Below are 1,153,433 nucleotides of genomic sequence, written 5' to 3'. Positions count from 1 at the left end.
ATCAACGAGTGCTTGCCTTGAAAAGCGCAACCAACCCTTGCTCGTCTTGACAATCCAGTTTGGTCCTTGCCTATTTAAAAGAATGAAATCTTGTGTCTTCTGTCAGCAGAAACATATGCACTAATTACCATGAATAACATTAGTACATTACTTACGCGTAAGTTGCGGAGGAAGACTGGAAATTGTTCTGTGTCTGCGGTATAATCTTTCCATGAAGGAAAGATGCGCACAAAGTTCCTGACAACAATATAAGCTTCGTCTTCTAAACAGGGAAGAAATGGAACAGGGGTCCTATTTCCTGCAATTGGGGCTCTCTCTGGTTCTAAAAGGGATTTGGCAACTAGATTTGATGTACTGTTTGCTGGAATGGGTGTTTTGCGTCGTAGAGCTGGTGCTATGTCAACTGGCATCATCATACCGTTTGCTGCAGTTGGGGTTTGCTGAGTTGGGGCATCAGAAATGACCAGTGTAGTAGGGCTAGAGTCTGCTAGAGTTGGGGTGTTTTGCGGGTCAGGTGATGTTGCAACTACACCTAATGGGCTATTTGATTTATCAGGTGTCACTACCTTTTCCAAATACTTTGCTTGTGCTCCTCCGTGGTCAGCAATCGTCCTCTTCCTTTTGAACGTCTGATACACAAGAACAGCATTTGAATGGATAAATATGGTATGATGACAGATGGAATATGTACTGAAAATGGATAGGCAGGGCGTATTCACATACACGATGTGTAAACTAAGCTACGCTACAAAAAAAGACACATCCGTGACATTTTGGGCCGAACGAAATTTTTTTCTGTCATACATATGACACTTCTATGACGATAATTGTGACAAAACCCGGTATCATCATAGATGTGGTGGGCTCCTACTTCTATGACAAAAAATCATGACAGAAAATGGGCTTTTCGTCCTGGGCGGGCCGGAGACGCAGCTGCATGACATTCTTTGGGCCGTCCATGACGGAAAAAACCATGGTAGAAGCGAGGGGGAGGAAAATTTCGGGGAGTTCTCGGTTACGGTGGGAGGCCGGGGGCCGAGCGATGCGCGTTTCTCTCGTACACGTACGCGCATGTGTGCGAGGCGTTGGCTCTAACTGAACCCGAGCGAGGCGTTGGGCTCTAACTGAACCCGAGTGATTGCACTGCAGGCTACGCGTTACTGAACCCGAGCGATCGATCGATGGCTGTTAACTGAACCCGATCGAGCGATTCCTTCGCTACTGCTGCTAACTGAAGTCGATCAATTGGATGAACAGTGAGCGTTGCGGGGGGGGGGGGGGGGTGGGGGTTGGATGAATAGTGAGCGGTGGCGTTGCCTCTGGATGAACAGGACCCCGTGGTGTGTTGGAGGCCTGGATGAACAGTAGACGGTGGAGGGGTGCCCGTGGAGGGGTGGTTGAACAGGACCCCTTGGTGTGGAGGGCTGGATGAACAGTAGACGGTGGAGGGGTGCCCGTGGAGGGGTGGTTGAACAGTAGCCGGTGGAGTAGCGCGCGGTGGAGGCTGGATGAACATGAGCCCGTGGAGGCTGGAGGAGGTCGACGGTAGCCCGTGGAGGCTGGAGGAGGTCGACGGTGGAGATGAACAGTATCCCGTGGAGTCCCGTTTTGCGGTACGCCACACCCCTCCCGATGAACAGGACCCCGTTTCGACCGTAGGAGGTCCATTTTGTCCTTTTGCGGTACGCCACACCCCTCCCGATGAACAGGACCCCCGTTTCGACCGTAGGAGGTCCGTTTCGTCCGTTTTGCGGTACGCCACACCCCTCCCGATCAACAGGACCCCCGTTTCAACTGAGGAGGTTTGTTTCGTCCGTTTTGCGGTACGCCACACCCCTCCCGATCAACAGGACCCCCGTTTCGACCATAGGAGGTCCGTTTCCTCCGTTTTGCGGTACGCCACACCCCTCCCGATCAACAGGACCCTGTTCCGAACGTAGGAGGTCCGTTTCCTCCATTATGCGGTACGCCAGGCCTCGTTTCCATCGCCTGTTCCGTCCAAGCCCTCCCGATGAACACGACCACGCATTCCGTTCCGACCCAGCCGGTTGGCTCCCACGCGTTCCGTTGCCTCCCGATGAACACGACGCATTCCGTTGCCTCCCCATGAACACGACGACGACGATGTTTCTCCGTTCCGACCCAGCCATGTACACGAGCCCTGGCCGTACGTATGCGCGAGTAGGCGTTCGAGACCCTGCCCGTATGTACACATACGTGGCCGTATTTTCTTTCTTGCACCCTGGCCGTTGTACGTACGTGTACAAGCTACGTGCGTGCCTCTACTACGACACGTGTGCGCCTCTACGCGCCTCTACTACGACACGTGCACGCCTCTACATCGACCAGTATGTACGTACACGTTCGCGACCAGAATGACAATGCTACATGTGCTTCGACCAGGTGGGTCCCGACTGTCAGGCACTTCCTTGCCTGCGAAGATGTAGCTGGTGGGTCCCAGCAGTCAGGGGGGTGAATCGTTTTGTTTTTGTTTTTTTTGCCCGGACGCACTTCCTTGCGTGCGAAGGTGTAGCTGCTGGGTCCCAGCAGCCATGGGGGCGAATCATTTTTTTTGCCCGGACGCACTTCCTTGCGTGCGAAGGTGTAGCTGGTGGGTCCCAGCAGTCGGGGGGCGAATCGTTTTTTTTTCGGACGCACTTCCTTGCATGCGAAGATGTAGCTGGTGGGTCCCAACAGTCAGGGGGCGAATCATTTTTTTTTCGGACGCACTTCCTTGCATGCGAAGATGTAGCTCGTGGGTCCCAGCAGTCAGGGGGCGAATCATTTTTTTGCGAAATACGGTGGCCCGTCCGTGGGTCCCCGCTGACAGGTGGAGGAATAATTATTTTGCACGTAATAAGGAGGCACTTTCTTGCGGCTGCCGTGGACCCAGCTGTCAGCCTCTCCACGTACAGTCCATGTCTGATGGAAGTCGTTCCTTGACCACGTTGACCACGCCGCGCCGAGAGCACCAGGGCGGTGGACGACGGCGAGGCCTAGGAAGGGTACGATGCGGAGCCGGGGAAGACGCGGCAGTGGATGCACACGCGGAGAGGAGTACGAGGGTTCACTGGTTCGGCTGCGCAGCCGTCGCCGCAGAATAACAGGGGGTGTGGGTGAGTGGAGGGATGGCCTGGCCAGCGGTGGGAGTAGTAGGGGGCGGTGAGGCCTCCGCGGCAGCACAGCCGGCCACGGGAGGCAGGAGCAGGCGGCACGACCGGCGCTGCTTTGGGCGGCTGGAGTAAGAAGACCAGAGGTTGAAGAAGCACGACGGCCGTTGGATGGACATCGTACGGTCACTGCAGCTTGAATCGTTTATATTGACTTAAGTTGACAAAGCCCTTGGCATGTCAACTTAGTAGGCCCACAGGTCAGCTTCCGAAACGGTGCGCCCCAGATGTCAGGGGAAGGAATCATTTTTTGGGCGGGTGAAGCTAGAATATCCGAGATTGAAGAAGAAGCACAGCATCCGTTGGATGGACATCCAACGGCCACTGCTGCTAGAACCGTGTGTTGACTATAAGTTGACAAAGCCTTGCATACGCGTCAACTCTGTTTTTTAGGGGACGCGTCAACTTAGTAAGGCCAGAAGTGTGTGGCAGAGAACTTATAGCCCATTTGAGATTTGTAAGAATGTGTAGCCCATTTTTGAATTCTAATGGAATTTACTACAGCCCATTTACAGTTTGTTAAAAGTACAGCCCATTTCAACCAACCGTTCAAAACAGAATTCAATAAAATTTCCCACATTTTGATGGGATCCGAAATATTTTTATCCCGAAATTTCTAGTCAGATTAAATACAATTTCAATATAAATTTATATTACGTAAAAATGTAACGAAACATTGCGCTCGCAACAATTAATGAAATTAAAATTTTCAATATCCAAAAATAATATTTTATAAAGTAATCATGTGTTTGGTGCATTTTTTATAGTTACTGCCCAGTTTTTATAATTACATCCCATTTATTATTTCTTAAAGCCCATTTTCTTGTTAAGCCTAATGCATCCCTCCTAGGAAAGATTTACAGCCCAGCGGGGCGGAGAATAACAACTTGACCTTTCCTGGGTATTCCTAAAAAAAGTATAGCTGGGCTAGCCATTTTCAGCTTGAAAAAAATTAATATCTGGGCTGGATATCTGGCTTGGGCTAGACGGGCCACAGCCCGCCCAGTTAATACCTCCAGCGATGTTTTCGTTGTTGTTCAGAGGAGAAAAATTAATAGGGCTAAACATCAAAAAACTCTGCAGTGCTCACACCTCAAAAACACAAATACTGCTCGAGCTGCTGGGTCCCAGCTGTCGGCCGCTTCTTGTGCAATTCTCTCGTTTATTGACTACTACATAGGTTGACAATGGTGTGGGACCGTGATGTCAGGAAACCAGGAGGAAGCAAAATAAATTATAGTTATATATATATATATATATAATAAGGAGGCACTTGCGTACGTGAGGCTATGGACCTGGTGGGTCCCCATTGTCATCCTCTCCAAGTAAAGTCATCTCCTCGCCCGCGCGCGCTTTCCGCCCGAAACAGTCAGCGCCGCCCGCCCCGCTTCCCAGTGCAGGCGATTGCTCCGCCTTAAAACGACACTAGTGCCGTCCGTCCGTCCATCTGCCGCCCACATTAATGATACGTGGTTGCCGAGGCGGCTACTCTGGCCACACGTCCGTCCCTCCGCCCGCCCACCATTGCTATATAAACTGCTGCGCCGGCCATAGCCGCAGTCATCTGCATCCGTTCCCTTTCTCCTGTCCACACCACTACTGCCCACCATGGCTTCCTCGCGCTCCAGCGCTCTTCGCGATGGGCGGACAACGGACCACAAGGAGATGGCAGCCATTGTTGCCGACCGGCTGGCCGGCAGGTAGCCGGAGGACGACGATGTCCCAATGGAGAACATGGTAGTCGATGATCCGGCGCCAACCCCCTCCTCCGCGCCATCCTCGCTGGTGCATTGCACCATGACCATCGGCGAGGCCCGTGCCCAATATATGGACAGGGTGAGGCAGATGCGTGAGGAGCAGCTCCGGGAGGCGCAGGCCGACGTCGCCTACAACCACCATCTCCTCCAGGAGCACCTGCAGGCGGAGGAGCAGATCGCCGCGGAGGGGCGGAGCAGGAGGCGCTGCTCGACTCGTACCGCTCCGCCCGCAAGGGCCGCCTCAAGCGCTGGCGGTACCGCATGCGGGTGGCAGAGGCTGCGGCCGCCTACAAAGAGGCTAGCAAAGAGGGCGATGAAGCGGGCGAGGCGCTGTTTGGCGAGACCGAGGACGAGGCAGAGGACAATGCCGGCTCTGACGAGTCCCCGCTCCGCTGGTGTCGACGAGGCCCTGCTCCGCCGAGGCCCCGCGGCGCCAACAACGAGGTAGAGGACACCGCCGGCTCCGCCGAAGCCCCGCCCCGCCAACAATGAGGCAGAGGACATCGCCGGCTCAGCATAGGCCCCACCCTGCCGGCAACGTGGGGGAGGATTTCCACCGCTCCGCTGAGGCGCCGCCCGCTGGCAACAAGACAGAGGACATCGTCGGCTCCGCCGAGGCCCCGCCCCGCTGCCAACGAGGCCGCGCCACACAGAAAATAAGGAAGAGTAGAACACGGTAGGTCGCCGCCGCTCGGGTCCAAGTAAGGCCACCGCTACTACCCTCCGGTTGAAGCCAAGCTAGGCGGGTTGACCATTGACGGCCGGTTAGCTTCTTGGCGGCGACGTGGAGTCGAAGAGCTGTGCTTGAGAAGAACGCTGCTTCTACTTAACTCCTGGTGCAGTTGGCTGACTGACATGTGGGCCCAACAGGCCACATGTCAGTTACGCAACTACACCTACAGCTAAGTCACTGAAGCTTCTGTTCGGCTCAGCGGGACACAGGTGGGTAGCTTTGGTTAATTAATTATACCTCCAGCGCACCCCTTTTTAGTTGAAGAATGTGTGAAATGTAATGAAATCCGGCATGTTTATATGAAATCCGACCGTGTATGAATGAATTTATTTCGATTAGTTCGAATTCCTGTATCACTGGCATTGGATGAACATGCAAAACAATACGTACTAGCATTATTCCCAGGGTGATCACCTCGTTTGCAGCAGTTTCACATGTACTCCCTCCGGTCCTTTCTAGTCGTGCATACAAGTTTTGTCTGCAGTCAAAGTATCTCTACTTTGACCAATCTTATACAAAAAAGTATGCACTTTCACAATGTGCGAAGTAAAAAGGAACAGAAGGAGTACAAAGAGTTTGAGAAGCTTTTTAGCGTTTCTGTACATTGCAATCAAACACACAGGCCTGGCAATTCATAGAGAACATTCAAAACAATCGCTTATTATGCATCTCAGCGACTCACATGTCAGAGGCAATATTTACTTCACAACTAAAGAATAAATAAAAAATTGATCGACGCTGCTGACAGCAAAGGGCGTCCCATTCGAAAATGTCAAACGCGTGTCTTGCTAAAATCAATGAGCAAAATTTGACAAGTTTGTCCCATTCCAAAATATCAAATGCCTACGATTGTGGAATGGGCGGGGTTTGCCATCAGTTTGGACATTGACATGGCACCTCGTGCTAAATAAACCAGCTGTTCTTTTTGTGCAGTTCTACCAAAATCAACCAAATTCGTGCGTAGCTTGTATGATTTCGCCCTTATATGTTGGAACGCCTTGAACTTATCGGCACCTCCTTTGTTGTGGTGGAAATGAATAATTTGATGTATTCATGAACATTTCGTGCAGTTCCCATTGAAATCAAGCTGAGCACCCCTGTTTGCACAAATACAAAAAGTGATTAGTATAAAGCAAACTGTACTATGAATTGACAGTTTCAACAGGCACATACACGGTCCATGTAGAGCACACTTTTAGAAAAATGGAACTCACCAGAAAGAGTCCTAGAACAACATTGTACTCGCGCATCACAGCAAAAAAATGGAGATTTGTCAGTCCTTCTGAGCTGAAGTTAGTTTGGTCTTGTGGGGAGTAATGTAACCATCCTTCAACTGCTCCTTCTGATGAGAAGATAGACAGGGCTTCTTCATCCTGGCATAATCGGAACTAGTCACTTCACGTACTCCATATTCTTCTTCAGAGGAAGATGATCCTGTTGTGCAAAGACAAAAGGACTACTAAATGCTAGCATCCCTATTTGCTCGAAAAAAAAGGAAAGGAAATATTTAAAACGGCACAGATGAAGCACTTCTCAAGGACAATACCACCTTTTCATGACAGTATCTAAACAGTAGCACAACACCAATAGAGATGACAAAGCTCAATCATATGGATGAAATCAGTGGGCGAGTACCAACCTTTGTCAGGAGGCTTATTGTGTAGAGCATACAGATGAAGCACTTCTCCGGAACCATCTGTTGCTATCTACGGTGGTGGCCATGCTTACTATATACTCCTCGATTAGTTTAATGTTTCCAACATCTTCTTGTGTAGTTCCACTAAAATATATGGTATTTTCAAAGAAGATCCCTGTTTGCACAAGTAGAGATAATTACATATTACATTAAGAGTGGCATCAAATCAGTGGCAAAACAATTGCTCGTTCCAGCCATAGCAATAAATTAAGATGCAAAACTATATCATTACTCGTGTCATCACAGTTCCAGTGCTTCATTACAGCACCGGGAGTTGATTTTTGTTTTTCTTCCGCTTGTTCTTCCCCTTCATCACTTGGTTCAATAACAGACAAGCTTCGCCTTCAATGTAAGATTTGGCATGTCAATTAGGGAGCACAAGTATAGTACTAAACTTAATTTTCTGATGAAAGTGGCAAAATACAGGCCAGCAGTTGTGAAATATCCTTATCTTACCTCAATGGGATATTACGGTGCACATACAGATTGGAAGTCTTGTCTCCATTTGTGCAGTTCACTAAAATCAAGCAACATTATCGTACAAGTAGCACAACACATGAAAGCACACTGCAGAATCATGTGAAAGAAGGCTAGTACTGACCTCTCATGATGCGGAATTCAAACAACTCACAAGAAGAAGATCTGAACCAAATTCGCCTTAACGGATAGGAAGTAAGATCTCCTCTTGTGCAGTTCCACTAAGATCAAGCAATCAAGCAACGTTGTCAGTGTGACATTTTGGTTGAACTGCACAAAATACACTTAAAACAAAAGTGTTTTGTGCAGTGCAACAAAAGGTCACGATGGCAACGAGGTGAAGTAAATAACCCTGTTTACACAGAGGTGCAAAGGAAACAATTAGTGGTCAATAATGGTGGATGACACAGAAGCCAACAAAAAGAAGCATCTACCTTATCTAAATGGGAAAGAAAGCAAGAGAGTAGCATTTCTCAAACGGTAGCATTGATTAATATTAACATAGAGATTATATTAACAATAAAATTCGTTAAACATGTAATTTGCTTTTAACTGTGGCATTGCATCAATTTTCCAGCGGCATTATTAGAGGGTGTTTGTTTACAGGGACATTTTGGTGTAGGGACTAAAAAAACTCCGTGTCAGTCCCATCTAAACCAAACAGGAGGGACTTTTAGGGACTAAAAGTGGGCATTTGGGACTAAAGAAAGAAGACCCCGAGGGAGTCTTTTTGGGACTTTTTCCAACAGTTGCCCCTGCCACGCATCGCACCTTGTCTCTATTAGTTCATTACTAGGGGTAACATGGTCTTTTAGCATGTCATTTAATAACCTCTAGTCCATGTTTAGTCCCTGGAACCAAGCAGGTAGGGACTAGGGAGTTTTTAACCAAACAGGGCCTTAGATTAACAACAGCTAATGAGTTGCACGGGATAGTGGACGCACCAGCACCATGTGCATCTACCGATGTACTGTGGTCATGCACAGTCTGTTGCAACAAAGAACAAACAACCAAGGAGCATATTTGTGTTGGTCCCAGTTTTGTTATCTTTAGACACCTTTCCCTATGTGAGCGCAGCAAATCTAGTCCTGCTCAAACTCTACAGCCTTGTCCCTTCCTTTCCTTTTTTAACTAGTACTTTCGCCCCTTCCTTTCCTCTTTGAACCACGTCCTAGATTTATGCGATACAACTTTCCCCACTACTTTCCCCCATTCCTTTCCTCTTTGAACCACGTCCTAGATTCATGCTATACAACTTTCCCCCTTCATTTCCTCTTTGAACCACGTCCTAGATTCATGCTATATACAACTTTTCCCACTACTTTCCCCCACTCCTTTCCTCTTTGAACCACGTCCTAGATTCATGGTATACATGCAGCTAGAGCAATGCATGTGGAGTAAGTAAATTATACCTTAAGGTTCTTGGGGTGTGGTTCGGTGGGCGACAGGACGGCAGCGAAGAAGAAGGGGTCGGAGGCCCTCCCACGCCGCCGCTGGGTGGAAAGTGAACAGCTGCGCCGGTAGTCCCTCGCCGACGGCGACAGTGTTAAGCCTCCTTCCCTTCCTGGCGGACGGATCCTGCCGGCTCTTTGAGCAGCAGTGAGGGGATAGAGAGGCCAACGAAGTCTTGTTTAGATCTGGAGAGGGCGAGAGAGTGTGAAGAGAGCAACTACAAGCACTGAGGCTCCAGCGGGAGAGGGCGAGAGAGTGTGAAGAGAGCAACTACAAGTGCTGAGGCTCCAGCATGTATATATATACTGGAGAGAGAGTGTGAAGCATGCAAACCCTAGAAAACATTTTGACCAGTCAAAGAATCCTCCTGGCACAAATTATGCTCAAGTGTAGTTATCGAACCCGAGACCTCAAGTTTGATGAGCGAACAGGCTAACAAGCTACACAACCCTCCCATTATGTTCAACGAGAGGGAAATAACCTTTTATACATTCCTGCATTCGTGTGACAAGCATGCCGTGTTTTTTTGTGTGTGTGGGAGTCATTGGGATTTCAATCATAATCGTGTCATGTGGCTTTTGTGGTAAGACTATCCACAGTGGTGCAGAAATAATGCAGCCTTAGTCACCTTACCTCTCTCCACATAGTACATTGGGTCCCACCAGTCAGAGGGTGAAACAAACAAATTGATAAGAAAAATTAAAAGCGCCAGCGGTGTATCTTACCTCACACATCTCGCTACTGCTCGGGAACACTGTCCAATTGATCCCTCTGTTCGCTCACGTACTATTTTACGTGAATCCTTATTATAACATGCACACAAATTTTGGGCACTTGTATTCGACTTAAGTCAGTGTGCCACCGTATCTCGTATACTTACTACTCCCTCCGTCTAGGTGTAATAAGTCACGTTATAAGGTGCAACGGGACCAAGGTGTGTGCGTGTGCGTGTGCGTGTGTGTGTGTGTGTGTTTAATAGCATGTGTGTGTTAGAGAGAGCGACAGATCGACCTACTCCTACGGAGAGATGTTGTGTAGTGTACGATTTTAGCCACGAGAGTCGGTGCATCCTCTCGTTTTCGGGCGTGTCCGGTAGGGACATGCGGACAGCTGCCACGCCCGCTCCTGACCAGCCTGGCCCACCCAAAGCCCCTCCATCGCCCGCGTGCGCTTCCCACCCGAAACGGTCAGCGCCGCTCCAAAGAATCGGTGCCGCATTCATGCCCGGGCAGAGCAGACGCGACCTCTCACTGGCGCAAGAGTGATGGTTGCTTCGTCCGTCCAACTTACTGCTGGGTCTATGTGATTTGACGGCTCATTGGTCTTTATTACTGAGGTGGTAGGACTGATGGATGTCCCACGCTTTCGGCGAAAGGAGGTACTACTACTAGATTACAATTTTCTCCATTCTTATAGCGGAGGCATGCAAGAGCAGTGAAAACACGCAGGCTCAGTGATTACATGGCCCACCTCACACTATCATCGTGCGACACCTAACTCTTTACATAGTACTCCCTCCGTTCCTAAATATTACTAGATGAGTCCCCGCATGTTGCCACGGAATAGCGGTATATCTCTCTGCGCAAAATTATCGATTTCATAGAACTAAAAAAACTCTATAACCGCATGACAAATGTGGTAGCCAAACTAAATAAAATCCCATCATCATTTAGATCATCCCACGTAAGGAAAAAAGATCAGCCAACTCCTACTGCATAATGGGATTATATTTTTCTTTTTGACATGTTAATGGGACTTAAAAGCTCACTTACATGCATGCTACCGGTGCATGCTTGCATGCAGACATGTTGATGTGATTTAAAACCCACTCACATGCATGTGCCACGGTATTTCTGCATGCTTGCATGTGGCTTAGTGCGGAGCCTCTCAACGTCTAGATCAGACGGCTATTATGGACTGATTTACTTCATCTAACGACTACATCAATTTTGATGATGTGGCTCAAGGAGAGGATAGAGAATTCCTAGTAGTGGGGGCTAGCTATTACTAGTAGATAAGTCTTTGTAGAGATTCCACTACATACGGAACAAAATGAATGAATCTACACTTAAAATGCATCTATATACATCTGCATGTGGTTCATGGTGAAATCTCTACAAAGACTTATATTTAGGAACAGAGGAAGTACTAGTATAGTACGTACTATAATTTATCAGCGAGATAAATTTGTACAATGCTATGAAGCTTCTAGCTTCTGTTACATGTATCTTGCGTCCAAGGTTGCCCGTTGCAACATTTCATCAAATACAAAGGAGACTAACATGCATGATATTGCATCTCAATGATTGACAAATCATAGCAAATATGTACTCCCTCCGTTCCAAAATAAGTGTCTCAACTTTGTGCAAACTTTAGTACAAAGTTGTACTACTACTAAAGTTGACACTTATTTTGGAACAGAGGCAGCTAAAGAAAAAAACGATCCATGCAGTCCCTAGCCCTTGAACCGTGAACCCTGACCAGGCTTCAATTTGCTGGCAACGTTCGAGCTTCCTAATAAATGAAGTTTGCAACCTTTTGACCATCAGATCATTTTGTGCAGTTTCACCAAAATCGAGATGAGCATCCCTGTGGCAAAGAAATTGAAGAAGCGTGATTAGAATAAGATTACTGGGACTAGTTGATGAGACATAAAGTCATCACAAATACAGTACATAGAAGCCAGTAGAGGTATGTGCGGGGCAAAGAAGTAGATAAATATCCACAGGGAGTGATGTGGGCAGCTGGAGCAGTGGTGCAAGCCGGCTGTAAAGGGAGTTGTACCTGAGGGACGTAGCTCAACCTTGAGGTGGGCGGCAGGAGGCGGCCACTGCCCACGTCGCGGCAGTGAGCAAGGGATGAAGGCAACCTCACCGGCTTTGTGAGAGAGAACGGCGGGGACCCCTAATCGGGATGTGCCGACAGTGGGTTTTCGCCGTCGGCGACGGCCACCGCATCTACACTAAACATCCACCCCTTCCCCAAGCGGACGTGATCCGCCGAGATGTGGCCACAGTCGTTTTGTGCGAGAGAGTGTGAAGAGAGCAACCCCAGCAAGCAACCGTGTAGGCTGGCCCGTCCTGACTATGTATATAGTGGAGCGGTTTCCTTTTCTCTCCATATGAACCTATCATATTGCGTACGTGCCACTGAAGAAAAAAAAACTTTATTTATAAATGACGCGGCACCTACTACTCGTTCTCCTATAACCTTGCGCTTCGCATCTCCAAAATATTAACCTTGCGATTGGCTCTTCGCCTCTTCGGGAAGTCGAGCAATAATGGTAGTGCAGTATATATCGTTCTGGCTATATGAGACCGAATGAATTGCTGCACGTCCACCACGTGGAGGAGGGTCGAGGGGCGAGGGAGAGTGCTACATACGGAGCAAAATGAGTGAATCTACACTCTAAGATACGTCTATATACATCAGTGTTTGGAGTATGTACTAGTAGTTCATATTGAAATCTACTAAAGGACATATATATTCCAAACAATATGATATAATCTCTATAACCAAGGTAGTAGGGACGAGGATTAAACGGAGGGAGTAGTAAATTTTTCTCCTCGTCCTGCGAGCCACCGCGCGCATGGGCGAGGGAGCGGGCGTAAGGCGGAGCAAGCTTCACCTCCTCCTGCGAGCCACCGCGCCCGTGGGCGGGGGAGACGACGTACTAAGCAAGCTTCTCCTCGTTCTGCGAGTTGACGGGACACATCAAAAGTACTCCAGTGTATAGAGCCTTGCCTCTAAGGTAGGCCCCACATGGTTTGCCTCTTTCTTTAACTTAACACGTCAAGTCGCAATTTGTTTGTTCACCCGTGGTAGACGATCCTCCCTCCACCAAGTGGACAACTAGTACACGTGCCAAATTACCATGTGGGCTGCCTTTTTCGTACAGAAATGAGCTCCACCGTGTACCCGCGCGGGTGTGGTTGGGAAAGAGACGGGAGTACGTACGTCGTGCACGCACCTCTTCTGTTCGTGCACATCCCCCACCTACGTGGGTGTGTGAGAGAGATACAAACTGCGTTCGTGAGTGTTTTTTGTTTTGGGGTGGGGGTGGGGTGGGGGTTGATTTCGTGAATTATTTGTGGGAATATGTGTCGATGACATCTCAAACAAAATTTTGCATGCAATGTGTGTGAAATGGAGGCCTATCCATATCATACATAGAGGGTCGGGCAATCCACGAGAAGAGAGGGAGCGGTCATAGCTATCGATAGAGTCGAAGAGAGGATCAAGTGGGTGGGTGTGAGATCGATGAAGAGAGCCATCGAAATTGTCTGTGTGTGCAAGTCAAAGATATAGGGCGACTGGCCTACCGGAACGTTAGAGGGCACATGTCAAGTTTGTGTGTGGCAGGGAGACATGACTAGAGCACTCGATGTATCAGTGTGTGTGGGGGGGAGGGGGGTGGGGGGAGGGGTAGGCAGAGACCTAACTATAGAGGTAGAACGACTCGTATATGTGTTGAGAAGGAGAGACCCAGCTATGTCTTGAGGGAGATCGGTCGACATCCATACATAATTGAAGGACGGGAAATATGATGGGACAGAGAGAGAGGAGAGAGAGAGGAGAGAGAGAGGGAAGGAGAGGGAGGGAGAGGGGTAGAGTGCTGGATGGGTGATGGAGTTGCTTCTCGGAGATGGTGGGAGAGGCCTACTAGACAAACTGAGGGTGGAACTGCAATGTTATCAATAAGAGTGGGGATGTGTTTCTGTGTGTGCCTGTGCGTGATAGATCTGTCGGGACGCATCCATGGATGATGAAGGGGAACCATGTGTTTGGTAAGCAAACCTAACTAGATCGGTAGATCAATTGTTGTTTGTCGGAGGAAGGGAGAGACACAACTAATGAGGTAGATCGATTGACGTGTGGGTAAAAAAGATTTATAAGGACCTAGCTAGCTATATGTATAGCGAGAGATCGGTCGGTGTACGTCCATTTGTTAGGGGCAAATAAGGCCCAGCGAGATGGGTAGACAGAGAGAATGGAGCTAGGAGGTGGTGCGAGAGGCCCAACTACTAGCTAGATAGGGGGGGAGTGTGCGGTTGTGAGATCGATGAAAAGAGGGGCGAGAGTTTACACGTGTGTCTGACCGTATGAGAGACACGAGGCAAGGACACATAAAGGAGGAGATTGAAGGTGTGTGTGTATGTTGTAGGCAGGCATCGCTGGAGAGGTTTATCGATCGGTGTGTGTCGGAAAGGAGTTGTGGAGACTCTGGGAGAACGACCTAAAGAAAAAAATGAATGTGCCCGGTGGATAGAATGCCGAGGGAGGCGGAGGGAGAGGAGGGCGTGTGCATGCACGAGAGAAAGTTAGTGGTAGCTACAAAGGTTAGAGGATTGTGTGGGTGTAAGAGACTAACAAAGATCATAATTTGATATGAAAGCGGATTCATATATTTGAATAGGAGATCATAGTGTTTTAAACATTACATGCATGACTATAGCGGTGATACACGTGTTGTGCACATGTTATACAATAATGTGATAATGCATGGCGTTTGCAACTCACGGCTAAATGCCGAACAATCTAAACCATACTATACATCAAACAATCTCACATTTTATTTGAATTTGTGATAATGTGTGGCGTTTGCAGCTTACAACTAAATATCGAACAATCTAAACAATACTATATATCGAACATTCTCACATTTTATTTGAATTTATGGTAATGTGTGGTGTTTGGAACTCACATCTAAATACTTGTAGGCGTAGGGGGCGGGGCACCATACATAATGTGATAAACACATTATACATATGAGACATGGTTTAGATTATGAAGATCTAGCTAGAGCTAGAAATGTAATGTGATTTGAAATCAAAATAAAGTGGATTCAAAAAATCTAGTTCGAGTTCATATAGTACACATAGTTCATATGTAACTCGAGACTAATCATGTGGTGTGCTGTGAAGATAATACACAAACGATGGTTTAACTTGACAATAATGATGATTGTAGATCCTATTAAAACAGAGAAACAAATTCAAATGCTTTGACTTCACAACAATCATTACTGTAGATCTTATTCAAATAGAGAAACGAATTCAAATTTAGTTCATATTGAAGCGGTAGTATATACGTTTGGAATGCACTAAAACGTTCATTTGAGTAGTAGGTTGCATGCATTATACACGTAGCGAAATATTTTAATTGAACATAACATGAATTCAAAGTTTTGAATGACATTTGTAGTGCGCATTGATTTGGTACAGTACACGTTAGGCTTGTCCGGAAATTTCAACCCGCGCCTTGTTAGCCCGAAATATTTAAGATATATCTTTGTCTCGTTGTGCTCCGACAACTCCCTCCATCTCAACCCACGCCTTGCTATTCCGAAATTACAACGCGCGCGAAAACTCCCACCTCCTGTGAAATCCTGACACGTGAAATGCCCGTGGTACCCCTGAACCGAAAGAACCGCCTCAAATCGGTGGGGGTACTTTCGTAACTTACCCCACATTTCGGACAAGCGCGTCTCTAAGCCATGGTTCCCCATTGCCATCCCATCCGCCCACCCATTCATACACCGAGGCCGCGAAAACCCGCGACGAAACCCCACACCCTGCTCCGTCCGCCACCCAGCCAGAGCCTCTTCCCCGACGATGTCGTCCACAGCAACACCTCGACGGCCCTCATCCACTGTACCGGATGAGGATCCGTCGTCGATCTCATCGTCCCGCCGGTTCAGCCACCCCGTCCTCCACCTCCAAGGAGTTGCCCCGACGTTCCCCTCCTCTTTCGTGCCACCTCCATTCCCACACCGCCGTCTTCACCTGCACCACCGGAAGAGCATCATCATCACCATTTCCTCGGATGAAGCTGCGGCCTAATCGGCGCCACCAAAGAGGTTGTACACTAATCGCCGCATTTTCTTCTTGATTCGATCTCACGGTGCTGCCGGCGCTCGGTCCCGAGCCGACACGGCGCGGCTCCATCCACGGCGGCGTCGCCGGCCACTTCCTCCACAGCGTCGCTCCCTCGGCTGCGACGTCCACATTAGTAGGAGCTGCTGCTACTTTAGCTCTCGCCCGCGCTGCTGCTCTGCTCTTGCTCTCGGTCCCCTGCCTGGTCTGCTCTTGCTATTGCTCTTGCTCGCGCTGCTGCTCTCGCTCTTCCTCTTGCTTGCGATGCTGCTCCGATTTAGCTACACTTCAGTCGACTAAATTGACTTTTGCGTTAGTCAATTTCCAGGGGGTGGGGGGGCTCGCCGGGGTGAAGGAAGAACCAGCCGCAGCGGGGAGGGGGGCTCGCCGGAGAGGTACCCCACTATCTATCTTAGGGTTCAGGATGGGGGTGGTGGTCGCCGGCGGTGGCGGGGCGTTGGCGGGGCGGTGGCGTGGGGATCGCCGGAGAAAAAGCTCGGCACGGGGGGCCTAGAGGGATGGTCGGGGCGGCGGCGGACCGGCGGTGGGGAGTGTTTTCGGGGCGGGCGGGGCGGTGCACTGCCGGCCGCGGGCGGCGGGGGGCTGCTGTTTGGCCGGTGGTGGCTGGCGGCTCAGGGGGGTGGAGGTTGAAGATGAACCGCAGGCCCTTGATTTCGTATCCAACGGCTGCAAAATCGACTGACCAGAGATGAAAAAGTCAGTCGACCGACGTGTAGCCTCACCTTGCTAGTGCGTTCAGTTTCGACAGCAAAATTCGGTTTCGACAGGAAAATTCTGTTTCGAAAGTTAAGTTCGGTTTCGACAGTTAGGTTCAGTTTCGAGAGTTAAGTTCAGTTTCAACAGTTAAGTTCAGAGATGAGTGGCTGATGTATTTTACATCTAGCACTTTGTGGTTATGTATTTTACGTCATGTATTGGAGATGCTATTAGAATTCCACTCAGGTTAACGTTGTTCGTTGTCTCTCTTGTCCTGCTTCAGCCTCGGCGTCGTACAACTCACCGGAGCTGCTCCAACGACGAAACCCTCCATCACAGCGGAGCAGTACCTCGGGCTCCATCTCCAGGCGCCTAAGATCTTCTTCCCCTCCTCCGACAGCAAAGTTAGCCGGAGCATCCTCACCGGCCCACCCAATCACACTGAGATCGACATGGCTTCGCCAAAGAGGTTGTACACTTGTTGCATCTCTTTTTTACTCTACATGTTATATATATTGTCCACTGAGCACACGGATTTGTTCCTTTAGTGTCTCCTCGAAAGAAAAAACATAGGAATTTTAATTTTCACTTGTCCTCCTTTTCAAATTCCTATTCATGAAGCACAAGACTAAGAGATAGTAGCATAATAGCATTATAACCATACATTTTCTTGTGGTTTGACTTAATCTCACCATGCTTCTTCGCATCCTGTGATCTTCCAATTGTTGTGAATCAAACACCCAGATTGGCAGAAATCCTGTGTTTTTAAATTCTCTGTTTTGCACGTGCATTCCTATCCTATTCCTGTCTATTTCCTATCCCTGCATTGTTGGAATCCTCCAATTAAAACGAGCTCTTACAGAATTACTTCTCTTACAGATAGTTGTCAAAGAAAACCTTGAGTGGTTTGTCCCGCTCCTGTTGCGCCGTCGTCCACCCCAGCTCAGCTGCTCCAACGACAGAAGGGTCCAGCACAGCAGGGATCCGGCCTCCAGACTGTCTTTCGCCGCCTCAGATCTTCTTCCCCGCCGCTGGCAGCCATGAAAACTGCATTACCATCATCAACCGAGTAGATGACCTCGAGGACTACACAGGTCCGCAAGAGAGGTCGCACTCTTTCGTGTGTGCTTACGTTATGCATCGCTTAATATTACATGCTACTTTATCGTCCTGTTCACTGAATAGACTCTGAGTCAGCTCCAAACTAATGGTCAAACTTGAGTTTTTAAATGGTTGTGGGGTACATATCAGGGCCGCTATCAATAGTATCTATCTACTATCTGGTTAATCTCCGGTGTCTACTATGAGTTTCATGTTGGGTGGGAAACAAACAGTAAAGAAGCCATTATCTGTATTTTTTAACTGAACCCATTATCTGCCTGCTATTATTGGTTTTGGGTCTATCCACAGGTTGCTACCATCACTCTGGATTTCTGCATGCACTTCTTACATAATCTCACTATGTTTTATTCCTATGCATGACAGTTATTGTAAACAATGGAACTGAACATGTAGAGCAAAAGAGACGAGCCTTGCGTGGCAATAAAATTTCATGCAGACGTCGCTCCATGCTAGGCGCAAAGGCAGCCCCCCTCCACGCATTTCGGATTGTAATCGAGAGGAAAATATCTGCTCTGAGGGGGATTCAGAAGGAGAAGACAACTCCTATTTACCCCCTGAGGTCTTCGCTCTAACTTGGCATGTTGATGTTGGTTATATCATGCATATGGTGTCTTGCATTGCTTACTTTATACATCAAATATGTCATCTGCTTAGTTTAGACATCCTTTGTGCGAATGCCATCTGTTTAGTTTATTCATCGTTTATGTGAATTATGCAACGCCATCTTGTTTAGCCAGGCATCATATATGTGAATTTTGCAATGCCATCCTGCTTAGCCAGTCATCTTATATGTAAATTATATCAGGCCATCCTTTTTTTCGTTACATATTACATTTGTCAACAGTGTTAGTACATTCAACTGCTCTTCGTGTGCATCAGCCATTTGACATGGTGATGGCAAATTCTGGAGTGAAAACAAGGTCTTCAGAGCAGACTATGCTATCTGACAAAGCGCATATCTCACTGGTTACGGATAGCTCCTCAGAGGAGGATTCAGAGACAGATGACCAGTCCTATGCCCCCCGAGGTGTATGCTCTAACTTGGCAGGGTTATGTTGCTCATATCGTGCGTATGGTGTCTCGCATTGCTATGTCATTTGATTAGTTTAGACATGCTTTGTGTGAATGCCACCTGTTCAGTGTCTAATTACCATATATGTGAATTATGCATTGCCATCTTGTTGCAAGACATTATATATGTGAATTATACAATGCTATCTTGTTGCAAAGGCATTATATATGTGAATTATGCAATGCCATGCTGTTTAGCTAATCATCATGTATGTGAATTATATCATGATATCATTTTTTTGTATTACGTGTTCCATTTGTCGACAACGTTTGTATATTCAACTACTCTTCCTGTGCAGCGGCCATTTGAAGCGGTGATGGAAGTATCTGGAGTGAAAACAAGGTATTCAGAGCAGACAATGCTACCTGCTGAAGCAGACATCTTGCTGGTTATAGAGAGCTCCTCAGAGGAGGATTCAGAGACTGATGACCAGTCCTATTTCCCCCCTGAGGTCTATGCTCAAACATGGCAGGGTTATATTACCCATGTCATGCATGTTGTCTTGCATTGCTTAGTTTTTACATCATATATGGATTGCCATCTGCTTACTTGCTTACTATATAAATCATATACTTGAATTATATCATGCCATCATGTTTACATAGTACATACACATCATCTATCTGAATTATGGCATGGCAACCCATTTAATAAAGACATCATTGTAAGTGCATCTAGTGCCCCTTAGTGATTTTGGTGTATTGAAGACTTATAGGTTAAGGGACTAATGCGTTTGTGAGTGTACACAGGTCTATAAGTCTATGAGGAGTTTGATATTTACAGAGAAAGTCGACCCCTAAAAATGAAGTTCTTCGACTGAAGACTTTGGATTTATGAAGACTTTCTGAAGACTTTGAAAGTGAAGAAATTGGTGTGACCTTGAAGACTTGGTATTCATTTGAGGAACATGAAGCGTGAAGACTTTTGTGTTCGTAGTTTCATTTTCCCTTTCTTGAGTCATAGGAAACACCGTACTGTTAAAGGGGGTCGAGGAAATACTAAGGAAAAATTTCCATGTGATGCTCAACTCAAAATCCTACACCTACCAATCCCTTCGAGTGAAGCCATTGGAAATCTCATACAGTTCAGTCATATTCTTCAGTGACAGAGACGAAGTTCTTCTGGTCTCTGAGGAATTTGTTCTGACTGAGGAGTTAGGAATTCGCCAGTGCGGATTGCCTACACAGTGAGGAACATGATAGCCCTGAGGAATTTGAACCTCAAATTTCCGACCGTTGATGTGCTATGCGCCAGCTATCCCAAAATATCTACCCACCTAACGGTCATATCATTTAAGGGCATTTATGTCTTATCATGCCGGGCTGCTCCCTAGGCTATAAATAGCCGCCCCCTACAACCACTAGCTGGTTGGCTGCTCCGAGAGAAACTGACATTTGTCATTTGAGAGCATCCCATCGTCCGAGGACTTTGAGCGAAAATCATCAAGTGAGGAAAACCCAAACCCAAACACCTACAAACCCAAAGTGATTGAGCATCACTGAAGAGATTGATCCTGCGTGAATCCGACGCTTGTTACCTTTGAAGACTGTGCTTCTTCCAGACGGTTAGGCGTCATGGTCTAGAGCATCCAAGAGGAAATTGTGGATCGCCGAGTGACCGAGTTTGTGAAGGTTCGGAAGTCACCTGAAGACTTACCACGAGTGATTGGACGAGGTCTGTGTGACCTTAGTTCAAGGAGAATACGGTGAGGATTATGTGTCCGGGACTGGGTGTCCTCAGGTTTAAATACCTAGCCGCTCCAACCAGACGTACAACTGAGACAGTAGTTGGAACTGGTCTACCAAATCATTGTCTTCACCAAGCCAACTGGTTTTATTTCCTCAACTCTTTCATTTCCTCATTCCTGTGTTGTGCAATTGTTCATATCTGTGTTTGAAGACTTTGACTGAAGACTTTCTCAATTTCCTCAGTTCAGTTTCCTCAGTCTGTTTGTCTTCATCCTGTGTTATCCTGTATTTACGCTTTCTGTACTCTGTGCTTGTTTTCATTTCATCATGATGACTATGCTTGTGTTCTGCTATGCATACTTTTGAGTACTTATTCCACTGCAAGTAGTTCTTCACTAAGGAATTTCCTCACCCACAAATTCCTCAGTGAAGAATTTATAAAAATCGCCTATTCACCCCCCCTCTAGTCGATATAACGCACTTTCAATTGGTATCAGAGCAAGGTACTCCCTTGTTCTGTGTGATTTTGGTTTAACCGCCTGGAGTTTTAGTTATGTCAACCACAGGTATGAAGAAAGTGACATGTCCCATCTTTGACGGTCATGATTATCCCAAGTGGAAGGCCATGATGAAGAAGTGCCTCATGGCGATGAACAGCAAACTGTGGACCGTCACTGAGATTGGTCTTACCGATCTGTGCAAGACGGCGGAAGCTGATGACATTCGCAAGTACACTCTTCTCAACCTCACGGCGAAGGGTGTCATCTGCTCCTGTCTGTCTCAAAATCACTTCAGGAACGTTATGCATCTCGATCATGCGAAGCTTATCTGGGACCGTCTCTCTGATGTCTATGAAGGTCATCGAACCCGTCATGATCCTTGGTTTGAGGACTTCAAGGAATCTCTCAAATCAATGACATTCGAACCAGAATCATCATCCTCCTCACCATGCCTTATGGCAGATGGTGAAAAGGTAACTGAATGCTATCTGTCTGAATCTAGTGATGATGAATCTGATGATGAATTAGGACCCAGTTATGTCAAGCTTGTTTCCCTTGCCGCTAAACAACAAAGAGCTTTGGAAAAGGTTCAAAACATGCTTAGTAAGAGCGATGATATGTTGGGTGAAGAAATGGATCAGTCAAAAGCTTTGGCTGAAAGTATTCAGAGACTTCATACTAAGTATGACACCCTTCAAGATCAACATAACACTCTCTTATCTGATCATGAGAAGCTTTCTTATGAATTTCTTCAAAGAAAGCAAGATCTTGAGAAGCTAAGAGTGAGTTATGAAGATCTTCAGAAGGAGCGCGGTTCATTACTTGCTCAACAAATCAGCGCTCCTCAGGAAGAATTTGTTCCTCCATGTTTGAAATGCATTGAACGTGAATCTGCTAATTCTTCACCTGACTGTTCAAATGCTCCTAATGCTACAAATTCCTCAACTGTCTCTGCAATCATTAATTCCTCATCTGAGGACATTGCTAGTATCACTAACGATGCAGGGCTGAAGGAATTGTACATGACAGGCATGTACAAAAGTCTCAAAGGGCATCAGACTCTTTGTGATGTGCTTAAAAAGCAGATCCTCAACAGAAACCCTAGGAAAGCGGGTATTGCCTGTGAGAGGAAACTCAATGCTGATGGTACATATTGGAAGCCTGAGCAGTACCCCAAAACCTCATGGGTTGCTGCAAAGGGACCTCCAGTTGATCCATCTAATTTATCTGGCTTTACATGTGAATCTTCTCATTCTTCTGATGAGTCATTTGACTCCAACTATAAACTGTTCAAAAATCAGAATGGTGAAGTATTTGCTAGATATGTTTGCACTAACTGCAGGAACGGTTCCCCTATGAAGAAAATCTGGGTTCCCAAAAGGTTCCTTGAAAGTCTTCAGGTGAATGTCCTCATGACACCACCTGTGAAGAATAGGAACCCCGGATCAAATTCTTCATATGGATCCAAGTCCTCATAGAGACCAAATTCCTCACGTGGATCAAATTTCTCAAAAGGATCAAAGTCCTCATATGAACATCATTGTGCTAACAACTCTATTTCGCAGGGAAGAGCCAAGGGCTATGAATATGAGCATTATTCTTCTAATCATTATGTTCATAAGTCCTCGAAGAATTTCTCTGCTTATTCACCCTAACTCCTCTTATGTGAAACGAAATGGATTGGCTTCTATGCCACCTTTCTCATATGGAGCTCGCAGAGTGATGAACTCTTTGCCACCCCTTCAGATGTGGGTGGTGAAGAAAAAGAACTAATCTCTTCTGCAGGGTCAGGTCTCCAGACGTACTTGAATGTGTGAAGAATTTGCTGGAGATCTGAAGTGCCTGAAAGGACGCAGGCTAATCATGGAGAAATGAACTTTCATTTCTCACGTCCTCATACTGCTTTATGTGTTCTATTGCTTGATGAAATTGATCTAATGAATTGATGTCATATTCTTCACTGATGAAGTATATGAAGTTCGTAAGCTGCACTAATTCATCTGCAGGATGATCAACCCAAAGCCACTGAGTGGGTCCTCGATAGTGGATGTACAAATCACATGACTGGTGACAAGAATCTATTGATTGATGCTCCCTTATCACCATCGCATCTGAAGCATATCATCTTTGCTGACAAAGGCAAAAGTCAGGTATTGGGTCTAGGTAAGGTTGCGATCACAAAGGATCGACACATGGACAAAGTCATGCTTGTCGAGTCCTTAGGATACAACCTCATGTCTGTCTCAATGCTTTGTGATCTTGATATGGTAGTTGTCTTTGGCAAGTATCGTTGTTGTTGGTTATGGAAGTTGAAAATTCCAAAGTCTTTGAAGGCTTTAGGAGACGAGACTTGTATATTGTTGATTTCTCTACAGGACCGCAACCAGCCGTGTGCCTACTTGCAAAAGCTTCAGAAGGATGGCTATGGCATCGACGACTTGGTCATGCAGGCATGAGGAATTTGCACACGCTTGCGAAGAAGAAGCATGTCATTGGCATTGAGAATGTCAAATTCCTCAAGGATCACCTATGTGGAGCTTGTGAAGCTGGAAAGATGACCAAGGCTAAGCATCCAGCGAAGACTATCATGACCACTACTCGACCATTTGAATTGCTTCATATGGATCTCTTCGGTCCTAACCATTACCCAGCTGTTACAAATGACGCATCTCTCTATGGGCTTGTTATTGTTGATGATTACTCTCGTTACACATGGGTACACATTGTTACTTACAAGAAGGAAGTCTTCAAACGATTTTCCTCGAGGGCTTCAACCAACTTTGGTGTGAAGATCAAACACATCAGAAGTGACAATGGAACTGAGTTCAATAATTCTGGTCTTGATGACTATCTTGATGAACTTGGTATTACTCATGCGTTATCTGCTCCTTACACTCCTCAGCAAAATGGCGTCATCGAGCGCAAGAACAGAACTCTTGTTGAGATGGCTTGCACTATGCTTGTTGAGTACAAGACGCCTCGTCACTTCTGGATTGAGGCAATTTATACTGCGTGCCACATCATCAACAGGGTATATCTTCACAAATTCTTCAAGAAGACTACCTATGAGCTCCTCACTGACAAGAAACCCAATGTGAGTTATTTCAAAGTCTTCGGTGCTAAATGTTGGATTAGAGATCCTCATCGCAATGCTAAATTTGCACCGAAAGCACATGAAGGTTTTATGCTTGGTTACGGAAAGGACTCGCACACCTACAGAGTCTTCAACACCGTTCTTCACAAGGTTGTTGAAACTGTAGATGTGCGGTTCGATGAAACTAATGGCTCGCAAAGAGAGCAGCTACCCTCTGTGATAGATGAACCAGCACCTGAGGAAACTATCAAGTTCAAGGCTACGGACGATGTCATTCCTACCGAAGAATCTGCTGAAGAATTCATTCCAGAACGTGAAGAACATCGAGCTAATGCACCTCAAGAAATTGCTGAAGAAAATGGTGCTGAAGAAAATGCTGATCAAATTCCTCGACGACAACCTACTCATCCTCGCGTTGCAAAAGAAGTGCAAGTTGAGAAGCTCATCGATGACATTGAAGCACCAGGTCCTCTCACACGCTCAAAAGCTTCACATTTATCTAACTTTTGTGGGCACTATGCTTTTGTCTCTATCTCAGAGCCCACTAAGGTAGATGAAGCATTTCTGGAGCCTGAGTGGATTCAGGCCATGCAAGAAGAATTACATCAGTTCGAGCTCAACAACGTTTGGGAACTGGTCAATCGTCCAAATCCTCGCAAACACAATATCATTGGCACAAAGTGGATATACCACAACAAGCAAGATGAAAATGGCCTTGTGGTGAGGAATAAGGCACGACTAGTAGCTCAAGGCTACACACAGGTTGAAGGAATTGATTTCGATGAAACTTTTGCACCTGTTGCTAGACTTGAAGCTATTCGCATATTACTTGCTTATGCTAACCATCATGATATCACTTTATATCAAATGGATGTGAAAAGTGCATTCCTCAATGGTAAGCTTGAGGGAGAAGTATATGTTGCTCAACCCCCAGGTTTTGAAGATCCTAAGCATACTGACAAAGTCTTCAGACTAAATAAGGCCCTCTATGGCCTCAAGCAGGCCCCTCGGGCGTGGTATGATACTTTGAAGAATTCCTCATGAAGAAAGGCTTCAAACCCGGTTCACTCGACCCTGCTCTTTTCACTAAATCATATGATGATGAATTATTTGTATGCCAAATATATGTTGATGACATCATCTTTGGCTGTACTGACCAACGTTATAGTGATGAATTTGCCTATATGATGAGTGAAGAATATCAAATGTCTATGATGGGAGAGTTGAAATTCGTCTTAGGTCTTCAAATTCGTCAATAGCACAATGGCATATTCATATCTCAGGAGAAATACCTCAAGGATGTACTGAGGAAATTCGGCATGCAAGATTGCAAAGGCGTCAAAATTCCTATGCCCACAAATGGCCATCTGTGCACTGATGAAAATGGTATTGACTTCGATCAAAAGGTATACCGCTCCATGATTGGTTCATTATTGTACTTATGTGCATCTAGGCCAGATATTATGCTTAGTGTTTGCATGTGTGCCCGATTTCAAGCTACACCGAAGGAATCACACCATAAGGCTGTGAAGCATATTCTTCGATATCTAGCTCACACACCAACACTAGGATTATGGTACCCCAAGGGCTCGGCTTTTGATCTCGTTGGATATTCTGACTCTGACTATGCTGGTGATCGTGTGGACCGCAAGTCAACATCTGGTATATGTCATTTCCTCGGACGATCTTTGGTCTGTTTGTAACAGCCCCAAAATTGGGTTATCAATTTTTGTGCTGTTATTCTCTCCTGGCACTCATTTTCAAAATTTTCTCCTGAGTTTGCTGGATGACCCTGAGAAAATTTTGTCATTTCCAACCTTTCAAAACCCTGCTCATGTCTTTTTCAGTGGGCAAGACCTCATTTGCATCAGGTCAATTCCTCTTAAACCCTAATTCCAAATTTTTGGAATTTGGATATGCCCTTCTGATTACAAAGGAGCCACCATTTTCCTTGTTCTGTTGATCCTCCTAATTGATCCCAGAGATCATCCTATCTTTCTTAACCTTGGATATGCAAAAATATTGCTAAGTCCAATGCAATATTTTTGAATTATGATTTATTCCTTTTCTTGTCTTTCTGAGGAATAAAATCCAAAGGCATATCTAGCCATCTCCTAAATTCATGAGAATTGGTGGAGTTGATGCTTATGCCTAATCCAAGCTCTGGCAAGTATATTGGCCATAATTAAATAAGGAAAATTGCCTTTTCCTATTTAATGCCAATATTGCATTTCTGCCAATTTCCAAAGGAACTACTATTTTTATAGCAGAGAAAATTCCCACATAAATTACGGAGCTTGTCCTTGTTATATAATCACTAGTTCCATCCTAATATCATGATTCCACGGTTCAAAATTTGGCACATGATCCAATGCAAGTTTCTGCCTTCTTTGAAATTTTGCAAAGGAAGTGCTTTATTGCTAAGTCCAATTGAGCTGCAATTTGGCAGGGTGTTTAAAATTGTTACATAACCCATGGATACCAAAGATGAGCTCAATCCATTCACCCTAGCTCCCTGTGCAAGTTTTCAAAGTTTTTGACTAGAACACAAGTTTGTGAAGGAAGTACCTTCATAGTGTTTCCAAATGGGATGAAACTTTTCCATCCTCTCAAGTATCTCAAATAATTATCCTCCACCCAAATTCAGTCCATTTGATGGAACTATGTGAGCACAGGAGCAATTCTTGTTTTCTGTCCAAATTTTCAGTTTGTGAAGCAAGTGTATTTTATCTTGCTCCATTATGGCTGATAATTTTTCCAAGCCTTCTCCTACTCATATAACCTATCTCCACAAGATTGTGGCTCATTTATCTTGACCAATTGCCCTGAGGATTTTTCTGAAGGTTTTGGACAGAAATGATAGCTGTGAAGGAAGTACCATTTTGGTGAGTCCATTTGGTATGAACTTTTTACAGGATCATGGTATCGTCAAATCATCAGGCTTTGCAAAGTTATAGCCCAATCCATCACTCCTAGTGAGTGTTTCATCATGATTAAGTTTCTGGGTCAGTTTTGGTGGTTGTACAGCAACTATGGTAAATAGTTGTCCATTTTACCTCAAAACTCCCAGAACCGTAGTCCTTTCTACCCCAAGCCTCTCGGACATTAAGTTTACCATTTACCCTCTATGGTTTAATCTCTAGGATGTTGCCAAGTTTGCAACAGCAAACTTGTGGAGCTTACTTTACTCAGCTCAATTTGGCTCTGCATGATCCTTTACCGTAGTAACACTCTATCTTCGAAGGACTCCGCGTTAGGCATGAGCTGGCATCCGTAAAAACCCCGGAGCGCACCTTGCCAGTGGTGACGACGAGGGCAGCCAGCCAAAACGGTGGTCTAGCCACTGTTGTCGTCGGCAGGGATGCTCCGACCAGCTCTGGCCTCGCCATTAATGCCCCACAGTTCCCCCTCGCCGTAGTCTTCCCTCTGGACCTCTGGCCCCCTTCCTTTTCTTCTCCGACGAGCAGTGTGTGCCCGTGAGCTCGTCCTCTTCCTCCCCGGTGTCCTCTTCCTCTGTTCGTCTCCGAGCGCTGCTCGTCTCCGTGACTCTTTGGCGCTCGTCCACTTCCCCCATGTCGCCTTCCCATGCCTCCCCGTGACTGCTGAGCATGGCAGAGCCGCGGACGGACGCGCTCGGCGGTGCCCGGCTCGGGTGCCCCTGGCCCGGCTATAAATAGCCCTTCCGCGCCTCGTCCGAGCTCATCAGCAGCTCCCCGCCCCTCTTCTTCGCCTCCCCAAGCGCTCATTCTTCCCGGAGCCCCTCTCTGTCCCCCTCCCCATCGCCATAGCCGCCGCCTCGGGTCTCCCCTGATTCCGGCGATGTCGTGCTTCCCTCTTTGTTCTCTCACCACCACCGCATCCCCCATGCTCCAGTGAGCCGCCCCATAGCCTCGGCTTCCTCTCTCCCTCACCAGAACCCCGTGTTCACCGGCGGCCGAACCCACCCTCCGCCGTGGGCCGTGCAGCTCCCTCCCCGGTGTTCCTCGGCGGAAGCTAGCACCACCCCGAGGTGCCCCTCACCGGCCTAAGCATTTTGGTAGGTCGCACGACCCGCGAGGTGGCTGGAGTCGCCGGCGATCCTCGTCGGGGCGATCCCCTGCCTCGTCTCGTCGCGCCCCTGAGCGTGAGGAAGAAGAAGGCCAGGCGGGCCCCGCCCAGCGTTGACCCTGTCTCTAGGCCCCGCCTGTCGGCCTCTGCACGCTGACCGGGCTGGCTCGCTAACCTGGCGTAAGTGGAGACACCTCGGGGCAGATGCGCTTTCGCCTTCGGAAAGCGTACTTCGCCGTGCCTTCTAACAGAAATACGTTTTCGCTTTCTAAAAACATATTTTCTGTTGCCTACGGTCAATACTGCGCTTTCCCTTCTCTAAAAACGTATTTTCCTTAGTGCGCTTTCTGATTTGACCGACAAGGGCCTGTCTGTGAATATTTATTTTAGAAATTAGTCCCTGTCATTCAAACAACCGTATCTTTGCAGCCATAACTCCGATTGAGGTGATTCCAACGCTCCCGTTTTCTGTCCGTCGAGCTCTTTCCGTTGGTATCATTTCCATAATATTTTCACATAGTGAAAATGACCATTTTGCCCTTGCCCGTAAACAGCCTCCTCCGAGAGAGAACTGTTTCCGGCAAATCTTTCCGCGATCGTTTCACACTTCTTCCCGGAGTATTTGTCGACCCCCAGGCAAGCCAACCTCTTATCATGAGCCCCGAACTTGCATGTTGACTTTGCTTGCACCTTGTGTGTGTGTAGTTGCAGTTGTTTTATATCGTTTTCATCGGCAGTTATTTCTTTATGCCTATCTTGCATGCTTGTGTTTCATGATACCTTTGCCATGTTAATTAGAATGTTATTATTGATAATGCCATGCCACTACTCTACTTTATTTGCATGTCATCGTTATAAACTGTTATGAGGATTGTAATGCACCGTTGATATACTATTGTCGTGTCCTTTATGTTATAGTCGTGCACTTGAGGAGTTCAATATTTTGTTCGTGCATTTGTATGCGGCATGTTGCACTCATGTTAAATATGTTCATGATGATGGAGAAGGAAATAAAATGACTTAATACTAACAAACCTCCTCCGTCATCGATGGGATCGAGTCATAGTGCCACCAAATCGAACTTTTTCAGTGCAGCCACATTTGCCTTTGTGGGAAGGCCTTAATGCGAGCTATTGTCGTGACCTCTCGCCGGTGCCTCCCACTAGGGAAGGTTATGGGCGTGCTTACCCTAATCAGGTAAGCGGACATAACCTTGTGTGCTTGTTTTTGAGATTTTTGGTACCAGTCCCCGAGTGGGAGTGTCCCCGAGTGGGAGTTGACCACGACGGTGGTCGGGGTGTCTTTGGTAGACACGGGGCCACCCAGGACCAGCCCGTTGGGGATTGGGTCGGAGTGGCCGGGAGAGCGTCATGGCAGTAGGTTGGTTTCGTCGGAATGCCGTTGGTCCACCCGAATGGGATGACGAGGCCATGGGTTCCGTGGTGTGGGTACAGTGTGCTACCTCTGCAGAGTGTATAAAGTCTATCGATAGCAACAATTCGTAGTAGGTCCCACTATCAGGTCTTGGTCGAAATGGAGGACAAACCGAAATAATTAAGTTGGTAAATAAATATGTGATAACAAGAATATGGTAACTTGAACTATGAGATAGTCGTGAGGAGTCACGACGATATTTTGATGATGAGATAAGTGGTTGTGATCGCCGTAAGGATCATGGGCCAAATATTGGTCGTGGTTGTCATCGCCGTAAGGATCACGGTTGGAGACCAAGTGTTGGTCGTGGTTGTGATCGCCGTAAGGATCACGAGTTGTTCTTGAGAAAGACCACTTTGGTGGTGTGTTTGTGATACAGAGATGATCACAGTTGATAAGAGAGTCTGAGGGACTCAGTGCACAAGTTTGGTTGCATTGCAGGAGTAATATGTTTGCATTTAAAGAACCACGGCAGAATAAGATGGTTGCATAAAGTTAACATATTATGTCTGCATTGGATATGATCGGTAATTTATTTTCAGCATAGTTTCATGATGTCATGCCATGCTTTGATTTATATGTTAAATTATGCCATGACTGAGATGATATGCTTTGCTATTGCCATGTTAGAAGCATGTTTTGATATGCCATGTTATTGCCATGTTAGTCGATGCTATGATGTGGTTCATGCTCAGTTGATCTATATCATGCCATGTTAAGTAATTTATATGAGATAGGTTGTTGCATACGCTTGGTTCTTGCCTTGTCTTCTGCTTGTTTGGATGCTATGTATTTGGTTGTCTTGCAAGTACATTCAATGTACTGACCTGGCGTGTCATGCCAGTTTTGTAGGTCATACCCGTATTGCTCGCTTGATCCGTCATGCTAGGCCGTAATCTTGCCAGTCCTGTGAGTTGTGGAGCCCAGCCAGAGTTGTTATGCTGCCAAACCAAGACTTCCGCCGCCATTTTTATCAGATTTCCGCTGTCATTTAATAGCCTTAGGGCTATGCCAGATAATTGTATTCATCAATGATGTAATCTCATATACATGTATTTGATGAATATTTTTGTACCTGGAATGCTGTATTATGGACTTGTCATGCGTCAGGTGTTATCCTGGGCTGACGTGCGAAGGCCCCCTGCTCCATGCGGATCGGGGTGCCACAGGGCATGGTATCAGAGCAGCCAGGCTGGCATCGGTTATCCTAGTATTAGATCACCGCTCCCATTAACCAGTAATGGCCCTAAGGGATTTGACCCATCCCTGCATCCGGCATGGCCACTGTTAATCAACAGGTGGCGCAGTCGGGATGGACACGTCCTCACCCCGCTGTCCCCGCCTAGTTATCCTTGGTGCAAATAGCAACCATATCCTTTCTGGTCGGCCACACCGCTCACCCTTCGCCATTAAGGGAAAGGGGCCACACCATGCGGGCATGTCCCGCATAGCTGCCTATAAAAGCCCCCTTTCCGCTCGCCGTATCGCTCACCCCTCAGTCAACCATGTCCCTGCAGAGAAGCCTAGCTAGTAGCACTCCAGCCATGACTGGCACCTTCAAAGCTCCCAAGTTTCACAGCCGCACCGGTGCCGTCAACCACCCCGGCTTTCCACCCCTTCTTGCTGAGATGCTCACCAAAGCCTTTGGTTGTAAGGCTAGCCCCGATTACCTAGTGTTCCAATCATCACCCGTCCCTCAGCTTCATTGCTTCGATGCAAGAGTGTGCATCAGCCTAGCAGCGGATGGCCAGCCGTTGGTTTTTCAGGGTAGAGCTATGCCTACCTCTGATTTAGCCATTGAGGCCGCTGCTGTGGAGGCTATGCTTCACCTCCGAACCAGATACCTGCATATGGCAGCAAGGCGTGATTTCTGCTTCTACCCCATTGTGACAGAGGTAGGAATGCAGCCTTCTCCCGCTAGCCAAGGAGATGACCCCGCAATCGCTCGCTTGGTGCAGTATATCACCACCCAGGGGATGATGATTTCCCAGATGCTTGCCGAGTTTAGAACTTTGGACAACGATGCGGTGCGAGTCGTCAAGGAAGCTTACCGTGAGGCTCGTAAATTCGCATCTCAAGTCATTTGCACAACGCCGTCTGAACCAGTGCTATCCTCTCAGCCTATGTTGTGGCCTAGACCAAACATCATCACCCTCGACAAGGCTCTTTTACGGATCCACCAGCAGCATTTGCTCAGATCAATTTCAGCCACACCCCCAGCAGCCGAACCCCAACCCATAGTAGTGTCGGACGATGAAGATGGAGATTGGCTCAGTCTTCGTCCTCCCAGAGAGCCCCAGCAAGGCAAGTCCTTTGCATGACCTCAGTCAAGCAGTAAGATGATCAGTCTGTCGGTTCATCCCCGATATGAGGATAGAACTATGTATCCCGGTATGAGTTGTTTCGTTTAGCGCGTAGAGCATTCGTGCTTTGTTGTATGCCGGTACTGTTGTAACCCGTATGCTGTGTTCTTTGTATGCTTTTGTGCTTTTGTTTCTGTGCTTGTTTTTGCTTGTGTCTCTATCAAGCAGAAATGTTTGACAGGGTTGACACTGTGTTGCTAACAAGATTTTAGTTAGTAGATCACATACACTAAATTAACCCTGACTCGTCTCGAGTCTATAATAAAATGCGCGCTGGTGTAGGTACATGTATACCAGGAGTACATATACCCACTAGCATTAAAACACCGTAGAATGATTTTGCCTGGTGTGTTTTCCGTTGCATGTTTATTGCCTCAGTCTGTTTGCTAGTTTAGATTTTTCTGCATACTGCACGCATACCCGGTTCACCCACGAGTACATTCGGGCAGTACTCAGGGAAATGCAAAGTCACATATCCCTATCTATCTGTGCATACGCCGTGTGCCGGATTTCCAACTCTAGAAACCCCGCAGAGGCATTTCCGCTTGGAAATTCCTCGTCTCTAATTCTTTTTCCTGATTTCATTTCCAGAGAAACACTGCTAATTTTATTTCACTCGATCCAGTACATCTACCCCGATACAGGTTTCACCCTTGATTCTACCTCGACACCTATGTTTCGTGGAGGAATCCGCGAATTTTTTTTCTCGGTGCCCCCAACTCGTTGAATTTAACCAAAGGGGTTAAAAATTAACCCCGAGGTTTTCTCCGGAGTTGTTATTCTTTCATTTGTGCTGTAACCCTAGGAATCTCGAGGACGAGATTTCTTTTTAAGGGGGGAAGAGTTGTAACAGCCCCAAAATTGGGTTATCAATTTTTGTGCTGTTATTCTCTCCTGGCACTCATTTTCAAAATTTTCTCCTGAGTTTGCTGGATGACCCTGAGAAAAAATATATTATTTCCAACCTTTCAAAATCCTGTTCATGTCTTTTTCAGTGGGCAAGACCTCATTTGCATCAGGTCAATTCCTCTTAAACCCTAATTCCAAATTTTTGGAATTTGGATATGCCCTTGTGATTACAAAGGAGCCACCATTTTCCTTGTTCTGTTGATCCTCCCAATTGATCCCAGAGATCATCCTATCTTTCTTAACCTTGGATATGCAAAAATATTGCTAAGTCCAATGCAATATTTTTGAATTATGATTTATTCCTTTTCTTGCCATTCTGAGGAATAAAATCCAAAGGCATATCTAGCCATCTCCTAAATTCATGAGAATTGATGGAGTTGATGCTTATGCCTAATCCAAGCTCTAGCAAGTATATTGGCCATAATTAAATAAGGAAAATTGCCTTTTCCTATTTAATGCCAATATTGCATTTCTGCCAATTTCCAAAGGAACTACTATTTTTATAGCAGAGAAAATTCCCACATAAATTGTGGAGCTTGTCCTTGTTATATAATCACTAGTTCCATCCTAATATCATGATTCCACAGTTCAAAATTTGGCACATGATCTAATGCAAGTTTCTGCCTTCTATGAAATTTTGTAAAGGAAGTGCTTTATTGCTAACTCCAATTGAGCTGCAATTTGGCAGGGTGTCTAACATTGTTAAATAACCCATGGATACCAAAGAGGAACTCAGTCCATTCACCCTAGCTCCCTGTGCAATGTTTTCAAAGTTTCTGACCAGAACACAAGTTTGTGAAGGAAGTACCTTCATAGTGTTTCCAAATGGGATGAAACTTTTCCATCCTCTCAAGTATCTCAAATAATTATCCTCCACCCAAATTTAGTTCATTTCATTGAACTATGTGAGTACAGGAGCAATTCTTGTTTTCTGTCCAAATTTTCAGTTTGTGAAGCAAGTGTATTTTATCTTGCTCCATTATGGCTAATAATTTTTCCAGGCCTTCTCCTACTCATGTAACCTATCTCCACAAGATTGTGGATCATTTCACTTGACCAATTGCCCTGAGGATTTTTCTGAAGTTTTTGGGAAGAAATGATAGCTGTGAAGGAAGTACCATTTTGGTGAGTCCATTTGGTATGAACTTTTTACAGCATCATGGTATGTTCAAATCATCAGGCTTTGCCAAGTTATAGCCCAATCCATCAGTCCTAGTGAGTGTTTCATCATGATTAAGTTTCTGGGTCAGTTTTGGTGGTTGTACAGCAACTATGGTAAATAGTTGTCCATTTTACCTCAAAACTCCCAGGACTGTAGTCCTTTCTACCCCAAGCCTCCCGGACATCAATTTTACCATTTACCCTCTCTGGTTTAATCTCTAGGATGTTGCCAAGTTTGCAACAGCAAACTTGCGGAGCTTATTTTACTCAGCTCCATTTGGCTCTGCACGATCCTTTACCTTAGTAACACTCTATCTTCGAAGGACTCCGCGTTAGACATGAGCTGGCATCCGTAAAAACCCCGGAGCGCGCCTTGCCAGTGGTGACTACGAGGGCAGCCAGCCAAAACGTGTGTCTAGCCACTGTTGTCGTCGGCAGCGCTGCTCCGACCAGCTCTGGCCTCGCCATTAATGCCCCACAGTTCCCCCTCGCCGTCGTCATCCCTCTGGACCTCTGGCCCCCTTGGTTTTCTTCTCCGACGAGCCGTGCCAACGCTCGAGCAGTGCATGCCCGTGAGCTCGTCCTCTTCCTCCCCGGTGTCCTCTTCCTCCGTTCGTCTCCGAGCGCTGCTCGTCTCCGTGACTCTCTGGCGCTCGTCCACTTCCCCCTCGTCGCCTTCCCATGCCTCCCCGTGACTGCTGAGCATGGCAGAGCCACGGCCGGACGCGCTCGGCGGTGCCCGGCTCGGGTGCCCCTGCCCCGGCTATAAATAGTCCGTCCGCGCCTCGTCCGAGCTCATCAGCAGCTCCCCGCCCCTCTTCTTCGCCTCCCCAAGCGCTCATTCTTCCCGGAGCCCCTCTGTCCCCCTCCCCATCGCCATAGCCGCCGCCTCGGGTCTCCCCCGATTCCGGCGATGTCGTGCTTCCCTCTTCGTTCTCTCACCACCACCACATCCCCCATGCTCCAGTGAGCCGCCCCATAGCCTCGGCTTCCTCTCTCCCTCACCAGAACCCCGTGTTCACCGGCGGCCGAACCCACCCTCCGCCGTGGGCCGTGCAGCTCCCTCCCCGGTGTTCCTCGGCGGAAGCTAGCACCACCCCGAGGTGCCCCTCACCGGCCTGAGCATTTTGGTAGGTCGCACGACCCGCGAGGTGGCCGGAGTCACCGGCGATCCTCGTCGGGGCGATCCCCTGCCTCGTCTCGTCGCGCCCCCGAGCGTGAGGAAGAAGAAGGCCAGGCGGGCCCCGCCCAGCGTTGACCCTGTCTCTAGGCCCCGCCTGTCGGCCTCTGCACGCTGACCGGGTTGGCTCGCTGACCTGGCGTAAGTGGAGACACCTCGGGTCAGATGCGCTTTCGCCTTCGGAAAGCGTACTTCGTCGTGCCTTCTAACGGAAATACGTTTTCGCTTACTGAAAACATACTTTCTGTTGCCTACGGTCAATACTGCGCTTTCCCTTCTCTGAAAATGTATTTTCCTTAGTGCGCTTTCTGATTTGACCGACAAGGGCCTGTCTGTGAATATTTATTTTACAGATTAGTCCCTGTCATTCAAACAGCCGTATCTTTGCAACCATAACTCCGATTGAGGTGATTCCAACGCTCCCGTTCTCTGTCCGTCGAGCTCTTTCCGTTGGTATCATTTCCATAATATTTTCAGACAGTGAAAATGACCATTTTGCCCTTGCCCGTAAACAGCCTCCTCCGAGAGAGAACTGTTTCCGGCAAATCTTTCCGCGATCGTTTCACTCTTCTTCCCGGAGTATTTGTCGACCCCCAGGCAAGCCAACCTCTTATCATGAGCCCCGAACTTGCATGTTGACTTTGCTTGCACCTTGTGTGTGTGTAGTTGCAGTTGTTTTATATCGTTTTCATCGGCAGTTATTTCTTTATGCCTATCTTGCATGCTTGTGTTTCATGATACCTTTGCCATGTTAATTAGAATGTTATTATTGATAATGCCATGCCACTACTCTACTTTATTTGCATGTCATCGTTATAAACTGTTATGAGGATTGTAATGCACCGTTGATATACTATTGTCGTGTCCTTTATGTTATAGTCGTGCACTTGAGGAGTTCAATATTTTGTTCGTGCATTTGTATGCGGCATGTTGCACTCATGTTAAATATGTTCATGATGATGGAGAAGGAAATAAAATGACTTAATACTAACAAACCTCCTCCTTCATCGATGGGATCGAGTCATAGTGCCACCAAATCGAACTTTTTCAGTGCAGCCACATTTGCCTTTGTGGGAAGGCCTTAATGCGAGCTATTGTCGTGACCTCTCGCCGGTGCCTCCCACTAGGGAAGGTTATGGGCGTGCTTACCCTGATCAGGTAAGCGGACATAACCTTGTGTGCTCATTTTTGAGATTTTTGGTACCAGTCCCCGAGTGGGAGTGTCCCCGAGTGGGAGTTGACCACGACGGTGGTCGGGGTGTCTTTGGTAGACACGGGGCCACCCAGGACCAGCCCGTTGGGGATTGGGTCGGAGTGGCCGGGAGAGCGTCATGGCAGTAGGTTGGTTTCGTCGGAATGCCGTTGGTCCACCCGAATGGGATGACGAGGCCATGGGTTCCGTGGTGTGGGTACAGTGTGCTACCTCTGCAGAGTGTATAAAGTCTATCGATAGCAACAATTCGTAGTAGGTCCCACTATCAGGTCTTGGTCGAAATGGAGGACAAACCGAAATAATTAAGTTGGTAAATAAATATGTGATAACAAGAATATGGTAACTTGAACTATGAGATAGTCGTGAGGAGTCATGACGATATTTTGATGATGAGATAAGTGGTTGTGATCGCCGTAAGGATCATGGGCCAAATATTGGTCGTGGTTGTGATCGCTGTAAGGATCACGGTTGGAGACCAAGTGTTGGTCGTGGTTGTGATCGCCGTAAGGATCACGAGTTGTTCTTGAGAAAGACCACTTTGGTGGTGTGTTTGTGATCCAGAGATGATCACAGTTGATAAGAGAGTCCGAGGGACTCGGTGCACAAGTTTGGTTGCATTGCAGGAGTAATATGTTTGCATTTAAAGAACCACGGCAGAACAAGATGGTTGCATAAAGTTAACATATTATGTCTGCATTGGATATGATCGGTAATTTATTTTCAGCATAGTTTCATGATGTCATGCCATGCTTTGATTTATATGTTAAATTATGCCATGACTGAGATGATATGCTTTGCTATTGCCATGTTAGAAGCATGTTTTGATATGCCATGTTATTGCCATGTTAGTAGATGCTATGATGTGGTTCATGCTCAGTTGATCTATATCATGCCATGTTAAGTAATTGATATGAGATAGGTTGTTGCATACGCTTGGTTCTTGCCTTGTCTTCTGCTTGTTTGGATGCTATGTATTTGGTTGTCTTGCAAGTACATTCAATGTACTGACCTGGCGTGTCATGCCAGTTTTGTAGGTCGTACCCGTATTGCTCGCTTGATCCGTCGTGCTAGGCCGTAATCTTGCCAGTCCTGTGAGTTGTGGAGCCCAGCCAGAGTTGTTATGCGGCCAAACCAAGACTTCCGCTGCCATTTTTATCAGACTTCCGCTGTCATTTAATAGCCTTAGGGCTATGCCAGATAATTGTATTCAACAATGATGTAATCTCATATACATGTATTTGATGAATATTTTTGTACCTGGAATGCTGTATTATGGACCTGTCGTGCGTCAGGTGTTATCCTGGGATGACGTGCGAAGGCCCCCTGCTCCATGCGGATCGGGGTACCACACTGTTGGTCCTCGAAGAAACAGAACTGCGTATCACTGTCTACTGCTGAAGCTGAGTACATTGCTACTGGTTCTTGCTGTGCTCAATTGCTGTGGATGAAGCAAACTCTCAAGGACTACGGAGTCAACGTGAAGAATGTGCCTCTCTTCTGTGACAATGAGAGTGCCATCAAGATTGCACACAACCCAGTTCAGCACTCAAAGACAAAGCACATTCAGATTTGTCATCATTTTCTTCGCGATCATGTGTTGAAGGGCGACATTTCTATTGAGCATGTGAAGAGTGAAGAACTACTAGCCGATATCTTCACAAAGCCCTTGGATGAGAAGAGATTTAGCAAGTTACGGTGTGAGCTAAATATCTTGTAATCTTTGAATTTTCTTTGAAAAGGACACTCATCCTAACACTTATGCAAAATTGATGACTTAGATGTGCAACACATGAAGAAACATTTTTCTTCAATCAATGAAGAATAACACTCTAAGTGTGAAGAAATTAATGAAGAATTTGATTCTCAGAACCCTACGACAACTGTACGCGGTGTCTGAAATCATCATTCTTATACGGTGGGTCACGCCACCACAAAAGTTGAAAATCTTCAATTTGAGTTTTTCCTCAGTTTTGAAATTCCTCAGTTGTTCATATTCTTCAACTTTGCAAAATCTTCACTGTTTCCGTTGTTTCTCTTCATTGGCTATATATATATAAATGAGTTTATGTCCTCTACAGCATTCACTTATTGCTATTTCTTCAAGTTGCTATTTCTCCTAAGTGAATGTGATCGGACCCTTCCCCCTCTATGCTATACTCAACCCAATCTATTCACAAATTCTTCATGTGCGTTCTATTTGAAACTCGTTCAAAATCTTCACTGTGTCCTTGTCAGCTGAAGAATTTGCGAACGGAACCTTTTACTTATCTTATCCAAATTTTCGGCTTTGCCGCTCAAACCGTTCTGCTTCCCACGATATACTTATCTATTCACCCATGATCTAACACGATCTTCACTTCTCAGTACGTGGGTGACACATGTCATGCAAATGAGAAGGGTCAGGGGCACGTTCGTCCAATTTCTTCGGGCGAACCGTTTTTCACCGTGGCTATAAATACCCCCTCTCCCCTTCCTCACTTCTTTTACTCCGCTCGACCTCTCTCCAAGCTCGAGCTTCTCAAACCCTAGCGCCGCCGCTACATCATCGTTGCCGGTGAGGAAGAGCTTCACTGCCTCGACCTCATCGATGCCGTACTCGCGCCGGCCACGGAAATCTTCACTCCGCCGCCGCCGTAGTCGTCTTCCTCCGCCAAGTTAGGGCGTGGAATATCTGCACAGACGAGCTTCACTTCTCCACATCCCAGTTCGTCGTGTTCTTCGTTCAGGGTAATTAAAAGTTACTTTTACTGCCCACTTTGATTCAAATGTTTACTACAAAATCTTCAAAGGTGTTTTTTTCTTCAAATCCTCACACACTAAACACCTCACGTGTCATCTGCTCTTGATTCGTTTCTCTAAGCATCACTTTTCTTCAAGATTCCTCAATTGTGTGGATCTTCGATCTATACAACTCTGGAACCTAAGACAAAGAACGCTTAGTGAAATTCTTCAAGACTCATTTGGTCAAATTCCTCAAACTTGTTCTTATTGAAAAACCTTCTGAGAACGCATATGACCTCTCCAAATTCCTCGCAACTATACTCTGTTCACAGGTACTCATGTCCGCTGCTGAATCACTAGGTTCTCGTCAACTTAACTCATTTGCAGCGTTCCTTGAAGAAAAGTTGCATACTTCTTCAAAGAGTTCAATTGTTCAAATTCCTCAACTAAAGAAAATGGCTAATGAAAAGAGGCCACAGAAAGGAGGAAAGAAGCCTGAGGTCAATACTGCCTTTGAAATCCCTGAGGACATTTATGCTGGGTACTGCACACCCCCTGAGGAAGATAAAAATCAGCGCAAGGTGCGCATTCAGAGGATAGAAAGGAGATGGGCAAAAGAGTGGAGGGAGTACAGGTATGTGACTCCAAAATACTTGAAGAAATTCGTTGTTACTCCTCCATGCTCAAGACCTCCATTGGCACCTGGACAAGAGGCAGATCCCACTAGCATCAAGCGCGGTGAGGATTTTCCTAAAGAATGGGCCAAGTGACAGGCCAAGTTGGCCAAACAGGCAAAAGATGCAGTGAAGAAATTCAACGAAGATTCCATTGCTGCTACTGCTGAGGCATCTGTAAGGCCGAAGAAATCCATGGCAAAGAAGCCTGCGCACAAGCCAAGTGCCTCTTCTTCAATGCCTTCACGGCCAATTTCCTCAGCTAAGCCCTCACGGCCAATTCCTCAATCCGCTCCTGCTACTCCAAAGTCCTCAGCTGCTCCGACAAAATCCTCAGCACCTGTGCATCTTGCCACGTGCCAAAGGACTACAGGCATCTCTCATTGCCTCAGGAGCTTCAGCTAGTTCCTCAGCCGCACCATATTCTTCAACATGACCCTCTCTGCTGAAGACTAAGACCACTGCAGGACGAGGCTCTCGCCCAAGTCCTCAGAAGAAGCAGGTCGCCTTCCAAGTACCGTCTGAAGATGATGAAGCAGATGATGAAGAACTTGCTAATATCATCAGGTAAAGGCAAGTCAGGGCTGCTAGAGCCAAGGGCATAGAAGTGCCACTGCTTTTGGATCCAAAGCTGATCCTCAACTATATTGATCTCTGGCACAAGTACCCAAACACTCCTATGCCTGATTTCAAGTTGACACCTAGCCAAAGTCACATGCTGACCCATTTCATCAGTGAAGAAAAATGGAAATATGAGAGGCCAGGCAACTCAAGAAAGCACAGTACAAGAAGGAGAAGTTTCTGAAGAACCACGTTGTCTCTATGACAACTGATGAACTCGTAAAGCTCCAGTCTGAAATCAAAGTCCTCAGCGATGATTTCAACGCTTACTATGTTGATTGGAAAGGAGCAAAGGTCAGGTTCATCAATCTGACGAAGACACTCACTTCAAGTGCCGCTGCCCCTATGCATATTGAAGTCACTCCGGTTGAAGCATCTGCTCAGCAAACTGAAGAACATGCCAGCACCGCTGATGACAATCAGGCTGCTGAAGATAATGTGAGTTCCAGGGCTGATGATTGCATTCCAGCCGTTGATGAAATTCCCAGGGCACCCACTTGTGGTGCGCCTGAAGAAAATGAAGAGGTCAGGGCAACTGCATCAGTTGTGCCTGAAGAAACTGCACCAAATTCCTCTACTCCACCTGCGCCTACTCCAACTCCAATCCTTCCATCTGCATCAGATGTGAAGAAGACCAAGGCTGCAGAGCGTGCAGCAGTGAAGAAAAGGAAAGCATCAGCTTCTTCAGATTCTTATGCTCCGAAGAAAATGAAGCCTATGACCAGCTCTTTTGCAAACCCGATTGATGTTGTTCCAATCTCAACCATGCCATCAAAGGACCTTGTTCCTTTTGGTGAAGAATATGTGATCCCTAGCGGATCAGATGAAGAAACTCCTTCTGCTGCTACGTCAGAACAGATGGATGAAGAAATTGGAGTGGATGAAATCCCTTCAACCTCAGTTGTTTCCTCGCATGTGCCTCAGTTTACTGCTGAAGAGGCCGCCGTTGAAGAAATTGAAGATGAAGATGTGGACATTGGCTGTACCACACCTGTGATGAATGATGACTTTTGGGAAAGTCAGCACCCCAATTCTCCACTCTTCACTGCACTGCAGCAAATTCCTCAGTCCCCAGTCACTAAAGTTCAAATGGGATCTGATGAAGCTCATGAAGACATTCCAGCCGCTAGTGCTGAAGAAACTGAAAATGAAGAATTCAAGAACCAGGCTGCCACTGAAGAGGAACCAGAAATTCCTCATCCTGAAGAACCTGAGATTGCGATTCCTGAGGTTGTGATGCAACTCACTGACACTGCTCTGCCCAAACCAAAGGATCCATTCTCCAGGAAGCAAAAATTCAAGACTGATGCCTTCTTTGGCGAGCATGTATTCTTCCTGATTACAACCCTTATGACTCTGCTCGCATAAGGAAGAGGCGTTTCTGGACTGCCAGCCAGGCAAATTTCTATTCCTCAGTGTTGTTCGACAAGGACAAAGTCTTCGATCATGAGCACATTCCTCACGTGGACATGGAATCTCTGTCGTGCTTCGTGCCAGTCCTCAGTGTTCTTCACGACGCTGGACTGTTAAATTTCTGCACTGACATCTGTGATTGGAATGAAGAACTTATTCTTCAATTCTATGCAACGCTGCACATCACCGGAAATTCTGAAGATGTGAATTCATGGGTGCTGGACTAGATGTCTGAAAACACTCACTACAAGGCACCAGCTACTGAATTGCTCCGTGCCTTACCTCTTAGTCCGCCCCTTGAAGGTGCTTGTTGTGTCTACAATGAACCTGAGCTAACCGATCACTACATGCAAGTGCTGATGAAGCGTTTGAAGCTAGGTCAGACCTCAAGAACAAAATTCCTTGTGAAGGAATTGTTGTATGTGCCTCGGACTGTCTATCGCATTCTGACGAAGACATTGAGTCCAATCAAGGGCCACGACTCAAATGAAGAAGAAGTCATTGGCATCATGAAGAATCTGCTTTTCAATATCATTCATGGCGTTCCCGTCAATTTCCATGATTTCTTCATGAGGACTCTGGCCAATGTCGCAATGTCACCGTTTGAGTTGAAGCCTTATGCTCCGTGGATTATGTGATTCTTCAGAACAAGGTCTTCACTCAACTACAAAGCTGATACACTGAACCATTGCAGCTACTTGCCGCCGATTGAAGTCCTCAAACGGACATTTTCCTCAGCTGATGAAGAGGGCAAGGCTACTGCTGTTATTGATGAAAGCATTCGTCCATTGGATGGTCAATTTCGCAAGGCTGCATCCTACTCCACCAATGATGACTCTGCCACCCATGACTCTGCTGCCAACGCAACCAAGCCAAATCCTCAAGGCACAGCTCCCAGGGTGATGACTGATCGTGAGCTTCTCCTCAGTGTTCACCAGAAGGTTGATCGCAATCACAAATGGGTCAAGCGTCAGTTTGGTTCAATTCTTCACAACATGACTACTACCCACAATGCAGTGAAGAAAAACCATTACTACCTTCATGAAATCCTCAACCACACCTGGGATGTTCTGTCTCAAGTCTATAATGAAGAAGATCTGAAGACAATGGGTCTCAAGGACGTTCTTGACTGGGCTGCACCTCCTCCGAAGAAGTACAAGAAGGTCAAGGTTCCTTCCTTGGTGGCTAGCTCCTATTCTTCATCACGTGACACTAATGAACATGAAGATTTGGACAACACTGCGGCATGCCCTACTCCAACAACCGACCCCAACAACGCTGACGCTCCTTCATCACCTTGATATTCTTCAGGGGCGTTAGTCCTCATTTTCAACCCTTTTGGTCATTTGATGACAAAGGGGGAGAAATTTGAGTTAGTCTTCAAGCGGGTCTATCTTAAATGGGCATTTTTTTAAGTTGCAACTCTCGTTCTTTTGAAGACTTTGCTGGATCGAGTTGTAAACTTAAACTCTATGGTGACCTGATACTTTTGCTGTTTCTTCTGCATTCCTTGTTAATGTTATTGCACGCATGCTGAATTACATCAGTCACCATATTTCATCATGCATTTCAAATTCTTCATATATTATGTCAAATGCGTGTATGGATTACAAGATATAGGGGGAGATCTCCATGATTTAACTCTTCAAGTGTGCATTGCTTCAAAAGCAAATTCCTCACTATGCACATCTTCAGGGGGAGTTCTTCTATATCTTGCAATCAAATTCCTCAATATCAGTATTTACACGTCATATGTTTATCCCCGTTGAAAACTTAACCTATATTGTCATCAATCACCAAAAAGGGGGAGATTGTAAGTGCATCTAGTGCCCCTTAGTGATTTTGGTGTATTGAAGACTTATAGGTTAAGGGACTAATTTGTTTGTGAGTGTACACAGGTCTATAAGTCTATGAGGAATTTGATATTTACAGAGAAAGTCGACCCCTAAAAATGAAGTTCTTCGACTGAAGACTTTGGATTTCTGAAGACTTTCTGAAGACTTTGAAAGTGAAGAAATTGGTGTGACCTTGAAGACTTGGTATTCATTTGAGGAACATGAAGCGTGAAGACTTTTGTGTTCGTAGTTTCCTTTTCCCTTTCTTGAGTCATAGGAAACACCGTACTGTTAAAGGGGGTTGAGGAAATACTAAGGAAAAATTTCCATGTGATGCTCAACTCAAAATCCTACACCTACCAATCCCTTCGAGTGAAGCCATTGGAAATCTCATACAGTTCAGTCATATTCTTCAGTGACAGAGACGAATTTCTTCTGGTCTCTGAGGAATTTGTTCTGACTGAGGAGTTAGGAATTCGCCAGTGCAGATTGCCAACACAGTGAGGAACATGATAGCCCTGAGGAATTTGAACCTCAAATTTCCGACCGTTGCTGTGCTATGCGCCAGCTGTCCCAAAATATCTACCCACCTAATGGTCATATCATGTAAGGGCATTTATGTCTTATCATGCCGGGCTGCTCCCTAGGCTATAAATAGCCGCCCCTACAACCACTAGCTGGTTGGTTGCTCCGAGAGAAACTGACATTTGTCATTTGAGAGCATCCCATCCTCCGAGGACTTTGAGCGAAAATCATCAAGTGAGGAAAACCCAAACCCAAACACCTACAAACCCAAAGTGATTGAGCATCACTAAAGAGATTGATCCTGCGTGGATCCGACGCTTGTTACCTTTGAAGATTGTGCTTCTTCCAGACGGTTAGGCGTCATGGTCTAGAGCATCCAAGAGGAAATTGTGGATCGCCGAGTGACCGAGTTTGTGAAGGTTCGGAAGTCACCTGAAGACTTAACACGAGTGATTGGACGAGGTCTGTGTGACCTTAGTTCAAGGAGAATACGGTGAGTACTGTGTGTCCGGGACTGGGTGTCCTCGGGTTTAAATACCTAGCCGCTCCAACCAGACGTACAACTGAGACAGCAGTTGGAACTGGTCTACCAAATCATTGTCTTCACCAAGCCAACTGGTTCTATTTCCTCAACTCTTTTATTTCCTCATTCCTGTGTTGTGCAAATTTTCATATCTGTGTTTGAAGACTTTGACTGAAGACTTTCTCAATTTCCTCAGTTCAATTTCCTCAGTCGGTTTGTCTTCATCATGTGTTTACGCTTTCTGTACTCTGTGCTTGTTTTCATTTCATCATGATGACTATGCTTGTGTTCTGCTATGCATACTTTTGAGTACTTATTCCGCTGCAAGTAGTTCTTCGCTAAGGAATTTCCTCACCACAAATTCCTCAGTGAAGAATTTATAAAAATCACCTATTCACCCCCCCTCTAGTCGATATAACGCACTTTCAATCATATAGTTATATCATCTCATCCTGTTTAGTGTTTACAGTCATCATATTTTGAATTATGGCATTATATCCGTGAATGTATGTGAATTATGGCATGCCAACCTATTTAATAAACACATTATATAGTTATGTCATGTCATCCTGTTTACATAGTCTCATATTTTGAACTATGTCTTTCCATCTTTTTTAGTTAGCCATCATAATGTGAAATTGTGTCATGCTATCCTGTTTAGTTAGCCATCATATATGTGAAATTGTGTCATGCTATCCTGTTTGGTTAGACAACATAAATATGAATTATTTCATGCCCTCTTTTATTCCCCACTATCCATTGCACCTGTCTATCATACAATGTCTATAATTTCAATAACTTTCCTTTTTTGTCAGCCATTTGAATTGGAGAGCGTGATGGCAGTATCTAAGGGAGTAACAACACGATCTTCAGAAAAGATAGTGCTACTAGTTGATGCAGATAGAACCATGGTTGTACTTGCCCAAGGACCAGATCCACCACACATAACCCAGACTCTCGCAGATTGTACCCCTACCCAATTGGACAGAGAAGCAGCTACACCCCTTCTAACCCCAACCCCGGCAGATAGTAACCCAGTTCCAGTTGACACAACACCGTCTCCACCACAGAGCACCCAAACACGAGCAGTTAGTAAGGGAATTGCAGTGCCCAAAGCATGAGGACCACCACTCCGAATCCCAAGTCAACGCTTAAAGGAGAAGAAGATTTGTTCTCAGGTCAGGTTCTGTAGCTATGGTTCATACTCCTTTGCTCTTGCATTACTGTATTTACTCATACCAACTATTTTCAAATTTGAAGGATGGAATTGAAACTCCAATGGCGCAACAGGTATGTTTTAAACCTGTTTCCTTAACTGGTTTGTTGTTGTAACCTGCTCTATGTTGATTTCAGTTTCAATTGAATAAACAGTTATGTTCTCATGTCATGCACATTACAAGTGTTGTTACTGCTCTATAGTTACCCCCACTTATATTCTGTCTATTCTGCTTTGTCTTGAACAAATATTATTTGAACTGTGTCTCTATCTTGATTTGGCAACAAAAACTAGAATGATATAGACCATAAAGTGACCATGGTAGATAGATATATGTTTGTTTCATGCTGTTATCCTGTCCACTTTACTACTGAACTCATTTACCAAAATGCGTTTCATATACAACATGGTAAACATGTGATGTGTCTGCTTGTTTCTCTTTTAGAATGCGGACAAAATATTGGAGAACAGCACCGCGTTATCTAATGGTAAAGGAAGTAATGCAGATAAGGTTCAAGATAGTGAGACATCCCTGTTGGTCTCCAAGAAAGCTGATAAAAACTATCTTGACGACAGTGAGGAAACCCAAAAGTCATGTCTTGATGTAGTGTTCGACTTACTGGCCACTACTGCTGGCACAAGCTCTTCGAACTCGCTGCCTGAATCAGTTCGTCTTCTTGAGTCTCAACTTCAAGTTGAAAGACATCGATCAGATGTGCTGCGACAGGAAGCTGAAGGACTGAGGAAGTCCCTGCAGAATTCAGATGCATATTTTCTGGTGCAACAGCAAGCGTTGGAGGATTTAAGGGCCAAACAAGAGAAAGTTAAAAAGCTTGCTAAGCATCTTGCCAGCATTATGGGTACCCAGGATATTGTTTCTTGAGATCTTCTGAAGTGGTTTCTGTTCTGGATTTGTTTTGCTACGGCGTTTATTTGCGCTGGTCGCCAACTTTGACAACCAGTGTATATGATATGCTGCTTTGTTCCCTATATTTGCACTGGTGGCGAACTTTGATGCCCAGTGGATGTAATATGTGTAATAGCCGTGATAGCCTAGCGTTAGTTGCTTGCTTATTTATTTCCTTATTGTCTTGTTTATTTGTTTTCTTGTAGTCATTGCAGTTCTTTTTCCGCGGTTAGCTAGTGGCTGCAATAACCTATTTTTTTAAACTAGGCCACAATAACCATGGGCTAATATTTACTGTAGTGACACTGGGCCTCCTACTGGCCGTAGAAACAGTGGACCTTCTACGGGCCGTAGAAACAATGGGCCTTCTACGGGCCGTAGAAACAATGGGCCTTCTGCGGGCCGTATCATCAATGGGCCTTATACGGGCCGTATGATCGACTGGCCAAACATGGGCCAAACAGACCGCATTATGGCCGTAAACGGGCTAGAGTTGGAATCGTCCGTTCATGGGCCAACCATAACGGGCCATCGTTAATAGGCCGTATTTGGTGATGCTATGAAAATGGCCCAATAGACTAACGGTCCACAGACGGGCCGACTGTAACGATGGGCTGAATTTGGCCCACAAGCAGAAAATGACAGTAACGGGCCGTAAGTAACCGAATGCTGCAAATGAGCCCAAGAATAAATGGGCCCTCACAAGGCCGAAAGTTAACTTGGGCTGGAAACGGCCCAACGGAATAACGGGCCGTTAATGGGTATAAAGTGATACACTGTTCATTACGGGACAGTTTTACCACGGGCCGTTCATGGGTGTAAAGTAATACACTGTTCATTACGGGCCAGTTTCAACATGGGCTGCTAATGGGCCAAGAGTTACAAAGGGCCTCATCTGGGCTGAAAGACGTCATGGGCTATACATGGGCCAGAAGTGAAAACGGGCTGGAATCATATTGGATGGCCCAGATGACGCTACTGGGCCTAATTCGGATAGGGCGTAAAGGGCCTTGGGTTAGCGGGTTGTAAATGGGCTATATGCGAACAGGCCGTTAACAGGCTTTCCATGGGCCGGCCCGCTAGCTTTTGACCAAGTCAAATGAGCCGGCCTTTTCACAGGAATGGGCCACTATTGGGTCGTGCCACGTGTCGACGTATCATAGGCGCCTTCTGTCCAGTGAGTGGATGACATCTATCCCAATGATGAGCCGACACATGTTTCCTCTTGCCAATGATGATTTTACACGTGGAAAATCCCCATTGCTCAGGGCTGTTAACGGGTTATCGGATCCAAACCCCGACCCGATAGCTTAACGGCGTTCCGTTACGGTGGATGCCACGTGTCGGTCACCCTTGACGAAAGCACTTCTGTGACGCACGATTTATCGTCATGGAAGTGGACACTTCCGTGATGATAATTTTGGTAATGTCATGGAACACTTCTACGACATCACGGGTATGACTATCTTGATTCTGTCATAAATTTGTCATGGATGTACATGCATGACAAAAAACGCGACCTACTGTGACAAACACGTATCATCACGGAAGTGTATTTTTTTTGTAGTGCTAATGGCAGTGCAACAAAGTAGAAGCAATGCAAAGTATCAGTTGCAAGATATGTGTGACCAATATAACCGTGGAAAGTTAGAGCAAGCACCTTGATGGGTGAATAAGATAGGGCATCTGCCTCTGACTCCTCCACTAGGGAGCTACATTGACTTAGGACTCCCTCTAGCTCAGAATCACTGTTAGGATCATATTCTAAGCATGAATCTATAGGTGGAGAGCGTTTGCATTACATTGCATCCAGACTTGATTTCAGTCCCTTAATGCCAAGTTTGACAGCCATGGCATTGTTCTGCTTTATTCTTTTCATGCGCACAAGCTCATAATCATTATGATGCTGTTGAGAATATGAGATTCATGAAAACACAAAAAGTAGTCAGATTATCTATGGAATGCATTGCGGATTCAACTCGAAGAGTGTCTCCTTATAAACCCCTGCATATGCAAAGTTCACCCCCCAACCGTGCTGACCAGACCACACACAGAAATACAAACCCCTTATGTCTCTATAACAGGCAGACACACATTTCAAAATTGAAGTAGGAACATTAGAATCATATCAAATTCGTATTTGAACAAATAAACCAAGGAATTATGAGTGGCATAATGTTTAGCTTCAAGGGTGGAGTGTTGGTGGTGCGACACAAAGCAAGTAGGCAGATTGTATTCCATGTAAAAGATCGTAGCCTATGTAAAAGCTGGAAATGACACTTTCTTTCTATACAATGCAGTGTTCGTTGCCCACACATGATGGAAGAGATCACACAGAGAAATACTATTCACTCATGTCTACGGTTCCAGTATTTTGAAACAGGGTGGTCCACCCTAAAAGAATATTGACAACAAGTATGAGAAGGCAAGCATAGATGTAGTGAATCTATCATTTACTTGTGAGCTCACTAGGACAAGTATGCAGAGTTGTAACTGCAGTAAGAGAGCGTCCAAAATCTGAATCAAGAAGTTTGTCTAGCACTTACTGTTTGCAACTAATCGACGTGAATAATTGGATATCATATCGAATGAGTAAGAAATACAAGTAAAATTGTCAACAAACCTGGCCTGCACTAGTAATCTGGGTCAATGTCACTACGACCAACAATCCAAAATGACTAGTGTCTGTTCCTAGCACTACTGGAATCAGCTAATTTGCCATCTGCCAGCTCTTTGCCGTCCGCTAGCTGACGGCAAAGAAGCTCTTTGCCGTCCGCCAGCTCTTTGCCATCAGCTACCCAAAAGCAGACGGCAAAGAAGCTCTTTGCCGTCTGCCAGCTCTTTGCCGTCGGCCAGCTGACGGCAAAGAATCTTTGCCGTCCGCTGGCGGACGGCAAAGAGTGAGGTGGCCCCCACCCCCCGCCCGTTTTTGAAAAACTTAACGGGCCACCTCTTTGCCGTCCGCTAGCGGACGGCAAAGAGGCAAAAAAGCGGACGGCAAAGGGGGGCGGACGGCAAAGAGCCTACTACCTAACGGCCCGTACCCCCGCCCGTTACTCGCTTCTTCCCTCTCCCTCCCACGCCGCCGTTTCTCTCCTCCCACGCCGCCGCCCGCCGCGCGCCGCCGCCGCCCCGTCGCCCCCGCCGCCCCGGCTCGCCGCCGCCCCGGGGCCCCGTCGCCCTCACCGCCCCGGCCCCCCGCCGCCCCCCGCGCCCCCCGCCCCCGCGCCCCCCGCCGCCCCGTCGCCCCCGCCGCCCCGGCTCGCCGCCGCCCCGGGGCCCCGTCGCCCTCACCGCCCCGGCCCCCCGCCGCCCCGCGCCCCCCGCCCCCCGCCGCCCCGTCGCCCCCGCCGCCCCGGCTCGCCGCCGCCCCCAGGCCGCCTCCTCCACCGCCCCGCCCCCTCCTCCACCGGCCTCCTCCACCCCCCAGGTGAGCCCCCATTTTCAGTTTTTTTTTCTGTTTTTTTTCTTTTTTTTTCCTTTTTAGTTTTAGTTTTAGTTTAGATTTAGTTTTAGTTGTAGTTTTAGGTTTAGTTTTAGGTTTAGGTTTAGTTTTAGGTTTAGGTTGTAGAAGAAAAAAGAAGAAGAGGAAGAAGAAGAAGAATAGAAAAAGAGGAGAGGAGGAGAAGAAGAAGAGGAAAAAGGAAAGGAAGAAGAAGAAGAGGAGGAGGAGAAGAAAAAAGAAGAAGAGGAAGAAGAAGAAGAAGAAAAAAGAGGAGAGGAGGAGAAGAAGAAGAGGAAAAAGGAAAGGAAGAAGAAGAAGAGGAGGAGGAGGAGAAGAAAAAAGAAGAAGAGGAAGAAGAAGAAGAGGAGGAGGAGAAGAAAAAAGAAGAAGAGGAAGAAGAAGAAAGAGGAGAGGAGGAGAAGAAGAAGAGGAAAAAGGAAAGGAAGAAGAAGAAGAGGAGGAGGAGAAGAAAAAAGAAGAAGAGGAAGAAAAGGAAGAATAGGAAGAAGAAGAAAAGGAAAAAAGAGGAAAAAACCCCGACCCGACACGGCACCCCGACCCCGACGCGGCACCCCGACACGACACCCCGACCCCTAGACCCCGACCCCGACACCGACACGGCACCCCGACCCCGACCCCGACCCCGACATCCCGACCCCGACCCCGACACCCCGACCCCGAGCCTGACCCGACACCCCGACACCTCGACCCCGACCCGACACCCCGACCCCGAGACGGCACCCCGACCCGACACCCCGACCCGACACCCCGACCCGGCACCCCGACCCGAGACCCCGACCCCGAGACCCCGACCCCGAGCCTGACCCGACACCCCGACCCCGACACCGACACGGCACCCCGACCCCGACCCGGCACCCCGACAAGACACCCCAACCCCGAGCCTGACCCGACACCCCGACCCCGACACCGACACGGCACACTGACCCCGACCCGACACCCCGACCCGACACCCCGACCCCGAGACCCCTACCCCGACCCCGACACGACACCCCGACCCCCGACACGTCCCGAAAAGGTGTTCTTTGGCCTTCCAGAAGCCGACGGGGTCATATATTTGTGAATTATTAGTTAGGTCATATATCTTTCGATTTTGTTATGAAAAACATCATATATAATTGTGTTGATCGGGTAGTTTTAAATGTGCAGTTGTTTCATCGCTGCGAGGTTTGGTGTTCGACGACCTGGCCGTGCGTTTGACGAGCTCTGCCCCTTCGTTCGTGGGTGAGCACAAATGACATGTCCTCCTCCCCCATTAATTATTTGATCTATTCCGATGAAACTTGATAGCTAGATATATATGTGTCTTGAATTATCAGTATGCGTAACCAATATGTGTCTCCCGTTCGAAAGCGTCATAGTTATAAATATGCATGCATTTGCATATTTATAACCTTGATTCTTTCGAATTGTCCAACGCTATCCATGGACAGCCCGAGTATGTTTAGATTGGGTTCGTTTTCCCATATGCTTTGCTCCGGATCCGACGCATAAATTTCGTCAGTGCCTCCCCTGTTGTTCTCCGGGTACACATCCTCTCTGTTTATTGCAGAGACGTGTATCAGGAGAACAGCGGGGAGGTGCTGCCGAAATTTTGCGTAGGATCCGGGGCATAGCATGGGAAAATGAACCCAATCTAAACATACTCGGGTGGGATTAGGACCTATCATTACCTATTAGAGTGTAGGTTGCATGGACGTAATAAAATTGACAAAGTAGATCAACTGATGAATACATACATGGTGAATTATATATATATATATTTGTTGTGTGTCTAGTAGCTCTGAAAGTCAAGATGAGTGATCGTGCGTGGATGTACACCGGTCACACTGGTCAGAACAAATGGAGCACTGAATGGTTCACAAAAACCAAGGGGTTTGTGCGAGCCGCATTTGCAAATGGCCAGAGGAAAACCTGGTGCCCCTGTTTACGGTGCGGCAATTGGGAAAAGAGGACAGAGGCTGAAATGGCAAACACCTGCAGAAGAGTGGTTTTACGCCCGATTATACGGTGTGGACATTTCATGGTGAGTCTGCCCAACGTGACCGAGCCGAGGTGGATCGTCGTCGCACCGACGAGCATGGTACCGGTATGGAAAACATGGTGCAAGACTTTGATGATGCTCGGGATTCGGACGAGGAGATGGAGGAATCTGCAAAGGCCTTCAATGAAATGTTGGAGTCTGCAAAACGTCCGCTCCATGAGCACACTGAGCTTTGTCAGTTGGATGCCATCTCACAAGTAATGGCTCTGAAGGCTCAGTTCAACTTGGGCAGAGAATGCTATGATGCAATGATGACAGTATTTGGACGCTTTCTACCCAAAGGCCATGTAATGCCTGCAAACCTGTACCAGTCGGACAAAATCCTCCGTGCACTGAAGATGCCCTATGATAAGATACATGCCTGTGAGAAAGGATGTGTCTTGTTTAGGCTTGACTATGCGGACTTGAACTGTTGTCCCATTTGCAAGTCTTCCAGGTATGTTGTGGTAGACAACGGTATGGGTGAGAAGACACAGACCAAAATCCCCGTTAGTGTTCTTCGGTATATGCCAATCGTACCAAGACTTCAACATCTTTTCATGGTCGAAGAGACGGCCAGACAGATGACATGGCACAAAACGGGCAAAAGAACCGAACTAGATGCAGATGGGAATCTGATGATTGTACACACATCGGATGGTGTTGCGTGGAAAAAGTTTGATGAATTACATGGTGACAAAGCGGCAGATCCGAGGCATCCTCGAGTCGGCATCAGCACGGATGGGTTCAGTGTGTTTGGTATGACGGCAGCCCAATACAGTTGTTGGCCCGTATTTGTCTTTCCACTCAATCTCCCCCCCGGACAGATTATGAAAAGAAAGAACATTTTCCTGACGTTGATAATTCCAGGGCCCAACTATCCGGGGAAAAATATGAATGTGTACATGCAACCGCTTAAGGACGAATTGCAAGAAGCCTGGGATAATGGGTTCAAGACATACGATGCCTATAGCAAACGGAACTTCATAATGCGTGTCTGGTACATGTACTCGACGCATGACTTGCCGGCGTATGCGCTATTCGTTGGCTGGTGTGTGCATGGAAGGTTCCCGTGCCCCACATGCAAGGGAGCTCTTGAGTTTCGTTGGCTTCAGGCCGGTCGCAAGTTTTCTTGCTTCGACATGCATAGAGAGTTCCTGAATCCTCGCCATAAGTTCAGGAAAGACAAGAAGAACTTCATCAGAGGTAGAGTTGTCAAAAACTCTGCACCACATGCATTGACAGGCCAACAGACCCTGGATCAGTTAAACGCTCTCGAGCCAGATCCCGAGCGTCCAGGGTACTTCAAGGGGTATAATTCTAAGCACGCCTGGACTCACAAAACATGCTTATGGGATCTGCCTTACTTCAAAGACCTCCTTTGCCCACACAACATCGACGTGATGCACACTGAGAAGAATATCGCCGAACGGTAATTTCTATTAGACTTGTAGGCTAATTTGTAGGCGGCTATCCCGGTTTCATTCGCTAATTTGTGCGTAATGCAACAATCCTTTCATATTAAACTTGTAGGCTAATTCAGAGTCTATGGATGCCGAATTGAGACAAGTCGCTAATGGTTTTGACTATAAGGTCCGTTCATTTGACAAATACGACATCAACGGGTATCGCTTTCGTACCTATGGCAAAGAGCTATCTATGGCCGACCGAAAGTCTACAAATTGTTGTGTATCTGCTATCGGCGAAGGAGGTACCGAGTATTATGGGAGAGTTGAAGCAATTTATGAACTTCTATTCTATGGTGAAAACCCACCGAATGTCGTAGTCTTCAAATGTTATTGGTTTCAGCCGAAGGAGACTAGAAGAACTCATGAACATATAGGGCTAGTTGAAATCAACCAAAGCACCCATTTAGATGTTCCTGATGTCTATATTACGGCTCAACAGGCAACCCAAGTATTCTATCTACCGTGGGCCTGCCAAACTAATCCAAATCTGAAAGGTTGGGATGTCGTTTATGAAGTGCCGCCACGTGCTAGACTATCTCCCCCAAAGGAAGAGGATTATGAACCTCACATTAACCCAGACACATATGAAGGAGAATTCTTCCAAGAGACACGTCTTTCCAAAAAGCGTTTCAAGAACCGCTATACTTCACCCCAAAACATTGAAGTAGACAGTGACAGTGAATCCGACATCACCCCAGAGGAGGAACAAGAAGAGCCGGAACAAGAAGAGGTTACTGCTGCGGATGACCTGTCATTGCTTGACCGATTACGTCAAGGTGGCCTTGCACATGTTGATGCCACTGAACCCTATGAGCCCGTCATTGATTATAGTGATGATGATGATTATGCATTTATTGATGATACTGATCGAGATTATTAGTAGTGTCAGGTATTAAATTTTTTAATGTTGTACTTGATGATGATACACTTAAGTGATACACATATTATTATTCATGTCGGTCTTTTTTTTATGTTGTACTAATTTCGTTTACTGTTTGTCATGGCAGGTGTTGAAAGATGGTGGGCGCTGGTCGGGAGCGCGCCAAGGCTCCTTCTTCCTCGGCGCGTGGTCTGAGGTCTTCGATTCCAGACGTACCTCTTCGCCGAGCGTTGCTGGACAGTATGTCCACACCGCCGGGCCCTTCTTCGTCCACCGCGGTGCCCAGCAGGGGACGAGGTAGGAAGAGAGGAGGTGGGGCACGTGGTCGCGGGAGAGGAGGTAGGGTGACTGCTAGGGCGCCTTCCTCGCCGCCACCCCCAGCTGTTTCACCCGAGCACGTGACTGCTAGGGTGGACTCGTCCGAGGAGGAGGCTACACGGACTCCGGTCCACGAGCCTCCGGTCCACGGGTCTTGGGCCCACGAGCCTCGGGTCGACTGGCCTTCGGCCCACGAGAGTTCGGCCCACGAGACCCCGGAGGAGCACACGTCCGGATGGGGTACCTGGCCGGATCAGCCCGAGGAGCCGAGTGGCCATGCTGATGATGGCGGGGAGCCGACTGATCTTGAGGAGGAGGGTGGCACCGTCTACCAGCGTGGTGCTACACGGCTCCCGTCCGTGCCGGCGACCCGCGAGCAGAGGTGGTTGATCTTCCCTGATGGGGAGAGGTACGTAAGTGCATTTAAAATTTTTGTACCTTCTGCATTCACGTTTCTTCAAATAACTAATGCGTTGGCCTTGTCATGCTGCAGGGGTTGGGACCACCATCATAGTGTCCGCCGGCCCAACTCCGTCCTTGGAGTTCTTTGCCGGCAAAACTTCCCGGGGTTTGTCACGTTGCCTGGTGAGGGTCGGCTTCCAGAGCTTGGGTTGAGCTGGGAGCACTACGTGGCTGCCCCGGCCCCGCCGGATGTCATTATCGACGGTGTCGTGTGCGACACGAGGGCAGACATGGTGATCAGGACGTTCTGGGTAATTTCTCCTTTACACATTTCAAAATCTTCAACTAGCTAGTTATTAATTGTACTAATCAATATTGTCTCATTTGATTGCAGACATTCTACAGGTGTGAGGAGGGATACGAGGAGGACTGCGCAAATGTTATCGAGAACGTCTGCAAGCGCCTACTCCAGAACTTACGGCACGAGGCTCGGGTGCAGGCTGTTCGAGACTACTACGCCTTGCGTGGTATCAAGAAGACCAAGCCGGCGTGACGCGATAAGTTCCTGAGTAAGGAGCAGTACATGAAGGTAATTCTTAAGGCCTTCTACTTAAGTTCCTTCATTTAGTAATTCTTAGCCGTAGCGCTCAAGTTTCTATTTGCTAACTTAGGCGCCTCCGAGATGGTGTGCGGATCGGATGGATTGTTGGGAGGTGTTGGTCGATGAGTGGTGCTCACAAGAATGGCTAGCCCTCCACAACCAGGCCAAGGACAAACGTGCCCAAATGGAAGGTGTGCCACACCATCAAGGCAGCTCCAACTTATATCAGTTCGGGCGCAACTAGGTATGTGGTTTGCTTCATGATTCATGCAATTCATTCATCATGCTAGCTTGAGCCCTTTAATTACTAACTTTCATTGCTTCTCTCTTTCAGGCACGCCACAATAAGGCGGATAAGGTGCCAGAGGTGTACGACCTGTATGCCATGGCCCACACTGGCTCTTACAAGAAAGTCAAGGCTTTCTCTCAGTCTGACCTCGATGATGCAAACAACTTCACCAACATCTCCTCCCACAACAAGCTCGTGAGATATAGAGATGAGGGGAAGGCGAGGAAAGGGGAGGACTTTAACCCGAGCCAGGGTCCCATTGATCCAGAGCTGGTGATGATATCTGGTGGCGGGAGGTCCCATGGCTCCATAGCCATTGGAGATGGACTTATCCGTTGTCCTAGCACTCTCCCGGAGATCAAGGCGCGCCAGTCGAGCTCCGCTCCTGAGATAAGGCCTCGTGAACGGCCAGTGCAACTCGCCATCAAGGTTAGTGATACGTACTCAGTTATCTGTCTCCATTACATTGTGTGCGCTTCCATCAATGATTACAAATGGTCATGTGAGTGGTGTTGCAGGCTGCTATACAGACTGAGAGAGATAGAACGGAGAAACTTCTGGCGGAGGCGGCGGAGAGGCAGCGGGAGATGGAGGAGAGGACGAGAAAGATGATGGAGGAGGAGAGGGCACGGAATGACATGCAGGCAAGGGCCATGTACGAGCTCCTTGTGGTAAGTTTCTTCTGCAGATTACTTGCTAGTCTTAACATTTGAGTCTCATTACTAACTAGTATGACTCTGTTCTGAAAACCAAATGTGTAGTCTGTGTGCGAGAAGTCCGGTCAGCCCGCTCCGCCGATGCCAGTGATTGCTCCTGGGAGCACGGTGAGTTTAGTTTGAATGGACATTAGTTGGTAGTCTCAACATTTGAGTGTCATAATGCTAACGAGACATTGAAAATGATCTTTGTTGCAGCTTAACTCCAGAAACGCATCGCACGATCCTTCTCCAGGTAGCGGCACTAGCCACCCCGGTCCTACACCTCCCTGATCACGGTAAGTTTCTCTAGTGTTTTGCTTAACAAATGCATAAAGACCTAGACTTAGCTTTATTTCCTCCAATATGCTTACCATAATGACCTAGAGTTAGCTTATTTTCCTCCAAAATGACCCATTTTACCTAGGTTAGCTTATAAATGATGCAGTTCATCCAAGTTAGCTCAAAAATGACCCATTTCACCTAGATTAGCTCCTAAATGATCTATTTTACCTACGTTAGCCTTAAAATGGCCCATTTCACCTACGTTAACTCCAAAATGACCCATCTTACCTAGGTTATCTCATAAACGATCCATTTCAACTAATTTAGCTCATAAACGATCCATTTGACCTAAGTGAGCAAAAAAACGATCCATTTCACCTAAATTAGCTCTTAAATGATCCATTTCACCTAAGTTAGCTAAAAAACGATCCATTTCAACTAAATTAGCTAAAAAATGATCCATTTCAACAAAGTTAGCTCATAAACGATCCATTTCAACTAAGTTAGCTCAAAAACGATCCTTTTGACCTAAGTGAGCTAAAAAACGACCCATTTCACCTTAGTTACCTCAAAAACGATCCATTTCAACTAAGTTAGCTCAAAAACGATCCATTTCAACTAGGTTAGCTCCAAAATGACCCATTTCACCTTACTTAGCTCAAAAACGATGCCCTTCACCTTAGTTAGCTCATAAACGACCCATTTCAACTAAGTTAGCTCATAAATGATCCATTTCAACTAAGTTAGCTCATAAACAACCCATTTCAACTTAGTTAGCTCATATATGATCCATTTCACCTAAGTTAGCTCATAAATGACATATACTTCTTGTTCTAGTCTTCTTCTTGTTCTAGTCTTCTTCTTGTTCTAGTCACCTATTTCTAACTTTCTTATTTACCATTTTGCAGATTTCATTCACTTGATGGAAGCTAGCTTGCTATGATGGAGTGCTTGCTTTTCCTTTGATGAAACTTTGCATTGTATCTAGCTTGCTATCTTCATGACACTTTGCATTGTAATATATATATGGATGGAACAATGTGTATGGATGGAACTTCCTTATGTATGAACAATGTGTATGGATGAAACTGATGTGATATGTCATATGAAACTTATGTGCTAGATATGTGTTGGATATGTGCTGGATATGAAACTTATATATGTGATATGTGCTGCAAATTGTGGGATTTAATAAAAAACAGAAAAAACAGGCAATATGCAGGCTCTTTGCCGTCTGCCACCGACGGCAAAGAGCTCTTTGCCGTCAGCCGTGGACGGCAAAGAAGCCACGTGGCAGCCAACTGTGCTTCCTGGGAGCTGACCCATTTGGTCAGTTTGCCTACAGTGGCAGACGGCAAAGACTTTGCCGTCAGTGGCAGACGGCAAAGAACCTGCACTTTGCCATCAGTGGCAGACGGCAAAGAACCTGGCATCTAGTGACGTGTCGATGACATCATAAGGCGGACGGCAAAGACCAAAGGCTCTTTGCCGTCTGCGGCGGACGGCAAAGGTCTGCCGTTAGCCACTTAACGGACTGACAGCGCAAATATTGCCGTCCGCCCTCTTTGCCGTCCGCCGCGGACGGCAAAGAGCCTTTGCCGTCCGCCGCCAGGAAGCAGACGGCAAAGAAGCTGTTTACCGTAGCCTTCTTTGCCGGAGCCTTTTGCCGTCCGCGGCTGACGGCAAAGGTCTTTGCCGTCCGCCTTTCGAGCCTTTGCCGTCCGCCATGGCAGACGGCAAAGTAGCTGTTTCCTGTAGTGTAGGGCCGGAATTTTGAAACCCTGTGAACTTTACAGGTACTAAAGATTACTGAAATACATCTGAACCATTAAGTGTAGGTTGCACTCAGCACACAAACCCTAATGACAGTCCTACCTAATGAGTAATGAATCAATTAGAAAATGGGTGATGAGGAGTGGCTGCTGAAGTGCTGAGTGTTGAGGATGTATCTCAGGATAAATTGGGTTGGCGTAGTGGCTGCTGCACGCCTGAGCCCAGAACGGGCTGGGAAGGTAGGCACGGCGGCGCACCCGGGCAGCGGTGACGCTGTAGGGCGAGCGGCTCCTGACCTCGTGCTAGTCCGGCGTCTCCTCCTAGAGTCATGTCGTCCGGGGACGGCAAGTCGACGGCGAGGCAGGCGGCTGGGGGCGAGTAGAGATCGGAAGCGCGCAGCTAAACCGAGGGGAATCGGGGCCTGGGACGACCCAAAATCCCAGGGTGGGCCGGCCCACTGTGGGCACCCCTGTAGAGATACACACCTGAGCGGTGAACATGCATTTTCGAAACTAAATTAGGAACATTTAGCTAACCAATTAAACGACTCTGTTTTAATAATATCACATTCATATTTAAACAACTAAGCTTGTTTAGCTTGATGGGTGGAGCAGTGCTATTATGACATGAAGCACGTATTCTGATCGTATAGTGATCATAAAAGGGGGAAACCTAAGCATTTTTTTAGCAAAATAGGGTTTCCCCTCCGATTTCTTTTAAAGGAACCACCACGGAACCAACATGATCAATTAAACCCTAAGCATGATCAATTAAACTGTATTATGACTGTGCCATGGCAGAATTTAAAGCTGCAAACCGGAGAAATGATATTTAGCATCCATTGTTTGCTTCGAACTAAGAACTAAATTCTAAGAGCTGAAAAGAAAGTAGAGTAACCAAGTTACGATCTATTTTCTGCTTGAGATCAAAAAGTTGAGGAGATATGAAGTACCGCCTCTCTTGCGGCGCTGTGTAGGCATTGGGGGTGCGATGGCTGTCGGTAGCGTTGAAGCAGATCTGCGACGGTAGACGGGTGCATTGGGGGATAAGTCCCGTTGCGTTGGAAGAGAAGGTCGTGTGAGCGGCCCCGGCAAAGAGGACGACGGCGCCGATGAAGCGAGAGGATGCGAGGCAAGGCTCTTCGTCCGTCGCCGTGGATGAGAAACGTCCATCTCTAGCAGTGGACGACGCGTTCTTGGTAGGCGCTCCGGCATGGTGGAGGACGGTGGTGATGGATGGGGTGGAGGACGGCGGCGATGGATGGGGTGGCGGACGGAGGAGGCTGGTGTGGGGATGGTGTTCTAGCGCGGACGGTGTATATTGGAAAATGGAGGGAGAGGTACGGGGAACCATGTTTTTGGGACGCGCCTGTCTGAAATATGGGAAAGTTACGAACTTAGCCCCCGTTTAAAATTTGGACGTCTCGTTAGTTGGGGATAGGACGGTAATCTCGCATCTCGCCAATATTTGCCCAGAGCAATTTCGGGCGAGGAGAGGGTGTTTTGGCGCCCATGGTTGGCACCCACGGTGTATGAACGGGGCTGACAGGTAGGGCGGTTGTGTCACGTCTGATTGAAGTTACAAACCTGCCCCTATTGAAAATATTTGCCTACATCGATTTCGGGTGACTCGAGTTTGTTTTCCTGCCCACCGTGTATGAATGGGGAAATGGAGGGAGAAACAGAGGTCTTTCGGATGAGCTTGAACCAAATGTGTTTTACCGCCAATGTTTGGCACCGACCGTTTCGGAATGGGCTTAGAGGCGGTCGTGCCACGTCTAATTGAAGTTACTAACCTACCCCTATTGAAAGCAGTGGAAATCGGGCCGATGGATTGTCCGTGTAATGGGTAGACAGTAATTTCCATCTCCCAAACACTTGGCTGCGGGCAGCCGACGTGGGAGTGGACATTTTGCCGCTTCTTTCGAATTTTGGGACAATAAGCATCCACGTTTACCCTGGCAACTAAATTCGAATCCATTTTGTATTCCTATATGAATCTTTATAAATCATTCTATGTGTTTTTATATATCTTCAAAAGCACGACAAAGATGTATTCCACTGTCATATATGAATGTGATTTACAAATGCCGATACTCAAGTTCAGAGGCTAGAATCCAGTTTAAGGTGAATTCGAATATTTCGAACACTTTATGTCCAACTCAAATGTCACACGCAGCATAATGTGTACTCCCATTTAGATATGTACACAAGCGATGTATCAAGATTCAAATACCGAGTCAATCAACCAAGAATGTACATAACTAACAAACATATAAACACTTATAGAGTATATGGATCAATAATATCAACTAACATACATAAACCAAGAATGTACATAGTAATCTCGACGTGGTAATTGATTTATGACGAGTTCTTGAATTAGAGTGAGTTTGTGATATAGTGAACTCAACGTGGATTTCACATTTCATGGTATCCCTAGTAAGTTTTTCATTGCAAATTCAAATTTAAAACATGAACAATATGGTGGTGAGAAAACTTTGTAGGTATCAAGCATATGCCCACACACACACACGAACACAACAACAATCCAATAAGTATAGTGCATCTTTTTTTCCAAACCATGCGTGTATGACACGAATTCAAAAATACTCCTTCTGTTCCTAAATATTAGTCTTTTAGAGATTTCAACAAGTGACAACATACGGAGCAAAATGAGTGAATCTACACTCTAAAATATGTCTATATACATCCGTATGTGCCAGTCCATTTGAAATCTCTAAAAAGAATAATATTTAGGAACGAAGGGAGTAAAATGTAAGACATGCATGGTCCTCAATTCAATATTTAAAATGAACAGGAAACTGAAACATGAATATTAAGTCTAGTACTACAGTACATGCAAATGTTGTGTTTAGGCGGAGCTTTGTAGATTGTCGGGGGTTAACCCCTTGAACTCAGATAAATTTGTGAAGCTCTGTTTAGGATTGTTTAGATTATATTTTTCCCCACCCTACCTCCCAAACACCAATTGGTTGTGCACCCCCCTCCTCCCCGAGATAATATCATCTACCCCCACGCCTTAGATGCTATATGCTGATACGAGTTGCTTGGAGCTTGTAGATCTGAGATATAGCAGCTCGCGTGATGTATTAATATTTTTATAGGAAACCTTAATGAGTTTGAGAATTGCACACAATTTGTACAAAAACTACTCAGATGCCCTTGGATCCCATATCCAACGACCTCGAAGCTCGTATCACCGTAGCATCTAAGATGAAGGAGGACATCATATTCTCCTGTATGTAAGAATATCATGTTCTACCACACCTTAGATGCTTTGGTGATACAAGATCTTCGGAGCCGTTGGATTTGTGACCCAACAACTCCTCGGTGGTTTGAATGGTTTTTTGCAGAAAAGCCCCCAAAGAGTTCGGCCACTGCTTACAAGCACAAAGACTGCTCAGATGCCATTGGATCTCAGATCAAATGACCTCGAAGCTCGTATCACCGTAGCATCCAAGCTGCGAGAGCACCTGATGTTTTCTCGCACGGGTGAATATGAGGTGCTCCCGCACCGTAGATTCTATGGTGATACGAGTTCACGGAGATCTAATGGCCCACAGTAGGAGGTTTGAATGTTTTTGCAATATACGACTGAGAGAGTTTGGGAATTGTGCAGAAAGTACAAGTACTACGCATGTGCCAACTGATCACAGATCATACGACCTAGATGCTCGTATCACCATAGCGGCTAATTAAGCTATGGGGAGCACCTAATATGAGCAATGGGGAGTCGTTGGATCCAAGATGCAGCGGCACACACGAGGCCTGAATGTTTTATTTGCAAAAAAACCTTTGGAGAGTTTGGAAATTACGCATAATTACAAAGACTACTCCCAAGCCATTAGATCTCACTTCCAACGATGTAAAAACTCGTATCCAAGGTTGTTAGAATCGCAATTCTGTTATACAATTCTATGACTTTACGATCCAAACTTACCCATCTGATTCTACGATTTTAGTTCATAAAATCTACGTTTCTACGATCCTGGTAGTGACGATTCTATGATTTACGATTCTACCATCAGAGCTCCGATCTGATTCAAAATCGCAATTCTAACAACCTTGGTCGTATCACCATAGCATCTAAGCTGTGGGGTGGACGTGATATTCTATGCCGTTGTCATTTTTGTTCGTAAACTTGCAAAATACGTGTAACTCATGCCGTTACTTGTCTAACCGCGCAAAGTGTTTGTTCAAAAAAACCATCCTACACTGAAATATCGGAACAACACACGGGGGTCCCACTTGTCATTGATCAAATTTGGACCTAAAACTAACAAATCTGAAAGACGAGATTCGAACTGGCAATCTGGACTACAAAGTATAAGTTGATAGCCTGAAACAACAATGGTTGTTGGATTTATCCCATATCTTGATTTTATACAGTATTACGTTGAGTAGAGTAGAGGGAGTGCCTCGTCAACACGTGCATGACCGTTGACTCACTTACTGGTGGGCCCTAGGTCTGCGATCTCTCTCTCTCTCTCCTCTCCATTGTCTAACCTTTAGACGCATGGGCACACACGAAGAGTGGCTCTAGCTTGCCGTGGTGTTATTATAACTAAAAATAGCTTCGAAAATAGAAGAATCGCCTAGAACAAGAGATGTTGTGGTTGGTCGAGACAGAGCTAACCACACCTATCCTCCATGCCACGTTAGCATGATGAAGCTGTGTGGCTAGTGGATGTTTTCGACCGACTGGCTGGGTCCCGAGGTCGAACCATATGTACTACTACGTCTGATATATTTTAACACGCACATTTTTCCTCTCTGCCGAGACGTGGCACACCCTACCGCGCGGTTTCAGGGTCCTCCTGGGTGGTGCACGCATATATTCTTCCTTGCCGAGACGTGGGACGCCCTACTGCGCGTTTTCTGGGTCCTCCTCGGTCGTAGCACCGAAGCAAGTAAAGGAGTCATCAAATCACGAAAGATCACCTTTCCCGCCGAGTACATTAGTGAAGCACGATGGCTAGCTAGTTGAGCTAGTGCGACCCGATTAGCTAGGCCGCCGTCAGATTTGTTTTTTCACCCTTTTCTTATCTCCTTGCCGGTAGGTAAATTTAAATATCTAGCGCGGCATTGCTCTAGTCTTTGGGTGCGGCAGGCACGGCAGGATTTTTAATTTTTTGATTGACGGGAGCAGGCACGGCAGGATTTTTAATTTTTTGATTGACGGGAGCATGCGCGGCAGTAATTAGTCATGATGACTCCGCCTGTAAAACCCACTGCTCCTTGATGTGAGAAGTCCTCGACTGGTGTTTTCCCATGGTGAAAACCTAAAGATTCCCCGCTCCTCGGCTGGCTCCCTCCGCCTTCCCGTAGATTGCATTGCCTTTCACCCATTTCGCCCCCTTTGCTTCCTCTCCCCATTGCTTTTACCTGGTGCCCTGGCGGCGCAGCAGATCACGGAGTCTGAGGTGAGGCGCCTGACACAGGTGCTCGAGGCCAAGGATGCGGAGCTCAGGGCCAAGGACGTGGAGCTCCGTGAGCTCAAGGAGGAGAGGAGTGCCATGCTCCTCCGTTATGTGCGGGAGTTCACGGAGCTTCAAAAGCGGCAGGCGTCCACCACAAAGATGCTTGAGGCGTCCGCGGCGTTGCTGTAGAAAGCGGGAGATACGATAGGCCGTCAGGGGAGGCGGCTGGAGTGCGAGCGGGCCGATCGTGACGAGGTCCAGGATCGCCTCAGCCACTTGGTGGACCAAGTTGCCACGCACGTGTTGCGGCTGCGCGATGCCTACCGTCGTGTCAGCGTGACCATGCCGACAGTCGGGCTAAACACGTTCAACCACCCCGTCGACTTCAATGAGCTACGGCTTCCTGACCTGGTCTGCTTCTTCACCTATATCTCCGAGGAGCTGAGCCGTCTCCGCGCAATGGTGGGGGCGGAGCTGGACAAGGAGGGGTTGTGGGTTGCCGTCGCCGTTGCCGGGCGAATCCCTCTCAGGGCTCCGTCACTGGAATCCATTCGTGCCATTGGAAGCCGTCTTTGACGAGCTGGCTCCTGTCGACCGGGAGCGGGCTCTGCGGGCCGTTGCACCCTGCATCACCAACGTCGTGCGCCTCGAGAAGCAGAGGGACTTCGGTGGTGTTTAGGCGTCCTCTGCATGGGCATGGGCATGTCCATGTCTCGGTGCAACATGACCGTTGGATCAAAATCAGACGGTGCAGATCAGTCACTGTAGCACAAAGCGTGTTGGTGTGTTTGGTTGCATTCTCATCTCAATATAGTTACATTACTGTTCATATAGTTGACATGCGCACAACATCATTTGTTATCGTCATATCTTACTCCTACACTAGCAACAAGATTACGTAGTACTGACGTATGAACCACTGCACATGCCTAGTAGTAGGAGCACTGTGTATGTTCAAGTGGCTACTGTGTTTCGCACTCCTCCGTCGTAAGAGTGGAAACGCTTGCTGTGATCATTTTTTTTCTTCAGAAAAAATAGTGGACTCCCTCTACCATGCGCATCCTCCTCGACGGTCGTCGGGAACTTTGCTACTCACTTTCGCCGATGTGTGGGACAGCCATCATCAGGGTCATGCACTAAATTACTCCGTAGTAGAGTGCCCAACTGCACGGTAGACTTCCCCGATCAAAGCGTCGCAGTAATGCCCAATGAGCCGTCAAATCACAAAACCCCCTCCTTTCCAGCAGTAAGTTGGATGGACGAAGCAACCATCATTTCACTCTTCTCTCTCAGCTTCCTCTCTACCCAACCCTCGCTTCTCCCTCATCTTGTTCCTCATTTCTTCAAGAAAACCCCGACCTGCTTCTGCCATTGTTCTTCTCTCCCAAAGAAGGAAAGGTGAGCGCATCAATGGTGTTGATTCTGGCCAAGGCCCGGTCTTGCAACCCTGAGATTGGTCCTATGACTCCCTCTCTATTCTTCTTTTGGGTTTGTGATTATGGTTTCTTTTCTTTTATTTCTATTTGACAGTTTCTTGATGGACGCTGGAGCACCAGCCGAAGTGATGTCTATGGCTCTGGCAAAAACCGTCGAGGCTCATGGTACGAAGAAGCATAAGCACCCCGCCGAGACTACCGCAGACAAGCTCAAAGCCATCGCCCTGTCCAAGCCCCCCTCTCCGGGATCCCTCATTAAGCAAGTCCAGGTAATATCTCTTCTTGACGATCTTTTTCTCGATCTTGATCGTGTTTTTTCATCTAACACTCAGTACTAGTACTAGTAGTACCACTATTTGGGTGATCTTGCATGTGATTTTTGTGTGCCAAATGGCGGTTCTAAATTCCTGTTTTGACCAAAACATGCGAGAGGTTGACACTGATTTCTTATAGATTACTTTCAACTACTTTATGAACATCAATGCTACCTTTGAAGCAGGTATATTTGCATCAATAACTTGTGTTATGGATATTGGAAGTAATCCCTCTGCTCTCATGCCTTTGAAGACATGTTCTAGTGTCTTTGTTCACTCATTTCTGTGCGTATATGTAGTCATATATGGAGTAAAATATCGAGAATCATCTTATATTTCTGAACGGAGGTAGTAATAAAATATTTGGTTTCTGTTTGAATTAGAACCAAGTCTGCGGTGGAGATGAAGTTCTCAAAGTCATGCCGTGTGAATTGGAAGACCTGAGGATGAGTTCTACTGCTAAACTATCCAGCTGTTGTGTCCTTGTCGCCACGTGTCCTGAACTAGTGTTTTCATGTAGCATTGTTGATAGGCGTGTTCTCGATGCTGTACTTGACCACAACAATTTCCTGGTTGTGCCTTCGATTATGAAGGGTGTGGTTCTTGTAAAGCTTCCCGACAAATCTGATGCGGCCTGTCTTCATCGTCATGTTTATGAGTGGAAAGACCACTCTGCTAGGTTCTCCAAAGTTGAGGAGAGGGTGATGGTGCCGGTAGACATCTCTCACGAAGTCCATGGCCTAGTCAGTTATGCGGGGTTCATCCCGTAGGTCGGTGGCAAGAAATAGTCTGCAGAGTTTAATTAGTGCAACTTTGCTTGTCTGTAGTACGTACTATTGTTCAGTACTTGATTTGTGTTTCTGAACCGTGTATTGTTTAGTACTGCCGCTTGTGGTGTGTGGTGAGTCATGAGAACAGTCTATGTTAATGTCTGTCCACTCAATTTAGTCTGTATATTTCAAGTATCCAGATCATCTTTTTTGTGAGGACGGTTTATCAATTATGGTTACACTCCAATATCTGTATGCATTGCAGGGTTTATCGCACCCACCATGATTTCCAGTCCCATGGATGTTCGGTCCATATGATTTGTCACGACCTTTGGACTGTCCTGCTTGTGGGAGTAGGCGGGGGCCCTGCATGCCACGCGTAGTTGGACGACCAATCTTCTGTTTAGTACTTCAACATAGTGATTTCCTAGTAAGGATTCACTCGTGTTACATCAAGTAAATCTTATTGATTTACTGTCTAGATCTTATTGATTTAATGTCATGTTTTCTTTCTTTTGCTGCAATTTTACGATGCAGGTTTTGCCATGTGACATTCATCACAGAATAAACCGTTTGGTTTGCTCTACGATGGATATTTTTGCAGGTTTCACTTATTATGTCGTGTCAGTAACGAAGGCACTGTCCATCACTTATATTACTGGAAAAAATTGGATTAGTCTGTTGTTTGAGTACAAGCTGAATCCCTATGATGAACTACAGTTTGGTTTAACAAACACGCAACAATTAGTCCTTCTCGCATTTAAAAGAAAGGAAGAAAAAGACCGGATCACGGTCACGGCGCCTAGTCAAGTTAGAAAGCTGATCAGACACGATCGCTGCTGTCTCGCACATAGGTACAACCTTCAGCAATGGATCGAGCACCGGCAGTTGCTCTTGCACTGACAGCGGCAGCAGCTCAGACTGATCTAGCTGAGGATTGGGCACCGATCGCGTTAGCGGATCAGGCTGATCTACCGGAGGATCGGGCATCGACACCGGGACCTGCTCCGATACCGGCACCAGCTCTACAAGGAGCACCATCTCCGGCAGCCGCAGCGGCACTACCAGTCGCACCGGCATGGGCACCAGCAACGGCTTCGACACCTGCACCAACACTTGCACTTGCATCTGCTCCGGCCCGTGCAGCGGCAATGGAACCAGCAGTTGCACCAGCAACAAACTGGGCTGCAGCTCGTACTTCATATACCAAAGTCCTTACAAAAACCGGCATGTCCACCTTCTTGGTAAGCATTGGCCGCCCAAGTGCTTCGTTCTTTTTTCTTTCCATCTTGTTTCACATGATTCACTGTGTTGATCTAACTGTTTGTGTATGTCTTCTGATAACCCACAAGTATAGGGGATCAATTGTAGCCTCTTTCGATAAGTAAGAGTGTCGAACCCAACGAGGAGCTAAAGGTAGAACAAATATTCCCTCAAGTTCTATCGACCACCGATACAATTCTACGCACACTTAACGTTCGCTTTACCTAGAACAAGTATGAAACTAGAAGTACTTTGTAGGTGTTTTGGATAGGTTTGGAAGAATATAAAGAGCACGTAAATAACAATTAGGGGCCGTTTAGATAAAGATACAACTAAATTAGTTTTAGTAGAGAGCTTTTTGTCACGAGAAAGTTATTTGTCTCTAGGCAATCGATAACTAGACCGGTAATCATTATTGCAATTTTATTTGAGGGAGAGGCATAAGCTAACATACTTTCTCTTCTTGGATCATATGCACTTATGATTGGAACTCTAGAAAGCATCTGCAACTACTAAAGATCATTAAGGTAAAACCCAACCATAGCATTAAAGTATCAAGTCCTCTTTATTCACATACACCATGACCCACTTATCCGTGTTTGTGTTTCAGTCACTCACGCAACACAGACAATAAGCAAACCATTAACATATTGCAAACCCTACAGCGGTGATCCCTCACGCTTGTGCAACACGGAGAGCACCATAGGACAGCACCAATAATAAAACATGCAACTCAAACCAATCACGATCATCAATTAACCCATAGGACAAAACGGATCTACTCAAACATCATAGGATAGCCATACATCATTGGGAAATAATATATAGTGTTGAGCACCATGTTTAAGTAGAGATTACAGCGGGTAAAAGAGGGGTTACACCGCTGCATAGAGGGGTTAGATTTGGTGATGACGGCGGTGAAGTTGTTGGTGTAGATTGCGGTGATAATGATGGCCCCGGCGGCACTCCGGTGCCACCGGAAGCGAGGGGGAGAGAGCCCCCTCCTTCTTCTTCCTTGACCTTCTCCCTAGATGGGAGAAGGGTTTCCCCTCTGGTCCATGGTCTCCATGGCGTGGGAGGGGCGAGAGCCCCTCCGAGATTGGATCTGTCTCTCTGTCTCTTTCTGTTTCTACGTTCCTGATCTGGCCTTTCACCGTTTCTTATATTCCCGGAGATCCATAACTCCGATTGGATTGAAATTTGAACACGATTTTTATCTGGATATTGGCTTTCTTGCGGCGAAAGAAGGGCAACAACCGCCTTACGGGGTGTCCACGAGGGTCAGGGGCGCGCCCCCTGCCTCGTGGCCCCCTCGGGCATCATCTCGCGTTGATTCCACTTCCCATAATTCACATATATTCCAAAAAAATTCTCCGTCAGTTTTTATCCTGTTTGGACTCCGTTTGATATGGATTTTCTGCGAAACAAAAAACATGCAACAAATAGGAACTGGCACTGGGCACTGGATCAATATGTTAGTCCCAAAAATAGTATAAAAAGTTGCCAAAAGTATATGAAACTTGTAGAATATTGGCATGGAACAATGAAAAATTATAGATACGACGGAGACATATCAGCATCCCCAAGCTTAATTCCTGCTCGTCCTCGAGTAGGTAAATGATAAAAAAGATAATTTTTGACGTGGAATGCTACCTAGCATAATCTTGATAATGTAATCTAATCATGGCATGAATGTTAAGACATGAGTGATTCAAAGCAATAGTCTATCATTTGACATTAAGACAATAATACTTCAAGCATACTAATAAAGCAATCATGTCTTTTCAAAATATGTAACATCCCAAAATTCTAAATTTTGGAATGTTATATGAAATAGATAGATTTGATTGATTGTTTGATTGTTGTGTGATTGATTAACTGAAAGTGAGTGAATTTGAAACTTTTGAAAGTTAAATGAGAGGGAATAAAATGACTTTCCCAAAACTTTCACTTTGCTTTCTAATCTCCATGAATTCAAATTCTTTTTCAAATATAAAACCCTAGAGAGCAGATGACATGACTTCTTCCATTTAATTAAATGAAAAGGGTATTTGAAAATATTTGAATTTTATTTGAAAATATTTCAAATTCAGAAACTTTAAGCAACTCAATGATTTTCATGAGAGAAGATAAAATGACTTCTTCAAAACATATGAAATATGAGTTGGAAGTTTTAAAAGAATTAAATTCAAAGACCCCATGAAATTATTTTCAATTCGGAGTTATTTGGGTTTTATTCAAATTATTTTTCTCCAAAAATAAAATATAAGGAAAATAGGGTAAAATGATTCCCTACATCAGAAAATTGGAGACAAATAAATTTGAAATCATTTTGGTATTTTTAAAATGATTTTTACTGGGTTTTATTGCACCAGTAGCACTCTTTGATTTATTTGAATTTTTTTGGACTTTATTTGACTCTAGAATAATGTTCACTTTGTAGAAAATATTTTTCTGAAAATTTTGATATATTATATGTCTATATAATATTTTATGTTTGTTTTGTTTTATTATTTTGTTGACTGTGTTTGAAAAAAACTTTCTTTCCCCGCCGTCGACTGGGCCGGCCTAAGGCCCGACCGCGGCCCAGTACAGAGCGCCGCCCCTCTCCTCCCGAGCGGGAGTCCCGCTCGGGCACGCCGCCGCGCCGCCATGGGAGGCCATGCCGCCTCCGGCCTCCGCCTCTGCCCCTTCCCCACGCTACCTCGGAGCCGCCCTCCCCTTCTATAAAGCCGCCGCCCTCCTCTCCTCCTCGCTTCTCGCAGCCGCGCCCCACGCCGCATCTTCCGCCGTCGCCAGACTTTGCCGCTGCCGCAACCGCCGCTTCCCATCGCTGACGCCGCTCCGCGCTGCAGCCACCGTCGCCATCGCCCCGTACATCCGCCGCCACCGCCTCGCCGCCATCTCTGCCGCCTGCATCCGCGCCCGAAGCCGCCGCCGTTCGCCCCGTCGCCACTGGACTCCGCCGTCGTTGACGAACCGCGAAAACCGCCGGTAACCGCCGCAAACCGTCGGTTTCTTTCGGCTTATTTTCGGTTCGGCTTTTCTTTTAAAACCGATCGGTTTTGTTTCTTTAGTTAGGATAATTAGTAAACGTTCACTAGTTTATCTTCTTTAGCAAACAGTTTTCGTTCATTAGTGATCGGTAACGAACGTTCACTATTTAGTCTTTTTCTTTTATTTTAGATTTCTGCGAGGGACCTATCCGTAGTGTTTTTTTATAGATTAGTCCCTCTGTTTCAAACGATCATAACGTTCACACCGTTTATCCAAATTCGATGAAACCAATGCCCACTTCTTTGTCATGAGCTCCTCTATCCAGTAAAACAACTTAAACATGTTTTTGAAATTTTAAAATTTGAATTAGATCATATTTGAATTAGAAACTTCTTTTGTTCATAACTTGAGTGTTACAACTCCGATTTAGTTGATTCTTTTTGCAAATTGAAGCTCTTGACCTAAACTTTCTGATAAGGCCAAATTCACATAATTTTGGAACTGTTAGAAATTGTTTTATGTTGCAAGAGTGATTTGCTTGGTTTTGAAGCTTTCCGAATTGTCTTCTTCGATCTTTCTGATCTTTTGAGTGATTGCTTATGTGTGGTTACTATTGCTTGCTCTTGATAGATTGAACGGAGTGTGGCGAATAGAACTATCAGGAGTTATGAGTGTGAGTCATATTCATCAATTGTACAAGGCAAGTTCACACTTTGATCATATCCCTTTCATACCCAGTTTTTATGCATTAGTTTCAACCCACAAACATTGCATGAGTAGGATTGATAACATGTGGGTATTGGGAAGTAGTTGATGAGGTAGGAACCTATTGTCTTGCATTCAACCCCTGGGAGCTACTACGTTATGCTTATACTGCTATGCTATGCTCGTAGACGTGGATTGGTTGAGTGTATTCATGAAAGATGTGAGAGTTATCATTAATGGTTAACTTAAGGTGGCAACTTTAATACACATCAGGGTGGATTGGTTGGGGCACCCTGGAGTACCCAGTGGTTTGCACGGGCACCTGGAGAACCCAGTGCTTGCCCAAGGGGATCCCGGAGGACCCGTGTGATCACCCTATGGAATGCCACCCAGGCTCAAAGGGATCATAAGATTATTCATGCTAGAAACTTCCGTGTGCAGCCACAAGCCATTATGGGCTCTGGCATAGTTGAGTAAGTTGCGTGAGCTCTTGAAGAGGTAGACTAGCAGATGTAGTGGTTTGTAGGTGGTACTGTCTACCTAGAGTAGAGAGTTAATGCTTCAGAAAGACTGTGTCTCGAATCTCCGACCATGGATGTATTCGAGTCTTGTGGGGAAAAGTGTGCAAACCTCTGCAGAGTGTACAAACTAATCATGGTTAGCCGTGTCCCCGGTTATGGACATCTTGAGTATCTGGTTCTTGAATTATCATGTTGATCTCATCACGTTACTTAAATAATTTGTTGGGTTATTGATGTTAATTTGGGATTGAGTTGGAGGAACCTTCTCAATGTTTTCACCAAACTTTGTAGTTAAATAAAATATATTCCTTTGCAATAGGGAAAAATTGGCTTTTCACAAAAATAGTATAACCATAGAGCTTTTCCACCAGCCAAATATGCATGTAGTGATAGCTATTATTCATCATTATCCTATGGTGTGAATTTGCCAGTACATTCAATGTACTGACCCTTTGTGGCTGCAATGTCTCATGTTGCAGGAATCTTACAACGAGTAAGTGATACGCTAGGGTTACGATTTCTACACTCAACTTTGCCTTTGGTGTTGATGGGAATCCACAACCTTGTTGTTACTTCCGCTATTTGGATTGAGGTAATAGTATTTACGTTACTTTATACATGTGATTTACCTCTGTTATAAATCCTCGAGTACTGTGTGTGTCAGCATACCAATCCAGGGATGACACTCAAGCACAGAGCCTTGACCGTTTGAGGTTGGGTCGCTACAAGATGGTATCAGAGCACATGTTGACTGTAGGACGTGACCCTAGAAACCGGCAAGCCATAGGAAAAAATTTCTCTACAACTTCATTTTCAAAAGATCTTTTACCTCTCTTCTCTTCTGAGCTTATTCAAATATTGCCTTTTAGTGAGACTATACCCCTTTCCCCATTTGAGCACTCGAAGATTCAACTGATGAGTCCACTCCAAGAAGTACAAGACATCGGACAACTAAGACCACTTCGGAAAGAAGAGGATTTTACCGTGCATTATAAGAATGGAAACTACAATGGTTGAAGGCTCCGAAGACTAGGGGAATTTGAAGGCTCTGAAGAATTTCCGGATTTGTATGACCTAGGAAGGCTACCCTTATGGAACTTGGCAGACTATGGAAGCTGTCAATACCCGAGATCAAGGTGTATCAGAAAAAGACCGGAACATGGAGCATTAGAACTCAAAGTTTTGTCCAGAAAACCCTAAGACAGGAGATATCAAGTATGGAATGAAAGCTCATGGCAGTAACATGGGCATAGACACGGTTATCCATGATGTCATCGCCCGTTGATGCTATGGTCACCATGCTGAGTTAAACATGCATTTCTTCAGAATGATTGGATGGTAGAAGGCTGATGGGGCATCTATCAGCAAAGGATGCAGTTTTAACCTTAGCTGGTGTATCGCCAGGATCTGGAGTATCAAGAAGTTTAGGGTGGACCTTTAGGAAGCCGTATATAAGGAAGCAGTTCGTAAAGAACTCAGGACCCAGAAGCTGATAGTAGCCAAGCTGGAGGAGCAAAACCTCGAGATACCGGAGATTCGTCAGGAACTGGAGAATAGTAGGACCATGGTTTATGCCAAGGATGTTGAAACCCAGAAGTTTGGAACGCAACTCCAGTAAATATTAAAGGACTTCACGAGAGAGTTCGCGTCAATAGAGATGATATGGCAAAAGAACTTGAGAAGGACAAGCACGATCGGAATAAGCCATCGGAGACATGAACAAGACTTGAAGAGTTGGCGACTTTGAAGATTTATTGACCTTTAGAAGACCAACCCCTGTTATATACCTACGTTAGAGGCGACGATTGTGAGCTGTCATTTGTTTGATGTTTTTCCGACAGCCACAAAACAAAATCGGTCTTTTCAAAACTTTTGATTGCATTGTGTGTATCCCTCTCTATCTCTCTTATCCCACCCCCAAAACCCTTGGACCCAATAGAGGATGAATGGAGATGATCTTGTATTTTCTGGACCGATGAGTCAATTGGAGACGGACCGATAGATTTAGAACATGGAGGATCACATGAAGAATAACCCTATAGTCGGAAAGGATATGACCCAGCATGCTCTTCGGTGCTTTGAAAGAGGTGCTGCTACTAGGTGGAGGATGTAACAAACCATCAATGGATGGCAAAGAGTAACCACTTGGGAAGAATTTAAGTCGACTTTGCTAAAGTCTCGGTTTGTGTCCTAGAAATTGAAGCATTATAGAAATGATAAGAAGAAACCCTGTGCATGCAAGCTTTGTGGAGAAATAGGACACAACCATAAAGAACACAAGGGTGAATGCCCACATTGTGAAGAAAGTCACCCAGCTGAAGAATGCCCAACTAGATAGATTACTTGTTTCTTGTGTGAAGGGACTACCCACTACCCTGCTCAGTGTCACATTTACCCCATGGTACAAAGAACCATCCAGCAAAAGAAAGAAGCAATGAAAGGAGCCCTCATGGAAATTTTAGAAGAACCTGTGATGAAGGAAGAGGTGGAGGACACACCCAAAGAGGACCCAATTAAACCCTGCACCAAGTCGTGCTATTCATGTGGAGAAGAAGGACACATCTCACAGGATTGTCTGAATGGGAATCTAGTAGAATTCCCGACAAAGGAAGTAGAGTATGGCCCACGGGAAATAGAAGCCCTAATTGGAACAGAAAAGTCCAGGAAGAGAAATAGATTGGATTCCAGGAAGGACCTGAGTCATATCACCTGTTTCAGGTGCAAGGAATCAGGGCACTACTTCAGCAGTTGCCCAAAATGGAAGCCGAGGACCCAAGGAGGCTATGTAGTCATAAGGAAACCACGAGACTTGTCGGAAGTATTATGTTTTCGCTGTAATGAAGCAGGGAACTTTGCCAGGGATTGTCCCAAGGAGGAGACTTGTGATAATTAGTTGTGTTTGTGAGAAGTAATGTAGTAGTAGTAGTAGAAGTAGTGGGAACAACTCTTTTGTATTGAGGTGTTGAGTTGAGGCATGTAATGGAAATGCAAGAGATTGAAGTAATTCAAGAATCAATAAAGTTAGCACCGTTGGTACTGATTTGGATTTTATGAGCAGTGACTCTATGAAGGAAGATTTTGACAATTTTCGAGGATATGAGAAATATGGTCTATGGAAGAGTTGGATGCATTTTAAGGGTGATAGTACCCTGTGAGGAGATTTGACCCCTGGAAAGGATAAAGATATTCCACGGAGTGGACTTCGAACAAAATAAGTATGAGTATTGTCTCGATATGTGGGATACCCCAAGAGTATGAAGGGATAAAGTACAATTGGATATAAAGGAGGTATAATGTTGGTAATATGGAACAATTGTAACTCCATGATGAGTTTGATTAATCACGTCTTAGTTTGGTACAAATAGAAGGAAGGGAGACAGTACAATTGGATGGATTTAGGAATGCTAGGAAGCTGGATGTTGGAATAATGATCAGTTGCCCCGATGATGAGTTCAAGGATTACAAGTGATGAGATGGGCCGTAACCCACAGGCCCAGGACCTGCCAAGAAGCAAGCACACTCTTGCTGAAGGAAAAACCCTGGAAGAAGTTACGACTTTATCAACAGACGATCTTATAGGAGTACGCAAAACCTGATAGTTGTGAAGAAACGATAGATGTTTGTTTGGCTTGCAGAATCAATGGATTTTTTCCGAACTTGGTTCGTCGACAAGAGGAATTCTGCAATGCTTGTGAGGATGACCGAGTGTTAGAATGTGAGATTCGCTAAACCATATACAAGGTAATGATTTGGGTGCGGGATGGATTGATCACCATACCGACTTACTCTTATTATTCGCCTTGCTATACGGGATGGTAAATCTGAGTGACTTACCTATAGCAGAGAGACGATGATTTAAGCCTTGTTTAAACTTTAGAATGGTATGACAATTTTTCCCCTTGTACAAGGCAGTTGTTGCCAACCGTAGGATATACGCTGAGGTTCAACCCAGACCCATTTCCTGCAGGAGAAACCATAAATTGATGACAACCATGAGATATCGTTAGTTGCTTAGTATTGGCGCCAGACCCGGCAGCTCAGAAGACCCACTCACAGAAGAACCTTATCAAGATGAAAGGACAGAAGAATTGCGGTAAAGGTTATGCCACTACCGGAAGAGCCCAGAGAAGGAATTATCCTGAAGATCTGAGAAGATCGACACCGTCAACAATAAGGATGGAGTATATGAGTTTTAATGGAACCGTAACCATGCTTCTAAGGGTGGTAGCACCCCAGACCCCCTGTGATGATCAATGGATTTTGAGAGGACCCCAAACCCTAACCTACTTCTTGCTAGCCTCTCTGAATCTCGAGGACGAGATTCATTTTAAGGGTGGTAGGTTCGTAACATCCCAAAATTCTAAATTTTGGAATCTTATATGAAATAGATAGATTTGATTGATTGTTTGATTGTTGTGTGATTGATTGACTAAAAGTGAGTGAATTTGAAACTTTTGAAAGTTAAATGAGAGGGAATAAAATGACTTTCCCAAAACTTTCACTTTGCTTTTCTGATCTCCATGAATTCAAATTCTTTTTCAAATATAAAACCCTAGAGAGAAGATGACATGACTTCTTCCATTTAATTAAATGAAAAGGGTATTTGAAAATATTTGAATTTTATTTGAAAATATTTCAAATTCAGAAACTTTAAGCAACTCAATGATTTTCATGAGAGAAGATCAAATGACTTGTTCAAAACATATGAAATATGAGTTGGAAGTTTTAAAAGAATTAAATTCAAAGTCCCCTTGAAGTTATTTTCAATTCGGAGTTATTTGGGTTTTATTCAAATTATTTTTCTCCAAAAATAAAATATAAGGAAAATAGGGTAAAATGATTCCCTCAGAAAATTGGAGATAAATAAATTTGAAATCATTTTGGTATTTTTTAAAATGATTTTTACTAGGTTTTATTGCACCAGTAGCACTCTTTGATTTATTTGAATTTTTTTGGACTTTATTTGACTCTAGAATAATGTTCACTTTGTAGAAAATATTTTTCTGAAAATTTTGATATATTATATGTCTATATAATATTTTATGTTTCTTTTGTTTTATTATTTTATTGACTGTGTTTAAAAAAACTTTCTTTCCCCGCCGTCGACTGGGCCGGCCTAAGGCCCGACCGCGGCCCAGCCCAGAGCGCCGCCCCTCTCCTCCCCGAGCGGGAGTCCCGCTCGGGCACGCCGCCGCGCCGCCATGGGAGGCCGTGCTGCCTCCGGCCTCCGCCTCTGCCCCTTCCCCACGCTAACTCGGAGCCGCCCTCCCCTTCTATAAAGCCGCCGCCCTCCCCTCCTCCTCGCTTCTCGCAGCCGCGCCCCACGCCGCATCGCGCTGTCGCCACACTTCGCCGCTGCCACAACCGCCGCCTCCCACCGCTGACGCCGCTCCGCGCTGCAGCCACCGCCGCCGTCGCCCCGTACATCCGCCGCCGCCGCTTGAGCCTCGCCGCCATCTCCGCCGCCCGCAGCCGCGCCAGGAGCTGCCGCCGTTCGCCCCGTCGCCACCGGACTCCGCCGCCGTTGACGAACCGCGAAAACCGCCGGTAACCGCCGCGAACCGCCGGTTTCTTTCGGCTTATTTTCGGTTCGGCTTTTCTTTTAAAACCGATTGGTTTTGTTTCTTTAGTTAGAATAATTAGTAAACGTTCACTAATTTATCTTCTTTAGCAAACAGCTTTCGTTCGTTAGCGATCGGTAAGGAACGTTCTCTATTTAGTCTTTTTCTTTTATTTTAGATTTCTGCGAGGGACCTATCTGTAGTGTTTTTTTATAGATTAGTCCCTCTGTTTCAAACGATCATAACTTTCACACCGTGTATCCAAATTCGATGAAACCAATGCCCACTTCTTTGTCATGAGCTCCTCTATCCAGTAAAACAACTTAAACATGTTTTTGAAATTTTAAAATTTGAATTAGATCAGATTTGAATTAGAAACTTCTTTTGTTCATAACATGAGTGTTACAACTCCGATTTAGTTGATTCTTTTTGCAAATTGAAGCTCTTGACCTAATCCTTCTGATAAGGCCAAATTCACATAATTTTGGAACTGTTAGAAATTGTTTTATGTTGCAAGAGTGATTTGCTTGGTTTTGAAGCTTTCCGAATTGTCTTCTTCGACCTTTCTGATCTTTTGAGTGATTGCTTATGTGTGGTTACTATTGCTTGCTCTTGATAGATTGAACGGAGTGTGACGAATAGAACTATCAGGAGTTATGAGTGTGAATCATCTTCACTAACTGTACAAGGCAAGTTCACACTTTGATCATATCCCTTTCATACCCAGTTTTTATGCATTAGTTTCAACCCTCAAACATTGCATGAGTAGGATTGATAACATGTGGGTATTGGGAAGTAGTTGATGAGGTAGGAACCTATTGTCTTGCATTCAACCCCTGGGAGCTACTACGTTATGCTTATACTGCTATGCTATGCTCGTAGACGTGGATTGGTTGAGTGTATTCATGAAAGATGTGAGAGTTATCATTAATGGTTAACTTAAGGTGGCAACTTTAATACACATCAGGGTGGATTGGGTGGGGCACCCTGGAGTACCCAGTGGTTTGCCCGGGCACCTGGAGAACCCAGTGCTTGCCCAAGGGGATCCCGGAGGACCCGTGTGATCACCCTATGGAATGCCACCCAGGCTCAAAGGGATCATAAGATTATTCATGCCAGAAACTTCCGTGTGCAGCCACAAGCCATTATGGGCTCTGGCATAGTTGAGTAAGTTGCGTGAGCTCTTGAAGAGGTAGACTAGCAGATGTAGTGGGTTGTAGGTGGTACTGTCTACCCAGAGTAGAGAGTTAATGCTTCGGAAAGACTGTGTCTCGAATCTCCGACCATGGATGTATTCGAGTCTTGTGGGGAAAAGTGCGCAAACCTCTGCAGAGTGTACAAACTAATCATGGTTAGCCGTGTCCCTGGTTATGGACATCTTAAGTATCTGGTTCTTGAATTATCATGTTGATCTCATCACATTACTTAAATAATTTGTTGGGTTATTGATGTTAATTTGGGATTGAGTTGGAGGAACCTTCTCAATGTTTTCACCAAACTTTGTAGTTAAATAAAATATATTCCTTTGCGGTAGGGAAAAATTGGCTTTTCGCAAAAACAGTATAACCATAGAGCTTTTCCACCAGCCAAATATGCATGTAGTGATAGCTATTATTCATCATTATCCTATGGTGTGAATTTGCCAGTACATTCAATGTACTGACCCTTTGTGGCTGCAACGTCTCATGTTGCAAGAATCTTACGACGAGTAAGTGATACGCTACGGTTACAATTTCTACACTCAACTTTGCCGTTGGTGTTGAAGGGGATCCACAATCTTGTTGTTACTTCCGCTATTTGGATTGAGGTAATAGTATTTACGTTACTTTATACATGTGATTTACCTCTGTTTTAAATCCTCGAGTACTGTGGGGGTCAGCATACCGATCCAGGGATGACACTTAAGCACAGAGACTTGACCGTCTGAGGTCGGGTCGCTACAAAATAACCTGGCCAAAGAAAGTTATCCCTATAAAATCATATGGTGTGGCTATGCTCCATCCTCACCACACAAAATATTCAAATCATGCAGAAGCCCGATGACAAGCCAAGCAATTGTTTCATACTTTTGATGTTCTCAAACCTTTTCAACTTTCACGCAATACATGAGCGTGAGCCATGGACATAGCACTATAGGTGGAATAGAATATGATGGTGGAGGTTGTGTGGAGAAGACAAAAAGGAAGAAAGTCTCACATCGACGCGGCTAATCAACGGGCTATGGAGATGCCCATCAATTGATGTCAATGCGAGGAGTAGGGATTGCCATGCAACAGATGCACTAGAGCTATAAGTGTATGAAAGCTCAAACTAAAACTAAGTGGGTGTGCATCCAATTTGCTTGCTCATGAAGACCTAGGACATTTGAGGAAGCCCATTGTTGGAATATACAAGCCAAGTTCTATAATGAAAATTCCCACTAGTATATGAAAGTGATAACTCAAGAGACTCTCTATATGAAGAACATGGTGCTACTCTGAAGCACAAGTGTGGTAAAAGGATAGTAACATTGTCCCTTCTCCCTTTTCTCTCATTTTTTCTCATTTTTTTATTTTTTTAGGCTTCTTTGGCCTCTCTTTCTTTTTTTGGGGCTTCTTTGGCCACTTCTATTTTGATAACCTCACATGGGACAATGTTCTAATAATGATGATCATCACACATTTATTTACTTACAACTCAACAAAGATATGACTTTATATGAATGCCTCCGGTGGTGTACCGGGATGTGCAATGATCTAGCATAGCAATGACATCAAAAAAAGGACAAGCCGTGAAAACATCATGCTAGCTATCTTACGATCATGCAAAGCAATATCACAATAAATGCTCAAGTCATGTATATGATGATGATGGAAGTTGCATGGCAATATATCTCGGAATGGCTATGGAAATGCCATAATAGGTAGGTATGGTGGCTGTTTTGAGGAAGATATAAGGAGGCTTATGTGTGATAGAGCGTATCGTATCACCGGGTTTGGATGCACCGGCGAAGTTTGCATCAACTCTCGAGGTGAGAAAGGGCAATGCACGGTACCGAAGAGGCTAGCAATGATGGAAAGGTGAGAGTGTGTATAGTCCATGGACTCAACATTAGTCATAAAGAACTCACATACTTATTGCAAAAATCTATTAGTCATCGAAACAAAGTACTACATGCATGCTCCTAGGGGGATAGATTGGTAGGAAAAGACCATCGCTCGTCCCCGACCACCACTCATAAGGAAGACAATCAATAAATACCTCATGCTCCAACTTCGTTACATAACGGTTCACCATACGTGCATGCTACGGGAATCACAAACTTCAACACAAGTATTTCTACAATCCACAACTACCCACTAGCATGACTCTAATATCACCATCTTTATATCGCAAAACTATTGCAAGGAATCAAACATATCATATTCAGTGATCTACAAGTTTTATGTAGGATTTTATGACTAACCATGTGAATGACCAATTCCTGTCATCTCTCTAAATAGATATAAGTGAAGCAAGAGAGTTTAATTCTTTCTACAAAAGATATGCCCAAGCTCTAACAAATATAAGTGAAGCAAAAGAGCTTTCTATAAATGGCGGTTTTCTATGTGTAGAGAAACAGGCAATCCAAACTTTAAATGATATAAGTGAAGCACATGAAGCATTCTATAAAGCCATACTCAAAAGATATAAGTGAAGTGCAAAGAGAATTCTATAAATCAACCATGGACTATCTCATACCAGCATGGTGCATAAAATAAAAGTGAAAACTAAATGCAAAAGACGCTCCAAGATTTGCACATATCACATGAACGAAACGAAACCGAAAACATACCGATACATGTTGAAGAAAGATGGGATGCCTTCCGGGGCATCCCCAAGCTTATACGCTTGAGTCTCCTTGAATATTTACTTGTGGTTCCTTGGGCATCCCCAAGCTTGAGCTCTTGCCTCTCCTACTTCTCCTCACATCGAGACATCCTCAATCTTCGAACACTTCATCCACACAAAACTCAATAGAAAGTTCGGTAAGATCCGTTAGTATAATAAAGCAAATCACTACTCTCAGTACTGTTGCAAACCAATTCATATTTTGTTTTTGCATTGTAGCTACTGTAATATAACTTTTCCATGGCTTAATCCACTGATAGAAATCGATAGTTTCATCAAAACAAGCAAACTATGCATCAAAAACAGAATCTGTCTTAAACAGGACAGTCTGTAGTAATCTGAACATTGATCATACCTCTGGTACTCCAAACATTCTGCCAAAATTAGGAAAAATAAAAAATTTGTATAGAAAGACAGTGCAAAAAGTTTCAGATCCATTTGACGTTCCAGTAAAAAATGTAAAATCGCGCACTACAGCCAAAGTTTCTGTTTTACACCACAAAACCAACAAGCAATGTAAACATCCTAAAGGAAAATCTTGGCACATTATTTTTATTTTCAAACTATATAAAAGCACTCAACAGAAATAAATGACTCTCTAAAACTTCCGGGTTGTCTCCCTGGCAGCTCTTTCTTTAAAGCCATTAAGCTAGGCATAAAGTGCTCAGGTAACGAATCCACCCGGATCCCAAGGTATATCAAAGCCAATTTTAATTAGCAATGATTTGTGATTTAGTAGTGAGCACAAAGTGAAATATATCATGCAACAACGAAGTCTAACTCTCTTCCTATGCATCGGCATGTCATAAAAGAATAATTCATGCACACATAGTAACGGCTAATGCATAGTATAAACAGTTTCTTGCAATTTTATCTTATTGGAAACATGGAGAGGCGGAGATGTAGTTCCTCTCTCATAATAATTGCAAGTAGGAGCAGCAAGCACATGCATATTATATCTATCAAAATCACCATGTGTAGTAGTAAAACGCAACCCATCAATATAATCCTTAATAAGGGCAAACTTCTCCGATATAGTGTAGTCGGGAGAATTCAAAAAGATAATAGGACTATCATGCGTGGGTGCAATAGCAACAATTTCATGTTTAACATAAGGAACTATAGCAAGTTCATCTCCATAAGCATAATTCATATTGGCATCTTGGCCACAAGAATAGCAAGCATCAAGTTCGTCCAAAAGGGATATATCAAAAGAATCAACGGGATCATAACAATCATCATAGCATTCATCCTTCGGTAGATTCGAAGGGAATTTAAACAATGTACGAGTTGAAGAGTTACTCTCATTAGAAGGTGGGCACGGGTAGCTAATCTTCTCTTCCTTCTTTTGTTCTTCGCTCTCCTCCTCATCTTTTTCATCCAATGAGCTCACAGTTTCATCAATTTCTTCTTTCATAGATTCCTGCAAAATATTAGTCTCGTCTTGGACAGCGGAGACTTTCTCAATAAAAACATCAATATCGGCATTGTATTCATAATTCTCATAGCAATATTTAAGTATAGCTAAATTTTCAGGTCTGTAAACAGCATCATCAAGATTTTCACACTCTTTAAACAAAGATTCAATTTCATAAGCACCCATAAAAGCAACAAATTCTTCTATTTGTTCCACGTCATAGTAATCATATATACCATTAGCATAAGAAGCCAAGGTTTTATCATCATTAAATTTGCATGAAAAGGGAAGGTGTGGAGCCTTCATCCCAGAGCAACAAGTATAATCATATCTCAAGCATAGTTGCCGAGCATACCAATGCAACATATGAATTTGATCGCATAATACTTTCCCTTTTTGAGTCAAGCGATAATCCCTAAAGTATTCACGTTGATCCAACGTGTCTCCCATAACATAATTGAATGGGGTTTTCTCAGGATTATCAAAGTAGTACATAATATCTTTCACATAATGAGCATTGAGGGTTTTAGGAGGTTCCCCATCTCCATGAGTAGCAAGTAAACCTAATTTTTTTTGGTATTTCGTGTTCCATATCCATAACTAAAGATAGAGAACAACTTAGAACAGAAAATAAAAACTACTTAGTGATAAAGCAAACAAGCACACACGAGAATATTCACCCCACGCTATTTCTCTCCGGCAACGGCGCCAGAAAAAGGTCTTGATAACCCACAAGTATAGGGGATCAACTGTAGCCTCTTTCGATAAGTAAGAGTGTCAAACCCAACGAGGAGCTAAAGGTAGAACAAATATTCCCTCAAGTTCTATCGACCACCGATACAACTCTACGCACACTTAATGTTCGCTTTACCTAGAACAAGTATGAAACTAGAAGTACTTTGTAGGTGTTTTGGATAGGTTTCCAAAAATATAAAGAGCACGTAAATAAAAATTAGGGGCTGTTTAGAGAAAGACACAACTAAATTAGTTTTAGTCGAGAGCTTTTTGTCACGAGAAAGTTATTTGTCCCTAGGCAATCGATAACTAGACCGGTAATCATTATTGCAATTTTATTTGAGGGAGAGGCATAAGATAACATACTTTCTCTTCTTGGATCATATGCACTTATGATTGGAACTCTAGCAAGCATCAACAACTACTAAAGATCATTAAGGTAAAATCCAACCATAGCATTAAAGTATCAAGTCCTCTTTATTCCCGTACACCATGACCCACTTATCCGTGTTTGTGTTTCAGTCACTCACGCAACGCAGACAATAAGAAAACCACGAACATATTGCAAAACCTACAGCAGGGATCCCTCATGCTTGCGCGACACGGAGAGCACCATAGGACAGCACCAATAATAAAACATGCAACTCAAACCAATCACGATCATCAATTAACCCATAGGATGAAACGGATCTACTCAAACATCATAGGATAGCCATACATCATTGCGAAATAATATATAGCGTTGAGCACCATGTTTAAGTAGAGATTACAGCGGGTAAAAGAGGGGTTACACCGCTGCATAGAGGGGGAAAGAGTTAGTGATGGCGGCGGTGAAGTTGTTGGTGTAGATTGCGGTGACGATGTTTGCCCCGGCGGCACTCCGGTGCCACCGGAAGCGAGGGGGAGAGAGCCCCCCTCCTTCTTCTTCTTCCTTGACCTTCTCCCTAGATGGGAGAAGGGTTTCCCCTCTGGTCCATGGTCTCCATGGCGTGGGAGGGGCGAGAGCCCCTCCGAGATTGGATCTGTCTCTCTGTCTCTTTCTGTTTCTGTGTTCCCTGATCTGGCCTTTCACCGTTTCTTATATTCCCGGAGATCCGTAACTCCGATTGGATTGAAATTTGAACACGATTTTTATCCAGATATTAGCTTTCTTGCGGTGAAAGAAGGGCAACAACCGCCTCACGGGGTGTCCATGAGGGTCAGGGGTGCGCCTGCCCCCCTAGGGCGCGCCCCTGCCTCATGGTCCCCTCAGGCATCGTCTCGCGTTGATTCCACTTCCCATAATTCGCATATATTTCAAAAAAAATCTCCGTCAGTTTTTATCCCGTTTGGACTCCGTTTGATATGGATTTTCTTCGAAACAAAAGACATGCAACAAACAGGAACTGGCACTGGGCACTGGATCAATATGTTAGTCCCAAAAATAGTATAAAAAGTTGCCAAAAGTATATGAAAGTTGTAGAATATTGGCATGGAACAATAAAAAATTATAGATACGACGAAGACGTATCATCTTCTTGTTTGCAAACAGAGAATTCCTAAAGCAACGAGGGAGTCGTTCAACAATCCGGGCGACCGTGGCCAAGTTTCTCTTACCATGCGCAGCCTTGGTGTGAATGAACCTGCTCAATATACTGTAAGTACAAAGGATGGTCGCATGATGATTGATGCTAAAGGAAGGTCAAGGTTCAAATCTAAATAATATCTTGCGGTAGGAGATGATGTCAAAATCGAACTTTCTCGGCAAGGAGAGATGGTCCAAATCAACTTTGAAATTCTTCAGTAGCAGCACGCAACTGCCGAACTGATCTATCCTTCGAGAGATTTTGATGTAATACTCTGGCATGGTGAAACAAGTGTCTTGTGTGTATATGTAGTACAACAGTATCGTTGATAGAATTGCAACTCTGATTGCTTGTTAGGAACTGTCGTTTGATTTCATTCCAACAGCTGCCGTGCTTTATTCAATTTTGTGTATTCGCCTTGTGACAGCATCTAAAACCAGCGCCGTACCGACCGCTTGCAATATGAAAAGCGTTGAGGTAGAACACATGGGCCCCCAAATATGCAGGCCCACCGGCCTATGGCCCAAAGTCCAGAACCGTGAGCCTGTCTCAGTATTTCTCAGATGAACCCCCATAATGCCCGTGCGTTGCACGTAACATCAAGATGCATTTGTATGAGTATTTTATGTTGTGAGAGAAAAGGATGAACGAGGGAAGTTCTTATTTGCAAATGTGGAGAGGTGTGTGGGTACCTTTTTGCAAAATTGCCATAGTTTCCTTCCTATCCGTCAGATATAAATCGGACGGCCTATATTGCAGGATGGCAGGCACACCATCATCACCAACTCATCTATATCGTGTTAAAAAAACTCTGTTTTTTATAAATATATATGTTATATATATTCCCCTTGATTTTTCTTATGTATAAAGTTGTGGTATAAAAGATCTTTGTATTTCTTTACAGAGGGAGTATCTCTCTGTCAAAAATATATTTATGTGTAACTAGTTACTCCTGTCTTTCTACTTCCTTTCACTAATATGTGGGGCATCCGGCAAAGGGGTCCACGTGCCATATGCACCAAATTAGAGTGCACAACTGCACGGTAGACACACCCCGGTCGTAGCGCCGCAGTAATGCCCAATGAGCCATCAAATCACAAAAACCCCCACCTTTCCAGCTTTAGCAGTAAGCTGGACGGACGAAGCGGCAATATTTCACTGGGCCTGAATCCCCTTCTCCCTCGTCTGCTTGTTCAGAGAAAACCCCCGCTCGGCGATTGCATAGGGTTTTCTCATGGAGAACCTGGTACGAATTCTTCATCCATCCCCGATAAATCCAAGTCCCTTGGTCGCGGGTACTCCTAGGATGGCAGCCGCCGCCGTTGATGCATTTTTCTTCCTACTGAATCTAGTGTGTTTCATTTGCAGTGCCCAAAGTGCGAGGACCCTACAGGTTTCTGCGCCCTCGGCGGGACGCCACACTTGTTCCTTCTCATCCTAACACAGGATTTTAAAACGCGCACAGTATGTTCCTAGAATCCTCTTTTCTATCCGGGAGGGTGGGGTTTTTTGAACATGCTGTCGACTAATTTGGAAATTTGGATTGCTATATTTGGATAAAAGGTACTAGTACCATGGTCAACACTGACGTGAAGGAGGAAATTATTTCTAGATTTGGATATAGGGAATACATTGTGTTCTCACATTATTTTTCCTGCAGTGCATTCCTTGCTCTGCCAGAACACATGTACTCAAGATGCTCGGCCTTTCCATAAGTAAATACACCAGTTTAATGGTCATAGTGAAGACAAGCCATGGATATAACTTTTGAGTTGGGTTCATGAACCAAGAAGATCGCTGCTTTTTTTATGGCCGAACTTGGATAAACTTTCTCAAGTGTTACGGACTGAAAGTTGGCGCACGAATGTTGATGGAAATAGCAGAACCTGGTCTCATCTTCACTGCGATCTTCCACCCCGACGTCGTTCCAATTGTTCATCCATGTTAGTTTTGTATCTGGTTCTTGCTTCTAGCCTCGATTACTTCTTAATCCACCTATTATGTCTAACTAATCATAATTTAACTTTAGAAGTAGCAACGAATCTCTCACGAAGATGCTACTTCTAACTAATATTTTTTTATAATTGGTAGCATGTGTAGGTTTTTTCAGAGTTAAGCAGGCTACTCGTTTGTTATTCTATAAGAACTCGGCTGTTACTCATGGCACTGAAGCTGACTTGGACGACATCCACAAGTTCCTACACTTTATTGATCGCCTTGAGGTCCTTGTGGGGCGTTTCAATGGTGGAAGGCCATGTGGGACATGTGTGCCACTGCTGCACTCGTTGAAAAGGTCCAACTGTGTAGAGAAACTTATGGTACGAGCTGTTTTCTGTTATATATGTTGTTCATAAACTCTTGCTTATGCACAGTTTTACAGCTGTGATGTTCTTGAAACAGGAACTACCCGGGTCTATTGTTCCTATACAGATGCCTGACCATGGTCGGGTCAGACTTGCGCTTGATCACGACATGATGTTTATGTCGACCTACTCCATTCCCCTTGGAGGTGAAAAGATACTTATTCATGGGTGGTCTCAAATAATGAAGGCCCGTCCATCTTGGAGAATAGGACAGAAGATTATGTTCCTGCTTTTCCATGGCTCTAAAGCGAATATCCTATTTATTGACCACATTGCGAGATGAACCCGGTTTTAGAAGGTTGTGGATGCACTGGGTGGCGCCTAGGCCTTGTCCTGGGGCTTGGCGGCCTCACCCTTTGCTTAACTGTAGGCAAAGTAGCACTGTTCGAGGCGTGATTTGTACGGTTGAACCTATATAAGTACTCATACTGCTTTCAGCTATGGTTGTTAAGTGCCCTTGCTGGTTTCAGTTAAGGTTGTTAAGTACTCCTGCTGCTTTTATAGTCTGTCGTGTTTCTTTAGTTCTGTCTTCCTCCAGCCGCCAAAACCAAACTAGCATCGGCGGGGCCGCCTGCTTCCGCCTCCCACCGCTGGTTGCGCCTCAGCGCACGCATCGCCACCCCACCGTCTCCTAAATCATTAACACCGACCTCTGAGGCCTCGCTGCCGTCCTCCGCGTGCTTTGGTGTGCTCGCCATGGCGCTCCCTATCGCATTGTCAACATGGTCAACAAACAAGAGGAATCGGCAGAGGATTGTACGTGGAGAGGATGACAGTAGGGGCCCACCATGTCCATGGCCGGACGCAAGGAAGTTCCTCATTTTTTGTTATATATATATACTCCATTGTCAGCGTATGGAAAAAGAAAATGCTTCCTGCTAGTGATTTCCTGACATCTGGGACCCACGACATTGTCAGCGTATATAGTCAATAGATAAGAGAACATCACAAGATCGGCTGACACCTGGGCCGTAGCTACTCGAGCAGTATTTTTTTGTTATTGTTGAGACGGAGCAGGTTTCAACTAGGCTGTGGCCCATCTAGCCCAGGCTTATATTTTATGTTCACCACATGACCAGCCCAGCTATTTTTTGTTTGTGAAAATGAGCCCAGTTTATTTTTTCTGAAGAATACCCAATCCAGGCCTACTTATTTTTCTACGCCCTAATGGGCTGCAACTCTTTCAAGACGCCTGCAAATCTTGAAAGTAATATGAAATGGGTTGTAAATATAAAAAACAGATGACAAATTGGCAATTACTTTATAATTTCTGAATTTTTTTCACATTTTCAGATTCCAATTTCACTGGGCTTTAACCTAATTCAAATATATATTCAAATTACTTTAAATCTAGCTCGACATTTCGGTATTAAAAATAGTTTGGAACCCACAGAAATATGCGAAATTTTGTTTACATTTTTAACCCTGGCCCTGGCCAACAAAAAAATGGACTGCAATAAATTGCATAAGAAGTTGCAATGAGCTAAATATAAATTATTAAAAAATTAGGGAATGGTCTGACTTGTGGGCCTATTAAGTTGACGTGTATGCAAGATTTTTTTTACTTATTGTATACGACAACAAAGGATTCTAGCAGACGTAACAATTGGATGTCAATCCAACGGCCATCGTGTTTCTTCAATCTCTGATCTTCTTGCTCCAGCCGCCAAATCCAGCGCCGGCGGGACCGCTTGCTCCCGCCTCCCATGGCCGGCTGTGCTGCCGCGCAGGCCTCACCACCCCCTACTACTCCCACCGCTGGTCAGGCCATCCCTCTACTCACCCACATCCCTCCACTATTGTGGCTTCGCCGCCTCCAGGTCATTCCCTTCCTGGGTCTCGCCGTCGTCCATCACGCTGGTGTTCTCGGCACGGCGTGGTCAATGTTGTCAACAAACGACAACATCAGAAGAGGGACGTACATGGAGAGGCTGACAATTGGGACCCACATGGTCCATGGCCGCACGCAAGCAAGTACCTCCTTATTACGCCAAAAAGAATGAATACTCCCGCTGACAGCTCGGACCCACGAGCTATATCTTCGCACGCAAGGAAGTGCCTCCTTATTACGCACAAAAAATGAATACTCCCCCTGCTAGCTGGGACCCACCATAGTGGGAGGCTGACTTGTGGGCCTACTAAGTTGATGCGGATGGAGGGCTTTGTCAACTTAGTCGACAAATGATTCTATCACCAGTGACCGTTGGATTGTGAACATCCAATGGTCATCCTGCTTCTTCAACCTCTGATTTTCTTGGTCCAGCCGTCCAAACCACCGCGTGCTCTTGTCTCCTGTGGCCGGTTGTGCTGTCGCGGAGGCCTCATCGCCCCCTACTACTCACACAGCTGGCCAGGCCCTGCAGCGACGGCTGCCTCACACCGCAGCCGAACCAGTGAACCCTCGTACTCCCCTCTGTGTGGGCATCCACTGCCGCGTCTTCCCCGGCCAGGTCCGCGTCATTCCCTTCCTAGGCCTCGCCGTCGTCCACCGCCTTGGTGCTCTCGGTGCGGCGTGGTCAATGTGGTCAACGAACGACTTCCATCGGAAGAGTACTATACGTTGAGAGGCTGACAACTGGGTCCACGGCCTGTGACACCCAAATTTTTTTTAATTGGATTTTTTTTCAAACTTTTATTTTGATTTGAGGAGGGTATTTAAATTTTCTTCTAAAGAACTCCCCCCCCCCTCAAAAATTTTCTTTTATGACAAGTATTTTGTTTTGATTCACCCAAGACTTGGTTTTTGGTCTTGGAGGTTTTCCCTTCTTATTTGGACTCAAAACCAAATGCTTTTCACTTGGGAAAATTTCTTTTGAAAAATCTTTTCAATAGCCCTATGGCATTTGGAGTTGTCTTCTCCCCTTTTCAAATATCCCTCATGCCATGACATGAGTGGAAATCCCCTCCCATAAGCCTTCCCCCATCTTTGGATCATGATATACTTCAAATCCAGCAAGTTGAACCTCCCCATAATTTCTTTTCCATTTATTTCTTATCAAAAATTATTTCTGCCTTCTATTCTAGCTCTTGGAGATTTACAAAGGAGCTACCTTTTCTACTTTGAATTTTGCCTCCAAACCAATTCCCCTAGCTAGTCCTTTGAGCCCTCAACCAGGATCCATGAAGATCCACTGGTCTCCAGTTCAAATATTTCAAATTATTATTGCTGCAAGTTTGGACCTCTTTTGCCAAATTTGATGAAATTCAATTGAAATCTCCTCCTAAAAATCTGAGAAAATACAGGCAGCCTCTGGGTGCATTGAGAGGTCACCTCACCAAGTCCCAGCTCCAGAAATTTTTTTCTTCATGCCAAATCATTTCGTCGAACACCTACTGGACACTGTTGCTATCATGTTCAGAAAATTCAGTCAAACAGTTTCAGAACTACTGTCGTTTTCTTCAGAACCCGACGTCAATCTCGCCAGTGCCGCAGTGGCGCCTTGCTCCCTGTCCCCTCCTCCTTATCCCTGCGCCGCACGATCTCCTGGAGGCTTGCGGGCGTCGGCGACGAGCAGGAGGAGGTGCGCCGCCCCGTGAGCGACGGCAGTGGCGGCTTTGCGACTGCCAGAGAGAGGCGCAGCGTGGACGGCACCGCCCAGCGCCGCCCAAGCCACCGGAGGCCGCCGCGTGGCCATCCACTCCCCCGTGCGCGCTGACACCCTCGTCGTGAACTACTAGGCGCGGAGCGCGCTCTCTGCCGCCGCCGTGCCCGTACGGCCGCCCCGTCGAGGACCGACGCTATTACGCCAAGACTGACCAAGTTTAGCGGGGGAACGGCACCAGTGAACCTCCCTGATGCTGCCTGGCCACCTAAACCCACTGCCCAATCACTGCCTCGCCGTAATCGCTCGCCGGAGATTTCCCGTTCACGGCCACCCCCTCGGATCGCCTATAAATAGAGGCCCCGAGCTCGAACTCGAACCCACACCACCTCTACACACCTCCAACACCACGCCAAGCCACTGGAAGAGCCCCGAGGGAGCCTTCTTCCCCAGTTCCGGCCGCCGCGACCCGCCACGGGACCCAGCTCGATTCGCTCCCGTGCGTGAACCCCTACCCCTCAACTCTTGCCAGTAGCCTTCTAGTGCATCCACTCTGCTGACCCGCGCTTCAATTTGAAGTTTGCAGCACCCACTGGAGTTCTCCACCATCGCCCGAGCCACCGTCCGCCGGAGAAAGTGTCGCCGTCGACGTGGTGCTCCCCGACGGACAAGTCCACCACCCACCGACGCGGAAGAACACACTAAACCTCTTGGTACCCTCCGATCTCCCTGCCTCGCCGTGGTTCAACGCCGGCGACCACCGCAGCCTTCGGGCGCCGGCGAAGTTTTAAACATGACATGTGGGACCCCCCTGTCAGCCTCTCTCTATTTTCCCCTCGAACCGTTTTCTGTTGACACCTTCGGGCAGAATACGCTTTCTCTTTGGGCTGGCGCGTTTCTTTCCGAACCGTTTTCTGTTTTCTCAGTTAAGCCCCTGGATCTTTTCTGTTTCATCACAGATTAGTCCCTGGACTAAAACCCTTATAACTTTTTAATAAAAGATGATTTTTGATTGATTCTTTTTCTGACAGTCTTATATTTTTGTCTAGTTTTTTATAGTATTTATTTGTAAAATTTTTGGAACAATTTTTATGCACGCGTCGATGTTCACGTTAGTGTACGTTTTCGCTATACCGTAGGTTCCGGAAGAGGTGACGGAGCCGCGAACTTCGCCGAGCTAGACTCCAACTTCTCCGAACCAGGCAAGCATGTTTGAAACTTTGATATGATAGGTGTTTTGCATGTATGCTTGAATGGTTTGTGCATGGCATAAGAGCATCGGTGAGCATCTCGTTGCATGTGAGGCAACTATCCGTGTGTTCCGAAGTTACCGTGATCTCTGATGAGAGATGGCCTAGTCATGTGGTGACATGAAAGGCAGTAAGGTGGCATTGTTGTAGCAAGCCAGCCTTACGACATCCGATAAACTCCGACGTTAACGTGGACAGAGTCACGTTATCGTTCTTCCCTTTCCGTGCTGCCACATGTTTCCTGCCAGAATACGGTTTAGTAAGTTGTTAACCTCTTTCCGTGTACACACCAGATAGAGGGGCCGGGATGAGGGTTCCATGGCCCTAGATTAAAGCCAGTCATCCGGTCAGGGGGCATGGGTGTTTCCGGTTGGGACCGAGAGGGGGGCACCCCTTAGAGCGCGTGTATATAAATTTGATCCCATGCTACGCGAGGTTGTAGCCTCCCTGTCTCAAAGTTTTTCTTGAACGTTGCCGAGGGTGATTCCTGGCTTCGGAATGTTGAATGGGTGTGTACTGGTTAGATGTGTTTCTTCCAAAACACCGTAAACGGAACTAGTCCTTGTGACTACTGAAATCCGTTGGCTGTGGTTAAAGTACAAACTCTGCAGAGTCAAATCCTTCCGAGTCATCGTGTTCATGGTCAAGGACCATGGCCAGTATATCCATATCTATGTCAGTCCCCGTGGTAAATCCCCGGTGAACAAGCTTGAGTAGTGTATCCGTTGAATTGTTATTCCTGTGGATGGACTAACCCTTTGTTTATTTCGTACTTGAATATTCTCTTGAAATGTATTAAATTCATGAGCTACTAAATTACTAAGTTGTGCATGTAAGCCCTTTATGTGATGTCGCTCAGACGTCCGACTGTGGCATTCTTGTCATTTACTTTCAATATAAGCCCTTTATGTGATGTCGCTCAGACGTCCGACTGTGGCATTCTTGTCATTTACTTTCAATATAAGCCCTTTATGTGATGTCGCTCAGACGTCCGACTGTGGCATGCACTGTTATTTAATTTTCCCATTATAAGCCCTTTATGTGGTGTCGCCTTGACGCCCGACTGCGGCATTGTTATTCTTTTTGTATCCCTTCGAGGAGTCATTCAGACACTCGATCGGCCCTCAGCATTACTTTGGGATTTCGGGAGGACTACCGCCCGACTTCTCTTTTGCTTCCCATGCATTATTATCTCATTGTCTAAGTGCGCTTGTTAATCTGTTCACATGCATCATGTTTACATTTGTTATATCTTATGTCCGAACTGTCTTGCGAGTACTTTCATAGTACTCACCTGGCTTGTTGATTTGGCCAGATGTTGACGAAGGCGATCTCATGGATGAAGAGTTTGATAGTGAGTCCGACGCCTAGAGGAATCCCAGTCAGTCCCGTGCGATCCTGTATATTGGTCACTTGTATTATATACGCTTCCGCCACCCATAATAAGTATCCTCGAGCCTAACTCCGACGCTCGAAGAGTTGTTAGATTTCAGGAGTCATATCACCCACTTCGCTGCGATATTTCCACCACCGCTTTTATCGTGAGTTAGTAGTATGCCACCCTATCCGCCTTTATGTGTTATTGGCGTGTTTGTAATAAATTGTTGAGCAGTCTCTGCTCAACCTTGTATTATATTCAGTACTCCTGGTATTTTCTTCTGTGATCAAGATTTTGTCTACCAGTAAGAAGGATTCTTCTCTACTGGTACGTAAAAGGGATCGATTTCTCAATAAATATTTTTATTGGAAAACCGGTCGTGACAAGCTTGGTATCAGAGCCAGGCTGACTGTAGGAAGCCACTAGGTGCGATCGCTAATCGTTTATTAGCGTCTTTAGTGCTTTTTCAGCATTTTTGCAAATGTAGCTATTTTCTGTTGGTCATCATAAATTTATGATTTGACTACTCAGAATTTTTGCCTACTTTTGTAGATGGCTGGCAACGGCTGCGAGACTCGGGTGTTCACTAACGTGCCTGAGGGGTTTGTCAAACTCCTCGTCTCCATCACCAAGCTCGCGATCGGGCCAGCGACTCGTCCGGAGTTCACGCTTTATCAGCACAAGCTCAGCGACGACGTGTCTATGCACCAAGCTGTGGTGCAATTCAAGGGAGGACGTTCTGCGTCTCGCCACTTCCGTTTTGTGGGAAGGGCCATGCCTACGGAGAGGCATGCCATGCAGATGGCTGCCCGTGAGGCGATAGCTCGCCTTCGGGACATTCTTCCTATGATGAAGACTCGTCGCTACCGCTACCTCCCATGCCATGTGCCATATACTTGTCACTATGCATTCGCCTGCCATAGGGGAGAGCGAGATGAAGCCATCGAGATGGTTGTGGAGTATCTCAAAGCTCTGGAGGAATCTTTCGACAACCTCGTGGACGATCTTGTGGCTGCCCGCATGGACTTAGTTCGGGGCGGTCCTGCCAGCAGGAAGGAGCTTCTCCACATGGCACCGCCACTGACTTTCATCTCGTCCTCAGCATCTTATGCATCGGCCATTTTGGGCACTGATCGCTGTCTGCCTACCACTGAGGAGTTCGACCGAGTCATCGCTCCTACTCTAGTCAGAGCTGCACTGCCTGCCGCACCCGCACTGCCGCCTGTCGCTCCTGCGCCATCACCTCAGCGCAGTGCTACGTGCTTGGAGCCTACTAGGGAGGAGGTGGAGGTTGAGTCTCCTGCACCGCTGGGTCTTACCCTCGGCAAGGGGAAGGACATTGTCACCATGTCCGACTGAGTGCGCTTAGTAGCCGCGCGTTGCGCCTGCATGTATGTTATGTTCTATGTACTTAAGTTTGTAGCAGTTGTGTGCGCTGCATCCCGGAGGAGTGTGCTAGTCTAAATAACATGTCAGGAGTGTGTACGCACATCCTGAGTGATGTATCGTATGGTTGCGTATCGCGTGTAAGATATGTGCTAGGCAATCCTTCTCCGTGCAAAATCATTTATGTTTTCTTGAAAAATCTTGAGGTCTTTTGATTTTTTTGCCTTTGCAAGATTTTCCTTGTTCCACACAATTCTTCTCATGAGTTTTGCAAAATAATACCCCAGAGTGGAAAATGTCTCGTCCGTGGACTCGTTCCATGCCCAATCAACCAGAAGAAGCTTATGGAACACAGACCAGCAACAACTTCACTCAGGGACAGTCTAGTCAACAGGACAGCGAAGCAGCCTTATCTCAAGTATGCCGCCTCTTCGAGCAAAGCCAACAGCATCACCAAGAGATGATGAATCACGTCATCAATATGGGGAACCACCGTGAGCCATACCAACCACACTCCAAGTTGTCTGAACTGCAGAAGACTCGCCCTACAACGTTTGCTCACACTGATAGGCCGCTTGAAGCCAATGATTGGCTTCGTGACATCGAAAGAAAGCTGATTATTGCACAGTGTTCAGATCATGAGAAGGTGCTTTATGCACCCCACTACCTTACTGGAGCAGCTGCAGCATGGTGGGAAAACTTCCTACACATGCATCCCAGTGAACACAACATCACCTGGGAAGAGTTTAAGGAAGGCTTTCGTGGGGCACACATCCCCAGGAGCATCATAAAAATCAAGAAAAGAGAATTTGATGACCTTAAGTAGAGAGGCATGTCCGTGACAGAATACAACGGTCAGTTTACCCAGCTATCTCGTTATGCCTACGATGAGCATATGACTGAGAACAAAAGGATGGAAAAGTTTTTGGACGGCCTGGCACCAGCATTAAGATGCCAACTAGTCGTACACACTTTCCCGGATTTTAAAACTTTGGTTGACAAGGCCATTACCTTGGAGAATGAGCGCCGCAGTCTGGAAGATATTCGTAAGCGAAAGAGGGACAAGACGACTCTTGCTCGCAACAATCGAAGCAAGACTGAGGTTCCGAGGAATGAAGCAAGAAAATCCACGACTATCGATCTAAGGCCAACCAGACAGTTTCATTCCAGGGACAAGGACTTCACGTACCGTCCAGGAGTCACTTGCTATGCTTGTGGTGAAGAAGGGCACTATGCCAAACAGTGCCCAAAACCAAGGAACCCGGCCCCCAAGCCGAACAATGGTGGGAATAATCCAGCCCCCAAGCGCAACAATTTCAACCCCAACAACAATCACAGGAAGGGTCACCTGAACCATGTGACCAGGGAAGAAGCGCAGAATGCCCCAGACATCGTGCTCGGTACGTTCCCTATCAACACAGTACCTGCCACGGTTTTCTTTGATTCTGGAGCTTCCCATTCGTTCATTTCGAAGAGTTTTGTTTTACAACATGGTTTTCCGATACTTCCCTTGGAAAAATCTATGATCATCAAGTCCCCTGGAAATAAGCAGATCGCTCAGAGTTACTGCCAAGGAGTGATCATTGAGTTCGAAGGACTAAAGTTTCAAGCTAATCTCATCATGTTGGAAAATAAAGGATTGGATGTCATCTTAGGGATGGACTGGTTGACCACCAACAAAGGATTTATTGACTGTTTCAATCGGACCGTGATTCTCACCCACCATCACGGTAGGACAATAAAAGTTACCGCTCAAGAGAGACCACGGCCGCGGCAACCAAAATTGAACAAAGTGGACATTTTAGAACTGAGAAAAGTCCCCGTGGTGTGCGAATTTCCCGACGTATTTCCTGAAGAACTACCAGGCATGCCACCAGACCGAGAGATAGAGTTCAGCATTGAACTAGCACCTGGCACCACTCCCATCTATAAGAAACCTTATAGAATGGCACCCTCAGAATTGGTAGAATTAAAGAAGCAGATAAAGGAATTACTGGACAAAGGATTTATTAGAGCCAGCTCCTCACCTTGGGGTTCGCCAGTATTATTCGCCAAGAAAAAGGATGGGACATTGAGACTGTGTATAGACTATCGAGCTCTCAATATGGTCACCATCAAAAACAAATATCCGATGCCACGGATAAATGACTTGTTTGACCAGCTCGCACAAGCCAAGGTGTTCTCAAAAATTGATTTGAGATCGGGATATCATCAATTGAAAGTACGGACAGAAGATATCCCTAAGACAGCATTCACCTCCAGATACGGATTATATGAGTTCACAGTAATGCCTTTTGGACTGACGAACGCCCCCGCATATTTTGTCCACCTCATGAACAAGGTGTTTATGAAATTTATGGACAAATTTGTTGTGGTATTCATCGATGATATTTTGGTATACTCAAGGACACCAGAAGAGCATGCTGAGCATCTCAGAATTGTTTTGGGAGAATTAAGGAAACATCAATTGTACGCCAAATTTAGCAAGTGTGAATTTTGGCTAAGGCAAGTTGGTTTCCTAGGCCATATATTAACCCAAGAGGGCGTGGCCGTAGACCCAGAAAAGGTCAAAGCCATACTTGACTGGAAACCACTAGCCAACGTGACAGATGTGCGGAGTTTCCTTGGAATGGCCGGATATTACAGAAGATTTATTGAAGGATTCTCCACTGTAGAAAAACCAATGACACAGTTGCTCAAGAAAGACAAGACGTTTTTATGGACGGAAGCATGCGAGAAAAGCTTCCAAGAACTCAAGAAGAAACTAACAACAGCACCAGTTTTGACCGTGCCAGACATACACAAGAGTTTTGAAGTATATTGTGACGCATCCCGGAAGGGCCTCGGATGCGTACTAATGCAAGATGGCAAAGTGGTCGCGTATGCTTCCAGGCAGCTACGGAAGCATGAGGAAAATTATCCAACTCATGACTTGGAGCTAGCAGCGGTCATCCATGCACTCAAGGAATGGAGGCACTTTCTGTTGGGAAATCGTTGTGAAATATATACGGACCATAAGAGCCTTAAATATATTTTCACACAACCAGAGCTAAATTTACGGCAGCGACGCTGGTTGGAATTGGTCAAGGACTATGATGTCGGCATTCACTACCATCCAGGGAAAGCAAATGTAGTGGCAGATGCTCTTAGTCGGAACCCCAGCTCGGACAGCGACAGTCCACAAAACTTGAGGCCTGAGTTTCAGCAGGAGTTCGCTAGACTCAACATGGTGTTAGTCTTTGAGGGCACCATATCAAATCTGGAGATACAACCCACCCTAGTGGAACAAATTAAGAAGGCTCAGCAGGGACATCCCAGCATCGAAGGTATAAAGAGAAAGATGAACCTTGGCAAGGCTGCAGAGTTCGTCACAGACAATGAAGGAATATTATGGTACGGGGACAGACTTTGCGTACCTAACATTGAGGAACTCAAGCAACAAATCCTAACCGAAAGCCACACCGCTCCATACTCGATCCACCCTGGAGGAACCAAAATGTACAAAGACATTCAGGAAAGATTTTGGTGGCACGGTATGAAAAGAGATATAGCCGCATTTATTGCTTGTTGCGATTCTTGTCAGCGCATTAAAGCCGAGCATCAAAAGCCAGCAGGGCTACTCCAGCCAAACAGGATACCTGAGTGGAAATGGGATGAAATTGGAATGGACTTCATCGTCGGACTACCTCGATCGCAACGCGGAAATGATGCCATATGGGTCATCACAGATAGGCTAACCAAGGTAGCACATTTCATTCTCGTGAAGACGACCTACTCCACTCAAAGGCTTGCCAAGCTTTATCTCTCCCGTATAGTTTGTCTGCATGGAGTCCCAAAGACTATAATATCCGACCGAGGCACTCAATTTGTCTCAAAATTTTGGGATCACCTGCAACAAGCTCTGGGCACGCAACTAGCTTTCAGTACAGCGTACCACCCTCAGACTGATGGACAAACGGAACGCGTGAACCAAATCCTAGAGGATATGCTGAGAGCCTGTGTACTTACCTATGGATCCAGTTGGGAAGAAAGTTTGCCACATGCCGAGTTTGCTTACAATAACAGTTACCAAGCCAGCTTACAAATGGCACCCTTTGAAGCATTGTACGGATGGAGGTGCCGTACCCCACTGAATTGGTCAGAAACGGGTGGCAGTCGTATCTTCGGCCCAGACATGCTCAAGGAGGCCGAGGAGAAAGTTAAACAGATCCGGGACAGACACAAGACAGCCCAAAGCCGACAGAAGAGCTACTACGATCAAAAACATCGTGAGGTCAACTTTGAACCCGGTGATTACGTATACCTCCGAGTGTCTCCTATGAGGGGCCTGCAACGGTTCAAAATTAAGGGGAAGCTAGCCCCGAGATTTATTGGACCATTCTGTATAGTGGCACGAAGAGGCACAGTGGCCTACAAACTAGACCTACCCAAGGAACTGTCAGACGTCCATGACGTGTTCCACGTCTCACAGTTGAGAAAATGTGCGAGTAACCCGGAGAAGCATGTATCTCATGAGATCATTGATGTGCAACCAGACCTCACCTACAGAGAGCGTCCAGTAAAGATTTTGGAAGAGTCTGAAAGGAGGACCCGTCAGAAAACAACAACAAATTTCAAGGTTCAGTGGAGCAACCACACCGAGGATGAAGCTACATGGGAAAGTGAAGATTTTCTCCAGGCAGAGTATCCATATCTATTTGAGGATCAGCAGAAATCTCGGGGACGAGATTTTTCCTAAGGGGGTAGGTGTTGTGACACCCAATTTTTTTTTTAACTGGATTTATTTCAAACTTTTATTTTGATTTGAGGAGGGTATTTAAATTTTCTTCTAAAGAACTCCCCCCCCCCCTCAAAAATTTTCTTTTATGACAAGTATTTTGTTTGGATTCACCCAAGACTTGGTTTTTGGTCTTGGAGGTTTTCCCTTCTTATTTGGACTCAAAACCAAATGCTTTTCACCTGGGAAAATTTCTTTTGAAAAATCTTTTCAATAGCCCTATGCCATTTGGAGTGGTCTTCTCCCCTTTTCAAATATCCCTCATGCCATGACATGAGTGGAAATCCCCTCCCATAAGCCTTCCCCCATCTTTGGATCATGATATACTTCAAATTCAGCAAGTTGAACCTCCCCATAATTTCTTTTCCATTTATTTCTTATCAAAAATTATTTCTGCCTTCTATTCTAGCTCTTGGAGATTTACAAAGGAGCTACCTTTTCTACTTTGAATTTTGCCTCCAAACCAATTCCCCTAGCTAGTCCTTTGAGCCCTCAACCAGGATCCATGAAGATCCACTGGTCTCCAGTTCAAATATTTCAAATTATTCTTGCTGCAAGTTTGGACCTCTTTTGCCAAATTTGATGAAATTCATTTGAAATCTCCTCCTAAAAATCTGAGAAAATTCAGGCAGCCTCTGGGTGCATTGAGAGGTCACCTCACCAAGTCCCAGCTCCAGAAAAAAATTCTTCATGCCAAATCATTTCGTCGAACACCTACTGGACACCGTTGCTATCATGTTCAGAAAATTCAGTCAAACAGTTTTAGAACTACTGTCGTTTTCTTCAGAACCCGACGCCGATCTCGCCAGTGCCGCGGTGGCGCCTTGCTCCCCGTCCCCTCCTCCTTATCCCTGCGCCGCACGATCTCCTGGAGGCTTGCGGGCGTCGGTGACGAGCAGGAGGAGGTGCGCCGCCCCGTGAGCGACGGCAGCGGCGGCTTTGCGGCTGCCAGAGAGAGGCGCAGCGTGGACGGCGCCGCCCAAGCCACCGGAGGCCGCCGCGTGGCCATCCACTCCCTCGTGCGCGCTGACACCCTCGTCGTGAACTGCTGGGCGCGGAGCGCGCTCTCTGCCGCCGCCGTGCCCGTGTGGCCGCCCCGTCGAGGACCGACGCTATTACGCCAAGACTGACCAAGTTTAGCGGGGGAACGGCACCAGTGAACCTCCCTGATGCTGCCTGGCCACCTAAACCCACTGCCTCGCCGTAATCGCTCGCCGGAGATTTCCCGTTCACGGCCACCCCCTCGGATCGCCTATAAATAGAGGCCCCGAGCTCGAACTCGAACCCACACCACCTCTACACACCTCCAACACCACGCCAAGCCACTGGAACAGCCCCGAGGGAGCCTTCTTCCCCAGCTCCGGCCGCCGCGACCCGCCACGGGACCCAGCTCGATTCGCTCCCGTGCGTGCACCCCTACCCCTCAACTCTTGCCAGTAGCCTTCTAGTGCATCCACTCTGCTGACCCGCGCTTCAATTTGAAGTTTGCAGCACCCACCGGAGTTCTCCACCATCGCCCAAGCCACCGTCCGCCGGAGAAAGTGTCGCCGTCGACATGGTGCTCCCCGACGGACAAGTCCACCACCCACCGACGCGGAAGAACACACTTAACCTCTTGGTACCCTCCGATCTCCCTGCCTCGCCGTGGTTCAACGCCGGCGACCACCGCAGCCTTCGGGCGCCGGCGAAGTTTTAAACATGACATGTGGGACCCCCCTGTCAGCCTCTCTCTATTTTCCCCTCGAACCATTTTCCGTTGACGCCTTTAGGAAGAATACGCTTTCTCTTTGGGCTGGCGCGTTTCTTTCCGAACCGTTTTCTGTTTTCTCAGTTAAGCCCCTGGATCTTTTCTATTTCATCACAGATTAGTCCCTGGACTAAAACCCTTATAACTTTTTAATAAAAGATGATTTTTGATTGATTCTTTTTCTGACAGTCTTATATTTTTGTCTAGTTTTTTATAGTATTTATTTGGAAACAATTTGGAACAATTTTTATGCACGCGTCGATGTTCACGTTAGTGTACGTTTTCGCTATACCGTAGGTTTCGGAAGAGGTGACGGAGCCGCGAACTTCGCCAAGCTAGACTCCGACTTCTCCGAACCAGGCAAGCATGTTTGAACCTTTGATATGATAGGTGTTTTGCATGTATGCTTGAATGGTTTGTGCATGGCATAAGAGCATCGGTGAGCATCTCGTTGCATGTGAGGCAACTATCCATGTGTTCCGAAGTTACCGTGATCTCTGATGAGAGATGGCCTAGTCATGTGGTGACATGAAAGGCAGTAAGGTGGCATTGTTGTAGAAAGCCAGCCTTACGACATCCGATAAACTCCGACGTTAACGTGGACGGAGTCACGTTATCGTTCTTCCCTTTTCGTGCTGCCACATGTTTCCTGCCAGAATACGGTTTAGTAAGTTGTTAACCTCTTTCCGTGTACACACCAAATAGAGGGGCCGGGATGAGGGTTCCATGGCCCTGGAGTAAAGCCAGTCATCCGGTCAGGGGGCATGGGTGTTTCCGTTGGGACCGAGAGGGGGGACCCCTTAGAGCGCGCGTATATAAATTTGATCCCATGCTACGCGAGGTTGTAGCCTCCCTGTCTCAAAGTTTTTCTTGAACGTTGCCGAGGGTGATTCCTGGCTTCGGAATGTTGAATGGGTGTGTACTGGTTAGATGTGTTTCTTCCAAAACACCGTGAACGGAACTAGTCCTTGTGACTAATGAAATCCGTTGGCTGTGGTTAAAGTACAAACTCTGCAGAGTCAAATCCTTCCGAGTCATCGTGTTCATGGTCAAGGACCATGGCTAGTATATCCATATATATGTCAGTCCCCGTGGTAAATCCCCGGTGAACAAGCTTGAGTAGTGTATCCGTTGAATTGTTATTCCTGTGGATGGACTAACCATTTGTTTATTTCGTACTTGAATATTCTCTTGAAATGTATTAAATTCATGAGCTACTAAATTACTAAGTTGTGCATGTAAGCCCTTTATGTGATGTCGCTCAAACGTCCGACTGTGGCATTCTTGTCATTTACTTTCAATATAAGCCCTTTATGTGATATCGCTCAGACGTCCGACTATGGCATTCTTGTCATTTACTTTCAATATAAGCCCTTTATGTGATGTCGCTCAGACGTCCGACTGTGGCATGCACTGTTATTTATTTTTCCCATTATAAGCCCTTTATGTGGTGTCGCCTTGACGCCCGACTGCGGCGTTGTTATTCTTTTTGTATCCCTTCGAGGAGTCATTCAGACACTCGATCGGCCCTCAGCATTACTTTGGGATTTCGGGAGGACTACCGCCCGACTTCTCTTTTGCTTCCCATGCATTATTATCTCATTGTCTGAGTGCGCTTGTTAATCTGTTCACATGCATCATGTTTACATTTGTTATATCTTATGTCTGAACTGTCTTGCGAGTACTTTCATAGTACTCACCTGGCTTGTTGATTTGGCCAGATGTTGACGAAGGCGATCTCATGGATGAAGAGTTTGATAGTGAGTCCGACGCCTAGAGGAATCCCAGTCAGTCCCGTGCGATCCTGGATATTAGTCACTTGTATTATATACGCTTCCGCCACCCATAATAAGTATCCTCGAGCCTCACTCCGACGCTCGAAGAGTTGTTAGATTTCAGGAGTCATATCACCCACTTCGCTGCGATATTTCCACCACCGCTTTTATCGTGAGTTAGTAGTATGCCACCCTATCCGCCTTTATGTGTTATTGGCGTGTTTGTAATAAATTGTTGAGCAGTCTCCGCTCAACCTTGTATTATATTCAGTACTCCTGATATTTTCTTCTGTGATCAAGATTTTGTCTACCAGTAAGAAGGATTCTTCTCTACTGGTCCATAAAAGGGATCGATTTCTCAATAAATATTTTTATTGGAAAACCGGTCGTGACACGGCCGCAGCAAGGAAGTGCCTCCTTATTACGCGCAAAATAATTATTCCTCCACCTGACAGCATGGACCCACCAGACAGGCCACCGTATTTCGTGAAAAAAACATTTCCCCCTGACTGTTGGGACCCACCAGCTACATCTTCGCACGCAAGGAAGTGCCTGATAGTCGGGACCCACCCGGTCGAAGCGTACGTAGCGTTGTCATTCTGGTCACGAACGTGTACGTACATACGATCGGTCTGTCTGCAGGCTGCAGCGATGAACCGTGGCCGTGCAAGGAAGGGCTCGTGTCGTAGTAGAGGCGCGCACGTGTCGTAGTAGAGGCGCGCACGTAGCATGTACACGTACATATAGCGGCCAGGGTGCAAGAAAGTAAATACGACCACGTACGTACATACGGGTGGGGTCTCGAACGCCTACTCGCGCATACGTACGGCCAGGGCTCGTGTACATGGCTGTGGCTGGGTCGGAATGGAGAAACTGCGTCATCGTTGTGTTCATGGGGAGCCAACCGGCAGGGTCGGAAAGGAAAGCGTCGTCGTGTTCATCGGGAGCCAACCGGCTTGGACGAAACAGGCAATGAAAACGAGGCCTGCCGTATCGCAGAACGGAGGAAACGGCCTTGTGTTCGACCGGCCACAGTCGAAACGGGATCCTGTTCATTGGGAGGTGTTGAGGATATAAACCTTAGAGTCACCCGCCAGGAGGGGCCGGGTTACTCATAATGGTCATCGTACGAAGCCCGGCGCCAAGCATGAAGACGGCGGGCCAAAGATGGGCTTAAGACCCGGAGGTGGCTTAAGGCCCGTAGTTACAACCGCCATTATGGTAGAACTTGTAGTGTAAGATAAGAATAGTTGAGAGTCCGAGCCGGACGCTCTTATGAACCGACCGGGACTCTGAGAGCCGCTGGGCGTCAGCCTCTCTATATAAAGGGACGACCCGGCGGCGGTTCAGGAGGAGAAAAAGATCTCGTCGAGGCATAGCAATTAAGCTCCCTGGTCATCGAAACCCTAATCAATACCACCTCAACTGGACGTAGGCTTTTACCTTCACCGTAAGGGGCCGAACCAGTATAACCCTCGTGTTCCTTGTCCCGTTTAACCCCTTCAAGCTTCCTAGCTGCGATGGCTCCACGACTAAGTCCTAGCTCGAGGACATCTGCCGTGACAATTCCACGATAGTTGGCGCCCACCGTGGGGCCCGCGCACGGTGGATTTGAGTTCTTGAAGGGCAGCTTCGAAGGGCTCAAGGGATACGCTGTGGGCCGGATGACCAAGAGTCATCGCGGCAAGCTCTACATCGACGATGCAAACTGGGGCCCCGACGCCGGCTCAATTGAGTACGGGTACCGGGTCCCCTTCGGCGGAATTCATGTCTTCATTGGCAAGATTGGTGAGCCGGGCCCTGAGCCGGATCTCTGCGCCGGTCTCATCGAGACGGCTCAGCGTGCACGACCCGCCCGGGCCTTACCTGCCTTGAAGCATGCTTTTGTGGGATGTATCCATGGAGGGCTTTCTTATGGATCTAGATCTGGTGATGAGACGGCCGCCGGCTCTGACGGCGAGTCGTCCACAGATGAGTCAAACTCGTTGTATCAAATTCAAGATGGCAGGCTTAGGGGTTGTTCCGATGGTGACAGTATTCCGGACCCTTTTGAGCCGCCGAGCCGGGTTGGAATCTTCATGGCCGGTGCACAGCCTGTTCAGAACCCTGCTGCGGGGTCAGGAAACCCGGTACCTTCGCCGGCTCAGGTGTTGATGGATCTCACGAACAAGATGACGGCCCTGTTGACCGCCACGGTTGACCCGATGGATCAAGCTCAGCATGACGCGGAGGTGGCGCAGTTAAAGTTAGATCTAGTGAAAGCCAAGGAGGATCTGGCGGCGGAAGGGATCAGGATGGCTGCGGAGAGGGCGTCTCTCGACGCCCAGACTCAGTTGATTCAGGCGCAGTCCTTCCGGCTCACGATGGATCAGAACGCGTCCAATGAGGTCATGAGAAGGAGGCATCAAAAGGCCCAATCTCGACTCCCTCCGGTCTACGATCCTCGAAACCTCTTCAACACGCCAGGTGCAGGGTCTAGTAACCCGCCGGGGATCATAGTGCCCGGGTCTGGGACCCCTGTTCAGCCACAAGTGATGGGCCCTCCCCGGGTGAACCCTGCCCCGCCTCAGTATGTGCCAATACCACCGGGTCATTATGCTAACCCGCTGGAGAACATGGTCGCCGCAGCAGCACGGCTGGCGGCTCTCCCAATTGACGGCGACTCTCCAACGGCTATTGAAACCCGGCGGGTCAGAGAACTCCTTCAGACAGCGCTGGCGCAGCAAGAGGCGTATTCTTACAGCCGGGACAGGATCCACTCAACCCCTCGTCCAGGCCGGAGCCCGAGTTATAGCAGACACATGGTCTCAGCGACCGGCTCAAGTAATGTCCGACGCCATGACCCGCCCCCTGGCCATGGCCCGGCTCATAACGGAGCCTTTCACGCAACAGACCAAGACAGAGCGCGGCAAGAGGCGGAGCAGGTGCCTCAGTTGACGGCTTACCAAACACCCCCGGCTTATCCAACGACTTCTGTCGACGTGGGTATCCCTATGAGGACTGGAGGTGTCCCTTGTTTAGTGCCGGCTCTCCGCAATGAACGTCTACCCAAGGACTTCAAGGGGCCTAGGAAGGTGCCTAATTACACGGATGATTTACAACCCGGAGCCTGGATCGAGAGTTACGAGATGGCCATGGAATTGCTGGAGGTCAGTGAAGCGGCGATGGCCAAGTACTTCACCATGATGCTAGATGGGACCGCCCGCACTTGGTTGAAAGGGCTACCACCGAATTCCATCGGGTCTTGGGCTGAGTTGAAAGCCCGGTTCATCCAAAACTTCAAAGATACCTGTAGGCAGTCTATGTCAATTGTGGATTTGACTAACTGTAAACAGCAGGAGGGTGAGTCTACGACACATTGGGTTCGCCGGGTCAAGGAGATAATACATTCATCTGATAAGATGGATGCCGGCTCTGCAGTCTTAATGTTGGAATAGAATTGTCGTTTCCTGCACTTGAAGATGAAACTCGGGCGGCTTAAGCGCGACTGCAATGATATGGGTACGCTGATGGCAGCTCTCGTCAAGTACGCCAACTCTGATAGTACCAAGGACACCGCTTCAGATGATGAAAGGACAGGGAAGGGAAAGAAGAACGGCAATGGCAAGGGTCCTCAGCATAACCCGGGGAACCAAGGAGGTGGCAAGCGTAAAGCCGACGGCAGCCTAGAGTTTGTGGCCAACGCCAGCTCACAGGGTAATAACCAGCAACACAAGGGGAGGCCACCTCCCCGAGCCGACGGGTCGGGCCCGACGCTGGAGCAGCTGTTGAATGAGCCTTGTCCAAGGCATGGCTCTAGGGAGAAGCCAGCTACTCATCTATGGAAGGATTGTGCAATCATGAAGGCCTTTAAGAATTCCAATGCCTTTAATAGCAACAATGGCCCGGGCGGCGGCTCAGGCGCTGGCAGTTTTCATGGCCTGGGTGGCGGCTCAAATTCTAATCCATAGAACGGTCAAGGGGGCTTTAATCAGCAGTCTGGCCAGGGTCATCAACAGCAGCCGGGACTTGGAGATTGACATGGTGAAGCAGATACAGCATAAGTCTGAGGTACCACTCTACTGCTTACTGCATAATCATATTTACCATACTAGCCCCCAAGTCTACGACTTATGATAGAATATGTTGTAGACTTAATTTCCGGCTTACTTCCATGAACCGGTAATTTGTAGATAGAAACTTTCGACATGCATTAGCCCCCAAGTGCCAAGTGTCTTTGCTTGGAAAGTGCTTGGGACTTTAAATCGCATAATAATTGTTCATACTATAACCCGGAAATTGTGCAGGCTGCTTGCAAGAAATTCGAGGCTGACATCTCGGGGCTTAAGAACTGCCTGAAGACTCAGGAAACTGAGACCCGGAAGGCAGTCGGAAGGTGGCCTTGGAGTGTGAGGAAGGCGATGCAGCTTATGCAAAATCTGTTTGTGCAATAGAGGAGTTGAAATTTTACAAGGACAATGTTGACCCAATAGATATGACCTCTCTGAAAAAGCCGACTACGGAGCATGAGCCAGCAATGAAATTTAAGTCGGCTGATGAGACTAAACTTGTTGATTTTGTTCCAGGTGATTCATCTCAGCAGTTTAGCATCAGTGCCAATCTGGATCCAAAATAGGAAAGCGCGCTCATCGAGTTCATCCGTGAGAATAGGGACATTTTTGCATGGAAACCTTCTGACATGCCAGGTGTACCTAGAGAACTCGCTGAGCACACTCTCAATGTCGATCCAAAATTTAAGCCGGTCAGGCAATTCCTTCGGCGGTTTAATGAAGAGAGGCGGAAAGCCATTGGTGAAGAGGTGGCCCGGCTCTTGGCAGCCGGGTTTATTGTTGAAGTCTTTCACCCAAAGTGGTTAGCTAACCCGGTGCTCGTGCTCAAGAAGAATGGCACCTGGAGGATGTGTGTGGACTACACGGACTTAAACAAGGCATGTCCGGCCGATCCTTTTGCCCTTCCCCGTATTGATCAAATCATTGATGCTACGGCGGGTTGCGAGCGCTTAAGTTTCTTGGATGCTTATTCCGGATACCATCAGATTAAAATGGCAGTTAAGGACCAGGAGAAGACGGCGTTTATCACTCCCTTTGGAGCCTTCTGTTATGTGTCTATGCCTTTTGGACTCAAGAGTGCACACGCGACTTATCAACGTTGCGTACAGAACTGTCTTCATAACCAGATTGGGCGCAATGTTCATGCCTATGTGGATGATATTGTGGTTAAGTCCAGGGAGAAGGAAACCTTGATAGATGATCTGAGGGAAACCTTTGATAATCTCCGGGTCTACAAGATGATGCTTAACCCGGCCAAGTGTGTTTTTGGTGTTCCTGCAGGCAAGCTCTTGGGTTTTCTGGTTTCTAACAGAGGCATTGAAGCTAACCCGAAGAAGATCAAGGCAATCACCTCTCTGGCTAGGCCGGCGTGTATAAACGACGTCCAGCGCCTGGCGGGTCGTATTGCTGCTTTAAGCCGGTTTATAAGCCGATTGGGTGAGAAGGCCATGCCATTGTACCAGTTGATGAAGAAAACTGATGCCTTTGTCTGGAATGATGCTGCTAATACTGCTTTTGAGGATTTGAAGAGACAGCTGGCAGAACCCCCAATCCTTGCTGCTCCGGTTGACAAGGAGCCTTTATTGCTATATGTAGCTGCTAACACACGGGCCGTCAGTGTGGCTGTGGTGGTGGAGCGCAAGGAAGAGGGTAAGGAGCATCCGGTTCAGCGGCCGGTTTATTATGTGAGCGAAGTGCTCATCGAGTCCAAACAGCGGTATCCACATTGGCAGAAGCTTGTTTATGGTGTGTTCATGGCAAGCCGGAAGATTAAGCATTATTTCCAGGGTCACCCTATCACTGTGGTTAGTTCTGCTCCCCTTGGAGATATCATCCAAAACAGACAAGCCATAGGGAGAGTGGCTAAGTGGGCTATAGAGCTCAGGCCTCATGATCTAAAATACGTACCACGCACTGCTGTAAAATCTCAAGCTTTGGTGGATTTCATCAATGATTGGACAGAGCTACAAGTGCCCGAAGAAAAGCCGGATAACACATATTGGACTATTCACTTCGATGGGTCCAGGCAATTGGAGGGCTCGGGGGCTGGAGTTGTATTGGCTTCCCCTAAAGGTGACAAGTTCCATTATGTGCTACGGTTGATGTTTCCTTGCACTAACAATGCGGCTGAGTACGAGGCTTTGCTCCATGGTCTTCGGATGGCTAAGGAGATGATCTTGAGCCGGGTAAGGTGCTTCGGCGACTCAGACTTAGTGGCTCAACAAGTATCAGGCAAGTGGGATTCCAAGGACCCTCTCATGGCGGCTTATCGCCGTGAAGTTGATGCCATTGCTGGACACTTTCAGGGTTACCAGGTAGAGCACATCGATCGCAGGAAGAACGAGGCGGCTGATGCTTTAAGCCGGCTGGGCTCTCAGCGAAAACCGGTGCCACCCAATACTTTCCTGGACGTCTTGCATAACCCTTCTGTTAAGTTGCCTACAGAGGAAGACTTGGCTGTCCCTGACCCGGAGGCACAATTGGTGGCGGCTCTTCACATCATCCCGGACTGGACAGTGCCCTATCTGGCTTACATGACCCGGGGAGATTTGCCTAAGGATGAAACTTTGGCCAGACAAATAACCCGGCGGTCTAAGTCAATGGTTGTTATCAATGGTGAGCTGCATCGCCGCAGTGTTACGGGAGCGTTCCAACGTTGTGTCTCCCCTGAGGAAGGTCAAGAAATCCTGCGTGAGATTCACGAAGGGGATTGTGGCCATCATGCCGGCTCAAAATCCCTTGTGGCCAAGGCTTTTCGTCATGGTTTTTATTGGCTGACGGCTCATGCTGATGCAGAGGACTTGGTCAGTAAATGTGATGGTTGCCAGAGGTTCTCACGACGGGCTCATGTGCCGGCTCAGGAGCTGAGGATGATACCAATCACTTGGCCATTTGCGGTCTGGGGGCTTGATATGGTTGGGCCTTTTAAAAGGTCCAAGGACAAGAAGACCCACCTCTTGGTGGCAGTTGAGAAGTTCACAAAGTGGGTTGAGGCAGAGCCCGTTAGCAAGTGTGACGCAGCCACGGCGGTTCAGCTCATGAAAAAGGTGATATTTCGCTTCGGCTTTCCACACAGCATTATAACTGACCACGGCACCAATCTATCTAAGGGTGCTATGGAGGAGTTTTGTCAACGAGAGCATATTCGACTTGATGTTTCATCAGTGGCTCACCCTCAATCCAATGGTCAAGCTGAGAGAGCTAATCAGGAGATTCTGAAAGGCATCAAGCCCCGGCTTTTGGTCCCTTTGCAACGGACGCCGGGTTGTTGGGTGGAGGAGTTACCCTCCGTGTTATGGAGCATCAATACTACTCCTAACAGGTCTATGGGTTACACGCCTTTCTTCATGGTTTATGGAGCGGAAGCAGTCCTCCCCCGTGACATCCGTCATGACTCGCCTCGAGTGGTAGCTTATGTTGAGGCGGATAATGAACAGGCGCGCCAAGATGCTCTTGACTTGTTGGACGAACAGCGTGATGTGGCAGCGGCTCCCTCAGCAATTTACCAGCAAGACCTGCGCCGTTATCACAGTCGCCGGGTTAAGTCCCGGGTCTTCCAGGAAGGTGATCTGGTGCTCCGGCTCATCCAAGATCAAACAGATGCGCACAAGTTATCCCCGCCTTGGGAAGGGCCCTTTGTGGTCAGCAAGAACTTGCACAACGGGTCATACTACCTTATTGACGTTCGAGAGCATAAAGATTCACGTAAGTCGGAGGAAGAGACCCGTCGGCCGTGGAACATAGCTCAGCTTCGGCCTTATTACACTTGAGTCACCGGCTCTCATAATGTACATATTTCTATAAGCCATGTATATATTATGATAAGCAATAAAGCAGGACCTCTGTCCTTTTTTCTCCTCCAAAGGTAAATGTGTTGTTTCCATTACAAGATCACATGGTAACTTGGAGGTGGATCCGGCTTATGATCGTATTCGGATCTAGCCGTACGCAATATAATCACTTGGGGGCTTCCTGTTCAAACATAGGTCGTATTCGAACCAAAGAGAACATAGCTGTCGACCATTTGATTGGCAAAGTGCCGAGCTCATTGGGGAGTTTTCTTTGATCATATTTGAATCATAGCTGAACCCCCTTTGGGAACCGACGTGGATCGTATTCGAATCAGCGTTGTTAAACAACTCTTAAGGTCATTTGGGGGCTTCCTGTTCAAACATGGGTCGTATTCGAACCAAAGAGAACATAGCTGTTGGTACCCTCTTGATCGGCATCGCCAAACCCACTGGGGGCTATATGATCGCATTCGAATCTTGGCTCAACCCCTTTGGGACGGGTCTCTGGTCGTATTCGAACCGGAAGCCCCTAAGTTTTGATTTTCTGATTTACAACAAGTTCTTCTGGTTGTATCAACAGTGTACACGGCGGTTCTTATTCTGCCGGCTTAACTTTGATTCACAAGTGCTAGTCGCACACAATCAGCATTATCAAGACTGGTAAACCGGAGTTGAGGTACCAACCTTATTATCCAGGTTATATAAACCGGAAGTGTACTTGAAGGCCTGTAAGTATGTTCTTACGGTTAAATCTAGGACATAATTGAGGACCAGTCTTTGGTGACTTAGATTCATATTCCGGGTTATATGTATGAGACTATGGTTCTCAGTGCGGTAAGCCGCCTAGAGACTCGTGACTTGTTTTTCTGTGCAGGATAGTTAAAGACAGCTATTTGAGCTTAAGGAAAATGAATGATCAATTATGACCCGGAAGAATATAAGGAAGCAACTTCAATGGAATTAAGCATTCAACATGTGCACGATGGCACGACAAAGTTAAAATGTTGATCCTATTCTATTACAAGACTCCCCGAGTCCAAAAAGGTGAAGCATTGTTTAATAAGCCGCCTAAAGAGTCAAGATGCTGGCCGGGTCGAAGCTTCCGGCTCATCCCTCTCCGCTCCTCCGGCTGTTCCCAAGACCTGGAAGGTTGACGATTTCCAGTTAATGCCGCTCAAAGCTTCAAATTGAGCTTCCTCGTCAATTAACCCGGCCGGGTCAATTTCCGGGGCAAAGGTGTGCTTACGAGTCGGCGGGACTAAGCTGATGGCTTCATAATGCGGAGTGGGGATCCTCTGATTCTCTGCATCATAGCCCGGCTGGTACTTGGTCAGATCAGTGTCATTCCCAATCAGGGTGGCCACCGGGCGTACGATCTTCACATAGGCAGCAAAGTCCTTTTGGTCGAAAGGGGTGCCGTCTTCCTTCAAGCTGGGGTAACCAAGTGCAATGTCAGCCGGGTCTAGCTCTAGAAGGAAAGCCTTGGCCTGGCTCAACGCAGCTATGGCTCCGGCTCTTGCAGAGGCCCGTCGCAGCTCTTGGACACGCTGAGGAAGAACGGCCAGCCGGCGAAGTACTTCCGCCAGGTGAGTCGGAACCTCATTAGATAGGGCCACCACGGCCAAAGCGCGCTGTGACCCGGTGTAGAGTTGCTCCACCAGGGTGTCCACGGCCTTCAGCTTGGTTAGCACGTTCTGATTGAGGTTGGCGCTTCTGGGACCTGTTTAGCAAAGTAAGATAAGCCGTTCTCAGTGATGGGAGTTATGAGACGTAAAGACTGTAAACTTGTTCAAAGCCTGCAGAATGACTTACCGAAGATTGCGGCGACCATCTGTGACACGTGGCGCTTTAAGCCGGAGAGTTCGGCGGTTCTCTCCGTCAGAGTCTTCTCCGCCTGTTCGGCCCGGCTTACCAGAGCAACCTTCTCTTCGGCCCAAGTCTTCCTCTCAGCTTCAAACTTCTTCTTCAGTTTCTCTTGAGCAGCAATGCTGGATTCAAATTTGACGTTGGCCTTCCGGGTCTCAGTTTCCTGAGTCTTCAGGCGGTTCTTAAGCTCCGAGATGTCAGCCTCGAATTTCTTGCAAGCAGCCTGCACAATTTCCGGGTTATAGTATGAACAATTATTATGCGATTTAAAGTCCCAAGCACTTTCCAAGCAAAGACACTTGGCACTTGGGGGCTAATGCATGTCGAAAGTTTCTATCTACAAATTACCGGTTCATGGAAGTAAGCCGGAAATTAAGTCTACAACATATTCTATCATAAGTCGTAGACTTGGGGGCTAGTATGGTAAAGATGATTATGCAGTAAGCAGTAGAGTGGTACCTCAGACTTATGCTGTATCTGCTTCACCATGTCAATCTCCAAGTCCCGGCTGCTGTGCACTTGATTGACATAGCCGGAGATGATCTCTCCAATGCTCAGGTTGGCGTAGTTGGTGATGTCCAGCTTGGCCCGGTGGCGCTCTAGCAATTCTTCCTTCTCAGAGCACTTAGCCAGCGCAGTGGGTCTCCCCGGCTCGACAAACTCCGTCCGGGTGATTACCATGTCCGGGTCATCGGCCGGCTGAGCCGGGCTGGAGATATCCAGGTTGGTGGAAGTCTCCATGGATGGTTCATCAGTTGGAGCGGTGGCTTCAGGAGCAGAGGCAGCTGGCGGCTCTTGAGCTGAGACCTCCGGGTCAGGCAAGACCGGCTCTTCGACCGGCTTATTCTTCTTTGCTCTTTTACTGAGCTTTGCTTGAGCACTGAAAGGACACAAGATTAGTACAAAAGTATGAGTAAAGATAAGCACAGCAAGAGATGATCATCATTACCCGGGTACGGTCTTGAAAGCCGGCAGGTTCAATTGCATAGAGTCGCCAGAGGAGGGTGAAGTTTCCTGATAATTCGAATCAGAAGAATTGAGCGGTTGACGTATAACACCCGCCAAAGGATGAAAAGGATATAAGTTGGAGATAACCTCGGTCCGGCGCTTCCTCGACGCTTCAGGTAAGCCGGAGGAGAGGTCTGCATCTTTGTTGGTCCGGGTGTGCCGCCGGCTCTCATGAATCTGTTGCTTCAAAAGAAATTGAGGATCTTGATAAGCTAAAGGATGTGAAAATCTTACTTTCCGGGTTACTCTTCGGACTTTCAGCCTTGGCAAGGGCTCCGAGTCGGAGGAAAGTATCATTACCTCTTCAGTCACCGGGTTACTTGCTCTGGTGTCATCCTGTGAGTAATCAAGTTAATAAGGTGGCCAAAAGACAGCAGAAAAGCGGAATACAACAAGAGCTTACAGGTTCAGGGGTTACCTCAGACTCGGAGCTGTCACTTAGTTGAAGCAGCTCTGAGGCAATAGGCCTGCTTCCCTTCTTGCGAGGAGCGGCTCTCCTGGCAGCTTTCTTAGCCTTCCGGGCCTTCTTGGCCGCCTCATGGTCATACTTGACCTTCCAGAATTTATCATCGGCCTGAAAAATACAATGAAGCCTTCTTAAGGTTCAGATGAAAATTATCTAAGGAGAAAATAAGATGTTTAGATCAGCGGCTTACCGCTGGGGCCGGGTTGGTCTTGCAGAAGGGGCTTAAGCCGGTCCTCCCGCAGTCTGCCAAGCTCTCATTCAAGAGGGCCTTGGTCATGTCTTCAACAACGTCTTCAGGAAGATCGTTGCGGCTGTGTCGCAGGGGGTCATCCTTCCGGCCCGTGTAATCACACATTAAGCCGGGGCGGCGGCTCAAGGGGATCACCCGCCAGGAGATCCAAACTCGGACCAGATCAATGCCGTTGAGGCCGTTGCCCAGGAGAGCCTTGATCTTTTTGATGGTGGGGATCAGAGGTTGACGCTCCGCCTGAGTTAGTTTGTCGGGCAGAGGGTGGTTTGGTTCCAGACGCACGGCACGAAAGCCGGGCAGAGGGCTCTCGTCAGCCGGAGACGTGTCATGGCAGTAAAACCACGTCTGGTTCCAGTCCTTTGGATGGCTGGGCGGCTCAGCGTAAGGAAAGAGGCAGTCTCTCCGGCGTTGAATGGAGATTCCACCAAGTTCCAGGCTCGGCCCGTTGGCGCACTCATTCTGGCGGTTCAAATAGAATAGCTCTCTAAAGAGCAGAATGCTGGGCTCTTCTCCAAGGTAGACTTCACAGAACACTTGGAAGTTGCATATATTTGACACAGAGTTGGGTCCTATGTCTTGTGGCCGCAGATCAAAGAAGCTCAGCACGTCTCTAAAGAATTTTGAGCCGGGCGGTGCGAAGCCCCGGCTCATGTGATCCGCAAATATTACCACTTCACCATCCTTTGGTTGCGGTCTCTCCTCTGACGGGTCAGGGGCACGGTAAGACATGACATCCTTTTTGGGTAGGTAGCCCATCTTCACAAAGTCCGCTAAGGTTTCATCAGTGACGTTGGACCTCAGCCAGTTGCACGTGATGGGTGCTTTGGGAGCTTTGGGAGGCATGGTGAAAGTCGGAAGCCTATGATAAAAGGACATGTCCGGTTCAATTATAAGCCGGAGGATGTTTACAGTTCAATGTTTAAAATGGCGGCTTATGAAGGGGCCTAATGACATATGGTTAAGTGCATCGGGTTATCTAATCCGCTGAAGGTAGTGAGAGTAATTCAAATTGTCTGCAGCTTTATCATAAAAGAGCCGGCAAATTTTACGGCGCGTGGCTTCTTTGAGCCGGAAATGTAAGCCATCATAGTTCAGCAGATGCAGTTTTTTACTAAGTGTGGTGAAAACAAGTTTCACAGATCGCAGTGAATATTTTGGATCAAAATGGTCGACTAAAAGGAAAAGTTTCTAGACCTAAAACAGACGCAGAAGAAGTTCATAAGTTCGAACGGAGCCTTTATGCAATGAGAAGGGATCTATGTACATTGGAAACGGGCGTGAAACAACTACCGCAACAGTTCTATACAGTCTGAAGATCAAGAAAGGTGGTAAAAATGAAATCTACCGAGAACTCGCGAGGAACGGCGAAGAACACGGGAAGAACAGAAAAGAACCTAATGTGGATCTACTCTATGGAGTGGCGAGGGCTTACGGGTGCTAGTGAGTCGCGGAGGTCGCCGCCGTTTTCTCTGGACACGACAGGTTGATGCAGCGGCCGGAGTTGGTGAGGACGAGGAGATCTGCGGCGGCGGCGGCGGAGCTCGGGCGACAGCGCAGTAGGCGAGGGGAGGAAGAAGGAGGCGACGAGTGGCACGAGACTCGTGGGCCGGGCTATTTATAAGGTGAGGCTCATAAGTGGGCGCGAGAAACGAGGAGGCCACGGCGCAGTTATCTCACCATAAAAACGCCTCGATTTTCGGGACGGCAGTTAAAGATAAGATCCGTTGCGGATATGGTGGAGTAAAGAATGGACTTAATGGAAGATGACGTCACGGCGGGTCACTCGGAATCCAGAAGATGACGTCACGACGGGTTATAGCCTTTACACAATTGTAAGCCGGAGATTTTCTATCAAAAGGATTGAAGATTGACATGAGCCGGCTCAAATCAATCTGGGGCCTAATGTTGAGGATATAAACCTTAGAGTCACCCGCCAGGAGGGGCCGGGTTACTCATAATGGTCATCGTACGAAGCCCGGCGCCAAGCATGAAGACGGCGGGCCAAAGATGGGCTTAAGACCCGGAGGTGGCTTAAGGCCCGTAGTTACAACCGCCATTATGGTAGAACTTGTAGTGTAAGATAAGAATAGTTGAGAGTCCGAGCCGGACGCTCTTATGAACCGGCCGGGACTCTGAGAGCCGCTGGGCGTCAGCCTCTCTATATAAAGGGACGACCCGGCGGCGGTTCAGGAGGAGAAAAAGATCTCGTCGAGAGCCAGGCATAGCAATTAAGCTCCCTGGTCATCGAAACCCTAATCAATACCACATCAACTGGACGTAGGCTTTTACCTTCACCGTAAGGGGCCGAACCAGTATAACCCTCGTGTTCCTTGACCCGTTTAACCCCTTCAAGCTTCCTAGCTGCGATGGCTCCACGACTAAGTCCTAGCTCGACGACATCTGCCGTGACAATTCCACGACAGGAGGGGTCTGGTGTACCGCAAAACGGAGGAAACGGACCTCCTACGGTGGAAATGGGGTCCTGTTGATCGGGAGGGGTGTGGCGTACCGCAAAACGGAGGAAACGGACTTGTGTTGGAGCGCTACGGTCGAAACGGGGGTCCTGTTCATCGGGAGGGGTGTGGCGTACCGCAAAACGGGACTCCACGGGATACTGTTCATCTCCACCGTCGACCTCCTCCAGCCTCCACGGGCTACTGTTCATCCACCATCGACCTCCTCCAGCCTCCACCTGCGACTGTTCATCCACGGGCTCCTGTTCATCTAGCCTCCACCGCGCGCTCCTCCACCGGCTACTGTTCAACCAGCCCTCTCCACGGGGGTCCTATTCAACCACCCCTCCACGGGCTACTGTTCATCCAGCCCTCCACCGGCTACTGTTCAACCAGCCCTCCACCGGCTACTGTTCAACCAGCCCTCCACGGGGTCATGTTCATCCAGCCCTCCACGGGGTCCTGTTCATCCACCGGCTCGATTGATCAGGGTACTGTTCATCCAGTGGCAACGGCCCCTACTACCACGGGGTCCTGTTCATCCAACCCCCACCGGGAACTGTTCATCCAAACCCCTCAACAACGCTCACTGTTCATCCAGGGAAAGAGGCAGCAGTGTTCGATCGGCTTCAGTTAGCAGCAGTAGCGAAGGAATCACACTCGTGTTCAGTTAACAGCAAGGGATTGATCGATCGCTCGGGTTCAGTAACGCGTAGCCTGCAGTGCAATCGCTCGGGTTCAGTTAGAGCCCAGCGCCTCGCACACACGCGCGTACGTACGAGAGAAACGCGCATCGCTCGGCCCCCGACCACCCACCATAACCGGGAACTCCCCGATATTTTCCTCGCCCTCGCTTCTACCACGTTTTTTCCGTCATGGACGGCCCAAAGAATGTCATGCAGCTGTGTCTCCGGCCCGCCCAGGACGAAAAGCCCATTTTCTGTCATGATTTTTTGTCATAGAAGTAGGACCCCACCACATCTATGATGATACCAGGTTTTGTCACAATTCTCGTCATAGAAGTGTCATAAGTATGACAGAAACTTTTTTCGTTTGGCCCAAAATGTCACGGATGTGTCTTTTTTTGTAGTGGTAGGAAGAATACCGTACCCAGATTCGTTCATATCAGTATCACCGATGACAGCATTAGCGGACTTGCCGCTCTTCTCATGTTCGCGCTCCTCAAAGCGGTTAGGACACTTCGGATCCCAATGATTAGGATCACTGCACACATGGCAAAGTCCCTTCCCCTTCTTAAGAATTCTTCTTGAAGTTGGTAGAATGTGATGGCTTGTTCTTTGTATCAAACTTCCCTTTGCCCTGAGGTTTGTTCTTGTTGTTTTTGAACTTACTGGGCTGGAAGTTCTTCTTCTGTACCATGTGGGCACTAGAAGCTCCCTCGGCAACTCGAGCACGTGTGTCATTTGCTCTCGCCTTCTCTTCAACATCGAGAGTACCAATGAGATCCGAAACGGAAAACTCCTGTCTCTTGTGTTTCAGGGAAGTAGCAAAATTGTTCCACGAAGGCGGAAGCATGGCAATGATGCCTCCGGCAACACACACTTGAAGTACTCAAGTTCTTTTGCGAGCGACTGTATCTCATGAGCCTGTTGTATAACAGAGCGCTCATCAGTCATCTTGTAGTCATAGAATTGCTCCATGACATGCAACTCGCTGCCAGCGTCCGAGGCACCAAACTTGGCCTCGAGCGCAGCCCACATGTCCTTGCCGTTGTCAAACAACATATACGAATCCACAATGGAATCATCAAGAACACTCAGAAGGGCGCCTTTAAAGAGAGTATCGATCTTCACAAAAGCTTCCAGCTGTGCTGGATTAAGATCGCCCTCAGGCTTGCCCTTAGTAGCGTCATACCAGCACATGGTCTAAAACCAGTAGACTGCTCTCGTGCGCCACCTCTTATATTGTAGCCCCTTAAAGGCAGGTGGCTTCAAATGCGTAGTAAAACCACTCGGAGTAAATTGCCTATAGTCAGGTTTTTGGATTGATGAATATATGAGCAAATTACTACGAGATTTAATCTGAATAAACAGAAGATAAATCATGACAGCACTAGCAGAGATTAAACTAATCATGCGAACTAGCATAGTAGACGAATAGATCACATCTAGGGCACATACTAGAAACATGAATTCTACCACGATCTCGAACAAGAACGATAGAATCACATACTGTGCAGCAGCAGCAGCACTGCCGGCGTCGATGTTGTCGCCCATGTCATTGAGGATGAGGTTGCCGAGGTCGGGGAAGAAGTCATCGTTTTTGAAGTCATCGCTGCCAGCAGTCGCGTGAGTGCGCTCCCCAAAAACCTGATTGCCCGTCTCCCGTACAGGATCACGAGAGGCGGGGTTCCGGAGGCCTGCTGTCCCTTCTTGCGGTGCACGCCAGAAGGAGGGATGGAGAAGACTTGCGTGGCGGCGCAATGCTTTGTAACGGTGGTGTGAAACCATACGATACGGCGGCGGCTAGGGTAGACGTCTGCCTGACTATATAATGCGGGACAGGTAGGTCGTGGAAAAACCCACGTCCAAGTAACAGCCCCACAATCCAAAAGGATCGGAAACGGCTGAGTAATTAATGCGTCCATTAATTATTAATTAATGACTTATTAATTTTTCCCGAGTAGCAAAAATATAGACAACGTGCATAGCTCTGTCCTCGGCTCAGCTCATTCCCGCAACCCGCGACGCGTCGTGACGAGGCGTGGTGTGGCGAGGAGGAGGAGCACGCGTGTAGGTCTCCTCTTCTCATGCTCGTACAAGTGGTAGAAGAGCTCACCTTATAAAGAGGTGCAACTCTCTCTCAACTTATGGGGTGGGACTAAACTTTAGTCTCACTCACACCACTCACATGTGTGCATGAATGGGCCAAGAGAATTTCAGAATTTTAGTTGGGCTTTGGGCCAAAAGCCCACTAGCAAATTCCTACAATCCCCCACAAAGTCTCATTGGCACATCTCACCATTTAGTTCCAAAACATTGTTTATATACCGGTGCTTAGTGGAGACTGTGAATTTGAACTTCCACTTAGAGTTTTATGCTACACTAGATGACAACTTGAATAGTGGACTATGCCTTGAACTACAAGTTTTCTGCGAGACTAGTTTCACACAAATTCTTATCCGATACTGGGCTGCCGCAAGGCTTCCCCGCGGGTGGAGCGTATACGCCATACACCAGGGCATTTCATGAATTTATTAGAGAGCACCCAATTCTCATAGACTGCGACGTTAACAGTCAAATTCGTATAGGTGTGTTCCTCGGGAGATGCTCTGCAGGGCAACATCTCTGCTTACCCGAATAAGCCACTTGGAACACATTAAGATAAGTATCAACCTGCCATGCAGATCAGGAGAGTATTGCATCTTCACGGAGTGGGATAATTAAAATAGGGATACTCTCCTCCTAGCTGACCAACAGCTTGTCTCCCACTTCTACTTCACGGGATCTCCGATCACATAGAGTGGGTTACCACTGTGGACAGCTCATGCGGTGGGTCTCAAACCCATCTCCATCGATGCATTATCTATCATATTACGCGATAAACCCTTTGTGAAGGGATCTGCCAAGTTTTTCGACGTTTGGATATAATCCAACGTAATAACTCCGGAGTTCTTCAATTTTGTGACAGATTTCAATCTCCTCTTCACATGCCTTGAGGACTTCATATTATCCTTAGAACTGTTTATCTTGACGATCACAGTTTGATTATCACAGTTCATCAGGATGGAAGGTATTGGTTTTTCAACCATAGGTAAGTCCATCAAAAGCTCATGAAGCCACTCTGCTTCAACAGTGGCAATGTCTAATGCTGTGAGTTCTGCTTCCATAGTTGACCTCGTTAAGATGGTCTGCTTGCAAGACTTCCAGGAAACAATGCCACCACCAAGTGTAAAAACATAACCACTTGTGGCCTTAATCTCATCAGCATCAGATATCCAGTTTGAGTCATTATAACCCTCCAGTACCCTTGGATACCCGGTGTAGTGCATCCCATAGCTCGCAGTGCCTTTCAAGTAGCGCATAACTCTCTCAAGCACATGCCAATGATCATCTCCTGGTTTTGGGACAAACCGGCTCAGTTTGCTCGCAGCAAACGAGATGTCAGGCCTCGTGGCACTCTCCAAATAGATAAGCGAGCCAATAATCCGAGAGTATCTCAGTTGATCTCTAGCAATTCATCGATTCTTTCGAAGCAAGACACTAGCATCATATGGAGTTGCAGAAGGATGGCAGTCGCTATACCCAAAACGACTCAAGACCTTTTCCACATAGTGAGACTGAAGCAGTGTAATACCACCATTCTCATCTCTCAACAGCTTGATATTTAAAATAATATCAGCTACTCCTAGATCCTTCATCTCAAAACAGCAAGATAAGAAATCCTTAACCTCCTTGATTAAATCAAGTTTGGTTCCAAAGATCAGTATGTCATCAACATACAAACAAAGAATAACTCCTTCGCCCCCACCATGGCGATAGTACACACACTTGTCACCAAATCGTTTACTACAAAGCCTGCAGGAGTTAATGTTCTTTCGAACTTCTCATGCCACTCCTTAGGAGCTTGTTTAAGGCCATATAAAGACTTTAATAACTTGCACACCTTTCTTTCTTGACCAGGTACTACAAAACCATCGGGCTGATCCATGTAAATTTCCTCCTTCAACTCTCCATTGAGAAAAGCCGTCTTAACGTCCATTTGATGAACAAGAAGACCGTGTGAGGCAGCCAGTGATAGTAGCACCCAAATAGTGGTCAGTCTAGCCACAGGTGAATGAGTATCAAAATAGTCTTCACCTTCTTTCTGAGTATAACTCTTAGCCACAAGCCGTGCCTTGTACTTTTCAATCGTACCATCAGGTCTAAGCTTTTTCTTGAACACCCACTTACATCCTACAGGTTTACTGTTGGGGAAAGCGGTAATTTCAAAAATTTCCTACGCACACGCAAGATCATGGTGATGCATAGCAACGAGAGAGGAGAGTGTTGTCTACGTACCCTCGTAGACCGTAAGCGGAAGCGTTATGACAACGCGGTTGATGTAGTCGTACATCTTCACGATCGACCGATCCTAGCACCGAAAGTACGACACCTCCACGATCTGCACACGTTCGGCTCGGTGATGTCCGACGAACTCACGATCCAGCAGAGTGTCGAGGGAGAGCTTCGTCAGCACGACGGCGTGATGATGGTGATGATGAAGCTACCGGCGCAGGGCTTCGCCTAAGCACTACAACGATATGACTGAGGTGGATTATGGTGGAGGGGGGCACCGCACATGGCTAAGGGATCAATGATCAACTTGTGTGTCTATGGGGTGCCCCCTGGCCACATATATCAAGGATGGAGGGAGGAGGAGGCCGGCCCTCATAGGGCGCGCCCAAAGTGTGGTGTCCTACTAGGACTCCCTAGTCCTACTAGGATTCCACCTCCCACATGGAATAGGAAAAGGGAAGGGAGAAGGAGAAGGAAGGAAGGGGCGCCCCCTTTCCCTAGTCCAATTCGGACCAGTCCATGGGGAAGGGGCGCGGCCACCCTTGAGGCCTTTCTCTCCTTTCCCATATGGCCCATTAAGGCCCAGTTCGAATTCTCGTAATTCTCTGGTACTCCGAAAAATATCTGAATCACTCGGAAACTTTCCGATGTCCGGATATAGCCTTCCAATATATCAATCTTTACGTCTCGACCATTTCGAGACTCCTCGTCTTGTCCCCGATCTCATCCAAAGGACTCTGAACAAACTTCGGTCATCAAATCACATAACTCATAATACAAATCGCCACAGAACGTTAAGCGTGCGGACCCTACGGGTTCGAGAACTATGTAGACATGACCGAGACACGTCTCCGGTCAATAACCAATGGCGGAACCTGGATGCTCATATTGGTTCCTACATATTCTACGAAGATCTTTATCGGTCAAACCGCATAACAACATACGTTGTTCCCTTTCTCATCGGTATGTTACTTGCCCGAGATTCGATCGTCGGTATCTCAATACCTAGTTCAATCTCGTTACTGGCAAGTCTCTTTACTCCTTCCATAATGCATCATCCCGCAACTAACTCATTAGTCACATTGCTTGCAAGGCTTATAGTGATGTGCATTACCGAGAGGGCCCAGAGATACCTCTTCGACAATCGGAGTGACAAATCCTAATCTCGATCTATGCCAACTCAACAAGTACCATCGGAGACACCTGTAGAGCACCTTTATAATCACCCAGTTACGTCGTGACGTTTGATAGCACACAAGGTGTTCCTTCGGTATTCTGGAGTTGCATAATCTCATGGTCTGAGGAACATGTATAAGTCATGAAGAAAGCAGTAGCAATGAAACTGTAATGATCATAATGCTAAGCTAATGAATGGGTCTTGTCCATCACATCATTCTCCTAATGATGTGATCCCGTTCATCAAATGACAACACATATCTATGGTTAGTAAACATAACCATCTTTGATAAACGAGCTAGTCAAGGAGGGGCATACTAGGGACACTTTGTTTTGTCTATGTATTCACACATGTACTAAGTTTTTGGTTAATACAATTCTAGCATGAAAAATAAACATTTATCACGAAACAAGGAAATAAATAATAACTTTATTATTGCCTCTAGGGCATATTTCCTTCAGTCTCCCACTTGGACTAGAGTCAATAATCTAGTTCACATCGCCATGTGATTTAACAGCAATAGTTCACATCACCATGTGATCAACACCCATAGTTCACATCGCCATGTGACCAACACTCAAAGGGTTTACTAGAGACAGTAATCTTATTCCACATCGCCATGTGATTAACACCCAGAGAGTACTAAGGTGTGATCATGTTTTGCTTGTGAGAGTAGTTTAGTCAACGGGTCTGCCATATTCAGATCCGTATGTATTTTGCAAATTTCTATGTCAACAATGCTCTACATGGAGCTACTCTAGCTAATTGCTCCCACTTTCAATATGTATCCAGATTGAGACTTAGAGTCATCTGGATTAGTGTCAAAACTTGCATCGACGTAACCCTTTACGACGAACCTTTTGTACCTCCATAATCAAGAAACATATCCTTATTCCACTAAGGATAATTTTGACCGATGTCCAGTGATCTACTCCTAGATCACTATTGTACTCCCTTGCCAAACTCAGTGTAGGGTATACAATAGATCTGGTACACAGCATGGCATACTTTATAGAACCTATGGCTGAGGCATAGGGAATGACTTTCATTCTCTTTCTATCTTCTGCCGTGGTCGGGCTTTGAGTCTTAATCAATTTCACACCTTGCAACACAGGCAAGAACTCCTTCTTTGACTGTTCCATTTTGAACTACTTCAAAATCTTGTTAAGGTATGTACTCATTGAAAAATCATATCAAGCGTCTTGATCTATCTCTATAGATCTTTATGCTCAATATGTAAGCAGCTTCACCAAGGTCTTTCTTTGAAAAACTTCTTTCAAACACTCCTTTATGCTTTCCCAAAAAATTCTACATCATTTCCGATCAACAATATGTCACTCACATATACTTATCAGAAAGGTTGTAGTGCTCCTACTCACTTTCTTGTAAATAAAGGCTTCACTGTAAGTCTGTATAAAACTATATGCTTTGATCAACTCATCAAGGCGTTTATTCCAACTCCGAGATGCTTGCACCAGTACATCGATGGATCGCTGGAGTTTGCACATTTTTTTAGCACCTTTAGGATTGACAAAACCTTCTTGTTGTATCCTATACAACTCTTTTTTAAGAAATCCATTAAGGAATGCAGTTTTGACATCCATTTGCCAGATTTCATAAAATGTGGCAATTGCTAACATGATTCGGATAGACTTAAGCATCGCTACGAGTGAGAAAATCTCATCATAGTCAACACCTTGAACTTGTCGAAAACCTTTTTGCGACAATTCGAGCTTTGTAGATAGTAACACTACTATCAGCGTCCGTCTTCCTCTTGAAGATCTATTTATTCTTAATGGCTTGCCGATCATCGGGCAAGTCAACCAAAGTCCATATTTTGTTCTCATACATGGATCCCATCTTAGATTTCATGGCCTCAAGCCATTTCGCGGAATCTGGGCTCATCATCGCTTCCTCATAGTTTGTAGGTTCGTCATGGTCAAGTAACATGACCTCCATAACAGGATTACCGTACCACTCTGGTGCGGATCTTACTCTGGTTGACCTACGAGGTTTGGTAGTAACTTGATCTGAAGTTACATGATCATCATCATTAGCTTCCTCGCTAATTGGTGTAGGAGTCACAGGAACATATTTCTGTGATGGACTACTTTCCAATAAGGGAGTAGGTACAGTTACCTCATCAAGTTCTACTTTCCTCCCACTCACTTCTTTCGAGAGAAACTCCTTCTCTAGAAAGGATCCATTCTTAGCAACGAATATCTTGCCTTCAGATCTGTGATAGAAGGTGTACCCAACAGTTTCCTTTGGGTATCCTATGAAGACGCATTTCTCTGATTTGGGTTCGAGCTTATCAGGTTGAAACTTTTTCACATAAGCATCGCAACCCCAAACTTTAAGAAACGACAGCTTAGGTTTCTTGCCAAACCATAGTTCATACGGTGTCATCTCAACGGATTTAGATGGTGCCCTATTTAACATGAATGTAGCTGTCTCTAATGCATAACCCCAAAAACGATAGTGGTAAATCGGTAAGAGACATCATAGATTGCACTATATCCAATAAAGTACGGTTTATGACATTCGGACACACCATTACGCTGTGGTGTTCCGGGTGGCATGAGTTTGTGAAACTATTCCGCATTGTTTTAATTGAAGGCCAAACTCATAACCCAAATATTCGTCTCTGCGATCAAATGGCAGAAAGCTTTATTTTCTTGTTACGATGATTCTCCACTTCACTCTGAAATTCTTTGAACTTTTCAAATGTTTCAGACTTGTGTTTTATCAAGTAGATATATCCATATCTGCTCAAATCATCTATGAAGGTTAGAAAATAACGATACCCGCCGCGAGCCTCAACACTTATCGGACCGCATACATCAGTATGTATTATTTCCAACAATTCAGTTGCTCGCTCCATTGTTCCAGAGAATGGAGTCTTAGTCATCTTGCCCGTGAGGCATGGTTCGCAAGCATCAAATGATTCATAATCAAGTGATTCCAAAAGCCCATCAGCATGGAGTTTCTTCATGCGCTTTACACCAATATGACCTAAACGGCAGTGCCACAAATAAGTTGCACTATCATTATTAACTTTGTATCTTTTGGCTTCAATATTATGAATATGTGTATCACTACGATCGAGATCCAACAAACTATTTTTATTGGGTGTATGACCATCGAAGGTTTTATTCATGTAAACAGAACAACAATTATTCTCTGACTTTAAATGAATAACCGTATTGCAATAAACATGATCAAATCATATTCATGCTCAACGCAAACACCAAATAACATTTATTTAGGTTCAACACTAATCCCGAAAGTATAGGGAGTGTGCGATGATAATCATATCAATCTTGGAACCACTTCCAACACACATCGTCACTTCACCCTTCACTAGTCTCTGTTCATTCTGCAATTCCCGTTTCGAGTTACTAATCTTAGCAACTGAACTAGTATCAAATACTGAGGGGTTGCTATAAACACTAGTAAAGTACACATCAATAACATGTATATCAAATATACCTTTGTTTTGCCCTCCTTCTTTTCCACCAAATACTTGGGGCAGTTCTGCTTCCAGTTACCAGTCCCTTTGCAGCACTTAGTCTCAGGCTTAGGTCCAGACTTGGGTTTCTTCACTTCAGGAGCAACTTGCTTGCTGTTCTTCTTGAAGTTCCCCTTCTTCCCTTTGCCCTTTTCTTGAAACTAGTGGTCTTGTCAACCATCAACACTTGATGCTTTTCTTGATTTCTACCTTCGCTGATTTTAGCATCGCGAAGAGCTTGGGAATTGTTTTCATCATCCCTTGCATATTATAGTTCATCACGAAGTTCTAGTAACTTGGTGATAGTGACTAGAGAACTTTTGTCAATTACTATCTTATCTGGAAGATTAACTCCCACTTGATTCAAGCAATTGTAGTACCCAGACAATCTGAGCACATGCTCACTGGTTGAGCTATTCTCCTCCATCTTGTAGGCAAAGTACTGTCAGAGGTCTCATACCTCTTGACACGGGCATGAGTATGAAATATCAATTTCAACTCTTGGAACATCTTATATGCTCTGTGGCGTTCAAAACATTTTTGAAGTTCCGGTTCTAAGCCGTAAAGCATGGTGCACTAAACTATCAAGTAGTCATCATACCGAGCTTTGCCAAACGTTCATAACGTCTGCATATGCTCCTGCAATAGGTCCGTCACCTAGCGGTGCATCAAGGACATAATTCTTCTGTGCAGCAATGAGGATAATCCTCGGATCACGGATCCAATCCGCATCATTGCCACTAACATCTTTCAACTTATTTTTCTCTAGGAACATATCAAAAATAAACGGGGAAGCTATGCGCGAGCTATTGATCTACAACATAATTTGCAAATATTATCAGGACTAAGTTCATGATAAATTAAAGTTCAATTAATCATATTACATAAGAACTCCCACTTAGATAGACATCCCTCCAGTCATCTAAATGATCACGTGATCCAAATCAACTAAACCATGTCCGATCATCACGTGAGATGGAGTAGTTTTCAATGGTGAACATCACTATGTTGATCATATCTATTATATGATTCACGTTCGACCTTTCGGTCTCTAGTGTTCCGAGGCCATATCTGCATATGCTAGGCTCGTCAAGTTTAACCCGAGTATTCTGCATGTGCAAAACTGGCTTGCACCCGTTGTATGTGAACGTTGAGCTTATCACACCCGATCATCACGTGGTGTCTCAGCACGAAGAACTGTCGCAACGGTGCATACTCAGGGAGAACACTTATACCTTGAAATTTTAGTAAGGGATCATCTTATAAAGCTACCGCCGAACCAAGCAAAATAAGATGTATAAAAGATAAACATCACATGCAATCAAAATATGTGACATGATATGGCCATCATCATGTTGTGCCTTTGATCTCCATCTCCAAAGTACCGTCATGATTTCTATCGTCACCGGCATGACACCATGATCTCTATCATCTTGATCTCTATCAACGTGTCATCTCATGGTCGTCTCGCCAACTATTGCTCTCGCATAGCGATAAAGTAAAGTAATTATTTGGCATTTGCATCTTATGCAATAAAGAGACAACCATAAGGCTTCTGCCAGTTGCTGATAACTTCAACAAAATATGATCATCTCATACAACAACTTATATCTCATCACGTCTTGACCATATCACATCACAACAAGCCCTGCAAAAACAAGTTAGACGTCCTCTACTTTGTTGTTGCAAGTTTTACGTGGCTGTTACGGGCTGAGCAAGAACCGTTCTTACCTACGCATCAAAACCACAATGATTTTCGTCAAGTATGTGATGTTTTAACCTTCAACAAGGACCGGGCATAGCCACACTCGATTCAACTAAAGTTGGAGAAACGGACACCCGTCAGCCACCTGTGTGTGAAGCACGTCGGTAGAACCAGTCTCGTGTAAGCGTACGCGTAATGTCGGTCTGGGCCGCTTCATCCAACAATACCGCCGAATCAAAGTATGACATGCTGGTAAGCAGTATGACTATTATCGCCCACAACTCACTTGTGTTCTACTCGTGCATATAACATCTACGCATAGACCTGGCTCGGATGCCACTGTTGGGGAACGCAGTAATTTCAAAAATTTCCTACGCACACGCAAGATCATGGTGATGCATAGCAACGAGAGGGGAGAATGTTGTCTACGTACCCTCGTAGACCGTAAGTAGAAGCGTTATGACAACGCGGTTGATGTAGTCGTACGTCTTCACGATCGACCGATCCTAGCACCGAAAGTACGGCACCTCCGCGATCGGCACACGTTCGGCTCGGTGACGTCCGACGAACTCACGATCCAGCAGAGTGTCGAGGGAGAGCTTCATCAGCACGACGGCGTGATGACAGTGATGATGAAGCTACCGGCACAGGGCTTCGCCTAAGCACTACGACGATATGACCGAGGTGGATTATGGTGGAGGGGGGCACCGCACACGGCTAAGGGATCAATGATCAACTTGTGTGTCTATGGGGTGCCCCCTGGCCACGTATATAAAGGATGGAGGGAGAAGGAGGCCGGCTCTCATAGGGCGCGCGCAAAGTGTGGAGTCGTACTAGGACTCCCTAGTCCTAGTAGGATTCCACCTCCCACATGGAATAGGAAAAAGGGAAGGGAGAAGGAGAAGGAAGGAAGGGGGAGCCCCCTTTCCCTAGTCCAATTCGGACCAGTCCATGGGGAAGGGGCGCGGCCACCCTTGAGGCCTTTCTCTCCTTTCCCGTATGGCCCATTAAGGCCCAATACGAATTCTCGTAACTCTCCCGTACTCCGAAAAATACCCGAATCACTCGGAACCCTTCCGATGTCCAAATATAGCCTTCCAATATATCGATCTTTACGTCTTGACCATTTCGAGACTCCTCGTCATGTCCCCGATCTCATCCGGGACTCTGAACAAACTTCGGTCATCAAATCACATAACTCATAATACAAATCGCCACAGAACGTTAAGCATGCGGACCCTACGGGTTCGAGAACTATGTAGACATGACCGAGACACGTCTCCGGTCAATAACCAATAGCGGAACCTGGATGCTCATATTTGTTCCTACATATTCTACAAAGATCTTTATTGGTCAAACCGCATAACAACATACGTTGTTCCCTTTGTCATCGGTATGTTACTTGCCCGAGATTTGATCATCGGTATCTCAATACCTAGTTCAATCTCGTTACCGGCAAGTCTCTTTACTCGTTTCGTCATGCATCATCCCGTAACTAACTCATTAGTCACATTGCTTGCAAGGCTTATAGTGATGTGCATTACCGAGAGGGCCCAGAGATACCTCTCCCACAATTGGAGTGACAAATCCTAATCTCTATCTATGCCAACTCAACAAGTACCATCGGAGACACCTGTAGAGCACCTTTATAATCACCCAGTTACCTTGTGATGTTTGATAGCACACAAGGTGTTCCTTCAGTATTCGGGAGTTGCATAATCTCATGGTCTGAGGAACATGTATAAGTCATGAAGAAAGCAGTAGCAATGAAACTGTAACGATCATGATGCTAAGCTAACGAATGGGTCTTGTCCATCACATCATTCTCCTAATGATGTGATCCCGTTCATCAAATGACATCACATGTCTATGGTTAGGAAACATAACCATCTTTGATAAATGAGCTAGTAAAGTAGAGGCATACTAGGGACACTTTGTTTTGTCTATGTATTCACACATGTACTAAGTTTCCGGTTAATACAATTCTAGCATGAATAATAAACATTTATCATGATATAAGGAAATAAATAATAACTTTATTATTGCCTCTAGGGCATATTTCCTTCATTTGCACCCATAAGGACGGTCAGTGATCTCCCAGGTTCCGTTAGCTAAGATGGAATCCATCTCGCTACGAACAACTTCCTTCCAGTAGTCAGCATCAGGAGATGCATAGGCTTCTGAAATAGTCCTGGTTGTGTCATCCACGATGAAATCATCACCAAAGGACTTTGCAATCCTTTGTCTCTTACTCCTCATAGGAGTTCCATTGTCACCCTCAATAGGATTCTCAACGTGTTCCATCGCAATGGTGGGTTCAGGAACTACAGTGAATTCCTCACTAGATGGAGTAGGTATCTCCTGGTTTGATGAACTTGACATATCCTTCATGGGAAATATGTCCTCAAAGAAAGTAGCATCATTCGACTCCATAATCGTCCCAACATGCATGTCGGATACCTCAGATTTTATTATCAAAAATCTATAACCAATGCTATGAAAAGCATAGCCCAGAAGAACACAATCCACAATTTTTGGTCCAAGCTTGCGCTTCTTGGGAATTGGTATATTGACTTTCGCCAAACAACCCCAAGTACGTAGGTAAGAGAGTTTCAACCTTTTCCTTTCCCATTCCTCAAATGGAGTCATGGTCGTATGCTTTGTGGGAACTCGGTTTAGGGCATGACACGCAGTCATTAGCGCCTCCCCCCACCATTCCTTGGAGAGACCCGATGTGTCTAACATGGTGTTAACCATATCAGTTAGAGTCCGGTTCTTTCTTTCGGCTACCCTATTTGACTGAGGCGAGTAGGGAGGCGTCCTCTCATGGATTATACCATGTTCCGCACAAAACAAATCAAATCCATTGGAAAAATACTCTCCACCACGATCAGACCAAAGCCGTTTAATTTTTTGATCAAGTTGGTTCTCTGCTTCAGCTTTTATAGTTTTTGAACAAAGTTAAAGCCTCATCTTTTGATTTCAGAAGATACACATAACAATATCTAGTGGAGTCATCAATCAATGTCATGAAGTATCTCTTTCCACCTTTTGTCAACACGCCATTCATCTCACAAAGATCAGAATGTATAAGCTCTAGTGGCGCCAAGTCTCTTGCCTCTGCAGTCTTGTGGGACTTGCGAGGTTGCTTAGCTTGCACACATACTTGGCACTTGGAGCCTTTGAAAATAGAGATTTTCGAAATTAAATTCATATTGGCTAGCTGCGTCATGCGACCAAAGTTAATATGACAAAGTCGTGAATGCCAAATATCAGACTCATTATTGTGGCAAACATTATTAATAACTTTAGTGCAAATATCTGACAAAGACAGGCGGAACAAGCCTCCACCCTCATAGCCTTTTCCAACAAATTGTCCATACTTAGAAATTACAACCTTATTGGATTCGAAAACCAACTTAAAACTACCTCGACATAAACGGGAACCGCTAACGAGATTTTTATTGATGGATGACACATGATGAACGTACTTCAGACGCACGGTCTTCCCCGAAGTAAACTTCAGATCGACCATACCGACACCTCGAACGATGGCATGTGACCCGTTCCCCATCAGCACGCGAGAAGTCCCTATGACCTGGTAAGAAGAAAACATGGAGGCGTCAGACAAACATGTACATTGGCACCGGTGTCAATTAACTAATCAGGAGATTGAAATACTGAAAGGATGGTAGGAAGAATACCGTACCCAGATTCCTTCATATCAGTATCACCGATGAGAACATTAGCGGACTTGCCGCTCTTCTCATGTTCACGCTCCTCAAAGCGGTTTGGACACTTCGGAGCCCAGTGATTAGGATCACCGCAGACATGGCAAAGTCCCTTCCCCTTCTTATGAGAATTCTTCTTGAAGTTGGTAGAATATGATGGCTTGTTCTTTGTATCAAACTTGCCTTTGCCCTGAGGTTTGTTCTTGTTGTTTTTGAACTTATTGGGCTAGAAGCTCTTCTTCTGTACCATGTGGGCACTAGAAGCTCCCTCAGCAACTCGAGCACGTGTGTCTTTTGCTCTCGCCTTCTCTTCAACATCAAGAGTACCAATGAGATGCGAAACGGAAAACTCCCGTCTCTTGTGTTTCAGGGAAGTAACAAAATTGTTCCATGAAGGTGGAAGCTTGGCAATGATGCCTCCGACAACAAATTTGCCCGGCAACACACACTTGAAGTACTCAAGTTCTTTTGCGAGCGACTGTATCTCATGAGCCTGCTGTACAACAGAGTGCTCATCAGTCATCTTGTAGTCATAGATGCTCCATGACGTACAACTCGCTGCCAGCGTCCAAGGCACCAAACTTGGCCTCGAGCGCAGCCCACATGTCCTTGCCGTTGTCAAACGACGTATACGAATCCACAATGAAATCATCAAGAACACTTAGAAGGGCGCCTTTAAAGAGAGTATCGATCTTCGCAAAAGCTTCCAGCTGTGCAGGATTAAGATCGCCCTCAGGCTTGCCCTTAGTGGCGTCATAGCAGCACATAGTCTGAAACCAGTAGACTGCTCTCGTACGCCACCTCTTATATTGCACCCCCCTTAAAGGCAGGCGGCTTCAAATGCGCAGCAAAACCACTCGGAGTAAATTGCCTATAGTCAGGTTTTTGGATTGATGAATATATGAGCAAATTACTGAGATTTAATCCGAATAAACAGAAGATAAATCATGACAGCACTAGCAGAGATTAAATTAATCATGCGAACTAGCATAGTAGACAAATAGATCACATCTAGGGCACATACTAGAAACATGAATTCTACCACGATCTCGAACAAGAAGGATAGAATCACATACGGTGCAGCAGCAGCACCGCCGGCGTCGATGTTGTCGCCCATGTCGTTGAGGATGAGGTTGCCGAGGTTGGGGAAGAAGTCATCGCTGCCAGTAGTCACGTGAGTGTGCTCCCCAAAAACATGATCGCCCCTCTCCCGTACAGGATCACGAGAGGCGGGGTTCCGGAGGCCTGCTGTCCCTTCTTGCGGTGCACGCCGGAAGGAGGGATGGAGAAGACTTGTGTGGCTGCGCAATGCTCTGGAACGGTGGTGTGAAACCATACGATACGGCGACGGCTAGGGTAGACGTCTGCCTGACTATATAATGCGGGCCGGGTAGGTCGTGGAAAAACCCACGTCCAAGTACAGCCCCACAATCCAAAAGGATCGGAAACGGCTGAGTAATTAACGCGTCCATTAGTTATTAATTAATGACTTATAAATTTTTCCCGAGCAGCAAAAATATAGATAACGTGCATAGCTCTGTCCTCGGTTTGGCTCATTCCCGCAACCCGCGGCGCGTCGTGATGAGGCGTGGCGTGGCGAGGAGGAGCGCACATGTAGGTCTCATCTTCTCATGCTCATACAAGTGGTAGAAGGGCTCACCTTATAAAGAGGTGCAACTCTCTCTCAACTTATGGGGTGGGACTAAACTTTAATCTCACTCACACCACTCACATGTGTGCATGAATGGACCAAGAGAATTTCAGAATTTTAGTTGGGCTTTGGGCCAAAAGCCCACTAGTAGATTCCTACAGTGCCAGGACCTCGCGGAGTACGTCAGACCGGTGAGATGCGCCGGTCCACGCACGGCGGCCGAGGGCTCTTTGCAATGAAGAGCCTTGAGGCGGGGGTCACTCTGATGACTGCGAAGGCGGTGGCCACCGGGAGGGGGTTGATCCCGAATGCGGCAGACAACGACGAGTCGAGGACGTGGTGGAGGAATGGACCAGAGCTCCAGGGCCAGCTCCAGCGGCTGTTCCACCTCCAAGACGCGGGCGTCGACCAAGTCTTCATCGACGCGCTCCCCATCTTCGTCTACCGCGCCATTCTCGGCGCCGGCCACCGCAAGTGACGCGGTGACTCCTTCGACTGCGTCGTGTGCCTGTGCGAGACCGCCATGGACGACGCGCTCCGGCTGCTGCCCACCATCGGCCACACCTTCCATGTGCCCTGCATCGACGCCTGGCCGATGGCTGCGCCGACACGGCCACGGAAGCGCCCGGTATAAGGGATGACAATGAGAATGAGGCGTCCCCGAAGGCAGAGGAGGTCGTCTAAGGTGAAGCTTGGGAAGCTCCGGTGCATAGACGACAAATGGCGGTTCAGGCCATATCGCCGCATGACAAGTGTTCAACGAATGCAGAAACCAAAAGTAAGTTTTACTCCATTATACATAGGGAATCAGCTCGGTCCGGCCAAAATTTAGTGGAGTAAATATACTTTATTAAAGTTTACTCCGCCGTTTACTCTATTTTTTAAGGGATTGGCTAGAGATGCTCTAATAGACTCAAAAACTGTACTAGGCAATGCTTCTCTTACAAGATTATAAGGAACTTCGGTAGAAGACCACAGTCCATTAACACAATAGACTTGACTGCTTTGGTCTTTGGACTGTGGACATGTACTGAACGTGGCAACTTACTTCTGTTAATTTGTTCGGTGGGGCTGATGTGGATATGGATAATTGCTCAGACTATTTAAGCAGAACTATCCGTGGACAGTGCGACAGTATGAGCTTTCATGATCTTCTCTCTTTCTGTAGGAAAACAAGTCGTGTACTGGAAAAAGGAACGCCTATCAAAATATTGATGAATAAGCTCTTATCTGAACGTGGATATATGTTTCTCTTTTCAAAACAAAGATTATATGTATGTTTCAATTTCTGAAGTTTGCAGCATAATGCTACTTGTTTCTCCTGCTACTGCTGGCTGCTTTTGTGCCTTCAGAAACGCAGACCTCCACAGAAGCAATTAGACTCGTCTCCAGATCATGCCCTCTCACCGCCGATCTCACTTTCCTCAAAATATGCTGCTTCATCACTGCTCTCTCAGCAGACTGGATATTCTCGCACATGTTCAATCCGTGGATATATCTTGACACTGACCCGCTGAAAGACCCACCTGCTTTCTCAAGGGAAACAAGTTTCTCGATGACTTGGGAAGAGAGCATTCTTTGTATGCAGGGTTTGGTTCCGACCGCCGCAATGTCCACCAGAAGTTGCACCGTGAGATCCTTTGTCTTGACGCACTTACGGTCGAGCAGATTGACCAATTTTTCTATAGTCCCTAGTTGTAAAAACCTCTGCAAGACTAATGATCCTCCCTTTGCATACACAATCTGATGGAGAGCATGGTATGCTGAATCCTGGAGGTCATTGGTAGAGGACTGCATCATGGCAATGAGCTCGTGCACAATATTAAGCTCCAAGAACCTACGGATGTATGGCTCTGCTCCGGTGCAGGCCAATTTCATTACCAGAAAGGCAGTCTGAGACCTCACTTGGTTGTTTTCGGGTTCTCTGCGCTGCAGCAGAAATGCCAACCTATCACACAGATTGCTTCCCAAAAGAAGATCTTGCACCCTAGGATCGTTAGCCCTCTCAGCAAGAGGTAATAAACCTTGGATAGCTTCAATGATACCTTTGCTGTCTGTCTGTAGAATCCTGTGAAGAAGCACCTCAAAATATTGAGGCTTCGGTGATGAGGCTACATTTTGGTCAGATAAAACAAACCTCTCCAAGGCAAGCCGAGCATGCCATGGCAAATGAATCAACAGTCCAGGCCCCATGCACTCTTTAAGTGGTGCACCAAGCTCGCAGAAAGTTTTCAGCATGATAATTGCATGGTGCTGTGAGATCTCAGAACCGCAACCTAAAAGTACAAGGAGCTTCTTGTCAACTCCTGCTTCGATCATTATCTCGACAGCCTTTAAATTTCCCACTTTTATCAGTGATGCTAGAGTTGTGAACACAATTTCATGCCACTCCTCATTTTCTGGAGACAGTAGTTCTGCAATTCTGTCCATGGGAATGCTTGCCAAAATTTCGTCGGCAGTTTTGGCACTAACATGCTCAGATACCTTGGCAAGAACAGCAGAAACGTTGGCTAGAGATGAAGAATCCTCATAGCCACGAAGAACACAAATTAATTTATTAACAGAACCTGCTGTTTCAATAGATTGGGCGAGATTTGCATAGTCTCCTTGGAAAAAGACGACTGTAATAGCTTTGGTGACAGCAACGATAAGAGCTTGTGACCCAACAGAAATTAGCTCCGCTATTCGAGGTCCAAGCAGTTTGCTAAAGCCAAGTCTGCTAGCCTCAAATTCAGATATTGATTTGCATGCCATGAGAGCTTGGGTGGTGCTTCCCAGTAAAATTTCAATCTCCATGAACTCTAGCAAAGAAAAGAATGATCTCATCTTCTGCTCAGCTGGCCCTTTCACGGTCTCTTTGCCAAAAATAAAAAGCCAAGGAGCCACCAATGCAGCATACTCAGGAAATGAATCAGTCAGAAGAGTATGAGCAGCATCATTTGCTTTGTTCTCAAGGTAGAGAGAAACCATGTCATGCATATGATACATCGACTGGTATTCCAGTTTGATGACAAGTGAGCCTTCTACTAGTTTTGAAACTACAATAGGGAATAAACTGTCCTGCACAAGTGCTGACCAGACGGATTCAAGGCATGCCTCTGGAACAGGTTCTTCCCATGAAATAGCTGCGAGAACCATGAAAAACCTTTGTGAATTTTCAGGCATTGCTTCCAAGCTGAACTCAAAAGATCCAAATATGGTCAAGGTGGTCTCAACTTCTTTCTCGTTCACATATGAAACTGGACCTGGTGCACAAGTTGCATATGTGGAAAGGTTGGATATTGCTTTCTCCCATTTTTCCATTCTGGTCTCCTTCCTTAGGGCCTTACCCAAGACAGCAACTGTTAGGGGATGGTGCCCACAACTGTCCAGCAAGTCGTCTGCAACAGTCTGTAAAGTATCGAAAGGTAACCATCCAGGAACACATAAAAATAGTTTGTAGCAATTATAATTTCTAGATTGAGTATATCTTGCGTGGCAAAAATAAGCACAATTAATCCCTCTAAGTAGATTCGCATGAATATAAGTATTTGTTGTTTGACTGGTCGTTGATACAATAAGTCAATCTTGAAACTCAGAAGATGAGCATATGAAAGAAAGGGATGAGACCTAGACTGCAGGATACCTCATGAAGGGAAGCGAACATTTTATAAATTAAATTTAACATAGAAAACTAAGAGGCATGGCAATATCGATAAATTCACTAAAGAATTATAAGGAAAATAACAAAGCATACCGGAAGCTCTTCAGCACTAAGCAGACTATGATAGAGAAGAATGCCCTTGCTGATTTTCTTGATGTCATCTTTGGATATTTCTACCTTTTCAGCCTCTGCTATCTCATAAACAGCTTCATCCCTTGTTGTCACAAGATACCGGCAATCATTATCATATAGCTTGGTGAAGCGATCAACTATGTCTTGCTCCCAGACGTCATCGAGGAGTATTAACATACTCTTTCCAACCAACACGGTCTGAAGCAAGCAACATACATCTTCAAGATCTTTGCTCGTGCCCTCGTTGACAGTCATGGAACCAACCTGCACTAGCAATTTGCTTATCTTCCTAACAAGACGTTTATGGTACTCAGTTCTGCTTCCATTACAAGCTGCTCTACTGCACCACCGGCCAAAACTAACCTCAATTGCGCCATCCACAAAATTACCAGGCGGCTGAGAAGCAATTTGTTGAGCGAGGCACGACTTGCCAATACCAGATAATCCAACAATCAGGACAACTCGATGACCATCATCTCTCTCCAAAATGTCCCTAACATAGTCACACTTCTCTGACACTGGATAGCCCTGCTCAGACTTGACTCTGACCAACGATGGTGTACCCTTAGCAGTAGACGCTATAGCATTGCCGACGTTATCTGTCAACCTCTGCAATTCCAGCCACCAGTTGAGGTCATCTCTGATCAGCTGAATGTACTTCATGAGGGGGTCTCCCACCACCGAGCTCCAAACCACCCTAGCCAAGCCCTTCCCTTTCCCTTTCTTCAAGGCTCGCCTCGCCTTGATGATATTGGCACGCAGCTGATCCATGAGCCTGCTCAAGCTCTCAAACTGACGCTCCAGCTGCGGGCCGTGCATCTTGTGCGCGTGCTTCTGCTTAGCCTGCTGCACCAACACCTCAAGGTCCGACACGAAATCCTCGAGCACCTGGAGCCTCCTCGGAGCCTCAGCGGCGTCCGCGGCCGCCTGCTCCAGCGCTCCCACCGCGGACAACATTGCAGACACCAGCTGCGCGGCCGAGGCGATTGTTTGCACGACGTCCATGGCTTCGCCTCAGGACACCAAAACAACTCCTGATAGAGTCGAATCACCACACCGACGAAGCCTTTTCTTGCAAGAATTCAAGAATCAGTTCCCTGCTGTCGCAATTCCACAAACAAATGGCATGCATGCTCCCGGTCGCAGGTACGGGTAGCAAAATCCCCCTTTCTATCAATCTGGGTATCAGACCTACCGATCATCCGCTTCAACCCAGAAATCACCCGTCCCAGGCCAAACCCCAAACATCAATCGGAAATTCCAAAACCGCAGCACGAATCAAGTGGTGACAAAACACGTGTGAAGTGCAGCAACCAAGAGCACAAGGTCGGAACGAACTTACTTATCAGTGGCAAACCGATAAGTGGGGAGCGGTCCGAGAAATCCGGGAGCGTCGACAGAGTTATGAGGCAAAGGGTTTCAGACTTGGCAGCAATGATGATGAATTGATGATGGGATGGAGTTGGTGAGCTCGGCAGCTTCCGAAGGAGGCGTTCTTCTTCCGGTGCGCCTTCGCCGAAATAAGTCAACAATGGCAGGTGTGGATGGGTTCTTCTTCTGAGGAAGATGCCAACGCAACGCAACGCAACAAAAACTGCTGTGGGGACGGGTGAAAGCCAACCTGCTGTGTGTTTTCCGCTTCTTCTTTTTTGAAGGGAGCAGATAAATAACAGAGAAGTAAATTAACAAAAAAACTAACAAGAATGTAGGTGGAATTTGTTGCATTTTTTAGACAACCATATGCGGGTCAATATATATCAACGTAGCACCAAGCGCGAAGTGAGTCTAGCTCACATGATTAGAGCAACTCCAACGCGCCGACGTAAACAAATGCACGTTTTGTCCTTTTTTCGTTCGTTTGGGTGGGCGTTTTGGACGACGTCGGCCCCATTCGTGTTTGGCTGGTCTGTGCCGCCAACGCGTCGCATTTTCGTCCGCATGGTCGGCATGTGGCTAGATGTTTGCACAATTATTTGCATAGATATCTACATTGCCCAAAGTTTAAATCACATAATTCACAACCAAATAAAAATCCCATAGTCTTATAAACAAATAAAATCTTATAGTTCATAACCAAATGAAATATAAATTGCCACAAATACATCTAAAGAAAAGGAGCCGATACATCTAATGATTGCCAAGGTGAGTCTACATATGCTCAACCAAATCATCTTGAAGTTGAGTGTGAGTTGCGCAATCGGGCATTTCATGATGAAATTGGATGAACTGTGCAAGCGCTGCCGCTCCTCCATGTGCAGGCACAACATTGAAACTCCTGGTCGAAGATTTCATCCTCACGCTTATCATCTACGATCATGTTGTGTATTATCACACAAGCAGTCACCATCTCCCACAATTTCTTGGTGCTCCAAATTCTAGCAGGATATCAAATGATGCCCCATCGAGATTGAAGCACACCAATGCCACGCTCCATATCCTTCCTAGCACTCCCTTGTGCTTGGGCAAATCTCTGCCTCTTCTCTCCTACCAGGTTGGGGATTGTCTTCACAAGAGTTCTCCACTGAGGATAGATACCACCAGCAAGGTAGTATCACTTGTTGTAGTGGTGGTCATTGATCTCAACGTTGACCTCTGGGCAATTTCCTTCTGCAAGCCTTTAGAACACCAAAGAACATTGAAGCACGTTGATGTCATTGTGAGAGCCAGCCATGCCCAAAAAAGAATGTCAAATCCAAAGATCTTGTGAAGCCACGACCTCAAGTATGACAGTGCAAGCTTTGGCATGCCCCCCTATACTGCCCATGCCAAGCAGACTGACAGTTCTTACACTTCCAATGCATACAATCTATACTACCAACAACCAGGTTGTATCTGCAGCATTTGACTCTCTCAGGTACTTCGGGCCAAATGCTGCTACCACAGCCTTACAAAACTTGTACATTGATGCAAGGCATGTGGACTCACTCATGCGGACATACTCATCAACAATATCACCGGGTATTCCGTATGCAAGTATTCGAATAGCTGCAATGCATTTCTCATAAGAGGAGAAGCCAACCTTTCCAAGGGTGTCCTCCTTCATAAGTAATAATCATCATATGCCATTAGCCCTCTCGAATACGATTGAACACATGTTTAGCCATCCGGAAGCGGTGCGAGAATAGCTTGGGTTTGTAGAGTCGGGACGTGCACTGAAAGTAGACAAACCAGTGTAGGCAATGGCCGCTCTCTCTGTTGCGATTTAATGGGAGCATGGCCCGGGATCGAGCCCCTAAACAATGGCCGCTGCCTAGCAATGTGGTCTTTGATGACCAAAGTAGCAACCACAAATTCCTCATCGTCCGATGACAAATCGTCTGAATCACAAATGAAGTTGTTGAAAAAGAACTCATCTTCACTATCTATTTGTACATTGTAGGTGAAACGTTGGACACCTTGTGGGCATGGTGGAAGAAGCCAGCCGGTGAAGAGCCCTGTGCCTCTCCTAGGCCTGGTAGCGTACCTGTCAATGTGGAGGCAACCATGGAGTGAGGCCACCGGGCATGGAGGGATGCCGGCGGCAACAAAGTGTTGGAGATCGTTGCAGAAATTAAAAAAATTCTACGCATCACCAAGATCAATCTATGGAGAGACTAGCAACGAGAGAGAGGGGAGTGCATCTTCATACCCTTGAAGATCGCGACACGGAAGCGTTACAAGAATGTGGATGAAGGAGTCGTACTCGTAGTGATTCAGATCGTGGTTGATTCTGATCTAAGCGCCGAACAACGGCGCCTCCGCGTTCAACACACGTGCAGCCCGGTGACGTCTCCCACGCCTTGATCCAGCAAGGAGAGAGGGAGAGGTTGGGGAAGACAACTCCAGCAGCAGCACAACGGCATGGTGGTGTTGGAGCAGCGTGGTACTCCGGCAGGGCTTCGCCAAGCGCCGCGGGAGGAGGAGGTGTTGGAGGGGGGACGGCTGCGCCTTGGATGTGGTGCGGCTGCCCTCCCACCTCCCCTCTATTTATAGGGGAAAGGGAGAGGGGGGCCGGCCCCCTCCAGATGGATCTAGAGGGGGGCGGCGGCCAAGGGGGAAGGCTTGCCCCCCAAGCCAAGGGGGGCGCCCCCTTTAGGGTTTCCCCCCAACCCTAGGCGCATGGGCCCTAGGGGGTTTGGCGCCCAGCTCACCTAGGGGCTGGTTCCCCTCCATATTCAGCCCATAGGGCCCTCCGAGGCAGGTGGACCCTTCCGGTGGACCCCTGGAACCCTTTCGGTGGTCACAGTACAATACCGATAAACCCTCGAACACTTCCGGCGACCGAATAAGGACTTCCCGTATATAAATCTTTATCTCCGGACCATTCCAGAACTCCTCGTGACGTCCGGGATCTCATCCGGGACTCCGAACAACATTCGGTAACCACGTACAAACTTTCCCTATAACCCTAGTGTCATCGAACCTTAAGTGTGTAGACCCTACGGGTTCGGGAATCATGCAGACATGACCGAGACATCTCTCCGGCCAATAACCAACAGTGGGATCTGGATACCCATGTTGGCTCCCACATGTTCCATGATGATCTCATCGGATGAACCACGAGGTCGAGGATTCAATCAATCCCGTATACAATTCCCTTTGTCAATCGGTACGATACTTGACCGAGATTCGATCGTCGGTATCCCAATACCTCGTTCAATCTCGTTACCGGCAAGTCACTTTACTCGTTCCGTAATGCATGATCCCGTGACTAACTGCTTAGACACATTGAGCTCATTATGATGATGCATTACCGAGTGGGCCCAGAGATACCTCTCCGTCATACGGAGTGACAAATCCCAGTCTCGATTCGTGCCAACCCAACAGACACTTTCGGAGACACCTGTAGTGTACCTTTATAGCCACCCAGTTACGTTGTGACGTTTAGGAAACCGTAACCATCTATTGATCAACGAGCTAGTCAACTAGAGGCTCACTAGGGACATGTTGTGGTCTATGTATTCACACATGCATTACGATTTCCGGATAACACAATTATAGCATGAACAATAGACAATTATCATGAACAAGGAAATATAATAATAACCATTTTATTATTGCCTCTAGGGCGTATTTCCAACAGTCTCCCACTTGCACTAGAGTCAATAATCTAGTTACATTGTGATGAATCGAATACCCATAGAGTTCTGGTGTTGATCATGTTTTGCTCGTGGAAGAGGTTTAGTCAACGGACTGCGACATTCAGGTCCGTATGCACTTTACAAATATCTATGTCTCCATCTTGAACATTTTCACGAATGGAGTTGAAGCGACGCTTGATATGCCTGGTCTTCTTGTGAAACCTGGGCTCCTTGGCAAGGGCAATAGCTCCAGTGTTGTCACAGAAGAGAGTCATCGAGCCCGACGCATTGGGAATAACTCCTAGGTCGGTAATGAACTCCTTCATCCAGATTTCTTCATGTGCTGCCTCCGAGGCTGCCATGTACTCCGCTTCATATGTAGATCCCGCCACGACGCTTTGCTTGCAACTGCACCAACTGACTGCCCCACCATTCAAAATATACACGTATCCGGTCTGCGACTTGGAGTCATCCAGATCTATGTCGAAGCTAGCATCGACGTAACCCTTTACGATGAGCTCTTCGTCACCTCCATAAACGAGAAACATATCCTTAGTCCTTTTCAGGTACTTCAGGATATTCTTGACCGCTGTCCAGTGTTCCATGCCGGGATTACTTTGGTACCTGCCTACCAAACTTACGGCAAGGTTCACATCAGGTCTGGTACACAGCATGGCATAGATAATAGACCCTATGGCCGAGGCATAGGGGATGACACTCATCTTTTCTCTATCTTCTGCCGTGGTCGGGCATTGAGCCGTGCTCAATCTCACACCTTGCAATACAGGCAAGAACCCCTTCTTGGACTGATCCATATTGAACTTCTTCAATATCTTGTCAAGGTATGTGCTTTGTGAGAGACCAATGAGGCGTCTCGATCTATCTCTATAGATCTTGATGCCTAATATGTAAGCAGCTTCTCCAAGGTCCTTCATTGAAAAACACTTATTCAAGTAGGCCTTTATGCTTTCCAAGAATTCTATATCATTTCCCATCAATAGTATGTCATCCACATATAATATGAGAAATGCTACAGAGCTCCCACTCACTTTCTTGTAAACACAGGCTTCTCCATAAGTCTGTGTAAACCCAAACGCTTTGATCATCTCATCAAAGCGAATGTTCCAACTCCGAGATGCTTGCACGAGCCCATAGATTGAGTGCTGGAGCTTGCATACCTTGTCAGCATTCGTAGGATCGACAAAACCTTCTGGCTGCATCATATACAATTCTTCCTTAAGAAACCATTAAGGAATGCCGTTTTGACGTCCATTTTCCATATCTCATAATCATAGAATGCGGCAATTGCTAACATGATTCGGACGGACTTCAACTTCGCTACGGGTGAGAAAGTATCATCGTAGTCAACCCCTTGAACTTGTCGATAACCCTTAGCGACAAGTTGAGCCTTATAGATGGTCACATTACCATCCGCGTCTGTCTTCTTTTTAAAGATCCATTTATTTTCTATGGCTCGCCGATCATCGGGCAAGTCAGTCAAAGTCCATACTTCGTTTTCATACATGGATCCTATCTCGGATTTCATGGCTTCAAGCCATTTGTCGGAATCCGGGCCCGCCATCACTTCTTCATAGTTCGAAGGTTCACCATTGTCTAACAACATGATTTCCAGGACATGGTTGCCGTACCACTCTGGTGCGGAACGTGTCCTTGTGGACCTACGAAGTTCAGTAGCAACTTGATCCGAAGTTTCATGATCATCATCATTAACTTCCTCTCTAGTCGGTGCAGGCACCACAGAAACATCCTCCTGAGTTGCGCTACTCTCCGGTTCAAGAGGCAATACCTCATCAAGTTCTACTTTCCTCCCACTTACTTCTTTCGAGAGAAACTCTTTCTCCAGAAAGGATCCATTCTTGGCAACAAAGACCTTGCTTTCGGATCTGAGGTAGAAGGTATACCCTATAGTTTCCTTAGGGTATCCTATGAAGACGCATTTTTTCGATTTGGGTTCGAGCTTTTCAGGTTGAAGTTTCTTGACATAAGCATCGCATCCCCAAACTTTCAGAAACGGCAGCTTAAGTTTCTTCCCAAACCACAATTCATACGGTGTCGTCTCAACGGATTTCGACGGAGCCCTATTTAAAGTGAATGCGGCAGTCTCTAAAGCATAACCCCAAAATGATAGCGGTAGGTCGGTAAGAGACATCACAGATCGCACCATGTCCAACAGAGTACGATTACGACGTTCAGACACACCATTACGCTGAGGTGTTCCAGGCGGCGTGAGTTGTGAAACGATTCCACATTTCCTTAAGTGTGTGCCAAATTCGTGACTCAAATATTCCCCTCCACGATCTGATCGTAAGAACTTTATTTTTCGGTCACGTTGATTCTCAACCTCACTCTGAAATTCCTTGAACTTTTCAAAGGTCTCAGACTTGTGTTTCATTAAGTAGACATACCCATATCTACTTAAGTCATCAGTGAGTGTGAGAACATAACGATAACCACCGCGAGCCTCAACGCTCATTGGACCGCACACATCAGTATGTATGATTTCCAATAAGTTGGTTGCTCGCTCCATTGTTCCGGAGAACGAAGTCTTGGTCATTTTGCCCATGAGGCATGGTTCGCACGTGTCAAATGATTCATAATCAAGAGACTCCAAAAGTCCATCTGCATGGAGTTTCTTCATGCGTTTGACACCAATGTGACCAAGGCGGCAGTGCCACAAGTATGTGGGACTATCATTATCAACCTTACATCTTTTGGCTTTCACACTATGAATATGTGTAACATCACGTTCGAGATTCAATAAGAATAAACCATTGACCAGCGGGGCATGACCATAAAACATATCTCTCATATAAATAGAACAACCATTATTCTCAGATTTAAATGAGTAGCCATCTCGCATTAAACGAGATCTAGATACAATGTTCATGCTCAAAGCTGGCACTAAATAACAATTATTGAGGTTTAAAACTAATCCCATAGGTAAATGTAGAGGTAGCGTGCCGACGGTGATCACATCGACCTTGGAACCATTCCCGACGCGCATCGTCACCTCGTCCTTCGCCAGTCTCCGCTTATTCCGCAGCTCATGTTTTGAGTTACAAATATGAGCAACCGCACCGGTATCAAATACCCAGGAGCTACTACGAGTGCTGGTAAGGTACACATCAATAACATGTATATCATATATACCTTTGGTATTGCCGGCCTTCTTATCCGCTAAGTACTTGGGGCAGTTCCGCTTCCAGTGACCGTTTCCCTTGCAATAAAAGCACTCAGTCTCAGGCTTGGGTCCATGCTTTGGCTTCTTCCCGGCAACAGGCTTACCGGGCGCGGCAACTCCCTTGCCATCCTTCTTGAAGTTCTTCTTACCCTTGCCTTTCTTGAAACTAGTGGTTTTATTGACCATCAACACTTGATGTTCCTTTTTGATCTCCACCTCCGCTGATTTCAGCATTGAATATACCTCAGGAATGGTTTTCTCCATCCCCTGCATGTTGAAATTCATCACAAAGCTCTTGTAGCTAGGTGGGAGCGACTGAAGGATTCTGTCAACGACTGCGTCATCCGGGAGATTAACTCCCAGCTGAGACAAGCGGTTGTGCAACCCAGAAATCTTGAGTATGTGCTCGCTGACAGAACTATTCTCCTCCATCTTACAACTGTAGAACTTGTCAGAGACTTCATATCTCTCGACTCGGGCATGAGCTTGGAAAACCATTTTCAGCTCTTGGAACATCTCATATGCTCTGTGTTGCTCAAAATGCTTTTGGAGCCCCGGTTCTAAGCTGTAAAGCATGCCGCACTGAACCAGGGAGTAATCATCACTACGCGACTGTCAGGCGTTCATAACGTCTTGAGTTGCTGGGAAAACAGGTGCTTCACCTAGCGGTGCATCAAGGACATATGCTTTCTTGGCAGCTATGAGGATGATCCTCAAGTTACGGACCCAGTCCGTATAGTTGCTACCATCGTTTTTCAGCTTGGTTTTCTCTAGGAACACGTTGAAGTTGATCTACAAGACATATTGCAAAGATTTTTAGACTAAGTTCATGACAATTAAGTTCATCTAATCAAATTATTTAATGAACTCCCACTCAGATAGACAACCCTGTAGTCATCTAAGTGATACATGATCCGAATCGACTAGGCCGTGTCCGATCATCACGTGAGACGGACTAGTCATCAACGGTGAACATCTCCATGTTGATCGTATCTACTATACGACTCATGTTCGACCTTTCGGTCTCTTGTGTTCCGAGGCCATGTCTGTACATGCTAGGCTCGTCAAGTCAACCTAAGTGTTTTGCTTGTGTAAATTTGGCTTACACCCGTTGTATTCGAACGTTAGAATCTATCACACCCGATCATCACGTGGTGCTTCGGAACAACGAACCTTCGCAACGGTGCACAGTTAGGGGGAACACTTTATTGAAATTATAGCGAGGGATCATCTTATTTAAGCTGCCGTCGTTCTAAGCAAATAAGATGTAAAACATGATAAACATCACATGCAATCAAATAGTGACATGATATGGCCAATATCATTTTGCTCCTTTTGATCTCCATCTTCGGGGCGCCATGATCATCATCGTCACCGGCATGACACCATGATCTCCATCATCATGATCTCCATCATCGTGTCTTCATGAAGTTGTCTCGCCAACTGTTACTTCTACTACTATGGCTAACGTTTAGCAATAAAGTAAAGTAATTACATGGCGTTTTCAATGACACGCAGGTCATACAATAAATTAAGACAACTCCTATGGCTCCTGCCGGTTGTCATACTCATCGACATGCAAGTCGTGATTCCTATTACAAGAACATGATCAATCTCATACATCACATATATCATTCATCACATCCTTTTGGCCATATCACATCACACGACATATGCTGCAAAAACAAGTTAGACGTCCTCTAATTGTTGTTGCAAGTTTTTACGTGGCTGTTATAGGTTTCTAGCAAGAACGTTTCTTACCTACGCCAAAACCACAACGTGATATGCCAATTTCTATTTACCATTCATAAGGACCCTTTTCATCGAATCCAATCCGACTAAAGTGGGAGAGACAGACACCTGCTAGCCACCTTATGCAACTAGTGCATATCAATCGGTGGAACCTGTCTCACGTAAGCGTACGTGTAAGGTCGGTCCGGGCCGCTTCATCCCACGATGCTGTCGAATCAAGATAAGACTAGTAACGGCAAGTAAATTGACAAAATCGATGCCCACAACAACTTGTGTTCTACTCGTGCATAGAAACTACGCATAGACCTAGCTCATGATGCCACTGTTGGAGATTGTTGCAGAAATTAAAAAATTTCTACGCATCACCAAGATCAATCTATGGAGAGACTAGCAACGAGAGAGATGGGAGTGCATCTTCATACCCTTGAAGATCGTGACACGAAGCGTTACAAGAACGCGGATGAAGGAGTCGTACTCGTAGCGATTCAAATCGCGGTTGATTCCGATCTAAGCGCCGAACAATGGCGCCTCTGCGTTCAACACACGTGCAGCCCGGTGACGTCTCCCACGCCTTGATCCAGCAAGGAGAGAGGGAGAGGTTGGGGAAGACAACTCCAGCAGTAGCACGACGGCATCGTGGTGTTGGAGCAGCGTGGTACTCCGGCAGGGCTTCGCCAAGCGCCGCGGGAGGAGGAGGAGGTGTTGGAGGGGGGAGGGTTGCGCCTTGGATGTGGTGCGGCTGCCCTCCCACCTCCCCTCTATTTATAGGGGCAAGGGAGAGGGGGGCCGGCCCCCTCCAGATGGATCTAGAGGGGGGCGGCGGCCAAGGGGGAAGGCTTGCCCCCCAAGCCAAGGGGGCGCCCCCTTTAGGGTTTCCCCCCAACCCTAGGTGCATGGGCCCTAGGGGGGTTTGGCGCCCAGCCCACCTAGGGGCTGGTTCCCCTCCGTATTCAGCCCATAGGGCCTTCTGGGGCAGGTGGACCCTCCCGGTGGACCCCCGGAACCCTTTCGGTGGTCCCAGTACAATACCGATAAACCCCCGAACACTTCCGGCGACCGAATAAGGACTTCCCATATATAAATCTTTATCTCCGGACCATTCCGGAACTCCTCGTGATGTCCGGGATCTCATCCGGGACTCCAAACAACATTCGGTAACCACATACAAACTTTCCCTATAACCCTAGCATCATCGAACCTTAAGTGTGTAGACCCTACGGGTTCGGGAATCATGCAGACATGACCGAGACATCTCTCCGGCCAATAACCAACAGCGGGATCTGGATACCCATGTTGGCTCCCACATGTTTCACGATGATCTCATCGGATGAACGACGATGTCGAGGATTCGATCAATCTCGTATACAATTCCCTTTGTCAATCGGTACGTTACTTGCCCGAGATTCGATCGTCGGTATCCCAATACCTCATTCAATCTTGTTACCGGAAATTCCCTTTACTTGTTCCGTAATGCATGATCCCATGACTAACTGCTTAGACACATTGAGCTCATTATGATGATGCATTACGGAGTGGGCCCAGAGATACCTCCCCGTCATACGGAGTGACAAATCCCAGTCTCGATTCGTGTCAACCCAACAGACACTTTCGGAGACACCTGTAGTGTACCTTTATAGCCACCCAGTTACGTTGTGATGTTTGGTACACCCAAAGCATTCCTACAGTATCCAGGAGTTGCACAATCTCATGGTCTAAGGAAATGATACTTGACATTAGAAAAGCTTTAGCAGACGAACTACACGATCTTGTGCTATGCTTAGGATTGGGTCTTATCCATCACATCATTCTCCTAATGATGTGATCCCGTTATCAATGACATCCAATGTCCATGGTCAGGAAACCGTAACCATCTATTGATCAACGAGCTAGTCAACTAGAGGCTCACTAGGGACATGTTGTGGTCTATGTATTCACACATGCATTATGATTTCCGGATAACACAATTATAGCATGAACAATAGACAATTATCATGAACAAGGAAATATAATAATGACCATTTTATTATTGCCTCTAGGGCATATTTCCAACACAAAGGCCATGGGGTGGCGTGGCCGTGGATGTGCTACGACGCTGGCGAAAACAGCCAACCAACCCCGACAAGAGCGGCCATCGGGTGTGGCATGCAGCTGGGAGAGGTGTGTGGGTGCGGGTGACGGTGTCCTGAACTAGGGGGTGCAAACCACGTCGGCCCCTTAATAGTGAGCTGTGCCGAGGACCCCCTGGATCATCAACAACTGGGACAAGACTACCATGCCCCTCCATGTGTTCAAGATGGAATCCTCCAAAGACTAGGCGCATAGTCCAAGACACATTTGAATTATCGACATGTTTATCCCTAGATGTAACAGACCTCATGTAAACCCTAGGTAATCCAGTACTTTGCACTCCAAGTCTATCAATACAATAGAAGCAGGACGTAGGGTTTTACATCTTCTAGAGGCCCCCAACTTGAGTAAACATCATTTCCCTTGTTCATCCTGTTACCATCAAGCTAAGATCACCTGCTCAGGACCACCCTACCGAGATCTGTCGGATTTAACCCCAGCATTGGTGGCCCATATAGGTCCCGCACTGTGGTTAAAAAAGCTCGATAGCTCTTTGGATTGATGACAACATTGGCTATGGGAAGACCTTCTTCCCCGGCCAGCTCTTTGTATTCGCCAGCGTCATGCTCTACGCCGATGCAACTGGCCACCTCGGTGTCGTGGTGATCTCACGGCAGATGCCATGGGATGGCTAAAAGTGGGGGGCTACATGAGGACGTCAGTGGGTTCCAGAGGCTAGGTTGGCACGGGCTAGTGTGTGACATGAGACATACCCAGGTTCGGCCCCCCCCCCCCGAGGTGGTAACACCCCTATTCCTGCCGAATGGATGATATGCACTAGGTTACAGAGTTGCTCCTGGAGATGTTCGGGTGGAGGAGGAAGAGGGAACTGGTCCTCTGTCCTTCCTTGTATGTGTGTGTGTGTGTGTGTGTGGGAGTGTGTTCTACTGATCGGGCGACCGAGCTGAACCCCCTGCATGGATGGGCACCGGGGGGTCTTATAGGCTGCCCCCCGGGGCTACAATGGTAATGTTATAGGGGTGCGGGGCTCTAGTGTCATCATCTGGGAGCCGGTGGTAGGGGCCGATGGGTCCATCGGGTGCGGGTCTTGCCGGGTCCGCTGGACACGGGCCGTACCGAGGCCGCCGGGCGCGGGTACGCCCGGCAGCCCGGCAATGTGGCACGTCGTGTCCCACGTCGTGGGGCGACTGGCGCTGCCCAACTACAGGGTTGCATCGCCTGGACACTGCCCGCCTCGGGCGGGGCGCATGATGTACTGTAGCCACGCCCGCTTGGGCCGGCGTAAAGGGAGGAGCGTTGTAGCCATTCTTGCTTGTCGTCAGGAGTTGTCTTCTTGTGGTCAGCCAGCATGCGCTAGGCGGCTGAGCCGGGTCGCGGCACCTGGCCGGCTCGTGCTGGGGAGCCCACAGGTTGGCGAGCCGGGTTGAGGGGCCTAGCTTGCCTCGATGTTTTAATAAGGGATTCATGTTCTGTTGCCTGCCCGGGGGTCACCCCCCCGACAATAGTCCCCGAAGTTGTGAAGGCTCGCCGGCTCCAAGCAGGGGGGCCTTCACAGCTTACCCCCCCCCCCCGAGGAGGTGGTTTTTTTGATGAAGTATGCCTGTCTGGCCTGTGGCGCCTGGCGCCCGACGCTGGCTCGCGACCGCCGGGTCCCAGCAACACCCGCTGAGTGCCAGCTTCCGGAAGCAGGATCACGACATCCCACCCTGGGCGGGAAACCGAAACGCCAGCCGAGCCCTGAATTGAGATAGGGTTCGTGTTGGGGAACGTAGTAATTTCAAAAAAATTCTACGCACACGCAAGATCATGGTGATGCATAGCAACGAGAGGGGAGAGTGTTGTCCACGTACCCTCATAGACCAAAAGCGGAAGTGTTAACACAACGCGGTTGATGTAGTCGTACGTCTTCACGATCCGACCGATCAAGTACCGAACGTACGGCACCTCCGAGATCAGCACACGTTCAGCTCGATGACGTCCCTCGAACTCCGATCCAGCCGAGTGTTGAGGGAGAGTTCCGTCAGCACGACGGCGTGGTGACAATGATGATGTTCTACCGATGCAGGGCTTCGCCTAAGCACCGCTACGATATTATAGAGGTGTAATATGGTGGAGGGGGGCACCGCACATGGCTAAGAGATCGTTGATCAATTGTGTGTATAGAGGTGCCCCCCTGCCCCCGTATATAAAGGAGCAAGGGCGGTTCGGCCGGCCAAAGGGAGAGGCGCACCAGGAGGAGTCCTACTCCTACCGGGAGTAGGACTTCCCCCTTTTCCATGTTGGACTAGGAGAGAGAGGGGGAAGAGGTGGAGGGGAGGAAGGAAAGGGGGGGGGGGGGCGCCGCTCCCCTCACCTTGTCCTATTCGGATTGGGGGGAGGGGCGTGCGGCCCTGCCCTGGCCTCCTCCCCTCTCTTCCACCTAGGCCCACTAAGGCCCATTAAGTTACCGGGGGGTTCCGGTAACCTCCCGGTACTCCGGAAAAATCCCGATTTCACCCGGAACACTTCCGATATCCAAACATAGGCTTCCAATATATCAATCATTATGTCTCGACCATTTCGAGACTCCTCGTCATGTCCGTGATCACATCCGGGACTCCGAACAACCTTCGGTACATCAAAACATATAAACTCATAATATAACTGTCATCGTAACGTTAAGCGTGTGGACCCTACGGGTTCGAGAACTATGTAGACATGACCGAGACACCTCTCCGGTCAATAACCAGTAGCAGAACCTGGATGCTCATATTGGCTCACACATATTCTACGAAGATCTTTATCGGTCAGACCGCATAACAACATACGTTGTTCCCTTTGTCATCGGTATGTTACTTGCCCGAGATTCGATTGTCGGTATCTCGATACCTAGTTCAATCTCATTACCGGCAAGTCTCTTTACTCGTTCCGTAATACATCATCCCGCAACTAACTCATTAGTTACAATGCTTGCAAGGCTTATAGTGATGTGTATTACTGAGTGGGCCCAGAGATACCTCTCCGACAATCGGAGTGACAAATTCTAATCTCGAAATACGCCTACCCAACAAGTACCTTTGGAGACACCTGTAGAGCACCTTTATAATCACCCAGTTACGTTGTGACGTTTGGTAGCACACAAAGTGTTCCTCCGGTAAACGGGAGTTGCATAATCTGATAGTCATAGGAACATGTATAAGTTATGAAGAAAGCAATAGCAACATACTAAACGATCGAGTGCTAAGCTAACGGAATGGGTCAAGTCAATCACATCATTCTCCTAATGATGTGATCCCGTTAATCAAATGAGAACTCATGTCTATGGCTAGGAAACATAACCATCTTTGATCAATGAGCTAGTCAAGTAGAGGCATACTAGTGACACTCTGTTTGTCTATGTATTCACACAAGTATTATGTTTCCGGTTAATACAATTCTAGCATGAATAATAAACATTTATCATGATATAAGGAAATAAATAATAACTTTATTATTTCCTCTAGGGCATATTTCCTTCAGTTCGCGCCTACCGCGGCCCGACGCGCCACCACATGGTGAACACCAGCGGGCGAGGCCCTGCCAGGCCACGCGCGCAATGGGACTCGACGGCGGGTCAGGCCCCACCATGCCACACGCTCGGCCCGCGCGCGGGGGATTGATTGCGGTAGCGGTGGACGGTTGCATTTCTTGATGTAGTTAAGGCACACGGGAAACGTGCCCGCACAGCGTGGGGAAGTGGGATCATGGGCGCAAACGATCCTGCTCCCCCACGATCCTCTGCAGTTATAAATGAGGGGGAGGGGCGCGGCTGTAACGCCTACACACACACCCCCGCTTCCCCTACATCTTCTTTCTTTCTTCTTGTGGAGCCCGAGCGATTCCCTGCCACATCTCACGGCTGCCGCCCGAGCGCCGACCCACAGCACCCGACGACCGCCGCGCACACGCACGCGCTGCACTTTCCTCCTCATCGCCACTCCCTTGCCCTTGGAGAACCCTGCTGATGGCGCGGCCGAATGGATCTTGGGAAGGCTCCGAGACCGACATACAATACGTACCTTCGCGACACCAAGAGGTTGCCGTCGGCAACAACGGTGGTGGCGCGCATGCCTGGCAGGGAGAGGGTGTCGGAGCCACAGGAGGGTGAGCACATGGCGTTCTACTCCCACTTCTGGCATGGGTTCGGCCTCCCCGCGAGCCTCTTCTTCCACTTTTTCTTGATTTCTTTGGGCTGCAGACGCACCACCCAGTGCCAACGTCGTGTTGTAGCTCGCTGGCTACGCCATGCTTTGCGAGGGCTACTTGGGCCTGATGCCGGACATGAAGCTGTGGGCCAAACTCTTCTTCCTGAAGCAGCAAGGGCCGGCAGCCAGCATCATGTCCGATTGCAGGGCCGCCGTGGTCACGAGCCAGCCGAACGGGCCGTTTCACAAGATGCCCGTCAAGGATTCTGCCAAGAAGTCGCAGAACTCGTTCTTTTACGTGAGCAACACCGACCCGAAGGCGGACTACATCAACTTGCCGCCATTCTCCAACAAGCCGCCGCACGCCAAGGTGAACTGGGGCTACCAGCCAAGAGTCCACCATGGGAGATGTTGAACATCTACAGCCGAATCCCGAGATGATGGCGCGCGAGGGGCTTACTGGGAGGGACCTCATCGCCGCCTTCACCACGCGCCGGGTGCTGCCGCTGCAACGCCGGGCGCACAAGATAGCCAAGATGAGCGACTGGCATGACCCCTGCCGGATGTTGACCCGGGAGCTGACGTCGGACCAAGTCGTCGACCGGGTCAACGACATTTCCAATGTCGGGTTGAACGCAGGGATGTGGCGCTTCGGGAAGACGCCATACGATCGGCAGGACCCGGCACCGTCGGTGAGTCCATGGTCCTTGTTCTTTGCTATGTCTGGGTTGTTCCTGCATCCTGATGCGGCAGCGGAGCTGCAGTTGTTCGCATCTCAACGAGCCCATGATGGGCTGAGGGAGCAGATTCTGGTGGATGACTTGGCCGATTCATATGGAGGCGAGTCAGTTGCCGAGAATGAGGGGGCGACCAAAACGCAGCCGGCTGGTGCCAAGGCCGAGGAGACGCACCACGCGCGTAAGTCTCCGCCCCCAGATCTTCTACGCGACTAGCCAAACGACGATGAGGAGGGCCTGACGGGTGTTGGCGGTGCAGTGCCGCCACCGGGAGGAGATGGCAGCGTCGACCTCCCAAGGCGACTGAAGAAGACGGCTGGGATCGGGCCGTCCCGTGAGCCGGCGGCCGCACGCCGGCCGGACGGGAAGGAGGCGGTGGTGCCACGGCCGACCGCGAAGCGCGTGGCAGAGGCAATGCCGGCACGTGACAAGGGTGCCACCAAGAGGACGCGTCGGGTTGCCCCGGCCGTGGCGCCGAGACGGGCCATCCCGAAAACCATCAGGTAAGCATGACTTGTTGGTTTATGTTTGCTGTTCGACTACATTCTTCTTATGTTGTCTTTGCGGCGCACAGATCAACCCTCGAGCTGGCACTGGCGGCTACGGCAGTCGCATCTAGGAAAGAAGCCATCTGGAGGAAAACCCGGCGTAGTGCTATCGAGCGCGAGTAAGATCAGCCCTGGGAGGACGTCGGTCTGGACCCCGCCAACACGGAGTGCATCGCCTGGCAGGATCGGGCGGCGGCTGAGAGGGATGTGATGGAGACCTCGGCCCAGGCATAGGCGAGGGCCGCCGAGGTGAGGAGAAGGACCACCATGGACCCGGCCTAGCCGGAGTGGGAGGCGGGCTTGACGCTGATCTCCACAATCGTCGAGCCGCAGACGGAGGAGGGGCGCGACCCGAGCGAGCAGGCGGAGCCAGCCGATGACAAGTCAGAGACCGACGAGGGGATCATCCTGGACATGCCGCCCCAGAACGACCCAGTGGGCGGGAATTAGGCCGAGGGAGGCGGTCGCGGGCCGGAAGCCTTACTGGACAGCGCGTCGCAAGCGACGTCGGTTAGCGCGCCGTGGGCAATGCCAGCCACGGAGGTGCCGGTCGAAGGAAGCAACGCCCTGGTGGTCATGCCGCTGTGGGCCACCGAGAACCCAGAGCGCGGCTGAAGAGCGGACCCGGCGCCGGTCCGCAGCAACCTTGGGCGGGCGCCAGCGAGGTCATGGTCAAGCCGCACACCCAGGAGGACACGGCGATGGACGCCCTGCGCCAGCAACTTCGGGGACGCGACAGCCTCCTATAGGCCTTCGTCCGGGATGAGCAGGAGTGGGCGCAGGATCTGGAGCGCGTTGTTGTGGTAATTGTCGGTGTCAAAACCGGCGGATCTCGGGTAGGGGGTCCCGAACTGTGCGTCTAAGGCGGACGGTAACAGGAGGCGGGGGACACGATGTTTACCCAGGTTCGGGCCCTCTCGATGGAGGTAATACCCTACTTCCTGCTTGATTGATCTTGATGATATGAGTATTACAAGAGTTGATCTACCACGAGATCGTAGAGGCTAAACCCTAGAAGCTAGCCTATGTTATGATTGTTGTTGTCCTACGGACTAAGCCCTCCAGTTTATATAGACACCGGAGGGGGCTAGGGTTACACAGAGTCGGTTACAAGGGAGGAGATCTACATATTCGTATTGCCAAGCTTGCCTTCCACGCCAAGGAGAGTCCCATCCGGACACGGGACGAAGTCTTCAATCTTGTGTCTTCATAGTCCAACAGTCCGGCTAAAGTATATAGTCCGGCTGTCCGAGGACCCCCTAATCCAGGACTCCCTCAGTAGCCCCTGAACCAGGCTTCAATGACGATGAGTCCGGTGCGCAGATTGTCTTCGGCATTGCAAGGCGGGTTCCTCCTCCGAATATCCCATAAAAGATTTTGAACACAAGGATAGTGTCCGGCTCTGCAAAACAAATTTCACATACCACCGTAGAGAGAATAATATTTCCACAAATCTAATCTGCTGACAACTTTTCATAATGTGACATCACACCACGGCCTGGTCATTATTCGAACCGTTTCTCCCAGCCTGCCACTGCACGTTTCGCGAGGCGGTTTTATTGGCACGTCTTGTCGAAGCAGAGATCGTGTTCCCCTTATCACGGGATTCTCATCAATACGGGTATGGGTAACCCAATCGTGCCTGTTGGTATGACTCCTCGATTTTAGGCAAGTTCCAAACGGCCACGCGGAGGACGCTTGATATTCACCCTCTTTATAAAGGGTCCAAGGCCTGTCCTTTTCTTCTTGCACTCAATCGAATCCTTCCCCCACCTTGAGTTCCAACACCCAAGGCTCAGGCTAGGTGCTTCGGATCTTCAATCATGTCCGGATCCAACCTTCAAGGTCGGTGGATGCCCTCCTCTGTCATGGAGGAGGACATCAAGAAGCTAAGAGAAGCCAGGTATCTGACCGCCAAAATATCGCACAGGCTGCCTGCTCGAGGGCAGGTCGTTCCCACTCCTGAACCCAGCGAGAGTGTCGTATTCGTCTCCCACTTCCTCTGAGGGCTAGGCTTTAGTCTAGATCCCTTTGTTAGAGGGCTCATGTTCTATTACGGGCTCGATTTCCATGATCTGGCCCCGGATTCCATCCTTCACATCTCGTCATTCATCGTCGTGTGTGAGGCCTTCCTCCACGTCACCCCACACTTCGGCTTATGGCTCAAGACCTTTAATGTGAAGCCGAAGATGATTAATGGGCGACACGCAGAATGCGGAGGTGCCATAATAAGCAAAGGCGCCGATGCTCCATGGCCAAAGGGTTCCTTCCCGGAGCTGTCCAGCTTATGGCAACGGGAGTGGTTTTACATCACAACTCCCCGAGGTACTAAGTGGGTAGCCGCCCCTGCCTTCCGCTCGGCCCCCCCCGCCACAACTGGCGTCGTGGGTCAACAAGGGGCTGGACTGGGGGCCAGTAAATGATGTGCCAACATTGCAGAGTCGCGTCCGAGATCTCCTCGAGAGAGATGTCAGCCTTGTCAAGGTAATGCAAGTCATGCTAGTTCGTCGAGTCCTGCCTTGCAAACGTCGACCTCTCCGTATGTAGGAGTTCAACCCGGAAGGACCGCGAACTATTCAGCAATTCTTCGGCGTGACGCTCGAAGAGATGTGTAGATTGTTCTTTGGATCACGAATAAAGTGTCCGGACACCACCGAGGATGCGGGTTTAAACTGCAATTGTTCAGACACCCAAGTAAGTAATTCTTCGGCCGAACATGCTGTCTCTTTATTTATCACAACATCATTCTGAAAAGTCGCTCTTTGACCAGGACTGGGTAAAAAAGGCGAAGATGATCAGGTGTTCGGCCCCCCTTCCCGAAGACTCAATGGATCCAGTACTGGCCAGAATGCTTGAGCTCGCGCCTTATCAAGCGCCATCAGGGGAAGATAAAGGGGGGAATAAAGAAGCCGAAAGCGGGCCTCACTCATTATTCATCCAGACCGGGGGAAGTAGTGCCTCCGCAAAGGAGGATAACCGGGGAGAAGGATCTAAAATCCCCTCTCCCCAAGGAAGGAAGAGGACCGCCTCTGAAGACTTGGAAACAATGGTTTCCAAACGAGGGAAGAAATCTTTGTCAGGGGGCCCTACCCCAGAGGGTATCCTTACCGCACAGTGCCCGCAAGGGGATCATCCCTCCACCGAGCTGTAAGTAAAGAAAAGTACTCTATAGTAGACATATCCTACTTTATTTCCGAGGACAATAACCGATACGTATGTCTTGTAGTTCGGATCATAGCCCTTCTCGACAGAGTTCGTCTTCGGGGGATCTTCTTCCGGAGATGATGGAGAGCGAAACACCTCCCCATGCCTCCCCGCCTCATGAGGCGGACGACCCAGAGGTGTCCTCACAGAGGATTTCTCCTGATCCACCAAGGCCAGAAGTTAATCCTTCGGCCTCCCGAAGTCCGGAGTATTCGGCTCCTAAAGGGAGCAACAGAAAGAGTCCGGGGCTGTCCGGTGCGTGACCGGACGCATTGATGGGTATGGTGGTTGAAAGGATTTCATCCGCCGAAAGCGGGTTGCATGAAGCTTTTAAGAGCATGCTGAGAGGCTTTGAGGTACGCAAAGTAATATGTATGTTTTTGACGGTACCGCACACGCCAGGTGTGCCCTATGCAGATAGTAGCCCTTGAGACTCTGGTTGCTGTCGAAAAATGGCGGCAAACAGAGGATCATAGTCCCAGGTAATGATCATGCCGCTTTCATGTGCAGGCGGCTGAGTGTCCGGTGGCTAGCCAGACTGGTGAGTTTGCCGAACTGAAGCGGCAACTTGATGCGGCGGATGCCGACATCGAGCTTGTAAACAGGCGGCTTGACGAGGCACAGGGTATGTATTCTCCGATGGTCAACATATATTAAGAGGGGCATGAAGCTAGTATCTATAATATGTTGTGACTGTAGATGGAGCTGCCGCCGTGGAGACCCTTCGGGCGGAACTTGCCCGAGCCAAGGAATAAGCCAGGAGGAGTGATGCGGCCGCCCTAAAGGCGGTCGAAGTATTAAGAGCTGAACAGGCTGCGCATTGCCAGAGCAAAGAGAAAATAGCCAAGATGGCTGTTGAGTTGAAGGGTGCCGCCGACCGTTATGAGCTTCTCGAAAGGGAAAGTCAAACGAAGACGGCGGACCTGGAGAAAGCCATGGTAGCAGCTAAGGAAACCAGCTCTAAAATCAGAGCGGCGAAGGAGGAGCTACGTCAAGCCGGAAATATCACGGCTGGGAAGCCCTTTTTGTTGCGGACGAAGTTCGGAGATCCTAAGTATGCCCTTCTGGATCAATTATGGAGTTCTGCGGACGCGTACCTGGATTTGGCAGCGAGTGCTGCTGATGCGACCAAGTTTTTCAAAGATCAAAAAGATCACGAAGTGGAAAAGTTGTTCTGGTCACAGTTCAATGCTCCAGCACGTCCGCTGCTGTTAAATGAGCAAATGGCCGAGTGGGCCGAGCTCCATAGGTTGTCCGGGCTTGCCATGAGGTCTGTCGTGGATCGTCTCTGGCCAGAAGGACCAAGGCCGAATAGTTATTTTGGTCTTGTGCAACGATTCCTTGGTGCTGTGCCGCATATCGACGCTGTAAAGAGGTCGGCGTGCATAGAGGGTGCGCGGATGGCTCTTGCCCGTGTCAAGACATACTGGGCAGAGATGGAGGCCACCGCTATTGCAACCCAGAATCCGTCCATAGGCCAGGTTTCGGCCGAGCACTATTTTGAAGAAGTCCTAGAAGGTGCTCGTTTAATAGAGGCTCAGTGCTCGAAGAGTGTCATGTTCGAGTGACATATATCCCGATTGTAAAAACAATGCTATTTAAATTATAAAGGCTGTGTTTATACTTTTGCCTGAAAGTATTATGATGCCTCCTGTGCGGCCGTTCATGTATATATGTATATAACCTGAAAGTTTGTAGTCGCTGGCTTCAGCCCCCACACATATAATGCGGGGGTGCTCGCAAAAGCGCGTGTTCACACTTGATCCAACGTCTTGGTCCATTAAGGAGGTGGTACCGCGGCGAACGAGGCGATCAGACTATATTGCTTTAACACTTTCACTTAGCCATAGGAGTTTGACAGTGTGGCTACTATATAGCCTCTGGTACTTCCGCGCTCATCCGAGTACGGGGCGCGTATGTACATGACCGGGAAAACCGGCCCTTCGTTAATGCGGAGGAATCCTGAAGATTCCGCTAAGGCATCGAGTGGTTGACTAGTCTCATGCTTTATCATGACAGTCAGTTTTCGACTTTCTCTACTGAGGTGCTCATCCGGGTGAACCAGGGCACAATCGCAGTAGTTTTCCCAGTGCCAACTTAGCCGATAGAGCGGAACGTAAGCTAGCAAAACGCGGGAGCCGGGCAAACCCAACATTTGACCAAAGACATGATTCGGAGCTGATGCATATAAGGCCAAACTCGCGATGCCGAACACTCCCTAAGGTATTCGGTCTTTACAACATATACCGGGCTGAGTAACGCCCTTGATAATGAACCCTGAGTGTCCAGGTACGAGCGTCTTTCTGACGTGGCGAAAATACCAATAACGTCAGCATCCTTCTCGGTTATGCTGAGTATCCGGAGGATGTGAAGCAACAAGAGACAGTAAAAAAGGTTTACACAGGGTCTTAATTTGAAAAGAAACCTTTGAGCGGGGCTCTGCTGCACGTCTGCGCCTGTGTCTCTATTGTGCCGTATCCTGGAAGGGTGTAGCACGATTATCATCTGTAAAAGAGAAGAACTTAGGTGAAAGTTGTCGTGCAAAAAATTGGTTATTCTCAATAAACCATTAAAATTCAAGATAAGTAAGGTCGAGCCGAACTGTAGTCCTTTTTATATGCGGGAAGCCCCTGGTACCGCCTATGGGGGTATATCCATCAAACAAATCTCAAGTTTATCTAAGCTGTTACAGCTAGTGGTGTGCCGGACTCGTCTAGCCGTGTCCGCGGTCTTGACGACCGATCATTTATTCTGGTTGGAGAGGCCGTTTAGTGTTCGGCTGCTAAAGCCGCCACATGTTCTTCCGCGCGTAAGGAACGCTCAATATTTCTGCTAACTGTGATGATGCCACGTGGACGGGGCATCTTAAGCTTAAGAGAAGCGTAATGCTGTACTGCATTAAAATGAGCGAAGGCTGTTCTTCCGAGTAGTGCTTGATAGCCGCTTCGGAATGGAGCGATGTCGAAGGTTAACCTTTCACTTCGGAAGTTGTCGGGAGAACCGAATACAATCTCTAGTACTAGAGAGCCCGTACAACGGGCCTCTGGGCCTGGTATTACCCCTTTAAAGGTAGTATTGCTTTGGCTGATTCTTGTCGGGTCTATCCCCATTTTGCGGACTATGTCCTGATATATCAGATTAAGACTACTGCCGCCGTCCATGAGGACTTGGGTGAGATGGTATCCGTCGATAATTGGGTCTAGCACCAAGGCAGCCAATCCTCCGTGCCGGATACTTGTTAGGTGATCCCTGCGATCAAAAGTGATCGGGCAGGCCGACCAAGGGTTGAACTTAGGGGTGACGGGCTCTACGGCGCATATGTCTCGGAGTGCATGTTTGCTCCTTCCTTTTGTTACGTGAATCATGTTCACTGTTTTGACCTCTGTTGGGAATTTTTTCTGTCCCCCAGTGTTTTGCTGGCGAGGCTCATCCTCGTCTTCACTTGGTGTCTCCCTCCCCTTGTGTTCAGCGTTTAGCTTGCCGGCCTGCTTGAAGACCCAGCATTCTCTGTGGGTGTGATTTGCAGGTTTATCCGAGGTGCCATGGATCTGACATAATTTGTCTAGAATCTTGTTTAGGCTGGACGGTCCATCTCTATTGCCTTTGAAAGGCTTTTTCCGCTAACCGGGTTGAGAGCCCCTAAATCCGGCGTTTACCGCCGTGTTGTCTGGGCTGTCTTTGTTATTTCGATGCTTGCTTTTACTGCGTCGTGGTTTTCCATTGCCATCCCTGACTTCAGATGTGCCTGGGTCGCTGGTGCTACTACGGGCCAACCAGCTATCTTCTCCCGCGCAAAAGCGGGTCATGTGGCTTGTTAGGGCTGCCATTGTCCTCGGTTTTTCTTGGCCGAGGTGTCTGGCAAGCTATTCGTCTCGGACGCTGTGTTTGAAAGCTGCTAAGGCTTCGGCGTCCGGGCAGTCGATGATTTGATTCTTCTTAGTAAGAAATCTGTTCCAAAGCTTTTGGGCTGACTCTCCGGGCTATTGAATTATATGACTTAAATCGTCTGCGTCCGGAGGTCGGACATAGGTCCCTTGAAAGTTAGCCCTAAAAGCATCCTCAAGCTCCTCCCAACTTCCAATTGAATTTTCGGGGAGGCTCTTCAGCCAGTGCCGAGCTGGTCCTTTCAACTTGAGGGGCAAGTATTTGATGGCGTGGAGATTGTCTCTGCGAGCCATATGGATATGGAGGATGAAATCCTCAATCCAGACCCCAGGGTCTGTCGTTCCGTCATACGCCTCTATGTTCATGGGTTCGAATCCCTCTGGAAATTCGTGATCCAGCACCTCATCGGTGAAGAATAGGGGGTGCGCGGCACCCCTATATTTGGATGTGTCATGGCGTTCTGGCTGTTGTAGTGTTCGGTTTTGATTCTGCGCTGGAGCGCGCTTCCTAGATCCGTAGATGGATCTGGTCATGCCGGCCTTTTGATGCAAGTCCTCATGTGAATCGTGTGCTGACTTATGTGCGGCCTCGTTAGCCGCCCTATCGCGGCCACGAGGTGGTCGATCCGATCGGTCGGCCATTTTATTTTTTGGCTGTGTAGGCTCTAAGGCCTCGTCATCGAATTCAGGCAGCAGCTTGCGCTTTGGGTAACTCTTTGTGTGGCGACTGACATTGTAGTTTTCGGCAGTGTCCAGCACTTTGTTCCATCTACTGATGAGTGTATTTTGTGCAGCCTTGAGCCTTTGTTTATGCTTCTTAAGACTCCTCGCGGTGGCAATAAGCCTTCTGTGGAGGTTCTCTTGTTCCAAGTTCCTTTCCAGGATGATGTGTGCATCGTCATCCAGACTATTCTCCTCTCCGGAGACAGGTTGATGATTTCTACCCTCGGTGTCGCTATGATCGGACAGTGGCTCCGTACGATGTTCGCCGTCCGCTGGCTCCTCCTGCTCTGTTGCTTTGGAGTCGACCGGGGTCTCATTCTTTCTTGTGTTGTTATCGCTGTTTTTGCCGAGCCGGGATTTGGAGCGGCGTCTGCATCGTCGCTTTGGTTGCTTCTCGAGGGGGTTATCCATCGCTGCATCCACCCGTTCTTCATCATTGTCTTCTTTGGGTGTATCCACCATATATATATCGTGTGATGAAGTGGCTGTCCAGCGCCCTGTGGGCGGTGGTTCCTGTTCTTCTCCTGCATCGTCATCCATATCGTCGATGTCTTCGGAGTCGAAATCGGGCATGTCGGTTAATTCATCGACAGTGGCTATTAAGTGGGTGGTGGGTGGGGAACGAATTTTTTCATCGTCCGCCTCCCACTCGAGCCGGACATAGTTCGGCCAAGGGCCTCCTGACAAGGAGAGAGACTTTAGTGAATTTAGCACATCGCCAAAGGGCGAGTGCTGAAAGATATCTGCGGAGGTAAATTCCATGATCGGCGCCCAATCGGATTCGATAGGCATGGACGCAGGCGGTTCGGGACCTGTGGCCGGGGACGAATCCAAGGACCCGGCAACACAGGTCTCATAGGAGGGGAAGTCAGTATTCGGCTCTATCGCCACTGAGTGTGTGACCTCCAAGGCGGGGTCCATCCGCCCATCCTCGGATGGCGCAATCGACTCCAGATCTAGGGCCAGAGTAGCCACAGGTGTGATCTCCCGAACACCGTCCGACGACGGAGCTAAGTCGTGCTCGTCGTGACTGTGCGGCGCACCTGACATGGGCTCGAATCCGTCAAAGATCAAGTCTCCCCGGATGTCGCCAGTGTAGTTTAAATTTCTGAACCTGACCTGACGGCCAGGGGCGTAGCTCTCGATCTGCTTCAGATGGCCAAGCAAGTTGGCCCGCAGTTCGAAGCCGCCGAATACTAAGATCTGCCCGATGGGGAAAACCTCACCCTGGAACACATCGTTGCCGAAGATCGAAGGAGCCATCAAGCCTTTATCGCGACGGCACAGTGGAACTCTCAATGAAAGCACCAATGTCGGTGTCAAAACCGGCGGATCTCGGGTAGGAGGTCCCGAACTGTGCGTCTAAGGCGGATGGTAACAGGAGGCGGGGGAGGTAATACCCTACTTCCTGCTTGATTGATCTTGATGATATGAGTATTACAAGAGTTGATCTACCACGAGATCGTAGAGGCTAAACCCTAGAAGCTAGCCTATGGTATGATTGTTGTTGTCCTACGGACTAAGCCCTCCGGTTTATATAGACACCGGAGGGGGCTAGGGTTACACAGAGTCGGTTACAAGGGAGGAGATCTACATATCCGTATTGCCAAGCTTGCCTTCCACGCCAAGGAGAGTCCCATCCGGACACGGGACAAAGTCTTCAATCTTGTGTCTTCATAGTTTAACAGTCCGGCTAAAGTATATAGTCCGGCTGTCCGAGGACCCCCTAATCCAGGACTCCCACAGTAATGTCTTCTTGTTTTGTTTGTTTTTGCGGCTGAACAGTGGGGGCGCGCCAGCACACCCACTGGGTGGAGCCCCCGAGGGCCCGGCCTGCTGCAGAGCAGCCGGGTCGGGTCTCTATATGCGTCTTTGCTTTCCGCTGACACTTGTCCCCTCGCAGCATCTGTAAGACCTGCGGGTCGGTGCACACAACCGGCTCCTAGAGAAGAACCGCGCGGTCAAGGCCCAGCTCGCCGCCAAGGAGATGGAGCTGGCCTAGACACGGGGTACAACTCGCTTGCTTCCAGTGGGGGCGCGACAGCGCACCCACTAGGTGTAGCCCCCGAGATTCGGGCCGACTACGGAGCAGCTGGGTTGAATCTTAAGGCGTTGTTGTCTTTTTCTTCTTTCCGGCATCTGACTTGTGGTTTTTGCAAGTAACTGCTGTGGACGAGGTGCCAGGGATCCGGACCCGGCTCGCCGAAGCCGACTAGCAACATGATCTGGACGTCGCAGACCACGACTGTCTTCGGGCCGAGGTGGGCTGGCTGGAGGCGGAGAGGACCAGGGTGGGGTCCGCCCACTAGATGGAGCTGGATCGGCTAACAGAGGAGCACGGCAAGGCGGCCGAGGAGCGGACGGCGGCTATCGAGAAAAGTGCCAGGCTTGAGAAGGACCTCAAGACCTGCAGCCGTGCGTGGGCCATGCAGGAGAACGAGATGTTGTTGGAGGCGCGGCATCTCGATGAGCTCTTCACCCGTAAGCGTTTCTCCGATTGACCCGCCGGCTTGCGAGCTGACTGACCCTTTGCTTTGCTAACTGATTCTTTCTTCATCTTGCCAGGGGTCTTCCCGGAGACGCAGGAGACGGCAGAGGCAGCTGTGTTTGCTCACCGGGCTACCCAGGTGGATGTGGGTACCGAGGTCGACCCGCACACTGCCTAGACCTTCGCAGAGCTCATGCTCGCCGTCGAGGTCCGCCTGAACACGGTAGACGGGAAGATGAAGAGGCCGTTCTCGGCCGGGTTGGGCATGACGGCCTACCTCTGGCCATAGCGATGGCGCCCAACAGCGTTACACGGCTGGCACGCTGGCTGGAGGCCGGAGTGCACCGACTCCATGCATGGAGTGCAGACGTGGACTTGGCGCTACGGTTCGTCATGTCCTGGTACCCGGGCATGGACCTGGACCATATGGCGGCCCAGCAGGCTGGCGCGGAGGCCGACTTGGGGGCGCGAGCACGCCGGATCACCGGATGGGCCAGCTACCTCGCCTCGTTCGCTTCGCATGACGAGTTCAACATGGAGCGGACGGAGGACGGCGCAGAGCTTCTAGCCGACGACTTCAGTCTGGAGCTCAACGACCCGGCCGACAGCTCTGAAAAGATGGGGGCCTACACGGACGACGAGGCCGCGTTGGGCTACACCGCCGCTTCGGCGGACCTAGCGCAAACCGATGCTGGTGCATCAACCGCGACCGGCATGGAGCCGGTGCAACAACCATGACCAGCGGAGGAGCCAGCGGGCACAGGAACCGATGTGGCTGCCGCATGAAGCTATCCTGTCTTATCTTTTGATTGAATTTTGTTAAGTAGCAAGTCCACCGACTGAGGGTGTAGTTGTTGAGAAACGTTGCATGGAAAACAAAAAGTTTTCTATGCACATGCAAGATCTATCAAGGAGATGCATAGCAACGAGAGGGGAGAGTGTGTCTACGTACCCTCGTAGACCGTAAATGGAAGCGTTTGACAACGCGGTTGATGTAGTCGAACTTCTTCGCGTTCCAACTGATCGAGCACCAAACGTACGACACCTCTGCGTTTAGCACACGTTCAGCTCGATGACGTCCTTCGCCTTCTTGATCCAGCAAGACAACAAGGTAGTGGATGAGTTCCGCCAGCACGATAGCGTGGTGACAGTGATGGTGAAGCTATCTCCGCAAGGCTTCGCCTAAGCACTACGAAAATATGACCAGGGGTGTAAACTGTGGAGGGGGATGCCGCACACGGTTAGGCAATTGTCTGGTGTGTGCGAGGCGCCCCCTCCCAAATATATATAGGTGGGAGGGAGGGAAGAGGAGCCAAGGGGGGCGCCCAAGTAGGATGAATCCTACTTGGCGTCTCTCCCAAGCCGCGCCCCCTGCCTTATATAGGTGCGGGGGAAAGGCAGGGGAGGGTGGCGCCCCCCCTTTCCTTTCTCCCATGAGAGGGAAAGACAAGAGGGGCTAGCCCTCCCCCTTTTCTTCACTAGGGCTAGCCGGCCAGGGAGAGGGGCGCACCAGCCCCCTGTGGGCCGGTATTTCCCTCCTTTGGCCCATTAAGCCCATAACACCTACCGGGGGGGGTGGTGGTGTCTGGAACCCCTTTCGGTGACCCGAAGGCTACCCGATGCATCCTGTAACCCTTTCGGTGTCCGAATACCATCGTCCTATATATCAATCTTTACCTCCCAACCATTTTTAGACTCCTCGTCATGTCCGTGATCTCATCCAGGACTCCGAACAACATTCGGTCACCAAATCATGTAACTCATATAACACTATATTGTCAACGGATGTTAAGCGTGCGGACCCTACGGGTTCGAGAACTATGTAGACATGACCGAGACACCTCTCCTAGGGGAACCTGGATGCCCATATCGGCACCTACATATTCTACGAAGATCTTTATCGGTCGAAATGACAACATATGTAATTCCTTTTGTTCATCGGTATGTTACTTGCCCGAGATTCGATCATCGGTTTCTTCATACCTAGTTCAATCTTGTTACCGGCAAGTCTCTTTACTCGTTCCATGATACATCATCTTGTAACTAACTCATTAGTCACTTTGCTTGCAAGGCTTCTTATGATGCGTATTACCAAGAGGGCCCAGAGATACCTCTTCGATACTCGGAGTGACAAATCCTAATCTTGATCTATGCCAGCTCAACAAACACCTTCGAAGATTCTTGTAGAGCATATTTATGATCACTCAGTTATGTTGTGACGTTTGATAGCACACAAGGTATTCCTCCGGTATCCAGGAGTTGCATAATCTCATAGTCGAAGGAATATGTATTTGACATGAAGAAAGCAATATCAATAAACTAAATGATCATTATGCTAATCTAACGGATGGTTCTTGTCGGGCAGAAATTGGCGCTCCGCCCCCGCTGCCCCGGCCGCCGGCCGAAGGAGAGGGCTCTGCCAAGACAAACCGACTTGTCAGAGTCGGCCAAGAGAAACATGGTGACAAAAGTAAAGAAGAGAAGATAAAGAAAACTTACCATAGGCGGGGGATGGGCACGGGAGTATGGCTCCTTGCCAAACTGCCACTCGTCGGTGAGCTTGCAGTTCGCGAGGTAGTTCACCATGAGAGCTACCTCGGAGTGAGGCATCTCCTTGGTGCACATCCGACTCGGATCGAGTTGGCCGCTCATTTGAAAGATCAAATGGGGGCGGCCTTGGAGCGGGAGCACCTGGCGCACCACGAAGGCGGCCAGCAGGTCGGACCCGGTCAGGCCCTCCGACTGGATCATTACCCGGAGTCGGGCGACGGCGGCGGCTCCAGCCGGCGACAGCGTTCTGGCCCGATAGGACCACTGGGGCCGCCTCCAAGTTGACGAAGTCGCCTTGCGGGGCGACGTTCTTCACGTAGAAGTAGGATTTCTGCCAGAGCTTCACCGACTAGATCAGCGTGATGGCAGGGAAGGGGTTGTCGGCTACCGGCCTCCGCACCGCGATGAAGGCGCCGCTCTGAGCCGGCACGCCCTGCATGCGGGTGCCAAGCTTGGATTGGAAGAATTCCCCCCAGAGCTCGAGGGTGGGAAGGACGCCAAGGAAGCCCTCGCACAGAGTGACGAAGGCAGACAGCAGCACCACCGTGTTTGGAGTGAGGTGGTGCGGCTGGAGCTGGTAGAATTCGAGGAAGGAGCGGAAGAAGGCACTCGCAGGCAGGCCGAGGCGGCGCAGGAAGTGCGAGCGGAAGATTACCCGCTCGCCTTCCTCCGGCGCCGGCGAGATCCCCTTCTTCGGCGCAAGACGGACCCGCACCTGGTCCTCGCCGGGCAACCGCCGCGTCTTGCGGAGGAAGTCGATGTGGTCCACGTGGACGTTGGAGCCGTCCCAGTCCCCGCCGTGCTGCATGACAGCAAGAAGCTGATGAAAGAGGGCGCTGCAACGACGAAACCACGGCCCCGCGGCGGCGAAGCTGCGGGGTAGTGCGAAGACTAGAGGGACGGCGCGGCGGCGAGGGGCTGCAGCGATGGAGAGAAAGAAGAAGAAGATGGCAGAGCGAGGGTGAGCGTGCGAGCGTCTGCCGCTCCCCCTCCTCCCCCTATTTATAGCCTCGTGCGGCGGAGCCGAGGAGGCGAGGCGTTGGGGGGGGGGAACGTGGGATTAACTGCGCCCACTCCCCCACGTCCCACGATCATTGCGCCCTAACGGCGTGCGGAAACCGCCGTTGGAAGGCGAGCGGCCCGTTTTGGGCCACAGAAGATCCACACCTAGGCCTAGGCGTGGAAGTGGCGGGCCCCGGCCTGCAGCGGCATCCAGTCACGCGCGTGGGCTGGCAGGCCTTTCCGGCCGGAGGGTGCCACGTGGCGCGCGGGCAGCAAGCGGCCGGCCCGCGACCCGGCGTGCGCACCAGCTGGCTCCCGCCTTCAGACTTCAAAACCTCGCCAAGATGGCGCACCTGACCAAAGTCGGCTCCTAGCTGCTGGCTCTTCAAGATAGGAAGCTGATTGAGCTTCCCGTCCTCCTTCCAGCCTCGAAGCCCAACCAGCTTCAGGGACTACTGTCGGAGTAAATGGCCACAGGTAGCCTAACCGACTCCCCCTGGCACTTCAAGAAATTATCAAGCCGATCGAACCTTCAAGCATCCAAAGCACAGGGCCGCCTTCCCCTGGTCGGCTATCTCGCAGGCCGACTACCGGAAGGCGACCCGGTCTCAAAAACCTTCCCGAAGATAACCATAAGATGGCCGACTCCAGGAAGCCGGCCCCAAGGGGACCGACTCCCAGAAGCCGGCCACAAGAAGACCGACTCCCAGGAGCCGGCCGAGACTGCACCCTCAAGGGCCGCGCCCACATAACGGTGATGAGACGGGGCGTGGCTACAGTACAGCCTGCCACCCCCGAATCCCGGAGCACGCGTGGCCACAGTGCGCCGTACGGGTCGGCCATCCCCCGTCCGGGGTGGCACTGTTGCTATGTTGACCATGACGCCACCCACGACAGGCGCCAGTACGGCCCGCGGGCGGCGGGCCCCTTCAGTCAGAGAGATGCTCGAAGGCGGTCAAGCCTCCCCCAGTCGGCCTGGGGCATAGCCGGCCACCTCCCTCCCTCGAAGTATGTGCATCATTAAGGAGACAAGATGAGGTAAGGCTACAGTGAAAGCCCGCCAGGCAGCGGCACTGTAGCCATGCTTACCTCAACGAAGCCCTCGTCATCAGGGGAGAGGCTACAGTAACCAGCCTCCGACAAGACCCCCGGGTGGTGGGGCCGGCCTATCGGCCAGGAGGCCGGCAGCCGGCGGGACCCACCAGTCGGCGGGCCCCAGCGGTCGGCGGAGAAGCCGGCGAATACAGACACTAACGGTTAGGACCCGCGTCCAGGCGGATTACCATTGTACCCCTGGGGGTAGGCTTATATGTTGGGGAACGTAGTAATTTCAAAAAAATTCCTACGCACACGCAAGATCATGGTGATGCATAGCAACAAGAGGGGAGAGTGTTGTCTACGTACCCTCGTAGACTGACAGCGGAAGCGTTATCACAACGCGGTTGATGTAGTCGTACGTCTTCACAATCCGACCGATCAAGTACCGAACGCACGGCACCTCCGAGTTCTACACACGTTCAGCTCGATGACGTCCCTCGAAATCCGATCCAGCCGAGTGTTGAGGGAGAGTTTCGTCAGCACAATGGCGTGGTGACGATGAGGATGTTCCACCGACGCAGGGCTTCGCCTAAGCTCCGCAACGGTATTATCGATGTGTAATATGGTGGAGGGGGGCACCACCCACGGCTAAAAGATCTCTAGGATCAATTGTTGTGTCTCTGGGGTGCCCCTCTGCCCCCGTATATAAAGGAGCAAGGGGGAGGCAGCCGGCCAAGGGGAGAGGCACGCCAAAGGGGGGAGTCCTACTCCCACCGGAAGTAGGACTCCTCCTTTCCTTGTGGGAGTAGGAGAAGGGAAGGGGGAAGGAGAAAGAAGGAAGGGGGCGCCCCCCCTCCCGAGTCCAATTCGGACTAGCCCATGGGGAGGGGTGCGGCCACCCTTTGGGGTTTTTCTCTCCTTTCCCGTATGGCCCATTAAGGCCCAATACGAATTCCCGTAACTCTCCGGTACTCCGAAAAATAGCCGAATCACTCGGAACCTTTCCGAAGTCCGAATAAAGTCGTCCAATATATCGATTTTTACGTCTCGGCCATTTCGAGACTCCTCGTCATGTCCCTGATCTCATCCGGGACTCCGAACTCCTTCGGTACATCAAAACTCAATAAAACTGTCATCGTAACGTTAAGCGTGCGGACCCTTCGGGTTCGAGAACTATGTAGACATGACCGAGACACCTCTCCGGTCAATAACCAATAGCGGAACCTGGATGCTCATATTGGTTCCCACATATTCTATGAAGATCTTTATCGGTCAGACCGCATAACAACATACATTGTTCCCTTTGTCATCGGTATGTTACTTGCCCGAGATTCGATCGTCGGTATCTCGATACCTAGTTCAATCTCGTTACCGGAAAGTCTCTTTACTCGTTCCGTAATACATCATCCCGCAACTAACTCATTAGTCACAATGCTTGCAAGGCTTATAGTGATGTGCATTACCGAGTGGGCCCAGAGATACCTCTCCGACAATCGGAGTGACAAATCCTAATCTCGAAATACGCCAACCCAACAAGTACCTTTGGAGACACCTGTAGAGCACCTTTATAATCACCCATTTACGTTGTGACGTTTGGTAGCACACAAAGTGTTCCTCCGGTAAACGGGAGTTGCATAATCTCATAGTCATAGGAACATGTATAAGTCATGAAGAAAGCAATAGCAACATACTAAACGATCGGGTGCTAAGCTAACGGAATGGGTCAAGTCAATCACGTCATTATCCTAATGAGGTGATCTTGTTAATCAAATGACAACTCATGTCTATGGCTAGGAAACATAACCATTTTTGATTAACGAGCTAGTCAAGTAGAGGCATACTAGTGACACTCTGTTTGTCTATGTATTCACACATGTATTATGTTTCCGGTTAATACAATTCTAGCATGAATAATAAACATTTATCATGATATAAGGAAATATATAATACTTTATTATTGCCTCTAGGGCATATTTCCTTCAGTCTCCCACTTGCACTAGAGTCAATAATCTAGTTCACATCGCCATGTGATTTAACATCAATAATTCACATCACCATGTGATTAACACCCATAGTTCACATCTCTATGTGACCAACACTCAAAGGGTTTACTAGTGTCAATAATCTAGTTCACATCGCTATGTGATTAACACCCAAAGAGTACTAAGGTGTGATCATGTTTTGATTGTGAGATAATTTTAGTCAACGGGTCTGTCACATTCAGATCCGTAAGTATTTTGCAAATTTCTATGTCTACAATGCTCTGCACGGAGCTACTCTAGCTAATTGCTCCCACTTTCAATATGTATCTAGACCGAGACTTAGAGTCATCTAGATTTAGTGTCAAAACTTGCATCGACGTAACCCTTTACAACGAACCTTTTGTCACTTCCATAATCGAGAAACATATCCTTATTCCACTAAGGATAATTTTGACCGCTGTCCAGTGATCTACTCCTAGATCACTATTGTACTCCCTTGCCAAAATCAGTGTAGGGTATACAATAGATCTGGTACACAGCATGGCATACTTTATAGAACCTATGGCCAAGGCATAGGGAATGACTTTCATTCTCTTTCTATCTTTTGCCGTGGTCGGGCTTTGAGTCTTTAGTCAATTTCACACCTTGTAACACAGGCAAGAACTCTTTCTTTGACTGTTCTATTTGGAACTACTTCAAAATCTTGTTAAGGTATGTATTCATTGAAAAACTTATCAAGCATCTTCATCTATCTCTATAGATCTTGATGCTCAATATGTAAGCAGCTTCACCGAGGTCTATCTTTGAAAAACTCCTTTCAAACACTCCTTTATGCTTTGCAGAATAATTCTACATTATTTCTGATCAACAATATGTCATTCACATACTTATCAGAAATGCTGTAGTGCTCCCACTCACTTTCTTGTAAATACAGGCTTCACCGCAAGTCTGTATAAAACTATATCCTTTGATCAACTTATCAAAGCGCATATTCCAACTCCGAGATGCTTGCACCAGTCCATAGATGGATCGCTGGAGCTTGCATATTTTGTTAGCACTTTAAGGATTGACAAAACCTCCTGGTTGCATCATATACAACTCTTCTTTAATAAATCCATTAAGGAATGCAGTTTTGTTTATCCATTTGCCATATTTCATAAAATGCGGCAATTGCTAACATGATTCGGACAGACTTAAGCATAGATACGAGTGAGAAACTCTCATCGTAGTCAACACTTTGAACTTGTCGAAAACCTTTTTGTGACAATTCTAGCTTTGTAGATAGTAACACTACTATCAGCGTCCGTCTTCCTCTTGAAGATCCATTTATTCTCAATTGCTTGCCGATCATCGGGCAAGTCAACCATAGTCCACACTTTGTTCTCATGCATGGATCTCATCTCAGATTTCATGGCCTCAAGCCATTTTGCGGAATCTGGGCTCACCATTGCTTCTTCATAGTTCGTAGGTTCGTCATGGTCTAGTAACATAACCTCCAGAACAGGATTACCGTACCACTCTGGTGCGGATCTTACTCTGGTTTACCTACGAGGTTTGGTAGTAACTTGATCTGAAGTTACATGATCATCATCATTAACTTCCTCACTAATTGGTGTAGAAGTCACAGGAACAGATTTCTGTGATGAACTACTTTCCAATAAGGGAGCAGGTACAGTTACCTCATCAAGTTCTACTTTCCTCCCACTCACTTCTTTCGAGAGAAACTCCTTCTCTAGAAAGGATCTGTGATAGAAGGTGTACCCAACTGTCTCCTTTGGGTATCCTATGAAGACACATTTCTCCGATTTGGGTTTGAGCTTATCAGGATGAAACTTTTTCACATAAGCATCGCAACCCCAAACTTTAAGAAACGACAACTTTGGTTTCTTGCTAAACCACAGTTCATAAGATGTCGTCTCAACAGATTTAGATGGTACCCTATTTAACGTGAATGCAGCTGTCTCTAATGCATAACCCCAAAACGATAGTGGTAGATCGGTAAGAGACATCATATATCGCACCATATCTAATAAAGTACGGTTACGATGTTCGGACACACCATTAAACTGTGGTGTTCCAGGTGGCGTGAGTAGTGAAACTATTTCACATTGTTTTAACTAAAGGCCAAACTCATAACTCAAATACTCTTTTCCACGATCAGATCGTAGAAACTTTATTTTCTTGTTACGATGATTTTCCACTTCACTCTGAAATTATATGAACTTTTCAAATGTTTCAGACTTATGTTTCATTAAGTAGATATACCCATATCTGCTCAGATCATTTGTGAAGGTGAGAAAATAATGATATCCGCCACAAGCCTCAATATTCATTGGACCACATACATCTGTATGTATGACTTCCAACAAATCTGTTGCTCTCTCCATAGTTCCGGAGAACGGCGTTTTAGTCATCTTGCCCATGAGGCACGGTTCGCAAGCATCAAGTGATTCATAATCAAGTGATTCCAAAATCCCATCAGTATGGAGTTTCTTCATGCGCTTTACACCAATATGACCTAAACGGCAGTGCCACAAATAAGTTGCACTATCATTATTAACTTTGCATCTTTTGGCTTCAATATTATGATTATGTGTATCACTACGATCGAGATCCAACAAACCATTTTCGTTGGTGTGTATGACCATAGAAGGTTTTTATTCATGTAAACAGAACAACAATTGTTCTCTAACTTAAATGAATAACCGTATTGCAAAAAACATGATCAAATCATATTCATGCTCAACGCAAACACCAAATAACACTTATTTAGTTTCAACACTAATCCCGAAAGTACAGGGAGTGTGCGATGATGATCATATCAATCTTGGAACTACTTTCAACACACATCGTCACCTCGCCTTTTTACTAGTCTCTGTTTATTCTGCAACTCCCGTTTCGAGTTACTACTTTAGTAACTGAACCAGTATCAAATACCGAGGGGTTGTTATAAACACTAGTAAAGTACACATCAATAACATGTATATCCAATATACCTTTGTTCACTTTGCCATCCTTCTTATCCACCAAATAGTTGGGGTAGTTCCGTTTCCAGTGACCAGTCCCTTTGCAGTAGAAGCACTTAGTCTCAGGCTTAGGACCAGACTTAGGCTTCTTCACTTGAGCAGCAACTTGCTTGCCGTTCTTCTTGAAGTTCCCCTTCTTCCCTTTGCCCTTTTCTTGAAACTAGTGGTCTCGTCAACCATCAACACTTGATGTTTTTCTTGATTTCTACCTTCGCCGATTTCAGCATCACGAAGAGCTCGGGAATTACTTTCGTCATCCCTTGCATACTATAGTTCATCACGAAGTTCTACTAACTTGGTGATGGTGACTAGAGAATTCTGTCAATCACTATTTTATCTGGAAGGTTAACTCCCACTTGATTCAAGCGATTGTAGTACCCAGACAATCTAAGCACATGCTCACTAGTTGAGCGATTCTCCTCCATCTTTTAGCTATAGAACTTGTTGGAGACTTCATATCTCTCAACTCGGGTATTTGCTTGAAATATTAACTTCAACTCCTGGAACATCTTATATGGTCCATGACGTTCAAAACGTCTTTGAAGTCCCAATTCTAAGCTGTTAAGCATGGTGCACTAAACTATCAAGTAGTCATCATATTGAGCTAGCCAAACGTTCATAACGTCTGTATCTGCTCCTGCAATAGGTCTGTCACTTAGCGGTGCATCAAGGACATAATTCTTCTATGCAGCAATGAGGATAATCCTCAGATCACGGATCCAATCCTCATCTTTGCTACTAACATCTTTCAACATAATTTTTCTCTAGGAACATATCAAAAATAAACACAGGGAAGCAACAACGCGAGCCATTGATCTACAACATAAATTGCAAAATACTATCAGGACTAAGTTCATGCTAAATTCAAGTTCAATTAATCATATTACTTAAGAACTCCCACTTAGATAGACATCCCTCTAATCATCTAAGTGATTACGTGATCCAAATCAACTAAACCATGTCCGATTAACACGTGAGATGGAGTAGTTTCAATGGTGAACATCACTATGTTGATCATATCTACTATATGATTCACGCTCGACCTTTCGGTCTCTGTGTTCCGAGGCCATATCTGTATATGCTAGGCTCGTCAAGTTTAACCTGAGTATTCCGCGTGTGTAACTGTTTTGCACCCGTTGTATTTGAACGTAGAGCCTATCACACCCGATTAACACGTGGTGTCTCAGCGCGAAGAACTTTCGCAACGGTGCATACTCAGGGAGAACACTTCTATCTTGAAATTTTAGTGAGAGATCATCTTATAATGCTACCGTCAATCAAAGCAAGATAAGATGCATAAAGGGTTAACATCTCATGCAATCAATATAAGTGATATGATATGGCCATCATCATCTTGTGCTTGTGATCTCCATCTTCGAAGCACCGTGCTTGTGATCTTCATCTCCAAAGCACCATCATGATCACCATCGTCACCGGCGCGACACCTTGATCTCCATCGTAGCATCGTTGTCGTCTCGCCAACTATTGCTTCTACGACTATCGCTACCGCTTAGTGATAAAGTAAAACAATTACATGGCGATTGCATTTCATACAATAAAGCGACAACCATATGGCTCCTGCCAGTTGCCGATAACTCGGTTACAAAACATGATCATCTCATACAACAAATTATATCACATCATGTCTTGACCATATCACATCACAACATGCCCTGCAAAAACAAGTTAGACGTCCTCTACTTTGTTGTTGCAAGTTTTACGTGGCTGCTACGGGCTTAGCAAGAACCGTTCTTACCTACGCATCAAAACCACAACGATAGTTTGTCAAGTTGGTGCTGTTTTAACCTTCGCAAGGACCGGGCGTAGCCACACTCGGTTCAACTAAAGTGAGAGAGACAGACACCCGCCAGTTACCTTTAAGCAACGAGTGCTCCGAACGGTGAAACCAGTCTCGCGTAAGCGTACGCGTAATGTCGGTCCGGGCCGCTTCATCTCACAATACCGCTGAACCAAAGTATGACATGCTGGTAAGCAGTATGACTTTATATCGCCCACAACTCACTTGTGTTCTACTCGTGCATAGCATCAACACATAAAACCAGGCTCGGATGCCACTGTTGGGGAACGTAGTAATTTCAAAAAATTTCCTACGCACACGCAAGATCATGGTGATGCATAGCAACGAGAGGGGAGAGTGTTGTCTACGTACCCTCGTAGACCGACAGCGGAAGCGTTATCACAACGCGGTTGATGTAGTCGTACGTCTTCACGATCCGACCGATCAAGTACCGAACGCACGGCACCTCCGAGTTCTACACACGTTCAGCTCGATGACGTCCCTCGAACTCCGATCCAGCCGAGTGTTGAGGGAGAGTTTCTTCAGCACGACGGCGTGGTGACGATGATGATGTTCCACCGACGCAGGGCTTCGCCTAAGCTCCGCAACGGTATTATCGAGGTGTAATATGGTGGAGGGGGGCACCGCACACGGCTAAAAGATCTCAAGGATCAATTGTTGTGTCTCTGGGGTGCCCCTCTGCCCCCGTATATAAAGGAGCAAGGGGGAGGCAGCCGGCCAAGGGGAGAGGCGCGCCAAAGGGGGGAGTCCTACTCCCACCGGGAGTAGGACTCCTCCTTTCCTTGTGGGAGTAGGAGAAGGGAAGGGGGAAGGAGAAAGAAGGAAGGGGGCGCCCCCCCTCCCTAGTCAAATTCGGACTAGCCCATGGGGAGGGGTGCGGCCACCCTTTGGGGTTTTCTCTCCTTTCCCGTATGGCCCATTAAGGCCCAATACGAATTCCCGTAACTCTCCGGTACTCCGAAAAATAGCCGAATCACTCGGAACCTTTCCGAAGTCCGAATATAGTTGTCCAATATATCGATTTTTACGTCTCGGCCATTTCGAGACTCCTCGTCATGTCCCTGATCTCATCCGGGACTCCGAACTCCTTCGGTACATCAAAACTCAATAAAACTGTCATCGTAACGTTAAGCGTGCGGACCCTTCGGGTTCGAGAACTATGTAGACATGACCGAGACACCTGTCCGGTCAATAACCAATAGCGGAACCTGGATGCTCATATTGGTTCCCAGATATTCTACGAAGATCTTTATCGGTCAGACCGCATAACAACATACGTTGTTCCCTTTGTCATCGGTATGTTACTTGCCCGAGATTCGATCGTCGGTATCTCGATACCTAGTTCAATCTTGTTACCGGCAAGTCTCTTTACTCGTTCCGTAATACATCATCCCGCAACTAACTCATTAGTCACAACGCTTGCAAGGCTTATAGTGATGTGCATTACCGAGTGGGCCCAGAGATACCTCTCCGATAATCGGAGTGACAAATCCTAATCACGAAATACGCCAACCCAACAAGTACCTTTGGAGACACCTGTAGAGCACCTTTATAATCACCCATTTACGTTGTGATGTTTGGTAGCACACAAAGTGTTCCTCCGGTAAACGGGAGTTGCATAATCTCATAGTCATAGGAACATGTATAAGTCATGAAGAAAGCAATAGCAACATACTAAACGATCGGGTGCTAAGCTAACGGAATGGGTCAAGTCAATCACGTCATTATCCTAATGAGGTGATCTCGTTAATCAAATGACAACTCATGTCTATGGCTAGGAAACATAACCATCTTTGATTAACGAGCTAGTCAAGTAGAGGCATACTAGTGACACTCTGTTTGTCTATGTATTCACACATGTATTATGTTTCCAGTTAATACAATTCTAGCATGAATAATAAACATTTATCATGATATAAGGAAATATATAATACTTTATTATTTCCTCTAGGGCATATTTCCTTCATTATATGAACCCCCCGGGGCACCCATGCAAAGGGTTGATCTCAGAGTTTTTGACACACCACGTAGAGAGAAGAGGAGAACTAGCCTTGCCCTTCTTCCTCCTCTAGCCAAACAGCTCAAGGAGCCACTTGTAGCTACTTGTGTTGATCTAGTGATCATGCGGAGACCCCGCAGAGCAGGATTAGGGGTGTTATCTCCACGGAGGGCCCCGAACCTGGGTAAGATTCTCCGGCGTGCATGTCTTCGCCTCATCCCGTTTCCAGGCACCGGCGATGTCTTACTGGCTCCCACAATGATAAGCCACCCGTTGGCATATGTCGCACCTACCACCCGACATGGGGCCCAGGCGCACCCCGATGGGTTGGGCCCACCTCGGTGGCCTCCTGCACCGCCTCTTCGCTCTATAAATAACCCAATATTCCATAAACAATAGGGGAGTCGACAAAAATCAATTCTAGCCGCCACAAGTTCCAAAACCACCAGATCCAATCTAGACACCATCACGGAGGGGTTCAACATCCTCATTGGTGCCACTCCGATGATGCGTGAGTAGTTCATTGTAGACCTATGGGTCCGTAGTTAGTAGCTAGATGGCTTCCTCTTTCTCTTTTGATTCTCAATACAATGGTCTCTTGGAGACCTATTTGATGTAACTCTTTCTGCGGTGTGCTTGTTGGGATCCGAGAGCTTTGAGTTTATGATCAGATCTATGTTTTTATCCATGAAAGTTATTTGAGTCTTTCGATCTCTTATATGCATGATTACTTATAGCCTCTTATTTCTTCTCCTATATTTGGGTTTTGTTTGGCCAACTTGATCTATTTATCTTGCAATGGGAAGAGGTGCTTTGTGATAGGTTCGATCTTACCGTGCTTGATCCCAGTGACAGAAGGGGAACCGACACGTATGTATCGTTGCTATTAAGGATAACAAGATGGGGTCTATTTCTACATAAATAGATCTTGTCTACATCATGTCATCGTTCTTATTGCATTAGTCCGTTTCACCATGAACTTAATACCCTAGATGCATGCTGGATAACGGTCGATGAGTGGAGTAATAGTAATAGATGCAGGCAGGAGCCGGTCTACTAATCTTGGACGTGATGCCTATATAATGATCATTGCCTGGATATCGTCATGATTATTTAAAGTTCTATCAATTGCCCAGCAGTAATTTGTTTACCCACCGTATGTTATTTTTCTCGAGAGAAGCCACTAGTGAAATCTACGGCCCTCGGGTCTCTTCTGTATTATATTTGCCTTCACGATCTATTTTTATTTGCTTTTATTTTTAGATCTATTAATCCAAAAATATAAATATACCTTGCCGCACTTTATTTTATTTGAGATCTATTTATCCAATCTACCATATTTTTATCCCATCTACCTGCCAATTTCTGGCGCCGTTACCCAAAAGGGATTGACAGCCCCTTTAATACGTCGGGTTGCGAGTATTTGTTATTTGTGTGTAGGTGCCGTTCACGTAGTGTTGCGTGGTTCTCCTACCGGTTCGATAACCTTGGTCTCATCACTGAGGGAAATACCTATCGTAGTTGTGCTGCATCATCCCTTCCTCTTTGGGGAAATACCGACATAGTTCAAGCCGCATCAAAAGGAATTTCTGGCGCCGTTGCCGGGGAGACATCATCAACATCTACTAGGTTGCTAATCACAAATCTCATCTCCTTACAATTTACATTATTTGCCATTTGCCTCTCGTTTTCCTCTCCCCCACTTCACAAAAAATACTGTTTTATTCGCCCTCTTTTTCATTCGCCGTTTTCTCGCCAGATCTATTTTGAGTGCAATCTTGTTGCGTTGTCACAATGACTCAAGAGAACACCAAGTTGTGTGATTTCTCCAATACCAACAACAATGATTTTATTAGCACTCTGATTGCTCCTCCCGCCATCAGTGCGGAGTCTTGTGATATTAATGCCGCTTTGCTGAATCTTGTTATGAAAGATCAATTTTCCGGTACTCCTAATGAGGATGCCGCGTCCCATCTTAACACAATCGTGTAATTATGTGATATGCAAAATAAAAAATATGTGGACAATGATATTGTGAAGTTGAAATTATTCCGTTTTCTTTGTGAGATCGTGCAAAAATTTGGTTTTCTTCTTTGCCTCGCAATAGTATTGATTCTTGGGATAAGTGCAAGGATGCTTTTATTACTAAGTATTTTCCGCCCGCAAAAATTATTTCCCTTAGGACGCAAATCATGGAGCTTAAGCAACTTGAGCATGAACATGTTGCGCAATCTTGGGAAAGGATGAAATTAATGCTTAGAAATTGTCCTACTCATGATTTAAATCTTTGGATGATCATACAAAAATTTTATGCAGGGTTGAATTTTGTTTCTCGTAATATTTTGGACTCCGCCGTGGGTGGTACTTTTATGGAAATTACTTTGGGTGAAGCCACCAAATTTCTTGATAATATTATGTCAAATTATTCACAATGGCATACCAAAAGAGCTCCTACTAGTAAAAAAGTTAATTTGGTTGAAGAAATTTCTTCTTTAAGTGAAAAAGTTGATGCTCTTATGAAATTGGTTGCTAATAAAAGTTCTCATATTGATTTTAATGATGTGCCTTTGTCTACTTTGATTGAGCAAAATAGTGATGCCATAGATGTGAATTTTGTCTCACGAAACAATTTCAATAACAAGTGATTATAGAGGTAATTTTAATCCTAGGCCTTTCCTACTAATTCCTCTAATAATTATGGTAACTCCTATGGTAATCCTTCTTATAATAATAATAGGAACACCTCTGATCTTGAGAATAATATTAAAGAATTTATCAATACTCAAAAAGTTTTCAATCCTACAATAGAAGAAAAGCTGAATATGATTGATGATATGTCTAGAAGTATTGATAGAATTTCATGATGTAGAAAATCTCAAGATGAAAATTTTTGTGCCTAGGTTGAGGAATCAATTAACGCTCTTTATGTTTCTATGGACGAAAGTAAGAAAAGAACCGCTATGCTTAGAGCTAGAAGAGAAGTTTCAGAAAAAACGTTTTCTAGTGATTGCTTTCATAAAAGTGATGAAGATCTTAAAATGATTGGTGTTTCTTCTATTGATTCTTCGTTTAGTAAAATTAAGATTGATGAAAAAGGGACTGAAGAAGAGTCAACTTTAGTTAGAAGGCGTCTCGATAATTGGAGGGTGAAAATCTTGTTGAGAGAATTGATAAAAGTGGGTTTGAAGAGGTCAAATTTTTAACTAGTGATGTGCCCACTCTTTTGGATTACAAGGACTTTAATTATGATAGTTGCTCTTTGATTGATTGTATTTCTTTGTTGCAATCCATGATAAATTCACCCCATGCTTATAAACAAAATAAAGCTTTTACTAAACATATTGTTGATGCTATGATGAAAGCTTTAGAAGAAAAGTTGGAATTAGAGGTTTCAATTCCTAGGAAATTACATGATGAATGGGAACCTACTATCAAAGTCAAAATTAAAAATTATGAGTGTTTTGCTTTATGTGACTTGGGTGCTAGTGTTTCTACAATTCCAAAATCTTTATGTGATGTGCTTGGTCTTACCGAATGAATAAAATTTGCACTTGGCGGATTCTACTATTAAAAAGCCTATGGGAAGAATTAATGATGTTCTTATTCTTGCAAATAGGAATTATGTGCCCATATATTTTATTGTTCTTGATATCGATTGCAATCTGTCTTGTCCAATTATTCTTGGTAGACCGTTTTATGTACTATTGGTGCCGTGATTGATATGAAAGAAGGCAATACTAAATTTCAATTTCCACCAGGGAAGGGTATGGAACACTTCCCTAGAACAAGAATTAGGCCACTATATGAATCAATAATGAGGGCATCTTATGGATCTAGAAATAAAGATGACAATACTTGGATCCGTGCTTTGTGCCTAGCTAGGGGTGTAAAATGATAGCGCTTGTTTTGAGGCAACCAAATGAATAAAATTTATTTTTGTCTTTTTATTTCTGTTCTTGAGTGTTTGCACAATTATGCTACTATTATGATTGCGTTTTTCATGTTTTAATTAGTGTTTGTGCCAAGCAATGCCTTTGGGATCATGTTGGGTGATAATTGATTTGATCTTGCTAAAAAACAGAAACTTTTGCGCTCACGAAAATAATTCTCATTTCTAACAGAAGCGTGATAAAATACTTATTCTTTTTGCATAAGATTGATATACAAATTTCTCACGTTGTCCTATTTTTCAGAATTTTTGGAGTTACAATTCGAAATATTCAGATTTCTACAGACTCTTCTGTTTTTGGAAGATTCTGTTTTCTTTGTGTTGTGTGCTTGTTTTTATGATTCTATGGTTTCCTTTTAAGAGCTTTTGCCATAGGAAAGTTGGAATACAGTAGATATAATGGAAAAATAAAATATGAATGGGTTTGCAACAGTACTTATAGTAGTGATTTTCTTTCTTATACTAACGGATCTCACGAAGGTTTTGTTGAGTTTTGTGTGATTGAAGTTTTCATGTTTTAGGTGATATTACGACGGATGAAGGAATAAGGATTAGCAAAAGGCTAAGCTTGGGGATGCCCATGGCACCCCAAGATAATATTCAAGAAGTATCAAGCAACTAAGCATGGGGATGCCCCCGAGTGGCATCCCCTCTTTCTTCTAACAACCATCGGTATTTTACTTGGAACTATATTTTTATTCGTCAGATATTATGAGTTTTTCTTGGAGCGTCTTGTATGATATGAATCTTTACTTTTTTTGCTTCTCATTTTAGGGATAATTAGATTTATGCCCCTAGTTGTGTCCCACTCATCTGTTTTACCCTAATTCCCAAAAGTCACCGGTTCTGTCCAAGTCACATTGATCCTCTTATGCTTTTGCCCTTTGACCGTTTGACCGTCAGTTTGAAAACTTCATAACTAATTCATACAAAATCAAAAAAATGCAAATAAGATACCAAAATGTTCAGAAAAACATCACCTATATGTCAGTGTCATTTGCATTCATGAAAAAAGTGTTGGAAAGTGCACATCTGAGTTTTAGCTCTTTTGATACCACCATGAATAGTAAACTCTAAAAAATTTCAAAAAAAAATTCAAAAAATATATGGTGGCAAAGAACGACAAGTGTTCTAAGTGCTTGCCAAGTTTCATTAGGGAACGACATTCGTGGAAGTCGTGGCAAAAAAATAATCTATTTTGGAGTGCTAATTGTTTTTTTGCCGCGGCACCCACGAATGTTATTCCCTGATGAAACTTGGCAGGCACTTAAAACATTTGTCATTCTTTGCCACCAAATTATTTTTAAATTTTTTTGATCTTTCTTAGATTTTACTATTCATGGTGGTAGCATAAGAGCTAAAACTCGGATGGGCACTTTCCAACACTTTTTTCATGATGCAAATGACACTGACATGTAGGTGATGTTTTTCTGAACATTTTGGTATCTTATTTGCATTTTTCTGATTTAGTATGAATTAGTTATGAAGTTTTCAAACTGACGGTCAAAGGGTCAAAGGGCAAAAGCATAAGAGGAGCAAAGTGATTTGGATAGAACCGGTGACTTTTGGGAATTAGGGGTAAAACAGACGAGTGGGACACAATTAGGGGCATAAATCTAATTATCCCTTTATTTTAAGTCATGAATCCTTGCTGGACACACCTATTTGAGAGAGCCAAAATTATGCTATGACTTGTTAGAATTTCTCTCTATGCTTCACTTAAATCTTTATGAGCTATAGAATTGCTCGAGTGCTTCACTTATATCTTTTTGAGCACGGTGTGCTTTAATATTTTTGAAGAAATGCTCTCATGCTTCACTTAGATTTATTTGAGAGTTAGTACATTTTTTACGAAATTCTCTCTTGCTTCACTTAAATTATTTTGAGAGAAGAAAATTTTGATGCTCATGTTTTTCACTTATATTTGTTTGAGCTTATTTAAAAAAGCAACATATGAAACTAGTTCCAAAGTGATAGATATCCAAGGAGGATATAATAAAAACTTTCATGAAGATCATTGGACGAAATAAACTTGATTCTTTGTAATATTTGAGATATGATCATATAATATGTGAGTCATGTTGATAAGTAATTATGCTTTAGTAAGAATATTGGTGTTAAGGTTTGTGATTCCCTATGCAAGCACGAAAGTCAGTAGTTATGCACTACTTGTGGTGCATTATTCGGTGTTAGTTATGCTTAATGCTCGCTTATGAGATTTTTCATTTCGTGGTTGGATGCTTCTCAATCTTTTGCTAGCCTTCATTTACACTAAGTATGATCACTACTTGTGCATCCAAAATCCTTTAAATCAGTTTTGTCACATAAGTCCACTATACCTACCTATATGCGGTATTCTTTTGCCGTTCTAAGAAAATTTGTATGTGCCATCTCTAATTTTCAAAATAAATTTCTCTTTTATGCTCGTACCGCTCATGAAACAGTAGGGGGTGGCTAATATATTTCCATGCTAGATATGTTATTCTCAAGATGAGTGTTTATTCACTTGTCATTGCACGAGAGTACGACAAAGGTATTAGGGATATGCAGTCCCGAAATGAAAAATGAATTTACTTTATGTTGTCAAATAATAAATTCCTTGGAAAGTGTTGGTATGGAAGGCACCCGTGGATACGGTTAGCCATGGAAAGTGAAACTATGGTGAAAAAGAAATAAACTTTATTTTCTGTTTGGGAACCGCCTATGATATATGTAGCATGGAAAGTATTGGGAACTACTCAATCGTTTTCGTTGACAGGAAAAGCATGCCACCCAAAATGTTTTATCTCTATCTTTTTCGCTTTGAGCTCTATCACCTCTACAATTCCCTACTTCCCTCCGCGAAGGGCCTTTCTATTTACTTTATGAAATTTTTATTTTTACTTGAGTCTCCATCTTCTCTTATAAAGCACCAACTAAGGGCCACTATGATCGTACTTGAGCATTGGCTGTAGCTAATATGCGAGTGTGTTTCATGAATGGATCACTGATTGAGCATAATGGGCTAGGGACAACTTGCTTTAGTGTTGATATTTTGAAAGACATGGTTGCTTGTTGATATACTTCAGTATTAAAGTCCTCATGTCAAAACTAGACTATTGCTTTGAACCATATAGAAGTCCAAATGTCCATGCTACAAAGAAAAGAATATGTGATGAACATGTTAGGCAGCATTCCACATCAAAAATTATGTTTTTATCATTTACCTACTCGAGGACGAGCATGAATTAAGCTTGGGGATGCTGACGCGTCTCCAACGTATCTATAATTTTTTATTGTTCCATGCTGTTATATTATCATTCTTGGATGTTTTACAATCATTTTAGGGATAATTTGATTTATGCCCCTAGTTGTGTCCCACTCGTCTGTTTTACCCCTAATTCCCAAAAGTCACTGGTTCTGTCCAAGTCACTTTGCTCCTATTATGCTTTTGCCCTTTGACCGTTTGAGCATCAGTTTGAAAACTTCATAACTAGTTCATACAAAATCAGAAAACTGCAAATAAGATACCAAAATGTTCAGAAAAACATCACATGTATGTCAGTGTCATTTGCATTCATGAAAAAGTGTTGGAAAGTGCCCATCCGAGTTTTAGCTCTTATGCTACCACCATGAATAGTAAAATCAAAAAAGTTAAAAAAAATTAAAAAAATTGGTGGCAAAGAATGACAAATTTTTTAAGTGCCTGCCAAGTTTCATCAGGGAATAACATTCGTGGGTGCCGCGGCAAAAAAACAATCAGCACTCCAAAATAGATTATTTTTTTGCCACGACTTCCACCAATGTCGTTCCCTAATGAAACTTGGCAAGCACTTAGAACATTTGTTGTTCTTCGCCACCATATTTTTTTGATTTTTTTGAATTTTTTTAGAGTTCACTATTCATGGTGGTATCAAAAGAGCTAAAACTCGGATGTGCACTTTCCAACACTTTTTTCATGAATGCAAATGGCACTGACATATAGGTGATGTTTTTCTGAACATTTTGGTATCTTATTTGCATTTTTCTGATTCAGTATGAATTAGTTATGAAGTTTTCAAACTGATGGTCAAACGGTCAAAGGGCAAAAGCATAAGAGGAGCAAAGTGGCTTGGATAGAACCGGTGACTTTTGGGAATTAGGGGTAAAACAGACGAGTGGGACACAACTAGGGGCATAAATCTAATTATGCCATCATTTTATATCATTTTTTGAGACTAACCTATTGACATAGTGCCCAGTGTCAGTTGTTGTTTTTTTCTTGTTTTTTTACATCGCAGGAAATCAATACCAAACGGAGTCCAAATGCAGTGAAACTTTTTGTGGATTTTTTCTGGACCAGAACACACCAGATGGGCGAAGAAAGTACCTGAAGGGTGCTCCGAGGGGAGAACAATCCACCAGGGCGTGCCTGGGGGCCCAGGCGCGCCCCGGTGGGTTGTGCCCACCTCGGTGGCCTCCCACACCACCTCTTTGCTCTATAAATACCCCGATATTCCAGAAACCCTAGGGGAGTCGACGAAAATCAATTCCAGTCGCCACAAGTTCCAGAACCACCTGATCCAATCTAGACACCATCACGGAGGGGTTCATCATCCTCATTGGTGCCTCTCTGATGATGCATGAGTAGTTCATTGTAGACCTACGGGTCCGTAGTTAGTAGCTAGATGGATTCCTCTCTCTCTTTTGGTTCTCAATACAATGGTGTCTTGGAGATCTATTTGATGTAACTCTTTTTCAGTCTGTTTGCTAGGATCCGATGAACTTCGAGTTTATGATCAGATCTATGTTTTTATCCATGAAAGTTATTTGAGTCTTTTGATCTCTTATATGCATGATTACTTATAGCCTCGTATTTCTTTTCCGATATTTGGGTTTTGTTTGGCCAACTTGATCTATTTATCTTGCAATGGGAAGAGGTGCTTTGTGATGGGTTCGATCTTACGGTGCTTGATCCCAGTGACAGAAGGGGAACCAACACGTATGTATCGTTGCTATTAAGGATAACAAGATGGGGTCTATTTCTACATAAATAGATCTTATCTACATCATGTCATCATTCTTATTGCATTACTCCATTTCTCCATGAACTTAATACACTCGATGCATGCTGGGTAGCTGTCGATGTGTGGAGTAATAGTAGTAGATGCAGGCAGGAGTCGGTCTACTAATCTTGGACGTGATGCCTATATAATGATCATTGCCTGGATATCGTCATGATTATTTGAAGTTCTATCAATTTCCCAATGGTAATTTGTTTACCCACCGTATGCTATTTTTCTCGAGAGAAGCCACTAGTGAATTCTACGACCCCCGGGTCTCTTCTTTATTATATTTTCCTTCGTGATCTATTTTTATTTGCTTTTATTTTCAGATCTATTAATCCAAAAATACTAAAATACCTTGCTGCAGTTTATTTTATTCGAGATCTATTTATCCAATCTACCATATTTTTATCCCGTCTACTAGCAATTTCTGGTGCCGTTACCCGAAAGGGATTGACGACCCCTTTAATACGCCGGGTTGCGAGTATTTGTTATTTGTGTGCAGGTGTCGTTCATGTAGTGTTGCGTGGTTCTCCTACTGGTTCGATAACCTTGGTCTCATCACTGAGGGAAATACCTACAGTAGTTGTGCTGCATCATCCCTTACTCTTTGGGGAAATATCGACGTAGTTCAGGCCGCATCATATCCACTTGAGAGAAATTTGCTACTGTCCAACAAAACTCTGCACTTGGAGGCCCAACAACGTCTACAAGAAGAAAGGTTGAGTATATGACATCAAGCTCTTTTCTGGTGCCGTTGCCAGGGAGGTTAGTGCTTGAAGGTATATCTTTAGATCTTGCAATTGAATCTTCTATTTTCTTGTTTTATCACTAGTTTAGTCTATAGAAGAAAACTACAAAAAAATGGAATTGAGGTTGGCTCATATGCTTCGCCTTTTTAATGTCTTTCATGAAAATGATGGAGAGGAAAATTGTGCTCAATTGCTAGAAGAAGAAGTCAATAAAATGTTTGGCACTAAAATTTTGAATGATGAGCATGATTGCAATGTTGTTAGTATGAATTCTTTGAATATCCATGATGCTAATGATATGCAAAGCTACAAGCTTGGGGATGCTATGTTTGATGAAGATGATAGTTTTAGTCTCCCAGGTTTTGGTGAGAAAATTTATTATGATGATAGCATGCCTCCTATTTATGATAATTATGTTGATGAGAGTGGATTTGGAGAGGTCATGACTTTATTTAGTAAGGATTCCACTATTTTGGAAGAGGTTCCAATTGATTATGAGAACAAAGTTGCTATCTATGATGATTATTGTGATGAAATGTATGCTATAAATAATAATGATAACCATGAAACTTGTCATCATGATTTTAGTTTTCAATTGGATTATGCCTCACATGATAGTTACTTTGTTGAGTTTGCTCTCACTACTATTGATGAGAATAAATTTGCTTGTGTGGACAGTAATAAATTTTCTATGCTTGTGGATCACCAAAATAATGCTTTATGTGATAGTTTTATTGTTGAATTCATTCATTATGCTACTGAAAATTATTATGAGGGAGGAATATATGCTTGTAGGATTTGCAATAATATCAAGTTTCCTCTCTATGTGTTGAAAATCTCGAAGTTATGCTTGCTTTACCTTCCTATGCTAGTTGATTCTTGCTCCCATAAATTGTTTGCTCACAAAATCCCTATGCATAGGAAGTGGGTTAGACTTAAATTTTCTAGTCATATTCTTCATGATGCTCCCGTTATGTTTCAATTCTTATCTTTTATGTGAGCATCATTGAAATCATCATGCCTAGCTAAAAGGCATTAAAGAAAAGCGCTTGTTGGGAGACAACCCAATATTTACCCCTACTATTTTTGTGTGTTCACATGATTAGTCTACTGTAGTAATCATTTTTTATAGCTTTTGTTTCAATAAAGTGCCAAGTAAGACCTTTGGGATGGTCTATGGTGATAGTTGATTTGTTCTACTGAAAAACAGAAATTTTTGCGCTCAGTAAAACAATTTTGAAAAATCACAGAACCGTGCTTTTGATCTGAATTTTTTACACAAGATTGATAGACAAGTTTCCCAGGTTTTCCTAATTTTTCAGAATTTTTTGAGTTACAGAAGTATGGAAAGTTTCCAGATTACTACAGACTGTTCTGTTTTTGACAGATTCTGTTTTCTATGTGTTGTTTGCTTATTTTGATCAATCTATGAGTAGTATCGGAGGGTATGAACCATGGAGAAGTTGGAATACAGTAGATGTAACACCAATATAAGTTTAGAATGAGTTCACAACAGTACCTAAGTGGTGGTTTGCTTTATTATACTAGTGGAGCTTACGAGTTTTGTGTTGAGTTTTGTGTTGTGAAGTTTTCAAGTTTTGGGTAAAGTTTTGATGGACTACGGAATAAGGAGTGGCAAGAGCCTAAGCTTGGGGATTCCCAAGGCACCCCAAGGTAATATTCAAGGACAACCAAGAGCCTAAGCTTGGGGATGCCCCGGATGGCATCCCCTCTTTTGTCTTCAATCCATCGGTAAATTTACTTGAGGCTATATTTTTATTCACCACATGATATGTGTTTTGCTTGGAGATTCATTTTCCTTTATTAGGATTTTCTTTCTATTATTTAGAGTAATGTTTTGCATCTTTTATTTCAGTAAAAAGGTCAAGTATAGCCTTTACCATGCTTATTTTGCAAGTCTATATGTTGTTGTTTGAAAACAGAAAGTTTGTTGTTATGTTTTGAATATTGGTGAATAGTCAGAACATGATAAAATCTTGAAACTTTTACACAATGAGTAACAACAAATTATCTACAGTGTGGTAATTTTTCAGAATTTTTGGAGTTAAAGAAGTATGATTCCTCTTGCATTCTTTACAGACTATCCTGTTTAGACAGATTGCTGTTATGATTGCTTGTTTGCATATGTTTGCTTGTTCAATGATTCTATGTGAGATAGGAGCATAAATATGCATAGGAATTTAGTATGCAATGTTAAATTATAATTTTAGTGATTTTCTACAGTAGAGAATGATAAGGTTTAGCATGGATTTATACTAACTTATCTCACGAGTTCTTGTTGAGTTTTGTGTGGATGAAGTTTTTAAGAATTAGGGAAACCATGATATGAGAAGAATTAAGGAGACAAAAAAGCTCAAGCTTGGGGATGCCCAAGGCATCCCTAGCTAATATTCTAAGAAGTCTCAAGCATCTAAGCTTGGGGATGCCCCGGTAGGCATCCCACCTTTCTTCTTCAACAACTATCGGTCAGTTTTGGTGGAACCTAAGTTTTTGCTTCTTCACATGATATGTGCTATCCTTGCATGTCATTTTATTTTGTTTTCCTTTCTTTTTGAGTAAAGTACTTAAGATCTGAAATTTATTTATGAGAAGGAGTCTTCACATAGTTACATAATTATTCAACTACCCATTGTGCTTTGCTTATATCTTTTGGACTAGTTTGTCATTTGCTCTAGTGCTTCACTTATATATTTTTAGAGCACGGCGGTAGTTTTATTTTGAATAAATTGATGAAATATCATGCCTCACTTATATTATTTTGAGGGTCTTTAAACATCATGGTAATTTTCTTTGGTTATGAATTTAGTCCTAATATGATGTGCATCCAAGAGGGATATAATAAAAACTTTCATATTAAGTGCATTGAATACTATGAGAAGTTTGATTCCTTATGATTGTTTTGAGATATAAAGAAGGTGATATTAGAGTCATGCTAGTGAGTAATTGTGGATTGGTAGAAATACTTGTGTTGAAGTTTCTGATTCTCGTAGCATGCACGCATGGTGAACCGTTATGTAACGAAGTCGGAGCATGATTTATTTATTGATTGTCTTCCTTATGAGTGGCGGTCGGGGACGAGCGATTGTCTTTTCCTACCAGTCTACCCCCCCAGGAGCATGCGCGTAGTACTTTGTTTCACTAATAGATTTTTGCAATAAGTACGTGAGTTCTTTATGACTAATGTTGAGTCCATGGATTATACACACTCTCACCCTTCTACCATTGCTAGCCTCTCTTGTGCCGCGCAACTTTCACCGGTACCACACACCCACCTTATACCTTCCTCAAAACAGCCACCATACCTACCTATTATGGAATTTCCATAGCCATTCCGAGATATATTGCCATGCAACTTTCCACCGTTCCGTTTTTTATGACACGCTTCATCATTGTCATATTGCTTTGCACGATCATGTAGTTGACATAGTATTTGTGGCAAAGCCACCGTTCATAATTTTCATACATGTCACTCCTGAGTCATTGCACATCCCGGTACACCGTCAGAGGCATTCATATAGAGTCATATTTTGTTGTAAGTATCGAGTTGTAATTCTTGAGTTGTAAGTAAATAAAAGTGTGATGATCTTCATTATTAGAGCATTGCCACATGTGAGGAAAAACAAAAGAGGCCAAAGAAGCCAACAACAAAAAAAGAAAATAAAAAAAAGAGGCCAAAGAAGCCCACATAAAAAAATGAGAGAAAAGAGAGAAGGGGCAATGTTACTATCCTTTTTCCACACTTGTGCTTCAAAGTAGCACCATGATCTTCATGATAGAGAGTCTCCTATGTAGTCACTTTCATATACTAGTAGGAAATTTTCATTATAGAACTTGGGTTGTATATTCCAACGATATGCTTCCTCAAATTGCCCTAGGTCTTCATGAGCAAGCAAGTTGGATGCACACCCACTTAGTTTTCTTTTGAGCTTTCATAAACTTATAGCTCTAGTGCATCCGTTGCATGGCAATCCCTACTCACTCACATTGATATCTATTGATGGGCATCTCCATAGTCCGTTTATATGCCTAGTTGATGTGAGACTATCTCCCTCTTTTTGTCTTCTCCACAACCACCATATTCTCTTCCACCTATAGAGCTAGGCTCACGCTCATGTATTGCGTGAAAGTCGAGAATATTTGAGAACATCAAAAGTATGAAACAATTGCTTGGCTTGTCATTGGGGTTGTGCATGATTTGAATATTTTGTGTGATGAAGATGGAGCATAGCCAGACTATATGATTTTGTAGGGATAGCTTTATTTGGCCATGTTATTTTGAGAAGAAATAATTTCCTTGCTAGTATGCTTGAAATATTATTGTTTTTATGCCAATATTAAACTTTTGTTTTGAATCTTATGGATATGAACATTCATGCCACAATAAAGAAAATTACATGGATAAATATGTTAGGTAGCATTCCACATAAAAAATTTGTTTTTATCATTTACCTACTCGAGGACGAGCAGGAATTAAGCTTGGGGATGCTTGATACGTCTCCAACGTATCTATAATTTTTTATTGTTCCATGCTATTATATTATCCATCTTGGATGTTTTATATGCATTTATATGCTATTTATATTATTTTTGGGACTAACCTATTAACCTAGAGCCCAGTGTCAGTTTCTGTTTTTTCCTTGTTTTTGAGTTTTACAGAAAAGGAATACCAAACGGAGTCCAAACGAGCTGAAACTTTACAACATTTTTTTATGGACCAAAAGAAGCCCACGGAGTATCGGAGATGGACCAGAGGAGCCATGAGGCATCCACAAGGGTGGACGGTGCGCCCCCCTAGGGCGCCCCCTAAGGGAGTCCTGGATTAGGGGGTCCTCGGACAGCCGGACTATATACTTTAGGCGGACTGTTGGACTATGAAGATACAAGATTGAAGACTTCGTCCCGTGTCCGGATGGAACTCTCCTTGGCGTGGAAGGCAAGCTTCGAAATACGGATACGTAGATCTCCTCCCTTGTAACCGACTCTGTGTAACCCTAGCCCCCTCCAGTGTCTATATAAACTGGAGGGCTTAGTCCATAGGACAACAACAATCATACCATAGGCTAGCTTCTAGGGTTTAGCCTCTACGATCTCGTGGTAGATCAACTCTTGTAATACTCATATCATCAAGATCAATCAAGCAGGAAGTAGGGTATTACCTCCATCGAGAGGGCCCGAACCTGGGTAAACATCGTGTCCCCGCCTCCTGTTACCATCCGCCTTAGACGCACAGTTTGGGACCCCCTACCCGAGATCCGCCGGTTTTGACACCGACATTGGTGCTTTCATTGAGAGTTCCACTGTGCCGTAACCGTAAGGCTTGATGGCTACTTCGAGCATCGGCAACGATGCGATCCAGGGTGAGGTTTTCCTCCCCAGACAGATCTTCGTATTCGGCAGCTTCGTACTGCGGGCCACCTCGCTTGGCCATCTGAAGCAGATTGAGAGCTACTCCCCTGGCCATCAGGTCAGGTTTGGAAACTTGAACTATACTGCTGACATCCACGGGGACTTGATCTTCGAAGGATTTGATCCCATGTCAGGTGCGCCGCACAATCACGACGAGCATGACTTAGCTCTGCCGTCGGACAGTGTTCAGGAGATCACACCTACAACTACTCCGGCCCTCAATCCGGAACAAATTGCGCCATTTGAGGACGGGTGGATAGACCCCGCCACGGAGGTCGCTCTCTCAGTGGCGATAGAGCCGAATACTGACTTCACCTCCTACGAGAGCCGTGTTGCCGAACCGTTGGATTCGTCCCCTACCATGGGCTCCGAACCGCTTGCGTCCGTGCCTATCGAATTCGATTGGGCACCGATCATGGAGTTTACCTCCGCGGATATCTTTCAACACTCACGCTTTGGCGATGTGCTAAACTCGTTGAGGTCTCTATCCCTGTCAGGAGACCCTTGGCCAAACTATGTCCTGCTAGAATGGGATGCGGACGACGAAGAAATTCGCTCCCCACCCACCACCCACTTAGTAGCCACTGTCGACGATATAACATACATGCTCGATTTCGGCTCCGAAGACATCGACGGTATGGACGACGATGCAGGAGACGAACAGGAACCATCGCCCGCAGGGCGCTGGACAGCCACTTCATCACATGATATATACATGGTGGATACACCCAAAGAAAACAATGACGAGGAATAGAAGGATGCAGCGAAGGATAGTTCCCTCGAGAAGCAATCAAAGCGACGGCGTAGGCACCGCTCCAAATCCTGCCTCGGCAAAAACAGCGATAACGGCGCAAGAAAGAGTAATACCCCGGTCGACTCCAGAGGAAACGACGACCACACCGACCCAGCGATAGAGCGAGATGAGCCAGCGGACAGTGAACATAGTACGGAGCCGCTGTCCGATAACGGCGACGCCGAGCGTCAAGCTAATCAACCTGTCTCCGAAGAGGAGAATAGTCCGGACGACAATGCACACATCATCCCGGAAAGGCACTTGGAACAAGAGAACCTCCATAGAAGGCATATTGCCACCGCGAGGAGTCTGAAGAGGCAGAAGCAAAGGCTTAAGGCCGCGCAGAATACACTCAACAGTAGATGGAACAAAGTGCTCGACAATGAAGAAAAGTATGGTGGCAGTCGCCACACAAAGAGCTATCCAAAGCGCAAGCTGTTGCCTGAGTTCGATGATGAGGCCATAGAGCCTACACAGCCGAAGAATAAAACAGCCGATCGGCCGGATCGACCACCTCGTGGCCGCGATAGGGCGGCTAACGAGGCCGCACATAAGTCAACACACGATTTACGTGAGGACTTGCGCCAAAAATCTGGTATGACCAGGTCCATCTATGGATCTAGGAAGCGCGCTCCGGCACAAAATCAAAACCGAACACCACAACCGTCTGAACGCCACGATACATCCAAATACAGGGGTGCTACGCACCCCCTATGTTTCACCGATGAGGTGCTGGATCACGAATTTCCAGAGGGATTCAAACCCGTGAACATAGAGGCGTACGACGGAACGACGGACCCTGGGGTCTGGATTAAGGACTTCATCCTCCACATCCATATGGCTCGCGGAGACGATCTCCACGCTATCAAGTACTTGCCCCTCAAGCTGAAAGGTCCAGCTCGGCACTGGCTGAAAAGCCTCCCCGAAAATTCAATTGGAAGTTGGGAGGAGCTTGAGGATGCTTTTAGGGCCAACTTTCAAGGGACCTATGTCCGACCTCTGGATGCAGACGATTTAAGTCATATAATTCAACAGCCCGGAGAGTCAGCCCGAAAACTTTGGAACAGATTTCTCACTAAGAAGAATCAAATTGTCGACTGCCCGGACGCCGAAGCCTTAGCAGCTTTCAAACACAGCGTCCGATACGAATGGCTCGCCAGACACCTCGGCCAATAAAAACCGAGGACAATGGCAGCCCTAACCAGCCTTATGACCCGCTTTTGCACGGGCGAAGATAGCTGGCTGGCCCGTAGTAGCACCAGTGACCCAAGCACATCTGAAGTCAGGGATGGCAATGGAAAACCACGATGCAGTAAAAGCAAGCGTCAAAATAACGAAGACAGCCCAGACCACACGGCGGTAAACACCGGATTTAGGGGCTCTCGACCCGGTCAACGAAAAAAGCCTTTCAAAGGCAGCAGAGATGGACCGTCCAGCCTAAACAAGATTCTAGACAAATTATGTCAGATTCATGGCACCTCCGATAAACCTTCAAATCACACCCACAGAGAATGTTGGGTCTTCAAGCAGGCCGGTAAGTTAAACGCCGAACACAAGGGGAGGGAAACCCAAGTGAAGACGAGGATGAGCCTCGCCAGCAAAGCACTGGGGGACAGAAAAAATTCCCACCGGAGGTCAAAACAGTGAACATGATTCACGTAACAAAAAGAAGGAGCAAACATGCACTCCGAGACATATGCGCCTTAGAGCCCGTCACCCCTAAGTTCAACCCTTGGTCGGCCTACCCGATCACTTTTGATCGCAGGGATCACCTGACAAGTATCCGGCACGGAGGATTGGCTGCCTTGGTGCTAGACCCAATTATCGACGGATACCATCTCACCCGAGTCCTTACGGACGGCGGCAGTAGTCTCAATCTGATATATCAGGACACAGTCCGCAAAATGGGGATAGACCCGACAAGAATCAGCCAAAGCAATACTACCTTTATAGGAGTAATACCAGGCCCAGAGGCCCGCTGTACGGGCTCTCTAGTACTAGAGGTTGTATTCGGTTCTCCCGACAACTTCCGAAGTGAAAAATTAACCTTCGACATCGCTCCATTCCAAAGCGGCTATCAAGCACTACTCGGAAGAACAGCTTTCGCTCGTTTTAATGCAGTACCGCATTACGCTTCTCTTAAGCTTAAGATGCCCGGTCCACGTGGCATCATCACAGTTAGCGGAAATGTTCAGCGTTCCTTGCGCGCGGAAGAACGTGTGGCGGCTTTAGCAGCCGAACACTAAAACGGCCTCTCCAACCAGAATAAATGATTGGTCGTCAAGACCGCGGACACAGCTAGACGAGTCCGGCGCATCACTAGCAGTAACATCTTAGATAAACCTGAGATTGGTTTGATGGACATACCCCCATAGGCGGTACCAGGGGCTTCCCGCATGCAAAAAGGACTAGTTCGGCTCGACCTTACTTATCTTGAATTTTAATGGTTTATTGAGAATAACCAGTTTTTCGCACAACAACTTTCACCTAAGTTCTTCTCTTTTACAGATGACAATCGTGCTACACCCTTCCAGGATACGGCACAACGTAGCCACAGGCGCAGACGTGCAGCAGGGACCCGCTCAAAGGTTTCTTTTTAGATTAAGACCCTGTGTAAACCTTTTTTACTGTCTTTTGTTTCTTCACATCCTCCGGATACTCAGCATAACCGAGAAGGATGCTGACGTTATTGGCATTTCGCCACGTCAGAATAATGCACGTACCTGGACACTTGGGGTTCATTATCAAGGGCGTTACTCTGCCCGGTATATGTTATAAAGACCGAATACCTTCAGGAGTGTTCGGCGTCACGAGTTTGGCCTTATATGCATCACCTCCGAATCATGTCTTTGGTCAAATGTTGCGTTTGCCCGGCTCCCGCGTTTTGCTACCTTACGTTCCGCTCTATCGGCTAAGGTGGCACCGGGAGAACTACTGCGATTGTGCCCTGGTTCATCCGGATGAGCACCTCAGTAGAGAAAGCCGAAAACTGACTGTCATGATAAAGCGCGAGACTGGTCAACCACTTGATGACTTAGCAGAATCTTCGGGATGACTCCGCATTAAACGAAGGGCCGGTTTTCCCGGTCATGTACGTACGCGCCCCATACTTGGATGAGCGCAGAAGTACCAAGGGCTATACAGTAGCCCCACTGTCAAACTCCTATGGTTAAGTGAAAGTGTTAAAGCAATATAGTCCGATTGCCTCGTTCGCCGCGCTACCACCTCCTTAATGGACCAAGACGTTGGATCATGTGTGAACACACGCTTTTACGAACACCCCCGCATTATATGCGTGGGGGCTGAAGCCGACGACTGCAAACTTTCAGGTTATATACATATATACATAAACGGCCGCAAAGGAGGCATCATAATACTTTTAGGCAAAAGTATAAACAAAGCCTTTATAAATCAAATAACATTGTTCTTACAATTGGGATACATGTCACTAGAACATGATACTCTTCGAGCACTGAGCCTCTATTAAACGAGCGCCTTCTAGGACTTCTTCAAAATAGTGCTCGGCCGATACCCGGCCTACGACCGAACTCTGGGTTGCAATAGCGGTGGTCTCCATCTCTGCCCAGTATGTCTTGGCACGGGCAAGAGCCATCCGCGCGCCCTCTATGCACGCCGACCTCTTCAAAGCGTCGATATGCGGCACAGCACCAAGGAATCGTTGCACTAGGCCAAAATAACTATTCGGCCTTGGTCCTTCCGACCAAAGATGATCCACACCAGATCTCATGGCAAGCCCGGACAACCTATGAAGCTCGGCCCACTCAGCCATTTGCTCATTTAACAGCAGCGGGCGCACTAGAACATTGAACTGCGACCAGAACAGCTTTTCCACTTCGTGATCTTTTTGATCTTTGAAAAACTCGGTCGCATCAGCAGCACTCGCTGCCAAATCCAGGTACGTGTCTGCAGAACTCCATAATTGATCAAGAAGGGCATATTTAGGATCTCCGAACTTCGTCCGCAACAAAAAGGGCTTCCCAGCCGCGATATCTCCGGCTTGACGTAGCTCCTCCTTCGCCGCTCTGATTTTAGAGCGGGCTTCCTTGGCTGCTACCATGGCCTTCTCCAGGTCCGCCGTCTTCGTTTGGCTTTCCTTTTCAAGAAGCTCATAATGGTTGGCGGCATCTTTCAACTCAACAGCCATCTTGGCTATTTTCTCTTTGCTCTGGCAATGCGCAGCCTGTTCGGCTCTCAGCTCTTCGACCGCCTTTAGGGCGGCCGCATCACTCCTCCTGGCTTGTTCCTTGGCTCGAGCAAGTTCCGCCCGCAGGGTCTCCATGGCGGCAGCTCCATCTGCAGTCACAGTATATTATAGATACTCGCATTATGCTCCTCTTAATAAATGTTGATCATTGGAGAATACATACCCTGTGCCTCGTCAAGCCGCCTGTTTACAAGCACGATGTTGGCATTTGCCGCATCAAGTTGCTGCTTCAGTTCGGCAAACTCACCAGTCCGGCTAGCCACCGGACCTTCAGCCACCTGCACATGAAGGAGGCATGATTATTACCTGGGGCTTTGATCCTTTGTTTGTCACTGTTTGTCGACAGTAACCAGAGTCTCAGGGGCTACTATCTACATAGGGCACACCTGGTGTGTGCGGTACCGTCAAAGAATATATATATATTACTTTGCATACCTCAAAGCCTCTCAGCAGGCTCATAAAAGCTTCATGCAACCCGCTTTTGGCGGATGAAATCCTCTCAACCACCGTACCCATCAGCGTACGTTGCGCTTCTGAGGTAGCCACTTGCTCCAAAAGATTCATCAGTGCGTCTGGTCGCACACCGGACAGTCCCGGACTCTTTTTGTTGCTCTCCTTAGGAGCCGAACACTCCGGACTTCGGGTGGCCGAAGGGTTACCCTCTGGCCTAGGCGGATCAGGAGAAATCCTCCGTGGCGACACCTCAGGGTCGCCCGCTTCACGAGGCGGGGAGGCACGGGGAGGCATTTCGCTCTCCATCATCTCCGGAAGAATATCCCCCGAAGATGAACTCTGTCGAGAAGGGCTACGATCCGAACTACAAGACATACGTCTCGGTTATTGTTCTCAGAAATAAAGCAGGGTATATTTACTATGAAGTACTTCTGTTTACTTACAGCTCGGTGGAGGGCTGGTCCCCTTGCGGGTATTGTGCGGTAAGGATGCCCTCCGGGGTAGGGCCCCCTGACAAAGGTTTCTTCCCTCGTTTGGAAGCCATTGTTTCCAAGTCTTCAGAGGCGGCCCTCTTCCTTCCTTGGGGAGAAGGAATTTTAGATTCTTCTCCCCGGTTATCCTCCTTCGCGGAGGCACTAATTCCCCCGGTTTGGATGAATAATGAGTGAGGCCCGCTTTCGGCTTCTTTTCCCCCCCTTTATCTTCCCCTGAGGGAGCTTGATAAGGCGCAAGCTCAAAACTTCTGGCCAGTACTGGATCTGTTGAGCCTTCGGGAAGGGGGGCCGAACACCTGATCATCTTCGCCTTTTTTACCCAGTCCTGGTCAAAGAGCGACTTTTCAGAATGATGTTGTGATAAATAAAGAGACAGCATGTTCGGCCGAAGAACTACTTACTTGGGTATCTGGACGATTGCAGCTCAGACCCGCATCCTCGGTGGTGTCCGGACACTTTATTTGTGATCCGAAGAACAATCTGTACATCTCTTCGAGCGTCATGCCGAAGAAGTGCTGAATAGCTCGCGGTCCTTCCGGGTTGAACTCCCACATCCGGAGAGGTCGACGTTTGCAAGGAAGGACTCGACGAACTAGCATGACTTGCATTACCTTGACAAGGCTGACATCTCTCTCGAGGAGATCTCGGATGCGACTCTGCAATGTCGGCACATCATTTGCTGGCCCCCAGTCCAGCCCCTTGTTGATCCATGACGCCAGTTGTGGTGAGGGGCCCGAGCGGAAGGCAGGGGCGGCTACCCACTTATTACCGTGGGGAGCAGTGATGTAAAACCACTCCCGTTGCCATAAGTTGGACACCTCCGGGAAGGAACCCTTTGGCCATGGAACATCAGCGCCTTTGCTTATTACGGCACCTCCGCATTCTGCGTCTAGCCCATTAATCATCTTCGGCTCCACATTAAAGGTCTTGAGCCATAAGCCGAAGTGTGGGGTGACGTGGAGGAAGGCCTCACACACGACGATGAACGACGAGATGTGAAGGATGGAATCCGAGGCCAGATCATGGAAATCAAGCCCGTAATAGAACATGAGCCCTCTAACAAAGGGATCTAGACTAAGGCCTAGCCCTCGGAGGAAGTGGGAGACGAATACGACACTCTCGCCGGGTTCGGGAGTGGGAAGACCTGCCCTCGGGCAGGCAGCCTGTGCGAGACTTCGGCGGTCAGATACCTGGCTTCTCTTAGCTTCTTGATGTCCTCCTTTGTGACAAAGGAGGGCATCAACCGACCTTGAAGGTTGGATCCGGACATGATTGCAGGTCCGAAGCGCCTAGCCTGAGCCTTGGGTGTTGGAACTCAAGGTGGGGGAAGGGTTCGAATGAGCGCGAGAAGAAAAGGACAGGCCTTGGCCCCTTTATAAAGAGGATGAATATCAAGCGTCCTCTGCGTGGCCGTTTGGAACTTGCCTAAAATCAAGGAGTCATACTACAGGCACGATTGGGTTACCCACACCCGTATTGATGAGAATCCCGTGATAAGGGGAACACGATCTCTGCTTCGACAAGACGTGCCAATAAAAACCGCCTCGCGGAACGTGCAGTGGCAGGCTGGGAGAAACGGTTCGAATAATGACCAGGCCGTGGTGTGATGTCATGTTATGAAAAGTTGTCAGCATATTAGATTTGTGGAAATATTATTCTCTCTACGGTGGTATGTGGAATTTGTTTTGCAGAGCCGGACACTATCCTTGTGTTCAAAATCTTCTATGGAGTATTCGGAGGAAGAACCCGCCTTGCAATGCCGAAGACAATCTGCGCGCCGGACTCATCATCATTGAAGCCTGGTTCTGGGGCTACTGAGGGAGTCCTGGATTAGGGGGTCCTCGGACAGCCGGACTATATACTTTAGCCGGACTGTTGGACTATGAAGACACAAGATTGAAGACTTCGTCCCGTGTCCGGATGGGACTCTCCTTGGCGTGGAAGGCAAGCTTGGCAATACGGATATGTAGATCTCCTCCCTTGTAACCAACTCTGTATAACCCTAGCCCCCTCTGGTGTCTATATAAACCGGAGGGCTTAGTCCATAGGAAAACAACAATCATACCATAGGCTAGCTTCTAGGGTTTAGCCTCTACGATCTCGTGGTAGATCAACTCTTGTAATACTCATATCATCAACATCAATCAAGCAGGAAGTAGGGTATTACCTCCATCGAGAGGGCCCAAACCTGGGTAAACATCGTGTCCCCCGCCTCCTGTTACCATCTGCCTTAGACGCACAGTTCGGGACCCCCTACCCGAGATCCACCGGTTTTGACACCGACACCCCCCCTGCCTTGTCGTCGCCTCGTGGACCCCTGACTTGTTCCCGATGCCCAAAATTCCTATAAATATAGAAACCCCCAGAAATAAACCTAGATCGGGAGTTCCGCCGCCGCAAGCCTCTGTAGCCATGAAAAACCAATCGGGAGCCCGTTCCGGCACCCTGCCGGAGGGGGAAACCATCACCGGTGACCATCTTCATCATCTCGGCAGTCTCCATGACGAGGAGGGAGTAGTTCATCCTCAGGGCTGAGCGTATGTACTAGTAGCTATGTGTTTGATCTCTCTCTCTCTCGTGTTCTTGATTTGGCATGATCTTGATGTACCACGAGCTTTGTTATTATAGTGGGACCTTATGGTGTTCTTCCCCCTCTACCTTCTTGTGATGAATTAAGTCTTGCTCTTTGAGGTTTTGTTATGTTGGATTGAGTATATGATTTCAGAACACTTGATGTATGTCTTGCAATGGAATATCTGTGGTGACAATGGGATGGTCTGTTGATTCACTTGATGTATGTTTTGGCACTCAACTCACGGATTCCCGAGGTGACATTGGTATAATCTATGCATAGGGGTTGATGCACGTTTTCGTCCTACGTTCTCTGATAGATACTTTGGGGTGATTATTTGTTGCACGTTGATGGATTGTTATATGATCCAATTATGTTATCGTTGTTGAGAGAACTTGCACTAGTGAAATTATGAACCCTAGGCCTTGTTTCCAAGCATTGCAATACCGTTTTTGCTCACTTTTGTTACTAGTTACCTTGCTGTTTTTATATTTTCAGGTTACAAAAACCTATATCTACTGTCCATATTACACTTGTATCACCATCGCTTCGCCGAACTAGTGCACCTATACAATTTACCATTGTATTGGGTTTGTTGGGGACATAAGAGAATCTTTGTTATTTGGTTGCAGGGTTGTTTGAGACCTTCTTCATCCTATGCCTCCCACGGATTGATAAACCTTAGGTCATCCACTCAAGGGAAATTTGCTACTGTCCTACAAAACTCTGCACTTGGAGGCGCAACAATGACTACAAGAAGAAAGGTTGCGTAGTAGACATCAGGCCTCGCCTCGATCCACTTGGTGAACTTGGCGATGGCCAACAGCAAGTGTGTCATGCTGTCGCGGGAGGTTTTGAAGGGCCCCACCATGTCTAGCCCCCAGACGGCAAAGGGCCAGGTGATCGCGATGGTCTGGAGGGCCGAGACCGGCTGGTGGCTGCACTTGCTGAAGCGTTGGCAGCCCTCGCACTTGAGGACTAGCGAACGGGTGTCTTTTAGGGCCATGGGCCAGTAGAATCCATGGCGAAAAGCCTTAGCCACCATGGACCTCGAGGCGGCATGGTGCCCTCACTCGCCCTGGTAGATGTCGAGGAGGATCTCAATCCCTTTGTCCTGCTCGACGTAGGGCTAGAACACGCCTGTCGCACTGTGCTTAACGAGCTCGTGGTTGATGATGTTGTAGGCCGACGCCCGACGTTGCACTTGTCGAGCCTCGGTCTCGTCCATGGGAAGCGCTCCGCTCTCCAGGAAGGCGGGGATTGGTTGGGCCCAAGACGGGTCCGTCACCACTGTGAAGACGTCCACTTGGACGGGTTCTGGGGTGGAGTCATGTGGCACCCCGATCCGCATGGAGCAGGGGGCCTTCGCACGTCAGCCCAGGATAACACCTGACGCACGACAGGTCCATAATACAACATTCCAGGTACAAAAATATTCATCAAATACATGTATATGAGATTACATCATTGATGAATACAATTATCTGGCATAGCCCTAAGGCTATTAAATGACAGCGGAAGTCTGATAAAAATGGCGGCGGAAGTCTTGGTTTGGCAGCATAACAACTCTGGTTGGGTTCCACAACTCACAGGACTGGCAAGATTACGGCCTAGCACGACGGATCAAGCGAGCAATACGGGTACGACCTACAAAACTGGCATGACACACCAGGTCAGTACATTGAATGTACTTGCAAGACAACCAAATACATAGCATCCAAACAAGCAGAAGACAAAGCAAGAACCAAGCGCATGCAACAACCTATCTCATATCAATTACTAAACATGGCATGATAAAAATTCAACTAAGCATGAACCAAATCATAACATCTACTAACATGGCAATGACATGGCATATCAGATCATGCTTCTAACATGGCAATGGCAAAGCATATCATCTCAATCATGGCATAAATTAACATGTCAATCGAAGCATGGCATGGCATCATGAAACTATGCTGAAAATAAACTACCGAATATATATCCAATGCAGACATAGCATGTTAACTTTATGCAACCATCTTATGTTCTGCCTTGGTTTTTAAATGCAACATATTACTCATGCAATGCAACCAAACTTGTGCACCGAGTCCCTCGGACTCTCTTACCAACGTGTTGCCTCGCAACCGAGCGGTGATCTTTCCGGCGATCACAACCATAACCAACACTTGGTCTCCAACACTTATCGAGATCTCGTCTCGTGATCATATCAAAACATCGTCGTGACTTCTCACGACTATCTCATAGTTCAAGTTACCATATTCTTGTTATCACATATTTATTTACCAACTTAACTATTTCGGTTTGTCCTCCATTTCAACCAAGACCTGATAGTGGGACCTACTACGAACTGTTGCTATCGATGGACTTTATACACTCTGCAGAGGTAGCACACTGTACCCACACCACGGAACCCATGGCCTCGTCATCCCATTCGGGTGGACCAACTGCATTCCGACGAAACCAACCTACTGCCATGACGCTCTCCCGGCCACTCCGACCCAATCCCCAACGGGCTGGTCCTGGGTGGCCCCGTGTCTACCAAAGACACCCCGACCACCGTCGTGGTCAACTCCCACTCGGGGACACTCCCACTCGGGGACTGGTACCAAAAATCTCAAAAACGAGCACACAAGGTTATGTCCGCTTACCTGATCAGGGTAAGCACGCCCATAACCTTCCCTAGTGGGAGGCACCGGCGAGAGGTCACGACAATAGCTCGCATTAAGGCCTTCCCACAAAGGCAAATGTGGCTACACTGAAAAAGTTCGATTTGGTGGCACTATGACTCGATCCCATCGATGACGGAGGAGGTTTGTTATTATTAAGTAGTTTTAATTCCTTCTCCATCATCATGAACATGAATGCAACAATGAACATGCAGCATACGATTGCATGAACAAAATATTGAACTACTCAAGTGCACAGCTATAGCATAAAGAACATGACAATACCAAGTAATAGCATATCAACGGTGCATTACAATCCTCATAACATTGTATAACGATGACATGCAAATAAAGTAGAGTAGTGACATGGCATTATCAATAAAAACATTTTAATTAGCATGGCAAAAGATATCATGAAAACACAAGCATGCATAACAGGCATAATAACTGCAGACGAAAATGATGTGAAACAACTGCAACTACACACACACAAGGTGCAAGCAAAGTCAACATGCACGTTCGGGGCTCATGATAAGAGGTTGGCTTGCCTGGGGGTCGACAAATATTCCGGGAAGAAGTGCGAAATGATCGCGAAAAGATTTGCCGGAAACAGTTCCTTCTCGGAGGGGGCTGTTTACGGGCAAGGGCAAAAAGGTCATTTTCACTGTGTGAAAATATTATGAAAATGAGATCAATGGAACGGGCTCGACGAAACGAAGACGTGGGCTTTGGAATCACCTGATTCGGAGCTACGGGTAAAAAGATATGACCGTTTAACTACCAGGGACCTATCTGTAAAGAAAATCCTTACAAACTGGCCCCTGACAGAAAAACAGATCGCATCTTTCTCAGAAATACACTTTCCAGAGAGGAAAGCGCATTCTGGCCCAAAGAAGAGGAAGAATACGCTTTCGGCTAAAGGAAAGCGCATTACTGACCGCAAGCGACAGAAAGTACGTTTTTAGAAAACGAAAACGCATTTCTCTCTGAAGCCGCGACGAAGTACGCTTTCGAGAAATGAAAGCGCATTCGCGCGGGGCGTCTCCACTTATGCCAGCTCAGCGAGCCGGCCCGGTCAGCGTGCAGAGGCCGACAGGCGGGGCCCAGAGACAGGGTCAACGCTGGGCGGGGCCCGCCTGGCCTTCTTCTTCCTCACGCTCGGGGGCGCGACGAGACGAGGCAGGGGATCGCCCCGACGAGGATCGCCGGCGACTCCGGCCACCTCGCGGGTCGTGCGACCTACCAAAATGCTCAGGCCGGCGAGGGGCACCTCGGGGTGGTGCTAGCTTCCGCCGAGGAACACCGGGGAGGGAGCTGCATGGCCCACGGCGGAGGGTGGGTTCGGCCGCCGGTGAACACGGGGTTCTGGTGAGGGAGAGAGGAAGCCGAGGCTATGGGGCGGCTCACTGGAGCATGCGGGATGCGGTGGTGGTGAGAGAACAGAGAGGGAAGCATGGCATCGCCGGAATCGGGGGAGACCCGAGGCGGCGGCTATGGCGACGGTGGAGGTCGAGGAGCGATTCCGGGGACGAGAGGAGGTGTTGGGGAGGCGTAGAGAGGTGGGGAGAGGCTACTGATGATCTCCAGAGGCTCGAGGGCGGGCTATTTATAGCCGAGGCAAAGGCACCCGAGCTGGTCTCCGCCGAGCGCATCCCGCCGAGGCTCTGCCGGCCGCAGCAGTCACGGGGGGAAGGGGGAAGCCGATGAGGAGGGAAGTGGACGAGCGCCAGAGGCTCACGGAGACGAGCAGCGCTCGGAGACGAACGGAGGAAGAGGACACCAGGGAGGAAGGCGACGATGCACAGGAGCACACTGTTTCGGTCGTTGGCACGGCTCGCCGGAGAAGAAAACGAAGGGGGCCAGAGGTCCAAAGGTCCAGAGGGAAGGCGACGGCGAGGGGGAACTGTAGGACATTAATGGCGAGGCCAGAGACGGTCGGAGCAGCGATGCCGACGACAACAGTGGCTAGACCACCGTTTTGGCTGGCTGCCCAGGTAGTCACCACTGGCATGGTGCGCTCTGGTTTTTTTACTGATGTAAGTTCATGTCTACCGCGTAGTCCTTCCAGCGTGGAGTATTACCATGGTAAAGAAACGGGCAGAGACAAGTTGAGATGAGTAAACCAAGCTCCACAAGTTTGCTGCTGCAAACTTGGCCACACTCCAGAGATTAAACCAGAGAGGGTAAAAGGTAAAATGGTTGTCCGGGAGGCTTGGGGTAGAAAGGACTACGGTCCTGGGAGTTTTGAGGTAAAATGGACAACTATTTACCATAGTTGCTGTACAACTACCAAATCTGACCCAGAAACTGAATCATGATGAGGCACTCACTAGGAGTGATGGATTAGGCTAAAACTTGGCAAAGCCTGATGATTTTGACATACCATGATGCTGTAAAAAGTTCATACCAAATGGACTTACCAAAATGGTACTTCCTTCACAGCTATCATTTCTGTCCAAAAACTTCAGAAAAATCCTCAGGGCAATTGGCCAGATGAAATGAGCCCAAATCTTGTGGAGATAGGTTATATGAGTAGGAGAAGGCCTAGAACAATTATCAGCCATAATGGAGCAAGATAAAATACACTTGCTTCACAAACTGAAAATTTGGACAGAAAACAAGAATTGCTCCTGTGCTGACATAGTTCAATGAAATGCACTGAATTTGGGTGGAGGATAATGATTTGAGATACTTGAGAGGATGGAAAACTTTCATCCCATTTGGAAACACTATGAAGGCACTTCCTTCACAAACTTGTGTTCTGGTCAGAAACTTTGAAAAATTGCACAGGGAGCTAGGGTGAATGGATTGAGCTCATCTTTGGTATCCATGGGTTATTTAACAATGTTAAACACCCTGCCAAATAGCAGCTCAATTGGACTTAACAATAAAGCACTTCCTTTGCAAAATTTCAGAGAAGGCAGAAACTTGCATTGGATCATGTGCCAAATTTTGAACTGTGGAATCATGATATTAGGATGGAACTAGTGATTATATAGCAAGGACAAGCTCCACAATTTATGTGGGAATTTTCTCTGCTATAAAAATAGTAGTTCCTTTGGAAATTGGCAGAAATGCAATATTGGCATTAAATAGGAAAAGGAAATTTTCCTTATTTAATTATGGCCAATATACTTGCCAGAGCTTGGATTAGGCATAAGCATCAACTCCACCAATTCTCATGAATTTAGGAGATGGCTAGATATGCCTTTGGATTTTATTCCTCAGAAAGCCAAGAAAAGGAATAAATCATAATTCAAAAATATTGCATTGGACTTAGCAATATTTTTGGATATCCAAGGTTAAGAAAGATAGGATGATCTCTGGGATCAATTGGGAGGATCAACAGAACAAGGAAAATGGTGGCTCCTTTGTAATCACAAGAGCATATCCAAATTCCAAAAATTTGGAATTAGGGTTTAAGAGGAATTGAGCTGATGCAAATGAGGTCTTGCCCACTGAAAAAGACATGAGCAGGATTTTGAAAGGTTGAAAATGACAAAATTTTCTCAGGGTCATCCAGTAAACTCAGGAGAAAATTTTGAAAATGAGTGCCAGGAGAGAATAACAGCACAAAAATTGATAACCCAATTTTGGGGCTGTTACAAGTCAGCAGCCCCCGGATCGGAGCCGGCAGCCCCCGAGCCAAGACCAGCAGTCCCCGGGGCCGGGTCAGGGCTGACAGCCACTGGGGCCGAGACGGAAGCCCCCGTGCTAGGGCCGGGATCTCCAGGGGTGGACAGGGTCGCGGCGGGGTCATCCAGGATGAAGATGGACTCTCAGTCGGGAGATGTGACACCCCAAAAATTTTGACCTTGTTTTATTAATTAAAATTTTTGCCAGGAAATTAAACTTTTCCATTTGTCAAGATTTACCCTTTTGATATTGTGGATTTTTACCTCAAGTGGAAACTTTCCAAAAATATTATTGGACTTGTATGCTCTCTCTATGAAACAATTCTTTACCAGTGGATTTAAATTGCAAGGTTTATTTTTTTTTCTTGAGCTTTACTCTTTTAAAATGATCTTTCATAAATTTGGAGCCTGTTTTGCACTGCAACCATTTGATAAATGCTTTTACAAATTTCACCAAAATTTGGGGATGTCATGTGATGTTTCCACATCACTTTTATGCAAAAATATCTTTTGGTCATTGGAGATTTTGAGCTCTACAACAACTTTTCCAATCTGGTCCAGTAGACATTTTTGCACTGCAACCTATTTAAATATTTCTTTAAAAATTCTTCCAAGTGTTTGGAGATGTCAGTAGATGCATACAATTCAACTTCATGCAAAAACCCAGTGATGTTCTTTGAAACATTTGAGTGAATCAACCTCTTTTTCATTCTGGTCCAGTTTGGTGATTTGCACTGCAACCCTATTTTATTTTGCTCTAGTGCCCATGAGCTTTTTCTTGCTTGTAGCCCTCCCTACAAAACCCTTAAGTCCAGGAGAGTGGACCCATTGGAGGATTTAAAGTGCATGCAATGAGACCTTTTTCTTTCTGTCCAAAACTGTAGTTCTGCAAAACTTGCACTAGCAAGTTTCTGGTTTTGCCCAAATGATCTTGCCATCATCACCTACATCCAGGGAGACCCTGATCTGGAGATTTTGGCCACTCCAAGAGTTGCCTAAATGCACTTAACATTATGTCGAACACCTTGTGTTCATGGACAGTTTTGGCATGTTTCCTAGTTTGCCTTATGATCTTGCTCCACTGACCCAGCAACCTTGTCCATTAAGACCCTAGCTACCCCTAACCTAATCCTGTTAATTGCCAGCCTCACTCCAGCACTCTAGGCTGCCCTGGCCTTCCGTCGAGCACGTCCCGTGCGTACTCTGGGCGCGCCCAGAGCGCACGTTTTGCACGCGCGCGCACCGCATCGCCGCGTCGCACTGCCGCCCTCGCCGCGCCCCGCCCCTGGCCCTTGCTCGCCTGCAGAGCCGCGCACTAGCCTCGCCCACTCGCCTGTACCAGCCAAGCCGCCCCTGGCGCCCTACAGCGCCGCCGTCAGGGCCTTTGGCGGCACGCCGGCGTCAGCAGTGAGCCCCTGCCATGGACGGCGCCGCCCAAGCCACCCGCGCGCGCCAGCTGCCCCTGTGAACAGCTCGAGTTTATCCTGGAGCCCGTCGGCACGCGCTCGTCGCCGCCACGTCGCCCTGCGGCTATAGAGCGACGGTCGTCGGCGATCTTATCCTCAGCCGCCGCGGGACCAGCCTCAAACGCCTATAAAAGGAGGCCCCGAGCCCCTCCGAGCACTCAGGCGACCTCAGGCTGCCCCCTAGTGCTCCCCTAGCCGTGGATTGACCGGAAGAGGCCATCTCCCCCAACTCCGGCCGATTCGGCCGCCGCTGCCTTCCGGTGCCATTCGTCGCAACCAGGCACTCCCTCGCCCATCCCGCGCCACCACTCACTCCCCCTTGCTCTTGCGGAGCTGCCCAGCGCCTCAGCCTCGATCGGAAACCACCGGAGCCCAAAACCCACTTCACTCCCGTAGCCCCCTCCGCCGCGGAGCTCGCCGCCGGCGACTCCTCCCACCACCGTCGACCCAACGACCACCGAGAGGACCGCCCCGGTCTGGTGGGTCCATCCCTGCCCTCAGGTGCCCTCGAGGAGCCGCCGTTCGTCGCCAGCGATCGCCGGAGTCCCGCCCCGTTCGGGCAGAGGAAGAGGAGGGAGAGGGGGGAATGGTCAAACCTGACCAGTGGGCCCTCTGGACCCACTATCAGTGACCCCCGCGCCACCCACGCTGGCTTAAGTGGTCGCGTAAAACCCCGGAGTATGTCTCCTATGCTTCAAAAGCGTATTCTCCCCCGAAACGTTTTCTTTTTCTGGTTTTTATTAAAAACAGAACTTTGACTCAGCTTTGACTGGCTATATCTTTTAAAATAAAACTCCAAATGAGTTGATTCTTTTTCCTACCTCTCTCAAATTGCGTCTAGTTTATTTTAAGATTTATTTAAAAAATATTTGAGACAACTTTTTGTACTGTTTTTGAAATATTTGTTATTTGAATATTTTTCAAAATAGGCAATGGAGAGAGAGGAAAGCTTTCCAAAAAGTGCACCCTTTGCATACTCTTGAAGGCAAGCATTCTGAACTCTGGCATAATATTTTTGTGTGGTGTTTTGATACGGTTGCAACACCACTGTGACTTGGAGCATACATTATTTTCTATGCATCGGTACAGTCACATGCATGAGTGCATATTGGAGATGCCTTACTGTTAGTATGGTTATGCTGGTGATAGTGATCATTCTCGCGAGCTTTTCATGCATACCGGCGGGAAGCCGGGAAAGTCGTGGTCTTGGGTAGACACGAGCTTGTCCCTAGTTCCTCGTCGGGACGGGTGTGTCCGGTATGGCATGATGAGGTTTGATGAGCGGTGATTCTGTCTATCATGGGAATTTATCGGTTGTGCTAATCATTCGGAGAATACTTGGACCTCCTGAGTCGGCCGTAGGTCGAGACTTGATTAGTAACTTCCCCTTCTTGTTTGTACTACCACTTGTCCCTGCCGCAGGTAGGGTATGGTTCAGTAAGTTGTCAACCCCTTTCCAAAGCACACACCGTACAGAGAGGCCATGGTGGAAGATACCGGATGCATCCGGCAGGCATGCCACCTGGTCCGGGGGCATGGGTGTTTCCGGTTGGGACCGAGAGGGGGGCACCCCTTAGAGCGCGCGATATAAATTTGATCCCATGCTACGTCGAGGTTGTAGCCTCCCCACTTAGAGTTTTGCTTGACAGGTGTCGTGGGTGATTCCAGACACCGGTAAGTTAAGCTGGTGTATGCAGGTCAGGCGTGTTTTCAATTAAAAGGCTGTAGGCGGAATTAGTCCCGATGGACTAAATAAATCCGTTACTCGTGGGTAAAGAGTACACCCTCTGCAGAGGTTATATCTATTCAGATAGCCATGTTCATGGGTAAGGACTTCAGTTTGAGATGGGTCTAGTGACGGTATTCGGATGGAGAAACGGCTAAACTGGATCATAGTAACGGTATTCAGATGGAGAAACGGCTAAAACTAGAATCTAGTGACGGTCTTCGGATGGAGAAACGGCTAGACTAGAACTTTGTTTATGACCTATGATGTATGAGGATTATGTTTATTATTATGGACTAACCATTTACATTATTTGAATTATTGAGTATCCCTGGGACGGTTCTACCTCCTGGATATTCAATGTGATTATTTCTTATATAAGCCCTCTCTGTGGTGTCGCTCAGACGCCCGACTGCGGCATGTTTGTTATTTATTTATTTTAAGCCCTTTATGTGGTGTCGCTCAGACGCCCGACTGCGGCACGCTTGTTATTTAATTTTTCTTTATAAGCCCTTTATGTGGCGTCGCTCAGACGCCCGACTGCGGCATGTTCGTCATTTCTTTATTATTTATAAGCCCTTTATGCGGTGTCTCTCAGACGCCCGACTGCGGCATGTTTGTTATTTAATTATCCTTTATAAGCCCTTTATGTGGTGTCGCTCAGGCGCCCGACTGCGGCATTGTTAATTTATTTGCACCCTTTTGAGGAGTCATTTCAGATACTCGATCAGTGCATTCAATTACTACCCCCGTATTGCATGTCCATATTTTTCCCGCACGCGTGCATCTCGGATTTCGCTTATTTCGTGATAGATGTTATGATCATAAATATTTCGGAGCATGATTATTCCTTGTTATATTATACCCGTGTTCTTAATGTTTGCGAGTACATTCAAACGTACTCACTGGCTTGTCCCTGGCTATTGTCTTGGCCAGATTCCCTGCTTGGAGATAAGCATCGCAATGACAGCCCCGGAACCCATGTAAAGGTGATAGCAGCCTCGCGAAGATAGGAGTTATCCTGGTCAGCTGTTCTTGTGGGAAATGGAGTCCCATAGACGCAGATGAACCACAAACCGCTTCCGCCATCAACCACTAGAAACCAAGTGTTGTACTCCTAGGCCACAATGGTCTTGTACTACATATTTTGTACTTTGCTTGGAATTCTTGTATCAAGTTGGTGCCTCATCAGCTAACAGTAATCCTGGGGCTGGTGAGCACAAAGGCCGTTCTATGGGAAATTAATATCCCGGAAATCCGGTCCTGACAGGAGATGGCTTGACGGACGGGGTGTTCGAGGGAGACATCGGGTGGGATGGCTTGTCGGGTAGAGCCTATCTTGGCTAGCGTGTCGGCGGCCACGTTGTCCGTGCGGGGGACATGGAGGAACTCACATCCATCAAAACTGCCGGTGAGCTGCTGGACCTAGAAGCGGTAGCTTGCCATGTTGGCATCTCTGGCGTCCCACTCGCCGGGGACTTGCTGCACCACCGAGTCCGAGTCATCATAGCAGAGGATGCGCCGGATGCCGATCTCTTTGGCCTATCGGAGGCCGTGCACGAGGGCTTTGTACTCGACGACATTGTTGGAGGCGGCGAAGTGGATCTGCAGCGCGTACCGCAGCCGGTCGCCCTTGGGGGAAGACAGCACGATGTTGGCTCCCAAGTCGGAGCGCATCTTAGAGCCGTTAAAGTGCATGCGCCAGTGCGTCGAGTATGATGCCGGTGGAAGGTACTGGGTGTCTGTCCAGTCGACGAGGAAATCAGCCAGCGCCTGGGACTTGATGGTGGTGCGAGGCTCATAGAGGATTGTATGGCCGGCTAGCTTGATGGCCCACTTGGCCACCCAGCCGGAGGCATCCTGGCAACCCATGATCTTGCCGATGGGGGTCTTGCTCACCACGGTGACAATGTGCTCTGGAAGTACTACTTCAGTTTTTTGACGGTGAAGTACGCGCCGTAGCACATCTTCTGGTAGTGGGGGTAGTTCTATTTGGAAGCGGAGAGCACCACGCTCAGGTAGTACACCGGACACTGGACCGGCTAAATCTTGCCCTCCCCTGGGCGCTCGAGCACCAGCACCATGCTGACCGCCGGCGAGGTGGCGGCGATGTACAGCAAAAGTCGCTCCTTATCGGCCGGCGTGGCCAGGACGGGTGCGGTGGAGAGCATGGGCTTGAGGTTGCGGAAGGATTCGTCTGCCTGGTCGTTCTACTCGAACGCCAATGTCTTCTTCATCAGCCAATACAGGGGCAGTGCCCTCTCGACCAGACGGTTGAGGAACCGGCTGAGGGAGGCCAAGCAGCCGGTGAATTTCTGGATAACGCGCAGCCGAGACGGCTTGCGCATGCACTCGATGGCCCTGATCTTCTTCGGATTGGCCTCAGTGCCGCGCTCCGAGACGAGGAAGCCGAGTAGCTGGCTGGCCGGCGCGCCGAACACACGCTGCTTTGGGTAGAGCTTGATCTGGTACCAACGTAGATTGGCGAAGGTTTCCTTGTGGTCGGCTAGGAGCGTGACGTGCTGCTTAGTCTTCACCATGATTTCGTCGACGTAGACATGCACGTTCTGGCCGAGTTGGTGCAACAGACACTTCTGCATGCAACGCTGGAAGGTGGTGCCGACATTCTTCAAGCCGAATGACATGGTGATGTAGCAGTAGCCCCAAAGGGGTTATGAAGGCTGTCTTGAGGGCGTCAGCTAGGTCCAGCTTGATCTGGTGGTAGCCGGCTGTGGAATTGATCACTTGATCTATCCGCGGCAGGGCAAAAGGATCCTTGGGGCAGGCCTTGTCCAGGCTAGTGTAGTCGATACACATGCGCCAAGTGTTGTTCTTCTTCCGTACGAGGACTGCATTGGCCAGCCACTCGGGGTGGAAAACTTCCATGATGAAGCCGGCGGTGAGTAGCCAGGCGATCTCCTCACCAATGGTTCTTCGCTTCTCCTCAGAAAAGTGGCGTAGGGGTTGACGGACGGTCTTGGCATCCTTGTAGACGTGGAGTTTGTGCTCAGCGTACTTCCTCGGAACACCTGGCATGTCCTTGGGGGACCATGCGAAGATATCCCGATTCTCATGGAGGAAGTAAAGAGCTCGCCTTCCTATTTGCTGCTGAGGCGGGCGCCCACAACAACGTACTGGCTATAGCTGGAGTCAGCCGAGTTGAGCGGGACTTTCTTGGTGTCCTTGGATGGCTGGAACGAGGCCTCGCCAACCGACTCCTCGGGTGGAGCCGGCACGGCCGGCTGCTCACCAGCCAGCCACAATCTGGTCGAGCTGGCACGTCCCCTCGGCGACGACCAGCGACTCGGCCAGCTTGGAGCCGGCTCGGGCGCACTCCAAGGATTTCTTGTAGTCGCCTACAACGGTGATGAGGCCCTTTGGACCCGGCATCTTCATCTTCAGGTAAGCATAGTGGGGGACCGCCATGAACTTTGCCAGCGCGGGCCGGCCCAGCAGCGTGTGGTAGGGACTGGCCAGGTCCACCACCTCGAACCAAATGGGTTCGCACCGAAAGTGGTCGCTGGTACCGAATAGGACGTCAAGCCGGATTCGGCCGATCAGAGAGCGAGAGAGACCCGACACGATGCCGTGAAACACCGTCCGGGTAGGCTCCAGCTACCTCGCCTCGATCCCAAGCTTGGTCATGGTATCGGGGGAGAGGATGTTGATGCTGCCGCTGCCGTCAATCAGGACACGCGAGAAATGACAAATGCGCTTTTCAGTGACTATGGTGGGGTCGAGGACGAGGCCGTAGCCACCCGGCCTGGGCATGACAGCCAGGTGGTACTCCTGGGTCTAGCTGACCAGATGATCCGACCAGTGCATGTACTCAGGCACGGCCGGGACCACGGTGTTCACTTCGTGCCAGCCGGCCTCGCTGTGCTTGTCGCCACCTTCACTGGTGAAGACGATGTTGCAGGCGTTCGGGTTGGGGAAGGCGTCAGCGCGCATGGAGTCAACCGTTGGGCAGAGGCGGAGAGGGCGGAGGCGGCTGCTCCGCACCCGGTGTCAGAGGAGGCGGAGGGAGATCGCCCCTCATCAGGCGCTAAGTGATGGTGCGCTGCCGAAGCGTGTGCGTGGACGGCCTCGCGCCACTTTGGTGCTTGCAAGGAGCGTCAAGCATCTGCTCGAAGATCATGGTGGGTTGCCAGGCGGTTTTGCCGGTTCGTTAACGCCGGCCACCGCCCTAATCAGCAGGGGGCGCTTGCTCGGCTGCAGCAACAAGGCGGTTGTCGTAACGGGGAGCCGGCTGCTCGCCCTTACGTTTGTGCCCGGGGTGGTTGTTCTACTGCGGCTGCTCTCGCCAGCCGGCTTGGAGGGTGGCGCCAGCAACGCCTTGTCGGCGTCGTCCACCATGAATTGGACTTTCATGGCGGCATTGGCCATGGTGTACTTGTCCGCATGTGGCCATGAGCGTGGCCATGGTGGTCAGCTCAGAGCGCAGAAGCTTGTGCTTGAGCAGGGTGCCGTCTCGGCACCCATCCATGAAGTATTGGATGGTTTGGACCTCATGGATCCCCTCGCGGTTGTTCCGGAGCTCGGTCCAGCGCGTGAGGTATTGGCGGCCGATCTCCTCCGGCCCTTGAACACACATGGTGAGCCGGCGAGGCCGGCCGAGCCGCTTGTAGGTGCCGATGAAATTGCGCACGAATGCCTACTCGAAGTCGAGCCAGGACTTGATGCTGCCAGCCGGCAAGCTGTTTAGCCACGTCTGGGTTGAGCCCTCCAGCATGAGGGGGGGTAGCGCACGGCCAGGCACCGGTTGCCGCCCGTGATGCCTACGATGGTGGTGTAGTCAGTGAGCCAATCCTCTGGCTTGGCGGTCCTGTTGTACTTGGGGGTGTCGTGGGGGAGCATGAACCCTTTGGTGAAGGGCTCGTCGCGGTTGCGCAGGCCGAAGCAGCTTGGGCCGACCGCGTCATCTTCCTCCAGCTCGACGGAGAGAGCCAGCTGCTCGATGCGGTGGCGAGCGTCGTTGTTGTTGATGTCACACTGGCCCAGCCGGCTAGCGACTGGGTCACGGTCAGCCGGGCCGGTCGAAGTCGGCCGGGCACGGCGGTGGATGGCGGGGGAAGATCTTGCCGGTGCCGAGCATCTGGAGCCGATTCGTTGCCCTGTTCTTCGCCGGTCGTCATGGCGCGGTCACACAGGGTCTGACCGCTCCGGGTCTTCCCGGACTGGGCTTCGCTAGGGCGCGGAGAAGATGCTTGTTGTGTGTCCCGGAGGTCGGGGTCCTTGGAGCGGCGCGATTCAGATGTCGCGGGGGCCTCAAGGCGCTTCTGCTGCTCGTTCACAGCAGCGAGAAGCCCGCGGATGCGCTTCTGCCACTGCAACAGCTCTTCGCCCCGCAGTGACTCCAAGTCCATCATGGCAGCCTCCGTGGCGCAGATGTTCTTGACGGGGGTGTCGTAGACGGGCGGACCACGCCCAGCGTGCGACCGAGGGCTCCTCCCCGTGCGCGCACCTCAGCGACTCGGCTCGGCTCGGCCATGATCAGCGTGAAGCTGTAGGCAGCATCGCGCTCCCGCTGGGCAGACCCTAGCTGGCACTGCGTAGCAGCAAGCGCTGTGGACTCGTCCAGCAGGCGCACGCGTTCCTCGTTGAGCCGAGCCCTGGCCAGAGTGTTGTCGATGTTGGTGGCGATAGGGATGCTGAGGTTCTGCAGCGTCGCGCGCAGCGGGTTAGCCTGGTTGGCGCGAGGCACCGCCACCTTGGCCGTGGCAGCCTTGGCACTGGTAGACGAGGAGGTAGAGCCAGTGGTCAGCACCTCTACGCGGGTGTAGAGATCTGCCACATCGCTGGAGACGGTGCAACCGGCGGGGATGGGGGAGTCGGTGATGTTGAGCACCCCATTGAGGTACTCGTCGGGGACGAGCGCGATGAAGACGCGAAACGTGCCGAAGGGGACGATGGAGCCTACGGCGAATCCGGCAGCGCCCGTGCCAGACGGTGGGGCCACACCATGCACTATGCGCTTGCCGGAGTAGTGAAGGGCCTCGTCTGGAACTTGACTCTGGCCGATGCCGCGAGCGGCCCCACGGTGGGCGCCAATTGTCATGGTGATCTCACGACAGATGCCATGGGATGGCTAAAAGTGGGGGCTTATGTGAGGACGCTGGTGGGTTCCAGAGGCGAGGTTGGTACGTGCTAGTGTGTGACACGAGACGTACCTAGTTTCGGGGCCCCCGGAGGAGGTAACACCCCTAAACGTGCAGAATGGATGATATACACTAGGTTACAGAGTTGCTCCTGGAGCTGTTCGGCTGGAGGAGGAAGAGGGAACTGGTCCTCTGTCCTGCCTCGTATGTGTGTGTGGGAGTGTGTTCTACTGATCGGGTGACCGAGCTAAACCCCCTGCATGGAGGGGTACCGGGGGGGTCTTATAGGCTGCCCCCGGGGTTACAATGGTAATGTTACAGGGGCGCGAGGCCCTGGTGTCATCGTCTGCGAGCCGGCGGTGGGGGCTGTTGGGTCCGCCGGGTGAGGGTCTCACCGGGTCCGCTGGGCATGGGCGGTACCGGCGCCGCCGGGCGCGGGTACGGCCGGCAGCCCGGCACTGTGGCACGCCGTGTCCCACGTCGCGGGGCGGCTGGCGCCGCCCAACTACAGGGTTGCATCGCCTGGACACCGCCCGCCCCGGGCGGGGGCGCAGGGCACACTGTAGCCACGCCCGCCTGGGCCCCGTAAAGGAAGGAGCAATGTAGCCATGCTTGCTTGTCGTCGGGAGTTGTCTTCTTGTGGTCAGCCGACATGTGCTAGCCGACTGAGTCGGGTCGCGGCACCCGGCCGGCTCGCGCTGGGGAGTCAGTAGGTTGACGAGCCGGGTTGAGGGGCCTAGCTTGCCCCGATGTTTTAAAAAGGGATCCGGGTTCCGTTGCCTGCCCGGGGGTCACCCCCCGACACTTGACTAGATCAATTTTTTTGCTCCAAGACAGAGCATCAAGTTTGGAAACATGGAATATGTTGTGGATGTCTGCAGCGAACTTGCATTCTCAAGCTGGGTGTCAGACCAGTCCGAGGACTCCGCGGACGCTGATGTGCCGATCTCAGATTCCATCTGGATCAGGACCATGGCACAAAGCGCTCATCGGATCCATCTTTACGTTCGGAGCCGATCATTATCTTGCTGGGCCAGATGTCAAGTTCAGGCGGCGAAACTGTCAAGGCCATGTCAGGTGGAACCTTGGCCAAACTTCGGCTAAACCCTACCTCATGTCAAGATATGGGTTAGGCCGACAAGGCAGTTTTGAACGAGATGTTAGATCGGATTCAGAGCCTCGTTGTCTTAGATGATCGGACCTCCGTCTATGATCAGATCTGGGAGAAATCTGGAAAGGGTGGAGTTTTCAAACCACCCTCCACTCATCTAGTAACTACTGTCGAGGACTTAACCAACGTTCTAGCATATGCATCCGACGAGGATGCCGACCTGGACGTAAATCGATGAGTCAACGGACGCTGAAGCACCTCTTGCCACTACTAATACTAGCAAGTGGGCAGCTGATGTAGGGCAAAACCTTAGGTGGCCCCATGTTCACGAATTGGAGGTGGATTCGAGGAGGAACACGAAGAACACGAGGGGAAAACATGAAGAAATCAAAGGGGAAAACACTCTATTGGACAAGATCGACACCAAGTACTCCTCAAATCACAAGCAATACATGGGATGCATCAAGATCCAAGAACAACAAGGGTAGTTCATCCAAATCTATAGGAGAGTCTTGATGATTCACTTGGGGAGTCCTTCTCCCTTAGGAGGTCTTGATGAGTCACTTGGGGAATCCTTCTCCACAAGTGGAGGTCTTGTACTACAATGGAGTCTTCTCTCTCAAGAGGAATCCCACAAGGGGAGATACATGAGCTAAGCTCTAACAACTAGATCTGATCTTCGGGTATATATAAGTGGGGGCAAAATGGTAATACATGGGCAAAGCCCAACAGCTGCATGCTGGCAGCCCCGCATGCACGAGGTAATTGGAGCCCGTGCGCACGGGGTATCCAAAGAGATGGCAACTCAGCCCGTGAGTACGGGCGTCTACCGTTGGCACGGTGTCCTATGTACACAGGGTCCAAGGGCCCGTGCGCGCGGGGTATCTGAATGCCTCACAGTATGCAGCCTTCTCGTGGAAACCCGTCGGTAGTTGTGGAACCTTGCCTTCTTCTTGACGGTTCCTTCTCCGCTTCCAAGCTTCCCTCTTGGATGGTGTAGTCGTTCTTTTCCACATGAACTCCTCCTCGCCATGTGTGACGCTCCGATAACACCTATGCATGCACACGAGAGGAGTGTCAAGTAGTATACTATCCTCAAAGGGGTCAGGTGAACAAGTGTAAAGGGGATGATTCACCTTTATGTATGTGAAGTAGATGTGGCATGTGTCACTTTCCAAACAAACTCTTGACATGGTGCTCCGCATCATCCCCTCCCCAGTTAATTAGGGGGTGGGCCCCACTATTCAATGGCTGGGGCCGCCCAGTCAGCTCAGTTGACCATAGTCAACATGGTCAACTAGGCCCCTGGGACCCACTGGTAGTGGCCCAGGGGTGGGCCCCAGGTGATGCCACGTGGGTGGCGGCGGCGGAGATGCTCCAGTGAGCAAATCCCATGACGGAGGGGCTCGGTCGTCGCCGGAAAATGGTTTGGGGGAGGGGGTGTTCTCTGGACCCGTAGCTAGGGGCGTTTGTTCGCGGGCGTCGAGTTGCATCAAACCGTGGCGGTGGCCGGGCCGGGGTGGTCGGAAACAACGGTAGTGAGCGGCAAGGGCGGCGGCCGGAGTCGGGCGCCACAACAAACGGTGCTAGGGTCGTCGTAGGGCTACGTTCGTGTGCGCGTTGGGTTCCTACGGGCTCCAGGAGCTCGACTACGAGCTCGGACGCGAGCTGCAGCAGCAATGGCTATGGCGGCGACGAAGCGGGGTGGCAGCGAGCTGCGACTACAGCGGCGAGCGAGCTCATGGTGGGAAACAGAGGGGTTGGAGGCACAGCTCACCGAGGGAGCTCATGGTGGCTCGTTGAGTGATCGAGAGCGCAGTACCGTGCCGGAGTCGAGGGAGATGGCTGGCGGCGATCCGAGGAGGATGACGACGCGGTCCGGCACTGGGGTGGCTCCGGCCTTGAGCTAGTGGTCGAGGGAGACGAAGCAGACGCTTGTCGATCTCCTGGATAGGTTGGGGCAGCGAGATGCGGTCGTTGGCTATGCAGGCGTGCGAGCGGAGGTGACGACAGCGGCAACCATGGCGGAGAGGAAGAGAGAGGCGCGAAGGGGAGTGGATCTGGGCAGCTAGGGTTCCAGGGGGAGCGGTGGATGGCCGCCACGGCGATGGACGAGGCGGTGGCTGGCATCGGCGGTGGCCACGACCTCCTGGCCCCTCTAGCAGAGGTAGACAACCGGGGTGGGGGCAGGCTTAGCCGCCTGGTGGGCTAAAGCCCGGGGGGCAGGGGGCTCTCTTCCCTTTTCTCTTTTTTTCTTTTTGTTTTGTTTTATTTGTTTTCTGTATCTATTTATTTTTAAAACAAAATAGTTTTATAAAATACAAAACTTGCACCTAAAGTAGTAATATATATATATATATATATATATATATATATATATATATATATATATTAGGCCACTGCCACAAAAGTTTGGCACTTACTTAAATTAGTTTACGATTTTTATAATTTAAAAAGCATTTAAATTATTGTTTTGCCCTCTTTTTTATTTGTTTTAGGGCACTTAACCATTTTATTAAATGTTGGTTTCACCACCGTAATTATCTATGGATTATTTGCCATATTAAGAACATTTAAGTTTTCATCTTTGTGAATTTTTTATTTCACTTATTATTTGAATTTGAATTCAAAGTGGAATTTGAAATGAGATATGGAATCAAAGGTGATCAACACACTGTTTAGCAAAATGATTTAGCTTAATCACAGGGTTACTGTAGCTCAAAATACAGGGGTGTTACACCGTTTCTGTTGTTTCGACTAATCACAAACAGTTCATCCAAGTGAACTGTATGTCGTATATCGCACACACCTTGATCTGGCTGGCCATTTCTGTTGTTTTGACTCATCGCAAGCAGTTTGTATGGATCAACTATATGCCACATATCGCACACCCGCCTCAAATCTGAATCATGATTGATGTCTCCGCCATAGCACACAATTCGTATTATTGGTGAAGGTTTTTATTACGACTGTTTGCAATTCATGCATCGCACACAGTTTGGTCGAAGGGTCTCCGATACATGTGCCACGTTAGCAGCATCCTGCAGTAGTGCTAGTATCCGCTATGTTCTAAGATTGATATTGCTATGACTTTGCTATGCTTAATGCTTGTCTATAGAGCCCGAGTGTCATGATTTCAGATCTGAACCTATTATGTTTTCAATATATTTGAATTTTTTTATCCTATCTGTAATTTATATGCACCTATTATTGTTCTGTAGCGTTGACCCCAAGGTGAAGTAACGGGAATACTCTCCGGGAATGACTGTAATTTGAGGAGTTCATGTGTTCACTATGTGTTAATGCTTTGTTCCAGTTCACTATTGAAAGTAGCGCCTTAATTACCCTTATATTTGCATTAGAACTCTGTTGCCACGGGAGAGTAGAACAAAAGATGTTATACAAGTTCTTATTCTAAGCACGTATAACTATATATGAAATACATGCCTACATACATTGATGAGTTGGGACTATTGTGTATCGCCCTAAGTTGTGACTGTTATATAATGAATGTCATCCAAATATCCATTGCTACTTCATGCCTACTGTTTCTCATAATATTGTCAGATTAGTGAAAGGTCCCTAATGTTGGTTATTTAGGTGAGATGTATTATTAAGATAGGTTGGATCTCAAAGATTTGTTTGTCTATGCGTGTTATATAAATGTTGTTAATCTATTTTTCCCTTTTTGTTAATTCAAGTCCTTAAGAATTAATTAAAAATCAAGCCCTTAAGATGATGATCTTCAATTTATGCACATACGTTAGTTCCAGATTTAGAGAAAATGTGCTTTACAATGGTCTCCATATCAGATACTCCCTACATTCCATAATGTAGTGCGTATATAACTTTTTTGAAAGATAAAAGTCAAACTTTCTATATTCTGACCAAATTTATAAAGGGAAAGTTAACATAAAAATATCAAATAAATACAATATGAAAATATGTCTCATGATGCGAACCAACCTGTGGTTGGATGGTTAGGAGGACAGTGGTATCCCCGACCCACCAGGGTTCAAGTCCTGGTGCTCACATTTATCCTGGGTTTATTTCATGATTTCCGGTGATGCGCGTTTAGTGGGAGAAGACGTTCACGTCGACTACGAGGTGCTTACGGTAACTTCTTAAAATCTCAAGATGATATGCCTGCTCAGCCTCTCGGAGGTGCTCATAAGGGTAGGGTGTGCGTTCATATGGATGAGTGTATGCACGTGTATATGAATGCTTGCATCTGTAGTGTTTTCGATTTTAGAATGTTGAATGCAATGACACTTGGTACCTTTAGATTTTGTTCAACAAATCCCAGCGAGGTAGTGCCACTGCTAAGGATCAAACACCTTATATAGAAGCATTTTTCCCAAAATGTAAGATACTGCAAAGTGCTCGTGTGCTACATTACTGGTATTTTACACAATCTTCCTTAATTATTACCCCTTATAAACAATACATCTCATGCCTTGCCGGATTGGCTACCTTCTCTAGTGTGAAATTACTTCTAGTGTTTTAGCGTAACTATATTGGAGGGAAACATGATGACATCTTAGTAATCCAGTAAGATATTTGAAGGGCTCCCCTCTGGTAAAGAGTTGCTTCATGGCATTATGAATAATCTATATATAAATCATAGAGTACTTTCCATCTGGTCAAAATAGCTCTCATTCATTACTAATTTGTACATAAATTCGTGTTTTTTATTGGCGGAATTTCCTTTCCTTAAGACAAGAATTTCTAAGCAAACTAAAATGACATGTTTCTTTTTAAAATCAGAATAATAGTGCATCCAACAGAGAAAGGTGTGTACATATCCATCTGAGGGCAAACAAATGATGTGAGTTATGTATGGCTTATTGGTCAACAGATCTACGTACACAAGAATATCACATAAGTGGATCTACCTTGTTCCTTTATTTTTGTTTGGCATGTGGACTTCGTATTCCTTGGTGACACACACATGGCCAGATTCACTTGGCAAGCCACACTTTTTTTACCAGGAAGCCACACTTCTTTGCTGCGGGATTCTCGTGACAAGAGGGTTATGTTCCATTAGATACCCGGGTTGTTATTGGTGGAATATATGAGTGCTCAATGGGATCTTATTTATGCAAAATAAAATTCAAACGAAATTTGTTATTTAAAAGTAGTCTAGATAGAAAACATTTGCATTTACGGCACCTAGTTATTTAACGAATAATCCCAATTATGGATTGAAGAAACAATACTCCCTTCTTTTCGGTTTATAAGGCTCATCTCAAAAAGTTTGTTTTTCCGTTTTATAAGTCTTAATTCTACTACTCCCCCGTTTAGGTGTATAAGTTTAGGTGTATAAGTCATCTTACGAAAAATAAATAATCCCAAAACATTTGGACGCAGTGCATTCACTTTTACCTTGTTTCTTGTTTCTTGACATAAATAAAGGAACCAATCAATAAAAGATGTGGGGCGTGTATGACTTCAATGACTTGAGACTTTCAGACACGACATGCAGTGGTCAATTCATTGCATGCAATGCTATTAATTAGCAAATAAGCATTGAAATCTCTCATTTTTTTTCCTTCGTCTTGGTCACAGTACACTACCTAAGATGACTTATACACCTAGACGGAGGGATTAGTACTTAAGCTAGTTGTAATGGAGAGTATCATACATTAGTATCATGCATATATATGATACTAGCTTCCTCATGCATAGTATCATATACTAGTATCATGTAGTACTTTATTTATTACCCTGCATAACACATAATAGCAACATTTATTATGATACGGATCATGATATAATACTCAGCCATCTTTTCCTTCATTTAATTCTATGACACCTCATTAAAATAGCCTAGTTAGCATCACTCCCTCCTTCCATCTATACATGGCCTAATGCGTTTTTCGAGGCTAGCTTTGACCAAATGTTAGAGTAATAATATATGACATGCAACTTACACAAAGCATACGGTCAAATTCATATGTGAAAGGAGCTTCCAATGATATAATTTTCACATTATACATCTCATGTACTATTAATCTTGTCAATAGTCAAAGGCGGTTTTGAAAAACGCATTAAGCCCTATATAAATGGAAGGAGGGAGTAGCTATGATACTCCCATTATGACCAGCCCATCACATGTTCAGATTTCAAGGTGTATTAAATCACTATATGGAAGGATGAAGAAAAAACTCGCCAACGCATGTGGAAGTTCTTGGTCATTAAGTGGCCATGCATGTATGTGGTGTAATTAATGCATCGGTATACATAAAATTTTGAGAAAAATGAGAGTACTAATTAAGTATTTTTGCAAACTACGGAATTAATTCCACGATTCAACATCTCCCTTGGTTGAAGAGATTTTTAAATTAAGCCCTATAAACTGGAAAGGAGGGAGTACATAGTGTAAAATTAAAGAACTTGCGCTTACATATCAAAAGTCACTTGGTTGTCATACTGTCTAGGAACAATAATACAAACATCTTAATTCAAACAACTGAATGCTGTTTTTAGGTAAGTGGATAGCTATTAAAGGGCCTCTTTGGTTCAACGGAGAAGTAGAGGGACAAAAGTAGGAATAGATATATACTTTTTGTGATAGTACAATTCATGCATTTAGTTCAAATGAATGGGGCAAAGGAAAAAGGGAAGACATTTCCTTTGATCTTAGTTTCAAAGAAAACGCAGGAATGCTAACATTCACTTGGACTTTCTTTTTTCAAATTTCTATGCACGAAAAACAAGACTAAGATCTGTAGTGGTATATTGAGAATCTAACAATACATTTTCATGTGGTTGGACTTTAATTTGGCCATGTTTATCAGGATTCTTTAGTTTTTTCAAATCATGTGAACCAAACAACCCAAGTTGATAGAATTCATGTGTTTTTGGTTATAATTTCTACAGTTTTCCATATGGATTGTTCAAGATTAAGCAAGCCTGTGCGGTCGCACAGGTTGATGACTAGTATCTGAACATGAGAAAGAAAAGGAAGAATATAAGGTGCTAGCCTCTCACCTCAACTGCAAAATCAGTTATGAGACACAAGATATAACCGAAACAATAACTGATGTAGACAACGATACATATCAGAAACAATCCTGATGCGGACATGCTATATAACAAGATCCGAAATGGTATGCAATAATTCTCACGGAAATCCTTCGAGATGCGACGTTAAGGAAGAAAGCTAATTAAAACACATAATAACCTTTCTAACGTGCCGCGGCTGCGCCGTCCAGCGGCCGTGATTAGAACGGTGACGGGCGGCCACCGGCTGTGCCTGGGTTCCATCTGTAGCCGGCGGCTTCAGGCGGGAGCTGCACGTTGCCGAGGAGGTTCGGTGGCAGCCCTTCGAAGAGGCTTGGATCCACGTCTCCGCCGGCCATCTGAGATGCTTGCTGCCCCGCAGCCAGCATCCCGGTGCTGTCTGCCTGCCCTTGCGCTGCAAGCAACTCGTCTTCCTCCAACGGCAATCGCTCGTAGACAGCGTTCGCGAAGGAAGCTGACATTATCACCACCGGCCCCGCGGCTGTCAGCGAGCCGACAACGGTGCCGCCCACCACCTGCCCCTTCCCGCCGGCAAGGTAGACGGTGAGCCCCGTGGCTTCCGGTGGTGCTGGAGGGGGTAGGAAGGAGCCAGACAGTGAGAGTATCTCGAACCGGCCGTGGAGGGCGACAACCGCGCCCTGCGAGGCAGGCTGCCGCAGCGTGACGTTGGTCACGGTGCCCGCGCCGCTCAGCACGCAGACCCCGCGTTGCCGGCGGCGGGCGAACGCCGTGATGCTCTCGGAGATGTCGCACCCGCCCGCGACCTCCATGACGTGCGTCCGGAGCGTGTTAGCGCTGTCCCGCGTAATGATGATTGGAGGCTTCGGCTTGTTCTTGGACCCGGCCGGGCGGCCCCTCGGTCGGCGCGATCCGTTCTCGCCTCCATCCTGCAGTCCGCCACCTGAAGGGGAAATCAGAGCAAGCTCACCGCCGCTGCCGTTGCCGTTGCCACTGTTCTCGTCATCCTCGTGGCCGTGCTTGGTGCCGTGGCCTCCGAACGGAGAGCCGCCGCCATGGTCGTCCTCCGACTTGAGATGCAGCTGCTGCTGCTGGAGATGGTGATGGAAATCACGGGTGTTGAAGGGTGGAGGAAGATGGTGACCGTGGATGGATGCAGTAACCGGATCCATGCTCCCGACCTAGCTAGCTAGGTTATCCTTTCTTGCTCAGCTCTCTCTCGTTTCTCTTGCTTTTTTCTTTATTCCGCCTCTATCTTATCTACAGACAAACCTCTCGTGTGGCAAGGGACGACGAAACCTACGAGATGGAACAGTGGCAACGAAAGCAAAGGTGGAGTAAATAAGTGGGAGAAGAGGGAGGAGAAGAACTGCCAAATTATTAAGCAAGGAAAGCTGTGGTTGGATTGGAGTATGATATTGCGGCAAGGAAAAGATGTAAAGGAAACGGCGGTCTGCCCCCTTTCCTTCACTCTCCCCCCACTTTGTCGTTTGATGATTAAAATAAAATAATCATATGAAGGAGAGAGGAAGAGAAGAACACGACCACCACCGCGCGTCCGCTACTACCCCTCACCAGCCAAAAAAATGGAAGAGAGAGAGGCCAGTTTGCCAAACAAAAACAAAAGAAATAGAATTGACCTACAATTTCTACCCTCCCTCGCTCTTTTGGATGTTTGGGCTAGCTTCTCGGGAAACTCGTTTGTATCCAACACGATCGAGTGTGTGTTTAGGGCATGCATCTCTTTATGTATAATCCTGTTCACAAAAATGTTTATGCCATCACCAACAAGTTATCATCAACTATTCCAATAAGTTAGCCTATCCAATAAGGGGCGACAGAATAATTGTGCTTGCTCTCTAATTTTCACCTTAGAGCTTGTGGAAGGGTGGTTGATTAATTTACATACTCAGTCTTTAGTCTCTCCCCATTTATTTTATTTTATGCTACATCATCAGTTGTCTTACCTGACAAATTTTATCAATAATTATGTTACATGTATTGAAGATGCCCTTAGTGGTCGAGCCGCTGACTCGCTGTTCTCAATGATCAAAACTTGGTGTCTTATCTAATTTATAAACAAAAATATGTCGGTGTCACTGGCATGGATTATGAAATGTTGTATATCCTCTGTTTTCAAATATAAAACGTTTTGACAGTTCAAATTGAACAGAAGCAGTACTTGGCTTTCACAAATATCTCATCCAAAGTTTCATTTAGGGTGTGAAGATAAAAATATAAGCGTAGTGTGTGGCCTGCAATTTCGTTGATCCATATTAAAGATTAAAGAGACCGACACGCCTAATAGTTGGTTCCAAGCTTTGTCTCTCCTTCAAGAAAAGGCGGCTAGGGTTTCTGCCTCCCGTCGGCGGCGCCGCCAATCTGGTACGTCTCTGGTGGCCTTAGGCCATGGGTGCGTGGTGGATCACGGCCCTTGCCGGCAGGAGGGCTCCGTTTTTTAGGTGTTTCTTCAAGTTTTGTTAGGGTTTATGTCCTGTTCAGGAAGACGAGACGACAGCGGCTTCTTGAAGATGGAATAAGGTTCTCCCTGCCTAGCCTTCGTCCCGGTTGTGTGTCTAGCATCGTCAGAGGGCGCGTGTAGGTGTGTCACCGGCGGATCTCACGGGATTCGGTCGGTGGTTGTTTTTCATGGATCCGCTCGGATCCGATCTTTGTTCGTCTTTGTTCATGTGTCTTCACGTTGGATCCTTCCGATCTAAGTTGCTCTTCATCAGCGGCGGTTGCTGTTCTGGTGCGTTGGTTGTATGGGGTCTTAGCATGATGACTTCCTGACTGTCTACTATAACAAGTTATGTCCGGCTCCGGCGAGGGAGGGGCGATGACGGCTGCACCCCTTCGACTCTTCTGTGCTTGTAGTCGTCGCTAGGTGGTCTACGGATCTGGATGTAATTTTTTATTATTTCTTGTGTTCGCTGTACTGCCATGATTGAAGATGAATAGAGCGTCCCAAAATAAAGATTAAAGAGACTGAGTGAGTGCGTGAGTGAGAGGATCAAACGGGCATTGGGCACGTTGCGTGGGACGTGGAGCTGCTTCCCTATGATGTGCTCGAGGAGCAAGCTGCTAGTGCAACTGGACTGTTGAAAGTTAAAAGTTGAAACTCCAAAACCCATCGATAGTACTTCTATAAAACCTGGCAGCCAATCTGACAAGGCTTCTTCCGGAACAGCACTTAGAACAAATTAAAGCTCGCCGATCAAGGCCCACCACACAACCAAGAGTCATTTTCATGCAGCGTGTAGTATGCGGTTGCTCAATGATGGCATGAAAGCGACTAAGTAGAGTTCGATGGGGCAGGGGATATTCCAAGACATGACCTGAACTATCATGGCAAGGCCAGAGCCTGGAGCTGCCTAGCTTTGTCCCCCGCCTAAACTTCCTTAGCTTCTTGTGGGCACTTGTGCACGCAGGAAGAACATAAATGTGGCCGGAGTTGTTGCCTGTGCAAGCTAGCTTTGTGGCCGAACGTGCTGGCGTGCCTTTGGCATCCAGACAGCCTGGTTCTGGGAACTCTAACCCTAACTAATTAATGATAGAGTCTGCTCGCTCGCTGTTGATGATCATATCCTAAGGGGGGGGGGGGGGGGGGGGGGGGTGCGTTGTGGCCTCCCACTCCTCCCCGCACAAGGAGCACTCGCCATTGGCCCGCGTATCGCTGCCTGATTGGTCCGGCGTGAGACTTCGTTGTTGTTTATATAATCCTCTCCCGCCCGCGAGCTCGACAATTTAGGTGCCATTATTAGTCGTTGGATTATTAGCAGTAAACAATGCGTGCATGCTGAGACGACTTTTTACGGTAAGAAAGGTAGCATGCCCCCCGGCCCAGCTCATCTCTCGATGATGTTGTCGCGTGCTATAGATCCATTAAGTGTTACTACCAACCAGGTTTGTTCACATGCACTAGCCGACGCCGAGGCCAACGCCAACGCCGTCCACATTCATGCGAATCGTTGGAATTGTGCTGAATAATTATACAAGTTTTTTTTCTTCAGAAAAGGAGGATGTACCCGGCCTCTGCATCTGGATAATGCATGCAGCCATATTATTAATTATTCACAAAGACCATACAAGGTGATACAACAATAAACATGAGAAAATTACCCCGCTTGCTCGGCCATGACCTCGAGGGTCTTGCTGTCGGGGTCGTCCTCGGCGGGGTTTTCCTCCCCTGTTTCTTCGGCGCCGCATCTGGAGCGTTCCCCCCCTGTCCGGCCTCCTTCCCCACCGCACCCCCCCCCCCCCCCCCCCCCGCCCGCCCGCAGCTCAGATCCATCGTCGTCACGCCGGTGGTTGGCACGGCCTTTGGCCCTCTGGTCCAAGGAGATGTCGCTGGCCCCTCGCGCCCGCCCCGGGTGGTGGATGGCTGGCAGGTCAAGAGGCGCCGACGTCCGCGTGCGCCGCCTGCCCGCTCTGCCCTCCATTCGCGGCGTCGTTAGGCCCAGCGTGCGCTAGCCGCGCCCCGCCCGCCGCCGGAGTCCCGTATGCAGGCGGAGCTATTCGGATGCTGCTACAACTGTGGCCAAGATGACGGGCACATCTCGCCGGTGTGCCGGAACCCCAGCTTCTGCGTGGTGGGGCACATCTCTCGGGGCTGCACTCGTCCTCGCAGCCCGTCTCCGGTGGAACAGCCCCCGCGCCCGCCCCGGCTCTTCGTCCCAGGGCCCCTTCCGCAACTGGTCCGGCCTCGTCCCCCCTGCTTCGCCGAGGAGGTCAGCTTCCGTTGTACCGCCGCCACCCCCTGGCCCTCCTCCGCCGGGTGCCGTCAGGCTGTGGGCGGATGTGGTGCGGGCGCAGTCCTCTCCTGGGCGCGTGGGGCGCAGGTTGTCTCTGCTCGCAGGTCTGGCCCGGATTTCTCCGTCCCGTTCATAGCCGCCGGCGAGGTTGCTGTGGTGCCTGGGGAGCGCGTCCCGGCGGACATGGTGGAAGTTTGTTACTTGGAGGCCTCGGAGGATGTCTGGAGTATGGAGGCGGAGCTCGCGCGTGCGGTGCTCGTCACGGTCACCGGCACCCACCCGTCGGTGGATTTGGCGTCTGCTGCGGAGGCACTTCATCGGGAGTTCAACATTGGCCCGGCGGACATGTCCATCCGCCCGTACTACCCGGAGGATTTCCTCGTGCTCTGCGACGATGGGGCACTCCGGGAGCGTATGGTGCGCGCTGGGAGGGCGTCGGCGTCCTGGTTCGAGCTCAAGCTTCGCTCGTGGATTCGACAAGCTCAGGCCACGGCAGCAAACCTGCCTTTCCTAGTCCCTGTCTCGCTTCGGGGTGTCCCGGCGCATGCCTGGTGCCAGAGGACCGCGGCGGTGATCCTGCGTGGCCTGAGATATGTGGTGGGGCTGGATGACAGTACGGCGAGAAGGCACGACATGGCGGATTTCAGAGTTTGGTTGCGTACGGATCGTCCGGAGAGGATCCCGCGGCGCCGTCTCCTCTACATCGACGAGCCAAGGCGCTCGCTCTAGGCCACGGAGGGGGGCAGTCGCCGGCCGGCTGCCCGGTGTGCTTCCGCACTCTGGTACCCCATGGATATCGCCGTTCTAGGTGAGCCAGCGCGTCTGGATGATCAGGAGGTGGATGATCTGCAGCCGCCGCCGCCTTCACCGCCGACAGGGAATGACGATTGGCACGCGCGCCAGGGCGCGGACCAGCCTTCGGCTGCTGGGGCGGGCAGCAATGGCGGCTCGGGAGGATCTGGTGGAGATGCGGCCTCCATGGCCGGGTCATCGACGGCGGCGCCACCGACGGCCAGGCGCGTCGTTCAAACGGCCGCTTCGGGTGGGCGTCGGCATGGTAGCGACAGCAGCTGCGTGGCTGCCGTCACAGGATCAGAGCTGGTGCCTGGGCCAGGATTGCCTCGGGTTACGCGCGGCGACCAGCTGACCGCGTGCGACCGCATGCGGCCATGCGCGGGGATTGGCCAGAAGGATCTGCAGGATCCGGTTAGCCCCACACTCCCGTGTCCGCTTCTGGCGATTCGCCCAAGACCGCAGGTGGCTGGGCCAGTTGGGCCCGCTGTTTCCCTCACATCGGTGCAACTTTCCAGGTGGAAGTCGCGGGATGGGCCCCGGGGTTCGGGAAGGATTTCTACAGGAGTGGACGACCGCGTGGATTGGACGCTATGTAATGACAAGGATCGTGTCGGATCGATCCAGGTGGGGTCGGTGCTGCTTGATTTGTCGGGAGAGGTGCTGTCTAATCTGGATGGTGGGCCAACAGTGGGGGCTTTCCGCCCTTGGGATTTGTTTATGGTTAGCCTATCGGAGGATGGGGACTTGCATGTGGATGAGACGTGCCCATGCACGCCAGCACGTGAGGAGGCGGTCGATTTGGAGCCGGTCGTGAGGTTGGCTGAGAACCTGCCTGCTACCGCGGGTGACCAGCGGATGGAATCGGCGCCATGCACACCATTGGCACAGGCCTATGTGTGCCCGGTGCAAACTAACGTGGACGTGCTCTGCGCGGAGATGCAGCGGTCCCTTTCGCCCATTTTGCCAAGGCCGGAAAGTCGAGCTCCAGCCACCAAGGGTGGCAAACCAGCGAAGAAAAGGAAACTGGACGTGGCACCGGCACGGAGGAGTGCAAGGATTGCGAAGCATGCGACCACCAAACAGCAACAAGTCCTCATTCGTAAGTTGTGTCTCGCGCATGAGGGGGAGGTGATCTCTGAGGAAGCCCTTCGGATGTACGTCGACTTATTCTCCCGCCCCCTCTCGGACGCACACATTGGCGCCGTGTTGGCGTTGTTTGGTTGGGAGTCGCCGGCTATGCCGCTCATGGAGGAGGCACCGGATGCTGCGGCGTAGCTCGCCCATGTGAGGTTGGGTGGCTTGGTAGTGTGTTTTCAATGAATGCACAACCCCTCAATGTGATCGTGTGGAATGTCCGGGGCCTAAACGCTCCAGCTCGTAGGAACGCAGTGTATCAAGTGGTTGCGTCGGTGAATCCGGCCATTGTGTGCGTGCAAGAAACTAAGTTACAAGATGTATCCCTGTCCGTTGTACAACAGTGCCTTGGTAATAAATTTGGGCAGTTTTTCTATTTGCCGGCGGCTGGGACTCGTGGAGGAATCCTGGTGGCGTGGGATGACTCAATAACCCAACTGTCAAACCCACACTACACAGAGAACACACTAACGGCGATCGTCAAGACAGGGGGTGAGCAGGAGTGGTGGCTCACATGTGTCTATGACCCTAATGATGAGAGGGAGAAGATGGACTTCCTTCAGGAGCTGGTGGATATTAGAGACCTGCATGCGGGCCCGTGGCTCGTGGCCGACGACTTTAACCTGCTGGTCAATCAGGAGGACAAGAGAAACGCGTCGATAAACCGCAGAATGATGGGTAGATTTCGGGCAAAACTCAATATGCTCGAGTTGAAGGAGCTGTACTTAAACGGTAGGCGCTATACGTGGTCGAATGAAAGACGGCATGCAACGCTCGAGAAGATTGATCATGTTTTCGTGTCCAATGAGTGGGATGAGGCATTTCCCACGTGTTTCCTCTCGGCTTTGGGAACTGCCATCTCGGACCACTGCCCGTTGATGCTGGACATGAATATGGAGGTGCACACGCGTAGGAGGTTCAAGTTTGAATCGTTTTGGGTGAAGGCGGATGGTTTCATGGATACGGTGCAAGCAGCGTGGAACTCGGTCCCGGTGGCATCAAACGCTTACCTCACGTTGCATGACAAGTTGAAAGCCACGGCCATGGCTCTTCAGAGGTGGAGTGATAGATGGATTGGCAATGTGAAGCTGCAAATATGCATTGCATTGGAAGTGATAAATCGTCTGGATATAGCCATGGACGATCGTCAACTATCTGAGGCTGAGATGGGGCTCCGTAAGTGCTTGAAAAGGAAGTTGTTGGGCTTGTGCTCTCTTGAACGATCTATTGCTCGGCAGAGGTCGAGGTTGCTTCAGCTGCGAGATGGGGATGGCAATGCTAGGTTGTTCCACCAACAAGCAAGTCACCGGCAGAGGAAGAACACCATCAGAATGGTGCGGCACAATGGGAATATATACACGGGCCAGGATAGTGTGGCAGCTGCGGTGGATGATTATTATGGTGAGGCTTTCGGGTCCTGTGAAACGAGGAGGCACGCGCTTAACTTGGAGGCTCTAGGCTTACCACGGTTGGACCTTGCTCACCTTGAGGAGCCCTTTTCCATGGAGGAAGTTGAGAAGGTGATTAAGTCCATGCCTCCGGATAAAGCACCAGGGCCAGACGGATTCACGAGCTGTTTCTATGCCACATGTTGGCATATCATAAGGGAGGATTTCATGACAGCAATGACATGCTTCTACAATGGTGATGTGAGAGGGTTGGCGACAATCAACAAATCCCTTGTGTCCCTTTTACCGAAGATGTGGGGGATTTCCGGCCCATAAACCTGGTTCATGGGGCAGTCAAGATATTCGAGAAGGTGCTTGCTTCTAGGCTCGTGGTGGAGCTGCCAAACTTGGTAGGGAATCATCAAAGCGCTTTTGTCAGAGGTAGATCGCTGCACGACAATTTCATGCTAGTTCAGAGCATGGCCAGGCGCTTGCATGCTCTGAGAAACTCTACTGTGCTCCTGAAGCTGGATATCTCAAAAGCTTTCGACTCCGTCCAATGGCCTTTTCTTCTGGAGGTCATGGAACAGCTAGGGTTTGGCACCAAGTGGAGATCGTGGGTGTGTGGAATCCTAGCTACGTCCACAACACGAATCATGGTGAACAGTGACCCGGGTGAAACTATATACAACTGCAAGGGCGTGCGGCAGGGTGATCCTGTCTCACCAATGCTTTTCATTCTCACTATGGAGCCACTACATCGGCTCTTTGAGTGGGCTGCCCAGCGTGGGTTTTTGCAACCGTTGGCGACAACGGGGTTGAAGAAGAGGATCTCAATCTTTGCGGATGATGTTGTCTTATTTACCAAGCCGGAGCCTATGGATCTTGCTATCTGCAAATGCATTATTGACCTATTTGGAGAGGCATCGGGCCTGCACATTAACATGAGCAAATCGGCTGCGCTGCCGATACAGTGTTCAGAGCAGAGTATTGCCTTCGCGAGTCAGCAGTTGGGATGTCCGGTTGGATCTTTCCCTGTGAAATATCTTGGGTTTCCCCTGTCTCTAAGGAAACAATCAGCGGCTCGGCTTCAATACCTGGTGGATCAGATGGCAAACTGCTTGCCGAGGTGGAAGGCAGCTCTTATGCCGAAGAGTGGTAGGCTCACTTTGGTGCTTTCGGTCCTGTGTGCGATGCCCATCCATGCGATGATGACTTTGGACCTTCCTGCCAAAACCCTGACGGCCATGAACAAGATTTGTCGAGGTTTTCTATGGTGCCGGAGAGCGGAGGCTAATGGGGGCAACTGTGCGGTCGCATGGGAGACCGTGTGTACCCCAAAATGAGCAGGAGGGCTAGGTGTGCCTAACTTGAGGTGGATGAACTTGGCCATGCAGGCCAAATGGCCATGGTTGCAGAGGACGGATAGCAGTAGACCCTGGAGTGAATTCAAAATCAGAGTGCCACCCGAGGCGATGCAAATCTTTCAAGCGGCCACAAGGTGCAGGGCAAGCAACAGGCTTAATACCTTATTTTGGGAAGATCGATGGCTGGATGGGATGAGGATTCAGGAGCTTGCACCGGCGGTATATGACATGGTGCCATGCCGGATCAGGCAGACATGCATGCTTGGCCAGGTGGGAATGGACGGGTCCTGGGCAGCATGCCTCGGTCCCAACATAAGTATGGCGGTACTGCAACAGTTCCTACTGCTCTGGCAGAGGGTACAGGCTTGGGAACCAGTGGAGAATGCCTCGGACAAGTTAGTTTGGTCTTGGGAAACGACGGGACAGTTCACGGTGAGATCTGCGTACGCAGCGAAGTTCTGGGGAAGGGAGGTCATTCCCTCCGCGGAGTTAACTTGGAAATCATGAGCTCCGTCACAATGAAAATGCTTCACGTGGCTGGCACTACGAAACAGATGTTGGACGTCGGACCGGCTTGCTAGGAGGGGGCTGCCACATCAGGACAAATGCCCTCTTTGTGATCAAGAGGAGGAAACAATTGACCATGTGTTGCTAACATGCGTCTTCGCTAGAGCAATTTGGATGGTGGTTTTACGGCACTTGGAAAACCAGAGTGGGCGCCATCTACGCAAGATGCTCTCAGGCCATGGGTATGTGGCAAACAAGCGGTCGGAAATGTGGCAAGGAAGGATCTGCACGCTATACTACTACTGACGCTATGGGAGTTGTGGAAGCATAGAAACGCAGTTGTGTTCGATGGTGCTTCACCATCAACTGGTCAACTTATAAAGAGAATTGAGGAAGAAAGTAGGAGCTGGTCGATGGCAGGACTCTTCAAAGGCAATGTAGAGCCTCTGTTTGCAGGCTTAGCTAGGTGGACGAGTGGGGAGGAGTAGCCTAGTTAGCGTGCGTGGGGTGGAGTTGTACATACGGGTGTAAGGAATCACACCTTTGTAAAGGGCCGGTGGAGGCTTTCTATGCCTTTCCTTCTTTAATATATGATATGCACACTCGTGCATATTCAAGAAAAAACAATAAGCCTGAAACCACCATCTTGGCAACACCATTGCTACTCCTATCCGCTTGATGAAGGCGTGTCGAATGTCCGGGCCTAGTACCAAACAGACATCGCACCAAAGCCTAACATCTAAAGCCGGGTGTCCCATCCAAACCACTACCTGGATTGGGTCCCACACCGGTCTGGCACACTCCCAGTAAGCACCGCACGCTGCAAGGGCCGTCACCTCCATCATCCCTCGGTCCATCCTCAGAGCAGAACTGAAGCACCGACCTTGCCAGGCCTCTCTTCCATCAACACCACCATGACGCCAGACAACTTCCTCCTCCTGCGCGAGTCCATCTCCGCGCATCAGATGCTGAGTCTCCACAGCGCCACGCCGTCGAGATCCGCCACCATCAGTGTGTAAGGTGAAGCACCGCTCCACCAAAGACGCCGTCCTCCGGTCCCTCGAGCCCGTGTGCACCTCCAAGAATGACACCCCCAAGGGGGAAACGACACCAGAGAGCCGCCGTCATCCGATCTACTGATCTAGGGTTTCCCCCAGAGGTAGCAAAGAGTGGCCTTGAACTTCTCCACGGTGATTTCTTCAGGAAGGGAACGACGCAGCCAGCGTCGCCATCGCCGGCCTTGGCAATAGCCAAAAGCAGGTTTTCACCCAGATCTGATTGAAGACCTGCATCTCTCGTGCACGGGCCGCCGCCATCCCTGCCGGGGTCTGGATGATCCAGGCCGCCGCTGCCAGATCGCAGCAAGGAGAAGTCTCCCCACCGAGACCCGCCAGCCGAGCAGGGGAGGCCAAGACCGCGCCCGCGGGACCAGATCCGTGATGGATCCGTGCCCGCGCCGCCGCCCCGGAGCCCGCCCCACACGCAACCACCATGGCCTGGCCGTCCGCTTGTGCCGCCACCTGGCCGCCGTGCCGCCCGACGCGCCCTCGCCGCATCAGCACCAAGACTCCACCGTGCCGCTGCATCTCGCGCTACTGCCTCACGTCAGGGGAGGAAGAAGGGCCCGACTGCTGCCGACGCGCACCGGGCTTCGCCCGGCGGTGCCTTTTGGCGGCGGCGAGGGGAGGGGGTGGTGTAGGGGGGCGCGGGATGGGGGCTAGGGTTCCCCCCCCCCCGCCGCCCGCGAGAGCGAGATGAGGGACGAGAGAGGGCTGATTGCGGTGCATGGTGCACATTGCACACATTGCACACAAACTTGAGATGCATGGCACGCTTTAGTGCTAGAACCATTTTTAGAGTATGTCAATGGCGTATCATATTATTATAGAAGGCAGAAAGTTATTTACAAGAGCAGCTCTGAAGGTTCCAAAGAAGTTGTTGAAAGAAGTGCACAAGGCTTGACGCTGCTTCCTCTGGGCGCATGATCAGGAACTCACGGGAGGGAGCTGCAAAGTGAATTGGAGTCGAGTTTGCTCCCCGTTGGATCACGGCGGTCTGAGCATCCTGGACATGTAGAAATTCAGCTGTCCACTCCACCTTAGATGGTTGTGGCATGATTGGCAACATCAACACCAGCCATGGGTTGGGACTGAATCACCATGTGATGATTCAAACAGAGTGCTCTTCAACACGGCAACCTTGGGCAATGGTAAAACGACGAGCTTCTAGCACCATTGCTGGCTGGGTGCAACCCCCTGAAGACGTGCTTCCCCGCGTTGTTCAAACACTCCATGAGGAAAAATCGCTCGGTTGCGCAGACGCTTGCAGATGACAAATGGATCGCAGACCTAGCCCACGGGAGCATGGAAGGACTGATAGAGGATGTGCTACGCCTGCATAGGCTTCTGCAGCAAAGCCAGGTGGCCATCCACAGTGAAACTGAAGACCAGAGCAGATGGGATTTTGAGAGCCCTGGAAACTACACCTCAAGATCGGCGTACCTCCTGCAGTTCCTAGGATCGAAGAAATAATAGTTCGCAGAGGTCATCTGGCAATCTTGGGCACCAGCAAAAATCAAGATCTTTGCATGGTTGCTGCATCAAGATCGCTTATGGTGCTATGATCGCCTGCAGCATCGCGGGTGGGAGAACAAGTACTTCTGCCAGCTTTGCATGAGGAACTTGGAAAGCTCTGACCACCTCTTCTGGCACTGCAACTTCTCTCGCTCGGTGTGGAGCGCAATGGCAACCTGGCATGGCTGCTATGCGCTTCGTCAAAATTCATGGTCGCACCACAAGAATGCAATGGAGGTTATGAAGGCCATCATTCAGAACACTGAAACGGCACAGGAAAGGATCAAGTCGATTGCCATGCTCATGCTCTGGGAGATATGATAGGAGAGAAATCGTTGCATCTTCAAAGGCAAGACTGCAAATGAGAGGGATGTGCAACAAGAGATTATGCGGGCATTCACACTTTGGAGTCAAGCTGGAGTAAAATGCATTGAGAGCCCCTTCGGGGAAGCACCTTGAGAATATCAACATGAGGGCTAGCCTACGGGCATGTCTTTCTTTCTCCTTCTCTTATTTTTCTCCTTGATCTTCACATCATCCATCTCTGTAACGCTTTTTCCACTGCTCTCTGCTATCAATCAATGAAACGCCAGCAAGATTGGTTCTTAAAAAAAGAGCCCTAGCATGATGCGAACATCTCTTAGGGTAACCGAAACACCCACTCCTACATCCTAGGTACATGAAACTACTTTTTCACGAAAGGATCTAAAGCACTAACACCACCTAGTGTTTCCTTCCTCCAATTATCAATATCATCGAGTATCTCCATCGTCTTGAGTTGAGGCGTCATTTTTTGTCTCGAGATGTTGTTGAACACTCTTGCGTTCCACTGTTTCCAGAGAGCCCAATAAATTTCTATGGCTATGGAGTCGAACCCTCTCCGTATCTTCCCGTCGAACCGTCGTTGTTGTAGTAGCCACCAGTCAGTGAATGTTGCATCCGTGGATGGGCCTTGAATGTTGATACCTAGCGCTAGGAAGCAAGAATGCCAAAGTTCTCTTGCATAAACGCAATGGGCGAGGATATGGTCAACGTTGTCTTCATCTTGAAGACAAGTGTGGCAAGGCGCTGGGGCATCCTGTAATCCATGGAGGGCCCGTCGACCAGACGTCCATAAGCGGTATTGGGTAGCTAGCCACATGAATTTTTGCATTTGAGTGTCTCCCAACTATGTCAAATGCAGGCGACCGTGGTGGACTGAATGTGTCCCATACAAAGTCTCTTGTACATCGATGTGGCAGTGTATTTCCCAGACTCATCACAAGGCCACTCAAAACGGTCTGGCGTCTCGGTATTCTTATCAACCATGGTGATGGCTTGGCAGAGCTCATAGACTTGCATGGGCCAGAAAGGATAGCTCGCCCTGGCCATCCTCTACCCAAACGTTATCGATGAGCACGTCTGCACAGTTCTTCTGTTGCGATTTCTGGTACTAACAGACTACAGTAGGAGAGGAGCAATGTTCACTACTACTACTCTATGGATCCATCGGTATTTCCAGAGCACTTTCGATCCTTCACCCACTGTGATCTTGACAAAGCTATCAAAAACCCCTCGAGCTTGCTCGTCCACCGTCATGTGCATGCCTTGCCAAGGCCTATTTGGGTCGAATCTTCTTAGCCACTCCCATCGTACTCGAAGCGTGAGCGCTTGTAGGCTCATGTTTTTAATCCCGAGGCTTCCAAAGCGAGTTGGACGACAAATCATAACCCAGGCGATGAGGCATTGACCGCCGTTGATCTTGTCCTTCCCTACCCAGAAGAAGGACTTCATCCATTTGTTGATGTCCACAATAACCTAGGCCAGGAGTCAAGCACTAGTAACTGATGAATCAGTCTTGCTGTGATCACTAACTTGACGAGGATTAGCCTCCCTGGTCACTGAATGAATCCACGCTGCCACGCTGGAATGAAGTTCCTGACCTGGTCGTTGAGGGGCTGTCAATCTACTTTGGTTAGTTAGTCTATCGCAAGTTGAAGACCTAGGTAGTAGCAGGGAAAGCATCCGAGCTTGCATTGCAGCATCACCTCCACTCTCTGTTGTCAGATCACGGGTTCCGGCAAAACCCTCAAGGTTCGAACACTGGGGTGCGCACGAAGATCTCTCCTCCCCCTAAGCTTACACACTCCACGATCTCACGGCCTAGCTCGACGAACCCGAAGAACAAAGGGACACAAGAGACACGAGATTTATACTAGTTTGGGCCACCGTTGTGGTGTAATACCCTACTCCAGTGGTGTGGTGGATTGCCTCTTGGGCTGAGGATGAACAGTTACAAGGGAAGAACAGCCTCGCGAGGAGAGGTATTCTTGTGCTTGGTGAGCTGGTGGGTGCAAAGGGTGGTCTGAATGATCTGTCCCCTCTATGGTGGTGGCTAGTCCTATTTATAGAGGCCTTGGTCCTCTTCCCAAATATTGAGCGGGAAGGGATGCCACAACGGCCAGTTTGAAGGGGGACAGCTAGTACAAGCTATCCTGACTAAAGGTGGTCTTCGTCTGCCAAAGGCTCTGGTGGTGACGCCGCCTTGGGCTCCACGGTGACTTTTGTCCTGCCGTCCTGCTGGTCTTGGTCTCGTTGCACCGATATGGAAACCTTTGTCTGATGCCTCGGGACTCCTCGCCTGTGCTTGCCTCTTTAGCACCAAAGAGGAAACGATGACACTGTGCTCGCTGGCGCCCGCTTGGCGCCCGCCTGGCCTTGGTCGTCATGGCTTACGTCATGGGAACCTCGCGAGGTTTCCCATTGCCTTGATCTCTCCGCCCCTTGCAAGCCAGCCTGGTGAGGCTGCCCCTGAGGAGGTCTTGCATCGTCCGCCTCGCGAGGCTTGGCCCCTCGCGAGGGTCTTGAGTGTTTGCTGGTGAAGATGGGCCATACAGGCCCGCTGGTTGAGCCACGCCGTGGGCCGCAGGCAGGCAAGTCTGGGGACCCGCGTTCCCAGAACGCCGACAGTAGCCCCCGGGCCCAAGGTGCGCTCGGACTTGGCTTCGAGGCGAAGCCAAGGGGCAAGTGCGGAGCGCCGCGGGCCCCAACAGCCTCCGGCCTTGGTCGACATGTGGCAATTTATTGGACGTGGGCGTCTCCGCTTCCCCACACTGCCTCGGCAACTGCCCGTCTGACAAAAGACTGGCGCGGGCAACGCTTGCCTACATTGCTTTCCTTCGTCTCGCTCCAGATCCCCTTCTTTTGTTCCCTACGAGGAATCGAGATGAACCTCGTGGGGCGTGTAAAGGGGCTGTAATGTCTTTGTTGACGTCTTCCTTATCATGAAAATCTGCGAACGCATGTCTTGTTTTGGCTCAGTCTCCCCTTTCCATCCCCGTGACATCTTGGTGCTCTACGCCGACAGGTCCTGGTCCCCAGGCAGGCTGCAGCCGTTGCTGGTATGCCAGGTCGCGGTGCCGTGGCCAAGGCCAGGAGGTGAGCGGCCCGAGGTCCAGTAAGAGCTCCTGAGGCGTGATGCTCAAGAGGTCCCCTTTAGAGTGCAAGCGGCCACCGAGAGGTAGGAAAGGGAGGCGACGTTGCCGCAACAAGGCTACAACAAGTGGAGATTCTATGCCATTGCGCCTGGTTGATCAGGGCGTGAAACTTATCTTGGCGGTGGACAGTCGGTTCCTTGTGATGTGCCAGACTCGTGCGTCGGCGGCCGTAGTGCAGCTAGGCTAGCCCCGTGCAGGCCTTCCCCTCTTCTCCATGCTCTTCTATGTGCTCTACGTCCTCAGGTCCCGGCCCTCGAGCGAGCTCAGCCGCCGCTGGTATGCCAGGTCGCGATGCCGTGGTCAAGGCCAGGGGGTGAGGGCGGGAGAGCCAGTAAGATCTCCTGAGTCGCGATGCTCAGGAGCCCCCCTTTTAACGCGCAAGCGAATTGCATGGGAGAAGAGGGAGCCCGCGGTACCGCCTGCTGTTATCCTCGGGAGGTTCCTGCAGGTTAGCGCGAGGAGGGACACAGATTGCTCCTGCGATTGCCGGTCCGCCGCTGGTTGCTCCGCAAGAAGGTGAAGGCACTGAGGGCCTGGTGAGGTGACGTGCGCGGGGCGTGCCGTGAGTCAGAGCTCGACCGCTCAGATTTGTCGACATTGCAGGGACGGACCCGAGCACAAGCGTCGTGCCAGCATGAGCAGCTCCGATGGTGGGCGATAATCAAGCAGGTGATAACCATAGATAAATTGTGCATGGAAAGCAAACTAGCTTAGGTAAATGCAAGAATGATACATGCCACTGGGTCAGACCCGAGCGGCTTGGGGATGATGCAGCCCGAGGGGGGGCCCCAGCAGAGTAAGCTAAAGATGCAAGAGGGATACAAGCCGCAGGGACGGACCCACACAGCTTGGGAATGATGTGGCCCAGAGGGCGCTCCCAGCTAAATAAACTTGGAAAATGTCACCTGGTTCCGTTGTCGAAGGGGTGTTGGGGTAGCTGAAGACACATGGCGATGGGGTTGCTCCCACGAGCCACCGGGACCCTGAGCCTCGGGAGGCTCTGGGGGTCCAGGCGGTTCCTTGAGGGCCGTCTCCATCTCCTCCAGGACTGTGTGATGCCTGGCCTCCTGAGCCGTCAGGACGCTCCGTAGGCTGCGCTGATAGGTGGCCACCATGCTCGCCAGGCCGAATGGCATGCGAACATAGCTGTGAGCTGGGCCCTCGCAGCGTCCCACGCGCGAAGGCCAGAAGAGCTCCTGAGATGCGGCCCTGTTGAGCCCTAGGATGTCGATGCAGACGCGCAGCCCGCCATCCTTGCCTGGATGTGGAGCCGCACCCGGTGAGCGGCGATCGCCACACATGGCCCTTGCTTCCTGAAGTTCTTGGGTAGTCTGGATGATGAACTCCTGAGCACCAAGCGCTCCTCGCCCAGTGCCTTCCTGAGGGAAATGTGCCGCAAAGCACGCCACCATGTGGTGCCCGAGCGCCTCCCTCGTGATGTTGGCTAGGTCTGAGGCCCTCCAGAAGAGAGCCCCCGAGCCCCGACCAAGGAGGGCGCCGGGCGCGCCTTCCTATGCGCGGGAAGGAGGCGCCCCATTTGAGGGCGCATGTCTTGGGGTTGTGCTGCTGGTGACGCCGCTCTCGTGAGGCCCTTGGTGGAGCAGCTGCTTCTTCTTCTTGGGGGTGGCCTCAGGAGGGTACAGGATTCCTTCATTGTCAGGGTCTTCGATTGCTGTAGCTTGGAAGGCGCGCTCGAGGGAGCACACCACATCCTTCTCCTCACAGGCGACTATGATGATACCACCAGTCCCTGGCATCTTGAGGACGTTGTAGCCGTGGTGGGTCACCACCATGAACTTGGCCAATGCTGGGTACCCGAGATTGTGTTGTATGGCAGACGAATGTGGGCGACGTCGAAGTCGATGAGCTCGGTGTGGTAGTTGTCGCGTCCACCGAAGGTGACAGGGAGGCGGACCTGCCCGATCGGGGTGGTGGAACCATCAGTCACTCCTGAGAAGGGCTTGGTCGGTTGCAGCTGATCATATGGTACTTGGAGGCGATCAAACGTGTCGACGGACAAGACGTTAAGCCCCGCGCCACCATCGATGAGGGTCTTGGTGACTTGGACGTTGCTGAGGACGGGTGAGCAGTGCATGGGGAGAGCGCCAGCGGTGGCCGCACACTTGAGCTGATATGCCGAGCTGAAAGTGATGGCGTACTTGGACCACCTGAGCGGGCATGTGGCCTCGAGCTTGGGAAGGGCCGCGTTCACCTCGCGAGCAAACTGCTTGAAGATGCGCTCGGAGGCTGGAGCTTGAGCTCCGCCCAAGATGCAGGCGATAGTGCGCGGCTCCTAGAAGCCCCCAGCCCCCTCGTCCTGATGGTGGTCGTCATTCCTTATTGGCAGTGGCGGCAGCGGAGGAAGGCCAGCGTTGCCCTGGGGGAGGTCCTCGCGAGGCTGGTCCCTCCAGCTGCCCTCATGAGGCTGATCTTGCCAGCGGTCCTCACGTGGCCAGTCGCGCCACTCCTGGTGGGGGCCACGGTCGTCCTAGCGTCCTCTGCCTCCTCCTCCTCCTCGGCCGTAGCCCCGGTTGTTGCGCTCGGGGCGTCAACCGAAGCGTCCATCTCGAATGGCCCTGAGTTCTTGACACTCGTTGGTGTTGTGGTTGTGTATGTTGTGGAAAGCGCAGAACGGTCGACTACTCTTGGATGACTCGGGATGGTCTCGGTCGCGCTTCGTATCAGGCTCCGCCGCGAGTACGGCCACTCCTTTGCGCTTCACGTCCTTGGCCTTGGCTTTCTTCTCCTCTGGGTCGGTAGTAGGGAGCTCGAGGAGGGAAAGGCGCCCTTCCTCAGCTCTTGCGCACTTGATCGCCAGGTTGAATAGCTCCAGAGCCGTGCATAGCTCCTCGCGGATGGCGAGCTCCTCCTTCATCTTGACGTCGCGGACGCCATCGGAAAACGCCGAAATGATGGCCTCGTCCGTCACCTTGGGGATCTTGAGGCGGGCGCAGTTGAAGCGCTAGATGTACTTCTGCAGGGTTTCCCCTGGTTGCTGCTTGATGCGCTGCAGCTCGCTTGCAGCTGGTGGGCGGTCGCGAGTGCCCTGGAAGTTGGTGACGAAGCGGTCGCGCATCTCGCCCCAGGAGGAGATCAAGCCCGGGGGCAAGTTCAAGAGCCATGAGCGAGCGTCGTCCTTGAGAGCCATGGGGAACCAGTTCGCCATGACCTTTTCGTTGCCGTTGGCTGCCTCGATGCTCAGCTCATAGAGCTGCAGGAACTCCGCAGGGTCGGGGGTGCCGTTGTAGCGAGGAGGCAGATCCGGCTTGAAGTTGCCCGGCTAGACGACGCCACACAGCTCAGGAGTTAAGGCGCGGCAGCCGGCTGTGGCCACCGGGGCCCGTCGTGGAGGCGGAGCTTGATCTTGGCGTCCCCGCGCCGCCATGACAAGTGGCGCGTGGCCCTGCCGCGGCAAGCGATCCTGACGTGGCGGTGCTGGGAGCGGTGGAGTGTTCGCTTGCGGCCGGGAACTTCTTGGCAGCTTCCTTCTTCTCGCGTGGGTGCCTGGCGCGGCGGGTCACGCCGCACGGCCGCCTGTCTTGGCGCCAGAGCGCCGTCTTGGGGCAGAGGTGGCGGAGGCGCTCTGTGAGCTACGTCGCCCGTAGCTGGTGGAGGGCAAGCCAGCGAGAGGGACGGTGCGGGGGAGCCCCCAGCGGCGCTGACGAGCTCAGCGATGCGGTCCAACCAGTCCTCATAGAGGTCGTCGACCAGGCGGTAGTGCAGGAGCTCGCGTGCCATGAGCAGCGCGGCCTGCGTGTCGGTGGGAGCGCGATGAGACGACGAGCCAGCTGGGGTCAGCGACGGAGTGGCGGTGCGGCCATCCCGCCGCACGGAGGGGTGCAGAGAGGACGCTTGCTACTCGTTTCCCGCCGGACCGGTGGCGGCGTTGGCGGCGGGTGACGGAGAACGACGGGGAGGCCCGCCGACGGGGGTTGTCTGAGCGACACGGGCGGCGAGGGCGGCCCAGCGCTTGGCGCGGGCTCGACGAGCGTCTGACATGATTGTGGTGGAGCGGTGAAACACAGATCAACGAGAGGAAAGCTTCAGCGCACCCCTACCTGGCGCGCCAAATGTCGGATCACGGGTTCCGGCAAAACCCTCAAGGTTCGAACACTGGGGTGCGCACGAAGATCTCTCCTCCCCCTAAGCTCACACACTCCACGATATCACGGCCTAGCTCGACGAACCCGAAGAACAAGGGACACAAGAGACACGAGATTTATACTAGTTCGGGCCACCGTTGTGGTGTAATACCCTACTCCAGTGTGGTGTGGTGGATTGCCTCTTGGGCTAAGGATGAATAGTTACAAGGGAAGAACAGCCTCGCGAGGAGTGGTGTTCTTGTGCTTCGTGAGCTGGTGGGTGCAGAGGGTGGTCTGAATGATCTGTCCCCTCTATGGTGGTGGCTAGTCCTTTTTATAGAGGCCTTGGTCCTCTTCCCAAATATTGAGCGGGAAGGGATGCCACAATGGCCAGTTTGAAGGGGGACAACTAGTACAAGCTATCCTGACTAAAGGTGGTCTTCGGCTGCCAAAGGCTCTGGTGGTGACACCGCCTTGGGCTCAACGGTGACCTCCGTCCTGCCGTCCTGCTGGTCTTGGTCTCGTTGCACAGGATATGGAAACCTTTGCCTGATGCCTCGGGACTCCTCTGCTGCGCTTGCCTCTTTAGCACCAAAGAGGAAACGAGGACACTGTGCTCGCTGGCGCCCGCCTGGCCTTGGTCGTCATGGCTTACATCATGGGAACCTCGCGAGGTTTCCCTTTGCCTTGATCTCCCCGCCCCTCGCGAGCCAGCCTGGTGAGGCTGCCCCCGAGGAGGTCTTGCGTCGTCCACCTCGCGAGGCTTGGCCCCTCGCGAGGGTCTTGAGTGTTCGCTGGTGAAGATGGGCCGTACGGGCCCGCTGGTGGAGCCACGCCATGGGCCACAGGTAGGCAAGTCTGGGGACCCCCGTTCCCAGAACGCCAACATCTGTTTATATATCCAACTCATTTTTCCTGATGAGGATCACGTTAGACTTGATGTAGTTGATCCATAATCCAGAGGCTTCACCAAAGATGTCAAAAGTTGTGTTCACAAAACAAAGATCTTGCAATGAGGGTATGATGCAGAGGGCAAGATCATCAGCATGTAGCGACAACCTTTGGGTGGCAGAGATCCCTCTGAACGAGCTTAGTACTCCTTCATCTCTTGCCTTGTTGATTACGTGGGCGAGGGGGTCCATTGCGATAACGAAGAGTAGGGGGAGTCGGATCCCCCTGCCTCAGACCTTTGGCATGGTGGAAGCGCTTTCGTGGGACACCGTTGACAACCACTCGAGTGTTCGCAGGCTGCAATAGATGATCATGATTGGTTTGAGTTGTATATTTTATTTTGGTGCTGTCCTGCGGTGACCTCCGTGTCGCGCAAACATGAGGGATCCCCGCTGTAGGGTGTTGCAATACGTTCATGGTTCGCTTATGGTGGGTGGCGTGAGTGACAGAAGCACAGACCCGAGTTTGGGGGTCATTGCATATGGGATAAAGAGGACTTGATACTTAATGCTATGGTTGGCTTTTACCTTAATGATCTTTGGTAGTTGCGGATGCTTGCTAGAGTTCCAATCATAAGTGCATATGATCCAAGTGTTGGGAAACGTAGCATCCAATTTCAAAAAAACTCCTACGCTCATGCAAGATCTATCTAGGAGATGCATAGCAACGAGAGGGGGAGAGTGTGTCTACGTACCGTCGTAGACCGAAAGCGGAAGCGTTTGACAACGCGATTGATGTAGTCGAACTTCTTCTCGCTCTCACCGATCAAGCACCGAACGTACGGCAACTCCGAGTTCTGCACAAGTTCAGCTCGATGATGTCCCTCAAACTCTTGATCTAGAAAAGTGTCGTGGAAGAGTTCCATCAGCATGACGGTGTGCTAACGGTGATGGTGAAGTGATCCGCGCAGGGCTTCACCTAAGCACTACGAAGATATGACCGGAGGCGTAAACTGTGGAGGGGGGCGCCACACACGGCTAACAATTGTTGGTGTGTGTTCTAGCGGTGCCCCCCACATATATATAAGTTGGAGGGGGGAGAGGCAGCCAAGGGGGCGCCCCAAGTAGGAGGAATCCTACTTGCTGTCCTCCCCAATTCGGCCTCCCCCCTTTCCATGCATGCATGAAGGGGAAGAAAAGAGGGGGGTGAGGGAAGGAAGTGGGAATCCTAATCCACACTTTCCTTTCCCTTTCCCCCTTTCCGTCTCCCCCTCCTATGGCCTTATAGGGCGCGCCAGCCCCTTGTGGGCTGGTGTGTTCCTTCACAAGGCCCATATGGCCCATAGGATTGCCGGGGGTACCCGAAACACCTTCCGGTGACCCGATATGTACCCGATACCCTCGGGAACACTTCCGGTGTTCGAATACCATCGTCCTATATATCAATCTTTACCTCTCGACCATTTCGAGACTCCTCATCATGTCTGTGATCTCATCTGGGACTCCGAACAACATTGATCACCAAATCACATAACTCATATAATACAAAATCATCATCGAACGTTAAGCGTGCGGACCCTACGGGTTCGAGAACTATGTAGACATGACCGAGACACCTCTCCGGTTAATAACCAATAGCAGAACCTGGAGGCTCATATTGGTTCCAACATATTCTACGAAGATCTTTATCGGTCGAACCGTAATGACAATATACATTATTCCCTTTGTCATCGGTATGTTACTTGCCCGAGATTCGATCGTCAGTATCTTCATACCTAGTTCAATCTCGTTACCAGCAAGTCTCTTTACTCATTCCGTAATACATCATCCCGCAACTAAATCATTAGTCACTTTGCTTGCAAGGCTTCTTATGATGTGTATTACCGAGAGGGCCCAGAGATACCACTCCGATACTCGGAGTGACAAATCCTAATCTCGATCTTAGCCAACCCAACAAACACGTTCGGAGATACCTGTAGAGCATCTTTATAATCACCCAGTTATGTTGTGACATTTTATAGCACACAAGGTATTCCTCCGGTATCCGGGATTTGCATAATCTCATAGTCAAAGGAATATATATATATGACATGAAGAAAGCAATAGCAATAAAACTGAACGATCAATATGCTAAGCTAACGGATGGGTCATGTCCATCACATCATTATCCTAATGATGTAATCCCGTTCATCAAATGACAACACATGTCCATGGTTAGGAAACTTAACCATCTTTGATTAATGAGCTAGTCTAGTAGAGGCTTACTAGGGACACGGTGTTTTGTTATGTATCCATACATGTATCAAGTTTCCGGTTAATACAATTCTAGCATGAATAATAGACATTTATCATGATATAAGGAAATATAAAATAACAACATTATTATTGCCTCTAGGGCATATTTCCTTCAGTCTCCCACTTGCGCTAGAGTCAATAATCTAGTTCACATCGCCATGTGATTTAACACCAATAGTTCACATCTTTATGTGATTAACACCCATAGTTCACATCGCCATGTGACCAACATCCAAAAGGTTTACTAGAGTCAATAATCTAGTTCACATCGCTATGTGATTAACACCAAAAGTGTAATAAGGTGTGATCATGCTTTGCTTGTGAGAGAAGTTTAGTCAACGGGTCTGCCACATTCAAATCTGTATGTATTTGCGAATTTCTATGTCTACAATGCTCTGCATGGAGCTACTCTAGCTGATTGCTCCCACGTTCAATACGTATCTAGATTGAGACTTAGAGTCATATAGATCAGTGTCAAAGCTTGCATCGACGTAACTCTTTATGACGAATTCTTTATCACCTCCATAACCGAGAAACATTTCCTTAGTCCTCTTTAATGTAACTAAGGATAATTTTGACCTTGTCCAATGATCTAGTCCTAGATCACTATTGTACCCCCTTGCCAAACTCATGGCAAGGTACACAACAGGTTTGGTACATAGCATGGCATACTTTATAGAACCTATGGATGAGGCATAGGGAATGACTTTCATTCTTTCTTTATCTTCTGTCGTGGTCTGGTTTTGAGGCTTTACTCAACTTCACACCTTACAATACAGGAAAGAACTCCTTCTTTGGCTGATCCATTTTGAACTCCTTCAAAATCTTGTCAAGGTATGTACTCATTGAAAGTCTTATCAAGCGTCTTGATCTATCTCTATAGATCTTGATGCCCAATATGTAAGCAGCTTCACCAAGTTCTTTTATTGAAAAATTCTTATTCAAATATCCTTTTATGCTATCTAGAAATTCTACATCATTTCCAATCAACAATATGGCATCCACATATAATATTAGAAATGCTACAGAGCTCCCACTCACTTTCTTGTAAATACAGGCTTCACCATAAGTCCATATAAAACCATATGCTTTGATCACCTTATCAAAGCATATATTCCAACTCCGAGATGCTTGCACCAGTCCATAGATGGATCGCTGGAGTTTGCACAGCCAGAGATCTGATCCACCTGGATATGGACGATCGCATGCATGCGGCTGTAAGAGTCTTCGCCTGCTCGCGAGATATTTTCCAAGGCGGCCACGGTGCGGCGATACATCTCTGCTGCATTCGTATTGCGGCGGGACATCTCTGCTGCTTCTGCGGCGTGGCTGGACCAGTCTGCTGCATCAACGGCACGACGGGACCTCCGTGCTACTTCGGCGGCGAGGTGGGACCTCTGTGCTGCTACTTCCGCACGGCGGGACATGTCGGTTGCTTTCGTGGCGAGGCAGGACATCTCTCGTGCTTCCGCTTCCATGCTCGCCTCTCCCTGGTGGTAATCTCTCGACCCAGAACTCACGCTGGCCATGGCAGACGCAAGGGAAGGATGCTGAATGACTTGTTTGTTTTTGTGGATGAGGAGTTGAGGAGGAATGTACAGTCATCTTGGCATAGTAGTATTTATAACCGAGTACTAATACGCTCCTAAGTGGGAAACTTTTTAGGTTGTGATCGGTGTGAACAAGTTTGCAATTAAATATAGCGTGTAGTAATTTGGAATGTGACAAGATGCAAGCTCAAAATTTATTGACGGTTCTAGTCTCGAAGTGTGGCACTATTCCCGGATGTCGTAACGTGGGAACGTGTTCTCGGTCGTGGTGTAGCATATGCCATGGTACTTCTTTTTCTACTACTGTGTACGTGCAATAACTGGCACTGTCGGATACATATCTTACGGTTATCGGGGCATTCGACAGGAATAGCCTCGTGGCGAGCTATAGACTAGTCTTTTTTTCACACGCATTACATCGACACATATCATCTCTCTCCCTCTTTCCCACGCACACACCTATCTCTCGGGACTTCTCGCATGCACCATCTCTAGCTCCCTAGGTCGATGCCACCCACATACACTTGTACTCTGAGTTCAATACGTTATACAAGAAGAGAAGAGGTGCACGCACACACTCATCCTCTCTCACACACGCATCTGTAGCTACGAATTGTAGTGTTGTCAACCATCCGATTGGCTCTATCATAGGTTTTCCGTTGCTCCTTGGCCTTGAGACTGAGAAGTTTAAAACGTGGAGGCTAAGCTGGAGACGCGAGGTTTTGGTCAATGTGTGGGCTGCACACGGAACCAACACGACACGAGCTTCGTCTGCCTGGTGCGCAGTCGGGTGAGTTGTCCATGTATAGACACAACCAGGCCCTCCTTGGTATCTGTGCCTCGACTTATGCACAGAGAAATTAGGATCGGAGGGAGTACTACTAATAGTAGTACTACTTTGATGTCTCACGTCAACTCGCACAAGTATGAAACACTTCCTGAACAAACAAGCATATAAGCTGTTATACTTCTTACCCAAAGGATCTTTATATCCAACAGACACAAAATATCCGTTCGACTGTTGGAAATTACTTTAGCTGCTGATCTGATGTCGAAGTAATTGCTGCATCGCCACCAAAACCCTCCATCTTTTAAGCTAAAGTAGACCGAGCTAACCCCTATATTAGCATATTACTAAGAAAAACAGAAGGCACTGTAGAATCATTTAGGAGGAGAGCTTTTCAATCTGAATGTGGAGGGACACCGTCCTCGACAACCCAGCCTTGGCCAGCAGCTTGGGCGGAACTATGAAGAAGGTCATCTCCTGCACGGCGACGTCGCCGAGGTCCTTGCTGCTTGTCACCTCCATTTCCACCTTGACGGCATCGGTCCTGCCTTTGGACTCCCCCGGCGGGCCGTTCGCCCACAGCGTGGCCACGTAGTGCGGTAGTGGGGAGGCCCCCGCTCTGATGCAGATGACCGACACGGTGACAGGCACGGCGATGTCGAGCATGCCATCGACCAAGAAAAACGCGCGGCCGTCCTCCTTCGCGAACAGCAAGAACCGTGGCTCTGATAGTGGCACTTGCAGCTGGAGCACCTTGTCGTACTAGAACCTGTGCACAGGCATGGGATGCATGGTTCTGATGTGGTGGGAGAGCGCCGACGGCGGGCCTTCGTAGTCGCAGACGGGCACGGGGCATTTGTAGGGCGCGAGAGGACACACGCTCTGGTGATCGGCGAGCTAGTGGTAAGTGAAGTAGAGCCCACAACCTTCGTGCGGTCACTCCACCCTCACCGAGGAGAGGACGGCGTCCACCGCCGTGTTCCGCATGTCGAAGCCACTGCCTCGATCGCACTTCTAGCACTGCCGCTGGTTCCCGGGGCGCTCGCCGCGGCTGTCCGCACAGGCCAGGTGCCCTCCCTTGCACTGCACAAATCAATCGAACAACACATCAATCAAGAAACCTGGACCTTCCTCGATTAGCCGAATAGACGAGGTGTATTCAAACCTCATACACTGGAAGCTTCAAGGGGCGGAGGCACAAGGGGCAGTGAAGCAAGGTGAGGTCCATCAAGACCATAGAGAGCTCCATCTTCACGTCCTGTTCTGTCAGCATGATCTCGCCCTCCTCGTGCACCACATCTCTCGCTTTAGGGACAGGGCATTACAAAGCTTACCTTCACATATTCATACTACTTCAAGGTGCATTAAATCAACACATGCAAGTATCAAAAGGAAAGTCACAGCATGCATGCATGCGTTGTAATTAATACATCGGTAAACACAAATTATTGAAATATATCAAGTATAGTGCTTTGATGTCTCACGTCAACTCAACTCGTACAACAACGAGAAGTTTGATTACAACGCCCTCTCCCTCGCGGACTGAGCTCCGGTGCCTTAACTGCACCTGCCTTTGGCTGTATGGCAGGTGGGCCAGCCACCTATCAGTCTGACCTGTCATACACCCAAATGCAGGAGCAGTAAGTCAATGAAGCTGCATCCCTCCCTCGCCCATGAGCGTGGTGGCTCGCAGGACTAGGAGAAGCTTTCGCTACATGCTCTCCCTCCCACACACGGTGGAAATGCAGCAGTTCATTCGGTGTCAGATGGCCAGAAGCATACTGTAGTACTCCTCTACAGTAGTACCATCATTGTTTGACTTCCTGAAGAGGCGAAGAGCCAAGCGGAGCGCGGACGCTCGTGTGGCAGTTTCATGTGTAGAGTAGTCTATGATAGCATGAACCGTGTCTCTATGCTTAAAATCGTTGGGGTCGGCTCCATGCTATGAAGCCGTCTCGAAGCATTTTTTATTAAAATAATCTTCTGGCCCTACCTGTCATCCTGGTGATTGTAGTTTGCATGCTCATCAGGTCAAGACAGGAATATATATTTTAATTTGTGGTGGGGTAAATGTTAGAGGTTGTAGCAAATATATTGTACACTGCGGGTCTTTTTGCCAAGTTTAGAGACAAGCATGTGGGGCCAGTGCTATGATGTGTCGCGTCAACTCGTACAATGAGGAGAAGCTTGCTTTTACTACTACACGCATTCTCCCTCGCCCATGCGCGTGGTGGCTCGTAGATGAGGACATGCTTTTGCTTACTACAACAAGCTATCCCTCCCGCACGCGGTGAACGGACATGTAGTTGTTGATTCGATACTGTAGAAGTAGTAACATCATTGTTCGTCTTCTCGAAGAGGCGAAGAGCCAAGTGCAACCCGAACGTGGTAGTTGCGAACGCTCGCATGGCAGTCTTTATGTAGGGGTGGGGCATGGTGTGGAGCCTTGGAGCACGCATATAGCTAGGCTCTTGCATGAGACAAAATTGCTATGTAAGCAGGCTATAAGCCCACTATTGTAGTATACTAGTACCTCCTTTCCGGTTTATAGGGCTCAATTCAAACATCTCATCAAACAAGGTAGATGGTGAGTGGTGGAATAATTTTTGTAGTTTGCAAAAACACTCAACTAATGCACTCATTTTCCTCGAAAAATTATGTTTGCCAATACATTAATTGCAATGCATGCATGCATGAAGTCCATGCATTGGTTAATTTTCTCTTAATACTTGCATGCAATGATTTAATGCACTTTGAAATCTGAACATGTGGTAGGGAACCATCAAATTAAGACTTATAAAATGAGAAATCTATAATTTTGAGATAAGCCCTATAAACCGAAAAGGAGGATTTGCCTTTCTAGAGATTTCAACAAGTGACTACACCCTAAATGAGTACATATGGAGCAAAATGAGTGAATATACACCATAAATAAATATGTAGTTCTCTCGTTTTCCTCTCCGCCTAGGTCGCGGTGCACAATACTGAGTATACTACTACTGACTAGTCTCTTTTTGACACACATTTACGTTGATACGGCTTGAATGCCAACGACGCAGAGGGTAGCGGTTCCCGAAACATTGAACGGTCAATGATGCCTCTGCACTCAATTAGCATGCAGAGGTAGGAGTAAGTAATTGGAGAGTTAGAATGGAGCCAGCACGATGTGAATGCAACGCAGTTTGGACTCTCATACAAAGGCGCCCCACCACTCCAATCCATCTACTACTAGTCTCTGCGCAACACTGCCCACTCCAATCCAAGACCAAGACCAAGTGACCAGAAGCCACAAGTACCCACGGCATCAATGGACGCATCCGCCCGGTGGCTGTGCCAGGTCGTCCAAGAGGCCGACCAGCGGCCCCGCACCGTGCAACGTTTCCAGACGGTGCTAGCGACCGCTGGCGTCATAGCCCTCGTCGACGCCGGCTTCGCCTCTCGCATGTGCCAGATGATGGTCGACTCCATCCGCAGGTTCACCGCCATCAAGAAGTGCACAAATGACCTTGCCGTACTGCTCCAGCCCGCGCGCCTAGGCTCCTCGTTGCCTGCCACCCTCATCGGCCTCCAAGGTGACAAACTCTTTGAAGCACTGGTGGCCCTGCAGCCGCCGAAGGTCGCGACGAAGAATGTGCACCTCGAGGCCGCGCTCGCCGCGCAGCGCCTCGCCATGCAAGAGACCGTCGATCTGCACATCCATGTCTACGAGGAAATCGTGTACATAGGCCACTACAAGGCAGCGACTGGAATCTTTGGATGCCATTGTTCAGAAGCACGTCGACCTGGCCACGAAAGCCGCTACTACTTAGCCGCCATTCGGTGCGCTGGCGCCCTGAGTCGAGGAGGTGGACATTGTCGATGCATGCATCTTTCTTCTTGCCTCCTGTAACCAGCACTGCATCACCTTGTGGCTTTAATGTTTTATTAGTGTATGGCATTTTTATTCCAGTCGTAAATGACATGTGTGATCCCTTTCTCTTATTTGGCGTTAATTATATGTAGTATCACTGTCTTTGACCTGGTGTACTACCTAGGTCCTGGTTTATTAGTCCCTTTTGTAATTTGTGCTAAATTTTGACCAAAGATTTAACTGACAAAATGTTAGTGCATGTCAACAAAAAATATAACATTTCATTTGTATTTGAACATAGTTTCAATGATATAATTTTGGTGACATGCATGAACCTTTTTTTAGTCAAATTTATTGTCAAAATTTGGCACGGATTATGACGGGGAGCAATAAACTAGGATGTAGGTAGACTGGTCCATCACCATTGTGTTTTGTGTCTAGTTTTGACCTCAGCGACCCAACCTACATGGACGGAGTGATGTATATATTGGCGTGACAACCAAACTTATAAAGTATATTCAAAACTGAGCGTTACTACAAGTCACGAGTTCAAAACGAGAAAGTGGAACAAGTACAACATGTTTGTGCCATTCGCGTCGCACCCCCACACGGTCGCGGTGCACAATGGTAACTAGTCTCTTCTTGACCCGCATTTACATTGATACGGCTTGAATGCTAAGGAGGGAGAAGGTAGCGGTTCCCGAGAGTTGAACGTTCAATGATGCATCCTCAATTTGCATACAGAGGGAATTAATTGGAGAAGCAGAATAGAGCCAGCACGATGTGAATGCAAGAGAGTTTGGACTCTCATATAAAGGCACCCCACCACTCCAATCCATCCACTCCTAGTCTCTGTGGAACACTGCTCACTCCGATCCAAGACCAAGTGACTAGAAGCCACAAGCACCTATGGAGGCGATGGACGCGAGCGGCAGTCGGCTGTGCCAAATCATCCAAGACGCCGGCCTGCGGCCCCGCACCATGCGGCGTTTCCAGATGGTGCTGGCGACCGCGGGCGTCGTAGCCCTCGCCGACGCAGGCTTCGCCTCTCGCATGGACGACATGATGGTCCACTCCATCCGCAAGTTCACCGCCATCAAGAAGCATGCGGACGACCTTGCCGTACTGCTCCATCCCCCGCCCCCAGGCTCCTCATTGCCTGCCACCCTCCTCGGCATCCATCGTGACGAACTCTTTCAAGCCCTGGTGGCCCTGCCGGTGCAAGAGCTCGCGACGAAGAATGTGCACCTCGAGGCCGGGCTCATCGCGCAGCACCTCGTCGTGCAAGAAACCATCGACCTGCACATCCACCTCTACGAGGAAATCGTCTACATAGGCCACTACAAGGCCAATGAGGACAGAAAGACGTTGGTCTTCTTCCAGCGGCTGGAATCTTTGGACGCCATTGTTCAAAAGAACATTGACCTGGCCACGAAAGCCGCTACTACTTAGCCACCATTCGGTGGGCCGGTGCCCTGAGTCGAGGAGGTGGACGTCGTCAATGGATGCATCTTTCTTCTTGCCTCCTGTAACCAGCACTGCATCGCCCCGTGGCCTCAATGTTTTATTAGTAATATATGGCATTTTTATTCCAGTCGTAACGTTTTCACTGTGAGGTGGGTGAGGGAGTCCTGGATTAGGGGGTCCTCGGGCGTCCGGGCTATCTGAAGTGGGCCGGACTAGTGGGCCGTGAAGATACAAGATAGAAGGCCTTCCCCCATGTCCAGATAGGACTCACCTCTGCATGGATGGCAAGCTTGGCGTTCGGATGTATATTTTCCTTTCTCTACAAACCGACTCTGTACAACCCTAGGCCCCACCGGTGTCTATATAAACCGGAGGGTTTAGTCCGTAGAGGCTAAGACAAATCATACAGGCTAGACACCTAGGGTTTAGCCATTATGATCTCAAGGTAGACCAACTCTTCTAGCCCCTATGCTCATCAAAGTCAATCAAGCAGGAAGTAGGGTATTACCTCCATTAAGAGGGCCCAAACCTGGGTAAACATCGTGTCCCCGGCCTCCTGTTACCTTTGATCCTTAGACGCATAGTTCGGGACCCCCTACCCGAGATCGGCCGGTTTTGACACTGACATTGGTGCTTTCATTGAGAGTTCCACTGTGCCGTCGACAGAAGGTTCGATGGCTCGATCGATCATCTACAATGATGTCGTTTCGGTGGCTTCGCACTGCCTGCCAACTCGATTGGCCACCTTGAGCAGATCGACAGCTACGCCCCTGGTCATTAGATCAGTTTTGGAAATCTAAACTATGTCGCTGATATCCGAGGAGACTTGATCTTCGAAGGGTTCGCGGCCCCAGCTACCGCTCTGGCCCTAGATCCAGAGCAGACTACCAGGTCCGAAGATGGGAGTCTAGAGCCCGCCGGACTCTGTGCAATTATGGAGCTCGCTACCGGAGATCCGAAGGGGACCGCGTCATCGGCAAACCCGGAGTCGAACCGAGCTCCCCTTGTCGCCGAGAAGCCGGACTCGCCCCCGGACTCCAGATCTGAACTCTCAAAGTCCGTGCCAAGCGAGCATGGCCAGGAGGCTCTCACCCCGGCCAGCCCCGCGGACTCTCGCTTCCCCGTCCAAACCTCGCTCTTAAACGAGGCTCTGGACTTAATGCGATCCCTCGCCATTACAGAAGAATCGCTCCCGAATTACGCCCAGCCCAGACTAGGGGTTGAGAGCGGGGAATTACACGTCCCACCCACCACCCACTTCATAGCCACTGTCGAAGATTTAACCGACATGCTGGACTACGCCTCCGAAGACATCGACGGCATGGACGATGATGCCGGAGACGAACAAGGCCAAGACACGTGGTTTACCGGATGTTGGACAGCCACCTCCACATATGACGTGTAAATGGTGGACACACCCAAAGAGGATGACGGCGACGGCAGGAAAGATCCGGTGGAGGACAAGCCTGCTTAGGCACCTCCAAAGCATCGACGTCAGCGGCGCCGCTCAAAATCACGTCGCGGAAAAGACAGCAATACTGGCATCGGAGACAATGACACTCCGGAGAACGCCGAAGACCCGGAAGCCCCCGTCGAACTAACATCCGAACAGGATGATTGGGAGGATGGGAAAGTTAGCCCTGATGATCCAGTCGGGAACGAGGATTCAGAGGATAGTAATTATCTACCACTCTCCGAGGATGATGTGAGCCTCGGCGACAAAGATTTCATCGTGCCAGAGGAACCCCTCGAGCAGGAGAGCTTTAAGCGCCGGCTAATCGCCACTGCGAGAAGCCTAAAAAAGAAGCAGCAGCAACTTCAAGCCGAACAAGATACGCTCAACGATAGATGGACTAAATTCTTGGCAACCGAAGAATACGGCCTCGAACGCCCAACAAAGAGCTACCCGAAGTGCAAGCTACTACCACAATTTGACGACGAGGCTCTTGAGCCAATACCGCCAAAGTATAAAGCTGCTGACGAACCTAGCCGACCACCACGTGGGCGGTACAGAGCGGCTACTTATGCCGAACATCAACCCGCACCTCCCCGCCATAGAGGCAAGGAGGTAGGAGCTACGGGCTACACCTATGACCTACGTAAGGACCTAGACAATAGAGCCGGTCAGACCAGATCAATCTATGGATCAAGGGGGCGCGCTCCAACGCGAGAAGACGGTCATCTGGCCTGGCGTGACAAGCACAACCTCACCCGGGCCAAAAACCGCATACGGACTTCATCCGAACTGCATCGTGACATCGCCCGATACAGAGGCGCTGCACACCCCTTATGCTTCACCGATGAGGTAATGGAGCACTAGTTCCCAAAAGGGTTTAAACCCGTGAACATTTAATCATACGATGGAACGACAGAACCCGCGGTATGGATTGCAGATTTTCTTCTCCATATCCACATGGCTGGCGGTGATGATCTCCACGCCATTAAGTACCTCCCGCTAAAATTAAAGGGACCAGCTCAGCACTGGCTAAATAGCCTCCCAGAAAACTCCATTGGTAGCTGGGAAGATATGGAGGATGCCTTTGGAGACAACTTCCAAGGTACCTATGTTCAGCCCCTAGATGCCGATTACCTCAATCACATAGTCCAGCAACCCAGAGAGTTAGCACGGAAACTCTGGCCCAAGTTCTTAATTAAAAAGAACCAAATTTTCAATTGTCCGGACACCGAAGCCCTTGCGGCCTTTAAGCACAGCGTCCATGACGAGTGGCTCGCCCGACACCTCGGCCAAGAAAAACCGAAGTATATGGCAGCTCTCACCGCACTCATGACCCGCTTTTGCTCGGGAGAAGACAGATGGTTAGCTCGTAAGCAACATCACCAGTGACCCTGGTACCTCCGAAGCCTGAGATGGCAACGGCAAGCCACGAGGCAGCAAACACAAGCGTCGAAGCAACAATGAAGATACCGAAGACATGGCGGTCAACGCCGGATTCAGTGGCTCTAAACCCGATCAGCGGAAGAAGCCATTCAAAGGAAATAAAGATGGTCCATCCAGTTTGGACCGAATACTAGATCGGCCTTGCAAGATCCACGGCACCCCGGACAAGCCTGCCAACCATACCAACAGAAATTCTTGGGTCTTTAAACAGGCCTGTAAAATAAACACCGAACACAAGGGGGCCACCTAGCAAGGACGACGATGAAGAGCCTCGCCCAACGAACATAGGGGGCAAAAGAAATTCCCCCCGAGGTGAAAACAGTGAACATGATCTATGTCACTCATATCCCCAAGCGGGAGCGCAAGTGCGCACTAAGGGACATTTATGCCATAGATCCAGTCGCCCCAAAATTTAACCCATGGTCAGCCTGTCCAATCACTTTCGATCGCGGAGACCATCCGACCAGTATCTGTCATGGAGGTTCGGCAGCATTGGTCCTCGATCCAATTATCGACGGATTCCACCTCATGCGAGTCCTTATGGACAGCGGCAACAGCCTGAACCTGCTTTATCAGGACACTGCCCGCAAAATGGGCATCGATCCATCAAGAATCAAGCCCACTAAAACCACCTTTAAAGGAGTAATACCTGGTGTAGAAGCCCACTGCACGGGCTCAATAACATTAGAAGAGGTCTTCGGCTCGCCGAACAACTTTCAAAGCGAAGACTTGATCTTTGCGTCATCCCTTTCCGAAGTGGTTATCACGCATTGCTCGGGAGAACCGCCTTCGCCCGCTTCAATGCTGTCCCGCATTATGCTTACTTAAAGCTCCAAATGCCTGGACCCCGTGGTGTTATTACAGTTAATGGAAACATGGAGCACTCCCTCCGTACCGAGGAGCATACCGCGGCCCTCACAGCCGAAGTATAGGGTGGACTTGTTGAGCCGAATACTTAATCGGCAGTCAAGCCCTCGGACACTGTCAAACGAGTCCAGTCTACCCTGCAGAATGACAGTCCGGCTTGTCGAGAGCTAGATTAGCAATTCGGCCTCCGTCAACGCCTCAACCTGATAGCGGCATACGTACCACGCATACATAACTACGCACTAAAGATACCATGGGTAAGGACAGTGGCATACTAAAAATAAGGTCCACAATATGGCTCGACCCTATCCGGACCTTCATATTTTCCCTTTCTTCTTATTTTTATCTTTTAGGTTGTTTAGAACCAACATTACTTTACAATGATGCCAAGGGCCCTTTTTCAGGCCCCTTATGTATACTCGATAGTTGATCCTCTCAAAGGATCGTACACCAAGGCGAAAAGCGGCGCAGACGTGGGGCAGAGTGTCCAAAGGATCTTCAAGATCATCTTTTCAATTTTAGGACCTGTGTATAGATTTCCCTTGTTTTCGGCATGTAAAATAGCCTTGATGCTTATGGCATCTTCTGTAAAAATACGTTTTGACGTACCAATCAGACTTCAATGGAAACAGTTTCGCCCAACCTTGTTCGGTATTGGCTTATTTCTTAATCAGTCTTCCCCTTTACGTCGGATTGGCATATACACCTCCGGATGATTTAAATTGCCAGGGGCTCTATTTAGCCATATATATTTTCGAAAACAGGAAGTCAGAACACTCTCAGAGTAGACTTTGGCATCCCAAATACTGCATTATATACATCGGCTCCGAGTCATGTCTCTGGTTAATAGTTGGGTTGCCCGGCTTCTGTGTTTGCTACCTTACGTTCTACTTGTTCGGCTAAGGTAGTAAAGGGAGAACTACTGCGATTGTGTTTCTGGTTCGCCCGGTCAAGCACCTCAGTGGAGAAAGCCGAAAACTGACTGTCATGATGCGGCGAGAGCTGGTCAGCAATTCAGTGACTTACTAAATCTCTAGCGATTTCTTCTATATTACACAAAGGACTGGCTCTTTCCAGTCACGTGCTTAAGGCACCCAAGTTCGGATAGCCGCATACGCACCAGGGGCTATCTTACAGTCCCATTGTCAAACTCCTATGGCTAAGTGAGAGTGATAAAACATTTTAGTCCGATTGCCTGGTTCGCCGCGCTGCCACCTCCTTTACGGACCAAGACATTGGGTCAAGTGTGGTCATGTGCTATTCCGAACACCCCCGTAGTATCTACGTGGGGGCTGAAGCCAACGACTGGAAAACTCTTAGTGATACAAATGGCCGCACACGAGGAAAAATACTTTAAGATAAATGCATAAAATATATTACACAGCCTTGGTTTATAATACATGGTCTGGGTAGCTCGGATACATTTACTCGAACACAATATCCTTCGAGCATTGACCCTCTATCAAACGGGCAACCTCAAGGACGTCTTCAAAATAGCACTCCGGCTTGCGGTTGTCCTTGCCTCCGGGCAGACCCTCAACTGGCACGACGACGACCTTGATCTTCGCCCAGTGCATCTTGACACGGGCAAAGGTCATCCGCACACCTTCTATGCACGCCGAGTGCTTGACAGCGTCAACTCGGGGCAAGGCGTCACCGAGCCGCTTGACCAGGCCGAAGTAGCTTCTAGGAATGGGTTCGGCTGGCCATAACCGGACTATGATGTCCTTCATGGCCAAACCAAACATCCTATGCAGCTCGGCCAGCTGCATCATCTGTTTGTTTAGCAGTGCTGGCCACTCTGGCGCCAGGTACTGCGAACAGAAGAGCTTCTCCATCGTGTTCCCTTCTTGGGCGCAGAGATACTGGGCGATGTCGGTAGCGTTCCTCGGGAGATCCACAAAGGCGTCTGGAGCACTCCATAGTCGATTTAGCAAAGCATATCTCCGACCGCCAAATATACTCTATAAAAGAAAAGGCTTACTAGCCGCTATTTGTTCGGCTTGCTTGATCTCCTCGCGAGCCGCCCGGGACTCGGACCGTGCCTCCTTGGCCTCTTGGAAGGCCTTGGCGAGTTCGGCTGTCTGGGCCTTATTCTGCTCCTCCAGGGCCTCGCACTTGTTGGCGGCATCTTGGAGCGCCTGCTCCACTTTGGTCACCCGCGCCTTACACTTACGACGGGTAACCTGCTCGGCTTCTAGCTCCACAGCCGCTTTGTCAGCAGCCGCTTTGCTCGCCCTCACCCCTTCTTGGGCTTCGACAAGGGCACTCTTGAGGGTCTCGACCTCGGTTGCGGTGCCTACAATCATACACATAACAGCACATGAGTTAAAATCTGAGTTTGCATTAAAATTTAGGCTCGTAAGGGGTCTTTTAAAAGCATACCTTGGGCCTCATCGAACCGCTTGTTAATACGTTCGATCTCATCATCAGCTAGCTTCAGTTTCTGCTTGAGTTCGTAAACTTCCACGTCCTTGGCTAAAGCTGCTAGAAGTGAAGCCTGTTTATCAAAATAGGCAAGTATGTTATCTCCAGAATATTTGATCCTCTGTCCGGCCCCTTTTTCAAAAAGCCGAATAGAGTCTCAGGGGCTACTACCTATACACAGGCATATTTTTTACACATGCAAAAGCGGCTAAGAATATTAAATCGCATACCTCAAAGCCTGTTAGCAGGCTGGTGAAAGCTTCGTTCAGCCCGCTTTTTGCAGACTGAACCTTCTCAACCACCGTACCCATCAGGGAACGGTGCTCCTCCACGACGGAAGCACATCGAAGTGCTTCCCTCAATGTATCCGGCACCTCTGGATTGATGGAGGTCGTCGGTGGAGTCGGAGCTCCCCCTCCTTTAAAGGGGGCTGCTCGCTTGATTCCAGAGCCGTGGGGGTCCCCGGAGTCGTATTCGGGCAGGGGCCGGACTGGTCTGGGCCCCCGTCGTCAGTTCCCATGGGGGTTGCGTCCCCCATGTTTTCGGTAGCTGAGGCATTGCCCTTTGCCGTCGTTTCAGCAGCCTTCCACATCTCTCCCTGGCCTGGAGAGGTCCTTTAGGACAACACCTCAGTGTCATCCGCGGCATGTGGCGGAAAGGCCCGAGGAGGCATTTCACACTCCATCATCTCCGGCTCCAAATAGTTCCCCGAAGACGATAATTGTTGGGGGAGATCACGGGCTGGACTGAAATAAATAAACGACATGTTATCCTACAATTTATAAAAGGCTGGATATATGTATAGTATCTTTGAATACTTACGATTCGACCAGGGGCTTCGGCCCGGGGTGCCACTCGGGGATGGCTTCGGCGTCCGATTCTGAATCATCCGAAAGGGAGATCTTCCCCTTCTTGGACGCCTCCGCCTCTAGGTCCACGGAAGCCCCCCTTTTCTTCTTCCCCCCTTAAGGGGAGAATTGCTCTCCTCCTCTTCCTCTACATCTTCATCCCCCTCGTGGGAGGAGGGAGCTTCGGTATCTCCGGACACAGCGTCCGAAGTACCTTTTCGGTGGTGGCCACTTCTGGTCTCCTTGCCCTTCTTCTTGGCCTTCTTCTCCGGCGCCTGGTACGGCGCCCGGACCATCATCTTCGTTAGTAGAGGGATGGCTGGGTCTTCGGGTAGCGAAGCCGGACATCGAATCTGCTCCGCCTTCTTTGTCCAGCCCTGCAGGAAGAATGGAAGGCTCAACATACCACTTGGATTTATAAATTAAAGTTATGTTCGGAAATCATAAAACTTACTGGAGTGGCCGGATGAGCACAGTCGAGGCCAATGTCTTCGGTCGTCTCTGGCCACGACTTCTAGGCCTTGGAAAGCAGCTTCCAGATTTCTTCGTGCGTCGTGCCAAAGAATCACTGCAGGGTCCGAGGGCTTGCCGGATTAAACTCCCACATGTGGAGAGACCGGCGCTGGCATGGGAGAATCCGGCGAAACAGCATCACCTGGATCACATCAGCAAGGCTGGTGTTCTTCTCCATCATATTTTTGATGCGCTTCTGCAGCATCATCACTTCATCGGATGATGCCCAATCCAGACCCTTGTTAATCCATGATACAAGCCTCATCGGGGTTCCGGATCTGAACTCAGGAGCGGCCGCCCAATTGGCGCCGTGGGGTTCGGTGATGTAGAACCACTCCTGCTGCCATATCTTGACAGTCTCCACGAAGGCCCCTTTTGGCCAAGTGACATTCGGAAGCTTGCTCACCATGGCGCCTCCGCAGTCTGTGTGCTGCCCGTCGACCACCTTCGGCTTCACGTTGAAGACCTTAAGCCATAGGCCGAAGTGGGGGGGGGATGCGGAGGAGCACCTCGCACACGACGATGAACGCCGAAATGTGGAGAAAGGAATTTGGGGCTAGATCGTGGAAATCTAGCCCATAATAGAACATGAGGCCGTGAACGAAAGGGTGGAGAGGAAACCCTAGTCCGCGGAGAAAGTGGGGGATGAACACTACCCTCTCGTTAGGCTACGAAGTGGGGATGATCTGCTTTTTAGTAGGAAGCCGGTGGGCGATGTCCGCGGCCAAGTACCCCGCTTCCCGGAGTTCCTTGACGTTCCTCTCCGTGACGGAGGAAGCCATCCACTTGCCCTGCGAGCCGGATCCGGACATGGCTGGAGTGTTTGGTGGCGACGGAAAAGATTGAAACTTGGGCGCTGGAGCTCGAGGATGGAAGGGCTGAGGAAGGAGAAGGCGTGAGGTAAAAAGATGGATCCTTATCCTCTTATAAAGGCATTGAATATCAAGCGCCCCCCTCATAGGCCTTAAAACTCGCCTATTCCCAAGGGGTCCTGCGAACGACACGGTTGGATTACCCAAACCCGTATTGATGAGAATCCCGCAATAAGGGGACACGATCTCTGCTTTGACAAGACGTGTCAATGAAGACCGCGCCTTGAAACGCGAAGCGTGAGGCTAAAAAACGGTTCAAAATAATGATAAGGCCAGGCATAACGTCTCGCCGAAAAAGTTGTCAGTAGACATGACCTATTTTGTTTAAGTATTTTGCCCTTGTGGTTCAGGGTTGTAACTGTAATACAGAGCCGGATATAGTTCTCTTGTTCAACTGCTTTGAAGTATTCGGAGGAGGAACCCGCCATGCAATGTCGAAGACAATCTGCGCGCCGGACACATCATCATTGAAGCCTGGTTCAGGGGCTACTGAGGGAGTCCTGGATTAGGGGGTCCCCGGGCGTCCGGGCTATGTGACGTGGGCCGGACTGGTGGGTCGTGAAGATACAAGATAGAAGGCCTTCCCCCGTGTCCGGATGGGACTCAACTTTGCGTGGATGGGAAGCTTGGCGTTCGGATGTATATTTTCCTTTCTCTATAAACCGACTCTGCACAACACTTGGCCCCACCGGTGTCTATATAAAATGGATGGTTTAGCCACTACGATCTCGAGGTAGATCAACTCTTGTAACCCCTATACACATCAAAGTCAATCAAGCAGGAAGTAGGGTATTACCTCCATTAAGAGGGCCCGAACCTGGGTAAACATTGTGTCCCCTGCCTCCTGTTACCTTCGATCCTCAGACGCACAGTTCGGGACCCCGTATCCGAGATCGGCCGGTTTTGACACCGACAGTGGGGCCGCAGTTGGGCAAACCGACCATAGGCAAATCCCCAGCCCGCACACCTCTCGTCAGCTGAGTTTAGAATTAGAAGAGAGAAACGAGGGAGAAGAGCTAGTTGTAGCACGGATGCTGTTGTCAGATGGGACTCGTGTTGATAGAATAGGAGTACTAAGCACTCGTACCTCTTTTTTTGAGGGAAAAAGTAGTCGTACGTCTAGTACCACTAGTTGGGTGTGTGCGACCTATACCTGTCATCACTTTAGGTCTCCTTTTCGGACCGCAGCTACGCTTCATAGTACATATTCTTTCATGCACTTATCCTCCTATATGTACTCCTAGGCTATTTCCACGTGCTCCCTTTCGCCGACATGTGGGACATAGAGCATCTGGGTCGTAGTGCGTGTATGACTCGGAGCATATGCCGGGGTACTTTACATTTCAGACCTCACGAATTACATGCAAACCCCCGCAGAAGAATAAATAAATGAATGAATTACTATATGAAACCGGATTATTTTCATAGAAACCGGAGCACGTTCATTAAATTTTGGACATAACACGTTTATAAAAAACGACCGGACCTAAACCAGTCTTAGGGCCTCTTTGATTCACAGGATACTAAAAACACAGGAATGAGGAAAGTATGATGGCGATGAACCGAGACGAGCAGAACTATAACTTAGTTAGAGGTTAGAGTTAGATTCTAACCCTGAACTAACTCTAACAAAAGAGGTGTATGGATGGCAGGGTTAGATTGACAATAAATGCTCTTTCTCAATCATTTGACTACTTTGGACCCTATTTCCTGCCGGATTTGGTGTGGCCGGCTCTTGTGTGGCCTTCTCTCGCTCACAATTGACATAAACGAACCATCTTTACAAATCAAGCATGCAAAACATGATAAATTTATATGTCCATACAAATGAGATATCCCACTTAAACATACAAGTCGTCAATCAAGCTTCACGAAAAAAATACACTCCATGAAACAAAGCATGAGCTAACTCATCACGGAGGTCATTCACGATAGGGAGGAAGCCTGGAGCCCCTCACGTGCCAAGGGAGGAGTTCGTAATCGTCGCTCTGGAGGAAGGCTCTATAGAGCCCAAGCCCCGGGAACCCCTCCGACGCCGACGCTTGTGAGTTGAGGTCGACACCTGCATGGGTAGCAGGGCCGCTTGCCGATGACTGCAAACCGAATCTTTGGGCCTCTAGAAATAATGCAAGCCTGAAACTGAAATACCTAGAAAGGTGAATTGAATCTTTGGGCCTCTAGAAATATTTATTACCTCCTCAAGCACCACAAATCTATACCAAGTTTAATCAGGATCTACTTTTCCAAATCAGAATTATCGCTAGAGCGAGCAAGATCAATGATATGGCTGTGAGGGAGAAAACTCAGAATTATGGCTGTGAGCGACAGAGAAGGAACGAACAAACTCACCCCTCTTGCGACCTCCCTGGTAGATGCGCCGCCGCCGTGGATGATAGAGGGAGAAAAACGACCGGTGAAGGGGGAGCGGGGCGAGCTTCGGAGGCCGGAGGGAGAGGGCGGCCGAAGGAGGGCAGCGGAGGCCGGAGGAGGGAGAGGGCGAGTGGCAGAGTGGCGCTTGGGCGGGTGGAGCGATGGGGAACAGAGAGGAGTCGTGCGAGGGGGGGGGGCGGTCGGGGGGAGAGATATGGTGCGGGTAGGGGAGATTTTTTTAGTTCTCTTTTAGTGGGCCCGAGGAGAACTAACCCAATTAGAACCTCTCCACCGGGCTAGTTTTTTTAGCTGGGTTAGAGCAAACTAGCTCAAACTAACCCCTCCTGTTTGGATATTTTGAGGCTATTTCAACCCAAACTAGCTCTAACTCAGGGATCCAAACAAAGAGTAGTACTGCATTGTTTTCTACTACTGGTTCACTGGGCTGCCGTGGTTCGCACAGCTGGTTCACTGGGCTGCCGTGGTTTGCACTCCTCCGACATGAGTAGTATTACTAGTATATACACTATATATACCGCATGATTCTTTGCTCCTTCTTACTACGTACTTCGCCGACATGTGGGGGAGCCAACATCCAGGTCGACGTGTCATGCACCAGATTAGAGTGCGGAACGGAAGGGGGGCATCACCCCGGTCGTAGCGCCAGTAATTCATGACTATAGTGAGTAGTCATATCACAAGTCTTTCCAGCAGTAACGCGCCGTCAAATCGCACAGCCCGACCTTTCCAGCAGTAAGTAAGTTGAATCCGCTACTCCCTCACCCTCGCCTCTCTGTCAAACCGCCTACGCAAAAACTGCCGCGCGTACTGCCCGGGAAAAGCCCCGCCCTCAACTTTTAACTACGCAAAAATAGTTCGAACTTGTTCGTTCTATATAAATACTAGTACTATATGTTTTTTCACCCGTGGGGTTGTTCAATGAATGGAGGGCCGAGGAGCACAAGTGAACAATACTACTACTAGTAAGTAGGAGTCGTACAGTTAGTCACCTTAAATAGAGATTTTCTTTTCTTTAATGCCACGTACACAAATTGAAACGCTTGTTGTGGAGAGAAAAAGATAATCACTCTCCACTATATATGTACGCAGGGGCCTGAGAGCTTGCTTTACTAGGGTTGCTCTCTTCATTCTCTCATTCTCTCCAAATCTAAACAAGACAACGGTAGCAACATTTTCTCTCTGCTCACCGCTGGTCACAGAAACGGCCGGATCCCTTCGGCCGGTGTGTGTAGAGGACTAGGTGCATCGTTCACGCGGTCATCACTGGCGAGGGAGGAAACCCACAGCTGCCAGCGGGGCCCGATCCTCTACCCGTGCCGTTCTCTCTAACAAAGCGCCGGCTCGGGAGGTCCTTCGATCCTTCTTCCTCCCTGTCATATTGTGCGCAGATCTGACCTACCGTCGCCGACATCCCGACGACCCTCCGGTATAAGTTCTACGAAAGCGGCCTTGCTCTACTGCCCCAGCTCCCCACGTGTCTGCATGTGCATCTTTTTCTACTTCCATCAGCTCTTCCAAAGCCACCTAAATTTTCAGTATTATTAGAGGTAAAGCTACTTCATGCATTTGAATCTAGGACTTGGTTCAAACAATGAAGAAACGGGGGAAAGTCGTAGCATGAATCTAGGACTTGATTCAAAGAGGAAATAAAAGGGGGAAAGTAGTAGTGACCGGATACCCAATCGGTCTCTTGGTTGAAAAGCGAAATAATTGGAAAATGCAGTACAAACTGGATAAAGGAACAGATCTATTATTGGTTGAAAAAAGGATAGAAAGTGGCGGCTGGTGGACAAGTCAACAGAGAATGTCTAGGATTAGATTTGCTGCCCTCACATAGTAAAAGGTCTCCAGGATTGGATTTGCTGCCCTCACATAGTAAAAGGTCTCCAGGATTAGATTTGCTGCCCTCACATTGTAAAAGGTCTGCAGGATTAGATTTGTTGCCCTCACATAGTAAAAGGTCTCCAGGATTAGATTTGCTGCCCTCACAGAGCATGAACAAACTCGGCATCACCACTTTATGCCTCCTTGTAGGTACATTATGCTGATGCGTCCACTATTGCATGTCCTTATACCAACTTTTTGTTGTTGTTAATGTAAGGGCGCATGTAAAATGAAGCGATCACACTGTTACCTTAAGGACATGTCTAACCAGTGTTATTGCTAATCTAATGCCTCTAGTGATATGATGCAATTAAACTGTGTTACAAATGGTACTCCTACTGTTTTGCCCAGTATGATAAGTAAGTTGCTTCTTTACGCTGCTGAGTGTCCTGGTGTCCCCACGGTCCCATGCCCTTAAACCAACTCTTTAGCTGCTGTTGATTTACTGTATCTGGTAAACAAGCAATGCCACCATTAAAGTAATCCCATATTTGACAAATGTCATTGTTGATCGTAATGCTTCCGTTAACATGAAGCATTGCTGAAGTTTTAAAATTTCTACTGTCCTTGCGTGATTGCCATGAACATAATTAAGATGCTTCTTTTCATTTTGTGTATGTTTCGTATATTCTTATTGACCAACAACTGTTTACTTTCTATCTTTTTGTGTAGATAGGGATATCCATTTCACCTTGTTGATATTGTGACCTTTTGGTGAACTACACAAAACACTTTTTTTGAATGAGTGTCTTGTGCAGTTCAACTAAAATGTCACGTGGGAAACATCTCTCAATTTTGGTGGAACTGCACAAAATGGTGATTGGATTTTCCAAAATCTCCATCAAATTCTGCTGGTAATATCATGTAACATTTTATTAGCCTTTGCAAGATGAGCTGTCAGTCTCACCACAATGGCAATTTATTTTAGTGGAACTGCACAAAAGGATAAGCAAATTATAGTTGCACCTTACATGAGCAGGACAACCAACCTTAATGTTGCTCAATTTTTGTGCAACTACTAAAGAAGAACCTGCCAGCTCACGAGAGCAAGTACTTCTTGCTGGCTGAATGATGCAATCTTTGCTTCATTTTAGGTGAACTATAGAAAAAGTGGCATGAATTGAATCATCAAGTGGAGCTGCAGGTTGACTTCCACTAGTGCCAATATTATAGTAATCATGCTCTTATTATCTGTGTTGTGCAAACAGGAATACTCAACTACAGATGTTGTGATGGTCAAGAGCATTCGCCAAGTTCTTTGGTTGTATGACACGGCTAGCCAAGATGGATTTAATCCCGATATTCACTTTATCAAAAGGCTCTAATGGGTTGGTTCTGAATCTTGCAAGCTAGGAATCAATGGGATGTGCAGGCATCTTTGTTGTACTTATTATTTGAATCTTATTTGTTGGTTCTGAATCTTGCAAGCTGGAAATCAATGAGATGTGTAGGCATCTTTATTGTACTTATTATTTGAATCTTATTTGTTGCTTCTGAATCTTGCAAGCTGGGAAACACGGCATGATGATACAGAGGACATCAACCATAACAAATAGTTTAAACTTGGTAGTATTATCTGTGTGAAAGTGCGACAAATGTGCTGATTGTGTGTGTGCTGAGAATAATAATTCTAATTGTTGTGCATGTTGATCCTGTGGCACTAATAGAACGAGCCAATGCATTGCTTATTTTAGGAATAAATTTCTATTAAAGCGAATTAAATTTAAGTAAAGTGGCCACTAACACTTGATATTACAGTACCAATACAGACCCGCTCGTGAACCGACGTGTGGCGGGAATAGGTTTCTTAATGGAGGCATTTGAATGCGCCGAGGGTGCATGTTCTGCCGGGCGTGCAGCAGGCGAGGGAGGGGTAATAACTGTTGTCGCCTATACACGCTGAGTTTACTATTGAATCCAGTTCCCCAGAGCTGAAAAACGAACTGCTGTCGCTGCCTATCCACTCGTTCACTTGAAGAGACTCCAATGGCGATCCGAGGGGTGAGCCTGCTGGATATGGACTTCAGCAAGGAGTTCACCTTTGAGTTCGCTGTTCAGTCACATGGCTGCACCAAGTTGAATGTGATGTACACCAATGATCCGAACTCGGTGAAGCTCTTCTTCGCTGAGTTCAAGCAGTACCTACAGGACAAGAAATCACAAGGTCGCAGGACTAGACCTTGTACCCATCCATTCGTCTCCTGACAGGGACCAGCGGATCGCCGTCGCCTAGGTATGCATGCGGGACGAGGTTCTCGTCTACCACTGTTGTAGGGCCATCAGAGGTTCTGGAGCATTCGCCCGTTTCATCGGCACACTGCACCTTCACTATGGTGGAGACAAGGAAGAACGCGACGATTCGGCCATGTGGTGCAACAAGCTTGTCGACATCCAGAAGCAATACAAGATCATTGGCAACGGGCAGGAGAAGGACTCAGTGGTTGACCTTGCCGAGACCATCATCGACCCCTGCTACGCCAACATGAAAGAAGACAATGATACCAAGGACCTGAACACGTGGGAGGTACCTCTGAATCTAGCCTACATAACCTACACGGCCAAGGTCGCATACGCATGCTACGACATGTACAGGCGGATTTTGGACATGAGGGCGTGTCTTCTTCCCGTATCCGACGAGTACACGGACAACCGCATCATCATGATCAAGCGTGCCAGGAAGGTCTAGATGTTGTAATTTATCCGTTTAAGCACCTTTATCATCTGAGTGTTTCATGCATTAGCCTATGTGTCGTAATTATCTGTTTTGTCCGAAATATTTCTTCTAAGAACCCATTAACCTGTTTGCTTTTTTAGTGGCTATTTGCTTATGTATGTAACTAGTTCACTCGGCTGCCGTGCTTTGAATCTCCTTTGTCCCAACATATTCCCCTTCTTAGGTGGACCCAGCAGGTCTCGTACACAGACATATGGGACCAACCACCTATCCATTTGTATTTCTTTATTTTGTTCAATCTTTCATCCTCTTCCTATACATCGGCTATCCATCATAGCCTATGGTGTTGGCCAGGCCATCCCTCTACTCCCACACATTGTCCGGCGCCGGCAGCTCCACCGGCCCACCCTGCACCCGAACAAGTCAACGCTCGTACTCCCCTCCGTCTGCGTCTTCCCCCGCTCCGGTTCGTTCGGTCCAAGGTCTCGATGTCGTCCTCCGCCTTGGTGCTCTCGCCGCTGCGCCGCCGTTTGTCGTTCCCAACATGGTCAGCAAAACAAGAGGAATCGGGAGACAACTGTTCATCGAGAGGCTGACAGTCTCAGGCCCACTAGGTCCATGGCCTAGGTTTTGTTGTTTAACATGGGCAGCCCACGACATGTTTCAACTTTTTTTGGATCCAGCAGGTATCAAGCGGCCTCTAGACCTCCCAGCCTAGCTTGTCTATAACATAAACAACCCAAGTTATGTTTGTTTTTTGAAGACGACGCACAGCTCAGTTCTATTTTTCTATAAGAATGCAAATCTGAACCCATATTTTTCTATAAGACACTACCGCGTTTTCCCCATCTCCGGGTCGTTCCAGTCTGGGGCCTTGCCGTCGTCCACCGCCTCGCCGCGCTCGGCGCGGCATGGTCAACAAAAGAGAGTCATCGGAAGAGGACTGTATGTGGAGAGCATGACGGCTAGGACCCACGAGATCCATGGTCGCACGTAAGGAAAGTTCCTCCTTTTTAAGCTGAAAAAAATGTTTCCTCCCCTAACAGCTTGGACCCACCGGCTGTATCTTCGCACGGAAGGAAGTGCCTCCTTGTTATGCGAAAAAAACTATTCCTCCCGATGACAGCTGAGACCTGGCAGATTTGGTGGTTGACTTGTGGGCCTACTAAGCGGACGTGTACGTAGGGCTTTGTCAACTGAATCAACAAATGATTCTAGCAGCTGGACCGTTGGATGTTAATCCAATAGCCGTGCTCCTACTTCAACCTCTGTTCTTGCTCCTGTCTCCCGTGGGCGGCAGTGCTGCCGCGCACCCAAACCAGTCAAGTTTCCCACTCCTCTCCATCTGCGACTCCACTGCCGCGTCTTCCCCATCTCTGGGTCATTCCAGTCTGGGGCCTCGTCGTCGTCCACCAGCCTTGGTGTGCTCGACATGGTGTGGTAAAAATGGTCAACAAACGAGAGTCATCGGAAGATGACTGTACGTGAGAGGCTGACAGTGGGGACGCACCACGCCCATGGACGCATGCATGCAACTGCATCCTTCTTACCCTGAAAAATAACGTTTTCTCCCCCTGACTGCTGGGACCCACCAGCTACGTCTTCGCATGCAAGGAAGTGCGTCCTTATTACGGGCAAAAAAAGATTCCCCCCTGACAGCTGGGACCCAACATCTATATCTTCGCACGCAAGGAAGTGCGTCCTTATCCTCCCTGACAACTGGGACCCACCCAGTCGAAGCGTACGTACCGTTGTCTGTCTTGTCGTGAACGTGTACGTACATACTGGTCGATCGGTCGCTCTGCAACGATGAACCATGGCCGAGTAAGTAGCGGCACATGTCATAGTAGAGCCCCCCCACGTAGCAGTTCAGGCTGTCCCTTCTAAACCATGTACACGTACATACAGCCACATGCCAAAAAATATGGCCACATATGTACATACGGGCAGGGTCTCGAACGCCTACTCGCGCATACGTACGGCCAGTGCTCATGTACATGGAGAGGCAGCGACGGCATCCTGTTCATCAGAAGCCAACCGGCTGGGTCGGAATGGAGAAACTGTGTTGTGTTCATGAGGAGGCAACGGAATGCGTTGTGTTCATCAGGAGGCAACGGAATACGTCGTGTTCATCAGGAGCCAACCGGCTTGGATGGAACAGCCGATCGAAATGAGGCCTAGCGTACCACAGAACGGAGGAAACGGCCTTGTGTTCGACCAGCCACAGTCGAAATGGGATCCTGTTCATCGAGAGGGGTCTGGCATACCGCAAAACGGCGGAAACGGACTTCTCTTGGACCTCCTATGGTCTAAATGGGGTCTTGTTGATCAGGAGGGGTGTGTCGTACCGCAAAACGGAGGAAAAGGACTTGTGTTGGGGCGCTACGGTCGAAACAGGGGTCCTGTTCATCGGGAGGGGTGTGGCGTACCGGAAAACGGGACTCCACGGGCTACTGTTCATCTCCACCGTCGACTGCCTCCACGGGCTACTGTTCATCCACCGTCGACCTCCTCCAGCCTCCACCTGCGACTGTTCATCCACGGGCTCCTGTTTATCCAGCCTCCACCGCTCCTCCACCGACTACTGTTCAACCAGCCCTCTCCACGGGGTCCTGTTCAACCTCCCCTCCATGGGCTACTATTCATCCAGCCCTCCACCGGCTACTGTTCAACCAGCCCTCCACGGGGTCATCCTGTTCATCCCACGGGGTCCTGTTCATCCACCCCCAACTGGCTCGATCGATCGGGGTCCTGTTCATCCAGCGGCAATGACCTCTACTACCACAGGTCCTATTCATCCAACCCCCCCACCGGGAACTGTTCATCTAACCACCCCCCAACAACGCTCACTGTTCATCAAGGGAAGGAGGCAGCAGGTTCGATCGGCTTCAGTTAGCAGCAGTAGCGAAGGAAGCACTCGATCGGGTTCAGTTAACAGCCAGATCGATCGATCGCTCGGGTTAAGTAACGCATAGCCTGCAATGCAATCGCTCGGGTTTAGTAGGCGAACGCCTCTATCGGGTTCACTTAGAGCCCAAAGCCTCGCACCCATGCGCGTACGTGTACGAGAGAAACACGCATCGCTCAGCCCCCGACCACCCACCGTAATCGGGAACTCCCTGATATTTTCCTCGCCCTCGCTTCTACCACGGTTTTTTCCATCATGGATGGCCCAAAGAATGTCATGCAGCTTTGTCTCCGGTCCGCCCAGGACGAAAAGCCCATTTTCTGTCATGATTTTTTGTCATAGAAGTAGGAGCCCACCACATCTATGATGATACCGGGTTTTTTCACAATTATTGTCATAGAAGTGTCATAAGCATGACATGAAAAAAATTCGTTCGGCCCAAAATGTCAAAGATGTGTCTTTTTCTGTAGTCCTTCCCAGTCTGCCTACTCGCCAATCTCACAGCCTAGCTCGATGAACAGGAAGGAAATGGGACACAGCAGTTTACCCAGGTTCGGGCCACCTTGCGGTGTAAAACCCTACTCCTGCTTTGTGGTGGATTGGCCTCGAGGGGCTGAGGATGAACTAGTACAGTGGGAGAACAACCTCATGAGGAGGTGTGTTCTTGTGCTCGAGTGAGCTGATGAGTGTAAGGATGGAATGGATCCGATCCGGTCCCATTCTACGGTGGTGGCTGGGTCCTATTTATAGTGGCCTTGGTCCTCTTCCCCCAAGATGGAGGCGGGAAGGGATCCGACAACGGCCAAATTCGAAGGGAGACAACTAGTACATGTTATCCTAACAAAAGTAGTCTTCGCCTACAAAGCCTCTGGTCATGGCGCCATGGTGGGCTCGTCGATGACCTCCGTCCTGCCGTCCTGGCCGTCTTGGTATTGTTGCACGGGAATGGAAACCTTTGGCTAATTCCTCGGGACTCTGCGCTTGCGCTTGCCTCCTTAGCACCAAAGAGGAAACTGTTGTCCTGCGCCCGCTGGCGCTCGCCTGGCCTTGGTTGTGATGGCTCACGTCATCCTAAACTCGTGAGGTGAGTCTTGCATAGAAATCTTCGCTCCTCAGGTTTCAGCCTAAGGAGGCCGCTCCTTCTGGAGGTCTTGGTGTCGTCCGTCCGCCTCGCGAGGGTCTTGAGTTGTTGATGCTGAGGTTGGGCTGTACCAGGTCATCGTTGGAGCCATGCCGTGGGCAGGCAAGTCTGGGTACCCATATTCCCAGAACACCGACAGTAGCCCCCGGGACCAAGGGGCGCTCAAACTTGGCTTCCAGGCGAAGCCAAAGGGCAAGTACTGAGCGCCGCGGGCCCTAACCGCCTGCGGCCTTGGTCGACGCGTGGCTCTTGATGGGACGTGGGCGTCTCCTCTTCCCTACGCAGCCTTGGCAACTGTCCCGGGCTGACAAAAGGCTGGCAACTACCGCTGAGCCTTCATTGCCTTCCCTTCGTCTTGCTCCAGACCCCCTTCTCCCTCTATTCAGAGCGCCTCCAGATCTGCTGAATCCTTTCCCTGGACTCGCCACCAATGGCTACTGACAAAGCGAAGTCGTCGGCCCCTGCCGTGTGCTCGGCTTCCTGGTTCGACCCAACCCTGAGCGTGTCTACCACTGCTGAGGAGAAGCACCTTTCCGCCATGCTCCTGCTGACGGTGTGCGGCAGCAATGAGGGAGGAGAGACGGCACTCCGGGTCAGCTCCGCCAAGCCGGAAGCCTTGGGTGAAAACTTTTACCCCTTCTTTCTGCACAACGTCTTCGCTGGGCTGGTTCCCCCCTTCTCCAGTTTCTTCTACGCCATCCACAACCATTATGGGCTCCACGCCCTCCATCTCCGTCCCAACTCCATCCTCCTCCTGTCGATCTTCGTCTTCTACTGCGAGGTGTTTGTGGGGGTGGCGCCCTCTGTTGCACTGTTCCACAACTTCTTCTACCTCCGGGTAAGGAGCGGACAGTGCTCTGGGTGCGCCAGCTTCATCGCGGCTCATGGCAGCAACACGATCTCGAGGGCCAGGAAGAAGGTGGAGGACTTCCGGCACAAGTGGATCTTCATGGACGCCAAGCGCTCCCACGCTCGGCTGGATCTGCCGACTGCCTTCCCGGCGAAGCTGGACCGGTGGGCTCACGAGAAGCTCACCGACCCTTGGGCGGAGCAGTTGCTGGAGAAGATGGCGGTTGACCGGGAGGCGGAGAAGCTGATAGGGGCCATGATTGTCAAGGAGTTCCGGACGCAACGCCTGGCTCTGCTCGAGGCGCACTAGCGCCCCCTGCGGAGCTTCAAGGGTGCAGAAGACGACCTCCGGTTGCGCCCGGGCGACCTGTCTGACGAGGAGCTGAGCAAGGCCGTGCGCACCTTGCTCGGGAAGGATCAGGGCGGTGTCACGATCGGTTTTCCAATAAAAATATTTATTGAGAAATCGATCCCTTTTACGGACCAGTAGAGAAGAATCCTTCTTACTGGTAGACAAAATCTTGATCACAGAAGAAAATACCAGGAGTACTGAATATAATACAAGGTTGAGCGGAGACTGCTCAACAATTTATTACAAACACGCCAATAACACATAAAGGCGGATAGGGTGGCATACTACTAACTCACGATAAAAGCGGTGGTGGAAATATCGCAGCGAAGTGGGTGATATGACTCCTGAAATCTAACAACTCTTGGAGCGTCGGAGTGAGGCTCGAGGATACTTATTATGGGTGGTGGAAGCGTATATAATACAAGTGACCAATATCCAGGATCGCACAGGACTGACTGGGATTCCTCTAGGCGTCGGACTCACTATCAAACTCTTCATCCATGAGATCGCCTTCGTCAACATCTGGCCAAATCAACAAGCCAGGTGAGTACTATGAAAGTACTCGCAAGACAGTTCGGACATAAGATATAAAAAATGTAAACGTGATGCATGTGAACAGATTAACAAGCGCACTCAGATAATGAGATAATAATGCATGGGAAGCAGAAGAGAAGTCGGGCGGTAGTCCTCCCGAAATCCCAAAGTAATGCTGAGGGCCGATCGAGTGTCTGAATGACTCCTCGCATGGGATCAAATTTATATACGCGCGCTCTAAGGGGTGCCCCCCTCTCGGTCAAAATCGGAAACACCCATGCCCCCTGACCGGATGACTGGCTTTAATCCAGGGCCATGGAACCCTCATCCCGGCCCCTCTATTTGGTGTGTACACAAAAAGAGGTTAACAACTTACTAAACCGTATTCTGGCAGAAAACATGTGGCAGCACGGAAAGGGAAGAACGATAACGTGACTCCGTCCACGTTAACATCAGAGTTTATCGGATGTCGTAAGGCTGGCTTGCTACAACAATTCCACCTTACTGCCTTTCATGTCACCACATGACTAGGCCATCTCTCATCAGAGATCACGGTAACTTCGAAACACACGGATAGTTGCCTCACATGCAACGAGATGCTCCCCGATGCTCTTATGCCATGCACAAACCATTCAAGCATACATGCAAAACACCTATCATATCAAAGGTTGAAACATGCTTGCCTGGTTCGGAGAAGTCGGAGTCTAGCTCGGCGAAGTTCGCGGCTCCGTCACCTCTTCTGGAACCTAAGGCATAGCAAAAACGTACACTAACGTGAACATCGACGTGTGCATAAAAATTGATCCAAAATTTTTCCAAATAAATACTATAAAAAACTAGACAAAAATATAAGACTGTCAGAAAAAGAATCAATCAAAAATCATCTTTTATTAAAAAGTTATAAGGGTTTTAGTCCAGGGACTAATCTGTGATGAAACAGAAAAGATCCAGGGGCTTAACTGAGAAAATAGAAAACGGTTCGGAAAGAAACGCGCCAGCCCAAAGAGAAAGCGTTAAAGCCCGAAGGCATCAATAGAAAACGGTTCGAGGGGAAAATAGAGAGAGGCTGACAGGGGGGTCCCACATGTCAGGTTTAAAACTTCGCCGGCGCCCGAAGGCTGCGGTGGTCGCCGGCGTTGAACCACGGCGAGGCAGGGAGATCGGAGGGTACCAAGAGGTTCAGTGTGTTCTTCCGCGTCGGTGGGTGGTGGACTTGTCCATCGGAGAGCACCACGTCGACGGTGACACTTTCTCCGGCGGACGGTGGCTCGGGCGATGGTGGAGAACTCTGGTGGGTGCTGCAAACTTCAAATTGAAGCGCGGGGTCAGCAGAGTGGATGCACTAGAAGGCTACCGGCAAGAGTTGAGGGGTAGGGGTGCATGCACGGGCGCGAATCGAGCTGGGTCCCGTGGCGGGTCGCGGCGGCCGGAGCTGGGGAAGAAGGCTCCCTCGGGGCTCTTCCAGTAGCTTGGCGTGGTGTTGGAGGTGTGTAGAGGTGGTGTGGGTTTGAGTTTGAGCTTGGGGCCTCTATTTATAGGCGATCCGAGGGGGTGGCCGTGAACGGGAAATCTCCGGCGAGCGATTACGACGAGGCAGTGGTTGGGCAGTGGGTTTAGGTGGCCAGGCATCATCAGGGAGGTTCACTGGTGCCGTTCCCTCGCTAAACTTGGTCGGTCTTGGCGTAATAGTGTCGGTCCTCGACGGGGCGGCTGTACGGGCACGGCGGCGGCAAAGAGCGCGCTCCGCGCCCAGCAGTTCACGACGAGGGTGTCAGCGCGCACGGGGGAGTGGATGGCCACGCAGCAGCCTCCGGTGGCTTGGGCGGCGCTGGGCGGCGCCGTCCACGCTGCGCCTCTCTCTCGTAGCCGCAAAGCCGCCGCTGTCGTCGCTCACGGGGCGGCGCACCTCCTCCTGCTCGTCGCCGACGCCCGCAAGCCTCCAGGAGATCGTGCGGCACAGGGATAAGGAGGAGGGGACAGGGAGCAAGGCGCCACCGCGGCACTGGCGAGATCGACGTCGGGTTCTGAAGAAAACGACAGTAGTTCTGAAACTGTTTGACTGAATTTTCTGAACATGATAGCAACAATGTCCAGTAGGTGTTCGACGAAATGATTTGGCATGAAGAAAAAAATTTCTGGAGCTGGGACTTGGTGAGGTGACCTCTCAATGCACCCAGAGGCTGCCTGAATTTTCTCAGATTTTTAGGAGGAGAATTCAAATGAATTTCATCAAATTTGGCAAAAGAGGTCCAAACTTGCAGCAAGAATAATTTGAAATATTTGAACTGGAGACCAGTGGATCTTCATGGATCCTGGTTGAGGGCTCAAAGGACTAGCTAGGGGAATTGGTTTGGAGGCAAAATTCAAAGTAGAAAAGGTAGCTCCTTTGTAAATCTCCAAGAGCTAGAATAGAAGGCAGAAATAATTTTTGATAAGAAGTAAATGGAAAAGAAATTATGGGGAGGTTCAACTTGCTGGATTTGAAGTATATCATGATCCAAAGATGGGGGAAGGCTTATGGGAGGGGATTTCCACTCATGTCATGGCATGAGGGATATTTGAAAAGGGGAGAAGACCACTCCAAATGCCATAGGGCTATTTAAAAGATTTTTCAAAAGAAATTTTCCCAAGTGAAAATCATTTGGTTTTGAGTCCAAATAAGAAGGGAAAACCTCCAAGACCAAAAACCAAGTCTTGGGTGAATCCAAACAAAATACTTGTCATAAAAGAAAATTTTTGAGGGGGGGGAGTTCTTTAGAAGAAAATTTAAATACCCCCCCAAATCAAAATAAAAGTTTGAAAAAAAAATCCAATTAAAAAAAAAATTTGGTGTCACAACACCTACCAACTTAGGAAAAATCTCGTCCCCGAGATTTCTGCTGATCCTCAAATAGATATGGATACTCTGCCTGGAGAAAATCTTCCCTTTCCCATGTAGCTTCATCCTCGGTGTGGTTGCTCCACTGAACCTTGAAATTTTTTGTTGTTTTCTGACGGGTCCTCCTTTCAGACTCTTCCAAAATCTTTACTGGCCGCTCTTTGTAGGTGAGGTCTGGTTGCACATCAATGATCTCATGAGATACATGCTTCTCCGGGTTACTCACACATTTTCTCAACTGTGAGACGTGGAACACGTCATGGACGTCTGACAGTTCCTTGGGTAGGTCTAGTTTGTAGGCCACTGTGCCTCTTTGTGCCACTATACAGAATGGTCCAATAAATCTCGGGGCTAGCTTCCCCTTAATTTTTAACCGTTGCAGGCCCCTCATAGGAGACACTCGGAGGTATACGTAATCACCGGGTTCAAAGCTGACCTCACGATGTTTTTGATCGTAGTAGCTCTTCTGTCGGCTTTGGGCTGTCTTGAGTCTGTCCCGGATTTGTTTAACTTTCTCCTCGGCTTCCTTGAGCATGTCTGGGCCGAAGATACAACTGTCACCCGTTTCTGACCAATTTAGTGGGGTACGGCACCTCCGTCCGTACAATGCTTCAAAGGGTGCCATTTGTAAGCTGGCTTGGTAACTGTTATTGTAAGAAAACTCGGCATATGGCAAACTTTCTTCCCAACTGGATCCATAGGTAAGTACACAGGCTCTCAGCATATCCTCTAGGATTTGGTTCACGCGTTCCGTTTGTCCATCAGTCTGAGGGTGGTACGCTGTACTGAAAGCTAGTTGCGTGCCCAGAGCTTGTTGCAGGTGATCCCAAAATTTTGAGACAAATTGAGTGCCTCGGCCGGATATTATAGTCTTTGGGACTCCATGCCGACAAACTATACGGGAGAGATAAAGCTTGGCAAGCCTTTGAGTGGAGTAGGTCGTCTTCACGGGAATGAAATGTGCTACCTTGGTTAGCCTATCTGTGATGACCCATATGGCATCATTTCCGCGTTGCGATCGAGGTAGTCCGACGATGAAGTCCATTCCAATTTCATCCCATTTCCACTCAGGTATCCTGTTTCGCTGGAGTAGCCCTGCTGGCTTTTGATGCTCGGCTTTAATGCGCTGACAAGAATCGCAACAAGCAATAAATGCGGCTATATCTCTTTTCATACTGTGCCACCAAAATCTTTCCTGAATGTATTTGTACATTTTGGTTCCTCCAGGGTGGATCGAGTATGGAGCGGTGTGGCTTTCGGTTAGGATTTGTTGCTTGAGTTCCTCAATGTTAGGTACGCAAAGTCTGTCCCCGTACCATAATATTTCTTCATTGTCTGTGACGAACTCTGAAGCCTTGCCAAGGCTCATCTTTCTCTTTATACCTTCGATGCTGGGATGTCCCTGCTGAGCCTTCTTAATTTGTTCCACTAGGGTGGGTTGTATCTCCAGATTTGATACGGTGCCCTCAAAGACTAACACCATGTTGAGTCTAGCGAACTCCTGCTGAAACTCAGGCCTCAAGTTTTGTGGACTGTCGCTGTCCGGGCTGGGGTTCCGACTAAGAGCATCTGCCACTACATTTGCTTTCCCTGGATGGTAGTGAATGCCGACATCATAGTCCTTGACCAATTCCAACCAGCGTCGCTGCCGTAAATTTAGCTCTGGTTGTGTGAAAATATATTTAAGGCTCTTATGGTCCGTATATATTTCACAACGATTTCCCAACAGAAAGTGCCTCCATTCCTTGAGTGCATGGATGACAGCTGCTAGCTCGAAGTCATGAGTTGGATAATTTTCCTCATGCTTCCGTAGCTGCCTGGAAGCATACGCGACCACTTTGCCATCTTGCATTAGTACGCATCCGAGGCCCTTCTGGGATGCGTCACAATATACTTCAAAACTCTTGTGTATGTCTGGCACGGTCAAAACTGGTGCTGTTGTTAGTTTCTTCTTGAGTTCTTGGAAGCTTTTCTCGCATGCTTCCGTCCATAAAAACTTCTTGTCTTTCTTGAGCAACTGTCTCATTGGTTTTGCTATAGTGGAGAATCCTTCAATAAATCTTCTGTAATATCCGGCCATTCCAAGGAAACTCCGCACATCTATCACGTTGGCTGGTGGTTTCCAGTCAAGTATGGCTTTGACCTTTTCTGGGTCTACGGCCACGCCCTCTTGGGTTAATATATGGCCTAGGAAACCAACTTGCCTTAGCCAAAATTCACACTTGCTAAATTTGGCATACAATTGATGTTTCCTTAATTCTCCCAAAACAATTCTGAGATGCTCAGCATGCTCTTCTGGTGTCCTTGAGTATACCAGAATATGATCGATGAATACCACAACAAATTTGTCCATAAATTTCATATACACTTTGTTCATGAGGTGGACAACATATGCGGGGGCGTTCGTCAGTCCAAAAGGCATTACTGTGAACTCATATAATCCGTATCTGGAGGTGAATGCTGTCTTAGGGATATCTTCTGTCCGTACTTTCAATTGATGATATCCCGATCTGAAATCAATTTTTGAGAACACCTTGGCTTGTGCGAGTTGGTCAAACAAGTCATTTATCCGTGGCATCGGATATTTGTTTTTGATGGTGACCATATTGAGAGCTCGATAGTCTATACACAGTCTCAGTGTCCCATCCTTTTTCTTGGCGAATAATACTGGCGAACCCCAAGGTGAGGAGCTGGCTCTAATAAATCCTTTGTCCAGTAATTCCTTTATCTGCTTCTTTAATTCTACCAATTCTGAGGGTGCCATTCTATAAGGTTTCTTATAGATGGGAGTGGTGCCAGGTGCTAGTTCAATGCTGAACTCTATCTCTCGGTCTGGTGGCATGCCTGGTAGTTCTTTAGGAAATACGTCGGGAAATTCGCACACCACGGGGACTTTTCTCAGTTCTGAAATGTCCACTTTGTTCAATTTTGGTTGCCGCGACCGTGGTCTCTCTTGAGCGGTAAGTTTTATTGTCCTGCCGTGATGGTGGGTGAGAATCACGGTCCGATTGAAACAGTCAATAAATCCTTTGTTGGTGGTCAACCAGTCCATCCCTAAGATGACATCCTATCCTTTATTTTCCAACATGATGAGATTAGCTTGAAACTTTAGTCCTTCGAACTCAATGATCACTCCTTGGCAGTAACTCTGAGCGATCTGCTTATTTCCGGGGGACTTGATGATCATAGATGTTTCCAAGGGAAGTATCGGAAAACCATGTTGTAAAACAAAACTCTTCGAAATGAACGAATGGGAAGCTCCAGAATCAAACAAAACCGTGGCAGGTACTGTGTTGACAGGGAACGTACCGAGCACGATGTCTGGGGCATTCTGCGCTTCTTCCCTGGTCACATGGTTCAGGTGACCCTTACTGTGATTGTTGTTGGGGTTGAAATTGTTGCGCTTGGGGGCTGGATTATTCCCACCATTGTTCGGCTTGGGGGCCGAGTTCCTTGGTTTTGGGCACTGTTTGGCATAGTGCCTTCTTCACCACAAGCATAGCAAGTGACTCCTGGACGGTACGTGATGTCCTTGTCCCTGGAATGAAACCGTCTGGTTGGCCTTAGATCGGTAGTCGTGGATTTTCTTGCTTCATTCCTCGGAACCTCAGTCTTGCTTCGATTGTTGCGAGCAAGAGTCGTCTTGTCCCTCTTTCGCTTACGAATATCTTCCAGAGTACGGCGCTCATTCTCCAAGGTAATGGCCTTGTCAACCAAAGTTTTAAAATCCGGGAAAGTGTGCACGACCAGTTGGCATCTTAATGCTGGTGCCAGGCCGTCCAAAAACTTTTCCATCCTTTTGTTCTCAGTCATATGCTCATCGTAGGCGTAACGAGATAGCTGGGTAAACTGACCGTTGTATTCTGTCACGGACATGCCTCTCTGCTTAAGGTCATCAAATTCTCTTTTCTTGATTTTTATGATGCTCCTGGGGATGTGTGCCCCACGAAAGCCTTCCTTAAACTCTTCCCAGGTGATGTTGTGCTCACTGGGATGCATGTGTAGGAAGTTTTCCCACCATGCTGCAGCTGCTCCAGTAAGGTAGTGGGGTGCATAAAGCACCTTCTCATGATCTGAACACTGCGCAATAATCAGCTTTCTTTCGATGTCACGAAGCCAATCATCGGCTTCAAGCGGCCTATCAGTGTGAGCAAACGTTGTAGGGTGAGTCTTCTGCAGTTTAGACAACTTGGAGTGTGGTTGGTATGGCTCACGGTGGTTCCCCATATTGATGACGTGATTCATCATCTCTTGGTGCTGCTGTTGGCTTTGCTCGAAGAGGCGGCATACTTGAGATAAGGCTGCTTCGCTGTCCTGTTGACTAGACTGTCCCTGAGTGAAGTTGTTGCTGGTCTGTGTTCCATAAACTTCTTCTGGTTGATTGGGCATGGAACGAGTCCACAGACGAGACATTTTCCACTCTGGGGTATTATTTTGCAAAACTCATGAGAAGAATTGTGTGGCACAAGGAAAATCTTGCAAAGGGAAAAAATCAAAAGACCTCAAGATTTTTCAAGAAAACATAAACGATTTTGCACGGAGAAGGATTGGCTAGCACATATCTTACACGCGATACGCAACCATACGATACATCACTCAGGATGTGCGTACACACTACTGACATGTTATTTAGACTAGCACACTCCTCCGGGATGCAGCGCACACAACTGCTACAAACTTAAGTACATAGAACATAACATACATGCAGGCGCAACGCGCGGCTACTAAGCGCACTCAGTCGGAGATGGTGACGATGTCCTTCCCCTTGCTGAGGGTAAGACCCAGCGGTGCAGGAGACTCAACCTCCACCTCCTCCCTAGTAGGCTCCAGGCGCGTAGCACTGCGCTGAGGTGATGGCGCAGGAGCGACAGGCGGCAGTGCGGGTGCGGCAGGCGGTGCAGCTCTGACTGGAGTAGGAGCGATGACTCGGTCGAACTCCTCAGTGGTAGGCAGACGGCGAGCAGTGGCCAAAATGGCCGGTGCATAAGATGCTGAGGACGAGACGAAAGTCAGTGGCGGTGCCATGTGGAGAAGCTCCTTCCTGCTGGCAGGACCGCCCCGAACTAAGTCCATGCGGGCAGCCACAAGATCGTGCACGAGGTTGTCGAAAGATTCCTCCAGAGCTTTGAGATACTCCACAACCATCTCGATGGCTTCATCTCGCTCTCCCCTATGGCAGGCGAATGCATAGTGACAAGTATATGGCACATGGCATGGGAGGTAGCGGTAGCGACGAGTCTTCATCATAGGAAGAATGTCCCGAAGGCGAGCTATCGCCTCACGGGCATCCATCTGCATGGCATGCCTCTCCGTAGGCATGGCCGTTCCCACAAAACGGAAGTGGCGAGATGCAGAACGTCCTCCCTTGAATTGCACCACGGCTTGGTGCATAGACACGTCGTCCCTGAGCTTGTGCTGATAAAGCGTGAACTCCGGACGAGTCACTGGCCCGATCGCGAGCTTGGTGATGGAGACGAGGAGTTTGACAAACCCCTCGGGCACGTTAGTGAACACCCGAGTCTCGCAGCCGTTGCCAGCCATCTACAAAAGTAGGCAAAAATTCTGAGTAGTCAAATCATAAATTTATGATGACCAACAGAAAATAGCTACATTTGCAAAATGCTGAAATAGCACTAAAGACGCTAATAACCGATTAGCGATCGCACCTAGTGGCTTCCTACAGTCAGCCTAGCTCTGATACCAAGCTTGTCACGATCGGTTTTCCAATAAAAATATTTATTGAGAAATCGATCCCTTTTACGGACCAGTAGAGAAGAATCCTTCTTATTGGTAGACAAAATCTTGATCACAGAAGAAAATACCAGGAGTACTGAATATAATACAAGGTTGAGCGGAGACTACTCAACAATTTATTACAAACACGCCAATAACACATAAAGGCGGATAGGGTGGCATACTACTAACTCACGATAAAAGCGGTGGTGGAAATATCGCAGCGAAGTGGGTGATATGACTCCTGAAATCTAACAACTCTTGGAGCGTCGGAGTGAGGCTCGAGGATACTTATTATGGGTGGCGGAAGCGTATATAATACAAGTGACCAATATCCAGGATCGCACGGGACTGACTGGGATTCCTCTAGGCGTCGGACTCACTATCAAACTCTTCATCCATGAGATCGCCTTCGTCAACATCTGGCCAAATCAACAAGCCAGGTGAGTACTATGAAAGTACTCGCAAGACAGTTCGGACATAAGATATAACAAATGTAAACATGATGCATGTGAACAGATTAACAAGCGCACTCAGACAATGAGATAATAATGGATGGGAAGCAAAAGAGAAGTCGGGCGGTAGTCCTCCCGAAATCCCAAAGTAATGCTGAGGGCCGATCGAGTGTCTGAATGACTCCTCGAAGGGATACAAAAAGAATAACAATGCCGCAGTCGGGCGTCAAGGCGACACCACATAAAGGGCTTATAATGGGAAAAAAATAAATAACAGTGCATGCCACAGTCGGACGTCTGAGCGACATCACATAAAGGGCTTATATTGAAAGTAAATGACAAGAATGCCACAGTCGGACGTCTGAGCGACATCACATAAAGGGCTTATATTGAAAGTAAATGACAAGAATGCCACAGTCGGACGTCTGAGCGACATCACATAAAGGGCTTATATAGAAAGTAAAAGACAAGAATGCCACAGTCGGACGTCTGAGCGACATCACATAAAGGGCTTGCATGCACAACTTAGTAATTTAGTAGCTCATGAATTTAATACATTTCAAGAGAATATTCAAGTACGAAATAAACAAAGGGTTAGTCCATCCACAGGAATAACAATTAGACGGATACACTACTCAAGCTTGTTCACCGGGGATTTACCACGGGGACTGACATAGATATGGATATACTGGCCATGGTCCTTGACCATGAACACGATGACTCGAAAGGATTTGACTCTGCAGAGTTTGTACTTTAACCACAGCCAACGGATTTCAGTAGTCACAAGGACTAGTCCCGTTTACGGTGTTTTGGAAGGAACACATCTAACCAGTACACACCCATTCAACATTCCGAAGCCAGGAATCACCCTCGGCAACGTTCAAGAAAAACTTTGAGCGGGGAGGCTACAACCTCGCGTGGTATGGGATCAAATTTATATACGCGCGCTCTAAGGGGTGCCCGCCTCTCGGTCCCAACCGGAAACACCCATGCCCCCTGACCGGATGACTGGCTTTAATCCAGGGCCATGGAACCCTCATCCCGGCCCCTCTATTTGGTGTGTACACGGAAAGAGGTTAACAACTTACTAAACCGTATTCTGGCAGAAAACATGTGGCAGCACAGAAAGGGAAGAACGATAACGTGACTCCGTCCACGTTAACGTCGGAGTTTATCGGATGTCGTAAGGCTGGCTTGCTACAACAATGCCACCTTACTGCCTTTCATGTCACCACATGACTAGGCCATCTCTCATCAGAGATCACGGTAACTTCGGAACACACGGATAGTTGCCTCACATGCAACGAGATGCTCACCGATGCTCTTATGCCATGCACAAACCATTCAAGCATACATGCAAAACACCTATCATATCAAAGGTTCAAACATGCTTGCCTGGTTCGGAGAAGTCGGAGTCTAGCTCGGCGAAGTTCGTGGCTCCGTCACCTCTTCCGGAACCTACGGTATAGCGAAAACGTACACTAACGTGAACATCGACGCATGCATAAAAATTGTTCCAAATTTTTTCCAAATAAATACTATAAAAAACTAGACAAAAATATAAGACTGTCAGAAAAAGAATCAATCAAAAATCCTCTTTTATTAAAAAGTTATAAGGGTTTTAGTCTAGGGACTAATCTGTGATGAAACAGAAAAGATCCAGGGGCTTAACTGAGAAAACAGAAAACGGTTCGGAAAGAAACGCGCCAGCCCAAAGAGAAAGCGTATTCTGCCCGAAGGCGTCAACAGAAAACGGTTCGAGGGGAAAATAGAGAGAGGCTGACAGGGGGTCCCACATGTCAGGTTCAAAACTTCGCCGGCGCCCGAAGGCTGCGGTGGTCGCCGGCGTTGAACCACGGCGAGGCAGGGAGATCGGAGGGTACCAAGAGGTTCAGTGTGTTCTTCCGCGTCGGTGGGTGGTGGACTTGTCTGTCGGGGAGCACCACGTCGACGGCGACACTTTCTCCGGCGGACGGTGGCTCGGGCAATGGTGGAGAACTCCGGTGGGTGCTGCAAACTTCAAATTGAAGCGTGGGTCAGCAGAGTGGATGCACTAGAAGGCTACTAGCAAGAGTTGAGGGGTAGGGGTGCACGCACGGGAGCGAATCGAGCTGGGTCCCGTGGCGGGTCGCGGCGGCCGGAGCTGGGGAAGAAGGCTCCCTCGGGGCTCTTCCAGTGGCTTGGCGTGGTGTTGGAGGTGTGTAGAGGTGGTGTGGGTTCGAGTTCGAGTTCGGGGCCTCTATTTATAGGCGATCTGAGGGGGTGGCCGTGAACGGGAAATCTCCGGCGAGCGATTACGGCGAGGCAGTGGTCGGGCAGTGGGTTTAGGTGGCCAGGCAGCATCAGTGAGGTTCACCGGTGCCGTTCCCTCGCTAAACTTAGTCGGTCTTGGCGTAATAGCGTCGGTCCTCGACGGGGCGGCCGTACGGGCACGGCGGCGGCAGAGAGCGCGCTCCGCGCCCAGCAGTTCACGACGAGGGTGTCAGCGCGCACGGGGGAGTGGATGGCCACGCAGCGGCCTCCGGTGGCTTGGGCGGCGCTGGGCGGCGACGTCCACGCTGCGCCTCTCTCTGGCAGCTGCAAAGCCGCCGCTGCCGTCGCTCACGGGGCGGCGCACCTCCTCCTGCTCGTCGCCGACGCCCGCAAGCCTCCAGGAGATCGTGCGGCGCAGGGATAAGGAGGAGGGGACAGGGAGCAAGGCGCCACCGCGGCACTGGCGAGATCGACGTCGGGTTCTGAAGAAAACGACAGTAGTTCTGAAACTGTTTGACTGAATTTTCTGAACATGATAGCAACAGTGTCCAGTAGGTGTTCGACGAAATGATTTGGCATGAAGAAAAAAATTTCTGGAGCTGGGACTTGGTGAGGTGACCTCTCAATGCACCCAGAGGCTGCCTGAATTTTCTCAGATTTTTAGGAGGAGAATTCAAATGAATTTCATCAAATTTGGCAAAAGAGGTCCAAACTTGCAGCAAGAATAATTTGAAATATTTGAACTGGAGACCAGTGGATCTTCATGGATCCTGGTTGAGGGCTCAAAGGACTAGCTAGGGGAATTGGTTTGGAGGCAAAATTCAAAGTAGAAAAGGTAGCTCCTTTGTAAATCTCCAAGAGCTAGAATAGAAGGCAGAAATAATTTTTGATAAGAAGTAAATGGAAAAGAAATTATGGGGAGGTTCAACTTGCTGGATTTGAAGTATATCATGATCCAAAGATGGGGGAAGGCTTATGGGAGGGGATTTCCACTCATGTCATGGCATGAGGGATATTTGAAAAGGGGAGAAGACCACTCCAAATGCCATAGGGCTATTTAAAAGATTTTTCAAAAGAAATTTTCCCAAGTGAAAAGCATTTGGTTTTGAGTCCAAATAAGAAGGGAAAACCTCCAAGACCAAAAACCAAGTCTTGGGTGAATCCAAACAAAATACTTGTCATAAAAGAAAATTTTTGAGGGGGGAGTTCTTTAGAAGAAAATTTAAATACCCCCTCAAATCAAAATAAAAGTTTGAAAAAAATCCAATTAAAAAAAAATTTGGGTGTCACAGGCGGACCCCCAGAAGCCCATCTCCAGCTGTACCATCGCGATGAGGATGAAAACGTGGCTGCCACCATGCCTATCTTCAACAAGCGGGGGCTCGTGCTGCTGAAGTCTTCCCTGCCCCCGGGCTCCCCGGTGCCGGTGTCCTGCGGCGATCCCTACGGGGAGGAGGGGAACGAGGAATCGAAGGCGACCTTGGAGGGGGTGGAGGAGACCTCTCCCCCGCGGCAGAGCGAGCTCCTCCGCGCCTTCTCTGATGACGAGGTCGCCGGCGAGCGCGTGGTCAAGGGGTCGCCGTGCCCCACCGAGGTTGTCACAAGGTCCGGGGGCACCCCTCTGAATAGGCTGAAGCAGGGAACCTTGAAGAAGTATAGGACGGTGTTGCTCCCCCGGGGCGGCGCGCTCGTCTACTCCTGAGAGCACGGCAAATCTCGTGCCCAGGAAGCTCAGGGGCACCGCGCTCCTGAGCAGGAAGAGGGAGTACTTTGCCGAGGACTAGTAAGTGTATCTCCTTGTCATTGCTTCCTGCTCTTGAAGGAGTACCCAACATTTTCCTCTTGATGACCAGGCTGATGTTGGCGGCGAAGAGGAAGAAGGAGGATGCTGGGGCATCCGAGGCCAAGCGACCTTTCGTGGCCTCGAAGTCTCCGGCGCGGAAGGTAGAGGCCACCTCGCTTCCAGAGCTGGCCCCTCGAGGCTCGGAGGTCTAGCCAAAGGAGGAGGCCGCCTCCGTGGCTGGGCTGACTCTGGAGGCGCCCGTCTCCATCATGCCTGCTGGGGCTCCGAGGGCTCCGGAGCCCCCTGTCGTCCTTGCTGCTGCTGCGTCGGCCCAGGTGCACGTGCCGGCTGGTCCCCAAGCCATCGTGCTGGTGGGCCATGGTCCTCCGCCGTGCCCAGCGCTCTGGAGGATGCCTCCGCGGTGCTGGACCGACTCCAGGCTGACCTTCAGCGCGTCGACCGGCGCATGACGGCAGGCGTCTGGGGCTAGTCTCGGGGTGGCTCCAGGCTGACTCGTCCGTCAGGGTGGCCTGGGGCCAGGCTGAGGCAGCCACCGAGGAGGGCAGGAAGGTGGCCAGCATAGACGCAGCCGCTCGCGACGTGGCATTGAATGATGCAGCGGCCATGGAGAAGCATTGCCGTGCGGCGGAGGCCGAGCTGAAGTCCCTCCGCGACGAGCAGGCCGCCCGCTCCCGCCAGCTCAAGGAGAAGGAGGAGAAGCTGAAGGCCCAGGAAGCAGCGCTCACCGGCCATAGCGCTGAGCTAGAGCAGGCAGGCCAGGAATAGGCCACGGAGCGCAACCGCTTGGAGAAGTTGAAGGAGGAGGTGGAGGCGGCCCGGGCGTCCCATGCCAAACTCGTCTCCGATGAGAAAGCTCGGCTTGAGGCCAGGGAGAAACTCCATGTTGTGGCGGAGAAGGCGGCCACCATAGGGCGCAACGCCTTCGTCTCTCTTGAGATGTGGTCCCGCAAGGCACTGCAGGGCCTCTACGGGAGCGGGTATGAGAAGCCGCTGGTGACTCCTGAGGAAGGCCCTGCCGGGCTGCTTCCCAAGCTCATTGCGGCGCTCGAGGGCATCATCGTCGGAGTAGCCCCCTTGTAAAGGGAGAGGCCCCCGCGATTTCTACCTCGGCCATGACACGCGTCTTCCGCCAACTCTATCTTCGGGACCCCGGCTTCGACCTTGGTGCCTTGCTCGAGCCCGTGGACACTGAGCTTTACGCCGCTGTTGCCGAAGCCATGAAGGATCAGGTGGAGGCCCTGTTGCGGAAGTTCCTCTGCGTCGAACGGCGGCCATGGCGGACAAGGACGGTGGCGAGGTCGTCGACGACAGGGCTCCCCAAGTGGGCGACGGTGCCGTCCAGGGTTGAAGAAGAGGCTCGAGTGCGACGCTTCCCCCTGTTTTATTCCTGCAACATTTATCATGCCTCGTGGAGGCGTAACAACTTTATGCTTCGAGCTTTAAGAGACAATGTGTTTTGTAATAATTTGCTAGGGTTCTGCGATTTCCTTTCCGCTTGCTTTAGTGTTCTGCGTTGGCAGGGCCCAGCCCCGCGCATACCTCAGCCGCCATTGGGTCATCCGGATCACCAAGACGAGACCAAGTGGTGAGGGGCTACGTGACCACTTAGGCTCCTGAGTCACGATGCTCAGGAGTCCCCCTTGACGTACGAACAACCCTTGGGAAGGAAACACGAGAGTGCGTCTTACATTCTGCATCGGCAGGGCCTAGCCCCGCGCATACCTCAGCCGCCATTGGGTCGTCCGGATCACCAGGACGAGACCAAGGGGTGAGGGGCCACGTGACCAGTTAGGCTCCTGAGTCGCGATGCTCAGAAGTCCCCCTTAACATACGAACAGACCTCCGTAGCTTTCCTCGCCGAGCTATCACTCGGGAGGGGCGCGCGAAGACCAGGTCCGAGGGACCTAGCGAAGTGCGTATGCCACGCGTGACCTGAGTGTAGCCCCCGTGCCCAGCCCCCTCGCACGACTCTCCCGAGGGGAAAGTGGCACGGTGAGGCCGAACACCGAGCCTGGTGGCTCACTTGAGGTGACTGCAGCCGTGAGGCTACCCTCAGTTGTTTATCACCAGCACGGAGCCTGGCGCATTCGCTCTTGCACAGGCATAGCCACTCCTCGACCATGTCGACTGCCAGCACAGAGCATGGTGCTTCCACGGCAGGGCTAGAGGAGGTGTGTATGGGCACTCGCGAGCCAGTGCGGGACTCACGAGGCCTTCCCTCAAGGCGGGTTGCTCCTGAATTTGATTCGGAACACTTGTGATAGTGCTGCGAGATGGTTAGGCGACCTGCTCTGACTGAATCTCCTGAGGTTATCGCATGAGAAGGCCAAACACCAACGACCCTAGGAGGTGACGTGAATGGGGCCGGCCCGCTAGACCTAGCTCAGTCGTTGGGTTTGTCGACGCTGCAGGGACGGACCCAAGCACAGATGCCGTGCCCAGTCTTCTCTTGCGAAAGTCCTGAAGAAAGATAACCGGCACGTGGCTTCCGTGGTGGCAAGGCACCGGGTCGCACACCCTAACTTATCCGCCCCGATTAGCTCATGCGAGAACAAGGCACCAAGGACCATGGGAGGTGACATACACGGGAGCTGGCCCGCGAGCCAGAGCTCAGCCACTTGGGTTTAGCGACGTTGCAGGGACGGACCCGAGCACAGATGTCGTGCCAGTCCTTAATCATGAGGCGGTCGAGGGTGGGTTTGCAAGGGCGCACGACGTTTATGGCATCGAAGCACCGGACAGACAGGTGATAATCATAAAGCAACTAATGATCTAAGGGTAGAGCCAGTTCCGATGGATGCAAAAATGATACATGCCGCAGGGACGGACCCACGCGGCTTGGGGATAGTGCAGCCCGAGGGGCGCCCCAACTGAACAAACCAAAAAAATATCACCTGGCATCGTTGCTAAAGAGGTGTTGGGCTAGTTGGAGACGCGTGCTGTAGAAGTCGCTCCTCATGAGCCGCCTAGGTCCTGAACCTCGGGAGGCTCTGGGGGCCTGGAGGGCTCACGGGGATCCGCCACCACCTCCGACAGGATCGCCTGGTGCCTGGCCTCATGGGCCGCCAGGACGCCCCGCATGTGGCGCTGGTGCACGACAGCCCCGTTCGGCAAACCGAAAGGCATGCGAAAGTAGCTGTGAGGGGGGCCCTCGCACTGGACAACGTGGGACGGCCAGAACATCTCCTGTGACGCGGCCCTGTTGAGCCTAGGGATGCTGATGCAGGCACGCAGCTCGCTGTCCTCGCCGGGGCAGGGAGCTACGCCGGATGGTGGGCGATGGTCGCCTCGCATAGCTCTTGCCTCCTGAAGCTCCTCGATTGCCTTGGTGATGAACTCCTGAGCGCCTGGCGCCTCACGCCCTACGCTTTCCTCATGGAAGCACGCGTTGAAGCATGCCTCCACATGGTGCCCAAGCGCCTCCCTCGTGACGCTAGCCAGGTCAAAGGCCCTCCAGAGGAGAGCCCCTGAGTCCTGCCTGAGAGGGGCGCCGGGCGCGCCTTCCTATGCGAGAGGGGAAGGCGGCCCGTAAGCGGGTGCAGGGCTTGAGGCAACACCGCCGGACACCCCACCCTCCTGAGGTCCTTGGCAGAGCAGCTGCTTCTTCTTCTTGGGGACAGCCTCAGGAGGGTAGACAGCGCCCTCGTCATCTGGGTCCTTGATCGCCGCAGCCTGGTAGGCACGCTCGAGAGAGCACACTGCATCCTTCTCCTCCCAGGCGACCGTGATGATGCCGTAGCTCCCTGGCAGCTTGAGGACATTGTAGCCATGGTGGGTCACAGCCATGAACTTGGCCAGGGCTGGGTACCCGAGGTTGGCGTTGTACGGGAGGCGAATGTGGGCGACGTCGAAGTCGATGAGCTTAGTGCGGTAGTTGTTGTGCTTGCCAAAGGTGACAAGGAGGCGGATCTACCCTATCGGGGTGGTGGAGCCGTTGGTCACTCCTGAGAAAGGCTTGGTATGCTGCAGTTGGTCGTAGGGCACCTGGAGTCGGTCGAACGTCTCGACGAAGAGAACATTGAGCCCCGCACCACCATCGATGAGTGTCTTGGTGACGAGGACGTTGCTGATGGTAGGCGAGCAGAGCATCGGGAGGCACCGGCAGTTGCCGCACACTTGAGCTGGTCGGAAGAGTTGAAGGTGATGGTGTACTTGGACCACCTGAGCGGATGTGTTGCATCGAGCTTGGGGAGGGCCGCTTCACCTCACGAGCGAACTGTTGAAGATGTGATGCGACGCGGGGGCCTGAGCGCCTCCCAGGATACAAGTGATGACACGAGGCTCTTGGAAGCCCCCAACCCCCTCATCCTGGTGGTGGTCATCGTTCCTTCTTGGTGATGGCAGCAGCGGAGGAAGGCTAGCGTTGCCCTGAGGGCGGTCCTCGCAAGGCTGGTCCCTCCAGGGATCCTCGCGAGGCTGGCCCTGCCAACGGTCCTCACGAGGTTTTTCGCGCCATTCCTGGAGGGGGTCGCGGTCGTCCCAGCGTCCTCTGCCTCGGCCTCCTCCGCAGCCATAGCCTCGATCGTTGCGCTCGGGGCGACGACCGAGGCGCCCGTCGCGGATGGCCCTGAGCTCTTGGTAGTCGTTAGTGTTGTGGCTGTGCACGTTGTGGAAGACGCCGAACGGGCGGCTGCCCTTGGACGACTCTGGGTGGTCATAGCGCTTCATCTCAGGTTTGGCCGCCAGCACAACCGGTCCCTTGCACTTCACGTCCTTGGCCTTGGCCTTCTTGTCTTCTGGGTTAGCCTCCAGAAGTTCCAGGAGGGAGAGGCGTCCTTCCTCAGCTCTCGTGCACTTGGTTGCCATGTTGAACATCTCCAGAGCTGTGGACAAGTTCTCGTGTATGGCGAGCTCCTCCTTCATCTTGACGTCGCGGACGCCATCTGTGAACGCCGAGATGATTGCCTCATCCGACACCTTGGGGATCTTGAGGCAAACATTGTTGAAGCGTTGGATGTACTTCTGCAAGGTCTCTCCTGGCTGCTGCTTGATGCGCCGCAGGTCACCCGCAGCTGGTGGGCGGTCGCGAGTGCTCTGGAAGTTGGCAACAAAATGCTCTCGCATCTCGTCCCAGGAGGAGATCGATCCCGCAGGGAGGTTTAGGAGCCACGAGAGTGCATTGTCTTTGAGGGCCATGGGAAACCAGTTCACCATAACCTTCTCGTCACCGTTGGCCGTCTCAATCTCAGCTCGTAGAGATGCAGGAACTCGGCAGGGTCGGGGGTGCTATCGAAGCATGGAGGTAGGTAAGGCTTGAAATTGCCTGGCCAGACGACGTTGTGCAGCTCCGGAGTGAATGTGCGGCATCCACCGTGGTCACGGGAGCCCACCGTAGAGGTGGAGCCTGATCTTGGCGCTCATGCGCCACCACTGCAGGCGGCGCACGGTCTTGACGCGGCGGTGTTGGGAGCGCACACGCATCTCCTTGCGGTCGTTGCAGGCAGCTTTCCTAGTCACGTGCCGGTGCCTTACGCGGAGGGTCGTGTCGAGGAGCCTCGCGCCTTAGCTCGAGGGCGACGTCTTGTCGGGGAGGAGGAGGAGGCACACCGTGGCCTACGTCGCCCCCGAGAGGCGGCGGGGGATGCAGCGAGCGGGACGGTGCATGTGCCTCCCCGCGGCACTGACGAGCTCGACGATGCGGTCAACCTAGTCCTCGTAGAGGTCGCCGAAGGGACGATAGCGCAGGAGCTCACGTGCCATGAGCAATGCAGCCTGCGTGTTCGCCGGCCCGCGACGAGCTTGGGACGATGAAGCAGCCGGCGGGGTCAGCGACGGAGTGGCGGTGCGCCCATCCCGCCGCACGGAGGGCTGCATCGAAGAAGCCTGCTGCTCGTGGGTCGCGGGGCCGGTGGCAGCGTTTGCCGCGGGCGATGAGGAACGGCGGGGAGCACCATCGCCTGCGGGCGTCGTCTAGGCGACGCGGGCAGCGAGGGCGGCCCGGTGCTCAGCTTGAACTCGACGAGCATCACCCATGGGGACGGTGAAACAGTGGTGAATCGACTGGAAGAAGAGAGGCTTCGACGCACCCCTACCCGGCACGCCAAATGTCGGATTTCGGGCTAAGCGGACCCTTGATAGATTCGAACTCTGGGGTGAGTGTGAGGAACTCAACCTCCCCAGTCTTCCTACTCGCCAATCTCACGGCCTAGCTCGATAAACAGGAAGGAAATGGGACACGACAGTTTACCCAGGTTCGGGGCACCTTGCGGTGTAAAACCCTACTCCTGCTTTGTGGTGAATTGGCCTCGAGGGGATGAGGATGAACTAGTACAGTGGGAGAACAACCTTAGGAGGAGGTGTGTTCTTGTGCTCGAGTGAGCTGATGAGTGTAGGATGGAATGGTTTCGATCCGGTCCCGTTCTATGGTGGTGGCTAGGTCCTATTTATGGTGGCCTTGGCCCTCTTCCCCCAAAATGGAGGCGGGAAGGGATCCCACAACGGCCAAATTTGAAGGGAGACAACTAGTACATCTTATCCTGACGAAAGTAGTCTTCGCCTGCAAAGCCTCTGGTCGTGACGCCGTGGTGGGCTCGGCGACGACCTCCGTCCTGCCGTCCTGGCGGTCTTGGTCTTGTTGCACGGGAATGGAACCCTTTGGCTGATTCCTCGGGACTCCGCGCCTGCGCTTGCCTCCTTAGAACCAAAGAGGAAACTACTGTCCTGTGCCCACTTGCACCCGTCTGGCCTTGGTCATCTTGGCTCACGTCATCCGAACCTCGTGAGGTGAGGCTTGCATAGAAATCTCCGCTCCTCAGGAGCCAGCCTGAGGAGGCCGCTCCTTCTAGAGGTCTTGGTGTCGTCCGCCTCGCGAGGCTTGGCCCCTCGCGAGGGTCTTGAGTTGTTGATGCTGAGGTTGGGCCGTACCAGGCCATCGATGGAGCCACGCCGTGGGCCGCACGCAGGCAAGTCTGGGTACCCTCGTTCCCAGAACGGCGACAGGCTTGAGAAGGGAAAAGCCTATTCTCAAAAATGTTTTTGTGCTACTTCTACTACTTTGGACCCATGCCACTGCCCTACTAGCTCAACTCCTAGGCCCATCTACAAATGCACAACTCAAACGCGCAGAGATAAATAATCATGGCATTCAAGAGAGTCCATCACGGATAGCTAAGTTGCCTGGTACCTCACTGCTTGTCATATAGTAGGAGAAGCTAACCATATTTCACGTTACTTTGTGTGCTCAGTGGACAATATATATAACACGTAGAGTACAAAAGAGATGCAACAAGTGGACAACCTCTTTGGCGAAGCCATGTTGATCTCATCGTGATTGGGTTGGTCGGTGAGGATGCTCCGGCTGATTTGGCTATCGGAGGAGGGGAAGAAGATCTTAGTCGTCTAGAGATGGAGCCCGGGGTACTGCTCCGCTGTGATGGAGGGTTTCGTCATTGGAACAACTCCGGTGAGTTGTACGATGGCGAGGCTGAAGCAGGACAAGAGAGACAACGTTAACCTACATGGAATTCTAATAGCATCTCCAATAGATGACGTAAAATACATAATCCCAAAGTGCTAGATGTAAAATACATTAGCCACTCATCTTTGAACTTAACTGTCGAAACTGAATTTAACTGTCGAAACTGAATTTAACTGTCGAAACTGAATTTTGCTGTCGAAACTGAATTTTGCTGTCAAAACGGAACACACTAGTAGCAGAAAAGCAGTAGCAGCAGCCGCGCCCGGAGCAGTAGCGCGTGCGAGAGCCGGGGCAGCTGGTCATGTAGCAACATCTCTGATAGCAGCTATAGGGGCTCGAGGAAGAGTAGGATCTGCTGCTTGTGCAGCAGTAGCGCGCGTAAGAGTAGAGCAGCAGCACAAGCAAGAGCAAGAGCGAGAGTAGCAGCATGAGCAAGAGCAAGAGCAAGAGCAAGAGCAGCAACGCGAGCAAGAGGAAGAGTAGACCAGGCAGGGGACCAAGAGCAAGAGCAGAGCAGCAGCACGAGCGAGAGCCAAAGCAGCAGCTGCTCCTACTGATGTGGACGTCGTCGCCGAGGGAGCGACACCGTGGAGGAAGTGGCTGGCGACGCCGCCGTGGATGGAGCCGCGCCATGTCGGCTCGGGACCAAGAGCCGACAGCACCATGAGATTGAATCAAGAAGAAAATGCGGTGATTATTGTAGAACCTTTTTGGTGGCGCCGATTAGGCATCAGCTTCATCCGAGGAATCGGTGATGATGCTACTCTTCCGGTGGTGCGGGTAAAGACGGCGGTGTGGGAATGGAGGTGGCGCGAAAGACAAGGGGAACGTCAGGGCAGCTCCTTGGAGGTGGAGGACGGGGTGGCTGAACCGGCGGGACGACGAGATCGACGACGGATCCTCATCTGGTGCGGTGGAGGAGGGATGTCGAGGTGTTGTTGTGGACAACATCGTCAGGGAAGAGGCTCCGGCTGGGTGGCGGACGGAGGAGGGTGTGTGGCTTCGCGGGTTTTCGCGGCCTCAGTCTACGAATGGGTGGGCGAATGGGATGGGAGTGGGGAACCATGGCTTAGGGACACGCTTGTCCGAAATGTGGGGTAAGTTACGAAAGTACCCCCACCTATTTGAGCTAGGCGGTTCTTTCTATTTAGGGGTCTCATGGGCATTTCGCGTGTCGGGATTTCACAGGAGGTGGGAGTTTTCGCGCGCGTTGTAACTTTGGGATAGCAAGGCGTGCGTTGAGATGGAGGGAGTTTTTGGAGCACAACGAGACAAAGATATATCTTAAATATTTTGGGGTAACAAGGCGCGGGTTCAAATTTCCGGACAAGCCTAACGTGTACTGTACCAAATCAATTCGCACTTCCCTCGATGAAAAGACAAAAAGAAATCAATTCGCACGACACAAGAGAGTCTAGTCCCGTGTACTGTACCAAATCAATTCGCATTGCAAATGCCATTCAGAACTTTGAATTCATGTTATGTTCAATTCAAATGAACGTTTTAGTGCATTCCAAACGTATCTACTACCACTTCGATATGAACTAAATTTGAATTTGTTTCTCTATTTGAATAAGATATACAATCATGATTGTTGTCAAGTTAAACCATTTGAATTCATTTCTCTATTTTAATAAGATCTACAACCATCATTATTGTCAAGTTAAACCATCGTTTGTATATTATTTTCACAGCACACCACATGATTACTGTCGAGTTAGATATGAACTATGTGTACTATATGAACTCGAACTCGATTTTTTGAATCCACTTTATGTTGATTTCAAATCACAGTACATTTCAAGCTCTACCTAGATCTACATAATCTAAACCATGTCTCATATGTATAATGTGTTTATCGCATAATGTATGGTGCCCTGCCCCCTATGCCTACAAGTATTTCGAAGTGAGTTGCAAACGCCACACATTATCACAAATTAAAAAAAAGTGAGATTGTTCGATATATAGTACGGTTTAGATTGTTTGATATTTAGTTGTGAGCTGAAAACGCCACACATTATCACAAATTCAAATAAAATGTGAGATTGTTCGATGTATAGTATGGTTTAGATTGTTCGATATTTAGCTGTGAGTTGCAAACGCCATGCATTATCACATTATGGTATAACATGTCCAAAACCACACCACGCGTATCAGCGCTATATTCATTGTCGGGGGTGTCGTGCGACATATGCCAAAGGATGGCTTATCATGGAGGGGGCTAATAATACGTCGCCGGTGCCTGGAAACGGGATAAGGCGCAAACATGCCCGCCGGTGAATTTACCCAGGTTCGGGGCTCTCCTAGGAGATAACACCCCTACTCCTACTCTGCAGGGTCTCCACATGATCACTCAAGCAACAATGGTAGCTACAAGATTGCTCCTTGAGCGGTTTCTCTAGAGGGGGAAGAAGAACAAGGCTAACCCTAGCTTCCTCTCTCTATATGTGGATGTGGGTGGACTAAGGTTTGAACCCTTTGCATGGGTGCCCTGGGGGGTTTATATAGGCCTACCCCCCAAGGGTACAAAGGTAATCTGGCCGGGTGTAGGACCCGGATGTCAGTGTCTGTGGTCGCCGGCTTCTCCGCCGACCGCTAGGGCCCGCCGCCTGGTGGGCCCTGCTGGCTGTCTCGTACTTAGCCAACAGGCCGTGCCCGCCGCTGGCGGGTCCTGCCTGCTTCTTAGTACTGTGGCAATGCCACTGATGATGTGTGCTTTGTCAGGGAAGCATGGCTACAGTACCGCCGCCTGGCGGGCGATCACTGTAGCCACTCCCCATCTCTTCTGATTAATGGCGCACGGACTTTGAGGGAGGGAGCGGGCCGCCTGCTGGGAGTCGGCCTCCCCTCATGTCGTCTGGTCCAGACTCGCCGCCTTCTGGCTTCTCTTTGACAGATAGGGCCCGCCGCGTGTGGGCCGTACCGACAACCCGTAGTGGGAGCATGGCCCTCTCTGCCATGGGTGATGTCATGTACTGCGTGGAAACAGTGTCGTGCCGGGCGGGGGATGTCCGCCCAGTATGTCGCACTGTAGTCACGCTCCGCCCTGGATTCAGGGGTGGCAGGCTGCACTGTAGCCACGCCCCGTATCATCGTCATAATGTGGTGCAAACTTCAAGTGGGCGGAGGGGCCGCCAGCTAGGAGCCGGCCTCTCTGGGGGCGCTTGCTAGGAGTCGGCCCGCTCGGCGATCATCTGCTGTGCTTTGCCGCCTTCTGGCAGCCGGCCATATGGACCAGCCAGCCCCAAGAAGGTGGCCTCCGGTCTTTGATTCTTGAGGGGCGCAGCCGGCCCCGGTGTCTTGAAATACCATGGGAGGCTAATGAGGCTACCCGTGGTCATTTACTCCGACAGTAGTCCCCGAAGCTGGTGGGGCGCCGCGGCTGAAAGAGGCGAGGTGCCTCAGCGGCTTCCTACTCCGAGTGGTTCATTGATCTTGCTTCGTCTGTCTTCTGAAGCACTGACTGCTAGGAGCCGGCAATGGCCAGGCAGGCCGCCTGATGGTTTTCGAAACGTCGCAGCAGGAGCCGGGTGGTATGCCAGCCAGGCACCAGGCTCGCCGCCCGATGCATGCGTGCCATGCGGCACTAGCAAATCGGATCAGCCTGCCAGCCCACGCGCGCGACGGGACGTCGCCGCGGGCTAGGGCCCGCCACTACCGGGCCTCGGCGCGCGCGGATCCGGTGCGGCCGAGGATGATGGTTTGGATTTTGTGGCGCAATTACTTCGCGCCGTTACCGTGCGGTAAATGCGGGGTCGTGGGGTCGTGGGCACAGTTAATCCCACGATCCCCACGCCCCGTCCCCTCAGCTTCGCAGCCCAGGGCTATAAGTAGGGGGAGGAGGGGAGCGACACTAGCACGCGCGCCCTCCTCTCCCTTCGCCATTTCCTTCCGCTTCTTCCTCTTTGCTGCCGCCGCACTCCCGCGCCATGCCAAAGTGTTGCCGCGGCCCGTCATCACCGAGCACGTCCTCCCCGCCGCGTCGTTGCCTCGCTGGAATCGAGCTTCCATGGCGCGTGAGCGGGCCGGTGACTGGGACGGCCCGAACGTCATTGAAGACCACATCACCTTCCTCCACAACACGCGGCGGCTGCCCGGCGAGGGCTATGTCCAGGCGCACGTTCCGCCTGTGAAGGGGATCTCGCCGGCGCCAGAGGAAGGTGAGTACGTCATCTTTTGGTCACACTTCCTCCGTGGCTTCGGCCTGCCGGCGAGCGGCTTCCTCCGATCGTTCCTTCAATTCTACCGACTCCAGCCGCACCACTTCACACCGAACACGGTGGTGCTGTTGTCGGCCTTCGTCACGCTCTGCGAAGGCTACATCGGCGTTCTCCCCACTCTCGAGCTCTTGGGGGAATTCTTCTACACCAAGCTCGGCACCGCTGCCAAGAACGTGGCGGCTCAGTGCGGAGCCTTCATCGCGGTGCGGCGCCCGGGTGCAGGGAATTCCTTCCCGGCATCAGCTTGATGCGACCGGTCAAGCTGTGGCAAAAATCATACTTCTATGTCAAGAATGTCAACCCGGCGATCGACTTCGTCAACCTGTCGGCTTATGAAGCCGGCCCGCCGGCTGAGCCCCACACCAACTAGACCTTCAAGCCGACGACGCTATCGGCCGCCTCCACCGCCGCCATCACCCGACTCAGGGTGATGACGGAGTCGGAGGGCCTCCAAGCCTCTGACTTGCTGACAGCCTTTGTGGAGCGCCGGGTTCTCCCTCTTCAAGGCTGGCCTCATCTGATCAGCCAGATGAGTGGGCATCGAGACCCATGTCGGATGAGCACCAGGGAGATGCCGGCCATGGAGGTGGCCTGCCTGGTGAACAAGATTGCGAACCGCAAACTCTTGGAATCGGAGTGGCAGTTCAGCAAGCGGCCATACTCCCGCGCACACCCGCCGCCTGCGGTAAGCTCCTTAACTCTTGGTCTTTTCTTTGTCTGCCGGGTTCTGCTTTGCCGACTGATCAGTCGGTCACGACGCAGCTCCTCACGACCCAGCCGGCAGCCGACGCCCTGGCGTAGGGCCAGGAGTACCTACCAAACCGATCTGTGAGCGATGTGGACGACCCTGATTTGGGGGTGGCCGCCATGGAGGAAGACGACGCCACAGGCGGTGGCGATGGAGCAGGCGGCTCCGGAGGAGGAGGCGGCCTCGAGGGCTGGCCAGACGACGACGGGGAGGAGTACACGTTGCGCCGCCCGCCGGTCACCAACAGGGTGGGGGCGAGCTCCTCAACAGCGTCGACTGCACCAGGTGGCGCACCAAAGCGCCGAGCCGGCACGCAGCTGCAAGGCGGCCAGCCGAAGAAACCCAAGGGCACGGCCGCAGCGACCAGGCGGGAGGAAGCCGCCGCAAAGGCGGCCCAGTTCCAGAGGGCCCCGAAGCAGCCGCCGACGGTGTCCGCATAAGAGCTTGTCTTTTCTTGTGTTTCCTTTGTCTTTTTTGCAAACTCCTTTTGAGTTCATCTTGTCTTGCTTGAACAGAGCCCCGCTCTCCCTTAAGCGGTCGGCCTCCACCTCCGTCATCGGGGGAACGGAGGGCTTCGCCAACACCCGCCGCATAGACCCGCTCGCCGACCTGTGGGAGACGGAGAAGAACGCGCGGGAGGCGCGCGAGGAGCAGGAGGCGGCCAAGGTGGCGCAGGAGGAGGTGGCCGCGGCGGCCAAGGCCCAGGCGGACGCCGAAACCAAGGCCCGGGTAGACGCGGCCGCCAAGGCGCAAACGGAGGAAGCCGCACGCGGCCAAACTCCGCAGCTTTTCATCCCCCCTGCGCTCCGCAGCGCCGGCACCAGAGATCCCGGCGCCGACTGGAGGAGCCGGCAATGAGCAGTCGGTCGTGGAGAGGGAAGGGGGCGATGCCACCACCTTGAGGACGGAGGTTCCTCAGCAACCGCCAACTGCCGAGGTCCAAGGCAGTCGGCCTGTCGTGCCGCCAACGCCTCAAGTCGGCAGCGAGCTGGTGGTGGGGGCGACCCCCGTTCCCCGCACTCCGACGCACCGGCGTGCGGTGAAGGCGACTTCGGCGCCGCGGCCTCAGGAGATCAGGGCCTCGAGCTCGTCAGCCCCAGAGGCGGAGGCCACTAGTGCCGTCCCGCGAGAGTGGACATCTGGCAGTGGGACGAGCGTCCTGAACAAGGCTGTGCAAGAAGTCCAGTCTCTGCTTCAGGCCCAAGGCACCGCCCTCCAGAACTACACGAAGACGTTCCTGGCGTCGCGAGCCGCCATCCGGGTATGTTCCTTGACCGCTTGTTTCTGATTCTTGTAGTTTTTTGAATTCTTCTGTGGGGGTGCGCCAGCGCACCCACTGGGTGTAGCCCTCGAGTTCTGGGCCGGCTGCTGAGCAGGCGGCTCAGAACTTAAAGGTAAGTTCTGAGTGCTAACCCTTTCTTTTCTTCTGTTGTCTTTGTTGCAGGATTACCACAACATCCTTGCGGCCGCCTTCAACTCCCAGGTCCAGGAGCTCGCCAAGCGGACCACTGACTTGGCCGACAGCTGGAGTAAGCACTCCATTCTTCATTCTCGCGGGGGCGCGCCAGCGCTCCCGTGGGGTGTAGCCCCCGAGATTCGTGCCGACTGCTCAACAGTCGGGTCGGATCTTCCGGCAACTACTTCTTTCTTTGTTGATTTGTTGATTTCCTATTCTTTCTTGTCTTCTGCAGGAGCCAACGCCACCTTACGGCAGCAACTGGGCGAGGCTCAAACTGCGCTGCACGCCAAGGAGGAGGAGCGCAGCAAAATGGAGAAGGAGCGCGACAGCCGGGCCAAGCAGCTGGCTGACCAGGCGGACTAGCACAAGGCGGAGCTGCAGAAGCTTAAGGATGCGGAGGAGGCCCTCCAGGCCGAGTTCAAGACTCAGCGCTCAGACTGGGTCGAGAAGGAGAAGGCCTTGTCGGATGGCTACGGCGAGATCGAGGACCTGCTCGATGATGAGTTGTCCTTCTCTTTCTTCTGCCTGCCGACTTGTCATATGAGCCAGCTTCCGGCTTCATACTTCTTTTTTCTTCTTGTGCAGAGTATTTCCCCGGTTACTATGTCTCCGCCAGCCAAGCCGTCGAGGCTCGCCGTGATGAGCGGAGGCTGGCTGGTGCCACAATCGCGCCCAACGCCCCCCCGGACCCTCGCTGAGCAGCTGCTCGCCATCGAAGCTCGTGTCCAGCCGGCGCATCGGGCTCTCCACTGTCTGCAGCCCGCCGGAGCCCAGGTGGTCTTCGCCCTCTGGCCGGGTGCTCTAGTTCTGCGCACCCTCAATCGGACCTCCGACTAGCAGTCGCATCGAGGCGTGGAAGGGCTCCTTCGCCCGGGCGGGTGCACGGCGGTCCTTGGAGTTCGTTAAGGGGTGGTACCCTGGGCTGAACCTGAACCAGCTGGCCACTCTCCATGCTGAAGTCGGCGAAGAGTTGGAGGCGGTGGCGACCGAGCTCTATCATCGCGCTGCGGCGATCGCCAAGTACATGGACGCCAGTGTCTTCCTCCCCGAGCTAGATGAGGCGGGCGCCGAGGTGCCGCCCAAATGGTTCGGGCTGAACCCAGAAGGCGGCGAGGACTCGGTGGAGGAGATCGCCTCCAGCGATGAACGCGAGGAGGAGGAGGATGAGGAAGGTGAAGACGACGCACCGAAGGATGATGACAACAGCCGGCCTCAGCCTGACCAAGTCTCGACCAATGACCAGCACACCGGCGAGCCGATCGCTGCCGATGCTGACCAGGCCGAGACCCACCAGGCGGCCGCTCCACCACCCGGAGCCTCGACCTCCACCGACCCCTGCGATCCGGCTACTACTCGTCTGGCCTAGGCGGCCGAGTTATCTTTTCTTTTCCTGTTTTGTTACCTCTTGAACAAAATTGTGAAGTTCGCGCAGTTCCACCCGCTGGGGGTGTATTCAAACTCTGTTGAATGCTGGCCGAGGGACTTTTGCTATGTAAATTGTCTTTGCCGATTTCTGACTTCTCTTGCTATTCTGCTCGTTTGGCTTTTTCCTTTGCCGCCTTCCCTTGGCTGCCATCTTGCTAGCCGGACAGCCGCTCTGCGGTCTGTGGCTGGGTCAAGTACTTGGCTGTTTTGGGAAGGCAAGTACTTTAGCCGTTGGTAGAGTGTAGCAAATTAAGTTAGAAACCGGCCGGCCGGCTGCTCAGCAGCCGGTCGGCGAGGCGAGGACCGGCTCGGTCTAGGAAAATGCTTTAGTCCTTATCCATTTTTCGTGTGGGCACCGGTTCCTGCCTTTAATTCTTGCCGGCAGGACAGTCGCTCTGCGATCTACGGTTTGTGGCAAGAGAGGGCGTAGGTGCCGGCACACTACTTGTCCGACTGCAGGTAGCATTGACATAGTACAAGGCAGCAAGCCCCCGGGCCGACTGGTCAATCCCGGTGCCAGGCAGAATAATGAAATAACACATTCATAGGCATAGATCTTATAATATAGATAAAAAAGGGTAGCCCCCGCTCCTCGAGGGACCCGATGTGTTAGTGCTTAATACAAAAGGTAGCGTGGTACATACTGAATCAACTGTAAAATCTTCGGAGGAGATTTGCGTTTCATGGGCGCTCCGATTCCTTGCCCAAATCGTCTCTTTTGCGTTCTCTGGGCTTCTGCGCATCAATGAGGTAGTAGGAGTCGTTGCCCAATGCTTTGCTGATGATGAAGGGGCCTTCCCATGGGGCCGAGAGCTTGTGTTTGCCGGCTGTTCGCTGGATCAGCCGGAGCACAAGGTCTCCCTCTTGGAAGGATCTTGGCTTGACCTTCCGACTGTGGTAGTGGCGCAGACTCTACTGGTAGATGGAGGACCTGCTGAGTGCCAATAGCCGGCCCTCCTCCAGTAGATCGACACCGTCTTCTCGTGCTTCCTTTGCCTCCGCTTCCGTGTACATGGTGACGTGAGGTCAGTCAAACTCAATGTTAGTTGGGATGACGGCCTCGGCATCGTACACGAGAAAGAATGGAGTGAAGCCGGTTGATTTGTTCGGAGTGGTGCGGAGGCTCCAAAGGACGGCCGGCAGCTTGTTGATCTAGCAGCCGGCCGACCGCTCCAGTGGCTCGATTAGTCGGGGCTTGATGCCGGAGAGGATGAGGCCATTTGCTTCTCAACTTGGCCGTTTGACTGCGGATGGGCAACGGACGCTAAGTCCAGTCGGATGCCCTGCGTCGCGTAGAAATGGGCCAAGGTTCCCTTGGCAAAGGTCGTGCCATTGTCGGTGAAGATGCTGTGTGGCACACCGTATCAGACGGTGATATCTGCGATGAAGGTCACAATAGTCAGACCGTTCAACTTCTTGATTGGCTTTGCTTCAATCCACTTGGTGAATTTTTCCACGGCGACGAGCAGATGGGTCATGCCGCCGCGTGCTGTCTTGAATGGTCCCACCATGTCCAGTCCCCACACGGCAAAGGGCCAAGTGAGGGGGACGGTCTTGAGTGCAGAAGCCAGTAGATGTTGCTTGGAACTGAATTTCTGGCACCCTTTGCAATGCTTGACCAACTCCTTGGCATCTTCCAAAGCAGTCGGCCAGAAGAAACCATGGCGGAAAGCTTTGGCGACAAGGGATCTGGAGGCCGCGTGGTGGCCGCACTCGCCTTGGTGGATATCTTTGAGGATTGCTTGGCCCTTCTCCGGTTCTACGCAGCACTGGAAGACTATAGTCACGCTGCATATGACAAGCTCTCTGTTTACTATCGTGTAGGCTCCTGCTCGGCGTTGTACTTGCCGAGCCGAGATCTCATCGGCCGGCAGCTCTCTGTTCACCAGAAACTTGAGGATGGGCTGCGCCCATGATGGTGCTTGAATTTCTTCAACGGCCACTTGTATTAGGGCGGTAGGGTTGGGAGGCGGCGGGTTGGAGTTGGTTGCCGCTTGCTGCATCGTTGAAGTTTCCGGGACAACTGCTGCAGCCCCCGGGCCGGGTGCGACCGCTCCAGTCCCCGAGCCGCTTGGTGAAATCCCCGGGCTGACTACTGCAGCCCCCAGGCCGGGTTGTGAAGTCCCCGGGCCGGGTGCGACTGCTGCAGTCCCCGTGCCGCCTGCCGAAGTCCCGGGGCCAGCTGCTGCAGCCCCCGAGTCGGATCCGACTGCTTTGGGAGGAGCCGGCGCGAAGATGGACTCAAATTCTGGAGAAGGCTTGATTGACGGCTTGCGGAGGCACTGAAGGGAAACGCCAACTGGTATTGCTTGAGGGGTGGAGCCGATCCGTGCCAGAGCGTTAGCTGGCTCGTTTTCATCCGTGGCACGTGAAGGAACTCGCACCCCTCAAAATATCCGCTGAGCTGCTGAACGAGAAAGCGGTAACTTGCCATATTTGCATCCTTGGCGTCCCAGTCGCTAGTCGACTGTTGGACCACCAAGTCGGAGTCGCCATAGCACAGGATGTGGCGGATGCCGATCTCTTTGGCCAGCCGGAGGCCGTGTATCAATGATTCGTACACGGCCACATTGTTGGAGGCGGCAAAATGGATTTGCGATGTGTATCTGAGCTTGTCACCTTTGGGAGAAGTGAGAACAACGCTGGCTCCGAAGCCGGTGCGCATCTTCGAGCCATCAAAGTGCATCCGCCAATGAGTGGAGTCCGGAGCTGGCGGCAGGTACTGGGTCTCGGCCCAGTCGACGAGGAAGTCGGCCAGTGCTTGGGACTTGATGGCGGTGCGTGGTTGGTAGAAGATGGTGTAGGGGGCCAACTCGGTGGCCCATTTGGCCACTCGACCAGATGCATCTCTGTTGCCAATGATCTCAGCAAGCGGGGCAGTACAGACAACCGTGATTGGGTGCTCTTGAAAGTATGGCTTCAGCTTCTTGGTGGCAAAGTGCACGCCGTAGCACATCTTCTGGTAGTGAGGGTAGTTCTGCTTCGAGGTTGACAACAGTTTCCTCAAATAGTACACGGGCCTCTGGACCGGCTATGCTCTGCCGTCTTCTGGGCGCTCTACTACCATGATAGTGCTGACCACTCGGTTGCTGGCGGCGATGTAGAGATACATGGGCTCTTTAGCAGTCGGAGCCGCCAGGACAGGCGGCGTGGTCAACATCTTCTTCAATTGGAGAAAATATTCGTCCGCCTTGTCATTCCACTCGAAATGAGTAGTCTTCTTCATGAGCTGGTACAGGGGAAGAGCCTTCTTGACCAGCCGACTGATGAAACAGCTGATGGATGTAAAATTGCCGGTGAATTTTTGGACGTCTCTTAGTCGGGAGGGTTTCTCCATCCTCTCAATGCCCTTGATTTTCACAGGGTTGCACTCGATTCCGCGTTCTGAGACCAGGAAGCCAAGGAGTTGGCCAGCTGGTACTCCGAAGATGCATTTTTCTAGGTTGAGCTTGATTTTAAACCGGCGCGGATTTTCAAAAGTTTCCTTCAAATCTTCCAAGAGGGTACCGCGCTTGTCCGTCTTCACCACAATATCGTCTACATAGACGTGGGCATTCCTGCCGAGTTACTTCAGGAGGCACTTCTGCATGTAACGCTAAAATGAATCACCGACATTTCTCAATCCGAATGTCATCGTCAGGTAGCAAAAGGCTCCGAATGGTGTGATGAAGGCGGTCTTCAGGCGGTCTGCTGGGTTCAACTTGATCTGGTGGTAACCTGAGTAGGCATCCAAGAAACTCAACAGCTCGCATCCGGCTGTGGATTCTATCACATGGTCAATCCGGGGTAATGCAAATGGATCCTTGGGGCAGGCTTTGTTGAGACTGGTGTAATCAATGCACATGCGCCACTTGTTATTCTTCTTCAGTACAAGGACTGGGTTGGCAAGCCATTCTGGGAAGAAAACTTCCATAATGAAGTCGGCTGCCAACAGGCGGGCGATCTCCTCTCCAACGATTCTTCTCTTCTCCTCCGACAGTCGGCGGAGGGGTTGTTTGACTGGTTTGGCATCTGCTCTGACGTGTAGCTTGTGCTCGGCGAAATCCGTCGGAACACCCGACATGTCTTTGGGAGACCATGCAAAGATGTTCCTGATAAGCCACAAGTATAGGGGATCAATTGTAGCCTCTTTCGATAAGTAAGAGTGTCGAACCCAACGAGGAGCTAAAGGTAGAACAAATATTCCCTCAAGTTCTATCTACCACCGATACAACTCTATGCATGCTTGACATTCGCTTTACCTAGAACAAGTATAAAACTAGAAGTACTTCGTAGGTGTTGATGGATAGGTTTGCAAGAATAAAAAGAGCACGTAAATAAAATCTAGGGGCTGTTTAGGTAAATACACAATAAAGTAAATATAGCAAGTGTGTAAAAGTGGTGGTAGGAGTTGCGAAATTGTCCCTAAGCAATTGACTACTTTACTAGACCGATAGCAAGTATTATGTGGGAGAGGCCACTGCTAGCATGTCATCCCTGACTTGGAATTCTATGAACTTATGATTGCAACTATTAGCAAGCATCCGCAACTACTAACGTTCATTAAGGTAAAACCCAACCATAGCATTAAGATATATTGGCCCCCCTTCAATCCCGTATGCATCAATTTCTATGCTAGGTTGAAGCTTCTGTCACTCTTGCCCTCCAATACATAGTCCTATCAGCATACAACTAACCCTATGGTGTGATCCACGCGCGCGCTCATATGATGGGCACCAAAGGACAGCAACATAACCACAAGAAAATTAAATGAATCATAGCAATTCATCAACCACCGATAGGACAACGAAAATCTACTCAGACATCATAGGATGGCAACACATCATTGGTAATAATATGAAGCATCAAGCACCATGTTCAAGTAGAGGATACAGCGGGTTGCGGGAGAGTGGACCGCTGTAGATAGAGGGGGAAGGTGATGGAGATGTTGGTGGAGATGGCGGAGGTGTTGGTGAAGATCGCGGTGATGATGATGGTGGCCACGGCAGCGTTCCGGCGCCACCGGAAGAGAGCGGGAGAGGGCCCCCCTTCTTCTTCTTCTTCCTTGACCTCCTCCCTAGATGGGAGAAGGGTTTCCCCTCTGGTCCTTGGCCTCCATGGCATGGGAGGGGCGATAGCCCCTCCGAGATTGGATCTGTCTCTCTGGCTCTCTCTGTTTCTGCATTCCTGTCTTCTGCCGAACGAAACGAATGAACGAAACGAATCCGAAAACATACCGATACTTGTTGAAGAAATATGGGAAGCCTTCCGGGGCATACCCAAGCTTAGACGCTTGAGTCTCCTTGAATATTTACTTAGGGTGCCTCGGGCACCCCCAAGCTTGAGCTCTTGCCTCTCTTCCTTCTTCTCACATCGAGACCTTCTCGATCATCGAACACTTCATCCACACAAAACTTCAACAGAAAACTCGGTAAGATCCGTTAGTATAATAAAGCAAATCACTACTCTAAGTAATGTTGCAAACCAATTCATATTTTGTTTTGGCATTGTAGATACTGTAATATAACTTTTTCATGGATTAATCCACTGATATAAATCGATAGTTTCATAAAAACAAGCAAACTATGCATCAAAAACAGAATCTGTCTAAAACAGAACAGTCTGTAATAATCTGAACATTCACCATACTTCTGATACTTGAAAAATTCTGCCAAAATTAGGAAAAAATTGTATAGAAAGATAGTTCAAAAAGAATCAGAACCATTTGACGTTCCAGTAAAAAATGTAAAATCGCGCACTACAGCCAAAGTTTCTGTCCTGCACTGCACAAACCAACAAGCATCGTAAACATCCTAAAAGCAAACCTTGGCACATTTTTTTATAATACAATGGAAATGTACAAGGGGATAATTATTTTTGATGAAAAGTTGCTGTAATTAAGATTCACAAAGTTTCCATGGGCATGAACAAAGTTCAAGGACGTCCCCCACTTTCACAATGCTCGTCTCTCTCACTTTCACTGACTTTTGATAAGTTTTGGGTTCCCCTCTTTATTTTTTTTTGTTTTTAAACTATATAAAAGCACACAACAGAAATAAATGACTCTCTAAAACTTCTGGGTTGTCTCCCTGGCAGCGCTTTCTTTAAAGCCATTAAGCTAGGCATATAGCGCTAAAGTAGTGAATCCACCCGGATCCCAAGGTATATCAAAGCCAATTTTAATTAGCAATGATTTCACATTTAGTAGTGAGCACAAAATAACATATATCAAGCAACAACGAAGTCTAACTCTTTTCCTATGCATCGGCATGTCATAAAAGAACAATTCATGCACACAAAGTAAAGGCCAATGCATAGTATAAACAATTTCTTGCAATTTTATCGTGTTGGAAACATAGAGAGGTGGAGATATAGTTCCTCTCTCATAATAATTGCAAGTAGGAGCAGCAAGCACATGCATATTATATTCATCAAAATCACCATGTGCAACAGTAAAAAGCAACCCATCAATATAATCCTTAATAAGCACAAACTTCTCATATAAAGTGTAGTTGGGAGAATTCAAAAAGATAATAGGACTATCATGCAGGGGTGCAATAGCAACAATTTCATGTTTAACATAAGGAACTATAGCAAGTTCATCTCCATAAGAAAAATTCATATTGGCATCTTGGCCACAAGCATAGCAAGCATCAAGTTCATCAAAAAGGGATATTTCAAATGAATTCAAGGGATCATAGCAATCATCATAGCGTTCATCCTTCGGTAAGCACGAAGGGAAATTAAATAATGTAGAGTTGAAGAGTTACTCTCATTAGAAGGTGGGCACGGGTAGCTAATCCGCTCTTCCTACTTTTGTTCTTCGCTCTCCTCCTCATCTTTTTCATCCAATGAGCTCACAGTTTCATCAATTTCTTCTTCCATAGATTCCTGCAAAATATTAGTCTCTTCTTGGACAGCGGAGACTTTCTCAATAAATGCATCAATATCGGAATTGAATTCATAATTGGCATAGCAATATTTAAGGATAGCTAAATTTTCAGTCTATAAACAGCATCATAAAGATTTTCAAACTCTTTGAACATAGATTCAATTTCATAAGCACCCATAAAATCAAGAAATTCTTCTATTTGTTCCACATCATAGTAATCATATATACTTCTAGCATAAGAAGCCAACGTTTCATTATCATTAAATTTGCATGAAAAGGGAAGGTGTCGAGCCTTCATCCTAGAGCAACAAGTATAATCATATCTCAAGCATACTTGCCGAGCATACCACTTCAACATATAAATTTGATCCCATAATAGCCTTTTTGAGTCAAGCGATAATCCCTAAAGTATTCATGTTGGTCCAATGTGTCTCCCATTACATAATTGAATGAGGTTTTCTCAGGATTATCAAAGTGGTACATAATATTTATCACATAATGATCATCAAGGGTTTTAGGAGGTTCCCCATCTCCATGAGTAGCAAGTACACCTAATTTTTTTGGTATTTCGTGTTCCATATCCATAACTAAAGATAAAGAACAACTAAGAACAGCAAATAAAAATTACTTAGTGATAAAGCAAACAACCACACATGAGAATAGTCACCCCACGCTATGACTCCCCGGCAACGGCGCCAGAAAAAGGTCTTGATAACCCACAAGTATAGGGGATCAATTGTAGGCTCTTTCGATAAGTAAGAGTGTCGAACCCAACGAGGAGCTAAAGGTAGAACAAATATTCCCTCAAGTTCTATCGACCACCGATACAACTCTACGCACGCTTGACGTTCGCTTTACCTAGAACAAGTATAAAACTAGAAGTACTTTGTAGGTGTTGATGGATAGTTTTGCAAGAATAAAAAGAGCACGTAAATAAAATCTAGGGGCTGTTTAGGTAAAGACACAATAAATAAAATATAGCGAGTGTGGAAAAGTGGTGGTAGGAGTTGCGAAATTGTCCCTAAGCAATTGACTACTTTACTAGACCGATAGCAAGTATTATGTGGAAGAGGCCACTGCTATCATGTCATCCCTGACTTGGAATTCTATGCACTTATGATTGGAACTATTAGCAAGCATCCGCAACTACTAACGTTCATTAAGGTAAAACCCAACCATAGCATTAAGATATATTGGTCCCCCTTCAATCCTGTATGCATCAATACATAGTCCTATCAGCATACAACTAACCCTATGGTGTGATCCACGTGCGCGCTCATATGATGGGCACCAAAGGACATCAACATAACCACAAGCAAATTAAATCAATCATAGTAATTCATCAACCACCGATAGGACAACGAAAATCTACTCAGACATCATAGGATGGCAACACATCATTGGATAATAACATGAAGCATAAAGCACCATGTTCAAGTAGAGGATACAGCGGGTTGCGGGAGAGTGGACCGCTGTAGATAGAGGGGGGAAGGTGATGGAGATGTTGGTGGAGATGGCGGAGGTGCTGGTGAAGATCGCGGTGGTGATGATGGTGGCCACGGTAGCGTTCCGGCGCCACCGAAAGAGAGGGGGGGAGGGGCCCCCTTCTTCTTCTTCTTTCTTGACCTCCTCCCTAGATGGGAGAAGGGTTTCCCCTCTTTTCCTTGGCCTCCATGGCATGGGAGGGGCGAGATCCCCTCCGAGATTGGATCTGTCTCTCTGTCTCTCTCTGTTTCCGCGTTCCTGTCTTCTGCCCTTTCACTGTTTCGTATACATATGGAGATCCGTAACTCTGATTGGATTGAAACCTTCGCCTAGATTTTTCTCCAAAAATTAGCTTTCTTGCGGCCAAAGAAGAGCAGCAACCGCCTTACGGGGCGCCCACGAGGGTCAGGGGCGCGCCCCCCTTCCTCGTTCCCCCCTCGGGCACCGTCTCGCGTTGATTCTTCCGCCCATATTTTCCAAATATTCCAAAAATATTCTCCATCCGTTTTTGTCCCATTTGTATTCCGTTTGATATGGGGTTTCTGTGAAACATAAAACATGCAACAAACAAGAACTGGCACTGGGCACTAGATCAATATGTTAGTCCCAAAAAATAGTATAAAAAGTTGCCAAAAAGTATATGAATGTTAGTCTCAACTGTCGCCACCTGCCGGCTGGTGGAAGCCGGCTGCGGGGCCTTGCGCTTGTTGTCGTTCGGCTGCTAGCACCGTCTGTTGTCTCCAGCCGACGTTCGAGGAGCCGGGGGGAGCACCTTCCCAGAAGCATCCACTCGGAGCTCTGACTTCATGGAGGAGTCGGCGGTGGCGTACTTGTCTGCTATGATCAGCAATTCGTTGAGTGTAGCCGGTTCGTCACAGAGGAGACGGTGCTTGAGTAAGGTGCCCTCTCGGCACCCGGCAGGAAGTACTCTATGGCCGGCACCTCGTGCGCCCCTTCGCAGGAGTTGCGCAGTTCAGCCCACCGCGTCAGATAGTCGGTGGTGGACTCGTTAGGGCCTTGAACACACAACGAGAGCTGGCGGGGCTTGGGCAGCTGCTTGTAGGTGCTGGTGAAGTTGCGGATGAAAACTGCAGTGAAATCTACCCAGCTGTTGATGCTGCGGAGCTTCAGGCTATTCAGCCATGTCCGGGCCGTGCCCTGGAGCATGAGTGGAACGTATTTCACGGCAACGCGCTTGTTGCCGTTTGCTATGTTGACGGCCATGGAGTAGTCGACCAGCCAATCTACCAGCTTCACGGAGCCGTTGTACTTGGGCGTGTCTCGTGGGAGCGAGAACCCTTTGGGGAAGGGCTCGTCTCGGATGCGGGGGCCGAACCAAGGCGGGCCCATCGCATCTTGTTCTTGTAGCGCCTGGGATCGAGCAAGGCGGTCGATCCAGTGGCGCGCGTCGTTCTCTCCGACTCCTTCTCGGCGGCCCAGTCGGTCGCCGAGTGTCGGGTGCTCTACAGGCGGCGGGGAGGCGCGCCTCGCCCTGCGCGGAGGAGGAGGAGGCGGATAGTCGTCCCGCCGTTCTACTACTCGTGGGTGGCCATCTTGGTCGCGCTCGATGGTAAGGCGTGTGCGGCTGCGGCTAGCAGCCGGCTCTTTGTCTCGTCTGTCGCGGATGCCGCCTGTCGGCGTCCGGGAGGTTGCGCTTTGATCTTGGCGGCGGCGGGGGGGGGGGGGGGGTGGGGGTTCTCAACCCGCTGGCCGGGTCCTTCTGCGTGGCATCCGGCCTCTTGTTGCATGACAGCCACGTCAATGAGCTGCTGAATGCGCTCCGTCATGTAGCGGCGCTCATCGCCCTCGAGTTGGTCTAGCTCATCTGCTGCTGCCTGGGCAGCTCGTATGTTCTCCATGGGCGTGGCATAAACAGGGCGGTCTGCCCCGAACATGCTGGCGATGGCAGCGCCGCGCTGCTGGACCGTACCAATGCGGCTGGGCCTGCCAGTAGCCGGCATGCCACCAACAGGGCGGTCGATCTCGCGCTGGTAGGCCTCTGAGAGGCGTCTCATGGTGGCCAATTTCTTGGCACTTTCGACGAGCGAGACGCAGCGGGCTTCCAGCGTCTCGGCGTCGGCATCTTCTGCAATGGGTGCAGACAGATCTCATAGCGCCTCCTGGAGCGGGTCTTGGGCACCCCCACCAGAGGCTCCGTCATGGCTGATGACGAGCACCTCCGTGACTGTGCCGCCGCCGTTGTCAGCATGAGGGAGCAGGCCGTCGATGATCACCACATTGGTGGGGAAGGCGTCAAGAGATGCCGTGTCGGAGTCAACAAGCATCGGGTCGGTGGATCCGACCGACTCCAGGTTGGAGGCCGACTCGTTGGTGATGTCGAGCTTGCCAAGGAGGTCGACCAGGCAGCTCTCGGAGCTGGCTGCTCTTGCGTCGGGCGCGGGATCGTCGGGGAGGCGGATCTCGCCGATGAGGTCAGCGAGGTAGCTTGCCGTGCAGGCGAGCCCAGCGCCATGCAGCGCGTCGGCGGAAACGCCATAAGGCATGTCGGGCTGGCTATGCTCGCTAGGGAGGAACAAGGTTCCCGTCCAGAACAGATCTCCGGACGACGGTGCACCTAGCCCCACGGTTGGTGCCAAATGTCGGGGGTGTCGTGCGACATATGCCAAAGGATGGCTTATCATGGAGGGGGCTAATAATACGTCGCTGGTGCCTGGAAACGGGATAAGGCGCAAACATGCCCGCCGATGAATCTTACCCAGGTTCGGGGCTCTCCTAGGAGATAACACCCCTACTCCTGCTCTGCGGTGTCTCCGCATGATCACTCAAGAAACAATGGTAGCTACAAGATTGCTCCTTGAGTTGTTTCTCTAGAGGGGGAAGAAGAACAAGGCTAGCCCTAGCTTCCTCTCTCTATATGCGGATGTGGGTGGACTAAGGTCTGAACCCTTTGCATGGGTGCCCTGGAGGGTTTATATAGTCCTACCCCTAGGGGTACAAAGGTAATCTGGCCGGGTCGTCAGTGTCTGTGGTCGCCGGCTTCTCCGACGGCCGCTGGGGCCCGCCGCTTGGTGGGCCCTGCTGGCTGTCTCATACTTAGCCGACAGGCCGTGCCCTCCGCTGGCGGGTCCTGCCAGCTGCTTAGTACTTTGGCAATGCCACTGATGATGTGTGCTTTGTCGGGGAGACATGGCTACAGTTGAGGGAGTCCTGGATTAAGGGGTCCTCGGGCGTCCGGCCTATATGACATGGGCCGGACTGATGGGCTATGAAGATACAAGACAGAAGTCTTCTTCCTGTGTCCGTATGGGACTCTCCTTTGCGTGGATGGCAAGCTTGGTGTTCGAATATGTAGATTCCTTCCTCTGTAAACCAACTTTGTACAATCCTAGTCCCCTCCGGTGTCTATATAAATTGGAGGGTTTAGTCCGTAGAGGCAATCACAATCATACAGCCTAGACATCTAGGGTTTAGCCATTACGATCTCGTGGTAGATAAACTCTTGTAATCCTCATATTCCTCAAGATCAATCAAGCAGGAAGTAGGGTATTACCTCCATCAAGAGGGCCTGAACCTGGGTAAACATCGTGTCCCCCGTCTCCTGTTACCATCGACCTTGGACGCACAGTTCGGGACCCCCTACCCGAGATCCGCCGGTTTTGACACCGACATTGGTGCTTTCATTGAGAGTTCCGCTGTGACGTCGAAGACAGGATTGATGGCTCGCCTTGTTATCAAGGACAATATCACCTCCGGAGGAGCCCTGGCCTCAGGCCAAACCCTCCAGCTGGGCGGCTTCACCATGGCCGCCCGTTCGGCCGTTAAGCCGACGATGACTTCTCGGGTCATCGAAAATCGTCTCCGTGTTGACTCCGAATACTCCAAACGGATGGATCCGGCGGAGTTGTAGTCTTTAAACGAACTCCTGGATCGCATCGCCGCCATGGGGGTCGCTACAGACTATGATCGGATTGGGCTTAAACCCGATCAGAGAGAAATCGAATCTCAGCCAATCACTCACCAGGTAACGGTCGTAGAGGAGCAAAACAACTCTTCCTCTATGTTGAAGATGAACTATGTTCGGATTTCCGAGCTCGAAGAGCCGGATACCTGTCTGCAGAACGACACGCCTAGTCCTCCGAACCTAGAATCGGATGGTGGGCCTGAAAAATCAGTTGACGTCCCGGAGCCCGAACTATTAAGCTCGGAAGTTTGTCAAATTCTGGATCCCAAATCGGGCCAGGGTTCGGATTTAAAGCCACCCGCCCACCACAAGCAATATCCGCGAAATAATTTCGGATCTCCGAATATATGCGACCTCATGTACGTACGACAGCAGTCTCAGGAAACAGTCCATCACTTTTGGGCCAGATTCCTCCTTGTCAAAGACAAGATTAAAGATTGCCGCGACGAGGACGCGATTTCAGTATTCTGCAATAATTGCATGGATGAAGGAATCCTCAACGCCATCAACCGCCATCGCGTATTACACTTTGCTGACTTGGCAACCATAGTACAGAAGTATCGCGCAATGGAAAGCGCTTGGAAAACTCAGACAGCTTGCTGGGAACCACCGGTTTCCACTCAACCCCTCGGGCGGGCAAAACGACGCACCCTTGCGGGGCGCCTGACCTGATAGTAAAGAAAACTAAGCCCACTACGAGAGGCGGAATAGTTCTAGTGGGATGGCTCGATAGGCCATGCAAAGTACACACCACACCAGATACCATACCAACCCATAGCCTTAGAGCATGTTGGATACTCCGACAGGTGGCTAAGAGTGGCGAGGATATCCTCACCAAAAACACCTCAGAGCACCCCCCCGGAAGACGACGACCTCAGAGTATTGACGGTCTTCGAGACTTTCGCCTCAAACAATCGGCGCAAGAGGGCACTTCGCGACCTCGCCGAAGTCTGCCAAGTCGCAGCAATAAACCCCTGGAAGGACACGGCCATAACTTTTAGTGCCAGTGACGAACCAAAATTCAGGACAGTCCGGGCACCAGCCGCCTTGGTCCTCAGTCCAATTGTGGACGGCTTTCGGCTCACTAAAGTGCTCATGGACGGCGGCGGCGGACTAAACCTCATCTACGAGGATACACTCAACAAAATGGAAATAGACAGGAGCCGCATCGAGCAAAGTAATACGACCTTCCGAGGGATTATTCCCAGCCGGGAAGCATGATGCGTAGGGAAAATCACACTCGACGTGGTATTCGGCATGCCAGAGAATTATCGGTCCAAAGAAATAACCTTCCAAGTGGCCCCTTTCAACAACGGATATCATGCCCTGTTGGGGCGAGATGCATTCACCCGCTTCCAAGCTATACCCCATTATGGGTACATGAAGCTCAAGATGCCCGGGCCCAACGGTATTGTCACTCTAGTCAGCGATCCGGACATAGCCCTCCGCGCCGAAAACAAAACGGCATTCCTAGCCCTTGAGGCACTATCCGAGGCCCTCGCGGCCGAAGAGTTAACCGCATTACGCTCCACGTTGGATAGAGATGATGTAATCCTTGATAAGGGGTCCAAATCCACCTCCTTTAAACCAGCAGACGAAATAGTCAAATTTCAAGTCCACCCGACGGACCCCAAGAAGACAACTTCCATCGGGGCACAGCTGAGCCCAACGGTTAACGCCGCACTACGAGAGTTCCTGTGCGAGAACTGGGACATATTTGCCTCGCACCCTTCTGATATGCCAGGAATCCCACTTAGCTTGGCCGAACACAACCTCAATATATTGAAGGGATATAAGCCGGTCAAGCAAACACTGCGGCGCTTTTCCGAACGCAAACGAGAAGCTACGGGGGAGGAGCTAGCCAAGTTAATCGAGGCCGGATTCATCAGTGAAATAAAACACCCAGACTGGCTAGCAAACCTGGTGATGGTGCCAAAGAAGGATAAATCCTGGCGCATGTGCGTCAATTTCAAAGACCTCAACAAGGCCTGCCCTAAGGATCCCTTCCCCCTCCCCTGCATCGATCAGATTATTGATGCTACTGCAGGACACGACTCACTGTGTTTCCTCGATGCATACTCCGGATACCATCAAATCAAAATGAAGGAGTCTGATCAAGCCGCAACCGCATTCATTATCCCATATGGGCCTTTCTGCTTCAACACAATGCCCTTCGGGCTCAAAAACACCGGCGCCACCTACCAACGCATGATTCAAACATGCCTGGAGAAGTAAATCGGCAAGACAGTTGAAGCATATGTGGATGACGTAGTCATCAAAACTAAGCATGTCGAGTCACTAATAGACGACCTACGTCTCACATTCGACAATCTCCGTGCATACGACATCAAGCTCAATCCGGAAAAGTGCGTTTTCGGCGTTCCTGCTGGAAAACTGCTAGGTTTCATCGTTTCCAATAGAGGAATTAAGGCAAACAAAGCCAAAATCCGAGCTTTTTCACAATTGGCTACACCAACAAACCTTAAGCAGGTCCAAAAACTAGCCGGATGCATGGCAGCTTTAAGCCGCTTTATCTCTAGACTAGGAGAAAAAGCATTGCCACTTTATCGGCTTCTCCGACGCACCGACCACTTCGAGTGGGCGGATGCAGCAACGGCCGGTGTCGGTGTCAAAACCGGCAGATCTCGGGTAGGGGGTCCCGAGCTGTGTGTCATGGATCGATGGGTAACAGGAGACAGCGGACACGATGTTATCCAGGTTCGGGCCCTCTTAATGGAGGTAATACCCTACTCCCTGCTTGATTGATCTTCATGAATATAGAGATTACAAGAGTTGATCTACCCCGATATCATATGTTGTGGTCTAAACCCTAGAGGTATGATGAGTAATGTCATAATGATCCATCGACTAGCCTGGCCTTGGCTTATATAATGTACCAGAGGCCTGGGATAACAAGAGTCCTAGCCGAATATGTTGGTGGAGAGGAACCCTTGTCTTGATCACCAAGTCTTGTGGAATAATCCTTGTATGCAGCATGGGCTGCCCGAAGTGGCCCATGAGTGAACTGCCATGGGGGTCCTCGGCCCGATCCACCTGGTCGGTAGACGATGTGGTGAGTACCCCCTAGTCCAGGACACCGTCAGCCGGACTGGAAGAAATAAAGGCTCTTTAGCGAGCAACCCAATCCTCGCCGCGCCAAACGTCGGCGAACCAATGTTATTATACATATCCGCAACACACCAGGTGGTGAGCGCGGTGCTCGTCGTCAAGCGAGAGGAGGACGGACACAAATTCCCATTTCAGAAACCGGTATACTACGTATCCACTGTCCTCACACCATGCAAATCCCGGTACCCTCATTACCAAAAGATAGCATATGCAGTCTTCATGGCATCCAGGAAGCTACGACACTACTTCCAAGAGTGCTCGATCACGGTGGCTTCCGAAGTACCACTCAATGACATAATAAACAACTGCGACGCTACAGGCGGATTGCTAAGTGGGCCATTGAGCTCCTGCCATTCAATATAACATACAAACCACGCCGAGCCATTCAATCCCGAGTGTTGGCTGACTTCGACGCCGAATGGACAGAGGCCGAACTCCCTAAAGAGTACGACACATATTCCAACTGGGTCATGCACTTCGATGGCTCCAAAATGCTAGCGGGCTTCGGAGTGGGCGTTGTCTTAACGTCCCCCACTGGAGACACAGTCCAGTACGTACTCCAAATATTATACACAGACTCCAACAATGCAGCCGAATACGAGGCCTTATTGCACGGTCTTCGGATGGTTGCTTCCATGGGCATAGAACGCCTGGAGGTGCACGGGGATTCAAACCTTGCAATATCCCATATAAATGGAGACTTCGACGCTAAAGATCCGAAGATGGCGGCCTATCGTAATGCCATACTTAAAATATCAGCTCGGTTCGAGGGACTTGAGTTTCATCATGTTGCTCGAGAAAGTAATCAGGCGGCGGATGTCCTTGCTCGCATTGGCGCCAAGCGTGACCCCGTCACGCCTAACATCTTTCTGGAAGGGCTCTTCAAGCCATCCGTGGTGTGGCAAGGGGAGAGCGGCAACGCCAATCCGGATCCGATTATACCCCCAGATTCCGAACACAATACCGATATCATCGGAGGCTCAGCCACCGAAATAACACCATCGGCCCATCTTATAATGGCAGTAGTTGCCCCATGGACCGAACCCTTCTTGGCCTACCTTAATAGTCGAGAGCTCCCTGAGGATCAGAATGAGGCTCGCCGCATTGTCCAGCGCTCGAAAGCCTACAAGGTCCATGAGGGAGAGCTCTACAAGAAAAGCGCTACCGGAATACTTCAAAGATGTATCTCCGAAGAAGAGGGACGACAACTCTTGGCTGAAATCCATGCTGATCTCGGTGGTCACCACGCCATGGCTCGTGCCCTTATAAATAAGGCCTTCCATACAGGTTTCTTTTGGCCAACGACCCGAGCAGATGCATAGGACCTTGTACAATGTTGTGTCGGATGCCAGCTTTTCGCCAATCAAAGCCATATGCCGCCGACTACTCTACAAACAATCCCCATTGTCGGCGTTCTGGGAATGGGGGTCCGGAGAATTTCCTGCTTGCAGCCCACAACATGGCTAAGCAGTAGGCCGTACGGCTCATCAACAATGCATCCAACCCTCGCGAGGGTCCAAGCCTCATGAGGCGGACGACGCAAGACCTCCTCTGGAGTGGCCTAGCCAGCCAGGCTCACGAGGAGCGGAGATATCAAGGCGAGGCAAACCTCACGAGGCTCTCGTGACGTGATCCATGACGAACGGCACCAGGCGGGTGCCAGGCGGGCGCCAGCGCGCGCAGCGTCCTTATTTACTCTTTGGTGCTAAGGAGGCCAGCGCAGGCGAAGAGTACCGAGGCATCAGACAAAGGTTGCCATATTGGTGCAACGAGACCAAGACCAGGAGGACGGCAAGACGGAGGTCATCGTGGAGCCCAAGACGGCGTCACCACCAGAGCTTTTCGCAGGCGAAGACCGCTTTTGTCAGGATAGCTTGTACTAGCTGTCCCCCTTCAAATTTGCTCGCCATTGTTGGCTCCCTTCCTGCTTGATATTTGGGAAGAGGACCAGGGCCTCTATAAATAGGACTAGCCACCATAGTAGGAGGCAACTGATCTCGAATTGGTTAAGATCATCCTCAACTACACAAGCACAAGAACACCTCAACCTCAGGAGGTTGTTCTTCCCTTGTACCGTTCATCATCAGCCCAAGAGGCAATCCACCACCACCACACTGGAGTAGGGTATAACACCACAACGTTGGCCCGAAGCAGTATAAACCTCGTGTCTTTCTGTGTTGCGAGTTCGTCCGCTAGATCTTAGCGAGCTAGAGCGTAGATCGGTAGGAGGGAAAGACTTCGCGCGCACCCCAGTGTTTGAACCTTAAGGGTTTGCCGGAACCCCACATTCGACATTTGGCGCGCCAGGTAGGGGTGCGCCGTAGTTTCCCTTCCATCAGTTCGTCACTCCATCGATCCGTCGTTTCCATGGCGGACGCTCGCCGTGCTCGAGCTGAGCGTCGGGCTGCCCTCTCCGCCCGCATCGCTCAGACGGCTCCCATGGGCGGGCCACCTCGTCGTTCTCCATCTCCCGCCGCCAACGCTGCCACCAGTCCGGAGGGTAAGGAGCAGCTGGCGTCCTCGCTACATCCTTCGGTGCGGCAGGACGGCCGCACCGCTACTCCAAAGCTGACCCCTGCCGGTTCTTCGTCTCACGCGCACCGCGCTCCCATGGAGGCACGGGCCGCGCTCATCGCGGCGAACGAGTTCTTGCGCTACCGCCCCGTCGATGACCTCTACGAGGAGTGGCTCGATCGCGTCGCCGAGCTCGTCCGCGCCGCGGGGGGCTCTCCGGTGCCATCCCACTCTCTGCCGCCCCCTCAACCAGCCGCGGGCGACGGGGCTCATGGTGTGCCTCCTCCACCTCAGCCCCAACACGGTGCCTTGGCACCAAGGCGCGCGCCTCCACGGCGTGATCCACGGCGCCCGGTGCCCGCGCGCGAAGAAAGAAGCTGCCAAGAAATCCCGCGGCCGCGAGAAGCCGCACCAGCGCTCCCGGCACCACCTCGTCAAGACCACGCGCTGCCTGCAGCGGCGCAGTGCGGACCTCGCCAAGACCAAGCTCCACTTCAGAAGCAGGCCCCGGCAACCACGGCCGGCTGCCGCGCGTTCACACCTGAGCTGCGTAGCATCGCCTGGCCAGGCAAGTTCAAGCCAGATCTGCCTCCTCGCTACGACGGCACCACCTACCCCGCGGAGTTCCTGCAGCTCTATGAGCTGAGCATCGAAGCGGCCAATGGCGACGAGAAAGTCATGGCAAACTGGTTTCCCATGGCTCTCAAGGATGGGGCCCGCTCCTGGCTCCTGAACCTGCAGCACGGCTCGATCTCCTCCTGGGGCGAGATGCGCAACCGCTTCATCGCCAACTTCTAGGGTACTCGCGACCGCCTGCCGGCCGCAGGTGATCTACGCCGCATCAAGCAACAACTAGGAGAGACCCTCTAGAAGTACATCCAGCCTCAAGATCCGCAAGGTCACGGACGAAGCCATCATCTCCGCGTTCTCAGACGGCGTCCGTGACATCAAGATGAAGGAAGAGCTCGCTATCCACGAGGAGCTCTGCACATATCAGGAGCTGTTCAACCTGGCGACCAAGTGCGCAAGAGCTGAGGAGGGGCGCCTCTCTCTCCTTGAGCTGTCAGCTGCAGGAGCGGAGGAGAAGAAGGCTAAGGCCAAGGACGTGAAGCGCAAGGAGGCAGTTGTGATCGCAGCGGAGCCCGACACCAAGCAGGGCAGAGATCAGCCCGAGTCATCCAAGAACGGCCGACCGTTCTGCGCCTTCCACAACCTGTACACCCACAACACCAGCGACTGTCAAGAGCTCAGAGCCATACGAGAAGGACACTACGGTCGACGCCCCGAGCGCAATGACCGGGGCTACGGCCGCGGAGGAGGACGTGGAGGCGGACGCTGGGACGACCGTGGCCCGCGCCAGGAGTGGCGCGACCGGCCTCGTGAGGACCGCTGGCAGGACCAACCTCGCGAGGGCGCCTGGAGGGATCCGCCTCGTGAGGATCGCACCCAGGGCAACACCGGTCTTCCCCCGCTGCCGCCACCGAGAAGGAACGATGACCACGACCAGGACGAGGGGGCTGGGGGCTTCTAGGAGCCGCGTGCAATCGCCTGCATCTTGGGCGGCGCCCAGGCCCCAGCCTCCCAGCACATCTTCAAACAGTTCGCTCGTGAGGTGAACGCGGTGCTCCCCAAGCTCGAGGCCATGCGCCCGCTCAGGTGGTCCCAATGTGCCATCACTTTCAACTCGGCGAATCAGCTCAAGTGCGCAGCCACCGCTGGCGCCCTCCCTATGCTGTGCTCCCCAGTCATCAGTAATGTGCAAGTCACCAAGACTCTCATAAACGGCGGCGCAGGGCTCAACGTCCTGTCCGTCGACATGTTCGACAACCTCCAAGTGCCATATGAACAGCTCTAGCCCACCAAGCCTTTCTCAGGAGTGATCGACGGTTCCACCACACCGATAGGGCAGGTCCGCCTGCCTGTCACCTTCCGGGAGCGCAAGAACTACCGCACCGAGCTCATCGACTTCGACGTCGCGCACATCCACCTGCCGTACAATGCCATCCTTGGGTATCCAGCCCTGGCCAAGTTCATGGCAGTCACTCATCATGGCTACAACGTTCTCAAGATGCCAGGAAGCGGAGGAATCATCACGGTCCCGTGTGAAGATAGGGATGCAGTGTGCTCCCTTGAGCGCGCCTTTCAAGCCGCAGCGATCGACGACCCCGACAGCAGAAGTGAAGGCCCTCCGGAGACCATCCCCAAGAAGAAGCTGTCGCGCCGCGCAGGACCCCAAGAGGATGGCGTTGCGGCAGGAGCCTCGTCAGGATCAGCTCCCGCTCCAGGGGCACCTCCCTCCATCGCATAGGAAGGCGCGCCCGGCGCCCTCCTCGGGCAGGGCTCGGGGGCTCTCTTCTTGAGGGCCTCAGACCTTGACAACCTCACGAGGGAGGCGCTTGGGCACCACATGGAAGCGTGCCTCGTGGCACATTTTCCTCAGGAGAGCACAGGGCAAGGAGTGCCCACCACTCAGGAGTTTATCACCAAGACCACCCAGGAACTGCAAGAAGCAAGAGCCATGCGCGGCCACAGCCGCTCACAAGGCGCAGCTCCCCATCCAGGCGAGGATGCCGGGTTGCGTGTCTGCGTCGACGTCCCAGGGCTCAACAGGGCCGCATCTCAGGAGTGCTTCTGGCCATCGCGTGTGGGCCGCTGCGGGGGTCCACCACACAGCTACGTTCGCATGCCCTTCGGCTTACCGAGCGTGGCGTCGGCCTATCAGCGCAACATGCGGCAAGTCCTGGCGGCTCAGGAGGCCAGGTTCCACGCCGTCCTGGAGGAGATGGAGACGGTCTTCAGGGAACCTCCTGAACCCCCAGAACCTCCCGAGACTCAGGGTCCCGGTGGCTCATGAGGAGTCATTTGCTTATGTCATTAGCTTGCTTTGCTGGGGGCGCCCCTCGGGCTGCATCATCCCCAAGCTGCTCGGGCCGGACCCGGTGGCATGTATCTTCCTGCATTTATCCAAGTTGATCTGCTCTCCATGCTTAACCTGCCAACTGCTATCGCCTGCTCGATCATCGCTTCCCCCGGGGCCTCCACACAGGCACGGCGCTGGTGCATGGGTCCGTCCCTGCCACGCCGACAAATCTGAGTGGTCGAGTTCTGGCTCGCGGCACGCGCCGCGCACGTCACCTCACCAGGCCCTCAGTGCCTTCACCTCACCCAGAGCAACCAGCGGCAGACTAACAGCTATAACGGCAAACCGTGTTTCTTCATGTGCCTGTCACAGGGATCCCGAGGGAAGGATAACAGGCAGCACTGCGAGTCTCTTTTTCTCTCGTGCAATTTGCTTGCGCGTTAAAAGGGGGGCTCCTGAGCATGGCGACTCAAGAGCTCTTACTGGCTCTCCAGCCCTCACCCCTGGCCTTGACCACGGCATCGTGACCTGGCATACCAGCGGTGGCTGAGCTCGCTCGAGGGCTGGGACCTGAGGACGTAGAGCACTAAGGAGAGCATGAGGGGAGGAGAACTCGTGTGGGCCGACCTGGCTATGCCCCCCGAGTTGGCGCGCAGCCCTAGCGCAACATCAGGAATCGCCATGAAGTCAACAAGATAAGTTTCTCCCTAGGATCGGCTAAATATCTGGGCCTAAGGGTCACTCTCGCCATGCCACAGCCCCATTGCGGCCAAGTCATATTCCTTTCTTGCCTTACCATGGCTGCTTGAGCGCCAAGGGGGACCTCCTGAGCATCGCGCCTCAGGGGCTCTTACTGGACCTCGGGCCGCACACCTCTTGGCCTTGACCACGGCACGCGACCTGGCATACCAGCGACGGCTGTAGCCTGCCTGGGGACCGGGACCTGTCAGCGTAGAGCAACAAACCATCGCGAGGAAAGAAAGGGGGGACCGAGCCTTAACGGGACATGCGCTCACCAAGTTTTCATAACAAGGAAGATAAGCACCAAAGGCATTACAGACCCTTACATGCCCCCACGGGGTGATTCACGATTCTTCGCAGGAAACAAAAGCTGATACTAAGGGGAATCCTATCTACACCCTTCCGTGGCAGATGCCATCATCAACGGTGGGCGCCTCAAGGGCCGGCGCATACCAAGCCGGTGCTGAGGAAGTCTTGACTTTGCGCGGCACCATGGGCGGCAGATGCAGGGCAAGGATGGAGCAGATCTGGAGATAGCGGCGGCAAAAGGCGAGAAAGGGGATCGGGAGCGACGCAAGGAAGAATCAATGAAGGAAAGAACTACCTGCGCCAGCCTTTGTCAGGGCAAGCAGTTCCCGAGGCAGCGTGGGGAAGCGGAGACGCCCACGTCCAATCAAACGCCATGCGTCAACCAAGGCCGCAGGCTTTTGGGGCCCGCGGTGCTCCGAACTTGACCCTTGGCTTCGCCGCGAAGCCAAGCCCGAGCGCACCTTGGGCTCAGGGGCTACTGTCGGCGTTCTGGGAATGGGGGTCCCCAGACTTGCCTGCCTGCGGCCCACAACGTGGCTAAGCAGCAGGCCGTACAACCCATCTTCATCAACAATGCATCCAATACCCTCGCGAGGCGGACGACGCAAGACCTCCTCTGGAGTGGCCTAGCCAGGCAGGCTCACAAGGAGTGGCGATATCAAGGCGAGGCAAACCTCACGAGGCTCTCGTGACGTGAGCCATGACGAACGGCACCAGGCGGGCGCCAGCGCGCGCAGCGTCCTTATTTCCTCTTTGGTGCTAAGGAGGCCAGCGCAGGCGAAGAGTACCGAGGCATCAGACAAAGGTTGCCATATTGGTGCAACGAGACCAAGACCAGGAGGACGGCAAGACGGAGGTCACCGTGGAGCCCAGACGGCGTCACCACCAGAGCTTTTCGCAGGCGAAGACCGCTTTTGTCAGGATAGCTTGTACTAGCTGTCCCCCTTCAAATTTGCCCGCCGTTGTTGGCTCCATTCCCGCTCGATATTTGGGAAGAGGACCAGGGCCTCTATAAATAGGACTATCCACCACAGTAGGAGGCAACTGATCTCGAACTGGTTCAGATCATCCTCAACTACACAAGCACAAGAACACCTCAACCTCAGGAGGCTGTTCTTGCCTTGTACTGTTCATCATCAGCCCAAGAGGCAATCACAATGGAGTAGGGTATAACACCACAACGGTGGCCCGAACCAGTATAAACCTCGTGTCTTTCTGTGTTGCGAGTTCGTCAAGTTCGTCCGCTAGATCTTAGTGAGCTAGAGCGTAGATCGGTAGGAGGGAAAGACTTTGCGCGCACCCCAGTGTTCGAACCTTATGGGTTTGCCAAACCAGTGAAAACGGCCGAAGCTAGACCGGTGATAGACTTTATATATGGTGTCGTGCACCGGTATGGTGTCCCACACAGCATCATCACCGATGACGGCTCCAATCTCACAGCCGATGAAGTGAAATCCTGGTGTGCTAAATTGGGCATTAAGCTTGATTACGCTTCGGTCTATCAACCACAAACAACCGGTCAAGTCGAACGAGCTAATGGTCTTATTATGAGCGGCATTAAGCCTAGACTAGTGCGTTCATTGAAAGAATCAAACAAGCACTGGGTTGAGGAGCTCGACTCCGTACTCTGGGGGCTGCGGACCACGCCCAATCGCACTACTGGATACACACCATTTTTCATGGTGTACGCCGCAGAGGCCATTTTGCCCTGCGACATCATTCATGACTCACCTCGAGTGCGCATGTATGAAGAGAGAGAAGCCGAGTTGGATCGACAGGACAGTCTAGATGCCTTGGAGGAGGAGCGCGACGTTGCAAAATCCCGTTCTGCATTCTATCAACAACAGGCTCGCAGATATCAAAGCAGAGAGGTGCGGGCCAAGACTTATAATGTTGGTGAACTCGTTCTACACTTGCTAGAAAAGAATGAGGAAAAACTCAAGCCCAAGTGGGAGGGTCCCTTCATCATAGATGAAGTGCTCACTGGAGGAGCGTACGCCTGAGTGATGCATCGGACAATCGCCTAGAGCCGAACCCGTGGAACGCCGCCAGACTCCGAAGATTCTACGCCTAGAGCCGGACTCTTTGTTCGTTTTCTTCTCCATTTTTCTCTGTCTTTTCCTCTCTTTAACTTTTTTCTAGATTTAAGCTCTTGTGCAGCTAAACCGAACACCTATGACATACACATCCTTAAATGTACACGCTCATAATACCTGGGGGCTTATCTTATAGAAGCTTATTATTATTATTTTACGAGCATCAAGCTCCCCACATATGTGTCTTTTTTCTCATATGTACCTTTTCTTCACCATTATATGCACCGTTATGACTTAAGTTTTGGCCAAGCTGGGTTGCCTGGCACCTATGCTTATGCCCTACGTTCCCGTTTGTTCGGCTAGGGCATAAAGGGAGCACCTCTGCGATTGTTACAGCCGGGTCATCCGGACGTGTACCTCAAACTGGGTGAAGCCGAAAGCTAGCATTCTCAAGGGAATATTCGGTCGGTGGACTAAAGACGTTTTACACTCATTACACTATGAACCCCCAGATGTTACGTATACTACGATTTTTCGATCACAGTTTGGACATGCATACTAACGCATGTTCAGCCAGGGAAAGGAACCCTTAACGGAACTATTCTCCCTGGAAGATGTTTCTTAGAATCAACATGTAATATAACATAGCTAGCCAGATACAACTTGTCTGTTCAAGCAACTATGACCCCTACGCCTGGTTTCCATGCATACCCCGGTCTATATTACCGTTGCGGTATTCAGAAACACTTCGCGCCTTCGGGTCCACAGGTCGAAGCGAAAATGTCTGCCATGACAATCATTTTACAATCCGGCTAGGGACAAATTTGTCAATTGAAGTACATAGTCACTTGGACTCAAAAACTTCTTCCTTTATGCCATCTAATAGGCTATCTAGCTTACAATCCTGTTGGGAATACTTGGCGGCTATCTTCACATGGTCATATACCAAACTAACTAGAATTTCTTTTTCATCTGACCCGGGCCATATGATTCGGATCAAGCTTGGTGTACCATGTTTTCAGCATGGCCCAGGCCTCTCGCGCACCTTCTCGGCAGGCCAATATCTTCCACAATCGGAAGCGCCACCGAGCTCCTTGGAATAGCTTCACAAGCTCCTCCATACTTCCTGGAGGAGAGGTGGACGGCCACAAAGCTTTGGCAACGCTCCGCATTGCTTGCCGAGCTCGCTCATGCAGTTGGGACAGCTCTTGCAGCAGGTCGCCTTGAGAGCCAGACATTTCCTCTTCGGGACGGCCAGTCAGCATACCTGCAGACATAAATCTGTTAGATCATTTCTTCGCTGAATTACATAAAGGTAAGTTCAAAAGCATACTGGCAAATAATGTAATTCGAGGGATAAGAGTTTGTGATGGGTACTTGGTATGTCTTGACTTGTGCGTAGATCTCCCCGGCAACGGCACCAGAAATCGCACGTTAGCCGGAGGTCAAATCTTGACTTGACTTGGTGTAAGCCTCCCCGGCAACGGCGCCAGAAATCCTTCTTGCTACCTCTTGAGCATGCGTTGGTTTTCCCTCGAAGAGGAAAGGGTGATGCAGCAAAGTAGCGTAAGTATTTCCCTCAGTTTTTGAGAACCAAGGTATCAATCCAGTAGGAGACTACACGCAAATCCCTAGTACCTGCACAAACAATTAAGAACCTTGCAACCAACGCGATAAAGGGGTTGTAAATCCCTTCAAGGCCACTTGCAAAAGTGAGATCTGATAAAGATAATAAGATTAATATTTTTGGTATTTTGTTGTATAGATTGAAAAGTAGAGATTGCAAAATAAACGGCGACAGAAATAGCACATTGGCGGGAGATTAATATGATGGAAAATAGACCCGGGGGCCATAGGTTTCACTAGTGGCTTCTCTCAAGCTAGCATATTCTATGGTGGGTGAACAAATTACTGTCGAGCAATTGATAGAAAAGTGCATAGTTATGAGAATATCTAGGCATGATCATGTATATAGGCATCACATCCGTGACAAGTAGACCGAAACAATTTTGCATCTACTACTATTACTCCACACATCGACCGCTATCCAGCATGCATCTAGAGTATTAAGTTCATAAGAACGGAGTAACGCATTAGGCAAGATGACATGATGTAGAGGGATAAACTCAAGCAATATGATATAAACCCCATCTTTTTATCCTCGATGGCAAGAATACAATACGTGCCTTGCCGCCCCTGCTGTCACTGGGAAAGGACACCGCAAGATTGAACCCAAAGCTAAGCACTTCTCCCATTGCAAGAAAGATCAATCTAGTAGGCCAAACCAAACTGATAATTCGAAGAGACTTGCAAAGATATCAAATCATACATATAAGAATTCAGAGAAGAATCAAATATTGTTCATAGATAATCTTGATCATAAACCCACAATTCATGGGATCTCGACAAACACACCACAGAAAGTATTACATCGAATAGATCTCCAAGAGAATCAAGGAGAACTTTGTATTGAGATCCAAAGAGAGAGAAGAAGGCATCTAGCTAATAACTATGGACCCGAAGGCCTGTGGTAAACTACTCACACATCATCGGAGAGGCTATGGTGTTTATGTAGAAGCCCTCCTGATCGATTCACCCTCCGGTGGAGTGCCGGAAAAGGCCCCAAGATGGGATCTCACGGGTATAGAAGGTTGCGGCGGTGGAGAAAGTGTTTTGTGGGGCTCCTGGATGTTTTCAGGGTATGAGAGTATATATAGGCGAAGAAAGTAGGTCGGTGGAGCCACGAGGGACCCACGAGGGTGGGGGCGCGCCTACCCCTAGGCGCGCCTCCCTACCTCGTGTCCGCCTTGTTGCTTCCTTGACGTCCACTCCAAGTCTCCTGGATTGCGTTTGTTCCAAAAATGATTCTCGCGAATGTTTCATTCCGTTTGGACTCTGTTTGATATTCCTTTTATGCGTAACACTGAAATAGGCAAAAAACAGCAATTTGCACTAGGCCTCCGTTTAGTAGGTTAGTCCCAAAAATAATATAAAAGTGCATAATAAATCCCATTAAACATCCAAAACAGATAATATAATAGCATGGAATAATAAAAAAATTATTACGTTGGAGACGTATCAATCATCCCCAAGCTTAATTCCTACTCGTCCTCGAGTAGGTAAATGATAAAAACAGAATTTTCGACGTGGAATGCTACCTAACATAATTCTCAATGTAATTTTCTTTATTGTTGCATGAATGTTCAGATCCGAAAGATTCAAGACAAAAGTTTAATATTGACATAAAACTAATAATACTTCAAGCACACTAGTAAAGCAATTATGTCTTCTCAAAATAACATGGCCGAAGAAAGTTATCCCTACAAAGTCATATAGTCTGGCTATGCTCTATCTTCATCACACAAAATATTTAAAGCATGCACATCCCCGATGACAAGCCAAGCAATTGTTTCATACTTTTGATGTTCTCAAACTTTTTCAATCTTCACGCAATACATGAGCGTGAGCCATGGACATAGCACTATATGTGGAATAGAATGGTGGTTGTGGAGAAGACAAAAAGGAGAAGATAGTCTCACATCAACTAGGCGTATCAACGGGCTATGGAGATGCCCATCAATAGATATCAATGTGAGTGAGTAGGGATTGCCAGGCAACGAATGCACTAGAGCTATAAGTGTATGAAAGCTCAACAAAAGAAACTAAGTGGGTGTGCATCCAACTCGCTTGCTCACGAAGACCTAGGGCATTTTGAGGAAGCCCATCATTGGAATATACAAGCTAAGTTCTATAATGTAAAATTCCCACTAGTATATGAAAGTGATAACATAGGAGACTCTCTATCATGAAGATCACGGTGCTACTTTGAAGCACAAGTGTGGTAAAAGGATAGTAACATTGTCCCTTCTCTCTTTTTCTCTTTTTTTTGTTTGGGCCTTTCTCTCTTTTTTATGGCCTCTTTTCTTTCCTTTTTTTTATTTTTAGTCCAGTGTCTCATCCCGACTTGTGGGGGAATCATAATCTCCATCATCCTTTCCTCACTTGGGACAATGCTCTAATAATGATGATCATCATACTTTTATTTACTTATAACTCAAAAATTAGAACTCAATACTTAGAACAAAATATGACTCTATGTGAATGCCTCCGGCGGTGTACCGGGATACGCAATGAATCAAGAGTGACATGTATGAAAATCATGAACGGTGGCTTTGCCACAAATACGATGTCAACTACATGATCATGCAAAGAAATATGACAATGATGGAGCGTGTCATAATAAATCGAATGGTGGAAAGTTGCATGGAAATATATCTCGGAATGTCTATGGAAATGCCATAATAGGTAGGTATGGTGGCTGTTTTGAGGAAAGTATATGGTGGGTGTATGATACCGGCGAAAGGTGCGCGGTATTAGAGAGGCTAGAAATGCTGGAAGGGTGAGAGTGTGTATAATCCATGGACTCAACATTAGTCATAAAGAACTCACATACTTATTGGAAAAATCTATTAGTTATCGAAACAAAGTAGGAAAATACCATCGCTCGTCCCCGACCACCACTCATAAGGAAGACAATCAATAAATAAATCATGCTCCGACTTCATCACATAACGGTTCACCATACGTGCATGCTATGGGAATCACAAACTTTAACACAAGTATTTCTCAAATTCACAACTACTCAACTAGCATGACTCTAATATCACCATCTTCATATCTCAAAACAATCATAAAGAATCAAACTTCTCATAATATTCAATGCACTTTATATGATAGTTTTTATTATACCTACCTTGGATGCTCATCACTTTAGGACTAAAATTTTAACCAAAGCAAATTACCATGTTGTTCTAAAAGACTCTCAAAATAATATAAGTGAAGCATGAGAGATCAATAATTTCTATAAAATAAAACCACCACCGTGCTCTAAAATATCTAAGGGAAGCACTAGAGCAAAATTATCTAGCTCAAAAGATATAAGTGAAGCACATAGAGTATTCTAATAAATTCCGATTCATGTGTGTCTCTCCAAAAGGTGTGTACAGCAAGGATGATTCTGATAAACTAAAAAGAAAAGACTCAAATCATACAAGACGCTCCAAGCAAAACACATATCATGTGGTGAATAAAAATATAGCCTCAAGTAAAGTTACCCATAGACGAAGACGAAAGAGGGGATGCCTTCTGTTGCACCCCCAAGCTTAGGCTTTTGGTTGTCCTTGAATTTTACCTTGGGGTGCCTTGGGAATCCCCAAGATTAGGTCTTGCCGCTCCTTGTTCCAAAATCCATCAAATCTTTACCCAAAAACTTGAAAACTTCACAACAAAAACTCAACAGAAAATCTCATGAGCTCCGTTAGCGAAATAAAACAAACCACCACTATAAGGTACTGTAATGAACTCATTATTTATTTATATTGGTGTTAAACCTAATGTATTCCAACTTCTCTGTGGTTCATACCCCCCGATACTAGCCATAGATCCATCAAAATAAGCAAACAACACACGAAAAACAGAATCTGTCAAAAACAGAACAGTCTGTAGTAATCTGTATCAAACGCAAACTTCTGTAACTCAGAAATATCTACCAAAATAGGAAGGCCTAGATAATTTGATTATTGATCTACTGCAATCGGAATCAGTACAGTTTCTAGTGATTTTTAACAATTGTTTTCGTGAGCAGAAAGTTTCTGACTTTTTTCAGCAAGATCAAATAATTATCACCCAAGAAGATCCTATAGGTTTTACTTGGCACAAAAACTAATTAAAACATAAAACCACAACTAACCAGAGGCTAGATGAAATATTTATTACTAAACAGGAACAAAAAATCAAGGAACACAAATAAAATTGGGTTGCCTCCCAACAAGCACTTTTCTTTAAAACCTTTTTAGCTAGGCATTGATAATTTCAATGATGCTCACATGGAAGACAAGAATTGAAGCACAAAGAAATTATCATACTTCCTATGAAACACATGACAAACACATCTAAGTCTAACATACTTCCTATGCATAGGCATCTTATAGGCAAACAAATTATCATAGCAAGAAAAAACAAGCATATGCAAGGAAGCGGAAAGAAACAATAGCAATCTCAACATAACGAGACGTAATTTAGTAACATGAAAATTTCTACAATCATATTTTCCTCTCTCATAATAATTACATGTGGGATCATAAGAAAATTCAACAAAATAGCTATCAAATAAATTATTCTCAACACGATCCACATGCATGCGAAGTTGACACTCTTCCAAAATAGTGGGATTATCATTAACTAAAGTCATGACCTCTCCAAACCCACTTTTATGAAAAATACCATAAGATTGAACATTCTCCAAATATGTGGGATCTAAAGGACACTCTTCCAAACCCACTTTCAATATTATTGCAAACACTATTATCAATCTCATATTCATCATGGGGATTAAATAAATTTTCAAGATCATAAGAAGAATCACCCCAATCATGATCATTGCAACAAGTAGTAGACAAAGCAAAACTAGGATCCCCAAGCTTAGGGTTTTGCATATTATTAGCACAATTGACATCAAGAGAATTTATAGTAAAATCATTACAATCATGCTTTTTATTCAAGGAGCTATCGTGAGTCTCTTCATAAATTTCTTCATCACAATTTTCAGATTCACAAATTTCAAGAAAAACCTCATAAAGATAATCTAGTGCACTTAAATCACTAGAAATTGGTTCATCATAATTGGATCTCTCAAAAAGATTAGCAGGGGGACGAGGATCCATAAAATTTTAGCTAGCGAAGGTGCAAGCAAAAAGAAGGCACATGGTAACACAAGATCGAATGGAAGGAGGGCGCAGAAAAGGCAAAGGTGAAGTGGGGAGAGGATAACGAGAGGCAAATGGCAAATAATGTAATGTGAGGGATAAGAGTTTGTGATGGGTACTTGGTATGTCTTGACTTGTGTGTAGATCTCCCCGGCAACGGTGCCAGAAATCGCACGTTGGCGGGAGATCAAATCTTGACTTGACTTGGTGTAAGCCTCCCCGGCAACGGCGCCAGAAATCCTTCTTGCTACCTCTTGAGCATGCATTGGTTTTCCCTTGACGAGGAAAGGGTGATGCAGCAAAGTAGCGTAAGTATTTCCCTCAGTTTTTGAGAACCAAGGTATCAATCCAGTAGGAGACTACACGCAAATCCCTAGTACCTGCACAAACAATTAAGAACCTTGCAACCAACGTGATAAAGGGGTTGTCAATCCCTTCACGACCACTTGCAAAAGTGAGATCTGATAAAGATAATAAGATCAATATTTTTGGTATTTTTGTTGTATAGATTGAAAAGTAAATATTGCAAAATAAACGGCGACAGAAATAGAACGTTGGCGGGAGATTAATGTCGGCGTTCTGGGAACGGGGGTCCCCAGACTTGCCTGCCTGCGGCCCACGGCGAGGCTAAGCAAGCAGGCCGTACAGCCCACCTTCATCAACAAGGCATCCAAGACTCTCGCGAGGGGCCAAGGCTCGCGAGACGGACGATGCAAGACCTCCTCAGGAGTGGCCTCGTCAGGCAGGCTCACGGGGAGCGGAGATATCAAGGCGGGGCAAACCTCACGAGGCTCTCGTGATGTGAGCCGTGACGATCGGCGCTAGGCAGGCGCCAGCGCGCGCAGCGTCCTTGTTTCCTCTTTGGTGCTAAGGAAGCAGGCACAGGCGAAGAGTACCGAGGCATCAAGTAAAGGTTGCTATATCGGTGCAACAAGACCAAGACCTGGAGGACGGCAAGACGGAGGTCATCATGGAGCCCAGGACGACGTCACCACCAGAGCCTTTCGCAGGCGAAGACCACTTTTGTCAGGATAGCTTGTACTAGCTGCCCCCCTTCAAATTTGCCCGCCGTTGTTGGCTCCATTCCCGCTCAACATTTGGGAAGAGGACCAGGGCCTATATAAGTAGAGCTAGCCACCACAGTAGAGGCATCGGATCTTAGCTTGGTCCAATCTGATCGAGAGCCTACCCTAGCCACAAGAACACCTCAACCTTAGGAGGCTGTTCTTCCCTCCGTACTGTTCATCATCAGCCCAAGAGGCAATCCACCACCACCACTCTGGAGTAGGGTATTACACCACAATGGTGGCCCGAACTAGTATAAATCTCATGTCTTTCTGTGTTGTGACTTCGTCGAGTTCGTCCGCGGGATCTTAGCGAGCTAGGGCGTAGATCGGTAGGAGGGAAAGTCTTCGCGCGCACCCCAGTGTTCGAACCTTAAGGGTTTGCCGGAACCCAACATCCGACATTTGGCGCGCCAGGTAGGGGTGCACCGGAGCTCCTCTCCACCAACCTGCGCCCCGCGCCGCCGTACTTCGCCCCCATGGCAGGTGCCCCGCTATCCACCTCTGTGGCCGACACCAACAGCGGGGCGTCTGGGTACCGAGCCCTGGCCCCCGCCCTATGGCGAGTGCGGTGGCCGACCAAGTTCAAGCCAGAGATGCCGCCGCGTTACGACGGCGCGGCAGACCCGACGCCGTTCCTGCTGGCTTACGAGGAGGCTGTCCTCGAAGCCGGGGGCAACGACAAGATCATGGCCAACTGGTTCCCCATGGCCCTCGCCGGCGAGCCGCACGCCTGGCTGCTCAGCCTCCCGGGATCCATGGTGGCCTCGTGGGGAGAACTCCGCGACCTCTTTGCCACTCGCTACGCGGTGCCGATGCACCATGCCGTCGCGGCCCTGCTGGGCGGCTCTCAAGCACCACCTTCAGACCGCCACATCAAGCCGTTCGTCCGTCAGATCAGGGCCACCTCCAAGCGCCCGGGGGCTCCGCCGGGTTGGCCTGCGCTAGAGGCCGACCTCACCTTCGGCTCAGAAGACCACCCCGACTCTACCACCGGCTCCGGGATGCTCCCAATGCTCTGCACGCCCACCATCTGCAATGTGGCCATTACAAAGACCCTCATCGACGGCGGTGCTGGCCTCAACTTGCTCTCCATAGAAGCCTTCAGCCTTCTTCACGTGCCGCTCGAGCGGCTCGGCCTCAGCAAGCCCTTTTTGGGAGTGGGTGGTGGATCTGCCCACTCTCTGGGGCAGATCCGCCTCCCTGTCACCTTCGGCACACACGACAACTACCGCACCGAGCTGGTGGACTTCGACATCGCCCGCATCGGTCTCCCATACAACGCCATCCTCGGGTACCCGGCTCTCGCTCAGTTCATGGTGGCGACCCATCCGGCCTACAACCTCATGAAGATGCCAGGAAGCAAGGGCGTCCTCACCATCAAGGGGGACACTAAGGAGGCCGTGACGGCGCTCAGGCTCGCCTTCAAGACCACGGCAGCAGCACAGCCCGCCGGCGCCGGTACCCCCGAGGCCAAGGAGGCTGCGCCTACCAAGAAGAAGCAGCTGTTCACCCAAGACAAGGCGGAAACCAAGCAGGTGCAGGTCAATGAGGACGGGTGTTTAGGAGCCACCTTCACCATAGGAGCCGGCCTTGACCCGGGACAAGAAGAAGCCTTAGTGAGGTTCTTGCGCGCGAACAAGGAGATATTCGCGTGGGAGCCCAATCAGCTGGTAGGAGTCCCGAGGGAGGTGATCCAGCATCATCTAAGGGTATGCCCCAACGTACGCCCCGTGAAGCAGCCAGCAAGACGGCAGTCCACTGAGAAGCAGGCCTTCATTGTCCAAGAGACACACAAACTGGAGGCGGCAGGAGCCATCCGAGAAGTTCGATATCCCGAATGGCTGGCGAACCCCGTTGTAGTGCCGAAGAAAGGCGGGACGGAACGGATGTGCGTAGACTTCACCAACCTTAACAAAGCCTGCCCCCAATATCCGTTCCCACTCCCGCGCATTGACCAGATTGTTGACTCCACTGCTGAGTGTGACCTGCTGTGCTTCCTGGATGCGTTCTCAGGGTATGATCATATCAAGATGGCGGTAGAAGATGTGGAGAAGACAACCTTCCTGACACCATGTGGGGTGTACTGCTACACCTGCATGCCCTTCGGGCTGCGCAACGCGGGCGCGACCTTTCAGCGGTTGATGCACATCACCCTGGGGCGGCAACTCGGGAGAAACACAGAGGCCTACGTCGATGACATAGTGGTCAAGTCTCGCGAGGCGAGGACATTGATTCAAGACTTGGAGAAGACCTTTGAGAGCCTGCGCCAAGTGAACTTGAGGCTTAACCCGGAGAAGTGCGTGTTCGGCGTCCCCTCCGGCAAGCTGCTGGGATTCCTCGTATCCCACAAAGGGATCGGGGCGAATCCAGAGAAGATCAAGGCCATCGAGGACATCAGCCCACCACAGACCCTCAAAGAGATGCAGAAGCTAGCAGGGCGGGTGACTGCGTTAGGGCGTTTCATCTCCAAACTAGGTGAGCGTGCCTTACCCTTCTTCAAGCTCATGAAGAAGAAGGGCCCGTTCGAATGGACCCCAGAGGCTGACCAGGCCTTCCGAGACCTCAACAAATACCTTACCAGCCCCCCGGTGATGGTGGCACCACGGCCTCTCGAGCCTCTGGTAGTCTACCTTGCCGCCACCCCGTACTCCGCCAGTGCGGCGCTGGTGGCGGTTCGGGAGGAGCGCCAAGCCAAGGGCACGCTGCGCCAAGCCGGAGCTGAAGTGGCGTAGGGTCAGGAAGGCGCAGCAAAGGCATCAGCAGTGGAAGACCAAGCTCCGCAGGGCAACATCGCAGGGGCTCCTGAGGACAGTCAGGCCTCAGGAACCCCTCCACCTCAGGATGTGCCCCGATCTCCACAGGACCCAAGCCTCGACAGTGTGCCAGCCCTCGTCGAACACCCGGTGTACTTCGTCAGCACCGTACTGCGGGACGTGAGGGCACGCTACCCCATGCCCCAGAAACTCCTGCTCGCACTCCTAGTGGCCTCACACAAGCTGCGACACTACTTCCAGGGCCACCCCATCAAGGTCCTCTCAGCCTACCCATTGGAAAGGGTACTCAGGAGCGCTAACTCAGCCGGAAGGGTCGCTGAGTGGAACATCGAGTTGCAAGCATTCCAGTTGGAGTTCAGCACTACTAGGGTCATGAAGGGGGCCGCGGTCGCTGACTTTGTGGCAGAATGGACGGATGCCCCGACACTTGAGGAAGGAGAAGACCGGTCCACCTCCCCAGGAAGCGAGGCTCCAGACGGCTGGGTCATGTATTTCGATGGCGCCTTTGCACACCAGGGCGCGGGGGCTGGAGCGGTGCTCATCTCACCCACTCAGGACAAGCTCAACACGGCGAGAAGGTCTCCAACAATATCGCGGAATACGAAGGCCTCATAGCTGGCTGAAGGCTGCGGCGGCTCTAGGGGTGAAGCGCCTCATCGTCAGAGGCGACTCGCAACTTCTCATCAACTTCTCCAACAAGGTGTACGAGCCGAAGGACGAGCATATGGAGGCCTACCTCGCGGAGGTACGCAAGATGGAGAAGCAGTTCTCGGGCCTGGAGCTGCAGCACGTGCCCCGGAGCACCAACAAGGAAGCCGACGACATCGCCAGGAGAGCATCCAAGCGGCAACCGCAGGAGCCCGGTGTCTTTGAGGAGCGGCTCTTCAAGCCATCAGCTACGCCACCTCTGTCAAGCATGACTCAGCCTCGGGAGGAGCTCCCATAGCCTCCGGCTACGGGAGCCCTAGCCTGTGGCCCGACCTCAGGAGCTCGGCTGCTCTTGGCGCTCGAGCCCCAGGAAGAATGCTAGACCAGGGAATTCAAGGAGTACCTGACGCACAGGACGCTGATGGAGAAGGAAGAGGACGTGGAGCGCGTGGCCCGGCAAGCCACGGCATACTGTATCCAAGACGACGAGTTATACAGGAAACGACCGAACGATGTCACGCTGCGCTGCATCTCCAGCGATCAAGGAAGGGAGTTGCTGATTGACATACACGGCGGGGACTGCGGACACCACTCGTCGTCACGGACCCTTGTCGGCAAGGTGTTCCACAGTGGATTCTACTGGCCTACAGCACTCAACGACGCAGCCGAGTTGGTGAAGTCTTGCGAAGCTTGCCAATTCCACGCCAAGCAAATCCATCAGCCTGCTCAGGGCCTCCAAACTATCCTGCTCACATGGCCGTTCGCAGTCTGGGGGCTGGATATCTTAGGCCCGTTCCCTCGGGTGCCAGGGGGCTACCGCTATCTCTACGTCGCCATCGACAAGTTCACCAAGTGGGCGGAAGTGGAGGCCGTCCGTACCATCCCAGTCGGCTCTGCTATCAATTTCATCAAGGGCCTCGTGAGCCGCTTCGGGGTCCCCAACTGCATCATCACTGATAACGGTTCGCAGTTTACTAGCAACCTCTTCAAAACCTACTTTGCTAACCTTGGAACACAGATCTGCTACGCTTTGGTGGCCCACCCAGGAGTAATGGTCAGGCCGAACGCGCTAACGCGGAGGTCCCGAGGGGCCTCAAGACCAGGTCCTTCAAGAAGAAGCTGGAGGCCTGTGGCAGGGGCTGGCACGACGAGCTCCAGTCTGTGCTGTGGTCCATCCGAACCACCGCCACCAAGCCAACGGGTGAGACTCCATTCTTCCTCGTCTACGGAGCTGAAGCAGTCCTTCCTCACGAGGTCAAGCATCGCTCCGCACGGGTCCTAGCGTTCGACGAAACGCAGCAGGACGCCACACGGGGATTGATCTCGTTCTCGGGGAGGAACGTCGTCGCAAAGCTGCGCCGAGGGCGGCAAGGTACCAGCAAGCACTGCGGCGATACCACTGCCACAACATCCGCTCAAGGACGCTCGAGACGGGTGACCTAGTCCTGAGGCGGGTCCTCTCCAGGGAAGGGCTGCATAAGCTTTCAACAATGTGGGAGGGCCCGTTCAAGGTCGTCCACATCTCCAGGCTTGGCGCCGTGCGCCTGGAGACACAAGACGGGGTACCTATCCAAAACGCCTGGAACATCTAGCACCTCCGGAAGTTCTACCCATGAAGCAAGGCCCAGAGCCTGTGAAGAAGGCCCGGTGCCTGTGAAGAATCGCCGCCCGTGACACTCTCACGTAATAATGAGTTGGGGCTGTACACGCCCCGGAGTCTCAGGACTGCCGGCCTCAGGCCCCGGGGCTCCCGCCCACGCCTAGTGGCAGCACTTAGCTCCACGATGGTGAGAAGACTTGAAGACTAGATTAGGTGCCGGACGCGGCTTTTTATTTGCTTTCCGTAGTTGGTTCGCTTTTCCTTAATTCAAGTTTGCTTTTGGCGTTCCTTGCTGGTTTGATTTCCTCGCCTCTCACTGCATTTTTCCGGCTCGGGTTTGCTCGTGTTCTCTCTCTCGCATGCCTCACGAGGGGGCTAGGCAGGTGCCCTCGCGAGCATTTTTCTCCTCTCTGCCTTCTCGCGAGCCACCCTCATTCGAGCCCAAAAGCTGACGCACCTCTCCTAGTCCGTGCCCCTCGGGTACCGCGATACGAAGCGCCAGGTCAGGGCCAGGGTGAACGGCAAATCTTTTAGCGCACTTCCTGACGAATTTTTGCAGTTCCTGAGCGAATGTAGGCCGCCAAGGCAAGCCGGACATGAGGAAATAAGTGCCTCGTGAGGAAGAGGGCGTCCTGAATATACCAGGTTAAGTTATCTTTGCGCGAAATAACGACACAACACGGGAACAACACGCATAGTGTAATAACCGAGGAACCATAGTTTGGTACACACCCCCCTGGGCCCATACTGGTTTCATTCTTGATGCAGGAAAAAGAGTAAAACGAAAGTAGCGTTGAAGTGATCCGCGGAGGCAGGCCCCTGGCGGCACCCCGAGCCTAGCTGGATCCATCCTCGCGCTTCACGGAGGCGCGGCGACGAGATGACCCGCTACCGCCTTCAAAGCGGGCGCGGCGGTGCGGCGGCTGGTCGTAGCCGCTGCTGCTGGAGCTGTCGCCGGAGGAAGGGCCGCCGAAGCTGGACAAGACATGGTCGCCGCCAAGGGCAGGCTCGCCCTCATCCTCGTCGCAACCGTCCCCAAGGCCGAGCACCTCCTCACCGTCATTCGCCTCGGGACAGCACCCGGTGCGGCGACCATCTTCCCCAAACACCCTTACATAGAGGGTCGATCCGCCATCGTACTTGAAGTGGAGGGTGCACTGCCTGCCCAGGCCGCGCGCGCGGGCGAACGTCTGCCAGCCGCCGGCCAGGGCTATGTTGCCAGCGGCGGAAGTCTCGACCGCGACCCAAGAGGCCTTGCTACAGCAACCATCCTCCTGCAACCAGAGTCCGCCTGGACTAGAGGCCAGCAGTTCGCCGGCGAAGAAGCGCGGAAATTAGAGCCAGATGCCGGCCGGGTTCTCCGACCAGATGACAAACTCCGGCGACACTTCCGCTGTGTGGTAGCGCGGGCGGGGGGGCCGCGCCACCATAGCATGCCTCCCCTCGTCAACTTGACCGCCATGGCTGGGACGACCCCCTCCGCGTGCCGCGGCGCTGCCTCGACAGTGGGCCACGGCGGGGGATGCGACATGCTTGCGCGGACGGCCGCGTCCGCGCTTGGGCGCCGGGGAGCGGGGTCCCTCCCGAGGGGCCTTTTCTTTCTCGGCGACGGAGAACTTCCTTCGTGGCGCCATTGTTGGCACTGCAAGCAATGGAGCGAAGAAGAAGAAGCAAGCCAGCGAGGAAGAGATGGGCAACGGGGGCTCCGCCCCCTCCCCATTTATATCAAGAGAAGGCCAACCGGCGCCACCCACGATCGCCGGTAATGATGGTTTTCCTTGCATGTCGCAGGGACTAGCCAAGTCGTGCAGTTGCCGAGGCAGCATGGGGAAGCGTTGACGCCCACGTCCAATCAACCGCCACGCGTCAACCGAGGCCGCGGGATTTTGGGGCCCACGGTACTTCGTACTTGACCCTTGGCTTCGCCGCGATGCCAAGCCCAAGCGCACCTTGGGCCCGGGGGCTACTGTCGGTGTTCTGGGAATGAGGGTCCCCTGACTTGCCTGCATGCGGCCCACAGCGAGGCTAAACCAGCAGGCCGTATGGCCCACCTTCATCAACAAGGCATCCAAGACTCTCGCGAGGGGCCAAGCCTCGCAAGACGGACGACGCAAGACCTCCCCTGGAGTGGCCTCGTCAGGCAGACTCACGAGGAGCGGAGATATCAAGGCGGGGCAAACCTCACGAGGCTCTCGTGACGTGAGCCGTGACGATCGGTGCCAAGTGGGCGCCAGCGAGTGCAGCGTCTTTGTTTCCTCTTTGGTGCTAAGGAAGTAGGCGCAGGCTGTCGGATGTGGGGTTCCGGCAAACCCTTAAGGTTCGAACACAGGGGTGCGCGCGAAGTCTTGCCCTCCTACCGATCTACGCCCTAGCTCGCTAAGATCTCGCGGATAAACTCGACGAACTCGCAACACAGAAAGACATGAGGTTTATACTGGTTCGGGCCACCGTTGTGGTGTAATACCCTACTCCAGTGTGGTGGTGGTGGATTGCCTCTAGGGCTGATGATGAATAGTACAAGGGAAGCACAGCCTCCTGAGGTTGAGGTGTTCTTGTGGCTAGGGTAGGCTCTCGATCGGGTTGGATCAAGCTAAGATGAGATGCCTCCACTATGGTGGCTAGCTCTACTTATGTAGGCCCTGGTCCTCTTCCCAAATATCGAGCGAGAAGGGAGCCAACAACGGCGGGCTAATTTGAAGGGGGACAGCTAGTACAAGCTATCCTGACAAAAGCAGTCTTCGCCTGCGAAAAGCTCTGATGGTGACGCCGTCTTGGGCTCCATGATGACCTCCGTCTTGCCGTCCTCCTGGTCTTGGTATTGTTGTACCAATATAGCAACCTTTGCCTGATGCCTCAGTACTCTTCGCCTGCGCTGGCCTCCTTAGCACCAAAGAGGAAATAAGGACGATGCGCGCGCTGGCGCCCGCCTGGTGTCGTTCGTCATGGATCACATCACGAGAGCCTCGTGAGGTTTTTCCCCGCCTTGATATCTCTGCTCCTCGTGAGCCTGCCTGGCTAGGCCACTTCAGAGGAGTTCTTGCGTCGTCCGCCTCGCGAGGGTTGGACCCTCGCGAGGGTCTTGGATGCCTTGTTGATGAAGATGGGTCATACGGCCTGCTGGCTTAGCCACGCCGTGGGCCGCAGGCAGGCAAGTCTGGGGACCCCCGTTCCCAGAACGCCGACAGTAGCCCCCGGGCCCAAGGTGCGCTCGGGCTTCGCTTCGCAGCAAAGCCAAGGGTTAAGTTCGGAGCACCGCGGGCCCCAAAAGCCTGCGGCCTTGGTTGACGCGTGGCGGTTGATTGGACGTGGGCGCCTCCGCTTCCCCATGCTGCCTCGGCAACTGCTTGACCTCACAAAAAGGCCGGCGCGGCCAGTTCTTGCCTTCATTGCTTCCTCATCGCCTCGCTCCAGATCCCCTTTCTTGCTCCTTGCCACCGCTACCTCCGGATCTGCTCCAACTTTGCTCTGCATCTGCATCCCATGGCGCCGCGCAAGGTCAAGACTTCCTCGGCACCAGCTTGGTATGAGCCCGCTCTGGAAGTGCCCACCGTCACGGAGAAGAGCCTTGCCTCCGTGCCCCTTCTGACGGCGGGGGAGAGCAATGAGTGGGGGAAGACGGAGCTCCGGCTCACCTCCGACGAGTCGGAGCCTGAGGGGAGCACCTTCTTCCCCTTCTTGTTGAGCAGCGTCGCCGTTGGGTTGGTCCCTCCTTTCTCAGATTTCTTTTATGAAGTCCTCGACCACTACGGTTTTCAGGCGTTGCATCTCCATCCCAACTCTGTCCTCCTCCTGTCCTTCTTCACCTACTACTGTGAGGCGTACCTGGGCGTTATGCCGTCCGTGGCGTTCCTTGCGCTATTTCTTCTTCCTCCGTGTCAGCGAGACGCATATCTCCGGATGTGCTAATTTCGTTGCATGCGGGAAGGCCAACTCGATCTCGAGCACCGGGAAGAGCGCCGACAACATTCGATCCAAATGGGTCATGATGGACGCCAAGCACGCCGACCCTCGCCTGGCGTTGCCAACGACGGCGCCCCCTTCCAACGGGGGGTGGCCCAAGGCGGAGCTTGCCGATGAACGGGCATCGCCTGTGTTGGGGCAGATGGTGACCGACCTGAAGCCGGGCAATGCGAGGGCGGCCAAGGTAACGGGGGCGATGCTCCTGAGGGAGTTCTTGATGCTGCGGGTTGCCCCACTCCAGGCGCGCGCGTGCCCCCTGTGGGAGCTTGAAGAAGAGGGAAACAAGACCCGCCTGAGGCCGGGGGACCTGCCTGGCGATGGATTGGACGCCATCCTGCACCTCATAGTTGGGGACAACCAGGAGTACCCGCCTAGCGCCTTCGTTCCCTCGTTCTAACGCAGGGACCGGGAGGAATTCGTCGCCTCCAGGCCGACTTTTAACGCGCGCAGGCTGGTGCCGCCGGCGCTTCTGGGGTCTCCTGCGGCACAGAAACTGGTGGAGGTGTCTTCTGGCGAGTCCCGCGGAGAGGGGGAAGAGGAGGTGGACTCGGAGAAGACTCTGGAAGAGGTGGGGGAGACTTCCCCTCTGAGCAAAGCCGAGATTCTCCGTGCCCTTCCTGACGATGCCGAGGCCGGCGCCTACCAAGGGGAGAGGGAGCAGCCCCTCGTCCCGGCGAGGGGTCGGTCGTCGCTGATGGCCCACGGTGCCACCTCCGCCCTGGCACCTCCTGGGGCTGGCTCTGGCTCTGCCTCTGCTCCGCCTGGCGCCGCCGGAGTCGAACGCATGTTCCTCAGGTCCCGAAGCTGTCAGGCTTCGAGCTTCCCAAGAGGACAGTGGAATACATCGCAGTGGATCGGTAAGTGTCTTGAGCTTCGCCTTGTTCTTGTTTGTGCTCGCCATTTCCTGATGCTTGCCCTTGGTTGATCAGGCCGACGCCTTCGGCGAAGAGGAGGAAGGAGGATACAGCGGCCGTGCCTCCCTCCACAGAGAAAGGAGGCAGCAGCGCCCGCATCTCCCTAGCCCGATCGTCCTCGCGAGGCCAAGAGGAGCATCGCCGCGTGGAATCAGCCCCCATGGCCCTGCTGGCTCCGGAGGTGCCGGCGCTTGGCGTGGCTGATCAGGTCCTAGCTGCCCTAGAACCCGTGATCTCCCAGGCTTTCGTGACGGCGTCGCCTTCTTCCACGGCTACGCCTCCACTCCCAGGTTCTTTTGCTCCTGTTGCTGTTCTGGAATGCGCTCTTTCGGAGATGACCCAACTGCAGGCGGAGCTCCTGAGCGCGGACCCATGCCTTGTGGCCAGGCGCTTGGAGCTAGCCTCAGGCTGGCTCCACTCCGACTTGGTTGTTCGTGCGGCGCTGGGCCAGGCCGCTGCGGCTTCTGAGAAGGAGAAGCAGAGTGCCGCCAACGCCGCAGCCGGTCACGAGGCGGCGCTGAAAGATGCCAAGGCCGCCCGTGATCACTGCCAGGTGCTGGAGGACAAGCTACAGAGTCTGCGTGACAAGCATGCCGAAGAAGCACGCTGCCGCCAAGCGAAGGAGGAGCAAATGAAGGCCCGGGAGGACACTGTCAAAAACCGTGATGCTGAGCTGGCGGAGTTGGGGAGGATGCAGGCCGCCGAGCGCAACCGGTTGGAAGAGCTAGAGCGGAAGGCGACGGCGAGGGAGGCCGATCTCGATGCCAAGGCGCGAGTCCTAGCCAAAGAACGCGTGGCCTTTGCCAATCTCGAGAAGAGATCTCGCCAGGCACTGAAGACGCTGTACGAGCACGGCCTGGAGAAGTCGCTTGCCACTGACGAGGAAGGCCCCGCCCAGCTGCTTCCTCTCTTTGTGGAGGCACTGGAGGAAGTCATTGATGGCGTTGGTCCCATGGCGGCGGCGGAAGCTCGCGTCCTGTCTTTAGCTGCATTGACCCGCGTCTTCCGCCACCTGCACCTTCGCGACCCCAGCGCGTGCCTTGACGAGCTGCTGGAGCCTGTTGCTGAAGATTAATGCGAAGCCGCCGCCAGAGCCATGCAAGGTCAGGTGGAGGCCTTCCTTAAGAAGTTCCGCGGCTTTGTCTCCGCTCCTCTGTCCGGCGACGCCGCCGATCCTGCGGCGGGTGGTGAAGGCGAGAACATCGTTGCCCACGGGGAAGCACCTTCCGCAGGCGACGGGGATGTCCAGGGGTGACTTACGGCTATTCCTCCTGTTTCGTTCCTGCAACATGTATCAGGCCTCGTGGAGGCGTTTAGACTTTCCATTTGGTACTGTGAGGACAATATGCTTGTAATATTTGCTTCGAGATTTTGCGATTTCCTTCCTATTTTCTTTGCGTTCTGCGTCAGCAGAGCCCGGCCCCACGCATACGTCAACCGCCATTGGGCCGACCGGAGACCAGGACGAACCAAGGAGTGAGGGGCTACGTGACCAGTTAGGCTCCTGAATCGCGATGCTCAGGAGCCCCCCTTGACGCGCAAACATCCTATAGGGAGAGTTCGCGAGGATAGATTAATGGTCTATGTCGGAAGAGCCCGGCCCTGCGCATACCTCAACCGCCATTGGGCCGACTAGAGACCAGGAGGGACCCAGGAGTGAGGGGCTACGTGACTAGTTAGGCTCCTGAGTCACGATGCTCAGGAGTCCTCCTTGACATGCAAACAATTTCCATACATGCCCTCGCCAAGGCCTCAGGAGGGGTGCGCGACGCCCAGGTCCGGGAGATCTGGTTGGGTGGCGTGCGCTGGGGCGCGACCCGAGCCCAGCCCCCATGCCCAGCCCCCTCGCGTGGCTCTCCCGAGGGGAGGCGTTGCGGTGAGGCCGGACGCTGAGCTCTGGGCTCCCTGAGGTTGGTACGACCGTGGGGCCGCCCTCAGTTGTTTGTCACCAGCGCGGAGCATAGTGCTTCCGCTTGTGCACGGGCATAGCTGCTCCTCGGCAGTGTCGACAGCCAGCGTGGAGCATGGTGCTTCCACTTGTGCGTGGGATGGGGCCCCCCACTGGGAGGAGCCCCCGGGGCGTGTACAGCCCCGCCCTGACACGTGGCTTGCACGGCAGGGCTGCGAGGTGTATCTGGGCACTCGTGAGCCAGCGCGGGACTTGCGAGGCCCTACCTCAAGGCGGTTTGCGCCTGGTCTTGAGTCTCGGTGACTGTATGTTCCTGCAAGGTGGTTAGGTGCAAGCACTCTACGTCCTCAGGTCCCGGCCCTCGAGCGAGCTCAGCCGCCGCTGGTATGACAGGTCGCGATGCTGTGGTCAAGGCCAGGGGGTGAGGGCTGGAGAGCCAGTAAGAGCTCCTGAGTCGCGATGCTCTGGAGCCCCCCTTTTAACGTGCAAGCGAATTGCACGGGGTGAATGGACCCGCGGCGGGTGGCGATCGAGCAGGTGATAACCGTAGGCAAGTTAAGCATGAAAAGCAGATCAACATGGATAAATGCAGGAAGATACATGCCACGGGGTCCGGCCCGAGCGGCTTGGGGATGATGCAGCCCGAGGGGCGCCCCCAGCAAAGCAAGCTAATGACATAAGCAAAAGGGATACATGCCGCAGGGACGAACCCACGCGGCCTGGGAATAATGCAGCCCGAGGGGCGCTCCCAGATAAACGAGCTCGGAAGATGTCACCTGGTTCTGTAGACGAAGTAGAGTCGGTGTGGCTGAAGGCGTGCGTTGAAGAAATGACTCCTCACGAGCCACCGGAGTCCGGAGCCTCGGGATGCTCTAGAGGCTCGGGAGGTTCCCTGAAGACCGTCTCCATCTCTTCCAGGACGGCGTGGTACCTAGCCTCCTGAGCCGCAAGGACACACCGCATGTTACGCTGATGGGCCGACGCCACGCTCGGCAAGCCGAAGGGCATGTGAATGTAGCTGTGTGGCGGGCCCTCGCAGCGGCCCACATGTGAAGGCCAGAAGCGCTCCTGAGACGCAGCCCTGTTGAGCCCAGGGACATCGATGCAGACACGCAGCCCAGCATCCTCGCCAGGATGGGGAGCTGCGCCTCGTGAGCGGCTGTCTCCGCGCATGGCTCTTGCATCTTGCAGTTCCTGGGTGGTCTTGGCGATGAACTCCTGAGTGGTGGGCGATCCTCGCCCTGTGTTCTCCTGAGGGAAGCGTGCCGCGAAGCACGCCTCCGAGTGGTGCCCAGGCACCTTCCTCGTGAGGTTGACAAGGTATGAGGCCCTCCAGAAGAGAGCCCCCGAGCCCTGCCCGAGGAGGGCGCCGGGCGCGCCTTCCTATGCGATGGAGGAAGGCACCCCTGGGACGGGCGCTGATCCTGATGAGACTCCTGCCGAGACGCCATCCTCCTGAGGTCCTGCGAGGCGCAGCTCCTTCTTCCTGGGAATGGCCTCCGGAGGGCCGTCACTTCTGCTATCGGGGTCGTCGATTGCTGCAGCCTGGAAGGCGCGCTCGAGGGAGCACACCGCATGTCTTTCTTCACATGGGACCGTGATGATTCCGCCGCTTCCCGGCATCTTGAGGACGTTGTAGCCATGATGGGTGACTGCCATGAACTTGGCCAGGGCCGGATACCCGAGGATGGCGTTGTACGGCAGGCGGATGTGTGCGACGTCGAAGTCGATGAGCTCGGTGCGGTAGTTGTCGCGCGTGCCGAAGGTGACGGGCAGGCGGACCTGCCCTATCGGTGTGGTGGAACCGTCAGTCACTCCCGAGAAAGGCTTGGTAGGCTGGAGCTGCTCATATGGCACTTGGAGGTTGTCGAACGTGTCAACGGACAGGACGTTAAGCCCTGCACTGCCGTCGACGAGGGTCTTGGTGACCTGCACATTGCTGATGACTGGGGAACACAACATAGGGAGGGCGCTAGCGGTGGCTGCGCACTTGAGCTGATCTGCTGAGTTGAAAGTGATGGCGCATTGGGATCACTTGAGCAGGCACGTGGCCTCGAGCTTGGAAGGCACCGCGTTCACCTCGCGAGCGAACTGTTTGAAGATGCGCTGAGAGGCTGGGGCCTAGGCGCCGCCCAAAATGCAGGCGACTGTGCGCGGCTCCTGGAAGCCCCCAGCCCCCTCGTCCTAGTGGTGGTCGTCATTCCTTCTTGGTGGTGGCAGTGGGGGAAGACCGGTGTTGCCTTGGGGGCGATCCTCACGAGGCTGATCCCTCCAGGCGCCCTCGCGAGGTTGGTCCTGCCAGCGGTCCTCGCGAGGCCTATCGCGCAATTCCTGGCGCGGGCCACAGTCGTCCCAACGTCCGCCTCCACGTCCTCCTCCGCGGTCGTAGCCTCGGTCGTTGCGCTCGGGGCGTCGACCGAAGCGTCCTTCTCGTATGGTTCTGAGCTCTTGACAGTCACTGGTGTTGTGGGTGTTCAGGTTGTGGAAGGCGCAGAACGGTCGGCTATTCTTGGAAGACACGGGCTGATCCCTGTTCCGCTTGGTGTCGGGATCCGCCGCGAGCACAGCTGCCTCCTTGCACTTCACGTCCTTGGCCTTGGCTTTCTTCTCCTCTACACCCGCGGCTGGCAGCTCTAAGAGAGAGAGAGACGCCCCTCCTCAGCTCTTGCGCACTTGGTCGCCAGGTTGAACAGCTCCTAGGAGGTGCAGATTTCCTCGTGGATAGCGAGCTCTTCCTTCATCTTGACGTCATGGACGCCGTCGGAGAACGCAGAGATGATGGCCTCATCCGTCACCTTGGGGATCTTGAGGCGAGTGTTGTTGAAGCGCTGGATGTACTTCTGGAGGGTCTCTCCTGGTTGTTGCTTGATGCGGCGGAGATCACCCGCAGCCGGTGGGCGGTCGCGAGTGCCCTGAAAGTTGGCGACGAAGCGGTCGCGCATTTCATCCCAGGAGGAGATCGAGCCGTGCTGCAGGTTCAGGAGCCAGGAGCGGGCTCCATCCTTGAGAGCCATGGGAAACCAGTTCGCCATGACTTTTTCGTCGCTTTTGGCCGCTTCAATGCTCAGCTCATAGAGCTGCAGGAACTCCGCGGGGTCGGCGGTGCCGTTGTAGCGAGGAGGCAGATCCGGCTTGAACTTGCCTGGCCAGGCGACGCTACGCGGCTCGGGGGTGAAGGCGCGGTAGCCGGCCGTAGTTGTCGGGGCCCGCTTCGAAGGTGGAGCTTGGTCTTGGCGAGGCCCACGCGGCGCCGCCGCGGGTGGCACGCGGTCTTGATGAGGCGGCACGGGAAGCGCAGGGGCAGCTTCTCGCGGCCACGGGATTTCTTGGCAGCTTCTCTCTTCGCGCGCTGGCACCAGGCGCGGTGGATCATGCCGCGGGGCCGCGCGCCTTGGTGCCAAGGCACCGTCTTGAGGCAGAGGTGGCAGAGGCGCGCCATGGGTCTCGCCGCCCATGGCTGGTTGAGGGGGAGGCACAGAGAGGGACGGCGCCGGAGAGCCCCCTGCGGCGCGGGCGAGCTCGGCGACGCGGTCGAGCCACTCCTCGTAGAGGTCGTCTACTGGCGGTAGCGTCGGAGTTCGTTCGCTGCGAGGAGCGCGGCCCGCGCCTCCATGGGAGCGCGGCGCGCGTGAGATGAAGAACCGGCAGGGGTCAGCGATGGAGTGGCGGTGCGGCCGTCCTGCCGCACTGAAGGGTGCAGCGAGGATGCCTGCGCTGGCGGCGGGAGACGGAGAACGACGAGGTGGCCCACCGACGGGGGCCGTCTAAGCGACGCGGGCGGTGAGGGCAGCCCGACGCTCAGCCCGAGCACGGCGAGCGTCCGCCATGGAGATGACGGAGCGACTGATCGGCGCGAGGGAGGCTACGGCGCACCCCTACCTGGTGCGCCAAATGTCGGGTGTGGGGTTTCGGCAAACCCTTAAGGTTCGAACACTGGGGTGCGTGCGAAGTCTTGCCCTCCTTCCGATCTACGCCCTAGCTCGCTAAGATATCGCGGACAAACTCGACGAACTCGCAACACAGAAAGAGTACCGAGGCATCAGGCAAAGGTTGCTATATCGGTGCAACGAGACCAAGACCAGGAGGACGGCAAGACGGAGGTCATCGTGGAGCCTAGGACGGCGTCACCACCAGAGCCTTTCGCAGGCGAAGACCACTTTTGTCAGGATAGCTTGTACTAGCTGTCCCCCTTCAAATTTGCCCGCCGTTGTTGGCTCCCTTCCCGCTCAACATTTGGGAAGTGGACCAGGGCCTATATAAGTAGAGCTAGCCACCACAGTAGAGGCATCGGATCTTAGCTTGGTCCAATCTGATCGAGAGCCTACCCTAGCCACAAGAACACCTCAACCTCAGGAGGCTGTTCTTCCCTCTGTACTGTTCATCATCAGCCCAAGAGGCAATCCACCACCACCACACTGGAGTAGGGTTTTACACCACAACGGTGGCCCGAACCAGTATAAATCTCGTGTCTTTCTGTGTTGCGAGTTCGTCGAGTTCGTCCGCGGGATCTTAGCGAGCTAGGGCGTAGATCGGTAGGAGGGAAAGTCTTTGCGCGCACCCCAGTGTTCGAACCTTAAGGGTTTGCCGGAACCCCACATCCGACAATTAATATGATGGAAAATAGACCCAGGGGCCATAGGTTTCACTAGTGGCTTCTCTCAAGATAGCATATTCTATGGTGGGTGAACAAATTACTGTCAAGCAATTGATAGAAAAGTGCATAGTTATGAGAATATCTAGGCATGATCATGTATATAGGCATCACATCCGTGACAAGTAGACCGAAACGATTCTGCACCTACTACTATTACTCCAGACATCGACCGCTATCCAGCATGCATCTAGAGTATTAAGTTCATAAGAACGGAGTAATGCATTAGGCAAGATGACATGATGTAGAGGGAAACTCAAGCAATATGATATAAACCCCATCTTTTTATCCTCGATGGCAACAATACAATATGTGCCTTGCTGCCCCTGCTGTCACTGGGAAAGGACATCGCAAGATTGAACCCAAAGCTAAGCACTTCTCCCATTGCAAGAAAGATCAATCTAGTAGGTCAAACCAAACTGATAATTCGAAGAGACTTGCAAAGATATCAAATCATACATATAAGAATTCAGAGAAGAATCAAATATTGTTCATAGATAATCTTGATCATAAACCTACAATTCATCGGATCTCGACAAACACACTGCAAAAAGTATTACATCGAATAGATCTCCAAGAGAATCGAGGAGAACTTTGTATTGAGATCCAAAGAGAGAGAGAAGAAGCCATCTAGCTAATAACTATGGACCCGAAGGACTATGGTAAACTACTCACACATCATCGGAGAGGCTATGGTGTTGATGTAGAAGCCCTCCGATCGATTCCCCCTACGGCGGAGCGCCAGAAAAGGCCCCAAGATGGGATCTCATAGGTACAGAAGGTTGTGGCGGTGGAAAACGTGTTTCGTGGTGCTCCTGGATGTTTTCAGGGTATAAGAGTATATATAGGCGAAGGAACTAGGTTGATGGAGCCACGAGGGTCCCACGAGGGGTGGGGCGCGCGTACCCCCTGGGCGCGCCTCCCTACCTCGTGGCCGCCTCGTTGCTTCCTTGACGTCCACTCGAAGTCTCCTGGATTGCGTTTGTTCCAAAAACGATTCTCGCGAAGGTTTCATTCCATTTGGACTCCGTTTGATATTCCTTTTCTGTGAAACACTGAAATAGGCAAAAAAACAGCAATTTGCACTGGGCCTCCGGTTAGTAGGTTAGTCCCAAAAAATATAAAAGTGCATAATAAAGCCCATTAAACATCCAAAACAGATAATATAATGGCATGGAACAATAAAAAATTAATATGTTGGAGAAGTATCAGACAGCAGCAGCTGATAGCAGTGGTGAACCGGCATGCGGGGAGCAGCAGTATCGAGCCGGCACGACAGGCGCCGAGGTCTAGGCGACCGCATGCGCACAGGGTAACAAGGAGCCCAAACGGAACTGGTGCAGACGAGGCAAAGTGGCGATGAAATCCAGGCTGGCTCGGGCGACTCAACCATGCAGTTATGGGGGCGCTTGCGGGCAGGGCCTCGGCAAAGGCGGTAAGAGCAGCGGCAGCGAGTCGGCTCAGCAGAAGTAGTGGATGAAGGAGGCTGGTTGGAGCAGCCAAGGCGGCTCAGCAGGCCGCAGCCGGGGCAGAAGCGACCGGCGGAGGCGGCCCAATCGTGGAAGCGTGCCGGTGAGGTACAGCTGGGACGGCGGGGGCGGCGATGATACAGAGTCTGAGTCTAACCATTCGTCCGTGTCCTCGTCTTAATTGTTGTTTGATTGTCCGCGTCTTCCTCCAAGCCATGGAGGTTTGTTCCCAATTGGCTGGTGCATCAAATTTTTCCAATGCCTCCACGTGAGTACTAAACCGGCCACTAGTACCTAGTACTGATCTGATTTGATGTTTGGATGTAGTGCGTGGTAACAGTAGCAAGGCAGCAGCCTCAGGATTTGAAGCGAATCCGCCTACGTCAACTGCTGTGGATCCAAATTTCGCACGCACCGTCTCTCGTAGTAAAACGGCAATTAAATAACAGAGTCGGTCTCGGTGTCGCCGGATCGTACTGGCTGTTTTGATGGAAATCAAACCTACTCAGACGGGCGGACAAACAAGCTGCGTGCGGCAACACGCACGGAACCCTAGCTTCTTTTGATCTCAAACCTTGTACTGCCAGCTCCAAAGTTAATCATGCTCCCGACCACAAAACAATGAACCTGCCGGCTCTTCCTCATCTGACAAAATCGCGAGATCGTCGATCCCCAGATGAGATCCCTCCAAGAACTCAACACCACCGTGCACATGCCCCACGGTGGGTGCCAACTGTCGTGGAATTGTCCCGGCAGATGTCCTAGTGTGAGGACTTAGTCGTGAGGCCAACGCATCTTTGTGGTAGCTTGAACGGGGTTGATCGGAATCGAGAGACGCAACACCGGACAAGGGTTTTAGAAAGCTTCGGGCCCCGGGAAACATCATCCGGTAAAAACCCTACATGTTGTTTATGGCTAGGTCTCATTATCATCACGAGGGAGTTGCCGTAAACCGGCTCTCCTAGTTGTGTGTAGCTTTAATGATTATTTTCTTACTTGTCCCTCTTGGGGTGCCCTGCCCCTCCTTATATAAGTTGAAGGGGCGGGTTACATGTAGAGTCCAACTCGGATTTGGGACTTAAACTATTCTGACTTCTCATCACGGGCTTCTCTCCATGGGCTTCTTAACGTCTTCGGGCTTACGACTGTCTGTCGGCTTACCACTATCTGCCGGCTTACCATCTGGCTTACCATCTGACTTAACATCTGCCGGCTTATAATCTGACTTAACATATGTCGGCTTATAATCTGACTTAACATCTGCCGGCTTATAATCTGACTTAACATCCGCCGGCTTATAACCTAACTTAACATCGGCCGGCTTATAATCTGACTTAACATCCGTCGGCTTATAATCTGACTTAACATCTGTCGGCTTATAATCTGACTTAACATCCGCCGGCTTACAATCTGACTTAACATCTGCCGGCTTATAATCTGCCAGGTCACCAATGAAACACCAAGTCCTAGCTGGGTCATATCTCCGTCCGGGACATACCGCGGGGTATATCCTCGACAGGAAGACCCATGCGGATTGGGTCGGGGAGAGCGACGTCCTCAATATAGAACCACTCTGAGGTCCACTCTTCGGATGCCTTCTTCGGTGTGCCGGATAGGTATCCGGTCCCGGCTATGCGCCATACCTCAGCGCCGCCCACCTCGAATATCGTTCCCTCTTGGGTGCGAGGGACGAGGCAGAATAGCTTTCTCCATAAATCAAAGTGGGCCTCACAGCCCAGGAATAGCTCGCAAAGAGCAACAAAACCCATGATGTGCAGGATTGAGGCCAGCATGAGGTTGTGAAGTTGGAGGCCATAATACTCTAAGAGTCCTCGGAGGAAAGGGTGGATTGGGAATCCGACGCCTCTTAACAAGTAGGAAACGTAGCACACCCGTTCCCCCTGGTTGGGTTGGGGAAATTTTCTGCCAGGACATCACCAGAGAAGGAGGTCAATCCTGCCCGAACAGGGACTAGATCCGCGGGGGGAAGAAATCCTTGCGTTTGAAGCTTAACCAGCTGATCGTGGGATACTGAGCATCTCTCCCAGTCACCTTTTTCAGAGCCGTGGGGGCGGGAGGAAGAACTGGGAACGCTAGCCATGTTGGAATGGTTTCTCCTGGAAAGCTCTAAGGATTTTCCGCTTGATGTGGAATGGGATCTGAGATTCAATCTCTTTAAATAGATGCCTTTCTTGCACGGCCAGGGTGTTATGCAAAAAATACCCTACCCTTTCATATTCGCTCGACACGTGGAGGCAGAAGCAATGGAGGCACAGAAGCCGAGGGGCATGACATTAAATCACAAGCCGAATACAGGTCTCTAAGACAGGTGCTTTGAAGTAATCGGAGGAGGAACCCGTCTTGCAATGCCGAAGACAATCTGCGTGCCGGATACATTGTCATTGAAGCCTGGTTTGGGGGCTACTGAGGGAGTCCTGGATTAAGCGGTCCTCGGGCGTCCGGCCTATATGACATGGGTCAGACTGATGGGCTATGTAGATACAAGAGAGAAGAGTTCTTCCCGTGTCCGGATGGGACTCTCCTTTGCGTGGATGGCAAGCTTGGAGTTCGGATATGTAGATTCCTTCCTCTGTAAACCGACTTTGTACAACCCTAGTCCCCTCCGGTGTCTATATAAACCGGAGGGTTTAGTCCGTAGAGGCAATCACAATCATACAGGATAGACATCTAGGGTTTAGCCATTACGATCTCGTGGTAGATCAACTCTTGTAATCCTCATAATCATCAAGATCAATTAAGCAGGAAGTAGGGTATTACCTCCATCAAGAGGGCCCGAACCTCGGTAAACACCGTGTCCCCCGTCTCCTGTTACCATCGACCTTAGACGCACAGTTCGGGACCCCCTACCCGACATCCGCCGGTTTTGACACCGACAACAGTACCGCCGCCTGGCGGGCGATCACTGTAGCCACTCCCCATCTCTTCTGATTAATGGCGCACGGACTTTGAGGGAGGGAGAGGGCCGCCTACTGGGAGTCGGCCTCCCCTCGTGCCGACTGGTCCGGGCTCGCCACCTTCTGGCTTCTCACTGATAGATAGGGCCCGCCGCGTGTGGGCCGTACCGACAACCTGTAGTGGGAGCATGGCCCTCTCTGCCATGGGTGATGTCATGTACTGCGTGGCAACAGTGCCGCGCCGGGCGGGGGATGTCCGCCCAGTACGCCGCACTGTAGCCACGCTCCGCCCTGGATTCGGTGTGGCCGGCTACACTGTAGCCATGCCCCGTCTCGTCGTCATAATGTGGTGCAAACTTCAAGGGGCGGAGGGGCTGCCTGCTAGGAGCTGGCCTCACTGGGGGCGCCTGCTAGGACTCGGCCCGCTCGGCGATCGTCTGCTGTGCTTTGCCGCCTTCTGGCAGCCAGCCCCAAGAAGGCGGCCTCCGGTCTTTGATTCTTGAGGGGCGCAGCCGGCCCCGATGTCTTGAAATACCATGGGAGGCTGATGAGGCTACCCGTGGTCATTTACTCCGACATTCATGCATGCATATGTTTATGACACTATGATCTCCTATTCAAATATAGGAATCCACTTTCATATCGAATTATGATCTTTGTTAGTCTCTTACACCCACACAATCCTCTAAACTTTGTAGCTAGCACTAAATTTCGCTCGTGCATGCACACGCCCTCCTCCCCCTCCCCTCCCTCAGCATTCTATCCATCGCGCACATTCATTTTTTCTTTAGGTCGTTCTCCCACGGTCTCCACAACTCCTTTTTGACACACACCGACCGATAAACCTCTCTAGCGATCTCTGCCTACCACATACACACGCACCTTCCATCTCCTCCTTTCTATGTCCATGCCTCGTGTCTCTCATACGGTTCCACACACGTGTAAACTCTCGCCCCTAGTTTCATCGATCTCACATTCGCACACTCCTCCCCTATCTAGCTAGTAGGCCTCTCGGACCACCTCCTAGCTCCATTCTCTCCGTCTATCCGTCTTGCTGGGCCTTATTTGCCTCTAACAAATGGATGTACACCGAACGATCTCCCGCTATACATATAGCTAGCTAGGTCGTTATAACTCGTTTTCCCCACGCTTCGATCGATCTACCTCATTAGTTATGTCTCTCCCTTCCTCCGACACACAACAGTTGATCTACCGATCTAGTTTGGTCTGCTTACCAAACACATGGTCCCCCTCCATCATCCATGCATGCCTCCCGACACATCTATCATGCACACGCACACAAAGAAACACATCCCCACTCGTATTGATAATATTGCAGTTCTACCCTCAATTTGTGTAGTAGGCCTCTCCCACCATCTTTGAGAAGCAACTCCACCACCCATCCAACACTCTACCTCTCTCTCTCTCTCTCTCCTCTCTCTCTGTCCCAACCTATTTCCCATCCCTCACTTATGTATGGGTGTCGACCGATCTCCCTCAAGACATAGCTGGGTCTCTCCTTCTCAACACATATACGAGTCGATCTACCTATCTAGTTAGGTCTTTGCCTCCTCTCCCCCCACACACACCGATACATCAAGCACTCTAGTCATGTCTCCCTGCCACACACAAACTTGCCATGCGCCCTCTGACGTTCCGATAGGTCAGTCGCCCTATATCTGTGACTTCCACACACACAATTTCGATGGCTCTCTTCATCGATCTCGCACCCACCCACTTGATCCTCTCTTCGACTCTATCGATATCTATGACCCCTCCCTCTATTCTCGTGGATCGCCCCCTCTATATATGATACAGATAGGCCTCTATTTCACACACATTGCATGTGTCAAAATTTTGTTTGAGATATCATCGACACATATTCCCACAAATACTTTTATGAAATCACCCCCAAACAAAAAACACTCATGAATGCACACACACCATCTGTCTTTGTTTGTATTTCTCTCACACACACCCACGTAGGTGGGGGATGTGCATGAAGAGAAGAGGTGCACGCATGGCGCACGTACTCCCGTCTCTTTCCCAACCACACCCGCGCGTGTACACGATGGAGCTCATTTCTGTACGAAAAGGCAGCCCACATGGTAATTTGACACGTGTACTAGTTGTCCACTTGATGGAGGATCGTGTACCATGGGTGAACAAATAAATTGCGACTTGACGCGTTATGTTAAAAAAGAAGCAAACCGTGTGGGGCCTACCTTAGAGGCAACACTCTATATAATGGAGATGCTTTGTATGTATTACTTTTGATGTGTCCCGTCATCTCGCAGAACAAGGAGAAGCTTGCTTAGTACGCCGTCTCCCCCGCCCACGGGCGCGCTTGCTCGCAGAGTCACAGGATGAGGAGAAGCTTGCTTACTATGCCTACACCGACTCCCTCGCCCACGCGCATGGTGGCTCGCAGGACGAGGAGAAAATTTTACTGCTCCCTCCGTTACTCCTCGTCCCTACCTTGGTTAGAGAGATTCTCATGTTGTTTGAAATATATGTATTTTAGTATATTTTCAATATGAACTACTAGTACATACTACAAACAGTGATGTATATAGACGTATTTTAGAGTGTAGATTCACTCATTTCGCTCCGTATGTAGTCCATATTGAAATGGATGTACTAGTAGGCACTCTCCCTCGCCCCTCGCCCCTTGACCCTCGCTCGACCCTCGCCCATGTCGTGGATGTGCAGCAATTCATTCGGTCTCAGATAGCCAGAAAGATATACTGTAGTACCAGTATTGCTCGACTTCCCGAAGAGGCAAAGAGCCAAGAGCAAGGTTAATATTTTTGAGATGCCAAGCGCAAGGTTTATAGGAGAACGAGTAGTAGTACGTACCAGTGGTACGTATTGTATGAGGAAGAAGGCAACAAGATGTATGTTTTGCGTGTCTGTCTCTTCTTACAGGACGTGCTAGACCTAGTGGACCTCATTGTTGCAATGGGAGTACTATCATAAAATGGCACGATTCAGAGTGGTGGGCAGCAGGCATAATTCGGAGCTGCTTAGTCTTAAACCCCGTGAAGAAGTCCCATCGAAGGAATATCCATCCTCTACACGTGCTCCTATGTAAAATGAGTAAATGAGACAAAAAAATAAAGAGACAAAGTAAAAAAAGCACCAGCCTTAGAGGCAGCCCTATTGTATCAGTGAATGATATTTCTACATCGTGATTGACATGCATGGCTATATTATGTACCATGCTGCGGAGGTAGAAGCAGATTTTTATTTATTTGTGGAGGTAGCAGCAGATGGATATTCAACGAGGAGTGAAATGATGGCTGCTTCCTCGGTCAAACATAGAGAAAGGTGGGCCTTGTGATTTGACTGCTTATTAGCCATTATTACTGCCTATACTATTTGCCCATATAATAACCGTGTGGTAGAGTAGTGGCCTATACTTTTAATAACCATGCTTGAAGAGAAGAGGTGCACGCACCCACGCACGTAGTACTAGTAGCACTCTTTGCGTCTTTTGCATCTTCCCCAACCACACATGTGACACGGTGCAGCTCATTTCTATACGATGATGCAGCCCACGTGATAATTTGACGTGTCTAGTAGTAGTTACTCACTTATAAATAATGGAGGGTTGGGAACCACGCATGAACGGTGCCGCGTCATTTATAAATAAAGTTTTTTTTTCTTCAGTGGCACATACGCAATATAAATAGGTTCATATGGAGAGAAAAAGAAACTGCTCCACTATACATAGCCAGGACGAGCCTACACGGTTGCTTGCTGGGGTTGCTCTCTTCACACTCTCTCACACAAAACGACTATGGCCACATCTCTAACATCCGGGCAGATAACATCCATCGGGGGAAGGGGTGGATGCTCTGTGTGGATGCGGCGACGGCGACAACCCACTGTTGGCACGTCCCGATCAGGGGTCCCCACCGTTCTCTCTCACAAAGCCGGTGCGGTTGCCTTCGTCCCTTGCTCACTGCCTCGACGTGGGCAGTTGCCGCCTCCCTCCGCACTCCTCTAGGTTCTACGTCCCGACATCCCTCAGGTACAAATTCCTTTACAACCGGCTTGCACCACTGCCCTAGCTGCCCACAACGCTCCATGTGGATATTTCTCTACTTCTTTGACCCGCAGGTACCTCTACTGGCTTCTACTGTATTAGTGATGAGTTTATGTCTCATCAACTAGTCCCAGTAATCTTATTCTAATCACGCTTCTTCAATTTCTTGGCCACAGGGATGCTCATCTCGATTTTAGGGAAACTACACAAAATGATCTGATGGTCAAAGGGTTGCAAACTTCATTTCTTCGGAAGGTTCAACGTCGCTAGCAAATTAAAGCCTGGCTAGGGTTTAGGGTTCAAGGGCTAGGGACTGCATGGATCATGTTTTTCTTTAGTTGTGTCTGTTCCAAAATAAGTGTCAACTTTAGTATAAGTACAACTTTGTACTAAAGTTTGCATAAAGTTGAGACACTTTGTAAGTGCATCTAGTGCCCCTTAGTGATTTTGGTGTATTGAAGACTTATAGGTTAACGAACTAATGATTTTGTGAGTGTACACATGTCTATATGGCTATAGGGAGTTTGATATTTACGATGAAAGTCGACCCCTAAAAATGAATGTCTTCACCTAAAGACTTTGGTTTTCTTGAGGACTTTGAAAGTGAAGAAATTGGTGTGACCGTGAAGATTTGATAGTCACGCGAGGATTATGAAGCGTGAAGACTTTTGTTTTCGTAGTTTCATTTTCTCTTTCTTGAGTCATAGGAAACACCGTACTATTAAAGGGGGTCGAGGTAAAACTAAGGAAATTTTCCAAGTGATGCTCATCTCAAAATCCTACACCTACCCAATCCTTCCGAGTGAAGCCATTGAAATCTCATACAATTCAGTCAATTTATTCAGGGACAGAGACGAAGTTCTTTTGGTGTCTGAGGAATTTGTTCTGACTGAGGAGTTAGGAATTCGCCAGTGCGGATTGCCTACAAGTGAGGAACATGATAGCCCTGAGAATTTGATACTCAAATATCCGATATCCTACGTGCCAGTTGTCCCAAAATATCTACCCACCTAACGGTCATATCATTGAAGGGCATTTATGTCTTATCATGTTGGGCTGCTCCCTAGGCTATAAATAGCCGCCCCCTACAACCACTAGCTGGTTGGCTACTCCGAGAGAAACTGACACTTGTCATTAAGAGCATCCCATCCTCCGAGGACTTTGAGCAAAAATCATCAAGTGAGGAAAACCCAAACCCAAACACCTACAAACCCAAAGTGATTGAGTAACACTGAAGAGATTCTTCTTGTGTGGAACCAGCGCTGGTTACCTTTGAGGACTGTGCATCCTCCATACGGTTAGGCGTCATGGTCTAGAGCATCCAAGAGGAAATTGTGGATCACCGAGTGATGTCGCTTGAAGCTACGTTAGTATTTCCCCAAAGAGGAAGGGATGATGTAGCACAGCGGCGGTAGGTATTTCCCTCAGATATGAAACCAAGGTTATCGAACCAGTAGGAGAACCAAGCAACACAACGTAAACAGCCCCTGCACACAAATAACAACCACTCGCAACCTGACATGTTAAAGGGGTTGTCAATCCCATTCGGGTAACAGCGCCAGAAACGGTGCGTGGACGGGAGAAAGTTGTAATTGATTGATAGATTGAACGCCAAATAAAATAAATAGAAATAAAACGCAATAAGGTATTTTTGTATTTTTGGTTTAATAGATCTGAAAATAAATGCAAGGAAAAATAGATCGCAAAGGCAAATATATGAGAAAGAGACCCGGGGGCCGTAGGTTTCACTAGTGGCTTCGCTCGAGAAATATAGCAAACGGTGGGTGAACAAATTACTGTTAGGCAACTGATAGAACTTCAAATACTCATGACAATATCCAGGCAATGATCATTATATAGGCATCACGTCCAAGATTAGTAGACCGACTCCTGCCTGCATCTACTACTATTACTTCACACATCGAACGCTATCCAGCATGCATCTAGTGTATTAAGTTCATGGAAAACGGAGTAATGCAATAAGAACGATGACATGATGTAGACAAGATCTATCTATGTAGAGATAGACCCCATCGTTTTATCCTTAGTAGCAATGATACATACGTGTCAGTCCCCTTGCTGTGACTGGGATCAAGCACTGTAAGATCGAACCCACTACAAAGCACCTCTTCCCATTGCAAGATAAATAGATCAAGTTGGCCAAACAAAACCCAAATATCAGAGAAGAAATACGAGGCTATAAGCAATCATGCATAAAAGAGATGAAAGAAACTCAAATACTTTCAAGGATATAAAAAGATAGATCTGATCATAAACTCAAAGTTCATCGATCCCAAGAAACACACCGCAAAAAAGTTACATCATATGGATCTCCAAGAGACCATTGTATTGAGAATTCAGCGAGAGAGATGAAGCCATCTAGCTACTAACTACGGACCTGAAGGTCTACAAAGAACTACTCACGCATCATCTGAGAGGCACCAATGGAGGTGGTGAACCCCATCCGAGATGGTGTCTAGATTGGATCTAGTGGTTCTGGACTCTGCGGTGGCTGGATGAATATTTCATCTACTCCCCTAGGGTTTCTGGAATATTGGGGTATTTATAGAGCAAAGAGGCGGTTCGGGGGGCACCCGAGGTGGGCACAACCCACCAGGGCGCGCCTGGGACTCCTGGCGCGCCCTGGTGGGTTGTGCCCCCCTCGGGGCACCCCCCAGGCACAGCCAGGGCCCATTATGTTCCTTCTGGTCCAAAAAAATATCCGTGAAGTTTTGTTGCAGTTGGACTCCGTCTGATATTGATTTCCTGCGATGTAAAAAGCATGCAGAAAACAACAACTGGCACTTGGCACTATGTCAATAGGTTAGTACCAAAAAATCATATGAAATGACTATAAAATGATTATAAAACATCCAAGATTGATAATATAACAACATGGAACAATAAAAAATTATAGATACGTTGGAGACGTATCAGCATCCCCAAGCTTAACTCCTACTCGTCCTCGAGTAGGTAAGTGATAAAAAACAGAATTTTTGATGTGGAATGCTGCCTAACATGTCATATCATATTCTTTTCTTTATAGCATGGACAATTGGACTTTTATGTGATTCAAAGCAATAGTCTAGTTTTGACATGATAATTTAGATACTCAAGCATATCAAACAAGCAACCATGTCTTTCAAAATATCAATGCTAAAAGTTATCCCTAGCCCATCATGCTCAACCATTGATCCATTCATGAAACACACTCGCATATTAGCTACACCCAATACTCAAGTACGATCATATTGCCTCTTAGTTGGTGCTTTTATATGAGAAGATGGAGACTCAAATTCAAAATAAAAATTTCAGAAAGTAAAAGAAAGGCCCTTCGCAGAGGGAAGTAGGGATTTGTAGAGGTGCCAGAGCTCAAAGCGAAAAACTTAGAGATAAAAACATTTTGGGAGGTGTATCCATCCCACCAACGAAAATGACTTAGAGTTCCCAACACTTTCCATGCTAGATATATCATGGGCGGTTCCCAAACAGAAAATAAAGTTTATTCCTTTTCCACCATACTTTCACTTTCCATGGCTAGCCGTATCCACGGTTGCCCTCCATACCAACACTTCCCAAGGAATTTATTATTTGACAACATAAAGTAAATTATTATTTTCATTTCGGGACAGGGCATCCCTAAAACCTTTGCCTTACTCTTGTGCAATGACAAGTGAATAAACACTCATCGTGAGAATAACACATCCAACATGGAAAATATTAGCCACCCCTCACCGCTGCGCGAGCGAAACGAACACACAAAAGAGAAGTTTATTTTGAAAATTAGAGATGGCACATGCAAATTTTCTTAGAACGGCAAAAGAATACCACATATAGGTAGATATAGTGGACTCATGTGGCAAAACTGGTTTAAAGGATTTTGGATGCACAAGTAGAGATCATACTTAGTGCAAAATGAAGGCTAGCAAAAGATTGAGAAGCGACCAACCAAGAAACAGATAATCTCATAAGCAATCATTAAGCATAATTAACACCGAATAATGCACCACAAGTAGGATATAATTTCATTGCATGACTATTGACTTTCGTGCTTGCATAGGGAATCACACAATATTCTTACTAAAGCATAATTACTGTAACATCCCAAAATTCTAAATTTTGGAATGTTATAATAAACAGATAGATTGGGCTGATTGTTTGATTGATTGACTGAAAGTGAGTGGAATTCGAAATCTTTTGAAAGTTAAATGAGAGGGAATAAAAGGACTTTCCCAAACTTTCATTTTGCTTTTATGATCTCCATGAATTCAAATTCTCTTCACCACAAAACCCTGGAGAGAAGATGACATGACTTCTTCCATTTATTTAAATGACAAGGGGGTGTTGAAAATATTTGAATATCATTTGAAAATATTTTCCAATTCTGAAACTTTATGCAAATCAATGATTTTCACGAGAGAAGATAAAATGACTTCTTCAAAACAAATGAAATATGAGTTGGGAGTTTCAAAGGATTTATTCAAAGTCCCATTGCAATTATTTTTCAATATTGGTGTTATTTGAGTTTTATTCAAATTATTTTTCTCCAAAAATAAAATATACAGAAAATAGGGTAACATGATTCCCTACATCAGAAAATTGGAGAAAAATAAATTTGAAATCATTTTGGTATTTTTAAAATGATTTTTATTGGATTTTATTAAGGCAGTAGCACTGTTAGATTTATTAAAATTTGTGAGGATTTTATTTGACTTCACAAAAATGTTCACGTTGTAGGAAATCTTTTTCTGAAAATTTTGATATACTATATGCCTATATAATATTTTTATTTATTTCGTTTTATTATTTTTCTTTGACTAAGAAATGTTTTATAAAAAAAATGTTTAAAAAAAATGACCGACCGGACCGGGCCGGCCCAGCTAGCCAGCCAGGCCGCGGCCCAGCCGGCCCACGCGCCCGCACCGCCGCCTCCGACTCCAGGAGGAGTTCGCCGCCCGGACGCCTCCCGAGCGCTGCCACCGCGCCGTGCCGCCTCCGGTCTCCCCTTGCCCCTCCTCCAAGCCGCGCCCTCCCCTGGCCTTTATAAGGCGAGACCGCCGCCCCGCCCCTCTCTTCTCTTCCGCCGCCACCGCACCCCGCACTCGTCGGAGATTGCCGCCGCCACCGAGCCTCGTCGCCGACGCCCTGCTCCGCCCCGCCACTCCCAACCGACGCCGCCCCCTCCATCCTCACCGCCGCGCCGCGCCGAGCCCCTGACGCCCTCGCCGCCGCCGGAGACCCACCGGAGCTCGCCGCCCTCGCCGGAGCCGCTGCTGCCGTCGACCGTCGCCGTTCGGTTTTCTTGCCCGAACCGCTGATCCGGTAAACCGCCAAGCCCGGTTTATTTCGTTTAGGGTTTAGGTTTTTTTTCGGTTTTCTATTTTAAAACCCAGTTTTTCTTTTAATCTAGTTATTTAGTGAACGTTCGCTGGTTAGGGTTAGAAAAATGAACGTTCGTTATTTAATCCTTTTTTCTGTTAGTTTTACGTCAGGGACCTATCCATAAATATTTTATTTACAGATGAGTCCCTGATTTTCAAACGTCTATAACTTTTTACTCGTTTGTCCCAATCCAACGAAACCAACGCCCGCGTCTTCATTATGATCCCCACTATCCAGTAAAACAACTTAAACATGTTTTTGAAAGTTTTAAAATTTGAATTCAAACAGATTTGTATTCCAACTTCTTTTGTTCATAACTTAAGTTCCGTAACTCCGTTTGAGTTGATTCTTTTTGCAAATCGAAGCTCTTGACCTAAAATTTCTGATAAGGCCAAATTCATATAATTTTGGTACTGTTAGAAATTGTTTTATGTTGCAAGAGTTATTTGCTTGGTTTTGATGTTTCCGAATCGTCTTCTTCGTTCTTCTCGATCTTTTGAGTGATTGCTTATGTGTGGTTACCATTGCTTGCTCTCGATAGATTGACCGGAGTGTGACGAGTAGATCTATCCAGAGTATTGAGTGCGAATCATCTTCATCAACATTGCAGGCAAGTTCACACTTTGATCATATCCCGTTCATACCCAGTTTTTGTGCATTAGATTGTACCCCCAAACATTGCATGGTTAGGATCTAATTAAATTGTGGGTACTGGGAAGTAGTTGAGGTAGTACCTATTACCTGTTTTATTTATCAAACCCTTGGGAGTTACTTCTACGTTGCTTTTATTATTGCCATGCTATGCTCGTAGACGTGGATTGGGTTTGAGAGATATTCATGACAGATGTGAGATTGTTAATAATGGTTCAACTTAAGGTGGCAACTAAAACTCACATCTGGGTGGATTGAGGCACCTGGAGAACCCAGTGTTGCCTGTATGTATAAGGTCCGCCACCCAGGCTCAAAGGGATCATAAGATTATTCATGCTAGAAACTTCCGTGTGCAGCCACAAGCTATTATGGGCTCTAGCATAGTTGAGTAGGTTACATGATCTCTTGAAGAGGTGGGCTAGCAGATGTAGGGGAAAGTAGGTGTACCGGTCCACCCGGAGTAAAGAGTGATTGTTCCTGAAAGACTGTGTCTCGGTCATCCGTTTCTCAAACATCATGCAGTTCGAGAATCAAGCGGAGGCGATCGAGTCTTGTGGGGAAAAGTGCGCAAACCTCTGCAGAGTGTACAAACTAATCATGATTAGCCGTGTCCCTGGTTATGGACATCTTGAGTATCTAGTTCTTGGATTATTCCGTTGATCTCATCATGTTACTTTTAATTAATTTTGCTGGGTTAATGATGACACTTAATTGGGATTGAGTTGGAGGTACCTTCTCAATGTTTCACAACCACCATGATAGTTAAATAAAATTTATTCCTTTGAAGTAGGGAAAAATTGGCTTTTCGCAAAAACATTATAACCATAGAGCTTTTCCACCAGCCATATATGCATGTAGTGATAGCCTTTGTTCATCATTTCTCTATGGTGTGAATTTGCCAGCATATTCCATGTGCTGACCCGTTTTCGGGCTGCAACGTTTCATGTTGCAGGATTCTTACGACGAGTAAGTGATACGTTAGGGTTACGATTTCTACACTCAACTTTGCCGTTGGTGTTGATGGGAATCCACAACCTTATTACTTCCGCTTTTTGGATTGAGGTAATAGTATTTACGTTATTTCATACATGTGATTTACCTCTGCTATAAATCCTCGAGTACTGTGTGTGTCAGCATACCGATCCAGGGATGACACTTAAGCACAGAGACTTGATCCATTCGGGTCGGGTCGCTACAAGATGGTATCAGAGCACATGTTGACTGTAGGACGTGACCCTAGAAACTGGCAAGCCCATAGGAAGGATTTTCTCTAAAACTTTCCTTTTCAAAAAGATCTTTTACCTCTCTCCTTTTCTAAGTCTTATTCAAATATTCCCTTTTAGTGAGACCATACCCTTTCCCCCTTTTGACCACTCGAAGATTCGACTGATGAGACCACTCCAAGAAGGACAAGATATCGGACAACTAAGACCATTCGGAATGAAGATGATTTTATCGTGCGTTATGATAATGGAAACTACAACGGTTGAAGATTCCGAAGACTGGGAGAATTTGAAGGCTCTGAAGAATTGCCAGATGTGTATGACCTAGGAAGGTTACCCTTATGCAACTTGGCAGACTATGGAAGCTGTCAATACTCGAGAGCAAGGTGTATCGGAGAAAGATCCGAAACATGGAGAGTTAGAAACTCAAAGTTGTCAAGGAAACCCCAAGGCAGGAGATATCAACTATGGAATGATAGCTCATGGTAATGACAAGAGCAAAAACACGGATACCCATGATGTTATCGCCCGCTTATCATATTGTCACCGTGCGGAGTTAAGCATGCAGTTCGTCATAAGGATTGGATGGTAGAAGGCTGCTGGAGCACCTATCAGCAAAGGATGCAGTTCTAACTATAGCTGGTGTATCACCAGGATCTGGAGTATTACATCAAGAAGTTTAGGATGGACCTGCAGGAAGCTGTATTTGACAAAGAAGTGTTTCGTGAAGAACTCAGAACCCAGAAGTTGAAAGTAGCCAAGCTGGGAAAGCGAAACCACGAGTTAACGGAGAGTCGCCAGGAGCTGAAGGACAGTAGGATCATGGTTCATGTCAAGGATGTTGAAACCCAGAAGGTGGAACGCAACTCCAGAAATATAAAGGACGTCACGAGAGACTTCGCGTCAACAGAGATGATTTGGCAAAAGAACTTGAGAAGGACAAGCATGATTGGAAGAAGCCATCGGAGACATGAACAAGATTTCAAGAGTTTGGCGACTTTCAAGATTTTTTGACCTTTAGAAGACCAAACCCCTGTTATACCTACGTTAGATGCGACATTTGTGAGCTGTCATTTGTTTGATGTTTTTCCGACAGCCACAATAAAAATCTGTCTTTTCAAAATTTTGTTTGTATTGTGTGTGTCCCTCTCGACCTCTCTTATCCCACCCCAAACCCATGGACCCAATAGAGGATGAATGGAGATGAGCTTGTATTTTCTGGACCGATGAGTCAGTTGGAGACGGACCGATGGATTCAGAACATGGAGGATCACATAAAGAATAACCCTATAGTCGGAAAGGATATGACCTGGCATGCTCTTCAATGTTTGAAAGAGGTGCTGCCACTGGGTGGAGGATGTACCAAACCATCAATGGATGGCAAGGAGTAACCACTTGGAAAGAATTTAAGTGGACTCTACAAAGATCTCGTCTTGTGTCCCAGAAATTGAGGCCTTAAGGAAAGGATATGAAGAAACCTTGTGCATACAAGCCTTGTGGAGAAATAGGACACAACCATAAGGAACACAAGGATGAATGCCCTAATTGTGAAGGAAGTCACCCAGCTGAAGAATGCCCAACTAGGCAGATCACTTGTTTCTTGTGTGAAGGGACTACCCACTACCCTGCTCAGTGTCACATCTACCCCATGGTACAAAGGACCGTCCAGCAGAAGAAAGAAGCAATGAAAAGAGCCCTCATGGAAATTTTAGAGGAACCTGTGATGAAGGAAGAGGTGGAGGACACACCCAAAGAAGAACAAATTAAACCCTGCACCAAGTCATGCTATTCATGTGGAGAAGAAGGACACATCTCCCAAAATTGTCTGAATGAGGATTTAGTAGAATTCCCGACAGAGGAAATAGAGTATGACCACAAGAAATAGAAGCCCTGATTGGAACGGAAAAGTCCAGGAAGAGAAATAGATTGGATCCCAGGAACAACCCAATTTCTACAAAGAGAGACCTGAGTCATATCACATGTTTCAGGTGCAAAAATTCAGGACACTACCAAAATGATTGCCCAAAAGGGAAGATGAGGAACCCAGGAGGCTATATAATCACAAGGAAACCCCGAGATATGTCAGAAGTAATATGTTTCCATTGTGATGAAGCAGGGCACTTTGCCAGAGAATGCCCCAAGGAGACGGAGACTTGAGACAAATAGTTGAGTGCAACGAGAAGTATAGTAGTAGTAGTGTGGACATTTCTTTTATTAGTGAGGTGTCGGATTGAGGCATGTAATGGAATGCAGGAGATTGTAATAATTTGAGAATCAATAAAGTTAGCATCATTGGTATTGATTTGGATTTTATGAGTTGTTACTCTATGAAGAAAGATTTTGACCATTTTCGAGGATATGAGAAATATGGTCTATGGAAGATTGTGCATTTTAAAGGTGGTAGTAACCCGTGAGGAAACTTGACCCTTGGAAAAAGGTAATGATATTCCACGAAGTGGATTTCGAACAAAATAAGTATGAGTTTTATCTCGATATGTTGGATACCCCAAGAATATGAGGGTATGGAGTATTATTGGATGTAAAGGAGGTAGTCTATGAAATTGGAGACAGAGCATGTCTTCGTGTGTTCCCTCTGCGAGGAGTTAAACTGTTTGGAGTTAAGGGAAAGTTAACCCCGAGGTTTGTACGACCATACCGAGTTTTGGAGCGTATGGGAAAAGTGGCCAACAAGCTGGAGTCACCCGAAGGACTGTTAAGAATTCATGATGTGTTTCATGTTTCCCAGTTGAAGAAGTGCCATGCAGAGATGGCCAATAAGGACGCTTGACCCTAGAAAAGATAATGATGTTCCACGAAGTGGAGTATGGACTTCATAAGTATAAGTTTTTTTTTGGTATGTGGGATATCCCACGAGGATGAAGAGATAAATTACTATTGAATATAAAGGAGGTATGATGTTGGAAATATGGATCAATGGAAATTCCATGATGAGTCTGAGTAATCATGTCCCAGTTTGGTGCCAATAGAAGGAAGGAAGACAGTACAATTGGATGGATTTAAGTATGCCAGGAAGTTGGATGTTGGATTAAGGATCAGTTGCCCGATGATGAGTTCAAGGTTTACAAGTGATGAGATGGGCCATAACCCACAGGCCCCAGGACCCGCCAAGAAGCAAGCACATTCTTGATGAAGGAAAGACCCTGGAAGAAGTTACGATTTTATCGACAGACGATCTTATAGGAGTTACGCAAAACCTGAGGGTTGGGAAGGAACGATAGATGTTTGTTTGGCTTGCAGACTCCATGGATTTATCCGAACTTGGTTCGTCGACAAGGGAAATTCTGCAATGCTTGCGAGGTTGACCGAGTGTTAGAATGCAAGATTCGCTAAACCATATACAAGGTAATGATTTGGGTGCGGGATGGATTGATCACCATACCGACTTACCCTTATTATTCGCTTTGCTATACGGGATGGTAAATCTGAGTGACCTACCTATAGTAGAGAGACGACGATCAAAACCTTGTTTGAACCTTAGAATGGTATAAGAATGTTTCCCTTGTACACGGCAGTTGTTGCCAACCATAGGTTATACGGTGAGGTTCAACCCAGACCCATTTCCTGCAGGAGAAACCGTAAATTGTTGACCACCATGAGATATCGATAGTTGTTTAGTTTTGGCGCCAGGCCCGTCAGCTAAGAAGACCGAGTCATGGAAGAACCTTACCAAGATGAAAGGACAGAAGAATTGAGGAAAAAGGTTATGTCACTACCGGAAGAGCCCAGAGAAGGAATTTTCTGAGAATCTGAGAAGACTGACACAGTCAAAGATGGATGGAATATCTGAGTTTTGATGGAACCGTAACCATGCTTTTAAGGGTGGTAGCACCCAAACCCCTGAGATGATCGATGGATTTTGAGAAGACCCCCAAACCCTAACCTATTTCTTGCTAGCCTCTCCGAATCTCGAGGACGAGATTCATTTTAAGGGTGGTAGGTTTGTAACATCCCAAAATTCTAAATTTTGGAATGTTATAATAAACAAATAGATTGGGCTGATTGTTTGATTGATTGACTGAAAGTGAGTGGAATTCGAAATCTTTTGAAAGTTAAATGAGAGAGAATAAAAGGACTTTCCCAAACTTTCATTTTGCTTTTATGATCTCCATGAATTCAAATTCTCTTCACCACAAAACCCTGGAGAGAAGATGACATGACTTCTTCCATTTATTTAAATGACAAGGGGGTGTTGAAAATATTTGAATATCATTTGAAAATATTTTCCAATTCTGAAACTTTATGCAACTCAATGATTTTCACGAGAGAAGATAAAATGACTTCTTCAAAACAAATGAAATATGAGTTGGGAGTTTCAAAGGATTTATTCAAAGTCCCATTGCAATTATTTTTCAATATTGGAGTTATTTGAGTTTTATTCAAATTATTTTTCTCCAAAAATAAAATATACAGAAAATAGGGTAACATGATTCCCTACATCAGAAAATTGGAGAAAAATAAATTTGAAATCATTTTGGTATTTTTAAAATGATTTTTATTGGATTTTATTAAGGCAGTAGCACTGTTGGATTTATTAAAATTTGTGAGGATTTTATTTGACTTCACAAAAATGTTCACGTTGTAGGAAATCTTTTTCTGAAAATTTTGATATATTATATGCCTATATAATATTTTTATTTATTTCGTTTTATTATTTTTCTTTGACTGAGAAATGTTTTATAAAAAAAATGTTTAAAAAAAATGACCGACCGGACCGGGCCGGCCCAGCTAGCCAGCCAGGCCGCGGCCCAGCCGGCCCACGCGCCCGCACCGCCGCCTCCGACTCCGGGAGGAGTTTGCCGCCCGCACGCCTCCCGAGCGCAGCCACCGCGCCGTGCCGCCACCGGTCTCCCCTTGCCCTCCTCCAAGCCGCGCCCTCCCCTGGCCTTTATAAGGCGAGACCGCCGCCCCGCCCCTCTCTTCTCTTCCGCCGCCACCGCACCCCACACTTGCCGGAGATTGCCGCCGACGCCCTGCTCCGCCCCGCCACTCCCGACCGACGCCGCCCCCTCCATCCTCACCGCCGCGCCGCGCCGAGCCCCCTAACGCCCTCGCCGCCGCCGGAGACCCACCGGAGCTCGCCGCCCTCGCCTTGCCGTGCGCCGCCGTCGCCGGAGCCGCTGCTGCCGTCGACCGTCGCCGTTCGGTTTTCTTGCCCAAACCGCTGATCCGGTAAACCGCCAAGCCCGGTTTATTTCGTTTAGGGTTTAGGTTTTTTTTCGGTTTTCTGTTTTAAAACCCGGTTTTTCTTTTAATCTAGTTATTTAGTGAACGTTCGCTGGTTAGGGTTAGAAAAACGAACGTTCGTTATTTAGTCCTTTTTTCTGTTAGTTTTACGTCAGGGACCTATCCGTAAATATTTTATTTACAGATTAGTCCCTGATTTTCAAACGTCTATAACTTTTTACTCGTTTGTCCAAATCCAACGAAACCAACGCCCGCGTCTTCGTTATGATCCCCTGTATCCAGTAAAACAACTTAAACATGTTTTTGAAAGTTTTAAAATTTGAATTCAAACAGATTTGTATTCCAACTTCTTTTGTTCATAACTTAAGTTCCGTAACTCCGTTTGAGTTGATTCTTTTTGCAAATCGAAGCTCTTGACCTAAAATTTCTGATAAGGCCAAATTCATATAATTTTGGTACTGTTAGAAATTGTTTTATGTTGCAAGAGTTATTTGCTTGGTTTTGATGTTTCCGAATCGTCTTCTTCGTTCTTCTCGATCTTTTGAGTGATTGCTTATGTGTGGTTACCATTGCTTGCTCTCGATAGATTGACCGGAGTGTGACGAGTAGATCTATCCAGAGTATTGAGTGCGAATCATCTTCATCAACATTGCAGGCAAGTTCACACTTTGATCATATCCCGTTCATACCCAGTTTTTGTGCATTAGATTCTACCCTCAAATATTGCATGGTTAGGATCTGATTAAATTGTGGGTACTGGGAAGTAGTTGAGGTAGTACCTATTACCTGTTTTATTTATCAAACCCTTGGGAGTTACTTCTACGTTGCTTTTATTATTGCCATGCTATGCTCGTAGACGTGGATTGGGTTTGAGAGATATTCATGACAGATGTGAGATTGTTAATAATGGTTCAACTTAAGGTGGCAACTAAAACTCACATCTGGGTGGATTGAGGCACCTGGAGAACCCAGTGTTGCCTGTATGTATAAGGTCCGCCACCCAGGCTCAAAGGGATCATAAGATTATTCATGCTAGAAACTTCCGTGTGCAGCCACAAGCTATTATGGGCTCTAGCATAGTTGAGTAGGTTACATGATCTCTTGAAGAGGTGGGCTAGCAGATGTAGGGGAAAGTAGGTGTACCGGTCCACCCGGAGTAAAGAGTGATTGTTCCTGAAAGACTGTGTCTCGGTCATCCGTTTCTCAAACATCATGCAGTGCGAGAATCAAGCGGAGGCAATCGAGTCTTGTGGGGAAAAGTGCGCAAACCTCTGCAGAGTGTACAAACTAATCATGATTAGCCGTGTCCCCGGTTATGGACATCTTGAGTATCTAGTTCTTGGATTATTCCGTTGATCTCATCATGTTACTTTTAATTAATTTTGTTGGGTTAATGATGACACTTAATTGGGATTGAGTTGGAGGTACCTTCTCAATGTTTCACAACCACCATGATAGTTAAATAAAATTTATTCCTTTGAAGTAGGGAAAAATTGGCTTTTCGCAAAAACATTATAACCATAGAGCTTTTCCACCAGCCATATATGCATGTAGTGATAGCCTTTGTTCATCATTTCTCTATGGTGTGAATTTGCCAGCATATTCCATGTGCTGACCCGTTTTCAGGCTGCAACGTTTCATGTTGCAGGATTCTTACGACGAGTAAGTGATACGTTAGGGTTACGATTTCTACACTCAACTTTGCCGTTGGTGTTGATGGGAATCCACAACCTTGTTACTTCCGCTTTTTGGATTGAGGTAATAGTATTTATGTTATTTCATACATGTGATTTACCTCTGTTATAAATCCTCGAGTACTGTGTGTGTCAGCATACCGATCCAGGGATGACACTTAAGCACAGAGACTTGATCCATTCGGGTCGGGTCGCTACAATTACTCATCAACATAACTCGCATATCACATCATCATATCTCAAAACCATTACTAAGAATCAAGTTTATTTTGTCCAATGATCTTCATGAAAGTTTTTATTATATCCTTCTTGGATATCTATCACTTTGGGACTAATTTTCATGTGTTGCTTTTCATAAGCTCAAACAAATATAAGTGAAGTTCATGAGCACAATTTTTTTCTTTCTCTCAAAATTATTTAAGTGAAGCAAGAGAGAATTTCTTGAAAATTTTACTAACTCTCAAATAAATCTAAGTTAACCAAGAGAGAATTTCTTCAAAAATAATAAAGCACACCATGCTCAAAAAGAGATAAGTGAAGCACTAAAGCAAGTCCATAGCTCATAAAAATTTAAGTGAAGCATAGAGAGCAATTTTAACAAGTCATGACATAATTTTGGCTCTCCCAAATAGGTGTGTACAGCAAGGGATCAAGACTTACAACAAAAAATAAAACAAGAAAATACTCATATCATACAAGACGCTCCAAGCAAAACACATATCATGTGACGAATAAATACATAGCTTCGAGTAAAATATCGATGGTCGTTAGAAGAATGAGGGGATGCCACTCGGGGGCATCCCCAAGCTTAGTTGGTTGCTCATTTTTGGATAATAGCTTGGGATGCCGGGGCATCCCCAAGCTTAGGCTCTTCTATCCTTTATTCCTTCATCCATCGTAAGACAACCCAAAACTTGAAAACTTCAATCACACAAAACTCAACAAAACCTTCGTGAGATCTGTTAGTAAAAGAAAGCAAATCACTACTACAAGTACTGTACTATACCAATTAATATTTTGTTTTTGCATTATATCTACTGTATTCCAACTTTTCTATAGAAAAAAATCATCAAATAAAACCATAGAGCCATCAAAATAAGCACACAACGCAAAGAAAACAGAATCTGTCAAAACAGAATAGTCTGTAGCAATCTGACTATTTCGAAAACTTCCAGAACTCCAAAAATTATGACAAACTAGGACGACCTGGGTAATTTTTATATTAATATTATGCAAAAAGAATCAGGGCAAAATCAATTTATGATAAAAAATGAGAATTGTTTTCGTGAGCGCAAAGTTTCTGTCTTTTTCAGCAAGATCAAACAACTATCACCCAAGAAGATCCTATTGCTTCTACTTGGCACAAACACTAATTAAACATAAAAACACAATCATAACAGTAGCATAATTGTGAAAACACTCAAGAAAAAAAAGCAAAAATAAATTTTATTTATTGGGTTGCCTCCCAACAAGCGCTATAGTTTTACGCCCTTAGCTAAGCATTAGATTTCAACGATGCTCACATGAAAGATAATAATTGAAACACAAAGAGAGCATCATGAAACATGTGACAAACACATTTAAGTCTAACATACTTCCTATGCATAGGAATTTTATAGGAAAACAAATTGTCAAGACAAGAAATATCTAGCATACGCGAAGGAGAGGAATAAAACATTGACAATCTCAACATAACAAGAGGAAATTTAATAACATGAAAATTTCTACAACCATAATTTCCTCTCTCATAATAATTATATGTAAGATCATAATGAAATTCAACAATATAGCTATCATATAAAATTTTCTCTTCATGATCCACATGCATGCGAAGTTAACTCTCTTCCAAAATAGTGGGATTATCATCAAATAATGTCATGACCTCTCCAAGCCCACTTTTATCAAAAATTTCATAAGATTGAACACTCTCCAAATATGTGGGATTATTTTTAGCTAAAGTTGACACTCTTACAAACCCACTTTCAATATTATCGCAAGCATATTCATCATGAGGTTTAAATAAATTTTCATGATCATAAGAATCATTATCACCCCAATCATGATCATTGCAATGAGTAGTGGACATAGCAAAACAAGCATCCCAAAACTTGGGGTTTTGCATATCACTAACACAATTGACATTAATAGAATTTATAATAACATCATTGCAATCACGCTTTTCACTCAAGGAGCTATCATGAACCACTTCATAAATTTCTTCATCACAATTTTCAGATTCGCGAATCTCAAGCAAAACTCCATAAAGATAATCTAGTGCAATCAACTCACTAGCAATTGGTTCATCATGATTGGATCTTTTAAAAAGATTAGGAAGTGGACGGGGATCCATAACAATAGATCTTTAGCAAACGAAGATGCAAGCAAATAGAAGACACATGGCAACACAAGCAAACATGAGATCTGACAAGAAAAACACTTTCATTTCCTCAACCCTTTCATCTCCTCATTCATGTGTTGATGAACTTGATCATACTGTTTGAATACTTTGACTGAAGACTTTCTTAATTTCTTCAATCTTAATTTCTTTCATCACTTTGTCTTCAACCTGCTTATCCTGTGTTCATGCTACTTGTACTCTGTGCTTGTTTTCATTTCATCATGATGACTATGCCACTACTCTGTTACGCCTACATTTGAGTACTTATTCCACTGCTTGTTGTTCGTGAATTAGGAATTTCCTCACCTTGAAATTCCTCAGTGACGAATTTGTAAAAATCGCCTATTCATCCCCCCTCTAGTCGATATAACACACTTTCAATTGGTATCAGAGCAAGGTACTCCCTTGTTCTGTGTGATTTTGGTTTACCTGCCTACAGTTCTAGTTATGTCGACCGCGGGAATGAAGAAAGTGACATGGCCCATGTTTGACGGTCATGATTATCACAAGTGGAAGGCCATAATGAAGAAGCGACTCATGGCGATGAACAGCGAGGTGTGGACCGTCACTGAGATTGGTGTTACCGATCTTTGCAAGATGGCAGAGGCTCATGATATTCGTAAGTACACTCGACTTGACATCATGGAAAAGGACATCATCTACTCCTGCTTATCTCGGAATCAGTTCAGGAACATTATGCATCTTTGCCCATACGAAGCTTATCTGGGACTGACTCTCTGACGTCTATGAAGGTCATTGAACTCATCATGATCCCTGGTTTGAGGATTTCAAGAAATCACTCAAAACGATGACTTTCGATCCTGAACCATCATCCTCTGCACCATGGCTCATGGCAAAAGGTGCCAAGGTAACCGAATGTCTCTCATCCGAGTCTAGTGATGATGAATCTGGTGATGAATTTGGACCCAGCTATACCAAGCTTGCATCTATTGCCACTAAACAACAAATAGCTTTGGAAAAGGTTCAAAACATGCTAGATGAAAGTGATGATATGTTGGGTGAAGCAATGGATCAAACTCAAACTCTGAGTGATAATCTTCAAAGACTTCAGTCTAAGTTTGATAACATTCATAATCATCATAACACTCTCTTAGCTGATCATGAGAAGCTTTCTTATGAATTTCTTCAAAGAAAGCAGGATCTTGAGAAGCTAAGGGTGAGTTATGAAGATCTTCAGAAGGAGCGTGATTCATTGCTTTCTCAATAGGTCAGTTCCGCTCAGGATGAATTTATTCCACCATGTATGAAATGCATTGAACGTGAATCTGCTAATTCTTCACCTGAAAGTTCAAATGGTTCTATTGCTGCAAATTCTTCAACTATATCTGTGGTCACAAATTCCTCATCTGAGGATACCACAAGTATCACTGACAATGCAGAATTGAAGGAATTGTATGTGACAGGCATGTACAAAAGCCTCAAAGGGCATCAGGCTCTTTGTGATGTGCTTAAAAAGCAGATCCTCAACAGGAACCCTAGGAAAGAGGGTATTTCCTTTGAGAGGAAACTCAATGCTGATGGGACCTACTGGAAACCTGAGCAGTATCCCAAAACCTCATGGGTTGCTGCGAAGGGACCTCCCGTACATCCATGCACTTTATCTGGCTTTACATGTGAATCTTCGTATTCTTCTGATGAGTCATTTGACTCCGACTATAAACTATTCAAAAATCAGAATGGTGAACTATTTGCTAGATATGTTGGAACTAACTGCAGGAACGGCCCCCTTATGAAGAAAATCTGGGTTCCCAAAAGGTGCCTCGAAAGTCTTCAGGTGATTGTCATCATGACACCACATGTGAAGAATAGGAACCCAGATCAAATTCTTCACATGGACCAAAGTCTTCATATGGATCCAAGTCCTCCTATGGACCAAATTCCACACGTGGATCAAATTCTTCAAAAATACCTCATATGAACTCCTAACTAACAAAAAACCCAATGTGAGTTATTTTAAAGTCTTCGGTGCTAGGTGTTGGATTAGAGATCCTCATCACAATTCTAAATTTGCACCGAAAGCACATGAAGGTTTTATGCTTAGTTATGGAAAGGACTCGTACACCTACAGAGTCTTCAACACCGTGACCACAAAGTTGTTGGAACTGTAGATGTGCGGTTCGATGAAACTAATGGCTCGCAAAAAGAGCACCTACCTCCTATGCTAGATGAAATGTCACCTGAGGAATCCATCAAGTTCAAGGCTACTGAGGATGTCATTCTTGCCGAAGAATCTGCTGAAGAAATCTTTCCAGGAAGTGAAGAATCTCATGCTGGTGCACCTGAGGAAAATGGCTCTAAAGAAAATGTTGAGCCCAATCAACGTCGTCAACCCGCTCATCCTCGCGTTGCAAATGAAGTGCAGATCAAGAAAATCATTAATGACATCAACGCACCCGGTCCTCTCACACGCGCAAGGGCTTCTCATTTCTCTAACTTTTCCTGGCACTTTGCTTTTGTCTCTATCAGAGAGCCCACCAAAGTAGATGAGGCATTTCTCGAGCCTGAGTGGATTCAAGAGATTCAAGAGGAATTACATCTGTTCGAGCTCAACAATGTCTGGGAACTTGTCAAGCGACCAGACCTATGCAAGCACAATATCATCGGTACCAAATGGATCTACCGCAACAAGCAAGATGAAAATGGTCTTGTGGTGAGGAATAAGGCACGTCTTGTAGCTCAAGGCTACACACAGGTTGAAGGAATTGATTTTGATGAAACTTTTGCACATGTTGCTAGACTTGAGGCTATTCGCATATTGCTTGATTATGCTAACCATCATAATATCATCTTATATCAAATGGATGTGAAAAGTGCATTCCTCAATGGTAAGCTTGAGGAAGAAGTATATGTTGCTCAACCCCCAGGTTTCGAAGATCCTAAGCATCCTGACAAAGTCTTAAGACTCAATAAGGCCCTCTATGGCCTCAAGCAGGCCCCTCAGGCGTGGTATGATACTTTGAAGGAATTCCTCATGAAGAAAGGCTTCAAACCCGGTTCACTTGACCCAACTCTTTTCACCAAAACCTATGATAATGAATTATTCGTGTGCCAAATATATGTTGATGATATTATCTTTGGCTATACTAACCAACGTTACAGTGACGAATTTTCCTATATGATGAGTGAGGAATATCAAATGTCTATGATGCGAGAATTGAAATTCTTCTTAGGTCTTCAAATTCGTCAACAACGCAACGGCATCTTCATATCTCAAGAGAAATACCTCAAGGATGTGTTGAGGAAATTCGGCATGCAAGATTGCAAAGGCGTCAAAATCCCTATGCCCACAAATTGCCATCTATGCAGTGATGAAAATGGTATAGACTTCAATCAAAAGGTATACCACTCCATGATTGGCTCTTTATTGTATCTATGTGCATCCAGGCCAGATATTATGCTTACTGTTTGCATGTGTGCCCGTTTTCAAGCTACACCGAAGTAATCACACCATAAGGCTGTGAAGCATATTCTTCGATATCTAGCTCACACTCCAACACTTGGATTGTGGTATCCCAAGGGCTCGGCTTTTGATCCCATTGGATATTCTGACTCTGGCTATGCTGGTGATCGTGTGGATCGCAAGTCAACATCAGGCACATGCCATTTCCTCGGACGATCTTTGGTATGTTGGTCCTCGAAGAAGCAGAACTGCGTATCACTCTCTACTGTTGAACTTGAGTACATTGCTGATGGTTCCTGCTGTGCTCAATTGCTATGGATGAAGCAAACCCTCAAGCACTACGGCATCAATGTGAAGAATGTGACACTCTTTTGTGACAATGAGAGTGCCATCAAGATTGCTCATAACCCAGTTCAACACTCGAAGACTAAGCACATCCAGATTCGTCATCATTTTCTTCATGATCATGTGTTTAAGGGCGACATCTCTATTGAGCACGTGAAGACTGAAGAACAGCTAGCCGATATCTTCACAAAGCCCTTGGATGACAAGAGATTTAGCAAGTTGCGATGTGAGCTAAATATCTTAGAATCTTCGAATGTTCTTTGTAAAGGACATACATCCTAACACTTATGCAAAATTGATGACTTATATGTGCAACACACGAAGTAATGTTTTTCTTTAATCAATGAAGACTAACCCTCTAAGTATGAAGAAATTAATGAAGAATTTGATTCTCAGAGCCCTACGATAATTGTACGCGGCGTCTGAAATCATCATTCTTATACGGTGGGTCACACCACCAACAAAAGTTGAAAATCTTAAATTTGAGTTTTTCTTCAGTTTTTGAAATTCCTCAGTTGTTCAAATTCTTCAACTTTGCAAAGTCTTCACTCTTTTCCTCTGTGTTCTTCATTGGCTATATATATATATATTTGAGTTTTCTGTCCTCTACAGCATTCACTTATTGCTAATTCTTCAAGTTAACTTTTTGCCTAATTGAATGCGATCGGACCCGTTCCCCTCTATGCTAAACTGAACCTAGTCTGTTCACAAATTCTTCATTTGTGTTCTATTTGAAACCCGTTGAAAATCTTCACTGTGTCCTTGTCAACTAAAGAATTTGCGAACAAAACTTTAAAATATTCTTATCTGAATTTTTGGCTTTTGCCGCTCAAACCGTTCCACATCCCACGATCTAACACGATCTCCACTTCTCAGTGCGTGGGTGACACATGTCGCTAGGATGAGAAGGGTCAGGGGCACGTTCGTCCATTTTCCTCGGACGAGCGGTTTTTCACCTCGGCTATAAATACCCCTCACCCTCCTCTGACCTCATTTACCCCGCTCGACCTCACTCCCCTCGCTCGAGCTCTCTGACCTAGCCCCGCCGCTACTTTCCACCGTCGCCAGTGAGGAAGAGCTTCACTGCCTCGACCTCGTCGCCATCGTACTCGCGCCGGCCATGGAAATCTTCACTCTGCCGCCACCGTATCTGTCTTCCACCGCCAAGTTAGTGCATGGAAGATCTGAACGGACGAGCTTCTCAACTTCTACTCACCGTTCGTCGTGTTCTTCGTCAAGGGTAACTAAAATCTATTTTTACTGCCCTTGTTGATTCTGATGATTTCCACAAAATCTTCAAAAGGTGTTTATTCTTTAACTTCCACACTCTTAAACACCATAGTTGCATCTGTTCTTGATTTGTTTCTCTACGCAACGTTTTTCCTCAAGATTCATGAATTGTGTGGATTTTTCAATCTATACAACTCTGGAACCTATGTCAAAGAACGCTTAGTGAAAATTCCTCATGACACCCCTGGTCAAATTCCTCAAACTTGTTTCTTTAGAAAAACTTCTGAGAACGCATATGACCTCTCCAAAATCTTCGCACCTATATTGTGTTCATAGGTACACATGTCCGCTGCTGAATCTCTAGTTTCTCATCAACTTAACTCATTTGCAGCGTTCCTCAAAGACAAATTGCATATCTCGTAAGAAAACTCGATTATTCAAAATCCTCAGTTGAAGAAAATGGCTGATGGCAAAAGACCTCAGAAGGTAGGAAAGAGACCTGAGGCAAACACTGCTTTTAAGATTCCTGATGACATTTATGACGAATATTGCACTCCTAACAAAGCCAAACATGGAAAGGAGAACAAAAATCAGCTCAAGGGCGCATACATCGGATAGAGAGGAGATGGGCCAGAGAATGGAGGGAGTACAGATATGTGACTCCAAAGTACATGAAGAAATTCGCAATACACCCTCCATGCCCAAGACCTCCATTGGCACCAGGCCAAGTTGCTGATCCCTCTAGCATCAGAAGAGGTGAAGAATTTCCCAAGGAGTGGGCAAAGCGGCAAGCTAAGTTGGCCAAACTGGCCAAAGAAGCAGTGAAGAAATTCAATGAAGATTCTGCTACTGCCACTGCTGAGGCCTCCGCCGGCAAGTCTAAGAAGGCTATGCCAAAGAAACTAGCTAACAAGCCCAGTCCCTTAGCTGCAATGCCCTCAAGGCCAAGTTCTTCTAAGCCCTCATGGCCTGTTCCTCAAGCTACTTCCTCAAAAGCAGCTCCAACCCCCTCTGCAAAATCCTCAGCGACTGCTGCAAAGTCCTCGGCACCTGTGCATCTCGCCTCTTGCCAAAGGACTACTGGTATATCTATTGCTTCAGGAGCATCTGCGAGTTCTTCAGGTCCTCTACAGTCTTCAACAACTCCGACCTTGCTGAAGAAAAAGGCCTCTGCTAGACGAGGCACAAGGCCAAGTCCGCACGAGAAGCAGGTCGCCTTTCAAGTTCCGTCAAGTGAAGACAAGGCTGATGATGAAGAATTAGCTGAGATCATCAGATATCGACAAGCAAGGGCTGTTAGAGCCAAAGGCAGTGAAGTGCCACTTATGCTGGATCCGAAGCTTATCCTTGATTTCATCGATCTGTCGCATAAGGACCTCAACACTCCTCTGCCTGATCTGCATCTCACACCTGGCCAAAGTCACATGCTCAATGCCTTCATTGGCGAAGAAAAATTGAAATTTGAAAAGGCCAGGCAAGTGAAGAAAGCTCAGTACAAGAAGGAGAATTTACTGAAGAAAAATGTTGTGAAAATGTCTTTTGATGAACTTGTGACTATGCAGACTGACATCAAAGCACTCAGTGATGAATTTGAGGCATATCGTGCAGATTGGCTAGGAGCCAAAGTCAGATTCGTACAAATGGCGAAGAAATTCACATCAAATGTTGCAGCTTCATCGCAGCAAGAATTTCCTCAGGCTGAGACATCTGCTCAGCCTACTGAAGAACATGCAAGCATAGCTGATGACAATCAGACTGTTGAAGAAAATGAAAGCACTAGGGCTGATGAAGAAATTGCCAGGGCAACCACCAATGTTGCGCCTGAAGAAAAAGCCAGGCTAGTTGAAGCTTCTGCTACCGAGCTTGAGAAAACTGAGAATGCCAGGGCAACTGCATCAGTTGCGCCTGAAGAAATTGAACCTATTTCCTCTACTCCTCCTGCACAGATGACATGTATCAACCTTCCTTCTGCATCAGAAGCGGAAAAAACAAAAGTTGCGGAGAGGGCAGCAGTGAAGAAAAGGAAAGCAACATCAACCTCAAAGTCTTCAAATCCTAAGAAAATTAAGACTTTGACGAGCTCATTTGCACACCCCATAGATGTTATTCCGATATCAAGCATGCCACCAAAGGAAATTGTTCCCTTTTGTGAGGAATACGTCATTCCAGATGACTCGGATGAAGAAAATCCTTGTGTTGCTATGTCAGAGTAGTTGGATGAAGAAATTGAAGTGGATGATGTCCATTCAACCCCACTGGTATCATCGCCCATGCCTCAGTTCACAGCTGAAGAGGCGGGCATTGAAGAAATCGACGAAGAAGATGAAGATGTGGATATTGGGTCAACCAATCCTATTCAGAATGATGACTACGGGGAAACTCATCACCCCAATTCACCACTGACCACTCCTCCGCATCAACTTCCTCAGTCCCCAGTCCAAACAGAAGAAATTAACACGGGCTCAGAAGAACATCAAGCTTCACTTCTATCTATTCCAGAAGAAGTACCAGCCACTAGTGCTGAAGAAATGGAGGCCAACGCTGCTGCTGATGAGATTGCTACTGAAATACCTCAGCCTGTGGCTCCAGAGGCTGTGCGTCAAGAGGCTATGAAGACTTCCACTTCAAATCTTCATCCCAAGCCACAGAATCCTCACACCAAGAAGCAGAAGTTCAAGGCTGATGACTTCTTTGCTGAGCATCATTTCTTCTCTGACTACAATCCATATAACTCTGCTCGACTTCATCGCAAGCGTTTTTGGACTAGCAGCCAGAGAAATTTCTATTCCTCACTGCTGTTTGATAAGGACACAAGAGCTTTGACCATGAGCAAATTCCTCATGTGGATATGGAGGCTCTACCATGCTTCACCCCAGTCCTAAGTGTTCTTCATGATGCTGGGCTACTCAACTTCTACACCGACATCTGCGATTGGAACGAAGAACTCATTTTTCAATTCTTTGCCACTCTACACATTACTGGCAATGTTGAGGATGTCAATTCATGGGTGCTCGACTAGATGACTGAAAATACTCACCACAAAGCACCGTCCTCTGAATTGCTTCATGCCATTCCAATCAGTCCTCCCACTAAAGGTGCAAGGCTCATCTATGCTAAACCTGAACTATCAGATCATCTGACGCAAGCACTGATGAAGCCTTTGAAGCCTGGCCAAGATCCAAGGACCAAATTCCTCATCAAAGAATTGCTCTATGTGCCAAGGACAATATACCGCATTTTGACCAAAACCCTCAGTCCAATCAAGGGCCACAACTCTGATGAAGAAGAGGTTGTTGGCATAATGAAGAATCTGTTGTTCAATATCATCCATGGTATTCCTATCAACTACCATGATTTCTTCATGAGGACTTTGGCCAATGCTGCTTTGTCACCTTTTGAGTTAAAGCCTTACGCTCCCTGGATTATGAGATTCATCAGATCAAGGTCTTCAATTCATTACAAGGCTGACTTTCAAAATCATCTCAGCTATTTGCCCCCGATTGAAGTCCTCAAAAGGACCATTTCCTCAGCTGATGAGAAGGGCAAGGCTGCTGTTATTGATGAAGGCACTCGTCCATTGGATGGACTGTTTCGGAAAGCTTCTTCTTATTCTACCAATGACAACTCTGCCACACATGACACTGTCACAAATTCTTCAAAGCAATTTCCTCAAGCCACTGCTCCACGTGTGATGACTGGCTGAGAGCCTCTTCTCAGCCTCCATCAGAAAGTTGACAGAAACCACAAGTGGGTCAAGAGACAGTTTGGTGCAATTCTTTAGAACATGATTGTCACTCAAAATACTGTGAAGAAGAAGCACTACTACTTGCATGAAGTCTTTGACTGCACTTGGGCTATTCTGTCTAACCTCTACAGTGCTGAAGATCTCAAGGAGATGGGCTTCCAACAAGACTTTGACTGGTCTCAGCCACCTTCAAAGAAATTCAAGAAGGTCAAAGTTCCTCGGCTGGTTGCAAGCTCATATTCCTCGTTGCATGAGACAGACGAAGCCGAAGATTTGAACGACACCACGGTAGGCCCTACTCCAACGGACGGCCCCAACAACACTGGCGCTCCTCCATTGACATCTTGATGATATTCTCCAGGGGCGTTAGTCCTCATTTTTCGTCCCTTTTGGTCATTCGATGACAAAGGGGGAGAAATTTGAGTTAATCCTCAAGCGGGTCTCTATATATGGGCATTTTTTTGTTAAGTTACAACTCTCGCTCTTCTGAAGAGTTTGTTGATCGAGTTGTAAACTTAAGTCCTATGGTGGTCTGATACTTTTGCTCTATTTTCTGCATGCTATTTCCTCAAGTATGTTAATGCACGCATGCAGAATTTCATTAGACACCATATTTCATCATGCATTTCAAATTCTTCATATCATATGTTAAATGTGTGTATGAATTACATGATATAGGGGGAGATCTCCATGATTCTACTCTACAATGTGCATTTGCTATTCAAAGCAAATTCCCCAAAAATGCACATCTTCAGGGGGAGTTCTTCTATATCTTGCAATCAAATTCCTCAATATCAGTATTTACACTTCATATGTTTATCCCCGTTGAAAACTTAACCCATATTGTCATCAATCACCAAAAAGGGGGAGATTGTAAGTGCATCTAGTGCCCCTTAGTGATTTTGGTGTATTGAAGACTTATAGGTTAAGGGACTAATGAGTTTGTGAGTGTACACAGGTCTATAAGTCTATGAGGAGTTTGATATTTACGATGAAAGTCGACCCCTAAAAATGAATGTCTTCACCTGAAGAATTTGGTTTTCTTGAAGACTTTGAAAGTGAAGAAATTGGTGTCACCGTGAAGACTTGATAGTCATGCGAGGATTATGAAGCGTGAAGACTTTTATTTTCATAGTTTCATTTTCTCTTTCTTGAGTCATAGGAAACACCATACTGTTAAAGGGGGTCGAGGTAAAACTAAGGAAAAGTTTCCAGGTGATGCTCATCTCAAAATCCTACACCTACCCAATCCTTTCGAGTGAAGCCATTGGAAATCTCATACAGTTCAGTCAATTTCTTGAGTGAGAGAGACGAAGTTCTTCTGGTCTCCGAGGAATTTGTTCTAACTGAGGAGTTAGGAATTCACTAGTGTGGATTTCCTACAAGTAAGGAACATGATAGCCCTGAGGAATTTGATACTGAAATATCTGACCGCTGTTGTGCTACGCGCCAGCTGTCCCAAAATATCTACCCACCTAACGGTCATATCATTGAAGGGCACTTATGTCTTATCATGTCGGGCTGCTCCCTAGGCTATAAATAGCCGCCCCCTACAACCACTAGCTGGTTGGCTGCTCCGAGAGAAACTGACACTTGTCATTAAGAGCACCCCATCCTCCGAGGACTTTGAGGGAAGATCATCAAGCGAGGAAAACCCAAACACCTACAAACCCAAAGTGATTGAGCATGACTGAAGAGATTGTTCCTGTGTGGAACCGACACTTGTTACCTTTGAGGACTGTGCATCCTCCAGACGGTTAGGCGACATGGTCTAGAGCATCCAAGAGGAAATTGTGGATCACCGAGTGACCGAGTCTGTGAAGGTTTGGAAGTCACCTAAAGACTTACCACGAGTGATTGGGCGAGGTCTATGTGATCTTAGCTCAAGGAGAATACGGTGAGGACTGTGTGTCCTTAGGTTTAAATACCTAGCCGCTCCAACCAGACATACAACTGTCACAACAGTTGGAACTGGTGTACCAAATCATCGTCTTCACCGACATACTGGTTCTATTTCCTCAACCCTTTCATTTCCTCATTCATGTGTTGATGAACTTGATCGTACTGTTTGAATACTTTGACTGAAGGCTTTCTCAATTTCTTCAATCTTAATTTCTTCCATCACTTTGTCTTCAGCCTGCTTATCCTGTGTTCACGCTACTTGTACTCTGTGCTTGTTTTCGTTTCATCATGATGACTGTGCCACTGCTCTGTTATGCCTGCATCTGAGTACTTATTCCGCTGCATGTTGTTCGTGACTTAGGAATTTCCTCACCTTGAAATTCCTCAGTGACGAATTTGTAAAAATTGCCTATTCACCCCCCCTCTAGTCGATATAACACACTTTCACACTTATTTTGGAACGGAGGGAGTACATATTGGCTATGATCTGTCAACCATTGAGATGCAATAGCATGCATGTTATTCTCCTTTGTATTTGATGAAATGTTGCAACGGGGCAACCTTGGATGCAAGATACACGAAACAGAAGCTGGAAGTTTCGTAGCATTGTACAAATTTATCTTGCTGAGAAATTACAACGTACTATACTACTATGTAAAGAGTTAGGTGTCGCACGGTGTCCAGAAAATGTGGTTATACTGTGAGGTGGGCCATGTAATCACTGAGCCTGCGTGTTTTCACTGCTTTCGCACTCCTCCGCTGTAAGAATGGAGAAAATTGTAATCTACCTCCTTTCGCCGAAACGTGGGACATCCAGCAGTCGTACCACCTCAGTAATAATGACCAATGAGCCGTCAAATCACATAGACCCAGTAATAAGTTCGACGGACGAAGCAACCATAACTCTTGAATCTGCTTCTCCCTTCAACGCAGGCGCCAGTGAGAGGTCGCGTCCGCTCTGCCCGGGCATGAATGCGGCACCGATTCTCTGGAGCGGTGCTGACCGTTTCGGGCGGGAAGCCGCGCGGGCGATGGAGGGGCTTTGGGTGGGCCAGCCTGGTCAGGAGGGGGCGTGGCAGCTGTCCCGACCGGACACCTGGAAACGAGAGGATGCACCGACTCTCGGGCTAAATCGTACACTACACACCATCTCTCTGTAGGAGTAGGTCGATGTGTCGCTCTCTCTAACACACACACACACAAACACACACACACATGTTCATAGAATAGGAATATCGTGCGAGTGGGAACCCACTGGAAGTGGGATAAATGGAGTACGTACAAGAAGAGAAGAGGTGACGAATATTCCATCAAACTTGGACTGAGGAGTAGTACTCCCTCCGTCTAGGTGTTAAGTCATCTTACAAAAATTAGATATTCCAAAAATGTTTAGGCGTCTTCCATTAACTTCGCATCTCAATCCCCTCCTAGCCTCGTTGCTAGCGAGTGTTGTTACTTACTCTGCCTTGGTATCTCTCCCGGAAACCCAATGCATGGAGCGCAACTACGCGTTGGTCCATCAAGGAATCAAAGCCGGCTTGCATGCGAATACTACGTGGCCCTGCATGGTAGTAGCTAAAACGGCATCTCTTAATCGTTGTGATTAATTGTTGCGTTCAGAGACAGAAATCGGGGCTTTGATTGGAGGAAGGACCAGTCAAGTTTCTCCTTCTCCTCCAATCTGCTTACACCTTGGTCCAGTTGCACCTTCTAACGTGAGTTACACCTAGACAGAGGGAGTAGTACGAGATACGGTGGCACACTGACTTAGGTCGAATACAAGTGCCCAAAATTATTGGAAGAGAGCAAAGTGTACAAACTAAATCATTAAAATTGAATTTCTCGTTTTTTTTAAACGGAGGAAAAAGATTTGCCTGAGTTTCACAGTTTGCAAGTGACCCTACAAATAAATGGCATGGTAATTACTCTCAATACGCCATAGTTTCTTAGCACCCGTGTAACCCTTAGTACATATGGTGGCACACGGACTTAGGCCGAATACAAGTGCCCAAAATATTTAAAATTGGAGGATGGTGCAGCCCACCTTTCCGATATTTTGACCGTGTGTGGTTCAGTTGTTGTTCACTACGGAGGGTCGTGTACCACACGTGAACGTTAGTAAGCGCGACCGGGAGGTGTGCAATGTTAATTGCGAGTTGACTCCTTCGAGCGTTAATTTTCTTCACGTACTACTAGCATTGCCCAGTATTTTTCTTCACTACTTTAAATGAAGAGTTTCGTTTCATGCACAATTTAAAAAGATTTTTTTGGAGAGGAAAACCACTCCATCTATATACGCTGCAGCCTCGGCGCTTGTTTTCTAGGGTTTGCTCTCTTCACACTCTCTCCACTATATATACACGCTGGAGCCTCAGCGCTTGTAGTTGCTCTCTTCACACTCTCTCACCCTCTCCAGATCTAAACAAAACTTAGTTGGCCTCTCTCTCTCTCCCTTTCTATCTTTCTTCCCTCACTGCTGGTCAAAGAGTCGGCAAGATCTATCCGCCGGGAAGGGAAGGAGGCTTAACGCTGTTGCTGTCGGCTAGGGAGGGAATCCACTATCGGCGCAGCTGTTATTTTTCACCCAGCGATGGCGTGGGCGGGCCTCCCACCCCTTCTTCCTTGCTACCGTACATAGTGTGGGTAAATCGGCCTCCGGCCGCCCACTGAGCCACACCCCGTGAACCTTAAGGTATAATTTACTTATTCCACATGCATTGCTCTAGGTGCATGTGGGCTTTTTCCGCTTATGCACTCGAATCTAGGGGTTGGATCAAACAAGAAATGTCGGGTGGGAGGTGCGACATATGCCAACGGATGGCTTATCATAGTGGGAGCCAGTAAAACATCGCCGGTGCCTGGAAACGGGATGAGGCGAAGACATGCACGCCGGCGGATCTTACCCAGGTTTGGGGCTCTCCGTGGAGATAACACCCCTAGTCCTGCTCTGCGGGGTCTCCGCATGATCACTAGATCAATTCAAGTAGCTACAAGCGCTCCTTGAGCTGTTTGGCTAGAGGAAGAAGAAGGGCAAGGCTAGCTCTCCTTTTCTCTTTATGTGGTGTGTGGAATTCTATGAGATCAACCCTTTGCATGGGTGTCCCGGGGGGTTTATATAGGCCTACCCCCCAGGGGTACAATGGTAATCCGGCTGGGCGCGGGTCCCAGCCATCAGCGTCTATGCACGCCGGCTTCTCCATCGGTCATTGGGGCCCGCCGACTGGTGGGTCCCGCCGGCTGCCGGCCTCTTGGCCGACAGGCCGGCCCCATCGCTTGGGGGCTTTGTCGGCGGCTGGTTACTGTTGCCTCACCTCGGATGACGAGAGCTTTGTTGAGGTAAGCGTGGCTACAGTGTCGCCGCCTTGCGGACTCTCATTGTAGACTTACCTCGTCTTGTCTCCTTAATGAGGCACATGTTTCGAGGGAGGGAGGTAGCCGGCTATTGGGAGCCGGCCACACCCCTGGCCGACTAGAGGAGGCCAGGACGCCTTCGGGTGTCTCTCTGGCAAAAGGGGCCCGCCACCTACGGGCCGTACTGGCGCCTGTCGTGGGTGACATCGAGGCCAACACGGCTACAGTGCTGCGCCGGACGGGGGATGGCTGGCCCGTACGGCGCCCTGTGGCCATGCCTGTTCCGGCATTCGGGGGTAGTGGGCTGTACTGCGGCCACGCCCCATCCTATCGCTGTTATGTGGGTACAGTCTTAGTGGGTGTAGTCTTGGCCGGCTTCTGGGAGCCGGCTTTCTGTTGGGGAACGTAGCAGAAATTCAAAATTTTCTACGGATCACCAAGATCAATCTATGGAGTAATCTTGCAACGAGGGGAAGGGGAGTGCATCTACATACCCTTGTAGATCGCGATGCGGAAGCGTTGCAAGAACGCGGATGAAGGAGTAGTACTCGTAGCGATTCAGATCGCGGTTGATTCCGATCTAAGCACCGAAGAACGGTGCCTCCGCGTTCAACACACGTGCAGCCCGGTGACGTCTCCCACGCCTTGATCCAGCAAGGAGAGAGGGAGAGGTTGGGGAAGACTCCATCCAGCAGCAGCACGACGGCGTGGTGGTGATGGAGGAGCGTGGCAATCCCGCAGGGCTTCGCCAAGCACCGCGGGAGAGGAGGAGGAGGAGGTAGGGCTGCGCCAGGGAGAGGAAAACTCATGTGTTTGCAGCCCCCAATACCTCAACTATATATAGGGGAGAGGGAGGGGGCTGCGCCCCCTCTAGGTTTTCCAACCCAAGGGGTGCGGCAGCCCCAAAACCCATCTAGGGCGGCGGCCAAGGGGGGGGGAAGAGGGGGAAACTTGCCCCCAAGCAAGGTGGAGGCGCCCCCTCCCCAAACCCTAGGCGCCTTGGGCCCTGGTGGGGGGGCGCACCAGCCCACCTGGGGCTGGTTCCCTCCCACACTTGGCCCATGCTGCCCTCTGGGGCCGGTGGCCCCACTTGGTGGACCCCCGGGACCCTCCCGGTGGTCCCGGTACATTACCGATATCACCCGAAACTTTTTCGGTGACCAAAACAGGACTTCCCATATATAAATCTTTACCTCCGGACCATTCCGGAACTCCTCGTGACGTCCGGGATCTCATCCGGGACTCCGAACAACATTCGGTAACCACGTACATACTTTCCCTATAACCCTAGCGTCATTGAACCTTAAGTGTGTAGACCCTACGGGTTCGGGAACCATGCAGACATGACCGAGACGTTCTCCGGTCAATAACCAACAGCGGGATCTCGATACCCATGTTGGCTCCCACATGTTCCACGATGATCTCATCGGATGAACCACGATGTCGGTGATTCAATCAATCCCGTATGCAATTCCCTTTGTCTATCGGTATGTTACTTGCCCGAGATTCGATCGTCGGTATCCCTATACCTTGTTCAATCTCGTTACCGGCAAGTCTATTTACTCGTTCGGTAACTCACATCATCCCGTGATCAACTCCTTGGTCACATTGTGCACATTATGATGATGTCCTATCGAGTGGGCCCAGAGATACCTCTCCGTTTACACGGAGTGACAAATCCCAGTCTCGATTCGCGCCAACCCAACAGACACTTTCGGAGATACCTGTAGTGCACCTTTATAGCCACCCAGTTACGTTGTGACGTTTGGTACACCCAAAGCATTCCTATGGTATCCGGGAGTTGCACAATCTCATGGTCTAAGGAACTGATACTTGACATTAGAAAAGCTCTGAGCAAACGAACTACACGATCTTGTGCTAGGCTTAGGATTGGGTCTCGTCCATCACATCATTCTCCTAATGATGTGATCCCGTTATCAACGACATCCAATGTCCATGGTCAGGAAACCGTAACCATCTATTGATCAACGAGCTAGTCAACTAGAGGCTTACTAGGGACATGGTGTTGTCTATGTATCCACACATGTATCTGAGTTTCCTATCAATACAATTCTAGCATGGATAATAAACGATTATCATGAACAAGGAAATATAATAATAACCTATTTATTATTGCCTCTAGGGCATATTTCCAACAGTCTCCCACTTGCACTAGAGTCAATAATCTAGTTCACACCACCATGTGATTAACACTCACAGGTCACATCACCATGTGACCAACATCCAAAGAGTTTACTAGAGTCAACAATCTAGTTCACATCACCATGTGATTAACACTCAATGAGTTCTGGTTTGATCATGTTATGATTGTGAGAGAGGTTATTAGTCAACGGGTTTGAATCTTTCAGATCCGTGTGTGCTTTACGAATATCTATGTCATCTTGTGGATGCTACCACGTGCTACTTGGAGCCATTTCAAATAATTGCTCTACTATACGAATCCGGTTTACTACTCAGAGTCATCCGGATTAGTGTCAAAGTTCGCATCGACGTAACCCTTTACGACGAACTCCTTTTCACCTCCATAATCGAGAAAATTCCTTAGTCCACTAGATACTAAGGATAAATTCGACCGCTGTCATGTGATCCATTCCCGGATCACTATTGTACCCCTTGACCAACTCATGGCAAGGCACACTCCATGTGCGGTACACAACATAGCATACTGTAGAGCCTATGTCTGAAGCATAGGGGATGACCTTCGTCCTTTATCTCTCTTCTGCTGTGGTCAGGTCTTGAGTCTTACTCAATACTCACACCTTGTAACACAGCCAAGAACTCCTTCTTTGCTGATCTATTTTGAACTCTTTCAAAAACATGTCAAGGTGTGCGTTCTTTGAAAGTATCATCGGGCGTCTTGATCTATCTCTATAGATCTTGATGCCCAATATGTAAGCAGCTTTTATCCAGGTCTTCCTTTGAAAAACTCCTTTCAAACAACCCTTTATGCTTTCCAGAAATTTTACATCATTTCGGATCAACAATATGTCATTCACATATACTTATCAGAAATGTTGTAGCGCTCCCACTCACTTTATTGTAAATACAAGTTTCTAACAAACTTTTTATAAACCCAAAAACTTTGATCACTCCATCAAAGCGTATATTCTGACTCCGAGATGCTTGCTCTAGTCCATGGAAGGATCGCTGGAGCTAGCATACCTTTTAGCATCCTTAGGATCGACAAAACCTTTCTGATTGTATCACATACAACCTTTCCTTACGAAAACTGGTAGAAACTTGTTTTGACATCCATCTGCCAGATTTCATAAATGCAGCTAATGCTAACATGATTCCGACGGACTTAAGCATCGCTACGGATGAGAAAATCTCATCGTAGTCAACTCCTTGAACTTGTGAAAATACTCTTTGCCACAAGTCGAGCTTCATAGACGGTAACATTACCGTCCACGTCCGTCTTCTTCTTAAAGATCCATTTATCTCGGATTTCTTGGCTTCTAACCATTTGTCGAAATATGGGCCCACCATCGCTTCTCCATAGCTCGTAGGTTCAGTATTGTCCAACAACATGATATCTTATACAGGATCACGTACCACTCTGAAGTAGCACGCATCCTCGTCGTCCTACGAGGTTTGGTAGCGACTTGATCCGAAGTTTCATGATCACTATCATAAGCTTCCTCTTCAATTGGTGTAGGTGCCACATGAACAACTTCCTGTGCCCTGCTACACACTAGTTGAAGTTATGGTTCAATAACCTCATCAAGTCTCCACCATCCTCCCACTCAATTCTTTCGAGAGAAACTTTTCCTCGAGAAAGGACCCGTTTCTAGAAGCAATTACTTTTGCTTCTAGATATGAAATAGGAGGTATACCCAACTGTTTTGGGTATTCTATGAAGATGCATTTATCCGCTTTGGGTTTGAGCTTATCAGCCTGAAACATTTTCACATAAGCGTTGCAGCCCCAAACTTTTAAGAAACGACAACTTAGGTTTCTCTAAACGGTGTCGTCTCAATGGAATTGCGTGGTGCCCCTTTAAAGTGAATGTGGTTGTCTCTAATGCCTAACCCATAAACGATAGTGGTAATTCGATAAGAGACATCATGGTATGCACCATATCCAACAGGGTGCAGTTATGATGTTCGGACACACCATCACACTATGGTGTTCCAGGCGGTATTAATTGTGAAACACTTTCCATAATGTCTTAATTGTGTGCCAAACTCGTAACTCAGATACTCATCTGTATGATCATATCACAGACATTTTATCCTCTTGTCACGATGATCTTCAACTTCACTCTGAAATTACTTGAACCTTTCAATAATTCAGACTTGTGTTTCATCAAGTAAATACACTCAGCATCTACTCAAATCATCTGTGAAGTAAGAACATAACGATATCCACTGCATGCCTCAGCACTCATTGGACTGCATACATCAAAATGTATTACTTTCAATAAGTTGCTCTCTTGTTCCATCTTACAGAAAACGAGGACTTTCAGTCATGTTGCCCATGTGGTATGATTTGCATGTCTCAAGTGATTCAAAATCAAGTGAGTCCAAACGATCCATCTGCATGGAGTTTCTTCATGCATATATACCAATAGACATGGTTCGCATGTCTCAATCTTTTCAAAAACGACTGAGTCCAAAGATCCATCCACATGGAGCTTCTTCATGCGTTCTATACCAATATGACTCAAATTGCAGTGCCACAAGTATGTGGTACTATCATTACTATTTTATATCTTTTGGCATGAACATGTGTATCACTACGATCGACATTCATTTTAGGTGCAAGACCATTGAAGGTATTATTCAAATAAACAGAGTAACCATTATTCTCCTTAAATGAATAACCGTATTGCGATAAACATAATCCAATCATGCTTAACGCAAACACCAAATAACAATTATTTAGGTTTAACACCAATCTCGATGGTAGAGGGAGCATGCGATGCTTGATCACATCAACCTTGGAAACACTTCCAACATACATCGTCATCTCACCTTTAGCTAGTCTCCATTTATTCCGCAGCTTTTATTTCGAGTTACTAACACTTAGCAACCGAACCGGCATCCAATACCCTGGTGCTGCTAGGAGTACTAGTAAAGTACACATTCATATAATGTATATCGACCTTGCCTGCCTTCTCATCTACCAAGTATCTAGGGTAGTTCCGCTTCAGTCACCGTTCCCCTCATTACAGAAGCACTTAGTCTCGGGTTTGGGTTCAACCTTGGGTTTCTTCACTAGAGCAGCAACTGATTTGCCGTTTCATGAAGTATCCCTTCTTGCCCTTGCCCTTCTAGAAACTAGCGGTTTTACTAACCATCAACAATTGATGCTCCTTCTTGATTTCTACTTTCGCGGTGTCAAACATCGCGAATAGCTCAAGGATCATCATAACTATCCCTGATATGTTATAGTTCATCACGAAGCTCTACTAGCTTGGTGGCAGTGACTATGGAGAACCATCACTATCTCATCTGGGAGATTAACTCCCACTCGATTCAAGCGATTGTGGTACTCAGACAATCTGAGGACATGCTCAACGATTGAGCTTTTCTCCCTTAGTTTGCAGGCTTAAGAAACTTGTCCGAGGTCTCATACCTCTTGACGTGGGCACTAGTATGAAATCCCAATTTCAGTCTTCGGAACATGTCATATGTTCTGCGACGTTTCAAAAACCGTCTTTGGTGCCACAATTCTAAACCGTTAGCATTACGCACTGAACTATCACGTAGTTATCAAAACGTGTATGTCAGATGTTTCGCAACATCTACAGACGACGCTGAGGTTCAGCACACCGAGCGGTGCATTAAGGACATAAGCCTTCTGTGCAGCAATGAGGACAATCCTCAGTTTACGGACCCATTCCGCATAATTGCTACTATCAAATTTCAACTAAATTTTCTCTAGGAACATATCTTAATCAGTAGAACTAAAGCGCAAGCTATGACATAATTTGCAAAGACCTTTTGACTATGTTCATGATAATTGAGTTCATACGATTAATGAACTCCCACTCAGATAGACATCCCTCTAGTCATCTAAGTGATACATGATCCGAGTCAAACTAGGCCGTGTCCGATCATCACGTGAGACGGTCCAGTCATCATCGGTGAACATCTCCATGTTGATCGTATCTTCTATACGACTCATGCTCGACCTTTCGGTCTCTTGTGTTCCGAGGCCATGTCTGTACATGCTAGGCTCGTCAAGTCAACCTAAGTTTTTTGCATGTGTTCCGAGGCCATGTCTGTACATGCTAGGCTCGTCAACACCCGTTGTATTCGAACGTTAGAATCTATCACACCCGATCATCACGTGGTGCTTCGAAACAACAAACCTTCGCAACGGTGCACAGTTAGGGGGAACACGTCTCTTGAAATTTTAGTGAGGGATCATCTCATTTATGCTACAGTCGTTCTAAGCAAATAAGATGCATAACATGATAAACATCACATGCAATCAAATAGTGACATGATGTGGCCAATATCATTTTGCTCCTTTGATCTCCATCTTCGGGGCACCATGATCATCTTTGTCACCGGCATGACACCATGATCTCCATCATTGTGTCTTCATGAAGTTGTCACGCCAACGATTACTTCTACTTCTATGGCTAACGCACTTAGCAATAAAGTAAAGTAATTTACATGGCGTTATTCAATGACACGCAGGTCATACAAAAAATAAAGACAACTCCTATGGCTCCTGCCGGTTGTCATACTCATCGACATGCAAGTCATGATTCCTATTACAAGAATATGATCAATCTCATACATCACATATATCATTCATCACATCTTCTGGCCATATCACATCACATAGCACATGCTGCAAAAACAAGTTAGACGTCCTCTAATTGTTGTTGCAAGTTTTTACGTGGCTTGTATAGGTTTCTAGCAAGAACGTTTCTTACCTACGTAAAACCACAACGTGATATGCCAATTTCTATTTACCCTTCATAAGGACCCTTTTCATCGAATCCGATCTGACTAAAGTGGGAGAGACAGACACCCGCTAGCCACCTTATGCAACTAGTGCATGTCAGTTGGTGGAACCTGTCTCACGTAAGCGTACGTGTAAGGTCGGTCCGGGCCGCTTCATCCCACAATGCCGCCGAAACAAGATAAGACTAGTAGCGGCAAGAAGAATTGGCAACATCTACGCCCACAACTACTTTGTGTGCTACTCGTGCATAGAAACTACGCATAGACCTAGCTCATGATGCCACTGTTGGGGAACGTAGCAGAAATTCAAAATTTTCTGCGCATCACCAAGATCAATCTATGGAGTAATCTAGCAACGAGGGGAAGGGGAGTGCATCTACATACCCTTGTAGATCGCGATGCGGAAGCGTTGCAAGAACGCGGATAAAGGAGTCATACTCGTAGCGATTCAGATCGCGGTTGATTCTGATCTAAGCACCGAAGAATGGTGCCTCCGCGTTCAACACACGTGTAGCCCGGTGACGTCTCCCACGCCTTGATCCAGCAAGGAGAGAGGGAGAGGTTGGGGAAGACTCCATCTAGCAGCAGCACGACGGCGTGGTGGTGATGGAGGAGCGTGGCAATCCCGCAGGGCTTCGCCAAGCACCGCGGGAGAGGAGGAGGAGGAGGTAGGGCTGCGCCAGGGAGAGGAAAACTCATGTGTTTGCAGCCCCCAATACCTCAACTATATATAGGGGAGAGGGAGGGGGCTGCGCCCCCTCTAGGGTTTCCTGCCCAAGGGGTGCGGCAGCCCCAAAACCCATCTAGGGCGGCGGACAAGGGGGGGAGAGGGGGAAACTTGCCCCCCAAGCAAGGTGGAGGCGCCCCCTCCCCAAACCCTAGGAGCCTTGGGCCCTGGTGGGGGGGTGCACCAGCCCACCTGGGGCTGGTTCCCTCCCACACTTGGCCCATGCTGCCCTCTGGGGCCGGTGGCCCCACTTGGTGGACCCCCGGGACCCTCCCGGTGGTCCCGGTACATTACCGATATCACCCGAAACTTTTCCGGTGACCAAAACAGGACTTCCCATATATAAATCTTTACCTCCGGACCATTCCGGAACTCCTCGTGATGTCCGGGATCTCATCCGGGACTCTGAACAACATTCGGTAACCACGTACATACTTTCCCTATAACCCTAGCGTCATCGAACCTTAAGTGTGTAGACCCTACGGGTTCGGGAACCATGCAGACATGACCGAGACGTTCTCCGGTCAATAACCAACAGCGGGATCTGGATACCCATGTTGGCTCCCACATGTTCCACGATGATCTCATCGGATGAACCACGATGTCGGGGATTCAATCAATCCCGTATGCAATTCCCTTTGTCTATCGGTATGTTACTTGCCCGAGATTCGATCGTCGGTATCCCTATACCTTGTTCAATCTCGTTACCGGCAAGTCTATTTACTCTTTCCATAACTCACATCATCCCGTGATCAACTCCTTGGTCACATTGTGCACATTATGATGATGTCCTACCGAGTGGGCCCAGAGATACCTCTCCGTTTACACGGAGTGACAAATCCCAGTCTCGATTCGCGCCAACCCAACAGACACTTTTGGAGATACCTGTAGTGCACCTTTATAGCCACCCAGTTACGTTGTGACGTTTGGTACACCCAAAGCATTCCTACGGTATCCAGGAGTTGCACAATCTCATGGTCTAAGGAACTGATACTTTACATTAGAAAAGCTCTGAGCAAACGAACTACACGATCTTGTGCTAGGCTTAGGATTGGGTCTCGTCCATCACATCATTCTCCTAATGATGTGATCCCGTTATCAACGACATCCAATGTCCATGGTCAGGAAACCGTAACCATCTATTGATCAACGAGCTAGTCAACTAGAGGCTTACTAGGGATATGGTGTTGTCTATGTATCCACACATGTATCTGAGTTTCCTATCAATACAATTCTAGCATGGATAATAAACGATTATCATGAACAAGGAAATATAATAATAACCACAGTATGTTCTCTTTTTCCCTTTCTTCTCTTAGTTTTGTCGCCAAGTTACTCTTCGCCGACTCTGACCAGTCGGCACGTCTTGGCAGAGCCCTCTCCTTTGACCGGCAACCGGGTCGGAGACGGAGCGCCGATTCCCCCCCGACCGGGCGGAGCATGACCTGGAGGACCATGACTTGGGGGCGGCCGCCATGGATGAAAACACCGAGGCGAGTGGCGGCGAAGCAGGCGGCTCCGGGCTCGGAGCCAGCTTCGACGACTGGCCGGATGACGACGAGGCGGAAATCGTCCCACGCCGCCAGCCGGCGCCCGGCCACGGCGCGGGTTCCTCCGCCGCGCCGCCTGCTCGGGGCGGCGGGCAAAAGCACCGGGCCGCGTCGGGCTTGTTCGGCATTCGGCCGAAGAAGCCCAACGGCGGAGCGGCAGCGACCAGGCGGGATGAGGTGGCCACGATGGCGGCCCGTTTCCGCAAGGTGGTGAAGCAGCCGCAGACGGTGTCAGCGTAAGTGCATATTCCTTTGTAAATTCTTTCTTCTTTTCTTGGTGATTTCTGAATCCTTGTCCTTTCTCAAAAATCAAGGATCCGCTTTCGCTCGAGCGGGTTGCTGCCGCCTCCGTCGTTGGATCGCCGGGAGGATCCGGGAGCACCCGCCGCGTGGACCCCCGCGCTGAGCTTCAGGCGGCGATGGAGCGAAACGTGCGGGAGGCGCGGGAGGAGCGGGAGGCGGAGGAGTTGAGGGCGGCTGCCACCAAGGCGGCACAGGAGGAGGAGGAGGAGGCGAAGGCGCGCGCCGACGCAGCGGCCAAGGCCCAAGCGGAGGCTGCGGCCGTGGCAATAGCGGAGGGGGCCTTGCTCGTCACCCTTCCGCGTGTCGCGGCGCCCGAGGCCCCGGAGCCCCCGCTGAAGGAAGCCGGCGGCGACCAGCCGGGGTTGGAGAGGGAGGCGGCACCGGCCCCGCCGACTGGGGCGGCTCAAGGTAGCTGGCCTAACGTGCCTCCTACGCAATCGGCCGGGGGCGAGCTGGCCGCAAGGACGGACCTGGTGGTCCAGTCGCCATCGCGCCACCGTGCGGGGAAGGCGGCATCGGACCCGCAGAAAGCCACGGGCTCCGGCTCGTCGGCCCGGGACGTGGAGGCGGCCAGCGCCAGCTCGGGGTGGACGCCGGGTGGAGGGCCGGCCGTGGTGAACGTGGCGGCGCGGGATGTTCGGAACCGGCTTCAGTCCCAGGCTGCTGCTCTGAGGAAATACAACGATGAGTTCCTTGCGACGCGAGCGGCCATTCGGGTTAGTCTTCCTATTTTTGCTTTTTTGATCTTGGTTTCTTCCGTGGGGGCGCGTCAGCGCACCCACTGGGTGTAGTCCCCGAGTTCCGAGTCGGCTGCTGAGCAGGCGGCTTGGAACTTCTTAGCGGGCTTTGTTTTGCTATCCTGTTCTCATTTGCTCCTCTGCCTGACTTGCAGGACTACCACAACCTCCGCGCGGCTGCCTTCAACTCCCAGGCTCGGGAGCTGACCCAGAAGAATGCTGACCTATCTGAGAGCCGGGGTAAGTGCTTCGTCCTTTATCTCACGTGGGGGCGCGTCAGCGCACCCACTGGGTGTAGTCCCCGAGATTCGGGCCAACTGCTGAGCAGTCGGGTCGGATCTTCCTTGACGACTTCTTCCTTATTGCTTCTTTCTTTTCTGCCATGCCTGCAGCGGCCAACGCCAGACTGAGGGAGCAGCTGGGTGGGACCCAGGCCGCCCTCCGCGCTAAGGAGGCCGAATTTGACGCCTTGGCCCAGGAGCGTGACCGCCTGGCCAAGAGGCTGGCCGACCAGGAGAAGAGCCACAAGGCGGCCCTGAAGGCGGTGCAAGGCAGCGAGGCCGCCCTCCAAGCCAAATATGAGATAGAGGCGGCAAGCTGGGCCGAAGCGAGGCAATCGCTGATTAATGGCTACGGCCAGATCGAAGACTTGGTTGACGGTAGGCCGCCCTCTTCTTCGTCCTTGCTTGCCGCTTGCCGTGTGGCTCATTTTCTGACTTGGTGTCGAGGCCCACCACGAGGGACAAAGGCAGGCTGGCGCCGAGATCGCGCCGGACGCTCGCCGGTCGCTGGAGGAGCAGCTCTTGGTGATTCAAGCCTGCCTCCAGCCGGCTCACCGCATGCTCCGCCGGCTTCAGCGTGTTGGGGCACAGGTGTTGGCCGCTCTCTGGCCTGGTGCGGTGATTCCCCGCACCCTCAGTCAGACTGCCGACTGGTTGGAGGTGGCGGTCTGCCGCTTCGAGGCCTGGAAGGCTTCTGCGGCTCGGTCCGGCGCCAGGCGGGCGCTGGAGTTCGTCAAGGCCTGGTATCCCGAGCTGAGTCTAGACCAGCTGGCCACCTGGCGGCAGGAGGCCGACACGGAGCTGGAGCCAGCGCAGCCGGCTATCATCCAGCGGGCTTCGGCGATTGCCGACTACACCGCCACCAGCGCCTTCGCTCCTGAGGTGGACGACAACGGCATTGCCCAGCCGGAAGAGTGGTTCGGGCTGAACCCGGCAGATGGCAAGGACTCGGCAGAGGAGATCGACTCCAGCGACGAGGAGGAGGAGGAGGGTGAGACGCCGCGCCAGATGGTGGAGCGGCCGGTCAGCCTCAGCTTGACCGTGCCTCCAGCAACAAGGCACGCACGGGTGCACCGCCTGCAGCCGGCGATGATCAAGCCGAGACCCGCCAGTCGGCCACTCCTCTAGCCGGCGGCGCCGTCTCCACCCACCAGCCCGGCTCCCTTGCTGCACCCTTAGTCTAGTCTGCTGCCTCTACTTTCCTGTTTTACAACTCTTGGAACAGTATTTTGTTAAGTTTACACAATTCCACCCACTGGGGGTGTATTCGAACTATATTGACTGCCGGCTTGTTGGGGGCGTTATGTGTAAATATAATTATGCATGCGTTTGGCTTTCCCTTGTTCTTTGCTTTTCATCCTTTGGCTGTTTCCTTTGCCGCCCTCCGTTGGTTGCCGCCTTCCCAGCCGGACAGCTGCTCTGCAATCTGTGGCTGGAGAAGTGCTTGGCCAGTTGGGAGGGCAAGTACTCTAGCTTTGTTGGATTATAGCGAAGTGACTGGGAGGCCGGCCAGCCGGCTGTTTTGACAGCTGGTAGGCGTGGTTGGAGGCCGTCTTTGCGTTATATAAGTTCATTAGTCCTTAGCCGTTTTTCGTGTGGGCATCCTTTCTGCCTTTGGCTCTTGCCAGTCGGACAGTCGGTTCTTCGAGCTGCGACTTTCAACAAGAGAGGGCTCGGGTGCCGGCACACTACTTGTCTGACTTCAGGTAGAACTTCTAATATAACTTAAGGCGGCCAGTCCCCGGGCCGACTAGTCGAACCCGGTGCCAGATAGAAAATCAAATGTAATAATATATTCATGAGTATGACACTCATCATTCATAGATAAAGGAGGGCAGTCCCCGAGTGCGCCTCGGGGTGCCCGTTTGTCTCATATTTAATAAAAACGGTAGCATGATACATACTGCTTTCAACTGTAAAATCTTCTCAGGAGGTTTGCGTTCCATGGTCGTTCTGATTCCTTGCCGGAATCATCCCTCTTGCGTGCTCTTGGCTTCTGTGTGTCGATCAGGTAGTAGGAGCGTTGCCTAGTGCTTTGCTGACGATGAAAGGGCCCTCCCAAGGGGCCAAGAGCTTGTGCTGGCCGGCTGTTTGCTGGATCAGCCGGAGCACAAGGTCGCCCTCTTGGAAGGATCTTGGCTTGACCTTTCGGTTGTGGTAACGGCGCAAACCCTGCTGGTAGATGGCGGACCGGCTGAGTACTAACAGCCGGCCTTCTTCCAGCAGGTCGACGCCGTCTTCTCGTGCTTCTTTGGCCTCCGCCTCCGTGTACATGGTGACCCGAGGCGAGTCGAACTCGATGTCATTTGGGATGACAGCCTCGGCACCATACACAAGGAAGAACGGAGTGAAGCCGGCTGACTTGTTTGGGGTAGTACGCAGACTCCAGAGGACAGCCGGTAGCTCATCGAGCCAGCAGCCGGCCGAGCGCTCCAGTGGTACGACCAGTCGGGGCTTGATGCCGGAGAGGATGAGGCCGTTTGCTCGCTCGACCTGGCCGTTTGACTGCGGGTGGGCAACGGACGCTAAGTCCAGTCGGATGCCCTGTGTCACGCAGAGACGTGCCAGTGCTCCCTTGGCAAAGTTTGTGCCGTTGTCGGTGATGATGCTATGCGGCACGCCATACTGTGTAGTGATGTCGGCAATGAGTGTCACGGCAGTCGGCCCGTTCAGCTTCTTGATCGGCTTCACTTCAATCCACTTGGTAAATTTGTCCACGGCGACAAGCAGGTTTGTCAAGCCGCCGCGGGCTGTCTTGAATGGGCCCACCATGTCCAGCCCCCAGACGGCAAAGGGCCAGGTGAGGGGGATGGTCTTGAGTGCAGAAGCCGGCAGGTGTTGCTTGGAACTGAAGACTTGCCATCCTTTGCAGCATTTGACTATCTCTTTGGCATCTTCCGAAGCAGTCGGCTAGAAGAAACCATGGCGGAAAGCTTTGGCCACAAGTGATCTTGAGGCTGCGTGGTGGCTGCATTCGCCTTGGTGGATATCCTTGAGGATCGCTACACCCTTCTCTGGCTCGACGCAGCGCTGGAAGACTCCAGTGACGCTGCGCTTGACAAGTTCTCTGTTTATTATTGCATATGCTCCAGCTCGGCGTTGCACTAGTCTTGCCGAGATCTCATCAGTCGGCAGCTCTCTGTTGACTAGGAAGTTGAGGATGGGCTGGGCCCATGATGGAGCTGTGACTTCTTCTACTGTTAGAACGGCCACTGTGACTCGGGTGGGTGGGTTGGGTGGTGGAGAGTTGGAGTCGGCCACCGCTTCTTGTGTCGCTGCAGTCCCCGTGCCGACTGCTGCAGTCCCCGGGCCGGGTTCTGAAGTCCCCGAGCCGGGTGCGACTACGGCAGACCCCGGGCTGCTTGTCGAAGTGCCCGAGCCGCCTGCTGGGTTCCTCCAGTCGAGTCCGGCCGCATCGGGGGCGGGCGGTACGAGGATAGAGTCCGACTCTGGAGACGGCTTGATAGACGGTTTGAGGAGGTGCTGGAGAGAGACACCGGTTGGTATAGCCAGTCGGGTGGAGCCGATTCGTGCCAGGGCATCTGCTTGGTCGTTGTCGGCCCATGGTACGTGAAGGAACTCGCACCCTTCGAAGTACCCACTGATCTGTTGGACGAGGAATCGATAGCTCGCCATGTTTGCATCCTTGGCGTCCCAGTCGCCAGATGACTGCTGGACCACCAAGTCGGAGTCGCCATAACACAGGATCGGGCGTATGCTGAGCTCTTTTGCTAGCCGGAGCCCGTGTATGAGCGCCTCGTATTCAGCCACGTTGTTGGAGGCGGCAAAGTGGATTTGCAGCGTGTATCTGAGCTTGTCGCCTTTGGGAGAGGTGAGGACGATGCCGGTTCCCAAGCCGGTGCGCATCTTGGACCTGTCGAAGTGCATCCGCCAATGAGTAGAGTCGGGAGCCAGCGGTAGGTACTCGGTCTCGGCCCAGTCGACGAGGAAGTCGGCCAATGCTTGGGACTTGATGGTGGTGCGGGGCTGGTAGAAGATTGTGTAAGGCGCCAGCGCAATGGCCCATTTAGCCACCCGGCCGGATGCATCCCGGCTGCCTATGATCTCGGCAAGCGGGGCGGTGCATACGACCGTGATGGGATGCTCTTGAAAGTAGGGCTTCAGCTTCTTGGCAGTGAAGTACACTCCAGCACATCTTCTGGTAGTGTGGGTAGTTTTGCTTTGAGCTGGACAGTACTTCGCTTAGATAATACACCGGCCTCTGGACTAGCTGGGCTCGTCCTTCTTCTGGGCGCTAAACCATGATAACTGTACTGACCACTTAGCTAGTTGCGGCAATGTAGAGGAGCATGGGCTCCTTCTCAGTCGGCGCCGCCAGGACAGGTGGAGTGGTCATCATCTTCTTCAACTCAGGGAAGGCTTGGTCTGCTTGGTCATTCCACTCGAAATGAGTGGATTTCTTCATGAGTCAGTACAGGGGGAGAGCCTTCTCTCCTAGCCGGCTGATAAAGCGGTTTAGGGAGGCCAGACACCCGGTGAACTTCTGCATGTCTCGCAACTTGGTGGGAATCTCCATTCTTTCAATGGCTTTGATCTTCACAGGGTTGCACTCAATGCCGCATTTGGAGACCAGAAAGCCTAGAAGCTGGCCGGCTGGTACTCCGAACACGCATTTCTCGGGGTTGAGCTTGATCTGGAATCAGCGCAAGCTGGCAAATGTTTCCTTGAGGTCTTCCAGCAGGGTGCCGCGCTTCTCTGTCTTCACCACAATATCGTCTACGTAGACGTGGGAATTTCTGCCGAGTTGCTTAAGGAGGCATTTCTACATGCAACGCTGAAAAGTGGCACCGGCATTCCTCAAGCCGAATGTCATAGTCAGGTAACAGAAAGCTCCGAATGGTGTGATGAAGGCGGTCTTCAGGCGGTCAGCTGGGTCTAACTTAATATGGTGGTATCCTGAGTAGGCATCCAAGAAACTCAACAGCTCGCATCCGGCTATGGAGTCTATTACTTGATCAATCCGTGGCAGTGCAAACGGATCTTTTGGGCAGGCCTTGTTGAGACTAGTGTAGTCTATACACATACGCCATCTGTTGTTCTTCTTCAACACCAAGACTGGGTTGGCAAGCCACTCTGGGAAAAACACTTCCATAATAAAGCCGGCGGCAAGGAGCCGGGCTATCTCTTCTCCTACGATTCTTCTTTTCTCTTTTGACAGTCGGCGAAGAGGCAGCTTGACCGGCTTCGCGTCCGCTCGGATGTGTAACTTGTGCTCGGCGAAATCCTTCGGAACACCCGGCATGTCCTTTGGGGACCATGCAAAGATGTCTCGATTCTCACGGAGGAAGTCGACGAGCTCGCCTTCCTATTTACTGTCTAGGTTTGCACCGATGACTGCAAACCTCTCCGGGTTCTCCGGGTCCAGAGGTATCTTCTTCGTCTCCTTGGCCGGCTAGAAGGAGCCCTGCGCATCATATTCCTTGGGGTTGGGGGACAAGGCCGGCTGCTTGCCGGCCATGGCCACAACTCGCTCCATCATCTTCTTATCTTCTGCCACTACGAGGGACTCGGCCAGCCGGCTGCTGGCTGCGGCGCACTCGATGGACTTCTTGTAGTCGCCGGCTACGGTGATGAGCCCCTTCCAGCTCGGCATCTTCATCTTCAGGTAGGCGTAGTGGGGCAGGACCATGAACTTGGCCAGAGCAGGTCGGCCAAGCAAGGCGTGGTAAGGGCTTTCCAGATCCACTACCTCGAACCAGATTGCTTCTTGGCGAAAGTGATCCTTGTCTCCGAAGAGAACATCCATCTTGATCTTGCTGATCAAGGAATAGGACAGGCCGGGTACGATGCCATGGAACACGGTCCGGCTTGGCATGAGCTGCTTCACCTTGATGTTCAACTTCTCCATGGTATCGCGGTATAGTATGTTGATATTGCTTCCGTTATCAATCAGAACGCGGGAGAATCGGGCAGCCCGCCTCTCCGTTGCGAGGGTGACATCCAACACCAATGTGTAGGAGCCAGGGGACGGCATCACCTCTGGGTGGTCGGCCCGGCTCCAGTTGATAGGCCTTTCGGACCAATGCATGAACTCGGGGTTGCTGGAGGCGACTGCGTTGACCTCTTGGTGTTGTCGGCGCTGGTTGCGCTTGTCTTCTACCTGGCTTGTGAAGACGATGTAGGCGGCGTGTTCATCAGGGAACTAATCTTGGATGGCTCCGACTGCTGGTCGAGCAGCCGGCTGCTGGGGGGCTGGAGGCGGCGGGCCGGGAGGCGGAGGCGGCACCAGCCCCTCGCCCTTGGAGATCCGGGTGAGCCAGTGGCACTTTTGGGTCGTGTGGTTGGACGGCTTCGCGCCGGTGTGGAACTTGCAGGGGGCATCGAGAGTCTGCTCGTAGGAGAAGGCCGGCTGCCAGGCCGGCCTGCCGCCCTTCTTCTTGGGAGCGGGCCGCTCTTCGAGCTGCTCATCTTCGACTGTGGCCACCTGCCGGCTGGTGGAAGGCGGCATAGGGGCCTTGCGCTTGTGGTCGTTCTGGTAGGGGCGTCGATTGGGGTCTCCAGTCGGCGTCTTAGGAGCCGGAGCGAGCACCTTTCCAGAGGCGTCCACTCGGAGCTCGGTCTTTTCATCGAGGAATCGGCCGTGGCGTACTTGTCTGCAATGACCAACAGCTCGTCGAGGGTAGCCGGCTCGTCGCAGAGGAGTCGGTGCTTGAGGAGGGTGCCCTCTCGGCACCCGGCGGTGAAGTATTCGATGGCTTGAACATCGTGCACCCCCTCGCAGGAGTTGCGGAGCTCGGCCCACCGTGTGAGGTAGTTGCGGGTCGACTCGCTGGGCCCTTGGACGCATAAGGAGAGCTGGCGGGGCTTGGGAGGCCACTTGTACGTGCTGGTGAAGTTGAGGACGAAGACATCCGTGAAGTCCAGCCAGCTGTTGACGCTGAAGGGCTTGAGGCTGTTAAGCCAGGTGCGTGCCGTGCCCTGTAGCATGAGAGGGACGTACTTCACGGCTACGCGCCTATTGCCATTCGCTATGCTGACAGCGGTAGAGTGTCGATGAGCTAATCTTCCGGCTTCACAGAGCCGTTGTACTTGGGCGTGTCTCTGGGGAGTGAGAACCCTTTGGGGAAGGGCTCGTCGCGGATGCGGGGGCCAAAGCACGGCGGGACGACATCGTCTTCTTCTTCTAGCGCCAGGGATCGAGCTAGGCGGTCGATCCGGTGGCGGGCGTCGTTCTCGCCGACTCCTTCGCGGTGGCCTAGTCGGCCACCGAGAGTCGGATGCGTGACAGGCGGCGGGGTGGGATGTCTCTCCCCACGAGGCGGGGGAGGAGGCGGATTGCCTTTGCGCTCCACTGCTCGAGGGCGGCCTTCCGTGTCGCGCTCGATGGTGATTCGAGTCTGGCTGAGGCTAGCAGCCGGCTCCTTGTCTTTCTTTGCGCGGGCGCCGCTCGCAGTCGGCGACCAGGATGTCGCGGCGTGCTCTCGGCGTGGGGGAGGACTCTCAGCGTGGGCGCCGGCTTCATGCCGTTCTGCGGCCGCGTCGATCAGCTGCTGGATGCGCCTTGTCATGTAGGGGAGCTCATTAGCCCCCAGCACATTCAGCTCATGTAGGGCAGCTCGCAGATTCTCGAGCGGTGTGGCGTAGACAGGGCGGTCTGCCTCCAGCATGCTGGCGATGGCCGCGCCGCGCTTCTTGACGAGGCCGGCTCGGCTCGGCCCGCCATGAGGCGGCATACCAAAGGCGGCGCGGTCGACTTCGCACTGGTGAGCCTCGGTGAGGCGTCTCATGGAGGCTATCTTCTGGCCCTCCGCGATGAGGGCGAGGCGGCATGCCTCCAGGGTCTCGGCATCGGCGTCGGCCGGGATCGGGACGGATAAGTCATGCATCACCGCTTGTAGGGCATCATGGGCGTTCTCGCCCGAGTCGGCGACGTGGCTGATGACCAGCACCTTGGTAACAGCGCTGCTGCCGCTGTCAGCTCAAGGGAGAGTGTCGTCGAAGACTACCACATCGGACGGGTAGGCATCGAGCGATGCCGTGTTGGAGTCGACAAGCATCGGGTCGGTGGAGCCGACCGACTCCAAGTCCATAGCAAGCTCACTGGAGACGTGAAGCTGGTCGAGGAGGCTGACTAGGCGGCTCTCGGGGCAGTCCGTGCCCGCGTCGGACGTGGGCTCGTCGGAGATGCGAGTCTCGCCAAGAGGATCGGCGAGGCAGCTCGCTGTGCAGGCGTTGTCGACGCCTAGCAGCGCGCCTGGGCAAGTGCCATCGGGCGCAGCTGGCTGGCTGCGCTCGTGCGGGAGGAAAAGGGTTCCCGTCCAGAACAGGTCTCCGGATGACGGTGCACCTGGCCCCACGGTGGGCGCCAAATGTCAGGTGGTAGGTGCGACATATGCCAACGGATGGCTTATCATAGTGGGCGCGAGTAAAACATCGCCGGTGCCTGGAAACGGCATGAGGCGAAGACATGCACGCCGGCGGATCTTACCCAGGTTGGGGGCTCTCCGTGGAGATAACACCCCTAGTCCTGCTCTGCGGGGTCTCCGCATGATCACTAGATCAATTCCAGTAGCTACAAGCGCTCCTTGAGCTGTTTGGCTAGAGGAAGAAGAAGGGCAAGGCTAGCTCTCCTTTTCTCTCTATGTGGTGTGTGGAATTCTATGAGATCAACCCTTTGCATGGGTGTCCCGGGGGGTTTATATAGGCCTACCCCCTAGGGGTACAATGGTAATCTGGCTGGGCGCGGGTCCCAGCCGTGAGCGTCTATGCATGCCGGCTTCTCCACCGGTCATTGGGGCCGCCGACTGGTGGGTCCCGCCGGCTGCCGGCCTCTTGGCCGACAGGCTGGCCCCATCGCTTGGGGGCTTTGTCGGCGGCTGGTTACTGTTGCCTCGCCTCGGATGATGAGAGCTTTGTTGAGGTAAGCGTGGCTACAGTGTCGCCGCCTTGCGGACTCTCACTGTAGCCTTACCTCGTCTTGTCTCCTTAGTGAGGCACATGTTTCGAGGGAGGGAGGTAGCCGGCTATTGGGAGCCGGCCACACCCCTGGCCAACTAGAGGAGGCCAGGCCGCCTTCGGGTGTCTCTCTGGTAAAAGGGGCCCACCGCCTATGGGCCGTGCTGGCGCCTGTCGTGGGTGACATCGAGGCCAACACGGCTACAGTGTCGCGCCGGACGGCGGATGGCTTGCCCGTATGGCGCCCTGTGGCCATGCCTGTTCCGGGATTCGGGGGTAGTGGGCTGTACTGCGGCCACGCCCCATCCTATCGCCGTTATGTGGGTACAGTCTTAGTCGGTGCAGTCTTGGCCAGCTTCTGGGAGCCAGCTTTCTTCATGGCCGGCTTCTGGGAGTCGGCTTTCTTCATGGCCGGCTTCTGGGAGTCGGCTTTCTTCATGGGCGGCTTCTGGGAGTCGGTCCTGGGGATAGCCGGCCGGGGGAAGGCGGCCCTATGCTTTGTATGCTTGAAGGCTTGAATGGCCTGATAGTTTTTCGAAGAGCAAGGGGGAGTCGGTTAGGCTACACGTGGCCATTTACTCCGACAAGAAAGTAGTGGGGAAAATTGTATACCATGAATCTAGGACGTGGTTCAAAGAGGAAAGGAAGGGGGAAAGTAGTACAGACTGGCTATCCAGCTCCTATATTGGTCGAAAAGGGAAAACAATGACAAACGCAGTACGCACATCTGTAACGAACTGATCTTTTTGTTTTGGGGGACAAGGCTGTAGAGTTTGAGCAGGACGAGATTTTCTGCCCTCACAAAGGGAAAGGTGTATGGCCACATGCATCTCCCAGATGTAGAGGCCGGGGTTCATCCTCCTTTTCCAAAAAAACATAGGGAAAGGTGTCTAAAGATAACAAAACTGGGACCAACACAAATATGCCCCTTGGTTGTTTGTTCTTTGTTGCAATAGACTATGCATCACCCCTTTATACATCGGTAGATGCACATGGTGCTGGTGCATCCACTGTCCCATACAACTCTTTAGCTGTTGTTAATCTAAGGCCCTGTTTGGTTAAAAAGTCCTAGAACTTTTTTAAAGTCCCTAGTCCCTACCTGTTTGGTTCCAGGGACTAAACATGGACTAGAGGTTATTAAATGACATGCTAAAAGACCATGCTACCCATAGTAATGAACTAATAGAGATAAGGTCTGATGCGGGGCAGGGGCAACTGTTGGAAGAAGTCCCCAAAAGACTCTCCCTCAGGGTCTTCTTTCTTTAGTCCCAAATGCCAACTTTTAGTCCTTAAAAGTCCCTCTGGTTTGGTTTAGAAGGGACTAAAAGGGACTTTTTTTAGTCCCTACACCAAAAATTCCGTATATACAAACACCCTCTAATAATGTTGCTGGAAAATTGAAGCAATGCCGCAGTTAAAAGAAAATTACATGTTTAACGAATTTTATTGTCAATATAATCTCTCTGTTAATATGAATCAATGCCACTGTTTGAGAAATGCTACTGTCTTGCTTTCTTTCCCATTTAGGAAAGTCAGATGCTTCTTTTTGTGGGCTTCTATGTCATCCACCATTATTGACAGTAGTTGTTTCCTTTGCACCTCTTTGTAAATAGGGTTATCTACTTCACCTCGTTGCTATTGCGACCTTTTGTTGCACTGCACAAAACACTTTTGTTTTAAGAGTGTTTTGTGCAGTTCAACCAAAATGTCACACCGACAATGTTGCTTGATTGCTTGATCTTAGTGGAACTGCACAAGAGGAGATCTGACTTCCTATCCATGTTGGCAAATTTGTTTCAGATCTTCTTCTTGTGAGTTGTTTGGATTCCTCATCATGAGAGGTCAGTACTAGCCTTCTTTCACATGATTGTGCACTGCGCTATCAGAGGTTGTGCTACTTATACGGTAATGTTGCTTGATATTTGTGAACTACACAAACGAAGACAATACTTCCAATCTGTATGTGCACCGTAATATCCCATTGAGGTAAGATAATGATATTTGACAACTATTGGCCTGTATTTTGCTACTATCATCAGAAAACATACTTCATAAAAGCGCTAGGCGTTAATTGTGCATTTTGCCACCGCCTTGCGCTTTACTGACCAAAGCACATGCTTATGCGAAGTTATGCACAAATTAAGCATAGTTATGCGCAATGCGTTTTGCCAACGCCTAGAACCTAGGGGCGCTTTTTTAACTATGTCAGAAAATTAATGTCGTTGTTTAGTGCTATACTTGTGCTCCATAATTGACATGCCAAATCTTACATTGAAGGCGAAGCTTGTCTATTATTGAACCAAGTGATGAAGGGGAAGAACAAGCGGAAGAAAAACAAAAATCAACTCCCGGTGCTGTAATGAAGCACTGGAACTGTGATGACACAAGTAATGATATAGTTTTGCATCTTAATTTATTGCTATGGCTAGAACGAGCAATTGTTTTGCCACTGATTTGATGCCACTCTTAATGTAATACTCCCTCCATTCCATAATGTAGTGCCTATAGATTTTTGTCAAAGTCAAACTTTGCCAACTTTGACCAAGTGTATAGAGAAAACTATCTACATCTACAATACCAAACATGTACATTCTGAAAATATAACTCATGAGGTATCCAATGATGTGCATTTGGTATTCTAGATGTACCTACTTTTCTCTATAAATATGGTCAAAGTTTGTAATGTTTGACTTTTGCAAAAATCTATAGGCACTACATTATGGAACGGAGGGAGTATGTAATTATCTCTACTTGTGCAAACAGGGATCTTCTTTGAAGGTAACATATATTTTAGTGGAACTGCACAAGAAGATGTTGGAAACACTAAAATAATCGAGGAGTATATAGTAAGCATGGCAACCACAGTAGGTAACAATAGATGGTTCCGGAGAAGTGCTTCATCTGTATGCTCTACACAATAAGCACTACAAAATATACACTTCTGTGATGATACGTGTTTGTCACAGTAGGTCACGTTTTCTGTCATGCATGTACATCCATGACGATTTTATGACAGAATCAAGATAGTCATACCTGTGTTGTCGTAGAAGTGTTCCATGACATTACCAAAATTATCATCACGGAAGTGTCCACTTCCATGACGATAAATGCCGCGTCATGGAAGTGCTTTCGTCAAGGGTGACCGACACGTGGCATCCACCGTAATGGGTCGCCGTTAAGCTATCGGGTACGGTTTTGGATCCGATAACCCGCTAACAGCCACGACCAATGCCGATTTTCGACGTGTAAAATTCTCATTGGCTGACGGAACCACGTGTCAGCTCCGCGTTGGCACAGGTGTCACTCATCCAATGGGCGAGATGCGCCTATGATTTGTTGACACGTGGACCGGCCCAAAAGTGGCCCATAGAGATTAAATGGGCCGGCAAACTAAAGGCCCACAAGATTTAGCGGACCATAATGGGCCGGCCCAACTAAAGGCCCACAATATTTTGCAGACCATAATGGGCCGGCCCAGCTAAAGGCCCAACATTCTTAGTTAAGGCCCGTACGGCTAGCATAACGCCCACGATGCGGCTATATCTCCCACGTGTCGAGGCACGACTTATAGGCATAACCGCATTGTGATTTTGTCGCAAGAAGGGTCATCTTCACACAATCCCATGTAATGAACAAGAATGGGATAACGAGAGTTGGCTTACAATCGCCACTTCACATAATACATAAATATAATTCATACATCATCCAAAATCCACACACAGACCGACTACGGTCAAAACCAAATGAAAATAAGATAACCCCAAATGCTAGATCCCCGATCGTCCCAACTGGGCTCCACTACTGATCATCAGGAAAAGAAACATAGTAACGACCACGTTCCTCATCGAACTCCCACTTGAGGTCGGTTGCATCATCTGCACTGGCATCGTCGGCACCTGCAACTGTTTGGTAGAATCTATGAGTCACGAGGACTCAGCAATCTCACACCCGCGAGATCAAGACTATTTAAGCTTATAGGAAAGGATGGTGTAATGAGGTGGAGCTGCAGCAAGCACTAAGCATATATGGTGGCTAACATACGCAAATGAGAGCGAGAAGAGAAACAGCGGAACGGTCGTCAACTAGTAATGACCAAGAAGTGATCCTGAACTCCTACTTACGTCAATCATAACCCAGAAACCGTGTTCACTTCCCGGACTCCGCCGAGAAGAGACCATCACGGCTACACACGCGGTTGATGTATTTTAATTAAGTCAAGTGACAAACTCTCTACAACCGGACATTAACAAATTCCCATCTGCCTCATAACCGCGGGCACGGCTTTCGAAAGATAATACCCTGCAGGGGTGTCCCAACTTAGCCCATTATAAGCTCTCACGGTCAACGAAGGATAAACCTTCTCCCAGGAAGACCCGATCAGTCTCGGAATCTCGGTTTACAAGACCTTTTGACAATGGTAAAACAAGACCAGCAAAGCCGCCCGAATGTGCCGACAAATTCCGATAGGAGCTGCACATATCTCGTTCTTAGGGCACACCGGATGAACACTACATACAACTAAAACCAATCCTCGAGTTTCCCCAAGGTGGCGCTGCAAGTGGCTCTAGTTTGGATCAGCACTGAGAGGAACACTGGCCCGGGGGTTTAAGTACGGATGACCCTCGGGCTCGCGAAAACCCAAGGGAAAAGGCTTAGGTGGCAAATGGTAAAACCAAAGTTGGGCCTTGCTGGAGGAGTTTTATTCAAGGCGAACTGTCAAGGGGGTCCCATAAATCACCCAACCGCGTAAGGAACGCAAACTCAAGGAACATAATACCGGTATGACGGAAACTAGGGCGGCAAGAGTGGAACAAAACACCAGGCATAAGGCCGAGCCTTCCACCCTTTACCAAATATATAGATGCATTAATTAAATAAGAGATATTGTGATAATCCAAAATATCCATGTTCCGACATGGAACCAACTTCAACTTCACCTGCAACTAGCAACGTTATAAGAAGGGCTGAGCAAAAGCGGTAAATTTGCCAAACAATGGTTTGCTAGGAAAGGATGGTTAGAGGCTTGACATGGCAATATGGGAGGCATGATATAGCAAGTGGTAGGTAGCTCAGCATATCAATAGAACGAACAACTAGCAAATTAAAGATAGAAGTGATTTCGAGGGTATGGTCATCTTGCCTGCAAGGTTCTCAGAGTTGTCGAAATCTTGATCCTCGTAAGCGTACTCAACAGGTTCCTCGTTCACGAACTCGTCTCCTGGATCTACCCACAACAAGAACACAAGCAAACGGAACCACAATCAATCACGGGAAATGCACAAGCAACATGATGCAAAACATGTATGATATGCGAGATGTGGTATGTGATGCATATGCGTGCTCCGGAAGAAAAATGATGAACAAGGCATTAACTTGGCAAACCAAGCATTCCACTGGAAAGATGAGATGATTTCGGTCGAAATCGATATAAAGATCACCGGAAACGGATGCACGGTTTGCAAATGGCAAGCAAAACAATGACACGAATCTATGATTAACAGCATGATAGCACTTAGAATACATCAAGCAACTATGCTGCAGCACCCCAACATAGCAACAAAGCATAATGAAGTAATCTACAGGAGATGCTTGACAAAAGATGAACACTGAGCTACAGCTAGATCACAACATAATAGACTCAAACAAGCATGGCAAAAGTGCAAAAGATAACAGGTTCACAGACTTGGAGAAATTACTGGACATGGCAGAAACAGTATCAGGTAGCAAAGTTCAGAGCAAGCAATCAACATGCTACAGGAACTTAACATAGCAAAACAAGGCACGGAATGAATCTACTAAATGCATATGATAAAAGTTCCTTACTGACCATAATCCAAAAACGACCAGAAGATATGATGGCAACCATGTAAACATAGCAAGTTTCGTTAACAGGTTCCAGACTTTGCAGAAAACAGAGCATGGCAGAAACAGACATTATGAGGGCATCTTTGTGAGCTTGATGCACTCACCACAAAGCAATGCATGACAAAACAAGCATACCTACAGCAAAATGGCATGTTTATGAAACTATCCATGGCAAGATCAAGTTCATAGCATGTATGAAACAACTACAACAAGCTTGGCAAAATTGAATAACACGTAAACAATCTGCCAGGAACATTTTATAGCAAAAGTAGAGCAAGATTGAGTCATGCTAGGGTACTCCATAATTTCAAACAGAGGCATGAATGGATAGAGCATAACCATATCTACATAACATCCTTACTGAACATCTTCAAAAGGAGCATGAATCTCTCTGTAGCCACATGGATACATAGCAATAAAATAACAGCAGACAAAGACTTCGCAAAATCCTAAGTCCCTGAAATCAGAAACATCACGAAGCCTAGTTTGCATGCTTGTGCTAGTCACCACAGAGATCACAAAAAATACATGGCATACACCTCTGTAAAGATGGCATGGCATACATCAAAGCACATGTAGAGCTCATGCCCATAAGATGCACAGATCAATAGCAACAAAAAATAACAAATCCTCAAGTTCTGATAAGTAACATCAGTTAACAGCAATTAGCACTCTTGCACCAGAGATTTGGGCATCAAGATGGACTGAAATGAACATGGCACAATGGAACAAAATGAAGAGAATCTCGAGACGAACATTTCGATATATTACACGCACGAAACGGAGCCATATGCAGAGAGTTATGATGCGATGAACAGAGGCATGTATTGTAAACAAATATGGGACAGAGATTTCGGGAGAGAGGAGAAGTCAACCTCCGGTCCGAATGGATCTGGATCGGGGCGCGGCCGAGGTCGAGTTGCCGGAGTCCCTCGCCGGAGAAGAAGGGGCGGCGACCGGAGAGGAGGGAGAGGAGCCGGCGGGGAGGAGGAAGACGGCGAGGCGCGGCGAGGAAGAGCGGGGCGCCGCGGGCGGAGGACGGCGGCGACGAGGGAGGACGGCGGCCGTGCACGCGGGCAGCGGCGCCAGCGGGAGGCGGGGCGACGAGGCGCAGGCGGAGGGCGGCGGCGCCGGGCGGGCGAGCGCGCGGGGGAGACCGGGCCGCGGGCGTACGGGTGGCGGGGCGCTGACGTGGCGGTGTCCCGTTGGCTGCGGCGGTGGCGGGGTTTTCGTCCGGCTGCGGTGGACACGTCCGGTGGCGGCGGGGCGAATCTTCTAGGGTTTGCACCGCAAATATTTCGGAGGGGGAGGTGTATAAATAGGCATAGGGAGCTAGGAGACTCCAAATAGAGTGCGGTTTTCGCCCACACGATCGTGATCGAACGACCTAGAGCATGGAAGAGACTAAGAGGGGTTTTGGGCTGTTTGGAGGGGGGGTTTGCTGCAACACACAAAAGGACTATGCGGTTGCCCGGTTAACCGTTGGAGTACCAAACGACCTCCAAATGGCACGAAACTTGACCGGTGGTCTACCGGTGGTATACCAAGGCCACTTGACAAGACTCGGTCCATTCCGAGAACGTTCAACACCCGTTCACAAAAAGAAAACAAGAGGGGTGCGCCGGAGGAGGTGGGAGTGCCGGATTGCAAAACGGACAACGGGGAAAATGCTCGGATGCATGAGATGAACACGTATGCAAAATGAGATGCACATGATGACATGAAAATGAGATGCATGACAAGAACAAAAAGCAAAACGAAAAACAAAACCCAACCACGGAGGGAATATCATAACACATAGCCGAAAATGGCAAGAGTTGGAGTTACAAAGATGGAAAGTTACATCCGGGGTGTTACAACACTCCACCACTACGAGAGGATCTCGTCCCGAGATCTAGGACTGAAAGAACTTCGGATATTCGGAACGGAGGTGGTCCTCGCGTTCCCAGGTGGCTTCTCGGTCGGAATGGTGCGACCACTTCACTTTCAGGAATTTGATAGACTTATTGCGAGTCTTGCGCTCAGTTTCTTCAAGAATAGCAACGGGGTGCTCATGATAAGACAGATCTTCTTGGAGGTCAATCTCTTCGAAGTTGATGGTGCGCTCAGGAGTCTTGAAGCACTTGCGAAGCTGTGACACGTGGAACACATCGTGCACGTTCGCGAAGTTGGAAGGAAGCTTAAGTTGATAGGCGAGGTCGTCTCTTTTGCCAAAGATCTTGAAAGGACCCACGTATCTAGGGGCAAGCTTCCCTTTGATACCGAAGCGACGAGTGCCTTTTATTGGAGAGACGCGGAGGTAGACATGGTCTCAGATCTCGAAAGCCACATCACGGTGCTTACTATCATAGTAACTCTTCTGGCGCGATTGCGGGGCTTTGAGATTTTCACGGATGACTTTACACATTTCTTCAGCCTCTGTGATTAAGTCATTGCCAAGAAGTTGGCGTTCACCAGTCTCTGACCAATTGAGAGGAGTACGGCACTTCCTGCCATATCTTGAATGGGGCCTTGCCCGAACTCGCTTGGAAGCTGTTGTTGTAGGAGAATTCGGCATATGGAAGACAATCTTCCCATTTCATGCCAAAGGAAATGACACAAGCCCTGAGCATATCTTCAAGAATTTGATTGACTCGCTCGACTTGGCCACTAGTTTGAGGATGGAAAGTTGTGCTGAAGCGAATGTTGGTGCCCATGGCCTTCTGGAATGAGTCCCAGAACTTAAAAGTGAAGATGCTTCCATGATCTGAAGAAATCAATTGTGGAATGCCGTGCAAGGAGACAATTCTGGAGGTGTATAGCTCTGCCAACTGAGCTGTTGCGATAGATTCTTTGATTGGAAGGAAATGAGCCACTTTAGAAAGCTTGTCGATGACAACGAAGATAGCATCATTTCCATGCTTGGACTTTGGAAATCCAGTCACGAAGTCTATTTCGATATGATCAAACTTCCATTCTGGGATGGCAAGAGGTTGGAGGAGACCAGCTGGTCATTGGTGTTCTGCTTTCACCCTTCGGCAGACATCACATTCATTCACGAATTGAGCGATTTCTTGCTTCATTCGAGTCCAGCAATACGACTGCTTGAGGTCATGGCACATCTTCGTACTTCCAGGATGAATGGAAAGAAGAGAATTGTGCGCCTTGTTCATAATGACTTTCCTTAGATCACCTTTAGGAACCACAATCCAGTCCTCGAAGAATAAAGTGTCTCTGTCATCAATGCGATAGCACTTGTATTTGGAAAGACCCTTGTCGATACCACGTTTCACCTTCTTCACCATGGTATCCAGGAGTTGCGCCTCACGAATTTTATCTTCCAAAGTAGGAGAGACTATGAGGTTGGCAAGAAAGCCTTGAGGAACAACTTGGAGATTCATCTTGCGGAAAGCTTCACAAAGATCCGGTTGGAATGGCTTGAGAATTAAGCTGTTGCAATAAGCCTTCCTGCTCAAAGCATTTGCAATGACATTGGCTTTGCCTGGAGTATATTCAATACTCGGATTGTACTCTTGAATCATTTTGACCCATCGAGTTCGCCTAAGGTTGAGGTTGGGCTGAGTGAAGATGTACTTGAGACTCTTGTGATCGGTGAAAATGTCCACTTGTCTTCCCAACAAGAGATGCTCCACGTTATTAATGCATGGACAACTGCCGCCAACTCAAGATCATGAGTGGGGTAGTTCTTTTCATTGGGCTTCAATTGATGAGAGGTATAGGCCACAACTTTCTTCTCTCGCATTAACACAGCACCGAGACCTTGAAGAGAAGCATCACAGAAAACTTCAAATGGCTTGGATTCGTCAGGAGGAGTTAAGACAGGAGCTGTGACGAGTTTCTCTTTCAGAGTGTTGAAAGCAACATCACACTCAGGAGATCAGACATACTTCACATGCTTCTGGAGGAGGTTGGAAAGAGGCTTTGCAATCTTAGAGAAATTCTGAACGAATCTTTGGCAATAGCTTGCAAGACCAAGAAAACTGCGGAGGTGCTTGACATTCTGAGGAGGCTCCCAATTCACAATTGCGGACACCTTCTCGGTATTAACAGCGATGCCCTTGGCAGAGATGATGTGACCAAGGTAAAGAACTTCATCGAGCCAAAACTCACATTTGGAAAACTTCGCATAAAATTGATACTCTCTGAGCTTGTCGAGCACCAATCGCAAATGTTTGGCATGATCCTTCTTATTCTTGGAGAAGACCAAGATATCATCGAGATACACCAGCACGAATTCATTGGTATAGGGGTTGAAGATGAAATTCATCATTCGAGAGAATGTTGGAGGAGCATTGACAAGGCCGAAAGACATGACAGTATATTCATAAGAACCAAAGCTTGTTCTTAATGCTGTCTTGGGAATATCTTCTTCACGAATGTGAATCTGATGATAACCCATCCGAAGGTCAAGCTTGGAGAATACTTTAGCACCTTTAAGTTGCTTGAATAGCTCATTGATGTTGGGAAGTGGATACTTGTTCTTGATTGTCTTCTTGTTCAATGGACGGTAGTCGACACAAAGTCGTTCCGTGCCATCCTTCTTCTGGACAAAAAGAACACCACAACCCCATGGAGATGAACTCGGTCTGATCAAACCCAGACGCTCTTGTTCATCAAGCTGTTTCTTCAATTCCTTCAGCTCCTTGGGTCCAAGCTTGTATGGACGCTTGCAAACGGGTTCCGTGCCAGGCTCAAGATCGATAACGAACTCAACTGGCCGGTGAGGAGGCATACCCGGAAGCTCTTCTGGAAAGACATCTTGGTACTCACAAACGACTGGAATTTGAGAGATGGCATTCAATTCGCCCTTCTCATTGAGAGAAAAAAACCGAATGGTTTCATCACAAGCGGCATAGATAATCACATCCTCGGAAGAGTGTGTCAATTGAACTTCCCTGGCAGCACAATCAAGTTGAGCCTTGTGCTTAGAAAGCCAGACCATCCTGAGAATAAGATTAATATCCGAGTCACCAAGAACAATTGGAGAAGACAGAAATTTATAGTTTCCCATCTTGATGGAAACATCCGGGACACAATTATTAAATGTCATTTGCTTACCCGGGGACACAATCTTCAACGGGATAGGAATCTTTTCCGTCACAAACTCATGCTTGGCAACAAAAGGTCTTGAAATGAAAGAAAGAGATGCACCAGTATCAAATAAGACTTTTGCAGGAATATCATTAACTGAGAGATTACCCATTATCACATCAGTAGATTCCTCCGCTTGAGCTGCATTCATCATGTTCACCTTTGCAGACTTGGGATTATGCTTGACCACTGCATTGCTGGAAGAGCTCATAGGACGAGGAGGCGGAAGACGCCTTTGGTTGAAGCACTTGTTAGCATAGTGACCTTTCTGCTGACACTTGTCGCAAGTCACCTCTGAGAGTGGACGATGATAAGGAGCATTCGACTTTGGAGCTTGATTCTGAGACTTGTTCTGATAGCCAGAGTTGGATGAGTGGGAAGATCCATGGCCACCTTTGTTCTTCTGCTGGAAAGGCTGACAAAACAGAGGAGGAGGAGGCAACCAGAACTTTTGTTGCTTAGCAGCCACTAGTGAGGAAGAAGAAGACTGATCTGCGTCCCTGACTCTCTTCTTAGAAGCCTCACACTTGAGCTGAGCAGCCTCTTGTTTCAGAGCCATATTATAGAATTGATCAAACTGAGTAGGCTCAACAAGAATGAGAGCTAACTGCAGATCCTCTCTAAGGCCACCTCTGAAGTGATAGATCATGCTCTTCTCATCAGGAACATCTTGTTTAGCGAAGCGAGCAAGTTTTTGAAACTGGATGTTGAATTGATACACAGACATGTTGCCTTGCTTGAGATTGCGGAACTCCTCACGCTTGCTCTCAACAACACTTTGTGGAATGTGGTGCGCTTTGAAGTCCCGACAGAAGTCAGTCCAAGTGATCACACGACCTCCTCTGGAATCTTTGTATTGTTGATACCAATCAGCAGCTTGGTCCTTGAGTTGAAAAGAAGCGAACTTGACATAGTCCTCAGGCCTGACATTGCTACATTCAAAATGCTTGTTGATGCCCACGAGCCAATCATCGGCATCTGTGGCCTCGGCATAGTAGCTGAAAGACTTGGGCTGATTTGCGAGAAACTGGTTGAGGGTAGCGAAGTGAGGCTGATTGTTGCCTTGGCCTTGATTTCCTTGATTGCCTTGCCCTTGGGTTCGTTCTTGCAAGAGTTGCAGAATCATCTGAGCATTGGCGTTGGTGGCTGCCATGATAGCTTGCCATGCCTCGGAGGCGGAGGTGGAGGTGGAGGGTTCGCCTGACTCCCTTCATTGCGTTCCGGATTCTAATGCGTTGGCGGAGCCATCCTGAAGAGGGTGACATCCGTTAGCATCTTGATAGACAAATAGACAAGTAGAGTCAACGGATAGAAATTGCAACATATAGTCTTCACAATAAACATTCGAACGAGGATGAACGAATGAATTCCATAGTAAATCATCACACTTCCATTAAGTTGAGAAGCCACTTAGAAAAAGGTATGGAATCAACATTTGACTCCGAAGCGACTCGAATACCACAATTCAAAACAAAACAAAGTATTGGCTTGCAGAATAAGTCGGAACAAAAATATGATAGAGATTTCGTCCGAAGTTTTCGTGGTGGGGCCCACACGGGCTCGATCGTACAGCACCATCATGTACAAGGCAGTGCACATGACATAGGAAGCGTCCCCGAGTCGGCATAGCCAAGGACTATTTAAAACACTACGAGACCACTGTAAAACCAACCGTGGAAAGGTGGACTACTAGACGTGGAACCCCAATCTCATATCATGCGTCTGTCGGAAAGATATCCTAGGAGCTACTTGAATTCCCACTTATAAACTCCCGAAACTTTCTGGTTATGCAATCTGGTGTTGGGGATACAGGGGACACAAAATATATCACCCAAACTAGCAATCCCTAGATCTAGCTGTATCCATCCGTCAACACATAACCAAGAAACCTTCGGAAATCGTGTACCTCAACCTTCGAAAAGCATCCGTTATATGAGTTATGGCAATACTCCCGAACTCCCGCCCCGGTACCGGGTGGCGTCGAGGTGATCTCACCAACAACTGCATAAAAGAGATTTCGATGTCGGCGAAGCTCAGGTATTCCAGAACTGCAACGATAAAATTGTGACGACAACACCTCGGAGCTCAAATCACCGGGACACTACCACAACCCCTAAATGTCAGGAGGCACCAAGAACAATGTTCTCGTCACAAAACCATCGGAACGATTCTAAGATACCCGCGTGATCCTAAAATTTTTTTTAGTGAAATTTGAGGAGAGAAGAGTCAAAACTTCTACGTTAGGAGGCCTCACCAGAGCGACGAAGGGACTGAGGAGTAAAAAGAATCCTACTCTCTGATATATATCACCCTAAGACTCTAAACATTTTTGTTCTAGACTCAACAACGCCAGCGATTCGATCAAGCAGGGGGCTCCTAAGTCGGGGATGGTTCTGATTACCAACTTGTAACACCCACGATGCGGCTATATCTCCCACGTGTCGAGGCACGACTTAGAGGCATAACCGCATTGTGGTTTTGTCGCAAGAAGGGTCATCTTCACACAATCCCATGTAATGAACAAGAATGGGATAACGAGAGTTGGCTTACAATCGCCACTTCACACAATACATAAATATAATTCATACATCTTCCAAAATCCACACACAGACCGACTACGGTCAAAACCAAATGAAAATAAGATAACCCCAAATTCTAGATCCCCGATCGTCCCAACTGGGCTCCACTACTGATCATCAGGAAAAGAAACATAGTAACGACCATGTTCCTCGTCGAACTCCCACTTGAGGTCGGTTGCATCATCTGCACTGGCATCGTCGGCACCTGCAATTGTTTGGTAGAATCTGTGAGTCACGAGGACTCAGCAATCTCACACCCGTGAGATCAAGACTATTTAAGCTTATAGGAAAGGATGGTGTAATGAGGTGGAGCTGCAGCAAGCACTAAGCATATATGGTGGCTAACATACGCAAATGAGAGCGAGAAGAGAAACAGCGGAATGGTCATCAACTAGTAATGACCAAGAAGTGATCCTGAACTCCTACTTACGTCAAACATAACCCAGAAACCGTGTTCACTTCCCGGACTCCGCCGAGAAGAGACCATCACGGCTACACACGCGGTTGATGCATTTTAATTAAGTCAAGTGACGAATTCTCTACAACCGGACATTAACAAATTCCCATCTACCTCATAACCGTGGGCACAACTTTCAAAAGATAATACCCTGCAGGGGTGTCCCAACTTAGCCCATTATAAGCTCTCACGGTCAACGACGGATAAACCTTCTCCCAGGAAGACCCGATCAGTCTCGGAATCCCGGTTTACAAGACATTTCGACAATGGTAAAACAAGACCAGCAAAGCCGCCTGAATGTGCTGACAAATCCCGATAGGAGCTGCACATATCTCATTCTCAGGGCACACCGGATGAACACTACGTACAACTAAAACCAATCCTCGAGTTTCCCCAAGGTGGCGCTGCAAGTGGCTCTAGTTTGGACCAGCACTCAGAGGAACACTGGCCCGGGGGTTTAAATACAGATGATCCTCGGGCTCGCGAAAACCCAAGGGAAAAGGCTTATGTGGCAAATGGTAAAACCAAAGTTGGGCCTTGCTGGAGGAGTTTTATTCAAGGCGAACTGTCAAGGGGGTCCCATAAATCACCCACCGCGTAAGGAACGCAAACTCAAGGAACATAATACCGGTATGACGGAAACTAGGGCGGCAAGAGTGGAACAAAACACCAGGCATAAGGCCGAGCCTTCCACCCTTTACCAAATATATAGATGCATTAATTAAATAAGAGATATTGTGATAATCCAAAATATCCATGTTTCGACATGGAACCAACTTCAACTTCACCTGCAACTAGCAACGCTATAAGAAGGGCTGAGCACAAGCGGTAACTTAGCCAAACAACGGTTTGCTAGGAAAGGATGGTTAGAGGCTTGACATGGCAATATGGGAGGCATGATATAGCAAGTGGTAGGTAGCGCAGCATAGCCATAGAACGAACAACTAGCAAAGAAAAGATAGAAGTGATTTCGAGGGAATGGTCATCTTGCCTGCAAGGTTCTCAGAGTTGTCGAAAGCTTGATCCTCGTAAGCGTACTCAACAGGTTCCTCGTTCACGAACTCATCTCCTGGCTCTACCCACAACAAGAACACAAGCAAACGGAACCACAATCAGTCACGGGAAATGCACAAGCAACCTGATGCAAAACATGTATGATATGCGAGATGTGGTATGTGATGCATATGCGTGCTCCGGAAGAAAAATGATGAACAAGGCAGTAACTTGGCAAACCAAGCATGCCACTGGAAAGATGAGATGATTTCGGTCGAAATCGATATAAAGATCACCGGAAACGGATGCACTCACCACAAAGCAATGCATGACAAAACAAGCATACCTACAGCAAGATGGCATGTTTATGAAGCTATCCATGGCAAGATCAAGTTCATAGCATGTATGAAACAACTACAACAAGCTTGGCAAAATTGAATAACACGTAAACAATCTGCCAGGAACATTTTGTAGCAAAAGTAGAGCAAGATTGAGTCATGCTAGGGTACTCCATAATTTCAAACAGAGGCATGAATGGATAGAGCATAACCATATCTACAAAACATACTTACTGAACATCTTCAAAAGGAGCACAGATCTCTCTGTAGCCACATGGATACATAGCTATAAAATAACAGCAGACAAAGACTTCGCAAAATCCTAAGTCCCTGAAATCGGAAACATCACGAAGCCTAGTTTGCATGCTTGTGATAGTCACCACAGATATCACAAAAATACATGGCATACACCTCTGTAAAGATGGCATGGCATACATCAAAACACACGTAGAGCTCATGCCCATAAGATGCACAGATCAATAGCAACAAAAAATAACAAATCCTCAAGTTCTGATAAGTAACAGCAGTTAACAGCAATTAGCACTCTTGCACCAGAGATTTGGGAATCAAGATGGACTGAAATAAACATGGCACAATGGAACAAAATGAAAAGAATCTCGAGGCGAACATTTCGATATATTACACGCACGAAATGGAGCCATATGCAGAGAGTTATGATGCGATGAACAAAGGCATGTATTTAAAAAATATGGGACTTCGAGATTTCGGGAGAGGGGAGAAGTCAACCTCCGGTCCGAATGGATCTGGATCGGGGCGCGGCCGAGGTCGAGCTGCCGCAGTCCCTCGCCGGAGAAAAGGGGGCGGTGACCGGAGAGGAGGGAGAGGAGCCGGCGGGGAGGAGGAAGACGGCGAGGTGCGGCGAGGAAGAGCGGGGCGCCGCGGGCGGAGGACGGCGGTGACGAGGGAGGACGGCGGCCGTGCATGCGGGCGGCGGCGCCGGCGGGAGGCGGGGCGACAAGGCGCAGGCGGAGGGCGGCGGCGCCGGGCGGGCGAGCGCGCGGGGCTCGGGCGCGGGGGTGACCGGGCCGCGGGGGCCGGCTGCGGGCTTGCCGGGCTGCGGGCGTACGGGGGGCGGGGGCGCTGATGTGGCGGCATCCCGTTGGCTGCGGCGGCGTCGGGGTTTTCGTCTGGCGGCGGTGGACACGTCCGGTGGCGGCGGGGCGAATCTGCTAGGGTTTGCACCGCGGATATTTCGGAGGGGGAGGTGTATAAATAGGCATAGGGAGCTAGGAGACTCCAAATGGAGTGCGGTTTTCGCCCACACGATCGTGATCGAACGACCTAGAGCATGGAAGAGACTAAGAGGGGTTTTGGGCTGTTTGGAGGGGGGTTTTGCTGCAACACACAAAAGGACTATGCGGTTGCCCGGTTAACTGTTGGAGTACCAAACGACCTCCAAATGGCACAAAACTTGACCGGTGGTCTACCGGTGGTATACCAAGGCCACTTGACAAGACTCGGTCCATTCCAAGAACGCTCAACACCCGCTCACGAAAAGAAAACAAGAGGGGTGCGCCGGAGGAGGTGGGAGTGCCGGATTGCAAAACGGACAACGGGGAAAATGCTCGGATGCATGAGACGAACACGTATGCAAAATGAGATGCACATGATGACATGAAAATGAGATGCATGACAAGAACAAAAAGCAAAACGAAAAACAAAACCCAACCATGGAGGGAATATCATAACACATAGCCAAAAATGGCAAGAGTTGGAGTTACAAAGATGGAAAGTTACATCCGGGGTGTTACAGCTAGTGTCAAATCGGCCCATCAACGGCCCGTGCTAAACTTGTCATCATCATCACGGCCAATGGTCACTTCTCGCCCGTTAACAATCAGCTAAGTATTTGGTCCGAATTACGACCCGATGTGTTTCCGGCCTGTTAAAGGTCCTGCTTCATTTGGGCCCATTTATAGGCCATTGAAACTTTCGGCCCATAAACGACCGTGAAGGATTTGGGTCATATTCGGCCATGTCTGACATTCGGCCTGTTAGAGGCCCACTATAGATTTGTGCCACTTTCAGCCTGTTGTGATTTTCGGCCTGTTAACGTCAGACAAAATCCGTGGGCCATATGTGGCCCAACGTCACATCGGGCCTATTAACGGCCCATATAAAAATGACACTAATCAAGCCCGACCTAACTTCCGACCTGTTAAAGGCCTATGTAGTAGGTTGACGCATTTATGGCCCATTTGAATTTCGGCCTGTGAACGATCCGCATTGTAAATGGGCCACCATTTCGGCCTACTAAGACCAGTGGGTTATTTGGCACAATTAGGGCCCAATCTCAATTTTGGCCTATTAAAGGCCCATGTTTTTTATGGGCTTGAGATATTTACACCTGTAAATGGCCTATTGTTACTGAGGGCCCTAATTATGTTTAGGCCTGTTAAAGGCCCACTCTGGGCACAGGCCTACCAGAAAAATATGAAAGCTTATGTTGGTTTAGGCCCAGGTATTTTTAGTGGGCTACATGCAAATTTCGGCCCATAATCGTTTTTATCCCAATTGGAATGGGCCCGACGAATGTTAGCATGTTGGGCTCCTACGAAGCTTTCGGCCGAATACATTACTAAGATAAACCTACACTATACAAAAATAGCGTCACAATTACTGCAGCCTTTGGCAGCGTCATAAATGTTGTATCACAACTGTTGAGGATATAACCATTAGAGTCACCCGCCCAGGAGGGGCCGGGTTACGTCATAATGATCATCACGTGAAGCCCAGTACCAAGCTTGAGGATGGCGCATTCAATAATGGGCTTAAGACCCGGAGGCGGCTTAAGGCCCGTAGTGATAACCCGCCGTTATGGCAAGACTTGTAATGTAAGGCAAGAGTAGTTAAGAGTCCGAGCCGGATACTGTTATAAGCCGGCCGGGACTCTGAGAGCCGCGGGGCGTCAACCTCTCTATATAAAGGGACGACCCGCCGGCGGTTCAGGACGAGAGAGAACAGATCGAGAGCCGGGCATAGCGATTAAGCTCCCTGGTCATCGAAACCCTAAGCAATACCACCTCAACTGGACGTAGGCTTTTACCTTCACCGTAAGGGGCCGAACCAGTATAACCCTCGTGTTCCTTGTCCCGTTTAACCCCTTTAAGCTTCCTAGCTGCGATTGCTCCACGACTAAGTCCTAGCATGAGGACATCCACCGTGATAATTCCACGACAGTTGGCGCCCACCGTGGGACCAGCGCACGGTGGATTTGAGTTCTTGAAGGGCAGCTTCGAAGGGCTCAAGGGATACGCTGTGGGCCGGATGACCAAAAGTGGTCGCGGCAAGCTCTACATCGACGATGCAAACTGGGGCCCCGACGCCGGCTCAATTGAGTACGGGTACCGGGTCCCCTTCGGCGGAATTCATGTCTTTATTGGCAAGATTGGTGAGCCGGGCCCTGAGCCGGACCTCTGCACCGATCTCATCGAGACGGCTCAACGTGCACGACCCGCCCGAACTTTGCCTGCCTTGAAGCGTGCTTTCGTGGGATACGTCCATGGAGAGCTCTCTGAAGGATCTGGATCTGGTGAGGAGACGGCCGCTCGCTCTGACGGCGAGTCATCCACAGAGGAAACTGATTCGTTATACCAACTTCAAGATGGCAGGCTCAGGGGTTGTTCCGATGGTGACAGTATTCCGGACCCCTTTGAGCCACCGAGCCGGGTTGGAATCTTCATGGCTGGGGCACAACCTGTTCAAAACCCCACCGCCCGGGCAGGAAGCCCTGTGCCCTCGCCGGCTCAGGTGCTGATGGATCTCACAGACAAGATGACGGCCCTGTTAACCGCTACGGTCGCCCCAGCGGATCAAGCTCAGCATGACACGGAGGTGGCACAGTTAAAGCTGGATCTAGCAAAAGCCAAGGAGGATCTAGCGGCGGAAGGGATCAGGATGGCTGCAGAGAGGGTGGCTCTCGACGCCCAGACTCAGCTGATTCAGGCACAGTCTTTCCGGCTCATGATGGATCAGAACGCGTCCAAAGAGGTCATGAGAAGGAGGCATCAAAAGGCCCAATCTCGACTCCCTCCAGTTTACGATCCTCGAAACCTCTTCAACACACCTGGTGCAGGGCCCAGTAACCCGCCAGAGGTCATGACGCCTGGGGTTGGAACGTCAATTCAGCCCCAAGTGATGGGGCCTCCCCGGGTGAACGCTGCCCCGCCTCAGTATGTGCCAATACCACCGGGTCATTATGCCAACCCGTTGGAAAACATGGTCGCCGCAGCGGCGCGACTGGCGGCTCTCCCAATCGATGGCGACTCTCCAACGGCGGTTGAAACCCGCCGGGTCAGAGAACTCCTTCAGACGGCTCTGGCGCAGCAGGAGGCATATTCTTATAGCCGGGACAGGATTCATTCAACCCCTCGTCCAGGCCGGAGCCCAAGTTATAGCAGACACATGGTCTTAGCGACCGGCTCAAGCAACGTTCGACGCAATGACTTGCCTCCTGGCCACGGCCCGGCTTATCCGACGGCTCATAACGGAGCCTTTCATGCGGTAGATCAAGAGAGGGCACGGCAAGAGGCGGAGCAGGCGCCTCAGTTGACGGCTTACCAGCCACCCCCGGCTTATCCGACGGCTTCTATCGATGCGTGTATACCTACGAGGACTAGAGGTGTGCCTTGTCTGGTGCCGGCTCTCCGCAATGAACGTCTGCCCAAGGATTTCAAGGGGCCTAGGAAGGTGCCTAATTACACGGCTGATTTACAACCCGGAGCCTGGATCGAGAGTTACGAGATGGCCATGGAGTTGCTGGAGGTCAGTGAAGCGGCAATGGCCAAGTACTTCACCATGATGCTAGATGGGACTGCCCGCACTTGGTTGAAAGGGCTGGCACCAAATTCTATCGGGTCTTGGGCTGAGTTGAAAGCCCGGTTCATCCAAAACTTCAAAGATACCTGTAGGCAGTCTATGTCAATTGTGGATTTGACTAACTGTAAACAGCAGGAGGGTGAGTCTACAACCCATTGGGTTCGCCGGGTCAAAGAGATAATACATTCATCCGATAAGATGGATGCCGGCTCTGCAATCTTAATGTTAGAGCAGAATTGTCGCTTTGCGCCCCTGAAGATGAAGCTCGGGCGGCTCAAGCGCGATTGCAATGATATGGGTACGCTGATGGCGGCTCTGGTTAAGTACGCCGACTCTGATAGTACCAAGGATCCCGCGTCGGATGATGAAAGGACAGGGAAGGGAAAACGGAATGGCAATGGCAAGGGCCCCCAGCATAACCCGGCGAACCAGGGGGGTAACAAGCGTAAAGCTTATGGCAGTATGGAGTTTGTGGCCAACACCAGTTCACAAGGTAACAACCACCGGCGCAAGGGGAGACCACCTCCCCGCGCCGGCGGGTCAGGCCCGATGCTTGAGCAGTTGGTGAATGAGCCTTGTCCAAGGCATGGCTCTAGGGACAAGCTGGCCACTCATCTGTGGAAGGACTACGCGATCAGAGGCCTTCAAAAATTCCAATACTTTCAATGGCAATAATGGCCCGGGCGGCGGCTCAGGCGCCGGCGGCTTTCATGGCCCGGGCGACGGCTCAAATTCCAATTCTCAGAATGTTCAAGGGGGCTTTAATCAACAGTCCGGCCAGGGTCATCAGCAGCAGCAGCAAGGGGGATACCAGACCAATCCAAAGCAGCTCAATGGTGGACAGTATCATGTGTTTACCACCAGTCTGTGCAAGCGAGATCAGAAGCTTCACAAACGGGTTGTGAATGCTGTTGAGCCGGCGGTTCCACGCTATTTAAGATGGTCTAAGCAGCCTATTGTATGGAGTAGGGAAGATCACCCTCCCGGGTTGATAATCCGGGTCACCTGGCCCTGGTGGTGGCTCCTCTGGTGGGGGGATATAAATTCACTAAGGTGCTCATGGACGGAGGCAGCAGTATCAACATCCTCTATTATGAGACCTTCCGTCGTATGGGGTTGATTGATAAGAACCTCAGCTAGTCCAATACTGTTTTCCATGGTGTGGTGCCTGGTAAGTCGGCATATCCAGTTGGTAAGATCGAGCTGGAAGTAGCCTTTGGAGATGAGTACAACTACAGGGCGGAAAAATTAACCTTCGAGGTGGTTAAGATAAGAAGTCTGTATCATGCTATATTCGGGTGGCCGGCTTACGCCAAGTTCATGGCACGGCCGTGTTACGTATATTTGCAGCTCAAGATGCCGGGTCACAATGGGACCATTACGGTTCATGGCAGCCGAAAGATAGCCTTGGAGTGTGAGGAAGGTGACGCGGCTTATGCAGAATCTGTTTGTGCAGCAGAGGAGTTGAAGTTTTATAAGGATAATGTTGACCCGGCAGATATGACATCTTTGAAAAAGCCGACCACGGAGTATGAGCCGGCAATGAAATTTAAGTCAGCTGATGAGACTAAACTTGTTGACTTCGTTCCAGGTGACTCATGTCAGCAGTTTAGCATCAGTGCCAATCTGGATCCGAAATAGGAAGGCGCGCTCATCGAGTTCATCCGTGAGAACAGGGAAGTTTTTGCATGGAAACCTTCTGACATGCCAGGTGTACCTAGAGAACTCGCTGAGGACACTCTCAATATTGATCCAAAATTTAAGCCGGTCAGGCAATTCCTTCGGCGGTTTAATGAGGAGAGGCGGAAAGCCATTGGTGAGGAGGTGGCCCGGCTCTTGGCGGCCGGGTTTATTGTTGAAGTCTTTCATCCAGAATGGCTAGCAAACCCGGTACTCGTGCTCAAAAAGAACGGCACCTGGCGGATGTGTGTGGACTACACGGACTTAAACAAGGCTTGTCCGGCTGATCCTTTTGCTCTCCCCCGTATTGATCAAATCATTGATGCTACGGCGGGTTGTGAGCGCTTAAGTTTTTTGGATGCTTATTCTGGATACCATCAGATTAAAATGGCAGTTAAGGACCAGGAGAAGACGGCGTTCATCACTCCCTTTGGAGCCTTCTGTTATGTGTCTATGTCTTTTGGACTCAAGAGTGCACAGGCGACTTATCAGCGTTGTGTGCAGAATTGTCTTCATAACCAGATTGGGCGCAATGTTCATGCCTATGTGGATGATATCGTGGTTAAGTCCAGGGAGGAGGAGACCCTGGTAGATGATCTTAGAGAAACTTTTGATAATCTCCGGGTTTACAAGATGATGCTTAACCCGGCCAAGTGTGTTTTTGGTGTTCCCGCAGGCAAACTCTTGGGTTTCCTGGTTTCTAACAGAGGCATTGAAGCTAACCCGGAAAAGATCAAGGCAATCACCTCTCTGGCTAAGCCGGCGTGCATCAACGACGTCCAGCGTCTGGCAGGCTGCATCGCTGCTTTGAGCTGGTTTATAAGCCGTTTGGGTGAAAAGGCCATGCCACTGTACCAGTTGATCAAGAAAACAGATGACTTTGTCTGGAATGATGCTCTAATGCTGCTTTTGAGGATTTGAAGAGACAATTGGCTGAGCCCCCAATTCTTGCTGCTCCGGTTGACAAGGAGCCCTTATTACTGTATGTAGCTGCTAACACACGAGCCGTCAGTGTGGCTGTGGTGGTGGAGCGCAAGGAAGAGGGTAAGGAGTATCCGGTTCAGCGGCCGGTTTACTACGTCAGTGAAGTGCTCACTGAGTCCAAACAGCGGTATCCACATTGGCAGAAGCTTGTTTATGGTGTGTTCATGGCAAGCCGGAAGCTTAAGCATTATTTCCAGGGTCACCCCATCACTGTGGTTAGTTCTGCTCCCCTTGGAGATATCATCCAAAACAGAGAAGCCACAGGAAGAGTGGCTAAGTGGGCTATAGAGCTTGGGCCTCATGGTCTGAAATACGTGCCACGCACTGCTGTCAAATCTCAAGCATTGGTGGATTTCATCAACGATTGGACAGAGCTGCAGGTGCCTGAAGAGAAGCCGGATAATACATATTGGACTATTCACTTCGATGGGTCTAGGCAATTGGAGGGCTCGGGGGCTGGAGTTGTATTAACTTCCCCTAGAGGTGACAAGTTTCGTTATGTGCTACGGTTGATGTTTCCTTGTACTAACAATGCGGCTGAGTATGAGGCCTTGCTCCATGGTCTTCGGATGGCTAAGGAGATGAGCTTGAGCCGGGTAAGGTGCTTTGGCGACTCAGATTTAGTGGCTCAACAAGTGTCGGGCAAGTGGGATTCCAAGGACCCTCTCATGGCGGCTTATCGCCGCGAAGTTGATGCCATTGCTGGACACTTTCAGGGTTACCAAGTAGAGCATATCGATCGCAGGAAGAACGAGGCGGCTGATGCTTTAAGCCGGCTAGGCTCTCAGCGAAAGCCGGTGCCGCCTAATACTTTCTTGGACATCTTGCATAACCCTTCTGTTAAGTTGCCTACAGAGGAAGACTTGGTTGTCCCTGACCCGGAGGCACAGTTGGTGGCGGCTCTCCACATTACCCCAGACTGGACAGTACCATACTTGGCTTACATGACCCGGGGAGAGTTGCCTGAGGATGAAACTTTGGCCAGACAAATAACCCGGCGGTCTAAGTCAATGATAATTATCAATGGTGAGCTGCATCGTCGCAGTGTCACTGGAACTTTCCAGCGTTGTGTTTCCCCTGAGGAAGGTCAAGAAATTTTACGTGAGATTCACGAGGGGGATTGTGGCGATCATGCCAGCTCAAAATCCCTTGTGGCCAAGGCTTTTCGTCATGGTTTTTATTGGCTGACGGCTCATGCTGATGCGGAGGACATGGTCGGTAAATGTGACGGTTGTCAGAGGTTCTCGCGACGGGCTCATGTGCCGGCTCAGGAGCTGAGGATGATTCCAATTACTTGGCCATTTGCGGTCTGGGGGCTTGATATGGTTGGGCCTTTTAAAAGGTCCAAGGATAAGAAGACCCACCTATTGGTGGTAGTTGACAAGTTCACAAAGTGGGTGGAGGCAGAGCCAGTTAGCAAGTGTGACGCGGCCACAGCGGTTCAGTTCATGAAAAGGGTGATATTTCGCTTTGGTTTTCCACATAGCCTTATAACTGACAATGGTACCAATCTGTCTAAGGGCGCCATGGAGGAGTTTTGTCAACGAGAGCATATTCGACTTGATGTTTCATCAGTGGCTAACCCTCAGTCCAATGGTCAAGCTGAGAGAGCTAATCAGGAGATTTTGAAGGGCATCAAGCCCCGGCTTTTGGTCCCTTTGCAACGGACGCCGGGTTGTTGGGTGGAGGAGTTACCCTCCGTGTTATGGAGTATCAATACTACTCCTAACAGATCTACGGGTTACACGCCTTTCTTCATGGTTTATGGAGCGGAAGCAGTCCTCCCTAGCGATATTCGTCATGACTCGCCTTGAGTGGCGGCTTATGTTGAGGCGGATAATGAGCGGGCGCGCCAAGATGCTCCTGACTTGTTGGACGAACAGCGTGACGTAGCAGCAGCTCGCTCGGCGATTTACCAACAAGACCTGCGCCGTTACCACAGCCGTCGGGTTAAGTCCCGGGTCTTCCAGGAAGGCGATCTGGTACTCCGGCTCATCCAAGATCAAACAGATGCGCACAAGTTATCCCCGCCTTGGGAAGGGCCCTTTGTGGTCAGCAAGAACTTGCACAACGGGTCATATTACCTTATCGATGTTCGGGAGCACAAAGATTCGCGTAAGTCGGAGGAGGAGACCCGTCGGTCGTGGAACATAGCTCAGCTTCGGCCTTATTACACTTGAGCTACCGGCTCTCATAATGTACATATTTCTATAGCCATGTATATATTATGATAAATAATAAAGCAGGACCTCTGTCCTTTTCTCCTCCAAAGGTAAATGTGTTATTTCCATTACAACATTACATGGTCACTTGGAGGTGGGTCCGGCTTACGATCGTATCCGAATCTGGCCGTTACCAATATGATCACCTGGGGGCTTCCTGTTCAAACATAGGTCGTATTCGAACCAAAGAGAACATAGCTGTCGATACCCATTTGATTTTGCCGAGCTCATTGGGGAGTTTTTCTTGATCATATTTGAATCACAGCTCAACCCCCTTTGAGAACGGACGTGGATCGTATTCAAATCAGCGTCGTTAAACAACTCTCAAGGTCATTTGGGGGCTTCCTGTTCAAACATGGGTCATATTCGAACCAAAGAGAACATAGCTGTCGGTACCCTCTTGATCGGCAACGCCAAAGCCACTGGGGGCTATATGATCGCTTTCGAATCTTAGCTTAACCCCTTTGGGACGGTTCTCTGGTCATATTCGAACCGGAAGCCCCTAAGTTTTGATCTTCTAATTTGCAACAAGTTCTTCTGGTCATATCAACAGTGTGCAAGGGCGGTTCTTACTCCGCCGGCTTAACTTTGATTAACAATGTTACTAGCACACAATAAGCGTTATCGATGCTGGTGAACCGGAGTTGAGTTCTCAACCTCATTATTTGGTTTACATAACCCGGACATATACTTGCAAGGTTTGCAGGTAGGCTATTGTGGTTATCCTGAAGATACAGTTGAGAGCCGGTCTTTTACGACCTTGGTTATGCTCCGGGTTAAGTATATGACTCTCCATGCGGTAAGCCGCCTAGAGACTTGTGATTTATTTTTCTATGCAGAATAATTAAAGACAATTCTTCAAGCTTAAGGAAAATAACTGATCAATTATAACCCGGAGGAGTATATAGAAGCAGCTTCAATGGAGTTAAAGCATTCAGCACGTGCACGATCGCACGACAGATTAAGTGTTTGTCCTACTCTATTACAAGACTCCCCGAGTCCAAAAGGTGAGGCATTGTTTTTAAGCTGTAACCATGAGCCGCCTAAAAATCAAGTTGCTTGTTGGGTCGAAGCTTCCGGCTCATCCCTCTCCGCTCCTCCGGCTGATTCCATGACCTGGAAGGTTGATGATTTCCAGTCAATGCTGCTCAAAGCTTCAAACTGAGCCTCGTCATCAATTAACCCGGCCGGGTCAACTACTGGGGCAAAGGTATGCTTACGAGTCGGAGGGATCAAGCTGATTGCTTCATAGCGTGGAGTAGGGATCCTTTGATTCTCCGCGTCATAGCCCGGCTGATACTTGGTAAGGTCGGTGTCATTCCCAATCAGGGTGGCCGCCGGGCGCACGCTCTTCACACAGGCAGCGAAATCTTTCTGGTCAAAGGGGGTGCCGTCTTCCTTCAGGCTGGGGTATCCAAGAGCGATGTCGGCCGGATCTAGCTCCGGGAGAAAAGCCTTGGCCCGGCTCAAAGCAGCTATAGCTCCGGCTCTTGCAGAGGCCCGTCTTAGCTCTTGGAAGCGCTGAGGAAGAATGGCAAGCCGCCTGAGTACGTCTGCCAGGTGAGTCGGAACCTCATTGCATAGAGCCACAACGGCTAAAGCACGCTGTGACCCGGTGTAGAGTTGCTCCACCAAGGTGTAAACAGCCTTCAGCTTGGTCAGAACATTTTGATTAAGGTTGGAGCTTCTGGGACCTGCATAACAAAGTTAGGTGAGCTGATGGCAATTGTGGGACTTATAAGACATAAAGAATGTAAGCTTGTTAAAAGCTTGCAGAATGACTTACTGAAGATTGCGGAGACCATCTGTGACACATGGCGCTTTAAGCCGGAGAGTTCGGCGGTTCTTTCAGTCAGAGCAGCCTCCGCTTGTTCGGCCTGGCTGAGCAAAGCAGTTTTCTCCTCGGCCCAAGTCTTTCTTTCTGTTTCAAATTTCTTTTTCAGCTTTTCTTGTGCAGCAACACTGAACTCAAATTTGGCGTTGGCCTTCCGGGTCTCAGTTTCCTGAGTCTTCAGGCGGTTCTTCAGCTCAGAGATTTCAGATTCAAATTTCTTGCAGGCAGCCTATACAGATTCCGGGTTACAGTGTGAGTAATTATTATGCAACATTAAAGTCCCAAGCACTTTGCAAGCAAAGACACTTGGCACTTGGGGGCTAATGTATGCTGAAAGATTCTATTTATAATTGCTGGTTCATGAAGGTAAGCCGGAAGTTAAGTCTACAAAATATTCTATCATAAGTAATAGACTTGGGGGCTAGCATGGTAAGGATGACTATGGAGTAAGCAAGAGAGTTGTACCTCATATTTTTGCTGTATCTGCTTCACCATATCAATCTCTAGGTCCCGGCTGTTGTGCACTTGACCAATGTAACCAGAAACAATGTCTCCAATGCTCAAGTTAGCATAGTCAGTGATCTCCAGTCTAGCCCTGCGGCGCTCCAGCAGTTCTTCTTTGGCAGAGCATCTGGCCAGCACAGTGGGTCTTCCCGCCTCAACATATTCAGTCCGGGTAATCACCACATCCGGGTCATCGGCCGGTTGAGCTGAGCTGGGAATCTCCGGGTTATCAGAACCCGCCATGGGTTGTTCTTCAGTTGAAGCGGCGATTTCCGGAGCTGGTGTAGATGGCGGCTCAGAGGCAGAGGCATTGGGTTGAGTTAAGTCCGGCTCTTCGACCGGTTTATTTTTCTTGGCCCTCTTGCTGAGCTTGGCTTGGGCACTGAAAGTCAAAAGGTTAGTACAAAAAACATAAGTAAGATAAGCACAAAATGAGATGATTATCATTACCCGGGTGCGGTCTTGAAAGCCGGCAGGTTAGATTGCATGGAGTCACCAGAGGAAGCTGAAGTTTCCTGATAGTTTGAATCAGACGAATTGAGTGGTTGACGAGTGACGCCCGCTAAAGGATGAAAAGGGTATAAGTTGGAGATAACCTCAGTCCGGCGCTTTCTTGATGCTTCGGGTAAGCCAAAGGAGAGGTCTGCATCCTTGCTGGCCCGGGTTTGCCTCCGGCTCTCATGAATCTGTTGCTTCAAAAGAAATTGAGGATCTTGATAAGCTAAAGGATGCGAAAATCTTACTTTCCGGGTTACTCTTCGGACTTTCAGCCTTGGCAAGGGGTCCGAGTCGGAGGAAAGTATAGTTACCTCTTCAATCACCGGGTTACTCGCTCCAGTATCCTCCTGCGGATAATCAAGTCAATAAGGTGGTTAAAAAACAGATGAAAAACAAAAGAAGAGCCTAACGAATCAAGGGCTACCTCTAACTCGGAGCTATCATCCAACTGAAGCAGCTCTGAGGCGCTAGGCTTACTCCCCTTCTTGCGGGGAGCGGCTCTCCTGGCGGCTTTTTTAGCCTTCCTGGCTTTTTTGGCAGCCTCATGGTCATACTTGACCTTCCAGAACTTGTCATTTGCCTGGAAAAATGCAACAAGGGTTTCCTTGAAGTTAAAACGAAAATTGTTGAAATGGAAAGTAAAGTGCTCAGATTGGTAGCTTACCGCCGGAGCCGGGTTAGCTTGGCAGAAGGGGTTTAAGCCGGTCCTCCCGCAGTCTGCTAAGCTCTCGTTCAAGAGGGACTTGCTCATGTCGTCCACGACGTCCTCAGGTAGATCGTTGGGGCTGTGCCGCAGAGGGTCATCCTTCCGGCCCGTGTAATCACACATTAAGCCGGGGCGGCGGCTCAAGGGAATCACCCGCCAAGAAATCCAGACCCGGACCAGATCGACGCCGTTAAGGCCATTTCCCAGAAGAGCCTTAATCTTGTTGATGGTGGGGATCAGTGGTTGACGCTCAGCTTGAGATAGTTTGTCTGGCAGGGGGTGAGTTGGCTCCAGACGCAGGGCACGAAAGCCGGGCAGAGGGTTCTCATCAGCCGGAGAAGTATCTTGGCAGTAGAACCATGTCTGGTTCCAGTCCTTTGGGTGGCTTGGCGGCTCAGCGTAGGGAAAGAGGCAATCTCTCCGTCGTTGAATGGAGATTCTGCCAAGTTCCAAGCTAGGCCCGTTGGCGCATTCGTTCTGGCGGTTCAAGTAAAATAACTCCCTAAAGCGTAGCAGACTAGGTTCCTCTCCAAGGTATACCTCACAAAACACTTGAAAGTTACAAATGTTTGACACGGAATTGGGTCCAATGTCTTGAGGTCGCAGATCAAAAAAGTTCAGGACGTCTCTGAAGAATTTTGAGCCGGGAGGAGCAAAGCCCCGGCTCATGTGATCAGCAAATATCACAACCTCTCCGTCTCTTGGTTGAGGTCTTTCTTCGGATGGGTCAGGGGCACGATAAGACATGACCTCCTTCTTAGGCAGGTAACCCGTCTTCACGAAATCAGCTAAAGTATCATCAGTAACATTGGCTCTCATCCAGTTGCACGTAATGGGTGCCTTGGGAGCCTTGGGCGGCATTGTGAAAGACGAAAGCCTAGGACAAAAGGAAATGTCCGGTTCAAATATAAGCCGGAGGAAGATTACAGTTCAGTATTCAAGTTGGCGGTTTATGAAGGGGCCTAATGACATATGGCTAATTGTGTCGGGTTATCTAAGCCGCTGCGGGCATCATGAGTCATTCAAGTTGTTTAAAACTCTATCATAAATGAGCCGGAAATTTCACAGCGCATGGCCTCTTTTAAGCCAGAGATATGAGTTGCCATAGCTAACCGATGCAATTTTTGACTAAGTGTGGCACAAACAAGTTTCACAGATTGCAGTAATTATTTTGGATCAAACGATCGTCTAGAAAGGAAAAATTTCTAGACCTAGAAAGCTGATACAGAGAAGTTCATAAGCTCAGAACGAGCTCTTTCTGCGGACAGAAGGGATCTACTAGCATAAAAATGAGTGCGAAACCACTACCGCAGGAGTTCTACCCAGTTTCCGGATCAAAAGGGGTCGCAGTGGAAGAACTGTGAAGAACTCAGGATGAACTACGAAGAACAGAGGAAGAACTACAGAACCCTAATGCGAATCTACTGTAGGGAGGTGCAAGGACTTACTGGCGCTGATGAGATGCGGAGGTCGCCGCTGTTTCTCTGGATCAGTTCAGGGTGATGCAGCGGCCAAGGTTGAGGAAGACCAGGGGCGCGGCGGCGGCGGCGGAGCTCGAGCTCTCGGGCGACAGAGGAGGAAGACGATGGAAGAGAGGAGTGAATGAAGGCTTATGGGCCGGGCCTATTTATAAGGGTGACTGATAAGTGGGCGCGAGAAACGAGGAGGCCGAGACGTGATTATCTCGCCACAAAAACGCCTCGATTTTTGGGATGGTCATTAAAGATAAGATCCGTTGCGGTGTGACAGAATAAAAAATGAATTTAATGGAAGATGACGTCACGGCGGGTTACCAAGAATCCAGAAGATGACGTCACGGCGGGTTATAACTTTCGCACAAGCAGAAGCCGGAAGATTTTCTTACAAAGGGATTGAAGATTGACATGAACCGGTTCAAATCAATCTAGGGCCTAATGTTGAGGATATAACCATTAGAGTCACCCGCCCAGGAGGGGCCGGGTTATGTCATAATGATCATCACGTGAAGCCCAGTACCAAGCTTGAGGATGGCGCATTCAATAATGGGCTTAAGACCCGGAGGCGGCTTAAGGCCCGTAGTGATAACCCGCCGTTATGGCAAGACTTGCAATGTAAGGCAAGAGTAGTAAAGAGTCCGAGCCGGATACTGTTATAAGCCGGCCGGGACTCTGAGAGCCGCGGGGCGTCAACCTCTCTATATAAAGGGACGACCCGGTGGCGGTTCAGGACGAGAGAGAACAGATCGAGAGCCGGGCATAGCGATTAAGCTCCTTGGTCATCGAAACCCTAAGCAATACCACCTCAACTGGACGTAGGCTTTTACCTTCACCGTAAGGGGCCGAACCAGTATAACCCTCGTGTTCCTTGTCCCGTTTAACCCCTTTAAGCTTCCTAGCTGCGATTGCTCCATGACTAAGTCCTAGCACGAGGACATCTGCCGTGATAATTCCATGACAACAACAAAATAAATTCCAACCATACAACAAAAGGCCTATTGGCATAAAGTTTACAGTCCTCGCAGATAAAAGCACCATCAGATGTATAGAAGCACAGATCATTTGACCTGAGTGCTAATGTTTCAGGCTATAGAATCTGATGGAGCAGCACGATCATCCCCTTTTTCCGCCATTGCTCCTGAACAAGGATGCAAATGTCTGATAGTCTGGTTTCAAAACCATTTATATCTTGACGACATTGGTCTACCACTATTCTTGTTTCCGAAACGACGTCCATTAGGGATTGGACTTGTGTCTGGAGTAGAGATATATCACTCTGTCTAGTCGAAGATTTTGTTCAGTAGGCGATTTGGACGAGGTTACCTTGACAACCAACCCAGAATTACGCAGGAAGGTGCTTTTTGCACTGTCAGTGGAGAGATACTGACGCACTGCAGCAAGAGGTGACATTGTGCCTGTGGTAGCCTCGTCACCTTCAGGTGGTTGTGGCTGTTCAATCATTTGTTCCATAGCTTGCTGAAAGTTTGAACTTGTAGATTAGTGTACCAGATAAGTTACTAATGAGACAAAAACAAACAAAGTAGGTTTCACGTTTATACATAACTTATTTAACTATTGTAATACACTAGCATGTATTGTAGTGCCAACTACATAATAAAATCACTTTCGGAACATATGTCCATGTAGCATGCCTACTGTATTTTCTATTTCCTCACATTTGTTGACATCTAAGGATAAAGAGACATGGTTTAAAGTAGGATGAACATAGTATGACATCATTCATATCATGGGCAAACAGATATAAAACAAACAGGCTATTGTATCATTGTGTGCGCACGTGAACATCACAACTAGATTACAGATCAAGACCAAAAGAATATCCTTCATCTCTTTTAAACCATGTAAGGTGAAATGATACGTTAAGACAACTGTGTATAAAAGTGAACAGAGTACCTGGCTTTGGCTGCAAACCAAGTAGTTAAATGAACACATCATAGTACCAATCAGTTCAAAGGCAGGAGAGTAAGGACTTACAACAGCGGCTTGAACTGGTGTGCTCATGCCCTTCATCTTGCTGGCGTGGCAATCCTTGAAGATTTGCACTGCATTCGGTTCAGGTTCGTTTTGGTCCGCACGGGCTTTCCTTTGTATTTGGAACAAGTCAATATAGATATGATAATATGGCATAGAAAAAAGAAGGAACTAGCAGCTATTTACAAGAGCCTCGCAGTGTGCAATATAGTTACTTTAGAACGGTTGGTCTTGTTCTTCAAACAATTAGCCTAGAAGAAGATACACTTGTAAGGCACATACATAAATACAAGTTCAATATGTGGTCTGATCAAATACATATACCCTACCTGATAATTTGGATCAGACCAGTGTTTAACAAGGGCTGTCCAGTCTTCATCTATAATATATTCCACTGGAAATGTTTGGGCGATTTCATTGTTAGCCTTTCCTTCAAAGTGAGATTTTCTAAGGAGGTACTGATACTGGCGCAGAGCAGACTGAAAAACATGAGTGCATGCTTGTTTAGTTGCATCATCTTTCGGATCCAACTTGAACCTCATCTATTGAAAAAAGAATGTGTCTTTTTAGGAGGAAGCTAGAAAGTATGGGACAAAGCAAGACAATATTACAAATTGCGATGAATAACATTACTTACGGATAAATGGTCAAGGAAGGTGTTAAACTGGGTATTGTCTTTCTCATTCCTGTACTAGATCCACATTGGGAGGATACATGCATGACACCTAACGACAACGGCTGCCTCTGATACTAACTTGGCTGACTCTGTAGCATGACGTGGCCATTTTAAACCTGCCTCAAATGGATCTCCATTCTTCCTCCTTTAGATTTTTTTAATCTGAGCATTATCCCTGATGTCTATTTCCGCTTGCGCCGTGGTGCTAGTTCAACAACGAATATGGAAAGTGTTAGTGCATATCAAACTGTGAGAGTACATATAAAGGAGCATGCAACTACAACTTGACTTGGTCAGGTACCGTCTTGGTGTTGATGCTCATGAGATTCATCTGATCTTGCCAAGTCCTGTTGGGCCAGCAGTGCTTCGGAAGTAGTGTTAGGTGTGAAGGTAGCTTGGGAACTGGCCAGTTCCGGAGCAAACAAACGACTAACTCGTTGAGATGCTGGTACAATTCAAGTGGATGCTGCAGCTGGTGGAGCAGGTGATACTGTCTTTGTAGATTTAGCTAGTGGACATGGACCTTCTACTGCACTATAAGTACCAGTAGAATCTCGAGGTCAAATCATTTTTCATTTCACCCGACGAGTAACACCATTCCCTACTATATTCTTTTCCTTGCTCTTTTTTGACTTTGCCATGTCAAGCCGTACCCACAACACAAAAGAATAAAATCGCTCTTCGGAACTCATTGATGCATGATACAGACAAGCAATACTTTGATGTAAGACAACCGTATGAGGATGGAATATGTAAGAAAAACCGGCGTGACATATTCACAGCTACGATGTGTAAACTAAGTAGAAGGATTTTCAAGAAAAATAGAAGTAATGCAAGCTAGACACCATATGAAAGATGCAACCAGTATCACTCTGCCAAGTTAAAAGTGTCTTTTCGTAAGTGGCATTTCGAAAAATTAGAAGCAGTACAACATAGAAATCAATGCAAGATGCAACCACTATCAAACTGCCATGTTAAAAGCGTCCAATCATGTGTGACTGATGCAGGATACACAACAACAGCACTTTGATGTAAGAACATGGTGTGACATATAGATGCAGTGTATTCTAGACACATAAATGCATGTCATATGCACATGTATAACGTATAAACTTAGCAGGTGCAATTTAATCAAAATAGAAGAAATACTGGCTAGACAACATATGCAACATGAAACCAATTATCACACTGTCAACTTAGAGCAAGAACCTACGATGGTGGAGTATGGAAGATGAAATCATCATGTAGACTTGCGACTTCAACTTCATTAGCAGTAGCAGTGGCAAATCTAGAGAGTCTCTGTTTGCGTCGGGTGCGGAGGACCACCAACATCCCCTAACTTACTCTTTTCCTTCCTATTTTCTGATATTGCCTTATGAAGTCAAAACCACAAGAAGATGAATAAAATTAGCTCTACATAACTGGTTGATGCATGATACAGACGAACACTACTTTGATGTAAGGCAAGCGTAGGATAGGAGGATGGAATATATACAAAAAAAAGACAGCATTGCATATTCACACGTACGTTAGGAGGATGGAATATGTATGAAAAACAGTAAGCAGAAGGCGTTTCAACAAAATTAGAAGAAATGAAAGCTAGGCACCACATGAACATGCAACCAATATCACTCTATCAGGTAAAAAGTGTCTCATCGTAAGTGCCATTTCAAGAAATTAGAAGTAGTACAAGCTAGAAGACAATACAAGATGCTACCTAAATCACACTCCCAAGTTAAACGTGTCTTATGGGTAAGTGATCATTGCAGGTATAAGTTGTAAGCTACGGAGATGCAATACAACATAATCAGAAGCAATACAAACTAGATATGATACGGAACACGCAACCACATATAACAGTTCCAAGTTAGAGCAAGCACCTGTGATGGTGGAGTAGGGGAGATGTGCTCATCATCTACACATATGTTCTAGAAACAGGAATATGTGTCATATTCATAGGCATTATGTGTAAAGTAAGCAGATGCAATTCAACAAAGTTAGATGCAATACAAGCTAGACATCATACGCAACATGCAACCACATATAATAGTGCCAAGTTAGAGCAAGCACCTGTGATGGTGGAGTAGGGGAGATGTGCTCATCATCTACATAGCTACATTGACTATCCAACCTTGTGTTGTCTTGCGAATCTTGTTGGGAGGATGGTGGAGTAGAATCTGTAGAGACCCTCTGTTTGAGTTGCTCCGAAGGACCACCATCATCCACTGCCGGACTAATTTCCTTCAGCTATATTGATTTTGCATTGTGAAGTCAAACCGATAAGAAAAAAGGAATCAAATTCGCTCTTCAGAACTCATTCATGCATGATACTGACAAACACTACTCAGATGAAAGGCAAACACATGATGCGAGGATGGAATATATACGAAAAACAGGACGGCATGACATATTCACACCTATGATGACTAAGCAGAAGGAATTTCAACAAATTAGAAGCACTGCAAACTAGACACCATATGAAAGATGCAACCAATATCACTCTGCCAAGTTCAAACTATGTGGTGTTTCAACAAATTAGAAGCAGTACATGCTAGAAATCATATGCAAGACACAACCAATATCACAGTGGCGACTTAAAGGTGCCTTATCATAAGTGACTGATGCGGAATATGCAAGAACAGTAGTCTGATGTAAGAACATGGTGTGATCATATATAGTATGTTCTAGAAACAGGAACACGTGTCATATTCACAGGCAATATCTGTAAAGTAAGCACATGTAATTCAAGAAAGTTAGAAGCAATACAAGCTAGAAATCATACGCACACATGCAACCACATATAATAGTGCCAAGTTAGAGCAAGCACCTGTGATGGTGGAGTAGGGGAGATGTGCTCATCATCTACACAGCTATGTTGACTGTCTAGCCTTGCATTGTCTTGCGAATCTTGTTGGGAGGATGGCGGAGTAGAATCTGTAGAGACCCTCCGTTTCAGTTGCTCGGAAGGACCACCATCATCCAATGCCTTGCCAATTTCCTTCCTCTTTATTGATTTTGCATTGTGAGGTCAAACCGACAAGAAAAAGGAATAAAATTCGCTCTTTAGAACTCATTCATGCATGATACTAACGAACACTACTCTGATGAAAGGCAAAGTCATGATACGAGGATGGAATATGTACGAAAAACTGGACGGATTGACATATTCACACCTATAATGTGGTAACTAAGCAGAAGGCGCTTCAACAAATTAGAAGCACTGCAAGCTAGACACCATATGGAAGGTGCAATCAATATCACTGTGCCAAGTTAAAACTGTGTCGTCATAGGTGGCGTTCATCAAACTAGAAGCACTACATGCTAGAAATCATATTCAAGATGCAAACCAATATCACACTGACAACTTAAAGGTGTGCCATCATAAGTGACTGGTGCAGGACACAAGAAGAGTAGTTTCATGTAAGAACATGGTGTGATAGACAAATATAGTATGTACAAAAAACAGGAAAGCGTGTCATATAACACGTATCATGTGTAAGCTAAGCAGATGCAGTTTACAATAATTAGGAGCAATACAAGCTAGACACCATATGCAACATGCAACCAGATATCACGCTGCCAAGTTAGAACAAGCACCTTGGATGGTGGAGTAGGGGAGCGGAGACTTGGAACTTTTAATGCACTAGCAGTACAAGGAGAATCCATACAGATGCTCCATTTACGTTGCTTCAGAGGACCACCATCATCGCCTTCCTTACTCTTTTCCTTCCTCTTTCTTGATTTTGCCTTGTCAAGTCAAACCCACAAGAAAAAGGAATCAAATTTGCTCTTCGGAACTCATTGATGCATGGTACTGATGAACACTACTTTCATGTAAGGCAGCCGCATGATAGGAGGATGGAATATGTATGAAAAATAGGACGGCATGACATATTGACATGTATGATGTATAAAGTGTAAACTAAGCACAAGGTGTTTGAACTAGTTAGAAGCAATGCAAGCTAGAAACCATATGAAAGATGAAACCAATATCACTCTGCCAAATTAAAAGGGTGGCCTAACAAATGTATTTGACCAAATTAGAAGCAATACATGGCAACCGGCTAGAAATAATATGCAATATGCAACGAATAAAGGTGTCTCATCATAAGTGTACCAAAAATAGGAAGGCATGTCATATTCACAGGTATAATGTGTAAACTAAGCAGATGCAATTTACCCTAATTAGAAGCATTACAAGCTAGACACTGTATGCAACATGCAACCACATATCACACTGCGAAGTTAGAGCAAGCACCTGCGATGGTGGTGTAGAGGAAGTGCGGTCTTCAAGTACAGAGCTACGTTCAATATCTTCATTTAGGCTTGCTGTTTCTTGAGAATCATGTGCAGAAGATGAAACTGCACTCTTTATAAGAGTAACGCGTCTCATACTAACCCACGGGCGGGACTGTCTCATAATAAGTCACAGATGCAGGATACACAAGAACAGTAGTTTGATGTAAGAACATGGTGTGATAGGCAGATGTAGTATGTACCAAAAACAGGAAGGCGTGTCATATTCACATGTATAATGTGTAAGCTAAGGAGATGCAATTTAACAAATTAGGAGCAATACAAGCTAGGCACCATATGCAACATGCAACCAGATATCACACTGCCATGTTAGAACAAGCACCTGGGATTGTGGGGTAGGGGAGATGAGATTTGGAACTTGCACTGCAGTAGGAGTAGCAGGAGAATCTATAGAGATCATCTGTTTCGGTTGCTCCAGAGGACCACCATCATTCCGTGCCTTCGTCCTTTTAGATTTTGCCTTGTCAAATAAACACACAAGAAAAAGGAATGAAATTCGCACTTCCAAATTCGTTGATGCATGATACTGACGAACACAACTTTTATGTATGGCAACCACATTGTAGGAGGATGGAATATGTATGAAAAACGCTAAGCAGAAGGCATTTCCACAAATTGGAAGCAATGCAATCTAGACACCATATGAAAGATCCAACCAAAATCACTCTACCAAGTTAGATGTGTCTCATTATAAGTGGCACTTCAAATACATGTTTGAAATGATATGCAAGATGCAACCAAATTACAATTACACTGTCAACTTGAAGGTGTCTCGTCAGAAGTGATTGATGAGGGATACACAAGAAAAGTAGTTTGATGTAAGAACATGGTTAATAGAAAGACGTAGTGTGTACCAAAAACAGGAAGGCATGTCATATTCACAGGTATAATGTGTTAACTAAGCAGATGCAATTTACCCTAATTAGAAGCATTACAAGGTAGACACCATATGCAACATGCAACCACATATCACACTGCCAAGTAAGAGCAAGCACTTGCGATGGTGTTGTAGGGGAATTGCGGTCATCAACTAGAGAGATACGTTGACTATCTTCATTTAGCCTTGTTGTTTCTTGAGAATCATGTGGGGAGGATGACACTACACTCTTTAAACGAGTAGCGCGTCTCACAGTAACCCACTGGGGTGACTGTCTCATCATAAGTGATTGATGAGAGATACAAAAGAGCTTTACTTTGATGTACGAACATGGTTAATAGACATATGTAGTATGTATCAAAAACAGGAAGGCATGTCAGTATCAAAGGTATAATGTGTAAAGTAAGCAGATGCACATTAACCAAATTGGAAGCAATACAAGCTAGACACCATATGCAACATGCAACCACATTTGATAGCGTGAAGTTAAAGCAAGCACCTGGGATGGTTGTGTGTGGCAATTGAGATCATCAACTACAAAGCTACGTTTACTATCTCCATCTGCTGACACTACACCCTTTAGAGCGCTGAAAGGCTTAGTGCTTATCTTTGAATTACACTGGAGCGACTTCTGTCTTCTCTTTTTTGTATTCATCAACTCCGCATCATAGTCTGAAATACCCATGCATAAAAAAACAATAGTGTGAGTATGTGTGAAGTGTGTGCACAAGTAGTACAATGTAAAAGTAGCAGATAGCAGGTCGGTGAGAAATAAATGACGCGAGACATATGATAGCTCTACAACATGCATGGCACACGAAATTACTAGATTCTAGGATTTTGAAATATGAGCACAGGGATGGCTGGGAAATGCAGATGCTCCTCCAGCACACCACAAGGTGTGGTCCTATGAAAATAACAGTCGACTAAAAACAAATAGGTCAGTCCACTTTTCTGCACCGTCCGATGTACAAAGAACGGGCATATCGCCTTCATCTACCTCCAGCCAGTCAGTGTTATGATCTTCCTCGAAACGCCAGCGACCACCTGCCCAGTCCCCTGCCTCCGGCCTCCCCTCGACCTCACCGCAGCATCGTCCTTGGCACCGCCCCCAGCCATCCCTTCAAGCCCCGCTAACCTCCAGATCGGGAGCAAGCAGCTCCTGCGCCCCACACCCCTATGATACACACCGATGCGCCGCTTCCCCGGCGAACAGGCGGACTAGGTGCTTTGCGCTCCTAAGTGGGTGTTGCTTCTTTTAATTGCGATTCAACTGACCCTGAATTTAAATCCAGGCTGGCTACTGACCTCTAGCCAAGGTGAAATAGTAAATGGGAGGAAACCTTGTGCATTTAGTATCACGAAGAAGATGCAGTAAGAAGCGCTCAACTAGTTCCTTTCGTGGGATGAATACGGTGTGAGCAGAGACGTAAGATTTGCATGAATAAGGGAAGAGGAGTACCTCTTTCTGCTGGCAGTGTTGTGTCCTCCTTCTATTTTTCCAACGATCTTCTTGTGGTTCGCTCGAAATAAGAAGTTGTGGAGGACGGTGGAGCCTTGGACGAACCCATGGCCAAGTTGTTGAGTGTGGTGCGGTGGCCGTCTGTCGGCGGCGGGGAACCAGATTCGAGGCGGCGAACGACGGCGTAGCAGGAACGGCTCCGGTGCGGTGGATGGTTGGGACAGTGGAGCGGCAGCGGTGAGGCATAGGACGGCATGGTCGAAGTGGTTCTAGTACGGTGCACGTCGGCGTCGGCGTCGTGCAGGCAGCTCTTCCATGGCTTCAGCTGCTAAGTCCTTGAGGGTGTTGCGGTTGCGGTTGCGTTGGACGACGACGTTGGGGTACCGACTCCGACGTGATGGAGGAGCGTGGCGGTGGATTGGGCGCGATGGGATGGAGGACGGAGGAGGCTGGGGTTTCGCGGCTAGTGGAGAGGGCGTTTTGGCGCCACAGAGTATGAATGGGGAAACGGAGGGAGGGGGAACTAATGGGGGGCAACGTTTCGGTTTGGGACGCGCTTGTTTGAAATTTGGGGAAAGTTACAAACTTTGCCCCCATCTAAAATTTTGGACATATTGCAGGTTGGGGGTAGGACAGTAATCTCAGGTGTCTCAAATGGTGGGCGGGATGGATTTTGGCTGAGCGCATGGGTGTTTAGGCGCCCACGGCGTATGAATGCATCTCAGAGGCGGTTGAGACTGGCGTCTTGGTGAAGTTACAAACCTACCCCGGTTTAGACCTTTGGACATCGGGCCAATAGGCTACACGGTCCAGAGTCAGGACAGTAATTTCCTACCACCAAACATTAGTCTCGCGCGGTTCCGGATGACCAGAGGCTTATTTGGTGCCTCATCCAATATTTGGGAGCAGGAGCATTAACGTTTTCAGTTCTCTTGAATTGGACTTTCAGGATTTGTCGAACTTCACAAATCCTGACTCTTTAAAATCCTAAAACTACGATTATTTTGGAATGGAGGGGGTACATTTGAATATACATTGTACACGAGTATATATTAAAAAATATGCAACTTACCTTAGTTCATGCATGGTTCCAGATATAATCTCTTTGGTTGCAAAAAAATAGTGAGACATGCGTATGAATATATAGCATGTTCAAACGCACAACAAAGATAGATGCCCTCTTTTAGATCTGATTTACAAATGCCATTATCTCGGATTCAAATAGATGAATGCACTTCCTATGAATTCAAATCTTCGAAACCCCCTTTATATTGAATTCTAAATGTATTATATTTCATAGCTAGCAATTTGGAATGTATCCATGTAAGTGATAAATGTATAAAGTGCTTCACACTAACAACGTGGAGTGCACTAATTAATGTTTATATATGAATTGAAAAAGCAATGCATTGCCTGTATTTCAAACCGCTCTCACTCTATGGATCGATAATATGAAGTAAACACATGCACATGCTAGAATTGAATAGAGTATGGGTGTCTGATAGACCGATTTTCGTTCATACGAAAATTGCAAAATTCATGATCTCATCCAAAAATAATAATGCATTTATATTTTAATTTAATGCGTAGAACCGCCTTTTACACATAGATGCACTATGCCTCGGCCCGTTCTCACACACGCGCTATATATCTCTCTATCTAACGCATAAGTGCACACACTTTATATACATCAGCATTTCTCTTTCACACATGCTCACAATCTCTCATGGGGTGTCGGGGTGTCTCACGCACATACTCTCTATATATCTCCCGCTCTCTTTCTGACTACTATGTACCACTCTTTTCATTAATCTCAGTTGGAAAACACTATTTCTCTCGCATGCATATATACACACGCACTATCTCTGCTAGCCCTCTATACTCACATATATGTGCCTATGTGTCCCCCGCACACACATTATCTTTAGGCTTCTCTTGCACACAATGCACCCCCCCCCCCACAGACACACCTCTCTCTTAGTAGTTGGTAGATATGATTGCATCAGATCATTCGGTAGGATATCCCTGACTGTTAGGCTGGATGGTAATATGAGGCAAAGTTTTACCCAAGTCCGGACCCTTGTAGTTGAGGAAAAAGCCTACTCCTGGTACTGTATATTAGTGATAGGGGTGTGTACAAAGTACACGTGAATACCATGCATTGTGCATGCGTGTGTATACTATCGACGAACTAGCCCCCGGACTTCTATAACATACTCGGGGCCTAGGGTTACAAATCATATATAGTCGGCTTATCACCAATGGGGATAGAGTCATCCACGACTCTGGTAGCTTCGTCTTGTACACCGAGTCCTCCACATGGGTCTTCGTATAATGTGTCTCGGTCCAACCTATGTGGCGCAGGATGGAACCGACCCATGAGTCCTCATGTTGACCCACCACAACTAGAAATGATGTGCTCGCCCCAACTACAAATGATGTGCCCACCAGGCCACACATGCAATCGACCACTAAGAAAATAAGCATATACAATAGTGCAATGTTATACATGAAAGTTAATTGCATGGTGCATCCAAAAATATTTGTTCTGCATTGTGAATGTTTATATTTTCTCCTAAAATATTAGTCACAGGAAAGAGAAACGAAGGGCATATCTCTCCTTGTCTCCACCGGACACCCCCTCTTTCTACACCACTTTGACGTACGCACACAAACTATCTCTCAGCCCTCTAAAAGTCTGCATGCCCCTGATACATTCACGCGTGACGGTCACTGTATTTCAAGAGAAAGCAATATATGATCACTGGACTTCAGAATATGCTCATTACAGTCACCGTATACATTCTCGTGGTGATCATACGGTATCTAGCTCACGATACGTCTCCGTATTTTGTTGTTGACACTGACGGACATTGTATTTGATGTGTGCTCCGTATTTTGTTGACGACACTTACAGTCATTGTATTTGAAGCGAAAGAACGATATGGTCACTGGACTTCAGAATAAGCTCATCACGGTCACCACATACATTTTTTGGTGCTAACCAACCTGTGGTTGGATGGTTAGGAGGACAGTGGTTTCCCGAGCCCACTAGGGTTAAAGTCCTAGTGCTCGCATTTATCCTGGGTTAATTTCATTATTTTTCGGCGATGTGCGTTTAGTGGGAGTGTAGCGACCAGACCTCAAACAGTCTGTGCTGCTGTGCACCAGTGTCATCCCTGGATCAGTAATGCTGACACGCACAGTACAAATAGAGGATTTATAACAGAGTAGCAATCACACACTTATTACAACGAATATCTCAAAAGAGAATAAGTATGATAAATATGGCTTAAGGCCATCTAAAAACGATAACAGCGGAAGGCTTCGAAGATAAGTGAGTCCACCAACTCCAACGGCATCACTTAGTATAAGACCACGACCTAAGGCACCTTACTCGTCATCTGAAAAGTCTGCAACATGAAACGTTACAGCCCGAAAACGGGTCAGCACATGGAATATGCTGGCAATGTAACACATAGAGAATAATGAACATAATAATGCTATACTACATGCATATATGCCTGGTGGAAAGCTCTATGGTTACAGTTTGGCGAAAAGCCAATTTTTCCCTACTGCAACGGAATAAATTTTATTTAATTATCATGGTGGTTGTTAAACATTGAGAAGGTACCTCCAACTCAATCCCAATTAAGTATCATCATTAACCCAACAAAATTAATTAAAGTAACATGGTGATGAGATTCACATGATAATCCAGGTACTAGATACTCAAGATGTCCATAACCGGGGACACGGCTAACCATGATTAGTTTGTACACTCTGCAGAGGTTTGTGCACTTTTCCCCACAAGACTCGATCGCCTCCGCTTGATTCTCGCACTGCATGATGTTTGAGAAACGGATGACCGAGACACAGTCTTTCAGAAGCGTAAACTCTCTACTCTGGGTAGACCGTACCACCTACATCCCCTACATCTGCTAGTCTACCTCTTCAAGAGCTCACACAACTTAATCAACTATGCTAGAGCCCATAATAGCTTGTGGCTGCACACGGAAGTTTCTAGCATGAATAATCTCATGATCCCTTTGAGCCTGGGTGGCGGTCCATAGGATGATCACACGGGTACTCCGGGATATCCAAAAAATACAGGCAGCACTGGGTTCTCCAGGTGCCTTAATCCACCCAGATGTGAGTTTTAGTTGCCACCTTAGGTAAACCATTAATTAACAATCTCACATCTGTCATTAATATCTCTCAAACCCAATCCACGTCTACAAGCATAGCATAGCGATATAATAGCAAACGTAGAAGTAACTCCCAAGGGTTTGATAATAAAACAGGTAATAGGTACTACCTCATCTACTTCCCAATACCCATAGTTTAATTACATCCTAACCATGCAGTGTTTGAGGACTGATCTAATGCAATAAAAAACTGGGTATGGAAGAGTATGATCAAAGTGTTACTTGCCTTGCTGATGATGCGCGTAACCTAGAGATTCGAAGTAGCAAGCGGCGCACTCCGGGTACTCTATCGCAAACAAACAAGCAAACAATAAGTACTCATCTAATGCACAAGTAAAAACTCAAATAAATCTCTAACCAGAAAGTTCAACTTAAGAACTCCGGTTTGCAAAAAGAATCAAATCGAACGAAGCAACGAAAATCAAACGGCGAAAGAAACAAGCTTCGATTACTAATCTGGATCTAGGTCAAATTTTACAGTAGCAAAAACTTGTTTGAGTGGGTTAAACGGAAAGAGAATTTCGATACGAACTCTAGGCGCTTGAATCGCCTGATTCCGATAAACGAGCGAAAAGTTAAACGAAAACGAAGTTCTGATCGGAAATCACGATCTGGAACAATCGCGGAAAATCCGACGAAAAAGAAAACTGACGAACAGTTAAACGAACGAACGTTCGTTAACAGCGACAATCCGACGAACACGTTCGTTAAAACGAACGGGTCGGTGAACGTTCACTAAGTAATAAAACCGAAAAAAATAAACCAATCTGAAAAAAAACGAAAACTAGGGTTTAGAAAAAATAAAAAAATAAACCGAATCGGTTTTTTTTTTAAAAACCGGACTCGGCGGCGGCGGCTTCGGCTACCTCGGCGGCGGCTCCGGCGGGGCTCGGCGGGAGGCGGCGGCGGGTGCGGGTTGGGCGGCGGCGGGGTGGGGAGAGGAGGCGGGGTGGGGAGAGGAGGCGGGGTGGGGGTATATAAGGAGGGGGAGGGGTGGCGTGGAGGAGGGGGCAAGGCGGCGGCGGCGAGGCATGCTCGAGGCGGACTCGGGCGGCGGCGGCCGTGCGCGGGAGGGAGACGACGCGGGCGGGCCGGCCTGGCTCGGCTGGGCCTCGGCCCAGTCGGGCGCGGGTTTTTTTTTAATATTCGCCGAATCTAAAAAAATCGCAGAAAAATAAATAAAAATCCAAAAATGATAAAACATATTTTCCCCGTCTAATTAAAATAATTAGAACAGGTGAACATTTTCTTGACCCAAAAATGCAGTTTTGAAAACGTGCAATTTTTTAATGCAAGTAAAATTGCAAATAAAATCTGAATAAAATCAAATATTTGATTTTAATATTTTTCCTCCAATATTTCAATTATTTTGGAGAAGTCATATTTTCTCCTCTCATTATTTTAATATGAAATATTTTTCGGAGAGAAAAATAATTAAAACCACAAATCCTCGTTTTATTATTTGATAAGAATCAAATACGAAAAACCGGGAAAAATCCCCAACTCTCTCCGAGGGTCCTTGAGTTGCTTAGGATTTATCGAGGATTTGCCAAAATGCAATAAAATATGCTATGCAATGATGATCTAATGTATAACATTCCAAATTGAAAATTTGGGATGTTACAAACCTACCCCCTTAAGATGAATCTCGCCCTCGAGATTCGGGTTGGCTAGAAAATAGGTGAGAGTGGTTCTTCCGTAGATCTTCCTCTCGCTCCCAGGTGGCTTCATCTTCCGTATGGTTACTCCACTGGACTTTGCAAAACTTGATAACCTTACTGCGGGTGACTCGGCTGGCATACTCAAGAATCTTAACTGGTTTCTCCGCATAGGTCAAATCACTTTCCAGCTGAATCGCTTCCAGTGGCACCGTATCTCTCAGTGGTATTTCAGCCATCTCTGCATGGCACTTCTTCAACTGGGAAACGTGAAATACATCATGAACCCTGACAATCCTTCAGGCAATTCCAGCTTGTAGGCAACTTCTCCCATACGTTCCAAAACTCTGTATGGTCCAATAAAACGGGGCGCTAACTTTCCCGTAACTCCAAAGCGCTTCACTCCTCGAAGTGGTGATACTCGAAGATAAACTCTGTCTCCGACTTCGTGAACTGTCTCCTTACGTTTAGAATCCGCATAACTCTTCTGCCTGGACTGGGCTACCTTGAGCCTATCGCGAATCAACCTCACTTTCTGTTCGGACTCCTTAATCAAATCTGGTCCAAACAACTGACGGTCTCCAACTTCGTCCCATAACAATGGTGTTCTACACCTCCTTCCGTACAAAGCTTCGAAAGGGGCCATCTTCAAACTGGTTTGATAACTGTTGTTGTAAGAAAACTCTGCATATGGCAAATTGTCGTCCCAACTAGATCCATAATCTAGTGCACAAGCTCTCAACATGTCTTCCAAAATCTGATTGACTCTCTCGGTCTGTCCATCTGTCTGTGGGTGGAAGGCTGTACTGAATTCTAGCCTGGTTCCCAAAGTTTCATGTAACTGATTCCAAAACTTCGAGGTAAGCTGGGTTCCTCTATCTGATACAATGGTCCTCGGAACTCCATGCAAACATACGATTCTGGTCATGTATATCTTTGCCAACTTAGCACTGGTGTAAGTGGTCTTCACTGGGATGAAATGAGCTACTTTCGTCAAACGGTCAACTACAACCCATATTGAGTCATAGCCTGAACGAGTCCTGGGCAATCCCGTGATAAAATCCATGCCTAGTTTATCCCACTTCCATTCGGGTATCGGCAATGGTTGTAGCAATCCCGCTGGCTTCTGATGTTCTGCCTTCACTCTCTGACATACATCACAAACTACTACATACTCCGCAATATCCTTCTTCATTCCGGTCCACCAGAAAGTATCCTTCAAATCCAAATACATCTTGGTATTTCCTGGGTGAATCGAATACGGTGAATCATGGGCCTCTTGCAAGATCAACTTCCTGATCTTCGGATCATTGGGCACATAAACGCGGTCCTCAAACCATAAGGTATCGTACTCATCCTCACGAAATCCCTTGGCTTTTCCTTTGCTCAACTTTTCCTTTATCTCGTCAATCTCCTTGTCTGTCTTCTGAGCTTCTCTGATCTTTTCCATCAAGGTAGACTGAATCTCCAATGTTGCTAAATAGCCTCTTGGAACTATCTCCAAACATAGCTCGCGAAGATCCTCGGCTATCTCCTGGGGTAACTCTCCTGTCATGAGGGTGTTGACATGGCTCTTGCGGCTCAACGCATCTGCTACTACGTTAGCCTTCCCTGGGTGATAATGTAATCTCATATCATAGTCCTTAATAAGCTCCAACCATCTCCTCTGCCTGAGATTTAACTCCTTCTGTGTGAAAATGTACTTCAAACTCTTGTGATCCGTGTACACCTCACAATGGTTTCCGATGAGAAAATGTCTCCAGGTCTTCAGCGCATGCACTACGGCTGCTAATTCCAATCATGCGTGGCATAATTCTTCTCATGGGGTTTAAGTTGTCGTGAAGCATATGACACAACTCTTCCTTCCTGCATAAGCACTGCTCCAAGTCCTCGACGAGAAGCGTCGCAATAAACTTCACAATCCTTGCGTTGATCTGGCAGAATCAACACTGGTGATGTAACCAATCGTTTCTTCAATTCTTGGAAACTAGCTTCACATTCCTCAGTCCAATTGTATTTGGTGTCCTTCTTTAATAGCTCAGTCATGGTCTTTGCAATCTTCGAGAAATTCTTGATGAACCTCCGGTAGTATCCTGCAAGTCCAAGGAAACTCCGGATCTCTCCAACTGACGTGGGTGATTCCCAGCTTGTTACTGTGTCAACTTTGGCGGGGTCTACTGCTATTCCTTCTCCGGACATAACATGTCCGAGGAATCCAACTTCCTTCAGCCAAAATTCACATTTGCTGAACTTGGCGTATAACTGGTATTCTCTGAGCTTCTCAAGTACCAAACGCAAATGCTCTTTATGCTCTTCTTCATTCTTGGAGTAGACTAAAATATCGTCAATGAACACCACGACGAACTTATCCAAAAACTCCATAAACACTTTGTTCATCAGGTTCATGAAATAGGCAGGTGCGTTAGTCAGGCCAAATGACATAACGGTATACTCGTATAGCCCATACATGTTGGTAAAAGCCGTCTTAGGTATATCCCGCTCTCGAATCTTCAACTGATGGTATCCTGATCGTAGATCGATCTTGGAAAATACCTTAGCTCCTTGTAAGCGGTCAAACAAATCATTGATCATCGGCAGTGGGTACTTGTTTTTGATGGTCACTTCATTCAATCCACGGTAATCAACAACCATCCTCAACGATCCATCTTTCTTCTCCACTAGAAGTACTGGTGATCCCCAAGGTGACGAACTTGGGCGAATATAGCCTTTATCCAGTAACTCCTTAATCTGCTTCTTAATCTCCTCCAAATCTTTTGTGGGCATCCTGTACGGTCTCTTAGATAATGGCCCTGTGCCTGGCAAAAGTTCTATCAAGAACTCAATGTCTCTATCCGGTGGCATGCCTGGCAACTCTTCTGGAAATACATCCGGGTAATCCTTCACCACTGGTACTTCCTCCTGTACAACTCCTGATAAGGAATTTACTTGAATCCTCTTCGGCATATGCCGGGATACATACTTAATCCTTCTTCCTTCTGGGGTGGTAAGCAAAATCGACTTACTGGCACAATCAATGTTCCCTTCATACTTTGATAACCAATCCATGCCTAATATCACATCCAATCCTTACGATTCCAATATTATTAGGTCTGAGGGAAACAGGTAGTTACCAATCCTTAATGGTAACCGTTCACACCATAAACTAGCCATATACTCTGCTCCTGGTGAGGTTACTAACATGGGTGACCTAAGGGCTTGGGTTGGCAGTTTATACTTATCCACAAATCCCCTTGATATGTATGAATGTGATGCACCAGTATCAAAAAGAACGAGTGCAGTAAATGACTTAACCATAAACTTACCTATTACTGCATCAGGCTGTGCTTCAACCTCTTCCACGCTCACGTGGTTCACATGTCCTTTGTTGAAAGGGTTCGGCTTCTTCCCAGAGCTTCCATTGCCATTTCCATTCTGGGCTTCAGGACAATCAGTTGCATAATGTCCAGTCTTCTGGCACTTGAAACAAGTAATGTGACTTAGATCCCTCTTGGCTGGGGTAGTTGGGTTATTACGGTTCTGTCCGTTGCTTCCTCCATTCCCATTACCATTCTTGGGGCCACTATGGTTGTGCGAACTACCTCCTCCATGGGTATGCTGAAACTGTCCTCCCGGTTTCGTGGTAAAACGTGGCTTCTGCTGAGCTCCAGAATTATACTTCCCTTGTCCATACTTCCTCTTACGGTTTTCAATCTGCTGCTGCTTCCCTTCAATCATGAGTGCTCTATCTACCAACTCCTGGTAGTTGTTGAAGGTTGCTACCATTAGCTGCATGCTCAGCTCATCATTCAATCCTTCGAGAAACTTCTCCTGCTTGGCTGCATCCGTAGCAACGTCATCTGGTGCATAACGTGCTAACTTACTGAAATCCTACACATACTGGCCTACGGTGCGTCCTCCTTGGCGTAGGTTACGAAACTCACGCTTCTTCATAGCCATAGCTCCTGCTGAAACATGGGCTGTACGGAAAGCTTGCTGAAATTGGTCCCATGTGACAGTGTCAATAGGGTGTGTGGCTGTGTAATTCTCCCATCATGATGCTGCGGGTCCATCAAGCTGATGTGCGGCAAAACGCACTCTCTCCACATCTGTGCATCCTGCAGTGGTCAACTCCCTTCCAACTCTGCGGAGCCAATCATCTGCAACAATCGGCTCGGTGCTGCTGGAAAACACCGGCGGATTTAGCCTCAAGAAACGGGCTAAGTGATCAACAGGTGGTGGTGGTGGGTTGTTGTTGTTGTTGTTGCCTTGGTTCTGTACTAACACTTGCATCAGGGCATTCTGTTGCTGAATCAACTCGGTGATTTCCGGTGGGAAAATAAATCCGGTGTCGCGTCTCGGAGGCATCTGATAGGTTAGAAAAGATGAGAGTTTAGAATAGAATGAGGTCTAGAGGGAAAACACTACCCATATGCTCATGAGACAAACACAATCAATATCACTCAATCAATTCAAACAAGGCATACAATCGATCTAACTAGCGTTACAAAAGTGCTTGAACTATACTATATATGGGGGAAAACTACTACCGATATGGTGGTCTACTAGAAATTCTGATCAGTCGAAGACTCCATGATATATGCTCCAGCTTCATCAACAAAGTCATCTTCACTGGGGTCCGAGTCGGTGTCGTCGATGATGATGTAGTTATCCGGGCAAGCGCATTCATCATCTTCTGCTTTTGGCACTGGATTTCCCATGAATACTCCAATCTTCTTCTCCAGGTCGTCATTCTTCCCTACTAGTGCGACGATTTCCTCCAAATAATCCTCGCGTGTAGCCTTGAGTTCTTCCTCCAGCTCCTTGATCTTCGTCAATGCCTTCTTCAGATCTATCTTGTCTGAGCACATCTGGTTCTCCTGGCGACGAATATGTTGGTTTTGCTCCTGGATGAAAGCTGCAATTGATCCATCCTTCTTGGTGCTGATCATCTCCCATTGCTCGTCTCGGCGTCCATAAATATGATAAATAGTATCCTTAAGCTCCCTGTGGTAGACTTCTCCAATGCATCCCATAGCGATGTGGGCTGCCATGCTCTTCCCTAAACTCCAGGTTGGTGCTTCAAAAGCCAATTTTATAGGCTCAGTGACTGGCGCAAACGTCCTTCCTGGAACTTGAACTTGAATCTTCCAGCTCTCCCCTTCAGGTAATGTGGCGTTGTAGGTTCTGGTGATGCTTGGTATTCCTATGTTCAAGTACTTAGTGACTTCCTTCAAGTGACGTCCAAAAGGCGTATCTTCATCTGGTTGCATGAACTTGCTCCTTGCATCTGCCATTCCTAAAAGAGTAGAAAGTGGAGAGGGGTCAGAAATGAGAAGAGAGAAGTGTTCTAGGGTTTAAGCTTAATGGTCGTGTCCTACAGTCAGTGTGTGCTCTGATACCACCTTTGTAGTGACCAGACCTCAAACAGTCTGTGCTGCTGTGCACCAGTGTCATCCCCGGATCAGTAATGTATTGGAAATATGCCCTAGAGGCAATAATAAATAGGTTATTATTCTATTTCCTTGTTCATGATAATAGTTTATTATCCATGCTAGAATTGTATTGATAGGAAACTCAGATACATGTGTGGATACATAGACAACACCATGTCCCTAGTAAGCCTCTAGTTGACTAGCTCGTTGATCAATAGATGGTTACGGTTTCCTGACCATGGACATTGGATGTCGTTGATAACGGGATCACATCATTAGGAGAATGATGTGATGGACAAGACCCAATCCTAAGCCTAGCACAGATCGTGTAGTTCGTTTGCTCAGAGCTTTTCTAATGTCAAGTATCAGTTCCTTAGACCATGAGATTGTGCAACTCCCGGATACCGTAGGAATGCTTTGGGTGTACCAAACGTCACAACGTAACTGGGTGGCTATAAAGGTGCACTACAGGTATCTCCGAAAGTGTCTGTTTGGTTGGCACGAATCGAGACTGGGATTTGTCACTCCGTGTAAACGGAGAGGTATCTCTGGGCCCACTCGGTAGGACATTATCATAATGTGCACAGTGTGACCAAGGAGTTGATCACGGGATGATGTGAGTTACGGAATGAGTAAAGAGACTTGCCGGTAACGAGATTGAACAAGGTATAGGGATACCGACGATCGAATCTCGGGCAAGTAACATATCGATAGACAAAGGGAATTATATACGGGATTGATTGAATCCTCGACATCGTGGTTCATCCGATGAGATCATCGTGGAACATGTGGGAGCCAACATGGGTATCCAGATCCCGCTGTTGGTTATTGGCCGGAGAACGTCTCGGTCATGTCTGCATGGTTCCCGAACCCGTAGGGTCTACACACTTAAGGTTCGGTGACGCTAGGGTTATAGAGATATTAGTATGCGGTAACCCGAAAGTTGTTCGGAGTCCCGGATGAGATCCCGGACGTCACGAGGAGTTCCGGAATGGTCCGGAGGTAAAGATTTATATATGGGAAGTCTTATTTTGGTCGCCGGAAAAGTTTCGCACTTTATCGGTATTGTACCGGGAGTGCCGAAAGGGGTCCGGGGGTCCACCAAGGGGGTCCACCAGCCCGGGGGGCACATGGGCTGTAGGGGGTGCGCCTTGGCCTATATGGGCCAAGGGAACCAGCCCCAAGAGGCCCATGCGCCAAGAGACAAGGAAAAGGGAGAGTCCTAAAGGGGGAAGGCACCTCCGAGGTGCCTTGGGGGGGAAGGACTCCTCCCTGGCCGCACCCTTCCTTGGAGGAAGGGCCAAGGCTGCGCCCCCCCTCTCCCTTGGCCCTATATATAGTGGGGGGAAGGGAGGGCAGCAATACCTAAGCCCTGGCGCCTCCCTCTCCCTCCCGTGACACACCTCCCTCCTCCCGCAGCGCTTGGCGAAGCCCTGTTGGAATCCCGCTACTTCCACCACCACGCCGTCGTGCTGCTGGATCTCCATCAACCTCTCCTCCCCCCTTGCTGGATCAAGAAGGAGGAGACGTCGCTGCTCCGTACGTGTGTTGAACGCGGAGGTGTCGTCCGTTCGGCGCTAGGATCATCGGTGATTTGGATCACGACGAGTACGACTCCATCAACCCCGTTCTCTTGAACGCTTCCGCTCACGATCTACAAGGGTATGTAGATGCACTCCCCTCTCTCTCGTTGCTAGATGACTCCATAGATTGATCTTGGTGATGCGTAAATTTTTTTGAATTATTGCTACGTTCCCCAACATAATGCTGGCACGCACAGTACAAATGGAGGATTTATAACAGAGTAGCAATCACACACTTATTACAACGAATATCTCAAAAGAGAATAAGTATGATAAATATGGCTTAAGGCCATCTAAAAACGATAACAGCGGAAGGCTTCGAAGATAAGTGGGTCCATCAACTCCAACGGCATCACTGAGTATAAGACCACGACCTAAGGCACCTTACTCGTCGTCTGAAAAGTCTGCAACATGAAACGTTGCAGCCCGAAAACGGGTCAGCACATGGAATATGCTGGCAATGTAAGACATAGAGAATAATGAACATAATAATGCTATACTACATGCATATATGGCTAGTGGAAAGCTCCATGGTTACAGTTTTGCGAAAAGCCAATTTTTCCCTACTGCAAAGGAATAAATTTTATTTAACTATCATGGTGGTTGTTAAACATTGAGAAGGTACCTCCAACTCAATCCCAATTAAGTATCATCATTAACCCAACAAAATTAATTAAAGTAACATGGTGATGAGATTCACATGATAATCCAGGTACTAGATACTCAAGATGTCCATAACCGGGGACACGGCTAACCATGATTAGTTTGTACACTCTACAGAGGTTTGTGCACTTTTCCCCACAAGACTCGATCGCCTCCGCTTGATTCTCGCACTGCATGATGTTTGAGAAACGGATGACCGAGACACAGTCTTTCAGAAGCGTAAACTCTCTACTCTAGGTAGACCGTACCACCTACATCCCCTACATCTGCTAGTCTACCTCTTCAAGAGCTCACACAACTTAATCAACTATGCTAGAGCCCATAATAGCTTGTGGCTGCACACGGAAGTTTCTAGCATGAATAATCTAATGATCCCTTTGAGGCTGGGTGGCGGTCCATAGGATGATCACACGGGTACTCCGGGATATCCAAAAAAATACAGGCAGCACTGGGTTCTCCAGGTGCCTCAATCCACCCAGATGTGAGTTTTAGTTGCCACCTTAGGTAAACCATTAATTAACAATCTCACATCTATCATGAATATCTCTCAAACCCAATCCACGTCTACAAGCATAGCATAGCGATATAATAGCAAACGTAGAAGTAACTCCCAAGGGTTTGATAATAAAACAGGTAATAGGTACTACCTCATCTACTTCCCAATACCCACAGTTTAATTAGATCCTAACCATGCAGTGTTTGAGGACTGATCTAATGCAATAAAAAACTGGGTATGGAAGAGTATGATCAAAGTGTTACTTGCCTTGCTGATGATGCGCGTAACCTAGAGATTCGAAGTAGCAAGCGGCGCACTCCGGGTACTCTATCGCAAACAAACAAGCAAACAATAAGTACTCATCTAATGCACAAGTAAAAACTCAAATAAAGCTCTAACCAGAAAGTTCAACTTAAGAACTCCGGTTTGCAAAAAGAATCAAATTGAACGAAGCAACGAAAATCAAACGGCGAAAGAAACAAGCTTCGTTTACTAATCTGGATCTAGGTCAAATTTTACAGTAGCAAAAACTTGTTTGAGTGGGTTAAACGGTAAGAGAATTTCGAGACGAACTCTAGGCGCTTGAATCGCCTGATTCCGATAAATGAGCGAAAAGTTAAACGAAAACGAAGTTCTGATCGGAAATCACGATCTGGAATAATCGCGGAAAATCCGATGAAAAAGAAAACTGACGAACAGTTAAACGAACGGGCGTTCGTCAACAGCGACAATCCGACGAACACGTTCGTTAAAACGAACGGGTCGGTGAACGTTCACTAAGTAATCAAACCGAAAAAATAAACTGATCTGAAAAAAAACGAAAACTAGGGTTTAGAAAAAATGAAAAAATAAACCGAATCGGTTTTTTTTAAAAACCGGACTCGGCGGCGGCGGCTTCGGCTACCTCGGCGGCGGCTCCGGCGGGGCGGCGGGGCTCGGGCGAGGCTCGGGCGGCGGCGGGGCTCGGCGGGAGGCGGCGGGCGGCGGCGCACGGCTGCGGGGCGGCGGCGCGAGCGGCGGCGGGTGCGGGTTGGGCGGCGGCGGGGTGGGGAGAGGAGGCGGGGTGGGGGTATATAAGGAGGGGGAGGGGGTGGCGTGGAGGAGGGGGCAAGGCGGCGGTGGCGAGGCGTGCTCGAGGCGGACTCGGGCGGCGGCGGCCGTGCGCGGGAGGGAGACGACGCGGGCGGGCCGGCCTGGCTCGGCTGGGCCTCTGCCCAGTCGGGCGCGGGTTTTTTTTAAATATTCGCCAAATCTAAAAAAATCGCAGAAAAATAAATAAAAATCAAAAAATTATAAAACAAATTTTCCCCGTCTAATTAAAATAATTAGAACAAGGTGAACATTTTCTTGACCCAAAAATGCAGTTTTGAAAACGTGCAATTTTTTTAATGCAAGTAAAATTGCAAATAAAATCCGAATAAAATCAAATATTTGATTTTAATATTTTTCCTCCAATATTTCAATTATTTTGGAGAAGTCATATTTTCTCCTCTCATTATTTTAATATGAAATATTTTTTGGAGAGAAAAATAATTAAAACCACAAATCCTCGTTTTATTATTTGATAAGAATCAAATACGAAAAACCGGGAAAAATCCCCAACTCTCTCCGAGGGTCCTTGAGTTGCTTAGGATTTATCGAGGATTTGCCAAAATGCAATAAAATATGCTATGCAATGATAATCTAATGTATAACATTCCAAATTGAAAATTTGGGATGTTACAGGGAGAAGACGTTCCCCTCGACTACGAGACACCTATGGTAAAATCGTAAAATCTCAAGATCATATGCTGGCTCACTCTCTCGATGGTGCTCATAGGGGTAGGGTCTGTGTGTGTGCGCTTATAGCGGTGAGTGCTTGCGCGTATATATGAGCGCTTGCGTCTGTACCGTGTTAAAAAATACATGTCGTGATTATACGGTCACTGGCTCACCTGTACAACTCCGTATTTTGTTGATGACACAATCAATTGACCAGTCAAACATTCCACGTGGCACAACTAGTGTTGCACCATTGGCGCGCATAACCGTGGGGCCCACCTGTCAGCGCGTATATGAAAGAAAGAAATGCTAGTTTGAGTCTGTACTATGTTAATAAAATACATTTTAGGGTGATCAAACGGTCACTGGCTCACCATAGAGCTCCGTAATTTGTTGATGACACGATCAATTGACCAGTCAAACGGTCCACATTCAGCAGCTCACATTACCATAGGGCCCACCTGTCAGAGCGTATACGAAAGACAGAAATGGTAATAAATTAGTGGTCGGTGGGGATTCGAAGTCGTGAGACCTCTGGTTGGCAGTCGCCAGCAGTGGGGGCGGTGATTGGGCGGTGGCGTGGGGATCGCCGGAGAAAAAGATCGGCGCATGGGGGCCTAGAGGGATGGCCGAGGCGGCAACGGACCCGCGGTGGGGAGTGGTTTCGGGGTGAGCGGGGCGGTGAGGCGGCGCGGGCCGGCCGTGGGCGGTAGGGGCTGGTAGTTCGGCCGGTGGTGGCTAGCGGCTCAGGGGGTGGAGGTTGAAGATAAACTGCAAGCCCTTGATTTCGTATCCAATGGCAGGAAAATCGACTGACAAGAGATGAAAAAGTCAGTCGAATGACGTGTAGCCTCACCCTGCATGTACACATGCACGCACGCAACACTCGCACGAACACACGCACGCATGCAGGCGTGCAACACTGACATGTACACATAACGAACACACGCACGCATGCAGGCGTGCAACACTGACACATACACATGCACCCACGAAGACACGCACGCACACACACATGCATGCAACACTGAAACGTACACATGAATGCACGCAACACTCGCACGCCTGCATGCACATAGCACACGACGCAAGACACATGCTCAACCTATATGTGCATGCACCCTTTGATAAGGGTGACCGATGTTTGCAGCGGTCTTTATGAATCAATCTTATCTATGATAAGCAGAACATTGATGTTTGCAGCGGTCTTTATGAATCACAACATATCGAATGGGCTATCAACGTATATATGAAAATTTTAAAATTCTCTTACATTATATACACTACAAAAAAAATACACTTCCGTGATGATACGTGTTTGTCACAGTAGGTCGCATTTTTTGTCATGCATGTACATCCATGACGATTTTATGACAGAATCAAGATAGTCATACCTGTGCTGTCGTAGAAGTGTTCCATGACATTACCAAAATTATCATCACGGAAGTGTCCACTTCCATGACGATAAATCGCGCGTCACAGAAGTGCTTTCGTCAAGGGTGACCGACACGTGGCATCCACCGTAACGGAACGCCGTTAAGCTATCGGGTCGGGTTTTGGATCCGATAACCCGTTAACAGCCCCGACGAATGGGAAATTTCCACGTGTAAAATTCTTATTGGCCGGACGAAACACGTGTCAGCTCGTCAGTGGGTCAGATAGGCGCCTATGATATGTCGACACGTGCCACGGCCCACCATTGGCCCATTTAGCTTACAAAGCCGGCCCGTTTGACTTGGTCAAAAGTTAACGGGCTGGCCCATGAAAAGCCTGTTACCGGTCTCTTCGCAAATAGCCCATTTTACGGCCCATTAACTCACAGCCCGTTAGGCCCTAAAGGAAATCGGCCCAACAACGTCATGTGGGCCGTCGAATATAACACCAGCCCATTTCACTTTCGGCCCATGTATGGCCCTCGACGTCTTTCGGCCCATATGAGGCCTTCGTATCTTTCGGCCCTTTACAGGCCCACGGTGACTCTAGCCCATAATGAACAGTAATTTTCTTTATACCCGTTAACGGCCCGTGATTTACATGGGCCATCTCCAGCCCGTGTTAGCTTTCGGCCTATTGATGGCCCATACGTTCTTGGGCTCCTTTTCGGCCCTCGATTACTTCCGGCCCGTTACTGGCCTGTTCCCCTAATGGGCCAAATTCGGCCCATGGCAAGAGTCGGCCCGTTACTGGCCTATTCTCCTAATGGGCCAAATTCGGCCCATGGCAAGAGTCGGCCCGTTACTGGCCTGTTACCCTAGTGGGCCAAATTCGGCCCATGGCAAGAGTCGGCCCGTTTCTGGCCTGTTAACCCGTTGCGCCGTTTCCAGCCCGTCCTATATTCTGGCCCATTAACGACCCGTTATGCCTGTGACAGAATTAAGCCTTTGCTGTCCTACGGCCTATTAACGGCATGTTACCGTGCTGGGCCGATACCAATTACGCCCGATTACGGCCCATGTAGACCCATTTATCCGACGGCCCGAGGCCCACCGATTACAGGCCCATTTATCGACGGCCCATAGGAGACCCATGGATCCTACGGCCCGTATATGGCCCATGGTAGTTGCGGCCACTAGCAAACCAGGGAAAAAGAAGACTAGGAAATAAATAAGGCCGAAACTGACGCTAGGCTATTAAGGCGATTGCATAGATTACATCCACTCGGCATCAAAGATCGCCACCAGTGCAAATATAGGGAACACCCTACACTATACAAAAATGGCTTGCTGTTTTCTTCAGCCGGTGGCTGCACGTTAAGAATAAATTTTGTATCGCACCAAAACAAATTACAACTATATAACAAAAGGAAGGTTGGCATAAAACTTAACAGTCTAGCAGATAAATGCACCACCAGAAGTTCAGAAGCTCAGTTCATTTGACCTGACTGTTACGTTTTCATGTTGTATTGTCCGATGGAGCACCATAACCCTCGCCTTCATTTCCCCTAGGCTCCTGAACAACATAGCAAATGTCTGATAGTCTGGTTTCAAAACCATGCATATCTTGACGACATTGAGCAATGTTTCTCCTTGTTTCACAAAGGGTCTCTGTTAGGGAATGGACTTGTGTCTGGAGCGCAGATAAAACATTGCTTTGAGCTTGCATATCTTGGTCATGAGGCAGTTTGGACGATATTGCCTTAACAACCAACCCAGTATTACGCAGGAACGTGCTTTTGGCACTGTTAGTGGACAGGTACTGACCCACTGCAGCAAGAGCTGACATTACGGTTATAGTTGCCTCGCCACCTTCAGAAGGTGGCGGTTCCACCATTTTTTCCATAGCTTGCTGAAAAGTTGAGGTTTTACATTAGTAGTACCAGAACAGAAGATATTAAGGAGGCAGCAAAACCAAACAAAATAGCTTTGGTCTATATACAGAACTTATTCTGGTGAACCCATGTAAAATATTAGTTGTATTTTATTGCAAAGTACATAATAAAACCAGGTTCCAAACATATGACCATGTACCATCGCTAATGTATTGTCTATTTCTTCACATTGTATTGAGGGCTAAGGATAAAGAGACAAAGTTTATAATACGGTAAGCATAGTATGACATCATTCATATCACAAAACAACTGAGAACAAACAGGCAATTGTAACGTTGTGTGGGCAAGTCCAGCACGGAACTAGATTACGGGTCAAGATCAAAGGAACATCACTCCTCTCTTTTAAACCTTGTAAGGTGCAATGATACGCTAAGACAATTGTGTATAAAATTGAAAAGAGTAATAGACATTGGCTGCAAACCATGCAGTTCAAGGCACAAGTCAGAGTAAGTAGTAGTTAAAAGGCATGAGGATTAAGGACTTACAACAACGGCTTTGACTGGTGTAGTCATGCCCTTCTTCTTGCTGGTGTGGCAGTCCTTGAAGATTTCCACAGCATTTGGTTCAGGTACTTTTTGGTCCTTGCGGGCTTTCCTCTGCATTTCGAACAAGTCAATATAGATCTGATAATATGGTACAGTGAAAAGAGTGAAACAACAGCTAATTACAAGAGCCTCGCAGTGTGCAATATAGCTACGAGATCCCGTCGTCTGTTGGAATTTCACTTTCGTATGGTTGGTCTTGTTCTTTGAACAGTTCACCTACAAGAAGATAGATTTGTGTGGCACATGTGTAAATAGGACTTCAACATGTGATCTGATCACATATATATAATGTACCTGATACTTCAGATCAGACCAGTGTTTAACAAGCCCCCTCCAGTCTTCATCCGATATATTTTCCACTGGAGATGTTTGGGAAAGTTCACTGTCAGCCTTGCCTTCAAAGTGAGTTTTCCTCAAGTTATACCGATACTGTCGCAGAGCAGACTTGAAAACATGGGTGCAAGCTTGTCTGGTTGCATCATCTTGGCTATCCAACTTGAACCTCATCTGTTGAAAATTATGGGAGTCTCATTATCAGCAACCTAGAAAGTATGGGACAGAGCAAGACGATATTACTAGTTTCCATACATAACCATACTTACAGATAAATGGTCGAGGAAGGTGTTGAACTGGGTTTCGTCTTTGTCATTCCTATACTGAATACATGTTGGGAGGATACGTACATGACACCTAACGGCAACCGCTGCCTCTGATACTAACTTGGCTGACTCTGTAGCATCACGTGGCCTTTTTAAACCTACCTCAAAACAGATCTCCATTCTTCCTCCGCTAGATTTAGTTAACCTATCGAGCATTATCCCTGATGTTTGTTTCCTCTTGCGCCTAGGTGCTAGTCCAACAACAAACATAGGAAGTGTTAGTGTACATCAAACTGTGAGATTACATATAAAGAAGCATGCAACTGTAACTTGACTCCAGCAACTACCTTCTTGCTGTTGAAGCTCACAAGGTTCATCTGATATTGCCAACTCGTCTTGTGTCAAGAGTGATTGGGAAGTAGTGTCGGGTGGCAAGGGAGCTTGGGGACGTGCTGCTAGCTCAGTTGACGCACGAGTAAGTCGTGCAGCTGGTAGTACTGTGGTAGGTGTTGCAAGAACTAGGGCTGTCTCTGCTTGTTTGGTGGCAGCTATTTGTTTCTGTTTGGCTTTTTTTGCAACTCGTGTAGCATGGGATGCCGTGTTTGTAGAATTTTCCGCTGGACTTTGACCTTCTATTGCACCATCAGTACTAGCAGAATCTGCAGGATTCATCCGCTTCTCATTCCCTGCCATTTTGTGTTTCTTCCTCTTTCTCTGTGCCATGTTAAGTCAAGCCGACAAGAAAAACGAATAACAATTTAGTTCTTCAGAACAAATTGATGCGTGATGCAAACGAACTGAACTTTGATGTTAGACAACCACATGATAGGAGGATGTAATATGTATGAAAAACAGGACGAAAGAGATAACCAGAACTATGATGTGTAAACTAAGAAGAAGACATTTCACCAAATTAGAAGCAATGCAGTGGAAGGTAGACACCATATGAAAGATGCTACAAATATCGCTCTGCCAAGTTAACAGTGTCTCATCATAAATGGCGTTTAAACAAATGTGAAGCAGTACAAGAAATAAATCATATGCAAGATGCAAACAACATCACACTACCATGTTAGAGGTCTCTCGTCATTAGTGCCATTGCATATTCACAGCATTGCATATTCACAGCTTATGATGCGTAAACTAAGGAGAAGGCATTTCAACAAATTAGAAGCAATGAAAGCTAGACACCATATGAAAGATGCAACGAATATCACTTTACCAAGTTAAAACTGTCTCGTCATAAGTGCCATTTCAACAAATTAGTAGTACAAGCTAGAAAATAATGTGAGATGTAACCTATATCACACTCCGAAGTCAAACGTGTCTTATGATAAGTGATTGTTGCAGGTTACACAACAGTAGTAATTTGATGTAAGAACATGGTGTGATAGACAGATATTGTATGTTCTAGAAACAGTAACACGTGTCTTATTCAAGTATAATGTGTAAAGTAAGCAGATGGAATTCAACAAAATTAGAAGCGATACAAGCTAGACATCACACATAACATGCAACCACATATAACAGTGCCAAGTTAGAGGGAGCACCGGTGATGCTGCACTAGGGGAGACGTGCTCATCATAAAAACAGCTTTGTTGAGTGTCTATGCATGTGTTGTCTTGGAAATCATCTTGGGGTGTGGAGTAGTAGAAACTGTAGAGGCCCTCTGTTCGGGAGGAGCACCTTTATCCGCTGCCTTGCTAACTTCCTTCCGATTTATTGATTTTGAATTGTCAAGTAAAACCGACAAGAAAAAGCAATAAAATTCTCTCTTCAGAACTCATTCATGCATGATACTGACAATCACTACTTTGATGTAAGGCAAACACATGATACCAGGATGGAATATGTACGAAAAACAGGACAGCATGGCATGTTCACAATTGTTTGTGTAAACTAAGCAGAAACCATTCCAGCAAATAAGAAGCAATGCAAGCTAGACACCACATGAAAGATGCAACCAATATGACTCTGCCAAGTTAAAAGCGTCCCATCATAAATGGAATTTCAACAAATTAGAAGCAGCGCATGCTATAAATCATATGAAAGATGCAACTAATATCGCACTGCATATACTAAAGGTGTCTCGTCATGTTGATTGATGCGGGATACAAAAAAATAGTTTTATGTAAGGACATGCTTAATAGACAGATGTACTATGTACTAAATACAGGAAGGCATTTCACATTAACAGGTATAATGTATAAGCTAAGCAGACTAGCACATGCAGTTTAACCAGATTGGAAGAATTACAATCCAGACACCATATGCAACATGCAACCACATATCACGCTGCCAAGTTAGAGCAAGCACCTGCGATGCTAGTGTAGGGGAAGTGTTGTAATCAACTACAGAGCTACGTTCACTATCTTCATCTAGCATTTATGTTTCTTGAGAATCATGTCAGGAGGCTGACGCTGCATTCTTTAAATGAGGAGTAGTCCCCTTGCCTGTCTGCCTCGTCATAAGTGATTGATGAGGGATACACAAGAACATTAGTTTGATGTAAGAGCATGGTTAATACACAGATGTACTAGTATGTACCAAAAACAGAAAGGCATCTCATATTCAAAGGTATAATGTGTAAGCTAAGCAGATGCAATTTAACCAAATTGGAAGCAATACAAGCTAGACATCCGGCTGGAGTGGTGAGCATGATCATCTAGGACCTGAGAGCCTGTTGGGAGGCGGGCTGCTTCACCACCATCGCAACTTTTTAGTTGGCTTCCAGGTGATGCCTATCTTTGCCGGGCTTGTCACTGGCTCGGCCAGTGCCCTGACTAGCTATTTGTCTTCTGGTGCTCACGGGATGGTGGTTCATGTAAAAAAATAGCTTTCCTTATCTTACCGACTTCGGCCTTTCGAATACAAGCTAGACACCATATGGAACATGCAACCACATATGACACCGCGAAGTTAAAGCAAGCACCTGGGATGGTGGTTCATTGCGAGCGAGGTCATCAACTCCAGAGCTACGTTTACCGTCTCCATCTGCTGACACTGCACCCTTTATAGCGCTGTAGCATGTCTTGCCTAACCGCACATGAAGCTGGAGCGACTTCTCTCTTTTCTTTTTGGCTTCTCTCATGGCAGCAGAGTCTGAAATACCCTTGCATAAAAACACAATAGTGAGAGTAAGGGTGAAGTGTGTGCAGAACTAGTGCACTGTAAAAGTAGCAGATAGCAGGTGGCTGAAAAATAAATGACAGGAGACATATGATAGCTCTACAACATTGCATGGCAAACAAAATTAGATTCTACTCCGTATGATTTTGTAATATATGAGCACAGGAAATGCAGGTACTCCTCCAGCACACCACCACATGTGGTCATATCTAAGATAACAGTCGACTGAAAATAAATAGGTCAGTCGATTTTTTAATGAACCGTCCGATCTATAAGGAACGGGCAGATGGCCTTCATCTACCTCCCGCCAGTCACTGTTGACGATCTTTCTCGAACCGCCAGCGACCACCGGCCCAGACCCCTGCCTCCGCCGCCCCGCCCTCCCATCGACCTCACACCACCGCCGTGCTTGGCAGCGCCCCCAGGCCATCCCTTTAATCCCGGCCGACCTCCAGATCGGGCGCCAGTAGCTCTAGGCCGCACACGCCCCTAAGATAAACACCAAGGCGCTGCTTCCCCGGCGTAATAGGCGTACTAGCGCCTGTTACGCCGGGGAATGCTTCCGTTAATTGGGAATCAACTGGCCAGAAATTGAAATTCAGGGGGGCGACGGACCTCTAGCTAAGGTGAAATAGTATATGAGGAGAAACCTTGTGCATCGCGAGTTATTAGGAACATCTAGTATCAAGAAGAAGCGGTCAACTAGTGTCTTCTATGGGATGAATACCGAGCAAGCAGAGACGTAAGATTTGCACGAATAAGGGAAGAGGAGTACCTTTTTCGGTTGCCGGTGTGGTCACCTCCACATGTCGCGCCGATCTTCTTCTTTTTACCGGGGAAACCGATGTTCTGGAGGGTGCAGGCTTGGACGAACCCATGTCCAAATTGTTGACTGTGTTGCCGTGATCGTATGTCGGCGGAGGGGAAGCAGATCCGAGGCGGCGAAGGACGGCGTAGCAGGAACAGCTCCGGTGCGGTGGAGGGTGGCGAAATTGGAGCGGCAGCGGTGAGGCGCAGCACGGCGTGGTTGAACTGGCTTGGGTACGGACGGCTCGGCCTCGGCTTCAACTACTAGCCGTGGAGGGCGTTGCGGTTGAGGTTGCGGTGGACGACGACGTCGGGGTATCGGCTCCGGGGTGATGGAGGAGGGCGGCGGTTGATGGGTGGGATGGGGTGGCGGACGGAGGACGGCGGGGTTTCGCGGCTGGTGGAGAGGTAGTTTTGGCACCCACGGAGTACGAATGGGGAATCGGACGGGTGGGGGGAACCATGTTTCGGTCTGGGACGCGCTTGTTTTTGGCTTTTTTGAACAGAAGATGGGACGCGCTTGTTTGAAATTTGGGGAAAGTACAAACTTTGCCCCCCTTTTAAATTTCGGACCTACTGCGGGTCGGGGGTAGGATGGTAATCCCAGGTGTCCCAAATAGTGGGCGGGAGCGATTTCGGCCGCGCGCATGTGTGCTTAGGTGGCCATTGTGTATGAATGTTTTTCGGATGCGGTTGTGTGGCGTCTAGATGAAGCTACAAACCTACCCCGGTTTGGACCTTTGTACGTCGGGCCGGTAGGTTTCACGGGTCGGAGTTATTAGAAAAGTAATTTCCTTGTACTACCAAACATTGGTCTCACGCGGTTTCGGGCGAGTAGAGGCTCTTTTGGCGCTTCGTTCAAAATTTTGAAACACAAGCATTCACGTTTAGAGTACTCTTGAACTATGAGGATTGACCTAAATAGACAACGTTATATTTGACCTTGTATGTTTGAAAACCTCATTAAATTATCCGATTCTTTTTGAAATTTTGACACTTGAAAATCCTATAACTACGATTATTTTGGAATGGAGGAGCTAAATTTGAATCTATTTTGTACACGACTACATATGCTATTATGTACAAAATCACAGCAAAGATTGGTGCCCCCATAATTTAGGTATGGTTTACAAATGCCATTATATCAAATTCAAATAATTGAATGGACTTCATGTTGAATTTGATTTTTTTAAACCACCTTAAGTTGAATTCAAATGTATGCTAGTTCATAGGTAGCTATTTATAATGTCCATTGTGTAACTTTCGTATGTATAATGTGCTTTACACACACAACATGAACTATACTCACGTTTATATTCGATTGCTAAAGCGATGCATTGTCTGGAGTTCAAAATACTAACTATGTGGATCAATTGTGTCGAATAATAACATAGACATGCTCAAATTCGATAGAATCTAGATGTCTGATGGATCAATGACCGCTCCTTACGCGAATTGCAAATATCATGATCCCATCCTAATATTTGGACACAATTTATATCTTTAATCAATGTGTAGAGCAGTCTTTTACGTGTAGTTTCACTCTCCACCGGTGGTCTCTCACACATGCTCACACACTCTCTCCCGAGGTGTCTTTCTCGCACACATGCTCTAGATATAACCCTCCCTCCCTCTCGTAACCATTTATAACTGTTTTCACTAACCTTTATCAAAACACTCTTCCACTCACAAACATACACACGCACAATCCTCATCGACCCTTTCTATATACATGGACCTGCCTACGTGTCTCATGTACACACATTATCTTTACGCCTGTCTCTCACGCATTGTCTCACACCTCTCTTCCTAATCGACGAGTATGATTCTAGCAGAGCATTCTTTAGGATGCCCCTTAAAGTTAGGTTGGATGAATAGTAATATCAGAGATAAAGGGGTTACCTTAGTCCGAGAACCTAGGGTTACAAATCCTAGCTGGCTTTGTCAGTGGACATAGAGTCCTTCACAATTCTGCTATCTTTGTCTTGTACGACTAGTCATCCATGGGTCTTCCTAAATGTGTCACGGGCCGACTAATGTGGCGCAGGTCGGAACCGAACGAAGGGCCTCACCTCGACCCACCGGACCTCACGCGGTGACACACCCTCTGCCCCCACGTCTCATTATCTTCTCACACCCACACATACCAACACAAACACCACACACACAGAAAATTTCTCCTGGTGCCTCTATTCCCCCCTTGCATATACACACTCAAGGGAATGGAATCTCTTGTCGTGACGTCATATTCGTCTCTCTCTCTAGACCACTCTCATTGCTCGTGCTATCTCTCCCACGCCCCCCCCCCCCGTCGGCCCCTCTATCCATGCCTCTCTCGAATACGTAATACACACACATACCTCTCTAGGCCCCGCCAAATGCATCAACTACACATTCACACATGTTACATCAGGTACCCCATTGATCTAAAAAGCCCTCTCTTCACGTTTATTTCGCATACAACATTCCTTTTGAATAAAGTGTGGCCAAAAAATTATTTTAGAGTTTCTACATATATACAACATTACAAAGTTATATGGAGGAGTACGAACGCTAATTTGCATTGCATGGTGCCCACAATGATATTTATTTCGCACTATGAATTTGTATATTTTTATACCATATACAAAGTTAGTCATAATAAAGAGAAACGAAGAGCATCTCTCTCTCCATCGCATACCCCCTGTACGCCCCTTTCACGTATGCACACAAAACTTGCTCCAGGTCCTCTAAAAGTAAGCCCCCAGAAAATTCACGCATGTTTCATCTTTCTCTCGCGATATATGCAATGACGATCATTGTATTTGAAGTGAAAGCACGATACATACATTGGACTTCAGAATCCACTCATTACGGTCACCATTTACGTTTAGTGGTTATTATACAGTCACGGGCTCACCCTTACAACTCTGTATTTGCTCATGACATGACTAGTTGACCAGTTAAACGCTCCACGTGGCACCTCTAGTGTTGCATCACATTATCTCACTACCATCGTGCCCACCTGTCGACTTGTATCTACTCTACATCTACACTCTTATAAAATACATAAAATACACTCTTATAAAAAACAGAGTTGGTGATGATGGTGTGCCTGCCATCCTGCAATATAGGCCGTCTGATTTATATCTGATGGATAGGAAAGAAACTATGGCAATTTTGCAAAAAGGTACCCACACACCTCTCCACATTTGCAAATAAGGCCTTCCCTCATTCATCCTTTTCTCTCACAAGATAAACAAGTCATACAAATGCATCTTGATGTTACGTGCAACGCACGGGCATCTTGCTAGTAAGAATGAAAACAAACGACAAAAAAATTTGGACGGTGGTTCGAAGTCATGACCGTGGGCACAGCGGACAAGGTGGCCTTGTATTGGTATGCTGAGCCGTCTGTTTTAACACACAGGAGCTGGTGTGGTGATTATACACACACGCACGCATGCACACGAACTGCATCCACGCAACACTCACACAAACACATGCACCCACACACGCACGCAACACTCACACGTACACACGCAGCCACACACGCACGCAACACTCACACGCATGCACGTAACACTCACACGCACACACGCACACATGCATGCACACACCAGTACACCACATGACCAACACACACTCTCACGCTCAAGTGCTCAACCTACACGTGCATGCGCACACATCAGGCCCTGACAGACACATACACAACCAGGTGATTCCCACGCACGGGTTGGAGCCTTGTCGTGCCTGCGTAAATTTGTGTTTATCTAACCTTTTGCCTATGCGAACTGACAGGTGGGACCCACAAGGAACGTGGTCAATTTAACTAGTCAACATGGCGCCATGCAGACTATTTGGCCGGTCAACAGAGTGCAATCCGATGCTGAACTGTGAGCAAGTGACTGTATAATCACTGCAAAACATATATAGTGACCGTAATCAACTTATTCTGAAGTTCGGTGACCGTATTACGCTTTTCTCTCTATAGTCCCTCCAAAACTACATCTCTACATGTTCTCGCATGTTACATCTAACAACTATGCAATACAGCACTACTACTACACTCTAACACAGTAAATCATATGTGTTTTTAGTTTTACTAGATATCATATTGTTACTTATAATTATTCAGTTTGCACACATTAAAATTGCCTTTGAAATGTATGGCCAGTATCATCTACCGCACGGAAAATCCCGCCCTTTCCTGTTTAATCGGGTTTGTATTGATGGATCGTGCGAAACAGCAAAACTATAGTACTATATAGTACTACAAGTGACAGTTCATTGGGCCGTCGTGTCGTCTACTCCTCCGTCGTAAGAGTGGAGCACTCACTTTCATAAATCTTCTAGTCCCTTTCGCCGACATGTGGAACATCAAGCTACCAGGTCCACGTGCCACACCGGAATACAGTGCAGAGCAGCTGGGGTGAAGCACCCCAGTCATGGCGCCGGCATAGTAATGAGCAACAAGGCATCAAATCACAAGCTGCACCTTTCCCGCAGTTAAGTTGGAGGGACGAAGAAACCATCATTTCACTCGTTGCTGAATCCGCTTCTCCCTCATCTTCTTCAACTTAACCACGTGTTGCTTCTGCCGTTGTTCTGCCTCATGTGGGACGCGGATCGGCTTGGTAAAGCACTAACACGTGGGACCGCATGTTAGCAAACCGCCAGGACAACGTCCTCCGAAAATAAGAAGCCTAATCCTAGACATACAAAGGGCTACGTAGCTGCTACGTATACTTTCCATCTAATCTATATATGCCCCCCTGATTTTCAGGTGGGGTGGGCCTAATCCTCTCCTTTAATCCAATCAAATAGTCCCACATCACATCAGTTCGTAACTTTACGTAAACCATTACGTGGATGTAGCATTGCTCAAATAAGAAACCTCCCCCGCCATCCGCGCGGCAAAATCACCTCCTTTTTACTAATCTTGATTCTATAATTTTTTAGATCAATATAATTGAGATTTGTATAGATAGCACACAGGAGCAAAACCAAGTGGTACGGTTAAGGGCATCCACAATGTGTAGCCAAATGTGAAAATAGCTTTTGGCATCGTGGGAACCATTGTGGACGGTGTTGCCAAAGCCAAAAAGATGGAACCGAAGCTCCCTGATTGATTGATTGAAGGAATAGAAAAATGCAACATATCTCCTCTTTCTCCCATGCTTGGACGCATGTAGTACAGTATAGAGCACAGAGTCTACTCCCCTGTCCCTTCTATCACAAATCACAAAGCAGTGAGGCGTCAAATCACAAAAGCACGGACGAAGCAACCATCATTTCACTCTTCGCTGACTCCGCTTCTCGATCGTCTTCTTCGAGAAACCATCTCACCGCACTAGTAGTCCTAGTAGTACTAGTAAAGGACTTCCTGGATGCAAATAAGGCGGTTGTCTCGGCTTGCAGGAGGCACTTGTGAACGACTTACCCTGGTCTCCCTCAATGGTGTTCTCCGTCGAACGCACATCGCCAAACCACCAAAAAAAGATATTATCGACGTCACCGCAATGGGGAAGGAAGTCAAATATAGTTACTACCTCCATTTTTTTGTACACAAGGCCAGTATATCAAAATTACAATTTGCAAAGGGCCACTAACACTAATCGAGGCAAAATTGATGGGGTTAGCAACCAAGGACATTAATATCCCCTGCATGCATGCGGAAGTGAGAAGGTTGGTTTGCATGGCGCTGCATTAATCAAGCGATGAGGAGTGAGATGGTTAGCTCTTTGGTCTTTGGAGAAAAAAATACGCATTAATTGACACATTAAACGAGGATTTGTATCGATTAAATCCCGCGAACGAAAACCCCGCCTTTCTTTTTTAACACTAGTACTCCCAGTACGTACGTACTTATCCTGTTTGGGTCTAGGCCTTGCATTGCTAAACTTCGCCACACATTTTTGCCAAGCTTGCCTAAAGTTTTCAAAATGAGAAGGAGGTACACTTGCGCACGGCTGTCGCGGTCGCACCGCACCCTCACACGGTCACTCCTGCACACCGCGGTCGCACCGCACCCTCACACAGTCGCTCCTGGACGCCACAAACCCAACCAAGGGAACGCACCCTCACTGACACGTGCTTTCGGATGTGAACAAACCAAACTCAGCCATCCTATCGCTGACACATAATTTTCGTTCATAGAGTATGTTATCCAACCGCATGTTGGGGAGTATTCGTACGGCCCGTGCGGTGGTCTGTTGGGGAAGAAGAAGAGGTGAGGAAGAAGGAAAGAAGGGTTAGGAGACGTAGGATATTCATCCAACCGCCTGAAATGGTAGACTAACCCAAGTCAGGCAACTTGCATAACAAATATATTTTTTTACACAGCAAAAGATCCATAAAAACAACAACATAAAGAAAAACTATCACTGCTCGCGGAAAGAGATAGCCTCGTCGTCTTTGGCTGCCGGCGCGAACCAGCCGTCGCTGCCGACGTGTGTCTCCGCACCGTGGTTGTCCTCGGCCTCCAGCTACTCGTTCAAGCGGAGCGTGCGTGCACTCTGCACGGACGAGGGCACAGCCCGGTTCAAGTCGAGGACGTCCGGTTCCGCCTGCAGGAGGACCTCGATGGCAGCGGCAACCGCGCGCTCCGCGTCGAGTCGAGCCTTCGCCGCCCGGTTCAAGTCCAGGACGTCCGGTTCCGCCTGCAGGAGGGCGTCGATGAGAGTGGCATCCGCGCGCTCTGCGTCGAGTCGAGCCTCTGCCGCCTGGTTCAAGTCCAGGACGTCCGGTTCCGCCAGCAGGAGGGCCTCGATGGCAGCGGCATCCGCGCGCTCCGCCTCAAGTCGAGCCTCTGCCGCCTGGTTCACATCCACGACATCCGGTTCCGCCTGCAGGAGAGCCTCGATGGCAGCGGCATGCGCGCGCTCCGCGTCCAGTTGATCCTCTGCCTCCCGGTCCTCCTTTAGTATCGCCATGTTGAACCGCTGGTCCGCCTGCACCATGGGGGACTCGGACGCCGGCACGAAGTCGACGTCCATCGTCTCATACCCATCAGGGGCCTTTTGCGCCGCGACCTCCGCCATGAACATTGGAACAGCTTCCTCCTCCTCGTAGCTTGGCTCCAGAGAACTCGGGGATTGGCCCGCCGCAAAGCGAGCTTGGGAACGGAGGTCTGTGGCGCCGACCGCCGCCGCGATTTCTGCGCGGCGCTCCGACGTCAGCATCTTGTAGTAAGTGATCTTGCGACGCACCATGGCTTTTTGGCGAACTAGGGGACGCTTGATGCGGGCTAGGGGATCGAAAGGTGGGGGAATGGGCTGGAGATTTGGTGTGGTTTTAGGGCAGTGGCTGGCGTAGGCCGAGCAGCGAAGGTTCTGGTGTGAATAGTGGTTCCAGTGACGACCGGTCAATCGGTTTTGACTGTACATCGCTCTTGTCGCGTTCGCGTTGCAACCCAGCACGCTGGACCCTCCACGTCGCTCACCGAATGGAACACGCTTCGTCTTGCGTTTTCGCTCGCTTGTGGGACCGTAGTTGAGATCAAACCGACGTCCCTCCCCCTCCCCCGCCCGCGTCATTTATTATACCACCACTCCCTCCATTTTATGCGGAGTAAATAAAAACAGAGGGAGTTTACTACGGATGAGGATCCCCTGACGTGGCCGAACCCATTGAGTAACTGACATGCGGGGCCTAGCAAGCATGGGGTCTGCCTGTAAGTGACCGAAAGGGAGGGTAAGGCAGGGATACCTACATCAGAGGATCCACTTCCACTATACTACTTTGACCAAATGTTAGAGTAATAATATATGACATGCAACTTACACAAATGTTAGAGTAATAATATATGACATGCAACTTACACAAAGCATACAGGGTCTGATGCGTTTTTCGAGGCTAACTTTGACCAAATGTTAGAGTAATAATATATGACATGCAACTTACACAAAGCATACGGTCAAATTCGTATGTGAAAGGAGTTTCCAATGATATAATTTTCACATTATACATCTCATGTACTATTAATCTTGTCAATAGTCAAATTGGAAACCATCTCGAGTACAAATCTAGGAGTACGTACGAATCTAACAGTATTGATTGGGCGTTGTTGAATGTTGATACCTTTTTGATCAAAGTAGAGATACTTTGACTACACGTAAAACTTATATGTAAACTAGAAAGGATAGGGGAGTATATTGTACGTTCAAAAACGAAATGAACATTGAATACCCTTTATATATGATTTGCGGATGCTATGATCACCGGTTCAAAATTTTGAATCCGCCTTAGGTATCACGTGCCCCCACTCGTTCCCTCTCGATTTCATCTCGGTCCGGAGATCTATTGAAAGAGGACTAGGGTGGGTACATGCGAATGATACTCGGCGGAATGTTCAAATGAGGCATGCGGGAGCATGGACTCGACTGGAGGGCGACATGATCGATTGAGAAGAGGGTTGGAGAGGAATGAGAAATAAGCAAACGCCACATGATTATACTTGAACGGCTCAAATAAACAATAAGTTGTCTCGCTTGGCCTACATAGTGAAAGGCCTAATGCGCAACACGGAGCACTGACGCTCGAATATGGTTGGGAAAATAGGGAAACCGACATGTGGGGCACACCCGTCGGGACGACGTAGCGCAGACTACTCCAATGGAGGAGCTTGCCCACAACCTCCTCGCCACCGACAACCGTTCATGTGGGTCGTTGGGGGCAACAACGGGGCGCAGCTCCAGCACTGCCTCTGGACACGGCGACCGCGGTGAGCGACACGCTCATATCGTCACTAGACACGGTCGGTTTCAGTGTGTCGAGGGTGGCGTTAGTGTTGTGGCACGACCAACGGTATGTTTGGTTTGTGCCCAAGGTTGCCCCATCAAAGCATTGGGTAGCCAAAATTTTGGTTGAGGTATTGGTTGCCCATGATTTGGCCGACATTGGCAAGAAAAATGAACTAGAGTTGGCTAGAGTTCATTGGTATGCCAAAGAAATGGCAACCATCCAAACAAAGACCAATCTTTGGGTCATGACCAAAATTTTGGTTGAGGTATTGGTTGCCCATGATTTGGCCGACATTGGCAAGAAAAATGAACTAGAGTTGGCAAGAGTTCATTGGCATGCCAAAAAAATGGCAACCATCCAAACAAAGACCAATCTTTGGGTCATGACCAAAATTTTGGTAAGGTGCACTTTGGCCACAATCCAAACACACCCCAACACCCGGCTCGTCGAGGATGCACGGGGCGCTGCGACGCGTCCGTGGAGTGGTGTAGCGCGGCCAACTGCATCCTCTGGACCTTAGACCATGCCGGGTCGTATTGCTTTTTCAATGACATGCGGGGATCGCATGTGAGCAAAGGGCATCTCCAACGTTGCCACGACCGCAACTGACTACCCTGGCACACCAAAACCCTCGTCCCTCGCGCCGTCGCGCGGTGCGTTCCCAGCCGGCGCCAGCTGCCCGCATTCATGCCGTCTGTTCGTATGTCGTCGTTAAGAGGCTCGGTGCCCGAGGAACCAACTCCGGCGACTTAATGACGCACCCGGACGCTTGGCCTCACCGGAATGCGCTACTTAAAGCGGCAACGCCCAGCTAACCTCCACACCATAGCGCATCGTCCTCCTACCCGGCACCACATCCGCCATGACAGCAAGTGCGAACGCTCTGCGGGAGAGCTTGTCTTCGGGGATGAAGCTCGAGGTCGCCGCCCTCGCTCAAGTCGCCTCTCGCGACGCAATAGCGGCGTAGCCAGACGCGGACGCGACCGCACAAGCGGTGGCCACGCTGGCGGCCGACAACGAGAGCACCGTCAGCCACGCGTCCTACTTGCCGCCGTCCAACGTCCGGCACCGCCGAGGTCGGGGACTCCTCCGAGGATGAGTAGGGCATGGGAGGCGGCAGGCCATGGTGTGCCAACTGGCCGGTCCGTATCCCGTGTTCTACTCTTCCTCGCCGGAGACCGCACCTTCACTTCACGGGTCTTGAACCCCGCCCCCGTACATAGAGATCGCAGATGGAGGACGTCGGTCGCCGCCGTAGAATAGGTTTAGGGTCGGGTTTCTTTTATTTTTCTGTCCTATAAAAGTTCGAAATGTAATGAAAATCTGCCGTGTTTGCATTAATCTCGGCCGGTGTATATGAACTTTCACAATAATATACATATTGTAGGAGCACTAGCAAGATGCCCGTGCGTTGCACGGAAGATCAAGATCTTGTGGGAGAAAAGGATAAACGAGGGAAAGCCTTATCTGCAAATGTGGAGAGGAGTGCGGGTAAATTGTCATAGTTTCCTTCCTATCCGTTAGATATAGATCGGACGGCCTATATTGCAGGATGACAGGCACACCATCATCACCAACTCTGCTTTTTATTGAACCGAGACAAATCTAACATGCGAAGTAAAATAAACACATAGGGTCTATACATACACAAATTATCTTAGGCACTCCAATAGTACGTTCACTACACATTCACGCATTTCACATCTTTCTACATCTACGGGAACCTACGAAAGGGTTAACGTAAATTGCCTCTCTCTCTCCTCCCCTGATTTTCATGGTGGTGGGCCCCTCCCTCCCCCCAATCTACAATCAACAGCTCACACATTTCACATTATGTTAATTACGTAACTGGGATTATGTAGGTGTAGCATTACTCGTCCTAAAAAACCCAACTAAGCCAACCTCCCAGCATATCGCGCGGGAAAAGACCCGGCCGCGCCGTTTTAGTCGGGATTACCGGATTACTAGTAGTAGTATCGATGGATCGCGCGAAGCAACAATTTTTTTGAGGGGGCGAAGCACCTTGTTTAAAAGGAAAAAAAGGCAGTACACTCACAGCACTCCTGTCGCGGTCGCATTGCACCCCACACACGTTCGGTCCTGCACACGGCTCTCGCAAACGGAACGCGCTTCGGCTTGCCTCTTCACTGACACATGGGATTGCACTTGGAGAAACCGACCATGCGCCAAACTCCACCCGCCCACCGCGCGAAAATCCTCCCCTCCCCCCCACACCCAAAAATTCCCCCCAAATCCGATTCAACCGCTCTTCGGCCAACTAGCCAATAATATTCCCCAAACCCCCCTTCCCCCTGTCCCCCTCCACTCCATTCGCTCCGCCAAAGCCGCCCTCCCCGCCGCACCGATACGTCGGCGCCGCGGTTCGGCGATCCTCTCGCTCCCACAGTACACTCTCGTAGACTGCCGTCCTCTAGCCACGCCGCCACCTCTGGGTACGTTCTTGTGGAGGCGCACGGCGGTCAGCGCCGCCACCGCTGGCGACGTTCGTGTGGAGACGCACGGCGGTCAGCTTCTACCATGGTACGCGCATTCTAGACTGAGGCCCCGTTCATGTCGGTGTAGCGCTGAATGTTGGCTGATAGACGCTGTTAATCTCACTGTTTGCCAAAGTAGTTTACTGTCAATATGCTCTACTTAAGAAGCTTCCTTGCCCTGTTCTGCACTCAATCTGCTTAGCTGAGATGGCATGCCAAGGCCGATTAGTTGCTAAAATATCCTGCCATATATTTATTGTGACGTAGATTGCCATGGTCTAGTAGCCAATCTGTTAGGTGAAATAGCTCTACACCGTTTTATACTCAATCTTTGTTGCTGCGATGGCCTTCGATAGTTCGATGGCTGTGTGCTCGGCCTCATTGACTACTGAAACAGCCTGCCATAATTTGGCACTCAAATCTGTTTGCTGAATTAGCTTTACATATATTTCGTTACTTAGATCTGCTCGTCCAAATATCTTGCCATAGCTTTAGACATCGACCTAGGTACTTTTTTTCTAGACTTCATAAAAAAGCATATATGTTTTTCCTGTAATATCTAGTAGAAGAACTAATTTGTATGTCTAACAGATGGACAGGACTTTGATAACTTCTGCTCGAAGATTCTCCGCTGCATATGTCGAGGGGGTTGAAAACTTCATGAACTTTATCAGAGCTGAGTACGGTGGTCCAAAATCAGATGTGCTCTGCCCATGTAGCAGTTGTATGAATTCAGTTACAAGACCCCAGTCAACTGTGTAAAATCATCTACACTTGTATGGGATGTCGGTCACATATACTAGGTGGGTTCATCATGGTGAAGCTGTGAACGTCAATGTTATTGACTACATGGAAGCAGCAGATCGCCATCTTGATCTGCCTGATGCTCAGGTGGAAGAGGAGGAGGAGGTGGTGGTGGCGGAGCCAGTGAGTTTGACCAACACTGAAACAATGCTACGAAATGCTCGTGCATTCCGTGAACTTTCACCTGTAGAAGAAAAACGGCGGGCCCGCATGTTGGAACAATGCAACGTTGCTGTCACCCCAGGAAATAAGCTGTCAGTATTCTCAGCTATGGTCACCTTTCTTCAGGTGAAGACATCTGAGCGGATGACCAACAAATCATTCGATGCGATGTTGGCTGCTTTCCGTGAATCTTTCCCAGATGCATCTGAGCTGCCACACACCTACAGTAAAATGAAGAATTTCCTTCATGCAGGTGGAATTGGATATGATATGATCCATGTTTGTAAGAATAATTGTGTTCTGTTCCGGAAGGATTATGCCAACTTAAGTGAATGCCCGAAATGCAAATCATCAAGATGGAAAGATGGCGATGCTGTGAAGAGGATTCCTCATAATGTTCTGAGACATTTTCCAATTATACCAAGATTGCAGAGGTTGTTTCATGATGCTGAAACAAGAGAGGATGTATTGTGGCATTCTAGGAACCAGGAGTACAGAGATCAGAATGTAATGAGCCATCCCTCTCATGGTAGTGAGTGGAAAAGCTTCATTGATAAACACAAAGAGTTTGCTGTTGACCCGAGACACATTAGACTTGGCTTAGCTTCAGATGGATTTAACCCATTTGGCCACTAGAGCGCCACATATAGCATGTGGCCAGTGCTTGTTATCCCTTACAACATGCCTCCAAATGTCTGCACCAAAGAATCAAACTACATGATGGCCTTGCTCATCCCATGTCCAAAAAGTCCTAGAAAGGATTTTGATTTGTTCATGGAGCCTCTTGTGGAGGAACTTCAACAGCTATGGAAGGGTGTTCTCACTCGAGACCTATATAGCAGCCCACCAGCTGATTTCTTTCTGCGTGCTGTTATAATTTGGTGCATCCATGATTATCCGGCTTTGGGCACTATGTCACGGCGAATGACACATGGTTACAATGCATGTGTTCGCTGTGACGGGAATCCGCTGTCATACGCAATACTTAGCAAGATTTGTTACATTGGACACCATCGTTTCCCCAAGGACAAGCCGCATCCTAGAAAATACCAAAGACATGTGTTCAATGCAAAGCATGAAAACCGTGATGCGCCAAAGAGGCTCACCGCCGATGAGTTGCAAGTGGAATTCGAGAAGGTCAGGCATATTACACCAGGAAACCATCCTGGTAATGGTAGCGGGAAAAGGAAGCATGGCAGGTAGAAGAGAGATTATTGTTTACCCACAGGTCCACTTTGTGGGACTTGGAGTATTGGAAAGATTTGGATCTGCGGCATAATCTTGATGTGATGCACATCGAGAAAAATATATGTGACAACATTATCGGCACACTTCTTAATATTGAAGGCAAGACGAAATATACCTTAAAATCTAGGATTGATTTGACACACCTGGGTATCAGAAAGGATTTGCAGGTGCAAGATGAAGGTAAACCACGGGATATAGCACCAGCTGTGTACGTCTTGGACAAGGTAAAAAGAAAAGAATTCTGCGAGGTCCTGTCACATGTGAGATTCCCACATGGATTTGCTTCCAACCCTGAAAGGAGAGTCAGTGCAGATGGAAACAAGGTACAAGGGTTGAAAACTCATGACTGTCACGTCCTACTTCAAAGGGTTTTACCTGTTATCCTTAGAGGATTGGGCTGCCCTGACTTATACAGAGCAGTTGCAGAGTTGGGACAATTCTTCAGGGAACTCTGCAGTAGGAATATCAGGATAGATGCTTTGGAGCGTCTTAGAGACAAGTTACCAACTATCCTATGCGACCTTGAGAAGATATATCCTCCAGCCTTCTTTGATGTGATGGTGCATTTGGCTGTTCATCTACCTGATGAGGCACTACTTAGAGGTCCAGTATAGTATGGCTGGATGTACCCTATTGAAAGGCGGCTAGGCACTTTCAAGGGCTATGTTAGGAATAGAGCTAGACCCGAGGGTTCCATTGCAGAGGCCTACATTGCTACAGAAGCGTTGACATTCTGCTCAAAATACATTGAAACAGCTGATCAGCTTAGCAAAGAGGTGGGTGAAGACAATCCCGGGCTCAATGTTTTCGATTATTCTGTTCGAGTTACACGGAAGAGTCGAGAAGAGGACAAACCTAAAGATTTGGACAAAATGGTTTGGTATGTGTTGAATAACTGTCCTGAGATACTACCTTATATCAAGTAAGTGCAGTACTGCAGCTTATACATCGTAATCTACTAAACATGCAGCACATTCTTATATATTTAGATGTTTGACGTGATCACTATGTTGTGCAGCATCTACAAAGAGGAGTTACTGCCGCAAAATCCAAGAAACATTGACAAACTGGTTATGGCAGGATTTGCGAAATGGTTCAAGAACCATGTAAGCTTTTGAAGTGCACTGTCAGTTTTTTTAATATATTGAGTACATAAGATGATCACCTTGTCTATTTTCTAACCATAGGTTAAGAAGATGCGGGAGGATGGGCAGGCAGTTGATGATGCCCTTTACTCACTAGCAATGGGTCCTGATACTCGGGTAAGACATTATGAATCTTGCGTTGTTGGAGATGTGCGCTACAACACCCTTGCACGAGACGAAGGCAGGAAGACACAAAACAGTGCCATCATGAGCACGGATACGTATGACAAAGAGACAACTGCAATGTACGCTAACATAACAGACATTGTTTAGTTGCAGTATATCTCCAGTTTCGAGGATCATCGGTGTGTGGTTCTGTTGTGCTGTCGTTGGTATAACCTGTTTTCCAGGATCGCAAAACCCAGAGCTGATGATTATTTCAAATCCATCAATGTCAAGGCGGCGTACCAGACCAACGAGCCTTTTACTTTGGCAAATCAAGCAACACATATATTTTTCTTGGAAGACACATTTGCACGTAGTGATGACTGGAGAGTATTGCAAAGGATTGAGCAGAGGAATTCATTTAATGAAGTTGCACAACAAGATGATGCTTACACTGCTCCTGATGTACAAGATAACACAGATGTTCCTAATATCTTTGAGAACCATCACGTCAATGACGCCGGCGAAAAGATTGCCTGTCGTGCTGTGGACATACAAGAGTTGATCAAGATAAGCCAACGTTCGAGGACGTTGAGGACGAAGAAGAAGATGACATCGTGGGGAATTACGATTCAGACTGATACACATGGCGAAGATGTTGACGCTGCTGCTGCGGATGATGATTACATTGCTTTTGTCGTATTTGCCTGTCAGAAGACGTTTTTTTATCTACTATGTGAAATTGTGTTTGCTATGACAACTAAAACCAGATGAACATGTTGTTTAGTATTTTGTTGTGAGAACATCACTTGTTATGTATGCTGATTTGTGTTTGGTGATTGTATGACAACTAAAAAATGATGACATTGTTGTTTAGTTGTACTCATATTTGGCTGTGAAACTTGAATTTGATGACATAGTTTGCTGTTGGACTGCAATTTGCTCGACGTCTTCGAATGAGAACAAAGCTGACCCGACAGGGCCTCTGCTATTTATTTATTTATATGAGCAAAAGGGGATACCCCCTGATTTCCGTTAATAGAAATTATTAGATGTTCACAACACTATGCCCAGCCTGCTACACAGGTTTCATTCATTACTAGTTTCAGCAAAGTGCTCATGTCGTAGCCACTGAATACATCACGAGTGCTACATACACTGCAAATAAAGAGACAATCATCCTACAGAGCACATCGATTTTGCCCATTATCTCACAAGCTCTTTCATCTCCTCATTGCTGTCAAGGCCGTTCAGCAGCTGTTGCTTGGCCATGATCAGAGGAACTGCATCTTTAACCTTCTACTCTGCATCTTCCTCTTTTGCCGTTCCTTCAGTTACTCGTCCAACACCCCAACCTGCTGGTATTGGGATTCCTCGGCTAACCAAATAATCAGCGTAGTTGCATTCCCCCACATCAGCAACTTCCCAGAAATACAAATCACACGAATCTTCCCTTTTCTGCACGAATCAAATTGGAAGATCATCAACCAAACTTTTAAAAAAATCAGCAACTGAAAGCAGCAGAACAACACTTAAACATATTATTACCCCATGATTCGGGCATTTGTAGAAGTCTCGGCCAGGGTTGCGGATTGTGGTTGAGACGCGACGGATGACTCTGCGTGATTTGCAGCAGTGGCACCACACCAACGGCAGTGGGTTGCGATGAGCAATCGGCTGCGGTGCGCGTGCCGGCGGGGGTGTGATGAGACCCACAGGCGATGGTACGGGTGGCGACTTGGCGCATATCTGGTTGTTGCCTGCTGAAGAGCAGGTGGACGAGCAGCCAGCGGAGATGGTTGCTGCGGCCAGAGCTTCTGATGCTAGGCAGATTAAGTAGAGAAGAGGAGAAGCGAACGTTGGATATGTTAGTTTCATTACTTGCAGAGTAGCATAGCACCATATATAGTCATAGTCTAGGTTTGGATTCGAACCAGCTACAGGAGGGACCTCCTTGTTTTGCGAAAAAAATTATTTCTCCACCTGACAGCTGGGACCCACCGGTTGTATCTTCGCACGGAAGGAAGTGCCTCCTTGTTTTGCGAAAAAAATTATTCATCCCATTGACAGCTGGGACCCGTCAGATTTGGTGATTGACTTGCAGGCCTACTAAGCGGACGTGTACGCACGGCTTTGTCAACTTAAACAACAAATGATTCTAGCAGCTGGACCGTTGGATGTTAATCCAACAGCCGTGCTCCTTCTTCAACCTCTGTTCTTGCTCCCGTCTCCCGTGGGCGGCACCGCGGCTGTGCTGCCGCGCATCTGAACCAGTGAAGTTTCCCACTCCTCTCCATCTGCGACTCCACTACCCCGTCTTCCCCATCTCCGGGTCGTTCCAGTCTGGGTGCGCTCGGCACGGTGTGGTCAACGTGGTCAACAACCGAGAGTCATCGGAAGATGACTGTACGTGAGAGGCTGACAGTGGGGACGCACCACGCCCATGGACGCATGCATGCAATGGAACGCGGAGAGGTCAACGTGGTCAAGGAACGACTTCCATTGGGAGTATACTGTACGTGGAGAGTCTCAGCTGGGTCCACGGCCGCAGCAAGTAAGTGCCTCCTTATTACGTGGAAAATAATGATTCCTCCAACTGACAGCAGGGACCCACTGGACGGGCCACCGTATTTTGCGAAAAAAACGTTTGCCCCCTGACTGCTGGGACCCACCTGACGGGCCACCGTATTTCGCGAAAAAACGTTCCCCCCGCTGTCAGCTCGGACCCACCAGAAGTGCCTCCTTATTACGCACAAAAAAATGAATACTCCCCCGGCTAGCTGGGACCCACCTTGGTGGGAGGCTGACTTGTGGGCCTACTAAGTTGACGGGGACGAAGGGCTTTGTCAATTTAGTGAATATGAACGATTCTAGATCCAGTGGCCGTACGATGTCCATCCAACGGTCGTAGTGCTTCTTCAACCTTTGGTCTTCTTGCTCCTGCCGCCCAAAGCAGTGCTGGTCGTGCCGCATGCTCCTACCTCTCGTGGCCGGCTGTGCTGCCGCGGAGGCCTCACCGCCCCCTAGTATTCCCACCGCTGGCCAGGCCCTACGGCGACGGCAGCCTCACACCGCAGCTAAACCAGTGAACCCTCGTACTCCTCTCCGCGCGGGCTTCCACTGCCGCGTCTTCCCCGGCTCCGCGTCGTCCCCTTCCTAGGCCTCGCTGTCGTCCACCGCCGTGGTGCTCTCCGCATGGCGTGGTCAACATGGTCAAGGAACGACTTCCATCGGAAGAGTACTGTACGTGGAGAGGCTGATAGCTGGGTCCACGGCCACAACCCAGTTTTTTTGTGATTTGCCAAGTAAGTCGCTTTGTCAGGCCTGTTGGGCTGCAAATCTTTCAAGACGAGGAGAGCTTTCATTTGGCTGGCCGAGAAAATGGCCCATCAGTAATGAGAAATGGGTTGTACATTTTTAAAACACATCAAACCGGCAATTAGTTTCAAATATCTTTTTTTTTCATTTCGAGATTTTAAATTACATTAATTTTTATGCGTGGAGAATTTGTTGGATTTTATATTGATATACATTTATTTTAAAATCAGTTTGAATGTGAGTCAAAATTTTGGGATTAAAAACAGTTCAGACCGCACCGAAATATGCAAAATTTCGTATAATTTTTGAACCGTGGCCACAATATGGGCTGTAATGCTAACAAAAAGAATATGGGCTCCAAAAAAAACCTTAATAATTAGCGAATGGGCTGTAAATTATAAGAAATAATGGCAGATGGGCTGTATGCTGTTTTCCACAGATTTGAGGCTTTCCTAAAAAAAGGTTGACGCACAAGCAGTGACTGTTGGATGGCCATCCAACGGCCGTCGTGCTTCTTCAATCTCTGCTCTTCCTGCTCCAGCCGCTCAAACAAGCGCCGGCGGGACTGCCTGCTCCCTCCTCCCCGCGGCCGGCTCTGCTGCCGCGCAGCCCTCACCGCCCCACCGTACTCCCATCACTGGCCTAGCCATCCCTCTACTCACCCACACCTGCTGTTATTCTCCGGCGACGGCAGACGAAGCAGTAAACCCTCGTGCAGTCGTACTCCCCTCCGCGTGGGAAACAACTGCCGAGTCTTCCCTGCCTCCGTGTCGTTCCCTTCCTAGGCCTCGCCGTCGTCCACCGCCCTGGTGCTCTCGGTGCGGCCTGGTCAACGTGGTCAACGACCGACATGCATCTGAAGTGGACTGTACGTGGAGAGGCCGACAGCTGGGTCCGTGGCCGCACGCAAGGAAATGCCTCCTTATTACGCGTAAAATAATGATTCCTCCACCTGACATCAGGGACCCACCGAAAGGGCCTCTGTATTTCGCGAAAAAAACGTTACCGCCGCTGACAGCTCGGACCCACCAGCTATATCTTCGCACGCAAGGAAGTGCCTCCTTATTACGCACAAAAAAGTGAATACTCCCCCTGTTAGCTGGGACCCAGTATAGTGGCAGGCTGACTTGTGGGCCTACTAAGTTGACGGGGATGGAGGGCTTTGTCAACTTAGTCAATATGCACGATTCTAGCTCCAGTGACCGTACGATGTCCATCCAACGGCCGTAGTGCTTCTTCAACCTCTGGTCTTCTTGCTCCAGCCGCCCAAACCAGCGCCTGTCGTGCCTCGTGCTCCTGCCTCCCGTGGCCGGCTGCGATGCGGCGGAGGCCTCACCACCCCCTACTACTCCCACTGCTGGCCAGGCCATCACTCTACTCACCCACACCCCCTGTTATTCTGCGGCGACGGCAGCCTCACACCGCAGCGAACCAGTGAACCCTCGTACTCCTCTACACGTGGGCATCCACTGCCGCGTCTTCGCCGGCTGCGTCGTCCCCTTCCTAGGCCTCGCCGTCGTCCACCGCCCTGGTGCTCTCGGCGCGGCGTGGTCAAAGTGGTCAAGGAACGGCTTCCATTGGACGTGGACTGCACGTGGAGAGGCTGACAGCTGGGTCCACGGCCGCAGCAAGGAAGTGCCTCCTTATTACGTGCAAAATAATTATTCCTCCACCTGACAGCGGGGACCCACCGGACGGGCCACCGTATTTCATGAAAAAAAATGTTTGCCCCTGACTGCTGGGACCCACCAGCTACATCTTCGCAAGAAAGGAAGTGCGTCCGGGGAAAAAAAACGGTTCGCCCCCCTGACTGCTGGGACCCACCAGCTACATCTTCGCAGGCAAGGAAATGCCTGACAGTCGGGGCCCACCTGGTCGAAGCGTACGTAGCGTTGTCATTCTGGTCGCGAACGTGTACGTACATATGTACTAGTGGATGTAGAGGCGCACACGTGTCATAGTAGAGGCGCGTACGTGTCGTAGTAGAGGCGCGCACGTAGCATGTACACGTACGTACAGCGGCCAGGGTGCAAGAAAGAAAATATGGCCACGTATGTGTACATACAGGCGGGGTCTCGAACGCCTACTCGCGCATACGTACGGCTAGGGCTCGTGTACATGGCTGGGTTGGAACGGAGAAACAGCGTCGTCGTCGTGTTCATGGGGAGGCAACGGAATGCGTCGTGTTCATGGGGAGGCAACGGAATGCGTCGTGTTCATGGGGAGGGGTGTGGCGTACCGCAAAACGGAGGAAACGGACCTCCTACGGTCGAAACAGGGGTCCTGTTGATCGGGAGGAGTGTGGCGTACCGCAAAACGGAGGAAACGGACCTCCTACGATCGAAACGGGGGTCCTATTGATCGGGAGGGGTGTGGCGTACCGCAAAACGGACGAAACAGACCTCCTACGGTCGAAACGGGGGTCCTGTTGATCGGGAGGGGTGTGGCGTACCGCAAAACGGACGAAAGGGACCTCCTACGGTCGAAACGGGGGTCCTGTTGATCGGGAGGGGTGTGGCGTACCGCAAAACGGACGAAACGGACCTCCTACGGTCGAAACGGGGGTCCTGTTCATCGGGAGGGGTGTGGCGTACCGCAAAAAGGGACTCCACGGGATACTGTTCATCCCCACCGTCGACATCCTCCAGCCTCCACGGGCTCCTGTTCATCCAGCCTCCACCGCGCGCTACTCCACCGGCTACTGTTCAACCACCCCTCCACGGGCACCCCTCCACCGTCTACTGTTCATCCAGCCCTCCACACCACGGGGTCCTTTTCAACCACCCCTCCACGGGCACCCCTCCATCGTCTACTGTTCATCCAGCCCTCCACCACACCACGGGGTCCTGTTCATCCAGAGGCAACGCCACCGCTCACTGTTCATCCAAACCCCCCCGCAACGCTCACTGTTCATCCCAGAGGCAGCATCGATCGGCTTCCGTTAGCAGCAGTAGGGAAGGAATCGCTCGATCGGGTTCAGTTAACAGCCATCGATCGATCGCTCGGGTTCAGTAACGTGTAGCCTGCAGTGCAATCGCTCGGGTTCAGTTAGAGCCAACGCCTCACACACACGCGCGTACGTGTAAAAGAGAAACGCGCATTGCTCGGCCCCCGACCTCCCACCGTAACCCGAAACTCCCCGAAATTTTCCTCGCCCTCGCTTCTACCACGGTTTTTTCCGTCATGGACGGCCCAAAGAATGTCATGTAGTTGCGTCTCCGGCCCGCCCAGGATGAAAAGCCCATTTTCTTTCATGATTTTTTGTCATATAAGTAGGAGCCCACCACATCTATGATGATACCGAGTTTTGTCACAATTATCGTCATAGAAGTGTCATATGTATGACAAAAAAAATTCGTTCGGCCCAAAATTCTTTTTTTGTAGTGATAGTAGGCTTATCTACATGAAATATATGAGGTCACACTCAATGAACAATCATCGGCTTATGAAATGCCAGCTTCTGACCGCCCTGGCCCACCAAAAGTTCCTCTGCCATGCGCTGCCTGCGTTGGGTCACTGACATGCAGGCCATGTACCCAAAGAGCCCACACGTCAGTGGAAGAACGTCGCGGTGTCGTACGTCAGAGTCGAGGGCACCGCTCACTGCACACCCGGCTGAACACGCCTCCTTGCCGCATTCAAACGCCTCCATGAAACCCGTGTGGAAGCCGAGAAACCCACTCTGGACACACGTCCGTTCATGACCGGCCGGCATTAAATGCAACGCCGGCCGAGCTCCTCCCGTCCTCCTTCACCATTTTGTCCACTCTTACAATGGCTTACGCAGAGTAGTTATCCCGCATCCAAGCCGGCTGGGTGGCCCGCCGAGCCCGCCGGATACGAGCTATGCAGCTCGCTATTCCACCTCGTTCCCCTCGCCCGACGGAGCCAGTTGCCGCCCCAACCCGGCGCGCGGTTTAGCAACTCACCGCTCTAGGCCAGCTCGACGAGGAGCGGCGAGCTTCTCCACACCGACACGGCGGGGAGCACGGGCGTCGTCGCTGCCGTCCACGCTGCCGCCTCGTACCACACCTCCTGTGTCTACGACCGCGTCTCCCGTTTCCGTGGCCAAGAGTCCCATGCCGGCGGCTGCGCCATGCATGCAGAGACATGAGCCAGGTGCGCGAAGAGCGACAAGTCGGTGGCCAGCGCCTCCGCGTCCGCCGCCATCATCGAGGAGAAGTAGAACATGGGAGGCTGCCGCCGCTTGGGTCCTGTGAAGGCCCACGCCGAGGCAACGCCGGCGTACACAACAGGTGTCTTGCCAGATCCTTTTGTTGCGAGGACCTTCATCGATCCCGCATGGGATCCACGGAAGCGGAGAAGCCCCGTTCCGCCTCCATCTCGGGCATCAGCCAACGATGTCAGTTGAGCAGTGGGGAAGCGAGCCGTCCTTTGCGCTGAAGCATATACCTCTGGGGCTCGCGGCAGTCCGGTGGTCGTGCTGCCGGACATGAGGAACACAAATGGATCGGCGGGCGACCATTTAGCCCATGTATTATTATACTTGTGTTGTCAAGAACTAGCACCGCTCAGTTGATTTGAATGTAATGAAATGCGTCATGTTTGTATGAAAATCCGGTATTTTATAAGAATTTTGTCATTGTTTATATGAAATATCGCCCTGTTTGCATGAATTTCATCCAGTTGATTGAGTTGCTATCAGAATGTGTGCTGCTACGGTTGGATGGCATAATTTGTGGGTCGTCGGTCGGTCTGCGGCCGGCTCAGGCGGCGTGGTGGGACAAAAAAAGCACAGCTCATGCGAGCTCGTCTCCAATGCGCGCGCTGGAGGATGCATGAGCACCCGAGCTATTCCTTGTTCATCGGTGGCAAAGGCACCAGTGGACAAAAGGATCGCCCTCCCAATATTTTGGCTACCCCGGGCAAGATCCTAACAGCCCCTCCCAGCACATTCAAATCCCTCGTTCACCGTGAAATTTTTCCTTGTGTTGTTTTCATGGACTAGCAAGATGCCTGTGCATTGCATGGAACATCAAGATGCATTTTTTAACAAAATAGCTGTTGTGATTGACCCATGCAGGAGTAATCCCATGTTTAAAAACTAATGATATCTCAAGAATTTTATCGGAAAATGTTATCTCGAGAATTTCATCATAAAAATGATATCTCGAGAAAGATGAGAGATAAGGTGAGGAGGAGTGGGGCGTGGTGGTGACTGGTGGTCGGACTGGGCGGTGGCATGGGGATGGGCGGCGCATTATGTCTAGGTTTGTATCTCTCTCACACACACCCACGTAGGTGGGGACGTGCACGAAGAGAAGAGGTGCACACACGATGCACGTACTCCCGTCCCTTTCCCAACCACACCTGCGCGGGTACACGGTGGAGCTCATTTCTGTACGAAAAGGCAGCCCACGTGGTAATTTGACACATGTACTGGTTGTCCACTTGATGGAGGATCGTGTACCACGGGTGAACAAACAAATTGCGACTTGACGCATTATGTTAAAAAAGAGGCAAACCATGTGGGGCCTACCTTAGAGGGAAGGCTCTATACACTGGAGATGCTCTGTACGTATTACTTTTGATGTGTCCTGTCAACTCGCAGAATGAGGAGAAGCTTGCTTAGTACACCGTCTCCCCCGCCCATGGGCGCGGTGGCTCGCAGGACGAGGTGAAGCTTGCTTACTACGCCTTTCGCCCGCTCCCTCGCCCACGCGCGCGGTGGCTCGCAGGACGAGGAGAAAATTTTACTACTCCCTCCGTTTACTCCTCGTCCTTACCTTGGTTAGAGAGATTATCATATTGTTTGAAATATATGTCTTTTAGTAGTAGGAGTAGTACAGTGGTACATAAGAGTAGTACTACAGCAATTTCCTTTGAGTCCGTGCAGCAAGCTACCCTAGACTATGTTATTACTCCCACCTTTCCGGTTTATGGCTCAATTTCAAATCTCTCCAACCAAGGTAGACGGTGAGTGGTGGAATTAATTCTGTAGTTCGCACAAGTAATTAGTACGCTCGTTTTTCTCAAGAAGTTATGTTTACCGAGGCATTAATTAGAACGAATGCATGCAAGACCACTAAATTTCCATGAACTTCTACATGCATTGGTGAGTTTTCTCTTGACACTGCTTGCATCGGGTGATTTAACGCACCTCGAAATCCAAACATGTGATGGTACTACTACTAGTAGAATTGAGACTTATAAAACAAAAAAACGAATTTTTTTAGATGAGCCCTATAAATCGGAAAGGAGAGAGCATTAAGCTGGATGGACGAAGCAACCGGCATTTCACTCTAGGGCGCAATAGCATAAGGAAAAGAGAAAACCAATTATGCGTGCGACAGCTACCTAGGGCACCCGAGGGTAGGGGCCTCCACTTCAAATCCTTTTTTTAAAGCGCCTCCTCTACAAATCCGCTTCTCCCTCGTCCTCTTGAAGAAAACTGATGATGCGTGCGGCGGTAGGGTTTGTAGGAGTACCACACTGAGGAGTACTACGGCGTGCGGGGCCATGTCGTAGTAAACGGGAGAGGGATTGAGTTCGAGTCGACGCCTTAATATGTGTGGGCCGCTTGGTTTTACGGGAATGAGGCAGCATTTTGGGTTCGGGGACCACTGGAGATATACATACAAAAAATTGTGGACGTAGGTTCGACCGAAAGGCAATGATGCATGGGCCCTGCATTTTGATATACCCGCGGCCGCGTGAAATTTGCTACTCTACTCAAAATAATGCATAAAAGTTCCTCCAAAAACATCTATAACTAATGGGAAGTGAATGTATGCTTAAAATGAAAATGTAATACTCCCTCCGTCTAGGTGAATAAGTCATCTTATGTTTTTTGCTAGTTAATAGCATTCCATGCAATGAATTAACCACTTCATGTCATGTTTGAAAGTGTCAAGCCATTGAAAGCATGCACGGCCCACATCTCTTATTGGTGATATGTCACGAAACAAGAAAAGAGGAGGGAGTTAATATACCGTGCCTAATTGTTTTGGGATTATTTGATTTTCGGAAGATGACTTACACACCTAGACGGAGGGAGTACAAAGAGAAAAAATGAATTGCAGTTAAACGAATGACATTTCTAACAAAAATGTGAATGTGAACTACATATGCGTGCACGTGACCAACACATACATTGTCAATACAAAATCTAATGCAAGAAATAACTTATGAGTAACATGCATGAATTGATGATGTGGTGCTTGCATGCATAGAGTACAAAAACAATGTGATTTATGACTTGCATGCATGACGTGTTCTTGTGCCATAGTTGCATGTCTAGGAAAAAAGCTACTAGTGGGTTGTACTAGCTATTTAGGAATAGAAGATGTATACATGGAAGTTGTAGGGAAAGAGATAACATGTACCTCAATTCCTTTGAGTAGGGATTGGAAAAGAGGTGTCATTTGGTTCACATCATAGGAACTTTTCTATTGAATCTAGAGATGACATGTATCTCAATTCCTATGAGGAGGGATTAGAAAAGAGATGTCATTCTTGGTTCACATCATAGGAACTTTTCTATTGAATATACGCTAATGTTTATTTCGTTTGAAATTATGGGAGTATAGGAATCCATTCATATGAACCAAGTGGCTCTAAAGCTATAAAAATGATATCATGTTTATTTCCTTTGAAATGTGGAGTATATGAATCTATTCCTATGAACCAATTGGCTCTAAAGGAAAAAAAATCCTATAAAAACCATACTATCATATAGAGTTCCTATGATATTCCTCCACACCAAAGGATGGTTGAAATTGTTGCATGTGATACGACGGTCTTTCTTTGTAGACTCCGCCCCCATCTTTATAGTTACCTCTCGAAGATGAATGAAATGATACATACTGGGTACTATATGTGCATTTTGGTACATGAAAACTCGGTAAAAGTTTGCAAGGTTTGAATTTTCAATAAAGCTATATGCACTGCATTTTGGAACGGAGGGAGGAGCATACGGCAGTTGCCACTCACGTGGAAGTTTTGTGTGTCGGAGGAGTGGCTGTTCTGTTAAATGCCATGGCAAAACTGACACTGTCGGATGCCGATCTAACGGTTCTTACGGCGTTCGTCAGGAAACGGCTTGTGGCGAATGTTTGTCAGATACGTGCATTGCATTGATATGTGCCCCCCCTCTCTCATGCACACACGCACCCTCACGAGTCACAAATCTCCCGAGTCCTCTGGCACCCACCGTCTATCTGCAGGTAGACGTCACACACATATGTTCTCTTCACACGCTACCCTCAGAACTTCTAAAAAACAAAAGATGTCGCGCACCTTTTATTTTACCTCACACGTCACACACTTATACTATTACTCTTGTGGCAAACGTTCTTTGGGCATAGTATATTGTACTCTCACGAAGAGGAGCGGTGCACACACGCACTAGTTCTCTCACACCCACTCATTGGTACAACAAAATCACTCCACTACATATATAAGAAAGAGCCTTAGCGCTTGCTTTATTAGGGTTCCTCTCTTTCACTCTCTCATGCTCTCTAGATCTAAGCAAGACATAGGTGGCCACACTCTCTCTCTACTCACGGCTGGTCATAAATCCGGCCGGACCACCTCAACCGGGTCAGTGGTGTAGATGCATCGTTCACGCTGTCGTCAGCGGCGAGAGAGGAGACCAACGGCTGCCCGTGCGTCCCGATCGGCAGCCGTGTTGTTCTCTCCGAGAGAGCGCCGGCTTGGGAGGGCCTCTGACCCCTTCTTCCTCCCTGCGGTATTGTGGCCAAGATGCGGCCTCACGATGCCGTCTTTGCCACATGCCGACGACCCTCAGGTATATATGCCTTCGAAACCTGCCTTGCTATACTGCCCCAGCTCCCCACGTGGCTGTGTGTGGATCTTTTTCTACTTCCATTGGCTGTTCCAAAGCCACCTAGACTTTTACTATTATTAGAGGTAAAGCTAGTTCATACAGTCGAATCTAAGAGTTGGTTCAAACAGGGAAGAAAGTGGGAAAGCTGTAGCATGAATCTAGGACTTGGTTCTAAGAGGAAACGGGGGAAACTAGTAGATACTGGCTACCCAACCGGTCTCTTGGTTGAAAAGGCGAAGAAGGCATGGTGGATGGGAGAAGTGGACCTATCTCTTGGTCGAAAAAGGAAAGAAAGTGATGGGTGTTGGGGCACAACGCAAATGAGAATGAGCACGTCTAGATTTCCTGTGCTCACATAGGAAAATGTCGCCGAGGAGATAAAAAATGGGACAAATGCATACATGCTGCCTGAGTGTTTGCCGCTCTCGGCAACCACATCTGCCTCACCACTTTATGCCCCTGCTGTCCCTACGCCCATATCGCTACCGTTAATGTAAAATCACATGAAGCATTAAGCAATGCCACCTAATGTAACTATAAGTAATGGTCTAGTGACGTCGATAAATTGAAGCAATGCCACCACCATTTTATGAAGTGCTTCTGTCTTGCTTTATTTCTAATGAATTGTGTTTTTTCAGTTACACTTCAATCTCACACCGCTAACATTGCTTCATCCCAGTGGAACTACACAAATTTTATTGCACATTTACTGACCATGTGCTACTCTCATGACAGTAATACTAATGCTATTGTTTTGCATGTTAATCTAGTGGCAGTGTTGATGTGATGTGATGCTACTTACCTAAGGGCACTTTCATACTGTTAATGTAGTGCCAATTATAACACAATAGATGCTGCTGTTAATCATATGCCACTGCAAATAACTATCACTGTTTAAGTAACCATATTTCGTATTTGCACAAATAGGGATGTCTGTCTCCATATCGTTTCTATCTGCGCAATCAAAAGTACACACCTCAGTTTTAGTACAACTGCACAAAATGAGATGGCTATTCCTAGCTGCCATCCTCTAACCACCCGTCTTCCAGGTATTCCTACATTGGTAGTAACTAGGTAGAATGACCAACGCAATCTAAAAGAAGCTGATTCATACATTTTACCTCCTGATTGCAGTGCAGGGACGAGCGAAAACAACTGTATCCTAGTCCACAATGCACTTTCTACCAGTTCATCCACGAAACGAGGACTAGCTGACACGGCTGCACGGAGGTTTTTGGGACAGGTGCACGGACAAGGGGCATTGTGGTCTGCTTATTTCTGTAAATAGTGGTGCTTAAATTTAGTGGAATGCACAAGAATTTTAGATAGTCAGGACACTACATGGTTCAGTTCAGCATTCCAGAGTGAACAACAGGAAAAACCAGAGTGAAGTCCAGGAAATTAAAGCCTACCTAGGGAGGCCCTTTGCTTAGAGAAGCCTTGCTTGATTTTTCCTGATTTGTAAACCTTCTCACAACTTTGTCTTTTGCTGTGAACTAATATATGTTTGTTATGTTCTATGAATCATTGAGATGTATAAAATTGCTTAACTTATGCTTTTCAAGTTTTTTATGAAGCCGAGTTTAATGTGAGTGTTCCACATGAACGTTGGACTAGCGTGTGAATGTTTGGAATTTACATTGTGGCCTCAGTTAACTGCACGAACCATTGTAACAAGATACTTAGTTGCTTATATGTCAGACAACAAATTATTGATTGTTAGCTGGTCGATAGCCTAGTGTTGAAGCGAGCTGAGCCGATGTGCCGTGTTTTGCACAACTGCTTACAAGTGGGGTAGCACTAACAATGTTTACAAGTACTTATGTATACGTCCGCGCACAGTTCTCGAACGAGTACTCTATTTCATCAAACACACACTGCTCGTATGATAAACAGTGACAACTTATGTCTTACCATGGCGTATTCATGAAAAAACTAGTGAGGATGCATCTGTTTCGGCAACAATTACGATGGTTTTCACATGATTCACGGGCACACAAAAGTAGCAGCAGTTCCCATAGACGGCTTCAAACAGAGTACTAGCCCAGAGGGCTCGATAATAGGCAAGGTTCGGATAATTATACACATCCAAACTACTATTAAACACTAGCCGGGGCAACTATTTCATGCCTCGATCTAATTTGGGTTGGACACAAGACGGACCTTGCCATGAACATCATCGAGGACGTCTGGCAGCAGCTCAATCCTGTGAACCTTCATGAAGATAACCTTGTGGCCTTGCCACTCATAAACTTGTTTGTGGAGGCATGCCACATCATCTTCCTGCGTAAGATTAACAAGAACAGTATGCCTCGCAAACGAAGGAGTAGCTTTGAACTTCTTGTGCTTCAGTACACCCTGGACAACACGCCTGACAACAGTGAGGCTGGAATACAACTCGACATCGGTATAAGCGCAAATGGCTTCCAGGATCCAACGGCCTAAGAACTCTGTTTTCCCAGTGTGTATGTTTAGGTCATCCGCCTCATAGTGAGTGACATGTACAACCACACAATCCTTGTCTGCATCAGGGCTCTAATTGAAACAGAAACAATGTCGGAGTAAATGGCCACGGGTAGCCTAACCGACTCCGCCTGGCTCCTCAAAAAATTATCAGGTCATTTAAGCCTTCAAGCATACGAAGCATAGGGCCGCCTTCCCCCGGCCGGCTATCCCCAGGGCTGACTCCCAGAAGGCGACCCAGTCCCAGAAACCTTCCCCAAGAAAGCTACGAGATGGCCGACTCCAGGAAGCCGGCCCCAAAAGGACCTACTCCCAAAAGCCGGCCATGAAGAACGCCGACTCCAAGAAGCCGGCCAAGACCGCACCCACCAAAACTATGCCCACATAACGGTGATAAGTCAGGGCGTGGCCACAATACAGCCCACTACCCCCGAATCCCGAAGCAGGCATGGCCACAGGACGCCTTATGGGTCAGCCATCTCCCGTCCGGCGCGACACTGTAGCCATGTTGGCCTCGACGTCATCCACGACAGACGCCAGTACGGCCCGCGGGCGGCGGGCCCCTTTAGCCAGAGAGACGCTCGAAGGCGGCCCGGCCTCCCCTAGTCGGCCAGGGGCGTAGCCGGCCCCCAGGAGCCGGCTACCTCCCTCCCTCGAAACATGTGCCACATTAAGGAGACAAGACGAGGTAAGGCTACAGTGAGAACCCGCAAGGCGGCTACGCTGTAGCCATGCTTACCTCGACAAAGCCCTCGTCATCGGGGGCGAGGCAACAGTAACCAGCCGCCGACAAGGCCCCCAAGCGGTGGGGCCGGCCTGTCGACCAAGAGGCCGGCAGCCGGCGGGACCCACCAGTCGGCGGGCCCCAATGGCCGGCGGAGAAGCCGGCGAACACAGACACTGACGGCTGGGACCCGTGCCCAGCCGGATTACAATTGTACCCCCGGGAGGTAGGCCTATATAAACCTCCCGGGGCACCCATGCAAAGGGTTGGTCTCATAGAGTTACACACACCAGATAGAGAGAAAGGGAGGGCTAGCCTTGCTCTTCTTCTCCCTCGAACCCAACAGCTCAAGGAGCACTTGTAGCTACTTGTTTTGGTCTAGTGATCATGCGGAGACCCCGCAGAGTAGGACTAGGGGTGTTATCTCCACGGAGAGCCCCGAACCTGGGTAAGATTCGCTGGCGTGCATGTCTTTGCCTCATCCCGTTTCCACGCACCGGCGACGTCTTACTGGCTCCCACAATGATAAGCCACCTGTTGGCATATGTTGCACCTACCACCCGACATTTGGCGCCCACCGTGGGGCCAGGTGCACCGTCGTCCGGAGACCTGTTCTGGACGGGAACCCTTTTCCTCCCCCGCGAGCGCAGCCAGCCTGCTGCGCCCGACGGCGTTTGCCCCGATGCGCTGCAAGGCGTCGACGACGTCTGCGCAGCGAGGTGCCTCGCCGATCTGCTCGGCGAGACTCGCATCTCTGACGAGCCCGCGTCCGACGCGGGCACGGACTACCCCGAGAGCCGCCTCGTCAGCCTCCTCGACCAACTTCACGTCTCCAGCGAGCTTGCTGTGGACTTGGAGTCGGTCGGCTCCACTGACCCGATGCTTGTCGACTCCGACACGGCATCGCTCGACGCCTACCCCTCCGACGTGGTGGTCTTCGACGACCCTCTTCCTCGAGCTGACAGCGGCTGCAGCGCTGTCACCGAAGTGCTGGTCATCAGCCACGTCGCCAACTCGGGCGAGAACGCCCACGACGCCCTGCAAGCGGCGATGCATGACTTATCCGTCCCCATCCCGGTTGACGCCGACGCCGAGACCTTGGAGGCACGCTGCCTTGCCCTCATCGCGGAAGGCCAGAAGATAGCCTCCATGAGACGCCTCACCGAGGTTCACCAGCGCGAAGTTGACTGCGCCGCCTTTGGCACACCGCCTCATGGCGGGCCGAGCCGAGCCGGCCTTGTCCAGAAGCGCGGCGCGGCCATCGCCAGCATGCTGGGGGCGGACCGCCCCGTCTACGCCACCCCGCTCGAGAATCTGCGAGCCGCTCAGGCGGCCGCTAAAGAGCTAAATGGGCTGGGAGCCAATGAGCTCCCCTACATGACAAGGCGAATCCAGCAGCTGATCGACGCGGCCGCGGAGCGGCATGAAGCCGGCGCCCGCGCTGAGAGTCCTCCCCCGCGCCGAGAGCACGCCACGACATCCCGGTCGCCGACTGTGAGCGGCGCCCGCGCGAGGAAAGACAAGGAGCCGGCTGCTAGCCGCAGCCGGACTCCAATCACCATCGAGCGCGATGCGGAAGGCCGCCCTCGAGCGGTGGAGCGCCAAGAAAATCTGCCTCCTCCCCCGCCTCAAGGGGAGAGATATCCCACCCCACCGCCTGTCACGCATCCGACTCTTGGTGGCCGACTAGGCCACCGCGAAGGAGTCGGCGAGAACGACGCCCGCCACCAGATCGACCGCCTGGCTCGGTCCCTGGTGCTAGAAGAAGAAGACGATGTCGGTCCGCCATGCTTTGGCCCCCGCATCCACGACGAGCCCTTCCCCAAAGGGTTCTCGCTCCCCAGAGACACGCCCAAGTACAACGGCTCTGTGAAGCCGGAAGATTGGCTCATCGACTACTCTACTGCTGTCAGCATTGCCAACGGCAATCGGCGCGTAGCTGTGAAGTACGTCCCCCTCATGCTGCAATGCACGGCGCGCACCTGGTTCAACAGCCTCAAGCCCTACAGCATCAACAGCTGGCTGGACTTCATTGAAGTCTTTGTCCGCAACTTCACTAGCACGTACAAGCGGCCTCCCAAGCCTCGCCAACTCTCCCTATGCGTCCAAGGGCCCAACGAGTCGACCCGCGACTACCTCACGCGGTGGGCCGAGCTCCGCAACTCCTGCGAGGGGGTGCACGAGGTTCAGGCCATCGAGTACTTCACCGCCGGGTGCCGAGAGGGCACCCTCCTCAAGCACCGACTCCTCTGCGACAAGCCAGCTACCCTCGACGAACTGCTGATCATAGCGGACAAGTACGCCACGGCCGACTCCTCGATGAAGACCGAACTCCGAGTGGACGCCTCTGGGAAGATGATCGCTCCGGCTCCCAAGACGCCGGCTGGCGACTCCAATCGGTGCCCCTACCAAAACGATCACAAGCGCAAGGCCCCTATGCCACCTTCCACCAGTCGGCAAGTGGCCACAGTTGAAGATGAGCAGCCCGAAGAGCGGCCCGCTCCCAAGAAGAAGGGTGGCAGGCCGGCTTGGCAGTCGGCTTTCTCCTACGAGCTGACTCTCGATGCCCCCTGCAAGTTCCACAGCAGCGCGAAGCCGTCCAACCACACGACCCGAAAGTGCCACTGGCTCACACGGATCTCCAAGGGCAAGGGGCTGGTGCCGCCTCCGCCTCCCGGCCCACCGCCTCCAGCCCCCAAACAGCCGGCGGCTCGACCAGCAGTCGGAGCCATTCAAGACGAGTTCCCTGAAGAGCACGCTGCCTACGTTGTCTTCACAAGCCAAGTTGAAGGCAAGCGCAGTCGGCGCCTACAACACCAAGAGGTCAACGCAGTCGCCTCCAGCAACCCCGAGTTCATGCACTGGTCCGAGAAGCCCATCAACTGGAGCCAGGCCGACCACCCAGAGGTGATGCCGTCCCCTGGCTCCTACGCATTAGTATTGGATGTCACCCTCGCGACGGAGAGGCGAGCTGCCCGATTCTCCCGCGTCCTGATTGATGGCGGAAGTAGTATCAACATACTATACCGCGATACCATGGAGAAGCTGAACATCAAGGCGAAGCAGCTCATGCCAAGCTGGACCGTGTTCCATGGCATCGTACCCAGCTTGTCCTGTTCCCCGATCGGCAAGATCAAGATGGATGTTCTCTTTGGAGACAAGGATCATTTTCGCCAAGAAGCGATCTGGTTTGAGGTAGTGGATCTGGAGAGCCCTTACCATGCCTTGCTTGGCCGACCTGCTCTGGCCAAGTTCATGGCTGTGCCCCACTACGCCTACCTGAAGATGAAGATGCCGAGCTCGAAGGGGATCATCACAGTAGCCGGCGACTACAAGAAGTCCATCGAGTGCGCTACGGCCAGCAGTCGGCTGGCCGAGTCCCTCGTAGTGGCAGAAGAGAAGAAGATACTGGAACGGGTTGTGGCCATGGCCGGCAAGCAGCCGGCCTTGTCCCCCAACCCCAAAGATTATGATGCACAGGGCTCCTTCCAGCCAGCCAAGGAGACGAAGAAGATACCTCTGGACCCGGAGAACCCGGAAAGGTTTGTTGTCATTGGGGCAAACCTGGACAGTAAATAGGAAGGCGAGCTCGTCGACTTCCTCCGTGAGTATCGAGAAATCTTTGCATGGTCCCCAAAGGACATGCCGGGTGTCCCGAAGGATTTCGCTGAGCACAAATTACACGTCCGAGCCGACGCGAAGCCGGTCAAGCAGCCCCTCCGCCGACTGTCAGAAGAGAAGCGAAGAATCGTAGGAGAAGAGATAGCCCGGCTCCTCGCCGCTGGCTTTATTATGGAAGTATTTTTTCCAGAGTGGCTTGCCAACCCAGTCTTGGTATTGAAGAAGAACAACAAGTGGCGTATGTGTATAGACTACACCGACCTCAACAAGGCCTGCCCCAAAGATCCGTTCGCTTTGCCACAGATTGACCAAGTGATAGACTCCACGGCCGGATGCGAGCTGTTGAGTTTTTTGGATGCCTACTCAGGGTACCATCAGATCAAGTTGGACCCAGCAGACTGCCTGAAGACTGCCTTCATCACACCATTCGGAGGTTTCTGTTACCTGACTATGACATTCGGCTTAAGGAATGCTGGTGCCACTTTTCAGCGTTGCATGCAGAAATGCCTCCTCAAGCAACTCGGCAGAAATGCCCAGGTCTACGTAGACGATATTGTGGTGAAGACAGAGAAGCGCGGCACCCTGCTGGAGGATCTCAAAGAAACGTTTGCCAACTTGCGCCGATTCCAGATCAAGCTCAACCCCGAGAAATGCATGTTCAGAGTACCAGCCGGCCAGCTGCTAGGCTTTCTGGTCTCTGAACGCGACATTGAGTGCAACCCTATGAAGATCAAGGCCATTGAGAGGATGGAGATTCCCACCAACTTGCAGGACGTGCAGAAGTTCACTTGGTGCCTGGCCTCCTTAAACCGCTTTATCAGCCGGCTAGGAGAGAAGGCCCTCCCCCTGTACCGACTCATGAAGAAATCCACTCATTTCGAGTGGAATGACCAAGCCGACCAAGCCTTCCATGAGTTGAAGAAGATGCTGACTACTCCACCTGTCCTGGCGGCACCGACTGAGAAGGAGCCCATGCTCCTCTACATTGCCGCGACTAGCCGAGTGGTCAGTACAGTTGTCGTGGTCCAGCGCCCGGAAGAAGGCCGAGCCCAGGTAGTCTAGAGGCCGGTGTATTATCTAAGCGAAGTACTATCCAGCTCAAAGCAAAACTACCTGCACTACCAGAAGACGTGCTATGGGGTGTACTTCGCCGCCAAGAAGCTGAAACCCTACTTCCAAGAGCATCCCATCACGGTCATGTGCACCGCCCCGCTTGCCGAGATCATAGGCAGCCGGGATGCATCCGGCCGGGTGGCTAAATGGGCCATTGCGCTGGCACCATATAGAATCTTCTACCAACCCCGCACCGCCATCAAGTCCCAAGGATTGGCCGACTTCCTCGTCGACTGGGCCGAGACCCAGTACCTACCGCCGGCTCCTGACTCTACCCATTGGCGGATGCACTTCGACGGGTCCAAGATGCGCACCGGCTTGGGAGCCGGCATCGTCCTCACCTCTCCCAAAGGCGACAAACTCAGATACACGCTGCAAATCCACTTCGCCGCCTCCAACAACGTGGCCGAGTACGAGGCGCTCATACATGGGCTCCGGCTAGCCAAAGAACTCGGCATACGCCGGATCCTGTGTTATGGCGACTCAGACTTGGTGGTCCAGCAGTCATCTGGCGACTGGGACGCCAAGGATGCAAACATGGCGAGCTATCGATTCCTCGTCCAGCAGATCTGTGGGTACTTTGAAGGGTGCGAGTTCCTTCACGTACCACGGGCCGACAACGACCAAGCAGATGCCCTGGCGCGGATCGGCTCCACCCGACAGGCTATACCGACCGGTGTCTCCCTCCAGCGCCTCCTCAAGCTGTCCATCAAGCTGTCTCCAGAGTCGGACTCTATCTTCGTACCGCCTGCCCCCGATGCAGCCGGATCCGACTGGAGGGACCCCGCAGGCGGCACGGGGACTTCGACAACCGGCCCGGGGACTGTAGCAACACAAGAAGCGGTGGCCGACTCCAATTCCACGCCACCCGACCCACCCACCCGAGTCATGGTGGCTGTACTAACAGTAGACGAAGTCACAGCTCCATCATGGGCCCAGCCCATCCTCAAATTCCTAGTCAATAGAGAGCTGCCGGCTGATGAGATCTCAGCAAGACTAGTGCAACGACGAGCCGGAGCATACGCAATAATAAACAGAGAGCTTGTCAAGCGCAGCGTCACTGGAGTCTTCCAGCGCTGCGTGGAGCCAGAGAAAGGAGTGGCAATCCTCAAGGATATCCATCAAGGCGAATGCGGCCACCACGCAGCCTCAAGATCACTTGTGGCCAAAGCTTTCCTGCACGGTTTCTTTTGGCCGACTGCTTTGGAAGATGCCAAAGAGATAGTCAAGAGCTGCAGACGATGCCAAGTCTTCAGTTCCAAGCAACACCTGCCGGCTTCTGCACTCAAGACCATCCCCCTCACCTGGCCCTTTGCCGTCTGGGGGCTAGACATGGTGGGCCCATTCAAGACAGCCCGCGGCGGCTTGACACATTTGCTTATCGCCGTGGACAAATTTACCAAGTGGATTGAAGCAAAGCCGATCAAGAAACTGAACGGGCCGACTGCCATGACATTCATCACCGACATCACTACTCGGTACGGTGTGCCGCACAGCATCATCACCGACAACGGCACAAACTTTGCTGAAGGAGCACTGGCACGTTTCTGCGCGACGCAGGGTATCTGATTGGACTTAGCGTCCGTTGCCCACCCGCAGTCAAACGGCCAGGTCGAGCGAGCAAATGGACTCATCCTCTCCGGCATCAAGCCCTGACTGGTCGTACCACTGGAGCGATCGGCCGGCTGCTGGCTCGATGAGTTGCTGGCTGTCCTCTGGAGTCTGCGTACTACTCCTAACAAGTCAACTGGCTTCACTCCGTTCTTCCTTGTATATGGTGCCGAAGCTGTCATCCCAATCGACATCGAGTTCGACTCGCCTCGGGTCACCATGTACACGGAGGCGGAGGCCAAGGAAGCGCGAGAAGGCGGCGTCGACCTGCTGGAAGAAGGCCGGCTGTTAGCACTCAGCCGGTCCGCCATCTACCAGCAGGGGTTGCGCCGTTACCACAACCGCAAGGTCAAGCCAAGATCTTTCCAGGAGGGCGACCTTGTGCTTCGGCTGATCCAGCGAACAGCTGGCCAGCACAAGCTCTCGGCCCCTTGGGAAGGCCCTTTCGTCATCAGCAAGGCACTAGGCAACGACTCCTACTACCTGATCGACGCGCAAAAGCCAAGAGCACGCAAGAGGGATGATTCTGGCAAGGAGTCGGAGCGACCATGGAGCAAACCTCCTGAGAAGATTTTACAGTTAAAAGCAGTATGTATCATGCTACCCTTTTGTATTAAGTACGAAACAACAGGCCCCCCGAGGGGCACTCGGGGACTGCCTTCCTTTATCTATGAATGACGAGTGTCATATTCATGAATGTATTATTACATTTGATTTCTGTCTGGCACCGGGTTCGACTAGTCGGCCCGGGGACTGGCCGCCTTAAGTTATATTAAAGTTCTACCTGAAGTCAGACAAGTAGTGTGCCGGCTCCCGAGTCCTCTCTTGTTGAAAGTCGCAGCTCGAAGAACCGACTGTCCGACTAGCAAGAGCCAAGGCAGAAAGGATGCCCACACGAAAAACGGCTAAGGACTAATGAACTTGTATAGCGAAAAGACGGCCTCCAACCATGCTTGCCGGCTGTCAGAACAGCCGGCTGGCCGGCTTCCCAAACACTTCGCTATAATCCAACAAAGCTAGAGTACTTGCCCTCCCAACTGGCCAAGCACTTCTCCAGCCACAGATTGCAGAGCAACTGTCCGACTGGGGAGGCGGCAACCAAGGGAGGGCGGCAAAGGAAACAGCAGAAGGATGAAAAGCAAAGAACAAGGGAAAACCAAACACATGCATAATCATATCTACATATAAAGCCCCCAACAGGCCGGCAATCAACATAGTTCGAATACACCCCCAGTGGGTGGAATTGTGCAAACTTAACAAAATATTGTTCCAAAAGTGATAAGACAGGAAAATAAAGATAGCAGAGCCGGGTTGGTCGGTGGAGATGGCGCCACCGGCTGAAGGAGTGGCCGGCTGGCAGGTCTCGGCTTGATCATCGCCGGCTGCACGCGGTGCACCCGCGCGTGCCGTGTTGCTGGAGGCACGGTCAAGCTGAGGCTGACTGGCTGCTCCACCATCCGGCCCAGCGTCTTCACCCTCCTCCTCCTCTTCGCCCTCGTCGCTGGAGTCGATCTCCTCCGCCGAGTCTTCGCCGTCTGCCAGGTTCAGCCCGAACCATTCCTCCGGCTGGGCAACATCGTTGTCGTCCACCTCAGGGGCGAAGGCGCTGGTGTCGGTGTAGTCGGTGATTGCTGTAGCCCGCCGGATGATAGCCGGCCGCACCGGCTCCAGCTCTGTGTTGGCCTGCTGCCGCCAGGTGGCCAGCTAGTCCAGACTCGGCCCGGGATACCAGGCCTTGACGAACTCCAGCGCCCGCCTAGCGCCGGACCGAGCCGTCGAAGCCTTCCAGGCCTCGAAGCGGCTGACCGCCACCTCCAGCCACTCGGCAGTTTGACTGGGTGTGCGGGGAATCACTTCACCAGGCCAGAGAGCGGCCAACACCTGCGCCCCGACACGTTGAAGCCGGCGGAGCAGGCGATGAGCCGGCTGGAGGCGAGCCTGGATCGCCAAGAGCTGCTCCTCCAGCGACCGGCGAGCGTTTGGCGCGATCTCGGCACCAGCCTGCCTCTGTGCCTCGCGGCGGGCCTCGATGATCTGGTTGGCGGCGGTAGAGTAGCCAGGGAAGTACTCTGCGCAAGAAAGAAAGAGAAAGAAGAGAAAAAACACCAAGTCAGAAAACGAGCCAAAACGGCAAGCGGCAAGCAAGGACGAAGAAGAAGGCGGCTTACCGTCAACCAAATCTTCGATCTGGCCATAGCCGTTGATCAGCGTCTGCTGCGCTTCGGCCCAGCTAGCCGCCTCTGTCTCATACTCGGCCTGGAGGGCGGCCTCGCTATCCTGCACCGCCTTCAGGGCCGCCTTGTGGCTCTCCTCCTGGTCGGCCAACCTCTTGGCCAGGCGGTCACGCTCCTGCGCCAAGGCGGCAAACTCGGCCTCCTTAGCACGGAGGGCGGCCTGAGACCCTCCCAGCTGCTCCCTTAGACTGGCGTTGGCCGCTGCAGGGATGGCAGAGAAAAAAGAAGCAATAAGAAGAAGTCGTCAAGGAAGATCCGACCCGACTGCTCAGCAGTCGGCCCGAATCTCGGGGACTACACCCAGTGGGTGCGCTGACGCGCCCCCACGTGAGATAAAAGACGAAGCACTTACCCCGGCTCTCAGATAGGTCAGCAGTCTTCTGGGTCAGCTCCCGAGCCTGGGAGTTGAAGGCAGCCGCGCGGAGGTTGTGGTAGTCCTGCAAGTCAGGCAGAAGAGCGAATGAGAACAAGAATAGCAAAACAAGGTCCGCTAGGAAGTTCCAAGCCGCCTGCTCAGCAGCCGACTCGTAACTCGGGGACTACACCCAGTGGGTGCGCTGACGCGACCCCACTGAAGAAATCAAGATCAAAAAAGCAAAGACAAGAAGACTAACCCGGATGGCCGCCCGCGTCGCAAGGAACTCGTCGTTGTACTTCCTCAGCGCCGTAGCCTGGGCTTGGAGCCGGGACCGGACGTCCTGCGCGGCCACGTTCATCACGGCCGTCCCTCCGCCCGGCATCCACCCTGAGCTGGCGTTGGCCGCCTCCATATCCTGGGCCGACGAGCTGGAGCCCGCGGCCGGCTGCGGCTCCGATGCAGCCTTCTGCAGCTCTGATGTGGCCTTCCCCGCGCGCTGGCGCGACGGTGTCCGGACCACCAGATCAGTCCTCGCGGCCGGCTCGCTCCCGGCCGATTGCACAGGCGGCAGGTTAGGCCGGCCGCCTTGAGTCGCCCCAGTCGGCGGGGCCGGTGCCGCCTCCCTCTCCAGGACGACGACGTCGTCCTCCCTCTCCAGCCCCGGCTGGTCACCGCCGGCTTCTTCTGGCAAGGGCTCTGGGGCCCCAGGCGCCGCGACGCGCAGTGGGGTGACCAGCAAGGCCCCCTCCGCCGTCGCCGCAGCCGCAGCCTCCGCTTGGGCCTTGGCCGCGGCATCGGCGTGCGCCTTCGCCGCCTCCTCCTCCTGCGCCGCCTTGGCAGCGGCCACCCTCAATGCCTCCGCCTCCCGCGCGTACCGCTCCGTCGCCGCCTGAAGATCGGCACGGGGGTCAACGCGGCGAGTAGTGCTCCCGGATCCTCCCGGCGACCCAACGACGGAGGCGGCAGCAACCCGCTCGAGCGACAATGGAGCCCTGGTTTTTTGAGAAAGGACACGGATTCAGGAACTACCAGAGAAAAGAAGAAATAATACACGAAGGAGTATATACTTACGCCGACACCGTCTGCGGCTGCTTCACCGCCTTGCGGAAGCGGGCTGCCTTGGCGGCCGCCTCTTCCCGCCTGGTCGCCGCCGCCCCGCCTCCGAGCTTCTTCGGCCGACTGCCGAACAAGCCCGGCGCGGCACGACGCTTTTGCCCGCCGCCCCGAGCAGGCGGCGCGGCGGAGGAACCCGCGTCATGGCCAGACGCCGGCTGGCGGCGTGGGATGACTTCCGCCTTGTCGTCGTCCGACCAGTCGTCGAAGCTGACTCCAAGCCCGGAGCCACCTGCCTCGCCGCCGGCTTGGCCACCGCCCGCCTCGGTGTTGTCATCCATGGTGGCCGCCCCCAAGTCGGGGTCCTCCAGGTCGTGCTCCGTCTGGTTGGGGACGAATCGGCGCTCCGCGTCCGACCTGCCTGCAGGCCGAAGAAGAGGGCTCTGTCGAGACAAGCCGACTAGTCAGAGTCGGCCAAAAGGAACTCAGCGACAAAACTGAGAGAAGAAAGGGAAAAAGAGAACATACCGAGGGCGGCGGGTGAGCTCGGCAATATGGCTCCTTGCCAAACTGGCACTCTGCGGAGAGCTTGCAGTTCGCAAGGTAGTTCACCATGTGGGCCACTTCGTCGTGCGGCATGTCTTTGGTGTACATCCGACTCGGATCAAGCTGGCCGCTCATCTGACAGATCAGATGAGGGCGGCTCTGGAGCGGAAGCACCCGGCGCGTGACGAAGGCGGCCAGCAGGTCGGGCCCAGTTAGGCCCTCCGACTGGATCATCACCCGCAGTCGGGCGACAGCCGCGGCTCCAGCCGGCGTCAGCATCACGGCCCGATAGGACCACTGGGGCCGCCTACCCGCCGGCGGGCCGGCTTCGTAAGCCGGCAAATTGACGTAGCCGCCTTGAGGGGCGACGTTCTTCACATAGAAGTATGACTTCTGCCAGAGCTTCACCGTCTGGATCAGCATGATGACGGGGAAGGGGTTGTCGGCTGTCACCCTCCGCATCGCGATGAAGGCGCCGCTCTGAGCCGGCACGCCCTGCATACGCGCGCCCAGCTTGGACTGGAAGAACCCCCCCCCCCAGAGCTCGAGGGTGGGGAGGACGCCGAGGTAGCCTTCACACAAGGTGACGAAGGCGGACAGCAGCACCACCGTGTTCGGGGTGAGGTGGTACGGCCGGAGTTGGTAGAATTCAAGAAAGGAGCGGAAGAAGGCGCTTGCGGGCAAGCCGATGCCGCGCAAGAAATGCGAGCGGAAGACCACCCGCTCGCCCTCCTCCGGCTCCGGCGTGATCTCCTTCGCGGGCGCGAGACGGACCCGCACCTTGTCCGCACCGGGCAGCCGCCGCGTCTTGCGGAGGAACTCGTCGTGGTCCTCATGGACGTTGGAGCCGTCCCAATCCCCGCCGTACTGCATCGCGGCGTGAGACCGGCGAGAATGAGCGCGGCGGCGGAGAAAGGAGTGGTGGAACGGTACGGCGGCGAGACGCTGCTGTGAGGGAGAGCAGAAGGAAGAAGATGGCGGAGAGGAGAGGGGCGTGCGAGCGCCTGCCCCTTCCCCCTCCCCCTACTTATAGCTTCGTGCGGCGAAGCCGAGGAGGCAAGGCGTGGGGTGGAACGTGGGACTAACTGCACCGACTCCCCCCACGCCCCGCGATTACTGCGTCCTAAAGACGTGCCGAAACCGCCGCAGGAAGACGTGCGGGCCGCTTTGGGCCACAGAGAATCCGCGCCTGGGCCCGGGCGTAGGAGTGGCGGGCCCCCGACCTGTGGCGACGTCTTGTCGCGCGCGTGGGCTGGCAGGCTTTTAGCCAAGGGATGCCACGTGATTCGCAGGCGGCGAGTGGCCGGCCCGCAGCCCAGCGCGCGAGTCGCAGACTCCCGCCCTCCGATCGAAGCCGGCTCCCAGCTGCCAGCTCGTCAAGATAGGAAGCTGACCGAGCTTCTCGACTTCCACCCAACCTCGAAGCCCAATCAGCTTCGGGGACTACTGTCGGAGTAAATGGCCATGGGTAGCCTAACCGACTCCCCCTGGCTCCTCAAAAAATTATCAGGTCATTTAAGCCTTCAAGCATACGAAGCATAGGGCCGCCTTCCCCCGGCCGGCTATCCCCAGGGCCGACTCCCAGAAGGCGACCCAGTCCCAGAAACCTTCCCCAAGAAAGCTACGAGATGGCCGACTCCAAGAAGCCGGCCCCAAAAGGACCGACTCCCAAAAGCCGGCCATGAAGAACGCCGACTCCAAGAAGCCGGTCAAGACCGCACCCACCAAAACTATGCCCACATAACGGTGATAAGACGGGGAGTGGCCACAATACAACCCACTACCCCCGAATCCCGAAGCAGGCATGGCCACAGGACGCCGTACGGGTCAGCCATCTCCCGTCCGGCGCGGCACTGTAGCCATGTTGGCCTCGACGTCATCCACGACAAACGCCAGTACGGCCCGGGGGCGGCGGGCCCCTTTAGCCAGAGAGACACTCGAAGGCGGCCCGGCCTCCCTAGTCGGCCAGGGGCGTAGCCGGCCCCCAGGAGCCGGCTACCTCCCTCCCTCGAAACATGTGCCACATTAAGGAGACAAGACGAGGTAAGGCTACAGTGAGAGCCCGCAAGGCGGCTACGCTGTAGCCATGCTTACCTCGACAAAGCCCTCGTCATCGGGGGCGACGCAACAGTAACCAGCCGCCGACAAGGCCCCCAAGCGGTGGGGCCGGCCTGTCGACTAAGAGGCCGGCAGCCGGCGGGACCCACCAGTCGGCGGGCCCCAATGGCCGGCGGAGAAGCTGGCGAACACAGACACTGACGGCTGGGACCCGCGCCCAGCCGGATTACAATTGTACCCCCGGGAGGTAGGCCTATATAAACCCCCCGGGTCACCCATGCAAAGGGTTGGTCTCATAGAGTTACACACACAAGATAGAGAGAAAGGGAGGGCTAGCCTTGCTCTTCTTCTCCCTCGAACCCAACAGCTCAAGGAGCACTTGTAGCTACTTGTTTTGGTCTAGTGATCATGCGGAGACCCCGCAGAGCAGGACTAGGGGTGTTATCTCCACGGAGAGCCCCGAACCTGGGTAAGATTCGCCGGCGTGCATGTCTTCGCCTCATCCCGTTTCCAGGCACCGGCGACGTCTTACTGGCTCCCACAATAATAAGCCACCCGTTGGCATATGTCGCACCTACCACCCGACAAACAAATTCTGAATTACTTTCCAGTATAAGAAACACAAGTTATTTAAAGCACTACGTATAGCATGGCATCGAAGCTAATAAAATTTTGCATTATTCATCACCACATACTTAGATGTAAAACCACAATCAAGATCGGCAAAGAAGAAGATCATCTTGGGCAGCTCAGCGGGGTGGGGGGACACATCCTCGAAGGGGGAAAAGTGCTCCTGCAGGGCCACGGGGGTTGTAACCTCAAACGGGGCGTTGACCATCTCAGTAGTGGCCGTGAGCGTATCTGGGGTCGGCTCGGTGGCTGCCTCCATCTTCTTTGAGCTCTCTGTCTCGTGGGGATCAGCCTCCCGCATCTGCTCCAATATCGGCAGATCTTTGCCTAGTTCTCCTTGGTCCATCATGAAACAGACGAATACTAGGAGACCACTGAAAGGAAAACACAATCGCAATAACAATGAATCAGAAAAGAGAGTGAGGATCAGTTACTGCTTTGCAAAAGTTCTTTTTTTTTCTCTGAACGAAAATATACCAACAGCACGGATCCGCTTACCTGCCCTTCTTTGGGAGAGAAGAACAGTGGAAGATGCGAGTGTTGGCTTTCTTGAAGATGGTGAGGAAGGACGGGATTCAGCGAAGTGTAAAATGATGGTTGCTTCGTCCGTCAAACTTAGACTGCGGGGATGTGGGGTTTTGTGATACGATAGCTTGTTACCGCCGCGCTACGACCGGGGTGACTCTCCGCCTGCATACTGCCTTCTAATTTGGTGGATGGCATTTGGGCCCGCGCGCTGCATGGCCCGCATGTCGGTGAACAAAAGTAAAACGGCATTCAGTAGAGGGAGACATTTCGATGACCTCGGACGAGCCAGAAGCGGTAGTGTATCCACTGTACTAGCAGTAATTGTTTTTCTGGGTAGCTGTAAGGTGTCTCCACTGTACAAGTAGTAATTGTTTCTCTGGGCCCAAGACAAAACAGCCCATCCACCCTAGTAAACAATTCAAAAGCCCATATATTTACCTAATGAGAGGCGCTACCCACACCCAGCACCCCACCCCCCAAAAAACCTGGGTGCTCTTCTTCCTCCTCACTCCCACCCACCTCACGTCAGCTCGCTCCACTTGTACCCCCAAATTCCTCACCTCACTCCTACGGAAAACCCCAGCTCCCCCTCTTCCTCACTACTAAAGAAAAGCCCCTGCTCCCCTTCTTCTTCACTCACACTACAACTAGGCTCGTCATTTGTTACTCTGCTCAAATCCGTGAGCGCGACGCGACGCCCTTGAGGAAAATGGAGTCGGCTGACCCCAGCGCCAAGAAGATTAGGCTCCCGCCAGCGGTGACGCGTGTTGTAGATCCCGCACCCGGCAACGCGGGGAGAAGCGGCGAGCCCGCTCCCACCAGATCCCAGGAACCCGTAGAATCTCGGGTGGACCGCATCACTGATCTCCCAGACGTCGTCCTTGGGGAGATCATCTCGCTTCTCCCCACCAAGGATTGTTGCCGCACCCAAGTCCTGTCAATTCGGTGGCGCCCTCTATGGCGCGCCGTGCCCCTTAATCTCGACTGTCGTTAGCTATCTCTCTTCAATGATTTTAAATCCCCGGAGCCATCATCTCCTCCCACCAGGGCTCCGTTCAAAGCCTCTACATCCCGTCATGCTACCTGAGCAAGCATACCATGCCCTGCACGGTGGACGCCTGGCTGAAATCCCCTGAATTCACAGAACTACAGCTGCTTGAGTTCTACTATTCCCCTGGAAATCACCTACCAGATACCGAACGCCATGTACTTGTGCCCTCAGCACCGATGTCTGTCTCGCAGTTTTCCTCCTCTCTCCACACCGCCACCTTTGTGTTGTGCTACCTACTTAACAATCCGGTACTAAACCTTCAACTCCCATTTCTCAAAAAACTTTCACTTGTGCGGGTTCGTATATCAAAGGCCTCATTGCACATCATCATCCACTCCAGTTGCCCTGCCCTGGAGTGCTTGGTGCTTGTTTTCACAGTTAGAATCGGTTGTCTCCAAATAAAGTCGCCTAACCTTGTAAGAATTGGAATTTCTTTTGACGGAAGGCAGCTCATCATCCAAGAGGCCCCTTCACTTCAAAGGTTGATCCTTGGTTCTAGTTATTCACCGTTGCAAATAACCGTCCTCTCTGCGCCTAAACTGGAGACCTTGGGTGTAATACATGATCTCTGTGCTCATTTCAAGATGGTGTTTGGTTCCACAGTTCTTCAGGTACTTTATATTATCATCTACACTTGTAACCATAACCTGCATTTTAAATTTTTGCACATAAGTTATATATCATCTCGGAGTACACATTTTGTACTAATATTATGTTCTATGCTCAATGCAGAGTTTCTCCATGGATAGCCTATCAATGGTGCTGGATTCTGTCAAGATCTTATATATCCAAATGAATAGTTTTGATCTGAACAAGATTATTGGCTTGCTGCAATGCTTTCCATGTCTGGAGAAGTTGTATGTAAAGGTGATAATTTCACGCACATTGGAAGCCCGCATATAGTGTACTAGAATTAACCGTTTAGCTGTTGCTCTTTCGACACTCTTTTTTAGACCTTAACTGTTTTGAATCTTCATGTCTATTCAGGCAACAAGACGGGGTAAGAAAGTTATAACCAATCGGCGGGTTCGTAAGCACCGGGATTTTCTCACTTCTCATGACATTCGATTGAAGACAATAACGCCAGAACGATATGTAGCCAACCATGCAAACACTAGATTTGTCACATTCTTCCTGTTGAATGCGAGGTTACTATTGTCCATCAGGCTTAAGTTTATCAGCCGCATGGTTTTGATGGATGGGCATGTCGAAGAGCAAAAAAAAGGAGTTTCAGGTGGACAAAAGAGCTTCTGAACGTGCCGGGCTTCTATTTACAACATATTGTGGTCATAATCCAGTAAATTTTACGTCCCAGGATGTTCATTCTATGGACTTGACCGATCCATTTGACTGTGACTGCCGAAAATAGTGCTGGAGTTAGATGTTGTTGCCCTTTTGAATCTGGGTTTTGTCTAAACCTGATGAAAAAATTAACCCTCGTGCTTTTGTACAGTTTGTCACCTGGAGTTAGATGTTCTTGCCCATTTTAACTCGGCTGTGACTGTCATTTTTTCTTTGAAACAAGGCAAATGGCTTGCCATTCGTTTGATTTAGAGTGAAATATTGTAACAAATCCCAACCAAGGGTAATAACATCACTCTCGCCGGCTGCTTGAGCTCACTATGCATTGCAGAAGCCAAGTGATTAGCCCCCACCAGCACCCAAACTTATTTTGAACAAGCACACCAAATGGGCTGTAAATTTTCATATGAAAGGCTTCATGACCATGACAGATTTGGATTCTCACATTTGGGACCCACGAGGAAATAGCCTATCCAAGGTGGTGTCGACTTACTAGCTAGTCAACAAACGATTCTGCCTACTAGCCGTTGGATTGACATCCAACATCTGTCGTGTTTCTTCTATCTCTTGTCTTCTTCCTCCAGCTGCCGAAACCAAACCACCCCGTCGGCTCCGCCTGCTCCCGCCTCCCATGGCTGGCTGCGACTCCGCTGCACTACGGTACCCTCCAACATTGGCCAGTCCCTCCCTCTATTCCCCCACACGTCTTGTTATTCTCCGGCGATGTCAGCCCCAACATGCACCCGCACCCGAACCAGTCAACCCTCGTACTCCGCTCCGCCTGCGACTGGACCGGCGCATCTTTCACGGCTCCTGTTCATTCCGTCTGAGGCCTTGCCGTCGTCCTCCACCTTGGTTCGCTCGCCGTGCACGGTGCGCCACCCTCTTGCGTTGTCAACGTCCTCAACAACCGAGAGGAACAAGGAGATGACTATACATGGAGAGGATCACAGTAGGGACCCACCAGCGTCATGGCAGTACGCAAGCAAGCTCCTCGTTATTACAAGCCCCAAAAATGGTTCCTCCTAATGGTTGGACATCTGAGGCTCACGCCATTGTCAACGTAGTCAATAAACGAGAGAATTACGCAACGAGCGGCTGACACCAGGGACCTAGTAGGTCGCGCAGTTGTTATTTACTTTTTTTTAGGAACGAGCAGTTGTTATTTATACTAATTTTGACGATGGATCAGGGTAACAACGGGGCTGTGCGGGGGCTGTGGCCCGTCTAGCCAGGGTTTTATTTATGTTTACCACATCATGAGCCCAGATGTGTTTTTTTCTTGCTGAAAAAGGCTAGCCCGGTTCTACTTTTTTTAAAGAAATACCCAAACGAGGCCTACTTGCTTTGTCATCCCTGCTGGGCTGCAAATCTTTCAAGACGAGGAGAGTTTCATTCAGTTTGCCCAGAAAATGGGCTATCAGTAATGAGAAATGGGCTGTACATTTTTAAAACACATCAAACCGGGAATTAGTTTCAATTATTTTTTTCATTACAAGATTTTAAATTCCATTGATTTGTATGCATGGACAATTATTTGGATTTTATATTTATATAAATTATTTTTCAAAATAGTTTGAATGTGACTCGACATTTTGGGATGAAAAATAGTTGACCGCACCGAAATATGCAAAATTTCGTATAATTTTTAACCGTGGCCACAATATAAGCTGTAATGCTAACAAAAAGAAGATGGGCTCCAAAAAAATCCTTAAGAATTAGCAAATGGGTTGTAAATTACTAGAAATAATGGCAGATGGGTTGTATGCGGTTTTCGACAGATTTGAGGCTGACTTGTGCGCCTACTATAGGTTGACGCGTACGCTTTCCTAAAAAAAGGTTGACGCACATGCAACGTCGTGTCAACTTAGTCAACACACGAGAGAAGTGACTATTGGATGTCCATCCAACGGCCGTCGTGCTTCTTTAATCTCTGCTCTTCCTGCTCCATCCGCTCAAACAAGCGCCGGTGGGACTGCCTGCTCCCTCCTCCCACGGCCGGCCGTGCTTCCGCGCAGGCCTCACCGCCTCACCATACTCCCATCGCTGGCCTAGCCATCCCTCTACTCACCCACACCTGCTTTTGTTCCCCGGCGAGGGCAGACGAACCTGTAAACCCTCGTACTCCCCTCCACATGGGAAACAACTGTCAGTCTTCCCTGGCTCCGTGTCGTTCCCTTCCTAGGCCTCGCCGTCATACACCGCCCTGGTGCTCTCGGCGCGGCGTGGTCAACGAACGACATCCATCGGAAGTGGACTGTAAGTGGAGAGGCTGACAGCTGGATCCACGGCCGCACGCAAGGAAATGCCTCCTTATTATGCGCAAAATAATGATTCCTCCACCTGACAGGTGGGACCCACCGGAAGGGCCTCTGTATTATGTGAAAAAACGTTCCTCCCACTGACAGGTCGGATCCACCAGCTATATCTTCGCACGCAAGGAAGTGCCTCCTTATTACGCACAAAAAAATGAATACTCCCCCTGCTAGCTGGGACCCACCGTAGTTGGAGGATGACTTGTGGGACTACTGACGCGGACGGAGGGCTTTGTCAACTTAGTTAATAATGAACGATTCTAGCTCAAGTGACCGTACGATGTCCATCCAATGGCTGTAGTGCTTCTTCAACCTCTGGTCTTCTTGCTCCAGCTGCCCAGACCAGCGCTGGCCGTGCCGCCTGCTCCTCCCTCCCGTGGCCGGCTGTGCTGCCACGGAGGCCTCACCGCCCTCTACTACTCCCGCCGCTGGCCAAGCCCTGCGGCGACGGCAGCCTCACACCGCAGCCGAACTAGTGAACCTTCGTACTCCTCTCTACGTGGGCATCCACTGCCGCATCTTCCCTGGCTCCTCGTCCCCTTCCTAGGCCTCGCCGTCGTCCACCGCCTTGGTGCTCTCGGTGCGGCGTGTTCAATGTGGTCATGGAACGACTTCCATCGGAAGAGTACTGTACGTGGAGAGGCTGATAGCTGGGTCCATGGCCGCACGCAAGGAAATGCCTCCTTATTACACGCAAAATAATGATTCCTCCACCTGACAGCTGGGACCCACCAGAAGGGCCTTTGTATTTTGCAAAAAAAACGTTCGTCCCGCTGACAGGTCGGACCCACCAGCTATATCTTCGCACGCAAGGAAGTGACTCATTATTACGCACACAAAAATGAATACTCCCCCTGCTAGCTGGGACCCACCGTAGTTGGAGGCTGACTTGTGGGCCTACTGACGCGGATGGAGGGCTTTGTCAACTTAGTCAATATGAAACATTCTAGCTCCATTGACCGTACGATGTCCATCCAATGGCTGTAGTGCTTCTTCAACTTCTGGTCTTCTTGCTCCAGCCGCCCAAACCAGCGTCGGTCGTGCCGCCTGCTCCAGCCTCCCGTGGCCGGCTATGCTACTGCCGAGGCCTCACCGCCCGCTACTACTCCCACCGCTGGCCAGGCCCTGCGACGACGGCAGACTCACACTGCAGTCAAACCAGTGAACCCTCGTACTCCTCTCCGCATGGGCATCCACTGCCGTGTCTTCCCTGAATCCGCGTTGTTCCCTTCCTAGGCCTCGCCGTCGTCCACCGCCTTCGTGCTCTCAGCGCGGCGTGGTCAATGTGGTCAAGGAATGACTTCCATCAGAAGAGTACTGTACGTGGAGAGGCTGACAGCTGGGTCCATGGCCGCAGCAAGGAAGTGCCTCCTTATTACGCACAAAATAATGATTCCTCCACCTGACAGCAGGGACCCACCGGACGGGGCACCGTATTTCGCGAAAAAAATGTTTCCCCCCTGACTGCTGAGACCCACCAGCTACATCTTCGCATGCAAGGAAGTGCCTGACAGTCGGGACCCACCTGGTCGAAGTGTACGTAGCGTTGTCATTCTGGTCGCGAACGTGTACGTACATACCAGTCGATCGGTCTGTCTACAGGATACAGCGATGAACCGTGGCCGAGTATGGAAGGGCACGTGTCGTAGTAGAGGCACGCACCATGTACACATACGTACAGCCAGGGTGCAAGAAAGTAAATACGACCATGTACGTACATACGGGCGGGGTCTCGAACACCTACTCGCGCATATGTACGGCCAGGGCTCGTGTACATGGAGAGGCAGCGAAGGCGCCCTGTTCATTGGAAGCCAACCGGCTGGCTCAGAGCGGAGAAACTGCGTAATGTTCATGGGGAGGCAACGGAATGTGTCGTGTTCATCGGGAGGCAACAGAATACATCGTGTTCATCGGGAGCCAACCGGCTTGGACAGAACAGATGAAACGAGGCCTGGCATATAGTAGAATGGAGGAAACGGCCTTCTGTTCGACCGGCCACGGTCGAAAGGGGATCTTGTTCATCGGGAGGGGTTTGGCGTACCGCAAAATAGAGGAAACGGACTTGTGTTCGAGTGCCTACGGTCGAAACGGGGTCCTGTTGATCGGGAGGGGTGTGCTGTACCGCAAAACGGAGGAAATGGACTTGTGTTGGAGCGCTACGGTTGAAACGGGGCTCCTGTTCATCGGGAGGGGTGTGGCGTACCGCAAAATGGGACTCCACGGGCTACTGCTCATCTCCACCGTCGACCTCCCACTACTAGGGAAAATGTTATACACAGAACTTTAGCAGTAGCACTTGTTAAAAAAGCACGCTACTGCTAGATAGCAGTAGCACGTGCAAAATAAGCGCGCTGCAGATGGACATATATCAGTAGCGCATCTCACCGAAAACTCGCTACTACTAAAATTCCAATCACTTAGCCGATGGGCTACACATAGTAGTAGCGATCTTCTAGAAACCGCGCTACCGCTAATATACTTATAGCAGCGCATTTATGCGTAAAGCGCTCTGCTAACGAAAATAAAATAAAATGAAAAACGAATAGAAAAGTAAATGAAAATGAAAGAAATAGAAAAAGGAGAAAGGAAAAATATAAAATGTAAAGAAAAATAAATGAAAAAGGGAAAAATGATGAAGACGTAGCAGTAGAGCGTTCGCTGAAACGCGCTATAGCTAACTTAGCTATAGCGCGTTTTTTGTAACGTGCTACCGTTATTTTTGACTTAACCAAAAACGGTTTCCCCCCGGCCACCACTTCTCCCCCAAATCGATCCCTCGCCCCACTTTGCCGCCGCCTCCCCCACTTCGCCGCCATCTCCTGTCGGCGTCGACGCCGCGCTCATCCTCACCGCCGCCGCCCGAGGCCGCCCAGCCTCGCCGCCGCCGCCTCTCGGGCTGCCCTCGACCTCACCGTCGCCTCCCTCGACCTCACCGCCGCGGCCCTCGACCTCACCGCCCCCGAGCCCGCCAGGACCGCCACGTCCCGATCCCGAGACCGCCCTCGCCGCCCCTACCTCTGTCGCCGAGCACCTCCCCGCCACCGTCTCTCCCCTCTCTGTAAGCCCCCCACCCATCCTTTTTAGTTAATAGATGTTAATGTTTAGTAGTAGATAATGTTGATGTTTTTAGTTAGGGTAATAATAGATGTTAAGTAGTAGATAATGTTGATGTTAACTAGTTCAGTAGGGTTTAGTTTTTGAATTGAGTTTGTTTAACTAGATGTTAATTAGGGCAGTAAGGTTTAGTTTAGAGTAAAGTTTAGTTCAGTAGTTAACTAAATATAATCTATATTTTGATTTGAGTTTGAGAGAGCATGAGATTTGTGTAGATTTTCTTGTAGTGTCGAACGCTAGGACATGCAAATTTGAAGTGGTCAGGATATATGCAAATTCCTCAATTGTGTTTGCACATGTTTCGATTGTGCCCAAGTGGCCTTTTGTTGTTTCCAGGGAAGGAAGCCGAGTGGCCTATGTTTTGCTGGAATGTTGATTCATTTCCGTTCCGGCAAATTTCAGGTTCTCGATTTGTCCACTTTTTAGCAAAGGTCATGCCGAAATTTTTCGTGAATTTCGGCATGACTTGTGCTACAAACTAGGACATATCGAGTGCCCGGGATTTGCCGCACCGGGAAGGAGTCAACGTTCCTGCAAAACAATAGGCCTTTTTATGTCATTATTCATTTTATTAGGTCTAGAATTAATTGACCAGATTTAATCGTAGGAAACATGGCTAGCAACGATGAAGGACAGGGTTCTGGTGATTGCGACGACGTCTACCGGGCGACAGACGAATTTTTTAGCCTTGCCAACGATCAACCGATGTTGTTGCTAGGCCCACCGGTGGCATCGGGGACTAAGACCGACACACAGACCGGTGCTGAGACTGAGACCTGCATTGAGATCGGCGCTCAGACTGAGACCGGCGCTGAGACTGAGACCGGCATCGAGACCGGCGCTCAGACTGAGACCGGCGCCGAGACTAGCGGAGCCAGTGTAGAACCGAAAGCAAAGAGGCAATGGCTTCCTAACAAGCTCAGGACTATTAGACTGGTGGTCACGGAGGTGGACGACGACAATTTTGAGCCAAAAGCGCCCCACGAAGCGATCACGTGCTACGGCAATCAAATAGGCTGCATCATACGGACAACCACCACCATCAACGATGAGAAACTACAGAAGATAGATAATATGAGGCCCTCCCTCCTAAACAAGTTTCACCAGATATTCTTGTTCCCGGGCCGGAATGAAAAGGATTATAAAGATCCAGATAAGGACCCGGCAATGAAGAAGATAAACAAAGACGCCATGACCAAGTTTAGCGACGCGTTGGCCGCCTCAAAAACAAGGGTGAAAGCAAGGCTCATCGACAAGAAGGAACCCTGCTCCGAGATTGTAAAGGATAATCCGACAATCACGGAAGAGCAGTTTCAAATATTCAAGGTGGCTTGCAAGGCCGAAGCTGCCAAAAAAAAGTCTAAGTACATGAAGGGGCTTCAAGAGAGGAACATTGGGAGCCACCACCTCAGAAGCCATGATTACGGCGGGAAGAGGTCCAAATGGGCCAAGGAGGACGCGGAAGCCGCGAGTCTGGGCATCCCAGACCCCTTGGCGGAGTTCACCGTCCCGCAGGAGCGTGACGTCCTCAGGGCCCAGCACCGTTGGGACCCAGTGAAGAAGGTTTTCGAGACGAACGCGGTCACGACGGAGTTCATGAGACTGCTGGTAATTTTAGTTTCTGATCAATTCGACTGCATGTTAGTCATATTTGTAAACGATCCTTGTGCCTTTTGCAGAGAGAGAAGCACAGGATTGTGGCCGAAAGTGACTCGCCGTCTGAGGCGTTGGCGAGGCCCAAGTGGGACACTCCATTAAACCGGGCGTTGAACATATTGAAACGACTCCCGGTGGAGACTCGACCGTCATATGGACGCGTGCACGGTGTCGGAGATAGTGCCACGTGGAAGAAGTACTACCGTGAGACCACGGAGGAGAGAAAGGAAAGACGGAGGTTAACTGAAGAAAACATTGACAATAAGGTTGAGATTGTAGTTGAGAAGAAATCATCTCAAACAGTCGCAAACAGCGTTAGCTGCCACAAAACAGGTGGTTGTAGATATGTCTACTTCCTTGGTTCCAGCCGTTTTCAATTGGACCAGGCAAAATCCAGAAAAAAATGCAGCGGACTTTCCCCTTGCTGACTTCTTGGTGAGCAGCTCGACTAGCGTTGCACCAGCACCTGCTCCCGCACCGGCTCCCGCACCTGCTCCAGCACCGGACGTGCTCGGCGGTGCTTCGTCTTTGGCTGAGCTCGACGCCCTCACGGTATCTGTCACACCGGCCCCCTTCAATAAATGTATAATCTCCCGTTTTCGTTGCCTTTCGGATGTCTCGCGTCGCAGACTTTTCTTTGGAGGCCGATGAAACCCCGTGCACCATATTGCACACCATCGGTGACCAGAAGGTGGACCTGGGGAAGGCGACGATAATGAAGCCGAAGGAACCATTGTTCCACAGCCGGCCGATCCCCCCGAACGTCTTCAAGGTTTCCGTGGCCAGTGTCAAACCGGGCCACGAGTATTTGCCTCCTCTGGTACTAGTGGGGGATGACGGTGAGACCCCGCGGCGGCTTGGTGATTGTTGCAATGGGTGGGTCCTGTTGTGGCCAAAGAGTCCGCTTCATCTGGAGGCGGCCGGGAGCACACCCACGAGCACGCAGCCTCAGCAAGGTATGAACATCAACACCCCACCTACCCAATTAGCATCGGGTGTCGGGTTGCGTGATAGCGGACGGGGTAAGGAAGAGGCTCCATTAGTCGCTGATGACGTCGCCATGGATGAGGATGAGGATGAGGATGACGATGGCACTCAACAGTATGTCTATACTGGCGCCTACTTAGGGTTTGAGCGTCATGAGTCGGTGCCTGAATTGCCGTCTCCGGAGGCTGAACATATTATGGACGACCTTCCGGTAGTAAAGAAGTCTAGGAAGAGATCGAGGAAAGGCAAAAAAGCTGATTCTATGATCCAGCCGCCTCAGCAGCCTCGGGTTCAAGACCGTATAGATATCCCCGGTGCGGATAAATGGCATATCCCTGGTCAACCAATCCTACCTGCAGCAGCGCTAGGGGCCAGATTCGGAGATCTAAGGAGACTTCATGATGATGTGCTGCGGATAGAGAAAGGCCTCATCGCCTCGAAAGATCTAGGCACCCACTCTACGTGGTTAACTTTCCGCAGCAATTGTCGTACGTCGACTTCTTCCCCGCGGATAAGTTCTTCCTTCGATTCGGTTACATATTCGACATGTTTCACGTGAAGAAGCTGGATTTTACATTTGTCCGCCCTTATGCCTTGCACATGAACTACATCATCGGGGTTGAGCAGATACCTCATATCTGTGTTGCTGACCCGTACTTCACGCACGAGGGCTTCTCGGGAGTCTGCGCAAAGCACCATGAATACGCGAGGGAATACATCGTCAATTTCATGCTCGCCAATAAGGACAAGGAGGCGATTCTCGTGCCTTATCATCCCCTGTAAGTCATCCGCGCGGATATCCTTCCTTCGATTTCAATCATTCATTTGCACGGTGGAGGCTAATTAATTTGACGTGTACTTATTTTGCGCAGCGGTGGGCGCGCTGTCCTCATCATCCTCTACCCCCGATACTCCCACGCTCTTTACTTGGACTCATTGAAGAACATTAACAAAAAGGATTACACCCACATCAAGTATGTTCTCGACAGTGCTATGTTTTACTACGAAGCATGGGGTGGAGAGGTCAAGGACAAGAAGAGAAGGGGCGGCAGACTCGCCTTCGGCCATAAGACCGACTTCTGCTGCATCCAGCAACCGAGTGATTCTCTTAATGATGGATTCTATGTCCTACACCACATGCTGGAGTACAGACGGGATCACCAGAACCTTCGCATGTCACCTACATCCGGCGATGCCCATATTTTGCAATGGGCAAAGAACGTAGGAGATATCGAGGATCATCGACTTCGAGCTGAGTTCTATCACATCCAGCGCGAACTTGCCCAAATCATCATGAAGGAGGTCATCGAAAAAACAGGGATGTTCTACGAAGAAGGACAAATGTCGCAGGAAGACGTCTGAACACGGGTAGCCTCTCAGCGTCTCGACCTGAAGCCTTTCACTAGGCTCGGGGACTATCTCCCTGACTTGGATGGATGGCACGACATGTTGGAGTGATTGTCGATATATGACAATGTGTCCGTTTAGTCCATACTTTCTGTATGACAAAACTTTGAGTTATGCACGACGAAACTTTATTTGTGATGTAATTAAACCGTCCTCCTCGACTAGCGACGATCACTCTAGTTAGGGCATTTTGGGTACGATCAACTTTGTTATTTATGCTTATGATATGTTGCTTCTATTTTTGCCAAGTCTGTCTCTTTTTGTTGCTCAACTATATATGTTGCATATCATCGACTCATGTGACGATGCAGGTGCATAGATCATCGATGGCGAAGAAGTGCTACGCCAGGAGTATATATACGACGAGTGGGCGGAGTGTCAGGCCCAGGTGTACCGGTTTCCAGTTTCCGAGCGACAGGCAGTAGTTAGTTTATGTTCACGCTAATGCGAGAGAGGGATACGAACTCATGTACTGCATAGTTCCGCTCTCACTCAAAGTGATAGCTCTTCTCGCGTATATCATTGTTTAGATGGATGACGATGTAGTTGCAAGTAATCGAGACTTGTATCGCTATTTTCGAGATGATGATGAGAGACCACTTTGTGTTGGATGATGATTATGATGATGACATGATTTGATGAGACTAGTTGTATGTATATGCTATGATTACATTTGTATGTGTATGATATGCTAAAGATTATTGTATAAAGCCTATTCAAATACAAAGCAAATATGCAAAAAATAAATAAAACTAGAAGTAACTATGATATGAACAAAGTTAGCAGTAGCGCTGCCTTACCAGTAGCACTTCCCTGTAAAAAGTGTTGCAGATATTATCAGCAGCGCTCTTCCTTAAAGCGCGCTACTGCTATCCATTTATAGCAGTAGCGTGGGACGATAGACGCAGCTGCTACACATTAGTTGTAGCGCCTTATCAGTAGCACGACGTCCCGCGCTACTGATAGGCAAAATACCCGCGCTACTGCTAGGGTTTTCCCTAGTAGTGTCCTCCAGCCTCCACGGGCTACTGTTCATCCTCCGTCGACCTCCTCCAGCCTCCACCTACGACTGTTCTTCCACGGGCTCCTGTTCATCCAGCCTCCACCGCTCCTCCACCGGTTACAGTTGAACCAGCCCTCTCCATGATGTCCTATTCAACCACCCCTCCACGGGCTACTGTTCATCCAGCCCTCCACCGGCTACTGTTCAACCACCCCTCCATAGGGTCGTCCTGTTCGTCCAGCCCTCCACGGGGTCCTGTTCATCCACCCCCAACCGGCTCGATCGATCGGGGTCCTGTTCATCCCGCGGCAATGGCCTCTACTACCACGGGATCCTGTTCATCCAACCCCCCACCGGGAACTGTTCATCCAACCCCCCAACAATGCTCACTGTTCATCCAGAGGCAGCAGGTTTGATCGGCTTCTGTTAGCAGCAGGAGAGAAGGAATTGCTCGATCGGGTTCAGTTAACAGCCAAATCGATCGATCGCTCTGGTTCAGTAACGCGTAGCCTGCAGTGCAATCGCTCGGGTTGAGTAGGCGAACGCCTCGCGCGGGTTCAGTTTGAGCCCAACGCCTCGCACCCACGCGCGTACGTATATGAGAGAAACACGCATCACTCGGCCCCCGACCACCCACCGTAACCGGGAACTCCTTGATATTTTCCTCTCCCTCGCTTCTACCACAGTTTTTTCCGTCATGGACGGCCCAAAGAGTGTCATGCAGCTGCGTCTCCGGCCCGCCCAGGACGAAAGGCCCATTTTCTGTCATGATTTTTTGTCATAGAAGTAGGAGCCCACCACATCTATGATGATATCCAGCCCTCCACCGGCTACTGTTCAACCACCACTCCACAGGGTCGTCCTGTTCATCCAGCCCTCCACGGGGTCCTGTTCATCCACCGCCAACCGGCTCGATCGATCGGGGTCCTGTTCATCCAGCAGCAACGGCCTCTACTACCACGGGATCCTGTTCATCCAACCCCCCCCCCACCGGGAACTGTTCATCCAACCCCCAACAATGCTCACTGTTCATCAAGATGCAGCAGGTTCGATCGGCTTCAGTTAGTAGCAGTAGCGAAGGAATTGCTCGATCGGGTTCAGTTAACAGCCAGATCGATCGACCGCTCGGGTTCAGTAACGCGTAGCCTGCAGTGCAATCGCTCGGGTTCAGTAGGCGAACGCCTCGCGCGGGTTCAGTTAGAGCCCAACGCCTCACACCCACGCGCGTACGTATACGAGAGAACCGCGCATCACTCGGCCCCCGACCACCCACCGTAACCGGGAACTCCCCGATATTTTCCTCTCCCTCGCTTCTACCACAGTTTTTTCCAGCATGGATGACACAAAGAGTGTCATGCAGCTGCGTCTCCGGCCCACCCAAGATGAAAGGCGCATTTTCTGTCATGATTTTTTGTCATAGAAGTAGGAGCCCACCACATCTATGGTGATATCGGGTTTTCTCACAATTATCATCATAGAAGTGTCATAAGCATGACAGAAAAAAAATTGGTCGGCCCAAAATGTCACGGATGTGTCTTTTTTTGTAGTGAAGCCTCACTGGTGTGCGTTGGTCCTAAACAAACGGTTTTTATCTCCTTTCTACGATGGCATTTGGAACAGTAGCCAAGTGAGTGTGGGCGATAGGGGGGTCCTTCCCACACGACCCAGAAATCGTCGGGGATAGGGCCCCTACAGTACTCCTACTCGTTTCTGCTCGCATTGCCATCGCAGCCGGTATTGTGTGGTCCTGCCTTTACGATGCGCGGCCCATCACAAACGATTCATTATTATAGAGCGTGTATGATGCGCGGCCCATCACAACCGGTTCACTGTTAAGAAGATTAGCTAATCGTCGTACGAGTGTCGGACAGGATTACGAAACGTCGGACCATCGTAACATCGTCGTACACGACAACTATCGCACACGCTATTCTGTGGTGCAACATTTACGATGCATACTTCATCAGAAATAGTTCATGGTTGCGAATCGTGTATGATAAGGCAACTAACACAAACGTTTAGTTTGCCCGCACCATTTGTAATATTGTCTGACATCGCACACGCTTGGCAAACGGCAACTGTGTGCATGCTTGCACACGTTTCCTCTCTGTGAACCGTCTCGGATTATGGTGCATATCGCAAACATTTGTGTTTTACCAACCGTGTGCCGTAACAACCTGGAGAGCGTAATTTCACCGTAATTTAATTGCTGCTTTTCCATATTGTACTGGATTTGGATTTGAATTTGAATTTGAATGTATGCTACAGCTTTATTCATATCCATTAGGTTCAAACAACCAATGCATTATTCGATTCATAGGTACATATGTTCAAAAATTACATAAGAACCAAATAAAGAATGATGAACCACAGTTGTATACTTGTACTATTAAAGACGATAAAGAAAGAGGCGAAATATATTCTGGTTGTTGAACAAGGTGAAGCGGAATGCCCATATTGTGCCCTCCTCCATGCAGAAGGCACGCACGACTCTAGTCCAACCCCTTGTGATGGCCGACCGCCCATCCTTCACGGTCTTCATGAAAACATCTAGATAATCATCGTGTTCTGGTAGAAATACTTTAACCTTTGCAAGCCCACCAATCATGTAATTTGAGAGGTAATCTTGAGTAAACTGCTTTGGCAACCACTGCGAAGGAAAAAGATTCAGACATTGTCATCTAACACAAATCATTATGGGCAGTAAAAAGAAGGCTGCAGAGTTCTTACTTACCATCCTGCAGTTCGCTGTTGTCTTGGATAAACTGTAAACAAATAGTTTAATTGCCATCTTTGGACCCATTTTAGTAACAATCTTTATCGGCTTCCTCACTTGATGCTGGTTCATCGATATCTCATTGCCCCATACGCAGAAAGGGTCCAAACGTGGATCTTTACCATTGACATATGTACCTAAAAGCACCAAGTTAGTATTAGAAGCTAAACAACAATTGCACAATAATGTAGTACAACACTCCATTTGAAATCTCTAAAAAGACAAATATTTAGGAACGGAGGGAGTATCTTATAACATCCAATATACTCACATATTAGATGAATTAACATCTTATATTATGGGCCGGAAGGAGTTTAGTTCATTCTTACAAAGTATCGGCTGATTAACTGCTGTTGTATCCATGGGTTACAGTTAGTTTGAGCTAGTTCGGGCTCAAATAGCCCTAAAGTATATCTAAACATGAGGGCTAGTTTGAGCTAGTTGCATCTATAACCCACCCAAAAAAAGATCCAACCCAAGAGGTTCTAATTGGAGCTAGTTCGCCTAGTGCATTTATTGTCAATCTAACCCTGCCATCCAAACAACTCTTTGGATGGAGTTAGTTCAGGGTTAGTAATGAGCTAGAAACTAACTTTAACCTCTAGCTAACTTGAATATCCAAACAGGGTTGTGTTGTTGCTGTTGCTGCTGCTGCTCTTCTACGTATATCTAGACATCATTAGAACATTAATGTATCACTCTTCCTTGTTGCTATGTAGCCTACGATTGCATATTTAGACATTAAGTATAGTGCATGTTGCTATGTAGCCACAGATATATTACATATGGCCCTAGTTAACCTAACGAAAAAGGGGTTGTAGAAATATTCAGTTAGAAGTTCGATTCACCGATTAGTCCCTTATCAGCCACCGACCTATATGGTACCAGCTACCGATATCCTGAACAGTGAGCAGATATAAGCCATGGGATGAAACTAACCTCGATGGAAAACAGCAGTCGTTCCAAAAATTGTCCTGTGTAGGTACATCAAGAAGCATGTTAAGCACAACAGGCTAAACATCAACCAAAATTATACATGGCAGGCAAAATAATCTCCAAAAGATAGCTTCAGTGTGCATGTTTAAGCACGCTAGTAAAGCAAAACAAGTACAAAGGTGTGCTAACTGCAACAGGCCTAACATTTAACAACAAGAAAACATAGTCATTCAAACTGGTATTGTGCCGGTCTAAGGACACTAGTTATGGTTAAATAAAAATGGAAAGGCGTGTTAACTACAAGATGCATCAACCAAATGTAGTCATTCATAGTGGTATTGTTGAAACCGGTGCTGATGAAATTGAACTGCACAGCTCATACTTGCACATACAGAACATCACATTGTGAATATCTGGAATAAACAAGGCATACTACGAACAACCAAAGATAGCATTTGAAACTGAACATATGCTAACTACAAACAACCGAACAATCAAAAAACTTTAAAAGAGGCATATGCTAGCTATAACAGGCTTAACAACAAGCAAATATATGCATTCCTATCGGTATGTTTAAAACTGGATTGATGAAATGTACTGCATAGTGAATAATTGGACATATAGAGCATCACATTGTGAACAACTGAAATAAACAAATCATGGGTTTCCTCACTTGTCACAGATGGGCTCATTCCCGTGGGAAGAGCACGGACCCTGGATGTGCTCCATGTTGTCGCAGATGGGCTCCTTCCCCTTGGAAGAGCACGGCTGTAGGGTGCCCTCCCTGATGTCGCAGACGGGCGCTTTCCCCTTGGAAGAGCAGATGGGCTCTTTCCCCTTGGAAGAGCCGGAGAGGGTGCCCTCCTCGTGGTCGCCGTTGATTAGGTCTGACTTGGAAGCTGTGGATTCCAAGCCAGCGTCGCAGAACGTGTCCTTCAAAAATGACAAAAGGGGCTTGATGGTGATGTAGAATGGCAAATTGTTGACAGCGAGCCAGAGGAGATCAATGGCGGGGCCATGGATGAGATCGACGGCGGTTGAACCCGAGGGGTTGGGGGTGGGCCACTTAACCTGTGACACAACCCGCCACAGGTCATCGCTGTCGATGACCTCGATGTCGTAGACGGCGGCCGAGACAGGCGCACATACTCTAGCCCGTTGCTTGAGTGCCTTCCGCCAGTAATGGTTGTCAGCTACCTCGGCGACGTTGGGCGAAGAGACCTCTATACACCTCTTTTGGGCAGTTCGCTCCTCAAGCTCCACGGGAAGCGTAGCCGGGCTTAGGCTACGATGCTCTGGAGTGAGGGATGGGCATCGGGATCTGTGGGAAAGGGGGAGTTTGGCAAGCGCCATCTAAGAAACTCAGGGAGGCCTGGGTATGAGATCGGTGGGTAAGCTTCACGGGCAAACCGGCAGATGTTGACAATGGAGGCCTTGCGGTGGCGGTGGCGGCGAGGACCTTGCTAGGGTTTCGAGCGAGGGAGGGGGTGTGTGTGCGTGCGCGCACACCTGAGGAGGTTTTGGTGTGTGTGGGGGGCGCGGGGTGTTTGAGGAAATGACGCGGGTACTGAAAATTTTACAACGCGGGAGTCAAACACGAGAGTGAAATGCCGGGCTATTGAAAATTTTGATGATAGTGCATCTCACACGGTCTGGAGATAACAACCGTGTGTTATGACACAGAAAAACCCTCAAGGCGGGCATTTATTTTCTAGGGATGCAGGCGGGATTGGGAACAAGAAACATTGCACACGGTCCGGAGATAACAACCGTGTATTATGAAACAGAAAAACCCTCAAGGCGGGCAGATATTTTCTAGGGATGCAGGCGGCATTGGGAACAAGAAACATCGCACACGGTCCGGAGATAACAACCGTGTGTTATGAAAAAGAAAAACCCTCAAGGCGAGCAGATATTTTTGAGAGGGGGAGCCTCGTGGAGCCCAATGTACTATGCGAATATGTGCGTGACAGGTGCACCGGCGTGGCACACGGTTAGTTTGAGTGAACTGTGTCTGTTGCGTCATCCGACTTGTCTAATGTTCATAAATTTGGCAAAAAATGATGTGGGAGAGGGTCAGAACACGAACACACTTGCATGTGGACCAAATTTATGTATCAAAAGGGTGGTTTGATTTTCAAATACCAAATGCAACTTCGATGTGGCACCTCTCTCGCAAAGCGCATGGTATTGCTTGCCCCCACCCCCACCCCCCTCGTGTCGGCACGAAGGGAATCCTAAGCTATGAATGCATGCCCCCTCGCCCCAACCAAGGTTCACCTAGCAAAGTGCGAAGTAGCTAGCAGCCCCCCTCCTCCCTCGTGTCGGCACGAAGGGAATCCTAAGCTATGAATGCATGCCCCCCCAACCGAGGTTCATTCACCTAGCAAAGTGCAAAGTAGCTAGCAGCCCCCCCTCCCTCGTGTCGGCACGAAGGGAATCCTAAGCTATGAATGCAGCGCCCCCCCCCCCCCAAAACCGAGGTTCACCCTAGCAAAGTGCAAAGTAGCTAGCTGCCCCCACCCTCGTGTCGGCACGAAGGGAATCCTAAGCTATGAATGCATGCCCCCCAACCGAGGTTCGCCCTAGCAAAGTGCGAAGTAGCTAGCAGCCCCCCTCACTCGTGTCGGCACGAAGGGAATCCTAAGCTATGAATGCATGCCCCCCCAACCAAGGTTCATGTAGCAAAGTGCGAAGTAGCTAGCAGCCCCCCTCCCTCGTGTCGGCACGAAGGGATTCCTAAGCTATGAATGCATGCCCCCCAACCGAGGTTCACCTAGCAAAGTGCGAAGTAGCTAGCAACCCCCTCCCTTGTGTTACCACGAAGGGAATCCTAAGCTATGAATGCATGCCCTCCCCCACCCAACCGATGTTCACCATAGCAAAGTGGTAAGTAGCTAGCACCCACCCCTCCCTCGCGTCGGTATGAAGGGAATCCTAATCTATGAATGCATGCCCCTCCCCCCAACCGAGGCTCACCTAGCAAAGTGCAAAGTAGCTAGCAGCCCCCCCCCCTCATGTTGGCATGAAGGGAATCCTAAGCTATGAATGCATGCCCCCTCCCCCCAACCGAGGTTCACCTAGCAAAGTGCGAAGTAGCTAGCAGCCCCCACTCCCCCCCTTGTGTCGCCACGAAGGGAATCCTAAGCTATGAATGCATGCCCCCCCAACTAAGGTTCACCTAGCAAAGTGCGAAGTAGCTGGCAGCCCGCCCCCCCCCCCACACACACACACTTTCAGTCGGCGGGCTAGAGAGGCATATATCTCACCAAGATGGATCATAAAACGGACCAAGAATAATCCACCTTGGTCGTACAATCTCTCTCTTGTTGTTGGTCAAAGTGATGGCCGTCCATGCGAACCCGGAGATGGGCTAGCTCGCCAATAATCACGCAAGTAGCTAGTCCCGAAGACAACCACTGCATGCGTGTGGCCCAAACATATGTATCGGAGAGGTGTGTTTTTGGGTAACAATGGAACAACTTTGATGTGGCACCGTGATTTCGAACTAGAAATCCACACACTGAGTGAGGGTTAGGTTGACGATGCATATGTATGTTACACCACACTTCAAGCCAACGACGGGGGTTCATGCATGCATGCGTGCATAGTATATGCGCTCAAACTTAATTAGGTCTGAATCTCACCATGACCTATACTATGATAACACAAACCAAATGAAGAATCTGCCATGGTAACCTATCTTGTTGTTGGTCAAGGTGATCATGGATGTCCACGCGGGCCCACGAATATATAGGCTTGTCGCCGATAACCACACGAGGGAGTGTATCGTTCGAAGGCAACCACTACATGCATATGTATGGAGGTGATGCGTGCATGCATGTTTGAATACACAACATTGATGTGGCGCGTGTGTCAAAAATCGTACACTAGCTCCCCACACAGAGCGAGATCGGTTCATGATGTGTCGTTGTACTAGCCACTTCGACTCGATGGGAGGTATTCATGCGTACACATGCATGTGTGTGTGCTCAAACTGTACCATGCATGTCATCCCAGAATGAAAATAATAATCCCCTCCTAAGTCAAATTAACCTCTCTTGTTGTCAGGCAAAAAGTAGCGATGGACCAAGCAGGCCCATAGATGGAAAGCATCGATATCGTTGATAACCGCTTAAGTGGGTGCAAGAGGACAACCATCACCACTTTGCATGTGGGCCAAACATATATATATATATAGAATACCCAAAATGCACAACTTTGATGTGCCACATGCCTCAAAAACCGTAAACCATGCACCCACACGGAGTGAGGTTCATATCAAGCGTACTACATATGATGGTCCCCTTCCCCCCTCTTCACCGCATACTATATGCTCCTGCCGTAATATATGTACAACCCAGAAGAATCCTCATTGATGGTGAAATTAATTAACCTATCCCGATGTAGGTCAAAGTGATGCATGCATGCATCGACGATGGCCTCGTGGGCCCACAAATGGAAGCGTCACACATGAATGTCCGAGCTAGGATATGCATGTGGCCCAAAAAGGTGTTGTGTGATGTTTGAATAACCAATTTCACAATTTTGATGTGGCACGTGCCTCAGTAACCAAAAAGTCCCGACATTGAGTTAGGTGTACTTGTTCACGGACGCGTACGTATAGTATATATGCTAGTCCCCTCCCACCTCTTCGACGCGTACTATATACCACCATAACACAAACAAAAAAGATTCTACCTTGCTGGTCAAATTAGCCTCACTGTCGGTTGTTCATCAAAGTGATGGACGACAACCTCACGGGCCCACAGAAAGCGTCACACGCGAGTATCAAGTGTTGTGTAGGACAACCATCGACTGCATGTGGCCAAAACATTTATGTATTAAAGGGTTGTGTAATGTTTTAAATAACGATTTTCATGACTCTGATGTGGCACCGGCCTGCGTAACAAAATGGCCAACCCACACGGTGGCTCACAACTCGTAGTGTACTGCGAGCCACCCGCCACCCCCAGACGCACACACCCACACACACACCGCGAATCCACCGCAACTACGATGCATGTTAAATTAATTATCCCGTGGTTAACATACATGTTACCAAAGGAGGGACGTTTTAATTTCAAAAAAAACACAGAGATCATTAAGATGTTTTAGTACATTGATTGATTGATTTTCTACGGGTATAATGTGCAAAAATCAAATTTGAGCTACATGCACACGTGACAGTGCACCTAAATGGATTGCAAAAACACATGTGTCTCACTGGGTGCATGTATACTCCCCGTGCAACAAATTTCAAACATTGAGAATCTTGATTTTTAAATTCTAGTACATCCAAAACTTATTTGAAGTTCATGAAACTTATCATGTTGTCATATGGACACCAATACAAAGTGGCATTGTACTTTTTTTGTCAAATTTGAGACCAATTTTGATGTAATCTTAATCTAATTACAGACAGGAGATTATTAATAATTGGGAACCAATATCCCAAACGGATTATTTATTCGAACCATGAGCGTTAGACCAACAATGGATACGTGTCATGCTTCGGCTAAGCAATAAAGCGGCAGCATTAATCATCCAAATAGAAAAACAATATACGTGCCGCCGCACCCCCGTGTGGCGTGCGAGCAGGGGTGAGTTGACGAGACGCATGCAAGCAGTCCACCACGTAGGCAGACGGGGAGGCATGCGTGCAGGTGTGTGAATTAACGGAGGCGTGCTCGCTACGCAGTGTCATCGGGAGGCGTGCGAGTAGCTGTGTGAAACTTTGGTAGGCATGTCAGCAGTCCGGTGCGCAGGCTCACCGGGAGGCGAGCCATCGGTTTGACCGCGGCCCGCCTCTCTCCCACAACTCCCACTACTCCATATTAATGGTGCGCCCGAGCCGCCGCACCCCCCATCCTCGCTACGCACACACAATCCTCTCTCTCCGCTTGCATCCTCGACGCTGCTCTCAGTCCTCAAAGCCGTCAGTGTATGAGGATGCCGCCGAAGCGCCCCATCGGAGGGAGTGGCGACACCGGGGCTGCTAAAGCACCGGAGCACGGCGTGGAGATGGAGACAGAGGTTGTCGTCACTGCCGGCGAGTTATCGCTGCACCCTGACGTCGTCGACGACGTCGAGCTTCCACAGCCGGAGGCGGAGTTCCACACCGACTCCGATGACCACTCCGGCGACGACTCCGACGACGACGGATAGCTGGTTAGTCATATACCCATTTATGTGTCAAATTGATCATAGGGTTTCTCTGGTTACTCCTGCCTCCCCCTTTTTGGAATAGAAATCATGTGGTTATATTCTCCCAATCCATGAAATCAGAGTAAGTTTCTTTAGATCCGTGTAGTGTATTGATTGTTTGAATGGTACATGTGAGAAGTGATTAGTTGTTTCATCTGTGCAAATGAATTCTACTAGTAATCCGACTAGGGTTAGTGTTCGTGCTAATAATTCCTAGCCAGAACTGGACAATTGATTTTGAATGACCTACATATGTTTGTCCCATTATTTTCTTCAAGATTGGTCTGTACATAGACGACTGTGCTTAAAAATCGAACCATAATCTCTGGATATGTATAAATAAATAGCCGTAAATTGCTAATCCTACTTCACGGCATGTAATCAGTGATTTGATGCCAAATTTGTTTTACTATTTGTTTAGGTGCTGTATGACGATGTGGACAACGAGGATGAAGATGCCCAGAGAAGGTACAAGAGGCGAATCCTGAGGGAGCTTTATGCGGGAATGCATAACAGGCGTATTAGGACTTGGAACGACGGCTATGGATGCCCATTTTGCAACCACAAGCTTCATGACGCGTATCTAAGTGTTCTAGCGAATGCAAGAGGACGGGCCGTTGGCTCCTTCAAGTAGAAGTATTCTCGCAGGGTGGCGCGCGACACGTATGCCGACTACCTGGAGACGCTTCATGATAGTGCCGGCCGCATGTGAGATGAGATGTGGGATGGATCGAACTATGTACGCTTGAGTATGCTTAATGACGGTTGAACTATGTACTAATGGTTGAACTATCCATATGTACGTGTACGCTTATTATCTATGTCTGAGTATGTTAAATATTTGGTCAAAATTTCAAAGGGGGGCCAATAAACCAGGAAACGAAGGTAGTACGTCTATCACACACGGTTCCCAAAATTGGAAACGTGTGCAATGGCTTTCATTTTGCCTGTCGCATCAATCACACACGGTTCGCTCTAGCAAATTGTCGCCCCCAAAATTATTTGTGGGACAGAAAACCCTCACCACCCAATTCAAAAAAGAAAAAAGAAAACCCTCACCATCCCCACTTCACAAAAACCCTCACCCCGCCCGCCACCCCCTCCGGTACGGTCCCCATTCACACATGCACAAGCTCCTACGTGTCTATGCCATGGCACCGCCTATCACGGCGGTAAACACTTAGCTCGACGCCTGCTGCCGCCGCCAGGCTGCCGGCAAAGCCCACCGCATTTCTCCACTTTCGCTTGCCGCCGCCTATCGCCATTGACTTTCTCGACGCTGCTCGATCGACCCAGCTCCGCTCGGTTGGGGAATCTGCCGTACTGAGGGTTCTTTCTCACGGATGACGAGGTAACTAATTTAACAAGATATTATCTCATCTCTTAACCCAGTTCATCTGCCTCCTTTAATCACCCGGCGGAAATCGCCATGAATTCTATTTTATTCGAGCTGATTTGAGGGTTTTCTTTCATTCATAGAATGTACACTGCGCCGACACTTCAGGACTTGGCGACCGCCGCCAGAGATTCCATCTCATCGTACCAGATAACTTGAGGATGCGCGCGGTATGTTCAACCTCACCCTAAATCGGTTGGCATGGCCTACTTTCCTAAACATATTCTAAATATTGCTACATTTGGATAAAAGGTGCCACATGCACCATATACGTCAAAGGGGATTTTCCCCTCTTCTTTCTATATTAGGCAAATTAATGATGTATTGTTCTTTCGATTACTCACATTTTTCCATGACATCATGTTTACCCTATCTGTTTAATTATAGATTTTTGTCCTTCGATTTCAACTGTTGTACAGTTCTTTCAATTTTGGCCCATATTTGCATGTTACCATATTTTCTTTAACAATCCTACCATTTTCTGCAGGACATCCCTCGCTATGCAACAGATTATGTAGTGCACAATTTTTTCCTTTACATAGATCAAGGCTCCACGGATGTCATAGTACACACAAACCATGGATTTACAATCGTTGCTACTGTAAGACTTGATGAACGTGGCGACTCCTATTTTGCCACTGGCTTTTGGAATGAAATTGCAAAGTTTTATGTACTGAAAGCTGGCACTAAAATTGCACTGCACATAGAAGGGCCTGGTCATGAGATATATGCTAACTTCCCCGACAAAATCATCCGTCCAGACTTTGTTCGAAGTAAGTTTCCTTTTCAACTATCTGCATATGTTGAATTACCCAGCAATGTCAAATGAATTGTGTAGTATTTAAGCAAAGAATTGTTATTCCCTTTTCTTACTATATTCCTACCTAATAACTTCTAGTTACCAATACACTTTTCTATTGCCCTGTTTTAACAAAATATTCCCTGTACTCCCATTTCTATCAGAAGCGCCATTGACAAGTAGACTCCAGAGGTGGAGAACGGGGCTGCCAACAAGTGGAGGCGGGCGAGCTAGAACCGCAAGCGACTCTAGCAGGTCTAGACTTAATCAGCAGCCTCCCCGATGATATGTTGAGAGTCATCATCTCCCTCCTCCCAATCAAATATGGGGCGTGGACAACCCTCCTTTCCCGGCGGTGGCGCCCCCTATGGAACTCCAGCCCTCTCGACCTCATCAACACCCACGAGCTCTGCCATGGCTATCGCAAAAGCTTGCATGCGTTCTCCAAGATCCTCGGCGGTCACCTTGGCCCAACCAATGGCCTTAGAATGGGCAAGTTCCGTTCCAACGACGAGGACTGAGCCAAGCTTGACGACTGGTTCCGATCCCCCGCCCTAGATCGGCTCGAGGAGCTCACTTTTGATGATGGGCATATGCGGCCGCTGCCAACGTCCGCACTCTGCCTCGCGCCCACGCTACGAGTCGCCAAGTTCAGGAACTGGCATTTCCCGCCCCTTAATGACGCGTCCGCTCTTATTCTACCATGACTGAAGCACCTCGAGCTCGTCAACGTCTACCTCTCAAAGGGTGACATGGAGCGCCTGCTCTATGGTTGTACTGCACTCGAATACCTTCGTCTTCAGGCGATCAATGGGTTGAGTACCTTCCACATCACCTCCATGACTCTCCGGACTATTTATGTGTGTTGCTGGTGCGGCAGGAAGACATCACAAAAGGTGGACCACGGTATGGTCATCCAGGACACACCTGCACTTGAGAGATTACTTGTAGTTGATCAAGAAGGTCCAACAAGAATCAATGTCATTTCTGCGCCGAAATTGACAGTGGTGGGCTACTCGTCTGAGAAATACTCCGAACTTGTTATTTGATCCACACCCGTTCAGGTACAACAGCCGCCTTCTACCTCTCCTTCTACAAATTAACATTATTTCTAATTTTGAAGATGTTTGTTTGTCTGTCATTCAGAAAATGATTCCGACAAGCTTGACCCCGAAACTACGCACAGTGAAGGTCTTGGCACTAGAATCTATCGGCCCTGACCTGGATCACGTTGTCAGTTTCCTGAGATGCTTTCCGTGCCTGGAGAAGCTATATGTCGAGGTGATGTTCCTTTCCTGTTAAATGTTAACCAAAAGGGAGTTCAATTTGTGACACCTTTTTCCAAGTCTACAATCACAATGTACTACGATTTCTGAAGGTTCTTTTGGAGGATTTCAGTACATACATGCCCCCCCCCATATTGGTTGCTTGATCCATATGGTTACAATCAATAAGCATTTCTCTTTGGATTCATCTGTACTAGTTTTCTTAGGGAACTTTGCATCCACTCCAACCTCTTGTGAAGAAGGCTACATTTTTCTAGAATGTAATCAAATGCCCATGTTAATCATGTCAGATCGAAGATGGCATGTTAGTGCATTTTACAAATCTTGCAAACCAAACAGTTAGGCATGTAGTAATGTTCAAAACTACATGTAGGCACTAACATGTTTTCCTCTTTTGCAGATAAGATTAGGCCAGTGGTGGATAATGTGATACAATATAACAGTCACGTCGAATGCCTAGATCTGCTTCTCTCAGAAATTACTTTGAACTCCTATCGAGGGACCTTATCAGAGATTATATTCGCCAGTTTCTTTGTTCTCAGAGCAAGGGTGCTGAAGGCAATGAGGTTTGCCCTACATTTATTTCGCAAAAATGAATGGTTTGTTGATTAGCGCCGGCGCCTGCGGTAGAATGGAGTACGCTCCAAAAATGCTAAATTTCATTTTGGAACTTCAGATGATAGAGTAATCGCAAATCATCGTGTGAACCCCATACATGACTTCTCAGTGGCTGACCCCTTTGCAAAAATTGTGAGGTTTCGAAGACAGACTTAGAAGCGGTGATATTAGTTTGAACCTCTCTGATATCCATGTTCAGTGGATCAGCGCGAGCATTTGCAGCTGATGAGCTGAATTTCATTTCTAATATCAGTTTGAACCTTGTAATCTTCGAATTTGAGCCATATAACTCTAGAATTTGAACCTTGTAACATTTCGAGCTTTTGTTGTACAATCGTTGAAATGGCATCGTATGAGACTCGTATATTGCTAGAACTATTTTGACCTTAATCTGCAATGGTCTTAGATTTTATTAACCATTCTCGAATCAGTTTACTCGACTGCGATCTTCGACATTATTGCACAAAGTTGGTTTCTTCCACCTTGTGCACTGTAGAGCACATAATTAATTATCACACTCGAGTGTCCATCATCACCCTTCTGTGTAACTTAGACCTCATCACCCAAGTGTACACTTATGACCGAAGTCATTCCACACACTTCGTTTTTACAAAGCTTTTTGCCAATAAACGCCCACGATTTGTCCCTCTTCTAGCCGACTCGTGGCCAAACTAGCCGGGCGGGAAGCTTGCGTGGTAAACAGCGCGGTAGCGCGGGAACAGGCTCACCAACGATACATTGGGCGCCTCTTCGAGCCCACGCGTGCGGTGCGGTGTTGTCAAGCGTGCACTGGAATCCTCCACTATGAACGCCGTGACAAGACGTGACGATTACAGGCCAGCCGGTCCCCATTTATTACAGCAGCCATTTAACCTACCCTTGTGTCTCTTCAACCTTTCGATCGCACCCCACCATTGCAAGAAGCACACCCACCACGAGAAATTCTTAGAGGGTATCCTGCGCGGCTCCAATGGCGCTCCGAGCGGCTACCGACGATGAGTAGCAGTTCACTAGGCGTGCCGTGGTGGACACCCACAGAAGGTTCATGGATCTCTTAGTGGTGTACACCAACGACGCGGTCTGGGTGGAGCACTCCATCCACATCATGGAGCTGTTGCTTGCCGAGGAGAAGTACAAGGTGGTCGGGTTCGACCTCGAGTACACCCGCGCTCGTGCCGGGTCTCGTCCCTGATGTCTACTACACAACCTTCTTCTTGTAGACGTTGTTTGGGCCTCCAAGTGCAGAGGTTTGTAGGACAGTAGCAAATTTCCCTCAAGTGGATGACCTAAGGTTTATCAATCCGTGGGAAGCGTAGGATGAAGATGGTCTCTCTCAAGCAACCCTGCAACCAAATAACAAAGAGTCTCTTGTGTCCCCAACACACCCAATACATTGGTAAATTGTATAGGTGCACTAGTTCGGCGAAGAGATGGTGATACAAGTGCAATATGGATGGTAGATATGGGTATTTGTAATCTGAAAATATAAAAACAGCAAGGTAACTAATGATGAAAGTGAGCACAAACGGTATTGCAATGCTAGGAAACAAGGCCTAGGGTTCATACTTTCACTAGTGCAAGTTCTCTCAACAATAATAACATAACTGGATCATATAACTATCCCTCCACATGCAACAAAGAGTCACTCCAAAGTCACTAATAGCAGAGAACAAACGAAGAGATTATTGTAGGGTATGAAACCACCTCAAAGTTATTCTTTCGGATCGATCTATTCAAGACTCCGTAGTAAAATAACACGAAGCTATTCTTTCCGTTCGATCTATCCTAGAGTTCGTACTAGAATAACACCTTAAGACACATATCAACCAAAACCCTAATGTCACCTAGATACTCCAATGTCACCTCAAGTATCCGTGGGTATGATTATACGATATGCATCACACAATCTCAGATTCATCTATTCAAACCAACACAAAGTACTTCAAAGAGTGCCCCAAAGTTTCTAACCGGAGAGTCAAGACGAAAACGTGCGCCAACCCCTATGCATAAGTTCACAATGTTACTGAACCCGCAAGTTGATCACCAAAACATACATCAAGTAGATCACGTGAATATCCCATTGTCACCACAGATAAGCACATGCAAGACATACATCAAGTGTTCTCAAATCCTTAAAGACTCAATCCGATAAGATAACTTCAAAGGGAAAACTCAATCCATTACAAGAGAGTAGAGGGGGTGAAACATCATAAGATCCAACTATAATAACAAAGCTCGTGATACATCAAGATCGTGCCGAATCAACAACACGAGAGAGAGAGAGAGAGAGAGATCAATCACATTGCTACTGGTACATACCCTCAGCCCCGAGGGTGAACTACTCCCTTCTCGTCATGGAGAGCGCCGGGATGATGAATATGGCCACCGGTGATGGATCCCCCCTCCGGCAGGGTGCCGGAACAGGGTCCCGATTGGTTTTTGGTGACTACAGATGCTTGTGGCGGCGGAGCTCCCGATCTAGGTTTCTTTCTAGGGGTTTATGTATTTATAGGAATTTTTGGCATTGGTTTCACGTCAGGGGGTCTCCGAGTCGTCCACGAGGCAGGGGGCGCGCCCTCCACCCTCGTGGATGCCTCGGGACTCTTCTGGCCCATCTCTTTTACTCCGGGGGCTTCTTTTGGTCCATTAAGAATCGTCAAAAATTGGCACGTCAATTGGACTCCGTTTGGTATTCCTTTTCTCTAAAACTCAAAAACAAGGAAAAACAAAAACTGGCACTGGGCCCTAGGTTAATAGGTTAGTACAAAAATCATATAAAATAGCATATAAATGCATATAAAACATCTAAGGTGGATAATATAATAGCATGAATACTTCATAAATTATAGATACATTGGAGACGTATCAGCATCCCCAAGCTTAATTCCTGCTCGTCCTCGAGTAGGTAAATGATAAAAGAGATAATTTATGAAGTGTGAATGCTAGCAGGTGCACAAGTTTGATCAATGATAATTTCAATGACCTTTTCTAGCATCATTATATGTCATAACAATAGCTCATCTCATAAAACTTTTCATGATCAAATAACAAGCTATTCACATGTTAAAGTATAGATCATAAACTTTCTTGAAACTAACAAACCATGCTCTTAGTCATCAAACAATTGCAATTCATCTTATTTCGGGAAGGGTCTACGTAAGAGCTTTGATTCAGCAAACTCCACATACTCAACTATCATTTAATCTTTCACAATTGCTAACACTCACGTGATATTTATGGGTTCAAAGTTTTAATCGGACACAGAGAAAGATAGGGGCTTATAGTTTCGCCGCCCAACCTTTTACCTCAAGGGTAATGTCAACGATAATACTTTATGAAAACCTACATCCAAGTGGATATATATATATATATCCGGATCGCTCCAACACAAAGTGCTTGCCAAAGGAAAAAGTGTAAAAAGGAAAGGTGAAAATCACCATGACTCTTGTATAAGGGTAGAAGGTAAAAGTAAAAGATAGGCCCTTCGCAGAGGGAAGCAGAGTTGTCATGCACTTTTATGGTTGGATGCACAAAATCTTAATGCAAAAGAACGTCACTTTATATTGCCGCTTGTGATAAAGACCTTTATTATGCAGTCCGTCGCTTTTATTTCTTCCCTATCACAAGTTCGTATAAAGCTTATTTTCTTCGCACTAATAGATCATACATATTTAAGGAGCAATTTTTTTATTGCATGCACCGATGAAAACTTACTTGAAGGATCTTACTCAATCCATAGGTAGCTATGGTGGACTCTCATGGAAAAACTGGGTTAAGGAATGTTTGGAAGCACAAGTAGTATCTCTACTTGGTGCAAAGAATTTGGCTAGCATGAGAGGGAAAGGCAAGCTCAACATGTTGGATGATCCAATACAATATAACGTTTCGGATATAGGAAAAAATAACCCATTAAGTTGTCTCCTTGTCCAACATCAACTTTTTAGCATGTCATATTTTAATGAGTGCTCACAATTACAAAAGATGTCCAAGATAGTATATTTATATGTGAAATCTCTCTTCCTTCAATATTCTTTCATGAATTGTTCAAGTGACCAATACAATGTTTGCTAACCTTCAATAAATTTACCACCTTTACTTCTTATATGTGAAGTCATTACTCCCCATGGCATAAGCATATGAAACATATATATTTTCAGAATTATGATATTCAATTCATTCAATGATTTACTCATAGGATATAAGTGAAGCACACGAGTAAATGACAAAACTACTCTAAAAAGATATAAGTGAAGATCAATGAGTAGTACGATAATTATTTAGCTATGTGAGGACTCTCTCTCATTTAAGTACTTCAGATCTGAAGTACTTTATTCAAACAGCAAGCAAAACTAAATAAAATAAAATGACGCTCCAAGCAAAACACATATCATGTGGTGAATAAAATATAGCCTCAAGTAAAGTTATGGATAGACGAAGATGAAAGAGGGGATGCCTTCCGGGGCATCCCCAAGCTTAGGCTTTTGGTTGTCCCTGAATTTTACCTTGGGGTGCCTTGGGCATCCCCAAGCTTAGGCTCTTTCCACTCCTTATTCCATAGTCCATCGAATCTTTACCCAAAACTTGAAAACATCACAACACAAAACTTAACAGAAAACTCGTAAGCTCCGTTAGTATAAGAAAATAAATCACCACTTAGGTACTGCTGTGAACTGATTCTAAATTCATATTGGTGCAATATCTACTGTATTCCAACTTCTCTATGGTTCATACCCTCCGATACTACTCATAGATTCATCAAAATAAGCAAACAACACAATGAAAGCAGAATCTGTCAAAAACAGAACAGTCTGTAGTAATCTGTAACTCTCGGGTGGTAGGTGCGACATATGCCAACGGGTGGCTTATCATTGTGGGAGCCAGTAAGACATCGCCGGTGCCTGGAAACAGGATAAGGTGAAGACATGCACGCCGGCGGATCTTACCCAGTTTCGGGGCTCTCCGTGGAGATAACACCCCTAGTCCTGCTCTGCGGGGTCTCCGCATGATCACTAGATCAATACAAGTAGCTACAAGTGCTCCTTGAGCTGTTTAGCTAGAGGAAGAAGAAGGGCAAGGCTAGCTCTCCTTTTCTCTCTATGTGGTGTGTGAAACTCTATGAGATCAACCCTTTGCATGGGTGTCCCGGGGGGCTTATATAGGCCTACCCCCCAGGGGTACAATGGTAATCCGGCTGGGCGCGGGTCCCAGCCGTCAGTGTCTATGCTCGCCGGCTTCTCCGCCGGCCATTGGGGCCCGCCGACTAGTGGGTCCCGCCGGCTACCGGCCTCTTGGCCGACAGGTCGGCACCACCGCTTGGCGGCCTTGTCGGCGGCTGGTTACTGTTGCCTCGCCTCTGATGACGAGGGCTTTGTCGAGGTAAGCGTGGCTACAGTGCCGCCGCCTTGCGGGCTCTCACTTTAGCCTCACCTCGTCTTGTCTCCTTAATGAGGCACATGTTTCGAGGGGGGAGGTAGCCGGCTATTGGGAACCGGCTACGCTCCTGGCCGACTAGGGGAGGCCGGGCCGCCTTCGACCGTTTCTCTGGCTAAAGGGGCCCGCCGCCTGCGGGCCGTAATGGCGTCTGTCGTGGGTGACATCAAGGTCAACATGGCTACAGTGCCGCGCCGGACGGGTGATGGCTGACCCGTACGGCGCCCTGTGACCATGCCTGTTCCGGGATTCGGGGGTAGTGGGCTGTACTGCGGCCATGCCCCGTCTTATCACCGTTATGTGGATGCAGTCTTGGTGGGTGCAGTCTTGGCCGGCTTCTGGGAGTCGGCTTTCTTCATGGCCAGCCTCTGGGAGTCAGTCCTCCTGGGGCCGGCTCCCTGGAGTCGGCCATCTCGTAGCTTTCTTTGGGAAGGTTTCTGAGGCTGGGTCGCCTTCGGGTAGTCGGCCCTGGGGATAGCCGGCCGGGGGAAGGCGGCCCTATGCTCTGTATGCTTGAAGGCTCGAATGGCCTGATAATTTTTCGAAGAGCCAGGGGGAGTCGGTTAGGCTACCCGTGGCAATTTACTCCGACAGTAGTCCCCGAGGCTGGTTGGGCTTCGAGGCTGAGAGGAGGTCGAGAAGCTCGGTCAGCTTCTTATCTTGATGAGCCAGCAGCTGGGAGCCGGCTTCGGTTGGGCGCGCCGTCTTGGCGAAATTTCTAAAGTCGGAAGGCGGGAGTCTGTTGGTGCGTGCGCCGGGCTGCGGGCCGGCCGCTTGCCGCCCGCGAACCACGTGGCATCCTCCGGCTGAAAAAAGCCTGCCAACCCACGCGCGCGACAGGACATCGCCACAGGCCGGGGGTCCACCACTCCTACGCCTAGGCCCAGACGCGGATTCTTTGTGGCCCAAAGCTGTCCGCACGTCTTCCGGCGGCGGTTTCCGCACGCCGTTAGGGCGCAATAATCGCGGGACGTGGGGGAGTGGGCCCAGTTAATCCCACGTTCCTCCCCACGCCTCGCCTCCTCGGCTTTGCCGCACGAGGCTATAAGTAGGGGGAGGAGGGGAAGCGGCAGATGCTCGCACGCTCCTCTCCTCTCCGCCATCTTCTTCCTCCTGCTTTCCCTCGCAGCAGCGCCTCGCCGCCGCGTCGTCCCACCAATCTTCACTCCGCTCCGCAGCTTTGCTGCCGCAGGGCCGTGCTTTCTCCGCCGCCGCACTCTTCCTTGTTAGCTTCTCGCCACCATGTAGTACGGCGAGGACTGGGATGGCTCCAACGTCCATATGGACCACATCGACTTCCTCCGCAAGACGCGGCAGTTGCCCGGCAAGGACCAGGTGCGGGTACGTCTCGCGCCGGAGAAGGAGATCACGCCAGCGCCGGAGGAAGGCGAGCGGGTAATCTTCCGCTCGCACTTCCTGCGCGGCCTCCGCCTGCGGGCGAGCGCTTTCTTCCGCTCCTTTCTTGACTTCTGTCGACTCCAGCCACACCACCTCACTCCGAACACGGTGGTGCTGCTGTCCGCCTTCGTCACCCTGTGCGAAGGCTTTCTTGGCGTTCTCCCCACCCTCGAGCTCTGGGGGGAGTTCTTCCAAACCAAACTCGGCACCCGCATGCAGGGCGTGCCAGCTCAGAGCGGTGCCTTCATTGCGATGCTGAGGCCGGCGGCCGACAACCCCTTCTCCATCATCACGCTGATCCAGTCGGTGAAGCGCCGGCAGAAGTCGTATTTCTACGTGAGGAACGTCGCCCCGCAAGGCGACTACGTCAACTTGCCGGTTTACGTAGCCGGCCCGCCGGCTGGGAGGCGGCCCCAGTGGTCCTATTGGGCGGTGACGCTATCGCCGGCTGGAGCTGTGGCCGTCGCCCGACTCCGGGTAATGATCCAGTTGGAGGGCCTGACTGGGTCCGACTTGCTGGCCGCCTTCGTCGCGCGCCAGGTGCTTCCGCTTCAAAGCCGCGCTCATCTGATCTGTCAGATGAGCGGCCAACTCGATCCGAGCCGGATGTGCACCAAGGACATGCCTCACAACGAGGTGGCTCATATGGTGAATTATCTTGCGAACTGCAAGCTCTGCGCAGAGTGGCCGTTTGGCAAGGAGCCGTACTCTCGTGCACATCCCCCGCCTACGGTATGCTCTCTTTATCCTTTCTTCTCTTAGTTTTGTCGCCGAGTGTTTCTTGGCCGACTCTGACCAGTCGTCGCGTCTTGGCAGAGCCCTCTCCTTCGACCCGGGCAGGATTGGGGGCGGATCGCCGATTTCTTCCCGACCGGGCGGAGCATCACTCGGAGGACCATGACTTGGGGGCGGCCGCCATGGATGACAACACCGAGGCGGGAGGTGGCGAAGCAGGCGGCTCCGGGCTTGGAGTCAGCTTCGACGACTGGCCGGATGACGATGAGGCGGAAATCGTCCCACGCCGCCAGCCGGCGTCCGGCCATGGCGCGGGTTCCTCCGCCGCGCCGCCTGCTCGGGGCGGCGGGCAGAAGCGCCGGGCCGCGTCGGGCTTGTTCGGCAGTCGGCCGAAGAAGTCCAAGGGCGGGGCGGCGGCGACCAGGCGGGATGAGGCGGCCGCGAAGGCGGCCCGCTTCCGCAAGGTGGTGAAGAAGCCGCAGACAGTGTCATCGTAAGTGTATATTCTTTTGCATACTCTTTCTTCTTTTCTTGTTGATTTCTGAATCCTTGTCCTTTCTCAAAAATCAGGGCTCAGCTTTCTCTTGAGCCGGTTGCTGCCGCCTCCGTGGTTGGATCGCCGGGAGGATCCGGGAGCACCCGTCGTGTGGACCCCCATGCCGAGCTTCAGGCGGCGACGGAGCGAAATGCGAGGGAGGCGCGGGAGGAGCGGGACGCGGAGGAGCTGAGGGCGGCTGCCGCCAAGGCGGCACAGGAGGAGGAGTCGGCGAAGGCGCGTGCCGACGCGGCGGCCAAGGCCCAAGCGGAGGCTGCGGCCGCGGCAACAGCGGAGGGGGCCTTACTTGTCACCCTTCTGCGTGTCGCAGCGCCCGAAGTCCCGGAGCCCCCGCCGGAGGAAGCCGGCGGCGACCTGCCGGGGTTGGAGAGGGAGGACGACGTCGTCATCCCGGAGAGGGAGGCGGCACCGGCCTCGCCGACTGGGGCGGCCCAAGGCAGCCGGCCTAACGTGCCGCCTGCGCAATCGGCTGGGGGCGAGCCGGCTGCGAGGACGGACCTGCTGGTCCAGTCGCCGTCGCGCCAGCGCGTGGGGAAGGCCACTTCGGACCAGCTGGCCGCGGGCTCCAGCTCGTCGGCCTGGGACGTGGAGGCGGCCAGCGCCAGCTCGGGGTGGACGCCGAGTGGAGGGACGGCCGTGGTGAATGTGGCGGCGCAAGAAGTCCAGAACCGGCTTCAGTCCCAGGCCGCGGCACTGAGGCAATACAATGACGAGTTCCTCGCGACGCGAGCGGCCATTCGAGTAAGTCTTCCCGTTTTTGCTTTTTGATCTTGGTTTCTTCGGTGGGGGCGCGTCAGCGCACCCACTGGGTGTAGTCCCCGAGTTCCGAGTCGGCTGCTGAGCAGGCGGCTTGGAACTTCTTAGCGGGCTTTGTTTGCTATCTTGTTTTCATTCGCTTCTCTGCCTAACTTGCAGGACTACCACAACCTCCGTGCAGCTGCCTTCAACTCCCAGGCTCGGGAGCTGACCTAGAAGAATGCTGATTTATCTGAGAGCCGGGGTAAGTGCTTCATCTTTTATCTCATGTGGGGGCGTGTCAGCGCACCCACTGGGTGTAGTCCCCGAGATTAGGGCCGACTGCTGAGCAGTCGGGTCGGATCTTTATTGACGACTTCTTCCTTATTGCTTCTTTCTTCTCTGCCATGTCTGCAGCGGCCAACGCCAAACTGAGGGAGCAGCTGGGTGGCACTCAGGCCGCCCTTCGCGCTAAGGAAGCCGAGTTTGACACCTTGGCCTAGGAGCGTGACCGCCTGGCCAAGAAGCTGGCCGACCAGGAGGAGAGCCACAAGGCGGCCCTGAAGGCGGTGCAGGACAGCGAGGCCGCCCTCCAAGCCGAATATGAGACGGAGGCGGCGAGCTGGGCCAAGGCGAGACAGTCGTTGATCAACGGCTACGGCCAGATCGAAGACTTGGTTGACGGTAGGCCGCCCTCTTCTTCGTCCCTTGCTTGCCGTTTGCCGTTTGGTTCATTTTCTGACTTGGTATTTTTCTCTTCTTTCTCTTTCTTTCTTGCGCAGAGTACTTCCCTGGCTACTCTACTGCCGCCAACCAGGTTGTCGAGGCCCACCGCGAGGCAAGATCGCGCCGAATGCTCACCGGTCGCTGGAGGAACAGCTCTTGGCGATTCAAGCCCGCCTCCAGCCGGCTCACCGCATGCTCCGCCGGCTTCAGCGTGTTGGGGCGTAGGTGCTGGCCGCTCTCTGGCCTGGTGAGGTGATTCCCCGCACCCCCAGTCGGACTGTCGACTGGCTGGAGGTGGCGGCCGGCCGCTTCGAGGCCTGGAAGGCTTCTGCGGCTCGGTCCGGCGCCAGGCGGGTGCTGGAGTGCGTCAAGGCCTGGTATCCCGAGCTGAGTTTGGACCAGCTGGCCACCTGGCGGTAGGAGGCCGACACAGAGTTGGAACCGGTGCGGCCGGCTATCATCCAGCGAGCCTGGGCGATCGCCGACTACACCGACAACAGCGCCTTTGCTCCTGAGGTGGACGACAACGGCGTTGCCCAGCCGGAGGAGTGGTTCGGGCTGAACCCGGCAGATGGCGAGGACTCGGCGGAGGAGATCGACTCCAGCGACGAGGGCGAGGAGGAGGAGGAGGAGGAGGGTGAAGGCGCCGCGCCAGATGGTGGAGCAGCCGGTCAGCCTCAGCTTGACCGTGCCTCCAGCAACAAGGTGCGGGCGAGCGCACCGCCTGCAGCCGACGATGACCAAGCCGAGACTCGCCAGCTGGCCACTCCTCCAGCCGGCGCTGCCGTCTGCACCGACCAGCCCGGCTCCCCCGCTGCGCCCTTAGTCTAGTCTGCTGCCTCTACTTTCCTGTTTTATTACTCTTGGAATAGTATTTTGTTAAGTTTGCACAGTTCCACCCACTGGGGGTGTATTCGAACTATATTGACCGCCGGCCTGTTGAGGGCCTTATGTGTAAATATAATCATGCATGCGTTTGGCTTTCCCTTGTTCTTTGCTTTTCATCCTTCGGCTGTTTCCTTTGCCGCCCTCCCTTGGTTGCCGCCTTCCCAGCCGGACAGCTGCTCTGCAGTCTTTGGCTGGAGAAGTGCTTGGCCGGTTGGGAGGGCAAGTACTCTAGCTTTGTTGGATTGTAGCGAAGTGACTGGGAAACCGGCCAGCCGGCTGTTTTGTCAGCCGGTAAGCGTGGTTGGAAGCCAGCTTGTGTTATATAAGTTCGTTAGTCCTTAGCAGTTTTTCGTGTGGGCATCCTTTCTGCCTTTGGCTCTTGTTAGTCAAACAGTCGGTTCTTCAAGCTGCGACTTACAACAAGAGAGGGCTTGGGTGCTGGCACACTGCTTGTCTGACTTCAGGTAGAACTTTTAATATAACTTAAGGCGGCCAGTCCCCGGGCCGACTAGTCGAACCCGGTGCCAGATAGAGAATCAAATGTAATAATACATTCATGGGTATGACACTCGTCATTCATAGATAAAGGAGGGCAGTCCCCGAGTGCGCTTCGGGGGGGGGCGTAGTTTCGTACTTAATACAAAAAGGTAGCATGATACATACTGCTTTTAACTGTAAAATCTTCTCAGGAGGTTGGCGTTCCATGGTCGTTCCGACTCCTTGCCGGAATCATCCCTCTTGCGTGCTCTTGGCTTCTATGCGTCGATCGGGTAGTAGGAGTCGTTGCCTAGGGCCTTGCTGACAACGAAAGGGCCTTCCCAAGGGGCCGAGAGCTTGTGCTGGCCGGCTGTTCGCTAGATCAGCCGGAGCACAAGATCGCCCTCTTGGAAGGATCTTGGCTTGACCCTCCGGTTGTGGTTACGGCGCTGGTAGATGGCGGACCGGCTGAGTGCTAATGGCCGGCCTTCTTCCAGCAGGTCGATGCCGTCTTCTCGTGCTTCCTTGGCCTCCGCCTCCGTGTATATGGTGACTCGAGGAGAGTCAAACTCGATGTCAGTTGGGATGACAGCCTCGGCACCATATACAAGGAAGAATGGAGCGAAGCCGGTTAACTTGTTTGGGGTAGTACACAGACTCCAGAGGACAGCCGGCAGCTCATCGAGCCAGCAGCCGGCCGAACGTTCCAGTGGTACGACCAGTCGGGGCTTGATGCCACAAAAGATGAGGCCGTTTGCTCGCTCGACCTGGCCATTTGACTGCGGTTGGGCAACGGACGCTAAGTCCAGTCGGATGCCCTGTGTCGCGCAGAAACGTGCCAGTGCTCCCTTGGCAAAATTTGTGCCGTTGTCGGTGATGATGCTATGTGGCACACCATACGGAGTAGTGATGTATGCGATGAATGTCACGGCAGTCGGCCCGTTCAGCTTCTTGATCGGCTTCGCTTCAATCCACTTGGTAAATTTGTCCACGGCGACAAGCAGATGTGTCATGCCGCGCGGGCTGTCTTGAATGGGCCCACCATGTCCAGCCCCTAAACGGCAAAGAGCCAGGTGAGGGGGATGGTCTTGAGTGCAGAAGCCGGCAGGTGTTGCTTGGAACTGAAGACTTGGCATCCTTTGCAGCATTTGACTAATTCCTTGGCATCTTCCAAAGCAATCGGCCAGAAGAAACCATGGCGGAAAGCTTTGGCGACAAGTGATCTTGAGGCTGTGTGGTGGCCACATTCGCCTTGGTGGATATCCTTGAGGATTGCTATGCCCTTCTCTAGCTCGACGCAGTGCTCGAAGACTCCAGTGACGCTACGCTTGACAAGTTCTCTGTTTATTATTGCGTATGCTCCGGCTCGGCGTTGCACTAGTCTTGCCAAGATCTCTTCAATCGACAGCTCTCTGTTGACTAGGAAGTTGAGGATGGGCTGGGCTCATGATGGAGCTGTGACTTCTTCTACTGTCAGTACGGCCACTGTGACCTGGGTGGGTGGGTTGGGTGGTGGAGAGTTGGAGTCGGCCACCGCTTCTTGTGCCGCTGCAGTCCCCGGGCCGGGTTCTGAAGTCCCCGAGTCGGGTGCGACTACGGCAGTCCCCGGGCCGCTTGTCGAAGTCCCCGAGCCGCCTGCTGGGTTCCTCCAGTCGGATCCGGCTGCATCAGGGGCGGGCGGTACGAAGATAGAGTCCGATTCTGGAGACGGCTTGATAGACGGTTTGAGGAGGCACTGGAGAGAGACACCGGTTGGTATAGCCTGTCGGGTGGAGCCGATCCGTGCCAGGGCATCTGCTTGGTCGTTGTCGTCCCGTGGCACGTGAAGGAACTCGCACCCTTCAAAGTATCCACTGATCTGCTGGACGAGGAATTGATAGCTCGCCATGTTTGCATCCTTGGCATCCCAGTCGCCAGATGACTGCTGGACCACCAAGTCCGAGTCGCCATAACACAGGATCCGGCGTATGCCGAGCTCTTTGGCTAGCTGGAGCCCGTGTATGAGCGCCTTGTACTCAGCCACCTTGTTGGAGGTGGCAAAATGGATTTGCAGTGTGTATCTGAGCTTGTCGCCTTTGGTAGAGGTGAGGACGATGCCGGCTCCCAAGCTGGTGCGCATCTTGGACCCGTCGAAGTGCATCTGCCAATGAGTGGAGTCGGGAGCCGGCGGTAGGTACTGGGTCTCGGCCCAGTCGACAAGGAAGTCGGCCAATGCTTGGGACTTGATGGCAGTGCGGGGCTGGTAGAAGATTGTGTAAGGAGCCAGCGCAATGGCCCACTTAGCCACCCGGCCGGATGCATCCCGGCTGCTTATGATCTCGGCAAGCGGGGCGGTGCATACGACCGTGATGGGATGCTCTTGAAAGTAGGGCTTCAACTTCTTGGCGGCGAAGTACACTCCATAGCACATCTTCTGGTAGTGCGGGTAGTTTTGCTTTGAGGTGGACAGTACTTCGCTTAAATAATATACCGGCCTCTGGACTAACTGGGCTCGGCCTTCTTCTGGGCGCTGGACCACGATGACTGTACTGACCACTCGGCTAGTCGCGGCAATGTAGAGGAGCATGGGCTCCTTCTCAGTCGGCGTTGCCAGGACAGGTGGAGTCGTCAGCATCTTCTTCAACTCATGGAAGGCTTGGTCTGCTTGGTCGTTCCACTTGAAGTGGGTGGATTTCTTCATGAGTCGGTACAGGGGGAGAGCCTTCTCTCCTAGCCGGCTGATGAAGCGGTTTAGGGAGGCCAGGCACCCGGTGAACTTCTGAACGTCTCGCAACTTGGTGGGAATCTCCATTCTCTCAATGGCCTTGATCTTCACAGGGTTGCACTCAATGCCGCGTTTGGAGACCAGAATGCCTAGAAGCTGGCCGGCTGGTACTCCAAACACGCATTTCTCGGGGTTGAGCTTGATCTAGAATCGGCGCAAGTTGGCAAATGTTTCTTTGAGGTCTTCCAGCAGGGTAACGCGCTTCTCCGTCTTCACCACAATATCGTCTACGTAGACATGGGCATTTCTGCCGAGTTGCTTGAGGAGGCATTTCTGCATGCAACGCTGAAAAGTGGCACCGACATTCCTCAAGCCGAATGTCATAGTCAGGTAACAGAAAGTTCCGAATGGTGTGATGAAGGCGGTCTTCAGGCGGTCCGCTGGGTCCAACTTGATCTAGGTGCACTAGTTCGGCGAAGAGATGGTGATACAAGTGCAATATGGATGGTAGATATGGGTATTTGTAATCTGAAAATATAAAAGCAGCAAGGTAACTAATGATAAAAGTGAGCACAAACAGTATTGCAATGCTAGGAAACAAGGCCTAGGGTTCATACTTTCACTAGTGCAAGTTCTCTCAACAATAATAACATAATTGGATCATATAACTATCCCTCAACATGCAACAAAGAGTCACTCCAAAGTCACTAATAGCGGAGAACAAACGAAGAGATTATTGTAGGGTACAAAACCACCTCAAAGTTATTCTTTCGGATCGATCTATTCAAGAGTATGTAGTAAAATAACATGAAGCTATTCTTTCCGTTCGATCTATCCTAGAGTTCGTACTAGAATAACACCTTAAGACACATATCAACCAAAACCCTAATGTCACCTAGATACTTCAATGTCGCCTCAAGTATCCGTGGGTATGATTATATGATATGCATCACACAATCTCAGATTCATCTATTCAAACCAACAGAAAGTACTTCAAAGAGTGCCCCAAAGTTTCTACCGGAGAGTCAAGACGAAAATGTGTGCCAACCCCTATGCATAAGTTCACAATGTTACTGAACCTGCAAGTTGATCACCAAAACATACATCAAGTAGATCACGTGAATGTCCCATTGTCACCACAGATAAGCACATGCAAGACATACATCAAGTGTTCTCAAATCCTTAAATTCTCAATCCGATAAGATACTTCAAAGGGAAAACTCAATCCATTACAAGAGACTAGAGGAGGAGAAACATCATAAGATCCAACTATAATAGCAAAGCTCGCGATACATCAAGATCGTGCTGAATCAAGAACACGAGAGAGAGAGAGAGAGAGAGAGAGAGAGAGATCAAACACATAGCTACTGGTACATACCCTCAACCCCGAGGGTGAACTACTCCCTCCTCTTCATGGAGAGCACCGGGATGATGAAGATGGCCACCGGTGATGGATCCCCCCTCCGGCAGGGTGCCGAAACAGGGTCCTGATTGGTTTTTGGTGGCTACACAGGCTTGCGGCAGCGGAACTCCCGATCTAGGTTTCTTTCTGGGGGTTTCTGTATTTATAGGATTTTTTGGCGTTGGTTTCACATCATGGGGGTCTCCGAGTCGTCCACGAGGCAGGGGGCGTGCCCTCCACCCTCGTGGACGGCTCAGGACTCTTGTGGCCCAACTCTTTTACTCCGGGGGCTTATTTTGGTCCATAAAAAATCGTCAAAAATTGGCACGTCAATTGGACTCCATTTGGTATTTCTTTTCTGTAAAACTCAAAAACAAGGAAAAAACAGAAACCGGCACTGGGCCCTAGGTTAATAGGTTAGTCCCAAAAATCATATAAAATAGCATATAAATGCATATAAAACATCTAAGATGGATAATATAATAGCATGAGAATGCATATAAAAATCATATAAATTATAGATACGTTGGAGACGTATCAGTCCCAAGGTCGCCGTCGCCCAGATGTGCGTGCGCCACCACGTCCTTGTCTACCACTACTACCTGGCCACGAGGCCTTGCGAGCGTTTCGCCAGGTTTGTCAACAGCCCCCACTACATGTTCGCTACGGTGGACATCACCAACGATGTAAAGGCACTCGAGAATTCGGGCATCGCCTGCCAGAATCTTGTCGACATCTTGGGCCAATACAAGATCTGGGGCAGCAAGGAGCATGAGAAGGACTCACTGGTTCACCTCACCGAGGCCATCATCGACCCCTACTACAGAGACATGAAGGATTCGTGTAACAAGGACAAGCGTGCCTGGCACTCGGCCTGGATGGAGAAACTCGACAAAGCTCACGTCGTGTATGCGGCCAAGGAGGCGTACACGAGCTATGACATGTACAGGAGGATCATTGACATGAGGAAGTGCCTCCTTCCCCAAAACGGCCAGGGATCCAGCCAGAAGCAGAGCAATGGCAAGCGTCATCGCAACAATAAGTAGATGATTAGATCCTCGTTTCTCCTACTTTAGTATGCATGTAATTGCTTACTTTGGTGTGTGCAAATGTTATGTGTGTAGTCACTTGTGTAATTGTATGCTTAATTTGGTTATGCAATGCTGTCTTTTTAAGTATATATGTTGATGCTCTGTAGAAAGAGCGTAGATGGTGTGCGGACAAATAAAATCACATCGCACACGGACTAAACAATGGAACCCGTCGGTGATGTTTTCATCAATCACTCACAATTGTATACCAGCAATCGTTTGCTCACAATACACATGGCTTGTTAGCAGTAATCGTTTGTGTTCTTATCGGTCTCCGCACACGTTTTCGATACAGACCTCTTTGCCTCATATCACACACATCTTTTTCATTTGAACCATTTCTGTTCTCATGTCTCAACGTAAATAGTTCATCCGAGTGAACCGCATGTCGTACATCGCACACACCTTTGATTTGGCTAACAGTTTCTTTTGTGTTGCCTAATCACAAACAGTTCATCCGAGTGAACCGTATGCTATACATCGCACGCACCTTCATCTGGCTACCCGTTTCTTTTGTTCCTCCTCATCGCAAACAGTTAATCGAGCTGAACCATATGCCCTGCATTGCATATGTAACTAAAATCTGAACCGTGTTTGATGCATCCTCCATCGCAAACGTTTTGCACCTTTTTGACGGTTTTTTACACCATCGTTCGCGATTATGGCATCGCACACAGTTTCATCGAAGGGTCTCTGATCGTAGTGTCACATTAGCAGCATCCTGCAGTAGTGCCTCCTGACAAAGGTTGGTACTGGCCCACGGATTTCATCCATAGGATTTCTCGAGAAGTGCTTCATCTGTGCTGTTTTAATTATTTCCTTTCCTTTTTTGAGTAAACAGGGATGCAGTATTTAGTTGTTCTCTTGCCTTTGCACAACAGGATCATCCATGTCATAACAGAAGGAAGCAGTTGAAGGATGGTACATTACTACCCACAAGAACAAACTAACTTCAGCTCAGAAGGACTCACGGATCTTCATCTTTGTTGTTGTCATGGCCAATTGTTGTTTTAGGATTCTTTCCGGTGAGTTCCATTTTTTAAATGTGTGCTCTGCATGGATCATGTAGGTTGCCTATTTAAACTGTCAATTCATAGTACAGTTTGCTTTGTACTAATCACTTCTTTTGTATTTATGCAAACAAGGGTGCTCAGCTTGATTTCAATGGGAACTGCACAAAATGTTCTCAAATACATCGAATATTCTCGAATCATTCATTTCCACCACAAGAAAGGAGGTGTCGATATGTTCAAGGTGTTGCAACATATAAAAGGCAAAATCATACAAGCTACGCGCGAATTTGGTTGATTTTGGTGGAACTGCGCAAAAAGAACAGCTGGTTTATTTAGCACAAGGTGACATGTCAATGTCCGAACTAATGGCAAACCCTGCCCACTCCACAGTCGTACGCTTTTGATATTTTGGAATGGGAAAACCTTGTCAAAGTTTGCTCATTGATGTATGCAAAACAACACGCATTTGACATTTTGGAATGGGACAACCTTGTCAAATTTTGCTCATTGATGTTAGCAAGAAGACATTCATTTGATATTTTCGAATGGGACGCCCTTCGCTGTCAGCATCATCGATCGATTTTTCTTTATTCATTAGTTGTGAAGTAAATATTGGCTCTGACATCTGAATCGCTGAGATGCATAATCATCGATTTTTTGAATGTTCACTATGAATTGCCAGGCCTATATGTTTGATTGCAATGTACAGGAACGCTAAAAAGCTGCTCAAACTTTTTGTACTCCCTCTGTTCCTTTTTGCTTCGCATATTAGATTTCTTTCAAGTCAATTGATTTTACATTGTGAATGTTGATACTTTTTTCTATAAGATTGGTCAAAGTAGAGATACTTTGACTTCAGACAAAACTTATATGCAGACTAAAAAGGACCAGAGGGAGTACGTGTGAAACTGCTGCAAACGAGGTGATCACCCTGGGAATAATGCTAGTACGTATTGTTTTGCATGTTCATCCAATGCCAGTGATACAAGAATTCGAACTAATCGAACTAAATTCATTCATACACGACCGTATTTCATATAAACATGCCAGATTTCATTACATTCCGTACATTCTTCAACTAAAAAGGGGTGTGCTGGAGGTATACTTAATTAACCGAAGCGACCCACCAGCTATATCTTCGCACGCAAGGAAGTGACTCATTATTACGCACAAAAAAATGAATACTCCCCCTGCTAGCTGGGACCCACCATAATTGGAGGCTGACTTGTGGGCCTACTGACGCGGACGGAGGGCTTTGTCAACTTAGTCAATATGAACAATTCTATCTCCAGTGACCGTACGATGTCCATCCAATGGCTGTAGTGCTTCTTCAACTTCTGGTCTTCTTGCTCCAGCCGCATAAACCAGCGTCGGTCGTGCCGCCTGCTCCGGCCTCCCGTGGCCGGCTATGCTACGGCGGAGGCCTCACCGCCCCCTACTACTCCCACCGCTGGCCAGGCCCTGCGACGACGGCAGACTCACACCGCAGTCAAACCAGTGAACCCTCGTACTCCTCTCCGCATGGGCATCCACTGCCGTGTCTTCCCTGAATCCGCGTTGTTCCCTTCCTAAGCCTCGCCGTCGTCCACCGCCTTGGTGCTCTCAGCGTGGCGTGGTCAATGTGGTCAAGGAATGACTTCCATCGGAAGAGTACTGTAGGTGGAGAGCCTGACAGCTGGGTCCATGGCCGCAGCAAGGAAGTGCCTCCTTATTACGCACAAAATAATGATTCCTCCACCTGACAGCAGGGACCCACCGGACAGGGCACCGTATTTTGCGAAAAAAATGTTTCCCCCTGACTGCTGAGACCCACCAGCTACATCTTCGCATGCAAGGAAGTGCCTGACAGTCGGGACCCACCTGGTCGAAGTGTACGTAGCGTTGTCATTCTAGTCGCGAACGTGTACGTACATACCAGTCGATCGGTCTGTCTACAGGACACAACGATGAACCGTGGCCGAGTATGGAAGGGCACGTGTCGTAGTAGAGGCACGCACCATGTACACGTACATACAGCCAGGGTGCAAGAAAGTAAATACGACCATGTACGTACATACGAGCGGGGTCTCGAACACCTACTCGCGCATACGTACGGCCAGGGCTCGTGTACATGGAGAGGCAGCGAAGGCGCCCTGTTCATCGGAAGCCAACCGGCTGGGTCAGAGCGGAAAAACTGCGTAATGTTCATGGGGAGGCAACGGCATGTGTCGTGTTCATCGGGAGGCAACGGAATACATCGTGTTCATCGGGAGCCAACTGGCTTGGACAGAACAGCCGAAACGAGGCCTGACATATAGCAGAATGGAGGAAACGGCCTTATGTTCGACCGGCCACGGTCGAAAGGGGATCATGTTCATCGGGAGGGGTCTGGCGTACCGCAAAACAGAGGAAACGGACTTGTGTTTGAGTGCCTACGGTCGAAACGGGGTCCTGTTGATCGGGAGGGGTGTGCCGTACCGCAAAACGGAGGAAATGGACTTGTGTTGGAGCGCTACGGTTGAAACGGGGCTCCTGTTCATCGGTAGGGGTGTGGCGTACCGCAAAATGGGACTCCACGGGCTACTGTTCATCTCCACCGTCGACCCCCCACTACTAGGGAAAATGTTATACACAGAACTTTAGCAGTAGCGCTTGTTAAAAAAGCACGCTACTGCTAGATAGCAGTAGCGCGTGCAAAATAAGCACGCTGCAGATGGACATATATTAGTAGCGCGTCTCACCGAAAACTCGCTACTACTAAAATTCCAATCACTTAGCCGATGGGCTACACATAGTAGTAGCGATCTTCCAGAAACCGCGCTACCGCTAATATACTGATAGCAGCGCGTTTATGCGTAAAGCGCTACTGCTAACGAAAATAAAATAAAATGAAAAACGAATAGAAAAGTAAATGAAAATGAAAGAAATAGAAAAAGGAGAAATATATAATATAAAGAAAAATAAATGAAAAAGGGGAAAATGATGAAGACGTAGCAGTAGCGCGTTCGCTGAAATGCGCTATAGCTAACTTAGCTATAGCACGTTTTCTGTAACGCGCTACTGTTATTTTTGACTTAACCAAAAACGGTTTCCCCCCGGCCACACTTCTCCCCCAAGTCGATCCCTCGCCCCACTTCGCCGCCGTCTCCTGTCGGCGTCGACGCCGCGCTCATCCTCACCGCCGCCGCCCGAGGCCGCCCAGCCTCGCCGCCGCCGCCTCTCGGGCCGCCCTCGACCTCACCGTCGCCTCCCTCGACCTCACCGCCGCCGCCCTCGACCTCACCGCCCCCGAGCTCGCCAGGACCGCCACGTCCCGATCCCGAGACCGCCCTCACCACCCCTACCTCTGTCGCCGAGCACCTCCCCGCCACCGTCTCTCCCCTCTCTGTAAGCCCCCCACCCATCCTTTTTAGTTAATAGATGTTAATGTTAAGTAGTAGATAATGTTGATGTTTTTAGTTAGGGTAATAATAGATGTTAAGTAGTAGATAATGTTGATGTTAACTAGTTCAGTAGGGTTTAGTTTTTGAATTGAGTTTGTTTAACTAGATGTTAATTAGGGCAGTAGGGTTTAGTTTAGAGTAAAGTTTAGTTCAGTAGTTAACTAAATATAATCTATATTTTGATTTGAGTTTGAGAGAGCATGAGATTTGTGTAGATTTTCTTGTAGTGTCGAACGCTAGGACATGCAAATTTGAAGTGGTCAGGATATATGCAAATTCCTCAATTGTGTTTGCACAAGTTTCAATTGTGCCCAAGTGGCCTTTTGTTGTTTCCAGGGAATGAAGCCGAGTGGCCTATGTTTTGCTGGAATGTTGATTCATTTCCGTTCCGGCAAATTTCAGGTTCTCGATTTGTCCACTTTTTAGCAAAGGTCATGCCGAAATTTTTCGTGAATTTCGGCATGACTTGTGCTACAAACTAGGACATATCGAGTGCCCGGGATTTGCCGCACCGGGAAGGAGTCAACGTTCCTGCAAAACAATAGGCCTTTTTATGTCATTATTCATTTTATTAGGTCTAGAATTAATTGACTAGATTTAATCGTAGGAAACATGGCTAGCAACGATGAAGGATGGGGTTCTGGTGATTGCGACGACGTCTACCAGGCGACAGACGAATTTTTTAGCCTTGCCGACGATCAACCGATGTTGTTGCTAGGCCCACCGGTGGCATCGGGGACTAAGACCGACACGCAGACCGGTGCTGAGACTGAGATCGGCGCTGAGACTGAGACCTGCATTGAGACCGGCGCTCAGACTAAGACCGGCGCTCAGACTGAGACCGGCATCGAGACCGGCGCTCAGACTGAGACCGGTGCCGAGACTAGCGGAGCCGGTGTAGAACCGAAAGCAAAGAGGCAATGGCTTCCTAACAAGCTCAGGACTACTAGACTGGTGGTCACGGAGGTGGACGACGGCAATTTTGAGCCAAAAGCGCCCCAGGAAGTGAGCACGTGCTACGGCAATCAAATAAGCTGCATCATACAGACAACCGCCACCATCAACGATGGGAAACTACAGAAGATAGATAATATGAGGCCCTCCCTCCTAAATAAGTTTCACCAGATATTCTTGTTCCTGGGCCGGAATGAAAAGGATTATAAAGATCCAGATAAGGACCCGGCAATGAAGAAGATAAACAAAGACGCCATGACCAAGTTTAGCGACGCGTTGGCCGCCTGGAAAACAAGGGTGAAAGCAAGGCTCATCGACAAGAAGGAACCCTACTCCGAGATTGTAAAGGATAATCCGACAATCACGGAAGAGCAGTTTCAAATATTCAAGGCGTCTTGCGAGGCCGAAGCTGCCAAAAAAAAGTCTAAGTACATGAAGGGGCTTGAAGAGAGGAACATTGGGAGCCACCACCTCAGAAGCTGTGGTTACGGCGGGAAGAGGTCCAAATGGGCCAAGGAGGACGCGGAAGCCGCGAGTCTGGGCATCCCAGACCCCTTTGCGGAGTTCACCGTCCCGCAGGAGCGTGATGTCCTCAGGGCCCGGCACCGTTGGGACCCAGTGAAGAAGGTTTTCGAGAAGAACGCGGTCACGACGGAGTTCATGAGACTGCTGGTAATTTTAGTTTCTGATCAATTCGACTGCATGTTAGTCATATTTGTAAATGATCCTTGTGCCTTTTGCAAAGAGAGCAGCACAGGATTGTGGCCGAAAGCGACTCGCCGTCTGAGGCATTGGCGAGGCCCAAGTGGGACACTCCATTCAACCGGGCGTTGAACATATTGAAACGACTCCCGGTGGAGACTCGACCGTCATATGGACGCGTGCACGGTGTCGGAGATAGTGCCACGTGGAAGAAGTACTACCGTGAGACCACGGAGGAAAGAAAGGAAAGACGGAGGTTAACTGAAGAAAACATCGACAAGAAGGTTGAGATTGCAGTTGAGAAGAAATCATCTCAGACGGTCGCAAACAGCGGTAGCTGCCACAAAACAGGTGGTTGTAGATATGTCTACTTCCTTGGTTCCGGCCGTTTTCAATTGGACCAGGCAAAATCCAGAAAAAATGCAGCGGACTTTCCCCTTGCTGACTTCTTGGTGAGCAGCTCGACTAGCGTTGCACCAGCACCTGCTCCTGCACCGGCTCCCGCACCTGCTCCAGCACCGGATGTGCTCGGCGGTGCTTCGTCTTTGGCTGAGCTCGACGCCCTCACGGTATCTGTCACACCGGCCCCCTTCAATAAATGTATAATCTCCCGTTTTCGTTGCCTTTCGGATGTCTCGCGCCGCAGACTTTTCTTTGCAGGCCGATGAAACCCCGTGCACCATAATGCACACCATCGGTGACCAGAAGGTGGACGTGGGGAAGGTGACGATAATGAAGCCGAAGGAACCATTGTTCCACAGCCGGCCGATCCCCCCGAACGTCTTCAAGGTTTCCGTGGCCAGTGTAAAACCGGGCCATGAGAATTTGCCTCCTCTGGTACTAGTGGGGCATGACGATGAGACCCCACGGCGGCTTGGTGATTGTTGCAATGGGTGGGTCCTGTTGTGGCCAAAGAGTCTGCTTCGTCTGGAGGCGGCCGGGAGCACACCCATGAGCACGCAGCCTCAGCAAGGTATGAACATCAACACCCCACCTACCCAATTAGCATCGGGTCTCGGGTTGTGTGATAGCGGACGGGGTAAGGAAGAGGCTCCATTAGTCGCTGATGACGTCGCCATGGATGAGGATGAGGATGACGATGGCACTCAACAGTATGTCTATACTGGCGCCTACTTAGGGTTTGAGCATCATGAGTCGGTGCCTGAATTGCCGTCTCCGGAGGCTGAACATATTATGGACGACCTTCCGGTAGTAAAGAAGTCTAGGAAGAGATCGAGGAAAGGCAAAAAAGCTGATTCTATGATCCAGCCGCCTCAGCAGCCTCGGGTTCAAGACCGTATAGATATCCCCGGTGCGGATAAATGGCATATCCCTGGTCAACCAATCCTACCTGCAGCAGCGCTAGGGGCCAGATTCGGAGATCTAAGGAGACTTCATGACGATGTGCTGCGGATAGAGAAAGGCCTCATCGCCTCAAAAGATCTAGGATACCCACTCTACGTGGTTAACGTTCCGCGGCAATTGTCGTACGTCGACTTCTTCCCCGCGGATAAGTTCTTCCTTCGATTCGGTTACATATTCGACATGTTTCATGTGAAGAAGCTGGATTTTACATTTGTCCGCCTTTATGCCTTACACATGAACTACATCATCGGGGTTGAGCAGATACCTCATATCTGTGTCACTGACCCGTACTTCACGCACGAGGGCTTCTCGGGAGTCTGCGCAAAGCACCATGAATACGCGAGGGAATACATCGTCAATTTCATGCTCGCCAATAAGGACAAGGAGGCGATTCTCGTGCCTTATCATCCCCTGTAAGTCATCCGCGCGGATATCCTTCCTTCGATTTCAATCATTCATTTGCACGGTGGAGGCTATTTAATTTGACGTGTACTTATTTTGCGCAGCGGTGGGCGCGCTGTCCTCATCATCCTCTACCCCCGGTACTCCCACGCTCTTTACTTGGACTCGTTGAATAACATTAACAAAAAGGATTACACCCACATCAAGTATGTTCTCGACAGTGCTATGTTTTACTACGAAGCATGGGGTGGAGAGGTCAAGGACAAGAAGAGAAGGGGCAGCACACTCGCCTTCGGCCATAAGACCGACTTCTGCTGCATCCAGCAACCGAGTGATTCTCTTAATGATGGATTCTATGTCCTACACCACATGCTGGAGTACAGACGGGATCACCAGAACCTTCGCATGTCACCTACATCCGGCGATGCCCATATTTTGCAATGGGCAAAGAACGTAGGAGATATCGAGGATCATCGACTTCGAGCTGAGTTCTATCACATCCAGCGCGAACTTTACCAAATCATCATGAAGGAGGTCATCGAAAAAACAGGGATCTTCTACAAAGAAGGACAAATGTCGCGGGAAGACGTCGGAACACGGGTAGCCTCTCAGCGTCTCGACCTGAAGCCTTTCACTAGGCTCGGGGACTATCTCCCTGACTTGGATGGATGGCACGACATGTTGGAGTGATTGTCGATATATGACAATGTGTCTGTTTAGTCCATACTTTCTGTATGACGAAACTTTGTGTTATGCACGACAAAACTTTATTTGTGATGTAATTAAACCGTCCTCCTCGACTAGCGACGATCACTCTAGTTAGGGCATTTTGGGTACGATCAACTTTGTTATTTATGCTTATGATATGTTGCTTCTATTTTTGCCAAGTCTGTCTCTTTCTGTTGCTCAACTATATATGTTGCATATCATCGACTCATGTGACGATGCAGGTGCATAGATCATCGTTGGCGAAGAAGTGCTACGCCAGGAGTATATATACGACGACTGGCCGGAGTGTCAGGCCCAGGTGTACCGGTTTCTAGTTTCCGAGCGACATGCAGTAGTTAGTTTAGGTTCACGCTAATGCGAGAGAGGGATACGAACTCATGTACTGCATAGTTCCGCTCTCACTCAAAGTGATTGCTCTTCTCGCGTATATCATTGTTTAGATGGATGACGATGTAGTTGCAAGTAATCGAGACTTGTATCGCTATTTTCGAGATGATGACGAGAGACCACTTTGTGTTGGATGATGATTATGATGATGACATGATTTGATGAGACTAGTTCTATGTATATGCTATGATTACATTTGTATGTGTATGATATGCTAAGGATTATTGTATAAAGCCTATTCAAATACAAAGCAAATATGCAAAAAAAAACTAATAAAACTAGAAGTAGCGAGGGGAACAAAGTTAGCAGTAGCGCTGCCTTACCAGTAGCGCTTCCCTGTAAAAAGCGTTGCAGATATTATCAGCAGCGCTCTTCCTTAAAGCGCGCTACTGCTATCCATTTATAGCAGTAGCGTGGGACGACAGACGCTACTACTACACATTAGCTGTAGCGCCTTATCAGTAGCACGACGTCCCGCGCTACTGATAGGCAAAATACCCGCGCTACTGCTAGGGTTTTCCCTAGTAGTGTCCTCCAGCCTCCACGGGCTACTGTTCATCCACCGTCGACCTCCTCCAGCCTCCACCTACGACTGTTCTTCCACGGGCTCCTGTTCATCCAGCCTCCACCGCTCCTCCACCGGTTACAGTTGAACCAGCCCTCTCCACGATGTCCTATTCAACCACCCCTCCACGGGCTACTGTTCATCCAGCCCTCCACCGGCTACTGTTCAACCACCCCTCCATAGGGTCGTCCTGTTCGTCCAGCCCTCCACGGGGTCCTGTTCATCCACCCCCAACCGGCTCGATCGATCGGGGTCCTGTTCATCCCGCGGCAATGGCCTCTACTACCACGGGATCCTGTTCATCCAACCCCCCACCGGGAACTGTTCATCCAACCCCCCAACAATGCTCACTGTTCATCCAGAGGCAGCAGGTTTGATCGGCTTCTGTTAGCAGCTAGAGAAGGAATTGCTCGATCGGGTTCAGTTAACAGCCGGATCGATCGATCGCTCGGGTTCAGTAACGCGTAGCCTGTAGTGCAATCGCTCGGGTTGAGTAGGCGAACGCCTCGCGCGGGTTCAGTTAGAGCCCAACGCCTCGCACCCACGCGCGTACGTATATGAGAGAAACGTGCATCACTCGGCCCCCGACCACCCACCGTAACCGGAACTCCTTGATATTTTCCTCTCCCTCGCTTCTACCACAGTTTTTTCCATCATGGACGGCCCAAAGAGTGTCATGCAGCTGCGTCTCCCGCCCGCCCAGGACGAAAGGCCCATTTTCTGTCATGATTTTTTGTCATAGAAGTAGGAGCCCACCACATCTATGATGATATCCAGCCCTCCACCGGCTACTGTTCAACCACCGCTCCACAGGGTCGTCCTGTTCATCCAGCCCTCCACGGGGTCCTGTTCATCCACCCCCAACCGGCTCGATTGATCGGGGTCCTGTTCATCCAGCGGCAACGGCCTCTACTACCACGGGATCCTGTTCATCCAACCCCCCCCCCACCAGGAACTGTTCATCCAACCCCCAACAATGCTCACTGTTCATCAAGATGCTGCAGGTTTGATCGGCTTCAGTTAGTAGCAGTAGCGAAGGAATTGCTAGATCGGGTTCAATTAACAGCCAGATCGATCGACCGCTCGGGTTCAGTAACGCGTAGCCTGCAGTGCAATCGCTCGGGTTCAGTAGGCGAATGCCTCGCGCGGGTTCAGTTAGAGCCCAACGCCTTGCACCCACACGCGTACGTATAAGAGAGAAACGCGCATCACTCGGCCCCCGACCACCCACCATAACCGGGAACTCCCCGATATTTTCCTCTCCCTTGCTTCTACCACAGTTTTTTCCAGCATGGACGACACAAAGAGTGTCATGCAGCTGCGTCTTCGGCCCACCCAGGATGAAAGGCCCATTTTCTGTCATGATTTTTTGTCATAGAAGTAGGAGCCCACCACATCTATGATCATATCGGGTTTTGTCACAATTATCGTCATAGAAGTGTCATAAGCATGATAGAAAAAATTTGTTCGGCCCAAAATGTCACGGTTGTGTTTTTTTTGTAGTGAAGCCTCACTGGTGTGCGTTGGTCCTAAACAAACAGTTTTTATCTCCTTTCTGCGACGGCATTTGGAACAGTCGCCAAGTGAGTGTGGGCGATAGGGGGGTCCTTCCCACACGACCCAGAAACCGTCGGGGATAGGGCCTCTACAGTACTCCTACTCGTTTCTGCTCGCATTGCCATGGCAGTCGGTATTGTGTGGTCCTACCTTTACGATGCGCGGCCCATCACAAACGGTTCATTATTATAGAACGTGTATGATGCGCGGCCCATCACAAACGGTTCACCGTTAAGAAGATTAGCTAATCGTCGTACGAGTGTCGGACAGGATTACGAAACGTCGGACCATCGTAACATAGTCGTACACGACAACTATGGCACACGCTATTCTGTGGTGCAACATTTACGATGCATACTTCATCAGAAATAGTTCATGGTTGCGAATCGTGTACGATAAGGCAACTAACACAAACGTTTAGTTTGCCCGCACCATTTGTAATATTGTCTGACATCGCACACGCTTGGCAAACGGCAACTGTGTGCATGCTTGCACACGTTTCCTCTCTGTGAACCGTCTCGGATTATGGTGCATATCGCAAACGTTTGTGTTTTACCAACCATGTGTGCCGTAACAACCTGCAAAGCGTAATTTCATCGTAATTTAATTGCTGCTTTTCAAAATTGTACCGGATTTGGATTTGAATTTGAATTTGAATGTATGCTACAGCTTTATTCATATCCATCAGGTTCAAACAACCAATGCATTATTCGATTCATAGGTACATATGTTCAAGAATTACATAAGAACCAAATAAAGAATGATGAACCATAGTTGTATACTTGTACTATTAAAGACGATAAAGAAAGAGGCGAAATATATTCTGGTTGCTGAACAAGGTGAAGCAGAATGCCCATATTGTGCCCTCCTCCATGCAGAAGGCACGCACGACTCTAGTCCAACCCCTTGTGATGGCCGACCGCCCATCCTTCACGGTCTTCATGAAAACATCTAGATAATCATCGTGTTCTTGTAGAAATACTTTAACCTTTGCAAGCCCACCAATCATGTAATTTGAGAGGTAATCTTGAGTAAACTGCTTTGGCAACCACTGCGAAGGAAAAAGATTCAGACATTGTCATCTAACACAAATCATTATGGGCAGTAAAAAGAAGGCTGCAGAGTTCTTACTTACCATCGTGCAGTTCGCTGTTGTCTTGGATAAAGTGTAAACAAATAGTTTAATTGCCATCTTTGGACCCATTTTAGTAACAATCTTTATCAGCTTCCTCACTTTATGCTGGTTCATTGATATCTCATTGCCCCATACGCAGAAAGGGTCCAAACGCGGATCTTTACCATTGACATATGTACCTAAAAGCACCAAGTTAATATTAGAAGCTAAACAACAATTGCACAATAATGTAGTACAACACTCCATTTGAAATCTCTAAAAAGACAAATATTTAGGAATGGAGGGAGTATCTTATAACATCCAATATACTCACATATTAGATGAATTAACATCTTATATTATGGGCCGGAAGGAGTTTAGTTCATTCTTACAAATTATCGGCTGATTAGCTGCTGTTGTATCCATGGGTTACAGTTAGTTTGAGCTAGTTCGGGCTCAAATAGCCCTAAAGTATATCTAAACATGAGGGCTAGTTTGAGCTAGTTGCATCTATAACCCACCCAAAAAACGATCCAACCCAAGAGGTTCTAATTGGAGCTAGTTCTCCTAGTGCATTTATTGTCAATCTAACCCTACCATCCAAACAACTCTTTGGATGGAGTTAGTTCAGGGTTAGTAATGAGCTAGAAACTAACTTTAACCTCTAGCTAACTTGAATATCCAAACAGGGCTGTGTTGTTGCTGTTGCTGTTGCTGCTCTTCTACGTATATCTAGACATCATTAGAACATTAATGTAACACTCTTCCTTGTTGCTATGTAGCCTACGATTGCATATTTAGACATTAAGTATAGTGCATGTTGCTATGTAGCCTCAGATATATTACATATGGCCCTAGTTAACCTAACGAAAAAGGGGTTGCAGAAATATTCAGTTAAAAGTTCGATTCACCGATTAGTCCCTTATCAGCCGCCGGCCTATATGGTACCAGCTACCGATATCCTAAACAGTGAGCAGATATAAGCCATGGGATGAAACGAACCTCGATGGAAAACAGCAGTCGTTCCCAAAATTGTCCTGTGTAGGTACATCAAGAAGCATGTTAAGCACAACAGGCTAAACATCAACCAAAATTATACATGGCAGGCAAAATAATCTCCAAAAGATAGCTTCAGTGTGCATGTTTAAGCACGCTAGTAAAGCAAAACAAGTAGAAATGTGTGCTAACTGCAACAGGCCTAACATTTAACAACAAGAAAACATAGTCATTCAAACTGGTATTGTGCCGGTCTAAGGACACTAGTTATGGTTAAATAAAAATGGAAAGGCGTGTTAACTACAAGATGCATCAACCAAATGTAGTCATTCATAGTGGTATTGTTGAAACTGGTGCTGATGAAATTGAACTGCACAGTTCATACTTCCACATACAGAACATCACATTGTGAATAACTGGAATAAACAAGGCATACCATGAACAACCAAAGATAGCATTTGAAACTGAACATATGCTAACTACAAACAACCGAACAATCAAAAAACTTTAAAAGAGGCATATGCTAGCTATAACAGGCTTAACAACAAGCAAATATATGCATTCCTATCGGTATGTTTAAAACTGGATTGATGAAATGTACTGCATAGTGAATAATTGGACATATAGAGCATCACATTGTGAACAACTGAAATAAACAAATCATGGGTTTCCTCACTTGTCACAGATGGGCTCATTCCCGTGGGAAGAGCACGGACCCTGGATGCGCTCCATGTTGTCGCAGATGGGCTCCTTCCCCTTGGAAGAGCACGGCTGTAGGGTGCCCTCCCTGATGTCGCAGACGGGCGCTTTCCCCTTGGAAGAGCAGATAGGCTCTTTCCCCTTGGAAGAGCCGGAGAGGGTGCCCTCCTCGTGGTCGCCGTTGATGAGGTCTGACTTGGAAGCTGTGGATTCCAAGCCAGCGTCGCAGAACGTGTCCTTCAAAAATGACAAAAGGGGCTTGACGGTGATGTAGAATGGCAAATTGTTGACAGCGAGCCACAGGAGATTAGTGGCGGGGCCATGGATGAGATCGACGGCGGTTGAACCCGAGGGGTTGGGGGTGGGTCACTTAACCTGTGACACAACCCGCCTCAGGTCATCGCTGTCGATGACCTCGATGTCGTAGCCGGCGGCCGAGACAGGTGCACATACTCTAGCCTGTTGCTTGAGTGCCTGCCGCCAGTAATGGTTATCAGCTACCTCGGCGATGTTGGGCGAAGAGACCTCTATACACCTCTTTTGGGCAGTTCGCTCCTCGAGCTCCACGAGAAGCGTAGCCGGGCTTAGGCTACGACGCTCTGGAGTGGGGGATGGGGATCGGGATCTGTGGGAAAGGGGGAGTTTGGCAAGCGCCATCTAAGAAACTCAGGGAGGCCTGGGTATGAGATCGGTGGGTAAGCTTCACGGGCAAACCGGCAGATGTTAACAATGGAGGCCTTGCGGCGGCGGTGGCGGCGGGGACCTTGCTAGGGTTTCGAGCGAGGGAGGGTGTGTGTGTGTGAGTGCGCGCACACCTGAGGAGGTTTTGGTGTGTGTGGGGGGCGCAGGGTGTTTGAGGAAATGACGCGGGTACTGAAAATTTTACTACGCGGGAGTCAAACGCGGGAGTGAAATGCCGGGCTATTGAAAATTTTGATGATAGTGCATCTCACACGGTCTGGAGATAACAACCGTGTGTTATGAAACAGAAAAACCCTCGAGGCGGGCAGATATTTTCTAGGGATGCAGGCGGGATTGGGAACAAGAAACATTGCACACGGTCCGGAGATAACAACCGTGTGTTATGAAACAGAAAAACCCTCAAGGCGGGCAGATATTTTCTGGGGATGCAGGCGGCATGGGAACAAGAAACATCGCACACGGTCCGGAGATAACAACCGTGTGTTATGAAACAGAAAAACCCTCGAGGCGAGCAGATATTTTTGAGAGGGGGAGCCTCGTGGAGCCCAATGTACTGTGCGGATATGTGCGTGACAGGTGCACCGGCGTGGCACATGGTTAGTTTGAGTGAACCGTGTCTGTTGCGTCATCCGACTTGTCTAATGTTCATAAATTTGGCGAAAAATGATGCGGGAGAGGGTCAGAACACGAACACACTTGCATGTGGACCAAATTTATGTATCAAAAGGGTGGTTTGATTTTCAAATACCAAATGCAACTTCGATGTGGCACCTCTCTCGCAAAGCGCATGGTATTACTTGCCCCCACCCCCACCCCCCTCGTGTCGGCACGAAGGGAATCCTAAGCTATGAATGCATGCCCCCTCCCCCCCAACCGAGGTTCACCTAGCAAAGTGCGAAGTAGCTAGCAGCCCCCCTCCTCCCTCGTGTCGGCACGAAGGGAATCCTAAGCTATGAATGCATGCCCCCCCAACCGAGGTTCATTCACCTAGCAAAGTGCGAAGTAGCTAGCAGCCCCCCTCCCTCGTGTCAGCACGAAGGGAATCCTAAGCTATGAATGCAGCGCCCCCCCCCCCAAACCGAGGTTCACCCTAGCAAAGTGCAAAGTAGCTAGCTGCCCCCCACCCTCGTGTCGGCACGAAGGGAATCCTAAGCTATGAATGCATGCCCCCCCAACCAAGGTTCACCCTAGCAAAGTGCGAAGTAGCTAGCAGCCCCCTCACTCGTGTCGGCACGAAGGGAATCCTAAGCTATGAATGCATGCCCCCCCAACCAAGGTTCATGTAGCAAAGTGCGAAGTAGCTAGCAGCCCCCCTCCCTCGTGTCGGCACGAAGGGATTCCTAACTATGAATGCATGCCCCCCCAACCGAGGTTCACCTAGAAAAGTGCGAAGTAGCTAGCAACCCCCTCCCTTGTGTCTGCACGAAGGGAATCCTAAGCTATGAATGCATGCCCTCCCCCCCCCCAACCGATGTTCACCATAGCAAAGTGGTAAGTAGCTAGCAGCCACCCCTCCCTCGTGTCGGCATGAAGGGAATCCTAAGCTATGAATGCATGCCCCTCCCCCCAACCGAGGTTCACCTAGCAAAGTGCAAAGTAGCTAGCAGCCCCCCCCCCTCATGTCGGCATGAAGGGAATCCTAAGCTATGAATGCATGCCCCCTCCCCCCAACCGAGGTTCACCTAGCAAAGTGCGAAGTAGCTAGCAGCCCCCACTCCCCCCTTGTGTCGCCACGAAGGGAATCCTAAGCTATGAATGCATGCCCCCCAACCGAGGTTCACCTAGCAAAGTGCGAAGTAGCGGGCAGCCCCCCCCCCCACACACACACACACTTTCAGTCGGCGGGCCAGAGAGGCATATTTCTCACCAAGATGGATCGTAAAACGGACCAAGAATAATCCAGCTTGGTCGTACAATCTCTCTCTTGTTGTTGGTCAAAGTGATGGCCGTCCATGCGACCCCGGAGATGGGCTAGCTCGCCAATATTCATGCAAGTAGCTAGTCCCGAAGACAACCACTGCATGCGTGTGGCCCAAACATATGTATCAGAGAGGTGTGTTTTTGAGTAACAATGGAACAACTTTGATGTGGCACCGTGATTTTGAACTACAAATCCACACACTGAGTGAGGGTTAGGTTGACGATGCATATGTATGTTACACCACACTTCAAGCCAACGACGGGGATTCATGCATGCATGCGTGCATAGTATATGCGCTCAAACTTAATTAGGTCTGAATCTCACCATGACCTATACTACGATAACACAAACCAAATGAAGAATCTGCCATGGTAACCTATCTTGTTGTTGGTCAAGGTGATCATGGATGTCCATGTGGGCCCACGAATATATAGGCTTGTCGCCGATAACCACGCGAGGGAGTGTATCGTTCGAAGGCAACCACTACATGCATATGTATGGAGGTGATGCGTGCATGCATGTTTGAATACACAACATTGATGTGGCGCGTGTGTCAAAAATCGTACACTAGCTCCCCACACAGAGCGAGATCGGTTCATGATGTGTCGTTGTACTAGCCACTTCGACTCGATGGGAGGGATTCATGCGTACACATGCATGTGTGTGTGCTCAAACTATACCATGCATGTCATCCCAGAATGAAAATAATAATCCCCTCCTAATTCAAATTAACCTCTCTTGTTGTCAGGCAAAAAGTAGCGATGGACCAAGCAGGCCCATAGATGGAAAGCATCGATATCGTTGATAACCGCTTAAGTGGGTGCGAGAGGACAACCACAACCGCTTTGCATGTGGGCCAAACATATATATATATATATATATATATATATATATATATATATATATATATATATATTGAATACCCAAAATGCACAACTTTGATGTGCCACATGCCTCAAAAACCGTAAACCATGCACCCACACGGAGTGAGGTTCATATCAAGCGTACTACATATGATGGTCCCCTTCCCCCCTCTTCACCGCATACTATATGCTCCTGCCGTAATATATGTACAACCCAGAAGAATCCTCATTGATGGTGAAATTAATTAACCTCTCCCGATGTAGGTCAAAGTGATGCATGCATGCATCGACGATGGCCTCGTGGGCCCACAAATGGAAGCGTCACACGTGAATGTCCTAGCTAGGATATGCATGTGGCCCAAAAAGGTGTTCTGTGATGTTTGAATAACCAATTTCACAATTTTGATGTGGCACGTGCCTCAGTAACCAAAAAGTCCCGACATTGAGTTACGTGTACTTGTTCACGGACGCGTACGTATAGTATATATGCTAGTCCCCTCCCACCTCTTCGACGCGTACTATATACCACCATAACACAAACAAAAAAGATTCTACCTTGCTGGTCAAATTAGCCTCACTGTCGGTTGTTCATCAAAGTGATGGACGACGACCTCGCGGGCCCACAGAAAGCGTCACACGCGAGTATCAAGTTTTGTGTAGGACAACCATCGACTGCAGGTGGCCAAAACATTTATGTATTAAAGGGTTGTGTAATGTTTTAAATAACGATTTTCATGACTCTGATGTGGCACCGGCCTGCGTAACAAAACGGCCAACCCACACGGTGGCTCACAACTCGTAGTGTACAGCGAGCCACCCGCCACCCCCAGACGCACACACCCACACACACACCGCGAATCCACCGCAACTACGATGCATGTTAAATTAATTATCCCGCGGTTAACATACATGTTGCCAAAGGAGGGACACTTTTGTTGGGGAACGTAGTAATTTCAAAAAAAATCTACGCACACGCAAGATCATGGTGGCGCATAGCAACGAGAGGGGAGAGTGTTGTCCACGTACCCTCGTAGACCGAAAGCGGAAGCGTTAACACAACGCGGTTGATGTAGTCGTACGTCTTCACGATCCGACCGATCAAGTACCGAATGCACGGCACCTCCGAGTTCAGCACACGTTCAGCTCGATGACGTCCCCCGTATATAAAGTTTCGTCAGCACGACGGCGTGGTGACAATGATGATGTTCTACCGACGCAGGGCTTCGCCTAAGCACCGCTACGATATTATCGAGGTGTAATATGGTGGAGGGGGGCACCGCACACGGCTAAGAGATCAATGATCAATTGTGTGTCTATGGGGTGGCCCCCTGCCCCCGTATATAAAGGAGCAAGGGGGAGGCGGCCGGCCTAGGAGGAGGGCGCGCCAAGGGGGGAGTCCTACTCCCGGTGGGAGTAGGACTCCTTTCCTTGTTGGAGTAGGAAAAGGGAAGGGAGACGGAGAAAGAAGGAAGGGGGCGCCCCCCTCCCTAGTCCAATTCGGACTAGTCCATGGGGAGGGGTGCGGCCACCCTTTGGGGCCTTTCTCTCCTTTCCCGTATGGCCCATTAAGGCCCAATACGAATTCCCGTAACTCTCCGGTACTCCGAAAATACCCGAATCACTCGGAACCTTTCTGATGTCCGAATATAGTCGTCCAATATATCGATCTTTACGTCTCGGCCATTTCGAGACTCCACGTCATGTCCCCGATCTCATCCGGGACTCCGAAATCCTTCGGTACATCAAAACACATAAACTCATAATATAACCGTCATCGTAACGTTAAGCGTGCGGACCCTACGGGTTCGAGAACTATGTAGACATGACCGAGACAGCTCTCCGGTCAATAAACCAATAGCGGAACCTGGATGCTCATATTGGTTCCCACATATTCTACGAAGATCTTTATCGGTCAGACCGCATAACAACATACGTTGTTCCCTTTGTCATCGGTATGTTACTTGCCCGAGATTCGACCGTCGGTATCTCAATACCTAGTTCAATCTTGTTTCCGGCAAGTCTCTTTACTCGTTCCGTAATACATCATCCTGCAACTAACTCATTAGTTACAATGCTTGCAAGCCTTATAGTGATGTGTATTACTGAGTGGGCCCAGAGATACCTCTCCGACAATCAGAGTGACAAATCCTAATCTCGAAATACGCCAACCAACAAGTACCTTCGGAGACACCTGTAGAGCACCTTTATAATCACCCAGTTACGTTGTGACGTTTGGTAGCACACAAAGTGTTCCTCCGGTAAACAGGAGTTGCATAATCTCATAGTCATAGGAACATGTATAAGTCATGAAGAAAGCAATAGCAACATACTAAATGATCGAGTGCTAAGCTAACGGAATGGGTCAAGTCAATCACATCATTCTCCTAATGATGTGATCCCGTTAATCAAATGACAACTCATGTCTAAGGTTAGGAAACATAACCATCTTTGATCAACGAGGTAGTGTAGTAGAGGCATACTAGTGACACTCTGTTTGTCTATGTATTCACACATGTGTCAAGTTTCCAGTTAATACAATTCTAGCATGAATAATAAACATTTATCATGATATAAGGAAATAAATAATAACTTTATTATTGCCTCTAGGGCATATTTCCTTCAGTTTTAATTTAAAAAAAACCACAGAGATCATTAAGACGTTTTAGTACATTGATTGATTGATTTTCTACGGGTATAATGTGCAAAAATCAAATTTGAGCTACATGCACACGTGACAGTGCACCTAAATGGATTGCAAAAACACATGTGTCTCACTAGGTGCATGTATACTCCCCGTGCAACAAATTTCAAACATTGAGAATCTTGATTTTTAAATTCTAGTACATCCAAAACTTGTTTGAAGTTCATGAAACTTATCATGTTGTCATATGGACACCAATACAAAGTGGCATTGTACTTTTTTGTCAAATTTGAGACCAATTTTGATGTAATCTTTATCTAATTACAGACAGGAGATTATTAATATTTGGGAACCAATATCCCAAACGGATTATTTATTCGAAGCATGAGCGTTAGACCAACAATGGATACGTGTCATGCTTCGGCTAAGCAATAAAGCGGCAGTATTAATCATCCAAATAGAAAAACAATATACGTGCCGCCGCGCGGCCCGTGTGGCGTGCGAGCAGGGGTGAGTTGACGGGACGCATGCAAGCAGTCCGCCATGTAGGCAAACGGGGAGGCATGCGTGCAGGTGTGTGAATTAACGGAGGCGTGCTCCCTGCGTAGTGTCATCGGGAGGCCTGCGAGTAGCTGTGTGAAACTTTGGTAGGCATGCCAGCAGTCCGGTGCGCAGGCTCACCGGGAGGCGAGCCATCGGTTTGACCGCGGCCCGCCTCTCTCCCACAACTCCCACTACTCCATATTAATGGTGCGCCCGAGCCGCCGCACCCCCCATCCTCGCTACGCACACACAATCCTCTCTCTCCGCTTGCATCCTCGACGCTGCTCTCAGTCCTCAAAGCCGTCAGTGTATGAGGATGCCGCCGAAGCGCCCCATCGGAGGGAGTGGCGACGCCGGGGCTGCTAAAGCACCGGAGCACGGTGTGGAGATGGAGACAGAGGTTGTTGTCACTGCCGGCGAGTTATCGCTGCACCCTGACGTCGTCGACGGCGTCGAGCTTCCACAGCCGGAGGCGGAGTTCCACACCGACTCCGATGACCACTCCGGCGACGACTTCGACGACGACGGATAGCTGGTTAGTCATATACCCATTTATGTGTCAAATTAATCATAGGGTTTCTCTGGTTACTCCTGCCTCCCCCTTTTTGGAATAGAAATCATGTGGTTATATTCTCCCAATCCATAAAATCTGAGTAAGTTTTGTTAGATCCGTGTAGTGTATTGATTGTTTGAATGGTACATGTGAGAAGTGATTAGTTGTTTCATCTGTGCAAATGATTTCTACTAGTAATCCGACTAGGGTTAGTGTTCGTGCTAATAATTCCTAGCCAGGACTTGACAATTGATTTTGAATGACCTACATATGTTTGTGCCATTATTTTCTTCAAGATTGGTCTGTACATAGACGACTGTGCTTAAAATCGAACCATAATCTCTGGATATGTATAAATAAATAGCCATAAATTGCTAATCCTACTTCACAGCATGTAATCAGTGATATGATGCCAAATTTGTTTTACTATTTGTATAGGTGCTGTATGACGATGTGGACAGCGAGGATGAAGATGCCCAGAGAAGGTACAAGAGGCGAATCCTGAGGGAGCTTTATGCGGGAATGCATAACAGGCGTATTAGGACTTGGAACGATGGCTATGGATGCCCATTTTGCAACCACAAGCTTCATGACGCGTATCTAAATGTTCTAGAGAATGCAAGAGGACGGGCCGTTGGCTCCTTCAAGTAGAAGTATTCTCGCAGGGTGGCGCGCGACACGTACACCGAGTACCTGGAGACGCTTCATGATAGTGCTGGCCGCATGTGAGATGAGATGTGGGATGGATCGAACTATGTACGCTTGAGTATGCTTAATGACGGTTGAACTATGTACTTATGGTTGAACTATGCATATGTACGTGTACGCTTATTATCTATGTCTGAGTATGTCAAATATTTGGTCAAAATTTCAAAGGGGGGCCAATAAACCAGGAAACGGAGGTAGTACGTCTATCACACACGGTTCCCAAAATTGGAACCGTGTGCAATGGCTTTCATTTTGCCTGTCGCGTCAATCACACACGGTTTGCTCTAGCAAATTGTCGCCCCCAAAATTATTTGTGGGACAGAAAACCCTCACCACCCAATTCAAAAAAGAAAAAAGAAAACCCTCACCATCCCCACTTCACAAAAACCCTCACCCCGCCCGCCACCCCCTCCGGTATGGTCCCCATTCACGCATGCACAAGCTCCTCCGTGTCTATGCCATGGCACCGCCTATCACGGCTGTAAACACTTAGCTCGACGCCTGCTGCCGCCGCCAGGCTGCCGGCAAAGCCCACCGCATTTCTCCACTTTCGCTTGCCGCCGCCTATTGCCATTGACTTTCCAGACGCTGCTCGGTCGACCCAGCTCCGCTCGGTTGGGGAATCTGCCGTACTGAGGGTTCTTTCTCATGGACTACGAGGTAACTAATTTAACAAGATATTATCTTATCTCTTAACCTAGTTCATCTGCCTCCTTTAATCACCCGGTGGAAATCGCCATGAATTCAATTTTATTCGAGCTGATTTGAGGGTTTTCTTTCATTCATAGTATGTACACTGCGCCGACACTTCAGGACTTGGCGACCGCCGCCAGAGATTCCATCTCATCATACCAGATAACTTGAGGACGCGTGCGGTATGTTCAACCTCACCCTAAATCGGGTTGCATGGCCTACTTTCCTAAACATATTCTAAATATTGCTACATGTGGATAAACGGTGCCACATGCACCATATACGTCAAAGGGGAATTTCCCCTCTTCTTTCTATATTAGGCAAATTAATGATGTATTGTTCTTTCGATTACTCACATTTTTCCATGACATCATGTTTACCCTATCTGTTTAATTATAGATTTTTGTCCTTCGATTTCAACTGTTGTACAGTTCTTTCAATTTGGGCCCATATTTGCATGTTACCATATTTTCTTTAACAATCCTACCATTTTCTCTAGGACATCCCTCGCTATGCAACAGATTATGTAGTGCACAATTTTTTCCTTTACATAGATCAAGGCTCCACGGATGTCATAGTACACACAAACCATGGATTTACAATCGTTGCTACTGTAAGACTTGATGAACGTGGCGACTCCTATTTTGCCACTGGCTTTTGGAATGAAATTGCAAAGTTTTATGTACTGAAAGCTGGCACTAAAATTGCACTGCACATAGAAGGGCCTGGTCATGAGATATATGCTAACTTCCCCGACAAAATCATCCGTCCAGACTTTGTTCGAAGTAAGTTTCCTTTTCAACTATCTGCATATGTTGAATTACCCAGCAATGTCAAATGAATTGTGTAGTATTTAAGCAAAGAATTGTTATTCCCTTTTCTTACTATATTCCTACCTAATAACTTCTAGTTACCAATACACTTTTCTATTGCCCTGTTTTAACAAAATATTCCCTGTACTCCCATTTCTATCAGAAGCGCCATTGACAAGTAGACTCCAGAGGTGGAGAACGGGGCTGCCAACAAGTGGAGGCGGGCGAGCTAGAACCGCAAGCGACTCTAGCAGGTCTAGACTTAATCAGCAGCCTCCCCGATGATATGTTGAGAGTCATCATCTCCCTCCTCCCAATCAAATATGGGGCGTGGACAACCCTCCTTTCCCGGCGGTGGCGCCCCCTATGGAACTCCAGCCCTCTCGACCTCATCAACACCCACGAGCTCTGCCATGGCTATCGCAAAAGCTTGCATGCGTTCTCCAAGATCCTCGGCGGTCACCTTGGCCCAACCAATGGCCTTAGAATGGGCAAGTTCCGTTCCAACGACGAGGACTGAGCCAAGCTTGACGACTGGTTCCGATCCCCCGCCCTAGATCGGCTCGAGGAGCTCACTTTTGATGATGGGCATATGCGGCCGCTGCCAACGTCCGCACTCTGCCTCGCGCCCACGCTACGAGTCGCCAAGTTCAGGAACTGGCATTTCCCGCCCCTTAATGACGCGTCCGCTCTTATTCTACCATGACTGAAGCACCTCGAGCTCGTCAACGTCTACCTCTCAAAGGGTGACATGGAGCGCCTGCTCTATGGTTGTACTGCACTCGAATACCTTCGTCTTCAGGCGATCAATGGGTTGAGTACCTTCCACATCACCTCCATGACTCTCCGGACTATTTATGTGTGTTGCTGGTGCGGCAGGAAGACATCACAAAAGGTGGACCACGGTATGGTCATCCAGGACACACCTGCACTTGAGAGATTACTTGTAGTTGATCAAGAAGGTCCAACAAGAATCAATGTCATTTCTGCGCCGAAATTGACAGTGGTGGGCTACTCGTCTGAGAAATACTCCGAACTTGTTATTTGATCCACACCCGTTCAGGTACAACAGCCGCCTTCTACCTCTCCTTCTACAAATTAACATTATTTCTAATTTTGAAGATGTTTGTTTGTCTGTCATTCAGAAAATGATTCTGACAAGCTTGACCCCGAAACTGCGCACAGTGAAGGTCTTGGCACTAGAATCTATCGGCCCTGACCTGGATCAAGTTGTCAGTTTCCTGAGATGCTTTCCGTGCCTGGAGAAGCTATATATCGAGGTGATGTTCCTTTCCTGTTAAATGTTAACCAAAGGGGAGTTCAATTTGTGACACCTTTTTCCAAGTCTACAATCACAATGTACTACGATTTCTGAAGGTTCTTTTGGAGGATTTCAGTACATACATGCCCCCCCCCCATATTGGTTGCTTGATCCATATGGTTACAATCAATAAGCATTTCCCTTTGGATTCATCTGTACTAGTTTTCTTAGGGAACTTTTCATCCACTCCAACCTCTTGTGAAGAAGGCTACATTTTTCTAGAATGTAATCAAATGCCCATGTTAATCATGTCAGATCGAAGATGGCATGTTAGTGCATTTTACAAATCCTGCAAACCAAACAGCTAGGCATGTAGTAATGTTCAAAACTACATGTAGGCACTAACACGTTTTCCTCTTTTGCAGATAAGATTAGGCCAGTGGTGGATAATGTGATACAATATAACAGTCACGTCGAATGCCTAGATCTGCTTCTCTCAGAAATTACTTTGAACTCCTATTGAGGGACCTTATCAGAGATTATATTCGCCAGTTTCTTTGTTCTCAGAGCAAGGGTGCTGAAGGCAATGAGGTTTGCCCTACATTTATTTCGCAAAAATGAATGGTTTGTTGATTAGCGCCGGGGCCTGCGGTAGAATGGAGTAGGCTCCAAAAATGCTGAATTTCATTTTGGAACTTCAGATGATAGAGTAATCGGAAATCATCGTGTGAACCCCATACATGACTTCTCAGTGGCTGACCCCTTTGCAAAAATTGTGAGGTTTCGAAGACAGACTTAGAAGCGGTGATATTAGTTTGAACCTCTCTGATATCCATGTTCAGCGGATCAGCGCGAGTGTTTGCAGCTGATGAGCTCAATTTCATTTCTAATATCAGTTTGAACCTTGTAATCTTTGAATTTGAGCCATATAACTCTAGAATTTGAACCTTGTAACATTTCGAGCTTTTGTTGTACAATCGTTGAAATGGCATCATATGAGACTCGTATATTGCTAGAACTATTTTGACCTTAATCTGCAATGGTCTTAGATTTTATTAACCATTCTCGAATCAGTTTAGCTTGTCGATCTCACAGCACACGATCTGTATAGCTAACTCGACTGCGATCTTCGACATTATTGCACAAAGTTGGTTTCTTCCACCTTGTGCACTGTAGAGCACATAATTAATTATCGCACTCGAGTGTCCATCATCACCCTTCTGTGTAACTTAGACCTCATCACCCAAGTGTACACTTATGACCGAAGTCATTCCACACACTTCGTTTTTACAAAGCTTTTTGCCAATAAACGCCCACGATTTGTCCCTCTTCTAGCCGACTCATGGCCAAACTAGCCGGGCGGGAAGCTGCATGGTAAACAGCGCGGTAGCGCGGGAACAGGCTCACCGACGATACATTTGGCGCCTCTTCGAGCCCACGCGTGCGGTGCGGTGTTGTCAAGCATGCACTGGAATCCTCCGCTATGAACGCCGTGACAAGACGTGACGATTACAGGCCAGCCGGTCCCCATTTATTACAGCAGCCATTTAACCTACGCTTGTGTCTCTTCAACCTTTCGATCGCGCCCCACCATTGCAAGAAGCACACCCACCACGAGAAATTCTTAGAGGGTATCCTGCGCGGCTCCAAGGGCGCTCCGAGCGGCTACCGACGACGAGCAGCAGTTCACTAGGCGTGCCGTGGTGGACACCCACAGAAGGTTCATGGACCTCTCGGTGGTGTACACCAACGATGCGGTCTGGGTGGAGCACCCCATCCACATCATGGAGCTATTGCTTGCCGAGGAGAAGTACAAGGTGGTCGGGTTCGACCTCGAGTACACCCGCGCTTGTGCCGGGTCTCGTCCCTGATCTCTACTACACAACCTTCTTCTTGTAGACGTTGTTTGGGCCTCCAATTGCAGAGGTTTGTAGGACAGTAGCAAATTTCCCTCAAGTGGATGACCTAAGGTTTATCAATCCGTGGGAGGCGTAGGATGAAGATGGTCTCTCTCAAGCAACCCTGCAACCAAATAACAAAGAGTCTCTTGTGTCCCCAACACACCCAATACAATGGTAAATTGTATAGGTGCACTAGTTCGGCGAAGAGATGGTGATACAAGTGCAATATGGATGGTAGATATGGGTATTTGTAATCTGAAAATATAAAAACAGCAAGGTAACTAATGATAAAAGTGAGCACAAACGGTATTGCAATGCTAGGAAACAAGGCCTAGGGTTCATACTTTCACTAGTGCAAGTTCTCTCAACAATAATAACATAACTGGATCATATAACTATCCCTCAACATGCAACAAAGAGTCACTCCAAAGTCACTAATAGCAAAGAACAAACGAAGAGATTATTGTAGGGTATGAAACCACCTCAAAGTTATTCCTTCGGATCGATCTATTCAAGACTCCGTAGTAAAATAACACGAAGCTATTCTTTCCGTTCGATCTATCCTAGAGTTCGTACTAGAATAACACCTTAAGACACATATCAACCAAAACCCTAATGTCACCTAGATACTCCAATGTCACCTCAAGTATCCGTGCGTATGATTATACGATATGCATCACACAATCTCAGATTCATCTATTCAAACCAACACAAAGTACTTCAAAGAGTGCCCCAAAGTTTCTACCGGAGAGTCAAGACGAAAACGTGTGCCAACCCCTATGCATAAGTTCACAATGTTACTGAACCCGCAAGTTGATCACCAAAACATACATCAAGTAGATCACGTGAATATCCCATTGTCACCACAGATAAGCACATGCAAGACATACATCAAGTGTTCTCAAATCCGTAAAGACTCAATCTGATAAGATAACTTCAAAGGGAAAACTCAATCCATTACAAGAGAGTAGAGGGGGAGAAACATCATAAGATCCAACTATAATAACAAAGCTCGTGATACATCAAGATCGTGCCGAATCAAGAACACGAGAGAGAGAGAGAGAGAGAGAGAGAGATCAAACACATTGCTACTGGTACATACCCTCAGCCCCGAGGGTGAACTACTCCCTCCTCGTCATGGAGAGTGCCGGGATGATGAATATGGCCACCGGTGATGGATCCCCCCTCCGGCAGGGTGCCGGAACAGGGTCCCGATTGGTTTTTGGTGGCTACAGATGCTTGTGGCGGCGGAACTCCCGATCTAGGTTTCTTTCTAGGGGTTTATGTATTTATAGGAAATTTTAGCATTGGTTTCACGTCAGGGGGTCTCCGAGTCGTCCACGAGGCAGGGGGCGCGCCCAGGGGGATAGGGCGCGCCCTCCACCCTCGTGGATGGCTCGGGACTCTTCTGGCCCAACTCTTTTACTGCGGGGGCTTCTTTTGGTCCATTAAGAATCGTCAAAAATTGGCACGTCAATTGGACTCCGTTTGGTATTCCTTTTCTGTAAAACACAAAAACAAGGAAAAACAAAAATGGGCACTGGGCCCTAGGTTAATAGGTTAGTCCAAAAATCATATAAAATAGCATATAAGTGCATATAAAACATCTAAGATGGATAATATAATAGCATGAATACTTCATAAATTATAGATACATTGGAGACGTATCAGCATCCCCAAGCTTAATTCCTGCTTGTCCTCGAGTAGGTAAATGATAAAAGAGATAATTTATGAAGTGTGAATGCTAGCAGGTGCACAAGTTTGATCAATGATAATTTCAATCACCTTTTCTAGCATCATTATATGTCATAACAATAGCTCATCTCATAAAACTTTTCATGATCAAATAACAAGCTATTCACATGTTAAAGTATAGATCATAAACTTTCTTGAAACTAACAAACCATGCTCTTAGTCATCAAACAATTGCAATTCATCTTATTTAGGGAAGGGTCTATGTAAGAGCTTTGATTCAGCAAACTCCACATACTCAACTATCATTTAATCTTTCACAATTGCTAACACTCACATGATATTTATGGGTTCAAAGTTTTAATCAGACACAGAGAAAGATAGGGGCTTATAGTTTCGTCGCCCAACCTTTTACCTCAAGGGTAATGTCAACGATCATACTTTATGAAAACCTACATCCAAGTGGATATATATATATATATCCGGATCGCTCCAACACAAAGTGCTTGCCAAAGGAAAAAGTGTAAAAAGGAAAGGTGAAAATCACCATGACTCTTGTATAAGGGTAGAAGGTAAAAGTAAAAGATAGGCCCTTCGCAGAGGGAAGCAGAGTTGTCATGCACTTTTATGGTTGGATGCACAAAATCTTAATGCAAAAGAACGTCACTTTATATTGCCGCTTGTGATAAAGACCTTTATTATGCAGTCCGTCGCTTTTATTTCTTCCCTATCACAAGTTCGTATAAAGCTTATTTTCTTCGCACTAATAGATCATACATATTTAAGGAGCAATTTTTTTATTGCATGCACCGATGAAAACTTACTTGAAGGATCTTACTCAATCCATAGGTAGGTATGGTGGACTCTCATGGCAAAACTGGGTTAAGGAATGTTTGGAAGCACAAGTAGTATCTCTACTTGGTGCAAAGAATTTGGCTAGCATGAGAGGGAAAGGCAAGCTCAACATGTTGGATGATCCAATACAATATAATGTTTCGGATATAGAAAAAATAACCCATTAAGTTGTCTTCCTTGTCCAAGATCAACTTTTTAGCATGTCATAATGAGTGCTCACAATTGCAAAAGATGTCCAAGGTAGTATATTTATATGTGAAATCTCTCTTCCTTCAATATTCTTTCATGAATTGTTCAAGTGACCAATACAATGTTTGCTAACCTTCAATAAATTTACCACCTCTACTTCTTATATGTGAAGTCATTACTCCCCATGGCATAAGCATATGAAACATATATATTTTCAGAATTATGATATTCAATTCATTCAACGATTTACTCATAGGATATAAGTGAAGCACACGAGTAAATGACAAAACTACTCTAAAAAGATATAAGTGAAGATCAATGGGTAGTAAGATAATTATTTAGCTATGTGAGGACTCTCTCTCACTTAAGTACTTCAGATCTGAAGTACTTTATTCAAACAGCAAGCAAAACTAAATAAAATAAAATGACGCTCCAAGCAAAATACATATCATGTGGTGAATAAAAATATAGCCTCAAGTAAAGTTATCGATAGACGAAGACGAAAGAGGGGATGCCTTCCGGGGCATCCCCAAGCTTAGGCTTTTGGTTGTCCCTGAATTTTACCTTGGGGTGCCTTGGGCATCCCCAAGCTTAGGCTCTTTCCACTCCTTATTCCATAGTCCATCGAATCTTTACCCAAAACTTGAAAACCTGACAACACAAAACTTAACAGAAAACTCGTAAGCTCCGTTAGTATAAGAAAATAAATCACCACTTAGGTACTATTGTGAACTCATTCTAAATTCATATTGGTGCAAATCTACTGTATTCCAACTTCTCTATAGTTCATACCCTCCGATACTACTCATAGATTCATCAAAATAAGCAAACAACACAATGAAAACAGAATCTGTCAAAAACAGAATAGTCTGTAGTAATCTGTAACTCTCGGGTGGTAGGTGCGACATATGCCAACGGGTGGCTTATCATTGTGGGAGCCAGTAAGACATCGCCGGTGCCTGGAAACGGGATAAGGCGAAGACATGCACGCCGGCGGATCTTACCCAGGTTCGGGGCTCTCCGTGGAGATAACACCCCTAGTCCTGCTCTGCGGGGTCTCCGCATGATCACTAGATCAATACAAGTAGCTACAAGTGCTCCTTGAGCTGTTTAGCTAGAGGAAGAAGAAGGGCAAGGCTAGCTCTCCTTTTCTCTCTATGTGGTGTGTGAAACTCTGTGAGATCAACCCTTTGCATGGGTGTCCCGGGGGGCTTATATAGGCCTACCCCCAGGGGTACAATGGTAATCCGGCTGGGCGCGGGTCCTAGCCGTCAGTGTCTATGCTCGCCGGCTTCTCCGCCGGCCATTGGGGCCCGCCGACTGGTGGGTCCCGCCGGCTACCGGCCTCTTGGCCGACAGGCCGGCCCCACCGCTTGGGGGCCTTGTCGGCGGCTGGTTATTGTTGCCTCACCTCTGATGACGAGGGCTTTGTCGAGGTAAGCATGGCTATAGTGCCGCCGCCTTGCGGGCTCTCACTGTAGCCTCACCTCGTCTTGTCTCCTTAATGAGGCACATGTTTCGAGGGGGGAGGTAGCCGGCTATTGGGAACCGGCTACGCTCCTGGCCGACTAGGGGAGGCCGGGCCGCCTTCGAGCGTTCCTCTGGCTAAAGGGGCCCGCCGCCCGCGGGCCGTACTAGCGTGTGTCGTGGGTGACATCAAGGTCAACATGGCTACAGTGCCGCGCCGGACGGGTGATGGCTGACCCGTACGGCGCCCTGTGACCATGCCTGTTCCGAGATTCGGGGGTAGTGGGCTGTACTGCGGCCATGCCCCATCTTATCACCGTTATGTGGATGGAGTCTTGGTGGGTGCAGTCTTGGCCGGCTTCTGGGAGTCGACTTTCTTCATGGCCGGCCTCTGGGAGTCAGTCCTCTTGGGGCCGGCTCCCTGGAGTCGGCCATCTCGTAGCTTTCTTTGGGAAGGTTTCTAAGGCTGGGTCACCTTCGGGTAGTCGGCCCTGGGGATAGCCGGCCGGGGGAAGGCGGCCCTATGCTCTGTATGCTTGAAGGCTCGAATGGCCTGATAATTTTTCGAAGAGCCAGGGGGAGTCGGTTAGGCTACCCGTGGCCATTTACTCCGACAGTAGTCCCCGAAGCTGGTGGGCTTCGAGGCTGAGAGGAGGTCGAGAAGCTCGGTCAGCTTCTTATCTTGACGAGCCAGCAGCTGGGAGCCGGCTTCGGTTGGGCGTGCCGTCTTGGCGAAATTTCTAAAGTCGGAAGGCGGGAGTCTGTTGGTGCGTGCGCCGGGCTGCGGGCCGGCCGCTTGCCGCCCGCGAACCACGTGGCATCCTCCGGCTGAAAAAAGCCTGCCAACCCACGGGCGCGACAGGGCGTCGCCGCAGGCCGGGGGCCCACCACTCCTACGCCTAGGCCCAGGTGCGGATTCTTTTTGGCCCAAAGCTGTCCGCACGTCTTCCGGCGGCGGTTTCCGCACGCCGTTAGGGCGCAATAATCGCTGGACGTGGGGGAGTGGGCGCAGTTAATCCCACGTTCCTCCCCACGCCTCGCCTCCTCGGCTTCGCCGCACGAGGCTATAAGTAGGGGGAGGAGGCGAAGCGGCAGACGCTCGCACGCTCCTCTCCTCTCCGCCATCTTCTTCCTCCTGCTTTTCCTCGCAGCAACGCCTCGCCGCCGCGCCGTCCCACCAATATTCACTCCGCCCCGCAGCTTTGCCGCCACAGGGCCATGCTTTCTCCGCCACCGCACTCTTCCTTGTTAGCTTCTCGCCACCATGCAGTACGGCGGGGACTGGGACGGCTCCAACGTCCATATGGACCACATCGACTTCCTCTGCAAGACGCGGCAGTTGCCCGGCAAGGACCAGGTGCGGCTCCGTCTCGCGTCGGAGAAGGAGATCACGCCAGCGCCGGAGGAAGGCGAGCGGGTAATCTTCCGCTCGCACTTCCTGCGCGGCATCGGCCTGCCGGCGAGCGCTTTCTTCCACTCCTTTCTTGACTTCTATCGACTCTAGCCACACCACCTCACTCCGAACACGGTGGTGCTGTTGTCCGCCTTCGTCACCCTGTGCGAAGGCTTTCTTGGTGTTCTCCCCACCCTTGAGCTCTGGGGGGAGTTCTTCCAAACGAAACTCGGCACCCGCATGCAGGGCGTGCCGGCTCAGAACGGCGCCTTCATTGTGATGCGGAGGCCGGCGGCCGACAACCCCTTCCCCGTCATCACGCTGATCCAGTCGGTGAAGCGCTGGCAGAAGTCGTATTCTACGTGAGGAACGTCGCCCCGCAAGGCGACTACATCAACTTGCCAGCTTACGTAGCCGGCCCGCCGGCTGGGAGGCGGCCCCAGTGGTCCTATCGGGCGGTGACGCTATCGCCGGCTGGAGCTGCGGCCGTTGCCCGACTCCGGGTAATGATCCAGTCGGAGGGCCTAACTGGGTCCGACTTGCTGGCCGCCTTCGTCTCGCGTCGGGTGCTTCCGCTTCAAAGCCGCCCTCATCTGATCTGTCAGATTCGCGGCCAACTCGATCCAAGCCGGATGTGCACCAAGGACATGGCTCACGATGAGGTGGCTCATATGGTGAATTATCTTGCGAACTGCAAGCTCTCCGCAGAGTGGCCGTTTGTCAAGGAGCCGTACTCCCGTGCACATCCCCCGCCTACGGTATGCTCTCTTTATCCTTTCTTCTCTTAGTTTTGTTGCCGAGTGTTTCTTGGCCGACTCTGACCAGTCGACGCGTCTTGGCAGAGCCCTCTCCTTCGACCCGCGGTCGGATTAGGGGCGGATCGCCGATTTCTTCCCGACCGGGCGGAGCATGACTCGGAGGACCACGACTTGGGGGCGGCCGCCATGGATGAAAACATCGAGGCGGGAGGCGGCGAAGCCGGCGGCGAAGCAGGCAGCTCCGGGCTTGGAGTCAGCTTCGACGACTGGCCGGATGACGATGAGGCGAAAATCGTCCCACGCCGCCAGCCGGCGTCCGGCCATGGCGCGGGTTCCTCCACCGCGCCGCCTACTCGGGGCGGGGGCAGAAGCGCCGGGCCGCGTCGGGCTTGTTCGGCAGTCGGCCGAAGAAGTCCAAGGGCGGGGCGGCGGCGACCAGGCGGGATGACGCGGCCGCGAAGGCGGCCCGCTTCCGCAAGGTGGTGAAGAAGCCGCAGACAGTGTCAGCGTAAGTGTATATTCTTTTGCATACTCTTTCTTCTTTTCTTGTTGATTTCTGAATCCTTGTCCTTTCTCAAAAATCAGGGCTCCGCTTTCTCTTGAGCGGGTTGCTGCCGCCTTCGTGGTTGGATCGCCGGGAGGATCTGGGAGCACCCGCCTTGTGGACCCCCGTGCCGAGCTTCAGGCGGCGATGGAGCGAAATGCGCGGGAGGTGCGGGAGGAGCGGGACGCAGAGGAGCTGAGGGCGGCTGCCGCCAAGGCGGCACAGGAGGAGGAGGAGTCGGCGAAGGCGCGTGCCGACGCGGCGGCCAAGGCCCAAGCGGAGGCTGCGGCCGCGGCAACAGCGGAGGGGGCCTTGCTTGTCACCCTTCTGCATGTCGCAGCGCCCGAGGTCCCGGAGCCCCCGCCGGAGGAAGCCGGTGGCGACCTGCCGGGGTTCGAGAGGGAGGACGACATCGTCGTCCCGGAGTGGGAGGCGGCACCGGCCTCGCCGACTGGGGCGGCCCAAGGCAGCCGGCCTAACGTGCCGCCTGTGCAATCGGCTGGGGGCGAGCCGGCTGCGAGGACGGACCTGGTGGTCAAGTCGCCGTCGCGCCAGCGCGCGGGGAAGGCCACTTCGGACCCGCAGAAGGCCGCGGGCTCCAGCTCGTTGGCCCGGGACGTGGAGGCGGCCAGCGCCAGCTCAGGGTGGACGTCGGGTGGAGGGACGGCCATGGTGAATGTGGCGGCGCAAGAAGTCCGGAACCGGCTTCAGTCCCAGGCCGCGGCGCTAAGGCAATACAATGACGAGTTCCTCGCGATGCGAGCGGCCATTCGAGTAAGTCTTCCCGTTTTTGCTTTTTGATCTTGGTTTCTTCCGTGGGGGCGCGTCAGCGCACCCACTGGGTGTAGTCCCCGAGTTCCGAGTCGGCTGCTGAGCAGGCGGCTTGGAACTTCTTAGCGGGCTTTGTTTGCTATCTTGTTTTCATTCGCTTCTCTGCCTAACTTCCAGGACTACCACAACCTCCGTGCAGCTGCCTTCAACTCCCAGGCTCGGGAGCTGACCCAGAAGAATGCTGATTTATCTGAGAGCCGGGGTAAGTGCTTCATCTTTTAGCTCATGTGGGGGCATGTCAGCGCACCCACTGGGTGTAGTCCCTGAGATTAGGGTCGACTGCTGAGCAGTCGGGTCGGATCTTTCTTGACGACTTCTTCCTTATTGCTTCTTTCTTCTCTGCCATGTCTGCAGCGGCCAACGCCAAACTGAGGGAGCAGCTGGGTGGGACTCAGGCCGCCCTTCGCGCTAAGGAAGCCGAGTTTGACGCCTTGGCCTAGGAGCGTGACCGCCTGGCCAAGAAGCTGGCCGACCAGGAGGAGAGCCACAAGGCGGCCCTGAAGGCGGTGCAGGACAGCGAGGCTGCCCTCCAAGCCGAATATGAGACGGAGGCGGCGAGCTGGGCCGAGGCGAGGCAGTCGTTGATCAACGGCTACGGCCAGATCGAAGAGTTGGTTGACGGTAGGCCGCCCTCTTCTTCGTCCCTTGCTTGCCGGTTGCCGTTTGGTTCATTTTCTGACTTGGTATTTTTCTCTTCTTTCTCTTTCTTTCTTGCGCAGAGTACTTCCCTGGCTACTCTACTGCCGCCAACTAGGTCGTCGAGGCCCACCGCGAGGCAAGATCGTGCCGAACGCTCGCCGGTCGCTGGAGGAACAGCTCTTGGCGATTCAAGCCCGCCTCCAGCCGGCTCACCGCATGCTCCGCCGGCTTCAGCGTGTTGGGGCATAGGTGCTGGCCGCTCTCTGGCCTGGTGAGGAGATTCCCCGCACCCCCAGTCGGACTGCCGACTGGCTGGAGGTGGCGGCCGGCCGCTTCGAGGCCTGGAAGGCTTCTGCGGCTCGGTCCGGCGCCAGGCGGGTGCTGGAGTTCGTCAAGGCCTGGTATCCCGAGCTGAGTTTGGACCAGCTGGCCACCTGGCGGCAGGAGGCTGACACGGAGCTGGAGCCGGTGCGGCCGGCTATCATCCAGCGAGCCTCGGCGATCGCCGACTACACCGATAACAGCGCCTTTGCTCCTGAGGTGGACGACAATGGTGTTGCCCAGCCGGAGGAGTGGTTCGGGCTGAACCCAGCAGATGGCGAGGACTCGGGGGAGGAGATCGACTCCAGCGATGAGGGCGAGGAGGAGGAGGAGGAGGGTGAAGGCGCCGCGCCAGATGGTGGAGCAGCCGGTCAGCCTCAGCTTGACCATGCCTCCAGCAACAAGGCGCGGGCAAGCGCACCGCCTGCAGCCGGCGATGGCCAAGCCGAGACTCGCCAGCCGGCCACTCCTCCAGCTGGCGCTGCCGTCTCCACCGACCAGCCCAGCTCCCCCGCTGCACCCAGAGTCTAGTCTGCTGCCTCTACTTTCCTGTTTTATTACTCTTGGAATAGTATTTTGTTAAGTTTGCACAGTTCCACCCACTGGGGGTGTATTCGAACTATATTGACCGCTGGCCTGTTGAGGGCCTTATGTGTAAATATAATCATGCATGCGTTTGGCTTTCCCTTGTTCTTTGCTTTTCATCCTTCGGCTGTTTCCTTTGCCGCCCTCCCTTGGTTGCCGCCTTCCCAGCCGGACAGCTGCTCTGCAGTCTGTGGCTGGAGAAGTACTTGGCCGATTGGGAGGGCAAGTACTCTAGCTTTGTTGGACTGTAGCGAAGTGACTGGGAAACCGGCCAGCCGGCTGTTTTGTCAGCCGGTAAGCATGGTTGGAGGCCGGCTTGTGTTATATAAGTTTGTTAGTCCTTAGCAGTTTTTCATGTGGGCATCCTTTCTGCCTTTGGCTCTTGTTAGTCGGACAGTCGGTTCTTCGAGCTGCGACTTACAACAAGAGAGGGCTCGGGTGCTGGCACACTACTTGTCTGACTTCAGGTAGAACTTTTAATATAACTTAAGGCGGCCAGTCCCCGGGCCAACTAGTCGAACCCGATGCCAGATAGAGAATCTAATGTAATAATACATTCATGGGTATGACACTCGTCATTCATAGATAAAGGAGAGCAGTCCCCGAGTGCGCTTCGGGGGGCCCATTGTTTCGTACTTAATACAAAAAGGTAGCATGATACATACTGCTTTTAACTCTAAAATCTTCTCAGGAGGTTGGCGTTCCATGGTCGTTCCGACTCCTTGCCGGAATCATCCCTCTTCCGTGCTCTTGGCTTCTGTGCGTCGATCGGGTAGTAGGAGTCGTTGCCTAGGGCCTTGCTGACAATGAAAGGGCCTTCCCAAGGGGCCGAGAGCTTGTGCTGGCCGGCTGTTCGCTAGATCAGCCGGAGCACAAGATCGCCCTCTTGGAAGGATCTTGGCTTGACCCTCCGGTTGTGGTAATGGCGCAAACCCTGCTGGTAGATGGCGAACCGGCTGAGTGCTAACAGCCGGCCTTCTTCCAGCAGGTCGACGCCGTCTTCTCGTGCTTCCTTGGCCTCCGCCTCCGTGTATATCGTGACTCGAGGCGAGTCGAACTCGATGTCAGTTGGGATGACAGCCTCGGCACCATATACAAGGAAGAACGGAGTGAAGCCGGTTGACTTGTTTGGGGTAGTACGCAGACTCCAAAGGACAACCGGCAGCTCATTGAGCCAGCAGCCGGCCGAACGTTCCAGTGGTATGACCAGTCAGGGCTTGATGCCACAAAGGATGAGGCCGTTTGCTCGGTCGATCTGGCCGTTTAACTGCGGGTGGGCAACGGACGCTAAGTCCAGTCGGATGCCCTGTGTCGCGCAGAAACGTGCCAGTGCTACCATGGCAAAATTTGTGCCATTGTCGGTGATGATGCTGTGTGGCATACCATACGGAGTAGTGATGTCTGCGATGAATGTCACGGCAGTCGGCCCGTTCAGCTTCTTGATCGGCTTCGCTTCAATCCACTTGGTAAATTTGTCCACGGCGACAAGCAGATGTGTCATGACGCCGTGGGCTGTCTTGAATGGGCCCACCATGTCCAGCCCCCAAACGGCAAAGGGCCACGTGAGGGGGATGGTCTTGAGTGCAGAAGCCGGCAGGTGTTGCTTGGAACTGAAGACTTGGATCCTTTGCAGCATTTGACTAATTCCTTGGCATCTTCCAAAGCAGTCGGCCAGAAGAAACCATGGCGGAAAGCTTTGGCGACAAGTGATCTTGAGGCTGTGTGGTGGCTGCATTCGCCTTGGTGGATATCCTTGAGGATTGCTATGCCCTTCTCTGGCTCGACGCAGTGCTGGAAGACTCCAGTGACGCTACGCTTGACAAGTTCTCTGTTTACTATTGCGTATGCTCCGGCTCGGCGTTGCACTAGTCTTTTTTTTTGACTGTACACAGTAGGGAAAAATCCCACTGCAATTTTTTGTTTATATTAATCTAAAAAAAAGGTAAAGTCCCAGAAAGGAACCAGAGTACAAAAGGCTTGAGATAAGCCAAGAAAGAGAAAACAAAAGAAATAGGAAAGAAAGAAAAAAAACAACAACTAAACAACTAAGAAAAAAACAAGGATTACAGCACAAGATTATCCAGCCAAAAACAGAATGCTCCAGCATAGCTCCTTTTAATTCTGAATCTGAGAAGAGAGAGCTCCTCCCTGAAGATGGCTTTCCACCTTTGAATGCTGGGTTGAATTGCTTGGAAAATCATGTTGCACTAGTCTTGCCAAGATCTCTTCAGTCGGCAGCTCTCTGTTGACTAGGAAGTTGATGATGGGCTGGGCCCATGATGGAGCTTTGACTTCTTCTACTGTCAGTACGACCACTGTGACCCGGGTGGGTGGGTTGGGTGGTGGAGAGTTGGAGTCGGCCACCGCTTCTTGTGCCGCTATAGTCCCCGGGCCGACTCCTGCAGTCCCTGGGCCGGGTTCTGAAGTCCCCGAGTCGGGTGCGACTACGGCAGTCCCCGGGCCGCTTGTCGAAGTCCCCGAGCCGCCTGCTGGGTTCCTCAAGTCGGATCCGGCTGCATCAGGGGTGGGCGGTACGAAGATAGAGTCTGATTCTGGAGATGGCTTGCTAGACGGTTTGAGGAGGCGCTGGAGAGAGACACCGGTTGGTATAGCCTGTCGGGTGGAGCCGATCCGTGCCAGGGCATCTGCTAGGTCGTTGTCGGCCCGTGGCACGTGAAGGAACTCGCACCCTTCAAAGTATCCACTAATCTGCTGGACGAGGAATCGATAGCTCGCCATGTTTGCATCCTTGGCGTCCCAGTCGCCAGATGACTGCTGGACCACCAAGTCCGAGTCGCCATAACACAGGATCCGGCGTATGCCGAGCTCTTTGGCTAGCCGGAGCCCGTGTATGAGCGCCTTGTACTCAGCCACATTGTTGGAGGCGGCAAAGTGGATTTGCAGCGTGTATCTGAGCTTGTCGCCTTTGGGAGAGGTGAGGACGATGCCGGCTCCCAAGCCGGTGCGCATCTTGGACCCGTCGAAGTGCATCCGCCAATGAGTGGAGTCGGGAGCCGGCGGTAGGTACTGGGTCTCGGCCCAGTCGACAAGGAAGTCGGCCAATGCTTGGGACTTGATGGCGGTGCGGGGCTGGTAGAAGATTGTGTAAGGAGCCAGCGCAATGGCCCACTTAGCCACCCGGCCGGATGCATCCCGGCTGCTTATGATCTCAGCAAGCGGGACGGTGCATACGACCGTGATGGGATGCTCTTGAAAGTAGGGATTCAACTTCTTGGCGGCGAAGTACACTCCATAGCACATCTTCTGGTAGTGCGGGTAGTTTTGCTTTGAGGTGGACAGTACTTCGCTTAAATAATATACCGGCCTCTGGACTAACTGGGCTCGGCCTTCTTCCGGGCGCTGGACCACGATGACTGTACTGACCACTCGGCTAGTCGCGGCAATGTAGAGGAGCATGGGCTCCTTCTCAGTCGGCGCCGCCAGGACAGGTGGAGTGGTCAGCATCTTCTTCAACTCATGGAAGGCTTGGTCTGCTTGGTCGTTCCACTCGAAGTGGGTGGATTTCTTCATGAGTCGGTACAGGGGGAGAGCTTTCTCTCCTAGCCGGCTGATGAAGCGGTTTAGGGAGGCCAGGCACCCGGTGAACTTCTGAACGTCTCACAACTTGGTGGGAATCTCCATTCTCTCAATGGCCTTGATCTTCACAGGGTTGCACTCAATGCCGCGTTCGGAGACCAGAATGCCTAGAAGCTGGCCGGCTGGTACTCCGAACACGCATTTCTCGGGGTTGAGCTTGATCTGGAATCGGCGCAAGTTGCCAAATGTTTCTTTGAGGTCTTCCAGCAGGGTGCCACGCTTCTCCGTCTTCACCACAATATCGTCTACGTAGATGTGGGCATTTCTGCCGAGTTGCTTGAGGAGGCATTTCTGCATGCAACGCTGAAAAGTGGCACCGGCATTCCTCAAGCCGAATGTCATAGTCAGGTAACAGTAAGCTCCGAATGGTGTGATGAAGGCGGTCTTCAGGCGGTCCGCTGGGTCCAACTTGATCTAGGTGCACTAGTTCGGCGAAGAGATGGTGATACAAGTGCAATATGGATGGTAGATATGGGTATTTGTAATCTGAAAATATAAAAACAGCAAGGTAACTAATGATAAAAGTGAGCACAAACGGTATTGCAATGCTAGGAAACAAGGCCTAGGGTTCATACTTTCACTAGTGCAAGTTCTCTCAACAATAATAACATAATTGGATCATATAACTATCCCTCAACATGCAACAAAGAGTCACTCCAAAGTCACTAATAGCGGAGAACAAACGAAGAGATTATTGTAGGGTACCAAACCACCTCAAAGTTATTCTTTCGGATCGATCTATTCAAGAGTATGTAGTAAAATAACACGAAGCTATTCTTTCCGTTCGATCTATCCTAGAGTTCGTACTAGAATAACACCTTAAGACACATATCAACCAAAACCCTAATGTCACCTAGATACTTCAATGTCACCTCAAGTATCCGTGTGTATGATTATACGATATGCATCACACAATCTCAGATTCATCTATTCAAACCAACAGAAAGTACTTCAAAGAGTGCCCCAAAGTTTCTACCGGAGAGTCAAGACGAAAACGTGTGCCAACCCCTATGCATAAGTTCACAATGTTACTGAACCTGCAAGTTGATCACCAAAACATACATCAAGTAGATCACGTGAATGTCCCATTGTCACCACAGATAAGCACATGCAAGACATACATCAAGTGTTCTCAAATCCTTAAATTCTCAGTCCGATAAGATACTTCAAAGGGAAAACTCAATCCATTACAAGAGAGTAGAGGCGGAGAAACATCATAAGATCCAACTATAATAGCAAAGCTCGCGATACATCAAGATCGTGCCGAATCAAGAACACGAGAGAGAGAGAGATCAAACACATAGCTACTGGTACATACCCTCAACCCCGAGGGTGAACTACTCCCTCCTCGTCATGGAGAGCGCCGGGATGATGAAGATGGCCACCGGTGATGGATCCCCCCTCCGGCAGGGTGCCGGAACAGGGTCCTGATTGGTTTTTGGTGGCTACAGAGGCTTGCGGCGGCGGAACTCCCGATCTAGGTTTCTTTCTGGGGGTTTCTGTATTTATAGGATTTTTTGGCGTTGATTTCACGTCATGGGGGTCTCCGAGTCGTCCACGAGGCAGGGGGCGCGCCCTCCACCCTCGTGGACGGCTCAGGACTCTTGTGGCCCAACTCTTTTACTCCGGGGGCTTATTTTGGTCAAGGACTCACTGGTTCACCTTGCCGAGGCCATCATCGACCCCTACTACAGAGACATGTAGGATTCGTGCAACAAGGACAAGCGTGTCTGGCACTCGGCCTGGATGGAGAAACTCGACAAAGCTCACGTCATGTATGCGGCCAAGGAGGCGTACACGAGCTACGACATGTACAGGAGGATCATTGACATGAGGAAGTGCCTCCTTCCCCAAAACGGCCAGGGATCTAGCCGGAAGCAGAGCAATGGCAAGCGTCATCGCAACAATAAGTAGATGATTAGATCCTCGTTTCTCCTACTTTAGTATGCATGTAATTGCTTACTTTGGTGTGTGCAAATGTTATGTGTGTAGTCACTTGTGTAATTGTATGCTTAATTTGGTTATGCAATGCTGTCTTTTTAAGTATATATGTTGATGCTCTGTAGAAAGAGCGTAGATGGTGTGCGGACAAATAAAATCACATCGCACACGGACTAAACAATGGAACCCGTCGGTGATGTTTTCATCAATCACTCACAATTGTATACCAGCAATCGTTTGCTCACAATACACATGGCTTGTTAGCAGTAATCGTCTGTGTTCTTATCGGTCTCCGCACACGTTTTGGATACAGACCTCTTTGCCTCGTATCACACACATCTTTTTCATTTGAACCATTTCTGTTCTCATGTCTCAACGCAAATAGTTCATCCGAGTGAACCGCATGTCGTACATCGCACACACCTTTGATTTGGCTAACAGTTTCTTTTGTGTTGCCTAATCACAAACAGTTCATCCGAGTGAACCGTATGCTGTACATCGCACGCACCTTCATCTGGCTACCCGTTTCTTTTGTTCCTCCTCATCGCAAATAGTTAATTGAGCTGAACCGTATGCCCTGCATTGCATACGTAACTAAAATCTGAACCGTGTTTGATGCATCCTCCATCGCAAATGTTTTGCACCTTTTTGACGGTTTTTTACACCATCGTTCGCGATTATGGCATCGCACACAGTTTCATCGAAGGGTCTCTGATCGTAGTGTCGCATTAGCAGCATCCTGCAGTAGTGCCTCCTGATAAAGGTTGGTACTGGCCCACGGATTTCATCCATAGGATTTCTCGAGAAGTGCTTCATCTGTGCTGTTTTAATTATTTCCTTTCCTTTTTTGAGTAAACAAGGATGCAGTATTTAGTTGTTCTCTTGCCTTTGCACAACAGGATCATCCATGTCATAACAGAAGGAAGCAGTTGAAGGATGGTTACATTACTACCCACAAGAACAAACTAACTTCAGCTCAGAAGGACTCACGGATCTCCATCTTTGTTGTTGTCATGGCCAATTGTTGTTTTAGGATTCTTTCCGGTGAGTTCCATTTTTTAGATGTGTGCTCTGCATGGATCATGTAGGTTGCCTATTTAAACTATCAATTCATAGTACAGTTTGCTTTATACTAATCACTTCTTTTGTATTTATGCAAAAAGGGGGTGCTCAGCTTGATTTCAATGGGAACTGCACAAAATGTTCTCAAATACATCGAATATTCTCGAATCATTCATTTCCACCACAAGAAAGGAGGTGTCGATATGTTCAAGGTGTTGCAACATATAAAAGGCAAAATCATACAAGCTACGCGCGAATTTGGTTGATTTTGGTGGAACTGCGCAAAAAGAACAGCTGGTTTATTTAGCACAAGGTGACATGTCAATGTCCGAACTGATGGCAAACCCTGCCCACTCCACAGTCGTACGCTTTTGATATTTTGGAATGGGAAAACCTTGTCAAAGTTTGCTCATTGATATATGCAAAACAACACGCATTTGACATTTTGGAATGGGACAACCTTGTCAAATTTTGCTCATTGATGTTAGCAAGAAGACATTCATTTGATATTTTCAATGGGACGCCCTTCGCTGTCAGCATCATCGATCGATTTTTCTTTATTCTTTAGTTGTGAAGTAAATATTGGCTCTGACATCTGAATCGCTGAGATGCATAATCATCGGTTTTTTGAATGTTCACTATGAATTGTCAGGCCTATATGTTTGATTGCAATGTACAGGAACGCTAAAAAGCTGCTCAAACTTTTTGTACTCCCTCTGTTCCTTTTTACTTTGCATATTAGATTTCTTTCAAGTCGGTTGATTTTACATTGTGAATGTTGATACTTTTTTCTATAAGATTGGTCAAAGTAGAGATACTTTGACTTCAGACAAAACTTATATGCAGACTAAAAAGGACCAGAGGGAGTACGTGTGAAACTGCTGCAAACGAGGTGATCACCCTGGGAATAATGCTAGTACGTATTGTTTTGCATGTTCATCCAATGCCAGTGATACAAGAATTCGAACTAATCGAACTAAATTCATTCATACACGGCCGTATTTCATATAAACATGCCAGATTTCATTACATTCCGTACATTCTTCAACTAAAAAGGGGTGCGCTGAAGGTATACTTAATTAACCGAAGCTACCCACCCGTGTCTGGCTTTAGTGACTTAACTGCAGTTGCAGTTGGGTCACTGACATGTGGGCCAGATGTCTTTTGGGCCCACATGTCAGTGACCCAACTGCACTGCAGTTAAGTCACTGAAGCAGCGTCCTTCTCCAACATAGCTCTCCGACTCCATGTTGCCGCCAAGAAGCTAATCAGCCGTCAATGGTCAACCCGCCAAGCTTGGCTTCAACCGGAGGGTAACTGCAGTGGCCTTACTTGGACCCGAGCGGCGGCCACCTACCGTGTTCGACTCTTCCCCATTTTCTGTGTGGCGCAGTCTCGTTGGCAGCGGGGCGAGGCCTCGACGGAGCCGGCGATCTCCTGTGTGTCGTTGTGGGCCGGGCGGTGCCTCGGCGGAGCGGGGGGAATCCTCCTCCTCGTGGTCGGCATGGCGGGGCCTCGGCGGAGCACGGGATGTCCTCTGCCTCATTGTTGGCGGGCGGGGCCTCGGCGGAGCAGGGACTCGCCGAAGCTGGCGAAGTCCTCTGCCTCGGTGCCGGCGGAGCCGCCGGTGTCCTCTGCCTCGTTGTTGGCGCGGCGGGGCCTCGGCGGAGCAGGCCTCATCGACGCTAGCGGAGCGGGGACTCGGCGGAGCCGGCATTGTCCTCCGCCTCGTCGTCGGTCTCGCCAACCAGCGCCTCGCCCCCTTCATCGCCCTCTTTGTAGGCGGCCACAACCTCCGCCACCCGCATGCGGTACCGCCAACGCGCGAGGCGGCTCTCGCAGGCGGAGCGCTACAACTCAAGCAGCGCCTCCTGCTCCACCCGCTCCGCGGTGATCTGCTCCTACGCGTACAGGTGCTCCTGGAGGAGATGGTGGTTTTAGGCAGCGTCGGCGTGCGCCTCCCGAAATTGCTCCTGATGCTTCTGCCTCACCGGGTCCATGTATTGGGCACGGGGCTCACCGATGGTCATGGTGCAATGCACCGGCGAGGCTGGCGCGGAGGAGGGGGTTGGCGCCGGATCGTCGACTACCATGTTCTCCATTGGGACGTTGTCGTCCTCCAGCTGCCTGTCGGCCAGCCAGCCGGCAGCAATGGCTGCCATCTCCTTGTGGTCCATCGTCCGCTCGTCTCGAAGAGCGTTGGAGTGCGAGGAAGCCATGGTGGGCAGTAGTGGTGTGGACAGGAGAAAGGGAACGAAGGCGGATGACTGCAGCTATGGCCGGCGCAGCAGTTTATATAGCAATGGTGGGCGGCGGAGGGACGGGCGGGTGGCGCCGGAGTAGCCGCCTCGGCAACCGCGTATCATCAATGTGGGTGGAAGACGGACGGACGGATGACACTTGTGTCGTTTGAACACGGAGCAGTTGCCTACACCGGGAAGCAGCGCGGGCGGCGCTGACCGTTTCGGGCGGAAAGCGTACGGGGGCGAGGGAGGCGATCTGGATGGGCTAGGGCGGTCAGACTCGTGCTTGGCAGCGGGTCGGTCCAGCCGCCGGACATGCTGGCTCGCCCAGCTGAGCAACAACAATCAGACAATGGACGTAGCTTCCGACCAGGAGCGAGCGCCACCGTCCAAGCCGGTTCATGCTGTGTTCACCATAGAGCAGGTGCGACTGCACTTCGCCGCTCTAGTGGTGGAAGAGCTACCAGCACAGGAGGACCTGTCCTGCAACCTCCGTCTCCTCAACGAGCACCGGGGAACAAGCGAACGACAATGCCGTCGCGGACATGTGGCCCTATGATCCTGGCTTCCTAAATGAGCACCGGGCGTTGTATCAGACCATCCGTAGGGCCCGCAAGGCCCTCTCCGTCGTCCTTTGAGTTGTTGCGCTCGCCGTGGTGCTGCCGTCTCGCGTTGTCAACATGGTCAACGGACATGGGGAATGAGGAGATGACTTTACTTGAAGAGGATGACAGTGGGGACCCACCAGGGCCATAGCAGCACGTACGCAAGTGCCTCCTTATTATATACAACTAATAATTTTTTTGCTTCCTCCTGGTTTCCTGACATCACGGTCCCACACCATTGTCAACCTATCTAGTCAATAAACGAGAGAATTGCACAAGGAGCGGCGGACAGCTGGGACCAAGAAACTCGAGCAGTATTTGTGTTTTTGAGGTGTGAGCAGAGTTTTTCTTGAGCGATGTTTTTGTTGTTGTTCAGAGGAGAGCAGGGTATCAACTGGGCGGGCTGTGGCCCTTCTAGCCCAGGCCAGATATCCAGCCTAGATATTAATTTTTTTCAAGCTGAAAATGGCTAGGCCAGTTATATTTTTTTAGGAATACCCAGCCAAGGTCAACTTGTTATTCTCCACCCCGCTGGGCTGCAAATCTTTCCTAGGAGGGATGCATTAGGCTTAATAAGAAAATGGGCTTTAAGGAATAATAAATGGTATGTAATTATAAAAACTGGGCAGTAACTATAAAAAATGCACCAAACACATAATTAGTTTTAAAAAATATTATTTTTGGATTTCGAAACTTTTAATTTCATTACTTGTTGCGCGCGCAATATTTCGTTGGATTTTTATGTAATACAAATTTATTATTAAATTATATTTAATCTGACTAGAAATTTCGGGATAAAAATATTTCGGATCCCATCAAAATGTGGGAAATTTTATTGAATTCTATTTTGAGCGGTTGGTAGAAATTATTAATTGTTGTCCTAGCTAGAAAATTTGTACTTTTAACAAACTATAAATGGGTTGTAGTAAATTCGATTAGAATTCAAAAATGGGTTGTACATTCTTACAAATTGCAAATAGGCTATATGTTCTCTGTCACACACTTCTGGGCCTGCTAAGTTGACTTGTACGCAAGGCTTTGTCAAGTTATAATCAACACACGGTTCTAGCAGCAATGGCTGTTGGATCCATCCAACGGATGTCGTGCTTCTTCTTCAATCTTGGATATTCTTGCTCCAGCCGCCCAAAAAATGATTCCTCTCGCTGACATCTAGGGCACACCATTTCGGAGGCTGACCTGTGGGCCTACTAAGTTGACGCGTACCAAGGGCTTTGTCAACTTAGTCAATATAAATGATTCTAGCTGCAGTGATCGTACGATGTCCATCCAACGGCCGTCGTGCTTCTTCAACCTCTGGTCTTCTTGCTCCAGCCGCCCAAACCATCGCCGGCCGTGCCGCCTGCTCTTGCCTCTCGTGTCCGGCTGTGCTACCACAGCTGGCCATGCCATCCCTCTATACTTAGCCACACCTACTGTTATTCTCCGGCGACGGCAGCCTCTCACCGTAGCCGAAGCAGTCAACCCACGTACTCCTCTCCGCTGGGCATCCACTGCCGCGTCTTTCCTGGCTCCGCGTTGTTCCCTTCCTAGGCATCGCCGTCGTCTATCGCCTTGGTGCTCTCGGTGCGGCGTGGTCAACGTGGTCAATGAAGGACGGCCATCGGAAGAGGACTTTAGGCGGTGAGGCTGACAGCTGGACCCACCAGCTACATCTTCGAACACAAGGAAGTGCCTCCTTATTACTCGTAAAATAAAAATGATTCCTCCCCCTGACAGCTGGGACCGATCAGCTATATCTTCGCACGCAAGGAAGTGCGTCCTTATCCTCCCTGACCGCTGGGACCCACCCGGTCAAAGCGTACATAGCGTTGTCTGTTTGGTCATGAACGTGTACGTACATACTGGTCGATCGATCTCTCTAAAAGTATGAACCATGGCCGTGTAAGTAGCAGCACATGTCGTTATAGAGCACCCGACATAGTAGTTCACGCAATCCCGTCTAAGTCATGTACACGTACGTACAGCCACAGGGCAAAAAATACGGCCACGTACATACAGCCACAGGGAAAAAAATACGGCCACGTACGTACAACGGGCAGGGTCTCGAGCGCGTACTCATGCATATATATGGACGGCGAGGGCTTATGTACATGGAGATGCAACGGACGGCAGCAACTGCGTCCTGTTCATCGGGCAGCAAACCGGCTGGGTGGAACGGAGAAACAGTGTCCTGTTCATCGGGAGGCAACCAACTAGGTTGGAATGCGTCCTGTTCAACAGGAGCCAACCGGCTTGGACGGAACAGTCCAAACAGGGTCTGGCGTACCACGGAACAGAGGAAACGGCCTTCCGTTCGACCGGCCACAGTCGAAACGGGTTCCTGTTCATTGGGAGGGGTCTGGCGTACCGCAAAACGGAGGAAACAGACTTGTGTGCGAGTGCCTATGGTCGAAACAGGGTCCTGTTGATCGGGAGGGGTGTGGTGTACTGCAAAACGGAGGAAAAGGACTCGTGTTGGAGCGCCTATGGTCGAAACAGGGTCCTGCTCATCCATCGTCTACTGCCTTGCTCCAGCCTCCACGGGCTACTGTTCATCCACCGTCGACCTCCTCCAGCCTCCACGGGCTACTGTTCATCCACGGCTACTGTTCATCCAGCCTCCACCGGCTGTTGTTCATAGAGCCTCCACAGGGTCCTGTTCATCCACCCCCAACCAGCTGGGGTACGGCGGCCTCCTCGGGGTCTTGTTCATCCAGCGGCAATGGCCTACTACCACGGGGTCCTGTTCATCCAACCCTCACCGGGAACTATTCATCCAAAGCCAACCAACCAGCTTGACTCACCACGTCTCGACTCGTTCTACGTATCGCACGCACGGTAGCAACGATCATTGTTCATCGAGAGGCAACCCAACACCAGCTGGCTACGTCTTGCACAGGGGCTCGATCGGCTTCAGTAAGCAACAGAAGTGATCGATCGCTCGGGTTCAATTAGCAGTAGCAATGAAGGAATTGCTCGGGTTCACTCAGCAGCGAATGAATAGCTCACGTTCAGTTAACAGCCAAGGGATCGATCGCTCGGGTTCAGTAACGTGCGATCGCTCCAGGTTCAGTTAGCCAATGCCTCGCACAACGCGCGTACATGAGAGAAACACGCAAACCACAGTGCATCGCTCGGCCCCGACCACCCATCATAACCGGGAACTCCGCAATATTTTCCTCGCCCTCGCTTCTACCACGATTTTTTCTGTCATGGACGGCCCAAAGAATGTCATGCAGCTGTGTCTCCGGCCCGCCCAGGACGAAAAGCCCATTTTCTGTCATGATTTTTTGTCATAGAAGTAGGAGCCCACCACATCTACGATGATACCGGTTTTTGTCACAATTATTGTCATAGAAGTGTCATAAGCATGACAGAAAAAATTCGTTTGGCCCAAAATGTCACGGATGTGTCTTTTTTTGAAGTGGGGAGAGGTGCTTTGTGATGGTTTCGATCTTGCGGTGCTCAATCCCAGTGACAGAAGGGGACATGACATGTATGTATTGTTGCTATTAAGGATAAAAAGATGGGGTTTATTCATGCACTGGTATGCGTCGGTGCTATATAAACGGTTTTTAACCCCTTTCCGCGACGGCATTTGGGACCGTTGCCAAGTGAGTGTGTGCGCTAGGGTGTCCTTCCCACATGATCCAGAAACTGTCGGGGATATGGAGCAGTGATCCAGAGGCCTTCCAAAATGTAATCATTTGCGATGCAGCACACACTAAATTCTTTCACACGTGTGGTATCGGTGATTAAGCATTTGTAATGACAAAGTGAAAACATACGGTCTGTCGTAACGAACCGTTTGGGAAACAATATGTAAGGCACACGGGCCAACATATGAACTGTGTGCGATTTGTGCCCCATCACACACGAGGTTTCTGCGTAACCCGTCTGCCATGCTAGACTCCATCGCACACGTTTGCCAACAATTACCGTTTGCGATAATGTTCTATCACAAATGATTCAGGATCCCCTTCGCACACATACAAGTGCTGCAGACCGCTTGTGATTTGTTGGGTATCACCGACGGTTGCCGCAAGAGTGACGTGTGCTTTTCGTTTGGGATCCCACACGTTTCCGGAAAATATTACGACTGGGATTGTATTTTGCATTGGGCACGGTTTACTCCCAGTTCTCGCGTGCGATAACGCGATATCACAAATGGTCCCGGAGACCATACACACACGTAGTAGCGCTGCAAATCGTTTGCGATCTGTTGTGTATCACCGACGGTTCCGCTATGATTGATGTATGCTTTCCGATGTGGATCGCACACACTAATTTAGTTGAACCGTGTGCGGAGCAATTGCCAGGTTAAAACAAAAATATCCCATTTTGAATCGGCACGCAAAAAGCAAATTCGCCACAATATTCAATTGAACAAATAAACAAAAATATCCCATTTTGAATCGGCACGCAAAAAGCAAATTCGCCACAATATTCAATTGAACAAATAGTGTCCACGGGAAGAACATTCATCAGATTTCGCAACAATTGCAATTGAACATATGGTAGCTAAATTCCAATTATTTGTCCACACATATATGTATTACATAATTAATCATAGTGTATGAAATACGAAGACCTCATCAGATGGAAAACAATGGATCCATGCGTTATATGTTTAGCAGCTAACTCTTACTCAATGTTTCAGGAGAACGCATGCTGAAATCTTGATTATCATCAATGGGATTGTTGTAGTGATCCAGGAAGAAGTCGCTGATAAATCTCCGAACAATCAGCAACTCACGAGCTGGGAGCGGTTCAGGGGTCCTCGGTTTTAAGATGAGCTGCAGTATTTTTAAGATCGGAATGTGCCATATGAGTGGAGTAGAAGATATTAATTAAGATAGACTTACTGGTACTAATTTGCGAGGATCGTCACAACGATCGGCAGATTTGCAGATGGAGATCATGTGTCTGCAAACATAGTATCCACATAGGTTGGTCCCTGCTTCTTGCTGACGACACTGAAATTTTTTGTACAAAATTAGTCATGTATTTTTCCTGTTAGGAACAACCTAACCGGTGTTAGATGTATTATTTTTTCTTTGGACAAAATAGAAAGAGGTTTATTTAGAAGCTTGCACATTTGACTAGCGTAAGGAAAGGTGGATAAATTTTCCGAAAATAATGGATTTCGGTGTGTTACCGGAGAACGCTCTCGTGTTGCAGAGGTAGTTACCTCTTGAACAGGTTCCCTGGTTTAGTTTGCCACAATGCGAGCACACTGCAAATGATGATGAATAATGACAACATCAATTATTGAACCAGATATGAATGCAAATTAATTTCAACATCATAGAATTCAATACCTATCCAAGAATTTCTGAACATGCATCCGATCCTGAGCGTTTGTTGACTCTCTGAGAGAATCGATGTAGCAAACTGTGTTCTTATTTGGAACAATGAATACCAATATCCAGTGATTGCTACATATTAAGAAAGCCATGAACTTACGAATGATGTCGAAATCTGAAATACAATCAGTGTATGCATTGTTGTTTACTTGACTTACCGTTCATGATATGGCCAGAGAAATGATTCTGCATGGGATGTATTTCCGAAGATATGGACGACCGTGTTAACGGCCCAGTCCCGTCGGTCCTTACCATCTAATGTAGTGCCATTTGCTAATGCAGGATCTATGAAATACACACTCTCCCTTTTTCTTCTCTGCACGTTCAATCCCCTGAGAGGAATAAAATGCAGTTAGTTGTTTATCATTTACAGCCTTGTATGGAACAGTTGATCAGAGTTTGTTAAGTGCTTACAAAATCAGGCATCTAACAAGAGTGGCATCGAGCACGTTGAAGTTGAAGAAGGGATGTAAGTCCTCGAAACTCACATTGATGGAACCAACATCGTGTCGGAAATGATCTCTGTTGTAGTGGACAAGCAAACCATGATGACCTTCTGACATTTGATCCATGCAATATTCATGTAACTCGCGGCAAGTGGAGCTGCACTCATCAAAGTATTCGCCAACAAGAAATGGCTGGCCATGGACGTAATTGCGTGCTTCAAGTACGTCTGCTTTACTTTTAGCAAGCAACAAACGTACTTCTTCATCATCCATGGCGTCAGAAATAATATTACACCCCGATTCGAACAAGCTGCTGTTAATTTGGTTCTGGGCGATGGGTGCTTTAAGTAAGAGGCAATCGTTCTATTTCCTCTTCACTCTCCCGCTGCGCTTCCTCGTGGTCGTGGTTGTAGCCTTTTTGGCCACTTCCTTCCTGGTACTTGAAGCATTTCTGGCAGAACGTCTGGTTGGCTACAAGGTAGACTGCCAAGCAGACGGTGAAGCTTGGACGGACTGCTTAGCAGATGGTTTATCTATGACGGACCGCTGAGTTGGCGGTGCTGCTGTGACAGACTGCTGGGCTATAGGAGCAGAGGCATCGGACTGCTGACCATGCATTGAAGCTATGTCGGGTTTCTGCGCAGGTGGTGCCAACTTGTCGGTGTGCTGAGGAGGCCGTGCCAACGTGTTGGTTTGCTGAGCAGGAAGTACTGATGCATTGGTATGCTGATCACGCGCCTGCGGACCGACGGACTGATGAGCAGTCAGTTCTGGACCTACAGACTGCTTAGCAGGCGGTTCCGAAGCATCAGACTGCTTAGCAGTCTGTTCCACCAGGTTGGCCTACTGAGCATGTGCTACAGCTGGGTCTCCCCCAGCTGCTTCAGCGGCCGGCATCTGAACCGGTGGTGCGTCATCAGCAGTTGTAGGGCTTGCCACTGGTTTCTTTGGGGTGGAGTATGACATGGCATGTACGCCACAAAGTCGGGCCGGCTGATCACAGGTTGGTGCATTAGCCCGCGAGAGCTGCTGTGGCAAGGAGAGCGTCACCGGTTGAGGGGCGACAGTGGTTGCTCTTGGCGGGGCTTTAGGAATCTCATCGATGAACTCTATTTCCTTTCGTGGCCACTGGATGTGATGTAACAGTGTTTCTCCCAAGGTCCTTTGCTCATCGAAGTCTCCTAGGACATTCTTCAGGGCAAATTCATTGAATCCAGGCTTTACTTCAGTCACGTAGCACTTCACACAACCCGGCTTCAATGGCACATTGTCCAAAAAGAGGCCATCTTCCAAGAAGGGTGGGCAAACCCAGGCTGTTGCACATTTTAATGTACCTTCATAATGTGTAAGCACGCCCTTCAGTCTGTCTTCATTCCAGATAGATCAGATATAGCATCATCACGAGCAGTTGCAGTCTCAGTGTCACTGGGGTCAGCTGATGCACAACTACTCTTGTGCAGTGTTGTCGCGCAATAAGCAGCATCCTCCATGCCCACCTCCCCTCCCATCTACTGGCTATCTGTCAGTGTTAGAGTCTTCTGCATCATCATTGACTCCTCAACATCCTTTCGAACAGCCAGATAAATCTCCTTCTTCAACCTTTCATACAATGCATTCTGCTTCATTTCACTCCTCGCTTTTTTCATGATGAGCCTCTCTTCTTTGCTGAGTATGAAAGCCCTCTTGTGCGGGACATTGACACCTATACCCCTTGCACGGCCAGGGGGCTCTTTTGTGTCCAGAGCAATGGGCAGAATGTCACATGGCCCTGAGTTCCTGTAGAACCTTCCAGGGATCTTGGAAGCCTCTAATATCACTTCATACAGTTTGGTGTCACGTGCATTTTCAAAGTAATAAGTTCCGTCATCACGCCTCTTTGCACATGCCCGCAAGTAAGCATTTGCCCCTGATTTCACTAAAGGCCGGATTCCCACCCGCCGCTACTGCTTCTTTGTCCTCCGGTTCCCATATTAGTTTCATGCCGTAGTATCCTGCCACACCCATATGGTGGGGGTGTATGTTCTTCTTCTGAAGTTCCGATTGCTTGAAACTCTTCTCAGCAAACTCTGTAGTTGCCCTGACCCTTTTGAATTTTGCCCAGTTTGCCTTTGTAATTTGGGGGTCGGGGATTGGGTCCTTGCCTTCACTCAAGTACTTCTTGTACAGCACGTGCTTCCAGTTTCTCCAAGCATCCCTAGCCTTCTTCAGTGCAGCGTGTTCCACCTGCATTCTCCACTGCTCTGGAACATTGAAGTGATCCATGATCTCCCGGACTATCCTTCGCCATGTTTCTGTGTCAGCCTTCCGAAACTCTGGCAGATTAATTTTGAGCCCTGCCCTGCCAACAAATCCACACACACTCATGAACCTCATGTGTGCTTTATCTGGTTTAGTTGGAGCCCAGGACTTTAAATCAATCTCGGTTACTTCATATACACCTTTAGGCTGGTGTGTGGGCTTCCTTGGAGCATTCCTCCATGTCCTGACCGGAAGGGTAATTGCTACAGCTCTATCCCGTTCAAGACTACTTGATCCCTCACAATCTGTTGAAGACCTAGGGTTGTCCGTATCAGATGAAGATACATGGCCTGAATGAGTGTTGTCGCTGCTACTCGGCATCTACAGAGAACACATGCGAAACTCAGGAAAGGACGATAAGCATAAACTAACATCTTGGTATCAGGCTTTCTAAACATGCCATGCAATAATTTAGAAATGTACGGCTAATTTGTTAAGTTTGTGTGACTCGGGCGCCCGCGATCTGTAAATAGACAGTAACTTATTGGAACAAATACAACTTATATGTAGTAAGGAAGGTAGATAATGAACATATATACGCTCTCCGTTATTTTATAGCCAATTTGGGAACATACGGAACGAAATTGGAAGAGGGATTGCAAGGAAATATGCCTCACCGCAATGGAGAGCAGTAACTAACAGGCTTCTTAATGCAAACCCGGCCGGGCCACAGGAGAGGCGAGGGTTACTGCATCGATATGCTTGAGGGTGGCTGGCGAGAAAATGAAGACGGCAAGGCACGGGCCGCCGCATGTTGGGAATGGCAGTGGAGGTAGGCTTGACGCCGAAGAGCGGGCACACGGCTGGGGTGAGCACGGCGGCGCTGGAGAGGGTTCTGCTGTGGATCTGGGGGAGGGGGAGCTGGCGAAGGAGATTGGGTGGACTAGTTGAGTGAAACGCGGGCGGACGGTGGGGGGTGTTGGGGACTCCGGGTGTTGGCGGCCTAGGTGAAAAGGGTGAAAATATCCCAGGTCGCCGCGCACGCGGAAAGGCCTATGCAAACGGTTGCCTCTAAGCGCTCATGTGCACAAACAGAATAATTTCATTTGTAATGAAGATGTACTAATTTTGAAATGAAGACGTGAGTTCATCGTTTCGCCTCTAAATTTTTCCCACGTAAACCAATCACAATTTTACCACGGGTTTGTTTTGCTGGCGCATTTCAGGTCTCGTGTTCTATATGTAAGACATTTTTTGCGATTTACCGTGCTTGTTAGCATATAAATTAATTCCTAGCCGGACTGCATTTCTTATCGAAAGGGATGAGGATTGTCGTTCGATCTGGGAGCATCCAACGGTGCAGACGTACGATCCGTGGGGTTTGGGTTCTGGCCAATCAAAACGCATGACTTAGATTGCGCGCGCAGCAAGGGGGGCATCGGCCATGGTTTGGTAGGCACATGGCTTTTGTGTGTGAACCGTGTGCTATTTGAAAACATTTTTTTGGGTGGAGCTATTTGAAAACATGTGCATGTGTTGTCAAAAGGGATGAGGATCGCCGTTTGATCAAGGAGAATCCAACGGTGCAGACGTACGATCCGTGGGGTTTGGGTTCTGGCCAATCAAAATGCACGACTTAGATCGCGCGCGTGGCAGAGGGGAGGGGGTGCATCAGCCACGGTTTAGTGGACACACGGCTTTCGTGAGTGAACTGTGTGCTCTATGAAAACATTTACATTACCTAACATCATATTTTTGTTCGAATCAAAACATGAGTTCATCGTTTCGCCTCCAATTGTTTTCCACGGTAAGAAATCACGAGTATAGTGGAGAGTGTCATATACTAGTATCATGAATATACGGTATATATGATACTAGTGTATGATACTACCTTTAATTAATTATAGCGCATAGTATAATACATAGAGTATAGTATCATATATAGATCATATTTATTGCCATGCATGACACAAATTAGCATCGCATTTAACATGATACGGTATCTACCTATATGTTACTCTAAGCCTCTTTATACATATTTAATTCTTTGCCACATCAGCATACTTGCTATTTCCGAGTGCGTGACATCGTCGGCTATGATACCACCACTATGGCCAGCCTTATATAGTGGGGAGTATCATATACTATATATATAGTATCATGCATATGATACTAGTGTATGATACTAAGTACGTACCTTCATAGTGCATATATAGTATCATAGAGTAGTACTAGCTCCCTCTGTAAACTAATATAAGAGGGTTTAGATTACTAAAATAGTGACCTAAACGCTCTTATATTAGTTTACGGAGGGAGTATATGTCATAGATGACCGTATTTATGACCATGCATGACACAAAGTAGTATAGCATTTATTATATATATATATATATATATATGTTACGGTATCTACCTATGTTACTACTTCTTTGCCACATCATCATATTTTCTATTCCCGAGTGCATGATACCGGCTATGCTACCCCCACTATGGCCACCCTAATAAGGTTGGTCGTAATATGGGAGTATCAAGCAGTATGATGCATGCCAACTAGACTTTTTGGATGATGTGGCACACAGTTAAATGATGAAAGAGAGGGTGTGGTATCATATCTGATACCGTATCATATTAAATGTTGTACTACTTTGTGTCATGCATGATAATTAATAAGGAACCTAAGATACTAACTTATGATACTATGCATGCGCGCATTACGGAGGTATTGCCGATCATATACTAGTATCATGCATATATACTCCCTCCTTTCTGGTTTATAGGCTTATCTTGAAATTTTAGTTGTTCTCCATCACATGTCCAGATTCCAAGGTGCATTAAATCATTACATGCATATGATAGTGTAGGATACTACTTCCGTAATGCATAGTATCATAAGTTAGCATCTTAGGTTGCCTTACTAATTGTCATGCATCACACAAAGTAGTAGTACAACATTTAATATGACACAGTATCATGATAAGATACCACATCCTCTCTTTCCTCATTTAATTGTGTGCCACTTCATCCAGAAAGTCTAGTTGGCATGCATGATACCGCTTATGATAATACCATTACAACCAGCCTAAACCGGAAAGGAGGGAGTATGAGACTAGACACAATGGAGAGTACACTAGTAACATACACATATCCCTAGACTATACATGTTACTACCTTCATAGTGGGTAGTAACATAAGTATATTGTCATGCAAAGCTTCATTTATTAGGTTATAGACTCATATTGCATTGGGACATGTGATGTTACAGTAACTAGCTAAGTTACTGAAACTATCTCTCTCCTCATTAACTTATTGCCACATAAGCAAGTTTGCTGAGTTGGAGTCGATGTTACTGCTGAAGTTACTCCCACTGTGGCTAGTCTGATACTGGCTAGTCGTCTATGATATACTATCTACCTCACTAAGAGCATGGTTAATAATACAGCCAAGGGTCGGCTATAAGAAGTTGCCATGTCATATACAGCCAACCTCTTAGCGGGCATGTACAATAATAAGTTTTATATACGTACTAGTTTATCAATAGTTGGCCCACCTTACATCCTCACAAAGTGTCTTGGGTCTCGTGTTGCAGCTGGCTCTACTAAACAAGAGCCCGCTTCTCTTCTCTTTCCTCCAACTAATAAGCACATATATATTATTCTATTCCTTATAGCCTGCTTAGACTACCCATAGTGGGAGTAACATAGGTAGTAACATCACATGTATCTAGATAAAATAGATGATGTGGCAAGCAATAAATGAAGAAAGAGAGGAAAGTAGTAACATAGCTAGTGACTGGCCACAATGGGTAGTAACATAGACTAGTAACATGCACATGTTACTAGTCTATGTTACTACCTCTATAGTGGGGAGTAACATATGTGTGGTAACATGCAACACTTCATTTATTAGGCTATAGACTCATTTTGCCTTGATATGTGTGATGTTACTCATACTACTAGCTAGTAACTAGCTATGTTACCACTTTCCTCCATTTCTTCATTTATTGCTTGCCACATCATCTATTTTATCTAGATATGTGTGATGTTACTACCTATGTTACTCCCACTGTGGGTAGTCTTACTAGTAGTATGAGTAACATCACACATCTCAAGGCAAGATGAGTCTATAGCCTAATAAATGAAGTGTTGCATGTTACTACACATATGTTACTCCCCACTATAGAGGTAGTAACATAGACTAGTAATATTCTATGTTACTACCCATTGTGGCTAGTCTTATGTCACTCTATTGTGTACTTGCTCTAATGCATAGTATCATAGAGTAGCTAGTATCATATGTAGTACTTTATTTATATTGTCATGCATGACACATAGTAGCATAGCATTTATTATGATACGGTTTCATGATATGATACTTAACCCTCTCTTTCTTCATTTAATTAATTCTATGACAGCTCACCAAAATTGCCTAGTTGGCATGCATGATACTAGCTATGATACCCCCTTACTATCAGCCTAGCAAAGGTGTACAGATCATTTGTGCGTCGCTTTGTGAGTTTTCGTGTGTTTGTTTGAGAAGCGGGGAGAAGTTTCAAACATTTCGGCCACGAGGTGCGGCCACTGGCATAGGCCTAGTTGGTATTTTAATTACAGGAAATTCAGATGGAGTTCGGACATCATAAAAATCGATGTGTGTCTCTGGCGTGCTCTCACGACCCCATGGAAAAAATTGGTAAAGTTTGGCACAAGTTTTGATGACCGCTCCTTCCAAACCGGAGCATCTCACATGAAGGATCATGGTTTTCCAAAAGGAGACGTTTCAATTCAAACTCCTATGGCCGGTGACTTCATCGTTTGGCCTCATAAAAATTTCCATGGTACGCAATCACCATTATACCACGGGTTTGATTTTCTGGCGCATTTCAGGTATCGTTAGCTATATTTAAGACATTTTTTGAGATTAACGTGCATTTTGTGCATAAAAATAAAATTACAACCGGAAATGCATGTGATGTTGAAAGGGATGAGGATCACCGTTCGATCTGCGAGCATCCAATGGTGCAGACATACGATCCGTGGGGTTTGGGTTCTGGCCAATCAGAAAGCACGACTCAGATCGTGGGCGGGGTTTGGTCAGCACACGGCTTTCATCAACGAACCGTGTGCTATTCGCAAACCAGATTGCATATTTTGTTCACACATACTTTAGTGAGATCGATTGAGTGTGCTACCTCTATGATATAATAATAATAATAATAATAATAATAATAATAATAATAGTAACAAAAAATAGTTCATATTCATTGCCTGAGCTGACAACATATCAAGGTCAACATATTAACGGTTCTTACATCAACAGAAAACCGGGCATAACTCACAAATTCAGTACACGCGACAGTTCTAAATTGAACGAATTAAGTTGCAGGCTAGGCATAAAGACTAGTCTTACATCTTAATTCCCATGTACATGGGGGAACTAGGATCATTAAGTTGACCCCTAATGAACTTGGGGTTTTTGATGATTTTACGTTGCTCTGTTCCATGGGTGCGTGATTCCTTGGCTGGCAACTCATCAAATTCATCGTAGTCGTCCTCATCGGCAACATCGTCGACACCCAGTACCCTTCTCTTCCCATGCATCGCTAAATGGCCGTTCTTATGCAAGGGGTCTTCCACAAAGAAAATCTGGGTAGTATCGCTGGCAAGAATGAATGGGTCCGCGTGATATGCCATCGTTGTCCTGTTAACACAGGTCTTCGTGTACTCATCAATCCTTACCTGACCAAGAGGGATCCATGCACACATGAATAATGCCACCTTAACTTTCGCATAGTCAAGCTCCCAAATCTCTTTGATGGTTCCATAGTATACCCTTTTATCATCTTCATTGACAGTCATGCATTCTATTCGAACAAGGGTGTTCTGATACGAGGTCTTCTTATCACGTTCCTCAGTGTAGAACGTGTATCCATTTATATCATATGCTTGGTACGTCAACACCGTAGGTGATGGATTTTGTGCCAACCATGTAGCAATGTCATTGATGGATCCTTGTGCCAAACGATTCTTCAGCCATTCGGCGTAGTTCTTAGTGTGCTCCTTCATCTCCACATCTGATGAAGGCACCATTGGTAAGAAGCTGCTGGGTATCTCCACCAAGTGTTCTTCGGCATAAGCGATGAGAACTGGGCTGTTAAGCAGTACCATCAAATGGGCTTTCTCTGCCAATTCTCCAGGTGCAGCCATTTGCATGCCAGCAAGGACCGGCTTACCTTTCAACCTGCCCTCGTGGCGAGAGGGGCAAACCTATAGGTCTTTGTTTCATGTATTCGGTGCAAAACTCAACCACCTCCTCAGCGGTATAACCTTGTAGGATGCTTGCCTCTGGATGGTTTCGGTTCCGACAAAAGCGCTTCAGTATTCCCATGAACCGCTCGAAGGGATACATGTTGCGAAGAAACACAGGACCACAATACTTTGTCGACAAGGTGCACAGTGAGATGGACCATGACATCAAAGATGACGGTGGGAAAAACATCTCTAGGTTGGACAATATTCTTGCAACATCATCTTGCATATGATCCAACTCTTCAGGATTTACAACTTTCTGCCATAGTTGGTTGAAGAAATCACAGAGGTCAATGAGTGTGTTTCTTATATCTTTGTCCATCAGATTCCTGATGGCCACCGGGAGGATTTGTGTCAACATTACGTGGCAATCATGTGACTTCATGTGTCCCAACTTCATTTTACCTGAGCTCACATCCACGAGACTTCTGATGTTTGCGCAGTAGGAAGAGGGTGTCTTAACTGACAACAAATAGGTGAAGAAATGTGTTGATTCTTTTGTACTGAAATTGTAACTTTGGTGAGCTTTGATGAATTTGTCATCATCTTCTGCTTCACTCTTGCGTTGTGATTGATCAGCAAGCATATCGAGTCGTGAACCGTCACCATCCTTTCTTTTACCTTTGATCTTGAGCAGAGTACCAAGGATGCTTTCACATACGTTCTTCTCTACGTGCATGACATCGATGCAGTGACGTACACGTAGAATCTCCTAGTAAGGTAATTTCCAGAACACCGATTTCTTCTTAAACACTTGATCCTTGGGTGTTAGTTTCACCGTCAAAGGGTGGTTCTTGCCAAGCACAACATTAATTTTTTTAGCCATGTTGTGGACCACCTCTCCTTCATAGGTCTTGGGCCCGCACCTGCCTCTGTCGTACCATCAAATTCAGCTTTCATCTTTTGGTATGGGTGATTTTTCTGTAAGAACCTACGATGATGCAAATACACTGTTTTGCGCGAGTTGGGAAGTCTTCTGCTAGCTGTCCTATCCATGCATGTGACACACCCTACATCTCCCCTTGTTTTCTGCCCCGATGTGTTGCCTAATGCCGGCATATCTTGAATGGTGTGCACCAGCATCGCATGTAGATCGAAAATCTCCTTTCTGTAAGCATCATAACATTTTCCAGCAGGCGCATCTATCCACACTGTGAGCAGTTCTTCTACTAGTAGCTGAAAGTAAATGTCGATGTCATTTCCAGGTTGCTTCGGGCCTTGGATAATCATTGACATCATAATGTATTTTTTCTTCATACACAACCAAGGAGCTAGGTTATATATGCACAGAAGCACCGGCCATGTGCTGTGATTGGTGCTCATATCGCCAAAAGGATTCATCCCGTCAGTACACTCCCCGAGCCTTATAATTCTAGGATCCTTGGCAAAATTTTCAAACTTTTTGTCGATTAATTCCCACTGAGCCCCATCTTTCAGGTGCCTCATGAACCTATCCGCAATTCGCTCATCATGATGCCACCGCAACCTCTTTGCCTCTCTAGGGTTTGCAAAGAAACGCCTCAACCTTGGAATTAAAGGCAAGAACCAAACAACCTTGAACGGGATTCCTGTTTTGATCTCGCCGTCCAATTTTTACTTGTCCTTTGCTCTCCTGGGCTTGTATCGTGCATACTTGCATGTGGGACATGCACGCAAATCTTTGTACTCACCACGGTACAATATACAATCATTCACACAAGCGTGTATCTTCTGTACTTCAAGTTCCAATGGGCAAAAAAATATTCTTCGCTTCATTTGTGCTTCTGGGGAGCACATTATCTTCCGGAAGAATTTCTTTGAAAATACCTAACATCTTTGTGAAGCCCTTGTTTGATAGACCGTTTGCTGCTTTAAATCTGAGAAGCGCCAGGGTGGCACTCAACCTGGAATATTTCTTTTTGCAACCTAGATACAATTCTTTCTTGGAGTCCGCATCAATGGTCGGCGGATCCTTGTACCCAATCATATCCTTTTCTGGGCCCTCGAAATCTACAATCAAAGCAGCAAAATCTGGCATATCAAGATCGTCATCATCTGCGTTGACGTCGTGGTTTTCCAGTGGGCGTTTCGGCTTTCCGGTGTTCCATTGGTAGCTTGACGCCTCTGCCCCGATGTTAGATTCAACATCCATGTGACACTGATCGGGGTTTGGCATCTCGCTGCCCTGGGTATCTTCATCCATGACCTCCTCTTCACCGTGTCTAGTCCAACGTGTATATCCATCCATGAATCCCCTAGAGACTAAGTGCATCTAGACATCTGCAACTTCATGTGACTCTGTATTGGCACAATCAGATCATGGACACAGGATGTAATCCGCATCACCAATTCTCCTCTTTGTACTTTCAGCCAAATTCATGAACTCTGTCACGCCACTGATAAAATCTGCGGTTTTCCGATTCTTCATCCATCGAGATCGTTCCATCTGCAGCACACGAATGGTAATTAAAAACAAAACAACAACATTAATACACAGATTAACTGCTGCCCAAAGATGCGTGCATAAATCACAAGGTTTTATTTTAATAATTACTGAGGGCGCTCCATGTTGTTATCTAGACGTGCAATGACAAAAATTAATGGCTAGTCAATTTACACATAGAGTACTAGTACAACACTACACTTAGGAATTGAATACCTTAATTAAGCCACTCACGAAAAGAATACCTTAATTAATTAGCCGTGCGGCGACCTCCACCCAGCAGACAGACAAGCGTGATGCGGTGGCACGACGAGACAGCAGGGTCAAGGAGCAAAGCTTAGTGCGGCTGCCGCCTGAAGTTCGACCTCCACTATCCTGCCATCAGCCGCGATGGATGTGCTCAGATCATGCTGTGGCCGACCTCGATGGTTGAGCTCCTCCTATCTCCTGCCGCAGACCAAGGATTGACCTCCTATGACGCCGCCACCGCCCACCGACCGAGGATTGACCACTTCTCCGGTAGCCACTGCCTAGGCTACCGCCGCCATCTCTATATGCAGAGCGGCTATTTTTTTATGGATATCCGCGGAGCGGCTGTTTACATGGTATCTCACAGTAACTCAATTATATGGACAGGGTAGTACATCACATACGGTTATGTAATGGCAACCATGTCTAACCTACGTTGTCTTCTCACACGGTTTGGTGCGGAAATCGTGTGTGACGTTGTAATACCTAACACAAACGACATGTACAAACAGTGTGCCATATACAACATATATATAGTGCCATTAGTAGTTCCCGACCGTTAGCTTATCTCCACAGTTTCTCCATTTCCCCCAAATCCCTACATAGCCTCCAAATTCCCTCGCATGGCGCTGACATTGGGGGAATGCAGACAAGTGGTGCTGATGCTTTCGGTGCGGCTGCTCCTGCTCGTATCGCCGCCACGACGGCGGTCGCCGCCGAGCACTTGCCTAAGGTCATCAGAAGGCAGGTGTACTATGGATCCAAATCGTCCCGTCAGGTTCCAATCTATCCCGATCTCTTTTAGCATGTCCAAAGTATAGATCCTTGCTGAATCCGTCTGTCTTAAATGACCCCCCCCCAGGAAAGCGATCTGCCGCCGGATCCGGAGCTTGACTCTAGAATCCCGCAACACGAGTTCTACTCCGAGTTTTGCGCCACCTAGAAGTACCAAAAGCTGAGTTGTGTGCACTGGCACACTCCCGCTCGACGTGTATGCACGGAGGGATTCGACATTGGCAATCGGTTTCTCAGTTGCCCCTTAAAGGTTAGTGCTAATTAAGTTCATCATTTTACTTCAGTTAATGCCACCGCTCATCCAGAATACTATTTAACATTGGCAGGGATATGAGGCTTGTGCCTTTGTTAACTGGCTAGATGAAGAATGGCATGGCAGGGCTCAGAGTGTTATCACCAAGCTCGCAGAAGATAACGTAAAGCTGAAGAAGAAACTGGCTGATCTGGAATGTACAATCAGTACGATGAAGCAAGAAAGAATCAATCACAGGCAACAGATGAAAGCAAGAGACAAGAAGGAACTAGCATGTGTAGTTGTTGTTGTCGCATTAGCCATGTTCTATGTGCTGTTTGCAATGATGATTAAGGGTTTTGTTTGACAGTATTGCTAAAGCACATCTGGATGTGCTCTAAGTAATGCACATCTAGGTCCTATGCCATTGATGTTACGCGAAGATTCGTGCAGATATTTTTCATTGTCTTTTTCTTTTCCTTTCTAGTTTGATTATTACTGGCTTTATCAATAAGAAGAGCTCAATGTATTGCTTGCCAACTGTCCTACTCCATTCGTACCAGTACTGGTGCATAATCCCAAAACTCGTTCCTTGTTTTTGTCCTGAAAAAAGAAACCAGCCAAATAGCCAATAAGAGTCCTGCGCAACCCCGGGAATTTGGAGCGACTGGGTACAAATAATTGCGGTTGATTATATCAGCGGTTAGATAATACGTCAACCACCGCTTCAATTGCCAGTTCCTCTTCTCTGCATACCCCGCTTAAATGTCCACCATCTTCATCGTCCTGGCAGGCCGCGCTACACACTGGCACACACTCTACAGCCAAGTCGAGCGACAGCGAGGACGACAGTTCGGCCAGCAGTCTGGCGCCCGATGATAGGTCAACATCAGAATCATCCCGCTCGTCTTCCATGAGTTCGGCGTCGAGCCCAGACCTTGAATATATCCGGTTCATGGAAGGGACGCCGCCTCCGGAGTCGTCAGACGACAACCAGACGGACGAGGAGCCGTTGGAGGATGAAGAAGAGGACGACTGTGATGAGGAGGAGGAATGGTCGAACGAGGAGGAGGAGGACGCCGACAACAACGACGACGGCGACGGCGACGGCGATGAAAAGCCAATGGTCGGCGGCAAGAAGCATCCTCACCAAGACGATGTCGCGGGGACATCCAACAAAAACAACAAGAAGAAGAAAGACTAAATTAAGCAGACTGTATATATCTTTGTTTATCCTGTCAATCTCATCACAAACGGTTAGTAATATGTATTCGACAGAGATCTTCTACATTATCGCCAACAGGTTGGTTTGTTGAACTGTGTGCCCTGACGAGCACAAAATTCACAAAAAAAAGTCTGTATGGGCTGTCTATACTGATCGCATACAATTCTGATTACCGACCTATTTACCAGTATCACACACATCTTGTTACGCCGAATCGTTTGTGTTCACCTCACTCATCACAAACGGTTCATCGGAGTGAACTGTATGCCGTATATCGCACACACCTTGATCTGGCTTCCCGTTTCTGTTGTTCTGTCTCATCGCAAACAGTTCGTACAGATCAACCGTATGCCCCTCATCGCACACGCAACTAAAATCTGAACCGTGTTTGATGTATCATTCATTGCAAACTTTTTGCATCTTTTTTTACGGTTTTTTTACATCACCGTTTGCGATTAATGCATCGCACACAGTTTCGTCAAAGAGTCTCTGATCGTAGTGTCGCGTTAGCAGCATCCTGCAATCGTGATGTGTCAGTTTACTTTGTCTACATCACATCATCTTGCTTAAGGCGTTACTCCATTCTTCATGAACTTAATACTCTAGATGCATGCTGGATAGCGGTCGAAGTGTGGAGTAATAGTAGTAGATGCAGAATCATTTCGGTCTACTTGTCTTGGATGTGATGCCTATATACATGATCATTACCTTCGATATCGTCATGATTATTTGCTTTTCTATTACCCAATAGTAATTTGTTTACCCACTGTATGCTATTTTCTAGAGAGAAGCCTCTAGTGAAAACTATGGCCCCCGGGTCTTCTTCTATCATATATTAAAAATCCTATAAAATACCTTGCTGCAATTTTCCTTTATTTATTTTATTTTGTATTTTTGTTCGATCTATCTATCTATCATCGTACAATTTAATCTTGCAATTAATCGCCAAGGGATTGACAACCCCATGTTCGCGCTGGGTGCAAGGATTTGTTATTTTGTGTGCAGGTGTTGTTAACAAGTTGTTGCGTGATTCTCCTGCGGGATTGATAACCTTGGTTTCATAACTAAGGGAAATACTTATCTCTACTGTACTGCATCATCCCCTCCTCTTCGGGGAAAACCCCAACGCAGCTCACAAGTAGCATGGCAGCGCGTCGAGGGGTTTCACAGGGTGGTGGAGTTGGTCCTCGAGGACGCTTGTGTAGAGCGGGGCGAGCTTGTTTTTTCGGTGAACTCTCGTGCTCCGGCATCGGCGTATGAGCTCGAACGTGTTGCTGTGGTAGACGAGATGTGAAGAAATGATGTCTAACGAGTGAGTTGTGACAAAAGAAGTTGATTGGCAGAAGAAGAACAATAAGAAGGCCTAGGCTGGCTTACCAGCATCGGGAACGGCCGGTGAACTTCGATGAATTCCGGCGAGATCCAACTCGTTCTCGCAGTTGATACGAGGGGGTTTGGGCGAAGGTTTTTAGGGGAATCGGTCGAGGGGGGTCTCTATTTATAGGACATAAATTCTTGGGCAAGGTGTCACACCCTGATTTTCATGCCACAACACTTAAGCTAATCAATCATGATAAAATGTGGTTTGACAAAAACTTTTGAGTGTTTTGGTCTTTGCTTGATTTGATTTTTGTGTGTTGGTTGCAAGTGCTCTAAAAATCAAATAAATCCTCCAACTCTTATACTCCTTCTCCTTGGTCAAAAGCCTTGCCCAATGATCATGCCATGTGTATAGGACAGAATAGTATTTTCTTACAAAAATATTTTGGCTAAAAAGTATTTTCTAAAATAGCTTTTCCAAAATCCCCTGAATTGAGACTTGAACTACAAGTACTTAATTAAGGGTGTGATAAATCTTTCAAAAATTATATTTGAATCCTATTAGATATAGGACTCCCAGAATCCACAAAAATATTATTTTAAAAGTTGTTTTACTATTTTATTTAAAGGCTTTTTCTTAAGGCTAGAAATGGTCTTTAATAGGTTAAAATTATTTTAATATTTCAAAAATATTTGAGAAAATTTAGGGAGACTCAGTGGACATGTATTGTCCATATATATGAGTTTCAACACAAGGTCATGACCAAAATATTGGTCAAATCCCTCAGAAACCCTTCCTGGACATTTCAAACTTTTGAAATATTTACATAGGAAATATTATCCATTAAATTCTAGAAAATTCTACCATGTCATAAATGACCTACTTGAAGATCCTACATAGTCTCATGTCATGGGCAACAACATAGCACCACCAAACCCTCTCAAAACCACTTCTGTCCTTTTCCAAGTTTGAACAGCTTTGCACTGCCAAACATGTCCAAATGCTCTCAAACTTGGTGCACATGCTCAAATGGTGTAATAATGCATCTAGACCAAATGGCACAAGTTGGAGAGAAGGATATCATGATCAAAGTGTTCTAAAACCCTTTCTGTCCAGAACCAAATTTGAAGAACTCTACATTGCCAAGTGTGTCCTGTTGATCTGAACTTTTGTGGACATGTTCAAATCCTCAAATGATAACACTACACCAAGTGGTGCATCAAGGAGAATAGATTTGCATGACTAAATCTTGGAAAAGCCATTTCTGTTGATTTCTAGGGTTTACCAAAGTTACATGGGCCACTTTGCCCAAATGAGCTCAAATTTGGTGGAACACCCTAATTATATGTTCCATTTCACCCTGTTAATCCTCATGTCAAGTGGAATCCATTTGCTTGACCAAACTAGCATCAAACACCTTCTGGCAGAATGTCAAAATGCATGTTTCAACCCCTTCCACTAATCTCCATGAGATGAACTTTTTCCCACAGCCTCACCTGCTCCTCCTCTACCTCCTGCATGCTTTGCTGCCCAAGGAGCAGTGATTCAGGGGGGCAGAGACCCATTTTTTCTCTCTGGACAGCCACTTTCCCCTCCCTTTCTCATCTCTCTCCCACTCCTGGCAAGTTCCAGAGCATCCAAAGCCTCCCTCCCTCTTGTTTATTCTTCCTACAGATGCCAGACACAAGTGGACGCGCGGGTGCACGCGAAAAGCCGCGAACGCCGGCCATTTGCATGCTCTGGAGCGTGAGGCAGAGCAGGCGACTATTGACGCCGCGTCCCCCGACCACCTTGAGCCTCCCCCTTGCACCTGTCGAGGTGCCTCGACGTCCGCAACATGCCACCGCGCTGGCCCCCTCCTTTCCCTCTTTGTCCTGGCCGTGCCATGCGTGCCCAGAGCCGCCCGAGCCTGCCAATGCGCGTGCGATCTCGTGGCTCCACCCAGAGCTCGCCCCGCTCCCTCTCTCTCTTCCTGGCGCCCTACTCCACCCCCACAAGCACCGCAGACAACCCTTCGCTCTCTCTCTCCCCTTGCCGCCCGAGCTGTTGCCACGGCCACCCGTGCGCCGCGTCCACGGTGAGCCACGGGTCGGCTACTTAAGGCCACCCCCGAGCCCCCTCTCTACTCCTTTGGCTCTCTCTCCCTCCCGTGCACCCCCTGGACCAGCCCACTCCCCTCCTTGCGCCCTCCAACCACCTCCATGGCCAGAGCCGACCCGCCGGACTCCGCCCAAATTCGTGCCAACCCGAGCCCCTCCTCTCCACCTCGTGGTCTCAGAACATCGCCGCCGACATCATGCCTATCTGCCCTGCTCCATTTCTTCCTCTCCGTGGCTGAAGCACCAAGATCTAACCTCACCGTCGCCTCCATTCGCTGCGGGTGATGCACCGCTTGCATACGACCATCCCAGCAGTCGTGGCGCACCTCGGCGGGTGCGGCATGTTCTCCTGAATCCGTCGGTGGGCTGGGCGTCGCCAGAGGTGGCCGGTGCCGCCGGAGAGAGCGCTGGCACCACTCGGACTTGCCTCCCATGCCTCTGCTCTATTCGAGCGGGAGGTAGGGGACAGCCTGAGTGCCGGGCCCCGCTTGTCAGCGACCCAGCGGGCGGGCCCTGCCTGTTTAAGTGGACACGGACCGGGAGTAAACCCGCCTCCCGCGCAGCGAAGGCGTACTCCATCCAGGGCGCCTTCGACGTCGCCCCTGCCACCCGTGCAGCTAAACCGCTGGGGCGGCCCATTGCTATCTCCCGCCCAGTGCGCAGGATAAGGGTAAAACCCTTTCCCTTTTCTTTTTCTTTTTCTGTAAACTTGTAAAATCCACAAATAAATCTTATGAACTCCAAATCTAGTAATTCAAATTTCTAGTAGCTTCTAAATTCTTGATCTACCTCGTGATGCATCATGCTCATTTTTTTAGAAAAGTTTCCTTCACACATATTTCACAAAACCCCATTTCCCTATTTCTATGATGGACTTTGGAAAATCACAAAGAGTTCATATTTGATCCAAATGCCATGATTCAAATTTCTAGATGCTTCTAAGTTCATAACTTAGGTTATGAACATTTTTATTAATACTTTCTATGCCACACAATATAATGAGCCGTTTCTTCATATTTGTCAACTTTGCAAATTCATAGGAATTCATTTGAACTCCAAATCCAGTGAAACCAACTCCTAGATGCTTCTAAAATCATAATTTGTTAAATGGGGGCCTTTGCTCATTTTTCAAAAATATATTTCGGTACACTTCTTGCAAATCCATAAATCCATTGATTCTATCATATTGAAATACTCAAAAATATCCACTGATCCAGTCCCAATGAAACCACTCTGGTTATTTTTCATATAACCAGAGATGTCGTAGAAAAGTCAAATTCATATTTTTAGAGCACTTTTACTTTTGCCTTGTTGTGTTGCTTATTGTGTTTGTTTCCGGCATTAGTTGGCGAAGTAGACAAAGTACTTGGAGAAGGACCAGAAGATTTCAAGACTCTGATGAACCAGGCAAGTAGCCCTTTGACCATGTCTCTGAAACCCTTTTTATGCATGTCATATAGCACTTTATTAGTGTTGCATCGGAATCATGATGAGATGGTAACCACTTTGGTGGGTTGCCTTCATTACTTCCTTGTTGATACTTGCATTGTGCATGACCCTACCTTCCTATGAGGGTTATGCCGGTGGGAGTAGATAGGATGCTAAAGTAGTTACTACGCAAGTGGGACAGGGTATATGCATGGTGATGGAGACAAAAGTATTCTCAAGGACTTTTTGAAAACCCCATCGGGTGCCACTAATGCCCGAGGGAGATGTTGAGCCAGGTAACCACTTGATAAAGAAGTGGTGTACCGAGGCAAGTGAGTGTGTTGTTTTCGAAAACGGATTGGTTTAAGTTGTGACCGTTACTCCAAGCTTACATGCGCAACCACTCTACCCTTATATGGGAAAGGGCATTATTGATTACCTAGTTCGTGCTAACATGGATGCCCGCATTACTAGTGACGGGAGTGGCGTGGTCACTCTCGGGACGGGGTCGTTCCAGGTAGGGCGGCCATGATTGTTTTCATAGGGTACCAGACACACCGTTGGTAACCCGTGCTTGTGATATGTGATGAATATGGGAGCGTGGCTCCACAAAAAGAATTTATTGTGTGACAATGTTTGGCACGGGGGCTGCTACCAATCGAGTGGACTCCTTGGTAGTCGCGGCTAGGGAAAGGTAGTGATCGGGTGCTTACCCCGGATACTTGAGGTACCGCGGGTCGTGGATGACACGAAGGCTTCCCGGATCTTGTGGGTAAAGTGTGCAACCTCTGCAGAGTGTAAAACTATTCGAATAGCCGTGTTCACGATCAAGGACAGTTGGGTAACCGCTCTTGGGCTACGTCCACTTGTTTACAAACCAGTGTGTGTGTTTGGATAAGTGGGAAGAACCACTTGGGTCAAGTCAAAGGACTTGACATGATTGAGTTGGGTTGAAGCCCATTCCATTTATGTTGATATCTGTAACCAGTACCTATGGTTACTTGAATTCATATGATGCATGTTTTACCAGTTGTTGAACATGTCATAGCACAATAAAATTAGCTTTCTGCAAAAAATTACCTATGTCATGCATTGTTGTATCTTAAGCCAAAGCATGGGTTGCTTGCGAGTACATTCAAAGTACTCATTGGCTTGCCACTGGTTATTTAATTGGCCAGGCATGGAAGAACAGGAGTTCGAAGAGGAATTCTTTGGAGACGAACATGCGAACTAGGACGCTTTCCCAGTCAGAATGCCTATAGGGTTAAGGCAGATGGCATGGGTTCTACTTATCAACGAAGATTTCCGCTGCTTAAGTTTATTTGGTATTCAGCCCTTGAGGCTTAATCTATGTAAGACTTGACCATAATGGTCATAAAATTGTGTAAGACGATACATATGGATGTAAGACTCTTATTATTCAGCTTATGTGTGTTCAGTGAGCATTGATCTCTGGGATCACTGTACACGTGCATTCGGTGATCACGACTTATGAGTCGGGGTCCCCACACAAGGTATGACCCGAAGATCGAATACCGGGAGATAGGGATTCAGTTCATGCACTGGAAGGAAAGAGAGAAGATATAAGGAAAAGGAAAAAGTAAGAAAGAAAAGAAAAAATAAGGAAGGGTAGGAGGGTTGTGCCCAGTAAAAAGAAGAAAGAACAAGGGGTGTGACTAGGCCTGGGTGGCGGTGAGGTTTTTTTCTTTGAAATAAGCACAAAACTAGAAATAAATAGCAAACCAACTCAGAAAAAATTAAAATTCTATGCAAAAATACTAGGGGATATGTAGGTCCCTGTAAATATGTATTTTGCCAAAATAAAATGTATAAATAGTTATGGAAAATCGCAGAAGTAATCTGGTGCTCAAAATCGATTAAATGACTTTTTGAAAATACCAAATGGCTTCAAAATAATTCCCCACTATTTTTCCTTTGGAGGAAGTCAGTTTACCATCATTCATAATTTATATTTTTCAGAGGAAAAATATTTTGAAGAAAAACCAATAAAACCGATATTCAATAATTTCAAGAAATGGCTATGCAAAAGATTTCAAATGCTTTTTGAATATATCTCTATTGCTTTCATAATTCGTTTTCCATATTTTCTTTATTATATTTGAAGGAGTCATATTTCCTTCTCTCTTTATTTTATTTGAATAAATGGAAATGAATTTGAAACTTGAAATGGGAAACTCTCCAAAAGTGATTCAAATAAATTTTGAAAGTGGCCCTCATCACTCCCCACTCTATTTCATACATTTTGAAGAAGCCATGTTATCTCCCCGCATGAAAATCCTTGAGTGGCATGAAGTTTCTGGTTTGACTTATTCTCAGATGGCATTCAAATCTTCTCGACCCCTTTTTTATTTCTTTAATGGAAGAAGTCATATTATCTTCATTCTAGGGTTTTGTGTTGAAATGAATTTGAATTCATGGAAGCAAGGTAGAAAATTCAAGAATGAATAATTGGGAAAGTCCTTTTATTCCCTCTCATTTAAGTTTCAAAAAGTTTCAAACTCCACTCGATTTAAAACAACAATCAGAGAAGCTATCATTATTACTTAATTAATATAACATTCCAAAATTTAGAATTTTGGGATGTTACAAGTTACGAATATTCTTAAGTACCTCGGAAGAACAAAGGATATGCTCCTTGTTTATGTAGGGGGTGAAGAACTCGTTGCAAATGGTTACACCGATGCTAGCTTCATGACTGATATAGATGACTATAAATCTCAATCAGGTTATGTTTTTACACTTAATGGTGGTATAGTTGTTTGGAAAAGTTTCAAACAGCACACTGTTGCGGATTCTACAATAGAAGCAAAGTATATTGCGGCTTCGGAAGCTTTAGAGGAGGCGTTCTGGATCAAGAAGTTTCTTGAACAAATTGGTGTTGTCCCAAGTGTGATGAATCCAATGGCTCTCTATTGTGATAATAGTGGTGTCATTGCTCAAGCAAAGGAACCGAGATCACTTGAAAACCAGACACATTAGATGCAAGTATCACATTGTCCGACAAGATGTTGAGAAGGTCTATGTGAAGGTTCTCAATATTCGCATGGATTTGAATGTGTCGGACCCGATGACGATGGCTCTACCACGAGCAAAGCATGAGCAACACCGGATAGCCATAGGTGTTAGACTATGTAAACTAGATTATTGACTCTAGTGCAAGTGGGAGACTATTGGAAATATGCCCTAGAGGTAATAATATTTGTATTATTATATTTCCATATTTCATAATTATATATTTTATATTCTATGCTATAACTGCTATGATCCTAGAATTTGTGATTCAGTAGAAAACTCATATGCAGGTGTGCAATAATAAACGATAAATAAAAGGTCCCTAGTCTTGCCTCTCGGACTAGCTCAAGTGTTGTTGGTGATCATGTTTTTCGGATCTTAGGATATCGTTAAGTGTAATGATAGTGCCAAAACAACATCAAGATTATGACGTTAGAAGAACGATCATATTCAATCGACCCAAACTTGTTTGTTATGAAATGAGTTAACATCGTCTGTAATAAATTGTAATAACACGGAGTGTTAACATGTGACTTTGCTCCTTAGACCATGAAAGTATAGTAGTCACTTCTTACCATACGGTGGACTTTGGGGTTGTTCAAATGTCACCTGTAACATGGTGATCATAACAACAACTTACAGATTCATCAGAAAGTTTGACAATGGACTAGGTAGCTCGAGAGTGGAATTTTCTCCTCCGATGGAGAGATATTCTTAAGGCCCTCTTGAGACGTCCAGTCCATTTTGCATCATGTTTTCCTACTATTATTTATATTGTTTTATGTATAATAATGCCTTTTCTCTCATAATATGCAAGGTTCACACAAAGAGGGAGAATTCCGGTAGCTGGAAATCTGGACCTGAAAAATCTATGTCATGCTACCTATTATCCACAACTCCTAATTAGCTGAAAATTTACGGAGATTTTCTATGGAATATATCAGAAATATTGGAGCCAATAAGAACCAGAGGGGGGCCATCAGGTGGGCACAACCCACCTGGGCGCGCCAGGGAGCCCATGCGTGCCCTGGTGGGTTGTGCCCTCCTCGGCCCACCTCTGATGCCCCTCTTCTGGTATATAAGTCATTTTGACCCAGAAAAAATAAGGGGGGGACTTTCGGGATGAAGCGCCGCCGTCTCGAGGCGAAACTTGGGCAGGAGCACTTTTGCCCTCTGGCCGAGCGATTCCGCCAGGAGAACTTTCCTCCCGGAAGGGGAAATCATCGTCATCATCATCACCAACAACTCTCTCAGCTTGGAGAGGGCAATCTCCATCAACATCTTCAACAGCACCATCTCCTCTCAAACCCTAGTTCATCTCTTGTGTTCAATCTTTGTACCTGAACTATCGATTGGTACTTATGGGTGACTAGTAGTGTTGATTACATCTTGTAGTTGATTACTATATGGTTTATTTCGTGGAAGATTATATGTTCAGATCCAATATGCTATTTAATACCCCTCTGATCTTGAGTACGATTATCATTTGTGAGTAGTTACTTTTGTTCTTGAGGTCACGGGAGAAATCTTGTTGCAAGTAATCATGTGAATTTTATGTGTTCGATATTTTGATGGTATGTATGTTGTGATTCCCTTAGTGGTGTCATTTGAACGTCGACTACATGACAGTTCACCATATTTGGGCCGAAGGGAATGCATTGTGGAGTAGTTATTAGATGATGGGTTGCGAGAGTGACAGAAGCTTAAACCCTAGTTTATGCGCTATTCCGTAAGGGACTGATTTGGATCCAAAAGTTTAATGCTATGGTTAGAATTTATTCTTAATACTTTTCTCATAGTTGTGGATGCTTGCGAGGGGGTTAATCATAAGTGGGAGGTTTTTTCAAGTAAGAACAACACCTAAGCACCGGTCCACCCACATATCAAATTATCAAAGCAGCGAACACAAATCAAACCAACATGATGAAAGTGACTAGATGAAATTCCCGTGTACCTTCAAGAATGCTTTGCTTATCATAAGAGACCATTTTGGCCTGTCCTTTGCCTCCAAAGGATTGGGCTACCTTGCTACACTTTTTTATTGTTATCGTTACTTGCTTGATTCAAATTATCTTGCTATCAAACTACTCATTACTTATCATTTCAGTGCTTGCAGACAATACCTTACTGAAAACCACTTGTCATTTCCTTCTGCTCCTCATTGGGTTCAACACTCTTACTTATCGAAAGGACTAAGATTGATCCCCAATACTTGTGGGCCATCAAGGCTCATTTCTGGCGCCGTTGCCGGGGAGTGAAGCGCTCTTGGTAAGGAAAAATTATTACTACATGCTGAAATTTACGGTCACTTGTTACTATGGAAAACAATCCTTTGAGGGGTTTGTTCGGGGTATCTTCACCTCGAACAGAACCATAATTAGTCACCCCTCAACCTACTGCACCTACTAAAAATATTGGTTATGACATTCCTTCGGGTATGATAGAACAACGGCTAGCTAATCCTTATGCAGGAGATGGAACCGAACATCCTGATATATGATGTCTGCTAGAACTACGTCGGTATTTCCCCAAAGAGGAAGGGATGATGCAGCATAGGAACGGTAGGTATTTCCCTCAGTGACGAGACCATAGTTCTCGAACTAGTAGTAGAACCAAGCAACACTACATAAACAGCACCTGCACACAAATAACAAATACTCGCAACCCGGCGTGTTAAAGGGGTTGTCAATCCCTTTCGGGAAACGGCGCCAGAAATTGGCAAAAGGACGGGATAAAGTTGTAATAGATTGGATAAATAGATCGCCAATAAAATAAAGTGCAGCAAGGTATTTTTGTATTTTGTTTAATAGATCTGAAAATAAAAGCAAATAAAAGTAGATCGCGAAGGCAAATATAATAAAGAAGAGACCCGGGGGGGCGTAGATTTCACTAGTGGCTTCTCTTGAGAAAAAAATAGCAAACGGTGGGTAAACGAATTACTGTTGGGCAATTGATAGAACTACAAATAATCATGACGATATCCAGGAAATGATCATTATATAGGCATCACGTCCAAGATTAGTAGACCGACTCCTGCCTGCATCTACTACTATTACTCCACACATCGACCGCTATCCAGCATGCATCTAGTGTATTAAGTTCATGGAGAAATGGAGTAATGCAATAAGAACGATGGCATGATGTAGACAAGATCTATTTATGTAGAAATAGACCCCATCTTGTTATCCTTGATAGCAACGATACATACGTGTCGGTTCCCCTTCTGTCACTGGGATCAAGCACCGTAAGATCGAACCCATCACAAAGCACCTCTTCCCATTGCAAGATAAATATATCAAGTTGGCCAAACAAAACCCAAATATCGGAGAAGAAATACAAGGCTATAAGCAATCATTCATATAAGAGATCAAAGAATACTAAAATAACTTTCATGGATAAGAATATAGATCTGATCATAAACTCAAACTTCATCGGATCCCAACAAACACACCGCAAAAAGAGTTACATCATATGGATCTCGAAGAGACCATTGTATTCAGAATCAAAAGAGAGAGAGAGGTATCCATCTAGCTACTCACAACGAACTTGTAGGTCTACAAAGAACTACTCACGCATCATCGGAGAGGCACCAATGGACATGATGAACCCCCCGTGATAGTGTCTAGATTGGATCTGGTGGTTCTGGAACTTGCGGCGGCTGGAATTGATTTTCGTCGACTCCCCTAGAGTTTCTGGAATATTGGGGTATTTATAGATCAAAGAGGCGGTGTGGGAGGTGATGTTTACTACGCAACTTTATTCTTGTAGACTCGTGTTGGGCCTCCAAGTGCAGAGTTTTGTAGGACAGTAGCAATTTTCCCTCAAGTGGATGACCTAAGGTTTATCAATCCGTGGGAGGTGTAGGATGAAGATGGTCTCTCTCAAACAACCCTGCAACCAAATACAAGAAATCTCTTGTGTCCCCAACACACCCAATACAACGACAAATTGTATAGGTGCACTAGTTCGGCAAAGAGATGGTGATAAAAGTGTAATATTTATGGTAGAAATATATTTTTATAATCTGAATAAATAAAAACAGCAAGGTAGCAAATAGTAAACGGGCACAAAAACGATATTGCAATGCTTGAAAATGAGGCCTAGGTTCTGTACTTTCGCTAGTGCAACCTCTCAACAATGCTAATATAATTGGATCATATAACCACCCCTCAAAGTGTGATAAAGAATCACTCCAAGGTTCCTATCTAGCGGAGAACATAAGAATAAATTGTTTGTAGGGAACGACACCACCTCAAAGCTATTCTTTCCGTTCGATCTATTCAAGAGTTCGTACTAAAATAACACAAAGCTATTCTTTCCGTTCGATCTTTCCTAGAGTTCATACTAAAATAACACCAAAGCAAATTCATATTCATTATTACTCAATCCAACACAAAGAACTTCAAAGAGTGCCCCAGGATTTCTACCGGAGAAACAAAGACAAGAACGTGCATCAACCCCTATGCATAGATTACCCCAATGTCACCTCGGGAATCCGTGAGTTGAGTGCCAAAACATATATCAAGTGAATAAATACGATACCCCATTGTCACCATGAGTATTCATATGCAAGACATATATCAAGTGCTCTCAAATCCATAAAAGTATTCAATCCGATAACAACGAAATCTCAAAGGGAAAAACTCAATTCATCACAACCAGATAGAGAGGGGGAAAAACCATATGATCCGACTATATTAACAAAGCCCGCGATACATCAAGATCGTGACATCTCAAGAACACGAGAGAGAGAGAGAGAGAGAGAGAGAGAGAGATTAAATACATCGCTACTGGTACAAACCCTCAGCCCTGAGGGTGGACTACTCCCTCCTCATCGTGGTGGCCGCCAGGATGATGAAGATGGCCATCGGTGATGATTCCCCCCTCCGGCGGGGTGCCAGAACGGGGCTAGTTTGGTTTTCGGTGGCTACAGAGGCCTGCGGAGGCGGAACTTCTGATCTAGGTTAACCTAGAGGGCTTTTGGAATATTTGTGAATTTATAGGGTAAAGAGGGGGTGCGTGAGGCCACCGAGGTGGGCACAACCCACCTGGGAGCGCCTGGCCCCCCAGGCGCGCCTTGGTGGGTTGTGCCCCCTCGGGGCACCCCCAGGTGCTGCTCTGGCCCATCCTGGGTGTTCTGGTCCATCAAAAATCTCCAAAAAGTTTTGCGGTGTTTAACTCTGTTTGATATTGATTTCCTGCGATGTAAAAAACAAGCAAAAACAGCAACTGGCACTGGGCACTGGGTCAATAGGGTAGTCCCAAAAAATGATATAAAGTTGCTATAAAATTATTTTAAAACATCCAAGAATGATAATATAACAGCATGAATACTTCATAAATTATAGATACGTTGGAGACGTATCAGCATCCCCAAGCTTATTTCCTACTCGTCCTCGAGTAGGTAAATGATAAAAGAAATAATTTATGAAGTGTGAATGCTAGCAAAGTGCACAAGTTTGATCAATGACAATTTCAATCACTTTTCCTAGCATCATAACAACAATTCTTTCTTATAAAACTTCTCATGTTATAGTAGCAACTAATTCACATGTTAAGGTTCAAACAATGAATTCTCTTGAAACTCAACAACCTATGTTCTTAGTCACCAAGCAATTGCAATTCAACTTACTCAACGGAGTTTAAGTAAGAGCTCCACATACTCAACCATCATATAGTCTTCTATGATTGCTAACACTCACCGCATACAAATGAGCAAAATGTTTCAACTGGACACATAGAAAGATAGGGGCTTATAATTTCGCCTCCCAACGTATTCACCTCAAGGGTGATGTCAACAATAATAACTCATGCTACCCATATTCAACTGGACATATGTGCCTAGATCTTTCCTCACCACATGGTGCTTGCCAAAGGAGAAAAATAAAAAGGAATAGAGAGAAAACTTTGACTCTTTGCATAAAAGTAAATTCATAAAAGTAAAAGATAGGCCCTTCGCAAAGGGAAGCAGAGGTTGCCATGCCCTTATTTGTTTGTATGCTCAACCCATTAGTGCAAAAGAACGTCATGTTATATTTCCCCTTATGATAGCAACCTTTATTATGCAGTCTGTCGCTTTTATTCTATGCCATCACAAGTTCGTACAACACTCAATTTTCTCTTACACTAAATGATCTAACACTTTTAGAAGCAATTTTTATTGCTTTATTGCACCGATGACAACTTACTTGAAGGATCTTATTCAATCCCTAGGTAGGTATGGTGGACTCTTGAAAATAAGATTTGGGTTTAAGGGTTTTTGGAAGCACAAGTAGTATCTCTACTTGGTGCGGAATTTTTGGCTAGCAAAGATGGTGGGCAAGCACCACATGTTGAAGGATCTATGATAATATAACTTATATGTGAATATGAACAAACATAAACCATTACGTTGTATTCCTTGTCCAACGTCAACAATTTTGGCATATAATATTTTGATGGGGGCTCACAATCACAAAAGATTTCCAAGATAGTGTATTTGCATGTGAAAGTTCTCTTCCTTATACTAATTATTCATGAATTGCTTGTATGACCAATATTGTGATTGTCAAGCCTCAAAAGATTCACTTTCTAAACCCAATGTGAAGCTACCACTAGGCATGATATGATTTCAAATGCATGGCATTTAATTTATTCAACAATATACTCATAGGATATAAGTGAAGCACAAGAGCAATTCCAAAGAAAAGAGATTCGTTGACGGGGTGTGAATGCCGCTTACTTAGCCTCCCTGACAACTATTTGAGGACTCTATTTTATTTAAAAACTTTCAGATCTAAGTATTTTCTTAAAACAGCAAGCAAAACAAAAATAAAATGACATTCTAAGAATAGCACAACTCATGTGAAGAAGCAAAAACTTAGGCTCAACCGATACTAACCGATAATTGTTGAAGAAGAAAGGTGGGATGCCTACCGGGGCATCCCAAAGCTTAGATGCTTGAGACTTCTTGAATATTATCTTGGGATTCCTTGGGCATCCCCAAGCTTGAGCTTTTGTGTCTCCTTAATTCTTCTCATATCACGGTTTTCCTAAATCTCAAAAGCTTCATCCACACAAAACTCAACAAGAACTCGTGAGATAAGTTAGTATAAACTAATGCAAAAACCTTATCATTCTCTACTGTAGCAAATCACTAAAATTATTATTCAAAATTGCATACTAAATGCCTCTGCATATTTAATACTTCTATCCTCAGATAGAATCATTAAACAAGCAAACATATGCAAACAATGCAAACACAACAGCAATCTGCCAAAACAGTACAGTCTGTAAAGAATGCAATATTTATCATACTTCCCTAGCTCAAAAAATTCCGAAAAAATTAGCACACTGTAGAAAAATTTATCAGAGCTTATTTTGCAAAAAGTTTCAACATTTTATCGCATTCTTAATTTTCTAGGAAATTTTGCAACATCGATAAACTTTCTGTTTTGAAACAGCAACATGTAGACTTGCAAAATAAGCATGGTAAAGGCTATCCTTGACATTTTTATTGAAATAAATGATGCAAAACATTATTATAAATAGCAGACAGCAAATAAAATAAAATAAAATGACGCTCCAAGCAAAACTCATATCATGTGGTGAATAAAAATATAGCTCCAAGTGAGGTTACCGATAATGTTGGAGACGAAAGAGGGGATGCCTTCCGGGAATATATTACCTTGGGGTGCCTTGAGCATCCCCAAGCTTAGGGTTTTGTCACTCCTTATTCTCCTCATATCGATATCTCACACAAAACTTGAAAACTTCAATCACACAAAACTTAACGGAACTTCGTGAGATGGGTTAGTATGATAAAGACAAACCATTCACTTTGGTACTGTCAAAGAAAAGATTCAAAATTGTTCTCACACAATTCCTACTGTACTCATCATTTCCACAATTTATATTGAGCAATATAATCCATAGAAACTAGAAAACAAGCAAACTATGCATTGAAAACAGAATCTGTCAAAAACAGAACAGTCTGTAAAGATCTGAATATTAGTCATACTTATGCAACTCCAAAAATTCTTAAACCTTAGGAACACGTAGACAATTTGTATATAAATCATCTGTAAAAAATCAGAATTTTTCGATGCTCCAGTGAATTTAAACAATTCTCTTTCTGGAAGCAAAAGTTTTTGTTTTTGCACAGATTCAAGTCAACTATCATCCACACTATCCCAAAGGCTTTACTTGGCACTTTATAGAAACAAAAGCAATAAAACATGATTATTACTACAGTAGCCTAATCATGTGAACACACAAAAACAGTAGGTAAAAGTGTTGGATTGTCTCCCAACAAGCGCTTTTCTTTAATGCCTTTTTTAGCTAGGCATGATGATTTCAATGATGCTCGCATAAAAGATAAGAATTGAAACATAGCAGGAGCATCATGAAGCATATGACTAGCACATTTAAGCCTAACCCACTTCCTATGCATAGGGATTTTGTGAGCAAACAACTTATGGGAACAAGAATCAACTAGCATAGGAAGGCAAAACATGCATAACTACAAAACTTTCAACATAAAGAGAGGAAACTTGATATTATTGCAATATGTAAAAGCTTATGTTCCCCTCTCATAATAATTTTCAGTAGCATCATGAATGAATTCAACAATATAGCTACCACATAAATCATTCTTTCCATGATCCACAAGCAAAGAAATTTTATTACTCTCCACATAAGCAAATTTATTCTCATGAATAGTAGTGGGAGCAAACTCAACAAAATAACTATCATGTGAGTGAAAATTAAATTAATGATGACAAGTTTCATGGTTATCATTATTCTTTATAGCATACATGTCATCACCATAATCATCATAGATAACAACTTTGTTATCATAGTCAATTGAAGCCTCATAAAAAATGGTGTATTAATCACTAAATAAAGTCATGACCTCTACAAATCCACTTTCATCATTATAATCATCATAAATAGGAGGCATGCAATCATTATAACAAATTTGCACATCAAATCTTGGGGACTAACAATATCATCTTCATCAAACATAGCATCCCCAAGCTTATGGCTTTGCATATCATTAGCATCATGGATATTCAAAGAATTCATACTAACAACATTGCAATCATGCTCATCATTTATACCAAACATTCTATTGAATTCTTCTTCTATCAATTGAGCACAATTTTCATTTCCATCATTTTCACGAAATACATTATAAAGATGAATAAGATGATGCAACCTCAATTCCATTTTTTTGTAGTTTTCTTTTATAAACCAAACTAGTGATAAAACAAGAAATTAAAAGTTTCAATTGCAAGATATAAAGATATACCTTCAAGCACTCACCTCCCCGGCGACGGCACCAGAAAAGAGCTTGATGTCTATGATACGTCTCCGTCGTATCTACTTTTCCAAACACTTTTGCCCTTGTTTTGGACTAACTTGCATGATTTGAATGGAACTAACCCGGACTGACGCTGTTTTCAGCAAACTTTCCATGGTGTTATTTATGTGCAGAAACAAAAGTTCTCGGAATGACCTGAAACTCCACGGAACTTATTTTTGGAAAATATTAAAAATATTGGGGAAAGGATCAAGGCCAGGGGCCCACCACCTGTCCACGAGGGTGGGGGGCGCGCCTCCCCCCTGGGCGCGCCGCCTGCCTCGTGGCCCCCCTGGAGCTCCACCGACCTCAACTCCAACTCCATATATCCGTGTTCGGGGAGAAAAAATCAGAGAGAAAGATTCATCGCGTTTTACGATACGGAGCTGCCGCCAAGCCCTAAACTCTCTCGGGAGGGCTGATCTGGAGTACGTTCGGGGCTACGGAGAGGGGAATCCGTCGCCATCGTCATCATCAACCATCCTCCATCACCAATTTCATGATGCTCACCGCCATGCGTGAGTAATTCCATCATAGGCTTGCTGGACGGTGATGGGTTGGATGAGATTTATCATGTAATCGAGTTAGTTTTGTTAGGGTTTGATCCCTAGTATCCACTATGTTCTGAGATTGATGTTGCTATGACTTTGCTATGCTTTATGCTTGTCACTAGGGCCCGAGTGCCATGATTTCAGATATGAACCTATTATGTTTTCATGAATATATGTGAGTTCTTGATCCTATCTTGCAAGTCTATAGTCACCTACTATGTGTTATGATCCGGCAACCCCGAAGTGACAATAATCGGGACCACTCCCGGTTATGACCATAGTTTGAGGAGTTCATGTATTCACTATGTGTTAATGCTTTGGTCCGGTACTCTATTAAAAGGAGGCCTTAATATCCCTTAGTTTCTGCTAGGACCCCGCTGCCACGGGAGGGTAGGACAAAAGATGTCATGCAAGTTCTTTTCCATAAGCACGTATGACTATATTCGGAATACATGCCTACATTACATTGATGAATTGGAGCTAGTTCTGTGTCACCCTATGTTATGACTGTTACATGATGAACCGCATCCGGCATAATTCTCCATCACCGATCCAATGCCTACGAGCTTTTCACATATTGTTCTTCGCTTATTTACTTTTCCGTTGCTACTGTTACAATCACTACAAAACCCAAAAATATTACTTTTGCTACCGTTATCGTTACTTCCGTATTACTTTGCTACTAAATACTTTGCTGCAGATAGTAAGTTATCCAGGTGTGGTTGAATTGACAACTCAACTGCTAATACTTGAGAATATTCTTTGGCTCCCCTTGTGTCGAATCAATAAATTTGGGTTGAATACTCTACCCTCGAAAACTGTTGCGATCCCCTATACTTGTGGGTTATCAAGACTATTTTCTGGCACCGTTGCCGGGGAGCGTAGCTCTATTCTTTGATTCACTTGGGATTTATATCTGCTGGTCACTATGAAGAACTTGAAAGACGCAAAAACAACAATTTATCCCTCAACTACGAAGGGAGGTAGGGAACTGCCATCTAGCTCTGCACTTGATTCACCTTCTATTTTGAGTAAGCTTGCGACACCTAAACCTGCTTCTGCTATTCATTCTGATATGTCGCATGTTATTGATGATGCCACTTCTGCTATCCATGATACTTATGATGAAACTACTTCTATGCTTGATACTACTGTGCCACTTGGTGAATTTCTTGATGAACAACTTGCTAGGGCTAGAGAGAATGAAATTATGGAAACTGATAATATTGATGATAGTGATGATGAAGACTCTCCCCCTAATAAATATGAATTACCTGTTGTTCCTGAGGGTTATGTTATGGATGAAGAAGCTGCTAGAGCTATTTTAGCTTGCAATGATAGATATGATCTTAAGAAGTTATTAGCTAAATGGAAGCAACAATCTCTAAATGCTGGAATGAAACCTGACCCTGCTTTTGCTACTTCACCTATCTGTGTTACTAATAAGGATTATGAATTCTCTGTTGGTCCTGATATAATTACTTTGGTTGAATCTAATCCTTTCTATGGCTATGAATTTGAAACTGTTGTGGCACATCTTACTAAATTAAATGATATAGCCACCCTGTTCACTAATGATGAGAAAACTCGCTACTATTATATCCTTAAAATATTTCCGTTCTCATTAAAGGGTGATGCTAAGATATGGTTTAATTCTCTTGATCCTGGTTGTGTGCGTAGTCCCCAGAATATGATTTATTACTTCTCTGCTAAATATTTCCCCGCGCATAAGAAACAAGCTGCTTTAAGGGAAATATATAATTTTGTGCAAATTGAAGAAGAGAGTCTCCCACAAGCTTGTGGGAGGCTTCTCCAATTACTTAATGCTTTGCCTGATCATCCCTCAAGAAAAATGAAATACTTGATATCTTTTATAATGGACTAACCGATGCTTCCAGAGATTACCTGGATAGTTGTGTTGGTTCTGTTTTTAGGGAAAGAACACCGGATGAAGCTGAGATTCTATTGAATAATATGTTGACAAATGAAAATAATTGGACACTTCCTGAGCCAACTCCTGAGCCTATTCCTAAACCAACTCCAAAGAAGAGGGGTGTTCTATTTCTCAGTCCTGAAGATATGCAAGAGGCAAAGAAATCTATGAAGGAAAAAGGTATTAAAGCTGAAGATGTTAAGCATTTACCTCCTATTGAAGAAATACATGGTCTTAATTTACCGCCTGTTGAAGAAACTCATGGTCTTGATAACCCGACACAGGTAGTAAAGGTAAATTCTCTCTATAGATATGATAGCCAATGTTTGGATGAATTTGATAACTTTATGGTTAAGCAAGAAGATTTTAATGCTTATTTTGGTAGACAATTAAAACAAAATGCTTATATGATTGAACACTTGGGTGATTATATGTCTAGAGTTAAAGGTGAACTTAAACTCATTAGTAAACATGCTTATATGGTTACCACTCAAGTAGAACAAGTACTGAAAGCTCAAAATGATTTGCTCAATGAATTAAATAGTAAGAATAATGACTATGCTGTTAGAGTGGCTACTAGAACTGGTAAAATGACTCAGGAACCTTTGTATCCTGAAGGCCACCCTAAGAGAATTGAGCAAGATTCTCAAAGAAATAATATTGATACACCTAGTTCTTCTAAAAAGAAGAAAAATAAAAATGATAGGACTTTGCATGCATCTAGTGAACCTATTGCTGAAACACCTGAGAATCCAAATGATATTTCTATTTCTGATGCTGAAACACAATCAGGTAATGAACATGAACCTAGTGATAATATTAATGATGATGTTCATGTAGATGCTCAACCTAGTAATGATAATGAGGTAGAAACTGAACCTGCTGTTGATCTTGATAACCCACAATCAAAGAATCAACGTTATGATAAGAGAGACTTTGTTGCTAGGAATCATGGTAAAGAAAGAGAACCATGGGTTCAGAAACCCATGCCTTTTCCTCCGAGACCATCCAAGAAAAAGGATGATGAGGATTTTGAGCGCTTTGCTGAAATGATTAGACCTATCTTTTTGCGTATGCGATTAACTGATATGCTCAAAATGAATCCTTGTGCTAAGTATATGAAAGAAGTTGTTACTAATAAAAGAAAGATACCGGAAGCTAAAATTTCCACCATGCTTGCTAATTATACTTTTAAGGGTGGAATACCTAAGAAACTAGGAGATCCAGGAGTACCAACTATACCATGCTCCATTAAAAGAAACTATGTTAAAACTGCTTTATGTGATCTTGGAGCCGGTGTTAGTGTTATGCCTCTCTCTTTATATCATAGACTTGATTTGAATAAGTTCACACATACTGAAATATCTTTGCAAATGGCTGATAAATCAACTGCTATACCTGTCGGTATTTGTGAGGATGTGCCTGTTGTGGTTGTGAACGTTACTATTTTAACGGACTTTGTTGTCCTTGATATTCCCGAGGACCCTTTTTGAATACTGCAGGGGCTGTTATTGATTGCAATAAAGGCAATGTCACTTTTCATGTTAATGGTAATGAGCATACGGTACACTTTGCGAGGAAACAACCTCAAGTCAATAGTATCAATTCTATTGGAAAAATTCCATCAATTATCATTGGAGGTTTTGAATTTCCTCTTCCTACTGTCAAAAAGAAATATGATATTATTATTATTGGGGATGTGCATATCCCCGTTGAGGTAACATAGTGTTATTCGAAATTTCTCCGGTTTCATGTTATTAGGAATGAGTTTGTTAACAAGACTTGATCAACCTTGTTAGTAGATTCCTTTTGATGAGCATGAGATGGATGAAACTAGAAGGCACAACCTTCTGTACCCTCCTTTTACTTTCTGTTATTTAGTTGAAATAAAGTAAAATAGTATTTTTCTGTCTGTTTTCTGAATTATCCGTGCAATATAAAAATACCCAGAAAATAAAAATTCTCTAAATGCCCTGCCAATTTAATATGATTTTTTCTAGAATATTTGAGAATATCTGGCACTGAGAACACAGCAGGGGGAGCAATCACCTGGCCACGAGGGTCCAGGGCGCGCCCACCCCTACAGGGCGCGCCCCCTGCCTCGTGGGCCCATGGTGGCTCCCCTCCACTTATTCCTGCACCCACACACTTCTTCTTCCTCCCAAAAAAATCACCATCCAGCTCAAGCACGAGTTCTAGCTCATTTTGCTGCGATTTTTGATCTCCTTGCTCAAAGCACCTCTCACAAAACTGCTTTAGGGGATTGTTCCTTGGTATGTGACTCCTCCATTGGTCCAATTAGTTTTTGTTCTAGTGCTTTATTCATTGCAAATTTGTGCTGCCTAGATGACCATGTTCTTGAGCTTGCATGTCAAATTTATATGGTTCCAAGTAGTTCTAATGCATGATATAGGCTCCAGGCACTTGTAGGAGTAGTTGCTATCAATTTTGTTGAGCTTGGTTCACTTTTATTTGAAGTTACTAAAAATTTCAGAAATTTTTCAGAGGAAGAAATATGCTTAGGAAAATGTACCAAGGTGGTTCTTCAAGGAAACAAGGACCCAGGATTGCAATGCGTGATGCCGATGATGGGCCACCAAGGAACGCTCCAGTGCAGCCTTGTGAATGGCCTTCAGAGGACTTCATGGATCGAGCAGGAATTAAGGACGAATTTAACGCATATTTGCGTAACGCTGATCTTGTGAACTTAGAGGCAGAAAAGTGCTGCCAGTACTACTATGTCACTAGTTCCTTTGTGAGGAGATTTGAATTTTCATCTTCACGCAATTCTCAAACTGTCATGTTTGATCTTTATGAAAATTCTTATACTATGGACTTAGAGGATTTTACCACTGCTTGCAAACTTCCACAATGGGGTAGTGCTAGTGAACCTCGCAAATCTGAATTTAGAGATTTTCTTGCTAGTATAACTGTGGGGGAATCTAGAGACATAGCACAAGCTACCATAGGGAGCATTCATTTTCCTGCTATACATTATTTTGCTCTCTTCATAGGTAGGTGCATAAATGGTAAAGATGAAGCCTGTCACATGTGTGTCCCTGACCTCAGTATTCTTAGAAGTGCTGTGTTAGGAGATAAATCTTATAATTTGGGAGCCATTGTTGCACGTAGGTTGCATCATAATAGATTTAATGGAGATTTCTTTGGTGGAATTTATGCAACCCGCTTAGCTGATTTTCTTGATGTAACCATACGTGATGATGATATTGAATTGCCTCCTACTTATCTAGACTTTAATGCTATGGTTCACCATCAGGTTGTTGAGAGGAATGAACCACCTCTCCAGTACCGACTAATCTTTGACAGGCGTCACGCTGTCAATATTGTTCTCCCTGCTCCTGCTCTCTTTGACTTTCAGGCAAAGGGGAGACATTTTATAACAAGGGAGGAGGCAAATGAGTACGAAAGGAGGACGAGGGCAGCTCGTCTTCAAGCTGCAGCCCACGATGCAATAGCCGCTGCATCTCAGTACGACCCCAACTACAACTTTGGATATCCGCCAGGCCATCCGTGGCAATAAACCAACTTAGGCCAAAAGCCTAAGCTTGGGGGAGTACGTATTTCCCACCGACATTACATTTATGTTTACACACTCATTGCTAGATGTTGGTGCTCATACTTTTTCACTGTAATATCCATGCTAGTTTATTTTCTTTTTCCTGCTTTCTTCTTGTGTGTTTAATAAACCTTAAGAAAAACAAAACAAAAATAGTCGTAGCTTTTAGTTAGTTTACTTTTCTTGCTGTAGTAGTAATAATTAAAAAAACCAAAAAGATTTCCCGTTCTTCTTTTGCTTGTTGGGATCTTTCCCGTGTAAATAGTTTTATTTCTTTTCTTTGGGGGTCGATAGGAGAAGACCATGATTAAATTGTTGAAGTGGCTCTTATATGCGTTATTGTTGATTTAACTAAGAGCCCATATTGCCTTGTCTTCTCCTGTTTATTGAATGCTCGCAGATTCCAGCTTAGTCCAATGCATGTGCACTCTTATTATTATTCACATCGTTCGGTCGTGCAAGTGAAAGGCAATAATGATGATATATGATGGATTGATTGAGCTGAGAGAAGCTGGTATGAACTCGACCTCTCTTGTTTTTGTAAATACGATTAGTTCATCATTCCTGATTCAGCCTATTATGAATAAACATGTTTGCAATGACAATTACAGATCATAGTTGCTCGTGCCATGCTTGATTAGCTAGGAGCTTATAATGGTTTACCTTGCGTGCCAACATACTATTAAAATGGTTGTGATGTGGTATGAGAGGGTGGTATCCACCTTTGAATGATTTAAGTGACTCGACTTGGCACATGTTCACACATGTAGTTGAAACAAATCAACATAGCCTTCACGATATTTATGTTCATGGTGGATTATATCCTACTCATGCTTGTACTCAATGTTTATTAATTTTAATGCATGTTCATGACTGTTGTCGCTCTCTAGTTGGTTGCTTCCCAGTCTTTTGCTAGCCTTCACTTGTACTAAGCGGGAATACTGCTTGTGCATCCAATCCCTTAAACCCCAAAGTTACCCCATATGAGTGCACTATACCTTCCTATATGAGGTATCTACCTGCCGTTCCAAGTAAATTTGTATGTGCCAAACTCTAAACCTTCAAATGAAATTCTGTTTTGTATGCTCGAATAGCTCATGTATCAACTAGGGTTGTCCGTATCTTCCATGCTAGGCGGTTTATTCTCAAGAGGAGTGGACTCTGCTCCTCACTCACGAGAAAATGGCTGGTCACCGGGATGCCCGGTCCCATGCTTTATGCAAACCAAATCAAAATAATTGCAAACAAAACTCCCCCTGGGATTGTTGTTAGTTGGAGGGACTCGTTGTTTCGAGCAAGCCATGGATTGATGCTTGTTGGTGGAGGGGGAGTATAAACTTTACCATTCTGTTTGGGAACCGCCTATAATGTGTGTAGCATGGAAGATATCACCATCTCTTGGTTGTTATGTTGACAATGAAAGTATGCCGCTCAAAATATTATTTATCTCTGCTTTAAAATCGAGCTCTGGCACCTTTACAAATCCCTGCTTCCCTCTGCGAAGGGCCTATCTATTTACTTTTATGTCGAGTCATCACCCTCTTATTAAAAAGCACCAGCTGGAGAGCACTGCTGTCATTTGCATCCATTACTATTAATTTATATTGGGTATGACTATGACTGGATCTCTTTTACCATGAATTACAATGTTTAGTCAGTCCTTGATCTTTAAAGGTGCTCTGCATTTATGTTTTGCGGTCTCAGAAAGGGCTAGCGAGATACCATCCTGTTATATCATATTATGATTGTTTTGAGAAAGTGTTGTCATCTGAGATTTATTATTATTGCTCGCTAGTTGATTATGCCATTGACATGAGTAAACATGAGACCTAAGAGTAATTGTGAATATGGTTAGTTCATAATCTTTGCTGAAAAATTGAACGATGGCTTTACATATTTACAACAACAAGAGCAAACAGACTTTGTAAAAGTTTTTCTTTATCACTTTCAGTTTATCAACTGAATTGCTTGACGACAAGCAAAGGTTTAAGCTTGGGGGAGTTGATACGTCTCCGTCGTATCTACTTTTCCAAACACTTTTTCCCTTGTTTTGGACTCTAACTTGCATGATTTGAATGGAACTAACCCGGACTGACGCTGTTTTCAGCAAACTTTCCATGGTGTTATTTATGTGCAGAAACAAAAGTTCTCAGAATGACCTGAAACTCCACGGAACTTATTTTTGGAAAATATTAAAAATATTGGCGAAAGAATCAAGGCCAGGGGGCCCACCACCTGTCCACGAGGGTGGGGGGCGCGCCTGCCCCCCTGGGCGCGCCCCCTGCCTCGTGGGCCCCCTGGAGCTCCACCGACCTCAACTCCAACTCCATATATTCGTGTTCGAGGAGAAAAAAATCAGAGAGAAAGATTCATCGCGTTTTACAATACGGAGCCGCTGCCAAGCCCTAAACTCTCTCGGGAGGGCTGATCTGGAGTCCGTTCGGGGCTCCGGAGAGGGGAATTCGTCGCCATCGTCATTATCAACCATCCTCCATCACCAATTTCATGATGCTCACCGCCGTGCGTGAGTAATTCCATCGTAGGCTTGCTGCACGGTGATGGGTTGGTTGAGATTTATCATGTAATCAAGTTAGGGTTTGATACTTAGTATCCACTATGTTCTGAGATTGATGTTGCTATGACTTTGCTATGCTTTATGCTTGTCACTAGGGCCCGAGTGCCATGATTTCAGATCTGAACCTATTACGTTTTCATGAATATATGTGAGTTCTTGATCCTATCTTGCAAGTCTATAGTCACCTACTATGTGTTATGATCCGGCAACCCCGAAGTGACAATAATCGGGACCACTCCCGGTGATAACCATAGTTTGAGGAGTTCATGTATTCACTATGTGTCAATGCTTTGGTCCGGTTCTCTATTAAAAGGAGGCCTTAATATCCCTTAGTTTCCGTTAGGACCCCGCTGCCACGGGAGGGTAGGACAAAAGATGTCATGCAAGTTCTTTTCCATAAGCACGTATGACTATATTCGGAATACATGCCTACATTACATTGATGAATTGGAGCTAGTTCTGTGTCACCCTATGTTATGACTGTTACATGATGAACCGCATCTGGCATAATTCTCCATCACCGATCCAATGCCTACGAGCTTTTCACATATTGTTCTTCGCTTATTTACTTTTCCGTTGCTACTGTTACAATCACTACAAAACCCAAAATTATTACTTTTGTTACCGTTACCATTACTTCCATATTACTTTGCTACTAAATACTTTGCTGCAGATATTAAGTTATCCAGGTGTGGTTGAATTGACAACTCAATTGCTAATACTTGAGAATATTCTTTGGCTCCCCTTGTGTCGAATCAATAAATTCGGGTTGAATACTCTACCCTCGAAAACTGTTGCGATCGCCTATACTTGTGGGTAATCAGTCTACTACGCAACTTTATTCTTGTAGACTCGTGTTGGGCCTCCAACCGTAGAGTTTTGTAGGACGGTAGCAATTTTCCCTCAAGTGGATGACCTAAGGTTTATCAATCTGTGGGAGGTGTAGGATGAAGTTGGATGAATTTGATAACATAAGTTTGGATGAATTTGGATGAATTTGATAACATAGATGTTATCAAACTTAGTGGGAGGTGCAGGAGGTTCCTATCTAGCGGAGAACATAAGAATAAATTGTTTGTAGGGCACGAAACCACCTCAAAGCTATTCTTTCCGTTCGATCTATTCAAGAGTTCGTACTAAAATAACACAAAGCTATTCTTTCCATTCAATCTATCCTAGAGTTCGTACTAAAATAACACCAAAGCAAATTCTTATTCATAATACTCAATCCAACACAAAGAACTTCAAAGAGTGCCCCAATATTTCTACCGGAGAAACAAAGACAAGAATGTGCATCAACCCCTATGCATAGATTACCCCAATGTCACCTCAGGAATCCACGAGTTGAGTGCCAAAACATATATCAAGTGAATCAATACGATACCCCATTGTCACCACGAGTATTCATATGCAAGACATATATCAAGTGCTCTCAACGCCATAAAAGTATTCAATCCGATAACAACGAAATCTCAAAGGGAAAAACTCAATTCATCACAACAAGATAGAGAGGGAAAACACCATATGATCCGACTATATTAACAAAGCCCGCGATACATCAAGATCGTGACATCTCAAGAACACGAGAGAGAGAGAGAGAGAGAGAGAGAGAGATTAAACACATAGCTACTGGTACAAACCCTTAGCCTCGAGGGTGGACTACTCCCTCCTCATCGTGGTGGCCGCCGGGATGATGAAGATGGGCACCGGTGATGATTCCCCCCTCCGGCGAGGTGCCGGAACGGGGTCTAGATTGGTTTTCGGTGGCTACAAAGGCCTGCGGCGGGAACTTCTGATCTAGGTTAACCCCGAGGGTTTTTGGAATATTTGTGAATTTATAGGGTAAAGAGGGGGTCCGGGAGGCCACCGAGGTGGGCACAACCCACCTGGGCGCGCCTGGGGTCCGGGAGGCCACCGAGGTGGGCACAACCCATCTGGGCGCGCCTGGGCCCCCAGGCGCGCCCTGGTGGGTTGTGCCCCCTCGGGGCACCCCCCCAGGTGCTGCTCTGGCCCATCCTGGGTGTTCTGGTCCATAAAAAATCTCCAAAAAGTTTTGCGGTGTTTGGACTCCGTTTGATATTGATTTCCTGCGATGTAAAAAACAAGCAAAAAATAGCAAATGGCACTGGGCACTGGGTCAATAGGTTAGTCCCAAAAATGTTATAAAGTTGCTATAAAATGATTGTAAAACATCCAAGAATGATAATATAACAGCATGAATACTTCATAAAATATAGATACGTTGGAGACGTATCAGGAGGCCACCGAAGTGGGCACAACCCACCATGGCGCGCCTGGGCCTCCAGGCGTGCCCTGGTGTCTTGTGCTCACCTCGGGCTCCCTCTTCAGTACTTCTTTGGCCCACTAGATGTCTTCTGGTCCAAAAAAATCCACAAAAAGTTTCACTACGTTTGGACTCCATTTGGTATTCCTGCGATGTAAAAAACATGCAGTAAACAGCAACTGGCATTGGGTACTATGTCAACTAGATGATACCCCGCGCGTTGCTGCGGGAATTGCTAACAAAAAATTTGATGTTTAGAAACATGAGAATATCTAAGAAAATTTGTATATGCTGATGACAAAGAATTTTCTTTGGAAAAAATATTTTTTAGGGTAACACAACGACGTGCTGAAAAGCTAAAAATGTGTGTATGTGAATTTTATACAAAAATATCGAGGTGATGAGATAGAAAGACTGTTAAGTAGAAATATCTAAGCCCTTGGACAAAACCTAAAACAATGACAACTATAGGTATACATTTTTTTTGAACTAACTATAGTTATGCATCCCATAAAACATAACTTGCTTGGAAGATAAAACAGTTCACTTACAATCTAATTATCTATTGAAAAGGGTCGGTTATAAATAATGAGGCTCACTTTTGACTGAATCATGCTTCTCACCAGATCAAACCTATATGTGACATTCCTGAAAGAATTTGGGCATAAAGATATTAGAAAATAGATTGTTCTTGGAATATACCGAAATTGGTTTTACCAATTTAGAGATACATATAGACTGAGGTATAACAAACCTGAAGGCGAAGAGTTGTTGCTCAGTCATGTACATTCAAAAAACCCATTTCTTACTTCTTTGATCTTTTTCCTCAAGATTTCCATAAGGATTGAAGTGATTACACTATGGATAGGAACAATGTATAAAGGATTTGCTATGGTACAATTGCAATTAGAAAGTGATCAAAGATAACTAATGAGAGTTCTTCTTGCTTACAAATGAAGTTGAACACTCTACTGATAACTAATTCCAAATTTAGGCTGCATGACGGTGTAGTGTAGCCTGTAAGAAAGTGGATGAATAGTCAACGATGTAGTATATGAGGTTGCATAATTGGGAATTTTCAAAGAAATAACAGAGGGCACTGCATCTTCCGTATGTGAGCTGCATATGAAACAAAAAATAATAAGAGAAAGGATTGTGAACAAAAAATATGATTGAGGAATATGAACAACAAAAATGGAATTTTCTATTTTGCTGTTGTCAAAAGATATAGCATGCATTATCAATTACACTCCTAATGACATATTAAGTTTTAGTATAACTAAATATGTCAGGAAAAATAGATGCGTGAACCAATTCGAATCTAGAACTGGACATTTACCTATCCGGCTAAAAGGACCATCTGCAAGCTACTTATAAGTTGGGAAGGCCCAAACGCAGCAAAAAATCTCCGGCAACGGTGTATGCGTAGACCACGAAATCATGAAGGTTACTCACCTGTAGTGTATAGCCAAGATAAGTTGCAGAGGCTCGGCCTATAGCGGACCCGTTCTCCTTCCGATATGATCCTCATATGCTTGAACATGGACGCCCTCATCTGCCGGATGATGTGCTCATGGAGATACTCGTCCGCCTGCAGGCTCGATACATCGTCGGTCGTCGCGCGGTGTGCAGGGCCTGGCGCTCCGCCATACCCAACCAGAACTTCGACCGCGCCCCGGCCTGACACCTGACAACCGTCACCAAGATCGCGGCTCACCACGTGATATACCGCCATGGTGTTGAAGGTGACAGATTTCTCTCAGTGACCAGAGTCATCGTCTTCGACTTCGTCCGCGTCATCCGGCAGAGAACGTCGTTCCCCCGCGCCCTTTGCTTTACATAGGCTTTGTTTTCGATCGTCATAGGCTCCTGGGATGGGAAAGTGTTCCTACAGCATGGCGAATGTTCACCTCATCCTCATGATGGCATCCGCATCCTCTGCAAACCCCCTCAGCATGGCCTGTGCAACTGTTTGTTCGTCGCTCGTGTCGAATTGCGGGAATCGTGGGAGAGGCAATGCCTTGGTGCGGGAGGAGGCGTTGGAGGGCAGGGAGGTCTGGGAAAGCAGAGGAGAGGGGAAGGGGAAGAATAAGCGGCGACCGAGGGAAGCGGAGAAGCCAATCTGCTCGTTTGGGCTCCCAAACTGTATTGATTGCGCGGCACAAGAAGTCGGAAGTACAACATGCGTTGAATTGTCCTGGTGAATTGTGTTCAGGTGAACCTAGGAGGTTGCGTTGAATCAGACGGCTACCTATAATGCTTGGCTTGATCGTTGGCTAGAAATAATTGGGGTGATGTGGCTTAAGGAGATGCTAGAGAATTCCTTGTAGTGGGGTGCTCCTATTTAGATATAGTAGATAGGTTAGTATAAAAAATGATATAAAATGACTATAAAATGATTGTAAAACATCCAAGAATGATAATATAACAGCATGGAACAATCAAAAATTATAGATACATTGGAGACGTATAAGCATCCCCAAGCTTAATTCCTTCTCGTCCTCGAGTAGGTAAATGATAAAAACAGAATTTTTGATGTGGAATGCTGCCTAACATATTCATCACATATTCTTTTCTTTGCAGCATGGACTTTTGGACTTTTATAAGGTTCAAAGCAATAGTCTTGTTTTGACATGATAATATCAATACTCAAGCATATCAACAAGCAACCATGTCATCCAAAATATCAACGCTAAAATAAGTTATCCCTATCCCATTATGCTCAATCATTGATCCATTCATGAAACACACTCGCATATTAGCTACACCCAATGCTCAAGTACGATCATAGTACCCCTTAGTTGGTGCTTTAAAAGAGAAGATGAAGACTCAAATTTAAAATAAAAATTGCATAAAGTAAAATAAAGGCCCTTCGTGGAGGGAAGTAGGGATTTGTAGAGGTGCCAGAGCTCGAAGCGAAAAGATAGAGATAAAACATTTTGGGAGACGTGCTTTTCCTGTCAACGAAAACGATCGAGTAGTTCCCAATACTTTCCATGCTAGATATATCATAGGCGGTTCCCAAACAAAAATTAAAGTTTATTCCCTTTTCAACCATACTTTCACTTTCCATGGCTAGCCGTATCCACGGGTGCCTTCCATACCAACACTTACCAAGGAATTTATTATTTGACATCATAAAGTAAATTCATTTTTCATTTCAGGACTGGGTATCCCTAATACCTTTGCCTTACTCTCGTGCAATGACAAGTGAATAAACACTCATCGTGAGAATAACATATCTAGCATGGAAATATATTAGCCACCCCTACCGTTTCATGAGCCGTACAAGCACACAAAAGAGAAATTTATTTTGAAATTAGAGATGGCACATACAAATTTGCTTAGAACGGCAAAATAATACCGCATATAGGTAGGCATGGTGGAGTCATGTGGCAAAACTGGTTTAAAGGATTTTGGATGCACAAGTAGTGATCATACTTAGTGCAAAATGAAGGCTAGCAAAAGATTGAGAAGCGACCAACCAAGAAATGAAAAATCTCATAAGCGAGCATTAAGCATAATTAACGCCGAATAATGCACCAAAAATAGGATGTAATTTCATTGCATAACTATTGACTTCCGTGCTTGCATAGGGAATCACAAACCTTAACACCAATATTCTTACTAAAGCACAATTACTCATCAACATGACTCACATATCACATCATCATGTCTCAAAACTATTACAAGGAATCAAGTTTATTTTGTCCAATGATCTTAATGAAAGTTTTTATTATATCCTTCTTGGATATCTATCACTTTGGGACTAATTTTCATGTGTTGCTTTTGATAAGCTCGAACAAATATAAGTGAAGATCATGAGCATAATATTTCTTCCTCTCAAATTGATTTAAGTGAAGCAAAAGAGAATTTCTTAAAAAATTACTAACTCTTAAATAAATCTAAGTGAAGCATGAGAGCATTTCTTCAAAAATACTAAAGCACACCGTGCTCAAAAAAATAAGTGAAGCACTAGAGCAATTCCATAGCTCATAAAGATTTAAGTGAAGCATAGAGAGCAATTCTAACAAGTCATGGCATAATTTTGGCTCTCTCAAATAGGTGTGTCCAGCAAGGATTCATGACTCAAAGCAAAAATCAAAACAAGCAAAGACTCATATCATACAAGAAGCTCCAAGCAAAACTCATAGTATATAGTTCCGACTAAAATACCGATGGTCGTTAGAAGAAAGAGGGGATGCCACTCGGGCATCCCCAAGCTTAGTTGCTTGCTTCTCTTTGGATATTAGCTTAGGTTTCCATGGGCATCCCCAAGCTTAGGCTCTTCTTACTCCTTATTCCTTCGTCCATCGTAACAATCACCCAAAACTTGAAAACTTCAATCACACAAAACTCAACAAAACCTTCGTGAGATCCGTTAGTATAAGAAAGCAAATCACTACTATAAGTACTGTAGCAGACCAATTCATATTTTATTCTTGCATTACATCTATTGTATTCCAACTTTTCTATGGCAAAAACTCTTCAAACAAAACCATAGAATCATCAAAACAAGCACACAACGCAAAGAAAACAGAATCTGTCAAAAACAGAACAGTCTGTACAAATCTGGATATTTTGAATACTTCTGTAACTCCAAAAATTCTGAAAAAATAGGAACACGTGAAAAATTTGTATATTAATCTTCTGCAAAAATAATTGGTATTTTATCACGCTTCTATTAAAACTGAGAATTGTTTTTGTGAGCGCAAAAGTTTCTGTTTTTCTGCAAGATCAAATCAACTATCACCCAACATGATCCTAAAGGCTTTGCTTGGCACAAACACTAATTAAAACACAATAATAACAATAGCATAATTGTGAAAACACTCAAGAACAGAAAGCAAAAGACAAAAAATAAATTTTATTCATTGGGTTGCCTCCCAACAAGCGCTATAGTTTTACGCCCCTAGCTAGGCATAAAGCAAGGATCTAAGTGTTGTCATCTTTGTTTCTAGATCCGCAAGATGCCCTCATGATTGATTCATATGGTGGCCTAATTCTTGTTCTAGGGAAGTGTTCCATGCCGTTCCTTAGTGGAAATTGAAATTTAATATTGCCTTCTCTCATATCAATCACGACACCAATAGTACGTAAAAATGGTCTACCAAGAATAATTGGACAAGATGGATTGCAATAAAATCAAGAACAATAAAATATATGGGCACATAATTCCTATTTGCAAGAATAAGAACATCATTAATTCCTCCCATAGGCTTTTAATAGTAGAATCTGCCAAGTGCAAATTTAAAGAGCATTCTTCAATATCGGTAAGACCAAGCACATCACAAAGAGATTTCGGAATTGTAGAAACACTAGCACCCAAGTCACATAAAGCAAAACACTCATAATTTTTAATCTTGACTTTGATAGTAGGTTTCCATTCATCATGTAATTTTCTAGGAATTGAAACTTCTAATTCCAACTTTTCTTCCAAAGCTTTCATCATAGCATCAACAATATGTTTAGTAAAAGATTTATTTTGTTCATAAGCATGGGGTGAATTTATCATGGATTGCAACAAAGAAATACAATAAATCAAAGATCAACTATCATAATTAAAGTCTTTCTAATCCAAAAGAGTGGGCACATCACTAGTTAAAGTTTTGACCTCTTCAAACCCACTTTTATCAATTTTCTCAACAAGATTTTCACCCTCCAACTTATCGGGATGCCTTCTAGCTAAAGTTGACTCTTCTCCGGTCCCTTTTTCATCAATCTTAATTTTACTAAATGAATAAGCAATAGAAGAAACACCGATCATTTTAAGATCTTCATCACTTTTATCCTCTAATGAGATTGGTTTAGCGGCCAGTAATTCACTAGGGTAGCTTGTGCATCGGATATTTTTCCTAACAAACTTTCAGCAAAAGCATAAATAGATTGGAGATTGCAACTTCTCTACTAATACCATCAAGTTGTTTTGTTATAGCATCTAACACAACGGAGTGCTCCTTAAGTTCTTCGGTAAAATATTTATTGTGCTCAAATTGTGTTGTCATATATTCCTTGGTACTTTTCTCAATTTCAAGCAAAATAGGAACATCATAATATTTTCTTTAAGGCATCATGACTACGCAAACAAGAAAGCATGCAAAAATAGATCTGCCGAGAAAACGGCGAACGTAAAAGAGGGCGAATAAAATGGCAATTTTTTGTGAAGTAGGGGAGAGGAAAACGAGAGGCAAATGGCAAATAATGTAAATCGCAAGGAGATGAGATTTTTGATTAGGAACCTGGTAGATGTTGATGATGTCTCCCGGGCAACGGCACCAGAAATTGGCACAAGGCCGAGAGACTATCTTGACTTGATCCTCCCCGGCAATTGCGCCAGAAATTCCTTATGATGTCTGCTAGAACTACGTCGGTATTTCCCCAAAGAAGAAGGCATGATGCAGCACAGCAACGGTAGGTATTTCCCTCAGTGATGAGACCAAGGTTATCGAACCAGTAGGAGAACCAAGAAACACTGTGTAAACAGCACCTGCACACAAATAACAAATACTCGCAACATGACTTGTTAAAGGGGCTGTAAATCCCTTTCGGGTAACGGCGCCAGAAATTGGCAAAAGGACGGGATAAAGTTGTAATAGATTGGATAAATAGATAGCAAATAAAATAAAGTGCAGCAAGGTAGGTTTGTATTTTTGGTTTAATAGATCTGGAAATAAAAGCAAATAAAATTAGATCGTGAAGGCAAATATAATAAAGAAGAGACCCGGGGGCCGTAGATTTCACTAGTGGCTTCTCTCGAGAAAAATAGCAAACGGTGGGTAAACGAATTACTGTTCGGCAATTGATAGAACTTCAAATAATCATGACGATATGCAGGCAATGATCATTATATAGGCATCACGTCCAAGATTAGTAGACCGACTCCTGCCTGCATCTACTACTATTACTCCACACATCGACCGCTATCCAACATGCATCTAGTGTATTAAGTTCATGGAGAAATGGAGTAATGCAATAAGAACGATGACATGATGTAGACAAGATCTATTTATGTAGAAATGGACCCCATCTTGTTATCCTTAATAGCAACAATACATATGTGTCGGTTCCCCTTCTATCACTGGGATCAAGCACCGTAAGATAGAACCCATCACAAAGCACCTCTTCCCATTGCAAGATAAATAGATCAAGTTGGCCAAATAAAACCCAAATATCGGAGAAGAAATATGAGGCTATAAGCAATCATGCATATAAGAGATCAAAGAAGACTCAAATAACGTTCATGGATAAAAAGATAGATCTGATCATAAACTCAAAGTTCATCGGATCCCAACAAACACACCGCTAAAAGAGTTACATCATATGGATCTCCAAGAGACCACTGTATTGAGAATCAAAAGAGAGAGAGGAAGCCATCTAGCTACTCACTATGGACCTGTAGTTCTACAAAGAACTACTCACGCATCATCGGAGAGGCACCAATGGACATGATGAACCCCTCCGTGATGGTGTCTACATTGGATCTGGTGGTTCTGGAACTTGCGGCGGCTGGAATTGATTTTCGTCGACTCACCTAGGATTTCTAGAATATTGGGGTATTTATAGAGCAAAGAAGCGGTGCGGGAGGCCACCGAGGTGGGCACAACCCACCAGGGCGTGCCTGGTCTTATGCTCACCTCAGGCTCCTTCTTCGGTACTTCTTTGGCCCATTGGATGTCTTCTGGTCCAAAAAATCCACAAAAAGTTTCACTGCGTATGGACTCCGTTTGGTATTGATTTCCTGCGATGTAAAAAACATGCATAACACAGCAGCTGGCACTAGGCACTATGTCAATAGGTTAGTACCAAAAAATGATATAAAATGACTAAATATGATTGTAAAACATCCAAGAATGATAATATAACAACATGGAACAATCAAAAATTATAGATACGCTGGAGACGTATAAATATACACTTGGTATATGTGGAAGAAATTTGTGGATTATTTAAGCTTGCAGGTTTACCCGAAGATGAAGCTAAGAAGAAGGTCTTCCCTTTATCTTTTAAGGGAAAAGCATTGGCATGCTATAGGCTATGCGATGATATTGGATCTTGGAATTGGAATCGATTGAAATTGGAGTTCCACCAAAAAATTTATCATGTGCATCTAGTTCATCGTGATCGGAATTACATATATAATTTTTCGCCTCATGAAGGAGAAAGTATCGCTCTAGTTTGGGGAAGGCTTAAGTCAATGTTATATTCATGCCCCAATCATGTGCTCTCAAGATAAATTATCATTCAGAATTTTTATGCTCAGCTTTCTCATGATGATCGATCAATGCTTGATACTTCTTGTACTGGTTCCTTTATGATGAAGACTATTGATTTCTGGTGGGATCTTTTAGAAAGAATTAAACACAAATCTGAAGATTGGGAACCCTACGAAGGTAAAGAGTTAGGTATTAAGCTTAAGTATGATTGTGTTAAATCTTTTATGAATACCGATGCTTTTCAAAAGTTTAGCACTAAATATGGACTTGACTCTGAGATATTAGCCTCCTTTTGTGAATCATTTGCTACTCATGTTGATCTCCCTAAGGAGAAGTGGTTTAAATATCTCCCACCTATTAAAGAAGGAATTAAAGAACCGGTAATAGCTAAAGATGAAACTATTATTTATAATGTTGATCCAGTTGTTCCTACTGCTTATATTGAAAAACCACATTTCCCTGTTAGGATGAAGGAACCTGCTAAATTTCAACTGTGGTCAATAAAAGTTATATTAGAACACCCAAACCAGTTGAACAAATCAAAGTAGAACCTAGTGTTGCTATGGTTAAATATCTCCTGGTTGAAAATTTAGATGGGCATGTTATTTACTTCTGCGATGAACCTGCTAGAATTGCTAAACCCGATGAAAAAGATAAACATAGACCCGTTGTTCGCATGCTTGTTGTCTCGGTTAAGATAGGAGATCACTATTATCATGGCTTATGTGACATAGGTGCTAGCGTGAGTGCTATTCCTTTTACCTTATATCAAGAAATTATGAATGATATAGCACCCGCTGAGATAGAAGACATAGATGTTACTATTAAACTTGCTAATAGAGACACCATCACACCACTTGGGATTGTTAGAGATGTTGAAGTACTGCGTGGGAAAATAAAATATCCAACTGATTTTCTTGTTCTTGGTTCCCCACAAGATGACTTTTGTCCCATTATTTTTGGTAGACCTTTCTTGAACACCGTTAATGCTAAAATAGATTGTGAGAAACAAATTGTTGGTGTTAATTTTGGTGATGAGTCTCATGAGTTTAATTTTTCTAAGTTTAGTAGAAAGCATCATAAGAAAGAATTGCCTAGTAAGGATGAAATAATTGGTCTTGCTTCTATTGCCGTGCCTCCTACTGATCCACTAGAATAATATTTTCTAGACCATGAAAATGATATGCATCTGCATGAAAGAAATGAAATAGATAAGATTTTCTTTGAACAACGTCCTCTCCTTAAACACAATTTGCCTATAGAAACTCTAGGAGGTCCTCCTCCACCTAAAGGTGATCTTGTGTTTGAATTAAAACAATTGCCAGACACTTTGAAATGTGCTTATCTTGATGAGAAGAAGATATATCATGTTATTATCAGTGCTAACCTTTCAGAACATGAAGAAGTAAGATTATTAAAGGTTCTGAAGAAGCACCGAGCTGCTATTGGGTATACTCTTGATGATTTAAAGGGCATTAGTCCCACTCTCTGTCAGCACAAATTAATATGGAGCCTGATGCTAAACCCGTTGTTGATCACCAACAACGTTTAAATCCTAAAATGAAAGAAGTGGTAAGAACTGAAATACTGAAGCTTTTGGAAGCAGGTATAATCTATCCTATAGCCGATAATAGATGGGTAAGTCATGTTCATTGTCTCCCTAAGAAGGGAGGTATTACTGTTGTTCCAAATGATAAAAATGAACTTATTCCACAAAGAATTGTCACTGGCTATAGAATGGTAATTGATTTTAGAAAATTAAACAAAGCTACTAGAAAAGATCATTACCCAAGTTTTGATGGATATTCTGGTTTTTCTCAAATACCTGTCTCACAACCTGATCAAGAGAAAATTAGCCTTTTATTGATAAAATGGTAGAAAGATTATCAAAGCACGCACATTTTTGTTTCCTTGATGGATATTCTGGTTTTTCTCAAATACCTGTCTCACAACCTGATCAAGAGAAAACCGCCTTCACTTGTCCTTTTGGAACTTATGCTTATAGACGTATGCCTTTTGGTTTATGTAATGCACCTTCTACCCTTCATAGATGTATGACTGCTATATTCTCTGATTTTTATGAAAAGATTGTTGAGGTTTCCATGGATGATTTTTCCGTTTACAGAACTTCTTTTGATGATTGCTTAAGCAACCTTGATCGAGTTTTGCAGAGATGCGAGCAGACTAATCTTGTCTTGAATTGGGAGAAGTGCCACTTTATGGTTAATGAAGGTATTGTCTTGGGACATAAAATTTCTGAATGGGGTATTGAGGTGGATAAAGCTAAAGTTGATGCAATTGAGAAAATGCCATGTCCTAAAGATATCAAAGGTATTCATAGTTTCCTTGGTCATGCTGGTTTCTATAGGAGGTTTATTAAAGACTTCTCTAAAATTTCTAGGCCTCTTTTAAATATTTTACAAAAGGATGTTCCATTTGTTTTTTATGATGATTGTGTAGAAGCCTTTGAAACACTTAAGAAAGCCTTGATTTCTGCACCTATTGTTCAACCACCTGATTGGAACTTGCCTTTTGAAATTAGGTGTGATGCTAGTGACTATGTTGTTGGTGCTGTTCTAGGAAAAAGAGTTGATAAGAAATTAAATGTTATTCATTATGCTAGTAAAACTCTAGACAATGCTCAAAAAAATTATGCTACTACTGAAAAAGAATTCTTAGCCGTGGTGTATGGTTGTGATAAATTCAGATCTTACATTGTTGATTCTAAGGTAATTGTTCACACCGATCATGCTGCTATAAAATATCTTATGGAAAAGAAAGATGCTAAACCTAGACTTATTAGGTGGGTTCTTTTGCTACAAGAGTTTGACTTGCATATCACTGATAGAAAGGGATCTAAGAACCCCGTTGTCGGTGTCAAAACCGGCGGATCTCGGGTAGGGGGTCCCGAACTGTGCGTCTAAGGCAGATGGTAACAGGAGGCGGGGGACACGATGTTTACCCAGGTTCGGGCCCTCTCGATGGTGGTAATACCCTACTTCCTGATTGATTGATCTTGATGATATGACTATTACAAGAGTTGATCTACCACGAGATCGTAGAGGCTAAACCCTAGAAGCTAGCCTATGGTATGATTGTTGTTGTCCTACAGACTAAACTCTCTGGTTTATATAGACACCGGAGGGGGCTAGGGTTACACAGAGTCGGTTACAAGGGAGGAGATCTACATATCCGTATTGCCAAGCTTGCCTTCCACGCCAAGGAGAGTCCCATCCGGACACGGGACGAAGTCTTCAATCTAGTATCTTCATAGTCCAACAGTCCAGCTAAAGGATATAGTCCGGCTGTCCGAGGACCCCCTAATCCAGGACTCCCTCAGTAGCCCCCGAACCAGGCTTCAATGACGATGATTCCGGCGCGCAGATTGTCTTCAGCATTGCAAGGCGGGTTCTTCTCCAAATTCTGAGTACCTGTTGAGTAGTGTCCGGCTTCCCATAAATGTTGCACTCCTGGGCTTCCGCGCCTAATAATGGCTATCTTCCACGTGTCGAGTGAATGCGAGAAGCCAGGGCATTTTTACATTTGCCACCCTAGCCATGTGAGTAAACCTTCTATTAAAGAGACGGGGATCCTTAGATCCAGATCACACCATCCTCCCACAGCAAGTATCCATCGGAGCGCGCCTAGAAAAATCGATTCCAACATGGCCGGCCATCGCAGCTCCTCCTCTCGCTCCCGTAGCCCTAAGCCCGGTGATTGGAAGAGGTGTTCCGTCCCTCACAGCCAATTAGTAGAGTTACAGACCCAGGGATTTCTCCCTCCAGCGTATATGGTTCCCGTTCGAGCCGGGCTCGCCACCTACACTGGCGGGGAGCAAGCGGAGAGCTCCCCCAACCCATCCAAGGGGGAGCGGGTATTCCTTGTCCCTTATTTACTAAGGGGACTTGGATTCCCAATCCATCCGTTCCTCCGCGGGCTCCTGGAGTTCTACGGCCTCCAGCTGCATAACTTTACCCCCTCTTCAATCCTACACATCGCTGGCTACGCTGCCCTTTGCGAGCTGTTTCTGGGCTGCGAAGCTCATTTTGAGCTATGGCAGAGGCTATTCTGCCTCGTGCCCCGTACACAGAAGGGGTCACTATATCAAGTGGGCGGAGCCGAAATATGGCGCATCGCCGGTACCGGATACCTGTCCGGTACACCAAAGAAGACGTCTGAAGACTGGCCTTCGGAGTGGTTTTATATGGAGGACGTCCCCCTTCCAGATCCTATTCGGATGGGGCTTCCTGAGTTCGACAATGCCCCTTTGAAGAAACGCCGCAGCTGGCGCCCTTGGAGCCCCCAGGAGGAAGATAACGGGAAGTCCTTTACCTGATGGGCCGGATAGATATGCTGGCCAAATCAGGATTGACAATAACCAAGGTTATGTCCATATGTATAATGCGGGGGGTGCAGCCACTTCAATATCGGGGAAAACCCATGTGGCACTTCAATGGGGAAGACGACGCCACCCGCTGCGGTCGTAAAGGTCCGGACTCCGTCGCTGCCCTAGCGAAGATACTGTCCGATTTGTATAAAGGAGAAGAAGAGGAGTTCACCCGTATCAAGCCACGGGATGGATTCTCCATGTAGAACCCCCCAAGCTGGGTGAGCTGCTACTTTCTACTCCAGTCCTTTCCGCATTCTTTTTCATAAGTATTTACCTTGTTATTTCATAACAGGAACTGCGAAAAGCCGTGAGGGAGGTCCACAGCCCGTCTCCACAACCAGAGGACCCTGACCGGGCCCTCGACCCCGGACTCGAAGAAGATCCGGACACATTTGTGAAGCTCATCGACAGAACGTTCTATCAGTTGAGCTGTGACGGTACCTTGGTGGCTATCATAGCTGATTATCCTGGACTGCTCCCCGCATCTCATGTAAGTAAAACCGGAGCCCTAACTTCCAAGAAGGATCCCTTTTTCTGCACTTCACCTACCGCACACATATGGTGTTTTACAGGGAAGGCCCTCGGGACGCCATGCCGAACCTACAGTGACTCGCCTACAAGGGGCACCGAAGCCGGGTAGGCTTAAAAGGAAGGCGGTCAGGACTGAGACACCGTCGCAGAGGTACGAAAGAGAACCCCGCTCCGTGGTGGTCGTCTTTTAAAATATAATAGCGCTCATGTTTCCTGGTAGGAAAAACGCTCGCCGGACTATATCCGGAGAGGTTGCCGGTCACGCCTCCACCAGTCGGGCTCCAGAGCCGGACATAGAGGCGGACGCTAACATGGGGCCAACGCTGGATGTTCCTCCTACAGAGGATGCGGATAGGCTATCCGCTACAAATTCCAAAGTGGAGAGCGCCATGAATCACAGGCGTCGCCGGGCCGTACTCCGTGACGCTTGTTTCTCCCAAGAGGCGTTCGATGCCTTCAACTGAGGAGACGCGTACATCCAAGCTACTCAAAATGGTCTTGCTAGAGCCATGGACCAGTATGTGAAAGATATACGGGTAAGGAAATCTAATAATTATGTATATTAGTAGCCCCTGAGACTTGAAGCAGTTGGCACAACTGATTTAAGGATCATTGTTTGCATAGGTTCTTACGGAGAAGAATACCCAGTTGTCTCTAGAGCTGGAGGAGTGCAAAGCCCAGCTTCAGGCCGCAGTTTCCGCAGTGAAGGAGTCCGAGAAGGCCCCATCTGGTAACACTTGTTTTCATTACAAAGAATGTCATGTACTAGGTAGTATGCGACATGCGTGCAAATCTAACAATAGATTGTGCAGATGGTCCCGGAGTGAATCCAGATGAGCAACATGCTCTACGACAGCTAAAGGCTGGCGAGCGCGTGCTTATGCAAGTTAGGCGGGAGAAAAACGATCTCCAAGACGCCAATATCCAGCTGGGCATGGAACTGAAAGATGTTCGAGCCCAGCTTGCTGACTCCGTAAAGGAGAATAAGCGGCTTCGACGCGGCATTTTCAGTAAGTGCTTGAATGAACTTTTAGAGAGTTCGGCGAAGAAGCTGGCTAATAGAGTTATGTCTACAGGTATGCTGACGGGTCGTCCCGCGGAGGAGATGCCCGGGTCTGCGGGTGATCTTCTGCCAGAGCTCTCCCAACTGCACGAACAAGTTCGGCAGGTGATGCAGGGTATGGCCCAAGCCTTGTGGCCATCCGCCTCCCTGCCAGGAGGCATGGGGGAGCTTATAGAGAAGCTCAAGGGAGCGCGGCGGTGCTTCCGATTATGGAAGATATCGGCCTGCCGACAAGGTGCGAGGGAAGCCTGGGCCATGGTGAAGACGCGATATACCAAGGCTGACCCGAACCACATGGCCGAGGTCGGACCTGTGGGGCCCGATGGGAAAGAGATCCCCGTCAGTTTGGTGTATGACCAAGTAGAATTAGCCACAAAGTATTCCCAACAGGATTGTAGGCTAGACAGCCTGTTGGATGGTATAGAAGAAGAATTTAGTCAGTCTAAGTGACTGTGACATGTATTGTCCCTAGCCGGATTGTAAATCATTTGTCATGGCGGACCTTTTCGCTTCGACCTCTGGACCCAACAGTCCAGAGTGTATCCGAATACCCGCTCAGTTATGTAGAAACCGGGGTATGCGTGGAAACCAGGCGTAGGGGTCATAAGTGCTTGAACAGACAAGTACCCAACTAGCTATGTTATATTACATGGATAGTAAGAAACATCTTCCAGGGAGAATAGTTCCGTTAAGGGTTCCTTTCCCTGGGTACGCATGCCCTAATGTGCATGTCCGAGCTTCGAAAAGAAACACAGGATATAAACATCTGGGGGCATGTATTTACAATAAGTAAAGGTCATCTTTTGTTCACCGACCGAGTATTCCCTTAAGAACGCTAGCTTTCGGCTTCACCCAGTCTGAGGTACACATCCGGCTGACCCGGCAGTAACAATCGCAGAGGTGCTCCCCTTATGCCCTAGCCGAATTAACGGGAACGTAGGGCATAAACACGAGAGCCAGGCAACCCAGCTTGGCCAAAACTTAAGTCATATCGATGCATATAATGGCGAAAAAAGGTCCATGCGGAAGAATAACACATGTGTAGGGCATAGAGCCCGGAAGATAGTTATATTAAGCTTCTGTATAAGAAGCCCCCAGGTATCATGGGCGCAGCTAGTGCATCAAGATTGTGTAGTCAAGACACATTTTAGCCTTTTAAGGCCTTGAAGAAAAAAAGGGGAAGAAAGAAAGAAAAGACAGATAACGCATATACAAAAAATTGACAGAGGTAAGGAGACGAACACCGAGTCCGATGCTAGGCGTAGAACCTTCGGAGCCTGGCTGCGTTCCATGGGTTTGGCTCGAGTCAATTATCCGATGCATCCCGCAGACGGTACGCTCCACCGGTCAGAACTTGGTCAATAACGAAGGGACCTTCCCATTTCGGCATGAGCTTGTTTTTTTTCTTCTCTGGTAGGCGTAGAACGAGTTCGCCAACATTATAAGTTTTGGCCCGTACTTCTCTGCTTTGATATCTTCGAGCCTGTTGCTGATAGAATGCGGAATGGGCTTTTGCCACGTCACGCTCCTCCTCCAGGGCGTCCAAACTGTCCTGCCGATCAAGCTCGGCTTCTTTCTCTTCATACATGCGCACTCGAGGTGAGTCATGAATTATGCCGTAGGTCAGTACCGCCTCTGCGCCGTACACCATAAAAAATGGTGTGTATCCGGTACTGCGATTCGGCGTGGTCTGCAGCCCCCATAGTACGGAGTCGAGCTCCTCTACCCAGTGCGTATTGGATTCCTTCAAGGATCGCACTAATCTAGGTTTAGTGCCGCTCATGATAAGACCGTTTGCTCGTTCGACTTGACCGTTAGTTTGCGGGTGATAGACAGAAGCATAATCGAGCTTGATGCCCATGTTGCTACACCAAAGTTTTACCTCGTCGGCTGTAAAGTTCGAGCCGTTATCGGTGATGATGCTGTGGGGGACGCCATAACGGTGTACGACCCCGGATATGAAGTCTATCACTGATCCGGATTCGGCCGTTTTAACTGGTTTGACTTCTATCCATTTGGTGAATTTATCCACCATGACCAATAAGTATGTTTTCTTATGGCTTCCCCCTTTGAGGGGTCCGACCATATCAAGCCCCCAGACCACAAAGGGCCAAGTAATCGGGATTGTTTGGAGAGCGGTAGGTGGCATATGGCTTTGGTTTGCAAAAAGCTGGCAACCGACGCAACGTTGAACGAGGTCATGTGCGTCTGCTCGGGCCGTCGGTCAGTAGAAACCTGTACAGAAGGCCTTTCTTACAAGGGCCCGAGCTGCGGCGTGGTGGCCGCCAAGTCCAGCATGAATTTCTGCTAAAAGTTGCCGCCCTTCTTCTTCGGAGATGCACCTTTGAAGGACTTTGGTAGCGCTTTTCTTATAAAGCTCTCCCTCGTGGACCTTGTAGGCTTTAGACCGCCGCACAATGCAGGGTGCCTCGTTTGGGTCTTCGGGTAGTTCCTTCCTAGTTAGGTAGGCCAGGAATGGTTCTGTCCACGGGGCGATGACAGCCATTATTACGTGGGCGGAAGGTGTTATTTCGGTGGCAGAGCCTCCAATTATGTCAGAGTGTTCGGTATCTGTTGTTGTGGCCGGGTCCAGACTATTATTACCGGTCTCCCCTTCCCATACCACAGATGGCTTAAACAGCCTTTCCAAGAAGATATTAGGTGGGACGGGGTCGCGCTTAGCGCCGATGCGGGCGAGGACATCCGCTGCCTGATTGTTTTCCCGAGCCACATGGTGGAATTCAAGCCCCTCGAATCGAGCTGACATTTTGAGGACGGCGTTGCGATAAGCTGCCATTTTTGGATCCTTGGCGTCGAAGTCTCCATTTATTTGAGATATTGCGAGGTTCGAGTCCCCACGCACCTCCAGGCGTTGAATGCCCATGGAGACTGCCATCCGGAGACCATGTAACAGGGCCTCATATTTTGCCGCGTTGTTGGAATCTGTGTATAGTATTTGGAGTATGTATTGGACTGTATCTCCGGTGGGGGACGTCAGAACGACGCCGGCCCCTAGACCAGCCAGCATTTTAGAGCCGTCAAAGTGCATAATCCATTTGGAGTACGCGCCGTACTCTTTAGGGAGTTCGGCTTCTGTCCATTCGGCGACAAAATCAGCCAGGACTTGTGACTTAATGGCTCGCCGTGGTTTGTATATTATGTCGAACGGGAGGAGCTCAATAGCCCATTTAGCAATCCGGCCCGTTGCCTCGCTGAGGGAGTCCTGGATTAGGGGGTCCTCGGACAGCCGGACTATATCCTTTGGCCGGACTGTTGGACCATGAAGATACAAGATTGAAGACTTCGTCCCGTGTCCGGATGGGACTCTCCTTGGCATGGAAGGCAAGCTTGGCGATACGGATATGTAGATCTCCTCCCTTGTAACCAACTCTGTGTAACCCTAACCCCCTCCGGTGTCTATATAAACCGGAGGGTTTAGTCCGTAGGACAACGACAATCATACCATAGGCTAGCTTCTAGGGTTTAGCCTCTACGATCTCGTGGTAGATCAACTCTTGTAATACTCATATCATCAAGATCAATCAATCAGGAAGTAGGGTATTACCTCCATCGAGAGGGTCCGAACCTGGGTAAACATCGTGTCCCCCGCCTCCTGTTACCATCCGCCTTAGACGCACAGTTCAGGACCCCCTACCCGAGATCCGCCGGTTTTGACACCGACATTGGTGCTTTCATTGAGAGTTCCACTGTGCCGTCACCGTAAGGCTTGATGGCTCCTTCAATCATCGGCAACGATATGATCCAGGGTGAGGTTTTCCTCCCCGGACAGATCTTCGTATTCGGCGGCTTCGTATTGCGGGCCAATTCGCTTGGCCATCTGGAGCAGATCGAGAGCTACGCCCCTGGCCATCAGGTCTGGTTCGGAAACTTGAACTATAATGCCGACATCCGCAGAGACTTGATCTTCGACGGATTCGAACCCATGGCAGGTGCGCCGCACAATCACGACGGGCATGACTTAACTCTGCCGTCGGACAGTGTTCGGGAGATCACACCTGCAACTACTCCGGCCCTTAATCTGGAACAAATTGCGCCATCCGAGGACGGGTGGATAGACCCCGCCATGGAGGCCGCACTCTCGGTGGCGATAGAGCCGAATACTGACTTCACCCCTTACGAGAGCCGTGTTGCCGAACCATTGGATTCGTCCCCGGCCACGGGCTCCGAGCCGCCTGCGTCTGTGCCTATCGAATCTGATTGGGCACCGATCATGGAGTTTACCTCCGCGGATATCTTTCAGCACTCGCCTTTTGGCGATGTGCTAAATTCATTAAGGTCTCTCTCCTTATCAGGAGAACCTTGGCCGAACTATGTGCAGCTAGAATGGGATGCGGATGGCGAGGAAATTCGCTCCCCACCCACCACCCACTTAGTAGCCACTGTCGACGATTTAACCGACATGCTCGACTTCGACTCCGAAGACATCGACGGTATGGACGACGATGCAGGAGACGAACAGGAACCACCGCCCACAGGGCGCTGGACCGCCACCTCATCACACGATATATATATATATATATATATATATATATATATATATGGTGGATACACCCAAAGAAAACAATGACGAGGAACGGAAGGATGCAGCGAAGGATGGCTCCCTCGAGAAGCAACCAAAGCGACGGCGTAGGCGCCGCTCCAAATCCCGCCTCGGCAAAAACAGCGATAACAGCGCAAGAGAAAATAACACCCAAGTCGACTCCAGAGGAGACGACAACATTGATCCAGCAATAGAGCAGGATGAACCAGCGAACAGCAAACATAGTATGGAACAGCTGTCCGAACACGTCGACGCTGAGGATAAAACTCATCAACCTCTCTCCGGAGAGGACAACAGTCCGGATGACGATGCACACGTCATCCCGGAAAGGCACTTGGAACAAGAGAACCTTCGTAGAAGGCTTATTGCCACCGCGAGGAGTCTGAAGAAGTAGAAGCAAAGGCTTAAGGCCGCGCAGAATACACTCAACAGTAGATGGAACAAAGTGCTCGACACTGAAGAAAAGTACGGTGGTAGCCGCCATACAAAGAGCTATCCAAAGCGCAAGCTGTTGCCTGAGTTCGACGATGAGGCTGTAGAGCCTATACAGCCGAAGAATAAAATGGTCGATCAGCCGGATCGACCACCTCGTGGCCGCGATAGGGCGGCTAACGGGGCCGCACATAAGTCGACACACGATTTACGTGAGGACTTGCGCCAAAAATCCGGTATCACCAGGTCCATCTATGGATCTAGGAAACACGCTCCAGCGCACAACCAAAACCGAATACTACAACCGTCAGAACGCCACGACACATCCAAATACAGGGGTGCCGCACACCCCCTATGTTTCACCGATGAGGTGCTGGACCAGGAATTTCCAGAAGGATTCAAACCAGTGAACATAGAGGCGTACGACGAAACGACAGACCCTGGGGTCTGGATTGAGGACTTTATCCTCCATATCCATATGGCTCGCGGAGACAATCTCCACGCCATCATGTACTTGCCCCTCAAGCTGAAAGGACCAGCTCGGCACTGGCTGAAGAGCCTCCCCGAAAACTCAATCGGGAGTTGGGAGGAACTTGAGGATGCTTTTCGGGCTAATTCTCAAGGGACCTATGTCCGACCTCCGGATGCAGACGATTTAAGTCATATAATTCAACAGCCCGGAGAGTCAGCCCGAAAGCTTTGGAACAGATTTCTCACTAAGAAGAATCAAATCGTCGACTGCCCGGACGCCGAAGCCTTAGCAGCTTTCAAACACAGCGTCCGAGACGAATGGCTCGCCAGACACCTCGGCCAAGAAAAACCGAGGACAATGGCAGCCCTGACAAGCCTCATGACCCGCTTTTGCGCAGGCGAAGATAGCTGGCTAGCCCGTAGTAGCACCAGCGACCCAGGCACATCCGAAGTAAGGGATGGCAATGGAAAACCACGACGCAGTAAAAGCAAGCGTCGAAATAAAGAAGACAGCCCAGATAACACGGCGGTAAACGCCGGATTCAGGGGCTCTCGACCGGGTCAGCGGAAAAAGCCTTTCAAAGGCAGCAGAGATGGACCGTCCAGCCTAAACAATATTCTAGACAAACTATGTCAGATTCATGGCACCCCCAATAAACCTGCAAATCACACCCACAGAGAATGCTGGGTCTTCAAGCAGGCCGGTAAGCTAAACGCCGAACACAAGGGGAGGGAGACACCAAGTGAAGACGAGGACGAGCCTCACCAGCAAAGCACTGGGGGACAGAAAAAATTCCCACCAGAGGTCAAAATAGTGAACATGATCCACGTGACGAAGAGGAGAAGCAAACATGCACTCCGAGACACACGCGCTGTAGAGCCCGTCACCCCGAAATTCAATCCCTGGTTGGCCTGCCCGATCACTTTTGATCGCAGGGATCACCTGACAAGCATCCGGCACGAAGGATTGGCTGCCTTGATGTTAGACCCAATAATAAACGGATACCATCTCACACGAGTCCTCATGGACGGCGGCAGTAGTCTTAATCTAATTTACCAGGACATAGTCCGCAAAATGGGGATAGACCTGACAAAAATCAGCCACAGTAATACTACCTTCAAGGGAGTAATACCAGGCCCAGAGGCCCGCTGCACGGGCTCTCTAATACTAGAGGTTGTATTCGGTTCTCCCGACAACTTCCGAAGCGAAAAGCTAACCTTCGGCATCGCTCCATTCCGAAGTGGCTATCAAGCACTACTCGGAAGAGCAGCTTTTGCTCGTTTTAATGCAGTACCGCATTACGCTTCTCTTAAGCTTAAGATGCCCGGTCCACGTGGCACCATCACAGTTAGTGGAAATATTGAGCGTTCCTTACGCGCGGAAGAATGTGCGACGGCTTTAACAGCCGAACACTAAACGGCCCCTCCAACCAAGATAAATGATCGGTCGTCAAGACTGCGGACACGGCTAGACGAGTCCGGCGCATTACTAGCTATAACAGCTTAGATAAACCCGAGATTGGTTTGATGGTTATACCCCCATAGACGGTACCAGGGGCTTCCCGCGTGTAAACAGGGCTAGTTCGGCTCAACTTTACTTATCTTGAATTTTAATGCTTTATTGAGAATAACTAATTTTTTCGCACGACAACTTTCACCTAAGTTCTTCTCTTTTACATATGACAATCGTGCTACACCCTTCCAGGATACGGCACAACGGAGACACAGGCGCAGACGTGCAGCAGGGACCCGCTCAAAGGTTTCTTTTTAGATTAAGACCCTGCGTAAACCTTTTTTACTGTCTTTTGTTGCTTCACATCCTCCGGATACTCAGTATAACCGACAAGGATGCTGACGTTATTGGCATTTCGCCACGTCAGAACATTGCACGTACCTGGACACTTGGGGTTCATTATCAAGGGCATTGCTCAGCCCGGTATATGTTATAAAGACCGAACACCTTAGGGAGTGTTCGGCGTCGCGAGTTTGGCCTTATATGCATCAGCTCCAAATCATGTCTTTGGTCAAATGTTGGGTTTGCCCGGCTCCCGTGTTTGCTACCTTACGTTCCGCTCTATCGGCTAAGGTGGCACCGGGAGAACTACTGCGATTGTGCCCTAGTTCATCCGGATGAACACCTCAGTAGAAAAAGCCGAAAACTGACTGTCATGATAAAGTGCGAGTCTGGTCAACCACTCGATGACTTTGCGAAATCTTCGGGATTCCTCCGCATTAACGAAGGGCCAGTTTTCCCGGTCATGTACGTACGCGCCCCGAATTCGGATGAGTGCGGAAATACCAGGGGCTATATAGTAGCCCCACTTTCAAACTCCTATGGTCAAGTGAAAGTGTTAAAGCAATATAGTCTGATTGCCTCGTTCGCCGCGCTACCACCTCCTTAATGGACCAAGACGTTGGATCAAGTGTGAAGATGCGCTTTTGCGAATACCCCCGCATTATATGCATGGGGGCTGAAGCCGACGACAGCAAACTTTCAGGACATATATATATATACATAAACGGCTGCACAGGAGGCATAATAATACTTTCAGGCAAAAGTATAAACACAGCCTTTACAATTCAAATAACATTGTCCTTACAATGGAGATACATGTCACTAGAACATAACATTTTTCGAGCACTGAGCCTCTATTAAACGAGCGCCTTCGAGAACTTCTTCAAAGTAGTGCTCGGTCGATACTCGGCCTACGACCAAACTCTGGGTTGCAATAGCGATGGCCTCCATCTCTGCCCAGTATGTCTTGACACGGGAAAGGGCCATCCGCGCACCCTCTATGCACGCCGACCTCTTCATAGCGTCGATATGCGTCACAACACCAAGGAATCGTTGCACTAAGCCAAAATAAATATTCGGCCTTGGTCCTTCCAGCCAGAGATGGTCCACAACAGACCTCATGGCACGCCCGGACAACCTATGGAGCTCGGCCCACTCGGTCATTCGCTCATTTAACAGCAGCGGCTGCACCGGAACATTAAACTGCGACCAGAACAACTTTTCCACTTCACGATCTTTTTGATCTTTGAAAAACTCGGCCGCATCAGCAGCACTCGCTGCCAAATCCATGTATGCGTCCGCAGAACTCCATAATTGATCGAGAAGGGCATACTTTGGATCTCCAAACTTCGTCCGCAACAAAAAGGGCTTCCCAGCCGCGATATCTCCAGCTTGACGCAGCAGCTCCTTCGCCGCTCTGATTTTAGAGCGGGCTTCCTTGGCTGCTACCATGGCCTTCTCCAGGTCCGTCGCCTTCGCTCGGCTTTCTTTTTCAAGCAGCTCGTAACGGTCGGCGGCATCTTTCAACTCAACGGCCATCTTGGCTATTTTATCCTTGCTTTGGCAATGCGCAGCCTGTTTGGCTCTCAGCTCTTCGACCGCCTTTAGAGCGGCCGCATCACTATTCCTGGCTTGTTCCTTGGCTCAGGCAAGTTCCGCCCGAAGGGTCTCCCCGGCGGCAGCTGCATCTGCAGTCACAACATATTAAAGATACTAGCATCATGCTCCTCTTACTATGTGTTGATCACCGGAGAAATCACATACCCTGTGCCTCGTCGAGCCGCTTGTTTACAAGCACGATGTCGGCATCTGCCGCATCAAGTTGCCGCTTCAGCTCGGCAAACTCACTAGTCCAGCTAGCCACCGGACCTTCCGCCACCTGCATATGAAGGCGGCATGATTATTACCTGGGACTATGATCCTCTGTTTGCCGCCGTTTTCGACAGCAAGCAGAGTCTCAGGGGCTACTATCTGCATATGGCACACCTAGCGTGTGCGGTACCATCAAAAACATATACTACTTTGCGTACCTCAAAGCCTCTCGGTAGGCTCATAAAAGCTTTATGCGGCCCGCTTTCGGCGAATGAAATCCTCTCAACCACCGTAGCCATTAGCGTACGATGCGCTTCTGAGATAGCCACTTGCTCCAGAAGATCCTTCAGTGCGTCGGGTCGCACACCGGACGGTCCCGGCCTCTTTCTGTTGCTCTCTTTAAGAGCCGAATACTCCGGACTTCGGGTGGCCGAAGGATTACCTCTGGCCTTGGCGGATCAGGAGAAATCCTCCGTGACGACACCTCAGGGTCGCCCGCCTCATGAGGCGGGGAGGCATGGGGAGGTGTTTCTCTCTCCATCATCTCCGGAAGAAGATCCCCCGAAGACGAACTCTGTCGAGAAGGGCTACGATCGGAACTACAAGATATATGCTTCGGTTATTGTCCTCAGAAGTATAGCAGGATATTTTTACTATTAAGTACTTTTTGTTTACTTATAGCTCGGTGGAGGGCTGATCCCCTTGTCGGCACTGTGCGGCAAGGGCACCCTCCGGGACAGGACCCTCTGGCGAAGATTTCTTCCCTCGTTTGGAAACCATTGTTTCCAAGTCTTCAGAGGTGGTCCTCTTCCTTCCCCGGGGAGAGGGAATTTTAGATTCTTCTCCCCGATTATCCTCCTTCGTGGAGGCGCTAATTCCCCCGTATTGGATGAATAATGAGCGAGGCCCACTTTCAGCCTCTTTATTCCCCCTTTATCTTCCCCTAAGGGCGCCTGATAAGGCGCCAGCTCAAGCATTCTGGCCAGTACTGGATCTGCTGGCCTTCGGGAAGGGGGGCCGAACACCTGATCATCTTCGCCTTTTTACCCAGTCCTGGTCAAAGAGCAACTTTTCAAAATGATGTTGTGGTAAATAAAGAGACAACGTGTTCGGCCAAAGGACTACTTACTTGGGTATCTGGACGATTGCAGCTCAGACCCGCATCCTCGATGGTGTCCGGACACCTTATTTGTGGTCCGAAGAACAATTTGTACATCTCTTTGAGCGTCATGCCGAGGAAGTGCTGAATAGCTCGCGGTCCTTCTGGGTTGAACTCCCACATACGGAGAGGTCGATGTTTGCAAGGCAGGACTCGACGAACTAGCATGACTTGCATTACCGTGACCAGGCTGACATCTCTCTCGAGGTGATCTCGGATGCGACTCTGCAATATCGGCACGTCATTTACTGGCCCCCAGTCCGGCCCCTTATTGATCCATGACGTCAGTTGTGGCGGGGGGCCAGAGCGAAAGGCAGGGGCGGCCACCCACTTAGTACTGCGGGGAGCTGTGATGTAAAACCACTCCCGTTGCCATAAGCTGGATACCTCTGGGAAGGAACCCTTTGGCCATGGAACATCGGCGCCTTTGCTTATTACGGCTCCTCCGCATTCTGCGTGTCGCCCATTAATCGTCTTTGGCTCTATATTAAAGGTCTTGAGCCACAAGCCAAAGTGCGGGGTGACGTGGAGGAAGGCCTCACACACGATGATGAACGACGAAATGTGAAGGATGGAATTCGGGGCCAGGTCATGGAAATCCAGCCGTAATAGAACATGAGCCCCCTAACAAAGGGATCTAGAACAAGGCCTAGCCCTCAGAGGAAGTGAGAGATGAATACGATGCTCTCGCCGGGTTCGGGAGTGGGAATGATCTGCCCTCGAGCAGGTAGCCTGTGCGAGATTTCGGCGGTCAAATACCTAGCCTCTCTTAGCTTCTTGATGTCCTCCTCTGTCACAGAGGAGGGCATCCACCGACCTTGAAGGTTGGATCCGGACATGGTTGAAGGTCCGAAGCGCTTGACCTGAGCCTTGGGTGTTGGAACTCGAGGTGGGGGAAGGATTCGATTGAGTGCGAGAAGAAAAAGGACAGGACTTGGCCTCTCTATAAAGAGGGTGAATATCAAGCGTCCTCCTCGTGGCCGTTTGGGACTTCCCTAAAATCGAGGAGTCATACCAACGGGCACGATTGGGTTACCCACATCCATATTGATGAGAATCCCGTAATAAGGGGGACACGATCTCTGCTTCGACAAGACATGCCAATAAAATCGCCTCGCAAAGCGTGCAGTGGCAGGCTGATTGAGAAAAACGGTTCGAATGATGATCAGGCCATGGGGTGATGTCACGTTATGAAAAGTCGTCAGCAGATTAGATTTGTAGAAATATTATTCTCTCTACGGTGGTCTGTGGAACTTGTTTTGTAGAGCCGGACACTATCCTTGTGTTCAAAATCTTCTATGGAGTATTCGGAGGAGGAACCCGCCTTGCAATGTCGAAGACAATCTGCGCGCCGAACTCATCATCATTGAAGCCTGGTTCAGGGGCTACTGAGGGAGTCCTAGATTAGGGGGTCCTCGGACAGCCGGACTATATCCTTTGGCCGGACTGTTGGACCATGAAGATACAAGATTGAAGACTTCGTCCCGTGTCCGGATGGGACTCTCCTTGGCGTGGAAGGCAAGCTTGGCGATACGGATATGTAGGTCTCCTCCCTTGTAACTGACTCTGTGTAACCCTAGCCCCCTCCGGTGTCTATATAAACCGGAGGGTTTAGTCCGTAGGACAACGACAATCATACCATAGGCTAGCTTCTAGGGTTTAGCCTCTACGATCTCGTGGTAGATCAACTCTTGTAATACTCATATCATCAAGATCAATCAAGCAGGAACTAGGGTATTACCTCCATCGAGAGTGCCCGAACCTGGGTAAACATCGTGTCCCCCGCCTCCTGTTACCATCCGCCTTAGACGCACAGTTCGGGACCCCCTACCCGAGATCCGCCGGTTTTGACACCGACACTCGCGGTTGTTTATTATGTCGTTGAGTGGTACTTCAGAGGCCACCGTAATTGAACACTCTTGAAAGTAGTGTCGTAGTTTCCGGGATGCCATGAAGACCGCATATGCTATCTTTTGATAATGTGGGTACCGTGATTTGCATGGAGTGAGGACAGTGGATACATAGTATACCGGCTTTTGAAGCGGGAACTTATGTCCGTCCATCTCTCGTTCGACGACGAGCACTGCCCTTACGACTTCGTGTGTTGCCGCTATATATAGCAGCATTGGTTCGCCGACGTTAGGTGCAGCCAGGATTGGGTTCGTGGCCAAAACGGCTTTTATTTCTTCTAATCCTGCCGTGGCCGCATCCGTCCACTTGAAATGTTCGGTGCGTCGCAGGAGGCGATAAAGGGGTAGTGCCTTTTCTCCTAATCGGGAGATAAAGTGGCTTAAGGCAGCCACGCATCCAGTTAGTTTCTGGATTTGCTTGAGGTCTGTTGGGATAGCCAACTGTGACAGAGCTCGGATTTTAGCCGGGTTTGCTTCGATTCCTCTATTAGAGACGATGAAGCCTAAGAGCTTTCCGGCGGGCACACCGAAGACGCATTTTTCCGGATTGAGCTTGATGTCGTATGTTCGGAGATTATCGAACGTGAGCCTCAAGTCGTCTATTAAGGATTCGACGTGTCTGGTTTTAATGACCACATCGTGTACGTATGCCTCCACTGTTTTGCCAATCTGTGTCTCCAAGCATGTCTGAATCATGCGTTGATAGGTTGCACCGGCGTTTTTGAGCCCGAAAGGCATGGTGTTAAAACAGAAGGGGCCGTATGGAGTGATAAATGCCGTTGCGGCTTGATCGGACTCCGCCATCTTAATTTGGTGGTATCCGGAGTATGCATCGAGGAAACACAATGAGTCGTGTCCTGCGGTAGCGTCGATAATTTGATCGATGCGAGGGAGGGGGAAGGGATCCTTTGGGCAAGCCTTATTAAGGTCCTTGAAGTCGACGCATAGGCGCCAGGATTTGTCCTTCTTTGGTACCATCACCTGGTTTGCTAGCCAGTCCGGATGTTTTATTTCTCGAATGAATCCGGCCTCCAGTAACTTGGCTAGCTCCTCTCCCATGGCTTGTCTCTTAGGCTCAGAGAAGCGCCGAAGAGTTTGCTTGACCGGCTTGAATCCCTTTAGGATGTTAAGGCTATGCTCGGCCAGCCTGCGTGGGATTCCTGGCATGTCTGAAGGATGCCAGGCAAAGATGTCCCAATTCTCGCGCAAGAACTCCTGTAGTGCAGCGTCTACTATGGGGTTTAACTGTGCCCCGATGGATGCTGTTTTTGTAGGGTCCGTTGGATGGACTTGGAATTTGACTATTTCATCCGCTGGTTTAAAAGAGGTGGACTTGGATCTTTTATCGAGTATCACGTCATCCCTGTCCACTGTGGAGCGCAGCGCAGTTAATTCCTCGGCCGCGAGGGCTTCGGTTAACACCTCGAGGACCAGTGCGGCTGTTTTATTTTCGGCGCAGAGTGCTATGTCCGGATCACTAGCTAGAGTGATGATTCCATTGGGTCCGGGCATTTTGAGCTTCATGTACCCGTAATGGGGTATAGCTTGGAAGATCGTGAATGCCTCCCGCCCTAGAAGGGCGTGGTATCCACTATTGAACGGGGCTACTTGGAATGTGATTTCTTCGGACCTATAATTCTCCGGCGTGCCGAATACCACATCTAGTGTGATTTTGCCAGCACATCGTGCCTCCCGACTAGGGATGATTCCTCTGAAGGTCGTGCTGCTTTGCTCAATGCGGCTTCTGCCTATTTCCATTTTTCGAAGGGTCTCCTCATAGATGAGGTTTAGTCCGCTGCCGCCGTCCATGAGCACTTTAGTAAGCCGGAAGCCGTCAACAATTGGACTAAGGACCAAGGCGGCTGGTGCTCGGGCTGTTCAGAATTTAGGTTCGTCACTGGCATTGAAGGTGATAGCCGTGTCGCTCCATGGATTTATTGCTGCTACGTGGCCGACTTCGGCAAGGCTGCGGAGTGCTCTCTTACGCCTATTATTTGAGGCGAAGGTCTCGAAGACTGTCAATACTGTATTGTTGCTCTCCACGGGATGGTGCTCTGCGGTATTGTTGATAAGGATATCCTCACCGCTCTTGGCCACCTGCCGGAGTACCCAACATGCTCTAAGGTTGTGTGTTGGTATGGTATCCGCTGTACTGTGAATTTTGCATGGCCCGTTGAGCCATCCCTCCAGTACGGTTCCACGCCTTGTAGTGGGCTTTTGTTTCTTTGTAACTGGATCAGGTGATTTATGAGAGTACACCCTTTTAATTCGGACGGGGGGTTTAGTGAGAGCCGGAGGATCCCAGAATTTTGTTTGGGTTTTCCAGGTGCTTTCCATCGCACAGTACTTCTGTACTATGGCCGCCAAGTCAGCGAAGTGTGCTATGTCACGGCGACTTATGGTGTTGAGGATTCCCTTGTCCGTGCAATTTTTGCAAAAGAATGAAATTGCGTCTTCCTCGCGACAGTCCCTGGCCTTGCTCATTACAAGGAGGAATCTGGCCCAATAGTGATGTACTGTTTCTTGGGGCTCTTGTCTAATGTGGGAAAGATCACTTATATCTGGGTGGGTGGGTAGATTTAGGTCCGAACCCTGACCCGATCTGAGACCCGGGAGTGGCGGAGTTTCCAATTTTGAAAGTTCGGGCTCCTGTTTGTTGCCCAATAGGTCTGGCTCGCTGTCTGATTCTAGGTTCAGAGCTTGGGCCATGTCCTCCTGTAGACGGGTATCCGGCTTAGAGAGCTCGGGAATCCGGACATAGCTTGTCCTCAAGATAGAGGAAGAATTGTTGCGTTGCTCCTCCACCACCGCTATCTGATGGGTGATCGGCGGAGAGTTAATCTCCCTTTGGTCGGGTGTAAGCCCGATCCGATCATAGTCCATAGCGACTCCCAAGGCGGCGATGCGATCCAAGAGCTCATTCAAAGAAGAGAGCTCCATTGGATCCATCTCCTCGGCGAATTCTGAGCTGACGTGGAGACCGTTTTTGATGACCCGAGAAGTCATCGTCGGCTCAGTGGCCGAACGGGCGGTCATGACGAAGCCGCCTAGTCGGGGAGTTTGGCCTACAGCCAGGGCTCCCCCAGAGGTGATGTTGTCCTTGACAAGGAGACGAGCCATCCCTCCTTATGATGACGGCGCAGTGGAACTCTCAATGAAAGCACCAATGTCGGTGTCAAAACCGGCGGATCTCGGATAGGGGGTCCCAAACTGTGCGTCTAAGGCGGATGGTAACAGGAGGCAGGGGACACGATGTTTACCCAGGTTCGGGCCCTCGCGATGGAGGTAATACCCTACTTCCTTCTTGATTGATCTTGATGATATGAGTATTACAAGAGTTGATCTACCACGAGATCGTAGAGGCTAAACCCTAGAAGCTAGCCTATGGTATGATTGTTGTTGTCCTACGGACTAAACCCTCCGGTTTATATAGACACCGGAGGGGGCTAGGGTTACACAGAGTCGGTTACAAGGGAGGAGATCTACATATCCGTATTGCCAAGCTTGCCTTCCACGCCAAGGAGAGTCCCATCCGGACACGGGATGAAGTCTTCAATCTTGTATCTTCATAGTCCAACAGTCCGGCTAAAGGATATAGTCCGGCTGTCCGAGGACCCCCTAATCCAGGACTCCCTCACCCGTGGCTGACAACTTGTCTAGGCTAGAAAATATTCTTGATGACCCACAACCTATTAACGATAGTTTTCCTGATGAACAATTAGCTGCAATAAATGTTTCTCATAACACTCATTGGTTTGCTGACTATGCTAATTACATTGTTGCTAAATATATACCACCTAGTTTCAGATACCAACAAAAGAAAAAATTCTTCTATGATTTAAGACATTACTTTTTGGATGACCCACATCTTTATAAAGAATGAGTAGATGGTATTATTAGACGTTGTGTACCTGAGCATGAACAGGGATAAATCCTACGGAAATGTCACTCCGAATCTTATGGAGGGCATCATGCGGGAGATAGAACTGCTCACAGGATATTGCAATTTGGATTTTATTGGCCTACTCTCTTCAAGGATGCCTGTAAGTTTGTTTTATCTTGTGATGAATGTCAAAGAATTGGTAATTGGTAAGCATCGGGAAATGCCTACGAATTATTCTCTTGATGTTGAACCATTTGATGTTTGGGGATTTGATTATATGGGACCTTTTCCTTCCTCTAATGGGTATACACATATTTTGGTTGCTATTGATTATGTTACTACTAACTGGGTAGAAGCTATTCCAACTAGTAGTGTTGATCACAAAACCTCTATTAAAATGCTTAAGGAAGTTATTTTCCCAAGGTTTGGAGTCCCTTGATATTTAATGACTAATGGTGGTTCACATTTTATTCATAGTGATTTCCATAAAATGCTTGCCAAGTATGATGTTAACCATAGAATTGCATCACCTTATCATCCTTAGTCTAGTGGTCAAGTTGAACTTAGCAATAGAGAAATAAATTAATTTTACAAAAGACTGTCAATAGGTCCCGGAAGAATTGGTCTAAGAAATTAGATGATGCACTTTGGGCTTATAGAACAGCATATAAAAATCCTATGGGTATGTCTCCTTATAAAATGGTTTATGGAAAATCTTGTCACTTGCCTCTTGAGTTAGAACATAAAGCTTATTGGGCAATTAAAGAACTCAACTATGATTCTAAACTTGCTGGTGAGAAGAGGTTATTTCATATCAGCTCACTAGATGAATCGAGAACCCAAGCTTATGAAAATGCCAAGTTATTTAAAGAAAAAGTCAAAAGATGGCATGATAAAAGAATCCAAAAGCATGAGTTCAAAGTTGGAGAATATGTTCTTTTGTACAACTCTCGTTTCAGATTCTTTGCAGGAAAACTCCTCTCCAAATGGGAAGGACCCTATGTTATCGAGGAGGTTTATCGATCTGGAGCTATCAAAATAAATAATGCCAAAGGTACCAACCTGAAGGTTGTTAATGGGCAAAGAATAAAACATTATATCTCAGGTACACCCATTAATGTTGAAAAATATATTATCCAAACTATGACACCAGAAGAACACATAAAGGAAACCTTCTGGAACACTCCAGAATCGTGAAAAAGAGGAGGTACGTGATACGCTAAGTAAACGGACTACGAAAAATCCGCAAAAAATTTTTGTCAGATTTGGAATATGTAAAAAATTAGGAAAATAAGAAACTACCAGGAAGGCACCCTGGTGAGCACAAGACACCAGGGCGCGCCTGGCTTGCTAGGCGCGCCCAGGAGGGTTGTGCCCACCTCAGGTACCATCCGGACTCCGTTTTTCTTCCGTTTGCTTCTTTCCCAAGATAAAAAATCTTTATATACCCCCGAACCTATTGACCACCGTATCACAAAGAAATCTCCTATTTTCTTTTCCTTGCTGTTTTCTGACAGATCCCATCTACCATGGCCGCTTCACACTCCTCCAAGGACAAGTTCTTCGAGAACGTCATCAACCCATATTTGCGGGAGGTGATGCAGCACCCTCAGGCTATCCAGATGCATGAGGGGGTGCTTCACATTCGCGATGTGCAAGGTCCCAAAGGGACGGGAACCGTGGAGGCCAGGCTTGAAGCTATGGAGCAGGAGGTCTTCCAGTGCAAGGGGATGGTGGAACGTGGACTCGATGCCAATCACCTCATGATCGTGGACTACACCCGCGATCTCAAGGTGGATGGCAAATCCATGAAGGACATCGACTTCACCTTCGATGAGAAAATCAACTTCCTCCAAAGACAGATCTACGATCTCCAAAACCAAGTCTTTGAATACGAGGCAAGGTTTAAAGGTATGAGATTGGCTGCCAGTTTCAGGACTCGTGAGACTCACTCCTCCTCTAATGATGGTGAGCCTCTGCCATGGAAACCCGAGGATAAGATCGCTACTACTTCATCACCACCACCTCCTTCCTCATCACCAAAAGAAAATTGAGTATCGGGTATGGGCACTCCCCTTGGCTTGTGCCAAGCTTGGGGGAGGTGCCCCGGTATCGTATCACCTCCACTATCTTTTGCATTTACATATCTTAGTTTGATCCATAGTCATCTTTTGCTTTAGATGAATAAAAGTTTAGTTTGATCCTTTCTTTTTGAGAGTTTGCTTAGTGATCTATCCTTGTAGTCGTGTGCGAGATATATAATAAAGTTTAGTTTGAGTTTTGCTTTCTTTACTTTCATGTTTCAATAAAAAGAAAGGAAATAAATGAAAAAGATCATATGCTAATCTTATGGTAAATAATGACATCACATAAGGAAGAGTATAAGTAGAAAATTTTATTGGAGATTTACAAACATAGCATTGGTCAATGATGCAATTCATGAAAGTATTAATAAGGGAAGAGAAGATTCACATGCAAATACACTATCTTGGACATCTTTTGTGATTGTGAGCCCCCATCAAATTATTATATGCCAAAATTGTTGATGTTGGACAAGGAAGACAACGTAATGATTTATGTTTGTTCATGTTCACATAGAAGTTATATTGTCATAGATCCTTCACATGTGGTGCTTGTCCCCCATCTTTGCTAGCCAAAAATTCCGCACTAAGTAGAGATACTACTTGTGCATCCAAAAACCCTTAAAACCAAATCTTGTTTTACGAGTCCACCATACCAACCTATGGATTGAGTAAGATCCTTCAAGTAAGTTGCCATCGGTGCAATAAGGAAATAAAAATTTCTTCTAAAAGTGTTAGATCATTTAGTGTAAGAGAAAATTGAGCCTTGTACGAACTTGTGATGGCAAAGAATAAAAGCGACAGACTGCATAATAAAGGTTGCTATCATAAGGGGCAATATAACATGTTGTTCTTTTGCACGAAGAGATTGAGCATACAAACAAAAAGCGCATGGCAACCTCTGCTTCCCTCTGCAAGGGCCTATCTTTTACTTTTATGCAAGAGTCAAAGTTTTGCTCTCTATTCCTTTTTATTTTCTCTTTTGGCAAGCATCATGTGGTGAGGAAAGATATAGGCACATATATCCAGTTGGATATGGGTAGCATGCGTTATTATTGTTGGCATCACCCATGAGATGAATACGTTGGGAGGCGAAATTATAAGCCCCTATCTTTCTTTGTGTCCGGTTGAAACATTTTGCTCATGTGTATGTGGTGAGTGTTAGCAATCATAGAAGACTATATGATGGTTGAGTATGTGGACTTGCCAAAAAGGCTCCGATATGTGACCCTTCCTGAAAAGATGATGAATTGTAGTTGCAAAGTTGACTGAGAACATAGTTTGTTGGTTTCCAATAGAGTTTATGCTTTATACTTCGATGTTGTGACGAATTGTTACTTATTCATGAGAAGTCTATGATGAAAGTTCTATGATAAAAGTTTTATGTTAAAGTTTGTTGTTGTTATAATAATATACATGATGCTTCTATGTCCGTATTTTGTTTTTATGGACACCTCTCTCTCTAAGCATGAGGACATGTCTTTCGATTTTGGTTTTCGCTTGAGGACAGCCGAGGTCTAAGCTTGGGCGAGTTGATACGTCCATTTTGCATCATGTTTCCTACTGTTATATATTGTTTTTATGTATAATAATGCCTTTTGGAGTAATTCTAATGCCTTTTCTCTCATAATATGCAAGGTTCACACAAAGAGGGAGAATTCCGATGGCTGGAACTCTGGACCTGAAAAAGCTACGTCAGGCTACCTATTCTGCACAACTCCAAATGAGCTGAAACTTTACGGAGATTTTTTATGGAATATATAAGAAATATTGCAGCCAATAAGTACTAGAGGGGGGCCACCAGGTGGGCACAACCCACCTGGGTGTGCCGTGGAGCCCAGGCGCGCCCTGGTGGGTTGTGCCCTCCTCGGTGAAGGAAATATGCCCTAGAGGCAATAATAAAGTTATTATTTATTTCCTTATATCATGATAAATGTTTATTATTCATGCTAGAATTGTATTAACCGGAAACATAATACATGTGTGAATACATAGACAAACAGAGTGTCACTAGTATGCCTCTACTTGACTAGCTCGTTGATCAAAGATGGTTGTGTTTCCTCGCCATAGACATGAGTTGTCATTTGATTAACGGGATCACATCATTAGGAGAATGATGTGATTGACTTGACCCATTCCGTTAGCTTAGCACTCGATCGTTTAGTATGTTGCTATTGCTTTCTTCATGACTTATACATGTTCCTATGACTATGAGATTATGCAACTCCCGTTTACCGGAGGAACACTTTGTGTGCTACCAAACGTCACAACGTAACTGGGTGATTATAAAGGTGCTCTAAAGGTGTCTCCAAAGGTACTTGTTGGGTTGGCGTATTTCGAGATTAGGATTTGTCACTCCGATTGTCGGAGAGGTATCTCTGGGCCCACTCAGTAATACACATCACTATAAGCCTTGCAAGCATTGTGACTAATGAGTTAGTTGCGGGATGATGTATTACGGAACGAGTAAAGAGACTTGCCGGTAACGAGATTGAACTAGGTATCGAGATACCGACGATCGAATCTCGGGCAAGTAACATACTGATGACAAAGGGAACAACGTATGTTGTTATGCGGTCTGACCGATAAAGATCTTCGTAGAATATGTGGGAACCAATATGAGCATCTAGGTTCCGCTATTGGTTATTGACCGAAGAGGTGTCTCGGTCATGTCTACATAGTTCTCGAACCCGTAGGGTCCGCACGCTTAACGTTACGATGACAGTTATATTATGAGTTTATATGTTTTGATGTACCGAAGGTTGTTCGGAGTCCCGGATGTGATCAGGGACATGACTAGGAGTCTCGAAATGGTCGAGACATAAAGATTGATATATTGGAAGCCTATGTTTGGACATCGGAAGTGTTCCGGGTGAAATCGGGATTTTTCCGGAGTACCGGGAGGTTACCGGAACCCCCCGGTAAGTTAATGGGCCTAGGTGGAAGAGAGGATAGGAGGCCAGGGCAGGGCCGCGCGCCCCTCCCCCCCCCCCCCAGTCCGAATAGGACAAGGAGAGGGGGGCGGCGCCCCCCCTTCCTTCCTCCCCTCCACCTCTTCCCCCTTTCTCTCCTAGTCCAACATGGAAAAGGGGGGGAGTCCTATTCCCGGTAGGAGTAGGACTCCTCCTGGCGCGCCTCTCCTCTAGGCCGGCCGAAACCCCCCCTTGCTCCTTTATATACGGGGGCAGGGGGGCACCTCTAAACACACAATTGATCAACGATCTTTTAGCAGTGTGCGGTGCCCCCCTCCACCATATTACACCTTGATAATATCATAGCGGTGCTTAGGCGAAGCCCTGCGTCGGTAGAACATCATCATCGTCACCACGCCGTCGTGCTGATGAAACCCTCCCTCAACACTCGGCTGGATCGGAGTTTGAGGGACGTCATCGAGCTGAACGTGTGCTGAACTCAGAGGTGCCGTGCGTTCGGTACTTGATCGGTCGGATCGTGAAGAGGTACGACTACATCAACCGTGTTGTGTTAACGCTTCCGCTTTCGGTCTACGAGGGTACGTGGACAACACTCTCCCCTCTCGTTGCTATGCATCACCATGATCTTGCGTGTGCGTAGGAATTTTTTTTGAAATTACTACGTTCCCCAACAGTGGCATCTGAGCCTGGTTTTATGCGTTAATGTTATATGCACGATTAGAACACAAGTGAGTTGTGGGTGATATAAGTCATACTGCTTACCGGCATGTCATATTTTGGTTCGGCGGTGTTGTGAGATGAAGCGGCCCGGACCGACATTACGCGTACGCTTACGCGAGACTGGTTTCACCGTTGCGAGCACTCGTTGCTTAAAGGTGACTGGCGGGTGTCTGTCTCTCTCACTTTAGTTGAACCGAGTGTGGCTACGCCCGGTCCTTGCGAAGGTTAAAACAGCACCAACTTGACAAACTATCGTTGTGGTTTTGATGCGTAGGTAAGAACGGTTCTTGCTAAGCCCGTAGCAGCCACATAAAACTTGCAACAACAAAGTAGAGGACGTCTAACTTGTTTTTGCAGGGCATGTTGTGATGTGATATGGTCAAGACATGATGCTATATTTTATTGTATGAGATGATCATGTTTTGTAACCGAGTTATCGGCAACTGGCAGGAGCCATATGGTTGTCGCTTTATTGTATGCAATGCAATCGCCATGTAATTGTTTTACTTTATCACTAAACGGTAGCAATAGTCGTAAAAGCAATAGTTGGCGAGACGACAACGATGCTACGATGGAGATCAAGGTGTCGCGCCAGTGACGATGGTGATCATGACGGTGCTTCGGAGATGGAGATCACAAGCACAAGATGATGATGGCCATATCATATCACTTATATTGATTGCATGTGATGTTTATCTTTTATGCATCTTATCTTGCTTTGATTGACGGTAGCATTATAAGATGATCTCTCACTAAAATTTCAAGATTAAAGTGTTCTCCCTGAGTATGCACCGTTGCAAAAGTTCTTCGTGCTGAGACACCACGTGATGATCGGGTGTGATAGGCTCTACGTTCAAATACAACGGGTGCAAAACAGTTGCACACGCGGAATACTCAGGTTAAACTTGACGAGCCTAGCATATGCAGATATGGCCTCGAAACACTGAGACCGAAAGGTCGAGCGTGAATCGTATAGTAGATATGATCAACATAGTGATGTTCACCATTGAAAACTACTTCATTTCACGTGATGATTGGTTATGGTTTAGTTGATTTGGATCACGTAATCACTTAGATGATTAGAGAGATGTCTATCTAAGTGGGAGTTCTTAAGTAATATGATTAGTAGAACTTAAATTTATCATGAACTTAGTACCTGATAGTATCTTGCTTGTCTATGTTAATTGTAGATAGATGGCCCGTGCTATTGTTCCGTTGAATTTTAATGCGTTCCTTGAGAAAACAAAGTTGAAAGATGATGGTAGCAATTACACGGACTGGGTCCGTAACTTGAGGATTATCCTCATTGCTGCATAGAAGAATTACGTCCTGGAAGCACCACTGGGTGCCAGGCCTGCTGCAAGAGCAACACCAGAAGTTATGAACGTCTGGCAAAGCAAAGCTGATGACTACTCGATAGTTCAGTGTGCCATGCTTTACGGTTAGAACCGGGTCTTCAACGACGTTTTGAACGTCATGGAGCATATGAGATGTTCCAGGAGTTGAAGTTAATATTTCAAGCAAATGCCCGGATTGAGATATATGAAGTCTCCAATAAGTTCTACTGCTGCAAGATGGAAGAGAATAGTTCTGTCAGTGAGCATATACTCAAAATGTCTGGGTATAATAATCACTTGATTCAACTGGGAGTTAATCTTCCGGATGATAGCGTCATTGACAGAATTCTACAATCACTGCCACCAAGCTACAAGAGCTTCATGATGAACTATAACATGCAAGGGATGAATAAGACAATTCCCGAGCTCTTCGCAATGCTAAAGGCAGCGGAGGTAGAAATCAAAAAAGGAGCATCAAGTGTTGATGGTCAATAAGACCACTAGTTTCAAGAAAAAGGGCAAAGGGAAGAAGAAGGGGAACTTCAAGAAGAACAGCAAGCAAGTTGCTGTTCAGGAGAAGAAACCCAAGTCTGGACCTAAGCCTGAGACTGAGTGCTTCTACTGCAAGCAGACTGGTCACTGGAAGCGGAACTGCCCCAAGTATTTGGCGGATAAGAAGGATGGCAAGGTGAACAAAGGTATATGTGATATACATGTTATTGATGTGTACCTTACTAATGCTCGCAGTAGCACCTGGGTATTTGATACTGGTTCTGTTGCTAATATTTGCAACTCGAAACAGGGGCTACGGATTAAGCGAAGATTGGTTAAGGACGAGGTGACGATGCGCGTGGGAAATGGTTCCAAAGTCGATGTGATCGCCGTCGGCACGCTACCTCTACATCTACCTTCGGGATTAGTATTAGACCTAAATAATTGTTATTTGGTGCCAGCGTTGAGCATGAACATTATATCTGGATCTTGTTTGATGCGAGACGGTTATTCATTTAAATCAGAGAATAATGGTTGTTCTATTTATATGAGTAATATCTTTTATGGTCATGCACCCTTGAAGAGTGGTCTATTTTTAATGAATCTCGGTAGTAGTGACACACATATTCATGATGTCGAAGCCAAAAGATGCAGAGTTGATAATGATAGTGCAACTTATTTGTGGCACTGCCGTTTAGGTCATATCGGTGTAAAGCGCATGAAGAAACTCCATAATGATGGACTTTTGGAATCACTTGATTATGAATCACTTGGCACTTGCGAACCGTGTCTCATGGGCAAGATGACTAAAACACCGTTCTCTGGTACTATGGAGAGAGCAACTAATTTGTTGGAAATCATACATACAGATGTATGTGGTCCGATGAATATTGAGGCTCGTGACGGATATCGTTATTTTCTCACCTTCACAGAGGATTTGAGCAGATATGGGTATATCTACTTAATGAAACATAAGTCTGAAACATTTGAAAAGTTCAAAGAATTTCAGAGCAAAGTTGAAAATCATCGTAACAAGAAAATAAAGTTTCTACGATCAGATCGTGGAGGAGAATATTTGAGTTACGAGTTTGGCCTACATTTGAAACAATGCAGAATAGTTTCGCAACTCACGCCACCCGAAACACCACAACGTAATGGTGTGTCCGAACGTCGTAATCGTACTTTATTAGATATGGTGCGATCTATGATGTCTCTTACTGATTTACCGCTATCGTTTTGGGGTTATGCTTTAGAGACGGCTGCATTCACTCTAAATAGGGCACCATCAAAATCCGTTGAAACGACACCTTATGAACTATGGTTTGGCAAGAAACCAAAGTTATCGTATCTTAAAGTTTGGGGTTGCGATGCTTATGTGAAGAAACTTCAACCTGATAAGCTCGAACCTAAATCGGAGAAATGTGTCTTCATAGAATACCCAAAGGAGACTGTTGGGTACACCTTCTATCACAGATCCGAAGGCAAGACATTCGTTGCTAAGAATGGATCCTTTCTAGAGAAGGAGTTTCTCTCGAAAGAAGTGAGTGGGAGGAAAGTAGAACTTGATGAGGTAACTGTACCTGCTCCCTTATTGGAAAGTAGATCATCACAGAAATCAGTTTCTGCGACACCTACACCAATTAGTGAGGAAGTTAATGATAATGATCATGAAACTTCAGATCAAGTTATTACTGAACCTCGTAGGTCAACCAGATTAAGATCCGCACCAGAGTGGTACGGTAATCCTGTTCTGGAGGTTATGTTACTAGACCATGACGAACCTACGAACTATGAAGAAGCAATGGTGAGCCCAGATTCCGCAAAATGGCTTGAGGCCATGAAATCCGAGATGGGATCCATGTATGAGAACAAAGTATGGACTTTGGTTGACTTGCCCGATGATCGGCAAGCCATTGAAAATAAATGGATCTCAAGAAGAAGACTGACGCTGACGATAATGTTACTGTCTATAAAGCTCGACTTGTTGCGAAAGGTTTTCTACAAGTTCAAGGGATTGACTACGATGAGACCTTCTCACCCGTAGCGATGCTTAAATCTGTCCGAATCATGTTAGCAATTGCCACATTTTATGATTATGAAATTTGGCAAATGGATGTCAAAACTGCATTCCTGAATGGATTTCTGGAAGAAGAGTTGTATATGATGCAACCGGAAGGTTTTGTCGATCCAAAGGGAGCTGACAAAGTGTGCAAGCTCCAGCGATCCATTTATGGACTGGTGCAAGCCTCTCGGAGTTGGAATAAACGCTTTAATAGTGTGATCAAAGCATTTGGTTTTATACAGACTTTTGGAGAAGCCTGTATTTACAAGAAAGTGAGTGGGAGCTCAGTAGCATTTTTGATATTATATGTGGATGACATATTGTTAATTGGAAATGATATAGATTTTCTGGATAGCATAAAGGGATACTTGAATAAGAGTTTTTCAATCAAAGACCTCGGTGAAGCTGCATATATATTAGGCATCAAGATCTATAGAGATAGATCAAGACGCTTAATTGGACTTTCACAAAGCACATACCTTGACAAAGTTTTGAAGAAGTTCAAAATGGATCAAGCAAAGAAAGGGTTCTTGCCTGTACTACAAGGTGTGAGATTGAGTAAGACTCAATGCCCGACCACTGCAGAAGATAGACAGAAGATGAAAGATGTTCCCTATGCTTCAGCCATAGGCTCTATCATGTATGCAATGCTGTGTACCAGACCTGATGTGTGCCTTGCTATAAGTTTAGCAGGGAGGTACCAAAGTAAACCAGGAGTGGATCACTGGACAGCGGTCAAGAACATCCTGAAATACCTGAAAAGGACTAAGGATATGTTTCTCGTTTATGGAGGTGACAGAGAGCTCATCGTAAATGGTTACATCTATGCAAGCTTTGACTCTGACCCGGATGACTCTAAGTCACAAACCGGATACATATTTATATTGAATGGTGGAGCTGTCAGTTGGTGTAGTTCCAAACAGAGCGTCATGGCGGGATCTACGTGTGAAGTGGAGTACATAGCTGCTTCGGAAGCAGCAAATGAAGGAGTCTGGATGAAGGAGTTCATATTCGATCAAGGTGTCATACCTAGTGCATCGGGACCAATGAAAATCTTTTGTGACAATACTGGTGCAATTGCCTTAGCAAAGGAATCCAGATTTCACAAGAGAACCAAGCACATCAAAAGACGCTTCAATTCCATCCGGGATTTAGTCCAGGTGGGAGACATAGAAATTTGCAAGATACATACGGATCTGAATGTTGCAGACCCGTTGACTAAGCCTCTTCCACGAGCAAAACATGATCAGCACCAAGACTTCATGGGTGTAAGAATCATTACTGTGTAATCCAGATTATTGACTCTAGTGCAAGTGGGAGACTGAAGGAAATATGCCCTAGAGGCAATAATAAAGTTATTATTTATTTCCTTATATCATGATAAATGTTTATTATTCATGCTAGAATTGTATTAACCGGAAACATAATACATGTGTGAATACATAGACAAACAGAGTGTCACTAGTATGCCTCTACTTGACTAGCTCGTTGATCAAAGATGGTTGTGTTTCCTCGCCATAGACATGAGTTGTCATTTGATTAACGGGATCACATCATTAGGAGAATGATGTGATTGACTTGACCCATTCCGTTAGCTTAGCACTCGATCGTTTAGTATGTTGCTATTGCTTTCTTCATGACTTATACATGTTCCTATGACTATGAGATTATGCAACTCCCATTTACCGGAGGAACACTTTGTGTGCTACCAAACGTCACAACGTAACTGGGTGATTATAAAGGTGCTCTACAGGTGTATCCAAAGGTACTTGTTGGGTTGGCGTATTTCGAGATTAGGATTTGTCACTCCGATTGTCGGAGAGGTATCTCTGGGCCCACTCAGTAATACACATCACTATAAGCCTTGCAAGCATTGTGACTAATGAGTTAGTTGCGGGATGATGTATTACGGAACGAGTAAAGAGACTTGCCGGTAACGAGATTGAACTAGGTATCGAGATACCGACGATCGAATCTCAGGAAAGTAACATACCGATGACAAAGGGAACAACATATGTTGTTATGCGGTCTGACCGATAAAGATCTTCATAGAATATGTGGGAACCAATATGATCATCCAGGTTCCGCTATTGGTTATTGACCGGAGAGGTGTCTCGGTCATGTCTACATAGTTCTCGAACCCGTAGGGTCCGCACGCTTAACGTTACGATGACAGTTATATTATGAGTTTATATGTTTTGATGTACCGAAGGTTGTTCGGAGTCCCGGATGTGATCACGGACATGACGAGGAGTCTCGAAATGGTCGAGACATAAAGATTGATATATTGGAAGCCTATGTTTGGACATCGGAAGTGTTCCGGGTGAAATCGGGATTTTTCCGGAGTACTGGGAGGTTACCGGAACCCCCCCCCCCCCCGGTAACTTAATGGGCCTTACTGGGCCTAGGTGGAAGAGAGGATAGGAGGCCAGGGCAGGGCCGCGCGCCCCTACCCCCCCCCCCCCCACAGTCCGAATAGGACAAGGAGAGGGGGGCGGCGCCCCCACCCCCTTCCTTCCTCCCCTCCACCTCTTCCCCCTTTCTCTCCTAGTCCAACATGGAAAAGGGGGGAGTCCTACTCCCGGTAGGAGTAGGAATCTTCCTGGCGCGCCTCTCCTCTAGGCTGGCCGAACCCCCCCCCCTTGCTCCTTTATATACGGGGGCAGGGGGGCACCTCTAAACACACAATTGATCAACAATCTTTTAGCCGTGTGCGGTGCCCCCTCCACCATATTACACCTCGATAATATCGTAGCGGTGCTTAGGCGAAGCCCTGCGTCTGTAGAACATCATCATCGTCACCACGCCGTCGTGCTGACGAAACTCTCCCTCAACACTCGGCTGGATCGGAGTTCGAGGGACGTCATCGAGCTGAACGTGTGCTGAACCGCAGGTGCCGTGCGTTCGGTACTTGATCGGTCGGATCGTGAAGACGTACGACTACATCAACCGCGTTGTGTTAATGCTTCCGCTTTCGGTCTACGAGGGTACGTGGACAACACTCTCCCCTCTCGTTGCTATGCATCACCATGATCTTGCGTGTGCGTAGGAATTTTTTTGAAATTACTACGTTCCCCAACACTCGGCCCACCTCCGGTGCCCCTCTTCTAGTATATAAGTCATTTTGACCTAGAAAAAATAAGGGGAGGACTTTCAGGACGAAGCACCGCCGTCTCGAGGAGGAACTTGGGCAGGAGCACTTTTGCCCTCCGGCGTAGCGATTCCACCGGGGGAACTTCCCTCCCGGAGGTGGAAATCATCATCATCATCATCACCAATAACTCTCCCATCTTGGGGAGGGCAGTCTCCATCAACATTGCTTCAATAGCACCATCTCCTCTCAAACCCTAGTTCATCTCTTGTGTTCGATCTTTGTACTGGAACTATAGGTTGGTACTTGTGGGTGACTAGTAGTGTCGATTACATCTTGTAGTTGATTACTATATGGTTTATTTGGTGGAAGATTATATGTTCAGATGCAATATGCTATTTAATACCCCTCTGATCTTGAGCATGATTATCATTTGTGAGTAGTTACTTTTGTTCTTGAGGTCACAGGAGAAATCTTGTTGCAAGTAATCATGTGAATTTTATATGTGTTCGATATTTTGATGGTATGTATGTTGTGATTCCCTTAGTGGTGTCATGTGAACGCCGACTACATGACACTTCACCACATGGCCTAAGGGAATGCATTGTGGAGTAGTTATTAGATGAAGGGTTGCGAGAGTGACAGAATCTTAAACCCTAGTTTATGCACTAGTCCGTAAGGGACTCATTTGGATCCAAAAGTTTAATGATATGGTTAGAATTTATTCTTAATACTTTTTCTCGTAATTGCGGATGCTTGCGAGGGGGTTAATCATAAGTAGGAGGTTTGTTCAAGTGAGAACAACACCTAAGCACCAGTCCACCCACATATCAAATTATCAAAGTAGCAAACACAAATCAAACCAACATGATGAAAGTGACTAGATGAAATTCCCGTGTACCTTCAAGAACGCTTTGCTTATCATAAGAGACCATTTTGGCCTTTCCTTTGCCTCAAAAGGATTGGGCTACCTTGCTGCACTTTTGTTACTATTATCGTTACTTGCTCGTTATAAATTATCTTACTATCAAACTACTCGTTACTTATAATTTCAGTGCTTGCAGACAATACCTTGCTCAAAACCACTTGTTATTTCCTTCTGCTCCTCGTTGGGTTCGACACTCTTACTTATCGAAAGGACTATGATTGATCCCCTATACCTGTGGGTCATCACCTCTCGGTGTGACGACATCAATCATCGTATGGCCAGACACATGTGACTTCGTCACGGGGATGCCGGAACATAATAACGAGAAAGAAGAACAAAACCGATAGCGAGGATTTCAGTATAATGAGCACGGTGGTGACTCAGGAGGATATCGATGCATCCCGGGTTTTGTAAAGTATCGTGAAGCAAAGGTAACAACACATCATAAGAAAAGGTTCACCGAATATCATTCGTATGCTCATAGGGATCGATATGGACGTCCACGGTCCCGCTATCGGTCATTGAACGAACGGTTTCGTTCATGTGTATGAGTTACCGAACCTACAGGCTCACAAGCTTAAGGAAATCACGATCTACTGAGTGTTAGTAGGAAGGGAGTCATGATATTATATTTGTGAAATTATTTCATGAATATTCGGAATAGTTTCGAGAGGAACCGGAAACGTTTCGGGGTCGTCGGAAGGGTTTCAGTGAGTATCGAGTAATACCAGATATTACCGATACATTATATATAGGTGAAAAATGTCTCGGAAGATTTTAACACACACACACACACACATATATATATAATTGTTTAAAAGTATTTAGAACATTTTATATTTGATTTAAATATCAACGGGCCTAAAAAGGCCAAGAGGTGAAAGGCACCTTGGGCCACAAAGGCCCAAGTGGAGGTGGCGACCCCCTTTCTGTGTGGGGGCGAATCCTACTAGGCGAGGATTCCCTCCTTGGTGGCTGCCCTCTCCCTCCCCTCTGTTGGGAAACGTTGCATGGAAAACAAAAAAAAATTCTACGCACACGCAAGATCTATCCATGGAGATGCATATCAACGAGAGGGGAGACTATGTCTATGCACCCTCGTAGACCGTAAGCGGGAGCATTTAGTAACGTGTTGATGTAGTCGAACTTCTTCGCGATCCAACCGATCAAGTACCGAACGTACGGCACCTCCGCGTTCAGCACACGTTCAGCTCGGTGACGTCCTTGCCTTCTTGATCCAGCAACACGGGCGAAGTAGTGGATGAGTTTTGGCAGCACGACGGCGTGGTGATGGTGGTGGTGATGCTATCTCCGCAAGGCATCGCCTAAGCACTCCGTAAATATGACCGAGGGACAAAACTGTGGAGAGGGGCGCTGCACACGACTAAGAGATTGTCGTTCGCTATGTGTGGCGCCCCCTCCCACATATATATAGGTGGGGGAGAGGGGAGGCAGCCAGGAGGCACCCCAAGTGGAGTCAAATCCCACTTGGGCTCCTACCCTTAGCCCCCCCCCTTCCATGTTTGTGTGCGGGAGGAAGGCAGGGGGAGGTGGCGCCCCCCCCCCCCTTTCCTTTCTCTCATGAGGAGGAAAGGCAGGAGGGGCCAACCCTCCCCCTTTCCTTCCCCTAGGGCCGGCGGCCATGGAGAGGGCGCGCCAGCCCCCTTGTGGGCTGGTGTGTCCCTCCCCTTGGCCCATTAGGCCCATAGACCTCACGGGGGTGTCCGGAACCCCTTTTGGCGATCCGATGACTACTCCGTGCACTCTGAAACTCTTCTGGTGTCCAAATAGTATCGTCCTATATATCAATCTTTACCTCCGGATCATTCCGGAGCTCCTCGTCATGTCCGTGATCTCATCCGGGGCCTCGAACAACATTCGGTCAGCAAATCATATAACGCATATAACACTATATCGTCAACGAACGTTAAGCGTGCGGACCGTACAGGTTCGAGAACTATGTAGACATGACCGACACACCTCTCCAGTCAATAACCAATAGCGGAACCTGGATGCCCATAATGGTTCCTACATATTCTACAAAGATCTTTATCGGTCGAACCTTATGACAACATACGGAATTCCCTTTGTCTATCGGTATGTTACTTGCCCGAAATTCGATCGTCGGTATCTTCATACCTAGTTCAATCTCATTTCCCGCAAGTCTCTTTACTCGTTCTGTAATACATCATCTCGTAACTAACTCCTTAGTCACTTTTCTTGTAAGCTTCTTGTGATGTGTATTACCAAGAGGGCCCAGAGATACCTCTCTGATACACAGAGTGACAAATCCTAATCTCGATCTATGCCAACTCAACAAACACCTTCAGTGATACCTGTAGAGCATCTTTATGATCACCCAGTTACGTTGTGATGTTTGACAGCACACAAGGTATTCCTCCGGTATTCGGGAGTTGCATAATCTCATAGTCGAAGGAATATGTATTTGACATTAAGAAAGCAATAGCAATAAACTGAAAAATCATATGCTAAGCTAATGGATGGGTCTTGTCCATCACATCATTCTTCTAATGATGTGATCTCGTTATCAAATGACAACACATGTCTATGGTTAGGAAACCTTAACCATCTTTGATCAACGAGCTAGTCTAGTAGAGGCTTACTAGGGACACGGTATTTGTTTATGTATTCACACATGTATTTAAGTTTCCGATCAATACAATTCTAGCATGAATAATAAACCTTTCATGAATAAGGAAATATAAAATAACAATTTTATTAGTGCCTCTAAGGCATATTTCCTTCACCCTCCAATCTATATACACTAGGGGATTTTGTCCTTTGAACTACACAGGTTTTGGAGCCTCCTCTAGTTCTTCTAGTTCTAGTTAGTCCTACTTGACTAATTAGAGCTAGGCTAATCCTCTTGTCCTCACAATTAGAAGCCCTATGTGATTCTAATCTCCTCCATCTAATTCTCCGGCGACGATTAGCTCTGGCCAGCGAAGCGCTGCCGGATCGTGAAGGCTGCATGCTTGCAACCAAGTAGAGAGGTCGTGCTTTCGGTCTTTGCTTCGAGGGACTGTTCATGGGCGGTTCGTGGGATCGTTCATCGACGGTTCAAGGGACTCCAAGTACGATCTACACTGACACGTTATTCTTTCGCTGCAACTCGGTGACGTTAATGATCATGATCCCAACCCGTTATGCATCTTCATATTGATCTTGGATGATCGTATCTGTGATTTTTTTTGTTTTCTACTACGTTTCCCAACAGGAGCGGCTTGGATGGCGATGTATATGCAGGGGCTCGTCGAGGTGGTGATGTCAACGGCGCAGGGAACTTGCGCACGACTGCGAGAGGGAGTCATCTACATGGTCGCGCGTGGTGAACTAGCGGCGCTTGGTGTCCTTTAGGCCATGGAGGTGCCTCTCCAGGATCTGTGGGTGCAGGAGACGCGCAGCCGAGATCTAGCTCTGGGTGTGGCGCATCTGGCCATGGGGAAGACACGCGGGTCGTCGATGTGGGAGCGCGTGGGTTGGGGTTGGTGTTTGAGGTGTGAGGTTGGGGTGGTGGCGGAGGCGCTTCCGGGATCCAGTTGTGGTGAGGCACGGGCTGTCGCGGGAAAGGCCCATGAGCTGACTGTGGTGGTGGAAGCCATCAGGTTGGTGGTGAAGGTGCGCGGCTAGCGGTGGTGGCAGAGAAAAAGGTGGGGAGGCCGGGTCGTGCGTTTAACAGTTGCTGAAACGCGATGCAAGATGAGCCTGCCCATTTGACACCTTTTTCTCCCCTTTTGTCTTGGCCCATACTCCTTCGATGTGAGGGAGGCCGAGGGAATGAGGGGCCATGGTCCGTGGCTACGCAAGACTTGGGCCTTGGCATGTACCCCTTCGTTGAGGCAGCGGCAACAAGCGACCATGTTTTGGCAACACGACCAGATTGAATAGTGGTGAAGCCATTTCGTACCTCCGTACAAGAAAAGATCGTCGGCCTAGGGTTCCTCGACACGTCGCGTCGGCTACATTCGACGCGTCTCACCAACATCACAACCACGAGCGCGGGCGCGCTTGTCATCCAAGAAAGGTGTTGCCTCGGGTTGTCCTCTGGTCGTGCCTATAAAATGCAGTGCCAGAGAGTTGGGTGCCTTGGGCCTCCGTTCCTAGCATGCGTGCTTGGTCGAGAAGCCCCCTCGCTTGCGGGCGCAGCATCTAACATGCAACGACACCCTAGGTGGCGGCGAGCGTTGTGGCACGAGCAACTCAGGAAAAGAAATTATTAAAAGAAAACAAAAAACAAAAAAAATGAAAAGGACTAACCTGGGAGGATTCTAGAGCGCACGTGAAAGAATCATACGTAAGAGGAACACGAGCGAGCACGAATAGTAAAACAACACGAGCAGAGTTGGGCCAGCCCAACTACTGGCGCACAACTCACATGCCTATGTGTTTACTCGCTTTCTATCGTCTAGGTGGGGGCTCCTATTAGGCGCCTTCGGCCCCCACAAATTGAGTTGACGCTCACGCACACCCCTAGAGGGCCGCGGCCCAGCAGACTTCGTTCACTCGCTGGCCGCCCGCTTTGCTGGCTCGATCGCTCGGCCGCTCGCCAAGCAGCCAAGTTTTTCTGTTGTTGATCCGGTAGGAAAAAATCGCCTAGTTTTTCTAATTCTAACGAAATATAATTGCGAAACAAAAAAGATTTACGATTTACAAAAAAGATGTTCATCCATTTGTAAAAACGTTCATCCATTTTTTTAAAAGTTCATCTAATTTAGAAATGTTCACAAATTTGAGAAAAGTTCATCGATTTTCAACAAAAGTTTATCTATTTTGAAAAAAATCATCGATTTTCAAAATAAGTTCAAGGATTTTGAAAAAAAATCATTGATTTTCAAAATAATTTCATCGCTTTGAAAAAAGTTCGTCAATTTAAAAAACTCATCATTTTGGGAAAAAATCATCGATTTTGAAAATAAGTTCATTGATTTTGAAAAGTTCATCGATTTTGAAAAAAGGTATTCAATTTGAAAAAAAGTTCATCATTTTGAAAATAGCTCATCAATTTTTGAAAAAGGTTAACAGATTCTGAAGAACAATTCGCAAATCTAAATAAATAAGACTGAGAAAAGAAATATAAAATAAAAAAGAAAGAAGAGAACTGAGATTAAAAATGGGAGAACAAGAGTAAGTGAATACAACAGATGTGTGACCCAGGTTGTTATAAGCATGTTCTAGGCCAGGGAGGTCGCGGGATCGAATCACCTCGCGCACGCAAATTTTGTGTTGTTCTTACCAGAAAAAATAAACTAAACGGTCGGCCCAACGTGGAGGGCGGGTGTGCACCGATTTGCGGAAAGCGAAGAATCGGGCGCACAAGGTGCCGAATAGGAAATAACCGTCTAGGTCGTGAGCGCTTATCTCGCGTTAAGCGAGATGGTAGCTTCTCTCGCATCGAGGTCTACAGTAATGGGCCAGCCTCTTAGCGCAGTAAAAAGAAATAATGGAGAGGAAAAAATGGGGCGCTTCGGCTTGATCCCAATATCACTTTGTTACTTGGTTGCACTGCAACCACAACGCCATCGCTCAAATTACGTTATTAGCACATGAAGCGAACTACTTGAAATAAAAGAACCAGGATATCCACTAGCTTTTCAGGTTTTGTTTATTGTTTTTTCTGATTTTCACCAGTTTTTCTTCGTTATTTCTCCATTTTACTAGTTTTTCATTGATTGCTATTTTTCATTCGTTTTCTTTAGTTTCTTCTCAGTTTGCAATGGTTCTTTATTTTTCTTTCATTTTTCTCCATTTTTCCTTCGGTATTTGTTTTTTCTTTCTCGTTTCCATATGCTTTTCTTTTGTTTTCCCACGGGTTTTCATTGTTTTTATGTATACATTTTCTAATACATGGTCAAAAAAATTGCTTCCTTTGTTTATTTTGGTATTCATTCTACATTTTTTGTATCAGTCAACAAAAAATTTCTATTACATGTTTAACATTTTTCAATACAGATTTAACATTCTTTCGTATATGGTCAACATCGTTTCTATGCACATTTAAAAAAATTAAATGCTTGTTTAACATTTTTCATATACAAGATTAACACTTTTTGAATACATGGTCAACATTTATTTAAATACTTGGTTGATTGTTTTCAAATAAAAAGATTAACATATTTTTAATAGGGTCAACATTTTCTATACACATTTAATATTTTCCGAAACGCTTGATTAACATTGTTCAAACACATGTCCAACATTTTTAAATGCTTGACTAACATTTTTGTATACATTACCAAAATATTAACATTTTTTTAACACTTTTCAAATGCCTTATCAACATTTTACAAATAGTTTTTGAACATTTTTTTCAAATGCGTGATTAACATTTTTATATAAATGATCAAAAAAATATCAATTTTTAATACATTGTCATCATTTTTTATAATATGTTTTAAATGCTTGATCCCCATTTTTTAAATACAAATTCAACGTTTTTTCAGATGCTTGATTAACATTTTATCTACATAATGAAAAAAATATTTATCCTTTTTAAAATTCATGGTCAACATTTTTTATTTACAAATTTAACATTTTTGCAATTCCTTGATCACCATTTTTCAAATACTTGTTCCAGAAAAACTTCAAATGCTTGATTAAAGTTTTTTAAATACATGATCAATTTTTATGCATATTGTTTTTTACATTTTTGATATATGTCATTAAAAAAATTCTATACACATTAACATTTTCCAAATGCATCGTAAATATTTTTCAAATGTCTTCCATAGGTGTTTTCTAAAATATATTTTTAGAATATTTTTAAATATTTTAAAAAAATCATCGAGCGCTTTTTGTAATATAGATGTTTAGAATATTTTAAAGCAAAAAAATGAAACAGAAAACGTAAAAAAACAGAGAAAAGGAGGCTCTGGCCTCCCACGGTCCTAGGCCGGCCATCTTGGTCTCCCATTCAGCAAGGGTTTCTACGCTCTCGCTCGAGGCGAGATATAGAGGCAGGGAGCCTTCATTGAAGGTTGGCGCAAGTGGGCTTGGCCACTCTTCGCGTGAAACGGATTTTTTTTTCTGGTTTTGTAGTCCATGCATAAGCCAAGGAGCTAGATATTTTAAAAACCTATAAAAATATAAATATATATTTTAGTAAAAAACTCAGTATGCCTTATAAATTCAGTGTATATAAAAAGTTCAATGTATATAAAAATATGTTTAGTCCGTGTTATAACAATGTTAGATGGTTAGAGGGACAATGGTAACCCTAGCCCCACCAGGGTTCAAGTCCTGCTGCTCACATTATTTCAAGATTTATTTCAGGATTTTCGGCGATGCGCTTTCAGTGGGAGGAGACGTTCTCGTCGACGACGAGGCACCTACGGTGACTTTGTAAATCTCAAGATGATATGCCGGCTCAGTCTCTCAGAGGTGCTCATAGGGGTAGGGTGTGCGTAAGTGTGTTCATAGGGATGAGTGTATGCGTGTATGTATGAGCGCTTGCGTCTGTAGTCTGTACTGTGTTAAAAAAATGTTCATCGTGTAATTGAAACAAATATCACAATATATTAAAATAAAATCAATATATATATATAATAAAAAATCATCATATGTTAAGAAAATGTTCACCGTATTTGAAATAAATGTGCACCATATAAACAAAATATTCACAATATACTCTAAAAAATAAAAATAAAAATATTAACTGTAACAGAAAATCAGAAAAACTAAAATAAATAGAATGCCGACACCAAAAATCACGCAGAGCAAAAAGAGAGAAAAGAAAGACGCGGGCACATCAAATGGTCCTGCCCGTCTAGCCTCGCGCTTCAGCGAGGGCCCGTCAGTATGATGCACGCAAGTTTTATATAAGGTTTTCTGTCGCCAAATAGGTGGTTCCCTTTTGCATCGGCCCATACTCCAGAGTCCTCTTATTTAACGACCTTCGCGAGAGACTCCCTTGTTTTTTTCCCTTCTTTTTTCCGTTCTTTCTTTTTTGTTTATTATTTTCTCATTCTATAACATGACAAAATGTTTGATTTCACAAATTTGAAAAATTATTTTAGATTTTAAAATAGATGATTTTTTCAAGAATTTCAAAAAATGTTCATCGATTCAAAAAATGGTTGCTTATTCAAAAAAAATCATGAATTCAAAATAATATCAGAAATTTAAAAACAATTATCAAAGGTGAAAAAAAATCATCATCAGAAAATTGTTTGCCGATTTCAAAACTCTTCACAAATTTGAAAATGTTCGGGAAAAATCCCCAAATTTCAAAAAATAATCACGAATTCCAAACAGTCCCCAAATCCCGTATTTCAACAATGTGCATATATTTCCAACTATAACAAATTTGAAAAACATTTATAACTTTGAAAAATTGTTCATGATTTTAAAAACAATTCATGATTTTTTTAAAATGTTCACAATTTTAATAAAGTTCACAAATTGTGAAAAGGTCCAAGAGTTGGAAGAAAAGTTCATAGATTTTTGGAAAATAAATAATAAAAAGGAAATAGAAAATAAAATGATAAAAAGGTAAATTAAAAAATAGAAAAAAGGGAAAACTAGTTCAGGAAAGGTTCTAGAACCTTCACAAAAATGATGTGAGAAAAAACAAAACAAGGCATACTGGGCCGTCCTAATAGCGTGCGAGCACTCGCGGGCACCTAGATTTGGTTACTATCTACCCCGGAATCCTATTTGGCCCGACTGAAACAAACCGGCCTATTTAGCACTCTAGTAGTAGTCTCGTACTTCTCTGCGTTTTTTCTAGCCGGTTCTTTTCTCTGTCTAGTTTTAGGCCAGTTTTTGGTCTTTTTTTTCTTTTGTTTTCTCTTTTATTTTAATTTTCATGATTTTTTTCTTTTTCACATTCAGGAAAATAATCTTAAATTCATGAAATTTTTGAAAAATATATATTAAATTACAAGAAATTGAAGAGCTCAAAAGAAAACAACAAAAAGAAATTGGAGCTCCGAAGAAGGAACAAGATGAGAAATATGCTGCTCTTGGAAAGAAATGACAAGACATGGATCGAACGATGAGTTACATCATAAGGCGGTACCACATCGGTTCCCAAAATAGTATGTCGCAGTCCTGATGGTGCTCTTCTTTGTCGTGGAGCTTTGGTTGTTTCTTATTATTTTGTCATGTGTGGTACTCAGTTTGTTTCTTATTATGTGATCATTATCTGCTATGATATAGTTGTGTTAAACATGTCTATTTTTAGCGTCAATGTAAGTTACTTCAGTCTTATTTTTAAATTATACTGAATTTTAAATTTAAAATGAAATTTGGCTGCCAGTTTATACGTTGAACAAACTGATGCCATGTACTGACTATAATGGAAATGCGTGTCGTCACGAGCTTTTGGACCCACATGTAAGCAGCCACTTCAGCATCGTTTGGACCCAAATGTCATGATCTTTGATTATTACGAACGGCCGGCCACCACTAGTGATAAAACCTCACCTGGGCCCAGCTGTAAGCAGCCATGTCAACATCTTCTGGACCCATATGTCAGAGTCGTTGACTAGTCAAGCATGGTGGAACAGTTGTTTGTGATGGATTATAGTCACCGAAAACTATGATAGGTGAAGAGTCACCGATCTAACGTGACAGTTCTGGCCGTCATAGAATGGCCTTCGATGATGAACTAGGACCGTCACCGACAATACGATCTTACATGACGAAAAAGTGGTACCATCAAGATTTTTTTTGTGACAACGCTTCAGTAACGAACGGCGTGACAATCGGCAACCCGCACTGACCCATTTTTATGGCGAAAATCAGTTTTACGTGACAGAGGTGAACCTTCACTAAAAGTCATCCGTTTTGTAGTGTCAGCAATATGGTCATCTACATCAACCTTGTTGCCAACATGTTAGTGCATAAGTAGTTTCCTTTGGACTATGAGTCCATAGCACTAGCTAGATGGACGTTTCTCCCTTGTTTTTCAATATAATGATCACATGAGCTACCCTACATGATTGTGACCCATCAGATGTAATCTTTCTAGTGTGCTTGTTTGGTGTGATGAATTGTCACTTTATGATTAGATTTTTATATGTTTTATTCATGGATTTATATTAGTTTTATTTTGCAAAATTTATAGACAATGTGCTCTTCGATCTATTAGTCATGCACTGCCAATGTTTAGATCACTGATCTCCAAGAGGGACTTGTGTGTGTCTCTTGGATTCAATCTTACAAGTAATCTACTAAAGTGGTAGAAATTAGAAAGCCTTGTATTATGTTGTTGCCACTAAGGGTTAAAAAAAGATAAGTAGTTGTCCCTTATACGTAGGGTGAGGAAAAATATAATATCTACATCATGTCATCATACTTAATGCAATACTCTGTTTTACTTAATATTTCGAGATGCATGTTGGATAGTGGTCTTGGGGTGGAGTATATCTTGGGGTGGAGTATTATCTATAGATAATACTCCACCCCAAGATAGTGGTCTTGGGGTGGAGCGTTATCTATAGATAATACTCCACCCCAAGATAGTGGTCTTGGGGTGGAGTGTAGATAATACTCCACCCCAAGATTTTTCGGGCATGAGGCCTATATATGCACATGATCCTAAAAAAATGTAATTTAATCGATACACACCTATAATTTGTTCACCATGTCATGTTATCTTTTATGGAGAGATACCACTAGTGAAACTATAGCTCCTGGTCCATTCATGCTTTCAACCTCGATCAACATACTTTTATTTTTGTTTACAATCTGAACTATTCTTTCATTGCAATTATCACTTCCAAGCACAAGTTGCATTAAACCTTGTAATAAGCAAGACTAGTGATACTGGCAATCTCGCTGATTTCGTTGGGGTCCAAGGAAAGTTCTGTATTTGTGTGTGCAGGTGTTGATCAATAGTCATAGTTAAAATACTCCTACATGTTTGATAAACATTAAGGTTATCCACTTGAAGGAAACTATTACTTGCTACAAAGATCTACCCTTGCGGGAATAACTTCCCAAATTAGAGTAAGCAAGCCTTTTTATGGCATCATTGCCGAGGAGATATTTGCTAGTATCATAGGTCCTACACTCGATTACTTTACTTCATTTTTATCTATCTTGCGTAGTTACTTTTGTTAGTTGTTATTTTGCTTATCTTCTTTCCAAAAATCACAAAAGTCAAAAAAATATTACAACAAATAGTTATTTGTTTTAGGCCTCAAATCATGTCTACTTCTTCCCAAAATACCAAACTTTGTCACATTTAAAGTATTAATAATTTATTAGTACACCTATTGCTCGACCAACTCCTATGGCTCAATCCTATCTAATCAAGGCTTCTTTTAAATTTGATAATGAAAGAAAAATTTGCTGGCTCTTACAATGTAGATGATGCTTCTCACTTAAACAATTTTATTGAACTTAGTGACATGCAAAAATATAACGAAGTAGAAGCCTAAATCATCAAGTGAAAACTTTTTTCCATTTTTTCATTAGCAACTAGGCAAAAGAATGGGTGTTATCTTTACCCAAGATAGCATTGATTCATGCACAAACTATAAGGATGCATTTACTAGCAAATATTATCCTTGAGCTAAAATTATCTAGTTAAGGAACCTTATCATGAATTTTAAATGTCTTGAGCATGCGCATGTAGCCCAAGGTTAGGAAAGGTTAAAAACAAGGAATAAAAATTGCCCCACACATGGTTATTTGTCCATTGGTTAAGCCGGTTCTTTATTGACACCTTTTTACGTTGAAAATTATATATATATATATATACAGGAAGGATTTTCCCTATATAGGACAAATTTTATCTACCACCGGTGCTAGTTACCATCACTTCAGTTTTGTATGTTGTATGTAGTATTTATCAAATAAGAGAATATGTACGCGTAGTATGTAGTATATAAGAATGTTTAGGTAGTATATATACTTTTTTTTGGTAGTATGTATCATATTTTGGGTATGCTTCCTTTTATGTACAAATATGTACGTATTTCACAAATATAATAAAAACCATGGGTCAACTTGCAATTTTTCGTGTACCTCACTATGGAGTATCTTATATAGCATATAAACATACTTAAAATGATAAAGTAGAATATATACTATCACATGGTAGTATATGAGACATATGGGGTAACTACTCCCAGGTGGTAGGATGGATTTTTCCACACACACACACACACATATATATATATAGGGCTTGACTATTCTGTTACCCGTAACAGAATAATATTCTGTTACCCCCCCCCCCCCGCCCTATATAGGCGCGACGCGCCGACCACCGTAGAATTCCCCCGACCCAGCCCGAACCCAACCCGCCTTCTTCCGCCGGAGGCAGCCGTCGTGGGCGAGCGAGCGACGGCGGCAGCCGGAGCGAGGGAGCCCGCGGCACCGTGACTGGCCGGCGACGGATCCGCCGCCGTCTCCTGCCTCCTTCCGTCGTCGGATTCATCGACGGGGCCGTGATCCGCCGTCTCCTGCCTCCTTCCGTCGCCGGATCCATCGACGGGGCCGTGATCCGCCGTCTCCTGGCTCCCTCCATCGCCGGATCCAACGACGGGGCCGTGATCCGCTGTCTCCTGCCTCCCTCCGTCGCTGGATCCAACGACGGGGCCGTGATCCGTGCCTCCTGCCTCCTTTCGTCGCCGGGGCTCCTTCTCCGGGGCTGTGATCCCCGCAAGGTGCTGCCTCCCCGGACCTCTTCGCCAGACGTCCACCACAAGCAGGAGCTGCATCAATGGCGCCGCCTCCCAAGAACATGCCAGTACGCCGCCCACGAGAGGAAGAAGAAGAAGTCAGTCCACTGGACGTAATGTCTGCTTCTCATGTTTGTGTCAGTCCATCGGTTCATCAGTCCTGCTATGAAGAAGAACGTGATAGTACATTGCAAATGCTTGATCAGTTCATTACATCCCTGCCACTTGATGCACAATTTGGATGTTGAGGTTACTGTCAGTACCTCTAATATGCTAGCTTCAGTTCAAAACCAAAAAACATAAACTTATGCATCGGTCCAAGGAGCTACTAGGCTTTATATAAGGTTCAGCTACCACTGCAAGTTATATGATGTTATTTCTAATAGTACATACCGTGTAGTTGCGTCAGTTCGAACTAGTGAAAGAATGTTGTTGAAAAAATATACACATGTTACACAGTAAGTTCAATGATACATAAACTACACTACAAAAAAAGACACATCCGTGACATTTTGGGCCGAATGAATTTTTTTTCTGTCATACATATGACACTTCTATGACGATAATTGTGACAAAACCCGGTGTCATCATAGATGTGGTGGGCTCCTACTTCTATGACAAAAAATCATGACAGAAAATGGGCTTTTCGTCCTGGGCGGGCCGGAGACGCAGCTGCATGACATTCTTTGGGCCGTCCATGACGGAAAAAACCGTGGTAGAAGCGAGGGCGAGGAAAATTTCGGGGAGTTCCCGGTTACGGTGGGAGGTCGGGGGCCGAGCGATGCGCGTTTCTCTCGTACACGTTCACGCGTGTGTGCGAGGCGTTGGCTCTAACTGAACCCGAGCGAGGCATTGGGCTCTAACTGAACCCGAGCGATTGCACTGCAGGCCACGGGTTACTGAACCCGAGCGATCGATCGATGGCTGTTAACTGAACCCGATCGAGCGATTCCTTCGCTACTGCTGCTAACTGAAGCCGATCGATGCTGCCTCTGGATGAACAGTGAGTGTTGCTGGGGGGTTTGGATGAACAGTTCCCGGTGGGGGTGGATGAACAGGACCCCGTGGTGTTGCCTCTAGATGAACAAGACCCCGATCGATCGAGCCGGTTAGGGCTGGATGAACAGGACCCCGTGGAGGGCAGGATGAACAGGACCACCCCGTGGAGGGCAGAATGAACAGTAGACGGTGGAGGGTTGCATGAACAGTTGCCCGTGGAGGGGTGGTTGAACAGGAGCCCGTGGAGAGGGCTGGTTGAACAGTAGCCGGTGGAGTAGCGCGTGGTGGAGGCTGGATGAACAGGAGCCCATGGATGAACAGTCGCAGGTGGAGGCTGGAGGAGGTCGACGGTGGATGAACAGTAGCCCGTGGAGGCTGGAGGGGGTCGACGGTGGAGATGAACAGTATCCCGTGGAGTCCCGTTTTGCGGTACGCCACACCCCTCCCGATGAACAGGACCCCCGTTTCGACCGTAGCGCTCCAACACAAGTCTGTTTCCTCCGTTTTGCGGTACGCCACACCCCTCCCGATCAACAGAACCCCCGTTTCGACCGTAGGAGGTCCGTTTCCTCCGTTTTGCGGTACGCCAGACCCCTCCCGATGAACAGGATCCCGTTTCAAACGTGGCCGGTCAAACACAAGGCCGTTTCCTCCGTTCTGCGGTATGCTAGGCCTCGTTTCCATCGGCTGTTCCGTCCAAGCCCTCCCGATGAACACGACGACGCATTCCGTTCTGACCCAGCCGGTTGGCTCTCCATGAACACGACGACGATGTTGTTTCTCTGTTCTGACCCAGCCATGTACACGAGCCCTGGCCGTACGTATGCGCGAGTAGGCGTTCGAGACCCCGCCCGTATGTACACATACGTGGCCGTATTTTCTTTCTTGCACCCTGGCCGCTATATGTACGTGTACATGCTACGTGCGCGCCTCTACTACGACACGTACGCGCCTCTACTACGACACATGCGCGCCTCTACATCCACCAATATATATGTACGTACACGTTCGCGACCAGATTGACAACGCTACAAACGCTTCGACCAGGTGGGTCCCGACTGTCAGGCACTTCATTGCCTGCGAAGATGTAGCTGGTGGGTCCCAGCAGTCAGGGGGGCGAATCGTTTTTTTTTTGCCCGGACGCACTTCCTTGCGTGCGAAGATGTAGCTGGTGGGTCCCAGCAGTCAGGGGAAACGTTTTTTCGCGAAATACAGTGGCCCGTCCGGTGGGTCCCAGCTGTCAGGTGGAGGAATAATTATTTTCCACGTAATAAGGAGGCACTTCCTTGCTGCGGCCGTGGACCCAGCTGTCAGCCTCTCCACGTACAGTCCACGTCCGATGGAAGTCGTTCCTTGATCACGTTGACCACGCCGCGCCGAGAGCACCAGGGCGGTGGACGACGGCGAGGCCTAGGAAGGGGACGACGGGGAGCCGGGGAAGACGCGGCAGTGGAAGCCCGCGCGGAGAGGAGTATGAGGGTTCACTGGTTCGGCTGCGGTGTGAGGCTGCCGTCGCCGCAGCGCCTGGCCAGCGGTGGGAATAGTAGGAGGCGGTGAGGCCTCCGCGGCAGCACAGCCGGCCATGGGAGGCAGGAGCATGCGGCACGACCGGCGCTGCTTTGGGCGGCTGGAGCAAGAAGACCAGAGGTTGAAGAAGCACTACGGCCGTTGGATGGACATCGTACGGTCACTGGAGCTAGAATCGTGCATATTGACTAAGTTGACAAAGCCCTCCATCCCCGTCAACTTAGTAGGCCCACAAGTCAGCCTGCCACTATACTGGGTCCCAGCTAACAGGGGGAGTATTCATTTTTTTGTGCGTAATAAGGAGGCACTTCCTTGCGTGCAAAGATATAGCTGGTGGGTCCGAGCTGTCAGCGGCGGTAACTTTTTTTCATGAAATACAGAGGCCCTTTCGGTGGGTCCCTGATGTCAGGTGGAGGAATCATTATTTTGCGCGTAATAAGGAGGCATTTCCTTGCGTGCGGCCGTGGACCCAGCTGTCGGCCTCTCCACATACATTCCACTTCAGATGCATGTCGGTCGTTGACCACGTTGACCAGGCCGCGCCGAGAGCACCAGGGCGGTGGACGACGGCGAGGCCTAGGAAGGGAACGACACGGAGGCAGGGAAGACTCGACAGTTGTTTCCCACGCGGAGGGGAGTACGACTGTACGAGAGTTTACTGGTTCGTCTGCCGTCGCCGGAGAATAACAGCAGGTGTGGGTGAGTAGAGGGATGGCTAGGCCAGCGATGGGAGTACGGTGGGGCGGTGAGGCCTGCGCGGCAGCAGAGCCGGCCGCGGGGAGGAGGGAGCAGGCAGTCCCGCCGGCGCTTGTTTGAGCGGCTGGAGCAGGAAGAGCAGAGATTGAAGAAGCACGACGGCCGTTGGATGGACATCCAACAGTCAGTGCTTGTGCGTCAACCTTTTTTTAGGAAAGCCTCAAATCTGTGGAAAACAGCATACAACCCATCTGCCATTATTTATAATAATTTACACCCCATTTGCTAATTATTAAGGTTTTTTTGGAGCCCATATTCTTTTTGTTAGCATTACAGGCCATATTGTGGCCACGGTTAAAAAATTATACGAAATTTTGCATATTTCGGTGCGGTCTGAACTGTTTTTAATCCCGAAATTTTGACTCACATTCAAACTGATTTTAAAAATAAATGTATATCAATATAAAAGCCAACAAATTCTCCACGCATAAAAATTAATGTAATTTCAAATCTCGAAATGAAAAAAAAAGATATTTGAAACTAATTGCCGGTTTGATGTGTTTTAAAAATGTACAGCCCATTTCTCATTACTGATGGGCCATTTTCTCGGCCAGCCGAATGAAAGCTCTCCTCGTCTTGAAAGATTTGCAGCCCAATAGGCCTGACAAAGCGACTTACTTGGCAAATCACAAAAAAACTGGGCTGTGGCCGTGGACCCAGCTGTCAGCCTCTCCACGTACAGTACTCTTCCGATGGAATGTCGTTGACCACATTGACCACGCCGCGCCGAGAGCACCAAGGCGGTGGACGACGGCGAGGCCTAGGAAGGGGACGACGCGGAGCCGGGGAAGACGCGGCAGTGGATGCCCACGCGGAGAGGAGTACGAGGGTTCACTGGTTCGGCTGCAGTGTGAGGCTGCCGTCGCCGCAGGGCCTGGCTAGCGGTGGGAGTAGTAGGGGGCGATGAGGCCTCAACGGTAGCACAGCCGGCCACTGGAGGCAGGAACAGGCGATCTCCGCGGCGCTGGTTTGGGCGGCTGGTGCAAGAAGAGCAGCGATTGAAGAAGCAGCAAGACCGTTCGATTCAAATCCAACGGTTACTGCTGCTAGAATCGTTTGTTGACTAAGTTGACAAGCCCTGCGTACGCGTCAACTTAGTAGGCCCATAGGTCAGCCTCCCAACCGCTGCGCCCCAGATGTCAGTGGGAGGAATCATTTTTTTCGCGTAATAAGGAGGCAGTTGATTGCGTGCGGCCAGGCCAGCGGAGGGAGTAGGGTGGGCCGGGGAAGCCTGCGCGGCATCACAGCGGACCACAAAAGGAGGGAGCATGTAGTCCCGCCGGTGCTAGTTTAGGTGGCTGGAGCAGGAAGATCAGAGATTGAAGAAGCACGTCGGCCATTGGATGGACATCCAACACTCACTGCTGCTAGAATCATGTGTTCACTGACAAAGCCTTGCGTAAACAAGTCAGCCTCAAAATCTATGGCGTGTAGAGCCCATTTGCTATTATTTTTATAATTTTTACTCATTTTCTAATTCATATGGAATTTATTGCAGCCCGTTTTCCATTTTTAGAATTGCTGGCCATTTTCTGGTCAGTACCAGGGTCAAAAAATTAACTAAATATGTGGGAAATTTTGAAAATTCACAAATTTTTGCTGGGGAACGAAATATTCTTAATCCAAAAATTAATAGCCATACTAAAACAAATTTAAAAATAAATTAGTACTATGTCATGTTAAATCCAATGAAATACGTATAAGATATCAGTGAAGAACAAAAACAAAAAAAGAAACTTATATCCCATTTGCTATAAATTTTTTGGAATTTTCAACCCCTTTTGATATTACTTTTAACAGACATTGACCATACTCTTAAGCCAGGCCGGAATGCATCCCTCCTCGTCTTGAAAGATTTGCAGCCCAGTAATTCAGAGAAAACAAATAGGCCTAGCTTGGGTATTCTTCAAAAAGAAATACTGGGCTACCTATTTTCCCAAAGAACTGGTGCATGAGCATTTAGTTTTATTTATTTACTTATTTACTTATTTATGTTTAGGGGACCATGAGCATGTACCTGGGCCGGATTCATGTGAGAGCCTCCCTTCCAGTTAATTATGGGCTTCTCTATTGGGCCTTCATCAGTGGGCTGCATGTTATCAACAAGTGGAAAATGTGTTCCGTACGAAAAATAGTATGCGCTACGTACGGTACGGGGCACTAAAGGATCGAACCGTGCAACGACTTCCAAAACATTGTGTTTGTCGTTCTAACAACACATTTATTCAGCCAACAGACGAAATATACTACTGATTGTACATTGAAAACAGCAGCAGCAGCAACCAGGGCTGGGGGTGCAACAGAAGCAGTAAGCAGGCCAGAAGAGTGAAGACGCAGCTCTCTCTTCCAAACCAAACATCAGCCATCATTACAAAAGGGCTACCAAAAAAGAACAAGTGTATGCATCAAACTAAATAAAGATCCTACTACACCAAGTGTACGCATCTAACTAACTGGCTCAGTTAGACATTACTATTTATTAAGCTGTGGAGATTGGCTGACGGCTTGAACCAGATGGGTGCCTGACGGGGGAAACTCCAGCCAGCAGGTCGAAGTCTGATACTTGCGACCCTCTCTCCTACTTTGGGCTGCAGACCGTGGCGGCATATATCAGGGTATGGTGCATGCAGAGACGCATGGTACGCTGTGTACACACAGTTTTGCCTGATGAACGAAACCGCGTTGCCATCATGATCCTTGCCGTCGGTTATCTCCTGGTTAATCGGATAATTCAGTCCGACAAACAGAGAGCGTGTACCAAGGCTACTTACCAGCCTCCAGTCAAAAATTCCTGAAGGCCCAGAGAAGCTGGGATCTTGCTCAAAGACCTTGCAGTGACTGTGATTGTATTCCGCGAAACAACACGTCCGGTACGTGCGAACGATCATCAATCTTTCGCCGTCGTCTGATCGAGCCAGGAACCACCTGCAACTGCCATGCCGCTTTTCTTTGAAAGGTTCTGGGATTAGGAAGGGTAGGGACACCAGGCGGCCTACAACATCATATCAAGTTGGAGTCAAATAAAAAAGGGCTCTTGATTTAGTCAATCTTAAGAACAGCATGTTATGAGCATGAATATTTTTTCAGCAAATGTTGACAGTAATATAAGCAAGCCATCATGATATCATAGGAAAGTAACATACTGCTGTAACAGCCGTTTGTAGCGATGACTGGAGTAGGCCAGCAATACGTCCAGCCATAGAAGGAGTCGACAGCGTAAATGAAGCCCTTGTGTTCAATGGCATCAGAGAACCATGGAGGATGTATGATCCTGCAATGGATGTGCAGATTTACCCACTTACCGCAGTGACCTGTCAGATAGGCAAGACCGCGGTTGAAGAACGCAATTAGCCTGAAGTCTTTATAATACGCAGATCTTGTGTGCACTTGGCAGATTACAACCTTGAGCAAATCAAACTTGGTATCATGTTGGCTACTGTAAGATTCCGAGTATTCTGGGCCGCGCTGCCAAAGCAGTGTAGTGTTAATCGAAGGAAGGGGGATCAATCGCCGGGTGTAGACCTCCACGAGCATCCAGCTGCCGCGACCGTCGACGAGCACCATCCAAGACGTGTTCATGCCGACCTAGTACATACCGTTAATGTAGTTGAGGCTGACGGGGATCAGATCGCAGTCAAGGGGGTTGATGCTCGCCACCCTACGATCGTTATGCTGCGTGACACGCCGTTTCTGAAGATCAGGCGGCATCAGCAAGCAAAGAGCTGGCTTAAAAAGCTCCGGCCTGAGGGCTTTGAGTAAACGGTACAGCCCCGACGAGCACGCGGCGAGCGGCATGGTACTGAGATTGTCCACATGCGAAACAACGAGCTTGATTACCTCTATGGGGAGCGAATTCCAGCCACTCTTTTGGCAGACGCTGCTCAGTTCTGCCATTGTTAGCGGGGATGGAAGATTGGACGAGATTATGTGCGGACAAAGATGGAGAAGCGAATATGTTCTGCGGGAAGTGGACAGGTGATGATGACTACAGCACGCCGCTTGACTTACGAGACACATACCAGCAGCGTAGGGTCATGTCGATGCCAGACAACTTGCTTGAGTGATCACAGTACTGGTACTCCCTACAGTGCTATGCCCTAACTTGCTTGAGTAGAGTAGTAGAGTAGGACTCTGCTCTACTACTAGCACCGGAGGAGTAGTATATTCTAATCTAAAATAGTTACAAACTTCAACGCCCGAGCGTGGAATGACTACGAACCATGCTCAAAGACCGTGTCTACGTGGTGTTTGGACATGGGCAACAACCTCAACGCCAACGGTGCTGCTCCCGTTGCACCGTATGTGTTTCTGTCCTTCCTGTTCGAAATCGTGGTAGAATTCATGTTTCTACTCTGTATCCTACTACTATGCTGGTCCACATGATTAGTTTCATCTCTGTTATAGCCGTCATGATTTATTTTGTGCTAATTCGGATTAAATCTCGTAGTAACTTGCTCATATATTCAACTGGTGCAACGTCCCCTACAGCCACTCCCATTTCATGGACGGCCTGGTCGATGCCTCCAAGGAGCCCTTCGTCCACTGCTATGAGTGCCCGATGCCGTTTTGTGGCTCGTCGGCGGACATGGTGCATCACCTCACGGATGCGTGCAGCGGTCACTGCTGGCCCTTGGTGGAGAACATCAAGTACGAGACGTGCTACCCGTTCACCATGCCGGAGTCGCTGGAGGATCACCGCGGCCTGCTAGTCTCGGAGGAGGACGGCAGCGTCTTCCTCTTGATCGCCGGCACCGGCGAGGCCCGCGCAGGCCGCCACCCCGTCTCTGTAATGTGCGTCAGGGGCGACGCCGCTCACGCTGACACTGACACGAGGCCGATGTACGGGTGCGTGGTCAGTGTTACTACCCCTCTGGGTCGCGTGGGTGGCGACACCGGCCTCATCGAACGGACTTGGACTCTGGGGAGCTGGGACTATCCCGCCAATGTGGACTTGGAAAACCCATGGCCTCCTTTACCCGCCGACGCGGTGCACGGGGACTCCAAGGAGGTTCACCTGGAAGTACGCATTATCAAGTTAAATGTTGATCATTAGTCTTCGCTCAATGTAATCCGCTGTCTAAGCAGGTGGAGACTTCCATGCAGGATCTTGCTCTATTGGAGTATCGCGCATGAATAAAAGTGTATCTGTTTATGGTTTAGTCTAGAATCTTCCATGTATGAATTTTTACTACAGTACTGGTGAAAGACTTACGATGAACCATTTCTTACATCTCCTCTGCCCGCTTGCAAGTCATCTTGATTTAATCCCTCCGTCTAGGTGTATAAGGGCATGGTTAATATTACTTAATAGTATAGCCAACTGTTGACTATAAGAAAGAGCCATGTCATCTGTAGCCAACATGTATAACAATCGATACTCAAAAACTAATTCTTAAAGATCATTTCTTGCAAAGCACAATAAGTGTTATTTCTTCACAAGTTTTGGATGCAGGTTGAATAGTTGAACGCTTTTGTTTGCAAAAGATACCTTTTTATCTATTTCACCCGGATGTTTGTGAGCTCTAGAGATGAAATAATATCCGAAGAAACCTATCGATACCCATTACACATGAGATGACCCCCACATACTTTGTCAAAGTAAACAACTCCCCGATCAATGCATTTCACTCTTCGGTGCAACGCACGGGCACCTTACTACTATAGATTAGTACGACCAAAAATTGAACTAACATTATATATAGTACGATAAATGCTGATGAATGTCACCTAAAATTATATCATTCAAAACTATGTTCAAATATGAATCCAACGATATAGTTTTTGTTGACATGCACTAACATTTTGTCAGTTAAATCTTCAGTCAAATTCAATGGGGGACTAATAAACCACGACTGATGTAGTACAAGTGTAGAGGGCGGCGCTGCACAGGAGTCTCACCTCTCACCCCGCTCGTGGCGCGGCAGTAAAGCCGTCATATCACAAAACCCAACCACTCCCAGTAATAAGTGGCCTGGTAAAATAAACGGACAAGCAACCATCACATCCCTCCGTCTTTTTTGCATTTCATCTCTCTGCATTTACTTTCTCCGGTTCATCTCGCACACTCGATCCCTAGCTACTACTCCTAGGGCCAGTTCTTTTGGCGGCTTCCCCAGCTTTTCCCACAAGACTAGTCACAGTGGAGAGTAACAATAAGGTGCCTCACTCATTTATTTGGGCTTCTAAACTACTACTCCGTCCTGGTTTATTCCTCACCATTGTAATTTGTGCTAAATTTTGACCAAATATTTAACTGGTTTATTCCTCACCATTGTAATCCCTCCGTCTAGGTGTGTAAGTCATCTTACGAAAACCAAATAATCCCAAAACACTTACGTGCGGTGCATTAACTTCTACCTCGTTTCTTGTTTCTTGACATATCAACCAATAAGAGATAAAGAGTGTGCATGCTTTTAATGACATGAGATATCAAACACGACATGCAGTGGTTAGTTCATTGCATGCAATACTATTAATTAGCAAATAAACATTAACGTTTCTCGTTTTCTCCTCCTCCTTGGTCACGGTGCACACCTAAGATGACTTACTCACCTAGACGGATGGAGTAGTGCATGTGAGATGCACTAACATTTCATTAGTTAAATTTATGATCAAAATTTGACATAGATTACAATAGGGACCAATAAACCAGGACGGAGGTAGTAGTTAGAGCATGGTTAATAGTATAGCCAGCTGCTGGCTATAAGCCAGTGCCATGTCATCTACAGCCCATCTTATAGCCAACATGTAAAATAATAGATCAAAAGAGTGTACTACTTTTTTATTATGTGGCCCACTTCTCATTCTCACAAAGTGCCTAGCAGCACGTGCTAGAGCTGGCTCTTCACGAAGAGCCCGCTTACCTTCTCTCTCCTCTTTTCTTTCCTCCAACTAAGCAGAAATATACTAGTTTATTTCTTATAGCCCGCTGACTCAGCTTTATTGTACTTGCTCTTATGGGATTACTAATCTAGAAGCCTAAAAGAACTGGCCCCTGGTACTCCTACTAGTAGTAGTACTCAAGTTGGAATTCCAATTGCACGGCACAACTTGTTAGGCAAAAAATTCGATACAGGGTGTAGGAAGCGGTTTGGGAATTTGCATGCCTTTCCAACCAGTGAGATACTCCGTACAAAGTACGACAGAGAAATAACCACAGAGAAGGAAGCTAAAAGTAAACAATCAAACGAGCATTTTTGCATTTGTTTTGCATTGAATCGCTTCACAAGCTTGACTAGTGCTGTTTTTCTACTTTTACAAAAACCGCATCGTAATGTTAAAACGTGCATTTGCACGTACATAAGTAATAGTAGTACTCCCTCCGTCTAGGTGTATAAGTCTTCCCTCCTTCTTGGTCATGATGCACAACCAAAGATGACTTATTGACCTGGACGGAGGGAGTAGCACAGTCTGCAAGCATATATCGAGAGAGACGTGTAGTGCGATAGTATATAGTAAAGTTTGTGCTATATGCACGTACTTGCAAAATGCGTACGAATACACAAGGTTTCCAAACTTTCCCTTTTACATACTTAATTAAGGACGCTAAAAATTCCTGAACGTTCGGGATTTATCATTTGCGTCCCAAAACTAATGAGATCGCCTTACGAAACAAAAATTATACTCCTCCTAAAAGCCACGACGCTCGCAGGAGCGCTTGTGGCGCGCCATGAGTGCCCTGGTGCACGGCCGTTTCCCAGCGCGCCGACACAACGCCTCTTCCTTAGCCTCGCAACTCGCGAGGTGCTGATTGGCTGCTTGCCGGCGGGCGAGCACGATCTCACCGGTGTGGTAATCCGGCGCCAACAGGTACACCTCCTCGCTGGAAGCGTGCACCCGGTCCACGTACCGCCAAGCGTCGATGAGGCGCTTGGGCCCGACTGCACTCAGGGCGTCGGCACGTGCGTCCTCCGCCACCCTCACGGCCCTCGCAAGAGCCTTCTGCCAAAGAGCCAATTGCCTGACTCTCTCGGACGCGACATAGGCCTCCCAGGCAGCTTGTTCCGCGGTGCGCTTCTCTTCCTCGGCCTTCTTCTCCGTCTCTATTTTGGCGCGCTCTGCTGGAGGCAAAGCCTCCCACAAGGCGACATCCATTTCTTTCCAAAGCTCCTCAAGGCTGGGGGGCCCGGCGGGCGGCGCGTCGTTCTCCTCGTAGCGGGGAGCCGACGCGTCCTCCGGCGCGCGTGCTGGCGAGATGGGGAACGCCGACGTGTCCACCTTGACGCATCGCGGCGAGGAGCGGAACGCCGGCGCGTCCTCCTCGACTAGTGGCGGCGAGGAACGGAACGGCGACGCGTCGCGTCGCGGCGAGGAGCGGAACACCGACGCGTCCTCCTCGACTAGTGGCAGCAAGGAACGGAACGGCGACACGTCGCGTAGCGGTGAGGAGCGGAACACCGACGCGTCCTCCTCGACTAGTGGCGGCGAGGAATGGAACGGCGATGCATGACCGTCCGTGCGGTGCAGTGAGGGGCTCCTAGGGCTTGGGAGGGGCGATGCCATGGTGGTCGACGTGAGAGGGAGGGGGAGGAGATAGCGATGAACGTGAACGTGAGGGGGAGGAGATAGCGATGTCGTGGGAGGCGCAATATTTATAGCGAGCAATGGCACACCTACGTAAGATATGGACTGAGCTGCACTGACTTAACTGCAGGTCTAGTTGCGTCACTGACATGTGGGCCAGACCCCTGTTGGGCCCACATGTCAGTGACCCAATGCACCTGCAGTTAAGTAACAGCTACGTGGGCATATTTGTTGGAGTAAATTACGGGGGAGCGAAGGGGTGGAAATATTGCTGGTCACAACGGATTGGACGAGCGTGGGGGGAGGAGAGTCATGCATGCAGATTTTTCACACGGGGTGGAGTGGTGGGACCGCCGGAGGGAGGAGGAGAGTTTGGCAGGCATATTGTTTCCACACATGGAGAGGAAAAGATTTGGAGACGAACGGGCTTCCTGCAGGTATGGGGAACGGTGCATAATAAGTCATCTTGCATGCCGGGCTAGGTATAGTCTCAAGTCATTAAAAACATACACGCCCCACACATGTTCATATTTCAAGGTGCACTAAATTATTGCATGCGATGATTAAGGCTGGCCATAATGGTGGTATCTTAGCTGGTATCATGCACACGAGAATAGCAAACATGCTGATGTGGCAAAGAATTAAAGAAGAGAGGGGGGTTAGAGTAACTAGTGTTCATGCATGCATTGGTAAACACATTTTTTTGTGAAGAACGACAGCACTAGTTGAGTACTTTTGCAGACTTCAAAAACTATTCCACCGCCTCTACTATCTTGCTAAGAGTAGGTGAAAATTTTGAATCGAGCCCTTTAAACTAGAAGGGAGGTAGTGGTACTCTAAGGCTGGTCATAGTGGGGAGTAACTTAGACTAGTAACATGCATATGTTACTAGTCTATGTTACTACCTCTATAGTGCATAGTATCATAGATTAGTATCATAGGTGGTCTCATTTATTGCCATGCATGACACATAGTAGCATCACATTTGTTATGTTACGGTATCTACCTATGTTACTATAATCATCTCTCTCTTATACTCATTATAATCAGTATTGTAGATATTGATATTTTTAGTATAAATTTGGTCATGGGATTTCATTGATGCCTGTCAAAGCGTGGAGGAAGCAGAGCTTAGGGCTTGCATTGCCGGTCTCTACATAGGTATTTCTCTTCATAATCCTGTAATTTTAGAGACTGATTGCGCTTTTGTGGTAGCGTCTCTTGCATCGGGGGACTATGACAGGTCTGCTATGCGTGACCTGAAGATGAAAGCGTTGAGCATCTCGAAGTTGATCAACAATCTTCAATTGTCAAAGATTAGCCGTTCGGCCAATAAGGTGGCACACTTAATCACTAAGTATAGCTTTGAACATAGATTAGATGGTATTCTTGTAAATAACGTACCGCCCTGTGTGGTGAATATTGTATCGAATGAGTGTACTGGTGTGGCTGGTTAATTAATATAAGGTGGTGCTAAAAAAAGTATAAATTTGGTCAAACACTTTGCAAACGGTTGACGGGAGTAAAAAGGACCAGAGGGAGTATCATGCATGCGGAGTAGGCAAAAAAAATTGCTTGTCTAAAAAAAGGCAAAAAAAATTGCTCATTTATAGCCGGTCGAAGTCTCAAAGGGCGCGACCGCGCGAGGGAGGCGAAGGTCGTGGGAGGCGCGACGTTTGACGGAATTAAGTGAAGTTACATCCACGCGCCGGCATGGCGTGCGAACAGGCAGAAGCTATACCGTCAGGCCTACGATATGGGTCAAGTAGACATGACATCTAGTGGGTCCCGCATAGTTCTCGAGAACTCTTTGGGGGCTTGCAGCCGTTTATCCACCGGGCAAGCCAGCAACCCCACGCCGTTCGCACGCCCTACTCGTCCCCGTCTTCTACCTTACAACATTTCGCTCCCAGTCGTCCCGTCCTTTCACATTAGTTCGCTCCCAGTTTTTTTTGCGGGGTACAACAGTTCAACTTCTCCTAACCCTCCTCCAAAATCCATGGCCTCCCAAGTCTCCATGGTCGCCATTGAGTACCAGGTTAGAGCCATCACCGGCGATCAGTTCATCGTCATCTACACACGTGGATCCGAGACGGTGAAAGCATGGCTTGCTCACTTCCTACGCATGTTCAACAGTTCAACGGATGAGTGGGTCGCTGGGCTAGATGTTGAGTACACCACAGTCCTGGGACGAGAGAAGGATCTAAAGGACGAAGAGAGGAAGAAGCTCGCCGTGATCCAGGTTTGCGTACATAACGTTTGCTTGGTCTACCACATATGCCATGCCGACGTTGAGTGCCAGGATTTTAAGAACTTCCTCAAGGACAAAAGAGTGAAATTCATTACTATAGGCTTTAAGAACGACAGGGATGTCCCGCGTCAGATAGGTCTCGTTATAGGCCAGCCCTTCGATCTCCAGAAGGCAAGCCTGGTGTCCTCCTCTCAACCTTCAATGCTGACCCTGGTAGCAGCCATGATTGATCCTTCGTACGCTAAACTGAAGAAACCTCCTCACGAGTTTCATCATGCATGGGAGTCGGAGACATTAGATGAAGATCACATCCTGTACGCAGCCATGGATGCCTACCTTTGTTTAAATATCTACAAGGGTTGGATGAAGAAGCAGAGCCCAGTGTCCAGTTCAAGCAAAGAAGCGTCGGCGAAGAGGAAGAGGAAGAGGGACAAGGACGAAGTCGAGGACGTGGACTCGGACTCCGAGTAGGTGGCAGTGCCGTCGCTCATGCTGGTTCTACTGCAGTGTCAAGCGGACTAGTTGCTTAGTTTATTTTCAAGGGTGTGTTGTGCTGAGGCCCCAGCAGAACTATGTTTATGTTCTTTCTCGTTATTTGAACTCTTTAGTACGTACAGTAGTACTAGTACTATGTCTTACTACTGTTCTTCTTGCAGTTGGTACTACTGCTCGTATCCTCGTGTTCCTACTGTACTTAATACGTTCGTACTAGTAGTATAATTTGGGTCAGTTGATTTGTGAAAGAAGTTCGACGGAGCGAAGGAAGAAGACGGCAGAAGAGGTGGAAGAAGCCCTTCCAGCCATCCATGTTTTATCAAACGGCTCACATGAGTCGACTGACCCAAATTTCTCCTTCAGATTGCAGGATCCACGTGGCATTCAAGGTCTCGAAGGTAGATTCCGCGTCTGCACCCGATTTGCAGGCTCGACACACGCGCGACCGGCTTCCGCCGCGACAGCCACCATGCGCGCGTCCTCCGCGCGGGCGGAGACGACAATGACACGCTAGTTCCTCCTCGCCGGCGTGCTGGAGCATGCGCTCGTCCTCCTCTTCGTACGCTGCGTGCATAGACGCGGCTCCACCAGCTGCTCGTGTGCTTAGCAGCGCGGCGGCATCGCGAGGAGGGACTGCAGACGACGTGAGCGGGAGAGCCTTCGGCTTCATGGCACAGTGATGGCGGCGACACGGCGGTGATGGGCGAGAAATTGTTGGCCGGAGCAGGCGGGCGCCGGCATGCGCAACGGCGGCGGCGGCATATTGATGAGTGTGCGTGTGGGAGCTTACTTTAGTTTTATATATAAGGTTGGTCAAACTTAAAAGAAAACCGTACTAGTACACGTAAACATTAGACTTAGGCAGCGCTTTTATTAGTTAGTACCACAACCACGATACGGAATCCTGTGCAAGCGCGTGAACCGCGGCCGTGCAGTCGATCGAACGGTGCGTCACCGTGTCGCGCTCGAAGGACATCCACCGAACCTTTTTGTGTGTGTGAAAACAATCCTCGAATATTACTCAACTTTTTTTTCCTGTGAAAGTTCTTGACGCTGCAATATTTCCATATATTTGAATTTAGCTCCAGTTCGTGTTTATTTGGATTTGGACGTTTTAGGTGCGCCCTAGTTTTTTTAATACTGATTTTGTGTGTGTGACTGAGAGAGAACGTGTGTATTTGTCCATATGTGTGTTGTGGCGGAAGGGCAATGTGGAGACGGTGTGCGTGTGATACAGACATAGAGAGGTGTGAATGTGCAAATGATCATGCATGAGTGAGACATAGACAGATGCCGATACGTTGTGTATACATGAGAGAACGGTCTTCTAGTTTACTTTGTGTGTGTGTGTGTATGTGAGTTTGAGCATGTTGTGAAGTACTATAGACCTTGTATACATCTTGGGATTCGACAATGATTGTAACTATTGAATTGTATATACCATTACATTCGAAGTCAATAGCCTAATATATTTATTTCACAATTTCAACAAATGACTAGTTCAATACAAACTAAGAAAAAAAATGTGTACTCCCTCTGTTTTTATTTAAGTCCGCGTATTAGCATGGGTCAAAGTCAAGTTTTGTAAACTCTCAGAAAGCTTATAACAAAAAATATTAACATATACAATAACAAATAAATACCATTAGATTCATTATTGAATGTACTTTCACATCATACATGGTAAATGTTTATATTTTTCTATAAACTTGGTCAAACTTTAGGAAGTTTGACTTCGGTCAAACCTAATATGCAGAGTTTACTACTACTACTCGCTAGTTGCTTAGACGAATCACTCAACACGCCACACGGGGAGTCCAGTGTCACAAAATTTTGAGGTTGGCGGGAAAATCTCCCGCGACCCTGATTCGAGCAGTGGGAAGTTACCATCATAGCCTTCGGAACAGGCCTACGGATGACGCTTGTAGGGGGCTGTTTTCATAACTTCAGGTTCACCCTACCCAGCCAAACCAACCCCGGCACCCAGAGTAGTACACCTGAATACTCCCCATTTTCTATCCCGCACCGCAAAATAGACTTCTCCACGGCACCGCAGCCTTCGTGCTCCTCCCCTTTACATCGGCGCACTCGTCCACCGCAGTGCATCTGCCTCATCGACGACCTCGTACGCCGCACTGGAGCCGGTCCACCGTCGTCGTCGTACACGGAGCCTCTTCCCCGGCATCGTCTTCCACGGTCTCGGATCTGCTTCCCGGAAGCCGACGCCAAGCGCAGAAGTACCACCGTCGTGGACAATGAACTGACTCCCGTTGCCGACCATGACTCACAGAGGCCGCCGCGACCATCGTTCTCCTCCTCGATTGGTAATGTGTGTATTGAATCACTTAGCAGTACAATTGCAGTTCCAATTTTGTTCATACCTACCCTTCAAATTTCCTGGGTGCTATTGTTCCCGTAAAAGTAATTGATTATAGCCTCCATTGTCCAACAAAATATCAGCTTGTAATTGTGCGTCGCTCCTGTATCGCGTTGTGCTTGGGTAGGTTTTTCATCTGCAACCAGTAGTGTGGCAAATGACGGAAAGGTTTTTAGAACTAGCAAGATGCCCATGCGTTGCACGCATCAAGATGCATTTGTATGAGTAGTTTATCTTGTGGGAGAAAAGGATGAACGAGGGAAGGCCTTATTTGCAAATCTGGAGAGGGGTATGGGTATCTTTTTGCAAAATTCCCATTTGTTTCCTTCCTATTTGTCAGATATAAATCGGACGGCCTATATTGCAAAAAAAAGTATAGAGAAAAAAAGTAGACAGTAAAGGAAGTAGAGATAAATATTAAATATTAAATATAAAATAAATATAACAGTAGAGAAGAGAGTAGAGATAGCAGAGACGTCGGGAAAGGATCGCGCGCGCGCGGGAAAAAGCGGCCGGGCGTGCACTAGTTTTGGCGCGCGGCGTCCGACGCGCTTTATAAAATCCAACGCCCTCCCACTGCTCTATGCCTTGCCACCGCTCTCTCCCCGCTCTGTGCCTCGCCACCGCTCTCTCCCCGCTCTTTTTCGCCTCGCCACCGCCGCGCCACCATGCCACCGCGTCGCCGGGAAACTTGGGGATACCGCGGCGTCCGCGTGCGCCCCTCCGGCGGCTTCTCCGCCGAGATCCGGTTCCGCGGGATGCGCCTCGGCCTCGGCAATTTCGACACCGCCAACGAGGCCGCCCGCGCGTACGACGCGATGGTGTGGCGCCTCCGGTGGCCTCATAGAACATTGAACTTCCCCAATGTGCCGACGGGGGAGCGGGCACAGGAGCTCGCGCCTTTGCCGCGGCTTAGCACCGACGAGGATCGTCGCGACAACCGGAGGCGGGAGCACCGTCTCGGCATCGTCGAGATGGACGAGGAAGCCATGGCACTGTGGCGCCAACACTTCCCGTAGGACATCATCAAAGAGCGCGAGTTCTACGCGCAAAGGAGGGCGGAGAGGGATAAGAGGAGGGCGGAGCGAGCCGCCTATCGCGAGGACAAGCGTAGGCGAAAAGCGGACGCTCAATTCAACATGAGGCTAGGAGCAGCGTCGCCCTGGGAATCCTACGACGATCGGTATCTTCACGCCTACAGTCAGACGTCGGAGGAGGACATCACCGAGGAGGAGTCGAACAACGAAGAGTAGTTGAATTATCTTTTTTTTATCTATCTATGCTGAGAACTATCCTCTACTCTCTAGCTAGTATCTACTTCTCGATCTCAGCACTGTAAACACTTTTTTAAAGCGCCGCGCGTTGCGATTCTGTTGGAGATGCTCTAACATGGCAGACGAGTGCTTTAATGTTGCCCACAAGATGCGCGAGTATTACTAGTATTATATTTTTCTTGCCATGTTGAGATTTTAAAACCACGAGTGCGAACATGCAGAGGAGCAATGAAGACCAAACACGGGATATTCGGGACATCTTCAAGGAGCGTGGCAAGTTAAAGAGGAGCTGCACCGAACCTGTAAAACAAGCTTTGGTAAGTAACACCCTTTTAATTACTTTCGTGTAGCCTCGTGTTCTTCGATGTGTATATGTTGTAGTTTCTGTTTCTCTTAAGCGTGGTGTTCTTCGATGTGTAATAAGAAGAGTCTTAATCGTCCTAATGCTTTCATTTTTAGCTTGAAGTAGGAAGTGGGTGTTCTCACCTTGTAGTCTGTTTTTATTTCATTTTCCTTTTGAATTCACTTCTCCGAGTTCTGTTTATCTGGCTTCTACTAAATGGATCTAGGTTGCTCTGAGTATTGATCTAAAAAAGAAGTAACTTCATGTCAGGATGCAGTTCCTGCGAGGAGGGAAGTATGGTCAACCTAGAGATCATGTTTCCAAAATGAGGCTGGATTACACACAAGGTGCCAGTTCCCTAATGATGCTGGATTAGACACAAGGTGCAAATTCCCAGATGATGTTGGATTACACACAAGCCAGGTGGAGTCGTCAGTTGTTCGTGTCCTCGTGGCATTAGTAAAGGATGAAAGAAAGCGTGTAGTAGCCCTTGAGAATGTAGCTGAGTTCCTGAAGAAGCGAAAAGAGCAATCAGATGCTCTCTTCACCTAAGCCAAAGAAGAGATGGAAGAAGCCAGAAATAAGCTAGCAGAGGCAGAGCAGGCTAGGCGTCTCCTGCTATCTAAAACTATTGTCAATACAAAATTTCCTTCATAATAGCTAGGTTCAAATGTTTATCCAGTCAGCATGCCTGTTGTGATGTCCGTGCATCTACTGATGTGGCACAAAATTTTTTTTGGGTCATGTAATAACAACAATTACTTTCCAAACAATAACAGACGAAGCATTGGACATGGTATAGTTCACGCGCAAGCCCGACATTCCAAGTTCAACTTCCACATCAAACTCATGTTCACAGATATCTGCACATTCATACATAATGTCCACAACCATGATTCACTTCAAAGCCAAAAAAATGTGAGGAGAGTTATAAATAAAGAAAATCCTATACTAGTTCCTGCTACCAGTGCGAGCACAACAAGTCAAGACCATGCATAAATTAATTATATTTTAGTCATTTTTTGTGTTCTAAAATGCTTGCCGGCTCGCGGAAGGATGTGTTGCCGGCACACGCGCGGATTCAATGAAGGCAGGCGGGGCAGTCTTAAGCTGGTTGCACGCGGCGAGGAGGCGTGCTCAGCCGGGCCTGCAGCCCAGTGCGGCCCTCTTGGCCGGCGCGCCGGTTCAATGCCTGCACTATGAGAGGTCGCGTCCGTGTCAGAGCAATCACTCCCTCCAGTCCTTTTCTGTTTGGGTATAACAAAATCTCGTTTTCCATTCACATTTTACAAGTAAAATTCATGGACAAACTTTGACCCAAAGTACGATGGGGACAAGTAAACCAGAATGGAGGTAGTAGTTTTTTTAATCAAAGAAGGGTTTCCCCTTCCGATTTTCATTACTGAAAACCAGCATCTAAATCAAACCATAGTATTTGCCCTAGAACTACCAGGTTCAACATCTCGCAACATAAACCCATACAACCTCCATCGCAAAAAAAACCATACAACCATAGGCCAAGGAGGTACGTAGTACTATGAATTCCATTTTTGCTCCATACCAATCGTTCTAAAAACTACTTACTACTTATAACGCGCCATTGAAAATCGGAACTCTTAACCCCGCTAAAAAAATGATATTTAAACATGGCTACTCGATCTGTGGCAACTGGCGAGCCACCGCGCTCCAAGTCGTTCACCTGTGGTCCCGACCATAAACTCCTACGGATCAAATTATCACGCGAGCTGACTATTCCTACAAAGGTGCTCCACCATGTACCCGGCACCCGCGAATGCAGCAATCGTGCACCTAGGGTTTTAGGGTTTATTTGTTAACGTCGCCTTTACGTAACACTCATGTGTGTGAGACAGCGAGAGGCCGACTGCGTGCGTGCGACTCTTCTCTTCGTATATGTACTCCACCGTTTGTCTGGTGTCCAAAAAATTATAATAACTACTAGCAATGTGCCAATGCGTTGCCACACGATCAGAGTAGATTAATACATATTCACCGATTTGATAGAAAAAAGTCTAGTTTTGAAATACGTATATCACTAAAAATATGTTATGTTTCACTCAAAATATATTCCTTTGGCGGTTTTGATGAGATAAGGGAGGAATGTTGTTGGTTTCAAGATTCGAGAAGTGGTATATGTCTAATTTCTACTCTTACTAGCAAGATGCCCGTGCGTTGCACGGAACATCAAGATCTTGTGGGAGAAAAGGATGAACGAGGGAAGGCCTTATCTGCAAATGTGGTGAAGAGTGCGGGTAAATTGCCATATTTTCCTTCCTATCCGTCAGATATAAATCGGACGACCTACATTGCAGGATGGCAGGCCCACCATCATCACCAACTCTATTTTTTATCCCTACTCTTATAAAAAGCATTGTCGGTGATGATCGTGTGCCTGCCATCCTGCAATATAGGCCGTCCGATCTATATCTGACGGATAGGAAGGAAACTATGGCAATTTTGCAAAAAAATACCCACACCCCTCTCCACATTTGCAAATAAGGCCTTCCCTCATTCATCCTTTTCCCCCACAAGATAAACTACTCATGCAAATGCATCTTGATGTTCCGTGCAACGCATGGGCATCTTGCTAGTTGTTGCAAAAAGCCCATGTGTGTGAGAGAGAGAGGGAGAGTGGAGGAGGACGGAGTGCATGTGTGACAAAGACACAAGGAGTGCGTGTGCGATAGGTATCAGCTTAAAATGAGGCGATAGTGTGTGTGTGCACGATCGAGAGGGCGTGTCTCAAGAAGGGAAGAAAAATCTACATAGATACAAGGAGCGGGAGAGAGACATGTATGCGATGGTGGAAGCACGAGTGTGCGGGTGTATAAACCTATCTAGAGGCTAGCTAGTCGATAAATGTTTGTGAGAGAAATACGAGTCGGGGTGCGAAAGCAAGAGTTTTGTGTGTGAGAGAGAGAGATGGTAGTCGGGAAGGGAGTGGAAGCAGGAGTTGTGTGTGTGTGTCTGTGTGTGTGAGAGAGAGAGGAGACGGTAGTCGGGGTTGTCTGATCGGTAAACAAATGAATAATGTCAGTCTGGGATGGAGACGAAAAGGAGACCGCAACAAATGTTGTGTCTACAGGAGAGAGAGAGTAATTTTAGTGGTATGAGTCATATGTAGAGACATATAGGGTGTGTGAGAGAAGCCCATAGAGAGAAAGACAAAGTGAAATACGAGTGGAGACTGTGTGTGTGGCGGTGAAAAAGAAAGCTTAGGTACCGAGTCATACCAGAGAACAGTAGAGACATGAGAGGTAATGAAAACCGTGTAATGTATAATGATAGGGAGAGTGTGACACTTCTCAAGGGAGACATCGAGAGACCATGTTTGCGAGGATAGGAGAAACATGAAGTGAGCGTGCGGGTGAGCTGGAGAAAGGAGAGTGATAGCTACCTGAAGGAGCATGCATGCGAGAGAGATGGGCGTGAAAGGAGTGAACAAAAAAGGGATTCAAATATTTGAATTCGAGATGATGATACATGTAATCCATACTCGAACCAAAATTGATCTATCAAACATGCATACTCATATGAATTCACGCACATCTATGTTATTTAATATGTAGATATTACTGATCCATACATTTTAGTAGAACATAATTTGGTTAAATTTTTTCGAATTCAACCTTAAGATTTCGAGATCGTTGTATTTGTAAATCATATTATACATATAAAGGAGCATAATTCTTTGTTGTGCTTTTGAAAGTATATATAAAAAAATGATGTATATAGAATGTAATTCCAATTGAAAATGGATCCCGCCGGAAAAAAATAGAATACAAACGGGATTGGAATTGAGTTGGCACGGTAAACGTGCACTCTGCAAAATTTTAATGAAGCGGGGAAAGTCGCAGTAACCGCCCGAAACCAAAATCTACGAGATGGAAATCACTACTGCCTATCCCTGCCACGCAAAGCCTATCTGCTGGATTTCTATAGGTTTCGATAGGGGTAGGTTTGTAATTTCACCCAAATGTGACGTAACCGCCTCTCACCCGGATTCATACACGGTGGGCACCAAAACACAGTGTGTCCTCGGCCGAAATCGACTCCCTCCCCGATTCATATTCATACACGGTGGGCGCCAAAAACAAACTCTCATCGGCAAATATTCGGTGTATGCGAGATTACCGTCCTATCCCCAACCGACTAATGTTGCTGTGATGTAGTAGAAATTTGAAACGGGGGCTAAGTTTGTAAATTTCCTCGCATTTGAGACAAGCGCGCCCTGAATACATGGTTCCCCCTTCCTCTCTACCTCCCTTTTCCCCACTCATACTCCGTGGGCGCCAAAACACCCTCTGCACCCCACCCTCCTCCGTCCGCCTCCGTCCGCCACCCCATCCACCGCCGTCCTCCTCCACCATGCCGGAGCTGATACCCCGACGCCGTCGTCAATTACAAGAGATCGACCTCTCTCATCCACGGCTTCGGACCGGGATCCTTGCATCCCGTCCTCTCGCTTCATCCCCGCCGTCGTCCACCTTGCCGGCGCCGCTCCTACGACCGTCTCGTCCACCGCGCCCCGCCGCCACCGTCTACCCTCCTAGATCTGCTTCCACGCCGCCGACAGCCATCGCTACCGCAGCACCGTCAAATTCTCAGCAGATGCGTACACGGCGCCGCACCAGAGGCGGAACTCTTTCGTATCTGCTCAACTTATTTATCGCAGCAAGAAAATAGATCGCCACTGCTTTACTCTGATTTCTTGTCTTGATTGCGAAGTTGCCTTTGTCCGGTTTGCACCTTCAGATCCGCCATGGCACGCTCAACACTATACTCCCAATGCTTATGGTTTTCCCCTTTTATATTCCACACTAGTTAAATCACAGTAGACTAAATTTCAAAATTGGGTCAGTCGATTTTTCAGAGCTCGCCGGAGTTCGCCGGTGCGATCAAAGGGGCTCGGGTGGTTGTGGGGCCTCGCCGAACGAAGAAAACTCGACGCAGGTGGGGGTTGGGGTGGGGGTGGCGGAGGAACACATGCGGTGGGGGTCGGTGGTCCGGCCGGCGGCCCGTGCAGTGTTCTGTATGGGAAGAATCAGAGACGAGGAAGAACAAGGGTTAGGAGACGTAGGATCTTCATCCAACCGCCTGAAATGGTCGAGAGACAGCTGGGAGTTGCATTCTTAATGCGCTCTGGTTCATCATGTGTGGGCACTGCGCAACCAACATTTTATTATCCAAAATCTGCTTGCTCTTCTTTACCATGTTCCTCTTCCGTTCTTCTTTAATATGTACTCTCTCCGTTCCTAAATACAAGTCTTTGTATAGATTCCACCATGGACTACATATGGAGCAAAATGAGTGAATCTACACTCTAAAATGTATCTGGATACATCTGTATGTGATCCATAGTGGAAATCTGTACCAAGACTTATATTTTGGAATGGAGGGAGTATGATAGTAGTACAGTATGTTCCTTGTACTGAAGACGAGCAGGTACATTTGTAGTGTAGAGGTCTATACGGTCGGTTGTGATGGACACTTTGAGCCTCTTTGATTCGTAGGATCTTGTAAACATAGGAATAGGATTTAGTGGCCTGCCCACTTGAATCCTATAAGAATAGCAAGGAAATGCGGGGAGTTGTGTCGCCTTTGAGAGTTACACTGATATTTACAGTACCGCACCTTCACTTGAAGAGAGCTGGTATCCGAATCCTTTCTAGCCGTACCGGCAATACTAGCACATATATTCCGGCAAGTTCCACTTTGCTGATTTTACTCTGATGCTTAAGGTTTTCCCGTTATATCTACACTATGATCTGTGTAGCTGCTTTGTGTCACACTAGCAGCAGTCCACTCTTGAAGCTAAACACTGCAATGACTTACAAAATTGGCACCAAGGCATTGAGTGCCATTCTGGATGCAATGAAACTCATACGCTCCCCACCTATTGATTCTTGTTCAGAATATGATCCTAATGACTATTCTAACCTCGAGGAGTCAAAGGCAGATGGTCTGTCCTGTTCAGCCATCAAGGTGCCTGTTCTAATTTGGCAATGTTTTATTGATTGCGGGTATCTTGCATATGTTGTCTTGCATTTCTTCTACTTTGTTGCACCGCCATGTGCTTAGTTTACTCATCATATATGTCGAGATGCCATGCCCATCCATTATCAATACATATTCCATTTGTCATCAAGCCATGTTTTTCCACTCAAATGTTGTTCTTGTGCATCAGACATCAAAAAGGAAGAGGGTGATTGCCGAACCTGAAGGAGCACCAGCAAAGTCCTTGAAAAACGTGGTGGTGCCGGAGAAATCAGACAGCACCCCACTTATATTGGCTGTACAACCAGTGACACAAAATGTAGGACCGACTCCAGCAGACTGTACCCATACTTCACTGGCCACACCACTAGCCCCACCACACAGGACCTACACTCCAACAAAAGGTATACCGATTTCATTTGCCATAGCACCAGCTCTACCACAGAAAAATCCCACTCCAGCAAAAAGTACAGCAAGTCCACCGGCCGAAGACCTATCCCAACTGCAGAGATGGCCAATTCCTGCAGATTGGAACCCCATTCCATTTATTCCCAGTTTAAAAGACAATGCTTTCAATGTGGTTAGGGACTACGTGCATATATTCCCATCATGGGAAGATTATTGTGAAGACAAACACCATTTTCACATCTTCCTGTCCAACTTACATGTAAGTGCTATTATTCATGGTTATTATTTTCCTGTTTTCTGCTGATTGAACACATCAATGATTTACATTACATTGTTGTAACTAGGCAAGGGTCAATCTGGATAGTCATGATGAGCAAAGCTTGCTTGTGCTTTTCAAGGAAGCATTGCAGCAGTATCGGTGTTACCTGAGGAAATCACACTTTGATGGCAAGTCTATAAACGAATTTTCGGTGAAGTCTCCTGTGCTAAATTTAGAAGACATTGAATGGAAAAACCTTGTTATGCACTGGTCTCGTTCCCAGGATGAGGTACTGTCTATGAAATCACATGACAATTTGAACTTCTACTTTTCCGCATGTGCCTTACGGATCTTTTTTGCAGAAAATCTGCTTGAAGAAGAATTCCGGTTTGACAAGAATGACAGGATATCGCAAATATGCTGCCCGCTGCTTTGCTCTTGTTAGTACATGTTGTCCTGTATCACTGTACTTGCATACATACCTGGTTCATTATGTGACAGCAGTATGCATGATAGCTTGCTTATCAATTGTTCGCTCCAAATTATTTGATCTGTATGAATGGTTACATTAGTGTAGAATATATCCAATGCTAATGTTTTTTTAGCTCTGCATTGTTCTTGTAAGTACATGCTGTCCTTTATTAGTGTACTTATAATGACAGGTAGTTGTTCATGTACCATCACTCTGCAGCTTATTTTCCTTTGCCCTCCATTTTCTACACATCAGATCTATATTTACTCTTACCATAAGGTTGGTACTTAAGAAGTTTAGCTGTGCATTGCTCTTGGCTGTACCTTTTGCCTGTATCGCTTCACTTACATTTATAGCTACTTGGTTATGTAGCATCACTCTTCATCTTATCTTAAATATTCTCCATTTTTTCGTATATTATCACATCTATATTTACTCTTAACAAAATGTAGAATAAAGGCAATGCTTTTGAAGAAGATTATGTGGTAAACTTCTTGAATTGCCCCCCCCCCATCAGCATGGACAAGGCCTTTATAGAGCCTGTCTTCACGAATAATGTAAGTTTGTCCATCTCAAGCCTTCAAACTTTGTTGTATATATTTGGTTAGGCATGACTGCAACAGCTGTTTATTTTTGGTGTTTGCATCAAATTGCTTGTTTAAAGTTTATTATGTAGTTCATAAACAAAAGTTTGTCCTTTCTCAATTTAAGTTTTCAGTTGTACAACCAAGTTCCTTCTTCATACCATGCAAATTAAACTATACAGAGCAAGTGATCTTCTTTTGCACTGCATGTATGCTTTTGTTCTTCATCCGTAATCCAGTGGTGTGGTGAACCTACCCACTACAGCACAATGTCATATTCTGCAATGTCTTAACTATGAACAATGTCATATCATTCTACTATTATTTAAACCGTCTCTTTATTTGCCAATCTGAAATGGTATAAATTGACAGCACACTAACCATTGATACTTATGAGTTCTTGATCTGTAATCCAGTGGTGTCGTGAAGCTGCCAACTCCTTCACAATGTCATTTCCTGCCATGTCTTGACCTGAACAATACCATATTGTGTTAATGCAATTTTAAACTGTGTCACTTTATTCGTCAGTAAGAAATGTGATGAATTGTCAGCACTGATACTTTTATGTGCAAAACCTGTCATCTGTCTGCTTGTTTATCTTTCAGAGTGAGGAAGATTTAAGTGTTGAACAAGCGCAGTCTCATCATCTTGCTCAGCTGCTTGCGCTGCAGCTCCCCAGCAGGGCTAACCTTTCTTGAACTCTATTGAAGTGCTGTCGGTTTTGTATATTATTTTGTCGGCGTGTTTATTTGCACTGGTGGCGATCTTTGATGCCTAGTGTATGTAATCTGCTGTCTGCTTGTGCTTTATTATCATAGTGGCGAACTTTGATGCCCAGTGGATGTAATATGCCGTAATTTCTTTATTGTATAGTCTAGGTTTTTTCTTATTCACGATGCTGCAGTTATTTTACTGTATATATATATCTCTTGTCTTCGCAGTAAACCGGCCAAACCGTAAAATTACGGTACATAATCGGGCCGTCATGCAATCACGATGTAGGTTGGGCCTGAAACGTGCCGAACAGCTCACGGGCCGGCAGCAGCCCGAAATGAACCCCGACCCATGATTGTGCGAATCAAATCACGGGCTTTTAACAGGCCAAAATTGTCTCGTTCCTTGTTTGGCCCAATCAGATATCGGCTGCGAGCAGGCCGGATGCAAACCGGGCCGTAGTTAGGCCCAACTATATGACGGGCTTTTAACACGCCGGAATTAATATAGGGCCGAAATGTTAAACGGGCCCTTAATAGGCCAAAACTAATATTAGGCCGAATTACTAAGTGGGCCTTTAGCAAGTGGGCCCAAAAGCATAGTGTCCAGTTGACGGGCCGAATCTGATATGGGCCATAATTGAGCCCAAAGCCTCTTAAAGGGTCAGACCTGATCTGGGCCGTAATTTGGCCCAGAACGTGGTAGGCTTTTAACGGGCCGGATCTCATATGGGCCACTATTAGGCCCGGAGCGTGGCAGGCCATTAATGGACCGGATCAAATATGGGCCGGCATTTGGCCCAAAACATGGCAGCCAGTTAATGGGCCGGCCTACTAGGGTCCTCAAAATCTTGTGGGCCTACAGCTGGGCCGGCCCATTAATGTCGGCGAAATCTCGTGGGCCTTTAGCTGGGCCGGCCCATTATGATCCGCAAGAATCTTGTGGGCCTTTACCTGGGCCAGCCCATTATGGCACACAAAACTCTTGTGGGCCTTTACCTGGGCCGGCCCATTATGGCCCGCAAAATCATGTGGGCCTTTAGCTGGGCCAGCCCATTATGGTCCGCAAAATCTCGTGAGCCTTTAGCTGGGCGGGCCCATTATGGTCCGCAAAATCTTGTGGGCCTTCAGTTGGGCCGGCCCATTTAAACTTGATGGGCCGGTCCACGTGTCAACATATCATAGGCGCGTCTCGCCCATTGGATGAGTGACACCTGTGCCAACGCGGACCTGACACGTGTCTCCTCCAGCCAATGATGATTTTACACGTGGAAAATCCCCATTGGTCGGGGCTGCTAACAGGTTATCGGATCCAAAACCCGACCCAATAGCTTAACGGCGTTCCGTTACGGTGGATGCCACGTGTCGGTCACCCTTGACGAAAGCACTTCTGTGACGCGTGATTTATCGTCATGGAAGTGGACACTTCCGTGATGATAATTTTGGTAATGTCATGGAACACTTCTACGACAACACAGGTATGACTATCTTGATTCTGTCATAAATTTGTCATGGATGTACATGCATGACAAAAAACGCGACCTACTGTGACAAACACGTATCATCACGGAAGTGTATTTTTTTTGTAGTGCTAGGAGTACTTCTAGTGTAGTTGCATAAGTTATAGATGAACAAAAGAGAAGACATGCATCAGTTTTATATATATGCATATCCATACATCTCTGGAGTTCAATGTTCAGTTTACAAGCAGTGCTAAAAAATAGTACATCAGTGTTGAACATGTACGGTTATACTGTTCGACTGAAAACGAAACCAGATACAAAATAGAGAACAAAAGTTTAAATAACAACCAGCGATGCAAGTTCAACTTGTACATTGCCTTCAGTGCATGACATGTTACCCATAGCATGTATACGAGAAAAATGCAGAAAAGATTAATCCCAAAACTGTTGAATGTCATTGCAGAAGCGAGCAAGGTGGCACACGCAGCGAGCGTTTGATGAGCCAAGCAGATATGGGGCACCACCTGGTTGGGTAACACCAGAAATACCACCTGGATACTTCAACAATACATGCAGATTTCAAGATACACCGGAATCATCAGAAGCACGGACAAGTTCTTCTATGCAGCAAACACCAATATCTGGGAATACAAGCTTTGTCACTCCTGGGTTGCAACAAGGCCAACGATATCCCCAACAACAAATGTTTTCCTTCCCTAGCGCATGCAGAAAGCCAAGGACAGGAAGCCGTGGATGGGTTGCAACAAGGCTTCCACCAGTCGCTCCGTCAACATCAATCATCCGTGCTGCAAAAGCGGTTGCGACGGGAAGACCAGGCCAAAGAGACAGAAATTTTGGCCGCTCTAGCAGGTTCCAAAGTACAAGATATGAGCCATATAGACAGGAGCAACCTCACAACGAATCTGAGGGGAGACGGTCGTACAATGAGAGACGGAGATCTTCGTCAACATTGCTCCCTCCAAGAGATGCATTGCTGCATGTGCCAAGGGTGACACCACCCACGCCCATACACCAGGGTGAACAGCAAACACCGGAGGCAGCATAGAGCTATACACATGTAAGTATCCATATAGAAAAAAACATACAAGCACAGTCCATACCATGGTACTGTGACCACCCCATCTAACATTTTCATAACTGCGTTTTTGTTTGCTCACTGTTGCGTGCAGCCACCTAACATTGAAGCTTACGTTCTGCCAAGACTAGAGATGCGCTATGAAACTTTCAAAGAAGCAAAGAACTTCTACAACGTCTATGCGAAGCACGCGGGTTTTGCTGTCAGGGAAGGCCCCAAGTTTAAGACCAGAGCCTACCTTTATTGCACGTGCTATGGAATCTATGAATCGAAGGTGTCTGAAGCAAATAGACAGCGGAACAAAATGACAGCTAGGACTAACTGCGGGGCTAAAATGAGGCTAAAGAAGGAAAAGGATGGAACATTTGTCGTAAAAGAGATAGTCTGGGAACACAACCACAGGCTACAGCTCACTCCGGAAATGCTTGTCTTCTTGCACTCCCACAAAAACTTTGACAAAACAATCTTGGAGTACGTCAAGTACCTGCAGTTCAAAGGCATTGAACACGCGCAAATCATGAGCATACTGGGCGGTGATGACCCTAGTAGCTACTTCCTCGAAATGAATGCCAAAGACCTGATTAACCTGTAAGTACAAACTTGTTCCTGCTAATGTCAAGCTCCGATCTTAACTTCATCAGAGCGTCGTCATATCCATCCTCTGACGGCCTTGGCGGAGACCGACCACCACGAGGGAACCCAAATAATTGTTGTATACCATCGCTAGTGATGCGAAGCTTCTTATTAGCCTCACCCATGTCAAGAGTCATCGTATCAGGATCTATCCTCAGGTACAAAACTCCCATCAGAGGGCGGGAAATGTTAGACTTCACCCTCCAATTGAAGATAGAACCAAAACCAGCCGCACGAACCCTAGCCACATGCCGACTCTCAAGCAATTTAGCACAAGCTTCAACCTCTCCCAACGAACATCGCACAGTTAAGTTCAATTTCCGTTGGTCACCTTCATCCAAGGCAACTTTTCCGGCATTGCCTCCCACCGGCTTCACCGGACTCATAACGCTAACAGGCTGTAAATGAAAATAAAGAAGCCACACCTTAAATAAATGAATATAGAAAACAAAAAAAAGCATATGAAGGCAAGTAGAAAAAAGAAAAAATTGCACAAGTTCAACTCTTGAAACAACATCAGTACCACCCTCGATTGATGCAAACAATGACCAGCCTCGCCTGGCCAGCATACCAGCCCAGACACAATTAAATCATTGCAAGTACAACTAGTTAGTCACAAAAAGTACAAAAGATGTACCACTGCAAATTCATCTTCGGAATCAACTTTGATATGATCTTCTTCAGATACAACATCTTCAGCTTCGACACGAGCACGCTTCTTAACACCTTTGTTCACCTTCGCAAGATGAACTTTACGCTTATTATTTCTTTCAACAAAGAGCGCTCTCGAAGAGGAGGCGAAGAAGGCTTCTTATTTGTCAAAACCCGTGGACTACGACGAACAGGGGAGCCACCAAGTTTGCTTGGACCAATCTTCACAGCAACACTATCCCTGTCAGCTTTGCTATTACCAGGTTGGGAACCAGCTTTCACACGTGGGCTATGCCTCTGTGTGCCATCAGGATTTCGATCTGACATCTTCCTCTTCAAAACAGCTTTCTTCTCCTTAACTACACCACGAGTAAACACTTGCGTCAAACGAGTTTGCATGAGGTTTGTCTTCACAGGCATGTCACTTCCATGAGATCCAGCATCAACAGTTGAAAAGGCCGCGTCACCACCTTCAGGAGCTTGAGCAACATCCCGATCACTTCGTTGAACACAGGCAGCCTTTTGACACCGTTCAAACTCCTTTCTCATCTGGAAATCACACTTCTTCTTTCTTATCCTTTCATCCTCGAGCTGTAACTGCATAGGAACATCCTCAGCCTGAGTAACAGGCTCAGTGCCATCAACACTCTGTGACTGAGTAACAGACAACTGCAAGCTGCCATCAACATCATCAACGTTAAGAGAATACATTCCATCATTAATATCTTTGACAACATCAGCAATGTCCTCAGGAGCACCATGGCTGTCATTAACTGCATAAACCAACAAACATAAGCACACACGTGTAAAATCAAAACACAATTAACATTGCAGAGACAAGATAAATAAAGCGCATAGCATCAGACACAAACAAAAGGAACAACTGATGTAGCTAAACATATTTATGTATTCAAGGCTGATAAAAAAAAGAGCAAATATAAGGGAAACACCAGCAACATCCGCAAGTTCTTCTAGCGGATTTGGTGTCTCAAAAATAACATTCACAAGATCTTGAAAGCGTTCTGATTTTTCAGAATCAAGAGGCACCGGCACTCCAACATCTGCAACAACATCATAATTAGCAAAAAAGTACATGAACAAGCAATCGGTTCAACTATATGAACACTACAAGTGCACCCAATAAAACAATATGAACCCACCACTGGCACAACAAACTTCAGAATGAAAACTCTTTCAACATCATACCAGTTCTTCACTGACTACTACAACCTATTCAAATGCCAGGACAGCAGTTCAAACTATAGATGGTGATCAGTACTACAACCTGTCTGCAGGTCACATCAACCGCCAAAACTATACACACCACACAATCCAGGGCAAATTTGATAGCTATCAAAATACATACAACTTATAAAGTCGATACGACCACACCTATACAACCTAAAAACCAGATCTGTTAAAACATCATCCAAATTACAGGGAAAATCACCTGCATTCAACTTGTCCGGATTGGATGATGTACCCATTGAGATCTACAGACCTAAAATCTGCCGAACCAGATGTGCAAGACACATGAACAAAAATTAGGGCTCTGACCTATTTCAGAAACGAAGCATGCCATACAAAGCAAAACTCTTACAAGCAAACACACCGCCACGGAATCGAGTATCACTGTCGCCAACCGCTCGTTCAAGAGCAAAGGAACCCTAGCGAATCCAGCCTGAGACAACAAGAGAGCAATAGCTAAGAAATAGAGGGAAAATCTGTACATAAGAGGACGCAAGGGAAGTCAATCGCAGACCAAAAGGAGCAAACAGAGCACCCAGACCTCCACCCCTGGGGTTCAACCCGCCGGCTGACGCTCCCGCGGCAAAACAGGAGAAGCAACTTCTCTGCGAGAAGAGGGGAACGAAGAAGGAATCGATTTGGAGAGGGGAGCGGAGCGGAACGGGGAGAGCGGAGGTTAAAAGGTGAGTGGGAGAAAACCGACGGCTAAAGCCCAAAACCGTGGCGAAGCCCACTATCTCTGGGCAGTTACCAAAGATTATAGCAAAAATTAAATACAATAAAAAATTAAATACAATAAAGAAATTAATATAGAGGGAGAAAACAAACAGCTAAAGTACAAATAATAACTCACAACAGTACAATAAAAATTATCAAAAAGTACAAATGAAATAATAATTCATAACGGTGCTGGTTTTTCCCCTAAAAAATAAAGATAAGATAACGGGGGCAAAGCATGTACTACTATGCCCCTCGGTGCGGTGCGGTGCGGGGACAAGTCATGTTACGGAGATGTGTCAGTACTAGTATGCCCCTCGGTGCGGTGCGATGCGGGAGCAAGTCCATACAAGGATGATGTGTCAGTACAACTATGCCCCTCGGTGCGGTGCGGTGTGGGGGCAAGTCATGTTACGGACTCGCCTCCGCATGCGATGCCGCGGCACGCCGCGTCGTCGCCTGCTACAGCTCGTTCCTGGCTTGGCCTCGCTGGGATGGGGGAGGGGGGGTCCCGACCCCCCCCCCCACCGGCTCGGCCTCGCGCTAACGCGGCAGTGCGCTCGTTTGACAGGCTCAGTGCGGTTATTCTGTCCCCCCCCACACGCACTCACACACGCCTAAAGATAGATAATGGGGGCAAGTCCATACAAGGAAGATGTGTCAGTACAACTATGCACCGAGGGGTAGTGCGGTTATTCTGTCCCCCCCCCACACACGCACCCACACACCCCCTAAAGATAGATAATGGGGGCAAGTCCATACAAGGAAGATGTGTCAGTACAACTATGCACCAAGGGGCAGTGCGGTTATTCTGTTCGCCCCCCCCCCCACACACGCACCCACACACCCCCTAAAGATAGATAATGGGGGCAAGTCATGTTACGGACTCCCCTCCGCATGCGACGCCGCGACACGCCGCGTCGTCGCCTGCTACGGCTCGTTCCTTGCTCAGCCTCGCCGGGAAGGGGGAGGGGGGTCCCTCCCCCTCCCCCCGGCTCGGCCTCGCGCTAACGCGGCAGTGCGCTCGTTTGACAGGCGCAGTGCGGTTATTCTGTTTCCCCCCACACGCACCCACACACCCCTAAGATAGATAATGGGGGCAAGTCCATACAAGGAAGATGTGTCAGCACAACTATGCACCGAGGGGCAGTGCGGTTATTCTGCCCCCCCCCCACACGCACCCACAAACCCCTAAAGATAGATAATGGGGGCAAGTCCATACAAGGAAGATGTGTCGGTACAACTATGCACCGAGGGGCAGTGCGGTTATTCTGCCCCCCCCACACGCACCCACAAACCCCTGAAGATAGATAATGGGGGCAAGTCATGTTACGGACTCGCCTCCGCATGCGACACCGCGACACGCCGCGTCGTCGCCTGCTACGGCTCATTCCTGTCTCGGCCTCGCCAGGATGGGGGAGGGGGGTCCAGACCCCCCTCCCCCCCGGCTCGGCCTCGGGCTAACACGACTGTGCGCTCGTTTGACAGGCGCAGTGCAGTTATTCTGTTCCCCCCCCACACGAACCCACACACCCCTAAGATAGATAATGGGGGCAAGTCCATACAAGGAAGATGTGTCTGTACAACTATGCACCGAGGGGCAGTGCGGTTATTCTGTCCCCCCCCCCCACACGCACCGACACACCCCTAAAGATAGATAATGGGGGCAAGTCCATACAAGGAAGATGTGTCAGTACAACTATGCGCCGAGGGGCAGTGTAGTTATTCTGTCCCCCCCCCCACACGCACCCACACACCCCCTAAAGATAGATAATGGGGGCAAGTCATGTTACGGACTCGCCTCCGCATGCGACGCCGCGGCACGCCGCGTCGTCGCCTGCTACGGCTCGTTACTGGCTCGGCCTCGCCGGGATGGGGGAGGGGGGTCCCTCCCCCCCAGCTTGGCCTCGCGCTAACGCGGCAGTGCGCTCGTTTGACACGCGCAGTGCGGTTATTCTGTTCCCCCCCAACACGAACCCACACACCCCTAAGATAGATAATGGGGGCAAGTCCATACATGGAGGATGTGTATGTACAACTATGCACCGAGGGGCAGTGCGGTTATTCTGTCCCCCCCCCCACACGCACCCACACACCCCTAAAGATAGATAATGGGGGCAAGTCCATACAAGGAAGATGTGTCTGTACAACTATGCACCGAGGGGCAGTGCGGTTATTCTGTCCCCCCCCCCCCACACGCACCGACACACCCCTAAAGATAGATAATGGGGGCAAGTCCATAAAAGGAAGATGTGTCAGTACAACTATGCACCGAGGGGCAGTGTAGTTATTCTGTCCCCCCCCCCACACGCACCCACACACACCCTAAAGATAGATAATGGGGGCAAGTCATGTTACGGACTCGCCTCCGCATGCGACGCCGCGGCACGCCGCGTCGTCGCCTGCTACGGCTCGTTACTGGCTCGGCCTCGCCGGGATGGGGGAGGGGGGTCCCTCCCCCCCCCCCCCGGCTTGGCCTCGCGCTAACGCGGCAGTGCGCTCGTTTGACACGCGCAGTGCGGTTATTCTGTTCCCCCCCAACACGAACCCACACACCCCTAAGATAGATAATGGGGGCAAGTCCATACATGGAAGATGTGTCTGTACAACTATGCACCGAGGGGCAGTGAGGTTATTCTGTCCCCCCCCCACACGCACCCACACACCCCTAAAGATAGATAATGGTGGCAAGTCCATACAAGGAAGATGTGTCAGTACAACTATGCACCGAGGGCAGTGCAGTTATTCGGTTCCCCCCCACACGCACCCACACACCCCCTAAAGATAGATAATGGGGGAAAGTCAAGTTACGGACTCGCCTCCGCATGCGACGCCGCGGCACGCCGCGTCGTCGCCTGCTACGGCTCGTTCCTGGCTCGGCCTCGCCGGGATGGGTGAGGGGGGGTCCCTCCCCCCTCACCCCCGGCTTGGCCTCGCACTAATGCGGCAGTGCGCTCGTTTGACAGGCGCAGTGCGGTTATTCTGTCCCCCCCCCACGCACCCACACACCCTAAGATAGATAATGGGGGCAAGTCCGTACAAGGAAGATGTGTTAGTACAACTATGCACCGAGGGGCAGTGCGGTTATTCTGTTTCACCCCCCTCCCCACACGCACCCACACACCCCCTAAAGATAGATAATGGGGGCAAGTCATGTTACGGACTCGCCTCGAGCATGCGACGCCGCGGCACGCCGCGTCGTCGCCTGCTATGGCTCGTTCCTGGCTCGGCCTCGCTGGGATGGGGGAGGTGGGGTCCCTCCCCCCGGCTCGGCCTCGCGCTAACGTGACAGAGCGCTCGTTTGACAGGCGCAGTGCGGTTATTCTGTTCCCCCCCCCCACACGCACCCACACACCCCTAAAGATAGATAATGGGGGCAAGTCCATACAAGGAAGATGTGTCAGTACAACTCTGCACCGAGGGGCAATGCGGTTATTCTGTCCCCCCCCCCACACACACACCCACACACCCCCTAAAGATAGATAATGGGGGCAAGTCATGTTATAGACTTGCCTCCGAATGCGACGCCGCGGCACGCCGCGTCGTCGCATGCTACGGCTCGTTCTGGCTCGGCCCCGCCGGGATGGGGGAGGGGGTCCCTCTCCACCTCCCCCCCTGCTCGGCCTCGCGCTAACGCGGTAGTGCGCTCGTTTGACAGGCGCAGTGCGGTTATTCTGTCCCCCCCACCACACGCATCCACACACCCCTAAGATAGATAAAGGGGGCTAGTCCATACAAGGAAGATGTGTCAGTACAACTATGCCCCGAGGGGCAGTGCGGTTATTCTGTCCCCCCCCCCCAACACGCCCCCACACACCCCTAAAGATAGATAATGGGGGCAAGTCCATACAAGGAAGATGTGTTAGTACAACTATGCACCGAGGGGCAGTGCGGTTATTCTGTCCCCCCCCCCCACACACACACGCACCCACACACCCCATAAAGATAGATAATGGGGGCAAGTCATGTTACGGACTAGCCTCCGCATGCGACGCCGCGGCACGCCGCGTCGTCGCCTGCTACGGCTTGTTCCTGGCTCGGCCTCGCCGGGATGGGGGAGGGGGGTCCCGACCCCCCTCCCTCCGGCTCGGCCTCGCGCTAACGCGGCAGTGCGCTGGTTTGACAGGCGCAGTGCGGTTATTCTGTTTCCCCCCGACACGCAACCACACACCCCTAAGATATATAATGGTGGCAAGTCCATACAAGGAAGATGTGTCAGTACAACTATGCCCCTCGGTGCGGTGCGGTGTGGGGGCAAGTCATGTTACGGACTCGCCTCCGCATGCGATGCCGCGGCACGCTGCGTCATCACTTGCTACGGCTCGCTCCTGGCTCGGCCTCGCCGGGATGGGGGAGGGGGGGTCCCGACCCCCCTCCCCCAGCTCGGCCTCGCGCTAACGCGGCAGTGCGCTCGTTTGACAGGCGAGTGCGGTTATTCTGTTCCCCCCCCCCCACACGCACTCACACACGCCTAAAGATAGATAATGGGGGCAAGTCCATACAAGGAAGATGTGTTAGTACAACTATGCACCAAGGGGTAGTGCGGTTATTCTGTCCCCCCCCCACATGCACCCACACACCCCCTAAAGATAGATAATGGGGGGAAGTCCATACAAGGAAGATGTGTCAGTACAACTATGCACCGAGGGGCAGTGCGGTTATTCTGTTCGCCCCCCCCCCCCCCACACACGCACCCACACCCCCCCTAAAGATAGATAATGGGGGCAAGTCATGTTACGGACTCGCCTCCGCATGCGACACCGCGACACGTCGCGTCGTCGCCTGCTACGGCTCGTTCCTTGCTCGGCCTCGCCGGGAAGGGGGAGGGGGGTCCCTCCCCCCTCCCCCCGGCTCGGCCTCGCGCTCGTTTGACAAGCGCCGGGCGGTTATTATGTCCCCCCCCCACATGCACCCACACACCCCTAAGATAGATAATCGAGGCAAGTCCATACAAGGAAGATGTGTCAGTACAACTATGCACCGAGGGGCAGTGCGGTTATTCTGCCCCCCCCCCACGCACCCACAAACCCCTAAAGATAGATAATGGGGGCAAGTCATGTTACGGACTCGCCTCCGCATGCGACGCCGCGACACGTCGCGTCGTCGCCTGCTACGGCTCGTTCCTTGCTCGGCCTCGCGGGGAAGGGGGAGGGGGTCCCTCCCCCTCCCCCCCGGCTCGGCCTCGCGCTCGTTTGACAGGCGCAGGGCGGTTATTCTGCCCCCCCCACACGCACCCACACACCCCTAAGATAGATAATGGGGGCAAGTCCATACAAGGAAGATGTGTCAGTACAACTATGCACCGAGGGGCAGTGCGGTTATTCTGTTCCCCCCCCCCCCCCCCACGCACCCACAAACCCCTAAAGATAGATAATGGGGGCAAGTCCATACAAGGAAGATGTGTCGGTACAACTATGCACCGAGGGGCAGTGCGGTTATTCTGTCCCCCCCCCCCCACACGCACCCACACACCCCCTTAAGATAGATAATGGGGGCAAGACATGTTACGGACTCGCCTCCGCATGCGACGCCGCGGCACGCCGCGTCGTCGCCTGCTACGACTCGTTCCTGGCTCGGCCACGCCGGGATGGGGGAGGGGGTCCAGACCCCCCCTCCCCCCCGGCTCGGCCTCACGCTAACGCGACTGTGCGCTCGTTTGACAGGCGCAGTGCGGTTATTCTGTTCCCCCCCCCACACAAACCCACACACTCCTAAGATAGATAATGGGGGCAAGTCCATACAAGGAAGATGTGTTTGTACAACTATGCACCGAGGGGCAGTGCGGTTATTCTGTTCCCCCCCCCCCCCCACACGCACCGACACACCCCTAAAGATAGATAATGGGGGCAAGTCCATACAAGGAAGATGTGTCAGTACAACTATGCACCGAGGGGCAGTGCAGTTATTCTGTCCCCCCCCCCCACACGCACACACACACCCCTAAAGATAGATAATGGGGGCAACTCATGTTACGGACTCGCCTCCGCATGCGACGCCGCGACACGTCGCGTCGTCGCCTGCTACGGCTCGTTCCTTGCTCGGCCTCGCGGGGAAGGGGGAGGGGGTCCCTCCCCCTCCCCCCCGGCTCGGCCTCGCGCTCGTTTGACAGGCGCAGGGCGGTTATTCTGTCCTCCCCCCCCACACGCACCCACACACCCCTAAGATAGATAATCGGGGCAAGTCCATACAAGGAAGGTGTGTCAGTACAACAATGCACCGAGCGGCAGTGCGGTTATTCTGTCCCCCCCCCCACGCACCCACAAACCCCTAAAGATAGATAATGGGGGCAAGTCCATACAAGGAAGATGTGTCGGTACAACTATGCACCGAGGGGCAGTGCGGTTATTCTGCCCCCCCCCCCACACGCACCCAGACACCCCCTTAAGATAGATAATGGGGGCAAGTCATGTTACGGACTCGCCTCCGCATGCGACGCCGCGGCACGCCGCGTCGTCGCCTGCTACGACTCGTTCCTGGCTCGGCCTCGCCGGGATGGGGGAGGGGGTCCAGACCCCCCTCCCCCCCGGCTCGGCCTCGCGCTAACGCGACTGTGCGCTCGTTTGACAGGCGCAGTGCGGTTATTCTATCCCCCCCCACACGAACCCACACACCCCTAAGATAGATAATGGGGGCAAGTCCATACAAGGAAGATGTGTCTGTACAACTATGCACCGAGGGGTAGTGCGGTTATTCTGTTCCCCCCTCCCCCCCACACGCACCGACACACCCCTAAAGATAGATAATGGGGGCAAGTCCATACAAGGAAGATGTGTCAGTACAACTATGCACCGAGGGGCAGTGCAGTTATTCTGTCCCCCCCCCACACGCACTCACACACCCCTAAAGATAGATAATGGGGGCAAGTCATGTTACGGACTCGCCTCCGCATGCGACGCCGCGGCACGCCACGTCGTCGCCTGCTACGGCTCGTTCCTGGCTCGGCCTCGCCGAGATGGGGGAGGGGGGTCCCTCCCCCTCCCCCCCGGCTTGGCCTCGCGGTAACGCGGCAGTGCGCTCGTTTCACAGGCGCAGTGCGGTTATTCTGTCTCCCCCCCAACACGAACCCACACACCCCTAAGATAGATAATGGGGGCAAGTCCATACATGGAAGATGTGTCTGTACAACTATGCACCGAGGGGCAGTGCGGTTATTCTGTCCCCCCCCCACACGCACCCACACACCCCTAAAGATAGATAATGGGGGCAAGTCCATACAAGGAAGATGTGTCAGTACAACTATGCACCGAGGGGCAGTGCAGTTATTCTGTTCCCCCCCACACGCACCCACACACCCCCTAAAGATAGATAATGGGGGCAAGTCTTGTTACGGACTTGCCGCCGCATGCGACGCCGCGGCACGCCGCGTCGTCGCCTGCTCCGGCTCGTTCCTGGCTCCGCCTCGCCGGGATGGGGAGGGGGGTCCCTCCCCCCTCCCCCCGGCTCGGCCTCGCGCTAATGCGGCAGTGCGCTCGTTTGACAGGCGTAGTGCGGTTATTCTGTTTCCCCCCACACGCACCCACACACCCCTAAGAGAGATAATGGCGGAAAGTCCATACAAGGAAGATGTGTTAGTACAACTATGCACTGAGGGGCAGTGCGGTTATTCTGTTTCACCCCCTCCCCACACGCACCCACACACACCCTAAAGATAGATAATGGGGGCAAGTCATGTTACGGACTCGCCTCCGCATGCGACGCCGCGGCACGCCGCGTCGTCGCCTGCTACGGCTCATTCCTGGCTCAGCCTCGCCGGGATGGGGGAGGTGGGGTCCCTCCCCCTCCCCCCGTCTCGGCCTCGCGCTAACGCGGCAGTGCGCTCGTTTGACAGGCGCAGTGCGGTTATTCTGTCCCCCCCACACGCACCCACACACCCCTAAAGATAGATAATGGGGTCAAGTCCATACAAGGAAGATGTGTCAGTACAACTATGCACCGAGGGGCAATGCGGTTATTCTGTTCCCCCCCCCCCACACGCACCCACACACCCCCTAAAGATAGATAATGGGGGCAAGTCATGTTACGGACTTGCCTCCGCATGCGACGCCGCGGCACGCCGCATCGTCGCCTGCTACGGCTCGTTTTGGCTCGGCCTCGCCGGGATGGGGGAGGGGGGGTCCCCCCTCCCCCCGGCTCGGCCTCGCGCTAACGCGGCAGTGCGCTCGTTTGACAGGCGCAGTGCGGTTATTCTGTTTCCCCCCCACACGCATCCACACACCCCTAAGATGGATAATGGGGGCAAGTCCATACACGGAAGGTGTGTCAGTACAACTATGCACCGAGGGGCAGTGCGGTTATTCTGTTCCCCCCCCCCCCCAACACGCACCCAGACACGCCTAAAGATAGATAATGGGGGCAAGTTCATACAAGAAAGATGTGTTAGTACAACTATGCACCGAGGGGCAGTGCGGTTATTCTGTTCCCCCCCCCCCCCCCACACACACACACGCACCCACACCCCCCCTAAAGATAGATAATGGGGGCAAGTCATGTTACGGACTCGCCTTCGCATGCGACGCCGCGACACGCCGCGTCGTCGCCTACTACGGCTCGTTCCTGGCTCGGCCTCGCCTGGAAGGCGGAGCGGGGTCCCGACCCCCTCCCCCCCGGCTCGGCCTCGCGCTAACGCGACAGTGCGCTCGTTTGACAGGCGCAGTGCGGTTATTCTGTCCCACCCCCACGAACCCACACTCCCCTAAGATAGATAATGGCGGCAAGTCCATACAAGGAAGATGTGTCAGTACAACTATGCACCGAGGGGCACTGCAGTTATTCTGTTCCCCCCCACACGCACGCACACACCCCCTATATATAGATAATGGGGGCAACTCATGTTACGGACTCGCCTCCGCATGCGACGCCGCGGCACGCCGCGTCGTCGCCGGCTACAGCTCGTTCCTGGCTCGGCCTTGCCGGAATGGGGGAGGGGGTCCCTCCCCCTCCCCCCCCCCCGGCTCGGCCTCGCGCTAACGCGGCAGTGCGATCGTTTGACAGGCGCAGTGCGGTTATTCTGTTTCCCCCCACACGCACCCACACACCCCTAAGATAGATAATGGGGGCAAGTCCATACAAGGAAGATGTGTCAGTACAACTATGCACCGAGGGGCAGTACGGTTATTCTGTTTCCCCCCCCCCCTCCCCACACGCACCCACACACCCCCTAAAGATAGATAATGGGGGCAAGTCATGTTATGGACTTGCCTCCGCATGCGACGCCGCGGCACGCCACGTCGTCACCTGCTACGGCTCGTTCCTGGCTCGGCCTCGCCGGGATGGGGGGGCGGGGTCCATCCCCCCTCCCCCCGGCTCGGCCTCGCGCTAACGCGACTTTGCGCTCGGTTGATAGGCGCAGTGCGGTTATTCTGTTTCCCCCCCCCCACCCCACATGCACCCACACACCCCTAAACATAGATAATGGGGGCAAGTCCATACATGGAAGATGTGTCTGTACAACTATGCACCGAGGGGCAGTGCGGTTATTCTGTTCCCCCCCCCCCCCCCCACACGCACCCACACACCCCTAAAGATAGATAATGGGGCAAGTCCATACAAGGAAGATGTGTCAGTACAACTATGCACCAAGGGGCAGTGCAGTTATTGTGTCCCCCCCCACACGCACCCACACACCCCCAAAAGATAGATAATGGGGGCAAGTCATGTTACGGACTTGCCGCCGCATGCGACGCCGCGGCACGTCGCGTCGTCGCCTGCTACGTCTCGTTCCTGGCTCGGCCTCGCCGGGATGGGGGAGGGGTATCCCTCCCCCCTCCCCCTGGCTCGGCCTCGCGCTAATGCGGCAGTGCGCTCGTTTGACAGGCACAGTGCGGTTATTCTGTTTCCCCCCACACGCACCCACACACCCCTAAGATAGATAATGGGGGCAAGTCCATACAAGGAAGATGTGTTAGTACAACTATGCACCGAGGTGCAGTGCGGTTATTCTGTTTCACCCCCCTCACACACGCACCCACACACCCCCTAAAGATAGTTAATGGGGGCAAGTCATGTTACGGACTCGTGTAACGCCCACGATGCGGCTATATCTCCCACGTGTCGAGGCACGACTTAGAGGCATAACCGCATAGTGGTTTTGTCGCAAGAAGGGTCATCTTCACACAATCCCATGTAATGAACAAGAATGGGATAAAGAGTTGGCTTACAATCGCCACTTCACGCAATACATAAATATTATACATACATCATCCAAAATACAAGCATATGGAGCGACTACGGTCAAAATCCAGATGAAAATAAGACAACCCCAAATGCTAGATCCCCGATCGTCCCAACTGGGCTCCACTACTGATCATCAGGAAAAGACACATAGTAACGACCACGTTCCTCGTCGAACTCCCACTTGAGATCGACGCCATCATCTGCACTGGCATCGTCGGCACCTGCAACTGTTTTGGTAGAATCTGTGAGTCACGAGGACTCAGCAATCTCACACCCGCGAGATCAAGACTATTTAAGCTTGTAGGGGAGAATGGTGGAATGAGGAGGAGCTGCAGCGGCAATAAGCATATATGGTGGCTAACATACGCAAGAGAGAGCGAGAAGAGAAGCAACGGAGCGGTCATCATCTAGCAATGACCAAGAAGTGATCCTGAACACCTACTTACGTCATTCATAACACAGACCGTGTTCACTTCCCGGACTCCGCCGAGAAGAGACCATCACGGCTACACACGCAGTTGATGTATTTTAATTGGGTCAAGTGACAAGTTCTCTACAACCGGATATTAACAAATTCCCATCTGCCTCATAACCGCGGGCACGGCTTTCGAAAGATATTACCCTGCAGGGGTGTCCCAACTTAGCCCATCATAAGCTCTCACGGTCAACGAAGGATAAACCTTCTCCCGGAAAGACCCGATCAGTCTCGGAATCCCGGTTTACAAGACATTTCGACAATGGTAAAACAAGACCAGCAAAGCCCCCGAATGTGCCGACAAATCCCGATAGGAGCTGCACATATCTCGTTCTTAGGGCACAACGGATGAGCCAGACGTCGGGTTGGCATAGACCCTGGTTGCCCAGGGGGCGCCGGACATCGTTCGGTTTGGGCCAGCACTCGAAGGAGCACTGGTCCGGGGGTTTAAAATAAAGATGACCCTCGGGCTCGCGAAAACCCGGGGGAAAAGGCTTAGGTAGCAAATGGTAAAACCAAAGTTGGGCCTTGCTGGAGGAGTTTTATTCAAGGCGAACTGTCAAGGGGGTCCCATAAATCACCCGACCGCGTAAGGAACGCAAACTCAAGGAACATAATCCCGGTATAACAGTAACTAGGGCGGCAAGAGTGGTACAAAACACCAGGCATAAGGCCGAACCTTCCACCCTTTACCAAATATATATAGATGTATTAATTAAATAAGAGATATTGTGATATCCCAACATATCCATGTTCCAACATGGAACAAACTTCAACTTCACCTGCAACTAGCAACGCTATAAGAGGGGCTGAGCAAAAGCGGTAACTGAGCCAAACAACGGTTTGCTAGGAAAGGATGGTTAGGGGCTGACATGGCTAAAATGGGAGACATGATATAGAAAGTGATAGGTAGCGGAGCATGGCAATAGAGCGAACAACTAGCAAAGCAAAGATAGAAGTGATTTCGAGGGGTGGTCATCTTGCCTGCAAGGTTCTCAGAGTTGTCGAAAGCTTGATCCTCGTAAGCGTACTTGACAGGTTCCTCGTTCACGAACTCGTCTCCCGGCTCTACCCAAGACAAGAACACAAACAAACGGAACCACAATCAACAACGAGAAATGCACAAGCAACATGATGCAAAACATGTATGATATGCAAGATATGATATGCGATGCATATGCGTACTCCGGAAGGAAAATGATGAAAGTGGCAGTAACTTGGCAAACCAAGCATGCCACTGGAAAGATGAGATGATTTCGGTCGAAATCGATATAAAGATCACCGGAAACGGATGCACGGTTTGCAAATGGCAAGCAAAACAAGAATGACACTAATCTGTGATAAACAGCAAGATAGCACTTAAAATGCAACAAGCAACAATGCTACAGCACCCCAACATAGCAACAAAGCACATGACAGTAATCTACAGGAGATGCTTGACAAAAGATGAACACTGAGCTACGGCTAGATCACAACATATCAAGCTCAAACAAGCATGGCAAAAATGCAAAAGATTACAAGATCACAGACTTAGTGAAAAACTGGACATGGCAGTAAACAGCATCAGGTAGCAATGTTCAGAGCATGAAACCAACATGCTACAGGAACTTAACATAACAAAACAAGGCATGTCAGTGTTCTACTAAGTGTACATGACAAAAGTCTCTTACTGACCATAATCCAAAAAGGACCAGAAGATATGGTGGCAAGCATGTAAACATAGCAAGTTTCGTTATCAGGTTTCAGACTTAGCAGAAAACAGAGCATGGCAGAAATAATAATATGTAGGCCTCTTTGTGAGCTTGATGCACTCACTACAGAGCAATGCATTACAAACCAAGCACACCTACGGCAAGATGGCATGTTTATGAAGCTATCCATGGCAAGAACAATTGCATAGCATGTATGGATCAACTACAATAAGCTTGGCAAAATTGCATATCATGTTAAGAATCTGCCAGAAATATTTTATAGCAAAAGTAGAGCAAGATTGAGTCATGCTATGAACTCCATAATTTCAAAAAATTGCAGGAATGGATCTATTGCAACAATAGCTACAAAACATCCTTACTGAATATCTCCAAAATATGCATGGATCTCGCTGTAGCATCAAGTTTACATGGCAACAAAATTACAGCAGACAATGACTTAGAGAAATCACTGTCCCTGGAATCAGAAATATTACGGGGCCTACTTTGCATGCTTGTGCTAGTCACCACAGAGATCATAAAAATACATGGCATACACCCTTAGAAAGATGGCATGGCATACTTCAAAACACGGGGCGGTGCGGTTATTCTGCTCCCCCCCCCCCCCACACGCACCCACACACGCCCTAAAGATAGATAATGGGGGCAAGTCATGTTACGGACTCGCCTCCGCATGCGACGCCGCGGCACGCCGCGTCGTCGCCTGCTATGGCTCGTTCCAGGCTCGGCCTCGCCTGGATGGGGGAGGGGGGTCCGGACCCCCTCCCCCCGGCTCGGCCTCGTGCTAACGCGGCAGTGCGCTCGTTTGACAGGTGCAGTGCGGTTATTCTGTTTCCCCCCCCCCCCCACACGCATCCACACACCCCTAAGATAGATAATGGGGGCAAGTCCATACAAGGAAGTTGTGTCAGTACAACTATGCACCGAGGGGCAGTGCGGTTATTCTGTCCCCCCCCCCCCCCCCACACGCACCCACACACCCCCTAAAGATAGATAATGGGGGCAAGTCATGTTACGGACTGGCCTCCGCATGCGACGCCGCGGCACGCCGCGTCGTCGCCTGCTACGGCTCGTTCCTGGCTCGGCCTCGCCGGGATGGGGGACGGGGGGTCCCGACCCCCTCCCCCCCGGCTCGGCCTTGCGCTAACGCGGCAGTGCGCTCGTTTGACAGGCGCAGTGCGGTTATTCTGTTTCCCCCCCCCCCCCCCACACGAACCCACACACCCCTAAGATAGATAATGGAGGCAAGTCCATACAAGGAAGATGTGTCAGTATAACTATGCACCGAGGGGCAGTGCAGTTATTCTGTCCCCCCCCCCACACGCACCCACACACCCCCTAAATACAGATAATGGGGGCAAGTCATGTTACGGACTCGCCTCCGCATGCGACGCCGCGGCACGCCGCGTCGTCACCGGCTACGGCTCGTTCCTGGTTCGGCCTCGCCGGGATGGGGGAGGGGGTCCCTGCCCCCTCCCCCCCGGCTCGGCCTCGCGCTAACGCGGCAGTGCGCTCGTTTGACACGCGCAGTGCGGTTATTCTGTTTCCCCCCCCCCCCAGACACACGCACCCACACACCCCTAAGATGGATAATGGGGGCAAGTCCATACAAGGAAAATGTGTCAGTACAACTATGCACCGAGGGGCAGTGCGGTTATTCTGTCCCCCCCCTCCCCACACGTACCCACACACCCCCTAAAGATAGATAATGGGGGCAAGTCATGTTACGGACACGCCTCCGCATGCGACGCCGCGGCACGCCGCGTCGTCGCCTGCTACGGCTCATTCCTGGCTCGACCTCGCCGGGATGGGGGAGGTGGGGTCCATCCCCCCTCCCCCCCCCCGGCTCGGCCTTGCGCTAACGCGACTGTGCGCTCGTTTGATAGGCGCAATGCGGTTATTCTGTCCCCCCCCACACGCACCCACACACCCCTAAAGATAGATAATGGGGGCAAGTCCATACAAGGAAGATGTGTCAGTACAACTATGCACCGAGGGACAGTGCAGTTAATCTGTCCCCCCCACACGCACCCACACACCCCCTAAACATAGATAATGGGGGCAAGTTATGTTACGGACTCGCCTCCTCATGCGACGCCGCGGCACGCTGCGTCGTCGCCTGCTACGGCTCGTTCCTCGCTCGGCCTCGCCGGGATGGGGGAGGGGGTCCCGACACCCCCTCCCCCCCGGCTCGACCTCGCGCTAACGCGGAAATGCGCTCGTTTGACAGGCGCAGTGCGGTTATCCTGTCCCCCCCCCCCACACGAACCCACACACGCCTAAGATAGATAATGGGGGCAAGTCCATACAAGGAAGATGTGTCAGTACAACTATGCACCGAGGGGCAGTGCGGTTATTCTGTTTCCCCTCCACACGCACCCACACACCCCTAAAGATAGATAATAGGGGCAAGTGACAAGGAAGATGTGTCAGTACAACTATGCACCGAGGGGCAGTGCAGTTATTCTGTTCCCCCCCCCCCCCACACACGCACCCACACACCCCCTAAAGATAGATAATGGGGGCAAGTCATGTTACGGACTCGCCTTTGCATGCGACGCCGCGGCACGCCGCGTCGTCGCCTGCTACGACTCGTTCCTGGCTCGGACTCGCCGGGATGGGGAGGGGGGTCCCGACCCCCCTCCCCCCCCCGGCTCGGCCTCGCGCTAACGCGGCAGTGCGCTCGTTTGACAGGCGCTGTGCGGTTATTCTGGTTCCCCCCCCCCACACGCACCCACACACCCCTAAGATAGATAATGGGGGCAAGTCCATACAAGGAAGATGTGTCAGTACAACTATGCACGAGGGGCAGTGCGGTTATTCTTTGCCCCCCCCCACAAAGGCACCCACACACCCCTAAAGATAGATAATGGGGGCAAGTCATGTTACGGACTCGCCTCCGCATGCGACGCCGTGGCACGCCGCGTCGTCGCCTGCTACGGCTCGTTCCTAGCTCGGCCTCGCCGGGATGGGGGACGGGGGGTCCCGACCCCCTCCCCCCCGGCTCGGCCTTGCGCTAACGCGGCAGTGCGCTCGTTTGACAGGCGCAGTGCGGTTATTCTGTTTCCCCCCCCCCCCACACGAACCCACACACCCCAAAGATAGATAATGGGGGCAAGTCCATACAAGGAAGATGTGTCAGTACAACTATGCACCGAGGGGCAGTGCGGTTATTCTGTCCCCCCCACACGCACCCACACACCCCCTAAACATAGATAATGGGGGCAAGTTATGTTACGGACTCGCCTCCTCATGCGACGCCGCGGCACGCTGCGTCGTCGCCTGCTACGGCTCGTTCCTAGCTCGGCCTCGCCGGGATGGGGGAGGGGGGGTCCCGACACCCCCTCCCCCCCGGCTCGACCTCGCGCTAACGCGGCAGTGCGCTCATTTGACAGGCGCAGTGCGGTTATCCTGTTCCCCCCCCCCCCCCACGCGAACCCACACAAGCCTAAGATAGATAATGGGGGCAAGTCCATACAAGGAAGATGCGTCAGTACAACTATGCACCGAGGGGCAGTGCGGTTATTCTTTGCCCCCCCCCCCCCACACAGGCACCCACACACCCCTAAAGATAGATAATGGGGGCAAGTCATGTTACGGACTCGCCTCCGCATGCGACGTCGCGGCACGCCGCGTCGTCGCCTACTACGGCTCGTTCCTGGCTCGGCCTCGCCGGGATGGGGGAGGGGGGTCCAGACCCCCCCTCTCCCCCGGCTCGGCCTCGCGCTAATGCGGCAGTGCGCTCGTTTGACAGGCGCAGTGCGGTTATTCTATCCCCCCCACACGCACCCACACACCCCTAAAGATAGATAATGGGGGCAAGTCCATACAAGGAAGATGTGTCACTACAACTATACCCTTTGGTGCGGTGCGGTCCTGGGGCAAGTTATGTTACGTCTCGTTCCTAGAACAAAACTCACAAGAACTAGAACAAAAAAGTATCAGTCCAAGTTACTGGTGGAGTCAAGTACTAGATTCAAACAACAACAAAAAAAGGAAAAATTGACCGCCCAAGGATCATAAAGTATCAGTCCAAGTTACTGGTGGAGTCAAGTACTAGATTCAAACAAGAAAAAAAAAGAAAAAAGAAATGACTGCCCAAGGACAGGCGCAGGCCCTGACGATGCTAGATACTTGAACTCGAGCCCGTTGGCGTATCCCTAGTAATCCGCACAACGCAGGGCCCGCCGTCCAGGGCCCACAGGTCATGAGAGAGAGCGAGCGCCGTGTATAAGCGCTCAGGTAAGTGTTCAGAGGAGTTCGACTGGTGAGCCTCGGCTGCGCTTATAAACAGGTCTAGAACCCCCTCGACTAGCGAGGTGGGACTAAACCCATAGCGCACGCGCACGCCGCGTTGCACAGCCGCGCGGACGAGCTATCTGGGCCGAAAACAACGACTGAGGCAGATGGCCCAACAGAGTACTTCGGCCCATTACAAAATTCCAGCCGATCACACACGACAAAAAAAATGCAGATAATTTTAAAAAAACCTCACAAGAAATAAGTTCAAAAACAAATAATGTAAAAAGTTCAAACACATCTTAATTGTAAGAACTAAAAAATAGAAATACATATATTTTATTGGAAAATTAAACGTAGAAGATTGTAAATAAAAATTTCAGAACAAATTTGTGAAAAGTTCAACTACTACAATTCATAAGGTTCAAGTAAAAAAATACTGTTCAGCAAAGATTAAAATATTTTAGTTTTAAAAAATACTAGAAGTAGCATTATTCAACTGTGAAAAGAAAAAATGTGATCCAAAATTCATGTAAAAAAGTAAGAAAAAATGTTATACAACAAACAAATTTGATTGGTAATTGACAACCTAAAATAGTTCAGTACTATCATTAACAGAATGTAAGTTCAACAAACTCAAACCCAAAAAAAGGGTTCTACAAACATCATCAGCGTATAGTTCCGTCTGCGAGCTATGTACATGAAAATATACCAGTCAAAACAAAGGATGCCCATCATTTCAACTATAGAATTGTTCCTGTACTAATATAAAGAATATATAAATAAAACAGTTATACTTGAGCAAAACAGATAGGAAAAGCATTACATAAGTTGTTCCAAACCATCTGATAATACAATAGAATTCAACCATCTCACATGCAAAAGTTTTAAAGAAAAAATACTGCAACATAATCAACCACACACAAATCTCACAACCGGCGTCATTTGCCACATTTAAACCTACAGCACATAAATTCTGAACGTCAGAGAGTCATCTTCCCTGGAGAACATAACCATAACCACATCACCATCCTCAAATCCAGACTCTGCCACAAACTCCTTCCACCCAGTAGTTAGGTTGATGCAACCATCAAAGTCGATGTGGTAGGCAACTTCCATCAACTGATACCCATTTTTGTCTGAAGTCTCCATCTTCAGAACACCGGAACTAGGAGCAACAATCCTGATCCTGACATTTTTTGCAAATGGGCATGGGAGTACAAAACAAAAGTGAACATCTGACATAACTGAATTTTTACACAGATATAGGAACGCTTTGCATAACAAACTGAAAAGAAAAAAATCTGAACCAAAACAATAACACAAAACTGACTAGTCATGTGAACTGACTAAACTAAAGAAATATAGATATCAATACACCTACAGTAAAAACATCTGACAAAAAACAGATCAAGGATTATACAAAAATGGATAAAAAACTGTTTAGTAATGAACAAATACACACAGAAATCCCTACTGTTAAATTCTGACAAAACCAAATAAAAAATATAGACAAACTATTCATAACACTAAACTGCAGATCCAGTCCGTGGGATTCAAAAAGAGACCTACAAAAAAGTAGAAAACAAAACGAATAGAAACACATACCCATGATTCCTTCAAGTCACCAATCGTCAGGCGACAAACATTTGGCGCATGAAACCCATGGTTGCTATACAGCAGACAAGAAAGTTGCCCACGGCGCTGAGTCTGGGTGAGCTCCAAACCAGATTCGTACACACAGCCGTTAGCTATGCGCGCCATCTTTGCCAGGCATCCGCATGAACAATCCTCCATGGAACACACAGGAACAGGGAAGAAAACAACGGAGAGAAGAGGGAGGAACCTAGATCTAATTCTGGAAGAAGGAAGAAAAAGGACGGGGAGACTGAGCCACACACCACACATAGATGGATAGAATTTATAGCCAGGGAGACTCGCAGATTATAAAAATAATAAATAGGCAGATGGGCAGCCAGCTGGTAGGAAATAGTTATTATACAAGCCATGCAACATTTGACCGCAATCAGTTCAACTTCTGACAAACAAGCAGTTCAAAAGTGCACATGTCAAAACATATGCAGATAAAACAACACATTCAGAGATAAAACAGTTCAATTCATTTAGTCATTCAAACATCTGCTCCCTCACAACAAAAATCTTAAAAACATAATCTTCACTACTTCAGTCATAACGATCAAAGAAACGACGCCATTTGGCCCTGGTGGATGGATGTGGAGCCGTGGCTGCTCTCGCCCTAGCCCAACTGATGATCTGAATATGGTTCCTTCCCCTGCCCTCTGGGAAAAGAAGCTCCAATTCATTGGAGTTGCAAGTATCCATCACCTCGCGCGCAAGGCGTCTGTTGAACTCTGCCTCCAGTTCCTCCTCGGCAGCACGTCGTGCCATCTGCCTGCGCCTGTGCCTCCTCCTCCTCTGCTCCGCTACTGCAACCCTCACATCGACGGCATCCCCTTCCTCCTCTGTGACCTCTCCCAACTCAGGATCCATCTCGCTTTTCTTTGCTTGCAGCTGGTAGAATGAAAGTGACAGAGGGCTTGGGCTTTATAATCAAAGTGCAGAAGTATCGGTAGGCAGCCAGTTCCGATGTCAACGCACAGTAAGACAACTTTGACACGCAGCAGTCCAACTACACATACGGCAGCAATTCAAACAAACACTGAAAAACACGCAACTTAATTACACAGTTTGACCAGATTACAAGAAAAATCAGAGCCTACAGTCAGCCGCCATACACCACCTCCGCCAACGAAAAAATAACATGGGAATCCAGGGTAGAAACAACTCAAAAGAAGCAAAATTGACAACGCAAATCTTTTCATACAATCCTCATATCTCTCCCTGCAACACCAATTCGAAAGTAAAACAACAGAAAAAGAAGAACACATTTACATGGCGGGCGTGGAAAACGACAAAGAACACCAAAATTTGTAATCAGAAATTACAAATGAAATTAATATCCAAAAACTCTAACATACCGATAATTCTCACATCGAAAACAACAAACAGGACGTAAATTGAGGCCTACGAACACCACCGTAAACACCAACGCCCAGAACACGTCCGCCGCCAAATACCCATGCCGTCACCTTCGGTGACTACAGATCGCAAAACACGACCAGGTGAGCGCGCGCACGTGCGGAACCCCTTACATGTCTCCTCTAGCAACGAATAGCCCACAGCATCGCGCCGGAGAACGCCCGGAAACTCCGCGTTGCATCCCCTGTTTCCCCTGTCGTACACGCAGGAAGATCAGTTCAAGAGGAAAACTACGTCAGTCCAACCTATAAACCACGTCAGTTCAAGAAGGGTAACAGAATAATATTCTGTTACGCGTAACAGAATAGCCCAGATGTGTGTATATATATAGGGAACGGCTTTCCTATCAACACTAGCACTAGAGTTGACTATCAGAACCCTTGGTTTGCATCGAGATCCGAACTTTGGTATGGATAAGGTGCCCAATTGAGTTATGGGAGATCACATTTACCGAAGAAGAAAGCATGTGGGGAACTTTACGGTGTTGTGGATGAAAATGGCAAGCTAGGTTCTGAAATGGCAGGTTTATTCATGGAATGGGGGCAGCTGCTTTCTAGCATTGGTCCTTGAGCATGATCTTTTTAGGAAAGCCTAATGGGTAAGTTCTGTTGCATTGCTAACTCTTAAAGGTTCCATTCATCTCTGGGTTATCTAGTAGGTGTAACTTTCATTTTTCTGCATCACCTGCCGTTGGTTTGGAATCTTTTGCATCACCGATGGGAAAGTACTGCATTTGTTCTGGATGTCCCGGTTGTCATCGTGTTTTTTATTGCATACCCAGTTAGGAACTTCAATGAATCCTTCATTCTTTTCAGTCTTGCAAGCTGTGCTAGCCGGTGCCCATTATGCATCCGAAAGGGCCATGGAATGCACACCAAAAATGAATTTGTAGTTAAGATTATGTTATTTGGTTGCAGTACCAGCCCGTGGCCATAACTGCATCTCTTTGGTTGGACTGCTTTAATCGCCAATATATACTGCTGCATCCGTTCGTCGGGTTTGAACAAACTGCATTCTCTAAGAGATTATTACCTCTGCCGTCTTATCCATCCATCGTTGCCCGGCGTGGTCGGCGGCACGGCGGCGTCCGCTCGTTTGCTGTCGTTCTCGTCTTCAACAAGATCCATGTCGATTGACCGGTGATCTGAAGGTATCTGGCTGCCAGTTCTGGAGAAGCTGGGACCCATGGATGCTTCACCTATTGCCGCATGTACGAACTCTATACACAATGATTGCATATTTTTATACGAATGAAAACTGGCAAAGGATATGCAGCTGAAAAACACACTTGGGTGGTCGACGAAATCCTCGCGCTGAGTTGCACTGTCGTTCTCCTTCATTTTTCCAACCTGACGGCGCTCGTCTTAGCTGAGATGAAGGGGAACTCTGTCTCTCTCTCTCTCTTTGGTGTGGGCAGCTCATGGAATAAGATGCTATGGTCACGGGTGTTGTTCACATCCTGCAACCACTGCTGTCTTTTGTCCATAGTTTGGTCAAGGGTGCTGTTCACCTCCTGCAAACTGGTTCTCTGAATGGCCTGCCAAAGTTTTGACCATGGCCATGGGCGTGGAGATTTTTCTTTTCAGTGCGGTCTTTTCCTATCTTGGATTTTGACCAACGGACGTTGTTGATCATTGTACTATTTCTTCAGAAAAAAACGCATTTGGACGAATAGCGTTTTAAGGTTTTCTACCTTAATGGCGCCATTAAGACGCTCGTTCGCCTACATAATTTTGTAAAAAGATTTGTTTCATGGGCAACCAACATCTTCCGTACCATATTTGCCAAAAATAAACACTTCTTTCAACACCAAAATCATAAATCCCGTTCGGTAAAAGAATATCATAAATCCCGTTACAAAGGTTTTTCTAATTATAGTCATATTTTAACCGTGCTGAATACGATGACCATGGCTTGTTGATGTTCCTAACAGCATCTACAACTGGATTAGACAAATCCGGGCTCTCAAACGCCGTGGAACCGCCCGGGCACGTCCTCGGTACTGACCGAGCACTCCTCTCGAGGGAAATGCGGAGGGACATCTCCTTGTTAGAGTCGGAGGAGGACCGGCTGCCGGCGCTCGACATGGTCGTCAGTGCGGATCGAATCGGATAAATCAGAGGGGGGTGAAGAGACGAATCGAGAGTGTTGCGAGGTAGGGTTTCCGGATTGGGGATATTTGTGGGTACAGAGTGGGGTCGGGGTGGGCCTAAAACCCGGCAGTCCGGCGGACATCCCACACGGAATCACTCGGAAACCCGGTTGTTCGACAAATGTCTCCTCTGGTGGAGGTGTGAACACGGCGTGGCGTTGCTCTGCCATCCGAGGCCAACCCCACCTATTTAAGTCGACCGACATCCCGCAACCCTAGTCACATCAACCTCGTCCCACTCCGAGCCGCCAGCCCGAGCCCATCCACCTCTCTCCCGGCTCCGCCATGGTTCGGTAAAAGAAGACAATGTATGCTATGCTCACGCCGGAGCGCCGGTTCCTGACTAAGGAGGAGATCCCGGCGAGGTGCGCCGCCCGCATCGTAGCCGCCATGCCTCCGGACTCGCCCACATACACATAGAGGGAGAGAGAGATGTGATATGATGTGGAGAAAGAGCAAGGTCGAGAGTATATGAATCCTTTTCCCTATCTATCACGTGTAGTACGAGCAGTGTCGAGTTATACAACGAAGGACCAAGTTATAGAGAAATCTCTCGTGCACAAAAAGAGGTGCGCTCGGATGGATATGCACGGTCCCAACAATGTAAAACAGAGGTAATTGTGCAACTATCAACTTATAGAGAAGGCTCTCATGCACAGAAAATAAGGGTGCCCTTGGATGGATATGCACGGTCCCGACAATGTAAAACGGAGGTTCTTGTGCAATGACCAACTTATAGAGAAGGCTCTCGTGCACAGAAAATAAAGGTGCCCTCAGATGGATATGCACAGTTCCGACAATGTAAAACGGAGGTTCTTGTGCAATGACCAACTTACAGAGAAGGCTCTCGTGCACAAAAAAGGGTGTCCATGGGTGGATATGCAAGGTTCTGATAATGTTACCAGCCCAATGGTTTGACTTGCACCAACCCGTCATGTTGGCATGTGTTCCGATGCTTCCTGCCCATTTGACTGGGTAGCGATCAGCCCAAAACAAAAATGAGTATAACTGTGGACGAGCGCGCACCAAAAAAAATCCCGTGCGTGGCCGAGAAAAGTGTCGAACCTTCCCTGCGTGCAGAACCCTTCGTGCGCCGGAAACATTTGACGCGCGACCCGAACACTGTCACACAGCAGGGGTGTCAGTCTATGGGCTGGGCCTACTACCTATGCACATGCATTTGTGGACCACTACCAGCCCAAAGAGGAAATAAATTCCTCACTCTCAAAATGATGGAAAAGTTTGGAGGGAAAGAAATGGGATCATATCCCAACACAAATGTTTCCTACAAGCAGTGGTAGTTACCATCACTTGCGTTTTGTATGTTGTATGTAGTATCTGTCGAAACCGTGAGTATGTACGTGTAGTATGTAGTATATATCAATGATTAGGTAGTATATATACTAATTTTTTGATAGTATGTACCATGTTTTGAGTATGCTCTTTTTTTGTATAAATATGTATGTATTTCACAAATATAACAAAAATTATGGACTCATATGCAATTTTTTCATGTAACTTGCTTTGAAATATCTTAGATATAGTATATGAACATATTTAAAATAATAAAATAGTATATATATTAACACATGGTAGTATATGAGATATGTGAGGTAACTACCACCGGGTGGTAGGATGGATTTTCCCTATAATACTTCCGCATTGCACGCTTGTCGGATTTCGGGTTCCGGCCAAACCCTTATGGTTCGAACACTGGGGTGCGCACGAAGATCTCTCATCCCCCTAGCTAACACGCACCACGATCTCACGGCCTAGCTCGGCGAACCAAAAAAACAAAGGGACACAAGATTTATACTGGTTCGGGCCACCGATCTGGTGTAATACCCTACTCCAGTGTGGTGTGGTGGATTGCCTCTTGGGCTGAGGATGAACAGTTAAAAGGGAAGAACAGCCTCCTGAAGAGAGGTGCTCTCGTGCTCGGTGAGCTTGTGGGTGTGAGGATGGAATGGATCCGATCCAAGTTGAGTTGAGTTCTCTCTAGCCCGTCTAGATCTGTCCTGCTCTACGGTGGTGGCTAGTCCTATTTATAGAGGCCTTGGTCCTCTTCCCAAATATTGAGCGGGAAGGGATCCCACAACGGCCAAGTTTGAAGGGGGACAACTAGTACAAGTTATCCTAACGAAAGTAGTCTTCACCTGCCAAAGGCTCTGGTGGTGACGCCGTCTTGGGCTCCACGGTGACCTCCGTCCTGCCGTCCTGCTGGTCTTGGTCTTGTTGCACCGATATGGAAACCTTTGCCTGATGCCTTGGGACTCCTCGCATGCGCTTGCCTCTTTAGCACCAAAGAGGAAACAAGGACACTACGCGCGCTGGCGCCCGCCTGGTCATGGTCGTCATGGCTTGCATCACGGGGACCTCGCGAGGTGCCCCTTGCCTTGATCTCTTCGCTACTCGCGAGCCAACCTGGTGAGGCCGCCCCTGAGGAGGTCTTGCGTCGTCCGCCTCACGAGGCTTGGCCCCTCGCGAGGGTCTTGAGTGTTTGCTGGTGAAGATGGGTCGTACGGGGCCGTTGGTGGAGCCACGTCGTGGGCCGCAGGCAGGCAAGTCTGGGGACCCCGTTCCCAGAACACCGACAGTAGCCCCCGGGCCCAAGGCGCGCACGGACTTGGCTTCGAGGAGAAGCCAAGGGGCAAGTGCAAAGCACGGTGGGCCCCAACAGCCTGCGGCCTCGGTTGACACGTGGCGATCGATGGGACGTGGGCGGCCTCGCTTCCCCACGCAGCCTTGATATCCGCCTAGCTAGGCGGCCACCGTGATTTACACAGTTATCCCCCATTGCTTGGCGACGCACCCCTCCTAGTCTCCTGCCCTTCCGAATCAGTAACCTCCTTTTCCAATCTATCCCAAGCTCGGCCCTCCTTGTCGCCATGGCGCCTCGGCGAACGGAGAAGGGAAAGAAGAAGTCTCAGTCTTCAGCTGGGCCACCCCCAGCCATTGAACCCGCTTTGGGCCGGTCATTGGTGCTCAACCAGGAAGCCATGGACAAGGTCCGCCCAGCGCTTGCCACCGTCTTCAACGAATGGGGAGAGACGGCGGCTTGGCCCGCATCCCACGCCTCTGTTAACAGGACAGCCACTGAGGTCCAATTCTTCATCGACGCCTTGTGGGCTGGCCTGATTCCTCCCTTCTCCACCTTCTTCAACGCCGTGCTCTCCCACTATCAGATCCATATGTTGCACCTGGGTCCCCAATCAGTCACCCTTCTTGCTGTCGTCGCCTTTGTCTGCGAGGCTATGGTGGGCATTGCTCCTTTCGTGGCCCTACTACGTCATTTCTTCTTGTTGTATCTGACTGATCCTCGGCAAAGCTCGGGATGCCTGAGCTTCCAGGCCGGGGCCGCGATGGCCGGCTCGGGAATTGACTTTGAGCTCCCACCGTATGCAAGCGGGTTTCGGACACGATGGGTGTATGTGGATGTTGGCGTACTCAGCCCCCTGCTCTCGCCGCCGTCGGCGCCCGCCGTTCCCAGCTCCGGCTGGGGCCACGAGAAGCCCGCGGACTCCCGCCTTGTCTTTGTCTGGCTCCGGTTGAAGAGGTTGAAAGATCTCGGCGTGACTGCGCCCATGGTGGTGAAGGAGTTCCTCCGACGCCACGTCGCCCCACTCCAGCGCCATTCCCAGCCGATGTGGGCCCTGTCCGGTGGCCAGGATTGCATGAGGCTTCAGGAGTCGGGGCTTCCGCCCGAGGCACGAAGAACGATGCTCGAGGTCCTGACGGGCGACCCCTCGCCAGCCGATATGCCGCAGGATGGCTGTCTTTTGTACTGCTGCTCAAACAGGGTGGAGTTCACGAGGCAGATGCCCGCCTTCGATGAATGGGGGTTGCTTCCAGTCGGCCTTGAAGGGCCCCACAAGAACTCTGTCTCCGTGGTCCCCCTCCTTGCCACCAGCGCCGAACTCACCCCGAGAGTGGATGCAGGGGGCGAGCACTGCTGGAGGCCGGGGGCGCTGGTGCTGACGCGCCGATGCCGCTCGAGGCTCCCGAGGTGCCATCTTGGGGAGCCCGTGACTCTTGTCCTGGGGTGACAGCTGAGGGGGCGACGCAATCCGCTGCTCCTGAGGCCGAGGCTTCCGCGGTCTGAGCATGTCATCATGAGGCAGAGCCCGAGGGCTCCCCTCAACCCGGCACTCACGAGGCCACCTCATCGGGCGCCTCACCAGCCGCGCCCTGCGCTGGTTGCCACATCCAATGCTTCGGCCGGCTCCGTCTGGACTTCGACGCGCTCCGCGAGAGGAAAGGGTCTCCAAGCTGCAGCAGTGGTGCCGTCCGGCCGTTGAAGCATAGGAAGTATATCGCCATAGACGAGTGAGTACCTTATCTCTGTAATTTCTTGAGTGCTGCTTCTCCTCCTGACGGTGGCTCCTCAGGGCCCCTTCTGCTAGGGCCATGAAGTCTCCCGGGAAGCAACCTCCTCCTGCCTCGAATCCCCCGCTGGCCTTGAGCGCCCCAAGCCACCGTGCCGCACCCGGCGCGAGGTCGGCCGGAGAGGCAAGCACGCTAGCCTGGCGCCTCGAGCCCGCGCCTTTCCTATCTCTCCTTCGCGGCCTTGCCTGGGGCACGGCAAGCATGCCAAGGGCTCCCCCTCTGGTTGTGGACGGTGGCTGGATGGCTTCGATCGTGGCTTCTACTTCGAGCAGTGGGCCCTCACCCATCCAGGCCTCCGCCGTGGCCCAGACGGTGATCGGGGAAGCGCCAGCCCCCAGCCCCCTGCTGGGAGGGAGCGAGCCGCTTCAGGCCCCTTCAGCAACCCATGCTGCGGGAGATGGGCCTGGTCGCACACTCAAGCTTGCGCGCGAGCGGAGTGTCGTCCGCCACGAGCTCCTTCAGGAGGCGATGGGCGCGATGAGCCGGCTTGGCGGAGAACTCGCGAATGTTGACACGCGCCTTGAAGCCGAGGGTCTCCGGCTGGCGGAGGAGTGGCATCAACTAAAGGTAGCCATCAACTTCGGGCGCCTCCAGCATGAGCATGCCAACGCGGAGGCCGAGGCACCCTGGCAACCTCGCGCGAGGCCAGCGCCCGAGCCTTGGAGGAGGCCAGGGAGGCCGACCGTCGTCGTGCAATCGCCGAGGAGCGCAAGCGGGAGCTCCTGGCCTTGAACGCCTCTTTGGAGCAGCAGGTGGAGGCGCGCAGGGCTGCCCTAGCGGCGATGAAGGGGACGCCTGCCGAGGAGGAAGAGATCCGGAAGCGCGAGGAGACACTGGCGCTGGAAGCCACGGAGCGCAGCCTTGAGCTTGAGAGGTTGGAGACGAGGGAGCGCCAAGTTTCCCAAGCGGAGGATGCCGCTAACGCGCGCGAGGCGAGGATCCAGAAGGACGTCGACAACAGGGTGGCAAAGGCTCGCGCTGACCACGATAGCAGGTATGGCATGAAGCCGGAGGTTGTGGGAGCTGAAGCTGATGGCCGGAGTTCTGCCTTGAGGTCAAGGTTGGCAGAGGCGGAGTAGCGCGAGAAAGCTGCCGCTGCCGCCTTGATCTCTTTGCAGGCCGAACTGGCCTCTGCCCGCGCTGAACTGCTCCCACTCCAGCAGCGGGTCACCGCCGCCGAGTCGCTCACGCAGCAGAGCAGGGAGGAAGCGCTCCGCCAGCAGACGCTGGAGCGCATGCACGCCCCCATGCTCCAAGGCCTCGGGATCAGAGCCAACGCGGCGTCGGGCGCCATCTGCGACGAATATGCCCCTCATCCCCACGTAGACGATTATGCCAGCCATCTTCGCTTTTTTCCCGATGTGGTGACACGCCTGGAGAACCGATCTGAGAGGGCTCGCGAGCTTGTTGAAGAGAAGAGTCGTGGCCTGCTCGGGCGCGCATTCTCCCGTGTCTGCAGCCATCTCCAGAATATCAACCCCAACTTTGATTTTGACGCCGCCATTGCCCCGGTACCCGAGGCCATCCGGGGCGACCTGGCGCGCTGGGTGGAAGACAATGTGGATGCCCTGGTCAGGGCCTTCACCTCCGAAGATGACGCGGTGGTGGTCGCGGCGGATGAAGGTGGCACGGTCGACGATGGTGAGGGCTGAGGGAGTTCTGGATTAGGGGGTCCTCGGACAGCTGGACTATATACTTTGGCCAGACTGTTGGACTATGAAGATACAAGATTGAAGACTTTGTCCCGTGTCCGGATGGGACTCTCCTTTGCGTGGAAGGCAAGCTTGGCAATTCGGATATGTAGATCTCCTCCCTTGTAACTGACTCTGTGTAACCCTAGCCCCCTCCGGTGTCTATATAAACCGGAGGGTTTAGTCCACAGGACAACAACAATCATAATCATAGGCTAGCTTCTAGGGTTTAGCCTCTACGATCTCGTGGTAGATCAACTCTTGTAATACTCATATCATCAAGATCAATCAAGCAGGAAGTAGGGTATTACCTCCATCGAGAGGGCCCGAACTTGGGTAAACATTGTGTCCCCCGCCTCCTGTTACCATCCGCCTTAGACGCACAGTTCGGGACCCCCTACCCGAGATCCGCCGGTTTTGGCACCGACATTGGTGCTTTCATTGAGATTTCCACTGTGCCGTCACGATAAGGCTTGATGGCTCGTCTTGTTGTCAAGGACAACATCACCTCGGGGGGAGCCCTGGCTGTAGGCCAAACTCTCCGACTAGGCGGCTTGTCATGACCGCCCGTTCGGCCGTCGCGCCGACGATGACTTCTCAGGTCATCAAAAACAGCCTCCACGTCGGCTCGGCATTCGCCGAGCAAATGGATCCAATAGAGCTCTCTTCCTTGAACGAGCTCTTGGATCGCACCGCCGCCCTGGGAGTCGCTACGGACTATGATCGGATCGGGCTTAAACCCGACCAAAGGGAGATTAACTCTCCGCCGGTCACCCATCAGATAGCGGTGGTGGAGGAACAATGTAGCGATTCTTCCTCTATTCTGAGGACAAACTATGTCCGGATTCCCGAGCTCTCCGAGCCGGATACCCGTCCACGGGAGGACATGGCCCAAGCTTCGAACCTAGAATCAGACAGGGGGCCAGAACTATTGGGCAACATCCCGGAGCACGAACTGTTAAGCTCGGAAACTCCTCCACCCCTCGGCCTCAGATCGGGTCAGGGTTTGGACCTAAATCTACCCACCCACCCAGACATAAGTGATCTTTCCCACATTAGACAAGAGCCCCAAGAGACAGTACATCACTATTGGGCCAGATTCCTCCTTGTAATGAGCAAGGTCAAGGACTGTCGCAAGGAAGACGCAATTTCATACTTTTGCAAAAATTGCACGGACAAGGGAATCCTCAACGCCATAAGTCGCCGTGACATAGCACACTTCGCTGACTTGGCGGCCATAGTACAGAAGTACTGTGCGATGGAAAGCGCCTGGAAAACCCAAACAAAATTCTGGGATCCTCGGGCTCTCACTAAACCCCCCGTCCGAACTAAAAGGGTGTACTCTCGTAAGTCACCCGATCCAATTACAAAGAAACCAAAGCCCACTACAGGGCGTGGAACTGTATTGGAGGGATGGCTCCATGGGCATGCAAGATTCACAGTACAACGGATACCATGCCAACACACAGCCTTAGAGCATGTTGGATACTCCGGCAGGTGGCCAAGAGCGGCGAGGATCTCCTCATCAACAATACAACAGAGCACCATCCCGTGGAAGATAACAATACGGTATTGACAGTCTTCGAGACCTTCGCCTCAAATAATAGGCGCAAGCGAGCACTCCGCAGCTTTGCCGAAGTCTGCCACGTTGCAGCAATAAATCCATGGAATGACACGGCCATAACCTTCAATGCCAGTGACGAACCTCAATTCCGAACAGCCCGAGCACCAGCCCCTTTGGTCCTTAGTCCAATTGTGGACGGCTTCCGGCTTACTAAAGTGCTCATGGACGGTGGCAGTGGATTAAACCTCATCTATGAGGAAATTCTTAGCAAAATGGAAATAGACAAGAGCCGCATTGAGCAAAGCAGCACGACCTTCAGAGGAATCATCCCTAGTCGGGAGGCACGATGTGCGGGAAAAATCACACTAGATGTGGTATTCGGCACGCCGAAGAATTATAGGTCCGAAGAAATCACATTCCAAGTGGCCCCATTCAGTAGCGGATACCACGCCCTTTTAGGGCGGGAGGCATTCACAATCTTCCAAGCTATACCCCATTACGGGTACATGAAGCTCAAAATGCCCGGGCCCAATGGAATCATCACTCTAGCTAGTGATCCAGACATAGCACTCCGCGCAGAAAATAAAACCGTCGCACCGGCCCTCGAGGCGTTATCCGAAGCCCTTGCAGCCGAAGAACTAACTGTGCTGCGCTCCACAGTGGACAGGGATGATGTGATACTCGACAAAAGACCCATGTCCACCTCTTTTAAACCAGCGGACGAAATAGTCAAATTCCAGGTCCACCCAACGGACCCTACAAAAACAACATCCATCGGGGCACAGCTGAACCCCACAACAGACGCCGCACTGCGGGAGTTCTTGCGCGAGAATTGGGATATATTCGCCTCGCACCCTTCAGACATGCCAGGAATCCCACGCAGGCTGGCCGAGCACAGCCTTAACATTCTAAAGGGGTTCAAGCCGATCAAGCAGACTCTCCGACGTTTCTCTGAGCCTAAGCGACAAGCCATGGGAGAAGAGCTAGCCAAGTTACTCGAGGCCGGATTCATTAGAGAAATAAAACATCCGGACTGGCTAGCAAACCTGGTGATGGTACCAAAGAAGGACAAACCATGGCGCCTATGTGTCAATTTCAAGGACCTTAACAAGGCTTGCCCCAAGGATCCCTTCCCCCTACCCCGCATCGATCAAATTATCGACGCTACCGCAGGACACGACTCATTGTGTTTCCTCGACGCATACTCCGGATACCATCAAATTAAGATGGCGGAGTCCGATCAAGCCGCAACGGCATTTATCACTCCATACGGCCCCTTCTGTTTTAACACCATGCCTTTCGGGCTCAAAAACGCCGGTGCAACCTATCAACGCATGATTCAGACATGCCTGGAAACACAAATCGGCAAAATAGTGGAAGCGTACGTAGACGATGTGGTCACTAAAACCAGACACGTCGAATCCTTAATAGACGACTTGAGGCTCACGTTCGACAATCTCCGAACATATGACATCAAGCTCAATCCGGAAAAATGCGTTTTCGGCGTGCCCGCCGGAAAGCTCTTGGGCTTCATCGTCTCCAATAGAGGAATTGAAGCAAATCCGGCTAAAATCCAAGCTCTGTCACAGTTGGCTATCCCAACAGACCTCAAGCAAATTCAGAAATTAACTGGATGCGTGGCTGCCTTAAGCCGCTTTATCTCCCGATTAGGAGAAAAGGCACTACCTCTTTATCGCCTTCTTCGACGCACCAAACACTTCGAGTGGACGAATGCGGCCACGGCCGGATTGGAAGAAATAAAAGCCGTCTTAGCCACCAACCCAATCTTGGCCGCGCCAAATGTCGGCGAACCAATGCTGTTATATATAGCGGCAACACACCAAGTTGTAAGCGCAGTGCTCGTTGTCGAACGAGAGTCGGACGGACATAAGTTCCCGCTTCAAAAGCCGGTATATATGTATCCACTGTCCTCACTCCATGCAAATCACAGTACCCACATTATCAAAAGATAGCATACGCGGTCTTCATGGCATCCCGGAAACTACGACACTACTTTCAAGAGTGTTCAATTACGGTGGCCTCCGGACTACCACTCGACAACATAATAAATAACCGCGATGCCACGAGCCGGATTGCCAAATGGGCTATCGAGCTCCTCCCGTTCGACATAACATACAAACCACGGTGAGCCATTAAATCACAAGTACTGGCTGATTTTGTCGCCGAATGGACGGAAGTTGAACTCCCTAAAGAGTACGGCGCGTACTCTAATTGGATCATGCACTTCGACGGCTCTAAGATGCTGGCTGGTCTGGGGGCAGGCGTCGTCCTGACATCCCCCACCAGAGATATAGTCCAATACGTACTCCAAATATTATACACAGACTCCAACAATGCAGCAGAATGTGAGGCCCTATTGCATGGTCTCCGGATGGCAATCTCCATGGGCATTCAACGCCTAGAGGTGCGTGGGGATTCGAACCTCGCAATATCTCAAATAAATGGAGACTTTGACGCCAAGGATCCAAAAATGGCGGCTTACCGCAACGCCGTCCTCAAAATGTCAGCTCGGTTCGAGGGGCTCGAATTCCACCATGTGGTCCAAGAAAACAATCAAGCAGCGGATATCCTCGCCCGCATCGGCGCTAAGCGCGACCCTGTCCCACCTAATATCTTCTTGGAAAGGCTGTTTAAGCCATCCGTGGTGTGGGAAGGGGAGACTGGCAACAACAGTCCGGATCCGGCCACAACTCCAGATCCCGAACACTCTGACGTAATCGGAGGCTCTGCCACCGAAATAACACCTTCGGCCCACGTGATTATGGCTGTCATCGCCCCGTGGACAGAACCCTTCTTGGCTTACCTAACTAGGCAACAACTCCCTGAGGACCCAAACGAGGCACGTTGCATTGTGCGGCGGTCTAAAGCCTACAAGGTCCACGAGGGAGAGCTTTATAAGAAAAGCGCTACCGGAGTACTTCAAAGGTGCATCTCCGAAGAGGAAGGACGGCAACTTTTGGCAGAAATTCATGCTGGACTTGGCAGCCACCACACCGCAGCTCGGGCCCTTGTAAGCAAGGCCTTCCGTACAGGTTTTTACTGGCCGACGGCCCGAGCAGACGCACATGATCTCGTTCAACGATGCGTCGGTTGCCAGCTTTTTGCAAACCAAAGCCATATGCCACCTACCGCTCTCCAAACAATCCCCATTACTTGGCCCTTTGCGGTCTGGGGGCTTGATATGGTAGGACCCCTTAAAGGGGGAAGCCATAAGAAAAAATACCTATTGGTCATGGTGGATAATTTCACCAAATGGATAGAAGCCAAACCAGTTAAAACGGCCGAGTCCGGACCAGTGATAGACTTCATATCCGGGGTTGTACACTGTTACGGCGTCCCCCACAGCATCATCACCGATAACGGCTCGAACTTTACAGCCGACGAGGTAAAAACTTGGTGTAGCAACATGGGCATTAAGCTCGATTATGCTTCTGTCTATCACCCGCAAACTAACGGTCAAGTCGAGCGAGCAAATGGTCTTATCATGAGCGGCATTAAACCTAGATTAGTGCGATCCTTGAAGGAATCAGACACGCACTGGGTCGAGGAGCTCGACTCCGTACAATGGGGGCTGCGGACCACGCCGAATCGCACTACCGGATACACACCGTTCTTTATGGTGTACGGCGCAGAGGCGGTACTGCCCTGCGACATCATTCATGACTCACCTCGAGTGCGCATGTACGAAGAGAAAGAAGCCAAGCTTGATCGGCAGGACCGTTTGGACGCCCTGGAGGAGGAGCGTGACGTGGCAAAAGCCCGCTTAGCATTCTATCAGCAACAGGCTCGACGGTATCAAAACTTATAACGTTGGCGAACTAATTCTACGCCTACCGGAGAAGAAAAAGAACAAGCTCAAGCCCAAATGGGAAGGTCCCTTTGTTATTGACAAACTTCTGATCGGTGGAGCGTACCGTCTGCGGGATGCATCGGACAATCGACTCGAGCCAAACCCATGGAACGCAGCCAGACTCCGAAGGTTCTACGCCTAGTGCCGGACTCTGTGCTCGTCTCCTTACCTCCGTCAATTTTTATATATACCCGTTATCTGTCTTTTCTTTCTTTCTTTCTTCCCTTTTTCTTCACGGCCTTAAAAGGTTAAAATGTGTCTTGACTAAACAATCTTGATACGCTAAGCGTGCTCATTATACCTGGGGGCTTCTTATACAGAAGCTTAATATAACTATGTTCCGGGCTCTACGCCCCCCGCACATGTGTTACTTTTCCACATGTACCTTTTCTTTGCCACTATATGCATCGCTATGACTTCAGTTTTGGCCAAGCTGGGTTGCCTGGCTCTTGTGTTTATGCCCCACGTTCCCGTTAATTCGGCTAGGGCATAAGGGGAGCACCTCTGCGATTGTTACTGCCGGGTCAGCCGGATGTGTACCTCAGACCGGGTGAAGCCGAAAGCTAGCGTTCTTAAGGGAATATTCGGTCGGTGAACAAAAGATGACTTTTATTTATTGTAATACATGCCCCCAGATGTTTATATCCTGCGTCTCTTTTCGCAGTTCGGACATGCACATTAATGCATGCGTACCCAGGGAAAGGAACCCTTAACGGAACTATTCTCCCTGGAAGATGTTTCTTACTATCCATGTAATATAACATAACTAGTTGGGTACTTGTCTGTTCAAGCACTTATGACCCCTACGCCTGGTTTCCACGCGTACCCCGGCTTTTACATAACTGAGCGGGTATTCGGATACACTCTGGACTGTTGGGTCCGGAGGTCGAAGCGAAAAGGTCCGCCATGACAAATGATTTACAATCCGGCTAGGGACAATATATGTCACATGAAATACACAGTCACTTAGACTGACTAAATTCTACTTCTAATACCATCCAACAGGCTATCTAGCCTACAATCCTGTTGGGAATACTTTGCGGCTAATTTTACCTTGTCATACACCAAACTGACGGGGATCTCTTTCCCATCAGACCCCACAGGTCCGACCTCGACCATGTGGTTCGGGTCAGCCTTGGTATATCACGTCTTCACCATGGCCCAGGCTTCCCTTGCACCTTGTCGGCAGGCTGATATCTTCCATAATCGGAAGCGCCGCCACGCTCCCTTGAGCATCTCTACAAGCTCCCCCATGCCTCCTGGCAGGGAGGCGGATGGCCACAAGGCTTGGGCAATGCCCTGCATCACCTGCCGAACTTGTTCGTGCAGTTGTGAGAGCTCTGGCAGAAGATCACCTGCAGACCCGGGCATCTCCTCTGCGGGACGACCCGTCAGCATACCTACAGATATAACTCTGTTAGCCGGTTTCTTCGCCGAACTCTATAAAAGTTCGTTCAAGCACTTACTAAAAATGGCGCGTCGAAGCCTCTTATTCTCCTTTACGAAGTCAACAAGCTGGGCCCGAACATCTTTCAGTTCAACACTCAGTCGGGTATTGGCATCTTGGAGATCGTTTTTCTCCCGCCTAACCTGCGTAAGTACGTGCTCGCCAGCCTTTAACTGTCGTTGAGCATGTTTCTCATCCCCTCGCACGACCTCCGGATTCACTCCGGGATCATCTGCAGAATCTATTGTTAGATTTGCATGCCTGCCGCATAGTAACCGCTACATGTCATTCTTCTTGATAGAAACAAGTGTTACCAGATGGGGCCTTCTCAGACTCCTTCATTGCGGCAATCGCGGCCCGTAGCTAGGCTTTGCACTCCTCCAGCTCTTGAGACAACTGGGTATTCTTCTCAGTAAGAACCTTCGCAAATAATGATCCTTAAATCAGTTGTGTCAACTGTTTCAAGTCTCAGGGGCTACTGATATACATAATTATCAGATTTTCTTACCTGTATATCCTTTACATACTGGTACGTGGCTCTGGCAAGACCATTTTGAGCAGCTCGGATGTCGGCGTTGTGGGAACGGGGGTCCCCAGACTTGCCTGCCTGTGGCCCACTGCGTGGCTAAGCCAGCAGGCCGTACGGCCTATCTTCATCAACAAGGCATCGAAGACCCTCACGAGGGTCCAAGCCTCGCGAGGCGGACGATGCAAGACCTCCTCTGGAGTAGCCTAGCCAGGTAGGCTCACGAGGAGCGAAGATATCAAGGCGGGGCAAACCTCACGAGGCCCTCGTGACGTGAGCCATGACGCACGGCGCCAGGCGGGCGCCAGCGCGCGCAGCGTCCAAGTTTCCTCTTTGGTGCTAAGGAGGCCAGCGCAGGCGAAGAGTACCGAGGCATCAGGTAAAGGTTGCCCTATTGGTGCAACGAGACCAAGACCAGGAGGACGGCAAGGCGGAGGTCATCATGGAGGCCAAGACGGCGTCACCCCAGAGCTTTTTGCAGGCGAAGACCACTTTTGTCAGGATAGCTTGTACTAGCTGTCCCCCTTCAAATTTGCCCGCCGTTGTTGGCTCCACTTCCCGCTCGATATTTGGGAAAGAGGACCAGGGCCTATATAAGTAGAGCTAGCCACCATAGTAGGGGCAATCTCATCTTAGCTTGATGCAACCCGATCAAGAGCCTACACACAAGAACACCTCAACCTCAGGAGGCTGTTCTTCCCTTGTACTGTTCATCATCAGCCCAAGAGGCAATCCACCACCACCACACTGGAGTAGGGTATTACACCACAACGGTGGCCCGAACCAGTATAAACCTCGTGTCTTTCTGTGTTGCGAGTTCGTCCGCGAGATCTTAGCGAGCTAGGGCGTAGATCGGTAGGAGGGAAAGACTTCGCGCGCACCCCAGTGTTCGAACCTTAAGGGTTTGCCGGAACCCCACATCCGACATTTGGCGCGCCAGGTAGGGGTGCGCCGTAGCCTCCCTTCCATCAGTTCGTCACTCCATCACTCCGTCGTCTCCATGGCGGACGCTCGCCGTGCTCGAGCTGAGCGTCGGGCTGCCCTCACCGCCCGCGTCACTCAGACTGCTCCCGTTGGCGGGCCACCTCATCGTTCTCCATCTCCCGCCGCCAACGCTACCACCGGCCCGGCGGGGAACGAGCAGCAGGCGTCCTCGCTGCATCCTTCGGTGTGGCAGGACGGCCACACCGCCACTCCATCACTGACCCCTGCCGGTTCTTCGTCTCACACGCACCGCACTCCCATGGAGGCACGGGCTGTGCTCGTCGCGGCGAATGAGCTCCTGCACTACCGCCCCGTCGACGACCTCTACGAGGAGTGGCTCGGCCACGTCGCCGAGCTCGTCCGCGCCGCAGGGGGCTCTCCGGCGCCGTCCCACTCTCTGCCTCCCCCTCAACCAGCCGCGGGCGACGGGGCTCATGGCGTGCCTCCACCACCTCAGCCCCAAGACGGCGCCTTGGCACCAAGGCGCGCGGCTCCGCGGCGTGATCCGCCACGCCCGGCGCCCGCGCGCGAAGAGAGAAGCTGCCAAGAAATCCCGCGGCTACGAGAAGTTGCACCAGCGCTCCCCGCGCCACCTCGTCAAGACCGCGCGCCGCCTGCAGTGGCGCAGCGCGGACCTCGTCAAGACCAAGCTCCACCTCCAAAGCTGGCCCCGACAACCACGGCCGGTTACCGCGCCTTCACCCCCGAGCTGCGTAGCATCGCCTGGCCGGGCAAGTTCAAGCCGGATCTACCTCCTCGCTACGATGGTACCGCCGATCCCGCGGAGTTCCTGCAGCTCTATGAGCTGAGCATCGAAGCAGCCAATGGCGACAAAAAAGTCATGGCAAACTGGTTTCCCATGGCTCTCAAGGATGGAGCCCGCTCCTGGCTCCTGAACCTGCAGCACGACTCGATCTGCTCTTGGGACGAGATGCGCGACCGTTTCGTTGCCAACTTCCAGGGCACTCGCAACCGTCCATCGGCCGCGGGTGATCTACGCCGCATGAAGCAACAACCAGGAGAGACGCTTCAGAAGTACATCCAGCGCTTCAACAACACCCGCCTCAAGATCCCCAAGGTCACGGACGAAGCCATCATCTCCGCGTTCTCAGACGGCGTTCGTGACGTCAAGATGAAGGAAGAGCTCGCCACCCACGAGGAGCTTTGCACCTCTCAGGAGTTGTTCAACCTGGCGACCAAGTGCGCGAGAGCTAAGGAGGGGCGCCTTTCTCTCCTCGAGCTGCCAGCCGCAGGCGCAGAGGAGAAGGCCAAGGCCAAGGATGTGAAGCGCAAGGAGGCAGTTGTGCTCGCAGCGGAGCCCGACACCAAGCGGGGCAGAGATCAACCTGAGTCATCCAAGAACGGCTGACCGTTCTGCGCCTTCCACAACCTGAACACCCACAACACCAGCGACTGTCAAGAGCTCAGAGCCATACGGGAAGGACGCTACGGTCGACGCCCCGAGCGCAACGACCGGGGCTACAGCCGCGGAGGAGGACGTGGAGGCGGACGCTGGGACGACCGTGGCCCGCGCCAGGAGTGGCGCGACCGGCCTCATGAGGACCGCTGGCAGGACCAACCTCGCGAGGGCGCCTGGAGGGACCAACCTCGTGAGGATCGCCCCCAAGGCAACACCGGTCTTCCCCCGCTGCCGCCACCAAGAAGGAACGACGACCACCACCAGGACGAGGGGGCTGGGGGCTTCCAGGAGCCGCGTGCGGTCGCCTGCATCTTGGGTGGCGCCCAGGCCCCAGCATCTCATCGCATCTTCAAACAGTTCGCTCGCGAGGTGAACGCGGTGCTCCCCAAGCTCGAGGCCACGCGCCCGCTCAGGTGGTCCCAATGTGCCATCACCTTCAACCCGGCAGATCAGCTCAAGTGCGCAGCCACCGCTGGCGCCCTCCCTATGATGTGCTCTCCAGTCATCAGCAATGTGCAGGTCACCAAAACCCTCATCGACGGCGGTGCAGGGCTCAACGTCCTGTCCGTCGACATGTTCGGCAACCTCCAAGTGCCATATGAGCAGCTCCAGCCAACCAAGCCTTTCTCAGGAATGACCGACGGTTCCACCACACCGATAGGGCAGGTCCTGAAGGAAATATGCCCTAGAGGCAATAATAAAGTTATTATTTATTTCCTTATATCATGATAATGTTTATTATTCATGCTAGAATTGTATTAACCGGAAACATAATACATGTGTGAATACATAGACAAACAGAGTGTCACTAGTATGCCTCTACTTGACTAGCTCGTTGATCAAAGATGGTTGTGTTTCCTGGCCATAGACATGAGTTGTCATTTGATTAACAGGATCACATCATTAGGAGAATGATGTGATTGACTTGACCCATTCCGTTAGCTTAGCACTTGATCGTTTAGTATGTTGCTATTGCTTTCTTCATGACTTATACATGTTCCTATGACTATGAGATTATGCAACTCCCGTTTTACGGAGGAACACTTTGTGTGCTACCAAACGTCACAACGTAACTGGGTGATTATAAAGGTGCTCTACAGGTGTCTCCAAAGTTACTTGTTGGGTTGGCGTATTCCGAGATTAGGATTTGTCACTCCGATTGTCGGAGAGGTATCTCTGGGCCCACTCAGTAATACACATCACTATAAGCCTTGCAAGCATTGTGACTAATGAGCTAGTTGCGGGATGATGTATTACGGAACGAGTAAAGAGACTTGCCGGTAACAAGATTGAACTAGGTATCGAGATACCGACGATCGAATCTCGGGCAAGTAACATACCGATGACAAAGGGAACAATGTATGTTGTTATGCGGTCTGACCGATAAAGATCTTCGTAGAATATGTGGGAACCAATATGAGCATCCAGGTTCCGCTATTGGTTATTGACCGGAGAGGTGTCTCGGTCATGTCTACATAGTTCTCGAACCCGTAGGGTCCGCACGCTTAACGTTACGATGACAGTTATATTATGAGTTTATATGTTTTGATGTAACGAAGGTTGTTCGAAGTCCCGGATGTGATCACGGACATGACGAGGAGTCTCGAAATGGTCGAGACATAAAGATTGATATATTGGAAGCCTATGTTTGGACATCGGAAGTGTTCCGGGTGAAATCGGGATTTTTCCGGAGTACCGGGAGGTTACCGGAACCCCCCGGTAACTTAATGGGCCTTAGTGGGCCTAGGTGGAAGAGAGGAGAGGAGGCCAGGGCAGGGCCGCGCGCCCCTCCCCCCCAGTCCGAATAGGACAAGGAGAGGGGGGCGGCGCCCCCCCTCCCTTCCTCCCCTCCACCTCTTCCCCCTTTCTCTCCTAGTCCAACATGGAAAAGGGGGGAGTCTTACTCGGGAGTAGGACTCCTCCTGGCGCGCCTCTCCTCTAGGCCGGCCGAACCCCCCTTGCTCCTTTATATACGGGGGCAGGGGGCACGTCTATACAGACAATTGATGAACGATCTTTTAGCCGTGTGCGGTGCCCCCCTCCACCATATTACACCTCGATAATATCGTAGCGGTGCTTAGGCGAAGCCCTGCGTCGGTAGAACATCATCATCGTCACCACGCCGTCGTGCTGACGAAACTCTCCCTCAACACTCGGCTGGATCGGAGTTCGAGGGACGTCATCGAGCTGAACGTGTGCTGAACTCGGAGGTGCCGTGCGTTCGGTACTTGATCGGTCGGATCGTGAAGACGTACGACTACATCAACCGCGTTGTGTTAACGCTTCCGCTTTCGGTCTACGAGGGTACGTGGACAACACTCTCCCCTCTCGTTGCTATGCATCACCATGATCTTGCGTGTGCGTAGGAAATTTTTTGAAATTACTACGTTCCCCAACAGTGGCATCCGAGCCTGGTTTTATGCGTTGATGTTATATGCACGAGTAGAACACAAGTGAGTTGTGAGCGATATAAGTCATACTGCTTACCAGCATGTCATATTTTGGTTCGGCGGTATTGTGAGATGAAGCGGCCCGGACCGACATTACGCGTACGCTTACGCGAGACTGGTTTCACCGTTGCGAGCACTCGTTGCTTAAATGTGACTAGCGGGTGTCTGTCTCTCTCACTTTAGTTGAACCGAGTGTGGCTACGCCCGGTCCTTGCGAAGGTTAAAACAGCACCAACTTGACAAACTATCGTTGTGGTTTTGATGCCTAGGTAAGAACGGTTCTTGCTAAGCCCGTAGCAGCCACGTAAAACTTGCAAACAACAAAGTAGAGGACGTCTAACTTGTTTTTGCAGGGCATGTTGTGATGTGATATGGTCAAGACGTGATGCTATATTTTATTGTATGAGATGATCATGTTTTGTAACCGAGTTATCGGCAACTGGCAGGAGCCATATGGTTGTCGCTTTATTGTATGCAATGCAATCGCCATGTAATTGTTTTACTTTATCACTAAGCGGTAGCGATAGTCGTAAAAGCAATAGTTGGCGAGACAATAACAATGCTACGATGGAGATCAAGGTGTCACGCCGGTGACGATGGTGATCATGACGGTGCTTCGGAGATGGAGATCACAAGCACAAGATGATGATGGCCATATCATATCACTTATATTGATTGCATGTGATGTTTATCTTTTATGCATCTTATCTTGCTTTGATTGACGGTAGCATTATAAGATGATCTCTCACTAAAATTTCAAGTTAAAAGTGTTCTCCCTGAGTATGCACCGTTGCGAAAGTTCTTCGTGCTGAGACACCACGTGATGATCGGGTGTGATAGGCTCTACGTTCAAATACAACGGGTGCAAAACAGTTGCACACGCGGAATACTCAGGTTAAACTTGACGAGCCTAGCATATGCACATATGACCTCGGAACACTGAGACCGAAAGGTCGAGCGTGAATCATATAGTAGATATGATCAACATAGTGATGTTCACCATTGAAAACTACTCCATTTCACGTGATGATCGGTTATGGTTTAGTTGATTTGGATCACGTAATCACTTAGATGATTAGAGAGATGTCTATCTAAGTGGGAGTTCTTAAGTAATATGATTAATAGAACTTAAATTTATCATGAACTTAGTAGCTGATAGTATCTTGCTTATCTATGTTAATTGTAGATAGATGGCCCGTGTTGTTGTTCCGTTGAATTTTAATGCGTTCCTTGAGAAAGCAAAGTTGAAAGATGATGGTAGCAATTACACGGACTGGGTCCGTAACTTGAGGATTATCCTCATTGCTGCACAGAAGAATTACATCCTGAAAGCACCGCTGGGTGCCAGGCCTGCTGCAAGAGCAACACCAGAAGTTATGAACGTCTGGCAGAGCAAAGCTGATGACTACTCGATAGTTCAGTGTGCCATGCTTTACGGCTTAGAACCGGGTCTTCAACGACGTTTTGAACGTCATGGAGCATATGAGATGTTCCAGGAGTTGAAGTTAATATTTCAAGCAAATGCCCGGATTGAGAGATATGAAGTCTCCAATAAGTTCTACAGCTGCAAGATGGAAGAGAATAGTTCTGTCAGTGAGCATATACTCAAAATGTCTGGGTATAATAATCACTTGATTCAACTGGGAGTTAATCTTCCGGATGATAGCGTCATTGACAGAATTCTTCTATCACTGCCACCAAGCTACAAGAGCTTCGTGATGAACTATAACATGCAAGGGATGAATAAGACAATTCCCGAGCTCTTCGCAATGCTAAAGGCAGCGGAGGTAGAAATCAAAAAGGAGCATCAAGTGTTGATGGTCAATAAGACCACTAGTTTCAAGAAAAAGGGCAAAGGGAAGAAGAAGGGGAACTTCAAGAAGAACAGCAAGCAAGTTGCTGTTCAGGAGAAGAAACCCAAGTCTGGACCTAAGCCTGAGACTGAGTGCTTCTACTGCAAGCAGACTGGTCACTGGAAGCGGAACTGCCCCAAGTATTTGGCGGATAAGAAGGATGGCAAGGTGAACAAAGGTATATGTGATATACATGTTATTGATGTGTACCTTACTAATGCTCGCAGTAGCACCTGGGTATTTGATACTGGTTCTGTTGCTAATATTTGCAACTCGAAACAGGGGCTACGGATTAAGCGAAGATTGGTTAAGGACGAGGTGACGATGCGCGTGGGAAATGGTTCCAAAGTCGATGTGATCGTCGTCGGCTCGCTACCTCTACATCTACCTTCGGGATTAGTATTAGACCTAAATAATTGTTATTTGGTGCCAGCGTTGAGCATGAGCATTATATCTGGATCTTGTTTGATGCGAGACGGTTATTCATTTAAATCAGAGAATAATGGTTGTTCTATTTATATGAGTAATATCTTTTATGGTCATGCACCCTTGAAGAGTGGTCTATTTTTAATGAATCTCGGTAGTAGTGACACACATATTCATAATGTCGAAGCCAAAAGATGCAGAGTTGATAATGATAGTGCAACTTATTTGTGGCACTGCCGTTTAGGTCATATCGGTGTAAAGCGCATGAAGAAACTCCATAATGATGGACTTTTGGAATCACTTGATTATGAATCACTCGGTACTTGCGAACCGTGTCTCATGGGCAAGATGACTAAAACACCGTTCTCCGGTACTATGGAGAGAGCAACTAATTTGTTGGAAATCATACATACAGATGTATGTGGTCCGATGAATATTGAGGCTCGTGGCAGATATCGTTATTTTCTCACCTTCACAGATGATTTGAGCAGATATGGGTATATCTACTTAATGAAACATAAGTCTGAAACATTTGAAAAGTTCAAAGAATTTCAGAGCGAAGTTGAAAATCATCGTAACAAGAAAATAAAGTTTCTACGATCAGATCGTGGAGGAGAATATTTGAGTTACGAGTTTGGCCTACATTTGAAACAATGCGGAATAGTTTCGCAACTCACGCCACCCGGAACACCACAACGTAATGGTGTGTCCGAACGTCGTAATCGTACTTTATTAGATATGGTGCGATCTATGATGTCTCTTACTGATTTACCGCTATCGTTTTGGGGTTATGCTTTAGAGACGGCTGCATTCACTCTAAATAGGGCACCATCAAAATCCGTTGAAACGACACCTTATGAACTATGGTTTGGCAAGAAACCAAAGTTGTCGTATCTTAAAGTTTGGGGTTGCGATGCTTATGTGAAGAAACTTCAACCTGATAAGCTCGAACCTAAATCGGAGAAATGTGTCTTCATAGGATACCCAAAGAAGACTGTTGGGTACACCTTCTATCACATATCCGAAGGCAAGACATTCGTTGCTAAGAATGGATCCTTTCTAGAGAAGGAGTTTCTCTCGAAAGAAGTGAGTGGGAGGAAAGTAGAACTTGATGAGGTAACTGTACCTGCTCCCTTATTGGAAAGTAGATCATCACAGAAATCAGTTTCTGCGACACCTACACCAATTAGTGAGGAAGTTAATGATAATGATCATGAAACTTCAGATCAAGTTATTACTGAACCTCGTAGGTCAACCAGATTAAGATCCGCATCAGAGTGGTACGGTAATCCTGTTCTGGAGGTTATGTTACTAGACCATGACGAACCTACAAACTATGAAGAAGCAATGGTGAGCCCAGATTCCGCAAAATGGCTTGAGGCCATGAAATCCGAGATGGGATCCATGTATGAGAACAAAGTATGGACTTTGGTTGACTTGCCCGATGATCGGCAAGCCATTGAAAATAAATGGATCTTCAAGAAGAAGACTGACGCTGACGGTAATGTTACTGTCTATAAAGCTTGACTTGTTGCGAAAGGTTTTCGAAAAGTTCAAGGGATTGACTACGATGAGACCTTCTCACCCGTAGCGATGCTTAAATCTGTCCGAATCATGTTGGCAATTGCCGCATTTTATGATTATGAAATTTGGCAAATGGATGTCAAAACTGCATTCCTGAATGGATTTCTGGAAGAAGAGTTGTATATGATGCAACCGGAAGGTTTTGTCGATCCAAAGGGAGCTAACAAAGTGTGCAAGCTCCAGCGATCCATTTATGGACTAGTGCAAGCCTCTCGGAGTTGGAATAAACGCTTTGATAGTGTGATCAAAGCATTTTGTTTTATACAGACTTTTGGAGAAGCCTGTATTTACAAGAAAGTGAGTGGGAGCTCAGTAGCATTTCTGATATTATATGTGGATGACATATTGTTAATTGGAAATGATATAGATTTTCTGGATAGCATAAAGGGATACTTGAATAAGAGTTTTTCAATGAAAGACCTCGGTGAAGCTGCATATATATTGGGCATCAAGATCTATAGAGATAGATCAAGACGCTTAATTGGACTTTCACAAAGCACATACCTTGACTAAGTTTTGAAGAAGTTCAAAATGGATCAAGCAAAGAAAGGGTTCTTGCCTGTACTACAAGGTGTGAGATTGAGTAAGACTCAATGCCCGACCACTGCAGAAGATAGAGAGAAGATGAAAGATGTTCCCTATGCTTCAGCCATAGGCTCTATCATGTATGCAATGCTGTGTACCAGACCTGATGTGTGCCTTGCTATAAGTTTAGCAGGGAGGTACCAAAGTAATCCAGGAGTGGATCACTGGACAGCGGTCAAGAACATCCTGAAATACCTGAAAAGGACTAAGGATATGTTTCTCGTTTATGGAGGTGACAAGGAGCTCATCGTAAATGGTTACGTTGATGCAAGCTTTGACACTGATCCGGACGATTCTAAATCGCAAACCGGATACGTGTTTACATTGAACGGTGGAGCTGTCAGTTGGTGCAGTTCTAAGCAAAGTGTCGTGGCGGGATCTACGTGTGAAGCGGAGTACATAGCTGCTTCGGAAGCAACAAATGAAGGAGTCTGGACGAAGGAGTTCATATCCGAGGTGTCATACCTAGTGCATCGGGACCAATGAAAATCTTTTGTGACAATACTGGTGCAATTGCCTTAGCAAAGGAATCCAGATTTCACAGAAGAACCAAGCACATCAAAAGACGCTTCCATTCCATCCAGGATTTAGTCCAGGTGGGAGATATAGAAATTTGCAAGATACATACGGATCTGAATGTTGCAGACCCGTTGACTAAGCCTCTTCCACGAGCAAAACATGATCAGCACCAAGACTCCATGGGTGTAAGAATCATTACTGTGTAATCTAGATTATTGACTCTAGTGCAAGTGGGAGACTGAAGGAAATATGCCCTAAAGGCAATAATAAAGTTATTATTTATTTCCTTATATCATGATAAATGTTTATTATTCATGCTAGAATTGTACTAACCGGAAACATAATACATGTGTGAATACAAAGACAAACAGAGTGTCACTAGTATGCCTCTACTTGACTAGCTCGTTGATCAAAGATGGTTGTGTTTCCTGGCCATAGACATGAGTTGTCATTTGATTAACGGGATCACATCATTAGGAGAATGATGTGATTGACTTGACCCATTCCGTTAGCTTAGCACTCGATCGTTTAGTATGTTGCTATTGCTTTCTTCATGACTTATACATGTTCCTATGACTATGAGATTATGCAACTCCCGTTTACCGGAGGAACACTTTGTGTGCTACCAAACGACACAACGTAACTGGGTGATTATAAAGGTGCTCTACAGGTGTCTCCAAAGGTACTTGTTGGGTTGGCGTATTTCGAGATTAGGATTTGTCACTCCGATTGCCGGAGAGGTATCTCTGGGCCCACTCAGTAATACACATCACTATAAGCCTTGCAAGCATTGTGACTAATGAGCTAGTTGCGGGATGATGTATTACGGAACGAGTAAAGAGACTTTCCGGTAACGAGATTGAACTAGGTATCGGGATACCGACGAGCGAATCTCGGGCAAGTAACATACCGATGATAAAGGGAACAACGTATGTTGTTATGCGGTCTGACCGATAAAGATCTTCGTAGAATATGTGGGAACCAATATGAGCATCCAGGTTCCGCTATTGGTTATTGACCGGAGAGGTGTCTCGGTCATGTCTACATAGTTCTCGAACTCGTAGGGTCCGCACGCTTAACGTTACGATGACAGTTATATTATGAGTTTATATGTTTTGATGTACCGAAGGTTGTTCGAAGTCCCGGATGTGATCACGGACATGACGAGGAGTCTCGAAATGGTCGAGACATAAAGATTGATATATTGGAAGCCTATGTTTGGACATCGGAAGTGTTCCGGGTGAAATCGGGATTTTTCCGGAGTACCGGGAGGTTACCGGAACCCCCCGGTAACTTAATGGGCCTTAGTGGGCCTAGGTGGAAGAGAGGAGAGGAGGCCAGGGCAGGGCCGCGCGCCCCTCCCCCCCAGTCCGAATAGGACAAGGAGAGGGGGGCGGCGCCCCCCCTTCCTTCCTCCCCTCCACCTCTTCCCCCTTTCTCTCCTAGTCCAACATGGAAAAGGGGGGGAGTCCTACTCCCGGTAGGAGTAGGACTCCTCCTGGAGCGCCTCTCCTCTAGGCCGGCCGAACCCCCCTTGCTCCTTTATATACGGGGGCAGGGGGCACCTCTATACAGACAATTGATCAACGATCTTTTAGCCGTGTGCGGTGCCCCCTCCACCATATTACACCTCGATAATATCGTAGCGGTGCTTAGGCGAAGCCCTGCGTCGGTAGAACATCATCATCGTCACCACGCCGTCGTGCTGACGAAACTCTCACTCAACACTCGGCTGGATCGGAGTTCGAGGGACGTCATCGAGCTGAACGTGTGCTGAACTCGGAGGTGTCGTGCGTTCGGTACTTGATCGGTCGGATCGTGAAGACGTACGACTACATCAACCGCGTTGTGTTAACGCTTCCGCTTTCGGTCTACGAGGGTATGTGGACAACACTCTCCTCTCTCGTTGCTATGCATCACCATGATCTTGCGTGTGCGTAGGAATTTTTTTGAAATTACTACGTTCCCCAACAGGTCCGCCTGCATGTCACCTTCGGGGAGCGCAAGAACTACCGCACCGAGCTCATCGACTTGACGTTGCGCACATCCGCCTGCCGTACAATGCCATCCTCAGGTATCCAGCCCTGGCCAAGTTCATGACAGTCACTCATCATGGCTACAACGTTCTCAAGATGCCAGGAAGTGGAGGAATCATCACGGTCCCGTGTGAAGAGAGAGATGCGGTGTGCTTCCTCGAGCGCGCCTTTCAAGCCGCAGCAATCGACGACCCCGACAGCAGAAATGAAGGCCCTCCGGAGACCATCCCCAAGAAGAAGCAGCTGCGCCGCGCAGGACCTCAGGAGGATGGCGTCGCGGCAGGAGCCTCGTCAGGATCAGCGCCCGCTCCAGGGGCGCCTCCCTCCATCGCATAGGAAAGCGCGCCCGGCGCCCTCCTCAGGCAGGGCTCGAGGGCTCTCTTCTGGAGGGCCTCAGACCTTGCCAACCTCACGAGGGAGGCGCTTGGGCACCACTTGGAAGCGTGCTTCGCGGCACATTTTCCTCAGGAGAGCACAGGGCAAGGAGTGCCCACCACTCAGGAGTTCATCACCAAGACCACTCAGGAACTGCAGGATGCAAGGGCCATGCGCGGCGACAGCCGCTCACGAGGGGCAGCTCCGCATCCTGGCGAGGATACTGGGCTACGTGTCTGCATCGACGTCCCCGGGCTCAACAGGGTCGCATCTCAGGAGCGTTCTGGCCATCACGTGTGGGCCGCTGCGAGGGCCCACCACACAGCTACGTTCGCATGCCCTTCGGCTTGCCGAGCGTGGCGTTAGCCCATCAACGCGACCTACGACGTATCCTGGCGGCTCAGGAGGCCAGGTACCACACCGTCCTGGAGGAGATGGAGACGGTCTTCAGGGAACCTCCCGAGCCCCCAGAGCCTCCCGAGGCTCAGGGCTCCGGTGGCTCATGAGGAGTCATTTCTTCAATGCACGCCCTCAGCTGCACCAACTCTACTTCGTCTACAGAACCAGGTGACATCTTCCAAGCTCATTTAAGCTGGGAGCGCCCCTCGGGCTGCATTATTCCCAGGCCACATGGGTCCGTCCCTGTGGCATGTATCCCTTGTGCTTATGTCTTTAGATTACCTTGCTGGGGGCGCCCCTCGGGCTGCATCATCCCCAAGCCGCTCGGGCTGGACCTGGTGGCATGTATCTTCCTGCATTTACCTAAGCTGATCTGCTCTCCATGCTTAACGTGCGAACTGCTACCACCTGCCCGATCATCGCCTCCCCCGGGGCCTTCACACAGGCACGGCGCTGGTGCATGGGTCCGTCCCTGCCACGCCGACCAATCTGGGTGGTCGAGCTCTGGCTCGCGGCACGCGCCGCGCATGTCACCTCACCAGGCCCTTAGTGCCTTCACCTCATCCAGAGCAACCAGGGGCAGGCTAACAGCTGTAACGGCAAACCGTATTTCTTCTTGTGCCTGTTCACAGGGATCCCGTGGGAAGGATAGCAGGTGGCACCGTGAGTCTCCTTTTCTCTTGTGCAATTCGCTTGCGCGTTAAAAGGGGGGCTCCTGAGCATCGCGACTCAGGAGCTCTTACTGGCTCTCCAGCCCTCACCCCCTGGCCTTGACCACAGCATCGCGACCTGGCATACCAGCGGCGGCTGAGCTCGCTCGAGGGCCGGGACCTGAGGACGTAGAGCACTAAGGAGAGCATGAGGGGAAGGAAACTCGTACGGGCCGGCCTAGCTATGTCGCGCGAGTAGGCGCGCCGCCCTGGCGTAGCGTCAGGAGTCGCCACGAAATCAACAAGATAAGTCCCGCACTCGGATCGGCTAAATGTTTGGGCCTAATGGTCGCTCACGCCTTGCCGCAACCCCGTTGCAGCCACGTCGACTCCCTTTCTCACCTTACCCTGGCTGCTTGAGTGCTAAGGGGGACCTCCTGAGCATCGTGCCTCAGGGGCTCTTAGTGGACCTCGGGCCGCACATCTCCTGGCCTTGACCACGACACGCGACCTGGCATACCAGCGACGGTTGTAGCCTGCCTGGGGACCGGGACCTGTCCGTGTATAGCAACAAGCCATCGCGAGGAAAGAAAGGGGGAACCGAGCCTTAACGGGACATGCGCTCACCAAGTTTTCATAACAAGGAAGATAGGCACCAAAAACATTACAGACCCTTACATGCCCCCACGGGGTGGTTCATGATTCTTCGCAGGAAACAAAAGCTGATACTAAGGGGAATCCTATCTACATCCTTCCGTGGCGGACGCCATCATCAACAGTGGGCCATGGGAGACAGGCGCCAGCCCCATCCAGATCAGCGGCGGCGACGGCCGGACGCCGCAGCTCTGCTCCGAGCGCGGCGAGAACTCGGGGGCACGTAGCTGTCGTCGCTCGTCTCCGGAGTCTCGTAAAGCTCAAGAGAGCTGCTGGACTCCCAAGGGCTCCTGCTTCTGGAGTAGACGCGAGGAGCGGAGCGCGCGTCGGTCTGCCGCTCCTCTCCAGGGCAGCACTCCAGGCGGCGGCCCTCGGCGTCGAAGACCTTGAAGAAGAGCGTGGAGGCGCCATTGTACTCAAAGTGGATCGCGAGGGCGCCCCTCGCACAGCAGACCCGTGCGATCTCCCCCCAGCCGCGGGTCATGAAGATCTTGCCGGTGGGAACTGTTTCGATCTCTGCTCCGGTCGCCGGAGCGCTGCAGTCGGCGTGCTGCAACCAGAGCTCGAGAGGCCTCCTCGGCGGCATCACATCGGAGAAGAACCGCGGGAAACGGATCCAAGAGCTTGGAGGCATCGGCGCCCACAGCACAAACTCGCGCGAGGAGTCAGCGGCGTGGATCCCGGGGATGACGGCACGTGTCGCCGTGGCGCGGCGACCCCGGACGCGGCGCGGGCGGCGCTGCTCTTCACTCCGTCCTCCCGAGCCCTCAGCTCGGGCGTACAAGGGTAGTGGGTACCCCGGAGGAGGCCGCTCGCACCAGGGCCTCGTCACCACCTGCATCGCCGCTTCATCACGGCGATGGATCGACCTCTTCTTCGGCGGAAGAGGCCCCGGGTCATCACAGGGAGCTTTTCCTTTCTCTTCAGCAGAAAACCTTCTGATGGGCGCCATTGTTGTCAGCAGTGGAGCAAGGAGGAAGGAGCAAGCAAGCGAGGGAGAGATGGGCGACTGGGGCTCCGCCCCCCTCCCCATTTATAGCAAGAGGAGGCCAACCGGCGTCCCCCACGATCACAGGTAATGATGGTTTTCCTTGCATGTCGCAGGGACTTGTCAAGTCGTGCAGTTGCCGAGGCAGCGTGGGGAAGCGGAGACGCCCACGTCCAATCAACCGCCATGCGTCAACCAAGGCCGCAGGCTTTTGGGGCCCGCGGTGCTCCAACCTTGACCCTTGGCTTCGCCGCGAAGCCAAGCTCGAGCGCACCTTGGGCCCGGGGCTACTGTCTGCGTTCTGGGAACAGGGGTCCCCAGACTTGCCTACCTGCGGCCCACTGCGTGGCTAAGCCAGCAGGCCGTACGACCCATCTTCATCAACAAGGCATCCAAGACCCTCGCGAGGGTCCAAGCCTCGCGAGGCGGACGACGCAAGACCTCCTCTGGAGTAGCCTAGCCAGGCAGGCTCACGAGGAGCGGAGATATCAAGGCGGTGCAAACGTCATGAGGCCCTCATGACGTGAGCCATGACGCACGGCGCCAGGCGGGCGCCAGCGCGCGCAGCGTCCAAGTTTCCTCTTTGGTGCTAAGGAGGCCAGCGCATGCGAAGAGTACCGAGGCATCAGGCAAAGGTTGCCATATTGGTGTAACGAGACCAAGACCAGGAGGACGGCAAGGCGGAGGTCATCGTGGAGCCCAAGACGGCGTCACACCAGAGCTTTTCGCAGGCGAAGACCACTTTTGTCAGGATAGCTTGTACTAGCTGTCCCCCTTCAAATTTGCCCGCCGTTGTTGGCTCCCTTCCCGCTCGATATTTGGGAAAGAGGACCAGGGCCTATATAAGTAGAGCTAGCCACCATAGTAGGGGCAATCTCATCTTAGCTTGATGCAACCCGATCAAGAGCCTACACACAAGAACACCTCAACCTCAGGAGGCTGTTCTTCCCTTGTACTGTTCATCATCAGCCCAAGAGGCAATCCACCACCACCACACTGGAGTAGGGTATTACACCACAACGGTGGCCCGAACCAGTATAAACCTCGTGTCTTTCTGTGTTGCGAGTTCGTCGAGTTCGTCCGCGAGATCTTAGCGAGCTAGGGCGTAGATCGGTAGGAGGGAAAGACTTCGTGCGCACCCCAGTGTTCGAACCTTAAGGGTTTGCCGGAACCCCACATCCGACATCGGATGTACGCATCTCCTGAGTTGAAGGCATCGAACGCCTCTTCAGAGAAACAAGGGTCGCGGAGTACGGCCCGGCGACGCCTGTGTTTCATGGCACTCTCCACTTTGGAATTCGTAGCGGACAGCCTATCCGCATCCTCTGTAGGAGGAACATCCGGCGTTGTCCCCACGTTAGCATCTGCCTCTAAGTCCGGCTCTGGAGCCCGGCTGGTGGAGGCGTGGCCGGCAGGTTCTCCGGATACGGTCCGGCGAGCGTTTTTCCTGCCAGGAACCATGGACGTCATTATATTTTCAAGACGACAACCACGGAGCAGGGTTCTTTTCCATACCTCTACGACGGCGTCTCAGTCCTGACCGCCTTCCTTTTAAGCCTACCCGGTTTCGGTGCCCCTTGTTGGTGAGTCACTGCGGGTTCGACATGGCGTCCCGAGGGCCTTCCCTGTAAGACACCATATGTGTGCGGTAGGTGAAGTGCAAAAAACAAAAAAGGGATCCTTCTCGGAAGTTGGGACTCCGGTTTTACTTACATGAGATGCAAGGAGCAGTCCGGGATAATCGTCTATGATGGCCACCAAGGCACCGTCGCAGCTTAACTGATAGAACGTCATGTCGATGAGCTCCACAAATGTGTCCGGATCTTCTTCGAGTCCGGGGTCGAGGGCCCAGTCAGGGTCCTCTGGTTGTGGAGACGGGTTGTGGACCTCCCTCACAGCTTTTCACAGTTCCTGCTATGAAATAGCAAGGTAAATACTTATGACGAAGAATGCGGGAAGGTCTGGAGTAAAAAGTAGCAGCTCACCCAGTTTGGGGGCTTGTACATGGAGAATCCATCCTGTGGCTTAATGCGGATGAACTCCTCTTCCTCTCCTTTATATAAATCGGACAGTATTTTCGCTAGAGCAGCGACGGAGTCCGGACCTTTACGACCGCATCGGGTGGCATCGTCTTCTCCATTGAAGTGCCACATGGGTTGTCCCCGATATTGAAGTGGCTGCACCCCCCGCATTATACATATTGACATAACCTCGATTATTGTCAATCCTGATTTGGCCAGCGTTTTTATCCGGCCCATCAAGTAAAGGACCTCTCTGTTATCTTCCTCCTGGGGGCTCCAGGGGCGTCAGCTGCGGTGTTCCTTCGAAGGGGCGTTATAAGGGGGACGTCCTCCATATAAAACCACTCCGAAGGCCAGTCTTCGGATGTCTTCTTCGGAGTACCGGACAGGTATCCGGTCCCGACGATGCGCCATATCTCGGCTCTGCCCACTTGATATATTGACCCCTCCTGTGTACGGGGTACGAGGCAGAATAGCCTCTTCCATAGCTCGAAATGAGCTTCGCAGCCCAAAAACAGCTCGCAAAGGGCGACGTAGCCAGCGATGTGTAATATGGAGGCGGGAGTAAAGTTATGCAGCTGGAGGCCGTAGAACTCCAGGAGCCCGCGGAGGAACGGATGGATTGGAAATCCGAGCCCCCTTAATAAGTAAGGGACAAGGCATACCCGCTCCCCCATGGATGGGTTGGGAAAGCTCTCCGCTTGCTCCCCGTCGTTGTAAGTGGCAAGTCCGGCTCGAACGGGGACCATATACGCTGGAGGGAGAAACCCCTGGGTCTGTAACTCTACTAATTGGCTGTGGGGGAGGGAACACTTCTTCCAATTCCTTGGCTTAGGGCTACGGGAGCGAGAGGAGGAGTTGCGATGGCCGGCCATGATGGGATGGACTTTTCTGAGCGCGCTCCGATGGATAATCGCTATGGGAGGATGGTGTGATATGGATCTGAGGATCCCCGTCTCTTTAAATAGATGATTTACTCACATGGTTAGGGTGGCAAGTGTAAAAATGCCCCGACTTCTCGCATTCGCTCGACACGTGGAGGATAGCCATTATTAGGCGCAGAAGCCAAGGAGTGCAACATTCATGGGGAGCCAGACACTACTCGACAGGTACTCAGAATTTGGAGAAAACCCGCCTTGCAATGCCGGAAACAATCTGCGCACCGGACTCATCGTCATTGAAGCCTGTTTCAGGGGCTACTGAGGGAGTCCTGGATAAGGGGGTCCTCGGACAGCCGGACTATATACTTTGGCCGGACTGTTGGACTATGAAGATACAAGATTGAAGAATTCATCCCGTGTCCGGATGAGACTCTCCTTTGCGTGGAAGGCAAGCTTGGCAATTCAGATATGTAGATCTCCTCCCTTGTAACCAACTCTGTGTAACCCTAGCCCGCTAAGGTGTCTATATAAACCGGAGGGTTTATTCCGTAGGACAACAACAATCATAATCATAGGCTAGCTTCTAGGGTTTAGCCTCTACGATCTCGTGGTAGATCAACTCTTGTAATACTCATATCATCAAGATCAATCAAGCAGCAAGTAGGGTATTACCTCCATCGAGAGGGCCCGAACCTGGGTAAACATTGTGTCCCCCGCCTCCTGTTACCATCCGCCTTAGACGCACAGTTCGGGACCCCCTACCTGAGATCCGCCGGTTTTGACACCGACAAGGGCGACGCCGGCAACGGTGGCGGTGATGCCAGTGACGGCGCCAGCGACACACCTGAGGGCGAGCCGGAGGATGCAGTGAGCGATATGTCCGATTGAGTCCGTTCTTCCTCGCCGTTAACCCTGCATGCGAAAGCTCGGGGACGGCCCAGGAAGTTGTAAGAGCATTTTGAGGAGGGGAAGCCCCTCATGTAAACAGATTACCGCTTCTATCCCTTAGGACAAGCTGGAAATGCGTTTTTACGAGCCTGCGAGTCCCGCCGCAGGCTTGCTGCCGCGATTTACCTTAGCCAGAACAAGTTCTGAACCGGCTCGTGAGGTCGTGAGCTTCTGAGGGGCCTGCCGATCCGTCCGAGACGGCCTCGCAAGAAGCAAGCGCCCGTCATGGCAGGACATGCGCGCAGCGCGCGTGCGCCGCGCCCAGCCCCCGCTCCCGAGGGGCTCGCGAGGGGGAGGCAGTAGGTGCGAACTCCGAATTAAGGCAAGGAACCAAATCGCAAGAAATCGTACGAACGAGAAAAGACACCCCCCACGCATACCAATGAGAATTCAACTTCAAACACAGCCCTGTAAATTTACATAAAACCGACTCAAAACAAAATGAAAAAGAAATCAAAGTCGTATGTCCTGGGTCCAGTTGTGTTGACCCTGCCAGCACCAAACGAACTGCGAGCCTGACGATGGTGAGCTGCACGCCCGCGATACAGAACCGCTTGCCAACGAACTGAACCAACATCACGCCATGAGCTGCATGTACACACAAGACACCCTGACCAGCATACACAAACCAGCCGAACCTCATCTTCGATCAAGCCGACTGCACCGAAGCATGTATCAACAAGAAAGGGAAAATACCAAGCCGTAATGGGGCACAGCCGAACGACACAACTGTGACATCCAGAGGCAGAAACACCACCGCGACTCCCCTGCTGCTCCCATCGAAGTAGTTCACACCACCGTCCTTCTCTATCCTGACAAGTGAACAGCAAGAGAGAGGTGGCTGAAGAAGTGAACCGCACATCTACAACAAATAAACTACTGAAAATTTCAAAAAGTACTGCACAACCTGCTCCAGCATACTGCACGGTTGGGCTCGTCCCACATGTGACCATCGATGGCCGTCAGATACAGCATGCGCGGCTGCAATTTTTTTGTCGCCCACCCGTTGACGGTGGAGAGCCAGAGAGAGGCCGGGCAAGCGAACAGCAGCGCAGTGGCTGTTGATCTCAGCCGGGGTCGGAAAAGACGCCCCTTGGAGACAGCGTGACCACCATGGAACTGCTGACTCCTGCTGGATGGATGTTGCACAAGACGACCCTGTCGCGCGGGATCCCTGTGTTGCAAGCCTCCCCAAGCCACCAAGGATCCGCGCCACCAGCGTCTTCCTCGACGAGCTGCGATCCACCAAAAACGTCGAAGGTAGATCCAGCCATGGCACAGGCAGATCCGAGAAACGGTGGGGGAGGGAGGTTAGGGGAGGCAAGTTAGGGGAGGGAAGGCACAGGACTTGTGCTCGCCGGCGTTAGGAGGCAGTACCGGGAGGGGTGGGGTGGGTGGCGGCTCGCGGGATAGAGGGGCGGCGCGCCACGGGAAGGAGGAGGCAGGGGCGCTCCGACATGGGGAGGAAGGAGGGCACTTCGGCGCCGAGAGGAAGGAGGACAGGGCGCCTGGGAGGGCACGACGGCTGGCAAGGAGGTGCGGTTGGAGGTGAGAGGCGGCGGGCCGGCGCGAGCCCGGGCTGGCGGCGGGGTGGGAAGGCAGGTGGTGCGGCGGCCGGGTGAGGAGGCAGGTGGTGCGGCGGCGGACTGGGTGGGGGAAGTTGCGGGGATTGGATGGAGGAGCACGATGGGCGAGAGGATAGGCTCAGGGTGGGTGGTTTTTTTTTTACCGCGCAGTCCGATCGGTTGTTTTGTGTAGTTAGTTTGTAGCTACGGGGTGGGTTAGTGGTGTTAGCAGAGTAAGGGTAGGTATTATCAGAATAAGGTTTTAAGGGGTGTTATAACCCACCCTATATATATATTATTCTGTAGACAGAGCAAATCATATAGTTTATTAGTAGCAATCGTCTGTGTTATCATTGGTCTTCGCACACATTTTTTATTACGGATCTGTTTGCCGCGTATCACACACATCTTGTTCAGTTGAACCATTTCTATTGTGTTGCCTAATCACACACAGTTCATCCAAGTGAACTGTATGCCGTATATCGCACACAGCCCCATCTAGCTGCCCGTTTCTGTTGTTCTGCCTCATTGCAAACAGTTCTTCTGAATTAACCGTCTGCCACACATCGCACACGCAACTCCAATCTGAACCGTGTTTGATGTCACCGCCATCGCAAACGTTTCGCATCTTTTTGACGATTTTATTACATCACCGTTTGTGATTGATGCATCGCACACAGTTTCGTCGAAGGGTCTTTGATTGGACTGTCGCGTTTAGACCATCTTGCAGTAGTGAATTGTTTCAGTTTTAGCAATAGTTGGTTCTTCACAAATATTTTCAATAGGTGGATGAAATTTAAAGCACTTCTGCGTAGGGAGATCAACATGAGCAGCAAATGATCCGCAAAATGTAGCTACTATCTCAGAGTCAAGTCCATATTTTGCACTAAGCTCATGAAAAACATCAGTTCCTACAAAAGAATTAACACAATCAAATTCAATAATTATGTTGGACTCGTTACCTTTATTGATTTCCCAATCTTCAGAGTTGCGTTTAATTCTCTCAATAAGATCCCATTTGAATTCAATACTTCTTTTTGAGAAAGAACCATTGGAAGAAGAATCATTATTTTATCATTATTAGAAAGCCGAGCATAAAACCTTTGCATGATCATATCTCTCGGGAGCTCATGATTGGGGCATGTGTGCATCATGTCCTTAAGATTCCCCAAGCTTGAGCGGTACTTTCTCCTTCACGAGGCAAAAATTATATATATAATTCCAATCACGATAAGCCAAGTGCATATGATAATTTTTTTGATGGAATTCCAGCTTCAATCGGTTCCAGTCCCATGTTTTGTGTTCATCCAATAGCCTATGCCATGCCAATGCTCTTCTCTTCAGATACAAAGGGAATACTTTCTTCTTAACTCCATCCTCTGATAAACCTGCAATCTTGAACAATCCACAAATTTTATCTATGTATTGCTCCTACATAGGGATTAGCAAGCAGTTTTTCCATAATACTAGAATGGATTTCATAATAAATATTTCCAGTAGGATGAGGAGCGGCTCTTTCCACTTCCGATCGAGGTGAAGATACCCCAAACAAGCCCCTCAAAGGATTATCTTCCATAGTGACAAGTGAAGATAAAATTCAGCACGTAATATAAATGTTCCCTTACCAAGTTCCACTTACCAAAAGTGCTTGTCGGAGTTATTGGCGACGGGTATCCCGAAGACGGCAAGACGATATTTCAAGACATCGGGGCTAGCAAAGCCCCTCAGTCCGACTACTCGGCCGGCTGCTGGCTGCTCCACGCGGCCGGCTGCTGGCTGCTGACTGCTCCACCTGGCCGGCTGCTGACTGCTGACTGCTCCACCAGGCCGGCTGCTGGCTGCCGGCTGCTGGCTGCTGACTGCTCCACCAGGCTGGCTGCTGGCTGCCGACAGCCCGGCCACCCCGGCCGGCTGCTGGCTGCCGACTGCTCCAACCAGCCGACTGCTCGAAGTCAACTGCAGCCTGACGCGACCCCGACGTGACGGCCGTACCCGGCACTGTTCACGTGTCACCCTAGCCATCATGTACAGTGTCCCTTGTCCCTAGGCACTATTTATGAAGTGACCCAGGGAACAAGGATGACACCCACCATGCCTTGCCCATGCCACTACCTAGCTTACTCTCTAAGCTACCCCATGCCTATATAAGGGCACACATCCATCCATTCATCCAGAACACAACACACACACGCATGAGCATACACATGCTCACGACCACAAGCCATGATCATGGCCGGCCACTAGAGCATGTCACATACATGCATATATGAAACCAGATTCCTGTGGCACTGCTTTCAGATACAGCTCCAGGAGCACTCTATACCAGATATACTCAGACATGCAGGAGTAGGGGTATTATCTCTCCGAAGAGCCCCGAACCTGGGTAAACTACCGCGTGCTATTCGCATACCCACTCCCGGGCCTATCAGCAGCAGTCTTGCCCTCACACGAAGCCACCTTGTGGCATATGTCGTCCTGCACCCCCCGTGAGAATACCACGACATTTGGCGCCCACCGTGGGGCGGTACTATGCTACCGCGCTGCTGCTGGTTTCGCAGTCCGGGCGGGACCATCTTCGCCATCACCACCGCGGCGTCGCGTCGTTTCTCCGGTAGCGCACGGGGGCTCGACAACGACCCGCTCCCGGAGCGGCCGCGCGGGACGGTGCGTCCTCGTCGTCGGCCTCGCCGCCTTCGTCATCACCATCGTTGCGACACCGGCTGTTCGTCCGCGCGCGCGCCGCGCGCGGTGCCTCGCTTCGGTCGGCCGCATCCATCCACGCACCGCTCGCGTATGCTCCCCTCCGCGTTGCGCCTTGCTTCGGCCGAAACGCGTGTTCACTCCTCCACATACCATCTATGCAAGCTAGCTAGATGCAAGTCAAACAATGGTCAAACCATTAGCCATACTCTTCACAGATAATAGCCATACACTCTTCGTACACTATCCAGATGCAAGTTGGATAGTGTGTGTATATTGGTCAGACAATAGCCGGACATTGGTCAGATGCTAGCTACTCCTTCTCCTCCTCCCGCGACGTCCGCCGCCGCCGACGAGCTCTTGCTCCGACTGCCGTCGGGCCTCCTTCTCGTCTCGAGTTACGAGCCTTGCCTGAGCTCCACCACCATCTGTTCCAGACTCTTCTTTCTCTCGCGGCCATCCTGCCTGGTCTCTCTCTCTCTCTGTGGATTGCTTCCTCCTCTCACGTAGTAATACAAAAGATGGAGAGTAAAAATTCCTAGAGACGTGAATTCCCAGCGAAAGCAGAGATCCATCCCGTGGGTGCGCCGGCTGCGTGGCCACTTGCGACCACGCCCGCGATGTAACATCCCAAATTTCCCATTTGGAATGTTTTACAATTGTAGCTAAGCATCTATGCATATTGCTTGAATTGAGTGACATTTGTATTATTTCAGAGGCTTTTGAGTTTGTTGGAATTTGGATTCAAATTGGCAGTTGAATTTATTTCAAACAATGCCTGACAAATACTTGAGCAAAAGTATGAGAGGAGTAAACATGACACTCCAAAAATGTCAGAAGAAAAATATTGCCAAAAAGTTTGAATTTAAATTTGAAATTTATTTGGGATTTCCAGAAAATTGTTTTTTTTTAGTTTGAGTTTTACCTCTGAAAAATGTCCACGTTGTAGGATTAATTCCCCTGAGAATTTTGATATATATATGTCCTATATAAAATAATATATATTTCTCTATATTTTTTTCTTTCTCTCTAATTCAAAAAAAAGGCCCCAGGCGCCAGCCCGGCCAACCGGCCCAGCCAGCGCCGAGCGCAGCCCACCAGCGGGCCATGCGCAGGCCACCGACGCCCGAGCCGGCCTGCCCCAACGCCCGATGCCCGAACCCCCTCGCCCTCGCTCGCCCGTTCGCTCCCCTCTCCCTCCCCCTCACTGACCCGCGGGGCCCGCCCTCTCTCTTTCCCCTCGCCCACGCTATGCCGCGCCAGAGCGCGTTCGCCGCCGCTGCCGCCTCCGAGTTCCACGGGATCGCGCTCCGAAGCCGCCCCCTCCTCCAAGTTGATGTCCTATAAATACCTTTGCCTCTCCTCTCTCGATCCCCCTAAAACCCTAAGCTCAACCCCGCCCGTAGCTCGCGCCCTCTCCGTTCGCATCTCGCCGCCGCCACCTCGGTTCACCGCCACTTTCGTCGCCGGTGAGCACCCCCTGCCCTTCCCTACTACTCCACCGGAACCGCCGCTTCCACGCGCACCCCCCTGACACCATCTACCTGCCCAGGAGCCCCCGAAGCCGTCGCCCTGACCTCGTTCGCCGCCCGCCGGAGCTGCAGAGCACCGGGCTCTGCACCGCCTCGTCCCCGCCGCTCCAGTCGCCCCCGAGCTCCACCGAGACCACCCTCGACCTCGCCACGCTCCGCCGCATCTCCCCGACGTCGCCGCCGCCGCCCAGGACCACCGGAGCAGCTGCGCCGTCCACGCCCGAGCCGCCGTTGTCCGTCGCCGTCGTCGCCACACTGTAAGTCGCCGGAGCCGCCCTCCACCGTTCGATCTGCAATCTACGGAGTAGATTACAAGTAGTGAAGGGTTAGGTTTATTTGTTTAGATCGGTTTTAGTTTCGGTTTAGATCGGTTTATTTTATGTTGTGGTTTAGTTGGACCGGCCGACTGGTTTATTTCTGTTAGCCCGTGGACGCGTTGGATTATTAAACGCTTAGGCACTATTTACTTTTAGAACGCTCACTGTTTCGGCCCGTTAGCGCGTTAGTTTTATTTTCGTTTTATTTTCGTTTCTGTTTTAAAACAGAATAGTTCCAATCTTGAAAAATCTATATCTTTTAGGTTATTTATTATTTTTAGTTGATTCTTTTTTTGTTAGTTTGCAAAATTGTTGTAGTTTCTGTAGAAAATAGGTTTAGCCATGTTTAAATTATTAGAAATAGTTTTATATTAGATTTAGACAGATTAGTTTTTCTGCCATAAATTGAGTTAGGATTTTTTTTTAGTGATTATTTTTTTCTACTGCTTAGTTTTGACCATGCCTAGCAGTAGGAACTTGTTTTGGTATTTTAGATTTAATAAACAATTAATTTTAGGTCGAAATCAAGTTTTTCTTGTTTATTTAGCTAGCTACTGTTTTCCTACTGTTCTAGTTAGTAAATAATTTTATTTTTGTTATGTTATAGTTTATTTTAGATTAGTTTCTGTAGCTACAGAGGATGAACTTTTATTTATAGTAGAATAAAATTTGTTATTTTATTTTCTTTGCTAGCATTGTTTTAGGCATAATAGGAGTTCTATAATAGCTTTTGATGTGATTCTTTTTGCTCCTAGTTTGTATGATGTTTTTCCTTCTGTTAGTTAGCAAAACCAATGCTTAGGTTCTGTTAAGAAAGGTTTTAGTTGTGTAAAACTATTTCTTAGTTGTTGCTTGATATGATGAAAACCTTGATTTGTTTTCTCCGAGTTTTTCTTTGGTTTTGGTTTGAGTACGTGGGTGTTTTAGTTCAACTTGCTGTTATGTTATATTGTGCTATACTTATTTGTGCTATTGTTTGACTCGGTAGAATTTCCGGAGTGCGAAGCCTGCTATTACGATTCGTTAGCTTTCGAAGACCGTCAGCCAGGCAAGTCATTTGATCATGTTTTTACAATACCTATGATTTTATTGCATTAGAGTTATACCTCCCCACCATGCATGCAGTAGGAGAATTTTGTTAAGTTATGTTCTTAAGTAGTATCATGAGGTAGGATGAACCCTTCTCCCTTGTTACCAATGCCCGGGACGATGTAGTTTATTTTGCTATGCTCGTAGACGGGGTTGGTTGAGTGATTCATAAGGGAGATGTGAGAGTCAAGATGATGACAACCCCATGACGTCAAGCTCAAGATGGACTTCAAAATTCACTACTGGGTGGAGGACGGTTGACGGGCACCCTGGAGAAACCAGCGGATGGCCGGGATGCATGGAGAAGCGCCATGACATCTTGCGGAAAGCTTCACCCAGCCACGAAGAGACGGATGGATACCCCATTGACCGGAAGCTTACCTGTGCAGCCGCAAGCCATTATGGGCTCTGGCTTGGTTGACCCTAGGCGTGACTCTGGCCGGACGGTGCTACGAGATGTAGAAGAACGGTAGGATTGGATGGGCACCGGCAGTGGCCCAGAGGAACTCTTCGGAAGACCCTGTTTCGTTCGTCCCGTCTTCAAACACCAGGCAGTGCGAAGACTTAAAAGGAGGGAACGTTTCTTGCGGGTAAAGTGCACAAACCTCTGCAGAGTAACAACCTAATCGATTAGCCGTGTCCCCGGTTACGGACAAATGAGCCTCTGGAATTGGAGTATTTCGGATATCTCAACACTGAACTTAATAAATTAATTGAGGGGGTTATTTAATAATTGGGAACGAGACATTGGTTGGCGGAACCATCTCAATAACTACCAACAATTTTGTAGTAATTGCAAACAAGTCCTTGTTGTAGGGAAAAACCGGCTTTTTCGCAAAACAATGAAACTTAGAGCCCCACAGCCAAATTGCATATAGTATTAGTAGTTTTATTGTTGTTCTCTTTTCATGACTTGCCAGCATATTCAAAATGCTGACCTACACGGCTGCAACGTCTTATGTTGCAGAGGAGTTTTCCGACCAGGAGTGAGGCTACGATCCACGCTTGGCGATGGCCCTTTGGAGTCGGATGGACTCGCTATTCGTCTACGCTTCCGCAGCTTTATTTAGTTTATTTCTCATGAGTTGGCCTTCGGCCGAATTTATTATGATGTAATAAAGACTCGATATGAGAATCGTGTAATAAATTCAGGTGTGATTGAACTTTGAATCTTTGCATCAATGTACTGTGTGTGCCAGCATGATCTTGGGATGGTACAGCTACACAGAGACTTGACCGATTTCAGGTCGGGTCGTTACACGCGACCACTAGTGCTCCGCCCGTGTGCCTCACCTTGACGCTACTGCGCACGCTCCGCCTCCCCCGCGGCGCGCCGCCGCTGGCCAGGGCCTCCACCCGTCCGTGGCTCCATCCTGGAGCGCCTCGACGCCGGGCTCCTCTCCGCCATCCGCGCCCGTCGTGCTGCCTCATCCCGCGGGCCGGCTCGCCGTCCGACCTGGTGCGCCGCCTCCCCGCAAGTCGGTCCCGCGTCGGCCGCCTGCACGCGCCCGCGCTGGGTTGCCCCTACGCGGCCCCAGGCTCGCGCCGTCATCCGCTCCACGCGTCTGGTGGCCTTCCAGCTCCGCTGGCTGCGCCCACCTTGCATCGCCCCCAGCCGGCCGCTCGTACGAGCCGCCTCCTGCCCTGCGCGCCTCGCGTCGCCGCCTCGGCGCCGACGTCTCTAGAACTCGGCCCGTCTGGTTCTGCCTGCGCCGGGCCTGGCTCCGGCCTCCGCACTCGCCGGCTGCTGGCCTCCCGCGCCGGGTCCGGCCTCCGCGCTCGCCGGCTGCTGGCCTCCCGCGCCGGGTCCGGCCCCCGCGCCCGCCGGCTTGCTGCTCCAGCCAGCAGCTGGCTTCCGCCCGCTTCCCGGCCTGCCGGCTTCTGCCGCAACCCGGACGCCGGCTGCTGCCGCCCTGCTCCTGCCGACTGCTTAGGCAAAGAAAGAAAAAAAAGAAAGAGCCGGCTGGGTCAACACAGTGCGCCGGCTGTGCAAAAGAAAAAAATGAAGAGCTGTGTCCGACTGCTCAAAGTCGGCTGGGAGAAAAAGAAAAGGGTCGTCTGCCCGCTGTGGCCGAGTGCCCGATCCGGCTGAGAAAAGAGGCCAGTTGCTGGAAAAAAAATTGTTGCCGGTGGAGAAAAGTCAGGCCGGATGCCCAGCCGACTGCTCGTGCAGAAGAAGCGTCCGGCTGCCGACAGCCGGTAAAAGAAGAAAGAGGGCGCTGCCAGACGCCTTGCCGCCTGGCCGGCTGTCCACGCCGGCTCGGCCGCGTCCCGCTCACCCCCTGGCCGGTCAAGCCCGACCGGCCGGACCCTCCTCGAACGCTCAGAGGCTCGGGGGCTACACACAGTGGGTGCGCTGACGCGCCCCCGCGAGAAAGAAGACAAAGTAGTTGCCGGGAGATCCAGCCCGACTGCTCAGCAGTCGGCCCGAATCTCGGGGGCTACACCCAGCGGGTGCGCTGACGCGCCCCCGTAAAGGAGAAGACAAAGTAGTTACCGGGAGATCCGGCCCGACTGCTCAGCAGTCAGCTGAATCTCGGGGGCTACACCCAGTGGGTGCGCTGACGCGCCCCCGCGAGGAAAGAAGACAAAGTCGTTGCCGGAAGATCCGGCCCGATTGCTCAGCAGTCGGCCCAAATCTCGGGGGCTACACCCAATGGGTGCGCTGGTGCGCCCCCACGGAAGATTGCAGATAAGAGAAGAGTTATGTCTGGCTCCCAGCAGCCCGTAGAAGAGAAAAGAAAGAAAAGGGCGCTGCTAGACGCCTCGCTGCCTGGTCGGCTGTGCCAAGCCGGCTCGGCCGCATTCCGCTCGCCGCCTGGCCGGTCAAGCCCGATCGGCTGGACCCTCCTCGAGCGCCTAGAGGCTCGAGGGCTACACCCAGCGGGTGCGCCAACGCGTTCCGCGAGCGCCGAGCCGCGCCGGCTGTCTTCGACGACCTCTGCCGCGACTACAAAAAAATCAATGTGAGCTCCTCACCCGCATATTTTTGCACCGCGAAAGCACGGATAGCCTTGAGCGATGCTCGGGGGCTATCTCCGCATTTTATTACAGTTGCATCACTGTTCGCCCCGGCGCCAGCCAACGTTGGCCCGGGGGCTGGCCGCTTGGCCTGAGACGTTTTTTCCCGCAGACGGCTTAGTAGCATGTGCAGTATCAAAGGCCCACCTCTCAGCCACAGACCGTAGAGCGGCTGTCCGGCTAGCGAGAGCAAAAGCTGGAGGTCACCCCACGCGAAAAATGTCTGGGAAGAGAAACGCTTCGGGCGACCCGACCGTTTCCTTTATGAGTATCTTCTCGGTTAAATCCGTCCCAGAGTCTGAGTACTGTACACTCCGCTTCGCGGCCCACTCTCAGCCACAGACCACAGAGCGGTTGTCCGGCAAGCGAGAGCGCAAGCCAAAAAGCGGAGGGAACACGAAAAAGATTGAACGGGGCCCGGACGAAACCGAGTCGGCACCCTCCGCATAAAACTTGCAATGCTTAAAGCAAACATTTGATATATCTGCGTGGACTAACTTCATCTTTTTTGCATGATCATTTCCACGGGGAACCCCCCCCCTCGCTCGGAGGCTCGGAGACTACATTAACACCTGCCAAGGAACCTCCACCCAACTTTGCCAAGTTGCCCGGAGGCTCGGGGGCTACTGTCGGAGTTATTGGCGACGGGTATCCCGAAGACGGCAAGACGATATTTCAAGAAATCGGGGCTAGGAAAGCCCCTCAGTCCGACTACTCGGCCGGCTGCCGGCTGCTGGCTGCTGACTGCTCCACCAGGTCGGCTGCTAGCTGCTGACGGCTCCACCCGGCTGGCTGCTGACTGCTCCACCAGGTCGGCTGCTGGCTGCCTATTGCTCCACCAGGCCGGCTGCTGGCTGTCGACTGCCCGGCCACCCCGGCCGGCTGCTGGCTGCCGACTGCTCTAACCAGCCGACTGCCCGAAGTCAACTGCAGCCTGACGCGACCCCGACGTGACGGTCGTACCCGACACTGTTCACGTGTCACCTCAGCCATCATGTACAGTGTCCCTTGTCCCTGGGCACTATTTATGAAGTGACCCAGGGGACGAGGATGACACCCCCCATGCCTTGCCCATGCCACTACCTAGCTTACTCTCTAAGCTACCCCCATGCCTATATAAGGGCACACATCCATCCATCCATCCAGAACACAACACACACACGCATGAGCATACACATGCTCATGGCCATGAGCCATGAGCATGGTCGGCCACTAGAGCATGTCACATACATGCATATATGAAACCAGATGCCTGTGGCACTGCTTTCAGATACAGCTCTAGGAGCACTCTGTACCAGATATACTAGATATACTCAAACATGCAGAAGTAGGGATATTATCTCTTCGGAGAGCCCCGAACCTGGGTAAACTACCGCGTGCTATTCGCATACCTGCTCCCAGGCCTATCAGCAGCAGTCTTGACCTCACACGAAGCCACCTTATGGCATATGTCGTCCTGCACCCCCTGTGAGAATACCACGACAGTGCTTCATTCCCCGGTAACGGCGCCAGAAAAGAATCTTGAATGCCAACAAGTATAGGGGATCAATCGTAGTCCTTTCGATAAGTAAGAGGTGGGGCATCTTGGTTTCCATGAAGATGGGAAATAGTTCGATGCTATTTTTGTTGGGTAACATAGTAATTTCAAAAATATTCCTACGCACACGCAAGATCATGGTGATGCATAGCAACGAGAGGGAAGAGTGTTGTCCACGTACCCTCGTAGACCGAAAGCGGAAGCGTTATGACAACGCGGTTGATGTAGTCGTACGTCTTCACGATCCGACCGATCCAAGTACCGAACGCACGGCACCTCCGAGTTCAGCACACGTTCAGCTCGATGACGTCCCACGAACTCCGATCCAGCAGAGCTTTGCGGGAGAGTTCCGTCACCATGACGGCATGATGATGCTACCGACGCAGCGCTTCGCCTAAGCAGCACTAAGATATGACCGAGGTGGATTATGGTGGAGGGGGGCACCGCGCACAGTTGGGAGAGTCTCAACCATTTGGAGACTCCTCGTCATGTCCCCGATCTCATCCGGGACTCCAAACTACCTTCGGTACATCAAATCACATAAACTCATAATACTGATCGTCACAGAACTTTAAGCGTGCGGACCCTACGGGTTCGAGAACTATGTAGACATGACCGAGACACGTCTCCGGTCAATAACAAATAGCGGAACCTGGATGCTCATATTGGCTCCCACATATTCTACGAAGATCTTTATCGGTCAAACCGCATAACAGCATACGTTGTTCCCTTTGTCATCGGTATGTTACTTGCCCGAGATTCGATCGTCGGTATCTCAATACCTAGTTCAATCTCGTTACCGGCAAGTCTCTTTACTCGTTCCGTAGTGCATCATCCTGTGACTAACTCATTAGTCACATTGCTTGCAAGGCTTGTAGTGATGTGCATTACCGAGAGGGCCCAGAGATACCTCTTTGACAATCGGAGTGACAAATCCTAATCTCGATCTATGCCAACTCAAAAAACATCATCGGAGACACCTGTAGAGCACCTTTATAATCACCCAGTTACGTTGTGACGTTTGGTAGCACACAAAGTGTTCCTCCGGTATTCGGGAGTTGCATAATCTCATAGTCATAGGAACATGTATAAGTCATGAAGAAAGCAATAGCAACATGCTAAACGATCAAGTGCTAAGCTAACGGGATGGGTCAAGTCAATCACATCATTCTCCTAATGATGTGATCTCGTTAATCAAATGACAACTCATGTCTATGGCTAGGAAACACAACCATCTTTGATCAACGAGCTAGTCAAGTAGAGGCATACTAGTGACACTATGTTTGTCTATGTATTCACACATGCATTATGTTTTCGGTTAATACAATTCTAGCATGAATAACAAACATTTATCATGAAATAAGGAAATAAGTAATAACTTTATTATTGCCTCTAGGGCATATTCCTTCAGTCTGCCACTTGCACTAGAGTCAATAATCTAGTTCACATCGCCATGTGATTTAACACCAATAGTTCACATCACCATGTGATTAACACCCATAGTTCACATCGTCATGTGACCAACACCCAAAGGGTTTACTAGAGTCAATAATCTAGTTCACATTGCTATGTGATTAACACCCAAAGAGTACTAAGGTGTGATCATGTTTTGCTTGTGAGAGAAGTTTAGTCAATGGGTCTGCAACATTCAGATCCGTATGTATTTTGCAAATTTCTATGTCAACAATGCTCTGCACGGAGCTACTCTAGCTAATTGCTCCCACTTTCAATATGTATCCAGATTGAGACTTAGAGTTATCTGGATGAGTGTCAAAACTTGCATCGACGTAACCCTTTACGACGAACCTTTTGTCTCCTCCATAATCGAGAAACATATCGTTATTCCACTAAGGATAATTTTGACCGCTGTCCGGTGATCTACTCCTAGATCACTATTGTACTCCCTTGCTAAACTCAGTGTAGGGTATACAATAGATCTGGTACACATCATGGCATACTTTATAGAACCTATGGCTGAGGCATAGGGAATTACTTTCATTATCTTTCTATCCTCTGCCGTGGTCAGGTTTTGAGTCTTACTCAATTTCACACCTTGTAACACAGGCAAGAACTCTTTCTTTGATTGTTCCATTTTGAACTACTTCAAAATCTTGTCAAGGTATGTACTCATTGAAAAAACTTATCAAGTGTCTTGATCTATCTCTATAGATCTTGATGCTCAATATGTAAGCAGCTTCACCGAGGTCTTTCTTTGAAAAAACTCCTTTCAAATACTCCTTTATGCTTTCCAGAAAATTCTACATTATTTCCGATCAACAATATGTCATTCACATATACTTATCAGAAATGATGTAGTGCTCCCACTCACTTTCTTGTAAATACAGGCTTCACCACAAGTTTGTATAAAACTATTTGCTTTGATCAACTCATCAAAGCGTATATTCTAATTCTGAAATGCTTGCACCAGTCCATAGATGGATCGCTGGAGCTTGCACATTTTGTTAGCACCTTTAGGATCGACAAAACCTTCTGGTTGCATCATATACAACTCTTCTTTAAGAAATCCATTAAGGAATGTAGTTTTGACATCCATTTGCCAGATTTCATAAAATGTGGCAATTCGCTAACATGATTCGGACAGACTTTAAGCATCGCTACGAGTGAGAAAATCTCATCGTAGTCAACACCTTGAACTTTGTCAAAAACCTTTTTCGACAAGTCTAGCTTTGTAGATAGTAACAATACTATTAGCGTCCATCTTGCTCTTGAAGATCCATTTATTTTCTATGGCTTGCCGATCATCGGGCAAGTCAACCAAAGTCCACACTTTGTTCTCATACATGGATCCCATCTCAGATTTCATGGCCTCAAGCCATTTTGCGGAATCTGGGCTCACCATCGCTTCTTCATAGTTCGTAGGTTCGCCTTGGTCAAGTAACATGACCTCCAGAATAGGATTACCGTACCACTCTGGTGCGGATCTTATTCTGGTTGACCTACGAGGTTCGGTAGTAACTTGATCTGAAGTTACATGATCATCATCATTAGCTTCCTCACTAATTGGTGTAGGTGTCACAGGAACCGGTTTCTGTGATGAACTACTTTCCAATAAGGGATCAAGTACAGTTACCTCATCAAGTTCTACTTTCCTCCCACTCACTTCTTTCGAGAGAAACTCCTTCTCTAGAAAGGATCCATTCTTAGCAACGAATATCTTGCCTTCGGATCTGTGATAGAAGGTGTACCCAACTGTCTCCTTTGGGTATCCTATGAAGACACATTTCTCCTATTTGAGTTTGAGCTTATCAGGATGAAACTTTTTCACATAAGCATCGCGACCCCAAACTTTAAGAAACGACAACTTTGGTTTCTTGCCAAACCACAGTTCATATGGTGTCATCTCAACGGATTTAGATGGTGCCCTATTTAACGTGAATGCAGCTGTCTCTAATGCATAACCCCAAAACGATAGTGTTAAATCGGTAAGAGACATCATAGATTGCACCATATCTAATAAAGTACGGTTACGATGTTCGGACACACCATTACGTTGTGGTGTCCCAGGTGGCGTGAGTTGCAAAACTATTCCGCATTGTTTCAAATGAAGACCAAACTCGTACTCAAATATTCTCCTTCACGATCAGATCGTAGAAACTTTATTTTCTTGGTACGATGATTTTCCACTTCACTCTGAAATTATATGAACTTTTCAAATGTTTCAGACTTATGTTTCATCAAGTAGATATACCCATATCTGCTCAAATCATCTGTGAAGGTCAGAAAATAACGATACTCGTCGCGAGCCTCAACTCTCATCGGATCGCATACATCAGTATGTATTATTTCCAATAAGTCAGTTGCTCGCTCCATTGTTCCGGAGAACGGAGTATTAGTCATCTTGCCCATAAGGCATGGTTTGGAACCATCAAGTGATTCCAAAATCCCATCAGCATTGAGTTTCTTCATGCGCTTTACACCAATATGACCTAAACGGCAGTGCCACAAATAAGTTGCACTATCATTATTAACTTTGCATCTTTTGGCTTCAATATTATGAATATGTGTATCACTACGATCGAGATCCAACAAACCATTTTCATTGGGTGTATGACCATAGAAGGTTTTATTCATGTAAACAGAACAACAATTATTCTCTAACTTAAATGAATAACCGTATTGCAATAAACATGATCAAATCATATTCATGCTCAATGCTAACACCAAATAACACTTATTTAGGTTCAACACTAATCCCAAAAATATAGGGAGTGTGCGATGATGATCATATCAATCTTGGAACCACTTCCAACACACGTCGTCACTTCACCCTCAACTAGTCTCTGTTCATTCTGCAACTCCCGTTTAGAGTTACTAATCTTAGCAACTGAACTAGTATCAAATACTGAGGGATTGCTATAAAAACTAGTAAATTACACATAAATAACATGTATATCAAATATACCTTTGTTCACTTTGCCATCCTTCTTATCCGCCAAATACTTGGGGCAGTTCCGCTTCTAGTGACTAGTCCCTTTGCAGTAGAAACACTCAGTCTCAGGCTTAGGTCCAGACTTGGGTTTCTTCACTTGAGTAGCAACTTGCTTGCCGTTCTTCTTGAAGTTCCCCTTCTTCCCTTTGACCTTTTCTTGAAACTAGTGGTCTTGTCAACCATCAACACTTGATGCTTTTCTTGATTTCTACCTTCGTCGATTTCAGCATCACGAAGAGCTTGGGAATCGTTTCCGTTATCCCTTGCATATTATAGTTCATCACGAAGTTCTAGTAACTTGGTGATAGTGACTAGAGAACTCTGTCAATCACTATCTTATCTGGAAGATTAACTCCCACTTGATTCAAGTGATTGTAGTACTCAGACATTCTGAGCACATGCTCACTAGCTGAGCAATTCTCCTCCATCTTGTAGGCAAAGTACTTGTCAAAGGTCTCATACCTTTTGACATGGGCATGAGTCTGAAATACTAATTTCAACTCTTGGAACATCTCATATGTTCCGTGGCATTTCAAAAACGTCTTTGAAGCCCCGATTCGAAGCCGTAAAGCATGGTGCACTAAACTATCAAGTAGTCATCATATTGAGCTTGCCAAACGTTCATAACGTCTGCATCTGCTCCTGCAATCGGTCTGTCACCTAGCGGTGCATCAAGGACATAATTCTTCTGTGCAGCAATGAGGATAATCCTCAGATTACAGATCCAATCCACATCATTGCTACTAACATCTTTCAACTTAGTTTTCTCTAGGAACATATCAAATATAAAACAGGTAGCAACAACGCGAGGTATTGATCTACAACATAGATATGCTAATACTATCAGGACTAAGTTCATGATAAATTTAAGTTCAATTAATCATATTACTTAAGAACTCCCACTTAGACATCCCTCTAATCATCTAAGTGATCATGTGATCCAAATCAACTAAACCATAGCCGATCATCACGTGAAATGGAGTAGTTTTCAATGGTGACATCTCTATGTTGATCATATCTACTATATGATTCACGCTCGACCTTTCGGACTCAGTGTTCCGAGGCCATATCTGCATATGCTAGGCTCGTCAAGTTTAACCCGAGTATTCTGCATGTGCAAAATTGGCTTGCACCCATTGTAGATGAACGTTGAGCTTATCACACCCGATCATCACGTGGTGTCTCCGCATGATGAACTTTGGCAACGGTGCATACTCAGGGAGAACACTTTTACCTTGAAATTTAGTGAGAGATCATCTTATAATGCTACTGTCAATCAAAGCAAAATAAGATACATAAAGGATAAACATCACATGCAATCAATATAAGTGATATGATATGGCCATCATCATTTTGTGCTTGTGATCTCCATCTCCGAAGCACCGTCATGATCACCATCTTCACCGGCGCGACACCTTGATCTCCATCGTAGCATCGTTGTCGTCTCGCCAACTATTGCTTCTACGACTATGGCTACCACTTAGTGATAAAGTAAAGCAATTACAGGGCGATTGCATTGCATACAATAAAGCGACAACCATATGGCTCCTGCCAGTTGCCGATAACTTGGTTTACAAAACATGATCATCTCATACAATAAATATAGCATCATGTCTTGACCATATCACATCACAACATGCCCTGCAAAAACAAGTTAGACGTCCTCTACTTTGTTGTTGCAAGTTTTACGTGGCTGCTACGGGCTGAGCAAGAACCGTTCTTACCTACGCATCAAAACCACAACAATAGTTCATCAAGTTAGTGTTGTTTTAACCTTCTCAAGGACCGGGCGTAGCCACACTCGGTTCAACTAAAGTTGGAGAAACTGACACCCGCCAGCCACCTATGTGCAAAGCACGTCGGTAGAACCAGTCTCGCGTAAGCGTACGCGTAATGTCGGTCTGGGCCACTTCATCCAACAATACCACCGAACCAAAGTATGACTTGTATCGCCCACAACTCACTTGTGTTCTACTCGTGCATATAACATCTACGCATAAACCAGGCTCTGATACCACTGTTGGGTAACGTAGTAGTTTCAAAAATATTCCTACGCACACGCAAGATCATGGTGATGCATAGCAACGAGAGGGAAGAGTGTTGTCCACGTACCCTCGTAGACCGAAAGCGGAAGCGTTATGACAACGCGGTTGATGTAGTCGTACGTCTTCACGATCTGACCGATCCAAGTACCGAACGCACGGCACCTCCGAGTTCAGCGCACGTTCAGCTCGATGACGTCCCACGAACTCCGATTCAGCAGAGCTCTGCGGGAGAGTTCCGTCAGCATGATGGCGTGATGACGGTGATGATGATGCTACCGACGCAGGGCTTCGCCTAAGCACCGCTACGATATGATCCAGGTGGATTATGGTGGAGGGGGCACCGCACATGGTTGGGAGAGATCAACTGATCAACTTGTGTGTCTTGGGGTGCCCCCTGCCCCCGCATATAAAGGAGGGAGGGAGGAGGAGGCCGGCCCTAGGAGGGGCACTCCAAGGGAGTAGGATTCCTACTCCTAGTAGGAGTAGGTTTCCTCCTTTCCTAGTCCAACTAGGAGAAGGGGGAAAGGAGGGGGAGGGGAGAAGGAAGGGAGAGGGGGGCCGCGCCCCAAACCCCTTGTCCAATTCAGACTGGGCTTGGGAGGGGCGCACACCACCTCCTGGCTCCTGCCTCTCCTTCCTACTAAGGCCCATTAGGGCCCATTGACTCCCCAGACGAATTCCCGTAACTTCCCGGTACTCTGAAAAATACCCGAATCACTCGGAACCTTTCTGATGTCCGAATATAGCCTTCCAATATATTGATCTTTACGTCTCGACCATTTCGAGACTCCTCGTCATGTCCCCGATCTCATCCGGGACTCCAAACTACCTTCGGTACATCAAATCACATAAACTCATAATACTGATCGTCACAGAACTTTAAGCATGCGGACCCTACGGGTTCGAGAACTATGTAGACATGACCGAGACACGTCTCCGGTCAATAACCAATAGCGGAACCTGGATGCTCATATTGGCTCCCACATATTCTACAAAGATCTTTATCGGTCAAACCGCATAACAACATACGTTGTTCCCTTTGTCATCGGTATGTTACTTGCCCGAGATTCGATCGTCGGTATCTCAATACCTAGTTCAATCTCGTTACCGGCAAGTCTCTTTACTCGTTCCGTAGTGCATCATCCCGTGACTAACTCATTAGTCACATTGCTTGCAAGTCTTGTAGTGATGTGCATTACCGAGAGGGCCCAGAGATACCTCTCTGACAATCGGAGTGACAAAGCCTAATCTCGATCTATGCCAACTCAACAAACACCATCGGAGACACCTGTAGAGCACCTTTATAATCACCCAGTTACGTTGTGACGTTTGGTAGCACACAAAGTGTTCCTCCGGTATTCGGGAGTTGCATAATCTCATAGTCATAGGAACATGTATAAGTCATGAAGAAAGCAATAGCAACATGCTAAACGATCAAGTGCTAAGCTAACGGGATGGGTCAAGTCAATCACATCATTCTCCTAATGATGTGATCCCGTTAATCAAATGACAACTCATGTCTATGGCTAGGAAACACAACCATCTTTGATCAACGAGCTAGTCAAGTAGAGGCATACTAGTGACACTATGTTTGTCTATGTATTCACACATGCATTATGTTTTCGGTTAATACAATTCTAGCATGAATAATAAACATTTATCATGAAATAAGGAAATAAGTAATAACTTTATTATTGCCTCTAGGGCATATTTCCTTCAGTCTGCCACTTGCACTAGAGTCAATAATCTAGTTCACATCGCCATGTGATTTAACACCAATAGTTCACATCACCATGTGATTAACACCCATAGTTCACATCGTCATGTGACCAACACCCAAAGGGTTTACTAGAGTCAATAATCTAGTTCACATTGCTATGTGATTAACACCCAAAGAGTACTAAGGTGTGATCATGTTTTGCTTGTGAGAGAAGTTTAGTCAATGGGTCTGCAACATTCAGATCCGTATGTATTTTGCAAATTTCTATGTCAACAATGCTCTGCACGGAGCTACTCTAGCTAATTGCTCCCACTTTCAATATGTATCCAGATTGAGACTTAGAGTTATCTGGATGAGTGTCAAAACTTGCATCGACGTAACCCTTTACGATGAACCTTTTGTCTCCTCCATAATCGAGAAACATATCGTTATTCCACTAAGGATAATTTTGACCGCTGTCCGGTGATCTACTCCTAGATCACTATTGTACTCCCTTGCTAAACTTAGTGTAGGGTATACAATAGATCTGGTACACAACATGGCATACTTTATAGAACCTATGGCTGAGGCATAGGGAATTACTTTCATTCTCTTTCTATCCTCTGCCGTGGTCAGGTTTTGAGTCTTACTCAATTTCACACCTTGTAACACAGGCAAGAACTCTTTCTTTGACTGTTCCATTTTGAAATACTTCATTATTTTTGTTAGAGTGATCTTTTTGTTTAGTAGTTTCCAGATTATAACGTATCCATCTCGAACTTCAGTTTGATATGATGGACATGAAACAAAGTTTCCCAACTACAATATAGTGACTTTTATTCAGTAAGTTAGAGTATCCGAGTCTAGTTACATACCATACACATCGAGCATCAACACAAATTTTTATCTTCAACTTCATTTATTATTGTTGACAATATCGTGCCATGAGATTGATCCCCCAAAGGTGCTTATAAAAAATATGGCACGCATATAACGCCGGTGTCTAGCCACCGATGGAAAGATCAAGGGATTTTTCTATCTCCGAGAGCATGTTCGAGCAAGCATTGAACAATGTTCTATGCAAATTTCATCATTGCCATGTCCAACAAGTCAATGCTAGTTTGTGGGTTTCCATCTGGAAGCTCAAGAGTATATGCTCGAAGTGTACCACTTAACCGCGGTCTCTAATGTTTTCACCCCCCACTTGTCAAACCCGCACTAAGACAGACATATGTTTGAATTCCTTCTCATCAAACAAATACCGCCCAGTGTGGTAGAGTCGACTAATTATAGCAGAACACAAACATCAAATGCACCCCATGGCTCGTACACCTCAAGAGCGGACACACCACGCCAACTCAGTGACAGGAAGGCCATGAGGTCATCTGCACAAGATGACTAGTACACGCTTGAAGAAAGACTCCAAAAATCACTGAAGTTCGCACATCAACTAGTCAAGCCAAGGTGCGCCTCTAGGTTGACATTACCACCATGGCACGCAATCAATAATGCCTTTGATCTAGGAAATATTATCGAATCCAACTCATGATTGGATTTAGTTCTAATTATTATATCTTATTGCCAATTTTACTTTTTGTTGACTTCGGCCGAGCATGCATGAAGGTTCTCGTTGGAACATAGAATTCTAAAGCACAAGACTATGAAACCTAGGATCAAAATATCATGTCTATCTAAACTATAGGAGAATCAAAACATATGAATCTAAAAAAACAGTTGTTCTAATGGTCCAATGAATTTTTAAAATGTGACATGAGGTAATATTCGTTGAGGTTTAACCTCTTGCTAGGAATGCCATCGAAGTGGACCTTGAGATATAGGAAAAACATTTTCCATCAGAATTTGGTTGTTTCATTCTTTTGATTAAAATGGCATAAAAGAGGAGAATACTTATGATTTTTTATGTTTTCCCCGAAAGGAGGATATACCCCCCGCCTCTGCATTCATTAGAAGACGCACACAACCATATTATTAGTTACTGATACAATGCCAAGCAAAGCTAAGCATTGAGGCCGATCAAATCATTGAACAAAATAATAAACGAAGAAGAAACCCTGGGGCCATCCGCATATATAGGACACGCATCACGCCAGCCTCTCCTAATCCTACCACGATACCTGGAAGCTATATAGTAGCAGCAAAGTTGTGACACCCTGGTAGTTAAGCTACAATAATCACACTCTAATGGTGCCATGTCATTGCAATTAATTTGCTAAACCTCACTTTGATCCAAACCGAATTCAAATTCGGTTTAAAATAAAGTCAAATTATAATAATACAAAAAATTAATTAAAAATGCTTAATAGGTTGCAAATATTCATTAGATAAATTCAATGCATTAACAAACATTTTTATAGATGTTTAAGATGCCACTGGATATAAAAGCAAAACCCAAAACAACCCCCTTTAATCCGTTTTTATTTATGAAAAATTCAAATCAATTCAAATGCTCACCAAACCTTTTTATGGCAGTGCCAAAATTTACAATACTAATTATGGGGCAGTTTTCATAGTTTTCAAAACTCAAGTGCTATTAAGAATAAAACCAAAATAGAACAAATAAATAGAAAACAAGAAACAAAAAAAGAAGATCAAACCCCCTCCCCCTGGGCCGTTTGGCCCATCTGGCCAACAGCCAGCCGGCCCACTTCCCCTGGCCTATATGGCCTGCCCCACCACCTAACCCTAATCCCCTCCCTCACAACCCCCTGATCCACTCTCCTTCCCCCTCCCGCTCTGGGCGCTGTGCCCGACCTGCCGCCGCTCACCGTCGCTGCCTCGTCCCGCCACCTCGCCGGCGCCACCTCGCCATCGCCGGACCTCTCCGCCAAACGCCTCCCCGGCTCTCCCCAGGCCGCTCCCTCAAGCCTCGCCGCCCCAATCCCTTGCCATGGCCGGTGAGGACCTAGTCCTCCTCCTCCCCCCCATACAGTCACTGCGCTCGCCACCACTACAAAAAAAGACACATCCGTGACATTTTGGGCCGAACAAATTTTTTTTGTCATACTGATGACACTTCTATGACGATAATTGTGACAAAACCCGGTATCATCATAGATGTGGTGGGATCCTACTTCTATGACAAAAAATCATGACAGAAAATGGGCTTTTTGTCCTGGGCGGGCCGGAGACGTAGCTGCATGACATTCTTTGGGCCGCCCATGACGGAAAAAACCGTGGTAGGGCGAGGAAAATATCGGGGTGTTCCCGGTTACGGTGGGTGGTCGGGGCCGAGCGATGCACATTTCTCTCGTACACGCACGCGCGTGGGTGCGAGGCGTTGGGCTCTAACTGAACCCGAGCGAGGCGTTGGGATCTAACTGAACCCGAGCGATTGCACTGTAGGCTACGCATTACTGAACCCGAGTGATCGATCGATGGCTGTTAACTGAACCCGATTGAGCGATTCCTTCGCTACTGCTGCTAATTGAAGCCGATCGATGCTGCCTCTAGATGAACAGTGAGCGCTGCTGGGAGGGTTTGGATGAACAGTTCCCGGTGGGGGTGGATGAACAAGACCCCGTGGTGTTGCCTCTGGATGAACATGACCCGATCGATCGAGCCGGTTGGGGCTGGATGAACAGGACCCCGTGGAGGGCTGGATGAACAGGACCACCCCGTGGAGGGATGGATGAATAGTAGACGGTGGAGGGCTGGATGAACAGTAGCCCGTGGAGGGGTGGTTGAACAGGAGCCCGTGGAGAGGGCTGGTTGAACAGTAGCCGGTGGAGTAGCGCGCGGTGGAGGCTGGATGAACAGGAGCCCTTGGATGAACAGTCGCAGGTGGAGGCTGGAGGAGGTCGACAGTGGATGAACAGTAGCCCGTGGAGGCTAAAGGGGTCGACGGTGGAGATGAACAGTATCCCGTGGAGTCCTGTTTTGCGGTACACCACACCCCTCCCAATGAACAGGACCCCCGTTTCGACCGTAGCGCTCCAACACAAGTCCATTTCCTCCATTTTGCGGTATGCCACACCCCTCCCGATCAACAGGAACCCCGTTTCGACCGTAGGAGCTCTGTTTCCTCCATTTTACGGTACGCCAGACCCCTCCCGATGAACAGGATCCCGTTTCGAACGTGGCCGGTCGAACACAAGGCCGCTTCCTCTGTTCTGCGGTACGCCAGGCCTCGTTTCCATCGGCTGTTCCGTCCAAGCCGGTTGGCTCCCACGCGTTCCGTTGCCTCCCGATGAACACACGCATTCCGTTGCCTCCCCATGAACACGACGACGACGCAGTTTCTCCATTCCAACCCATCCATGTACACGAGCCCTGGCCGTACGTATGCGCGAGTAGGCGTTCGAGACCCCACCCGTATGTACGTACGTGGCCATATTTTCTTTCTTGCACACTGGCCGCTGTACGTACGTGTACATGCTACGTGCGCGCCTAAACATCGACCAGTATGTACGTACACGTTCGCGGCCAGAATGACAATGCTACGTACGCTTCGACCAGGTGGGTCCCGACTGTCAGGCACTTGCGTGCGAAGATGTAGCTGGTGGGTCCCAGCAGCCAGGGGGGCGAATCATTTTTTTGCCCGGACACACTTCCTTGCATGCGAAAATGTAGCCGGTGGGTCCCAGCAGTCAGGGGGAAACTTTTTTTCATGAAATACGGTGGCCCGTCTGGTGGGTCCCCGCTGTCAGGTGGAGGAATATTTATTTTGCGCGGAATAAGGAGGCACTTCCTTGCGGCCGCCGTGGACCCAGCTGTCAGCCTCTCCACGTACAGTACTCTTCCGATGGAAGTCGTTCCTTGACCATGTTGACCACGCCGCGCCGAGAGCACCAGGGCGGTGGACGACGGCGAAGCCTAGGAAGGGGACGACGCAGAGCCGGGGAAGACGCGGCAGTGGAAGCCCGCGCGGAGAGGAGTACGAGGGTTCACTGGTTCGGCTGCGGTGTGAGGCTGCCGTCGCCGCAGGGCCTGGCCAGCAGTGGCAATAGTAGGGGGCGGTGAGGCCTCCGCGGCAACATAGCCGGCCATGGGAGGCAGGAGCATGCGGCACGACCGGCGCTGCTTTGGGCGGCTGGAGCAAGAAGACCAGAGGTTGAAGAAGCACTATGGCCGTTGGATGGACATCGTACGGTTACTGGAGCTAGAATCGTTCATATTGACTAAGTTGACAAAGCACTCCGTCCCCGTCAACTTAGTAGGCCCACAAGTCAGCCTCCCACCAAGGTGGGTCCCAACTAGCAGGGGGAGTATTCATTTTTTGTGCGTAATAAGGAGGCACTTCCGGTGGGTCCGAGCTGACAGCTTCCGAAACGGTGCACCCCAGATGTCAGGGGTAGGAATCATTTTTTGGGCGGGTGAAGCTAGAATATCCGAGATTGAAGAAGAAGCACGGCATCCGTTGGATGGACATCCAACGGCCACTGCTGCTAGAACCGTGTATTGACTATAATAAGTTGACAAAGCCTTGCATACGCGTCAACTACTTTTTTTAGGGGACGCGTCAACTTAGTAGGCCCACAAGTGTGTGGCAGAGAACTTATAGCCCATTTGCGATTTGTAAGAATGTACAACCCATTTTTGAATTCTAATGGAATTTACTACAACCCATTTACAGTTTGTTAAAAGTACAGCCCATTTTCTAGCTAGGACAACGATTAATAATTTCAACCAACCGTTCAAGGCAGAATTCAATAAAATTTCCCACATTTTGATGGGATCCGAAATATTTTTATCCCAAAATTTCTAGTTGGATTAAATATAAATTTGTATTACGTAAAAATCTAACGAAACATTGCGCGCGCAACAATTAAAAATTAAGATTTTCAAAATCCATAAATAATATTTTATAAACTAATTTCGTGTTTGGTGAATTTTTTTATTGTTACTACCCAGTTTTTATAATTACATCCCATTTATTATTTTTTAAAGCCCATTTTCCTGTTAAGCCTAATGCATCCCTCCTAGGAAAGATTTGCAGCCCAGTGGGGCGGAGAATAACAAGTTAACCTTACCTGGGTATTCCTCAAAAAAAGTATAGCTGGGCTAGCCATTTTCATCTTGAAAAAAATTAATATCTGGGCTGGATATCTGTCCTGGGCTAGACGGGCCACAGCCCGCCCAGTTAATACCCTGCTCTCCTCTGAACAACAACGAAAACATCACCAAGAAAAACTCTACAGTGCTCACGCCTCAAAAACACAAATACTGCTCGAGCTGCTTGGTCCCAGCTATCGGCCGCACCTTGTGCAATTCTCTCGTTTATATTGACTACATAGGTTGACAATGGTGTGGGACCGTGATGTCAGGAAACCAGGAGGAAGCAAAAAAAATATAGTTGTACATAATAAGGAGGGACTTGCGTACATACGGCTATGGCCCTAGTGGGTCCCTACTGTCATCCAGTCAAAATAAAGTCATCTCCCGAATCCTCGTGTTCATTGACCATGTTAACAATGCTCAGTGCCACGGCGAGCGCAACAACTCAAAGGACGACGGAGAGGGCCTCGCGGGCCCTACGGATGGTCTGATACAGCGCCCGCTGCTCATTCAGGAAGCCAGGATCATCGGACACCTATGAGCACCTTTGAGAGACTGAGACGGCATGAAACGGTAAGGTCGCGCTTGGGAGCTCTTGTTTATTTCACACCTATATTAAGATACAAGTGTAATTTACTCGTCATCGGGAACAACGCGTAAAATACAGGCGTAATTGAAACCGAGGGCCCGAGGTCTGTAAGTAAAACCGGCGGGTTACGTGTGTAATTTGAGAGACCAGTGTCTATTTTACTAGTCGAAATCGACCAACCAAGCGCTTCGCCCGAGACCATCTGCTTTTATTTACAAGTCAGTTTTACAAGCGGTTTTGGTTGGAAAATGACGATCCAATGACGGCCTAAGATGATGAGTTGGTCGGAAGATCATATGGTTTCACGTCTAACCTACCCGACTTGTCGTATAGGCTATGAATGAAACATAAGACGATGAACTTCTTAAGCACGGAAACAACAGAAGAGGATGATCTTCCTAATAAGCAAATCACTGGCATTAGATCGACATGCAAAACAATACGAAGCATTATTCTTAGGAAGCACGGTGAACAGCTCGTGATGCCGCATGCCACAACATTCCAAGCTCAACTTTGCAATCAAACACAAGGCCTGGCATTACATAGACAATATTCAGAACAAACTCTTAAAATATCTTACATAAGTCAACATTCATGTGACTATGCATCTCAGCAGAGTAAATATTTACTTCTGAACTGAAGAAGGGAATAGGAAAAAACGATCGATGTTGCTCACAACAAAGGGCGTCCCACTCAAAAATATCAAATGCATGTCTTCTGGCTAACATCAATGAGCAAAAATTGACAAGGTTTTCCAATTCCAATATATTAAACTAATGTCAACTTTGACAAGCTTTTCCCATTCAAAATATGTAATGCCTATGATTGTGGAACAGGCAGGGTTTGTCATCAGTTTGTCATCTGGTGACGATGAATGATTAGAGAACCATTCGATGTATTGTGCATGATGAAGTATTATGGAGGACACAAACCATCTGAACATTTTGTGCAGTTCCACTAAAATCAAGCTGAGCATCCCTGTGGATTTCATATTTATATGCTGCCAGAAAACAAAGACACATCAGCGCACACATGAATATTGGCCCCAGTGTCAACCCACCAATCGGTGGACTAACAAACTGAAAGTACGATAAACAGATTACCATACCCAGATGCCCCATCATTGTTGCTTAGAGTGACATTGACAGACTTGGAGTCCTGTCCTGGCTTCTTGGTACTTGTTTGCCCAGTGTTCCTCCGAACCACAAGTAAAGCAGCCATCCCTCTTTTTGTATTTCTTCTTACCCTTCTTAATGGCCGACGCTGGCAGCACCATTCAAACATATAGTCCGGTGGATCAAGGTGACGACGAATGATTAGAGAACCATTTGATGTATTGTGCATGATAAAGTATTATGGAGGACACAAACCATCTGGACATTTTTTGCAGTTCCACTAAAATCAAGCTGAGCATCCCTGTGGATATCGTATTTATATGCTGCAAGAAAACAAAGACACAGCAGCACACACATGAATATTGGCCCAAGTGTCAACCCACCAATCGGTGGACTTGTCGGTGTCAAAACCGGTGGATCTCGGGTAGGGGGTCCCGAACTGTGCGTCTAGGATCAATGGTAACAGGAGACGGGGGACACGATGTTTACCCAGGTTTGGGCCCTCTCTATGGAGGTAATACCCTACTTCCTGCTTGATTGATCTCGATGAATATGAGTATTACAAGAGTTGATCTACCACGAGATCGTAATGGCTAAACCCTAGAAGTCTAGCCTATGAGTATATGGTAATGAATCTGTCCTATCCGGACTATTCTCTCCGGTTTATATAGACACCGGAGAGATCTAGGGTTACATGAGGTCGGTTACATAAGAGGGAATCTTCATAGTCGGTCGCCTAGCTTGCCTTCCACGCCAAGGAGAGTCCAATCCGGACACGGGTATAGTATTCGGTCTTCGTGTCTTCACAGTCCATCAGTCCAGCCTATGGATAACAGGCCGGACGCCCGAGGACCCCTTAGTCCAGGACTCCCTTAGTAGCCCCTGAACCTGGCTTCAATGACGAGGAGTCCGGCGCACAGATTGTCTTCGGCATTGCAGGGCGGGTTCCCCTTCTTCCGAACTTCCAAGATAGTCTTCGGACGTGATGAATGTATCCGGACCTGTTAAACACCATGCACAACCGCAGAGAGAATATATATATTCCACACGAGTTCTATCCGCTGACAGTTTCCGTCAACGTGATATCACGCCCGTCCGGTCATAATTTCGAACCATTTTTCTTCTGCCATCCCACGTTTCAAAACGCGGTTACCACTAGCACGTCTCGTCGAAGCAGAGATCATGTCCCCTTATTGCGGGATTCTCATCAATGTGGGCATGGGTAACCCAACCGTGCCACTTGCACAGCCTTTGGGAATAGGCGAATCTTAAGGCGAGCGAGGAGGCGTTTAATGTTTGCTGCCTTTATAAGAGGATAATGATCCCCTCTTCCTCTTCTCACGCTTTCTCTCCATCTCCGCCTTCCCGATCTCGAGCTCCAGCGCCCAAGTTTTCATTTCCTTTCCACTCAAGCAACCATGTCTGGATCCGGTGGTCAGGGCAAGTGGATGGTCTCCTCCGTCAAGGAGGAGGACATTACTGAGCTCCGGGCGGCTGAATATTTGGCGAAGGGAATTGCCCACCGCTTGCCGTCCGAGGGACAAATCGTCCCCACGTCGGAGCCCAAAGAGAGTGTTGTATTCCTCCCTCATTTCTTCCGCGGGCTTGGGTTTCATCTCCATCCTTTCGTCTGCGGGCTAATGTATTACTACGGGGTAGATTTCCATGATCTGTCCCCGAATTCCTTCCTCAACATCTCGGTGTTTATCGTCGTGTGCGAGGCCTTCCTATGCATCTAACCCCACTTTGGGCTGTGGCTCAAAGTCTTCAACGTGAAGCCGAAGGTGGTGGATGGCCAGCACGCGGAGTGCGGAGGGACAATGGTGAGTAAATTGTCCAACGTCTCCTGGCCCAAAGGCACCTTTGTAGATACGGTAAAGGAGTGGCAGAAGCAGTGGTTCTACATCACAGAACCACGCGGCACCACCTGGGCCGCAGCTGCCGAATTCCGATCCGGCGCTCCTATGTGACTCACCTCTTGGGTCGAGAAGAGTCCGGACTGGTGTTCGCCTGACGAGCTGATAGCGCTGCAGACGCGCGTTTAGAGCATGGTAACCAAGAGCGTCAAGCTCATTGATGTGATCCAGGTGATGTTATTTCGTCGGATCCTTCCGTGCTAGCACCGAAGCCGCCCGTTGTGGGAGTTCAATCTGAAGAAGCACCAGACCCTGGTGAGGCTCTTCGAAACTACGCACGAAGGCGCATGGAAATTGCTCTTCAAGGGCAATCAAAACCCACCGGCCGCGGATTCAGACCGTGGTCACGATTGTACACACCCTGCCAGCAAGGTATGTTATTTCAAATGAGTCGTCAACCTAATTGTTTCGAGGATGATGTCTGAGCTTTCATTACTGCTCTTTCAGGACTGGATGGAGAGGGCGAAGCGGATCCAGTGTCCGGCTCCGCTGCCTGAAGAACCAGTCATCACGCGCCTAGCGAAGATGCTGGTGCCGATGCCGTATAAGGCGCCAGAGAAGAAGGCCAAGAAGAAGGCCAAAGGGAAGGCCAAGGGGACCAAGAGTGGCCCCCGTCGTAAGGGCGCTTTGGACGCGCCGTTCGAAGACGACGAGACCCATTCCTCCGCCCTGAGGACGATGACGGGGAAGAGGAGGAGGAGGAAGAAAACAATCCTCCCCCTAAGGAGAGGAAGAAGAAGAGGGCGGCTCCGGCGCATGTGGAGGCGGAGGCGCCCAAAAAGGGGAAGGGCGCTCCGGCGGCCAACACCGCGTGGGACGTGGACAGTAGTCCGGAACGACGCCCCCGCACAAAGCCCCAGGCCGCATCGTAAGTGACATGGCTTGTTTATGCGCACATCCAGCCCTTTCTCTCCATTATCTTGGTATAGTTAGCTGTACTATTGCAGTCCGGCCCGCGACCTAATCCAGCGATCCTCGTCTGGAAGCTCGTTGGCTCCGTCGGAGATGGCGAGCCAGTCGCCACCGCCTGCTTATTCCCCCGGGGCCGGGGACGACACCGAAGTGCTGTCCCAGAGGGCTGATCTGAACCGGGGGGAACCCAGGACGCTGTCCGGGAGGCGCCACGAGGCGAAGCCTCCACTGCCGGACATATGGAGGGGACGATCCCCATGGAGACTGGCGAAGAGGGCCGCATCCAGCTTGGCCCTCAGCCGAATACGATTCTGGAGGCCCACATGGCTCCGGAGTCGGGCGGGGAGCCCCCTTTGAAGGAGGGGGGTGCACCACTTCCGCCGGTGGTCCCTGTCCATCCAGGGGCGCCGGATAACCTGATGGAGGCGCTACGAGGCGCCTCCGTTATGGACGAGCATCGTGTCCTTATGGGCACGGTGATCGAGAAGGTTCAGTCTGCCAAGAGTGGACTGAACGAAGCCTGCAGCAACCTGTTGACAGGTTTCGAGGTAAGTGACATAGAAAGAGAAAAACCCCATGTAGTCAGTAGCCCCTGAGACACTGTCCGGTGCTTGGCAAGAGGAACCGGACAGAGGATCAATCCTCTAGTATAGGAGACTAACGTGGTATGTGTGCATGAGCAGGCGTCGCTATTGGACGCAACCTCGCATGCTGCCAAAGTCTCTGAACTGAAGCAGAGGCTGGAGCGGACCGAGAACAAGCTCGGCGAGGTTAGAGCGCGGCTGCAGGAGGAGCAAGGTTAGTAACGTCTTGCTATGTGTTCGGAGAGCGCAGACGTTGTATGTTGACTGTAACGTCGAAATGTATGCAGGAGCTGCGACCGAGGTCGAGGCCCTGAGGAAGGCCCTGGGCGAGGCCGAGGAAAAGGCTGTCCAGCAGCAAGCCGCCCGTAAGAAGCTCAAGGCCCGTGTCAAGGAAATCCAGCAGGAGCTCCAAGATGCAGTGAAAAAATGTGAGACCTTGGAGAACGATGCGTCGGCTCAGAAGGCCGAACTCACCAAGGCTCGTCAGGGTGGGGAGACCGCACAGAATGAGGCCCGGGCCGCCCTCCACGAGATCCAGGAGGCTAGGAAGATCACGGCGGGTAAGGCTTTTAAGATGCAAAGCAAGTATGCGGAGAAGCAGTACCTTTTACTAACCCTGGTTCGGAGTTCCCCAGGGGCTTTTGCGGATTTACCATGTAGCGTATCAGACGCTGCAGAGTTCTACCAAGCCGAAGGAGGAGTTCGACGGAGAAGCTATTCTGGACGCAGTATGTGACGCCAGAGCATCCCGTGTCCTTCATCGATCAGCTGAAGCAGCTGGTGGAGCTGCATAGGGTGGCTGAACTAGCCATGAAGGATTTAACAATCCGGCTATGGCCAGCCGAAGCTATGCCCGGCAGCTACTTCGGACTTGTGAGGCGGCTAGTGGAAGCCTGTCCGCGGCTGGACGTCATCAAGCGCTCTGTATGTATTGAAGGTGCCCGTATGGCATTCGCTCGCTGCAAGATGTGGTGGGCGAAGATGAACGCTGTTGAAGTGGCCAGCGGGCCGCCGGAGGGCAAGGAGCACCGCACACCCGAGAAATATTTTGCGGATGTCACATAAGGGTCTCGACTTGTGGCAGCTCAATGTTCGCAGGACGTTATTTTCGAAAGAATACATTCGTGTTGTCCTTTGCCTTGTATTATAAAGACAAAGCTTTGTTTTGTAATGTAATTTCGTTATGCTTTAAATTGTTTCCTCCTTTGTGGCCGTGTTATATGCAATCTGAAGGTTGGCCAGTCGTCGGCTTCTGCCCTCACGTAATTAATACGGAGGTGTTCGGGATGGGATCTAAACAATCTTGATCCAATTATATGGTCCTTGAAGGAGTTGTTTAGCGCAACGAACAAGGCAATCAGACTATACGGCTTAAACACCCTCACTTAGCCATAGGAGTTTTATAATTAAGCAAGTGCGCAGCCCCTGGTCCAAGCCAGGGTGCTGTCAGCATCTGATCGGGAAGTGCCGATCCTTCGCGTGACGCGGAAAAAATCTCCAACGATTTTGTAACCCTCGAACAGCTGACCGGCTCTCGCCGTATCATGGCAGTCAGTTTTCAGCTTTCTCTACTGAGATGCTCGACCGGTCAAGGCCAGGGCACAATCGCAGTAGTGCTCCCTTTACTACCCTAGCCGATAGAGCGGAACGTAGGGTAGCAAGCACAGGAGCCGGGTAACCCAACTATTGACCAAAGACTTGATTCGGAGCCAATGCATATAATGCTAAATTCGGGGTGCCGAACTTCTATACAAGGAGTGTTCGGACTTTGTTGCCGTGTTATGGGGCGATAAGCAGCCCCTGGCAAATATGAAACGTACAAAAGAGTACCGATGTAACTGATAAGCAGATCAAAATAAAATGGAGTAAGGGGCAAAAACCACAAAAAATGGGCCGCACACCATTTTTATTATAGCTGAATGGATACGTCGAGGCGTATCTTTATACAAATAGTGCGATAAGCACCCGGACTATTTAACATGTCGGGATCAAGAGGGAGCAGCGTGCGGGTCTTGGGAAATAAGTAAAAATGCCGTCAAGAAGAATGTAAGGAGGTTACCCTGCACACCTATGCTGCATGCCCCCTTTGTATGCCAATCCTTCGAAGGGGCTGGTGATCAGGCTCGCGGGAAAAGGAACCTGAACAGAAAGGAAAAACTGTGTCCGGGGTCGGTCTAGCTGAACTGTAGATCCCGGGTTAGCTCGTGCCTCCGTCGATGTCCATGGAATTTCGAGTGCGTAATTATGTACGCGTGGTACGAATGCCACTACTTCATTGGGACTGGGACGGAGGCCAAATTCCTAGTCGAGCTCTTGACGAGCCTTGCTGTCCTACTGCAGTGTAGTTCGAAACTTCTTGATGGTGTACAGGGGCTCGGCAGCCGCACTATGGTGCTGCTTGAGAAGGCCGCTCTGTACCTCTGCTGCTAGGGCGGCGGTGTGCTCCTCCGTTCGGAGGGAGCGTTCCGTGTTGCCATTGACTGTTATGACGCCGCGTGGGCCGGGCATCTTCAGCTTGAGATAAGCGTAGTGTGGCACTGCGTTGAATCTAGCAAACGTTGTTCGTCCGAGCAGTGCGTGGTAGCCGCTGCGGAATGGGACGATGTCGAAGATTAACTCCTCGCTTTGGAAATTGTCCGGAGAGCCGAAGACCACTTCCAGCGTGATTGAGCCCGTACAGCGGGCCTCGATGCCTGGTATGACTCCTTTGAAGGTAGTCTTTGTTGGTTTGATTCGTGAGGGGTCAATGCCCATCTTTCGCACTGTGTCTTGATAGAGCAGGTTAAGGCTGCTACCACCATCCATCAGGACTCGAGTTAGGTGGAACCCGTCAATAATTGGGTCAAGAACTAGTGCGGCTGAACCGCCGTGGCGGATACTGGTTGGGTGGTCTCGTCGATCGAAGGTGATTGGGAATGACGACCACGGATTGAATTTTGGGGCGACTGGCTCTACCGCGTAGACGTCCCTGAGTGCTCGCTTGCGCTCCCTTTTGGGGATGTGTGTAGCGTATATCATGTTCACCGTTTTGACTTGAGGGGGAAATTTCTTCTGCCCTCCAGTGTTTGGCTGTCGGGGCTCTTCGTCCTCGTCCTCACTTTGTGATCCCTTTTCTTTGTTTTCGGCATTTAACTTGCCAACCTGCTTGAAAACCCAACAATCCATGTTGGTATGATTGGCTTGCTTGTCCGGGGTGCCGTGTATCTGGCACGGACGGTCGAGTATGCGGTCCAGGCTGGAAGGTCCTTCATTGTTCCTTTTATAGGGCTTCTTCTGTTGGCCGGACTTAGGGCCAGTGAATCCGGCGTTGACTGTGGCGTCATCGGTGTTGTTGTCATTGCTTCGGCGTTTGTGTCTGTTGCACCGAAGCTTACCAGTGCTATTCTTGGCCTCCGAGGGGCCTGTCTCGCTGGCTGTATTATTACTATGGGCCAGCCAACTGTCCTCTCCCACGCAAAAGCGGGTCATGAGTGCCGTGAGGGCTGCCATGGACTTCGGCTTTTCTTGGCCAAGGTGGCGTGCTAGCCATTCATCGCGGATGCTGTGTTTGAAGGCTGCTAAGGCCTCAGCGTCCGGACAGTCAATGATCTGGTTCTTTTTGGTTAGGAACCTAGTCCAGAATTTCCTGGCTGATTCTCCATGTTGTTGAACTATGTGGCTTAAGTCATCGGCGTTTGGTGGCCGGACATAAGTTCCTTGGAAGTTGTCTAGGAAAGCTTCTTCCAAGTCCTCCCAGCTGCCGATAGAATTTTCAGGCAGGCTGTTAAGCCAGTGCCGAGCTGGCCCTTTGAGCTTGAGTGGGAGGTATTTTAATGGCATGGAGATCATCTCCTCGAGCCATGTGAATGTGGAGGATGAAATCCTCGATCCACACCGCGGGATCGGTTGTGCCGTCATCTGATTTGATATTGACGGGCTTGAATCCCTCGGGGAATTCGTGATCCAGTACCTCGTCTGTGAAGCAGAGAGGGTGTGCGGCACCTCTGTACCATGCCGTGTCACGGCGTAGCTTTGATGGAGTCCGTCCGCGGCATTCGGACCGGCCGTGGTTAGGTTTGTCACATCCGAATAGGTAGCCGTCTTCGTGCCTCAAGGCACGTTCTCGCGATCCGTAGATCGATCTTGTATGTCCTGCTCTACTGTCCAAGGTCTGCCGGAGGTCATACGTGTGACCCCAAATTCTTCCGTCTTTATTTTTGCGGGGCGGTTGAGCAGGCTGCTGTTCGGCCTGAGTTGCCGCTTTATCCCGACCACGTGGTGGCTGGTCAGCCGCCCTGTCTCGACCACGTGGTGGTCGCTCCGCATTACGCGAGGGAGATGTGTGCTCCGGTGCCTCCTCATCGAATTGAGGTAGCAGTCTGCGTTTTGGGTAGTTCTTGGTTGAGCGCTTGAGGCCGTAATCTTCCGCTGTCAGGACATCAGTCCATCTGTCGACGATCAGATCTTGTTCAGCTTGAAGCTGTTGCTGCTTCTTTTTCAGGCTCCTTGCAGTGGCTATGAGTTGAAACTTAAAGCGCTCCTGCTCCCGAGGGTCCTCAGGCATGATGAAATCTTCGTTGCCGAGGCATGTCTCCTCTTCAGAGGGTGGACGGTAACTATCGTCCCCCGAGTCATCTTCTATGGCCTGCTCATCAGGGTTGTCTTGCCTGTCGTCATGTTCCTCCTGTTCGGATGCAGCTCCGAAAGGGTCTTCATTGTTTTCGGCGTCGCCCGGACTGCTATTTTCTCCGGTACCAGTATTGCTATCCTTTGAGCGGCGAGGCTTAGAACGGCGTTTGGGGCGCCGGCGCTTGGACTGCGTCTCGGGAGTTTTATTCTTATCTGGCTCTTCTTTATCGTCGCCAGATCCCTTGGGTGTATCAACCATGTATATGTCGTACGAAGAGGTGGCCGTCCAACGTCCAGTGAATAGTGGGTCTTGGCCTTGCTCATTGTCGGCATCATCGTCCATACCGGTGTGTCTTCGGAGCCATAGTCAAGCACGTCGGTTAAGTCATCGACGGTGGCTATGAAGTGGGTGGCGGGTGGGAAGCAAAATTCCTCGTCGTCCGCCTCTGGCTCGAACCGAACATAGTTCGTCTATGAGTCTTCCTCCAAGGACAAGTTCTTCAGAGAATTTAGTACGTCACCCAAAATCGAATGCTGGAAGACGTCTGCGGCGCTAAATTCGAAAATCGGTAACCGATCCAGCTCGGTGTCCGCAGGTGCATCTGGTCCAGAACGTATGGCTGAATACGAGTCCGGAGTTCCATTGTCGCAAGCATTGCAGGGTGTCGAGTCCGTATGCGGCTCCAACACTGCAGACTTTATGGCCTCGAAGGGGATGATCTGCTTCGGTACTGAGGCCGTTGCAGCAACAGGATTCATCTCCTGGGTGTGCTCCGATGACAGATTTAAGTCATGTTCATCGGAGAGAAGGGGAGCGATCGTCGCGGTCTCAAATCCATCGAAGATCAAGTCTCCACGGATATCCGCGACATAGTTCAAGCTTCCAAATCTGACCTGACGGCCAGGGGCGTAGCTATCGACCTGCTCCAGACGACCAAGAGAGTTGGCCCACAGTACGAAGCCGCCGAACACAAAGATTTGTCCGGGGAGATAGTTTCTCCCTGAACAGCGTCATTACTGACGATCGAAGGGGCCATCGAATCCTTTCGTCGACGGCACAGTGGAACTCTCAATGAAAGCACCAATGTCGGTGTCAAAACCGGCGGATCTCGGGTAGGGGGTCCCGAACTATGCGTCTAGGATCGATGGTAACAGGAGACGGGGACACGATGTTTACCCAGGTTCGGGCCCTCTCTATGGAGGTAATACCCTACTTCCTGCTTGATTGATCTTGATGAATATGAGTATTACAAGAGTTGATCTACCACAAGATCGTAATGGCTAAACCCTAGAAGTCTAGCCTATGAGTATATGGTAATGAATCTGTCCTGTCCGGACTATTCTCTCCGGTTTATATAGACACCGGAGAGATCTAGGGTTACATGAGGTCGGTTACATAAGAGGGAATCTTCATAGTCGGTCGCCTAGCTTGCCTTCCACGCCAAGGAGAGTCCAATCCGGACACGGGTATAGTCTTTGGTCTTCGTGTCTTCACAGCCCATCAGTCCGGCCTATGGATAATAGGCCGGACGCCCGAGGACCCCTTAGTCCAGGACTCCCTCAGGACTAACAAACTGAAAGTATGGTAAACAGATTACCGTGCCCAGATGCCCCATCATTGTTGCTTAGAATGACATTGACAGATTTGGAGTCCTGTCCTAGCTTCCTGTACTTGTTTGGGCACTTTTTGCCCAGTGCACTCCACGTGTTGTAGAGTTTCCTATGCTCTCTGCAGACTAGTCATGTCACCAGCGTCTACTAATACTCTGTAAAGCTTCTCGATCATTCCTTATGTAATGTAGCGCAAACAGTGACTGCTTCTTTGTGCAAAGTGGTAAGACCAACTGGACCCACTAATGCAGCAATTTGCCTTAGACACATTGGCTCCTTTTGTGCAGTTCAACTAAAATCAAAGTCGGAATAAAACCGAGCTTTAATTTTTATATCCCTGTAAGCAACAATAGGTATAAGGGAAACAATTACTGAGAAATAACGGTTGATGACTTGTACTCCCAAAAGAAAAACTTCTACTGATCAACCTTATCTTAATGGGAAACAAAGCAGGAAAGTAGCAATTCTCAATCAGTGTGATTCATTCATATTAACTAAGACATTATCTTAACAATGCCTTGTTTCAACATGTATAAAGAACGACAAAGCAGAAAAGTATCATTCCTAAAACAATGCGACTGATTCATTTTAACAGAGACATTATCTTAACAATACCTTGGTTAAACATGTAGAAAGAACTACAAAGCAGGATAGTACTATTTGTAAAACATTGTAACTGATATATAATAACAGAGACATTATCTGAACAATACATTTCTTAAACATGTACTCCGGCCGATCCCTAACAGAAATGGTACTCCCACCGATCCCTAACAAGTGTTGCAGTTTTGAACTAAGATTCAGTAGTTAATTCTAAGGAAAGTAGGTACTGAACTTTCAAGACCAAGATTTGAAACAACTCCTGAGGAAGATCTAAAGGAGATCTCAACACATATATGGAAATCCGGTCTCATTTTGTGCAGTTCCACCAAAATTAAGCGAAGCAAAATGTCGCAATATGTCGTGGTTTTGTCACGGCAGATGTCCTAGAGAAAGGACTTAGTCGTGGAGCCATCGCTACGGGTTAGCTCGAAGGGGTTAAAGCGGACAAGGGACGCAAGAGAGTTTTATACTAGTTCGGCCCCTTCGATGAAGGTAAAAGCCTACGTCTAGTTGTGATGGAATTGATGGGGTTTCGATGACCAGGGAGCGAATACGCTTTGCCTGAGTCTCGAGTTGTTGTCTGTTGTCCCTGAACCGCCGCCGGGTCGTCCCCTTATATACATGGGTTGACGCCCATCGGTTTACAGACTCCGAGGCTGGCTCATAATCGTGTCCGGCTCGGTCTCTGCTACGCATATCTTACAACACAAGTTTACATCCCAATGCCGGTTTATGTCTACATGCCTTAAACCGTCTTTGGGCCCTGGGCCTTCATGAAGCGTCACCGTCTGTCTTCATGGGCTTCAGATACAGATGAACTACTCATGAAGTTAACCCGGCCTCTCCTGGCCGGTTTACGCCCAGTGGTAATATCCCCAACATTAGGCCCCAGATTGATTTGAACTGGTTCATGTCAATCCTCAATACTTGAGAAATTTTCTTCTTCAACATCTTCACACAATCTTGTAAACCGCCATGACATCATCTTCTAGGATTTTGGTAAACCGCCGTGACGCCACCTGTCATTAATGAGCCTCCGACAATCGAGGCGACAGCATTACCTTATATCCAAAAATCCGGCTCCTCGATTTTCGCATCTGTCGTTTATCTCCTTATAAATAGGGCCAGGGGGTCTTTCCAGTTTCCCCCTCGTGCCTCTTCGCTTCATCTTCGTCCTCGCGATGCCAGAACCTTCGACCTCGGTCGCCGCCGTCAATCTTCGACTGCTGCACCAACCTTGGCTGCTGCTCGACCTGAACGTACCAGAGCTCCTCCGCGTGCCGCCGCCGCTCAACAGCATCCGTAAGTCTCCCCTTTCTCTTACCACAGATCTGCGCTTAGGGTTTCTGTCGTTCATCGGTGTTCGTCGCTGCCCTTCTTTTCCCTTATTTATATCCGTGGGTTAGATCCAAAAACCACATAGGTCTCGTGCGGTAGTAGTTTAAACCACATAGATCTCGTGCTTTAGCAGTTTCAGCACGTGTTTGATATCCAACTCATCTCATCTTGGTGAACCTTCAGTACACTGGAATTTAGGTCAGAATATATTTTGTTTTTCCTACGCGCCGTAGATCTGAAATTATGATAGCAAGATGTGAAACTTGTTTCTTCCTTCTCTTACACCCTTTGAATACCAGATTGGCCGGTTTAACCTCACAGAAAAAATGATGACCCGGTAGATACCATTAGTCCCCTGTTGAACCGCCAATGCATTACACCGTTCCATTGCCAGACTCCGGTTTACCAATATGCTAGTATCCTCATACCGCTGTATAGTTGTCCACTGTAAATCTTAAACCGGTAATACTCATATTTTAGATTTTCCTTGTCATGGCTAAACAAGTCTATGAGTGCAATTGGGCTCCCTCTCGAGTAACCGAGGAGCAATTAAACAACCTTGTTAAAACGGGCGCTTTAGCCAAGAAAGATGTCATCCACTGGAGGGTCCCTGGCCCAGAGAATCCTCCTACACCCAAGGATGGAGAAGTAGTCGTGTTTGTTGATCATCTCGGACGAGGTTTTAGCCCTCCCGGTTCAAAAAATTTCCGAGATGTGCTAGACAATTTTGAGCTGCGCCCTCCAGACATCGGTCCCAACACTGTTACCAATATCTGCCACTTCCAAGTATTCTGTGAAGCTTATCTGCAAGAAGAACCTACAGTTGAACTGTTTAGGGATTTCTTTCATTTAAACCGTCGCACTGAGTTCTCAGATGGACCCAATACGGAACTGGGCGGAATGGCGGTTCAGAAGAGGAAAGAAGTCACCTTCCCCCATCCCAAACTCCACAGTCACCCCAAAGAGTGGAACCAAACTTGGTTTTACTGCATGGATACCTCTCCAACTGACGAAAACCCCCTGCCGGGTTACCACCCTGAACGCCTGAGCAACACACACCCGTTTCCTTAGAGGCTGACAGCAAGAGAACGGGCCAACTATGCTCCCCAACTATCAAAGCTTAGAGCCTTCATGGCGAATGGTTTGACAGGAGTTGATCTTGCTCGTTGCTGGATAAGCTGGAGCATTCTGCCCTTAAGCCGGCGCCCCGGTTTGATGTGTGAGTACACGGGGAGTTTGAAGGATGCTCAGCGGCACATTGACATTCAGCTTACAGATGACGAAGTCACTGAGGCTGTAAAGAAAATACTGAACGAACCGGAGGCCGTCTGTGCCCAAACCGGGCTACTCCCTTTCTGCACCTTCAATAAACCACCAACTGTAAGAATCATATAATCCTTTGTATCTGAATTTGCTTCTGTCCAAATACTCTCTGAAAGTGTGATTATTTTTCTGACAGGGTGATGATCCGTTCTGGAACAAGAAACCATCACAAGATAAACCGGCGAAGCCGCAAGACAAACCGGTCAAGCTAGTTCGTCCAAAGACCAAGGTTGTTAAAAAACCTGCCAAAAGAAGGACCACTGCATCCTCCGATCTACCATTCGATGACAATGTGCGTAATCCGGAATCAGATGTAGAACTTGACTCTCTTGGTTCATTTTTTGTACATCTCATTGACAATGATTATTATCAGGACGACGCTGAAGGCAGTCACGTTAAGGACGTAGAGGTAACTATTCTTTCCTCCGATTCAGATCCTCTGCCAACATCAAAAATCCGTCAAGCAAACCGGAAAGTAAAATTTTCTCACCCTCTTGCTTATTTGGATCCAAACTTTCTTTTGAAGACGCAGCAGCACGAAGCTCGCCGTACAACCCGGCACAGCGGCCAGGTAGTTACCTCCGCCGGTTTACCGAACAGTCCGGTTTGGAAACACCGATCAGAGGTCTCTTATCCCATTGATACTTCATGCCCAAAAGCAGGTTGTTTTCACCAGCCTCTTAACCCGATTCAAATTATCAGGGTACTTCTCACTCATCCTCTGGCGAGTCTTCGGCCACACGGATTCCACCTCTCAAAACAGTTCCTGGGTGAGTTATGCACATGTCTTTATTCTTGATATGTTATCTTTTCATACTGTACTAATCCTTATGTCTTATCTTTTCGCAACGCCAAGCCAAGACCCAGCAAGAAAGCTCGGTTGAACAAACCGGCTGACGATAATGTAGCTGCTGAACCTGAAACAACTCCAGATCTGGAAGAAACCGATGCTGACGCCATGCTTCACGATCTCCCACTTCAAGACCATGATTTCCTTGCTGAACAAGTGCAAGTTGATACTACAAGTCATGCAGACCGGCCAACCAGCCCTGTCCGAACTGGTGACAAACCGGTCAGTCCAACGAGGGACACTGATAAACCGCCAACTCCAGCAAGAGCTGTGGATGAACAAGATGACGATTTTATGATTACTGGCACTGGCCACTCCACTCCAGGCAACCCTGTAGCTTTGTCAAAGCATACTGCCAAGGATGATCTCTCTGCTATCAGCAAAGGCAAATGGAATGCCGATTTATCAAGCTTCGCCAATCTCAATGTTCAAGATATTCACTCTGGCTTCTTGAACCGTCTGTATACCAGCCGTGACAATGAAGCTAGTTTGGTAAACTTGATGAAGGACTCAAGGGTTACGCTGTGGGCCGGATGAAGCCTCCAGGGACTATGAAGCTAGTTTTCTCCTTTATCCAATTGCAGTTCATCGACTCGTAGTAGCTCCCAAGTGACGGTTTATGATACCAATCTAAACCGGGACTTTTGTCATAACCTAACCTTGCCTATTTAGCCTCCAGGGACCGGATTACCTTGTTAAGATGAACCGATTCCTTAAAATTTTCCATACTACTCTTTCGCCAGTATAGTCCCCAAGGGCCGGTTTAACTTTATAAAGATGAACCGGGACTGTAGAAGAATTCCCATATAAACAGCTTTTTGAGCAAACACACATTAGCCCCCAAGTGCCAAGCTTAATACTTGTATTGTGTTTGGGACTTGTAAAAATTTCTGAGTAAACGCAAATATGCATTAGCCCCCAAGTACTAAGGGCATAACTTGTTATGTTCTTGGTACTTCAAATATGTACTGTCAACTCATTATGTATCTGTCTCTTTACAGGCGGAGCTGAGCAAGAAGGAACACCAAACCGCTGATCTGCAGGAGAACATCAAAACCCAGCAAACTGAAGCCCCCAAAGCGAAGGAAGAGTTGACCCGCGCTCTAGGTGCTATGGAGAAACTGAAAGAGGGCTTCAATAAAGAGCGGGCAGATTGGGAGACTGAAAAAGCCGCTTTGATAAAAAGGGCTGAAAACGCAGAAGCCGCTCTTAAACCGGTGGTTGACGAGCTGACTGGTGTAAAGCGGCAAGTGCATGCTATGACCTCTGCTGTGTTTGGTAAGCATCCTTCCTTTATGCTTTCAACATATCCTCTCATGCGTTGTCGTTTTACTGATGTTTGTAATGATACAGGAACCCGCATTAGCCATCTGGGCTCAGATGTGCAGAAGAAGTTGAAAGCTGCCTACACGCCGATAGAACAACTGTATACCGGCGCACAACAGATTATCTGCACCGCTTCGCACAATAAGCCACCCCCGACGTTGATCAAGGATACCTTAGACAGGCTATCTATGCTGCCTGCCCGGATAGAAGAGGTGAAGAGGTCTGCTGCAAGGGCTGGCGCTCTGACCGCGCTAACCCAGGCAAAAGCATGGGTGCCTGATCTTGATCCGACGGACGTGGATAAAGGCTACCCAAGCTTGAAAAAGGACGGATCAGAATTTTGCACTGAAGATCTCCGCGCCATAAACCGGGAAGTACGTCCACTGGCTTGTCAACTTGCTGAAGAAGCTGATCTTTCACATTATCAGGCGAGTTATGATATCAATAACAAGCGGGTTGTTGCACCAGCTCTTGAAACTCAAAGCCTGATCCCTCCAATCCGTAAGCACACTTATGCCCCTGATATTGAACCGTCCACCCTTATAAGCGACGAAGCTGTGTTCCATGCTTTAACTGGGATCGACTGGACAACTGTTGACTTCCAGCCGCTGGGTAGGGACGAAGAAGAAGAACCAGTGCAAGATGACCCGCATCCGTCAGGTCAAGCTGCTCAGTGATCATAACCCGGGGGCCGGTTTAACCTTCCATACTGCAATGTTTATTGAGAAACAATTATTCCTTTGGGTACTGAAACGCCTTGTAATAGGCTAGTTAAAACACTTGGTCTGTTATGCCTTCGTGCATATTTATCTGCAACTGATGCGTGTTAATCCGCCATGCTTTGAGATATGATGTTCATAATCCATAGCTTTTTATTCCAATTGTTCCTGCAGATAAAAAGCTTAAAGCGCCCTAGCGGTTTACCACCGGGCGGGTCATGATACCCAACTATATATATGACCAAGTTTTATAACCAAGGTTGTAAAAGATAACCAAGTATGGAAATATATGATACCTGCGACCTTTAGGCATAGTGTTGGCTGACCAACCTTGTAATGAAGGTAATAACCTTAATCCGGAGTAAAAGTATCTCCTGTTATATAATGCTGGTTTACAACAAAACCGTTCCGGGTTGTGATAAACACCGGCTTATTCCATACTGGTGACTATGAGTCAAAACCAGACCGGGCTGATAGTCTCCGGATTATAACTTGGTCATGTACTGATAACTTGTAGTTGACAGCCTAACCGGGTTGATAAACACTGGTTTGAAAACATCACAAATCTTAGCAAAAGAAAAAGAAACTTAGCAAAAGACAAATAAAACCGTTGTAGTCGAGGCTTTTCACGGGCTGCCAGGCCCCAAATTTGATCAAGAGGTGTTGCTATGGTTCGGGTTCGACCAAGCCCCCAAGTGATGCTGTGGCATTACGCCGATCAAAAGGCATTGCTATGGTTCGGGTTCGACCAAGCCCCCAAGTGATTCTGTGGCTTTACGCCGATCAAGAGGCGTAGCCATGGTTCGGGTTCGACCATGCGCCCAAGTGATGCTCTGGCATTACGCCGATCAAGAGGCGTGGCTATGGTTCGGATACGACCAAGCCCCCAAGTGATTCTGTGGCTTTACGCCGATCAAGAGGCGTAGCCATGGTTCGGGTTCGACCATGCTCCCATGTGATGTTCTGGCATTGCGCCGATCAAGAGGTGTAGCTATGGTTCGGATACGACCAAGCCCCCAAGTGATCTGATATCAAGCTTTGAGAAGCTAAATCAAGGGGTAAACCGGACACCGCTTTGTAAGCTCCATGTAACCACACGTGATGCAAGAAAACAACAGATACCCCGCTTTAGCTGAGGTTCCGGTTTATTATATTGATCATAATATATACAATATCATAATATGTACATAAGCAGAGCCTGTAGCTCAAGTATAGTAGGGCCGAAGATGAGCAATATTCCACGGCCGGTTGGTCTCCTCCTCCGATTTACGTGAGTCTTTGTGCTCTCGAACATCGATTAGGTAGTATGACCCATTGTGCAGATCCTTGCTGACCACAAAAGGTCCTTCCCAAGGGGGGGATAGCTTGTGCATATCCATCTGATCCTGGATGAGTCGAAGCACCAAATCTCCTTCTTGAAAGGTTCTGGTTCTAACCCGGCGGCTATGATAACGACGCAGATCTTGCTGATAAATCGCCGAACGGGCTGCCGCCATGTCACGCTCCTCATCTAACAGGTCAAGAGCTTCCTGCCGTGCCTTCTCGTTATCCGCTTCAACATATGCCGCTACACGAGGCGAGTCATGACGGATATCACTAGGAGGAACCGCTTCCGCTCCATAAACCATGAAGAACGGCGTGTAGCCTGTCGATCTGTTGGGTGTAGTATTGATGCTCCATAACACTGAAGGTAACTCCTCAACCCAACAACCCGGCGTCCGTTGCAAAGGAACCATAAGCCGGGGTTTGATGCCTCTCAAGATCTCTTGATTGGCCCTTTCCGCTTGACCATTGGACTGGGGGTGAGCCACTGATGACACGTCAAGCCAGATGTGCTCACGTTGACAGAACTCCTTCATGGCACCCTTTGACAGATTGGTACCATTGTCTGTTATAATGCTGTGTGGAAAGCCAAACCGGAAGATCACCTTTTTGATGAATTGAACTGCCGTGGCTGCATCACACTTACTAACTGGCTCTGCCTCCACCCACTTCGTGAACTTATCAACGGCCACCAAAAGGTGGGTCTTCTTATCCTTGGACCTCTTGAAAGGCCCAACCATATCCAGCCCCCAAGTTGCAAACGGCCAGGTGATTGGAATCATCCTCAATTCTTGAGCTGGTACATGAGCACGCCGTGAGAATTTCTGACAGCCATCACATCTTTTAACCAAGTCCTCGGCATCAGCATGAGCTGTCAACCAATAGAAACCGTGACGAAACGCCTTGGCCACCAAAGATTTTGAACCGGCGTGGTTCCCACAATCTCCTTCGTGGATCTCACGCAAAATTTCACGGCCTTCCTCAGGAGATATAGAGCGTTGAAACACCCCTGTCACACTGCAATGATGTAACTCTCCATTGATAATAGTCATGGACTTGGACCGCCGGGTTATCTATCTGGCCAAAGTTTCATCCTCTGGTAACTCGCCCCGGTTTATATACGCCAGATACGGAACCGTCCAATCCGGGATAACATGTAGAGCTGCCACCAACTGAGCCTCCGGATCAGGAACGGCCAAATCCTCTTCACCAGGGAGCTTGACGGACGGATTATGCAAAATATCCAGGAAGACATTAGGTGGAACCGGTTTACGTTGGGAACCCAGGCGGCTTAAAGCGTCTGCTGCTTCATTCTTCCGCCGGTCCACATGATCCACCTGATAACCTTTGAAATGACCTGCAACAATATCCACCTCACGACGATATGCTGCCATTAGTGGGTCCTTGGAATCCCAAGTGCCGGACACTTGTTGAGCCACCAGATCCGAGTCACCGAAGCACTTAACTCGGCTGAGATTCATCTCCTTAGCCATCCTAAGACCATGGAGTAATGCCTCATATTCTGCTGCATTATTAGTGCAAGGGAACATTAAACAAAGAACATAACAAAACTTATCACCTCGTGGGGAAGTTAACATGACTCCGGCCCCCGAGCCCTCCAATTGCCTGGACCCATCAAAATGAATAGTCCAATAAGTGTGATCCGGCTTCTCTTCTGGCGCTTGTAATTCTGTCCAATCATCGATGAAATCCACAAGTGCCTGAGATTTGATCGCCGTTCGGGGTATGTATTTCAACCCGTGAGGCCCGAGCTCGATAGCCCACTTAGCAATCTGACCAGTTGCCTCCCTATTCTGGATTATATCCCCCAAAGGAGCAGAGCTGACCATCGTGATGGGATGACCTTGGAAATACTGCTTAAGCTTCCGGCTTGCCATGAAAACCCCATACACCAATTTTTGCCAATGCGGGTACCTCTGCTTGGATTCAATGAGTACCTCACTAATATAGTAAACCGGCCGCTGAACCGGATATTCCTTTCCTGCCTCCTTGCGCTCTACCACAATAGCCACACTAACAGCCCGAGCGTTAGCTGCCACATACAGCAGCAATGGCTCTTTGTCAATCGGAGCAGCGAGAACCGGCGGATTAGCTAGCTGCCGCTTTAAGTCCTCAAATGCTTCATTAGCGGCATCACTCCAAACGAAGTTATCCGTTTTCTTCAGCATCTGATACAAAGGGATGGCCTTCTCGCCGAGGCGACTGACAAACCGGCTCAACGCGGCAATCCGGCCTGCCAGGCGTAGAACATCATTGATACACTTTGGTTTAGCCAAGGAGGTGATGGCTTTGATTTTTTTTCTGGATTAGCTTCAATGCCCCTGTTAGACACCAAAAAGCCCAAGAGCTTGCCTGCAGGTACACCAAAGACGCACTTGGCCGGATTAAGCATCATGGTGAAGTACTTCGCACATGCCGCACATGCCGCATCATCCACGTCCAGCATCTCCATGGCCATCTCATAGCTTTCAACCCATGTTTCAGGGGATAAATCAGAGGTGTAATTCGGCACCTTGTGCGGGCCCTTGAAATCTTTGGGCAGGCGCACATTGCGCAATGCCGGGACAAGACATGGCACTCCCAAGGAACTAGAGGTAACTCCTGGTTCCACCGATGTGGTTGGACGAACCGGAGTAAGCTGACGGGCCTCGTGCTGTGCCGCTAACTCGGCCTCTCTGCGTGCCCGAGCCCGGTCCACCACATCCTAAGCATCACCGGCACCACCCGCTGGGTTATGGCCACGGGGCGGATCACAGTTCCGCGCATTGCTTGACACTGCCAGTTCATCCATACGCCTGCTGTAACTCCGGCTTGGACGGTGTCATGGAATTGTCACGGCAGATGTCCTCAAGCTAGGACTTAGTCGTGGAGCCATCGCCGCTAGGAAGCTTGAAGGGGTTAACGGGACAAGGAACACGAGGGTTTATACTGGCTCGGCCCCTTACGGTGAAGGTAAAAGCCTACGTCCAGTTGAGGTGGTATTGATTAGGGTTTCGATGACCAGGGAGCTTAACTGCTATGCCTGGCTCTCGATGAAATCTTTCTTGTCCCTGAACCGCTACCGGGTCGTCCCTTTATATAGAGAGGTTGACGCCCAGCGGCTCTCAGAGTCCCGGCCGGCTCATAAAAGTGTCTGGCTCGGACTCTCAACTATTCTTGCCTTACACTACAAGTCTCGCCATACGGTGGTTTATCACTACGGGCCTTAAGCCATCTCCGGCTCTTAAGCCCATCTTTGGCCCACCGTCTTCAAGCTTGGCGCCGGGCTTCAAGTGATGACCCTTATGAGTAACCCGGCCCCTTCTGGCGGGTGACTCTAAGGTTTATATCCTCAACATTAGGCCCCAGATTGATTTGAGCCGGCTCATGTCAATCTTCAATTCTTTCAACAGAAAATCTCCGGCTTACAATTGTGTGAAGGCCATAACCCGGCATGACGTCATCCTCTGGACTCCGGATAATCCGCCATGATGTCATCTTCCATTAAGTCCATTTTTTATTCCACCAGATCCGCAACGGATCTTATCTTTACTGCCATCCTGAAAATCGAGGCGCCTCTCGGGCGAGATAACCGCGCCGTGGCCTCCTCGTTTCTCGCGCCCACTTATGAGTCTGGCCTTATAAATAGCCCGACCCTCGGGTCTTTCCATTCTCCCCCTTCTGTCGTCCTCTTCCTCTCGCTGCTCCCGTGCTGCCCGAGCTCCGCCGCCGCCGCCGTCGCAACAGAGCTCCGCGTCCTCATCGACCTTGGCCGCTGCATCACCCTGAACCGTCCAGAGAAACGCGGCGAACTCTCGCAGCACATCTGCATCTGTAAGTTCCTTACTCCTCGTAGAATAGATCTACGTTAAGCTCCTGCTGTTCTTCCGCGTTCTTCGCCGTCGCCCACGAGTTCTTGGTAGTTTTCGTTTTTACTGCCTCTTCTTGATCTTAAGATAGTATAGAACCAACGCGGTAGCTGTTTGGCACTCATTTCAAATGCAAGTAGACCTCTTTTTACTGCATAAAGGCTCCGTTCGAGCCCAAGAAATTCCTTTGCGTCTGTTTTTAGGTCTAGAAACTTTCCTTTTAGCCGACCGTTTTGATCCAAATTATTTACTGCAATGTGTGAAACCTGTTTTCACCACACTTAGTAAAAAACTGCACCCGTTAAGTCATGGCGGTTTACATTTTCGGTTTAAAGAAACCACGCACCGTAGAACCTTCCGGCTCAAAGGAGACCATGTGCCATAAAATTTTCCGGCTCAACTGTGACAAGGTCGTAGACAATCAAATTACTCTCAATACCTCCAGCGGCTTAGATAACCCGATGCACTTGGATATATGTCATTAGGCCCCTCCATAAGCCGCCACTTGAAATATTGAACTGTAAATTTCCTCCGACTTATAATTAAACCGAACATATTTCCCTTTTATCATAGGCTTCCGACTTCCACCATGCCTCCCAAAGCTCCCAAAGCACCCATCACTTGCAATTGGATGAGGTCCAACGTCACCGACGAGACCTTAGCGGACTTTGTGAAGTCGGGTTACCTGCCCAAGAAGGACGTCATGTCCTACCGTGCCCCCGATCCATCAGAGGAGAGACCACAACCAAGGGACGGGGAGGTGGTTATTTTTGCAGATCACATGAGCCGGGGCTTCGCACCGCCCGGCTCAAAGTTCTTTAGAGACGTGCTGAACTTCTTTGACCTGCGGCCACAAGACATAGGACCCAACTCGGTGTCGAATATATGCAACTTCCAAGTGTTCTGCGAGGTCTACCTTGGAGAAGAGCCCAGCCTGCTGCTCTTCAGAGAGCTCTTTTACCTGAACCGCCAGAACGAGTGCGCCAACGGGCCGAGCTTAGAACTTGGTGGAATCTCCATTCAGCGACGGAGGGACTGCCTTTTCCCTTACGCTGAGCCGCCAAGCCACCCAAAGGACTGGAACCAGACGTGGTTCTATTGTCAAGACACATCACCGGCTGACGAGAGCCCGCTGCCCGGCTTTCGCCCTTCACGTCTGGAACCAACTCACCCTCTATCTGACAAGTTAACTCAGGCGGAGCGCCAACCTCTGCTCCCCACCATTAACAAGATCAAGGCTCTCCTGGGCAATGGTCTCAATGGAATTGACCTGGTCCGAGTCTGGATCTCCTGGCGGGTGATCCCATTGAGCCGCCGCCCCGGCTTAATGTGTGAGTACACGGGCCGAAAGGATGACCCCCTGAGACACAGCCGCAACGATCTTCCTGAAGACGTTGCTGAGGACATGACCAAGGCTCTCTTGAACGAGAGCTTGGCAGACTGCGGGAGGACCGGCTTAAGCCCCTTCTGCAAGACCAACCCGGCCCCGGCGGTAAGCCGCTGATCTGAACATCTTATTTTCTTCTGTAAATAACTTTCATCCGAACCTTAAGAAATCATCATTGTATTTTTCAGGCGGATGACAAATTTTGGAAGGTCAAATACGACCATGAGGCGGCCAAGAAGGCCAGGAAGGCGAAGAAAGCCGCCAAGAGAGCCGCTCCCCGCAAGAAGGGAAGTAGGCCTACTGCTTCAGAGCTGCTGCAACTAAGCGACTGCTCCGAGTCAGAGGTAACCCCTGAACCTGTATGCTCTTATTGTATTTGTTGTTTATTTCTGTCCACCTTATCAATACTATTCATAAACAGGATGACACCGGAGCAAGTAACCCGGTGGTTGAAGAGGTAATGTCACTTTCCTCCGACTCGGAGCCCTTGCCAAGGCTGAAAGTCCGAAGGGTAACCCGGAAAGTAAGATTTTCACATCCTTTAGCTTATCAAGATCCTCAATTTCTTTTGAAGCGACAGACTCATGAGAGCCGGCGGCACACCCGGACCAACAAGGACGCTGACCTCTCCTCCGGTTTACCGGATGCGTCGAGGAAACGCCGGACCGAGGTTATCTCCCTCTTGTACCCTTTTCATCCTTTGGCGGGTGTTATTCATCAACCGCTCAATTCTTCTGATTCAAACTATCAGGAAACTTCACCCTCCTCTGGTGACTCGATGCAATCAAACTTGCCGGCCTTCAAGACCGTACCCGGGTAATGATGACCATCCCTTGTTGTACTTATCTTTACTTATACCTTTGTACTTAACCTTTTTGTCTTTTTAGTGCCCAGGCAAAGCTCACCAAGAGGGCAAAGAAGAGCAAGCCGGTCGAAGAGCCGGACTTGCCTGAACCGGAGGTAACAGCTCAAGAACCGCCAGCTGCCTCTGCTCCTGAAGCCACCGCTCCAGCCGACAAGCGAACCGCAGAAGCTTCTGCTAACCCGGAGACCTCCAGCCCGGCTCAGCCGGTCAATGACCCGGACGTGGTAATCACCCGGACGGAGTTTGTTGAGCCGGGGAGACCTACTGCACTGGCCAAGTGCTCCACCAAGGAGGAGTTGCTAGAGCACCGCCGGGCTAATCTGGACCTCACCGACTACGCCAATCTGAACATCGGAGAGATCGTCTCCGGCTATGTCAGTCAGGTGCACAAGAGTCGGGATGTAGAGATCGGCATGGTGAACCAGATTCAGCAGAAGTCTGAGGTACCACTCTCCTTTCTTCTTGCTTACTGCATAGTTATCTTGTTATTCTTACCATACTCTAGCCCCCAAGTCTACCACTTATGATAGGATATGTTGTAGACTTATCTTCCGGCTTACTCGCATGAACCGGTAATCTGTAGATGGAGACTTTCAACATGCATTAGCCCCCAAGTGCCAAGTGTCTTTGCTTGGAAAGCGCTTGGGACTTGAAATTAGCATAGTAACTGTTCATTCTATAACCCGGAAATTTATGCAGGCTGCTTGCAAGAAGTTTGAAACTGACATCTCCGATCTGAAGACCCGCCTGAGGACGCAAGAAACTGAGACCCGGAAGGCAAACACCAAATTTGTGTCCAGTATTGCTGCTCAAGAGAAGCTGAAGAAGGACTTTGAAGCTGAACGGAAAGCCTGGGCCGAAGAGAAGGCTACTCTGGTGAGCCGGGCCGAACAGGCGGAGAAGGCTCTGACAGAGAAAACCAGCGAGCTCTCCGGTTTAAAACGCCACGTGTCCCAGATGGTTGCCGCGATCTTCGGTAAGTCATGCCACCGGCTCTCGTCCAGTTTATAATCTTTATATCTCATAACCCACCATTGCCAGCGGCTTATCTTACTCTGTTAAACAGGTCCCAGAAGCGCCAACCTCAACCAAAGTGTGGTGACCAAGCTGAAGGCCGTGTACACCCTGGTGGAGCAACTCTACACCGGGTCACAGCGTGCCTTGGCCGTGGTGGCCCTATCCAATGAGGTGCCGACTCACCTGGCGGAAGTTCTTCGCCGGCTTGCCGTTCTTCCTCAACGTGTCCAAAAGCTGCGACGGGCCTCTGCAAGAGCCGGCGCCATAGCCGCTCTGAGCCGGGCCAAGGCGTTCCTTCCAGAACTAGACCCGGCGGACATTGCTCTTGGCTACCCCAGCTTGAAGGAAGACGGCACCCCCTTCGACCAAAGGGACTTTGCAGCCTGCGTGAAGATCGTACGCCCGGTGGCCACTCTGATTGGCAATGATACGGATCTGACTAAGTATCAGCCGGGTTACGATGCAGAGAATCAGAGGATCCCCACTCCGCGCTATGAAGCCATCAGCTTAGTCCCGCCGACTCGTAAGCACACCTTTGCCCCGGAAATTGACCCGGCCGGGTTAATTGACGAGGAAGCTCAATTTGAAGCTCTGAGCGGCATTGACTGGAAGTCATCAACTTTCCAGGTCTTGGGAACAGCCGGAGGAGCGGAGAGGGATGAGCCGGAAACGTCAACCCAACAAGCGTCTTAACTTTGTAGGCGGTTTATTTGAAACAATGCTTCACCCTTTTGGGCTCGATGAATCTTGTAATAGAATAGGATCAACACTTTAATTTTGCCGTGCCATCGTGCACGCGTTGAATGCTGAATTCCAATGAAGTTGCTTCCCTATATTTCTCCGGGTCATAGTTGATCATTCATGTTCCTTAAGCTTAAATAGTTGTCTTTAACTATCCTGCATAGAAAGACAAATCACAAGTCTCTAGGGGGCTTACCACATGGAGAATCATAGTCTTATGCATATAACCCGGAATATGAATCACAAAAGACTGGCCCTCAATTATGTCCTTGATATAACCGTAACAACGCACTTATCAGCCTGACAGTACACTTCCGGCTCAGATAACCCGGGTAATAAGGTTGGTACCTCAATTCTGGTTTACCAGTCTTAATAACGCCGATTGTGTTCACCTAGTACTGTAAATCAAAGTTTAAGCCGGCAAAGTGAGACCCGCCATGCATACTTGAAATAATCAGAAGAACTTTTTTGTGACTCAGAAAAGCTTAGGGGCTTCCGGTTCAAATACGACCAGAGACCCGTCCCAAAGGGGTTATGCTAAGATTCGACTGCGATCATATAGCCCCCAGTGGGTGTGGCGATGCCAATCAAGAGGGTACCGACAGCTATGTTCTCTTTGGTTCGAATACGACCCATGTTTGAACAGGAAGCCCCCAAATGACTTCAGGAGTTGTTTAGCGATGCTGATTCGAATACGATCCACGTCGGTTCCCAAAGGGGGTTAAACTATGATTCAAATATGATCAAAGAAAAACTCCCCAATGAGCTCGGCACTTTGCCAATCAAATGGGTATCGGCAGCTATGTTCTCTTTGGTTCGAATACGACCTATGTTTGAACAGGAAGCCCCCAAGTGACTATATTGTGTATGGCTAGATTCGAATGTGATCATAAGCCGGATCCTCCTTCAAGTTATCATGTGATCTTGCAACGGAAACAACACGTTCATATTTGGAGGAGAAAAAAGGACAGAGGTTCTGCTTTATTGCTTATCATAATATATACATGGCTTAGAGAAATATGTACATTATGAGAGACGATGGCTCAAGTGTAGTAAGGCCGAAGCTGAGCTATGTTCCACGGCCGACGGGTCTCTTCCTCCGACTTACGTGAATCTTTATGTTCCCGAATGTCAATGAGGTAATATGACCCGTTGTGCAAATTCTTGCTGACCACAAAGGGCCCTTCCCAAGGCGGGGATAGCTTGTGCGCATCCGTTTGATCTTGGATGAGCCGGATGACCAGATCGCCTTCTTGGAAGACCCGGGACTTAACCCAGCGATTGTGATAACGGCGCAGGTCTTGTTGGTAAATCGCCGAGCGAGCTGCTGCCACATCACGCTGTTCGTCCAACAAGTCAAGAGCATCTTGGCGCGCCTGTTCATTATCCACCTCAACATAAGCCGTCACTCGAGGCGAGTCATGACGGATGTCACTGGGGAGGACTGCTTCCGCTCCATAAACCATGAAGAAAGGCGTGAAACCTGTAGACCTGTTAGGAGTAGTGTTGATACTCCACAACACGGAGGGTAACTCCTCCACCCAACAACCCGGCGTCCGTTGCAAAGGGACCAAAAGCCGGGGTTTGATGCCTTTCAGAATCTCCTGATTAGCCCTCTCAGCTTGACCATTGGATTGAGGATGAGCCACTGATGAAACATCAAGTCGAATATGCCCTCGTTGGCAAAACTCCTCCATGGCGCCTTTGGATAGATTGGTACCATTGTTAGTTATAATCCTGTGTGGAAAGCCAAAACAAAAGATCACCTTTTTCATAAACTGAACTGCCGTGGCTGCATCACACTTGCTAACTGGCTCCGCTTCAACCCACTTGGTAAATTTGTCAACTGCCACCAAGAGGTGGGTCTTCTTATCCTTGGACCTTTTAAAAGGCCCAACCATATCAAGCCCCCAGACCGCAAAGGGCCAAGTAATCGGGATCATCCTCAGCTCCTGAGCCGGCACATGAGCCCGTCGCGAGAACCTTTGGCAACCATCACATTTACTGACCAAGTCCTCCGCATCAGCATGAGCCGTCAGCCAATAAAAACCATGACGAAAAGCCTTGGCCACAAGAGACTTTGAGCCGGCGTGATGGCCACAATCCCCTTCATGAATCTCACGCAAGATCTCTTGACCTTCCTCAGGGGAGACACAACGCTGGAACGCTCCCGTAACACTGCGGCGATGCAACTCACCATTGATAACAATCATTGACTTAGACTGCCGGGTTATTTGTCTGGCCAAAGTTTCATCCTCAGGCAAATCTCCCCGGGTCATGTAAGCCAGATAGGGCATTGTCCAGTCCGGTATGACGTGGAGAGCCACCACCAGTCGTGCCTCCGGGTCAGGGACAGCCAAGTCTTCCTCTGTAGGCAACTTAACAGAAGGGTTATGCATATTAGGCGGCACCGGTTTTCGCTGAGAGCCCAGCCGGCTTAAAGCATCAGCCGCCTCGTTCTTCCTGCGATCGATGTGCTCTACTTGGTAACCCTGAAAGTGCCCAGCAATGGCATCAACTTCGCGGCGATAAGCCGCCATGAGAGGGTCCTTGGAGTCCCACTTTCCTGATACTTGTTGAGCCACCAGGTCTGAGTCGCCGAAGCACCTTACCCGGCACAAGCTCATCTCCTTAGCCATCCGAAGACCGTGGAGCAAGGCCTCGTACTCAGCTGCATTGTTGGTACAAGGAAACATCAATTGTAGCACATAATGGAACTTGTCACCCTTAGGGGAAGCCAATACGACTCCAGCCCCCGAGCCCTTCAACTGCCTGGACCCATCGAAGTGAATAGTCCAATATGTGTTATCCAACTTTTGTTCGGGCACTTGTAGCTCTGTCCAATCATTGATGAAATCCACCAAAGCCTGAGATTTAACAGCAGTGCGTGGCACATACTTCAGACCATGAGGTCCGAGCTCTATAGCCCACTTAGCCACTCTCCCTGTGGCCTCCCTGTTCTGAATGATATCTCCAAGGGGGGCAGAACTGACCACAGTGATGGGGTGACCCTGGAAATAGTGCTTAAGCTTCCGGCTTGCCATGAACACACCATAAACAAGCTTCTGCCATACGGATACCGCTGCTTGGACTCAATGAGTACTTCGCTGACATAATAAACCGGCCTCTGAACCGGATGCTCCTTACCCTCTTCCTTGCGCTCCACCACCACGGCCACACTGACGGCTCGAGTGTTAGCAGCCACATACAACAATAAAGGCTCCTTGTCAACCGGAGCAGCAAGGACTGGGGGCTCGGCCAGCTGTCTCTTCAAATCCTCAAAAGCAGTATTAGCTGCATCATTCCAGACAAAGTCATCAGTTTCATCAACTGATATAATGGCATGGCCTTCTCCCCCAAACGGCTTATAAAACGGCTTAAAGCAGCGATACGACCCGCCAGGCGCTGGACGTCGTTTATACACGCCGGCTTAGCCAGGGAGGTGATGGCCTTGATCTTCTCCGGGTTAGCTTCAATGCCTCTGTTAGAAACCAAGAAACCCAAGAGCTTGCCTGCAGGAACACCAAAAACACATTTGGCCGGGTTAAGCATCATCTTGTAGACCCGGAGATTATCAAAGGTTTCCCTCAGATCATCTATCAAGGTTTCCTCCTTCCTGGATTTAACCACAATATCATCCACATAAGCATGAACATTGCGCCCAATCTGGTTATGAAGACAGTTCTGCACGCAGCGCTGATAAGTCGCCTGTGCACTCTTGAGTCCAAAGGGCATAGATACATAGCAGAAGGCTCCAAAGGGAGTGATGAACGCCGTCTTCTCCTGGTCCTTAACTGCCATTTTAATCTGATGATATCCAGAATAGGCATCCAAGAAACTTAGGCGCTCACAACCCGCCGTAGCATCAATGATTTGATCAATACGGGGAAGGGCGAAAGGATCAACCGGACACGCCTTGTTCAAGTCCGTGTAGTCCACACACATCCGCCAGGTGCCGTTCTTCTTGAGTACGAGCACCGGGTTAGCTAACCACTCTGGGTGAAAGACTTCAACAATAAACCCGGCCGCCAAGAGCCGGGCCACCTCTTCACCAATAGCTTTCCGCCTCTCTTCATTAAACCGCCGAAGGAATTGCCTGACCGGCTTAAATTTCGGATCAACATTGAGAGTGTGCTCAGCGAGTTCTCTAGGTACACCTGGCATGTCAGACGGCTTCCATGCAAAAATGTCCCTATTCTCACGGATGAACTCGATGAGCGCGCTTTCCTATTTTGGATCCAGATTGGCACTGATGCTAAACAGCTGAGATGAATCTCCTAGAACGAAATCAACAAGTTTAGTCTCATCAGCCGACTTAAATTTCATTGCCGGCTCATGCTCCGTAGTCGGCTTTTTCAGAGAGGTCATATCTATTGGGTCAACGTTGTCTTTGTAAAACTTCAACTCCTTTGTTGCGCAAACAGATTCTGCGTAAGCTGCATCGCCTTCCTCACACTCCAGGGCCACCTTCCGGCTGCTGTGAACCGTAATGGTCCCATTATGACCCGGCATCTTGAGCTGTAAATACACGTAACACGGCCGTGCCATGAACTTGGCGTAAGCCGGCCGCCCAAATATGGCATGGTACGGACTTCTTATCTTGACCACCTCAAAGGTCAATTTTTCCGCCCTGTAGTTGTGCTCATCTCCAAAGGCCACTTCCAACTCGATCTTGCCGACTGGATAAGCCGACTTACCAGGAACCACACCATGGAAAATAGTGTTTGACTGGCTGAGGTTCTTATCAATCAACCCCATACGACGGAACGTCTCATAATAGAGGATGTTGATGCTGCTGCCTCCATCCATGAGCACCTTAGTGAACTTATATCCTCCCACCTGAGGAGCCACCACCAAGGCCAAGTGACCTGGATTATCCACCCGAGGAGGGTGATCCTCCCTACTCCACACTATAGGCTGCTCAGGCCACCGCAAGTAGCGTGGAACCGCCGGCTCAACAGCATTCACATCCCTCTTATGAAGCTTCTGATCTTGCTTACACAGACTGGTGGTAAACACATGATACTGTCCACCGCTAAGCTACTTTGGATTGGTTTGATAACCCCCCTGCTGCTGTTGATGACCCTGGCCAGACTGCTGATTAAAGCCCCCTTGACCGTTCTGAGGATTAGAATTTGAGCCGCCGCCCGGGCCATGAAAACCGCCAGCGCCTGAGCCACCGCCCGGGCCATTATTGCCGTTAAAGGCGTTGGAATTCTTAAAGGCCTTCATGATTGCACAATCCTTCCATAGATGAGTAGCTGGCTTCTCTCTAGAGCCATGCCTTGGACAAGGCTCATTCAACAGTTGCTCCAGCGTCGGGCCTGACCCGCCGGCTCGGGGAGGGGGCCTCCCCTTGCGTCGCTGGTTATTACCCTGTGAGCTGGCGTTGGCTACGAACTCTAGGCTGCCGTCGGCCTTGCGCTTGCCACCTCCTTGGTTCCCCGGGTTATGCTGAGGACCCTTGCCATTACCGTTCTTCTTTCCCTTCCCTGTCCTTTCATCATCTGAAGCGGGGTCCTTGGTACTATCAGAATCGGCGTACTTGACGAGAGCCGCCATCAGTGTACCCATATCATTGCAGTCGCGCTTAAGCCGCCCGAGTTTCATCTTCAGGGGCACGAAACGACAATTCTGTTCCAACATTAAGACTGCAGAGCCGGCATCCATCTTATCAGATGAATGTATTATCTCCTTAACTCGACGAACCCAATGTGTCGTAGACTCACCCTCCTGCTGCTTACAGTTAGTCAAATCCAAAATTGACATAGACTGCCTACAGGTATCCTTGAAATTTTGGATGAACCGGGCTTTCAGCTCAGCCCAAGACCCGATGGAATTCGGTGGTAGCCCTTTCAACCAAGTGCGGGCAGTCCCATCCAACATCATGGTGAAGTACTTGGCCATTGCCGCTTCACTGACTTCCAGCAGTTCCATGGCCATCTCGTAACTCTCGATCCAGGCTGCGGGTTGTAAGTCAGCCGTGTAATTAGGCACCTTCCTAGGGACTTTGAAGTCCTTGGGTAGACGCTCATTGCAGAGAGCTGACACTAAACAAGGGACACCTCCAGTCCTGGTAGGGATACCCACGTCGACGGAAGTCGTCGGATAAGCCGGGGGAGTCTGGTAAGCCGTCAACTGAGGCACCTGCTCCGCCTCTTGCCGCGCTCTGTCTTGGTCTACTGCATGAAAGGCTCCGTTATGAGCCGGGCCATGGCCAAGGGGCGGGTCATGGCGTCGGACATTACTTGAGCCGGTCGCTGAGACCATGTGTCTGCTATAACTCGGGCTCCGGCCTGGACGCGGGGTCGAGTGGATCCTGTCCCGGCTGTAAGAGTACGCCTCTTGCTGCGCCAGTGCTGTCTGAAGGAGTTCCCTGACCCGGCGGGTTTCAATAGCCGTCGGAGAGTCGCCGTCAATTGGGAGGGCCGCCAGCCGTGCTGTTGCGGCGACCATGTTCTCCAGCGGGTTAGCATAATGACCCGGTGGTATTGGCACATACTGAGGCGGGGCAGGGTTCACCCGGGGAGGCCCCATCACTTGTGGCTGAACAGGGGTCCCAGACCTGGGCACTATGATCCCTGGCGGGTTACTAGACCCTGCACCTGGCGTGTTGAAGAGATTTCGAGGATCGTAAACCGGAGGGAGTCGAGATTGGGCTTTTTGATGCCTCCTTCTCATGACCTCATTGGACGCGTTCTGATCCATCGTGAGCCGGAAGGACTGCACATGAATCAACTGAGTTTGTGTGTCGAGAGCCGCCCTCTCCGCAGCCATCCTGATCCCATCCGCTGCCAGATCCTCTTTGGCTTTCACGAGATCTAACTTTAACTGCGCCACCTCCGCGTCATGCTGAGCTTGATCCGCCGGGTCCACCGCGGCGGTCAACAGGACCGTCATCTTGTCCGTGAGATCCATCAGCACCTGAGCCGGCGAGGGCACCGGGTTTCCCGCCCCAGCAGCAGGGTTCTGAACAGGCTGCGCACCGGCCATGAAGATTCCAACCCGGCTCGGCGGCTCAAACGGGTCCGGAATACTGTCACCATCGGAACAACCCATTAGCCTGCCATCTTGAAGCTGATACAACGAGTTCGACTCATCTGTGGATGATTCGCCGTCAGAGCCGGCGGCCGTCTCATCACCAGATCCAGATCCACCAGAGAGCCCTCCATGGACACATCCCACGAAAGCATGCTTTAAGGCAGGCAGGGCCCGGGTGGGTCGTGCGCGCTGAGCCGTCTCGATGAGATCGGCGCAGAGATCCGGCTCAGGGCCCGGCTCACCAATCTTACCAATGAAAACATGAATTCCGCCGAAGGGGACCCGGTATCCGTACTCAATTGAGCCGGCGTCGGGGCCCCAGCTTGCATCGTCGATGTAGAGCTTGCCGCGACGACTCTTGGTCATCCGGCCCACAGCGTATCCCTTGAGCCCTTCGAAGCTGCCCTTCAAGAACTCAAATCCACCGTGCGCTGGCCCCACGGTGGGCGCCAACTGTCGTGGAATTGTCACGGCAGATGTCCTCAAGCTAGGACTTAGTCGTGGAGCCATCGCCGCTAGGAAGCTTGAAGGGGTTAACGGGACAAGGAACACGAGGGTTTATACTGGCTCGGCCCCTTACGGTGAAGGTAAAAGCCTACGTCCAGTTGAGGTGGTATTGATTAGGGTTTCGATGACCAGGGAGCTTAACTGCTATGCCTGGCTCTCGATGAAATCTTTCTCGTCCCTGAACCGCTGCCGGGTCGTCCCTTTATATAGAGAGGTTGACGCCCAGCGGCTCTCAGAGTCCCGGCCGGCTCATAAAAGTGTCCGGCTCGGACTCTCAACTATTCTTGCCTTACACTACAAGTCTCGCCATACGGCGGTTTATCACTACGGGCCTTAAGCCATCTCCGGCTCTTAAGCCCATCTTTGGCCCACCGTCTTCAAGCTTGGTGCCGGGCTTCAAGTGATGACCCTTATGAGTAACCCGTCCCCTTCTGGCGGGTGACTCTAAGGTTTATATCCTCAACAGACGGGGAGTGGAATGAATCCGATCGCGACTATATGAATATGCCTCCTGTCGAATCAAGGCTGTCTGAAGAAGCTCCTTAACCCGACATGTCTCGACCGCTGCTGGAGAATCGCCTTCGATCGGGATGGCCGCCAGCCGTGAAGCGGCAGCGATAATGTTGTCCATTGGGTTAGAATAACGACCCGGTGGTGTGGGGACATGAGGTACCACAACGTTGTTCTGATGAGGCGGGTCCACCAAATGTGGCTGAACTGGCGCCCCTCCTCGGGGTGCCTCTGCCCGGTTTACCACCGGCGGATTACTCGTTCCTGCCCCTGGGGTGTTAAAGAGATTTCTAGCGTCATAAACCGGAAGCAGACGAGATCGGTGCCTCCTCTTCAGGATTTCGCTTGACGCACTCTGATCCAACATAATCCGGTAAGCTTGTGCATCCAAAGCGGCCCGCTCCGCGGCTATCCTGATATCCTCAGCTGCTAAGTCGGCTTTCGCCTGGGTGATCTGATCTTTCACTTTCGCGATTTCCGCATTGTGTGTATCCTGATCCGCCGGGTTAACCTCCGCCATTAGCGTTGCCAACATATCATACAAATCAGATAGAACCTGAGCCGACGGTCGCACAGGGCCTCCTGCCCCAGCCGCTGCCGCCGCTGCTGATCCGGAAATCATCGCCGCTGCGGTTCAAGAGTGGAGCGCTGGTTGCGTGCCGGCCATGAAGATCGCCACCCGGTTTGGCAAATCAAAGGGGTCCGGAATACTGTCGCCATCGTAACAGCCCCCAATCCGGCCATCTTGTAACTGATATAACGACTCGGTCTCTCCAGTCGATGACTCCTCGCCAGAATAAACGACGGTCTCACCACCAAATTCCGATCTATCCTCAGATTCACCTCCATGGATAACCCCCACGAAGGCACGCTTCATGATAGGCTTGACCCGGGCAGATCTCGCACGCTGAGTCGTTTCGACGAGGTCGGTGCAGATGTCTGGCTCAGGGCCCGGTTCACCGATCTTGCCAATGAAAATGTGTATGCCACCAAAGGGGACCTAGTACCCATACTCGATTGAGCCGGCCTCGGGGCCCCAGCCTGCATCGTCGATGTAGAGCTTGCCGCGACGACTCTTGGTCATCCGGCCCACAGCGTAACCCTTGAGTCCTTCAAAGCTGCCCTCCAAGAACTTGAAACCATCGTGCGATAGCCCCACGGTGGGCGCCAACTAGAGAAAGGACTTAGTCGTGGAGCCATCGCTATGGGTTAGCTCGAAGGGGTTAAAGCAGACAAGGGACGCAAGAGAGTTTTATACTAGTTCGGCCCCTTTGATGAAGGTAAAATCCTACGTCTAGTTGTGATGGAATTGATGGGGTTTTGCTGACCAGGGAGCGAATACGCTTTGCCTGAGTCTTGAGTTGTTGTTTGTTGTCCCTGAAACACCGCCGGGTCGTCGCCTTATATACATGGGTTGACGCCCATCGGTTTACAGACTCCGAGGCCGGCTCATAATCGTGTCCGGCTTGGTCTCTGCTACGCATATCTTACAACACAAGTTTACATCTCAATGCCGGTTTATGTCTACATGCCTTAAACCGTCTTTGGGCCCTGGGCCTTCATGAAGCGTCACCGTCTGTCTTCATGGGCTTCAGATACAGATGAACTACTTATGAAGTTAACCCGGCCTCTCCTGGCCGGTTTACGCCAAGTGGTAATATCCCCAACACAATAGCAACAAGTTGAATAGATATCCCTATTTTAACAGAGGCAAAAAAGGAATCAATTACTGGCCAATAAAGGAGGATGAAACATGCGGCCACAAAAATGGTAATCCCGCCAATCCCTAACAAGTTTTGCAGTTTTGAAATAAGATCCAGTAGTTAATTCTAAGAGTGGCATTGCTTAATTTTACCAGCGGCATTAGATTAACAAAAAGCATAAACAGTTTCAGGGGAGAGTGGGCGCAACAACAACATGTGCTTCCATCTACTTATAAAGGGGGTGATGCAGAGTTTGTTGTAACAAAGCAACAAGCATAATGTCTGGGTTGGTCCCATTTTTGTTCACTACTTAATGGGAAAAGACAGCAATACAATAGCTTCAATTCAACATTTATTTAAAACAGTACCAATACGAGTAGCACACACTGCACGATCATGTGGATGAAGGAAAGTACAAACTTGTCATGACGCACACAAGATCATGTACGAATCTGCCAACACGAATAGGAAATCCAATCTCGTTTTGTGCAGTTGCACTGAAATCAAGTAAAGTTGCCGGTGTGACATTTAAGTTTGCTATAGCAACAAGTTGAATAGATATCCCTGATTTAACAGAGGCAAAAAAGGAAACAATTACTGCCTATAAAGGAGGATGAAACATGCGGCCACAAAAAGATGCATCTACCTTATCTTGATGGAAAACAAAGTATAGGACAGTTGCATTCCTAAAACGGTTGCATTGATTCATATTAAAAGAGAAATTCTCTTAAAATAGTTTAGTATTTAATTCTAAGAGTGGAATTGCTTAATTTTACTATCAGCATTAGATTAAGAAAAAGCACAAACAGTTCTAGGGGCGAGTGGGCGCAACAACACCATGTGCTTCCATCTACTTATAAAGGGGGTGATGCAGAGTTTGTTGTAACAAAGCAACAAGCATCATGTCTGGGTTGGTACCATTTTTGTTCCCTACTTAATGGGAAAAGAGAGCAATACAATAGCTTCAATTCACCATTTATTTAAAATAGTACCAATACAAGTAGCACAACATCTCAAAACACACTGCACGATCATGTGGATGGGACATGGGACATGCCAGCACCATGTGCGTCCACACGTATAAATGGGTGATGCAGAGTATGTAGCCAAGCAGCATATCTGCGTTGGTCCCATATTTGTTCTCTTTGAAACTTTTTCCTATGTGAGGGTAGCAAATCTAGTCCTGCACAAACTACCCGACCCCCCAGTTTCTTTCCCTTTTCAACAAAGAGTTCGGTTCCTTACAGATGTGTGTACTGGGTTACCCCCTTTTTCCCTTTTCGACCAACAAAGCGGCTGGATAGCTAGTCTATACTACTTTCCCTCCCTCCTTCCCTCATTGAACCACGTCCTAGATTCATGCTCCACCCAACTGCACCCTTCTTTCCTCTTTGAACCAAGACCTAGATTCGACTACAGAATCAAAAAAGATCCGCATGCAGCTAGACCAATGACGATTTCAAAGAAACGTATACCTTAGGGTCGTCGAGATGTGGCAAGGCGTGCGGCGGGAGGTCAGATCTGCCCACACTACGTACGGCAGCGAGGAAGAAGGGGTCGGTGGCCCTCCCGCACAGGCGCTGGGTGAAAGAGAAAAGCGCAGCCGGTAGTAGATTGCCTCCCTCGTCGAAGGCGATAGAGTGAACGCTGCACCTTCTCCCCTTCCCGGTGCGACGGGATCCGGACGCCTCCTTCGCCAGCTGTGAGGGGGTGAGAGAGACAGAGGCCAGAACGCAGTCTTGTTTAGATCTGGTGAAGAGGGTGAGAGACTATGAATATAGCAAACCCTAGCAAAGGAACGCTGAGCCTCCAGCGTGTATATATATATATATGTAGTGCGGCGAGAGTGTGGAGAGTGCAAACCCTAGCGAACAAGCGCTGAGGCTCCAGCTTATATATATCACTACAAGAAATATGTCAACTAGTGACCTTCTATCAGTGACCCTCAAAGAATTGGTCATAGATCTATGACCATTTCAGACCAATTGGTCAAAAGCTGTTCGGGGGGCTCCAAACCCTAAACTATAACGACCATTTTGGTCGGAAAGGTCGTAATTTCCTTACACGAAATTGTCATAAAGCAGATAGCATAGGTCCGCTGCCTTATTTCTAGCTGATCATGACCAATATAGATGGTCATAACCTTGTAAATTGTGGTGGGTTGCTATGACTAGGCGCCACCTCATCAGTTTTGCCTATGTGTCATGTCCATGTGGCAGTTTTTGCCCTAGGTTGTGAAGCAACCTATATTTCTGTCATTCCCAAAATTCCCAAAAAATTCTCATAAATTCTTTGGGTCATATCTTTGTCAAATATGTAAAAAACCTTCCTTGCCTAGTTCAAAAATAATTTAAAAATATTCATTTTCCTATTCTGTTCAGAAAAACACTTTGTGAAGGAAGTACCACTTTGGCATGTCAAATGGTATCCATTTTCTACAGTGCTTTCCTATGCCCAAATAACCATCCTCCACCAAATGCCAGCTCAATCCATTCATTATTTTGAGCCCAGCTTCAACATTCGTATTTATGTCCAGTGTGGTACTTTGCAAAGCAAGTACCACCTAGGCTCCTCCTGTTGAGCTGAAAATTTGTGAAGACGGTCTTCTTAGTAAGTGATCATCCTCAGCCAAAACTTAGCGGTACGTGCATTTCCCGTACCGCTAATCAAACACTTGGCGGCTTATTCATGTTTGAGCATCGATCGGTCTCCTCGTGAGAATCTTATGTTGTGATTTTCTTCCTAGCACCTACCTAGGGAGTGCCCAACCCACTAGACATGCCTAGGCCGCCCAGAACACATGGCAACGCCACGGTCACGCGGTGACCTCGCGGCGGGCATGCGAGTTTATGCGCTCTAGAGTTGGGGCCCTCGGCCACTGTCCAAACCTCGACGTATCGCCACCAAACCATGTATTTATGATTAAATAGGTACTTATGTAACTAGAAATTATTTTTGGAAAAAATAAATAGCAAACTATGAGGCAGCTGCAGTTTAAATTTGACCCGCTTCCTACTGAATCGGCAGGAATTTGTCTTTTTCACCAGAGGTGGATCGAAACTTTTGACACCAAACCATTTTGTCAATTGTGCATTAAATATGGCCTAGTATTTTAGAAACTTGATTTGGTCCAATTTTGCAACAAATATATGGTAGGTCCTTCACAAAAAAACTCATTTCAGGCACTCGGAAAATGGAAAATGAATTTTCCGTGCAAACAAAATGAAAACTCCCTTAGGCAACATTGTTTGGAATTCCAAGATGCACCCTTCTGCACAACATGAGGTCAAAACGGCGGGCTTGACCGTTCCTAGCTAGTGGTTGAATCTTGGAAAACTTTTGATGTTTCTCTAATTAAATAGATACTTATGTACCTAGAAATGATTTTTGGAAAAAATAAAGATCAAACTATGAGGCAGCTGTTGTTCCAATTTGACCCGCTTCCTACTGAATCGGTGGGAATTTGTCATTTTCACCAGAGGTTGATAATTTTTTTTTACACCCAACCATTTTGTCAATTGTGCATTAAATATGTCCTAGTATTTTATAAAATTGATTTGGTCCAATTTTGCAACAAATATATGGTAGGTCCTTCACAAAAAAACCTCATTTCGGGCACTCGAAAAATGGAAATGAATTTTTCGTCCAAAGAAAATGAAAACTCCCTTAGGCAACATTGTTTGGAATTCCAAGATGCACCATTGTGCACAACATGATATCATTTGAACAAACTATGCCATGAATGTGGCCATAAGATTGATCATTTGACTTGAAAGCCATGAATCTTCACACTTGATAGCTCGTTTCTGAGAAAACTTTTTTAAAATGATTGCCGTATTACAAGTTTATAAATTTTTCTGGTACCTTGGCCACATATAATGAAACAATGCGAAGGTTTTCCAACTTTTTGAATTTTTTATGCCCGTTTCAAAATGGCGGGAATAACCGTTCCTAGCTAGTGGTTGAATCTTGAATTTTTTTAGTGTTTCTCTGATTAAATAGATACTTATGTACCTAGAAATGATTTTTGGAAAAAATAAAGAGCAAACTATGAGGTAGCTACAGTTCAAATTTGACCCGCTTCCAGCTGAATTGGTGGGAATTTGTCTTTTTCACGAGAGGTGGATCAAAACTTTTTACACCCAACCATTTGGTCAATTGTGCATTAAATATGTCCTAGTATTTTAGAAAATTGATTTGGTCCAATTTTGCAACAAATATATGGTAGGTCCTTCACAAAAAAACCTCATTTCGGGCACTCGAAAAATGGAAAATGAATTTTTCGTCCAAAGAAAATGAAAACTCCCTTAGGCAACATTGTTTGGAATTCCAAGATGCACCCTTGTGCATAATATGAGATCATTTGAACAAACTATGCCATGAATGTGGCCATAAGATTGATCATATGGCTTGAAAGCCATGAATCTTCACACTTGATAGCTCGTTTCTGAGAACACTTTTTTTAAATTACCGTATTACAAGTTTATAATTTTTGCTGGTAACTTGGCCACATTTAATGAAACAATGCGAAGGTTTTCCAATTTTTTGATTTTTTTTGAATTTTTTATGCCTGTTTCAAAATGCGGTCAAAATGGCGGGAATAACCGTTCCTAGCTAGTGGTTGAATCTTGAATTTTTTTTGGTGTTTCTATGATTAAATAGATACTTATGTACCTAGAAATGATTTTTGGATAAAATAAAGAGCAAACTACGAGGTAGCTACAGTTCAAATTTGACCCGCTTCCACCTGAATCGGCGGGAATTTGTCTTTTTCACGAGAGGTGGATCAAAACTTTTTACACCCAACCATTTGGTCAATTGTGCATTAAATATATCCTTGTATTTTATAAAATTGATTTGGTACAATTTTGCAACAAATATATGATAGGCCCTTCACAAAAACATTTCATTTGGGCACTCAGAAAATGATTTAAAATAGCTAGAAAGATCAGAAATGCATACAAATTGGTCCTTATCTATAAAATGTTGTCTAAGTCTATTGAAAATTTGTGTGGTGCCATTTTGCAAAATATTTTTGATAGCTGCTTCATAAAATCCCTCTATTTTTAATACTTGAAGACTATTTTAAATCACTGATTTTTTGAACCACTGAGAACTCTTCCCACGGATCGATGACATGGCGCCCATCCATCCGTCCATTCATCCATCTCTCCATCCCACATCCATCCATCCATCTATCTACAGAAAAAAGAAAAGAAAAAGATCCCCACCCGCAGCCCAAACCCTAGCTCATATCCCCCATCGCACCCCTCCTCCCTCGTCCCCATCTCCTCGCCGCCGCCGCCACCTCCTCCCCGTCCCTTCCACCACTCCTCGTCGCCAATCTACGGAGCCCGATGCCGCCCGATTCCGGCACCGTCCGACGGCGCCCGATACCCTCCCCTCCGCTCCATCCTCCCCATCGACCAGATCGACCGCGCCCTCCCACCCACACATCGCCGCTGCCACCCACCGTCCCAGCTGACGTCGCCGCTGCCACCCACCGCCTAGTCTGACCTCATCGCCGGCCGCCCCTCCCGCTCTCTTCCCCCCACAGCCGCCGCCCCCTCCCTCTCCTCCCATCAAAAGAGAAGAGGGACCTCCGTTTGTACGAGGGGACGGTTGCGTCTCGTCCTCGCGTGGATCGAGCCGGACGCGCGTCGTCGTCAAGAGCCGTCGTCAAGGCCCGTCGTCGTCAAGATCTAGAGACGCCATGGGAGTGCAGATCGAGGCGGGGTCCAGATCGAGGCGGGGTCCTTCTTCCTCCGTCTGCTTCTGCTCTCTCGCCCATTTTCTCCCCATCCCTTCCATTCCCTCCCGCTGCTGCTGGATTTGGGGGGGTGGGGAGAGAGCCATGCCAGTGTCGATGTCGGTTGGCTGATTTGGTTCTTTGCTCCCCAGGTGGCCTCTGCGCATCTCCTTCGCCCGCTCGAGCCGTAGAAGCATGGGCGCGAACGGCCCCACTAGCAGCACCGTCGCCTCATCATCCTCTTTGCCGGCCACTGCCGGCTGCGGTGGCGGTGCGGCCCACAAGCCGTGGCTGTTTGTTGGGCTCGGGAACCCCGGCAAGATGTACAAGGGGACCCGCCACAACGTAAGATTCCGGCGCTCTAGCTTTCTGGATCACGCTTTGCTTGTCTTGTAAGGAGCTGCGCGTTTTCAGTTGGTAGCCCTGTCGACTGTCCAAGTTAATCATGATGCAATTCATAAATCCTACTAGTAATTTCTAGAAATTACTGCAATTTTTTGAAGCCGATTTAACTATGTCTACAAACACTGATGTTGCGTGGCTGGAAAGGCTAAGTAGGCTTGATGCTAAGCTCTTCGCCAGGGTAAAGGTGTTATATTTTTGGTTGCTTGATACTGCAAACTCTTGGCTTTCTGTTAATTGCGTACTATCCCGATTAGTGTGATTAGTTGAACTATACTCTGGATTACAGTATGTCACTATTATATCCTGTTGGTAATCATTATGTTGTTGCATACAGGTTGACAAGATGGGGTTCAGACGCCCCAGCAAGATCCAGGCCGTCACGCTTCCCATGATCCTCACGCCGCCCTACAAGAACCTCGTAGCCCAGGCGCACAACGGCTCCGGCAAGACCACCTGCTTCGTCCTCGGCATGCTCAGCCGCGTCGACCCCAGCTGCATGAGTCCCCAGGCCATCTGCATCTGCCCTACTAGGGAGCTTGCGCAGCAGGTCCCTCTCTCATCTCATCTAGTTACTGAATACTCCTCTAACTGCTATTTTTCACCTATAATCTGGTTATTAATGTACCCAAATGTTAATTGGACCTCCTGTCTAGTATAGGACAAGTCAGTGAATGCTAGTATGTGTTTTACTAAATTCATTAGATAGTTAACTCACTGTGAGATGTCCACTCTTGTTTTGTTAATTCATCAGATAGCAGGAAATTCCGCCCTGCTTTGTCGAACTCTTTCTGACCATGTTTGCCCGCATTGCGTGTTCTGTGCAGGTGTTGATGCAGGCAGATCTGTTCCTGACCAAGCTGACCAGCATGTGCGAGAGGAGCACGGAGAAGGGCTTTATGTGGGTCACCATGAAGCGATGTGAGAGACCCCCAACCCTTACAGCTGGCTCGTGAGGTGTGGGTTGTAGATTTGATGGGTTCAGCAACTCTGATGTGACGAGTTGTTCGATATGCGCAGCGTCGATGAAGTGTTAGGCTAGGTTGAAGAAGATGGTGAGTAAGGGGGAGCCTGTTGAGTACCGATGCCTGGTCTGCGCCACCGATGGCAAGAGGAACATCTCCACCTCGGTATTATTCACTTTCTCTCTGCTGCTGGTTCGGCATTATGTCTGCTGGATGTGTTTTGCCTTGATTCTGTGCCTGATGGTAATCAGGTTGCCATTATTTAGCCCCCTTGTGTGCTATGATTGTGAATTATAGATGAGACATTTGCATATTTCCTTTATCTGCTGTATGAACTGAAACAACTCCAGTTTGCACACATGCTAAATAGAATTTTTGTTGGTTGTTACTTCCAATTGAGGACTGTTTGTTGGTGTTGAGAAATCGATAGGTAGGTCGGTAAATATAATGGAAGAACTTATATTAGATTTTCGTTGGTTTCAGAATGTCTGTTTCATGGTCTTTTCTGATAATGGAAGAACTTATATTAATCTGCTGGTTGTTGGTTTCTATGTACTCCCTCCTTAATTCAAAGTTGAGACACTTATTTTTGATCGGAGGGAGTACATGCTTGTAACAGCCTTGAACTAGTCATTTCAGAATTCAGATAGAAACTACCTTTTGGGGAGCCTTCTATTCAGTCATAGCCTTGACATGGTCGACCCTTGACCCTCCGTGTTTTTCAGGTACAAAATTGGCCATAGTTCTGTACATGACGTGTTTGGTGCATCTCTTTTCAGGTACGAGATGGCTCTGACCAGAATTGGTCGTGCTGGCATCGCCGTCATGGGGCAGAACCTTGCCCTCAACCTTCTCCCGCGCCCTTTTTGCTCAGGCGGTGGTGCACATCCCGCGCCAGTTCAAGGTGTCGGACTGGTTCCTGAACAGGAAGAAGGACTACAAGGACGTGAGGTTCTCCCAGGTCGTCTCCAACGCCGTCGACATGAAGCTCAGGGATGACCTCGAGAGGCTAAAGAAGACCAGGTATAACCTCGCCGTTCCCTGTTCTTTTCCCCCCTTACTATTGGTTGATATATGACTATGTGTTAGATTCAATTACTGAAGATGCTTGCACTTCATATCAGGACAAGCAGTTTGTGTCTTGCCTGGTAGTATACAGTTTAATTTGCTATTATTAGCTAGGGTTGTTGATAGACATAATTTTCTGCTGGAAGTCAAATCTCCTAAACACTAGAATGCCTGAAATGTCAGGGTAGCAAGTACTAGCCATGTGCTTCATTCTATGTACCGTTCTGGTGTCTGTGCATGTATGGGCTAGCTTTTTGTGTATAATAGTGAGTTGATGCTTCTTTCTACAGAAATACAGCATGTTAGCTCTATGGATGTTTATTTACCTGCAACTTCTGCCAGCTCTAACTTGGTTATATAACAGTTCAATTCAGTCAAATCTTTGGGGTGTTGATACACTACTGTGCAAGTTCTATGGTATGTGAGTTCCTTCTATTGCTGCAAGCATTGACACAATATGTCATGTGCAAGGAGCTCCGCATCCGAGTCTCGTCCATCCTCGGCAGCAAGGAGCTGGGCCAAGGGAGCAAGCAGAGCTGCTGGTTAAACTACAAAAAAATACACTTCCGTGATGATACGTGTTTGTCACAGTAGATCGTGTTTTTTGTCATGCATGTACATTCATGACGATTTTATGACAGAATCAAGATAGTCATACCTGTGCTATCGTAGAAGTGTTCCATGACATTACAGAAATTATCATCACGGAAGTGTCCACTTCCATGACGATAAATCACGCATCACAGAAGTGCTTTCGTCAAGGGTGACCGACATGTGGCATCCACCGTAACGCAACGCCGTTAAGCTTCGGGTCGGGTTTTGGATCCGATAACCCGTTAACAGCCCCGACCAATGGGAAATTTCCACATGTAAAGTTCTTATTGGCCGGACGAAACACGTGTCAGCTCGTCAGTGGGTCAGATAGGTGCCTATGATATGTCGACACGTGCCACGGCCCACCACTAGCCCATTTAGCTTACAAAGCTGGCCCGTTTGACTTGGTCAAAAGTTAACGGGCTGGCCCATGAAAAGCCTGTTAATGGTCTCTTCGCAAATAGCCCATTTTACGGCCCGTTAACTCACGGCCCGTTAGGCCCTAAAGGAAATCTGCCCAACAACGTCATGTGGGCCGTCGAATATAACACCAGCCCATTTTACTTTCGGCCCATGTATGGCCCATGACGTCTTTCGGCCCATATGAGGCCTTCGTATCTTTCGGCCCTTTACAGGCCTACGGTGACTCTAGCCCATAATGAACAGTAATTTTCTTTATACCCGTTAAAGGCCCATGATTTACATGGGCCGTTTCCAGCCCGTGTTAGCTTTCGGCCTATTGACGACCCATATGTTATTGGGCTCCTTTTCGGCCCTCGATTACTTCCGGCCCGTTACTGGCCTGTTCCCCTAATGGGCCAAATTCGGCCCATGGCAAGAATCGGCCCGTTACTGGCCTGTTCCTCTAATGGGCCAAATTCGGCCCATGGCAAGAGTCGGCCCGTTACTGGCCTGTTACCCTAATGGGCCAAATTCGGCCCATGGCAAGAGTCGGCCCGTTTCTGGCCTGTTAACCCGTTGCGCCGTTTCCAGCCCGTCCTATATTCTTTCCCATTAACGACCCGTTATGCCTGTGACAGAATTAAGCATTTGCTATCCTACGGCCTGTGACCGTGCTGGGCCGATACCAATTACGCCCGATTATGGCCCATGTAGACCCATTTATCTGACGGCCCAAGGCCCACCAATTAGAGGCCCATTTATCGACGGCCCGTAGGAGACCCATGGATCCTACGGCCCGTATATGGCCCATGGTAGTTGCGGCCACTAGCAAACCAGGGAAAAGAAGACTAGGAAATAAATAAGGCCGAAACTAATGCTAGGCTATTAAGGCGATTGCACAGATTACATCCACTCGGCATCAAAGATCGCCACCAGTGCAAATATAGGGAACACACTACACTATACAAAAATGGCTTGCTGTTTTCTTCACCCGGTGGCTGCACGTTAAGAATAAATTTTGTATCGCACCAAAACAAATTACAACTATATAACAAAAGGAAGGTTGGCATAAAACTTAACAGTCTAGCAGATAAATGCACCACCAGAAGTTCAGAAGCTCAGTTCATTTGACCTGACTGTTACGTTTTCATGCTGTATTGTCCGATGGAGCACCATAACCCTCGCCTTCATTTCCCCTAGGCTCCTGAACAACATAGCAAATGTCTGATAGTCTGGTTTCAAAACCATGCATATCTTGACGACATTGAGCAATGTTTCTCCTTGTTTCACAAAGGGTCTTTGTTAGGGAATGGACTTGTGTCTGGAGCGCAGATACAACATTGCTTTGAGCTTGCATATCTTGATCATGAGGCAGTTTGGATGATATTGCCTTAACAACCAACCCAGTATTACGCAGGAACGTGCTTTTGGCACTGTTAGTGCACAGGTACTGACCCACTGCAGCAAGAGCTGACATTGCGGTTATAGTTGCCTCGTTACCTTCAGAAGGTGGCGGTTCCACCATTTTTTCCATAGCTCGCTGAAAAGTTGAGGTTTTACATTAGTAGTACCAGAACAGAAGATATTAAGGAGGCAGCAAAACCTAACAAAATAGCTTTGGTCTATATACAGAACTTATTCGGGTGAACCCATGTAAAATATTAGTTGTATTTTATTGCAAAGTACATAATAAAACCAGGTTCCAAACATATGACCATGTACCATCGCTAATGTATTGTCTATTTCTTCACATTGTATTGAGGGCTAAGGATAAAGAGACGAAGTTTATAATACGGTAAGGATAGTATGACATCATTCATATCACAAAACAACTGAGAACAGACAAATAGGCAATTGTACCGTTGTGTGGGCAAGTCCAGCACGGAACTAGATTACGGGTCAAGATCAAAGGAACATCACTCCTCTCTTTTAAACCTTGTAAGGTGCAATGATACGCTAAGACAATTGTGTATAAAATTGAAAAGAGTAATAGACATTGGCTGCAAACCATGCAGTTCAAGGCACAAGTCAGAGTAAGTAGTAGTTAAAAGGCATGAGGATTAAGGACTTACAACAGCGGCTTTGACTGGTGTAGTCATGCCCTTCTTCTTGCTGGTGTGACAGTCCTTGAAGATTTCCACACCATTTGGTTTAGGTACTTTTTGGTCCTTGCAGGCTTTCCTCTGCATTTCGAACAAGTCAATATAGATCTGATAATATGGTACAGCGAAAAGTGAAATAGCAGCTAATTACAAGAGCCTCGCAGTGTGCAATATAGCTACGAGATCCTGTCGTCTGTTGGAATTTCACTTTCGTATGGTTGGCCTTGTTCTTTGAACAGTTCACCTACAAGAAGATAGATTTGTGTGGCACATGCGTAAATAGGACTTCAACATGTGATCTGATCACATATATATAATGTACCTGATACTTCGGATCAGACCAGTGTTTAACAAGGCCCCTCCAGTCTTCATCCGATATATTTTCCATTGGAGATGTTTGGGAAAGTTCACTGTTAGCCTTGCCTTCAAAGTGAGTTTTCCTCAAGTTATACCGATACTGTCGCAGAGCAGACTTGAAAACATGGGTGCAAGCTTGTCTGGTTGCATCATCTTGGCTATCCAACTTGAACCTCATATGTTGAAATTTATGGGAGTCTCATTATCAGCAACCTAGAAAGTATGGGACAGAGCAAGACGATATTACTAGTTTCCATACATAACCATACTTACAGATAAATGGTCGAGGAAGGTGTTGAACTGGGTTTCGTCTTTGTCATTCCTGTACCGAATCCATGTTGGGAGGATACGTACATGACACCTAACGGCAACCGCTGCCTCTGATACTAACTTGGCTGACTCTGTAGCATCACGTGGCCTTTTTAAACCTGTCTCAGAACGGATCTCCATTCTTCCTCCTCTAGATTTAGTTAACCTATCGAGCATTATCCCTGATGTTTGTTTCCTCTTGCTCCTAGGTGCTAGTCCAACAACGAACATAGGAAGTGTTAGTGTACATCAAACTGTGAGACTACATATAAAGAAGCATGCAACTGTAACTTGACTCCAGCAACTACCTTCTTGCTGTTGAAGCTCACAAGGTTCATCTGATATTCCCAACTCGTCTTGTGTCAAGAGTGCTTGGGAAGTAGTGTCAGGTGGCAAGGGATCTTGGGAACGTGCTGCTAGCTCAGTTGACGCACGAGTAAGTCGTGCAGCTGGTAGTATTGTGGTAGGTGTTGCAAGAACTAGGGTTGTCTCTGCTTGTTTGGTGGCAGCTATTTGTTTCTGTTTGGCTTTTTTTGCAACTCGTGTAGCATGGGATGTCGTGTTTGTAGAATTTTCTGCTGGACTTTGACCTTCTATTGCACCATCAGTACCAGCAGAATCTGCAGGATTCATCCGCTTCTTTTTCCCTGCCATTCTGTGCTTCTTCCTCTTTCTCTGTGCCATGTTAAGTCAAGCCGACAAGAAAAACGAATAACAATTTAGTTCTTAAGAACAAATTGATGCGTGATGCAGACGAACTGAACTTTGATGTTAGACAACCACATGATAGGAGGATGTAATATGTATGAAAAACAGGACGGAAGAGATAACCAGAACTATGATGTGTAAACTAAGAAGAAGACATTTCACCAAATTAGGAGCAATGCAATGGAAGGTAGACACCATATGAAAGATGCTACAAATATCGCTCTGCCAAGTTAACAGTGTCTCATCATAAATGGCGTTTAAACAAATGTGAAGCAGTACAAGAAATAAATCATATGCAAGATGCAAACAACATCACACTACCATGTTAGAGGTCTCTCGTCATTAGTGCCATTGCATATTCACAGCATTGCATATTCACAGCTTATGATGTGTAAACTAAGGGGAAGGCATTTCAACAAATTAGAAGCAATGAAAGCTAGACACCATATGAAAGATGCAACGAATATCACACTACCAAGTTAAAACTGTCTCGTCATAAGTGCCATTTCAACAAATTAGTAGTACAAGCTAGAAAAGAATGTGAGATGTAACCTATATCACACTCCAAAGTCAAACGTGTCTTATGATAAGTGATTGTTGTAGGTTACACAACAGTAGTAATTTGATGTAAGAACATGGTGTGATAGACAGTTATTGTATGTTCTAGAAACATGAACACGTGTCTTATTCAAGTATAATGTGTAAAGTAAGTAGATGGAATTCAACAAAATTAGAAGCAATACAAGCTAGACATCACACATAACATGCAACCACATATAACAGTGCCAAGTTAGAGGGAGCACCAGTGATGCTGCACTAGGGGAGACGTGCTCATCATAAACACAGCTTTGTTGAGTGTCTATGCATGTGTTGTCTTGGAAATCATCTTGGGGTGTGGAGGAGTAGAAACTGTAGAGGCCCTCTGTTCGGAAGGAGCACCTTTATCCGCTGCCTTGCTAACTTCCTTCCACTTTATTGATTTTGAATTGTCAAGTAAAACTGACAAGAAAAAGCAATAAAATTCTCTCTTCAGAACTCATTCATGCATGATACTGACAATCACTACTTTGATGTAAGGCAAACACATGATACCAGGATGGAATATGTACGAAAAACAGGACGGCATGGCATGTTCACAACTGTTTGTGTAAACTAAGCAGAAACCATTCCAGCAAATAAGAAGCAATGCAAGCTAGACACCACATGAAAGATGCAACCAATATGACTCTGCCAAGTTAAAAGCGTCCCATCATAAATGGAATTTCAACAAACTAGAAGCAGCGCATGCTATAAATCATATGAAAGATGCAACTAATATCGCACTGCATATACTAAAGGTGTCTCGTCATGTTGATTGATGCGGGATACAAAAAACAATAGTTTTATGTAAGGACATGCTTAATAGACAGATGTACTATGTACTAAATACAGGAAGGCATGTCACATTAACAGGTATAATGTATAAGCTAAGCAGACTAGCACATGCAGTTTAACCAGATTGGAAGAATTACAATCTAGACACCATATGCAACATGCAACCACATATCACGCTGCCAAGTTAGAGCAAGCACCTGCGATGCTAGTGTAGGGGAAATGATGTAATCAACTACAGAGCTACGTTCACTATCTTCATCTAACATTTCTGTTTCTTGAGAATCATGTCGGGAGGCTGACGCTGCATTCTTTAAATGAGGAGTAGTCCCCTTGCCTGCGTGCCTCGTCATAAGTGATTGATGAGGGATACACAAGAACATTAGTTTGATGTAAGAACATGGTTAATACACAGATGTACTAGTATGTACCAAAAACAGAAAGGTATGTCATATTCAAAGGTATAATGTGTAAGCTAAGCAGATGCAATTTAACCAAATTGGAAGCAATACAAGCTAGACATCCGGCTGGAGTGGTGAGCATGATCATCTAGGACCTGAGAGCTTGGTGGGAGGCGGGCTGCTTCGCCACCATCGCAACTTTTTAGTTGGCTTCCAGGTGATGCCTATATTTGCAGGGCTTGTCACTGGCTCGGCCAGTGCCCTGACTAGCTATTTGTCTTCTGGTGCTCACGGGATGGTGGTTCATGTAAAAAAATATCTTTCCTTATCTTACCGACTTTGGCCTTTCGAATACAAGCTAGACACCATATGGAACATGCAACCACATATGACACCGCGAAGTTAAAGCAAGCACCTGGGATGGTGGTTCATTGCGAGCGAGGTCATCAACTCCAGAGCTACGTTTACCATCTCCATCTGCTGACACTACACCCTTTATAGCGCTATAACGTGTCTTGCCTACCCGCATATGAAGCTGGAGCGACTTCTCTCTTTTCTTTTTGGCTTATCTCATGGCAGCAGAGTCTGAAATACCCTTGCATAAAAACACAATAGTGAGACTAAGGGTGAAGTGTGTGCAGAACTAGTGCACTGTAAAAGTAGCAGATAGCAGGTGGCTGAAAAATAAATGACATGAGACATATGATAGCTCTACAACATTGCATGGCAAACAAAACTAGATTCTACTCCGTATGATTTTGTAATATATGAGCACATGAAATGCAGGTACTCCTCCAGCACACCACCACATGTGGTCATATCTAAGATAACAGTCGACTGAAAATAAATAGGTCAGTCGAGTTTTTTAATGCACCGTCTGATCTATAAGCAACGGGCAGATGGCCTTCGTCTACCTCCCGCCAGTCACTGTTGACGATCTTTCTCGAACCGCCAGCGACCACCGGCCCAGACCCCTGCCTCCGCCGCCCCGCCCTCCCATCGACCTCACACCACCGCTGTGCTTGGCAGCGCCCCCAGGCCATCCCTTTAATCCCGGCCGACCTCCAGATCGGGCGCTAGTAGCTCTAGGCCGCACACGCCCCTAGGATAAACACCAAGGCGCTGCTTCCCCGGTGTAGTAGGCGTACTAGCGCCTGTTATGCCGGGGAATGCTTCCGTTAATTGGGAATCAACTGGCCAGAAATTGAAATTCAGGGGGGCGACGGACCTCTAGCTAAGGTGAAATAGTATATGAGGAGAAACCTTGTGCATCGCGAGTTACTAGGAACATCTAGTATCAAGAAGAAGCGGTCAACTAGTGTCTTCTGTGGGATGAATACCGTGCCAGCAGAGACGTAAGATTTGCACGAATAAGGGAAGAGGAGTACCTTTTTCGGTTGCCGGTGTGGTCACGTCCACATGTCGCACCGATCTTCTTCTTTTTACCGGGGAAACCGATGTTCTGGAGGGTGCAGGCTTGGACGAACCCATGGCCAAATTGTTGATTGTGTTGCCGTGGCCGTATGTCGGCGGAGGGGAAGCAGATCCGAGGCGGCGAAGGACGGCGTAGCAGGAACAGCTCCGGTGCGGTGGAGGGTGGCGAAGTTGGAGCGGCAGCGGTGAGGCGCAGGACGGCGTGGTTGAACTGGCTCGGGTACGAACGGCTCGGCCTCGGCTTCAACTACTAGCCGTGGAGGGCGTTGCGGTTGAGGTTGCGGTGGACGACGACGTCGGGGTATCGGCTCCGGCGTGATGGAGGAGGGCGGCGGTTGATGGGTGGGATGGGGTGGCGGACGGAGGAAGGAGGACGCTGGGGTTTCGCGGCTGGTGAGAGGTAGTTTTGGCGCCCACGGAGTACGAATGGGGAATCGGACGGGTGGGGGAACCATGTTTCGGTCTGGGACGCGCTTGTTTTTGGCTTTTTTGAACAGAAGATGGGACGCGCTTGTTTGAAATTTGGGGAAAGTACAAACTTTGCCCCCCTCTTAAATTTTGGATCTACTGCGGGTCGGGGGTAGGATGGTAATCCCAGGTGTCCCAAATAGTGGGCGGGAGCGATTTCGGCCGCGCGCATGTGTGCTTAGGCGGCCATTGTGTATGAATGTTTTTCGGATGCGGTTGCGTGGCGTCTAGATGAAGCTACAAACCTACCCCGGTTTAGACCTTTGGACGTCGGGTCGGTAGGTTTCACGGGTCGGAGTTATTAGAAAAGTAATTTCCTTGTACTACCAAACATTGGTCTCACGCGGTTTCGGGCGAGTAGAGGCTCTTTTGGCGCTTCATTCGAAATTTTGAAACACAAGCATTCACGTTTAGAGTACTCTTGAACTATGAGGATTGACCTAAATAGACAACGTTATATTTGACCTTCTTTGTTTGAAAACCTCATTAAATTATCCGCTTCTTTTTGAAATTTTGACACTTGAAAATCCTATAACTACGGTTATTTTGGAATGGAGGAGCTAAATTTGAATCTATTTTGTACACGACTACATATGCTATTATGTACAAAATCAGAGCAAAGATTGGTGCCCCCATAATTTAGGTATGGTTTACAAATGCCATGATATCAAATTCAAATAATTGAATGGACTTCATGTTGAATTCGATTTTTTTAAACCACCTTAAGTTGAATTAAAATGTATGCTAGTTCATAGGTAGCTATTTATAATGTCCATTGTGTAACTTTCGTATGTATAATGTGCTTTACACACACAACATGAACTATACTCACGTTTATATTCGATTGCTAAAGCGATGCATTGTCTGGAGTTCAAAATACTCACTATGTGGATCAGTTGTGTCGAATAATAACATAGACATGCTCAAATTCGATAGAATCCAGATGTCTGATGGATCAATGACCGCTCCTTACGCGAATTGCAAATATCATGATCCCATCCTAGTATTTGGATACAATTTATATCTTTAATCAATGTGTAGAGCAGTCTTTTACGTGTAGTTTCACTCTCCATCGGTGGTCTCTCACACATGCTCACACACTCTCTCCCGAGGTGTCTTTCTCGCACACATGCTCTAGATATAACCCTCCCTTCCTCTCGTAACCATTTACAACTGTTTTCACTAACCTTTATCACAAGCACTCTTCCTCTCGCAAACATACACACGCACAATCCTCATCGACCCTTTCTATATACATGGACCTGCCTACGTGTCTCATGTACGCACATTATCTTTACGCCTGTCTCTCACGCATTGTCTCACACCTCTCTTCCTAATCGACGAGTACGATTCTAGCAGAGCATTCTGTAGGATGCCCCTTAAAGTTAGGTTGGATGAATAGTAATATCAGAGATAAAGGGGTTACCTTAGTCCGAGAACCTAGGGTTACAAATCCTAGCCGGCTTTATCAGTGGACACAGAGTCCTTCACAATTCTGCTATCTTTGTCTTGTACGACTAGTCATCCATGGGTCTTCCTAAATGCGTCACGGGCCGACCAATGTGGCGCAGGACGGAACTGAACGAAGGGCCTCACCTCGACCCACCGGACCTCACGCGGTGACACACCCTCTGCCCCCACGTCTCATTATCTTCTCACACCCACACATACCAACACAAACACCACACACACAGAAAATTTCTCCTGGTGCCTCTATTCCCTCCCCCTTGCATATACACACTCAAGGGAATGGAATCTCTTGTCGTGATGTCATATTCGTCTCTCTCTAGACCACTCTCATTTCTCGTGCTATCTCTCCCACGCCCCCCCCCCGTCGGCCCCTCTATCCATGCCTCTCTCGAATACGTAATACACACACATACCTCTCTAGGCCCCGCCAAATGCATCAACTACACATTCACACATGTTACATCACGTACCCCATTGATCTAAAAAGCCCTCTCTTCACGTTTATTTCGTATACAACATTCCTTTTGAATAAAGTGTGGCCAAAAAATTATTTTAGAGTTTCTATATATATACAACATTACAAAGTTATATGGAGGAGTACGAACGCTAATTTGCATTGCATGGTGCCCACAATGATATTTATTCGGCACTGTGAATTTGTATATTTTTATACTATATACAAAGTTAGTCATAATAAAGAGAAACGAAGAGCATCTCTCTCTCCATCGCATACCCCCCCCCCCCCTGTACGCCCCTTTCACGTATGCACACAAAACTATCTCCAGGTCCTCTAAAAGTAAGCCCCCAGAAAATTCACGCATGTTTCATCTTTCTCTCGCGATATATGCAATGACGCTCATTGTATTTGAAGCGAAAGCACGATACGTACACTGGACTTCAGAATCCACTCATTACGGTCACCATTTACGTTTAGTGGTTATTATACAGTCACGGGCTCACCGTACAACTCTGTATTTGCTCATGACATGACTAGTTGACCAGTTAAACGCTCCACGTGGCATCTCTAGTGTTGCATCACATTATCTCACTACCATCGTGCCCACCTGTCGACTTGTATCTACTCTACATCTACACTCTTAACAAATACATAAAATACACTCTTATAAAAAACAGAGTTGGTGATGATGGTGTGCCTGCCATCCTGCAATATAGGCCATCCGATTTATATCTGACGGATAGGAAAGAAACTATGGCAATTTTGCAAAAAGGTACCCACACACCTCTCCACATTTGCAAATAAGGCCTTCCCTCGTTCATCCTTTTCTCTCACAAGATAAACAAGTCATACAAATGCATCTTGATGTTACGGGCAACGCACGGGCATCTTGCTAGTAAGAATGAAAACAAACGACAAAAAAATATTTGGACGGTGGTTCGAAGTCATGACCGTGGGCACAGCGGACAAGGTGGCCTTGTATTGGTATGCTGAGCCGTCTGTTTTAACACACAGGAGCTGGTGTGGTGATTATACACACACGCACGCATGCACACGAACTGCATCCAGGCAACACTCACACAAACACATGCACCCACGCACGCACGCAACACTCACACATACACACGCAGCCACGCACGCAACACTCACACGCACACACGCAACACTCACACGCACACATGCACGCATGCATGCACACACCAGTACACCACACGACCAACACACACTCTCACGCTCAAGTGCTCAACCTACACGTGCATGCGCACACATTAGGCCCTGACAGACACATACACAACCAGGTGATTCCCGCACACGGGTTGGAGCCTTGTCGCACCTGCATAAATTTGTGTTTATCTGACCTTTTGCCTATGCGAACTGACATGTGGGACCCACAAGGAACGTGGTCAATTTAACTAGTCAACATGGCGCCACGCAGACTATTTGGCCGGTCAACAGAGTGCAATCCGATGCTGAACTGTGAGCAAGTGACCGTGTAATCACCGCAAAACGTATATAGTGACCGTAATCAGCTTATTCTAAAGTTCGGTGACCGTATTACGCTTTTCTCTCTGTAGGCCCTCCAAAACTACATCTCTACACGTTCTCGCGTGTTACATCTAACAACTATGCAATACAGCACTACTACTACACTAACATAATAAATCATATGTGTTTTTAGTTTTACTAGATATCATATTGTTACTTATAATTATTCATTTTGCATACATTAAAATTGCCTTTGAAATGTATGGCCAGTATCATCTACCGCGCGGGAAAAATCCCGCCTTTCCTGTTTAATCGGGTTTGTATCGATGGATCGTGCGAAACAGCAAAACTATAGTACTATACAGTACTACAAGTGACAGTTCACTAGGCCGTCGTGTCGTCTACTCCTCCGTCGTAAGAGTGGAGCGCTCGCTTTCATAAATCTTCTAGTCCCTTTCGCTGACATGTGGGACATCAAGCTACCGGGTCCACGTGCCATACCGGAATACAGTGCAGAGCAGCCGGGGTGAAGCACCCCAGTCATGGCGCCGGCGTAGTAATGAGAAATGAGGCGTCAAATCACAAAGCTGCACCTTTCCCGTAGTTAAGTTGGAGGGACGAAGCAACCATCACATCATTTCACTCGTTGCTGAATCCGCTTCTCCCTCATCTTCTTCAACTTAACCACGTGCTGCTTCTGCCGTTGTTCTGCCTCATGTGGGACGCGGATCGGCTTGGTAAAGCACTGACACATGGGACCGCATGTTAGCAAACCGCCAGGAAAACGTCCTCCAAAAATAAGAAGCCTAATCCTAGACTTACAAAGGGCTACGTAGCTGCTACATATACTTTCCATCTAATCTATATATGCCCCCTGATTTTCAGGTGGGGTGGGCCTAATCCTCTCCTTTAATCCAATCAAATAGTCCCACATCACATCAGTTCGTAACTTTACATAAACCATTACGTGGATGTAGCATTGCTCAAATAAGAAACCTCCCCCGCCATCCACGCGGCAAAATCACCTCCTTTTTACTAATCTTGATTCTATAATTTTTTAGATCAATATAATTGAGATTTGTATAGATAGCACACAGGAGCAAAACCAAGTGGTACGGTTAAGGGCATCCACAATGTGTAGCCAAATGTGAAAATAGCTTTTGGCATCGTGGGAACCATTGTGGACGGTGTTGCCAAAGCCAAAAAGATGGAACCGAAGCTCCCTAATTGATTGATTGATTGAAGGAATAGAAAAATGCAACGTCTCTCCTCTTTCTCCCATGCTTGGACGAATGTAGTACAGTATAGAGCACAGAGTCTACTCCCCTGTCCCTTCTATCACAAATCACAAAGCAGTGAGGCGTCAAATCACAAAAGCACGGACGAAGCAACCATCATTTCACTCTTCGCTGACTCCGCTTCTCCATCGTCTTCTTCGAGAAACCATCTCACCGCACTAGTACTCCTAGTAGTACTAGTAAAGGACTTCCTGGATGCAAATAAGGCGGTTGTCTCGGCTTGCAGGCGGCACTTGCGAACGACTTACCGTGGTCTCCCTCAATGGTGTTCTCCGTCGAACGCACTTCGGCAAACCACCCAAAAAGAGATATCATCGACGTCACCGCAATGGGGAAGGAAGTCAAATATAGTTACTACCTCCATTTTTTTGTACACAAGGCCAGTATATCAAAATTAAAATTTGCAAAGGGCCACTAACACTAATCGAGGCATAATTGATGGGGTTAGCAACCAAGGACATTAATATCCCCTGCATGCATGCGGAAGTGAGAAGGTTGGTTTGCATGGCGCTGCGTTAATCAAGCGATGAGGAGTGAGATGGTTAGCTCTTTGGTCTTTGGAGAAAAAAATACGCATTAATTGACACATGAAACGAGGATTTGTATCGATTAAATCCCGCGAAGGAAAACCCCGCCTTTCTTTTTTAACACTAGTACTCCTGGTACGTATGTACTTATCCTGTTTGGGTCTAGGCCTTGCATTCCCAAACTTCGCCACATATTTTTGCCAAGCTTGCCTAAAGTTTTCAAAATGAGAAGGAGGTACACTTGCGCACGGCTGTCGCGGTCGCACCGCACCCTCACACGGTCGCTCCTGCACGCTGCGGTCGCACCGCACCCTCACACAGTCGCTCCTGCACGCCGCAAACCCAACCAAGGGAACGCACCCTCACTGACACGTGCTATCGCATGTGAACAAACCAAACTCAGCCATCCTATCACTGACGCATATTTTTCGTTCATAGAGTATGTTTATCCAACCGCATGTTGGGGAGTATCCATACGGCCCGTGCGGTGGTCTGTTGGGGAAGAAGAAGAGGTGAGGAAGAAGGAAAGAAGGGTAGGAGACGTAGGATATTCATCCAACCGCCTGAAATGGTAGACTGACCCAAGTCAGGCGACTTGCATAACAAATATATGTTTTTACACAGCAAAAGATCCATACAAACAACAACATAAAGAAAAACTATCACTGCTCGCGGAAAGAGACGGCCTCGTCGTCTTTGGCTGCCGGCGCGAACCAGCCGTCGCTGCCGACGTGTGTCTCCGCACCGTGGTTGTCCTCGGCCTCCAGCTACTCGTTCAAGCGGAGCGTGCGGGCACTCTGCACGGACAAGAGCACAGCCCGGTTCAAGTCGAGGACGTCCGGTTTCGCCTGCAGGAGGGCCTCGATGGCAGCGGCATCCGCGCGCTCCGCGTCGAGTCGAGCCTCCGCCGCCCGGTTCAAGTCCAGGACGTCCGGTTCCGCCTGTAGGAGGGCATCAATGAGAGCGGCATCCGCGCGCTCTGCGTCGAGTCGAGCCTCTGCCGCCCGGTTCAAGTCCAGGACGTCCGCTTCCGCCTGCAGGAGGGCCTCGATGGCAGCGGCATCCACGCGCTCCGCCGCCCGGTTCACATCCACGACATCCGGTTCCGCCTGCAGGAGAGCCTCGATGGCAGTGGCATGCGCGCGCTCCGCGTCGAGTTGAGCCTCTGCCTCCCGGTCCTCCTTTAGTATCGCCATGTTGAACCACTGGTCCGCCTGCACCATGGGGGACTCGGACGCCGGCACGAAGTCGACGTCCATCGTCTCATACCCATCGGGGGCCTTCCGCGCCGCGACCTCCGCCATGAACATTGGATCGGCTTCCTCCTCCTCGTAGCTTGGCTCCAGAGAACTCGGGGATTGGCCAGCCGCAAAGCGAGCTTGGGAACGGAGGTCTGTGGCACCGACCGCCGCCGCGATTTCTGCGCGGCGCTCCGACGTCAGCATCTTGTAGTAAGTGATCTTGCGGCGCACCATGGCTTTCCGGTGAACTAGGGGACGCTTGATGCAGGCTAGGGGATCGAAAGGTGGGGGAATGGGCTGGAGATTTGGTGTGGTTTTAGGGCAGTGGCTGGCGTAGGCCGAGCAGCGAAGGTTCTGGTGTGAATAGTGGTTCCGGTGACGACCGGTCAATCGGTTTTGACTGTACATCTCTCTTGTCGCGTTCGCGTTGCAGCCCGGCACGCTGGACCCTCCACGTCGCTCACCGAATGGAACGTGCTTCGTCTTCCGTTTTCGCTCGCTTGTGGGACCGCAGTTGAGAGCACACCGACGTCCCTCCCCCTCCCCCGCCCCGCGTCATTTATTATACCACCACTCCCTCCGTTTTATGCGGAGTAAATAAAAACAGAGGGAGTATACTACGGATGAGGATCCCCTGACGTGGCCGAACCCATTGAGTAACTGACATGCGGGGCCTAGCAAGCATGGGGTCCGCCAGTAAGTGACCGAAAGGGAGGGTAAGGCAGGGATACCTACGTCAGAGGATCCACTTCCACTATACTACTTTGACCAAATGTTAGAGTAATAATATATGACATGCAACTTACACAAATGTTAGAGTAATAATATATGACATGCAACTTACACAAAGCATACAGGGTCTAATGCGTTTTTCGAGGCTAACTTTGACCAAATGTTAGAGTAATAATATATGGCATGCAACTTACACAAAGCATACGGTCAAATTCGTATGTGAAAGGAGTTTCCAATGATATAATTTTCACATTATACATCTCATGTACTATTAATCTTGTCAATAGTCAAATTGGAAACCATCTCGAGTACAAATCTAGGAGTACGTACGAATCTAACAATATTGATTGGGTGTTGTTGAATGTTGATACCTTTTTGACCAAAGTAGAGATACTTTGACTACACATAAAACTTATATGTAAACTAGAAAGGATAGGGGGAGTATATTGTACGTTCAAAAACGAAACGAACATTGAATACCCTTTATATATGATTTGCTGATGCTATGATCACCAGTTCAAAAATTTGAATCCTCCTTAGGTATCACGTGCCCCCACTCGTTCCCTCTCGATTTCATCTCGAGGTCCGGAGATCTATTGAAAGAGGACTAGGGTGGGTACATGCGAATGATACTCGGCGGAATGTTCAAATGAGGCATGCGGGAGGATGGACTCGACTGGAGGGCGACATGATCGATGGAGAAGAGGGTTGGAGAGGAATGAGAAATAAGCAAACGCCACATGATTATACTTGAACGGCTCAAATAGACAATAAGTTGTCGAAAGGCCTAATGTGCAACGCGGAGCACTGACGCTCGAATATGGTCGGGAAAACAGGGAAACCGACATGTGGGGCACACCCGTCGGGACGACGTAGTGCAGACTAGTCCAATGGAGGAGCTGGCCCACGACCTCCTCCCCACCGACAACCGTTCATGTGGGTCGTTGGGGCCAACAACGGGGTGCAGCTCCAGCACCGCCTCTGGACACGGCAACCGCGGTGAGCGACACGCTCATATCGTTGCTAGACACGGTGGGTTTCAGTGTGCCGAGGGTGGCGTTAGTGCTGTGGCACGACCAATGGTATGTTTGGTTTGTGCCCAAGGTTGCCCCATTAAAGCATTGGGTAGCCAAAATTTTGGTTGAGGTATTGGTTGCCCATGATTTGGCCGACATTGGCAAGAAAAATGAACTAGAGTTGGCCAGAGTTCATTGGCATGCCAAAGAAATGGCAACCATCCAAACAAAGACCAATCTTTGGGTCATGACCAAAATTTTGGTTGAGGTATTGGTTGCCCATGATTTGGCCGACATTGGCAAGAAAAATGAACTAGAGTTGGCTAGAGTTCATTGGCATGCCAAAAAATGGCAACCATTCAAACAAAGACCAATCTTTGGGTCATGACCAAAATTTTGGTAAGGTGCACTTTGGCCACAATCCAAACACACCCCAACACCCGGCTCGTCGAGGATGCACGGGGCGCCGCGACGCGTCCGCGGAGTGGTGTAGCGCGGCCAACTGCATCCTCTGGACCTGAGACCATGCCGGGTCGTCTTGCTTTTTCAATGACATGCGGGGATCGCATGTGAGCAAAGGGCATCTCCAACGTTGCCACGACCGCAGCTGACTACCCTGGCACACCAAAACCCTCGTCCCTCGCACCGTCGCGCGCTGCGTTCCCAGCCGGCGCCAGCTGCCCGCATTCATGCCGTCCGTTCGTATGTCGTCGTTAAGAGGCTCGGTGCCCGAGGAACCAACTCCGGCGACTTAATGACGCACCCGGACGCTTGGCCTCACCGGAATGCGCTACTTAAAGTGGCAACGCCCAGCTAACCTCCACACCATAGCGCATCGTCCTCCTACCTAGCACCACATCCGCCATGACCGCAAGTGCGAACGCTCTGCGGGAGAGCTTGTCTTCGGGGATGAAGCTCGAGGTCGCCGCCCTCGCTCAAGTCGCCTCTCGCGACGCAATAGCGGCGTAGCCGGACGCGGACGCGATCGCACAAGCGGTGGCCACGCTGGCGGCCGATGACGGGAGCACCGTCAGCCACGCGTCCTACTTGCCGCCGTCCAACATCCGGCACCGCCGAGGTCGGGGACTCCTCCGAGGATGAGTAGGGCATGGGAAGCGGCAGGGCATGGTGTGCCAACTGGCTGGTCCGTATCCCGTGTTCTACTCTTCCTCGCCGGAGACCGCACCTTCACTTCACGGGTCTTGAACCCCGCCCCCGTACATAGAGATCGCAGATGGAGGACGTCGGTCGCCGCCGTAGAATAGGTTTAGGGTCGGATTTCTTTTATTTTTCTGTCCTATAAAAGTTCGAAATGTAATGAAAATCTGCCGTGTTTGCATTAATCTCGGCCGGTGTATATGAACTTTCACAATAATATACATATTGTAGGAGTACTAGCAAGATGCCCGTGCGTTGCACGGAAGAACAAGATCTTGTGGGAGAAAAGGATGAACGAGGGAAAGCCTTATCTGCAAATGTGGAGAGGAGTGCGGGTAAATTGTCATAGTTTCCTTCCTCTCCGTTAGATCTAGATCGGACGGCCTATATTGCAGGATGACAGGCACACCATCATCACCAACTCTGCTTTTTATTGAACCGAGACAAATCTAACATGCGAAGTAAAATAAACACATAGGATCTATACATACACAAATTATCTTAGGCACTCCAATAGTACGTCCACTACACATTCACGCATTTCACATCTTTCTACATCTACGGGAACCTACGAAAGGGTTAACGTAAATTGCCTCTCTCTCTCCTCCCCTGATTTTCATGGTGGTGGGCCCCTCCCTCCCCCCAATCTACAATCAACAGCTCACACGTTTCACATTACGTTAATTACGTAACTGGGATTACATAGGTGTAGCATTACTCGTCCTAAAAAACCCAACTAAGCCAACCTCCCAGCATATCGCGCGGGAAAAGACCCGGCCGCGCCGTTTTAGTCGGGATTACCGGATTACTAGTAGTAGTATCGATGGATCACGTGAAGCAACAATTTTTTTGAGGGGGCGAAGCACATAGTTTAAGAGGAAAAAAGGCGGTACACTCACAGCACTCGTGTCGCGGTCGCATTGCACCCCACACACGTTCGGTCCTGCACACGGCTCACGCAAACGGAACGCGCTTCGGCTTGCCTCTTCTCTGACACGTGGGACTGCACTTGGAGAAACCGACCATGCGCCAAACTCCCCCCGCCCACCGCGCGAAAATCCTCCCCCCCACACACCCAAAAATTCCCCCCAAATCCGATTCAGCCGCCCTTCGGCCAACTAGCCAATAATTTTCCCCAAACCACCCTCCCCCTGTCCCCTCCACTCCATTCGCTCCGCCAAAGCCGCCCTCCCCGCTGCGCCGATACGTCGGCGCCGCGGTTCGGCGATCCTCTCGCTCCCACAGTACGCTCTCGTAGACTGCCGTCCTCTAGCCGCGCCGCCACCTCTGGCTACGTTCTTGTGAAGGCGCACGGCGGTCAGCGCCGCCACCGCTGGCAACGTTCGTGTGGAGACGCACGGCAGTCAGCTTCTCCCACGGTACGCGCATTCTAGACTGAGGCCCCGTTCATGTCGGTGTAGCGCTGAATGTTAGCTGATAGACGCTGTTAATCTCACTGTTGCCGAAGTAGTTTACTGTCAATATGCTCTGCTTAAGAAGCTTCCTTGCCTTGTTCTGCACTCAATCTGCTTAGCTGAGATGGCATGCCAAGGCCGATTAGTTGCTAAAATATCCTGCCATATATTTATTGTGACGTAGATTGCCATGGTCTAGTAGCCAATCTGTTACATGAAATAGCTCTACACCGTTTTATACTCGATCTTTGTTGCTGCGATGGCCTTCGATAGTTCGATGGCTGTGTGCTCGGCCTCATTGACTGCTGAAACAGCCTGCCATAATTTGGCACTCAAATCTGTTTGCTGAATTAGCTTTACATATATTTCATTACTTAGATCTGCTCGTCCAAATATCTTGCCATAGCTTTAGACATCGACCTAGGTATTTTTTTCTGGACTTCATAAAAAAGCATATATGTTTTTCCTGTAATATCTAGTAGAAGAACTAATTTGTATGTCTAACAGATGGACAGGACTTGGATAACTTCTGCTCGAAGATTCTCCGCTGCATATGTCGAGGGGGTTGAAAACTTCATGAACTTTATCAGAGCTGAATACGGTGGTCCAAAATCAGATGTGCTCTGCCCGTGTAGCAGTTGTATGAATTCAGTTACAAGACCCCAGTCAACTATGCAAAATCATCTACACTTGTATGGGATGTCGATCACATATACTAGGTGGGTTCATCATGGTGAAGCTGTGAACGTCAATGTTATTGACTACGTGGAAGCAGCAGATCACCATCTTGATCTGCCTGATGCTCAGGTGGAAGAGGAGGAGGAGGTGGTGGTGGCGGAGCCAGTGAGTTTGACCAACATTGAAACAATGCTATGAAATGCTCGTGCATTCCGTGAACTTTCACCTGCAGAAGAAAAACGGTGGGCCCGCATGTTGGAACAATGCAACGTTGCTGTCACCCCAGGAAATAAGCTGTCAGTATTCTCAGCTATGGTCACCTTTCTTCTGGTGAAGACATCTGAGCGGATGACCAACAAATCATTCGATGCGATGTTGGCTGCTTTCCGCAAATCTTTCCCAGATGCGTCTGAGCTGCCACACACCTACAGTAAAATGAAGAATTTCCTTCGTGCAGTTGGAATTGGATATGATATGATCCATGTTTCTAAGAATAATTGTGTTCTGTTCCGGAAGGATTATGCCAACTTAAGTGAATGCCCGAAATGCAAATCATCAAGATGGAAAGATGGCGATGCTGTGAAGAGGATTCCTCATAATGTTCTGAGACATTTTCCAATTACACCAAGATTGCAGAGGTTGTTTCATGATGCTGAAACAAGAGAGGATGTACTGTGGCATTCTAGGAACCAGGAGTACAGAGATCAGAATGTAATGAGCCATCCATCTCATGGTAGTGAGTGGAAAAGCTTCAATGATAAACACAAAGAGTTTGCTGCTGACCCGAGAAACATTAGACTAGGCTTAGCTTCAGATGGATTTAACCCATTTGGCCACCAGAGCGCCACATATAGCATGTGGCCAGTGCTTGTTATCCCTTACAACATGCCTCCAAATATCTGCACCAAAGAATCAAACTACATGATGGCCTTGCTCATCCCAGGTCCAAAAATTCCTGGAAAGGATTTTGATTTGTTCATGGAGCCTCTTGTGGAGGAACTTCAATAGCTATGGAAGGGTGTTCTCACTCGAGACCTATATAGCAGCCCACCAACTGATTTCTTTCTGCGTGCTGTTATAATTTGGTGCATCCATGATTATCCGGCTTTGGGCACTATGCCAGGGTGAACGACACATGGTTACAATGCATGCGTTCGCTGTGATAGGAATCCGCTGTCATACGCAATACTTAGCAAGATCTGTTACATTGGACACCGCCGTTTCCTTGCCAAGGACAAGCCGCATCCTAGAAAATACCGAAGACCTGTGTTCAATGCAAAGCATGAAAACCGTGATGCGCCAAAGAGGCTCACCGCCGATGAGTTGCAAGTGGAATTAGAGAAGGTCGGGCATATTACACCAGGAAACCATCCTGGTAATGGTAGCGGGAAAAGGAAGCGTGACAGGGTAGAAGAGAGATTATTGTTTACCCGCAGGTCCACTTTGTGGGACTTGGAGTATTGGAAAGATTTGGATCTGCGGCATAATCTTGATGTGATGCACATCGAGAAAAATATATGTGACAGCATTATCGGCACACTTCTTAATATTGAAGGCAAGACGAAAGATACCTTAAAATCTAGGATTGATTTGACACACCTGGGTATCAGAAAGGATTTGCAGGTGCAAGATGAAGTAAACCATGGGATATGGCACCAGCTATGTACGTCTTGGACAAGGTAAAAAGAAAAGAATTCTGTGAGGTCCTGTCACGTGTGAGATTCCCACATGGATTTGCTTCCAACCCTGAAAGGAGAGTCAGTGCAGATGGAAACAAGGTACAAGGGTTGAAAACTCATGACTGCCACGTCCTACTTCAAAGGGTTTTACCTGTTATCCTTAGAGGATTGGGCCGCCCTGACTTATACAGAGCAGTTGCAGAGTTGGGACAATTCTTCAGGGAACTCTGCAGTAGGAATATCAGGATAGATGCTTTGGAGCGTCTTAGAGACAAGATACCAACTATCCTATGCGACCTTGAGAAGATATATCCTCTAGCCTTCTTTGATGTGATGGTGCATTTGGCTGTTCATCTACCTGATGAGGCACTACTTAGAGGTCCAGTACAGTATGGCTGGATGTACCCTATTGAAAGGCGGCTAGGCACTTTCAAGGGCTATGTTAGGAACAGAGCTAGACCCGAGGGTTCCATTGTAGAGGCCTACATTGCTACAGAAGCGTTGACATTCTGCTCAAAATACATTGAAACAGCTGATCAGCTTAGCAAAGAGGTGGGTGAAGACAATCCCGAGCTCAATGTTTTCGATTATTCTGTTTGAGTTACAGGGAAGAGTCGACAAGAGGACAAACCTAAAGATTTGGACAAAATGGTTTGGTATGTGTTGAATAACTGTCCTGAGATACTATATCAAGTAAGTGCAGTACTGCAGCTTATACATCATAATCTACTAAACTTGCAGCACATTCTTATATATATATATATATATATATATATATATATATATATATAGATGTTTGACGCGATCACTATGTTGTGCAGCATCTACAAAGAGGAGTTACTGCCGCAAAATACAAGAAACATTGACAAACTGGTTATGTCAGGATTTGCGAAATGGTTCAAGAACCATGTAAGCTTTTGAAGTGCACTGTCAGTTTTTTTAATATATTGAGTAAATAAGATGATCAGCTTGTCTATTTTCTAACCATAGGTTAAGAAGATGCGGGAGGATGGGCAGGCAGTTGATGATGCCCTTTACTTACTAGCAATGGGTCCTGATACTCGGGTAAGACATTATGAATCTTGCGTTGTTGGAGATGTGCACTACAACACCCTTGCACGAGACGAAGGCAGGAAGACACAAAACAGTGCCATCATGAGCACGGATATGTATGACAAAGAGACAACTGAAATGTATGCTAACATAACAGACATTGCTCAGTTGCAGTATATCTCCAGTTTCGAGGATCATTGGTGTGTGGTTCTGTTGTGCTGTCGTTGGTATAACCTGTTTTCCAGCATCGCAAAACCCAGAGCTGTTGATTATTTCAAATCCATCAATGTCAAGGCAGTGTACCAGACCAACGAGCCTTTTATTTTGGCAAATCAAGCAACACAGATATTTTTCTTGGAAGACACATTTGCACGTAGCGATGACTGGAGAGTATTGCAAAGGTTTGAGCAGAGGAATTCGTTTAATGAAGTTGCACAACAAGATGATGCTTACACTGCTCCTGATGTACAAGATAACACAGATGTTCCTAATATCTTTGAGAATCATCACGTCAATGACGCCGACGAAAAGATTGCCTGTCGTGCTGTGGACATACAAGAGTTGATCAAGAAGAAGCCAACATTCAAGGATGTTGAGGACGAAGAAGAAGATGACACCGTGGGGAATTACAATTCAGACTGATACACATGGCGAAGATGTTGACGCTGCTGCTGCAGATGATGATTACATTGCTTTTGTCGTATTTGCCTGTCAGAAGACGTTTTTTTTATCTACTATGTGAAATTGTGTTTGCTATGACAACTGAAACCTGATGAACATGTTGTTTAGTATTTTGCTGTGAGAACATCACTTGTTATGTATGCTGATTTGTGTTTGGTGATTGTATGACAACTAAAACATGATGACATTGTTGTTTAGTTGTACTCATATTTGGCTGTGAAACTTGAATTTGATGACATAGTTTGCTGTTGGACTGCAATTTGCTCGACGTCTTCGAATGAGAACAAAGCTGACCCGACAGGGCCTCTGCTATTTATTTATTTATATGAGCAAAAGGGGATACCCTCTGATTTCCGTTAATAGAAATCATTAGATGTTGACAACACTATGCCCAGCCTGCTACACAGGTTTCATTCATTACTAGTTTCAGCAAAGTGCTCATATCGTAGCCACTGAATACATCACGAGTGCTACATACACTACAAATAAAGAGACAATCATCCTACAGAGCACATCGATTTTGCCCATTATCTTCACAAGCTCTTTCATCTCCTCATTGATGTCAAGGCCGTTCAGCAGCTGTTGCTTGGCCATGATCAGAGGAACTGCATCTTTAACCTTCTGCTCTGCATCTTCCTCTTCTGTCGTTCCTTCAGTTACTTGTCCAACACCCCAACCTGCTGGTATTGGGATTCCTCGGCTAACCAAATAATCAGCGTAGTTGCATTCCCCCACATCAGCAACTTCCCAGAAATACAAATCACACGAATCTTCCCTTTTCTGCACGAATCAAATTGGAAGATCATCAACCAAACTATTAAAAAAATCAGCAACTGAAAGCAGTAGAACAACACTTAAACATATTATTACCCCATGATTCGAGCATTTGTAGAAGACTCGGCCAGGGTTGCGGATTGTGGTTGAGACGCGACGGATGACTCTGCGTGATTTGCAACAGTGGCACCACACCAACGGCAGCGGGTTGCGATGAGCAATCGGCTGCGGTGCGCGTGCCGGCGGGTGTGTAATGAGACCCACAGGGGATGGTACGGGTGGCGACTTGGCGCATATCTGGTTGTTGCCTGCTGCAGAGCAGGTGGACGAGCAGCCAGCGGACATGGTTGCTGCGGCCAGAGCTTCTGATGCTAGGCAGAGTAAGTAGAGAAGAGGAGAAGCGAACGTTGGATATGTCAGTTTCATTACTTGCAGAGTAGCATAGCACCATATATAGTCATAGTCTAGGTTTGGATTCGAACCAGCTACAGGAGCACGTCTTTCTTTTTTCTAAAACTCGGCAACGTCTCTTTACTGGTACACAAGCTTGTTCTGTACGCCTTCCCAAGTCTTTGATTTTCTTTCCCTTTTTTTGCGAGGAAGGAAGGAGGACAAAATTGAGAGTTCCTGGGACTCGAACCCAAGACCTCTCAGTTGAAAACCAAGGGTGCTAGTCACTTATGTGGCGAACGTTCCCTATGAGGAGGACAGCAGATGAACGCATTTTCCTCGCAGTTTTCTTCCTATATATAAAAAAGTATGCTACTTGGTGTCCGCTTAGTCAACAAACGATTGTGCCAACCTTGACCGTTGGATTGACATTCTACGTCTGTCGCGTTTCTTCAGTCTCTTCTTCCTCGAGCCGCCAAAGCCAAACCAGCGCCGGCGGGACCGCCTGCTCCTGCCTCCCACGGCTGGCTGTGATCTTCCCCGGCTCCTGTTCGTTCCCGTCCGAGGCCTCACCATCGTCCTCCGCCTTGGTTCGCTCGCCGCGGCGCCGCCCTCCAGTGTTGTCAACATGGTCAACAACCGAGAGGAATAAGGAGATGACCGTACATGGTGAGGATGACAGTAGGGCCCCAGCAGCGCGCGCAGTAATTTTGTTTTTTCGGGACGGAGAAGGGTATCAACTGGGTTGTGCGGGACCCGTGGCCCGTCTAGCCCAGGCTTTTATTTCATATGTTTAGCACATGACCAGCCTAGTTTGTTTTTTTCCTTTCTAAAAATGGCTAGCCAGCTATTTTGTTTTTTGCAGAATAACCAACGTAGGCCTACTTGCTTTTCTATGCCCTGCTGGGTCGGAAATCTTTCAAGACGAGGAGGGATGCATTTTGCCCAGAAAATGGGCTATAAGTAATAAGAAATGGGCTATAAGTAATAATAAATGGGCTGTAAAATGAAAAATACAGCAAACAGGCAATTAGTTCCAAAATATTGTTTTCTTTCGGATTTTGATATTTTAAATTTCATTGTTTTTGTGCGGGTAAAATTTCATTGAATTTAAATTAAGGTATATTTAGATTTAAAATTAATTTGAATCTGGCAAGAAATTTTGGGCTGTATGTTGTTTGGGACAGATTTGGAGGCTGACTTGTGGGTCTACTAGGTTGACGTGTACTTTGGCTTTGTCAACTTAGTCCACAAACGATTCTAGCAGTAGTGACCGTTGGATGTTAATCCAACGGCCGTGCTGCTTCTTCAATATCTGATCTTCTTGCTCCAGCTGCACAAACCAGCTCCGGTGGGACTGCCTGCTCCCGCCTCCCGTGGCCGGCTGTGCTGCCGCACAGGCCGCACCGCCCCACCCTACTTCATTGCTGGCCAGGCCATTCCTCGACTCACCCACACCTCCTGTTATTTTCTGGCGACGGCAGCCGGACCAGTAAACCCTCGTACTCCCCACCGCGTGGGCAACCATTGCCGAGTCTTCCCCAGCTCCGTGTCGTTCCCTTCCTAGGCCTCGCCGTCGTCCACCGCCATGGTGCTCTCGGCGCGGCCTGGTCAACGTGGTCAACGAACGACATCCATCGGCCGTGGACTGTACGCGCAAAATAATGATTCCTCCCCCTGACAGCTGGGACCCATCGGAAGGGCCTCTGTATTTCGTGAAAAAAAGTTCCCCCCGCTGACATGTCGGACCCACCTGCTATATCTTCGCACACAAGGAAGTGCCTCCTTATTACGCACAAAAAAATGAATACCCCCTGCTAGCTGGGACCCACCATAGTGGGAGGATGACTTGTGGGCCAACTAAGTTGACGGGGAAGGAGGGCTTTGTCAACTTAGTCAATATGAACGATTCTAGCTCCAGTGACCGTACGATGTCCATCCAACGGCCGTAGTGCTTCTTCAACCTCTGGTCTTCTTGCTACAGCTGCCCAAAGCAGCGCCGGTCGTGCCGCATGCTCCTGCCTCCCGTGGCCGGCTGTGCTGCCGCGGAGGCCTCACCGCCCCCTACTATTCCCACCGCTGGCCAGGCCCTACGGCGACGGCAGCCTCACATCGCAGCCGAACCAGTGAACCCTCGTACTCCTCTCAGCGCGGGCTTCCACTGCCGCGTCTTCCCCGGCTCCGCGTCGTCCCCTTCCTAGGCCTCGCCGTCGTCCACCGCCGTGGTGCTCTCGGCGCGGCCTGGTCAACGTGGTCAAGGAACGACTTCCATTGGACGTGGACTGTACGTGGAGAGGCTGACAGTTGGGTCCACGGCCGCGGCAAGGAAGTGCCTCCTTATTACGTGGAAAATAATGATTCCTCCACCTGACAGCTGGGACCCACCGGACGTGCCACTGTATTTCACGGAAAAAACGTTTCCCCCTGACTGCTGGGACCCACCAGCTTCATCTTCGCACGCAAGGAAGTGTGTCCAGGCAAAAAGAAATGATTCGCCCCCTGACTGCTGGGACCCACCAGCTACACCTTCGCACGCAAGGAAGTGCGTCTGGGCAAAAAAAACGATTCGGCCCCCTGAGTGCTGGGACCCACCAGCTACATCTTCGCACGCAAGGAAGTGCGTCCGGGAAAAAAAACGATTCGCCCCCCTGACTGCTGGGACCCCCCAGCTACATCTTCGCAGGCAAGGAAGTGCCTGACAGTCGGGACCCACCTGGTCGAAGCGTACGTAGCGTTGTCATTCTGGTCGCGAACGTGTACGTACATACTGGTCGATGTAGAGGCGTGCACGTGTCGTAGTAGAGGCGCGCACATGTCGTAGTAGAGGCGCGCACGTAGCATGTACACGTACGTACAGCGGCCAGGGTGCAAGAAAGAACATATGGCCACGTATGTGTACATACGGGCGGGGTCTCGAACGCCTACTCGCGCATACGTACGGCCAGGGCTCGTGTACATGGCTGGGTCAGAACGGAGAAACAGCGTCGTCGTCGTGTTCATGGGGAGGCAACGGAATGCGTCGTGTTCATGGGGAGGCAATGGAATGCGTCGTGTTCATGGGGAGGCAACGGAATGCGTCGTGTTCATCGGGAGGCAACGGAACGCGTGGGAGCCAACCGGCTGGGTTGGAACGGAATGCGTGCTCGTGTTCTCGGGAGGGCTTGGACGGAACAGGCGATGGAAACGAGGCCTGGCGTACCGCAAAACGGAGGAAACGGACCTCCTACATTCGGAACGGTGTCCTGTTGATCGGGAGGGGTGTGGCATACCACAAAACAGAGGAAACAGACCTCCTACGGTCGAAACAGGGGTCCTGTTGATCGGGAGGGGTGTGGCGTACCGCAAAACGGACGAAACGGACCTCCTACGGTCGAAATGGGGGTCCTGTTCATCGGGAGGGGTGTGGCGTACTGCAAAACGGATGAAACGGACCTCCTACGGTCGAAACGGGGGTCCTGTTGATCGAGAGGGGTGTGGCGTACCGCAAAACGGACGAAACGGACCTCCTACGGTCGAAACGGGGGTCCTGTTCATCAGGAGGGGTGTGGCGTACCGAAAAAGGGACTCCACGGGATACTGTTCATCTGCACCGTCGACCTCCTCCAGCCTCCACGGGCTACCGTCGACCTCCTCCAGCCTCCACGGGCTCCTGTTCATCCAGCCTCCACCGCGCGCTACTCCACCGGCTACTGTTCAACCACCCCTCCACGGGCACCCCTCCACCGTCTACTGTTCATCTAGCCCTCCACACCACGGGGTCCTGTTCAACCACCCCTCCACGGGCACCCCTCCACCGTCTACTGTTCATCCAGCCCTCCACACCACGGGGTCCTGTTCATCCAGAGGAAACGCCACCGCTCACTGTTCATCCAACCCCCCCTCCCCCCGCAATGCTCACTGTTCATCCAATCGATCGGCTTCAGTTAGCAGCAGTGGCGAAGGAATCACTCGATCGGGTTCAGTTAAGAGCCATCGATCGATCACTCGGGTTCAGTAACGCGTAGCCTGCAGTGCAATCGCTCAGGTTCAGTTAGAGCCCAACGCCTCGCTCGGGTTCAGTTAGAGCCAACGCCTCGCACACGCGCGCGTACGTGTACGAGAGAAACGCGCATCGCTCGGCCCCCGACCCCCCACCGTAACCGGGAACTCCCCGAAATTTTCCTCCCCCTCGCTTCTACCACGGTTTTTTCCGTCATGGACGGCCCAAAGAATATCATGCAGCTGCGTCTCCGGCCCGCGCAGGACGAAAAGCCCATTTTCTGTCATGATTTTTTGTCATAGAAGTAGGAGCCCACCACATCTATGATGATACCGGGTTTTGTCACAATTATCGTCATAGAAGTGTCATATGTATGACAGAAAAAAATTTCGTTCAGCCCAAAATGTCACGGATGTGTCTTTTTTTTGTAGTGTTACTTGGGGCCAGATCGAGTAAGATGGAGCACCATGGCGTGTGGCGGCCTATTTTTCTTCCAAGAGCAGTACTGTTTATTTGAAATGAGATGTACTCGTCTACTTCCTAGTAAACAGTACTGCCTAGTACTGTTTATTTTGCTTCCAAGAGCAGTACTGTTTATTTTGCTTCCATGTCGTGTGGCGGCCTATTTTGAATGATTGTCATGTACTGTGATGTAGTGAGCTGTAGGAGTGAAATGAAATTCTATCTGCTCTTGTATGTGTTATTTTCCTGTAATGTGTTGTGTACATTTTACTTGAACATTAAATTCTCCAGAAAATGTTCTTACTGGACCTGATAGTGGCCACGACCCAAATATGCTTGTACTATTAAGATGCCATGGCCCAAAATAACCTGGGCTGAAAAGCAATTCAGAAGTACTATAAGCAGGCCTTGACTGAAATAGAAACAAAAAGGAAACGAACTATGTGGAAAGGTAAGGGCCCATGATAGAAAAGGCCCAAAAACATCAAGGAAAAAAAATCATAAATTGGCTGAATTGTCGGGCCTGGCCCATGTAAAACACCCAATCGGACCGGGCTGAATCTTGTGAGTGACCTTTTCAATTGGCCGCAATTTAGCCACGTCAGATTGCCACGTCGGATCCGACGTGGCCTGGGCAGACAGCCAGTGACCAAAACAAAAGGTCATGGGTTCAACGACCTTCTGTTTTGGTCGTAAACATCTATGACCTTCTCATAGAGAAGGTCGTTAATTTCAGTTTATGACTGCCAGCTTTTGACCTTCTGTTTTTGGTCACAAAAAGGTCGCAAATGAAAAACAATGACCTTTCAGTGACCAATATTCAAGGTCACAAGTTGACATATTTCTTGTAGTGTATACTGTAGTACGGACTGAGCTCCGGTGCCCTAACGGCACCTGCTTTTGGCTGTATGGCAGGTGGGCCAGCCACATTTTGGGCCCACCTGTCATAAACCCAAAGGCAGGTGCACGAAAGTCAATGAAGCTGCGCCCATATAGTACTCGTGTATACGACTAATATATAGTGGAGTGGTTTTCTTATTCTCTCCATAACAATCGTTTTAAATTGTGTAAGTACGAAACGAAACTCTTTATTTAACGTACCAGTGAAGAAAACTACTAATCCCTCTGTTCCTAAATATTTGTCTTTCTAGAGATTTCAACAAATGACTACATACGGAGCAAAATGAGTGAATCTACACTGTAAAAAAATTCTATATACATCCGTATGTGGTAGTCCATTGAAAACCACTTGAAAGACAAATATTTAGGAACGGAGGGAGTACTTCCTATGAACTAATGATCCATGCATCCTGGTCGCACTTCCTGTCCTTCACGTGCGGTACACTACCCTCCCTTAATTGAACAACCACACATGCGCCAAATTATCGGAAACGTGTGAGAGTGTGTACAAATAAAGAATTTTAATTTCAATTATCGGAAAGGTTTGAGAGTATGTACAGTTTGCCCTCTCTAATAATTATGGTTTGTTGTGTTCGACCTAAACTTGGTCAAACTTTACAATGTTTGACTTCAGTCAAATCTAATATGCGGAGTGAATAAAAATGGAGGGCTACTACGTCCATCTGGGTTTTTAGTCCACACCATTTTTTTAATCAAAGTTAATAGCTGGACAAATAAAATTACAGGGGAGCTGGAGACAAAGTTGTGAGAAGGCTTAGAAATCAATACAAAACTTATGCTCTTAGTACCAACGTCGATCCTTCTTCGAGGAAACATTTGGTTCATAGCCAATTGTGTGATAAAATTGCACCAACGTGAAAGACGACTGCGTCTCCAACGCAACCAAGGTGAACTGACGAAGGATATCATCTTTGTGGGTAACAAGCAAAGAGCACTAATGGAATACATGTGGCACCCCGGCTCAGAGCAACCGGTTTACCATGCATTGCCAGCCCAGAGACCATGTCTTCTGGCAACACACAACATCTTGGTACAGAAAACAACCGCTTTATTGATGCTGGCGGATAATAGTTTATATTACAATAGGTAGCGAGGCCAAGCGGCACACACGGTGCGGCTGAACAATATGTACATTATTTAGTGAACATAAAGGGGCCTCGATCATAATAACTACGCGGCAGCGAAACAACGTCGTAGTGGAAACTCCATAACACAGGGACACCGATGTGGACACAATCTAGATTCGGACAGCACTCCTTTCCAACGAGACTTTCCTGAAATCTGGCATGACACGCCAGGTCAGTACATTGAATGTACTTGGAAGCTCACAACAAGCATAAACATAATGACAAACAATATCATGATAATTAACCAATTATTAATAATGCAACAAAATAACCGACATGTTGTGATCATGCTCTTGTGGGACAAGTCCCACGGACTGACTTACCAACGGTGATCGCTCTTGGATCACCACCATGCCAACATCATGGTCTTAACTAGGGATATCTCATGATCTTTTTGGCGACCACAAATCGGCCACTCTTTGGTCTCAAACGGCGATCCTTCCGGCGATCACAACCACGACCAACACTTGGTCTCAACCCACAAGATGACCTTCCCGCCATCACTTAACTATGCAAAGTTCATAACTTAGTGTGTAAGATTTATTAAATGTTGACCCATGGTGTGACCTACTTTCGAGCATGTCCATAACCGTGGACTCGGCTATCGATAGATTAATACACTCTGCAGAGGTAGCGCACTGTACCCACACCACGGAACCCATGGCCTCGTACTCCCATTCGGGTGGACCAACGGCATTCCGACGGAACCCCTCGATTGCCATGACACTCTCCCGGCCAGTCTGACTCTCTCCCAACTGGGCTAGTCTTGGGTGGCCCCGTGTCTACCAAAGACACAACGACCACTGTCCTGGCCAAAACATAAACGTCCCTCACGGGGACCGGTACCAAAAATCTCAACAACGGGCACACAAGGTTATGTCTGCTTATCGGGCCAGGGTACCGCACACCCATAACCTTCCCTCATTGGAGGCACCGACCAGAGGCATGACAACGGACCGAATAAAGGCCTTCCCATACAGGCAAATGTGGTTGCAGTGGGAAAAACTCGATTCAGTGGCACCATGACCCGGTCAATGATATATTCAAGTTGTGTTATTATCAGGTTCAACTTAAATTGAAAATAACCGGTGTCATAGTATGCCATGAAATGCAACACTAACATATGCATCACATATTAACGGAAAAGACTGAGTCAACTATATCCACACTAAGCATAACATCAATAACTCTTGACACTTCTCTGGTTAAGATGAAACCTCACACTAAACAGAATCTTTTCTAACAAATTTTATCATTTTTCTCATGCAAGAAAAATAATTCCAATTAATGACTTATATCCATAACCATATTATTTCTTTCATAGCAAAATAAATTCTAGTCTCTATACCAACTTAGTTAGCTACAAACTTTCTGTAATTCAAGCATATTAACTTAAACAAGCACTAACAGAATATAAATAGCATAATAGTGATTTAAATGCATGGATTAAATCATTCATTCAAGTAGAAAAATCACAAATATTGTAGTGGCATCATGAAAATGTTGTTGTGGCTTGCCTTAGTGCAGATGAGGTTCACAAGCCTCGTGGTGATCCTCAAGACAAGCCTCACCCTCTGAAAATAATTTTAAACACAAGAAGAAAATATCAAGAACCCTTCTAAAAATCACCAGAAAATCTAGACAACAGGGGAAAATCCCATTTTTGGTGACCTGCTAGATTTCTTTACAAAGAACACAATGCAAAAAGAATCAATTCATTTGGACTTGTGGTTGAAGAGTTATAGCTGTTTGAAGCTCTCCGGATATAAATGAAATTTGAATTTAAATAAAAACAGACTGGGGGTGACGTCGAAGGCGTAAAGCCTCGGGGCGCCACCACTCGTACCGCTTCACGCGCGTACTGAGTGGCTGACTAGCGGGCCCCGCTAGTCAGGTGATGGGGAGAGGGGAAAGGAAACAGAGAATGGTGCGGCTTCGCGGGAGCTCACGCCGGCGACGAGGGCTCCTTGGCCAAAATGAGAGGGAGGGATCGAGAGAGGAGACAGAGGCGCACCTGCCCGTACCCGTAGAGTGGCTAGGGGCGGACGGCGTCGGAATCGTCCTCTCTAGCGGAGACAGGAAGTAGAGCTCGCCGGAGATGAAGACGACGGCGAGCAGAGGCGACTCCAACCGGGCGAAACGGCACCACCGCAGAGTGGCGGAGGCCCTGGAAGGGTTGCCCAGGCCTGGGAGGGGCCGGAGCTACGGAGACGACCCGAGGGGATCGGCAGCAAGATCGAGCTCGGGGACGGCACCCCGCGGCCTGCCTGGCCGGGCTACGGTTCTCTACGAGGTTGTGGAGTGTGTGGGAGTGGAGGATGGTGCTCGAGGAGACTAGGGAGGGATCCATTTATAGGCGAGCATCGAGGGAGGGATCGGGCTACGCCGGTGACACCTGGACATGGCGCCCGGCGACGAGCAGCGTTAGTGAGAGGGGGAGAAGGCGATGCAGCTCACGCGGGGACTGTGGGCGAACGGGGACGAGCACAGGATCAAGAGGAAGGCGACGGGCACAGTGCAGAGCGCACTGTTGCGTTGGCCGGACCGCGCCCGTGCTCGTTGCGGCGAGCTCCGGCGTCGGCGAGTGCCAGGGGAGAGTTAAGGGAGCTAGGACGAAGATTGTGGCGAGGTTTGGCATGCTTAGGCAGGCGGGGAAGCGAGCACGCGCGAAACAGAGCGCTCGGTGGCACTCAGAGCGTGTCGACACGCGGGTTGGCATCGTGTACATGCGTGGTCACCGTGTGAACTTTGCCCTCAGGCCGACCTAAGTCCAAAACTCATGTCTGGCTTGTTTTTCGTGGTAGTTTTGAAGATTACCACACTTTGGTTTGGATCCAGACGCAGTAGAAAAGATTTCACAAGCCTAGTAAGTTTCTGATCAGTAACTTTGAGAGGTTGCTGAGGTCAAACGGCTGGGAGTTGGGAGCTAGGCTTTGGAGGTTAGCAATCATCTACTCAGGTGATGATGCACAAGAAAAATCAGCCACATTGGAGCAAGTAAAATGGTAGTTGCTGTAGAAACCACCATTTCTGTCCAAAACAGAAAATATTTTCTGTAGCAAAAATATTCCAAAAAGTGATGAAATATTTTTGCTCAGGAAGGCGGCCTAGGGTTCAAAGAATATTTGTGAATTTTCTCAGATATTTGTGGGCAAGAAAAATTGGGGTTGCTTTGGAGCACATTGAGCGAGCCGGGGTTTAAGAGGGGGAAATGAATATTTTTCATTTAAGAAAATATTCCAAATATTATTTTGAGTAGAACCAGAGAGGAAAAGATGATTAGAGAGGGAAATGAGGCACTTGGGTGAAAGCCAAGGGGTACCCAAGTGTTTAAGTCCATATGAAAAGATTCAAAAACTCCAAATTTTAAAATCAATCCAAATGAAAATCAGGCAAATAAAAGAGGGCAAAAACCAGGCTGTCACAAGACAGCTTGTTTTTCATTGAAAATCGATTAGCTTCACCAGCCGACGCAACCATGAGGCGCAACCATGAGCATCGATAGGTCATCGTGGTGATGCATCATCCATTTGGCATCAAGTTTGGGTGAGGCACCTATGAAGTTCGACAAATCCTCACTGTGGTCTGTTTCTTCTCAGTAGTCAAGCTCGAGGAAGGAAGAACCACGTGGCAGAGGAAAGTGAGGCAGAACAACAATGGCCATCCAATTTTGTGCAGTTCCACTAAAATTGAGGAAGACATGCCCGGGTATGGAGATACGCATCGCTGTTTCCAAAAATATAAAAAAGGGATATAGTGTTGTTACTTTGTTTTACAAGATTAACAATGACATCTCAATTGTCAATAAGAATTATGAAAAGTACACCAAAAAATAGAAGCATCATGATTATCTTGATGGGAACTAAACCAGGATACCCAAGAAAAAAGCATTTCTTCATTTAACCAGTGATAGTATTAGATTAGCAGCAGCAATAGGAGCATATGGACAATGACCGCACAACCAGCATGTACTTTTTGTTGAAACAACATGTATACCTCCACCGAGGCATAAATCAGGACAACTCTTCGAGTGATAGTAGGTGATGTTGGACCAGCCGACGAACCCTAGCTACTATACATGGGGAGCTGGGGAGTAGTCGCATAGAAGAAAACCCGCATGCAGCGACCTGGGGAGCTGGATCAGTACAAGAAGTTATACCTCAGGTGGGCGAGATGTCGCTTAGGCGGGCGGGTGGGATCTTCCCACACGACGACAGCGAACAAGGGCGCGGAGGATCTTCGTCCGCGCCAGCGCCGGCTCCGAGAGGACAGTGCGCATCGGCTTCCTCCATTGCCGACGGCGACAATGTCAACGCTGCACCTCCTCACCTCCCGCAGCAGATGGGATTCGGCCGGATCTGTGACCACCGGTGAGGAGAGAGATAGTGTGGACACTGTCATCTTGTTTTGATATGGAGAGGGTGAGAGAGCGAGACGCGAGAAACTCTATCAAACAAGAGGCTATAATGGAGTAAAACAATCTCTCCATAGCAGTGGTTTTAAATAGAATACGCGCGTTCCCAGAAAAAAGAAACGAAAACTGGCGGACAATTTTTTAACGTACCAAGAAACAAAACTCGATCAAAAACACGCCCCCGCTTCCAGGTCGCGAGAGTCGTCGCGCACACACACATAGACATAGACATGCATACGTGTTTACGTAAAATTCCATTTCCATCTCCATCTCCAATCATATTTGTCCAACTGGCACATTATTTACGTTGTTAATTATATACGCGGCAATATTAACGTACAACATCTCTTGTTTGCGGGCGTCCGGACCGCTGCCACGTCGCTCCTGACCAACCCGAACCCTCTTCATCACCCGCGCGTGTTTCCCGCCCGAAACGGTCAGTGCCGCATTCATGCCCAGCCAGAGCAGACGCGACCTCTCACTGGCGCCGGCATTGAAGCAGCACGCCGGTCGAGAGAGCATCGCCCGCGCCGCTTCCTGGTGCACGCGACTGCTCCGCGTTCAAAGGTCGCAATAGCCGGCCACAACATGCATGTAAAAAGTTCTTGGGAGTCCATGCTACAGCTAGCTGTCCTCCCCCAACTCGTCAATCTCTTCCAGTAGTACTAGTACTCCATGGCGCGATCCATCGACAAGCAGGCGGGAAATTTATCGTATACTCCGTTTGCGCTGAGGGGCATGCCGAGCGACCGTGTGGGGTCGAGCCGTAGAGGAGGGTGAGACACGAACGCGATAGACGTGATTTAAATGTTGGTTTTGCTCGATGGCGCGATCCAACAAAACGAAACGTTGGTTTCTCTCCGTTTCTATTTTTTCTCCGGAAAAACGGAAACTTTCCACTCCATTTTCATTCCTACTCCAAGGTTGCCCCGTTACAACATTCCATCAAATACAAAGGAAAACTAACACGCATGTTGATGCATCTCAATGATTCACAGATCATAGCCAATATTTACTTCACAACTAAAGACAAAAGTTGTGAGAGCGTGTACGAAAGAAAAACTACTGATGGGGTCACTACGACTTAAACCCTAAACCCTAAACAGGATTTAATTTCTTGGCCAGGTAGAACCTGTTGAACGAAAGATGGCTGGCACCCTCAGATCATACGATGCTTTTGTGCAGTTCCACTAAAATCGAGCTGAGCATCCCTGATGGCAAAGATATTGAAGAAGTGTGATTGGAATAATAGTACTGCACTAGTTCATGAGACATAAACTCATCACAAGTAGAAGCCGGTAGAAGTAGAGAAAGATCGACATGGAGATGGAGCTACGTGGGGAGCTGCGGCAGTGGAGGAAGCCGGCTCCAAAAGGAAGATGGACTACCTGGGACGTCGGGCTGTAGCTAGAAGGGCGGTTGGGATGCGGCATTGGCCCATACCGCAGTGACCCTCAATTGGGACGCACCGACTGTGGATTTTCTCCCTCGCTGATGTCCACCGCGTCTACGCAGAACATTGTTCCCTTCCCCCAGCTGCGGGATCAGGCCGGATATGTGACCAGCGGTGTGGCCACCGTCGTTCTATGCTTGTGAAGAGAGCAACCCAAGCAAGCAGGCTTGTAGCTTAGGCTCCTGCTAGTGTATATATAGTGGTTTTCTTTTTCTCTCCATATCAACCATTTTATATTGCGTACGAGTAATTGAAGAGTGAAATGATGGTTGCTTCTTCGGACTAACTTACCGTGTGATTTGACTACTCCTTTAGTGGCCCCTACACGTACTCCTCCTACGTGTATGCAACATTCACACATACACATGGACGCAAAAACGCGCGCGACGCCCTAATGCATGCATGTCCGAGCACACGACGGAACACACACAGTCACGCTCAAGTGCTCAACCTACACGTGCATGCACGCACATACTCAGCCAGGGTGAGCTAGTGACCGTATAAACACCAGAAAATGTATATATTGAGTGCAATGAGCGTATTATGAAGTCCACTGGCCGTATTTTTACAAATATACAGTGACATACAATGTATTTATCTCATTTGAAATTAAGCCATATTAACCGGAGAGGAGGCAGTATGGACTAGCATTACTTTGGTGTGTCCCGTCAACTTGCCGAATGAGGAGAAGCTTGCAGGACGGGAGAAGCTTGCGTGCGGTGGCCCGCAGGACAAGGAGAAACTTTTGACTAATGCAAGCTCTCCCTCGCTCAGGTGGTGGACGTGCAACAGTTAATTCAGTGTCAGATTGCCAGAAGCATACACTATACTAGTACTATTATTGTTCCACTTCCCGAAGAGGCGAACAGCCAAGCGCAAAGTTTACTAGTACTAGTACTACTACTATAGTCTATAGAGGTATGTACTATACTAGTACTAGGAACCGGATGGAGGAGCGTCTGCACTCTTATTATATTTTTAAAATGTGATAAAGCAATCTTCAACACATTTGGTTCTCTTCGAGGGTTCTCGCATGTGATAATGGAAGTTGATTGCATGGAACACTCGCCACAATTCTCGCTTAATTCTGGCTCATATCCTGTTAAAAATAGGAGCGCTCGGTAATATTTCCTCTTTTTTGTTATTCAACATGTAAATAGGTCAGCAAACCTTGCGGCGCATCTTTGTGCGAACCGTGCTTGCTGCACTTTGAATGTGGCCGAGAGCTGGCTTGATGAAACACCTTGCTTCCTACTTCTTTTTTGCGGGGTACTACCTCGCTTCCTAGTGACCAGTGTCTTGGCTGACTGTCCTAAGAATGCTTATATATGAATAAAGCTCTCTCATTTACCCGCAAAAAAGATTAAGCCATATTAACCGGAAAGGAGGGAGTATGGACTAGCACTACTTTTTGGTGTGTCCCGTCAACTCGCAGAACAAGGAGAAGCTTGCAAGACAAGGTGAAGCTCGCTTACGCCTTTTGACTAATGCAACGTACCCTCGCCCAGGCGGTGGACATGCATCAGCTCATTTGGTGTCAGATTGCCAGAGGCATACACTGTACTACCGAACATGCGGAGTACCAACATTTTTTGACTTCACGAAGAGGCGAAGAGCCAAGCGCAAGGTTTAGTAGTACGAGTAGTACTACTACTAGAACCGCATGGTGGAGCCTCTGTACTCTTATTTTTTTTAATCTCTGATAAAGAACGCATTTATTCCAGAGAAGGGCGGAAAACGGCAGCCCAACATGTAATAATGATATCTATCAACCATGCTTGAATATATCTTGGCCTCCGTGCGAGCCCGTCTGTGTTCTCGCTCCTCGTCTCTCTCAAGGAACGGCGGGTTGGCCATTTTGCCGTCAATTGAGATCAGTTTGCCCACACTCCGGTCCCACATGTCAGTGATATGCCAGGAGGAGGTGCGTTGACTGACTGGCCATACGCGTACTTGGTTTTGCACCTTCATACTACTCCTCCCTGTCGGTGTCAAAACCGGCGGATCTCGGGTAGGGGGTCCCGAACTGTGCGTCTAAGGCGGATGGTAACAGGAGGCGGGGGACACGATGTTTACCCAGGTTCAGGCCCTCTCGATGGAGGTAATACCCTACTTCCTGCTTGATTGATCTTGATGATATGAGTATTACAAGAGTTGATCTACCACGAGATCGTAGAGGCTAAACCCTAGAAGCTAGCCTATGGTATGATTGTTGTTGTCCTACGGACTAAACCCTCCGGTTTATATAGACACCGGAGGGGGCTAGGGTTACACAGAGTCGGTTACAAGGGAGGAGATCTACATATCCGTATTGCCAAGCTTGCCTTCCACGCCAAGGAGAGTCCCATCCGGACACGGGACGGAGTCTTCAATCTTGTGTCTTCATAGTCCAACAGTCCGGCTAAAGTATATAGTCCGGCTGTCCGGGGACCCCCTAATCCAGGACTCGCTCAGTAGCCCCTGAACCAGGCTTCAATGACGATGAGTCCGGCATGCAGATCGTCTTCGGCATTGCGAGGCGGGTTCCTCCTCCGAATATTCCATAGAAGATTTTGAACTCAAGGATAGTGTCCGGCCCTGCAAAACAAATTCCACATACCACCGTAGAGAGAATAATATTTCCACAAATCTAATCTGCTGACAGCTTTTCTTAACGTGACATTCTGCCGTGATGTGGTCATGACGAACCGTTTTTTCGAGCCTGCCATTGCACGTGTTGCGAGGCGGTTTTGTTGGTACGTCTTGTCGAAGCAGAGATCGTGTCCCTCTTTTCACGGGATTCTCATCAATACGGGTGTGGGTAACCCAACCGCGCCATCAATTACGGCGCTTGGGGGAATAAGCGGTTTTACCAGGCAAGTCGGGAGGCGTAGAATCCCTGCTGCCTTTATAGGGGATAAGGACTCCTATTCGCACCCACGCTTTCTTCTTCCCGATCCATTCCCCTCCGCCCGAGCTCCAGCGCCCAAGTGTTCATCTTCTCTGCCCACAAAGGCCTTCCGAAAATGTCCGGATCCGGAGTAGGAGGCAAATGGATGGCCTCTACCGTCCGGGAGAAGGACATCAAAAAGCTTTGGGAGGCCGGGTATCTGGCCAAGAAAATTAGCCACCGTCTCCCGACGGCGGGACAGATCGTCCCTACTCTGGAACCCCACGAGAGGGTTGTATTCCTCCATCCCTTTGTCCGCGGGCTAGGGTTTCCCCTCCACCCGTTCGTTCGCGGCATTATGTATCATTATGGGATCAATCTTCATGATCTGTCCCCTAATTCCGTCCTCAACATCTCGACATTCATTGTCGTGTGCGAGGCTTTTCTCCGCATCTCGCCACATTCCGGCTTATGGCTGAAGATTTTCAATGTGAAGCCCAAGGTAGTGGGTGGTGAGCACACCGAGTGCGGGGGCGCTATGGTGAGCAAGATGCACAACGTTACATGGCCAACAGGCACCTTTAACGATTCTGTCAAGGAGTGGCAACATCAGTGGTTTTACATCACCAAGCCGCGTGGCACGGATTGGGCCGCTACTCCCGAGTTTCGATCTAGTGCCCCCCTGCGGCTTACATCCTGGGTCAAGAAGGGCCTGAACTGGTCCTCGTCCAACGAATTGTCAGTGCTCCAGATGCACGTTAAAGATATGGGAGACAAGAACATTGAACTTGTCAATGTAGTCCAGGTGATGTTAGTTTGCCGGATCCTGCATTGTCAACACCGGACTTGCAATCTATGGGAATTCGATCTGGCCAAGCACCAAACCCTGCGAGAGCTTTTCGGCTCCTCGCACAAGGACATCTGGAAGGTGCTTTTCAAGTCCTGGAAATCATGGCCGGACTCCGCCGAAGACCGCGGGTACCAACCGTCCCGCCCTGCAAGCTTGGTAAGTCATCGTACTTTTTATCCGCATAACCCAAGGGAAGCGCCTAATGTGTTTTCCACAATTCTCCTAGGGCTGGACGAAGAAGGCGGTGCGGATCCATTGTCCGGCCCCGCTGCCCGAAGAACCGGCCGTCCCACTTCTGACGAAGATGCTGGTCCTGGCGCCTTACAAGGTGCCGAAGAAGACGGCCGAGGAGGCCAAAAAGACTTGGGGCGGCCTTCGTCGCCACGGCACTTCGGACACAATATCTGAAGGCTCTGATGCCCGTTCCGCCTCCGAAGAGGACGAGGAGGAGGAGGAAGATGAATCCCCTGCGGGGGGAAGAAAGAAGAGGACAGCCTCCGCACACTTGGAGGCCGAGTCGCCCAAAAGGGGCAAAGCTCCTCTTCTGGAGGAGTCCACTGCCGCCGCCGACAGCGGCCCGGCATGGGATCCCAGGGCCCAGCCCCTGGTGAATTCATGAGTATATTGAATCTGAGTACGTTTATGCGTCCAGACTCATCATGGCATAATATTTTAACCTGAGCCATTTTTTTGTAGTCCGGCGAGGTCCCGTATCAAACAATCCTCATCAGAGGATTCGTTGAGATCGGATGCAATGGAGAGCGGGATGCCCCCGAAGGCCCCTTCATCCAAATAGGTGAATAACACCGAGGCTTCGTCCCAGAGGGACCCCGACCAAGGAGGAGAGGAAAAGACCGTGAAGGCGGTGCCTGGAGATCAAACTTCAGGGGTCGGACACATGGGGGAGAAAATTCCCATGGGAGCTGATGGCGGGGGCCATCTTGAATTCGGCTCCCAGCCGGATGCAATTCCGGAGACCAATACGGCTCCAGAATCAAGCAGGCAGCCTCTCTCAGCTGGAGGGGGCATGCCTGTTTCACCGGCAATCTCTGTCCAACCAGAGGTGTCGGATGCTTTGTTGGTGGCGCTGAAGAGCGCCTCCATCGTCGATGAACACCGTGCCCTTATGGGTGCGGTGATTGAGAAGATTCAGTCTGCTGAGAGTGGACTGAATGAAGCCTGTATCAGCCTTATAAAAGGTTTTGAGGTATGTTTTATGAGGTTTCGAAGAGTGTCATGGTATGGATAGTAGCCCCTGATACACTGTTCGGTGAAAGAAAGAACCGGACAGAGGATTAAATTGTATGTTCACAGGAAGACTCATTGGATGACATCTATTTCTCTTCTGTTATAAGCAGGCGTCTGTAGCGGCTGCTGCCTCTCATACTGTGGAGGTCTCTGGACTGAATCAAAGTCTGGAGCGGGCCCAAAAAGAACTTGGCCAGTTGAAAATGCAGTTGGGAGATAAACAAGGTATGCGCAAGTCTTGTTCACGTATATTGCGAATGAATTTTCAGTATGATGAAATATGTTTCATGATTTGCGCTAGGGATGATGACCGAAGTCAAGGCTCTTAAGAAAGCTGTGGCTGAGGCCGAGAAAAAGGCAACCGCACAGCAGGCTCTTCGTGAGAAGCACGAGGCCAGGGTTATTAAAGCTGAGCAGGAGCTGCAAGAGGCCGTGAAGAAATGCGAGACCTTGGAGTAGAGTTTAACGGAGAAAGAATCCGAACTCACCAAGGCGCATCAGGCCACGAGCGAAGCCCGGGGGGAAACCCAAAGCGCCCTACAGGGGATCAAAGAGGCGAGGAAGATCGCGGCGGGTAAGTCTTTTTCCATGTAAAGCAAGTATTTGAGGAGACAATTATGTCTAATTTTTAATTCGGATTTCTCAGGGGTATTTGCCGAGCTGCCCTGCAGCATATCGGATGCCGCCCAATTCTACCGAGCCGAAGAAAGGAACACTGCGGATAAGCTCTTCTGGTCGTAGTATTTGGCACCGAATTATCCGGTGCCTTTTGTCGATCAACTGAAACAGCTGATCAAACTGCATAAGGCGGCGGAACTAGCCATGAAGGATCTGATTATCCGGCTATGGCCCGCTGAGCCGATTCCAAGCAGCTACTTCGGGCTCGTGAAGCGGCTTGTGAGTGCCTGCCCTCGACTTGATGTCATCAAGCGGTCGGTCTGTATAGAGGGTGCGCGAATGGCCTTCGCCCGCGCAAAGGTGCACTGTGGGAAGATGGATGCTGAAAAGCTAATGACCGAAGGACCACCAGAGGGGAAGGAGCACCGCAAGCCCGAATTATATTATGAGAGTGTCCTGAAAGGATCCTGCCTTGCAGCGGAGCTATGTACCAAGGACATTATATTTCCGTAAATGCAAATCATGTTGTCCTTTGTAATGTCTGAACAAGGTCATTTATATTATTTATTGCCTGTTATATAAAAGTTTATCCTCCTGCGCGGCCGTTTTATATATTAATCCTGAGAGTTGGCCATTCGTCGGCTTCTGCCCCCACGTAAGAAGTACGGGGGTGCTCGGGATAGACCTGATCACTCTTTATCCCAGTTTTGGGTCCTTCGAAGGAGGTGTTCAGCACAACGAACCAGGCAATCGGACTATAGGGCTTTATCGCTCTCACTTAGCCATAGGAGCTTTAGGAAGGTAGGCGCAGCCCCTGGTGTTCAGAAGACCGCACGAGGGGCTCTATAAGCACCTGATCGGAAGAAAAACCCGATCCATCGCACGCTGCATTGGTTATGGCATTATGCGGGAGAAATCCTTAAAGATTTTACAACCTCTCGAACAGCTGACCAGCTCTCGCCGTATCATGACAGTCAGTTTTTGGCTTTCTCTACTGAGGTGCTCGTCCAGAAGAACCGGGACACAATCGCAGTAGTTCTCCCAGTGCTACCTAAGCCGATATAGCGGAACGTAAGGTACCAAAATGTGGGAGCCGAGCAAACCCAACTATTGACCCAAGACATGACTCGGAGCTGATGCATATAATGCTATGGGTTCGGGGTGCCGAACTTCCGTGAAGGTGTTCGGACTTTATTGCCGTATTATGGGTAAAATGAAGCCCCTGGCATATTTGAAGGCATATCGTGTTGTACGGATGCCACTTAACAAAAGAATTTTTAATAAGAAATAACAGTAGATAAGCGTCATATGAATCCATATGTTGTATTTGAATAGTACGTCGATGCGTATAAGTACAGGTAATGTGAAAAAAGGAAATATGACTATGGAACCTGCTGAGGCCCGGGGGGAAGAAGCTGTGTGCGGATCCGGAGTATAGTCGGATGGTCATCGCGGGGAATATCTAAGGATTCCCTTGCGCGTTCGAGTTGCCTCCATATCGCCCGTCCTGGTCGGCGCAAAGGTGAACCTGCGAAGGAAATGTAAGAAATGTTTGCGTGCTGGAGAGCGGTTGAGCCGCTGAGTGCGGCCTGTCCTGGCCTTTGCAGGAGTGTTTAATTGAGCTCTGGACGAGCCGGGCTATCCTGCCGCGAAGTAGTTCGTAGTCCTTTGACGGTGTCCGGGAGCCTGGCCGTCGACTCGAGGTTCGGCTGCAAGGTGCTGCTCGTTACTACTGCTGTTAAGGCAGCGGTGTACTCGTTGGTGCCGAAGTGAGGTTCGTCCTTGCCATTAACCATGATGACGCCTCGTGGACCGGGCATTTTGAGCTTATGGTAGGCATAATGTGGCACCGCGTTGAATCGGCGAACATGGTTCGTCCGAGCAGTGCCTGATAATCACAGCGGAAAGGGATGATTTCAAGGATTAACTCTTCAGTACGGTAATTGTCTGGTGATCCGAAGACTGCCTCAAGGGCGATGGAGCCTGTACAACTGGCTTCCACACCTTTTATAATGCCTCTAAAAGTGGCTTTAGTGGGTTTGATCACCGAATGATCGATGCCCATCTTGCGCACTATGTCCTGGTAAAGCAGGTTTAGACTACTGCCTCCATCCATAAGGACTCGTGTGAGGTGGAACCCGTCAATTATTGGGTCGAGGACTAGTGCGGCTGGATTGCCCTGATTGGCGTTAACCGGACGGTCCGTGCGGTTGAAGGTGACCGGCCCTAGTTTATATTGTGGGACGACTAGTTCCGTTAAGTCGGCATCCCTAAGGGTGCGTATCCGATCCGGGTTGGGAATTTGGGTGGTGTTTACCACGTTCACCGTTTGGATTTGCGGGGGAAATTTCTTTTGCCCTCCTGTGTTCGATGATCTGGGCTCTTCGTCGCCATCATCGCTTTGAGACCCCCCTTCTCCGTTTTTGGCGCCTGCCCTGCCGGCTTGTTTGAAGACCCAGCATTCTCTGTTGGTATGGGCGGCTGGCATTCCTGGGGTGCCATGAATTTGGCATTGGCGATCGAGTATGCGGTTCAGACTGGATGGACCCGAATTGTTATTTTTGAGTGGCCCTTCCCGCTGTCCGGACTTTGAGCCACTAAACCCGGCATTAACTGTCGTATCTTCGGCGTTTTCACCATATTTGCGGCGCTTGTGTTTGTTGCATCGTGGTTTGCCGTTGCTATCCCTGGCCTCTGATGTGCCAGGTTTGCTTGATGTATTGTTACTACGAGCCAACCAGCTATCTTCGCCCGCGCAAAAGCGGGTCATAAGTGTCGTGAGGGCTGCCATGGATTTTGGCTTCTCTTGGCCGAGGTGCCGGGGGAGCCACTCGTCATGGATGTTATGCTTAAATGCCGCTAAGGCCTCTACATCCGGACAGTCGACAATTTGGTTCTTCTTAGTTAGGAACCGGGTCCAGAATTTCCTGGCCGATTCCCCTGGCTGCTGAGTTATATGACTTAAATCGTCAGCATCCGGCGGTCGCACATAATTGCCCTGGAAATTCTCCAGGAATGCATCTGCCAGGCTCTCCCAACTTCCGATGGAGTTTGCCGGCAAGCTATTCAGCCAATGCCGAGCGGGCCCTTTGAGTTTTAGCGGGAGATACTTGATGGCGTGTAGATCATCCCCGCGGGCCATGTGAATGTGGAGGAAGAAGTCTTCTATCCATACCGCGGGGTCTGTAGTACCATCATATGATTCAATATTTACGGGTTTAAACCCTTCTCGGAATTCGTGATCCATTACTTCATCAGTGAAGCGTAGGGGGTGTGCGGCACCTCTCTGTCGGGCTATGTCGCGACGCAGTTCATACGAGTCTTGTCTGCTGTATTCGGCCCGGCCGGATTTGCTTTTAGTGTATCGGGCGTGACGATCATCGTCACACGTTTGGGCGCGAGCCCGTGATCCGTAGATCAATCTTGTATGTCCTGCTTTGTTTTCCAATGCGTTTTGCAGGTCCTGTGTGTTGCCCCGGGCCTTGGTATTTTTGTTTGAATGGCGGCGGGGTGCGGGCTGGACTTCGGGCTGGTATGCCCCTCTGTCTCGGCCATGAGGTGGCCGATCAGCTGCATCATACGCTGGTAATGTAGGTTTTAATGCTTCCTCCTCGAGTTGGGGTAGCAACCTGCGCTTTGGGTAACTCTTGGTTGGGCGCTCGAGTTCGTATTCCTCGGCCGCCAGGACTTCAGTCCATCTATCTGCTAGCAGATCTTGATCAGCTCGAAGCTGTTGTTGCTTTTTCTTCAGGCTGTTTGCTGTGGCTATAAGCCGGCGCTTGAAGCGCTCCTGCTCGACGGGATCCTCAGGTACGATAAATTCTTCGTCGTCGAGGCTCACCTTGTCTTCGGAGAGAGACATGTAATTGTCATCCTCTGATTCTCCGTCTGCTGCCTGTTCCAGAGGGCTAGCTTGTTCATCCTCCCGCTCGAGGTCTGGCTGGAGGGGATTGTCATCGTCTTCGGCACTATCCGGAGCGTTATTGCCTCTTGTGCCGGTATCGCTGCTTTTGCTATGGCGGGACTTAGAGCGGCGCCGCTGACGTCGGTGCTTGGATTGCTTCTTGGAGGGATTATCCTCCGTTGTCTTATCGCCATTGCCTTCTTTGGGGGTGTCCACCATGTATATATCATATGATGAGGTGGCAGTCCAGCGCCCTGTGGGCGGTGGTTCCTGTTCGTCTCCTGCATCGTCGTCCATACCGTTGATGTCTTCGGAGCCGAAATCGAGCATGTCGGTTAAATCGTCAAGAGTGGCTACTAAGTGGGTGGTGGGTGGGGAGCAAATTTCTTCGTCGTCCGCATCCCATTCTAGCCGGACATAGTTCGTCCAATGGTCTCCTGACAAGGAGAGAGACCTCAATGAGTTTAGCACGTCGCCCGGTGGTGAGTGCTAAAAGATATCCGCGGAGGAAAACTCCATAATCGGTGCCCAATCGGATTCCATAGGCACGGACGCAGGCGGCTCAGACCACGTGGCCGGGGACGAATCCAAGTGTCCGGCAACACGGGTCTCATAGGAAGTGAAGTCAGCATTCGGTTCTATCGCCGCTGAGTGCGCGGCCTTCATGGCGGGGTCCATCCACCCGTCCTCGAACGGCGCAATCTGTTCCGGATTGAGGGCCGGAGTAGTCGCAGGTGTGATCTCCCGAACACTGTCCGACGGCAGGGCTACGTCATGCTCGTCGTGACTGTGCAGCGCACCTGACATGGGCTCGAATCCGTCGAAGATCAAGTCTCCGTGTATGTCAGCAGTATAGTTCAAGTTTCCAAACCTGACTTGATGGCCAGGGGCGTAGCTCTCGATCTGCTCCAGATGGCCAAGCGAGTTGGCCCGCAGTACGAAGCCGCCGAATACGAAGATCTGTTCGGGGAGGAAAACCTCTCCCCGGATCGCATCGTTGGCGATGATCGAAGGAGCCATCAAGCCTTTATCGCGACGGCACAGTGGAACTCTCAATGAAAGCACCAATGTCGGTGTCAAAACCGGCGGATCTCGGGTAGGGGGTCCCAAACTGTGCGTCTAAGGCGGATGGTAACAGGAGGCGGGGGACACGATGTTTACCCAGGTTTGGGCCCTCTCGATGGAGGTAATACCCTACTTCCTGCTTGATTGATCTTGATGATATGAGCATTACAAGAGTTGATCTACCACGAGATCGTAGAGGCTAAACCCTAGAAGCTAGCCTATGGTATGATTGTTGTTGTCCTACGGACTAAACCCTCCGGTTTATATAGACACCGGAGGGGGCTAGGGTTACACAGAGTCGGTTACAAGGGAGGAGATCTACATATCCCTATTGCCAAGCTTGCCTTCCACGCCAAGGAGAGTCCCATCCGGACACGGGACGGAGTCTTCAATCTTGTGTCCTCATAGTCCAACAGTCCGGCTAAAGTATATAGTCCGACTGTCCGGGGACCCCCTCATCCAGGACTCCCTCACTCCCTCCGTCACAGTTTACAGGGCGCGCTTCATTATGATGCATTTCTCTCAATGCATTTGCACCCCAGAGAGACTTTAGACGCGTTTGGTTTAATGCTCAATTAATTAGGGCGTGGTAACCGCAATCAAGTCCACAATGTTCTCTCGATGTACTACGGAGTGGAGTAAGTGCATGCATGTGTGCACCCGGGGTGGAAGCACTGCATGCATGTGTGTACGCATTATTTCCTCTAGTAATAGACACCGTGCTATAACTACCAATGCTATTTTTCAGGCCGATCGCTAGTCGCCTTGGTCCCATAGATTTTTTCTTTTTTCTGAAGCGCGCTCTATAAACAGTGACGGATGGAGTAGTATGAGCGGATTCAAAGAAGAGCGTATTGATGGTTCCTTCTTCTGAGCAACTTACAGTGGGAAAGGTGGGGCTTATGATTTGACTACTCATGACTCACTATTAGTGCGGCGCAACGACCGGGCTGAGTCTCCCATGCGGCTGTGCACTACCCCCTCGGTTCTTAAATATACTCTGGAGTATTTGTCTTTCTAGAGATTTCAACGAGTGACTACTCAAATATTTGTCTTTTTAGAGATTCAAATGGACTACCACATACAGATGTATATAGATATATTTTAGAGTGTAGATTCACTCATTTTGCTCCGTATGTAGTCACTTGTTGAAATCTCTAGAAAGACAAATATTTAGGAAAGGAGGGAGTACACATACGAAGCAAAATGAGTGAATCTACACTCTAAAATATGCCCATTTGAAATTTGTAAAAAGACAAATATTTAGGAACGAAGGAGTATAATTTTGTGCATGGCACATGGACCCGGATGCCGAAGAGGCTTCTGGCAATGCTATCAAGCTTCCAGCATTTGTTTACATAATTGACGTACTATACAAATAATTTTCCAGCGACATGAAATTGTACAATGGTGTGAGCTTTCGGCTTTTGTTTCGTGTGTCTTGCCATTGATGCTCTTTCGGAAACAATAAAAAACTAACTTCCTTGCTAATGCATCTCAATTATTAGCAGATCAGAGCTAATATTTACATCACAACTGAAGACAAAGTTGTGAGAAGGTGTTAAATTAAAATTGATCCATGCTTTCATTGGCAGCAACGTCCCCCCAGCTCTGTCTAAATCGACAATGCATGTTGGGAAAAAAAGTAGCTGTTTGGAGCATGCAACATTCCGATCATTTTGTGCAGTTCCACTAAAATAGAGCTGAGCGTCCCTGTTCCAAAGATATTAAGTGTGATTACGATAATAGAGGACTGCTGATGAAACAATAAACACACAAATAGAAGCCGGTCACCTTTGCAGCCTCTCTTAAGACTAACTAGTTGGAGAAGAGTAGGCTCGGAGTTGGATGAGGAGGATAGAGCAAAACCAATCTCCCTTTGTGCAGTCACACTGAAATGTAGAGATGTTGCCCGTGTGATATTTTGGTAGAACTGCACAAAACACTCTTAAGAAAAAAGTGATTTGTGCAGTTCACCAAAAGGTCGCAATAGCAACGAGGTGAAATGGATAGCCCTGTTTGCAAAAAAGAGGTAAAAAGGAAACAACTACTGGCCAATAACAGTTGATGACACATGCGACGACAAAAAAGAAGCATATTCCTTGTCCTAAGGGAAGATAACAACACGGTTGTGTTTGTATAAAACGGTGTGAGGACGAGATTGCAATATGGAAAGTACGCCGGACGAGCTACGTTTTGGGCAAAGAACTATGGAAGATCCACATGCTGCGACGTGGGAAGACGGGCAGTGGAGCAAGGCCGAGGGGATACCTGGAGGTCGTCGGGATGTAACTAGGTGAGCGGCGGCGGGCGGAATCTGCCCATACTGCGGCAGCGAGCAGGTGGTGTAGGCCCTACCGCGCCGGAGCTTGGTCAGAGAGAACGGTGTGTACCGCAGATCGGGACGTGCTGCCTCGGCGCCGTCGAACGGAGAAACGATGCACGTCCTCCCTTTCCGCCGGCGGACGGGATGCGGCCGGATCAGTGACCAACGGTGAGAGAGAGAGAGATAGGCCACCGCAGCCTTGTGTGAGATACTCTGATGAGAGACAAACCAGGCAGGCAGGCTCCATTATATATAGTGGAGCGGACTACCTTTTTCTCCATAAAAATCGTTTTATATTCTGTGTACGTGCCATTCAGCGATATACCTTTATTCAAAAATGACGCGCCAACGCATCAAGTCGAACTTTGTTTCGTGCACGCGTGGTACACGACCTCCGTAGGTAAACAACCGCTACACGCGTTCAAATTAGCATGTGGGCTGCCATTTCGTACAGAAATGAGCTCCACCGTGTACCCGTGCGGGTGTGGCTGGGCACGAAGCGTGAGTACGTGCATGGTGCACCTATTCTCTTCTTGTATACGTACACCACCTACGTGGGGTTGTGTGAGAGAGATACAAACGTAGAGAGATATAGTGTGTGGGTTCGTGAGAGTTTTTGGGGGGGTCAATAAAAAAATGTAACATATGCAATGTGTGTGAAATAGAGTCCTGGATATATCATATATATAGAGGGGGCGATTCACGAGAAGAGAGTGGAGGTATCATCGGCTTGAGGTGTCCATAGAATCGAAGAGAGGGATGATGATGTGTGTGTGCGCGCGCGCGCGCGATCGATAAAGAGTGCCATCGAATTTGTGTGTGCCCACGTCAAAGATATAGAGTGGCTGGCCTACTAGAACGTGAGAGGGGACATGTGTAGTTTGTCTCTGTGGCATGGATACCTATGTACAGCGCTCGACTATCGGTTTGTGGTGGGGGGGAGGGGGGCCTAATTAACTATAGAGGTACAATGGCTGGTATATGTGTGGAGGAGGAGAGAGGCCTACCTCATGTATTAAGGGAGATCGATCTACCTCATGTAATAAGGGAGATCGATCGGCATCCATGCATATGTGTAGGAGAGGAATAAGGTTGGGAGAGAGACAGAGCTAGAGTGTTGGAGGGGGTGGTAGTGGAGTTGCTTCTAACAAATGGTGGGATAGGCTTGCTAGACAACCCGGGGGCACGCCTGCAATATCAATAAGAGAGGGGATAGCTGCCTGACTGTGCACGTGCATGTGAGAGACGGGTCAGGAGGCATGCACGAATGATGAGGGGGGACGATATGGCTATGGTAAGCAGACATAACTACATAGGAAGATCAATCATCCTTTGCCAGAGAAAGGAGAGACATAACTTGTGAGGTACGTCGATCGATGGGGGGGGGAATAGTTAAAGTCGACCTAGGTATATGTTAGGAGATCGATCGGTATACATGCATGTGTGTGTTAGAAGCAAATGAGGCATGGGGAGAAGGATAGAGAGAGAGAGGGATGCATCTAGGAGGTGGTGCGAGAGTCATACTATATCGAGGGGGAAGGAGTGTGCGAGTACGAGATCGATGAAAAGAGTGGTGGGAGTGAGGCCTGGACGGTGATAAGAGAAGAGGGGAAGCTTGTGTTTGTGTTAGGCACACCTTGCTAGAGAGGCATATCGATCGATGTGTGCCGTAAAGAAGGAGCTGGGGGGCCTACACACACCGTGGGTGAATGACCTAAAGTGAAAAGACGAATTTGCGTGATAGAGCTAGAGAATGCTGAGGGAGGGTGAGAGGGATGCGGGCGTGTGCATGCACGACAGAAAGTTAGCACTAACTACAAAGATAAGAGGATTGTGTGGGTGTAAAAGACGAATAGAGATCATACTTCATTATAAAAAGCGAATTCGGATATTTGAAGAATTTATCGTAGTGTTTTAAACCGACGCATGTGTGAATATATATAACGGTGATACACATGGTGTGGTTATGAACATGTTATACTACATATAATATATTTTATCTCTACTCTTATAAAAAACGGAGTTGTTGATGATGGTGTGCCTGCCATCCTGCAATATAGGCCGTCCGATTTATATCTGACGGATAGGAAGGAAACTATGGCAATTTTGAAAAAAGATACCCACACCCCTCTCCATATTTGCAAATTAGGCCTCCCCTTGATCATGTTGATGTTCTGTGGAACGCATGGGCATCTTGCTAGTACTACGTATAATATATAGAACATTGATCATGGGCTAATGTGTGGCTTTTGCAGCTCAGGTCTAAATACTTGTCATAATGTAGGGGGCGGGGCACTATACTATGTGTGATAAACACGGTGTACGTATGGAACATGGTTTAGATTATGAATATATAGTTAGTACATCAAATGTACTATTATTTGGAATCGATATCAAGTGTATTCAAAAAATAGAATTCGAGTTCATGTAGTATACATAGTTCATATCTATCTCTATAGTAATCATGTGGTGTGTTATTAAGGTAATACACGAATGATGGTTGAAGTTGGCAACAATCATGATTGTAGATTCTTATTGAAATAGCGAAACGAATTCAAATTCAGTTCGAATTGCAGCGGTAGTATAGACATTTGGAATGCACTGAAATGTTGGTATGAGTAGGTTACATGCATTATACAGCAAGCGAAAAAAATTAATTGGACATAACATGGATTCATACTCCCTCCTTCCATCTATATAGGGCGTAATGCGTATTTTAAGACCGCCTTTGACTATTGACAAGATTAATAGTACATGACATGCACAATGTGAAAATTATATCATTGAAAGTACCTTTCACACACGAATTTAACGGTGTGCTTTGTGTAAGTTGCATGTCATATCTTATTGCTCTAATATTTGGTCAAAGTTAGCATCGAAAAACGCATTAGGCCCTATATAGATGGAAGGAGGGAGTAGCTTTGAATAGCATTTTTATAGTAAAATGGGGCAAGACTCTCTCTTTGTGTGGTGTGAATAGTTTTCTTTTTGGTTGAGGGAACTGCGAATTGATTTGGTATGTACAAGTACAATATTACACGTTAGGCTTGTCCCTAAAATTCAACCCGCGCCTTGATATATCCCGAAAATTCAGATATCGTGCTCCCAAACTGGCACCTTCACAACCCGCGCCTTGCTATCCCGAAATTACAACGCGCGCGAAAACTCCCTCCAGCTGCCAAATCCCGACACGCGGAATCCCCTTCTAACCCTGAGCCGAAAGGGCCGCTAGTTCAAATCGGTGGGGGGTACTTTTGTAACACACCCTACATTTTGGACAAGCGCGTCCCTAAGTCATGGTTCACCCCCGCCCATCGCCTCCTTTTTGCCATTCGAAATCCAGGCCGCCATAACCTCTCCGCTTCAGCCGCGAAACCCCACCCTCCTCTGTCCGCCACCTCACCGCTGCCCAGTCGGAGCCTCTTCCCTGACGACGTCGTCCACCGCAACAGCTCGACGTACCTCGTCCACCTCCCCGGATGAGGATCCGTCGTCCATCTCATCGTCCCGCCGGTTCAGCCGCCCCATCCTCCACCTCCAAGGAGCTGCTCCGACGATCGCCTCGTCTATGCGGCTGCTCCATCCCCACAGCAACGCCTTAACCTGCTCCACCGGAACCGCAGCATCCTCAGTGACTCCTCGGACGAAGCTGAGGCCTACTCGGTGCCACCAAAGAGGTTGTACACTCATCGCATCGCACCTTCTCCTTAACTCGACCTCCCGGCGCCGACGGTGCTCCATCCCGCACCCCCATGGAGTGGCTACCTTGAAGCCGGCGCCGCGGGCGACATCTCCACGGCGGCTCTCCCCCAGTGCGAGGCCCCTTCGGCGGCGGCATCCATACCAGCCGGATCTACTGCTGCTGCTCCGGCTCTCGCTCGCTCGCTCGCACTGCTGCTGCTGCTCTCCCCCTCGCTCGTGCTGCTGCTCTGCATCGATTTAGCTACACTTCAGTAGACTGAATTGACTTTTGGGTCAGTCGATTTTCAAGGGGTGGGGGGCTCGCCAGAGTTAAGGAAGAACCACCCGCAGCGGGGACGGGGGCTCGCCGAAGAGGTACCCCACTATCTATCTTAGGGTTCAGGGTGGGGGCGGAGGGCCTAGAGGGCTGGCCAGGGCGGCGGACCGGCGGTGGGGAGTTGTTTCGGGGCAGCGAGGCGGCGCTGGGGCCGGCGGTTCGGCCGGTGGTGGCTGGTGGCTCAAGGGGGTGCAGGTTGAAGATGAACTGCAGGCCCTCCCTAAACTACATGTCAAGTGCCTCTCTGCGACCATTGCGTTCAATTTCAAAAGTAACATTCAGATTCCACAGTAAATTTCAGTTTCGACAGTTAAGTTCAGAGTCAACAGTTTTTACCTCATTTGTTGTACTCAGGTGGCTTTTGGTGATGTAAATTTTACATCTATTTTACATCATCTATTGGAGATGCTATTAGAATCCCACTTGAGATTGACGATGTCTGTCTTGTGCTGCTTCAGCCTTGACGTCTTACGGCTCACCGGAGCTGCTCCAACGACAGAACGATCCATCACAACAGAGCAGTGCCCTGGACGCCGTCTACAGATTCCTCAGATCTTCCTCCACACCTCCGACAGCCACCTCTGCCTCAACTGCTTTAGCGACCAACCCAATGATGTTGAGGTCGACACGGCTATGACAAAGAGGTTGTACACTTGTTGCATCACTTATTACTATACATTCATGTCGATCCATTAGGGCTATTTTGGTTCAACGGAAAAACATAGCAATAGGGAATTTTCCAATGGCACTCTACTATTCAATTATTCATGCATTTTGTTGAAAGGAATGAAGCAAAACATCCACCTGGACCTACTTTTCAAAATCCTACGCATGAAAACAAGACCAAGTGCATTAGTGGCAGAATAACATTCTAACTGTACACGCTTTCATATGGTTTCACTTTATTTTGGCCATGTTTCTTTGCATTCCTCTGCTCTTCCAATTCCTGTAAACCAAACACCCAAGTTGACAGAAATCCTGTGTTTACAAATGCTCTGTTTACCATGTGCATTCCTATCCTATTCCGGTGTTTTTCCTATCCCTGCGTTTTAAGAATCATGCAAGCCAAATGAGCCCTTACAGAATTACTTCAGTTACAGGTAGGTGTCGAAGGGAACTTTGTGTGGTTTGTCCTGCTCCTGCCGTGACGTCGTCCACCTCACCTGAGCTGCTCCATCGACAGAAACATCCACCAAGCCAGACATCACGACTCCTGACCGTCTTTCGCCGCCTCAGATCTCCTTCCGTGCCGCCAGCACCCACCGCAACGGCATCACCATCATCGACTCAGCAGATGAACCTGAGGAGTACACGGGTCCACAAGAGAGGTCGCACTCTTTTGTTTCTGCTTATGTTATGCATTGCTTAAACTTACCTGCTACTTTATCATCCTGTTCACCTCTTGGACTCCAAGTCAGGTCCAAATTAATGTTCAAACTTGAGTTCTAAATTAGTTGTGGGGCACATATCGAGGAAGCAATGCATAGTATCTCTGTCTAATATCTGGTTCACCTAGGGTATGCCTATGTTGTTCATCTTGGGTGGGAAAAAATAGTAAAGCAATCATCATCTGACTTTTTTATTAAATTAAAGCAATCATCAGCCCGCTATCATTATTTTTGGATCCATCCACTGGTTGTTACCATCACTCTAAATTTCTGCATAATCTCATCATATTTTTTTCGTATGCATGTCAGATATTGTACACAGTCATGCTGAACATGTAGAGAAAAAGAGAAGAGTTTTGCGCGGCAATACAATGTCATGCAGACATCGCTCCATGGTGGGTTCAATGGAAACCCTCCCCGCCCCTCTCCAGATTGTAATCCAGAGGAAGATATCTGTTTTGAGGTGGATCCAGACGTCGCTGACCACTCCTATTTACCCCCCAAGGTGTTTGTTCTACCTTGGCATGATGATGTTAGTCATATCATGCATATGTTGCCTTGAAGTGCCTACTTTTGACATCATATATGTCATTTGCTTAGTTTAGACATGTTCTGTAATGCCACCTGTTTAGTTTCTATATCATATATGGGAATTATGCAGTCTCATGTCTTTTAGCCAGCCATAATATATGTGAAATGTGCAATGCCATCCTGTTTAACCAGACATCATATATTTGAATGATATCTTGCCGATCCTTTTCTTCATTACATTTCCATTTGTCGACAACGTTTGTACATTAAACTACTCTTCCTGTGAATCAGCCATTTGGGTGGGAGATTGAAAAATCTGGAGTGAAAACAAGGCCTTCGGAGCAGATAGTGCTACCTGTCGAAGCAGATCTCTTGTTGGGTCCCGATAGCTCCTCAGAGATGGATTCAGAGACAGATGACCAGTCCTATTCCCCCACCGAGGTGTATGCTCTAACTTGGCACGGTTATACTGCTCATATCATGCATATGGTGTCTTGCATTGCATAGTTTAGACATCATATACACAATATTCAACACCATGTTCTTAGTTCAGACATCATACCTAATGCCCTCTGTTTAGCATATAAATCACATATGTGAATTAAATGATGTGATCCTGATTACTTAGATAACATGTAGGTGAATTATGTCATGCGATCCTGTTTAGTTATTCATCATATCTTTGAATTATGTTATGCTATGCTATCCAGTTTAGATAGACATCATATATGTGAAATTATGTCATGCTATCCGTTTTAGTTAAACAATATACCTGTCAACTATTTCATGTCCTCTTTTTTCCACACTATCTATTGCATCTGTCTCTCATACAATGTCTGTACATTCAACTATGTTTCCTATTTATCAGCCATTTGAATTGGAGCGGGTGATGCCAGCATCTAGCGGACTAAAAACACAGTCTTCAAATAAAACAGTGCTACCTCTTGGTGGAGATAGCAACCCGGTTGTACATGCACGAGAACTAGCCATACCACACATAACCCAAACTCTCGCAGATTGTACCCCTACTGCGATGGACAGAGAACCAGCTTCACCCAATCTAACCCCAACCCCAGCAGATAGTAACCCAGTTCCTGTTCACACAGCACCATCTCCACCACAGAGCTCCCAAACAAGAGCAGTTAGTAAGGCAGCTCCAGTCCCCAAAGGGTCAGTACTACCACGGCGAACCCCAACTCCACCAGTTAGTACGCCTATTCCTATGGAGGAAGCACAACCAGCTAGTCGTAGTTTAGCATCTGTCGCATTTGATGTTCTTAAATCATATGTGCGTATCTTCCCATCTTGGAAATATTATACTGAAGATGAAGGAAAATGCCAGTTGCAGGTGTTTGTCCAGGAGTTATGTGTAAGTAATGTTATTCATGGCAATTACTTTGCTTTGTCCCATACATCCTACCTCCATGATGGTTATAATACAGCAAATTTTCCCATTTTTTTCTATAGAGAAGGACCGATTTGGAAACTCAGTATGAGGTAACCTGTGCTAATACCTCTGCTATCTTCAAGAATGCTTGGTGGCAGTATCGGAATTACCTGAAGAAAACGTACTTCACCGGCAAAGAAACTCATCAAATTCCCTTACGTTCTCCTGAGACACATTTACTGGACGATGACTGGGAACGCCTTGTTCTGTACTGATCCCGAACCAAGAATGTGGTAAGGTCTATGAGCTCATTTTCTATTTTTAAGTACTATATTCTTGCGTCTTACTATGCTCTGTTCATGTAGAAAAAGTGCCTAAACCTGAAGAACAACTGTTCTAATTTAAGATTCCATTGCTATCATAGTTCAAAAAAGCGCTAGGCGTTAATTGTGCGTTTTGCCACCGCCTTGTGCTTTACTGACCAAAGCGCATGCTGATGCGCAGTTATGCATAGATTAACCGTAGTTATGCGCAATGCGTTTCGCCAACGCCTAGAGCCTAGGCGCGCGTAAGCGCTCGCTTAGGCGCGCCTTTTTTAACTATGATTGCTATCGTGCATACTGCTTTGCTCTTGTATCACTGTATTTACTCATACAAACTTATTTTTAAATTGAAGGATCTAATCGAAACTCCAATGGCACAGCAGGTATGTTCACGCATGTTTCTTTAACAGGCTTGCTCTTATCAATAGCTCTGTTGATTTCAATTTCAATTGTGTATACAGTTGACTTCTCATATCATGCACATTACTAGCATCACAACAGAGCCAATAGTGTTGTTGTACATGTAGACCCGTGGTACCCATCTGAAATCTTGTTGTGCCGTGTAGTTTCCCACGCTTTGTATTCTTTCACTGCTGCTTTGTCTTGAAATGATATGATTTGAACCGTGTCTCTATTTTGATTTGGCAAGACAATGCAATGACCATAGGACATAGATATATGTTTGTTTGATGCTTTTATTATGTACTAGTACTTGGCAATAGAAGACTTGGTAGTTTAATCCTGTCCACCCTACTAATGAACTGGTTCACCGAAATGAGTTTCATATACTAGTACATGCTAAACCTGTTATGTGTCTGCTTGTTTCTTCTTTTAGAATACTGACAGAATATTGGGGAAGAGTGCCTTATTAAGCAATGGTAAATGAAGTAATGCAGATAAGGTTCAGGATAGTGACACATCCTTGTTGGTCTCCAACAAAGCTGATAAAACAGCTAAGGAAGACTATCTCGAAGACAGTGAGACAACCCCAAAGTCCTGCCTTGGTTTAGTGTTCGAGTTACTGGCCACTACTGCTTGCACAAGCTATTCAAACTCACTGTCTGAATCAGTTCGGTTTCTTGAGTCTCAACTACAGCTGAAAGACATCGATCAGCTGTGCTGCGACAAGAAGCGGAAGGATTGCGGAAGTCCCTGGAGCATTCAGATGCATACTTTCTGGTGCAACAGCAAGCGTTGGAGGATTTTAGCGCCAAACAGGACAAAGCTAATAAGCTTGCTAAGCTTATTGCGAGCATGGTGGATACCCAAGATAACATTTCTTGAGCTCTTCTGAAGTTGTTTCAGTTATGCTCTTGTTTTGCTGCCGTGTTTATTTGCACTTGTGGCCAATTTTGACGACCAGTGTATGTAATATGCTGCTTTGTTCCCTATATTTGCACTGGTGGCGAACTTTGATGCCTAGTGGATGTAATATGTGTAATAGCGGTAATAGCGGTAATAGGCTAGCGTTAATTGCTTGCTTATTTATTTCCTTATTGTCTTGTTTAGTTGTTTGCTTGTAGTCACTGCAGTTCTTTTTCTGTGTTTTTCTAGTGGCCACAATAACCTATTTTTGGAAACAAGGCCAAAATAATCATGGCAACACACGGACTGTTGTAACCATGGGCCTCCTGCGGGCCGTATGATCCATGGGCCTTCTATGGGCCGTAGGATCCATGGGCCTTCTACGGCCCATAGATCCGTGGGCCTTCTACGGGCCGTAGGATCCATGGGCCTTCTACGGGGCGTATCATCATTTCGCCAATCATGGGACGTACTATTCATGGACAATAACGGGCCATTAATAGGCCGTATTTGATAACTCTATGAAAACAGCCCAACGTGTTTTTTTTGACATGAAAACGGCCCAGCGTATTAACGGGCCGACTGTAACCACGGGCTGAATTTGGCCCACAAGCATAAAATGAGAGTAACGGGCCGTAAGTAACCGAATGCTGGAAATGAGCCCAAGAATAAATGGGCCCTGAGAAGGCCGAAAGATAACATGGGCTGGAAACGGCCCAATGGAATAATGGGCCGTTAATGGGTATGAAGTGATACACTGTTCATTACGGGCCAGTTTCACCACTTGCCGTTAATGGGTATAAAGTGATACACTGTTCATTACGGGCCAGTTTTACCACGGGCCGTTAATGGGCCGAGAGTTACAAAGGGCCTCATATGGGCCAAAAGACGTCATGGGCCATACATGAACCGGAAGTTAAAACGGGCTGGAATTATATTGGACGGCCCAGATGACGCTACTGCGCCTAATTCGGATAGGCCGTAAACGGGCCCTGGGTTAGCGGGCTGTAAATGGGCTATATGCGAACAAGCCGTTAACAGGCTTGCCGTGGGCCGGCCCGCCATCTTTTGACCAAGTCAAACGGGTCGGCCTTTTCATAGGAATGGGCCTCTGTTGGGCCGTGCCACGTGTCAACGTATCATAGGCGCTTTGGGTCCAATGAGTGGATGACATCTGTCCCAACGGTGAGCCGACACGTGTTTCCTCCAGCCAATGATGATTTTACACGTGGAAAATCCCCATTGGTCGGGGCTGTTTACGGGTTATCGGATCCAAAACCGGACCCGATAGCTTAACGGCGTTCCATTACGGTGGATGCCACATGTCGGTCACCCTTGACGAAAGCACTTCTGTGACGCGCGATTTATCATCATGGAAGTGGACACTTCCGTGATGATAATTTTGGTAATGTCATGGAACACTTCTACGACAGCACAGGTATGACTATCTTGATTCTGTTATAAATTTGTCATGGATGTACATGCATGATAGAAAACGTAACCTACTGTGACAAACACGTATCATCACGGGAGTGTATTTTCTTTGTAGTGCACGCCCAGCGCCCGCGATGACCGCACCCTCCTCCACACACGCACACTCGCCGAGCCCACGCCCGCCTCGTCCACTCGTCGTCGTGGCATGCATCTGCAGCCGTTACTCCGCGCTGGCCACGACCCCGTTCGCCCGAACTCCCCACACAATCTCCCCTCGCACGCCTGCCCCCACTCCTTGTCTCCGGCTCTGGCCGCCCCGTGGCCGCGGCCTGCGCCCGCACGCGCACGAGCCAGCGCACGCTCGCCCCCGTCCAGCTCGCTACGCCCCTGCCCCCGCATCGCCAGCGCACCGCTCTGCCCAACCCCGCTGCCACGCCGCACGCCACTGAAGGAAATATGCCCTAGAGGCAATAATAAAGTTGTTATTTATATTTCCTTATATCATGATAAATGTTTATTATTCATGCTGGAATTGTATTAACCGGAAACTTAGTACATGTGTGAATACATAGACAAACAGAGTGTCCCTAGTATGCCTCTACTAGACTAGCTCGTTAATCAAAGATGGTTAAGTTTCCTGACCATAGACATGTGTTGTCATTTGATGAACGGGATCACATCATTAGAGAATGATGTGATGGACAAGACCCATCCGTTAGCTTAGCATTAATGATCATTTAAATTTTATTGCTATTGCTTTCATCATGGCTTATACATGTTCCTATGACTATGAGATTATGCAACTCCCGAATACCGGAGGAACACCTTGTGTGCTATCAAACATCACAACGTAAATGGGTGATTATAAAGATGTTCTACAGGTGTCTGCGATGGTGCTTGTTGAGTTGGCATAGATCGAGATTAGGATTTGTCACTCCGTGTTTTGGAGAGGTATCTCTGGGCCCTCTCGGTAACGCTCATCACTATAAGCCTTGCAAGAAATGTGACTAATGAGTTAGTTGCGGCATAATGCATTACGGAACGAGTAAAGAGACTTGTCTGTAACGAGATTGAACTAGGTATGATGATACCGACGATCGAATCTCGGGCAAGTAACATACCGATGACAAAGGGAACAACGTATGTTGTTATGCGGTTTGACCGTTAAAGATCTTCATAGAATATGTAGGAGCCAATATGAGCATCCAGGTTCCGCTATTGGTTATTGACCAGAGATGTGTCTCGGTCATGTCTACATAGTTCTCGAACCCGTAGGGTCCGCACGCTTAACGTTCGATGATGATTTGTATTATGAGTTATGTGATTTGATGACCGAAGTTTGTTCGGAGTCCCGGATGTGATCACAGACATGACGAAGAGTCTTGAAATGGTTGAGACATAAAGATTCCTATATTGGAAGGTTACATTCGGACACCGGAATGGTTCGGGTTGTTTCGGATGAGTTTCGGAGTACCAGGGGTTACCGGAACCTCCCCCCTCCCCGGGAATTTCATGGGCCTTCATGGGCCTTAGTGGAAAGGAGAGGAGGGCCTCAAGGGAGGCCGTGCCCCCCATGGCCTGTCCGAATTGGACTAGGGAGGGGGGCGGCGCCCCCTCTTTCCTTCTCCCCTCTTCCTCCTTCCCTCTCTCTCCTTCTTGGAAAAAGGAAGGGGACTCCAACTAGGATTGGGAATCCTAGTTGGACTCCCCTATGGCACGCCTCCTCCCTCGCCGCCGGCCTCCTCCTCCCTCCTTTATATAAGGGGGCAGGGGGGCACCCCAAAGACACACAAGTTTCTCTTAACCGTGTGTGGTGCCCCCCTCCACAGTTACACACCTCGGTCATATCGTCATAGTGCTTAGGCGAAGCCCTGCGCCGGTAACTTCATCATCACCGTCGCCACGCCGTCGTGTTGACGGAACTCTCCCTCGTCCTCAACTGGATCAAGAGCCCGAGGGACGTCATCGAGCTAAACGTGTGCTGAACGCGGAGGTGCCATACGTTCGGTACTTGGATCGGTTGGATCGCGAAGACGTTCAACTACATCAACCGCGTTACTAAACACTTCCGCTTTCGGTCTACGAGGGTTCATGGACACACTCTCCCCGCTCGTTGCTATGCATCTCCTAGATAGATCTTGCGTGATCGTAGGTAAATTTTTTGAAATACTGCATTCCCCAACAGTGGTATCAAAGCCAAGTTTATGCGTAGATGTTATATGCACGAGTGGAACACAATGAGTTGTGGGCGATAACAGTCATACTACTTACCAGCAACGTCTTACTTTGTTTTGGCGGTATTATTTGATGAAGCGGCCTGGACCGACATTACATGACCACGTTGATGAGACTGCTTCTACCGACGTGCTTCGCACACAGGTGGCTAGCGGGTGTCTGTTTCTCCAACTTTAGTTGAATCGAGTTTGACTACGCCCGGTCCTTGTTGAAGGTTAAAACAACACACTAGACGAAAAATTGTTGTGATTTTGATGCGTAGGTAAGAACGGTTCTTGCTAGAAGCCTGTAGCAGCCACGTAAAACTTGCAACAACAAAGTAGAGAATGTCTAACTTGTTTTTGCAGGGCTTGCTGTGATGTGATATGGTCAAGACGTGATGAAATATAAATTGTTGTATGAGATGATCATGTTTGTAACAGTTATCGGCAACTGGCAGGAGCCATATGGTTGTCGCTTTATTGTATGAAATACAATCGCCATGTAATTGCTTTACTTTATCACTAAGCGGTAGCGATAGTCGTAGAAACAATAGTTGGCGAGACGACAACGATGCTTCGATGGAGATGAAGGTGTCAAGCCGGTGACGATGGTGATCATGATGGTGCATTGGAGATGGAGATCAAAGGCACAAGATGATGATGGCCATATCATATCACTTATTTTGATTGCATGTGATGTTTATCTTTTATTCATCTTATTTTGCTTAGTACGGCGGTAGCATTATAAGATGATCTCTCACTAAATTTCAAAGTATAAGTGTTCTTCCCTGAGTATGCACCGTTGCTACAGTTCGTCGTGCCGAGACACCACGTGATGATCGGGTGTGATAAGCTCTATGTTCACATACATCGGGTGCAAGCCAGTTTTGCACACGCAGACTACTCGGGTTAAACTTGACGAGCCTAGCATATGTAGATATGGCCTCGGAACACTGAGACCGAAAGGTCGAGCGTGAATCATATAGTAGATATGATCAACATAGTGATGTTCACCATTGAAAACTACTCCATCTCACGTGATGATCGGACATGGTTTAGTTGATTTGGATCACGTGATCATTTAGATGACTAGAGGGTTGTCTATCTAAGTGGGAGTTCTTAAGTAATATGATTAATTGAACTTTAGTTTATCATGAACTTAGTACCTGATAGTATTTTGCATGTCTATGTTGTTGTAGATCAATGGCCCATGCTACCGTTCCTTTGAATTTTAATGCGTTCCTAGAGAAAGCTAAGTTGAAAGATGATGGTAGCAACTACACGGACTGGGTCCGCAACTTGAGGATTATCCTCATTGCTGCATAGAAGAATTACGTCCTGGAAGCACCGCTAGGTGCAAGACCTGCTGCAGGAGCAACTCCAGATGTTATGAACGTCTGGCAGAGCAAAGCTGATGACTACTCGATAGTTCAGTGTGCCATGCTTTATGTCTTAGAACCGGGACTTCAACGATGTTTTGAACGTCATGGATCATATGAGATGTTCCAGGAGTTGAAGTTAATATTTCAAGCAAATGCCCGGATTGAGAGATATGAAGTCTCCAATAAGTTCCACAGCTGCAAAATGGAGGAGAATAGTTCTGTCAGTGAACATATACTCAGAATGTCTGGTACCACAACCACTTGACTCAACTGCGAGTTAATCTTCTTGTTGATAGTGTCATTGACAGAGTTCTTCAATCACTGCCACCAAGCTATAAAAGCTTCGTGATGAACTATAATATGCAAGGGATGGATAAGACAATTCCCGAGCTCTTCGCAATGCTAAAGGCTGCGGAGGTAGAAATCAAGAAGGAGCATCAAGTGTTGTTGGTTAACAAGACCACTAGCTTCAAGAAAAAGGCCAAAGGGAAGAAGGGGAACTTCAACAAGAACAGCAAGCAAGTTGCTGCTCAAGTGAAGAAGCCCAAGTCTGGACCTAAGCCTGAAACTGAGTGCTTCTACTGCAAAGGGACTGGTCACTGGAAGCGGAACTGCCCCAAGTATTTGGCGGATAAGAAGGATGACAAAGTGAAAGGTATATTTGATATACATGTCATTGATGTGTACCTTACTAATGCTCATAGCAGCGCCTGGGTATGTGATACTGGTTCGATTGCTCATATTTGCAACTCGAAACAGGGGCTACGGATTAAACAAAGATTGGCTAAGGACGAGGTGACGATGCGCGTGGGAAATGGTTCCAAAGTCGATGTGATCACCGTCGGCACGCTACCTCTACATCTACCTTCGGGATTAGTTTTAGACCTGAATAATTGTTATTTGGTGCCAGCGTTAAGCATGAACATTATATCTGGATCTTGTTTGATGTGAGATGGTTATTCATTTAAATCAGAGAATAATGGTTGTTCTATTTATATGAGTAATATCTTTTATGGTCATGCACCCTTGATGAGTGGTCTATTTTTGTTGAATCTCGACAGTAGAGATACACATATTCATAATATTGAAGCCAAAAGATATAAGTTTAATAATGATAGTGCAACTTATTTGTGGCACTGCCGTTTAGGTCATATTGGTGTAAAGCGCACGAAGAAACTCCATGCTGATGGGCTTTTGGAATCAATTGATTATGAATCACTTGATGCTTGCGAATCATGCCTCATGGTCAAGATGACTAAGACTCCGTTCTCCGGAACAATGGAGCGAGCAACAGACTTGTTGGAAATAATACATACTGATGTATGCGGTCCGATGAGTGTTGAGGCTCACGGCAGGTATCGTTATTTTCTTACCTTCACAGATGATTTGAGCAGATATGGGTATATCTACTTGATGAAGCATAAGTCTGAAACATTTGAAAAGTTCAAAGAATTTCAGAGTGAAGTGGAAAATCATCGTAACATGAAAATACAGTTTCTACGATCTGATCGTGGAGGTGAATATTTGAGTTATGAGTTTGGCCTTCATTTGAAACAGTGCAGAATAGTTTCGCAACTCACGCCACTTGGAACACCACAGCGTAATGGTGTGTCCGAACTTTGTAGCCGTACTTTATTGGATATGGTGCGATCTATGATGTCTCTTACTGATTTACCGATATCATTTTGGGGTTATGCTTTAGAGACGGCTGCATTCACGTTAAATAGGGCACCATCTAAATCCGTTGAGACGACACCATATGAACTGTGGTTTGGCAAGAAACCCAAGTTGTCGTTTCTTAAAGTTTGGGGTTGCGATGCTTATGTGAAAAAGCTTCAACCTGATAAGCTCGAACCCAAATCGGAGAAATGTGTCTTCATATGATACCCAAAGGAGACTGTTGGGTACACCTTCTATCACATATCCAAAGGCAAGATATTCGTTGCTAAGAATGGATCCTTTCTAGAGAAGGAGTTTCTCTCAAAAGAAGTGATTGGGAGGAAAGTAGAACTTGATGAGGTAATTGTACCTGCTCCTTATTGGAAAGTAGTTCATCACAGAAATCAGTTCTAGTGATTCCTACACCAATTAGTTAGGAAGCTAATGATAATGATCATGAAACTTCTGATCAAGTTACTATTGAACCTCGTAGGTCAACCAGAGTAAGATCCACACCAGAGTGGTAAGGTAATCCTGTTCTGGAAGTCATGTTACTTGACCATGAGGAACCTATGAACTATGAGGAAGCGATGATGAGCCAAGATTCCGCGAAATGGCTTGAGGCCATGAAATCTGAGATGGGATCCATGTATGAGAACAAAGTATGGACTTTGGTTGACTTGCCCGATGATCGGCAAGCAATAGAGAGAATAAATGGATTTTCAAGAAGAAGACTGACGCTGACGGTAATGTTACTATCTGCAAAGCTCGACTTGTTGCGAAAGGTTTTCGACAAGTTCATGGAGTTGACTACGATGAGACCTTCTCACCCGTAGCAATGCTTAAGTCAGTCTGAATCATGTTAGCAATTGCCGCATTTTATGATTATGAAATTTGGCAAATGGATGTCAAAATTGCATTCTTTAATGGATACCTTAAAGAAGAGTTGTATATGATGCAACCAGAAGGTTTTGTCGATCCAAAAGGTGCTAACAAAGTGTGCAAGCTCCAGCGATCCATTTATGGACTGGTGCAAGCCTCTCGGAGTTGGAATATACGCTTTGATAGTGTGATCAAAGCATATGGTTTTATACACACTTTTGGAGAAGCCTGTATTTACAAGAAAGTGAGTGGGAGCTCTGTAGCATTTTTGATATTATATATGGATGACATATTTTTGATCGGAAATGATACTGAACTTCTGAATAGCATAAAAGGATACTTGAATCAGAATTTTTCAATGAAAGACCTCGGTGAAGCTGCTTATATATTAGGCATCAAGATCTATATGAAGGAAATATGCTCTAGAGGCAATAAGAAAGATGTTATTCATATTTCCATATATCATGATAAATGTTTATTATTCATGCTAGAATTGTATGAACCGGAAACTTGATACATGTGTGAGTACATAGATAAATCAGAGTGTCCCTAGTATGCCTCTACTTGACTAGCTCATTCATCAAAGATGGTTAAGTTTCCTGACCATGGACATGTGTTGTCATTTCATGAACGGGATCACATCATTAGGAGAATGATGTGATGGACAAGACCCATCCGTTAGCTTAGCATAATGATCGTTTAGTTTTATTGCTATTGCTTTCTTCATGACTTATACATGTTCCTCTAACTATGAGATTATGCAACTCCCGAATGCCGGAGGAACACCTTGTGTGCTATCAAACGTCACAACGTAACTGGGTGATTATAAAGATGCTCTATAGGTGTCTCCGAAGGTGTTTGTTGAGTTGGCATAGATCGAGATTAGGATTTGTCACTCCGTGTATCGGAGAGGTATCTCTGGGGCCTCTCGATAATGCACATCACTATAAGCCTTGCAAGAAATGTGACTAACGAGTCAGTTGCGGGATGATGCATTACGGAACGAGTAAAGAGACTTGCTGGTAACGAGATTGAACTAGGTATGAGGATACCAACGATCGAATCTCGGGCAAGTAACATACGGATGACAAAGGGAACAACGTATGTTGTTATGCGGTTTGACCGGTAAAGATCTTCGTAGAATATGTAGGAGCCAATATGAGCATCCAGGTTCCGCTATTGGTTATTGACCGGAGAAGTGTCTCGGTCATGTCCACATAGTTCTCGAACCCGTAGGGTCCGCACGCTTAACGTTTGATGACGATTTGTATTATGAGTTATGTGATTTGATGACCGCAGTATGTTCGGAGTACTGATGAGATCACGGACATGACGAGGAGTCTCAAAATGGTCGAGAGGTAAAGATTCATATATTGGAAGGCTATATTCGGACATCGGAAAGGTTCCGAGTGATTCGGGTATTTTTCAAAGTCCCGGGGAGTTACGGGAATTCATTGGGAGCAGTAATGGGCCTTATTGGGCCATACTGGAAAAGAGGAGGCAGGCCAAGAGGAGGTGCCCCCCCATGGGTCCGAATTGGACTAGGGGAAGGGGGCGGCGCCCCCTTGCCTTTTCTTACTCCCTCTCTCTTTGCCTCTTTCCTTCTCTCCTACTCCGAAAAGGAAAGGGATTCCTACTAGGACTTGGAAGTCCTAGTAGGACTCCATACTTTTGGCACGCCCCTAGAGGGCCGGCCTCCCTCCCTCCCTCCTTTATATACGTGGGCAGGGGGCACACCAAGTCTTCTCTTAGCCGTGTGTGGTGCCCCCCTCCACAGTTACACACCTCGGTGATATCGTCGTAGTGCTTAGGCGAAGCCCTGCGCCGGTAACTTCATCATCACCGTCGCCACGCCGTCGTGCTGATGAACTCTCCCTCGTCCACAACTGGATCAAGAGCTCGAGGGATGTCATCGAGCTGAACGTGTGATGAACACGGAGGTGCCGTACGTTCTGTACTTGGATAGGTTGAATCGCGAAGACGCTCGACTACATCAACCGCGTTACTAAACTCTTCCGCTTTCGGTCTACGAGGGTACATGGACACACTCTCCCGTCCCGTTGCTATGCATCTCCTAGATAGATCTTGCGTGATCGTAGGAATTTTTTTGAAATACTGTGTTCCCCAACACTATAGAGATAGATCAAGATGCTTAATTGGACTTTCACAAAGCACATACCTTGATAAAGTTTTGAAGAAGTTCAAAATGGATCGGTCAAAGAAAGGGTTCTTGCCTATGTTACAAGGTGTGAAGTTGAGTCAGACTCAATGCCCAACCACTGCAGAAGATAGAGAGAAAATGAAAGTCATTCCCCATGCATCAGCCATAGGTTCTATCATGTATGCAATGTTGTGTACCAGACCTGATGTGTGCCTTGCTATTAGTTTAGCAGGTAGGTACCAAAGTAATCCAGGAGTGGATCACTAGACAGCGGTCAAGAACATCCTGAAATACCTGAAAAGTACTAAGGATATGTTTCTCGTTTATGGAGGTGACAGAGAGCTCATCGTAAATGGTTACGTCTATGCAAGCTTTGACTCTGATCCGGATGACTCTAAGTCACAAACCGGATACATATTTATATTGAATGGTGGAGCTGTCAGTTGGTGTAGTTCCAAACAGAGCGTCGTGGCGGGATCTACGTGTGAAGTGGAGTACATAGCTGCTTCGGAAGCAGCAAATGAAGGAGTCTGGATGAAGGAGTTCATATTCGATCAAGGTGTAATACCTAGTGCAGCGGGTCCAATAAAAATCTTTTGTGACAATACTGGAGCAATAGCCTTGGCAAAGGAATCCAGATTTCACAAGAGAACCAAGCACATCAAGAGATGCTTCAATTCCATCAGTGATCTAGTCAAGGAGGGAGACATAGAAGTTTGCAAAATACATACGGATCTGAATGTTGCAGACCCGTTGACTAAGCCTCTTCCACGAGCAAAACATGATCAGCACAAGGACTCCATGGGTGTTAGAATCATTACTATGTAATCTAGATTATTGACTCTAGTGCAAGTGGGAGACTGAAGGAAATATGACCTAGAGGCAATAATAAAGTTGTTATTTATATTTCCTTATATCATGATAAATGTTTATTATTCATGCTAGAATTGTATTAACCGGAAACTTAGTACATGTGTGAATACATAGACAAACAGAGTGTCCCTAGTATGCCTCTACTAGACTAGCTCGTTAATCAAAGATGGTTAAGTTTCCTGACCATAGACATGTGTTGTCATTTGATGAACGGGATCACATCATTAGAGAATGATGTGATGGACAAGACCCATCCGTTAACTTAGCATTAATGATCATTTAAGTTTTATTGCTATTGCTTTCATCATGACTTATATATGTTCCTCTGACTATGAGATTATGCAACTCCCGAATACCGGAGGAACACCTTGTGTGCTATCAAACGTCACAACATAAATGGGTGATTATAAAGATGCTCTACAGGTGTCTCCGATGGTGCTTGTTGAGTTGGCATAGATCGAGATTATGATTTGTCACTCCATGTTTCGGAGAGGTATCTCTGGGCCCTCTAGGTAATGCTCATCACTGTAAGCCTTGCAAGCAATGTGACTAATGAGTTAGTTGCGGGATGATGCATTACGGAACGAGTAAAGGGACTTGCCGGTAACGAGATTGAACTAGGTATGATGATACCGACGATCGAATCTCGGGCAAGTACCATACTGATGACAAAGGGAATAACGTATGTTGTTATGCGGTTTGACCGATAAAGATCTTCGTAATATGTAGGAGCCAATATGAGCATCCAGGTTCCGCTATTGATTATTGACCTGAGATGTGTCTCGGTCATGTATACATAGTTCTCGAACCCGTAGGGTCCGCACGCTTAACGTTCGATGACGATTTGTATTATGAGTTATGTGATTTGATGACCGAAGTTTGTTCGGAGTCCCGGATGAGATCACGGACATGACGAGGAGTCTCGAAATGGTCGAGACATAAAGATTCATATATTGGAAGGTTGCATTCGGAGGAATGTTTCGGGTTGTTTCGGATGAGTTTCGGAGTACCGGGGATTACCGGAACCCCCCTGGGAAGTTCATGGGCCTTCATGGGCCTTAGTGGAAAGGAGAGGAGGGCCTCAAGGGAGGCCGCGCCCTGATAACCCACAAGTATAGGGGATCGCAACAGTTTTTGAGGGTAGAGTATTCAACCCAAATTTATTGATTCGACACAAGGGGAGCCAAAGAATATTCTCAAGTATTAGCAGTTGAGTTGTCAATTCAACCACACCTGGAAGACTTAATATCTGCAGCAAAGTATTTAGTAGCAAAGTAGTATGGAAGTAACGGTAACTGTGGCAGAAGTAACAGTAGCAGTTTTGTAGTAATTGTTACAGTGGCAAGGGAAAAGTAACTAAGCAAAGATCAATATGTGAAAAGCTCGTAGGCAATGGATCAGTGATGGATAAATATGTCGGATGCGATTCCTCATGCAACAGTTATAAGATAGGGTGACACATAACTAGCTCCAGTTCATCAATGTAATGTAGGCATGTATTCTGAATATAGTCATACGTGCTTATGGAAAAGAACTTGCATGACATCTTTTGTCCTACCCTCCCGTGCCAGCGGGGTCCTATTGGAAACTAAGGGATATTAAGGCCTCCTTTTCATAGAGTACCGGACCAAAGCATTAACACTTAGTGAATACATGAACTCCTCAAACTACGGTCATCACCGGGAATGGTCCCGATTATTGTCACTTGAGGGTTACCGGATCATAACACATAGTAGGTGACTAATGACTTGCAAGATAGGATCAAGAACTCACATATATTCATGAAAACATAATAGGTTCAGATCTGAAATCATGGCACTCGGGCCCTAGTAACAAGCATTAAGCATAGCAAAGTCATAGCAACATCAATCTCAGAACATAATGGATACTAGGGATCAAACCCTAACAAAACCAACTCGATTACATGATAAATCTCATCCAACCCATCACCGTCCAGCAAGCCTACGATGGAATTACTCACGCAGAGCAGTGAGCATCATGAAATTGGTGATGGAGGAAGGTTGATGATGACGACATCGACTGATTCCCCTCTCCGGAGCCCCGAACGGACTCCAGATCAGCCCTCCCGAGAGAGATTAGGGCTTGGCGGCGGCTCCGTATCGTAAAACGTGATGAATCCTTCTCTCTGGTTTTTTTCTCCCCAAACGTGAATATATAGAGTTGGAGTTGACGCCGGTGGAGCCTCAGGGGGCCCACGAGGCGGGGGGCGTGCCCCAGGGGGGTGGGCGCGCCCTCCACCCTCGTGGATAGGGTGTGGGCCCCCTGGTGTTGATTCTTTCGCCAGTATTTTTTATAAATTCCAAAAATATTCTCTGTGAAGTTTCAGGTCATTCCGAGAACTTTTATTTCTGCACAAAAATAACACCATGACAATTCTGCTGAAAACAGCGTCAGTCCGGGTTAGTTCCATTCAAATCATGCAAGTTAGGGTCCAAAACATGGGCAAATGTGTTTGGAAAAGTAGATACGTTGGAGACGTATCAACTCCCCCAAGCTTAAACCTGCTTGTCCTCAAGCAATTCAGTTGACAAACTGAAAGTGATAAAGAAGTACTTTTACAAACTCTGTTTGCTCTTGTTGTTGAAATATGTAAAGCCAGCATTCAAGTTTTCAGCAAAGATTATGAACTAACCATATTCACAATAACATTAGGTCTCATGTTTACTCATATCAATGGCCTAATCAACTAGCGAGCAACAATAATAAATCTCGGATGACAACACTTTCTCAAAACAATCATAATATGATATAACAAGATGGTATCTCGCTAGCCCTTTCTGAGACCACAAAACATAAATGCAGAGCACCTCGGAAGATCAAGGACTGACTAGACATTGTAATTCATGGTAAAAGAGATCCAGTCATACTCAATGTAAACTAATAGTAATGTATGCAAATGACAACAGTGCTCTCCAACTGGTGCTTTTTAATAAGAGGATGATGACTCAACATAAAAGTAAATAGATAGGCCCTTCGCAGAGGGAAGCAGGGATTTGTAGAGGTGCCAGAGTTCGATTTTTGAAATAGAGATAAATAATATTTTGAGTGGCATACTTTCATTGTCAACATAACAACCGAGAGATCTCGATATCTTCCATGCCATACACATTATAGACGGTTCCCAAATAGAATGGTAAAGTTTATACTCCCCCACCACCAACAAGCATCAATCCATGGCTTGCGCGAAACAACGGGTGCCTCCAACTAACAATAGTCCTGGGGGAGTTTTGTTTACAATTATTTTGATTTGGTTTGAGCATGGGACTGGGCATCCCGGTTACCGGCCATTTTCTCGTGAGTGAGGAGCGGAGTCCACTCCTCGTGAGAATAACCCACCTAGCATGGAAGATATAGACAGCCCTAGTTGTGTAGCGACCCGACCTCAGACGGTCAAGTCTCTGTGCTTAAGTGTCATCCCCGGATCGGTATGCCGACACACACAGTACTCGAGGATTTATAACAGAGGTAAATCAAATGTATAAAATAATGTAAATACTATTACCTCAATCCAAATAGCGGAAGTATCCCATCAACACCAACGGCAAAGTTGAGTGTAGAAATCGTAACCCTAACGTATCACTTACTCGTCGTAAGAAGTCCTGCAACATGAGACGTTGCAGCCACAAAGGGTCAGTACATTGAATGTACTGGCAAATTCACACTGTAGAGCAATGATGAATAATGGCTATCACTACATGCATATATGGCTGGTGGAAAAGCTCTATGGTTATAATGTTTTTGCGAAAAGCCAATTTTTCCCTACTGCAAAGGAATATATTTTATTTAAATACAAAGTTTGTTGAAAACACTGAGAAGGTAAACCCCCTCTCAATCCCAATTAAAAAGTTAACAACCCAACAAATTATTTAAGTAACGTGATGAGATCAATATGATAATCCAAGAACCAGATACTCAAGATGTCCATAACCGGGGACACGGCTAACCATGATTAGTTTGTACACTCTGCAGAGGTTTGTGCACTTTTCCCCACAAGACTCGATCTCCTCCATTGGATTTCTCGCACTACAAAATGTTTGAGAAACGGATGACCGAGACACAGTCTTTCAGAAGCGTTAGCACCTTACGATGGGTAGACCGGTACACCTACATCCCCTACATCTGCTAGTCTACCACTGTAACAGTTCACACAACTTAATCAACTATGCTAGAGCCCATAATAGCTTGTGGCTCCACACGGAAGTTTCTAGCATGAATAATCTTATGATCCTTTGAGCCTGGGTGGCAGTCCATAGGAGAATCACACGGTACCCCAGGATTTCCAAAAATACAGGCAATCACTGGAATTCCCCAGGTGCCTCAATCCACCCAGATGTGTATTAAAGTTGCCACCTTAAGTTGAACCATTAATTAACAATACTCACATCTGTCATGAATACACTCAAACCCAATCCACGTCTACGAGCATAGCATGGCAATATAAGCATAAAGTAATAGTAACTCCCAAGGTTTGAATGTAGGGCAATAGGTTCCTACCTCATCAACTACTTTTCAATACCCACATGTTATCAATCCTACTCATGTAATGTTTGAGGGTGAAACTAATGCATAAAAACTGGGTAGTAAAAGGGATATGATCAAAGTGTGAACTTGCCTGCAATGTTGATGAAGATGATTCGCACTCAAAACTCTTGATAGTTCTACTCGTCACACTCCGGTCAATCTATCGTAAGCAAGCAATAGTAACCACACATGAGCAATCACTCAAAAGATCGGAAAGAACAAAGAAGACACTTCGGAAAACATCAAACCAAGAAAATAACTCTTGCAACATAAAACAATTTCTAAAAGTACCAAAATTATGTGAATTTAGCCTTATCAGAAAGTTTAAGTCAAGAGCTTCGGTTTGCAAAAAGAATCAACTCCAACGGAGCTACGAAACTCAAGTTACGATCAAACGAAGTTTGAATATGAATCTGAACAAATTTCGAAATTTGAAAATTTCAAAAAGTTGATGTGACAGGTTCACTGGATAGGTGAAAACAAGACGAAGCTATAAGCGCTGGTTTCATCTAATTTGGATAAACGAGTGAAAAGTTATGGCTATTCGAAAAATCAGGCCCAAGCTGTTTTACGGGAAAAAAAAATAGCTACGACTAAGGTCTAATGTATAAATACGTAGACTAATTGATAATCTAATTATTCTATCGTATTAGTCTAGAAATAATAAACTACGGGAGTATAAAAAGAAAAAAAAAGAAAGATACCTTTATAAGGCAGAGAAAAGATGACTTCGGAAAGAGGAGACAATTCCCAAAAGTCGCGCGGGAGAGAAAAAAAATATTTTTTTAAGGAGTCTAGTCAAACCAAAATATTGATTTAACCCGAATCGGATGATTTTTGGAGGCTCTATGGGTCTATATTTATAGATGGAAAAGAGGTTTAGGGGTCAAAGGCTAGGCAATGTGGGACTAAACATATATGTACGTAGATGAAAGAAAACGAAATAGAGAAGGCGCGTCGCATGGGCCTAAACGCGTAAGGCGGTTCGACCGGCCGCGCAGCTGCATTTTTTTAAAACAAAATTCGGCCGAAGAAAAAGAATGAAAACGCTGGCTGGGCCTGACCCATATAGGAAAAGAAAAAAAAAGATGGGGCGCCCGCTAGTACTATGATGTGCACCTGGGCGGCAGTTAGTGATGGGCCACATGTACAGTTTTTGTTATTTGTTTTTAAATAGAAACAGAAGGAAAACCGGTTAAAGAAAAAATAAAATAAAATATTTATATAGGCATATTATATATCAAAATTTTCAGAAAAATATTTTCTACAACATGAACATTATTCTAGCGTCAAATAAAATATACAACAATTAAAATAAAGCAAAGAGTGCTACTGCTGCAATAAAACCTCATAAAATCATTTTAAAAATACCAAAATGATTTCAAATTAATTTTCTCCAATTTTCTATTGTAGGGAATCATGTTACCCTATTTTCCATATATTTTTATTTTGGAGAAAAATAATTTTAATAAAACCCAAATACTCCAAATTGAAAATAATTTCCAAAAGGACTTTAAATTAGATCCTTTTAAACTTCCAACTCATATTTCATATGTTTTGAAGAAGTCATTTTATCTTTTCTCATGAAAATCATTGAGTTGCTTGAAGTTTCTGAATTGGAAATATTTTCAAATGGTATTCAAATATTTTCAACACCCCTTTTCATTTAAATAAATGGAAGAAGTCATGTCATCTTCCCTCCAGGGTTTTATGATGAAAAGAATTTGAATTCATGGAGATCATAAAAGAAAAATGAAAGTTTGGGAAAGTCCTTTTATTCCCTCTCATTTAACTTTCAAAAGATTTCGAATTCACTCACTTTCAGTCAATCAATCAAACAATCAATCCAATCTATCTGTTTATTATAACATTTCAAAATTTAGAATTTTGGGATGTTACAAACCTACCACCCTTAAAATGAATCTCGTCCTCGAGATTCGGAGAGGCTAGCAAGGAATAGGTTAGGTTTGGGGTCTTCTCAAAATCCATCGATCATCACAGGGGGGTCTGGGGTGCTACCACCCTTAGAAACATGGTTACAGTTCTATCAAAACTTATATACTCCATCCTTTTTGTTGACGGGGTCGGTCTTCTCAGATTCTCGGGAAAATTCCTTCTCTGGCCCTTCTGGTAGCGGCATAACCTTTTCCTCAATTCTTCTGTATCCTTTCTTCTTGGTAAGGTTATTCCAAGACTGGGTCTTCTGAGATGACGAGTCTGACACCCATACTAAACAACTATCGACATCTCATGGTGGTCAACAATTTATGGTTTCTCCTGCAGGAAAATGGGTCTCGCTGAACCTCATCGTATATCCTACGATTGGCACAGCTGCCTTGTACAAGGGAAAAATACTTATAGCATTCTAAGGTTTAAACAAGGTTTAATATCATCGTCTCTCTACTATAGGTAAGTCACTCAGATTTACCATCCCATATAGCAAGGCGAACAATAAGAGTAAGTCGGTATGGTGATCAATCCATCCCGCACCCAAATCATTACCTTGTATATGGTTTAGCGAATCTCGTATTCTAACACTCGGTCATCCTCACAAGCATTGCAGAATTTCTCTTGTCGACAAACCAAGTTCGGATAAATCCATGGATTCTGCAAGCCAAACAAACATCTATCGTTCCATCCCAACCCTCAGGTTTTGCGTAACTCCTATAAGATCGTCTGTCGATAAAATCGTAACTTCTTCCAGGGTTTTTCCTTCAGCAAGAATGTGCTTGCTTCTTGGCAGGTCCTGGGGCCTGTGGGTTATGGACCATCTCATCACTTGTAGTCCTTGAACTTATCCTCGCGCAACTGATCATTATTCCAACTTCCGACTTCCTAGTATTCTTAAATCCATCCAATTGTACTGTCTTCCTTCCTTCTATTGGAACCAAACTAGGACATGATTACTCAGACTCATCATGGAATTTCCATTGATCCATATTTCCAACATCATACCTCCTTTATATCCAATAGTAATTCATCTCTTCATCCTCGTGGGATATCCCACCTACCGAGATAAAAATTATACTTATGAAGTCCATACTCCACTTCGTGGAACATCATTATCCTTTCCAGGGTCAAGCGTCCTTATAGGGGAATATTGGCCATCTATGCATGGCACTTCTTCAACTAGGAAACGTGAAACACATCATGAACTCCTGACAGTCCTTCGGGTGACTCCAACTTGTTGGCCACTTCTCCCATACGCTCCAAAACTCGGTATGGTATTACAAATCTCGGGGCTAACTTTCCCTTAACTCCAAATCGTTTAACTCCTCGCAGAGGGGACACACGAAGATATGCTCTGTCTCCAATTTCATAGACTACCTCCTTGCGTTTTTCAGTCTGCATAACTCTTCTGCCTGGACTGAGCTACCTTCAGTCTATCTCGAATCAACTTAACATTCTCTTCTGACTCCTTGATCACATTTGGTCCAAACAACTGACCGTCTCCAACTTCATCCCACATCAACGGTGTCTGGCTCCTTCTCCCATACAAAGCTTCAAAAGGGGCCATCTTCAAACTGGCTTGGTAACTGTTGTTGTATGAGAACTCTGCGTAAGGTAGATTATCATCCCTACTAGATCCATAATCTAGCGCACACGCTCTCAACATGTCCTCCAGAATCTGATTGACTCTCTCGGTCTATCCATCTGTCTGCGGATGGAAGGCTATACTGAACTCTAGCCTAGTACCCAAAGCCTGGTGCAGCTAATTCCAAAACTTTGAGGTAAACTGTGTTCCTCTATCTGATACGATGGTCCTCGGAACTCCATGCAGACATACGGTCCTGGTCATATATATCTTGGCCAACTTCGCACTTGTATAGGTGGTTTTCACTGGGATAAAGTGAGCCACTTTGGTCAAGCGAATCAACTACTACCCAGATAGAATCATATCCCGATCGGGTTCTGGGAAATCCGGTAATGGAATCCATACCAAGCTTATCCTACTTCCATTCGGGTATCGGCATAGGCTGTAGTAATCCGGCTGGCTTCTGATACTCTGCCTTTACTCTCTGGCATACATAACCTATGACTACATACTCCGCAATATCCTTCTTCATACAGTCCACCAGAAACGCTCCTTCAAATCCAAATACATCTTGGTGTTTCCAGGGCGAATCGAGTATGGTGAGTCATGAGCCTCCTGAAGTATTAACTTCCTGATCATTGCATTATTGGGCACATATACACGGTCCTCGAACCATAAGGTGTCGTGCTCATCCTTACGAAAACCTTTGGCCTTTCCTTTGCTCATCCTCTCTTTTACCTCAGCAATCTCTTTGTCATTCTTCTGAGCTTCACGGATCTTTCCCAACAATGTAGACTGAACTTCCATTGCTGCAACAAAACCCTTGGGAACAATCTCCAACCGAAGTTCCCTGAGATCCTCGGCTCACTCCTTTGGCAATCCTCCGCTTATGAGGGTATTCGTCCTTGTTTTATTTATGGTTGTGTCCTATTTCTCCACAAAGCTTGTATGCACAAGGTTTCTTCATATCCTTTCCATAAGGCCTCAATTTCTGGGACACAAGCCAAGACTTTGGCAAAGTCAACTTAAATTCTTTCCAAGTGGTTACTCCTTTCCATCCGTTGATGGTTTGGTACATCCTCCACCAAGTAGCAGCACCTCTTTCAAAACACTGAAGAGCATGCTGGGCCATATCTTTTCCGGCTATAGGGTTATTCTTCATGTGATCCTCCATGTTCTGAATCCATTGGTCCGTCTCCAATTGACTCATCGGTCCACAAAATATAAGCTCATCTCTATTTGTCCTCTATTGGGTCCATGGGTTTGGGGTGGGATAAGAGAGATAGAGAGAGATACACACAATACAAACAATAGTTTTGAAAAGACAGGTTTTATTTTGTGGCTGTCGGAAAAACATCAAACAAATGACAGCTCACAAACGTCGCATCTAACATAAGTGTATAACAGGGGTTTGGTCTTCTAAAGGTCAATAAATCTTCAAAGTCGCCAAACTCTTCGATTCTTGTTCATGTCTCCGATGGCTTCTTCCGATCGTGCTTGTCCTTCTCAAGCTCTTTTGCCATATCATCTCTGTTGACGAGAATTCTCTCGTGACGTCCTTCAATATTTTGGAGTTGCGTTCCAAACTTCCGGGTTTCAACATCCTTGGCATGAACCATGGTCCTACTGTCCTTCAGTTCCTGACGAATCTCCGGTATCTCGAAATTTTGCTCCTCCAGCTTGGCTACTTTCAGCTTCTAGGTCTTGAGTTCTTCATGAAATGCTTCCTTTCAAATACGGCTTCTTGTAGCTCCATCTTAACTTCTTGATGTAACACTCCAGATCCTGGTGATACACCGGCTAAGGTTAAAACTTCATCTTGCTGATAGGTGCTCCATCAGCCTTCTACCATCCAATCCTTCCATGCATATGCATGCTTAACTCAGCACGGTGACAATAGCATAAGCAGGCGATAACATCATGGATAGCCGTGTTTCTGCTCTTGTCATTTCCATGAGCTATCTCTCCATAGTTGATATCTCCTGCCTTAGGGTTTTCCTTGACAGAACTTTGAGTTTTTTTTAACTCTCCATGCTCCGGACTTTCTCCGATACACCTTGATCTCGGGTATTGACAACTTCCATAGTCTGCCAAGTTCCATAAGGGTAGCCTTACTAGGTCATAAAAAATCTGGGAATTCTTCAGAGCCTTCAAATTCTCCTAGTCTTCGGAGTCTTCAACTGTTGTAGTTTCCATTATTCAGATGCACGGTAAAATCTCCTTCATTCCGTAATGGTCGTTGTTGAGGATATAGACCTTAGAGTCACCCGCCAGAAGGGGCCGGGTTACTCATAATGGTCATCGCCAGAAGCCCGGCGACAAGCTTGAAGACGGTGGGCCAAAGATGGGCTTAAGACCCGGATATGGCTTAAGGCCCGTAGTTACAACCGTCATTATGGTAGAACTTGTAGTGTAAGGCAAGAATAGTTGAGAGTCCGAGCCGGACACTCTTATGAGCCGGCCGGGACTCTGAGAGCTACTGGGCGTCAGCCTCCCTATATAAAGGGACGACCCGGCAGCGGTTTAGGGACAAGAAAGATCTCATCGAGAGCCGGGCATAACAGTTAAGCTCCCTGGTCATCGAAACCCTAATCAATACCACCTCAACCGGACGTAGGCTTTTACCTTCACCGTAAGGGGCCGAACCAGTATAAACCCTCGTGTTCCTTGTCCCGTTAACCCCTTCAAGCTTCCTAGCGGCGATGGCTCCACGACTAAGTCCTAGCTTGAGGACATCTGCCGTGACAATTCCACGATAGTTGGCGCCCACCGTGGGGCCAGCGCACGGTGGATTTGAGTTCTTGAAGGGCAGCTTCGAAGGGCTCAAGGGATACGCTGTGGGCCGGATGACCAAGAGTCGTCGCGGCAAGCTCTACATCGACGATGCAAACTGGGGCCCCGACGCCGGCTCAATTGAGTACGGGTACCGGGTCCCCTTCGGCGGAATTCATGTTTTCATTGGCAAGATTGGTGAGCCGGGCCCTGAGCCGGATCTCTGCGCCGATCTCATCAAGACGGCTCAGCGTGCACGACCCGCCCGGGCCCTGCCTGCCTTAAAGCATGCTTTTGTGGGATGTATCCATGGAGGGCTCTCTGATAGATCTGGATCTGGTGATGAGACGGCCGCCGGCTCTGACGGCGAGTCGTCCACCGATGAATGAAACTCGTTGTATCAGCTTCAAGATGGCAGGCTCATGGGTTGTTCCGATGGTGACAGTATTCCGGACCCGTTTGAGCCGCCAAGCCGGGTTGGAATCTTCATGGCCGGTGCGCAGCCTGTTCAGAACCCTGCTGCTGGAGCGGGAAACCCGGTGCCCTCGCCGGCTCAGGTGCTGATGGATCTGACGGACAAGATGACGGCCCTGTTGACCACCGCGGTTGACCCGGCGGATCAAGCTCAGCATGATGTGGAGGTGGCGCAGTTAAAGTTAGATCTAGTGAAAGCTAAGGAGGATCTGGCAGCAGAAGGGATCAGGATGGCTGCGGAGAGGGCGGCTCTCGACGCCCAAACTCAGTTGATCCAGGCGCAGTCCTTCCGGCTCACGATGGATCAGAACGCGTCCAATGAGGTCATGAGAAGGAGGCATCAAAGGGCCCAATCTCGACTCCCTCCGGTTTACGATCCCCGAAACCTCTTCAGCACGCCAGGTGCAGGGTCTAGTAACCCGCCAAGGATCATAGTGCCCGGGTCTGGGAACCCTGTTCAGCCACAAGTAATGGGGCCTCCCCGGGTGAGCCCTGCCCCGCCTCAGTATGTGCCAATACCACCGGGTCATTATGCTAACCCGCTGGAGAACATGGTAGCCGCTGCAGCGCGGCTGGCAGCACTCCCAACTGATGGCGACTCTCCGACGGCTGTTGAAACCCGCCGGGTCAGGGAACTCCTTCAGACAGCACTGGCGCAGCAAGAGGCGTACTCCTACAGCCGGGACAGGATCCACTCGACCCCTCGTCCAGGCCGGAGCCCGAGTTACAGCAGACACATGGTCTCAGCGACCGGCTCAAGTAACGTCCGACGCCATGACCTGCCCCTTGGCCATGGCCCGGCTCATAACGGAGCCTTTCACGCAGCAGACCAAGACAGAGCGCGGCAAGAGGCGGAGCAGGTGCCTCAGTTGACGGCTTACCAGACTCCCCCGGCTTATCCGACGACTTCCGTCGACGTGGGTATCCCTACCAGGACCGGAGGTGTCCCTTGTTTAGTGCCAGCTCTCCGCAATGAGCGTCTACCAAAGGACTTCAAAGGCCCTAGGAAGGTGCCTAATTACACGGCTAACTTACAACCTGCAGCCTGGATCGAAAGTTACGAGATGGCCATGGAACTGCTGGAGGTCAGTGAAGCGGCAATGGCCAAGTACTTCACCATGATGTTAGATGGGACTGCCCGCACTTGGTTGAAAGGGCTACCACCGAATTCCATCGGGTCTTGGGCTGAGCTGAAAGCCCGGTTCATCCAAAACTTCAAGGATACCTGTAGGCAGTCTATGTCAATTGTGGATTTGACTAACTGTAAGCAGCAAGAGGGTGAGTCTACGACACATTGGGTTCGCCGGGTTAAGGAGATAATACATTCCTCTGATAAGATGGATGCCGGCTCTGCAGTCTTAATGTTGGAACAGAATTGTCGTTTCGTGCCCTTGAAGATGAAACTCGGGCGGCTTAAGCGCGACTGCAATGATATGGGTACACTGATGGCGGCTCTCGTCAAATACGCCGATTCTGATGGTACCAAGGACCCCGCTTCAGATGATGAAAGGACAGGGAAGGGAAAGAAGAACGGCAATGGCAAGGGTCCTCAGCATAACCCGGGGAACCAAGGAGGTGGCAAGCGAAAGGCCGATGGCAGCCTAGAGTTCGTAGCCAACGCCAGCTCACAGGGTAATAACCAGCGACGCAAGGGGAGGCCCCCTCCCCGAGCCGGCGGGTCAGGCCCGACGCTGGAGCAGCTATTGAATGAGCCTTGTCCAAGGCATGGCTCTAGAGAGAAGCCAGCTACTCATCTATGGAAGGATTGTGCAATCATGAAGGCCTTTAAGAATTCCAACGCCTTTAACGGCAACAACGGCCCGGGCGGTGGCTCAGGCGCCGGCGGCTTTCATGGCCCGGGCGGCGGCTCGAATTCTAATCCTCAAAACGGTCAAGGGGGCTTTAATCAGCAGTCTGGCCAGGGTCATCAACAGCAGCAGGGGGGTTATCAGACCAACCCAAAGCAGCTTAGCGGTGGACAGTATCATGTGTTTACCACCAGTCTGTGTAAGCGAGATCAGAAGCTTCATAAGAGGGCTGTGAATGCTGTTGAGCCGGCAGTTCCACGCTACTTGCGGTGGTCTGAGCAGCCTATAGTGTGGAGTAGGGAGGATCACCCTCCCCGGGTGGATAATCCGGGTCACTTGGCCTTGGTGGTGGCTCCTCAGGTGGGAGGATATAAGTTCACTAAGGTGCTCATGGATGGAGGCAGCAGGATCAACATCCTCTATTATGAGACGTTCCGTCGTATGGGGTTGATTGATAAGAACCTCAGCCAGTCAAACACTATTTTCCATGGTGTGGTACCTGGTAAGTCGGCTTATCCAGTCGGCAAGATCGAGTTGGAAGTGGCCTTTGGAGATGAGCACAACTACAGGGTGGAAAAATTGACCTTTGAGGTGGTCAAGATAAGAAGTCCGTACCATGCCATATTTGGGCGGCCGGCTTACGCCAAGTTCATGGCACGGCCGTGTTACGTGTATTTACAGCTCAAGATGCCGGGTCATAATGGGACCATTACGGTTCACGGCAGCCGGAAGGTGGCCCTGGAGTGTGAGGAAGGCGATGCAGCTTACGCAGAATCTGTTTGTGCAACAGAAGAGTTGAAGTTTTAGAAAGACAACGTTGACCCAACAGATATGACCTCTCTGAAAAAGCCGACTACGGAGCATGAGCCGGCAATGAAATTTAAGTCGGCTGATGAGACTAAACTTGTTGATTTCGTTCCAGGAGATTCATCTCAGCAGTTTAGCATCAGTGCCAATCTGGATCCAAAATAGGAAAGCGCGCTCATCGAGTTCATCCGTGAGAATAAGGACATTTTTGCATGGAAGCCGTCTGACATGCCAGGTGTACCTAGAGAACTCGCTGAAGCACACTCTCAATGTTGATCCGAAATTTAAGCCGGTCAGGCAGTTCCTCCGGCGGTTTAATGAAGAGAGGCGGAAAGCTATTGGTGAAGAGGTGGCCCGGCTCTTGGCGGCCGGGTTTATCGTTGAAGTCTTTCACCCAGAATGGTTAGCTAACCCGGTGCTCGTACTCAAGAAGAACGGCACCTGGCGGATGTGTGTGGACTACACGGACTTGAACAAGGCATGTCCGGCTGATCCTTTTGCCCTTCCCCGTATTGATCAAATTATTGATGCTACGGCGGGTTGTGAGCGCCTAAGTTTCTTGGATGCTTATTCTGGATATCATCAGATTAAAATGGCAGTTAAGGACCAGGAGAAGACGGCGTTCATCACTCCCTTTGGAGCCTTCTGCTATGTGTCTATGCCCTTTGGACTCATGAGTGCACAGGCGACTTATCAACGTTGCATGCAGAACTGTCTTCATAACCAGATTGGGCGCAATGTTCATTCTTATGTGGATGATATTGTGGTTAAATCCAGGAAGGAGGAAACCTTGATAGATCATCTGAGGGAAACCTTTGATAATCTCCGGGTCTACAAGATGATGCTTAACCCGGCCAAATGTGTTTTTGGTGTTCCTGCAGGCAAGCTCTTGGGTTTCTTGGTTTCTAACAAAGGCATTGAAGCTAACCCGGAGAAGATCAAGGCCATCACCTCCCTGGCTAAGCCGGCGTGTATAAACGACGTCCAGCGCTTGGCGGGTCGTATCGCTGCTTTAAGCCGGTTCATAAGCCGTTTGGGTGAGAAGGCCATGCCATTATATTAGTTGATGAAGAAAACTGATGACTTTGTCTGGAATGATGCAGCTAATACTGCTTTTGAGGATTTGAAGAGACAGCTGGCCGAGCCCCCGGTCCTTGCTGCTCCGGTTGACAAGGAGCCTTTATTGCTGTATGTGGCTGCTAACACCCGAGCCGTCAGTGTGGCCGTGGTGGTGGAGCGCAAGGAAGAGGGTAAGGAGCATCCGGTTCAGAGGCCGGTTTATTATGTCAGCGAAATACTCATCGAGTCCAAGCAGCGGTATCCGCATTGGCAGAAACTTGTTTATGGTGTGTTCATGGCAAGCCGGAAGCTTAAGCATTATTTCCAGGGTCACCCCATTACTGTGGTCAGTTTTGCCCCCCTTGGAGATATCATTCAAAACAGGGAGGCCACAGGGAGAGTGGCTAAGTGGGCTATAGAGCTCGGGCCTCATGGTCTGAAGTATGTGCCACGCACTGCTGTTAAATCTCAGGCTTTGGTGGATTTCATCAATGATTGGACAGAGCTACAAATGCGCGAACAAAAGCCAGATAACACATATTGGACTATTCACTTTGATGGGTCCAGGCAGTTGGAGGGCTCGGGGGCTGGAGTCGTATTGGCTTCCCCTAAGGGTGATAAGTTCCATTATGTGCTACAATTGATGTTTCCTTCTACCAACAACGCGGCTGAGTACGAGGCCTTGCTCCACGGTCTTCGAATGGCTAAGGAGATGAGCTTGAGCCGGGTAAGGTGCTTCGGCGACTCAGACTTGGTGGCTCAACAAGTATCAGGAAAGTGGGACTCCAAGGACCCTCTCATGGCGGCTTATCGCCGCGAAGTTGATGCCATTGCTGGGCACTTTCAGGGTTACCAAGTAGAGCACATCGATCGCAGGAAGAACGAGGCGGCTGATGCTTTAAGCCGGCTGGGCTCTCAGCGAAAACCGGTGCCGCCTAATATTTTCCTGGACGTCCTGCATAACCCTTCTGTTAAGTTGCCTACAGAGGAAGACTTGGCTGTCCCTGACCCGGAGGCACGACTGGTGGCGGCTCTCCACATCATACCGGACTGGACAATGCCCTATCTGGCTTACATGACCCGGGGAGATTTGCCTGAAGATGAAACTTTGGCCAAACAAATAACCCGGCGGTCTAAGTCAATGATTGTTATCAATGGTGAGTTGCATCGCCGCAGTGTTACGGGAGCGTTCCAGCGTTGTGTCTCCCCTGAGGAAGGTCAAGAGATCTTGCGTGAGATTCATAAAGGGGATTGTGGCCATCACGCTGGCTCAAAGTCTCTTGTGGCCAAGGCTTTTCGTCATGGTTTTTATTGGCTGACGGACCATGCTAATGCGGAGGACTTGGTCAGTAAATGTGATGGTTGCCAAAGGTTCTCGCGACGGGCTCATGTGCCGGCTCAGGAGCTAAGGATGATCCCAATTACTTGGCCCTTTGCGGTCTGGGGGCTTGATATGGTTGGGCCTTTTAAAAGGTCCAAGGATAAGAAGACCCACCTCTTGGTGGCAGTTGACAAATTTACCAAGTGGGTTGAAGCGGAGCCAGTTAGCAAGTGTGATGCAGCCACGACGGTTCAATTTATGAAAAAGGTGATTTTTCGCTTTGGCTTTCCGCACAGCATTATAACTGACAATGGTACCAATCTATCCAAAGGCGCCATGGAGGATTTTTTTTCAACGAGAGCATATCCGACTTGATGTTTCATCAGTGGCTCATCCTCAATCCAATGGTCAAGCTGAGAGGGCTAATCAGGAGATTCTGAAGGGCATCAAGCCCTGGCTTTTGGTCCCTTTGCAACGGACACCGGGTTGTTGGGTGGAGGAGTTGCCCTCCGTGTTATGGAGCATCAACACTACTCCTAACAGGTCTACAGGTTTCATGCCTTTCTTCATGGTTTATGGGGCAGAAGCAGTCCTCCCCAGTGACATCCGTCATGACTCGCCTCGAGTGGCGGCTTATGTTGAGGCGGATAATGAACAGGCGCGCCAAGATGCTCTTGACTTGTTGGACGAACAGCGTGATGTGGCAGCAGCTCGCTCAGCGATTTACCAACAAGACCTGCGCCGTTATCATAGTCGCCGGGTTAAATCCCGGGTCTTCCAGGAAGGCGATCTCGTGCTCCGGCTCATCCAAGATCAAACAGATGCGCACAAGCTATCCCCGCCTTGGGAAGGGCCTTTTGTGGTCAGCAAGAATTTGCACAACAGGTCATATTACCTCATTGACATTCGGGAGCACAAAGATTCACGTAATTCGGAGGAAGAGACCCGTCGGCCGTGGAATATAGCTCAGCTTCGACCTTACTACACTTGAGCCACCGGCTCTCATAATGTACATATTTCTCTAAGCCGTGTATATATTATGATAAGCAATAAAGCAGGACCTCTGTCCTTTTTTCTCCTACAAATGTGAATGTGTTGTTTCCATGGCAAGATCACATGATAACTTGAAGGAGGATCCGGCTTATGATCGTATTCGAATCTAGCCATAGGAAATAAGGTCACTTGAGGGCTTCCTGTTCAAACATAGGTCGTATTCGAACCAAAGAGAACATAGCTGTCGATACCCATTTGATTGGCAAGGTGCCGAGCTCATTGAGGAGTTTTCTTTGATCATATCTGAATCATAGTTCAACCCCCTTTGGGAACCGACGTGGATCGTATTCGAATCAGCGTCGTTAAACAATTCTTAAAGTCATTTGGGGGCTTCCTGTTCAAACATGGGTCGTATTCGAACCAAAGAGAACATGGCTGTCGGTACCCTCTTGATTGGCATCGCCACACCCACTGGGGCTATATGATCGCATTCGAATCCTAGCATAACCCCTTTGGGACGGGTCTCTGGTCGTATTCGAACCGGAAGCCCCTACGTTTTTCTGATTTATAGCAAGTTCTTCTGATTATTTCAAGTATGCACGGCGGGTCTCACTTTGCCGGCTTAACTTTGATTTATAGTGCTAGTCGAATACAACCGGCGTCATTAAGACTGGTAAACCGGAATTGAGGTGCCAACCTTATTGCCCGGATTATCTAAGCCGGAAGTGTGCTTGCAGGCTGGTAAGTGTGTTGTTACGGTTATATCATGGACATAATTGAGGACCAGTCTTTGGTGAATCATATTCCGGGTTATATGCATAAGACTATGATTCTCCGTGCGGTAAGCCGCCTCGAGACTTGTGATTTGTCTTTCTATGCAGGATAGTTAAAGACAACTATTTAAGCTTAAGGAGCATGACTGATCAACTATAACCCGGAGACATATAAGGAAGCAACTTTCATAAGAATTCAGCATTCAACACGTGCACGATGGCACGGCACAGTTAAAGTGTTGATCCTATTCTATTACAAGACTCATTGAGTCCAAAAGGGTGAAGCATTGTTTCACATAAACCATCTACAGAGTTACGACGCTTGCTGGGTTGAAGTCTCCAGCTCATCCCTCTCCTCTCCTCCGGCTGTTCCCAAGACCTGGAAAGTTGACGACTTCCAGTCAATGCCGCTCAGAGCTTCAAATTGAGCTTCCTCGTCAATTAACCCGGCCGGGTCAATCTCCGGGGCGAAGGTGTGCTTACGAGCTGGTGGGACTAAGCTGATAGCTTCATAACGCGGAGTGGGGATCCTATGATTTTCTGCATTGTAACCCGGCTGGTACTTGGTCAGATCTGTGTCGTTTCCAATGAGGGTGGCCACCGGGTGCATGATCTTCACGCAGGCTGCAAAGTCCCTTTGGTCGAAGGGTGTGCCGTCTTCCTTCAAACTGGGATAGCCGAGGGCAATGTCTGCCGGGTCTAACTCTGGAAGGAACGCCTTGGCCCGGCTCAGAGCGGCGATAGCTCCGGCTCTTGCAGAGGCCCGCCGCAGCTCTTGGACACGTTGGGGAAGAACGGCAAGCCGGCGAAGAACTTCCACCAGATGAGTCGGCACCTCATTGGATAGGGCCACCACGGCCAAGGCGCGCTGTGACCCGGTGTAGAGTTGCTCCACCAGGGTGTACACGGCCTTCAACTTGGTCACCACGCTTTGGTTGAGGTTGGCGCTTCTGGGACCTGTGTAACAGAGTAAGATAAGCCGCCGGCAATGATGGGTTATGAGACATAAAAATTATAAACTGGACGAAAAGCCGGTGGAATGACTTACCGAAGATTGCGGTAACCATCTGGGACACCTGGCGTTTTAAGCCGGCGAGTTCGGCGGTCTTCTCTGTCAGAGCCTTCTCCGCCTGTTCGGCCCGGTTCACCAGAGTAGCCTTCTCTTCGGCCCAAGCTTTCCGTTCAGCATCAAAGTCCGTCTTCAGCTTTTCTTGTGCAGCAATACTGGACACAAATTTGGCATTGGCCTTCCGGGTCTCAGTTTCTTGCGTCCTCAGCCGGGTCTTCAGATCAGAGATGTCAGCTTCAAACTTCTTGCAAGCAGCCTGCATAATTTCTGGGTTATGGGATGAACAGTTATTATGCAATTTTAAAGTCCCAAGCACTTTCCAAGCAAAGACACTTGGCACTTGGGGGCTAATGCATATCGAACGTTTTCTATTTACAAGTTGCCGGTTTAAGCGAGTAAGCCGGAACTTAAGTCTACAACGTATTCTATCATAAGTCGTAGACTTGGGGGCTAGAGTATGGTAAGAATAACAAGATAACTATGCAGTAAGCAAGAAGAAAGAAGAGTAGTACCTCAGACTTCTGCTGAATCTAGTTCACCATGCCGATCTCTACATCCCGGCTCTTGTGCACTTGGCTGACATAGCCGGAGACGATCTCTCCGATGTTCAGATTGGCGTAGTCGGTGAGGTCCAGATTAACCCGGCGGTGCTGTAGCAACTCCTCCTTGGCGGAGCACTTGGCCAGTGCAGTAGGTCTCCCCGGCTCAACAAACTCCGTCCGGGTGATTACCACGTCCGGGTCATTGATCGGCTGAGCCGAGCTGGAGGTCTCCGGGTTAGCAGAAGCCTCTGCAGTTGCCTTGTCGGTTGGAGCGGTGGCTTCGGGAGCGGAGGCAGCTGGCGGTTCTTGAGCTGCTACCTCCGGTTCAGGCAAGTCCGGCTCTTCGACCGGCTTGTTCTTCTTCGCCCTCTTGGTGAGCTTTGCCTGGGCACTAAAAGGACAAAAAGGTTAGTACAAAGGTATGAGCAAAGGTAAGCACAACAAAGAGATGATCATTGTTACCCGGGTACGGTCTTGAAGGCCGGCAGGCTTGATTGCATCGAGTCACCAGAGGAGGGTGAGGTTTCCTGATAGTTTGAACCAGAAGAATTGAGCGGTTGACGTATAACACCCGCCAAAGGATGAAAAGGGTACAAGTTGGAGATAACCTCGGTTCGGCGTTTCCTCGATGCGTCGGGTAAGCCGGAAGAGAGGTCAGCGTCCTTGTTGGCCCGGGTGTGCCGCCGGCTCTCATGAGTCTGTTGCTTCAAAAGAAATTGAGGATCTTGATAAGCTAAAGGATGTGAAAATCTTACTTTTCGGGTTACCCTTCGGACTTTCAGCCTTGGCAAGGGCTCCGAGTCGGAGGAAAGTGACATTACCTCTTCAACCACCGGGTTACTTGCTCCGGTGTCATCCTGTTGATGAACAGTATTGATAAGGTGGACAAAAATAAACAACGAATACAACAAGGGCTTACAGGTTCAGGGGTTACCTCTGACTCGGAGCTGTCGCTTAGTTGCAGCAGCTCTGAAGCAGTAGGCCTACTTCCCTTCTTGCGGGGAGCAGCTCTCTTGGCGGCTTTCTTCGCCTTCCTGGCTTTTTTGGCCGCCTCATGGTCGTATTTGACCTTCCAGAATTTGTCATCTGCCTGAAGAATACAATGTCGAGTTCTTAAGGTTCGGATGCAAGCTATATACAGAAGAAAATAAGATGTTCAGATCAGCGGCTTACCGCTGGGGCCGGGTTGGTCTTGCAGAAGGGGCTTAAGCCGGTCCTCCCGCAGTCTGCCAGGCTCTCGTTCAAAAGAGCTTTGGTCATGTCCTCAGCAACGTCTTCAGGAAGGTCGTTGTGGCTGTGTCTCAGGGGGTCATCCTTTCGCCCGTGTACTCACACATTAAGCCGGGGCGGCGGCTCAATGGGATCACCCGCCAGGAGATCCAGACTCGGACCAGGTCAATTCCATTGAGACCATTGCCCAGGAGAGCCTTGATCTTGTTAATGGTGGGAAGCAGAGGTTGGCGCTCCGCTTGAGTTAGCTTGTCTGACAAAGGGTGTGTTGGTTCCAGACGCGAGGGGCGAAAGCCGGGCAGCGGGCTCTCGTCAGCCGGCGACGTGTCTTGGCAGTAGAACCATGTCTGGTTCCAGTCCTTTGGGTGGCTTGGCGGTTCGGCGTAAGGGAAGAGGCAGTCTCTCCGTCGCTGAATGGAGATTCCGCCGAGTTCCAAACTTGGCCCGTTTGCGCACTCGTTCTGCCGGTTCAGATAGAAGAGCTCTCTGAAGAGCAGCAGGCTGGGCTCTTCTCCAAGGTAGACTTCGCAGAACACTTGGAAGTTGCATATATTGGACACAGAATTGGGTCCTATGTCTTGTGGCCGCAGATCAAAGAAGTTCAGCACATCTCTAAAAAACTTTGAGCCGGGCGGTGCGAAGCCCCGGCTCATGTGATCTGCAAAAATCACTACCTCCCCGTTCTTTGGCTGTGGTCTCTCCTCTGACGGGTCAGGGGCACGGTAGGACATGACGTCCTTCTTAGGCAGGTAACCCGACTTTACAAAATCCGCTAAGGTCTCGTCGGTGACATTGGACCTCATCCAATTGCAAGTGATGGATGCTTTAGGAGCTTTGGGAGGCATGGTGAAGGTCGGAAGCCTATGATAAAAGGAAACATGCCCGGTTTAATTATAAGCCGGAGGAAATTTACAGTTCAATGTTAAAGTGGCGGCTTATGGAGGGGACTAATGATATATATCTAGGTGCGTCGGGTTATTTAAGCTGCCCGAGGTATTGAGAGCCATTCAATTATCTACAGCCTTGCTGCAAATGAGCCGGAAATTTTTACAGTACGTGGCTTCTTTAAGCCGGAAGCGTAAACCGCCACGACTCGACAGGTGTAGTTTTTTACTAAGTGTGGTGAAAACAGGTTTCACACATCGCAGTAAATAATTTGGATCAAAACGGTCGGTTGAAAAGGAAAATTCCTAGACCTAAAAACAGATGCAGAAAAAGTCTACGGGTTCGAACAAAGCATCTATGCAGTAAAAAGGGGATCTATTTGCATTAGGAATGGAAGTGAAATAGCTACCGCAGTGGTTCTATACAAGTCTAAGATCAAAAGGGGTGGTAAAAAATCAAATCTACCGAGGGCCTGCGAAGAACGGTGAAGAAACACGAGAAGAACAAGAAGAAACCCTACTGCAGATCTGTTCTACGGGGCAGCAAGGACTTACAGGTGCTGGTGAGTCGCGGAGGACGCTGCCGTTCTCTGGACACAACAGGTTGATGCAGCGGCCGGAGTCGGTGAGGACGAGAAGACCCGCGGCGGCGACGGCGACAGAGCTCGAGCGGAGGAGCAGTGGCGCGAGGAGGAAGACGGGTGGCTGAAGGCTCATCGCGCCGGACTATTTATAAGGCCAGACTCGTAAGTGGGCGCGAGAAACGAGGAGACCACGGCGTGGTTATCTCCCCATAAAACGCCTCGATTTTCGGGATGGCAGTAAAGATAAGATTCGTTGCGGATCTGGTGGAATAAAAAATGGACTTAATGGAAGATGACGTCACGGCGGATTACCCGGAGTCTAGAGGATGACGTCACGCCGGGTTATGGCCTTCACACAATTGTAAGCCGGAGATTTTCTGTCGAAAGAATTGAAGATTGACATGAGCCGGCTCAAATCAATCTGGGGCCTAATGTTGAGGATATAGACCTTAGAGTCACCCGCCAGAAGGGGCCGGGTTACTCATAATGGTCATCGCCAGAAGCCCGGCGACAAGCTTGAAGACGGTGGGCCAAAGATGGGCTTAAGACCCGGATATGGCTTAAGGCCCGTAGTTACAACCGTCATTATGGTAGAACTTGTAGTGTAAGGCAAGAATAGTTGAGAGTCCGAGCCGGACACTCTTATGAGCCGGCCGGGACTCTGAGAGCTGCTGGGCGTCAGCCTCCCTATATAGAGGGACGACCCGGCAGCGGTTTAGGGACAAGAAAGATCTCATCGAGAGCCGGGCATAGCAGTTAAGCTCCCTGGTCATCGAAACCCTAATCAATACCACCTCAACTGGACGTAGGCTTTTACCTTCACCGTAAGGGTCCGAACCAGTATAAACCCTTGTGTTCCTTGTCCCGTTAACCCCTTCAAGCTTCCTAGCGGCGATGGCTCCACGACTAAGTCCTAGCTTGAGGACATCTGCCGTGACAATTCCACGACAGTCGTGGTTGTCCGATATCTTGTACTTCTTGGAGTGGTCTCGTCAGCCGAATCTTCGAGTGGTCAAAATGGAAAAAGGGGTATGCTCTCACTAAAAGTGAATATTTGAATAAGCTCAAAAGAGAAGAGAGGTAAAAGATCTTTTGAAAAAGAAAGTTTTAGAGAAAATCCTTCCTATGGGTTTGCCAGTTTCTAGGGGTCACGTGCTACAGTCAACATGTGCTCCGATACCATCTTGTAGCGACCCGACCTTAGACGGTCAAGTCTCTGTGCTTAAGTGTCATCCCTGGATCGGTATGCTGACACACACAGTACTTGAGGATTTATAACAGAGGTAAATCACATGTATAAAATAATGTAAATACTATTACCTCAATCCAAATAGTGGAAGTATCCCATCAACACCAACGGCAAAGTTGAGTGTAGAAATCGTAACCCTAACGTATCACTTACTCGTCGTAAGAAGTCCTGCAACATGAGACGTTGCAGCCACAAAGGGTCAGTACATTGAATGTACTGGCAAATTCACACTGTACTACTGTTGCAGTACAACTGTTGCAGTAGAATGACAACAGATTCGAAGTTTCAAACGTCCTCTTTTTTGAAATTGAAAGAGAGTCCTATAAAAAGGTCTAACTTCCAAACTATGTCTGATCTATTTGAAGCTGCTACAAGTATGCGAATGATGCACAATTACTTTCGCATCGGAGGTGTTAAGAAAAACCTCTTGTGGGAAGGTTGGCTAGAGATTTCTTGGCAAAATACGAGCCCCTTTCGGTTCATAATGAGCGAGACTAATTCTATTTTGGATTTTTGCAGTGTTAATGCTTTTTGCTGGTTGGTTCCATTATCACAAAGCCGCTCCCAAATTGGCCTGGTTCCAAAGCAAGCCCTTTAATTCAATTCTTTATTCTTACATTAAAATTCTTCCCCATTACTTAGAAAAGGTGAGCCACCGGTTCAGGTACAAGATACTATCATTATTCGAATTGGAATAGTTTTATTACTTCAATGAAATCCATTTTTTCAAAAAGAAAATAAAAGAAAAAGTTTGGTTTTTTTATATTGAATTTGTTAAAACAGAAAAATATTCATTTTCCTGAAGAGGCGGATAAGATATTAGGTGGCTGTTTGATACCGCCAGAAAGAAAAAAAAGATTCTAAGGAATCAAAAAAAAAGGAAAAATTGGGTCGAAGTTTTGTTAGGGCATCTATAACTGCCTGGCCCACAAAAAAGTAGAATCCTAGAATAAAATGAGAAGTTGATAACCAACCTCTAGGAGAGACATAATTAACGGGTTCGAGTCCCGGGCAACCCATATAGAAAAGGATTTCCGATCCTAGCGGGAAAAGGAGGGAAACGGATACTCAATTTAAAGGAAGGCAAAGAAGGCCCCCTTCCAGGGGGGCCCGAGCGAACTCGAATTTGATCGCCTTCCATACTTCACAAGCTGCGGCTAGTTCAGGACTCCATTTGCAAGCTTTTTTTAAGTAATGAGCCTATCCTCTATCTTCTTTTTTATGTTTATATTTCAATATACCGAAACGAACCTCCACGCTCTTCAGCACGAGATTTTTCCGGAGAATTAGACGGCCTACCTGAACAAGCTCTTTATTTGGTGGGTAACATCGATGAAGCTAGCACGAAAGCTATAACCTTAGAAGAGGAGAACAAATCGAAGAAATGCCTTTTTAGACAATTATACGTTCTAGAAGTCAATTCTAATTGATCAATAAAAATACAATTCAACCCTAGAAGAATCTAAATATGGAATCCTAGAAGACGAATACGAGCCGTGTCCACGGTAACAGGAGACTTGGAGTTGTATTCCGACCTCATGACAACTAGAACCAGATACTTAATCAATCACGCCCAGGTAAGTTCCAGAGACAACCCGGTGATCGCTCTCTCACAAGGTGACGAGGAGAGGATCGTCGGGTAGGATTATGCTATATGATGTTAGTTGAGTCTATACTTGCTACTCTCTTCTATATGCTTCAAGATGGAGGCCGCCAGAAGCGTAGTCTTCGATAGACTAGCTATCCCCCTCTTATTCTGGCATTCTGCAGTTCACTCCATAGATACTACCCATTTCATTGATACCGATGCATATGTAGTGTAGATCCTTGCTTACGAGTACTTTGGATGAGTACTCACGGTTGCTTTGCTCCCTCTTTCCCCCCTTTTTCCATTCTTCTCGGATGTCGCAACCAGATGCTGGAGCCCCGGAGCCAGACGCCACCGACGATGACCCCTACTACACCGAGGGTGCCTACTACTACGTGCAGGCCGCCGACGACCAAGAGTAGTTTAGGAGGATCCCAGGCAGGAGGCATGCACCGCTTCGATCTGTATGCCTGTTTGTGTTAGCCATCTTATGGCACCTTGTTTAACTTATGTCTATCCGCAGATATTGTTGTTTCCGCTGACTCGTTTAAGATCGAGCTTATGTATTCGAGCCCTCGAGGCCCCTGGCTTGTATATAAATCTTGTATTATTTTATTTGTGTCTAAAGTTGTGTTGTCATATCTTCCCGTGAGTCCTTGATCTTGATCGTGCACATTTGCGTGTATGATTAGTGTACGATTAAATTGAGGGCGTCACAAAAGTACACATCAATCCAAGACAACGCCTTCAAGAAGGAATCGTCGCTCACATGCTGATATTGGTTGGTCCAACCAGATGTTAAGAGCTGTCACCCTCGAAGAAGGCTTTGAACCAACATCTTGAACAAGGTAACAACATGTGTATGTCAACATTGCCTGATCTAGCCATAGGCTAGGTCATGAGTTTTCACACGAAGAGAGAACTAAAACCTTGCAAGTTTCACTTGAAAATCTTTCAATGCCCAAAGAGCATGGCTAAAAATTTATACTAGGTTCAACGCTATTTAGGAATATGAGACATTTGTATTGAATGATTTATGTAAAAAGTACTCCCTCCGTTCCATAACATAATGCATTTGTTTTAAAAGCCAAACTTTGAGTAAGTTTATAAAGAAAACTATTTATATCTACATTACCAAATATATAAAAATATGAAACTACATCTTACGATGAATCTAACGATACATGTTTGACATTCTAGATGTAAATATTTTTTCTCCATAAATTTGGTCAAAGTTTGTCAGGGTTGATTTTTCAAAAATACTTAAACATTATGAAATAAGGGAGTATAACAATATGGTTTGAACGTACGGGGGCATACCTTTGTATCATAGATATGAGGCAGAACAAACAGGGGCATACCTTTGTATCATAGATAGGAGGCAGAATTTGACGGGACGGCCGATGTGTTGCTGCGGCGCGGATGGGAGAACAACTATTTCTGTCCTTTGTGTCAGAGAAATCTGGAAACTGCCTTCCATCTTCTTGTGGAATGCCCGTGGGCAAGGAAGGCCTGGGACTTGATCGCGGCTGCGGCTGCCTTGCCATCATTGCGGCCAATCTCCTGGATGGAGCTGCACAGCGTTGGAGGATGGATGCAAAGCTGCTGGCAAAAAGCACCGATCGCAAAAAAGAAAGGGACCTTGTCTCTTCTGCACCTAATCTCTTGGGAAATATGGTGCGAACGAAACAGATGGCTGTTCGACAACAAGCGGATGGATACTAGCACGCTGTTGAGGAGAATTAAGGAGGAAATTAGAATCTGGAACATGGCAGGAGCAAGGATCCCCTTCGACCCAGGCTGATTTGTTGGCTTGTTTTTTCCTCTTTTAGCACCCTTTCTTAGGTGCTTTGTTCATTTTTTATTGGGCACCCTTCTGTACTGTTTTTACTCCTTACTGATCAATGAATTTGGTAGAACTCCTACCAACATTCAAAAAATAGATAGGAGGCAGAATTGTTTTTTCTCTCTTCAAATTCGAACATAATTCCGTGCAAGTTTTCCAAACTGTTTGTTATAAGTAGTACTCTCTCCATTCCAAAATAAATGTCTCAGCCTTAGTACAACTTTGTACTAAAGTTAGTACGAAGTTGAGACATTTATTTTGAGACGGAGGGAGAGCCACTTATTTCGAAACGGTATCCCCTTTTTAGAATCCTATAAGTTCAGGAATGCTCGCAAGTATGCAGTAAAACCATCCGAAAGGGGGGAAACACATCGTCAGTAGTAGGTTCGAGTTTAGTTAGGGATTCAGGTGAACTCCACGATGCCACCCCGCTCCTCCAAAAGCCACTACTACTAGTACGTACTTTGGTGTGGCCATCATCTTGAAAATCCGTGCAATGTGGTGGTCACTCGCCGTCGCGCGCAACTGCAAAGGAGGTCAAGCAACGGAACACGGTGCCTCCAAAGGCAGCGTCTGCACCAGCAGCAGCAAGGCTTTAGCTACCCCCGGGCCGGGCGGCCGCCTTTGGTTCCTCCTCCCCACGATAAAAGACACGCATACTACAAAGAGACAAGGAAACCAAAGGAGAGGCCTAAAGAAAGAAGGAAAGCGGCGAGCCAAAGCTGAGGCCATGTATAAAGCGAGGCGAGATAACCGAAGAAGAGAGGGAGGGAGGGAATCTCGCCGGGAGCTGCCGTAGCCAATCCGCTGGACCTGGTGCCGACGCCGCCCGCCGCGAGGGCCGGAAACTTGCCTGGACGAGCGATGCTTTTGACCGCATCTCTCGCACCTGGCCGGCCGGCACATGCATGCAGGTGCATATGGATATGGCATTGGCCATGGTAAAAGACGACAAGGGCATCCGATGCACTACTGTGACAGTGCGAGACGGGGCATGTCTTTTTTTTTTTTTGAGAACGACGGGGCATGTCTTTTTTTTTTTTGAGAACGACGGGGCATGTCTTTAGCTTGCCGTTGGGCCGCGTGCAGGTTTTCGAGTCGCCGCGAGGAATGTGTTCTGCACGTGCTGAAGCGCGGTTTTTGTTATGGTAGTGCATGCACAAATTACGTTAGCGCGGCGCTGACACTTGCATACACGTGATGCGTTCCGTTCCGTTTTGTTACATTTTCTTTATGACCAGTTGAGGTTAAAAATTTTTGTCTCTCCAGAGGAAAAGATAACATGCGAGACGGGTTGCAATGCACATGCACACATAATCAAATCTCAGCTTAACAGGAATTTAAGACGCAATAGTACTACTAGTCAATAATACTTCTGAAGCAAAGCATACGTCTTTGGGTTACATAACTCGAACTGCAAACTTGATGAAAGGAACGGAAATAATAAAACGGTAAACATAGCTAGTCATCATCGATCAGACGGACAGACGGACGGTCCCAAATGGGAAATGACAACCAAATCTAAAACGGGAAGAGACAAAACTAGTAAGCATGCACTCGAGGAGGATTTCTTTGCATTCTACTTTCTTCTTCTTCTTCTTATGATGATGATGTCGACTGCGGGACACGGACACCCTTTGCTGCTTCTGCTCATCGCCGCCGTCATGGCCTTCCTACACCTCAGTGCCTGCAGATCGATGCACACGATACATGGTTAGAGACCGGGGCATCTAACGCCGAGTCAAGGGGGGATGAATGGATCTGATAGTTTACAAGAAATTTTCGTATGGCGTGGCGCTACCGGAGTCCCTCGGTGCGTTGCACCTGAAGCACTCCTGCCTGCTGGCGAAGTTGTGCTCGTTGCATCCAGACCTACACAGAGCCAGCAGAAATACAACACCTTTAGCACAAAGCAAAATACTTATGTAATATAAGAACATGCATGGAACAGCCAGCTACGGTCTTGTACATAAAGACGACCTACATCTACTTGCTTATATCTACTAATTAAACGACAGTCATGTCGGTGAGTGGCACCTACTGGAACAGTCAAAGTTGTACTAAGCATGCATCAATTAATTTGAATCAAAGGGAGTACCTACTTGTTTGCATTACAAGCATGATCAGTTTTTTTCTTCTGTCTATTGCTACTTGTTTTCTCGTGCATTGATATCTTCTTTTTATCAGGAAAAAAGGGACCCGGAAACAGGGGGAAGTGGCAGGGACAGAAGATATAATACTACTAGAAGCAAAGCAACGATAGGATAGGCTAAACTACAAACAAAGTATTGTACGGTGTCCGTACTATGTGCAGCATATCCAGACACAAGGAGTAGTAAAAATGATTTTCTACTTGTCTACGCATAGTTTAACGTTAAGTCTTAACTACATGAAGCTACCCAAATAAAGGACAGGACAGGACAGTGTTTAAGCAACACGCACCTGGTGCAAATCCAGTCGCCAGACTTCCAGCCAGGGCGGCTGGCACGACCACCGGCCGCGCCGGCTCCCATGCCGCCACCCATGCCACCGACAGCGCCGAAGCCGAAGCCCCTTGAGCGTGACATGTCACCATCAAAGCCACCAGCGCCACCATTGACGGCAGCTTCCTCCTTGAAGGCAGCACACTTGAAGCAGCTGGAGCGGCTGGCGAAGTTGTGCGCCCCGCAGGTGCAGTACCAGTCGCCCGGGCGGACGTCAGAGCCGGCACCAAAGCCGGTACCAAAGGAGGAACCACCCCCGCCACGGCCGCCAAAGTTGGCGTAGTCACCACCAAGAGCGCCACCGACGCTGCCACGGTCAGCGGCACTGCGTGGCTCGCCGCAGCGCTGGCATAGGTCCCGGCGACTGAAGTTGAGGTGCTGGCACGACCTGCAGTCCCAGTCGCCTGGCTTCCTGTTCATCTTGCCTGCAATGCCAAATGGATAGTCAGTCAGATACAAGGTGGTATGATCAAACTGAATAACAAAAACAACACACTTGAACAAGCCCAAGTTTGATCTAGTGTCTCGGCCCAGTCAAGAAACATAATCCAACCAAAAACATGTGGCGAGGTGTTTGGACGGACTGGCAGAAGAAGCTAAATTACCGAAGAAAAAGCTTGGATGCTGTGCTGCTGAGCTCCAAGATGAGAAGTGTTGTGAGGTGAAATGGTGATGCAGCAAGGTGCGTATGTGCAGTGGTATTTATAGCGCGTTTGGAGGGGATGCTGAAATCGAGGGTGAGCTATCCTTGTGCCTTTGATTCTAGGTGCGCTTTGGCCCGCGAAGAACAAGGGAATCGCGTAAAACTAGAAAGAAGACGGGAGTTAAAGAAAAGAAAAGAAGAGAAAGCCATTAAAGGCCAAAAGAATTATAAGGAGTTTGAATGCCTCCTTTAACCTGCATCTGTGCCTGCCTTGGAAACATCTTTTGAGACATGGGGTGGAGGGAAGTGCACTTGCCCGCATTCTTGTGCTTAGGAAATTTAACATGCGCTGTTACTGGTTTTTGTTGCATACTGATTAGGAGTATAATATTTTCAACTTTGATGCATCCAGAAGCAAATGTGGGAAATGGCAAGAGTGGAGTAATATGGAATTTCAGGACAACATCGGCACACCACTGAAAGTGAAACCAAAATATGCTAATGGATAAATGGAAGTGTTCTACACTAGTTTCAGACCACACTTTTAGTCAAGAATTTCTTTAAATAACACTTCAAACAAGGGAGTTCAACCATTGACAGTTCAAATAAAACTTAGCAAGGAGGAATTATATCAGAATTCATAATTATAACTCCCTTTTTTTCTATCAGTACAACTTGAGTCAAAAGTTATTGTCTCATAAGAACACAGTTCCACAAAACTGATGCATCTAACATTTCACAAACTTCAACATGAAATGGACTATACATCTTCAGGTCTGATTCGCACTGTTGGGTAATACTTTTATTGGGCAAGGAGCAGGTCATTGCTAGAGACATCTAATGGTTTCAGAACCTGTGAGGTTTTTGGGTACATATATCACATAATAACAAAAAGGCACAGCTGTAATTTGAGTATGCAACCAACAGCAGTTTTTGTAAGGTAGAAATGAACAATTTTAGACCAAAGGAAAAGAACAATTTTCGATTGTACTCCATGGTTATTGTTCCACTCTTCCAGGATAATTCAGACTGGATATGTACCGCCTTATAAATAATCTGTGTTTAACCAGGGCAGCGAAAGTACTTTTAGAGCAAGAATGGATACGATTTAGTTGGACAAGGTTGAGGTCATTGGTCTAACTGCTCAGTGACAGGATTTCCTGTCATACCATTGTCCCAGGGACGACACATCACCCTCTTTTCTACCTGATTCCGAAGCCACAAGCCGTATCTACGATAAGGAATGTAAATTCTAATTAACTATGCCTAATAATGCAGAAGATCACACTCGGTTGAGCAAATGTGGAACTTGATGCTCCAGTACTATCCACACACGTGTGACGGAATACTGCATGTACAGGACCAATTCTAGAGTAAGCATATAAACCTAAAATCAGCATTTATTTGATCCTAACAGAACAAGTATAGGTCTATATGAGGTGTCAGGAATGGTGGGTTGGAGGCTATCATTCTGAACTTTTGCTATATTTTCCGCTATGCTACTATTGATTCTTGCCACTAAAAAAGGCAATTCACATCGCTATTGTTCGACACTAACTTTGCTGTCTTTTACTAGCAATAATTGAGAAAAGCCCATAGAATCCATTCCAACCAACATCACATCGACTTAATGCTATCTATTTCATTTCTCTTGGTGTCCGTATCTGTTTCTGTCTAGCATTCCACGACAATGGACTAGCTAAGATTGAGATAAGAAGGAACAAACATGAATGTGGTGACTGTGTAGCAGTAGCACCGAGTGAATATTCGAGACAATGGAAGGAGAAAAAGGAGCATAAAGCTTTCATCAACTTAAGGATGTAAGAATCAACATGATGTGCACGTGATAAAAAAATACCAATAATACCGGAATTTTAAAATGATAAACTTCTTTTCTTCAGAGAAAAGATCTTACATTGGAGAAAATTTATAATGCTATTTCATATAATGGAAAGTGACAGAGAAACCAACACTAGGGAAATTTAACAAACGAGAAACTTCTGTTCTTCAGAGAGAAATCCTTCTAGTGGAGATAATTTATGATTCAGTTTCATATATTGAAGGACTGATGCACATAAAAATATGGGGAACATATTTGCTCGCTTAATAAATCAGATTTTATTTTCTTTTATTTTCCTTAGGGGTGGGGATGGGGGGAGGAGCATCTTCAGAACCTTTCGGGAATTCATTCATGCACCATTTCTATTTGGGCCTTGTGGTTCCTCGCTTAAGGACAAGTTGTCATTTGGAATATAAGAACTTAAAACATAGGAAAAGGAAAAAGAAAACCAAAGGATTTGAGATGTCATGTATCCTGAGGAAAACTTTAAAATCGTCATTTGCGTCTGGCTTGATAGTAAAGCAAAAGAAAGATACCCCAAGACAAGGTACGTACAACTGCTGGGTTGGGGACATGATCAATAGAACCTGGCTGGATCTGTGCTGGGATAGTGGCTCTCACTCCTAACCAGTTCTGAGATCAATGTACTTGGACCAATCAAATAAATCTTGTCATCGAAAGAATTTTTCCTATAACAATCCTATCCTTCTAAATTCCTATGTTTTCCCTTTTGTTCCAAACGGGCCGTAAGAGGCTACGATACACAACCTTGTCATGTGTACATAAATGGCCCTGTAAATATATCCATAACAGAAGTGCGCTTTTGTCTAATCCAAATGCAAAGGATGTGGACAGATAGTTGCATTGCTAGATAAAATCATGATAGTGATAGGAGATAAGTGAAAAAAAAAGTATCACTTCAAATCAGGACATAAGACAAATGGATTGCTACGCTGTAAGTGCTGAGCACTAGACTTTATCTTTTTCGTTCAAAGAGCAGGACTTGAGAGGATATTTTCGAACACAGAGAAAGATGGCATCATCATATAATTAGCCCTCCACGCACATACCGAGATGAAAATGATTAATGGGATAAAGCAAAGGGGAGCAGGGCTGATAAATAACTGGTGAGAATGTATGAATATCAATGAAGATAGACTGAAATCAACAGAGTAGTAGTCCTCGAGGGTAGCCTTGACCACCCTCTTTAGAATTCATTTCACCTTTCTTTTATTTTAAGTGGTGTTTTGCATCTTTGTTGCAGTTTCCCTCGCCCTTTACTTGCTGTGCTCATCCTTGAGGCTTTACATTAGTGCATTTACTTTTGCTTTTTATCTAAATGTTTCTCTCTTATGTTAGCAGTGTACTAGTAGTCTAGTACTGGTACTGGTGATAGTAGATGCTTGGAGCCCACATATAGGTTTCAAAACCATAGGATGATATGGCTTCTCTTCCATTCCATTCTCTTGGGTCAAGTGAAAGTGGAAGCAAATACATATCATGGAGTCGTTGGGAAAAAAACTGAGGGGGCAAAAGCTAGCTTGGATTCTCTCCTAGGGAAGTGCTTCCATGCATGACCATGACCGAACTCCAAAGGAAGTGAGATCACTTGATAGCCCCTAACATGCTTTGATTCTTTGCTTTTGCACATCCAAGAAGAACAGCTCAAGCTTTTAGCTTTCGTGTTACCAAGCGTAGTAAAACTATGATCAAGACTGCTTGGAACGCGGACAACCTTCACCAGCCCTACACTACGTGTTGTTGAGTGGTGGAACCAACACATGACCAAGCTTTAAAATAATAACAGGGCAAAAAACTCTGCATTAGACTGTTCAGCAGGATGTGAATTAATAGTTTTAATATATATCCAATGGGGTATATATTTTAGCAGGTGGACACTAATTGAGTCCTAGGAAAAGTACATTTCACCATTAAATTAAAATATGCACTATTAACTCTTAACATCCTGGGAAAATATGCACTATTATATTATTGTCATTGGTGAAATGAAAATGATATTACTAAATAAATTATATGTTCTAACTCCATAATTTATTTGTTATTAATATATTCATGTACTTTTCATATCTAAACTTCCATATATTTTCAAATCGAGAGACTACGTAGTCACATGATATAACATACTAGTCAAACAGTCATAAACAATAATACTATGCTGCCCCAAGGCATACAAATTTCCAGTCGGTATGCTCTTGTTCCTATGAAATGAATCATTAGCTGAGCTTAGATGCAAGTATCTAGGACTCTAGGATTCCAAAGATGGTGATGCAATTTTCGTGGAGCACAATTCTCTCAATCTGGTCATGTAGTACTCATGTGTGGTGTGTGCATGGTTCGCTTTTGAGAGGCCTGCACCCTGGCCCACGTAGCAATGAGTCGGCACACGGATGGGCCGCACTACCTAAGACAAAGAGCAACACTATAGTGCACACACTTTAATTATATCGGTGCAGGTTGGAATGCATGCAAGCAGAACGCCATGAGTACCAAGCCATGTGTGGTGTGTTGATGGAGCTCACTTGGACTCCTGTAGTTCCTTGACTCGGTGACGTAATCGGACCTCGACAAGGTGAAAGCTAGGCTGGCCGGCTTTCTTGTATGCGCTCGATGCGGTGCCGGTGCACTGCGTTGCATATCAATGAGCTGCGCTAAAGATCTGCTTCGCTTTAAGGTTGGCCCGTCGGGAACATCGAGACAAATATGCGGTGAGGTGGTTTTAATCAAGTTTAGATGATGCTGGGATAGTGCACGAAATGATTCGATGGTGCCGTTGATCATGTGCATGGGAGATGCAGAGGTTTCATTACCATACCAAAGATGCAAACAGACAACTGTCGGAGAACAAACAAGTCGAGCCACCGGTGTTCAAAACACGAGATGGTTTGGAGCATGCAACTGAGGTTCGTCCCTTGGAGGAAGGGGTCAAGAATAGATGTGAGTTATTTTTTCAGTAAAAAAAGAGACACGAATATAACAAGCTATGTGCTGTGCTCTGCGAGCAGCAAGGATTGCTGCAGTGGTCACACAACCCTCGAATCCAGAATCATCCCTGCACCACCACACTGACACCGACCGTATCGGCGGCGAACCAACGCACCACCCCGCCCCACCAATCATCCCCGCCTGGAAACAGATGCCAAGACACCTGTCGACTGATCAACGGAAGCGCAAATCTCGAGGACGGGCACCCGCCCTCAAGCCTACGGCGCGAACGAGACGGCCACGTGACTCGACGGAGAGAGGAAGCGAAAGGGAGAGGCCAAAACCGCCGCAACGTATCTACCGTCGAGTTCCCATCTCTCGATCCATCTCGTCGTCTCTACCGATCGATCCATCTCCACGACGAGGAAACGGAAAGCGAACCAACACACGCATCCTCAAATACGAAACAGGAAACAAAATCCAACCCAGACCATGCGTGATCTGACGAGACGAACATCCTAGGGGAGCGGCGGCGACGGGTCACGCACCTGATCGAGGAGACGCTCCGGCGACGATCCGGGAGCGAGTACAATCTCGTCGGGAGATCGGAGGGGGAGGAGCGAGAAAGATTAAAACTGCTCAAGGGAGAGGAGATTTAAGGAGAGAATTAAAACCTGCCTCTTTATGTTGGGATTTCTTTCGGGTTTTGGGATCTGTGTGCTCGCGGCGGCACGGCACGGCACCGACGTCGAGGCGGGTCAAAGGGTCCAGGCCCACCTGTCGGTGCGGTGGGCTGGACGTGGCTGCCAAGTGCCCAAGTCCAATCCCTTCGATGCGCTGCCGAGGCTTTAACTGACATGTGGGGACATTGTTGCGCGTTCAGACTCGATTATCCTGTCGTTATCTCAGCCGTCTAATCTGATGATTGACTGACGCCGCTGATGGTCGTGGGCTGATATAGACCAAAATCACGTATTTAAACTTCTTTAAAAAGCTCAGCACCATATGATCCTATTTAGAAAGTTTTTCATGATCTAAGACCATACTAAGTGCCACACATGTAGCACAAACATTTTTTATGGCAATTTTTTTTAAACACAGTATAGACGCAAGCGCTCATACATACGCGCATACACTCATCCCTATAAATGCACACACGCACACCCTATTCCTATGAGCACCTTTCAGAGACTGAGCCGGCATATCATCTTGAGATGTACGAAGTCGCCGTAGGCGCCTCGTCGTCGACAGGAACGTCTCCTCTCACTGAATGCGCATTGCCGGAAATCCTGAAATAGACCAGGAATAATGCAAGCACTAGGACTTGAATCCTGGTGGGCTGAGGATACCACTGTTCCTCTAACATTTTTATGGCAATTTTAGTTGTCAAGCATGGCAACTTCTTTTTCGGATGGCAAGTTTCAGTTTTTTTTATGTTTGATTTTTTGGATGTCAACTTTAGTTGTAGAAAACGTCATCATTTGTTTTTTTTCTTTTGCCAAAGTCATCCATAGTAAAAGGACGAGCATCATAGTCAATGGTGTTTGCCCTTGGTCCATATGCTCGGTCAGTCGTTGTTGACTGCTTTGATATAGACAAGGTACTAACGTTATAAGGATGGGCGTTTGCCCAAATACCCAGATGCCATCTCCGGTGTTTGCCCACAGGCCCAATTGCCAAGGCTAACGATGTTTGCTTCCCAAATGGTAAGTGGTTGTGGTGCTGTGAGTGCCACCCACCAACCAACGCCTACTCCTTTCCCCTTTCCCACCCACTCGACTTACTCCTCTTTGTTTGGGGGCGGGTTCCTCTTTCTCCTCTAATCCGTCTCAGATCCACATGATTGAAGCCAATCTTCGTGTCATTTTGAGCAAGGTTCATCCATAGAGGCAATCTCCTCATTTCTCTTTCTTTACCATCGAAAGCTTCACATTTGCCCGAATCAGGGCCATTTTTTGAAACCCTAGTTTCGATGAGTCCTCCTAACATGTGTCATGACTTTGCATTGCATTTGCAATGGCTTACAATTAAGCTTTTAAATATAGGATTGGAGACTGGTTGCAAATGGGGGTCAGCATTGCGGGATGTGGATTGCGAGCCACATTATGAGCACTAAAGACACTCATAATTTTAAGATCATTATGTATATTTATAGACCACTAGCAACAAATATGACATATAATTTGAACAATCGTCATTTATATAAGCATATAGACTATTACTAAACAACATTCAGTCGTGCAACTTTGCAAGCAAGATACAGCTAGACAAAAAGATTATACAACACAATGATAAGTTGTAGGATCGTAAGTAGGTCTAGAGGGGAGGTGATTAGACTACTTGCCCAATAAAAACCTAGCATTTTCCCAATTTTAGTTCCTGGCAGATTTTAGCAATTCTAGCAAATCTAGTCAATTTCAATTGGTAACAGAAGGTTGGCAAGTGCTCTTCGGTGGGACTGAAGGGCCAACTCGATGAGACTTAAATGCTAGGGTTTAGGCAACAACTATGTCAAGTGCATCTTGGTGAATCTGGGTGTATGTGTTTCCATATATGGGACCGAGATGAACTTGAGGGTTTTGGGCATTATGGAATATGAGAGTGTGGCTGGGGATTTTGGAGCAATATCTCTAAGCATTTGAGCAGTTAGACCATCATCAAAAACTCATCCTCTTTAATAGTATTGGCTTTCCTATGGACTCAATGTGATCTTGCATCACTTAAATGAAAATGTAGAGTCTTAAAACTTTGCCCATGTATGTCCTTAGCATTTTGAGGGGTCCAGATTCACTTTCAATTGTTGTAACTAGATTGAACCTTCTTGAAATTTGAGTAGGCATTAGTTCAATGATGTATATGTTGTGATGAATTACCAAAACCACTCGGGGGTTAGGTGCACTTTCACTCTCCCCCTTTTGGTAATTGATGGCAACATATGGATCAAGGCCTCGACATAAGATATAATCATGAATAACATCGTCGCTTTGAGAAGTGTGTGATAAGCAAGAACTAACCTAAATTTGTACATTATTTGAGTTTGTGTTTGAATACAAATGCATAATCAATTAGGTTCATGAGGTAACTCTTCCATGTCACATACATCTTGGTGGAGCGCACAAAAGAATATGAACGGAATTTAAACTAGCACTCATCACCAAGCACACGTGTGAATGACCATGAAAATATGCATAATCGAATAATAGGTAGCATGAGCATGGCAAAACAAACATAACACGCTCACATATGTGAGATAAAGTTTACAACCAAACAAAGTATCACAAATAAAAACCAAAACGCTCACTCTCGAAGCCCTAAGATCTATATCACTCTCCCCCATTGGCATCAAGATACCAAAAAAATCGAAGTGATCTATATCTGAGTGTTTCTCTAGCTCGGTCCATAGGCGATGGCAATGAAGATCTCTGACGTGTAGCGCATGTATGAGTCGATGGAGTGGAGATGAGAACGTTGGCGAAGGTAGCAGCTACAACTGAGGTCGTCTAGAGAGGAGGTGTATATGATGGAGGTGTAGGTGCACCCAGGGGCGGACCCAGAACAAAAATGACCCGGTGTCCCATGTAGTCATTGCTTTTATTCGGGGGAGAAAAAATTTCGGGGCAGCCTCTCTCAGCAACTATAGTGGATAGTTTTCCATCGGGGTTATATGATATTTGGAAGTTTTTGCTGAATCTGAGGATTTTATAGAGGTTACCACATTGTAGTGTCAAGGCTCTCCAACAGCAATTGCGGCGCGAGCGTGAAGATTTCACGGACAATTTAAAATCATGCGCACAGTACATGATTTGCATAAAAAATAGCACTCAACAATTTAAATACAAGTTAATTATATACATACAAAATTCCAAACTACGGGAACAAAGTTTATTGGTAAACTAGAAAATCACCACGAAAACCTGAAAAATCACAATAATCCAATTCTCAAGTAGATGTGAATCACAATAAATTTTTGGAATATCATAGTAATCCAATTTTCAAACAGATGGGAACCACTCCCGAAATTTGAAAAAGTACCATAACCCAATTCTCAATTTTAAGACCTTTGAAATTCAAAACTCTAGTTGAGGCTTGGACTTGAAAAAGATAAGGGAGTTACCTTGCCCTAATATTTTCTCCAGCGATCCAGGGAAAAAGTCGGCGTGTTGCCATGCGATGGTGAGCCACGGGGTTGGCCTATAGGACGAGGACGAGGCCATGAGGATTCAGTGCAGATGAGGCGAGAAACCAAAATGCAATATGGGCAGATACACACAACGTGAATCAATCGATTAAATAATTTGTTTTGAGTCAATCGATCAGATTGATCAACTCTCGAGAGTGTGTGACTGCATGGGCCATTAGATGGGCTGCACGAGCACTCAGTCTGGTGGCTTCTCAATGATGTCCAACAACAATTTTTACCGGTGTCCCATGCCTAAATGGGAGATATGTATATATATAAAACATAATCAGAACAACTACCCGGTGTCCTGTGATACCGGTTGGCATTACGTAGGTCCGCCCTTGGGTGCAGCATGCCGAGCATCTCTAGGCTGGGTCATGTACTACGTTGTGGTCCTCTCATCCATGTCATCACCACGGACATAGTCATGAGCGTCAAAAGCTTCCTTGAGCTTTCCAAAATCTGCAGACAAAGTTGTCAGCTTGACATCAAGGTCATGAAATTTGGTCTCAACAACCCTCTCTACGATATTTTGGTTCTCCATAAGGTTAGTTAAGCCTTGATCGATCCATTTTGTAGCCTAAAAGAGAAGTGCCATGTAGTCTACTCTGGACTTGGGGCATCTCAATGATGGCCTGTGTAGTAGATGTACTTGGCCCACTAGCCTCTGCGGCAGTTCTGGCAGACTCTGCTTGCTCCTGAGAAGCAGCAGAACTAGTATCAGCTGAATCCATAGTGATGATGCAATCCTCATCTAGGGGTAAGTGCATGTGCTCAAGCAAGTAGATATTGCTACCAACCTTGGAGTTGATGAGCAACTGAATGTAAGGTGCATAACCGCAAGAGCGCTTCTGATCAGCTGCAACCCTCTTAGTTGTCTTCACAATAAGATCCATGACATTGAAGTTTAATAGCTCATCCATGTGGTGTAGCATGTCAATGGAATACCCTTGTCGGCGGGTGTGTGTAGGGCACGCGGGTGACACCGTGGACTAGAACTAACCTTTTGCTGATTCGTGAGTGGGAGGCGAGGTGAGGACCTCCACTAACAATATGCACGAAATTGACATGATGATTTACCCAGGTCCGGGTCGCATGGTTGCGTAATACCCTACTCCTGCTTTGTGTGTGTGTGTGTGTGTGTGTTTATGTTTGGAGAATGGCAAGCTACAAGTCCTTATCGGGAACGAGAAGCGTTGTGTGCTCCTACTGGTGTTCTACCTAGTGTCCAACCTTGGTCTACTCTTTTTCCTTCTTTTTTTCCTCCCTGTCTTCCCTCCTTTCTTATCTTAGTAGCTAGGTCCTCCTTTTATAACTCAAGGGGTAACACAATGGCTACACTACTAAGGAAGCAACCTTGGTCTGACTAGGTAGGTGAGTGCATTAAATGTTGGATGATGTGTCATTGCCTTCCGTCTTCCAGGAATGAATGCATGTCTTGTCACCACCGACCTGGGGGCCACCTGCGCGGGGCGTGACACGCCTCTATACAGGTGTACACCATGCAGCGGGATGGGGGTGACCTACCCCTTGCGTATTATCCATCTTCTGGCGTGCCAGCTCCCTACCGCGTGACACAAAGGCTCTGCGGGCGCAAAACAACCACGCCACGCGTGGATGAGGCGATAGCTTGTGTCGAAGGCTTGCTGAGTGCGGGCTAGCTGGGGTTGGTTATTGCCGGACGAGGTCGTTCCCGGGTCTTGGCCGGCGGGTGGTGTTGCTAGGTCATTTGGTCTTGCCTCCTTCTTGACTTGGACAGGCTTTCTTGGTAGCTATGCAGTTCATTGAACAAAGGACTGCATGCCACCACGGAGCCTTAATGGAGAGTAACCCGTGATGAGCAGTTCCTCCTTCTTGAATCTGGTCTGAGGGTGACCGTGGCGCGTGTGCGGTCGGGTCCATGAACCCAATCATCACGTACCGACAGTAGCCCCCGGGCCAGGGCTGGATGCGTGCTGCACACGCTGTTAGGTCCAAGTCCTTTCAACACATGGGGCCCACGCATCGCTAGCCCCCATGCTTGGTCAAATCGAATCGCAAAGGATGGCGTGCGAGGTAGCGGCGACCGGGAGGATCCAGGGACGACTGTTTGCCACGAGAGATCCCCCTAGGCCTTGCTTTGACTGTGTTGTGCAATTTAAAATGGGTGTCCTCCTGACACATGGGGTCCCGTCCCCTCTAATCAAAGGGGATGACACTTTGCATGCCAGCCTTTAGTGGGGACCGACGTACGCAAGTGGATGACCAGTCGTCAAGTCCCCTCAATTCTTGTATTGACATGAGGGGTAATGGTTCTGCTTTCCATTAATTGATAGGATGTGCCGTCTTGAGTTCATCTTGGGATCCCAACAGCGCACTAGGAAGGTCAAGGATCGGCACGATAGAGGGGTTTATCCACCTCGCCTCCTAGGCTATAAATGCCAAGGAGGAGCGAGTTGTTCCTCATTCTTCCTCCTTCCCATCTTCTCCCCCCTGTTCTCCTCCATATGGCGGCTTGGGCGATGGTGGAGTTCAAAGCAAGGCAATTTGCTGAAGAGGTCCGGGCCTAGAGGAGAGAGCTCCAGGCCAAAGACGCAGAGCTCGAGTCCCTCAAAGAGAGGACGTAGACAAAGCTTCGGACCGCGGACTGAGAGTTCATGGTGTGGGAGGCATAGCTTGAGAACCTCAAGCGGAAGACGGGCAAAGAGCTTCGCAGCCTTTGGGGGGAGAACATGGAGCTCAAGAAGGAGCTCGCGTCCACATCCGAGAAGTACCACCAGTCGCAGGTTGCCATGGAGGAAGTGGCGGATCGCCTCCACCGAGAGGTCACCTCCTTGATGGAGCGTCTTGATCGGGAGCGTACCAGACGCGAAGGGACTGCGACTTGGCAAGGCATTGCTCGACATGGGCGTGTAGGTTGAGCGGTTGTGCCACACCCATTATCAAGCCAGTGCAGTCATGCCCATCCTCAGCATGAATCACTTCGACCATCGCACTGACTTCAGCAAGCGGCGCCTTTCGGACTTGGCGTCCTTCTTCTTCTTCCTTGCTGAGGATCTTGTGTGCCTTCATGCCATCACAAAGAAGGCGCTGAATAGGGAGGGTATTCGGGCTGCCATCTCCTTGGCATCCCGCATCCTCTCTAGTATTTATCACCGGGATCCCTTCCTTTCGACTACCGTCACCTTGGATGACTTGGAACCCGCGGTGCAAGCGAGGGAACTGAGGATGGTGTCCCCCATGGTCACCGCGTAGTGCATTTGGAGAAGAAGAGAGACTTTAGCCCCATGTAGACGCATCTTATTAGCAGTCGTCCCTTTTGTCCTATTAAACCAAAAAGACAACAAGAACTATATGCATGTAAGCAAGGTTAGAGTGGGAAATATGTATATATGTAATTTTCGCTCCATTTTGACTAATGTAAATGGCAACCCCAATCGCCTTATCCCCTGCAAACCCCGTCTTCTCCACTTGTTTAATTTTTTGGCATTGATTACTCAAGGTGTATTCGATTGCACAAATCCCCTATTAACTGTAAGCAAAGTGTGAAACTTTGAACAACATATGTGAGGACCGCGCCTTCCGGAATACTCGCGTTCTTGGGGTAATCGGCACCACACGGCTGGCACTTGATGTGCAATGTATGCCAGGAACACCCTTTTCTACTTATAACGAATGTCATATAATGAAGTGGTTCGAAGGTAGGAATAAGGCGAGAGTTAACTTCTTTTGTTGGTTTATTCTTGCCCCTATAGTCTCCAGGTGGCCAACATGTCGGCTTCTAGAGTCCTAGGTTATGCGCTTGTGTTAGAGTATGATGCTTGCTTCCCAGAACTAATCCGGTTAGTGCCCTTGGATGGAATTCTTGCGGAGACAATTTTCCGCCAAACCCCCAATGGCATATTGCAGGCATGCGAATTTGCTACCCTGGGCTATCGATCGATTCCTAGCTCGACCTAGAGCCTAGAGTTACCCTAGAAGAACGTTCCTGCATCGGTGACATCCCATTGTTTTCCTTTCCAAATAAGTTTAGGCAAAGGACGAGGTCACCTCCTTCACATCCTCAGAAGCAAGCAAAGTAGCTAGGCATGCCATGTTAAACCTAGCCGCACGCACATAGCATGCACAACAATCCGGGAACGATTCTTGTTGTGGAGCATCCCTCGGTCTTCCCCATGGACACCACACTGACTCGTCAAGCACCAAGTGGACTGCTACTTGTGAACTGCGTTGGGAATTCCTCGAAGAGGAGAGGATGATGCAGTATAGTAGAGATAAGTATTTCTCTTAGTTAAGAACCAAGGTTATCAATCCAGTAGGAGAACCACGCGAAACCTCGTGAATAGCAACTACACACAAAAGAACAAATACTTGCACTCAACGCGATCAAGGGGGTTGTTAATCCCCTCGACGGTAAATTGCAAGGGTCAAGTCTGATAATGGTAGATAGATAAACAAAAACACAAAATAAAAGAACAGTAAATAAATTGCAGCAAGGTATTTTTGGATTTAATATATGGTAAAGGTAGACCCTGGGGCCATAATTTTCACTAGATGCTTCTCTCTCTCGAACAAAAAGCATACCGTGGGTGAACAAATTACTGTTGGGCAATTGATAGAAAAGCGCATAGTTATGACAATATTCAAGGCAATGATCATATATATGCATCACGTCCAAGACAAGTAGACCGACTCCTGCCTACATCTACTACTATTACTCCACACATTGACCGCTATCCAGCATGCATCTAGAGTATTAAGTTCATAAAGAACGGAGTAACGCCTTAAGCAAGATGACATGATGTAGACAAAGTAAATCCAACCAATATGAATAAACCCCATCATTTTCCCCTTAATGGAAACAATACAAATACGTGTCTTGTTCCCTTCTATCACTGGGATATAGATCACCGCAAGATTGAACCCATTACAAAGCACCTCTCCCATTGCAAGATAAATCAATCTAGTTGGCCAAACCAAGCAGATAGATCGGAGAGAAATACAAAGATATAGTAATCATGCATATAATAATTCAGAAAAGACTTAGATAATATTCATGAATAATCTGATCATAAACCCATAATTCACCGGATCCCAACAAACACACCGCAAAAGAAGATTACATCGAATAGATCACCAAGAACTTCGAGCAGAACATTTTATTAAAGATCAAAGAGAGAGAAGAAGCCATCTAGCTACTAGCTATGGACCCGTAGGTCTGTGGTAAACTAATCACACATCATCAGAAGGGCACCAAGGTTGATGTAGAGGTCCTTCGTGATCGATTCCCCCTCTGGCAGAGTACCGGAAAAAGCCTCCAGATGGTCGCGGAAGAATAGAAACTTGCGGCGGCGAAAAAAGTATTTTTGGGTGCTCTCTGATGTATTGGGAATATTTGGGAATTTAGAGAGGTGGAATTCGGTCAAGAGATGCCACGAGGTGCCCACAAGCCTGTAGGGTGTGCCCGCCCCCCGGCTTGTCGCTTGCTCATGACTCCCCGGGTCTTCTCCCGAACCTTCTAGGGTTCGTTCTGGTCCTGAAAAAATCATCAAAAAGTTCCATAGCGTTTGGACTATGTTTGGTGCTGATTTTCTAAAAAGCCAAAAACAAGCAAAAAACAACAAGTGGCACTGGGCACTAGGTTAATAGGTTAGTCCCAAAAATGATATATAACTGCATATCAAACATCCAAGATTGATACTATAATATCATGGAATAATAAAAAAATTATAGATACGTTGGAGACGTATCACGGACCAATGACAAGAGTACGCGCATGTGCCATTGAAAGCGAGGTGAACTCACTCCTCTTGAACATGAACATGGATGGCACTTGGTTGCTACCTCAACGTGGAACATTGTGTATCATTAGGTAAGAGGATGACCCCCACCATGGAGCTAAGTAACCTCACCAAGTCCAAGAGGAAGGATAGGAAGGAAGCGAAGAAGAAGGAGATCAACAGCGAGAAGAAGAAGATGTGCCTAGGCGACCCCGTGCACACAGCCCTCCTGGACCCCCGTGCGCACGACCTATCTAGAGAGGTTCTGGACACCCCATGCACACGGGTCTCCAGGACCCCGTGTCCACGGGCCCCTCCGTTGTAGCAGTTGGGCACCCCATGCGCACGGGTGTGTACCGTGCCCACGGGGTCTACTTAGCCCTTGCGCACGGGCTCTCCAGTAAGCAGGCTGTGGGTTACCTCTTTTGCCCCTCCACTCGCCCCTCACCTCCAGCCACCTATATATATTCCGTACCTAGGTCATTTGTTAGGGTTAGTAAAGTGTATGATATGATCTAGAGAGAGATTTGCTCATCCACCACTCCTCTTGGAGATCATGACCTCCTAGGAGAAGATCCCAAGTGGATATCAAGACCTCCTCTTGGAGAAGACTATCATCAAGACCCCATCTCCTTAGGATTTGAGAAGAACCTTACCTTTGTGCTATTTTCCCTTGATTGTTCATGTTATACTTATGTATCTCATGTATGCTTGGATATGTGATTTGGGTTTGTTTGAGTGATTTCCTATTTATGTTCTTGTTGTTCTTCCCCTTTTCCCCCCTCCAAGTGTGAAAAGATCATGAACTAGTATTCCACCCCACAAGATCTTGGATCAGAGCAAGGTTGATTCACATCTTGGAGTCCCTACCGCCCCCCACTTTCCAGCCTAATTTTGTTGCTTTTTGTCTCAATTGGAAAAACCCCACAAAAATAGCCCTACCAAATTTTTGGCAATTTGTTAGATCTTGTGAGATTTTGTTGATTTGGTACACGAATTTGTAGTTTGGCAAGTAGACCAGACCCTCCCCACCATTCTCAATATTTTCCACCATCGAATTTTCTCCAAATATTTTATTTTACCATGGATTTGGGCGTGTTCTTGCGATGGCGGAACACCCCATGCGCATGGGCCCCCGACAACCCTGTGCCACGAGCCTCACTTAACCCATGCGCATGGCCTCATCAGAGAGGTTTTCATCACCCTTTTTGTTTTAGTTTTCTATCCCATACACCACCATTAGCCTTCCGCACTGGCAAACTTCACCCATATACCTACACTTCTGCTACCACCCATTTTGTTTGAGATTTTGAGTTGTGGTTTTTATTTCCTAAGGTGTTTCGGCTAATTAGGAATGGTTTGAGATCAACAGCACCGCTATTCATCATCACCACAGACACAACATCGACAACGGTCGCTTCACCTTCATACCAACCGTAAGCAAGGACGGTAACCTCGGCGACATCTATTTACATTTCCCTTGCCATTTCTTTGATAGACCCGAGCAATTTTGCGTCACTTACCTATCGAGACTACTAAGTTGAGAATTATCGGGCCACGCTCTTTGTGCACCTTAGTGATATGCTTACTCCGCATAGCTACATTTAGATGAAAGAATCTTGCTATCATCATTCTGCCATAAGTCTCCCCCGTGCATATCTTACATGCTTGTCTCATATATTGGCTCATGCATCAAGCATTTTGGCATAGTCAAAAAAAGAGAAAGGAAAAGCTTCTAAGAAAAAGAGGAGAAACAAAGAGCTTGTAAGCAATAACATGGAGCCATTTTGCATAATTACATCATATTGCACCATACATACATAGCGTAATTGGGTTGAAGATGACATGTTTCTCGATAGGTTGGTGCAGAAGCGTATTGATGACCCACAAGTATAGGGGACCAATCATAGTCCTTTTGATAAGTAAGAGTGTCGAACCCAACGAGGAGCAGAAGGAAATGACAAGCGGTTTTCAGCAAGGTATTTTCTGCAGGCATTGAAATTATTGGTAATAGATAGTTTGGTAGTAAGATAATTCATCACGGGTAACAAGTAACAAGTGTAGAAAAGGTGCAGCAAGGTGGCCCAATCCTTTTTGTAGAAAAGGATAATCCTGGATAAATTCTTATATAAAGCAAAATGCTCCCGAGGACACATGGGAATTATCGTCAAGCTAGTTTTCATCATGCTCATATGATTCGTGTTCGTTACTTTGATAATTTGATATGTGGGTGGACCGGTGCTTGGGTGTTGTCCTGACTTGGACAAGCCTCCCACTTATGATTAACCCCTCTCGCAAGCATCCGCAACTATGAAAGAAGAATTAAGATAAATCTAACCATAGCATGAAACATGTGGATCCAAATCAGCCCCTTACGAAGCAACACATAAACTAGGGTTTAAGCTTCTGTCACTCTAGCAACCCATCATCTACTTAGTACTTCCCAATGCCTTCCCCTAGGCCCAAATCATGGTGAAGTGTCATGTAGTCGACGTTCACATAACACCACTAGAGGAAAGAGAACATACATCTCATCAAAATATCAAACGAATACCAAATTCACATGATTACTTATAACCAGACTTCTCCCATGTCCTCAGGAACAAACATAGCTACTCACAAAGCATGTTCATGTTCAAGATTAGAGTGGTAATAAACATCATGAAGGATCTGAACATATGATCTCCCACCAAATAAACCAACTCGGATCAACTACAAGGAGTAATCAACACTACTAGCAACCCACAGGTACCAATCTAAGGTTTTGAGACAAAGATTGAATACAAGAGATGAACTAGGGTTTGAGAGGAGATGCTGTTGCTGAAGATGTTGATGAAGATTGACCCTCCCTCATGGAGAGGATGGTTGGTGATGACGATGGCTTGATTTCCCCCTCCCGGAGAGAAGTTTCCCTAACAGGATAGCTCCGCCGGAGCCCTAGATTGCTTTTGCCCAGGTTCTGCCTCGAGACGGCGGTGCTTCGTCCCGAAAGCTTCCTTCTGATTTTTTCTAGGTCAAAACCTTTCATATAGCAGAAGATGGACGCCGGGGGCTTGTGGCCACCTGATGGGTCCCCTTCTGTTGTTTCTTCACCCATTATTTTTATATATTCCAAAATAATTTTCCGTAAAGTTTCAGGACATTCGGAGTTGTGCAGAATAGGTATCTCAAATTTGCTCCATTCCGGTCCAGAATTCTAGCTGTCGGCATTCTCCCTCTTGATGTAAACCTTGTAAATAAGGAGAGAAAAGGCATAAGAATTGTATCTTAAAGTGTAATAACAGTACATAATGCAATAAATATCAACATAAAAATATGATGCAAAATGGACGTATCAACTCCCCCAAGCTTACACCTCGCTTGTCCTCAAGCGAAAGCCGAAATCGATAATCATGACCACATGTTTAGAGATAGAGGTGTCGATAAAATAAAATACAGACATGAGAGCATCATGATCATCTTTAGAACAGCAACATATTGTCATATAACTTCTTATGGCAAAGTGATAATTCATTCACAAAGTAAAATATAGACCAAAGAACTTTATTGAAAACTAACAAACTATGATCTTGGTCACTGAAGCAATTGCAATTTATCATAACATCGGAAAGAGTCATTGTAAGAGCTTTTATTTAGCAAGTTCACATACTCAACCATCATTTAATCTTTCATAATTGCTAATACTCACGCGATACTTATGAGATCAAAGCTTCAATCAGACAGATAGGAAGATAGGGGCTTTATAGTTTCGCCTCCCAACCATTTACCTCAAGGGTAATGTTAAGAACAATAATGTATGGTCACCTACATCCGAGTGGAAATGAAGGTCTGGATCTTTCCCCAACACATAGTGCTTGCCAAAAAGAGAAAATATAAAAGGAAGGGTGAAGATCACGATGACTCTTGTATAAAGGTAGAAAGTAAAAATAAAAGATAGGCCCTTCATAGAGGGAAACAGAGGTTGTCGTGCAGTTTTTTGATTGGATGCATGAAATCTTAATGCAGAAGAACGTCACTTTATATTGCAGCTTGTGATAAAGACCTTTATTATGCAGTCTGTCACTTTTATTTCTTCCCCATCACAAGTTCATATAAAGTTTATTTTCCTCACACTAAAAGATCATACATATTTAGAGAGCAATTTTTATTGCTTGCACAAATGACAACTTACTTGAAGGATCTTACTCAATCCATAGGTAGATATAGTTGACTCTCATGGCAAAACTGGGTTAAAGGTTTATGGATGCACAAGTAGTATCTCTACTTAGTGCAGAATTTTTGGCTAGCATAGGATAGAAAGCAAGCTCAACATGTTGGACGATCCAGGACATTATAACTTCTATTCGGATATAAGAGAACATAACACATTATGTTGTCTTCCTTGTCCAACATCAACCTCTTAGCATATAATATTTTAATGAGTGCTCATAATCACAAAAGATGTCCAATATGGTGTATTTATATGTGAAACCTCTCTTTATTTATTACTTCCTATTAATTGCAACAATGACCAATACTATGTTTGTCAATCCTCAACAAATTTCATGCATCATACTTCTTATATGTGAAGTCATCACTATCCATAAGATTATATATAATCTTTTATTTCTTTTTCTTTTCCAAGATCAAATCAAGAAAGCAAAGCCCTTAACTCAAAACTAATCTTTATTATATAACTCTTGCACTCGATTACATAGATGGAACACAAACCAAAACTCAAAGACTAGATCATACTAAAACTTTTATTCTACTAGATCAAGATTTAACCAAAAGGATCGAACTAAGATAAACAATAATGATAAAGTGAGGGTGATACGATACCGGGGCACCTCCTCCAAGTTTGGCACAAGCCAAGGGGAGTGCCCATACCTATGTACTCAAGTCTCCTTCTTCGGAGGTGGTGGTGATGAAGTTGATGATGCGGTAGAAAGCTTCTCCAGCTTATGTTTGAGGATGAACCTTTCCGCCCTCAGGTCATAATTTTCTTGCTCAAGCTTCAATATCCTTTTGCATAATGTTGCCTTACTTTCCTGCGGAAAACTGGATGGGATAAATTGAACCTTAGATTTGCTTGATCTATTCGGCAGGCTTGATTTCTTGAACTCCACGTGCATATCCCCTTGTTGAGGTAGGGGGACATCGTCCTCCTCTGAGCTCGCATCTTTTGCTTCCTCGGGGCCAAAATATTGCTCCTCCTCCATGTACCATAGGTAGGGATAAATCTCCCCAAAGATCTTTGGATCCGCGGTATAATGGGAAACATAACTCTCTCCATCTGAATCTTGCGAAGACATCTTGCTCTAAATCTGCTGCAGAAATAGCTCAAAACAAGAATAGAGGATATGTCGTGATACGGTGGTCAAAACATCCGGGAGATTATATAATGAATTTTTACCATGCAAAACAAGTAACCTGGGAGAAAACGGAGTCCGGAAGGCACACCAGGTGGCCACAAGCTTGGGAGGCGTGCCCAGGGGGTAGGGCGCACCCCCAGGCTTGTCGCCTTTTCGTGCACTTTTCGGACTGCTTTTTTATTTTTGTAATTTTTTAAATATTCCAAAACCGAGTAAAATTGCTTTTGGAAAACTTTGGGAGTCGGTTTACTTACCGTATCACATACCTATTCCGTTTCAGGGTTCTAGAGCGTGTTGGAAGGTTTCCCTTATGTACTCCTCCGGTGTTACGGTATGAATAATATTAGTTTCAACATTTATGGGCGTACCAGAGATGTAATGTTTGATTCTTTGCCCATTCACCACCTTCGCGTTGTTGCCCTCGACATTGTTAATCTTGATGGCATCGGAACAATAAACTTCTTCGATAATGTAAGGACCTTGCCATTTGGAGAGAAGTTTTCGTGCAAAAAATCTTAAACAAGAGTTGTATGGCAAGACATGATTAGCTACATTAAATTCCCGCTTTTGTATTCTTTTGTCATGCCAGCTTTTAACCTTTTCTTTAAATAACTTGGGTTCTCCATTCATCAAGTGAGCTAATGTCAAATAACCTCTTCTCACCGGCAAGTTTGAAATCATAGTTGAGTTCTTTAATTGCCCAATAAGCTTTATATTCTAATTCGAGAGGTAAGTGCCACGCTTTTCCATAAACCATTTTATATGGAGACATACCCATAGGATTTTATAAGAAGTTCTATAAGCCCATAATGCATCGTCAAGTTTCTTAGACCAATTCTTCCTGGATCTATTAATAGTCTTTTGCAAAATTAATTTTATTTCCCTATTGCTTAATTCTACTTGACCAATAGACTGAGGGTGATATGGAGATGCAATTCTATGGTTAACATCATACTTAGCAAGCAATTTATGGAAAGCACCATGAATAAAATGTGAACCACCATCAGTCATTAAATATCTAGGGACTCCAAACCTTGGGAAAATAACTTCTTTAAGCATTTTAATGGAAGTGTTGTGATCAGCACTACTAGTTGGAATAGCTTCTGCCCACTTAGTAACATAATCAACAACAACAAAAATATGTGTATACCCATTAGAGAAAGGAAAAGGTGCCATATAATCAAATCCCCAAACATCAAATGGTTCAATAACAAGTGAATACTTCATAGGCATTTCCTGACGTCTACTAATGTTACCAAATCTCTGACATTCATCACAAGACAAGACAAACTTACGAGCATCCTTGAAAAGAGTAGGCCAATAAAAACCAGATTGTAATAGCTTGTGTGCAATTCTATCTCCAGCATGGTGTGCTCCGTAAGCCTCGGAGTGACACTTGCGTAGGATTTGTTCCTGTTCATGCTCAAGTACACAATGTCTAGTAAAACTATCTACCCCTTCTTTATATAGGTGTGGGTCATCCCAGAAGTAATGTCTTAAATCATAGAAAACCTTTTTCTTTTGTTGGTATGTGAAACTAGGTGGTATAAATTTAGCAACAATATAATTAGCATAGTCCGCATACCAAGGGGTACTACGAGAAGTATTTATGACAACTAATTGTTCATCAGGGAAGCTATCATCAATAGGTAGTGGGTCATGAACAATATTTTCTAACCTAGAAAATTTATCTACTACGGGGTTCTCAGCCCCTTTCCTATCAGTAATATGTAAATCAAATTCTTGTAGCAACAGAACCCACCTAATAAGTCTAGGTTTAGCATCTTTCTTTTCCATAAGGTATTTAGTAGCAGCATGATCAGTTTGAACAATTACTTTAGAATCAACAATGTAAGATCTAAATTTATCACAAGCAAACACAACTGCTAAAAAAATCTTTTTTCAGTAGTAGCATAATTTCTTTGAGAACTGTCTAGAGTTTACTAGCATAATGGATAACATTTAATTTCTTATCAATTCTTTGTCCTAGAACAACACCAACAACATAATCACTAGCATCACACATAATTTCAAAGGGTGGGTTCCACTCAGGTGGTTGAATAATAGGTGTAGAGATTAAGGCTTTCTTAAGGATTTCAAAGGCTTCTACAGAATCATCATAAAAAACAAATGGAACATCTTTTTGCAAAAGATTAGTGAGAGGCCTAGAAATTTTAGAGAAGTATTTAATAAACCTCCTATAGAAACCAACTGTCGGTGTACAAAAGTAGGGGCCTTTTTGTACCCCTTTTACTTGTGCACGGGCAGTCGTAGCCACACCTACGGCCATGCTTGGCGAGGCAGAACAAGCAAAGGTACGAGACTGCCAAGGCAGCACTCAAGCCAGAGGCGTGAAGAGTGAAGGGGCAAGATGGGCTTCCCCTGGCAAGACCCTTGCCGGGGCGGCCTACATAGCCCCGGCAAGAGCCTTGCCGGGACGACTTGCCCCACACCAGCAAGGCTGCCACCCTTAAGCCTGAGAGCTCTGACACCATCGACAACGTCGAGACCAAGACTCAGGGGCGCCCACATGGTGGCATGCAGATCTTTGTGAAGAACAAAGGCCTGCGAGTCTAGATAAGAACCAGAAGACAAAGACCCCCGGCAAGATCCTAGTCGGGGAGGGCCGAAGACCCCCGGCAGGATCCTTGCCGGGGACGCCCGCGAGACCCCGGCAAGACCCTTGCCGGGGGCATCCGCGGGGCCACGGCTAGGCCCGCACCCACCAATGTTTCGTTGCCCCGCGGCCGTTCCGACGCGGCAACTAGACCACCAACCAGGAAAACGCTTGCGTGGCAACATGCAGCTTCTAGGCCAACTAGAAAAGCACCTGCGGGTGGCATGCAGATCTTCGTGAAAACCCTGTCACCGCACCAGCACAGCAACCAGCCAGCCAACATGCCGCTGCATGCCTCGTCAGCTTGGACGCGCGTCAAAACAGGGCGAGGCGGCAACGGACGGGACAAGCTTTGTTGCCGCCCCCGATAAAGCGAGAGGGCACGTAGGCAGCGCATTAAATGCGTTTGTCCTATGGTGCCAGGCGATAAACTTGTACGCTGTATATACTTTCCACCTCCTGTGTGCCACTGTGGCGACCCCTTTGACATATAAAAGGAGGCCCGAGGCGTACCGTGGAAGGATTCGGACTTTTTGGACTAGGCACGTGCTACCTCTTGAGCACTGCGTTGGTTTTCCCTTGAAGAGGAAAGGGTGATGCAGTAAAGTAGCGTAAGTATTTCCCTCAGTTTTTGAGAACCAAGGTATCAATCCAGTAGGAGGCCATGCTCAAGTCCCTCGTACCTACACAAAACAAATAAAAACCTCGCAACCAACGCAATAAAGGGGTTGTCAATCCCTTCACGGTCACTTACGAAAGTGAGATCTGATAGATATGATAAGATAATATTTTTGGTATTTTTATGATAAAGACTAAAAGTAAAGAAAGCATAATAAACAGCGCCAGAAATAGGTTGTTGTCGGGAGATTAATATGATGGAAGATAGACCCGGGGGCCATAGGTTTCACTAGTGGCTTCTCTCAAGAGCATAAGTATTACGGTGGGTGAACAAATTACTGTTGAGCAATTGACAGAATTGAGCATAGTTATGAGAATATCTAGGTATGATCATGTATATAGGCATCACGTCCGCGACAAGTAGACCGACTCCTGCCTGCATCTACTACTATTACTCCACACATCGACAGCTATCCAGCATGCATCTAGAGTATTAAGTTCAAAAGAACAGAGTAACGCTTTAAGTAAGATGACATGATGTAGAGGGATAAACTCATGCAATATGATATAAACCCCATCTTGTTATCCTCGATGGCAACAATACAATGCGTGCCTTCCTGCCCCTACTGTCACTAGGAAAGGACACCGCAAGATTGAACCCAAAGCTAAGCACTTCTCCCATTGCAAGAAAGATCAATCTAGTAGGCCAAACCAAACTGATAATTCGAAGAGACTTGCAAAGATAACCAATCATACATAAAAGAATTCAGAGAAGATTCAAATATTGTTCATAGATAAACTTGATCATAAACCCACAATTCATCGGTCTCAACAAACACACCGCAAAAGAAGATTACATCGGATAGATCTCCACAAGAATCGTGGAGAACTTTGTATTGAGATCCAAAGAGAGCGAAGAAGCCATCTAGCTAATAACTATGGACCCAAAGGTCTGAGGTAAACTACTCACACATCATCGGAGAGGCTATGGTGTTGATGTAGAAGCCCTCCGTGATCAATGCCCCCTCCGGCAGGATGCCGGAAAAGGCCCCAAGATGGGATCTCACGGGTACAGAAGGTTGCGGCGGTGGAATTAGGTTTTTGTGGATGCTTCTGTTGGTTTGGGGGTACGTAGGAATATATAGGAGGAAGAAGTACGTCGGTGGAGCAACATGGGCCCCACGAGGGTGGAGGGCGCGCCTGGGGGGGGGGGGGTAGGCGCGCCCCTACCTCGTGCCCTCCTGGTTGATGTCTTGACGTAGGGTCCAAGTCCTCTGGATCACGTTTGTTCCGAAAATCACGTTCCCGAAGGTTTCATTCCGTTTGGACTCCGTTTGATATTCTTTTTCTGCGAAACTCTGAAATAGGCAAAAAACAACAATTTGGGTTGGGCCTCCGGTTAATAGGTTAGTCCCAAAAATAATATAAAAGTGTATAACGAAGCCCATTAATCATCCAAAACAGAATATAATATAGCATGAAGCAATAAAAAATTATAGATACGTTGGAGACGTATCAAGCATCCCCAAGCTTAATTCCTGCTCGTCCTCGAGTAGGTAAATGATAAAAACAGAATTTTTGATGCGGAATGCTACTTGGCATAATTTTTTAATGTAACCCTCTTAATTGTGGTATGAATATTTAGATCCGAAAGATTCAAGATAAAAGATTAATATTGACATAAAAGTAATAATACTTCAAGCATACTAACTAAGCAATTATGTCTTCTCAAAATAACATGGCTAAAGAAAGTTCATCCCTACAAAATCATATAGTTTAGTCATGCTCCATTTTCGTCACACAAGAATGCTCTCATCATGCACAACCCCGATGACAAGCCAAGCAATTGTTTCATACTTTAGTAATCTCAAACTTTTTCAACTTTCACGCAATACATGAGCGTGAGCCATGGATATAGCACTATGGGTGGAATATAATATAATATAATGATGGGGGTTATGTGGAGAAGACAAAAAAGGAGAAAGTCTCACATCAACGCGGCTAATCAACGGGCTATGGAGATGCCCATCGATTGATGTTAATGTGAGGAGTAGGGATTGCCATGCAACGGATGCACTAGAGCTATAAATGCATGAAAGCTCAACAAAAGAAACTAAGTGGGTGTGCATCCAACTTGCTTGCTCACGGAGACCTAGGGCATTTGAGGAAGCCCATTGTTGGAATATACAAGCCAAGTTCTATAATGAAAAATTCCCACTAGTATATGAAAGTGACAAAACAAGAGACTCTCTGAAGGAAATATGCCCTAGAGGCAATAATAAAGTATTATATATTTCCTTATATCATGATAAATGTTTATTATTCATGCTAGAATTGTATTAACCGGAAACATAATACATGTGTGAATACATAGACAAACAGAGTGTCACTAGTATGCCTCTACTTGACTAGCTCGTTAATCAAAGATGGTTATGTTTCCTAGCCATAGACATGAGTTGTCATTTGATTAACGAGATCACCTCATTAGGAGAATGACGTGATTGACTTGACCCATTCCGTTAGCTTAGCACCCGATCGTTTAGTATGTTGCTATTGCTTTCTTCATGACTTATACATGTTCCTATGACTATGAGATTATGCAACTCCCGTTTACCGGAGGAACACTTTGTGTGCTACCAAACGTCACAACGTAACTGGGTGATTATAAAGGTGCTCTACAGGTGTCTCCAAAGGTACTTGTTGGGTTGGCGTATATCGAGATTAGGATTTGTCACTCCGATTGTCGGAGAGGTATCTCTGGGCCCACTCGGTAATGCACATCACTATAAGCCTTGCAAGCATTGTGACTAATGAGTTAGTTGCGGGGTGATGTATTACGGAACGAGTAAAGAGACTTGCCGGTAACGAGATTGAACTAGGTATCGAGATACCGACGATCGAATCTCGGGCAAGTAACATACCGATGACAAAGGGAACAACGTATGTTGTTATGCGGTCTGACCGATAAAGATCTTCGTAGAATATGTGGGAGCCAATATGGGCATCCAGGTCCCGCTATTGGTTATTGACCGGAGAGGTGTCTCAGTCATGTCTACATAGTTCTCGAACCCAAAGGGTCCGCACGCTTAAAGTTACGATGACAGTTTTATTATGAGTTTATATGTTTTGATGTACCGAAGGTTGTTCGGAGTCCCGGATGTGATCACGGACATGACGAGGAGTCTCGAAATGGTCGAGACGTAAAGATTGATATATTGGACGACTATATTCGGACACCGGAAGTGTTCCGGAGAAGTTTCGGATTAAAACGGAGTGCCGGAGGGTTACCGGAACCCCCCGGGGAAGTATTGGGCCTTAGTGGGCCTTGAGGGGAGAGAGAGGGCAGCAGCCAGGAGGTGGTGCGCCCCCTCCCAGGAGGAGTCCTAGTTGGACTAGGAGAGGGGGGCGCAGCCCCCTTTCCCTCTCCCTCTCCCTCTCTTTCCTTCCCCCCTTCTTTTCCTAGTAGGACTAGGAAAGGGGAGTCCTACTCCTACTAGGAGGAGGACTCCCCCCCTCTCCTTGGCGCGCCCATAGGCAGCCGGCCTCCCCCTTGCTCCTTTATATACGGGGGCAGGGGGGCACCTCTAGACACACTTGATATACGATATTTTAGCCGTGTGCGGTGCCCCCCTCCACCAGATTACACCTTGATAATACCGTCGCGGAGCTTAGGCGAAGCCCTGCGTCGGTGGAACATCATCATCGTCACCATGCCGTCGTGCTGACGAAACTCTCCCTCAACACTCGGCTGGATCGGAGTTCGAGGGACGTCATCGAGCTGAACGTGTGTAGAACTTGGAGGTGCCGTACGTTCGGTACTTGATCGGTCGGATCGTGAAGACGTACAACTACATCAACCGCGTTGTGATAACGCTTCCGCTGTCGGTCTACGAGGGTACGTGGACAACACTCTCCCCCCTTGTTGCTATGCATCACCATGATCTTGCGTGTGCGTAGGATTTTTTTTGAAATTACTACGTTCCCCAACACTCTCTATCATGAAGATCATGGTGCTACTTTGAAGCACAAGTGTGGAAAAAAAAGGATAGTAGCATTGTCCCTTTTTATTTTCTTTTTTGGGCCTTTTTTTATTTGGCCTTTTTTTGGGACAATGCTCTATTATTGATGATCATCACACTTCTATTTATTTGCAACTTAATGATTACAACTCGATACTAGAACAAAGTATGACTCTATATGAATGCCTCCGGCGGTATACCGGGATAGCAATGAATCAAGAGTGACATGTATGAAAAATTATGAACGGTGGCTTTGCCACAAATAGGATGTCAACTACATGATCATGCAAAGCAATATGACAATGATAAACGTGTCATGATAAACATAACGGTGGAAAGTTGCATGGCAATATATCTCGGAATGGCTATGGAAATGCCATAATAGGTAGGTATGGTGGCTGTTTTGAGGAAGATATAAGGAGGTTTTGAAAGAACGTATCATATCATGGGGTTTGGATGCAGCGGCGAAGTTTGCACAAACTCTCAATGTGAGAAAGGGCAATGCACGGTACTGAAGAGGCTAGCAATGATGGAAGGGTAAGAGTGCGTATAATCCATGGACTCAACATTAGTCATAAAGAACTCACATACTTATTGCAAAAATCTACAAGTCATTAAAAACCAAGCACTACGCGCATGCTCCTAGGGGGATAGATTGGTAGGAAAAGACCATCGCTCGTCCCCGACCGCCACTCATAAGGAAGACAATCAAAGAACACCTCATGTTCCAAATTTGTTACATAACGTTTACCATACGTGCATGCTACGGGACTTGCAAACTTCAACACAAGTATTTCTCAATTTCACAACTACTCAACTAGCACAACTTTAATATCACTACCTCCATATCTCAAAACAATCATCAAGCATCAAACTTCTCTTAGTATTCAGCACACTCATAAGAAAGTTTTTACTAGTCTTGAATACCTAGCATATTAGGATTAATTTCCCAATTTAAGTAAATTACCATGCTGTTTAAGACTCTCAAAATAATATAAGTGAAGCATGAGAGAATAATAGTTTCTATAAAACAAATCCACCGCCGCGCTCTAAAAGATACAAGTGAAGCACTAGAGCAAAAACTATATAGCTCAAAAGATATAAGTGAAGCACATAGAGTATTCTAATAAATTCCGAATCATGTGTGTCTCTCTCAAAAGGTGTGTACAGCAAAGATGATTGTGGTAAACTAAAAATCGAAGACTCAAATCATACAAGACGCTCCAAACAAAACACTTATCATGTGGTGAATAAAAATATAGCTCCAAGTAAAGTTACCGATGGAAGTAGACGAAAGAGGGGATGCCTTCCGGGGCATCCCCAAGCTTTGGCTTTTTGGTGTCCTTAGATTATCTTGGGGTGCCATGGGCATCCCCAAGCTTAGGCTCTTGCCACTCCTTGTTCCATAATCCATCAAATCTTTTACCCAAAACTTGAAAACTTCACAACACAAAACTTAACAGAAAATCTCGTGAGCTCCGTTAGCGAAAGAAAACAAAACACCAATTTAAGTTACTGTAATGAACTCATTCTTTATTTATATTGGTGTTAAACATACTGTATTCCAACTTCTCTATGGTTTATAAACTATTTTACTAGCCATAGATTCATCAAAATAAACAAACAACACAAGAAAAACAGAATCTGTCAAAAACAAAACAGTCTGTAGTAATCTGTAACTAACGCAAACTTCTAGAACTCAAAAAATTCAGCAAAAATAGGACGACCTAGACAATTTGTTTATTGATCAGCAGCAATTGGAATAAATATTTTATCACGTTCTGGTGATTTTTAACAATTATTTTCGTGAACAGAAAGTTTCTGGAATTTTCAGCAAGATCAAATAACTATCATCCAAGAAGATCCTATAGGTTTAACTTGGCACAAACACTAATTAAAACATAAAAACAAATTTAACCAGAGGCTAGATCAAAGATTTATTCCTAAACAGAAGCAAAAAGCAAAAAACGAAAAATAAAATTGGGTTGCCTCCCAACAAGCGCTATCGTTTAACGCCCATAGCTAGGCATAAAAGCAAGGATAGATCTAGGTATTGCCATCTTTGGTTTTAGGGAAGAAAAGAGCAAACTTGTTATCTATGGTATTAATCTTTCTATTTCGATAATGCACGTGGCTATTAATGGTAGAAGAAAGATTAAGCACGTTGCGAAAATTTTCATCTAGGCTAGCTTTTATCTCTTTGATAGATTCGTTTTGGGAGGAGAGCAAAAGAGATGTAGATTCAACTTTCTCATTCATGGGGTGCCCAAATATGGTTTTCATCTTTTCATAGGTATCTACGGCATCCCCTTCAAGAAAGCCTTCTTCGAAAATAGAATCTAAGACATGCTTAAACGAAGAAGGTAGGGCAACATAAAAGCTCTTCAAGTAAATTTCAATTTGGTATTGGGGTACATAATTAGCCCGGATCCTTAACAGTCTATCCCAAGCATCTTTCAAAGATTCATCGAGTAAATGACGAAAAATTCTGGAATCATCTTCATCAAAATTATTAGGATTCTTATTGACAACTCCGGCAGGTTTTTCCATAGCATTATTTATGAGCTTAGATAGAATAGAAGGATTGTCCAAAGTACTAAAACTCGGGAGAGAACCCCCAACTCTTTTTGGTTCCGATATGGCGAAGGAAAGGCGAGCGGAAAAGAGAGGGCGAATAAAACGGCAAGGGTGAAGTGGGGGAGAGGAAAATGGGAGGCAAATGGCAAATAATGTAATGCGGGAGATAAGAGTTTGTGATGGGTACTTGTGTGACAACCCAAAATTTTGACCTTGTTTTTATTTATTAAAATTTTGCCAGGAAATAAAACTTTTCCATTTGTCAAGATTTACCCGTTTGTTATTTTGGATTTTTACCTCTAGTGAAAAAAAACTTTCAAAAGGTATTGTTGGACTTATATGCCCTATTTATAAAAACAATTCTTTATCAGGGGATTTATTTGCATAATTGTTTCTCAGAGCTTTATCCTTTTAAAAATGGTCTTTCAGAAAATTTAGAGCCTGTTTTGCACTGCAACCATTTGACAAATGCCTTTAAATATTCCACCAAAATTTGGGGATGTCATGTGATGTTTCCACATCACTCTTATGCAAAAATATCCATTGGCCATTGGAGATTTTGAGCTCTACACCAACTTTTCCAATCTGGTCCAGTGGGCACTTTTGCACTACAACCCATTTAAATATTTCTTTAAAAATTCTTCCAAGTGTTTGGAGATGTCAGTGGATTCATACAATTCATCTTCATGCAAAAACCCAGGGATGTTCTTTGAAAAATTTGAGTGAATCACCCTCTTTTTCATTCTGGCCCAATTTGGTGATTTGTACAGCAACTCTATTTTATTTTGCTGCAATGCCCATGACCTTTTTCCTGCTTTTAACCCTTCCTTCAAAACCCTTAAGTCCAGGAGAGTGAACTCATTGGAGGTTTTTAAGTGCATGCTATAAACCCTTTTTCTTTCTGTCCAAAACTGTGGTTTTGCAAAACTTGCACTAACAAGTTTCTGGTTTTGCCCATATGATCTTGCCTTCATCATCCACACCTAAAGAGACCCAGATCTGGAGATTTTGGCCACTCCAAGAGTTGCCTAGATGCTTTTGGCATTCTGTCGAACACCTGGGGTGCACAGTCAATTTTGGGCATGTTTCCTAGTTTGCACTGTGATCTTGCTCCAATGACCTAGCAACCATGTCCACTGAACTCCCAGCTATCTTTAGCCTAGTCCTGTTAATTGCCAGCTCCACCCTCGCGCGCTAGACCGCCCTGGCATTTCGTCGAGCAGGTTCCGTGCGTGCTCTGGGCGCGCCCAGAGCGCACGTTTTACACGCGCGCGCACTGAGCCGCGCGCCGCACTGCCACACTCGACGCGACCCGTCCCTGGCCCCTGCTCACCCGCTGAACCGCGCACTAGCTCGCCCACTCTCCACGCCACCTCTGGCGCCCTACAGCGCCGCTAGCAGAGCTCTTGGCGGCACGCCGGCGTCGGCAGCGGACCTCTGACATGGACGGCGCCGCCCAAGCCACCCCAGCGCGCCAGCTGCCCCCGTGAATAGCTCAGTCTTATCCCGAAGCTCGTCGGCACGCGCTCGTCGCCGCCACGCCGCCCTGCAGCTACAGCACGGCTGTCGCCGGCGATCTTATCCTCAGCCGCCGCGGCCCAACCCCGAGCGCCTATTTAAGGGACCCCCGAGCTCGTGCAAGACCTCAAGCGACCTCATACCTTCCCCCTGTTTCTCCCCTAGCCGTAGATTGACCGGTCAGGGCCATCTTCCCCAACTCCGGCCGGTTTGGCCGCCGCCGAGCTCCGGTGAAATACATCGCAGCCAGCCACTCTCTCGCCCAACCGACGCCACCAGTAGCTTCCCCTTGTCCTTGCGGAGCTGCCCAACTACCCAACCTCGATCGGAGACCACCGGAGCCCCAAAATCACTTCACCACCGTAGCTCCCTCCGCCGCGGAGCTCGCCGCCGGCGATTTCTTCCCCCCCGATGACCCAGCGACCACCGAGAGGACCGCCCCGACCTAGCGAGTCCATCCCTGCCCTCAGGTGCCCTCGAAGAGCCGCCGTTCGTCGACGGCGATCGCCGGAGGCCACCACCGTTCGGGCAGAGAGAGAGAGGAGGGAGGGAAGAACGGTCAAACCTGACCAGTGGGCCCTCTGAACCCACTGCCAGTGACCCGCGCGTTCGTCCCCTCGGATTAAGTGAAGGCGCGGACGTCCTGAGTACGTCTCCTCTACTGCGAAAGCGCATTTCTCCCGAAACGTTTTCTTTTCTGGTTTTATTTAAAAACAGAGATTTGACCAAACTTTGACTGGCTATAACTTTTAAAATAAAACTCCAAATGAGTTGATTCTTTTTCCTACCTCTCTCAAATTTCGTCTAGTTTATTTTAAGATTTATTTCAAAAATATTTGAGACAAATTTTTATACTATGTTTGAAATAATTGTTATTTGAATATTTCTCAAAATAGGATTTTGGAGAGAGGGAAAGCTCTCAAAAAGTGCATCCTTTGCATACTCTTGAAGGCAAGCATTTCTGAACTCTGGCATAATATTTCGTTATGGTGTTCTGATACGATTACAACACCATTTGACATGGAGTATGCGTTAACTTTATGTAACGATAAAGTCTCGTGCATGAGTGTTTTTTGGACATATTTTGTGGTCAGTAATGGATACGCTAGTGTTTTGGATCATCCTCGTGAGCTCCTCATGCATACCGGAAGGAAGCCGGGAAAGTCGTGGTCTTGGGTAGGCACGAGCTTGTCCCTAGTTCCTCGTCGAGACGAGTATGTCCGGTATGGCATGGTGAGGCTTGATGAGTGGTGATTTATTCCTTTAATGGTAACATTGTTGGTTATGCTGATCATTCGGAGAATACTTGGACCACCTGAGTCGGTCGTAGGTCGAGTTTTGATCAGTATCTTCCCAAATTGTTTGTACTGCCACTTGTCCCTGTCGCAGACGGGGTATGGTTCAGTAAGTTGTCAACCCCTTACCAAAGCACACACCATACAGAGAGGCCATGGTGGAAGATACCGGGTGCATCCGGTAGGCATGCCACCTGGTCCGGGGGCATGGGTGTTTCCGGTTGGGACCGAGAGGGGGGCACCCCTTAGAGCGCGCGTATATAAATTTGATCCCATGCTACGTCGAGGTTCTAGCCTCCCCACTTAGAGTTTGCTTGACGGGTGTCGTGGGTGATTCCAGACACCGGTAAGTTAAACTGGTGTGTGCAGGTCAGGCGTGTTTTCAATTAAAAGACCGTAGACGGGATTAGTCCTGAAGGACTAAATAAATCCGTTACTCGTGGGTGGAAAGTACACCCTCTGCAGAGGTCATATCCATTTGGATAGCCATGTTCATGAGTAAGGACTTCACTCTGAGATAGATCGTAGTAACGGTTTTCGGATGGAGACACGGCTAACTGGATCATAGTAACGGTATTCGGGTGGAGAACGAATTAGCTAGAACTCAGTGACGGTCTTCGGATGGAGAAACGACTAAACTAGATTTTTGTTTATGACCTGTGACATCTGAGGATCATGTTTTATTATTATTGTTATTATGGACTAACCATTTACATGATGTACTTTATTGAGTATCCCTGGGATGGTTCTACCTCCTGGATATTCACTGTGATTATTCTTTTATAAGCCCTTTATGTGGTGTCGCTCAGACGCCCGACTGCGGCATGCTTGTTGTTTATTTATCCTTTATAAGCCCTTTATGTGGTGTCGCTCAAACGCCCGACTGCGGCATGCTTGTTGTTTATTTATCTTTTATAAGCCCTTTCTGTGGTGTCGCTCAGACGCCCGACTGCGGCATTGTTAAGTTATTTGCAACCTTTCGAGGAGTCATTTTAGACACTCGCTCAGTGCATTTCTTTTACCTCCGTATTGCATGTCCATATTTTCTCTGCACACGTGCATCGCAGATTTTCGTTAAATTCATGGCAGACTTATCATCATAAAAATGTTTCGGAGTATGATTATCTCTTATTATATTATACCCGTGTTCTGAATGTTTGCGAGTACATTCAAACGTACTCACTGGCTTGTCCCTGGCTATTGTCTTGGCCAGATTCCTTGCCTGGAGATAAGCATCACGACGACAGCCCCGGAACCTGCATTCTGACGATAGCAGCCTCGCGAAGATAGGAGTTATCCTGGTCAGCTGTTCTTGTGGGAAATGGAGTCCCATAGACGCAGATGTACCTCAAACCGCTTCCGCCATCAACCACTAGAAACCCAGTGTTGTACTCCTAGGCCACCATGGTCTTGTACTACATATTTTTGTACCTTGCTTGGAATTCTTGTATCAAGTTGGTGTCTCATCAGCTAACAGTAATGCTGGGGCTGTTGAGCACAAAGGCCGTTTTCTGGGAAATTGATATCCCGAAAATCCGGTCGTGACAGACTTGGTATCAGAGCCAGGCTGACCATTGGCTAACCCTATCTTAGCCAGGTCAATAAACCTAGGTTAACCAGACCACCAGACCTTAGCCTAACCCCGGTGAAGCTTCCTGCGTAAGATAGCTCCACAGTGACCCGACGCCTTTCGGCGGACGGTGCCCAACCTATCAGCCTAGCCCGTCGATCACGTGCCAGTGACCGACACCCAACCCGTCTCTATCGCAAGCGTGCGGAGGAAGACTCCGTCCCCTTTCCCTATAAAAAGGGCACGCTAGCCTCAACACAGCACAGCACAGCCTCTTTCCCCAAACGAAGCCGCGATGCCTGGCCCCATTGTTCACAATGAGACCATAGCAACCAACCTTGGAGGTTTTGTGACCGTGCTCGCAAACCTCACCCGCCGTGCCTATGCGTTAGAGGAGCCTCCTGAATATGTTGTCTACCAGGGACCCATGTACGGTGAGAGCCGTCAGTACTGGGCCACTGTGCACATCTACGGTAGGGGTCTGTCACCAGAACGCCCCTACAGGTTCACCGGAAGGACAACTTCCTTTGAGCCACAAGCCATCCAACTGGCAGCCCGAGAAGCTATAGTTCAACTCCGGCACTTGTCGCCCAGAGTTAACTGTCGCTCGTTCTACTACTACCCCAGTCGTGACGGGTATGGTAGGCCGCCCCAGGTTGCCAACGGAGATCACGAGACAGATCCTGCACTGTTGCATCTGGTGCGCTATGTAAGCGCACTAGAGCAACTATTCGATCAGGTCACCCTCGATCTGATCGCAGGTCGTGGAGAGCTGGTCCGCCGAGCCCCGGCGAGAAGAGAAGCGGAGCCCGACGTCGACAACCCAGTCGTGCTGTTCGGACACCCGATCGACCCCTTGAGGTCTGCGCCAGCCATCCACCAGAGTGCTTTGGTGACCCCAGAAGCGCTTCGTCGCCTTTTGGGAACCCACTCCAACGGGATTGTGGCCAACAACCCCCGCGATGGTCATCACCACTACCCTGACCCTGCAGCCCCTCAACCTCAGCCAGCAAATCCCGACGGTGAGACCCGTGGAGAAGCATCGGCGTCCGCAAGGCCAGCCCACTTAGACATTAACGAAGTAGACTAAGTCGCTCGAGTAGTATGGAGCCTTAGTTTTCCGATGTTTTGTAATGCCGTGTGGTCGTGTATCGCTTTCATTAAATGCTGTCTGCTTGAGCGCCCCTGTTTTGGAGTGGTAGCTATGCATATGTACGTTAGCGTACAATTGCATTTTTAAAATTCAGGCGCAACTACCAAGACCAACCCCGAAGGCACCCACAGTAATGCGTCACATTTATGTGATATGTATATCTGTGGCTTTGACCCAAGTACAGGATCGGCAACCAGTCACCTTTCCCCCAGTGGGTAATCCCGCCCAATGCTATATAAAGGCCATCTCGTGACCTTGCCGAGTACCCCTCGCCTTGTGCACAACACTCACAACCATTCCTTTGCCATGCCAACCCCCAGTATTTATCTGAGAACCCCAGATGCAACCCCAGGTAGTTTTGTCAAATTATTGTGGGACTTTACCTGCAGCACCATGAGTGCCACCCACCCACCCCAGTACGAGTTGCTCAAATCAAGGATCACCCCTTCCACCTCGAAATATTGGGCAGTGGTGCACATCCCTCCCGCATACCCAAACCAAGACCCAACGGAACTCTCCTTCGTGGGGAAGTCCATGCCGACTCCGCATATGGCCATAAAAGCTGCTGCATATGAGGCGCTCACTCGTCTTCGATTCGCGGTACCCTATGCCAGTGAGCGAGGATATTATTATTTTCCGAGTCGGGCAGCACCCGGAGAAGTCGCATCCTTTCCCGGTGGACGAATTGAGAGAGATCCAGTACTGGCCAACCTTGCCCAGTACGTTATCGCTTTGGAGCGTTTGACTCAGCGAGTAATGGGTTATCTCCAGAGCCTCGCTGATTTAAATCCTGGGATCGCTATTGGCAGACCACTGAGGCCTGACCAGGAAGGGCGCATTCATCGACTGGTCAACCCACTTCCCCCGATAGAAGAGGAGTGTGCCCCAGTACCAGAGGCGTTTTCTCAGGACCCTGTCTTTTTGCCGTTTTCCTTGTAAACTTCTCTGCTGTATTTATTATCCCAGTATTTAATTTACGTACTGTAATTTGTGCGATGGATCCAATTGCGTTTTCATTTATGCAGCTTTACTGCTGTTATTTTTGTTTAACAAATTTTCGCTCGCAAATTTTTTTTATGAGATTTCTTTCCCCCGAGTTGCTGCAGCATATATGTATCTCCTCGACATAGATTTTTATTCGCGCAGCACCGTAACGGCAGACTCACAGCTACAACCACTCGACCCCGTGCACTAATTACAAATCCTCGTGCACATTTTTGCGCCTAACTGACCACACTCGAGGGCACCACAGTCTCAGTGAGAGATATTTGTGAGTGATCATTCGGGCGCGAGCTGCCCCAGCACATCCGACAGCAGTCAGCCCTCGACGCCGCACCTAATCCACGTGATCGCCGCCACCGCAAAGAGCTAGCACTCGAGCGACAGCATCACGACGATCATCCAGGATCATCGCGCACAAGAGCACAGATAACCCTAGTAGCACCGCCAATCCTCCACACACCAGGACCACATACCAGTCCGGCATCGCCTCCGCCATTAGAGCCTCGTCTCGAGCTCCTGCTGACAGCAATGGAGGAGAAGGAAGGAGAAGTGGAAGCGAGGCCAGATGTGAGGAAGAAGAGAGGAGCACCGCGGTCGTTTTATAGCTCGAAATCGGTGTACGGTGGGCGAGGTCCACCAGCGCCACTCGTCGCTCGACCGCCGGTGTTCGGAGGCGAGTCCACGAGCAGTGCCGACAACGCACTGGCCCGCGAGGTGAGTGCACGCAGCACCGGCAGCTAGCACGCCGCGCACTACCACGGTACGGCCTCGATGCCCTACGAGCTAGGCATCGCCGGTGGAGGAAGCGCCGGAGAGCACGCGAGAGAGAAGAGAGAGCCAGAGGTAGAAGAAGAGGCCGACAGTGGGCCCTGGGTCCACCTGTCAGCCAGAGAGAGCACTGTGCTCTCGGGTGCGACCAGCGTATTTTAGTAATTTAGAATTTATTCTAAAATTTCTGTATCCGCGTAGAAATATCTCGTTCCCCCTCCAACCATAGATTTTTTCCCACGCTACGCCAGTGTATTACACTATGGTTTTACACCACTAATTGCCCTCTCACTGTAGCCGCTTTGTTTGTGCACAATTGAGTGATTTCTTTTGGTAAAAGCAATTTTTGTTCAAAACAGCTTTTATCAAATCTCGAGGACGAGATTTTTCTTAAGGGGGGTAGTGTTGTGACACCCCAAAATTTTGACCTTGTTTTTATTTATTAAAATTTTGCCAGGAAACAAAACTTTTCCATTTGTCAAGATTTACCCGTTTGTTATTTTGGATTTTTACCTCTAGTGAAAAAAAACTTTCAAAAGGTATTGTTGGACTTATATGCCCTCTTTATAAAAACAATTCTTTATCAGGGGATTTATTTGCATAATTGTTTCTCAGAGCTTTATCCTTTTAAAAATGATCTTTCAGAAAATTTAGAGCCTGTTTTGCACTGCAACCATTTGACAAATGCCTTTAAATATTCCACCAAAATTTGGGGATGTCATGTGATGTTTCCACATCACTCTTATGCAAAAATATCTATTGGCCATTGGAGATTTTGAGCTCTACACCAACTTTTCCAATCTGGTCCAGTGGGCACTTTTGCACTACAACCCATTTAAATATTTCTTTAAAAATTCTTCCAAGTGTTTGGAGATGTCAGTGGATGCATACAATTCATCTTCATGCAAAAACCCAGTGATGTTCTTTGAAAAATTTGAGTGGATCACCCTCTTTTTCATTCTGGCCCAATTTGGTGATTTTACAGCAACCCTATTTTATTTTGCTCCAATGCCCATGACCTTTTTCCTGCTTTTAACCCTTCCTTCAAAACCCTTAAGTCCAGGAGAGTGGACTCATTGGAGGTTTTTAAGTGCATGCTATAAACCCTTTTTCTTTCTGTCCAAAACTGTGGTTTTGCAAAACTTGCACTAACAAGTTTCTGGTTTTGCCCATATGATCTTGCCTTCATCATCCACACCTAAAGAGACCCAGATCTGGAGATTTTGGCCACTCCAAGAGTTGCCTAGATGCTTTTGGCAGTCTGTCGAACACCTGGGGTGCACAGTCAATTTTGGGCATGTTTCCTAGTTTGCACTGTGATCTTGCTCCAATGACCTAGCAACCATGTCCACTGAACTCCCAGCTATCTTTAGCCTAGTCCTGTTAATTGCCAGCTCCACCCTCGCGCGCTAGACCGCCCTAGCATTTCGTCGAGCAGGTTCCGTGCGTGCTCTGGGCGCGCCCAGAGCGCACGTTTTACACGCGCGCGCACTGAGCCACCGCGCCACACTGCCACACTCGACGCGACCCGTCCCTGGCCCCTGCTCACCCGCTGAACCGCGCACTAGCTCGCCCACTCTCCACGCCACCTCTGGCGCCCTACAGCGCCGCTGGCAGAGCTCTTGGCGGCACGCCGGCGTCGGCAGCGGACCTCTGACATGGACGGCGCCGCCCAAGCCACCCCAGCGCGCCAGTTGCCCCCGTGAACGGCTCAGTCTTATCCCGAAGCTCGTCGGCACGCGCTCGTCGCCGCCACGCCGCCCTGCAGCTACAGCACGGCTGTCGCCGGCGATCTTATCCTCAGCCGCCGCGGCCCAACCCCGAGCGCCTATTTAAGGGACCCCCGAGCTCGTGCAAGACCTCAAGCGACCTCATACCTTCCCCCTGGTTCTCCCCTAGCCGTAGGTTGACCGGTCAGGGCCATCTTCCCCAACTCCGGCCGGTTCGGCCGCCGTCGAGCTCCGGTGAAATACATCGCAGCCAGCCAGTCTCTCGCCCAACCGACGCCACCAGTAGCTTCCCCTTGTCCTTGCGGAGCTGCCCAACTACCCAACCTCGATCGGAGACCACCGGAGCCCAAAAACCACTTCACCACCGTAGCCCCCTCCGCCGCGGAGCTCGCCGCCGGCGATTTCTTCCCCCCCGACGACCCAGCGACCACCGAGAGGACCGCCCCGACCTAGCGAGTCCATCCCTGCCCTCAGGTGCCCTCGAAGAGCCGCCGTTCGTCGACGGCGATCGCCGGAGGCCGCCACCGTTCAGGCAGAGAGAGAGAGGAGGGAGGGAAGAACGGTCAAACCTGACCAGTGGGCCCTCTGGACCCGCTGTCAGTGACCCGCGCGTCCGTCCCCTCTGATTAAGTGAAGGCGCGGACGTCCTGAGTACGTCTCCTCTACTGCGAAAGCGCATTTCTCCCGAAACGTTTTCTTTTCTGGCTTCATTTAAAAACAGAGATTTGACCAAACTTTGACTGGCTATAACTTTTAAAATAAAACTCCAAATGAGTTGATTGTTTTTCCTACCTCTCTCAAATTTCGTCTAGTTTATTTTAAGATTTATTTCAAAAATATTTGAGACAACTTTTTATACTGTGTTTGAAATAATTGTTATTTGAATATTTCTCAAAATAGGATTTTGGAGAGAGGGAAAGCTTTCAAAAAGTGCATCCTTTGCATACTCTTGAAGGCAAGCATTTCTGAACTCTGGCATAATATTTCGTTGTGGTGTTCTGATACGATTACAACACCATTTGACTTGGAGTATGCGTTAACTTTATGTAACGATAAAGTCTCGTGCATGAGCGTTTTTTGGACATATTTTGTGGTCAGCAATGGATACGCTAGTGTTTTGGATCATCCTCGTGAGCACCTCATGCATACCGAAAGGAAGCCGGGAAAGTCATGGTCTTGGGTAGACACGAGCTTGTCCCTAGTTCCTCGTCGAGACGAGTATGTCCGGTATGGCATGGTGAGGCTTGATGAGTGGTGATTTATTCCTTTAATGGTAACATTGTTGGTTATGCTGATCATTCGGAGAATACTTGGACCACCTGAGTCGGTCGTAGGTCGAGTCTTGATCAGTATCTTCCCAAATTGTTTGTACTGCCACTTGTCCCTGTCGCAGACGGGGTATGGTTCAGTAAGTTGTCAACCCCTTACCAAAGCACACACCGTACAGAGAGGCCATGGTGGAAGATACCGGGTGCATCCGGTAGGCATGCCACCTGGTCCGGGGGCATGGGTGTTTCCGGTTGGGACCGAGAGGGGGGCACCCCTTAGAGCGCGCGTATATAAATTTGATCCCATGCTACGTCGAGGTTGTAGCCTCCCCACTTAGAGTTTGCTTGACGGGTGTCGTGGGTGATTCCAGACACCGGTAAGTTAAGCTGGTGTGTGCAGGTCAGGCGTGTTTTCAATTAAAAGGCCGTAGACGGGATTAGTCCTGAAGGACTAAATAAATCCGTTACTCGTGGGTGGAAAGTACACCCTCTGCAGAGGTCATATCCATTTGGATAGCCATGTTCATGAGTAAGGACTTCAGTCTGAGATAGATCATAGTAACGGTTTTCGGATGGAGACACGGCTAACTGGATCATAGTAACGGTATTCGGGTGGAGAACGAATTAGCTAGAACTCAGTGACGGTCTTCGGATGGAGAAACGGCTAAACTAGATTTTTTTATGACCTGTGACATCTGAGGATCATGTTTTATTATTATTGTTATTATGGACTAACCATTTACATGATGTACTTTATTGAGTATCCCTGGGATGGTTCTACCTCCTGGATATTCACTGTGATTATTCTTTTATAAGCCCTTTATGTGGTGTCGCTCAGACGCCCGACTGCGGCATGCTTGTTGTTTATTTATCCTTTATAAGCCCTTTATGTGGTGTCGCTCAGACGCCCGACTGCGGCATGCTTGTTGTTTATTTATCTTTTATAAGCCCTTTCTGTGGTGTCGCTCAGACGCCCGACTGCGGCATTGTTAAGTTATTTGCAACCTTTCGAGGAGTCATTTTAGACACTCGCTCAGTGCATTTCTTTTACCTCCGTATTGCATGTCCATATTTTCTCTGCACACGTGCATCGCAGATTTTCGTTAAATTCATGGCAGACTTATCATCATAAAAATGTTTCGTAGTATGATTATCTCTTATTATATTATACCCGTGTTCTGAATGTTTGCGAGTACATTCAAACGTACTCACTGGCTTGTCCCTGGCTATTGTCTTGGCCAGATTCCTTGCCTGGAGATAAGCATCACGACGACAGCCCCGGAACCTGCATTCTGACGATAGCAGCCTCGCGAAGATAGGAGTTATCCTGGTCAGCTGTTCTTGTGGGAAATGGAGTCCCATAGACGCAGATGTACCTCAAACCGCTTCCGCCATCAACCACTAGAAACCCAGTGTTGTACTCCTAGGCCACCATGGTCTTGTACTACATATTTTTGTACCTTGCTTGGAATTCTTGTATCAAGTTGGTGTCTCATCAGCTAACAGTAATCCTGGGGCTGGAGAGCACAAAGGCCGTTTTCTGGGAAATTGATATCCCGAAAATCCGGTAGTGACAGACTTGGTATCAGAGCCAGGCTGACCATTGGCTAACCCTATCTTAGCCAGGTCAATAAACCTAGGTTAACCAGACCACCAGACCTTAGCCTAACCCCGGTGAAGCTTCCTGCGTAAGATAGCTCCACAGTGACCCGACGCCTTTCGGCGGACGGTGCCCAACCTATCAGCCTAGCCCGTCGATCACGCGCCAGTGACCGACACCCAACCCGTCTCTATCGCAAGCGTGCGGAGGAAGACTCCGTCCCCTTTCCCTATAAAAAGGGCACGCTAGCCTCAACACAGCACAACACAGCCTCTTTCCCCAAACCAAGCCGCGATGCCTGGCCCCATTGTTCACAATGAGACCACAGCAACCAACCTTGGAGGTTTTGTGACCGTGCTCGCAAACCTCACCCGCCATGCCTATGCGTTAGAGGAGCCTCCTGAATATGTTGTGTACCAGGGACCCATGTACGGTGAGAGCCGTCAGTACTGGGCCACTGTGCACATCTACGGTAGGGGTCTGTCACCAGAACGCCCCTACAGGTTCACCGGAAGGACAACTTCCTTTGAGCCACAAGCCATCCAACTGGCAGCCCGAGAAGCTATAGTTCAACTCCGGCACTTGTCGCCGAGAGTTAACTGTCGCTCGTTCTACTACTACCCCAGTCGTGACGGGTATGGTAGGCCGCCCCAGGTTGCCAACGGAGATCACGAGACAGATCCTGCACTGTTGCATCTGGTGCGCTATGTAAGCGCACTAGAGCAACTATTCGATCAGGTCACCCTCGATCTGATCGCAGGTCGTGGAGAGCTGGTCCGCCGAGCCCCGGCGAGAAGAGAAGCGGAGCCCGACGTCGACAACCCAGTCGTGCTGTTCGGACACCCGATCGACCCCTTGAGGTCTGCGCCAGCCATCCACCAGAGTGCTTTGGTGACCCCAGAAGCGCTTCGTCGCCTTTTGGGAACCCATTCCAACGGGATTGTGGCCAACAGCCCCCGCGATGGTCATCACCACTACCCCGACCCTGCAGCCCCTCAACCTCAGTCAGCAAATCCCGACGGTGAGACCCGTGGAGAAGCATCGGCGTCCGCAAGGCCAGCCCACTTAGACATTAACGAAGTAGACTAAGTCGCTCGAGTAGTATCGAGCCTTAGTTTTCCGACGTTTTGTAATGCTGTGTGGTCGTGTATCGCTTTCATTAAGTGCTGTCTGCTTGAGCGCCCCTGTTTTGGAGTGGTAGCTATGCATATGTACGTTAGCATACAGTTGCATTTTTAAAATTCAGGCGCAGCTACCAAGACCAACCCCGAAGGCACCCACAGTAATGCGTCACATTTATGTGATATGTATATCTGTGGCTTTGACCCAAGTACAGGATCGGCAACCAGTCACCTTTCCCCCAGTGGGTAATCCCGCCCCAATGCTATATAAAGGCCACCTCGTGACCTTGCCGAGTACCCCTCGCCTTGTGCACAACACTCACAACCATTCCTTTGCCATGCCAACCCCCAGTATTTATCTGAGAACCCCAGATGCAACCCCAGGTAGTTTTGTCAAATTATTGTGGGACTTTACCTGCAGCACCATGAGTGCCACCCACCCACCCCAGTACGAGTTGCTCAAATCAAGGATCACCCCTTCCACCTCGAAATATTGGGCAGTGGTGCACATCCCTCCCGCATACCCAAACCAAGACCCAACGGAAGTCTCCTTTGTGGGGAAGTCCATGCCGACTCCGCATATGGCCATAGAAGCTGCTGCATACGAGGCGCTCACTCGTCTTCGATTCGCGGTACCCTATGCCAGTGAGCGAGGATATTATTATTTTCCGAGTCGGGCAGCACCCGGAGAAGTCGCATCCTTTCCCGGTGGACGAATTGAGAGATATCCAGTACTGGCCAACCTTGCCCAGTACGTTATCGCTTAGGAGCGTTTGACTCAGCGAGTAATGGGTTATCTCCAGAGCCTCGCTGATTTAAATCCTGGGATCGCTATTGGCAGACCACTGAGGCCTGACCAGGAAGGGCGCATTCATCGACTGGTCAACCCACTTCCCCCGATAGAAGAGGAGTGTGCCCCAGTACCAGAGGCGTTTTCTCAGGACCCTGTCTTTTTGCCGTTTTCCTTGTAAACGTCTCTGCTGTATTTATTATCCCAGTATTTAATTTACGTACTGTAATTTGTGCGATGGATCCGATTGCGTTTTCATTTATGCAGCTTTACTGCTGTTATTTTTGTTTAACAAATTTTCGCTCGCAAATTTTTTTTATGAGATTTCTTTCCCCCGAGTTGCTGCAGCATATATGTATCTCCTCGACATAGATTTTTATTCGCGCAGCACCGTAATGGCAGACTCACAGCTACAACCACTCGACCCCGTGCACTAATTACAAATCCTCGTGCACATTTTTGCGCCTAACTGACCACACTCGAGGGCACCACAGTCTTAGTGAGAGATATTTGTGAGTGATCATTCGGGCGCGAGCTGCCCCAGCACATCCGACAGCAGTCAGCCCTCAACGCCGCACCTAATCCACGTGATCGCCGCCACCGCGAAGAGCTAGCACTCGAGCGGCAGCATCACGACGATCATCCAGGATCATCGCGCACAAGAGCACAGATAACCCCAGCAGCACCGCCAATCCTCCACACACCAGGACCACATACCAGTCCGGCATCGCCTCCGCCATTAGAGCCTCGTCTCGAGCTCCTGCTGACAGCAATGGAGGAGAAGGAAGGAGAAGTGGAAGCGAGGCCAGATGTGAGGAAGAAGAGAGGAGCACCGCGCTCGTTTTATAGCTCGAGATCGGTGTACGGTGGGAAAGTCGTGGTCTTGGGTAGACACGAGCTTGTCCCTAGTTCCTCGTCGAGACGAGTATGTCCGGTATGGCATGGTGAGGCTTGATGAGTGGTGATTTATTCCTTTAATGGTAACATTGTTGGTTATGCTGATCATTCGGAGAATACTTGGACCACCTGAGTCGGTCGTAGGTCGAGTCTTGATCAGTATCTTCCCAAATTGTTTGTACTGCCACTTGTCCCTGTCGCAGACGGGGTATGGTTCAGTAAGTTGTCAACCCCTTACCAAAGCACACACCATACAGAGAGGCCATGGTGGAAGATACCGGGTGCATCCGGTAGGCATGCCACCTGGTCCGGGGGCATGGGTGTTTCCGGTTGGGACCGAGAGGGGGGCACCCCTTAGAGCGCGCGTATATAAATTTGATCCCATGCTACGTCGAGGTTGTAGCCTCCCCACTTAGAGTTTGCTTGACGGGTGTCGTGGGTGATTCCAGACACCGGTAAGTTAAGCTGGTGTGTGTGCAGGTCAGGCGTGTTTTCAATTAAAAGGCCATAGACGGGATTAGTCCTGAAGGACTAAATAAATCCGTTACTCGTGGGTGGAAAGTACACCCTCTGCAGAGGTCATATCCATTTGGATAGCCATGTTCATGAGTAAGGACTTCAGTCTGAGATAGATCATAGTAACGGTTTTCGGATGGAGACACGGCTAACTGGATCATAGTAACGGTATTCGGGTGGAGAACGAATTAGCTAGAACTCAGTGACGGTCTTCGGATGGAGAAACGGCTAACTAGATTTTTTTATGACCTGTGACATCTGAGGATCATGTTTTATTATTATTGTTATTATGGACTAACCATTTACATGATGTACTTTATTGAGTATCCCTGGGATGGTTCTACCTCCTGGATATTCACTGTGATTATTCTTTTATAAGCCCTTTATGTGGTGTCGCTCAGACGCCCGACTGCGGCATGCTTGTTGTTTATTTATCCTTTATAAGCCCTTTATGTGGTGTCGCTCAGACGCCCGACTGCGGCATGCTTGTTGTTTATTTATCTTTTATAAGCCCTTTCTGTGGTGTCGCTCAGACGCCCGACTGCGGCATTGTTAAGTTATTTGCAACCTTTCGAGGAGTCATTTTAGACACTCGCTCAGTGCATTTCTTTTACCTCCGTATTGCATGTCCATATTTTCTCTGCACACGTGCATCGCAGATTTTCGTTAAATTCATGGCAGACTTATCATCATAAAAATGTTTCGGAGTATGATTATCTCTTATTATATTATACCCGTGTTCCGAATGTTTGCGAGTACATTCAAACGTACTCACTGGCTTGTCCCTGGCTATTGTCTTGGCCAGATTCCGTGCCTGGAGATAAGCATCGCGACGACAGCCCCGGAACCTGCATTCTGACGATAGCAGCCTCGCGAAGATAGGAGTTATCCTGGTCAGCTGTTCTTGTGGGAAATGGAGTCCCATAGACGCAGATGTACCTCAAACCGCTTCCGCCATCAACCACTAGAAACCCAGTGTTGTACTCCTAGGCCACCATGGTCTTGTACTACAAATTTTTGTACCTTGCTTGGAATTCTTGTATCAAGTTGGTGTCTCATCAGCTAACAGTAATCCTGGGGCTGGTGAGCACAAAGGCCGTTTTCTGGGAAATTGATATCCCGAAAATCCGGTCGTGACAACTTGGTATGTTGACTTTTGCGTAGACTCCCCGGCAACGGCGCCAGAAATCCTTCTTGCTACCTCTTGAGCACTGCGTTGGTTTTCCCTTGAAGAGGAAAGGGTGATGCATTAAAGTAGCGTAAGTATTTCCCTCAGTTTTTGAGAACCAAGGTATCAATCCAGTAGGAGGCCACGCTCAAGTCCCTCGTACCTACACAAAACAAATAAAAACCTCGCAACCAACGCAATAAAGGGGTTGTCAATCCCTTCACGGTCACTTATGAAAGTGAGATATGATAAGATAATATTTGTGGTATTTTTATGATAAAGACTAAAAGTAAAGAAAGCATAATAAACAACGCCAGAAATAGGTTGTTGTCGGGAGATTAATATGATGGAAGATAGACCCGGGGGCCATAGGTTTCACTAGTGGCTTCTCTCAAGAGCATAAGTATTACGGTGGGTGAACAAATTACTATTGAGCAATTGACAGAATTGAGCATAGTTATGAGAATATCTAGGTATGATCATGTATATAGGCATCACGTCCGCGACAAGTAGACCGACTCCTGCCTGCATCTACTACTATTACTCCACACATCGACCGCTATCCAGCATGCATCTAGAGTATTAAGTTCAAAAGAACAGAGTAACGCTTTAAGTAAGATGACATTATGTAGAGGGATAAACTCATGCAATATGATATAAACCCCATCTTGTTATCCTCGTTGGCAACAATACAATGCGTGCCTTCCTGCCCCTACTGTCACTAGGAAAGGACACCGCAAGATTGAACCCAAAGCTAAGCACTTCTCCCATTGCAAGAAAGATCAATCTAGTAGGCCAAACCAAACTGATAATTCGAAGAGACTTGCAAAGATAACCAATCATACATAAAAGAATTCAGAGAAGATTCAAATATTGTTCATAGATAAACTTGATCATAAACCCACAATTCATCGGTCTCAACAAACACACCGCAAAAGAAGATTACATCGAATAGATCTCCACAAGAATCGTGGAGAACTTTGTATTGAGATCCAAAGAGAGCGAAGAAGCCATCTAGCTAATAACTATGGACCCAAAGGTCTGAGGTAAACTACTCACACATCATCGGAGAGGCTATGGTGTTGATGTAGAAGCCCTCCGTGATCAATGCCCCCTCCGGCAGGACGCCGGAAAAGGCCCCAAGATGGGATCTCACGGGTACAGAAGGTTGCGGCGGTGGAATTAGGTTTTTGTGGATGCTTCTGTTGGTTTGGGGGTACGTAGGAATATATAGGAGGAAGAAGTACGTCGGTGGAGCAACATGGGCCCCACGAGGGTGGAGGGCGCGCCTGGGGGGGGGGGGGTAGGCACGCCCCCTACCTCGTGCCCTCCTGGTTGATGTCTTGACGTAGGGTCCAAGTCCTCTGGATCACATTTGTTCCAAAAATCACGTTCCCGAAGGTTTCATTCCGTTTGGACTCCGTTTGATATTCTTTTTCTGCGAAACTCTAAAATAGGCAAAAAACAACAATTTGGGCTGGGCCTCTGGTTAATAGGTTAGTCCCAAAAATAATATAAAACTGTATAACAAAGCCCATTAATCATCCAAAACAGAATATAATATAGCATGAAGCAATCAAAAATTATAGATACGTTGGAGACGTATCAGCACGCATAGTAGCTTGTCCAAGAATGGAAGAACACCAAATAACTCAGACAAGCAGGACTAGGGTTTTACGCATTGTTTGCGGCCCGAACCTGGGTAAAAATCCCCTTGCGCTGATCGATAGACCTGCTCTTTGCGCAGCTCCACGCCCCCGCCAACCGTAGAAGGGACTCCCTGGGATCCCATAGGTGTCGTTTTCCCCGACATCTTTGGCGCGCCAGGTAGGGGGCGCTGAGGCTGTGAAAATATGGTCTAAAAGTTAGCGCATCGACTTCGTCATCGCCATGGCCCCCAAGAAGCAGGGTATCACATCGATCAGATCGTCTGGAGCCGGACCGCCCGTACCAGCGCGGTGCTACCTCTTGAGCATGCATTGGTTTCCCCTTGAAGAGGAAAGGGTGATGCAGCAAAGTAGCGTAAGTATTTCCCTCAGTTTTTTAGAACCAAGGTATCAATCCAGTACGAGATAACACGCAAGTCACCTAGTACCTGCACAAACAATCAAGAACCTTGCAAACGCGGTAAAGGGGTTGTCAATCCCTTCACAGTCACTCGCAAAAGTGAGATCTAATAAAGATAGTAAGATAAATATTTTTGGTATTTTTGTTGTATAGATTGTAAAGTAAAGATTGCAAAATAAATAAATAGGAAACTAGAATTGTAGATCAGAAACTTATATGATGTAAAACAGAAGATTATATGATGGAAAATAGACCTGGGGGCCATAGGTTTCACTAGTGGCTTCTCTCAAGATAGCATATATTATGGTGGGTGAACAAATTACTGCCGAGCAATTGATAGAAGAGCGCATAGTTACGAGAATATCTAGGCAATGATCATGAATATAGGCATCACGTCCGTGTCAAGTAGACCGAAACGATTCTGCATCTACTAATATTACTCCACACATCGACCGCTATCCAGCATGCATTTAGAGTATTAAGTTCAAAAGAACAGAGTAATGCATTAAGCAAGATGACATGATGTAGAGGGATAAACTCAAGCAATATGATATAAACCCCATCTTTTTATCCTCGATGGCAACAATACAATACGTGCCTTGCTGCCCCTACTATCATTGGGAAAGGACACCGTAAGATTGAACCCAAAGCTAAGCACTTCTCCCATTGCAAGAAATACTACAAAAAAAGACACATCCGTGACATTTTGGGCCGAACGAATTTTTTTCTGTCATACGTATGACACTTCTATGACGATAATTGTGACAAAACCCGGTATCATCATAGATGTGGTGGGCTCCTACTTCTATGACAGAAAATGGGCTTTTCATCCTGGGCGGGCCGGAGACGCAGCTGCATGACATTCTTTGGGCCGTCCATGACGGAAAAAACCGTGGTAGAAGCGAGGGCGAGGAAAATTTCGGCGAGTTCTCGGTTACGGTGGGAGGTCGGGGGCCGAGCGATGCGCGTTTCTCTCGTACACGTATGCGCGTGTGTGCGAGGCGTTGGCTCTAACTGAACCCGAACGAGGCGTTGGGCTCTAACTGAACCCGAGTGATTGCACTGCAGGCTACGCGTTACTGAACCCGAGCGATCGATCAATGGCTGTTAACTGAACCCGATCGGGCGATTCCTTCGCTACTGCTGCTAACTGAAGCCGATCGATGCTGCCTCTGGATGAACAGTGAGCATTGCTGGGGGAGTTTGGATGAACAGTTCCCGGTGGGGGTGGATGAACAGGACCCCGTGGTGTTGCCTCTTGATGAACAGGACCCCGATCGATCGAGCCAGTTGGGGCTGGATGAACAGGACCCCATGGAGGGCAGGATGAACAGGACCACCCCGTGGAGGGCAGAATGAACAATAGACAGTGGACGGCTGGATGAACAGTAGCCCGTGGAGGGGTGGTTGAACAGGAGCCCGTGGAGAGGGCTGGTTGAACAGTAGCTGGTGGAGTAGCTCGTGGTGGAGGCTGGATGAACAAGAGCCCATGGATGAACAGTCGCATGTGGAGGCTGGAGGAGGTCGACGGTGGATGAACAGTAGCCCGTGGAGGCTGGAGGGGGTCGACGGTGGAGATGAACAGTGTCCCGTGGAGTCCCGTTTTGCGGTACGCCACACCCCTCCCGATGAACAGGACCCCCATTTCGACCGTAGCGCTCCAACACAAGTCCGTTTCCTCCGTTTTGCGGTACACCACACCCCTCCTGATCAACAGGACCCCCGTTTCGACCGTAGGAGGTCCGTTTCCTCCGTTTTGCGGTACGCCAGACCCCTCCCGATGAACAGGATCCCGTTTCAAAGGTGGCCGGTCGAACACAAGGCCGTTTCCTCCGTTCTGCGGTACGCCAGGCCTTGTTTCCATCGGCTGTTCCGTCCAAGCCCTCCCGATGAACATGACGACGCATTCCGTTCCGACCCAGCCGGTTGGCTCCCCATGAACACGACGACGACGCTGTTTCTCCGTTCCGACCCAGCCATGTACACGAGCCCTGGCCATACGTATGCGCGAGTAGGCGTTCGAGACCCACCCCGTATGTACGTACGTGGCCGTATTTTCTTTCTTGCACACTGGCCGCTGTACGTACGTGTACATGCTACGTGCGCGCCTCTACTACGACACGTGCACGCCTCTACATCGACCAGTATGTACGTACACGTTCGCGACCAGAATGACAATGCTACGTATGCTTCGACCAGGTGGGTCCCGACTGTCAGGCACTTCATTGCCTGCGAAGATGTAGCTGGTGGGTCCCAGCAGTCAGGGGGGCGAATCATTTTTTTTGCCCGGACGCACTTCCTTGCATGCGAAGATGTAGCTGGTGGGTCCCCGCAGTCAGGGGGAAACGTTTTTTTCGCGAAATACGGTGGTCCGTCCGGTGGGTCCCCGCTGTCAGGTGGAGGAATAATTATTTTCCGCGTAATAAGGAGGCACTTCCTTGCTGCGGCTGTGGACCCAGCTGTCAGCCTCTCCATGTACAGTCCATGTCCGATGGAAGCCGTTCCTTGACCACGTTGACCACGCCGCGCCGAGAGCACCAGGGCGGTGGACGACGGTGAGGCCTAGGAAGGGGATGACGCGGAGCCGGGGAAGACGCGGTAGTGGAAGCCCGCGCGGAGAGGAGTACAAGGGTTCACTGGTTCGGCTGCGGTGTGAGGCTGCCATCGCCACAGGGCCTGGCCAGTGGTGGGAATAGTAGGGGGCGGTGAGTTCTCCGCGGCAGCACAGCCGGCCATGGGAGGCAGGAGCATGCGGCACGACCGGCGCTGCTTTGGGCGGCTAGAGCAACAAGACCTGAGGTTGAAGAAGCACTACGGCCGTTGGATGGACATCATATGGTCACTGGAGCTAGAATCGTGCATATTGACTAAGTTGACAAAGCCCTCCGTCCTCGTCAACTTAGTAGGCCCACAAGTCAGCCTGCCACTATACTGGGTCCCAGCTAGCAGGGGGAGTATTCATTTTTTTGTGCGTAATAAGGACGCACTTCCTTGCGTGCGAAGATATAGCTGGTGGGTCCAAGCTGTCAGCGGCGGTAACGTTTTTTTCGCGAAATATAGAGGCCCTTTCGGTGGGTCCCAGATGTCATGTGGAGGAATCATTATTTTGTGCGTAATAAGGAGGCATTTCCTTGCGTGCGGCCGTGGACCCAGCTGTCAGCCTCTCCACGTACAGTCCACTTCAGATGCATGTCGGTCGTTGACCACGTTGACCAGGCCGCGCCGGGAGCACCTGTGCGGTGGACAACGGCGAGGCCTAGGAAGGGAATGACACGGAGGCAGGGAAGACTCGGTAGTTGTTTCCCACGCGGAGGGGAGTACGACTATACGAGGGTTTACTGGTTCATCTGCCGTCGCCGGAGAATAACAACAGGTGTGGGTGAGTAGAGGGATGGCTAGGCCAGCGATGTGAGTACGGTGGGTCGGTGAAGCCTGCGCGGCAGCACAGCCGGCCGCGGGGAGGAGGGAGCAGGCAGTCCCGCCGGCGCTTGTTTGAGCGGCTGGAGCAGGAAGAGCAGAGATTGAAGAAGCACGACGGCCGTTGGATGGACATCCAACAGTCACTGCTTGTGCGTCAACCTTTTTTTAGGAAAGCCTCAAATATGTGGAAAACAACATACAACCCATCTGCCATTATTTGTAATAATTTACAGCCCATTTGCTAATTCTGAAGGTTTTTTGGAGCCCATATTCTTTTTGTTAGCATTACAACCCATATTGTGGCCACGGTTAAAAAATTATACGAAATGTTGCATATTTCGGTGTGGTCCGAACTGTTTTTAATCCCTAAATTTCGAGTCACATCAAACTGATTTTAAAAATAAATGTATATGAATATAAAATCCAACAAATTGTCCACACATCAAAATTAATGCAATTTAAAATCTTGAAATGAAAAAAAGAAATTTGAAAGTAATTGCCGGTTTGATGTGTTTTAAAAATGTACAGCCCATTTCTCATTACTGATAGGCCATTTTCTCGTCCAGCCGAATGAAGCTCTCCTCGTCTTGAAAGATTTGCAGCCCAATAGGCCTGACAAAGCGACTTACTTGGCAAATCACAAAAAAACTGGGCTAGCCATTTTCAGAAAGAAAAAAAAACTACTGGGCTGGTCTGTGGTAAACATAAAAGAGAAGGCTGTCTAGACATGCCAGAGTGCCCCGCACAGCCCAGTTGACACCCTGCTTCTGTCTCAAAAACAAATTAGATAAATGCCACAACAAATATGGCGATTCATAAAAATGCCACTGCAATTTCCAAACTTTGAAAAATGCCACTGCAATTTTTGCAAACTTTGGAAAACGCCACTGCAATTTGCAAACTTTGAAAAACGCCACTCCAGACTTCGAAAAATGCCACTGGGGATGGCATGAAATGGCATTTTTCAAAGTTTGGAAATTGCAATGGCATTTCTTAGAAACACCAGAATTGGAGTGGCATTTATCAAATTAACCCAAAACAAAAATAACTGGGCGAGCTGCTGGGTCCCTGATGTCAGCCGCTCGTTGTGCAACTCTCTCGTTTATTGACTACGTTGACAATGGCATGGGACCCAGATGTTAGAAATCCATTACGAGGAGCCATTTTTTTGTTGGATTGAAATAAGGAGGCACTTTGCTTGCGTACTGCCATGACCTTGGCGGGTCCCTGTTGTCATCCTCTCCACGTACAATCATCTCCTAGTTGTGTACGCGTCAACTTGGTAGGCCCACAAGTCAGCCTCTAAACCCGTGGAGGACAAATACAACCCATTTAAAAAAATAACAGCCCATTCCATATGTTCAAACGGAAAGTTCAACATTCAGAGCAAAGTAACAGGTCTGATCCACATATAGAGTACTGAACTTCCACGTTGACAACCATCATAGCCAAGTTAACTATCTACTTCCACTAATACTCTAGCAGCGTACAAGTACTAACTTACTCTTAGCTAACTAGACGATGCCGTCCGCCATCTGTGGTACACGCTAAACGCCGGCACCGGCGTCCTCCGCCTCGCCTCGGACTTGCCAGAGGTGCGATAGGGCGCGTTGCTCGCGCGCGTTGGCCCTTTTCATGCCGGCGTGGTCCACCGAAGCTTCGGCTTCTAAGTGGGAAACCCACTTGACGAGCTGGTAGTAAAAATCGGCGTCGTGAACGCGTGCGTGCCCGACAGCCTCCAGGGCTATTTGCCGGGCACCGGCCTCCACGTAGTCGGCCCACGTGCGGGCGCTCTGCTCGCGACTCAGAGCGTCGGTGCGCTGCTGCTCCATGTCCCGCTGGCGGCGCAAATCGGCGATACGCTGCTCATCCGCCAAGCGGTCGCGCTCCAACAACTCCTGCTCCTCCGCCAGGCGGTCACGCTCCAACAAGTCCTCGATCTCCGCATTGCCATCTAAAGACCGATAGAATGCCTCCTCCCTCCGTCTGCCTTCCGGTGAAAAACCGAACACTAGTTCCGGCGGTGACCGCCTCCGGCCACGCCTATCGCGGACGGGCGGGGCATGACGGACGTGGCGAGAGCAAGGATAAGTGGCGAGCAACATCGGGCCGGTGGGGGCTTATGAGGATAGGGCGAGTTGGGTCACGGTGCCACCATAGAAGGCCGAGAAACAATACTTATAAGTGGAAGGTAGCGCGACGGTCATCGGAATTCAATGCATAATGAAGCAGGCATGGCTTAGCACGCCAGCTTGCCATGGAAAACTAGAGAAAATGAAATTCTGACTGTGCCGTCCCGTCCCGTCCGTGCTGGGTCGCACGCCGGCCTTACGGTCAAACGAGTGCACTCGAATCATCTCCCTCCTTGTCAATAATGATTCCACGGATTTAAAAGGCCCGCAACAATTAAAGCGCATCTTTTTTCGCATCAGTTAGCTGCCTTAATTACGGCCGGCTACATGCGGGCACTCAAAATTGCTCGCAGCCAGTACGCGGAGCAGCATGCAACGAGTCGCAGCCGAGGGCATTAATTGATGAACTTTAGCTAGGAGATAAGGCATTTGCGAACGTTTTTGCTAGCAGTTTCTTCAGATTCGCATGGCATTTTCTTCAGAGCAGCTTGTCAGTTTCTTCAGAGGTAGGCATTTCTATTCAAAAAACTGCCACTTCGGATCTTGCGTCGCAACTAAAACAGCCAGGAGCGCATTAGTAGGCTAGCTAGTGATCGATCGGTAACTTGTAAACACTGAGCGAACAGATATAAGGAACTGTTAATGCATCTCAATGATTCACGGATCATATACAAATATGTAGCTCCAAAAGCAAAGATCAGCCACAACTAAAACCAACTAGTACGATTCCCATACATAAGATCAACATGTTAATGCATCTCAATGATTCACAGATCATATACAAATATGTAGCTCCAAAAGCAAAGATCTAGAAAAAACATATGTTCTTCCTACTAACATGGATGCTTCTCTTGGCCAACATTCAGTACAGACTGAATGACAAATTTGTTTGCAAAGTCTACAATTCCTCTTGCAAACGTAAGTGGTTTCACCAACAGCTGGAACCATGGGAATGAACCACACATGATGGAGGAACATCCACTGCAATATGATTTGGTCTTGTCTTGATCACACGGCGAGACTATTTTCGGAATACAAACTTTAACTTAGGCAAAATGATGCCCATTGTATAATCAGACCAAAGCAATGAAGCACCTAGTGTTGGCCAATAAATAGTACATTACTAGTTTTCTGCAGTCCATGAAGTGACTATCCAATCTTTCTGTGTCTATTTTCAAATGGCACTGCATGCAGTGACTATACTATTCTCTTGTGCAGTTCAACCAAAATTGCGGTCACTTTGTGTGTTTGCTAAATAGCAACGGGCAGACATCTCTGTCTGCACAAATATCAAGCAGCTAGTAAACATATACCCCACCTTGTATTTTTGGTTTAAACATGTCTCTTCCGCTTAGATCTGTCATGTTTTGCACTGGACAATTTGATACAGTCATGTTTTGCCCTGGACAATTTCATACTGAATTGATTTGCTTATTGAGAGCAGAAATATAGCGCCTATTCTTCATCAGACCAAGGATATCCATGTTCGCAGTGATGGAAGAGGTGAAATCGATACAACCAAATTTGAGCATCCAGTCATTGAATCATGTCCTGCACCTCCAATGTAGGTCCACCCTGCCAATAAATTCACATGCAAACCACTAGTATTACTATCTAATGACAGTACAAAAAGAGTAGCAAGATAGTAGCAAACCATGTACCTTCTTAATGAACAGCTCATAGTGCCACCAATTGGATATAAAGGTTTGGGAGAAAACAGCTCCTAATGTTGAACCAGTTGGACTTTTTGTGCAGTTCCACTAAACTCGAGCATCCCTGTTTGCATAGATATTGAAAGTGTGATTACTATAAAAGTGGCACTAGTTGAAGCATAGACTCACAAATATAAGCATTCCAATTTCTTAATGGGAAAAGGTAGCAAGACTGTTTCTAACCACCTTTTTGAAGGAATAAATAAGGCAACAAAGGCTGATGTCAGAAAGGCATATATAGTTCTTTCTGAAAGAATGATCGATTCCTGACCTTTCCTCTTCTTTTAAGCATATTTTGTGCAGTTCAACTAAAATAAAATGCCATCACCGCCTTGACAATTCAGTGACACTGTACAAAAGGAAATGACTTAACATTACATCATGATGTCAGGTATGTAGTCGATAGGCATTAGAGACAAACTTACAGACCTCCTCCGATAACATAATGAACATTAATTTTAACAAAGGTGTGACTAGCTTTACCGGGATAATTTGAGTGAACTCTACACCCTCTGTTCCTTAATGTAAGAGGTTTTTGCGGTTCAGTTTAAAGTACCCAAACGTCTACTAGTATTTAGAAAAACAGGTAGTAGTTTTCTTGAGCACATATCTGGGAAAGCTTGCCACCCTTTATTTATGTCCATACGCTAATGCAACACCATTCGAAATTTCGAATACTACAAATATACACTAATCCAGTGGCTAGTGCAACAGTAGAGTAGTTATTTTATTACAGGGTACAGTACAATGGTTTTACTGAACAGATTTCAATAAACTCTGGCACTGGAAGATTTCTATAAGAATTAACAATACAAAATGTAAAGGTAACACGTTTCAGCATTGGTATACTAGCTGTGCATGAGCATTAAACCAAATACAAAAGTCTAAAGGTAACTAGCATTATTAACTAATGACAGTATAAAAAATTGCAAACCATGTACCTCCAAGGTAAATATCATTTCGAACTCGGGGGGACCTTAAAAATTGCTATCCCAATCTTGATAATCGATCAAACATAAAAACTTGATCGAACGAATCAAGAGAACGGACGGAGGAGGAGGTGCCCACTCTTAACCTTTCCTCTTGTCTTCATAATTTTTTGTGCAGTTTAACCAAAATAAAATGACATCAGCGCCTTGGCATTTTGGTGACACTGTACAAAAAAATTAACTTATCTCATGAAAGTGAGGTATGTAATCTATAAGCATTAACAGTGCAAAAATCCGAAGGTAGTAACAAGTTTCATCGTTGGTATACTGGCTGTGTAACATCATTAGAATGCCTTAGTTGAAAAATATTTAATACATCCACAATCAACAGCTAACCCTGAAATAATCCAGTGACATTAAATGGCATTGCTTAAATTTATCGGTGGCATTAGACTGAGTGTGGCATTAGTTAAATGTGGCATCACTTTAGCGTAGCATTGCTTGACTTGACTGCTGGCGTTATACTAACAGCAAAAAAGTTAGACTAAGAGCATGCGAGGCCCATTCAGACAGTGGGCGCACCAGTACGATGTACCTCCACGGACGCATAGAGTGGTGATGGAGGTATGGTTGCCCAGAGCAACAAATATCCAGGCAACATATGTGGATTACGTCCCATTTTTGTTATGTTTAGCCACCTTTTTCCAATGTGAGGACAACAAACCGATCGACCTGGTCATTCTCTATTGCGTTGTCATGCCTTTCTACCCTTCTTCAACCAAGAGACACGAGACTCGTTCCTTAGCTACTGATTTTCCCCTTCTCAACCTAGATGCGGGTTCGATGCCTACTCTCTTGGACAGTACAGTCTCCCTTCCTTTCCTTATTCAACCCAGACATGGATTAGTCTGCATGAAGTAGGGTTTCCTTTAATAGTGCAAATTAAGGTTTTCGTCTGCGTGACCAGCAGAGTAGAGGATAGCAAATTGGGAAGATGGTGGAGTGGAAAAAGATCCACATGCAGCGACATGGCAGATGGGGCAATAGAACAAGGGTATGGTTCGAAAAGAGGTAGCATACCTGAGGGTCGGCGGGAAGTGGCTTCGCTCGTGGTCATCGTCCTCCACACGCACTACGATAGCGAGCTTGGGGACGGAGGCCATCCCGCGCGGGCGCTAGGTCTGAGAGGACGGCCTTGTCGTCAGTGCGTGACCTCGCTCGCCGACGACGAGTGCGTCAACACTGCACGTCCTTTTCTTCCCCGGCGGATCTATGACCACCGGTGAGGAGGGAGAGAGAGGCCGTCTTTTTTAGATCTGGAGAGAGGGTGATAGTGTGAGAAGCAAGTGGACAGCCCTTAGCAAGAAAGCTCTGAAGCTCCAGCTATATATCTTTTTTATACTACTAGTACTAGAGGTGGAGTAGTGGTAGAGTAGTTTATATTTTCTCTGCAAACAGTACCAGTTAGTCGTGCTTCAAAACTGAACGGCACGCCATTAAAAAAATAAAGTCGAGAAATAATGCGGCACCTCGGGCCAACGCGGCCAAATCGCATTTTGCACGAGAAATTACACACGATGTTTCGTTGACATGTGGTCCTGTTCCAACATGTCAGTGAGACGACGGCGAGTCCTTTTGTACAATTTCTGAAAGGACGTGTAGGCCGGCGCGCCTCTTCGTGTACCATGGCAAACTGGCAACCGTCCACCGACTCTTCGCCTTTCCCTCTCGATTTGGAACTGCTGTCGCACGCTCTTCCTCCCTCCTCCATTTGCCTTCACCCTTCCTTCTGCCATTGTTTAATTGTCTTCTCCATGGAGGGAACATGTCGGGACCCCGATTCCGAGTCACACCGATCTAGCCTGTAACACCTCATATCACTTTGCGGCCTCACGCACGGTACTCCCACGGGTGTCGCCTTACCATGGCCCGGGACCGTTTGCGCCTTTTGGCTCACGTATATGACAATGTCGCTAGCATCCATATGACAGAGAACCCGGGCCGACATGGCTAGTCGTGAACCCAAAGCGGCACTAACGTATGGGGACAGGCATACATGAATCAACATCGAACGTGTCGGTCAGCAGCGTGCGAATCCGGGCTGTAGCACTAGGCTAACAGGACTCCGGGAACCCGGGCTGTAGCAGGCTAGGCAGGACTCCGGATGTCACCGCGTGACATTTCCCCGAAGGGACAGACACATGAACGATATGAAACACATGCCGGCCAGTCAAGTGTCCAGAGCAGTAGTGCTGGGCTAGCAGGACCCCGGTGAACCGGGCTGTAGCGGACTACTATGGCTCAAGGAGGCACTAGACTACATTTCCCCATAAGAGAGGCTGCTAAGGATAGATAACTAGATTGTCGGATCCTACACATACCAAGCATTTCAATCATACACACAATATGCTCGATATGTGCAAATACAACATGGCATCACAACAAGACTCTACGACTCAGAGTATTTATTCATTAGGCTCCGAAGAGCCAGATATTACAAACATGGGTCTCATGACCCAACATTCAGAGCATACAAGTCAAAACACATGCGGAAGCTTAACATGTCTGAGTACAGACATCTATAAATGAAAAAGGCTGAGAAGCCTGACTATCTACCAGACCCTGCCGAGGGCACAAGATCGTAGCTGAGGTAACAAGCTAAACGTCGAAGTCCACACGGAACTACTAGCGAGACTGACGTCTCTCTGCAAAACATAAAATAAGCAAACGTGAGTACAAATGTACCCAGCAAGACTTACATCAGAACTATCTACATATGCATCGGTATCAACAAAAGGGGTGGTGGAGTTTAACTGCAGCAAGCCAGCTTTGACTCGGTGGCTATCCTGAACTACGACTGCAAGTAACTCTTTTGAGGTGGCGCACACGAGTCCACATATTCACCATATCAATACACCACTATGGATCCGCTCCCGTCTTCCTACGAGAACGCCATCCATAGCACTCACGCTTATCTTGCGCATTTTAGAGTATCCACTTTCACTTGTCTATGAACTGTTATAGGCAACCCAGAAGTCCTTTACCGCGGACAAGGCTATTCGAATAGATCATATTAACCCTGCAGGGGTGTACTTCGTCACACACGCTCTCGCCACTTACCACCATGTACACCTCGTGTACCTCGGCAATCTTCAAGCGGAAGCCTGGCGAGGGAGTCGGCCACGACCTGACTAACCACACAAGTCTCTAGTCCAGGTTTATCGCCTATTCGGGTTCCATCCGCAAGGAGATCCGGCCGGGGTGTCGCTCACGGCCCCAAACGATGTGTGCAGGGTTCCCGAGCCCACCATCCGGGTGCCACTCGGTACACCAGGCCACGTGTGCCTAGTCTGTCCCAAGCCCACCTGTACCGGGTGCCACTTGGTAGACTACTAACACTACCTACAAACACCAGAAACTAGTTGCAACTCCTGGACAGAGATCAGGTTGATTAATAAGTCGAGAGGGGCACTTAAGCATTCCAATGCGTGGTAGTAACTGTTCATGGATCACAAACACAGAACTCAGTTCCTGAGGACGGTTTCAATGAGACAACCCACCATGTACTCCTACATGGCCTCTCACCGCTACCTTTACCAAATCGTGTTCACACACTTAGCTCTCAACAGTAGGACATGTTCACCAAATTCCAATTCATTCCCGATGAATCAGACCTGACTCAACTCTAAGCAATAGCAGGCATGACAAACAAGCATGAATGAGTAGGCACACCAGGGCTCAAACAACTCCTACTCATGCTAGTGGGTTTCATCTATTTACTGTGGAAATGACAGGTCATGCAGAGGATAAAGGGGTTCAGCTACCGCAGCAAGTAACAGTTGAAGCGTTGTTGTCCTAATGCAGTAAAAGAGAGCAGGAGCGAGAGAGTGGGATTGTATCGAAATGAACAAGGGGGTTTGCTTGCCTGGCACTTCTGAAGATAGCATTGAGTCTTCATTAGTGTCAACGATCACAGCGTCGGAACAACGTCTACCAAGGGGAACAAATACCGACAACCGAGAGGAAAACCAATCAATGCAATGCAACGGTATGATGCATGAATGTGACATGGCAATATGCTGTGAATTGAGCTAATGCAGCTAGCAACAAGTGCAAGGGAGTCCATTTGAACCAAAGGTTCAAATGCAAACTCTAGTTTGAGCATTTAAGGTGCCATTTGAATGTTTTCACTTATACAGTAGGTATAAGTTGGTTTTTCATGCATGAAAGTAGCATAAATGGATAGATTGGATTTTTCTGATAATTTTTCATATATAAATCTTTTCAATCTGAGTTATAGATTATTTTCTATGATTTTTAGAAGTTTATAGGATTTTCTGGAATTTTCTGTATAAGAATAAATCCAGAAAATGATTTATAGCGTCAGCATTACATCACAGTGACATCAGCAGGTCAACTGGGCGGTCCAGGTCAAACCTGGACGGTGGGGCCCGCATGTCAGTGTCACTGGCTGGTTTGGGTGGATGACAAGTGGGACCGGTCAACGTTGACTTGACCAAAGTCAAAGCTGACATGTGGGGTCCACGGCATTAGCTTAATTTAAACAGGAAATAACCCTGTGGTTAATTAAGGGCGGGGCCCGTCTGTCAGTGAGCTAGGGGGGTTAGTTAGTGGCGTCATTAGCCGCTAATGATGTCGCCACATCAGCCTCGCCGGAATATGGCCGGCGGCAAGCATTCCGCACGGCGGAGGCGTCGGGTTTTGCCATCCGGCGACCATTGGGCTCGGGGTTTGGCCCTACGGGCTGCTGGACGTGCACCGCATCCAACGGAGCAGGCGGCTGGGCGAGGGGAGGTCGGGAACTACTGTGGCGACCACTTGGGCGGCGGCCGGAGCTCGGGCAACGGCGGAGATGGCGCTACAGGGCACGGCAGGGCGAACCCGTGGGTGCTTCAGGTTCACAGGAGCGCGGCGAGCACGCTGGTGATGCTCGGGCGAGCTGCCGAGCTCGGGAGCACGGAGCTCGTTAGCAATGGCGGCGGCGAGCTTCGGCGGAGATGGGGAACGAAGCTAGAGCATGAACGCGAGTAGGAGAGGAAGGGGAGTAGGTCCGTGAGCTCACAGTAGTTGCAGCAGAGGCTACGGCGAGCTCGGAGGAGGTCCGAAGCGAGCGGGGCGGCAGAGGCGATCTCGGCGACCCGAGGAAGAAGAAGGCGTCGGCGGCGGCGCTTCGAGGCGTCCGGCGTTGTGTAGCTCAGCGAGGGGGTCGAGGACGAAGTGGCGGAGCTTCTGGGCGCGTCGGTGAGGCGAGGGGGAGGCGGTGGCCGCGGTGGTGGCGAGCGGCGGCGACGGCTGTGTTCGGGTGGACGCGCGTGAGGAAGACAGAGGAGGGGATGAGCTCGAGGGAGAGGTCGAGGCGTCGAGGGGGTGTCGTGGCGCCGCGAGGGAGATCCAGGGCGACGAGGGAGCACGCAGGCAGGGTGGAGGTGGCCGGCGTGTGGCTGCGCGCGCCGGGCACGCGCGCTCCAGTCCTTCTGGCGTGAGCTGGAAGAGGACAAGGGAGAGAGATGGGCTGGGCCAACAGTGTTGGGCCAACACAGTGCAGGCCAGGTAAGTGGCTCAGGTACTCTCCTCTCTCTCTCTTTACTTTATGTTTTCTATTTATTTGATCTGTTTTGAATTAGTAAAATTACTAACTCATTTTGTAAAATCCTGATAAAAATTGTGGGCACTATTTGAATTATTTCCAACAGCCCCCAATTGTTTTCAGAAGTATTGAAGCATTTAAAATATTTATAGGCATTAAATGCTCCAATTCAAATACAGTATGATTTAGCTCAAAAATCCATAAATGGCCAATAAATATGCTCATCATTTCTGGCAGAGGTTTTCACCTTTATCAAAAATCATGAACATTTCTAAGGGCATTTTGGGTTCATTGAAAATATTTTTATTTTGAACCTACTTGAATTCATTTGGTGCTAGGGTTTGGTCATCCCCAATTCAACTTTAAATGAAATTTAGACATGATGCAGCATATCTAGCTAGCCTAAGTGCATACCAGACTAGGGATGTGACAGAACAAGCCGGAAACGACCCCGTTATTCTTGCCCCGATCTGAAAGATGACGTGGTGGGGGAACTCATTGATCGGTGCGACGTCATGACCTCGGCTAGCATGGCAGGTTCGTTCAAGCCCATTCTCGACTCAACTAATAACATCATTACAAGGAACCCAAGGGTCCAGGAGCAGTTTGATCTCCCTTATCTTCTTCGCTATAAGCCTGTTCGCATGGGCGCGGATGACGGAGGCCTCGGCTTATGCAAGTTGATGCCGCTTGATAATGATACGTGTGATGTCAAGATGCCATCGCTTAAGGGTAAGTCCTGGGCTGGCACAAATGGAGATTGGGTTGTTTATATTGGGTACAATTGCGAGTGGGAACTTGTGAATGTGTACACTCGTCAGCGGATTCCACTTCCAAAAATCTCCGAGTGCTCTGAGGTTGAGCACACAGATGATCTACGTGTTGGGTAACGTAGCAATAATTCAAAATTTCCCTACGTGTCACCAAGATCAATCTAGGAGATGCTAGCAACGAGAGAGAGGGAGTGCATCTTCATACCCTTGAAGATCGCTAAGCGGAAGCGTTACAAGAACGCGGTTGATGGAGTCGTACTCGCGGCGATTCAAATCGCGGAAGATCCGATCTAGCGCCGAACGGACGGCGCCTCCGCGTTCAACACACGTACAGCCCGGGGATGCCTCCTCCTTCTTGATCCAGCAAGGGGAGAGGAGAAGTTGAGGGAGAACTCCAGCAGCACGACGGCGTGGTGGCAATGGAGCTCGTGGTTCTCCGGCAGAGCTTCGCTAAGCACTACGGAGGAGGAGGAGGTGTATGAGGAGGGAGGGCTGCGCCAGGGAAGAGGTGCGGCTGCCCTCCCACCCCTCCACTATATATAGGGGCAATGGGAGAGGGGGAGGCGCCCTAGGGTTTCCCCTAGGGGGCGGCGGCCAAGCAGATTGGATCTCCCTAGGGAAAATCCTAGGGAGACTTGCCCCCCAAGCCAAGCAGGTGGAGGCTTGCCTCCCAAGCCAGGTGGAGGCGCCCCACCTCCCCAAGTAACGTGGGAAAGGGTGTGGGGGGCGCACTACCCCTTAGTGGGCTGGTTTGCCCCTTCCCCTTTGGCCCATGAGGCCCTCCAACACTTGCCGGGGCTCCCGAAACACCTTTCGGTCATGCTGGCCATAGCCTGGTACCCCCGGAACACTTCCGGACTCCAATACCCTTCGTCCAATATATCGATCTTCACCGCCGGACCATTCCGGAACTCCTCGTGATGTCCGGGATCTCATCCGGGACTCCGAACAACCTTCGGTAACCACATACTATTTCCCATAACAACTCTAGCGTCACCGAACCTTAAGTGTGTAGACCCTACGGGTTCGGGAACCATGCAGACATGACCGAGACACCTCTTCGGCCAATAACCAATAGCGGGATATGGATACCCATATTGGCTCCCACATGTTCCATGATGATCTCATTGGATGAACCACGATGTTGGGGATTCAATCAATCCCGTATACAATTCCCTTTGTCTATCGGTATGTTACTTGCCCGAGATTCGATCGTCGGTATCCCAATACCTCGTTCAATCTTGTTACCGGCAAGTCTCTTTACTCGTTCCGTAACGCATGACCCCGTGGCTAACTCCTTAGTCACATTGAGCTCATTATGATGATGCATTACTGAGTGGGCCTAGAGATACCTCTCCGTCATACGGAGTGACAAATCCCAGTCTCGATTCGTGCCAACCCAACAGACACTTTCGGAGATACCTGTAGTGCACCTTTATAGCCACCCAGTTACGTTGTGACGTTTGGTACACCCAAAGCATTCCTACGGTATCCGGGAGTTGCACAATCTCATGGTCTAAGGAAACGATACTTGACATTAGAAAAGCTCTTAGCAAACGAACTACACGATCTTGTGCTATGCTTAGGATTGGGTCTTGTCCATCACATCATTCTCCTAATGATGTGATCCCGTTATCAATGACATCCAATGTCCATGGTCAGGAAACCATAACCATCTATTGATCAACGAGCTAGTCAACTAGAGGCTTACTAGGGACATGTTGTGGTCTATGTATTCACACATGTATTACAGTTTCCAGTTAATACAATTATAGCATGAACAATAGACAATTATCATGAACAAGGAAATACAATAATAACCATTTTATTATTACCTCTAGGGCATATTTCCAACGGTCTCCCACTTGCACTAGAGTCAATAATCTAGTTCACATCACTATGTGATTGTAATGAATCCAACACCCATGGGGTTTGTTCATATCTCGCTTGTGAGAGAGGTTACTAGTCAACGGGTCTGAACCTTTCAGATCCATGTGTGCTTTACAAATCTCTATGTCATTTTTTAGATGCAGCTACCACGCGCTACTTGGAGCTATTCCAAATAACTGCTCTACTATACGAATCCGGTTTACTACTCAGAGTCATCCGGATAGTGTCAAAGTTTGCATCGACGCAACCGTTTACGACGAACTCTTTCACCACCTCCATAATCGAGAAAATTCCATAGTCCACTAGTTACTTAGGATAAGTTCGATCGCTATCATGTGATCCATTCCTGGATCACTCTTGTACCCCTTGACTGACTCATGGCAAGGTACACTTCAGGTGCGGTACACAGCATAGCATACTGTAGAGCCTACGTCTAAAGCATAGGGGACGACCTTCGTCCTTTCTCTCTCTTCTGCCGTGGTCAGGTCTTGAGTCTTACTCAATACTCACACCTTGTAACACAACCAAGAACTCCTTCTTTGCTGATCTATTTTGAACTCCTTCAAAATCCTGTCACGGTATGCATTCATTTGAAAGTACTATTAAGCGTTTTCGATCTATCCTTATAGATCTTGATGCTCAATGTTCAAGTAGCTTAATCCAGGTTTTGCATTGAAAAACACTTTTCAAATAACCCTGTATGTTTTCCAGAAATTCTACATCATTTCTGATCAACAATATGTCAACAACATATACTCATCAGAAATTCTATAGTGCTCCCACTCACTTCTTTGGAAATACAAGTTTCTCATAAACTTTGTATAAACCCAAAATCTTTGATCATCTCATCAAAGCGTACATTCCAACTCCGAGATGCTTACTCCAATCCTTAGAAGGATTGCTGGAGCTTTGCATACTTGTTAGCATCTTTCAGGATTGACAAAACCTTCTGGTTGTATCACATACAACCTTTCCTCAAGAAAATCGTCGAGGAAACAATGTTTTGACATCCTATCTGCGAGATTTTCATAAATAATGCAGTAACTGCTAATATAATTCCAACAGACTCTTAGCATCGCTACGAGTGAGAAAGTCTCATCGCAGTCAACTCCTTGAACTTGCCGGAAAACATCTTAACGACAAGTCGAGCTTTCTTAATGGTGACACTTACCATCATTGTCTGTCTTTCTTTTAAAATCCATCTGCACCCAACAGCCTTACGACCATCAAGTAGTTCTTCCAAAGTCTACACTTTGTTTTTATACATGGACCCTCTCTCGGATTTTATGGCCTCAAGCCATTCGTCGGAATCCGGGCCCATCATCGCTTCTCCATAGCTCGTAGGTTCATTGTTGTCTAGCAACATGACTTCCAAGACAGGATTATGTACCACTCTGAAGTAGCATGCATCCTTGTCGTCCTACGAGGTTTGGTAGTGACTTGATCCGAAGTTTCATGATCACTATCATAAGCTTCCACTTCAATTGGTGTAGGTGCCACAGGAACAACTTCATGTGCCCTGCTACACACTAGTTGAAGTCATGGTTCAATAACTCATCAAGTCTCCACCATCCTCCCACTCAATTCTTTCGAGAGAAACTTTTCCTCGAGAAAGGACCTGTTTCTAGAAACAATCACTTTGCTTCCGGATCTGAAATAGGAGGTATACCCAACTGTTTTGGGTATTCTATGAAGATGCATTTATCCGCTTTGGGTTCGAGCTTATCAGCCTGAAACTTTTCCACATAAGCGTCGCAGCCCCAAACTTTTAAGAAACGACAGTTTAGGTTTCTCTAAACCATAGTTCATACGGTGTCGTCTCAACGGAATTGCGTGGTGCCCTATTTAAAGTGAATGCGGTTGTCTCTAATGCCTAACCCATAAACGATAGTGTAATTCGATAAGAGACATCATGGTATGCACCATATCCAATAGGGTGCAGTTATGATGTTCGGACACACCATCACACTATGGTGTTCCAGGCGGTATTAGTCGTGAAACAATTTCCACAATTTCTTAATTGTGTGCCAAACTCGTAACTCAGATATTCATCTCTATGATCATATCACAGACATTTTATCCTCTTGTCACGACGATCTTCAACTTCACTCTGAAATTAGTTGAACCTTTCAATAATTCAGACTTGTGTTTCATCAAGTAAATATACTCAACATCTACTCAAATCATCTGCGAAGCAAGAACATAACGATATCCACTGCATGCCTCAGCACTCATTGGACTGCACACATCAAAATGTATTACTTCCAACAAGTTGCTTTCTTGTTCCATCTTACTGAAAACGAGGCCTTTCAGTCATCTTGCCCATGTGTTATGATTTGCATGTCTCAAGTGATTCAAAATCAAGTGAGTCCAAATGATCCATCTGTATGGAGTTTCTTCATGCATATATATCAATAGACATGGTTCGCATGTCTCAATCTTTTCAAAAATGAGTGAGTCCAAAGATCCATCAACATGGAGCTTCTTCATTCGTTTTATACCAATATGACTCAAATGGCAGTGCCACAAGTATGTGGTACTATCATTACTATCTTATATCTTTTGGCATGAACATGTGTATCACTACGATCAAGATTCAAGAAACCATTCACTTTAGGTGCAAGACCATTGAAGGTATTATTCAAATAAACAGAGTAACCATTATTCTCCTTAAATGAATAACCGTATTGCGATAGACATAATCCAATCATGTCTATGCTCAATGCAAACACCAAATAACAATTATTTAGGTTTAACACCAATCCCGATGGTAGAGAGAGCATGCGATGTTTGATCACATCAACCTCGGAAATATTTCCAACACACATCGTCATCTCACCTTTAGCTAGTCTCTGTTTATTCCGTAGCTTTTATTTCGAGTTACCAACACTTAGCAACCGAACCGGTATCTAATACCCTGGTGCTACTAGGAGTACTAGTAAAGTACACATTAATATAATGTATATCCAATATACTTCTGTCGACCTTGCCTACCTTCTCATCTACCAAGTATCTAGGGTAGTTCTGCTTCAGTGACCGTTCCCCTTATTACAGAAGCACTTAGTCTCGGGTTTGGGTTCAACCTTGGGTTTCTTCACTAGAGCAGCAACTGATTTGCCGTTTCATGAAGTATCCCTTCTTTCCCTTGCCCTTCTTGAAACTAGTGGTTTTACTAACCATCAACAATTGATGCTCCTACTTGATTTCTACTTTCGCGGTGTCAAACATCGCGAATAGCTCAAGGATCATCATATCTATCCCTGATATGTTATAGTTCATCAAGAAGCTCCAGTAGCTTGGTGGCAGTGACTTTGGAGAACCATCACTATCTCATCTGGAAGATAACTCCCACTCGATTCAAGCGATTGTAGTACTCAGACAATCTGAGCACACGCTCAACGATTGAGCTTTTCTCCCTTAGTTTGTAGGCTTAAGAAACTTGTCGGAGGTCTCACACCTCTTAACGTGGGCACAAGCCTGAAATCCCAATTTCAGCCCTTGAAACATCTCATATGTTCCGCGACGTTTCAAAACGTCTTCGGTGCCTCAATTCTATACCGTTTTAACATTACGCACTGAACTATCACGTAGTCATCAAAACGTGTATGTCAGATGTTCGCAACATCTACAAACGACGCTCGAGGTTCAGCACACCGAGCGGTGCATTAAGGACATAAGCCTTCTGTGCAGCAATGAGGACAATCCTCAGTTTACGGACCCAGTCCACATAATTGCTACTATCAACTTTCAACTAAATTTTCTCTAGGAACATATCTTAAACAGTAGAACTAAAGCGTAAGCTACGACATAATTTGCAAAGACCTTTTGACTATGTTCATGATAATTAAGTTCATCTAATTATTTAATGAACTCCCACTCAGATAGACATCCCTCTAGTCATCTAAGTGATACATGATCCGAATCGACTAGACCGTGTCCGATCATCACGTGAGACGGACTAGTCATCAACGGTGAACATCTCCATGTTGATCGTATCTACTATACGACTCATGTTCGACCTTTTGGTCTCTTGTGTTCCGAGGCCATGTCTGTACATGCTAGGCTCGTCAAGTCAACCTAAGTGTTTCGCATGTGTAAATCTGGCTTACACCCGTTGTATGCGAACGTTAGAATCTATCACACCCGATCATCACGTGGTGCTTCGAAACAACGAACCTTCGCAACAGTGCACAGTTAGGGGGAACACATCTCTTGAAATTTTAGTGAGGGATCATCTTATTTATGCTACCGTCGTTCTAAGTAAATAAGATGTAAACATGACAAACATCACATGCAAATCATAAAGTGACATGATATGGCCAATATCATCTTGCGCCTTTTGATCTCCATCTTCGAGGCGCGGCATGATCACCTTCGTCACCGGCATGACACCATGATCTCCATCATCATGATCTCCATCATCGTGTCTTCATGAAGTTGTCTCGCCAACTATTACTTCTACTACTAAGGCTAACGGTTAGCAATAAAGTAAAGTAATTACATGGCGTTTTTGATTGACACGCAGGTCATACAATAAATTAAGACAACTCCTATGGCTCCTGCCGGTTGTCATACTCATCGACATGCAAGTCGTGATTCCTATTACAAGAACATGATCAATCTCATACATCACATATATATAATTTATCACATCCTTTTGGCCATATCACATCACATAGCATACCCTGCAAAAACAAGTTAGACGTCCTCTAATTGCTGTTGCATGTTTTACGTGGCTGCTATGGGTATCTAGCAAGAACGTTTCTTACCTACGCAAAAGCCACAACGGTGACATGCCAATTGCTATTTACCCTTCATAAGGACCCTCTTCATCGAATCCGATCCGACTAAAGTGGGAGAGACAGACACCCGCTAGCCACCTTATGCATCAAGTGCATGTCAGTCGGTGAAACCTGTCTCACGTAAGAGTACGTGTAAGGTCGGTCCGGGCTGCTTCATCCCACAATGCCGCCGAATCAAGATAAGACTAGTAACGGTAAGCAAATTGAACAAATCATCGCCCACAACTACTTTGTGTTCTACTCGTGCATAGAATCTACGCATAGACCTAGCTCTGATACCACTGTTGGGTAACGTAGCAATAATTCAAAATTTTCCTACGTGTCACCAAGATCAATCTAGGAGATGCTAGCAACGAGAGAGAGGGAGTGCATCTTCATACCCTTGAAGATCGCTAAGCGGAAGCGTTACAAGAACGCGATTGATGGAGTCGTACTCGCGGCGATTCAAATCGCGGAAGATCCGATCTAGCGACGAACGGACGGCGCCTCCGCGTTCAACACACGTACAGCCCGGGGACGTCTCCTCCTTCTTGATCCAGCAAGGGGAGAGGAGAAGTTGAGGGAGAACTCCAGCAGCACGACGGCGTGGTGGCAATGGAGCTCGTGGTTCTCCGGCAGAGCTTCGCTAAGCACTACGGAGGAGGAGGAGGTGTATGAGGAGGGAGGGATGCGCCAGGGAAGAGGTGCGGCTGCCCTCCCACCCCTCCACTATATATAGGGGCAAGGGGAGAGGGGGAGGCGCCCTAGGGTTTCCCCTAGGGGGCGGCGGCCAAGCAGATTGGATCTCCCTAGGGAAAATCCTAGGGAGACTTGCCCCCCAAGCCAAGCAGGTGGAGGCTTGCCTCCCAAGCCAGGTGGAGGCGCCCCACCTCCCTAAGTAACGTGGGAAAGGGTGTGGGGGGCGCACCACCCCTTAGTGGGCTGGTTTGCCCCTTCCCCTTTGGCCCATGAGGCCCTCCAACACTTGCCGGGGCTCCCGAAACACCTTTCGGTCATGCTGGCCATAGCCTGGTACCCCCGGAACACTTCCGGACTCCAATACACTTCGTCCAATATATCGATCTTCACTGCCGGACCATTCCGGAACTCCTCGTGATGTCCGGGATCTCATCCGGGACTCCGAACAACCTTCGGTAACCACATACTATTTCCCATAACAACTCTAGCGTCACCGAACCTTAAGTGTGTAGACCCTATGGGTTCGGGAACCATGCAGACATGACCGAGACACCTCTTCGGCCAATAACCAATAGCGGGATCTGGATACCCATATTGGCTCCCACATGTTCCACGATGATCTCATCGGATGAACCACGATGTCAGGGATTCAATCAATCCCGTATACAATTCCCTTTGTCTATCGGTATGTTACTTGCCCGAGATTCGATCGTCGGTATCCCAATACCTCGTTCAATCTTGTTACCGGCAAGTCTCTTTACTCGTTCCGTAATGCATGATCCCGTGGCTAACTCCTTAGTCACATTGAGCTCATTGTGATGATGCATTACCGAGTGGGCCCAGAGATACCTCTCCGTCATACGGAGTGACAAATCCCAGTCTCGATTCGTGCCAACCCAACAGACACTTTCGGAGATACCTGTAGTGCACCTTTATAGCCACCCAGTTACGTTGTGACGTTTGGTACACCCAAAGCATTCCTATGGTGTCCGGGAGTTGCACAATCTCATGGTCTAAGGAAACGATACTTGACATTAGAAAAGCTCTTAGCAAACGAACTACACGATCTTGTGCTAAGCTTAGGATTGGGTCTTGTCCATCACATCATTCTCCTAATGATGTGATCCCGTTATCAATGACATCCAATGTCCATGGTCAGGAAACCATAACCATCTATTGATCAACGAGCTAGTCAACTAGAGGCTTACTAGGGACATGTTGTGGTCTATGTATTCACACATGTATTACGGTTTCCAGTTAATACAATTATAGCATGAACAATAGCAATTATCATGAACAAGGAAATACAATAATAACCATTTTATTATTGCCTCTAGGGCATATTTCCAACAGTCTCCCACTTGCACTAGAGTCAATAATCTAGTTCACATCACTATGTGATTGTAATGAATCCAACACCCATGGGGTTTGTTCATATCTCGCTTGTGAGAGAGGTTACTAGTCAACGGGTCTGAACCTTTGATCATTTTTTCATCATTGATTTTTCTTTGCAAACACATATCTTTTTTTCATCATTGATTTTTTGGTACATGGAAATACATCACCAAAATTTTGACTAGAAAAGCAAGACCAAAGAAAACAAGAACCACAAGAATACATTTTAGAAGATATCCAACATCCATAACTGCTCCTGTAAGTTGGATTAGTGCCTTCTCGATGCATTCATTGTTGATCTGCGGAGGCTCGATCTTGCGTGCTTCTTTCTTCTTCGAGTGTAAAGAAGCAGACGTGTCTATCCTCTATTCTATCAACAAGTGCACTAGTCTCATCTCTAGCCTCTATGCTAGCTAAAAGTGCTAGAACATCTACTAAATTGTGCTCTATCAATATATCATTGTACTCTTCTGCCCAATACCAAAACTTGCATCCATTCTACACAATAAAATTTTAAGTTAGCACAACTAGTCTAATCCGAGAGCACAACCGAAGATTTGGTCGAGTTCTTCCTCCTTTTGCCGACACGTGGGACATCCAGCATCCAGGTCGTGTCACGCAAGAAAATAGAGTGGTAGGTGAAGCCACGTGATGTGCATCTTGGGTTAAACTGTAAATAGAATCTTACTACTCTTGAGTAACTCCAAAAGCGGCCACCAAAGATCTTTATTGGATTTGTTTTTCATCACCAGCACGTCGAGGTGAAAGATGTGCAGGTTCAGTGGGTCCTCTTGCGTTTTCACTGACATGTGGGACCGCATATGAGCAAACAGACGATGGGCTTCGCGTGTCTGCTGGCTGGCTGAGAAGAGAGATAGAGGAGGGCCGAGCACGGACTCCAGGAAATTTGTTCTACGTACTCGATATAGTGGAGTAACCAGCACCTCGATATAGTGGGGTGGCATGGGCCATAACTAGCATTCATGTCTAGCATTACGGCACACGCCACCCACACGAGTCCCATCTGACACCAATTTTCTTGGAGTCCGTGCTAGCTACAGCCATCTCTTCTCCCTCCTGTTTTCTCAGCCATCGCGCGGTGGGCGGGTTGGGGGTTTGCCGATAGTCGGTTTGCTCAACTGTGGTCCCACTTGTAAGTGAAAATGCAACACATCATGCATTCCCCCTTGAGCGGCGTGCCGGACAAACCGTGTGGGGGTGCGACGCGAACACAGCAGGCTTTTCCTGTTGAACTTGTAACTTGTAAAATTTGGTTCTGCTCCATGGGGCGACCGATAGATAGAATAACGATTTTCCCTAGAGTAATGAGAAGTTTGGTTCTGGCACGGTTCATGCATGGAGTATGTAGGAAAATTATGAAGTTGATGCGGAAGGTAAGATAATTACTAGTAGTACCATATACTACTACATGGATTGGACGGAAAGATAAAGATACATACGGATCCATAAACGACATCCTCATGCCCTAGTGCACCGGGTCACCAACTGACGTGTGAGGAGCAGCGGCGTTGGCGGCAAGCTCAACGTGCTTCTAAACAATGCCGTCCAAGGTTGCCCTGCGGTCCAAGAAGGCCAGCGTCCTATCGTCCTCCTCTTGCATGTAGTAGTCCTTGAGGACGATTTTCGCGTAGATGTGGGTGATTATGTTGATGATGTCTTGCTGCGCCAGGCGCTGCGCAGCAAGCGCGACCTCGATGTGGACATTCTCCGGCGCGACGGCGGGCAGTCGCAGGGCCACCAGTGCGTCGAAGAGGTTGTCACCATAGAGGCTGTTGAGGGTGGTAGGCATCACAGAGCCTGGGCGCGTGGGCTGGAGGCGTACGTCAAGGTCGTCCGCGAGCTTCTTGACGATGGTGAACTTGTCGAGGAAGCCGACGAGGACATCGTCGAACAAGGAGACGAAGCTGTCGTCCAAGCGGCCCCTCGCCCTGGCGGCCTCAAGCACTACCTGGAGACATTCCTCAGTGCCAGGATGCAGGCCGGCGTCGTGGACCATCTGGCACAGCCGGTTGACGCTCGCGCTCATCGCCTCCATGGGTCTAGCTTCTAGTCAACTGATCTTGCGATTGGAGTGATCACTCATGCCCTTAGGTGCGTAGGTGCGTAGGATTTCGTAGATTGGACTGGCGGGAGCCTTTATATGAGAAGTGCAGACTGCGTTGAATTCACGTGCGTGTTGGCCATCTACTCCTCGCCCCTCTACTGCACCTGCCTTTGGCTGTATGATAGGTTGGCCAGCCACCCGTTGGACCCACGTGTCATACACCTAAAGGCAGGTGCAGTAAGTCAATGAAGTTGCGTCCCCCTCCGTGCCCGTGCATGCTTTCAATGACTTGAGACTACCAAACATCACATGCGGTGGTTAGTTCATTGCTTGTAATCCTATTAAGTAGCAAAAAGACATTAAGTTACCTCGCCGATAGGAATAAAACAATACACCATGTATTTATTTACAGAGGGAGTATAGCCAGCATCCGGTTAGTATATGAAGTTGCTACATCACATAGAGCCAACCTAATATTGGAGTATGCTAGCCCTCCACCGGCGCGCCGCTTCAAATGGCGGAGGAAGTGAGAAGTCGCATCACCTTATGTCCAGATCTGAGATTCCACGTGTACCAGATGAATGACTCCAAGTTCGACCATCGTGATGCTAGGTGCGAGCCAAGGAACACTGTTGGAGAGACCCCCCTCATAATTTTTCTACATTGTCGACGACGAGGTGCCTATGGTGACTTCGTAAATTTCAAGATGATAGTGCCGTGCGTGTGTGCGTTCATAGGGGTGAGTGTATGCGCGTGTATATGAGCGCTTGCGTCTGTACTGTGTAAAAAAAAACGTAAATGCGTGTCAAAAAGAGACTAGTCAGTATACTCAATATTGTGCAGCTCGGAGAGGAAAACGATAGAACTAGTACGTATTTATTTACGGTGCAGATTCACTCATTTTGCTCCATATGTACTCCATCTCGGTGTAGTCTAGTCACTTGTTGAAATCTCTAGAAGGGCAAATACTCCTTTCTGGTTTACAGGGCTATACTAGCAAGTAGTTGTACATACTAGTACAATAGGTGGGCTCACATAGCAATTTTGTCTCATGCAAGAGCTTGGCTATATGCGTGCTCCAATGTTCGCAACTGCAACGTTCGGTTTGCGCTTGGCTCTTCGCCTCTTCGAGAAGACGAACAATGATGTTACTACTACTGCTTCTACAGTGTCGAATCCACTGCTGCATGTCCGTCCACCGCGAGCGGGACGGATAGCTTGTTGTAGAAGTACTACTAAGCAAAAGCCTGTCCTCGTTTGCGAGCAACCGCGCGCATGGGTGAGGGAGAAGGCGTGTAGTAAAATCAAGCTTCTCCTCGTTGTACGAGTTGACGCGACACATCATAGCACTGGCCCCACATGCTTGCCTCTAAACTTGGCTGAAAGACCCGCAGTGTACAATATATTTGCTGCAACCTCTAACATTTACCCACCACAAATTAAAATATATGTGGTCGTATGCATCGTTCTGATGCAGAGGTCGGGGAGTCCCCCCTTTTCGAAAAAAACAAATTAAAATATATATTCTTGTCTTGACCAGATGAGCGTGCAAACTACAATCACCAGGGTGTCAGGTAGGGCCAGAAGACTATTTTAATTTAAAAAAACTTCAAGACGGCCACATAGCATGGAGCCGACCCCAACGATTTTAAGCTTATAGGCACGGTACACGCTATCCTAGACTACTCTACACATGAAACTGCCACACGAGCGTCCGGACTGCGCTTGGCTCTTCGCCTCTTCGGGAAGTCGAACAATGATGGAGTACTACTGCACTAGAGGAGTACTACAGTACGCTTCTGGCCATCTGACACCGATTGAACTGCTGCATGTCCACCGCGTGCGGGAGGGAGAGCGTGTAGCGAAAGCTTCTCCTAGTCTTGCCAGCCACCACACTCATGGGCGAGGGAGGGACGCTCCTGCCTTTGCGTGTATGACAGGTGGGCCCGACAGGTGTGTGGCCAACCTGTCATACAGCCAAAGGCAGGTGCAGTTAAGTCCGCGAGGGAGAGGATAATCAAACTTCTCATTGATATACGAGTTGACGCGACACATCAAAGCACTGCACTCGATATATTTCAATAATTTGCGTTTACCGATGCATTAATTACAATGCATGCATGCATGCCGTGAATCTCCTTTTGATACTTGCATGTGTTGATTTAATGCACCTTGAAGTAGTATAAAATATGTGATGGTAAAGCTTTGTAATACCCCGGCCCAAGTCGAGAGATGGTTGTGCACGAGGAGGGCGAGATCATGCAGACCGAACAGGACCCGACGATGGAGCTCTCTAAGGTCTCGATTGACCTCACCGTGCTCCACTGCCCCTTGTGCCTCCACCCCTTGAATTGTGGTTTCTCAACGAGTTGTGCTAAACTTCTCGTGAATTGTGGTGGTTTTCAGTAATGAAAATCAGAAGGGGCAAGCCCTTCTTTGATCAAAAAAAATTTAATCGTCCTTATATATTCATCAGTCTTGCTATAAGTCGCAGTAGATGCTATATAGGTCCGTCGGATCTTACATCAAGATCCGTGGTTTCAGATTTTCTTTTTTCTCTCTCAACTCTCACTCGAGTGAGACATAGCCACACCATTAAACAAAGGCTCGGGCGCCATTAATGGAGACCTTGGGAGAGAGGTGGACGGCAGATGGAGGTCAAAGGGCTCTCCTCCCGATAAGCACGCGCAGGGGTCTGATCGCACGCCTCTCGTACTCAAATAGCTACCCTGCACGGTGCCTCCTAGCTAATAAAAAATGGGGACGCGTGGTGGCACGTAAATGGTACTAGTAAGTAGAACGCCCACGGTTTCAATAATACTTGTGTTTCCGATTGTAACGTGACAACACTTGTTCCAAAATGACTTTGTTGATTGTTAATGTGTGCGCGAACGCAAATCGGACTGCAAATTTACCACAGCATGTTGGTGCCATGTCATGGCACCAAGCCAAGTTTCATTATTTTCATGCGTGTTTTGGATTTACAGGAATTAAAAAACTAAGTTTCTCAATGTTTCCAACCCAGCCACAACGCCCAAAATTTTGATTTCATTCCCATTTCTTGCATGGAACCTAGAAATTTACCCGAGGACACACATGTGATTTTTCAACCAACTTTGGTGCACTGGAATATGTGCTTGTATTTCAAATTTGAATTATGCACACAAAGGTGACACGTTGCCTCCCAGAACCACGAGCCTTCTTGAGAGAAGCTCCGATTTGCAAGAAGCTTATACCAAAATTTGTTCCTATTCGGCCAATTTGTTTTACCACGGCATGGTACTACCATGACATGACACCATGCCAAGTTTCATGATTTTAAAGCAAAGTTTCTCAATGTTCTCGACCGAGCCACGATGCCCAGATGTTTGAACTTTATTCTCATTTTTTGCATGGGACCTACTCCCTCCTTCCATCTATATAGGGCCTAATGTGTTTTTCAAGACAACCTTTGACTATTGACAAGATTAATAGCACATGACATGTATACTATGAAAATTATATTATCGGAAGCTCCTTTGACATACAAATTTGAAGGTATGCTTTGTGTAAGTTGCATGTCATATATTATTGCTCTAACGTTTGGTCAAAGTTAGCCTCAAAATATGCATTAGGACCTATATAGATGGAAGGAGGGAGTAGAAATTCACCCGAGGACACAAATGTGATTTTTCAACCAACTTTGGTGCACGGGAGCATGTGCTTGTAGTTCAAATTTGAATTATGCACATTAAATGACCAAAAACTCAATTAATGTGTAAATAAGGCCAAACGAAGCCGGAATAATTCCAAAATTTAAGAGGGCACTCATGTAGTTCTATGTTGCCTTTGTAAATAAACTCAAGGGGGACAACGTATATTGTTTCGCACTCAAAGGTGGCATGTTCCCTCTCAGAACCACGAGCCTTCTTGAGAGAAGCTTCGGTTTGCAAGAAGCTTATACCAAAATCTGTTCCTATTCGGCCAATTTTTTTACCACAACATGGTAATACCATGACATGACATCCATGCCAAGTTTCATGATTTTCAGACGTGTTTTGGATTTACAAGAATTTTAAAACCAAGTTTCTCAATGTTCTCGGCCGAGCCACGATGCCCAGATGTTTTAATTTTATTCTCATTTCTTGCATGGGACCTAGAAATTCACCCGAGGACACAAATGTGAATTTTGAACCAACTTTGGTGCACGAGAGCATGTGCTTGTAGTTCAAATTTGACTTATGCACATTAAATGACCAGAAACTCAATTAATGTATAAAAAACGACAAACGAACTCGGAATAATTCCAAAATTTAACAGGGCACTAATGTAGTTCTATGTTGCCTTTGTTAAGAAACTCAAGGGGGGCAGCGCATATCGTTTCACACTCAAAGGTGGCATGTTCCCTCTTAGAACCACGAGCTTCCAAATCAGCCCAATTTTTTTACCACAACATGTTAGTGCCATGACATGACACCATGCCAAGTTTCATGATTTCCAGGCGAGTTTTGGATTTACATGAATTTAAATTCAAAGTTTCTCGATGTTCTCGGCCGAGTCATGACGCCCAGATGTTTGAATTTCATTCTCATTTCTTCCATGGGACCTAGAAATTCAACCAAGGACACACATGTGATTTTCAACCCACTTCGGTGCACCGGAGCATGTGCATGCAATTCATATTTATATTATGCACATTAAAAGTCCAGAAACTCAATTAATGTATAAAAAGGCCAAATGAACCCAAAATAATTCCAAAATTTAACAGGGCACTCATATAGTCTATGTTGCCTCTGTAAATAAAATCAGGGGGGAGGCAGCGTATATCGTTTCACACACAAAGGTGACACGTTCCCTCTCGGAACCACGAGGCTTGTTGAGAGAATCTCCGGTTTTGCAAGAGGCTTATACCAAAACTTGTCCCAATTCAGCCAAAAATTATACGTATGAAAATAGGGTTTAGATTATCCCAAACATCTCGCTACCTAGACCAATAATGTACTATGATTTGAATTCAACATAAAATGGATACAAATATTTGAATTGGAGAGCGTATGGTACATGTATTTCATAGTGAAATATGATTACTGCTATATGTATGTTTTTTGTTATCAAGATAATATTTAAATTATTGTATAACTTGACAACAATCGTATTCAAATAAGGAAAATTGATTCAAATTTAGTCCATATGGTAGACGACAATATATATGTTCACATGGTGGAGTAAAATGTTCATATATGATGGAAGATCAAAATGTATGACTACATCAATTATAAACCGCAAGGTCACCTAACGATATATTTGAATTCAACATAACGTGGATTCAAAAATTGAAGTTCGAGATCATGGCATTTGTAATCATATAAAAAGGAACATTACTCTTTCTTTGGTGGGAATTGATTTGTTTTTTGTTGTTGTTGAGGGAAGTGCCAACCGATTTGGTACTGTGCAGGGTAATCTTGTTCTCCCGATTTTTTTTTACATTTTTCTTGTAGTTTTTTCAATGGCATCTATAGCAATATAGTAAAAGGGGACATGACTCTCTTGTGTCTTGTATGAATTGTTTTTTTACACGTTAAGTTTGTTCTGCCGAACAAGGAATCCGCACCTTGTTATCCCGAAAATTTCAAGCTCGAGTATCTTTTGTCTCACCTGCTTTGAAACTCCCGCTTCTTCAACCCGCGCCGCGCCTTGTTATCCCGAAATTTGGACGCGCGCGAGAACTCCCTCCTCATCCGAAATCGCTCCCGCAGCCCAGACACACGAAATCCCCCTTCTACCTCTCAGCCGGAAATGAAGCTCCACGTCGCGGTGTCAAAACCGGTGGGGGTACGCTGGTAACTTACCCTACATTTCGGACAAGCGCGTCCCTAAGCTTGGCTCCCCCTCCCCCTTTGCCCCTCCATTCGTACACCGAGGCCGCCAAAACCCGCGAAACCCCACGCGCCTGCGTCGGCCTCCCGACCGCCGCCCAACCGGAGACTCTTCCCCGACTACGTCGGCCACCGCAATAGCTCGCCGTCCCTCATCCACCGCACCAGATGAGGATCCGTTGTCGATCTCGTTGCCCCGCCGGATCAACCGCCCCGTCCTCCACCTCCAAGGAGCTGCCCCGATGTTCGCCTCGTCTATCACGCCACCTCAATCCCCACAGCGCCATCTTGACCTGCCCCACCGGAACCGCAGCACCCTCACCAATTCCTCCGATGAAGCCGAGGCCAACTCGGCGCCACCAAGGAGGTTCTGCACTCACCGGTGCATTTTATCTTTTATTCGATCTCACGGGGCTGCCGGTGCTCGATACCGAGCAGACATGGCGTGTCTCCATCGACGGCGCCGTCGCCGGCCACATCATCCACGGCGTCTCTCCCCCATGTCGTTCCTTCCTCGGCGGCGACTTCCACAACAACACTAGCTGCAGCTGCTCCGGCTCTCGCTCGCGCTGCGGCTCTGTTCTTGCTGTCGGTCGCGCTGCTGCACTGCTCCTGCTTTCGTTCGTGCTGCTGCACTGCTCCTGCTTTCGTTCGTGCTGCTGCTCTGCTCTTGCTCTCGCTTGCGCTGCTGCTGCTGCTGCTGCTGCACGACCTCCGGTAGCTACAGGAGTTGCTACTTTAGCACTCGCTCGCGATGCTACTGCACGACTTGCTCTCTGCTAGTGCGTTCCCTGCTCGAGCGTCTGCTGATTTAGATCACTGCTTCTCTACTGCTAGTGCTCGAATGCCCTAAACATCTATTGCAATGCTCTGTTACTAGTTCAATCAGTTTTGACAGTAAAATTCAGTTTCGACTGTGAAGTTCATTTTCTTCAGTTAAGTTCAGAGTGAACAGTACTTACAGCATCTGTCGGAGCGGCCGTGGCGCGGCTGATGTGTTTTACGTCTAGCACTTTTTGGTGATGTATTTTACATCATCTATTGCAGATGATATTAGGGTCCCACTTTAGATTAACGTTGTCTGTCTTGTCATGCTCCAGCCTCGTTGCCGTACACCTTAGCGGAGCTGCTCCAACGACGGAACCGTCCATCACAGCGGAGCAGTACCCTCGGCGCCGTTTCCAGAGGCCTCGGATCTTCTTCCCCGCCCCCGACAGTCACACCAGCATCATCACCATCCTCCACGTCCAACCCAATGATGCTGAGGTCCACAAGGCTATGCCAAAGAGGTTGTACACTCATCGCATCACTTTGTTTCTCCATTCCTCTGTTCTTCCAATTCATGTGAGCCAAACACCCAGGTTGACTGAAATCCTATGTTTCCAAATGCTCTGTTTTGCACGTGCATTCCTATCCTATTCCTGTGTTTTTCCTGTCCCTGCGTTTATAGAATCCTCCAATTCTAAGGAGCCCTTACAGATTTACTTCATTTTCAGATAGGCGTCAAAGAAAACTCTGTGTGTTATGTCCTGCTCCTGCCGTGCCGTCATCCACCCCACCTGAGGTGCACCATCGACAGAAGCGTTCACTGCAGCAGAGATCCCCCCTGCAGACTTCCTTTCGCCGCCTCAGATCATCTTCCCCGTTGCCGGCAGCCACGCCAACTGCATTACCATCATCGACTGAGCAGATGAACCTGAGGACTACACAGTTCCGGAAGAGAGGTCGCAGTCTTTCGTGTTTGCTTACGTTATACATCGGTTATTATTATCTACTACTTTATCTTTCAATCTTGAGTTTTGAATTGCCCATGGGTCTCATATCGAGCCAGCAACGAATAGTATCTGTCTACTATCTGGTTCATCTGGGGTCTTCTATGTGGTTCATGTTGGGTGGGCAACAAACAATAGATGATCCATTGTCTATCTTTTTAAATTGAAGCTATAATCTACCTGCTATCATTAGTTTTGGATCCATCCACTCGTTTGCTACCATCAATCTTTATTTTTGCATGCACCCCTTAGTCCTTACAAAATCTAACTATTTTTTTATTATGCATGTCAGATATTGTACACAATCATACTGAACATGTAGAGAAAAAGAGAAGACCGTTGCGTGCGAATATAATGTCATGCAGACGCCGCTCCATGGTGGGCGAAGTGGCCCCCCTCCTGCATTTCCAGATTGTATTCCAGATGAAGATAACTGTTCAGATGGAGATTTAGAAGGAGCCGGCCACGCCTGTTTACCACCTGAGGTGTTTGCTCTAACCTGGCATGCTGATGTTGGTCATATCATGCATATGGCGCCTTGCATTGCTTCCATTATACATCTTATATGTCATCAGCTTAGTTTAGATTTGCTTTGTGTGAATGCCACCTGTTTGGTTTTTATATCATACTCCCACCATTCCTAAATATTTGTCTTTTTAGAGATTTCAACAAGTGACTACATATGGAACAAAATGAGTGAATCTACACTCTAAAATATGCCTATATACATCCGTATGTGGTAGTCCATTTGAAATCTCTAAAAAGACAAATATTTAGGAACGGAGGGAGTATATGGGAATTATGCAATGCCATCTTCTTTAGCCAGGCATCATATACGTGAATCATGCAATGCCATCCTGTTTAGCCAGTCATCGTATATGTGAATTGTATTGTACCATATTTTTTCCATAATGTATTCCATTTGTCAACAATGTTTATACATTCATCTACTCTTCTTGTGCATCAGCCATTGGAGTCGGTCATGAGAAAATCTGGAGTGAAAACAAGGTCTTCTGAGCAGTCAGTGCTACCTGTTGATGCAGATTTCTTGCTGGTTACAGATAGCTCCTCAGAGGAGGATTCAGAGAGAGATGACCAGTCGTATTCCCCCCGAGGTGCATGCTCTAACTTGGCTGGGTTATATTGCTCATATCATGCATATGGTGTCTTGCATTGCCATGCCATCTGCTTAGATTAGACATGCTTTTTGTGAATGCCTCCTGTTTGCTTTCTATATCAGATATGTGAATTATGCAATGCCATGTTTTTCAGCCAGTTATCATATATGTGAATTATGCACCGCCATGGAGCCAGGCATCATATATGTGAATTATCTCATGCCATCTTTTTTTTCATTACGCATTCCATTTGTCGACAATCTGTGTATATTGAACTACTCTTCATGTGTATTAGCCATTTGAGCCGGTTATGGAAAAATCTGGAGTGAAAACAAGGTCTTCAGAGCAGGCAATGGTACCTGTTGAAGCATATATCTCGATGGTTACAGGGAGCTCCTCAGAGGAGGATTCAGAGACAGATGACCAGTCCTATATCCCACCTGAGGTGTATGCTCTAAGTTACAATGTTTATATTTCTCATATGATGCATATGGTGTCTTGCATTGCTTAGTTTAGACATCATATGCACAATATTGAATTCTATCTGCTTAGTTTAGAGATCATACATGCGAGTGCCAGCTGCTTAGTATATGAATCAATTATGTCAATTATGTCATGCCATCCTGTATACTTAGACAACATGTATGTGAATTATTTCATCCCAACCTATTTTAGAAAGACATCATATAGTTTTGTCATGTCATCCTGTTTAGGTACTCATCATATGTTGAATTATGCCATTATATCCTGTTAAGTTATCCATCATATATCTGAAACTATGTCATGCTATCTTGTTTAGTTAGGCATCATATATGTGAAATTGTGTCATGCTGTCCTGTTTGGTTAGACAACATATATGTGAATTACCACATCTGTCTATCATACAATGTCTGTACGTTCAATTTCTTTTCTTGTTTATTAGCCATTTGAATTGGAGGGGGTGATGGAAGTATCTAAGGGAGCAAAAACCCGTTCTTCACAAAAGACAGTGCTACCCGTCGATGCAGATAGAACCATGGTTGTACTGGCCCACAAACTAGCCCCACCACACATAATCGAGACTCTTCCAGATTGCACACTTACACCGTTGGGCAGAGAACCAGCTACAACCCATCTAACCACAACCCCAGCGGATAGTAACCCACTTATAGTTGACAAAGCACCATGTCCACCACAGTGTACCCCCACACGAGCAGTTTGTAAAGCTACTGCAGTGCCCAAAGCACGAAGACCACCACAGCTTACCCAAACTCCATGTTTAAAGCAGAAGAGCAACTGTTCTCAGGTCAGATTCCGTAGCTATGGTCCATACTCCTTTGCTGTTGCATCACTGTATTTACTCATACCAACTACTTTCGAATTTGAAGGATCCAATTGAAACTCCAATGGTGCAACAGGTATGTTTTAAACCTATTTCTTTAACTTGATTGCTGTTCTAACTTGTTGCTCTATGTTGATTTCAGTTTAAGTTGTATAAACAGTTATGTTCTCATGTGATGCACATTACAAGCGCTGCCAATGCTGTGTAGTTTCTCACACTTATATTCTGTCTATGCTGCTGTGTCTTAAAAATATATGAGTTGAACTGTGTCTCTATCTTGATTAGGGAACATAAACTAGAATGATATGGACAATACAGTGACCATAGTACATAGATATATGTTTGTTTCATGCTGTTATCCTGTCCACCTTACTACTGAACCGGTTTACCAAAATGAGTTTCGTATACTACAAGCTTAACCTGTGATGTGTCTGCTTGTTTCTCTTGTAGTATGCAAACAGAATATTGGAGAAGAGCACACCACTATGCAATGGTAGAGAAAGTAATGCAGATAAGGTTCAAGATAGTGAGACAACCCTGTTGGTCTCCAAGAAAGGTGATAAAAACAATCTTGTAGATAGTGAGAAAACCCCACAGTCCCGCGTTGATGTAGTGTTCGAGTTACTGGCCAGTACCGCTGGCACAAGCTCTTCGAACTCGCTGCCTGAATCACTTCGGCTTCTTCAGTCTCAGCTACAAGTTGAAAGGCATCAGTCAGCTGTGCTGCGGCAAGAAGCCGAAGGACTGAGGAAGTCCCTGCAGAATTCAGATGCGTACTTTCTTGTGCAACAGCAAGCGCTGGAGGATTTAAGCGCCAAACAAGAGAAAGTTAATAAGCTTGCTAAGCATCTTGCCAGCATTATGGGTACCCAGGATATTGTTTCTTGAACTCTTCTGAAGTGGTTTCAGTTCTGGACTTGTTTTGCTGCGGCGTTTATATGCTGCTTTGTTCCCTATATTTGCACTGGTGGCGAACTTTGATGCCCAGTGGATGTAATATGTGTAATAGCCGTGATAGCCTAGCATAAGTTGCTTGCTTATTTATTTCCTTGTTGTCTTGTTTATTTGTTTGCTTGTAGTCAGTGCAGTTCTTTTTCCGCGGTTTGCTAGTGGCTGCAATAACCTATTTTTTAAAACTAGGCCACAATAACCATGGGCTAATATTTACTGTAGTGACACTGGGCCTCCTACGGGCCGTAGAAACAGTGGGCCTTATACGAGCGTGGAAACAGTAGGCCTTCTACGGGCCGTAGAAACAATGGGCCTTCTACGGGCCGTATCATCAATGGGCCTTATACGGGCCGTATGATCGATTGGCCAAACATGGGCCAATAACAGGCCGCATTATGGCCGTAAACGGGCTAGAGCTGGAATCGTCCGTTCATGGGCCAACCATAACGGGCCATCGTTAATAGGCCGTATTTGAAGACGCTATGAAAACGGCCCAACGTATTAACGGACCACAAATGGGCCGACTGTAACCACGGGCTGAATTTGGCCCACAAGAAGAAAATGACAGTAACGGGCCGTAAGTAAACGAATGATGGAAATGAGCCCAAGAATAAATGGGCTCTGAGAAGGCCGAAAGATAACATGGGCTGGAAACGGCCCAATGGAATAACGGGCCGTTAATGGGTATAAAGTGATACACTGTTCATTACGGGCCAGTTTCACCACGGGCCGTTAATGGGTGTAAAGTGATACACTGTTCATTACGGGCCAGTTTCACCATGGGCCGTTAATAGGCCAAGAGTTACATAGGTCCTCATATGGGCCGAAAGACGTCATGGGCCAGAAGTGAAAACGGGCTGGAATCATATTGGATGGCCCAGATGATGCTACTGGGCCTAATTCGGATAGGGCGTAACGGGCCTTGGGTTAGCGGCCTATAAATGGGCTATATGCGAACATGCCGTTAACAGGCTTTCCATGGGCCGGCCCGCCACCTTTTGACCAAGTCAAACGGGCCGGCCTTTTCACAGGAATGTGCCTCTGTTGGGCCGTGCCACGTGTCGACGTATCATAGGCGTCTTCTGTCCAATGAGTGGATGACATCTGTCCCAACGATGAGCCGACACGTGTTTCCTCCAGCCAATGATGATTTTACACGTGGAAAATCCCCATTGGCCGGGGCTGTTAATGGGTTATCGGATCCAAAACCAGACCCGATAGCTTAACGGCGTTCCGTTACGGTGGATGCTACGCGTCGGTCACCCTTGACGAAAGCACTTCTGTGACGCGCGATTTATCGGCATGGAAGGGGACACTTCCGTGATGACAATTTTGGTAATGTCATGGAACACTTCTACGACAGCACAGGTATGACTATCTTGATTCTGTCATAAATTTGTCATGGATGTACATGCATGACAAAAAACGCGACCTACTGTGACAAACACGTATCATCACGGAAGTGTATTTTTTTTGTAGTGAAAGATCAATCTAGTAGGCCAAACTAAACCGATAATTTGAAGAGACTTGCAAAGATATCAAGTCATGCATATAAGAATTCAGAGAAGAACCAAATATTATTCATAGATAAACTTGATCATAAATCCACAATTCATGGGATCTCGGCAAACACACCGCAAAAGAGTATTACATCGAATAGATCTCCATGAACATCGGGGAGAACTTTGTATTGAGAACCAAAGAGAGAGAAGAATCCACCTAACTGATAACTATGGACCCAAAGGTCTGTGGTAAACTACTCACACATCATCGGAGAGGCTATGGTGTTGATGTAGAAGCCCTCCGTGATCGATTCCCCCTCCGACAGATCACCGGAAAAGGCCCCAAGATGGGATCTCACGAGTACAGAAGGTTGCGGCGGTGGAAAAGTGGTTTCGTGGCTCCCCCTGATATTTTTAGGGTATAAGAGTATATATAGGCAAAAGAAGTACGTCGATGGAGCTCCGTGGGGTCCACGAGGGTGGGGGCGTGCCCTCCTGCCTCGTGGCCGCCTCGCGGAGTTCCAGACTTCAACTCCAAGTCTTCTGGATTGATTTCGTTCCAAGAAAGGTCATCACGAAGGTTTCATTCCGTTTGTATTCCGTTTGGTATTCCTTTTCTGCAAAACACTGAAATAGGCAAAAAAACAGAAACTGGCACTGGGCCTTCGGTTAATAGGTTAGTCCCAAAAATAATATAAAAGAGCATATTAAAGCCCATTAAACATCCAAAACAGATAATATAATAGCATGGAACAATAAAAAATTATAGATACGTTGGAGACGTATCACGTGGGCGGGCGACGGGGCAGCCACGGATGGTGGTGGAGGCGTGGCCCGCGAGCATCGACGACACTCTGGCAATCGGAGCCAGGCGAGCGGTGTCGTTCATGCCCAAGACGACGAGCACACGCCGCTGGGTCCAGGGGCGGGGCCATGGTGCCCACGGGTGGCGTGGCGACCTCCTGGATGCCCCAGCCGGCGCCCGCGTCGCGGTCTTCCCAGGCCGCGCATGACGAGCAACACCGCGATGTCGGTGCCCACGGGCGTCGATGATACGTCTCCAACTTATCTATAATTTTTTTATTGTTCCATGCTGTTTTATTATCAATCGTGGATGTTTTATAATCATTTTATAGTCATTTTATATCATTTTTCGGTACTAACCTATCGACATAGTGCCAAGTGCCAGTTGTTGTTTTTTTCCATGTTTTTTACATCGCAAGAAATCAATATCAAACGAAGTCCAAATGCCACGAAACTCCACAATGATTTTTTATGGGCCAGAAGGAAGGCAATGGGCCCTGGTTGCACCTGGGGGGCGCCCCGAGGGGGGCACAACCCACCAGAGCGCGCCAGGAGGCCTAGGCGGACCCTGGTGGGTTGTGCCCACCTCGGGTGCCCCCGGACCGCCTCGTTGCTCTATAAATACCACAATATTCCAGAAACCCTAGAACAGGCATCGAAATAGTCATCTAGCCGCTGCAGAGTCCAGACCACCAGATCCAATCTAGACACCATCACGGAGGGGTTCACCACTTCCATTGGTGCCTCTCCGATGATGCGTGAGTAGTTCTTTGTAGACCTTCAGGTCCGTAGTTAGTAGCTAGATGGCTTTCTCTCTCTCACTGAATTCTCAATACAATGGTCTCTTGGAGATCCATATGATGTAACTCTTTTGCAGTGTGTTTGTTGGGATCTGATGAACTTTGAGTTTATTATCAGTCATATCTTTTTATATCCATGAAAGTTATTTGAGTTTCTTTGATCTCTTATAGGCATGATCTCTTATAGCCTCGTATTTCTTCTCCGATATTTGGGTTTTGTTTGGCCAACTTGATCTATTTATCTTGCAATGGGAAGAGGTGTCCGGTAGTGGGTTCGGTCTTAGGGTGCTCGATCCCAGTGACAGAAGGGGAAACGACACGTATGTATCGTTGCTACTAAGGATAAAAAGACGAGATCTATATCTACCGCCATATAGATAAACGGATCTTATCTACATCATGTCATCGTTCTTATTGCGTTACTCTGTTTTTCCATGAACTTAATACACTAGATGCATGCTGGATAGCGGTCGATGTGTGGAGTAATAGTAGTAGATGCAGGCAAGAGTCGGTCTACTAATCTTGGACGTGATGCCTATGTAATGATCGTTGCCTGGATATCGTCATAATTATTTGAAGTTCTATCAATTGACCAACAGTAATTTGTTCACCCACCGTTTGCTATTTTTCTCGAGAGAAGCCACTAGTGAAACCTACGGCCCTCGGGTCTTCTTCCTCATATATTTGCCTTGCGATCTACTTTTCCTTTGCATTTTTATTCAGATCTATTAAACCAAAAAATACAAAAATACGTTGCTGCATTTTGTCTTTATTTATTTTATTTGGCGTTCGATCTATCAATCTACTACAATTTATCTCACGTCCGCTTGCCAATTTCTGGCGCCGTTACCCGAAAGGGATTGACAACCCCTTTAACACGTCGGGTTGCGAGGTGTTGTTATTTGTGTGCAGGTGTTGTTTACATTGTGTTGCTTGGTTCTCCTACTGGTTCGATACCTTGGTTTCATAACTGAGGGAAATACTCTACCGTCGTTGTGCTACATCATCCCTCCCTCTCCGGGGAAATACCGACGTAGTTCCAGCTACCATCAGCCGCCGTGAGAAGAGCCCTCTGCGCCACTCCCGAGATGCACTAGGCCAGCATGCGCGCCCGGACGCTGGCGGAAACGGCGCGCGACCGCGAGACCGTGATAGAGCTCCTTCTAACGTGTTTAGAAGTCAGAGCGTGCCACGGTCCATGCAGCTTTCTCCGCCACCCATGCCAGCGGAAGCATTGACGCGCGTGCAACTGCTCCTCGACTTCCCTCCTGCTGCGGAGAAGCTCGACGAGTGGAGAGCCACCATTCAGAGCCTCATCACCTTCGCCAATAAAGATGAACCGTGACCAGTGGACCCTCGTGTCGGCGCTCTGTCGAGCCGGTGCAGGCCGATGGTGGAAGGACCGGAGATGCCGCGACCACGCTGCACTCTCCTCCCCCACACCAGCAACAGCAGCCGCCGGCTCGTTGGGCCGATGCCCGTGACAACATTTGAACGGCGTCGTCTGACCCGCGAGCCCGCTGCGACCAACGTCAAGTTCTTCGGGAGCGAGCTCAGGAAGACGCTCAGACCACTATCGAGCGGCGGCGGGAAGCGCACCATCAGTCAGATAGGCGTGTGGGGCCCACTATGGACCGCCCAGCGCCGGGGGGTTCCGGTGACCTACCTTACGAGGTGGGTTGTCCAGCATTTACCCATGAGCTGCGGCAGTTCCAGTGGCCCACTGACCGCATGTTCAAGCCCGAGGTCGGAGAAAAGTAAAACGGCAAGACTCACCCGTCGGAGTTCCTCATCATCTACACTATCGCGATGCAAGCTACGGGGGCTCGCGACGACAAGGTTCTTGCCAACTACTTCCCGTTGGCACTTAAGCCCAACGTCATGTCATGGTTGATGCACCTGCTAGTGGATTCCATTTCTTCTTGGTCGGATCTGTGCCACAAGTTTGTTGGCGCCTTTACCGGAGGCCACCAAGCTCCTGGCCAGGCAAGTGATTTGCATGTCATCCCCCAGAAGGACGGCGAAACCCTGCGCAAGTACATAGAAAGGTTCAGCGGTGTGCAGTACAACATCCCGGATGTTCATCCCGCCGCCGTCATCAGTGCATTCCATCAGGATGTGCGCAACCGCAAGATGCGTGAGGAGCTGGCGATGAACAAGGTTAGGATGTAGCCGAGCTTTATGTTCTGGCCGATAGGTGTGCTCGGGCTGAAGAAGGGAGGAAGTATCCTGGCGAAGATGCCGGCGCGGAAACCGACTCCATAGATGAAGACACCATCGCCCTGGCAAAGAAGGGCCGACGCCGCAATAGGAAGCGTAAGGGCAAGACCGTGCTTGCCGTCGAGGGATCCGGCGACCCCGGCGCCGCCAAGAAGGCCAAGGCGGACGACCCCGTCAAGGAAGTTGCCGGGTGCGCCGCCTGCCGGGCCTAAGCGGCTGCCGACAAGCCAGGAGGCTCCAACAAGCAGTACTGCAAGATCCATCGTACCAAGGGCCATGACCTCCAGAATTGTCGGCAGGTTGAGCTACTTGCAGAGAAGCAGAAAGCTGAGTATGAGAGGCGCGATAAGGAGAAGGGCCAGGATGGTGCTGAGGCGTCCGGCAAGGAGCGTGGCGGTCGAGGAGGTCGCCGCAACAAAGATAATCAACCAGAGAGGCCCGCTCGGGGCCGCGACAAGAAGGAGGGAGACAATGATCATGACGAGGACGATGAGTCCGACGAGCACGAGTTTCAGAAGCTACAGAGGCCATGTGCGTCAACGGTGGCGCCTCGTTGCACACCTCTCACCGCCAACTGAAGAAGTGGGCGCGTGAAGTCACTGCGGTGGAGCCATCGTTCGATGCCCAGAGGCCACTGAAGTGGTCCAACATGCCTATTATTTTTGACATCGAGGATCAACCTAATCGCACAACTGCGGTCAGGTGTTTGCCGTTGTTGGTTTCACCAACAATACGCAACCTCAAGGTGATGAAAGTGCTAGTCGACGGCGGGGCCGGTCTGTACTTGATCTTGCCTGCCGTGATCGAGAGGCTGCAAATCCCCGATGGGGATCTCAAGGAGACGGGCACGTTTCAAGGGGTCAACCCGGGAAGGAGTCAGCCGAAGGGTAAGATCGCGTTGCCCGTTACATTTGGGGGCGAGCTGAACCATAGGACGGAGAAGATTGTTTTTGATGTTGCCAAGATCCCCTTGCCTTATAATGGGATCCTTGGCCGCCCGGCGTTGGCCAAGTTTATGGTGGCAACACATTACGCCTACAACACGTTGAAGATGCCCGGGCCAATGAACATCATCACCGTCCCCTCCGACAAGAAAGACGCGCTCATCTGCGCCGACCAACTTTACCGGGAGGCAGCTGATATGTCTCCAACGTATCTATAATTTTTGCTTGCTTCATGCTATATTATATTCTGTTTTGGATGATTAATGGGCTTTACTAAGCACTTTTATATGATTACTGGGACTAACCTATTAACCCAGAGCCCAGTGCCAGTTCCTGTTTTTTCCCTTGTTTCAGTGTTTCGTAGAAAAGGAATATCAAACGGAGTCCAAACGGAATGAAACCTTCGGGAGAGTTATTTTTGGAACGGAAGCAATCCAGGGGACTTGGAGTACACGTCAGGGAATCAACGAGGAGAGCACGAGGCAGGGGGCGCGCCCACACCCCCTGGGCGCGCCCTCCACCCGCGTGGGCCCCTCGTGGCTCCCCTGACCGACTTCTTTTGCCTATATATATCAATATACCCTAAAACCATCAGGGAGCAGAATAGATCGGGAGTTCCGCCGCCGCAAGCCTCTGTAGCCACCAAAAACCAATCGGGACCCTATTCCGGCACCCTGCCAGAGGGGGGATCCCTCACCGGTGGCCATCTTCATCATCCCGGCGCTCTCCATGACGAGGAGGGAGTAGTTCACGCTCGGGGCTGAGGGTATGTACCAGTAGCTATGTGTTTGATCTCTCTCTCTCTCTCGTGTTCTTCAGGTGGTACGATCTTGATGTATCGCGAGCTTTGCTATTATAGTTGGATCTTATGATGTTTCTCCCCCTCTACTCTCTTGTAATGGATTGAGTTTTCCCTTTGAAGTTATCTTATCGGATTGAGTCTTTAAGGATTTGAGAACACTTGATGTATGTCTTGTGTGGGATACCCGTGGTGACAATGGGGTATTCTATTGATCCACTTGATGTATGTTTTGGTGATCAACTTGCTGATTCCTCCCATGAACCTATGCATAGGGGTTGGCACACGTTTTCGTCTTGACTCTCCGGTAGAAATTTGGGGCACTCTTTGAAGTTCTTTGTGTTGGTTGAATAGATGAATCTGAGATTGTGTGAGGCATATCGTATAATCATACCCACGGATACTTGAGGTGACATTGGAGTATCTAGGTGACATTAGGGTTTTGGTTTATTTGTGTCTTAAGGTGTTATTCTAGTACGAACTCTATGATAGATCGAACGGAAAGAATAGCTTCATGTTATTTTACTACGGACTTTTGAATAGATCGATCAAAAAGGATAAGTTTGAGGTGGTTTCGTACCCTACCATAATCTCTTCGTTTGTTTTCCGCTATTAGTGACTTTTGAGTGACTCTTTGTTGCATGTTGAGGGATAGTTATATGATCCAATTATGTTATTATTGTTGAGAGAACTTGCACTAGTGAAAGTATGAACCCTAGGCCTTGTTTCAACGCATTGCAATACCGTTTGTGCTCACTTTTATCATTAGTTACCTTGCTGTTTTTATATTTTCAGATTACAAATACCCATATCAATCATCCATATTGCACTTCTCTCACCATCTCTTCGCCGAACTAGTGCACCTATACAATTTACCATTGTATTGGGTGTGTTGGGGACACAAGAGACTCTTTGTTATTTGGTTGCACGGTGATGTCTACTACGCAACCTTCTTCTTGTAGACGTTGTTGGGCCTCCAAGTGCAGAGGTTTGTAGGACAGTAGCAAATTTCCCTCAAGTGGATGACCTAAGGTTTATCAATCCGTGGGAGGCGTAGGTTGAAGATGGTCTCTCTCAAACAACCCTGCAACCAAATAACAAAGAGTCTCTTGTGTCCCCAACACACCCAATACAATGGTAAATTGTATAGGTGCACTAGTTCGGCGAAGAGATGGTGATACAAGTGCAATATGGATGGTAGATATAGGTATTTGTAATCTGAAAATATAAAAACAGCAAGGTAACAAGTGGTAAAAGTGAGCGTAAACGGTATTGCAAAGCTAGGAAACAAGGCCTAGGGTTCATACTTTCGCTAGTGCAAGTTCTCTCAACAATAATAACATAATTGGATCATATAACTATCCCTCAACATGCAACAAAGAGTCACTCAAAAGTCACTAATGGCGGAGAACAAACGAAGAGATTATGGTAGGGTACGAAACCACCTCAAAGTTATTCTTTCCAATCAATCCGTTGGGCTATTCCTATAAGTGTCACAAACAGCCCTAGAGTTCGTACTAGAATAACACCTTAAGACACAAATCAACCAAAACCCTAATGTCACCTAGATACTCCAATGTCACCTCAAGTATCCGTGGGTATGATTATACGGTATGCATCACACAATCTCAGATTCATCTATTCAAACCAACACAAAGTACTTCAAAGAGTGCCCCAAAGTTTCTACCGGAGAGTCAAGAAGAAAACGTGTACCAACCCCTATGCATAGGTTCATGGGCGGAACCCGCAAGTTGATCACCAAAACATACATCAAGTGAATCACGTGATATCCCATTGTCACCACAGATAAGCACGGCAAGACATACATCAATTGTTCTCAAATCCTTAAAGACTCAATCTGATAAGATAACTTCAAAGGGAAAACTCAATCCGTTACAAGAGAGTAGAGGGGGAGAAACATCATAATATCCAACTATAATAGCAAAGCTCGCGATACATCAAGATGGTATCACCTCAAGAACACGAGAGAGAGAGAGAGATGAAACACATAGCTACTGGTACATACCCTCAGCCCCAAGGGTGAACTACTCCCTCCTCATCATGGAGAGCGCCGCGATGATGAAGATGGCCACCTGTGAGGGTTCCCCCCTCTGGCAGGGTGCCGGAACAGGGCCCCGATTGGTTTTTGGTGGTTACCGAGGCTTGCGGCGGCGGAACTCCTGATCTATTCTGTTCCCCGATGGTTTTAGGGTATATTGGTATATATAGGAGGAAGAAATACGTCAGGGGAGCCACGAGGGGCCCACAAGGGTGGAGGGCGCGCCCAGAGGGGGTGGGCGTGCCCCCCTGCCTCGTGCCTCCCTCGTTGCTTTCTTGAGATGGACTCCAAGTCTCCCGGGTTGCTTTCTTTCCGAAAATAACTTCTCCAGAAGGTTTCATTCCGTTTCGACTCCGTTTGATATTCCTTTTCTTCGAAACACTGAAACAAGGGAAAAAACAGGAATTGGCACTCGGCTCTGGGTCAATAGATTAGTCCCAAAAATAATATAAAAGTGTATAATAAAGCCCATAAACATCCAAAACAGATAATATAATAGCATGGAACAATTAGAAATTATAGATACGTTGGAGACGTATCACAGGGTTGCTTGAGAGAGACCATCTTCATCCTATGCCTCCCACGGATTGATAAACCTTAGGTCATCCACTTGAGGGAAATTTGCTACTGTCCTACAAACCTCTGCACTTGGAGGCCCAACAACGTCTACAAGAAGAAGGTTGTGTAGTAGACATCAAGCTCTTTTCTGGCGCCGTTGCCGGGGAGGTGAGTGCTTGAAGGTATATCTTTAGATCTTGCAATAGAATCTTTTAGTTTCTTGTTTTATCACTAGTTTAGTCTATAAAAGAAAACTACAAAAAAATGGAATTGAGTTTGCCTCATACGCTTCATCTTTTTAATATCTTTCGTAAGTATGATGAAAAGGAAAATTGTGCTCAATTGCTAGAGGAAGAATGTATTAAAATGTTTCGCACTAAATATTTGAATGATGAGCATGATTGCAATGTTGTTAGTATGAATTCTTTGAATACCCATGATGCTAATGATATGCAAAGCCACAAGCTTGGGGATGCTATGTTTGATGAAGATGATATGTTTAGTCCCCCAAGTTTTGATGAGCAAATTTATTACAACGAAAGCATGCCTATTATTTATGAGGATTATTGTGATGACACGTATGCTATAAAGAATAAAGATAACTATGAAACTTGTCATCATTTTCATATGGATTATGCTTCACATGATAGTTATTTTATTGAGTTTGCTCCCACTACTATTCACGAGAACAAATTTGCTTTTGTGGAGAGTAGTAAAAATTCTATAATTGTGGCTCATGAAAAGAATGCTTTATGTGATAGTTATATTGTTGAATTCATTCATGATGCTACTGAAAATTATTATGAGGGAGGAATATATGCTTGTAAGAATTGCAATAATATCAAGTTTCCTCTCTATGTGCTTAAAGTTGTGAAGTTATGCTCGTTTCGCCTTCCTATGCTAGTTGATTATTGTTCCCATAAGTTGTTTGCTCACAAAATCCCTATGCATAGGAAGTGGGTTACACTTAAATGTGTGTCGGAGTAAATGGCCATGGGTAGCCTAACCGACTGCCCCTGGCTCTTCCAAAAAATTATCAGGCCTTTGGGCCTTCAAGTACTCCAAGCATTGGACCACCTTCCCTGGCCGGCTACCTCTGAAGCCGACTCACGGAAGGCGACCCAGCCTCAGCAACCTCCCCCCCAGGATAACCACGGGGTGGCCGACTCCAGGAAGCCGGCCGTAAAGGATGCCGACTTCCCAGAAGCCGGCCTCGAAGAGTGCCGACTCCAAGAAGCCGGCCAAGACCACTACCACCAAAGCTACGCCACATAACGGTGACAAGACGGGGTGTGGCCACAGTGCGGCCCACTACCCCCGAAGCCCGAGGCAGGCATGGCCAGAGGACGCCGTACGGGACGGCCATCTCCCGTCCGGCTCGGCACTGTAGCCATGCTAGCCTCAACGTCACCCACGGCAGACGCTAGTACGGCCCACGGGCGGCGGGCCCCATCAGCCAGAGAGAGGCGCGAAGGTGGCCCAGCCTCCCCCAGTCGGCCAAGGGCGCAGCCGGCCCCCAGAAGCCGGCTACCCCCTCCCTCGAAGCATGTGCCACATTAAGGAGACAAGACGAGGTAAGGCTACAGTGAGAGCCCTCGAGGCGGCCCACTGTAGCCACGCTTACCTCAACGAAGCCCTCGTCATCAGGGGCGAGGCTACAGTAAGCAGCCGCCGACAAGACCCTAGGCGGTGGGGCCGGCCTGTCGACCAAGAGGCCGGCAGCCGGCGGGACCCACCAGTCGGCGGGCCCCAGCAGCCGGCGGAGAAGCCGGCGAGCATAGACACTGACGGCTGGGACCAGCGCCCAGCCGGATTACAATTGTACCCCCGGGGGGTAGGCCTATATAAACCCCCCGGGGCACCCATGCAAAGGGTTGGCTTCTTAGCACAACACACACACCATAGAGAGAGAGACGCAAGAGCTAGCATTGTTCTTCTTCTCCCTTGAACCCCACATCTCTAGGAGCGATTGTAGCTACTTTTCCTGATCTAGTGATCATGCGGAGACCCCGCAGAGCAGGACTAGGGGTGTTATCTCCTCGGAGAGCCCGAATCTGGGTAAGATTCGCCGGCGTCCATGTCTTCGCCTCATCCCGTTTCCAGGCACCGGCGACCTCTTATTGGCACCCACAATGATAAGCCACCCGTTGGCATATGTCGCACCTACCACCCGACATTTGGCGCCCACCGTGGGGCCAGGTGCATCGTCGTCCGGAGACCTGTTCTGGACGGGAACCCTCTTCCTCCCCTGCGAGCGTAGCCAGCCTGCTGCGCCCGATGGCGTTTGCCTCGACGCGCTGCAAGGCGTCGACGACGCCTGCGCAGCGAGCTGCCTCGCCGATCTTCTCGGCGAGACTCGCATCTCCGACGAGCCTGCGTCCGACGCAGGCACGGACTACCCCGAGAGCCGCCTCGTCAGCCTCCTCGACCAGCTTCACGTCTCCAGCGAGCCTGCTGCAGATGTGGAGTCGGTCGGATCCACCGACCCGATGCTCGTCGACTCCGACACGGCATCGCTCGACGCTTACCCCTCCGACGTGGTGGTCTTTGACGATCCTCTCCCTCGAGCTGACAGCGGCAGCAGCGCTATCACTGAAGTGTTGGTCATCAGCCACGTCGCCAACTCGGGCGAGAACGCCCACGACGCCCTGCAAGCGGCGATGCACGACCTCTCCGTCCCCATCCCGGCCGACGCCGATGCCGAAACCCTGGAGGCACGCCGCCTCGCCCTCATCGTGGAAGGCCAGAAGATAGCCTCCATGAGACGCCTCACCGAGGCCCACCAGCGCGAAGTCGACCGCGCCGCCTTCGGTACGCCACCGCCTAGCGGCCCGAGTCGAGCCGGCTTTGTCCAGAAATGCGGCACGGCTATCGCTAGCGTGCTGGGGGCAGATCGCCCCGTCTACGCCACCCCATTCGAGAATTTGCGAGCCGCTCAGGCGGCCGCAGAAGAGCTCATTGGGCTGGGAGCCGATGAGCTCCCCTACATGACAAGACGGATCCAGCAGCTGATCGACGCGGCCGCAGAACGGCACGAAGCCGGCGTCCGTGCCGATAGTCATCCCCCGCGCCGGGAGCACGCCGCGACGTCCCGCTCGCCGACAGCGTGCGGCGCCCGCAAGAAGAAAGACAAGGAGCCGGCTGCTAGCCGCAGCCGGACTCGCATCACCATCGAGCGCGACGCCGAAGGCCGCCCGCGAGCGGTGGAGCACCAAGGAAATCTGCCTCCTCCCTCGCCTCGAAGAGAAAGACGTCTCACCCCACCGCCTATCACGCACCCGACTCTTGGCGACCGACTCGGCCGCCGAGAAGGAGTCGGCGAGAACGACGCCCGCCACCGGATCGAGCGCCTTGCTCGATCCTTGGTTTTAGAAGAAGAAGACGATGTCGGCCCGCCATGCTTTGGCCCCCGCATCCGCGACAAGCCCTTCCCCAAAGGGTTCTCGCTCCCCAGAGACACCCCCAAGTACAATGGCTCAGTGAAGCCGGAAGATTGGCTCATCGACTACTCCACGGCTGTCAGCATAGCCAACGGCAATCGGCGCGTCGCCATGAAGTACGTCCCCCTCATGCTGTAAGGCACGGCGCGCACATGGCTCAACAGCCTCAAGCCCTAGAGCATCAACAGTTGGCTGGACTTCACGGAAGTCTTCGTCCGCAACTTCACCAGCACCTACAAGCGGCCTCCCAAGCCTCGCCAGCTCTCCCTCTGCGTCCAAGGGCCCAACGAGTCGACCCGCGACTACCTCACGCGGTGGGCCGAGCTCCGCAACTCCTGCGAGGGGGTGCACGAGGTTCAGGCCATCGAGTACTTTACCGCCGGGTGCCGAGAGGGCACCCTCCTCAAGCACCGACTCCTCTGCGACGAGCCGGCTACCCTCGACGAGTTGCTGGTCATCGCGGACAACTACACCACGGCCGACTCCTCGATGAAGACCGAGCTTCGAGTAGACGCCTCGCGGAAGGTGATTGCTCCGGCTCCCAAGACGCCGGCTGGCGACCCCAATCGGCGCCCCTACCAAAATGATCACAAGCGCAAGGCCCCCATACCGTCTTCCACTAGTCGGCAGGTGGCCACAGTTGAAGATGAGCAGCCCGAAGAGCGGCCTGCTCCCAAGAAGAAGGGTGGCAGGCTGGCTTGGCAGCCGACTTTCTCTTACGAGCAGGCTCTTGACGCCCCCTGCAAGTTCCACAGCGGCGCGAAGCCATCTAACCACACGACCCGAAAATGCCACTGGCTCACGCGAATCACCAAGGGCGAGGGGTTGTTGCCGCCTCCGCCTCCCGGTCCGCCGCCTCCAGCCCCCCAGCAGCCGGCGGCTCGGCCGGCGGTCGGCGCCATCCAAGATGAATTCCCTGAAGAGCACGCCGCCTACGTCGTCTTCACTAGTCAAGCCGACGACAAGCGCAGTCGGCGCCGTCAGCATCAAGAAGTCAATGCAGTCGCCTCTAGCGCCCCCCGAGTTCATGCACTGGTCGGAAAAGCCAATCAGCTGGAGCCAGGCTGACCACCCAGAGGTGATGCCCTCTCCTTGCTCCTATGCAATGGTCCTGGATGTCACCCTCGCGACGGAGAGGCGAGCTGCCCGATTCTCCCGCGTCCTGATAGATGGCGGAAGCAGTATCAACATACTGTACCGCGATACCATGGAGAAGCTGAACACCAAAGCGAAGCAGCTTATGCCGAGCCGGACCGTGTTCCATGGTATCGTCCCCGGCTTGTCTTGCTCCCCAATCGGCAAGATTAAAATGGATGTTCTCTTCGGAGATAAAGATCATTTTCACCGGGAAGCGATCTGGTTCGAGGTAGTGGACTTGGAGAGCCCCTATCATGCTTTGCTTGGCCGACCTGCTCTGGCCAAGTTTATGGCTGTGCCCCACTACACCTACCTGAAGATGAAGATGCCGAGCTCAAAGGGATCATCACGGTAGCCGGCGACTACAAGAAGTCCATCGAGTGTGCCATGGCCAGCAGCCGGCTAGCCGAGTCCCTCGTGGTGGCAGAAGAGAAGAAGATGCTGGAGCGGGTTGTGGCCATGGCCGGCAAGCAGCCAGCCCTGTCCCTCAACCCCAAAGATTGTGATGCGCAGGGCTCCTTCCAGCCTGCCAAAGAGACGAAGAAGATACCTCTGGACCCGGAGAACCCGGAGAGGTTCGCTGTCATTGGGGCGAACTTGGACAGTAAATAGGAAGGCGAGCTCGTCGACTTCCTCCGTGAGAATCGAGACATTTTGCATGGTCCCCAAAGGACATGCCGGGTGTCTCGAAGGATTTCGCCGAGCACAAATTACATGTCCGCGCCGACGCGAAGCCGGTCAAGCAACCCCTCCGCCGACTGTCAGAAGAGAAGCGAAGAATCATGGGAGAATAGATAGCCCGGCTCCTTGCCGCTGGCTTTATCATGGAAGTGTTCTTTCCAGAGTGGCTTGCCAACCCAGTTCTGGTTCTGAAGAAGAATAACAAGTGGCGTATGTGTATAGACTACACCAGCCTGAACAAGGCCTGCCCAAAGGATCCGTTTGCTCTGCCACGGATTGACCAAGTGATAGACTCCACAGCCGGATGCGAGCTGTTGAGTTTTTTGGACGCCTATTCAGGGTACCATCAGATCAAGTTGGACCCAGCAGACCGCCTGAAGACTGCCTTCATCACACCATTTGGAGCTTTCTGCTACCTGACTATGACGTTCGGCTTGAGGAACGCCGGCGCCACTTTTCAACGTTGCATGCAGAAATGCCTCTTGAAACAACTCGGTAGAAATGCCCACGTCTATGTAGACGACATTGTGGTGAAGACAGAGAAGCGCGGTAACCTGCTGGAAGATCTCAAAGAAACATTCGCCAACTTGCGCCGATTCCAAATCAAGCTCAACCCAGAGAAGTGCGTGTTCGGAGTACCAGCCGGCCAGCTGCTAGGCTTCCTGGTCTCCAAACGCGGCATCGAGTGCAACCCCGTCAAGATCAAGGCCATCAAGAGGATGGAGATTCCCACCAAACTGCGAGATGTGCAGAAGTTCACCGGCTGCTTGGCCTCCCTGAATCGTTTTATCAGCCGACTAGGAGAGAAGGCTCTCCCCCTGTATCGACTCATGAAGAAGTCCACTCACTTCGAGTGGAATGACCAAGCCGACCAAGCCTTCCATGAGTTGAAGAAAATGCTGACCACTCCGCCTGTCCTGGCAGCGCCGACTGAAAAGGAGCCCATGCTCCTCTACATCGCTGCGACTAGCCGAGTAGTCAGTACTGTTGTTGTGGTCCAGCGCCCGGAAGAAGGCCGAGCCCAGCTAGTCCAGAGGCCGGTGTACTACCTAAGCGAAGTGCTATCCAGCTCAAAGCAGAACTACCCGCACTACCAGAAGATGTGCTATGGGGTATACTTCGCCGCCAAGAAACTGAAGCCCTACTTCCAAGAACGCCCCATCACGGTCGTGTGCACCGCCCCGCTCGCCGAGATCATAGGCAGCCGGGATGCATCCGGCCGGGTGGCTAAATGGGCTATTGCACTGGCGCCCTACACGATCTTCTACCAACCCCGCACCGCCATCAAGTCCCAAGCGTTGGCCGACTTCCTCGTCGACTGGGCCGAGACCCAGTACCTACCGCCGGCTCCCGACTCTACCCATTGGTGGATGCACTTTGATGGGTCCAAGATGCGCACCGGCTTGGGAGCCGGCATCGTCCTCACCTCTCCCAAAGGCGACAAGCTCAAGTACACACTGCAGATCCACTTCGCCGCCTCCAACAACGTGGCCGAGTACGAGGCGCTCGTACATGGGCTCCGGCTAGCCAAAGAGCTCGGCATACGCCGAATCCTGTGTTACGGCGACTCAGACTTGGTGGTCCAGCAGTCGTCTGGTGATTGGGATGCCAAGGACGCGAACATGGCGAGCTATCGATTCCTCGTCCAGCAGATCAGCAGATACTTCGAAGGGTGCGAGTTCCTTCACGTGCCAAGGGCCGACAACGACCATGCAGATGCCCTAGCACGGATCGGCTCCACCCGACAAGCCATACCGACTGGCATCTCCCTCCAGCGCCTCCTCAAGCCGTCCATCAAGCCGTCTCCAGAGTCGGACTCTATCTTCGTACCGCCTGCGCCAGATGCAGCCGGATCCGACTGGAGGAACCCCGCAGGCGGCACGGGGACTTCGACAACTAGCCCGGGGACTGCCGTAGTCGCACCCGGCCCGGGGACTTCAGAACCCGGCCCGGGGACTGCAACGACACAAGAAGCGATGGCCGACTCCAATTCCACGCCTCCCGACCCACCCACCCGAGTCATGGTGGCTACACTAACAGAAGAAGAAGTCACAGCTCCATCATGGGCCTAGCCCATCCTCAAATTCCTAGTCAGCAGAGAGCTACCGGCTGATGAGATCTCAGCAAGACTAGTGCAACGATGAGCCGCAGCATATGCAATAATCAACAGAGAGCTTGTGAAGCGCAGCGTCACTGGAGTCTCCCAGCGTTGTGTCGAGTCAGAAAAAGGAGTGGCAATCCTCAAGGATATCCACCAAGGAGAATGCGGCCACCACGCAGCCTCAAGATCACTTGTGGCCAAGGCTTTCCGCCATGGTTTCTTTTGGCCGACTGCCTTGGAAGATGCTAAAGAGATAGTCAAGAGCTGCAGAGGATGCCAAGTTTTTAGTTCCAAGCAACACCTGCCGGCTTCTGCACTCAAGACCATTCCCCTCACCTGGCCTTTTGCCGTCTGGGGACTGGACATGGTGGGCCCTTTCAAGATAGCCCGCGGCGGCTTGACGCATCTACTTGTCACTGTGGACAAGTTCAAAAAGTGGATCGAAGCAAAGCCGATCAAGAAGCTGAACGGGCCGACTGCCGTGACATTCATCACTGGCATCACTACTCGGTACGGCGTGCCGCACAGCATCATCACCGACAACGGCACGAACTTCGCCAAAGGAGCACTAGCACGTTTCTGCGCGACGCAGGGCATCCGACTGGACCTAGCGTCCGTTGCCCACCCACAGTCAAACGGCCAGGATGAGCGAGCAAATGGACTCATCCTCTCCGGCATCAAGCCCCGACTGGTTGTACCACTGGAGCGATCGGCCGGTTGCTGGCTCGATGAGCTGCCGGCTGTCCTCTGGAGCCTGCGCACTACACCCAACAAGTCAACCGGCTTTACTCCATTCTTCCTTGTATATGGTGCCGAGGCTGTCATCCCAACAGACATCGAGTTCGACTCGCCTCGGGTCACCATGTACACAGAGGCGGAGGCCAAGGAAGCAAGAGAAGACGGCGTCGACCTACTGGAAGAAGGCCGGCTGTTAGCACTCAGCCGGTCCGCCATCTACCAGCAAGGGCTGCCGCTACCACAACCGTAAGGTCAAGCCAAGATCCTTTCAAGAGGGCGACCTTGTGCTCCGGCTGATCCAGCGAACAGCCGGCCAACACAAGCTCTCGGCCCCTTGGGAAGGCCCCTTCGTCATCAGCAAGGCACTAGGCAACGACTCCTACTACCTGATCGACGCGCAAAAACCAAGAGCACGCAAGAGAGACGACTCCGGCAAGGAGTCGGAGCGACCATGGAACGCAAACCTCCTGAGAAGATTTTACAGTTGAAAGCAGTATGTATCATGCTACCCTTTTGTATTAAGTACGAACCAACAGGCCCCCAGAACAGTACTCGGGGACTGCCTTTATTTATCTATGAATGACGAGTGTCATATCCATGAATGTATTATTACATTTGATTTCTTGTTGGGCACCGGGTTCGACTAGTCGGCCCGGGGACTGGCCGCCTTGAGCTATATTAAAAGTTCTACCTGAAGTCAGACAAGTAGTGTGCCGGCTCCTGAGTCCTCTCTTGTTAAAAGTCGCAGCTCGAAGAACCGACTGTCCGACTAGCAAGAGGCAAGGCAGAAAGGATGCCCACATGAAAAACGGCGAAGGACCAACGAACTTATATAGCAAAAAGACGGCCTCCAACCACGCTTGCCGGCTGTCAGAACAGCCGGCTGGCCGGCTTCCTAAACACTTAGCTCTAGTCCAGCAAAGCTAGAGTACTCCCCCCCAATTGGCCAAGCACTCCTCCAGCTACAGATTGCAGAGCAACTGTTTGACTGGGGAGGCGGCAACCAAGGAAGGGCGGCAAAGGAAACAGCAGAAGGATGAAAAGCAAAGTACGAGGAAAAGCCAAATGCATGCATAAGTTATATATACATATAAAGCCCCTAACAGGCTGGCTACGGACATAAGTTCGAATACACCCCCAGTGGGTGGAATTGTGCAGACTTAACAGAATATTGTTCCAAAAGTGACAAGACAGGAAAACAAAAGATGGCAGACTAGACTAGGGCGCGGTGCGGGAGCCAGGCTGGTCAGTGGAAACGGCGTCGCCGGCTGAAGGAGTGGCCGCCTAGTGGGTCTCGGCTTGGTCACCACCAGTGGCAGGCGACGCACTCGCGCGCGACGTGGTGCTGGAGGCGCGGTCAGGCTGAGGCTGGTCGGCTGCTCCACCAGCCGGCTCGGTGTCTTCACCCTCCTCCTCCTCCTCCTCCTCTTCGCCCTCGTCGCTGGAGTCGATCTCCTCCGCCGAGTCTTCACCGTCTGCCGGGTTCAGCCCGAACCACTCCTCCGGCTAGGCGACACCGTTGTCATCTACCTCAGGGGCGAAGACGCTGGTGTCGGTGTAGTCGGCGATCGCCGAAGCCCGCCGGATGATAGCCGGCCGCGCCGGCTCCAGTTCCGTGTCGGCTTGCTGCCGCCAGGTAGCCAGCTGATCCAGGCTCAGGCCGGGATACCAGGCCTTGACGAACTCCAGCGCCCGCCTGGCGCCGGACCGAGCCGCCGAGGCCTTCCAGGCTTCGAAGCGGCCGACTGCCACCTCCAGCCAGTCGGCGGTCCGACTAGGGGTGCGAGGAACCACTTGGCCGGGCCAGAGGGCGGCCAATACTTGCGCCCCGGCGCGCTGAAGACGGCGGAGCAGTCGGTGAGCCGGCTGGAGACGGGCCTGAATCGCCAAGAGCTGCTCCACCAGCGAACGGCCGGCGGTTGGTGAAATCTCAAAGCCAGCCTGCCTTCGCGCTTGGCGGCGGGCCTCGATGATCTGGTTGGCGGCGGTAGAATAGCCAGGGAAGTATTCTGCGCAAGAAAGAAAAATGAAAGAAGAGAAAACACCAAGTCAGAAAACGAGCCAAAAGCGGCAGATGGCTAGAAAGGACGAAGAAGTAGGCGGCTTACCATCAACCAGATCCTCGATCTGACCATAGCCAGTGATCAGAGTTTGCCTTGCTTCAGCCCAGCCAGCCGCCTTCGTCTCGTACTCGGCCTGGAGGGCGGCTTTGGGGTCCTGCACCGCCTTCAGAGCCGCCTTGTGGCCCTCCTCCTGGTCGGCCAACTTCTTGGCCAGGCGGTCGCGTTCCTGCACCAAGGCGGCGAGCTCGGCATCCTTGGCACGAAGGGCAGTCTGAGACTCTTCCCAGCTGTGCCCTCAGACCGGCGTTGGCCGCTGCAGAGACGACAGAAAAAGAAAGAACAATAAGAGGAAGACGTCAATTAAGATCCGACCCGACTGCTCAGCAGTCGGCCCGAATCTCGGGGACTACACCCAGTGGGTGCGCTGACGCGCCCCCACGTGAGATAAAGAACAAAGCACGTACCCCGGCTCTCAGTAAGGTCGGCGGTCTTCTGGGTCAGCTCCCGAGCCTGGGAGTTGAAGGCGGCTGCACGAAGATTGTGGTAGTCCTGCAAGATAGACAGAAGATCGAAGTAAGAACAAGAATAGCAAAGCCAAATCCACTAAGAAGTTCCAAGCCGCCTGCTCAGCAGCCGACTCGGAACTCGGGGACTACACCCAGTGGGTGCGCTGACGCGCCCCCCCGGAAGAAATCAAGATCAAGAAGGAGCAAGATAAGAATACTAACCCGGATGGCCGCCCGCGTCGCAAGGAACTCGTCGGTATACTGCCTCAGCGCCGTAGCCTGGGCCTGGAGCCGGGTCCGGACGTCCTGCGCGGCCACGTTCATCACGGTCGTCCCTCCGCCCGGCGTCCACCCCAAGGTAGCGCTAGCCACCTCCACATCCTGGGCCGACGAGCTGGAGCCCGCGGCCGGCTGCGGCTCCGACGCGGCCTTCTGTGGCTCTGACGCAGCCTTCCCCGCGCGCCGGCTCGGCGGCATCCAGACCGCCAGCTCAGTCCTCGCCGCCGGCTCGCCCCCCGCCGACTGCGCAGGCGGCAGATCAGGCCGGCTGCCTTGAGCCGCCCCAGTCGGCGGGGTTGGCACCGGCGCCCTCTCCAGGATGACGACGGCGTCGTCCCTCTCCAGCCCTGGCTGGTCGCCGCCGGCTCCTTCTGCCGAGGGCTCCGGGGCCCCAGGCGCTGCGACGCGCAGTGGGGTGACCAACAAGGCCCCCTCCGCCGTCGCTGCAGCGGCAGCCTCCGCTTGGGCCTTGGCTGCGGCGTCAGCGCGCGCCTTCGCCGCCTCGTCCTCCTGCGCCGCCTGGGCGGCGGCCGCTTTCTGTGCCTCCGCCTCCCGCGCCTCCCGCACGTTCCGTTCTGTCGCCTCCTGAAGGTCGGCACGGGGGTCCACGCGGCGAGTGGTGCTCCCAGACCCCCTTGGCTACTCGACGACGGAGGCTGCAGCCGGCCGCTCAAGCAACAACGGAGCTCTGGTTGTTTGGAGAAACAAAACAAGGATTCAGGAACCACCAGAGAAAAGAAAGAAAAAAGTGTATACAAAAGAGTTCGAACTTACGCCGACACCGTCTGTGGTTGCTTCACCGTCTTGCGGAAGCGAGCCGCCTTCGCGGCCGCCTCCTCCCGCCTGGTCGCCGCCGCCCCTGGGCTTCTTCGTCCGAGTGCCGAACAAACCCTGGGCGGCGCGGCGCTTTTGCCCGCCACCCCGAGCAGGCGGTGCAGCGGAGGAACCCGCGCCGCGTCCAGATGCCGGCCGGCGGCGCGGGACGACTTCGGCCTCATCGTCGTCCGGCCAGTCGTCGAAGGTGACTCCATGCCCGGAGCTGCCTGCTTCGCTGCCGGCTTGGCCACCACCCGGCTCGGTGTTGTCGTCCATAGCGGCCGCCCCCAAGTCGGGGTCCTCCAGGTTGTGCTGTGTCCCGTCGGGGACGAATCGGCGCTCCGCATCCGACCCGCTGGCAGGCCGAAGAAGAGGACTCTGTCGAAGACAAGCCGACTAGTCAGAGTCGGCCAAAGGAACTCGGCGACAAAGCTAAGAGAAAAAGAAGAGACAAAGAGAACATACCGTGGGCGGTGGATTGGCTCGGCTATATGGCTCCTTGCTGAACTGCCACTCTTCGGAGAGTTTGCAGTTCGCGAGGTAGTTCACCATATAGGCAACCTCCTCGTGCGGCATGTCCTTGGTGCACATCCGGCTCGGATCGAGCTGGCCGCTCATCTGACAGATTAGATGAGGGTGGCTCTGGAGCGGAAGTACCCGGCGCGTGACGAAGGCGGCCAGCAGGTCGGGCCCCGTCAAGCCCTCCGACTGGGTCATCGCTCGCACTCGGGCGACGGCTGCGGATCCAGAAGGCGTCAGAGTCACGGCCCGGTAGGACCACTGGGGCCGCCTGCCCTCCGGTGGGCCGGCTACGTAAGCCGGCAGGTTGATGTAGTCGCCCTGCGGGGCGATGCTCTTGACGTAGAAATACGACTTTTGCCATAGCTTCACTGACTGGATCAGCATGATGATGGGGAAGGGGTTGTCGGCAGCCACCCTCCGCCCCGCGATAAAGGCACCAGTCTGAGCTGGCACGCCCCGCGAGCGCGTGCCCAGCTTGGACGGGAAGAACTCCCCCAGAGCTCGAGGGTGGGGAGGACGCCGAGGTAGCCTTCGCACAGGGTGACGAAGGCAGACAGCAGCACCACCGCGTTCGGGGTGAGGTGGTGCGGCTGGAGCTGGTAGAAATCGAGCCAAGAGCGGAAGAAGGCGCTCACGGGCAGGCCGATTCCGTGCAAGAAATGCGAGCGGAAGACCACCCGCTCGCCCTCCCGCGGCTCCGGCGTAAGCTCCTTCGCTGGCGCGAGACGGACCTCCATCTTGTCCGCGCTGGGCAGCCACCGTGTCTTGCGGAGGAATACGACGTGATCTTCGTGGACGTTGGAGCCGTCCCAATCCCCGCCATATTGCTCCGTGGCGGGAGGCATGGTGAAAACGAGCGCGGCGGTGGAGGAACGAGTAGTGGAAGAGCGCGGCGGCGAGGCACTGTTGCAAGAAACGGCAAGAGAAATAAGATGGTGGAAGGGGGAGGAGCGTGTGAGAGCCTGCCGCTCTCCCTCTCCCCCTACTTATAGCCTCGTGAGGTGAAGCCGGGGAGGCCGGACGTGGGGTGGGACGTGGGATTAACTGCACCCACTCCCCCACGCCTCGCGATTATTATGCCTTAAAGGCGTGCCGAAACTGCCGCAAGGAGACGTGCGGGCGGTTTCGGGCTGCAGAGAATCCGCGCCTGGGCCCAGGCGTGGACGTGGCGGGCCCCCGCCATGCGGCGACGTCCCGTCGCGCGCGTGGGCTGGCAGGCTTTTCGGCTGAGAGAGGCCACGTGGTTCGCAGACGGCAAGTGGCCAGCCCGCGGCCCGGTGCACGCACTGGCGAGGTCCCGCCCTCCGACTCCGGAATTTTTGATCAAGGCGGCGCGTCTAACCAAAGCCGGCTCCCAGCTGCCGACTTCTCAAGATAGGAAGCTGATCGAGCTTCTCAACTCCTACCCAACCTCGAAGCCCAATCAGCTTCGGGGACTACTGTCGAAGTAAATGGCCACGGGTAGCCTAACCGACTGCCCCTGGCTCTTCCAAAAAATTATCAGGCCTTTGGGCCTTCAAGCACTCCAAGCATTGGACCACCTTCCCTGTCCGGCTACCTCTGAAGCCGACTCACGGAAGGCGACCCAGCCTCAGCAACCTCCCCCCAGGATAACCACGGAGTGGCCAACTCCAGGAAGCCGACCGTAAAGGATGCCGACTTCCCAGAAGCCGGCCTCGAAGAGCGCCGACTCCAAGAAGCCGGCCAAGACCGCAACCACCAAAGCTACGCCACATAACGGTGACAAGACGGGGTGTGGCCACAGTGCGGCCCACTACCCCCGAAGCCCGAGGCAGGCATGGCCACAGGACGCCGTACGGGACGACCATCTCCCGTCCGGCTCGGCACTGTAGCCATGCTAGCCTCGACGTCACCCACGGCAGACGCCAGTACGGCCCACGGGCGGCGGGCCCCATCAGCCAGAGAGAGGCGCGAAGGCGGCCCAGCCTCCCCCAGTCGGCCAAGGGCGCAGCCGGCCCCCAGAAGCTGGCTACCCCCTCCCTCGAAGCATGTGCCACATTAAGGAGACAAGACGAGGTAAGGCTACAGTGAGAGCCCTCGAGGCGGCCCACTGTAGCCACGCTTACCTCAACGAAGCCCTCGTCATCAGGGGCGAGGCTACAGTAAGCAGCCGCCGACAAGACCCTAGGCGGTGGGGCCGGCCTATCGACCAAGAGGCCAGCAGCCGGCGGGACCCACCAGTCGGCGGGCCCCAACAGCCGGCGGAGAAGCCGGCGAGCATAGACACTGACGGCTGGGACCAGCGCCCAGCCGGATTACAATTGTACCCCGGGGGGGGGGGGGTAGGCCTATATAAACCCCTCGGGGCACCCATGCAAAGGGTTGGCTTCTTAGCACAACACACACACCATAGAGAGAGAGAAGCAAGAGCTAGCCTTGTTCTTCTTCTCCCTTGAACCCCACAGCTCTAGGAGCGGTTGTAGCTACTTTTCCTGATCTAGTGATCATGCGGAGACCCCGCAGAGCAGGACTAGGGGTATTATCTCCTCGGAGAGCCCCGAACCTGGGTAAGATTCGCCGGCGTGCATGTCTTCGCCTCATCCCGTTTCCAGGCACCGGCGACGTCTTATTGGCACCCACAATGATAAGCCACCCGTTGGCATATGTCGCACCTACCACCCGACAATGTGCTAGTCATATTCTTCATGATGCTCTCTTTATGTTTCAATTCTTATCTTTTATGTGAGCATCATTGAAATCATCATGCCTAGCTAGGGGCGTTAAACGATAGCGCTTGTTGGGAGGAAACCCAATTTTATTTTTGTTTCTTGCTTTTTGGTTCTTTTAGTAATAAATATTTGATCTAGCCTCTGGTTAGATGTGGTTTTATGTTTTAATTAGTGTTTGTGCCAAGTAAGACCTATAAGATCTTCTTGGATGATAGTTATTTGATCTTGCTAAAATTCCAGAAACTTTCTGTTCACGAAAACAATTGTTAAAAATCACCAGAACGTGATAAAATACTGATTCCAATTGCAGTAGATCAATAAACAAATTGTCTAGATAGGAATTTTGGTAGATGTTTTGGAGTTCCAGAAGTTTGCGTTAGTTACAGATTACTACAGACTGTTCTGCTTTTGATAGATTCTGTTTTTCGTGTGTTGTTTGCTTATTTTGATGAATCTATGGCTAGTAAAATAGTTTATAAACCATAGAGAAGTTGGAATATAGTAGGTTTAGCACCAATATAAATAAAGAATGAGTTCATTACAGTACCATGAAGTGGTGTTTTGTTTTCTTTCGCTAAGGGAGCTTACGAGTTTTCTGTTAAGTTTTGTGTTGTGAAGTTTTCAAGTTTTGGGTAAAGATTCGATGGACTATGGAATAAGGAGTGGCAAGAGCCTAAGCTTGGGGATGACCAAGGCGCCCCAAGGTAATATTCAAGGATAACCAAGCGTCTAAGCTTGGGGATGCCCCGGAAGGCATCCCCTCTTTCGTCTTCGTTCATCGGTAACTTTACTTGGAGCTATATTTTCATTCACCACATGATATGTGTTTTGCTTGGAGCGTCATGTCATTTTGTTTTCTTTTGTTTTACTTGATGTTTGAATAAAATATCAATATCTGAAATTATTAAATGGGAGAGTCTTCACATAGTTGCATAATTATTCGACTACTCATTGATCCTCACTTATATCTTTTGGAGTAGTTTGTTGTTTGCTCTAGTGCTTCACTTATATCTTTTAGAGCATGATGGTAGTTTTATTTTGAAGACATAGATGAACTCTCATGCTTCACTTATATTATTTTGAGAGTCTTAAACAGCATGGTAATTTGCTTAAATTGGGAAATTAATCCTAATATGTTAGGTATTCAAGACTAGTAAAAAAGTTTCTTATGAGTGTGTTGAATACTAAGAGAAGTTTGATGCTTGATGATGGTTTTGAGATACGGAGGTAGTGATATTAAAGTTGTACTAGTTGAGTAGTTGTGGAATTGAGAAATACTTGTGTTGAAGTTTGCAAGTCCCGTAGCATGCACATATGGTAAACGTTATGTAACAAATTTGAAACATGAGGTGTTCTTTGATTGTCTTCCTTAGGAGTGGCGGTCGGGGACGAGCGATGGTCTTTTCCTACCAATCTATCCCCCTAGGAGCATGTGCGCAGTGCTTGGTTTTTGATGACTTGTAGATTTTTGCAATAAGTATATGAGTTCTTTATGACTAATGTTGAGTCCATGGATTATACGCACTCTTACCCTTCCATCATTGCTAGCCTCTTCGGTACCGTGCATTGCCCTTTCTCACATTGAGAGTTGGTGCAAACTTCGCCAGTGCATCCAAACCCCGTGATATGATACGCTCTATCACACATAAACCTCCTTATATCTTCCTCAAAACAGCCACCATACCTACCTATTATGACATTTCCATAGCCATTCCGAGATATATTGCCATGCAACTTTCCATCGTTCCATTTATTATGACATGATTCATCATTGTCGTATTGCCTTGCATGATCATCTAGTTGACATCGTATTTGTGGCAAAGCCACCATTCATAATTTTTCATACATGTCACTCTTGATTCATTGCCTATCTCGGTACACCGCCGGAGGCACTCATATAGAGTCATATTTTGTTCTAGTATCGAGTTGTAATCATTGAGTTGTAAATAAATAGAAGTGTGATGATCATCATTAATAGAGCATTGTCCTAAAAAAATAGAGAAATGCCAAATAAAAAAAGGGGAGGCCCAAAAAAAGGAAAAATAAAAAGGGACAATGCTACTCTCCTTTTTCCACACTTGTGCTTCAAAGTAGCACCATGATCTTCATGATAGAGAGTCTCTTGTTTTGTCACTTTCATATACTAGTGGGAATTTTTCATTATAGAACTTGGCTTGTATATTCCAACGATGGGCTTCCTCAAATGCCCTAGGTCTTCGTGAGCAAGCAAGTTGGATGCACACCCACTTAGTTTCTTTTGTTGAGCTTTCATACATTTATAGCTCTAGTGCATCCGTTGCATGGCAATCCCTACTCCTTGCATTGACATCAATTGATGGGCATCTCCCTAGCCCGTTGATTAGCCGCGTCAATGTGAGACTTTCTCCTTTTTTGTCTTCTCCACACAACCCCCATTATCATATTCTATTCCACCCATAGTGCTATATCCATGGCTCACACTCATGTATTGCGTGAACGTTGAAAAAGTTTGAGATTACTAAAGTATGAAACAATTGCTTGGCTTGTCATCGGGGGTGTGCATGATGAGAGCATTCTTGTGTGACGAAAATGGAGCATGACCAAACTATATGATTTTGTAGGGATGAACTTTCTTTGGCCATGCTAATTTGAGAAGACATGATTGCTTAGTTAGTATGCTTGAAGTATTATTGCTTTTATGTCAATATTAAACTTTTATCTTGAATCTTTCGGATCTGAATATTCATACCACAATTAAGAGGGTTACATTGATAATTATATCAAGTAGCATTCCGCATCAAAAATTCTGTTTTTATCATTTACCTACTCGAGGACGAGCAGGAATTAAGCTTGGGGATGCTTGATACGTCTCCAATGTATCTATAATTTTTTATTGCTTCATGCTATATTATATTCTGTTTTGGATGATTAATGGGCTTTACTAAGCACTTTTATATGATTATTGGGACTAACCTATTAACCCAGAGCCTAGTGCCAGTTCCTGTTTTTCCCTTGTTTCAGTGTTTCGCAGAAAAGGAATATCAAACGGAGTCCAAACGGAATGAAACCTTCGGGAGAGTTATTTTTGGAACGGAAGCAATCCAGGGGACTTGGAGTACATGTCAGGGAATCAACGAGGAGAGCACGAGGCAGGGGGGCGCCCCCACCCCCCTAGGTGCGTCCTCCACCCTCGTGGGCCTCTCGTGGCTCCCGTGACCGACTTGTTTCGTCTATATATATCAATATACCCTAAAACCATCAGGGAGCAGAATAGGTCGGGAGTTCCTCCGCCGCAAGCCTCTGTAGCCACCAAAAACCAATCGGGGCCCTATTCCGGCACCCTGCCGAAGGGGGGATTCCTCACAGGTGGCCATCTTCATCATCCCGGCGCTCTCCATTAAGAGGAGGGAGTAGTTCACCCTCAGGGCTGAGGGTATGTACCAGTAGCTATGTGTTTGATCTCTCTCTCTCTCTCGTGTTCTTGAGGTGGTACGATCTTGATGTATCGCGAGCTTTGCTATTATAGTTGGATCTTATGATGTTTCTCCCCCTCTAATCTCTTGTAATGGATTGAGTTTTCCCTTTGAAGTTATCTTATCGGATTGAGTCTTTAAGGATTTGAGAACACTTGGTGTATGTCTAGCGTGGGATACCCGTGGTGACAATGGGGTATTCTATTGATCCACTTGATGTATGTTTTGGTGATCAACTTGCGGGTTCCGCCCATGAACCTATGCATAGGGGTTGGCACACGTTTTCGTCTTGACTCTCCGGTAGAAACTTTGGGGCACTCTTTGAAGTTCTTTGTGTTGGTTGAATAGATGAATCTGAGATTGTGTGATGCATATCGTATAATCATACCCACGGATACTTGAGGTGACACTGGAATATCTAGGTGACATTAGGGATTTGGTTGATTTGTGTCTTAAGGTGTTATTCTAGTACGAACACTATGATAGATCGAACGGAAAGAATAGCTTCATGTTATTTTACTACGGACTCTTGAATAGATCGATCAGAAAGGGTAACTTTGAGGTGGTTTTGTACCCTACCATAATCTCTTCGCTTGTCCTCCGCTATTAGTGACTTTGGAGTGACTCTTTGTTGCATGTTGAGGGATAGTTATATGATCTAATTATGTTATTATTGTTGAGAGAACTTGCACTAGTGAAAGTATGAACCCTAGGCCTTGTTTCAACGCATTGCAATACCATTTGTGCTCACTTTTATCATTAGTTACCTTGCTGTTTTTATATTTTCAGATTACAAATACCCATATCTATCATCCATATTGCACTTGTATCACCATCTCTTCGCTGAGCTAGTGCACCTATACAATTTACCATTGTATTGGGTGTGTTGGGGACACAAGAGACTCTTTGTTATTTGGTTGCAGGGTTGCTTGAGAGAGACCATCTTCATCCTACGCCTCCCATGGATTGATAAACCTTAGGTCATCCACTTGAGGGAAATTTTCTACTGTCCTACAAACCTCTACACTTGGAGGCCCAACAACGTCTACAAGAAGAAGGTTGTGTAGTAGACATCAGCAGTTGCAGCGGCTACCGCCAAGGCACTTGTTCCCGCCGCCGAGACCCCGGGAGGGAAGAAACCTGGCAAGGCCTCTACCCCTGCCGGCAAGGCCCTTTCCGGCAAGACTTCTGACCCCGGCAAGGACCTGCACCCTCTCTGGCAAACGCGCCTCTTCGGAGCGTCGCGTTCCCGTTTGGGACGTGCCCAAGAGCTCCGCCAGCGGGAGCAAGAGGTCCAAGGCATCCCCACCAGAAACCAAGAAGGTCCCCGTCAGGGAGGATGGCACGGGTGGAGCTTTTACCATAAGCTCCACACTTGACAGCAAATAGGAAAGCACACTCGTCGCCTTCCTGCGGGTGAATGTCGACGTGTTTGCATGGCAAGCATCCGACATCCCCGGCGTTCCCAGGGAGGTGATTGAGCACCACCTTGCTGTCTGTCCCCATGCGCGGCCCGTCAAGCAGAAGGTCAGAAAGCAAGCTTTGGAGCGACAAGAGTTCATCATCGGGAGATCAGGAAGTTGGAGGCGGCAGGCTTGGTCAGAGGAGTGCTCCACCCACATGGTTGGTCAATCCAGTGGTGGTGCATAAGGCAAATGGGAAATGGAGGCTGTGTATTGACTATACGGATATCAATAAAGCCTGTCCAAAGGATCCTTTCCCTCTGCCACGCATTGACCAGATAGTGGACTCCACTGCCGGGTGTGACCTGTTGTCGTTCCTCGATGCCTACTCAGGATACCACTAGATCTTCATGATGAAGGAAGATGAAGAAAAAACTGCGTTCATCACCCCATGTGGTACTTACTGTTTTGTGCGGATGCCTTTCGGGTTGAAAAGTGCTGGTTCAACATTTACCCGAGCAGTCCAAATTGGTTTTGAGCAGTCCAAATATGGAAGCTTATATGGATGATATAGTGGTCAAAACCAAGGACAAGGCCACGCTCGTGCAGGATCTGGAAGAAACATTTGCAAACCTGCGCAAGATCAACCTCAAGCTCAACCCAGAGAAGTGTGTGTTCGGCATCCCATCCGGCAAACTTCTTGGGTTCTTTGTGTCTCAACGCGGAATCGAAGAAAATCCCGACAACATCAAAGCGATCGAGCAGATTGAGGCGCCAAGACGAGTCAAAGACGTCCGTAGGCTCACCGGCTGCATTGCTGCTCTAAGCAGGTTCATCTCCAAATATGCTTAGCGCACCCTCCCCTTTTTCAAAGTTTTGAAAAAGGGAGGGTCCAATGAAATGGACTCCGGAGGCAGAGGCAGCGCTGCAAGATTTGAAGAGGTACCTCTCCTCCACGCCAATACTAGTCGCGCCTAAGCCGTAAGAGCCGTTGCTGCTATATCTAGCGGCGACGAATCAAGTGGTCAGTGTTGCGCTAGTGGCACAGAGAGAAATTGAGGAAGAAACAGCGGCAGCGGCGAGGACGTCGGATGATGAGCCGGAGCTTTCCCCGTTAGGGCCTAATGCAAGGCGGAACCCCCGGCAAAGCCCGGTCCTGGCAAGACAGAGTCTGCGCAAGTGAGCGAAGTCGAACAGAAGAAGAAGGTGGTGCAGCACCCGGTTTATTTTGTCAGTTCCCTCTTGCAGGGGGCTAGATCGAGATATTATGGCATACAAAAGCTACTTTTCGGCTTCCTTATGGCCTCGAGAAAGTTGCGTCACTATTTCCAAGCGCATGAGATCACCGTCGTCACCCGCCTCCCTTTGCAACGAATCTTGCAGAACCCGGATGCAACTGGGAGGATTGTGGAGTGGGCGTTGGAACTATCAAGCTTTGGCCTCAAGTTTGAAAGTAATTCAACAATCAAGAGCCAAGCTTTGGCGGAATTCATAGCAGAATGGACCTCAACGCCAGACGAAGAAATTCAAGAAACCGCCCTTCCCGGCAAGGAGACGAGCCGTGATTGGATCATGTACTTTGATGGAGCTTTCTCGCTGCAAGGTGCTGGTGCCGGCGTGCTGCTCGTCGCACCCACTGGAGAGCGCCTCAGGTGCGTAGTCCAGATGCACTTTCCCCGAGAAAATCAATGAACAACACTGTAGAGTATGAGGGATTGCTTGCTGGTCTCAGGATCGCGACAGACCTTGGAATCAGGAAGCTCATCATCAGGGGTGATTTGCAACTTTTCGTCAAGCAAGTTAACAAGGATTACCAGAGCCCGTTGATGGAGGCCTATGTGGATGAAGTGAGGAAGTTGGAGGAGCGTTTTGATGGTCTATAGGCAGAGCATGTTCCCCGAGCCGAGAACAGCATTGCCGACGACTTGTCAAAACGTGCTGCCCTCAAGTTGCCTATGGAACCAGGTACCGTTGTGCTTCAATTAACCCAGCCATCCGTTGAGCCATCAGCAGGACAGAACAAGCGAAGGAAGGCAGGCCCCAACAAGTACTTTCCCGCAGAGCTCCCAAGAGCCGCCGGCGAGGAAGTTACCGGGTACCCCAAGCTTGCCGGGGAGCAGCAACCTTCGGCAGGGCCCCAAGCCCTAACCATAGACGCAGCTGCCTCTGTGGCCGAAGATGAGCCAGAGATCAATGCACACTGAATGCACGTGTACAGTGATCCCAGAGATCAATGCACACTGGACACACAGAAGCTGAGTAACAAGAGTCTTACATCCATACATACCGTCTTACACAAATTATGACCATTACGGTCAAGTCTTACATGGGTAAAACCATAAGGGTTGAGTACCAAATGAACTTAAGCAGCGGAAATCTTCGTCGCTAAGTAGAACCCATGCCATCTGCCTTAACTCTATAGGCATTCTGACTGGGAATCGTCCTAGTTTGCATGTTCGTCTCCAAAGAACTCTTCTTCGAACTCTTGTTCTTCCATGCCTGGCCAATTAAATAACTAGTGGCAAGCCAATGAGTACTTTGAATGTACTCGTAAGCAACCCATGATTGGGACAAGGCACAATAATGCAATGATATAGCACTAAGTAGGTAGTTTGCAGAAAGCTAGTTTTGAGTGCAATGACATGATCTATCAACATGTAAAGTATGCATCACGAGAGTACAGGTATCTGTATGAACAAGTTACAGATACCAACATAAGCGGAGTTGGACACCAATCCAACTTGATCATCGTGTCAAGCCATCTAACTTAGCCCAATTAGTTTTATCAACACACACACGTGGTTTGAAAACTCTGGACGTAGTTTAAGCAGCACCGCCCAACTGTCCTTGACTGTGGACACGGCTATTCGAATAGTTTTACACTCTGCAGAGGTTGCACACTTTACCCACAAGATCCGGGGAACTTCCATGTCATCCACGACCCGCGGTACCTCAAGTACCCGGGGTAAGCACCCGATCACTATCTTTCCCTAGAGGACACTAACATAGAGTCCACTCGATTGGTAGTAACCCCCGTGCCCAACATTTCACATTTTTAAAATTCTGGAGCCTTGCTCCCAGATTCATCACATACCACAAGCACGGGGTACCAATGGTGTGTCCGGTGCCCTGTGAAAACAGTCATGGCCGCCCTACCTGGCACGACCCCGTCCCGAGAGAGCGCAACAATGACTCTCCCGTCACTAGTAATGCGGGCTCCAAGCTAGTATCAGCCTAGGTAATCAATAATGCCCTTTCCCATATAAGGGTAGAGTGGTTGCGCATGTAAGGTTGGGACAGTCGACAAATCTTAAATCTAATCCATTTTCGAAAACAACACAGGCACTTGCCTCGGTACACCACTTCGTCATCAAGTGGTTACCCATCTCATTATCTCCCTCGGGCATAAGTGGCACCCGACGGGGTTTTCGAAAAAGTCTTTTGAAAATACCATGCATATTCCCGTCCCTTTTTGCGTAGCAACTACTTTAGCATCCTATCTACTCCCACCGGCATAACCCTCATAGGAAGGTAGGGTCATGCTTGATGCAAGTTTCAATAGGAAAGTAACAAAGGCAACAACCAAAGTGGTCACCACCTCATCAAGATCTGATGCATTGATAATAAGGTGCTATATGACATGCACAAAAGGGTTTCTCAAACATGGTCAAAGGGCTGCTTGCCTTGGTTGGCTTGGTCTTCAAAGTCTTCAAGTCCTTCTCCTTCTTCTTCTCCAACTACCTCGTCAAACACGGGATCTATTCGTCGCAACAAAACAACGAAAAAAGGCAATAATAAAACAAAAAAACCAAAATGCTCAGAAAAATGTCAACTCATTTTTGTTAAATACTAGGGTGAAAACTAAGGAGGGGAAAATTCTTAGTTTTGGATTTGGAGCTACAGGGACAGAGCAATGGATTTTTAAACAAGGATTTAATTGCTCAAATTTGAATTTGAATTTGAGCAGTACAGAAAAGTTGGTTGGGCATGTATGAAAACTACACCATTAAATAGGTGGGATTTTTACAAGATTTTAGGAACTGGAATTAGTGCATTTGGATTAATATTTAATCCTGTGGAATGTTTGGAAAAGGGACAAAAAAAGAAAACGAGAAAGGGCACTATGCCCGCTGGGCCAGAACAGCTGCAGTGCAGCAGGCCGAGAGGGGAAAAGGCCCAGGCGAGCCAGCGTGCGCGCGCGCCAGGTTTTCTAAACTGACGGGCGGGTCCGAGCGTCAGCGAGAGAGAGAGGGGTGAGGGGGAGGTGAGGATGACAGGCAGGGCCCGCCTGTCATCTCCAACCTCGCGACCAGAGGGGTCGGCGAGCTCACCGGCGACGCTATAGGGCACGACAGGTCGAGCGGGTGGCAACGTTGGACTCACGGGGATGTCGTCGTTCGGGTGGTGGTGGAGGTGGTCGCCGGAGCAGCCTAGTTCGCCGGCGACGAGGTCATGTGGTGGAGGTGCTTCGGGCGTCGGTGGTTCTGGCCGTTTCCGGCTGCAAAAAGAATGGGGGAAGAGAGGGGAAGGGTCAGCGATGCCGCGCGGTTCCAGATCGAGAGAGAACAGGGGTGGAGGAGGCCTGTACCGCGCGAACGCCGACGAGCCGAGGCGGCGGATCTCGAGCTCGATCTCGAGCTCGAGCGGCTCTGGAGACAAATGGGTGGTGCGGGAGGTTGACTAGGAGTATGGGGGAGCGACAGGGAGTGAGAAAGAGGCTCGGGGTCGCCTTATAGAGGCTGGCCGAGGTCCACCGTGGGCGCGGCCTACGGGTGCCCGTGGGATCGGCTCGAGTGGCCGTTAGAGAGGGAATGGAGGGCTCGGGGGTGTTCGTGGGAGTGGTCTAGGGTGCCAGGGAGAGAGAGGAGGAGTGGGACGAGCTGTGGGCGGGCCACAGGGGCGGCGCGAGCATTGGCCGAGCGGGGCGGCGTTCTGGCGCGAGCTACATGAGAGAGAGGAGGGCGCGGGAGCAAGTCGGCGGCCTGCTGGCGTGGAGCGGACGTCGAGGGGCATCGACTGGCGCGGGGGAGGCTCGAGGTGGCTGGGAGACGCGGCGTCAACGGTCGGGTGCCCTGCCAGGCGCTCCAGAGCGCGACTTTGGCCGGCATCCGCGGCTTTCCCGCGTCCGCGCGCGTCCACTTGCGTCTGGCAGCTGAAGGGGGCGTGGGCAAAAGCTGGGGAGAGCTTTGGATGCTCTGGAAAGCTGAGGGGAGAGAAGGAGGCTGAGAGAGAAGGAGGAATCCACTGTCCAGAGAAGAAAAATGGGGTTCTCCCCCCTTCATCATTGCTTCCTCGGGCAGCAAAGCACACAGGTGCTAGAGGGGGACTAGGAGGGGTCGTGGTAGAAAGCTGAGCCTACGGAGATTAGTGGAAGAGGCCAAAAATGGGATTTTGGTAAAGTGGCAGAAGGTGTTTGATTCTGGTTTGGGCAAGTACATGATTTCCATTTGCCATGAGACTCCACAGGGTGAAATGTCACATATAATTAGGGCCTTCCACCAATTTTGAGCTCATTTGGGCAAAGTTGCCAATGCAACTTTTGTAAACCCTAGAAATTAGCAGAAATGAACTTCTGCAGATCTAGTTGAGCAAATCACTTCCCCTTGATGCACCACTTAGTGTAGTGGCCTTATTTGGTCATGTGAACATGATCACAAAAGTTGGGGTCAAGGAGAGAAAGTTGGTAGAACAAAGTTGTTCAAATTTGATTCTTGTCAGAGAGGGTTTTGGTGCATTTTGGTGAACCAAACTAACCTTAATTGAGATGAGGCTTTGCAAGGTGATCACAATATGCATTTGTGACTTGCTGGATTTTCCTTGGATTTTTATGAAAATATTTCCTGTAGAAATATTTCAAATCCTTGAAATGGGCAGAAATGGTTTTGGGATGTTTTGTCCAATATTTTGAACATGACCATGTGTTGAAACTTACATATATGGACAATATATGTCCAATGAGCTTCCAAGAAGTTTGTCAAATATTTTAGAAATAGTAAAATAATTTTTCCCTATTAAAGTCCATTTTTGGCCTTAAGAAAAAGCTTTTAAATAAAATAGGAAAATAACTTTTAAAATTATATTTTTGTGGTTTATGGAAATCCTATAACTAATAGGTTTCAAATATGCTCTTTGAAATATTTTTCATACCCCAAATCAAGTACTTGTAGTGCAAACCTCAATTCAGGGGTTTTTGGAAAACTAATTTTTGAAAATACTTTTTGGCCAAATTATTTTTGTACGAAAATACTATATTGCACTATACACATGGCATGGTCATTGGGAAGAAGTTTGGGGCAGGGAGATGAATCTCGTCCTTGAGATTCCTAAACTAGGCTTTAAAAGAGATCGGGAAACTCAGATCTAAGGTAGTCTTCATGTTCCCAGGTTGCTTCTGCTTCAGTGTGGTTGCTCCACTGGACCTTGAAGTACTTAATGGTGCGGCTTCGAGTGCGTCGTTCAGCCTCGTCCAAAATGCAGATGGGCCTCTCACGGTAGGTCAAATTAGGCTGAAGGTCAATGGCTTGGTGATCGACGTCCTTGTAAAGATCATGCTTGTCTGGAACTTGGAGACACTTCCGGAGTTGTGACACGTGCAATACTTTGTGCACATCGGATAGTTCAGGTGGCAATTCCAACTGGTAAACCACTTCTCTGCGTCGTGCGGTGATCTCGAAGGGGCCGATAAATCTTGGTGCGAGCTTTCCCTTAACGTGGAAACGCTTGGTTCCCTTAAGAGGAGTTACACGCAGGTATACATGGTCTCCGACTTGGAGGTCTACTTGTCGGCGACGAGTGTCAGCATAGCTCTTCTGTCTTGACTTGGCGGTCTTCAGTCGCTCCCTGACTAGCTGAACTTGCTCTTCTGCTTCACGGAGGATATCGGGCCCAAATACTAGTCCTTCTCCGGTTTCTGACCAATTGAGGGGTGTGCGACACTTCTGTCCGTATAACACCTCAAATGGTGCCATCCAAAGGCTTGACTGATAACTGTTGTTATAGGAGAACTCTGCATAAGGGAGGAAATCTTCCCACTTAGCTCCATATGCTAAGACACAAGCTCGGAGCATGTCTTCGAGTATCTGATTCACTCGTTCTGTCTGACCTCCGGTCTATGGGTGGAAAGCAGTGCTGAAGGACAACTTGGTTCCCATAGCCTCTTGGAACTTCTTCCAGAACCTTGAGGTAAACTGGGTCCCTCGATCTGACACAATCTCCTTTGGAACACCATGAAGGCTTACATTTCTGTTGATGTAAAGGGTTGCCAGCTGGTTGGCATCATAGGTAGTCTTGACAGGAATGAAATGGGCTACTTTGGTCAAATGATCGACTATGACCCAGATGGAGTCATGTCCCTTGTTTGACCTAGGTAGTCCAGTGATGAAATCCATTCCGACTTTATCCCATTTCCACTCGGGAACCTTGAGTGGTTGCAGCAATCCAGCAGGTCGCTGATATTCAGCCTTGACCCTTTGGCATACATCACACTTTGCACCATAGGTGGCAATCTCTCTTTTCCTCCCGTGCCACCAAAATCTTTCCTTCAAGTCTTGATACATCTTGGTCCCTCCAGGATGGATGGAATACGGGGTGTCATGAGCTTCTTGCAAGATCAAGTTCTTGAGCTCAACCTTGTTGGGTACGCAAATGCGATTCCTGAACCACAAAATTCCTTGCTCATCCTTTGAAAATCCTGGGGCCTTACCTGCCTTGATCTTCCTCTTGATGCCTTCAATACTCTCGTGTCCCTTCTGAGCATCCTTAACATCATCCATCAGGGTAGGCTTTGATGGGGAATGCAGCAGAAAACAAAAAATTTCTGACCTACGCACCAGCCCAGGACCACTATGGAGACTGCATACAAGGATTGATCTTTTTCGTTACCGACTCGTAGCGCAGCGGGAAGTAGAGTCGATGACGATCGGCGGTGCAGATCCCCGCAGCTAGGATTTACAACCTCCGAACCGCGAGGATGTATACCCTCATCTGCTCCTCAGACAGCCCTCCCGGAGGCGGTCGAACAGTCCCCCGGACGGTGTCGCGGACAGCCCTTCGGGAGGACCTTCGAAACTCGAACGGTCACTCGGCCAGCCCTTCGGGAGGACCTTCGAAACTCGGACGGTCACACGGACAGCCCTTCGGGAGGCACTCACGAACTAAGACCGAAACTACGATCTCTCTACAGAGTTGCACACATACAGTGTCATCTATCCGGCAGGGCTTCGCCGTCCAGAACTAGTTCCCACCGGAACCCAGACAGCCTTTCGGCTCTACGAAACTATTTCGCTGGGAGGGAGAGAGAAGCCGGATCATGCATGGCACTTGTATGTGAGAAGGGATGAGTGTGGAGGGCTGCCCCTCCACCTCTATTTATAGGAAATCCCAAGGGGTAGGGTAGTTTCACACAAAAACCCAAAATGCACATGAAGGAAGTCCTTCCACAAGGACCTAGGAGTGAAACCAATGAACAAGAGGGTCCCCAAGGGGGGATACCCCATGTGGCCGGCCACACCCCAATGAGGAGCCCAAAAAATGGCTCCTATCCATCCATGTCATCCCCAAGATCTTTTGGAGCAAAGCCCCAAAAGGTGGCTTTCCATAAAGTAACCATAAAGCTGATTTTCACTATTCACGACGACATTTTTCAGTGTCCGTTCGAACCGAAAATATTTGTGTGGGCTTAGAACATTTCCAGTACCCACCAAAATTATTTTCAACGCGTTCTGAAACAATTCTGGTTTAGTGATTTTCATCTGCGAAAAGCATCTGAAGTGGTTCCGGCAGCTCCGGAGCATATCCGGTTATTATCCCGGAAAATTCCAGAAAGCTTCCAGAATGGTTTTGGCATCCTCCAAGAATTATCAGGCATGTGCCGAAACCAATTTGACTTTATGGTATCCCCTGAAACAACTTTTCAGTTTCACCGGAACTCATCCGGTGACCTCTCTCTGCGGAACTTTTCCGCAATCCGAAACTTTTCCGGTGTCCGAAACTTTTCCGGTGATTTTCTCTCAGACTCCCTGTCTAGTATTCAGCAGATAGATGACCCTTAAGCGTGTGACCCTATAGGTTCGGTGAAGTATAGACATGACCTGGTACCCCTTCCGATCAATGATCAACATCAGAGCCGTGGACACCCATATTGACCCCTATACCCACACGAATGAATATTCGAGTGAACCTCCAGTTGCGGTGAGCTATTCCTGTTGCTTCATGATATATCACAAACACCTGAGGTGAGATTTATTGCATCCCCGTGGGCCAACACTTTGTCCACTATGCAAGTTACCTCGTTAACGGTTTTGTTCTCTTTTCTCGTTTCGTGTTCCGGTATCCCCGTGATCAAATCACAAAGTGTCTGGACAGACAATGATGGACACCGTAACACCAAGAGGGCCCGAGTATATCTCTCCATCGTCGGAGGAGCAAATCCCAATCTTGAGCTATCAAGTTACTTAACATACTTTCCCATGAACCCGTAAGTCGCCGTAATTGCCATCCAGTTACGGATGATGTTTAACAAACCCCAAAGTTCATGAAGCAAGCATGAAGAAACTCGATACTCTCATGGTCTAAGGAATTATGCAAACATTAACTATCTCTGTGTTATAAACCATTAACTTGTGACAAATGTATCTCATAGCATAACATCAATTCGGGTCGATTCAACACAAATGTCCTTCCTCACATTGTGCCCTCAAAGTTGCTTGGCATAGACATGCCCATGATTGGGAAAACATAATCATCATGCAACACTTGAGCTAGTCTTAGAGGCACGACTAGGAATACATTTTACCGTTTATTATTCCACACATGCATATGGGTTCTCCCAGAGCCTTTATGGATATACGGGCTCGGGAACCACAACAGTTATAGCATGGAACATAAACATAATTATGAACAGGGAGATAATCAATAACATTTATTATTGCCTCTAGGGCATATCTCCTACAGACTCCCACTTGCACTAGAGACAATAATCTAGCTTATGCTAATGCACTTCACACCTGTGGCACACTGGTGTAAATATGCTTCGCTTGTGGTATAGCCTGATGTCCAACGGATCTGGCGACTTCAGCTCCTTGTGTATCTTTGCATGTTCTCGCGTTTTCACGTTTTCACAAAGTTCATATTTTGTGTGGACTTGGCTTTGTATGTATGTGAATCACAGGTCGAACCTGGATTCCTCAGACTGAGTTATGGAGCAACTATCTGCAGTAGTGTCCCATTGTCAAAAGCCATCTTGGAACCATACTAAGTTCATGAATGAACTATATGATTCAACATCTTCTTTGTCGCTTCTAAAGCGTCAACATATTTAGCCCTTGTTATAGAATTCGCCACAGTAACTAGTTTGAACAAATTCCAACTAACTGTGCCACCACATTGTGTGTTACACAAAACCCTTAATTTAAATCAAAAATCGCATGGAGAAAAGATGAAGACTATATCGATGTAACATTTTACAACGAACTCTTCATGATCTTTGCTTGCGAGAAAACCATGTCATCAGTACTCTGTGACATCTTTCACTGTTTTCCCATGATCAGTAATTTGATCACTTTGGTATCCATACTCGCAACACCTTGGGAGTATCGGACATATCTGGTTGTTTTACATACCATGGAATATATGATTAATCCAAACACAAGAGTGTGTGGAATCTCCATCATGTATTTTACTCATTAGTGTTTTGGGACACCGAGTCTTGCAAAAACTCTTTCCATGTGACTTCGGCAAGAATCACTCCTTGGCGTTTTGAATGCTAAAAGGTTTTAGCATCTTGTCAATATGTATTCATTGCTTAGCCCCATTAGGTAAATCTATCTCCATAGATCATCATGCCTAATATTGAGGCTATTTAGCCTAAGCACTTCATCGAAAACTATTTTCAAATGAAGTCCTAATTCATGTCAAGAAATTTATTTCCAATTACCAATGTGCCAAGCACATAAGGTTTTTAGAAATATTATTACGCTCCCACTTACTTTCTTGAATTACAAGCATCTTCGTTACCCATTGATGAAGTCAAACCCCTTTGACCATTTCATTAAAGCACGATGATTCCAACTCCATTTTGCTCTCTTCTGTCCATAGCTGGAACTCTGAAGTTTGCACCCTTACTTGCATCCTCTGGATAGACAAAATGCCTTGGACTGTAACACATGCAAGTCCTTGGTTTCATTTCCATCAGATGGAAATCCTATTGTCATCCATGTTTCATATCTCATGATTGAAATATGTATTAATTGCTAGTTCAAACCGAACCGACTTTAAGCATCGCTACGATGAAAACAACCTCATCGTAGTCAACTCTTGAACTTGTTATTTCAACAAGTCGAGCTTTATGGATAAAACATTTTTATCCGTATCAGTTTTAAGTTCCATAAATATTCGTTAGACTCTAAGTCTTTTGAAAGGTGTATCAAGGTTTTAATCTTGAATAACTTATATGGGAACTAACTCGGGTTGTATTGGCATTTAGCCAATTCTGGAGTCAGGGCCCATCAACGCATCCTTGTATATCGTAGGTATAATGTTGTCTAACAACAATATCTCGTTTGCGCACCTGAGAGGTTTGCACGAGCCTTGGCTACGTGGTTCAGCTGCAAGTTCGACCGAAGTTCATACATTTTATTGTAGAGACTTCCGTATCAGTCGCAGTAGGAAACTCTGGAATTACTTCCAAGGTCTCTTTCCTTTGATCTGATGACGAAGATACTGTTTATCTCGTCAAGTTGCACTATTCTCCCACTCACCTTTTTTGAAAGAACCATTCTCTTTAAAAGCACACCGTTTCGCGGCAAAACTATTTGCCTCGGTATAGTGAGGGAGGAATACCCAACATTTTGGTATAACCTACAAAGTAGCGCTTGTCTGATTTGGAATAGGTTTGTAACCTTTTACACAAGTCCCATATTCCAAATGTTAAGAAAAGATATAACATGGTTGGGCGTACCATACCATGGCTTCATTTCAACAGACCCGATGTAGCTCTTTTCAGTGTAAAAGCCGCAGTCTCTAAAGCATCACTTTAAAAAGGATAATGGCAAATTTATTTATATCATCTTTGACCTTACCATGTCATAAATGGTTAGATTACATCTCCACGGACTTTTCACTTGCAGTGGTGTTCCGGGAGGTGCAAGTTATGAAACCCCTTTCACAACTCATCAGACATTCGCTAAACATGTAACTCAAATATTCCTTTGTGCAATCAAATTGCAGAAACATAATTTTCTTGTTACAATAACTTCTACTTCATTTTTGAAAACCTTTTGAATGATTTCAAAAGATCCAGACTTACGTCTCATCAAGCAAATATCCATATATCTACTTGAGTCATTTCTGAAGATATATAAATCCACTACTTGCAACAACATTTATTGAACTACACACATCAAAATGTATGATCACCAATAAGTTTGTTGCTCGTTCCTTATGGCCTGTGAACGGTATTTCAGTCACTTCACTTTTTGGAGAAAAGTTGCAAGTGTCAGATGATTCAAAATCAAACGACTTCAAAATCCATCATAATGGAATTTTTCCATGCGGGTTTCTCCAATGTGACCAAATACAGTGCCACACATGTGTGGTATTCTCATAGTCTTGCGACATTTAGCGTCAGTGTTATGGATGTATTATATTACCATCAATATTCATAACATACATCCATCTTGGATGGAAGCATGGCCCTTCATGTTATTCATAATACTTAACAACAATTGTTGTTTTTATGAATAACTCTTTTGCAACAAACATTGTGCAATGGGCTAGAGTTTATGAAACTCTAAAATGAATTATGAAAGTAAACCCAGAGGTATTGTATTATTATCAATATTCATAACATGCATCTCATTCATAATGAAAGTATGGCCCTTGTGTTATTCATAACATCGAACATAAAAGGTTCTCTTGTGAACAACCTTCTTGCAAGATACCTTATGCAATGGGATAGAGTTTGTAAAACTCTAAATGAATTATGAAAATAAATACAGACGGCAATACACCGATGGAAGGTATAGTAACATTTACTATGTTCCCTGTGTATACCTTAACCTCATTTCTGGCTAGCCTTTTAGGCCATAGTAGCTCTTACATTGATTCGTAAGAGAATGCAATCGAGTGGGTATCTTTGTGATTAACTCACAATACCCAAGAATTAGTGATTAACATGTTTAACCATAATTCCCAAGAACTATATCTTTGACCAGCCTACTATACATCAAAATCTTGTATGACATTCATACATGAGCTGGATATTCCAGTCATCTTTCTTTCTGCCTTTATACTTCTAACAGTTTAACTTTTAGTATTTCTCCTACTCGCAAAAGAAGCACCCAACTTCAGAGTGGCGTTAGCCCCAGACTTCCTAGGCGTGTAAGTCATACTAACACCCTTTGGACACTTCCTTTCTCTTTAAGTTGTTTGTTTTATTCACCTTTCATTATATGACATGCGTTCTTCTGGATCCCTCTCTTATCAGTCTAATGCATAGTAAACACTTTACTAATAATTTGCAATCAAACATTGCTTTGGATATTTCATATCTTCCAGCCTTTGTTTGTATCTGAAAATTAATTTCCAGTTCCATGAATATCACATAACTATCCCAAACTTTCTAAGTTCGAGTTTCATGGAAGCAAACATATTTCACTTGACCATAACAGAATTCTAGCTTTTGGATCGAAGGACGAGAGTCACATGATCCATAGCATTAGCGGGAGGATACGGAAAGCATGCGATAGGACAAAGTCCTTCTCGGCACTTTTGAGGACAATCCTCATATTACGTTACCAATCGTAAAGTTTTAACCAGATATTTAACAGCTATTCAATTTTAATAGGGAAGGTGGAAACGCGAGCCATTATTCTACAACTATTATGCATATAACACTTAGACAATGTTCATAATTAATTGCACTAAGAATTAAACATGTTAATTCAACAGTGCGCTCCCACTCAAATCAATATCTCTCAAAATTGATCGTGAGTGATACAAGACCCACATTTCAATTGTTCGCCATTGGTGTTACACCACTGATGACGAAAAATCTCAACCGGTAGGCCAACTTGCCAATCACATCTCTATGTGACTCTTGTTCATCTTTCGATGTGTGTGTTCCGACCTCATGACGGTCATGCCTGAACGTCAAGAAAACCAAGTGATCTCACTGCGAGGTCTCAACTCACCCACCTCACACTTCTCTAACCGTTCGTACCCGTGTGACACGGCGCACCCCGAAAAGATAGGTGCCGTGACGGTGCTACACTTGGGAGAACACTAACTACTTGGTATTTTAAGTGAGAGATCACCCTAATAAAAGCGACTACCACGCAATCAAGAAGGGTGCATCATAAGGGATAAACATCTCAGGGAATTCATAATAGCATGATATGGTATAGCCCTTTCTGACGGAGAAGTCTTTCATTTCTTCGTCTTTGGCATTCGCGTCGGTGTTCACCTTCGCGAAGATTGCCACCACCTTGTCGATGCACCAGATAATATTGCTATCTCTATAGCTAACAAAATAATGCATTAAAACAAGGTTGACACGCAGGTCATTAAAGTGCAATCATATGGCTCCAGCCATCATGCCGAATCATGACACGCAGGTCATGTTAATCAAATTACACCATATAGTCATCTCATACATAATCGAATTAGTATGAGCACTGCTACCACATCACATGCACATCCTGCAAAACCAAGTTAGACGCCTCTAATCGGTTTATGCAAAATTTATTTTACGTGGCTTCTAAGGTTTTGACTTAAACCGCAACGACCAACGTTCATCATCAAGTATGATAGTTCATGTCGCTAGATTAACTTTGCAGGTTGTATGAAGCACGAGACAATAAAATCTCGAACCCCATACTAAACTTCGTCATACGCATGACCCCCGTGCAGATCATATCTGCATTGCCCTGTCGTCTGCGAATTTCATCTTTCTTTTGACTACGGCAGAACCCAAAGAACTGATAGCACTTCCATGATCAATCAGGATAACGGATTGCCAGAACTTTGTCAAATTCCACCATGCTGTCTCGAGGTTGAGCAAACGCAAACTCTAGGGAAGCAACAAGAACATCGGGTAACAGATTTCATCTGTGACCCGCATAAATAATTTTCAGAAATAGATCTCATCTACTACCTAATTATATTATGCAATACCCATACATCTCTATGTATTCTAGATCGCAACCTGCATCTACGCATAGCATGGCTCATGATGCCACTGATGGGGAACGCAGCAGAAAACAAAAAAATTCTGACCTACGCACCAGGCCAGGACCACTATGGAGACTGCATACAAGGTTTGATCTTTTTCGTTACCGACTCGTAGCGCAGCGGGAAGTAGAGTCGATGAGGATCGGTGGTGCAGATCCCCTCAGCTAGGATTTACAACCTCGCAACCGCGAGGATGTATACCCTCATCTGCTCCTCAGACAGCCCTCCGGGAGGCGGTCGAACAGTCCCCCGGATGGTGTCGCGGACAGCCCTTCGGGAGGACCTTCGAAACTCGAACGGTCACTCGGACAGCCCTTCGGGAGGACCTTCGAAACTCGGACGATCACATGGACAGCCCTTCGGGAGGCACTCATGAACTAAGACCGAAACTACGATCTCTCTACAGAGTTGCACACATACGGTGTCATCTATCCGGCAGGGCTACGCCGTCCAGAACTAGTTCCCACCGGAACCCAGACAGCCTTTCGGCTCTACGAAACTATTTCGCTGGGAGGGAGAGAGAAGCCAGATCATGCATGGCACTTGTATGTGAGAAGGTATGAGTGTGGAGGGCAGCCCCTCCACCTCTATTTATAGGAAATCCCAAGGGGTAGGGTAGTTTCACACAAAAACCCAAAATGCACATGAAAGAAGTCCTTCCACAAGGACCTAGGAGTGAAACCAATGAACAAGAGGGTCCCCAAGGGGGGATACCCCATGTGGCCGGCCACACCCCCATGAGGGGCCCAAAAAATGTCTCCTATCCATCCATGTCATCCCCAAGATCTTTTGGAGCAAAGCCCCAAAAGGTGGCTTTCCATAAAGTAACCATAAAGCTGATTTTCACTACTCACGACGACATTTTTCAGTGTCCGTTCGAACTGAAAATATTTGTGTGGGCTTAGAACATTTCCAGTACCCACCAAAATTATTTTCAACGCGTTCCGAAACAATTCCGGTTTAGTGATTTTCATCTGCGAAAAGCATCTGAAGTGGTTCCGGCAGCTCCGGAGCATATCCGGTTATTATCCCGGAAAATTCCAGAAAGCTTCCAGAATGATTTTGGCATCCTCCAAGAATTATCAGGCATGTGCCAAAACCAATTTGACTTTATGGTATCCCCTGAAACAACTTTTCAGTTTCACCGGAACTCATCCGGTGACCTCTCTCTGCGGAAATTTTCCGCTGTCCAAAACATTTCCGGTGTCCGAAACTTTTTTGGTGATTTTCTCTCAGACTCCCTGTCTAGTATTCAGCAGATAGATGACCCTTAAGCGTGTGACCCTATAGGTTCGGTGAAGTATAGACATGACCTGGAACCCCTTCCGATCAATGATCAACATCGGAGCCGTGGACACCCATATTGACCCCTATACCCACACGAATGAATATTCGAGTGAACCTCCAGTTGCGATGAGCTATTCCTGTTGCTTCACGATATATCACAAACACCTGAGGTGAGATTTATTGCATCCCCGTGGGCCAACACTTTTTCCACTATGCAAGTTACCTCGTTACCGGTTTTGTTCTCTTTTCTCGTTTCGTGTTCCGGCATCCCCGTGATCAAATCACAAAGTGTCTAGCCAGACAATGCTGGACACCGTAACACCGAGAGGGCCCGAGTATATCTCTCCATCGTCGGAGGAGCAAATCCCAATCTCGAGCTATCAAGTTACTTAGCACACTTTCCCATGAACCCGTAAGCCGCCGGAATAGCCATCCAGTTACGGATGACGTTTAACAAACCCCAAAGTTCATGAAGCAAGCATGAAGAAACTTGATACTCTCATGGTCTAAGGAATTATGCAAACATTAACTATCTCTGTGTTATAAACCATTAACTTGTGACAAATGTATCTCATAGCATAACATCAATTCGGGTTGATTCAACACAAATGTCCTTCCTGACATTGTGCCCTCAAAGTTGCTTGGCATAGACATGCCCATGATTGGGAAAACATAATCATCATGCAATACTTGAGCTAGTCTTAGAGGCACGACTAGGAATACATTTTACCGTTTATTATTCCACACGTGCATATGGGTTCTCCCCAGAGCCTTTATGGATATACGGGCTCGGGAACCACAGCAGTTATAGCATGGAACATAAACATAATTATGTACAGGGAGATAATCAATAACATTTATTATTGCCTCTAGGGCATATCTCCTACAGGCTTGACTTCGAGGTTGGCCAAGAATCCTGGTGCAACCAGTTCCAACCCGAAGCTTTCAAGTTCCTTATACAAGGCGGGTATCTTTTCCTTAAGCATAGCATTCAAGGAACAAGCCTTTCTGCTTAATGCATCTGCTACCACATTAGCCTTTCCAGGGTGGTATTGAACACTGAGATCATAATCCTTGCTCAATTCTAGACATCTTCTCTGCATCATGTTCAATTCCTTCTGAGTGAAAATATACTTCAGACTTTTGTGATCCGTGTATATCTCACACCGCTTCCCTAGGAGGCAATGTCGCCATGTTCTCTGGGCATGAACTACAGCTGCCAACTCGAGGTCATGAGTAGCGTAGTTCTCTTCGTGATGACGTAGCTGTCTGGACAGATATGCTACGACTCTTCCTTCTTACATAAGAACACATCCAAGCCCAGCTCTCGACGCATCACAATATATCACAAATTCTTTGTGAATATCAAGTGTGGCCAGAACTGGGGCGGTGGTCAATCTCTCCTTCAGCTCCTGGAAGCTTTCTTCGCACTTCAGCGTCCATTCAAACTTCTTGTCCTTCTTCAAAGAGCTGGGTCCTGGGTCGGGCAATGCTTGAGAATCCTTCAACGAACTTGCGGTAATATCCCGCGAGTCCGAGGAAGCTTCTGACTTCCTTCACATTGCTCGGGGTTTTCCATTCAGTCACGGCTTGGATCTTGGTGGGATCCACTGACAATCCTTCGGCAGTCAACTTATGACCCAAGAATCCAACCTCATGCAGCCAAAATTCGCATTTGCTGAACTTGGCGTACAGTTGGTGCTCTCGAAGCTTGTCTAGGACCATCCTCAAGTGTTGCTCGTGCTCTTCTTCCGTCTTCGAGAAGACAAGAATGTCATCAATGAAGACAACGACAAACTTGTCCAAATATTCCATGAAGACCTTATGCATGAGATACATGAAGTAAGCTGGGGCATTGGTCAATCCAAAGGACATGACTGTGCACTCATACATGCCATATTTGGTTACAAATGCCGTCTTCGAAATATCTTGGGGTCTGATTTTCAGCTGGTAGTACCCAGATCTGAGGTCGATCTTGGAGAACACCTTGGCCCCATTGAGTTGATCAAACAAATCTTCAATCTTGGGAAGTGGATACTTGTTCTTGATTATAAATTCATTGAGGGAGCGATAGTCAATGCACAAGCGGATGGTACCATCCTTCTTTGCCACAAACAGAACAGGTGATCCCCAAGGGGAGGCACTAGGGCAGATAAATCCCTTCCTCAACTGCTCTTCCAGTTGCTTCTTCAACTCTGCTAACTCTTCCGATCCCATTCTATAAGGCTTCTTATAGATGGGTCCTGCTCCGGGTATGAGTTCGATGATGAACTCAATGTCTCGGTCAGGAGGCATTCCCGGTAGCTCATCAGGAAAGACATTAGGGTATTCGCATACTACCGGCACTTGCTCCAATCCAACTTCAGTCAGACAGTTGACTTGGGTGGCTTGAGAGAGGAGGGGTTGGAGGCAAATTTAACTTTGACTCCTTGGTCATTGGTCACAGTGACAGTTCGGTTGGCACAATCTAACAAGCCTTGGTGCTTGATGAGCCAATCCATTCCTAAGATCACATCCAAGCCTTGCGATCTTAAGATGATAAGGTCTGCTAGGAAATCTACCCCGTTAATGACGATCCCGACTCCCTTACAGCCTATCTTGGCTCTGATCTCAGCTCCGGGGGTTCGTACCACCATAGGGTTATTCAGGGGTGTAGGGGTCATGCCACTTTTTAATGCAAACTCTTGGGTGACAAATGAATGCGTGGCTCTAGAATCAAACAAGACAGTTGCATGTGCTGAGTTAACAAGGAACGTACCCAGCACGACGTCCGGGTCTTCCTGGGCTTCTTCTGCAGTGACATGATTCACACGACCCTTGCCATTGTTGGGTGGGTTGTGGGGAGCTTGGTTCCTTGGTGGCATTCCGCGGCCTGGTATTGGGTTCTGCGCATTGGGGCGCGGGGCGTAGGGCTTCTTGTTGGGGCAATTCTTGGAGTAGTGTTCTGGCTGACCACATCCAAAGCAAGTGACTTGATTGGGGTTCCTGCTCTTGCCGGCATTGTTATTGGGGTTGTTGTAAGCTGGCCTGGGGTTGGCGTACTGCTGAGGCTGATAGTTGGTGCGGGGTGCAGGGGCTCTTGGCTGCTGATAGGTTGGCTTGACCGGGGCTGGCTACCACGGGCGAGGCTTCTGGTTGCTGGAGTTGCCCTTGCTGATCATCTTGCGCTTACGGGTATCATCCAAAGCACGTCGCTTGTCCTCAAGCATGAGTGCCTTTTTCACCAGATCAGGAAAGGTTGGGCAGTCACACACAACAAGCGAGTACTGCAGAGTCTGGTTAAGGCCTTCCATGAAGCGCTCTCTTCTGGCAGCATCAGTGCTGACATCTTCAGGAGCATACCTTGACAGAACACTGAACTTCTGTATGTACTCCTTGACAGTGCTACTTCCTTGCTTCAGGGCTCAGAACTCACGCTTCTTGATGACCATGATTCCCGGAAGGAATATGGGCCTTGCGGAATTCTGTCTTGAAGTCATTCCAAGTGATGTTTTGCCCAGCATGGATGACCTTGAATCCATCCCACCAAGCTCTGGCAGTTCCCCCGAGACAGTGGGCAGCATATGCCACCCTCTCGTGGTCTTTAGTGCAGCCGACTAGTTCCAACAGATCCTCAATGGTGCAGACCCAGTTGTCTGCATCCAGGGGTTCAGCAGTCTCGACGAAGGTGGGTGGTGCATGCTTCTTGAACTCTGCCAAGGTGGAACGTCCATTGCCGTTCCCCGCCGGCTGGCGGTTGACAGCCTGGGCAATCATCTGGAGGGCTGTTGTGTTGGCTTGGCGTTCCTCTCGGAAGGCTTGGAGAAGCTGAGCCATGTCCATGTTTGGAGGTGGTGGCGGTGGTGGAGCTTGTCCTTGGGTTTGGTCCTGACTGGCTCCTGCTCCGGCTTCTTGCTGCTGAGTAGAGGCACTAGTACGTGTTACAACAGGCATCCTGTTGGAGCGGTCAAGGTCTCATGATTGGGAAAGATGAGGGAAAGCAATATAGATGGGATGCCTAGTAAGGGGGTGGGCGTGACACAATTTTAAGTTAAGCAAGGGCCAGAAGGGCCAAACTCATGCATTAAAACCAAATGGGTGATGTAGTCGTTTACAAGTTCCCGAGGGGAAAGCACGACTTCCATCAAACAAGTTGAAAGCAAACACAACACAACATGGTTTCATTTGAACCATTACATGGACTCGACTGCGCACAAGGGGTACACGACCTATCCTACCTTAAGGGTTACGGACTGGCCTATCCTAGTCCTGAACGGTGTCTAAGAGGTGGAATGCTCGGTCGCATATTCTGGCTCCTCTGGGTCTTCCTCCTCATCTTCATCTGTCTCAGTTTCTTCGTCTCTTGAGGGAGTGGGGGAGTGGAGGAGCTGAACACGGCGCTGCTTTGGTGGCACCATGAAGAGGTTGCGATATTCCTTCGCCGTCATATGGCGTGGCCGAGATGATCCCTTGGCATGCGTAGCCTGTGGGGGTCGCCCGCCTCGATAGGCAACAACGGGCTGTCCAGGGGGTGCACCATCCTTCTTGATCCTGTCCGCCTTTGTCTGAGCTAGACGGAGGAGTTCCTTGGTCTCATGGAGTTCCCTCCAAAGCTCCATCGACTCCGAGGCCAAGTGCTGTGCAAGGCTGTCAGCACACAAGCTGAAGTTGGTCTGGAAACGGAGGGGAAGCCCCTCGTCCATGGGTGGAGCGGGTGCGCTGCTCTCGTCATCACCCTCCTTACGATCAGGCAGAAGATCCCGAAGGCGAGTCAGCGCCTTGAGTGCAGCAGTCTCAACAGCGAGGAGCAGGGTCGCCATCTGGGGTCCTTCAAAGAACCAGCTTGTCGGAGAGTCGTTCGCCGTCACGACTACCTCCACGTGATACTCCTTCTTGGTGCTATTGATCCAGTGCTCGTGATAGGAGAAGGTGGGGCTCGAGTGAACTGGCACTTCTTGAGGCTGTCCTCAAGAAGCATGGGAAATCCAGTGGTCAGGAAGTCCTCGGGTACGACGGCCATCTACAAAAGTGGAAGGGGAAGGGTCAATAGAGGAGATATGACCCATGTTTGGGATATTTTTAGAAAACGGAGGTATATAGGTAATTTTGTAGATAGTCTCACTCTAACTAACGTCCATGCTAACTAAGGCTTCCTACAGTTAGGATGGCTCTGATACCAGCTCTGTGGGGACCCCGACTCGTAAGTCGTGATCACCGAATGCACGTGTACATTGATCCCAGAGATCAATGCTCACTGGACACACAGAAGCTGAATAACAAGAGTCTTACATCCACACATACCATCTTACACAAATTATGTCCATTACGGTCAAGTCTTACATGGGTAAAGCCATAAGGGTCGAGTACCAAATGAACTTAAGCAGCGGAAATCTTCGTCGATAAGTAGAACCCATGCCATCTGCCTTAACCCTACAGGCATTCTGACTGGGAATCGTCCTAGTTTGCATGTTCGTCTCCAAAGAACTCTTCTTCGAACTCCTGTTCTTCCATGCCTGGCCAATTAAATAACTAGTGGCAAGCCAATGAGTACTTTGAATGTACTCGCAAGCAACCCATGATTGGGACAGGGCACAATAATGCAATGATATAGCACTAAGTAGGTAGTTTGCAGAAAGCTAGTTTTGAGTGCAATGACATGATCTATCAGCATGTAAAGTATGCATCACGAGAGTACAGGTATCCGTATGAACAAGTTACAGATACCAACATAAGCGGAGTTGGACACCGATCCAACTTGATCATCGCGTCAAGCCATCTAACTTAACCCAATTAGTTTTATCAACACACACACACACACACACACACACGGTTTGAAAACTCTGGACGTAGTTTAAGCAGCACCGCCCAACTGTCCTTGACCGTGGACAGGGCTATTCGAATAGTTTTACACTCTGCAGAGGTTGCACACTTTACCCACAAGAACCGGGGAACTTCCGTGTCATCCACGACCCGCGGTACCTCAAGTACCCGGGGTAAGCACCTGATCACTATCTTTGCCTAGACAACACTAACATAGAGTCCACTCGATTGGTAGCAACCCCCGTGCCCAACATTTCACATTTTTAAAATTGTGGAGCCTTGCTCCCATATTCATCACATACCACAAGCACGGGGTACCAACGGTGTGTCCGGTGCCCTGTGAAAACAGTCATGGCCGCCCTACCTGGCACGACCCCATCCCGAGAGAGTGCAACAATGACTCTCCTGTCACTAGTAATGCGGGCTCCAAGATAGTATCAGCCTAGGTAATCAATAATGCCCTTTCCCATATAAGTGTAGAGTGGTTGCGCATGTAAGGTTGGGACAGTGGACAAATCTTAAATCTGATCCGTTTTCGAAAACAACACACGCACTTGCCTCGGTACACCACTTCGTCATCAAGTGGTTACCCATCTCATTATCTCCCTCGGGCATAAGTGGCACCCGACGGGGTTTCCGAAAAAATCTTTTGAAAATACCATGCATATTCCCGTCCCTTTTTGCGTAGCAACTACTTTAGCATCCTATCTACTCCCACCGGCATAACCCTCATAGGAAGGTAGGGTCCTGCTTGATGCAAGTTTCAATAGGAAAGTAACAAAGGCAACAACCAAAGTGGTCACCACCTCATCAAGATCTGATGCATTGATAATAAGGTGCTATATGACATGCACAAAAGGGTTTCTCAAACATGGTCAAAGGGTTGCTTGCCTTGGTTGGCTTGGTCTTCAAAGTCTGCAAGTCCGTCTCCTTCTTCTTCTCCAACTACCTCGTCACACACGGGATCTATTCGTCGCAACAAAACAACGGGAAAAAAATAAGGCAATAATAAAACAGAAAAACCAAAGTGCTCAAAAAAAATGTCAACTCATTTTTGTTAAATACTAGGGTGAAATCTAAGGAGGGGAAAATTCTTAGTTTTGTATTTGGAGCTACAGGGACAGAGCAATGGATTTTTAAACAAGGATTTAATTGCTCAAATTTGAATTTGAATTTGAGCAGTACAGAAAAGTTGGTTGGGCATGTATGAAAACTACACCATTAAATAGGTGGGATTTTTACAAGATTTTAGGAACTGGAATTAGTGCATTTGGATTAATATTTAATCCTGTGGAATTTTTGGAAAAGGGACAGAAAAAGGAAAAGAGAAAGGGCACTGTGCCCGCTGGGCCAGAACAGCTGCAGTGCAGCAGGCCGAGAGGGGAAAAGGCCCAGGCGATCCGGCGTGCGCGCGCCAGGTTTTCAAACTTGACGGGCGGGCCCGAGCATCAGTGAGAGAGAGGGGCGAGGGGGAGGTGAGGATGACAGGCAGGGCCCGCCTGTCATCTCCAACCTCGCGACCAGAGGGGTCGGCGAGCTCACCGGCGACGCTACAGGGCACGGCAGGTCGAGCGGGTGGCACCGTTGGACACTGGGGGATGTCGCTGTTCGGGTGGTGGTGGAGGTGGTCGCCGGAGCAGCCTAGTTCGCCGGCGACGAGGTCACGTGGCGGAGGTGCTTCGGGCGTCGGTGGTTCCGGCCGTTTCCGACTGCAAAAAGAATGGGGGAAGAGAGGGGAAGGGTCAGTGATGCCGCGCGGTTCCAGATCAAGAGAGAACGGGGGCGGAGGATGCCTGTACCGCGCGAACACCGACGAGCCGAGGTGGTAGATCTCGAGCTCGATATCGAGCTCGGGCGGCTCTAGAGACAAATGGGTGGTGCGGGAGGTTGACTAGGAGTATGTGGGAGCTACATGGAGTGAGAGAGAGGCTCGGGGTCGCCTTATATATGCTGGCCGAGGTCCACCGTGGTCGCGGCCTACGGGTGCCCGCGGGATCGGCTCGGGTGGCCGTTAGAGAGGGAATGGAGGGCTTGGGGGTGTTCGTGGGAGTGGTCTAGGGTGCCAGGGAGTGAGAGGAGGAGAGGGACGAGCTGCGGGCGGGCCACAGGGGCGGCGCAAGCATTGGCCGAGCGGGGCGGTGTTCTGGCACGAGCTGCAGGGGAGAGAGGAGGGCGCGGGAGCAAGTGGGCGGCCTGCTGGCGTGGAGCGGACGTCGAGGGGCATCGACTGGCGCGCGGGGGAGGCTCGAGGTGGCTGGGAGACGCCGCGTCAACGGTCGGGTGCCCTGACAGGCGCTCCAGAGCGCGACTTTGGCCGGCATCCGCGGCTTCCTGCTTCCGCGCGCGTCCACTTGTGTCTGGTAGCTGAAGGGGGCGTGGGCAAAAGCTGGGGAGAGCTTTGGATGCTCTGGAAAGCTGAGGGGAGAGAAGGAGGCTGAGAGAGAGGGAGGAATCCACTGTCCAGAGAAGAAAAATGGGGTTCTCCCCCCTTCATCATTGCTTCCTCGGGCAGCAAAGCACACAGGTGCTAGAGGGGGACTAGGAGGGGTCGTGGTAGAAAGTGGAGCCGACGGAGATTAGTGGAAGAGGCCAAAAATGGGATTTTGGTAAAGTGGCAGAAGGTGTTTGATGCTGGTTTGGGCAAGTAGATGATTTCCATTTGCCATGAGACTCCATAGGGTGAAATTTCACATATAATTAGGGCCTTCCACCAATTTTGAGCTCATTTGGGCAAAGTTGCCAATGCAACTTTTGTAAACCCTAGAAATTAGCAGAAATGAACTTCTGCAGATCTAGTTGAGCAAATCACTTCCCCTTGATGCACCACTTAGTGTAGTGGCCTTATTTGGTCATGTGAACATGATCACAAAAGTTGGGCTCAAGGAAGAAAGTTGGTAGAACAAAGTTGTTCAAATTTGATTCTGGTCGGAGAGGGTTTTGGTGCATTCTGGTGAACCAAACTAACCTTAATTGAGATGAGGCTTTGCAAGGTGTTCACAATATGCATTTCTGACTTGCTGGATTTTCCTTGGATTTTTATGAAAATATTTCCTGTAGAAATATTTCAAATCCTTAAAATGGGCAGAAATGGTTTTGGGAGGTTTTGTCCAATATTTTGAACATGACCATGTGTTGAAAGTTACATATATGGACAATATATATCCAATGAGCTTCCAAGAATTTTGTCAAATATTTTTGAAATAATAAAATAGTTTTTCCCTATTAAAGACCATTTCTGGCCTTAAGAAAAAGCTTTTAAATAAAATAGGAAAATAACTTTTAAAATTATATTTTTGTGGTTTATGGAAATCCTATATCTAATAGGTTTCAAATATGCTCTTTGAAATATCTTTCATACCCCAAATCAAGCACTTGTAGTGCAAACCTCAATTCAGGGGTTTTTGGAAAACTAAATTTTGAAAATACTTTTTGGCCAAATTTTTTTTGTAAGAAAATACTATATTGCACTATACACATGGCATGGTCATTGGGCAGAAGTTTGGGGCAGGGAGATTAAGTATATAAAGTGGAGTAGTTGGCCTTAAAGAGGACTTGAAAATCACAGAGAGAAAACCAACTCCAAATAAAAAGCCAAATAATGCAAAAGTTTTTGTTGGTCCAAATTTTCCTGCTTTATTAATGCTAATGACATGTTACAAAATGCAGGGTGTGACACCCTGGCATGGGCGCAGCGTACCATTCGTTTCCTCCAAACAGGGAACTCCCTGAGGAATAGGAAGAGGCAGAGAAAGTAGCCCGTCGGTCCAACATTTACCAGTTTGTGGATGATGCCCTATACAGAAGGAGGACGAACGGCGTGAAAATGAAGTGCATTCCCCAGGAGGACGGACTGGAGCTGTTGTCAGAGATACATGGAGGCATGTGTGGCTCCCACATAGGGTCAAGAGCCCTTGATGGCAAGGCGTTCCGGCAAGGTTTCTTCTGGCCCACCGCTCTCCAGGATGTAGCTGCACTAGTAACCCAGTGTGAAGTGTGCCAGTTCCATACAAAGAAGCTTCATCAACCAGCCCAAGCCCTTCAGACAATCCCTCTTTCCTGGCCATTTTCGGTCTGGGGGCTCGACATACTGGGCCCCTTTCCCCGTGCTGTCGGGGGCTTTGAGTACTTGTACGTCACGATCGACAAGTTCACAAAGTGGCCGGAAGTGGAACCGGTGAGAAAGGTGACAACACAATCAGCCGTCAAGTTCTTCAAGGGACTAGTCTGCCATTTTGGTGTGCCAAATAGGGTCATCACCGACAACAGCACACAGTTCACGAGCCGCGCCTTCATGCAGTACATCCAAGACCTCAGCAGCAAGGTTTGTTTTTCTTCTGTTTCTCATCCCAGAAGTAATGGCCAGGTTGAGAGGGCGAATGCAGAAGTGTTGCGAGGCCTCAAGACCAGAATGTTTGACAGGCTGTGCAAGTGCGAAAGGCGCTGGATTGATGAGTTGCCAACATTTCTTTGGTCGATCAGAACGACACCAAATCAAGCCACTGGCCAGACACCCTTTGCCCTGATATACGGGGCAGAAGTAGTTCTCCCCACGGAACTCATATATGGGTCACCTCGAGTGCTCACTTATGATGAGCTTGAGCAAGAGAAGTTGTGCCAAGATGATGCGATGCTCATTGAGGAAGATCGTCTTCAGGCTGCTGTGCGAGCCGCTCGATACCAGCAAGCCTTGGGCCGCTACCATAGCCGCAGGGTTCGCGCCCGGAGTCTTGAGGAAGGCGACCCTGTTCTTCGGCGAATTCAATCCGCCAAGAATTCAAACAAGTTGACGCCACAGTGGGAAGGCCCTTATCGGGTAATACGAGTTACCAGGCCCAGCACAGTCCGCCTGGAGACCGAAGATGGCATTCCAGTGAGCAATTCCTGGAATATCGAACATCTTCGCAAGTTTTACCCCTAAGGCGCGGTTGCCGGGCCCCCCGACAGCCCCCTTTTTTGTGATAGCCTTGCCGGCGGGGCTCGTAACCCTATGTACAAAGCCAGGCGCAGAGCCTGTGCGCAGTCAGAAAAACCCTTTAGTATGTATAGTTTCCCGTTGATTTCCATGTTTATGTGTATACGTATATACATGCTTGTCCAGAATATTGTATTGCTTTTTGATTCCAACAAATGTTAATGGACCGCCAAGGTTCCATGCTCCTGCCCTCTCTTCTTTCCAGCCGCGACAAGGACGCTCGATCCCGGCAAGGACCCGGCTCTCGCAAGAAGTTGGGAAGACTGCCCGGCACGACGATCCCCGGCAAACCAAACAGATAAAGTATACCTCTTGCCCATTCATGTTCGTAACCTGTGACTTGTGCATTAGAAAACCTCGCCACTCCCTTTTAAACTCGGGTGCTCCCATCCCTAGCCCGAACGCTGCTTCGGTCGGAATGGTCATAGTAGCCCTTGCTGAACGAAGATTGACGAGGGGCTGGACCCTTCGTATGTAACCCGGAAGATGTGATTCTCCGGCAGGCACAGAGGGCACCGGCAGGATAGCTTGCCGGGAGGACTCGTTTATTTGTATCAAGGAGACATTTCGCCTCTGCATGGACGTGTACATCCACGGGTTCCCGGCGAGGCTGGTCTTTTTCATTGACATGCTGATACAAGTATGAATGTTACGGGACACAGGCATGGGCTCGAGAGATTACGTTGTTTAGAAATTAAGATTTGGCAAGTGCCTACAAGCTAAAAGAAAGATAAGTGCCTCGCAATCTCCGTTCTTGCCCCTTTGCTCCGAGGTGCGGCAGGCAAAGGCGGAGAAGGGGCGACGACGAACGCGCCGATGGAGAGCATGGCGAGGATGACCCTCGGCAAGGCGTGTGGCCGAGGGAGGAGGGCGATGCAGATGACGGTGCTACCGCTGATGGTCAGCTGGAGTCAGAATCGGCGTCCTCCCGTCCGCTACCCTCGTCGTTGCTGTCGTTGTCCTCCTCGTTACTGTCGCCCGAAGAGGAAGTTTCATTGTCGGTGGAGCTCTCCGCGCAGCACCCTAAGTGGGTTCCCAAGTGCCCGAAGACCTTGACGGAGAGCAGGCCGTTCTCCATTAATTTGACATGGAGAACGTGCCCCTCCGACAGGCTATGGGCCCGGGCAAAGGTCTTCCACCCACGGCGGAGATACATGACGTGAGGGGCGGGGAAGTCGACGTCGACCCGCATGCCGCCGTTCCCGTAGCCCCTCATGTGCAGCCTCAATGCCTGTGGCGGGTCGAGCTCCATTTCCCGAGCGAACGGGGTGTGGAGGCGGAGGTGACCGCACACTGGCTTGTACAACCTGATGAAGAGCTCGCGGGGCTGGTCTCCGACGTGGCCCTCCATTAGGGGGGGGGAGCCGCTGGTGGAAGTGCGGCTGGTGCACCATCCCGTCCTCCTCTCCCCCGAGTGCCACGACAGCCTCGGCCTCGCCCCCTCTCTCTTCCTCTCACAGCGGGCTCCGCCGCCATGAGCTCCGGAGGAGCACTACAAAAAAAATACACTTCCGTGATGATACGTGTTTGTCACAGTAGGTTGCATTTTTTGTCATGCATGTACATCCATGACGATTTTATGACAGAATCAAGATAGTCATACCTGTGCTGTCGTAGAAGTGTTCCATGACATTACCAAAATTATCATCACGGAAGTGTCCACTTCCATGACGATAAATCGCGTGTCATAGAAGTGCTTTTGTCAAGGGTGACCGACACGTGGCATCCACCGTAACGGGACGCCATTAAGCTATCGGGTCCGGTTTTGGATCCGATAACCCGCTAACAGCCACGACCAATGCCGATTTCCACGTGTAAAATTCTCATTGGCCGACAGAACCATGCGTCAGCTCCGTGTTGGCACAAGTGTCACTCATCCAACGGGTGAGATGGGCCTATGCTATGTTGACACGTGGACAGGCCCAAAAGTGGCCCACAAAGTTTAAATGGGCCGGCCCAACTAAAGTTCCACAAGATTTAGTGGACCATAATGGGCCGGCCCAGCTAAAGGCCCACAAGATTTTGCAGACCATAATGGGCCGGCCCAGCTAACGGCCCACAAGATTTAGCGGACCACAATAGGCTAGCCCAGCTAAAGGCCCACAAGATTTTGCAGACCATAATGGGCCGGCCCAGCTAAAGGCCCAACATTCTCAATTAAGGTCCGTACGGCTAGTGTCAAATCGGCCCGTCAACGACCTGTCCTAAACATGTCATCGTCGCGGCCCATGGTCGCTTCTGGCCCATTAACAGTCCGCTAAGTATATGGGCCGAATTACGGCCCGGTGTATTTCCGGCCTGTTAAAGGCCCCGCTTCATTTGGGCCCATTTACAGGCCATTGAAACGTTCGGACCATAAACGACCGTGAAGGATTTGGGTCATATTCGGCCATGTCTGACATTCGGCATGTTAGAGGCCCACTATAGATTTGGGCCACTTTCGGCCTGTTGTGATTTTCGGTGTGTTAACGTCGGACAAAATCCATGGGCCATGTGGCCCAACGTCACATCGGGCCCATTAATGGCCCATATAAAAATGACGATAATCTAGCCCGACCGAACTTCCTGCCTATTAAAGGCCCGTGTATTAGGTCGGCGCATTTACGACCCGTCGAATTTCGGCCTGTGAAAGATCCGCATCGTAAATGGGCCACCATTTCGGCCTGCTAAGACCAGTGGGTTATTTGGCACAATCAGGGCCCAATCTCACTTTCGGTCTATTAAAGGCCCATGTTTTTATGGGCTCGAGATATTTACACCTGTAAACGGCCTATTGTTACTGAGGGCCCAAATTATGTTTAGGCCTGTTAAAGGCCCACTATGGGCACAGGCCTACCAGAAAAATATGAAAGCTTATGCTGATTTAGGCCTAGATATTTTTAGTGTGCTACATGCAAATTTTGGCCCATAATCGTTTTTAGCCCAATTGGAATGGGCCCGACGAATGTTGGCATGTTGGGCTCCTACAAAGCTTTCGGCCGAATACATTACTAAGATAAACCTACACTATACAAAAATAGCGTCGTAATTACTGTAGCCTTTGGCAGCATCATAAATGTTGTATCAAAACAAAATAAATTCCAACCATACAACAAAAGGCCTATTGGCATAAAGTTTACAGTCCTTGCAGATAATAGCACCATCAGATGTATAGAAGCACAAACCATTTGACCTGAGTGCTAATGTTTCAGGCTGTAGAATCTGATGGAGCAGCACGATCTTCACCTTTTTTCCGCCATTGTTTTTGAACAACGAAGCGAATGTCTGATAGTCTGGTTTCAAAACCATTCATATCTTGACGACATTTTTCAACCACTATTCTTGTTTCCAAAATGACGTCCATTAGGGATTGGACTCGTGTCTGGAGCACAGATATATCACTCTGTCTAGCAGGAAGATTTTGTTCAGTAGGAGATTTGGACAAGGTTACCTTGACAACCAACCGAGAATTACGCAGGAAGGTGCTTTTTGCACTGTTAGTGGAGAGATACTAACGCACTGCAGCAAGAGGTGACATTGTGCCTGTGGTAGCCTCGTCGCCTTCAGGTGGTTGTGGCTGTTCAATCATTTGTTCCATAGCTTCCTGAAAGTTTGAACTTGTAGATTAGTGTACTAGATAAGTTACTAATGAGACAAAAACAAACAAAGTAGGTTACACGTTTATACATAACTTATTTTGGTGAACTACTGTAATACATTAGCATGTATTGTAGTGCCAACTACATAATAAAATCACTTTCGGAACATATGTCCATGTAGCATGCCTACTATATTGTCTATTTCCTCACATTCGCTGACATCTAAGGATAAAGAGACATGGTTTAAAGTAGGATGAACATAGTATGGCATCATTCATATCATGGGCAAACAGATATAAAACAAACAGGCTATTTTATCAATGTGTGCGCATGTGAACATAACAACTAGATTACAGATCAAGACCAAAAGAATATCCTTCATCTCTTTTAAACTATGTAAGGTGAAATGATACGTTAAGACAACTGTGTATAAAAGTGAACAGAGTAACTGACATTGGCTGCAAACCAAGTAGTTAAATGAACACATCACAATACCAATCAGTTCAAAGGCAGGAGGAGTAAGGACTTACAACAGCGGCTTGAACCGGTGTGCTCATGCCCTTCATCTTGCTGGTGTGGCAATCCTTGAAGATTTGCACTGCATTTGGTTCAGGTTCTTTTTGGTCCGCACATGCTTTCCTCTGTATTTGGAACAAGTCAATATAGATATGATAATATGGCACAGAAAAAAGAAGGAAGTAGCAGCTATTTACAAGAGCCTCGCAGTGTGCAATATAGCTACGAGATCCTGTTGTCTGTTGGAATTTCACTTTAGAACGGTTGGTCTTGTTCTTCAAACAGTTAGCCTAGAAGAAGATACACTTGTAAGGCACATACATAAATACAAGTTCAATATGTGGTCTGATCAAATACATATAGCCTACCTGATACTTTGGATCAGACCAGTGTTTAACGAGGGATGTCCGGTCTTCATCTGTAATATATTCCACTGGAGATGTTTAGGCGATTTCATTGTTAGCCTTGCCTTCAAAGTGAGATTTTCTAAGGTGGTACCGATACTGTCGCAGAGCAGACTGAAGAACATGAGTGCAAGCTTGTTTAGTTGCATCATCTTTCAGATCCAACTTGAACCTCATCTGTTGAAAAAAGAATGTGAGTCTTATTAGGAGGAAGCTAGAAAGTATGGGACAGAGCAAGACAATATTACTAAATCTGATGAATAACATTACTTACGGATAAATGGTCAAGGAAGGTGTTAAACTGGGTATTTTCTTTCTCATTCCTGTACTGGATCCACGTTGGGAGGATACGTGCATGACACCTAATGGCAACGGCTGCCTCTGATACTAACTTGGCTGACTCTGTAGCATCACGTGGCCTTTTTAAACCTGCCTCAAAATGGATCTCCATTCTTCCTCCTTTAGATTTTGTTAATATGTCAAGCATTATCCCCGAGTCTGTTTCCGCTTGCGCCTTGGTGCTAGTTCAACAATGAATATGGAAAGTGTTAGTGTACATCAAACCGTGAGAGTACATATAAAGGAGCATGCAACTACAACTTGACTCGGTCAGGTACCGTCTTGGTGTTGATGCTCATGAGGTTCATCTGATCTTGCCAAGTCTTGTTGTGTCAGCAGTGCTTCGGAAGTAGTGTTAGGTGTGAAGGCAGCTTGGGAACTGGCCAGTTCCGGAGCAAACGAACGAGTAACTCGTTGAGATGCTGGTACAGTTGAAGCGGATGCTACAGCTGGTGGAGTAGGTGATACTGTGTTTGTAGATTTAGCCGGTCGACTTGGACCTTCTACTGCACTATAAGTACCAGCAGAATCTCGACGGCAGATCCTTTTCCGTTTCACCTGACGAGTAACACCACTCCCTACTATATTATTTTTCTTGCTCTTTTCTGACTTTGCCATGTCAAGCCGTACCCACAACACAAAAGAATAAAATCACTCTTCAGAACTCATTGATGCATGATACAAACAAGCAATACTTTGATGTAAGACAACCGTATGAGGATGGAATATGTAAGAAAAACAGGACGGCATGACATATTCACATCTATGATGTGTAAACTAAGCAGAAGGATTTTCAAGAAAATAGAAGTAATGCAAGCTAGACACCATATGAAAGATGCAACCAATATTACTCTGCCAAGTTAAAAGTGTCTTGTATAAGTGGCAATTCAAAAAATTAGAAGCAGTACAACATAGAAATCAATGCAAGAAGCAACCACTATCAAACTGCCATGTTAAAAGCGTCCAATCATGAGTGACTGATGCGGGATACACAACAGCAGTACTTTGATGTAAGAACATGGTATGATAGATAGATGCAGTGTATTCTAGACACAGAAAGCCATGTCATATGCACATGTATAACGTATAAACTCAGCAGGTGCAATTTAATCAAAATAGAAGAAATACAGGCTAGACAACATATGCAACATGAAACCAATTATCACACTGTCAACTTAGAGCAAGCACCTGCGATGGTGGAGTACGGGAGATGAACTCATCATGTAGACTTGGGACTTCAACTTCATTAGCAGAAGTAGTGGCAAATCTAGAGAGTCTCTGTTCGCGTCGGTGCGGAGGACCACCAACATCCCCTAACTTACTCTTTTCCTTCCTATTTTCTGATATTGCCTTATGAAGTCAAAACCACAAGAACATGAATAAAATTAGCTCTGGATAGCTAGTTGATGCATGATACAGACGAACACTTCTTTGATGTAAGGCAAGCGCAGGATAGGAGGATGGGATATATACAAAAAAGGACAGTGTTTCATATTCACACGTACGATAGGACGATGGAATATGTATGAAAAAACAGTAAGCGGAAGGCATTTCAACAAAATTAGAAGAAATGAAAGCTAGGCACCATATGAACATGCAACCAATATCACTCTATCAGGTAAAAAGTGTCTCGTCGTAAGTGCCATTTCAAGAAATTAGAAGCAGTACAAGCTAGAAGACAATGCAAGATGCAACCTACACCACAGTCCCAAGTTAAATGTGTCTTATGGGTAAGTGATCGTCGTAGGTATAAGTTGTAAGCTACGCAGATGCAATTCAAGATAATCAGAAGCAATACAAACTAGACATCATACGGAAAACGCAACCACATATAACAGTTCCAAGTTAGAGCAAGCACCTGTGATGGTGGAGTAGGGGAGATGTGCTCATCATGTACACGTATGTTCTAGAAACAGTAACACGTGTCATATTCACAGGCATTACGTGTAAAGTAAGCAGATGCAATTCAACAAAGTTAGAAGCAATACAAGCTAGACATCATACGCAACATGCAACCACATATAATAGTGCCAAGTTAGAGCAAGCACCTGTGATGGTGGAGTAGGGGAGATGTGCTCATCATCTACATAGCTACGTTGACTGTCTAGCCTTGCATTGTCTTGCGAATCTTGTTGGGAGGATGGCGGAGTAGAATCTGTAGAGAACCTCCATTTCAGTTGCTCAGAAGGACCACCATCATCCAATGCCTTGCCAATTTCCTTCAGCTTTATTGATTTTGCATTGTGAAGTCAAACCGACAAGAAAAAGGAATATAATTCGCTCTTCAAAACTCATTCATGCATGATACTGACGAACACTACTCTGATGAAAGGCAAAGTCATGATACAAGGATGGAATATGTACGAAAAAATGGACGACTTGACATATTCACACCTATGATGTGGTAACTAAGCAGAAGGCACTTCAACAAATTAGAAGCACTGCAAACTAGACACCATATGGAAGGTGCAATCAATATCACTCTGCCAAGTTAAAACTGTCTCATCATAGGTGGCGTTCATCAAACTAGAAGCAATACATGCTAGAAATCATATTCAAGACGCAAACCAATATCACACTGCCAACTTAAAGGTGTCCCATCATAAGTGACCGATGCAGGATACACAAGAAGAGTAGTTTCATGTAAGAACATTGTGTGATAGACAGATATAGTATGTACCAAAAACAGGAAAGCGTGTCATATTCACACGTATCATGTGTAAGCTAAGCAGATGCAGTTTACACTAATTAGGAGCAATACAAGCTAGACACCATATGCAACATGCAACCAGATATCACACTGCCAAGTTAGAGCAAGCACCTTGGATGGTGGAGTAGGGGAGCGGAGACTTGGACCTTGTAATGCACTATTAGTACAAGGAGAATCGGTACAGATGCTCCGTTTACGTTGCTGCAGAGGACCACCATCATCGGCTTCCTTACTATTTTCCTTCCTCTTTCATGATTTTGCCTTATCAAGTCAAACCCACAAGAAAAAGGAATAAAATTTGCTCTTCAGAACTCATTGATGCATGATACTGATGAACACTACTTTCATGTAAGGCAGCCGCATGATACGAGGATGGAATATGTATGAAAAAAAGGACGGCGTGACATATTGACATGTATGATGTATAAAGTGTAAACTAAGCACAAGGTGCTTGAACTTGTTAAAATCAATGCAAGCTTCTTTATAAGCGAGGATGAAATTGCATTCTTTATAAGAGTAGCACGTCTCATATTAACCCACGGGCGTGACTATCTCATCATAAGCGATAGATGTAGGATACACAAGAACATGGTGTGATAGGCAGATGTAGTATGTACCAAAAACAGGAAGGCGTGTCATATTCACATGTATAATGTGTAAGCTAAGGAGATGCAATTTAACAAATTAGGAGCAATACAAGCTAGGCACCATATGCAACATGCAACCAAATATCACACTGCCTTGTTAGAGCAAGCACCTTGGGTTCTGGAGTAGGGGAGATGAGATTTGGAACTAGCACTGCTGTACGAGTAGCAGGAGAATCTGCAGAGATCATTTGTTTTGGTTCCTCCAGAGGACCACCATCATTCCGTGCCTTCGTCCTTTCAGATTTTGCCTTGTCAAGTAAACACACAAGAAAAAGGAATGAAATTCGCACTTCCAAATTCGTTGATGCATGATACTGACGAACACAACTTTTATGTATGGCAACCACATTGTAGGAGGATGGAATATGTATGAAAAACGCTAAGCAGAAGGCATTTCAACAAATTGGAAGCAATACAATCTAGACACCATATGAAAGATCCAACCAAAATCACTCTACCAAGTTAGATGTGTCTCATTACAAGTGGCACTTCAACAAATTAGAGGTAATACATGTTTGAAATGATATGCAAGATGCAACCAATATTACACTGTCAACTTGAAGGTGTATCGTCAGAAGTGATTGATGAGGGATACACAAGAAAAGTAGTTTGATGTAAGAACATGGTTAATAGAAAGACGTAGTATGTACCAAAAACAGGTAGGCATGTCATATTCACAGGTATAATGTGTTAACTAAGTAGATGCAATTTACCCTAATTAGAAGCATTACAAGGTAGATACCATATGCAACATGCACCCACATATCACACTGCCAAGTAAGAGCAAGCACCTACGATGGTGGTGTGGGGGAATTGCGGTCATCAACTAGAGAGCTACGTTGACTATCTTCATTTAGCCTTGTTGTTTCTTGAGAATCATGCGGGGAGGATGACACTGCACTCTTTAAACGAGTATGGCGTCTCACAGTAACCCACTGGGGTGACTATCTCATCATAAGTGATTGACGAGGGATACAAAAGAGCATTCGTTTGATGTACGAACATGGTTAATAGACATATGTAGTATGTATCAAAAACAGGAAGGCATGTCATTATCAAAGGTATAATGTGTAAAGTAAGCAGATGCAATTTAACCAAATTGGAAGCAATACAAGCTAGACACCATATGCAACATGCAACCACATTTGACAGCGCGAAGTTAAAGCAAGCACCTGGGATGGTTGTGTGTGGCAATTGAGATCATCAACTGCAGAGCTACGCTTACTGGCTTCAACTGCTGACACTGCACCCTTTAGAGCGCTGAAACGCTTAGTGCTTATCTTCGAATTACACTGGAGTGACTTCTGTCTTTTCTTTTCTGCATTCATCAACACTGCGTCAGAGTCTAGGTGAAGTGTGTGCACAATTAGTGTGAGTATGGGTGAAGTGTGTGCACGATTAGTACAGTGTAAAGGTAGCAGATAGCAGGTTGGTGAGAAATAAATGACGGGAGACATATGATAGCTCTACAACATGCATGGCACACTAAATTACTACAGGATTCTATGAAAATAACAATCGACTGAAAACAAATAGGTCAGTCCATTTTTCTGCACCGTCCGATGTACAAAGAACGGGCAGATCGCCTTCATCTACCTCCAGCCAGCCAGTGTTGACGATCTTCCTTGAAACGCCAGCGACCACCGGCCCAGTCCCCTGCCTGCGCCCTCCCCTCGACCTCACCAAACCGCTGTGCTTGGCACCGCCCCCCGGCCATCCATTCAAGCCCCGCCGACTTCCAGATCAAACGCAAGCAGCTCCTGCGCGCCACACCCCTATGATAGACACCGATGCGCCGCTTCCGCAGCGAACAGGCGGTCTAGGTGCTCCGCGCGCCTAAGCGGGTGCTGCTTCTTTTAATTGCGGTTCGACTGACCCTGAATTGAAATCCAGGCGGGCTACTAACCTCTGGCAAAGGTGAAATAGTAAAGGGAGGAAACCTTGTGCATTTAGTATCACGAAGAAGATGCAGTAAGAAGTGCTCAACTAGTTTCTTTCGTGGGATGAATACGATGTGAGCAGAGACGTAAGGTTTGCACGAATAAGGGAAGAGGAGTACCTCTTTCTGCTGGCAGTGTTGTGTCCTCCTTCTGTTTTTCCAATGATCTTCTTGTGGTTCGCTGGAAACGAGAAGTTGTGGAGGACGGTGGAGCCTTGGACGAACCCATGGCCAAGTTGTTGAGTGTGGTGCGGTGGCCGTCTGTCGGCGGCGGGGAACCAGATCCGAGGCGGCGAACGACGGCGTAGCGGGAAGAGCTCCGGTGCGGTGGACGGTTGCGACAGTGGAGCGGCAGCAGTGAGGTGCATGATGGCATGGTCGGAGTGGTTCTGGTACGGCGCACATCGGCGTCGGCATTGTGGAGGCAGCTCTGCCTCGGCTTCAGCTGCTAAGTCCTTGAGGGCGTTGCGGTTGCGGTTGCGTTGGACGACGACGTCGGGGTACCGGCTCCGGCGTGATGGAGGAGGGCGGCGGTGGATTGGGCGCTGTGGGGTGGAGGACGGAGGAGGCTGGGGTTTCGCGGCTGGTGGAGAGGGCGTTTTGGCGCCCACGGAGTATGAATGGGGAAACGGAGGGAGGCGGGGAACTAAGGGGGAACAATGTTTCGGTTTGGGACGCGCTTGTTTGAAATTTGGGGAAAGTTACAAACTTTGCCCCCATCTAAAATTTCGGACATATTGTGGGTTGGGGGTAGGACAATAATCTCAGGTGTCCCAAATGTGGGCGGGATAGATTTCGGCTGAGCGCATGGGTGTTTAGGCGCCCACGGCGTATGAATGCTTCTCGGAGGCGGTTGAGACTGGCGTCTTGGTGAAGTTACAAACCTACCCCGGTTTAGACCTTTGGACATCGGGCCGATAGGCTACACGGGCCAAAGTCAGGACAGTAATTTCCTACCACCAAACATTAGTCTCGCGCGGTTTCGGGTGACCAGAGGCCTATTTGGCGCTTCGTTCAATATTTGGGAGCAGAAGCATTAACGTTTTCGGTTCTCTTGAATTGAACTTTCAGGATTTGTCAAACTTCACAAATCTTTACTCTTGAAAATCCTAAAGCTATGATTATTTTGGAATGGAGGGGGTACATTTGAATATACATTGTACACGAGCATATATTAAAAAAATATGCAACTTACCTCAGTTCATGCATGGTTCCAGATATAATCTCCTTGGTTGCAAAAAAAAGTTAGACATGCGTATGAATATATATAGCATGTTCAAACGCACAACAAAGATTTATGCCCCCTTTTACATCTGATTTACAAATGCCATTATCTCGGGTTCAAATAGATGAATGCACTTCCTATGAATTCGAATCTTCGAAACCCCCTTTATGTTGAATTCGACATGTATTCTATTCCGTAGCTAGCAATTTGGAATGTATCCATGCAAGTGACAAATGTATAAAGTGCTTCACACTAACAACATGGAGTGCACTAATTAATGTTTATATATGAATTGCAAAAGCATCCATTGCCTGTATTTCAAACTGCTCTCACTCTATGGATCGATAATATGAAATAAACACATGCACATGCTAGAATTCAATAGAGTAAGGGTGTCTGATAGACCGATTTTCGTCCATACGCAATTTGCAAAATTCATGATCTCATCCAAAAATAATAATGCCATTTATATTTTAATTTAATGCATAGAACCGCCTTTTACATGTAGATGCACTATGCCTCAGCCCATTCTCACAAACGCGCTATATATCTCTCTATCTACCGCATAAGTGCACACACTTTATATGCATTGGCATTTCTCTTTCACACATGCTCACAATCTCTCTCGGGGTGTCGGGTGTCTCATGCACATGCTCTCTCTGTATCTCTCTCTCTCTCTCTTTCTGACTACTATGTACCACTCTTTTCACTAATCTCAGTTGGAAAACACTATTTCTCTCACATGCATATATACACACGCATGGTCTCTACTATCCCTCTATACGCACATATATGCGCCTACGTGTCTCCCGCACACACATTATGTTTAGGCCTCTCTCGCACACATTGCCCCCCAGACACACCTCTCTCTTAGTAGTTGGCAGATATGATTCCATCATATCATTCAGTAGGGTATCCCTGACTGTTAGGCTGGATGGTAACACGAGGCAAAGTTTTACCCTATTTCGGACCCTTGCAGTTGAGGAAAAAGCCTACTCCTGGTACTGTATATTAGTGATAGGGGTGTTTACAAAGTACACGTGAATACCAGGCATTGTGCGTGTGTGTATACTATCGACGAACTAGCCCCCAAGCTTCTATAACATACTTGGGGCCTAGGGTTACAAATCATATATAGTCGGCTTATCACCAGTGGGGCTAGAGTCCTCCGCGACTCTGGTAGCTAGCTTCATGTTGTATGCCGAGTCCTCCACATGGGTCTTCCTATAATGCGTCTCGGTCCAACCTATGTGGCGCAGGATGGAACCGACCCATGAGTCCTCATGTTGACCCACCACAACTAGAAATGATGTGCCCACCACACCACACATGCAATCGGCCACTAAGAAAATAAGCATATACAATAGTACAATGTTATACATGAAAGTTAATTGCATGGTGCATCCAAAAATATTTGTTCTGCATTGTGAATGTTTATATATTCTCCTAAAATATTAGTCACGGGAAAGAGAAACGAAGGGCATATCTCTCCTTGTCTCCACCGGACACCCCCTCTTTCTACACCACTTTCACGTACGCACACAAACTATCTCTCGGCCCTCTAAAAGTATGCATGCCCAAGACACATTCACGCGTGACAGTCACTGTATTTTAAGCTAAAGCACTATACGGTCACTGGACTTCAGAATATGCTCATTACGGTCACCGTATACATTCTCGTGGTGATCATACGGTATCTAGCTCATGGTACGTCTCCGTATTTTCTTGATGACACTGACGGACTTTGCATTTGATGCGTGCTATGTATTTTGTTGACGACACTTACGGTCATTGTATGTGAAGCGAAAGCATGATATGGTCACTGGACTTCAGAATAAGCTCATCGCGGTCACCACATACATTTTGTCATGCTAACCAACATGTGGTCGGATGGTTAGGAGGACAGTGGTTGCTCGAGCCCACCAGGGTTAAAGTCCCGGTGCTCGCATTTATCCCGGGTTAATTTCAGTATTTTCCGGCGATGTGCGTTCAGTGGGAGGAGATGTTCCACTCGACTACGAGGCACCTATGGTGACTTCGTAAAATCTCAAGATCATATGCTGGCTCACTATCTCGAAGGTGCTCATAGGGGTAGGGTCTGCGTGTGTGCGCTTATAGCGGTGAGTGCTTGCACGTATATATGAGCCCTTGCGTCTATACCGTGTTAAAAAAATACATGTCATGATTATACAGTCACTGGCTCACCCGTACAACTCCATATTTTGTTGATGACACAATCAATTGACCAGTCAAATGTTCCATGTGGCGCAACTAGTGTTGCACCATCGGGGCGCGTAACCATGGGCCGCACCTATCAGCCCGTATATGAAAGAAAGAAATGGTAGTTTGAGTCTGTACTGTGTTAATAAAATACATTTTAGGGTGATCATACGGTCACTGGCTCACCATACAGCTCCGTAATTTGTTGATGACACAATCAATTGACCAGTCAAACGGTCCACATTCAGCAGTGCACATTACCATAGGGCCCACCCGTCACCGCGTATATGAAGGACAGAAATGGTAATAAATTAGTGGTCGGTGGGTACTCGAAGTCGTGAGACCTCTGGTTGGCAGTCGCCGGCGGTGGGGGGGCGTTGATTGGGCGGTGGGGTGGGATCGCTGGAGAAAAAGCTCGGCGCGAGGGGGGGGGCCTAGAGGGATGGCCGGTGCGGCGGCAGACTGGCGGTGGGGAGTGGTTTCGGGGCGGGCGGGGCGGCGGGGGCCGGTGGTTCGGCCGGTGGTGGCTGGCGGCTCAGGGGGGGTGGAGGTTGATGATAAACTGCAGGCCCTTGATTTCTTGTCCAACGGCTGGAAAATCTAATAACCAGAGATGAAAAAGTCAGTCAACTGACGTGTAGCCTCACCCCGCACGTACACATGCACGCACGCAAGACACGCACGCATGCAGGCGTGCAACACTGACACGTACACATAACGAAGACACGCACGCATGCAGGCGTGCAACACTGACACACACACATGCACTCACGAACACACGCACGTACGCACACATGCATGCAACACTGAAATGTACCCTTGCACGCACGCAACACTGAAATGTACCCTTGCACGCACGCAACACTCGGACGCCTGCATGCACACAGCACACGACGCAAGACACACACTCAACCTATACGTGCAGGCACCCTTTGTTAAGGACATGGATTGTTACGGGTATTAATCAATCTTATCTGTGATAAGCAGAACATTGATGTTTGCAGTGGTCTTTATGAATCACAACGTATCGAACGGGCTATCAACATAGTAGGCTTATCTACATGAAAAACATGATGTCACACTCAATGAACAATCATCGGTTTATGAAATGCCCGCTTCTGACCGCCCTGGCCCACCAAAGGTTCCTCTGCTGTGCGCTGCCTGCGTTGGGCCACTGACATGCAGGCCATGTACCCAAAGAGCCCACACGTGAGTGGAAGAACGGCGCGGTGTCCTATGTCAGAGTCGAGGGCACCACTCGCTACACGCCCGGCTGAACATGCCTCGTTGCCGCATTCAAACGCCTCCATGAAACCCGCCCGTGTGGAAGCCGAGAAACCCACTCCGGACACACGTCCGTTCATGACCGGGCCGGATTAAACGCAACGCCGACCGAACTCCTCCCGTCCGCCGTCTATTTAATCTCCTATTTAAACGAGGCCAAACGCTGGCCAAGAATCGCACACCTCCGCCGCTCCCCTATCTCCTCCTTCACCATTTTGTCCACTCTTACAATGGCTTACGAAGAGTAGTTATTCCGCATCCAAGCCGGCTGGGTGGCCCGCCGAGCCCGCCGGATACGAGCTATGCAGCTCGCTGATCCACCTCCCTTCCCTCGCCCGACGGAGCCAGTTGCCGCCCCAAGCCGGCGTGCGGTTTAGCAACTCACCGCTCCAGGCCAGCTCGACGAGGAGCGGGGCACGGGCGTCGTTGCTGCCGTCCACGCCGCCGCCTCTTACCGCGTCTCCCATTTCTGTGGCCGAGACTCCCATGCCAGCGGCTGCGCCATGTAAGCAGCGACAGAAGCCGAGTGCGCGGAGAGCGACGAGTCGGTGGCCAGCGCCTCCGCGTCCACCGCCATCATCGAGGACAAGTAGAACACGGGAGGCCGCCGCCGCTTGGGTCCCATGAAGGCCATCGCGGAGGCGACGCCGGCGTACACAACATGTGTCTTGCCAGATCCTTTTGTTGCGAGGACCTTCGTCGACCCCGCATGGGCTCCACGGAAGCGGGGAAGCCCTCTTCCACCATCATCTTCGGCATCAACCAATGATATCAATTGGACAGTGGGGAAGCGAGCCGTCCTTTGCGCTGAAGCATATACCTCCGGGGCTCCCGGCAGTCCGGTGATCGTGCTGCCGGACATGAGGAACACAAATCGATCGGCGGGCGACCATTTAGGCCAGGTTTTATATACCTGTGCTGTCCAGAACTAGCACCACGTAGTTCATTTGAATGTAATGAAATCCGTCATGTTTGTATGAAAATCCGGTATCTTATATGATTTCCGTCGTTGTTTATATGTAATGTCACCGTGTTTGCGTGAATTTCGTCCGGTCGGTTGAGTTGCTGTCATAATGTGTGCGGCTACGGTTGGATGGTGTAATTTGCATGTCGTCGGTTGGTCTTCGGGCGGCTCGGGCGGCGTGGTGGGACAAAAAGAACACAGCTCGTGCGAGCTCGTCTCCAACGTGCGCGCTGGAGGATGCATGAGCACCCGAGCCATTCCTCGTTCATCGGTGGCAAAGGCACCGGTGGACAAAAGGGTCGCCAATATTTTGGCTACCCCGGGCAAGATCCAAACAGCCCCTCCCAACAGATTCAAATCCCTTGTTCGCCATGGAATTTTGCCATGTGTTGTTTTCATGGACTAGCAAGATGCCCGTGCATTGCACGGAACATCGAGATGCATCTTTTTAGTAAAACACCTGTTGTGATTGACCCATGCAGGAGTAATCCCATTTTGTAAAAACTAATGATATCTCGAGAATTTTATCGGATAAATGGTATCTTGAGAATTTTATCGGACTCCATTTTTGTATACAAGGACACAAACCCATATTACAGGTACCAAGGTAGAATTAATGTCTTCTAAGTCAATGTTGCAAGCCACCTTGTTTCCTTGTTTGCCGTGTAAATTAATGTGTATTCTTCTCTTTCATGCACATCAATCCAATGCTCACACTCCCGCATGCATGCAAGGGATAATTAATGTCCTCCTTTGCTAGTACTACAAGGCAAACACCATTAATATTGCATCGATTAGTGTTAGTGGCCTTGTATATCTGCAAATTGTAATTATGATAGTGGCCTTGTATATAAAAATGGAGGAAGAAAGATGAGAGATAAGGTGAGGAGGAGTGGGGCGTGGTGGTGGCTGGTGGTCGGGCTGGGCGGAGGCATGGGGATGGACGGCGCATTATGTCTAGGTTTGTATCTCTCTCACACACACCCACGTAGGTGGGGGACGTGCATGAAGAGAAGAGGTGCACGCACGGCTCACGTACTCCCGTCTCTTTCCCAACCACACCCGCGCAGGTACATGGTGGAGCTCATTTCTGTACGAAAAGGCAGCCCACGTGGTAATTTGACTGTGTACTGGTTGTCCACTTAGTGGAGGGAGGATCGTGTACCACGGGTGAACAAACAAATTGCAACTTGACGCGTTATGTTAAAAAAGAGGCAAACCATGTGGGGCCTACCTTAGAGGCAAGGCTCTATACATTGGAGTACTTTTGATGTGTCCCGTCAACTCATAGAACGAGGAGAAGCTTGCTTAGTACGCCGTCTCCCCCGCCCACGGGCGCGGTGGCTCGCAGGATGAGGTGAAGCTTGCTTACTAGTAGTAGTACTGTACGCCTTACGCCCACTCCCTCGCCCACGCGCGCGGTGGCTCGCAGGACGAGGAGAAAATTTTACTACTCCCTCCGTTTACTCCTCGTCCCTACTACCTTGGTTAGAGAGATTATCATATTGTTTGGAATATATATGTCCTTTAGTACTCCCTCCATTTCCTTATACAAGGCCACTATAAAAAATACGTTTTGCATCTATACAAGGCCACAAATAGTAATCGAGACAAAAGTTACTACTCCCTCCTTTCCAGTTTATGGCTCAATTTCAAAATCTCTCCAACCAAGGTAGATGGTGAGTGGTCGAATTAATTTCGTACTCCTAGTTTGCACAAGTAATTAGTACGCTCGTTTTTCTCAAGATGTTATGTTTACTGAGGCATTAATTAGAACGAATGCATGAATGACCACTAAATTTCCATGAACTTCTACATGCATTGGTGAGTTTTCTCTTGACACTGCTTGCATCGGGTGATCTAACGCACCTCGAAATCCAACATGTGATGGTACTACTACTAGTAGTAGAATTGAGATTTATAAAACGGAAAAACGAATGTTTTTTAGATGAGCCCTATAAACCCTAGTGGGTACGTACTCCGTAAAATCAGATTTTCCCAAAACTAAGTCGCCCAACCTTTATTTGCTTGTTTCCCTTCCTGCCTCCTTGCCTTGAACAGACTATGCCAAACTCCCCTGCCTGCCGCGCGGGAAAAGACCCGCCCTCGCCTTTTTTTAGTCCGGGTTTGTATCGATGGATCGCGCTAAGCAGCAAAAACCCAAGCCGTGTCTTGTACTCCCCCGTCGACGCTCGCTTTCATGAATTCTGTACTTCCTGTCGCCGATATGTGGGACATATAGCAACCGGGTCGACGTGTCAAGCACCAAATAACAGTGCAGAACAGCAGGGGGGCGCACCCCAGTCGTACCGCCCCAAGTGTAGTAATGAGCAATGAGACATCAAATCACAATGCCGCACCTTCCCAGACGGACGAAGCAACCATTATTTCACACTTCGGTTCGCCATCATCTCAAACCACATAGTATTGCTTCTGCCTCAAGAGGGACACGCGCATTGCCTTGGTACATCATGACACGTGGGACCGCATGACAGGCCATGCTCCCCCGCCGATCGCTCGGTAAAATCACCTCATTTTTACTATACTTCCTCCGTATCGGTTTACATGGCATGCACGTCGTTCTAGGTTGAGAATTTAATTGGATATATATGTTATGAACAGTATATGTTTAGAAACTACATCCACTTGATAATCCAATGATATACTTTTTGTGACATAGTAACTCATATTTAGTTAGTCAAATGGATGACCTAGAACTACGTGCACGCCCTATAAACCGAGACGCCTAAAAAAACGAGACGGAGAGGGTAGTTCAGTACGTATCTTTTTAGATCAATATAGTTGGAATTCACCAAGGAGCAAAACCAAGTGGTAGGCTGCACCTGTCCTGTTGGCGTAGCAACTCAAGCAGGGTCAGTCCGCACACGAAATGGCGACACACTTAACATGACCCCTTTGGCCGACATGTGGCTCGTCCACCATCTTGTTCCACGTGCGATGCACCAAATTACAGTTTGGAGCAGTGGTTGGAATTGGAGGCACCCCGGTCGTAGCGCCGCAGTAGTAGAAAATGAGCGATGAGGGGTCAAATCACAAAGCCCCACCTTTCCCGCATTAAGCTGGACGGAAGAAGCAACCATCATTTCACTCTAGGGCGCAAGAGCATAAAGAAAAGAGAAAACCAATGATGCATGCGGCAGCTACCTAGGGCACCCTAGGGTAGGGGTCTCCACTACAGATCCTTTTTTTTTGAAAGCGCCTCCACTACAAATCGGCTTATCCCTCGTCCTCTTGAGGAAAACCGATGATGCATGCGGCGGTAGGGTTTGTAGGAGTGCGGGGCCACATCATAGTAAATGGGAGAGGGATTGAGTTCGAGTCGACGCCTTAAATATGTGTGGGCCGCTTGGTTTTAGGAGAACGAGGCAACATTTTGGGTTCGGGGACCAGTGGAGATATAGTACGTACAAAAAATTGTGGACGTAGGTTCGACCGAAAGGCAATGATGCATGGACCCTGCATTTTGATATACCCGGGGCCGCGTGAAATTTGCTACTCTACTCAAAACTAGTAAGGTACACATGCATTGAACGCATGAGATTTCGAAACCAAATTATGAATAAATACACACTATAGCATGTAAAGCTTTGAGTCATATATGCATGATGTAGATGTTCGTTTAGTTTTTATAGTTCATCTCATTCAAAATCAATTAGTTTTATAAAAATGTTAAGATTCATGGGGTTGTGCATTGTAAAGCATAAAGTAAAAAACAAATAATGGCAATTCATTTAGGAAAAAAGTTCAATTATGATACGGAAGATTTTAGAACAAAGGAGAAGTGCTTGTGTTTTGAGGTTTTGTGCATTATGCTTAAGTTCAACCACGAGTCTTCTAAATTGTACATGTGGCAGATCTGGTGGAATGTTGATGATATCCAATGACCAGTAGTGCTCGGATTTGCCATCTCCACACTGTCGGATTGGCTTCATCTAGCAACCATCTTTCAAAGTTATTCGCACACTATATAGTTCTTGTGCCATAGTTGCATGTCTTGGAAAAAAGCTACTAGTGGGTTGTACTAGCTATTTAGGAATAGAAGATGTATACATGGAAGTTGTAGGGAAACAGATGACATGGAGTATCTCAATTCTTATGAGTAGGGATTGGAAAAGAGATGTCATTTGGTTCACATCATAGGAACTTTTCTATTGAATCTAGAGATGACATGTATCTCAATTCCTATGAGGAGGGATTAGAAAAGAGAAGTAATTTGGTTCATATCATAGGAACTTTTCTATTGAATATACGCTAATGTTTATTTTCCTTTGAAATTATGGGAGTATAGGAATCCATTCATATGAACCAAGTGGCTCTAAAGCTATAGAAATGATATCATGTTTATTTCCTTTGAAATGTGGAGTATATGAATCTATTCCTATGAACCAATTGGCTCTAAAGGAAAAAATCCTATAAAAATCATATCATATAGAGTTCCTATGATATTCCTCCACACCAAAGGATGGTTGAAATTGCTGCAGGTGATACGATGGTCTTTCTTTGTAGACTCCTCCCCCATCTTTATAGTTACCTCTCGAAGATGAATGAAATGATATATACAGGGTATTCTACATGTGCAATTTGGTACACGAAAACTCAGTAAAAGTTTGTGAGGTTCGAATTTTCAATAAAGCTATATGCACTGCATTTTGGAATAGAGGGAGCATATGGCAGTTGCTAACACTCACGTGGAAGATTTGTGTGTAGGAGGAGTGGCTGTTCTGTTAAATGACATGGCAAAACTGACACCGTAGGATGCTGATCTAACGGTTCTTACGGCGTTCGTCAGGAAAAGGCTTGTGGCGAACGTTTATCGGATAATGATTTACGGACACATGCATTGCATTGATACGTGCCCCCTCTCTCTCACGCACACGCACCCTCACGAGTCACGACTCTCCCGAGTCCTCTCGCACCCACCGTCTATCTGCAGGTAGACGTCACACACATATGTGCTCTTCACACCCTACGCTCAGAACTTCTAAAAAACAAAAGACGTCGCACACATTTTATTTTAGCTCACACATCACACACTTATACTATTACTCTTGTGGCGAACGTTCTTTGGGCATAGTATATTGTACTCTCACGAAGAGAAGTGGTGCACGCACGCACTAGTTCTCTCACACCCACTCGTGGGTACACGTAGCAGCGCATTTTTTGAAGCTGGTACAACAAAATCACTCCACTATATATATAAGCAGGGGCCTTAGCGCTTGCATTACTAGGGTTCCTCTCGTTCACTCTCTCATGCTCTCCAGATCTAAGCACGACATAGGTGGCCACACTCTCTCTTAGCTCACGGCTGGTCACAAATCCGGCCGGACAACCTCGACCGGGGCAGGGGTGTAGGTGCATCGTTTACGCTATCAGCGGCGGCGAGGGAGGAGACCAACGGCTGCCTACGCGTCCCGATCGGCGGCCGTGCCGTTCTCTCCGAGAGAGCGCCGGCTCGGGAGGGCCTCCGACCCCTTCTTCCTACCTGCGGTATTGTGGCCAAGATGCGGCCTCCCGATGCCGTCTTTGCCATATGCCGACGACCCTCAGGTATATATTCCTTCGAAACCTGCCTTGCTCTACTGCCCCAGTTCCCCACTTGGCTTCATGTGGATCTTTTTCTACTTCCGTCCGCTGTTCCAAAGCCACCTAGACTTTTACTATTATTAGAGGTAAAGCTAGTTCATACAGTTGACTCTAAGAGTTGGTTCAAACAGGGAAGAAAGTGGGGAAGCTGTAGCATGAATCTAGGACTTGGTTCTAAGGGGAAACGTGGGAAAGTAGTAGATACTGGCTACCCAACCGGTCTCTTGGTTGAAAAGACAAAGAAAGCATGTTGGATGGCGAAGGGTGGGGGGAAGTGGACCTATCTCTTGGTTGAAAAAGGAAAGAAAGTGATGGGTGTTGGGGGACAACGCAAATGAGAATGAGCAGGTCTAGATTTCCTGTGCTCACATAGGAAAATGTCGCTGAGGAGATAAAAAATGGGACAAATGCAGACATGCTGCCTGAGTGTTTGCCGCTCTCGGAAACCACATCTGCCTCACCACTTTATGCCCCTGTTGTCCCTATGCCCATATCGCTACCGTTAATGTAAAATCACATGAAGCATTAAGCAATGCCACCTAATGTCACTAAGTAATGGTCTAGTGCCGTCGATAAATTGGAGCAATGCCACCACCATTTTATGAAGTGCTTCTGTCTTGCTTTATTTCCCATGAATTGTGCTTTTGCAGTTACACTTAAATCTCACAGCGCTAACATTGCTTCATCCCAGTGGAACTGCACAAATTTGATTGCACATTTACTGACCATGTGCTACTCTCATGACAGTAATACTAATGCTATTGTTCTGCATGTTAATCTAGTGGCAGTGTTGATGTGATGTGATGGTACTTACTTAAGGACACTTTCATACTGTCAATCTAGTGCCAATTATAACACAATAGATGCTGCTGTTAATCATACGCCACTGCAAATATCTGTCACTGTTTAAATAACCGTATTTCGTATTTGCGCAAACAGGGATGTCTGTCTCCATATCGTTTCGGGATGTCTGTCTCCGTATCGTTTCTATCCGCGCAATCAAAAGCACACACCTCAGTTTTAGTAGAACTGCGCAAAATGAGATGGCTATCCCTCGTTGTCTTCGTCTAACCACCCGTCTTCCAGGTATTCCTACATTGGTTGTTACTAGGTAGAATGACCAACGCAATATAAAAGAAGTTGATTCGTTCATTTTACTTCGTGATTGCAGTGTAGGGACGAGCGAAAACAACTGCATCCTAGTCCAGAATGCACTTTCTACCAGTTCATCCATGGACCGAGGACTAGCTGGCACGGCTGCACGACGGTTTTTTGGACAGGTGCGCGGACAAGAGGCATTGTGATCTGCTTATTTCTGCAAATAGCGGTGCTTAAATTTAGTGGAATGCACAAGACTTTCAGCTGGTCAGTACACTACATGGTTCAGTTCAGCATTCCAGTTGAGAACACAATTATAATTGGTTATTCTGGAATGAGAGAACCTAGCCCTGGATGGTGGCAACAAGAAAAAGCCAGTGTGAACTCCAGGAAATTTAAGCCTGCCGGGAGGCCCTTTGCTCAGAGAAGCCTTGCTTGTTTTTTCCTAATTTGTAAACCTTCTCACAACTTTGTCTTTTGTTGTGAACTAGTATATGTTTGTTATGTTATATGAATCATTGAGATGTATAAAATTGCTTAACTTATGCTTTTCAAGTTTTTTATGAAGCCGAGTTTAATGTGAGTGTTCCACATGAACGCTGGACTAGCGTGTGAACGTTTGGAATTTACATTGTGGCCTCAGTTAACTGCATGAACCACTGTAACAAGATACATAGTTGCTTATATGTCAGACATCAGATTGTTGATTGTTAGCTGGTTGATAGCCTAGTGTTGAAGCAAGCTGAGCCAATGTGCCATGTTTTGCACAACTGCTTACAAGTGGGGTAGCACCAATCATGTTTACAAGTACTTATGTATACGTCGGCGCACAGTTCTCGAACGAGTACTCTATTTCATCAAAACACACACTGCTCGTATGATAAATTGTGACAACTTATGTCTTACCATGCCATATTCATGAAAAAACTAGTGAGGACGCATCTGTTTCGGCAACAATTACGATGGTTCTCACATGATTCACGGGCACACAAAAGTAGCAGCAGTTCCCATAGATGGATTCAAACGGAGTACTAACCCCAGAGGGCTCGATAAAAGGCAAGGTTCGGATAACTAGACACAATCCAAACTACTATTAAACACTAGCTGGGGCAACTATTTCATGCCTCGATCTAATTTGGGCTGCACACAAGACGGACCTTGCCATGAACATCATCGAGGACGTCCGGCAGCAGCTCAATCCTGTGAACCTTCATGAAGACAACCTTGTGGCCTTGCCACTCATAAACTTGTTTGTGGAGGCATGCCACGTCATCTTCCCGCGTAAGCTTGACAAGAACAGTATGCCTCACAAACGAAGGAATAGCTTTGAACTTCTTGTGCTTCAGTACACCCTGGACAACACGCCTGACAATAGTAAGGCTGGAATACAACTCTTCATTGGTATAAGCGCAAATGGCTTCTAGGATCCAACAGCCTAAAAACTCTGTTTTCCCAATGCGTATATTCAGGTCATCCGCCTCATAGCGAGTGACATGTAAAACCACACAATCCTTGTCTGCATCAGGGCTCTAATTGAAACAGAAACAAATTCTGAATAACTTTCCAGTATAAGAAACACAAGTTATTTAAACCACTATGTATAGCATGGCATCGAAGCTAATAAAATTTTGCATTATTCATCACCACATACTTAGATGAAAAACCACAATCGAGATCGGCAAAGAAGCAAATCACCTTGGGCAGCTCAGCGGGGGGGGGGGGGGGGGGACACATCCTCGAAGGGGGAAAACTGCTCCTGTAGTGCCACGGGGCCTGTAACCTCAAACGGGGCGTTGACCATCTCAGTAGTGGCCGTGAGCATTGTTGGGGAACATAGTAATTTCAAAAAAATGCCTACGCACACACAGGATCATGGTGATGCATAGCAACGAGAGGGGAGAGTGTGTCCATGTATCCTCGTAGACCGAAAGCGGAAGCGTTAGCACAACGCGGTTGATATAGTCGTACGTCTTCACGATCCGACCGATCCAAGTACCGAACGTACGGCACCTCCGAGTTCAGCACACGTTCAGCTAGATGACGTCCCGCGAACTTCGATCTAGCAGAGCTTCACGGGAGAGTTCCGTCAGCACGACGGCGTGGTGACGGTGATGATGTTGCTACCGACGCAGGGCTTCACCTAAGCATCGCTACGATATGACCGAGGTCGAATATGGTGGAGGGGGGCACCGCACACGGCTGGAATAGATCAACTGATCAACTTGTGTGTCTAGAGGTGCCCCCTGCCCCCGTATATAAAGGATCAGGGGGAGGAGGCCGGCGGCCAGAAGGAGGGCGCGCCAGGGAGGAGTCCTACTCCTACCGGGATTAGGACTCCCTCTTTTCCTAGTTGGAGTAGGAGGGGGAAAGGAAGGGAAGGAGAGAGGGGGAAGGAAAGGGGGCGACGCCCCCCCCTCCTTGTCCAATTCGGACTAGAGGGGGAGGGGGCGTGCGGCCAGCCCTAGCTGCCCCTCCTCTTCTCCACTAAGGCCCGTCTTGGCCCATTAAACTCCCCGGGGGGTTCCGGTAACCCCCGGTACTCCGGTATATGTCTAAAACTTCCCGAAACCATTCCGGTGTCCGAACATAGTCGTCCAATATATCGATCTTTACGTCTTGACCATTTCGAGACTCCTCGTCATGTCCGTGATCACATCCGGGACTCCGAACTACCTTCGGTACATCAAAACACAAAACTCATAATACCGATCGTCATCTAACTTTAAGCGTGCGGACCCTACGGGTTCGAGAACTATGTAGACATGACCGAGACACGTCTCCGGTCAATAACCAATTGCGGAACCTGGATGCTCATATTGGCTCCTACATATTCTACAAAGATCTTTATCGGTCAAACCGCATAACAACATACGTTATTCCCTTTGTCATCGGTATGTTACTTGCCCGAGATTCGATCGTCGGTATCTCAATACCTTGTTCAATCTTGTTACCGGCAAGTCTCTTTACTCATTCCGTAATGCATCATCTTGCAACTAACTCATTAGTTACAATGCTTGCAAGGCTTATAGTGATGTGCATTACCGAGTGGGCCCAGAGATACCTCTTCGACAATCGGAGTGACAAATCCTAATCTCAAAATACGCCAACCCAACAAGTACCTTTGGAGACACCTGTAGAGCACCTTTATAATCACCAGTTATGTTGTGACGTTTGGTAGCACACAAAGTGTTCCTCCGGTAAACGGGAGTTGCATAATCTCAGTCACAGGAACATGTATAAGTCATGAAGAAAGCAATAGCAGAATACTAAACGATCAAGTGCTAAGCTAACGGAATGGGTCAAGTCAATCACATCACTCTCCTAATGATGTGATCCCGTTAATCAAATGACAACTCATGTCTATGGCTAGGAAACATAACCATCTTTGATCAACGAGCTAGTCAAGTAGAGGCATACTAGTGACACTCTGTTTGTTTATGTATTCACACAAGTATTATGTTTCCGGTTAATACAATTCTAGCATGAATAATAAACATTTATCATGATATAAGGAAATAAATAATAACTTTATTATTGCCTCTAGGGCATATTTCCTTCAAGCGTATCTGGGGTCGGCTCGGTGGCTGCCTCCATCTTCTTGGATCTCTCTGTCTCATGGGGATCAGCCTCCCGCGTCTGCTCCAATATCGGCAGATCTTTGCCTGGTTCTCCTTGGTCCATCATGAAACTGACGAATACTAGGAGACCACTGAAAGGAAAACACAACCGCAATGACAATGAAACAAAAAAGAGAGTGGGGATCGGCTAACGCTTTGCAAAAGTTTTTTTTCTCTGAACAAAAATATACCAACATCACGGATCCGCTTACCTTCCCTTCATTGGGAGAGAAGAACAGTGGTAGATGCGAGTGTTGCCTTTCTTGAAGATGGTGAGGGTGAAGGGGATGCAGCGAAGAGTGAAATGATGGTTGCTTCGTCCGTCAAACTTAGACTGCGGGGAGGTGGGGTTTTGTGATACGACGGCTCGTTAGTGCCGCGCTATGACCGGGGTGACTCTCCGCCTCCATACTGCCTTCTAATTTTGTGGATGGCATTTGGGCCCGCGCGCTGCATGGCCCACGTGTCGGTGAACAAAAGTATAACGACATTCAGTACAGGGAGACATTTCGATGACCTAGGAGGAGCCAGAAGCGGTATTGTATCCACTGTACTAGTAGTAATTGTTTTTCTGGGTAGCTGTAGAGTGTCTCCACTGTACTAGTAGTAATTGTTTCTCTGGGCCCAAGACAAAACAACCCATCCACCCTAGTAAATAGTAAAATCAATTCAAAAGCCCATATATTTACTGAATGAGAGGCGCAACCCACACCCAGCACAACGCCCCCCAAAAAACCCTGGGTGCTCTTCTTCCTCCTCACTCCCACCGACCTCACGTCAGCTCGCCCCACTCATACCCCCAAATTCCTCACCTCACTCCTACAGAAAACCCCAGCTCCCCTTCAAATCCGTGAGCGTGACGCGACGCCCTCGAGGAAAATGGAGTCAGCTGACCCCAGCGCCAAGAAGATGAGGCTCCCGCCAGCGGCGACGCCTGTTGTAGATCCCGCACCCGACAGCGCGGGGAGAAGCGGCAACCCCGCCCCCACCGGATCCGAGGAACCAGTAGAATCTCGGGTGGACCGCATCAGCGATCTCCCGGACGTCGTCCTTAGGGAGATCATCTCGCTTCTCCCCACCAAGGATTGCTGTCGCACCCAAGTCCTCTCAATTCGGTGTCGCCTTCTATGGCACGCCATGCCCCTTAATCTCGACTGTCGTCAGCTATCTCTCTTCAATGATTTTAAATCCCCAGAGCCATCATCTCCTCCCACCAGGGCTCCGTTCAAAGCCTCTGCATCCCATCATGCTACCTGAGCAAGAATACCATGCCCTGCATGGTGGACGCCTGGCTGAAATCCCCTGAATTCACAGAACTAGAACTGCTTGAGTTCTACTATTCCCCTGGAAATCACATACCACATACCGAACGCCATGTACTTGTGCCCTTAGCACTGATGTCCATCTCGCGGTTTTCCTCCTCTCTCCACACCGCCACCTTTGCGCTGTGCTACCTACCAGACAATCTAGTACTAAACCTTCGACTCCCATTTCTCAAGAAACTTTCACTTGTATATCGGAGGCCTCATTGCACAGCATCATCCACACCAGTTGCCCTGCCCTAGAGTGCTTGGTGCTTGTTTTCACAGTTAGAATCGGTTGTCTCCAAATAAAGTCGCCTAACCTTGTAAGAATTGGAATTTCTTTTGACGGAAGGCAGCTCATCATCCAAGATGCCCCTTCACTTCAAAGGTTGATCCTTGATTCTAGTTATTCAACGTTGCAAATAATCGTCCTCTCTGCGCCTAAACTGGAGACCTTGGGTGTAATACATGATCTCTGTGCTTATTTTAATATGGTGTTTGGCTCCATAGTTCTTCAGGTACTTTATATTATCATCTACACTTGTAACCATAAGCTGCATTTTAAATTTCTGCGCATAAGTTATATATCATCTTGGAGTACACATTTTGTACTAATATTATGTTCTATGCTCAATGAAGAGTTTCTCCATGGATGGCCTATCAATGGTGCTGGATTCTGTCAAGATCTTATATATCCAAATGAATAGTTTTGATCTGAACAAGATTATTGGCTTGCTGCAATGCTTTCCATGTTTGGAGTGTTGGGGAACGTAGTAATTTCAAAAAAATTCCTACGCACACGCAAGATCATGGTGATGCATAGCAACGAGAGGGGAGAGTGTTGTCCACGTACCCTCGTAGACCGAAAGCGGAAGCGTTAGCACAATGCGGTTGATGTAGTCGTACGTCTTCATGATCCGACCGATCAAGTACCGAACGCACGACACCTCCGAGTTCAGCACACGTTCAGCCCGATGACGTCCCTCGAACTCCGATCTAGCCGAGTGTTGAGGGAGAGTTTCGTCAGCACGACGGCGTGGTGACGATGATGATGTTCTACCGACGTAGGGCTTCGCCTAAGCACCACTACAGTATTATCGAGGTGGACTATGGTGGAGGGGGGCACCGCACACGGCTAAAAGATCAATAGATCAATTGTTGTTTTTCTAGGGTGCCCCCTGCCCCCGTATATAAAGGAGCAAGGGGGGAGAGGCGGCCGGCCAGGAGAGGCGCGCCAGGAGGAGTCCTACTCCCACCGGGAGTAGGACACCCTCCCTTTTCCTTGTTGGATTAGGAGTGGAGAGGGAAGGAGAGAGAGGGGGAAAGGAAAGGGGGGGGGGCGCCGCCCCCCTCCTTGTCCAATTAGGACTTGGGGGGGGGGAGGGGCGCGCGGCTGCCCCTTGGCCGCCTCTCCTCTTCCACCAATTGGGCCCATGAGGCCCACTAACCTCCGGGGGGGGGGGTTCCGGTAACCCCCGGTACTCCGGTATATATCCGATAACCCCCGGAACCATTCCGGTGTCCGAATATAGTCGTCCAATATATCAATCTTCATGTCTCGACCATTTCGAGGCTCCTCGTTATGTCCGTGATCACCTCCGGGACTCCGAACAACCTTCGGTACATCAAAACATATAAACTCATAATATAACTATCATCGAAACTTTAAGCGTGCGGACCCTACGGGTTCGAGAACTATGTAGACATGACTGAGACACATCTCCAGTCAATAACCAATAGCGGAACCTAGATGCTCATATTGGCTCCCACATATTCTACGAAGATCTTTATCGGTCAGACCGCATAACAACATACGTTGTTCCCTTTGTCATCGGTATGTTACTTGCCCGAGATTCGATCGTCGGTATCTCAATACCTAGTTCAATCTCGTTACCGGCAAGTCTCTTTACTCGTTCTGTAATACATCATCCCGCAACTAACTCATTAGTTGCAATGCTTGCAAGGCTTAAGTGATGTGCATCACCGAGTGGGCCCAGAGATACCTCTCCGACAACCGGAGTGACAAATCCTAATCTCGAAATACGCCAACCCAACAAGTACCTTCGGAGACACCTGCAGAGCACCTTTATAATCACCCAGTTACGTTGTGACGTTTGGTAGCACACAAAGTGTTCCTCCGGTAAACGGGAGTTGCATAATCTCATAGTCATAGGAACATGTATAAGTCATGAAGAAAGCAATAGCAGAATACTAAACGACCGTGTGCTAAGCTAACGGAATGGGTCAAGTCAATCACATCATTCTCCTAATGATGTGATCCCATTAATCAAATGACAACTCATGTCTATGGCTAGGAAACATAACCATCTTTGATCAACAAGCTAGTCAAGTAGAGGCATACTAGTGACACTCTGTTTGTCTATGTATTCACACAGGTATTATGTTTCCGGTTAATACAATTCTAGCATGAATAATAAACATTTATCATGATATAAGGAAATAAATAATAACTTTATTATTGCCTCTAGGGCATATTTCCTTCAGTCTCCCACTTGCACTAGAGTCAATAATCTAGATTACACTGTAATGATTCTAACACCCATGGATCCTTGGTGCTGATCATGTTTTGCTCGTGGAAGAGGCTTAGTCAACGGGTCTGCAACATTCAGATCCGTATGTACCTTGCAAATTTCTATGTCTCCCACCTGGACTAAATCCTGGATGGAATTGAAGCGTCTCTTGATGTGCTTGGTTCTCTTGTGAAATTTGGATTCCTTCGCCAAGGCAATTGCACCAGTATTGTCACAAAAGATTTTCGTTGGAACCGATGCACTAGGTATGACACCTAGATCGGATATGAACTCCTTCATCCAGACTCCTTCATTTGCTGCTTCCGAAGCAGCTATGTACTCCGCTTCACACGTAGATCCCGCCACGACGCTTTGTTTAGAACTGCACCAACTGACAGCTCCACCGTTCAATGTAAACACGTATCCGGTTTGCGATTTAGAATCGTCCGGATCAGTGTCAAAGCTTGCATCAACATAACCATTTATGATTAGCTCTTTGTCACCTCCATAAATGAGAAACATATGCTTAGTCCTTTTCAGGTATTTCAGGATGTTCTTGACCGCTGTCAAGTGATCCACTCCTGGATTACTTTGGAACCTCCCTGCTAAACTTATAGCAAGGCACACATCAGGTTTGGTACACAGCATTGCATACATGATAGAGCCTATGGCTGAAGCATAGGGAACATCTTTCATCTTCTCTCTATCTTCTGCAGTGGTCGGGCATTGAGTCTTACTCAACTTCACACCTTGTAACACAGGCAAGAACCCTTTCTTTGCTTGATCCATTTGAACTTCTTCAAAACTTTGTCAAGGTATGTGCTTTGTGAAAGTCCAATTAAGCGTCTTGATCTGTCTCTATAGATCTTGATGCCCAATATATAAGCAGCTTCACCGAGGTCTTTCATCGAAAAACTCTTATTCAAGTATCCCTTTATGCTATCCCGAAATTCTATATCATTTCCAATCAGCAATATGTCATCCACATATAATATCAGAAATGCTACAGATCTCCCACTCACTTTCTTGTAAATACAGGCTTCTCCAAAATTTTGTATAAAACCAAATGCTTTGATCACACTATCAAAGCGTTTATTCCAACTCCGAGAGGCTTGCACCTGTCCATAAATGGATCGCTGGAGCTTGCACACTTTGTTAGCTCCCTTTGGATCAACAAAACCTTCCGGCTGCATCATATACAACTCTTCTTCCAGAGATCCATTCAGGAATGCAGTTTTTACATCCATTTGCCAAATTTCATAATCATAAAATGCGGCAATTGCTAACATGATTCGGACAGACTTAAGCATCACTACGGGTGAGAAGGTCTCGTCGTAGTCAATCCCTTGAACTTATCGAAAACCTTTTGCAACAAGTCGAGCTTTATAGACAGTAATATTACTGTCAGCGTCAGTCTTCTTCTTGAAGATCCATTTATTCTCAATGGCTTGCCGATCATCGGGCAAGTGAACCAAAGTCCACACTTTGTTCTCATACATGGATCCCATCTCAGATTTCATGGCCTCAAGCCATTTTGCGGAATCTGGGCTCACCATCGCTTCTTCATAGTTCGTAGGTTCGTCATGGTCTAGCAACATAACTTCTAGAACAGGATTACCGTACCACTCTGGTGCGGATCTTACTCTGGTTGACCTACGAGGTTCAGTAACAACTTGATCTGAAGTTTCATGATCATCATCATTAACTTCCTCACTAATTGGTGTAGGTGTCGCAGAAACCGGTTTCTGTGATGAACTACTTTCCAATAAGGGAGCAGGTACAGTTACCTCATCAAGTTCTACTTTCCTCCCACTCATTTCTTTCGAGAGAAACTCCTTCTCTAGAAAGATTCCAAATTTAGCAACAAAAGTCTAGCCTTCGGATCTGTGATAGAAGGTGTACCCAACAGTCTCTTTTGGGTATCCTATGAAGACCCATTTTTTTGATTTGGGTTCGAGCTTATCAGGTTGAAGCTTTTTCACATAAGCATCGCAACCCCAAACTTTAAGAAACGACAACTTTGGTTTCTTGCCAAACCACAGTTCATAAGGCGTCGTCTCAACGGATTTCGATGGTGTCCTATTTAACGTGAATGCAGCCATCTCTAAAGCATAACCCCAAAACGATAGCGGTAAATCAGTAAGAGACATCATAGATCGTACCATATCAAGTAAAGTACGATTACGACGTTCGGACACACCATTACGCTGTGGTGTTCCGGGTGGCGTGAGTTGTGAAACTATTCCGTAATTTTTCAAATGAAGACCAAACTCGTAACTCAAATATTCTCCTCCACGATTAGATTGTAGAAACTTTATTTTCTTGTTACGATGTTTTTCAACTTCACTCTGAAATTCTTTGAACTTTTCAAATGTTTCAGACTTATGTTTCATTAAGTAGATATACCCATATCTGCTCAAATTATCTGTGAAGGTGAGAAAATAACGATATCCGCCTGGAGCCTCAATATTCATCGGACCACATACATCTGTATGTATGATTTCCAACAAATCTGTTGCTCGCTCCATAGTTCCGGAGAACGACATTTTAGTCATCTTGCACATGAGGCACGGTTCGCAAGTACCAAGTGATTCATAATCAAGTGGTTCCAAAAGTCCATCAGTATGGAGTTTCTTCATGCGCTTTACACCGATGTTGACCTAAACGGCAGTGCCACAAATAAGTTGCACTATCATTGTCAACTCTGCATCTTTTGGCTTCAATATTATGAATATGTGTATCACTACTATCGAGATTCAACAAAAATAGACCACTCTTCAAGGGTGCATCACCATAAAAGATATTACTCATATAAATAAAACAACCATTATTCTCTGATTTAAATGAATAACCGTCTCGCATCAAACAAGATCCAGATATAATGTTCATGCTCAATGCTGGCACCAAATAACAATTATTCAGGTCTAAAACTAATCCGGAAGGTAGATGTAGAGGTACCGTGCCGACCGCGATCACATCGACTTTGGAACCATTTCCCACGCGCATCGTCACCTCGTCCTTAGCCAATCTTCACTTAATCCATAGTCCCTGTTTCGAGTTGCAAATATTAGCAACAGAACCAGTATCAAATACCCAGGTGCTACTGCGAGCATTAGTAAGGTACACATCAATAACATGTATATCACATATACCTTTGTTCACCTTGCCATCCTTCTTATCCGCCAAATACTTGGGGCAGTTCCGCTTCTAGTGACCAGTCTGCTTGAAGTAGAAGCACTCAGTCTCAGGCTTAGGTCCAGACTTGGGTTTCTTCTCTTGAGCAGCAACTTGCTTGATGTTCTTCTTGAAGTTCCCCTTCTTCTTCCCTTTCCAAATTTTCTTGAAACTGGTGGTCTTATTGACCATCAACACTTGATGCTCCTTTTTGATTTCTACATCCGCATCCTTTAGCATTGTAAAGAGCTCGGGAATCATCTTACCCATCCCTTGCATGTTATAGTTCATCACGAAGCTTTTGCAGCTTGGTGGCAGTGATTGAAGAATTCTGTCAATGACGCTATCACCCGGAAGATTAACTCCCAGTTGAATCAAGTGATTGTTATACCCAGACATTTTGAGTATATGCTCACTGACAGAACTATTCTCCTCCATCTTGCAGCTGTAGAACTTATTGGAGACTTCATATCTCTCAATCCGGGCATTTGCTTGAAATATTAACTTCAACTCCTGGAACATCTCATATGCTCCATGACGTTCAAAGCGTCATTGAAGACCCGGTTCTAAGCCGTAAAGCATGGCACACTGAACTATCGAGTAGTCATCAGCTTTGCTCTGCCAGACGTTCATAACATCTGGTGTTGCTCCTCCAGCAGGTCTGGCACCCAGCGGTGCTTACAGGACGTAATTCTTCTGTGCAGCAATTAGGATAATCCTCAAGTTACGGACCCAGTCCGTGTAATTGCTACCATCATCTTTCAACTTTGCTTTCTCAAGGAACACATTAAAATTCAACGGAACAACAGCACGGGCCATCTATCTACAATCAACATAGACAAGCAAAATACTATCAGGTACTAAGTTCATGATAAATTTAAGTACAATTAATCATATTACTTAAGAACTCCCACTTAGATAGACATCCCTCTAATCCTCTAAGTGATCACGTGACCCAAATCAACTAAACCATGTCCGATCATCACATGAGATGGAGTAGTTTCAATGGTGAACATCACTATGTTGGTAATATCTACTATATGATTCACGCTCGACCTTTCGGTCTCCGTGTTCCGAGGCCATATCTGTTATATGCTAGGCTCGTCAAGTTTAACCTGAGTATTCCGCGTGTGCAACTGTTTTGCACCCATTGTATTTGAACGTAGAGCTTATCACACCCGATTATCACGTGGTGTCTCAGCACGAAGAACTTTCGCAATGGTGCATACTCAGGGAGAACACTTATACTTTGATAATTTAGTGACAGATCATCTTAAAATGCTACCATCAATCAAAGCAAGATAAGATGCATAAAAGATAAACATCACATGCAATCAATATAAGTGATATGATACGACCATCATCATCTTGTGCTTGTGATCTTCATGTCTGAAGCACCGTCATGATCACCATCGTAGCATCGTTGTCGTCTCGCCAATCTTATGCTTCTACGACTATCGCTACCGCTTAGTGATAAAGTGAAGCATTACAGGGCGATTGCATTGCATACAATAAAGCGACCATATGGCTCCTGCCAGTTGCCGATAACTCGGTTACAAAACATGATCATCTCATACAATAAAATTTAGCATCATGTCTTGACCATATCACATCACAACATGCCCTGCAAAAACAAGTTAGACGTCATCTACTTTGTTGTTGCAAATTTTACGTGGCTGCTACGGGCTTAGCAAGAACCGTTCTTACCTACGCATCAAAACCACAACGATAGTTTGCCAAGTTGGTGCTATTTTAACCTTCGCAAGGACCGGGCGTAGCCACACTCGGTTCAACTAAAGTTGGAGAAACTGACACCCGCCAACCACCTGTGTGCAAAGCACGTCGGTAGAACCAGTCTCGCGTAAGCGTACGCGTAATGTCGGTCCGGGCCGCTTCATCCAACAATACCGCCGAACCAAAGTATGACATGCTGGTAAGCAGTATGACTTATATCGCCCACAACTCACTTGTGTTCTACTCGTGCATATGACATCTACGCATAAAACCAGGCTTGGATGCCACTGTTGGGGAACGTAGTAATTTCAAAAAAATTCCTACGCACACGCAAGATCATGGTGGTGCATAGCAACGAGAGGGGAGAGTGTTGTCCACGTACGCTCGTAGACCGAAAGGGGAAGCGTTAGCACAACGCGGTTGATGTAGTCGTACGTCTTCACGATCCGACCGATCAAGTACCGAACGCATGGCACCTCCGAGTTCAGCACATGTTCAGCCCGATGACCTCCCTCGAACTCCGATCCAGCGAGTGTTGAGGGAGAGTTTCGTCAACACGACGGCGTGGTGACGATGATGATGTTCTACTGACGCAGGGCTTCGCCTAAGCACCACTACAGTATTATCGAGGTGGACTATGGTGGAGGGGGCACCGCACACGGCTAAAAGATCAATAGATCAATTGTTGTTTTTCTAGGGTGCCCCCTGCCCCCGTATATTAAGGAGCAAGGGGGGAGAGGCGGCCGGCCAGGAGGGGCGTGCCAGGAGGAGTCCTACTCCCGCCGGGAGTAGGACTCCCTCCCTTTTCCTTGTTGGATTAGGTGTGGAGAGGGAAGGAGAGAGAGGGGGAAAGGAAAGGGGGGCGCCGCCCCCTCCTTGTCCAATTCGGACTTGGGGGGGGGGCTGCCCCTTGGCCGCCTCTCCTCTTCCACCAATTGGGCCCATGAGGCCCACTAACCTCCGAACGCACGGCACCGAAATGGTCGAGACATGAAGATTGATATATTGGACGACTATATACGGACACCGGAATGGTTGACTCCGGTATATATCCGATAACCCCCGAAACCATTCCGGTGTCCGAATATAGTCGTCCAATATATCAATCTTCATGTCTCGACCATTTCGAGACTCCTCGTTATGTCCATGATCACATCCGGGACTCCAAACAACCTTCGGTACATCAAAACATATAAACTCATAATATAACTGTCATCGAAATTTTAAGCGTGCGGTCCCTACGGGTTCGAGAATTATGTAGACATGACTGAGACACGTGTCCGGTCAATAACCAATAGCGGAACCTGGATGCTCATATTGGCTCCCACATATTCTACGAAGATCTTTATCGGTCAGACCGCATAACAACATACGTTGTTCCCTTTGTCATCGGTATGTTACTTGCCCGAGATTCGATCGTCGGTGTCTCAATACCTAGTTCAATCTCGTTACCGGCAAGTCTCTTTACTCGTTCTGTAACACATCATCCCGCAACTAACTCATTAGTTGCAATGCTTGCAAGGCTTAAGTGATGTGCATTACCGAGTGGGCCCAGAGATACCTCTCCGACAACCAGAGTGACAAATCCTAATCTCGAAATACGCCAACCCAACAAGTACCTTCGGAGACACCTATAGAACACCTTTATAATCACCCAGTTACGTTGTGACGTTTGGTAGCACACAAAGTGTTCCTCCGGTAAACGGGAGTTGCATAATCTCATAGTCATAGGAACATGTATGAGTCATGAAGAAAGCAATAGCAGAATACTGAACGATCGTGTGCTAAGCTAATGGAATGGGTCGAGTCAATCACATCATTCTCCTAATGATGTGATCCCATTAATCAAATGACAACTCACGTCTATGGCTAGGAAACATAACCATCTTTGATCAACGAGCTAGTCAAGTAGAGGCATACTAGTGACACTCTGTTTGTCTATGTATTCACACAGGTATTATGTTTCCGGTTAATACAATTCTAGCATGAATAATAAACATTTATCATGATATAAGGAAATAAATAATAACTTTATTATTGCCTCTAGGGCATATTTCCTTCATGGAGAAGTTGTATATAAAGGTGATAATTTCACGCACATTGGAAGCCCGCATATAGTGTACTAGAATTAACCGTTCAGCTGTTGCTCTTTCGACACTCTTTTTTTAGACCTTAACTGTTTTCAATCTTCATGTCTATTTAGGCAAGTGGACGGGGTAAGAAAGTTATAACCAATCGGTATTCTTAAGCATCGGGATTTTCTCACTTCTCATGAGATTCAATTGGAGACAATAACGCTAGAACGATATGTAGCCAACGTGTAAACACTAGATTTGTCACATTCTTCCTGCTGAATGCGAGGTTACTATTGTCCATCAGGCTTAAGTTTATCAGCAGCATGGTTTTGACGGATGGGTATGTGGAAGAGCAAAAAAAGGAGTTTCAGGTGGGCAAAGAGCTTCTGAACGTGCCGGGCTTCTATTTACAACATATTGTGGTCATAATCCAGTAAATTTTACGACCCAGGATGTTCATTCTATGGACCTGACCGATCGATTTGACTATGACTGCCGAAAACAATGCTGGAGTTAGATGTTGTTGCCCTTTTCAACCTGGGTTTTTTTGTAAACCTGATGAACAATTAACCCTCGTGCTTTTGTATAGTTTGTAAGCTGGAGTTAGATGTTCTTGCCCTTTTCAACTCGGCTATGACTATCATATTTTTCTTTGAAACAAGGCAAATGGCTTGCCAGTTGTTTCATTTAGAGTGAAGTATTGTAACAACTAACAAATAACAACCAAGGGAAATAATATCACTCTCGCCGGCTGCTTGAGCTCACTATGCATTACAGAAGCCAAGTGATTAGCCCCCACCAGCACCCACAAACTTATTTCGAACTAGCACATCAAATGGGCTGTAAATTTTCATAGGAAAGGTTGCATGACCGTGACAGATTTGGATTCTGGCATTTGGGACCCGCGAGGAAATAGCCTATCCAAGGTGGTGTCGACTCACTAGCCAGTCAACAAACGATTCTGCCTACCAACCATTGGATTGACATCCAACATCTATCATGTATCTTCTATCTCTTGTCTTCTTCTTCCTCCAGCCACCCAAACAAAACCACCCCGTCGGCTCCGTCTGCTCCCGCCTCCCATGGCTGGCTGCGCCTTCGCCGCCCTACCGTACGTACCCTCCAACGTTGGCCAGTCCCTCCCTCTATTCCCCCACACGTCCTGTTATTCTCCGGCGACGTCAGCCCCAACACACACCTGCACCTGAACCAGTCAACCCTCGTACTCCCCTCCGCCTGCAACTGGTCCGGCGCATCTTCCACGGCTCCTGTTCGTTCCGTACGAGGCCTCGTCGTCGTCCTCTGCCTTGCGGCCTTGGTTCACTCGCCGTGAGCGGTGCACCGCCCTCTTGCGTTGTCAACGTCGTCAACAACCGAGAGGAACAAGGAGATGACTGTACGTGGAGAGGATGACAGTAGGGACCCACCAGTGTCATGGCAGTACGCAAGCAAGTGCCTGTATATTACAAGCCCAAAAATATGGTTCCTCCTAATGGTTGGACATCTGGGGCTCACGCCTGTGACGCCCCCGATTTGACCGTACACTAATCATGCACGCAAATGTGTACGACCAAGATCAGGGGCTCACGGGAAGATATCACAACACAACTCTAAAACATAAATAAGTCATACAAGCATCATAATACAAGCCAGGGGCCTCGAGGGCTCGAATACAAGTGCTCGATCACAGACGAGTCAGCGGGAGCAACAATATCTGAGTACAGACATAAGTTAAACAAGTTTGCCTTAAGAAGGCTAGCACAAACTGGGATACAGATCGAACGAGGCGCAGGCCTCCTGCCTGGGATCCTCCTAACTACTCCTGATCATCGTCAGCGGGCTGCACGTAGTAGTAGGCACCTCCAGTGTCGTAAGTGTCGTCGTCGACGGTGGCGTCTGGCTCCTGGGCTCCAACATCTGGTTGCGACAACCAGATAGAAAGGAAAGGGGGAAAAGAGGGAGAGAAGCAACCGTGAGTACTCATCCAAAGTACTCGCAAGCAAGGAGCTATACTACATATGCATGGGTATATGTGTAAAGGGGCATATCAGTGGACTGAACTGCAGAATGCCAGAATAAAAGGGGGATAGCTAGTCCTGTCGAAGACTACGCTTCTGGCCATCTCCATCTTGCAGCATGTAGAAGAGAGTAGATTGAAGTCCTCCAAGTAGCATCGCATATCATAATCCTACCCGGCGATCCCCTCCTCGTCGCCCTGTTAGAGAGCGATCACCGGGTTGTATCTGGCACTTGGAAGGGTGTATTTTATTCAGTATCCGGTTCTAGTTGTCATAAGGTCAAGGTACAACTCCGGGTCATCCTTTTACCGAGGGACACGGCTATTCGAATAGATAAACTTCCCTTCATGGGTGCACCACATAACCCAACACGCTCGATCCCATTTGGCCGGACACACTTTCCTGGGTCATGCCCGGCCTCGTAAGATCAACGCGTCGCAGCCCCACCTAAGCACAACAGAGCGGTCAGCACGCCGGTCTAACCCTATGCGCGCAGGGGTCTGGGCCCATCGCCCTATGCACACCTGCACGTTGCGTACGCGGCCGGAAGCAGACCTAGCCTAGTGGCGTTCCAGTCCAATCCGGCGCGCGCCACTCAGTCGCTGACGTCAAGAAGGCTTTGGCTGATACCACGACGCCGGGATACCCATAACTACTCCCGCGTAGATGGTTAGTGCGTATAGACCAAATCGCCAGACTCAGATCAAATACCAAGATCTCGTTAAGCGTGTTAAGTATCCGCGAACGCCGACCAGGGCCAGGCCCACCTCTCACCTAGGTGGTCTCAACCTGCCCTGTCGCTCCGCCACAAAGATCCACTTGCGGGTACTCCTACGAGCTGACCCGACTTTAGTCATCACATGTGTCATGTATGTAATATATAAGTATATACCCGTGATCACCGCCCAGGTGATCACGGCCCGATAGTATAGCACAGCAGACGGACAAGAATGTAGGGCCACTGATGGAAATCTAGCATCCTATACTAAGCATGTAGGATTGCAGGTAAAGGTAACAAAAGTGGTAGCAAGGATAGGCTATGCATCAGGATAGGATATCGGAAAAGAGTAACATGCTACACTACTCTAATGCAAGCAGTATAGAGAAGAATAGGCGATATCTGGTGATCAAGGGGGGGGGCTTGCCTGGTTGCTCTGGCAAGTAGGAGGGGTCGTCGACTCCGTAGTCGAACTGGGCAGCAGCAGTGTCGGTCTCGTAGTCTACCGGAGAGAAGAGGGGGAAGAAACAGTAAATACAATGCAAACATAAGCATGACGATGCGTGACATGACAATGAACGGTGCTAGGTGTGTCCTAACGCGACAATAGGAGGTACCGGCGAAGGGGGGGACATCCGGGAGGTATTCCCGATGTTTCGCGTTTTCGGACAGACGAACCGGAGGGGGAAAGTTGCTAGTTCGATAGGTTAGGGAGGTGTGGTGGACGAACGGACTGCGTATTCGGATTCGTCTCGTCGTTCTGAGCAACTTTCATATAGAAAACATTTTCATCCGAGTTACGGTTTAAAAGATATGAATTTTCAAAGATTATTTGAATTTCTGGAATTATTTAATTAACAGAAAAGGGATATGACGTCAGCATGACGTATGAGTGACGTCAGCGGTCAACAGTCCGGTTGACTTGTCAAAACTGACACGGGGGACCCACCTGTCATAGACAGGGGGTTAACAGAAGATTAAACTAATTAATTTTTAGTTAATTAACTACTGGGCCCACCTGTCAGTGAGTGATTAGATTAATTAATTATTTTTATTTATAAAACATTTTCCTTTTCTTTTCTTTTTTTTATTTTTGCGGCGGGGCCCGCATGTCAGTGACTGGGCCTGCCCAGTCAGCACGTTGACTGGGTGGACCCAGTCAACGGGGCCCACGGGCCCACTTGCAGTGGCACTGGGGGGGGGCCCAGGCCAGCCACGTCGGCGGCCGGCGCCGGAGCAACTCCGACGACCAAAACAGCGGCGGCCCCTCACCGGAGTTGGCCGGAATCGCGCTACGGGGCTCGGGGAGGAGCGGGGCTAGGCCCATTCGAAAGGGCTCGCAGCGCCGCATCCAGGGGTGGCCGGGGCTTCGCCGGACTTGGCCGGAATCGGCGCCGGCGAGCGGCGGAGGCGGCGGCGCGCACGGGTGCCCGACGGAAACGAGGCTACGGCGGGCTATCGAGCAAGCGGAGGGGCTGGGGGGCATCTACGCGAGGTGGGGAGTGCAACGGGCTTGAGCCCGTGACCATAAGGTCACCGGAGACCCGCCGGCGGCGAGCTCCGCGGTGCGGCGTTCGGGCGCGCGCGGGGAAGAAGCTAGGGGGCGCGCGAGAGAGAAAGGACAGGGGAGGAGGGGGGAAGAGGCTCACCGCGCGGCACACGGAGGCCGGTGAGAGCTTAGGAGCAGCAGGTCGGCG

General features: G+C 48.3%; 8 protein-coding genes and 1 long non-coding RNA gene across 12 annotated transcripts; 4 read left to right on the top strand and 5 right to left on the bottom strand.

Annotated features, from left to right (window-relative positions):
• Positions 1–135,995: 135,995 nt before the first annotated feature.
• On the bottom strand, positions 135,996–140,118 carry LOC109759858 (uncharacterized). The gene is made up of 2 exons (XM_020318696.4): positions 138,521–140,118; positions 135,996–138,174 (listed from the first exon to the last, which is right to left on the bottom strand). Exons 1-2 carry the CDS (start codon positions 139,562–139,564, stop codon positions 136,093–136,095), a joined length of 3,126 nt encoding a protein of 1,041 aa, XP_020174285.1. The 5' UTR covers positions 139,565–140,118; the 3' UTR covers positions 135,996–136,092.
• Positions 140,119–227,243: 87,125 nt separating this feature from the next.
• LOC109759859 (AT-hook motif nuclear-localized protein 18) lies at positions 227,244–228,685 on the bottom strand. The gene has a single exon (XM_020318697.4). The coding sequence runs from the start codon at positions 228,372–228,374 to the stop codon at positions 227,445–227,447; it is 930 nt and encodes a 309-aa protein (XP_020174286.1). The 5' UTR covers positions 228,375–228,685; the 3' UTR covers positions 227,244–227,444.
• A 5,748-nt stretch (positions 228,686–234,433) lies between these two features.
• LOC141025933 (uncharacterized) lies at positions 234,434–240,041 on the top strand. Its single transcript, XM_073501868.1, has 2 exons — positions 234,434–235,405; positions 239,781–240,041. The coding sequence occupies exons 1-2, from the start codon at positions 234,434–234,436 to the stop codon at positions 240,039–240,041; spliced, it is 1,233 nt and encodes a 410-aa protein (XP_073357969.1).
• A 392,050-nt stretch (positions 240,042–632,091) lies between these two features.
• LOC123494618 (uncharacterized) lies at positions 632,092–633,942 on the top strand. Its single transcript, XM_045230548.1, has 2 exons — positions 632,092–633,200; positions 633,876–633,942. Exons 1-2 carry the CDS (start codon positions 632,106–632,108, stop codon positions 633,885–633,887), a joined length of 1,107 nt encoding a protein of 368 aa, XP_045086483.1. The 5' UTR covers positions 632,092–632,105; the 3' UTR covers positions 633,888–633,942.
• A 109,514-nt stretch (positions 633,943–743,456) lies between these two features.
• On the top strand, positions 743,457–743,915 carry LOC120966951 (protein FAR1-RELATED SEQUENCE 12-like). Its single transcript, XM_040393544.2, has one exon. The coding sequence runs from the start codon at positions 743,457–743,459 to the stop codon at positions 743,913–743,915; it is 459 nt and encodes a 152-aa protein (XP_040249478.2).
• A 57,100-nt stretch (positions 743,916–801,015) lies between these two features.
• Positions 801,016–802,323, bottom strand: LOC123494347 (uncharacterized). The gene is made up of 2 exons (XR_006665236.2): positions 801,546–802,323; positions 801,016–801,450 (listed from the first exon to the last, which is right to left on the bottom strand). It is a non-coding gene; the product is annotated as an uncharacterized lncRNA (long non-coding RNA).
• Positions 802,324–868,836: 66,513 nt separating this feature from the next.
• Positions 868,837–871,514, top strand: LOC109736793 (DEAD-box ATP-dependent RNA helicase 38). Of its 2 annotated transcripts, XR_006665838.2 has the most exons (3): positions 868,837–869,766; positions 870,044–870,346; positions 870,961–871,514. XR_006665838.2 is itself a non-coding variant. In XM_045230547.2 (2 exons), the coding sequence occupies exons 1-2, from the start codon at positions 869,563–869,565 to the stop codon at positions 870,170–870,172; spliced, it is 333 nt and encodes a 110-aa protein (XP_045086482.1). In that variant the 5' UTR covers positions 868,837–869,562; the 3' UTR covers positions 870,173–870,913. The 2 variants fall into 2 exon arrangements, 1 of the variants encoding a protein (XP_045086482.1); XM_045230547.2 differs by lacking the exon at positions 870,961–871,514 and having other exon boundaries at positions 870,044–870,913.
• Positions 871,515–968,674: 97,160 nt separating this feature from the next.
• Positions 968,675–975,955, bottom strand: LOC109736791 (RNA-binding protein involved in heterochromatin assembly dri1). Of its 3 annotated transcripts, none has more exons than XM_020296000.4 (4): positions 975,778–975,955; positions 969,763–970,228; positions 969,094–969,192; positions 968,675–969,007 (listed from the first exon to the last, which is right to left on the bottom strand). In XM_020296000.4, exons 2-4 carry the CDS (start codon positions 970,221–970,223, stop codon positions 969,001–969,003), a joined length of 567 nt encoding a protein of 188 aa, XP_020151589.1. In that variant the 5' UTR covers positions 970,224–970,228; positions 975,778–975,955; the 3' UTR covers positions 968,675–969,000. The 3 variants fall into 3 exon arrangements, with proteins under 3 accessions (XP_020151589.1, XP_020151588.1, XP_020151590.1); XM_020295999.3 differs by lacking the exon at positions 975,778–975,955 and adding an exon at positions 970,409–970,662; XM_020296001.4 differs by lacking the exon at positions 975,778–975,955 and adding an exon at positions 970,409–970,662 and having other exon boundaries at positions 969,122–969,192.
• A 128,424-nt stretch (positions 975,956–1,104,379) lies between these two features.
• Positions 1,104,380–1,105,088, bottom strand: LOC141025932 (uncharacterized). The gene is made up of 2 exons (XM_073501867.1): positions 1,104,777–1,105,088; positions 1,104,380–1,104,661 (listed from the first exon to the last, which is right to left on the bottom strand). The coding sequence occupies exons 1-2, from the start codon at positions 1,105,086–1,105,088 to the stop codon at positions 1,104,380–1,104,382; spliced, it is 594 nt and encodes a 197-aa protein (XP_073357968.1).
• Positions 1,105,089–1,153,433: the final 48,345 nt, after the last annotated feature.

The sequence above is a fragment of the Aegilops tauschii genome, chromosome 6, assembly GCF_002575655.3.
Source record: "Aegilops tauschii subsp. strangulata cultivar AL8/78 chromosome 6, Aet v6.0, whole genome shotgun sequence".
Classification (NCBI taxonomy): domain Eukaryota; kingdom Viridiplantae; phylum Streptophyta; class Magnoliopsida; order Poales; family Poaceae; genus Aegilops; species Aegilops tauschii.
The sequence above is the reverse complement of the archived record's forward strand: the minus strand, read 5'-3'. Positions and strand labels throughout refer to the sequence as shown.

Coding starts and splice junctions, on each gene's coding strand:
- LOC109759858 (XM_020318696.4), bottom strand. CDS start 139,564: ATGGACGTCGTGCAAACAATCGCCTCGGCCGCGCAGCTGGTGTCTGCA. Junction 138,175..138,520: donor TTAGTGCTGAAGAGCTTCCG/GTATGCTTTGTT, acceptor GATACTTTACAG/ACTGTTGCAGACGACTTGCT.
- LOC109759859 (XM_020318697.4), bottom strand. CDS start 228,374: ATGGATCCGGTTACTGCATCCATCCACGGTCACCATCTTCCTCCACCC.
- LOC141025933 (XM_073501868.1), top strand. CDS start 234,434: ATGGACTTCCTTCAGGAGCTGGTGGATATTAGAGACCTGCATGCGGGC. Junction 235,406..239,780: donor CCATGGAGGAAGTTGAGAAG/GTGATTAAGTCC, acceptor GATCGCCTGCAG/CATCGCGGGTGGGAGAACAA.
- LOC123494618 (XM_045230548.1), top strand. CDS start 632,106: ATGCCAGACACAAGTGGACGCGCGGGTGCACGCGAAAAGCCGCGAACG.
- LOC120966951 (XM_040393544.2), top strand. CDS start 743,457: ATGCGCTATGAAACTTTCAAAGAAGCAAAGAACTTCTACAACGTCTAT.
- LOC109736793 (XM_045230547.2), top strand. CDS start 869,563: ATGGGGTTCAGACGCCCCAGCAAGATCCAGGCCGTCACGCTTCCCATG. Junction 869,767..870,043: donor CTAGGGAGCTTGCGCAGCAG/GTCCCTCTCTCA, acceptor TGTTCTGTGCAG/GTGTTGATGCAGGCAGATCT.
- LOC109736791 (XM_020296000.4), bottom strand. CDS start 970,223: ATGAACAGGAAGCCAGGCGACTGGGACTGCAGGTCGTGCCAGCACCTC. Junction 969,193..969,762: donor GGCGACTGGATTTGCACCAG/GTGCGTGTTGCT, acceptor GGCTCTGTGTAG/GTCTGGATGCAACGAGCACA.
- LOC141025932 (XM_073501867.1), bottom strand. CDS start 1,105,088: ATGGACATGGCTCAGCTTCTCCAAGCCTTCCGAGAGGAACGCCAAGCC. Junction 1,104,662..1,104,776: donor CTTGGTGGGATGGATTCAAG/GTCATCCATGCT, acceptor TGAGCCCTGAAG/CAAGGAAGTAGCACTGTCAA.